The sequence below is a fragment of the Hemiscyllium ocellatum genome, chromosome 34 (genome assembly GCF_020745735.1).
Source record: "Hemiscyllium ocellatum isolate sHemOce1 chromosome 34, sHemOce1.pat.X.cur, whole genome shotgun sequence".
Classification (NCBI taxonomy): domain Eukaryota; kingdom Metazoa; phylum Chordata; class Chondrichthyes; order Orectolobiformes; family Hemiscylliidae; genus Hemiscyllium; species Hemiscyllium ocellatum.
This window is the reverse complement of record NC_083434.1, coordinates 31,213,398-32,278,183: the sequence shown is the minus strand read 5'-3', so window position 1 is coordinate 32,278,183 and position 1,064,786 is coordinate 31,213,398. Positions and strand designations below refer to the sequence as shown.

The 1,064,786-nt window shown below is 40.1% G+C and overlaps 3 protein-coding genes across 3 annotated transcripts; 2 read left to right on the top strand and 1 right to left on the bottom strand.

Annotated features, from left to right (window-relative positions):
* Window positions 1-109,078: 109,078 nt before the first annotated feature.
* Window positions 109,079-171,159, top strand: mylk4b (myosin light chain kinase family, member 4b). The gene is made up of 13 exons (XM_060850097.1): window positions 109,079-110,003; window positions 122,620-122,716; window positions 122,800-123,526; window positions 130,576-130,871; window positions 134,047-134,152; window positions 137,425-137,518; window positions 137,605-137,714; window positions 139,668-139,809; window positions 141,346-141,416; window positions 143,840-143,968; window positions 150,399-150,551; window positions 164,556-164,688; window positions 168,699-171,159. The coding sequence occupies exons 1-13, from the start codon at window positions 109,380-109,382 to the stop codon at window positions 168,774-168,776; spliced, it is 2,760 nt and encodes a 919-aa protein (XP_060706080.1). The 5' UTR covers window positions 109,079-109,379; the 3' UTR covers window positions 168,777-171,159.
* A 211,177-nt stretch (window positions 171,160-382,336) lies between these two features.
* On the top strand, window positions 382,337-1,040,967 carry gmds (GDP-mannose 4,6-dehydratase). Its single transcript, XM_060849865.1, has 11 exons — window positions 382,337-382,635; window positions 493,986-494,030; window positions 509,977-510,064; window positions 512,198-512,307; window positions 637,110-637,302; window positions 638,820-638,924; window positions 666,003-666,130; window positions 929,977-930,095; window positions 971,441-971,537; window positions 1,040,000-1,040,068; window positions 1,040,506-1,040,967. The coding sequence occupies exons 1-11, from the start codon at window positions 382,528-382,530 to the stop codon at window positions 1,040,566-1,040,568; spliced, it is 1,125 nt and encodes a 374-aa protein (XP_060705848.1). The 5' UTR covers window positions 382,337-382,527; the 3' UTR covers window positions 1,040,569-1,040,967.
* Window positions 1,040,968-1,054,581: 13,614 nt separating this feature from the next.
* On the bottom strand, window positions 1,054,582-1,056,825 carry LOC132832183 (forkhead box C1-A-like). The gene has a single exon (XM_060849941.1). The coding sequence runs from the start codon at window positions 1,056,460-1,056,462 to the stop codon at window positions 1,055,041-1,055,043; it is 1,422 nt and encodes a 473-aa protein (XP_060705924.1). The 5' UTR covers window positions 1,056,463-1,056,825; the 3' UTR covers window positions 1,054,582-1,055,040.
* Window positions 1,056,826-1,064,786: the final 7,961 nt, after the last annotated feature.

Here is a 1,064,786-nt window from a genome sequence, read left to right as displayed (position 1 = left end):
TAGAGATGAGTTGATCTGACCTCACTACATTCCACAGTTACGACCAAGACATTTGAGATGTACATCGCATTGCTTGATCACAGCCTGTTGTGGATATTTTCTAATCCACCTGTTTAGAGACGTTGTAACACAGCTATGGAAAAGGTGGGATTTTAACCCAGGTCTTCCAACTCAGTGGGAGGGACATAACTGCACGTTGTAAGAATATTCAGTGCTGGGGACGTTTGCAGACAGATTGTCAGTCAATAAGTACATGGCAAATTCTTTGATAAAACTGAGCAGTTGGAAAATCAGAAATGGACTTTGAGATTCTAATTCCATAAGAAATAGGAAAAGGAGTAAGCCATTCAGCTATTTGAGCTTGCACTGCCATTTAGTCGAATCATGGCTGATCCAGTATTCTTCTTGTCCACTTTCCTACATTTTTGCTGAAACTGTTGATTCCTGTACTGATAAGAATATAATCTACCTTGACCGTAAATATGCACAAAGACTCTAGCCTGTATGGCTATCGATGGAAAGGAGTTCCAAAGATGCTCAAGCCTCTGAGAGAAGGAATTCCTCAACTCAGTCTTAAAATTATGTCCCTTTATTCTGAGACTATGGTCTCTGATTCTAGACTCTCCTAAAAGGGGAAACATCCTCTCAGCATTTACCCTGTTGAGCCCTTAAGAATCCCATATGTTTCAATAAGATCACCTCTCATTCTTATAAACTCCATTGAGAAGAGTCTCAAATTGTTTAATCTTTGCTCAATGCTTCCATACCAGGAATTATCCTAGTGACTTATGCACTGCTCCCAATGAAACGGTATCTTTTCTTTAAATAAGGGGACCAAAACTGTTCACAGTACTCCAGACGTGGACTCACCAGCACCTTGTATATCTGCAATAAGAATTGCCTACTCTAAGGCTCCAACCCCCTTGAAATAAGGGCCAACTTTACATTAGTCTTCCTGATAATCTGCTGCATCTGTATGTTAACTTACTGTGTTTCATGCACAAGTAACCATGTCCCTTTGTGTTACAGCTTCTTGCTGTTTTTCTTCATTTGAATAATACCCTGTTCATTTGCTCTCTGTCCCAAAATGAACAACTTCTCATTTTGCTACATTATACTCCATTTGCCATCTTTTTGGCCACTTACTTAACCTCTCAATATCTGTCTGCAAACTATTCATTTTCCTCTCACAGTCTGCCTTTCCACCTATTTTTGTCTGCAAATTTGGCTATAGTGCATTCACCATGATACCATAAGATGTAGGAGCAGGGTTAGGCCATTCAGCCCATCAACTCGGCTCTGTCATTCAATCTTGGCTGATAGGTTTCTCAACCCCATTTTCCTGTCTCCTTCCTGTAATCCTTGATCCCATTACTAATCAAGAACCCATCTCTCTCAGTCTTAAATACACTCAATGACTTGGCACTCACAGCCCACTGCAACAATGAGTTCAACAGAGTTACCACCTCTGGCTGAAGAAATTCCTCCACATCTTGGTTCTAAAGAGTCATCTCTTCACTCTGAGGCTGTGTCCATGGGTCCTAGGCTCTCCTAATAGAGGAAACATCTTCTCCATACCCTTGTATCTAGGCCTCTCAATATCCTGTAATTTTCAATCAGATCACCCTCATCTTTCTAAATTCCATCAAGTACAGACCAAGATTCCTTATAACAGACCCTTCATCCCCAGGATCATTCTTGTAAACCTCTTCTGAACTTTAGAAGAATGAGGGGAAATCAAATTGAGGTATTCGTGATAATAAAATAGAAATGCAGCGGATGCTTCCTCTTGCGGGGCATTCTAGGATGAGAGGTCTTAGGGTACTGGGTAGCAAATTTAAAACAGAGTTGAGGAGAATCTACTTCCACCAAAGGGTTGCGAATCTGTAGAGTTTGCTCTCCCAAAGTGCAGTGGATGTTGGGAAAGGGAGTAAATTTAAGCAGGAGTTAGACAGATTTTTAGTTGGTAATGGGTTGAAGGGTTATGGGGAGAAGGCAGGAAAATGGGGGCGAGGAGCATATCAGTCAAGATTGAATGGTGGAGCAGACTCTATGGGATGAATGGCCTAATATCGCTCCTACATCTTATGAACTTATGACCCAAGTTTCTCACTCTTGAACTGCCTATTAAATTCTATAATATTATGATCAGGGCTTCCTAGAGGCTGTTTTACTCAGAACATTTATGAAATCTGTCTCATTACCAAATCCAAGATGGCATGCTCCCTGGCTGACTTCATGACATATTTCTCTAGGACATTATCCTTAATGTACTCTCTGAATTTGTTGTCATAGTCACCCTTTCCAATTGATTAACCCCATCAACAGGAGGATTAAAGTTATCCATAATTGTTTTTTTTTTAAAGATATTTTTATTAGAAATTTAATATTTTGACAGATTTACAAAAATAAACAGAACTTTCAAGCACAAACATTAATATAAAAATAGATCTTAAATATATAATCATCAAAATTCAAAGGAATGATACTAAAGAAGAAAGAAAAACAATGAAACTCAGTTAACTACTAATCTAATCCACAATTATCCAGAGTGTATAGTTGAGTCACTTACATCCTTCAAACAAGAGAAAATGTTCTCCAATACACTCATAACAGTATAATAAAAAGGAAACTATTTCCAAACAATAAGAACAAAAAAAAACATGTTTGAATGGAGATCCTCCCCCTTGTTCTCAGGGGGCCTTACTTCCTTTCTAAAGGTCCACCATATCCTCTCCCAAACAGTGTCCCACCCTTGACCCGGGCGCTCCTTAATAGGATTTAGATATAATACCAAGCTAGAGTTAACAGTGAGCACCCCACCCCCACCCCTCCCCACCCATACCTGAGTATATCTGATAGCATCAATGCCACGTACAAACACACATAACTATAAAATTACAACTCCAACATATTACAGTTAAGTATAATAACATAAAATAGCAAGGGAAGACAACCCTGCTCCTAGAAGCAAAAGTAAAGTAGAGTAAAGTATCCATTTCTCCCCACGGAGTGTGGAAGAGGCAAGCCAACATAAATTGTCTCTTACGATTTATTTAAACGAGTCTAAAAGTTCCTTAGCCTCTTCTGGTGATCTAAAATTATACTCGGATCCTTCGTGGTTAAAGCATAACGTCGCTGGGTAGCGTAAGGTGTATTGAATATTTAAGTTCCTTAGACATTTCTTCACCTCATCAAACGCCTTCCTCCTTCGTGCCAAAGCCGGGGAGAAGTCCTGAAATAACATAATCTTGGATCCTTCATGGATCATAGCTTTAGGATCCTTTCCAAGCTTTCTGGAGGCATCCAGGAGTATCTGCCTCTCCCTATAACTCTGCAGCCGGAACAGGACCGGGCGTGGGCGCTGGTTTGGGCCAGATCCGCGTACTGCGACCCGGTAGGCCCACTCCACCCTTACCCGGTCAGTTTCAGCCCCCAGGTTTAAAAGCTGGGGCAGCCATCGCTCCAGAAATGCTGCTAACTGTCCCTTCTCTTCTTGTTCAGGGAGGCCCAGAAGACGGATATTCTTTCTCCGATTTCTATTATCCAGGTCGTCCATGTAGATTTCAAAGGCCCGGACTCTCTGCTCCAGAGCTCGCACCTGTTCTGCAGCTGTTTGTGCTGCAGCCTCGGAGGTCGTGGCCTTTAGCTCCGCCCCCTTCACTCGGCCCTGTAATTCCTCGAGAGCCTCGCTGTGCTTTTGTAGCTTTTCTTCGAATGAGTTCCATCTCTGTCGGGATTCTGCGATGAAATTGACGAGTGTCGTTTCCAGCCTGGCAATCATCTCTTCAAGGCCTGTTTTTACATCAGCTGCAGCCGGAGGAGGAGAGGAGGGTGGGGGAGGGGTCTTTGTTTTCTGAGAGCTGCGGGATCCCTTTGGTTTACTCATTATCCACTTAATATTAAACTGCTTAAATATAATAGTAAGCAGCTAATTAAGGTTAGAAATTTTTTTTGGGTGGTTTGGTAAGTGTGGTGGGGGTGAGTAACTCACTTTACCCAGGTTTTGGGAAGAGCACTGTAAACTCAGACTTGCTGAGTCGCCGCCATCTTGGATCTCCCCATCCATAATTGTTAAGTGGAGAAATGGCAGATGGATTTTAATCTGGACAAGTGTGAGATGTTGCATTTTGGGAAGTCAAATGCACAAAAGTGTATAGTAAATGGCAGGACCCTTAGGAGCATTGATGTACAGAGGAATTTTGGGGTGCAAGTTCATAGCTCCTTGAAAGTGACAAAAGAGAACAAAGAAAATTACAGCACAGGAACAGGACATTTGGCCCTCCAAGCCTGTGCCTATCCACATCCTCTATCTAAACCTACCGCCTATTTCCTAAAGATCTGTAATCCTTTGCTCGTTGCCCATTTATGTATTTGTTTAGATACTAAATGATGCTGTCGTCCCCACCTCTACTACCTCTAATGAGTGGGGGATGGGGCTGGGGCTGGGGCTGGGGTAAGGGTAAGGTAGATTGGAATGTGATACCTATTTATCTCTCAGCGCTCTTGGACCACTCCCTCATTCCTGAAGAAGAGCTTATGCTTGAAACGTCGACTCTCCTGCTCCTCAAATGCTGCCTGACCAGCTATGCTTTTCCAGCACTACACTCTTCAAGCCTGTAGGATGAAAACTGTTTGGGTTAGCAAATCCTTTTAAGCTTGACTGTACAAATGGAGTGCATTGATAGCAAGAGGCCCTCCTGTACATCAGGGCATTTATCAAGAAGACTTTATACGACAGTGTACAGGATACCCAGGACAAATTACTATCTCTCATTGACCTGACAAAGGCAATTGGGTCTTTTGAAATGAGTAAAAACTCTGGAAATAACTAATGACCAGCTGAGTTATATTCGAGTCTGTGGGCTAGATTGACCCAAACCTGTTGGGATTGTACCAGAGTATTCTTCTGTCTAGCAGCCTGTTAGAATCCATGAGGAAATGCATCATCACAATCTGGGAAAATGTGGAGAGTTAGATCATAGTTGCGTGCTTATTTCGCTACTTAAAGTAGTGCAACAAAGTTCATCATCCATCTCAATTTGCACTGCACTGTACCTGAGAGGAAGACTGTACTATATTATTTAGGGATATGATTGCCTAGGCATGGGATAGGATACAGGGGTGGACTTCTGATCTTAGACAAGGAAGTGGCCTTTGATAGGATAATGACACCTATATTGCTCTCCAAATTGGGATTTAAGATATTTTCTAATCTACCCGGTCAGAATGTTTCTCTATTGCTCTAGAGGAGGTGGGATTTGAACCCAGGCCTCCTGGGGACATTGCCACTGTAGCACGGGGCCCCCCAAGCATGGGGTTTGAGGAGTAATTTTGCAATTGCATTGAATCAGCCATGATCGAATGGTGAAGCAGACCAAGTAGACCAAATAGTCTAATTCTGTTCCAGAGACATCAGGGGTTCCTGTGGTGTTGTGGAACTGTCCCCACCTCTGGACCAGAACTTTTGGGTTCAAGTCCCATCTACCTCAGACATGTGTCATAACATGCTTGTACAGGTTGATTTAATAAGATCTCATTCAGGTGAACCCATGCATGCATCGTAGCTGAAAGAAGCAAATATTTACAGAAACTGACCATATGGGAGCAAAACTTTCTATGGTGGGCAAAAGCTTACTCTTCAAGTGCTATTCTTGCCGTTGGCTGCATTTAGTACAGTTCTAATCCATACCTATTCAAAGGAAGTCACTATAGCTATCTTCCACTTAATCTGGTGATCAAACATGGAGCATGTAACAAGGTCAGCCAGGTGGACCTTGTAAAATATGAGTCCCCTGACTGGAGTTGTTAATCTGGTCCAATCAGGGAGTACTGGCTGGCTAAAAAAAATCAGGGATGTCATAAGCACTACCACTGTTAGGCGGCAGTGTAGGGGATACAAAAGAAAAATAAAGAAAAATAACCCAGAAATGTCAGAAAGAAAACAGCAGTGTCAGACATCCTGTTTGCTCTGAGAGAGCTAGATCAGTGTTAAAAACTCTTCACATGTAAATAAAGAGTGACTTGCTGACAGGATACCCAGCCTCTGTGGAGACATTTCAGTGGCGTCGAGAGAAAAGCATGTTCCTGAAGAAATTCGCCAGCAACAGTTGGGTTTGAGTTGGAGTAAATATTTCTGGTATCATGCAGCTATGTGGGAAGCTTGATTTATTTGATCTTGCTGTCTAAGACTGGGCCAAGTGTGTGGAAAGAATGCAGGCAAATAATATTGGCATGGATGAAAAGCAACAAATGATTCTCCTTACAGCTCGTAGACCCACAGCTTTTTTGGTAAATAGGAGCCTAACATTCCCTGAGGCACCAGATACTAAAATCTCTCAAGAGTTGATGGATTTAGTTAAGGAATATTATGACCCCAAGTCTCCTTTAATTCTGAGATGCTATCATTTTTACTTGCCAATTCGAGAACCAGGTGAATCCATATCAGGATTTTTGACTAGGTTAAAACGACTGGCAGAGATGTGTGATTTTGGTTTAACACTGAATGAGATGCTGAGGCACCATTTGGTATTTTAAACATAATGTAAAGGTGCAATGTTCCTGATGCAATTCAATCCATCAAGCTACTCAACATTAGGCAAATTTATTCATACACTATGGTTAAAATACAACAAAAGAGAGAATAAAGAAAAGAATTGGCTTAACTGTAACTCTGTTGAAACACTTAACTAAATAATAGATACTGTAACTATTGCCTATTAATTGTTCCAGTATCGCAACATCCCATAAACATTCCATTAGAAAAGGCAAATTCAGAATTTCGATTATCTCACATGCAACTCCAGCCACTCTGGAAGAAAAACATCCAGAGAAAAGTCAGAGAGAGAGTGTAGCAGCCAGCAGAGATTCACTGCCTTCCAACCCTGCTGAGACCCCAGCAACAACTGCTGAAAAAAGAAAAAAATCTGGCTCTGTGAGATCTTGACCCCACCAATTCATGCTGCTTTTATTGTTCCAACTTAAAAAAAATTGTTTATTTTCTCATAGGCTGCTCAGTACATGCCCCCCAATCTCTCTCTAAAAGAAATGAAGACAAAACACATCTCTTAAAGCCATAATACTGTCACAAAAACAAGTTTGTAAAAGCTGGAAAGATATCAGATGGAGATTCTAATGAATGATGTTACCATAAGACCATAAGACATAGGAGTGGAAGTAAGGCCATTCGGCCCATTGAGTCAACTCTGCAATTCAATCATGGCTGATGGGCATTTCAACTCCACTTACCAGCATTCTCCCCATAGCCCTTAATTCCTTGTGACATCAAGAATTTAACAATCTCTGCCTTGAAGACATTTAGCGTCCCGGCCTCCACTGCACTCTGCGGCAATGAATTCCTCTTGCCCACCACTCTCTGGCTGAAGAAATGTCTCCAGATTTCTGTTCTGAATTGACCCCCTCTAATTCTAAGGCTGTGTCCACGGGTCCTGTTCTCCTCGTCTAACGGAAACAATTTCCTAGCATCCACCCTTTCCAAGCCATGTATTATCTTGTAAGTTTCTATTAGATCTCCCCTTAATCTTCTAAACTCCAATGAATACAATCCCAGGATCCTCAGCCGTTCCTCATATGTTAGACCTACCATTCCAAGGATTATCCGTGTGAATCTCCGCTGGACACGCTCCAGTGCCAGTATGTCCTTCCTGAGGTGTGGGGACCAAAACTGGACACAGTACTCCAAATGGGGCCTAACCAGAGCTTTATAAAGTCTCAGTAGCACAATGGTGCTTTTATATTCCAACCCTCTTGAGATAAATGACAACATTGCATTCTCTTTCTTAATCACGGACTCAACCTGCATGTTTACCTTTAGAGAATCCTCGACTAGCACTTCCAGATCCCTTTGTACTTTGGCTTTACGAATTTTCTCACCGTTTAGAAAGTCGTCTATGCTTTTATTCTTTTTTCCAAAGTGCAAGACCTCGCATTTGCTCATGTTGAATTCCATCAGCCATTTCCTGGACCACTCTCCCAAACTGTCTAGATCCTTCTGCATGTAAAAAGTGAGGTCTGCAGATGCTGGAGATCAGAGCTGAAAATGTGTTGCTGGTTAAAGCACAGCAGGTCAGGCAGCATCCAAGGAACAGGAAATTCGACGTTTCGGGCCAGAGCCCTTCATCAGGAATGATGAAGGGCTCTGGCCCGAAACATCAAATTTCCTGTTCCTTGGATGCTGCCTGACCTGCTGTGCTTTAACCAGCAACACATTTTTAGATCCTTCTGCAGCCTCCCCACTTCCTCAGTACTACCTGCCTAACCACCTAACTTTGTATCATCGGCACACTTTGCTAGAATGCCCTCAGTCCCTTCATCCAGATCATTAACATATAATGTGAACAGCTGCGGCCCCAACATTGAACCCTGCGGGACACCGCTTATCACCGGCTGCCGTTCCGAAAAAGAATCTTTTATCCCAACTCTCTGCCTTCTGTCAGACAGCCAATCCTCAATCCATCACCTCAAATACCATGGGCCCTCACCTTGCTCAGCAGCCTCCCGTGTGGCACCTTATCAAAGGCCTTTTGGAAGTCTAGATAGACCACATCCATTGGGTTTCCCTGGTCTAACCTACTTGTCACCTCTTCAAAGAATTCCAACAGGTTTGTCAGACATGACCTCCCCTTACTAAATCCATGTTGACTTGTTCTAATCAGACTCTGCTCTTCCAAGAATTTAGTAACCTCTTCCTTAATGATGGATTCTAGAATTTTACCAACAACCGAGGTTAGGCTAATTGGCCTATAATTTTCTATCTTTTGTCTTGATCCTTTCTTCAACAAGGGGGTTACAACAGCGATCTTCCAATCACCCGGGACTTTCCCTGACTCCAGTGACTTTTGAAAGATCTCAACCAATGCCTCCGCTATTTCCTCAGCCACCTCTCTCAGAACTCTAGGATGCATCCCATGGGGGCCAGGAGATTTATCAATTTTAAGATCTTTTAGCTTTTCTAGCACTTTCTCTTTTGTAATGGCAACCATACTCAACTCAGCCCTGTGACTCCCTTTAATTTTTGGGATATTACTCATGTCTTCCACTGTGAAAACTGACGCAAAGTACTTGTTAAGTTCTCCTGCTATTTCCTTATCTCCCATCACTCGACTTCCAGCATCAGTTTGAAGTGGCCCAATGTCTACTTTTGCCTGTCGTTTGTTTCTTATGTATTACACCATGCAATAGGTTCATGCGTTGTCCATTTTAAAAGATGATAAATAGTTTGTGACTTTTAGAATGATGACTGCTGCAGGAGAACATCAAGTGAATGTAAAGTGTCACATAGATGCCTATGTTTAATGCAAATTGTGAGCTTTATAGACCTGTGCAAAATGGCTAAGATGATAATGCAAAAGTGAAGCCTTTGAAGGTAAAATTGAGACTGTGTAATCATGTGGTATTCATCCCAAGAGGACAAATTATGCTCAGAGTCCAATGTAATGTAAAAAATGATGATTTGGAGTTCCAAATATAAACAGTAGCAAAATCCATACATGGCTGAAGCAAATTTAAAACTTGAACTGGTAACTCAAGAGCTACAGGAGCATTGGAGCATTTCACAGGTCAATATTCTATTGATTAAAGTATGAATTCTAGAAGATTACAAAGATGTTCTTACAGGTCTTGAATGTGTTCCCAATGAATATCATCTTGAAATAGATGAGAGTATGAGACCAAGTCAGCAATTACTGAGGAGAGTTCCAACTGCCCTCTCACCCAACCTAGAAAATAAAACAGAAGAACTGGAAAAGAAGCAAAACTAATCAAGGAAGTGACAACTCTTAGAGACTGCATTAGTAACACGGTGACAGTGAAAACACCTGTAAAACTCAACATATGCATAGATCCAGTAGATCTTAATAAAGTTTTGAAGAAACCTCACAACTTCATGCCAACATTGGAAGAAATTTTGCCTTAATTTGCCAAGGTATGATGCTCTGTCTTGACATGAAGGATGGTTAGTGGCAAGCAAATATGGACAAAAACAGCAGTTTTCTGATTGCATTCTGGGTATCGTTTGGGAGATACAGATGGCTGCTTGTAGCTTTTCACATTTCCACTTGCCAGAAGAACATGGTTCAGACAGTCATAGGATCATACAACACAGGGCCTTCAGCCCAACTTATCGATGCTGACCAGGCTTCCTAAACTAAACTAATCCCATTTGCCTGAATTTGGCCCATATCCCTCTAAAATTTTCCTATCAGTGTATCTGTCCAAATGTCATTTAAACATTTTAATTGTACCTAACTCTAATTCATCTGGCAGCTTGTTCCATTTATCCAGCAAAAAAGGTTGCCCTTCAAGTCCATTTTAAATCTTTCCCCTTTCATTTTAAACTCCTGCCCTCTAGTGTTGGATTCCCCTACCCTGGGGAAAAGACCTTGGCTATTCACCTTATCCATGACCCTCATGATTTCATAAACCTCCATAAGGACATCTCCCATCCTACATGCCAGGAAAAAAAATCTTCCAGTCATGGCAACATCCCTGGAAACTTTTTCTGAACCCTTTCTAGTTTAAAAACATCCTTCCAATAGAGCAATCAGAATACTATGTCGTACTCCAAATGTGACCTTACCTATGTCTTGTACAGCTGCAACATGACATCATACTCGGTGCTCTGACCGATGAAGACAAAGATGCCAAATGCTTTCTTCACCACCCTGTCTAATAGTGATGCCACTTTCAAGGAACTACATACCTCTCAGTCTTTCTGTTCAACAACACTCTCCTAGGCCCTACCATTAATTATATAAGTCCTGCTCTGGTATGTCTTATCAAAACGCAACACCTCACATTTATCTGCATTAAACTCCATCTGCCATTCCTCAGCCCAATGGCCCAGTTGATCAGGATCCTCTTGTACTCTTAGATAACCTTCTTCACTGTCCACTATACCACCAATGTTAGTGTCATTTGCAAACTCATCAGGCCTCCTATATTCTCACCCAAATTGTTTATGTTAATGATAAACAACAGTGGATCCAGCACAGATTCTTGCAGCACACTACTGGTCACAAGCTCCAATGTGAACAACACAACATGATCTTCCTGGAGTGGAAGCTATTTGGGTGACCTGCTAGTCTTTGTATGTTAAGATATGCTGGAAGAAGCTAAGGCAGACCATGCTCACTGTCAAGTGCAACTGTTGGAGACAGATGTGTCTGAAACTGAACAAAAAAACGTACAATTGAAAAAGTCATGTACATAGGTTATATACTGATGGGAAAAAAAAGACTTTGCCTGCATCCTGATGAGATGAAACCTGAGCAGACGTGCAGCAACAAAAAAAATGCCAAAGTAGTGCACCAATTTGTTGGATCCATGACCTGGCTGGTAAAGTTCTTGCCTCATTTGTCAAAGAGCATGAACCACTATGCAAGCTCACTGCTAAGGATGTAATGGTTTTGGAGCACGGTATAAGAAGCAGTTTTCAATATAATCAAACAGTGATAAGTCCAGTGCTGAGATACTCTGATATAAATGCTGAAGTCACCTTGCAGTGTGATGGCAGTGAGACAATATGGGAGCAACCCTTAGGTAACAAGGACAACCAGTTGTATTTGCATCCACAGTGTTAACTTGAACTGAATGGTGCCATGTTCAGGCTGAGAAAGAAGGCCTAATTATTGTCTTTGCTTGTGAACAGTTTAACAAATACTGCTTGGGGAGAAACATAATTGTAGTTGAATCCAACCACAAGGTAGACAAGTAGCTTGTCTGTCTTGAATCTACAGTATTTTTTTGTCTCGAATCCAACCACAAGACATTTCAAAGCATCTTCATCGAACCATTTCTGCGTGCTTCATACTGTCATCAAAGAATGTTGCTCTGTTTATAGAAATTTCATCTGGACGTGATCTACAAGGAAAGGAAACATTGATAAAGGAAATGCAATTCAGCATTTATCAAACATTTTGTCATGCTGAAAGTTGAGGCTGCTGAGATGGAGTGTCAAATCTTCCCAATTCAATGAGAAGCAACAGCTTGGCAGGTTCTGCAAGTTATTAACTCAGCAGCCTAATTGAATCTGAAAGACAAGCACTTGCTCAAATCAAGCAAACTATGTAATAAGATGCAACTCTTCAATTGCTGCAGGAAGTGGTGATGAAAAAGGTTCTAGAAACATCAAAGACGTGTTGTTATAGAAGAGTATTGGGCATAGAGAAATGAAGTGGCAATTCAGGATAGCATTTCTTCCACAAAAGAAATTCTCATCATTAAGGAAATTAGTTAAGAAATGCTAAAGTGCATTTATGCAAACAATTAAAGAATTGAGTCTAGTCTTTGGCAGGTAAGACTAGTGTTTCACTGGCCAAATACGAACAACAAGATTAAAGGCCACATCAGCAAGTGCAGTGCTTGTAGTGATCACCAAGCCAAGAAACTAAAGGGCCATTTATAATCCGTGGCATTCCAGATAGCCATGGATGAAACTTGGAGTAGATATCTTTACTCTTGCAGGAGTTGACTACCTTGACACTGACAGCTTCATTCTGATTAACATGTGTTAGACTAGCTGCTGTCAATGACTTACCAATGAGATTGCAGAATGCCTGAAAGCACATTTCAGTCATTATGCATTCCTAACATTGTGATAAGTGGCAATGGCCCTCAATTCACAAGTGAAGAATTCTGGCACTTCATAAATGATTATCTCCATACCATTCCCAGTCAAATGGGGGAACAAAAACTGATCGGCATTGGAAATCATCAAAAGGATCCTAAAGAAATCAATCAAATCCAGCACAGACTCGAACATGGCAAAATAAAATGGACAATTACACCTACTGAAGGCATAACATGTATTCAATTACACCACAATTAAACTATACCTCCAATAGTGAAAACGGAGCAAGTGACAAAATCAAGCTAAAAGCTCAGAAAGCCAAATTTTTGTTTAATATTTCTGGCAATGACTTGGCAGTTTTGAGTTTTGCGAGCCAGTCAGAAGGAAAATGTTCAACATTCTCAATAAGAGTCAGCTCTTGTCGCTATTTAGGACATGTGAAGGGCAGTTCTCATCTTGATTATCTTTGGTGAACATAAATAGCCAGCCATGCTGCTGCATCCACAGACATATATGTACAACTAAAGACATGTTCCTTCACTGCAGACAGCTCATCAGGAAGATATGATCTCACCATTTGATACATCATGATCATCTGTCTCAGAGTTTCACTGTTGCCCAACAAGGACAATGGATCAGCACAACAGTTACCACACTGTAGGAAGTCACTTTAGGAAGAAAAAGATACCAGATGGACAGCAAATGATAACATACATGCATATCATTAGAGAACCTGCACAATTTAAAGATTATGTATGCAATGTACGTGAGAAATTGACAAAAGTAGGACTGACTAGAAATAACACTAGATTTATAACAAGTTATAGTTTTCTTTGCTGATCATGGATTTGTTGGGCAACTTGGTTAACTTGTAGCAACAAATGGTCATGCATGCACCATTTCTTAATGAAGTGGTAGAAAGTTAGAGAAATGCAATTGTGCATAGTGTATTAGCTGGCTTCCTACAGTCATCAGACCTTTATTTCTGCTATCAGTTTAGTTTTTGGTGACCATTAAACACATTATTTGAAACAACCACATGGATTCCTTGGGCTAAATAGCCTTTTTTTTAATGCTGTATATTCTATGCAATGCTATTGTCAGATTTAATCATCACAAATGCTGAATTGCATTTCCTTTATCAGTAAGCCAAAGCCTGGTACTTTCTACCAGTAGTTTTGAATTGAATTTAAAAATTAAGAATGACCAGTTTTAAACAGCCTTGATTGGTTTCAAGATGGTTATTCATTCTTGACACTTGGCAATCAGCTCAAATGCAAGCCATTGTCTATTCATTCTTAATCTCATTCCAAAATTATTAAATAATCAAGAGGCAAAAGGAAGAGAGCAAATTAAGACAACAAAATGAGAGAAAAAACCAAAGAGTAATAGGTCCCCTGCATGTGATAGGACGCATCTAGAATATTAAAAGTAGTACCTATTGAGGTAATAGATGTACTGGCAGTAATCTTCCAAGAAACCTGAGGATTGGGTAACTAGCAATATAACACCTTTACTGAGAAAGGGAAGGAGATATAGGTAACTGTATATCTTATGTCTTATTGAGAAAATGTTAGATTCTGTTAAAAAGGATGTAATGGCAGATCATGCAGATTATTAAGTAGAGTCAGCAATGAATCACAAAGGATAAATCATGCCTGACAAATTTGTGTTTTTGAACCTGTAACTTATGATGTGCCACAGGAATCAACACTGGGGTCACAATTATTTATAACATATATTAAAGACTTGGATGAGGAAAATGACTGTACTATATCCAGACTTGCAGATGACACAAAAATCGCTGGAAAGGTAAGTGATGAGGATGCCATGAAGAGTCTGCAGAAAGATACAGTCAGATTAAGCAAGGGCACAAAGATATGATATGTGGAATATAATGTGAGAAATTGTCAGGTTATGCATTTGAGCCAAAAGCATAGAGGAGCTAAGTATTATTTAAATGGAGAAAGACTGCAGAAAGCTGCAGAGCTGAGGGATTTAGAAGTCCTTGTACATAAATCACAAAGAGTATATAATAGGGAAGGCCAATTTCAAAGGGAATGGAGAATGGAATATATAAACATGAAAATCTTAACTAACTCAGCACAAGGCACTATTCAGACCACAGCTGGAATACTGTGAATGGTTCTGGTTCCCTTATCTAAACAAAGATGTACTGGCATTGAGACAATCCAGAAAAACTTCGCGAGGTTAATCCCAGGTAAGGAGGAACTGTTTTATGAGTTGAAGTTGAGGAAGTTAGAACTTTACTCATTGGAATTTAGAAGAATAAGAGGTGACCTTATTGAAACATATGAGATACTTAAACAATTTAACAGGATTGATGCGGAATGGTTACTTCCCCTTGTGGGTGAGTCCAGGATCAGACGGCATGATCTCAAAATAAGGGGTCATCCATTTAGAAAGAGAGAGTAGTGACTGTAGAATTCTTTACCATCAAGGGGCCATAGAGGTTGAGTTGTCAAATATGTTCAAGGCTGAGACAGACAGATCTTAAGCAATAAGTGAATCAATGGTCATGTAGGAAAGGCACAAGAGTGGAGTTGAAGTTTATCTGATGATTGTGATTTCATTGAATGGTAGAGCAGGTTTGATAGCCTACTTCAGCTTCTTTGTCTTATGATTTTATTTACAAGTATCAAGAGGTTTCATTTTGGACTAACATTTAATCTGTAACAGGAAGTTGTTTTGAAATGGTATATAACTGCTTAAGCTATTCAAATCTCACAGCACTTTCTGTTAATAAAATCTGATTGAAGATTTGTAGCTCGGGTATCCGTTGTTGTGGTTCTGCTCGCCGAGCTGGAAGTTTTTGCTGCAAACGTTTCGTTCCCTGGCTAGGGAACATCATCAGTGCTGTTGGAGCCTCGTGTGAAGCGCTGCTTTGATGTTTCTTCCGGTATTTATATTGGTTTGTTCTTGCCGCTTCCGGGTGTCAGTTTCAGCTGTAGTAGTTTGTATGTGGGGTCCAGGTCGATGTGTCTGTTGATGGATGTTCTTGCCGCTTCCGGGTGTCAGTTTCAGCTGTAGTGGTTTGTATATGGTGTCCAGGTCAATGTGTCTGTTGATGGAGTTTGGGGATGAATGCCATGCTTCTAGGAATTCTCTGAGAACAGCCAGAGAATTCCTAGAAGCATGGCATTCATCCCCAAACTCCATCAACAGACACATTGACCTGGACACCATATACAAACCACTACAGCTGAAACTGACACCCGGAAGCGGCAAGAACATCCATCAACAGACACATCGACCTGGACCCCACATACAAATCACTGCAGCTGAAACTGACACCCGGAAGCGGCAAGAACAAACCAATATAAATACCGGAAGAAACATCAAAGCAGCGCTTCACACGAGGCTCCAACAGCACTGATGATGTTCCCTAGCCAGGGAACGAAACGTTTGCAGCAAAAACTTCCAGCGCGGCGAGCAGAACCACAACAACTTTCTGTTAATGTTATTCTTTTCCCTTACTTTGTTGACTTGTAGCATTTAATTTCTTTTGCAAAGTTTAAATAAATGTGTAAATTCTTTATTGGACTAAATACTTTTAATATATATTATAGATTTGATTTGTCGAAGTACATTACATAGCGTTTCCGATTTAACGTTACATAAAGTACATTATTGATGAATTTAGCTCAAAACAAATGCATTGCCTCACAAACCTTCAAAAAGAAATTCAGGGGACATGGACATCACTGGCTGAACTGTCATTTATCTCTCCACCATTCAGGCACTCTGCCTGTATTCCTGATGAAGGACTTTTGCCCAAAACATCGATTTTACTGCTCCTCGGATGCTGCCTGAACTGCTGTGCTTTTCCAGCACCTCTAATCCAGAATGTCATTTATTGTGCATTGCTCATATATTTTCAATTGCCCTTGAGAAAGTGGTGATCATTTACTTTCTTGAAAAGCCGCAGGTCATTTAGTGTACATAAACCAACTGTACTGAACGGGAAGGATTCCATTATTTACACGTACATTTAAATTTCATGCCAAACATTCATAGGATATTCAGTTTTTACATAGTTTCCTGTCTCTTGATATACTTTGTGTGGCTGTACAGGGTGAGAGCTTTGACGGTGGCTTTTGCCCATTGAACCTCTGTGATACCTACAGAGCTTCAGTGCATCCATCATAGAATGTAATTCTGGACCTTGAAATGTGTCAAATGGCAACATTGGAAGATCAGCAAATTTTGACAAACTAAGCACATTGTCTCACTGAGTTAAATATCCAAGGAATGGGATGTTGAGCATTGAGTCCTCTAAATACGTTTTCAAATATCTCCCACTGTTTGTTGTATTATCCAGTGCCCAATTTATAAGGTCAGCTATTGACTGTTATTGGGGGGAACTGGAGAGGCTGGCACCGTTTTCACTGGAGTGTAGGAGATGGAGGGGTAACCTTATTGAGATTTATAAAATCGTGAGAGGTCTAGATAAGATGAAAGGGAGGTTTCTTTTCCCGAGGATTGGAGATTTCAAGGCTAGGGAGCATATTTTTAAGGTGAGAGGAGAAAGAGTTTAGAAAGGTATGAGCGGTAATTTTTTTAAACTGAGTGATTTGCGTGGGGAATGGCCTTCCAGAGGAAGTGGTGGATGCAGGTACAGTTACAACATTTAAAAGACATTTAGATAGGTACAGGAATAAGAAATTTTTGGAGTGATATGGACAAGTGCAGACAGATAGGACAAGTTTATTTTGGGATTGTGGGTCAGCATAGACTAGTTGGACCTAGTGATCTCTTTCCATACTATATGATTCCGTAACTCTATGATTCATCCCTCCAAATCAGTGTTGCCAAATTTAACACTTTGTTGGTGATTCACCCATCACTGGAACCCAATATTTAATTCTATCATCGTATGCCCATTGCTATAAAGGCTGGACATTCAAAATAGCTGGGGTGTTCCCTTACCATTATACTATTGGCTAGTTCAAACTTATTATTTGTTGCACAAGCTAAGATGTTCCCATTCTGTTTTAGTTTACAAATGTTAGGGGAATTTTAACTTCCAGATGTAGTTTATAAGGGGGAGAGTAGGATTAATGAGATAAAAGTCTGACTCCAAACCACATAATGTCGCCTCATCCAGTTTCAACACGGTGGGAAATGGTGTATGAGTAAAGGGTTAATCTCTTCCATAAGGAATCAGATCACTGTTTCAAACATTATAATAAGGTTATGTCCCTCATTTGTATTCAGGATTTGAAATATAACCTTGGCCATTGCGTTTCTTAGGAGATGCTGGAGATCAGAGTCGAAAACAACACACACATTGCAATATCAAAATTTTCTTCCGCTTCCTCTGCCTTTGAGCTTACTTCTTCATTCAGGACTCCTACCCATCCTCCAAGGACCCTTTTTCTTGCCTCCAACATACTCCATCCACTTGGACACCATATGTTGGTCTGTTACCTATCCGTGACCTCTTCATCTCCAACTGCTGCTATGAAATTGCCTGCCTCAACCTGTCCATCCCTCTCACCCACTCAGACCAAAGGGATAGCCACTGGCACCTGCATCAGCCCCAGCTATGCCTGTCTCTTCATTGGATACATGGAACAGTCCATCTTCCTTAGTTGCACTGGCACCATTCCCCACTTTTTCCTCTGCTACATTGGTGACTGTATCAGCTCCCACAGGGAAGTTAAACAGTTCATCAATTTCACAAACACCTTACACCCGATCTCAAATTCATCTTGGACTCCTCCCTCCCCTTTCCTAACCTCTCCATTTCTGGTGACTGACTCAACGCGGGTATCTACTTCAAACCCACAGACTCGGACAGCTATCTTAACTACACCTGCTCCCACCCTCCCTCCTGTAAAAATACCATCCCTTACTCCCAATTCCTCCGCCTCCGCTGTATCTGTTCACGGAAGGAGTAATTCCATTCCAGAACATCCCAGATGACCTCTTACTTCAAAGACCACAATTTTCCCTCCCATGTGATCAACAATGCCCTCCAACTCATCTCCTCTGCTTCCTGCACCTCTGCCCTTGAACTGCACCCCTCCATCAGCAAAAAGGATAAAAGCCCTCTGTCCTCATCTTCCACCCCACCAATCTCTGGATGCAGCACGTTATCTTCTGCCATTTCCACCATCTACAGTCAGACTCCACCACCAGAGATATATTTCCCTTCCCATCCCTATCAGCATTCCACAGAAACCATTCCGTCCGCAACTCCCTCGTTAGGTCAACGCCTCCCACCAACCCACCCTCCATTCCCAGCACCTTCCCTTGCTGCTGCAAGAAATGTAAAACCTGCGCTCACACCTTCCCCCCCCCCCCCCATCCAAGGCCCCAAAGGATCCTTCCATGTCTGGCAGAGATTTTCCTGCACATCCAAACACCTCATCTACAGTGTCAGTTGCTCTCGAAATGGTCTCTTTTACGGACCCCAGCACCAAGGATATATTACCCTCCCCACCCCTTTCCGCCTTCCGCAAAGACTGTTCCCTCCGTGACTACCTGGTCAGGTCCAAGCTCCCCCCCCCCACAACCCACCCTCCCATCATGGCACCTTCCCCTGCCACCGCAGGAATTGCAAAACCTGCATCCACACCTCCTCCCTCACCTCCATCCAAGGCCCTAAAGGAGCCTTCCATATCCATCAATGTTTTACCTGCACATCCACCAATATAATTTATTGTATCCATTGCTCCCGATGCAGTCTCTTCTACATTGGGGAGACTGGAAGCCTCCTAGCAGAGTGCTTTAGGGAACATCTCCGAGATACCCGCACCAATCAACCACACTGCCCTGTGGCCCAACATTTCAACTCCCACTCTGCTGAGGACATGGAGGTTCTGGGCCTCCTTCACCGCCGCTCCCTCACTACCCAATACCTGGAGGAAGATCGCCTCACCTTCCGCCTCGGAACACTTCAACCCCAGGGCATCAATGTGGACTTCAACAGTTTCCTCATTTCCCCTTCCCCCACCTCACCCCAGTTCCAGACTTCCAGCTCAGTACTGTCCCCATGACTTGTCCTACTTGCCCATTTTCTTTTCCACCTATCCACTCCACTCTCCTCCCTGACCTATCACCTTCATCCCCTCCCCAACTCACCTATTATACTCTATGCTACTTTCTCCCCACGCCCACACTCCTCTCATTGATCTCCACCCTGCCTGTATTCCTGATGAAGGGCTTTTGCCCGAAACGCCGATTTTACTGCTCCTCGGATGCTGCCTGAACTGCTGTGCAGCACCACTAATCCAGAATAACACAAATGATATCACAGTCTAAGTAAATCTTTATATCATATATTTTAATGAAATAATGCAGTAAATTTAATGCTGTAACACTAAAATCGCTGACTACAGCACTGTAGCTTTCATTAAGCTCTTCACCGGACAGCGCCTGAGCCAAATGACTACGAGATGCCGACTCGGAAGTTCAGCCATCCTCAAGAATTTCCCCGATGTGAAGTAAAGTTCCTTCTAAATGTAGACTACAATTTCAGTTTTATGCTAACTTTCAAAGTATGCAGAGTTGATTGCCTTCCTGTTTTACCTGAGTACACTGTATTTGCATTTTGCCGACAGAGGATCCGGAGACTGGGATTTGCTGTTCAGCTCATGCCGAGGATGTAATCGTCTGACTTTGCTTTGTAAAAAAAGGTCTACAAATCACATTACAACAAAAACATGTTTAATAAACACGTGTTATAGGAGAGCTGCCAGTACCTAGATTCTGATACTTAAAATGTTGTTACTAAATTGAAATAGTAAAAAAGAGATTAGCATGAGAGTTTAAAAATCCAGAATGAGAGAATAAGAAGTACCTTTGAAGTTCTCAAGTTATATACTTTTCCACTGAGTCCATGCCTGCTGGTCTTCAGAACATGAGGCATCGTTGGCCTCTGTCCCAGACTCGCCTCCAGCACCCTTGCCCCCTGCTCCTGCCCTGGGCTCTGGCTCACGACTTGGCTCCAAACACGACCCGTTCTCCGATTCACAACTCAGGTCCCAGCACAGCCCATGCTCACTCTCCTCCCGCTCCTGGTTCTAGCCCATGACTCAGTTCCCAACTCAGCCTGTGCTCACTCTGCTCCCCCGCCCAGTTCAAGCCCACGACTCATCTCCTGGCTGAGCCCATGCTCGCTCTGTTCTGGCCTGCAACTCGCTTCCAGGACTTGCCTCGTAGGTTGGTACAGGCTCCAGCCAAGACTCAATTCCCATGCCTTGGAGTTCCCTCCATCCTCCAGGTAGGGTAGTTTCAAAATTGGTGATTGGGGAAGATAAACTGCAGTGGAGGGAAAAAGAGAAAATGGAAAAGGAACTGGTGAGCAGTGGAGCTCCGTCTAGAGCACCCTACTCTGCTGCTATCTTGACAACTTGGAAAGGAGATTACCCCAACTGCATAGGCCTCCCTCCACTCTTTTGAGTATCTGATCTTGTTTCCTGGAGGTGTTTGAACACCTGCTCTGAGACCTCTAGTCACCCTTTCAAGGCCTGTAAATGTGCCTCCCAGTAAAGCTCCTCAATTTCCTCCTCAGAATTCTAATCATGCCATTCTTCATCCCCTACTTAGTTCTCTTCTGACCTCCACCACCCCATAACTCTGATGTCATCTCTTTGTCTTGTCCTCTGATCCCTTAGGTGTCTAGTGTTTTGCCCCACTGAAATTGGCCCCTCATTACTGGATGGATCTTTCTCACCCGATTTGGGGATTTAACCCCCACCCCACATTCCAAGATCTGACTTCACCTTCAGAATTTCAAACCACATCATTTCAGATTGGATTGCCAGCTAGTTGGGGCACAGATAGTTGGTCCAGCAGTCTCCTGCAGAGTGCCCTCTGCCTGATTGGAAACCAAGTCTATCAATCAAGCTGGCCTCTTTGCATCATAAATGTTGACAAGATAATCTAAACACTGTGCAATCAGCTAGTTTTTCACACTCTACTCATTTGTCCATTTTCCAAAGGGTAAATAAAGTAACATTTCTCCAATGTTGAGACTGGACTGGGTTGATGTCCAAAGAGACATGTTGTCTTTATTCATAGTCACTGAAAGCTAAATGTAGAAACAGCAAACAATTTAAAGGCAAATGATATGTTGACCTTTATTGTAAAAGGATTTAAGTGTAGGAATAAAGAAGTCAATGCAATTGGAAAGAAACTTGGTAAGATTACATCTGAAGTATTGTATATTGTTTGCTACAGATGAACTGTGATCTAATTGAAATATACAACACTTTTACAGGACTTGACAAGGTAGATGCATGAAGGACATTTACTGTAGTAGGAGCTGGAGGTCTAGAACCAGGGGACACAGCCTCAGAACAAAAGGAAGCTATTTAGGACTGCAATGAGGAGAAATCATTTTCACTTAGAATGGTGAATCTTTAGAACATTCTCTACCCAGGAGTCTACTGAGACTAAATGATTGAGTGTAATCTGAACAAAGATTGATAGATTGCTAGGTATTAAAAACATTATGTAAGATGGGAATAGAGCACAAAAGTTACGTTGGGGTGGAAGATATGCCATGGTCTCACTGAATTTCAGAGCAGGCTCAAGGAGCTGAATATCCTATTCCTACTCCTATTTCCTGCATTCCAGAAACCGTCCAGCTTATGTTTTAGAGATTTTCTCCCTATGGGACAAATGCTGTTTTGCTTCCTTCAGCTAGAATAAATCTCTCATTCAAATCATGCTGCTTTTGAAACAAGCTTCTTTGAAGTTCATGTTCATGTAGTTAAACAACCTGCTCAGATATATTATAAAACATCTCTAGACCCATTGGGACTTGATTCCAGGCCTTCTGGCCCAGAGATGGGGACATTACCACTACAACACAATCCACCTTTGTCTATCCCGCTAATTTATCCCTGCTATTTGGAGCTCTAAAAATAGCATTCAAAGTGTTGCACATTGTACTATTACACCCTTAGCACTTCATTGCCTGCGAGCCTTTATTGATAACCTCTTTTTCCATGCAAATTACCAATATTGCTGCTTTCAATTTCCTTGACCTTTCTGAAGACCTTACAGTTGAATTACATGCCCATCACACCTAGCTTGCAGCTAGATCTAAGTGACGATAGCCATGGTCACAATTTTCCCATTTTACTTTAATATGTTTTGTCAAATGAAACTCTTGGGGCTTGGTTCATCATGGCTCAGGACGGCCTTTCTCCTGTAACCATCCACCCATCATCTCATTAATTGCACAACTGGGCTTTTGGGTGCCGTTCTTTATGGAATAGCACAATCCGAGAGATGGAAGTGCTTTCCACTGCTGGGATCTTCCAACACACTGCTGGTGTCATATTTAAAATCTAACTGGACATCATCTCTGATGTTGGAAGTCAGGAAAAAACCCTTCCCTCTGTAGTCTCAACGTTCAGGACATGGTCCAGAAAAAGGAAAACTCTTTCCCCACTTTGAAGACAATGACCTGGAGGTCTGGGTGCATAGGAAGGCACTTCATTTCCCTGTGGATCACCACAGGACATCACACTACCAGATCATGCCAGCCTGTCCCAAATTACAGTCTGGGTCAGTGTTATGGCTGGATGAAACAGCATGCCGAGCAATGCAGGAAAGAAGATCAATTATCTTCTCTCTGCAAAGGTAAGGGCCACAATCTTCTCTTTGCTACTTCACGCTCACACTAACTCTGCCACTGCACATGTGTCTCACAAGGCTCATGATTTACAATTCTCACTATTGCATGCATCATGTCCACTCAATAGCTCTCATCCAACTCTTCCTCCCAGAGTACTCACTTTCCGGCCCTCTGCGCTTCCTCCTCACTCACTGGTGACACCTCATAGCAGTGTTATTGCATAGAATTGTCATTTGGGAAAGAGGCTTTATCCCACTTGTGTGCCCTGATGTTTTAAACATAGGTTTTAATTTATTACACCTCTTGAGTTGAATTGTGTGTGTCCAGGATGGTAAGTGTGGTGGGAGAGGTGATCTGCAAAGCCATGGTTCATTGATTACCTGCCCACCCGCTGTGTAATTCTCCATACTGCAAGAGAGAGGTGGTCTGCACATGGGCTAATAATGACCCCTTGAAGTGTTTCTTTCCTGGGCTGTGGGCAGTATCTCCTTTCATTTCATTGTCCAGGAGCTCTTTGACTTTCTCCCCACACGAGGGGGAAGGCTTGGCTTGAGCCAATTAACAGTGTGCTGATTTTTAAATGGTGACTGACAAGTCACTGTTTTGGGGTTGGGCTTGGCATTGACACCTCGGCCTGGGGGTTAGCAAGCCAGAGGGGAGTAGGGTTCACAGAGAAATATAAAATTCCACACCATGTTTTTGCTTTATGACTTTTAATACAGTGATCATTTATTTTGTAATTATTTTCTGTATATTTCCTGATCCTGAAGTATTCACATTGAATTTAACAATGTTGATGACCTTTGACAGTATTAATGATCACTCTTGAAACCTACCAGCTATTACTTACATTTCTGTATGAGCTCTGGTTCCTCTTTACCAAGACAAGAATAGAACACACATTGAACACTAAGAAACGAACACAAATTTTGAAGTTTCCAGAATGCATTCCTCGTGTCTTTGTACCTCAGTGCAACAATATTTAACTTGTTGTTTTAGTGCATTATGCTTGCATGAGTATGAAGTATATCAGAAACTTCTTCAATGAATGGGGACATCTAGTGGAACAATCATTGATTTTCAATTGCTTGTGTTCAACATGGTTCGTTAAATTATAACATAATACAGAATAATAACACTTATTTTACCTTCTAATATGCTTAATTGGAGTTTTGTCACGTAAAGTTTGGCAATTTTGAGGTATTAGGAATTGCAGACTCTCTGGTTCCTAAAACAACACCACCACATGGCAACCTTTAATTTTGTTTAAACAAAATTGCTATAATTGCATCAATGATTGAAACATTTATAGGTATTAGCATATGTGCACTGCATCACATGGATAATGCTATTGAAATGAATAGTGTAACTTTGAACACTAAATATATCAAATCTTTTAGTTACAAGGGGAAAGTAGACAAGTTAGAGTTTATCTCCTTAGAACAGAGAATACTGAAAGGGGATTTAGTATTAATGTTCAAAATCAGAAACTGTTGTGGAATAAATGGGAAACAACAGTTTTTAGAGGTCAAATAGTCAAGCTGAAAAGTTACAGAATTAAGATGATTGATTTAAAAACACAGATATCAGGAAAGAAGACATTACATGACAATGCTATTGACAATCTGGAATCCCGTGCCTTTTCTAAGTACCAACTTCAAATCGGGTACGTTGTTCACAATTGGTTTCAGGTAAAAAGCCTTGTATTGAATTGGAACACTGATATTTGGATACCAGCTGCTGTTATTGTGGCTTGTTGGATCACCAGCAACTGTTGTTGTTACACCCATCAGCAACACCACCACAGTAGATTCCACAAGAATTAAAATGATAATCTTTATTTTTGAATGTTATAAGTGGAAGTCAGTAAAATAGACTTGTGGTTTTGTTTTATTTTGCGTTTTCTGTGCTGATGTAAGTTTTCAAGAAAATTTTTAATTTAATAAATGTTTTTCAATAATAGAAACAACAACAGATCAAGGAACTAATGTGGGAGGTTTAATCATGAGTTTTTTTAGGTCTTGGTAAAATATGATACATGTGATGAATAATTGCCAATTGTAAGTAAAACCGGTATTAGATGGTTGCCAGATTCTTCTTCTAACACCTAATTGACAAATGACCTTTCAAATGAATACTTGAAAATCTGTTCTAAACCATCTGTAAAACATGTCTTTGGTATGCATGTCATGGTGGATGTATTTCGGAGCAACTGCTTAAAGTTTGATGATTGATTAGATGTCCAGATGGAGGCCATTAAATAGGCCTTTACTCTGTAATCATTTAATTGCACATCCAAATTTTTTAAAAAATGAGACAGAACATTTTTGGCCAACTTTGTGTCTATTTGAAATAAGGAACAAGTTAAGCCTGTGGTTATGATTCCAAAGGTTTCCATGTCTGCAAACTAGATACAAAATTGACTTTTACATTGAAACCTGCCATGAAATAATACTGAAAGCAATGGTTTTTACATAATGGTACTACTTGTGATTTCAGGAGTTTGCACTTGTTTGCAGAAATCAAACAATTTTTATTAGGAGTAATAAAACCAAAATGACCACATTTGATTCCACATGTATGTTATGCATAGTCCAAGTGAGGAATTCCAATGAACCAAATCATTTCCCATTCTCTCCTATTACACCGCAATGCTCGTCTGAGTATAACAGTTAAATGTATTATCCAGATTTAAACATGAAATGGTTTCCAATTATTGATGTTTTCATTGCTCAGCACGCAGGGCGGCATTGGTTGAGCCCATCACTCATTATTCACACAGTAACAAGTCCTTTTAATGATCACATTTTATAACAGCACACATTTTTTTCCCTATGATGATCCATGTGTGAAACAGATCCTATAAGCAACACAGATGAAGCTGAATACTCTAGACACTCAGGCTTATAACTGTTAAAGCGTATACCCAAAACTAAAGAAAAGTATTTTTATCCTCCAGGTTACTTGATTGTTGCCACTATTTATTGCCAATAACATTATGTTACTTGTTATTGACCTGGCTTTTGAACACTGTGGATTTGATAAATCTTAGTCAATGAGGGGAACACTAATATAATGGAACTATCCTTACATATTAACTTGATCATTTTATTGCACAAAAATAATATAAAAAGTGAAAAACCACTGAAAAAGTAGATTACGGTTAGGGTTAGGGTTAACATAAACTTAATTTGATTATGAGGTCCAGAGGTTAAAATTTCAGTTTTCACGAGCAGTTGCACTATTTTGACTGGTACCATCTAAACCATCACTGCATACCATTGCATGCAACCACTGACATAAAAATTTACACAAATACATTTCTTTCTCAACTTTCTTTCCTCAAAGTATTGGAACATAAAGCCCATGATTAAGTTTCTTCAATATAGGGCACCGTCTCCAACCACCAAATCACTTCATTGTTTTTGAAAATGGCAATACGTCTGTCTCAAATTTCCACGGAAAGTGGATCAGAGAGTTAGGGTTTAAAATTATTAAGTCATTCATTAACAGTTGGGCTGAATGGCCTGTTTCCATGTTGTGGGGATTCTATAAAAAGCACAGGACTGATGGCTCGACACTTCACGGCGGCACGGTGGCACAGTGGTTAGCACTGCTGCCTCACAGCGCCAGGGACCTGGGTTCAATTCCTGCCTCAGGCGACTGACTGTGTGGAGTTTGCACGTTCTCCCCGTGTCTGCGTGGGTTTCCTCCGGGTGCTCCGGTTTCCTCCCACAGTCCAAAGATGTGCGGGTCAGGTGAATTGGCCATGCTAAATTGCCCGTAGTGTTAGGTAAGGGGTATATGTAGGGGTATGGGTGGGTTGCGCTTCGGCGGGTCGGTGTGGACATGTTGGGCCGAAGGGCCTGTTTCCACACTGTAAGTAATCTAATCTAATCTAATCTAATTCATGTCTAATGCTGATAAGGTAGAGCATAGACAGTGCATGCTCCATTTGTTGATACTTGAAAATAAAATTTGGAGAACTACATGAGGGCCCTGAGTTAAATATTGACTGCATAGTGAACAGGAGATTATTTACATACTTTTTGACTGCTCGCCTCCCCCTATTTCTCAGTAAGACAGATGGTGGGCAGGTGCAAATCACAGTCTCGCCCCACAATAAATCTATATGTTCTTTGCAGAGGATGGTAACTGATCTATTAAGTCTTTTCAGAATTTGCTGCTTTTGTTTCAGATTCACTGTATCTTCTATTTCTGCTCTTTGCTTTTGGTCAAAGACCAGATGATTGCCCAACTTGGAGGGACAGTGGCTTCCGAGGAATCAGCTCAAAAAAGACAGGCTTAGTTGTTTAGGAGGTGTCAGTAGGCGAACACCAGCAGATCAAATTTGATACAGAAACAAACACTGCTGGAAATCTCAGCAAGTCTGGCAGCATCTGTGGAGAGAAAACAGGTCAACATTTCAGGTCCAGTGACCCATCATCAGAACTGATGGTAGTGAGAAAAAGGTTGTTTCTAATGTAAAAGAGAGGTTGGGGGAGGGGGTAAAGAGTAAATAATAGGTGAAGATGGAGTCCAAAGAGTGAGAACAGTTGGACAGACAAAGGAATGGATAACAGTCTACATGAGAGTGGTACTGGAAAGGCACAGCAGGTCAGGCAGCATCCAAGGAGCAGGAAAATCAACGTTTTGAGCAATGCCCGAAATGTCGATTTACCTGCTCCTCGGATATTGCCTGACCTGCTGTACTTTTCCAGCACCACTCTAATCTAGACTCTGATTTCCAGCATCTGCAGTCTTCACTTTTGCCCAAAGGAATGGATAACAGTCACCTGGAGAATGAATGGCTGCTAATGGGAGCAATTAGTGGCTAACAATGAAAGTGCGTAATAGCAGACCTTGTGATATCAAGGCCTGTTGTGTGGGGCTTGGGGTAAGTACATAGGGAAAAGTGCCTCAAACCCTAAAATTGTTGAACTCGATATTACATCCAGAAAGCTGTACAGTTCCAAGTGGAAAATGAGGTGCTGTTATTTCCACTTGCACTGAGCTGCGTTGGAATACTGCAGCAAGCATGAGACAGAGATGTTGGCCCAGGAGCAAGATAGTATGTTGAAGTGGCAGGCAACTAGCAGCTCAAGGTCTTTTTGCGGACAGAACATAAGTGTTCTGAGAAGTGTTTACCTAATCAATGCTTTGTTTCCCCATTGTAGAGGAGACTACATTGTGAGTTTGGAATACAATAGACTATATTGAGTAAAGTGCAGGTAAAGTGCTGCTTCACCTGGAAGGTATGCTTGGCCCCTTGGATGCTGAGCAGACAGGAAATAAAAGGGCAGGTGTTACACCTTCTGTGGTTGTAAGGGGAAGTGCCATTGGACTGTGGGGGGAGGGGGTTGTTTTGGGAGTTAAACCAGGGTGTTCCAAAGGGAACAGTCCTTGCAGAAGGCTGTGACAAGGGATGGGAGCAGAATGTGTCTCATAGTGGCATCCTGCTGGAGATGGCAGAAATGGTAGCTAATGATCCTCCGGATGTGGATGCTGGTGGGATGGTAGGTGAGGAAAATTGCTGTGATGGGAATGAAGAAAGTAGGTCAGGGCTGAAGTGCAGGAGAAGGGTTGGACCTGGCTGAGGGCCCTGTCAACTATAGTGCTGGGGAATCCTTGGTTGAGAAAGAAGATGCACATTTTGAAGGCCTTCTTGTCAAACCTGGAATCATCAGAACAGATGAATGGAGACAGAAACTGGGAGAATGGAATAAAATCTTTGCGGGAGTAGAGTGTGAGGATATATAGTCAAAGTAACTGTGGGAGTAGGTTGATTTGTAGCGAATATTGGTGGCTATCATGTCCCCAGAAATAGAAACAAAAATGTTGAGGAAGGGAAGGGAGGAGTTCAGAGATGGAGATGAGAGCAGGTTGGAGATTGGAAGCAAAATTGATTAACATTTCCAATTCCAGACGGGAGAGGGAAGCAGCACTGATATACCAGAGAAAGAGTTGTGGGTAGGGGCTGTAATAGGACTGAAACAAGGAATGTTCCATATACCCCACAAAGAGACAGGAATACTAGGACTCGTGTGGGTATCCGTGGCTGCCCGTTTGACCTGAAGAAAGTGAGAGGCATTAAAAGAGAAGTTGTTTAGAATGAGGATGAGCTCGGCCAGGCAGAGGAGGGCAGTGATGGATCGGGATGGTTTAGGCCTTTTTTCCAGGAATAAGCAGAGAGTCCTGAGACCATCGGGATGGGGGATGGGCATGTAAAGAGCCTGGATGTTCATGGTAAAGAGAAGGCAGCTGGGGGGGTGGGGGGAGTGTGCCTTTCTTGCAAAGGTACATATTTAATGGCTAACCATCTCTATATATTCCATTATCATTTATTATTATAAACAGCATAGAAAAAGTAAAGGTTAACTTCTGTAAATTGTGTGACTCCTGACTCAACTCATTTAAGACCAAATAGGGTAACAACATAGAACTAGGACTGATACCATAACAAACAGCCAACTGTGAGCATGGAAAGGTCATCACAGTGGCAAGGTAAATGTTCTATATTGAATATGGCAATGCAAGTGCAGGTTAATAATATTACATTTCTTTGCTAATTTTATTAAAGGTTAAAGTAAAACCAGGGGTGAGTTGAGGCCATTGATGGACAATGTTATCCAAGATACCAAATTGTAAAAGGTACTATAATGCCCCAATTTTTATGAAACATATAAAGGGGACAAAGGAATAGAGGTCTTACAACTCAATCTGCAAAAAGCCCAGGAAGGAATGGCTCACCATTGGATTGTGTGATGGAGAATGAACCTGAGCAGATACAACGAGTAAAAATAGGGGAACATTAATTTAAGATGATGATAAGAGAAGGACATAAGCATTTCAAAAATCAAGATAATAGGTTGGAAGATAACCGATTTTGAAGGGCTGAGGGAAATAAAATGGGGAACTATAGTGGAAAAAAACACTGCTGAACTAAAATGAGAATAATTTAAAACAGGGATCAACAAAGTGTGGGAAAAATCCATTCAGCTAAGATGAAAGCGTAATGTAAACATTAGTGAGTTCGAGGGATGAATAAAAGCTAAAGTGAACAATTAAGGGTTCAGAAGAAGATATACATTAAGTTCATATACAGCAAAGAAGGGAATTTTAAGAAAGAATACAAATAGATAAGAAGAAAAGTAAAAAGAGGAACACAAGAAACATAAAACAAAATTATAAGATATTTTATAGGCATATTGGATAAAGAACACTGTAATCAGAATAGGATCATTAAGGGATAGACGTGATAATAACACAAATAACAACTAAAGGTTGCCAAAAATATTAAATCATTTGCTTTATTATTCACCAAAGAGACATAAAGATAGATATGATATTGAATGCTAAGATCAGTGATGAACAAAACAAATCAAAGAAGACAAAACCCTTGGTCCAGATGAATATTGCATCAGAGTGTTTTTTTATAGAATCTATGGAAGAGATACAGAGGCATTACCACTTCTATTTGATGATTCAGTAGAAAGTGTAGTGCCAGAAGATTGATGGATAGAAAATGTATTTTTTGTTTTAAAGAAATAGTACTGAACATGTCCAATGAATTACAGACCAGTTAGCTGCACATTAGAAATAGAACAAGCAATGGAATTCTTGAAAGAGAGAATAGAAAAAAATCTAGAAATGAGAAATGTAATAAGGAGTAACCAGCATAGGTTTTAAAAGAGAAATTGTTGTTTAACCAAAAATATTATACCTTTTGATGAAGGAACAGAGAGAAAAGAAAATGGTAATGGACGAGATGTAATTTATCAGGATTTTCAAAATGCCCCTATGAGGTCCCTATAATAGACTAGTGAAAAAGGCCACAGAATGTAAAGTCACAGGACAAATGGAAGAATGGATTACTAGCTGACTTCAAGTCCGAAAGCAGAAAGTGGAAATCAACAATTGTTCTTTGAACAGATAAAAGGTGGGAAATAGTGTTCCTTATGAATCAGTTATGGGATCAATGATGTTCACAGTTTACCTTACCAATTTGAACTTAGGAATTAAAAACATCATTCCTAAATATGTTGATAACATCTGTTTTGTGCGTGTGCGTGTAGACAAAAAAAGGGGCAGTGAATAATCAGTAGTAATGCAGTAATAAAAGAACTGCAACAAATTATGTGAGGATGTTAATAAATTTACAGATTGGGCCAACAATTAGCACATGAAGTTCAAGATGAATAAATATATTATGTATTTGGTAGAAAAATAAGGAATACATTTATTACCTAGAATGTGCAAGTCCAAGTGAGGTATGGAAACAAAGGGATCTTGGGGTACCTATATTCCAATTACTAAATATTAAGACACAAGTTAGTGGAGGTATACAAAATAATCAAACTAAACACTAGGCTTTATTTCTAGTGAAAAAACGAAAAGCAGTGAAGTTATGCTAAACCTCTGTCAAAATATTGATTAGATCATTCTTTGAGTACAGCATGAAGTTCTGCTCGGCATATTGGAAAAAGGATATAGATGTCTAAAGATAATTTACAAGCACAATACCAGGAATCCATGAGTGTGCATATCAGGAAACGATTGAAGGAAGTTTGAAAGTCTCTGAAATTATAGAAGATTTTGATATAATGGTTACATAGAGATTGTGTCTTCTTGTGAGGTAAAGAACACTTGTAGGCTTGTCAATTTAAGATAATTATCAAGAAATCTATCAGGGAATTCAGAAGTAACCTCCTTACCCAAAGAATGTTAAGTATTTGGAATTTCCTGCCACAGGGATGGTTGAAGCAAAATAGCATTAATACATTTAAGGTGAGGCTGGATGACCATTTAAGAGAGAAGGAAATAGATGGTTATGATGGCAGATTTAGATGAGAAAAGATGAGAGAATGGAGCATAAACACTGATGAGGATTGATTTGGCCGAATGGCCTGCTTCTGGATCAGAAAACTATATGATCCTATGGAAATAAAAACAGAAAAATTAGTCAATAGTAAAAGTTTATGAAGGGGTGGTCTTGCCAAACTAATTTACTGCTGTTTTTGAGAGTGTGACACAGGAGCTGGTTAAAAGACATGTAGCATTCCCAATCACTTGTTGTATCTCGACACTAACCTTTTCTGATTTATGAATCAGGTCATCCAGATTCCTGTGTACCTGTGAGTTCTGCAATCACTCTCCATTTAAGGAATATGCTGTTTTTCTTTATTATTCCTGCCCAGTAGACAAGTTCACATTTTCTCACATTGTACTCCATTTGCCATTTTTTTATCCACACAGCTAACTTGGTTACATCTTCAGGCAGACTCTCTATCTCCTCTGACCATACATTCCTACTTATCTTGATGCATTCAGTAAATTTAGCAACCATGCATTCAGTCTTTTCATCCAAGTCATTGATGTAGATCGGTATAGTTTGATATAGATTGTTAGAGGTTCAATACATTCATGACATGTGCTGGAGAGTTTGGATGAGAAAAATTAAGCATGTGCTGGTTTTGATTTCCTAATTTTGTTTTTGGTTGCTCGCCTTTCATGTCTTTTGCATTGACATTCCATACTGTTTGCCAAGAAACATATTGAATATTAGAAAACAGAGCCCTTGGCTTGCTCTTTTGGAATTGCTAACGAACAGACACCGTCGTCTTGGAGGGAAAACATTCTGGATCTGATTTACTGCAGTATAAACAATATTTCTGGATTTTTGATTTCAGTAGGTTAACATGATTTTTGCATTGTTCTGATGTATTCTAAACTGGAATTATAAATTTATGGTTGGTTTGACATCTTACCGAAAAAGAAAATTAACTGTGCAAATCCAAATTCAGCTAATTTTGGAAAAACCTAAATGTAAATGCATATTGGTTTATTTACTATTCTTTAAAATAATAACAGAATGGAATTAGCATTAATTAAAAGTTCTATAAGTATGAAAGTATATCTCTGTTTGTAGATTGATTCCAGCTTTGCTAATTACACTAAATGATCACATAGTCATAGCAAATCAGTAACTCTTAAACAATGAATTTCACAATGATGCTAAGGCCACAATTTTTAAACTGTTATATTTTTCATTACTTGCCCAGGATTTCCATTTTTGCACCACTTCCCTATTTTTAAATTATTGCTTAACTTTTAATTTTAGTTTTCTATTTTGAAAATATTTATAAGCTTTTTACTATTATTTTCAAGTCATTTTTGTGTTCTGTGCTGTGATTTTTAAATGTTTAATCTGACATGCCCCAGTCCTGATTTATTCAGCTTCTCCAATCTATGGGACCAGAATCTCTATCCTTACATGGCCACACACTAAAATCACTAAACACAGGGTTTATCTGTATAGGTTCAGAGCCAGACTTGGGAAATTGGATACAAAAGCCAAATTAAAATAGCATATCAATGGAACTTGATCAAGAAGACAATAGGAGTGAAGGTCAAATGAAAAATGATCAGTTAAAAAAAAAGCACATTCATTAAGTTAGAAAGACTACAGAATAATAAAAGGTGAAGAAAGGGTATAACAGTGATACAGAGTCAAGAGTGTGGTGCCAGAAAAGCACAGCAGTTCAGGCAGCATCCGAAGAGCAGGAGAGTCGATATTTCTGGCAAAAGCCATTCGTCAGGAATCGCCTCATCTCTTTCACCTAAAACAATGATGCAGACTGTTGAGCAATAGAAATATAAAGAAAAACATGAGGAGATCCTTAAAGTGAATGACAAACTGTATGATAAATATATTTAGGTAGTGGGGATATAACATCAGGAACAGAAGACAGAGAGAAGGACACAACTACTGAGAAAGCATACAAAAAAGAACAACTTAAAAACTGAAATATTGGTGTCATTTTTATCTGTACTTCCTGGGGTCTAACTTAGCAGGGCAGATTGTGCATCCTTTGTAAAACATGTCTGACTTATATTCCATTGTTTTTCAATTAAAGAAAAAATTGGTCCACAACAGGTTCATGATCTGTTCCCTCAAAAGCAGAAAAGCTGACTATTACACCACTGTCTCAATGCATTGGGGAGAATCAGATAGAAAGGAAACAGAAAGTGCAAGTTAGAAGAGAGAAAAAGAGAGAGGGGGAAATGCAAGTCTGAATATGTGAAAAGAAAGACATAAGTGTTTTTTCCTTTTATCTAATTAATGCAATAGAAGGAAAGCATTTATTTAAAAAATAACAAGAAAACATGAAAATTACTTTTATATTTTTTCCAAAGACTGTAGAGGTAGAGTTTATGAAAGATATAAATGAACTTCTGAAGTATACAGTGATGTGGCCATGACCTCAGTGATCATGCATTAGTATTCTGCAAGGTGGTCACACTTGTACAGCTTAGAGCATGCTGCTCAGAAACCTTACCATTATGTAAAGGTTGTTACTAAACTTTATTTAAAAGTAACCCTAAAACTCTAGCTGGAGCTTGTATGAAGAACTCATATTGAACCAAAGACCTGTTCGAACTTTGACAACAATAGATTCATTTAAACTAAAATGTCCCACCAGATGAAATTTACTTCCAGACTTTTGTGTAATTTCAACAACAGCCCAAGCTATCAATCAAACAACCCTTCAGAAACTTTGGATCAATCTATTTTGTCTATGAGTACAAAAAGACAGAGAGGATTTTAATTTGAAGCTCCTGACAGAAATCTGAATGGACCTAATTGAACACTGGGTTTACACTCTGCATGATTTTACACTTTGCTAGTCAATTGAGTGCAAACTTGGGTGATGGCATTGATTCAGTTGACGTGACCTGATGAGTTTCCTTCTAATTGCATTCATAAAATTCATGTCAATATCTTTGAGACTAATGTTGGTTCACTTGTGACCAAACATTCACATGGTATGTATTTATGAAATCTTTATTCTGCATTGATTAATGCCTAATAAAAAAGGACTCAAACACAACTTTCAGATGTTCATTGGACTTTTAACGTGGACCTGAACTACTTGGGCACATGGACAAGGCTTCCTTTGATGTCTCCTCTGAAGGATGCTAACTCTGTCCGTATAGAATTTACTCAGTGTCATACAGAGGTACCAGCCTGCGTAACAAAGCCAAAGGTGTGAAAATTGAACTCAACTTTCTGATTGAGAGTGGGGATCACCAACTGAGTTCAGCTGATAAAAAAAAATACACTCCTTGCAAATTGCCAAGGCGGAGAAGATTGAAGTATCTAAGTAAGATGCTCTATGGTTCATTACTGCAGCAAGTATCGTTAGAATGGTTTGAAAGCAACTTGGGTGATGTTACTCAGGGTAAGACATTTTTAGGACAATTGGATGCCTGGGCAACAGGAGTGAACAGTTTCAGGACATAAAATTGCTTTGGATAAATAATTGGACCAGCATGCCAAACAGAATTGCCTACAGCACAGAAGCAGAAATGAACCTCAGACTGAACAGGCAGTCTGCATCTCCTAACTGCAATACAACAGACAATTACTGGGCTGAACTTTGCTGAGGCTATTATCAGTATCTAGGTACTGAAGATAGCCAAATCCTTGTGTCTATTCCCACTCCTTATATCCCATCTTCCCTTTACCTAATGTCACATCTTCCCTTTCACCTTACATTGTTGTCTGATTGACAAGCTGCAGATAGTGTAAGCATTATACCACATAGTTTCCTCACTTCTCTGCATCACAATAAAATAAAACAAAGAACCACAGATGCTGGTGTTCTGAAACAAAAAACAAAATTGCTGGAGAAATTCAACAGGTCTGGCATCTGTGGGAAGAAAGCAGAGTTAACAGTTTGAATCCATTGGCTTGTCATCAGAAACGTTAATTCTGCTTTCTTCCAACAGGCGCTACCAGACCTGCTGAGTTTCTCCAGCAATTACTGTTTTTGTCCCTGCACCACAATCCCAACCTTGTGACTCTCTCATTTTGAATACCCGGTGCATATGGCCAGGCAGCTGAGGAACAGCAACAAAACAGTGATGATGAAGATACATTGTCTGATAATTTCATACTCCCAGAGCTGACTCTGTGTGATTTTAGAGAATGGCAGAAAGTTGGAATCTGCACATGATGAGGTAAAGTGGCTGATAGCCAAGAAGAGAGGACGAGGATAATACTCATTCCTAGATAAGATCACATACCAGTAACACTAAAGGAACTCAGTCAATGATGCAGGCTGCACAAGAAGGTTCAGGATTATGCAAATTAAAATGCTGAGCATATTGGGAAGCCTTCCAGAAAACAAGTTCAATGACAAGAAGTCGAGATGAGCCCAGCGGCAATCTAACACAGGGATTTGCACAGGTTTGGAGCTCACCTTTTCAATTTGACCAGGTGAGGTGGGAGTGACACCCTTTACATCAAGGCCACATTCGACTGAGTATGGTACCAAGGAGTCCTAACAAAACTGGAATCAATAGGTATCAAGAGGCAAACTCTCACATTTGGAGTCATATCTGGCACATAACAAGATGGTTATGGTTATTAGACATCAATTATCTCAATTCCAGAACATCTCTGCAGGAGTTTTTCAGGCAAGTGTCCTAACCCCAACCATCTTCAGCTGTTTCATCAATGACCTTCCCTCCATCAAAAGGTCAGAAGTAAGGATATTCTTCTGAATGCACAATGTTCAGCACCATTCATAACTCCTCAGATACTGATGGAGTCCATGTTCAAATACAATGAGATCTGGACAACATTCAGGACTGACCTGACAAGTGGCAATTAGCATTTGCTCCAAACAAATGCCAGCCAATGACTATCTCCAATAAAAGACAATCTAACCATGACCACATGATATTCAATAGTGTTACTGTCACTGAATACCCCACTGTCACATCCAGAGGGTTACCATTGACAAGAAACCCAAAGGGAGCACATGCAGTAGCTACAAGGGCAGGTCAAAGGCTAGGAATACTGTGGTGAGTAACTTATTCCCTGGCTCCTCAAAACCTGTTCACCATCTACAAGGGCCAAGTCAGGATTGTGATGGAATACTCCCCACTTGCCTGCATGGATGCAGCTCCAACAATACTCAAAAAGTTTGACATTACAAGGGATGTTGAGGTGCCATCACAAGGGCCCCATGGAGCAAAAACATGCTGCCCTCTCTCCGAAAATAGCATTTTGTTCCCAAATCTCCCCACTGCAAAGGCACCTACAAGATAGGCACTAAAAATGCATAAGGTTGACTCTATTTGTGTGCAATATAGCATGCTTTCACTTAGAAATTCCGTTTGTTGTGATGACCTTTCATTTTGCATTTGTGGCCAAACAGACACAGCAATAGTCACTGTGTTCTTCCATTTCCCTTCCTCCTCCTCTAGTTCCTTTCTCACCAACCTTCTGCTCTACCTCCTATTCATCTTCCCCCTCTTCACCTACACAGAGTACAGCTAATGGCTAGGGTTATCTCTTCACAATGCGCAGATGACCTATAGAACTCCTGACATAGCGATTCCACAACCAACAGATCAGATCTAAGCTTTTCAGTCCTTCCACAGCCAGTTGTGAATGGTGGTGGACAATTAAACAACTCACTGGAGGCGGAGTGTCCACAAATATCCCCAGCCTCAATGATGGAGGAGCCCAGCATATCAGTGCAAAAGATAAGGCAGTGCATTCACAACAACTTCAGTCAGAAGGGGTGGCACGGTGGCAGAGTGGTTAGCACCGTTGCCTCACAGTGCCAGAGACCCAGGTTCAATTCCAGTCTCAGGCGACTGTCTGTGTGAAGTTTGCATATTCTCCCCATGTCTGCTCGGGTGCTCCGGTTTCCTCCCACAGTCCAAAGATGTGCAGGTCAGTGAATTGGCCATGCTAAATTGCCTGTAGTTTTAGGTGTAGGGGAATGGGTCTTGGTGGGTTGCTCTTTGGAGGGTCGGTATGGACTTGTTGGGCCAAAGGGCCTGTTTCCACACTGTAAGTAATCTAATCTAAAGTACCTAGTGGATGATCTGTCTTGGGCTCTTCCAGTGATCCCTACCATCACAGACACCAGTCTCCAGCCAATTCCATGTGATATCAAGAAATGGCTGGAGGCCCTGGATACTGCAAAGGCAATGGGTCCAGATAACATTTTGGCAATAGTACTGAAGATGTGTGCTCCAGAACTTGTCACACTCCTAGCCAAGCCCTTCTAGTACAGTTACAACACTGTATCACTAGTTATGACCATTGTTAACACTAACCCGAGAATGCAACTTTTAAAAAAAGGTTTTGTGATTTATACATGAAAGAAGAGAAACTATCACTGTATTCTAACAGATGAAAGGCTTAACAGACAATCAATTTTTCAATGTATAATTTCAGTTACATCACACTGCAAATTTTTGCTATAAATTCTGTGTTACAATTGAGCCCTCCACTATCACCTGATGAAGGAGCGTCGCTCTGAAAGCTAGTGTGCTTCCAATTAAACCTGTTGGACTTTAACCTGGTGTTGTGTGATTTTTAACTTTGTACACCCCAGTCCAACACCGGCATCTCCAAATCATTACAACACTGGCAATGTGGAAAATTGCCCAGGTATGTCCTGTCCCCAAAAAGCAGGACAAATCCAACCTGGCCAATTACCAAGGAGAAGTGAGGACTGCAGATGCTGCAGGTCAGAGTCGACAGTGTATTGCTGGGAAAGCACAGCAGCTCAGGCAGCATCCGAGGAGCAGGGGAATCGATGTTTCGGGCATAAACCCTTCATCAGGAATCCTTATGATAGAAACATTGATTCCCCTGCTCCTTGGATGCTGCCTGACCTGCTGTGCTTTCCCAGCACCACACTCTCGACTCTGGCCAATTACCACCCAATCAGTCTACTCTCATCATCAGTAAAGTGATGGAAGGGGTCATCAATAATACTATCAAGCAGCAACTGCTCAGCAACAAACTGCTCAGTAATGCCCAGTTTGGGTTGGCCAGGGTCACTCAGCTCCTGACTCATTACAGCCTTGGTTCAAACATGGGCAAAAGAGTTGAATTCCAGAGATGAGGTGAGATTGGCAGCCCTTGACATCAAGGAGGTCTGCAGATGCTGGAGATCAGAGCTGAAAATGTGTTGCTGGAAAAGCGCAGCAGGTCAGGCAGCATCCAAGGAGCAGGAGATTCGACGTTTCGGGCATAAGCCCTTCTTCAGCAATTTTCCTGAAGAAGGGCTTATGCCCTAAACATCGAATCTCCTGTTCCTTGGATGCTGCCTGACCTGCTGTGCTTTTCCAGCAACACATTTTCAGCCCTTGACATCAAGGCCGTATTTGACCGAGTATGGCATCAAGGTGCCCTGGCAAAATAGAATCAATGGATATCAGGGGACAAACACTCCACTGGTTAGAGTCATACCTGGCACAAAGGAAAATAGTTGTGGTTGTGGAGAGTTAGTCAGCTCAGCTCCAGGACATCTCTGCAGGAGTTCCTCAGAGTAGCGTCCTAGGCCCGTTAATTTTCATCTGTGTTATCAATGACTTTCCCTCTGCCGTAAGGTCAGGAGTGGGGATGTTCACCAATGATTGCACAGTGGGAGAAAGTGAGGACTGCAGATGCTGGAGATCAGAGCTGAAAAATGTGTTGCTGGAAAAGCGCAGCAGGTCAGGCAGCATCCAAGCAGCAGGAGAATCGCCGTTTCGGGCATAAGCCCTTCTTCAGCCATTCCTGAAGAACGGCTTATGCCCGAAACGTCGATTCTCCTGCTCCTTGGATGTTGCCTATCAATGATTGCACAGTGTTCAGCACCATTTGTGACTCCTCAGATACTGAAGCAGTCTGTGAACAGATGCAATAAGATCTGGACATTATCCAGTCTTGGGCCAACAAGTGGCAAGCAACATTTGCATCACACAAATGCCCATCACCAGTAAGAGACACTCTAATTACCATAATGACCATCACCAATAAGAGACACTCTAACTACCACCCCTCGACATTCAATGGTATTACCATCACTGAATCCCCCACTGTCAATATCCTTGGGGTTACCATTGACCAGAAACTCAACTGGATTCACCATGTAAACACAGTGGCTACAAGAGCAGGTCAGAGACTAGGGATAATGCGGCAAGTAACTCACCTCCTGACACCCCAAAGTCGATCCATCACCTAAGGCACTGGTAAGTCTACAAGGACGATGGTAACTTTATCTTTACCCATGTGCAATCTCCCATATTATCAATTTTATCCATTGATTTAATCTCCTGAGGTAAAGATCTGTAAATATCTACACATTTCCCAGAAATACCGATTACTGTATGTAGAAAATAAAGAAAATCTGATCTCCTGTCTCACATGAGGCTCATTAAAATTAGCAAATGCAAAGTCCTGAAATCATATTGAACCCAAAGTGTAGCCTTTATTTCTCTCTTCACAGATACTGCCAGACCTGGACTCGGTTTTTGTCTCCATAGATACTGCCAGACATGCTGAGTTACTCCAGCATTTTCTGGTTTCGTTTCAGTGGAGTGCCACAAGGATTGGTGACGCTCCGTCATTTATTTAAATGATTTGGATGTGAGCTTAAATGGTATGGTTAGTAAGTTTGCAGATGAAACCAAAATTGGAGGTATAGTGGACAGCGAAGGAGATTACCTCAGGTTACAACGGGATCTTGATCAGATGAGCCAATGGACTGAGAAGTGTCAGATGGAGTTTAGATAAATGCGAGGCGCTGCATTTTGGGAAAGCAAATCTTAGCAGGACCTATACACTTAATTGTAAGGTCTGAGGGAGTGTTGCTGAACAAAGAGACCTTGGAGTGCAGGTTCATAGCTCCTTGAAAGTGGAGTCGCATGTAGATAGGATAGTGAAGAAGGCGTTTGGTATGCTTTCCTTTATTGGTCAGAGTATTGAGTACAGGAGTTGAGAGGTCATGTTGTGGCTATACAGGACATTGATTAGGCCACTTTTGGAATATTCTGTGCAATTCTGGTCTCCTTCCTATCAGAAGGATGTTGTGAAAGGGTTCAGAAAAGATTTACAAGGGTGCTGCCAGGGTTGGAGGATTTCAGCTTTAGGGAGAGGTTGAATAGGCTCCGGCTATTTTCCCTGGAGTGTCGGTGACTTTACAGAGGTTCATAACATCATGAGGAGTGTAGATAAGGTAAGTAGACAAGGTGTTTTTCCCTGAGGTGGGGGAGTCCAGAAATAGAGGGCATAGGTTTAAGGTGAGAGGGGAAAGATATAAAAGAGATCTAAGGGGCAACGTTTTCAAGCAGAGGGTGGACTGGGCTGCCAGAGGAAGTGGTGGAGGCTGGTACAATTGCAACATTTAAAAGACATCTGGATGGGTATATGATTAGGAAGGGTTTGGAGGGATATGGACTACATGCTGGCTCGTGAGACTAGATTGGGTTGGGATTTCTGGTCGGCATGGGCGAATTGGACCAAAGGGTCTGTTTCCATGCTGTACATCTCTATGACTCTATTAACTTTAAATTTTGATGCTTGTTAATATTAAACACTTCTATACACAATGGATGGTAGAAGTTCAAAATTCTTTTCTGCAAATGGTAATTGATCGTACGTTAATTGTTAATTTTCAATCTGATATCCATAGTTTTTTTAACCAAAGATAGTAAGATATATGGGCAAAAAATAGATTGATTGATCTATGTTGCAAATCAATCTAATTCTTATATAATACCAGAACATGTTTGATGTGCTAAATGGTTTATTTTGTTTCCTAAAACCACCAGTGTGTATTGATAGATTAAATTAAATAACCTCACACTTCTACATCAGTTACACTTCCCAGAAGTTGAAATGCCTAAATCAATTCCTCAAAAAGAAAAAAAAGTCCTTAATCATAAAATTAGAATATTACATGCAAACAATTTAGACATTTTACAATCAGCTTTCACAATCTTACCTTCTTCATTGTGTGTTTTTCATTTTTCATTTTATTTGCGAATGGAGCATAAACAATGAGCTGAATTTTACACAGAGGCAATGGCCTCATCCACCCACAGGCAAATAAGGGCAAAACGTACCCCTAGTGGCTCATGAAGCCACAATAGAATTTTTGTGTGACTCAGTTCATTGTTTGCCTGAGGTTGTTGTTTTTGCCCTCATGTGGCTGATTATCCCACTTCCTAGTCTCTCACATAGCTGGAATTCCTGTCCCACACTACCAATAGGAACCTTGTCCACTGCGAGGACTGCAATCAGTCCCTGAACAGCAAAGTCACTAGGAGCTGTCTTCAAGTAAATGGTGTGACTTCACCTGCACTAGAGTTTAGATCAGAGTGGTGCTGGAAAAACGCAGCAGGTCAGGCAGCATCCGAGGAGCAGGAAAATCGACGTTTCAGGCAAAAGCCCTTCATCAGGAATAGAGACAGGAAGCCTCCAGGTGGAGAGATGAATGGGGGAAAGGGTGGGGCTGGGGAAAAGGTAGCAAAGAGTACAATAGGTGAATGGGGGTGGAGATGGAGGTGATAGGTCAGAGGGAGAGTGGAGCAGATAGGTGGGAAGGGAGATTGGCAGGTAGGACAGGTCTTGAGAACAATGCTGAGCTGGAAGGTTGGAACTGAGGTAAGGTGGGGGGTGGGGTTTGCAGAGGGGAGATGAGGAAACTGGTCAAGTCCACATTGATGCCCTGGGGTTCAAGTGTACCAAGGCAGAAGATGAGGCCTGAACCAATCCAGTAAGTATTGGCAAAGGGATCTAGGGTGGATTAGGGTTATTAAACCGGAAGGAACCAAGCCTCCACCAAGCTCACAGTCAAATTGTCAGGTATGCAAGAAGATACAGGAAGGATATTCCCAATGGCAGGTAGTCCAGAACCAAGGATCAAAGTCTAAAGATACAGTGTAAACCAGTTTGTCAGTGTTGAGGAAATATTTCTGGAATTTGCTACCATAGAAAAACATTGAGGCCAAAAGATTCTATGATTTCAAGGAGTTGGGTATAACAATTGCGGCTGAAGGGATGAATAGTTTTAGGGAGAAGTGGGAACAGGCCATTGAATTAGATGATCATCCATGATCATAATGAATGGTAGAGCTGACTCAAAGGGCCAAATGGCCTATTCCTGATCCTATTTTCTATGATGCTACATGATAAGCATGATTCCCTTTTTATTGTCCTCATTTTTATGCTTTCTGCCTGCCAAGTCACCCCAGGAGGACACTAAAATTCCAGAGTGTATTGTTTCATAAATGTTAATGACAAATTATTGTAGAGTGTAATGAGCTAGATCTATCAGTGCTTGGAAAACCATGTTTTCAGTGATCTGTCATAGTAGTGGTGTAGACCGCCTTAAGGAAAATTTGGCTATTGCTTTTTTTAACCAGCTAGTGATTTATCTCATTGACATCTGCACAGCAATGTTAAGACCAAATTAACTAGCTGCACTACCCGAATCCAGACTAGCAGGGATTGGGTGGTGAAATGACTAAATATTCCATTTTTTCCTCACAGATGTTTTCTAACGTAAGTTTTATGAACACAAGTTGGATGTGTACCAAGGTGTGTCTGCTAGAGAACAGGACAAAGGTAACATAATAAAAATGACTTCAATAGGAGTAATGAAGTTGTTGATTTTTTTCAGATCCTTACTTTTGAGACCTATCCTTTACATGCCTCCAAATGTGTTAAATAGCTTCAGCCAGAAACAAGGAAAAATGTTCTTTTTTCATTCACAGTGTGCAAGAGGAAACATCTGCAAGCCAGTAAAGTGAGATATTTATGGAAAAACATGAAAGGTGGTCATGAACAGGCAAGATACGAAGATATAAAGTTGATGGCGTCCAATAAATCATGGAAGGTGTCTCGGTTGAAGGAAATCAATAAGAGATCCAGCAGTAGAAGGTTGGGGAAAATGGCTTTCTTTCATTACTTGGAGAGAGTGGAAACTATGAGAAATTTCTGGGAAGAAAAAACCAGTGAGTCAGATGGTAACACTGAGGACGATGAGGTAAGATTTGTTCCTGAATATAAACCTTGACACCCCTTTGGAGATAGAATCCAAGGTAATGTAAGCTTAATTAAAGAAGCCTGTACATTTCCTCTAAGATTTAATTGCATTTAATACCAACTTGGTACAACTGTGATGTACTTTTCTAATAGGAAAGTTATTTTTAAAAATTATTTATTTTGTACGCATGTATTATTATTACTTTGTAACTTGTTAATCATCTGAATTTAGTAATACAAATTAAATGCCATGGAAAATTAATCCTCAAGGTATGGATTTGATAACCGAATGTTAAAATCCCAACAGAGTTGTGGCCAAGATCACAAGTGAGAATGCACTATAGTAACTTTTTGAGGGCTTTGTAATATACTGTACATTGTACTTTGTAACACACTGTAATTTTTATAAAGCCCCATATGTGTGTTCAGAGTATGAGATTTATTATCAATCTGCAACTCCTTCCAACATGCACCAATGACAAGTGGGAAGAGTGGTGGGCAATCCTGGTCAGCTGCTTGATGGAGATAAATTGGAGTCTTTGCCATTACAGTTCAAAGCACCAGGACTTTAATATGCATGTAGAAAAGAATGTTTTCAGAGCAATTCAGATTCTTAAGGGGTCCGGGTTGGCTCACTTGGCTGATGTGGATCAAACTGGTGCCAGCAGCACTGGGTTCGATCCTATTTGATACTAAAGACACAATAGCAGAACTGGGTCATTCAGCCCCATTCTGATTGGTGTGAATTTGGGATGTGTCTTCTTGTCTTAACTGTGATGAAGGTTGTGGAATGTGGATCAGACCTGTCTTCAGACAGAGAACTAAAAATTTATCAGGAGAAAGTGAGGTCTGCAGATGCTGGAGATCAGAGCTGAGAATGTGTTGCTGGAAAAGCGCAGCAGGTCAGACAGCATCCAAGGAATAGGAAATTCGACGTTTCGGGCATAAGCGTCCTGATGAAGGGCTTATGCCCGATACGTCGAATTTCCTATTCCTTGGATGCTGTCTGACCTGCTGCACTTTTCCAGCAACACATTCTCAGCAGTAAAAATTTATCAGTTCAAGTCCCTCAAACTGAATGAAATGCACTTATATATTGCAACTGATTCATGTTCAAGATACCCAAAACAACAGAGCAATAAATTTGATAAAATGTTTTGGTGTTGTAATTTGAGGGATAAATATTGTCTAGGAAATCATGTGAACTCATCTGACCTTCTTTAAGTAGTGTCTTTGGATCTTTTACATCCATCAAAGAGAACACATGGAGCTTTACCTTAAAGTCTGACAAACAGTGTGGGATTCCCTGAGTACCACACTGAAGAGCACCCTGGATTTTATGCTCAAGTCCTGAAGTAGAAATTGACAATGATTTAAAGGTGAGATTGCTTTTTTAAAAAAATAACTAATTGGATGGAGATTAGAGTTCTTGTCATTTTAGTGCGATTGTAGCATTCTTAAATGTGCCTGGGATATACTCATTTATCGTATGGATACTTTTCTGTTGTTTACCAGGGACCCTGAAATTCCATATTGGACAATAGTTCGACACTACGTGAACTCACTTATGCAGCTTGTTCTCTTAAAGACTTCTGATCCAGCCCATACCTTTAAAACACTATCAAGTTGTTCTAACCAAGGAAACTACTGTTTCCTGAGTATTCTTAACAGTGTTCACCATTCCAATGGGCCAGCTTATTATACTGAAATATCAGTGTAGCAAATCTCTTAGAAATAGCATTAAAGTCACTTGGAGTGATATAGGAGTTTCATGTGAAAGTTGTGTAAACTTAGATTGCACAACTCAGTGTTATCTGACCATCTGTAGGAATGGTGACTGTGTGCTTCAGATAAATGCAGTGATCAATGACCCACCAAAACCAATTTACAGAGACAGAACTGTATATTAAATTTATTATTAAATAAATGTGCAACTATTATAGTTGACAGGTTTTAATTTCTAATGGATCAAAAGTCTATTTTTGTGATTGTAGTTTGTACTCCCTCCAAGATGCATTGCAGAAATCTACTGTTTTCTTTGACAGTGCTGTAACCATCAACCATCTTCAGCTACTTCACCAATGATCTTTCCTCCATCAGAAGGGTAGGGTCAGATGTGGGGATATCCAGTGATTACTGCACAAAATTCACCAACATTTGCAACTCCTCAAATGCTGAACCCGTTCACGTCCAAATGTTGCAAGATCTAGACATTATTCAGTCTGGGCCGACAAGTGGCAATTGACATTTGCACCATACAAGTGCTAAGCAATGACTATCTCCAGCAAAAGAGAATCCAACCTTCATCCCTTGACGTTCAATGGCATTACCATCATTGATTTCTGTACTATCAATTTCCTGGGGTATGCCATTGACAAAAAACTGAACTGGACCAGTGGTGTGGCTATATGACCAGGTCAAGCTAGGAATCCTGTAATAAGTAATTCGCCTTCTGAATGACAAATCCCTTGTCCCGGACTTGATGGCAATGGAAGGGTATTGATGAGTTCGTTCAATTGTTATATTTCAGCCTGTCAGTGCTCCACACCACCCTCCAGAAGGATGAAGGTGTGTATAGATTTGTGAAAATGAATAATTCTTTTGTTTGTAATCTCAGTTACCTACTATTTACTTATCTATGTTACTTAACTCTGTGATCTGCCCGTATTGTTTGCAAGACAAAACTTTTCAGTGCCTCAGGTACACGTGACAGTAAATTCAATTCAATTCAGTTCAATTCAATTGCATTCAATTCAGTTTTCCTGGCATACACTGTTCAACAACCACTTGACTGTCCCTATGTATCTCAGCTTAAATATGCTCATGCACTCTGCTTCCATCACCTTTTTAATGAAGAGAGTTTCAAAGTCATCCAATCCTTCCGTGAGAAAATAATTCTCCTTATTTCTGTCTTAAAGGGTGACCCCTTATTTTTAAACAGTGACCCCCCCCCCCCCCCCCCAGTTCTAGATTCTCCCAGAGGAAGAAGCATCCTTTCTACATAAATGCTGCAAGATCTTATAGTTCAATCTTATTCTTAACAACTTTAGCAGATGCAAGCCTAACCCACCCAACCTTTCCTCATAAGACAACCCATCATTACCGTATTCATCTAATAGAACTTCTCTGAACTGCTTTCAATGCATTTATATCCTTCTTTAAATAAGGACATGGTGGGAGGATGCATTCCTGATGACCACCTCATTTCCCAAGCTTGGGGACCATTTAAATGTTTTGATTGGATGCCATTGGGATCTTTACCCAAAGTGAAGGACAGAGTATGTAGCTATTACAGCATATCGTAATTTGACGCTTTCGGCCTGGCTCAGCTTGTTTTATATTTATATATTTCCTTTCTTAAATTGATCAAGTTGAAAATTGCCAGTTTTCTTCAGATTCTATTTGAGAAACTAACTTTCAAATTGATATCCTCTCCCACAGAGGGTTTAACGGATTGTCAGGGATTACTCGGGGTAAAATAGATTTACACAAAATGCGCAAACCCATTTGACCCAAACAATCCAGGGTTACATTTATGCATCACTTTATCCTCTTCTCATCTTTCCTCATCTAATTTTATCTGCATAGCCTTCTTTTCACTTCTCCCTCATATACTTATCCAGTCTCCTCTTAAATGCACCCATACTATTCACTTCAACCATCTAGTGAAGTAATAATTTCCATCTTCTCGCCATTCACTGGGAAAAGAGGTTTCCTTTGACACCCAGCTTTGCTTCCTTTGTTGCTTCCTTGGTGGATCTTGTATATTAATTGTCAGATAAGTGTCCATATTGCTCAAATACTAATGATAAGGAATTTAGTGCATAACAGATCTCCCTCACACGCACTTTGTCACAAAGTGTACAACAGTGACAAGGCCAGATCATGTTCTTGCCCAACAGCTAGCCCAATTTCAGAAAGGTGTAAAGTTGGAATGAGGGGAGTAGACTTGATATATGGGTGTTGGGTGCCAGTGCAGTGTTTGAGGAAATTTTGCCAAGAGGTACAATTATCATTTTGTTCCATTTCCATAAACATTGTTTCTTTCCACAGTTATTTTGAAGAGCATAATTTATCCTCCTCTCCTGGCTAAAAAGATACCTGCGTTTACTTTTAACTACCCTTCTCCTTTTCTGGCTCCTGCTGTGGATACTGTACAACAGACCAAAATTTTACCTAAGGTCAAGACCGTTAGCAAGTCCTGTCATTGGAGAGGTGAATCCTCGAGCAGAATTGAGGGTGTGTCCATGGCTGTGGTGTAGGGGATTTCCTTCCTGTAGGTCATGGAATGACCAGAAAGGACTCCATCATAAACCTGCTGAGAGGCTGTCTCGATATACCTGGCAGCCTTCCCACACATGGCATTTGAGACATCCAAACCATCAGTAAAATAACACAGAAACATAGAAAATAGGGAGCAGGAGTAGGCTATTCATCCATTCAACCCTCCCCTGCCATTCCGTATGGTCATGGCTGATCATCCAACGCAGTATGCTGTTCCTGCTTTCTCTCCATACCCTATGATACATTTAACCCGAATAACTATATCTAACTCCTTCTTTCTGTGGCAGAGAATTCCACAGTCTCACCAATCCCTGGGTAAGGAAATTTGTCCTCATCTCAGCCCTAAATGGTCTACCAAGTATTCTTAAGCTGTGACCCCTGTTTCTGGACTCACTGGTCAACAGGAACATCCTTCCTGTGTGTATCAAGTTACTCCTGTTAGAATTTTGTAGATTTCTATGGATTCTTCTAAAATCCATTGAATATGGTCCTAACCAATCCAGTTTCTCTTTTTGTACCAGTCTGCCAACCCTGGAATAGTCTGGTAAACCATTGTTGCACTCTGTCCATAGCTTGAACCTTCCCCCTCAGAGAAGGAGACCAAAGCCACATACAAAACTTCAGGAGTGATCTCATCAAGGCCCTGCACAGTTGCAGCAAGACCTCCCAGCTCCTGTACTCAAATCTCTTTCTCTGAAGGTCAACTTGCCATTTGCCTTCTTCACCACCAGCTGCACCTGCATGCTTACTTTCAGAGACTGGTGCACAAGTCTCCAGTCTTGTGGACTTGTTTCATTGCAGGTAAAAACAAGGACTGCAGATGCTGGAAACCAGAGTCTAGATTAGAGTGGTGCTGGAAAAGCACAGCAGGTCCCCACCCCCATTCACCCATTGTACTGTTTGCTACCTTCCCCCACCCTCCTCTCTGACCTATCACCTCCATCCCCAATCCCATTCACCTATTTTACTCTATGCTACTTTCTCCCCACCCCCATCCGCCTCTCATTTATCTCTCCACTCTACAGGCACTCTGCCTCTATTCCTGGTGAAGGGCTTTTGCCCGAAATGTTGATTTTCCTGCTCCTCAGATGCTGCCTGACCTGCTTTGCTTTTCCAGGTTTCATTGCATCTCCCCCTTTCCCAATCTAGCACCATTCAGATAGCTATTTGCCTTTCTGTATTTGCTATCTGACATGTACCTACATGGTACTTTATCTGTCATGCGTTTGCCCACTCACTTAATTTATCTGAATCACACTGAAGCATCTCTACATCTTCCTTGCTGTTTGCCCTTTCACCAAACTTGAATCATCTGCAGAGTTAGAGATATTACATTTAGTCCCCTCATCTAAATCCTTAATATGTGTTGTGAATAACTGGTGTAGAGATTGAAATCATGGCCAAGTGGATCTCATTGACTATGAGATCCTTGACTGTGGTTGTTAACCCAGGTCACTCGGAGCACTGGCTGACAGATACAAACAGGAGACTCAGACATTCTTCTCAGTCTCGGGACTGTCTTTGAGCTGGCTGGTCAAAGCCCATGGACTGTACACATGTAAATAAAAGGTGACTTGGTGATGGGGTACTGCCTTCTGTGCAGTTATTTCAGCTGGGGTCCAAGTACCCCGCTAATCACTCCCTGCCACTCAAAAAAAATTTAGTTGATTCCTCTTTTGTTTCCTCTCTGTTAACCAGTTCTCTATCCATGTCAATACACTACTCCAATCCCATGTATGTTAATTTTATATGCTAATTGCTTACATGGGATCTTACTGAAAGCTAAATAAACCATATCCACTGGCTCTCTCTTATCAATTCTAATAGTTACAATTTGGAAAAATTCCAGTAAATTTATCAAGCAATCATGTCACTACTTTCCAAGTCTTCTGCCATTAATTTTTTTTCTATCTGGCTCGTTGATTGAATTGAATGACTGCCTGACTCTACTGGGTATATCCCAAGGTGCCAGGAAGATGTCAGGCTTCTGTCCTGATGCCCTCTACTATCATTTTATGAACTTTGCCACGACCCAGCCAATCTTTTAGAGGTGGCAAAATCTGGCCCTCTATGTTTCATGTCTACGCTGTTATAGTATACCCCATGCTTCGTGCTAACATGTCAACATGACACATGAAAGATTCCTGTACACATCTTCCTCAGCACCTGTTTTGGACTTGTCACACGACCAATGCATTTTTTTCCTTTTAGGTATGACTGTTGGCAACACTGCCCACATTGAGCCGTGTGGCTTCTCAGAGACACTGTGCCTTGCACATGTGCTTCATTAAAGCTACACGATTCTTTATCAGTAAGGAACAAATACAAATATTTAATAGCATATTTGTTATGAAAGTACACATGGTGAGAAGCTACTGGATTTGAGCAATGGAGTTACTTTGCAAAGTGAAATCATTCTGGATAGGAGTCAGCCTTTGCCTTTTAGGTTACTTTTGGCACAAGGTCTGGACATTGATTAGCTACAAACAACAGAGACAGAAATATTCATTCCAAGAGCTACAGGTAGTAATTGTTTTTTTTATTGCATGTTTGAAGAACTGTAGCTGTAGTTCTGTCCACAATAAGGTGTGAATGTTATAGCAATGGGCTGTTTTATGATCTAGTCTGCTGCACATGTTGAATGGAAAGCATTGTGCTAAATCTTTTAGAAACTGTCTCAAGATTTTGATTCAAATGATTCACAGCAAGAATAATTGGCGTTCAGTACTTGCTTGGTAGTGAAGCGGATGACAGATATGTCTAAATAAACTAAGTTAGCAGGCATAATGCCAAGTATTCATTGAAGATAAATTATGAAGTGAATGTACAGTAGATAGAAGTCACAGATTTACAAATGATTGCAATGGAGGCTCCAGTTTAATCACTTACATGAAATGTTATATATATTGCACATGTGTTAAAGGGATATATTTTGGCAAATAGCTTGGCAAGTAAACAGAACATGTATGTGCTATTTTGTCAGGTTTCCTCTGTAAAAAAAGGAAATCAGTGGTGCTATGTCTGTCAGCGACGTGTTCTGTTTGACAACTACAGTTGGTGCTTTGTAACAGGAAACAAAAGAAAATATCTTATTTTTGATGATGCAGTGATGAAAATTGACACTGGGTGAGGCTAAATGTGAGATGCATTTTCCTCAGTGCAAACTTACAGAAAATTGCATTTACAAAACTGAAGAGATGGTGGCGTGGTGGCTCTGTCACTTAACTAGTAATCTAGATGGTCTAGATTAATACTGTGGCAGCGTGGCTTCAAATCCCACCACAGTGGCTGTTCAATTAATATGACCTGGATTGAATCTCTCAGTACCAGTGATTATAAAATATTGATTGTTGTAAAGCCCCATATATTCCTTTAGCGAAGGACATTTACCATCTTGACCTGGTCAGGCTTTCTTTGACTCCAGACCCATCACAATGTGGTTGACTCTTAATTGTTTTCTGAAATGGCCAAGCATGCTTTTGAGTTCAAGAGCATTTAGGGTTTGGCAGCAATTGCTGACCTTGCCAGCAAAACTCACATTCCAGGAAATGAAGAATGCCATGTAGTGAATGAAAATCCATTTCGCTGTCTTGGTAAACAGGATGAAAGTGAGAATTCTAGTGGGTACTGTGAAATATTAAAATGGCCCAGATCTCCCAGTCACCAGATCATCGGAGACCTGAGGTATGATCCAAGATATTCTTGGAGACCTTGCCGAACTCTCAATGCATTTACTCTTTGCACCATGCTGGAGAGCTCGAACTTCTTGTGGTCAAATTTCTGCTTCCTGGGACCTTCCTTAAGTTGGAGTCAAAGACTTTAGGTAATTGTGATGTATCTACTTGGACAGTAACTAATGAAATGTTGACATAAAATCCCTAGACTATTTACTGTCTAATTATACAAGTGAAACCCCTGACTCTCCTTTCAATCTTCAACTTAACCCCTGACCTCCCAAGTTCAGCTCCACGACACATTTCCATGACTTGCCCCCAACAGCCAACTAATCCCCCACTCGTCATACCGGACCCCACTCTGACCATTGCCCAAAATCTGACCAACATCGAACCTAACCAGACAAGCTCGTGATTTCACAATGTGTACTGGCTACTGCCCTGATTGACTTCCTATTCACCCAGCTACCCATCTCACCACCTTGCACCTGATCATCTTACCCACTTTATACCCTACCCATCTGTCGCTTGGACACTCAATTATGAACACGCTGCAAAGCATCGTGACATTAAAATACTTACCAAAATATGGTAGCTAGTGCTGTTAGAAGGAACATGGCTTCTACAAAGATTCGCTTCACTGCTCTGTGAGGGTTCCTATTCTGAATGAGGTTGGCATGTAGGAAAGTGGAAAGTTTCTGTTTGAACAGCTTCAGGGATACTGTTCTGACCCTGATCGGAATCTTTGGAACAATGCAAATTTGTAGGATGATGAAAATACAGTTATGAGGAGAGATCAGGAAAGGGCTGAGTGGAAATCAATGGATTTTCTCATTACTTTGAATGATGAGCATTCAGCATAGAGACCAATTTTTCACCACCAAGATTGGTATCATCTCGTATGTGATGCTGGAACAAATCTTGTTTAGGAGACATAAGTGAATCTACTTTTAGAGAAGCCGATGAAAGCATTGGTTTTCATCATATGTTCATTTCTTCTGTAGGGACCTGGTTCATTCTCCTAAAATTTCAAGACTGCTCAATGACACACTTCTCCAGTGTTGTTTCTTACTTATGCAATGGGGTCTAACGTACAGGGTCAGTCATTGACTTTCAAATTGTCTCTATATCCAAGGTTGGACCAGCCTATGGTGTGGATTCCCCTGCACAGATGGCTGTAGAATGTCACCTTGCAGACATAGAAGTGCTCCATGTCTGACCCAGTGAGTCAAGAGCTGATCAGCATGTTCACAAGTACATCCTGCAAGAGCTTCAGGGATTGAGGTTTTGAAGCCTCTTGTTATTGAAAATAGATCTGAAGCACTAAAGGAGTGAGCAAATCCAGTTGTTATATGTGATGTTAGTGAGTTGACCATGTTATAGGAAAGTGCTGTGAGAACCATTGCCCCAAATGGACTCTTTTTTATTAAAGCTGCAAATGTGTTGCTGGTCAAAGCACAGCAGGTTAGGCAGCATCTCAGGAATAGAGAATTCGACGTTTCGAGCATAAGCCCTTCATCAGGAATAAGAGAGAGAGAGCCAAGCAGGCTGAGATAAAAGGTAGGGAGGAGGGACTAGGGGGAGGGGCGATGGAGGTGGGATAGGTGGAAGGAGGTCAAGGTGAGGGTGATAGGCCGGAGTGGGGTGGGGGCGGAGAGGTCAGGAAGAGGAGTGCAGGTTAGGAGGGCGGTGCTGAGTTGAGGGAACCGACTGAGACAAGGTGGGGGGAGGGGAAATGAGGAAGCTGGAGAAATCTGAATTCATACCTTGTGGTTGGAGGGTTCCCAGGCGGAAGATGAGGCGCTCCTCCTCCAGCCGTCGTGTAGTTGTGTTCTGCCGGTGGAGGAGTCCAAGGACCTGCATGTCCTCGGTGGAGTGGGAGGGGGAGTTAAAGTGTTGAGCCACGGGGTGAACAGCAGGGGTCCTTTGCAGGTCTGTGAGAGTGTTGTCCTGAGCTGCTTTGCAGGTCTGTGAGAGTGTTGTCCTGAGCTGCTTTGCAGGTCTGTGAGAGTGTTGTCCTGAGCTGCTTTGCAGGTCTGTGAGAGTGTTGTCCTGAGCTGCTTTGCAGGTCTGTGAGAGTGTTGTCCTGAGCTGCTTTGCAGGTCTGTGAGAGTGTTGTCCTGAGCTGCTTTGCAGGTCTGTGAGAGTGTTGTCCTGAGCGGCAAACTCCACACTCTGTCTAGAGCGTGTGGATGAGCAGCCTGAATGCTGAGCTTGAGTTTGCAGGGCATTGGCAGTATTTATCATTGAATGGAATATTGTTGGAGAGGATATTCCCAAGAGAGCAAGATCTTAAATGGATTGAGAGATGTTTTGCCGATTGTGACTATGATGCCTTGGAATTTGGGACTAGATTATACATGATCACAGTCTTTTTCAGAATTGCCGTAAAGCCGAGACATTCTGAAGATAGAGCAAAGCAACCAACAAGCAGCTGAATGACCTGCGTTGTATGATATGAGAGCAAAGTGACCAATGTATTCTATGAGACTAAATCTAATGATCTAATCTAGTGTTCACTCAGTAGCAACTCTGTTGAGATCTCTGTATTTCCTAAAAGAGAATGGCTAACATGATGGTAAACAGAACTGCAACCATTACCCAGCCTTGCATGGTGCCTCGGGTGACAGCAAAGGCATCTGATGAGGTACCATTTCTAATCAGACTGGTCACCATATTGTCATGGAATGAGCGGATGATCCAGATCATCTTTTTAGAGTAACCATATCAGTCCACAGGTTTTCAAGGTTTACTGGGTTGAAGGCCTTGCCGGACACATGAATAATTGAGGTGCATATACAGTTTTCAGAACTTGTCTTTAATGAACCATACTGTCCATTCCTCATCCAGCACCAAATGTGCAACAAGAGTGACAATCCTGTTGCACAAATTCTTCCAGCTGCGGGCTTAATTGAAATACCAGGATGATTCCTCAGCTGGAGCTGCTTATCTTCCATTTATATGGGTTTTGTTTGTTTTGTTTTGGAATATTGCTGTAATATTGAGTATATTTAAGGTTTGTGCAAATCTGTCACCAACTGAGGCAGCTAATGCTGAACTGAAACAACATATAATACAAGTGCAGTGGCTGAAAGGATACACGTTTTAATTTTGGAGTTGTTCTTTTCCTAGATGAACTTCTAAACCAGATCAGGAACTCACCTAGCCTTTCTACATTGCAATAGCTCCAGATTAAGCAGAAAGGGCCTTAAACATTCAAAGCTTGTGAGAAGATTTGTAGCTCGGGTGCTTGTTGTTGTGGTTCTGTTCGCCGAGCTGGAAATTTGTGTTGCAGACGTTTCGTCCCCTGTCTAGGTGACATCCTCAGTGCTTGGGAGCCTCCTGTGAAGCGCTTCTGTGACTTTTCCTCCGGCATTTGTAGTGGTTTGAATCTGTCGCTTCCGGTTGTCAGTTCCAGCTGTCCTTTGCAGTGGTCGGTATTATTAAACATTTCTAAACCCCCTTACTTGAGTTTTTCAGATGAAATGCTATTGGATCCGAGACACTTACTGACAACTATTTTCTTTACAGCCATATAATAGCAAAATACTGCACTTGCTGAAAATCTGAAATAAATGCAGAAATTACTTGAGAAACTCAGCAGGTCCATAGAGGGGGAAGCAAAGTTAATGTTTTAAGTCTGATATAACTCTCCTTCCCACTGGCGGAGAATCTTGTGCCTGTTCCAGACAAGCTGAATGCTGTCTGCTGAGAGGATTGGAGCCATACCATTGTTTTGGGACCATAGAAGGATCAGAGACCTTCTTGGAGAGTCTCCTCATTGATCATAATGACACTGAAGTTCTGCAGTGTTTTTTCACATGTCAGTTCTTTTCTCTCTTAGTTTGGCCGATTCAGATTGAATGGGAAAGTTCATACCTGAATATTGTAGCTGGTTCCTGGATTTGCCAATCCATTAGAATTAATAGTTTACACTTAGTTTCTCAATATGATATTCCTCTGTAAACATTGGTTTTACTTTAAGGGGCTACATCATTGTTGTATCTGCCCAGTGTTCTTGGTATGTGTGCTATTCTAAGTCAGTTCTTGTATAATTGTCTAGAAATGTTCTGACATTCCATTGGGTAAATGTCATCTGGTAGTCTACTTGTTCCCACTTTCACATGGCTGTTGTAGTCACAGGGCTTGTTCATCTGATTTTGGTTGATTTGAAAATACTGAACAACCTCCACAGTGAGAACACTTAAAATCTGTGTAAAACTGTCCCCATTTGAGGCAGCTAATGCCAAACTGAAATAATTGTATATCACAAGGGCTGAAAGGGTGCAGATTTTAATTGTGGACCTTTCCTTTTCCTCGGTGAACTTCTAAGCCAGGTCAGAAACCTCACCTAACCTCTCTGTATTGCCGTCCTGTCCATTTACACTATCACTGTGCTTTTGCGCTGTCAAGCAACATACAGACATATGAAGTAGATCAAAACTGGGACATCTAGCCACTTGAGCCTGCTCTGCCATTGATTAAATCATGGCAGATTTAACTGTGGCTTCAATTCTATCTTCCTGTCTTTCCGTAGCCTTTTCATCTCCTATTAATCAAGAATCTATGCCTCCAGTCTTGCTCTGGGGAACAAAATTTCATAGATTAACAACCTTCTGAGAGAAGAACGTTTCTCTACATCTCCATTTTAAATGTGCATTTAAAACTTTAAATTAGCATTTTTCAACTACAGCCCCTAGTTCCAGTCTGTCTGGCAAGGGACATACCTTTTCAGCATCTGGCCTGTTAAGTCCTCTCAGGATCTTATAATTTTAAAGAAGGCTATATTTCTTTCTTCTTGACTCCAATGGATATAGTCAGTCCAACTGTTCATCATAGAGAGCCCCTTCATCCCAGAAGTCAAATGAACCTTCTCAGCACTGCTTCTAATGTAATTATACACTTTCTTAAGTAGGGGAATCAAAACAGTACACAGTACTGTAATATAATGAAGACTTTACTTTTGGCTCATAGAAAATAACGTGAAGGAAAAAGCCAATTTTTAAAAAAATTAAAGCTAATTTAAGAAATGATGAAGAAAATAAGTCTTTGTGTGAACAGTGTTACAGATGAATGTTCACAGTGAGAGAAAAGACTTTATAAACAGTGCAGGCAACAGGAGCAAAGCCGCAAGCAAAGCACCAGCAATAGTTTGATGATAACATAAAAAGCACTAAATGGGATAAGAGGAAAACAGAAAGGTGACTAGAACTGAGGGATTAATTACTTTATTATTTACAACATGGGGAATGTTAAAAGCTAGACATCTCCTTTAAGGTTCACCAAGCAGCAATATCATGTGGCTGTCAGGAAATGACTGATGTGCCAAACGAATTCTTCACGCTGGTCTTCTTGAATGAAGACCATGGACAAATTCCAGATTACATCAGGCTGGCTCTGAAGTCTAGTGGAGAAGCCAATAATGCTTATGTTGGAATGAAAACTAAAATGGCCCCTGAATATTCAAAGAAATGAAAGAAAGCAAATACAATGATGTACATTGTTCATAAGGATGAGAGGTTATCACATTCAACAAAGACTTAAAAAGGGAGTGAGACATAAATAAGAGAGATTTAGACTAATTCGTTTAAGATCAGAATTGTTAACAGTGCCCATAGCACTTTATAAGACATTATAAATCTTTCTATAAATGACTTGTTGTTGGAGAAATTTGTCCAATATGCTAGAGATCACAAAACACAGCACAAAGTGAAATTGACAAACAGTTTATTGCAAGCAATATCGCTGGAAAAGAAATTGACTAGGCTGACACAGAACGGACAGTCTGCCCAGGTAGCTCAGATTTCTCCTCCCAGAGCTGAGGCTGAGACCAGTTTTATAGTAATGCTGCACAATGACACTGATTAAGAAATAGGAAACTACGATGTTTCTGGAAATGGAGTAACTTAGTTGCAAGGATGCTAATTAGAAAACAGTTTATCGGATGAATGTCCTGTTCCTTCACACAATGCAACATCCTGTCAGTATCATGGTTCCATTCATCTTCACAGATAGGTGTTAGTGTCTCTTCTGAAGTGGTGAGGTGCTTCCATTGTCCTGTTCCTGGAACATGTCCTTGCTGGTGCCTGTCTGTCTGACCTGCTCTTTGTGTGGCTTTGGTATTGCTGGGTTGTGAAACTGCCCTTAGGGCTTTGAGATATCTGTGGTGCTCTGTCATGTCCATGGGAGCTTAATGTGTCTGCGTGCTGTATGATTCAACTCGTGAGCTGCTCGGGAATTCTGGGCGTTCTGGTACAGTTTGGCCAATTTTGCTTTTGTGGGCCTATCGTGGATTAACAAATCTTTTCTCACACTTGTTTTTGGTCTTTTCAATCTACAGGCCTTAGCAAAGAACAGAAAGAAAGCAATTTCAACTGGCATCACTCCTTATCACATCTTAAGGGCATCCCCAAGCACATTGACTCACAACCAGTGAGTCGCTTTGAAATATAGTCTCTGCAATTATGTATAAGAACATGCTAGCCTTCACGCAGCAACATCATACAACAGTAAAATTAGTTTATAACCAAATGGATTATTTTTGTTGATGCTGATTGAAGGATATATATTGACCTTGTTACCAGGGCAACTCTGTGCATCTGTGAATTGTGTCATAGGATCTTTTATAACCACCTGTGGAAATAGCCAGGCCCTCAATTAATTCTTTCATCTGAAAGACAGCTCCTTTGCCCATATAGTCCTCCCTCAGCACTGCACTGATGTACCTACCTATGTTGCATTGTCAGAATCATCAGTGCATTCGAGATTTCAAAATTAAGAGTGCTAACAGTTGAGCAAAACTGATGTTATGCACCAGTAACTGTACACGGTCTTTTGGTCATCTCAGTTATGGAAAACCAGTAATAACCACAATCAATCCATCGTAAGAAATAGAGCATGACACCTGATGTTGGAAAGGGTGAAAAGCAGTGTAACTGGATTATAAATATTTGATAGGTTTGGTGACAGAGGAGGTCAGGATCTAATGCTTTCTTTTTGAATTTGGTGTCAATTCCTTAAAACTAGGAAGCATACATGGAAGGAAGTTGCTTGGTAGATGAACTCAAAGAACAAATATGGAATTAAGTACAAAAAAATGCTTGTGATATAAAGAACTGACATATCTGTATTTAACCATTATGTGAAAAAGAGACTTGTTAACATCTGGAGTTTTCACCATATTGCAAAGGCAAATCTTTTTCAGTAACACTTGTAGTTGTTGTGATGAGCTTGAAAAGAGACTTTTTTAAGTTAGACTAAGTTTTACTTTCATGCATACTCTCTTTGGCATTTCATATGTGATTTAGAAATACAACCATACAATTGTAATAATCTCTTCTCAACCATTTTGTTCTGTGCTGTTAAGAATCTGGTTCCATTAAATTCTTAAAGGATAACAGTTTCTCCTTACATATATTGGAAGGGTTACTTGTAAATTAAGTACAAATGTTGCACCAGATTACATGTCTGCTACCTGCACATATCACTACAAAGGGACATGGACACTTATTCTACTTCCTGACCATTCACCTAGCAGACAGATGCCACAGAATTTAGAGTGATAAAAGCCATTGACAAGGATCAGGAGGGTACAGGGGCCAACCGACACATTGTTACATCGTGTTTCTTGGAGTACCAGAGGTAGGACACATCTAAGAACAAATACTATGATATTGTGAACCTAGGTAAAAACAATGACTGCAGATGCTGGAAACCAGATTCTGGATCAGTGGTGCTGGAAGAGCACAGCAGTTCAGGCAGCATCCAAAGTGCAGCGAAATCGATGTTTCGGGCAAAAGCCCTTCATCAGGAATAAAGGCAGTGAGCCTGAAGCGTGGAGAGATAAGCTAGAGGAGGGTGGGGGTGGGGAGAAAGTAGTATAGAGTACAATGGGTGAGGGGGGGAGGGGATGAAGATGATAGGTCAGGGAGGAGAGTGTGGAGTGGATAGGGGGAAAAGGAGCTAGACAGGTAGGACAAGTCCAGACAAGTCATGGGGACAGTGCTGAGCTGGAAATTTGGAACAAGGGTGAGGTGGGGGAAGGGGAAATGAGGAAACTGTTGAAGTCCACATTGATGCCCTGGGGTTGAAGTGTTCCAAGGCGGAAGATGGGGCGACCTAGTCTAGTGCCTTACTTACTCGGAGCACAGGTTGGAAACTTCAGGTGGTTGTGTTACAACTCTATCTCCACATACTGCTATCAAAAGATGTTACACTTCATACGTACAGGCTTGTTAACTTTTCCTTGTATTACATGTAGTCAAGTTTACAATGTCACAGAATATAAATTCCATCAACTCCCTTAGATTCAATTTCTGAGATGTGATCTGTGCCAGACAACAGCAATAAGTCTGTTATACCGGGATCATGTGATCCCTCGGGCTCTTTTCCCTCTTCACTTTAATGAGCTCCTCCAATCTACAAGCATATACCCTTTCCAGATTGTGTATGGTACCCACTATGAAATCCTCACTAGCTCATTGATGACCCAGCAGCAGGGCAGTCATGGAAATTAGTCTGACTAGAACTGTAACTCAATCCTGTGGCCAAGACTTGCAGGAATTGGAAGGGGATTATCATCATCAGGAATGGAATGTTTGGCAGAGGTTAGTGATGTCATTCAATCTGGCGTCCGGCAGATCAACCTTCAGTTTATGCAGTCCTCTGTAGTGCCATTGGACAGGTCATGATAAACTATTGATTATAATAGTCACAATCCTGTATGTCTATAACACAGACCTTTAATGTCAGTACATCCTGTGCTTTTCCAAATGGTATGCACCTACTAATTTCCTTACTACAAATCATGTATCCTTGTGTTTCATTCCTGCAGTACTGATGCTGCAGTGTTAATTACTATCAAGGACACATAAGAACTCTATAAAAGGAAATTACATTGAAATAGATTGGACTGCAGCAGTTCGAGAAAGCAGCTCATCACCACTTTCTCAAGGGTGACTAGCGATGGACAATAACCTCAGACATATTTAAATAATCAAAGCTGTTGGTAATGTTCAAATCATGTACCATTTTGACATAATTCACCATTGGTACTATAGCTCATACATGTCAATTTCATTATTATTCCTACTTTAGGTTTTGGATCGCAGGCAAATCACTTTCATTACCTTCGACATTTCCAAAACTGTTGCCAAGTTGTGGACAATGAATCTTTAATCAGGTTTCTATAAGTTGGTTTCTTACAAAGCTACAATCAAAAAGAATTTCCTCTCAGTGATTCTATCAGTTATAATGACACTGTGGATTATATTTTATGAAGAACATCTTTGGTTGAGAATTTTTTTATGAAAGGAGTACATATGGGGAATTTAGGCATAAGGATACGTGTGTGAGCCACCTGTTCAGGCCTTTGATTTAACTATTGGGAAGTATTACAGATTATCCTGATCTTCATACCTGAGTTTCTTAAATGCTATTCTCTTGCATGAATCTCACTGCAGTACTATGATATAAAATTTACCTTGGATTCTTTTTCCACTAATGTGAAACTTAACTTTCCCAAGCATGTTACATTATTAAAAATCTGTCGACATAGTAGTCATTGATCTGGTTTTATAGTCACGTTTTCAGGTAGATCTTGTTAATGTAAATTCCATCAAGCATACCACGATTATTGCACCATATAATGCCAAGCATTAATTATACAACAATACCACCTCTACTTAGTAACTTCACTGTATGTGAGCTATCACTCAATTAAACTAAAACATAGAACATTACAGCACGTAACAGGCCCTTCAGCCCTTGATTTTCTACCAACCTATGGAACTAATCTGAAGCCCATCTAACCTACACTATTCCATTCTTGTCCATATGCCTATCCAATGACCATTTAAATGCCCTTAAAGTTGGCAAGTTTCCTACTGTTGCAGGCAGTGTGTTCCATGCCCCTTCTACTCTCTGAATAAAGAAACTACCTCTGACATCAGTCCTATATCTATCACTCTCAATTTAAAGCTATGTCCCTAATGCTAGCCATTGCCATCCGAGGAAAAAGGCTCTCACTGTCCAACCTATCTAACCGTCTGATTACCTAATATGTCTCAATTAGGTTGCCTCACTAACGAAAACAGCCTCAAGCCCCTCAACTATTCCTCATAAGACCTTCCCTCCATATTGGGCAACATCCTAGTAATTCTCCTCTGAACCCTTTCCAAATGCTCCAAATATGGTTGCACCAGAGTTTTGTACATCTGCAGCATGATCTCAATCCCTCTACCAATAAAAGCTGACACACCATGTGCTTCCTTAACAACCCTATCAACTGGGTGGCAACTTTCAAGGAACTATGTACCTGGACACCGAGATCTCTCTGCTCATCTACACTACCAAGAATCTTACCATTAGCCCAGTAATCTGTATTCCTGTTACTCCTTCCAAAATGAATCACCTCATACTTTTCTGCATTAAATTCCATTTGCCACCTCTCAACCCAGCTCTGTAGCTTACCTCTGTCTCTCTGTAACCTACAACATCCTTCATCACTATCCACAACCCTACCGACCTTGGTGTCATCTTCAAATTTACTAACCCATCCTTCTGTGCTCTCATCCAGGTAATTTATATAAATGACAAACAACAGTGGACCCAAAACAGATCCTTGTGGTACCCTACTAATAACTGAACTCCAGGATGAGTATTTTTTATCAACCACCTCCCTCTATCTTCTTTCAGCTAGCCAATTTCTGATCAAAACAGCTAAATCACACTCAATCCCATACCTCCGTTTTTTGTGCAATAGTCTACCATGAGGAACCTTATCAAAAGCCTTACTGAAATCCATATACACCACATCAACTGCTTTACCCTCATCCACCTTTTTGGTAACCTTCTCAAAGAACTCAATAAGGTTTGTGAGGCACGACCTACCCTTACAAAACCATGTTGACTATCTCTAATCAACTTATTCATCTCTAGATGATTATAAATCCTATCTCTTATAACCATTTCCAACACTTTATCCACAACCAAAGCAAGTCTATAGTGTCTAGGGTTGTCTCTACTCCCCTTCTTGAATGGGGGAACAACATTTGATATCCTTCAGTCTTCTGGCACTATTCCAAAGACAATGACAACATAAAATACAAAGCCAAAGGCTTAGCAATCGCTTCTCTGGTTTCCCAGCAAATCATAAGATAAATCCCATTCGGTCCAGGGGATTTATCTATTTTTACACAATCCAGAATTGCTAACATCTCCTACTTATGCACTTCAATCCCATCTAGTCTTGTAGCCTGTATCTCAGTATTCTCCTCGACCCCATTGTCTTTTTCTAGTGTGAATACTGATGAAAAGTTTTCATATCATCCTTCTCCCATCACCTCTGACTCCATGCACAACTTCCCACTACTATGCTTGATTGGTCCTAATCTTACTCTGGTCATTCTTTTATTCCTGATATAGCTATAGAAAGCCTTAGGGTTTTCCTTGATCCTATCCATCAATGACTTCTCATGTCCCCTCCTGGCTCTTCTTAGCTCTCTCTTCAGGTCTTTCTTGGCTTACTTGTAACTCTCAAGCGCTTTAACTGAGCCATCACATCTCATCCTGACATAAGCCTTCTTCTTCCTCTTGACAAAAAATTCAACTTCCTTAGCAAACCATGGCTCTTTCCATGCCTGACCGGTACATACTTATCAAGAATCCGCAGTAGCTAGTCCTTAAATAAGCTCCACATTTCTATTGTACCCATCCCCTGCATTTTCCTTCCCCATCTTATGCATCCTCAATCTTGCCTAATCGCATCATAATTGCCTTTCCCCTAGCTATAACTGTTTCCCTGTGGTATATACCTATCCCTGCCCATTGCTCCTGTAAACATAACCGAATTGTGGTCACGATCACCAAAGTGTTCACCTACGTCCAAATCTGGCCGTTTTCATTACCCAGTACCAAATATAATGTGGCCTCACCCCTTGTTGGCCTGTCTACTTATTGTATCAGGAAACCATCCTGCACACACTGGACAAAAACTGACCCATCTAAAGAACTTGAACAACGGTATTCCCATTCAATATTTCGAAAGTTAAAGAACCCATAACAACTACCCTGTTACTCTCACTCCTATCGAGGATCATTTTTGCTATCCCATCCTCTACATCTCTGGGAATATTTGGAGGCCTATAGAAAAATCCCAAAAGGGTAACCTCTCCTTTCCTTTTTCTAATCTCAGCCCAAACCTCAGTAAACGAGTCCTCAAAACTCCTCTTTGCAACCGAAATACGGTCCTTGACTAACAGTGCCACACCACCCCTTCTTTTACCATTTTCTCTGTTCTTACTGAAACATCTAAATCCCAGAAGCTGCAAAAACCATTCCTGTCCCTGCTCTATGCATGTCTCTGAAATGGCGAAAACATCGAAAGCCCAGGTATCAACCCATGCTGTGAGTTCACCCACCTTATTCCGAATGCTCCTGGTGTTGAAGTAACTACACTTCAAACCAACTTCTTGCCTGCTGGTGCCTTCTTGCGATCTTGAAATCTTAGTTCCGACTTCACTAGTTTCATCCTCCTGAATACTCGAACTTCAATTTCGGTTCCCATCCCCCCGTTGAATTAGTTTAAACACATTTGAAATTGATCAAATATGTCAACTGTTTGAATAGCCTTGTCCTTCATGTTTCTCGAAGGAATTAAATATATCAAAGAATGATACATAGGTGGAAAGATTATAGGTGGAAAATAGACTAGTAAGAAATAATCTTATCTTTTCTATTCACTCATGGGATTAGATTAGATTAGATTAGATTTACAGTGTGGAAACAGGCCCTTCGGCCCAACAAGTCCACACCGACCCGCCGAAGCGCAACCCACCCATACCCCTACATATACCCCTTACCTAACACTACGGGCAATTTAGCATGGCCAATTCACCTGACCCGCACATCTTTGGACGGTGGGAGGAAACCGGAGCACCCGGAGGAAACCCACGCAGACACGGGGAGAACGTGCAAACTCCACACAGTCAGTCGCCTGAGGCGGGAATTGAACCCAGGTCCCTGGCGCTGTGAGGCAGCAGTGCTAACCACTGTGCCACCATGCCGCCCAAATGTGGATGTTGCTAACTGACCCAGCAGTTATTATCTATCTGTAATTCTCCTTATTGTCCAGTTTGTATAAAGCACCTTTCAGCCTCTAGGGAAGTAGTTAAAGTCAAAACCATTGTCTCTGTGCCACCAGACGGCTCTGTGAAAACCTTTACGCTTCTCCAGGTAGGCAGTGAGGGACCTGACTCTGTATGGGGACAGGGCAGACACTAGCTATGCTAAGTGCTTATTTTCTGCAGGGTGGTAAACTGGAATTGGCATGTTAAAGATTAGGAGAAACAATGGTTTTTAGAAAAGTCAGGCTGGAAGGTTATTATGAAGCTGAGAAGGTTATTATGTATCTTGTATTCTTATAAATGAAATAACTTCACAGAGGCCAGTATCCCATCAAGTCACCCTTTATTTACATGTTCCTTGAGAGTAATCCAGCTCCTTCAGAGTGAACAGGATATCTGACACTCCTGTTCTTCTCTGTTCACTAGGGCTCCCCGTTTGGACTAGATTACAAGCCTCAGTCAGGGAATTCATAATCTGTGAGGTCCTTTTTGCTGACCTTGTTACAATCACTAGAATAACAATCTTTTTTAAAGAAATAAATAATTAGCCAAAATGATGTTTGTAAGACTTACTGCAGCACGGTGGCACAGTGGTTAGCACTGCTGCCTCACAGCGCCAGGGACCTGGGTTCAATTCCCGCCTCAGGCGACTGACTGTGTGGAGTTTGCACATTCTCCCCGTGTCTGCGTGGGTTTCCTCCGGGTGCTCCAGTTTCCTCCCACAGTCACAAAGATGTGCGGGTCAGGTGAATTGGCCATGCTAAAATTGCCCCTAGTGTTAGGTAAGGGGTATATGTAGGGTTATGGGTGGGTTGCGCTTCGGCGGGTCGGTGTGGACTTGTTGGGCCGAAGGGCCTGTTTCCACACTGTAAGTAATCTAATCTAATCTAATCTACCTTTAAGGAGGGCTGGTTCAACCACCTGATGTGAATTTCATGTCGACAGATTCATTGTTACATCGAAGATTGTATTTGGATTGGCAACTGGCTTCAACCCCAATTTGCACGTTAAAATGGCTTTTCACCTAGCCATCTTTTTCCACCATTTTGTGGAATGGCAGAGAGGCAATTAGTAATGTGCCAACGCAGGTCCAACGCTGTACTGTTCTTACTGGCTGAAAGCCCAAAAAACCTGAGTGATTTAACTTACCTCATGGCTCAACTTGGATGGTCAACTGAGGTCAGAAATTCTCCAAGTTTGACCTACAGGTGCAATACATTCACTGATGCATGGTGACAATACAACTATTCTCTGAGATCAGGAAAGGAAGAGAGGAGACAAATCAGTCTGTTTTTCCATTGGAAAATATTCATGTCCTGCTATCAGTTGTAATAGCTTCTCCATCATCAACTGCCTTGATTCGCATATGTATGTGTGACTATGGAGGGCAGCAAATGCCCAATTAATCATACTCTTTGAGTCAGCAATTTGAGAAGTCAGGAGAACAGGTTTGATGGGAATGTCTTTTAAAGAAAGGCCAAAGCATTAAACCAACACAAGCTGACACAAGAGACTGGCAGGATAATAAGAATCCAACATAGATACAGAGATATCCGTTCCGCAGAGGATTAAAAATACCACTGACACACTTCTTGTCTCATTGTGTCTTCCTAATAAATGTGTCTGGTCTCCAGTGAGAAACACTGTCAACAATAGAACTTCAGACGTGACAAAGCTCTACTGAAAATTTCTGAAAATGCAAATGTTCACATGAAACTGATATCAGTCAGACTATCAGGAAAGTATGGTTCAAACTCAGGCACTGGCTGAAAGTATGTCTTCAAAAGGGCAGTCATCTTGCCATGAGAATATGTCCTGGACCAAAATTGATGAACTTTGGCAAAAAGAAGTCATAAATAAAATAAAAGACTCTAGCTTACATGGTGCTCCCATGGCATTTTGGCAGAGATTCAAGAAGTGCACAGATTGCCAATAAAATTATTTTTGAAAGCTTAGAATTGCAGCTGCAGTTCCAGATTATGAACTGTGAGAGGAATATGTTTTAAGACTACAAATACAGTTATGTTTGTAATGACCACCATTGTGTCTCTGAAATAGATTTGAGTTGTGAAAAGGGGAAGCATTTGGAAGCAATGTTTGGTGTATTGACTTTTGCTTACACTGCTGTGGCTGCTTGAACTCTTGGTTCAGAACAGCTAATCTTCAATTAGAGTCAAAGGTCATATTCTAAAATGAAGCTCCATTTATAGAAAACTGTTGTTTATTTTCATTGAGTAAGGAATGCTAACTGATTACAGTGATCTGACTTGTATGTACCTTGTTGAAGTGTTAGAAACACACATTTGATTACAGGGAATGTTTCTCTGATAGATTTAACTTTAGAAATGAAAATTGAGGATTCTGTTTACTGTATTATTACTGCAGGAACTTGTGATAATACAGGCTTTTCATGTATGCAATGTCCCAAAGCACTTTGCAGAAGCACAATCAAGCAAATTATGATACCAGGTCACATAAGAAAGTAAAACAACAGATGGATAAAGGCTTGCTTGTAGAGTTAAATTTTAAGGTCTTAAAGGCTGTAAGAGAAGTTGAGAGATAGATGAGGTTTAGTGAGTGAATTCCAGAGGGGAGGGCCATGGCCACTGAAGGCTCAGCTGCTAAAAATGAAACAATTAAAATGTAGGAGGCCCGATTTAGAGTTGGGCAGATATCGTAGAGGTTTGTCAAAAGGGTTACAGAGGTAGGAAGGGACACACCTGAGAAGGGACACACCTGAGGAGGGATTTCAAGTCCAGGATGAGAATTGTAAAGTTGAGGCATTGCTTAACTGGGAACCAATACAGGTCAACAAGAAGAGTGGTGAACAAAATTTGCATGAGTTAACAGAGTTTTAGATTGCCTCAGTTTATGAAAGGCAACAATAATTCACATTTATACTGGGGAGAATTATATTTTGTGGTAAAATTATATAAAAAGAAGCCATATAATTATAATTGCATCCCTAACCTATTGTCTGACTCTATGTTTGGTTACAAGGCCTTCTGTGAAGCTTACTCAGGCAGCTGTTTTCTTTGTGATACCACACAACAAATATAGGTTGTCATAATGATACCCTCAAGAAAAGTTTCCTTTGAAATCATTTAGGTGAGCACAAATCACAGTTGCAAATTGCGAGTTTTCTCTATCTACCATTATTAGAAGAAATTCACCCATTCCTAAGTTTGATAACTGTTCAAACCAGCTAAGAATAAGATCAGATGTAGTCCTGCACAGAATTCAACACGATTCGAAACTCCTTCAAAGATAAAATAGCCCATACAAGGCTTTATATCATTAAGACTTAGACTAATCATTTTAAAAAGTGGGCATCTAAATGTCATCAACTTCTGATTTAAACAGAGATTGATTCCAGGAATGGGCAACCAAACCTTCTAATAGCTAGACTGTGACTGAAATACTTTACAGGAGGTTGTAGCCTGTCTTTACCATATTGTTTAGTCCTAATACCTTCAGGCCTTTCTTTCTGGACTTCACGGAATGCAACAGTTAAATGAAAGTAAGAAGGGCTGGATCCATCAGTGAAGTGTCTTCAAAGCACGTAATCTGGGCCAGAAGGAGCAGAAATTCAACTCCAGACTCAGCAAGATTTAGTCGTTTTAATCTCTGGCCCTCACTGTTCAACACCAAAGGTAAAAGGCCTGTAAGCCTCACATTGGTGGTAGAGAAATTATGGGAAAAGGTTCTCAGGGACAAGATCTATGTGCATTTAGAAGCAAATTGACTTACTTGTGATAGCCAGCATAGTTTTATATGGGGGAGGTCATGCTTCACTAACTTGATCAAGCTTTTTGAGGAGGTGACAAAGATGATTGATGGGGGGAACGTAGTCGATGTTGTCTATATTGACTTCAGTAAAGCCTTTGACAAGGTCCCTCCTGGCAGACTGGTGCAAAAGGTAAAGTCACATGGTATGAAGGCTGTGCTGGCAAGATGGATATAGAACTGGTTTAGTCATAGGAGACAGAGGGTAGTGGTGGAAGGATGCTTTTCAGAATGAAGGTTATGGCTAGTGGCATTCCACAGGGATCATTGCAGGGACCTTTGCTGTTTCTACGTAAATCACCTGGAGGAAAACGTGGCTGGTCTAATTAGTAAGTTTGCAGATGATACAGAGATTGGTGGAGTTGCAGACAGTGAAGAGGATTGTCAGAGGATACAGCAGATATAGATCAGTTGGAGGCATTGGCAAAAAAATGAAGTTGAAGTTTAATCCGAACAAAGGTGAGGTGATGCATTTTGGAAGGTCAAGTACAGATGGAAATTATACAGTGAATGGCAGAATTCATAGGAGTACAAATGCAGAGGGGATTGGGTGTACAGTCCACAGATCACTAAAGATGGCAGCACAGGTAGAAAAGGCCTACGGCATGCTTGCCTTCATTGGAAGGGGCATTGAGTATAAGGATAGGCAAGTTATGCTGCAGCTTTATAGAATGTTAATTAGGCCATACTTGGAACATTGCATACAATTCTGGTCACCACACTACCAGATGGAGACAGTACAGAAAAGGTCAACCGGGATGTTGCCTTGTATGAGGGATTTTAGTTATGAAGAAAGGTTGGATAGACTAGAGTTGTTTTCACTGGAATGCAAGAGGTTGAAGTGTGACCTGATAGAAGTTTGTAAGGTTGTGAATGGCATGAATAGAGTGAAAGTATGAGTCTTTTTCCCAGGGTGGAGGGGTCGATTATCACAGGGCACAGTTTCAAGGTGTGGGGTGAGGGGGAAAGTTTAAAAGAGATGTGCGAGGTAAGGTTTCCACACAAAACTTGGTGAGTGCCTGGACTGCGCTGCCAGAGAAGGTGGTGGAAGCAGACACAACAGAAACATTCAAGAAGGCCTGGATGAATCCATGACTAGGAAGTGAATAGAGGGATACAGATCCTATAACTGAAGAAGTTTTTGTGTGGAAGACCAAAATGTGTTAGCAGAGGCTTGGAGGACCAAAGAGCCTGTTCGATGCTGTATTGTTCTTTTTTATTTAAAGTTAAGTCAGATAGATTCCAAATCACAGTTTTGCTTTCCTGGTTAGGATCTTATTTCAACTTACCCATCACAAAACTCTAATACACTGATTATTTGTTCCCCACATAAACCTAGTTCTCCTCTAACTATTCCTTTATTTAACATATCATTATTACCTGTTCCTTTGTTCCATTTGCTCTCAAGCATAAATGTCACCTCTATCTCCCGGGTGAGTCTCCTATTGAAGCTGAAAATGTGTTGCTGGTTAAAACACAGCAGGTTAGGCAGCATCCAAGGAACAGGAAATTCGACGTTTCGGGCCAGCGCCCTTCATCAGGAATGAGGAGAGTGTGCCAGGCAGGCTAAGATAAAAGGTAGGGAGGAGGGACTTGGGGGAGGGGCGATGGAGATGTGATAGGTGGAAGGAGGTCAAGGTGAGGGTTTCTGATATGGCTAGGAAGAACTGTTTGTTTAGTGTATGGATTCTTCTGTAGATGAAGAACAGTAGAGGTCCTTAAGAACTGTTTGTTTAGCATATGGATTCTTCTGTAGATGAAGAACAGTAGAGATCCTTAAGAACTGTTTGTTTAGTGTATGGATTCTTCTGTAGATGAAGAACAGTAGAGGTCCTTACTGTTCTTCATCTACAGAAGAATCCATACACTAAACAAACAGTTCTTCCTAGCCATATCAGAAACCCTCACCTTGACCTCCTTCCACCTATCACATCTCCATCGCCCCTCCCCCAAGTCCCTCCTCCCTACCTTTTATCTTAGCCTGCCTGGCACACTCTCCTCATTCCTGATGAAGGGCTCTGGCCCGAAACGTCGAATTTCCTGTTCCTTGGATGCTGCCTAACCTGCTGTGCTTTAACCAGCAACACATTTTCAGCTCTGATCTCCAGCATCTGCAGACCTCACTTTTTACTCAAGTCTCCTATTGAACCCTGGTTAGAACACCTATCTGGAAAATGGACTGGAGCAGGATACTAGGTAGCATGACTGGTCCTGCACAATTAAGTGAAAACTTCAAATGTGATTCCTTTTGACGGAAATAAAAGCTCAGGACAGGGGAGGCTGAAGTTTCCTCAGAGGACTCTGTGAAGGGTCCCTAGCCATAGAGAAACCATAAAAACAAATTGTAGCAGGAATATTGTCTAACAGAGCATCTAAAATCACCTGTTATTAGTTAGGATGACCCTGCACTCTTCTTTTATCCACAAAGTTGTTGAAAATAGACACGTGCATCTCCATCAAAGATGGGCACCTGACCACCTCACTCTACCACAAACCCACGGATAACCTCTCAATGCTACACTTCTCCAGCTTCCACCTGAAACATATAAAATCAACCATCCCCTATGGACAAGCCCTACACATATACAGGGATATGTTGAGATGAGGAGGAACATGATGCGCACTTGGAAGTACTCAGGGATGCCTTCGTAAGAATGGGGTACGATGCTCAACTCATCGACTGCCAGTTCCAATGTGCCACAGCAAGGAACCGTAATGACCTCCTCTGGAGACAGACATGAGCTGCAACCGACAGGGTACCCTTTGTTGTTCAGTATTTCCCAGGAGCTGAAAACTATGCCATGTTCTTTTCAGCCTGCAACACATTATCAAGGAGGATGAGCACCTCGCCAAGACCTTCCCCACACCTCCTCTTCTTTCCGTTAAACAACCACCAAACCTCAAACAGATCATTGCTCGTAGTAAACTGCCCGGCTTTCAGGACAATACCATACAACATTGTCACAGTAGATGCAGCAAAACATGTCAGAATGTCAACACGGATACGACCATTATGCATGGGGCCACCTCCCACCATGTCCGTAGCAGGTACTCATGTGACTCAGCCAACATTATCTATCTCATACACTGCAGGCAAGGATGCCCTGAGGCACGGTACAGTGGCGAGACCAAGCAGAGACTGCAGCAACAGATAAATGGACACCTCACAACAATCAACAGACAGGAGTGTTCCCTCCTAGTCGGAGAACTCTTCAGCGATACAGAACATTCAACCTCGGACTTTTGGGTGATCGTCTTCCAAGGCAGACTTCGGGACAGGCAACAACAAAAAGTGGCTAAGCAAAGGCTGATAGCCAAATTTGGCACCCATTGGGATAGCCTCAACCGGGACCTTGTGTTCATGTCATACTACAGGTGACCCCATTGCACTGTACACACACAGACAGACAGACACAGACAGACACACACACCCACACACACACACTCCTACAGACACACACACACACCCACGCCAACCCTCTCTCATATGCTCATACATACACTCCCACACATACTCTTTCACAGACTTACATCCCTTTGCACTCACTCATACACACACATCTCTCACAGACACTTATAACACCCACCAACTCCACCAACCCACATGCACACATACACATATAGTCTGTGGGGTGAATTTGTACTTGCAGAATTACATTTTACATTGCTCAAAAACTACATGAATCCATGTAAGATTCTATAAATCCCTTTTTTAGATGAGAATCAGGCTGACCATTGTGGCACAGACAGTCTCACACAGGGCACCTCACACCTTCAATGCATTATCTGGGCCGACATGACACCAATTGTTAAAGTTCACTTGAGAATGTAACTTTTAAAAAATGTTTTGTGATTTACGTAGGAAAGAACAGGAGCTAACATGGTCATTCCAAAAGATGAGAGACTTAACAAACAATTCAGGCTCATTTCAAAATATAATTTCAGTTACATCACACTCTAAACTTTTGCTATAAATCCTGTGTCTTACAATCTTATACTCAACAACCACCTGATAAGGGGCAGCGCTCCAAAAGCTAGTGCTTCCACGTAAACCTGTTGGACTATGGCCTGGTGTTGTGTGAGTTTTAATGTTGAAAATAGAAACTGACTATGAAACTATGAGGTGAAGTAAGATATCTGGACTTAAGTGAACTGGGTAAAAAATATGTTAACTCCACAATCGATGGGAGTTAGCTAAACAGAAAAATGACTGAGAAGCAGGCTGCAAAGTCAAACCAGATACAGAGGGAAAATGAGGGAAAGAAAAATTAGATTAAGAGAGATAAAAGAGATAAAAAAGGAAAATCATTTTTTTTAAGTTGGAATTTTATATTCTGAAAATATCTAACAATGTAAAAATGCTGAAGAAATGAAACCCCACCACTGTACGAGTTAATTTTTAGTTGACAGTGTTATAGATATGAATTTTTACAAGGGAGTTATGTTTAAGTGATGAAACAGAATGTTATGATCATACTCAACCTTTGGAGACAGCCCCATGTGATCTGATTGTCATTGGAATGAAACTCAAATTGAAAATCAAGTAAACAGTTTTCACAGCTTGATACAGGAATGGGCAGCTGTGTGACATACGCAGGAAGATGTGATTGAAACAAGATGCTAGTAAGAATCCATTTTTTCAGTTTGAAGGAAGGAAAAATGATGAACAGAACTTTTGGAGACCTAGTGGCCTTGTTGGTGGCAGTCAGGTTGGGAGACCAGGGCAGGCTTCACAAAGGCGTTAGAAGTTACAGCCTGGTGTGGTGGGGAAAATTAGCTTGTTGGAAAAAAGTAAGAGTAGACTGGGACTCATTTGTGTAGTGCTATTTATCTGTTTAAAGTGTGGCATACAGCAAAATAAGTTGTAAGAGATATGTTGAATATGTTAGTTTATGTGAAAATAACTTACCTTACAGGTTGTGTATATAGTTCCTTGTTAAGTTGGGTTTGATGTATGTTAATTTTGGTTTATTTGTTAATAGCAAAGGTCTTTAAACATGAAATCTTGCCCATCAGGTTATTTCCAACTAGTTGAGTAATTCATCTCTATTTTTCACACAGTAGGTCTCTATGAGAATTGTAACAACTGACCATAACAATAGCATGAAACAAAGGATAGTTATGCTACCAATTAAAAGTCTTTGCTTTGACAAGTTTAATTTACATCTCCTACACAAATGTGGTCTGTTCTGATATAGTGCGATAGTTCTGTTCCTGTGCAATCCCACATTATTCGAAAATTGCATTCTCGCAGCACCATTTAAACCAATGAGACCAGAGTCATGTTATAGCCAAAACAGGTAAGGAAAGTTTGTGTTCTACAAATAATGGTCAAAATTCTTCAGTCCCATTATAGCCAATTTGCGTTGAAGAAACATGCGTTAGAGCAGAACTGACTATTAAATTATTTTGATTATTAAATTATTTCTACAGTTGTTTCAACTAAGTACAGTAGGTTTATGTTAACCTCAAGTCCTTTCAAGTTCCTGACTTTATAAATGGCTGACAACTTGGTTGATTTGATGGTTGCCACTTGAGAACATAACATTAAGGTTCATTTTGTTGCTAAAATGGAACCTTGGTGAATCTTCCGTTTCCCAAATCCCCTTTGCAGAGGACATTCTCAGGCATCAGGGATGCTGGTGAATGTTTTGTTTCCTGTAGAAGATCTTTAGGTTCCTTAAATCATGTCAGAGAAGATAATTGTGTTTCTGAAAGAAAGTGATCTTCTTCTTTTGATATTATAACAACGTAGACTTGTGTGTGATCATACCATTCTCACACATTTGCTTTTGGATAACACAATTATATTATCAGGATCAATCATACATAGTAAAGCTGACTGTGCTGTTTTGGTACTGCTTCTTTGAAACAGCTGAATTCACCATATCGAGGGTTTACTAATAACCCCTGGTGGTTGTGATCAAAAGGATGTCCAATGATTGATTTTAAATATTTATTTGTGGTTGGAAAGCAATTGAATAATATCTCAAAACTTGTGAAATCGGAAGTATCTTTCAGATTTCAGTTGTAAAGAATTGATAGACACCCATATAATTAATGCTGAATGATGTCTATTTTCTGTTGGGTTCAATGAACATTCTTCTAAAATATATAAGGTCTTCTGCTTATTCAGTAGAGTTACATTGTTTACTGGTAATTGACTTCTGAGTTGGTTGCTTCAAAATGGTGATTATTAATAAATTTTTCTTCTGCTTTGAATGTTTGCTCTCTAATCAATCAAATTATACTGTCAATTTAACAATTTTCTTACTGAGTGGCCTTTTTCCAAAGTTTCTTTTGTAGCTTTTATCAACAATTTTAAACAAATATAATGATGTTAGTTTACTAATGTTTAAATTCTCAATCAAGAATTTTCCTTAAATATAGAATTTTCATCCTTCCTCAAAGGTGTTTAACTTACTTTGAATGGTAAATATCTTATTGTTGTATTCTGAGTTTATAATTTCAATTTTTCCACTTGTAGCTTTGGTAACTATGGATAATCTACACAATATTCACTGCACCCAACCCTTCTTATTGGTATTAGCCTAAGTTACCAATGCCAAGTGGGGAAAGATACTCACACAAAACATTCAATAAAAGTGAGATTCATTTTTAATCAACAGAATATATTCACTGCACCGTACTTAATAGCTAGTGAGGTGACATTTGAGTTACGTGATAGTTTCTTGTGAGATGTTAGGCTGGACTTAAAAGTACATGGACTTAGCATTAGACAACTAGAGCCAAACCCTAGTTAGATTATTCCATAAAAAGTCCTTTGTATCCTGATGGGCAGAACTTATCTCATGATGTCAGTTAACCATTTAAGTTATTAACTGCGGTATTTGATAGCCAAGAGCTGTTGGCTATTCAGAGGCTGGAAGCTCTATAATTCTGCAGTGCCACATTAGAGACTATAGCTGTTGCCAGGACAGCAACCCTAATTTTCCAGAGAGAAGTATGGTTCACAGGAAAGCTAAGTGTTGTTGGGATGGTTTTGCCGGATGGGGAAACACAAAGAGGGTGGGGTAGGGGATTGGAAGCAAGGACGGGTTGCAGTTTTCAGCAGCTTCTACTCTTGCCTTTGGTTCATTCTCTCAAATGATCACCAAATTGTGCTGATCACTGGTGAATCCAGCTGGACCAACTATTTTTTTGTTTGCCTGGAGCTAACATAATTGTAGCCCAGGTGAGATGAGGAATTTAATTGGTGATTAATTAACTGTTGAAGGGCCTCAGTTGGTGGCAGAGTGGGAAAGTTAGTGGAAAAGTAGACCTTGGGCCTTCCTACCCAGAACTTACCTCATGATAGGATGGAAATATAGTGGGGTTTTGCTTAATTAAGTGCATACCCAGTCCAGGCCCAGAAGATTCCGTCCTTTATTTCAATAACAAACTCTGGCTCATTATCTTCTTGACCCTTTTGCGGGGCTCCTCTTGCTTCCTGCCAGGTTTCTCTGGACAAGATTGGTGTTAGTAATTGGTCTGGCCTCTTCACATTAAAATCATGTCAGGCAGTGTCCAGTTTGAGTTATAGAACTTCTGCCTTTTGCTGAGGCTCTTACCCAGATGGTCAGGAAAGCCTCAGACTTGGAAAAAGAGATACCTCGTAAAATGGCATGGAGAAGGGTCATATGAATAAGGTGAATACAAAATTGCCAGGTGAAGAATGTTGAAATCCTGAAGGCCATTGGCAATCAGTGATATTGTCTGCCTGAAGGCTGCTTTACTGAGACTAACTGAGAGTAAGTGAATGCAGCAAATGTTGGCATAAAACTACCATCAATTTGTACCCCAACCAGAGCTCACAGAGAATTACTGTTGCTTATGTGGGAGAACATGCAGCACATTGCATAGGATAGGTGGCACAGAAACAGGTCAATTCAGCTCAATAAGTCCATGCTGGTATTTAAGCTTCGCCCAAACCTCCTACCATCTTTCATCATCTAAATCTATTATCGTAACCATCTATTCCCTTCTCCCTCAAATGCTTCTCTAAACTTCCTGTTAACTGCATTGGTAAAAATCTAGGAATTATCTCCTAGATTTTACTTCCGAGGTGGAGGTTTGAAGGTCCCACTGGAGAGCTTCTGCTTGAAGCAAACAGCAATTTCTGGAAATGGTTTAAGACTTTACTTTAAAACAGTTGTGAATCATGACAGTGTGGAAATACGCTATTTGACCCAACAAATCCACACCGAGCCTCCGAAGAGTAACTCACCCAGATCCATTCCCCTGCCTTATTATGCTATATTTACCCCTGACTAATGCACCTAACCCTAAAATCCCTGGACATTATGGGCAATTTAGCATGGCCAATTGAATGTTTAACAAATGTTTAGTGGGCGGCACGGTGGCAGAGTGGTTAGCACTGCTGCCTCACAGCGCCTGAGGACCCGGGTTCAGTTCCCGACTCAGGCGACTGACTGTGTGGAGTTTGCACGTTCTCCCCGTATCTGCGTGGGTTTCCTCCAGGTGCTCCGGTTTCCTCCCACAGTCCAAAGATGTGCGGGTCAGGTGAATTGGCTATGCTAAATTGCCCGTAGTGTTAAGTAAGGGGTAAATGTAGGGGTATGGGTGGGTTGCACTTCGGCGGGTCGGTGTGGACTTGTTGGGCCGAAGGGCCTGTTTCCACACTGTAAGTAATCTAATCTAATCTGTAAGTAATCTTGCGGCACGGTGGCACAGTGGTTAGCACTGCTGCCTCACAGCGCCTGTAGACCCGGGTTCGATTCCCGACTCAGGCGACTGACTGTGTGGAGTTTGCACGTTCTCCCCGTGTCTGCGTGGGTTTCCTCCGGGTGCTCCGGTTTCCTCCCACAGTCACAAAGATGTGCGGGTCAGGTGAATTGGCCAAGCTAAATTGCCCATAGTGTTAGGTAAGGGGTAAATGTAGGGGTATGGGTGGGTTGCGCTTCGGCGGGTCGGTGTGGACTTGTTGGGCCGAAGGGCCTGTTTCCACACTGTAAGTCTAATCTAAATGTCTCCTTGGGACAATCGACCTACTCTTGTAATATGGAAGAAAGAGAATGACTTGCCTTTGCTAAGCTCTTTTCAGGGCCACTGGAATATGCAACCAATGCAACCACAGAATCACGGACATGTATGATGCAGAAGGAGATCATTCAGCCCGTCATGTCAGTACTAGCTCTTCTAATGAGCATCGTTACCTACCACCAATCTTTTGTGGTTTTTTTTTCCCATTACCTTGCATTTTATTTCATTTTAAGGCAGTGCACTCAATATCCCACTTTAAATGTGTGCCCTTTAGTTCTTCATTATTTTATGAGTGGAAAATCATAAGGTGTAGTCACTGTTTAAATGTGGGAAATGTTTGAAGAGGTGAAGATGGGAGGCACTAGGATAAGGCATTACAGGCGACATTTGTTTCCAACACACAGATACCAAACTCTGTAGGGTTAACTGTTGTAGTGGTTGATATTTAGATGTCTCTAGCTGTCAGTGCATGACAAGGCCATGCTTCCCCAGGAGGTTACTATCGTGTTATGCCAGCTGCTAGCTGAAGACCTGTAGTCTGCTGCTACAATAACAGCATTATTTGCAGCAGTGAAAGATTGGCAGGGATTTGGAGGGATGAGTTGATGGAGCATGCATGGCTTTATATGGCAACTGACTTGTTTTCATTAGCAGGAAAGGCTTTAGTGCAATCAACATTAAACTATCCATGACATTTTTATTGTGTGACAATCCACCATAAATGCCTCAATGATTCTGGACCATTTATCAGGATATGTTATTCCTGATCACAGATACCTACTACAGTCAGATTTTAAGATGGCATTGTGATTACCACAGGTGGGCTTCTGGTGGTCGAGGGATGTAACAGATTTAGTGACACCCTTTGGGCTATAAGAAGTTATAAGCATATTAAGTTCTGATATTAAGTTCATGGCTAACATTGGTGGAATCCTGGATTACAGTTCTGTAAAAGTCTCAAGAATGTTTATTGAATGCTGCATGTGTATTGCCAAGCCTTACTACTTTGTGAAGTCAGTTTTGTTACTTATTTGAAAACAGAATAGGATGCTGTGTGAGGCAGTGATCCTGTTCATGAAGTTGAAAGTGTTCTCATGATGCTTTGGAGTGGATTCCCCAGTTATCCCTGCCATTGGGAATACTTCCAGTTTGTAGAATGGGGTAGTTTTCTCTGAACTGTGTGAAAAGATCATTAACTAGCTACTTTGTACAGCATGACAATGCTGCCTGGAAGGATGGAGTGGCAAAGAAATTCAAAGCGGTGGTAACTTTGACTCCCAAAGACAAAACTAATGTCCATGTAGAAATAAACTACTCCAGCGAGTAACTGACAGCTATCACCAAATGGTTTCGTCTGAGGTGGTGATATAAAATAGGGCTCATGGGACTTTAGAACCAGTAGCATGGACATCTTCTTGTAGGAAAAACAATCTTATGTGATGCTTCTCTCAAAGTGCCGCTAATCTTATCTCCTTTAAAGTCTCACCCTCTTCCTTTTGAGGTGAAAGAATAGAGAGACCACCAACATGTCTCCATTCTCAATCTGTAAACGAAACTCAGTCTCTTACAGTGAAGCTGGCTAAATATGTCAGGAAAATTGTTGCCAGAATACCAAACAAATAAAAATCAACATAAATAACTAGATCAGGCAATCAAAATAACTTACTTAATTGTTACCTGCCTCGGTGATATACTTATAATATTTTACTTAGATTACTTACAGTGTGGAAGCAGGCCCTTCGGCCCAACACGTCCACACCGACCCGCCGAAGCGCAACCCACCCATACCCCTACATTTACCCCTTCACCTAACACTAGGGGTAATTTAGCACAGCCAATTCACCTGACCTGCACATCTTTGGGCTTTGGGAGAAAACCCACGCAGACACGGGGAAAATGTGCAAACTCCACACAGTCAGTCATAGGTGGATGGATTAGTAAATTTTCAGATGACACTAAAGTTGGTGGAATAGTGGACAATTTGGAAGAATGTTACAGGTTGCAGGGGAACTTGGATAAACTACAGAATTGGGCTGAGAGGTGGCAAATGGAGTTCAATGCAGATAAATGTGAGGTGATGATTTTTGGGAAGAATAACAGGAAGGCAGAGTACTGGGTCAATGGAAAGATTCTTGGTAGTGTGGATGTGCAGAGGGATCTTGGAGTCCATGTACATAGATGCCTGAAAGTTGCCACCCTGGTGGATAGTGCTGTTAAGAAGGCATACGGTGTATTAGGTTTCATTGTGTTAGAAGGATTGAGTTCCAGAACTGCAAAAGCATGCTGCAGCTATATAAAATGCTGGTGTGGTCACACTTGGAATATTGTGCACAGTTCTGGTCGCCCCATTACAAGAAGGATGTGGAAGCATTGGAAAAGGTGCAGAGGAGATTTACCAGGATGTTGCCTGGTCTGGAGGGAAGGTCTTATGAGGAAAGGCTGAGAGACTTGGGTCTGTTCTCATTGGAAAGAAGAAGGCTAACAGGGGATTTGATAGAGACATACAAGATGATCAGAGGATTAGATAGGGTAGACTGTGAAAGACTTTTTCCTAGGATGATGACGTCAGCGTATACGAGGGGGCATAACTACATATTGAGGGGTGATAGATTTAAGACAGATGTCAGAGGCTGGTTCTTTACTCAGAGTGGTAAAGGCGTGGAATCCTCTACCTGCTAATGTAGTCAACTCAGCCACATTAGGGAGATTTAAACAATCCTTAGATAAGCACATGGATGATTTTGGGATAGTGTAGGGGGACGAGCTGAGAATAGTTCACAGGTCAGTGCAACATCGAGGACCAAAGGGCCTGTTCTGTGCTGTATTTTTCTATGTTCTATGTTCTATTATCAATATTCTTTCTGTGACCAACAATTGCTGGCATGAGACTTGATGTCAGAGTCGCTGGGCCAGTGACAAGGATGTTATTATTGTATCACAAGACGTGGACCATCATTGAAGAGAATTGATGTTGTTGCGTGGAGATCCTTTCAGAGAGGATCATAGCATTTCTGCCCCTCAAACTCACCTATAAGTGGATACTAATTAGCAAGAAAATTAACTCAATATTACTAGGAATATCTTGTTAACTCTTTGAAAGAGTCTCAGAAAATTCAATCTGAATTTGGAGCATATTATACTTTACATTACTTAAATGCTCAGATTGGAATTGCATTGACTGTTGCCTTAAAAGTTTAGATTTTTTAGTAATATTGTGTTCTGGGGAATGAGACAATTTTACATTTTTTCAGACCCAGTCATATTTCCAGGTCAGATTTAACATATTCAGATGATTGGTTAAGCTCATTAGTCCAGGGTGAAATTTACATTTTTAGATTAGATTCCCTACAGTATGGAAACAGGCCCTTCGGCCCAACAAATCCACACCCAGACACATTTCTCTCTGACTAATGCACCTAACACTGTGAGCAATTTACCATGGCCAATTCACCTAACTTGGACATCTTTGGATTGTGGAAGGAAGCTGGACCACCCAGAGGAAACCCATGTAGACATGGGGAGAACGTGCAAACTCCACACAGACAGTCGCCCGAGGCAGAGATTGAACCCGGGTCCCTAGCACTGTGAGGCAGCAGTGCTAACCACTGAGCCACAGTGCTGCCCTTTATTTCTGATAATGCCTCCTCTCCCCCACTGAATTTACTATACATAATTAAAAAACTGATTTGAAGTTGTCCAAATTCAATTTATAAGAATTCTTACAGCTGAGAATGAGATGATCAACCATTGAAATCTCACAAAGTTCCTCCAACAGCACATTCCAAACCTGCAGTCTCTACCACTGAGAAAGGCAGCAGGTACATGTGAACACCACCACCACTTGCAAGTTCTTATCGAAGCCACACTTCACCCAGAACTGGAATTATACATGATTTCTGTTGAGATTTATGCCAAGCAGGTCAGTGGCACAAGACTCTGTTCTACGATCTGTTCCCAGGGACGCACACCAAGACAACTATTAGCTCAATGGAAAACATTCTTTGGTCGACCCAAAAATTGTTGGTCTTCCAGTGCGAACAGTTGACTTCAAGCAAGTGTTGCAGACTGGCACATTCCAAGGTCCAGGACTATGTGCTGAGGGACACAGGAAAGTTGGGGCAGCTGTAGCCAAGGCACAGTGGGGAAAGACCACCATCTAAGGCCTTTCAGCTGAAGTACAATGAGAGTCCGATCAGATATCCAATCCTCTCAGTGCCTCAAATGTATGTTACTATACTCTTGTATAAGTAAGAAATGCCTAAGTTTTCTTTTGCAACTGCAAGGAATTCCAAATTCTAATGTCTACAAGCTGGAGGCTGGAAGAACACAGCAAGCCAGGCAGTATCAGGAGGTGGAGAAGTCAATGCCCTGGGAGTAACCCTTCCTTGAGACTGGAGGCAGAGTGATGAGGTGGGGATAGGTGGAGACAGGTAGAGGGTACGATCTGGTTGGTCGATGGGAGGAATAAATCCAGTTGGCAGCTAGAAGGAGGTGTCGATGAGAGAAATGCAAGGGGGGAGAGGCTGGGAAGGGAGTTGGCTGATGGGAAGGGAGGTTATTTAAAATTGGAGAGCTCAATGTTGAGTCCTCCAGGCTGTAGGCTGCACAGCTGGACGATGAGGTGTTGTTCCTCCAATTTGTGGTCTGATTCATTGTGGCAATGGAAGAGGCCAAGGTTGGTCATGTTGGAAAGGGACTGGGAAGGGGAATTAAATGGGCAGTTACTGGGATGTCAGGTTGGCCCCTGTGGGCCCGGTTGCGATGCTCAGTGAAATGTTCCCTTAGTTTATGTTTGATCTCTCTGATGTAGAGAAAACCACATTGGGATCACTAGATACAGTAAACTAGATTGGAGGAGAGGCAAGTGAAGCTCTGTCTCACCTGGATGGACTAGACGGGGGTGAAGGGGGTGGTGTGCTGGCAGGTTTTGTATCTTATCTGGTTGCAGGGGAAGGTACCTGGGGTTCCATGGCTACCCCCTAGAAGAAATGGGAGGAGTTAAAGAAAAAGTTATTGTGGATGAGGACTAGTTCGACAAGGCGGAAGAGGGTAGTGGTGGAGGGGAATTTGATAGGTCCATTGGAGAGTAAGAAGCTGAGGACCCGAAGGCCACCTTTGTGTGGTATGGATGTGTATAAGGACTGCATGTCCGTAGTGAAGATAAAGTGTTGGGGGCCGGGGAACTGAAGAAGTGGAGGATGTGGTTAGTGTTGCAGGTGGGAACTGCCTGAACCAAGGGGGAAGATGATGGAGTCAAGATAGATTTGTTTATTATTCATGTGCAAAGACTAAACAGAACTGCTTCAGTAGCTGTGTATGCACATAAATTCTTTTTACAAACTAAGTATATCTTTGCAAAATAAAAATCACTCCTTCCCTGTTACTGGCCAAAATCTGCAATTATCTCTATAATGACTTTCTGGGTGGACCTATCCTTTGGGAACTGCAGTGTTTCAAGAGGCAGCTCTCTTCCATCTTCTCAAGAGACAGGCAATACACGCTGGCCTAGTTGTTGATGCCAAACCCCATGGCAGAATTTTAAAAAATACTTTGGGTGAAATTACTAGTTTAGAAGAGTAAATGGAAACACCATATATTTTAATTGGGTCAATATTTGTGCTATCATGGTAGAGAAAGGAATGCCATAAAACGGTGTGAAGTGTTTATCTCCGAATAACCATCAGTAGTCATTTTTTAGGCTGTCATGTTCTATTCCACTGGGTGGCTGAGGGTGATGTCAAGTTAATTGCTTTCACTCAAATAAAAGCAAAAACTGCAGATGCTGGAAATCTGAAAGAAAACAGAAAATGTTGGAGAAACTTAGCATGCCTGGCAGTGTCGATAGAGAGAGAAAAACAGAACTAAAGTTTTGAGTCTAATATATTTCTTCAGAACTGAAGACGTTCTTAGTTCTGAAGAAGTGTCAGACAGGACTTGAAACATTAACTCCCTTTCTCTCTCCACAGACATTGCCAAACCTGTCGCGTTTCTGCACATTTTCTGTTTTCATGACTGATTACACTCGTCTGGAAGCGGGCACAGCACATCGTCTCCAGCTGCCATTAAGTTTAGGTTAACCAGCAGCACAATGAAAATGATAACTGTGTTCCATTGGTTTGTAGATCCTAATGCCTTTAATGTGAGTGTTGGCCAATGGGTTAATAAGAAAGAAGGATGTCCATTTATACAACAAGTTTTGCAATATTAAGATGTTCCACAGTGGTTCACAACCAATTAAGTGCTTTTGAAATGTTGTAATGCAGGAAAGATCTTCATGCAATTGTCTTTCTAATCAAGTGGTTCCTCCTCATGTTCACCAGTATCATTTTTTTCCTCTAGTTTTTATTGCAAGAGTACTGTAATTTGAGCAAAATGTGCCTCTGCAAATGCTCTGTTTCTTTGAGGCTAAATTTGACTTGAACAAATTAGAATAGTATTTGAATATTTCACTGTAAATTACAATTGAATGTGTACCTCTCATTCTGCCTCTTAGTGTTCAGCATACTTGGCCTTTAATTATTCTAATGGGAAACATTGGCAATGGTCTTCAAGTAGTGCAGACCAAGGTGGGGGTGGGTTGGGGGCGGGGGGGTGGTGGTGGGTGGTGGTGGTGCGATATTTAGTTACTTTGAACATTCTTACAGTCTTACAGCTGACAAAACATATTGATGCCAGCATTAAACAATTCAAACAATGATGCTGAAAAGATTTGGAGATGCCTGATGAAGATCACCTGATGAAGGAGCATCGCTCCGAAAGCTAGTGTGCTTCTAATTAAACTTGTTGGACTATAACCTGGTGTTGAGTGATTTTTAACTATGCTGAAAAGAAAAGGTGAGCCCAGGCTGCTTCCAAATAATGACTACACGAGTGAAATATCATGATTTGGAGATGCCGGTGTTGGACTCGGGTGTACAAACCTGGTGTTGTGTGACCTGTTGGACTATAACCTGGTGTTGTGTGATTTTTAACTTAGTGAAATATCAGCCTCCTCACACTTCATGGATGAGTTTGTCTAACACCTGCTGTTTTGCCGACTACTGATGATAACGTTTGAGAGTAGGATTTCGAAACATTTTCCAATCAATCTGTTCAGAGATGTCATTACACACCTCTGGAGCAAGTGGGATTTGAACCCAGGCCTTCCCAGCTCAGAGGGAGGAACACAACCTCTGGAGCCCAGTGAATTGTATGCGTTACTGATGAACATTCTGGACCTGTATTAATGACATGACTTGAGATTGTTTTGACAACAAGAAACTGGAATAGGCTGAAATATATATAATGTTTTTCATGTTCTCACAAAGTGCTTTATCGCCAGTGAATTACTACTGAAATACAGGCAAAAGACAGGTAAAGCTTGAATCCATAACCTTTTCACTTAAGGTGAGCTAGCTGCCAGCTGGTCCAAATTTGACAAGTACCTTTGATCTTCCTGGAAGACGTATCATGAAAAATAAAAGGCAAATGATGAAATTGCTTAAAAAATAGCAATTTAAAACTACATTCATAAACAAAGACTAAAAAGCAAGAGGTGCTAGAAAGATATTGTTGAAATATTTGGCTAGTTTCTACTTTAGAATTGGATTTGAAATGACTATATCAGTTGAACAGGATTAGTATTACTGAAATAAAACTGATGCTGGCAATTGAAATTTTTAAATTTATATATCTAGCCAGTGAACGGTGAAAATTTGGAGTATTAAGCATTCAAAGGGTTCACTGCATGTCAAAGACATTTGTGTTCACCTCCAGTTATGAAAATGTTTAAAGCTCATTAGGAATTTAGAGTTTAACATGGATTATCATAACTATGTTATGACAATATATGATGCAATTTATTTCAGACACACTTCACAAGTTGACTCACTTCCCTGCAGCTCCTGCCCCTGTACATTGAATGAACTACAGCCTTCAATTGTACATCCCATTCCTTGTCTCAGCTGAATGCTGGGCATTGATACTTCTTCTGAGGTGCTCACCACAGTAACATATCCACCATTTTCACCTCTGTATTATCAATCCTCACAAAACTACTCTAAATCCCTGAACACTTGTCCCTAGTCCATCATCCCTCACACATGCCACTTCCCACCATCACCAAAATGTCAACTTCTCTCTACCATTGCCTAGCTTGCTCCCATGACTGCATATTGGGATTGCAATCCCAATCTGGCCCTTACCCCCAGCATTTCATTTCTTAATCCGTAGATCTACTATATATCTACCTCTATTGCCATTGCAATATATTCCCAATGGTGTGCAACATGAGTCAGTGCATTCCCACTTGCACACCAGCATGTCCTTCTGCCATTTAGGCATCAATATACACCCGAGACCTTCCAATATCCTCTCACAATCCCTGACTGACCAAACACATGAAGCCACCAAATCTGTGCCCCTCTGTCCTCAATGTGAGAGCTGTCTTCATGCTCTTTCCCCATGTTACACCTCAAGCCACTAGCACTGCATCAAGCTCTCCCCACTGCCTGCTATCATTATTATCCACACCCTGTTTCTTCAACACCTCATGATCATTTGTGATCCTATGAACCTCATCCCCATTGAACACCCTCTTGGTCTTTTAGCCCCACATGGATCCACTGAACTCCGTTCAAACTCAGATAAAAAATTCCTGCTCCTGCATCATAAATAGTACAAGCTCTGAACATGAACAAAAACATGAAGCTTAAGCCAATAAGTTTTACATAGGTGAATAATTACATCTATTAAAAGTATAATGCCAATGTAATGAACATAATATTTCACATGTATTATTTTTATAATTAGCCGAATAGAAATGAAATGCTTTTCTTAGGAATGTCTACAGAAGAAATTGCTAGAAAATGCAGTCTGTGCAAGAAATTTCCGATCATGGTCATAGAGTCATGGAGATGTACAGCATGGAAACAGACCCTTCAGTCCAACTCATCCACGCCAATCAGATATTCTAAACTAATCTAGTCCCATTTGCAAACACTTGGTGTAGGAGAGTTGCATTTAATTGGCATGTTACTTTTCTTAATACCAATTCAGACATTCTAAATAAAGGAAGAAAGTTACAAAAGAAAAACTGTTAAATTAGTTTTGAGTTCCATTGCAGGTGCTGTCTTGGTGCAATATATGGTTTACCTCCTGAACCAAGTTGACTCCTGTACAAATGTAATGAAACTTTCTTCTCTGATTAATCTTATCTGGACTCAGGTTGCATTTACCCTGTAACTGAAGCATCAGTATGAAGTCAATTGTTTCACACCAATGCTACTGATGGAGTGCAAATCTGCCCTAAGCTATTTGTTTAATAACACAGTGTGGTTCCAGTTACCATATTAGTCATAGCAGGGTCAACCATACAGGAACATATTTTTAATAAATATTTTAACATGTATGATGCTCAGTATAATTGCCTTGTGACTCTAGTAGCCAAATGAGCAATTTGCATCAATTTCAGGACTTTCTTGGTACAAGCTGCTTGGTTACATGTCTTATTTCTCAGACTTTACTTCAAGACTAAATTTCTTATGATAGAAAGGCATAATTCTGCAGCTGTCATGAATAGTGTGAGTGTGTACACATTAGTTGTCTTCCATGAAGAGCATTTTATTTATAGAATCCCTTTCATTAGAACATGTCAACACAATCTGTTTTTGTGCGTACATCATTTTGAGTTCTACAAAACCCCTTGTTTAAATAATGTATGCTCGATGCGTGTTGTATGGCATGCCTTGAGATCATGTAACCATTGCCGAGATAACGATAGATTACATAATGTGAAAAATGAGAGACCAGTTTTGTGCATCATGGAAATAGAGGTCTATAATTGTCATTGAATAACAGGTGCTCGGGTAAAGAGAGTGGTGAAAACTCACCAAGAGGCAGCCTTTTGATAATTTCCATTGTGATTTGCAAGTTATCAATATGTTGCATACTTACTAGTGTCACTGTCACTATCACTTTTTGCCACCTAATAATATTGTTTAGATCAAAATACAGCCAAATTCCATTACTGTATTTCCAAAATTAAGCATTGGTAATGTGTACTGCCCTCTTTGCTATTAATAGACATTCAAAGTTAGGGCAATTCAAATATCTGCACTCCAAAGCCATCAGCATTTGGAAAATATAGTTTAAAATGTTTAGCCTCTTTCACAAACCATATCCACATCCTATTTTCTCCTATCACTGCATTCCTTATACCAAATTAATTTTTGAATGTATCAAATTCAATATCAGTGCAGCTGTTGCTTGGCATTGGAATTTAGAAATATAGGACTGCTGAGCAGTAATAAACCTTTCAGCCTTTCAAGTCTTCTGCCATTCAGTAAATTCATTGCTGATCTGACTGAGGTCTCAAATCCACATTCTTATCTCTCCCATTATATTTGACTGCCTTGTTTATCAAAATTCTATGCAACTCAGTCTTAAGTAAATACAATGACCCAGCCTCCTCTATGTTCTATGGAAAAGAGTTTTTATCAAATCCCTTTAGGCTCTTAAATGATTTATTAAGATCAGCTTTCATTTTCCTAAACTCAACTGAGTACAGGCACGGCTTATTTATTTCTTATTTCCTCATGGGATAATCTATCCTATTTCCTCATACAATAATGTCCTCATCCCAGGAATGTGTGGAGTGAACCTTCTATAACTTGCCTTTAATGCAGTTATAATCTTTCTTAAATATGGAGACTAAAATTGTGCTGAGTATTCCAAATGTCATCTTACAAAAGCTGTATACAACTTTCCTGCATTTATATTCCATTCCCTTTGCGGTAAATTCCAATATTCCATTTGTTTTCCTAACAGCTTGCTGTACAATTGCACAAGAATTCTTCTCTGCCAGGATTGCAGACTTCCTCATTGTGAAAAGAGTAATTGACAGTGAACTTGACCTTACGGGGACTGCATGCTAACTCAAAGATGTGCTATACCAATAGGGACTCCACTCACACAACATCCAGCTCATGTATAACCATACCCAGCATATGAAAACATCCAAAATTGGAGTTTAGATCATTTGGCCCTTGAACATGACTGATCTGACTTTGATTTCATGTACTATCATCTCCAAATCCCTCTGCAGATCAGCGTTCTGCAATCTCTTACTATTTAAAAAGTGTCTGCATTTCTATTCTTCAAGTTGGACAGGTTTACAGAATACACTACATCTGCCAAATTTTTGCCCACTCATTCAACTGTTTAATATTGTTTTGCACATTTTCTAGCTCCTCTTGATAGCTTACTTTCTTTTCCTAGTTATCAAAGTGTCTTTGGTAAATTAAGCTACCTAGATTTTGGATAAGTAAGGGAGTATAACATGATGGCGGCGGAGGAGAAGGAGTTGTGATGGTGCAGACAGGAAAGTGGATTTGAGACCAGAATGAAATCAAGCATATCTTTTGGTCCCTACTTCTAGGTTATTGATATAGATTATAAATGGTTGAGGCCTGTACTGGGTTAGCCATTCTTTAAGGAAAAGAAAGAATGAGGCTGTAACATTTATTTCCAAAGTGCCTGATTTTTCAGCTTTGAGTGCTTAATTATGCCTTAAAAATCACATCCACAGCATATGCAAATTCTTCCAGAGCCATTTTGCTGAGATTCATTAGCATATGCACAAGGAACATTTGCAAATACAGGGACAATCTCGGTTATCCGAACATCAATTATCCAAACTTTAGATTATCCAAACAAGAACTCAAGGTCCTGTAAAAACATTACCCGAACAATCAGTTATCCAAACAAAATACTCCCTGCCCATCTCATTTGGGTAATCGAAGTTGTTCTGTAGACAGTTTGAGATGTTAATCAACACCCAATGCCAATTTGAATGTCAAGGCTGCCAATTTGAATCTCCATATTTCAGCTGAAGGCATCTTTTAAATGTAGACAGCTTTGTTCAGCTTCAGGAACATTCTCCATCAGCACTATTTAAAGGGATTGACAACCTGCATTTCTGATTACTGACTGATTGATTTCTCTTGGTTCTTGTTGTGCTTGTGGAAGTACTTGGTGGTTTCCAGAATTATCTAAAGTTGCTGAAGTATAGTTGGAGTATAAACATGTAATGTAGGACTTTGCTCCGAATCAAAGAATTCTGCACACACATTGTACTCCCAGATATGGACAGACTGGTAAGTATCCCTTTGGACTAGAGCATGAATGAGAGACTGAATGGGACAACACAGCAGTTCAAATTGCTGAAGGTGAGAGGGCAGGGTCAGTAAGGCTCTTTCTATGAATCCATGACTTTCAAGGGTCAAGTCTCCTGACTGATCCTCAGTGAGGTGCAGAGTGAGATGTTTACACTGCAGTTTGGAAATCCTCATTGAAACCTGCTATCTGCTGCTGGGAAAACTACAGCTTCAGAACAGGAAAAAGATAGCATTGATAACAACTGTGAATTTGACTGTGACTAGGAACATTTATCCAAGTAGCTCCTTCTAAGATGAAACAGTCAATATTTGCAACATCTCCATGATGGCTGTCCATTTATTTTCAGAGAGAAGTTACTATGTAGCCTTGCATGCTGTCAATATATACTTCTGGACTTAGAAGGCCCAACTGAGGACTGAAAGATTTTGGCCTGGGCTAGATAGAGAGTGTGGGGCTAGAAAAGCACAGCAGGTCAGGCAGCTGCTGAGGAGCAGGAGAATCGATGTTTCAGGCATAAGCCCTTCATCAGGAATGGCTGAAGCATTGATTCTCCTGCTCCTCAGATGCTGCCTGACCTGCTGTGCTTTTCCAGCAACACATTCTCAACTCTGATCTCTAGCATCTGCAGTCCTCACTTTCTCCATGAGCTAGGTAGCTACTGGTGAGGATTTTGACTGAATTGAAAACTGTTCAGCTTTCACTTGGAGGTGTGAAAGTTGCCATTGTCTTACAGGTTGATAGGTTACCCTCTTCGTGGGAAGAATTGACTAGTGGTGGGTTTAACTGAGAGTCATTTTGTCTCAGGTGTGGGTGAAGTTGAGAAGGCTGGATTTTCATGGCAACTCTGGTCGACACAGAAATTGAATCCGTGATATTGATGTTTCACAAACCAACAGTCCAGCCAACTGAGCTAACCAACTGTCTACTTGACATAATAAGCTGGAAGAGGATTTCCAAGATACTTAAGGAAACTTTCTGTCACAGTGGGTAAACACTTCATCAACATTCAAGCCACATTTTGGGCAAAGAATCTTAAAGGACTTCACTTGTAGAGATTAAATGGTGTGCTACCCCATCTTACTGGATACTTTGCAGAATTTACCTGGAGAAGGAGGGGTTCTTGCCAGAGGTCCAGCTTGATCTGAAAGAAGAATGGGAGGAGGAGATGAGGCCAGGCACAGCAGCACCATCTGCTGTAGGAGAGATGGACTAGAGGGAGAGGAAACCTCCTTTAGCTCTGAGGCTGTAGCTTAATGGAGGATCAGTCCTTCTGGAGGATCTCCAGTGCACTTTCAGAGAATATGTCCCTCAGTCCCTGAGCCACCTCGGGTTGTGCTGCTGTGAGGTAGTCCAACAAACGTATGCCTTCAGTGGAAGAGGATGTATGGAGCATCCATTTGCAGCTCCAAGAACAGTGCTCAAATGCTAAATTGGTAGGTTCTTCAAGCAACTTCAACTTATGGAAATCAGAAATTACAACCAAAATTTGAAACTAAAACAAGACTTTCAAACAGGCATGTTTTATTAGCACAGTATTTATTTCATTCCTTCTCTTTTTCTCTCTCTCCTCATGATAACCCTGTTCTAGTGCAAAAGTGTATGAACTTGTTTTCAGGACAGTAGAATACATCAGACTTCAAGTCTGACTGAAAAATATTTCATGACATGATCTGAAATACAATACAGTCCATGACATTCGACTGTAAATGAGCAATGAAATATTCTACAGATCATACAAACTTTGCATCTCAAGACATGTTCCAGAGATATTACCATTTCACTTCAACCACTTGCCTTTTAAACTGACCAAGCTGTGATACTTACTACTTTTTTGCTGAACCCTTGCAGTGTGAGATGACAGAGGCTTCACACGAGTCGTTCTTGGTTTGGCAAGGACGAAGTGAATTTGCTGTCACTGTCATATCAAACTTAGCGTATCATCCACAGACTCTATTCCTTCGAGTTAAACTAAATCAAAAAGGAAGAGTTACTTGTAAGCCTAATGATCCTGTAGGAGCCACTGTTTTTGGTCTCGCCAAACATAATGGCCCAGCAGTTAACGTATCTGGGTTTCACTTGAAAGCACTGTGAATCCAATCTGTATCTTTTCTTTTCGAATCACATGATTTTCCCATTGCAAATTTGTGGAAATGGTAACTGATAAGTCAGTAGGTATCTGGGATCTCCTGAATGCTGAATGGTTTATCTTCCTAATTGAGGAAATTTAAGGATAGAAAGAGAAAGTGAGGAAATGTCAGAGAAAGAACTAAAGTGAATTAGCATCAACTAAGACTCAGAAAGTGAAATAAAGTGAGGGAAAGAAAGATTGGATGCAGTGAGACAGAAAAGAGAATCAGTAAATTAATATAGATATTTAGAAAAAAACCCTAGATATAATTTATCATGCACAACTAAAGCTCTTCAATTGGATTGGACCTCTTTGGTGGCCAGAGAAATTTATTTTCATGACCAGACCATAAATCGTGGCATTAACTGGAGCCTTGCAACATCAATGAATAGCCTAAAGGTATCTTGTTTTTTTTCAACACAAATTCAGCAATATATTGAAATTAAAGGGGCGAATGATGGTGAGACCTCAGTTTTGGAAACTCAGTAGTGAAAATCTAATAGCAGCAATTCACAACTCATGATGTATTGTCCTTGACATAATGTACAGCGCCTATCTTTCTGGTGTGCTAATAAAGTTCAGGGTTGTGAATTTGCCAAATAAATTCTGGTCCTACAAAAATCTAATCACTACCTCAGCCTTTCTCTCTGGCTCTGTTAAGATCTTAACTACTCACACAACACAAACTCCATGCAGGCATGGGATTAAAATGTCACCCTGCGTGTAGATGTGCTTCAGCAAATATTACAGTACACCTCCTTAGTTGCAGAATCCTGTAGTTCTTTCAGAGGCCAAAGGCATTGGAATCTTCAGCTTGCGTTCTCATCACTTGCAGAGCTGCTGTGATTGTCAGTAACATAGGGTAACCCTAATTCTCCAGAAACCACCTGTCTCTTTCTCTCTCTCTCTCTCTCTCTTTCTCTCTGTCTCTCTCCCCTCAATAGACAAGAGATTGGAATTCCTGGACAGAAATGCATCATGGCAACTGCTTGTAAAATTTGCCATTCAAATGCAGATCCATTTAGATCAGTTCGCAAGCTATTTGGAGATGACATTCCTTTTCTGCTTAGAAACTTCAAAGGGTTAACTGTGAGAGTCGCAATGCAAGTGCCACCAGTTTCAGTCTGAACTTTGGGAGAGCCAGCAGTATGATTAAAGAGTGCGATCCTATCATGTTGCCACTTTCTGTAATCCTGAATTGGATGAATTCCCAGCTGTCCAGAAGGTGATACAAGTGACCTGACAGATGCATGTTCAGACAGCACCCTGGATTATGTTCCAGAGGACCCCTGTGTCTGTTTAACAGCCATTGGCAGGACTACTAAAGCAAGTGATCTTTGTTGCAATTTGTCTCTCACTTTTGTTTTGAGACTTACTGTTCCTTTGTTAAACTTCACATTCATCTCTTGGTAAGATTTGAGCGGATACCTAAAGGCTTTTGTTCAGTGCATGATCAGGTTTCAATTGTTTAATTTCTTGCCTGAACAATGGGGGAATCCAAACACCCTCCACCCAGCTGGAACCAGGTACAATGAGAGTTAAAATCCAAGCAGTAGGCTCAACCCCCTCCCACCCCTGAATCATTTTAACACTGCTATCTATTTAAGCATGATTTGGAGATGCCGGTGTTGGACTGGGGTGTACAAAGTTAAAAATCACACAACGCCAGGTTATAGTCCAACAGGTTTAATTGGAAGCACACTGGCATTCGGAGCGACGCTCCTTCATCAGGTGATAGTGGAGGGCTCGATCGTAACACAGAATTTATAGCAAAAATTTGCAGTGTGATGTAACTGAAGTTATACATTGAAAAATTGATTGTCTGTTAAGCCTTTCATCTGTTAGAATACAGTGATAGTTTCACTTCTTTCATGTGTAAATCACAAAACCTTTTTTTTAAAGTTGCATTCTTGGGTTAGCTGTTAACAATAGTGATAGCTAGACAATATGTTGAAGGTGTTAGCCCCCTGTGTTCTCCAAGGTGGACTTTGGGACAGGCAACAGAGGAAAGTGGCTGAGCAGAGGCTGATAGCTAAGTTCGGTACCCATAGGGAGGGCCTCAACCGGGACCTTGGGTTCATGTCACATTACAGGTGATCACCATTGCACTACACACACACACAGATATTCCTACACACACACACACACACACACACACTCTCACATACACACGAACACAGGTACACACAGATGCGCACACAGACACCCACACACACCCTTATAGACACACACACTCCCACACTCACACATGCACCCCCTCACAGACTTAAGATACTCTATACACACACACACACACTTTCTCACACTCACAACCCCCGCCCCAGACAGACACACACACAGACAGACAAAGACCCACATGCACACATATATTTTGTGGGGTGAATTTGTACTTGCAGAGTTACATTACACTTTGCTCAAGAATACATTCATGTAGAACTCTGAGCTCAAAAACTGCATGAATTTATGTAAAACTCTGTTATCTCACTTTTTAGATTAGAATCAATCTAAACATCTGGTCATAGACAGAGAACACAGGGGGCTAACACCTTCAACAGATTGTTTAGCTATCACCATTGTTAACAGCTAACCCGAGAATGCAACTTTAAAAAAAAGGCATGATTTGGAGATGCCGGTGTTTTGGGATCTTTCCTGCTTGCCTGCATTCCTGTAGAAAATTGATGTCTGTGTCGATATGTGCAATCTTCTTGGAGTTCCTCTCCACTTTAAGCCGATGGTTAGTGATATCGATAGTAGTCATGATTTGGAGATGCTGGTGAAACTATCACTGTATTCTAACAGATGAAAGGATTAACAGACAATCAATTTTTCAATGTATAATTTCAGTTACATCACACTGCAAATTTTTGCTATAAATTCTGTGTTACGATCGAACCCTCCACTATCACCTGATGAAGGAGCGTCGCTCCGAAAGCTAGTGTGCTTCCAATTAAACCTGTTGGACTATAACCTGGTGTGGTGTGATTTTTAACTTAAAAAAAAGTTTTGTGATTTATACATGAAAGAAGTGAAACTATCCACTGTATTCTAACAGATGAAAGGATTAACAGACAATCAACTTTTCAATGTATAACTTCAGTTACATCACACTGCAAATTTTTGCTATAAATTCTGTGTTACGATCGAGCCCTCCGCTATCACCTGATGAAGGAGCGACGCTCCGAAAGCTAGCGTGCTTCCAATTAAACCTGTTGGACTATAACCTGATGTTGTGTGATTTTTAACTATCTATTTAAGCAATTGAGATGGCAGCTTAACTCATGTTGGAGCCTCCAAAAATAAATGTAAATTAGGGCTCTTTGATCTCATGAACACCCCAGTGTACGCAAAGAATCTCTGGTCAACTTGCTGATTGACAACAATAACTTGCATTTATACGGAACCTTTAACCTGCTAAAGCATCCCAAGGCACTTCAGAGGAGCGTTATAAAACAAAGTATGTCACAGAACCACTCGAAATGTTAACTCAGATGATCAAAGAGGTAAGTTTTAGCATTGTTCTAACAGAGGAAGGCACAATAGCAAGACAGAGAGGTGTAGGGAGGAAATTCTGAAGGTCTTGAACAATTTAAGGCACAGTCACTAATAGGTAAAATAAATGGAAACCATTTAAAGTCAAGCATGCATAAGAGGCCAGAACTAAAGAAGAGAAATGCTTCACAAAAACATTATAACACTAAAGTTTAAACCCCAGATTATATAAGGAAGTTTAAGGAAAGATGGCCAAACTTTGGCAGAGAGGTAATTCTTAAAGTGTGTCTTAAACAAAGAGAAAGAGGTACAGTGGCAGAAAAAGTGGCTCAGGGAAGGAATTCTAAAACCTATTACCCAGTGACTTGTTACACTCAGCAAAGGTGGAATGATGAACATTTTGGATGCATGAGAGGCTAGAATTGAAACAACATAGAATTCAGGATGTACAAACATGCCTGCTAATTCATGTTTTAAAGTTCTTGCATGTTTTATTTAAGTACATGTCTGCCACAATTTATTTTGTACAGCTTACAGCCACAAAAGTGTTGAAATGCAGGCAACTGACTTATGCACAGTCATCTTAGAGACTTTCAGGTTGCTGATTGCTTGCTCAATCTTGTGCCTTAGTGGGAATATTGGGTCTTGACTGGAAGAGATTACAAAGGTGTGAAGCTGGAAGAAATTTGAACATAGAGCTGAACATTTTAAATTCAAAGCAATACTAGAATAGAAACCAGTGTACTTGAGTGAGAATAGTGCTAAAAGGTGAATGGGACACGGTGTAAGAAAGTATTGGGGCAGCAGAGTTTTCATTAAGTTGAAGTTTACAGAGAATATAAAGTGAGTGGTCAAGCAGGGCAATATCGGAACAGTTATGTGAGAAGCACAGGTATGGGTTTTTGCAGATGGTGTATAAATGGATGATTTTACAGAGTTGGAAACACATGGTTGGTCTTGTTGATGGAGACAAAAGTGTTCAGTGATATAGTTTCCAATACGTCAACACATTAAACATATACCACGCAGACTCAGGTTCATATTGACACAGATATCTGGAAGTTTATTACCATTGAATTATGTGAATTAATATATTTCAGATTTATACATATAATCCAGGCATTGTATGTACTTCTATTACGATTACCTCATACACCTAGCTGAATGGCTGACTAACTGACTAACTAACTGCTCCTGCCCCACCGAACTCATCTCTGCATACCTCGACATGATCCTGTCCCCCTTAGTCCAAGAACTCCCCACCTACGTTCGGGACACCACCCACGCCCTCCACCTCCTCCATGATTTTCGCTTTCCCAGTCCCCAACGCCTTATCTGCACCATGGACATCCAGTCCCTGTACACCTCCATCCTCCATCACGAAGGACTCAAAGCCCTCCGCTTCTTCCTTTCCTGCCGTACCAACAAGTACCCTTCCACTGACACCCTCCTTCGACTGACTGAACTAGTCCTCACTCTGAACAACTTCTCTTTCCAATCCTCCCACTTCCTCCAAACCAAAGGAGTAGCCATGGGCACCCGCATGGGCCCCAGCTATGCCTGCCTCTTCATAGGATATGTGGAACAGTCCATCTTCCGCAACTACACTGGCACCACCCCCCACCTTTTCCTCCGTTACATCGATGACTGTATCGGCGCTGCCTCATGCTCCCACGAGAAGGTTGAACAGTTCATCCACTTTACCAACACCTTCCACCCCGACCTCAAATTTACCCGGACCATCTCAGACTCCTCCCTCCCCTTCCTAGACCTCTCCATTCCTATCTCGGGCGACTGAATCAACACGGACATTTACTGTTATCCGACCGACTCCCACAGCTACCTAGACTACACCTCCTCCCACCCTGCCCCCTATAAAAACGCCATCACATCTTCCCAATTCCTTCGTCTCCACTGCATCTGCTCCCGGGAGGACCAGTTCCAATACCGAACAACCCAGATGGCCTCCTTCTTCAAAGACAGCAATTTCCCCCCAGACATGATCGACGATGCCCTCCACCGCATCTCCTCCACTTCCCGCTCCTCCGCCCTTGAGACACGCCCCTCCAATCACCACCAGGACAGTACCCCACTGGTCCTCACCAACCTCCAGATACATTGTATCATCTGTCATCATTTCCACCACCTCCAAGCGGACCCCACCACCAGGGATATCTTCCCTCCCCTATCAGCGTTCCGGAGAGACCACTCCCTCCATGACTCCCTCGTCAGGTCCAAACCCCTCACCAACCCAACCTCCACTCCTGCCACCTTCCTCTGCAACCGCAAGAAATGCAAAACTTGCACCCACACCTCCCCCCTTACTTCCCTCCAAGGCCCCAAGCGATCCTTCCATATCCGCCACAAATTCACCTGCAACTCCACACACATCATTTACTGCATCCGCTGCACCCGATGTGGCCTCCTCTATATTGGGGAGACAGGCTGCCTACTTGCTGAACGTTTCAGAGAACACTTCTGGGACACCCAGACCAACCAACCCAACCACCCCATGGCTCAACACTTCAACTCCCCCTCCCACTCCACCAAGGACATGCAGGTCCTTGGACTCCTCCATCGCCAGACCATAGCAACACGACAGCTGGAGGAAGAGCGCTTCATCTTCCGCCTAGGAACCCTCCAACCACAAGGGATGAACTCAGATTTCTCCAGTTTCCTAATTTCCCCTCCCCCCACCTTATCTCAGTCCCAACCCTCGAACTCAGCACCACCTCTTAACCTGCAATCTTCTTCCTGACCTCTCCGCCCCCCTCCCCCACTCCGACCTATCACCCCCACCTTATCACTGTCGCCTTAACCTCCTTCCACCTCTCGCATTTCCAATGCCCCTCCCCCAAGTCCCTCCTCCCTACCTTTTATCTTAGCCTGCCTGGCACACCTTCCTCATTCCTGAAGAAGGGCTCGTGCCCGAAACGTCGATTCTCCTGCTCCCTGGATGCTGCCTGACCTGCTGCGCTTTTCCAGCAACCATATTTTCAGCTCTGATCTCCAGCATCTGCAGTCCCCACTTTCTCCTGACTAACTGACTACATGGTACCTTCCAGCCAACTGAACTAACAGCCCACACTGCTGGTCATGCAACCCAGAATGGAGACTGTTTCAACACAACATTTATTTTGTTACTGCTGCAGTAGCTTAATGTGTGCTAAATGTTTTGCCTCAGTTACTTTACAACAAATCACTGACCTACAGAGTAGTTCATAGTACTTGAACTATTTTGGGATATACTTGAAAAGTGCTTTTATTCCCAGGCACTTAGTAAATTGTTATGCTTTATTAATTGTTTAACTATCATATCAAACATCTTATGGCAATAATGGCTCTGGTAGGATTATAGGTAAACAGTAACAATGTTACATGCTACCTAGAAAATAAAACGATATCTCTCATATTTTTCCATTATATTCCACTATTTTTCTGATTTACTTATGTCCAGACTATACCTGTCAGTCCATTTGGTCCTAATTATCTCCAGATAGTGTCACGGTGGTCTCTTTTCCTTTTTGGCAATCACATAATTTTCAAATGAGCTCCATGCTTGTTCAAATTGAATTAATTGACCTTTCTGCTTCAATGTTAATCTCTGTAGGTTAATGATATCCAGAACTGAATGAAGCCACTGTTCTTTGGTTTGTGAAATCCAGACAATAACTGAGAGCCTAGTGACAAAGAGTTCAGTATCCAATTGCACATTGATTTGAAACTCCAGCCAGTTTGCACACCTCAGAGTCACAAGGTAGAAGACACTTCACCACATCCAACACCTCCAGACATTAACAACGAATATTCAAGCATTCTGAAAGCAGATGGAAAAATGCAACTACTTGACCCTGCATTAAATTGTAGGGCAGAAAATCCTGAATCATTATAGAGCATGTGGGGAGACATGTGAACAAAGGCTTTTGTTGTATAAGTTTGACTTTTTTTTGGGTAGCTAACATTGTTATTAAAACAAATTGACCTTCAAATTGCATTCAGTTTCTTTGGTAATCTGCTATACCAAAGGATATTTGTAACTGATTTTTTTGAAATCATTTAAAAGCATGCATAACCAGTTGTTACCAAAGTTAGGCTTGTGTAATTTAACTTGAGCTTCAGGCTTAGTTTTGACTTTAGGTGACATTGATCCAACAGTACACCTTCAGAGTAATCTGTGAATGAAGAATTTCTTTAAGCATTATGCTTTAAGCAAGATTAAAAGATATTTTACTTCATAGCTATTGCTCAAAGTTGTGTAAGTAAAATACAGTGAGACAGTTATTAGCTGACATACAGAACTAAGTATTCAAAGCAAGTAAGAATTAAGTGGGCAGCACGGTGGCACAGTGGTTAGCACTGCTGCCTCACAGCGCCTGAGACCCGGGTTCAATTCCCGACTCAGGCGACTGACTGTGTGGAGTTTGCACGTTCTCCCTGTGTCTGCGTGGGTTTCCTCCGGGTGCTCTGGTTTCCTCCCACAGTCCAAAGATGTGTGGGTCAGGTGAATTGGCCATGCTAAATTGCCCGTAGTGTTAGGTAAGGGGTAAATGTAGGGGTATGGGTGGGTTGCGCTTCGGCGGGTCGGTGTGGACTTGTTGGGCCGAAGGGTCTGTTTCCACACTGTAAGTAATCTAATTTAAAGTTATGTGTGGAGGTGAAAGCTCGATCAGTCTCAACTATCATTACAAGGGTTATGCCCTGAGGATTCTCCATCTGAACGGTAAGATTTGAAATGTGAAGTCAGATTCAGCATATGAGATGGTTTCTGTAGTTGAATAGTTGGAGGTTGTTTCCTCAAATGCACTGAAGAAAAAACAAATCCTGGGAATGAGTGAAAGCTCCACTGTTTCACTATAATAGCACTGCAGTTTGTAGCTCTTGCTGCAGTACAGCACCTGGATACCATCCTCTGTCTCCTGGTTGAGAAATAGTGGTTAGTTTCAAGATTACTTTCTCATCATGTTCAGATGATTCTCCTCATAATGATTGTTTCCAGCCAAGTTTATCATGATCAAACAAAATGCTGCAAATGGTCATTTTGATGAATCATTGTTTTACAAAGCAAAGTCAGTTGCATTGGAATTACTTGCAATGATCCCCCATTTACTTTTGCTTTTGAATCTTCACACACATCTTGCGAGTTCAAGGGACAATTCTTGAATTATTCAATGATATTTTGTGATTGATTCTTACGATAGCAAGCCTGAATGTCTTCAATTAGTTACCATTGAATTCACAAGAGATTTCATGTGTCTTTGAGGGTTCTTTTCATAAACTCCTTGTGCCCATTTTAAAGGCATATTAGCTGTCTTTGCAACATATGTGATATTATGAATACACATCTGTGACAATCAGGTTTTCCAGAGATTATTCCTACCAAGCTGGTATGGGTCTTCCAATATGCTTGCAGCTTAGGGGAAAGTGAAAGTCCTATTATATTAGAACTACATTAGAAGTTAGCCAAAGGCCTCTTAGTGGGCCACTGGGCCTGAAAGGCTGACCCAAGATATTCAAAAAGTACCTCTACCCAGTCATGATCTTCAAGATTTAAGAAATACTGGAGAGTTGATGGAAGAAGAGGCCATTGTGAGGGGCTCTCTCTCTGTTTTGTACATTTGGGACCATCCCAGTCTTACCCCAAACCTATGGACGCAGGACATTCAGGAGTGGCAGGACCAAGAATGTAAAGTACAAAATGGGCAATGAACCCAGAGTTTGCTCACCCTGCCAGTAGAAACAGTGGCTAGCAGCATTTCCAGCAGTGACAAGAGAGGAAAATCGGGTTACAGAGAGAGGCCACACTGTTCAATATCATCTCTTTCTCTATCACTTCTAAATGGGAGTGCAGAGAAACATCTAACTGCAGATTTCACTCATTTAACAGGAAAATATAGTTTTTAGATTAGATCAGATCCACTAGATTATGGAAACAGGCCATTCGGCCCAACACATCCACACTGACCCTCCAAACAGTAACCCACCCAGACCAATGACCCCTGCCCTGCATTTACCCCTGACTAATGCACCTAACACTATGGGCAATTTAGCATGGCCAATTCACCTAAACTGCACATCTTTGGATTGTGGGAGGAAACCCATGCAGAATGTGCAAGCACGACAAAGATAGTCACCCAAGGCAGGAATCGAAGCCAGGTCCCTGGCACAGTGAGGCAACAGTGCTAACCACTGAGCCACTGTAACTAATAAATTCAGTAACACATTGCATCCTTGGTAGTTAATCTTAGGGACTGCCAACAGATCAAGAGACAATCTTAGGATTTTATCTGTGCACTCAAATCTTAAATTCTTTGTGATGGTCTACATTTTCTGCATAGGTTAAACAATATGGAACATAAAAAATCCTGTTTTTTCTACATATCATTTAGAATTGACACTACCATGAACTTTAACACATTTATTTAGTTTTCCAACTCAGAAAAATATTTCCTTGATTCATTCCCACCCTGTGTAATTGCCTCCATATGATCTGTGCAGCACCTGCCTTATTAGTAAATCTGAGTTAATGATTGTTTTTTTTAAATGCTGGGGGATCCCTTTAAATATGATCTATGAAGTAGGATTTTCTTACAGAGAAGAGATTTACTGCTGATTGACCTCTATACAAACTGGTTGCTGTGGCAACATGTACTTTAATGTGCATGTTGTAGTCAAGTTATGGATAGCAATAGTAGAGGCTCCAACCTTATTCCCATCATGTGGCCAACCAGGAATCTTTCCTAGTCTCACTGCCCTTTGTGTATTTTGGAAGGGTTTGCAGACTGATACTCAACATGTGTGGCCACATTACAAATAATCATCAAGTCCTGGGGTGGGACTTTCACCCAGAGTTTCTGGCTCCAGGACAGGGACAATACCCACATTGTGACAAGACCTCCCACTAAAAGCTCTCCAACCTCTACAGAACTAGAATACCCACATATCTAGGAGACACATATTGTGTCACCTTCACAATTGTGCATAGAGATGTCACACATACTTCAAAGGTGTTATAAGACAATGAAATCAAATATTGTAATTGGTTCAGATGACCAGTTAAAAATTGTTGACCATATATTCAATTGACTAAACATACTGAATACCACAGAACATAGAAATTAGGAAGCATTCAAATATTTCAATGTTCACCCAATATGTTGCAATTATATGGTATTCTTAATGTAGTGAGCTTGTGACTTATGAGCAGCAGAATGTATATCTGCATGCAACAATTTAGGACCCCAAAAACAATTCTAAACTTGGAGTGACTTCTGCATTCAATAGACCCCAACCTATGAAAGGGGAAATAAACTATATTCACTTAATTTGTTTTGTTCATGATGTTCTGTTGTAGAAGGCAGTTAGTACAAGATAAGTTATCTGGCATCATGAGACCAGCTCCATCCATCATGCTGTAATGGGCTGACCCTGGAAGGAGCTAATCAGTGTTTAATCAGAGTTTAACTCATTAAACACTTGTTATGCCAAGCTAGTTGTGTACCAGTAGCTAACAGTAACATGGACTTACTCTTATCTCAAACTGATGTCTCAAAAGAAAGTATCATTTTTCTCAGATGTAATGTAAGTATTAAGTACTATGTAATCTTCTTCTTTGGCAGTCTCTCAGGGTTGAGGATGACTTGTTTCCACTCCAAGGGCTGTGGGTACTATAGCTGTGGGTGAATAGACAAATTCTGGTGCTGCATACATTCTGCATAGGTGAGGGAGGTGGTGTTTGAGGAGCAGGGTGGGTAGGTGCTCTGGTTTCTGTGCATTCTTTCCACTGCTTGTTGGATGGAGCTGGTCTCATGATGCCAGATAACTTAACTCGTACTAACTGCCTTCTACAACAGAACAATATGAATTAAGTGAATATAGTTCACTTCCCCTTTCAAAGGTCGGGGTCTATTGAATGCAGAAGTCACTCCAAGTCTAGAATTGTTTTTGGCGGTCTTAAATTGTCACATGCAGATATATATTTTGCTGCTCATAAGTCACAGCTCACTACATTAATTATATCATACAATTGCAACATATTGGCCACATAATGGGAACAAGGTTGGAGCCTCAACCATTGCTATGTGCTTGGCCTCTATGTGCTCCACTTAGTAATACTCACAGCAGTTGGTGCCTTTGCGAACGCTTCTTCTCCAGTTTGCATGTTCAAGGGCAAGCAATTCTTGTGTGTGGGTGTGGATGTTACATCTGTTTAGAGAGGTTTCCAGGGTCACTTGTAGCATTTCCTCTGCCCTCCTAGTAATCACTTACCATTGAGGAGCTTGGAGTAGAGCACATGTTAGGGAGTCTTGTGTTGGGCATGCAGACATTGTAGCTGCTGAGCCCGATACTGGTGATATTTGTCTCGGAAAGTTCTCTTAGCTTGGTATGCCTATCCTGTCAGCAGATATGCAGGACTTCCTGAAAACAGGTGATAACTCTTCGGGATATGACATGTCTATTGCATTCAGGAGGGTGAGGACCATGAACTGCTGCATAAACTGTGAGCTTAGTGCAGAGTTTGGGGCCGTGGATTTTTATCACTCTGTTCCTCAGAAGTGTGATGGCCTATGTAATAAAACTTTACTATTTATCAAGTTTGAGCCCATTCACATGATGTGAGTGTCATTGATAGCATTTACTGCCCATTCTAGCTGCCGTTGAGAAGGTGGTAGTGAGGTGCCTTCTTGAACTACTACAGTCCATATACAGAGGACCCTCGAATATTCGGCATTCAATTATCCGAAGATTGGATTATCCAGCAAGATTGCAAGGTCCCGATGCTCGGCTAAACTATGTTATCCGGCTTTCGATTAACCAAACAAAATACTCCCTGCCTGTGTCCTTCGGATAATCGAGGTTCCTCTGTACATTATAGACCCATGATAACTTTCGGGAGGGAATTCCATGATTTTAACACAGAGGCGCAAAAGGAGTGACAAGATTTTTCCAAGTCACACTAAAGGATTGGGGACCTCAGGGAGGGTGCAAAACAGATTTACAGGGATGTTGCCGAGATTGGAGTGTGTTAACTATAAAGAGAGGTTGCACAAAATTGGATTGTTTTTGCTACAGCGTCGGAGGCTGAGGGGCGACCTGCCAGAAGTACAGCAACTGTTTTACGCGCTGGCATCTATGGGACTAGAAGTGTGCAAGTTGATCAAATATTCCAGATAATCAAGAGGTACACATAACTGCAGTAAACCCTGAACAAGTGAAAGTTCGAGATACCAACATCCCCCCCAAAAAAATCTATATAAAAACATCAACTTAATTCCTAAAATCAATGTAAAAACATGCAGTAAGTAATAGAAATGTAAAGCAGAGGGTATACACATCTCTGTCAGTCATACTTTAAAATTGAATATAGTTTTTGTTGGTTTGTCAACAGTCGTTGGTTGAGAAAGTGCCAGTTAAAACAAAGTTTACAATATATAAATGTTAGGCTGGGATAGGGTGGATAGTTGGAGTCTTTATTCCAGGATGGAAATGCCAAATATCAGGTGGCAAAGGTTTAAGGCGAGAGCCGCTAAAGTGAAAGGAGATATGCGAAACACTTTTACACAGAGGGTGGTAGATCTCTGAACCATGCTGCCCGGGGAAGTAATTAAAACAGATATGATAGCAAAGTTTACATGGGATTCAGACAGACACATATACAGTCAGGGGATAAAGGGATAGGAACCCCTGCAGGCAGGTGGGATTAGTTTCAAATGGCATTATTGTTGTGCAGACGTGGTGGCCCGAAGAGTCTGTTCCTGTGCTGCATTGTTCTATGTTCTATGCTCTAAATCACGATGCTGAGTAGTTTGGTGGGGAACTTGCAGGTGGTGGTCTTCCCATGTATCTAGTTGGAAGTGATTGTGGGTTTGAAAGGAGCTGTCAAAGGAATCTTGGAGAATTTCTTCAGTGCATCTTGCAGATAGTACACACTGCTGCTACTGAGCATTAGTGGTGGATAGTCTGAATGTTTGTTGGTGTTTTGTGAAAAACCTTATATGAGCATCCTTCCCCATGTGGCATCAGTAACAGATAAGTACGTCAGTAAGAATTGGTGGCAGTGAATCTATTTAAGGCATCTCAGATAGTTCTGGTGAACATGACCACAACATAAAGCATGCTCAATGCAATCGATGGGCATGAATGAAGCGTGTTCGATTATGAAAAATGTTAGTGAAAGAACTGAAAGGGACAGTTTGTTGACGTGAGTTTCAAATTATATTGGTAACAACAGAAAAATGCTTCAAAAAAAGATTTAATTACAGATATAATAGAAATTTACAGTTAAATTGAGACATACAAGGACTTGACAGGATAGATGCAGAAAGATTGCTTCCTTTATATAGAGTATAGGACAAGAGGTATTTAAGACAGAAATAAGGAGGAATTCTCTCTCTGACAGTGCCGTAAGTCTGTGGAATTCCTTACCATAGAAGGCTGTGGAGGCTGTGCCATTAAGTATATTCAAGACTGAGGTAGATAGAATTTAAGTCAGTAATGAATCAAGGGTATTGGGGGAAAGGTAGGAAAGTGAAGTTGAGGATTTTCAAGTTACTCAGGACCTCATTCAATGATGAATCAGGCTTGACGAGCTAAATGGCCAACTTCTGCTTCCACGTCTTGTGGTCTTACATACTGAAACATTATTCACCCTGTTAGACATTTCAGCTGTTTTCACAGAGTTAACATTTCAGGTCAATGCTTAGTCTTATGCAACATTGAGTTTATGTTCAGATCTAATTTCCTCTGAGTTGCAGCCTAGGATGAAATTCAAGTGTCTGTGGGTGATCTTTGAATGAGGCTTTCTGCATTGCCAAATCATAGCTGGCCAGAAAAGGATGTTTATAAGTCATGATGATACCGACCTTACAACATGCAGCCAGGGCCATGCAAAATGAACACCGTGTCCCATTCACCTTTCAGATGCCAGTCGCTGGAGCCTCAGTAAGTGGCAAAAACTTCCCTTGTGTTGCACTGACATCAACTTCAGGAAAAACTACTGAGAGAGAGTTAGGGCAAGGAAATAATTGGTTGGTTTTCTCAAATAGCATTATTTCAATGCTGGAATTAACAGTGTTGATAAAGATGTTAAAATAAAGCCAATGACATTGTTATTCATAATCATAATTAATATTTACAACAGTGTGAGAGTCACCAACTGGATAATATGGATTCATGGTCATTTAAGGTCAGAAGAACCAAATGCAACATGAGGTAATTTTATTTGATACAGTGGGTTGTTGTAAGTGAGAATGAACACTGAAAGAGCAGTAGAAACAGATTCAACAGTAACATTCAAAAACAAATCGTATAAATACTTGAAAGCAGAAAACCAAGGAAAAGTAGTAGAGGCTAACTGGATTGCTGCTTTGAACAGGCAATGCAGGCAAACCATGCTGAATAGCCATCCTCTGTGCTGCATCATTTTATGACTGAGGAAAAGCAGGAAGGCTTGAAGGAGAGGAGGAAAAAAATAAATAGACTGTTTTCCATTTAAGCAAAACTTGCAAATCCACGACGGAAGATGAACAAAAGCTGTGGTCAGATTTTATGTTGAGGTGGTGGCCCTGCCTTCCTGGCTAAAAGGTCAGGAATAAATTCCTCCTCGGCTTGATCATTAACCTACTCATTGGCTCAGGGCAAGACCTCTGTCCCAAGGGATGGCATCTCTCTAGTTCCAACAGTGCTATGTGGAATGGTTGCCACTGAAGAGGCTGATCTTTGTCAGGGTGCTGGAGGACGAGTTTGAGTAAGACAATCAGGTTGGTGAGGTGGGAGCACCCTGTGGGGGGATTATTATGTGTGAGCTTCTGTTATATGCAGCACAACCAAACAAGGGAAATCTTTCACAGTCTTCAGACAGGCTGCCAGATGAGCCCTCTTATGTGGACACTCTCCTCCACATGAAATACCAGTGGCTCTGGGAGGAGGCCCCAAAGTGGCCATTAATTGGACGCTCTGGGGCTTCAGTTGGTCCAAGGGCTGGTGGATGCCCAATGTCTTCCCTGCCTCTGAGTTAAAGCCAGCATTGCTTCCAAAGCACCCAACTTTATGTCTTCCTCCAACTTCCAGCCTGTTCTGAGGGCACAGGGAGGGGTGAAGCGACATCTTTGAAATGGGGAAGTGGACAGCAAGAAAGGGAGAAGGAATGAGGAAATTGATGGAAATAAAATGGGAGCTAAGGGAAGGAACAGAGAGAAGATTGAAATCAAGAGGAGGGAAAGAATTGGAAACTGGGAGTGGTGATTTTGAGGGAGGAGAAGAGACAGCATTTTGGAATGGAGGAGGAACAAAGTTTCCAGCATTAATTGAGGAGGAGTCTTGGCAAGACCTTCCAGAGAGGGGAGAGGCTGAAATACTAAACTCACACAGGGAAGAGTAGAAATGGAAAGTCAGCTTAATTAGATTGACAAAAGCAAAAAATCCTGCCGTGGATCCATTAGCAATCGGGGAATGCATCTCATTAGGAATTGGGAGTGTTATCCCATTATCTATGACTCTATAACACAGAATATCATTGTTGTTTGTGGGATCTTGCTATGCACCAATTAGCTCATACATTTCCCCACATCGCAACCAAGGTCACCACTTCAAACAAACCTCAGGATTGCCTGCATTATTTCAAAATCAATGACTTAGTGACATTGGCTGAAGAATAGTGCCCAGGATCTTCAGTTGAAATTTCTTGCTGTTCCATGAACAGTACCTTCGAACGGATTCTCCCCCCCCCCCCCCCCCCTCCGGAGATGGCAATCCCCACAGCAGAGCACCAGCTCAGCACCACACTGAAGACTCAGCTAAGGCAAGGTGTAAAATCCCCTAGAATTGAGGCTGGAACCTGATTTTTAAACCATTGAACAACTCTGCCTTTCGTTGCCAAGTACATGCCAAGAACTCTAACAATTGGTTTATTTCGAATTTTAAAATTGAGCACTTCTGTGTCTATGTATGCCTCGCTTTCAAAGTCATTCTAAATCCTGCCGAAATAACTCTTGTGTCTTCACCAGTCCCAAAACAATTGAATGCCCATATGGACCCACGTGAAGTCAAAATATTGCAGAGAAAACCGAACAATCTGATTTTTCAAAGGAGAATCACATTGTGCATCACTCTGCCATTGTACTGAGCAAAGGGACAGTGGAAATGGCTTTGCATTCTAAAGTATCTCAAATGTCAAGCAAGATGCGCATTGCCAAATGCCACCAAGTACCCAAATAGCCTCCTTCATTTCAGTGCTAACGTCACAGGATAAAGTGCATTTGGGGGTGGGGGGCTAATGGGAATTTCAATGTCAGTTTGCGGCTGCTAAATGCGGCCATTGTGTTGCGTCTAAAAAATACATCAAGGAACAAAGGAAGGCGAGTGAGCAGAAAGGATCGCGAGCGGTCACCCGTCAGGCTGTGGCCTCAGTTATATTTGTCTGGACGCCTGTTGGACTCATTTGCAGGCACTTGAATGCCAAAGAGTTTTGCTGTGTGGTTGGAAACATTTGCAGGCATTAAGGCACAGACAGACATTTCCAAGGCTGCACAGAAGAAACTCACAGGGAGTCTTCCAGGGGCAAAGGACTAACATAACCCTGAAGGATTTTTGTCGCTGCTGTAGGCTTGTGAAAACTGCCATCCTTTTGACCTGATTGGAAGGTGCTCTGCAAGTGAATTAGCTTCAGTTGTCACACGGGACGCGATGAACACGCCGCCGAGGAAGAACTCAAGCACCTTGGTGCACTCTTTGGCCAAAGTGTTTGACTCCAATGCCATGCAGAACCAGGGGCCCCCGGTCATCCCGGGATCCTCCACCAGGTTGTCCGAGAGCACTCGGGGTACCTCCGGGGATGCTCTCAGTCTGATGGACACGAAACTCGAGTCGTTAAGCCAAACGGTCGAGAAACTCCTCGGCTTCCAGGAGAAGGTGGTCCAGAAGTTGGACGGCATCACTCAAGACGTTGACAAAATTGGACGGAAGGTGGAAATGCTGACCGCCGGCAGAGAGGACGCAGGGCCAAGGGTCAGCGTCCCCCGTGAAGACGAGCAGAAAAGTGCAAGTGTTCCCGCCGACCTTTCTGATCTGTTGTCCAAGTTGAACCAGAGCTCCAGGGAACAGACCAAGAAGATAGACGGAATCGAGAGTGTGCTGGTCGGAGTGCAGCAAGTCATCAACTACCTCGGAGAGACCCTGAAAAATTCCAGAATCGCAGAGTTTATTCTCAAAGGCCAATTCGCATCAAGGGGGAGAGGCGGTGATCCGCAGCGAACCTTCAGAAAGGGAATCGCCTCCCAAAAGTTGGCATTAAGAAGGAAAAGAGAGAAGGTAACTTTGTACACACTTCCGGCAATATTAACCTCACCGTCCAACAACTTATCTCCAATTCTACTGTTTGCGCTCCAAAAAGCTCATACTTATTGTAAAGCAGGCCTCAATGCCTGACATGTTAGGTGCTTGGGGTTTTTTAAACATCCCTTACTGGAGGGTTAGAGGTGCTATGTCTTTAAGTGGGATTTTGGCCACAAGGTTTTGGTACAAAGTTAAAAATCACACAACAGCAGGTTAAAGTCCGACAGGTTTAATTGGAAGCACACTAGCTTTCGGAGCACTGAACCACCTGATAAAGGAGCAGCACTCCGACAGCTAGTGCTTCCAATCAAACCCGTTGGACTATAACCTGGTGTTGTGTGATTTTTAACTTTGTACACCCCAGTCCAACACCGGCGTCTCCAAATTACGATTTTAGTACTAATTGCTGGTTTCACAATTCCAACTTGTCTGAAGCGAGGCACTGAAGTAAGACAGCGACAAATTTGCTCTCAAAAGCTGATCAAAATTAATGTTTGTGGAGCAAATGGCAATGGAGTGTTTAAGGATGACACGGGGCAACGGGATACAGCCTGGCTCCTACTTCAAGAGAAAGGCCATGTGGGCTCTTCGATGTAGCCTTGGAGTTACTGATGAAGGCGGTCCAGGTTGAGGCTTTGAGGGATGCCCAGTACTGGTTTTGAGGTGAAAGAGTCCACTTCATCCTCCTAAATGCTCCCATCCCTCTCCTTGCTGCCCTGTATCTCCGTCTACGGTGAGAATCATCTATGGACTAGCTCATTGAGTACATTAAATTCAGAAGCATTAAAACATTTGCCTTTTTCAATGTGCACGATCATTATTTGATTTATGAATTTGGAGCAATGGTCCCTAAATTGGTCCCATATCAAAATCACCAAAAAAAACTGCAGATGCTGAAAACCTGAAACAAAAACAGCAATTACTGGAGAAATTCAGCAGGTCTGGCAGCATATGTGGACAGAAAGCAGAGTTAACATTTGGTCACTGGACTTGAAACCACTTGCGAAATTTCCCCAGCTGTTCTTATTCCAAAGTCACCCATGTTGCTTGTTTCCATTGCTGCCAATAGCTATAAATAGAGAGATTTAAACTTTTGAAACTTACTGCTCAAAGAAGTGTTGGGTTTGTGACTTTTATTGTGCTTTATTGGTCTGTATTTTGAATAATTTTCGACTTGTGAGTTGTTTTTAGTTGTCAGCTGCATGTTTCACTTGTAGCAAACCAAGTTGTTACCATGGGAACTCTTCCAACTATGTTTATCTTCATTTCAAAACACCAGGGGCAGAAAACACCAAGTGTGTGTGGGGACGGGAGGTATGGGAACAAAGGCCTAGGTATTTAGATCGGAGATGAAGAATGGGAAAATGTTTGGGAGGAGCTCTCTTCTGCCACTTCCAGAAGAACACGAAATCCAACTGAAGATTGTCCACCAAACATGCCACACCTCACAGACTGCACCAAATAATGATTGCTGAGATCTATAGTAATGTCACACACACACACCATGGTAGCAGGGGGTCAGCTGCTCAACCACACAGCTTCCTCTTTGTCTTTCCAGTTTGGTAACCCCACCCCATCCGCCGCCCCCCCCCCCACCGTGTGTCTCAATCCCGGCTCCATCTCGGCTGGCGGTGTCAGAAGACGAGTGAGGACCCCCATGGGAGGCCGGACCCATCAGTGGAGATGAGGGACCCGTGTAGCGTGACCGTCCCCCAGCTCGGGGCTGGCACGGGCATGGGAGCGATGCTGACCATAGCTGCAGATAAGGAGCACATCGCCAGGAGCCCGGGGGGAAGATGTCACACAGCGGCGGAGCAGGGAGGATAGAGTCTATGGAGAGGGAAAGGTGAACTTTTGAAGCTGTTTCAGTTTTCAGTAACGTCAATTCAATGTTAATTTATTCAGTATTTTACTATTTATTCTGTAGCTGAAAATGTGTTGTTGGTTAAAGCACAGCAGGTCAGGCAGCATCCAAGGAACAGGAAATTTGACGTTTCGGGCCAGAGCCCTTCATCAGAAATGAGGAGAGTGTGCCAGGCTATTCTGTAGTCCAAGATTGTGCCAGAATGTGGTTACATTATCCATTTTTCCCTGCTCCTAGGTACAGGTGACAATATATGAAATAAATAAACTCCAGACCTGTTTTGTGTCCAGCTGTCATAAGCAACAATCGACACAAGGTACAAATACCATCTTCCACATGTTTATTTTAGCTCTTAGCTCATTGACCATGGAATTCCCATCAGAGAGATTGTCAACTGAAATCAGTTAGGTCATCTGGACGGTCTTCTGAACTGATCAGACTCTTTTCAATGTGGAAACATTACCCATCGTTGCTAAATATTTTCGACATCCATCACCATTGATAACTCTGTTTTTGCCTGTCTTAAGGCCTTGGGGTAGCCCTTGAACTGTCAGCTGTTGGAGCACTTTGCTTCTGTGAATTTGCTTGACTCTTCTTAGATTCATGCTGTGAAACTCATTTTGATGATAGCAGGGTCCTTGATAACTTCTTAATCAACTGATTCCTAACGCCATCACTAAGGGTCTTTGTGCTCACTGCTGGTGAAATTTAATCTACAGCAGTGGGAGGCTGTGCCAAGTATCCAGCCTAATATGTTTCACAGGGTTTGCTGGTGTCTGATCAAAGAGTGGGGGCAGGGATGGAGAGAGGTGCGGAAGATTTGACATCTTTGCCTCCTGTGCTCTCAGAAGTTTCTCTCCTGACCAGATCATTCCATTCTTACATATGTTCTCCCTATTGTCATGTCCACTCTAGCTCCCCCAATATTCTGCCTATTCCCTGCCACCCACACACACACCCCACCCCCAATCTTATTTGGGCCTGCTTGCCTGGCTTCAGCAAGGTTCCAGACTTACCTTGAAAACTTGGAATAATGAGAGTTGATTGATTTCATTCACACATACTAAATTCTTACAGGAAACCACAGTAGAAAAGCTGTTTCCCCTGACTGGGTGGTATAGAACTAGGAAACTGAGTCTCAGAATAAGGAACAGGTCATTTAGGACTGAGATGAGGAGGCACTGAGTGGGTGGTGAATCTCTAGAATTGTCTGCCCAGAAGCTGTGGAGGCTTAGTCACTGAGTATGTCCGACACTGATATTAATAGATTTCTACATATTAAAAACATCAAAAGATAAATAGATAGTGGATGTAGGTTTGCTCCCTGAACTGGAAAGTTGGCTTTTAGACGTTTCGTCACCATACTAAGTAACATCGTCAGTGAGCCTCTGAATGAAATACTTGAGTTGGTAATGTCATTTCCTGTGGTGACACCAAGGAAACTCAAACATATAAGTAGAAAGCGGGCTACACCACCAGTGCTTTATCCAGAGGCAAACCTACATCAGCGAGCAAACCTACATCCAGAACCTCAACCTGAGCTACAAACCTTCTCATAACTCACTATAAATAGATAGTTAAAAATCACACAACACCAGGTTATAGTCCAACAGGTTTAATTGGAAGCACACTAGCTTTCGGAGCGACGCTCCTTCATCAGGTGAGGAGCGTTGCTCCGAAAGCTAGTGTGCTTCCAATTAAACCTGTTGGACTATAACCTGGTGTTGTGTGATCTTTAACTTTGTACACCCCAGTCCAACACCAGCATCTCCAAATTATAAATAGATATTACAGCTAAATGGTTTTAAAGTAGAAGAGATTGCTGAAAGGGCTGAATGGCTGACTCCTGCTCCTGCTTCTTATGTTCCTATATTTGTATATTCTCCCTAGTTTAACTTAGGGTCATTCATGGATGTATTATTTAAACTGCAGTAGCAGTTTTTGCTGTAGTATTTGTACAATGCCTATATTATAACAACAGACCAACATTATTGTCTTTTTTTAATTGATGTTACATTACAAGAACAGATCATGAAAGAGCAAGCTGCCGCTCCCTTGCCAAGTCTCCCATCTTGGGTAAGAGCCAGCTTTGGAACTTTGCACCTGTGCATCCTGATCTCTTGCATTAGTTCCCCTAAGTGTATGTGTTCATTGTCAAATGTGAGATATTGACTGTTGCATTTGACAAGAACAGAAGAGTGTGAACCCAGCCCAGCAGAACTGAATTGTGGATTTCTTGGTCTCTCTATTTTACAGCATTCTCACAAAGTGAGTCTCCTTGTTGCCATCATAGAATTCTCAATGGACATTAGAAGGAAGCCTTCTGTAGCATTCGCAGGATAAAAGCCTTTGTGAATATATCACGTGGTGGTATAAAAATAATCCACAGAATAACAAAGCAACAAACATTAACTTTGCAGCACATATTTAATTTAAAAGCATTCTACAGAAGCTCAGTAACATTTGGTTTAATCCACAGTCAACAGACCAAAAATGCTATATTAAAATTAATCTTTCCTTTTACAGGGGCACTTTGTTCCCTCTAACCATCTTTGGCCCAATTTACAGAGGCACTCTTACCCTTCCTGAATTCACAAGAACACTACTTGTCTCTCACCATCTCCCACCAACTTAACAGGAAACTACCTGTTCAACCGCTTCCTGTTGATAGTCTCTCAATCAGTCTCCTCAAAAAATGTGAGCCTTTGTGTTCTTACTACAATTCTTGCCCCTTAATTCCTGCTTTGTTCCTCATTTCAAGTTAGTTATTTTCACCTACTCCTTTTCCTCACTCATTCCTTTCCCTTTCAGCCCCCTCTTCCAGTTTCTACATGCATTGTTCACCTCTTACTCAGTTACCAATACCTACAAACAGCCTTCACCCCATTTCATCTCTTGCTCTCAGCTTATATTGGCATGTTTTATCTCTTCTGCCATTCCTTCCTTATATACTTGCAACTTTCACTCTGCCTCTTCCTCTCAAGTTTCCACTGCTGTGCTCCTTCCCTACTATTCCATGTGCTGATCCCATCACTGTTGCTCTGGAGTTGAATTGCAGATGCAGGGACGACTGCTCACAATAGTTCATGATCTGGGAAAGGAAAACAGTGTAGCCACTTCTGATTACTGCCCAGTACAGCAAGATGATTGCCAAAAAGAGTATGATCACCACTTGATCAAAGTGCTGAGATGTCAACTCTCACCTAAATGTATCCCAGTCTTGATCAATGACTGCTGAAGGACGAAAATTGCTAAGAGAGAAAATAAAAAACAAAATTTTGTTTTATTGTTTTGCAACAAATTTGCTCCAAATCTATTATTGAGGAGATTAATTCAATGGAAACTTCTGAAAACAAACTCTAGTCAAAGAGCTTTAAATATTCCATTTCTTTTACATCCGATGAAAGAAAGTGAACATTTGTTTTTAATTAAAGGAGTATTGCTTCATTAACATTAGGTGGTTAAATGAAAGAGATGGCTTTGAACCAGAAACCAACTCCAGTCTATTCCTTCTTAGTGTATTAACTAATGATTAGAGAGAATCTATGAATTGCTTAAAACTGCATCTAATGTGAAAATGACTCAAAGTTCTGCCAGAAGGTTTGAGCGTACATATTGAATTACCGATGGAGTATTGTGAACTTTATTATTTTTAGCAATGACCATCTGTTCCATTCACTACTTGTTATGTCGTTCTCTGTCAGCATTGATTGACCTTTTCCCGTTTAATGAATCATTAAAAACTGTGTTGTGGACAGACTGTGCCATGAAAGAGATGATGCTGACCTTACACTCAAAGATTGACCAATGTTGGATCCAATAACAAAATTTTCCCAGCTCCTAAATGACTTGGACTTTGGTGAGAAAGTTGGGAATATTGGATGAGATCAGCAGCAATAAGATTCAAAATCAAAAGTCCCCCTCTTCAAACGTGTTGAATAGTGAGACAAGAATTGCACTCATGAATAGCAAGAGGCTTACATGCATGCGTGCATTAACTTTAGTATCATTATCACTTAATCTGACCTCTTTGATGGGCTGTTGCCCATTCTCACACCCAATGGATAGAAATTAGATGTTGACAAGTCCCAACGTGAAAGTCAGAGCAATTATCTGGCTATTCCAGCTCGTCACTTGTTCGTGCGGCCCTACATCTTGGGGACACCTGGCAACAATTACTCCATGTGCAGTACAGATGGGTGCAGGCAGAGACAGAAGGAGTGTGAAGTAAAAAAGAGAAGATGGTGGCACTTACCCTGGAACTGTGGCAAAGGTCCTGTTGATCTTCTTTCTGCATTGCTGTGCATTCCTTTGAATCAGGTATCAACCTCGGAGCAGGCTTGTAGGATCCAATGGTGTGATCTCCTCGACCTAATTGAAGAAGACCACCTAATGGAAGATGTACCATCCCATCCACCATGACTTCCAAGAATCTGTTGGCAAAGCAGGGTGCCAATTTCTTTCTGTCTGCCATGGCTTGGGTATTTCACACAAACTGTGCAGGACAGCTTTGGACTGATTGTGCTTGACCTTATGCACAACGGCATTTTAAATGTGGCACCAGTCCTGGGATTCCCAATAAGTCCCAGCAGTGGTGGGTATTTAAAACTCTTGTGAGAGGGGAAATGAACTGAGTGGGGGCCAGAGAGGCTGGGATAGGTAACGTTTCTTGAGTTCCTGAAAAATGCATAAAATCTCGCTAAGGCTCATGAAGAGGAACCCTTCATGAAATTCACCAAAATTGTAATACAATTCAGTCCTAAATTTCAGTAAGAACTTTTAGAATGAATGTAGATGGTTAAACTGCTAAGGGATAGTTCTGACTTTGATATCATTACTTGTTAGTTAATTATAGGATGATCAATATTTTAGAGGTGCTTCCTTCTTCATCTCCAGATTGTGTCAATGAAGGGCGTAGATACCCAGATTATGACTGGCAGTTTATACTGCAGTTGGAATACTTATCCAGTGCAGCTGTAAGTGCCAACTCTATAAACCACTAAATATTGTTCGGAACCACAAGTAATTACATAACCTGGGGCAGATCCATTGTTTTCTCACTACAGTGTAATGATGTGCAGAACAAGAACAGTCTATTTAGGCAATTATAGTTTGTCCCTGTTGTATTTAAACTTACCAAACCTTAATTAATTTGATTCTATGACCATATCTGTAGCTCATTTAAACAGTTATCATCTTTTGAATAAAGATATTACCTAATATCTATTTTAGCATCCGTGGTTTTATTCTACTGAACTTATAGTTATGTAGTAGATTCATTGTATGAATACTATTTAATACATTGTATAATTTAATAGTAAGTCAGCTCATAATTTTGTTCTATCATGACTGCAGAGCTCTAATTTATCTTTTTTTTCCCTTTTATCTTGCACGTGGGTGGGGGGGGGGGGTGGAATCATTCTTGTTATAATGCTTGGAGTGATTGTAACAAGTCCAGCCAAGTGGACCTTGTAGAATATGAGTTCCCTGATTGGGGCTATTAATCTGGCAGTTACAAATAGGAGTGTGAGACAACCTGACACTCTGAGAGCTGGCTGTGAGTAAGCTGGATCAGTGTCAGGGACCTTCCATATTTAAATAAAGGGTGTGTTGGTAATGGGATACTGACCTCTGTGATGTTAATTTAGTGGTGACGCAAGTAAAGCATGCTCCTGAAGAAATTTGCTCACGTCAGTCCTCTTTGAGTTGGGTAAGCATTTCTAGCATCATGCCATTATTTGGGAAGCTTGACTCGTTTGGTCCTACCTTTGAAGACTGGACCCCACATGTAGAAAGAACGTGTTATTTTTCCAAGCAAATGACATTGGGGCAGGCGAAAAGCAATGAGTAATTCTTCTGACAGTTTGTGGACCCACAGCTTTCTCGGTTACTACGAGCCTAACTTTCCCTGAGCGCCAGATATGAAAACCTTTTAAGAGTTGACTAATTGATGAATATTATGACCCCAAGCCTCCTCTCATTCTGAGATACTATCATTTTTACTCGGCAGTTCAAGAACCAGGGGAATATGTCTCAGGATTTTTGACTAGGTTAAAGTCACTGGCTGAGGCATGTGATTTTGTTTCAACTATAAGTGAGATGCGGAGAGACCAGTTGGTATGTGGGATTAATGATGTAACCATGCACAAGCACCTAAAACCCACCTGGACTTCAAACAGGCACTACAACTAACTTTATCATTGGAAAATGTGTCAAGTGGAGCATATGAATTGCAGTGTCCGATGGAAGTGGGCACCCTCACCAGTCCGACTGATCTTCACGAACACCACCTGAGTGAAGGCAGTTGCATAACCTCGCTCAGGACATATCCTGAACAGAGAGACTCTTGTTCAGCCCATAGCAAACCCCTAAATAATGCCATGCCTTGGCCAAACAGTTAAAACTTTCTTCAGAATCCCAGGCAGGCAAGTCATTGTAGTTGCTGCTGGTATGCAGGCATGAGACAGCTAAAACGACTACTTAGATCTAAATTGAGTAAGAGAATTAATAGGTCAGTATCCAGGAAATTGCACACCCTGGAAAGCCTACCTACATTTGGGTTGGGACAGTTAAATTGCTTAGCAATATCCAAATCAGAACCAATCAAAATAAAACATCTGGTTAAATGGTCACCTGGTTCCAATGGAGGTCGATACCAGTGCAACCATTTTAGTGATCGCAGAATCAGTCCTGAACAAAATTTGCTCTGAATTCCAGTCTTTAAGTTTGCACAATATCTTGGCTAGACTGAGAACATTTACTGGGGAACAATCAGTATGACCAGTGCTACCTGTTCCATAAACTGGACTAGTTTCATGATCCCTTCACTTTCCACAGGTGGGTATATGCCTTAGAAGGGACCCCGATTGACCTATTTGTGCTACAGAGTAAGGATACAACTTTGATTCCAGTCTCTCGAGAGAAGTAGATTGATTCAAAATGTTTTGATTCCAAAATGGCTGGCTGATAATTAAATATCAATAAGTTTTTCAGGAACGTCTAGGGACTATCAAAGGAGCCAAGCCCATGTTACATGTTGACCAGAAAGTAATTCCATGATTCTGCAAGGCCCGCCCAGTGCCATTTGGCTTTCAGGCAAAAGTCGAGGCTGAAATCAGGAGACTGGAAAGCAAAAGAATTGTGAAACCAATCCCGTTTATGGAACAGGCAGCACCGGTCATACTGATTGCGAAGCCTGACTGGTCAGTTTGCCTTTGTGGATATTTTAAACAAACGGTTAACTGCTTTTCGCAGTTGGGTATATACCCAATGCCTTGAATAGAGGATTTATGTGTAAAGCTAGTTGTGGGGCTATCCTTCACGAAGCTGGACATGAGCCGTATGTACTTGTAATTGCACTTCAATGAGGATTCTCATCTGTATACTACAATTAATACTCATAAGAGTTTGCAACAATACTGCCATTTGAGTATTGTCAGCCTGTGCAATTTTTCAGCTGACGATGGAGAACGTTTTGCAAGGTCTATCCCTGGTTGCCATTTATCTAGATGATGAAATACTAACAGGGAAGACCAATAAGGCGCACTTAGAGAAATTAGTCATAGGCCTTAGACGTTTTAAACAGGTGGGCTTCCGCCTTAGAAGGGACCCCAGGTGACCTACTTGGGCTACAGAATCGACAAGACCGGGAAGATAAAGTGAGAGGTAATCAAATGTGCCCCTGTTCCCATGTCTGTACTAGAGCTTTGGTCTTGAGCTGGTGAATTATTACAGAAAGTTCAAAAGTAACCTAGCATCCATCCAGGCACTTTTGCATTGACTTCTGAAAGGAGAGTCAGCCTTGAAAATGGTCACGCAGGCAAGCCATAGTTTTTAGGGAAGTGATAAAACAGCCAACACCAAACCACCCTGGTATCCATTCGATTATAGGACCATCCCTCATGCATTTATAGGGATAGCTCCAGCAGAATTGTTGATGGAGAGAAGACTCTGCTCCAGGTTAAATCTGATCTTCCCTGTGCTGGCAGGGGGAGACGATTAAATGGCACGAGGAATGTCAGTGCAAGTCACAAGACTCTGCTAAGGGAGAGAGACCATTTACTTGAGGGGGCAAAGTTTGGTGCAGGAACCACGGAGGTGACCTTGCATGGGTTTGAAGCATTGCCAACGTGCGGTCAGGTCCAGAGACGTTTAAAGTTCGCGTAGTTGAGACAGTACTGAGCAAGCACGTGGACCATATGAAAGTGGTGAACTCACAAACCAGGCAGTTGCAAACCATGTTCGGCTCCTCAGAACAGTCGGAAAGGATGACGGAACCCGAGGGTTCTCCCTCTCCATCAAGCGCTGAGGATACCTCAGAATATGAGATGGACATGGCGGATGTCACCGCCTCAATGCCTTTGCCACTTGAAGAAGAGAATAAATTTCTTCCGAAACTCTCAGGGTACAAGAGATGAACAGATGTGTATTACGCGCCATCTGTAACAGAGGCAGAGTAGGACGAACCTGACCCGTGTTAAAAGCCTCCACGAGGGGCTATAAAAACATATGAACTGGCCTATGTCTTTGGACTCAGAGGAGAGAAATGTAATGATTGTAATGAACTAATCCAGGTTAACAGCCCCAATCACGGAGCTCTGGCTGACAGATAAAAACAGGCGGGTCAGACATCCTGTTCACTCTGAGAGCTGGCTCTGAGGGAGCTGAATCAGCATCAAGGACTTTCCACGTATAAAGAAAAGGTGACTTGGATACAGGCTACCAGCCTCTGTGGAGTTACTTCACTGCTCTGTGTATATATATTCTTGTGATCGAAGGGAGTACCCAGCTTGAATAACTTCTAGAAGCAGATGGAAAATTATGAGTGGATTTGTTTGCATGCACAATAACACTTAACTGAAGTTTCTTGGTCTTTTTTTGCTGAGCTTGGCAATTTTACTCCAGTCTAAAATCCCTGTTGTAAATGGTACTCAGTGTTAAAGCAGCAAAAATCCACCTGAATGGCACTGAGCCATATTTCCTGGCCCCCAGTGTCAGTCTGCTCCTGCAGCACCTACCCTAGTACCAAGGTGTGGTCTGTATCACAATTGACAGTTTAGCTTTGATCATCTAACTTCCATTTGCACATTCCTAGTTAATAATTGATGGTTGGAACTACCTGTAATTACAACAAAAACTTGTCTTTACCTGCCTTCAGAAACTTTTGCAATCCTGTTGTTGACCCAACTCTGAGAGTTTTTACGTCTAGCCAAATCCTTTAACCTTTAAAATCCCCCAAGATATTGTCTCTAGTGCCTTCTGTCCTCTTTTCTATTATAACAATATTTTCTCAACAATCTAAAGCCCTGCATATTAAATTCATTCCCATTTCTTGGCATAAACCTTCTTTAGTTAGTGTGAAATCAAATTTTCCTTACATAAACTTTCAATTATCCACATATTTTTCAAGCATTCTATATCTGTTGCTTCTAGCAGTCAGTGAAAAGACTTAATCCCCATCTTTAATTTAACCTTGCCTTTTTAGCCACAAGAGACACTTAGTCATTATAATTATTATATTTAATTTCTGCTATATTATGTTCCCCAGCAGTGTTCTCCAAATCCTGTTTTTCCTCTCAATTTATATAATTTAAAACATTCTGAATTCATTCCTCAGTGACGGCACCAGAAATGACTGACACTACTTTATTAGGACAAGGGCAACAGTGCCTGGGAACATATTGCAAATTCCAACTGTTTGCCTCCAGTACACACTATTATGATTTGGAATTGTATTACTGTTCCTTCATTGTCACTGGGTCAAAATCCTGGAAATCCCTAACGGTATCATGAGTCTACCTACACTTCAAGGGCTGCAGTAGTTCAGAAAGCAGCTCATGATCATCCTCTCCGGGGTAATAAGGCATGGGCAATAAATACTGGCCTAACCAGCAATGCCCATATCACATGATGAATGAAAAACAGACATTCACGCTCGGGTTGGGAAGAGAACGCAATATAAGTATGTTCACCATTACTTGTTGCTAAATACATTTTCCTACATTTAATAATTGATGTATGAAAGTGAAAAACATAGGCTGATATGTTAATAGATGCTTTGCTGTGCTTAATTTAGATGGATATTGTTAGGTAAAAGGAATTGTTACTGTCTATATAATCTGCATTGCTTTGTGCTGAATTTTATTGCCAAAAATTGGCTGCAGTGTATCGCAACACCTGTCACCTTGATGAATACAAAATTCAGGCAAAATAGCTGACTAAGAACTTTAGGAGCCTGGAGCAACCTTGTGATGATGTCATGGTGCTGCACATTACTGAGCATAAATAAGACAACATGGATGGAATTAGAATGGACCATGACACTATCCCACACAAAACTACACTGTGCTACACTAGAACTTTACAACATCTTAAGAGCACACGATCATGAACACACAAAGGAAGATCAGTCCTTACCTAGCTAATTATAAGATCAGAATGTGGCATATCTCTGATTATCATGTGTTAAGTACTTACATGTAATAAATAGTGTTACTTTGAAGCCTGATCAAAGTTCTTGACTTTACCTTCTTATTATCTAGTCAGTCTTGAACCCAAACTCAGTCGTGGCATCAAACCCCATTCTTTCTTCTGCTTCAGGTTTTAGAGATTTAACTTACTTGCCAAAGATCAAAATGGATTACCATGTGAGAAAATTTAGGAATCTTGCAATTCTAAGGTCTACTGTAAAGTGTACATGAAATTTAATTACCTCCTCCTGTTGTGCAGGTGAAAGATCAGCAGTCTGGTGATGTGAAAGGAAAGCAACATTTAAATATTGAAGAAATTAAATCCCAACAGAAGAAAAAGCCTCCAGATTCAACAGGTATGCAAAAAAAAGTCTTGTTAGTGCAGTACAGTGCACACGCAAAGAATATTCGGTTTAATTTCTCTGTCTTGTTTTCCTAGCAATATTTGATCAGGAGGATGGAGATATTTTCCGTGATCAAAAGATCGACAAGTTAAATAAAGAAAATGCGAACAACACAAGTCTCTTTGAGGATCCGAACAATATCAGAAGCCAGGCAAAACACAAAAATGTTGCAAAACTAAAAGGAAAGCCATTTGAGAAAGACATAGGTGTCTTTGAGCCTCAATCTACCAGCTCGGCAGAAGGTACCTCCTCAGTTATAGCTCCAGAGATTACTGAAGCTATTTTAGACAGTTATGGTGGTAATGAAAATAAGGAAGACACAGCAGTAAAGGAACAATGTGACATTAAGCCTTGGAAGAGTTTTAGCCGTGCAGAAACCCAAACAGGGATCAACAGACAAAATGATGAAAGGACAGAGAAGAACAATGTTATGTATGACAAAATTGTAGACAATAGGTCCCTGGAAAATGTGCGAACAAAGGAGGATAATGGAAATATTAATAAAGAATTAATGAGTGAATCAGAGTCAGAAGGAAGAAAGGAGAATGTAATAAATGAAGAAAATGAAGAAACAGAAAACGAGTGCATAAAAGATGATGGAAGCAATGAAGAGGTCAAGGGCACCAGTCTTGAAAACACAAACTCAGAGTTTACCATTGCTGAGAGATCCAAAGTGAAGGACAGAGTGTCACAGGTAGATGAACTACCTGAGGATCAGGAAATTGTTTGTCATGGCAGAAATTGCACAGTCTTGCTAAACAGGTAAGAGGCTTTCTTATATCCAGTTATCTATTAGCATGTATATTTTAAAAAATGATATTTCCAGTGAATAATTTGAAAGAATTGTAAAATCTCACAACCAGACCAATATCATTAGTGGAGCAAGATACTCTGAAAGGGACGTTTTACTTTCATGTTGAGATATTTCTCCATAAATTTTTCCTTAACTGGAAAGAAACATTCCATATTTTTAAGATGAGAAAGTAAAGACCTGGTTCCTCAAACCAGGAATAAAGCCATTTCCAAAAGGAGACCATGGTATAGAAACATAGAATATAGGAGCAGCAATAGGCCATTCGACTCCTTGAGCCTATTCTGCCCATTCAATATAATCATGGTTGATCATTAAGCTTAAAACCCTAATCCCAACTTCCCCCACTTATCCCTTGATCCTTTTCACCACAAAAGCTGTATCTATCACCTTCTTCAAAACATATAATGTTTTGGCTTCAACCAATAGTGAATTCCACAGGCTCACCACTTCCTGGGTGAAGAAATGTCTCCTTATGTCAATCTTAAAGGTTTATCCCCTATCCTTAAACTGTGATCCATGGATTCTGGTATCCGCCACCATTGGGAACATCCTTCCTACATCTAACCTGTCCTGTTAGAATTCTATAGGTTTCTATGAGATCCCCCATCATTCTTCTGAACTCCAGGTAACATAATCCGAATCAAGTCATCTCTCCTCATTTGATCTGCCATCCCAGAAATGAATTGGTAAATCCAAGCCTTCTCTGCACTCCCTATATAGCAAGATCATCCTTCCTTAGATAAGGAAACTGCACACAACATTACAGATGCGGAATCACCAATGCCCTGTATAATTGCAGTAAAACGTCTTTGTTCCTGTATTTAGATCCTCTCACTATGAGGACCAGCATGCAGTTTGCCTTCTTTGCTGCCTGCTGTACCTACATGTTTTAGAGTGACTGAAGCACAAGGACACTTAGGTCTTGTTGTACATTTTCCTCTTTCAATTTCCAGCTATTCAAATAATAATCTCTAAGTTTCAGATAGCTCTCAGACTCTTATCTAATTGGAAAGAAGTACTTCTCATATACAGAATGTTTTGCTTCATTCTGGAAACAGGTTAACAAAATCTAATTGTTTTCAACTGATGGCTCAATGAGGGTAAAATAATTAAGATAGCTGATCACCACTGATGTTATCTTCATACATTGATGATTGTTCAGATGTAACTAACACTAAGTTTTATTAAGCATAATGTATCTCTACTGAGAGAATTTGAGAACAAGTCATTGTGGGCTCTATTTAGAAGAAAGGAATTAAATGCTTTTTACTTTTTTTCTAGGAAAATAACTTTTTGACCCTCAACCAGATAGGGAAATAAATTTGTACCCTTATATATCACAGAGAGACAAGTTAATAGGTAACACTGAATATAGAGTAATTACTACATCCTCTGACTCATCTATTTAGAGAATAGGTTTAAATAGTGAGCTACAACACAATAAAAAAACTAAGAAGAAAATTCAACTAATTTGTAGTTTTCTTTTTAAAGTTTCTGTGAACAGTGTTCAATGTTGCACAAAGGCTATACTTAAATAAATGACTTTAAGTTCAGGATCATTTTTCAAAATCCCTTTACAACTTCAAGGACAAAACAGTCCTTTCAAAACTGTCTCTTGATAATAACTATTTTCTTGCTTGGAGGCAAATAGCTGAAGAAAATGCAGCCTTTCTGATAATTTGATGTACATTATAAAATGTGTCTGAAACTCAGGGCACAGATTTCCCTTTTTCAAGCTTGGGTGCAAATGTGATCAGTGGTAACTAATGCATCACCTTCTCTCCCAAGAAAACTCAAACTATTGTGCGCCATTCAGCTCATGAGAAGCTGATGGTTTTCATGGGTGTGCATCTGAGCCTTATTGAAGTGCTTGAGGAAATTCTGGGTCACAAAGGCCTCTAGTCAAGGTGCATTACACAGGGGATCTGGCAGTCAGGAGGTGAATCTTTCCTCTATCCTCAGATCACAGGATGGTTGTTACAGGGGGTGTGTTGAGGGAGTGAAGGGTTGTAAGGCTTGGATTGCCCAGAAATTGAGGCATTTGGAAGCTTTCCTGATAAGCAGGTTGGTGTGATTCCCCAGGCAGGAAGTAGTCTCACTTGTCACCCGCTTGAGTAGGTAATCAGGGAGGTGACAAGTCGAGGCCCTTAAGTGACCATTAATTGACCTCTTAGGGACCTTACTTGGTAGTGGGTTAAGATCAACTAGGCGAAAGTGAGGACTGCAGATGCTGGAGTACCAGAGTTGAAAAATGTGGTGCTGGAAAAACACAGCAGGCCAGGCAGCATCCGAGGAGCAGGAGAATTGATGTTTCAAGCATAAGCCCTTTTTCAGGAATGAGGCTGGTGTACCAAGCGGGCTGAGATAAAAGGTAGGGGGGAGGGAATTTGGGGGAGGGGTATTGGGAATATGATAAGTGGAAGGAGGGTGAGGGTGGTAGGCCAGAGAGGGGGTGGGGGCGGAGAGGTCGGGAAGAAGATTGCAGGTCAAGAGGGCGGTGCTGAATCCGAGGGTTGGGACTGAGATAAGGTTGGGGTAGGGGAAATGAGGAAGCTGGAGAAATCTATATTCAAATCTACATTGGTAGTGGGTCAAGAAGTGCGCCCCCTGATCCTTCTCTCACAGATGACTGCTAGAAGAGGGTGAGTATTTCTCTGACACACTCAATTATTTTCCCTTGTCAGGGAAAGGAAAATCACACCTAAGGTTCAGAGTTTTCAAGTGAAACATTTCATTTGCTGCCTGTTTAATATGATGTGCTAAAAGAAATCACCTCTTAGATCTTGTATATTGTATTCTTGTTTCAGTCTTGCGATCCAAGGAGAGCACAGACACATTATAATATTGTTGAAATATTTTATGCAAATCTGCTACAATACCATTTATTTTCACTGCACATCAAAATTGTTTCACTGACAGGTTTAGCCTTTGGTAATTTTCCATTCATGCACGGTTGCAGAAGAGGAAGCAGCCTTAGTAATAGCTGTTCCTGGCATGCTCCATTAATTACTAAACTGGGTATCAATCATAAATTAACTCTAGTCATTGTAGACACAGATGCATATGATTAGTTCTACACAGCTACCTCTTTAGTGAAAATGATGTATCTTGAATGCATCATGAATTCTAGCCTCAGGATTCTTTGAGGGGTACAATGCTTCCATCAGAGATTGTTATTGAGGCATTGCATATTCAAAAAATATTTCTGAAATGTCTTCTTTATTGCAAGTACTATTTTTCCTTAGGAAGATAAGAAATATATTATCTGAAATGATTTTCAAAATTATTTAGAGAAGCTTCATTAGTTTCCTATTTCATTGTGAGCTTTTGTTAGCTGCTGCTTATTGGTTGAGTGTTTTCAAATGTCCTAAACAGTAGCTTCGAGAATCATAGAATATCTATAGTGGGGAAAGAAGCCACTTGGCCCATCAAATCCACACCTACCCTCTGAAGAGCATCCCATCCAAACAACATCTCCTTATCCTATCCCCATAACCCAAGAGACACCCTGACTAACTTGCACATACCTGGACACTACAGGATAATTTAGCATGGCCAAAGCACCTGACCTGCACATCTTTGGATTTTTAAAACTTTTAAAATCTTTTTAAACTGCTTTCATTTTTTATAAAATTATGTTTTCTTGAGTGTGGTTATCACTGCAAGTCCAACATGTATTGCCCATAAATAATTGACCCTAAGACGGTGAGATAGCTTTGTTAACTGATTCAGCCCTTATAGAATGCAGTTAGGTAGGGAGTACCATGATTTTGATATCGTGATAAAGGAGGAACAGTGATACAAGTCCATGTCAGGATAATGTGCGACTTGATGATACTGTTCTTTGTTTTTCTATTTCTATTCTCCTGTTTTGTCAGCTCATAATTCCTTTCAAAATGCATCATATTACATTTCTTTATTAAGTTTCACTCTGCAGGTTTCTATTCATGTCACCAGTTTTGGCCTCCTGAGGACTGTTACTCTCTACCTCACTATCTACTGATCTTCTGTTTTGTGTAACCTCTAAGTTTTAAAATGATAGCCTATCTACCCAAGCCCGCATTATTATTATACAGGAAAAAGTCTGGTGGTTCCCACACTAGGCCTTAGCCATGTGCTGTATCTTCACAATAAGACTTCCATCATGTTCCCCAATCATATCTATCCTTTCTTTAACTATTCTTTTATTATATCTATGTTTATAAAAGACTTTAGTTTCCATTTTATGTTACTTCTCATCTACTTTCACACATGTGTGAGATTCCTTTTATTGTTTCATTTCAATCTTTGCACTTTAATTATCTAGAGAGCTCTAGTTTTGGACATTGTTGCTTTCTCCTTTGAGGGAATGTTTCCAGTCTATGCCTAAATGATCTCTCTATGATGGATTTCTATTAATCACTCCTTGTTTCCAGTGTATCTCGGCCAGATCCCTTTTCAACTCTGAAATAAACCTCTTTGCAGTTGAGTATGTTTACTTTTGATTGTTCCTTGCCCTTTTCTATTATTACTTTAAACCTAATAATATTGTGATCATTCTTTCCAAAATGTTCCTTCACTTAAGCTACTCCTGCTTGCACTACTTCATTCTCCAGGATTAATCCCACAATGCATCTGTTCCTCTTGGGTTATAAACATTGTTTAAGAAAGTTCATGTGTCTATTTCAGGAATTCTTTCTCCATATTGCCCTTTATACTGTTATTTGCTGGTCTATGTTAGAATATCTGAGTTTCCTCTTATCATGACTCTGTTGTTCTTGTATCTTGTTGAAATTCATCTGCAAAATATGCTTTATTATCTCCTTCTTACTGCAGTATTTGGTCACACGTTTCCTGAGTTCTGCTTAAATGGAGTCTGTCTCTGATTCTCAAGCACATCATGGCCTTACCTGGGCTGCAGCAATATATTTGATCAGTATTGCCATAGCCGTTCCTTATGGTTCTTCTTTGTTTCTTCTGAATACATTGCCAGAAATAGTAAATTTCCCTTTGTTTGTGCCAGATCTTTGTCATTGCCTGGGGATTGGTTAGGAGAAAGTGAGGACTGCAGATGCTGGAGACCAGAGTTGATAAGTGTGGTGCTGGAAAAGCGCAGCAGGTCAGGCAACATCCGAGGAGCAGGAGAATCGACGTTTCGGGCATAAGCCCTTCTTCAGGAATGGGGATTGGTTAGCTCAGTTGGCTGAACAGCTGGTTTGTAATGCAGTTCAATTCCTGCACCAGTTGAGTTACCATGAAGGATTCTCCTTCTCATCGTCTTACCCTCACCTGAGATGTTTGACTCTCAGGTTAAATCATCACCAGTTTCATTCGAGAGAGCTGCACTATGGTCTGGTAAGACTATGGTGACCTTAGTTTTTATATAAGGTAATAAGTCACTCCTTCATCATTTTTACTATGCTCTTACATTTGCACAATTATACTCCAAACCACATGAGTCGCCTTTCTGTTGCGTCCCTGTCTGACCCTATCTCTGAATCACTCTTTGTTATAATAGTTTGCCTCTCCCAGTAATCGCTGAAGCTTCATCCAATTTCTCTTTCCCCTGTCATTCAGATTAAACATTGATCCACAGCACAACTAGCCTCTGCACAAGGACGTTGGTCCTAGCCCCTTGGAGTGTGACCTATCCATCTGGTACAGGGTCCCTCCTGTGCCACAGGAATCTGAAGCACTCCCTCCTGCACCATTTCTTCCTTCATGAATTCACTTGTGTTACCTTACTCTGCCTAACCTCACTAGCCAGTGCCACTGGGAGTTGTGCAGTCTTCAAAAAAAGTGGTAAAAATGTTGAGCTGAAACAGCTGAAGTTCCCTCACTGGGGCCTGAAGTGGCTTACAGTAGGTAGTGCATCCCAGGAGACATATTCGCCCTTGGTGACCAATTAACTCGCCACTGACGTCACTGCAGTGACCCATTAAGATGACTGGCCACGTCAAAGACCCGCTGGCCCAAATGAAAGGATCAGTAGCTAAGCAGCCATTGTAGCACAACCACCAGTGGTGGCCAATGCTGAGGTTGCAGCTGTGAGAGAAGAATATCTCAATGGTCAAGAGGTTATCAAAGAGGGAGAAGAGATGTTCAGGTCAAACAGCTTTTGCTGGACAGTCTTCCCATATGACAGCATGCAAGCTGCTGAGTATGGGTAATAATGCCTGTGGAAGTGGGATGAGACTCCTAGCTAGACATTTAAATGGCTCAAATGGGCTCCAAGTGGACAGCTAACCTTCAACTTGCCCACAGCTGGCAGAAATGTATGGTGATGACAAAATGTGGGGGATGTCCCCTGATACCACCCCACACCATTTGTTCTGCTCTCATATCTCCCAGCATATTGCCAATGAGTAACAATATGTCCGTATATGACAGGAAAACCATTTATAAATTAATAAACACTGAATAATGGAATAATCACATGTAAATATTTCATGATTATGATTTCTTGACAAATGATTTGAATTACTTAGGTGACTTTTTGGATAGGTTTCTCATTTTAGCTCCTTGAACTTCAAAGTTTTAATGTCTTAAGTAAGGTTTTAAACAATGTTTTATTTACACATTTCACAACATCAAAAGTAAATTAATTCTTTAACCGCTCTAATTATTGATGTCTTTGAGACAAGGAGAAACTTTGGAAAGATGAGAGAGAGGAGAAAATAAGAGACAGAGACAGGGTGGTGACTGAGAGAAACAAAGAAATATTGAGAGATGAAGTGTCTTTCTTCATCTTAATGTGTGTTATTTTGAAACCATAAATGAATTGAACTTTGAAAATAAACAAAATTGCAAGTGAACACTTTGTCTTATTTAGTTAAAAAATGCAAATATTCTAACCACTAAGTATCAGCTGAGTCTCTCTTGGTAGTTCTCTTAACTTTGAAGTTATCGTCTGTGGGTTCAAGTCTCACTCTAGAATTTGAGACCAAATATTAGGATTTACATAGTGTGCCTTTGCTTTTGAAAAAAAAAACCTTTATAACTTTGTTACTTTTGAAAGATATGAAGATAGCGAAAGAGAAGCTGAAGCTTTATTAGCAGCTGCAGCAGAATCTGAGGAAGGAACATCCCAGGAGACTGAGCCACATGCAGTCAAAGATCTGAGTCCCATCAATAAAAGAAGAGGGACTGGGGAAAGTTCACTGAATGATGACAACAAGAAAAGCAGAGTGGAGGAAAAAGGCTGCAGCCAGGAAGACACAACTGAACCAGCCTCATGTCTGAGCAGTGCAACATCCACTGCTAGCCAGAAGGAAATTAACCAAGCAACCAAGGAGTGTCCACACATTGTGATTGGCAAGTAGATACCAGCTTACATCTTGTTGTTCTAAGATTTTAATAAGATCAAATATGTATCAGACCCAATGCCAAATACTGGAATGTAAATCAGTTATCAAAGCCTGACCTGACATTAAACTGATGGACAACAAGACCAGCTTCTATCAGGAGACTTTCTGCTCTTCAGTCCAAAGTCAAGTTTGGTTCTAACTCTGGTTTCAGTCTGTATTTACACTAGATTGCAGCTAAATGGATAGGCCCAATATTCCTCCCCTGCGCATATGCATTTCCCAGATTCACAGGAGAAGGAAATCAGTGCGGTTTTATGTTATGTATAAGCAGCTACTTTTCTGAGCATCTTACAGCATTCACAGAACAAGGCTAGCACTAGTGTAAAGCAGTTGCAGACTTACATTGACGCAAAACTTATGGAGTGCAAATTGAATATGAAAATCAAATTGATGCAAAGTCAAAAAAACAGCCATTACCACTTCTAGGTAGTTGCACTTTGCTCCTCACAGATGCTGATTGACTTATTTCCAGCATCTTCAGTTTTTGCTTCAGATTTTTACCTTTTGTTGTATTATCACCTTTATATTAATTAAGCTCTGAATAGTTTCTAAAATATTAAGTATTGGGTTACAAACTACTGTAAGCAAACACTTGATCTTAGGGAGCTACTTCTGGATGAGGTAGAGTGAAACAGTAAACTGTTCCTCATAAAGCTGTTGATAATTTCACTACATCTAGGACATAACACAGGTAGGAAATTTTCACATTTTTAATTCATTCACCTTCAGTTCCCTAAATATTTCTTTTGAGTTATTTAGCCATTTCATCCCTTTCTCCTGCTCACTTCAACTTAGTTGTTCTGTTAACTCTGATCTTGTTCTTCTCTTCTTACGCAGACCCCTCAGCCTGACCTTGTTGAGTTCCTCTGTCCCCAGAATCACATTTCACTTCCGTCTTCCACCATTCCTACTGTTTGTATTTAGCTGTCTTGACCAACTACTTAAAAGAAATGAATTAGAGCTATCTCAGTTCATTGCTAATTATCAAGTTGGAAATAGTCTGATCTATAATTTTCATTGGAATATTGGACAGAGTAAGGCAAAAAATGCTTGAAGTTAAAATGAGACCTTTGACTGAATCCATAAAAGAATCCAGTTATACAGCAGTGAAACAAATCAAGTTAATTGTTAGGTGTTGCGATTAAGGAATACCCTGCCATCAGTGATGATTTTAACCCCAGCTACCCAGCAGTAACCAATATTTAGGAGCATGTTTAAATTGTTCAGCACCTTATTTAATTAATTAGATCATGATTGATGTTAACTTCCAATGACTGTACCTACTTTTCATTCCTTCCCATTATGTTCTTTTACAGTAAAAATCTGCCCATCTTCATTTTGTAAAGCTCAGTTGACCATAACCTTTCTTAGAACGGTAATTCTAGATATCCACCATTAGTACAAAAATGTGCTTTTGTGTTTCTCTCCCAAACAGCTTCATTATAACTGTATGATTGTGATATCTTGTTCTTGGATGTTTGATCCAAGATAATTCTCTATTGAATCTCTTCAGTATTTTACATACATCAGTATTTTACATACATCCGTAAATTTTTTAAGCTCTGGGCAATATAAGCAGAATCTATGAAACCTGGCCTCATAACTTAGCCCTTCAAGCCTTGGTATTAATTTGGAGAATCTGTGCTATACCACCAAGATGAGTAAACCCTTCTTGACCTCCATGCCTGAAATTGAACTCAAAATCCTCGGTGGGGTCTGACCAAGGATGGCTAACACTAACTCACAAGTTCCTTCCTTTTCTATTCCATCCCATTTGAGATAAAGGCCAAAAAAACCATTAAACTATCTCATGTGCTCTTCGCACCTGCCCACTAACTTTCAGTGATTTGGTAAACTCTCAAACAATGTCCATCCTAAATCCAAACATCCCTCCAATTTTCATGCACTGTCAATTATGTTAAGAATGCCCTTTCAAGAACCTTGTCAAAGGGATCCTGGATAAACATCTCTAGTTATGCCTAAAACCTTATCAGTGACCTTCTCAAAAAAAGGAAAACAAATTAGTCGGACTGGAATTACCTTTGACAAACCCATCTTGATTTTTTCTGAATAGCTTAATTTTATTCAAATTCAGAATCATTCATTTCTTAATGATCATAACAATAATAATCATGGTATTTTATTCAAGCAACAAATTTGCAACCTAAAGACTAAATTGTGATGTGACTTGAATCAAACACTCAAATAAATTAAGCATTCAGGTTAAAAATGTGAAACCATGTAACATCACATATTCCAGTAGCTTCCCAAAAGTTGACACGAAAATGATAGACATGTAGTTTCCTGGTTTCTACCTTTCTTATTAAATAATGAAATGACATAATGAGTGGGCTCTGCTGCAATTTTAACTTGAAACCTGATTGGGAAGTTATCATGGTTTCTCAGCTAACTGAAGATATCACAAAAAGAATCCAGAGCCAGAGATGGCACCAGCAGGTAAGCTTTTTACTTTTCCATTTCCTGAGTGTGACCAGGAGGAACAGGAACACTCCTCACGGAGGACTGACCAAGAAAGTTTAGGTCTTCCATCAGCCACTGTCTCCATTTCCTTCCACAAACCCTTCAAACCCTTGCCTGAGATTTATCTCATTGAAGGTGATGATACATTTGGTGCTGATTGGAAGCCACTCGCCATTCTGAATGTCCTGGTCATCCACTTGCCAGCTGATGATTCCTAACAGAGTATTGAAGAACAAGACTCGGGTTGTTGAGGTAAAGGGTTTTGGCACACACCATGTTCTCTGTCCACTTGATCTCAAATTCTGGTTAAAATCAGGGCTGATGGTTGATGTGGAATTGATGCAGAAGCTACCATTCTTGTTCCTGTAGCATTAGCTTTACGAGGTGGTTGACTTATGGATAGTTCAGTTGTTATTTACCATGGGCACATTTTATTCAGTATGTATTATATGTTTTGACATTTTCATCCCTGTAATTCCAACTAGTCTTTGCTTTCAATCTTTGGCTGGTACTCCATTAATGAGCAGTCAATGTCAATCTTCTAGTGTCCTATGAATTTCTTTTCCTTTATACAGCTGCACAGGCCCCAACATATTTTATTGTATTTATGCTCTTATATATTTTTGTCTTTTCTGGTCTAGATGATGGCCCTGCTCCACCTGCTCCATTTGAACATCGAATTGTCTCAGCCAACATGGCCCACGTCAGCAATTACTATACAATCTACAAATCTGAAGTCCTTGGAGGGTCAGTTCTGTTTGGTGCCCTTCTGTAAATGATTCATGGTTAAAGATACACTTTAACTCACTCTTCTCCATACTGAGCAGTTCAAGGTCACAGAAATACAGGCAATTTAAAAAAAAACAACCTGTCTGCTTCTGTTTTAACCAAGGAGAGCTTCTCAAGTAACTTGCTCTGGAGGAGTGGGTCCATCACTGTGATATCTAACTGAGACTCTGCTCCTGATATTTTGGTAATCAGTTGAGCTAATTGCTGACTGGCCAGATTACCCAGGGCTCAGGAAATCTGGCAGCTGGAGAGGGCAGAGTGGATGCCTTTCCAGCACTGCTTGTGGGCCAGGAGGAGCAGAAGTGTTCACCCCCAAGCGTGCCAAAGAAACCTTCTTCTAGTTTATCCAGAACAGCCCTTCTCCAAAACAATCATTTCGACCGGTCCTTCCTTCCTCCAAATTGCTGGTCTGATTCCTCCCTGGCATCTACCAACAGTTCCCACTTGTTGGGGACTCACAACAAAGGTCAGGGTTGGAACCTTCAACCACAGGCTTTCCTGGTTAACAGCCCGTCAGCTTCCCAATCTGACCAGCTCCATGATGTACTTCATATTACATCATCTGGACAGGTTGAAAACTCTCTGAACAAAGATGCCATCCTCACAACTAAAGTGAGTTCTGTGTTGTTCTTCATTTTGGGGAGATTGCCTTTTGAATGGGTAAAATCTTTACAGTTAATGTAAGTACAGTTGGATTATAAGAATTCATGTGATCATCATGTAGATGATGAATTAATGAAATTAATTTTTAAAAAATCTGATAGGTCAACGATCAAAGTACATTGGACGGCAGGCAAATGTGCCTCCGAAATCCCCTAAATACCAGGAAAAATTGAATCATGGGCACATGTAATGGTAGAAAGGCATCCCCTTATGTGGGTAGCACACATTTTGGGAGGAAGTGTTGCTCTAATCAGTGACTGTCTCTCTCCTGCCTCTCCAATTGTGGATTCCCTCTCTCCCACCCTTACTGCTCTGCAAGAGACAGGATCTTTGTTTGGAGGGGCAGCAAGAGTAGGCGGGCAGGAATCTCTGGCTGGTCCTGAAGCATGAAGGAGACATTAACGAGTTTGAAGCCAATATCTGAAGCACTGTCATTAAACCTGCGTGAATGAGGGGAGGGGATTAGAAAGCAGTGTGATGGCTCATGTTTCTGCCAATTACAGGGAGAAGGTAGGAGAATTATGGAGTTGACGGATACACCTGTAATGCCTCCTTATTGCTCTTTTACACTCCAGTGAATGCATTATTTGGTTTGTCAACTTCTTTAATGAATAAGCGTGGGTGAGCTTGAAGATTATGCCCTGAATTTGAAGGACTTGGCTATAATCACATTACATTTACTTTCTTCATCCAAAATCGAATTTATGTCAACAACAAACCTATTTCTTAATGTGCCCTACAGTCTCAGACAAGACTGCCAAATTTATGTTACAATCTGGCTAGGGACCAGAAATCTTTTTTTAAAATCAGACATGAGATCTTACTGAGAGGATGAACAAACAAGAAATAAAATTTACAAAATAATGTAAGAATGTTAGTACAAAGTAGAATACATATGTAAATTATGTTATTAAAAAGAACAATTTTTTCAACACCCAGAATTAACTAGTAATAACTATGGACAATAGGCTTTTGATCGAACATACTGCAGTGCATATCAAATACCAAATATGATCAAGATAGATCCCACAGATTTCTCAGAGACTCCTCCCAGATGTTACTGTCATGGCATGTCATTGAATCTCATTAAAACTCACAAGGAATTACAAGTGTTCACTGTTGCTGATTTAACCTCATTATGTAAGTGACTGCTTTTTTTATTCTTTCATGGGATATGGGTACCACTGGCTTGGCTAGCATTTATTGCCCATGTCCTGGTTACACTTGAGAAGGTGGTGTTGAGCTGCCTCATTGAATTGCTGCAGTCCATTTGTTTTGTGGGTAGACTCACAATGCCATTAGGGAGGAAGTTCCAAGATGTTGATGCAGCAACAGTGAAGAAATAATGATATATTTCCAAGTCAGGATGGTCAGTGGCTTGAAGGGGAACTTATGGTGATACTCCCATCTATCTGTTTCCCATGTCCTTCTTGACAGAAGTCATTGGTTTAAGGAGCCTTGGCAAGTGTCTGTAATGTATCTTATTGATGGCACACACTACTGCTGCTGAGCATGAATGGTGGAGAGATTGAATTATTATGAATGTGGTATGAGTCAATTGGACTGCTTTGTCTTGGATGGTGTCAAGCTTTTGAGCATTGTTGGAGCTTCAGTCATCTGAGCAAATGGGGAGTATTCTATCACACTCCTGACTTGAGCCCTGTAGTTGGTGGACAGGCTTTGGGGAATCAGAAGGTTAAGCACTCACCTTCCTTTCCTGGACTCCTCTGCACAGGTGAACTGCAGCTTTTCACTGACAACCAACCTTACCAAGCTAGAACTACTCTAACATTCTAAGTTATAACCTTACTCAGTTGCATCAAGCAAATACTACCTGTGAATTCACACTGGGCCAGAGTTCTTGCAATCATATTGTTCAACTTCCTGATGGATACGTTTACATGTACTGTGATGCCAAACACTACCAGCCTGTGGTTTTGACAGTTCGCTGCTACCAACACCTTTCTTTGACTGGGTCTGAGGGAATACTTCATTTACAATGGTAGAGGAAAGCTACTAGTGAGCCTGAAAGAGAAGACACTCTTAAACAAGCTGCGATTTATTATATGAAAGCAATTAAGTACAAGTTATATTCATACATTAGACATTGTCACTAGGACTCTTGGGAAACGTGTGGATCATCATCCTACAAGATCCTAAAATGTTCGATCTTTTCTTCATCCAAGTCCATGACATCATTAGATTGGATGCAGCTTAATTTCCAACATTAACCTTTTCAGAACTATTACTTTTTCAGAAGATACTATTGTAATCAGCTCCCTTTCTCCTGCATCAAAGAATCACAGCATTGTTATAGTGTAGAAAGAGGCAATTCAGCCCATCACAACTGCAGTGGCTCCTCAAATCATATGCGATGACCTGACCATTTGAATTTTGGCATTCTTGTATTTGCCCTAATGAGCGCAGATGAAAATGTTTGGCAACAAATCTCTTTTCAGTGATATAAATGTTCCTATTGTGGAAATATTATTTTGGTAATAATGTGGCTGTTGCTTGAACTATTATTGTTTTCCAATTGTATTTCTGTCTTTGACTGTTTATTACAGAGGACGGTTTGGACAAGTGCACAAATGTGTAGAAAAGTCTACAGGTCTTACCTTAGCAGCCAAAATAATCAAAACCAGAGCAGCAAAGCATAAGGTATAGTCAGTGTGTATAATGTTAGCTATGTACCACAGAAATAATTTGACTTTTTTATCATCGTGCACATTGCTATTAATTAACAGGAGGAGGTAAGGAATGAGATCCAAGTCATGAATCAGCTGAATCACACAAACCTCATCCAGCTGTACGATGCTTTTGAGTCAAGGAATGATATCACTCTGATCATGGAATAGTGAGTACCTGCAAATTTATCTCAACAAAACATCTATTAGAATGGCAATTTGTGCAACTTTATTCACAAAAGGTATACTTAAGGATGCCCAATTACATGACCTTAACATTGACTGTGAGGGGCCTTTGTGACACAATGGTAGTGTCCCTACTTCTGTGACAGAAAATCCACTTTCAAGTTACACCTGTCCTAGAGATGTGTCATAGCACACCTGACCAGCTTGATGAAAAAATAATTTAGTGTAGACTGTATCCTCAATTTAGTGCTGTAGCCATCCAGGATTGTTTCAGATTTACTAAGAAATGAAGACTGATTTTCAGCAGGGAGCAATCAAGAGGAAGGAATTAGAGAGGGATTAAGTGGATTGTGTGCATCTATAAATTTTCTTTCATTTCATAGTTAACAAAAATTGGAGACAAGATAAATTGCAGTTTGACAAATGTTGAGAATCAAACAGCCAGATAGTGAAAAGTTTGTTGATTTCTCATTTGAGATCGGAAGATGGTTGTGCACGTTACTGGACTAGATTGGGAGACAAAAGGTCATGTATGTAATCCTCCCTGAATATGTCCAACCAGAAGTATCAACTCTGACATGACTTATTTATTCAATTTTTCATTTTTGGTATAAAATAAATTTAAAACTCAAACTATTGCAGTGGGTAATGTAACAGAGCTTCAGTCAAGAATTTAGGACAATCTAACAATTTAATCAAGCCATAAAAGCCCTCCGTTTATATATATATTCCTATATATGGAATATATAGATTGTCACTGTTTAAACTGGTCTTTCTTGGAAGAAGAGAAATGCCTGTATTATATATAAAGCTTTTCACGAACATCTCCAAATCGCAGCCAATTGATTTTTTTAAAAATGATTTTATGTGGGGGAAATCCACCAAACAATATGCATGTATTGGGTTTCCACAGATAATATTGGGCCAAGACAATCTACTTTACTGATGTTGTCTGATAGGTGACTGATCGATTGGACAAGTTCAGCAACTTTCCCTTGAGTGATATAATAGTTTTCTTTTATGCTCTTTTATTGGGAAATTTGTGTCTCAATATCATGTCTTATCCAAAAGACTGCACTTCTGGCAATGCAACACTCCTTAATCATTGGACTGAAGTGTCAATCAGTCTGGTTTTTGCATTCAAATCCTAGCTTGGGTCTTCAGCACAAGTCTACCAGACAGGAAAGCTTGTCGCCTGAAAGATATTTAATTATAAAGAAATGACAGTTGTGAATTTTAATGCTGGATTAATGCAATAATCTTTGTCTCGAATATTGTGATACAGAGGGTATTCCATTCAACAATGAGGTTATTTTCAGTGAGCAATGGCAGATGTGTTAAGTATGAAATAAGTTGTTAAGTCATTAATAATCAAGACAGTAGAAGCATTTGTCATTAGAGTTGCCAAACCTGCAGGAGAGTTCTGAAGTCTAGCGGAACCGAGTATTGATTTCTAGGATATCACTGTGAGAAGTCTGAGAAAGCAAAAAAAATTATGGCATTAAACAAGAATTGTACTGCTTTTAATTTTCTTTGAACATTTTCACTAAGTAGGTATGAAAACATTGATCAAAAGTTTCTTCACTGGAACCTTGGACTGCAAAGGGGGAGCCAGCTACTGAAAAATTATATTGGGGTTGGGTGGGACAGCAGTGAAAAGCCACCCGCAATGTGTTGCACCATAATTAATCAGTGGAACTTAGAGGGATGATGGCCAATATGATGACATTTTAATTGGACACTTTTGCAGCAATGTCTGATCCTAATCAGTGCCCAGCTGCAGTTATTTCCATTAAACCGAATGGGAATCTGAAGGCAATCTGTACGATAATTAGTCAAAGCTCAAGAGTTTGGCATTTTCTGATTCACAATTATCACAGGAAATTGCTTAACAAATTGAGAGATTAATTCTGTGATGTTTATTTCTCCCCCCATAGTATCGATGGAGGGGAGCTATTTGACAGGATTATAGACGAAAGCTACAATTTAACAGAAATGGACACAATCCTGTTTGTAAAACAGATCTGTGAAGGACTTCAATATATGCACCAGAGGTACATTCTTCATCTGGATCTAAAGGTAAACCCTGTCATAGGTTTATGGATTTCATTACATGTGAGATAAGATTATGTAATTTATCTAAAGAAAGCAAGGGTCATTTAAAGTTAAATGTAACACTTGAACTTAATGTTTCGGATAGATAAACGGTCCTCTTGCATTTATGTGCGGATCAAGACTCTAGATGCTGCTTTAAAATTACTTCATAGCATCTGGGCAAGGACAGCATTTGTTGAGCATTCCTTTTTTAGATTAGATAACTTACTTCGGCCCAACAAGTCCACACCGACCCTCTGAAAAGCAACCCACCCAAACCCATTCCCCTACATTTACCCCTCCACCTAACACTACATGCAAACTAGCGTGGCCAGTTCACCTAACCTGCACATCTTCAGACCATGGGAGGTAAAGGAGCACCCAGAGGAAGCCTACACAGACATGGGGAGAATGTGCAAACTCCACACAGACAGTTGCTCAAGGTGGGAATTGAACCAGGGTCTCTGGCGCTGTGAGGCAGCAGTGCTAACCACTGTGCCGCCCACTATTGCCCATGAATTCACTGACTTGCTCAGACCTTTCAGTGAGCGGTTAAGAGTCAACCATATTGCTGTAGGTGTCACATGTAGGTCAAACTAGGTTAAGCTGGCAGATTTCCTTCCTTGAAGAATATAATGGAACAAGATGCTTTTTTAAAACAATCAGTGATAGTTTCATGGCATCATTATTTGAGACTAACTTTTAATTCAATTTGAATTCCACCAGTTGCTCTGTTGGGATTTGAACTGAAAGGCCCCAAAACAGTTGGCTGGTTTGGAGAGGAAAAGGGATATACCCAATACTAATAAGACATGGATAATTGACATACAATTGAGGAGCACAATCAAAGAAGACCCAGTGCAAACTTGGTAGGACTTTAGTAGTCAGAGACAAAGATGTTAAAAGGATATGAAATATTAAATAATACAGTGCAATAAGGGATAAAGTGAAAATGCAAATAAATGGAGTTGAGTTACTGATCGGAAATTATCTAATTGAGTGGTAGAACAGACTGTGTGGGTTTCGTGCTCCAGTTTCCTCCCACAGTCAAAAATGTACAAGTTAGGTGAATTGGCCATGATAAATTGCCCATGGTGTCCAGGGATGTGCAGGCTAGGTGGATTAACAATGGGAAATGCAAGGTCACAGGGATAGTTTAGAGAAGGGGTGTCCGGGTGGGCTGCTCTTCGGAGAGTTGAATGGCCTGTTTCCAGACTGTAATGATTCTATGATTCAAGGGGCTTATTCTGCCGTCTAGTATATGTGGCAAGTTCCAAATCATTGCTTCCAAATACACCGACACGTAGAACCAGGTAAATTGAAACTGAATTCAGTGAAACATTTGAAACAGTTATGTCAGCAGAAGCTTCCTTTCTCAAAATGATAAATCCATCAAGGAATTGAATAGGCTTGGAAATGTTGCTTAGTTTGGAGTCCACTCAGAACATTAATGGACATGTTGATACAGTGGAGGGTACAGCTTTGGTACAACTTGATTTTTTCAATGTTTTACATTTTCAGCCTGAGAATATTTTGTGTGTCAATCGGGAAGCCAGCCAAGTAAAGATAATCGACTTTGGATTGGCCAGAAGGTAAATTATATTTATTTGTGGACAATGAAGCTCATTTATCTTTAAGACTTGTAATGCTGGAGCATGTTGCAGTGTGTCTGACAGAAATAGCAAAAAATTGGGACATAAAATGTTCTTTGAGGTGGCAACGGTATCACCCTAAAAAAGCTGTAGTCTGCTAAAAAAGCTGGTCACCCTAAAAAAGCTGTGTGATAATGTCAGCTTCTTAAATTTGATTTGTTTGCTTCAGAAGAGTTTTGTAAAGAAAACTGAGTAAGCGCATCAGTGCTTCATTTTAAAAAGTCAATTGGATCCACTGAAGAGAAATCATTTTGAGCTCTCATCATTCTTCCTTCCATTTCTCAATTCAGTAGTTTTCCCTGAAAGTAACTAATTTGTCCAAGTTCGAATCAACTACTTCCTGACTATTTTCAAGCGGAGTGTCTCAAGTTGAGGGCTGATTAGTTCAGTTGACTAGCGGGTTAGTGTGTGCTTTAGATTAGCATCAACAGTGCACATTAAATTCTTGCTCTGCCTGAGGTGGACTTGAAACCTATCCCTCAATGGGAGACAATGGTATACCAGCACTAACAACAATTAACAAGGAAACAATCCAGGTTGAAGCTTCAACAATGATCCTGTCTTCAGGCAGAGCATTGTCCTTTGTTTTTTTCACAATGATTCCCTTGGTTGGGGGGTGAGGGGGGGTTTTAAAATCAGTGGAGACAGTCACAGAATAACATATCAGCTGCTTAGAACTGAGGTGAGGAGAAATTCCTTCACTCAGGATATCTCAACATATCAAAAACATCAACAGTATTTGAAAAATGCTGGAAAATGGTCTTGAAGTAGGGGATGAGTCATGATCTCATTGAATAGCCAAGGAGGCTCGAGGGCCTGGTCGTTATGCCTCAAGATATGATCCAGTTGTCGTTTAATACAATATTGAGCTGGTTAGTGTGGTTGACTGATGAATAGTTACATTTTTCAAGATTATGTCAACTCTATATTTTTGTGAGCTATCAGCAGATAATGTGAAGCTGTTGGATCTGGGGTACACGTACACAGATTATTGAAGCTGGTGGAGCTGATTGAGAAAGAGTTAATACATTACACAGGTTGCTGGGCCTTCCAATAGAGGCAGGGGCTATGTTTTTATAGAGCTGTGGTAGGGTGAAAATGGCAGCTGGAACCCAATTCCAGATTCCTGCTTCCATTTCTGAGGTTTCTTATTTTTATCAGTGTAGAGTAAGGGCAGTGGGCTGGTTTAGGCTCATGAGCCCGGTCTCTACACTCCCAACCTAGTCATCTCCATAGTGAGAAAAGTATGTCCTAGTCCTCTGCACTTTTGTAGAGGCACTGTCAGGTTTTAAAGGACTCATTGCTCATAACACCTTTGGGGTGTTATGAATCATTGTCTGGAAGTGCGAACCTTTTCAATGATATAACCATTCCTCCCATGCCAAGTTTTGTCCCTGCACCCACCACCAAAGTCCCATATACCTTCCATGCTTGCCTATACCCTTTCATCCCACATCCAATCATTTCTTTAATGGTAACATATGACACTTTGATGCCACTTCGATCACTGATCATTCAATGTGAATTAATCCTATAGTGACAACAGGATATTGTAAAGAATTGCTTTTTAAAAAAGTTATGCATTTATGAAAGTAGCTTTCACCGTAGCATAATGAAAGTGTCAATCATCTAGACCCTTTAAAATATCAACAGTCAAAAATGCAAGCACTCAAAACACCTTCAGTTGTGTAAATAAACATTGTGAGATAATTCATTTGAGAGTCAGAGCTGTTAATCAGGTGATTTTTTCTCTGAGGTGAAGTTGATTCAAGACTCTAATGGATGTCTGAAGTCTCAAACAAGAACACAAAATTAAGGCTTATCATGAAAGCATTGTGACCTTAAGCCTGATCCAATTTAATGAATAAGTGTTACCATTGTGAATGATCAGTAGCAAGCTCCTAACAATCATAAATGGCACTTCAGGGAGAGCTTTAAAATGTTTTTTAATCATTTTCTTTGACCTCCATTAGAACATTAGCCACTTGAGAAAATAGCGTCAAAAGTGTGGTGCTGGAAAAGTGCAGCAGGTCAGGCAGCATCCGAGGAGCAAGAGAATCAAAGTTTCGGGCAGAAATCATTCATCAGGAATACTCATTCCTGAAAAAGGGCTTTTGCCCAAAAAGTTGATTTTCCTGCTTCTTGGATGCTGCCTGACCTGCTGTGCTTTCCCATCACCACACTCGCGACTGAAATCTTCAGCATCTGCAGTCCTCACTTTCGTCCACTGAGAAAATAGGACCTGGTGGGATAGGTGCTTTTGGCCACAAAGATACAATTAGCTAATACTGCTGGAATTTAGGTGTTGGTACTGTTGTGTAGCATTGCAACTTAATTTAAGATTATTTTGTTTATTCTTTTAGATATAAACCAAGAGAGAAACTAAAAATCAACTTTGGAACTCCAGAATTCCTTGCTCCTGAGGTTGTGAATTATGACTTTGTTTCATTCCCTACGGATATGTGGAGCCTTGGGGTGATTACATATATGCTGTAAGTATAAAATCAAGTATCACAAAGGATTGTTGAGAGCAAGAGGCATTAAAATGTTTATCAACAATATCTATTTCCTTAGGTTTTGTCTTCCTGAATAAACTTGATTTTTTCTGAAAATTCCCTCTTGTGACAACTTATCTCATAGGGGTTCAAATTTGTGTGTGTGTAGGGTAGGGGCAGACATTGGGTTGTGACAGTAGTGGTGGGGTGTTTAAATCACAAGTAGAAAACATTTACCTTTTGAATTCCTTTTTTTGGAGCTGGAATCAGGCCTTGGAGATTGGTCACTTAGGCTAGGCCCAGCATTAGAAAGAGAGTCTGCCAGGATTTAAAGGTTATGGTTTGGAGGTGCAGGCAGCACCTTGTAGCAGTCATTGGGAGTTCCCAGTAACCATCATAGTGTTGAAGTCTGTGGCTCCAAACCGCACCTGGGAAGCCCTGTCTTAATATCTTTGAAACTATAGAATCTGTTTTGTACCTTCAGAATGCCACCACTGTTAATTTTCATCAACAGTCCCAACCATTTTAACTCAAAAAACAGTCCACAATTATTGCCTCAGTTCTTATCTTCAGATGCTTCTCTTTGTGAGCTAGAGAGGGTCTGGTGGACTGGCCACAGCCATCATGTTATGTTTGCTTTCTAAGTTAAATAATAAGCACTGATTGACTTTCAGTGATGGTCAGATGTATTTCCACAGCTGGCATCCCACCACTTATCTGCCCATCGTCATCTCAGAGATGGTGAGGTTGGGATTTTAACAAACCTTCAAGTACTGAGTAGTGCAAAGATTTAACATCTAGCACTGGCAAGTAGCATTGCTGCCTGCTGCCATTTTGACAGCAGCAAATCATATCATCAACAAATCTTCAGATCATCAAATCATATTTTAAAAAATCATCAAATCATGTCATCAACAAATCATCAAATCATCATCAACAAATCATGAAATTATGTCATCAACAAGTCATGAAATCATATCATCAATAAATCATCAAATCATGTCATCAACAAAGCTCCCACTGACGGCTGACAGCCAGAACCTACTATGTATTTAAATATTAGATTAGCTTCAGTCAGAAGTAACCCTACTCAGTCAGCAGCAGAACCACAGCCTGTAAAAATGATCTTTTTCTCAGAATGCTTTTTGGGGGGCTGGGAAAAGCAGAAGTACTCCCAAACCCTACACCCCTCTGTCAACATGGTCCAGTCCCAGCAGAAATCTCCCAAACCCCAGCCTCCCTCTTTGACCACAATAGGATCCCATTTCCTTGTGGGCTCCTGATGCTACATTTTTCCCCCTGCACCCCCTGGTCTCCTCCTCCTATTTACTGCATCCGCTGCACCCGATGTGGCCTCCTTTGTATTGGGGAGACAGGCCGCCTACTTGTGGAACGTTTCAGAGAACACCTCTGGGACACCCGGACCAACCAACCCAACCACCCCGTGGCTCAACACTTTAACTCCCCATCCCACTCCACCAAGGACATGCAGGTCCTTGGCCTCCTCCATCGGCAGACCATAGCAACACGACGGCTGGAGGAAGTGCGCCTCATCTTCTGCCTAGGAACCCTCCAACCGCAAGGGATGAACTCAGATTTCTCTAATTTCCTCATTTCCCCTCCCCCCCACCTTGTCTCAGTCCCAACCCTCGAACTCAGCACCGCCCTCCTAACCTGCAATCTTCTTCCTGACCTCTCCGCCCCCACCCCCACTCCGGCCTATCACCCTCACCTTGACCTCCTTCCACCTATCGCATTTCCAACGCCCCTCCCCCAAGTCCCTCCTCCCTACCTTTTATCTTAGCCTGCTGGACACACTTTCCTCATTCCTGAAGAAGGGCTCATGCCCGAAAAGTCGATTCTCCTGCTCTTTGGATGCTGCCTGACCTGCTGCGCTTTTCCAGCAACACATTTTCAGCTCCTGCTACACCCGTGGGAAGATCTTCTGATTAGGACTTCGCAGACTTTCCTTAAAACGGGACTGTGGCAGTAAGATCAGCAAATTTCCCCCAAGCTCCCAGACCATATTGATGTACTGTACCTGATTTGGGGCTCACACACCTCCAAAATTCTGCCCCGACCCACCACTGCCAGTAAAACTCAAGAGCCAAGAATCAGAAAACTCTTTCAAGTGTGACCTTCACAGCCCAAACCAGTTCCCACCTCCACATGACAACCACATGAGCAGACCTGCTCATGATTTACAGAAATTTGAACCTTGAGAGGTGCCGTCCGATACTTTTGATGTGCATCAATTGCCACAAAGCTTTGCTTTCATTTGAAAATGAAAAGTTTTAGTTAGTTTGGCCAAAGCCATTTCTACTTAATTAAGTGCTCACATTCACTGTACAGTAAACCATATTTGTAACCACTGTAATATTCATCCATAGTCTGCCTGAACGTTCAGCATGCCTGGAAAAAACATGTTGAGTATAATTAGACAGAACTACTTTACATTTCAAAATGTTAGAACTTTAAAAGAAATGTGGTATACCCCAATTCCTGCGTTTGTGTGTCACGTTTGCTACTTTATGATCTCCTGCTGCTCCTGCTGTTAACTGTGTGTTGCATTCATCTGTTTTGCACCATCTTCACACATCCTCGGGAGCTCATCTGCAACCACTTTGCAACATCCATCATCCACCTAAACCAAGGGTGACCCCTCTTTTCTGCTGCCCTCCAAATTGCCCTCTTGAATAGTCTCTGCAGCTCTTCAGCTCTGATCAAATGGCTGAAATACTGACATGTTCTTTTCAGGATGTCACCTTTTTGACTTCTTTTTACTTTTGCAATTATATTATTATCATGCTTGAATTAAAATTGAATGTGCATGTGTGTCGATTCGCCCTCCCCAGAGCATCTCCTGCAGTAGGGAGCCCCAGTCACCAATATTTACAACTCCTTGGAGACCTATAATGGTAAATCCTTACCTTGCCCTTTCTCTGAGTTATTTTACCTCACTCCCTTCAGCGATACAGCTGCAGTCCAAAATAGCCCAGGTCCTTATGGCCAATACCTTCACTCTGACAAATAGTTTTGGAAATTGTTCACTTGCACATTTAGATAAGAGCACGATTGCAAAATAACTAATATTGAAGTGAGTTTGAGTTTGATTTACATATTCTGTATAGAGTTAACAAAATAATTCAGACATTGAAGAGAATGGAGATCAGGAATTAGAATGTGGACAGAGGTTCAAAGGTTATGGATAGGAAAAATCGACAAAGTATTTTCCCTGGGGTGGGGGAGACCAGAACTAGAGGGCATAGGTTTAGGGCGAGAGGGGGAAGATATTAAAGAGACCTAAGGGGCAACATTTTCATGCAGAGGGTGGTACGTATATGGAATGAGCTGCCAGAGGATGTGGTAGAGGCTGGTACAATTGCAACATTTAAGAGGCATTTAGATGAGTATATGAATAGGAAGAGTTTGGAGGGATATGGGCTGGGTGCTGGCAGGTGGGACTAGATTGGGTTGGGATATCTAGTCGGCATGGAGGAATTGGACCGAAGGGTCTGTTTCTGTACTGTACATTTCTATGACTCTATGTACTGAGATGTAGTGAAAAGTGTTGATGCAGCACAATAAAGGGCAGTCATTTTTATATTACTATTTTCTCTTTGTTTCTATGATTTATTATTGTGTGCTTCTGCTCCCTGAGTTCTTCTTGGTCTTGGGACATTCCTAAGTAAGAAGTCCTCCACCCAACAGTCACAATGTGGATTAGAGAAGCCTGTGATCATTTGGCATTGCTAAAGCTGACTTGCAATCCAATAACTTGCAGGTTTTTTCAATCAAAAGACATGTAACTGTAGTTTTCCTTCCTATTTTTGCTCAGGGAAACATTTATGATCTACATACCCCAGCAGCAGCATTGAGGAGATCTCTATTTTGTTATCCTTAATTAAAGTGGTAGCCGAAATTCATTTTTTTTAGAATTAGAATTACTACAGTGTGGAAACAGGCCCTTCGGCCCAACATGTCCACACTGACTCTCTGAAGAGTATCCCACCCAGACCCATTACCCTACATTTCTTCTGTCTAATGCACCTAACCTCCACATCCCTGGACACAATGGGCAATTTAGCTTGTCCAATTCACTAAACCTACACATCTTTAGACTGTGCGAGGAAACCCGCACAGACACAGAGCAAATGCACAAACAGTCACCCAAGGCTGGAATCGAACCCAGGTCCCTGATGCTGTGAGGCAACAGTGTTAACCCCTGAGCCACTATGTCACCTAATTTCTCACCAATAGATCTTTAAGGGAGCCACACTATCATCATGTTGGTTTGTTCAGTGTCCTTCATCACTTTGAATTGTTAACAACTTACAATGATTAAAGGCCTGGCTAGCTTCCCATAGAACTCTAGTAGAACTGCATAAATACCATGGGACTAGCACTGTGCAGTTCAATATAGTTGACAAGCATACTAACACATTTGGCTGAAATTTGTCTGGAAATAAAAGCATTGATTAATTTAAAATTTTGACTTAAACAGCGCTTCAAATGGTGAGACAGAAAAGTCTAATATAAACAAGATAATGCATAGCGTTGATCAGATTATACAGTTCAATTTGACCGAATATAGGTTGTAGGAGATTAGATTAGATTAGTTGAGATTACTTACAGTGTGGAAACAGGCCCTTCGGCCCAACAAGTCCACACCGACCCTCTGAAGAGCAACCACCCAGACCCATTCCCCTACATTTACCCCTTCACCTAACACTACGTGCAATTTAGTATGGCCAATTCACCTGGAGGAAACCCACGCAGACACGGGGAGAATATGCAAACTCTGCACAGACAGTTGCCTGAGGCAGGAATTGAACCCGGATCTCTGGCATTGTGAAGCAGCAGTGCTAAGCACTGTGATAGTGAACTAGGAGCCTCATTTGTGTTTTGGCCTTGAATTAATGAAAGCTATTCAAGAAGTGAACCCCTGCTGTGTTCACACTGAACAGCTCCTTCAGGAACATTTCCTGAACTTTATGACACTGAACCACTGAGATGAGAAGACATTTCTTCACACAGAGAGTGGGTGAGTCTGTGGAAACTTGAGTTGGAAGATCAGCCATGATCATATTGAATGATGGAGAAAGCTCAAAGGGCAGAATAACTACTCCTGCTCCCATTTCTATGTTTCTGAGTTTCTATGACAGACAGCTTCCACATTTAAGAATTCCTTAGAGAAACCTGGCCTGGGGAAAGAAGCTAGACAACTATGAACCAGAGGCATGGATTTTGCTGGAGCAACGTATCTCATTGCATGACCCTTACTTAGACTTGCCGCCTTATTTTTCAATTTGGAAATATTTGTCCTGTAAGCCGCTGGAAGTTAGAGCTGATAATGGCATGGCGAAGGCAGCAAGGCATCTGAGACCTTGACTCAATGGGCTCAACAATCTGTCTGCTAAAGCAGTGAGATATTTTAAAAAATGGGAAAAAAGGGTACATCAGAGTCAAATCAGACACAAAAGAGCAAAGAGAAAGATAAAGATAGAAGTAAATAAGAGAAAAATGAAAAGTAAGAAAAAAAACAAATTAAAAACATCTTAAATGATTTACTATCTTTGCAACAAAACTGTACAGTTCCCTTAATGAAATGGAGGGATGTGACTGCTATTCCTGCTCATTCAAAGGTAGTTACAATATTAAATACTGGCCCCGATTCTCTGGTGTGGGTTGAATGAATAATCAATACACAATCTCAGGAAATGGATGGAGAGGTTGAGGGTGAGCTATTGTTTTCTTAGGGCTTAGGGTGGAGTGCACAAATCATTCATAAACTTGTAGTGATCCACAATTGCCAGTGTGTCTCTTCATTATCACAGGCGGCTCGACAATTTATGCACTAAAAATGGTGAACATATTCAATTCACCATTATTTCAACAGCAAAGTCACAGCTATTTCCTCCTTGGCATCCACAACGTATGTATATTAAGGAATTACATTTGGTTCCACAATCATCAAGTACATGCTGATTGTCAAACTAGAACTAGAATTGACTTGGATCGATTGCATCTGGATTGATTGTTTATTAATTCATACATTTTCTAAAACTTGTTCTTCACAATGATGAGAATGCAACACCAGGAAAAAGACATCTCCTCTTTGTTATTTGAGGAGTAATTAATTCTTTGCACTTGTACTTATGGTTTTACCATTACTGGTGGGCATAATAAATCATCTCCCCATGTTTTTTCTTTACGGAAGAGCTCTTATACACTGACACAAGTGCTTGATGAGTATTAATGACTCATGACATATGGTGAATGGTCAAGAGATTACTGTTTCTCCCATCACTGCCTCTGTTACTTTTTTTCTCTTATTGCACATAATAATAGCTGTGTGATTAGCTGGAATTTACCCAATGGCTTTTGATTAATCCTTACCCTGTTTCCCTGCTTTTATGACCTAAAGGCTGAGTGGACTCTCTCCATTTCTTGGGGAAGATGACAATGAGACCCTCAATAACATTCTTGTTTGTAAATGGGACTTGGATGATGCAGAATTTGAAAATGTCTCTGAAGATGCCAAAGAATTCATATCAAAACTTCTTATCAAAGAAAAGGGGTATGTATTGCTGTCTCTACAGATAAAACCAAATAAAATGATCATATTTCACACAGCAGTTAACCACCATAGTTAAGAATTTTTGATTGCTGTGACCTTTCGAAATGATATTCTGCAATATATTTACATGTAAATTAAATGCACTAGATTACTAATTTGAATACTGAAATAATGAATAATGACAGAAGCCCTAAGAAACCTTAAGGCGAGCCTAAAATACATTTTAATATGGGGACTGAATGCAACAGGTTATCTAGAGAAATAAAATCAAAAGTCAAGAGAGGCAAGAATGGCTGGACAAATGAGAAATGCAAAAAGCAAAAGATTAAATTGAATTAAATGAAAGACAGATGCTATGGCTGAGAACTACCTGAAGCTTACAAGTTTAAAATAGCTGCAGTGAAAGATCAAAATGGTCAGATCATTGAGGACAAACATGCAACAGGCAAATGGAGAAAGGAATGTTTTTATGATCTCTACAGTTTGTAGGATGTGGTGAATGAATATGTTCTGAAGAAGCTGCCTCAGAAATGCAGGGAAATTGATGCTGCTTTTCTGGAAAGACAAAGGGAATCTTCTTTTGGTTTTTGATCCAGAACAAGGTCCCTGGTATTATCAACAAGGTCCCTGGTACTATCAACAAGGTCCCTGGTACTATCAACAAGGTCCCTCGTAACATTAACAAGGTCCCTGGTACTATCAACAAGGTCCCTGGTACTATTAACAAGGTCCCTGGTATTATCAACAAGGTCCCTGGTACTATCAACAAGGTCCCTGGTACTATCAACAAGGTCCCTGGTACTATTAACAAGGTCCCTGGTATTATCAACAAGGTCCCTGGTACTATCAACAAGGTCCCTGGTACTATTAACAAGGTCCCTGGTACTATCAACAAGGTCCCTCGTAACATTAACAAGGTCCCTGGTACTATCAACAAGGTCCCTGGTACTATTAACAAGGTCCCTGGTATTATCAACAAGGTCCCTGGTACTATTAACAAGGTCCCTGGTACTATTAACAAGGTCCCTGGTACTATCAACAAGGTCCCTCGTAACATTAACAAGGTCCCTGGTACTATCAACAAGGTCCCTGGTATTATCAACAAGGTCCCTGGTACTATCAACAAGGTCCCTCGTAACATTAACAAGGTCCCTGGTACTATCAACAAGGTCCCTGGTATTATCAACAAGGTCCCTGGTACCATCAACAAGGTCCCTGGTACTATCAACAAGGTCCCTCGTAACATTAACAAGGTCCCTGGTATTATCAACAAGGTCCCTGGTACTATTAACAAGGTCCCTGGTACTATCAACAAGGTCCCTCGTAACATTAACAAGGTCCCTGGTACTATCAACAAGGTCCCTGGTATTATTAACAAGGTCCCTGGTACTATCAACAAGGTCCCTGGTACTATCAACAAGATCCCTCGTAACATTAACAAGGTCCCTGGTATTATCAACAAGGTCCCTGGTACTATCAACAAGGTCCCTGGTATTATTAACAAGGTCCCTGGTATTATCAACAAGGTCCCTGGTATTATTAACAAGGTCCCTGGTATTATTATCCTACCTGCAGTTTTTTTTTAATTGCATACTTGACAGTAAGTTTGGGCTCAGTATTCTTCTGCCCTTCGAAGATCAAGGGTCATTAAAATTTCACTGAAATTAAAAGCAAAAGGAATCATCTTATACAGAAACAAAATACTACTGGTTTTGGAATCTGAGAATTGTCTAATGTTCTAAATAACTAAATAAAATTATATGAAGCAAATAATCCTATTGCATCTTTTAACTATTCCAGTTTCTGAGCCAGCATCTACTATACATAAACTATTGTTGTTTTATTTTTCTTTAGCTGGAGGATAAGTGCAAATGAGGCCCTTAAACATCCCTGGTTGTCAGACTGCAACCTACACTACAAGCTCAGTTCCAAGGTCCCTGTCTTGTTTGTAATGATCATAGAAAAACTGTACACCTTTTCGTTGGCTTTGTCATGCTGCCCTCACCCACATTCATTGAAGGTTGCATTGTGTACTTGATCATGAACATTTGTGCAAATACAGAAAATCTCTTATTTCTGTACCTCATGAATGTGGGCCTTGATACATAAGGAAATATGTTCAACTTTGTTTTGCTAATTAGCAAGGCCAAATTACTTTTGACACATGGGCCCTCTCTGTCTTCCATCACCTGCATGATGATCCGGCATGAGTGATGGCTGAGGATGTCGTTCATGAAGCCCATAAATAAAATAGCAAAAGAAGTCTAATATTACCGTCAAGGACCATTAGCTGCTTGATACCCGCATGCTATTCGACATGTTATAAATTGTACATTGTTGCTGCTGTTTTAATCTTTCAACAGAGCAGGTTTTACCCTGCTTCACATTACAGGTCATCCACATTGACAAAATTACAATGATCGTGGCTGACCTTTAAAAAGATTGAATACTGCATGAGACGAAATGGCAACACACCTATGTTTTCAAAAAAAAAGCTTTCATTTGAAATGCTTAACAAACGTGAAACATTTTAAACACAGGTGGTGTGTTTTCCTTCCAAATTTCTGATTTCCTTTTTAAATTCAGATTTGTAAAAAAAAAGTACATCAAAATAAAGTTCCTTTAATGTTGTCCACAAACTGAACATCCTGTAAATCACCCAGAGATATGGGGTTTCTACCAGTTGTGGACAAGACTTTAATGAGCTGAAAGAGACATAGAGGCCCATTCATATCATGGCTGGCTGCACTTTTTCCACTATTGCTGTTTGCATAACATTGAAAATTTTATGAATGGGGTACATAGTACTACTTAAGTTGCCAATTTCTCCAGCTATATTCGACAGCCACTTACAGATTATCCTATATGGTCTGCAAGTTATGTATATTGAAATCATAGTAGTCTTTATTGATTGACTACTTTTCAACTTTAGTTCCTTTCCTTGCCTGACTTGTTATGAATGTTAGCTTATGTTCGTTGCACACAACGGCATCCTGGCTTAGAACTAAAATGCATTCAGAGAAATAATAGCAGCAGTGAGTGAGATCTTAGTGCATTGCAATGTACTTTGTTAATAATCAACCAAACCACTAGGTGGAGTATCTCACCCATATCCTACAGCTAAAGAACAATCCAGTTATTTGGCTCAAACCATCTTCCCAGTGGAATCTTAGGGCATCTGCGAATTAATCAGGCATTATCGAAGGGATTAATGTTTAACCCACTCTTTTCCCAATCTTGATGTCACATCTGATCATGGGATGAGCTTACAAACTCACATTTGTTCCATCACTAAGACTGCCTACTTTAACCTTGTTTATATTGTCTGCCCCTACCCTATCTCAATCCATCTGCTATTGGATATTTTCTTTACACTTGTCTTAGCCAAATGATCGAGTGCCTTTGTTACCTGCGTTCTAACCACCATAACCCATCACCTGAAACTCTGCTGTCCATGTCTTAACTTACAGCATATCCCGTCCCTCTCTCATCCCCCTCAATGACCCACGGAGGTCCCTGTTCAAACAATGCCTTAATTTTAAAACTCTAATCCTCATTTTCAAATCCCTCAGTGAATCCAACTGTTCCTGCCTCTGGGATCCCTTCCACTCCCCCACACCTTTTGACCAAAGTGGATGAAGAAAAGTGGCCTTCTCTCACCCACCTTCCACTACCCATTGTATTAAAGCATTGGAGGCAGATTGATGCCATTACTTTGGCACTTTGTAGGGCCTCATTAGGCCTAAGGCTGGACAGACTGTTGACGCCGTACCCAGATCCATCCCCTGTATCTTTCCATTCCACTCAGAGGTGGATAGAAAAAGCACATTTTATGTCTCCTCCATCCCTGCTGGTCATGGGCTGGGTGGGAGACAGTAACATTTGAGGGACATTAACTGTGAGAATCTAGACACAGAGGCTGGATTTTCATTCTGGGGGTGGGAATCAGGACTCGGAACCATTTCCTGGTCCTGAACGGAGCAGTCTCTCTTTCACAGAGCCATCTCCTCAAATGATACAGAGGCAGGTTCTCTGTCTGACTGAGGGTGGAAGGTGGGCTCACGAGGATGGAGCACAAATCATAGGCCTTCCAGTTTGAGAGAAACAGCAAGCTGCAGTGAAATAACTGAGACAGTGCATCAGCACGGTGGCACTCTCTCGTCAAAACTTACATTAAAAAGATGGAAGACGTGAGATGGGAGGGGTGGTATAGAATCCCTTAATTGGGCTCCACCTATACCAGGCAGGCAGGGAGGGCAATAGGGCTGAGCCCTGGGCCTGCCACTGTGTACCCAATTATCCAACCCCCTGCCACATTGGGGTACTGGAGGCCAGTCAACCTGCTTTTAATCATGGCATACCAAGGCTTTAAATTAGGCTAATTGACTACCTGCTTAGTGTATGTGTGTGTATGTGTGTGTGTGTGTGTGTGCGCGCGTAATCCTGTCAGTCCTGAATTGTTCTCAGCAAAAATGGTAAACTCAATTACACACTGACCAGCAGCAGAATTTTGGAAACTCATCTGACTGCTTCTTTGATATTGGCACTGCTTGACAATTCATCTCAAAGGCTGTAACTTTCACACTTTACAGAATATTTGTTCTGTGGGTATGAATTCAATTAAAAAGTCTAGAATCACAACTCTAATGATGACCATGAAACATCATCAACTGTCAGGAAAATTCGGAAAAGAAATTGCTGGAAAAGCTCAGCAGGTGTGGAGAGAAAGCAGAGTTAATGTTTTGGGTGCAGTGACCCTTCATCAGAATGGAAAAGGAATCCAGAATGGATTCAGGAAAAGTCCTGCTGCTTCACTGATGTCCTTTAGGGAGGGAAACTGCTGTCAACTACCCAGGCTGGCCTACAAGTGACTGTAGCTCCACAGCATTGTGGTTGACTCTTAATTGTCGTCTGGGCAACAAATGCTAGTCCAGTCAGCAATGCCTTCATTCATAAATGAATTAAAGAAGGTTCTATTGAATCTGCAAGGCATCAGTATATTCTTTCCAAGTTTTGTTTTGTTCTATCATGGGATGTGGGAGCCATCCCAAACAGTGTTTGTTACCATCCCTAATTGCCCTTGTGAAGGTGTTGCTGAGCTACCACTGGTCCATCTGATGTAGATGCACCACAACACTGTTAGGAATGTGAGTTCCAAGATTTTAACTCAACAACAGTGAAGGAACTGCAATACAGTTCCAGGTCAAGATGGTGTGTGGCTTAGATGGGAACTTGCAGGTGATGATCTTCCATTGCACCTGCTGCCCTTGTCCATCCAGGTGATAGAAGTTATGGGATCCAAAGGAAATGTTAAAGGAACCTCAGTGAGTTGTTGAGCATATCCTGGACATAGTACATTGTGCACAGTGATGGAGGGAGTGAATGTTAAGAGTGGTGGGTGAGGTGTCAATCAAGCGGGCTTCTTGACTGTTGTTGGAGCTGTACTCATTCAGGAAAGTTGATGCCTGATTGTAGATAGTGGGCAGATTTTGGAGAGTCAGCAATTTAGTTGAATTTGCAGACTCTGATCCGTAATGTTTATCTCACAACTCTTACTCAATTTATTGTCAGTGGTAATGTCTATAATGTCGATAGTGAAGGATTCAGTGCTGGTAACCTTGAAAGCATATGGTTAGATTCTCTCTTATTGAGAGGATAGCAATATGAACCTAGACTGCCAAGTTTATGTTCTGATGCTGGATGAGGTTCTTAACTTCATGTTGTGATCTGGTTAAGGACCAGTAGTTTTGAAGCTGACAAAAGGTGAAATCTAAGGGACTTACTGAAAGCCACAAGATTCCAGTTTTGAACAGACAGCAAATCTACAGTACAACCTCAGAACAATACAGATACAACCTATGTTTAATACCTAGGATTAGCATGTGGTAAACATGGCTAATATACCATGACCAAGCTTCCTATAGTGCCCATTAAGTAGCAAATGTGGTCAAGACAGATTCCATTCATTTCCCAGTAACTCTCTGCAGATGTCAATGACATGATGGCTGAACCACAGATTATCATTCTTTGTGATGTTTAAATGTCTGCCAGATAGCCTTGAAACTCCATCCTATGAGCTGTTCCATCATAGACTGCCTCAACACTATTCCTGTTGTGTGTTCATACTCCCTGGATGCCTAAGTACCGCAGTGCAGTTTTTGTCATGGACAAACTCCAATTTTTTTTGCCAACAAAGCCAGATCTTTTCCTGAAAACCAAACTTGCTCAATTTCATTATGTGGACACTTCCCGGGGATTTTCATCCTCCCACTCCCAGCTGTACTGATCTAGTAGTGACATCTGGCCACAATAACTTCCTAGGATCTTTTCTTATACCCTGACTACCACACCAATGAGAATTAACTCATTGTCACCTTCACAAAGCCTATTGACTCCCTTGTTGCTTCATTATTAAAAAAATTAGCACTTCTATTCTCTGATCTCACAACTCACTGACTTTCAGTCTGTTCCAGTAATCTGTTGAATTGTTCTTCAGTAATCCTTGATCTGTCTAGACTGCCCTGTTGAACAGCTAGCTTTATTGAATAACTTGCAAGAATAACTTGCCCACCCCTATTGCTGGGCAGAACTGAATGCTGCCAACCAGCAACTTGTAGAAGTGAGCGTGCACTGAACATTCCATTTTTCCCTGGTACAATATGTAAACTGGAAATACATTTCATCACAATGGTCATTGCCAGGCACTTGTGAATATTTTTGGGACTCTATGGTTATATTTGGGGTGGCAGGGTGGCTCAGTCGTTAGCACTGCTGCCTCACAGCACCAGGGTGCCAGGTTCAATTCCAGTCTCGGACAGCTGTCTGTGTGGAGTTTGCACGTTCTCCCTGTGTTTGCGTGGGTTTCCTCCCGCAGTCCAAAGATGTGCAGGTCAGGTGAATTGGCAGTGCTAAATTGTCCAGTGTTAGGTGCATTAGTCAGAGGGAAATGGGTCTGGGTGGGTTATTGTTCAGAGGGTCAGTGTGGAGTGGTTGGGCCGAAGGGCCTGTTTCCACACTGTAGGAAATCTAAATATTATGAAGAGAGGTGATGTAAACTGGAATACGGAAGATTTAAGAGTAATTTGATGAAGGTCTTTTGAAATTTTGAGAGAATAAATAAAGTAAAATAAATTATTTTCCACCACTAGGGGATAAGTATAAGTGGACACAAACTTAAAATCAGAGCCAGGCTATTAAGGAGAGAAGTTATGAAACTTTTATTCACAAGAAAGGGTGGTAGAAGTGTGGAACTCACTCCTCTAAAAAGCAGTAAAAGTAAAGGGGGTCAGTTGACTGGGTGGCTAGTTTGCAAAGTAAAGTAACACCAACAGTATGAGTTCAATTCCCACACTAAGGAAAACTCTCTCTCTCAATCTCCCTCCTTCTGGACCAGTGGTGATCCTCAGGTTAAACCATCACTGGTTGTCTCTCTCTAATGAGAGTGTAGCAGTAGATGCACTTTTCACTCTAAGGTCAATAGATAGTCACTCGGCAAGCTGAATGTAGTTAGGAAACATACCGGACACAGTCAAGTGTGTGGTGCTGGAAAAGCACAGCAGGTCAGGCAGCATCCAAGGAGCAGGAGAATCGACATTTGAGGCAAAAGCCTTTCATCAGGAGTGAAGTGCTTATGCCTGAAACGTCGATTCTCATGCTTCTCGGATGCTGCCTGACCTGCTGTGCTTTTCCAGCACCACACTCTCGGCTCTGATCTCCAGCATCTGCAGTCCTCACTTTCTATAACATATCAGACACAATCTCATTCAACAGAAGGCTGGGCTAATGATCTCCTCCTGTTTCTGCTGAAGTTCAGATGGGTAGATTTTGGATGGAGGATAGTCCTGTCATGCATTGGATGGAATCCTAGCCCCTGAATCATAAATTCTGTGTTTCTCCTCAATGGCCAGACAACTTAATAATCAAATAAAACAAAGAATTGTGGTACTGGAAATCTGAAACATCAACTGAAATTGCTGGAGAAACTCAGCAGATCTGGCACCATCTGTGCAGAGAAAGCAGAGTTAACAATTGGAGTCCAGTGACTCATCAGAACTGATGATAGCTAGGAAAAGGTAGTATTTATGCTAAAGAGAGGGGGTAGGGAGCTGGGGAAAGGGGTGAGAGGATAGGTGGAGATGGAGCTCAAAGAGAGATAGAGTGACAGTCAGGGAGACAAAGGGCTAGATGATAATTTGCTCAGGAGAAAGGAGAGCTGATAATGGGGACTATAAGAAGTTGAAAGTGGGTTAGCTATGCTGAAAGCAGCCCATGTAGTGAGAGGGCCTGGGCTATTGGGGTGGGTAAAGGACCTGGAAGAAGGTGTTCAGGCCCAAATATTGTTGAACTCGATACTGAATCCTGAAGACTGTAGGGTCCCCAAGTGGAATATGAGATGTTGTTCTTTCAGTTTGCGCTGAGCCTCAGTGGAACTCTGCAGCAGGCCCAAGATAGAGATGTTTGCTATTGTTGTTTTGAAGTGGAAATCTGTGTCATTCTAATGGATGGAACTTAGCTATTCTACAAAGTGACCCAGTCTGCATTTTGTCTTCCTAATGTCGAGGAGACTACATTTGTGAGCAGCCACTACAGTATACTAGATTGAATGAAATGCAGGTTAATTATGAACCTTCAGATCCTCTCAAAGCGCCTAAGGTAGGCATTTAGGGTGAGAGTGTCTTCTTCAGCCAGCATTTACAAAAAGACAATAACAAGCCAGTGCAGTACTTTGTCAAGCATTATTATGTCTCAATGTGGAGGTCCATGGTTGCCAATGCCTGCATAGCGCATGGTACCTGGATAGAGAGGGGACGGTGGATGAAGAGTTGGTACAAGGGCCACTTATTGGACTCGATGTGCCATTTGTCCCCAAACCCACTGGTGGGGGAGGGTTAAATCAAGCCTGAAGCTGCTGACGACACATTTGTGAAGGTGCAATCTAGTTTGCAGAATGTGAACCTGTTGCCTTAGAGTAGATTAGTCACTGTGGAGAATTCTGAAAACAAGCCTGTTAATCCAGTCATATAAAATATTCAGTTTTGCTGACAAGGTTTAACTTAGTTTGTTTTCCTTTGCATTGACTTCTGTTGACCTCTCTCTTTTCTGTTTGTCGTTCTTGTGCTGTCATGTTTATATCTGGAATATTTTCTTTTTATTTTATATTTGTTGTTTTGGAAATAGCAAAACAAAGTACAGTATTGGCTATAGCCAACCCTTGTTAGTTGCATTGGTCAGTGGAGAACTGAGGGTTCAGTTTGCAAGAATATCACTATGAATAGTTCAGCCTTGTTCTCTAATATTCACTTGGCTTGTGTCATTGCTTTCCCTTCTGTTGCTTCTCTTGCATTCTCTCTCTCACTGTCTTATTATGGTATCTCACTGTCTCTCACTCTCTAAGTTAGACTCACGCACTCTCACTCTGTCACCTCTCTCTCTCATTCTCGCTCTCCATCATGCTCTCTCATTCTCTTATTCTCACTGTCACTGTCTGTCCTGTGTTACACTCTCACCCTCACTCTCGTCCTCTGACTTTCACTCTTTCTCTCACCCTCACACTCTCTCTGTCTGTTACATTCTCTCACCCTCTGTCCCCTCTCTCTCACGTCTATTCTATCACTCATACACTATCACACTTAGACCATAAGGTGCTGAAATTAGGCCATTCAGCCCATCCAGTCTGCTCCACCATTCAGTCAAGAGCTGGTAGAACTCAGCAAGCCAGGCAGCATCAGGAGGTGGAGAAGTCGGCGTTTCGGGTGTAACCCTTCTACAGGACTGGTGGTAGGTGTGGGGGAAGCTGCAGATAAAGGGGCTGGCGGGGGCAGGGAGGTGAAGTGGGGATGGGTGAAGACAGGCAGAGGGTATCAGCTGGTCGGTCAATGGGAGGAATGAATCTGATAGGTGGCAGGGAGCAGTAGCAGGGAGGAGGAGGGGATGGGAAGGGAGTTGGGGGAAGGGAAGGGAGGTTATTTGAAACTGGAGAACTCAGTGCAGGCTGCCGAGGTAGAAGATCAGTTGTTGGTCCTCCAACTTGCAGTTTGGTTCATTGTGGCAGTGGAGGAGGCCAAGGATGATCATGTCTGAAAGGGAGTGGGGAGGGGAATTAAAATGGATGGTGACTGGGAGGTCTGGTCGATCTCTGTAGGCCTGGCTATGATGCTCAGCGAACCGTTCCCGAAGTTTACGTTTGGTCTTCAAATGCTGAGAAGACCACATCGGAAACACCTGATGCAGTAAACCAGGTTGGAAGAGAGGCAGGTAAACCTCTGTCTCACCTCGAAGGACTGTTTGGGGCCTTGGATGGCGGTGAGGGGACTGGTGTACTGGCAGGTTTTTCATCTTTTCCGATTGCAGGGGAAGGTACCCGGGGGTTCAGAGGGGTTCGGTGGAGAGAGTGGCACAAACCAAGGACTGTCAAAGGGAATAGTCCTTTCAGAAGGCAGAGAGGGGTGGGAAAGGGAAGATGTTCTTGGTGGTGGGGTCTAGTTGGAGGTGGCAGAAGTGTTTAAGGATGATCTGTTGGATGTGGAGACTGGTGGGATGATAAGTGAGGACAAGGGGGACCCTATCTTTATTGCGTTTGAAGGGGGGGGGGTTTAGAGCAGTGGAACAGGGAATGGAGCTGGTGCAGTGGAGGGCTGTATGGATGACAGAGGGAGGAGAAGCACATTGTTTTTCTGCTCTCAACCTTGACTGCTCTAAACCCCACCCTCCCAAGCATAATAAAGACAGGGTCCTCCTTGTCCTCACCAACCACCCCAACAGTTTCCACATCCAATGCATCATCCTTAAACATTCCTGCCAACTCCAACTATACCCTACCACCAAGAACATCTTGCCCTCCCCACCCCCTCTGCCTTCTGCAAGTACTATGCCCTTTGACAGTCCTTGGACAGTCACCACCCATTTCAATTCCCCTAACCAATCCCTTTCCAATATGATCATCCTTGGCCTCCTCCATTGCTGCAACAAACCACAGTGCCCATTGGAGGGTCAACACCTCATCTTTTGCCTGGGCAGCCTAAAGTCCAGAGGAAAAAGTGAGGACTGCAGATGCTGGAGATCAGAGCTTCCTGAAGAAGGGCTTATGCCCGAAACGTCAATTCTCCTGTTCCTTTGATGCTGCCTGACCTGCTGCGCTTTTCCAGCAACACATTTTTAAGCGCTAAAGTCCAGAGGACTCAACATTGAGTTCTCCAGTTTCAAATAGTCTCCCTTTCCTTCCCCCAACTCCCTTCCCAGCCCCTCCCCCTCTCTTCCATTGTTCCCTGCCACCATCCGGATTCATTCTTCCCACCTATCCCCACCTTACCACCCTGCCCTGCTACCCCTTTATCTGCAGCTCTCCCCACATCCACCCCCAGTCCTGAAGAAGGGTTACACCCGAAATGTCGACTTAAAGTCATAGAGTCATAGAAATGTACAGCATGGAAACAGACCCTTCGGGCCAACCTGTCCACACCGACCAGATATCCCAACCCAATCTAGTCCCACCTGCCAGCACCCGGCCCATATCCGTCCAAACCCTTCCTATTCATATACCCATCCAAATGCCTCTTAAATGTTGCAATTGTACCAGCCTCCACCACATCCACTGGCAGCTCATTCCATACACGTACCACCCTCTGCGTGAAAACGTTGCCCCTTAGGTATCTTTTATACCTTTCCCCTCTCACCCCTCTTGATCTGGACTCCCCAATCCAAGGGAAAACACTTTGTCTCTTTATCCTATCCATGCCCCTCATAATTTTGTAAACCTCTATAAGGTTGCCCCTCAGTCTCTGACGCTCCAGAGAAAACAGCCCCAGCCTGTTCAGCCTCTCCATGTAGCTCAGATCCTCCAACCCTGGCAACACCGTTGTAAATCTTTTCTGAACCCTTTCAAATTTCACAACATATTTCCGCTAGGCAGGAGACCAGAATTGCACGCAATATTCTCTCCACTTCCTGATGCTGTCTGACTTGCTGAGTTCTTCCAGCCTCCTGTCTGTCTACTTTGGATTCCAGCATCTGCAGGTTTTTTGTCTCCCGCCATTCAATCGTGGCCGATAAGTTTCTCAATCCCATTCTCCCGCTTTCGCCCAATAAGACCATAAGACATAGGAGTGGAAGTAAGACCATTCGGCCCATCGAGTCCACTCCACCATTCAATCATGGCTGATGGGCATTTCAACTCCACTTACCAATGTTCTCCCCGTAGCCCTTAATTCCTCGAGACAACAAGAATCTATCAATCTCTGCCTTGAAGACATTTAGCGTCCCGGCCTCCACTGCACCTTGTGGCAATGAATTCCACAGGCCCATCACTCTGTGGCTGAAGAAATGTCTCTGCATTTCTGTTCTGAATTTAGCCCCTCTAATTCTAAGGCTGTGTCCACAGGTCCTAGTCTCCTTGTCTAATGGAAACAATTTCCTAGCGTCCACCCTTTCCAAGCCATGTATTATCTTGTATGTCTCTATTAAGTCTCCCCTTAATCTTCTAAACTCCAATGAATACAATCCCAGGATCCTCAGCCATTCCTCATTTGTTAGACCTACCAACCCTTGATCCCCTTGACAACCAAGAATCTGTCTGTCTCCATCTTAAATAAACTCAATGACCTGGCCTCTGCAGCCTTCTGTGGCAATGAATTCCAGAGATTTACCACTCTCTGGCTGAAGAAGTTCCTCCTTATCTCTGTTCTAAAAGTTTGTTCATGAACGGGAGTACTCCTGGTCAAGTCCAATCCTGTGGATGGGATCCAACCAACTGTCTGCCTCTTTGTTCTCAAATTTGCAGAGCGGTCATCAACTTCTTGTTGAAGTTCCATCAAATTCACCTTTCTGCCTGAGCACGCTCATCTCTTCCAGTGAAGCTACTAGCCATCTCACATTGTCCTCTGATTGGCACTCCCACTTCTGGAACCCATCCTCCATCATATATATTTCAGCAAACCTGAAGGCAGCCTCCCGTAACGCTCTTGTAGTGATGTGCAACAGAAGTACATCTTTTTCACTCAGCGAGTGGTTCGAGTATGGAATGCGCTACCTAAAATTTAGGCAGAGGAGATCCAATTGAGGCATTTAAGAGCACATTGGATGATAATTTGGATAGAAATTGCATGGAAATATATGTGGAAAAGGCAGGTAAGTTATACAGCTGGAGCAAGCACAATGGGCCAAATGGCCTCATTCCACACTGTAACTTTTCCATGATCCTGTAATCTTGGAGCGGGAACAAAGAGCCAAATTACCTAACCTTGCTCCTCATTTTCTTCCTGAGAAACACTCACAGTATACAAGCTCAGGGGTCTCAGATTATGATTCAACCAGTAAAATTATTGCCTAGGATTCTATCATTCTCAAAATACTCAGTAAATGGCTTCGAAAACTGATTTTTGCTGCCTAAGAAACAGTTCTAACTTTATCATCTCAATCGGATTATAGACCCATTGAGCTGGTCCTTGCCCCTCAGCTGTAATGTCACCAGCGCAACGGAAACCCAGTTTATCAACATTTACCTTCTATTGTGCTTGTGATGGCAAAGTGGGGAACACGTCAAGGATATCATAAATGCGCAAATGATGATTGTCAAGTAAAGACCCTCTAATTTATTCAGGCAACTCCCTACAATTGTGATGCTTCGTGCCATGGCATGTTCCTGGCTGTATGTAGACTTTACTGAGATTATTTTGGCTTAAAGTATGAATATTAGAAAAGTGTTTGCTTTAGCTACTGACATATGTCAGGTGCCTTCCTCTGGGCTCAGCTACAGGCACCCGCATGTACTCAATGCACGCAGTGTTCTTGTGCTTTAATTCAATCGCCTAATTAATACTCTGAACAAGCATCACTATGATCTGATGCATGAATATTTGTTCATGTGTGTGTTTGTGCATGGGTTTGTTACTTCTATTATTGTCACAAGTGAAGGCCTTTAAATGCCACAATTCTTCTGCAATTGTACCAATATTTTCTTAAAGCTGCCAATATACAGAAACATCATAACTCTTTGCCCTTCTCTTGCAGTGCAAGAATAAGTGCCACCCAGTGCCTCAAACAGCCCTGGCTAAATAACATAGCAGAGAAAGCTAAACAATGTAAGGTTCATCTCAAGTCCCAGATCCTTCTTCAGAAATACATGGTGCGACGGCTGTGGAAGGTACAACAATAGCTTACAACGGAATCTGATGAAGCATTTTCCATTTTTGTGTTTTCCTTCGTCAAACCAGAGTATGGATCTGAAGTATGGCCCATTTTTTAAAAAATGCAATGAAATTGTTGGAAGCCAAGGTTGAAACGCAATGCACAGTGTAAATATTTGGTTCAGGGGCTGCACTGTAATGTGCAGCATTTCTGGTATAGTTTTGTTCAGAAAATTTATTTGAATTCCTGAGAGGGCAAAGTACAGAAATCGTAATGAAGGATGTTTGTACTGACTATCCAATTCCCCTCCACTTGCCATAAAAATGTCCATAATATACTTCCACAGTCAGGAGTTCAGCTATTTCCTACTTCATACATGGCCTTGCAGAACCATACTGCAGGAACATACACCACCACCAAAGGCAGGAAGTGGTTCCAGCACCAGGGTAGGCTTCTGGCAAACGAAAGTCTCTAAAAGCTTAAACATTATCCCTGGGAAAGAGGAGGGTTTGAACTGAATCAAAGATGTCTGCAGTTTGCCCTTGGGACTGTCACAAGGTCCTGGCAAATAAACCAAGAATCTGCTGCAATTCCCTCTCTGATGCAATGCCAAGGAAAATTGAGACCAATATTAGAGACGTCTCACTCGTTTTCAGACATTTGTGCTTCAGAATTGAGCTTTCTGTAGGGACAAAAGTCAGAAACATTGGCATCCTTATCATTGAAATGATTACTGGACTCTTATAAATTGCTCACCTTAAAAAAGTGAATGGCAATTATGTGGGCACCTGACCCCAAGATTCACAGCTATTTTACAGTCAGTGCAGTACACTTTTAAAGTGTAGTCACTGTTATAATTAGGAAATGTGACAGCCAATTTACACATTGCAAACTCCCATAAGAGCAATGTGATAATGACCAAATAATCTGTTTTCTTTCAATATTAATTAGAAGCTAGATGTTGCTAAAAATATTAAGGATCACTCCTCTGCCTTTCCTCCAAATAGTGCTTCAGGATCTTCTATGTACATCTGACTGAACCTCAGTTTAATGTCTGCATCCAAAGGACAGTACCTCTGGCAGTGCAGCATTCTGTCAGTGCTGTTGTTTTCTGCCAATGAGATGCAGACCTGCCTAACCTGATTGACACCACATTGACATGGTCTCTTCCTGACCCTCTGTCTTGCTGCTAACCCTTCGATTCGCAGCCTGTCTCAGTCCTGCTTCTCCCACTTGCTGTGAGCGAGTGCTCTGGAGATGCATGGAGCGAGACAGGAGGAGCAGATTGTGGAAACTGCCTCTTGCTGTACAAACTCCAAAACCCTCGCGCACTGCAAAAGTTCAGGAGGGAGAAGGAGAGGCTGTGAGTCAAAGGGACAGCATCAAGGGGGTGCATTAGTAAACAAGTGAAACTGTGAACTAGAGTGTCAATGGACGGAAAAGTCCATAATGAACGTGAGGATCAGAGAGTAGAATTTGTGACAAATAGAAAGGTCAGGAAAGAGGATTGGCAAGTGGCACTTTTATATTACCAGTTTAATTTTACATTTTAAAATTTGTTTCATTTTAAAAGTTATTTCACAGGATCACAGAAGTTTTACTGGACAGAGGGAGGCCATTCAGCCCATCATGTCTGCGGCAGCTCATTGATTGAGTGTCATTACCTAGTGTCAATCTCCAATTTTTTCCCCATGCCCTTGCACGTTATTTTTATCCAATAATCATCTAATCATCAGTGACCTCCGTCCACCAGGTTTCCAGACAGTGTATTGCAGGCTCTAGTTATTAACTGAGTGAAAAAGTTTATCATCACTTCACTGGATTTGGTGCTGTAAAGTATTTCACTTTAAAGGGAATAATTCTTGCATTCATTTTCAGATGAGTGGTGTCCTATAGAACTTTACAGTTTTTACTTAGGTATTAAAGAACATGTTTGATCTGTTTAAAGTCACTTCACTTCAAGTCATGATTTTTGAGAATACAACTGCATCTTCAACCGAGAGATCACAGTCCTTTTCCAAATAAAATGGTGGAAATATTATGTTCCATTAGTTTACCTAAATAATTTCAAAACTGAAATCTGAACATGTGGGAAAAGAAGCACATGCTAACCTCAAAACCATGGGCCATACTTCAATCTGCATTACAATCTGGTTCTTGCATTCTTCATATTAATAATCTATACTTTTAACCTTCAAGCCTCGCACCAATAGTAACAGAATTGGCACATGAATGCGTAACTCTACTAGGTTTTATGTCTTCTAGGAACTTTCTTGTATTACTGCATTTGGTAAGCTTCTTCATCAATGTTGGTTGGATTTTGATACCGAGCATAAAATGTATATCTGTTGATGACATGCATTGTTGATTAACTTTTATTTCTCTGCACCCCCAACCCCACACCCCCATCATCTGCACCACCCTCCCACAAATTACTGACATTTATCCATTGTTTTTGTCATCAAATGAGGGGGGGAGAGGGCACTGGGGCTAGCTTCAATCATTTAAGCTATACTATCCAGACCTTCTCTTCACCGGCACCCTACTCCACTACCCCAGTGTCCCCTACCCCCGCCGTACAATAGCATAAATGCTGTCCTCTCCTCTCCACACTTCAGCTCTGATAAAGAGTCATCTCGACTCGAAACGTTACCTTGCTGTCTCTCCATGGATGCTGTTGACCCACTGTGATCTCCAGGATTTATTGTGTTCAGTGCAGATTCCAGCATCTGCAGTAATTTGTTTCTCCAGCTCATCAGTAGCCTTTTGGTTTGCTGTGCATGTCTCCCAAGGCCTAAAACATGGGTGACAAGATATAGCACATCACCATTACTTCCCTAAGTTTCAGGTTCAGTTTATCTTACCTTCTCATGTCTTTCATTCAATCAAAGCTGCTCTTGGATATTTCAATTCTCCTTTGGATCTCAGAATCCACTGCTTCCTATCACATTCTTTCTGTATCTAGGGGCATGATGGACATCTGAGTTATTGCATATCAATTTCCACATGCTATCTTTTGTTGGCAGGTTGATGTGTATTTCTTTTAGGTAGATCAGTATCTGCCAATCTTCAACCTGTGGAAAGCTTTATTCAGCACTTCAATGAAAGCTAAGTCTAGAACTAGCAAAAGTAAAGGCAACTAAAAACATATGGTGAAATTAGAATTCAAACTCAATTCAAACTACTTCCACCTTTATTCTACCATTCAAATCTGACAAGTCTTACAATGAATACAAGAAATTGTCAGATCACCTTAGTGGCTTGACTATAATGGAAGGCACTGAAAGGATTGCTTTCATCGTTGAACATTAATAATCAGTATTGGCATCCCAAATCTTCCCAGGTTGCTTGTAAAATATATACTTTCAAAGTTATCTTTTTAACATTCTTAGAGACTAAAATTGACTGACTTCAAAATTGGCAAATAAATGCTTAAATCATTTGAAGAAGTACCCCTGTGCATTATTTTCAAAGAAGCATGGACCCATTTGAAACGGAAGCCACAAGCTGCCATTTTGGAAGTTGAAGCAGCCAAACAAAGGCAAAGTCTATTGAAGTTGCTGATTATAACAGTTTACTTTTTAAATAAAGTTCATTTGAAAGTTTCATTAAGGAAGACCAATGCAGAAATGAATCCCACAAACAGGTTACACTGTGACTTTCTGCCCCATTAAGCAACTTACAACTCACAAGAAAAAGAAAAGAATATTTATAACCCCCCCCCACCCCCCACAAAATACATTCAATGACAAATAACAAGCATGTAGCAGGTTATAATAGAGGAAAGAAGATTGAATTGCCATTCCTTAATCTCATCCTGCAAGGTGCATTCCAGTTGAAATTAATACTTAATTGTATATTTTAATGAATTTTAATGCTTGCAAAACTATTCAAAGCAGTAATGTCATATTTTTAGTATTAATATTTGATGATGTGTTTAATTTTGCAAAAACGTTTTGCCTGTGACATTTTTGCATCAAAAATGAGACTTAGATTGAAAAAAGTAATCTCATTTTATTCTTATAGAAGAACTATTATGTAGTAACTGCTGCAAACCGATTGAAGAAACGCAGTTCTGGGACATTGGCCTCCATTGAAGTTTGAGCATCTGGTGTTTGGATCTATGACCAAGTGCACTTTTCTCTGTAGGACAGTAGCACACAGGACTTGTATCACCGTCTTGCCGAAATGCCTTTGTTTACTCTTCTACTCTAACATAATCTGGTTCAGGTTTAGGAATCTATGTTTAGGCAACAAAATCATGTGTGAGTGTCATTGGGATTTAATTATCTTTCTAAGAAGGGAGTGGCGTTTTGATGTGATTGTAGTTATCTTAATCATGTTCTTGTTATTTATATAAGTTTTATGGCCAGTGTTTTTGAAGCTAAGCTGCATTTTTATATATAAAGATTAGTTATCATCATTTTAAGGCATCAATAAATTAAGCACAAGGAATTCCTCAAATTCAAAGGATCCCTGTATTAAGGTTTCCTCTCCTTCTGGGAGCTGGTGGTACTGTCACTAGACCAACAAGCCAGAGGACATTGTTTTATATCCCGAACAGAGCAACTGGTGAAACGTGAAAAAAAAGCAGGGGCAGGTCATTCATCCCTTCAGATCTACTACACCATTCAATATGACCGTAATTGATCATCCAACTCAGTAGCTATAGAGGTTAAATTCTATGAATAAATCTGAAATATAAAGTGAGTCTAGACAATAGTGACCATTGTTGAATATAGTAAAAACTAATGACCGATAGGAGAGGAAATCCAATCTTTCTGGCTCAGCTTTCATGTGACTCCAAACTCAGAACAATATCAACCTCCCTCTGCAATGACCAAGCAAGCAACTCAGTTTCAAGGGCACATGGGATGGACAATGGCCTTGCCAGTGATGCTGTCATCCCGTGAAAGAATACAAGATAAACATCAGTCTGGAGAAGCTGTGAACTGGACGTTTCCTAAACCTTTTTTCCCCTTAATCCTCTACAGATCTGGAGAAACCTTATTGTTAGAGATACTTCTAAAAAGATGTTTTCAAAGCCCCAGTTAGTTGATGAAATGGTAATTATGCACCTTGGAATGAAGCCTCTGCCTGCAGTTGACAGCAATAGGACTGAGCCACTGCCACCCTCTTGTGGCATTTCCTAATTTATCCTTTTCTACCATTTTACTGTCTCAGTATATTAAAATTTTATGGACTCTTGGTTTCATTAGCAAGGAGTTGAATAGAATCTTTGTGAATTTTTGAAGTAAGGCTGTTTAATGTTTCAGTGTCGCTGTTTTGCCCCAGTTTTACTGAACGCTGCATGAACATAGGCACTCAATTAGTCCACGTTTTTTTCTGAGAGAAAGACCACATTAAAGAAGTTGAGCTCCCAACAGGTCCTGCCTGTCACTATTGATATTTTGAACAAAATTTCAATCAAAAAAAGACATATTAAAGACTGGCTGCCCAGCAAATGCAATTCTGGGGAAAGACTCATATCATTTTTTTATAAATCAGCCCTTGGAAGTCTCATTGGCAGTAAGAGCTGAGTCTAAATACATGGAAATCTGTTTTCCCTCCCACCCCAATGCAAACGGGCATTAACAAGAAAACTCTACTATTGAGTCCATTTACTGGATATCAGGAAGATCAAGCTGTGTACACCACACACTTTTGACCTGTCTCTCTGTCCAATTCTAATCAATGGGTGAAACATTATTTACTTTATCTCTGCAAAAACAGCAGTTGTTCAAATTATACTGTTTTCAATGATGCCTTAAAGTAATTTTGGTTTTTGTAAAAGACATAGTTGTGATACTCTGTCCTAACCTACATAACTGCAATTCCATCAAAGCTGATGTTGGATCTGATTTATTTTCATTCATCATTTAACAGTAGTTTTCTTTGTAGAGAGTAGTAATTGCTAAGATAGTAACCATGCGGTCACTCCTCTTGTGAAAATGGCAAATAGAAGCAGGGATTTCACCAATGAGAGTTATCTGAACTTAGTCAGTGAGTTTAGCTGGATCACTGAGACATTCACCTAATAGCAAGTTACAGAGCAGCATTCCACCAAAATACGTGGGGAATAGGTTATCACTGGGGAACGCTATCAAGCATAGGGGAGTCCTCAAGGAAAACTATAAGTGAATGGATGAGAAAACACAATTAATTTGAAGTACATCAAGGTAGCAAATCATTCAAAATACAAGAAAAAAAACTCATGGTGTAAAACCTTAAGTAGAAGCTTGTGACCTCTACAATTGTTCCATTTATCTGTATTCAGTGCAAGTAACTTTTGGATAACATTATTTTTAATGTCTGGCTCTTTAAATACTTCAGTTAGTTTATTTTAAGCATATCATAAATCCAACTTATGTCACTTACAGTCATCTAGAAAGTTTAAAATCCAGTCATCCTCACAATATTTTGTTCCTCTCAATTTGCAAAAGAAATTACAGTTCCTGTATCATATTTTTTTCTAATTTAAATCAAAGCAAGCAAATGCAGTTGCAACAATGTTTTCAAAGCTACTGTAACATGAAACTTTGTTTGTGAAGAGCAATTGGCTTGAAATATAATATTCTAACGTTCCATTCTAATCTCACTGTATTTTCACTGCGGATTATCTGATTATTTTGACTTTGTTAGCCCTGTTGATTATGACAGTGTTAATGGATTGGTACAAATATTATCAACTTACATTTTCCCATTTGTAATTTTTTTTGAGATACTCAAATCAATATTTAGGCCCCGAACTGCTGAATAACAGGATAATCCATGTTCATGTGATTGTTCAAAGTCGCCTGAAAATAATTATTTCGAATGTTAAGGCATGCAGTACACATTATGTAAACTAATGAAAAAATGATTGTTGTGGATTAAACCGATTTTTTGCATTGTTTAATAATACACCAGCAGAATTACACTCATTTCCCTCAAATACATAGGATCTAGAATGTTTACTAAGTTAACATTGCAGGGTGAATAACTGCATTCTATTTTGTCCATTTATGAAACAATTTGATTTGATGTGACAATATAAATACAATAGAATTGTATTAGTATGCTAACGTTGAAGAAAATCTGCTGATATGTTATTGCCATCACATGGAGACTTTTGACAGTGTTTGTATTCAATCATATTTCTAATTGAAGAAAGTAATAACAACAGAAATGATACAGACGCTTGAATCTGTGGAAGCAAATGGGTTGACTTTGCGCCTAATGAGTGAAAAAGGCTTTTTGTTAATAATGTTACTGTCATGCTTACTTTCTTCCTCGCAAACCAGTAGGAGTCTGCCAAGTTGAATTCTGATAGAATATTGCATGTTTTCCAGCCTTTTTGCTCAGAGTGCCTTCTGAATGTGAGTCACGTTGCATGCCTGAATTGAGAAACCGGAGAATGTTCTCCCCACTTGCCGTGAAGGCCAGGCTGTCAACAGATAACTGTCAAGTGTAAAATGTCACATTGCAAGTGAGCACCGGGCATACTACTTATATGTCATACTTAAAATGCTGATGGTGTTTCATAATTGGCAGCACTGACTGTGGAATCCCTGTAGGATGTACTGGTGTCTGGTTTCAAGACTTTAAATGTCACTTCAACACACTGAACCCTCATTGTAATGCGCCCTTTATGTCTTCAGCTTAATGGACTGTTTGAATGTACACCTTTCAGAGCCACATGAGGTTTTTTTTCTTGCATGAAGGAGCCAAGTTTTTACAGCAGTATGATTGTTCTAAATAAACCATCAGGGTAAAAAAGAAAATTGAAGTGTTGGTGCCCATTTATTGTGCCCTCAGACCTCCATAATGGCATCCACAGTAAAGATCTTGCAGGGCACCATGTTGGTGAGACGGAGAACTTGCACGTGACAAATAGTTGCCGGAAGTGTGCGGAGCGGACAGAAGATGGCACTAATTGGTGTGAAACAATTTGATTTGATGCCAGTGGTGCCATGTTGGAGCTCCTCACTCCAGCTTACACTTTCACTCCAGTTTATAGGCAACCTCACATTTTACAGTAGAAAGGATCCCACTTTGTTTGGTGCTCTACATGATGCAGATGTCTACAGGAAATAATGTGGCAATTGCTCAAAGGGCTTTAATTGACTTCAAGGCTCCTGCACAAACTGTTTTTAAACATAGGAACATTAGCAGTCCTTCCTGAGGGAACACGATGCCTTGGAAAATAAACAGAAGCCATGCAGAGCAGGATGAGTTGCTGAAAGAGTGAGGAAAAAGTGGGGTGAAGGTATCTAAGGAGGATATATGTTCTCAAGATAATCAGGGAACTCTTGTCCTACCTAAGCTTTAACAATAGGTAAAGCCGAGTAGTGTGAGTTAGGATGGCCTCACTGAAAACTGCCACCCACCTGAGTTCCAAGTGCAACCTCACAGCAGGACAAGGATTCATTGCCAGCAACTATGAACATGACTGTGGCCACGAACTTTCCTACTTCTGTTTTCTTCCAGAGTGGTGTTGGAGATATTTGTAACATCTGTCAATTCACTGAGACCTATCATTGAGAACAAAGTATATTTCAGTTCAAAGGGAAGCAGGTGGAGACATATTTTCTCCAGGGTGCAAGCTGCCATTGACTGCATGCGTATCCCCTTAAGCATACTGCATGGTAACTCTGTCCTACACCAGAAACAAAAAGGATTCATACCCCTGCACCTAGCTGAGGTGTGACCATTTGCAGTGAATCATGCAAGGTCAATGTCTCATATTCTGACAGTCATCACCCATATCAAAAAATCAGAATACTATTTTTGGATTCAATCATTTGACATCAAATGTCATAATGTGGAATAGATTTTCAGCAATTTGATGTCAATTCTGTCAGAAGTGGGTGGCATGGTGACTCAATGGTCAGCACTGCTGCCTCATAGTGCCAGGGACCCAGGTTTGATTCTAGCCTCAGGTGACTGTCTGTGTGGAGTTTGCACATTCTCCCTGCATCTGCATGGGTTTCCTCCAGGTGCTCCGGCTTCCTCCCATAGTCCAAGATGTGCAAGTTAGGTGAATTGGCCATTCTAAATTTGCCGTAGTGTTCAGGGATGTGTAGGTTAGATGCATTAGTCAGGGGAAATGTAGATTAAATCAGGTAGGGGAATGGGTCTGGGTGGGATACTCTCTGAAGGGTCATTGTGAACTTGTTGGGCCAAAGGGCCTATTCCCACACTGTAGGGATTCTATTAAAATAAAGTGGTAAGGACGAGGGAAATATGGGATGTAAGGAAGAAGATTAGATAAACAAAAACTGCCAACTCTGATGGTTTTCAGCCCCATCACATGTCACTGCTTCAGCATCCTGATAATGTCCAGTGCCATGTACTGCCTGGGAGTTAGAACAAGCAGTTTCACCATCCAGTAGCTCCCTTTCAGTCTAGTTATATACAACCTAGTCCTGCAAAAGAGAGAGACAGATGTATCAGTGAATAAGGTGCAATCTGTTTTGGAGATGTGGCTGTCATTCATGGTTATATAGTTGGCTTGTGTACAAGGTAATAACTTGCATCAATGTATAATATGTGAGGACATGACAGTGCACACAAATGTCAGATCTGAAACCTGATGGATGGTGGTTGTTGATAGGTAAGTGATGGGAGTATGATGAATTCAGCAGTATCTGAGGCTGGAGGTATAATATGGCATTTGGAGATATGTATTCACTGACCTTGAAGTACTGTCAGAGGTGCAGTCTTCCAGATGAGATATTAAAACTGAGGCCTTGTCTGTTTAAGCAGATTGCTATTTCAAAGAGCTGAAAATGTGTTGCTGGTTAAAGCACAGCAGGTTAGGCAGCATCCAAGGAACAGGAAATTCGACGTTTCGGGCCAGAGCACTTCATCAGGAATGAGGAGAGGGAGCCAGGCAGGCTAAGATAAAAGGTAGGGAGGAGGGACTTGGGGGAGGGGCGATGGAGATGTGATAGGTGGAAGGAGGTCAAAGTGAGGGTGATAGGCCGGAGTGGGGTGGGGGCGGAGAGGTCAGGAAGAGGATTGCAGGTTAGGAGGGCGGTGCTGAGTTCAAGGGAATCGACTGAGACAAGGTGGGGGGAGAGGAAATGAGGAAACTGGAGAAATCCGAGTTCATCCCTTGTGGCTGGAGGGTTCCCAGGCGGAAGATGAGGCGCTCTTCCTCCAACCGTCGTGTTGTTATGTTCTGGCGATGGAGGAGTCCAAGGACCTGCATGTCTTCGGTGGAGTGGGAGGGAGAGTTAAAGTGTTGAGCCACGGGGTGGTTGGGTTGGTTGGTTCGGGCATCCCAGAGATGTTCCCTGAAGCGTTGTGCAAGTAGGCGGCCTGTCTCCCCAATATAGAGGAGGCCACATCGGGTGCAGCGGATGCAATAGATGATGTGTGTGGAGGTGCAGGTGAATTTGTGGCGGATATGGAAGGATCCCTTGGGGCCTTGGAGAGAAGTAAGGGAGGAGGTGTGGGCACAAGTTTTGCATTTCCTGCGGTTGCAGGGGAAGGTGCCGGGAGTGGAGGTTGTGCTGGTGGGGGGTGTGGACCTGACGAGGGAGTCACGAAGGGAGTGGTCTTTGCGGAATGCTGATAGGGGAGGGGAGGGAAATATATCCCTGGTGGTGGGGTCCGTTTGGAGTTTGCGGAAATGACGGCGGATGATACGCTGTATATGGAGGTTGGTGGGGTGGTAGGTGAGAACCAGTGGGGTTCTGTCTTGGTGGCTGTTGGAGGGGCGGGGCTCAAGGGCAGAGGAGCGGGAAGTGGAGGAGATGCGGTGGAGGGCATTGTCGATCACGTCTGGGGGGAATCTGCGGAACTTGAAGAAGGAGGCCATCTGGGCTGTACGGTATTGGAACTGGTCCTCCTGGGAGCAGATGCGGCGGAGACGAAGGAATTGGGAATATGGGATGGAGTTTTTACAGGGGGCAGGGTGGGAGGAGGTGTAGTCCAGGTAGCTGTGGGAGTCAGTCGGTTTATAGTAGATGTCTGTGTTGAGTCAGTCGCCCGAGATAGAAATGGAAAGGTCTAGGAAGGGGAGGGAGGAGTCTGAGACAGTCGAGGTGAATTTGAGGTCGGGATGGAAGGTGTTGGTAAAGTTGAGGATATGTGGAACAGTACATCTTCCGTAACTACACTGGCACCACCCCCCACCTTTTCCTCCGCTACATCGATGACTGTATTGGCGCTGCCTCGTGCTCCCACGAGGAGGTTGAACAGTTCATCAACTTTACTAACACCTTCCATCCCGACCTGAAATTCACCTGGACTGTCTCAGACTCCTCCCTCCCCTTCCTAGACCTTTCCATTTCTATCTCGGGCGACTGACTCAACACAGACATCTACTATAAACCGACTGACTCCCACAGCTACCTGGACTACACCTCCTCCCACCCTGCCCCCTGTAAAAACTCCATCCCATATTCCCAATTCCTCGTCTCCGCCGCATCTGCTCCCAGGAGGACCAGTTCCAATACCGTACAGCCCAGATGGCCTCCTTCTTCAAGGACCGCAGATTCCCCCCAGACGTGATCGACGATGCCCTCCACCGCATCTCCTCCACTTCCCGCTCCTCCGCCCTTGAGCCCCGCCCCTCCAACCGCCACCAAGACAGAACCCCACTGGTTCTCACCTACCACCCCACCAACCTCCGTATACAGCGTATCATCCGCCGTCATTTCCGCCAACTCCAAACGGACCCCACCACCAGGGATAAATTTCCCTCCCCTCCCCTATCAGCATTCCGCAAAGACCACTCCCTTCGTGACTCCCTCGTCAGGTCCACACCCCCCACCAGCACAACCTCCACTCCCGGCACCTTCCCCTGCAACTGCAGGAAATGCAAAACTTGTGCCCACACCTCCTCCCTTACTTCTCTCCAAGGCCCCAAGGGATCCTTCCATATCCGCCACAAATTCACCTGCACCTCCACACACATCATCTATTGCATCCACTGCACCCGATGTGGCCTCCTCTATATTGGGGAGACAGGCCACCTACTTGCAGAACGCTTCAGGGAACATCTCTGGGATGCCCGAACCAACCAACCCAACCACCCCGTGGCTCAACACTTTAACTCTCCCTCCCACTCCACCGAAGACATGCAGGTCCTTGGACTCCTCCATCGCCAGAACATAACAACACGATGGTTGGAGGAAGAGCACCTCATCTTCCGCCTGGGAACCCTCCAGCCACAAGGGATGAACTCGGATTTCTCCAGTTTCCTCATTTCCCCTCCCCCCACCTGGTCTCAGTCGATTCCCTTGAACTCAGCACCGCCCTCCTAACCTGCAATCCTCTTCCTGACCTCTCCGCCCCCACCCCACTCCGGCCTATCACCCTCACCTTGACCTCCTTCCACCTATCACATCTCCATCGCCCCTCCCCCAAGTCCCTCCTCCCTACCTTTTATCTTAGCCTGCCTGGCACCCTCTCCTCATTCCTGAAGTGCTCTGGCCCGAAACGTCGAATTTCCTGTTCCTTGGATGCTGCCTAACCCGCTGTGCTTTAACCAGCAACACATTTTCAGCTCTGATCTCCAGCATCTGCAGACCTCACTTTTTACTCAGCTATTTCAAAGAACAGCAGGAGTGCTATCCCTCATGTTCTGGCATAAATTGAAGAAACAACAAATTATCTGGTCAATAACAGTCCATTGAAGAAATGTAGATGCAGTGCAGCTGGATATAGGGTTACTGAAGCCCATAGCTCCAATATGCTCCAGCACAGAATGGCCTTACCAGTAGATGTTAGCGGTGCTCACTAAATCCAGGTGATTGTCTTGTTCTTTGTGAATTATTCAGATTGTTGGTGGATTGTCAATAAACTTCACACTGCTCACCCCACCTATTAATATCGATTATCTGGCTCAGTTATAGGAATTAGCTTTGCTCCCAAACCCTGACCAGTAAAAGTGCCTGCAAGAGTTTGGTGTTCACCAGAATTTTGCAGGTGATGGAAAATAAAAAAAATGAATAAAATGCTCACCAAGACATCGAGCACATGCCCAAATTGCCTGTCCTAACCTCCTGCATACATCTGCCTGAAGGTAAGGTCAAGCTCACAAATTTCCTTCCTGCTCAACCCCACTACCTTGTGGAACAACATCATGGGAATCGGTTTACAATCATGACACAATCCTAGCCAGTGAGATATGGCTTAGCGCGAGGCAGATGATGGTCTTAACATGGAGGTGTTACTTTCAACACTGTTCTGAGTCAGTATACACAGAGCCCAACCAAAGCTGACAGCTCAATCTCTAACTTATCAGTCCTGCAGGTATGAAGCTTCAATTAAGTACCTCCTTTAAAGTCTTTAGCCAGCAGCAGCACAGACGGAAATATATACAAAAACACAAAATAAAAGCAGAAGTACAGCATTCTACTGGAGCCGCACGGTGGCTCAGTGGGTAGCACTGCTGCCTCACAGCACCAGGGACCTGGGTTTGATTCCAGTCTCGGGTGACTGTGTGGAGTTTGCATGTTCTCCCCCTGTCTGCGTGGGTTTCCTCCACATGCTGCAGTTTCCTCCCACAGTCCAAAGATGTGCAGGTTAGGTGGATTGACCATGCTAAATTGCCCGTAGTGTTAATGAATGTGTAGGTTAGGTGCATTAGTCAGGGATAAATGTAGAGTTATCGGGAAAGGGGTCTGGGAGGGTTACTCTTAAGAGGGTCGGAGTGGACTTGTTGGGCCGAATGGCCTGCTTCCACAATGTAGAGATTCTATGACTCAGCTTCGTCGAGCCTGTCCCATCATTGTGTAAGATCATGGCTGGTCTGTTTGTGTTTCAAGTTCCATATTCTCATCTATGGGAATAAGGTTTGATTCCATTGCATAACAAGAATCGATTTACCTCCACTTTAAAAATATTCAATGGCCCTGCTGCCACTGTCTGAGGGTTAGTTCATCTTTGATTCACAAAGCAGAGATACCATGCGACTGAAAGGAAAAACAATAATCCTGTAATTGATGTCGGAACATTTTTAATAGGAACAAGCTTGTAATTGTTATCACAATGTACCCATTGACAGCAATGGCAACCTAAAAGTTTTTGGTACTGTGTGGTGAGATTTCAAGTACATCTTTTCACTCCATACATTTTTAATACGAAGCGTGACAAAAGGCACATCAGAATTTGCAAAATGTATTGAATATTCCTTCACTTAGAGCCCATTCTGAAAAGGTTCACAGTAAGAATACTTCCTATTAGTCCTACCCAAGCTTGTTCAGAATTGCTATGAGTGGAGCTTGAACCCAAATCTTCTATTGTTGTGGTTCTGTTCGCCGAGCTGGAAGTTTTTGCTGCAAACGTTTCGTTCCCTGGCTAGGGAACATCATCAGTGCTATTGGAGCCTCCTGTGAAGCGCTGCTTTGATGTTTCTTCCGGTATTTATAGTGGTTTGTTCTTGCCGCTTCCGGGTGTCAGTTTCAGCTGTAGTGGTTTGTATATGGGGTCCAGGTCCATGTGTCTGTTAATGGAGTTTGTGGATGAATGCCATGCCTCTAGGAATTCCCTGGCTGTTCTCTGTCTGGCTTGTCCTATGATGGTAGTGTTTTCCCAGTCAAATTCATGTTCCTGGTTGTCTGAGTGTATGGCTACTAGGGATAGCTGGTCGTGTCGTTTTGTGGCTAGCTGATGTTCATCCACAAACTCCATTCATCCACAAACTCCATTAACAGACACATGGACCTGGACCCCATATACAAACCACTACAGCTGACACTGACACCCAGAAGCGGCAAGAACATCCATCAACAGACATGTCGACCTGGACCCCACATACAAACTACTACAGCTGAAACTGACACCCGGAAGCGGCAAGAACAAACCACTATAAATACCGAAAGAAACATCAAAGCAGCGCTTCACAGGAGGCTCCAATAGCACTAATGATGTTCCCTAGCCAGGGAACGAAACGTTTGCAGCAAAAACTTCCAGCTCGGCGAACAGAACCACAACAACGGACACCCGAGCTACAAATCTTCAACCAGACTTTAAACCAAATCTTCTAGATCAGAAGGAGGGACATTACCATTGTGCCACAAAAATCCCTAAAAAAAAAATTGGCAATTTAACAGAATAGCCAGTCAAACAAAGAATGAGAAAGAACTGTGCAGGCTGTATTGATGGTAAGGAAACGTTAGAAAAATATTTTCTGTACTTTGTCAGTAATCAATGTGGACATGGTGAAAACTGTCAAGTGACCTGGGGCTAGGGTGGTGAAGTAGGTATAGTGATCAGTGATTGTACTATGTGGCAGAGCAGGCTCAAGAGGCGATGTGGCATAGTCGTGCTCCATTTTCTTATATTCGCATATCTATTTGAAAAAGAAAGCTCCCAGTGTACCATGACTGGGGTCTGGAGCAGTGACTGTCTCACCATCTTTCCATAATGGCATAAGATGTCTGAGTTTCAATGTTTGCTTGCCATGTGCCATCTCACCAACGAAACATGCTGATTTTACTGGAAGACATCATCGCAAAGAGTGCTTCCCATTTAAAGATGCTAACTTCTTCTGAATGTAAGTTTTCGAATTTGATGTTTGAAATTTACTTTTCAGTTTTTCTTTCTTCTACACCACACTTTGCAACGCATTGACATAAAACATTGTAAGTCCTTTGTAAGAGATCTCTAAAATTATATAGTCTTCGGAGAATTCTGTGGAATTTCTTTCTTCATGTTATGTGAACCAGATTTTTGAGGCTCTGTGTTTGGATTTGCACTGCGGCTCTTATCCACCTGGCTAACTTGGCACTGGCTTGGCATATTACTTCTAAAGTCAGGCCATGATATCTGCAACTTGGAAAAATAGAAGCCTGGCTTTTGGCCATATGGACTCTGCGGAGATGCTGAGTACAGTGCACTCCTGTTAAGGGTTTGAAGTGATTTTCCATGAATTTCTTTAGTGCTTCTCTGAAGTACAGCACATACAGGAGTAGACAGGAAGCAGGTTGTGAAGCAGAAACTAATCCATTTTGTGAAAATACTGTTTTGAATCATAGAATCATACAAATGGTTAGAGCATTGAAGGAGACCATTCAGCCCATTATGTCCATGCCAGCACTCTGCAGGAGCAATTCCCTTCATGCCCTCCCTCCCTCTTTTCCGTGTACCCCTGCAAATCTTCCACTTTATAATGATGAACATCTCTTTAAAGAAGCAGAATTGTACCTGCCTCTACCTCATTCTCAGATAGAGTGAGATAAAATCTGGAGTCAACTATGTAAAAAAAGGTTTTTGTTTTAATATTTACTCATAGAATGTAGGCAATGCCAACATTTATTGCCAACCCTTAATTGATCAGGGATCAATTAAGAGTCATACACATTTCTGTGGATCTGGAGTCATACTTAGGCCAGACAAAGTTGGAGGGCAGATTTCCTCCACTGACAGACATTAGTGAAACAAGTGTTTTTTTCACAATGATCAGCAGTGGTTGCATGCATGCCATTGCACTATCTTTTAACTCCAAATTTTTATTGAAATTAAACTTTCACCACTTTTCATGGTTGAGTTTGGATCCACATCTTCACAACATTATCCTGGTGGCTGTGGACTACTAGCAGAGTACTACTATTACTATTACCAACACCCTCCCTATCGCTTTTGCTCCTTTTGCCAACCACTTTAAATTGGTGTCCTTTCTGGATCTAATTGACAACCCTTCCACAGATGGAAACAGTATCTCCCTACCCACTCTGTCCAGATATCTCACAATGGTGGAAACCCTCTCTCAAATCACCTCTCAACATTCTCCACGGGAAACAGTTCCATTTTCTCCATTCTATCATCACCTCATTGAAACGTGCAAGATTCTTAAGGAACTTGAAAAAGTAGAAATGGGAAGATTGTTTCTCCCTGTGGGAGGGTCTAGGACCAGAGGGCATAATCTCAGGATAAGGAGTCCCACATTTAAGGTAGGGATGAGAAAGAATTTCTTCTGAGATTAGTAAACCTGTGGAATCCTTTACAACAGAGGGCTGCTGAGGCTAGCTCTTTCAGTATATTCATGGATTAGATAGACAGATTTTTAATTAATAAGGGAATCAAGGGCTTTGTGGAAAAGGGAGAAAAGTGGAGGTGAGGATTATTAGATCAGCAATGATCTCAAAGGGCAGAGCAGACTCAATGGGCTGAGTTGCCTTCAAGACGTGGTGTTATGGTCTAGCCATATAACTGAAGTTGCCCATTCTTGAAACCAATCTGGTGAATCTTGCCCATGTCTTCTGTAAAGTGATTTCTAAAGTGATATGTCCAGAACCAGAATACTCTAGCTGAGGCTGAGCCAGTGTTTCACAAAGTTCATTATAACTTCCTTGCTTTTCTACTTAAGGCTCCTATTACTAAAGCCCAGGATCCTAGTTGCTATATCAAGCACTTGGTCAACCTATTCTTCTCCCTCATTGATTTGTGCATTCATTCACTCAGGTTCCTCTGCTGCTTACTCTCTTTAGAATGTTTCCCTTATTTTGTACTGCCTCTTCCTGTATCCCAAACTTTAGGTCTTTAATATACACCATATTTAAACATTACCCTGTTATGAAAAACAATTGTTCATGACTACTCTGTTTCTTGACATTCAGTCTTATACGTAACCATGTTGTTACTGTCCCTTTCATTCCACACACTAATTTTGCTCACAAATTTATAATACACCACTTTGTCAAAAACCTTTTTAGAATCTGACAACCTCCACATTAGCTGAATTACCCTCATCAACCCTCTATGTTGCCTTATCAAAAAACTTGACTAAGTTATTTGCATATGATCATCAATAAATCGATCCTGGCTTTCCTCAATTAACCTGTATTTCTCCAAGTGACTACTAATACTGCGCTGAATTAACATTTCTACAAAGCTTACTCACCACTGAGGTTAAACAGACTGGTCTGCTGTTGCTAGATTTTCCTTCCAGCTGTTTTTGAACAAGGGTATAACATTTACAATTCTCTCTGGTACCATCTTAGTATCTAAGGAAGCAATGGAAAATGATGGCCAGTACCTCTGCAATTTCCATCCTTCCCTCAGTATCCTTAGATCCATCTCATCTGGCCCTAGTAATTTATATATCTTAAGTACAGCTAACACCTTCTCCTTACCAGTTTTAAAATCCATCAAGTGTCTCAAACTATCTCCTCTTGCATTTTTTTTTCCTGTGATAAAAACTGATGTAAACTATTAATTTAATACTCAACCATGCTCCCTGTATAAATCCCCTTTTAGGTCAGGTATTAACCCCACTCCTCTTATTCCGATTTATGACCTACTGAAGACTTTTGCATTCTCTTTGATGTTGACTGTTAGTTTCTTCTCATAAACTCTCTTTGCTTTGCGATTTTTTTTTCAATTCTCAAGAGCTGAGCTCAAAGCCCTGAACTTTCCATATTGAACCACTTTCTGAATGATCTGATTTAGCTAACATCTGTCATATGCACTTATTTTTAATGTCATCTTACTTTCTATATCCTTCATCCAGAGAGCTCTAGACTTGATAATCCTACCTTTACTCCATTTGGGAATGTACTTTTACTTCACTTCCTTTGTTTCTTTAAAGGGAAGGCATTGCTCAGTTAATCCATTAACTATTCACCTGTATGAAGGCATCAAAGGGGGTTAATTATTATAATTTAAATAATTTTGAAACCAATTCCAATCTAACAAGAAAGGAAGTATTACTGGACTTGGTTCTTGAGGTGGCCTAAGTGGACCAAGTGTCATCAAGAAACTTCAGGGGACAGTGATTGCGAAATCAAGTGGTTTAGATTTCCCATAGAAAAGGTCAAGGGTCAATCCAGAGAATGAATGATTTATTGGAAGATACAAACTTCAATCAGATGAGAATGGTAATGGCTCAGAGAAATTGGAATCAATTCATGGGCACAACTCTAATTGAATAATAGGTTTCCTTTAAAGAAGAGATAATTTGAGTGCAATCAAACCACATTCCTGTCAGGTGATAAGATAGAGTAAACTTTGGATGGTACAGTGATTTGCACTGCTGCCTTACAACACCAGAGTCCCAGGTTTGATTCCAGCCTCAGACAATTGTCTGTGTGAAGTTTACACATTCTCCTTGTGTCTGTGTGGGTTTCCTCCCATAGTCCAAAGATGTGCAGGCCAGGTGAATTGGCCATGCTAAATTGTCCATAGTGTTAGGTACATTAGTCAGAAGGAGGTGGGTTGCTCTTCAGAGGGTCAGTGTGGACTGGTTGAGCCGAAGGGCCTGTTTCCACACCGTAGGGAATCTAATCCAGAGTTCCTTGATAAACAAAAGACATAGGAAGTAAGGTGAACATGATGTCATAACTTCCTTGGATTCGTGAACACAGCCCTTCACTCTACACTTACTTTACTGCAGGCTAGGATAACACATAGCTGTCTAATAGACACTAGTCTACATTGTCCTGGGCTATTGCTGAATCCCTCATTCACCATAGCTTGCCATTTTTGTTAGTGATGCCTGGGTCTGAAGATGGCTCTTGCTTTCTCAGTGAAAAGAAAGGAAAGACTGGCATTCAATACAGTTCCTTTTAGGACCTCAGGACAAATCATAGAGTCATAGATCATAGGTCATAAAGTTAAGAGAAATTACAGCAAATTGCATACAGCAAGCTCCCAGCAGCACTAATGTCAGCACATAGTGTGATTATATGCCATACTGGTTGAAGGATAAAGTCTGGACACTTGGAATAAGTTGCCTATTCTTCCTTAAAAGAGTAGTATGCAGTCCCTTTATATTTACCTGGGAGAACAGACGAGGCCTGAACATCTTAATCAAAAGACAAGTCTAGATCTTGGGGTCAATGTGGGGCTTAAACCTACAGATTCAGTCAGTAGAGTGCTAACAAGTCCATCATATTGGGGTAATCGCTGGAAAGCCATCCTAGATTTAAAACCTACCCCTCTGTATAAAAGGCATCAACTGAAAGTGTCCAAGAAGATGGATTCTGTAAACTGATCAGACTAAACCAAAACGTCATAAAGCGCCAAGGGGTGGCTGGTGGCTCAGTGGTTAGGAGTGCTGCCTCACAGTGCCATAGACCTGGGTTCAATTCCAACCTCAGGCAACTGTCTATATGGAGTTTGCACATTTTCCCCATGTGTGGATTTCTTCCAGGTGCTCCAGTTTCCTCTCACAATCCAAAGATGTGTAGATTTGGTGAATTGGCCATGCGAAATTGCCCATAGTGTGCAGGGATGTGAAGGTTAGTCAGGGATGAATGTCGAGTAATAAGGGAATGGGTCTGAGTGGAATACTCTTTGGAGGGTCAGTGTGGACTTGCTGGGCTGAAGGGTCAGTTTCCACACTGTAGGGATTCTACGAATCATTAGTGATGGTTAAATCTTCATTTAGTGAAGGTTGCAGCTTCATTGAGTGATTATTTCATCTTAATTTAGTGGATTCTGCCACCAAGAATGAAAGTAGAGCCTTCAATAGGCTCTCATCTAATCCTTGAGTAGCTCAGATTTTAATTGCTCCACCATTGTGTCTTCATCTGTCAAGGGCCTAAAGTTCCTTCCTTAAAACTTCTGCCTCTCTACCTTGCTTCTCCTTTTAAAGGCACTCTTTATAGCCCTATCTCTTGATTAAGCCTTCAGTCATGTGCCATAAGATTGCCCTAAGTGGCTTGGTGTTAAATTTTACTTCACCATGTTCCTGTGAAATATTTTGAGATAAGTTGTCATGTGAACACACCTCATTATTTCTGACATGCTCCCCACCATTGGATTAGATCATGGCTTGTGACCATATTCAGTTATCCATGAATCCCTATATACTTGCTGAGATAATTCAAAATGAAACGTGAATGAGGCAGTGCCATAACAGAAATATATTGTCAGGTGAATTTGAAGTAGTTATTTTAATGAGCACTTAATTTGAGATTACAATCTGCATTTCCTTAGGACCAAAAAAAATGAATTTGATCAATTGACTGGTAATTATACTTCAGCATGACAACTTTTTGATGTGGTCACTTTGGAACCAAATTCACAGTTTCTTATCACCAACAGAAAAATCTAAATCACAGAAATTAGACTTTTATCTTTTGTTCTGCATTCTTTCAATTAGTTGAATGTAAATGCGTTGCTTCACAACAGTAAATGGAATAAGTGGACTGACGCAGAATGGTTCAAGATGAAAGGAGGATTTCAGAAGCCTAATTAAAAGCAACTGACATACTGGTATATGATACAAAGTTTTCTCACCTGAAAAAATAAACGGAAACTGTAGCATGGGTTTAATGTAGCGATGTGGGAACTGAAAGCGAAGGGTTTTCAGGAGGTCAGAACAAGGCATAGCTATGTTGGAGTGCAAAAAACTTTCCACATCTTTGTGGCAAAAGTCAAAAGAAGGTCAGTATTGTTGAATCCTGGATTTAAAAAAAGGGGGGCTATGGGTGGGCTTGCATAGTTAACCTATGCAAAGGACACAGTGGGAAATGTTGCAGTTGAACCAGGTTCAAAAAGTGGATCATCATTCAACTTTTTATTAAACCTACCACTTTGAGGATACAGAGGAATGATTCGGCATTTTGATGTAGTATTACACTGGGACAAAAGAGAGAAGTTTAGTTTACAAGGTTAATTCATCACTCAAAAGCTGTCTTGGAAGGGGCTAACTAAGGCTGAGGGAGGAACAGAGCAGTGTCATGCTTCCAAATCTGAGAAGACTGGCGGGTGATCCAGCATATTATACAAAATGAAAAAAGAAGGGTAGACTCTTATCTTTCCTATGTCCTGTGAATTGACACACCTGCCTTGCCTAAAAAGATGGAAACTTGATAAATGATTTCTCAGATAGCCACATTGTCCTGCCCTGGATTTTCTGGAGAAGTCTGCACTCTTGCGAGTGAATGATAACAGACTTCATTGAACAAAACAATATTTAACATTTGGTAACAGAAGAGATCTCTGGCTCCACTTTTATGGGACCTGATGTTGCTGTGACATAGGTCCCTTTATGATGCTCAGGAACTACAGGTGTATTCCAAGATATCAACCCTTTACTTCCCACTGGGTACTCCCTCACTTGATGAAGTAACTTGAGAACATCCTCAATGTGGTGATCATAATGAGGGGAATGAGGATGTTCCTGATCCTGTCCCTCAGTTTTCCTCTTGTTACAATGATTGGACAGTAAAAAGTGAGGTCTGCAGATGCTGGAGATCAGAGCTGAAAATGTGTTGCTGGTTAAAGCACAGCAGGTTAGGCAGTATTCAAGGAACAGGAAATTCGACGTTTCGGGCCAGAGCCCTTCATCATTCCTGATGAAGGGCTCTGGCCCGAAACGTCGAATTTCCTGTTCCTTGGATGCTGCCTAACCTGCTGTGCTTTAACCAGCAACACATTTTCAACAATGATTGGACATCCTTGCATGAAGGGTACTTGCCTCAAAGCCCAACCTTCAAGAACCTCAAACAGTTTGGAGGTTGTGAGCTGTTCCCAGGGCCAGACTGTAGATATTACAGGCAAGTGAGAAAGGTCACAACTCTCCCAGGATTACATACTACTTTAGATGAATTTCACCAAGCACAGGCACAAATGCAGGCTTTTCATACAAAGGAAAAGGCAATAAAATGAACTTAACTGACAAACTGTTTAGTATAAACTGGTATATTAGGAAACCTGAGCTGAAAAATGTGTTGCTGGAAAAGCGTAGCAGATCAGGCAGCATCCAAGGAGCAGGAGAATTGACGTTTCGGGCATAAGCCCTTCTTCAGGAAGGAGGAAGGTGTGCCAAGCAGGCTAAGATAAAAGGTAGGGAGGAGGGACTTGGGGGACGGGCGTTGGAAATGCGATAGGTGGAAGGAGGTTAAGGTGAGGGTGATAGGCCGGAAAGGGGGTGGGGGCGGAGAGATCGGGAAGAAGATTGCAGGTCAAGAAGGCGGTGCTGAATCCGAGGGTTGGAACTGAGATAAGGTGGGGGGAGGGGAAATGAGGAAGCTGGAGAAATCTGCATTCATCCCTTATGGTTGGAGGGTTCCTAGGCAAAAGATGAGGCGCTCTTTCTCCAGGCGTCGTGTTGCCATGGTCTGGTGATGGAGGAGGCCAAGGACCTTCATGTCCTTGGCAGATGGGAGGGGGAGTTAAAATGTTCAGCCACAGGGCGGTTGAGTTGGTTGGTGCGGGTGTCCCAGAGGTGTTCTCTGAAACGTTCCGCAAGTAGGCGGCCTGTCTCCCCAATGTAGAGGAGGCCACATTGAATGCAGCGGATGCAGTAAATGATGTGTGTGGAGGTGCAGGTGAATTTGTGAAGGATATGGAAGGATCCTCCTCCATCGCCAGAGCAGGTCCTTGGCCTCCTTCATCGCCAGACCATGGTAACACGACGCCTGGAGGAAGAGTGCCTCATCTTCCACCAAGGAACCCTCCAGCCACAAGGGATAAATGCAGATTTCTCCAGCTTTCTCATTTCCCCTCCCCCCACCTTATCTCAGTCCCAACCCTTGGACTCAGCACCACCTTCTTGACCTGCAATCTTCTTCCCGACCTCTCCGCCCTCACCCCCTCTCCGGCCTATCACCCTCACCTTAACCTCCTTCCACCTATCACATTCCCAACGCCCCTCCCCAAGTCCCTCCTTCCTACCTTTTTTCTTAGCCTGCTTGGCACACCTTCCTCATTCCTGAAGAAGGGCTTATGCCCGAAACATCGATTCTCCTGTTCCTTGGATGCTGCCTGACCTGTTGCGCTTTTCCAGCAACACATTTTTCAGCTCTGATCTCCAGCATCTGCAGTCCTCACTGTCTCCATATTAGGAAACCTCTTATCATAGTGTTAGACACTGCGGGACATTGTCAGTAATCCACTGGATAATTTTCTTCCATTTTCATTGATGCCTAATTGTCACACCAGTTTAAATCAGATTGTTTTTATGGAAAATAAAACCATCATGTGACCAGTAATTAGCTATTTCTGTCCAGGAACAATTTTTTATTCAAACTTTAGGATTAATGGCAGATGTTGACCATTAAAGGGTGTGTTCATTTATATGACTCATCTACTGTTTGTTGACTGCAGAGGTGAAAAGGTTTAAAGCAAAGAACAGCTGCTTTTACTTATTGATAGTGCCTTAGATAATTAAATCAAACCTAAGTGCCTCAAATAATTAAATCTAATCCAACACATTTACCTTAATAAGCATAAACTGATGAGATCAAGGAAATTGAGTGTGAAGATAGAGTTTGGGTTGTTATTTGTATGCAGTAGTATCAGCATATGGTGCGTTACAATGAGTGTTCTGCGCTCTCCAGTGCACATTGCCAAAACCTGACTATTTCCTCTTGCTACAGGGCAAGTGAAAGCATTCTGGCTGTTCCTGTGTGTTTGCATCCTACTCCCTAGCAGCACCAGTAAAGAAGGCATTCAGCCCTTTTATCTTTGATGTTAGCTGTTGAGAAATATCAGCCTCTTCTTTCAATGATAACTCAAAGTGGTAAAACCTACTTTGCCAATGATACTTTGTGGGCGGCACGGTGGCACAGTGGCTAGCACTGCTGTCTCACAGCTCCTGAGACCCGGGTTCAATTCCTGACTCAGGCGACTGACTGTGTGGAGTTTGCACATTCTCCCCGTGTCTGCGTGGGTTTCCTCGGGTGCTCTGGTTTCCTCCCACAGTCCAAAGATGTGTGGGTCAGGTGAATTGGCCAAGCTAAATTGCCCGTAGTGTTAGGTAAGGGGTAAATGTAGGGGTATGGGTGGGTTGCGCTTTGGTGGGTCGGTGTGGACTTGTTGGGCCGAAGGGCCTGTTTCCACACTGTAAGTAATCGAATCTAATCTAATACTCTTTATTGGACCATGTGAAACTGACCAGACACACTCTGAAATGTTATGGAAATGATAAACCTGAGAAACATGTAATATCACTGTGTAATGACATTCAAGCTCCCTCAGTTGTTCAATGCACCAAACAATATTCACTTTAAGCTTTTGTTGGGTGTCTGTGTGTTACATCCTTCTTGAGGGTCCTCCAAAATATTCTAATGCTGCTGACAGCGTTCATAATGCAGCACAGCATTCATTTTTAATTGACAGCACCAGGTTATAGTCCAACAGGTTTAATTGAAGGCACTAGCTAGTGCTTCCAGTTGAACCCATTGGACTATAACCTGGTGTTGTGTGATTTTTAACTTTGTACACCCCAGTCCAACACCGGCATCTCCAAATCAAGACTTGTAATAAGCCTTTTCCTTTGTTAACAGATGATCTGCATAACGAAGAAGGGTAATATTAAGCTGGAGAAGGTTCAGAAGAGACAGGAATTTGCTGGGAGTGGAGGATTTGAGTTACAAGAATAGGCTGGATTTTTTTTACTGGAGTGTAGGAGAACCTTATAGAGGTTTATAAAATCATGGGTGGGAGGGTGGTGGTAAAAATAAGGTGAACAGCAGGGGTCTTTTCCCCAGGGTAGGGGGTTTCAAGGTGAGGGGGCATATTTTTAAGGTGAGAGGTGAAGGAATTAGAAAAGCCATGGACAGTCTTTTTACTCAGAGTGGTTCATGTGTGAAATGAACTTCCAGAGAAAATGGTGCACGCAGTTACAGCTGCAATGTTTAAAAGACATTTGAATATGTAAATGAAAGGAAATATTTGGAAGGACATGGGTCAAGTTCAGGCAGGTGGGTTTACTTTGGGATTAAGGTCAGCATGGACTGTTTGGACCGAAGGCTCTGTTTTCATGCTGCATAACTGCTGTACTACTGTATATAACTGCATCCCATTTATGTTTTTCATCATCATTTTCAAATGATTGGGATGGATAGTCAGCTGGATGTTGTAAAGTTGTTCCCTAAAGAGGCATTTGAAGTTCACTTTGGAGGTGATTGATTCTATTGGTTCTGTTACACTTGTCAAATTAATTGTTTACAAATGCAATCATTAATTACAATTCAATGCATTTATTTAAAAATCATTCATGGGATGGGTGTGTTGCTGGCTGGGCCAGCATTTACTGCCTGTCCCTAGCAGTCCTTGTGAAGGTGATGGTGAGCTGTCTTCTTGAATCACTGTAGACCGCAATGCTATTAGGGATGGAATTCCAAGATTTTGACCGAAGGAACGGGGATATAATTTCCAAGTTAAGGTGGTGAGTGGCTTGGAGGAGAATTCCACCATCTTTAATATCCTTCAGTTAAATCTCATGGTCAAAATTTTAAAATGAAATATTGAGTCCTTTTTGATATCATGGATTAGCTCACCATCTTAAGGACACTGTGATATGAAATAAGAACTCTCAGTATAATGGCTTGGATTTTGCAGGGATAATAAAGCTGAAAATCCCAATATTTGCCATCACAAAGCTTGAAAGGTCAAAATTGCCTATTCCAGCTCTTAAGTCCTATGTTCTTATTTTCAAGATTGATTTTTAGGATTTTAACTTCTCCCTTAATTCAAGTATATTATTTATTTTGTTATCTGAAAATTTAGATTAAAAATAAAAGAATTTGGTTTATACTTCTTTGCCTGTTGTTAGTGAGAATTCTTCGATGTAGTTGGCTGCACACATTGCCTGCTGACATCACAGTTGCTGGCAGCTGAAGCCCTCTTTGACTGGCCACCAGATTTAAACTGACATCTAGAAAGGGGAAATCCAAGCACAAACATTACATTAATCAATAAAACTATGTGGGCAGCTTAATTTGTGGCTTCATTGCAAATGTTAAATTTGAAATGAAGAAATTAAGGGAATGAATGAATGAAAAATCACCACTGGATTCTGTAATTCCACAAACTCTGTCGCTTTTTGTTCATGTTCTGGGAGCCTCTGCTGAAATTAATAAAGCCATATCTCACAAAATTTATTGAGTAAATTGTTGCGATATTATTTGAGGGTTTTTTTGGGGGTAAGCAGATTTTCACTACCTTATTGTTCACATTTTTTTCTTCTTCTGACATGTAAAGCTGAGCTCCTCATTGGATAGGTTTGCTCAACCACTGAAGGAAACCCTGTTCAATGTCCCATAAAACGGTAACAGTGAAACAATCAGACCAGAAGCACTCGTAGTTAGTAATCTTCCCAAAGGCTTTGAGACATTTCAAATTTACTATATTAAAAACAACGTGACAGGATCACTGGACCTGGCTGTCCAGGTTAATACATGTTTTAAATTGGTAATTTTCGCAGCAAATGACAATTAATGAGGATTTTTGTTTATCTGTCTGTAATGTTTATCCGTTTAACTAGTCTTATTTCTAACCTATCGAGGGGAACCTCGATTATTTGAACGTGATGGGCGGGTACTATTTCGTTCGGATAATCAATTATTCGGCTAATTGATTAAATGCCTTTCCTTTGGGGCTTGGAGTCTTTAAAGTCCCTGTTCAGGAGACTGCAGTAACACACAGCACGCTCAACCCCGCTCCCCAACTCCGTGCAACACCCCCCCCCCCTCCTGCCTCCAACCCCATGCAAACCACTGAGCCACCGTTGCCTTTGTGGGGGTAAGTCTCCAAATAGCACGCACACAGCCACACACACAACTTTTTACTGCAACGTTTTGACAGGTTTCACTTTTGCCCTGTACAGGATAACGTTGGAGAGATTATGTGGGGAAGGGGGGTTTAGGGTACACCCCTGTGTAGAACTCCAGGGAAAGTGTGGGGAGAGAGGGCAGTTAGTCATTTGGAGATGGTGCCTGGTAAACAAAAGATGCTTACTGTTGGAAACACATCTTTGATGTAATGTTTCCATTGAGGACCTCTAGATCTCCTTGAGATAATCCAATTTCCGGATAATTGATATTTGGATAATCGAAGTTTCTCTATACTATGAATTACGATAAGGCAATGCAATTTCTTTTCTTTTTTATTCCTCATTTTGTATCTAAAATCTGTACCAAAGTACTTTGTACTAAGATCGCGCCTTTATAAGCCACATTGTAAACTTGTCATTGTACTGCTGTATTTCTGTAATACAGGTGACAGTAAAGGATATTCTATTCTATTCTGGCTGTTTTTAATTGTACTGATCTTGATAAGTGTGATCTCTATATTGCAGAATTTACAGATTAATCCCTTGATGCAATTTCCAGTAAGAAATACAGTCGGTTTTGCTATGACACGTTGTAGAGATGTAGAGTCATAGAAATGTACAGCATGGAAACAGACCCTTCGGTCCAACTTGTTCATGCCGACCAAATATCCCAACCCAATCTAGTCCCACCTGCCAGCACCCGGCCCATATCCCTCCAAACCCTTCCTATTCATATACTCATCCAGATGCCTCTTAAATGTTGCAGTTGTACCAGCCTCCACCACATCCTCTGGCAGCTCATTCCATACACGTGCCACCCTCTGCTTGTAAAAGTTGCCCCTTAGGTCTCTTTTATATCTTTCCCCTCTCACCTTACACCTGTGCCCTCTAGTTCTGGATTCCCCTACTCCAGGGAAAACACTTTGTCTTTGTTAGTTAGTACCGATCTCATGCGACCCCACATTATAAGAAAGTCAGGTAATAGCAGCACCATTTAAAATAATGCAGCCAAATTGTATTATAACCAATATACACTTTAAAAGTTTGCACTTTAGAAACAATGTCTCTGATTCATCAATCGTGTTATAGCGAATTCACATTAACGAATTACGAGTTATAGCAGACCCGTATACAATTGTTTTGAATAGTTAAGCATTAATAGCAAAGATGCTGAATTCTGGCAAGTGTCAGCAGCCAATCAGGTTTTAATATTATTGTACATGTGAACCTGAGGCCAGTTCTTTCTGGCGCAGTCAGTTGTATTATGTTCTATTACACAATTGTTACATCACGATTCAATACCTTATTAATAATGACTGCATGTATATGGGCACTCAGAGACAGTTAACATCAAGTCCATTTTTCAAGAAACCTATGTGTCTTAGTGATTTTAACATGGGATGTCAGCTGGAGGGCGGAATTATGTTGCGAAACGGTATATTGTCACTTTCACAAAGTGACTTATTATACTTGCAGTAAGGACCAGATTGTTAGCAATGTCCAAAGGCTCCTCTCATTCAGTTAAAAGGAAGCTGAATCTGATAATACTCATGAATTGCATGCCTTAAATTAGAATTGAGTCTGGGTTTCTTTGCGGAGGCAAAAGCAACAGGCCTCAAGATTGATCGTGACGTTCCCCTGGCCTTTTTGTGTTCCCACTTTAAGAGCTGTGTGCGCTAATGAGTCAAGGTCCAGGATGACACCACATGACCAACAGCATGCTTGACGAAGGATTCGGACATTAGTTGCGCTGTAACAGCAAGTCATCAGTTTGTCTGTTAAGTAAAGCTGTCTGAGAGTAAATTGAACCTATGCTATTGTGGGAAAAAGATCTGCCACCTTGCTCACTCACAACATGGCCACATAAACAAACATAGAAGCTGGCCTGCAAAACACAGAAATCAAGCCTGGCAACACATACAGAAACTACCCAGAGTGCACCAGTCTTGGCCAAACAGGTTAACATATATAAAAAAGACATGGCCAAGCCATTCCCAGACCAGAGAACACACTTCCTAAAACAGCTTTCACAATCAGCTCCCAGCCCAGATTAGCATTGCAACACCCTCAGGGCAGGCTTCTATCCTTTTGAAACCAATACCGCATAAACAAAAGGCAGACTGAGAGATCCTGGAAGACTTCGCTCTCAGGAGGAACACAATGGACACACCTGAATGCCAGGAGATGGGACATTTACACATATTCACGCGGACGGGAAATACAGTGAAGAATCCTCTAAAAGACATTCTCACCTACTCATGGCGATGGCTGGGATCTCCTGTGCCAAGTACAAACGAAATTGTTACTGCCAGCCACTTGATTAACTTCCATTCAGTTTATTCTTGTTTTAATCTCTTTACAATTTTCACCATTGTATTGGAACTGCTTTACAATGATCACTTTTGTGTTGTAACCCTATAAACATGCCATCTGTGCAGAGAATCAGTTCTGTTACAGCCTGGTTAATTTCTCTTCTGTGATATCACTTTGTTTAATAAATCGCTTGTCAATTTCATTTGTTCCTCATTTGTGGACTCTGATCTATTGGGCTCAATTCTCTGACAGCTATTTACTAATCCAGTATGGAAATGGTAATTCTGTGTGAAAGAACACAACTCAGGAATATGTCAAAGGCAGACAGTGCTAGAGAAGCTCAACAAATCTGGCAAATGGACTGTCGTGGTTCAAGAAGGCAGCTCATCACCTTCTTCTCAGGGAAGTTAGGGTGAGGAATAACTGCTGACCTCGCCTGCGAAGGCCTTATCTCCTCAATGAAAAGGGAATGAAATGGCAATCTCAGCAGAAACATCCAGTTGGGATTTGAGGAGAAAGTGAGGTCTGCAGATGCTGGAGATCAGAGCTGAAAATGTGTTGCTGGAAAAGCGCAGCAGGTCAGGCAGCATCCAAGGAACAGGAAATTTGACGTTTCGGGCATAAGCCCTTCTTCAGGAATCTGAACCCTGATGGAAGCAACATCAGAGGAAACTTCAAAGGTGATGCTGGATTGCACCTCAGAGCAGATGCAATTCCACTAATCATCCTCCCAGAAATGATAGTGTGCACATGCAAGAGAACCTTGAGATTGACATGGACGACATGGAATATCAAGGTGTAATCCATCATGCACATCAGCACACAGACTGGTGCTGTACTTTTACCTTGATACGAATGAAAGTTGGCACAGTGAAGGTCAGCTTAGGCTCAAAGCATCTGAATCTTTCTCGAAAGAGGCACAAACCCAAAATTGCAATCTCGAAGAATTAAATCGGGTCGATTACAAAATAACAAAGGAGGTTAAGGATTATCTACTTAAAAGGTAGATCACATCTTAATGGTCACTTTGACCAGGATTGTAGTACATGCATGTTTTTATATCAACCTGCCCAGACAAATAACGTGTTATATTAAAACACACCTCTGAAAACGTTGGGAATTGAATCCAGGCATATGAGGTGGGGACATTGTCAGAGCATCACAAGTGCCCTATTATCTTTGCAAGATGCCTTTATATACCTGTAGTGATTGACAGTGCAGCTATAGGTGGTCCATTAATGCCATTATTTTAGCAACAGCTTTGGGTACAATATAATAGTATGCCAGTAATTTAGTGCAGTCCCATAACTCACAGGATTTATTCTTTTGTAAAAACAGTTTGAATTTTGGCTACTTACCTCTTTGCAAATAAAATTCCTGGGTTTAACATCTGTACTGTTTTCTGCATAAGGATGAATCAAAAAAAGTAGGTCAAAGTTTATTCCGACGAGCTTATTTGACATCTTCAATGGAAATAAGAATTAGGGGAGATGTAAATTTTACTGTTACCAATTTACACAATCATCCAAAGTCAAAATGTACTCCAAGATGTTTATTCTGATTCTTTTATTGCTTTACAAACATGTGTTTTATCTTTTGATGTAGACAGTGCAATCCTGTTTGAAGCAGTAGAGGGCAATAGCAGCGTTCCGAAAACTGGTGCTTCCAAATAAACCTGTTGGACTATAACCTGGTGTTGTGTGATTTTTAACTTTGTGCACCCCAGTCCTACACCGTTTGGTCAGGATGACAATTTTGAAAAAAAAACACATAGAGGTTTGCTCATGTATGATAAATTGAAAGCGAAATCATGGAAACTTTACATCTACTGACTCACCTTCATCAAACAGAAATGTTGCAAAACTCTATATGTAGTACTGCTTATTAGAGATAATGCCTAAAGTACACTAATTTTTAAAGATGGTTTATATCCTTTATATTAACTTTTATTTTATATAAGTGTATATTGTGGGACAGAACATTCCCAATGCCTGGACCATGTAGAGCATCACAAGAAAGTTGGGAAATTGTGTGAAATGGTCAGGGAAGAGCTTCTCCTCATCAAGATCAAAAAATCAATTTTTCCAGCCAAGTATTGAAAAGTTAAATGAGAATCCTGCCAACGAGCAGCAAGGGATCTACTTACCTGCATTAACATTCATTGTTATCTAATCTTAACTCGTTTATGTGCTGTTTCTCATTTTCCCATCCCCTGGTACAAACTAGTCAGTGACAACTGCTAACATGAAAACCAGAGTGTTACCTGGCCACTTCAGCTTATTGCTTGTTCCTTCGGGCCTCCATTCTGGAGAGCAGTCACTAACAACTCAGGGTTCACTCCATTGGCAGAGACTTTACGCCTCCCCCTGGTAATAAACATGTGCCAACCTAAGCTCGTCATCAAGGCACATCTCCAAGACACCTCCCATACAGTTCTACACTTCAATGCTGTACCTGTGGGAACAGGCACCTTTGATTGGAAAGTTATTGCCAGGGATAGGTATCCAACTCATGGACTGGACCAGGAGGTATCTCGGTCAAAACGTGTGGCACTAGAAAACTACAGCAGGTCAGGCAACATCAAGGAGCAGGAGAGTCAACATTTCAGGCATAAGCTCTTCATCAGGAATGTGTTTCAGTTCTGCACGCTCACTCTCTTAGCACCTATCGCTTTCTCCTACTTCGGCACTTCCTGCCTTGCCTTGCCTTTTGGCACTCTGCTCCCTCAGCAGCACATTGTTTCTGTCTTGCTATGTGTCTTAGTCAGGCAGCTTTTTGTGGTTGTCAACAGTCAGTAATCAAGGGAGTGGACATGATGCTGCACAGCATAGACTGAGTCTATTAGTGAATCTTCCATCAGCAACATGTGTCAGTAGCCTACACGGCAAAGATATTGCATGTGTTTCAATCGAATAACACTGTCTCAAAGTCTAAGGGCTATACTCTCTGTCAATTCAACAGGGCTGCCAACAGTAAGGGACTCCTGCACAGTAAGACAACGGCATCTCCAGAACCCAGCCCATGGCCTTGAATATGGTCAATCCACTGCTCAGTTTAGTCACAGCCAGGGGGGTCGACACCGTTACGATCCAGTCACAGTCAGTCCTGCTGGTCAGTGAATTTTGGGGTAAGAGCTGCAAATGTGTTGCTGGTCAAAGCACAGGAATAGAGAATTCGACGTTTCGAGCATAAGCCCTTCATCAGGAATGAGAGAGAGTAGCCAAGCAGGCTAAGATAAAAGGTAGGGAGGAGGGACTTGGGGGAGGGGCGATGGAGGTGGGATAGGTGAAATCAGTCAGGGACCTGCACAGAGCTCAGTCACTGACCTGGTTACTGATCAGTTGCCCATCCAACTGAATCAGAGGGGGTGGACTACAAGGAGAAAGTGAGGACTGCAGATGCTGGAGATCAGAGCTGAAAAATGTGTTGCTGGAAAAGTGCAGCAAGTCAGGCAAAATCCAAGGAGCAGGAGAATCGACGTTCCGGGCATAAGCCCTTCTTCAGGAATGAGGAAGGTGTGCCAAGCAGGCTAAGATAAAAGGTAGGGAGGAGGAACTTGGGGGAGGGGCGTTGGGAATGCGATAGGTGGAAGAGCAGGAAAGGTCCTTTGCAGGTCTGTGAGAGAGAACAGTAGAGGTCCTTTCCATCTAAGGCACTCTCCTCATTCCTGATGAAGGGCTTACGCCCGAAACGTCGATTCTCCTGCTCCTTGGATGCTGCCTGACCTGCTGCACTTTTCCAGCAATACATTTTTCAGGGGTGGACTACAGTCAGTCCTGGAGGCCATCAGAATGAAAGTCAAGAAAGTTTATTGGGGGGGAGCACCACAGTGGTGGGTGAGTCGGAAACTCAATGCTGGGGATTGGAGGCAGCAAGCTGGAATGCAGAGGGTCAAAGATGGTGAAGGGCTGGAATTCAACACAAGTAAAGAAGTGATAGTGAATGGGAGGACATGGGATACTGCAGGCAGGGGAGGACGGGGAGGGGGAATGTATCGGTGGTTACCACCACAATGTGTCTGGTCAGGGAACAATGGCATACGCTGGTGGCCAGGGCAAATCTGCAGGGACCAGGCTTGGGAGGGGTAATGAAGAGAGCTGTGGGTGTAACCCCAGATAGTGTGCCAGGATATGTGGAGAATCAGCAGTGATGGGCTGGTCTCAGAAATATCAGGAAGAAGGGCATGGAGAGGTGGGGTGGGGGTGAATATTGATCTCTTGAGTACCAGGCAGGGTAAGAAATTCACAGTGTCATCTGTGACCTGCAGTGCCCTCTGTAATATGCATGTGAAACGTGTGCAGTGTACAACAGTGTCAAGTGAAAGTACTGGGCTTCACATCACTCAGAAGCAGAGCACTGGTCACAATCAATCAGAACCATGTCAGTGGTTGTTTTCAGATTGAGGTTCTGTGAAGCAGACAGTGCTGTATGTCTCTATAATCACAGCATCTTTAAAAGTGGCATGTGTGGCACAAAGATAGTGGAAGATCTCCTGGGTTTTACAAGGACAGGGGACTGATTCTCTCTGAGGCGTAACTAAATATTCTGCAGCATGCTTTGATATGTCATTACCTTTTTCTTGAGAGATATGGAGCACAAGATCTCAGTGCTCTCACAGCACTTACAATCCCCTACTTTGTCTACAACGTGACTGGTGCTCTGTTCATCAGAAGCAGGGCTGAAAATGTGTTGCTGGAAAAGCGCAGCAGGTCAGGCAGCATCTAAGGAGCAGGAGAATCGATGTTTCGGGCATGAGCCCTTCTTCAGGAAGCAGGTCCAATGTCAAAGTTCCATGGGCCTCCATATCCCACTGTATGGAAAGTATGCTCGGCCATCATTTGTAAGTGATATGAATGCTGACTGCTCATATTACTGACAACCTGTTCTGTTTCTTATGATCCCCATGTAGGTTGATTGCAAGTGTGATTGATGGACCCAACCACAGCAGAGGTGTTAGTGTTGCTGTTGCTTAGATGCAGTGAAGGTGCAGAAATGGAGGGGGGACAGACATGCCAGTGAGACCCAGGACCATCAGCAACCTCCAGCAGAAACCAAACAGCCTCCACATGAAGAGGCCATAGCTAAAGTCCCCTTGTGATCTTCCTGCTTTCTTCAGATAGATAAAGGACCAGGAAAATGGTGGAAAAACCAGGGAAGGGTTCCCTATTTATTCAGGCAGAGAGCAGAATGCTGCCATCACAAGTTGGCAAAAGTGAGGACTGCAGATGCTGGAAACCAGAGTTTAGATCAGAGTGGAGCTGGAAAAGCACAGCAGGTCAGGCAGCATCCGAGGAGCAGTGCCATCGCAAGTCACTGAGATTAACAAACGCATTCTGCGCCAATTGGCTGTTTGACTTCCAATGTCAGTGAACCGCCCTCGATGCTCACTCGGTGTATTCTGTACAAGGGACCATATTTTAAATCAGGAGAGAGAGATTTAAAAAAGACATGAGAGGCAAATTATTTACACAGAGGGTAGTTTGTGTGTGAAATCCTGAGGAAATGGTGGATGCGGGTCCAGTTACAATGTTTAAGAGACACTTGGATAAGTACTTGATTAAGAAAGGTTTGGGGGAATATGGGTGAGGAGCAGGCAAGTGGGGCTAGTTTAGTTTGGGATTATATTCATCATGGACTGGTTGGACCAAAGGATCTGTTTTCGTGATGTATGACTGAGTCTATGAGTTGGAGACGTGCCATATCCCTTTATTCATGTCATATTTTATATATGACAATGTTATTAACCAGATTTGAAAATAAAACAGCGAATAACTTTGAGGGTATGGGCCTTTCGATTACTACTCTGTGCTGTATTGCAGAGGAGAAAACTCATCTCGTGCTGCTCCTCTCCAGCAGTTTGACTGCTAACTCCAAGGTCGTTCCAATTGAAGTTCTTGTTGGCTGAAGATGAACAAACAAGTGGCTCAATGGACCCGAAAGGAAAAAGCAGTGACTGAATTTGAGTTGAAATTCAGTGCAAACTCAAAGCTGTTCAACGGATTTGCGCGAGTTTTTCTGTAGCCTCACTGCTTTGGGTATATTTCTCTCTCTGACACCTCTCCCTTCCCATGTGAAGGAAGCCAGCAGCGAAAGGAACAATGAACCCAATTGTTCAAGTTATCAACCACACACAGAACTCAAATTCTCTGAGGTCAGCAAAAGGCAGATGTGTTAAATTAGTTTTCATAAATGACGAATGTGGACAGATTCCTGGTCCAGTTAAACCAGCTCAGAAATCTGTAGCATATGCAGAGGTCACTCATGCATGTGTTATGGGGAAAAAAAATTACAAAATAGGTAATGGATTGGCAAGTAATTCAGCAGTAGGATAGAAAGATATATGGACTATGGTAATTAATGGAATTGCACAAAACATTGCTTTAGGTCTCCAATTTTACAGCGAAATTGGTAAATATATAGCACAATTGTTGATAACTTAGTGATTACAGTTGATTATATATTGTGGAAAACATGTACTCAATGGATGGAAAGTAATTTTTATTATTTCATCAATATTTCCTCATCAATCTGCTTAGAGATGCTATTACACAGCTCTGGAAGAGTTGGGATTTGAACCTGGGCCTCCTTGTCCATGAGTTGACACACTACCACTGCATCACAAGAGGGCTCCGAATTTAGAGTAACTTTTTAAAAACATGTTTTTTAACTTATTTCCTAATGAACATATTCAGTGATGTTATTGCACACCTCTGGTGCAGGTGAGACTTGAATCCTGCCCTCCTGGTTCAGGAGTATGGGCGCTACCACTGCATCACAAGTTTGCGCTGGATGTAGAGTGATTGACAAAGATGGAAAAGAGAAAATGTTGTGAGAACTATTTATCCTCTAAGTGTGTCTAGTTCACGAGAGGCTGCTTTCCATAAAGTTACTCAAAGCCTGAAGTTACTCTCGAGATGTTTTACTTTTAGGTTAGCAAAGAAAATAGGAAGCTAACATAGATTTATGTGCACAGGCACTGAAGTTTCTCACAAAAGAAGTAAAATACTGTGGATGCTGGAGATCTGAAATAAAAACAGAAATTGTTGGAAATACTGAGCAGCTTCAGCAGAATCTGTGGCTAGAAGAACAGAGTTAACGTTTCAGGTTGATTGACTTTTTTAGATTAGATTAGATTACTTACAGTGTGGAAACAGGCCCTTCGGCCCAACAAGTCCACACCGACCCACCGAAGCGCAACCCACCCATACCCCTACATTTACCCCTTACCTAACTCTACGGGCAATTAAGCATGGCCAATTCACCTGACCCGCACATCTTTGGACTGTGGGAGGAAACCGGAGCACCCAGAGGAAACCCACGCAGACACAGGGAGAACGTGCAAACTCCACACAGTCAGTCGCCTGAGGCGGGAATTGAACCCGGGTCTCTGGCGCTGTGAGACAGCAGTGCTAACCACTGTGCCACCGTGCCACCCACAATGTAATGACTTGAAATGTAGATTTCTCTGCTCTCCCCATAGGTGCTGCCTCCTAACAAATTCCAGTTTGAGTAGTTTACGAACTTAGAGGCAAACACAGGAATGTTGTAAGTGAGGAGGATATGATCAATGATTTGGAAATTTAAGGCAATCTTGGTGATATAGGGTTTGAACAACAATTGAAGAACTTGAAGGTCACAATGAGAACACTCAGAATTGAATCAAACAACCAGAGGCAGCGATTCTGATGGACCCACCCCTCGATCCCACTTCCTGACCATTCCTGTACCCCACAGTCTCAATTCCAGCCTGGGGTGACAGTCTACATGGACTTTACATGTTCTCCCTCATCTGTGTGGGTCTCCACCGGATGCTCTGGTTTCCTCCCACAATCCAAAGGTGTGCAGGTTAGGTGGGTGGGCCAGGCTAAATTGCCTACAGTGTCCAGGGTTGTGCAGCCTGGGTGGTTTGGCCATGGTAAATGCAGAGTAATGAGGATTGCGTTTGGGGAAGGTGTTTTTGGGTGGGATGCTCTTCAGAAGGTGGGTACAGGGCTAGTGGGCTGAATGGCCTCCATCCCCAGTGTTGGGATTCTATGATTCTCTGAACCTCCCATTTCCTCATTCCACCAACATAAAAATGTTTCCTTTACAAACTCTGCCAGGCTTTTGACAGAAATTCAACATCCTTTGGTTTTGTTGATGCTTCATTGCAGGAGAATTTGGCTTCTCTACAACTTGACCTCATCCTGCAATGGCAAGCAATTCAATAATACATTGGTGGTCTGGGAGCTGAGGATGCATGGGTGTTTTTTTATTTTTGAGAAGGGAATGATGGAAGCCATCTCAAAGAGTAGGAGAATATTCCTTAGGAAAACAACGTTTTGGTGAAAGGAACAGTGCCATTCATTGTGATACTAGGCCTTTAGGCCATACATGTCAAAGACTGGCCGATCACATCAACAGCACTTCCCTCTAGCTGTTCACAACAGGCAAGGTATTAACCAGGAGAAATTGAGGACTGCAGATGCTGGAGATCAGAGCTGAAAAATGTGTTGCTGGAAAAGCACAGCAGGTTAGGCAGCATCCAAGGAACGGGAGAATCGACGTTTCGGGCATAAGCCCTTCTTCAGGAATCATTCTTGTGGATTGTCCTGCTGAGTGCAAGATAAAAATAGTTGAATTTGAACTCCACTGGCTGAATGGTGGGATTTAGGGCAGTGTTTCCTAAGGTACTAACCAGACCTAACCCGTCTCTGCTTGCAAAATGCGCAACATTGTGCTCAACATTAGATGCGTTTCTGTGATTGGACTACTTTTGCTGAATAGCTCTGGGTGTGCAAAGAAATCTGCTGACAGCCAATTTAAGATTGCAAATTGGGTTTACAGTGTGGCACTCCTGTGCATACTGGAAGCTATATGTATTAATACACGCAGACAAATAGGTGGCAGCTATTCTGTTGTTCATTTCTTGTGGCAATACCTTGATCAATAGAGTCAAACCATTTGGTTTAAAATGTAATCGTGACCGTTACCTGCTTGTTATCATCCACCTGGTACATTCCTAATAGCAATGTGTCTACCAATCAGAGTTCACTTGCCAACCAATCAGTACCCTCCTCTCATACCGTTACTTTCCGTTCACATTGGTATTTCTTGTGGATTGTCCTGGTGAGTGCAAGGTAAAAATATTTGAATTTGAACTCCACTGGCTGAATGGTGGGATTTAGGCCAGTGTTCCCAGAGCATTAACCTGGACCCCTCTGGGTTTCTCGTCCAGTGACATGAATATTATACTACTTCCCTTCTTGTTCATGTGCAGAAAGAGTGAAGAAGATGGGAACATGATATTTAGGCAAATAACATTTTGTGATGTTCATTTTTATTTTCGTATTTTCATGAGGACAATTCCTGGCCAGATCGGACATAACTTATGATAAATAGAAAATAATGGAAAGAGTCAAGAGGTCAGGCAGTACCTGTGGAGAGAGAACAGAGTTAATGTTTCAGGTCAGTGATTGTTGATCAGAACTGGATCAAGTCCTTTTTTCATAACAGAAAACTTTCAAAAGAAAAAATGTGCTGCAATGTAATGTTTGAATGTCAAACTGCTTTGAAATAAATTGATTTTAGCACCTGAAATTCCCAGTTTTCACGTTCAATATAACATGACTTGTTCAAAACAAGAACAATCTGATTAAGATCAGTAAAAAAGTTACCAATGCCAAAGTCTCTGTTTTCCATCACTTGTGACTTGTCTGTTTGCTCATGTGATGCCCTGCACTGAGATTAGCCAGAATATTTAACTTTAGCAAACTTATTGTTTTATTCATGGCAAACACCATAAAGGCAGCAGTTCCTTGGTTGATGGGAGTAGGTGGGGGAATGGAGGCAAGATGGCCTGAAATCTCACAGTGCCAATTGTTGGACTGGTTTCCCCAAATGTTAACCACCAACAACAACATACTACACCGCACCCTGGGCAGTTTGGGACAGGTGACTTAGGTCCAAGGAGATATCAACTGTCTTTTGGCAGCTAGTTAAGGTCATCAGCAGGCCAGTGAAGGTCACCTGTTTGACATTCAGGGGAGTATCAATAACAAAGAATTATTATATAGGAAAGATAGGTGAACAAAATTTGATGTGCTAATTAGATTAGGACCCAGTGGAATGGCAAAGGGATGATTAAAAGCATTGGTACTGACTGAACAATGTTGCTTGGGATGATCGTGGATAGGGTGTATTTGTGACTAATGCCGTCACTAGGTGGAGCATGGTGTGCACATGAGTAATGTTGGACTGTTTCTTTTGAACTCTGTCATTATAGGGTGTTGCCTATGTAAAAGTGAGAGGTTAATATTCAGTGATTTATCAGTATAGAGTCCATTTGTTAATGTAAAATTGATGCATTTGAAACTTTAGGTGCAAGAAGCATATAATGTTTCAGGATTAGTTAAACACAGTTTAACTTTATTATTTAACTTTGCTGGCTAGATCAGCCACTCTTTGGCTGCCTTCAGTCCAATCTCCCCGTCTTTGGTTGTTCAGAGATACAACAATTGAACACTTACTCATTTTTATAATAATGCATTTGAAAAGGTTTACTGAACCTTAATTCCCAGCTGATGAGATAACCTTGGGGACCGTACATTGATAGGCATATCTCAGTAATGGCATGATGTGATGATATGCGCAACTGCAGAAAAACGTATGGATCATAGTGGACATTTTTAATGGGATTAGATTCCCTACAGTGTAGAAGCAGACCATTTGACCCAACAAGACCACACCGACCATCCAAAGAGTAACCCATGCCAACCCATTCCCCTGCTCATGGATCTAACACTATGGGCAACTTAGCTTGGCCAATTCACCTGATCTGCACATCTTTGGACTGTGTGAGGAAACCCACACAGACACAGGGAGAATATGCAAACTCGCGCCCGAGGCTGGAATCGAACCTGGGTCCCTGGTGCTGTGAGGCAGCAGCGCTAACCACTGAGCCACTTTGCTAGGTATCTTGTTTCAAAAACACCAAGAGAACTCTCTTGGGCATAATATCATAGATAGGATTGTATAAATTACTTGTTAGACCTCAGCTGGAGTATTGTGTACAGTCCTGGATGCCTCAATTGTTGCAAAGATGTGGATGTATTGGTAAGAGTGCAAAAGCAATGGATCCAGTTATGTGGATAGATTGGAGAAGTTGGGACTGTTCCTCTTGGAGACAAGAAGTTTGAAAGGCTATTTGATCGAGGTTTTCAAAATCATGCGCGGGCTGGATCGAATAGATCTTGAGGAACTGTTTCTGCTCAAAAAAGGAGGAAGAGCAAGATGGCCTGGATTTAAAATGGTGTGCGAAAAAAGCAAGAGTGATGCGAGAAAATACTTTTTCTCTCAGTGCTGAGGTACTTTATATACTGCCTGGGAATGTGGTGGAGGCGGGTTCAACCGAGGTTTCAAGAGGGCCTTGGATGATTTAGTTTGTTAGAAGTTTTGTGCAGGGGTGTAGGGAAAAAACTGGAGATTGGCACTGGGTAATGATGCTCGTTCGAAGAGCCAGTGCAGGCATGATGGGCCTAATGGTCTCCTTCTGCACCATAATAATTCTGAGAGTCTGTAGATATATTGAGCTTGGTGGCAGAGCAGTGTACATTTACTAGGATTCTACCTGAACACTAAGGGTTAAATTATGAGAGAGTACACAAACCTGGGTTCTATTTCTTGGAGCTTAGGAGGTTAAACGAATGCTTTTGATCCACGTTTTCAAGACACCATGTGGATCAGATTGAGCACATGGAGGGAAATCATTTCTGCTGTGAGGCAAGCCCAGGACATGGAGGTGTTCTCCATCAACTAGAGCCAGACCTTTCAGGACTGAAATAAGGAAACTCTTTACCAATAACATGTAGCTGGAGTCGGCAACTCTCACAAATAATAATGGATGTTGGTGGCCAATTTAAATCTCAGATTGATTTTTTTGTCAATTTTTATTGAACTGTTCTGATGAGTGCAAGGTAAAAAGCTTTGATAATATATGTCTTTTTAAGCAACACTTAAGTCACTTGTTCTCCTCCTCAATCTTTCATGGGATCTGGACCACGGTGGCACAGTGGTTAGCACAGTTGCCTCACAGTGCCAGAGACCCGGATTCAATTCCCGCCTCAGGCAACTCTCTGTGTGGAGTTTGCACATTCTCCCCGTGTCTGCGTGGGTTTCCTTCGGGTGCTCCGGTTTCCTCCCACAGTCCAAAAATGTGCAGGTCAGGTGAATTGGCCATGCTAAATTGCCTGTATTGTTAGGTGAAGGGGTAAAGATAGGGGAATTGGTCTGGTTGGGTTGCGGGTTGGTGTGGACTCGTTGGGCCGAAGGGCCTGTTTCCACACTTTAAGTAATCTAACCCTGGCTGGGTCAGCCTCTGTTGCCCATATCCCTAATTGCTCTTAAACTAAGTGGATTGCTGAGGGCAGTTAAAAGTCAACCAAACTGCTGTGCATCTGGAGTCATATATAAGCCAGACGAGTAAGGATGGCAGATTTCCTTCCCTAAAAGGCATTAGGACATGAGAATATATCTTTGGAACAAACAACACTAGTTTCATGGTCACCATCACTGAGGCTAACTTTATCATTCAGATTTCAAGACTGAATTTAAACTATGGTGGGATTTGAACCCTTAGCTCCACAGCATTAACCTGGGCATTTGGGTTACTAGTTCAGTGACATTACCATAATATGACTGCAAAGCCCCTACATTCCTCCATTCCCATCAGCGAGTATGGAGAGAGAAATTGAGAGAGTAAAAGCAGTACTGAAGGACTGAAGACAAGCAGAGACAAAACTACAGAAATTAAAATTGTTGGAGATATATTAAAAGAGTCAGAGTCACAAGGTGTTACAGCAAAGAAAGAGAGCTTTGTTGTTATCAGACACCTACCTACTCTCATCCCATTTTCCAGCACTTTGTATGGAATGGCATTTACGATGTTCATTTGAATCCTTCTTAAAAGGGCTGAATCCATCTGCCAGTTTTACACTTTCAGAATCAACATGACTCGACAAGAGATTTGCAGGATGGAGGTGAAGGATTTAATGGAATTTCCTGGTATCAGCAGTTAAAACAGAACTCTACCCATACGTTAGCTCCTGCATTGAGGCTTTCTGCTTTCCCCATCATTCACTTCGCAATTTATTTCTGTTACCATGCAGAAAGATTACTTTGTGCTTTGAAATTGTAAACTTGTTAACAGTCTTAGTTTTGGGCAAATTTACAAACAAAACTCAGGCCACTTTTCTACAAAGGGCCTCTTTCATTTGATCTGAAAACAAGTAGTTTGGTGTAATAATATACCTTTGCACATGATATAGGGGAAAAAAAGACTTGTTGCACTGTTCAACTGATGGTGGGTAAAGTTTAAATAAATAGACTGTACAAGCAGACGATGGAGTGTGGTGTGCTGGCCAATACAGTGTCACACTGGCCTCACCATGGTCTGCCCAGGTTCAGCCTGTTACATGGCAGTGTGAGAAAATGGAACATTCTAAACCTGTATTATCTTTGGATTCTGTTCAGATGTTTTACAGCACATTGCACAGCATTAATGAAACTTGAGGTCAAACGCAGCACATAAGATTAGGCACAAAAGCTTTCTAAAATTTAAATAAAATATGACAACAGCTGGTAGGAATAAAAATTATTTGTTTATGAAACTTATTTCAGCAGAAATCTCAGTCAAGCCCCAAAGGCTTGTTTACAATAGATTCCTGCTGAACAGAAGCATACAGAAACCTTTGCAGAACAAGAAACAAAGAAGGCTGCCATAACAAAATAGCAAAGTGTACGTTGAATTGTCTGGGTGCGCATCTGTAACCAAGCAAGAATTGTGGAGCTTTATTGTTTAGAGTGTTCGCGGTGTATTACAAAACACTGCACCCTGTGCCATAAACAATCATCATCACCATCATCATCATCATCGACAGTCCTTCAGTAGAGAATCTCCTCCACTGTCAGGGTGAGTCTGTTGGTACTGTACAGACCGATACAGTTACCACAGGCTCTGTTACATTTGGGGCAGATGGTAGTCAATGGGAAGGGGTGGGGGGTGGGGGGGCGGTGGTGGGACATTGGTGTGGCAATGCGCTCCTTTCACTGTTTTTGCATTGCTTCCATTTTTTTTCCCGACAGCAATAAATGTTCACAGTGCAATCAATGCATGCAGGGTCTCTATGCTTGGATATCGGTTACCTAAGTTGCCTAAATGTTTAGAGTGTGGATTTCAGTCTCTCTGGCTTTGACAAAGTTCTAAAGGAGGAGTCCATTTAAAACCCTATTATACTGCGGTTCCCAATCCATAGAACAGCACACCCTACCCGTGTCTCAAAAATATGTAACCACAGATTTTCTAGTGGTAATGTCACAGCAAAATATCCTTTTCGTTTTTCACCAGATATCCAATTCTTAGTGGATTCTACTGAAGGTTCATCAGGAATAGGAACCCCATCCAATTTCAGTTTCCTTAACGGGATCAATTGTCACATCCTTTATTCTATAGTTGATGATCAGCTCTCATAGCATCAACTGGGTCTGCCATGGTTTATATATTAACGTTTAACACCAGACAGAGCACGTTGCAGTAGATCTCTGAATCAATTTCTGAAACAGAGTTCCAAACTTAATGCAGTCCACATAGTGTTTTGGGGAATTAATGAGGCCACTAAATGAGGATGTCACATTGCTGGAAGGTTAATAATCATTCTTAGTGGTAAAACTGTACATGATGTTCTCATAAAAATGTTGAATCTGTTCTGACTTCACCCACACAACTCAATCAGTCAACCTCTTCAAAGATGCATTCATGGTCCTATGCTATTGAGTACGATGGGGGTGGGGGTGGTAAACTAGCCAAGAAATGTATCAGTTCTTGTTCTAAACTTGGATTCCATCTCATGATCCATGGGCAAGTGTTTAATAGGAAAAGAACGTAAGTCATAGAGTCATAGTCATAGAGATGTAGGAACAGTTTTCTTACTAAAGGGTAAAGGTAGTTACACTGCTTTAAAGCTAAAACTTCCTAACCAACCATTTACCCAAACTGTAGCATAATTGAAATGTCTTAAAATAACTAGGCAATCACTAGATCATAAGTGAAGACAATAACAAAGAAATGCATGTTAAAGCAAGTTTTGGATAGAATGTCTGTAAATTAGGGTGAAAACATTGTCACTCTCATAGAATACACTCTCTATGAATGTGAGAACATAGGAAATAAGCACAGGAGTAGTCCATTCAGCCCTTTCTGCTTGTTCTGCTATTCAAGACAATCATGGTCGATTGACCTCAACACTAGTAAACTGACTAATCCATAAGAAATATTTTACATTGAACGACAATATCCTGACCATTTTCTTTTAAGACCATAAGACCATAAGAAATAGGAGTGGAAGTAAGGCCATTCGCCCCATTGAGTTCACTCCGCCATTCATTCATGGCTGATGGGCATTTCAACAGCACTTACCCACACTCTCCCCGTATCCCTTAATTCCTCACGAGATTAAGAATTTATCAATCTCTGCCTTGAAGGCATTAACGTCCCGGCCTCCACTGCGCTCCGTGGCAATGAATTCCACAGGCCTACCACACTCTGGCTGAAGAAATGTCTCCTCATTTCCATTATAAATTGACCCCCTCTAATTCTAAGGTTGTGCCCACAGGTCATAGTATCCTACCCGGCAGAAACAAATTCCCAGCATCCACACTTTCTAAGCCTTTCATTATCTTGTAAGTTTCTATTAGATCCCCCCTCAACTTTCTAAATTCTAGTGAATACAATCCCAGAATCCTCAACCATTCATGGTATGTTAGGCCTACCATTCCAGGGATTATCCGTGTGAATCTCCACTGGACACACTCCAGTGCCAGTATGTCCTCCCTGAGGTGTGGGGCACAAATTGGACACAATATTCTAAATGGGGCCTAACCAGAGCTTTTGAGGCAAAACTCAGGATTTCTAGGAATACTTGACACATGGGTGGCAGATATAGCTACAGCTCTGTAGTGTCAGCCTGTAGTTCAACCTGTAGTACTGCTGAGCACAGCATATTAGCACTGAGTGCCCACATTTGAGACATTTGCTGCAAATACAAGCCAACTTCTTGATTTGTTGTCAACTGATGTAGGTTCAGCTAAATTAAAAATCTGAAATCACCTTAACATTGCCAATTAATGAAACTCCTGTTTTGGGGGGAATTGTTCTTTTAAAGATGCATATGAACTTGCAAAGGGAGCACTTCAATTAAGAATGTAGAAAAGAATGTGGAGAGGCCATTAGGCTCATCAAGGCCATTCCATTAAGAAAAGTCTAAATGATCTTTTCTGTTAGGGATTTGGAGATCTGAGAGGACGTCGGCATTCACCGCACTTGAAAGTGTTTGTATTCCATTCAAAAGACCTATCTGTGCTGTGCAGCATTGAGCAGAAGTGTTCCACTGAGAATATTTCCTGCTCCCAATGGGTGTGATTTACAAATTATTTTTCGAAGTATGAAGACTGATATGGTAGGTGCTCCCCACTGTGGAAATAACTCGCTGTATAGCCCGCCAATCAGCTCACTAAGAGCTGAAAGCAGAGCTGAGGTGAGTTCCTCAGCCTATCACAAGCCTCAGTACTGGTATCCTTGGTTACAAAGACGTTGCTGTTAAATCAGAGCTTCTGAGTTCCTAAGAATTACTGCTCAAGGCCTACTCTTGGTGAATCATTTTTATACTCTTCTCACCAGGTTGGTGGGGAGAGGGGAGAGGCGTTTCAGGAGAGTTGGAGACAAGGAACTAGCTTTCAGAGACCATCATCTTACTCACCATTCACACCTCCAATTACCCCCAGATTGGAGGAGACCTCTTTACCCAGTTGGAAAACTTTCCTTGCCCATTGGGAAGGCAGGTATTGAAAGACGTAGTGATTTGAGGCCCTTAAGAATCCATTGATTGACCTGTTGAAGACCTCAATTGGTGACTGGTCAAGAAGGTATCCCACAGACCTTTTAACTCAGAAGTTAATTTTAAGGAGAAGAACGTATGAATCAAGCAATGGCATTTTGAAGGGGCGTAGGCACACATTTTGAAAAAAAAGTCCTTTCATAATCATTGTCCTTGACTAATAAAAAGAAACAAGTGCTGACCATTTCCACAAATCTTCCAACTCTTTTCCACCGTGCTTTTGGCAGAGGTGAAAACTTTGCTTAAGGCATGAAGTGTTTTCACCAGAATTCTGCCAAGGCTATCCTGGCGAGAAACCCAGCAGAAATTCCTGGCCTCTAATCTCAGAGACGTGAGATTTCAAAGCTGGGGCATTTATCTCTCTTTTTATGAAATGTTCTGTTTATGCATTACATTTGTTTTGAAAAATTAGTGTCATTGACGTGTGAGAAAGCAGATACAGTTTAAATGCCACTTCTCAGACATCGATTAATCATACTATTTATGTGCAAGTTGCTCGGGAATTTTAAAATCAATTAGAATGAAAGTTTCCTGAGCTTTCTGGTCATAAATCATTAAATGTAATGTCAACCATTACATTATTTGTTTGGAATAGGACTGTTGCAATATCACTTTAGATAATGTTACCTGAGGGAATTGTTACATGACAGCGAACTTCACTATGTAAACATAAAGGCATTCTTGTCTCCACTTGCTGAGCTGTTTCTATTCTTAATAGTAGACCTGAAATCCGAGGCAAGCTTAGCAAAATCTTGTGGCATTGTCAAGTCAAGTTAGGGGAAGGTGAGGGGGAGACTTTGGAACTTTAGCCTGGAACTAGTGGCGAGTCTGCAATATGTCTGCCCACAGCCACAGATGAAAACACATCCCTGCTCATTGAGGACTTTATCTGCCACGCACCTATTTCCAATGGTGAATGTTTGCTGCATTGTTCATCGATCAGTTGCACAGGTTGTTGGGGAATTATGGGGGGGAGGGGGTGATACCGAAGGGTCTCTTTAATCCCGGGGCAGGATCGAGAACTGGATGGCAGCTTGCAAGCATTTTTTAAAGTTTGGACGGGGCCCAGCAGAGAATGAACCCTCCCCCAGGCTTTAAAAAAGATTTAGAAAATAGACTTGCCTTTTTTTACTTTATCCAATCTTTTTCTCCTGCACCAAATTTGATCATTTGGAGAATATGCCATCAAACACAACTATGCAAAGGCAAGCATAAATAAAGGCAGGCATCTTTCATTGACCTGTTACCAAATTTCCTCTTCTTTTGGGTTTCGTCTGCATGTTCCGGTTTCCTCCCACAGTTCAAAGATGTTCAGGTTGTGTGGATTGGCCATGCTAGATTGCCCATAGTGTCCAGGAATTTACAGATTGAGTGCATTAAGTATGTGAAATGTGGGGTTACGGGGACAGGGTATGATACTCTGCAGAGGGGCGGTACAGACATGATGGGTCGAATGGGCTCCATCTGCGCAGTAGTGATTCTATGATTCCATGATCTTCTGTCCTGAAGGCAAGTCCAACTAGAATCGGGATCAAACCCTGGACTGTTGGCACCACCCAGTCTGATCCATGCTGGCAGTCTAGCCAAACAGCTTCCAAGGCATCTGTTGGTATGGCAACGTACACGTTTCCATGGATATTGCAACTTGGTTGCCTGTAGTTCCAATGTCTATCATATGGCTGACCAGCATTCTCCCCTCTCTTTCATCTGCTATTGCTGGATATTAGAACAATCAAATGGACTTTTCCTTTTTGTCAAAACTTTGGCTGGACTGGAACCCAGAGCATCTGGCTCAGAAGCAGGGGTGTTACCCTCTACACCACAAGACCCCACTATCACAATTTCTGGGCCAAAAGAGTACAAATCTCCATTAACTAACTCTGTTGCCATGAAAGGTTATTCGAGAGTAAAAGTCATTCTGAATCAAGAGTTCATTTACCTTTCCATGTATGAGCTGAAAATGTGTTGCTGGAAAAGCGCAGCAGGTCAGGCAGCATCCAAGGAGCAAGAGAATCGACGTTTCGGGCATGAGCCCTGAAGAAGGGCTCATGCCTGAAACGTCGATTCTCCTGCTCCTTGGATGCTGCCTGACCTGCTGCGCTTTTCCAGCAACACATTTTCAACTCTGATCTCCAGCATCTGCAATCCTCACTTTCTCCTTTCCATGTAAGAGGCAATTAAAATTTGTATATCAGCCTACATTCCTCTCACCCCACTCTCTGTACAACCATGCCCTTTTCTGGCAGAACAAGTGGTTACAAATCTTCCAGCCACCTGCCGGATAAATGATGTTCCTCTTCATGCAAATCTCTCACCAAAACTTCCAAAACAGTATCTGAAAGTTGAGGGAATTGGCTTTTTGCAGTGTTCTCCTGTGTTTGTATTTTTTATTTTTGTTGTTTCTACATGTCCAGAAGTGGTCTTATACAGAACTGAGTGGTTTGTTTTTCTCCCCATCACCAAATTACCTGAGGCTATTTTCACTTGTAAAGGAATGCTGGACAGCTTTTGGATAGGAATGACAAATCACAGATGTTACAGATCTTTGTTAATTTGGAATACATTGCTGACTGTTGCAATGACGTTGGCTGCACCTAAATCATGTCTTTGTTGTTAATACCACAATGGCTTCACACTTGAGTCCATCTTCATTTAATGCATCAATCGTAAGGCCCTTTTCCTTTTCAACACAAACCCCAAGAGTCTCGTGAGCAAATTTGTTGCAAGATGATGTCGCAAAGTGCATGAGTGTGATTTCTCTGATGAAGAGCTCGCAGGCTCATGAAATTAATAACTGCCTCTACACCAACTAAAGATTTCATGACATGTATGCTAAGTGAAGAGTGACCCATATCACATTATCACCACACTACACATGCTCAAATAGAATGACAACGCATATGTTGAGAGTGTGTTGCTGGAAAAGCACAGCAGGTCAGGCAGCATCCAAGGAGCAGGAAAATCGATGTTTTGGGCCGCAGCCCTTCACCCGGTGAGGATTTTCCTGCTCCTTGGATGCTGCCTGACCTGCTGTGCTTTTCCAGCAACACACTGTCAACTCTGATCTCCAGCATCTGCAGTTCCTCACTGTCCACTGACAAAGCATATGGTGCATACTATCAAATCAATGATCATCAAGTGTTAAACAACTGAACAAGATTATCACCTTGCATTGCTACATTTTCATGCCATATCCGTGGAGAAGAGATTACCATCCCCGGCATTACTCATGCTTGGAGAGCAAGTGTGAAAACCAGCAATCAAATGCTTAAGCATTCCAAGACACAGGACATTCCTCTTCAGAAACAGGAGAGTGAAAGAGATACATGACCAGCGAGCAGACGGATAACTATCGCACTCTGCACTGGACAGAGAGTACATGTCATAGAATCATAGAAACTGTACAGTGTGGAGGCAGGCCATTTAGCCCATCAAATCCATGTCAACCTTCCAAACAAATCCTCTTCTAGCACCACAGGTCCAGAATCTGGTTTCCAGCATCCGCAGTCATTGTTTTTACCTAGAATCCCACCCAGACCCACCCCTCAAGTCTATCCTTGTAACCTTGCATTTTTCCCCCATGGCTAATCCACATAGCCTTCACATCCCTGAACACTATGAGCAATTTAGCATGGCCAATCCACCTACCTGCACATCTTTGGACTGTGGGAGGAAACATGAGCACCCAGAGGAAACCCAAGCAGACACAGGGAGAATGTGCAAATTCCATACAGATATTCACCTGGGGTGGAATTGAACCTGTATCCTGGTGATGTGAGGCAGCAGTGCTAACTACTGAGCCATGTGCTGAGTCAGAAATGGTCAGAAAGACAAATACAAATACTTGGAAACCTGCAAAGGTTTCCAGAATTTACAACCAGCCCAAGATTGTGCAAAGTCATTGCTGATCGAAGTGCTGTGTTTTGAAGAAACAAGAGCCAGCTCAGACCAGTGCATGGCAGTCAGTGAGGAAGAAGACTGACAGGGATGATTGTCTGGTAATGGTGAGTGACAACAACCAACAACAAGACAACCGGGTTGTCAACTGAGAACAACCAAGACCAACACTTGCCTCTGCAGATGGATTTGCATTCACCAGTCTCTATTTCTTATGTTTTTAATTACTTATTTTAGCCAGTCCCTGTCAGAACCTGAAATTCTCAGTCTTTGCTCCTTTCACTTCTTTCAAACATCGATTTACCTTGCACCTGACTTCCTCAGTTTTAAAAATATAAATGCTTGCCAAAGCAAGAGGATAATCCGCCAGCTTGGCAAGGGGGGAGGGAAAAGGTGAGAAAAGGCAATTCATCAAGGGTATACAAGCTAATATCTTAACAAATGTGAGGGGTGGCACCATGTGCTTATCATTCCAACATACAAACAAGGAACAAGAGTCGGGCCATCCAAGCCTGTTCCACCATTCAATAACTGCATGGCTGATCTGATTTTAACCTCAAGTCTACATTCCAGTGTATCCTTAATAACTTTTCATCTCCTTGGTAATCAAGAATTTATCTACCCTGCCTTGAAAATATTTAAAGGTTCTGCATCCCCGGTCTTTTGAGGAAGGGAATTCCAAAGACTCACAATCCTCTGAGAGATTTCTTTCCTCTTCATCTCCATTTTAAATGGGTGATTCTTTATTTTTAGTCTATGACTTCTATGTCTAGATTCACCCACAAGAGGAAACATCCTTTCGACATTCACCCAGTCAAGTCCCCTTCTGATCTTTTGTTTCTGTTAAGTCACCTCTCATGCCTCCTCTCATGCTATTAATCTGTTAGGTCTTCCAATAGAGATAGGTTCTTCTTTCTTTTGTTGTATTCTGACTATCGTATTTGAATAAATTGTATTTTGCTTAATGTCAAGTTTTTTTGACCATCAAATTATATCTGGAACACATTTGCCTTTAAAATAAGAAAAAGTTCGGATCCAAGCTACCTTCTTAAAATATTTTGAGGTATCTGGTCTGGTCCATTACAAAAATAATGTACACAGTGATATAATGATATGGTATGAAAGAGTCAATTGATTCAAATATTAAAGTGTTTTGGAACTCCAGTATAAAGTTCCACTTAAGAGTCAGTTGGATGCTCAATTTGAATGCTTTTGGCCAAATTTGACACCACCTAGTTCGCAAATAACACGAACCAGGACTGTGATTAATATTTTAGAAACAGTGAAAGCCACACAAGGGAAGGTGGTTTATGGAGGAATGCTGAATGATTCTGTTAAATGTCTGATAATATTATCAATAAGGTTTCTGGTCTGTGGTGTCCCTCCAACATTTTCCTGAAGTTGCGCACTGGGTCAGCAAGATTTCATGGATGACAATGTAGCAACTATCTAAAGATTTTGTCTCAGTTTCAACAGATCATGCAGTGGCTCTGAAGACTCTTAAATTAGACATTCACAGAATGATGGAGCATCAGCACTTGAGGGTGATGATAAGGAGCACTGAGACATTCAGATTCCTGTCCGTAACTTGACCGTGGTATTAACCTAAGCTGGAAAGCTCATGAGAAAAGCAGCAAATGCATCAATTATTATGATCAGAGGTTAACGTTTTAATTCTATCAGTCTGTGACTCATGTCAATATTCTTCCTTTAAAGAGACATTGGTGCTACAAGAGGTAAGCCGAAAAAAATTCCCTTTGTTAAGTTAAGCCTGATCTTTTCCTCACTCAACATCCACAGAACTAATTTCTCTAAGTTACTGGATTCAGTGGTTAGCACTGCTGCCTCACAGCACCAGGGACTCGGGTTTGATTCCACACTCAGGTGACTGACTGTGTTGAGTTTGCATGTTCTCTCCTTGTCTGTGTGGGTTTCCTCCGGGTGCTCCATTTTCCTCCCACAGGCCAATGATTTGCAGGTTAGCTGGCTTGGCCATGTTAAATTGTCCACTGTGTCCAGGGACATGTAGATTAAGCGGATTATCTGTGGGCAATGTAAGGTTAGAGGGCTGGGGTAAGGGGTGGGGTCTGGTTGGCATGCTCTTCTGAGTGTCGGTGCAAACTTGATGGGCAAAATGGCCTGCTTTCGCACTGTACTAATTCTATGATTCAATGATACTAGTCAATGGAAGAATCTTGGCATTCTTAAACTGGGGGCATTGAACTCAAATCTATTGCCCAAAAAGTGGCATTATTTTGTTCACTGACCAGAACCTGGCATATGTGCCTAATACAAAGAATCTGAGAAATGAGGGGTCAGTGAAAATAAAGGAATGCTTTCCCATTTCTGGCATTGGATGTTTTCCTTTCCTTGGCTCTGTTTTTTTTTATTTTGGCTTTTGTTGTTCTTTATAAAATTCTGGGTTTGTACTTGAGATGGTGCCGGAGAGTGGCAACTTTGTACACTGTTCACTATATTCCTGTACTCCTGTATTCAGGTAGACATGATGATAAATCTACTTGTAATTAATTTTTCAATATACTGTCTGCACATCGTTATTCAAAAGCATTTAATTCAGATCAAAGAATGATTCTATTTTTGTGAATGAGATTTCTACTTTGCCATTTCATATGTATTGTTTGTTTCAAACTTACGAATAATTAATTCTTTATACAAAGTCAGTCAGGAAGGAGACTGAGATCTTACAAAAGGTCAAGGAAGTTAATTTTTATATTAATTAAGTAATCACCCAGTACTTTTGCAAATGCAGTTTCACATGTGCAAACAAAGTCATTATTACATCCAGAAGACAGCGCTGTGATTATTTATCTAGGGTCAGTGGAAGAAGACAAACACTTAACCAAAAGGAGCTTGGCTCTGATATGCATCTCTGATCATGTTTTTATTGTAATTACAGTGCTGCTGTGATCTCTACTGAAAGATCGCATAACAATAGCAATGTAATCAATGTGGAACTGTCCTGGCAATCTGATGGAGTCACTGCGGAAGGTATTAGTTCAGATCTGTCATTTCTTCAGGCAGCATCCGAGGAGCAGGAAAATCAATGTTTCGGGCAAAAGCCCTTCGACAGGAATGATTTTTGCCTGAAATGGCAATTTTCCTGCTCCTCGGATGCTGCCTGACCTGCTGTGCTTTTCCAACACCACTCTAACCTTGACTCTGATCTCCAGCATCTGCAGTCCTCACTTTCGTCTCTGTCATCTCATGTCTATCAGCTATCGAATTACACTGTTGGATGCCCAATGCTGCCAGGGAAGGTGGTCCAGCCTCATTCAAGCATTGAATGATTGCCCTGGTGCACCAAATGTGTTGGCACATTAGCTAATCCAACTGGAATAAAGCGAAGTTTGGGAGGACTGTGATTACAGGGAAGGGAGCATCCACGTGGGTGACATTGAGCCACGGTATTTTGTAAGGGCTCAGAGCTGGCCTTCTTGACCCCATAAAAATGATTTCATTACTTTCCTCAAAGCCGTCAAAACCATCAGGTTTCACGAGTAGAGCATCTAAGACAGTTCACATAACATTAATGTCTTATATATTTCATATTCTGGGCATTGTGCTTGCCCTAAGAGTTCAAGAATAGTCTCTGTGGTACATGCACTACACGTGTGGGGAGGATAGATTGCGTTGGATGTGATCCTGCACGTGTGCAGGTCAGACCAGGGATTTTACACTGGTGGTGCCATTTTGGAGATCAACACTCCAAACAATACCATTTCCTAACCTTGCAGAGCTAAACACATGTTCAGGAAGGAACTCCACACCAGCCGCACTGCTATGAAGACTCATCAATACTAATGGGATGCTGAAGGAAATTTTGCTGACTTCAAGGCTTCTGAATAAACCAGTTGCCCCCACACATGGGTGCACAGAGAAACATTTCCCATGGAACACAGCACTCACTGGACAATGAACCATGGCCATCAGACCTTCAGAAATAGGAGTAAAATTAGGTCATTTGGCCCATCAAGTCTGCTCAGCTATTCATTGAAATCTTGGTTGATCTGATAATCCTCAATTCCACTTTCCTCATAACCAATGATACCCTTACTGCTCTGTCTATATCAGCTTTGAATGTGCCTAAATGCTTCAGCAGCCCTCTATGGTAATAAATTCTACATATTCAGAGAAAAGAAATTCCTCCTCATCCCTGTCTTAAAAATATGTAATTCTGAGATGATTCTCTCTGGTCCTAGACACCTCACAATGTCTCCACATCTACCCTGTCAAGTCCAATAAGAAGCTAGCATGTTTGATAGGGATGCTTTTTGTTGTTCTAAACTCTAATAACCTACTAAATCTCTCCTAATAAGAATATTCCTCCATACCTAGGATCAATCAAGTGAAGGATATCCCTCCATACCTAGGATCAGTTGAGTGACCCTTCTCTGGACTGCGTCCAATGCAAGTACACCTTTCCTTCAACATGGACACAAAAACCATTCACTGTATTCCAGGTGTGGTCCAAGGAGTTTCTTGTATAGTTTTAACCAGACTTCCTTATTTTTATACTCCATTCCTATTGAAATAAAGGCCAACATTCCATTCCCCTTTCCTATTATCCACTGTGACAATGTAAACTTCACAGTTATAATAGCTTCCTGGATTGAAAAATCAATAAAGATTACACATGGAAAGAAGCAGCGATAACTCTGGGATAGGCCAATTCTTGAGATGAAAGGGACAATGAGAAACTGTTCTAAAGGAATTAGGAAATTAGCCATCTCTGCGAAGAAACAACATAAACAAACTGTTTCCTGGGAGTGAGGAGATAACAACGGCTTGCTAATCTGTTGCCTCGTAACAAGTGGACAATTAAAAGCTGCCTGCAGAATGAATGTTCTAAATTGAAGAGGTTAATTGCAGGATAAGACGTGTTTTAAACAGACAGCTAACTCTGAATGTAGCAAGGAACAAAGGAGCTGCTCCTAATAAGAAGGCAAGATACAGACATAAAGATCCCAGAAGTACAATCAAAAGAGAAAATGCTGGAAAATCTCAGCAAGTCTGGCAGCATCTGTAAGGAGAGAAAAAAGCTTTGACAAAGGGTCAGTTAGACTCGAAACGTCAACTCTTTTCTCTCCTTCCAGATGCTGCCAGACCTGCTGAGATATTCCAGCATTTTCTCTTTTGGTTTCAGATTCCAACATCCGCTGTAATTTGCTTTTATTTAGAAGTATAATCAGTGATGGGTATGAACAAATCTATTGAATCATCAATAATGTCACACCATAAACTTGAAAGACAGAAAATTTGTGTAAGAATCCAACACCAAAACAACCCAACAGCAGAACTTCGAAGAGCAACACTGCACAAAGATTGCACACTGTACACTTCCAGAGACAGACCACTGTTGGTTGAAATTCTGGCCAGACTTCACCATTAATTGGGTAATTGCTAAGTCAGGTTGCAAAGCTTATAGTCTCTCACTTGAGGGGCCTTATTTTGGTTGCTTCATGCAATGACATTTAAATCATTGTTTCAGTACTTGATTGCCTGTGAGATTTCTTAATATTAAAGGGAACATGGGGTGATTTACTAACAACACCACTGAATTTATATGCTAGTATTTAATGATTTATTGGACAGAACAGGACAAGCTACAAGAAACTGGAGGAGTAGGAGGAAAACAATATTCAAAGGATGCCATATCTGCTAGGGTTTTCAGGGAGCAATTTTCCTACTTGTATATCAATGGGAATCTATGTATCATATGTCACTGTTGCAGTAAGGTCATGGTGACTGAAACTACCTTAGCCACAGTTGCAACTTCAGAATAGACTACATTACCAGTGGCTGTGAAGGTGACTGTGGGGTGTGGGAAGGAAGATTAGATGCGAGAACACTGTCATCTTTGATCATGGTTAATAATCACATAACGCCAGGTATAGTCCAACGAGTTTATTTGGCAGCACTAGCTTTCAGAGTGCTGCTCCTTCATCAGGTGGCTTTGATCATCACTGTCATCAGTCCTTCTACTAGCTACGACCACAACATAACACATCACAATTGAATTTCTGAGGGCAGTGTTCTAGGCCCAACTATCTTCAGTTGCTCCAGCAATGACCTTCCTTCTATCTTAAGGTCAGTACAGTAATAGGAGTGTTAGCTGATGGTTGCACAATGCTCAGCACAGTTCATGACTCCTCAGATACTGAAGCAGTCCAAGTCCAAATGAAACAAGACCTAGACAATATCCAGGCTAAGGCTGAAAGGTAGCAAGTAACACATATCCCACGGAAGTGTTGCAGAATGACCGTCTCCAACAAGAGAGAATCTAACTATTGTCCATTGACATTCAATGGCATTAAAATCACTGAGTGCACCACTATTAACAGTGGCCAGAAACTGAACTAGACTAGCCATATAAATGCTATGGCTACAAGAGCAGGTTAGAGGCTAGGAATTCTGCAGAAAGTAACTCACCTCCTTGTTTCCCAAAGACAATCTATCACCTGTAAGGCACAAGTAAGGAGGGTGAATGGAAAACTCCCCACTTACTTGAATGAGTGTATCTCTAACAACACGCAAGAAGGTTGGCACCATCCAGGACAAAACAGACCACTTTACTGGCAATGCATCTTGCAATTTCAACATTGATTCCCTGTAATATCAACAGACAGTGGCAATAGTGTGTAACGTTAATAAGATAACTATTCGTTATGGCTCCCTGGACAGATCCTTCCAAACACAGAAGTTCTGCTACCTCATAGGATAAAAGCAGCAGATGCATGTGAACTCTACAGCTGCAATTCTCATTTCAGGCCATAAACCATCCTGACTTAGAACAATTGCACTGTTCCTTTACTGTTGCTGGGTCAAAATCCCAAAATTCCCTTTCTCACAACACTGCACACGCCTACTCCAACATAGACTGCAGTGGGACAAGGAGATGGCTCACCTCCATCTTGATGGAGTTTAGAAGGATGAGGAGGATCTTATTGAAATATACAAAATACTGAATGGCCTGGACAGAGTAGATGTTGGGAAGATGTTTCCTTTTTGTCATTTACATAAATGATTTGGATGTGAGAATAAGAGGTACAGTTAGTAAGTTTGCAGATGACACCAAAATTGGAGGTGGAGTGGACAATGAAGAGGGTTACCTCAGATTACAACAGGATCTTGATCAGGTGGGCCAATGGGCTGAGAAGTGGCAGATGGAATTTAATTCAGATAAATGCAAGTTGCTGCATTTTGGGAAAGCAAATCTTAGCAGGACTTATATACTTAATGGTAAGGTCCTAGGGAGTATTGCTGAAGAAAGAGAACTTGGAGTGCAGGTTCATAGCTCCTTGAAAATGGAGTCGCAGGTAGATAGGATAGTGAAGAAGTCATTTGGTGTGCTTTCTTTTATTGGTCGGAGTATTGAGTACAGGAATTGGGAGGTCGTGTTGCAGCTGTACAGGACATTGGTTAGGTCACTTTTAGAATATTGTGTATAATTCTGGTCTCTTTCCTATCGGAAAAATATTGTGAAACTTGAAAGGGTTCAGAAAAGTTTTACAAGGATGTTGCCAGGGTTGGAGGATTTGAGCTATGGGGAGAGGCTGTACAGGCTGGGGCTGTTTTCCCTGGAGCATCGGAGGCTGAGGGGTGACCTTATAGAGGTTTACAAAATTATGAGGGGCACGGATAAGATAAAGAGACAAAGTTTTTTTCCTGGGATGGGGGAGTCCAGAACGAGAGGGTGTAGGTTTAGGGTGAGAGAGGAAAGATATAAAAGGGACCTACACGGCAACTTTTTCACATAGAGGGTGGTATGTGTATGGAATGAGTTGTCAGAGGAAGTGATGGAGGCTGGTCCAATTGCAACATTTAAAAGGCATTTGGATGGGTATATGAATAGGAAGGGTTTGGAGGGGTATGGGCCGTTTACTGGCAGGTGGGACTAGATTGGGTTGGGATTTCTGGTTGGCATAGATGGGTTGGACTGAAGGGTCTGTTTCCATGCTGTACATCTCTATGACTCTATGACTGTATGACAGGGGAGACTTGGACCAAAGGGGATAGCCTTAGAATAAAGGGAAGAGCTTTTAGAACAGTGATAAAGAGAAACTTCTTCAGCCAGAGAGTGAATTATGGAATTCACTGCCACAGAAGGCTGTGGAGGCCAGGTCATTGAATATACGTATGACTAAGATAGATAGATTCTTGAGTATCAAGGGTTATGGGGAGAAAGTGGGAGAATGGGGATGAGAAACTCGTCAGCTATGATTGAATGGCAGAGCAGACCCGATGGGTTGAATAGCCTAATTTCTGCTCTGATGTCTTACCGTCCTATCTTGTCAAGGACAATTAGCGAAGGTCATAGATATGTGAAAACAATAATATGTCTTCCATGGAGGTGGGAGCACACAACCTGTCTGTTCCCTTCTGGTTAGATCCTCCTGCCTGAGGTTATGTCCTGAAGAATGTGTGAGGTGTGTTGGTCAATGTTGCGCAACGTTTGGTTGATGCCACTTTCATGGTTGAACAGTTGGTAGCATGTAAAAACTGTGAGTTATGGGAATGAAGTTTGAACACCACTAACTGTGGGAGGTTGATGTAAGGCTATGAATGTTCAATGTAAGCCCTAGTCAACAGACATTGTTGCTGGATGAATGGTGGGCGCATTGATTCTAGCAGTGGCTGAGACTACTGGTATAGTTGGTGGGATATGGTATCTGTGGATATATTCATGGATCTTGGAAGTGCATGTGAGATTATTGAACATCTTGTGGTACTGCACGCCAGTTCTCATGGGTTGACTCATGGAATTGATTAATACATATACTGCCACCTGCCCATTTGTCTGGTGGGTCTCTTTACCCACCACCCTGCAGATACTGGGCATCGCCTTCCTTCCCATATCCTCAGCCAAGACCTCCAGTTTGTTGTCTGAAAACATGGATAATGTTTCCTCTTGTGGGAAAGACATAGTTTTTAAGATGGAGATGTGGAAGACTTTTGCTCTCAAAGGGTCTTAACAGTGTGGAATTCTCTTCCCAGGATGATAGTGGACGCTGGGTTATTTGAGGCTGAATTAGATAGATTTTTAAGAGACAAGAGACTCAAGTATTATGGATACAGACAAGAAAGTGGAGCTGAGACCACAATCAGATAATGGTCTTACTGAATGATGGACAAGGCTTGAAGTACCAAAAAACTTTTGCCTGCTTGTAAATCTTATCTTCCCCTGGTGTTAGACTCCTCAGTCTCTCCCAGGTCAAATTCTCTTCAGCAAGGAATTCTGCTCCAGCCCCTTTAAGAGATTCAGGCTATCTTTAAACGTTACTGCTCGTCACCAATGCTGATACCAATAAAACCCCTCTATAAGCACTAGCTAGATGCAAAGGTCATAGCCGCAGGTTACTGATCCTTTGTAATCCCATGCCTTTTTTCCTGGAGCTCTCTAATTTCGCTTCTTCCCATTCTCATTTTAAGTTTGCAACAATCCCACGAGAACAATGGAGTTTGAATCTCACCCAAGCAGTCAACTAGAATCATGGCATTTTAAAATTTGCTTACTTGTGGTTCTCTAACTTGCCCCCTTCCCCAACTTTTGTCCAAAAGGGATCATTCTTGCTGCAAAATGATTCACTGTGTTAGTGACATGCTACATGGGCGGCATTGTGGCACAGTGGTTAGCACTGCTGCCTCACAGCGCCAGAGACCAGGGTTCAGTTCCCGCCTCAGGCGACTGACTGTGTGGAGTTTGCACGTTCTCCCCGTGTCTGTGTGGGTTTCCTCCGGGTGCTCCAGTTTCCTCCCACAGTCCAAAGATGTGCGGGTCAGGTGAATTGGCCATGCTAAATTGTCCGTAGTGTTAGGTAGGGGGTAAATGTAGGGGTATGGGTGGGTTACGCTTCGGCGGGTCGGTGTGGACTTGTTGGGTCGAAGGGCCTGTTTCCACACTGTAAGTAATCTAATCTACAGGAAGAATGTTATTACACTGGAGAGGGTACAAAACAGTATTTACAAGTATGTTACCGAGACTGGAGGATTTGAGCTAGACAGAGAAGCTGAATTGGTTTAGACATTTTTCCCGGGAATGTAGGAAGCTGAGGATTGACTGTAAAGAGCTTTATAAAATAATAAGGGTCCTAAATATGGGGTGGCACAGTGGGTCAGTGGTTAGCACTGCTGCCTCACAGTAACCAGGGTCCCAGGTTCGGTTCTGCCCACATAAAGGGGCGAAAAGTTGGCAGAGGAGCACCTCTTGAAAATTCACTGACAGCAGGCAATTAGATAAACATTTGAGATATTTACCCTTTGGGGATAGAAGGAGCACTATGGGCGAATGGGGAATTACTTCTTAAATTTATTTTTGCAATAACTAGCCTATAACAACAAATCATTGAATTTTTTTGTTTGATGAAAACGTGTCATTGTATCTCAATTCAATTCTCTCTATTTTCTCTGTATAAACGTGTGCCTGACAGCTGTGAAACTATTCAAAATTACTGCAAACTGGGTTATGGACATCTGAAAGAAATGGACTGTAATGTCTTTTAAATGTAATTATGTAAGACTTGGTGGGTTGTTGCAATCAGCTTACAAGGGCAATAAAATGAAACTTGGCAGCAGGGGTCAATAGGGGTTCACTTAATTTTACATCAGAAAACACGCAGGCAAAATCTGATCCTGCTAATGGATTTTTATTTCTTTTAATATGCACTGGTGCTGCCAAACAGGTGATACTGATTTATATCAAGGCTGTGAACCCAAAGGCCAGGAGTGAATGACAGTCTTGTGTGACAAGCACAAACTTCTTTTGGTTCCCATCCCTCGGTCTGAAATTCTGGGGAATTCAATTTATAAAGAATAAACCCTTTGAAACTTCAAGCTGATCCTGAAGACAAAGTATATGGGAAGAATCAAAACCAGATGTACTTCGCAGCTCTAAAGATAACAAATAGCATGTTGGTTCCTCTTGGAGGACCACCATGGAAGAGTTAGAAATTACTTTTTTTCTATGAAATTCTAGCACCAATATATGTATACATATTGGCTCTTTCCAAATTCATCATGAGATCCCCTTTTGTACAAAGTGCCTTGGTAAAGTGCATTGGTTATATGAGAAGGTTAAAGTGAAATTGGAGCCACGTTGCTGTTAAAGTGAACCCTTTACAGTGTGCCCATGGCACAGAAGGATTTGTTTTGGCAAGGAGAGCAGGTGTCTACCCTAATCCGAGAACCGGATTGTCAGGGCTGACCCTAGGACTTGGGTGGGCTACTTCACGCATTCATTTCTCCTCTCCTCTGCCCCAACCTACGTCTGCTTCCCCTTCAAGTCATCTGTACCACCCACACGCAAGGCGACCAGGGTAGGTTGAGAGGCACTCCGATGCATTAAAGTACTGAAGGTCTTTTGGACTTAAAAGCAAAAGTAAAACCAGCTTTGAAAATTTAACCAGGCAAGATCCGGTCCCTGATTGCAATTGAACAAAAATAATAAGTTGAGTTAACTTTTTAATCACAAAGCAATACAAAAAACAATTTTCCCAACACTCTTGAAACATTTTTTGAAAATTTCAATGCTTTGTAATGTGAAAAACTCATTCACCACCCCTCTTTCTAATTTGCTCAAAATTGTACCATTTAAGGTTCAGGAAACATTTTGTAGTGATAGAGAAATTCAATGGTGCATCATTCATACTTGGCTATTGACCGGATGTTCAACCCCAAACATTAATAACCTATAATAAATCATGTTGTAATCTCGACTCAATTGTCATTGATCACTCATTATTTTTTGTAAACTTCAGGAGCTCTTTGTCCCTCCTGGGAAAAGTGACTGCCGATTCTATGACTATGAATTGCAGAGTTCAGCATCATCATGATCGACATACCGTAGTGGAAAGTGTCACAAGTTGCATATAGTCTCTTTTGGTGTTGAGTACAAGGGTCCTAGTGTGGTGGTAGTGACTTAGGGATGGTGATTGGCACTCTGCCCTCAAGCCAGCAACATGGGCACTGGTGGATTTCCAGAAGGCTGGTCTGTTCCAAGCAGGGTACCACTTGTAAGGAGCAGATTGCGATAGGAACCTGATTGCAAATTCAAGGTGCAAGTGAGTGAAACATGAATGGCTTTCTACCATCGCCAAGCTTCCTTACAGCAATCAGTTTGGTACTCAGCACTCACCATTAACTTGTAAATAAGCCCTAGCTCTCAACATATCTGAGGACAAAAATATGTATTCCCTCTGCCATGCACCTGATGCATGGTTCAAGTTAAAATCAATTCAGTCAGGAAGCCAAATTTTGTGAATCTGCTAAAATGGTTTCGCTTATATCCATCCAGCTGTTGTTTGTTGTTTTCTATGTGTGTTAGCTGACTTAACATATATCGCTTATATTCAGGACATTCTTGAACCAATACCGCGAGGTTAATTTGTGAAAATAACTACTCAACAAGGTTATGATATCACATACTTCCAAACATAATCCAGGTTACTATGCAGTACACACAGACTGATGACACTGACTTCATTACACAGAGTAAGTGACTGCCAGCAATATCACAGAACACCACGTTGACGTGTTGTGTAACTGTCAGAAAGGTACTGGCCTTGTGTGGTCCGCACTCTGTGCCATTATTAATGTTTTTCCAGCAAATTTACTGCAGGGTACCAGTGGAGGTTCCATGCATGCTGCTCAGCATGCCAATGCATTGACTTCTGTGTGTGGATGTCACTGACACACATGGACCTCAGAGGCCTACACAACAGAAGAAGATGTCAGAAGAACCATTGGCTATAAACAACATACTGAGAAGTATCTGTGGACAGAGAAACAGGCTTAACATTTCAGGTGACCTTTCATCAGAGCCTTGTTTTTATTCACTCAAGTGATGTAGCTGCCACTGACAAGGCAGACATTTATTGTCCATTCCCAGTTGCCTTGACATGGCTATGGTATGCTTATGTCTTAAATACAACTGCGTGTTTTGCCAGTTCGGATCTAAGCACATTGCACATTTCGATGAGGCTAGGTTCCGAGAGCAGATTAGAGAGTGTGGTGCTGAAAAAGCAATGCAGGTCAGGCAGCATGTCATTCCTAAAGTCATTCCTGAGGAAGGGCTCTTGTCCGAAACATCGATTCTCCTGCTCCTCACATGTTGCTTGACCGGCCGTGCCTTTCCAGACCACACTCTTGACTCTGATCTCCAGCATCTGCAGTTGTCACTTTCTCCACAGAGAGCAGATTAGTGTTTTTCTGAAGAAAAGTAGTGAATTTTTTTTATTGTACAGCATGATGACTTCTCAGTTCCCAATACATTTAATTCCAGTTTTAATTAGATTAATTTGATTTTAATGATGCAACAAGATTTTGAACTCATGTTGCTAACACATCTTCATCATGCCTGGTTACTAGTTTAAGAATGTAATGAATAAGTTAATGCATTTAACTTGGCAGCTAGTGCTGCTGACTGTGTTTCTCTCTCCACAGGATCTTCCCGTCCTGCTGAATATTTCCAGCATTTCTGTTTTAATTTTCAGCTTCCCAGCATCTGCAGCATTTTGTTTTATTTTTAAAAGCTATTCACACATTACCTGCTTAGGAAATATTTAGTTACAGTGATTTCTTTAAAAATAAATTTGCTGATATTTGTTTATTGTGATCAAACCCTATTCAAAAGAAACACTGTTATGTTAGGTCCCAAGGGAAACTAGTGCTATTTTTGGACATGCAGCTTCAGCACAGTAATGGATCACACTGAAGGTAAACTTGAGCCATTTTAACAACAAAGAAAACTGATAGCACCATTTACAAAGAGCTTACATAGGCCAGATGGGCCAAATGGTCCTCTTTTGGGCTGTAAAACTCTGTGATTCAACCTGTGCCATTTAGATCACTGCAATAAAAAAAGCAGTAGTTCCTACCCAGAGGAAACTTTGAGCTTTTCAAATTCAGATGGGGGCCAACAAAGACCGTCCTTGATAGGAAAATATAAATTTGATTCAAACTGAAATGTAAGGAACAAGGAAGGGATAGAGAGGTTGAAATTTGGACTTACGTTAGGAGGACTGTCACAAAAACAGCAAATAAAATGTGGGACAGTCTTCGGAGTATTGTATTGACAACAACCTTGGAGTCATTTAAGAATTGGATAAAATGATGAAAAGAATGTGAGGATGTTTTTTATTACCATGAGCCATTTGTATTCCTCTTTCATACCTAAACACAATCTTGTGAGAAATTGGAATGGCAAAGAATACTCTCAGCTGTTTCATGTTTGGTTCTTTTAATTTCCTCCAATGAAAATTGCTATTCCAGACTTCTACCAACTAAGACCCAAGCTAACACTTACAAGAGCTGTTATATATGTTTGTAGCATTGAATGAGAGCATTCAGCGCATCAAATCTATTCGAACAGTTTACTAAAGCTAATCAAAGGCCAATCCAACTTCTTTACTCTTTCCCCATTGCTAGGTATCTTGCCCTGTTTCAAACATTTGAACATTTTTCCTTTAGTGGATACATGGTCTCTGTTTGCCTTGTAACAAACGGTTCCACTTTACTGACTACAAACATTGAAGGAAGTTACAGACTTTTGGTCCAACAGCAATGAAGAAACAGTTCTATTTCAGACTTGGGTGTGAATTGGAAGGAAAATTGCCGGTGGTAGTTTTCCCATGTGCTGCTGCTTATATCATTCCAGATAGTAGAGATCACAGGTTGTCAAAAAAACCTGGACAAGTTCAATCACTGCATTTTTGTAACTGCTTCAATTGAGAAAGGGAGATAGTTAGATTCTCTTTTGTTGGAGATCATTGCTTCTCATCTAAGTGGTTCAAATGTCACTTGCCACTTATTAGCCCATGCCTAATTGTTGTCCAGGTCATGCAACACGCAGGCACAGACTGAGGTATCTTCAGTACCTATGGTATAGAACACTTTACAATCATCAGCGAACACATCCACTTCAGACATCATTATCAGGAAAGCCAGTAATGAAGGAGCTAAAGGCAGTTGCGGCCAGGCTACTCCCTTTAGGAGTTTGTAGCACTGAGATGATAGACATCCAGTAATGGAAACCATTGTTCTTTGTGCTGAGTATGGCTCCAACCCGTGAAGAGATTTTCCCTTGATTTCCATCCACTTTAATCTGACTAGTGCTTCGCACCGGGTCAAATTCTGTCTTGATGTCAAGAGCAGTCACTCTCACCTCACTTGTCAGTCACTTGGCTCCAATCCATCTGGAGGTTTGCAGCCAAGTGACCCTGGTGGAAGCAGGGAGAGTTACAGAGCAGCAAATCAATTTGCTGTTTTCCGTGTTTTGTTATCATCGGTGGAAACTGGGTGAAAGGCCAATTCTGCCCCATCTGCTCCCGCAATAATTCTGTGATGAGCAAATAAAGCTTAAATTCTGCACTCAGTGAGGAGGAAATAGAATTGTGCCTGGGGAAATTATCACTTTCCAAATGCCTTTCAAAAGGTTCATCTGTTGGATGTAGGACAATGATAAAAGAATGCCTTGCATTTATGTAGCACCGTTCATGACTTTAGACTGACCCAAAGCACATCACAGTCAACAAAGTATTTCTGAAGTGTGGTCACCACTTTAATGCAGAAAATGCCACAGCCAACTTGTGCACAGCAAACTCCTGCTAAGCTGAATGTGGTGACGATCATATCAATGGCTTCAGTGGTGTTGATTGCAGGATAAATTCAGTTCTGAAACAAAGATTTTTTTAAAAAGTAGTATTAAAACATTTTGCTATCACTTGTCAGGATTGGGTGTGAGCTGGAGTTCTGAGGCAACTCTCCGATCGCTGAGGTTAAAGTTAATCTCTCCCTCGAGGTAGCTATGAGATCAAAGACAAGGGGGTTTGAGAAGGATTTTCCTGCAAGTTAGGCCCCAGAAAGGCCCCTAGTGCAGAACAGAGGAACCTTTCTGGGAGGTGGTCTCCTAATTGGCTGCCTTCATGCTCACTGTCTGATTAAGATCAGTAGGTCACCTGGCTCCCAATCTTCTTGGCCTAATGGCAGGACTGAAAGATGAACAGTGAGTGGTTACACCTGAAATGCTGACTTCTGCACCTCTTGATGCTGCCTGACTTGCTGTGTTCCTCCAGCCTCCTGCCTGAGTACACTGGACAGTCTGGGCAGTCTCACCAGGAGAGTGGGCGCTACTGAGCAGCTAAGGATCCTTGAAGCTATGTTGGGGATATGACATGGGGAAAGATCTGTAGAATTGAGAGGAAGTGGGGAGGAGATCTTTGAGCCATTGGGACCTACCTCTCTTTCCTATAATCCCACAGAAGGAGCATGGTGCCTTTGGGGTTTTAATGATGAATTTTGCCTACTGCATGGAATTAAGCTATTTTGAGCTACCACCATGTCTCACCAGTGGCAAGATGCCACCTAGCCTGTTTAATCGACCATTACTTTGGAAACCCCCCTCCACTTAAATTGGTTGCCCACTTCAAAGGAATAAATTGTCAGACTACATCTTCACGCACTCTGGTAGCTGAAATGCATCAAAACACCATTCTAACGTGACTCCCCATCACCACCCAACTCCCCCCACCCCCCCCAACCCCTCCAACTGCCTCTAGCCTCCAGCCTCCAACCTCATCTACATGGAGTCCAGTGAAATTCCAGCTTAGTCTTTAGCCACTGTGTTGGCAGCCATTCATGTGCTTATGCCCAATGGAAATGGGGTGATAATTCTTTTGGTGCATCAAACCAGGCCCCAGGCTAACAGGCTGTACATACAGACCGCCAAAAAAAAGTCTTCGCTATAGAAAAGCTCAAAGCCTCATCTGCTGGAAGTAAACGACTGGGGAAGGAATAGGTTGTCTCTTGGGTTATTAAGCATGAAAAAGAGGGTTGGAGATTAATACCAGTCATCTTTCTGGCACAACATGCAATACTGTTTTATAGGCCAGAGAAATATAGTTAAAGTTGCAGCAGAACTAGCCCTGTGAGAATAATTGTAATGAAAAGATCACAAAGTATGTTTCACCATTCAAGACTTCATCGAGACAGTTTTAAACTTAAAAAAATACAAATATGCAACATTTATTTAAAGACATTTATTTGGGATCTTTCACAATTTCAGACCATTGCAAAGCACATTATAGGCAAAAAGGTACATTTTTGACATCTAGTCACTGTTGTAGAAAATGCGACAATTTATCACAGTAAAACTCCACAAGCAGCAATTAGATCAATGGTCAGATAAGCTGTTTGCAGTGATGAGGGATCAATGTTTGTCTGACTCCAGGCTAATTTCACTCTCTTATTTTAAGAGTACCATGAAATCTTTTTCATTCATCTAAGAGAGTTCTTAAGCTCTAAGTTTAATATTTCATTTGAAAAGCAGCATCTCTGACAATGTAGCATTTTGTCAGTATTGCACTGAAGTGCTACCCTGGACTTTTCACAAAAATCCCTGACCTGAGATTCAAACAAACAATCTTCAGACTGAAGTTTAAACAATAGTTTCCTCACTAGCTAAGACTGACATGCTTTACCTATTGCACACTTCTGCTTCAAAGTCACAGCCACTGTTTAAAATGTTCATTCCAGAATATTTTGTACTCAGAAATTTCCTACGGTTTAATTATTTCTCAAATATCTTTTTCAGGTCTGAATATTACAGAAAACAATTTAAGATGCTTAGGAAAGTGCATTGTGAAGCTAAAGTTTTCATGTCATCGTAGGATAAAACACAACAGTTTTTATTCTTCCCACACTGTATATAGTTTTTCTAATCGTTGCATCGTCACTCTTTTGAAATGTAGATAGAAAGCAACATTTCCTTCTTAAACTCAACATCTCAAAATCACACGGCTACAATTTTCTGTATTCTTGCCGCCAATTTACAGACTGCTTAAACCCAGGTTAGCATTGTCTGGCATTGTTGATTTGTCCTTTCTTCCACCCTTTTAAACTCTGCTAATTTCCTCTATTATTGAAAGTAAAGGTAGATTAACCATAGTCCTACCACATTAAGAATGACAAATGGGACTAGATTTATTTTGGATATCTGAAAGGCAGAGACGAGTTGGACCAAAGTGCTGTATATCTCCATGACTCTATGACTATGACACCACAGGGCTGCTCCCTCATTAGACAGTAACAACCAATGGTGGTTTAACCTGATGGTTACTGCATGTTAGGTAAGGGGGGAGCTTGAGAAGGAGAGTCATTCATGGTCACCTCAGCTGGTGCTGGAATGGAACCCATTATGTTGGCACAAATATGCATTTCAAATGAGCCATCCAGCCATTCTCCCCTAGTCTGCGTGGGTGTCCGGTTTCCTCCCACAGTCCAGAGATGTGCAGGTTAGGTGAATTGGCCATGATAAATTGCCCGTAGTGTTAGGTGAAGGGGTAAATGTAGGGGAATGGGTCTGGGTGGGTTGCACTTCAGAGGGTCAGTGTGGACTAGTTGGGCCGAAAGGCCTGTTTCCACGCTGTAAGTAATCTAATGTCTCAAAAGCTGCACAGTTGCTGATAGAGATGGTGTGTACTAAACTGTTGCTTTAATTTTATTGTTAATATTACATATAACAATGATTCTTCTTTCTCCTTTCATTACATTAGTCAACTCTATCACACTAGCTCCATACAAACTAACTGGCTGTCACATGTTTCAAAGTTGTGTGTAATAGAACCAAATTAAATTTTCTCTTAATTTTGAATGGCCAAAGTAATGAAATCAAAATTGGAGGTGTGATTGGAAAGAAAGAATGTTATTTATGAGAAGCCCAATTGGGTAAAGTCCAACAGTGCCCTTATTCTGGGGGTTTAGAAAAAAGGGGAAAATTCAAAAGTTTTATATTAATAAAGAAAATTTTTCAATGAATGCTGGTGGGTTTGTGTTATTTCCAAGGTCAGACTCTTTAAGGCACGACAATTTCGTTGTCAGGCGTGACAACCGCTAATTATTCCCTGCTGCTTCATTTCAGGAACAAAGTGATTCTTGTTGAAACACAGATTTCAGGTTTTTAAAAAGAACAATTTAATCTTAAAGAACGAGAAAGAATGCACTTCATAAAGAGATAAGAGGAAAATGTGGATGCAAAACCAATGAGTGAGCCATTAGCAAGGATTGCTAAAAATTCAGACAAAAAGGAAGAACTTAAGGAGCTAAAGAACTAAAGGTGGAGAAGATAGAAGGATTTACAGAGGGAATTCTAGAGTGGGAGACCTGAATTGTTAAAAGCCATCAGCGCTGGGCAGAATAAAGTGAGCAATGCACAAGAAATTTGAATCAGAGTAACAGAAAGAGCTCAGAAAGGAACTTCAACGTTGAAAGAGATTACAGAGTTAAGGAATGCCAAGGATATGGGTGATCTAAATATAAACATGGGAATTTTGAATTTTAAGCATTAGAGGACAGGGTTCCAACTAGATCAGGAGAGGGTTGATGAATGAACTGGCTTAGCTCTGGGATATGGTATAGGAACAACATTTTGGATGAACTAAAATTCACAAAGTATACTGGGTAGCTTAGAGGAACAGAGGGTAATTATTGGGTAATTATTCACAGATCCCTGATGTCAGCAGAACAAATGAATAGGACAGTTAAGAAGGCGTATGGGACATGCAAAGCCGGAATGATATAAGAGCGTTGGTCAGCCCACAGCTGGAATACTGTGCGCAATTCTAGTCACTCACTACAAGAGGGATGTGTTAGCCTTAGAGGAAGTACAGAGGTGGTTCACCAGGATGTTGCCTGGGCTGGAGAAATTGAGCTATAAGAAGAGACAAGATAGATTTGATTGTGTTCTTTAGAGCAGCAAAGACTGAGCTCTAAATCATGGAGGTGTGATTGGAAAGAAAGAATGTTATTTATGAGAAGCACAATTGAGTAAAATCCAACAGTGCCCTTATTTTCTTTATTAATATAAAACTTTTGAATTTTCCCCTTTTTTCTAAACCCCCAGAATAAGGGCACTGTTGGACTTTACCCAATTGTGCTTCTCATAAATAACATTCTTTCTTTCCAATCACACCTCCAATTTTGATTTCATTACTTTGGCCATTCAAAATTAAGAGAAAATTTAAAGGTTTAGAAGAAAGGGGAAAATTCAAAAGTTTTATATTAATAAAGAAAAATTTTCAATGAAAGCTGGTGGTTTGTGTTATTTCCAAGGTCAGACTCTTTAAGACACGACAATTTCGTTCTCAGGCATGACAACCGCTAATTTTTGAGGTTTACGAAATTATGAGGGATATGGACTTGAGGAATACAGAGCAGCTGTTCCCCTTGGTTGAGGGGTCAATCACAAGGGGTATAGTTTTAGGGTGAGTGGCTGGACATTCAGTGGAAGAAAACGTTTTCACTCAGCAGGTAATGAGAATCTGGAATGCATCGTCTGTGAAGGTAGTGGAGTCCATAAACCTTACAACCTTTAAAAATATTGAATGAACACTTGAAATATCATAACATTCGAGGATGTGGGACAAGTGCAGGAAATTGGTACTCGTATGCCTTTAGTGGTAATTATGTCGGTGCAGGCTTGATGGGCCAAAGGGTCTTTTCTGTGCTGTATGAATCTATGAATCTAAGAAAAGGTTTGAGATTCTGACTTCTGAAGGTGACAAAGAGTTTCAGGAGTGATGTAGGAACAGTGATGGCAATAAGCAGCATTTGTGAGAGAAAGAGTTTGGTAACAAGGTCAACTCGGAGCAAAATATATAAGAGATAATCCGATTCAGTCTGAAGGAGTGTCCAAGAAGATTCAGGTTAGGGAGAAGGGATAGATTTTTGATGGACTCCTAAGATGTATGGCTTTGTTCTCTCAGAATGTTTAAGCGAAGGAAATTTGAGCTCCTTCAAGATGGGATGTTGAACAAGCAGACTATAGTATAATGCCTGTGGAAGGATTGAGAGCTGTAGTTTAAAGAAAGAATTTGTATTTATAAAGCCCATAATGTGATATAGGGATGTTCCAGGTTATTTCACAAGCAATTAATTACTTTTCAAAGTGCAGTCACTGGAGCTGTTGGAGAATGAGCACGGATGTTAATGGGTTTAAATAGCTGCAAAAAAAATAAGTAGAGCCTTAAATATCTCAAGTGACTGAGTCAGTATTATTTTCATTTCTTTTATGTTGTCTGCAAATACTGAAACAAGTTCAACAAAAATAAAATACACACACCTCACTCGTAAGTCTGTCAGACATTTTATTTGTCTTCATGATAGAAAATGTGTCAGCCATCGCTCTGTGTAGCAGTCTTACCTTTGAGTGAGAAGGTTGTAGATTCAATTCCCATTGCAGAAATCTAAGTGTAAAGGCACATAGACCTACCCTGTACTGGAGCACTGGGGGGGTGTATGGTTCTGACATTTGGATGAGATGGGACAGGATACCTTGTTAAAGAAAAACAGAGGACCTTTTCCTGGTGTCCAATATCTATTCTTCAATCAATGTAGCATCATAGAATGGCACAGTACAGAGGAAGGTAGATGAGCAGGTGGCTGGAAGAAACACAGCAAGCCAGGTGGCCTGAGTTCTGAAGAAAGTTTGCACCCAAAATGTTGACTTCTGCACCTCCTGATGCTGCCTGGCTTGCTGTGTTCTTCCAGCCTCCTGTCTGCCTACCTTGGATTCCAGCAACTGCAGTTTTTTTTGTCTCTAATCAACATAGTACAGAAGAAGGCTATTCAACCCTGTGTGTTTGTGCTGGCTGTTTGGAAGTGTTATCCAATTAGTCCTGGCTTATCTTCAACTCCTACTTTTCTCATGACTTTTCAAAGGTTCTGTCTTCAACTACATATTAAATTTATTTTAAAAGTAATTGCTGAATCTGCTTCTATCATACTTTCAAGGCAGCACATTCCACAGCACAACAACTGGGTGTCTAAACAAACTTAAGGCTGGAATAGTCCCAGATCTGACCAACATTGGCATTGGAGAGAGAGCTGGTTTGGAAGATTACTGATTCATCAGCAGAGGGAGGTGGTTACTTAAGTGGTGTCAATTATCAAGACTCTGCAAAAACATTAAATGTTCTTTTTTATTCACAAGCAATCTGGCAACTATTGGGTCAAATAAATTAAATTGATGAAAACCCAAATCTACTAAGGTTCCTCTCACAGTACAAAGATGCGCAGGTTAGGTGATGTTGGTCTTGCTAAATTGCCCATTCAGGAATGTGCAGGTTGGATGGATTAGCCATGGGAAATGCAGGGTCAGTGTAGACTTGATGGGCCGAATGGCCTGCTTTCACACTGTAGGGATTCTATGATTCTAAGTTACTCTTGCCATAATAATATCAAAAATGCCTTTTAAGAATTCTTATTGTGCTTTTCCAACAGATAGTTGGATGCAATCCCAAGCCATGATGACCCCAAAATGGTACAAGGCTTGGTCTGAATTTGTGGATTTCAATTGAATTGGAAGGATGGACAGTTTGATGGGTGGACTTCAGGGATTCCTGGCTTGAAAAGAATTGGCTCACACTCCCAGTTCTGGCTGGCTGTTGCTGCACAGACTCATGTACAGAGAACAATAATTTGGACAAGTATTATGGAAAGGTCTGTGGCATTGTATACCAGCAGGGGTCACCAATATGGGGCGGTGAAATAGGCCGGAATTAGACAAGAAATAGGCCACTGTTAGTGAATGTTGGCCACCTATCTTGAATTAAGGCTAAGCTAGAGAAAACATGTGTGTACGATCTGTTACCTCATTGCTTTTATATCCAGCCTCTCAGTAGATCAGCTTACTCATTGCTTACATGCTGCAAATACATCTTCACTGTTATATTTCTGTTAACATTGAACCTGTACTTTGGCAGGGGAGACCAGAATTGTCTGCTGTGCTGTGATGGAGAGCAGCACAGAGAAAGCTGCAGAGATCTGGCAAACCTTTTAAAGATACATTGTAGCCTGCTGACTGACTCAGATACCTGAAATGTATCTTCACAATTTGCCAGATGCCTGTGATGATTGGACCCCAGATGGACTGTCATGCCTCATTTAGACCTGGATTTAATGCTGGCGTCAGGAAATAGAAACATTCTCATCTGGGGAAAGAAATGAAAACTTCAAACACCTCACTGAAATAATCTTAAAATCTTTGCCTATTTAAACTAACCAAGAAACAAAATCTAGCTACTACACAAACAGAGAAAACTGCAGGACGAATATCTGCCATAAAACAGCGCTGATTATTTGTGTTGTCTGTGCAGACAATTTTAGTTTTAAGAACAATTCTTCCTTCATATAATCTTGAATTATGCATGAATTAATTGTGCCCAGTATTTACATGGTAGTCACATTAAGTGTGATCGAAAAGAAAGTAGATTGATTTTATTTATTATTGTCACATGTACCAATGTACAGTGATAAGTGTTGCCTTATATGCTCTATAGGTAGATCACACTACACAAGTGCATCAGAGTAACAGAACAGATGCAATGTTACAGCTGCTGAGAAGGTGCAGAGAGAGAGATCAACATTTTTATTAAAGAAGTCCATTCAAAAGCAGGGAAGAAGCTGTTCTTGAATCTGTTAGTACAAGTATATAAACTTTTATATCTTCTGCCTGATGGAAGAGGGTAGGAGAGAGTATAAGCAGGTTAGAAAGGGGTATTTGATTATGTTCGTTGCTTTCTTGAAGCAGTGGCATGAACAGATGAAGTTAATGGATGGGAAGCTAGTTTGTGAGTTGGAGTATACAGGTCAGTCATGATCATTTTCAAGGATGGAGCAGGTTGAAGGGGCTGACTATTTCTAGGCTCCTGGTCACCAGCACCCAGAGCCTCAGTAAAGCAATAAGAGCTAAAACCCAAAACCAAAAGCAGATGGAATTTTACAATGGGCTTTGAAAATGCAGATTGTGCCAATGGATTCTGATGGGCAAACTGATGTAGTCCAGTAGCCCAGCCTCCCCTTCTCCCCAAACCTATCCATTCACCATTCTCTCAGCTAGAAAAGAAGCAAGCACTCTGGTTGTCTGAATTTGGAATATATATAGTAATCCTTGCTGGAAAATGCACGTCTATCTGCATTTTTTTGTCAATGTTTACCATGGTGCTCTTGCTCTTACAACTAAAACAGTCTCAATAATTACTTATAAAAGATGGAAGGTTCCCAATGGAAGAATAGAGATTTGGGAAACAAGGATATTCATAATGTCACTGCTGAAGAGTTTAAGGTAACAAATGATAAAGTCATAATAATCAAATGTACACCAGGTTTAAATTGAGAAACATGCTTGATGCAAGTGGCACCATGATGTAAGTGATTTAATTCACATGAGAAATTTCTAACTATGAACTTCCTTCAGCAACTAGATTAAAATGATACATTATAATTTCATTAAACCTTTACACCAATCACCCCATTGTTAACTCAGAATGTTGTGATGTCTACTTAGAACATTTTGCATCATGAGAAATCAGAAACAGTGAAGTCAACAGCCATTTACAAACTTAAAAGTTGCACAGCCCTAGGTTATAGTCCAAGAGATATATCTTGAAGTTTCAGCTTTCGGAGTGCAGCTCCTTCGTCAATTTTAAATTTGCCCACCCCGGCACCTCCACATCATTTACAGACTTGGAGCTGTTTGTTATTTCCTATGTTAACCTGTCATTTTGACATAATTGATGTTAGATGCCCTCTTGACTTTCCTGCCTTGATACAGCAGTTAAAACTTTGTTTATTTCCACACATGCATTATCTTACTGAATTACCACCCTCTCCTCCTCTCTTCAAGATGAACAAGGCAAATCATTAATTTGAGCTGCTGTGGTGTTGCTAATGTCTAGATAACCAAAATCAAATATTAAGTAACAAAGATTAAATTAAATCAAGTAGGTGTTTCTTTCTTATGATAATTTAATTGTTATAAATTAACAACACACCATGTTTTGCTTAACTGTTTAGAACTACCCCTGCAGATTTTGCAGGAGAGTGGGATACAAAGGTTCAATGAAATATATTGAAAAATTTTGTTTAAACTGCAAAATTAATCATAAAAATCTGCACTTTGTTATCCAGATGATTTGTTCTGCTTTAAGATATGCAGTGTTCAGACACAGAAACAATTATCAGAAATAAGCTCTTGTTCTAGCAGTAAGCCTTTACAGGTGATTGATCTACACTTCCTTAGTCACAGAGACAATCTGATTTCTCATTCTTTATGAATTTATAAAGAATGGCAAGAAATAATCTCAGTTATTAGTCACACCTTTGCTAGGTCACTGGTACCAATATTTATCAGATTAAGTGGCAGTGACACTAAAGTCTGGCATAATCCAGGAAATTCACCACTACAATGTGTTTTAATGGTGTAGTGTGGGACCGCAATATTCTCCCCCTCTCTGCTTTAAGTGAGGCTTACAGTGGACCAGTACAAATGTAATGAAGCAGCATAAAAATTAGCAGAAGTCTCTTAGTTGACATAGCGCTTAATGGTTCAATTGTCCTGTGTTTTATTATGTGAGTCTGTCTATATCTGATGCCCACTCTACTTGATTGATTAGAATCAGAAAAACATAGAGTTGTAAAAGAACTGGAACTGAAGCGTGGAGCAGACATTTTAAAGTACTGTGGATGAAACCCGTTTCACACATAGAAATTAATATCATCTCTTCTCAGTCCAGGATATAAAATATATACAGCACTCGAAAAAATTGTTCTTTCTTTTGTGACATTCATGTGTCCCCGTATTATGTTGCTTTCATTGGCACTGGACTGCAAGAACATGTCGACCTATCTATTTTCTTGATTCCAAATTTACAGTAGATTGATAAACATGATAGAAGAAGAAACATAAACTGAATTCCATCAGAGCAATAACAAACTAGATTTCCGTCATTTATGTGCACCTATTAAGACAGTGGCTGTAGATGAGGGAAACCACACACATGAAAATTGGCATTAACTGTTACATATTAATGCACCTTAAAAATGAATCTTTAAACCATATGACAGATCTGACTTTCCAGTCTTGACGCAGCAATTGTTATACAGCAATTATGATAAAGAACACTCACTAAAACTGATCAAAGTAACTGGTTAAAGGCATAGAAGCAAAACTACCTTTGTTATAAACACAGGCATGGGAAGATCACATTTCTGATAATTTAGCTTATACTTGTAAAGTAAGATTAACCATCAAACATTATTGAGAAGCTTGGAGAGAAGCAAGTTATGGATCATTGTTCTCAAGGAGAAGAGAATTAAAAGATAAAGGCATTCCCTGCCTAAAGGCATTGTGGGTCAACCTACAGAAGGTGGACTGCAGTGGTTCAAGAAGGCAGCTCATCCCCACCTTCTCAAGGCAACTGGGCAATAAATGCTGGCCCAGCCAGTGACGTCCACATTCCACAAATGAGTTTTAAAAATGTGAAAATGTAATGAAGGCTGAGGAAGAGCAATGAGAGAAGGGCAGGAAGTGGCGCAATTTGAATAGCTAGTACAGAGAGCCAGCATGGACAAGGTGCCTTTTAGGGATAGAAAGCTGCCAGTCTCAAGGTCTGTCCGACTAGTGGCTTCAGTGCCACAGCAATGTAATGAATTCTGAAACACTCTCTGAAAATGGCCCATCAAGCCAATCAGTTCAAGGACAATTAGAGGTTACCAATAAATTCTAGTCTTGAAAGTGATGCCAGCATCTCACCTAAGAAGTAGTATAAAAATGGACTGAATGGCTTCCATCTGTGCTGTAAGCATCCTATGAGTGAGCATGTGTGATAAAAAGCTTTAACATTGTGAATGGGACCTTTCCTGACATTTGTTTTTGAGACACTTGTGTTGTCACAACTTTCCCTCTTTCTCTTCTTTAGCCTGGTGCCTGCGTGCTTCCATCACTTTTAATCCCTAGACTTTGAAGATATATTTTTGTTTCTTCTTATTTCCCATATAAAGAGTTAAGCTGATAGTCAGACCATAAATCCCTCAGAGAGAAACAGTTTTTTATGTTCACTATACAACATATTTGGGGCAAATGATTTGCTTTAGTGGCATGCAACATGTTGTGGTCCTCCTACAAGACATCTGCATTTCTAACCTTGTTTTGTAAAATTGTGCTGTGTTCTGCATTAAAAAAAATGCTCAAAGCAGCTGCAGATGGTGTTTGGTACTTTTTTTGGCAGAAAGCTGACGATATAGTATTACAGCAATATGGTAGGCCTTTGTTGCCCTGTGCTATTAGTGTGAGGTTTATAGAATATATTTGTTTTGGACGAGCTCGGGGAAATTGCCTGAGCCTTGTACCACAGCAGAAATAACTCAGTATATATTTAAAACGGCCAGCATTCTATTATATTAAACACACGGGATATAACTCATAACCTCTGAGGGCTCAAAACTATTTCGACAGCTACCTCTTGCCACATTTCTTTCCTTCAACATTCCCGAAAACAAATTTCTTCAGGCAGCTTCCTATCACTGAAGAACGAGCCATATGTCACACTCCAAAGTACCAGAGGCAAAAAAATGTAATTGAAAAATGATGCAGGGAGATGTTCTGTTACATTTCAGAGGCCAACAAAAATATTGACACAACAAAATCAATTCCATATACTCCTATCAATCCAGAGGTGTCGGGGAGGTTACGCTAATGCGATGTCTTCCTTCAGAAACTAGGAGAGGGGAATTGAACAATTGTTCAGCATGCCCTCTACATCCCATGGTGTGAAGTAACTTGCAACGTTTGTACTGGTATCACCTGTCTATGGACAAGCTGCTCACCTTCATGCCTTAATTTCCTGACAGCTATATTTAACAAACTGAACAAGTTCTAGAAGCAAAGCCTGGCTCTGGAACTAAATTGGGGACAAAACAATTAAAATGGATTCAGAAGGCACTCCTTGATTCCTTCGTCAATGATGTGAGGGGAAGAGTTGTACTGTCCATGAGAAGAAAACAGCAGTAGTTATGAAGAATAGAGCTCTCAGGAATTTTATGCAGATCTTATGCATTGAAAATATTTCAATGAAGTGACTCAGGGGGTGGGAGGAGATAGTGCTGTCAAAGGTTGGATAATCCATAGCCCAGGCTAATACTCTCGGGTTCAAATGCCACTATGGCAGTTAGTAAAATGTATATCCAAGCAATAAATTCTGGAGCTTAGCGGTGACCATAAGTCCATTGTCAATTATCAAGGTTCTTATGGTGCAGTGGTAGTGTTATCTGGAGCAGGAGGCCTAGGTTGAAATCCCACCTGCTTCCAGAGATGTGTAATAACAACCCTGAACAGGTTGATTAAAAGATCTGTCCGGATTTCATGAAGAGAAGTTAGCACGTGCCCTATTTACCCACTGTATGCCATTCATCTCTTCTCATTCCCACCTGCTCTTCCTTATCATTCACAGCACTCCTTGCTTTTGTGTCACTTTACTCAGCATCTGGAATGGGCAACAAATGATGGAATGACCAATGAGCCCCACTGTTGTGTAAGGGTTCTTTCAAACTTGAACTGGTGTGAATTAGAACAGAGACCTTTCTGGTCTAACTGTAGGGGTCTGTTTGGGAAAACAATATAAATAATTTGCATTATTGTGACTATTTTCAGATTACATGAACATAGTCGACATTACTATAGAGATCAGAGTACAGTAGCCCCAGGTCTGTCTCCTACAAGTTCCTCTTTACCCTGACCAATTCCCAGTAATATCATCACAGAAGGTGGAGCTTATTGTATTCAATCAAGTACTAACCATTTCGAACCAATGTACAACATCAAGTCCCCTTTCATTTATTTTGAATAATTATTAAATTATTATGCATTTGTTTGTATATTTACATTGACCACTAGCCCAACTCCACGAAAATCTTTGACGTTACAAATTGAGATGATCTGGAGGCTACACTATTCTCCCTAAATGTGTTCCCTTCGGATGTGGAAGATTGGCAGTTTGTTGGGTAGAGAGAAGTTGACTTGGATTGTCTTGCTGGTGATCTGAGGTCTGTTGTTCCTTATTAAACTAAAGAGGCTTGAACTACTGTATTGCTTTTCCAGAGGACTTTGTCTGTTCTCCACAGCAGTCAGTGTGGTCCCAAATATAGAATGTGTTAGTTTAACTTTGCAGAGTCAAGAACTTTGTTTGCTTCATCCTAATGGTGTCTTCCAAGGAACTCTGTGCACCACGTCTTCAATTTGTGTTTATAGAATTTATTTCTCATTCAGCTTGTAGATCTGCAACAAAATGGGTAGCCAATATTTCAATATCTTGGATATTTTGGATGCTACATTTCACTGTCAGTGATTCTATTATCAGTGAAATCACTTTGTTCACTTCCTCATATGTGTTATGTGGAGATTCATTCATGCTTGATCTCATATCTGTTGGAGATTATCCTTTGGAAGAGAGAGAGAGATCAGATATTTTGGTTGAATTTGTTTCTTATTAATCACACCTCACATCAAATATCCGACTTAAATTTATCATAATAGCTGTTCACTGTGCTGTTTGGCAATCAGACTCAATTTGGTTGCAGATGGTTCTAATGTCCCATGCGGCTTAGATTTGTTTGTACATCATTTTGAACCTCGTCGTAGCTTAGAATCTGAACTGTCTTCAGTTTTGATAGTGCTGAAGAAGATTTCAGCCATCCATTCCAGTCTCCTCTTTCCAACTCTTCAATGTTATGAAACAAACATTTCACTTCAATGTAACAAACCTCAGGAGATTCTGCTTTTTGGTTAGGATATACCATGAATTTAGGAAGCCCAGCAGCATTTTCTGTCAGCTTTTCTTTGACTTTCTATTGTTTTCCACATATTACCTTTTCCACATTTTGAGTGAGAGTCTTGTTTGTGAGATATGTATAAATTTTCTACTATTTGCTGTCCCTTTTGTTGGAGAGGGGCTTGAAGTATGCCTTTGATTTTAAGTGTGATGTCCCTGGGATTATGTAGCTGATCTTCAACTATAAATGGTGTTTACCTACTGAGTCTCTCGAAATGGTGACACTGGCTTCCATGTCTTACTTGAAACTCATAAGATGCCAATTGATATAAACATTTCCATGAAAATCCTTGATATTGGTTATTGATTTCCATCAGAAGGATTTGCATTTATCATCTAAGGGAGATTGTTCTATTTCATTTATCTCTTTGAGTGGATAGTTTTTCAGGGTTTTGCTTCCTGCAGCTGTGTCGTGCTTTGGCATATTTTCTGAAAGTCTCCTACATTCTTACAATGAAAGCATTCCATTTTGAAAGTTGTGCGAATTTTGTGGTTTTGTACCTTACAAACCGAAACGATTTGTAGATCTTCTGATTCATGTTTTATCTTCTCCTCTTAGGTTTGACCTGCTTTGCCTCTGAACCTCTGAATAATTCACCATCTAAATGGTTCATAGCTAGAAACAGGTCTTCTTTAAACTGTAATATATGTTATAAAGACAATTAAACAAGAAATTTGACAAAAGTCATCTACATAAGTCATTACCCAAACAAATTTAAACAGATGTTGGTACCAATGGCTATCTCCAATGATCCTCTATAGTCAGCAGAGATGAACATTTTACCACCTGATTTAAAGCCAGAGGTACAGTAACTACAATTAAAGGGATTTTTCATGTTATGCTAACATTCAAATATCACAAATATATGGAGAAAGAATATATTATCAGAAGCCAGCAATCTTCTTCACTGAAAAAGAAGGCAAACTTTGCCTTCAACTGAAGCAATATATCCCTTTATACCTTGGAAAATACCTCATTCACGAAGAGTCAAAGTAGAGAAACAATTGGAAGAGTGGTCAATATGGGGTGATTTCTCCAGTGACTGAACCTACAGAATTTGCTTGGGTATGCTCACAGTTCCCAAACCTATTGGCATCAGACAAATTTGCTTGGATCTCACACAGCAAAACTGAGGGGTTTTTTTAGACTAGGTTACCTACAGTGTGAAACAGGCCCTTCGGCCCAACAAGTCCACACCGACCCGCCACCCATCCAGACCCATTCCCCTACACTTACCCACTCACATAAAACTACAGGCAATTTAGCATGGCCAATTCACCTAACCTGCACATTGTTTTTTGGATTGTGGGAGGAAACTGGAGCACCCGGAGGAAACCCACGCAGACACGGGGAGAATGTGAAACTCCACACAGAGAGTCATCTGACGCATGCATTGAACCCGGGTCTCTGGTGCTGTGAGGCAGCAGTGCTAACCACTGTGCCACCATGCTGCCCGCTATTCTGGGAGAAATTCTTTTTTTTTTAGATTAGACTTACAGTGTGGAAACAGGCCCTTCGGCCCAACAAGTCCACACCGACCCGCCGAAGCGCAACCCACCCATACCCTTACATTTACCCCTTACCTAACACTACGGGCAATTTAGCTTGGCCAATTCACCTGACCCGCACATCTTTGTGACTGTGGGAGGAAACCGGAGCACCCGGAGGAAACCCACGCAGACACGGGGAGAACATGCAAACTCCACACAGTCAGTCGCCTGAGTCGGGAATTGAACCCGGGTCTACAGGCGCTGTGAGGCAGCAGTGCTAACCACTGTGCCACCGTGCCGCCCTCATTCTATGCCTGCAGCTGAATATTCTACCTTCCATGAGTTGAATATTTACAAAGCTTGATGCAAATAGTAGGTTTTGGCAGGTTCCTGTAAATGAGACATCTTAGCTCTTCACCACTCTAATTATTCATTTTAATTGATACTGTTTCAACAAAGCAACATTATTTCTATTCCTTTTGCCTCAGAGATTTCCTAATGCTATGTCTAATATTTTACTGGGATTAAATGATATTGTAGGATGTTATCCTGCTATACGCTGAAACTATGCAGATCCATAAGGGATTTCATGAAGCATTTACAAACAGCAGCCTTTGCACTGAATGACGGGAATGAATTTTGCAGGAATTCAATTAATTTCCTTGGGTATACTATCAGCAAGGGTAGGATACAAACCAATCCTCAGAAAACCAATAAGGTGAAAGATGTCCTAACTCCATTCTGGGTGAATGATCGACAATGCTTGTGGGTCTGGTGAATCAAATAATTACAGTTTTCCAACACTCACATTTGTTGTCGAACCCTTGAGAAACTGAATCATAGAATCCCTACAGTGTGGAAGCTGGCCAATGGCCCATTAAGCCCACACCAGCCCTCCAAAGAGAATTCCACTCACACCCTACATTTCCCATGGCTACTCCACCTAACCTCCAAATCCCTGGACATTATGTGGCAATTTAGCATGGCCAATCAACCTAAACTGCATGCCTTTGGGCTGTGTGAAGAAACCAAAGCACTGGGAGGAATCACGCAGACATGGGGAAGAATTTGCAAACTCCACACAGGCCATTGCCCAAGGATGGAATCGAAGCTGGGTCCCTGGCTCTGTGAGGCAGCAGTGCTAACCACTGAGCATCCTTGCTGCCCTTGTTGCTTAGAGAAGGCAAAGTTTTGATCTTGGGGTGGACAGCAACAGATGGCTTTTCAGAATGATAAAAATATGTTGATCTCCACTGATGTCCATTACAATCCAACGTAGGTCAGTGAGCTGAGGGCTGGATACGCTTGGATGCAATTTAGCATCTGGCAGCACAGCATGGGTTGAGATTAAGTTTATGGAAGATCCGACTTTGAAACTGACTATTCTGGAGAGAATTGGAATAATTGAGACTGAAGTTAACAGTGGCATGGATGAAGGTTTCTGCAATATCATGGAACTAGACAGAACTCATAATGGAGTGGTATGATGTCAGTGTTAATGCTGTTTTTGGAGATGGTCATTTCCTGATATTTGTGTGGCACACCTCCCATTTATCAACCCATACCTGGATATTGTCAAAGGAATTGCTAATGACCATTCCCATTTCTGACCTTATACATAACAATTGAAAGTAAGTTGGACCTAAGACACTGCCTGAGGAATTCTTGTTGATATCCCAAGCTACGATTGGTTTCCAAAACCCACAACATTTTCCTTTGTACTAGGTATAATCCCTGTCTCTGGAAAGATTTCTCATTGGTATCCAGTAACTTCAGGCTACATTCCTGATGAAGGGCTTATGCCCGAAATGTCGACTCTCCTGCTCCTCAGATGCTGCCTGACCTGCTGTGCTTTTCCAGTACCATACTTTTCAACTGAGACTCATAGATGCCACACTGATCAAAAAATGACCGATGTTAGTGCACCTCTGGAATTCAGCTCATTGTCAATTTTCAAAACCTACATGTTTGGAACTGCGTGGTGCTGGTACAATCCAAACTGAACGTGACAATTTGGTTTTGATAAGTCAATGCTACTTAATGTCACTATTTTCTGCAACATTGCTAATGATTGGGAGCAGGTTGACAGGTTAATAACCATGTTTTCGCTAAGCTACATGGCTGCTCCAGTGTTCTGGGCTCAGTGATTGGCATCAGCACACTCCCAGAATTCATTGCCACACACGAGTCTAGGAGGTTCATGCTGGCTAGTAGGAAAATTAGAGCCTCAGCAAGACTTCTCATCACATTATCGCAAACCCGCCTGATTAACTACCTACCCCTCCCCCTATGGCATTACTCTCATCTGTTGCCAGCACAATTCAATCATTCTTTATAGCCTGAACACTTTGTTGCCAGGGTATCCCAGAATAGACCATCAGGGTCAGAAACTAAACTCTAAGGGCAGGTCCAAAATTATAGTGATGTGTACAATTCATGTTGTCAATAAACTTTAAGACATCTGATTCTATAAGAACCCAACAATACATGATATACGTTATATGGGCGAACATAAAGAAATTCATTAAATGCCATTATGTTCTTTCTTTGGTTGGGTTCATCTGCTGTTCAGTTAAGAGATACCCTGCGATGATGGTGGAAGAGTCTGAGATGTTTTCTGGTAAGTTTTGTCAAGTGAGAATGAACTTTTCAGGTTCTTGTTTGACAGCTTTGTGTGACAGCTCTCCCAATGTAGAGGCCAGTCCCAAAATGATGCGTGGGGAGGATTTTGTTGGGTCAGTTGGGCTGGGTATGTATTAGTTTGGTACTCAAATGGCAACCGAATGATCCATTTATTTTGATGCTTTCCTTCCTTTCCAATACCTTTATACAACTGCATGACTTATTGAATGATCACAGAGCCAAATATATGTGTGGAACTGGAGTTATAAGTAGTTGGACTTGGGTAGGGGGAGGGGATTTCCATTCTGAAAGATTTGAAGATCAGTTGGGGTTTTTAACAATCTGACAGCTTATGGCCCATTTTTCCAGGTGTCTGTGTTGTGAACCCAGTAATATAACCACTTTACTAACAGAGACCATGGAAAATGATCCCTGGTTTTTTTCTCTCCAACACAAGCATTACTCAACTTCTTTTGTGTTAAAGGCAATGCTCTAATTTAGAAACCTTTATTTTTGTCATATTGCTAATAATGATCATTGAAGTATAATAGCAGATGGTAGAGAAATTAAAGGTATTCATCGCTTCTACTGTATTAGAGAAAGGGCAGGAAGCACAAGTGGAACATTTACAGCAGAATGAAGAAATGGCTTGTTTATGTGTTGTATACTCCATGTAATATTTTAAAATATGTATTTCTTGAAAAAAAAGGCACATTTTATTTCAAAAGACAGGTTCAAATCCAAGGTAAGGACATCAGCTTGACATGAGATTTGCAAAGTAAACAAAACTTTTGATCTTCCAGAAAAGAAGTAGGGAAGGCGTGAAAGCAAATAATCCTGTCCATCAGAATCCTATTTACTGAATGACCCTATACCCAGTCTATGCACCAGTCCCCTGGGATATACATTAATAGAGCTGTTAACTTTAGCTCCCCACTCCATCCTAATTGGAAACAGGACAAACTATGACCTGCTCTCAGAAACGTGTGAAATACGTATGTTACATTTTCCCATGCAGTTCAATATGAAAAGAGAGGTGCCGAACCCTTTGCATTGTGAATAATTTTTACCAAGTGTTGTGAATAACTTGTTCCATACAATGCCTTTACTTCGAATAGTTTTGAGTATGTAAGATGAGAATGTCTGAATTTTAGAATATTTTCTCTCTTTCTAAGTTTTCCTGCAGCCATATACAATTCTGTGACTAAAAGGAGCGGCTAATTGTCTGTCCTGATGCTGCGCATGTAGCTTATTGCAAGAGAAGGCTTAGTTTTCCACATTCCTCAATATTAAGAAGTCATTCATTCGATATATGCATCATTTCTTAATTCTTTTTTGGGATCTTCAATGAATTTGCTTTGGAAAACATGCTTTCCTGTAAACCTGTAAAAGTTCCTATTGAGCAGAGCTCCTATCTACCAAATGTATGAAAGGTACTTTAAGTAAGTCAGACAGGTTACATGACATTGTCTTTAAAATTGGAACTATGGAGAGGATCGCACCATACTTACCTCTATAAGAGTGACAACCGTACAAGAATTAAGAAACAAGCTGTAAGCTGCCTTTGTTTATATAATTTCCTTCTTAATGGCAGACCCATAAATAACATACACTGTCATAGATCAGACAGAGGTCATGGTTATCAGTGACTGGGTGGGTGATATTCTGCTGTGTTCCTGTTCAGTGTGATCTATGCTGAACCTTTCTCTGCTGCAGTGTGAATACTCTGTGAATGATTTTCTATTATTACATAATGTCTAGTGAAATTAAAATGGCTGGGGCTTCAGAAGATTAAACCAGCCTAACTTCTTAAATTCCCCTTTGAATTAACAAGGAAACATTCAAGGTCAAATTCTTAGCCAAAGTCTATTTTTCTTTGCAATTAACAACAGAAACGTCATGTTTCTGCGACTATTTTAGCAGTCTGTTAATGTTATAGAAAAATGGACACTCTCTGCTGTCACTGAATGAAGAATTTCTAACTTACACAAATCATCTTCTGCCACATTACAACTCATACAGAGAATAGTAGACATTTGTTTAGCTTATAAACCTTTCTCCTCACTGTCTGTATTTACTGAGTTCAACAGTCTCATAAATTACACTCCTACAGACATTGGTAGATTTTACAAACTGTACACTTGTTCAACAAGGGAAATAAAAAAACTCTGAAGGGTCAACAAGCTTGACTTCACAGTGGAGGTTTTCATGGTTTAGGGGTGGTGAGCAGAAATTGACCTCAGTTTCCAAATGAAGCTGAGGTAAGTTTCAACCAGGATCCCATTGCTGAACACAGTCCACTGACCCAATGCACAACTGTGTATATGGACATTGAGGTGAGGAATGGATAGGGGCTATTTCTGATGCATTTCTGAAGTGGAAAAGCTTGCTGACCCTGTGGTTACAAGAGACGGTTACTCTATAAGATTGCAGTTTACTGCAACTCAGTGTTTTCATGCAGGTAAGATGGTAATGTGGAGAAGAAAAGATTCACAAACACTCATCTGAACTCACTTCTGAAGAAGGATCACTGGACTCAAAATGTTAACTCTACTTGCTGTCCAAAATGCTGTCAGACTTGTTGAGTTCTCCAGCACTTACTAGTTTTAATAGAATTATAGAATCATATAATCCCTACAATGCAGATAGAGGTCATTAGGCCCATCGTTCCGCACCAACCCTCAAAAAAGCATGCCACCTAGACCCACCCCCGCCCCCCTTTCCCCATAACCCATATTAGGGTTACCAGGGTTAACGCAGCTAGCCTGCACATCCCTGAAACACTATGGGCCAATTGAGCATGGCCAATCCACCTAATCTGCAAATCATTTGTTCCAACATCTGCAGTTGTTTGTTTTATTACTCATCTAAAATTATTCAGATCAGTGAAGACTTCCATCTCTATCTTTCCCCTCATCCCATTTTTGTCAGTTCGTAGGTCTTTCGCTTCAGAAGTCTGTTATTCTCCATTCTCACATCTTTGTGCATGCAACTTCCAGAATCACTAGTCTGTCAAACTCACAAAAACATCACCCACAAAATCCTTGCTGTTTTTTGAGACAAGTTAGGTTCTGATGCACCTGCGCCCCTCTTCCATGTAGAATTAATCATTTGGTTTGCATTCTAATCTCTGCAGACATAACTGAATGTAGGAATAATATAGCGGTTTTGCTTTCTAGATGGAGTGTAATGGAAGGGAAAAAAGAAAAATATGCCGGTTGACTCTGTTAACAGTATAGTGGGACAGGGCAGTACATCAGAAAGTCTCTAGAGGTCACATCAAAAACTGACATGGGGGTAATAAAAGTCCTCAGAATTTAAGAAAAACAAATTTTGCAGAGAAGTTTGCAGTGCCTAACACTTTCCTTCAGATCCTTGGTTCTTTTTATCCTGCAGAAGTACTCAGCGCCTGTGTGGTGTAACACTTGATCTTTATTTAAAGCCCCTCACAGTTCAGAACATGCCATACTGTTTTGCACTTTGTGAAGTCTTCAGTTAAATGTTCCTGCTTTAGACGCTATGATAGATGATTTGTGTTTCTCCTATCAATGGCAATCGTGGTGGAAACCCAAACCCCTCCATCCCCCCCACCCAAAGAAAAATAGACAATGCTGCCAGGACAAATAACTGTATAACACAAAAAAAGTTAATGGCTCACAATAATTGTGGTGTTTAAACATTCCCATGAAGTCCAGACATCAGTGCTGCAGCCTGGAATATCTGAGATGTGTAGCATTCTTGTTCGTTGACACAACCCCTAGAACAACAGTGTGGGAGACAGTGGGCAACAGAGACTTGAGTTTCCAGAGAGGAAAAAAATGTTGTCATGCAGTTCAGTCCAAAGCTCTGGAATGTCAGGCTCAGACGTATTGACACAGACAACCTGGCTTTCACCTCCACTCACTCCCAAAAAGCAGCTACATAAGATAGCGAAGTCTAGATATAGTTCAGTAACTATTGTAGTGAGGCAAGTGGGGGTGCAGTGGTGGTCAGTCAATATGACCATGGAAATTCAGCGCTGATAATTTTTATACGGAATAACACATTATGTTCAAATTGTACTTTAATCATTGCCAAATGTGTTCATAAATACATTTTAAGCAACATTTTGTTTAATTCTTTCTATATAAATAGTTAACCTTCAAGTAAATATTGAGAACATATAAATCTCCAGCCTTTTCTTTTTATGATTGTGGCTTTGAAATTTCTACTTCTACGTAGATGTGAGGAGTTAACTTTCTTACCAGGTCTACTTTGCACACTTCAGGTATTAAAACTTCAGGGTTACCAAAATCAGAGGAGAATAATGGCAGTTCATGCTTTACATGGCCAGCTGCCACACATCCACGAAATGTGAAACTTGCTCTATCCCATCTTTGCAAAATGGGACATGCTGTGAAAAGACTCTCCCCTCAGATTCACTATCATCATTTTACAAATTGCACAAAGTCAAAATGGTTCCCATGTTAGAACTAAATCATTGATCTAATGCACTAAATGCATTTCTCTCTATATAAGTTGTTAAGCTGTCAAGGCATTTACATGTCTTGTCCTTTAATTCTGGAAAATTTTTTTAAAAATTGTTGCTTGTTATTTCACTCTATTTGTTGACATCAGCCTGAGAGCTTCCATGACCTGATTACAGCTGTGATTTAACAACCATTCATTATGTCAACAGGGTGCCTGCCATTTTAGTGTTTCTTTGCCTGACCTGATGAGTACAAGGCTGCTCTTGCTGTCATAACCCATTGGAATACTGAGCTTGAAATCAAGTCCCACTACTCCCAGAATTATCACAACCAAAGTTCCCAGTTTAATTGACTGATGAATCCAGATTAAAAGAGAGTGCTCACTGGGTTTCTGTACTGATCAAGTAAATAATTATATATTGTCGTTAACAAATGACAGTGTCAAAATATGAATTGCTAATTTTTAACTCTTTAACTTAGACTCTGCCCCTTCTTAAATTTCCTCCATCACATTCAGATAGGCAAAGGCATGGATAATAAGATGGGCAAACAAAACACACGCACAGCAACAGAATTGTTTGGCCCTACTACATGGTACTTGAGTTGTTTTCTTCTGCTTCCTTCCATTTCTTCAATGACCCCAGTCAAGCCATGGTCACCTGGTTAGGAGCCAATCAAAATGCTGTTGCCAAGCAATTCCCTATGAGTTTAGAACCCAGTTGCTCTGTTTTGTTGGCTTTTGCTCTCCCTGTTCCAGGGAAAATGTAAGGTTGTATAGTGAACAATGTGCTCCAGTAAACATAATTTTTTTAAAATGGCAGCAGTCACTTAGCAGTCTCTTTGTGGAAAGAATTTTCTTCCTTTTCATTAGTCTACAGTCCAAAAGCAAAGGGACTTTGCTTTATCTTTACGTTATCTTGTCAGCAGTTTATTTTGTCCACCATCCACCCCCTCAGTAATTTGGGGGTTAACTTCAAGGTAAGAGCTTGTCAATATTGAATAATGTATTTATTCCAACTCACTTGGTAATTTTTAAAGAGCATTACATTTTATTTGTCTTTTGTTTTGTATTGTGCCTTGGTGCTGTGCAGTGGTTAACAGATGTTGCTGGAATCTAAGGTCTGTTTAAGATTACTTTTTATTCAACTTTCTATGAACTGTTCCCACTCTTAGATTTAGCACAATGTCAACACAGTAGCTTCCCTTTTCAGAAATTTTGTATCATGTGATCTCCCACATCCCTCTTGCCTGAGTATACTATTTACGTCTTTGAGTATTAATCCTTCATTTGTCAATCTGGAGCTAATTTTTAGTTTAGTCTAACGTGCTGGGTGCATAATGGGAGTAATTTGGATGTGCAGTAGCTTAGAACATGCCATGGTAAATTAACCGCATAGAAATACAAACAGGAAAGGTGGAAAACGGGATGCTGATACACAACCAGCTGATGTGTTCTAGTTATCTGTTAACATCATTCCTCATTTTAAAATCAAGACACACTTTTGTAAAAGCAACAAAGGAAGAAGGGTGTAATTTTCCCCTGCCCAGAAGTGTGAGAGGGGTTGCATAAGGGGGAAATAATGGGGTGAGCTGGCCCTGGAGATTAACTTACTTGCGTCTCAGTAACTAGGTTCTGTATGAGAAGTTCCATTTGGGAGTTTCTTGACTCATTTGTAATTGAAGCCTTTTAAAGAGGTCAATTACTGACCACTGAAGGGCTTCAACTCACTACCTCCCCTGTCTCTCCAGTGGACGAGAAAGATATCTAGTTGCTAAAAAGCCAGGAGCATCTGCCTCCTGAGTGGTGGGGGTCTTCTACTTGCCTTAACCATGGGGCACTGATGGAGGGGGGGTGGCGCTGGGGGCAAGGTTACAAGAGTATGGCCTCTAAACGTCACATCCCTTGCCTTGTCGCCAACCACCATCCACCCATGACCCCATGCCCAAGACAAAAATAAGAAGTGGATCACACGAGGAGTAAGCCTTGACTGGCAGACTTTAGGATCCAGATAATACCATTCTCCGATTTCAGTGACCTGATTCACTAGTGCTGAGGCCAATGATAAGGCAAGATACTAACCAATGCTTGTTGGACAGTTCTTAATGAGCTGGATCAGTGTTTGTTTTAAATCTGAAAAGGCAAGTTTTTGTTAAATAAAGATTTTAAGAGATATGGGCCTCAGGTGGTTATGTGGAGTTAGGCCACAGATCAGCCATGATCACATTAAGTGGTGGATGCAGCTCAATGGGCTGAATGGCCTGTTGCCTTCCTACGTTCCTATGTTCTTATGTCTGGTGGTGGTGTGCATTAATCTTCACTTAACATGCTTCCACATTTGGAGAAAATATCAGAAAATGACGCCCTAAGTTTCTGTCTTATTATGACAACACATGACAATTTGCAATACTCCAACAGAGAACATGTTGTCCCTGGAACAATTTAATCCAGTAGCAGTAAGCAAACAGTTAATAACACAAAAATAGGAAGGGGAAGTGGGTGAGACATTGAGCTTTCACCTTTAGGAAGTGGTTTTAAATCCAGCCTACACTAGCCAGATGAATATCTGCTGCCTACAAGGATCCTCTGTCAAATGAGTTCTGAGTGTTCCAAAACACAGCTAAAAGCTATCTTTAGTTTGCAACTAATTAAAAGTCACTTGAAGGCTGCGTAGTGACTGCTGTGGGAAATAGAAAATAAATCACCCTATTGTAATTGGGAGTATGAGCCTGAGAATAAGACTGTTGTATTTTGTTAGGGCAGAGTAGAAGGAGCTTTACCAAGGGAAGAGTCTTATAGGGGTCTGAGCAACGTGAGCTATGTCAACATGTGTCATAGAGTTAGGTGAAAAGTACAACTTAGAACAAAATGAGGACCAAAGTGACATGGCGAGCATCTTGTTGCATCTTTTATGCCTTTGCCCAAGTAGCAAGGCAAGATTCTCGCTTGGCAGCAGTGAATTGCCAATTAAGGGGCATCATTCCTAAGTTTTCAGTCCAGCCAAGGAGGCTGTTGTCAAGTCAGGATTCTCGGTGCTGGGTGTCATAGGAAAATTCTGTGCACAGCCCAGGATAGAGTCAGGTTAGGATTCTGACAACCAGGAGATCTGTCCAATTACAGTGTGAGGAGTGAGCAAAGGTCCATTTTATCGGGCCACCAGCGACAGTAAGGAAAACCACGCCACATCAGTCAGGGACCCGCAATGGGAACAGTTGGAGGTCTGGTCAGTCATGTCTAGGGGCTGCTCCTCGAGGTTGATCAGGGGTTTGGGGTTGAGTACAGTCAACCATCGATTGTTAAGAAGGGTGCAAGGAAGGCATGTAAGGGCAAGGGGTGAGGTTTCACTGTCAAAGTGATTGAGAATCAAAAATCCCACAGGGGGATTATAGACATTACAATTAACTAAACATAAGAGACTGATTGCTATTCACCAATGACAGTGCCAAATGGCTGTGAATGTTTTTAAAGTCCTTTTCAGTTACCTAAACTCAGGTTCCTCATTATTGGTGACAAAGAAAATGCTCACATTTGTGATAAACTTTTTTAAAATCTGTACTGTATGAATAAAGCTGCACTGCACTCTATCATGTATCAAGAAAATTTTCAATTAACATTAAGGAATAAAAATGGAATATGTAAAGTTCATTATACCCATGTTTTCCAAATGAATACATACAATTTGCACAACTAAACATTCTTATAAGTTGACAATATTTATAGTAAAATTTCCATGGAATGTCATAAAGTTAGTGCTGAAACCTTGCACATGAGCAGTTGTTGTCACGCTGCAAGTAAGAGGAGCTGAGGTCCTGCCTCCCCCAGTTCTTAATCCATGGACCTGACTGACAGCAATCACAGAATGTAGTCACAATGCTTCTCAACATGGGGCTGGAAACATTTTCAGGGAGATTCATGCTTCAGTGATCTCCACTGCCTCCTACTGAATGGTTACATTGACAACATCCTGGAACCAAGCTTCAACCCCACCTTGATCCCAAGAGCTGGTTAAGGCAGATTTTTAAGACTAGGGAATGAAAAGGCAAAATAAAACTTGAAGCTTAACTGAATAACCCAAAAGTCATTTCATCCTGAACAACTAAAGTAATTAAATGTAAATTCCAGGATATCAATTTCCTAACTGCACTATTGAACCAGACCAGAATATGACAAGCGCAGCAGGTCAGGCAGCATCCAAGGAACAGGAAATTCGACGTTTCGGACATAAGCCCGAAGAAGGGCTTATGCCTGAAACGTCGAATTTCCTGTTCCTTGGATGCTGCCTGACCTGCTGCGCTTTTCCAGCAACACATTTTCAGTTCTGATCTCCAGCATCTGCAGACCTCACTTTCTCCTCCATAATATGACAATGCTTGGAGCAGGATTGACAACTTGGGGTTCCAAAGAAAGCTTTATCATCTATTCTGATCTACTTATCCACACCTTTCATATTCATCATCTTTTTTAAAACAAATTAATTGAAATTGTAAAAACTAATTTGACAGAACTACATTACATGCTCCACAAGGTGGAAGCATTGCTATCATGGCTGTCTTCTGGCACAATAGTTTGGATCCTTACCTTTCAGAAGGAAGCCTTGGGTTGAAGCCGTATGCCTGGACTTGAAGGCTAAGGGATGTGTTTGTGTGGTTAAATGGCCAAAACAATTTGATTAGCTACCTGTACCTCTGTCTAATGCACCTCTGGCAGCCAGTAAGAATGGGTGATTTTACTGGTCAGTAAGAACATGTGTGCGCAGTGAGTGCAATGCCCCACCATCACTTCTGCTCCCCCCACGCTACCACCGCCACCACCATGCACACACACACATAGACACACACACAGACACCCCCACACCACTCCCCCTCCCAGTTTAAAGCTGCTATAGGATGTTCTCCATGGCAAGCATTTTCTTCATTTTAGGGGACTACAAGCCAAATCTCTGCTATTACTTCAGGCTTGCTAATATTGTACTTATGGGTCTAGAAATTGTATTGAAACTAGCCTGGGATATGATCTTGTTGCATTGTGCCTGAATGAGCAATGAGTTCACATGTACTGCTCACCATATTGGCTTTAAAGGCATCTGTTTCATGCCTTTAGAACAAGTGTAGCATGATCCTGCTTCTAGGCCATGTTTATTAATCCTTTACCCACAGTTTCAATCAAGTATCCCACTGCTCAGTTTATCCAGGGCACTCCAGTATTTCTAGAAGCTGGATTCCAGCACCGCTGAATCCTGGAAGGAAATATCCAAGCTTTTGTGCTAACCCCTAAACCTGACTTTTTGGAATTATCCTGGATTTTCTCTGAAATCTATTTGATCTGAATGTTTTTAGAGGATACATTTTCTCAACTGCATATTATTTTGCAAGTGAGACAATTGAATTAAAAAGCGCTAAACCTAAACAGAAGTTGTACTTATATTTCAATGTGAGTAATTTATTTGGGGTAATAAATAAAACTCTACGATATGAAGTAGCTGCATAGCCCAGTTTCAAATAAAGGTTAAGTGAGATAAACATAAGAAATGTTCTGTCTGTATTTGTGGAGAACACAGACCTGGTAATGCTCTAAGTTTGAGCTTGCATCACATGGAAGAAATGGCAGGAGATCCAGAATTATAGAGTCATAGAGTCATATAGCACAGCAACAGACCGTTCGGTCCAACTCATCCATGCTGACCATAATCCCAAACTATACTAGTGCCACCTGCCTGTGTTTGGCCCATATCCCTCCAAGCATCTCCAAGCATATCATATTCATCTTCTTATCCAAAAACCTTTTAAACACTTTTATCTGTGCCCACATCTACCAGTTCGCTTTTCATTCCACACATGAACCACTGTATAAAAAAAAGTCCCTCATGTCTTTTTTAAACCTTTCTCCTCTCACCTTCAAAACATGTCCCCTGGTCTTGAAATCCCTCACCCGAGGGAAAAGACACCTGTCATTCACCTTATCAATATCCTCATATTTTAGAAACCTCTATTAGGTTACCCCTCAACCTCCTAAACTCCATGAAAGAGGTGCCAGCCTGCCCAGATTTCCCTTATAACTCAAACACACCATTTCTGGCAATATTTTGGTAAATCTCTTCAGAACCCTCTCCAGTTTAATAGTAACTTTCCTATAACAGGATGACCAGGAATGGACACAGTATTTTTAAGAGGCCTTACCAACATCCTGTACACCCTCAACATGACGTCCGAACTCCTATACTCAATGGTTTGAGCAACAAAGCCAAGCATGCTCAATGTCTTCTTAGCCATCCTGCTTATGTGACATAAACTTCAAAGAATTATGTAACTGAACCCCAATGTCTTTTTTAAAGAATTTATTCATAGGATCAGACCATTGCTGACTGGGCCAACGTTTATTACCCATCCCCAATTAAGACTAAACCACATTGCTGTGGAGGTCTGGAGTCACATGTAGACCGGGTTAGGATGGCATCTTCCTTCCTGATAGGGCATTCATAAACCATCAATCAATAATGGATTCAATGGTCATCATTAGACTTTTAATTCTAGATTTTTAAAAATTAAATTCAAATATCATCTATTGCCGTGGCAGGATTCAAACCCAAGTCCGCAGGACATTATCTGGGTTACCAGCCTAGTGATAATACCACTGAGCTATCAGCTCCCTATTTCAGGCAAACGTGAGGACTGCAGATGTTGGAGATCAGGCTCTGACCTCTCTATTTCACTCTATAATATTCCCCAAGGCCATACCTTTAATTGTCCAAGTCCTCCCCTTTCTTTATTTACCAAAATGCAATAATTATTAAGGAATGGATCAAATTTTGAAAAGGCACATCTTTGCAGGAGAACTGGGAAACAGATGTTGGTTAAGGGGCTCCATGAGACCAAAGGAGATATAGTAAGAGAAGGCAAAGATATTTACAAGATACAGGGAACAAACAAGTAGCAAAAGCAAATGAGGGAAAAGTAAATCAGGTAGGAATAGAAACATGAAATCTGTCAAAGTGAAACAGATTTCAGTGGCTTGGAGACAGGAGAAAAATAAGTCAATGGTATTCTATTGAATTGCTTCCATCACAGTTTTCGACTGGCACAGTGGAGGTGAGGGCTGAGTGAGGAAAATCATCCAGCAGGTAAACAGTATACGAATAATATTCAATGATGGGCTGGACCTGAACAGTTCCTCTAATGTTTCTTGTGAACAATCTATTCAGAGATGTTATTATACACCTTCAGGCTTAAACTCAGGCCCCTTGGCCTCTGAGTTAGGGACACTGTCAGTGCACCATGACTTCCCTCTGGTTTATGTGCAATGTTAGCCAACTTAATGCTGACCAGCCTGCTGTGTGCTTCAGATATAATAAAATTGAGATGATGCAAGTAATTTGAGATTAATTTCATTTAGTCTTTCAGATAAAATTCCCATCAATTTCTGACTGCCTGTGAGTGCCAGATTTTCAATACACTTTTATAATTCTTTTAGATTCCTTTCAAAATGAATATAGTAATACTGATGTTGAATCATTAGCATTCACCAATATCCATTTCATTGCACCTTCAACCAATTAGCTAATAAAAACCTAGAGACATGACAAAAATAGGTTAATGGTATTCTATTGAATTCTTTCCATCACAGGTTTTTTGTTGGCAAAGTGGAGGTGAGGGCTGAACCAACAGGTACTTGCCAGTGATGATCCTGTGGTATTACAGCTAGACCAGTGATCTAGAGACCCAGGTAATGTTCTCGGGAGTTGGATTTGAATCTTACCATGATAGATGGTGAAATTTGAATCCAATTTAAAAATCTCGAGTTAAAACTCTAATACGGACCATGAAACCATTGTTGATTGTCAGGGAAAAAGAAACCCATTTGGTTCATGAATGTCCTTTAGGGAAGGAAGTTGCTGTCTAACCTGGTCTGGTCTGGCCGGACTGATATGTGACAGCAATGTGGTTGATGTTTAACTACCCTCTGGGTAAGAAGTGGTGGCCTTGCCTGTGATACCCACATCCCATGAATGACTAAAGTAAAATGAAAATGTTTTGATCAAATAAATATTCAACTTAGCATTTAAATTAAATAAGTACAGTTGTGATTTTAAGGAGTTGTTTCTACGACTCACTTAAGTCCCTCTTTTGCCAGACACAAAAACTGAAAGCTATAACATTAAATCTCAGATGGTATTCATCCAGTTCCTTACAGTAAGACACCATTCAGTAGCAAGTTTAATCAAACTAGACTAATGTGTGCCTCAAGAGAAGAAATGAACCACTTGATTTTGTAGTCCATGGAAAATGAACAGTAAATGTAAGATCTCAAATTGCAGAAATCACCTCACATTTACTGGAGGAAAACCAATGTGTTTTATTAGCCATAAAACAAGGGCTTCCTTAAACAAAAGAGAATAATTTGACATAAGTAGACATTGCACCAATATTTTCAAGGCATTTCAAAAAATACCTTTCAAAGCCAGAAAACAATGCAGTAGAAAACAAATGGTGGCATAATTAAAACTATTACCACGGACGTGTAATTCAGGGGAGAAAAAGTCTGGAGTTATGCTACAACAATTCTGGAATTAAAAACCAGAAAGTGCTGGAGAAACTCAGCAGGTCTGGCAACATCTGTGGAGGTAGAGAGAAGATAATATTAACAGTCCAGTGCAACTCTTTTGTGGATCTTTTCTCAGTAGGTAGCACTCACTCCTCCCGACTCAGAAAGTTGTAGATTCAAGTTCCATTCCATAAACCTGTGAACATAATCACGGCTGCAACTTCAGTCCAGTACTGAGCCAGCACATGTTTCACTTAAGATATTAAAAAATGTACTATCCAGTCTCTCAGGTTACTACAAAATATCCCATGACACTGTTTGAAGAAGAGCAGAGGAATTCTTCTCTAAATATTACTCAACTAAATTCACTGCAACAGATAATCTGGTCATTATCACACTGTCGCACATGGGATCTTGTGGACAATTTGGCATTATATTCACTGCTGTAAATAATTTCAAAATCATTTTGTTGGCTGTTAAGTGCTTTGGCACCATTTCTATTTTAAAAAATGGTCAAGTTCTGAGCTTGTGAAAGGGCTCAACAAATAAATAAGATTAACAAAGATACATTTTTTGTCCATTGTAGTTGTTTGTGAGGTTTTCATAGAATGATAGGGATCCCTCCAATGTGGAAACAGGCCATTCAGCACAAGTCCACAATGACTCTCCAAAAAGCATCCCAGACCTACTCCTCTACTTCCCATGGCCAATTCACCTAACCAGCATTCTTTTGGTTTGTAGGAGGAAACCCATACAGACACAAGGCAAATGTGCAAACTCAACATCGTCAGCCAGCTAAGGCTGGAATTGAATCTAGGCCCCTGGTCCTGTGAGACAGCAGTGCTAACCACTGAGCCACCATTTCTCTACAACACTGCAGTTTATGTACTAATGCTGCTTGGATAATGGCAGCAAGAAAAGCATTTCAGAGTTTTAACTAAGGACCAATGGCAAAAGGTTATTTGGATCCCAATCAGGACAATATGCTGTTTGGAGGAAAATATGTAGGTCATGACATTCCCTTGATCTTGCTGCTTTTGACCTTGATAGTACAATGCATTAATATTGGAAGTGTGACAGAGAAACTGTTGAAGTAAAATGTTCTGAAATAAAAGCAAAAAAGCGCTGAGGAAACTCAGCAGATCTGGCAGCAACTGTGGAGACAGAAACTGAGTTAACATTTCAAGTCCAATATGATCATCTTTAGAACTTTCTGTCACTGCAGTTGCTGGCAGATGTGGCTCTCCAGCTGAAATTCTCTAGCACTTCAGTTTTCAGATCTCCAGCATCCACAGAACTTGTATTTTAGCTAAGTAAAATATTCTGTTCTGAATGACAATAAACCTCTTGAGTATTGTGACATTGACACCTCAACAAGCTGAATAGAAAATATAACATTAAACATCTCACTCAAGTGCTGTAGATCTTGGAGTGGGTTTCAGGGGTCCAGAGGTCAAGTTTTCCATCACAGAGATTCCAGCCGTGGCTCTTCATTTGTCATCATGTTATTTACATGGCTCTTAGCAAATACATTTTGGTCAATAGTAACTGTCAGGATAGTGATGATAAGTGATTCAGAGGCAGGCACACCGTGAGCTGAGGGAAAGGCAGTTGGAACCTTTTGTGTTCGCAATGGTCATTGTTTCATATTTGTGCGTTACTAACATTACCTGCTACTTGTCAGCCCAAGCATGAATGTTGCTCATATTCTGCACATGAGCTGTATGAGGAACAGTGAATACAACTGAACACTGCAGAAGTGTTCTGGATATTCTGGACAATATCCCGGCTTGGGCTTACAAGTGACATGTAGCATTCATGTCAAACATTGTCAGACAATGTCCCTCCAACAAGAAGAGAATCCTATCATCATCCTTTAACATTTAATGGAATTGCCATCATTTAATTCCCTACAGTCAGCCTCTGTTGGGTTATCATTGACAAGAAACTCAACTGGAAGAGGCATGTAAGCACTGCTGCTTCAACAGCAGGTAAGAGGCTAGGAATCCTGCAATGCATAACTCAACTCCTACATCTTACATATTTGTTCACCATCTACAAGGTACAAGTCAGGAGTGTGTTAGAATACTCCACACTCCTATGGATGAGTCTAACTCTAACAACACTCAAGATGCTTGACACCATCATGATTAGAGCAGCCCATTTGATTGGCATCACATTTACAAATATTCCTCCCTTCATCACCACCGTGTAGGTGTCACACAGTTCTGCTACTATAAGATACGCAGCAGAAATTCATTAAAGATCTTCAGACAGCACCTACTAAATTCATAAACAATGCTGTCTGGAAGAACAAGGGCAGCAGATACATGACTTGAAAATATATTACTGTTCCTTTTGTGTCGCTGGGTCAAATCCTGGAACTCCCAATGTAACAGTACCATGTATATACCTACACCAAATAGGCATCAGCAGTTCAAGAAGGCAGCTCACTACCACCTTCTCAAGGACATTTCGTGATGGAAAATAAATGATGGCTAAACCAGCAAAGCCCACATACCGGGAATGAATCTTTAAAAAGTCACCAGTTAACAGTTCAACTTCTGAAGGTAATCAGAATTAGAATTCAATTTGGATCCTACAGTCATGTGCACTCAAGTAGAGGAATACAAGAGCGCAGTGAAAAGTGTACGATGTCACCATTCCCAGCACCATCTTAGTTTCAAAGATACCTAGGTACAAAATCTTAGGTACAAAGTAGAGAAAAAAACAATAAAGTTAAAATTTCAACACTACAGACCTTATAAAGTAGAAAAATAAAGAATTAAAGTTACAAGTTCAACATTAAAGTCCATCTTAAGTGTTTAGCTATGCTGGCCTCACAACCACCACAAGGGTTCGATCTCTGCACTGGGCTCCATTGCAATGAGTTCACTCTCTTCACAATGACTCGATCTCCCCTGTGGTCAATGTTGGCCCAGATGCTGGGAGACCACGTGCTGCCTGCTCATGCCACCCCATCAGGCTCCCTGTTCTCACCACCACATTAGGCTTCCTACTCTTAATATCACTGCAGATGCTGGGGGAACCTCTCCCACCGCCACGCTGGCTCAATCTCCTCCACGCTGCACAAAAGTTAAGTCGATTAATGTAAGAGAAAAAGAGCAGTGAGAAAGGGAAAAAAAATAGAAACAAAGAGAGCAGATGAGCCCCAGGCTGGAGCCTGCACGCTGGAGAAAAGGAGACAACCGAAGATGGTTGCATCATGAACCCACTGCCTGAGAAATCCTGGTGCTACAATTAGCTCCTGACATACACAGCCACGTACTTGTGTGTCAGGTATGATCCAATAATTCAAGAGATTGGCTTTTCCTCAAAGTCTCTTTGATAATTGCACGGGAGCACAGTGGTTAGCACTGCTGCCTCACAGCGCCAGAGACCCAAGTTCAATTCCTGCCTTGGGCAACTGTCTGTGTGGAGTTTGCACATTCTCCCCGTGTCTGCGTGGGTGTCCTCTGGGTGCTCCAGTTTCCTCCCACATCCAAAGCCATACAGGTCAGGTGAATTGGCCAGGCTAAATTGCTTGTAGTGTTAGGTGAAGGGGTAAATGTAGGCGAATGGGTCTGGGTGGGTTGCTCTTCAGAGGGTTGGTGTGGACTTGTTGGGCCGAAGGTCCTGTTTCCACACTGTAAGTAATCTAATCTAATCGGCTAAGCTTCAAATTACTTGTACACCGAGATCAATTATACTCCCTCTTTCCCTTATGTCCATGAAACAAGGGTGTAACAATGTCTGGAACTGATAGGACCTCATGGAGTCTAAAATGAATGAGGGTGGGCAACTTAATGGTGAATGGATGTCACTTGATTACATTACTGACAAGTGCTGAGAAACTCAAAAGGTTCTGCCATTAATTATTATCATAGTGCAAATAGACAATGGAAAGTTATAATAGATTGAAAGAATACTGATATGATATACATTGGCAAAAGGTATGCAAGCAGCTTCATTTGTGATCTGATGTGTCTCCACTTTTAAGGGGTGTAACTTAAACTACTGTCAACTCAACAGAGTATGTTGAATTGGTCTATGAATTATGAAGATTTTTGATTTTTTTTAAAGTACACTGTTCATAAAATTTGTCAAAGAGGAAACATGATTTTGAGGATTTGACTGAAAAATATTCAAGCCTCAACCTCTCTTTATCCAGCTGAAGGAAAAGAAAACTGGAGTAAAACTGAAACAATAATCAAAAATCTTATCATTTTGGAAAAGATCCTGTCGTTCTGTAGCAATCCTATACACATTTTACCAAATTCAAATGCAACAAGATCTGGACAATATCCAGCTTGGGCTGACAGATGGCGAATACCATTCACATCACACAAATGCCAGGCTGTGACCATCACCAATAACAGACAATGTGCCCACATTCCCTTGACATATGGTGTTACTATCACTGAATCCCCCACTATAAATTTCCATGGGTTACCATTGACCAGAAACTCAACTGATCTTACCACATATATACATTCGCTACAATAGCAGATCAGAGGCAAGGAATACTGCAGCTAGTAACTCACCTCCTGACTCCCCAAAGCCTGTCCATCATCTACAAGGCATAAGTCAGGAGTGTGATTGAATACTCCTCATTAGCCTGGATGGATGCAGCTCCAACAACGCTCAAGAAGCATGACATCATCCAGGAGAAAGCAGCCTGCTTGATTGGCACTTCATCTACACGCATCTACTCCCTCTATGACTGATCCTCAGTAATAGCAGTGTTTACTGTCTACAAACTGCACTGCATAAATTCACCCAACATCATCAAACCAACTTTCCACACCCACAGCCACTTCAATCTAGAAGGATAAGGACAGCAGATACATGGGACCACAATCACCTTCAAGTTCCCTTCCAATCTACCCATCATCCTGACTTGGAAATGCATCGCCATTCCTTCACTGTTGCTGGGTCAAAATTCTGGAACTCCCACCCTAGTGGCTTTGTGGTCAACCCACAGCGGGTGGACTGCAGCAGTTCAAGAAGGCAGTTCACCCCCACTTTCTCAAGGACAACCGGAGACGGGCAATAACTGTTGGCCACCCCACATCCCACAGAGTGAATAGAAAGAACTTTTATCTGGGATCACACCTCTCTCCAGCCATGAGATATCATGTCTCAGTAAAACTATTGAAATTCAGGAGAGCCTAATTAGTTAAAGCCTTCATGTTTTGATATTTGTGTAGGAACAGAGCTTTAATAGCATGTTCTGGAGTGGGACTTCATTTTAAGTAAAATTGTCACAAACAGGAGAAATCATTGCTACTGCAGTTAAAAACTTCAGACTGGGCTAGGAAGAAGAATTAACAGCTACATAAAGGAGCTTAAGTAAACTAGTGAAAAATTAGAGGGTGCGTAAGACTGCACCATTGCAGTCAAACATTAGCCCAGGACCAATGAAGTCAGTGATCATTAAATCTAATGCAACTCAGAGCCAATTTAATTTGAAAAGGTCCTGGAAGAAACTCAAATTACTATAAAAAGCTGCCAAAATTCTGCAGGTTACACAACAGAATTTACAATTCTTGATTCAAAAGCATGGGTGTCCTGGCTATAATTACTTTACTCCAACAAGTTTTCAGCCATGTCTAACAGACCTCAATATTTCTGAAGCAGATATTAGTCATTAGCATTAAACTTACAACAGGCAATGAAAACCTCCATAGACTGAGGCTTATCATTTCTGTCTGGCAGCCATCTTTAAAAATCCAGATAAAATAATGGTCAACACTTGAAGATCAATCACAAATGAAGCTTCAATTTCACGACACACTATCTACAATTCATGTTTTTCAGACAATAACCAACAAAGACCATTGGCCAGAAGGTAGATGAAGAGATTAACGATGTGATTGTTACTTCATGGCAACAGGGTTAGCTGAGTAATAATTGAATTTGTGATAGGATGTATCACAATGGAAGTGTTCCAAAAATAATGTCTTGGACCAACCCATGTGGAAAGACTACAGCAAAACAAATGCAAGTACAAAACCAAAATAATGAGTAGACATAGTCTAGATTATGTATAATTTGTCCACCATTGACACAAAGCAAAACTATTAAGCAATGCGGACTTTGCAGCCTCATACACACACCATGAAAATGCCAGATCATGACATACAGCACCAGAGACACTGGAAATTCAAATAAAGAAAGCAAAGGACGAAAATGAATTCAAGATCATGGTCACAGAGGTATGGTAGTCCAAATAACAAAAATCACTTACCAAACAGTTTAAAGTAAGGATTCATAAATATCTAGTCAAGACATACAGGCAGTGATAAAAGACCAGACTATAGACACCCCAAATAAGCTGACATTAGGCAAAATGAACTTCAAAGAATGCATTGTAGAGTGACCTTTGCCACCATCCAGACTGTTTGTCCATAGACATAGGGACTGCATAACCTAAGTGCAAACCTGGATACTGCACAGATGCAAACATCCTTTCACTTAGCACACTGAATGAAGCTAGCCACAGAAATTACAAGGGATGGCTCGATCAGCCAATGCTGCACTCACCGTGTTCTGCAAATGGAAAATGGGGTGGGGAGGTTCCCAACCTTTTAGCATCCTTTACCTTGTACTTTTATATAAATGATACAAACCACAATTATGAACCAATTTCCATTCAGTATGGTTACTCTTTCTTAACAAATCAACATAATGGCAATATATATATATCCACAAACCCCAGTTTATCAGTAGATCCTATGTATAAGATTCATTATTGGGCAATCACTCACCAATGAATCCTACTGTGAGTTTTCTCATGATTGACCAGGGCACTTTTCTCGCTGCTGCCATGATGTCCTTGAAGGTTGCATTTTCTCTTTGGCTTAACTCAATGCAAATCCAATATGTAATGGATGAGATTGAATGCAGACAAACGTAAAGTATTGCATATTGGAAAGAAGGAAAAATGTGTGTCATAAAATCCCTACAGTATGGAAGCAGGCCATTCAGCCCATCAAGTCTAAACCAACCCTTTGAACAGTATCCCATCCAGACTCACTCCTTACCTTATCTCTGTAACCCTGCATTCTCCATGGCTAATTCATCAAACCTACATATTCATAGACAATATAGGAAATTAAACATCTAACCTGTACATTTTTGGACTGTGGGAGGAAACCGGAGCCCAGTGGAAACCCATGCAGACACGGGGAGAATGTGCAAACTTCACACAGGCAGTCACCTAAAGCTGGTGCTGTGAGGTTGCAGTTCTAACCACTGAGCCATCATGCCAGTATAACCCAGATCGTGGGTTATTTAATTGGTTCAACACTTAAGGTGTTGCAGCCAAACAATCCACAAAGTTAATAAAATGTTTTACCACATTGCCAAAACAATAAAGACTGGACAGAAGAAAGCTTGAACAAATGGTTCATTTGTACTGTATCTAGAATACTGCGTCTATTTAAAAGGGGCACATTTCAAAGGATAAAGGCAGTGCAAAGAATAGCTATGAAGATGATTCCTGGTGTAAAAGATTGGAGTTTTCAAGAGAGATTGAAGAAAAGTGGCTTCTTATATTGAAAAGGTAGCCTCTGAAGAGGCAACTTATGGAGATGAATCAATGGCATGGAATTGTTTAATCCAGAATACTGCTTTTTGGATTGACCTGACAAATTGTGATAATTTTAATGATGATTGTGAGCAAACGGATGTCTATAAACAGCCTGATCAGGCTGTGGGTGCCTTTGGTCAAAACTGACAAGGAGCAGGACATTGTCTCTTCAGATTCACCTGGCATCATCATTGAGGGGCTTCAATGATATCAGAGCCAAGTAGTAGTGAATAGCTCTTCTCCCCCAGTGACAAGCTTTGAGGCGCCCTGGACCCTCAAACGCACAAGGTCGATCAGAGTTCTTCAGGATGTAAAAGCCATGGCAGCTGCCAGGATTGTGGGTACATGCCTCTGAGCTCGTGGTAATGGTGATCGCAGGTCACATTGCTTTAGGTTCCATACATTAGGTTCAATATTTTGAGCTCAGTAATTCCTTTAGTGCAACATCTTTACAATCAGCTGAGCATACTAAGCATTTGATGCTCAAAACATTGTACCAAGATCCACAAGTCATTTCAGTGGCCAGCAACTCATGAGTTACCGGGTCTGCTTCGTGTACTTTACAACAATGTCACTGGAATTTAGTGACGCCCATACGGTCAATGAAAAGTGATCATGGTGTTTTGCAACAAATCAGATTTGAATGCTTCTTTCTGAGGCTTTCAATTTTATGTTGCAATTTAATCTCAAAAAAAATTGAGATTTAAAGGTTTACCATGTGGATAAATATTTAGTGTGTGTGTGTGTGTGTGTGTGCAATTGTACATGGCATATATATAATTGCAATTGTCCTCCTCTATATAGATTACAGGAAATTTGAAAGCAAATAGGGTTTGAGTATTTTTCAGTGGCCTTTAAGAACTCTTGCCATCTGGCACATTGTATACTTGAAGTGAATCAGCTAGACATATTTCATATTTTTACAAATGATTCATCTATGTCCAAACTAGCAATTGCATCATTAAAATAAAACTTGTTTGTCTTATCTGCAAAGGAGGAAACTGACTCAGATGACTTTTATGATGCTGGCAGGCTAAAATCAGCCCACACTGAAGAACCATTATTTGATTTTAAAAAAAGAGGGATTTTTCTATTGCCATTTTTCCATTATATGACAATGGGCTGCCTCACAACACATCCAAGAGCCATTCAAGATGCACAAAGGAAAATTTCGACCACAGGAGTTGGCAAACTTTTATCCAAAGTTTCCCCGTTTAGAGCTGAAGCTGCAGAAGCTGTCGCTTGAAGACTTGAGAATCTGATTTATTCACATTATTTCCACCTGCAACAGAGAAATTAGATTCTCGTGTCAAACCACATCAAGCAGCAAACTGCAGCTGTTACTCAAAGTTGCTGGGTGCACTGGCAAATATCCAGACAGTTGAACTGCAGCAGATCAAAAAGGCAGCTCACCACCACCTTCTTGAGGATAACTAGGAATGGGCAGTAAAATGCTGCCTAATTAATGATGCCCTAATCACAACAGTGAGTGAAAATAACCTCGATGTTGTTAGTCAACGACTCTGGTCTGACTAGTGAGGGCAGAACTGAACACTTCAAATGTTAATCCTGAAGTGGTTCCTAAAATAGATACTATGTACTGCAAAAAAACAACAGAAATTGCTGGAAAAACTCAGCGGGTGTGGCAGCAACCATGGCAAAAACGTAGAGTCAACATTTTGGTCCAGTGACCCTACTTCGGAAGGAAATCATAGTCCTTCTATATACTCTTGAGTCACCCAGAAGCTGTTTCTCAATTCCAGTTATTCTGTCTTCAGGAGGTGACACAGAGGCTGAGCACTTATTGGGAGTCTGATAACAGCAAGTGAATAAATGAATACATCACTTTTGCTAGATCCATGCCAATTAACAATGTGCGTACATTGCTCTTGGTTGTGTTGCCACTCTCATCCTGGCTTCCAAACAAATATACAAGTATTAGCTCACCTACCATCACACCACTTTCATGACCTTTGAGAAGATTTGAAGCTCAGGTTGATGTTCTGGATGTAGGTTTGCTCACTGAGCTGGAAGGTTTGTTTTCAAACGTTTCGTCACCATACAAGGTAACATCTTCAGTGTGCGTCCGAGTGTATTAAAAAAGAACAGGTACCCAATGAACATAGTCCACCGATTTCTGAGCAACAAACCCAAAGAAGCAGACAAAATACGCCCAGAAACCCTAGCCATTCTCCCCTACATCAAAGACATCTCAAAAATGACTGTCAGACTACTCAGACCCCTTGACATCATGGTAGTCCACAAACCCACCAACACACTAAAACAGCAACTAATGAATTGAAAGACCCTATATAGACAACAAGCAAAACTAATGCCATATATAAAATACCTTGCTAAAACTGTAACAAACACTATATTGGACAAACAGGCAGAAAACTAGCCTCGAGGATACATCAACTAGCCACAAAACGACATGACCCACTCTCACTAGTATCCTTACATACAGATAAGGAAGAACACCTTAGAGGGCGGCACGGTGGCACGAGGGCGGCACGGTGGCACAGTGGTTAGCACTGCTGCCTCACAGCGCCTGAAGACCCGGGTTCAATTCCCGACTCAGGCGACTGACTGTGTGGAGTTTGCACGTTCTCCCCGTGTCTGCGTGGGTTTCCTCCGGGTGCTCCGGTTTCCTCCCACAGTCCAAAGATGTGCGGGTCAGGTGAATTGGCCATGCTAAATTGCCCGTAGTGTTAGGTAAGGGGTAATGTAGGGGTATGGGTGGGTTTCGCTTCGGCGGGTTGGTGTGGACTTGTTGGGCCGAAGGGCCTGTTTCCACACTGTAAGTCTAATCTAAAAACCACTTCAACTGGGACAACACATTCATCCTAGGACAAGCCAAACAAAGCTGCACATGAAAATTCTGAGAAGCGTGGCATTCCAACCGGAACTCTATCAACAAACACATTGACTTGGATCCCATCTACCACCCCCTGAGAAAAATAACAGGAAATGACATCATAGGAAATGATGTCATCACAGGAATTGACATCACCAACCCAAGGAAACTCAAACATATAAATAGAAAGGGGGCTAAACCACTCGTACTTCATTCGGAGGCCCACGGAAGATGTTACCTAGTAAGGTGACGAAGCACCTGAAAACGAACCTTCCAGCTCAGCGAGCAAACCGACATCCAGACACCACTTTAATGCCACAGTATAAGTCAGCAATTTAGCTGGGATGCCCCCATCTGGGGCTGTTTTGTTTACCAGTTCTCTGTTTGATTTTACTCCATACCAGCCAGTTCTGGGCTCCTCATCAATGTATCTTCTACTATTTACTCAACTGTTATCTTTTTATCTGCTACAGTTGCAAACTACTTCTGAGCTAAATGTTCTTCATTGTAATCACTACTTCCACCTTCCAACCAGCCACCCAGCCAACTGAGCTTGACCAGTCCCAATTGATGAATTTGACTCCACTATCAGAACTGAGGTATGCGAATAAATATGTGACCCCTATTACACATTGTTTTCCTCCCCTTGTAGTTCAAGAAACAACTTGTTTCTTTCAAGATTCCACTAGTGCCCCATCTCAAAAATAAACATTCTCACAGGTATATTGATATCAATGTTCAATCTGGCACCAGTTATTGAGGTCTGGCGATCCTTCTGACTATGAGAAAGTGAGGTTAGCAGATGCTGAAGATCAGAGTTAAAAAGTGTAGATGAAGAGCTTATGCTCAAAACATCGACTCTTCTGCTCCTCGGATGCTGCCTGACTGGCAGTGGTTTTCCAGTGCGACACATTTTGACCCTTCTGACTATGTCAATTATTGTGGTGAAATAATCATTCTCAAGTCTGCAGGATTTACGAATGCAACGAGTTAATGTGAGTATATTGCAAGGGAGTAGGTCTCAGTCACCTGAAAGTCTCACTGAACTAGACAAAGTTTGCAGCACATATATATAATACTTTAGTTCCTGTTCCACATGACAATGTTTCACAATTTCATGATTCATTGATCATCCCATTTTAACATGCTGGACATTCTGTTCTGCACAAACAACAAGTAAAATCTAATGTTGTCATCCTCTATTGTTCCCCTAGAAATACTGACTAGAAATAACATTTCAGTAGACCGATTGTCACTTCAGGATGACATGTCTTAAGAATCCCTACAGTGCAGAAAGTGGCCATTTGGCCCATCATGTCTGCATCAACGCTCCAAACAGCATCTCACCCAAACCGTTCCCATAACCTACTATTACTATGACCAATCCACCTAAACTGTGCACCTTTGTGGACTGTGAGAGGAAACTGAAGCACCAAATAGAAATCCACACAGGGAGAACACGCAAACTCCACACAAGGCTAGAATTAAACATGGGTCCCTGGCACAGTGAGGCAACAGTGCTAACTAGTGTACCACCGTGCCACCCTGAATGTTAATTCATTTTGTAAAAACAGGTTTGGTTTGTCCAATGCATTTTTTGGATTTCAAAAGTGCTTTCAACAATGGATGTTATTGTGCTGCTTAGATAGCTGAGTTGTTTAATGTGTTTTAACTTGCTTCCAGTTACCATGCAGTTTGCATACTAGAATGTCCTTTTTCTTTGTCAATACCAGGGTACATTTTCTTATGGTTGAGTGTAAGCCCACATTTATCACTCACCTTTATGACCGTGTCATTACATATTTGCAAGTCTTTTTCACTTAAATGCAGGGTATTGACATTTAAATGTTAACGGCTGTCACGCCTGCTTTTAGACCATCCAGCCCTTCAGTCCTCTGAGAATACAATTACTGTAGAAGGGGATATAGTCTAGTGTCTGAGCATCTATTATGATCACTTTCCAAAACACTGAGTTGAGTCATCACTACCCAATTCCAGTAAATGTTCCTGAGGAGTTGATGATGTTATTCTGCCAATATTGAGTTTCCAACATTTTCATGTCATTGCTGCATTGGAACTTATCAATACTTTATTTTAATTATTAAAATAACGATAGAGGGCATTTTGCATTTCAATGGCTTTTCTGTCTAAGTTTTTGAAAGACAGTTTGCATTTCATGTTCCCTTTAATTTCTTCAAAGCCACACTAAGTGTCTGAATTTTCTGATGCCAAATCAAGACATTAAGTGGACAATTGATAAATGAATTAACCAACAGAGGGTAGGACAGTTGCCAAGTGGTACATTACCAATGTAGCATGCATTATTGCTACAAATCTGCTGGAAGGTGTGCACTATCCTATGGCTCCAGAATAGATCTATTTACAAATTTAGTTGATTCAATCACCAAAATGATCAATTGCTTCTTTTTAGCGCTGCTAACCAGGCTTCATTGATGAATTAAAAAATAATCAATTTATCATACAACCAATTTATTGTTAAAATATAGAAAATACTGGTCAAGATCTAAGTTTTGACCCAGAATTATAACTGTACCTCTTTAATTCCAAACACAGTTACACTTATGCAACATAAAATGACAATAGTCTCTTCTGAGGTGATATTTCAATGTTTTGCAATAAAGAACTACATCCTTGTTGGCCAAGATCTTAAAGGAAATAGTAGAATGTGATGACTTCTCACAGACTATTGGATATTCCTGTTGATGGAGTTGAATTGCTGACAGCCATAGATTGCTGGCACACATTCAGTTCAGATTAAAATCAAGATGGTTCTGAGTCTTGAAGGTGGCCACAGTTCAGCTTTTCAGAGTTTAGAAGTTATTCTGAAATGTTGGTATTTGAAAGAGTTATCAGATTCCCAGAAACCTCTAGTGGGAGATGGAGGGAGACTTGCAACTTCCTGTGAAGTTTTCTTCCTTACAGACTAACTAGGTCAGTAAACAGCCCCAGAAAGGGCTAAGATGCCACCTGGACTCTCTGCCCGCACTGCACACTGCCCTCGAAGTGGCTGTGGAAGGGACGAGACTGTCACACACCTCCTTCTGGAATGTGCCTACGCAAAGGAAGTCTGGAGAAGAATGCAGTGATGGTTGTCGAGGTTCATCCCGAGCAGCCCCGTGACGCGGGACTCCATGCTCTATGGTCTGTTCCCCAAGACGAACATCAGCTGTGTCTGGAAGATCATCAACTCGGTCAAAGACACTCTTTGGTCTGTCCAAAACCTGTTGATCTTCCAGCTGAAGGAGCTGACCTCAACTGAGTGTTGCGGACTGGCACATTCCAAGGTCCAGGACTACATGTTGAGGGACACGCTCATGCTTGGGGCAGCTGCCGCCAAGGCGTGGTGGGGAAAGACCGCCATGTAACATCTGCCTGCCAAAGAAGAACAGGGGGCCCACTCAGTAAGTGGGCTCCGCTGAAGCCTTAGCTAAATATATGGATGGTAAATGTACAGACCTGTATATACGAATGATTATTTCTGACCACTGTATGTAAAGAATTGCAAGGTGTGCCTATGAGTGGCACCACCAATTGTACAGATCATCAAAATATTTTATGAATAAAGTATATTTTTGAAATAAAAAAATTCCACTTTTAGTATAAAAACCTCATTGTCTTTTTAAAACTGTTTTTTTCGACAGTGAAGGACCTTGTATCTCCCACAGGGTTCAGTGTTGGAGCCGCAGCTGTTCACGTTATATATTAATGTTCTGGATGAAGGGACTGGGGGCATTCTAGTGAAGTTGCCGATGATACGAAGTTAGGTGGACAGACAGGTAGTACTGAGGAAGTGGGGAGGCTGCAGAAGGATCTAGACAGTTTGGGAGAGTGGTCCAGGAAATGGCTGATGAAGTTCAATGTGAGCAAATGCAAGGTCCTGCACTTTGGAAAAAAGAATAAAAGCATAGACTACTTTCTAAACGGTGAGAAAATTCATAAAGTACAAAGGGATCTAAGAGTGCTAGTCGGGGATTCTCTAAAGGTAAACATGCAGGTTGAATCAGTGATTAAGAAAGCGAATGCAATGTTATCATTTATCTCAAGAGGGTTGGAATATAAAAGCAGCGATGTGCTACTGAGACTTTATAAAGCTCTGGTTAGGCCCCATTTGCAGTACTGTGTCCAGTTTTAGGCCCCACAACTCAGGAACGACATACTGGCACTGGAGAGTGTCCAGCGGAGATTCACACGGATGATCCCTGGAATGGTAGGTCTAACATACGAGGAATGGCTGAAGATCCTGGGATTATACTCATTGGAGTTTAGAAGGTTAAGGGGAGATCTAATAGAAACTTACAAGATAATACATGGCTTGGAAAGGGGCGACGCTAAGAAATTGTTTCCGTTAGGCAAGGAGACTAGGACCTGTGGGCACAGCCTTAAAATTAGAGGGGGTCAATTCAGAACAGAAATGAGGAGACATTTTTTCAGCCAGAGAGTGGTGGGCCTGTGGAATTCATTGCCGTGGAGTGCAGTGAAGACCGGGACGCTAAATGTCTTCAAGGCAGAGATTGATAAATTCTTGATGTCACAAGGAATTAAGGGCTACGTGGAGAATGCAGGTAAGTGGAGTTGAAATGCCCATCGGCCATGATTAAATGCTGGAGTGAACTCGATGGGTCGAATGGCCTTACTTCCACTCCTATGTCTTATGGTCTTATGGTCTTCCTTTACTTTCTTAAGAGATTTGCTTGATTTTTATTCTCTAAAATCATTTGACTTTCACGAAACACCAGGTAAATTCCGGAACACATTAAACTGTTGACTTCATTTCCAAGAAATGACATCATAAATCCTTCTAAAAAAAGTCCAACCATTTCTATATTTCATTTGATTTTTAATGTAGTCTTTAAATATAAATATGAATTCCCAACAATATTGTTTCATGATCAGCTCTGAAGTTGAAAATCTCTATTCGAACATACAAGCAACCTAAAACGTTATATAAAACTTGTTTTATTTTCGGTTACATAGAATGAAATATTGCTCATTGTCATTTGCAATGACCACAGGAACAGGAGATGTCCATTTAGACTCTTGCCTGTTCTACTAGTTAATCAGGTCATAGAACATAGAAAAATACAGCACAGTACAGGCCCTTTAGATTAGATTACTTACAGTGTGGAAACAGGCCCTTCAGCCCAACAAGTTCACACCAACCCGCCGAAGCGACAACCCACCCATACTCCTATATATACCCCTTATCTAACACTACGGGAAATTTAGCATGGCCAATTCACCTGACCCGCACATCTTTGGACTGTGGGAGGAAACCGGAGCACCCGCAGAAAACCCACGCAGACACGGGGAGAACGTGCAAACTCCACACAGTCAGTCGCCTGAGGTGGGAATTGAACCCAGGTCCCTGGCGCTGTGAGGCAGCAGTGCTAACCACTGTGCCACCATGCCACCCTCGATGTTGCACCGATCCAAGCCCACCAAACCAATGAGACTGATCTGACTCCACATAGCCACCTTTGCTCCGTATCTTGTATCTTTGGCTAACAAAAATCCGTTTGTTTCAACATTAGTAATTGATTGAACACCAATTGCTATTTGGATACGTTTTCTATATTTCTGTCACAGTTTGCATGTAGAAGTGTTTCTTTCACAAGTTACAGAATTAACTGAATAAACTAATGGTTATAGCATAACAATTTAACAATGTTGCCTTGATTGTGGAATATTTTCAAATAAACTCAGTGTAAAACCTGCTGTGGATGATAGAGGCAGGCTACGGTCATTCGCTACAACATAATTTGTGATTGCCAAGCTTTGAAGGTCAGGCCGAAAGATGGCAATATGCATTTGGCTTTACACATTCACCGTCAAAACCACAATGAAAGCGAAATCCATTGGAATTGGTTAATCAAAGTAATAATATCCTTCTTCACGACATGTTAACTAGAATGGCTTAATGGACATCTGGCTAACAGATGAGAGAAGAGTTCACAGTAGAAAGAGGGATTGTAGTACAGAGGCATATATAACAGCCCATGTGTTCTACTCGAATAGAGTCCTCAGCTGTTTTCCCCTCTCCTTTTTGAAGTCGTGTTTAAGGGCTCACATGGGATTTCTGTGTATATTCATTTTAGGGCAACAGACATAGTGAGATGACATATGCAACAACTCTCATTGAGTGAACCCATTGAACAATATTGAGACTAGTGGATTTGTTTTACATATAGTCTTCCCTTTCTCTGTATTTTTCTGTCTCGGCTATATTTGCAATAAACATTAATTCGTTTTACAAATTTCTTCTTATTTTTCTTTACAGCAAAGAGGAATACAAATTTCCCTCCCCACTAAAGTCAATGGAAAGAAAAAAAAAGGAAAGGCAAGTACTTTATTCATAAGAATTTATAATTGATTCAAAATTAGTTCAAACAAAATGACTACTTTTACTCAATTGATGGAGATGGTGTGTGACATGGAGTCATGTTGCAATTCTGGAAGACACTGCAAAGAATATAAGGTCGTAGGTGTAGTGATTGGAATGATGTCAGCCAAGTGGATCTCAAAGAATATGAGCAGCCTGATTCAGGCTGTTAATCTGGTCCACCCAGGGAGTCCTGGCTGACAGATATAAACAGGAGTGCCAGGAGTTCTCCTCACTCTTGGTGCCAGCTCTGTGCTAGCTGGTTCAGTGTTATGTACTATGCAAGTGTAAATAAAGGATGACTTGGTGATGGGATACAGACCTCTGTGGAGTTATTTCAGGTGGTGATGAAAGAAAAACACACCTGAGAAATGATTCACTCATAGCAGTTGTCCTTTAGGTAAGCATTTCTGGCATCATGCCGCTATTTGGGAAGCCTTGACTTATTTGATCCTTTTGAAGATTGGACTCAGTATGTGGGAAGAATGCATTACTTTTTCTGGGCAAATGACACTGGAGCAGACACAAAGCCATTGGTAATGCTCCTGATGGTGTGTGGACCTGCAGCTTTTTCAGTTATTGGGAGCCTAACTTTCTTTGAGGCACCAGGTACTAAAATCTTTCAGGAGTTGATGGACTTAGCTAAGGAATATTATGATCCTCCTCTAATTCTGAGATGCTATCTGATTTACTCAAAAGTTTGAGAACCAGGGCAATACATATCAGGATTTTTGACAAGATTAAGACAACTGACAGAGGCATGTGATTTTGCATTAATGCTAAGTGAAATGCTGAGAGACCGTGTGGTATGTGGGATTAATGATGTAACCATGCGAAAGTGCCTATTGGCTGACATCAAACTAGACTTCAAACAGGCACTACAACTAGCTTTGTCATTGGATAATGCAGCAAGTGGGGATTATGAGTCACAGGGTTGGCTGATGGAAGTGAGCACCCACACCAGGCCGACTGAACTTGGGGAATATAGCCACACACAGAGCATGTCCTAAACAGTGGGACCCGGTCAACCTACTGCAAAACACCAAAACAAAGCCAAGCCTCGACCAGATGGTTAAAATTTTCTCCATGATCCGGGCTGGTAGCCCGTTGTAGTTGCTGCTGGTAGGCAGACTCAAGAGGGCAAAAGAGTATCACCAGGCCTGAATTAAGTAAGAGAACTCATAGGTCAGTATCCAGGAGAGTGTATACCCTGGATAGTCCAGCCGGTTTGGAAAATTGCTTAGCAACAGCCAAATTAGAACCAATCAAAATTAATGTTTGTAATCCATTCTAATGAAAGTTGGTACCAGGGCGGCGGTATTAGTGATTACAGAACCATTCTTCACCAAAATTCACTCTGGATTCCAATCCTTAAGTTTACATAAGACTTTGTAGCCAGGTGAAATTATTTGAGAAAGGTTTAACTTTATTGGCTCAAAATTTTTGATTGGAAAACAGCTGCATGAGTGATTAGATTAGATTAGATTCCCTCCAGAATGGAAACTGGCCCTTTGACCCAACACGTCCACACCAACCCTCCGAAGAACCATTCTCTTGATGACTAATGCACCTAACACTTTGGGCAATTTAGAATGGCCAATTCACCTGACCTGCACATCTTTGGACTATGGGAGGAAACCGGAGCACCCGGAGGAAACCCATGCAGACAAGGGGAGAATGTCCTAAACAAATACCCAGAAGTTTATCAAAGGGGCCAAGGCCACCTTACACATTGACTAAGAAGTAATTCCAAGATTCTGCAAGGCCTGTCCAAGTTGATTGACATTCAGCACATAAGGACAGGGAGAAAGTGAGGACTGCAGATGCTGGAGATCAGAGTCAAGAGGGTGGTGCTGGAAAAGCAGATCACGCAGCATCCGAGGAGCAGGAAAATCAACATTTCGGGCATAAGCCCTTCATGAGGACAGCTCCATATCATCCATCATCTATCATCCAATGACCTAGCAGAAAGAGCAATCCAAACTTTGAAGGCAAACTTAAAGAGACAGCCTACATGTTCATTCGATACCTAACAGTCCCACTTCCTGTTTGATTATGGGACCATCCCTCATGCAACTGCAGGGATAGCTCCAGCAAATTTGCTAATGAGGAGAAGTCCCAGGACCAGTGGGTGGCACGGTGGCACAGTGGTTAGCACTGTTGCCTCACAGTGCCTGAGACCCGGGTTCAATTCCCGACTCAGGCGACAGACTGTGTGGAGTTTGCACGTTCTCCCCGTGTCTGTGTGGGTTTCCTCCGGGTGCTCTGGTTTCCTCCCACAGTCCAAATATGTGCAGGTCAGGTGAATTGGCCATGCTAAATTTCCCGTAGTGTTAGGTAAGGGGTAAAGGTAGGGGTATGGGTGGGTTGCGCTTCGGCGAGTCAGTGTGGACTTGTTGGGCCGAAGGGCCTGTTTCCACACTGTAAGTAATTCTAATCTAATTAGACCAGGTTAAATCTGATCTTCTGGATCTGAGGATGGAAGATGAAACTGCATCAAGAGCACCCATGCCAGACACAAGACTCCCCGAAGCAAGAAAGGGAGTTTACTTTAGGAGATGAAGTTTGGTGTTGAAATCATGGAATGAACCCACATAGAGAGATGGCCGATGTGAGATCAGGTACCGTGATGTATAACGTTTGGTTAGGTTAGGTAGTCCTGAACCAGCATGTGGACCACATGAAAGCTTCAACCTCACAAATGATGCAGGAGGAAAGCACCCTGAGTCCCTCAGAGCATCCAGTAAGGCTGTTAGAACCTGTGGGTTCTCCCTCTCTGTCTAGCATTGAAGAAACCTCTTAGGACAAGACAGACACGGCAAATGGCACAACCTCAATGCTGTTACTATCCAGAGAAGAAAATAAGTTGCAGCCGAAACACACTGGGTGCAAGAGACGGGCTATGGTCCAATCCCCACTGCCAGTAACCAAGGGAGAATTGGAGGAACTGGACCTGGTACAAAAATTCCCCAGGAGAAACTACTGGAAAAAGAAGAGGCCTATATCCCAGGACTTAGAGTGGGACAGACATAGTTATTGGAACAATGTCAGCCAGGTGGTTCACATACAACACAAGTTCCCTGATTATGGCTGTTAATCTGGTCCAATCAGGGAGTCCTGGCTGACAGATACAAACAGGAGTGCCAGGGTTCTGCTCACTCAGAGCCGATTTTGTGCTAGCTGAGTCCGTGTCACGTAAGATGTAGATGTAAACAAAGAGTGACTTGGTGACAGGATACATGAGTTTGTGGAGTTATTTCAGTACAGGATTTCTACTCACTGCAGTTTTTCCCAAGAGGTATGTCAGTCCACTGTTCGTAATTTCCACAGAAGCAACAAACTGTAGATAAAATTTCTTCTACAAAGGCAATGCATATCCTCTTGAAATGTGGTTCCCATCTACTCCTTTCATGCCCGTGTATTATTTTTATGTATGTATTCATTCTCAGGATGTGAGCTTAGGTCACTAGGCCCCCATTTATTGCCCATCCCTAATTGCCCAAAGGACAGGTAAGATCAACCACATTGCTGTGAGTCTGTAAGCACATGTAGGCCAGACCAGGCCAGGCCAGGCAAAGATGGCAGTTTTTTTCCTTAAAGGAAATTAGTGAACCAGATGGGTTTTTCCAGCAATCAACAATGGTTTCATGGTCATCATTAGACCCCTAATTCTAGATTCTTTTTGAATTCAAATTCCACCATCTGCCATGGCAGGATTTGAACTCAGGTCCCCAGAACATTGGCTGAGTTTATCTGGGTCCCTCCTCTGTGCAGTTCAGTCAATGGTTTCTAACATTGCAGATCTTCTACACCCGCTGAGGAAATGGACCAACCCCAGAAAATTTGTCATTTTAGATGGGGAGAGGATTGTTGAAGCTTTATTGAATTTTAAAAATCACACAACACCAGGTTATAGTCCAACAGGCTTAATTGGAAGCACTAGCTTTTGGAGCGATGCTCCTTCATCAGGTGATTGTGGAGTATACGATCTTATACTCCACAACCACCTGATGAAGGAGCAGCACTCCGAAAGCTAGTGCCTCCAAATAAAGCTGTTGGACTATAACTTGGTGTTGTGTGATTTTTAACTTTGTACACCCCAGTCCAACTCTGGCATCTCCAAATTATGGAATTTGGCCATTTTCCCAGTTTGAATTTGTTTGACTCCCTGGAAATAAAATAATTATTTTAACTCAGTGGAAATCCAATGAAATCCCTGGTTATATTGAAGGGGTTGCTGATCTTGCAGGCAAGAGGCTACCCCTAATCGCGGAATACAGTTATTTTGGCCTTCAAATTCAAAGGGTTCAGGTTTTAGACATTCCAGATCTAAAGACAGCACTTATGAAAACATTTACCCTGGCATCTGGTATCATCATTGAAACTTGACAAAGCTACCCCTTGAGTAAAGGAACTGTTAAAAAAAAATCTACACTGGATTTGAACTGATGACCTTGTGATTAGGGGACCCATTGCTTTACTGTTACTGGATAGCATCCAAGTAAACTTTTCACAAGCAAGTTTAGAAAGATCACCAAGTGAAGTGACGCCGAGTGAGGGGTGAAGGGGTGAGTAAAACACATCTATCATTTCCATTAGCTGCTGCCAAAACTTTGCAATGTTTTCTGCCATTCTGATTTAGTCATCTATTTGTAAATGAACATTGGAACTTTCACTGATCATATCCACAATCCTCAAGTGGAACACTTGATGGACGTCATGTAACTGACTGCTTGACTTCAGCGCATAGTGTTTGCGTGGTCCTTTACCAAAATCTTAGATGCTTTTCTGTGCCTATTTGAGGGCTTGCACAGAAAAAGGTGAGTCATAGCTCTCAAACATAAATGGCACTTCAATAGGTTCCTGACCAAGTATGGGAAACCTCTGCTCAGTTTTGATTTATCACAAACATTTTCCCATATGCATGAGGAAGCAAGACCATCTCTTTAATCTACAGAGCATGCTCAGTGGCAGGATGCAGCGTGGGAATATGATTGCTTGCTTCACAGCAACAAATACTTACTTTAGGAGGATTAAATCGTGACTCTTTGAAATTTCTAGAGGGTGCACAATAAAATAGAAACAATCCGTATGAAAGACTGCAACACCAGCTTTTCCACGTTTATTGGTGGTGCCAGGTGTTAAGGGGCAAGGGAATGGGTACTGGGCAGAGACGTTATAGATTATCCACTGAAAACATGTTTAAGGTGACAATACCCTTTTTAAACAACGATAATTTTTCCTACTTTGAATTCTACATTACTTGAACATTGCTGTTTGAGTTTTACTTGCAATGTCTGTCTTTATTACTTGGCATAATATTACTGGTCTTCATTCCAAAGTAGCTCCTCTGCTTTCTTTCTGTAAATATTGGTTTGTATTATTGCAAAAATACACACTTACATTTTCTCCAAATAAAATACTATTCTTATAGTTACTTTAATCAACTTGTTCTGAAATGCTATGACATACTTTCAGGCACTTGAACGGAAAACAACTGGGCCACAGGAAGAGACACTATCACTGCACCACAAGAACCCAAATACCATTCTTACACAGTTGGAAAAATAGGTGGGAATTAATATATATTTTGGTGTATCCAAGTGCCATGTGAGATGTTTCAAATTTATGAGCAGACTTTTGCCTAAGAAGTCAATGGGTCACTGTCCTAATTTGTATCATTGCAGCACATTTCATGCTATCAACCTGGATGCACTTATTCCAGTTGACTTTAGTTATGCTCCATCAGTGCCAGGAAATGATAAGCTCCACCAAGAGGGAATCTATCATTCTATGCCTGATGTTCAATCCCGTTACCATCACTGGAAGCTTCAACATTAACATTCAAATTCAAACTACTGACTAGAAATTTAAATGAACCAGCCACACAAATACTGTGGCTGTATTGCAGTTCAGAGGCTTGGTATTCTACTGTAAGTGACTCATCCTGAGTCCCCAAAGCTAATCACCTACAAACCACAAAAAGCAGGAACCCAATGAAGTACTCTCCATTTTCCTGAATAGGTTTGGCACCATCCACGTCAAAGCAGCCCACTTGATTAGTGCCCCGTCAACTATCCTGAAATTTCGTTTACTCGCAGCCAATGCTCAGTGGCTGGATGTATTTACTAGACTCCTTCAATATCCACTTCTGAACCTGTAAGCCACCACCAGGAGGGACAAAGGCAGTAGACGCATGGGAACAACACCACTTGCAATTTCTCCTGCAGTCTACACACCATCCTGACTTAGAACTAGAGGAACCTCGATTATCCAAAGGACGCAGGCAGGGAGTATTTTGTCGGTTAATCGAAATCTGGATAACATAGTTTAGCCGAGCATCGGGGCCTAGCAATCTTGCCAAATAATCCGATATTCAGATAATCGATGCCAGATAATCAAGGGTCCACTTTAAATCAGCAATCTTTTACCGTCACTAGATTAAATTCCAGGAACTCCTTTCTATCAGGACCATGTAAACCACAGCAGATCAAGAAAGCAGCTCAACAAAGACAACAAAGGATGGGCAATAATTGTCAGCAAAACCCATATCCCATGAATCAACTTAAACATTTTAAATAGGCACCTCTGTAATTCTAGATTCCACGCTCTGAAGCACCATCTCAATGCATAAATGATAAATGGAGAGAATGAATGAATGATTTTATTGTCACACATACCTTGAAGATACAGTGAAAATTGTTTTGTCGCCAAAATCCAGCACCATTTTGAGCTACAAAAACAAGATAAAAAAATTACTTTGGGGTGGGGCACAACACATCAGTGGTGAGCACTGCTCACAGCACCAGGGACCCGGGTCCAATTCCACCCTCAGGCGACTGTCTGTGTGGACTTTGCACATTCACCTCGTGTCTCCATGGGTTTCTTCCAGGTGCTCCAGTTTTCTCTTACAGTCTAAAGATGTGTAGGTTAGGTGGATTGGCCATGCTAAATTGCCTATAGTATCCAGGAATGTGCAGGCTTGGTGGATTAGCCAATGTGGGTTACAGGAATTGGGTAGGGGGATGTGTGTGAGTAGAATGCACTTCAGAGGGTTGGTGTGGATTTGATGGACTGAATAGCCTGCCTCCATATTGTAGGGATTCTATGAAACTTAAATAAGAGTTCATCTTCTGTTCAAATTGGGTCTCAAGCACTGCTGTGGAATGTATTGCTGTCCTGAAGGAATCTCCCTCCAGCAACAGCAACAGTAGCAAACGGTTCATTTCCACTGCAAAAATATAGCTGTCACCCTCTAGAGGTGGGAAGTTTAATTCTGGACCGAGATCAAAACAGATTGTAGCCTTCTTTGAGAAACAGTTGTTTTTATTCCCGTTAAACGGATTATCTGAAAGGAATTACAATGTTAAACTGTTGACCATGATATCAAAAGAACGGAGGTTCCTGTCTGACCAAGAGTCTGCATAGCTGTACTCTTGTGTCAGAAAATTCTGGCTGCAGCCATCCACTCACAGGCGCGTCAGAGTGACAGAATTCTAGATGCCTAAAATGGTCAAATATGCTTTAGAGGAAACACGGAGACAAAAAGGTCACTACCTAATTTGTTTCCACTGAAGAAAGTTCAGGCATCCCATCCGTTGTAGCTTATGATATCAACAGAAGACCATTTGACATTACCACTGGAATGCACACAATATTACTACATTTGTTGAGAATAGCAGTATAAGTCCATATCATCATAAGGCATTGGAGCAGAAATTAGGTCATCTGGCCCATCAAATCTGCTCCACCATTCAATCATGGCCGATAGCTTTTTCAATCCCATTTTTCTGCTTCCTCCCTGTAACTGTTGATATCCTTGCCAATCAAGAACCTATCTCTCTCTGTTTTAAACATACTTAATGACCTGGCCTCCACAGCTTTCTGTGGCAATGAATTCCATAGATTCACCACTCTCTGGCTAAAGAAGTTTCCCCTTATCTCTGTTCTAAAAGATCATCCCATTAGTCTAAGGCTGTGCTCTCAGATCCTTGTCTCTTGCGCCAATGGAAACATCTTCCCAATGTCCACTCTGTCCAGGCCATTCAGTACCTAAAAGTTTCAATTAGATTCCCCGCTCATTCTTCTGAACTCCAGAGTATAGTCCCAGGATCCTCAAATGATCCTCATATATTAAGTCTTTAATTCCTGGGATCATTTTCATGAACCTCTTTTGAACATGCTCCAGGGTGCCCAAAACTGCTCTCAACCTGCAAGTTTACCTTAAGAGAAACGTGGACTCGGACTCCCAAGTCCCTTTGCACTTCCGATTTCTGAATTTTCTCCCCATTTAGAAAATAGTCTATGCCTCTATTCTTCCTACAAAGTGCAAGACTTCACACTTTCTCATGTTGTATTTCATCTGCCATTTCTTTGCCCGCTCTCCTGACCTGCCTAAATCTTGCTGCAGCCTCCCAGCCTCACTGTAAACTGGAAGAACATTTTCCACTTGGGGACCTTGCAGCCTTCAGGACTCAGTATTGAGTTTGACAATTTTAGAACATGAACATCTCTTTCCATGTCCTTGACGTGCCCCCACGTTGCAGGCCCTATCATGTGGGCAGCACGGTGGCACAGTGGTTAGCACTGCTGCCTCACAGCGTCTGAGACCCGGGTTCAATTCCCGACTTAGGCGACTGACTGTGTGGAGTTTGCATGTTCTCCCTGTGTCTGCGTGGGTTTCCTCCGGGTGCTCCGGTTTCCTCCCACAGTCCAAAGATGTGCGGGTCAGGTGAATTGGCCATGCTACTATTGCCCGTAGTGTTAGGTTAGGGGTATGGGTGGGCTGCGCTTCGGCGGGTCGGTGTGGACTTGTTGGGCCGAAGGGCCTGTTTCCACACTGTAAGTCTAGTCTAGTCTAGTCTAATCATGATGTAGGCTGCTTTCAGCACAGCCAACCCATTTGTCACCTACTTATGGTTCCCATTACCAGCTTTTCTTGTTCCCTGGTTTGTCACCGACCATCCTTTTGTGTGTCCATTTTTTTTTCTCTCCTATTTCTCAACCTGAAATGTTGACTCTGCTTTCTCTCCACTGATGATGCAAGTCCTGCTGAGTTCCTCCAGCATTTTCTGTGTTTATTAAAGTTTCACCAATTTATTGAACTTAGTTGAAGGAGTTACATGCACTCTGGTTAAGGGAAAGCTATTATGAACAGAATTTGAACTCCTGGAAGGCACGGTATCGGGTAACATACTAACATGCAAAAGCCACTCAGGATCTTACACACTTCAATCAAATCATCCCTCACTCTTCGAAACTCCTGCGGAAAAAAAGCCCGGTTTGTTTAACCTTTCCTCATAAAACGCATTCACTCCAGGTTATCAATCTAGTAAACCTCTTCTGAACTGCTTCTGATGCATTTAGAGCCATCCTTAAATAAGGACACAAAAACTACACGCAGTATTTGAAATGTGGTCTCGCAGCTCTCTATAACTGAAGGTTAGAACATTTAATTCTACTTAAACCTTTAAATACATTTAATTCCTCTCATAATAAAGGATAACACACCATTAGGCTTCTTGATTAAATTCTGTACCTGCATGCTAACTTTTCATGACTTGTGCACGAGAACATCTAAATCCCTCTGCAACTGGCAACTCCTCACTTCGGCATGATGTGGAGAAGCTGGTGTTGGACTGGGATGGACAAAGTCAGAAGTCACAAGACACCAGGTTATAGTCCACCAAGTTAATTTGAAATCACACACTTTCAGGGTGCTGCTCCTTCATCAGGAGTAGCAGCACTTAAGCACTTGTCTACTTAAGCAATACTCTGCTTTTTCATTTCCCTGTCAAAATGAACAACTTCACATCCTCTCACATTATACTTCATCTGTCAGATTTTCGCTGTCTCTTGATGTCTTCTTTGCAACATCCTTTTCTATATTTTTCTGGTGCCATCTCCAAATTTACTACACTTTCGCTGTTGTTATCTAAGTCATTAATATGAATTATAAAGAAACTTCATGCTCCTACAGGACTCCACTTGTTATTTCATATCAATCAGACCAAGACCCATTTTTGAATATTCTTTGTTTTCCGTCTATCAACAAATCCACCATCCTTGTTAGGATGTTACCCCATTACTGTGACCTTTTCAGTGCCTCCCAGAAGTCCAAATTCTGTTCATCAATGGCTCTCCCTTAACCAGAGTGCATGTAACTCCTCCAAATAACTTCAATAAATTGGTGAAACATTAACAAAAGAGAAAATGCTGGAGGAACTCAGCAGGACTGGCATTATCGGTGGAGAGAAAGCAGAGTCAACATTTCAGGTTGAGTGACCTTTCTTCAGAGCTGAGAAATAGGAGAGAAAAAAACTAGGCACTCAAAGGGATGGTCGATGACAAACCAGGGAAGAAGAAAAGCTGATAATGGGAACCGTAAGTAGGTTAAAAAATGGGTTAGCTGTGCTGAAAGCAGCCTACATCATGATAGGGCCTGTGGCGTGGGGGTGCATTAAGAACATGGAAAGGGACTTTTATGTTCTAAAACTGTTGAACTCAATATTGTATCCTGAAGGCTGCACGGTCCCCAAGTGGAAAATGAGATCCAGTTCTTCCAGTTTGCAGTGAGCCTCAGTGGAGCACTGCAGCAGGCCCGAGGCTGAAATGTTGGCATGGGAGTATAGTGGTGTGTTAAAGTGGCAGGCAACTGGAAGCTTGAGATCATTTTTACAGATAGAAGGTAGGTGCTCTGCAAAGCAGTCACTCAATCTGTGTTTCGTCTCCCCAGTGTAGAGGAGAGCACATTGTGAGCAGGGAATGCAGACGATTGAGTGAAGTGCAGATAAGTTGCTGGATGATGTGTCCAGAGCCTTATATTAGTGTGGAGGGAGAAGGTAAATGGGCAATTGTTGCACATTCTGCAATTTCATGAGAAGGTGCCATTTGGTGTAGTGAGGTTTTTGGAGTGGAGGAGGAGTGGACCAGGGTGTCCCAGAGGGAACAATCCCTGTTAAATGCTGACCAAGGAGGGGAGGGTCTGGTGGTGGGATCCCATTATGGCAGCTATGATCCTTTGGATGCAGATGCTAGTGGGTAGAAAATGAGGACTGGGGGAGACTATTGGTGTTGTGGGAGAAAAAAAGAGGTGATGGCAGAATTGTAGGAAATGGGTCAGAGATAGCTTAGGACCCTCAACTGAGGATTCCTTGCCACCAGAGTGCAACATTTTCTCATTTTTGAGCAAAGCCTAGAACTTGTACTCAAGTTAATGGAGTGTAGCTAGATTCCACAACCTGGTGATCAGGGGCAAAAGGCTATCATTGGGCCAAGGCTGACGCATGTTCAGGCAGGACCTTGAACTTGCTGTAACACGTACATTGACAGAGAAACTGAGCTGGGTTCCAAGAAAAATGCTGGGTGGGGAACAACAGTTCGTCTAGAACTGAAGCCAGCACTTACAAGGGGTGTGGAAGGTCTGCAGTCCACAACTGATGGTTTAATCTGCCTAAAATACAAAAATATATTAAGTTTTGGCACTAACAGCAAACTTGAAATGCTATCATTAAAGTGTAAAGTATGAATCCTCACAGATTGATCATATCTCATTCCTACAAGCAGACTCTGAATGAGACTGTTCCCACCCATGAGCAATGTCGCAAAGGAAATGACTGCATCGCTCTATCTTGCAATTGTGTGAGTGTGTGTGTGTGTGTGTGTACACACATTAAATTGTATTGCATATCATTTTGCATATACCTGTTTATTATTACTGAAGATTGTATAAAAATGCACAGTAATCTGTCCATTTGCCTACAATTTGGAGACAGAGGAGCAACTGTCCACCAAGGGGATTAAATCTTTGTCTTCAGCTCAAGAGCCTTGCAATCCTGATTGTAGATACCCAACATTCAGAAGGAGAATTAACTTAGGAGCCTTATGCTCAGGGGCAGCTTGTGGATACCATTTCCCACCCACAATGTGGAAGATTCCATGTCCTGTGCACAGAAGGCAGTGCAGAAAACATCTCAGGAGAAATGTCTTGAAGAAATTGACAGCTGGGGGACTGTTGCAGTGTCAAGAAGCAAGGAACATTGGTGACAGCTGGAGTGGCATCCAGCCTGAGAATAAACTTGAGAGCAGTTTCCAGGGCCTCATCATGCCCATTCAGAAAAAACCCCATAAGAACAGGAGTAAGAAGTCCAGTCCCTCAAGCCTGCTACTCCTCTGCCACTCAGCACAAACATGGCTGATAGCATCTCAGTCTCAACTCCCCTTTCCTGCCCCCCTTCCCTGTAACCTTTCAATCCGTTACTGATTAAAAATCCATCTCCGCCCTGAATTTACTTGGTGTCCTGGCATCCACCGCATACTGGGGTCATGAATTCCACAGTTTCACAACCCTTTGAAATTTCTCTTCCTCTCTTGTTTTAAATCTGCGACCTCTTATCCTAAAGCAACGTCACATTGCCTGTCGAGTAACCAGCTTTAGTTAAGCTGACGTTCCCTCCAATTTAATATTGGGAAGACTGAAACTATTGATTTCATTCCCATAGCCACCAAATTAATTTTTCTCCTCAGGAAGAGTCTGAGGCTGACTCAGGCCATTCATAAATTTGACACTAAGATGAACTTACAGAACAGTACAGCACAGTGCAGGCCTTCAGCCCTCAATGTTGTGCCGGCCTTTATCCTACTCTAAAATCAGACTAACGTACCTACCTTTCATTGTACTATCATCCATGTGCCTATCCAAGAGTCACATAAACATTCCTAATGTATCTGACTCTACGACCACTGCTGGCAGTGCATTTCATGCACACACCACTCTCTGTGTAAAGCACCTACCTCTGACATCTCCCTTAAACCTTCTTCCAAAAACCTTAAAATGATGCCTCCTTGTGATAGACATTTCTGCCCTGGGGAAAAGTCTCCAGCTATCCACTCTATCTATGCCTCTCATCATCTTGTACACCTCTATCAAGTCACCTCTCATCCTTCTTCACTCCAGTGAGTAAAACCCTAGCTCCCTCAACTTTTCTTCATATGACATGCCCTCCAGTCCAGGCAGCATTCTGTTAAATCTCCTCTGCTCCTTCTCTAAAGCTTCCACGTCTTTCCTATAATGAGGCGACCACAACTGAATGCGATATTCCAAGTATGATCTAACCAGGACTCGATAGAGCTCCAGCATAACCTTATGGCTCTTGAACTCAATCCTCTGTGAATGAAAGCCAACACATCAAACACCTTCTTATCGACCCTATCAACTTGGGTGCAACTTTGAGGGAACTCTTGACATTGACCCAAAATCCCTCTGTTCCTCCACACTGCCAAGAATCCTGCCTTTAACCCTGTATTTTGCATTAAAATTCAATATGCCAAAGGGAATGACTTCACACTTTTCCAGGTTGAACTCCATCTGCCATTTATCAGCCTTGTTCTGCATCTTGTCGATATCCTGTTGCAACCTACAACAGCCCTCCACACCATCCACCACACCATCAACCTTTGTGTCGTCAACAAACTTACTAACCCACCTTCCACTTCCTCATCAATGTCATTTATAAAAATCGCAAAGCACAGAAGTCCCAGAACCGATCCCTGTGGAATATCACTGGTCACTGAGTTTCAGGCTGAATTCTTTCCATCTACTACCACCTTCTGTCATCTATGGGCCAGCCAATTCTGTATCCAAGCAGGCAAGTTTTCTTGTATCCCATGTCTCCTTATTTTCTGAATGAGCCTACCATGGGGAACCTTATCAAACATCTTGTTAAAATCCATGTACACCACATCCACTGCTCCACCCTCATCAACATGTTTTGTCACATCCTCAAAGAATTCAATAACATTTGTGAGGCATGACCATGCTGACTATCTCTAGTCAAACTATGGTTATCCAAGTAATCATAAATCCTGTCTCTCAGAATCTTCTCCAATACTTTCCCACCGCTAACATAAGACTGATTGGTCTGTAATTCCCAGGATTATCCCTATTCCTTTTCTTGAACAAGGGAACAACATTTGCTACCCTCCAATCATCTGGCACTACTCCAGTGGATAATGAGGACGCAAGACCATTGCCAAAGGCACACCAATCTCTTCCCTTGCTTCCTGTAGTAACCTAGAATATATCCCATCTGGCCCAGGGGATTTATCTATCCTTATGTTTTTCAAAATTTTCTGCACATCCTCCTTCCTAACATCAGCCTGTTCTAACATATCAGTCTGTTCCACGCTGCACTCAGAAACATCAAGGTCCCTCTCAGTCGTGAATACTGAATCAAAGTATTTATTTAAGGACCTCCACTACTTCTCTGACTCCAGGTACAAGTTCCCTCACTTCCCTATCAACCCTACATTCATTCTGGCTATCCTCCTGTCCCTCACATAAGTGTAGAATGCCGTAGAGTTTTCTCATGCCCCCTTCTAACTCTCCGATGTCCATCCTTCAGTTCCTTCCTGGCTACCTTGTAATCCTCTGGAGCCCTGTCTGATCCCTGCCTACCCACCCTTAAGTAAGCTTCTTTCTTCCTCTTGACTAGATGTTCTACATGCCTTGTCACGCAAGGTTCCTTCAACCTACCATCCCTTCCTCGTCTCAGTGGGACAAACCAGTCCAGCACATTTCAGTAGGTGCTTCCTAAACAACCTCCACATTTCTGTTGTGCATTTCCCTGAGAACATCGATTCGCAGTTTAGGTGTCCCAGTTCCTTCCTAACAGCATTGTAATTTTCCCTCCCCCAATTAAATACCAATACCATATACTCCTCGTCCTTCTTCATGAGTGTAGAAATGGTCATAGAGTTGTGATCACTATCACCAAAATGGTCTCCCACTGAGAGATCTGACACCTGGCATGGTTTGTTGCCAAGCACCAAATACAATACAGTCTCCCCTCTAGTTGGACTATCTACATATTGAGTCAGGAACCCTTCCTGGACACCCCTGACAAAAACTACTTTCATCCAAACTATTTGAACTAAGGAGGTTCCAATCAATTAGGGCAGTTAAAGTCATTCATGACAACAACCTTGTTACTTCTGCACCTTTCCAAAATCTTCCTCCCAATCTGCTTCTCCGTATTTCTGTTGCTAGTGGGGGTCTTGTGGAAAACTCCCAATAAAGTGACTGCTCCTTTCCTGTCTCTGACTTCACCCCACACTGACTCTGTAGACAAACCCTCCTCGACGATCTCAGTTCCTGCAACTGTGATGCTATCCCTGGTTAACAATGCCACTCCTCCACCTCCTTTTCCTCCCACATTCCTTTGGAAACATCTAAATATTGGAACATCCAACAACCATTCCCATCCCTGTGATATCCAAGTCTCCGTAATGGCCACAACATCATAGCTCCAAGTACTAATCCATGCTTTGAGTTTGTCATCTTATACCTGATACTTCTTGCATTAAAATAGACACACCAACCCATCACACTGACTGCATCTTTGCCATATCAACTGCCTATCCATGCTCACAGACTCTCTGCATGCTGTAGGTGGCTGTTCATTACTTACTGCATCATCTGATCCGTAGTTTAGGTTCCCAACCATCCCATCTCCCCCACCCCCCCACCCCCCGCCAATCACATTTAAACTCTCACAAAAATATCTAGCAGATCTCACGTGCAGGTCATTGGTGCCCCTCTGGTTCAGGTGCAACCCATCTTCCTTTTACAGGTCCCACCTTCCCCAGAAGGTACCTCAATGGTCCACATATCTGAAGCCCTTTCTCCTACACCAACCCTGCAGCCAGGTGTTCTTCTGTACTTGCTCTCCATTCCTAGCCTCACTACCACGTGGCACTGACAGTAATCCTGAGATTATTACTCTGCTCGTCCTGCCTTCTAGTTTCCAACCTAACTCCCTATATTCTCTTTTAGGTCATCCTCCCTTTCCCTACCTATGTTATCGGCACCGATGTGTACCACGGCTTCTGGCTGCTCTCCCTCCCCCTTAAGAATCTTGTAGACTCAATCTGAGACATCCCTTACTCTGGCACCCGAGAGGCAGCACACCTTCTGGAATCTCACTCGTGACTGCAGAATGCCCTGTCTGTTCCTCTCACCATTGAATATCCTATCACTATCACTTTCCTATTCTTGCCACTTCCCTCCTGAGCCACAGAGCCAGGCTCAGTGCCAGAGACCTCGCCGCCATGGCTTTCCCTTGGTAGGTTGTTCCCCCCCAACAGTATCCAAAATGGTATATTTATTATTGAGGGGAACTTCTAATCATACGTTTCCTCCATCACCAAGACCATTTACTTACCCCTCTATTAACTGCTGCAGCTCACCTGAGGCTGAAAACCTCACACATGCATTTTCTTTCAGCCTTCAGACCCTACTATTCCAATCCTCTTCAGGTCAGTCTCTCACCTTGCCCAGACCCATGATCCAATGTACTCGTTCCAGTTTCCCAACTCACACCAAGTCCTAGATCTCTCATTATTTTGGCTCTTGGCTCAGCAAAGCTTTGAATTTAACATTTGCCCTTTTCTTTCCACCCCTATCTGTGGTCTTGCCCCTCTCTGTAGCTGCACGCAAAATGAATTCCTCATTATGATTTTAACCTTGGTGTAGAATAGAGCAGAAGGGTTAACTTGAGGTGGCATGGTAGCTCAGTAGTTTGCATCGCTGCCTCACAGGACCTGGGTTTGATTCCACCGTCGGATAACAGTCTGTGTGGAGTTTGCACATTCTCATTTTCCCTGTGGATTTCGTCTGGGTGCTCTAGTTTCCTCCCACAGTCCAAAGTTGTACAGATTTGGTGGGTTGGCCATACTAAATTGCCCATAGTGTCCAGGGATGTGCAGGTTAGGTGGATTAGCCATAGTAAATGTGGGGTTACAGGTATAAGATGGGGGTTGGATATGGGTGGGATGCTCTTTGGAGGGTCAGTATGGGCTGAATGGCCTGCTTCCACACTGTTGGGCTCAATGAGCATGGCTTCTGGAGAACAATATAGGCAATTTTATTTCTGGGAATAACAGTAAGGTTTGTTTCTTTTTGTGCTGGCTTTCAGCCAGTTTCCTTTAAGACACAGTTTGCTCTGTTACCGTCCCAAAACAGTCAACAATTTGGTGGGCCTGTGCACACCTTTAATTCAAGAAGTTTCCTGAATAGATTTTAGGATCTGAATTGCTTTAGACTACATTCGAAGCCATTGCAGCAGCATACATTGAACAGATTCCTCTTTTGAAACAGTGTAGTCAGGGTGACTACAGCTCCCCAGCAAAGCCTGAAATGAAGAAATGTGCCCATTAGTGTTTGTATTTATCTGCCAAATGACTATAATGGACCTAACAGGGCGATTTAGTTAAACACTGGACTTATTAGGGCATATGGTGGGCCCGTAATGAAGGACTGAAGACTCTTTTTCCCATGTGCAAGTAATGGATTTAAATGTGAGACTGTGCAACAATGGCTGAAAAGTACAATCAGATTTGCACTTGTTAAAGTTTTTCCGCAGTTGGGGATCTTCTAAATCTTATTAAGTTAAATATCTACCCTTCGCCTCCTGGCTAATAGCAACTGCAGCCACAAAGGACACATAACATTGAAATTTGCTTCTTAACTTTCTCTCCTTGTGGTGAAGTATAGGGATCACAAAACTATATTCTTGCTGCATACTAACTTCATTCCTTCTCCCAAAGTTGGCCTCTGTTTTTTATCTTTATAATCGCTACTGGCCTATTTAATTGAGATCACTGTTGCAACACAAAAGGAAAACTTACTGCCAGATGGTGTAACCCTATTCCACTTGAGAGAATTTAACAAGGCAAATGGTTTAGTTTAAATATAGTAAACATTACAGATTGACAATGCTTACAGAAGTACAGTACAGAAAATGCATACATGGTATCATTCTGCAGGCTCCTTATAACATCAGTTTCAATTTAACATTGAAAAATAAATCATAATTGGAATTGAGTGCAATATGATCTGAAAGTAATGCTTGCTGGTGATTTACTGAATCAAGTTTGTGTAGTACTGAAAGTTGACCACAAGATGTAGCTAAAATACTAATCTGAAAAGTATGACCTGGCTGAAGATGATAAGAGACATCTAGAGATACCACAAGATACTTTTAAATATCTTATATAAATAAGAGAAAGTGAAATTGGGATTCCTCACTTTAAGTGATATATGTCTGAGGGAAGGTGCAGTATGGCTGAATTGATTTATGAATTTGGTGTCAGGTTTAGCTACCCGATTTGGTTTATCTTTAATTTTTCAAGTCAATGGAATTAATCGTTGGAAATAGAAAAATACTTGCATTGATATAAAACTTTTCACAACCTTAGGAGATCTCATAGCAATTCATAGCCAATGAAGTACTTTTCAAGTGCATTTACCATTAAATACAATGGCTCAGTGGTTAGCACTGCTACCCCACACAGTGCCAGGGGCCTGGGTTTGATTCCCAGGCGACTGTCTGTGTGGAGTTTGCAAATTCTCCTCTGTGTCTGTGTGGGTTTCCTCCAGATGCTCTGGTTTCCTCTCACAGTCCAAAGATGGGCAGGTTAGGTGAATTGGCCATGCTCAATTGTCCACAGTGTTAGGTGCGTTAGTCAGAGGGTAATGGGTCTGGGTGGGTTGGTCTTCGGATAGTTGGTGTGGACTTGTTGGGCTGAAGGGCCTGTTTCCACACTGTAGGGAATCTAATCATAATTAAGGAAACATGGCAGCCAAATTGCACACTATTAGGACTGTGACAGGAAAATGTGCTGATAATCAATCTAACTACTCCATCAGGTGCACAACTATTACATTAAATGAGTCTGTGCTGATTTATCACCAAATTGGCAACTGCCTCTGTTGTATGCTACTATCCAGAATTTAATTTAATGACCTCAAAATGGTCCATTTATTATGAATGAGACTTATTCTTTAAACAAATTGAAAACACTGGTTAACTTCTTTCCTCTAACTCAGAATTAAAGCTGTATCCTTTAATCTCAAATACAAATGCACTCACACAACACAAAATGACTTTGTCTGTGCAGATACGGTACTTAAAAGGAAAGGCCAAAGGGGGAGCAAAAGGCTGTTGGCCTCTTTCAGGAAACAAAGGATGGAATGTGATGATTTCACATGGTCCACTAGGTTACCTGTTATTGAAACTAGGTTGCTGGCAGTCACAGATTGGTGGAAGTTCTTCAGTTCAGGTTGTCAACAAGATGGATCCTAGTCTTTATGAAGTGATCACAGTTCCGAGTTTCAGGGTTTATAAGATAGCCAGAAAGACTAATACTTGAAAACTTTTTCAGGTTATTAAGAATTTCTAATGAGAGAAGGAGAAAGACTTAATGCTTTTAAGGGTGTCTTCGCGACTGACCCCTTGGGTTTGAAAAACAAAAAGGTTTATCTGTGAACGCAACCATAGACATCACCATAGCCTTTTCTAAATCAGGGTTTCCTTTAATTAAAGGTCATAATCTCCATCTCTTATCTCCTTGAAAGCTTTGCTTGTCTTTTCTCCGAAGTCACTTGATCTTATGCAGGTGGCTTGCAGCCCACTTTGAACTATTGATCTCACTTCTTGATAAAACCATATGGTAAACCTTTTTCAATCTGTAAAATGTCCAAACAGTTCCCTATCTTCTAGTTGTTCAGGTGGCCCTAAAAATAAATTTAATTCCCAACAATACAGCAAGTTTCCACAAAAGGTAATGACCAGATAATCATTTTTCGATATGATGGTTGAATGAGAAATATTGGACAGAACTCCCTTACACTTGTTCAGAATATTACTGTCGAACCTTGTGCATCCCCTGACATGTGGGATCTCAGTTTTACATTTCATCTGAAAGGCGATGTGTCAGACAGGGGAGTGGTCTCTCAGACTGTCAGCACAGACTTTGTCCTCAAGTCTTTGGATCGAAGTTTAAACTCAGGACCTTCTAGTTCAGAGGCAAATGTATTACAAACGGAGATAGAGCTGAACAGTCACATAGTGGATATGGTTTTCAAATCCATGTCCCTGTTAAACGAGATTCCATGTCAGCTGCAAAGTGAGGGCTTATGGCTTTTAGCAGTAAGGAGAGGGAAGATTGCTTTCTTTCACCTCTGTGAAAAAACCTGAACCCCACTCGCCTTTGAGCCATGAGCCTGCTCTCTGACTTTTTTCTGGTTCAACAGCTGCCTGACCAGCGATGCTGAAAAGGGGAATGCTACCTGAGGGATGTTGCTGCTGTCACAATCAACTCAAACCAGTCAGCAGTAAAACCAATGTGCTGCATCAGGATTGACATCCAGATTATTCTGATTGAATCCTAATTCTGGTGAGTCTCGTAGCTGCTGCCCCGTATGCACTTTGAATATCTGGATAATTTCCACTTGCTTGAATATATTTGTCTCCTTGTGAAGATGAACGATATTCAAGGTAGAAATTAGTCATAGGTAAATATTAAGCCATTCATTTGATTCTGTTAGAGAAAGGGTTACATGTCATTAGGCCAGATAAAGCAGAATTATACAGGCTCAGCTCCAATTATCTTTGTACTTATATAAGCTTAGAGGGCTGTTCCCTAGTGCTTGCCAACTAGACCAACTTATGGCAGGAAAAAAATAATAATTGTACAGCTAGCAGTGAATGATTTGAAATAAGATATGCAATGTGAATTATAACGCTTAGCTTACGTGCCAGATATGTTAGGATATTAAGGTGATACTTATCTTGATTGCCAGACCCTCTGTCTAAGGTGCCAATTGGCTGAGACAAGAAAACCAGATATTTTGTTTTTTTGGCTTCAGTGTTGACTGCCTCTTATTTTCACTCCAACCAAAGATTTTCCCTGCAAACAAGATGACAGATTACTACCAAATAGCTGCAAGTTTTTCCTCAGTCACTGTGTGCTGCATGGTTGAGCTGCTGTTGGTCAGCAGAAGTTGGAGGAATTAGATTAGATTAGATGACTTACAGTGTGGAAACAGGCCCTTCGGCCCTACAAGTCCACACCGACCCTCCAAAGCGCAACCCACCCATACCCCTACATTTACCCCTTACCTAACACTACGGGCAATTTAGCGTGACCAATTCACCTGACCTGCACATCTTTGGACTGTGGGAGGAAACCAGAGTACCCAGAGGAAACCCACGCAGACACGGGGAGAACGTGCAAACTCCACACAGTCTGTCGCCTGAGTCGGGAATTGAACCCAGGTCTCAGGCGCTGTGAGGCAGCAGTGCTAACCACTGTGCCACCGTGCCACCCACAATTGTTGATAGGTAATAACCCATTTGTATTGAAGTTGTAGCTATATTTTATTAATCTATGTATATGTTTATATGTGTGTGTGTATATATATATATATATATATATATATATCACACAGTTCATTTGGTGGACCTTAGGTCAGGTTTCAAATTTTTCTATCTCCTTACAGTGTCTTCTTGTGAAGATGAATGATATTCAAGGTAGAAATCAGTCATAGGTGAATATTAAGCCATTCATTTGATTCTTTAGAGCAAGGGTTACATGTCATTAGGCCAGATAAAGCAGGATTTTACGGGCTCAGCTCCAATTATCTTTGTACTTATATAAGCTTAGAGGGCTATTCCTTAGTGCTTGCCAATTAGACCAACTGATGGTCCATTGAGTCCACACCAACCTCCCAAAGAGTATCCCACCAAGACTCACACACCCTATCCTAAACCTGTGACCCTGCATTTTCCATGGCTAATCCACCCAGCATGAATGTCCCTGGATGCAACAGACAATTCAGCATGGCCAATTCACCTCACCTGCACGGCTTTGGACTGTGAGAGGAAACTGGAGCACCTGGAGGAAACCCACACAGACACAACAAGGATGAGCAAACTCTGTACAGAAGATCACCTGAGGCTGGAATTGAATCCAGGTCCCCATGGAGCAGCAGTGGTAACCACTGAGCCATTGTGTATGCTCCTGCACATCACTAGGTTTGATTGGTTCTGGTTACATTGTTACAAGAGAAAATATTTTAGATACTGACACTCTGAAACAAAAACAAAAATTTCTGGAAATTTTGGCAGGTTTGGTAGCATCTACAATGAGAAAGCCAGAATTATTGTTTGGAATCTTACTTGCGGAGGGTTTGGGGGTGTTGGATTTGTTGAAGGTATTACACTTTCTAAAAGATCCCAACAACTTCCCTCACCTTCTTCTGGGTTGTATACATGAGAAGTCTATAGGCAGGGGATCAGCTCTCTTGACACGCTGGAGCTTCATTGCCATAGGACACTCAGACTGTCACTGACATCTGCAGCCTCCTGGAACAAGGCCACCTTCCCTGTGGAGCAGTGAATCCATAGAATCCCTACAGTGTGGAAACAGGCTCTTTGGCCCAACAAGTCCACATCGATCCTCTGAACAGTATCCCACTCAAAACTGTTCCACTACCCTATTATCCCTGACTAATGCACCTAATCTACACCTTCCTGTACACTACAGGCATGGCCAATTCACCTAACCTGCATGGCTTTGGATTGTGGGAGGGAACTGAATCACCTGGAGGAAACCCAAGCAGGCACAGAGAGAATGTGCAAACTCCACATAGACAGATGCCCAAGGCTAGAATTGAACCCATCTCCCTGGTGCTGTGAGCCACCATGTCACCCCAGGAGTAGGCACTGCCAGTGGCTGTCAAAGTGCAGTCACTGGATGGCTCCCTTCCCCCATCCAATACTACGCCTCAAGGTTGAGCTCTCTTTTCCTACAAGGTGAGAAATCACACAGCTATGAGTATTACAAATGGGGAAAACAAAAAATGAGGAGGTGATGACCTGATGGTATTATCACTGAACTACTAATCTTGAGACCCAGCTAAATGTTCTGGGGAACTGGATTCAAATCCCCCTATGGCAGATGGTGGAATTTAAACTCAATAAAAATTTGAAATTAAGAGTCCAATGAATCCACTGTTGATTTTTGTAATAAAAAACATCTTTACGGAGGGAAAGTGCCATCCTTACCTGGTTTGGCCTACATGTGACTCTAGACACATAGCAATGTGGTTGACTCTTAACTACCCTCAGGTCAATGAAGAATGGACAATAATTGTAGGTCCATCAGTGATACCCTCATCCAGCACAGAGAAAAGGACACCATTTGTGGTGGTAACTGTGAGGTAGGGTGTGAGAGAACAATAGGCTGACGGTGGATATGTATGTTGATTTCCCACATTGGCATGTGATATTTTGAAAGAGAGAGGAACAGATGGAGTTGCTGGGTGGTTTTACAGAAGAATGCTGGAAAAGTCAGTGTGGAGCTTGGCACCTGAAATTGTTAAGCCACTCACATGTCATGTCAACCTGAGGTGATGCTTATTCTTGCTGCACTATTCCCTGGTTGGAGAGAGCTCACTTCTGCTGCTCACCTGCCTCTTATGTGGCAAGTGCATTTGGTTATAGAAGTTGTCCTTTGCCCATCAAGTTTGGGAGGTGCCATTGTGTCACTGCCGTCTCTCAGCTGTCACAGCAGGACTTACAGGTAAGAGCGAGAGATGCAGCCCTCACAGGTCTCCTTTCCGTTCCGACGGTCACTGCAGCCTCAAAGGTTCACGTTCAGCTCAACCTTCCCAATCCATGCTGGGGCCCCTTTCAATAAGGATCCTTCCTTTGCCAGATTTGGCACATCAACCCACCTACCCTTGTGTGGATGGCAAAAGTACAGCGGTAATGCCACCAAATTAGTAATCCAAAGGCCCAAGCTGATTTTTGTGAGACATGGGTTCAAATCCACATATGAATTTAAATTTGGAACTTGGTCTCAGTAATAATGACCATGACAGCTTTCATCAATTTCTACTTGAAGAAAGGCATCACTCATGTCCTTCCTTGAAGTAAAGAAATCTGCTATCCTTCTCCACTCTGGTCATTTCCAGCTTCATGTGATGAATTCTTCTCTGATGTGGCTCAAGCAAGTCACTAAGTGCAAGGACAGGCAGGAAATGCTAACCTTGGCAGCCACACCCCATTAAAAATTCTGAAAAATACCTTTGATTGACCAGAATTGTATCTGAATTTCATATTTGATCTGATCTCACCATTTTGCCAGGAACTATCAGTTTAAAATTCTGCCTAATCAGATCAAGGACCTTTCTACTGAATTGCAAAATGTTAGAGATGTAACACATTATAATTAAGGACAGTGGCAACTGAGGGAACACGTCAAAAGGCTAGCAGGCAGGAGCGATTAAACAATAAAAGAGATAATGATGCAAGGCCAAAGGAGATGGTAATGGAACAACAGAAATGAATAAATGATGGGTCCAGAGGAGCTGTGAATAGGAACAGCAGCATCAACGGCTGCTACTGATGAGGAAAGTGGATTAATATGAAGGGGTATTATCTAAAATTTAATATATAATAGCATTGACTGGACTTAAACATGAACTTTCTGGAAAAGACATTTTACAAAGCAAATGACACTGGCAGCAGCAACATTCCAATTTCCTACCATCTATCCCAATACACAGACTTTCTTTATCATATTCACTAACAACGGAGCCAGACCACTCACCTTGGCTACCTGACCTGCATTGTTCTGAAAGGCATCGTATATTCGAGGGGGACAGGAGACCTTATGTTTGGAAAAGCGAACCAGAATAGATTGTGATTGTATGTTACTGATACATTCTTTATTAATGTACTTTGATTATGCTATATTTTAAGCCTATAAGTATTACATTTAAGAACTTTGTGAAATGTTAGTTACTTCTAATATTAATGGGTTCACAAAATAAATGTAATACTAAAATTAATTAATTTGATTATCCTGTGGAAATTTATTCTAGAGTTGGTGCTTAAACAGATGAGATGCTGTTTTTGAGCTAACGTTAAGTTTCATTAGAACAGTATAGTAGGCCAACAATTATATGACAGTGATTGCCAGACCTTGGAAAATCCAGCCCTGTATCTTCACACTGCAAGGAAAGTTGTCCTGCAAAGGGAGAGGATGACCAATTCAATTCATGTCACATTCATTTATCCTTGATGTAATGACATGTGGCTTCCACACTCACGGGGGGAAATGTGGTAATTTTTAAAGATTTTCCTGAACCCGGAACCACAAATGTCCCTTGACCCTGTTGGTGATGCTTGAACAACCAGCTGTCTGATCCTGTTCTAGGCCATAACTGAGATTGATACCAATAAAGGACAGTAACCAAGACAGGTACCCAGCTGAGCCACTGAATGAGTTGGTAGTGATGTCTTGATGGTAACCTGAACAACCCCAATCCGGTAACCTTAACTCAACCTGGGCTTGGTCTTAACCACATAGCTGAGCATCACAAAGATGAGGGGATGAGATTTTCATGTACTGTGTCACAATATGTGGCAGTAGGACAGGCTTATGTTGAATTGCAGAACAGGATGTGCCACAACCTGTGGGCATTTACACAGGTTTCTCCATTGATGCCAATAAAGAAACCACTACAGGTGGTAGGTGTCAGTGCAGTCTGCCGCCGACTTACACTGGCACCTTCCCCATTTACAAGAGTATGCGCAGGTCGTTCTGCTATAACATGCTTTTCGTTAACACAAATTCACTGAAATGCAATTGATGAATCAAGGGCACTGTTTGTAAAGCTCAAACTTTTAAAATGTGTATTGGCTGTAACGCAATTACATTACCAACACTTTGAGCGCTGTTTGTAAAGCGGAATTTTTCTATAACACGGGGTTGCACAAGAACACAACCATTGCATTAAAGAAGAATGATCTTTACTTGGGTTTGATACACAATGGTAGAATGTTAATTTAGTGCTTAATTTCTGTGCCACGTAACAGTGGCTTTTGCGTATAGGTTGCGAATTGGTTGATAGGTAGACTGCTGGGATGTAAGTAAACTCACAATGGTAAGGGAATCTAGGGTAGCAATGTGTCCTGTTGCAACACTCCCTCATCACATCCTTCTACCTCTTCCTCTTCTTTGGGATTATTTGAGGTTATATGCTGTACACACTATTCTTCCTACAGGTTCAAACCTTGCTACTGTGCTATGTTGTGCAAGATGCATCATACCACAGCTGTTCAGACACCTGGAGTGTATCTTTAGGCTTGCTCAAGGGCACACCTAGTTGTCATATGTCTTTCATTTTATTATCCAGCCTTCATTGGTTGGATTCCTCACGGCTGGATTCCCTCACGAAATTTCCTCACAAATTTTAAAGTTGTCTCTGTTGTCTCTGGGTCTGAAAGGGTTAAAGCTGAGAAGTGCCAAAAGCACGATGATGTCATATGAACTAGTGGGCAGGACAGCTTAAGATCTTGAAGGAATGAGGCTTAACAAGTAGTCCTCTTCAGAATCTCTATAACAATGCCTATCACATCAATGAATTAGATACAGCCTCTTTGGAGTTCTTGTAGTACAGTGCTAGTGCCTCTATCTCTGAGCTAGGAGACTTAAGTTCAAGTCCTTCCCATTCCAGAGGTATGTCTACACACCTCTGAACAGGTTGATGTGGAACAACATCTGCAGAGACTGTTCGAGTTGGATCAGACAGTGGTTTTCCACATGCCTTGTAATTATCTACACATGAAGAGAATGGCAACAGCAACTGTTGTCATGACAACACTTCACCCAGCACAGTGTGATGATATGCCCATCCAACATGGTAGACATTGGGGCAGATTTGATTTGGCTGCTCGTTCTACATAGTAAGTGGTGGTGAGATCTCCAGGCTCAGCTTTAAGTCGACTGCTCGTGCTCACCGTCAGTACCAGGGAACAACTGAAGACTTAAGAACCTAAAAGAAGAAATTCTCATGGCAATCCTCACCCACTCCAATAAATGATAGCATTTCAGGTCTGGTAGCAGATGTGCTGCCACAAGAGAGTTAACAACTCCCTGGAGAATTAGTAACTCCAGAGCAGGTACAGGCTAGATCAGACAATGGTGGTGTTTGTGGGTGTGGTACTGAGTTAAAATCCAACAGTTCAGACTTCAGAGGCTCTGTGAATAAAGCTTAAAATCTCTGCTAGGTCAAGGAAAACCTTAAAAACAGTGCAGTATTCCATGCTGGAAAAGCAAGGAGTTAAAAAGTTATCGATAGTTCAGATTAAGATTGCAGCCCTAGGAAACGGGTACCGTGAGTCATGGTTTAAAAAAAAATTAAAGGCCATGAAAGAAATATTAATCTAGTGTTGCAAACCCAGGGACATGGCAAAGTCAGTAATTAAAGTGATAATATTGTGCACATTAAAAATCTAAACAGATCCAGTCTGGAGAGAAAAGAAAGTTTGGGAGACTTTATTCAGACTGTGGAAAAGATGGGAGATCCTTTCTGAGGGATGCAATAAAAGCAACAGTCATTGTTTAAAGTAGAAGGTGCAGAAATCATACACTATGACAATGATTAAAGTGGGAATAATTTATAACAGCTACAAAGAGGGGTTCATATGTCTAAACAGTTCCATATTTCACTTCCTCATGATGCTTAAATATAAATATGTATTCTTAACTCCTGCCATAGCAAACAAACCTTTCGTCATCTGTTTACTGTCTTTGGGAATTAACTTTATTGTCTTATACTCGAATGAGCAGAGTGAAAAGTTAACAAATCATCACTTATGGCACCATCTTAGATACAAAGGTACCTAGGTACAGATTCTACAATATAAGTTCTTAGGGAAAATAATTAGAAAAATAAAGAAATTAAAAAGTCCAGCATTGCAGATTATAGGAATAAATTAGAAAATAGAGAAATTAAAACTTCAGAACTACAGTTCTTCCAACCCAATCCATGCTGGCACCTAGCCTCCAGTCTGTGCTGGGGCTTGACTGCAGACTGCATCGGGCTTCACCTTAAGGTTCTTGTGCAGGGAGACTGCTCTGGAATCACTACAGAGAGGCCACCACACCAGGATGAGACACCACCACACCAGGCTGACAGACCACCGCACCCGGCCGAGAGACCACCACACCCGGCCGAGAGACCACCACACCCGGCCGAGAGACCACCACATTAGACCGAGAGACCACCACACCAGGCCAAGAGACCACCACACCAGGCCGAGAGACCACCACATTAGACCGAGAGACCACCACATTAGACCGAGAGACCATCACATTAGACCGAGAGACCACCACACCAGGCCGAGAGACCACCACACCAGGCTGAGAGACCACCACATTAGACCGAGAGACCACCACACCCGGCCGAGAGACCATCACACTAGGCCAAGAGACCACCATACCCGGCTAGGAGTCCACCACACATGGCTGAGAGACCACCACACTAGGCCAAGAGGATGTCTTGCTGGGTCTGCACTGAGATAGGGAGAAGAGAAAAGAAAGAAGAAAGAAGAAACAAAAATGCAAAAGAGAAAAGCAAAGAACAAAAAGTGAATGGAGTGGACCAGCTCTGGCTGAAGCATCCTATTCCGCCACCATCTTGGAAAAGTTGTGGGCTGCTGACTGGGAAATCCTGAAAATGCCTCCTGTACAGGCATGGAAGAATCCAGAGACAAAAAAGATGCAGAGCAGTGGGCTAGTCACAAGTGTCGTGTCAAGGGTCAATGTTAAATATGTGACCAGGAGACAGTCTCCAGCATCAGTGATGTAAGATCACATGACAATGGAGACAACTGAGAGATTGTACTTTGTGAAATCTTGGGCTAAATTTTGTCCTGTAAGGAGTTGGATGATAATATTCAATAAAAGGTCAAGCTTACCAGCATGTTAGCCTCCTGCAGTCTCTATCAGTCCAAACCAAGGACATAAACCAACTAAGACTGACAACAATGATAACAGAATAGATAAAGTTTGGCATAGAAAGCAGAAAATGCTGGTAAAACCCAGCAAGTCATGCAACATCTGTGGAGAGAGAAACAGAATTAATGTTTCCAATCAAATGTGATTATTGGTATGAAAACATTAAGCATTTCAATCGCTACAGTTACTGCCAGGCCTGTTGCGTTTCTCCAGCATTCTCTATGTTTTTTTTCAGATTTCCATGCCTTTATTCCAATATGATTCCTCTTCAGTTCCAAAGCAGAGTCACATTGAACTCAAAACATTAGTTCTATGTTTCTCTCTCCTCAGATGCTACCTGATCCACTGAGTTTCTCCACAACTTTCCTGATGGTATTTCAAATCTCCAGCTTATCTAGTACTTTGTTTTTAGTTTAGGTCAAGTTTGACAGCAGGAGTTGTTACACCATCTGATCCAAGGTTCTGAGCCTCCTGGTGTTCCAACATGGTGAGAGAACTAATCCTTTGCCTGGCCGGCCGATATAATGGGATTGGTCTCCTGGGTGCTGGTCTGTTCTTCTCATCCTACACATCCAATGGAGCTGCAGGTCTGTGAGGAGTAAGCTGTTGTTGCTCCTCCACCTGTTGGTGCTGATGCAACTGTGGGTCATCTTGATCCTCATCTGCAGTGGGCACCATAGAGATCAAATGTAAAGGCTGTCAAAGTTGTTGAAGGAACCTCTCAGCATAAGTACTGTGAAATGTGGAAACTGTGTGGGGTCAGCATTTAACACACATTTCCTTGTCATGTCTCCATCCCTCTCAAAAGCTCACTATGTTCCTGCCTTATTTGAGTTGGTGAGGTCCAAGAAGCCGTGAAAATCCTCAAAGCCATAATTAAAGTGCAAACGTTGCTGCAATTAAGCCGATTGAAGTTGACAAACCACCCCTCCTGTGGAGGTTGCTCACACTAAACCTAATTCAATGGAATTAAATATAGAAGCTGGTGAATTGGAGCCAGTTTCCTGATGCGCTGTCAACTACTCTGATATTGCCAAACCCACAAGATCCTGCACTTTACAATTCAACCCACGGTGTCTGAATGCATCCTTCTCACAGTGCTCTCATAGAACAAATTATGTTGAAATGGCAAGTTTTCTGGTAAGCCATTGGGAGTTTGCAGCCATTTATATACAGTGAGGTCCCACAAGATGTATTGCAAACAAAAAGCCCAGTTAACTGGCTTATGGGAGAGGAAGATTTTGACCAGGACACGGTATGAACCTGTAGAGTTTGGTACATCACTCATCTCTAGATATTTAGGCCATTTCTCACATATTGAATGAGTGATACAAAAGCTTCAACATTCTCAGGAAAGTCATGACCCCATGAAGTTGTATTATATATTTATTGGTCACTTTCATGATTTTGAATACAGTCAAGAGAAGACCATTTGAATTTGTATTGACATTTCTGCCACAAATGCCTTAATTCACTTTTGAAATTGGCACAGTCAAAAAAGTTAAGCAACCCACAATAACTTTGAAACAACTGGGAACAGCTTGAATTTCTTTAATTGCAGTAAAGCTGTTCCTCCCTTTCATAAAAATGCTTACATGTGACTTTTACGATGTAAGGTCATTGTTTTTCAAATTGAGTTCTCACAACCTACAGTTTCCTGTTTCAAGACTATCTTTTATCATTAAACTTTACATAATTTAATTTCATTTCAAAATGATTGCATAAAGGAAACACTGACCACAAATATGACCCTGTAAAAGTAACCTTGAAACTGTGCCATCCCAGTATAACCAATGGCTAAACTGTTAGTTAGAACAAGATGACTGCAAGTATATGGTGTCTTTATTTGCAACAACAATAATTCTGAATCTAATATTTTTGGACCAAAAACAAATTTGTACAACATTTAATACTGAAAAGCTACTTGCAAGTTTTTGTATCCAAAAGGCTTGTACTGAGTACTTGTCCAAAACACTTCTAAGTGGCATATACCTAACATCATAAGTGCATGAGAAACAGGGATAGGTGGAGATCTTTCTGCCCATCAGTTCTGCTCTGCCATTCATTAAAATCATTGCTTGTCTAATTGTAGACTTAACTCCACTTTTCTGTTCGTCCCCTGTAATCTTTTATTCCTTTGACATTTGAAAATCTGTCAAACTCAACCTTGAATATATTCCAACCTCCACTACTCTCTGGGAAAGAAAATTCAAACACTAAAGAAGCTTTGATTGAATAAATTCTTTTACACCTCTGCCTTAAATGAGAGACCCATTAGTTTTAAATGCTGTCCATTAGCTCAACATGAGAGGAAATATCCTCTCACCATTTATCCTTTCAGACAGTCTCAGAACCTTATGTTTCAAAGATACAGACATATGAAATAGGAGTGAGAATAGGCTACTCAGTTCCTTGACACTTCTTTGTAAGTCAAAATCATGAGTGCTCCGATTACTTCACATTTTCACCTAACCCTAATAGCTTTTCAACTTCTTGTTGATCAAAAATCTATCTATCTACTGCCAACATTCCCAACAAACTGTGGCTTATAATCAGTAAATTTAACACTAAAGCTTTGGTCCTTTCATCAAGTCATTTATATAAATGGTAGAATGTTGAGACCCCTGTGACATACCACTTATTACATCTTACCAATCAGGAAATTACGCTTGTACGTCAAACTTTATTCATAAGACACTACTTCTTTACAGGAATCAACCTGGTGAAATTTCTCTGAACTGCTTCTGATGCATATATATATAACATTCATTAAAGAGATCCAAACTGTGCACACTATTCGTGTTGTGGCATTACCAATGCCCTGTACAATTATAGTAAGACTTCGCTACCTTTATACTCTACCCCTTTGCAATAAAGACCAACATTGCATTTGATCTTCTTGATAATGCGCTGACTTTTTGTGTTTCATATGTCAGGACAGCCACATCCTTGTGTATTGCAGCATTCTACAATTTTCTCCCCACTTAAATGATATTCTGCTTTTCTATTCTTTCTGCCAAATTAGACAGCATTGCATTTTCCCATGTTATACTCCATCTGCAAGCATTTTAGCAGTTCTCTTAATCTATTGAAACACAAAGTACTGTGGATGCTGGAGAAGAAGAGAATTTGAACTCAAAAACTCTATTTCTTTCTCTACTTTTGCTGCCAGACCTCCTGAAGTTTCAACTTCCAATGAGTAATTTTCCTTCTTCTGGAAACTTCCACAAATGTCTCTAACTCTGCAGTACAATCAGAGACTTTGGAAAATTCTGCAGTGCTTGTCCCTATAGTTACACAATAAATATTAAAACATAGCCTAACATCTGGGTAATTACAAAGCTTATCACCCCATTGACCCAGGTCTCAACTAAACCCTGGCCATCTTTCCTCACCCTCTGCATTGTCTGACTACCTTTGGAAGAGGCTTACTTTGTAAAGAGAGGAGGAGAACTTCTTCAAGATAGGCATCCTCTCGCCTCTCAACTATAAATGTATGTCCCCCAATTACAACCACTCCATCATCCAATTATCCTTGCGGCTCATCCTGATTACTTTCCTGACCTAGTGACTGACACTCCCACCATGTGACTGAGGCTATCCAGCAACCAACCACACCCTGAATCCTGAACAAACATCTGAACATGACCTAACAACCTTTGTGACCATTTGACTGTTTTCCCAATGTATTGACTATCTCATCTACTACCATCACGTCCACTTTCCACATCATCTAGGTATCTACTCACCCATAGCCATTTACTCACGATAAATTTCACCCTTATACCCACCTTACTCACCTATACCTCTCAATCACAACCACATCTACTCATCCACTTATCCACTCATTCACTGCTGCTCCCTTTGACTCATTATCTATTTTGAAGTGTTATATGTCAAAATTTCACACATCTACTTCTAACTTTAATTTATACAATGATCTAGTGGTATAATTGCTAGACTACTAATCCAGGGACCCAGGTAATGTTCTTGGGACCTGAGGTTTGAATCCCACCATCACAGACGCTGGAATTTGAGTTCAACAAAAATCTGGTTAATTAATGTCCTTTAGTGAAGGAAACTATTGCTCTGAGTGATCTGGCCTACACGTGACAACAGACCTGCAACCATATGACTGACTCATTCTTAACAATTATGGATGGGTAACAAATGCCGACCTGGCCAATGATGTCCATATCCCATGAATGAATTAAAACGAAACAGAAATTGCCAGGTGAAGAATGCTCATTGTACTGTACAATGCTTTAAGAACTAATATTTTCTATGTAACTGAGCCAGAGGGGAGTTATCCTCCTATTCAGTTTTATCTCGTATAATCTTTTTATTAGTGTAATTTAAATTAATTTTATTTATGAGTTAGAAGCATTGACTGATGGAATTGTCTTTATTAAACCTATTAATCTGCAAAGACTGCCATTCATAAAATAATTTTACAGGGAAGGGGCAATTGTAGTTCAGGTGATAGTCATGACATTTTTGCTTTGAGTAATTTCCTATCCATGTTTTCTTCTATGCTTCTTTCCCTACCCCAAGTGTGTTGACACCTTCCTGGTAAGATTTACGATGCTGTCTTCACTCAGGTACCTACCCCTGGTATTATCTTAATTACGTTTGAGTCTTGACAGTATCAGAAAACTATTCAATCACAACGTGGTTATCACAGATGACTTCCATCTTACATATGCAGGAATCGAAACTAATTTGGTCATTCTAAAAGATACAAGACTTCAGATAATTTTTTAAAATATTACATTCCATGATACTACAATGCTGCTGCTGTAAAGTCTGTGTCTTATGATTCTGTTCCACAACCAAGAAACAGCACTTGGAAAGCTAATGATTTCAAATAAATCTGTTGGACTCTCACCTGGTGTTGTGTAATTTTTTTAACTTTGTCCACCCCCATCCAACATCAGCACCTCCAAATTGAGTTCTATCCAGTTCACAACCAATGTCCACAATATATACTTGCAGCTTGGAATTCTGAGCATAAACTGGAACAGGAGCCTTAGTCTCTTTTTTATCACCATGCAAGCAATGGCAAGGTAATTCAAGGTGGAAAACTGATTAAATTGTAGACCTTTGTGGGGAATTTGCATGACTCACACATTCAATGGGTAAGAACTGATTATGTCTAAACTATCATCATAGTTGTCTTTCTATCAATGAAATTATTAGAACAGGAATAGACCATTTAACAGTTCGAGCTTGCCCACCTTCAGTGTGAGGAGAAAGTGAGGTCTGCAGATGCTGGAGATCAGAGCTGAAAATGTGTTGCTGGAAAAGCGCAGCAGGTCAGGCAGCATCCAAGGAACAGGAGATTCGACGTTTCAGGCATAAGCCCTTCTTCAGGAATCTTCCTGAAGAAGGGCTTATGCCCGAAACGTCGAATCTCCTGTTCCTTGGATGCTGCCTGACCTGCTGTGCTTTTCCAGCAACACATTTTCAGCACCTTCAGTGTGATCATGGCTCATTCATGCGACTATGTTATTCGAAAAATTGATCCTGATGCACAGTACCAACTACTTGACTTGAGAAAATATTCAGGCTGATGGTGAAAAATCTGAGTCTTGGTGTCCTTTTCTGTCACAGTGGCAAGAAGCAGGTTGCTCACCATTCCTCACAGAGACATTACATGTTAGCAAGTGGCCATTTGGTCTTTTATGATGATTATTATCTAGATGAGGAGTACCACTTGTGTAGTGATTCCATTTGCACACGCAAACCATATAGACCTTTATTCCTTAGATCTTCAAATGTCTAATTTACTTCTGAATGTTACTTCCAAAAACTTCTTTTTTAAACCTCATATTTATCTACATCAAATTCTGGTTACCAGGTTTTTTCCCAATTCGACCAACTTAACAAGTTCCCCTTGCAGCTTCCTTATCCATGCAAAATTTCATGATTGGGCTCAAGACAGTTTGGCCAAGTTCAGAACAATCTGATCCCACCTCGTTCCCTCCTTGATAAGATAAGATCTATCTTTACGTTTCCCTAATTTCTTTATACATTCTCAACCATTTTCCACTTTTTGTGCGTTTGCTTTGTCATGCTGCACTGGGGTTGGTACACTGGAAATGAAACTACACCACTCTCAGAGTTGCCATGAAGTTCAAGACTTTATCCAAGTATGCAATGTTCCCCAATTTACCTTTCTTTTAAACATAGAACAGAGAACATGGAAGACAGAACGGTACAGCACAGGGACCACCATGAGTGTATCAACCATGATGCCACTCTAAACTAATCTCACTGCCTGCACTTGTCCATATTTCTCTATTCCCAGTCTGTTCATGTGTCTGTCTAAATATCTCTTAAATTTTGCTTTTATATCTGCTTTTACCATCTCCTCTTGCAGTGTGTTCCAGGTACCTAACACTCACTGTCTAAAAAATATTGCCTCACACATCTCTTTTAAACTTTCCCCCTCTCGCTTTAAACCTATACCTCTATTATTTGACGTTTACACCCTGAGAAACATTACTCCAACTATTCAACCTATCTATGCCTTTCATAACTTTATAGACTTCTACCAGGTTGCCCCTCAGCTTCGACACTCTTGTGAAAACAATCCAATTTTGTCCAACTCTCCTTATAACCGATAAATGCATATACATGCAACATCCTAATAAAGCTCTTTTTATCCTTTCCAAAGCTTCCAAGCCCTTCCCGTGTATGGTGACCAGAACTACACCCAATATTCCATATATGGCCCAACTAAAGCTTTATACAGCTTCAATATGACTTACTAATATCTATATTCAATGTCCCAAACGATGAAGACAAGCATGCAGCATACAGCGCTCCCTGCCATCCCACCCACCGTTGTTGCCCATGTTGAAACATGAACATGCATCCCAAGATCCCTCCCAAGGGTCCTGCCATATTGCATTTGACCACCCAAAGTGCTTCACCCCACACCCAACCAGATCAAACTCTACCCATCGTTTCTCCCCCCAACTTTCTAACCGATCTACTTCTTTTTGTATCTTTTGACAACCTTCCTCACTATCCACAGTGCTCTCAATCTTTGAGTTGTCCAGAAACCCACCAGTCAGACCACACATATTTTCATTCAAGCCATCCAAATGCATCACAAAAAGAGAGGTCCTCGAACTGTTCACTACGGAACACCACTGGTCACAGATCTCCGGTCAGAAAAACATCCCTCTACAACTACCAGCTCATTGTGGATCCTATGTGCAAACCTCCTGCTACATAAACATTCACAGACACAAAGAGATTGGAAAAAAAACCTGGTGTTATGGATGGAGGGAAAAATTGAAAATAGAGTTCGATGAGTTCAGCCCACAGGGTTCATTGAGATGACCCTTTTGGTTTGTCAGGATTTGCTGCTCCTCAATCTTGCTTCTCCAGATAATTTCACTTGTTTGCAGGAGGCAAAAGTTGAATGGTTCACAATTTATAAAATCACTGACTTACTGGTTAAAAACAACCATTTACAGCAACTCATGAGGGAAGATAAACAAGTGTTCTTCAGACTTTAGGTATTTTGATTGTAGAGAAATAGACAGCCTTGCCGTTTCTGGAGGTCTGAAAGCTTCTGGATATCTTCTTTACACTCACAACCTATTCAGATACCTAGGGAGCCAATTACATAGTTGCTTGCAATCAGGAGGCCTTTTTCATCACTCCATGTGTTGCCACAGTTCGCTGTTGCCAACTGAATGACCCTTCATGCATATCCCTTGGCTCACGCTCATCTGTAATAACACTCTTCCTCCCACCCTCCAACTTTAACAGACAGCAATGTAAGCAGCACTTATAACGAGTGTCAGTAACCCTGCTTTTATAAAGTCCAGTAACCTTTACTCAATCCTTGGTTTTTAAAATAGTCCTTTCCACATTTTCAGTCCACAATCAAAAATACAGAAAAATAAAAAAAATACAGTCTTTACACTTGTAAAAACCAGTTTCTATCTTACCTGTAGGCTTTATTTGACATATGCTGCAATTGCAATTCGTTCTCTTTCTTTGACAGCAAAATTCTAAAATTTTGAAAGTTATTCTCCTCTTTTAACATATTTGTTCATCATACATATTTACTCTCTCTGTTTCAAACACTTAAATGTTCATCTAAAATTGAATAGGATACGTACATTCAGAACAATTAAACCTTAAGGAAACATCATTCATTTTTGCCAAAAGAAATGCTTAGTTTGGTTCTGCTGATCTCCCTATACTTGAAACTTTTGGCAGAACATTGCAAATACAAAGATATCTTTTCCTGAATGTCATACAACCTTCTTGGAACATTTGTTGGCACAAATTGAGCTCTTGGCTTGGCATGTCCCATCATGTTAGACCTTTGGCTCAGCTCAATCTTAAAACTGTCTGGGAGACCCTCTTTTGTTAATTCACTGAGAACCACAGAGTGAGACAATGTATTTTTTTACTCCTCTGTCAGTCAGAATGGGATTGATGTCCTTATTTGGATTCAGGATGGGTACAAAAGGTCTGGTGTATGTGTCTGCACCAATCTGATATTTCACTGTGCATACAGCACTGGGAAAAATGAGCCTCCTAATTACTGCAAAATGAGCGAGCCACCTACTAGGATTGAGTGCTGGATCATGTTCCAGACTTGAAGTCATCCAAATTCAGTCATTTCAAATCTTTGAAAGGGCTCAAATTGGCCAACTATAGTTCATTTGAGTTCAGGTGAAACAAACATGCCCAGAGGATTAAAATGTGCCTAAAAACGTGTGCAAGAATTTTGTGCATTGCACCATGGTTTCCTGTTCTTAGAGCAGATGGTGAGCTTGAGACTGCTGTTTTGTTGGAGTCCTGTGGTTTGTTTTAAATTCCTAGCACTGCAATCAACTTTCTAGCAGGTAGAACGTGTCTTAATTTTTATGGGGAAGGAAAAAGAATGGAAATCAGAATGGAATTATGCAAATTCCAAATTTGTGACCAAATTTTGTTAATATGTTAATAGCTGATAAAATTAGACAAGCTGCTGTACTCAAACTCTACCTGTTTTAATGTATTTCACATCCATTTCTAAGTTGAAAGTTAAATAATATGGAAGTTTGCATCATAAATATAAGCAGCTGCATCTCTGCAGTACTTTTCATGACCACTAGACGTATCTGACTGCTTTGCAATGTTATAATTCTGAGTTAAAAATCACACAACATCAGGTTATAGTCCAACAGGTTTAATTGGAAGCACACTAGCTTTCAGAGCGTCGCTCCTTCATCAGGTGATAGTGGAGGGCTCAATCGTTACATACAGAATTTATAGCAAAAATATACAGTGTGATATAACTGAAATAATACATTGAAAAACTGATTGTCTGTTAAGTCTTTCATCTGTTAGAATACCATCATCTATAAATTCTGTGTGATTTTTAACTTTGTACACCCCAGACCAACACCGGCATCTCCAAATTATAATTCTGAAGTGTGGTCCTTATTATTATGTAGAAAATGTGGCAATCAATTTTATTATGCAAATTCCCATGCCCAGCAACGTGACAGTAGATTATTTGTTTCATGAATTTGGTTGGGGGATAAATATTGTCAGGATGCAAAAGACAACTCCCCTGTTCTTCAAATTAAGTTCATTGCATCTTTTAGGTCCTTTTGAGAGAGCAGATGTGGTCTTTGCTTAATGTCACATTTGGAAGGTAGCGACTACAACAATGCAACACTCCTTCAGGAATGCGTCAGAATGTCAGCCTAAATTTTTATGCTCAAGTGCTCTGGTGAGACTTGAACTGGAACCCTATGGCTCAGATTATAGCACCTCCAATTTGGCACAGATGACATGATTATAGGCCATCCTACAAGGGTGCTAAGGAGTCTGAGATGGATCATGAATATTCAGTAAGGTTTATGGACATTAATGCCATTCGTAAAAATGCCAAGCAATGATAGGAAAGGTACTGCTGATACAAGCTTGTCATTTAATCTGAATGCCTGATATTAGACTGTTCGAAAAGGTGTTCTATATTAAGCAGATTCTTGATAAATGCCATTGTAGTTATTAGTTCTAATGATACAAAGACTGCCTAAAGACCAATCTAAAATTATGTAGCAACTCAACTGACATACCTGAGGGGCATGTCTGAGGGGCACCCAAAGGAAATGGAAGAAAGATCTCCCATTCCTTCACCTGACATCCAGTGTCTTGTTTCTGGGAAACAATCTTTACAGAGCTTGGATATTAGAGCTATATGAGAACCCACAACCTTATGATTTGAATGTAAACCATTGACAATGATAAACAATTCATCATCATCATCATCATCATCATTTCCAGGTCATTTTGAATAATGCTGATGCACAAGAAAAATCCAGTTCCTTTTCAAGGCCCAGTAAATGTCCATTATCTGTGTCAGTAAGTTGTTGCACATAACCCCACTCGAGTAAAAAACTCCTGCATTTACTACTTAATTTGTACTTGCTCTGCAGACAATAGAAAACTTTTCTTGGATACTACTTGCCTAAATCTTGCAAAATCACAAATAGTTCTACCATATCTCTATTAGCCTTCACTTTTCAACAGACAAAATACATGTAATACATACTTTACACAAAATACATATTTTACCAAAGTGTCATTGTCATAGCTTTTGTGAATGGCTTTGGTCTATGAGGCCAAGTGAGTTTTCTTGCAGTATTGTCCCATTAACTACCCACTACCCCTCTCATCCGATGCTAGCCCAATTCCTCGACTTGCAGTAGCTAAAACTACTCACCACAGCTGAGATATGGATGTAGGTTTGCTCGCTGAACTGGAAGGTTCATTTTCAGATGTTCCATCACGATACTAGGTAACATCATCAGTGAGTCATTAGATGAAGCACTGGTTGCATGGTCCACTTTCTATTTATGTGTTTAAGTTTCCTTGGGTTGGTGATGTCATTTCTGATGGTAATGTAATTTTTTGTTCTTTTTCTCTGGGGGTGGCAAATGGGATCCAAGTCAATGTGTTTGTTGACAGAGTTCTGGTTGAAATGCCATGCTTCTAGGAATTCTCGTGCGTGTCTCTGTTTGGCTTGACCTAGGATGGATGTGTTGTCCCAGTCAAAGAGGTGTACTTCTTTATCTGTATGTGAGGATACTAGTGAGAGGGGGTCATGTCTTTTTGTGGCTAGTTGATGTCACTATCGGTATAAACCTGTTGGACTATAACCTGGTGTTGTGTGATTTTTAATTTTGTCCACCCCAGTCCAACACCGGCTCCTCCACATCATATCAATCAGGACCAGGTTCGATACCACCCAATGTTGTTAATTCTTCCTCATTCTTCACTCAATCAAATTCTAGGATCCATTGTGTATTTTGTCTTCATTGTGCAGTCCTGTGGAAGGATAAAAATTACACATTCCTCTAGATGTAGTTACACTACAGCCAAATAAATGCTTAAGAGACCTCATCTCCTCTCTATGTGTTGTAACAATTTGCTTTCTCACAGCCTGGGAACATTGTACTGTTTGTTTTAGTGGTTTGTCCACTAAAGTTTCAAGCTATTATTCTTGTGATACCTGAAATATATTTCTATTTATCACATAATCCTAATCAACAATCTCACCATTAGGTCTTAAAATCTCATCCTTCTTTGCATTAAAATGGCACCTTTCATTTCTCTGCCCATTGATTAAACTTATCAAAATCCTTTGAATTTGTGAGACTTTATTATTGGTCATTTCTGCTAATTTGGAATTGTCTAGAAGTTGGACACTTTGAACACAATTCCGACCTCTTTCTGAACCTTGTGACACTCTGTCTTCCAAACAACTACCTATATATATTGCTGCTCTATTTATGTAAAGGCAAAGTTGCCATAATCCACTCTGAGTGAGCCTGACTGAGGGTCACCACATCTCAGGCAAGGAGTGCAGATGAGAAGGTGAGCTCTCAGACAACATGGGAATTGAACCCATTACAAAGGAACCATCCAACCAACAGAGCTAATCAGTCCTTGCCATTCTGTTTACCAACCGACCATTTTCAGTCCTTATTAACACATAAAGGGCTTATGCCCATACATCAAATCTCCTGCTCCTCGGATGCCGCTTGACCTGCTGTGCTTTTCCAGCACCACACCTATCAACTCTGGCGTTCAGCATTTGCAGTCTTCACTTTCTCCATATTAACACATGCCTATTCATGATATGTGCTTGACATACTTGTTATATTTTTTACGTGGTACAATGTGAAATGCCCCTGTGAAATCCCAATAGACAATAGCTCTTTTTCTCCCTTATCTAACCAGTCTGTCATTGCCTGAAACAAATCCAAAAGATTAGTTTAACATAACCTGCCAGTGCTAAAACTATTTCGGGTTAGCGATCATAGTATCCATATAGTGTGGAAGCAGGCCACTCAGCCCAATGAGTCCACACTGACCCTCCACAGAACTTCCTACTCAGACCAAATGTATCCCCATAACCCTAAATTTCCCATGGCTAATTCACCTAGTCTGCACAATTTACCAGAGCCAATTCACCTAACCAACACAACTTTGGACTGTGGGAGTGAAAACCACATAGACACAGGAGGCTGGAAATGAACCCAGGTCCCGTGAGGCAGCTGTACTAACTACTGAAACCACTATGTCAGTCTGATATTCTGAAGATGCTGTCTTATATTATCATTTATAACCCTGAAATACTTTCCCAACAGTTGCAGCAAGGATTACAAGTGCTATTTCATAGTTCACCCCTCACTTCTCTCTAATCCAATCTTCTAAACCTTAGCTTGATTCCAATGAACTCTGAAGAATACTTGCAGGACATTTCACAATTATTTCAGAGTATCACTGTTATGACATACAACCCACCAATCTTTTCTACAATTAATTTTATGGAATAAAAGGCAAAAGACAGCCAATTTGTTGTCTTGTTCCATTATGGGCAATTGAGGGGGAAATGATTCTTGATTTGAAAGTGAAGGGAAGAAACTAGTAGTAAGATAGATAATATTAAACCAAAATTATATCAATGATGGATTGTGTTCCTAGACTCTTACAGCAGTCACTAGGTGATGGTCATGTATTTATATATCTAAGACAACTTGGGTCACTTCCCAAGCAATGTCTAAGTTGCCCTTTTGTACATTATTGCTTTGCAAAGAAAGAATTTGACGACACTGTTGGACACACAACATTCAGCCATTATGACTCTTCAAATACACTTCACTAAGGATAAAGTGTTTTGGAACTTCATGAAGCCTTACAAGTGCTAAACAAATACAAGATATTTATTTTCCTTAACTTACTCCAAAGCTCCTGGAGCATATTTAATATCCAAAGAAGACCCTGACTAACCTCTCCAAGAAACTCTTATTGAGGCATATGCTAGATTACAACACTCCCCTGCTCCTGTTCCAATGCATGTTCTACTTCTGGTCCTATTTCTGTGACAAATTAGGAACCTTTACACACAAGCCTTTTCTGTGTAGTGTAGAATGCTTATGAAATCCTGGTACAGGTCAGAGAGCTCAAAACATGGTGTCAGAACTGGAGTTGAGATGTAGTGTTGAAAAGCTGTAAAGTTACTAAAGAGAGGCACAAAAGTGTTCAGAATTGTCAAAACTGGTACAGGCAACTGAAAGAAGCCAAAAAGAAACAAAGCAGTAGGCAGAGCAATGGGGAAAAGTTGGCATTAGATGAAGTGTTCTTTCAGAGAACCAGTGCAGACATGATGTGGCAAATGGCCTCCTCCTGTGTTGTTACTATTTTGGGGTTCCAAGATTCCAGTTATACACCAAGGTTCCACAAACAAAAACAAGATATGTGTCCATATAATTTGTTTTCAGTCATTTTTGCTTGAGGGATAAATATTGGCTAGAACACTGGGACTCCTCCACTTCCTTTGATGTATGCTATGAGAATTTTTTACACACCCATGAGAAAGCAATTAGGGCCTTGGCTTAACAACATCTGTAGTGTCAGCCAAGTGTCATATGTTTGAATGTCTGGGCTGGGGTTTGAACACCTGACCTCCTGACTCAAGAGGTGAAAGTATTGCCATTGAGCTAAGGGTGACACATGAACAGCTTTTCATGATCCCTGCATCCAGTAGAAGGATGAATACAAATGCTCCAGCTTATGTATAGCTAATATCCTCTTATTTCATATTTACCTTCAGCAAGGTTAGCTCTAAATTCTTAATGCATTTCAGGATTTCCTTTTCACCTGTTTCCACAGTCCAAAATGCCATCTTTTAGAAGAAAAAGCCAATTTTCTTCTATTGAATCACAAGAAAAACAACTGTCTCTGGGCATATAAATTACTGAGGTCCAGCCAGGGGACAAAAAGAGTTCCAATCAGTCATAAGTCAAAAATAAAATGATTTGTCTTACCTTCAACTGTTGGGCAATAGGCAGTAGCAAAGAAGCCAAAATCCATTAGTTTCAGATCAAAGAATATGTGTGCCACTCCTTGAAAGACGATTATTTGTGCCAAGTTAGAGTACAGATTTCATGGCTGCAATGATTTTCAAGCTGCCATGAACATGAAGACATTAAAATAAAATGTTATTGTGCTGTTGTGTCACTTGCTTTAGTCCCACAGATAGAGACATGATACAAGCTGTTTCCACAGAGAGGAACAAAAGGAAAAAAAATGAAATAACTTACTTTCTCACACAACCCAAACTTGACTATTGTGCCACTTGAGAATCATCTCTTTAAGCTAGAAACAAATCCAGCCTTATATGATCTGATGGAAGTCATTCTGATGTGTAACCATTAACTTACAAATACAAAAATACATAATCAGCATTAATCAACACCAAGACCATGGTTTCACCCAGAGATGCAAGAAATTTTAACACTTTATAGTTGGCCAAGTATTGTCATGAGGTTGGCAAAGTGAGGTTTGGACTCTTCCTTGTCTGTGGTAATCTGGCTTCAGAGCAATAAACACTGACCTATGCTCGAGAAAGGAGAAAAAAATCTTTTTATTTATTACTGTCATCATAGCACTAAAAGACTCTTACTCTGAGGCTTATGAGGAAAATAAAGCATTAATTCACTTCTACATACTTGGTTGAAATAATGCACACATGAGGAGCAGTATTTCTGATAAATTGCCATTAAGGAAAGGTTTGCACGTCTCCAACCTCTGTTGGTGCCTCATATAATATGAACAGCATTGAAATATAGTGGTTACTATGACTGAGGCTAAACTACACATAGATTTGGGGAAAGTTTCCATAACAAAAAGGTGGTAATACAAGCAAAATAAGCTGTGCAACATTTTACTGGATCTTCCTCTGAATTGCTTCCGCTAAGTAAGGTTCGAGGTGAGTCTAATCCCAGTGATGGATCTTCATGGATCAGCTTTTACCAAGCAATCACTTCTATTAAGAAGGAATGTCCAATCAACACTTGAAAGGTCCCTTATGTGTATGCATTGGAGGCATTCAGGAGGTCAATGTCACTCTGTGGAGCTCTGGTGGCATCAGTGCCCATTCCTTTCAGCAAGTTTGCTGTTTTTGATCAAAAGGCAGCCAGTTTGATCAAAAACCATTAATATGTTTTGATGTTCCTTGTTATTCGCCTAAAATGTCCTGCGCAATTGCTTTTGTTACTGTGATCTGCAGGGTTTTTTGTTCATTCTTTCAATGTCAATGATACTAACATGTATAAAACAGCCATACTTTGCCTTGAAAAGATGGTGATAAATTACCTATTCAAATCACTGCTGTCCACGAGTCGTAGGTGAACCAAGGTTACTGTTGTAGAAAGTAGGGGATTTCTAGGATTTTGAATCAGGTTATCAATGCGTTGTAATTTGCAGCAGATACGAGCAGTTGACTTCTCTCACTTGTCAATCACCTTAACAATATACATCAAAACCACTGTCTTCATTTGAGATTGATGTCCTGTTATATTTTTCTTTCAAGATTGAGCCCTCAAGATGTGGCTGCCTCATGCTTCTTAGCTAAGGGCAACCATCTCTTCATCCACCATGGAGGAATAGCACTCTCTCCGCCTCACATATCCATACTCACTCACACTTTACATTACATCCAGTGAAAACCCATCAACTATTTCTGAAGTGTATGTTCTCTGAAAGTTTAGGTAACCCTTTAAATGGATAAAAGCATTTGAAATGATGTAGCATTGAAGCTCCCCCCAGTTACCTATCCAACACAATCGAGACTCAACACCCATCTCAAATAGCAGTAAGCAAATAAGTGGTAGTATTACCACACCAAACTCAACCAGCATGGCAAGAGACACCTCAGAAACCTGAATCCTGGAGAAGACATTACTTGTTAATGGTGGAACCACATGAATCACCAACACTCTGCTACACAAGTAAACTGTGAAACAGAGATGTGATGTCTTGCCTAAACCACAAAGTTATGTGAAACATCATTTATTAGCCAGTGTTAAACAGTACTCCTTTCTTGCATTGGTCTTTCTCAATTATATTTCAAGTTGACCATAAATCAATGTTTCACAATATCCTTTTTCACATACATCTTATAAGCTGTTCAAAACATTCCACAGAATTCTTTCAGAGTAGTAATTACCGAGGAAACTTATGGAATAATTATTCATGGTCCCAAAGGAGGGGAGGTGCCAGCAAAGCATTTGCAGCAAATTCTTTAATGTTGTCATAATTTTTTGGAGATAAAACTTGTAGTAACGAGTGTTAAGTGAAAAGGACAGTTAAAGTTCATCAATGTTAACGCTGCTTAAATCTCAGTCAAGAGAGTTTGACATTATCATCTGAGACAGTCCTACGGGAAGATCTGGTGGTGTTGATGTTGCTATCAGAAGATAAGAAGATCCCATCACTTTAACACACAATTAAAATGTGCACTATCCAATGGACTACAGGTACAACATTAAAACTTCACAATGGGCTTTGGTCTCAACACAATTATTTAGCCGCATTCGAAGAATGTCTCAGACGTTTATTTTGTTTGAGTTACTTTCCGATCACACTGGCTCCAACTGGGGACTGAAATTTATCATTTGTTTCTAGACCTCCTTTATGAGTCTGTATCTTTGCAGGATCCAAAGGGAAGTACTTGTTATTTGCATGAATATAGAAATTGTATCACACTGCAAATTTAATCTGTAATTTAGTAACCCTTTCTAGGATAATTGTTCAGCATGTAGTTATAATAAGAAATCCAAAGTTAATATAAATCTTGATTATTCATTACTTCAGCAGAAAGATAAACAGGATATACCATTGTGCTGGACTTCTTGTCACAAGCAAATTCTGTTGAATGTCTTAATTGCCAAATCGGAATGTTGCCATTTAATGGTCTGGTTACTTTTAGAAAGATTGCCAATTTACCACTGAAACCAATTAATAAGATCATGTGATTACTAGATTAGAATCCCAGCAACATAGCCTGATTATAATTTGATTAAACATTTACTTTATGAGTTAAAAATCAAACTAATCTACTTCAATGGATTTGATATATACCTTAGTTTAACATGAAAGTGATCTGCATGTCTTCTGATGGCAAAATTGTAAATCATTCAACTGTCATTGCTTGCACAGAGTACTGTATGGTACCTGTATTATGGCAGTTACAAACTGAATTTGTCACAGAAAATCGCAGCCTGCCCTCTGCTGTTTCCTTGAAGGCATGATGTCCCATTCTGTCAGGTATGAGTTGTCGTTGGAGAAATGAAAAACCGCAAGTACATTTTCAAAACCGTCTTGTTCTTTTTCAGTCTCCAACTTAATCCAATTTTTATTTCCCTCACTTTGTTTTGCTTTCTGTGTTTGGTTTGAAAGTAATTTCACCATTCTGATTGACAGTTCCTCCTTCAGATTCTGCAATGCTTATTAACAACTTGTCAATCTGATTAGTTAAAGAGGTGCAGTATGGCTTGCTCTGTGTGCACAGACTGTAGATGGTCTCGAAATAGCACCATTATGTTTGGGTTCTAATATGGTAATAGTTCTGAAGGGGTTAACATTTGTATTACATTGGCTCCATTCTTTTGACGTCACAATCTATGGGTAATTCTGCTCTAGCTTTTGGAGGGAGCAAACGTGTCTGAACCAGCTTCAGAAGGTTTTAGTAACTATACTTGAGCAAATATATTGGTTCCGGTTGGCTAAGGTTCTAGTAATTATATCTGAGCAAATGTAGTTGTACTTAATGAAATACGTCTTCTTGTTATCTGAGAACAGTGCCTCTTCCTTAGGTATTCTACAGTGATGTATCCTCGAGTACGAATCACTATATTGGCCCAAGGTGAAGAGAAAGAAGCACTAATGGCAACAAACTACCTCAAACAACACTTTCCCAGATCCACAGTCTGGCAGGAGTAGCAAATATCACAAAGTGCCAGCAATAGTCATCTGGGAAAATGCTACATGTTTGCAGTATTGTGGACCTAACCTCCACAATAAAGAAAAAAAATCCAGAATGCCCAGAAGGAAAGAAAATGTCTCAAGCGAGTGAGTTCACCAATTTAAGGGAATTACCACTTTAAGAAGATACAGACAATTAGTCCATAGCTGAAATATAGCTAGCAACAGAAAAAAGAGATTCTGAGATACAGCAGCAGCCATGGAAATAGTTAAGAGAAGCATGTTCAGCACTTCAAAGGCTAATCCTCATTTCTGATAGAAAATGCTGAGGTAGGAGTGTGGACTAGGGAAACGGAGGTAAACCAGCCACACTTTGTACAACAAAGAGTGTACAGAAGGAGACTCAGTAAAACAAAATTGGAGGCAAAAGGAAATAAGAGAAATTCCAAAGGAAAAAGAGAGTAACTTAATGAAAAAATGGTGCAAATACAGGAAGACAACAGAGTGTAAAACAGAGTTATCATCTTTCACAATGAGTATTGCTGCTATCAATAAACTCTACAAGATGCAGTTGCAACGAACAGTGGAAGGACCCAAACAAAAATTCAGGCCAATGCTATAGAATAGAGAAGGCCTCCAAGTTTACTTAAACTGAAAATGAGTGAATTTAATGAGATCAAGTGAAAGAATCATGCAGGAGCAGGAAAATGAAGAGAAACTAAAGACTTTAGAGGATTCAGATTCGATTTTGGTGGGAAGATTTAAGAAGGATGCAGCCAGAGAACTTTATTTAAAACTTGATAGAAGAAGGCACTTAGTGTTTTAGATAATGAAAGGTGGGAGTATGTCCATTTTACAGAATAAAACAACTTCATCTTGGCTGCAGTAAATGGAAAAAACATCAAAAACGTGATATCTACTATTTGGCAAAACTGAGAAAAAGGCAGGAAAACCCAGGAAGAGGCTGGAAAATTCAGAAAGCAATACTGATATACAGCATGACAAAGAAACAGAATTAGAATGTTACAAATCAGTTATTTACTACGGAATAGACCGTAAGTAAATTTAACAAGGCAGATAACTTCAAGTGGTAGTCAAAAGAGATTTATTCGTCCATGTTTGATCTCATGCCATGAGACTTCTGGTATGAGACTCTTAGGGCAACTCCTTCCTGGGTTTTACCCTGAGCTGCCACCTTTGGGATGGTGAAGGTGGTATCTTGGACATTGTCTGTCAAGTATGCGAGCACTTGTGCCATTCTCCCAATTGTCATAAACTCCCAAAAATTCACAAGAATGACTTTGCAGGCTGGGGTCAACATTGTTATTTCCAGTGCTGATTTGTCCATCCAGGTTTCATTCCTTTTATCAAGTTTTGCAATGGTTATCCAGAAGTAACTTGCTTGCTAAACCATTGTTATGAGTCGATAAGAGTCAACCACATTGCTCTGGATCTGGATTCACATGTGGGCCAGAGAATGAGTTTGACACATTTTCCTTTCATAATGCACATTAATGAATGAGATGAGTGTTTTATGGCAAACCAAAATCATGTCATGGTCACCATTAGTCCTGCTTTAAATTCCAAGTTTCATTTGTTGAATTTAAATTTCAATATCATCTGGGATGGGTAGAGTCTGAGTCAATAGACAATAGACAATAGGTGCAGGAGTAGGCCATTCAGCCCTTCGAGCCTGCACTGCCATTCAATATGATCATGGCTGATCATTCCTAATCAGCATCCACTTCCCGCCTTATCTCCATAACCCTTGATTCCACTATCTTTGAGAGCTCTATCCAACTCTTTCTTAAATGAATCCAGAGACTGGGCCTCCACTGCCCTCTGGGGCAGAGCATTACACACAGCCACCACTCTCTGGGTGAAGAAATTTCTCCTCATCTCTGTCCTAAATGGTCTACCGTGTATTTTTAAGCTGTGTCCTCTGGTTCGGCACTCACCCATCAGTGGAAACATGTTTCCTGCTGCCAGATGTCCAGTCCTTTCATAATCTTATATGTCTCCATCAGATCCCCTCTCAGTCTTCTAAACTCAAGGGTATACAAGCCCAGTCGCTCCACTTTCAGTGTAAGGTAATCCCTCCATTCCAGGAATTGACCTCGTGAACCTACGCTGCACTCTCTCAATAACCAGAATGTCTTCCCTCAAATTTGGAGACCAGAACTGCACACAGTACTCCAGGTGTGGTCTCACCAGGGCCCTGTACAGCTGCAGAAGCGCCTCTTTGCTTCTATACTCAATCCCTCTTGTTATGAAGGCCAGCATGCTATTAGCCTTCTTCACTACCTGCTGTACCTGCATGCTTGCCTTCATTGACTGGTGTACAAGAACACCCAGATCTCTCTGTACTACCCCTTTACCTAAATTAATTCCATTGAGGTAGTAATCTGCCTTCCTGTTCTTGCCACAAAAGTGGATAACCATACATTTATCCACATTAAACTGCATCCGCCATGCATCTGTCCACTCACCTAACCTGTCCAGGTCACCCTGTAATCTCCTAACATCCTCCTCACATTTCATCCTGCCACCCAGCTTAGTATCATCAGCAAATTTGCTAATGTTATTGCTGATACCATCTTCTATATCATTAACATACATTGTAAAAAGCTGCGGTCCCAGCACGGAACCCTGCGGTACCCCACTGGTCACTGCCTGCCATTCCGAAATGGAGCCATTTATCACTACCCTTTGTTTCCTATCAGCCAACCAATTTTCAATCCAATCTAGTACTTTGCCCCCAATACCATACGCCCTAAGTTTACTCACTAACCTCCTATGAGGAACTTTATCAAAAGCCTTCCGAAAGTCCAAGTACACTACATCTACTGGATCTCCCTCATCCATCTTCAGAGTTACATCCTCAAAAAATTCAAGAAGATTAGTCAAGCATGATTTCCCCTTCATAAATCCATGCTGACTCTGTCCTATCCTGTTACTACTATCCAGATGTGCCATAATCTCATCCTTTATAATCGACTCCAGCATCTTTCCCACCACTGAGGTCAGACTAACTGGTCTATAATTTCCTGCTTTCTCTCTCCCACCTTTCTTAAAAAGTGGTATAACATTAGCCACTCTCCAATCCTCAGGAACCGATCCCGAATCTATCGATTCTGGAAACTAATCACCATGAGTCATGAAGTCATGCAGTGCAGAAACAAACCCTTTGGCCCAACTCATCCATGCTGACCAAGTTTCCCAAACTTAACTAGTCCCATTTGCCTGTATTTGGCCCATATTACTTTAAACCTTTCCTAATTAATTTCCAATCCAAATGTACTTTAAATGTTGCAACTGTATCTGCAACTACCATTTCCTCTGGCAGTTTATTCCACATATGAACCACTCTCTGTGGAAGAAGTTGCCCCTCAGGTCCCTTTTAAATCTTTCACCTCTTACCTTAAAATACACCTTCTAATTTTGAACTCCACTACCATAGGGAAAAGACCTAGCTAGGCTCCATCAGAGCTAAGAGGAGAAAAGAATTCAAAACAAAAAAATCCCAAGTGGTCAGATTTTAACATCAATCAGGGACGTCAATAAGAATCCATTTCAAGCCCATAATCGTCCTATTATTCTAGGTCTGTAAGTTATGGCCTCGTGTCAATACCAGCTCTACTACTGTCACCTTGCAATAAACCTTCTCTTTATCTAAGAACAGTGTCTCTACGGAGGCACATCCCCTGCCATTAATCAAGGGTGGGCCCAAAACAAAGCAACGTGAAAGGAAGATTGGTGGCAGCAAACTATCAAACAATCCAAATCCAACTGCATAGTCGACATGGCAAAAATCACAAGGTGCCAGCAGTTTTTATCTAGGAAAATACCACACACTTCCTAATTTGAAAGCAAATTACAATGTAAAAGATCATTGGAAAGTATATGGAGAAGATTATATCTGATGATCTGAGCAGCACCTTTCTCGTAAAATGTGAAATTTTAAGGTACAAGCAGAAAAATGAGACTTTCACAAACAGTTTTATGTTAACATCAATTTAAAGTTCTACATTGGAAGATGGTTGTGGTTATTCCAGGTCAGTCATCTAAGCTCCAGAACATCTCTGTAGAAGTTCCTCAGGGTAGTGTCATAGGTCCAAACATCTTTAGCTGCTTCATCAAGGCCAGAAGTGAGGATGTTCACTGATTATTGTACAGTGTTCGCACTCGATCATATTGAACCCCTCAGGTACTGATGCAGACCATGTGCAAATGCCATAAGATCTTGGCAATTTATACAGACTTGGGCTGAAAAGTGTGAAGTAGCATTTGCACCACACAAATGTCAGGGAATAACTAACTCCAATAAAAAGACAATCTAACTACCGGCCCTTGACAATCACTGAATTCTCCACTATCAACATCCTGGGAGTTACCATTTACCAGAAACTCAACTGGACTAGTCATATAAATGCAGTGGATAAATGCAGTGGCTACAAGAGCAGGTTAGAGGATCTGTCTACCATCCACAAGGTACAAATCAGGGGTTATGATTGAATACCCCCCAGTTGCCTGGATAGGTGCAGTTCCAATAACACTCAAGAAGCTTGACACCATCCAGAATAAAGCATCCTGATTAGTGCCTTAGATTCCCTACAGTAGGGAAGCAGGCCCTTTGGCCCAATAAGTCCATACCTACCCTCCAAAGAGCAACCCACCCAGACCCATTCTCCTAACCTACACTTACACCAGACTAATGCACCTAACACTACAGACAATTTAGCATGGCTAATTTACTTGACCTGCACATCTTTGGATTGTGGGAAGAAACTGGAGCAAACCCACGCAGATACTGGGAGAACATGCAAACTCCACACAGACAGTCGCCTGAGGTGGGAATCGAACCTGGGTCCCTGGCACTGTGAGCCACCGTGCCACCCATTTGATTGGAACCATATCAACAAATATTCTTCCATTCCACCACTGATGCTCACTAACAGTAGTGTATACAATCTATAAGATGCACTGCTGAAATTTGCCAAAGACAGCTCCTGTCAAACCCACGACCACTTCCAGCTAGAAGGGCAATGGCAGCAGATACATGGGCACATCATCATCTACAAATTCCCCTCACTCATCATCCCGATTTGGATATTTATTGCTATCCCTTCAAAATCCTGGAATTCTCTTCCACAACAGCATTGTGGGTGTATCTACAGCATATGCACTGCAGCACCACCTTCTCAAGGACAACTAGGAATGTGCAATACATGCTAGTACTGCCAATGAAGCCCATGTCCTACAGCTGAGTGAAACACATTTTGATTTCCAAAGTAGCTTTTCTCGGGTAATATTAAAAATATATAAAAATGTTAGTAGACACATATATTCTCAACCAATTATTGAGCAGGAATAAAAATTCTAAAATAATGAGAAATGTTTTTATTTCCTTCTTTGTTTCAGATTCTCTGCAATATCATTTTCATCTACTTTAATCCCAAACATACTTATAATGTTTAAATTGCGCTGACTTTAGCAATTTACTGGTTTGACTTGGTACACGTGTCACAGCCCTTTAGAAAAAATACTTGTCTTTGTCTTTTTGTCAAGAAAGGACAAGTTATGCAACATACAGCTTTAAATCTTCTGAGTAAAACCTCAGGCATTAAGTAGCAGACAGGAAAGATAAAAGGCAATTAATCTTTTATACATAATAGGTACCTTGTGACATATTTTCATTTTCTTTCCTGAAACAAGTGTCAAAACAAAAGATATGTAGTGTAGAGACTTCTGTGTTTTGTTTGTCTAGTAGCAAAAGTACAAATAACATGATTTTTAAAAATTTCTTAAATTCTGCACTGTATTCATGCTAATTTTATGATTCAACATCTGTCGTACAGATAACATCTGACGGGTTACTTGGAAGTAACTCATAACCTTCTTCATCAGGGCAGCTTCCTCTGCTGGCACTTCCTGTCCAGACTGCACTGAAAAAATTAGATTCTTACAGAAACTTGGAGTACAGTTGTAGGGGGAGAAAAAGATATATCCTTTAGTCAGTGTGTAAATACTGTAAGTTCTCTCCTACCAAGCATGGCACAATGGACTGCTAATTAGGAAACAGGACATGATCTTATCTTGCAGACCCACTGACATTTAGGTTGTGGACATTAGTGGTTTGAGTGCTTATGCAAGGAAGCTTTCCTTGTGTCTACGGTAGGAGACAAGTTACAGAATGCTCTGAATGCCATTCATGGTTAGCTGCTTGATGAATGAAGTATTGCAGGCAGAAGTTAATGATAGCTGAAGAAATCTGCCAAATAAACTAATTGTTTTAGCCATCTCATTCCGACTCATTTAGATTGTTAAGACTTTGCTGTCTGAAAAGTCACCAACACTTTGTTAAAATAATAGTGTTAAGTTAGAGACATGAAACTGTGAAACCTGAGCTGACACATGTGAACTCTAAGAAAAAGGGTGGGAATGAAAATAAGCACTTCAGTCACCATAGGCACATAGCAACTATAGTAATGATTGAAAAAGCTTTGCCTTTACCAGACCCTCTGGAGAATGCAGAGGTCCTGGACCATGTCATGAATCTGATATAATGGCATCAATATTTTAGGAGATGTTGTATCACTTCAGGCCTCGATGAAAATCCAGACAAAGACTAGCTCAGTATGTGCGCAATCAGCAATACCAACACAATTCTCACCAGACAACGCATAGCAGAAGAACCTGCATCCTGCGACAATATGGCTTCCCTCCTGACAGTTGATTGTGCACCATCTTTTCTTTTTCACTCAGCACAGCATGTGGACATCACTGACTAACCCACACTTATTGTCCTCCCTTAATGCCCAGGGGGCAGTTAAAAGTCAACCACATTGCAGTGGCTCTGGAGTCACACATAGGCCAGACCAGGTGAGAATGATAGATTTCCTTCCCTGACAATAATTTTATGATCATCGTTAGACATTTAACTCCAAATTCTTTAAAGAATTTAAACTCTAACATTATCCATGGCAGGATTTGAACCCAGGTCCCCGAAACATTAGGCAAATTTTACAATTAATTGCCTAGTGATAATATCACTATGCCATTATCTCCTCCCAGAAAGAAAGGCACATATCAGAGAGTATCATGCAGTACCTTGATTGATGTGGCTGTTATGGTTGAATGGGTGGTTATAGTACATGAAAACTGAGACATTAGTTTAGGGCAGATAGCAGTGCTAGGTATGTGTGGGTGTGGTATAAATAGGTATGAGTCCTGTTGGCAGCTAAGTGATGAGATATGGTGATGGATGCCAGTGTTGGATTGGGGTGGACAAAGTTAAAAATCAAACAATACCAGGTTATAATTCAACAGTTTTATTTGGAAGAACTAGCTTTCGGAGCGCTGTTCCTTCATCAGGTGATTGTGGAGAATAAGACCCTGATCACGGATTTTATAGCCAAAGGTGTCAGGTGTCATGGATACGTGATACATTAAACAATTTTAGATCAAATTTTTCATTTTTTAAAATGGGATTATGTTGGCTTCTGTTCTTTGATATGCAAATCCCAGAACTCTTTTAAATTACATTCTCAAGATAGCTCAGCTTTTCTAACAATCAGTGACATCTGTCTGTGTCCCAATGCTGAGTCAGACTGACAAGCCCTCTGCATGGTTTTACAGAATTTTACATGGATTCATGCAGTTTTTGAGCAAAATAAAATGTAATTATGCAAAAACAAATTCACTCCATAAACTTATATGTGCGCATGAGTAGGAGAGTCAGAGTGAGTGTGCCTGTGAGTGTATGCATGTGGGTGTGAGTGAACATGATAGAGAGTGTGTGTCCATGCGTGTGTAAGCTTGGTTAAGTGTGTGTGTGTGTGTGTGTGAGAGATGGGGTATGTGTCTGTGAGAGGGTGCATGTGCGAGTGTGAGTGGGAGGATTTATGATCTGCCTTCTCTGCATAATGTCAGCCAATGATACCAATGGCTGAGTTGACAAAATATTGAAAAAGACTTCAGCACAATGCATATGTCTTCCTTAAAATATTCCCATAGCCCCCAAAAAGACAGACCCAGCAACTTTGTGGCCGTAAATCGTTGTTTTACAAAGCTATAGCTTAGTATTTTGTTAAGATAATTTGCAATGTGTCTATCGCATTGACAATCGCAGCTAGTGTACTGTTAGTTAACATACAGTTTGAATGTTGGTGGGAGAATGTTAATCAAATTTGTCAAGAGGAACTGAGAACTTCATTTTCCTGCACAGCCATGATTTTGTTATTGGTATTGGATTTCAATTTGTTTTTACATAAATTGGTATAAATTGAAATAAATGCTGGCTTTTCTACAGAGAAAGAAAACACCTTTAAAAATAGAATTCAGTCAGATAGAAACCTGGAATAGATACAAAACACCAAGCGCTGAAACACAGCACACCCGTTTGCTTATATGTGTTTTGTAACAGTGAGAGAACATTTAAGAAGCATGTTTAGTAAGTTTGCAGATGACACCAAAATTGGTGATATAGTTGACCGAGAATAAGGTTGTCTAAGATGAAAAAGAGATCTTGACCAATGAGCCAATGGGCTGAGGAGTGCCAGATGGAGTTTAATTTGGATAAACACAAAGTGATGTATTTTGGTAAAACAAACAAGAGTAGGACTTATACAGTTAATGGTTGGGCCCTGGATAGTGTTGTCGAACAGAGGCCTAGGGGTTTAGGTACATAGTTCTTCGGAAGTTGCTTTATGGTAGACAAGGGGGTGAAGAACATAGGACTAATTCAGTTTGGGAAATTTAGTTGGCATAAACCAGTTGAATGGAAGGGTCTGTTTTCATGCTATATGACTCTATGACTCTATAAAATGGAACAAGAGGTCTTCCTGCCCCACCCATTGATAACATCAAGACTGACCGACTTCAAGCCTCAACTATTTCGTGCCAGCTCCTTACAGCCCTCAACTCCCCAATATTTCAGGAATGATCTACCTCCTCTTTAAATACTATCAGTCATTTACTGTCCACAGATCTCTGGGGTGGAGAAGCCGAGATATTCATTAACGTCTGGAAGAAGAAATTCCTTCACGTGTTTTTTTTTAAATGTCTGATCACAGTTTGAGAAGTTTTCACTAATAGAAACATCTTCTCTGCAGGTAACCTGCCAAACCCTGTCAGAATCATGTATATTTCAGTAAAATGCCTTTCATTCTTCTAAACTCTCATGAATAAATGCTTAACTAATTCGATCATTTTTGATAAGGCAACTCCTCCATCCTAGGAATCAATCTCATGAATTTCTTTTAAACATCTTCCAGTGTCTTTCTTAAATATAAGGAACCAAAATTAGACATAGTACTCCAGGTGCGGCCATAACAACACCCTGTATGTTAAAACAAGACTTCCCTATTTTAAAACCCAACCCTCCAACAAAAATGATTTAAGTCCATTTGACTTTTCAATTACTTGTTGCATCTGCATGTTAACCTTTGGTGTTTCATTCACAACAGTACTTAGATCCCTCAGCGATGTACTGTTTAGGATCTCTCTCCGTTTAAGTAATAATCTGCCTTTTGATTCTTCGTACCAAAGTGTATCGCTTCACACTTCCTCTGATAAACTCAACCTGTCAAGTTTTTGCCCACTCACTCAATCTTTCTATATCCCCTTGCAAATGCCTTATGCACTTCTTGCAACTTGCCTTTGCACCTATGTTTATACAGTCAGGAAATGTGAAAACATTACACTCTGCCACCTCTTGCAGATTATTAATGTTGATGTGATTAATCAAGATCCTCGCGGCACTCCACTGGTTATTTATTTCCAAGGTTAGGAAATCTTTTCAGTGACAATGCAGTAGAACCAGAAAAAATATTGGTGGATCATTACTCAAGAATGCTGAAGAACAATTTGGAATAATTGGCTTCTGGCAATGTGTCAGAAATAAAGGATTGTTTGAAACTCAACATGAATTTTCCACTGTTCTCTGAACAGGATTCGACCAATACAATTTTCATTATAGCAACAGAGAGGAAGATGATACTGAGCCAACCTTGGGTGTATCCTTTGATTATAGTTCAATGGCCATCCAGGGAGTCTGAATTGTGCAATGACCATTGACCATTAAAGGAAAACCACTTAGGAGATAACTCTTGAGAATTTTCAGCAGAAGACAAGGATATTACAATACAGGATAGGGTGTGTGGACACTGGCAAATGGCTGTACCTTTTGTCAATATCATTACAAGCATTGTCATGTACAATTTAAGATTATGATTGCAAAATCCAACAACTCAAATTCGCTTAATACAATACTGTTGAAATGTCATATTCAAAGAAATGGGAAGAAGGCGGAAAAAGTAGAAGAAAAAGCTCTTGCACAAGACAAGTTTTTAGTTTTAAAACAAACATCCTCTTTCTCCCTGGCTAAAGCCATACTTGGGGCAAATCCATCTGGACAGCCAACATATAGCTCGGGTATAAAGGTACTTGGGAGTGACTAAATCATTCTGAGGGCTGGGAGACTTGGCAGGGCAGTCAAGAAGTTAGAAGAGAAAGGCAAGGGTCTGTGATTGATCATTTCACTCATTGCTCCAACCTTTGTTGGTGCGTTGTCAGAAATTTAAAAATTTTTTTTATAGATGTAGACATTATAGATGCGACAGTGTGAGAGGCTGTGACCAAACTAGAAATATATGTTCCTAGACAGTGCTGAAACCAGAAAGGTGGCGAATCATGAGCAACTGGAATGTTTGTCAGCTGCTCAGTTTGCTTTCAAATTGCTTCTGAACCAGAGGTCAAGGTGCAAAAGATTAAGACCCTGTATACTGTGTCAGTTCAAAAGACTGCAAATGATTTCACAGATTATCTAGATGTAGGTCTACGTACTTGTAACTGATTTGATATATTCATCAGTGTCTCTGATCCCATTTGTTACATGATATTGACATCCTTAGCATTAGGAATTTAAAAGACTTAGGAATACAATTGCACCAAACAGTGTCTCCTGCCTGTTACACCATGCAATAAGATTCTGGCTCATCAGGTTGTGATCTCAGTCCCGTTTTCCAGGCATCCCAGCATTGCACTCCCTTGTTTATTAAAAATCTCTCTAACTCTTGATTAAATTCAAAGACACAGCCTTCATTGCTTTCTGAGATCCATAAATCAACAGTTCCACGAGAAAGAAATTCTCACCTCTATCTTAAAATGAAGACCTCATTCTTAAGTTATGACCCCTCACCCTAGCATTTTCCCAGTACCCTCTGCTAAGCTCTTACATATTATAACTTTCATTCTTCTAAACTTCAACTCAGCACCACACTCTTGAACTGAAGAAGGGCTTATACCCGAAACGTCGATTCTCCTGCTCCTCGAATGCTGCCTGACCTGCTGTCCTTTTCCAGCGCCACGCTTTTCAACTCTGATCTCCAGCCTCTACAGTCTTCACTTTCTCCCTGGCTTCAGGACATTCCAACTGCACCAGGCAATTAGTGAAGCATTTTAAGAGAGCTGTCATTTATTGTTAAATTTCTTCTTCGCCTCCCAGCTGATACCCCCTCATCACAAGGTCAACTTCAATTCAACCCAAATATCGATTTACTGCTCTATCGCCACTCTCAGGTTTATTGCTCAGCATGTGCCAATGCAGGTTTGAGAGCTAGAGGTCTGTGCATCCATTAGCAGACGAATAAGAATGAGATGTCAGAGATATGATGGCAGCAGAGCAGAGAAGGAGATTGATTTTCTTCCTAAAGTGCTGGACATTCCCCCAGACAGTTAAGATTGCACTAACATGGATGTTAATCTCAGACAGTACTGGCCTCCACCACTACTCCTAGCAGAACAGGGGGTATCTCCTCTGCACCACCTCTTCCAACATGACCTCAAAGTTCCTGCCCACAAAATGTGCTACCACTTTCTCCCTGTCTGCCATGTCCAGGACAAATGTTGCGAATCATGCATTGCTTGTCCAGGTGCACAATGGCCTTTTAACCACGGCACTGGAGCCAGGAATGTTGGTCAACTCAATGATCTCCTGTAAGCAGCGAGTTTTTCTGGGAAAGGTGTGTAATAAGATGGGAGCAAAAACTGGACATGGCACTTGTCCTAAGGGCTGAAATGCTGATGAATGCAATGGGTTTGGTAAGAGATGTTGAGAAAACCCTTCACCAAACTCATGACAACTGGCAGTTATCCAAAAAAAAGTAAGGTTCAGTCAGAGTATTGTTGTAAGCCCTGGACTCACACTCCCTTGATAACCAAAGACTCTGTTTTGATTTCTTTAAGTGTAGCAGAGAACTAAGCAACCATCTTTGCTTTATCAGGTCTTCCTCCCATTTCTGTCATGTTGATGTTTTGGTCAGAGTCAGAGAAGTCTAAAATCTGAGAACCCATTCTCAGCCACTAAATTTTAACCAGTATTGACCATCAATGAGTTTCGTGCAAAGTATAGGTGTCGATGTCAGATCCCTATGATATTAATTTAATTATTGATTGTGGTGGACTTTGAATACAAACCACCTGCCCCCTCAGATCCATCTAAGACTCCAAAGGATGTTTTCACATCGGGAAAAGATCTTCCTGCAAACCCACCCACCTCAGCCACTGTGTCCATTGCTCTCGATGTGATCTCCTCTATATCGGGAAGACAGAATGTCAACTCGCGGAGCGTTTCAGGGAACATCTCTGGGAAACATGCACAACCAACCCCACCGCCTGTGGCCTACCACTTCAACTCCCCCTCCCACTCCACCAAGGACATGCAGATCCTGGGCTTCCTCCATCACCAAATCTAAGTCTCCTGACAACTGGAAGAAGAATGCCTTATCTTCTGTCTTGGGACCCTTCAACACATGACATCAATGTGACTTCACTAGTTTCCTAATCTCCCCTCCCATCTCATCCCAGATGCAACTCTCCAACTCAGCACCGCCCTCTTGACTTGTGCTGTTCATCTTCCTTTCCACCTACCCTATTCCACCCGTTCCACTGACCTAATGTAATCACCCCTCACCTGCGTCCACCTATCGCCTTCCCAGCTACTCCCCCCCCAGTCCCACCTCCCTCTCCTATTTATCTCACAGCTACTCCCCCTCTCAACAACCCCACATACACATATTCCTGATGAAGAGCTTATGCCCAAAACGTCCACTTTCCTGCTCCTCGGATGCTTCCTGACCTGCTGTACTTTTCCAGTGCCACACTTTTCGACTCTGTTAAGTTAGCAGACCAGTGTCACAAACATTTGACTAAGTGGTGAGGCATCTTAGTGCAATTATTAGACATGGGTAAGTACAAACCAAGATGATTACACCTGCTTTGTCATTCCTACTTTTGAATGCTTAGGCTCTGCTTAGTTGGAGATGAAAAAACTACAGATGCTGGAATCCAAAATAGACAGGCAGGAGGCTGGAAGAAAACAGCAAACTAGGCAGCTTCAGGAGGTGGAGAAGTTGACGTTTTGGGACTAACCTTTCTTCAGGACTGGGGCTGGGTGTGGGGGGAGCTTTAGATAAAGGGGGATGGTGGGGGCAGGGTGGTGAAGTGGGTGTTTGATGGTTCACGTTGATGCTGCAATAGAACAGAAACCGATTGAATAAGTGAGTGCCCTAAAATCTGCTTCGAAACGCTCTTTTAATGCATAACACAACAAAGTTTTTAACATAATTTTTTAAAATTACAAAGTACATTGTATCTTATATTGAAAGTAATTCAGGATGACAGCCTGAATATAGACTTTAGTGCATGAGTAGAGGCACCCACTAACTCATGAATCCTTGGGGGCTCGTGGGTTACTGGACTTTGACAAACGTGAAATAAACTCTGCATTCCTGCTGTCGCAGTGAATTATCCTCCTTATCCTACCTTTGTTTTTTAATGTAAGCCTCAATTTTGACATGACAAATTAACTTTAAACAGGATTTGTTAAAAAAAATCCATATTTTCTTGAATAGGTTTGCTTTAAAATGAATTATTTATAGCACCATTTGCGTGTAATTGGATGAATGTGATAGTTCAACATTTCTCGAAGTGTAAATGTCAGGAAGTGTACAGATATACCTATATGCATACATGCTGTATCTTCAGACAATGTAGCATATCACAGCATTAGTCTTACATGAATGGGTTGACAGCTCTGTTAGCTCTAATTTATTACCAACAATTATAGTCACACCTAACAGACTAAACAAGGCATGGTAGTAATTCAATGTAATTAGAGCCACCTGCGAGAGAGTGGAGAAGTTGAGCCAAACCATTTCCTAATAATTGTGATGTAAAATACATTACATTTCAGTTATACATTTGAGGAATTGTATTCTTTCGTTGTATTTTCTTTTACAATTTTTATCCAAGCTCCAGAACTCATTCTTGGAAGAAAATGTAAAGATTTCTAAGCTGTCTCATATTGATATCAGATAACAAATACTAAGAATCTCCAGCCCTATAATTCCTCCGATCATGGTTGACAACTTCCTCCAGTGTGGATCCTACTTGAGGTTGTGGGGTCAACAGATGGTATCTTGGTTGCATAGGCCCAGAAGGTGCATCTCTCATGTTCACCTGCATGGGCCTGCCCAGTGACACTGCTGTCTGTGCAGTCATGGTGAGACGTTCCCCAATGTTATTGATCATTTCCCATCAGTGCTTTGGGTAAGGGCAGGAATCTGCACAAGTTTTAAAAATATATATGTTTTCTTTAACATTTCAGGCTTTTTACCTAACCTGGACTCCACTTGTACACTTGTGGAGACCAATATTCTTGACAGGTTGACAGCACTGGATGCTCAGTTATCTTGCAGAACTGTGCATACTGACTATTTTTCAGTCCCAGCACCATCACTAGAAATCACAAATGTAAGATAACTCAGGAGAAATATCTTTACTTAAAGAGTGATAAGAATATTAAACAAGTAGTAGTTGAGGCAAGTATATCTGTACACTTCATAACTTTTACACTTTGAGGAATGTTGAACTATCACATTCATCCAATTGCACACGTAACGGTGCTATAAATATTTCATTTTAAAGCAAATCTATTCAAGAAAATGTGAATTTTTTAAAAACAATTCCTGTTTAAAGTTAATTTGTCATGTCAATATTAAAAAAAAACATGAGATAGATGTTTTTAAGGAAATGATTGCTACATGAACACGCAAAGGAACAAGAATAGGCAACCTGGGCCCTAAAGCCTGTTCTACAATTCAATAAGATCATGGTTGATGCAATTATACTCATTCTCACTTACCTTGATCATCTTTCATCCCCTTGATTATCAAGAATCTATCTACCTCTGCCTTAAAAATATAGACTCTGCTTTCATCTTTGAGGAAGAGAGTTTCAAAGACCCACAATGCTTCTCTTCATCGCTGTCTAAAATAAGTGGCCTCTTATATTCAAATAGTGGAGGGATTGACTCTGAGATCCTTGATTGGGGTTGTTAAACTGGGCTAATAAGGGACCCCTGACTGACATAAATAAACAGGGGATTCTGAAGCTACTTAAGGGACTGACTCTGAGCTGGCTGGCCACAGCCAGTGTACTGTATTGGGGTGACAGGATGCCTACTTGCAGAGCGCTTCATAGAACATCTATGGGACACCCGCACCAATCAACCCCAGCGCCCCGTGGCCAAAGTCTTTAACTCCCCATCCCACTCTGTCGAAGACGTGCAGGTCCTGGGCCTCCTCCATTGCCACTCCCTTACCACCAGACACCTGCTGGAAGAACACCTCATCTTATGCTTTGGGAACCTCCAATCCCATGGCATCAATGTAGAAATCACCAGTTTCCTTATTTCCCTCCCCCCACCTTATCCCAGTTGTAATCTTCCAGTTCAGCACTGCCCTGATAACCTGTCCTACCAGTCCATCTTTCTTCCCACCTATCTGCTCCACCCTCCTCTCTGACCTATCACCATTACCCCCACCTCCATCCACCTATCACACTCTCAGCGACCTTTCCCCAGCCACATCCTCTCCCATTTATCTCTCCACTGCCAAGGTTCCCAGCCTCATTCCTGATGAAAGGCTTTTGCTCGAAACGTTGATTCTCATGCTCCTTGGATGCTGCCTAGCCTGCTGGGGTTTTCCAGCACCACACTCTTGACTCTGATCTCCAGCAACTGCAGTACTCACTTTCGCACAGCCAGTGTACTGTGAAAAAGCGAATGACGGGTGATTGCATGACAGGATACTGATGTGCAGTTATTTCAAACAGTGACCCATAGTTTTAGATTTACCCATAAGAAAGTCCTCTCTGCATCTACCCTGTCAAGACACCTTCGGATTTTACATATTTCAATCAAGTTTCTTATCCTTACTTACTCACTCTCACTCTTTTGAATTACAGTGGATTCAGCACCTAGCCTGTTTAATCTTTTTACAGAAGACAAGGGTGTAGGTTTAGGGTGAGGGGAAAGATATAAAGACCTAAGGGACAACGTTTTCACATAGAGGGTTTTACGGGTATAGAATGAGCTGCCAGAGGAAGTGGAGGAGGCTGTTACAATGGCAACATTTAAGAGGCATTTGGATGGATATATGAATAGGAAGGGTTTGGAGCGATATGGGCCGGGTGCTGGCAGGTGGGACTAGATTGGGTTGGGATATCTGGTTGGCATGGACAGATTGGACCGAAGGATCGGTTTCCATGCTGTACATCTCTATGACTATGACCCTATGACAACCTGTTCATTTTGGGTATTAACCTGGTAAACCTTCTCTGAACTGCTTTCAATACACTTACATTCTTCCTTAAATAAAGAGATCAACAGTATACACCGTAATCTAGATGTGGCCTCACTAATGCCCTGAAAAACTGCAACATTACCTTCTCCTTCTGTATTCACTTTCTCTTATAATAAATAAGAACATACTATTCACTTTTGTGATTACTTGCTGCAGCTGCATACTAGATTTTGGCAATTCATGCACTAGGACAATAGATCCTTCTGCATCACAGAGTTTGTAACCATTGAGATAACATACATTTTTTATTTTTGCTGCCAAAATTGACAATTTCACATTTTTGGACATTATACTCTATTTGCATGGTTAGTAAGTTTCTGGATGACACTAAAATTGGTGATAGAGTCAACAGTGAAAAAAGTTATCTAAGATTACAAAGGGATCTTGATCAATTGGACCAATGGACTAAATAGTGGTAGATGGAAGTTAATTTGATAAATATGAGGTATTGCATTTTGGCAACACAAACAAGGGAAGGACTTATGTAGTTCATGGTAAGGCCCTGGATAGTTGTGTTGAACAGAGAGACCCGGCGGAATCTGGTACCTGGTTCTTTGAAAGCAGGGTGGTTAACAAGGCATTTAGCATGCTTGCCTTCATTGCTCAGACCATAAAGTATAGAAGTTGGAACATTATGTTGCGGTTTACAGGTTATTGATGAGGTCACTTTTGGAGAGCAGTGTACAGTTTTGATGAAGAAGGATATTATTAATCTCAAGAGGGTCCAGAAAAGTTTCCGAGGACATCGCCAAGACTGAAGAGCTTGAGTTATAAAGAGAAGCTGGATACTCTGAGACATTTTTCACTGGAGTGTAGGAGGTTGAGGTTGACCTGATAGAAATTTATACAATCATGAGGGATTAAGATGAATGGCAAAGATCTTTTCCCTAGGGTGGGTGAGTTCAAAACTAGGGGCCATACTTTAAGGTGAGAGAAGAAAGATTTAAAACAGACTTGGATGGTAATTTCTTCCACACTGAGAGTGGTTCATATGTGGAATGAACTGCCATAGGAATTGGTAGACGCAGGTACAATTACAACATTTAAAAGACATTTGTTCAGGTTACATGAATAGGAAAAGTTTGGAGGGAAATGGGCCAAATACAGACAAGTGGGACTAGTTTAGTTTGGGAAACTTGGTCAGCATGGACAAGTTGGACTGAAGGCTCTGTTTCCACACTTTCTAACTCAATGACTCTGTGACTTAACCAATTCATATTATCTATGTATATTCTTGTGCTCACTTTTTATCTCCTGACTTTATTTACTTACTTACTATTTATCTTTGTTTCATCAACAAACTCAGCAACCATTCTTTTGCTCTTTTTGTATGAATCGTTTATTTAGATCGTAAATTATTGAGGCCCCAGTACTGATCTCTGTGACACACAACTCAGTATATTAACCTAATCAAAAAAAGTTCAATTTTTGGCTACTATCCGTTTGTTGTTAGTTAGCTAATCTTCTGACTATGCTGCTATGATTCCACTTGATGGTAAAACTGAACACATCAGATCTTGGAGTGAAACTTAACTTGATTTTTTTCCTTTTTGTTTACTGTGGAGATCAGTCATGGGACATTTTCACTGGAAGCTGCCATGTGCTTTTAGCAAAAAGAACAGAAACATTTATTTTAGAAAGTAAAAACGCATATTGTGTTACACTATACAATAACTATCGGGACAAACTCATTACAAATACCAGAAAAAAGGATTGAACCTTTTTAGCCCCAGCAATAACTTTGCAGATACTCAAATCTCGGTGAAGAGTTATCCATTATATCCACGCTGTAGCACCTTGCTCAGCTGAGACAGCTGTAATTGGTTTCCTTTTGGCACATTCACTCTATGTTTTCTTTTTGATTAAGGTATCTTGCTAAGACCCTGAAAATAAACTGTTAACTTTGCACACTATTACTAGTGAACATGGATTCCCTAAACTCGCGCCATGTAGGGTGTCTTTCTTCCTAACACCGCCACAACCTGGGCGGCACGGTGGCACAGTGGTTAGCACTGCTGTCTCACAGCGCCTGAGACCCGGGTTCAATTCCCGACTCAGGCGACTGACTGTGTGGAGTTTGCACGTTCTCCCCGTGTCTGCGTGGGTTTCCTCCGGGGGCTCCGGTTTCCTCCCACAGTCCAAAAATGTGCGGGTCAGGTGAATTGGCCATGCTAAATTGCCCGTAGTGTTAAGTAAGGGGTAAATGTAGGGGTATGGGTGGGTTGCGCTTCGGCGGGTCAGTGTGGACTTGTTGGGCCGAAGGGCCTGCTTCCACACTGTAAGTAATCTAATCTAACCTTCTGTTTCTCTTTACTAAATGCTTCTCAAGACTGCTCAGCACTGATTGCTAGGAGAGTGCTAATAACAGTGGAGTATTGTCTTCTCTCTGAATGAACCTGCTTCTGGATCTTTCTTTCTTTCTCTGCATCGTAAAACTTAAGTCATAACCCCTAGGCAACTTGTTGGTTATTTAGCTGAAATCACATGACCTATTATAACCGCTGTTTGAACTCTATGTTTGAAATGTCTTTCTGACCTTACAAAAGTCAGATTTTCACAGAACTAAAGTTCCTCCACTTTAAAGCCCAAGTTCTCAAATAACAATAATAACATTGTGAACATTTATAACAACGTCACTATGTTATCCTCTATACCATGAGCTTTTATTTTCTGGAATAACCTCTGATAGACACATGACGGACAAAAGATAATTGAAGGAAATGCTGATGGGGTTAGATGAAGAGAAGTTAGTGGAGGTTGGTATAGTACATAAACAGCAGGATAGGCTAGCAGTGCTGAATGATCTATTTCTGTGCTGCATATGCAATGTAAGAAGCGGACAACATTGGGGAAACCTGTAGGAGATCCAAGGGTTATGGGGTAGGCACAGTAAAGTGGATATGAGGAATGTCGGATCAGCCATGATCCTATTGAATGACAGAGTAGGCTCGATGGGCTGAATGACCTATTCCTGTTCCTGTTTCTTAGAATTCTATAGAAATTGGTAAATGTCAGAGACACATCATAATTAACTTGTAACTAGATCTTTGGGGGTTCTGTCAGTTTCCCCCAAGTTACTGCAGAAGAGCAGTGAAATACCATTGCAAATTTACACATCTGGTTAACCCAATCTTTAACTAGTAGCCACTGCTGAGGTGCTGAGTGCACCAGTTGTTAAATGGCCTCCTCCAGACTCATAGTGATTTGGTTGACTCTTAACTGCCCTCTCGGAAATTAGGGATGGGCCATAAATGCTGGTCTAACCAGCAACGCCATCAATCCATGAATGAATAAAAAGAAATTAAAACCTTGGTCAGGTCAGTGCACTCACATTATGATTTGCTACTCGAGATGACAACATATAATGCATTGGTAGTAACTAATAGTCGACATTTTAGAAGTTGTAGCTTTTAAAGGGCTGCTTACTGTTTTGATGCTGCTCAGAAAAGGAGTGGAGAAATTGCTAAAATAGTCCCCATGCAATGTGAACAATAATAAACACTAGAGGACATCATTTGAACAGATCAGCAACACACACTGCTATGACTCAGAAAACGTATACCATCTGATAACCTAGCATACACTGCTGGCTCTTTTGCTGTGAGGCAGAGGAGAAATGCTCAGAGAAAGTAAGGATCGGCAGGTGCTGGAGATCAGAGTCAAAGAGTGTGATGCTGGAAAAGCACAGCGGGTCAGGCAGCATCCGAAGAGCAGAAGAGTCAACTTTTTGGGCATAAGCCCTTCATCAAAAGAGAATTGCTGAAGTTTTCAGAGATCCTGAGAGTAAAAGTGATTTATTTGTATATAGACAGAAATAACTGTTTTCTTTATGGTGGATGACAGAAGACTAATAATGCGCGACAAAATCTGCCACAATGCTGATTGCTTCGCACAGGCATTGCACCAAGTTTTGAATTATCAGTTTTGACTGGGGTGAGAGCAGAAAACAGCATGTGAGCAGAAGAAAGCAGCAACTCCAGGGACCTGAGCAGTGGCAGCAACCTCAGGTCAAATTAGCAAAATGGTGGCGCTCACCTGTGTGATGACCATGGATTTAAGAAGTGTATTTTGTCTTTGTTTTTAATGAAGAAAAGTTGATACAGAGGTGATGAGCAGTCTGTTCCAAGCCTGTAAACAGTTTGTAAGGCCTATAATTCAAGGTGCTTCATTTGCAATTGAATTTTAGCAATTTCCAATAATTTTGATTGCATTCCTGGCAATTGCAAGTGCAGAGCTATAGCTGCAATTACCTCCCCTTTCTTCACAGACATAGGCAACTCCAACTTCTACTTGTTTGCCAATTCCAAAAGCTTTGCTTTGCTCACTTTCTGTAAAACACTGAGAGTGACTTCTTCCAGCCCCAGGAAACAAAGAGCCATTCTTCCACAACGCACACCCTGTTTGAGCCAACTGTCTATTACACCTGAAAATGAAATATCAACATTCACCACTCACCGTCTTTGAGTATAATAATCCGAAACCTAACCTGAAATGAGAGATTTTGATCCCCAGTTGCCCCCAATTTGTTCTAGACCAGACCAAACCTCCTGCAAGTATATCAAGGAGATAGGCTAGACCCTAACTTTTATCCTATTTAGAAACAAGTATAAGGCGCTGTGTTCCAAATGTAATTCAATTGGTCACTACTTGACTTTAAGCAAAACACACTTTATTCTTACCACCTCGTTAAAATACAAGTAAAAGAAAGAGAAATTTGCATAACTTTACCTCCAGTGGGAAACTTAATTGAATAATAGATTATTTAACTTCTAAACAGCAGCTGTTCCCGAATAGTAACATCCCATAAATGCACCCTTGGCAAAGGCAAAGTCAGTAAAACAGATAGTCTCACATCTGATTCTGGTAGCAGAAAGATAACTCAAGCTTTTAGTTGTAACAGAGAGAGAATTCTGCTAGAGAGAGAGAGAGAGAGAGAGAGAGATAGTTTCCACAGCCAACTCCTAAACACCAACAACTACTGAAAGCTAAACAAACCCTTGGGTCTGTGGGAGCCTGTGGGAACCCATTCATGCTGCTTCTATTGTTCCAACTTTTTAAAGAAAAGGTTCCAAGGTCTCATGAGTTGTTTACTTTATCTCCATCTCAGCCTTTCTTCATAAAACAACTAGAACTTGAAGTCATAGTATTGTCACACTTGCAGGGAGTGGAATACCTTGTCCAGATGCTGTTTAAATACTGCAACCAAAAGTACCCCCTGGGATAACAGCAGAGTTGGCAACTTTGCTGGAGCCCCAGACCTTGCATAGTTGATTGGCTCTCTGACATGTGATTGAGCATGGCTAACTATTCCCCTCTAAGTGGACACTCTGTCCATCTCTAGGCCCAGCATCGTCAATACAACAGCAATTCACCTGCAGAGTTAGACGACTGTGGGCAGCAGAATCAACATTTTCATAGAGTGGATTTTGAAAAGGCAACGGAGAATGTTAAAAGATGGATAAAAGTCTCAGTAAAGTTGTTAAGGCTGAAGGTGAGTAACTTTGTAGGCATCTCAGAGGCTTTTATCTGTAGACTGTATGATATTTGCTCAATTGTCGCTGAATTCATTATATGAGTGATTTAATGAAATGTAAATACCCTTCTCCCATTACAAGTCAACAAATAATTTAGAGGGATCTGTTAAAACAGCTTACAACATAGCAAGGCATTAGCTTGGCTCACCTTGCTGCCTCAGACAACTATGAGTTGAAGTCTAAAATCAAACTTTAGAGTCTAGGCTGATCTTCCTATTCAGTTGTGGCAAGGTGCCAAAAGTGCTTTTATATAGCATGCTGAAATAATGCCCTGCTGTTCTTTGATATTGTGCCATTGGACAATTTACATCCATCAAAGGAGGCAGATGGGATGTTGGTGTCATCGGAGAGATGCAAACATTGTACTGAAATAGCTTTTCTAAAGGTTTGGCTAATTCTGGCTCACAAATTCAGTGCTGTTGCAAGATGTTCTCAAAGCCTCTAGCACTTGCATTACCTGGTACCTTAGGCCATTTCTTGATTTTTTGTTATTTGTTACTTTTTATGAATATTAAATTTGAAAATTATTTTACAGAAAATATAAAATTCGACTTAATGCAAATGATTGTTTAACATAAAATGGCTTCCCCCTTACTCTTTCCCAAATTTGCTTTCTGATACAGTGGTTAATAGCCAATTCAAACAAACCCTTTATAGAGTCAGCACAGAAACAGACCCCTCGGTCCAACCAGTCCATGCCGGACATAATCCCAAACTAAACTAATATTACCCCCTTCCACTCTGAGCCCATACCCCTCCAAATCCTTCCCGTTCATCTATTTATCGAGGTGTCTTTTAAATGCTGTATCTGTGCCCACATTCATCACTTCCTCAGGAAGTTCATTCTATGCATGAAACACCTTCTGTGTAAATATTTTTCCCGTGTCTTTTTTAAGTGTTTAGACTCCCTCTCCCTACAGTGTGGAAACAGGCCCTGTGCCCAACCAGTCCACGCCGACCCTCGAAGAGTAACACACCCAGACCCATTTCCCTCTGACTAATGCACCAAACACTATAGACAATTTAGCATGGCCAATTCACCTGACCCGCACACCTTTGGACTGTGGGAGGAAACCGGAGCACCTGGAGGAAACCCATGCAGACATGGGGAGAATGTGCAAACTCCACACAGACAGTTGCCAGAAGCTGGAATCAAACCTGGTGTTGTGAGGCTGCAGTGCTAACCACTGAGCCATCTTGCCGTGCTCTCCTCTCCCCATAAAATATGCCCCAGTCTTGAAATCCCTCATCCTAGGTAAAAGAAGTTAACCCTCATGATTTTATAAATGTGTATAAGGTCACCTCTCAACCTCACTCTCCAGTGACAAAAGTTCCAGCCTATGCAGTCTTTCTCTATAATTCAAACCTTCCATTCGTGTCAATATCTTGGTGAATCTCTTCAGAACCCCCTCCCTCTTAATAATATCCTTCCTATAACTGGGCAACCAGAACTGGACACAAATTTCCAGAAGAGGCCTCACCAATGTCCTGTACAACTTCAACATGAGTTCCCAACTTCTATACTTACAGGACTGAGCAATGAAGGCAAGTGGAACGGTACTTGTCAAAGATTAATTACCTCTACCAAAACACTTTGTTCCTCACTGCAACAATAATATTAGCTCAGGCACAAAGCGGAATGACATTTAACGTTAAGTTCAGTCAATTATTAGTGCATAATCCTTGTGGATAGAAACGAATGCAGAGTTTTCTCAGAAATAAATTTAATAGCCTAGGTTAGAACTCATATTTGTAAGGGTCTTACAAATAAATCAAAAATTGAATGCTGTTCATTTTTTGTTATCTTTCAAAACACTTCTGCATCTATGAAAGAAAGTATTAGATGATGGAATTGGATTACAATTAGTAAAAAGGTTGAAGTAACTCCACAGGTGCTTGTATTCCATCACCAAGCCACTCTTTATTTACATGTGGAGAGTCCTTGACACTGACCCAGCTTCCTCAGGGCTGACTCCGAGAGTGAACAAAACCTGACACTCCTGTTTATGTCTGCCAGCCATGGCTCCCTGATCGGACCAGGTTAACAGCTCCAATCAGGGAACTCATTTTCTATAAGGCCCACCTGGCTAACCTTGTTACTATCACGACAGAAGTAACGTGGATGTACTGCTAATGAGATCCTGGACCATCCATCTACTGCCACCACTCTTGGGAAACTATAGGAGTATCCCAAGTAAGGCTCAAAATGTGCATTTGACTTGATATTTTTCTACAGCTGTGAAATCTATCCCGTAATAAAAGCATTAAGTTTTCATAGCATTGGGAGTCTTGGATACTACTTCAGATCTGAACTGGTAACGTTGGTGTATTTGAGGTGAAATGTCTGTACTCATGGCCAGAAAAGCATTCCTGTTGCTCCTGCTCTCACGAACAAGTTAAAAAAACATATTTTTTAAAGATATTATTTTGGATCTGTTATGGGCCAGATACTTGTCCCTATTATGTTTTCCTGACAGGAAAATCAATCTAACATCCTGCTAATGTTGTGAGGTAAAATTGGAATTGGTTCCCAAAATGTGTCAGGCTAGAAAATCACTTCATTGGGATCAAAGTTGTATATTTAAAAATGGCTTCTATAACCACTGAGGATAGGGGTCCTCTTTGCCCATTCAGTGTGAATTAAAAGTCAGTTCCAGGGGTTGAAGTATCCTTTACAAATTTAACCTCTCCTCCATTTGATGGATAAGTGAGCAAATCATGTCAAAAGAAATATTCCAGGCTTCCTCGACACAGGATTAATCCTGGGGGACTGAAGTATTGCAAACGTGCAAATTGTTTATGAAAGGGGCAAAAGATAACCCAGGAAATTATAGATCTATAAGCTTGAAAACAACAGTGGGAAAATTGATGGAGGCCATAATATGGGATAAGATAAATATACATGGACATACAAGTAAGATAATACTAAACAGTCAACATGGCTTTGTCAAGGATATTGATAAAGCCATGTCTGACAAATATGTGACTGACAAATTTAATTCAGTTCTTTGATAAGATAGCACAAGGAATGGATGAGGGTAAGGCTGTGGATATTGTATATTTGGGCTTTCAGAAAGCATTTCATATGGTGTCATGTGGCAGGTTGGTAAGCAAATTAGAGACGTTTGGAGTTGATGAATCCTTGACAGCATAGATTAGAAATTGGCTCAAAGATAGGAAACAGAGAATGGATATTTGTCAGGCTGAGTTGGAAGTGGAGTTCCCAGGGTTTGGTGTTGGGGCCCTTGCTTTTTCTGATTTACATAAACCATTTGAAGATGGCTGCTGAGGGCAAAATCTGTAAATTTGCACATGACTCTAAACTACAGAGAATAGTGAATTGTGAGGAGGATGCTGAGCAAATTCAGAGAGACATTGATAATATGGTCAAATGGGCAGACACCTGGCAGATGAATTTCAATGCAGAGAAAGGTGACATCCTGCATTTTGGTCAAAGAAACATGGAGAGACAACATGGAGAGGCTGAATCGGACAACTTTGAGGGGAGTGCAGGACCTCAGGGTTCAAGTGTGCAATTCTCTGAAGGTGGCCGGGCAAGTTGAAACAATTATTGAAAAAGCTCATAGGATCCTTGGGTTTATAAATAAAGACATAGAGTATAAAAGCAAGGAAGTGATGCGACACTTCTACAAATCATTGGTCAGATCACATTTAGATTATTCTGTTCAGTTTGGGACACCTTATTTAAGGAAGGATGTTAAAGTTCTAGAGAGAGTGCAAAGGAGACTTACTAGAATGATACCAGGACTGAGGGATTTTACAGACAAAGAAAGATTACAGAAATTGGAATAATTCTTCTTGAAGCAGAAAAGATTAAGCGATAACCTTTTTGAGGCATTCAAAATTATGAACTATTTTGACTGGGTAAAGAAGGATGATCTGTTTCCATTAATTGGAATGTCAGTAACTAGGGGTTACAATTTCAAGATTGTCAGCAAGAGAGCTTGGAGTGAGAGGAGGAGAAAATTCTTTCCTCAGAGAATTGCTGGAATTTTGAATGCATTATCTGAGAGAATGGTGGAGAGGGATTCCAAATGAGCTTTCAAAAGAGAGCTGGATATATTTGAAAGTGATGAATTGAGATGGCTGCAGATATAGGGCTGTAATGGGACTGGCTGGGTAGCTCTTATGCTTGTCCTGTATGACTGCAGGGAAGCTTCCTGACTGACAGGAAACCAGGCGAATGGCACCTTTAGAAAGTCCAGCAGAGGGGAGATAAAATGCTTTCCCATGTCTCAACATGATCAACTGAAGGCTGCTGAAGATCAGGTGCCACAACCCTGACCTGTATAGCAGTGTTTCCCAACATTTCCAGTGACATGACACACTTCAATGAGTGAAACAATTCCACAGCACATCCACATTTATTTGCAATTACTATGGTGATGGTCTTACTTGAGAGGTTTATAACATAGTGCCTACTATAAGCTGAAGAAGGATCAAAAGTATTCATGTCTCAAATTCACCAGAAAAAAACATTTCACCAGTGAGCAAAGACATGTTTTCAGACTTGCTCACTTCAACTATTTCTAGCCATTCACCACCCTAAATCTGATCCACCTGCTACACTTTGCTGAGGGGGCTGAATATCTCAGATGACATTTCATATTTATAAGAATATGTTTAAGAGTATAACTTTTTATTAAATAATTGAATTGATATATGATTGAAAGTCAATGGATCAGAGCAAAATGCAGAGTAGAGAACAATTGCAATTTTCCGGGTGAGTGGGAAACCTGGCCCTGCAGGTGTATGCAGAGCCTTTAAATGTGGGGAGCAACAGACGGCAGACACCATTTCTCGGTTTTCACACTCACTGTCCTACAGCCATCTGCATTTGGAATGTTCACATTTTAAGAATCAAAAGACTGATTTGATTTGATGATGAATTTCCACAAGTTTATGAGTTGTAATTTTGGTTCAATAGAATATGTTTAAGATGAAATAATATTTGTTTTACATTGATTTTCATTAGCTTTGTACAAAATTTCAGGGCACACTTGGACAGCTCATGGCAGTCCAGTGAAAGACATTGCTCTAGATTAAAGCACTGGTGCATATGCCAAAGAGCCCCATGTGTCATTGTGGTCATCTGTACTAAACATAATCTTGCATAGCAAATAGGTGAGGAATTGCCAGACAGAGGGGTAGAGAAGTTGACTCCCTCCCAGTTAAGGGTGAAGGAGCAGAAGCATTAGACCCTGGGGTGGTGCATGATCTGGCTCCATCTGTAGATGCCAGGGCAAAACAGACCAATGTTACAGACAGGTCCATTACATCTTATTGAATCCAAATTTCAGCCAAAATAAGTGGCCCCAATGTTCACCTCAAGAAATATCAACAGTAAAACTAGCACCATACACACACCATTTGTATGACCCTGCAGGCTCACAACCTGTAAACCTGGTAGAAACATAGCTACAGGCCCCGAGCATCAACACATTTATAATGTGTGACCTTGTCAAAGCCAGCTTTGAAAGGGGTTGCATGTGATTCAGTCACACATACTCTAACCGTTGCAAGGCTATTCCAATATCTGTATGCATTCATCATCAGGCTATAAACTGCCTCACCTAGAGATGGTGCTGAGATATTTCAATATTGCATTCATTATTATGTACATTTTGAGTTCCTAAATCACTAAATATATACACCATTGCTTCTGTGATGACTGTTTGTTAACCTTGCTCGTCCCACTCTTGTCTGTTTATTTACATAAATGATACGCAACGTTTCAAGTATTTGAGTCATATGATGGTACTCATACAGGCTATTGGCTTTTTTTTCCCAAATCTGCTGGTTGGAATGTTATAATCTCTAGCTCGATTTCATAATCTTCTGAGCTGGCTCTGTTAATTCACCAATTGCCTTAGTTTTCTCTTTCCTTTAATTTGCGTTAACTGTGTCTGAAAAGGCAGTCTTTTCATTTTTGTCTTAGGAAGTAGGATTCCTTAGTATTTCTGCAGTTAGACCATCTTGGGTCTTGCACTGCTTGTTTGTCTGTGAGGCAATTGATGTGCCATATGATTCACTGTAAATCTCTTCTAAGGTGTTTAGGGCTACTGGTCTGAGATTACATCTTGGTTCTGATAGATCCCACTTTAGTTTTGTATTTAATACTGGAATTCCAGATTGTGTCTTGAGATTGTATTGGACTCTTGGATTAATCACACTCACAGGGTGAGCATAATTCTGCAACAGAGCCTCAAATTTACCTTTGAAGGTTTAACTTGTGGATTGGCATGTAATGTAACTATACAGAGGTCTGCAAAGCTCATATTGCTGCCAGAAGCACCAGTGTCTATCTTGAATTTCATATTCACTTGATGCTTTTGTTCTGTTGTCATCAATGTAGTAGAGTCAAAGAGTCACAGAGATGTACAGCATGGAAACAGACACTTTGGTCCAACTCGTCCACGCTGACCAGATATCCCAGCCCAATCTAGTCCCACCTGCCAGCACCCAGCCCATATTCCTCCAAACCCTTCCTATTTATATACCCAGCCTTTTAAATGTTGCAACTGTACTAACCTCCACCACGTCCTCGGGCAGCTCATTCCATACATGTACCACCCTCTGAGTGAAAAAGTTGCCTATTAGGTCTCTGTTATATCTTTCCTCTCTCATCCTAAACCTATGCCTTCTAGTTCTGGACTCCTATCCATGCCCCTCATGATTTTATAAACCTCTATAAGGTCACCGCTCAGTCTCCAATGCTCCAGGGAAAACAGCCTCAGCCTATTCAATCTCTCCCTGTAGCTCAAACTTTCCAACCATGTTTCTCCTTTAGATTTGACATTACCAACCTGTTCTAAGGTGTCGATTGATTCATCTGAATCTACAACTGACATCTCTCTAGTTTCCACGCTTGATTTAACTGAGTTTTTGTCTGACATCGTTATAGTAATCAGCTTTATCGCTTTCATTGTCTTGTTTGTCTGCTTCCTAGTTAAACATAAGTGTGCAAAATGGTGTAGCTTCTTCCACCTAAAACACTACGTTTTCCCCACACTAGACATGCTCTCTTTTGTTTTATGCCATGAACTGTGATATATTTGAAGACTGTCATTTTATCTTGATTTTTCTCCTGGCTCTCCTGTTGATGTTTCTTTGAGTACTTTTAAAGAAAAGACTGAAACATTTCTGACTAAAAGTAGTGTGTAGGGTTGGATAAAAGATGTTGAAATGTTTTAAATCATATTGAATGGCAGGACAGGCTTGATGGGCGGCACGGTGGCACAGTGGTTAGCACTGCTGCCTCACAGTGCCAGAGACCTGGGTTCAATTCCCGACTCAGGCGACTGACTGTGGAGCTTGCACGTTCTCCCCGTGTCTGCGTGGGTTTCCTCCAGGTGCTCCGGTTTCCTCCCACAGTCCAAAGATATGCGGGTCAGGTGAATTGGCCATGCTAAATTGCCCGTAGTGTTAGGTAAGGGGTAAATGTAGGGGTATGGGAGGGTTGCGCTTCGGCGGGTCGGTGTGGACTTGTTGGGCTGAAGGGCCTGTTTCCACACCGTAAGTAATCTAATCTAATCAATCCTACATTATCCATATTGTTGCATGTGTAAAAAGTGTAGGCTGCTTTTCAATATAGTGGACAGGTCTGAGTTGATCCACAACATGTTGCACAGGTCTGGGCTGCTTTTTCATATTGTGGACAACATCGCCTGTCTCCCTTATACACACCGTAGCTTTTAAGCTCAAAGTTTCAGTATATGTGTGTAACTTCGAGAGTCAGATTCAATTCTTTTGGCAGTTGTGTTGTCATGGTAGGCTCTGTTAGGTGAAAAATAATTCTATCTTTGATTGGCTTACCTTTTAGTTGCGCAAATTCTCAGGTTTATGCAAGCTAAATTAATGACACTAAATTGGACTCCTTTTCACCTTCATCCCAAGTATTGAACATGTATCATTCATTAGTAATGTTCACTTAGAGTTCAAAACTTTTAAAGTTTCTGCCATTTTTTTCTGTTCTGCAAGAAATTCCGAGTAAAAAATACTTTGAAACAATCACTTCTCAACAATCTTAAAAAATGTTTTATAAGATGTGATTTGTTACTGTTCTGGCTTGTGCAACAAATCCATTGCTATTTCATAATTTTGCCACTGTACATGGAAAATATTCCACTTTTGTTTCAGTTGAACATGAGCTGACAGTGAAAAGGCTGCAGCCATTTTCTCTTTACCTGTGTTTTAACAGTGGCTTGCATTATTGTTCCTTATTTTATTTTAGTGGCAACTCATAGCTCTGCAGGAACTTGTGTCTCCCTATCAGTGCTTTCTTGCAATTCTGTAACACGTATCTCAGTGCCACTTTTGACACCATGATTTGAAAATAGAACACAGAAGTGTGTTCAACATGAGGTCTTTTTTGAAATGAAGTTAAGATGGCTGCCTAGAGTGATTATGCCTCATGGTAGAGATCACATGACTGCAGCAAACTAAGAAGGAGATTTGTATATATTTGCATTTCAATCTAAACAATAAGAATACATAATCTAGTCAAATGCTTGAGTTCTGTAGAGACAAAGTGCTAAAAAGAAAAAAAACTTGCATTTATATAACGAGTTTCATGACTACTGAACATCACAAAACATTTTACAGCAAAAGAAATACTTTTGAAGTGTCGTCACTTTTGTGATGTAGGAAACGTGACAGCTAATATATGCACAGCAGAGCCCCCAAACCAGCACTGTAATCATGACCAGATAATCCTTTTTTGTGATGTTAATTAAGAAATAAATAGCGATCGGCATCCCATGATAGCTTGCCTGCTCTTCTACAAAATAGCACAATTAAGCCGATGGTTTCAAGAGAAAGGTGATACTTCTGACAGTGCAGCACTATGTAAAAACTGCACTAGATTGTGAGCCTTGATTTTGATACTCAGGCCCTAGTTTGAGACTGGAACACAAAACTTTGTGCCTTCAAGAATGTGTACTACCAACCAAACCTTGACTAATATGAGTGCTGCATCATGGGAGGTTAAAACCAGGTCACGTCTTCCCTCATGGACATTAAAAGATTCAATGGCATAACTTGAAAAAAAGCAAGGAATTTTTCATGGTGTCCTGCCCAATTTTTAATTCATTAACCAACCACATTGTTACTTGTGGGACATACACTTATCTTCCAATAGTAAGTACACAGAAAAATGTATTTTCTGGTCATGAACACTATGAAAGGAGTCTTAAGTATGTTATTTTGTTTTGTAACTGTAAAACCTCACAATGTTCATGGGGAATCACCAATTAAAGTTCCTGTAAAGCTCATTGAGTTTAAGTACCCTTGGTAATAGGCAATGGCCTGTCCAGCTGTAACACTTTACCTGAGTCCTTGACACAGTGGTGCTTCTACAGCCCACTTGTGGTAGTGTTCCTGGCCCTGACCCAAGAAACCCAGCTTCATGTCCCACCTGCTCCAGAGGTGTGTAATAACATCTCTGAACAGGTTGATTAGAAAAATAGATGAAATTTGAAAACTCAGTGGTAATTAAAGAGTCCTGTTTATGGTGCAGTTATAGTTTTCCTACCCCTAAACCAGGAGGCCTCAGTTCAAATCCCATTTGCTCCAGAGATGTGTAATAACATTGCTGAACGTGTAGATTAGAAAAATATTATTTAGCAGGCCCAAGGATAGTCCCCTTCCTGGACGTCTCCAACTCCATCAATGGTGACTATCTCAACACTGACAATTTCTACAAACCCATCGACTCCCACAGCTACCTGGATTACACCTCCTCCCTCCCTGCCTCCTGCAAGAACGCCATCCTTTATTCCCAATTCCTCCACTGGATGTGCTTCCAAGAGGACCAGTTCCACCACAGAACATACCCGATGTCCTCCTGCTTTAAAGACGGCCATTTCCCCTCCCACGTGATCGAATAAGCCCTCCGACGCATCTCATCCATATGTCACACATACACCCTCGAACCCTACCCCTCTAACCGCAACAAGGGCAGAGTTCCCCGGTCCTCATCTTCCACCTCACCAACCTCTGTATACATCGAATTATCTGCCGACATTTCCACCGACAAATGGACCCCATCACTAGAGATATATTTCCCTTCCCACCCCTATCTATTTCCGTAAAGACTGCTCCCTCCACAACTACCTGGTCAGGTCCATGTCTCCTAACAACGCCCCCTCCCCTCCTGGCACTGTCTCCTGCCACCGCAGGAATTGCAAAACCTGCACCTACACCTCCTCCCTCACCTCCATCCAAGGCCCAAAGGACACTTCCACATCCATCAAAGTTTCACCTGCACTTCCACACATGTAAATTATTGTATCCGTTGCTCCCAATGCGGTCTCATTTGCATTGGGGAGAGTGAACGCCTACTCGCAGAGCGCTTCAGAGAATCTCTCCGGCACACCCACACCAATCAACCTCACCTCGCCGTGGCCGAACATTTCAACCCCCCCCTCCCCCCCCGCCACTGCTGAGGACTGCACCCAGCACCTGGAGAAAGGATAGTGGCTCTATTTTGGTGTTTTACAATAGATGATGTTTATGTCCAGTCGGGCTACCTGAGTTATATTTAACTTGGTATGTACTGGGTTTTTTTAAAGTAATGAAATAATATATTAATATGTGCTGTGTGCTTGGTGCAATAAACAGGGTCCTAAGACTGAAAGACTATGACATATGTTCTCCATTACAAATCTGCCTGGCATAAACATATATTGTACACAATGACATACATTTTGCATGATCTTTGCCTCACTGGCAAACTGATATTATTCAGCATTTCTAATTGAAAAATAAGTAATAAAGTTCTGTCTGCAGACTGTACTTTTGACTATAATACCACAAATACCAATACTGGCATCAGGACAGCAAAATCAGAAATAGATTGTGCTTATTGTTAATGATCCATTCACTGCACTGTTTTTTTTGACCTCTTTCATGGCATGCAGGTGTCACTGGCTAAAGCAACATTTATTACCCATCTCAAAATATCCTGGAAAGATTGTGATGAGCTGGATACTTGAACTTCCGCAAACCACATGCTATGGGCACACCCACAGTGCTGCCCGGAGATGAGTTCCAGGATGTTTACTCATTGTAAATGAGAAAGTGGTGATATAGTTCCAAGTGCTTACACATAATGTGAGCATAAATGGCAATTTAAGTACCTTTTTTACCTGCAATTTGTAGGGGCTAGTCATATCCTTCAATCACAGAAGTACCTTTATTACTCCAAGCATGTAGCATTAAAAGGTCATGTATTTATAAAAATTATGGGTCTATGACATTTTTTTTAAAAATGCTATCTTTTTACTAAATTAGATATAAAGTGTAATGAAATCGATTACCTTAAGCTTCACTGCCATAACATATGATAAAAAATTCATGAATTGTTTTGTCACATAACTCACACTCACTCATAACACTTTATATCTAACTTAGCAAGAAATAGAATCCTCTGTGTGCGAGCCAGTATCATCATTCTACCTGTCTCAGATGCCAGTTCTGATCTTTGATTTGCCGCCATGCCCTGTTACATTGGTAGTTGTTGTGGTCACATGCTTGCCTGTTCAGCCCAACCACTTGCTATTACCCAACTCAAAAGTTGTCCCATTCCATAGCACAGGGAACAAGAAGCCTCACAGTTTAGCAATGCCTCCCTGTAGGCTCTACTCCAGTCAGTCCAAGTATGGCATGAGGTCTCTTTCACAGCAGGTAACCCTCTCGCATGACCCAAGTGGCTTGGTTGCCGATTCCAACAAAGGTTAGCAGCCTTGTGGATCAGAAGTGTCCATTGTCACATAAGGGTCAATGATCTTCTCATAGAGTCATAGAGATGTACAGCATGGAAACAGACCCTTCGGTCCAACCCGTCCATGCCGACCAGATATCCAAACCCAATCTAGTCCCACCTGCCAACACCTGGCCCATATCCCTCCAAACTCTTCCTATTCATATACCCATCCAAATACCTCTTAAATGTTGCAATTGTACCAGCCTCCACCACTTCCTCTGGAAGCTCATTCCATACACGTACTACCCTCTGTGGGAAAAAGTTGTCCCTCAGGTCTCTTTTATATGTTTCCCCTCTCACCCTAAACCTATGCCCTCTAGTTCTGGACTCCCCGACCCCAGGGAAATTATGCCTCTCATAATTTTGTAATGCAAAGCTAAATAATGCATGTTGAGACACCAAAATGGCAGTCATGATAGTATCAAGCATTATACATTTACAAGCAAAGTGGTGTGATGGGCAGGGATTTAGGCTCTAGGCCTTAGAGCAAATGGAATGAGTGAACTGAATGTCTGGTGGCCAAATTATTGTGGGAAAGTTCTACTAGTTACAGGGAAGTGAATGCACTGCTGGGAGTGTATTATAGGTCAACTAATTGGCAGGCAAAACAAAATGCAGATATGTAGACAATTCACTGCAGTGTATCAAAATAACAATCGACATATAGAAGGTTCACGAAGGAATGGTGCGGTGCTAGACTTAATTCTGGGGAATGAAACCGGACAGATATTTGAGGTAGCAGTGTGGGAATCTTTTAGTGATAGCGACTGCAACATTGTATTTTTTATGTTTGCTATGGAAAAGCATAAAGATGGTTTGCAAAAAAAAACTGCTTTTGGATTGGGCCAAGGCAGATGTTATTATAAAAAAGGCTGGATCTGGCCAAAGAAGACCAGGAACAGCTAGGAATGGTGATTCTATAGCAGAACAGTGGGCTGTGGGGTGGCAGGATTCAAAAAACATTGGAGAGAGTACAGGACCAATATGTTCCCTTCAGGGTGAAATGTAGGAGCAACAAGCCCAGAAAGCCCAGGATGTCTAGGAACATTCAGGATTAGATAAGAAGGAAAAGGTAGAACAGGTAGAAAGGGAGCGAATAAACAAACAGAGGCTCTCGTGTGATATACAAAATATGGGGGGATCTTAAGAAAATAATTCAGACAGCAAAGAGGGAACGTGAAAACAAAACTAGTGGGTAAGATTAGGGAGAATTTCAAGATATACTTATAAAACATCAAGGATATGAGGATAACCATGGAAAGAGGATGAAGCAAGCAGTCCATGTTTGGAGCCAGATGGCATTGGTGGGTGTAAGACAAGTACTTCACAAGTGTCTTCACTCAAAAGGAGGATATAGGTGCACAGTTCAGAAAGAGGGATTATGGGGCACTTGAACAGATTGACATAGGGAGTGAGGAAGAAGTGCAGGTTTTGGTGGGCTTTCGGTTGGACAAATCCCCAAGACCTGGATGAATCCCAAGCAGATGTGGGAGGTGAAAGTGGACGTTGCAGGGACTCTGACCCAAATTTTTAATTCCTCTCTGTCTGCAGGGAGATGCCAGAGGACTGGAGGATAGTTAACATGACTTCGCTTTTCAAGAAGGGTAGTACAGATAATTAGATAGATTACTTACAGTGTGGAAACAGGCCTTTTGGTCCAACAAGTTCACACCAACCCTCCGAACAGTATCCCGCCCAGACTCATTTCCCTACACTTACCACTGACTAATGCACCTAACACTGTGGGCAATTTAGCATGGGCAATCCACCTAACTTGCAATCTCTGAATTGTGGGAGGAAACTCATGCAGACACGGGGAGAATATGCAAACTCCACACAATCAGTTGCCTGAGGCTGGAATCAAGCCCTGGTCCTTGGCACTGTGAGGCTACAGTGCTAACCATTGGACCACCGTGTCGCCCTGTTAGAACCACAGAATTACTGCCCAATGAGTCTCGCATAAATGGTAGGGAAGCTATTGCAGAAAATTCTGATGGAGACAATTAATCTCCACTTGGAAAGGCAAGGTTTGCTCAGTGTTAGTCTGCATGAGGTCATTAATGAGGTTTTACAACCCTTGGAGTGAGTATATGGGAAGATGTGGTTCAGTGCCTCAAGTAACAAAGGTGAAACAAACTGCGCTGTTACCTTGTGACAGGGTTTCATGGATACACAGAGTGATTAAAAAAACTTAGTCTGTATGTAGGTGTGCAAGAGAGTGTAAATTGGGCATTAGTGTCTCTGGTATGACATCCTGAAATGCTACTGATAATGTATTCATGTATTTCCCCTGTAGTTGACATAATAGTGAGTTAAATTTGCATTATATTTTAGGTGTCTCAAAGAGTAAGACCAGCTGAAGAAAAGCATCTAGTGAACATGTTATAACACACCTCTGTAGCTATCACATCCTGAGGTGGGACTTGATCCCAGACCTCCTGGTCCAGATATAGAGATACTACCATTTCACCAGGAGCTGCTCAGCATGAGTGAATATGCTGGGAGGAAACTTGTTGCTGTCCAAAGCACAAAGCATTAACGTGAAAATTGCAGTAAATTTTCACTGGTGTTTGGTGTTTATAAGGATAAGGTGAGGATTGAAGATATAGTATGATTTTGAATCCTTTTGCTAATGTATGTACTGAAATATACTATACTGTACTGAAAAAATAGTTCATGTGTTCCTTCATATTTAATAAATATTTTATTTGTAATAAAAATAGGCTTGCAGACTCTAGTGAATGCATTCAGTTACTGAGCTTCATAGTTTAAAACGAAAGTACAAAGCACAGGTCTTTAAGCCATGCTTCACACTGGGATCTGACTCATTTAATATTAACATCATTTGGGATCATAATACAAGCCAAAAAGGGGTTTAGACATGGTGAGGTGTAGTCGGGTGAGGTGAGTGGAGATCAGGATATGAATCTTGGATTACAGTGACCATTGGACAACAGCACACCTCAGCTCTTAAATTAATAAGGGACAATAAGAACAACAAGGGACCCAGCACTGATCCCTGTGGTACACCAATTGACACCAGCCTCCAGTCACACAAACAGCGTTCAACCACCACCCTCTGTCTCCTAATATTAAACCAATTTTGAATCTAAGTTGTCAATTGCCCTGGATCCCATGTGACCTTCTGTAGAAGTCTCCCACATGGGACCTTGTCAATGGATTTGCAGAAATCCATATAAACTACATCAACTGTACTACCCTCATCTAAAATGACCTTTTAATGCTACATGCTTGGAGTAATAAAGGTACTTCTGTGATTGAAGGATATGACAAGCCCCTACAAATTGCAGGTACAAAAGGTACTTAAATTGCCATTTATGCTCACATTATGTGTAAGCACTTGGAACTATATCACCACTTCCTCATTAACAATGAGTAAACATCCTGGAACTCATCTCCGAGCAGCACTGTGGGTGTGCCCATAGCATGCGGTTTGCAGAAGTTCAAGTAGCCAGCTCATCACAATCTTTCCAGGATATTTTGAGATGGTCTAGCCAGTGACACCTGCATGCCATGAAAGGTGTCAAAAGAAACCAGTGCAGCGAATGGATCATTAACAATAAGCACAATCTATTTCCGATTTTGCTGTCCTGATGCCAGTATTGGTATTTGTGATATTATAGTCAAAAGTACAGTCTGCAGACAAAACTTTATTACTTATCTTTCAATTAGAAATGCTAAATAATATCACTTTGCCACTGAGGCAAAGATCATGCAAAATGAATGTCATTGTGTGCAATATATGTTTACGCCGGGCAGATTTGTAAAGGATTCTGGATCAGTGGTGCTGGAAGAGCACAGCAGTTCAGGCAGCATCCAATGAGCAGCGAAATCGACGTTTCGGGCAAAAGGGCTTTTGCCCGAAACGTCGATTTCGCTGCTCGTTGGATGCTGCCTGAACTGCTGTGCTCTTCCAGCACCACTGATCCAGAATCTGGTTTCCAGCATCTGCAGTCATTGTTTTTACCACCAGATTTGTAAAGGAGAACATATGTCATAGTCTTTCAATCTTAGGACCCTGTTTATTGCACCAAGCACATAACGCATAGTAATATATTATTTCATTACTATGACATTTTTTTAAAAACGCTATCTTTTTACTAAATTAGATATAAAGTGTAATGAAATTGATTACCTTAAGCTTCACTGCCATAGCATATGATAAAAAATTCATGAATTGTTTTGTCACATAACTCACACTCACTCATAACACTTTATATCTAACTTAGCAAGAAATAGAATCCTCTGTGTGTGAGCCAGTATCATCATTCTACCTGTCTCAGATGCCCGTTCTGATCTTTGATTTGCCGTCATGCCCTGTTACATTGGAATCCTGGTAGTTGTTGTGGTCATATGCCTGCCTGTTAAGCCCAACCACTTGTTATTACCCAACTCAAAAGTTGTCACATTCCATAGCACAGGGAACAAGAAGCCTCACAGTTTAGCAATGCCTCCCTGTAGGCTCTACTCCAGTCAATCGAAGTATGGCATGAGATCTCTTTACAGCAGGTAACCCTCTCGCATGACCCAAGTGGCTTGATTGCCGATTCCAACAAAGGTTAGCAGCCTTGTGGATCCATTGTCACAAAAGGGTCAATGATCTTCTCATAGAGTCATAGAGTTATACAGCATGGAAACAGACCCTTCAGTCCAACCCGATCATGCCGACCAGATATCCCAACCCAATCTAATCCCACATGCCAACACCCGGCCCATATCCCTCCAAACTCTTCCTATTCATATACCATCCAAATACCTCTTAAATGTTGCAGTTGTAGACAATTAATCTCCACTTGGAAAGGCAAGTGTTAGTGTTAGATCAGTGTTAGTATTAGATCAGTGTTAGTCTGCATGGCATTGTCAGAGGGAGATCATGCCTTACAAATTTGACTGAATTTTTCGATGACATGATCAAATGTTTAGATGAGGGTAGTACAGTTGATGTAGTTTATATTGATTTCTGCAAATCCATTGACAAGGTCCCATGTGGGAGACTTCTACAGAAGGTCACATGGGATCCAGGGCAATTGACAACTTAGATTCAAAATTGGTTTAATATTAGGAGACAGAGGGTGGTGGTAGAATGCTGTTTGTGTGACTGGAGGCTGGTGTCAATTGGTGTACCACAGGGATCAGTGCTGGGTCCCTTGTTGTTCTTATTGTCCCTTATTAATTTAAGAGCTGAGGTGTGCTGTTGTCCAATGGTCACTGTAATCCAACATTCATACCCTGATCTCCTCTCACATCACCCTACTACACCTCACCATGTCTAAACCCGTTTTTGGCTTGTATTATGATCCCAAATTGCTCAGAAGGGAAGGGCAGAGAAAGGTAGAGCGATAGTTATTGGGGACAGATAGTGAGGGGCACAGATAGGCGGTTTTGCGGGAGCGACAGAGACTCACGATTGGTATGTTGCCTCCCAGGTGCAAGGGTACGTGATGTCTCTGATTGTGTTTTCCGGGTCCTTAAGGGAGAGGGGGAGCAGCCCCAGGTCGTGGTCCACGTTGGCACCAACGACATAGGTAGGAAGAGGGATGAGGATGTTAGGCAGGCTTTCAGGAAGCTAGGTTGGAAGCTCAGAGCTAGAACGAACAGAGTTGTTGTTTCTGGTTTGTTACCCGTGCCATGTGATAGAGAGTCGAGGAATAGGGAGAGAGAACAGTTAAATGCGTGGCTACAGGGATGGTGCAGGAGGGAGGGATTCCGGTTTCTGGATAACTGGGGTTCTTTCTGGGGAAGGTGGGACCTCTATAAACAGGATGGTCTCCACCTGAACCTGAGGGGCACCAGCATCCTTGGGGGGAGGTTTGCTAGTGCTCTTTGGGAGGGTTTAAACTAACTCTGCAGGGGCATGGGAACCTGGACTGTAGCTTTAGGGTACAGGACCTTGAGTGTAGGGAGGTTAGGAACAAGGCATCAATCTCGAAGGAGGGTGCCGGTAAACAGGAAGGTGGCTTGAAGTGTGTATACTTCAATGCCAGAAGTATAAGAATTAAGGTAGGTGAACATGCAGCGTGGGTTGGTACCTGGGACTTCGATGTTGTGGCCATTACAGAGACGTGGGTAGAACAGGGACAGGAATGGCTATTGCAGGTTCCAGGGTTTAAATGTTTTAGTAGGGTCAGAGGTGGGGGTAAAAGAGGGGGAGGTGTGGCATTGCTTATCAAGGATAGTATTACAGCGGTGGAAAGGATGAAGTAGGAAGACTTGCCATCTGAGGTAGTTTGGGCTGAGGTTAGAAATAGGAAAGGCGAGGTCACCCTGTTAGGAGTTTTCTACAGGCCTCCTAATAGTCCGAGAGACGTAGAGGAAAGTATTGCAAAGATGATTCAGGAGAAGAGTGAAAGTAGTAGGGTGGTTGTTATGGGGGACTTTAACTTCCCAGATATTGACTGGGAAAGCTATAGCTCGAGTTCGTTAGATGGGTCGGTGTTTGTCCAATGTGTGCAGGAGGGTTTCCTGACACAATATGTAGACAGGCCAACAAGACGTGAGGCCATACTGGATTTGTTTCTAGGTAATGAACCAGGCCAGGTGTTAGACTTGGAGGTAGGTGAGCACTTCGGGGACAGTGACCACAACTCGGTGACCTTTACTCTACTGATGGAGAGGGATAAGTGTGCACTGCAGGGCAGGAGTTATAGCTGGGGGCAGGGAAATTATGATGCGGTGAGGCATGACTTAGGATGTGTGGATGAGAAAAATAGGCTTCAAGGGAAGGACACAAATGATATGTGGAGCTTGTTCAAGGAGCAGCAATTGGGTGTCCTTGATAAGTACGTACCAGTCAGGCAGGGAGGAATGGGTCTTGTGAGGGAACCGTGGTTTAATAAGGAATTGGAATCCCTTGTAAAAGGAAAGAGGGCGGCCTATGTAAAGATGAGGTGTGAAGGTTCAGTTGGGGCAATTGAGAGTTATAAGGTAGCCAGGAAGGATCTAAAGAGAGAGCTAAGAGCAGCGAGAAGGGGACATGAAAAGTCCTTGGTTGGTAGGATTAGGGAAAGCCCAAAGGCTTTCTATAGGTATGTCAGGAATAAAAGGATGACTAGGGTAGCTATCGGTCCAGTCAAGGATAGTAGTGGGAAGTTGTGCGTGGAGGCGGAGGAGATTGGAGAGACACTAAATCAATACTTTTCGTCAGTATTCACTCAGGAACAGGACATTGTTGCTGATGTGAATATTGAGTCACAAGTGATTAGAATGGATGGCTTTGAGGTATGTAGGGAAGAGGTCCAGGGAATACTGGAAAGGGTGAAAATAGATAAGTCCCCTGGGCCTGATGGCATTTATCCTAGGATCCTCTGGGAAGCTAGGGAGGAGATAGATGAGCCATTGGCCTTGATTTTTATGTCGTCGTTGTCTACAGGAATAGTGCCAGAAGACTGGAGGATAGCGAATGTGGTCCCCTTGTTCAAGAAGGGGAGTAGGGACAGCCCTAGTAACTATAGGCCAGTGAGTCTCACTTCTGTTGTGGGCAAAGTCTTAGAGAGAATTGTAAGGGATAGGATTTATGAACATCTGGATAGGAATAATGTGATCAAGAATAGTCAGCATGGTTTTGTGAAGGGCAGGTCGAGCCTCACAAACCTTATTGAGTTCTTTGAGAATGTGACCAAGGAAGTGGACGAGGGTAAAGCAGTAGATGTGGTGTATGTGGATTTTAGCAAGGCGTTCCATAAGATACCCCATGGTAGGCTACTGCAAAAATTACGGAGGTATGGCATTGAGGGTGCATTAGAGGTTTGGATTAGGAATTGGCTGGCTGGAAGGAGACAGAGGGTAGTAGTTGATGGTAAAGGTTCATCTTGGAGAGCAGTTATTAGCGGTGTTCCACAAGGATCTGTTTTGGGACCATTGCTGTTTGTCATTTTTATAAATGACCTGGAGGAGGGGCTTGAAGGCTGGGTGAGCAAGTTTGCGGATGATACAAAAGTCGGTGGAGTTGTGGACAGCGAAGAAGGATGTGGCAGGTTACAGCGGGATATAGATAAGTTGCAGAGCTGGGCAGAAAGGTGGCAAATGGAGTTCAATGTAGCTAAGTGTGAAGTCATTCACTTTGGTAGGAGTAACAAGAAGATGGATTACTGGGCTAATGGTAGGCTACTTGGTAGTGTGGATGAGCAGAGGGATCTTGGTGTCCATGCACACAGATCTCTGAAAGTTGCCACCCAGGTAAATAGTGCTGTGAAGAAGGCATATGGCGTACTGGGCTTTATTGGTAAAGGAATTGAGTTCCGGAGTCCTGAGGTCATGTTGCAGTTGTATAGACTCTGGTGCGGCCTTATCTGGAGTATTGTGTGCAGTTTTGGTCGCCATACTATAGGAAGGATGTGGAGGCACTGGAACGGGTGCAGAGGAGCTTTACCAGGATGTTGCCTGGTATGATAGGAAGATCGTATGAGGAAAGGCTGAGGCACTTGGGGCTGTTCTCATTGGAGAAAAGAAGGTGTAGGGGAGATTTGATAGAGGTGTACAAGACGATTAGGGGTTTAGATAGGGTTGACAGTGAGAAACTTTTTCCGCGTATGGAGTCAGCTGTTACTAGGGGACACAGCTTTAAATTAAGGGGAGGTTGGTATAGGACAGATGTTAGGGGTAGATTCTTTACTCAGCGGGTTGAGAGTTCATGGAATGCTCTGCCAGTATCAGTGGTGGACTCTCCCTCTTTATGGTCATTCAAGCGGGCATTGGATAAGCATATGGAGGTTATTGGGCTAGTGTAGGTTAGGTAGGCTTTGGTCAGCGCAACATCGAGGGCCGAAGGGCCTGTACTGCGCTGTATTTTCTATGTTCTATGTTCAAATGATGTTAATATTAAATGAGTCAGATCCCAGTGTGAAGCATGGCTTAAAGACCTTTACTTTGTACTTTGGTTTTAAACTATGAAGCTCAGTAACTGAATGCATTCACTAGAGTCTGCAAGCCTATTTTTATTACAAATAAAATATTCATTAAACAAGAAGGAACACATGAACTATTTTTTCAGTACAGTATAGTATATTTCAGTACACACATTAGCAAAAGGATTCAAAATCATACTATACCTTCAATCCTCACCTTATCCTTATAAACACCAAACACCAGTGAAAATTTATTGCAATTTTCACATTAATGCTTTGTGCTTTGGACAGCAACAAGTTTCCTCCCAGCATATTCACTCATGCTGAGCAGCTCCTGGTGAAATGGTAGTATCTCTATATCTGGACCAGGAGGTCTGGGATCAAGTCCCACCTCAGGATGTGATAGCTACAGAGGTGTGTTATAACATATTCACTAGATGCTTTTCTTCAGCTGGTCTTACTCTTTGAGACACCTAAAATATAATGCAAATTTAACTCACTATTATGTCAACCACAGGGGAAATACATGAATACATTATCAGTAGCATTTCAGGATGTCTTACCAGAGACACTAATGCCCAATTTGCACTCTCTGGCACACCTACATACAGACTAACTTTTTTAAATCACTCTGTGTATCCATGAAACCCTGTCACAAGGTAACAGCGCAGTTTGTTTCACCTTTGTTACTTGAGGCACTGAACCACACCTTCCCATATACTCACTCTAAGGGTTGTAAAACCTCATTAAAAATGCATGTGTACAAATAAGCAGCCAGATTTCAAGGTAACAGACAAGATCTCAAAATTGTACCTAAATCCGTGTGTCCTCTCTCTCTTTTCTTAATGTAGAATATAAATTAACATCTTTCATCTATTGCAGCTGTGGCCACAGACTAACCCATTCTGACCCTGGAACAGCAAATCAACACCCTGCATCGCAGTCTGTCACTTTTAAACTACTCTCCAACACCTTGGAGCCTCCAGTTACTCTGAGCTCCCCTTTAATAAATAACTGCCTGTCAGTGTTGAGCTGCCCTGTCACCCTCAAAGTTTCCCAACGCTCTGGAAGTGCCTCCCCATTACCCTCAACCTGCCAGCCATCACCTTCAAGCATCTATCATCCTGGGCTGTCTTCACTTGTCCCAACTTCGCAGTTGACCAGTGCTCAATCAGTCTTGGTCACTCTATCGAGCTTGATGTGCCTGTGATAGAGATTGACTTTCTGCCCATCATCCAGCTTCCTCCTTCTGAAAGTAATGGGGTATCTCAGGACCTTCACACAGATGATCCCTGGAATGGTAGGTCTAACATATGAGGAACGGCTGAGGATCCTGGGATTGTATTCATTGGAGTTTAGAAGATTAAGGGGAGACTTAATAGAGACATACAAGATAATACATGGCTTGGAAAGGGTGGACGCTAGGAAATTGTTTCCATTAGGCGAGGAGACTAGGACCAGTGGACACAGCCTTAGAATTAGAGGGGGTCAATTCAGAACAGAAATGCGGAGACATTTCTTCAGCCAGAGGGTGGTGGGCCTGTGGAATTCATTGCCACAGAGTGCAGTGGAGGCCGGGACGCTAAATGTCTTCAAGGCAGAGATTGATAGATTCTTGTTGTCTCGAGGAATTAAGGGCTACGGGGAGAACGCTGGTAAGTGGAGTTGAAATGCCCATCTGCCATGATTGAATGGCGGAGTGGACTCGATGGGCCGAATGGCCTTACTTCCACTCCTATGTCTTATGGTCTTATGGACCATCACAGCTCACACTCCCACTTTTTCAAAAATGTGCCCATTCCTCCTTAGGCCTGTCATGCCCTGACCTCCCTCTGAAACCGAGTTTAAGATGAGTAGGAGGGGCAGAAATCTGTTAATTCAGTTCCAGGTCTTTGTTTCTGAATTCCTGCTTGTGTCTCTGCAATTCTAAACATTTCATAAATGTAGAATCCCAACCGTGTGGAAGCGGGCCAATCAGTCCATCAAGTCCACACCACCCCTCTGAAAAGCATCCCATCCAGACCTACCCCTTGTAACACTACATTTCCCATGGCTAATCCACCTAACCTACAAGTCTTTGGACTGTGGGAGGAAACTGAAGCAACCCAAGAAAATCCAAGCAGACATGGGGAGAATGTGCAAACTCCACACAGTCGCCGGAGGCTGGAATTGAACCTAGGTCCCAGTGCTGCAACACAGCAATGCTAACCACTGAGCCACGTCACTATGTACAAGTTCCTCATATTTCAGACAGGTGCATTCAGCCTCCCTTTACTCCAGCAAATGGCAGCAGTCTATTGTTTGGAATCCTCATAAACCTGAGCTATTTCCCCCCCTTACTTCTGAAGGAGTGCTCAAACGCCATACATACATTGTTTTCAGTCACTATTCAGTATTCCATTGATTCCTGACATCTATTCTCCTTACTGAAGAGCACTAGTACATTCTGGTATAATATGAATCCAGGTTTTGTTTCCTATCTCCATCTACTCCTGTTGTTTTGAATGGGAGACAAAAGCATACAGATGAACAGATGCCACACATTAATCCCAACAAAAATATTTCTTTTCTAAACATACTTTTCTGTTCAGAGACGTTATTACACACCTCGGGAGTAGATGGGATTTGAACCTAAGCCTCCTGGTCCAGGGCTAGGGACACGACCACTGCATTACAAGAGGGGCCCCCAAAATATTTCTGAACATTAAAATAAGAAACATCACGAAAAGGAAATCAAGTAAATGTTTTATGGAAAATTACGAAGTGTTATGCAGAAAAATTGATGTTGCATCAAAAAGTGAGCAGTTAAACCCCTGGAAATGATTGTCTGGGATTTTAACTCGCTCTCACCATGTGGTGAGGACTCCATCCCCACTAGCTACAGAATCCATTTTAAATATGTAACTCTGGTCCAAACAAGGTGATTTTCTAACCTGACATGTTTTATGAACCAACTCCAACTTTTCCTCATAGCATTAACGGGAAGCTAGATTGACTTTCCTGCCAGGAAACGATAGCAGGGAAGAGCATCTGGCCCATAAGAGGTCCAAAATAATATCTTAAAAAAAATATTTTTTTAACTTGTTTGTGAGAACAGGCCGGAACACAGATGCTTTTCTGGTCCAAGAATATCGACAGATATTTCGCCTCAAATACAGCAGTTACCGTTTCAGAACTTAACGAGCATCCAAGACTCCCAATGTTATGAAAACCTAATTGTTTTTATTTAAAGTTTTAAATTACACGTCATTCGATCTGTACCTGGCCTAACACTATTGTTGCAGAGAAGAATAATGTGTTTTGGATCAGGTGACTAATGATTAACGACCATCATTACATTTTTATGAAGTTAAAGATCTTGATGCTGTTTGAATCCCCGGTTAACCACATTATCAGAGATTAAGCCTTGGAAAGAATAAAGGGGACTATTTTATGTGAAACAATTTGGTAGAATTTTATATTCAGTAAACAAATCTTTAAATTTAAGATGCTTAAACTAATAATGAAAAATGAAAAGAAATGGCTGAAGGCACTAAATACTGTAAATGCTCCAGACACTGAGAAATTTCTGGCAAAAGTAGTGAATACTTCTGTGCCAGAGTAGCCATACCTCCAGCCTAGCTGTTCCAGTACAATGCTTCCACATACCTGACGATGTAGAAAATTACTCAGGCATATCCCTTACACAAAAATTAGAGCAAATCCAATTCTGCCTATTACTGCCTCATTAATGTAATATTGATACTTTCTTGATCGCGAGGTTAACTAATCTGTGGAACTCATTGCTGCAGTGGGTTGTGGCAGCCAAATCTTTCAGTGTATTTAAGACAGAAATAGATTGACTCTTGATTGGTAAGGGGATTGAGGGTTACGGGGATAAGGCAGGAGAATGAGGGCGATAAACATAACAATCATGATCAAATTGTGGGTGGCATGGTGGCACAGTGGTTAGCACTGCTGCCTCACAGTGCCAGAAACCCGGGTTCAATTCCCGCCTCAGGCGACTGACTGTGTGGAGTTTGCACGTTCTCCCTGTGTCTGCGTGGGTTTCCTCTGGGTGCTCCGGTTTCCTCCCACAGTCGAAAAATGTCCATGCTAAGCCTATAGGATATAGTCCATGCTAAATTGCCTGTAATGTTAGGTAAGGGGTAAATGTAGGGGTATGAGTGGGTTGCGCTTCGGTGGGTCGGTGTGGACTTGTTGGGCCGAAGGGCCTGTTTCCACATTGTAAGTAAGTAATCTAATGAGACTCGATGGGCCAAATAGCCTACTCCTATATCTTATGGGCTTATCGAGAATTAGCAAAGTGATGTTGGGGTTATCAAATAGCACTTGCAAAACCTGCTCACTGATGCTCAATTTGGGCTCCACCAGGCCCCTCAGCTCCTGGCCATCATTATGATGTCTAGAATAAAAACCAACTGTTAGTATGGAGTCATACTTAACACAAGGAAGATAGTTGTGTTTGTTGGATCATCTCAGTCCCAGGGCATCACTGCAGGAGTTCTTCAAGGTTGTGTCCGAAGCCCAATCATCTTCAGCTGCTTCATCAATGCTCTTCGCCCCATCATAAAATCAGGAATGTGGTGTTTGCTGCTGATTGGATAATGTTTAGCATCACTTGCAACTCCTCAGACACTGAAGCAGTCTGTGTCTACATACAACAAGGTCTATGCAGTATCCAAGCTTGGGCTAATATGTGGGAAGTAACATTTGCACAAGGACCAGGCAATGACTATCTCTAAAAGAGGAGAATTTAACAATCAGCCCTTGACATTCAAAGGTATTATCATTGCAGAATCCCAAAATATCAATATCCGAGGAGTTACTTTTAACCAGGAACTGAAAGGACCGACCATATAAATCCTGTAGCTACATGTGCGGGTCAGAGGCTAGGACAGAGGCAGAATTCATGACCTGACTCCCCAAAGCCTGTTCACCTACAAGTCTGAGTTAGGAATGTGAAGGTATACTTTCCACTTTCCTGAATAAGTGCAGCTCCTACAACTATTAAGAAGTTCCACAATTATCCAGGAGAGAGCATAACACTTGATTAGCACCCATTTACCACCTTAAACATTAATTGCCTCCTCTACTGATATAGGTCAGAGCATTGAGTATAGAAGTTGGGAGGTCATGTTGTGGCTGTACAGGACATTGGTTTGGCCACTTTTGGAATATTGTGTACAATTCTGGTCTCCCTCATGTCAGAAGTATATTGTGAAACTTGAAAGGTTGCAGAAAAGATTTACAAGGATGTTGCCAGGGTTGAATGATTTGAGCTTTAGGGAGAGGTTGAGTAGGCTGGGGCTGTTTTCCCTGGAGCACCGGAGGCTGAAGGATGACCTTACAGAAGTTTAAAAATCATGAGGGGCATCAGTAGGACAAATAGACAAGGTCTTTTCCCTGGGGTGGGGGAGTCCAGAACTGGAGGGCATAGGTTAGGGTGAGAGGGGAAAGATATAAAAGGGATCTAAGGGGCAACCTTTCCACACAGAGGGTGGTGCGTGTATGGAATGAGCTGCCAAAGGAAGCGGTGGAGGCTGGTTTTATTACAATATTTAAAAGGCATCTGGATGGGTACATGAATAAGGGGGGTTTGACCATTAGACCATAACAAATAGGAGTGGACGTAAGGCCATTCGGCCCATCGAGTCCACTCCACCATTCAATCATGGCTGATAGGCATTTCAAAGCTATTTATCTGGACTCTCCCCGTATCCCTTAATTCCTTGTGAAATTAAGAATTTATCAATCTCTACCTTGAAGACATTTAACATCCGTTGGAGGGATATGGGTCAGGTGCTGGCAAATGGGACTAGATTAGGTTAGGCTATCTGATCGGCATGGACAAGTTGGACCGAAGGGTCTTTTTCCTTGCTGTCCATTTCTATGACTCTATGACAATGGCAGCAGTATCTACAACCTATAAGAGACATGCCTGCAGGAATTCAGAAAATTAACAGCACTTTCTATAACACAACCACCTCCATTTAAAAGAAGGGCAGCAAATTCCTGGGAAGCCCAGCAAGTTCCCCTTCAAATCATACATCATTCTGACTTGGACCTATATCACCATTCACTATAACCCAGTGTATTGAATCAAAATCCTTGAACTCCCTCCCTACCAGCATTTGTGTATCTACCCTCCAGATACTGCAGGTGGTTCACCACCACTTTCTTAAGGGCAATTAGGGATGGGCATAAGTGCTGACCAGCATCCATGAATGAGCGTTAAAAAGGTCTGTACAGGAGGCATTGTTGAATCTAGTTGAGGACATGGAGGTCCTGGGCCTCCTTCACCGCCGCTCCCTCACCACCAGACACCTGGAGGAAGAACGCCTCATCTTCCGCCTCGGAATGCTTCAACCCCAGAGCAGCAATGTGGACGTCAACAGCTTCCTCATTTCCCCTTCCCCCACCTCATCCTAGTTTCAAACTTCCAGCTCAGCACTGTCCCCATGACTCGTCTGGATTTGTCCGACCTGCCTAGCTCCTTTTCCACCTATCCACTCCACCCTCTCCTCCCTGACCTATCACCTTCATCTCCTCCCCCACTCACCCATTGTACTCTATGCTACTCTCTCCCCACCCCCACCTTCCCCTAGCTTATCTCTCCATGCTTCCAGCTCACTGCCTTTATTCCTGATGAAGGGCTTTTGCCCGAAACGTCGATTTTGCTGCTCGTTGGATGCTGCCTGAACTGCTGTGCTCTTCCAGCACCACTGATCCAGAATTACGAATTGCCCAGTTCACTGTGACTTCCCTTACTGGTTCCATACCTAAGCATGCAGTGGCTTCTACTCCCATTTCCACACAATTAGTTTGGACCTACTTTACCTACCTCTCCTCTTTGTCTCCCCACCTCCCTACCCCCACAAAAGATCTAATCATGATCCATTTCTATTTCTCATTCATATTAGCATCAACACCAGATTTCAACGTCTCGGACGTGGGGAGGCAATGGGAGAACCTCAACTATGGTGATAAAATATAGCAAGATAGACGTCTTCCTATACCTGTTTCATTTTCCCCACTCTTTGCTTACTCTCCCATGCAATTTCTTTCTGTATTTTCTTATGTTCTATCTAGCTTGTTGAGGGGAGCCCGGAAATTTCACAGCCTTGAACAAGTTTACATTCTGGCCGTTTTCAGTGACAGAAACTAATTCCCAATGTGTTTATTACATTTCTTGCAAGTCAGGCTACCAGATTGACAAAGCTGGTCCACTATCAGACAGGAAAGCCAACAGGCCAGAACCAGTGACTGCCCTTGTTAATCAGCAACTGCCTTTGTTAATCAGAGATGATTTAGGTCTTATGAAGAGAGGTTGCAGATGTCAGAGACCTGCCAGATGAGAAGAAACAACAGAACAGAGGTTGCAGAGAGGGATTTAAAGATCATTAAGGCAAGCGGTCAAACATCTAAGCTTGAATAAAGATGTGACGATGGCTCAATTGCAGGACCATAGAGAGTTTGCAATTGGGAAGTTAGAGGGACTGAATGCTCCTGTGTTGCATTTTGCATGCCCTGCGAAATCTGACCAGCAACTTTTAAATTTAGTTTTCATATCAATTTTTAAATTTCTTTCTCTTTCAATAGCTCTGAGTCTCTATGCCTTTCTCCTCTTTAAGGAACTTCCTTAAATCCTACATCTTTGAATAAGATTTTTGTTGCGAATCTTAACACATTGAGGTCCAGTGTCAAATTTTATGTAATCACACTCCTGTGAAGTAAAGGTAAAGTCACCAGAGTCCCAGATGACAATAGCGCTGCTTTCTCATTAGACAGAACAACTAGTGGTGGCTTAAATTTAAGGTGAAGCCTGGAAGGTATAGGAGGGGATGTCAGGGCTAGATTCTTTACCCAGAGAGTGGTGGGGGCATGGAATGCGCTGCCTGTGGGAGTGGCAGAGTCAGAATCATTAGTGACCTTTAAGCGGCAATTGGATAGGTACACGGATAGGTGCTTAAGCTAGGACAAATGTTCGGCCCAACATTGTGGGCCGAAGGGCCTGTTCTGTGCTGTATTGTTCTATGTTCGAACCACGCCGCAGGTGAGGGGTGAAGTTGAGAAGGCAGTACTTTCATGGTGACCTCAGCCAGAATGAGAATTGAACCCATGCTGTTGGCATCACTCTGTGAAGTGTTTTTATTATAGTAATGCTGGCATGCAAACAAATTGTTGCTCTTGCACATTCACTTCACCAAAATCAGTTGATTCCTGAATATCATTATTTTGATGGCATGATTCCTTTTCATTCACACAGACTGTAAAACACCAATATTGTGCAGATAACCATGAGACAAATAGTATAGAATTAGAATGAGCGAAAAGTTATGGAATGTAGATGCTTGTTAGTGCAGCCTGAAGAGGTGTAAATAAAAGGAAATCATACCCATAGATGAGGCGATAAAGGATAGTTGAATTTCCCTGACTGTAACATCTTGTAGAGCAAAGCAACCTTTGTAAGCCTAGGCATTGTTTTGTATATATTCAGGTTCAATGAAGCTTTAATAAATGTGCTCGCATCTGGTAACTGTTGAACTCCTTCTTGGCAATAGACACAAGACTGCAACTTTTTATCTGCCTGCCTATGAAATGCATGGTCCTAATAATAGTGTGAAGTGGTAGCATTGTGAATATAATAATTCAAAATCTGGTGGGGTGAAAATGATAAGTATTGACAAAGTTTTGAAATGATAAAACATCAAGGTTCAAAAAGAAATTGATTGAAGTGAACCATTTGTTAGATCTTTCAATTTTTAAATGAATACATTCCTGTAGATCAGAGCCGTGCCTCGATTCAACTTAAACTACAGAGAAATGCTGACTAATGGTTTGCTGAAATATAGGAACAGACAAGCTAGATAGAACATAAGCAAACACTGAAAGAAATTGCATGGGAGAGTAAGCAAAGAATGGGGAAAATGAGACAGACACAGGGAGAGGTCTATCCTTGGTATATTTTATCACCAAAGTATTTATAAATGTCAGTCTACTCAGAAATAAACCACAGTTGCGGCAGTATTCCCAAATGGTTTCAAACATTTTCTAATATTGCACAGTTGTGAAGTATTTATTTATTTTATATTATGTATTTTATCCAGCAAATTCCCACAAGACTGGACCTCCTACAGTTTAATTTCCCCTGCTATTAAATCTATCAGTCTGTATGAGGGCAAGGTTGCCCATTAGAAGACCATCATGTTCAGTTCTCCAGTGCTATAATTCTACTTTGATGACTTGAACACTTGTGAAACGAGCGCAGAGAAAATGCATCAATGTGGAAAAACGTAATACACAGCCTCAGGGCATGCTAAAGTGAAGGTCAGGACCCCAACTGGAGTCATAGGTTGAAACGTTGGTGTCGTGAGCTCTGAGGTAGCAATGGCCACCATGGAGTTCTGAGCGATTACACAGCTGTGTTCCTGCTCTACACTTGGCACAAAATCTTCAAGAAGTCTGAGTGATGTGGACTATGGCAGGAATGTTTTCAGACTGGAGGCCTGTGACCAGTGATGTGCCAGAATGATCAGTGCTTGGTCCAATATTTTTTCCATTTGCATAAATGATTTGGATGTGAACATAGAAGGTATAGTTAGTAAGTTTGCAGATGACACCAAAATTGGAGGTGTAGTGGAGTTCGAAGAAGGTTGGTCAGAGTACAACAGAACCTTGGTCAGATGTGCCAATGGGCCAAGGAATGAAAGATGGAATTTAATTTAGATAAATGTGAGGTGAAAGGCAAATCAGGGCAGGACTTATACATTTAATAGTAAGGTCCTGGGAAGTGTTTCTGAACAAAGAGACCTTGGAGTGCAGGTTCATAGTTCCTTGAAAGTCGAGTCGCAGGTAGATAGGATAGTGAAGGAGATATTTGATATGCTTTCCTTTATTGGTCTGTGCATTAAGCACAGGAGTTGTGAGGTCATATTGTGGCTGTACAGGACATTGGTTAGGCCACTTTTGGAATACTGTGTGCAATTCTTCTCTCCCTGCTATAGGAATGATGTTATGAAACTTGAATGGGTGCAGAAAAGATTTACAAGGATGTTGCCAGGTTTGAGCTATAGGAAGAGCTGAATAGATTGTGGATACTTTCCCTGCAGCATCAGAAGCTGAGGGGTGACCTTACAGAGATTTATAAAATCATGAGGGGCATGGATAAGGTGAATAGACAAGGTTTTTCCCTGAGGTGGGGGGAGTCCAAAATTAGATGGCAGAGGTTTAAAGGTAAGAAGGAAAGATTTAAAACGAACCGGAGAGGCAATGTTTTCATGCAGAGGATGGTGTGTGTATGGAATGAGCTACCAGTAGAAGTGGTCGATGTTGGTACAGATACAACATTTAAAAGGGAGCTGGATGGGTATATGGATTGGAAGGGTTTAGAAAGATATGGGGCCAAATGATGACAAATGGGACTAGATTTACTTGAGATATCTGGTTGACATGGATGAGTTGGACTGAAGGGTCTGTTTCTGTGCTACATACCCTAATGACTCTATAACTCCGTGACCGAACCATACGGAAAGTCACTCAAGGTATATCTTAACATCAGGTGCAACCTGCTGCGTCTTTCATCCATTTGCTGAACAATAATGTTAGTTTTTCACCAGGCAGCAGCGAGTTACCAATTAAGGGAGACTATAGCTCATTAACCGCCACCTAATTATTGCCACAATTCATCTCATTAATATTCAGCGTCAAATCTTACCAAAGATGCTGAGATTTCAAGAATTCTCACCACAAAAAGCTGAGAGAGTCACTGGTGACGTCAGTTTATCATTGTGCCCTGACATTGTTTGGCACTGAGCAACATGGAGGCTGACTGTGGCCAATCCACTACGGGGAAAGTGAGAACAGCAGACGCTGGAAATCAGAGTCGAGAATGTGGTGCTGGAAAAGCACAGCAGGTCAGACAGCATCTGAGAAGCAGGAGAATCGATGTTTTGGGCATACGCCCTTCATCAGGAATGAGGCTTGTGAGCCAGAGGGTTGAGAGATAAATGGGAGGGGAGGGTGAGGGTCAGAATAAGGTATCTGAAAATGCAATAGGTAGATGAAGGTGGGAGAGAAGCTGATAGGTCAGAGAGGAAGGTGGACCGGATAGATGGGAAAAACAATGGATAGGTCAAGAGGGCAGTGCCGAATTGGACACTTGGGACTGGGCCCACCAATGTTATGCAAGTTCTGGGCCACCTCTATTGCCAAACCCTTACCACTCAACAGCTGGAGGAAGAACACTTCACCTTCTGCCTTGGGAACCTGCTACCACAAGGGATTAATGTGGATTTCACTAGTTTCCTATTTCCCCTCCCCCTCCACCTTACCCCAGTCCCAAGCCTACAACTCGGCACTGCCCTTTTGACCTGTCCATCGTCTTTCCTATCTATCCACTCCACCCACCTCTCCGAACTATCACCTTCTCCCCCACCTTCATCTACCTACTGCATTCTCAACTACCTTCACCCCAGCCTCATTTATCTCTCAGCACGCTCTGGCCCATAAGCCTCATTCCTGATGAAGGGCTTATACCTGAAATGTTGATTCTCCTGTTCCTCGGATGCTGCCTGACCTGCTGTGCTTTACCAGCACCACACTCTCGACCACAGTCCACAGCACCAACTTCATGCATTTCTCATCCACATATAGTGGCATTCTTTTGCTAACTCCTCACAAATATCAGATCACCTTTCCAATCCATTTCCAGATCTCTTGGGAAGCACAGACTTGCATTGCATGGTGCACCAGCAATTAGCTTTGTAAATGGCAAGACTACCTCACATAAATGGTCATATATCCAGCTCATGGACTGGACCAGGGCTGCATCTCAGAGATGCTCACTTGATCTCTTAGCACATGTTTATTTTTCGCCTATGCTCACACCATCCATGCCTTGCTAATTAGCACAATCGCGCAACTAGACAGCTAGCCTTGCTGGTCAGCAGTCCTCAGTCAAGGGGACGTACATCTTGTTGTACAGTTGTGTGCTCTGTCAATCTCCAAAAACAAGTCTTTCAGGCTGATTTCCTTTCTAAACAGTTGCGCTCTTAATAGGTTCAGTTTCATCAATTGAAATCTTAACAGGTAACCACAATAACTACACTTTTGAGTGTAAATCCTGGAGTGGAACTTAAATCAATAATGTTCAGGCTCGAAGATGAGAGTGCTACTAACTCAGCCAAAATAGAAATGTGTTTACTACTAATTTGAACTTTTACAGTTTATTTCTCTTTTAAAATGAGGACGTGCAAGATAAATTCGATCCTTGACTGATCATAGGTTTGTTGAAGCGCGAGGCCTTTCAGCCTACTGAATTTGTGCCGGTTTTCTGAACAACTGCACCTGGTGCTACTGCCTTGCCTCCCTCCTCACTGTAGCTCTGTACTTTCTATTCCTTTCACATAGCTGAAAATGTGTTGCTGGTCAAAGCACAGCAGGCCAGGCAGCATCTCAGGAATAAGGAATTCGACGTTTCGAGCATAAGCCCTTCATCAGGAATAGCATTCCTGATGAAGGACTTATGCTCGAAACGTCGAATTCCTTATTCCTGAGATGCTGCCTGGCCTGCTGTGCTTTGACCAGCAACACATTTTCAGCTGTGATCTCCAGCATCTGCAGACCTCATTTTTTACTCGAAGATTCCTTTCACATAGTCAATTTCCTCTTGAATGCCACAATTGAACTACCCCATTTGCAGGCAGTGCATTCCAGAAATTAACCACTCACTTTGTGAAAAATTGTCTCCTTTGTCAACTAAACGACCTTTACAGTCTCACGTGTTGGATCTTACGCCAGTGGGAGTAGTTTTTTCTAACATCTGCCCATACCGCTCATGAAGTTGAATATGTAATAAGACCATACGATTTTGTAGTAGAAGCTGGCAATTCAACCCAATGAGTCTGCACTGCCAATCAATGAGATCATTACACCAGATGTCCTGTGGATAGTCTACCCAAGGTGCTGGCAAAGACCTTTTGTGATACAGTAAGAAACTAAACAGAAATTGCTGGAGAAACTCAGCAGGTCTGGCAGCATCTGTGCAGAGAAAACAGTGTTAACATTTTGGTTCTAGTAATGTTTCTTCAGAACTCTTCTGATGCAATGGTTGTGATCCTCCATCTGGGCAAGGAGGCTTGTTTAAGTCCCATTTTGCTTCAGGAGTATATTAATAACATCTGAAAAAGGTTAACTTGGAAATTATTTTGAGGGTTCTTATGGCACATTTGTCGTATTTCAGGCCTGGGTTTCAAGTCCCACCAGCTCCAGAGTGGACATCTCTGAATAAATGGATTAGAAGGCTGAAAGAATCGATGGGCTGAAGAAGCTGGACGCTCACTGCTTTCTCTCCACAGCAGCTGCCAGATTTGCCGAGTCTCTCCAGCATCTTCTGGATTTGCTTGCAACCCCACACAGCCGCCTTGCGCTGCAATGGGTCGCATTGCTGAGAAATGAATGAATGAAAGGCGCTGGCACCCATGTGTACGTGCACCTCCAGTGCTGCTGGGGTCGCTGTACCTGGAGGAGAGCGGCCGGTCTGCAGGCGTCAGGGGGCGGCGCAGGCGCAGCTGGAGCGGGGCGGCCTGTTGCTAGGGGCGGCGCTGGCAGGTTCCAGACGGTTGCCAACCGAGCCCGAAGACGGGGTGGCTGCTTCCTTCACAACGCGGAAGTACGAGCTGCCACACACGCACACGAGAGTGAGTGAGAGAGAGAAAGAGGACGTGAGGTGAAACGAAACGTGTGACAGTCAGCAGCAAGTCCCGGGAGTTCCAAGCTAGCGGCGATGAATGAGCATCAGGCGGCGGCGGCGGGAGGTGACAGTCCGGCCCCATCAAATGGAGACGCCGACGGCAAGAGGAAAGTGGCCATCATCACCGGCATCACCGGACAGGTACTCACTCACTCACTCACATGCCTAAGTGTGTCTGCCAAATCAAAACCAAACGCTGCGGATGCTTGCGACCTGATGTAAGCAGAGAGAATGCTGGACCAGCTCAGTGGGTCTGGCAGCATCCGTGGGCAGTGAAGCAGTGAGCGTTTCGAGTCCAGTTTGACTCTTCTGCGGAACTCACTGCTCATCAGTCTCTGCTGCTCTTGCAAAGTCCATCTCGATGTCAGGTCCAACTTGCTGCATCTTTTAAGCAAGTTCCAGCAGTCGAGGTGGGATTCTCACAAGGGAATGGTGAGCTGCCTAACAAGGGATCATTGCTTGTCAATTACCTTATTAACTGCACATATCACTTTTTAAGATGCACCTTCCTACCCTACAACTTGCCACGCTCAATCTAGATGTTGAGAATTCTCAACGTGGGAATTACAGCAGGTACCTGGTGACTCCATCTCACTGATGGTTGTGAGAAATCTCCATGTTGTTTATTACACAACAACATCTCGTCATGGTAATTTGGCACCAACAGCATACACTTCTCAGCCCAGGACATTGCCATCCAATTTAGCTAATCCCTCAGGATTTTCATGACATCATCTCTGCAGGATGCTTAAGAAAACAGATCTGCATTACAGCACATACCAGCAACTAGCATTGAAAGGCTTCTGCAAAGGACAGTTTCTGCACAGGGCCACACCAAGCACATGTGCTGTTTTGTGATGTCACACAGCCAGACATCTTGCCTTGCTGTTCAGCAGTCCTCAGTCAAGGCAGTGCATGTCTTGGCAGAGTCCTCCATAGGTGTGTCACCTGCACCATTTGCCAGCACGTCATGTGGCAACTACACTGCATGTGCAGCAAGTGAGCCACCATAGTCTTAAAAGACTTGTCATTCAGTCAGTGAGAGGGTCCTGGCACAGTAAAGCAATGGCAATATCTGATACAAGTCCAGTTGATTGGCTATGGGTATCTGATTGGGGTTTAATTATATAAAAAGTCTGTGCCTTTGCAGTTTGTAAGTTCATCACTTAGTCCTGTGGCATTTTTATGACCTGTCTAGGGCCAATGCAGTTGGAGATATGTACAGTCAGGGTTCTGGGCACTTAATCAAGGTGGTGAGCCAGTCTGTCAGTTTTGTTCAGAAAGAAATATAGGGGAAAGGGGAATAGACTGACAGAGGTGTGATACCCCAGGAAGGATACTAACTAGTTGACACTCTATTCCTGGGATTAGCATGCATGGGGGCGTGGGTGGGTGGGGGTAGGTGTTGTGGAGGTGGGGATGGATAATTGTGAAGGGATGAAACTGTGTTTGTAAGAGGATTAGGGTAAAGCTCAGGTGGGAAGGATGGGGGAGTGATCAACTATAGTCAGAGCACTCTGGCTTCAAATAGGGGATAGTGTATGACCACATCTGGCATGGTCACCAGTCATGGGGTGTGAAAGGTGGGCAAGTGCAACTCCTGTTGGGTGGGGACGTGGAAAGGTGCAAATCCTATGGAGTTCATGGGAAGGCCTATCAAGGAGATGGTCGAGGTGTTTGGGGCCTTGCCAGCATGTGCAGGCATATGTTGGAAATTACCATTCAGTGTTTGCTGTTGCCTTCCATCATGCTGGAAATTATACCAATGCAGCATGCAAGAAACTGCCAGTGATCACTCTTAGAATAGTGGAGTAAGTGTCTCGAACTTGAGACTGGTTGTAAGACCAACTAATGTGAAACCCTTTACTGGGCGAGAACATTACATACAGAACCATGCACTATATTAGTGACTGCGGATCCCTAATCCCTGATGATTCTAATGGATTGACTCCTTGAGAACTGTAACCTTCCTTCCCACGTGATGCTGACACTCATTTATACTAACAGTTTTGCACACAAATCCAGAGACAAAATAGTGATATTTGACCAAGAGGGACAATGTTTTCAGCAGAACCAATTATTTTATGTAAACATTGATTGTCTTGCTTCTATATGCTTCATCAGGCTGTCTACGAAACATCAATCTATGGGCACAAAGTTTGGCATCATGCTGGCATAGTTGCATTTGGGGCTACAGAGAGACTCTATGAGAGTTCATGTGCAGTGTAATATCGCCCATGCCAGAAAAGTGCGCTCAATTGGTTTTCTCCTTTCTCTCCATTCCACTGCCTTTGAGTGTAGTGTCTGATTCTGCAGCTGGGATAAAAAGAGCCAGCTTGGCCGAGGAGCTTATTAGCTCTGGAGGTTTGGTTAGGCAATCCTATGGGTGTTCATGTCTGGCTGGCCCAGACATGCTGAGGATCTTACCAGAGGCAAGTGGACTCTTTTTGCTCATACCTTACCCATTCATCCAGAATATATACGAGCTCTTCGGCCCACCATGTCTCTGTTGACACAAAACACCAACAAACACCAAACAGTGCTAATCCCATCTACCTGCACTTGTCCATACCCATTCATACAGCATACTAACAGGCCCAATTGGCTTGAACTCCCAAAAGTATGCAGGGAGCAGGCAAAGTAGAGGTGGAATGCCTGGCTCCTCTGAAATTTCCTGAGATGATACATGGTTCCTCCTTCAGCCTCTTGGCATTGGCCTGCCTCCTTGTGAGGAAGGGGTACCTAGCACATGTGCCAAATTCCACATCCCCCTATCACAATACCTTTGGCCCTGAGAACCAATGGCTGGGGTGATGGAGTTCAGGAATGTTTGCGTCTCCAGCTGGACCTAAGACTCCATGGCACCTGCCAATCTGTCCGTGGAGGCAGCCAGATGATTGCATGCTTGAGGTAACTGAGGCACCATTGGTGTGGATGCACTCTTGCAGCCCCTGGCCTGAGTTCTGCATTCTTTCTGTTGCTTCTGTTCCTCCCAGAGTTTTCTCCTGCCTGTGGCAGAGCAGATGCCTGCTCTGCAGCTGTCCTCTGAGGGCTGATGAGCTGAGGCACTTGTTCCGCAGCCAGTTGCAGAGCTTCAGTGAGGTGCTAACCAGCCTGTGCTCCCAAACTTTCTATGGCTGACATTCCCACTGAGGTGTTGGTTTCTGAGCTGGTGGCAAGCTTCATCTGTGACATTGGAACTCTTTTCCTGAGAGGTCAAAGAGATGGCATTAAGGAGTTCTGAACTGGGATCTGCAGCAACAAAGTGAACAAGTGTTGCTGCCAATAGTTAGGCATCATGTGCAATGATTAACCCCATTGCTAGTGTCAGTGTGAGAGTTTCAGTAGGATAAATAATAGTTCTTGGTTGGCAAATATAGATGTCTTGGCATCATTGCAAGAGTATTCTCGCATTCTCCAGCAAGGGACAGATTTCCCTTGTCGTGGTGGGTGAGGAGCCTGATGTTGGGCAACCTGCCACCTATCTATGCCTTTTATCTTTTTTGTTGGCTGCCTTCTTCTGAAATGAGAGAAATGGAGGGATTGATTGAGATGAAAGTGGTTGGCACAGCCCTTAGTACTGGTGGTGGCAGTGGAAAGATGCTAAAATGTTTGCAGTGAGTGAGTAGGTAACACCGAGGCAATGCAGGACTAGCCGTCTGGGACCTTGTTCTGGGGGTGTGGAATAATATAGAGAGAGGAGTTGGGTATGGGCCTTGTTGGGAGGTGGGTGCAATCACATTTGAGGTTACAGAGAGAATAATGAAAAGCATGCCTCTCCTTTGCTTCACCTTGTTGCCCAGAGCCTCCATATCCCTGTTGGAAAATTGCTGCATTGTTTTCCTCTTCTTTGACATCTTATGTTCAGTCAGTCACTGAGCTAGTGCTTGTCCAAGTGCACAGCAGTCTTTTAAATGTGGCTGATCTTTAAAAAATATCTAGTGAGTTGAGAGTTCTTCCAGGAATGGTGAGTGATGGAGTGGGATTAGAATTGGGGGTGCGGTGTGGGGGGGGGGAATGCTGCCTGACCTGCGCTTTTCCAGCAACACATTTTCAGCTCTGATCTCCAGCATCTGCAGTCCTTACTTTCTCCTAAACAGTTATATAACAAAGCATGATCAAATAAGACATCCAAGATATTTTCTTATTAACTTGTTCAGAGAGGCAGATGGGACTCAAATCCAGGCTAACTAGATGACTTTCTCCTGACAGTTGACAAGAAGTTCACATCATTATTAGATTCCAGATTCCTTTGAAATTGGATTCAAATTCTACCATTTGCCAGAGGTGAGCTTCAAACCTAACCCCTCAGAAGACTATCTGTCTCTAGATTAATAACCTTGCTATAATGCCTTTGGGTCATTGTCTCCCCATTTTGAACCCAGACAAATACAAAAAAGATTGATTAGTGAAAGGTGGAAGTTACTACATGAGGCTGTACATGACTATAATGGAGACTTATCTTAAAGATATTAGCAATTGGATTGAAGGTCATGGGTAAAAGCATAATCTGAAGTAATAGGAAGAAAAAAAGAAAGGGAATATGGTACAATATTGACACAGGACAGAGTTCCTGTTCTACATAGAGATTGATTCAAGGACTGTAAGTATTTGGATAGAGTTACGGAAGGGCAAGGAACTATTGACAGGTGTTTGACTATTGATCCAAAAGATCAGACGGTGATACAGAAGTAAATTTGGAGGGAATGTTCAGAGAAATGTAAAACCAATTGAGCAGTAATAGTAGAGGCTTTCAATTACACTAATACGGACTGGGGAAAGAACAGATTAAGGGTAAAGAGGAGGAAGAATTGCTAAAATTTAAATGAGTGAACTTTCTTTTCCAATATGTCTCTAGTTCAACAGAAATGAGCCAGTTAAATTCAAAGTAAAGTACTGCAGGGTCTGTAGAAAAGAAATTTAAAAAAGAAAACAAGGGAACAACGTGGTACATCTGGTAGCACGTGTGGAGAAAGAAATAGAATTAGCATTTCAAGTTAAAAATGACATTTCAGAATCCAAAAAGGGTGAGGCTGCTTTGAATCTAGTTTTGGGGAATGAAATGGGAAAGTGGTGTGTCTCTCTGTGGGTGAATACCTTGGTAAGTATGATCACAAAATTAGATTTAAAGTATAGAAGGGGGTTATAGAAATTTTAAGGCAGATGATGTTACTGAGGTACTAAATGAGTAGTTTTGCATCATTTCACTGTAGAAGAAGCCATTGCAAAAATCATGATGAAAGAAGTGGTTGAGAGCTGGATTGGTTAAGAATTGATAATGAAGTATTAGAGAGCCTGGTACAGTGGGGAATATTGCTGGGCCATGAGATTACAGATTGTGATGTAATTCTTCTGCTACTGATAGCTTTGAGTGCCTCTTGATCCCTAGTTTGAGTTGCTATATCTGATTCCTCATGAAGGTCTTGAGCCTGAAACATCAACTCTGTTGCTCCTGCTGTGCTTTTCCAGTGCCACCCTTTTCAACTCTGACTCTCCAGCATGTGCAGTCTTCTTTCACCTGTTGGAAGTCTGCCCCACTCAACATGATGGAGGTTATCCTTACATGACTGAAGATGCATTTGAATTTTCATAATGACTGATTGTCATTTCTACTGACACCATTATAGATGGATATGTCAGTCATAGTTAGATTGGTGAGGGCGGGGTCAAAATGATTTTTCTCTCCTAGTTCCCACACTACCTGCGAGACAATCAGGAAACTACTAGGCATAAATTATGTATGCTCTAAGTAAAGTTGGCTGGGTTGCATATATTGTTGTAATTGAAATGATAAGAAACTGAGAAATTTCTCTGATATTATCTCCATGAAATAGGTATGTTGTAAAGATATTGCACATATTTCCTTTAAAACAAAATGAGAATAGACCCACCAATTGTGGATGTAAAAATCCAAACCAAAATATTGGCAACAGTTTTCACCCTGCTATCTCATTTTAATGTTCAATATGTATTCCAATGGCCAGCCTTTTATGCTGGCAGGCACTAGAATGGGAATATGGTTAGCATTTCCTGTATTGTCTTTACAAAGACTTCATTTCTTTGATTCTTGTCTTATGTGCATCTGTCCCTTTCTCAAAATTCAACAGTACTAATGCTGTCTTGTGTGCCTTCAGTCACTTATAGGTATGTTCTACACTGTCATTCTTAAACTTTTGTCCTTTCTTCTATTCTTTTGAGAATATCCTTAAAATCTAGCTCTTTGTTCAAGTTTTTGGCTAGCCTTCCTAATAGCTTGACGTGCATGACTTCCTTATGCTTCAGCAAATCACAAGGATGCATATTCTATGTTAAAGCATGACATCGATTAATATTCTGTTGCTTCTACAGATAGGATGCAATATCTGCTTGCAGCATGTAATGATGATTCTCAAATATTTCTGGTTAAAGGACCTTTTCTCCAATTGATTAGTGATCGGAATTTTCCCATCTAAATTATAATGCGAGTTGATAGTCAAAACACATTTTACTTACAATTTCTTTTTAAAACTGCTTTTATGGAAATGTTCTCTGTTGAATTGACTTGTGGGAAAGAGAGGAAGTTGGAAGTTAAACCTGTACATTGTCTGTAAACAGGGTCTGCAAACATTAAATATGAACAGATGAGTCAAGAGTAGGAGTAGGCCGTTTTTGCTCCACTATTTGATAAAATCACGTTTGATTGGATTGTGGTCAAAAACCCACATTTCTGGCTACCCTCTATACCATTTTATTTATAATATATTTCTATTGAATAAATAGATTTTTAAAATATTACAACAAGTACAAAACAATGTAATTCAAAACAGTACCAAAAAATCCCAAATAATAAAGAAAATCCCCGACCCACCCACGTGTACAAATGTAGAAACATATATAGAAAAATATAGAATAAAAAAAAACTGGCTAGTTAACTAAATAAATAAATAACCAACAACAAACAAATAAATATTAATAATTCAGCCCAGCCAGACAAAGCACTCATACATTCCCAGTTCCTCCTCCCTGGATATTGGACTTGTGAAATATAGTCGTTACGGCTATATAAAAGCCCTTGTTAGTGTGGCAGATAAATCTGTGTCAAGAAATTCCAAAAAGGGCTGCCGTGTCTTGTAAAAATTCTCAGTTTTGTGGTGTAGCATATTTGCGAGAAAGTCCAGGGGAATATGCTCCATAACAATCGGCGGCACAGTGGTTAGCACTGCTGCTTCACAGCGCCAGAGACCCAGGTTCAATTCCTGTCTCAGGCAACTATCTGTGTGGAGTTTGCACATTCTCTCCATGTCTGCGTGGGTTTCCTCCAGGTGCTCCAGTTTCCTCCCACAGTCCAAAAATGTGCAGGTTAAATGAATTGACCATGCTAAATTGCCCGTAGTGTTAAGTGAAGGGGTAAATGTAGGGGAATGGGTGTGAGTGGGTTTCTCTTCTGAGGGTCGGTGTGGACTTGTTGGGCCAAACGGTCCGTTTCCACACTGTAAGTCCTCTAATCTAATCTTCTGCCAACCTGACAAGCCTGGGGTTTTTTCGGATATCCAACCTAGCAAGATATTCTTTCTTGCATAGAACGTGAGAATATTGAAATGTTTTTTCTTATGCGCGTCTGCAGGAAATATAATGGGCAGGCCCAAAAGGAGAGACATAGGATCTTTCTCCACATTTATGCCCAAAATCCTCTCAATTGTGCCTGCCACAGCTCTCCAATATGTTTGAAGCCTGTCACAAGACCAAAGACAATGGGTAAGAGTGCCTGTGCAGACCTTGCACTTGGGATATGCTGAAGATACCCCTGGTTTAAATTTTGACAAACGGTCTGGAGCCAAGCGGACCCTGTGGAGAATCTTCAACTGTAAAGCATGGGTCCTATTGCAAACTGATATTGTCCTTGCATTCTCCCAAATATACTCCCATTCCTCTGAAGAAACTTCAACACCCAGCTCTCTTTCCCACATCTTGCAGAGTTGATCAGACTCACCTGAGGTAGCACCCCCCAATTGATGATATAAAGTACAGACAGAGAGTGTATTCTTTAGCCTTTAGCACCCCTCTCTCTATGTTGGATTTGTAGGGATCAGTCAAATGTGTGTTCTTTCTTTGAATAAAATCCCTAACTTGGAAAAAAAAATGAAAGCGGCCTCTATTAGATAACTCGTATTTCCATCCTAACTGATCGAAAGACATCATTATGTCTCCCTCAAATAAATCACCCGTGCAAGACCCACCCCTTCCTGCCCAACGTTTAAATCCTGAATCTATCATACCCGTTTGAAAACCCGGCATACTCACTAAAAGTGTAAACAACGAATTTTTGCCAATATTGCCTTCCCTCTGCCGAATTGCCCTCCATGCTTTAACAGTATTGATGACTATTGGGTTATGGTAATATTCCCCAATTGTCCTTATCTTGTCCAAAAACAGCAGACCTGGTTGAGGGGGCACCTTGCTGTATACCCTTCTTAACAGTGATCTATCTACCTCTGTCTTTTAAAAAAAAATCAATGATCTGCCTCCTCATTTTGAGAAAGTTCTTAAAAACTCTCAATCTTCTGAAAGAAACATTGTCTATATTTCTGTCTTAAATAGTAGACCCCTCATTTTTAAATTGTGTCCCTTAGTTCTAGTTTTTCCGACAAGTGAAAACATCCTGTGGGATTTACCTTGTCAAGTCCCCCCTCAGGATCCTGTATGTTTTAATAATATTGCCACTCATTCTTTTAAACTCCAGTGAGTACAGATCCAACCTGTCTATTCTTTTCTCTTTCGATAACTCCCTTATCCCAGTTAAACGAGGCTAGGTATGATTGCATGAATTTTGAATTAATCTTTGGGGTAATGGTAGTCTGATTAGCCTTTGAACTCTAGCTGTTGCATTTGTGTTTATTTGTTTGGGAATAAAAAATCTCAATGGGAAGTAGCGTGGATCTGTAATTTTTGATTTGTATACTCTAAACATTACATAAAATTGCATTGAGTAGTCAGCCTAAAAACAAATCATTTGAGCCAACTAGAATGTGCTGGCTTTCTTTCAATCGATCTCATAACAGCCGATCACCCATCATCTTGGTTACTGCAGCTGATACACATATGGAAATCGAAAAATTTGCCTTTTTTAAAAACCCTCCTGAAGCTACAGGTGTAGTGTGGGATCATCTCTTTGAACTCTTCCTGAAAGATTTAGCTCTTATTATGTTTTACTTTTCATATTTGCAAAGCATTTCATTATATTTCTCTTTCCAGACTTTCCTATTTCCTATTGTTTTCAATTTCCTAAGTAGAAGTGAAAGAATGTTGGCTCTTTCTTTACCTTAAGCTACAAAACTCTTGCACTAATTGGTTTCAAATGTTGTTAGGTTATAATCATCAGCTTATAATGTAGGCCATTGTTTAGTTGTTAGCTTTTGAACCTTGTCTCGAGTTTTTAAATCTGTCAGTTGGCTTTTGCTACTTTAAGGTTATCGCATATCTATGTGCCCTATGCGGCTTCGTGGTATGCACCTAACTGGCCACTAAGGTAAGGTGCTTGCATATTCTTATCTGTAAATGCTGCATTGTCGTCTCAGGATCATGGGTCCAAATTCAAATTTATTTGATTGTTTTTAATCAGAATGAGAATGTTGGTACCTGTACACTGCACTCTAACCCACGTTACCTTATCAACATTGGTTTTTAGGCAGAGAGAACGTCACAGAGACTCGCATATAAAATACTGCTTATTAATCTTTAAACGCTAGTTTTCACTGATGGCTCAACTAGTTGAGTTAGGGCAATTAAAAAGCTAGGTAGTTCCCAATTTAACTTAGAATTAGCTGACATTCACTTGTATGCAATTTAAAGGCATGTTGGTTTCTCAGGTTTGTGGGGATTGTGATACAGCCATTACGTTAAAATTAGGTAAAAACAATGACTGCAGATGCTGGAAACCAGATTCTGGATTAGTGGCGCTGGAAGAGCACAGCAGTTCAGGCATCATCCAAAGTGCAGCGAAATCGACATTTCGGGCAAAAGGGTTTTGCCCGAAACGTCGATTTCGCTGCACTTTGGATGCTGCCTGAACTGCTGTGCTCTTCCAGCACCACTAATCCAGAATTACATTAAAACTGTTAAGTAGATGTGGCGACATTTCTTCTGTGTGTTGAAGGAGGGAGCATTAAAGATTATTGAATCTTTTAACAAGAGATTGCATAAATATTTGAAGCAGGTAATACAAAGCTAATATAATAGGAGAAAGTAGAAAAGTTTGAATAGTTTTGAATTGTTGAAACAGAGCTGGCACAGAACAATGGGCGGAATTTAATATAGCATATGTGTTCACCCCTGTGTCGCTTCCGAGGAGGTGGCCTAATCGGATTTAACTGGTTGGCATTGGGCCTGTCCTGGGAGACAGGACATCCGGGACAGGGGGAAAAAAATCTCGTGCGTGAAATCTGTTCGAAGATTTTAATCTGTTAAAAATGCAAACGAACGTCTTTCAATAGCCACATCAAAGGTGGTCAGTTCTTTAATAGCCTTTTAAGTGGTCAATCCAAGTTGTACTTCATCATCCCTCGCCTTACACCTCAGGTGCTGAAATCACTGCTTTTAGAGCTTTTGAAAATCATGTAGCTTTCATGGTGAGCTCAATATTAAAATCCTTTGGGAAATGTCAAAAACGAACTTTATTAAAACTGCTGAAATAGATGGCAATTTATTTGGATCTTACAGCTGATGGTTTGTCAATTAAATCAATAAAGTGTATTTTTAAAACTCTACATCACATTTTCAGCCTATTATTTTGTATTCAAGGGACTGGGGAATTCAGTAACTTATTGCTTAAAGACCTTATCTATCTTGCAAGTGTATTTACACCTACTTTATAAATGCATGACAGAAAACAAAAAATGCTGAAAGTCACAGTGAGTCAGGCAGCATCCATGGAGAGTGAGAGCAAGCTAATGTTTCGAGTCTAGACGTCTCTTCATCAGAGCTAACGTGCCTCTTCCACGCTTCATGCCATCTCTGATGAAGAATCATTTAGACTCAACGTTAGCTTGCTCTCTCTCCATGGATGCTGCCTGACCCACTGGCCATAGTCCATCGCAATCTCTGTTGCTTCAGTCTAAGTGGGTGTCTGACACTTGAACAGGCTCCTTACTGTAGTTTGCAAGGTCTTCTTTGGCCAGTTCCCTCTTTTTTTCTAACTACCACTCTGCATGTCTGTCCTGTCTCAGTAATCTCTTTCATGATATTCTGTGGTGCCTTTGACGAGTCCTGTGCACTTCTTCATTGCTGACATGGTATCTCCAAGTGGTGCCCAGTACCTTTTGCAAACAATATTGGTAGTATACAACCAAACTATCTGACACCTTTTACAGTTAACTTCCAGGTCTTGATGACAGAATGCAGTTGGTACAACAATAGAAATAAAGAGCTCCACATTTGTGGCCGTCATAGATGGGTGATAGAGTCTAGAGTCATAGAGATGTACAGCATGGAAACAGACCCTTCGGTTCAACCTATCCACGCCAACCAAATATTTCAACCCAATCTAGTCCCACCTGCCAGCACCTGGCCCATATCCCTCCAAACCCTTCTATTCATATACCCATCCAAATGCCTCTTAAATGTTGCAGTTGTACCAGCCTCCACCACATCCTCTGGCAGCTCATTCCATACATGTACCACCCTCTGTGTGAAAACGTTGCCCCGTAGGTCTCACCCTAAACCTATGCCCTCTAGTTCTGGACTCCCCAACCCCAGGGAAAAGTCTTTGCCCATTTACCCTATCCATGCCCTTCATAATCTTGTAAACCTTTATAAGGTCACCCCTCAGTCTCCGACGCCCCAGGGAAAACAGCCCCGGCTTGTTCAGCCTCTCCCTATAGCTCAAATCCTCCAACCCTGGCAACATCCTTGTAAATCTTTTCTGAACCCTTTCAAGTTTCACAACATCTTTCCAATAGGAAGTAGACCAGAATTGTACACAATATTCCAATAGTGGCTTAAAGGAGGATATTGCCAGACCACGTAATTAGATGTATTTTAGTCAACCTGCTCAGTGATGTTATTACACACTTTGAAGATGGTGGGACTTGGACGTAGGGACATTGCCACTGTGACGTGAGCCTTTCAGACCATGTGGTTACAAATTGTGATTAATTACAATTCAGCTGCTGCTGATGGCCCACACTTGTGGATACTGAGTTTTGAGTTGTTAGATCTGTTCCTAGTATGCCCCCTTTAATATGGTGATGGTACCAGACAACATACTGGAGGTTATCTTCAACAGAATAGCTGTGTGCTTATCGCTTCAATTTATACTGTCTATAGTGATTATAATGTAGTCAGGCAGATGGGTCTCATAGAATACACGTTCCCTGATTGGGGTTGTTAATCGGAGCTAATCAAGGATAGCTATAAACAGCAGTGACCCTGCCCTCCCATCACTGTTTGATCATGCAGCTTTGCCCTTTGATGTGAAGGGCACTGCTTGATAGTGGCCACTTGGGTGTTTCCTTTCTTCCTGGTGGTGGAAATTGAATACAGATTTGTACACCTGGTGTTTTTAACTGTGTCTTGAGTCAGAGGTTTTACTCACTCTGAGAGCAGGCTGAGGGAGCTGGATCAGTGTCAAGGACTGTCTGCGTCGGGTGGTGTGGTGACAGGATACTGGACTCGGTGGAGTTGTTTCACTTCCCCCTTGTTAATACCTCAGTCAGAGTTACAGCAATGTAGTTACACTGATACATTTGACCAAATGTGGGGGGGAACTGGGGGGAACTTGGGTGTGAGGCACTAGCCAGCTCTGTCGCTGCTGTGCAGGGCGTGTGGTCTGTCTGTGATTCAAGGTGTAGAAACTGTGCTGACTCTGGCAGGGGGACGAGGGTGAAGGGCAAAAAGTGACCTGAGTGTCTCAGCTCAGTAGGTGTCACCAATTTAATAAAATCAACAATGACAGAGATTCTTTTCACTCTGAGCTGGCTCTGAGGAAGCTGGATCAGCGTCAAGGACTTTCCATGTGTAAATAAAAGGTGACCTAGTGATGGAATACTGGCCTCAGCATTGTTTCACTGTCATGGACTGAAGCATCAGGGACAGGTAGACAGGACAAGTAAGTTTCCCCTGCTTGTTGGTTCCCTTACCACGGGCACACCGCAGTCTGTTATATCCAAAAGCAACTTTTCCAGCATGGTCAGTGGTTGTGCTGCTGAGCCATTCATGTTAGTGGACATCGAAGTCCACTATTCAGAATATATTTGGTGTCTTTGTCCCTCTCATTATTTCCTTCAAGTGGTATTCTGTATGGAAAAGTACTGATTCAACTGCCTTTGGATATATCATAGCTGAGATAGTGATGTTAGTTTCTGAAACATTGTCTGTAAGGTAAGATACAATTTTGAGAGTTTGACTAGGCAAGAACTGCTGCCTGTCTTATCTGTGACACAGCTGTCCCAGTTTTGATGTAAGACTCCAGATGTTAGAAAGGAGGGCTTTGTAGGGTTGATAGGGGCTGACTTTGCAGTTGTTTATTTTTAGTGCTTAGGTTGATACTAGATCCAGTTCCATTTTCTTTTTTAAGGTTTTGTAATGGTTTCATGCAGCTGAGTGGCTTTCTAGGCCATTTCATAGGGCAGCTAAGAGTCAACCACATTGCCATGGGTATGGAGTCACGTGGAAGCCAGACCAGGTAAGTACAACAGGATATTGGTGAATTAGATTACTTTTATACATCAAGTCACCATGAATGTCATTAGGATGGCTTTTAAAGCCAGGTTTTATTAAATTCACAATTTTCCATTTGCTATGGGATTTGGACTTGCCAGAACATTAACCTGAGTTTCTGTGTTACTGTCCAGTGACATTTCCGTTGTGCCACTCCATCCCACCGCCCTTCCCCCACAAAGAGAGTGCTTTACTTTGTGCTGTTCTTTCACCCTGAGTACAACTTGAAGCCATTTTTTTTTTCAAACTGGCATTATTTTTAGTTCAGTGAAGAAGGGAGATCTATTTAGCATTTCTGGTCCTGCAATTTTAAGGCACTGGTCTAGCATCACATGTGCCATCTCAGTCTTCAGTGGCATTTGTGCAACTTGGAAAACAAGTTATTTTCCTAGCATTGGTTTACAAAATATATATTACTGCATTTACTACAGACAGTTAACTCCGGTTTCTAAACCTTATTCAGAGGTTTTCTGGATAAATACCTGAATACCATTGTTCTAGCAGACTGAAATATGTGGAGTTATTTGTTCTTGAAACTGATCTTTTTAGTTTACTGTATCTAGTTTAGTGTAACAATTTTGGTCTGATTTGAGCCTAGACCAGTTTCAAAGTTCTCCACTTCCAGCTCCTACAAATCCAAGTAGAGAGAGTACTAGGCAATATTGAAGTGCAGATAGATATGAGCGTGATAAGTGATGTGAGTAGTGAAATAATGTTTGCTGTATAAAGGCAATAATGAGTAATTAACATGAGATGATTAGAGAAATATGTAAAACTGTTCATCTGTACTCTTTGGTGATTAGCAATTTACAAATTTAGGGACATTTACATTTAATATGTAATTTGGGACAAAACCACATTTGATCAAAATTCTTATGGTGGGTATATTTCCCAAGGCACAAACTGTAATGGTTAAAGTCGACATCGTTGACAATATTTTAGGATGAATTTCAATATCTGCCACATAATCTATCATTGATAGTACTTCACTTTATAGTTTTGCATCACCACATTTATGATTCTGTTCGCCGAGCTGGGAGTTTTTGTTGCAAATGTTTCATCCCCTTTCTAGGTGATCCTCAGTGCTTGGGAGCCTCCTGTGAAGCGCTTCTGTGATGTTTCCTCCGGCATTTATAGTGGCTTGTCTCTGCCGCTTCCGGTTGTCAGTTGCTGTCCGCTGCAGTGGCCGGTATATTGGGTCCAGGTCGATGTGTTTGTTGATAGAATCAGTGGATGAGTGCCATGCCTCTAGGAATTCCCTGGCTGTTCTTTGTTTGGCTTGCCCTATAATAGTAGTGTTGTCCCAGTCGAATTCATGTTGTTTGTCATCTGTGTGTGTAGCTACTAAGGATAGCTGGTTGTGTCGTTTCGTGGCTAGTTGGTGTTCGTGGATGCGGGTTGTTAGCTGTCTTCCTGTTTGTCCTATGTAGTGTTTTGTGCAGTCCTTGCATGGGATTTTGTACACTACGTTGGTTTTGCTCATGCTGGGTATCGGGTCCTTTGTCCTGGTGAGTTGTTGCCTGAGAGTGGCTGTTGGTTTGTGTGCTATTGTGAGTCCTAATGGTTGCAGCAGTCTGGCTGTCAGTTCGGAAATGCTCCTGATGTATGGTAGTGTGGCTAGTCCTTTGGGTTGCGGCATGTCCTCGTTCCATTGTCTTTCCCTTAGGTTCAACGTCCTGTTGTCTGTTCTGTATGTCCAGAAGGTTGGATATTGTTTCTCTGGCTCGGGTTTTGTCGATAGAGGTGAACAGTGCCGTTACATCGAATGAGACCATGGTTTCTTCCTTGTCTGTGTGTATATTTCTGATGTCCAAGAATTCTTGTGTTGACTGTATAGAGTGCCTGGATCCGCTGATCAGGTGTTTCAGTTTCTGCTGTAGCTCTTTAGCCAGTTTGTGTGATGGTGTCCCTGGTAGTGATACTATGAGTCTGAGTGGGATGTCTGGTTTGTGTACTTTAGGTAGTCCATAGAATCTGGGGGTGTTGTTGCTTTCCGGTTTCATGCTTTGTCGGTCAGACCTGTTTATCTGTCCGTTTTTTTGGAGATTCCTCAGTGTGTTGTTTATCCTATTGGTGAGCTGTGGGGTGGGGTCAGACTCCCTCTTTTGGCAGGTGTTGGTATCTGCAAGTAGTTGTTGTGCCTTTTGGATGTAGTCCCAGTCAACAATCCACAAGCCAGGGACACAGCCAGACAGAACGGACTCAGGATGATCCAGGTAATGATTACAGATGCTCACAACAGACTTCACAAATACAGACAAGAAATTGTGTGCCAAAAATCGTTAATTTCATAAACCACCAATCAGGAATGGACCCGGACCATAGAACAGGCTATCACCATAGTACAGAACAGGACCACACACCGCAAAAAAATGGCACTAAAAGAAAAAATGGCCAAATTAACACACAACGAAGAGGACACCACAACACACACCTGGGTTAAAAATCTCTCTCGCAGACAGCTCACAGACACAGAAAGAACAATACTGGCCAAGGGACTCAACTACAACCACAGGGATGCCAAGACAGCAGACTTCCTAGCAGCACTAGAATGCACACTCAGGAGCAATGGATTGACAGAAGAGACACAACAAACAGTGAGACAAAGTATCGTACCTCTGATAACAAGGAAAAGACAAACACACAACCACAACACCAAGGAGAGAGAAGCACTAAAATCACTAAGAAACGATAAGAACATAATCATACTACCAGCAGACAAAGGCAGAATGACGGAGAATTCAGCACGAAGGTATACAGAAAAGCCACACACACAGACCAAGTCCTAAACTATGAAAGCAACCACCCCAACACACACAGTTGCATCAAGACACAATTCAAAAGGGCCACAACACATTGCAGTACACCAGAACTGCAAAAAGAGGAAGAAGAACACCTATACAAGGTATTCACCAAAAACAGATACCCGCGCAATTTCATCAACAGATGCCTAAGGGAAAGACAACGGAACGAGGACATGCCGTAACCCAAAGGACTAGCCACACTACCATACATCAGGAGCATTTCCGAACTGACAGCCAGACTGCTGCAACCATTAGGACTCATAACAGCACACAAACCAACAGCCACTCTCAGGCAACAACTCACCAGGACAAAGGACCTGATACCCAGCATGAGCAAAACCAACGTAGTGTACAAAATCCCATGCAAGGACTGCACAAAACACTACATAGGATAAACAGGAAGACAGCTAACAACCCGCATCCACGAACACCAACTAGCCACGAAATGACACGACCAGCTATCCTTAGTAGCTACACACACAGAAGACAAACAACATGAATTCGACTGGGACAACACTACTATTATAGGGCAAGCCAAACAAAGAACAGCCAGGGAATTCCTAGAGGCATGGCACTCATCCACTGATTCCATCAACAAACACATTGACCTGGACCCAATATACCGGTCACTGCAGCGGACAGCAACTGACAACCGGAAGCGGCAGAGACAAGCCACTATAAATGCCGGAGGAAACATCACAGAAGCGCTTCACAGGAGGCTCCCAAGCACTGAGGATGTCACCGAGAAAGGGGACGAAACGTTTGCAACAAAAACTCCCAGCTCGGCAAACAGAACCACAACAATGAGCACCCGAGCTACAAATCTTCTCCCAAACTTTGACCACATTTATGACATTAATATTAAACTATTTATTTCAGTCTCTTATTTGTACCTTTCGCAATCCTTGTCTTTCACTTTATTCCTACCTATTGTATATTTTTCTTTTCAGTCATTTTTTGCCATTTTCAACCTGTAAATATACTTTTAAACTTTATCTGTGAGGCATAAGCTATATATTTAAATTCTCATTTGGATGCATGCGTAAGTAGATAAGGCTTGGAACGGTATGGGCTAGGAGCAGGCATGTGGGACTAGTTTAGTTTGGGATTATGTTTGGCATGGACTGGATGAACCAAAGAATCTCTATCCGTGCTTTATGATTCTATGACTCTGTGATGGCTCTTGAACAAATTCATGACAATGAATGTGTCAATGAATAGTACAGCTTACAAATCAGGAACTTATTTCTAACCTGTTAGTCTGATTGTTCTACAAGCTTGTGATGAGTAAAAGCAAAATAGTTGAAACTAGATTGTAATTAATTCTTTTATAATCAATTTCATTCACCTCTCTTCAGATACTTGTATATGTTTTGCTTTGAAGATTTCACATGAAACACAATGAGTTGAAAAAGACAGGATAATGTTTGTCATTTCATGAGCAAATCTTAGCAGGACTTATACACTAATGGTAAGGTCCTAGGGAGTGTTGCTGAACAAAGAGACCTTGGAGTGCAGGTTCATAGCTCCTTGAAAGTGGAGTCGCAGATAAATAGGATAGTGAAGGTGACGTTTGGTATGCTTTCCTTTATTGGTCAGAGTATTGAGTACAGGAGTTGGGAGGTCATGTTGCGACTGTACAAGACATTCGTTAGGCCACTGTTGGAATATTGCGTGCAGTTCTGGTCTCCTTCCTTTCGGAAAGATGTTGTGAAACTTGAAAGGGTTCAGAAAAAATTTACAAGGATGTTGCCAGGGTTGGAGGATTTGAGCTAAAAGGGAGAGGCTGAACAGGCTGGAGCTGTTTTCCCTGGAGGGTCGGAGGCTGAGGGGTGACCTTATAGAGGTTAGCAAAATTATGAGAGGCATGGATAGGATAAATAGACAAAGTCTTTTCCCTGGGATCGGGAGTGTATTTGAGTTGTAATGGCTTTGCTCCTTTTTTCAAGTGAACTGCCTGGAAACCAACACAAACCTTGTTAAGATGAGAAATTATTTCTGAGATTGAAGCTGATTTTCAGCTCTAGAATTTAAACAGCCAGTATCAAGCTGAAACTTTGACAAAAATGCATCAGTCACGAAACAACTCAGTAATGAACTGGAATACAATGGCACCTTATCTATCTTGCATTGTTTTGTGTCTAATCTACAATGAAAATGCAAAGTAAATCTACAGGATTATCATTTTGCCTCTGCAATAAAGTAAATTCTGGAAAACACAAGCAGTAAATCCGGTTTATAATGTATTGTTGCAGCAAAGACTATTAGAAACTGTACAGTTAGGGTCTTTCCTTAATGTGTTGTTGTATGCATATTGGTTAACTTTTAATTTTCAGGTTGCTAGCATTGAAACAGGCTAAAGTTTGCAATTCTTAAACCTTCAGTTGATGAATATTGCTTTTGCTGTGTTGGCCACATAGTTTACCAGTTATCGAGTGTAATGTGTACCATTTAGTTAATGTTGAATTTGGAATTTAATACCATCAATATCCTGACTTGATGTCTGTATAATGCATACATAACTGTGAATTAACAGAAACCATGAACCATTGGCAGCTTTTTGGGCATTTTGAAAGGAAACGCAACTATAAATTTACAACAAATGGTTCTCGTACAGTACAATATTTTATAAAGATATCATTGCTTCAGTGCTGGTGGTTGTAGTTGTCAAACGTCAGTTTTATTCTGTATTCTCACCTTGTCAGACTGGGGCATGAAAATTGCTAACCGGAAACCAGGGCATTTATGAGGGAGTTCCTGTTATTGACTTGGACTAGATGCCAAGTCTGGTGTGGAAGTTTATTCTCAAGTGCTGTTCTGACATACTACATTCTTCAAAATTGTTTTCTTAAAGAAGTTATGTTTTAAATTAAATTGACTGTTATAATGATGTTTACGCACAAGTGTGCGACTATATATTTTCTATTATTTGGACTGTAGAAAACTTGTGAATTTTAAAGGAAATGTGCTATAAAATTAATTTTATCAGTCCTTTTAATGAATATGTATTTTAATGTACTGGCACTATTCGCGAGTGTTTTCATCAAGAAAGCAGTCGTCATTGCTGCACCACTTGTCAAGGCTAATGTAGTGGATGGACTGCTCCAGACACATTTTTTAGAAAAAAGTAAGTGCTGGAGAAACTCCGGTTTGGCAGCATCTGTGGAGAGAGAAACAGTTAATATTTTGAATACGTTATGATTCCCATTTAGAACTGAAGGGACATGGAAAATGTGTTTTTTTGCTGTCGAGAAAAAGGGGAAAGAGGAGCAAGTGAAAATCTCCACTCTCACCATTGCTGTAGGTGGCACCTTCCCACACAATCACAGAAGGTGTAAGTGTTTTGTTCAGAATATGTGCCATATATTCTAGATGAAAGCTGTACAATAGATTTTCAGGTCCCTTCACGAGGAAGGGAAAACTAGCAGTCAGGGTTCTCAATGTGATTGCTGTCTAATGTTCCAAACAAATCAGTCTCCACTATAATGCTTCTCATGATCTCACCTAGTAATACTTAGGAGTATAAGTGAAGCTGAAGAGTGGTCTGGAATTGAAATTCTGGCTATTTTTCTTCTTCTCCCTAATTTGGGAGCATAAATTAGTTTAATAGCTGTGTATATATGTTTCAGTGAATAAAAAAAACCCTGTTTTCATTTACGTCTCATTGTATCAGCCTGTCTGATAATTTTTAAAATTGTATATCACAAATACAGATTTGTATTTGAAATTTAAGTGACTTGTATTCTTGCAGTGTGCTGTTTGTCAATTTATATAATGATTAGCCTTTTCGTCTTAGCTACATATCTTTCAACATTGACCTCTAAACTTCATGTAAATTCATGTCTACATGAAAAAATATGGAGCAGCTTTGCTGAATCACTCTTAGCATGAAGCCATCGGTTGAGTGCACAGTGGGTATCTTTGCATTGTCCCCACCTAATTGTATCATTTAATTTTAATGGCACCATGAAAACAGGTGCCCAAAATTCCCTCCATTGGATAACACTAAAAAGCTGGGAGGTTAATCTTTTTAAAAAAATTAAATGATCCCATATAAATGCAAATTTTACAGCTTGGTTATTTGGCGAGAAGTCACCATAGCCAGGGCTTTCATGGAGCACATCACTAATGTTATAATATTTTTCTCACTTTTGTTTTCATTCAGAAAATATATGCTGCCAGTTCAGTCTTACTGCCATAGGGTATTTCACTCTCGACATGTTCAGTATCTGATGTGCATCAATTACATTTTACTTTTCCAAGTTGACTTAAAGATGATTGTAGATGTTTTATAATCAACCTGTTCAGAGATGAAATACTTCTGGAGCAATTAGGACTTGAACCCCAGTTTACCTGGCTCAAAGGTAAAGCCACTACCACTTTGCCACATTTATTTTTAAAAATACAGTTAAAGTTCCTTTACGTTGTACCTGTGGATTGAAATGTTCCAACTGCTCTCTACACATTTAGGATTGATAGGCAAAAAGAGCATAACAAATTAGAAATGCTTCAATGGAAAATATTTGAGAATCTTAAAAAAAAAACTGTTTGTTTGAAGGGGAAAGTTGCAAATATTAATTTCCAAGTTTCTTTCCTACTCCTGGTTGCTTAATGAGTAAGTGCACTGTATCATGTAAGTGCAGTGTATCGTGTGCTGAATCAAACAGACCTGGGAGACCACAGATTGACTCCTGCTGACTACTGAGATGGCTCATTTCAGCTGAGGTGACAATGGGGTTGCTTGATTTGGATTTAGCATCTGGGGGATAAGGTAATTTTTTTCCCCCATTACTTCCACACACACAACCCCTCCCCCCACCCCACTTTAATTTTAGAGAACTTTGCAAGGTTGTATTATACCTTGATACAATTATAGTTGCTATTACATTTGAAACACAGCACTACTTTGTTTTGTTGGAATTCATGGGTCTTGTGATTTTTTTGTTACAAATTTTGGATGGAAATAAAAGTTTATGAATTTGCTGTAACTTTAGGCCAAATGGCACTGGTCTTCCACTCACAAGGTTCTCAGTTGCTATATGATCACTTTCACGGTTCAAGTTTAATTGTGGTAAAAAGATTTTTCAGTCCTGTCCAGTCCATGTTTTAGCCTCCAGTAAACATTTGCTAACAAGCAACTGATTCTTATATACAGCCAGGGCCTTTTCTCCATACCAGTACTCAAAAGTTAAATTGGATTCATTATTGCATTTAGACTTAAAATAAGACATTCGCAAGTGAAATGCTCCTGAGATTGATTAGGTGTAAGGGATGCAAAACATGAGGGTGTACATTAACAATAAAAAGTACAACAAGCTTTTTGTTCAGTCACGGCATTGCAAAATATGTTAAAATTAAGGACAGTTTTTTGGAGAGGAAGGAGATATTGATTCAAAAGCAAGACATAACTATGTGGAGCCCCAGCATGATATGTCATAGAATTATGGACTGTAGGTCTCTGGTTCTCATTTTCCATGTACTTAGCACCGAGAATTACACTTGGAATTGTTGTGGTGAAAAACAATTGAGTCTTTGGGATTCTGGCCAGATGTAGAGCAAATAATGTAATATTACCTTCCACTATTATCCCCCTACAAAGTTCTGGGGAAAGTTTTCTATGGATACTTAGTATTTCTCAATTGGATTGGAGAATAATCACCAGAAATCACCATAATCACTGTGTTGTGCACTTAATAACGAGTTATGGACAAATAGAGGACAGACCTCTGGCTACTCCATAAAGTAGGTTGGAAAAATAAAACATTGCAATAACAAAGGCTAACAAAAATGGTTCAATATAAAAGTTTTTTTTTCAATAGTACACACAAAAAATACTTTGTTTTATCCTTGGTTTTGTGTGTGTAGGCCAGGCAGTAAATATTAGGATGTCTCTTTCTCTTACATTGATTTGATTTCAAATTTGATTTCCAATCCAAAATACCAAATTAAGTATTCCATTTCTGGATACTTTTTACCTATACTTCGGAACAGAAAAAGAAAACACCATGACAGAAGCAACATAATTCAATCAAAAGGACAATAAATGTTTTTGAGTTAAAGAAGGCTTACTTTCATAATGTTAATTTTTAATATTTACATGTAGGTATGCTTTGGTATAAGCATTCATAGTTGGTCAAAAGAAATCCTTCAAGTTATGAAATAATTAGTGAGAAAAATATGATTTTGACTAAGTGCATCATAACCGTATTTTTGCAAGTAAGAATTTTTTATTCCAAGGCGTGGAATGTTAAATTTGAGAGATGGAATGCTTCTCACATCAAGGTTAATGTCAAAAAGCCTTGAGTCAATTGCAGTGCAGGATGACTGAAAGGAGGAGTTGTCTTTTAATTTGGCTCAGCAATGTGCAACAACCTCAATCATGTAAGTACATCATTTTCTTCTTTCACATGTCATCCTTTTGTAGCCTCTGGCAGAGATTACTAGTTTAATGCTAAATGTAGAGGTTAATGCTCTGAATTGGTCTAAAGCTGCCAGGAACTGGTTTGAGGCTACCCAAACTTCTTGCAAATAAATAAGATTATACACTAACATTCTGATCTGGATTTAAACTCTGCTTGTGAATAAAAGGACTGTGTATGTTTGCGATAAAAATGTAATATTGTGCTAATGTGCCTCCTGGTCTGCCATAGTCCAGTGAGCTCTACCATGAGGCACTGACTGCAAGCTTTCATTTTACTGCCAGTTAAATAAAGACGCAGTAAAAGCAACAATGTTGTGTTAATCCCATAACATGATGTCAAAATACAGATGAGGTTATGTATGAAAGAGATGTATGAAAGCACAGCTACTGAACTAAGAATACCTGAATATTCAGAGCAGTTGGAAGCCATTGAAAAGGAACATAGAAACATGCAGTAGCTGAAAACTCTGGGTAAAACACAATAATTAAAAATCCCCCTTTCCCAGTGCTGGTTGGATGAAAGATGATCTGAAGCAGAAGTGGCAGATTTTCAACTCAGAATGGTAAAATGACAAAACTCTGACTAATTTAATGAACAAACCAGAGCATGTACAAGAAGTTGCACTTATATCATTGTTGAAGTAAAACTGTTACAAAATGTATTCCACTCTCAATTTTACTGAAGAATAAAACAAAAATGAATATCAAAAATTTGAAAACCTTAATGGTATACCTTAAATCCAAAGTGTCTATAAGTTATGAATGCTATGTGTTCAATAAAAGGCCCAAAGTGAAAAAGAGTCCATTGATCAGTATGTGTCTCATATACGCAGCTCACTGAACGTGGTGAATTTTCACAAGTTAATCTAATTAATGACAGGATTGCATTAGGCTTCAGAGCTCCCACGGTGAGAGTGCAACTGAAAGAAGATAAACTTGCTCTCAGGAAAATGGATGACATGTGCAGAAGTGCTAAGGGTTATAAGGTAGCAGCTAAATCATATTCATGACATAACAGTCTAAGCTTTTCCATTATTCTGATAAATATTCCAAATTGAAAGGGTAGAAAGATCACAGATAAAAGGGCAGGATGCAAGTACTGCAGATGATGTCACACAAAGGAAAACGACACAGTTGTATAGGTAACATCATGGCCCTTAATGACTTGTATGAAGTGGTCCAATGTGACAATCCAAAAATTAAGTGCTCAAAAGTAAGGTTGAGGTTATGTGATACCCTAATTGTGCAGAGAGGCGAAATTACACTGACAGCCCAATGGAAGAACAAGAACAAAGATCTGGACTTTAAATGATACGGTGAGAAAGAGCCACTCTTCTCAGCTGAAACAAGTTTAGAGCTAGCCCTTAGTCTGTCAAAAGCTATATGTATTGTGTCACGGTACGCTAAACTATTGGTTTCAGGCAGAAACAAGAGGAGTACATTGATATGTTGACAAGTTAAGAATGTTTTCCTGGAGAATATCATGTCAAAGTAGATGAGGATGCAACATCAATTCATTATCTGCTGAAGAAAGTTCCAGCTGCTCTCAAATCCACCCAGAAAGATCAGATGGAAGAACTGCAAAAGAAGAAAGTAAACAAAAAAGTGACAATTCTATCAGAATGGATTATCATTATAGTAGCAGTGGAGCAACTGCAAAGCTGAGTATGCATTGACCAAAAGATCAAAGTAAAGAGATTTTGTTACTATTAAAGAAATTTTGCCACCACTTGCAAAGACCAAAATCTTCACTAAATGTGAAAAATGTTGAAGCTGGATGAAAGTGGCAGTCTTCTAACCACATTCTGGATACCCCTTTGGGTGAGACAGATGGTTGCGCATGCCACTTCACATTTCCATAACTCCAGAAGAGTACCGATACAGACAGAATGAGGTAACTAGCAATCTTTCTTCAGTGGAAGCTATATAATCTGCCAGTTTAATTGCAGAAACCCAATGGTAGATCTAACATTAGCTTTGCTTGCTCTCTTTATAGGGTCTTTCATGTTCATTAGCTGCTGTTTTAGTGTGTTGGTAGGTTTGTGGGCTACCATGATGCCAAGAGGGCTCAGCAGTCTGGCACTCATTTCCAAGATGCCTTTGGTGTAGGGGAGAGTGGCTCGGTTTCTGGACACTTCTTGTCTGCTTGTTTGGGTTTGTTGCTGTGTTCATTGGGTGCCCATTCTTTTTGAATATGCTGTATAGGTGAAGACACAGTACACCCTATACAGACAACAAGCAAAACTAATGTCATTTATAAAATACCTTGCAAGAACTGTAACAAACACTACATTGGACAAACAGGCAGAAAACTAGCCACCAGGATACATGAACATCAAATAGCCAAAAAAAGACATGACTCACTCTCACTAGTATCTTTACATACAGATGAGGAAGGGCACCACTTCGACTGGGAGAACATATCCATCCTCTGACAAGCCAAACAGAGATGCACTTGAGAATTCCTAGAAGCATGGCACTCCAACCGGAACGCTATCAACAAACATATTGACTTGGATCCCGTTTATCCCTGAGAACAGGAAATGACAAGACCAACTCAAGGAAACCTAAATGCATAAATAAAAAGCAGGCCATAACACAAGTGCTCCATTGAAGGCTCACTGATGATGTTACCTAGTATGGTGATGAAACGTCTGAAAACGAACCTTACCGTTCAGCGAGCAAGCCTACATCCAGATTGTAGAATGCCTGAAAGCATACATCGTTCATTACAGTATTCCAGAGATCGGCAAGTGATAGCCCACAATTCATGAATGAAGATTTTAACTGCTTCATGAAGGATTGTGAAATTCAACACCATAAATCAATGGCAAGGCTGAAACAACAGTGACAATTACCAAAGGAATAAGGAAGTTGAAAAAACTCTCTCAAATGTTTACAGAGCAATCTTTAAGTCAAGAAATATACTTACTAAGACAAAGAAAGTAATCCAGTACAAGGACTAATGTCATGCTACACATCAGCTACTCTTTTTAATAGTGTTACGACACTGAGGTGAACCCCACTGTTAATTCAACCAACCAGTCAGAAAAGCTCACCTCGCCTCATAATCTGTTAAAATGTGATTGATGAAGAACTCCCATATTACATTATTTAAAGAAAATAACATCAACTTATTTTTTAACTCTAAAAGTGAACATTAAACAAGTATTCACAATTCTAAGCCCACCTTCTCTTAACTGCTTATTTTCTGCCTCCAACTTTATAACAATGTGCTGTTTCAATAAGATGCTTATTAAAATTACATCAACTTAATTTCAAAACCACACAGCCGCTGTCGTCTTCTATGTCTTTCTTCTTCCAGCTGAGTATCTCCTTGGATTGTCGTCTTTCCTTTTACTGTGAGTATGTTTCATATGAAAATGTACTTTTGATAGAAAACATTTCCTAATTTCTTGGAAAGCAATCTGTTAACCCCCTTCCCCCCCCCCCCCCCCATACGTTTCTGTCTCGATGGCAGTTGCTGTTTGACCAATTTTCAAAATGTCTGCAATTTATTCCCCAACATCGGATCATCTCATTGGTTGGATGTTGGCAAAGCAATAAATTCAAACTCGATTGGGTTCTGGTATCTTGGGGCATAATTGAAACTGGTTAAATTCCAATTGTTATCAAAACAACAGCCAAAACTCAGATATCCATTTCATAACACATTTTCAATTTTCCAGTACACTTTGGGACTGCCATCTAATCACATACACAGGTGCTTATAAGCTGTCAGTTTAGAACAGCATTCTCTCTCTGAAAAGTTTCATACATGCCTTCAACTTCATAACAATAGCCAAAATGCAACTAAAGCCACAAGAAGTAATAGGCATGAGTGGCAAAATTAAGGTGAAACAGTTTGAAGCCAAATTTCATTTTGATGACCGCTAAACCATTCCTAGAGTTGAGTATTGGAGAGCTGTTTAGGGTATCAAACGTCAATGCAAATGGCAATTTGAGACTTGTGTGGATGAGTTATCAACTCAATTGTGTGCATTGCAAGTAATGGACCAGATATACTGTTACAACAGAAGGCACAGGCATTCAAGTAGAGTAATTGGATACCTATAGTAAAGGAACAATCAGAAAAAGGTGAACTTGCCACCTGCATGGACTCCACATAAGCTACAGTCCCAGAAATCCACAACATTCCAGGACTAGAAAAAGAAGAACAATTTCAGCAAATACAACAGATGCCACAAAACATGACCCTGGTGAATAGCCAGTGACAACGTGCATATGTACCATTAAGATACCAGCACAATTTAAAGACTAATTGCACAAAAATGTGCAGAAAATGTGAATAAAACTGCTAATGCACGATAACAGTTGTGTGGACAGGACTGATATCAGAGGCTGCCCTTAGCTTAATGTACAAGCTTCATCAACTGAAAGCTGTCACCCATGACTGAGGACTGATGACAAATATTTGGTTCCCTGTCTGCTTTAATTGGCAATTGCATGGAAAATTAGAAAATCAAAGGCAACATAGAAGATAGGATTGCAGGTTAGTGATGGTGCTGTTCTTTTAAATCAGAAATAAGAAGAAGGGATAGAATATGTTAATGTCAAATTGCACCAAGGAACCCAAAGTTAGGGAAATTCAATAATAGAACAAATTTAAAGGCTTTGTATCTTTAAGGCACGAAGCATCCACAATAAGTTAGATAAACTGACAGTGCAAATCGCAGTAAATAACAATGACTTCAAAGCCATTGTGGAAACATGGTTACAAGAAGTCAAAACTAGGAACATAACATTCACGGATATTTGCCCTTTCTGAAATTGAGGAAGGGCAGAAAAAGTGGTGGTGTAGCATTGTTAATAAGAGATTAAATTTGGACAGTTGTGAAAGGCAAACTAAGCTTGGATGATAGAGTCTGTTTGGGTTGTGGTAAAAAGGCAGCAAGAGAAAGAAGGCATTGGTAGGAGAAGTGTACAGACACCCAAACGTTAGCCACACTACAGGAAAGACTATCAAACAATAAGTAATAGGAGTATGTTAAAACGAATAGAGCAATTATTTTGGGTGATTTTAATCTTCATGTTGATTGGATTAATCACGTTGAAAAAGGGAGCTATGACAATGTATTTATCATTGTGTACATTAGTTTCCTAGAGAATATGTCAAGGAGTCAACCAGGGAGTTGGTAATAGGTAAGAGGAAAGAAGTGAGTATACTGTAGTCACATTTGTAGATGTCACAAAAGTGAGTGGAAAGGTAGGTTGCGAGAGGTATGCAAACACTTTATCGAAAGATATTGATAAGTTCAGTAAGTGGGCCATTAATTGTCAAATGAAGTATAATGTGGCAAAATGTATAGTTGTTCATTTTGGAAGGGAGAACAAAAAACAGTATTATTTAAACTGAGGAAAGCTGCAACACAAAGGGGCTTGGGGAATACTTGTGCGAGAAATACAGAAAACTGACACACAGGTGCAATGGTTAATCAGGGAGGCTAATGGAATATTGGACCTTATTTCAAGGGGGTTGAAATATAAGAATAGGAAAGTCTTCATACAACTGTACAAGGTGCTGGTGAGACCACATTTGAAGTACTGTGACCAGATTTTAGTTCTTCTTTAAGAAAAAATATTACTTCATTGGAGGCAGTTCAAAGAAGGTTCTGTAGGTTGATCAGGGTATGGAGGAATTATCTTATGAGCAAAGGTTAACAGCTTGGGACTTACTCATTGGAGTTTAAAAGCAAGATGGGTGATCTTATTGAAACATAGGCGATTCTTAGGGGGCTTGACCGGGGTAAATGCCGAGAGGATGTTTCTCCTGTTAGTCGAGGAGCAGAGGGTATATCCTTTGAATTAAGGGAGCCAACTTAAGCCTGAGATGAGGATGAATTTCTTCTCTGAGGGTAGAGTGTCTTTGGAACTCATTGCCACAGTGAGCTTTGGGCGCCACTTCCTTGTTTATATTTAAGGCTGAGATAGATTCTTATCAGATGGGGAATCAAGGTTTAAAGGAAAAGGACAGGAAAGTGGATGTGAGGAATGTCGGATCAGCCATGATCCTATTGAATGGCAGAGTAGGCTTGAGGGGCCGAGCAGTCTACTCCTGTTCCTATTTCTTTTGGCCTTACGTATAAAAGTAATATACATTCAGTAGCTTTGACTGAGAATGAAAATGTAAAATGGCAAGGAAAGGCAGGGTTGCTTGAGTATTCCGCTAGGCTCAAAGTGAATGCACGCTTCGAGCAAGCGAACAGTCATGAGATGTAGCGAGCATGGTGTCTGTTCCTGTGTAAAAAGTGTCCTTGTAGTAGCATTTTGCTGTTAGTCCCTAGTGTGCCCTAAGTACAGCTCTTAAGTGCAGAAGTGCCGTGAGGATCCTGAGAGGCTGACAGGTATTGAATGGCAGTGTCTACGGATGTAGCATGCGTGTGTCTGGTGCCCTGAGATTTTGTTGCCGGTTGTCCAAGATGTGGCCTTTGGTGAAAGTGGACAGCTGAAATCACTAGATCCCTGCTCTGACTTTCATGGTGAGAACTGTCGACGTCTAGTTTCATTGCAGTGAGTTCTCTGCTCGGAAACTGCATGTTAATGAGGTGATAATCACAGTTAATGTGACTGACCTGTTAATAGGCATCTTGCCACTCCCTAGTGAGAATCTTGTCTCAAAACTCGGAACTCTGTTTGAAAATGCAATGAGTTACACCCAATACAAGGAAAGACCTTGCTTGACATCTTTCGTAATTCTCTGATCCCTTGCCAAAGCCCACATCATTCAAGCCCTTATAACATTCAGCCCCATGATTTTGTTGAATGGTGGAACAGACACATGGTGTTCAAAGTTTGGGAGAAGATTTGTAGCTCGGGTGCTCGTTGTTGTGGTTCTGTTTGCCAAGCTGGGAATTTGTGTTGCAGACGTTTCGTCCCCTGTCTAGGTGACATTCTCAGTGTTTGAGAGCCTCCTGTGAAGCGCTTCTGTGATCTTTCCTCCGGCATTTGTCGTGGTTTGAATCTGCCACTTCCGGTTGTCAGTTCCAGCTGTCCGCTGCAGTGGTCGGTATATTGGGTCCAGATCGATGTGCTTATTGATTGAATCTGTGGATGAGTGCCATGCCTCTAGGAATTCCCTGGCAGTTCTCTGTTTGGTTTGTCCTATAATAGTAATGTTGTCCCAGTCGAATTCATGTTGCTTGTCATCTGCGTCTGTGGCTACTAAGGATAGCTGGTCGTGTCGTTTCGTGGCTAGTTGGTGTTCATGAATGCGGATCGTTAGCTGTCTTCCTGTTTGTCCTATGTAGTGTTTTGTGCAGTCCTTGCATGGGATTTAGTGTACACAATTAAATAAATCTTCCCCTTTCTTTGCTTGTTAATATTCTACAGGAACTGTTCACTTGACAACAACCTAGTCTAGTCCTTCATTACTCCTAAAACCTTTGCACCTCGTGTCTTTCTCCACATTCTATCTCTCCCTGCTCCCCCCCAACCAAACAGAACCTGACCATGCAAATCCAACAATTAACATGAGTCAACAGTCATCACACAATACCCTTTTGTTGATGTGTCTACATTTAAATGATCCAGCTCTTGGTGTGCAGGAACAATTCCATTGATTGCAGGTAATAAAATTTGTTGGAATTCTAAACTGAGGACAACAGTTTAAAAAATTCAAAAAGGCATCAACACATTGGTGGGAGTGGGCAGGCACAGGTGGCAGAGAAAGTTCAATGTAGAGAAATGTGAGGTGATAGCACAAAGATCACAGCATATATTTTATAGGGTAATATTCTAAAAGGTGAACTGGAGCAGACAGACCTATGTTTCTACATAAGTCATCAAAAGTGGCAGAATGGGTACAATATGCAGTTCAGTAAAAATACAGTATCCTCAGTTGGAGTATTATGAACATTACACTATAGAAAAATTGTCAATGTATTAGCACGCAGAAGAGGTTTACAAGAATGATTCCAGTGGTTTTCTTTGAGAGGAGAAGGTGAAGAGGAAGTTTGTAGAAGTTTTCAAAATCATGAGGTGTCTACACAGTGGATTGAGAGAAACTATCCCCACTTGTATTCAAATTAACAATAAAAACATAGAAAATGGGAGTAGGAGTAGGCTGTTTGGCCCTTTTAAGCCTGCTCCACTATTCAATATTATGACTTATTATCCAACTCAGTATCCTGTTCCTGCTTTCTCCCCATACTTTTGATTCCTTTAGTCTCAAGAATTGTATTTAAAGCTCTTGAAAACATTCAATGTTTTGGCCTCAATTACTTTCTGTAATTATTTTCTGCAGACACAGCAGTCACTGGTTGAAGAAATTTCTCCTCTTCTCAGTCTTAAATGGCCTCCCTCATAACCTTAGACTGTAGCTTCTGGGTCTGTACTTCCTGGTTGTCAGGAAAATCTTTCATTTACTGTGTCTGTTAAAATCTTAAATTTCTGTGAGCTCATAAGAACATAAGACCCAGAGGGCACAGATTTTTGAGGAAATGAGCAAAAGCTTTTTCACCCAGTGATCGTTTGGGACAGGAATGCACTGCTTGGAAGTGTGGTGGAGGCAGGTTCTCCTGAAGTATTCAAGAGGGCATTGGACGATTATTTAAATAGAAGCAATATACTGAGTTCCAGAGGAAAAGCAGGAGATTGGTACAAGATTGAAATGTTCACAGAGCCAGTTTATCCACAGTACGCTGATGGTCTCTTTCTGCACTAACCTTTCTGTGATTATATATTGTAGGACACTGAGTGCCACGTGACTTTACTTCTAGGACATGCTGATGCTCTAAAAGAGCACTTACTTTCCCTGCTATTCATCTAAAATCCGTCAATTACCTTTACTGACCTATGCAACTACACCACTAGGGTTTCTGGAAGTCATACACAATTGGAATGTTGTACTTCAATGCTGCCAGCAAATAGTATACATTAGTTTGCTCTGGAAATTTCTGGGATAGCTTGGGTAGTTTTCCTTTTACCAATCCTTTCTAATGTTAATCAAGTAATTGATGACATTTGAGGAAGGAGAGCCACATGTGAGGCAGAAGATCAAGTTTTGGATTGATTAAACAATAAAGATTTATTACATATTGCTTACTACCTAATTACATTTCATCTAAGATACATAGTTAATACTTGTGAAAGATCAACTTAAGAGCAAACCCACATTACTACTTGCGCTACATGCTGTTAACATAAGAACATTCATTTTGGAGCTTTATGCAACTCTGAGAAGCGTTAGGACATAGCCCACAACTCTGGATAACTCTTCCCAGGAGCAATCTTTTATATCCTGATAGATGGCGCTTATCTTGTGATATCCTTTCAGGTACTGTCTTATACAAGATCCGCTTTCTACTCAGGCCATTCATCTGTTTGTGCCAAGAGCACTTTCTTATCATCCTCTTAAAAATATTAGCAGCTTACCTTTTCACTTCCTTGTGCCCAACCAAACCTATTTTGTGGTGATTAAACTTGATGTAAAGCATCATTTCCATCTTCTTTTCCTTACTGCCAGTCTCTTTCTTTTACCCATTTGTTTAGCTTCCTTTTCATAGGACCATAAGGCCTAATTAGGCCATTCAGCCCATCGAGTCTGCTCTGCCATTTAATTATGGCTGATAAGTTTTTCAATCCCATTCTCCTGCTTTCTCATCGTAACCCTTGATGCTCAAGAACCTATCTATCTCAGTCTTAAATGTACTCAATGACCTGGCCTCCACACCCTTCTGTGATAATGGATTCCATAGATTCTCCACACTATGGCTGAAGAGGTTTCTCTTTATCTCCGTTCTAAAAGGTCTTTCCTTTACTCTAAGGTATGCCCTCAGGTCCTAGTGTCTCCTATCAATGGAAACATCTCTTCAACATCCACTCTGTCCAGACCATTCAGTATTCTGTATGTATCAATTATGTTCCTCTGTATCCTTCTAAACTCCATTGAGCATAAACTCAAGAGTCCTCAAATGTTAAACTTTTCATTCCTGTGACCATTCTTATGAACCTCCTTTGGACACGCTCCAGGGCCAGTACATCCTTCCTGAGATATGGAGCCCAAGGCTGCGCTTTATACTCCAAATTTCATTTGTTTTTCTTTTGTTTTTTTTTGCATGTCTTCCACTTACTAATTTAATTCTTTTGGTGTTACTTTTTTTCCTTGTTTGTATTTCCACTTATGGCTACAGGCAAGGCAAGGCAACAGCACTCACAGGTAGATTCCTGTTGTTCCAGGTAAGAGGCCACTACATGGCACATGTAGCAGTTATATTAACACTTCAATGCTAGTATTTAAGAATATAGCACCATGACTCGTGTAGGAGGTTTACATAGTTACATTGGAACTCTAGCATATGTCTGCCATGGGGTTGATGGGGGGAAAATCAGATGTTCAGCTGGATAGGAGTTTTTGTTAATTTGATTAAGCAATGTAGGCTTCACTGACCAAGCCTTTGTTTCCCGTCCATAGTTGCTCTTAAACTGAGCCTTTCCTTTCAGAGAGCAGCTAGCAGTCATGGTCTGAAGTTATGTAAGACTATGGTCTTAGACCAAGAAATAAGAACAGGAGTTGCCCATTTAGTCCATTGAGCTTGTTTCACTAATCAGTAGGATCATAGCTGGTCTAACATTCCTCACATTTCACTTTCCTGCATTTTCTCTGTAATCTTTGATTTTCCCCCTCCTTAAATACAAGAATTCTGCCCCATTGCTCTCTGTGGCAAGGAATTTTATTAGCCTATGCTGTTTCACCCTGTTTTATTACCTTGATGCACTTTGTAAGGTATGATCTGCCTGTACTGCATGCAACACAACTTTTCACTGAACCTAGGTACATGTGACAATAATAAATCAAATCAAAGTTTAAAAGACATTCAACTCTCTGAGAGAAGAAATTTCTCCTCTTCTCATTCTTAAGTTGATTCCCTTTTATTTCTGAGACTGTCCTCTGGTCCTAGATGCTCCCTTGAAGGGAAATATCCTCTCAGCATTTGCCCTATTAAGCCCTTTAAGAATCCTATATGTTTCAATACGATCATCTCTCATTCTTCTAAACTCCAATGAGTAGAGTCCCAACCTGTTTAGCTTTTCAAGGCCAGACCATGTAAGGTCATCTTCCCTAAAGTACACTTGTGAACCAGCAGAATCTTTATGACAATCAACAGTGGTTTCCTGGTCATCATTAGACTTCTAACGGACTAGACCGTTAACTCAGATCCCCAGAAGATTACCCTGCTCTCTGTATAAATAATCTAGTGACAATACAAATACATAAATGGTTCTCTTGGCAGGTTCAGAGCCAACAGTATTATATCAGCAGGGCTGTTTGGGTTACATCATTATGATCTGGCTTACTTCCTGATAGGAACTTTACCTTTCATTCCATACCTTAGTGAAGTACAAAAATTGCTCCATTGACAAGTTGCTAATCAGGTAAGGCATGAATGAAAAATCATCAGTCAGACTGTGTTGGCAGGTTTCACCATGGGAGCCCAGTGGCCTGATGTGCATGCCCCACTCCCACTGACATTCTGCAGGTCCCCACTGAAACAATGATGAATTCCTGAGGCAGGCCTTGACTAGAGAGTGTATCAACACACCTGGGACTGGAAGTGCATGTCAATTTGCTCTGCTTCCACTAACAGGTTATCTGTTTAATAAATCTAGCTGTCCAGCTTTTAGATGTCACCACTGAATATTTTGGTCTACTTTGAAAACAATTAATGCAGTGTAGAGGTGAACTGTCTAGTCTCTTGCTTGTTCATACAATAAAATAACAAATACAGTTATGTAATATTTAATTTGCTTCTGGCAATCAATCATGGTAAATCTTTTACGAATTTGTCATGTTCTTGTCAATAAATACTTAAAAGAATTTTCTATGTAATAAACCATTGGAATGTAGCCCCTTGTTAATACTGTAATTCCATTTTGTACATTAAAAGATATTTATGAATGTAAAGATAGAATGTCCTAAATGTCCTGATTAGTGAAACAAGCTCAATGTCCTAAAATATTTGATTCAAGTGTATGCTCATTAAAATAGATGAGATTAAATGGTAGATAGAGATGGTATCAGATAGACAAAAACAAACTATTTCAGAAATTAAGGAACATGGCCAAAGATACAGCACAGGTCAATCTGCTATAACGTGCATTTTGTCAGCAATAATTGGCATAACACGACTGATGAATTGTGAACATTGTTTGGATAATGCAAACTTTCTGAATTTTTTCTATTAGCAATCTTCTACAACATGATTTTCTATAGCGGTTTTTCATGACATGATTTTCTATAGCACAAGGTTGCAGAGGAACACAAATGTCACATTATAGAAGAACAATTTTACATTTAATTTTACATTTAGATCTGAATGAGAAAACCTTTTCTACCTAGAAAGTTTTGACAATTGTTTAATTCACTTCCAGGATTAATGATTGAGACTAGATTAGACTAAATCGTCTTTTTTATTGTTCCATGTGTTGTGAGCATTGCTGGTAAGGCCATTTGTTGCCTATCCCTAATTGCCTTTAAACTGCCTTGTTAGGCCATTTCTTAGGATATTGAGAGAGAACAACATTCTTGCATGGTCTGGAGTTACATGTACAGACCAGCTAAAGGTGATAGTTTCATTGTCACCATTAATAAAACAGGCTTATAATTCTGGTTGTTTAAATTTAAATTGAATTTAAATTTCATGAGTTGCTGTGGTGGGATTTGAACTCTCTGGATTTCTTGTCCAGTAATATGACTACTATACCGCCATCCTCTGCCACTGAAAAACTGAGAAAAAAGGCTCCAGGAAACTGTGCAAATAGCCATTACTCACCAAGAAATATGCCAATATTGCAATCTGTGTTTTGTAATTGAATACCTTTTTTGTATCTTTAATTTATGTTATGAGTACATTTTTAATTCAAGTTGCAGAGGCCCATAAATATGAATATTTATTCATATTTAATACTTATCCAGTAAGCTTACTGTCAAAATAGGCTTTAAAATACTGGAAATAAAGGAATAAATAAATATTCAATATGTATTTTCTTTTAGTTTGTTATTTTGTAATAATAAACAAGCCTTTGTAGTTGTTTGTCTAGTTACTAAGTTGATCTTTTTCTCCATCAGTCTTTTGTGTTTTGGTGCTTTGTTGAAATAATTATTTCAACTTATAGACTGCAAGCTTTGATAAGACGATTGACCACCTTGGGCATAAACCTTGAAGCTACGCCCTCAGACAACTCATTCTTTTCCAGCAGGAATTGCTGCTAAGTGTTCAGGTATTGGAGCCTGGGCCAATTTTGCTCTTTCTATTATTTCTTTCTCCTTCCTAATCCATGGATTCTAAAGCCCATTGCAGCAGTAGTAGTATCATGCTATGATCCGATACCTCTGACAGTCTAGAAATTGAACCCAGAGGCTTTATTTGTTTTTGTGATTGAAATATAGAAACACAGGGCAGGGATAGTTTTTTGGACCCTTCAAGCCAGCTCTGCCAATCAGTATGATTGTGGCTGATCCTCTATTTCCATCTTAAATGCTCTACCCCATCCTGTGGTTCTAGATTCCTCAACCAGAGAAAACATCTTACCTATGTCTAGTCTGTTCAGTCCTATTAGAATTCTGTATGTTTCAGTCAGATCTCTTTCTCTTCCCACTTTATCTCTATTCACTAGAAATTCAGTTGAACTAATCTCTCCACATGGGACAATCCTGCCAACCCTGGTATCAGTCGACTGAACCTCTACTGCACTTCCTGTACGGCAAGTATATCCTTTTTTAGTAAGAGAGATCAAAACTGCATTCAATACTCCAGCTGTGGTTGTACCAAGACCCTGTATAACTGCAGTAAAACATCCTTACTTCTGAACTCAAATCCTCTTGCAAAGAACGTCAATATACCACTTGCTTTCCTAATTGCTTGCTCCACCTGCCTATTTTCATTGACTCATGTATAAGGGCACCCTTTGTACATCTAAATTTCCAAATATATCACCATTTAAACAATACTGTCTGATTTCATACCAGAGTTTTGTATCCAGTTCCATTTTATTGCATTGGATAGATGTTTGCCCACTTGGTCAACTTGTCATAAATTATCTTGAAGCCTGCATGCATTCTCCTCATCAACTTGCAATCCTGCCCAGTTTTTTTTTATCATCAACAAACTTGGAAATCTTGCATTTGGTTCCCTCATGCAGGTTATTTATATATATTGTGAATAACTTGGAGCCAGTCATTGATCCTTGCAGTAACCCATTAATCACTGACTGCAAACTTTGAAAAAGACTCATTTATTCCCACTGTTTCCTGTCTGCCAATTCTTGATCCGTGTCAGTATATTATCCACCCCCCTTGTCATTGCACATTATTATTCTTCGCTATTACACAATCTGATGTGCTTTAACTTTACCCATTTGCATTTTATGAGGGACCATATCAAAAACCTTCTGAAAATGCAAATATACCACACCAACTGGTTCTCCCTTCTCAATTCTATTAGTTACGTTATCAAAAAGCTTCAGTCGATTTGTGGAGCATGATTTGCCTTTCACAAACTCATACTGGCTTTGCCAAATCCCATTAACCCCTTTCCAAATGCACTGTTAACTCATCTTTAATAATAGATCCCAGCATTTTTTCCACTACTGATGTTAGTCTGAATGGTTCATGATTCTGTTATTTTCACACTCATCCCTTTCTAAATCATAGAGGTTACTTTGCCACTCTCCCATCTGTAGGAACTGCTCCAGAGTCTATAGAATTGTGGAAGATGACCACCAATGCAGTAAATATTTCCAGGGATACTTCCTTTACCACTCTGGGCTGTAGATTATCAGAATCTGGTTATTTGTGAGGCTTTATTCCCTTAATTTTCTAGCACCATTTTCTTAATCATACTGTTTTCCTTCAATTCTATCCTCTCACTGGACCCTTGGTTCCTGAACATTTCTGGGAAGTTATTTGTGCTGCCTTTGTGAAGACAGAACCAAAGTATGTATTCAATTCTTCTGCAATTTGTTCTCCGTTATAATTTACCCACCTTTTGACTGTAAAGTACCTATACTTATTTTTTTTCTCTTTGCATATTTGTAGAAGCTTCAATGGTGAATTTCTAAATTCTCTGCAGTTTTACTCTTGTGCTCTATTTGTTCCTTGATCAAATGTTTTGTCCATTTTCGTTGAATTCTAAAACTTTCTCAATTCTCAGGCTTCCTGTTGTTTTTTCTGGTAGTTTTATATGTCTCCTCGATTAGATTGGTGATCTAATTCTACCCCTAATCTATTTTGTGGGCCATGGTTGAAGCTCTTTTCCTCTTTTACTTTTTGTGTCAGACAGGAATGAATAATTATTGTTATTTGTGCACACGTTCTTTAAATGTGAACAATTTTCTAGCCACTGTCAAACCCTTTACTACGGTTCCCAAATTATCCTTGCCAATTCACGTCTCAGACCCTCACAGTTCCCTTTATTTAGATTCTGAATGTTAATTTTGGATTTGGCTACTGACTCTTAATGAAGAATTCTCTCATATTATGGTCGCCCTTCCCAAGAGGACCTGCACAACATGATCGTTAATTAATCCTAATGGTTGTCATTTCTGTGTGAGGTGTGATTGTAATGTTAAATCTTATAATTTCAGGAAGCATTCTGTGGAACCCATTCCTGTCAACAGGGAGTAATCCAGATTAATTTTGTGAATCAGAGGCATCAAGGTCATTTATAATCATTCTCACTGAGATTAGCAAACACCAAATGGATTATGGATTGAATCTTGAGCTACCATGTGTGAAACACTTCACAATTCAATAGATAAACTTGCAAAAACTATTTACATTTGAAAACTATTTACAGTGAATGGGCAAATGCGTTCATGTGATTTTAATTCTGACATACTCTGTGTCTGTTTTAAGTGTTTTCTCATGCAATGTGAGGCAAGATATGGTTTAGTAAACCAATTTACAAACAGTGTCCAGTTGCTCAGCATGTGGCTTGAGAATCTCTTGTACTGCGTCCAGTTCTGTGTTCGTATGTTCATGTCTTTTAAGTTTAACTGCTGCTGGATTTGTTCAATTCGTAAGAGTAGTTGGAGTTGTATGAAGCTACTGCAGATTCTTTTTGTACCATCAAGAAAGGTGTGGGTCCTGAGATATAAATATGCCAACTCAGTCAAAATCATTGAGAGACCCAATTTCTGTACAATCTCTTGAGACAGCTCTGAAATATTGATCTTTTTCAAAACAAAATTTTATGTTGTGGAAAGAATTTAGTGAACGTTATTTCTCTGCCTTCTGTTGTGTTGCAGTTCTCCAGGGAGCAGCTGCCACACCACAGTGTTGAAAGGTCTGAGGACTGCAGAAAACTGTATGTAATTAAAGCTGGAATGCTGAAAACTCTTCACCATGGTAAAAGCCTCTTGCCACATATGTAACTTGAACCTGTTAAAACAGGTTTGAAACCTGCACAGTTAATACATTACTATTCAGTCCGTAAGAGGCCCATATGGCATTTTGCAGAATTGCATGTCAGGATGTTCCCGTGTTCATTAATTGCTCTGTGCTAATTTAGTTACACTTGGGTCCTCACCAGCCTTGTGGGTTTCCCGAGCTATTGGACAGGTTTTTGTAAAAAAACCAAACAAAACAGCCAATACTGAGCCTCATTATCAGGGACATTTTCCACAGTGGTAGGTCAGTATGCAGCAAGGTAGACCAATCAAGCCTCATTACTCCTACAAGGCAGAAACAAAAGTTACATTTGGTCTACAGCATGAAACAGGACCCTCAACTCAGCTTTATCAGCATTCTCCTCCTTGCAATTCCTCCCACCTTCTGTGTTTTATCTCTATCAACATCTTGCATTTGTTCTCCCTCACGAATTATGATCATGATTTGTTAACCTCAATTGGTAGTGGTAGGTGGAACCAGAACTTAAATCAAGCAAGGGTTAGAAGGTGGTAGGGTTCTGAACCAGCTTCATCTTGCTTGATTAAGTTCACTTCAGCTATCAGACTTAGATTCCATCCACAAGGCACAATCTTCCCAATACCATTTATGACATGAGATTCATGACATCAGGTCTGCTGTGGCTTGGAGGAACCTTTTTCTCAAATTTTCTTCACTTCATAAATTATTCAACTGTCCTCTTTAGTACAAATGTCATGGAATTGTGCAGCAGAAGAGGCAGGTGAGCTTGTCATTGTCAGGATCTTCTGGTATTCACATTGCTGGTGCATATTAAAACCACTGCTGTGAGCAGCAGAGGAAAGGAAAGCTTGTTGCCTGCTTTGCAGACAAGGATCTGTTCCTGGTGGACAGTGTGGTAGAGAAAAGAATTGTCCATTTTCCATGGAATGCTATGGAAAACTATACCACCAGACCAAGCCAGTCTGAACCCAAATAACCCTTCCTGATGAAGGGCTTATGCCCGAAACGTCGATTCTCCTGCACCTTGGATGCTGCCTGACCTGCTGTGCTTTTCCAGCACCACACTCTTGACTCTGATCTCCAGTATCTGCAGTCCTCACTTCCTCCTCCTAAACTCAGATAGCAGCCCAGTTCGGAGTTGGGTCTTGAGTGGAGCAAGTCATGAAGAAGGTCTGCAATATCCTGTGCTCACAAGGGTAAGTGCCATCATCTTTTATCTGCTGCATAAGGCTACCACTTGTTCCAACTCTGCCACTGCATGTGTCTCACCAAGGTTCATGGACCCCAGCTGTCACCATCCACATGCATCTTGTTCACTCAGTTGCTCTCACCCATCTTATAACACAAAACTACTGGTTCTTCCTGCACTCTGCACTATTTATTCACTCACTGGGGACACCTCACCGCCTCTCCAACGGGTTTGTGTGTGCATTTGTGGGTAGGTGGGTAGCTACATTCTTGAATTAGCTAGTGAAGAGCAGGACAACTTATAGGACCAGGGAGATCACTGTGGACAACTAATGCAGTTTCTGTTCTTGCTGGATATAAACTGACAGAACCATGGATGCTGTAAATCAAAAACATAAACATAAATTGCTGTATAAGCTTGAGGAAGGGTCACTTGACTCGAAATGTTATCTCTGATTTCCCTCCACAGATGCTGCCATATCAGCTGAATTTTTCCAGTAATTTCTGTTTTTGTTTCTGTTCTTGTTGAGCTTGTTGGTGACATCATAATTGCTTCTCTATACTCCACTCTGATACCATGACCTACTTGTATTTCCCAAACTGGTTGCACAACCTGCTTGACTGACCATAGCCCAATGCCCAGACTGTAAAGACCTTAGGCCAGACCGAGTGCTTGACTGATTGTGGCCTATCCTCTGGACTTGAGTTGGATGAGCCACATGTCTGACTGGCAGCACCACCTGACTAACCCCTAAAGATTGCACCCCTTTACAGTTCACATGGTGATATATTTGTAACAGACAAACTAAGTTTGCCTCACATACACTGCTGCAGGTGTAATGTGAAGACTGGAGCTGTATAGTGATATATACCCCTCTGATTGTTCGGTGCTGCTCACCATGACAAGCATCCTGACTCTCTATCAGCATTATTGTACAAATGTATCTGAGCACTGAAAACCTAGAATGTTAAAAGGCAATGTGAATCACACAAAAAGTGGCAGTCTCTAAGGTAGTGCTGAAGCTAGACTGTGTGTATGGTAAAAAGTGTGACGTGTATAGAGGCCGACAGCCTCCAGGTAAGCAAAAAATGAATCTGTGCTAAGAAAGTAAGCTAAGAGCCACAAGGTCCATCCTGTGCAAATGCAGATGCATCTCTGCACAAAGTTACCTGTCAAAAGCATGCAAGTGCGAGGTTTCCCTGAGTTGCTGAGTGAAGTGTTGAAGGACTTAAGTGGTGTGTAAGTTGGTCTTATTCAACTAATCTTAGCCCTCCTTTGATTTGTAACTGTAGAATCCTCCAGACTGACTGTCATGTAGACTTCAGGACAGATAACATAATCTACATTTCTTCTAAATTTAAAGGTACAGTTTCAAAGCATTATAAACTTTTAAAACCTCATTGTAACACCTCTTCCTGTAGTGATGACTTTTCATCAACCTTCTTCAAAATACAACCACCTATAATATTGTATACATCCTGAAACAATACCTACCAATTTATTTTTCTCATTGTGACTGAATTTTGGTGCTCAAACATTGTTAAGACCCCAGACCTTTGAGAGTGGGACTGATGATTGGTCTGTGAGAGCTACTGGAGGAAAAGCCATTTAATCCACGGGGTTTTATTTAAGTAAAAGGCATTTGGTTTTCTAAGGCCAGGATTCAGAGTTAGGTCAGATCCACTTTTAAAAAAACCTGTGAGCTTTAAGGGGGTGTCTCAGTTGTTAGCATTGAGTTGGAGATCCCCAGCAGTATGTCAGAATTTTGGCTGGTGATTTTCTCAGTAGGGATCACAACCCACAGTTTGGGAAGGCCTGCCTTAACAACTAATTTTCAAGTAACTCACTATACACACACACAGTACGAGGAACATTCCCCCCCATGCTGTCTCACTGTCCATTAAACAGTCCAAGATAGCATAATGTTTAATCTGTATTGATCAAATGAGTAGCAGTTAAAATTTAATGTCCTTTTTGCTACAATTCTTAAAGACTATCCTCTCAAATGACAGAAGTAGCTGAGGCCAGTAGTTCCTTTCTCAGTACAATTAAGGTTCATTTTGTTTTCATGCCCCGGTTTAAGAGAACAAGGCAGTTGATTCAGTCTGAGATAGAAACATAGAAGCTCCTGCTCCTGTACTCGAAACCTCTCACAGCATACCATTTGTCTTCTTTACCACTTGCTGCACTTGCATTCTTATCTTCAGCAACTGGTGTTCAAGGACACCCAGGTCCTGCTGCACACTCCCCTCTCCCAATCTACAGCCATTCAGGTAGTAATCTACCTTGTTTTTGTTTCCAGGGTGAATAACTTCACATTTATCTAAATTATACTGCATCTGCCATTGATTTGCACACATACCCAACCTGTCCAGATCATGCTGGAGGATCTATGCATTCTTGTAACAGTTCACCCTCTCAATCAACCTAGTATTATGTGCAAACTTTGAGAAGTTGCATTTTGTTTCCTCATCCAAATCGTTGATATCTATTATGAATGACTGCAGTCCTAGTCCTGTGGCACCCCACTCATTACTGCCTGCCAGTTTGAAAAGAACCCATAAATTCCTATTCATTGTTTCCTCTCTGATAGCTAGTTTCCTATCCATTTCAATACACTTCCCCAAATCCTGTGTGCTTTAATCTTGCACAATAATAGGAAAGATACAGAGGCTTTGGAGAGGGTGCAAAGAAGGTTTACCAGAATGCTGCCTGGACTAGAGGGCTTGCCTTATGAAGAAAGATTGAATAAGCTTGGACTTTTCTCTCTGGAGAGAAGGAGGAAGAGAGGAGACCTGATCGAAGTATACAAGACAATGAGAGGAATAGATAGAGTCAATAGCCAGAGACTTTTCCCCAGGGCAGGATTGACTGGTACGAAAAGTCATAGTTTTAGGTTATTAGGAGAAAGGTATAGAGGAGACGTCAGAGGTGGGTTCTTTATGCAGAGTTGTGAATGCATGGAATGCATTGCCAGCGGTGTTGGTGAAGGAAGCAGAGTCACTGGGGACATTAAAGCGACTGCTGGACATACACATGGATAGCAGTGAGTTGAGGGGTGCATAGGTTGTTATCATATTTTATATTAGGCTTAAACCTTGGCACAACATCGTGGGCCTAAGGGCCTGTTCTGTGCTGTACTTTTCTATGTTCTAATGATCTATTATGCAGGACTTTATCAAATGCTTTATGAAAGTTCAAATACACCACATTGACTGGCTCCTCCCGTCACCTCTACTGGTTACATCTTCATAAATTTCCAACCAATTTGTCAAGCATGATTTCCCCTTAATAAGTACATGTTGGCTCCGTCTGACCCTGCCACTGCTTTCTAAATGGTCCTCGATAAAGTCCTTGATTGTAGATTTGCAAATTTTCCCCATTACTGGGCTGACTGGTCTATAATTCCCTGCTCTCTCTCTACCTCTGTTTTTGAATATTGGTGTGACATTAGTTACAGGGATTGTATCATAGTCTATAGAATCTTGGAAGATGACCACCAATTCATCTGCTATTTCTAGAACTCCTTCCCTAAGTAGACTCGGATGGAGATTATCAGGCCCTGGCGATTTATCCACCTTCAGACCAAAGCAATCTTGCTACTCCTGGTGGTCACTCTGGTCTTTTGAATGCCATAGGTGTAAACTGTTGAGTCAGAGGAAATTCTCTATCTAAAGACTTTTTAGCTTCTGAATTCAGTAGTTATTTTGGTTCTTTTTGAAAGTACATTTACAATTAATGAGCTATCTTGTGAAAAGTTCACATCTTTTGCTAAATTCAAACTTTGAGGTAACCTGTATTCCTAAGAATAATCTTTGTGGGTCCTTTCTCAGACAAAAATGGAGTTACTTCATCAATAAATGCAAAATGTCCATCATTTTACATGCTATGATTTACATCCATTATAAACACATTGCATGGTATTAGCTTGCAATAAGCTCCACCTACTGGTATAGAATTCTCTGGAGAATCACCAGAAGAACACTCCAAAGCTGTAGGTTTTGGTCTTAACTTCCAGCAGTTTGATTTTTACGTTTAATTGTATGGTTGTCTCTTTGAATCATACTTAGCCTGTACTGTCCCCTTCACAATGTTGAGACAAATTTGCTATTTCATTTCTGCTATTTTGGTCATTCGTATCCTGTTTATCTCTCTAGCTTACGTATGGGTTTGCAAACTAATGCATTTTGCCTCTGTCTTTGTGCTCATACATATTAGCTGGCTCCCTTATAATAGAAACTTTAGGATCTTCTGGTGTGACTTCATTTCTAAAGTATTATTTTAAATGTCTCCATTAACAAGATTTTCAAAATCCAACTCCAACTTTGATAATCTGTACCATTAATAAAAGACTTTTTTTTATCTGCTAAGTTCCACAAAGGTCTGATTGTATCTCTTCCTCAAGTTTCTAATTTTTTTGTCCATAAGGTTCCACTTGCTCATATGCACTAAGCACGGCAGTCTTAACTGTCATGATCTGCTAATTATTTATCAGCTGCAGTGTTTTTCCTACTTAGAAAAGTTTGTTATAAGATTGCCCCATTTTTGTGATCATTGTAAATTTATGGCATTTTTCTCAGAGGACAAATTACATTTCTAAATCCTTCCTCACTGAATTCAGGCTAAATCAAACCAGGTGTAAATCTGACCCATCATTGAGCCTGTGTTACTCTCTGTTAATGTAAACAAAGAATTTATTGAGTTCAAATTCCTTTGCTTCCCCCTACCTATGTAATTCAATGCTTTACCTTTCTTTTAATCTTTGAATTTTTCTATCTTTTTCTTCCTTTTCCCTTTGAATTTTGAGTTTTCTTATTTCCATTTTCTTTTTCGAGTTCAAATTGCTTTGATATTGGCTAACTCGAGCTATTTTATCTGGACTATCATTTTCTTCCTCATGGTTTAATTGTTGTGCCAACCCCAAAACTATTTCTTTTATAGCATTTATATTTCTCTGTTTCCAGCTTTTCTACCACTGCTTTTAATTTAACCTTTGTAAATTGTTGTAAGGCATTCAAAGACAAATCATTTCATTTGAAGAAATTTTCAGTAATAGACTTAGTCGTTTTTACATTTCATTGAATACAGTAAAAGATGCTGTGAAGTCATCCTACATATGTAAACTTTAGCAAGCCTCAGCATATTTGTGTCAGCCTGTGGATTCAAAATCCCACATGGACTCCTCATTTTGTTATGATCTCCATCAAGACTGATAACTTTTAAAAAGAAATTTGAACCTACAGTTCATTGCTGAAAGTATGACACACCAAGATTTCATGTTTTAAAACAACTGCTGCGATCAGTGTTGAAAAGCACTAGTGACTAAAATCTTGTCCTTTTGTAGTCAACTTATACTTTAAACTATGTAAACTAAAACTCCCGTTGTATACTAGTAACAAAACACACTCTCCACCCAATTACAATGTTTTTAGCAAACAGTCTACAGTTATCTGAATCTTCCACTGGGTTCCATATGCCCATTTAACTGAGGAGTAATTTTGAATGACTATTGCAGGCACTTTCCTCTAGGTTTTGGTGACCTTAGAGACCTGAGCGGCACAGTGGTTAGCACTGCTGCCTCACAGCGCCAGACACCTGGGTTCAATTCCCACCTCATGCAACTGTCTGTATGGAGTTTGCACATTCTCCCCGTGTCTGCGTGGGTTTCCTCTGGATGCTCCGGTTTCCTCCCACAGCCCAAAAATGTGCAGGTTAGGTGAATTGGCCATGCTAAATTGCCTGAAGTATTAGGTGAAGGGGTAAATGTAGGTATGAATTGCTCTTCGGAGGGTTGGTGTGGACTTGTTGGGACTGTTTCCATGCTGTAAGTAATCTAATCTAATCTTAAATCCACCACCAGCTGTAAAGAATGTTTTAATGATTTTTCTTCCCCCTGGCAATGCCAGAGAAATCTTCTGGAATTTGTAGAAAGCTGCAGAATGCATTCTTTTGATTAAGGACTATCTTTCTCCCAAAACTGGCTGTAGTAGTCACATGTCCATTTCTGCTGTCTGTGTTGTTTCTTTGATTTATAGGGAAATCTGTAACCTGATCTCACAAATGCTAACATGAAACATTTCAGCTTGTATCTGCATAGAAATGCTAATTAGCTCTCATTGATCTCAACTCCCTTTTATCTTAGAAGTAGATGGAGAGTTTACAGTCAACAATTTACGACTTGTTACTTTAGCACTTTTTGGGGTCTTTGGAAGTTTATTCATGACAAGCTTAGAGACAGCTGACCTTGTCTTCAGATGTAACCACCTTGCACCTTCTCATTGAAACAATCTAAACTCTCCTTTGACATCTAACGATCAAATTATCTAGACTTCCTGTCAAACAGTCTTAAGAGCAGGTCATATGCCCTCTTCATTTACCCTAAATTTAAAGGGTAAATATAGTCATCCCAAATATAATCTTTTAAACCTCAAGTGTAATACTACCAAAAATCTAATGCAGGCACGATAACGCAAATGACTTCTTTCTGTCGTCTATCAATTTATTGTTCACAGCAATAAATTATTAATGTTGCTGGACATGGAAGGTTTGAGTTAGAAAGAAGAGCTGGATAGGCTTGGACCTCTTTCACTGGAATTTAGGAGATTGACAGCCAACCTTATAGAAGTTTCTAAAATAATGAGGGATATAGATAAGGTTAATGGTAGTTGTCTTTTCCCGAGAATGGGTGGAATTTCAAGACAAGAGGGCACATTTTTAAGGTGAAAGGAGGGATATTAAAAAGACAGGAGGAAATTTCTTACACAAACGGTATTTCGCATGTGGAATAAACTTCCTGAGGAAGTGGTGGATGTGGTCACAATTACAAGTCTTTTGGATAAGTACATGAATCGAATAAGTTTGGAAGGATATGGACCATAAGGAGGCAGGTGGGACTAGTTTAGTTTGGGATTATGCTGGGCATGGATTGATTGGACCAAAGGATCTGTTTCTGTACTTATAATAAGCTTACCTATTTGTTAGAAATGATTTTCATAAAGCTGTTTTAGATACTGTAGGTTTTACTTTTAAAGAACTCTGACCTGTTAGATGTTATAATTACAAAATTTATGAATTAAAATTTCTAAATTTCAGTCTCTGGTTTACGTTTGGCAAAAAGCAACTCATTGTTTTAAAGTCAAATCTCTTGATTTACAAAATGGGCCGAGCATATCTGTCAGCTTTAAAAAACAAACACCTTTAAGCTGATTAAAATGCATCATAATTTCATTTGTATAGTGTTTTGTGATGAAATTGTCTCAAATCTTAAGAATAGTGTTTTTCTGAAACCAAGTGCCTTTACAATGATGGATGATTTCACCTGATGAAGAAGCAGTGCTTATGAAAGCTTGTGATTTCAAATAAACCTGGTGAACTGTAACCTGATGTCATGTGAATTTTGACTTTGTCCACCCCAGAACCCAGTCAGTAAAAGCAGATGACATTAATTTGTATTTGAATGAATTAAACAGTTTTTTTCAGAAAATAGCTTTGTAGGATGTAGTTGGTATATAAATAATTTGAAATATGACATTTAGTATGTATTATGTTTAAGTGGAGAAGAAGACTCTATCCACTTACCTCACTCATGCTAGCTCTTTACCTCACCCATCCTCTTCGTTTCCTGATACTGATCACCCAAATACACTTAAGTCTTCAGTGATGCACTGAAAATCTGTTCAAATGTCCCAAACCTTTTCAATGTGTTGGTGAATAAATACTCACCAGAATATGGTATCTTATGCTGTTAAAGGGGATATGGCTTTTGAACACCATCCATCTTGGTGACCTAGCATTGTGAAGAAATTCAAAAATAGAAGACTGCTCCATATTTCTGAAGAGGCTGGCATGGGAAGACCTGGTCAGAAATATGGACCACTGAAGTACCAAAAAAGTATGAACTGAACAGCACAGCAACCTGAAGGCGATAGCGGCTTCCCTTTGGGCAGACAATTTGAGTATTAAAGATGCATTGCGTTCTCTTTTTAAAAGGTTGCTTGAGCACCCCCTGCTGTAACTTGACTGACATTTATCCTGTAATTTTGGCCAAAGCTACCTGATCATTGGAATTTGCATGTCGACCCATTTGCTGTTTTCCCAGCAGCAGGTTTGAGATGAGATTGAAACCTCTATTGCCATCTACAGGTAAATCTACTTAAATAGCCAACACAGTGAAAACTGCAGCCATCTCCCAAGGACTACTGCAGGAGACACTCCATTGCATCTTGCTGTTTTCAAATCAACTGGCACAGATAATGAATAGCTACAAGCCAGTTAGCCATACTTTAATGTAGCATCATTACAATTTTATTTTGTTTCTTTTCTGTAATTTCCCCTGCTGTCCATTTTAAAATTTCTTTTCCCATTTCAGTTTTTACATGATACAGCTCAGTCCACTGACTTATTCTTTGCATTGACTATAAGCTACTTTATTGTCAGGTGCTGGGACGTGCTGTAGTTTTGCTTACCTGTCAGAACAGTTTGCAATTTACTCAATCTTCTGTGGTGAGGAATACCACTAGTCCAGGGAGGAAATGGAATAAGTGGATTGATTTTAACACATTGAATAACATTACTCAACAGACTTCACCTTCTTTATGTTTACAAGATGTGAGGTTTGCAGTTTTACCACCTGTCATGACCTATCACCATTTTAGCTCTGAGAGTTAACACTTCAAAATCCCAGTTACAGTTTGTTACACAAATAGATGTTGAAGATTTTGCAAATATTTTTAATTGTATTGATCAGTTTCCAGAAGTTCTGACATATGTTTTTCAAAGAAATCACCCTGAAGCAATAAGTCAGGAAAATAAATGATCAATTTTTGTTCTGTGTTTGGACACAAAGATTCTGCTATTGAATATTGACTAAAATAATATCAAAAGCTCCCTCTCTGTCAACTGCAGACACATCCTAATTTTTAAAACTGCCTGGAGATTAACATGTCAGTTCTAGCCATTTTTAAAAAAAATTCCAGCACCAGGTCAACAAATAATTCTTCAGTGGCATGTGACTGTCCAGCTTGGGGTATGGAAATCGCAAAACTGTCTGACAAGTGGTGGGGGTGGAGGGCTGGGGTAATGGAAAGGGGAAGTGACTCACTAATAACTTCATGCAAATGACCTTAGATTCACCCTAATTTAACTGGTTTATCCAGGTGCCTTTCTGAATTAACAGTATTTTCCTTTTGGCAAATTTGGACCAAATGATTGTTACTCGTGCTGAAATCATTCAGCTACATTAATCAAACAGCAAAAGAAGCATGAGGTATTTAATAGTTTCTGCTCGGTAGTTTGTAAAGTACTTCTGCTGTTCAATGATTGTACTGTGTTCTATGCTCAATGCTGGTGCTTCAATCCATAAATTGCTGTGGTTTTGAGTCAGCCTCTCAAAATGTGACATGACCAGTGTAGACATGTTAATTTATGCAGATAAAACAGGCTGTTACTTTGGCAACTTTATTCTTTCAATCTAAGTTGTATAATCCTATACTAAGTTCCTAGTTTGAGTTCTGTTCGATGTCCAAAGCTCAGCAATGGCCTTATTTATTTAAAAAATCTGTAATATTCACTACATTTTCAATTTAGTAACATTTTTCGAAGTATTTTACTACATCTTTTGCAAGACTAAGCAACATACAAAGCTTTACAAAATTGTCAACTCAGATGAAGGTGCCGGGTTGTTTTTTGTCCACTCAAAATAGGGTATTCTGAGTTTGTGTAAGAAATCATATTTCTTGATTGGTGCCAGAGTCCCTTTTAATATTGTGTGGTTAGATTTGCAATGATTCTCTTTCGATAACCTCATTAATTTATTTGATGTAGCTTCTCTTATTGAGAGACAGTGATCCAACCTTTCCATATAAACCTCTTTTAGTGACAGCATCATGATTTGAATGAGTGTATGGTGAAACTTTTAATTGAGAAAGGGTGAAACACAAGGAAATAGTCTAGATAGCTACTACAGTGCAGTAATATGATCTCATTAAGATCTGTTGTAGTGTTTATTGGTGCTTTTAGTAAAACTGTGGAATAAGTTACATAAATGTTCAAAAACACAGATGTCAACATTTGTAGGAAATGTTTAGATTGAAGGCTATCATTGAAATTGAGCTTAATTTTCTGCTTCATTTCAGTGACCCAAGAAAAGTCTTGAGTGATCACCCAGCTCAGTTTTAAATATCTTGAAACTATAACTATGCCAAATGTTATGTTCAGGGGAGAGAGGTAAATTGGATACTTAATATATCTTCCTTTCTGCCTGCCTACAGAGGTTATTTTTGTTCCTTTTGTTCCTCTTTAAATAGGCTGTTACATGTTTCACAAACCCTATGCTTGTGAAATTCAATTTTGAATGACACAAAACAAACTCTCTTCAAAATTTAAAATGAAAGCATAACATTTTCATGCATTTAAACCTGGGGGTTGATTGTTGCAATGCACAAACACACACACAGCCACGCACGCACACAGCATATAAGGAAGAAAGAGAAAATATTAAAAGGAGGTTGCCATTATGAATAATTGAAAAATCAATGATGTGGACATGAATTCATATAATGTTTGTCTAAGTCTGGAAAATCAATGTCCAGTGAAACTTCAGTACTGAAAATATTTTGATTCAGGTAGATGCAGATGATTGAACTTGTAGAAATATTCTGAAGTTGACAAAGATGCAGTAAAGTATGGTGATGTGTAGACTTAGTTGACTTTTCCAACAAATATAAATTTTCTTCAAGAAACTAGGTTTTGAGGAAATATTGAATTTGATTTGGGCGAAGCTGCAGACCCAGTTTTTATAGAGGGTCTTACAGGCAGACTTAAAGATAGCAGCCATGTTAATGTTTACATGATTAATGCAATGGGTTCTGGAGATTATAGTTTATTTCGTCAGTGGTTAGACAAATTTTGTTTGCGTGACAGCCCCAAGAAGGAGTCTTCAATTTAATAATTGGTTTTTATAACTTCTGGCAAGGGGTGCAGTATTCACAGGTATAGATAAAGGGGGCTGAGAACACCTTTGCAATTATAATGAAGTTAAGCACCAATGTGTCCTTCAAAATATGTTGCTCGTAGTATGAGTTAAATGGTAAACCATTAATGCCCCTTCAGGCATACTTAGTTTCAGTGGGTTCCCTTTATTCTCAGTTGCTGCTTTCAGCTATGCAGTATCTATCATTCTTCTGTATTGGTTTGACTGCAGTGTCCACATAATGGAGCTGTGTAAGATACCAGGAGGATAAAAACTTTATCCTCATCCTGGTAACTGCTGCTTGAAACTTTGCAGAAATTGTAGTTAACTTGCATCATGAGATCAGCAGTTGCTATGTTTTGTTCAACAAATCTATTTAAAAATTTAAATAAGAACACACAGCTTTTTAAAACAATTCATGGTTTTTTTGATGTCTATGAATAGAACATTCTGCTGGACATGGAATACAAACATTGCATAATATCAAATCAGAGTTAATGTAACTGGATACTGTGGATGAAGGAACTGAGGACATTGTTGGTAAGTCTGCAAATGACACAACACTCGGTGGAGGGACAAGTAATGTCGAGGAAGTGGGAGATTGCAGAAAGACTTGTAAAGGTTAGGAAAGTGGGCAAAGAAGTGGTAGATGGAACATAATGTGAGAAAATATGAGGTTATGCACTTTGATAGCAAGAGCAGAAGTATAGTCTATTTCTAAATGGGGAAAGGCTGTGGAAATCTGAAGCACAAAGGTACTTGGGAGTCTTAGTTAAGTTCAGTTGGCAAATAGGAAGGTAGCTGCAATGTTAAGATTCGTTCCAGAGGGCTAGAATATAAGAGATGTGCTGTATAAGGTTCTGAGCAGACCATGTTTGAAATATTGTGAGCAGTTTTGGGCCTTGTATCGAGGGAGGGAAGTGCTGGCCTTGGGGGTTTGGGGGCTCATATGAGGAGTGGTTGAGGACTCTGGGTCTATAGAATACCTAGTGTGGACACAGGCCCTTCGGTCTGGATGGAATTTAGAAGGTTGAGAGGGATCTGATTGAAACTTACAGAAACGTAAGAGGGGTGGATAGAGTGGACATGGAGAAGATGTTTTCACTAGAAGGAGAGACTGACCCAAGGGCACAGCCTCAGAGTGAAGAGATGACCATTTAGAACTGAGATAAGGAGGAATTTCTTCAGCCAGAGGGAGGTGAATCTGGGGAACTCATTGCTGTCAAAGACTGTGGAGGCTAAGCCATTGGATATGTTTAAGACAGAGATAAATTCTTGATTAGTGAAGGGATCAAAGGATACAAGGAGAAGATTGGAGAATGGAATAGAGAAACATTATTAGCTGTGTTCGAATGGTGGAACAGACTTAATGGACTGAATGGTCTAACTCTGCTGCTACGTCTTAAGGTCTAACTACCTACCTTAAGAGGATAACAAGTGCTTTTTAGGTTTAAAAAAAAGTGCTGTAAATCCGAGAGATTATTTTTGTTGTTTAATGGAGTGGTACTAAAATGTTATTAACCTTTCTGTGCAACTAAACAATTTAGGGCAAAAGTATTTAACAAGCTTTTTGACCCATTGTACCTCTCTTGGATAGAGACAGCTGGAACCAAACCAAGGCTTTACTTGATCTCATACCGTCATGATATTAATTTTCCTCTGAAAAGCACAATTGTTTAGAATAAAATTTCTCTTTATAGCAGGGTATTTTAGGCACCGTTTCTACATAAATAATTTTTCTGATAATTTTTCTGTCTGCAAGAAATTTCAGTTGACAATTTTTGTTACTGAAACCACAAACCAAAGGAAATAGTTTTCTCAGTTAATTCTGTCAAACCCCATTTGTAAAATTGTAAATGATTTTATTAAATCTCTTTATGACTTTCTCTGGTCTCAGTGGAAGTGGTCCTAGTTTAGATGTCATCATTGATAGATTCTAGTATTCGTATAATTTTGAATCCACACATTACATTCTCCTTGGCTTCAATAGGACACTGATATCTGCACAGAAAATGCTGTATAAATGCAAGCCTTTATATTTTAATATTTTCATAGGACTGTACTTTATGTTAACAACAAGTATGCTAACAACAAAATAAACATTAAAAATGTAATGTTTATCTCCCACACTACAGCAAAGAAAACATGTTGTGTATAGTCTTGCTTATTTTCAGTATCAGTGAAACTATTTTGTGCTTTTAACAATTTCTACACTTTAATGGAACAATGAAGATTATTGAAGTTGTACAAAATACAGCCTATTAATTTAATAGGAGCCATATCCATAGCTTAAAAACTGCAAAATGTATCCAGCATTTTCCATGGTAAATCAGGTTAGCATTTTGGCTACTTTTCAGCTATTAAGTTTATTATGTCCGACATCAAAAAATATCCTCCCATGGTTTCATTCCATTTTTGAAACAATTTGTGTTCACTTTTCTCAAGCTATTTGGGTTGCACAAAGCATGTTTTATATGTTGATGTGCAGCTGGCATCATATTTTTGGACTTAAAGAAAATGCCCGTTTGTTCTTGGCAAAATTTGTACATAATCTTTTGAAAAAAAAACAAAGTAGAAGTATATCTTAGTATTCCAAGATGTATATTGGTGGTGTAAAGGGTACAATTAAGGGTTTCCTGAGGAAATGTTACAGAAGAGACACAAAGATCTCTAGCCTGTTTAAGAAGATACGTTCCGTTATTGTTTATTTCTGTGGATTCAGTTTGCAAAAGTTTCAAAGCACTCCGAATATTTCTAAAGTGAACTTTCTGGGGGTGTTATTAAATGCAAATAACTACAGAGTCCTGTTATTTAAATTGAACGTCTAGACACTAGATATATTTTACTCTTGTTACTTAAGAAATTACTGTGACCGGCCTCTAGATTAGTGATTTCTCAGGTGGGCTGAGTGCAAATCAGTTGCAATTAAACAAGTGAAGTCATTTTCTGATGATAAATGGCTTTGCTGCTTTAATGGCCTAACTATGTCAACCTGACATTTGCTTCCTGTATTGGATTTTGCCTTGGCTGCAGGCAGAAAGTTGTGGAACATTTGAGAGATCTGAGGTGCAGCTTTAAAAAAAAATCAGTTTGTGCCCTTTTGATATGTTGGATTGACATGGAAGCCAACTGTTACACAAGAATGATTCTGGTTATCATGATTTACTGTTGCTGTCTGGCAGGCATTGAGATATGTGATTGTGAGCTAGTATTTAGAACATTGAGAGTAGGAACACTGACTGGAAAATGTAGACAAGAGAATTTGCTGAGATTTCTGGGATAATTGCTCCAGAAAATACAAGGGCCAAATGTTGAGACTGCATTCGATAGGTGAGACAGAGAGAATTTGTTTTTGATGGGTTGTAGTTACAAAAAAATTAAAATTGGAGGAAGCAAGTTATTGCATAATATAGTTATCGAATAATAGAAGTAGAAAGAGTAACTAACGAGAAAGGAGAAAAGCAGTGAAGAAGTATGTTATCATATTTAGACAGCAAAAACATTGGTGAGAGGACTTGTTTGTAAAATTGACCCTTGGGCAACATCATTATTTAAATCCCTTCAAATTGGAAAATGTTCACTAAGTGTAATTCTCTTTTCTGGCAATTATCCAACTTCTGCGTTCTCTTTAATGCTGTACACACCAAATGTTTTGACGCACAACATCAACTTTAGAACATGAAATGTACATAGTATACATGGAGCTTCTTTTATCAATACATTTTTATTTTCTCCAAACTGTTCAAAGTGATGTGCCTTTTATGAATCTTAATCAACGCATGCCATTCTAAGTGAATATCAACTTTTTTTTTGTCTCTAGCATTTTATTCACTACTATTGAAGGCAAATGATTTCGCAGTCATCAGGTTTAACCTTTTCTCTTGAGGAAAATATAGAATGTTAAAAACCCCTCAGTGCTCTGATTCAATCTTCAAATTCAAGAATGTTGGCAAAATTATGGTTGGAGTCTTTGATATATGTGTTTTGACTTTCTTCAGGATTCTAGGGTGCATGACATCAGGGTATTAAATCTTTTCTATTTTAATTCAATTTCATTATCAATTGCTGTCTTAGTTAACTGTTCCACCACTTCAGTCTGCGTGATAACAATCTCAAAATAAATCAAACTAAAGTATTTGTTAATATTTATTGTTCCATAATTTTTTATGAAGATTTGTTTCATTTCTCGATCCTTGCCTATTCTTTTTACATTGGTGTATATTGACAGAGCTTTTTCTGTTTCCCTGTTTGTTTCCTTCTAGAATTCCTTTGTCTATTTTAACTTCTAATTATCTCTGGTTTGGACATATTCAATGTTGCTCATTATTTTATTTTCCAATTTTCCTTCATTTTGGGCTGATTCTCTTTTTCAAATTGAATTCTTTTCCTTTGACTTCTGTCTCCATTGTTAATTATTTTTAGATGTGTTCATGTATGCTGTGACACACCTCCAACATAGGTGAACCCCAGTGGTAGGATTACTATCATTGTACCACAAAACTCTAAAAATATGCTGTGCTCCTAATTACTAATCCAGTGAGTTTTAGTTTATATATTTACAATCAACCTGTTCAGACATATTACAATGTAGATCTGGGGAAGGTGGAACTTGAACCTGGGCTTTCTGACCCCGAACTAGGGACACTACCATTAAGCCTCAAGAGCTCCACTTTTATTTTTGACAATGGACTTGGCCAAGCGAAAGTTGCTCTTCCCTTATCCATTGATTACTGGTTTGTGACTTAATTTACTAAAATTAAATGCAGCTCTGCATTTAATCAGTTAGGAAATATTGATCTCTGAGCTGCTTAATGCTCTGCATGTGAAACCTCTGTTAAATTATTATGCTTGTCAGATAGCCTACAGTCTTGATGCAAACTGTTTCTTTATTTCCATCAGGATCATGCAATTGTGTAATGTACAGTCACATGATTTCCTTCTGTTTCAATATTTATAGTTTCAACTTTCAACTTGTTACATATTCTTGCACGTCTCATTTCTTGAATTGACCTCATCATGCTGTCTCCTGTCTCAGGTTGCCATTCATCCATGACTTGTTTATCGTTGAAGTATTTTACAAGTCACTAGTATTCTTATCACATGGGTGTGTTTTTCTACCCCTGCCCCCCCCATAACCTCTCCTCCCCACACGCACACAAGTCCATGTCAACCCTCCGAAGAGTAACCCACCCAGACCCATTATCCTATTACTTCATTAGCAACTTTTTCATTCAGTTTGAACTCCTAATTATGGAACAAGATCCTTCAATGGCCTAATATCTTCCATTCTATAAATGGTAACAGGAGGTGCACTTGTGGGACAATGGTTGTGTCCCTACCTCTGAGTCAGGAGTATTGAATTCATGTTCCAGCTGCACTGGACATCTGTCATAACATTCAAACAAGTTGAGTTTTGTTTAAACAGCTTGTCAGAAATATTACACAACCCTTGAACTCTGGGCCTCCTCTCTCATAGATAGGGGCACTACCACTGTGCCCCAAGACCCTACTAAACAAGGTTAATGTATTTGTTAATCAACCTGTTCAGATAAGTTATGGTACACTTTTGCATCAGGTGTGAACGAACTCGAGCTTTGTAGATCAAAAATAGGGACACTACCACTGTGCCACAGGGGCACTTACCCCCCATCACTCCCACCTCCCAATTAGGCTCTGCTTGCCTCATCAAATCAATCTAAAATATCCCATGGCACTACATTGAAAAACAGGGGGGTTACTCCTGATGTCCCAAACAGTATTTCTCTTTATATCTTTATCTTATCCCTGCATCAATATCACCCCCAAAATCAAACTTTGCTGAACATCAGATTGCTGTTAGTGAAAGCTGGCTGTGCCTAAATTTGTTGGTGTATTTCTCATTGTCTGACAGAGGTTACAGTTCAGAAGTACTTCATTGACTTAAAGCAATTTGAAACAACCCAAGCTTGTGAAAAACACTAAGCAAATGCAAAGGAGGTGAAATTAAATTTTTAGAGGGATGTCAAGATTGAGCATGATCTGTTTTGGATTGATCAAGTGGGCATGGAAGGATTCAGAATCAGTGACATTTGTGGTGGTCACTGAAAATGACAACTTCTTCATCATTTGATGTTAGACAGACATGTTGACAGCTTGGAGACAGCAGAGAAATGTTGGAGAGTTAAAGCTGAGTTCTGTCAGCATCTTTCTGAAAGCGATTCCACCTGCAGATGACACCAGCAGGATTAGCAACAGCTGTGGTAAAGGACAGGACCAAAGAGATTGCTGTTAGACTCTGTGGATGATAGTGTAGGTGGGCAGAAAAGAAGCTGCTGCTGTAGATGTGCTGGCTGTGTTCACATAGGTTGGAGCAGACCAATGCCAAATGCAAATCCACCAAGCTGGATAGAGCATGAGAACAATTGGCGAAGGATGATGAGGCTCCTGTGTTAACTACTAGGATGGATGGACAAGAAAAGATAATGTATAATACACAACTAAAGATACTGTTCTCACTCAGTGAGGGAAAGTGGTTACAGGCTGTTTCAACTGAACTGTTAGTTCACTATGGGCCATCCTCCCCTATTGCAGATGAATATCTATTAGAGATTGAGATATTTTCTACAAGTTAGGCATTGCTGTTTTAAAACAGGTTGCTACTTTTGTTTGCTCAATAGATGCTGAATTATCTACTTTATTTAGATCTGTTGAATTATTGAACTCTGTAGTTTCCCAGAGGTTTTTCCCAGTGTGAGAGCATAATTTATATCTTATTTTAACATTGTGTTTAAATGTGATAAATCTGTCTTTTCCACAAATGTTTCCCATTTCAAGTATTGTAAATCAGGGCATAAAAGTCACTCTACCTTATGTATTTTTCTTGGCCCATGTATTATCTTTTTGCATATATTCGACATACAGGTCAGCTCTCATTTTCAACCATCACGGGGTATACTTGTATTAGTAGTTAACCTGAATTTTTTTGTCCCACAAAGGTATGTTCTATTTATAATTGGGCAGAAGGAACCAATTTGGTGATAGGGGCTGTGTTGAATGTTAACCATTCACACTTTCACTCTCACCAGTGGTAAATTTTATACTTAGCATATAAGTAAACCCCTGAGAAGATCTTGTAGTGCAGTGTTAGTATTCCTACCTCTGGGCCAGAATGTCTGGGTTCAAGTCCCACTTGTACCAGAGATGTGGCACAACATATACAAACAGGTTACTTAAAAATATTTTTAAATTGATCCCTATGTTTGGAGAATTTTTTCTAGGCATGAGAGGCTGACTATATGCCAATATTTTTGGTATTCTTACAATCCCCTATTGAAAGATGTGATTGAATTTGCATCCACCAGCCCTTCAGGCACTACATTCCAGATCAGGGTAATCTGCTGCATAGAAAGATTCTCCTCATCCTACCTCTGATTGTTTTTTAATTTTCGTAAATTGTCAAGCTAACAAATTATGTTCAAAATTTTTTTCTTTGCAGCTTTGGCCACTGACATTTGGATGCTATAAATGTCCCCCAGTCGATCTGTTACTATTTCGATGAACACAATAACTTGGGTAGGACTACATAGAGGATCCCAGTTTTTCATAAACATTTAAAAGAAGTCTATCGTTATTGCTAGTCTCTGCACTGGGAATGTCAAAGACATTGATTTCAGGTCTAACTGCAAACTCTGCGCCCATGAATTCCATTTAGTTTTCTGACCGTTACCTTAGGCTGAATCAGACACTTCACAATTTCATATTAGGAACAAATATGAAAACCAATGTATTCTGTAATCTGTACTGAAGCAAAAATAAGTAACAATTTTTAAAAATGACAGATTCAATAGCAGTGAAGTGGTGCATATGTTTTTTTTTTAAAAAGCCCAAGTACAACTTAGTCAGTTTTCACAATCAATGCATTTAATAAACTGTTGACAGATTATCGTTGTAAAACCAATTCCTGCATGCAATGAAATAAGTTTATATGACAGCAAATTTTAGATTAAATAATGTGTGTACAAGAATGACAAAGTGTGATTTGCTGAATCTGTTGTAATAGGAAGGGGATGTGGAACTGCTGAATAGCTGTTCTTAGATATGTGAAACATGTAATTTTTCATGAGGAAACATCCAATTAGCATTGGGTGGTGCTATGTTTTACTGCAGTTACTATTTTCTAAACAGTTGTAAATTGTTTCTTTATGCATTAAAAGTCAGACTTCTAGACCAGTTTCAAAAGTGTCCAGTTGCGAGACGGTCAGGACAATTGAAATTAAAAATCCTGATTGCTAAACTTTATCGAGGCAATAAGAATCTTTTATTTTATTGCCCCATACCAAACCATTCTTCATGCCTTCCCAGGGTCAGAAAATCCTGCCTAAGACGTACAATCTTTATTTATGGACGTGATACTTGATTTAGGCCAGTAGCAATCCACCTTGAATGGATATGAGTTAAGTATTAGACAAAGTGCTAAGAGGGAGGCTCATATGTGGCATATCGACAACATTTCGTTTTTTCCTCCTTTTGTTCTTTCTATAAATATGGAATGAAATGCACACTTGCTTTGGAGCGACTTCATTTGGAACAGCAAGTTGAATCATGAAGTTAAACTTTCTCCAACTTGGATACTGCTCGACGTAGAGAAACCGCTTCAACCGTGGACAGGTTTTAAAAGGGGATGTTTTTACAGTACTTGGCTGTAAAAATTGGGCCTGGTAGAGTTCAGTGTTTCTCTTCGATAGTTTTGAATTAGCCTGTTTTGAATTAGCCATTTCTAGAGCAAGTGGGACTTGAACTCACCCCTCATGGCTTAGAGGCAGGAACATTACCACTGTGCCAGAAGAGCCAATGAGGTGTCCTGGATAATGAGATTTTCTTGCTGTCACTTTACCAGCATACATAATACAAACAGAAGTAAACCATTTGGTACCTTGAGTTTGCCTTGGCTGATTTATTTGTATGTCTATTTCCATGTTCTCATCTACCCGCAATAACCTTTGATTCTTATTAGGCAAGGGAATCAATCTCTGCGTTCAAAAAATTTAATGACCCTGTGTCCACTGTTTTCTGAGGTGGAGAGTTCCAAAGTTACACAGTCATCTAAAAGATAAAACTTCTCCTCACTGCTGTTCTAAAAGCACAATCTTGTAATTTTAAAATAGTTCGCTATAGTTCAGGACCCACTCACATGAAGAATAATCTTTTCCGCATCCCTCTTGTCATGACCATCCAGATCATATACACTTCAATTAAGTCACAAACTGTAGTGGAATCAAGTCCAGTCTGTATAACCTAACCTCATAAGAGCCCGTTCATTCCTGGTGTCAATCTAGAAAAACTAAAATAATTTATGATATCATGGACGAGCTGGACCGAAGGGTCTGTTTCCATGCTGTTCATCCCTATGATTCTATGAACAAGTTCCAGTGTGTTGATCTTTCTTTCAATAAGGAAACCAAAACAACCCAGTGTTTGAGATGTGGTTTCACCAATACAGTGTAAGCTAAAACATCATATCCTTGCTTTTATGTTAAATATCCTTTCATAATAAAGGATAGAATCCAATTAGCCTTCTTGATTATCTGCTAAACTTGCCTACTAATTATTTTGTGACTCATGCACTAGATCACCTAGATCTCTGTGTACGAATTACGAAGTAATGATCTGTTTTTTTTATCTAAATGTCAAAATGAACAACTTCACTTCTTCCTATACTATCCTCCATCTATCAGATGTTTGTCCACTCATTAAAATTCTCTCTAGCCAACTCATATCATCTTCACAACAAATGCTGGCAGTGACACCCACATCCCAAAAGTGAATAGAAAAAACACATTTTACTGCTTGTCTTGGTCTTGTCTGTGAATTTATCAACAATGCCTTTGCTCTTCTCATCTAAGTCATTGACATCAATTGTAAAAAGCTGAGGTTCCAGCGCAGGCCCTGTGGGATTCCTCTTGTCACATCCTGCCAATTGGATAAGCTCCATTTATTTGTACTCTATTTTCTGACAGTCAGCCAATCATCTTTTCTTGTTGAATTATTATCTTTTATACAGGAGTTTTTATTTTCCACTTTATCAATCCCTTCTGTAATTCCAAGAACAGATATGTAGAGACTCACGTTTATTCATGGTTCCTTCAAAAAAACTACAGTAAGTTAATTAAACATGATTTCCCTTTAACAAAAGGTGTTGACTCTTCCCAATTACCTTTATATGTGCACAGATATAATCTCTTTAATGATTGATTCTAACATCTTCCCCCATGACAGATACCTAGCGAATCAGCTTATAATTTCCTATTTTCTGCCTTTTCCCTTGACTGGAGGGTTATATTTGATACTTTCTAGTCTGATGGAACCTTTCCTGAATCATAGAAATTTTGACATTAGCACCTCTTTTAGGACTCTGGGCTGTCATTCTCTGCCATTCTTTAGAGTTAACTTAATCAACTTGTTCAGATATGTTACAAATCATCTTTGAGGCAGGTGGGATTTGAATCCTAATCCTCTGAATGAGAGGTAAGGACACAGTGACTGCAACACACACACACTTGCCATTCTTTATATTCTTTCCAAAGATTTGATCTACCACTCACCTTTGTACAGTTATATGCTTTCTCTAACTCCTTTAGTTTACCATGGATATTTAATCCTCCCTTCAGAATTTTTCTTTATTACAGGAATATATTTATTCTGAAATATCCATTTAAATGTCTGTCACTTCTCATGTTGATCTAACCTTAGCTTAGTGTGTCAATTTGCTTTCAGTTAGCTAAGCTTCTATACCCACATAGTTGCCATATTTTGGTTTAAAATATTTGTCATAGAAGCAACTTTTCTCTTTCAAACTAGATGTAAAATTGAATCGTGTTATATTTGCTGCAACTGGGGGTTCTTTTACTCTGAGGTCTTAATTAATCTGTCACATTACACTATATCAGCTTAATATAACCTGCTGTCTGATCAGTTCCAGAATGTGCTGCTCTTGGAAACTATGAAAAAAAGCATTCTATAAACTCTTCATCTGTGCTACTCCTGATCTGATTTTTTTCACTCTACAGGTAGGTTAAAATAGCCTATGATTTTGCAAACATCTCATCACAAACATCCAATATTTCTTCTTAGATACTTCACCCCACATGATTTTTGTTAGGTGGCCGATAGACTACGCCTGGTAGTGACTGCTTTCCCCGACTGTCCCTCATCATCATCCATACTGGTTCAATAGCATGATCTTCTGAACTGAGGTGATTGCTAACTATTGTACAAATGCCATTCTTGGTTAACAGTGCTACCCCTCCACCTTTAGTTAGCTTCCAAGTCGCCTTGAATGTCAAATACCACTTAATATTCAGGATTCAATCCATGTCCTCCTGCAGCCATGTTAAGGCCATCTGATCATATTTATTTCAAAGTCCATTAATAATTTGTTTGCTTTGTTCAGAGCAGTTTTGTCTTTTTGTTATCTTTGTAATATCTAGTCTTGATTGTTGATATATTGCTATGTTTATTATCTCTGTACCTTTCTGCAATTCTCTGATTCTCATTTCCTATATTACTATTTTCTGTTCTCTCCTTACCTTTACTTTTTAATTTACCATTTCTTCCCACATTTGATCCTTTGCCCTACTGTTTAGTTTAAAACTTTTCTCCTTATCTAGTTATGCACTTTGCAAGAATACGGGATCCTGCATGGTTCAGAGGTAAACTCAGTTTTCCCCAGTCATTTCTGACTATGTTGGGGTCCTTTTCTTGCCCGTTTAACAAAGTTTACTGCCTGCCTGTTCACAGGTTTTCACCTTACCTGCTCCTCTCGTTGATGCTGACAGCCTGTCACAGAGTCTTCACTTTGTTCACTTCTTTCAGTGGTGCTGACTGCTGACTTGGTCCTCTGGGTGATGTTGACTGCCTCTCTCGGTCCTTCTTTTGCTAGTTTTTCTCTTTTAATCTGTAATATTGTCCAGCCATTTAAATGTTTTAATTGTTTTTCATACATCACAAACTTTTCATTCAGGTAAAGTTGACCAAACAGTGAAACCTTCGACTATCTACAGAATACCCGAGTTGAGGCAACTCACCTCCTTATTCTGGTTTGTTTTGAAAGTTCCATTGAAGTTTTTTATCTCTATATTCATGCCTACTGAACTGAGCATGCCTTAACTTATTTTACTTCAAGACTGCCACTGACAGAAGAGTGAAGCTCTTTTTTTTGGATTTGAATTCGTGCAGCGGAAGGTTAGGTAGTGGCATTCTAATTTTTAGATAAGGAAATAAAGTTAAGATTTATTGTTCGCTGCTGGCTTTCATTGTAAATTGGTTGGCTCATATTAAAGAACCAGAATTGTTACAACTTCGAAGGATTCCATTTGACCCATCATGTTTGCACTGATTGTGTGTAGGACCAGTTTACTTAGTGTTACTCCCACACCTTCTCCCTAAAACTCTGCAGGTTCTTCCTTTTCAGATAACAATCCAATTCCCTTTCGAATGCCTTGACTGACTCTGTCTCAGTCACCTCTCAGCCAATGCGTTCCAGATTCTAGCCACTTGCTGCATGTAAAAGATTTTCCTTATATTACCATCACTTCTTTTGCCAATTACTTTTAAGTTGGTGTTCTCTGGTTTGCAATTCTTCCTCTGAAGGAGCAGATTTTTATAATCTGCTTTGCCCACAACCCTTATGATTTTGAATATTTCTATCAAATCTCCTCTCAATCTTCTCTTCTGCAGGGAAAACAGTCCCTACTTCTCTGATTTATCTGTGAAAGTGAAGTTACTCCTCCCAGATCTTTCACATTAACCTTTTCTGTGCCATCAAATTGTTCCTAAAGTGTGGCATCCCAAGCTGTATGCAATAATTCAGTTGAAGCCAAAACAGTGTTATGTATAAGTATTATATAACTTCTTTCTATGCTCCATTTATAAAACCTAGGGCATTGTATCATTTGTACCCTTTCCCTCTAGATATCCTGCCATCTTTAATGGTTTATTAAATATGGAACTGGGTCCCTGTAATCCTCCACCCTTTGGCATTATAACCTTTATTTTGTGTTGTGTCTCTATGTTCTTCCGATCAAAATTAATCTCTTCCCACTTATGTACCCATTCTACCAACCAGTGAATGTTTTTTTGATTTTTAAAATATCCTGTTCACAGTGCACGGTGCTTCCACATTTCATGTCATCCACAAAATTTGAAAACGTGCCCTCATTAATGGGTATCACGAAATAAGGATTCCACCACACAACCCATGGAAGTCCACCACCAACTCCTTTCGGTCTGAAAAATATTCCCACACTAATACTCTTTGTTTCCTTTCACTCAGCCAATTTAGTATCCCCTAGTGGTTCAGGCAGTAATCCAAAGGCTATTGAGGTTCTTTTTAATCTGTAGCCTAACTCAAACTTCCTCAACAGAAACTTATTTCTAATTTAACATTATAATGGATTCTAAGCGGACCATAGTAACCAGATTCTTCCCCTTTTCTAAATTTTTCCTCAATTGCAATATGTCCTTAAACATGGCACTTGCAGGCAGGCAGACTTTGGCACACCACTGCTAGCTTCTGTGATTCGTGAATCCCCCCAATACACTAACCTATACCCACTGCACATTCACATTTTTGGCAGATCGAATGTAATGGAAGCAATAGTCACTTTGGCAGTTAGAATACTAAAGCAAAATACTGTTAGAAAGAATGCAGAACTGGGAGGTGCAGAGGGATCTGGATGGCCTGGTACATGAATCACAAAAAGTTAGCTTGCTGTTACAGCAGGAGGTGAGGAACGCTTGTTGAATGTTAACTTTTATGACTCAAGGAATGGAATACAAGAGTAGGGAAATTTTACTTCAGCTGCGCAGGACCTTGGTGCAACCTACATGTGCAATTTTGCTCTCCATTTTGAAAAAGCATATTGTGTTGGAAGCAGTTCCGACAATATTCACCTGACTCATTCCAAGGATAAAAGGTTAAACAGGTATTTATGCTTTGGAGTTTGGAAGAACGTGAGGGTGGCACGGTGGTTCAGTGTTTAGCACTGCTAACTCACAGCGCCAGGGATCCGGGTTTAATTCCCACCTCGGGCAACTGTCTGTGTGGAGTTTGCACATTCTCCCTATGTCTGCTTGGGTTTCCTCCGGGTGCTCAGGTTTCCTCCCACAGTCCAAAGATGTGCAGGTTAGGTGAAATGGCCGTGCTAAATTGCCCACAGTGTTAGGTGCATGAGTCAGGGGTAAATGTAGGGGAGTGTGTCTGGGTGGGTTGTTCTTCGGAGGGTCACTGTGGACTTGTTGGGCCAAAGGGCCTGTTTCCACACTGTAGGGAATCTAATCTAATCTTAAAAAAAAATCTAATCCAATTTAGTAAAACGTATTCGCTCCCAAGGGGACTTGACAGAATGGATATTGAGAGATATTTCTTCATGTGGGAAAGCTAGGGTGCTTAGTATAGGAACAAAATGTTTCACTTTTATGATGGAAATGAGGCTCTTATTTTCTCTCTAAGAGTTGTTAGTCTGTGAAATTTTCTTCTGCAGAAAATAGCAGAAGCTAGATCACTGAATCTGTTCAATGCTGGGTTAGATTTTTGGTTGACAAGGCAGTAAAGAGTTATGGGGGACAGGCACAAAAGTGGAGTTGAAACCACAATTAGATCAGTCAATATCTTTTCGAATAGCAGAGCAGGTTTGAGGGACTGAATGTTGTCTTAATCATGAGTTCTTATTCCTTTTGCTTTCCACCACTTGAATGATCTCCTGCAGCATGATGTTTTGTTCGGTTTATCCTTTCTCTCTGCATTCTTTATCTTTCACTGAGGTAGCAAATGCTTCATACCTGTCAGAAACTGACAAACTGTGAGACTTTCTTCACCAGTGCACCTGTTATCCCTTTAGTTGCCTGAGTCACAGCTACACCCCACTCTCCTTGACCATTAATCAAATTTAAACCACTATCTAACCTGAAGAATGTGACTGCTTTGTAGTTCAAATTGTTTAGGTAATTCTCCCCTTCTCTAATATCAGCACCTCAAACTCCACTTCAACAACTCTAATTAAGCTACAGCTTCTCTAGTTGTCTGCCTGCACATATTATTTCCTGGGATTATGCTGCTTTGCATAAACTTCCATAAATTGCAAATGTGGAACACTTCTACATTACATCAAATTTCCACTCTCTGCAAAATGCTATATTTTAATCTTGGCAATCTGTTTGTGATGCACTCACTTGATCTTGGACTCTATCTTAGCACGTTGCGACAGCAGAACCTGGAGAGGAATTGAGGGATTTGAGTGCTTAGGTTAACAGTCAACAAATAGCTAATGTTCAGCTGCAAAAAGAATTATCAAAAAGATGAATAAAATGTTTTCCTTTATCTCAAGAAATTTGGACACACCCCATTTGGTGTGTGATGTTCTGTTCTGAGCACCAAACTTCAGAAAGGAGTATCAAGTTCACCCATTTTGTTCCATCCACACCCCATAAACATACGATATATCTTTTCTCATGGAGAGTACTCTGGTGAGGGAGGGCTGCCAAATTGGGTGTAATACCAATTCTTGGTGCCTGCCTGCCTGTACCTGACTCCATTGTAATTTTATGTGTGGCAAAGAAGGCCACTTAATGGCTGCATTTATTCCCACAGTAGGTGAAGGAGGGAGCTATGTTTGAAGTCAGAGAGATTTTTATTCTTGGACAATTGATGAGAAAAGGGCCCATTGGAAAACGCATTCAATAACTGAACCCTCTTCCTAGGATATGACTGTTTCTCTGTTACTGAGTCAAACCTCCAAGACACCCATTGAACAACATTGTGCATTGAATAACTTCACCACACAGACTGCAGCATTTATAGAAAAAGGTTAAAATCTTCTAGGAACTTAGCATTAAAATGCTAGGTTTGTCAATAATACCCACAACCTAGAATACTTAGGTGAATATAGATGACAGTACCTTTGCTATACAGGAACTGCTTGATTGGATGAGCAGGCCAGATACGTCTTTAGCACTCAGATATTGTCAGGACCCATGTTCTTTGCTGCATTCAGTACAGTCAACGATCTCTTAATATTAAATACAGTCAACTAAATTGTAGAAATGTTGGCATCTGATACTTGTACCTATAAATAATTGAACTAAGATGACATGGTGAAGAATTCCTCCTGCTGTTTGGCTGTTTCAATTTTCTGAAATATGGCTGAGCTGCTGGACATTGTCAAAGGCTTTTATGCATTCTGCTCAGGAGAATTTGTTGATGCAGCTTTCAGTGGAATCTCATTATGATGATGCCATTGCAACAGACAAATGAATTCTGCTCACTAGGATTTGTTAGTACAACTATCCAAAGGTGTATGAGCTTGATAGACTTATGAGCTTTTCAAAGACTTCAAAATGTTATTTAAGGGCTTGTGAGTACTGTTAATAGTGAATTTTGGTATGTGGGTGGGAATGAGGAAGTAGAAATGAGGGCTAATGGAGATTCATATTCATTCCCACAAATTGCGCTGTGTCCCATTGAACGGAGATGGGCCTTTTAATATGGTCACCTTAGCATCAGCCTACCTTCACCCCTGCCTTTGAAGGCAAGCTGCCTTCAGGCCCTTCTTGCCTCCACTGAGTTAAATGGCTTTTCTTGGGCACTGTTCTGGCCTGACAGCCGATCATGATGTTAGGAAGTCTTTCACCTCAAAGACAAAAATCTAGCCCATGAAGTTCATTATTTTAAATACATCAAATTTTCTGTTCATTTTTACAAAGTTGACATTTTCATACACTCTTACAAATGTCTGTATTTGGTTATATAATTAAGACTTCTGTAAGGATCTCTGCTGCAGTCAGTTTATTCACTTTACAGTGTTTGAACATGTATTTTTCAGCGTGACTGTCCAGGTTGCAAATTTCTCTGACAGCTGCCAGTTTCACTACATGATCACTTGATTGCAGATTCATTTTGCAACAGGATCAAAACTTCCATTTCAGTTATCTTCTGTCTCCTACCAGGGGTGTGGAATGTTCAGCTTCCCTGAGGCGTTCGGTAATGTGAACCAGACAACAAAATATAAAGCTCACTACCAATGCACTAGGAGAACTGGAATTTTAAGTGACCCCACACAGTATTGAAATGCTATTTCAACTAATGCTAGTTGTTTTGTGGTTATTGGCCTGCCTGTGATTCATTTCTTTTCCAATCCATTTTCACTATTGGTGGTGATTTATTGGATATACAAACTTTCAAACTAAGGTGTAAGAAGTGCCAGAATATTTTTAAAGGATCACTGTCTTAGTTTATTTAGTATTTTAGAATATCTGAAGTGGTTGAGCTACCTAGTCCAAGTTGCATAAATATTTTAAAAGAAGGCTATATTTGTGTATTTCTATTTATTGTAAAAGATTGAAACCAATAAATGATGCTCAAGCTAAATCAAGGTTATGCTCATTCCACTGTACAAAACCAACTCAGATTGTTTTATATTTGAAATAAGAATGTTAAGTGTCAGCAAAGTTTGACACAGAGGAGTCTGGAATAGTTTTACCTTTTCTGAACAGACTTCCAGTCACAGCTGACAATATCAGACATTTGACACAGAAAAATCCAGTCCTAGCAACATTGAAACAGCTGGTGGTGATGGGGGAAACCAAAGGGGCATCACAATCAGAATTGAAAGCTTTTTGGATCCAGAGAGACCAGATCATAGTAGAAGATAGCATATTAAGGGGAGCAAAGGTTGTTGTCAGATACTGACTGAACTTCACCAGGTTTATCCAGGGGTTCCCAAAATGAAATTACAGAGGTTTATAAAATCTCTATAAATGAATAAAGACATAAATAAGGTGAATAGCATAGGCCTTTCCTTAGGATGGGAGAGTTCAAAACTCGACCATATTTTTAAGGTGAGAGGAGAAAGATTTAAAAGGGCTCCAAGGGGTAATTGTTTCACACAGATGGTGGTTCAAATGTGGAATGAACTACTGGAGGAAATGGTGGATGCAGGTACAGTTACGGCATTTAAAAGACATTTGGATAAGTACATGAATAGGAAAGATTTGGAGGAGCATGGGCCAAATGCAGGCAAGTGGGATTAGTTTTGTTTGAGCAACTTGGTTGGCATGGACGAGTTGGACCGAAGGGTCTGTATCTCTGCTGTATGACCTTTTGAGAACAATTGCAGCATTTAAATCGCACACATAGATAAAACTTTGTTCTAAGTTACTTTCTAACCATCATTACCAGAAAACCATGTTTGCAGGTGTTTTTGTGAAGGACAAGTCACATCTTTTTTGAAAGTGGAAACCACTCGTGTTTGAAAATTTTTAAAATTAAATGGAATCAATGTGAGCTTATAATTTATTCCCAATTACCACATGGTTACAGTAACTACAAAAAAAACCCCTAAAATCACCCACTGATCCTGTGGTTTTTGGCTTACAAGATTTTGTTTGATCTGTGACTGTGCTGCCTTTTCGAAATGAAATCCTCACTAGGCCACTACCTCTGTACAGAGCTTCAATTGTCTTGTTAAAATATACAAAATTGCTATGGAATTCATTATTAAGCACTTCTTCTGAATAAAGGTTTTTGAACTTATTTTAGATGCTTTTGAAGTTATTTTTCTTTTCCCTTCTCTTGAAGGGCACAAAATGTGGCAGACACAATTTCCTGTGGGTAGTCCTTTTTCCTTCTGGAGTGCCTATTCAAAACAAAGTCAACTGTTAACTATGCGTGGCAGTTTTAAAGTGTTTGCAAAATTATTTTCCCTTAAGCTGAGAAGGCTCAGAGGGCATTTTGCAGAGATTTTGAAAGTCATGAAATCATAGTAAGTAAAGAGAAGCAGTTTCTGATGATTGAAGTGTTGGCAACAACAGAGCATAGATTTGAAGTGGTTGGCAAATGAACAAGAGGTGACATGAGGAAAAGTTTTTTCTTTAATGCCACAAGTGATTAATATTTTGAATCTACTGCCTGAAATGGCAGGAGAAATATATTTTATTGTGGTTTTCAAAAGAGAGTTGGATAAATACTTGAGAAAGAAATGAAATAACACAAATATGAATAAAGCGGAAGAAAGTGGGATAAACTACATCGCTGCTTGAAATATTTGACACATTGTTAATGCATTAAATGGCTTCTTCCTGTGCTGTTCTCGTCTGTAACTCTGGTCTACTCTGGCATGAGAGATATTAAGTCACAAAAAGGATCACATCATGATTTGAAACATAGCTTTCTGAGAAGCTTAAAAATCTGCACTGAATTGCTTAAACCTATTACAGTTTCTGTATAGTATTACGTAATTATGTTTCACTGAATGTAATGTACCTATTGTTTAGCTTTGAATGGCCCATAACTGTGGTTCTGAAGTAAACTGTTATTTGTGCAAATATTTGTAATTCAATTGAGTCTGTTCGGTTGCAGTTGAGCAGGGAGCCATGCTGAATTAAATTGCCAGAATTAATCTGGATGAACCCAATGTGAAATTTGGAGTCATAGAGATGTACAGCATGGAAACAGACCCTTTGGTCCAACCTGTCCATGCCGACCAGATATCCCAACCCAATCTAGTCCCACCTGCCAGCATCCGGCCCATATCCCTCCAAACCCTTCCTATTCACATACCCATCCAGATGCCTCTTAAATGTTGCAATTGTACCAGCCTCCACCACATTCCCCTGGCAGCTCATTCCATACACGTACCACCCTCTGCATGAAAAAGTTGCCCCTTAGGTCTCTTTTATATTTTTCCCCTCTCACCCTAAACCTATGCCCTCTAGTTCTAGACTCTCCGACCCCAGGGAAAAGACTTTGTCTACTTATCCTATCCATGCCCCTCATAATTTTGTAAACCTCTATAAGGTCACCCCTCAGCCTCCAAAGCTCCAGGGAAAACAGCCCCAGCCTGTTCAGTCTCTCCTTGTAGCTCAGATCCTCCAACTCTGGCAACATCCTTGTAAATCTTTTCTGAACCCTTTCAAATTTCACAACATCTTTCCGATAGGAAGGAGACCAGAATTGCACGCAATATTCCAACAGTGGCCTAACCAATGTCCTGTACAGCTGCAACATGACCTCCCAACTCCTGTACTCAATACTCTGACCAATAAAGGAAAGCATACCAAACGCTTTCTTCACTATCCTATCTACCTGCGACTCCACTTTCAAGGAGCTATGAACCCGCACTCCAAGGTCTCTTTGTTCAGCAACACTCCCTAGGACCTTGCCATTAAGTATATAAGTCCTGCTAAGATTTGCTTTCCCAAAATGCAGCACCTCGCATTTATCTGAATTAAACTCCATCTGCCACTTCTCAGCCCATTGGCCCATCTGATCAAGATCCTGTTGTAATCTGAGGTAACCCTCTTTGCTGTCCACTACACCTCCAATTTTGGTGTCATCTGCAAACTTTCTGTACCTCATATGTTCGCATCCAAATCACTTATGTAAATGACAAAAAGTAGAGGGCCCAGCACCGATCCTTGTGGCACTCCACTGGTCACAGGCGTCCAGTCTGAAAAACAACTTTCCACCAACTCCTTCTGTCTTCTACCTTTGAGCCAGGTCTGTGTCCAAATGGCTAGTTCTCCCTGTATTCTATGAGATCTAACCTTGCTAATCAGTCTCCCATGGGGAACCTTGTCAAACGCATTACTGAAGTCCATATAGATCACATCTACTGCTCTGCCCTCATCAATCATCTTTGTTTCTTCTTCAAAAAAAAACTCAATCAAGTTTGTGAGACCCGATTTCCCACACACAAAGCCATGTTGACTATCCATAATCAGTCCTTGCCTTTCCAAATAAATGTACATCTATCTCTCAGGATTTCCTCCAACAATTTGCCCACCACCGAGGTCAGGCTCTTCTTAAACAGTGGCACCACGTTTGCCAACCTCCAGTCTTCTGGCACCTCACCTGTGACTATTGATGATCTTAATAACTCAGCAAGAGGCCCAGCAATCACTTCTCTAGCGTCCCACAGCGTTCTCGGGTACACCTGATCAGGTCCTGGGGATTTATCCACCTTTAACCGTTTCAAGACATCCAGCACTTCCTCCTCTGTAATCTGGACATTTTGCATGATGTCACCATCTATTTCCCTCCACTCTATATCTTCCACAGTAAATACTGATGCAAAATATTCATTTAGTATCTCCCCCATTTTCTGTGGCTCCACACAAAGGCCGCCTTGCTGATCTTTGAACGGCCTTATTCTCTCCCTCGTTACCCTTTTGACCTTAATATATTTGGAAAAACCCTTTGGATTCTCCTTAATTATATTTGCCAAGCTATCTCATGTCCCCGTTTTTCCCTCCTGATTTCCATCTTAAATATACTCCTACTTGCTTTATACTCTTCTAAGGATTCACTCAATTTATCCTGTCTATACCTGACATATGCTTCCTTCTTTTTCTTAACCAAACCCTCAATTTCTTTAGTCATCCAGCATTCCCTATGCCTACCAGCCTTCCCTTTCATCCTGACAGGAATATTCTTTCTCTGGATTCTTGTTATCTCATTTCTGAAGGCTTCCCGTTTTCAAGCCATCCCTTTACCTGCGAACATCTGCCTCCAATCAGCTTTCGAAAGTTCTTGCCTAATATCGTCAAAATTGGCCTGTCTCCAATTTAGAACTTCAACTTTTCGATCTGGTCTATCCTTTTCCATCACTATCTTAAAACGACTAGAATTATGGTCGCTGGCTCCAAAGTGCTCCCCCACTGACACCTCAGTCACCTGCCCTGCCTTAATTCCCAAGAGTAGGTCAAGTTTTGCCCTTCTCTAGTAGGTACATCCACATACTGAATCAGAAAATTGTCTTGTACACACTTAAGAAATCCCTCTCCATCTAAACCTTTAACACTATGGTAGTCCCAGTCGAAATTTGGAAAGTTAAAATCCCCTAACCATAACCACCCTATTATTCTTACAGATAGCTGAGATCTCTTTACAAGTTTGTTTCTCAATTTCCCTCTGACTATTGAGGGGTCTAGAATACAATCCCAATAAGGTGATGATCCCTTTCTTCTTTCTCAGTTCCACCCAAATAACTTCCCTTGATGTATTTCCGGGAATATCCTCCCTCAGCACAGCTGTAATGCAATCCTTTATCAAAAATGGTACTCCCCCTCCTCTCTTGCCTCCCTTTCTATCATTCCGGTAGCATTTGTATTCTGGAACATTGAGCTGCCAGTCCTGCCCATCCCTGAGCCTTGTTTCCGTAATTGCTCTGATATCCCAGTCCCATGTTCCTAACCATGCTCTGAGTTAATCTGCCTTCCCTGTTAGGCCCCTTGCATTGAAATAAATGCAGTTTAGTTTATTAGTCCTACCTTGTCCCTGCCTGCCCTGACTGTTTGACTCACTTCTGTTCTCAACTGTACCTGTCTCAGATTGATCTCTTTCCTCACTATCTCCCTGGGTCCCCCCCTCCCCCAACACGTTACTAGTTTAAATCCCCCCCAAGCAGTTCTAGCAAATTTCCCTGCCAGAATATTAGTCCATTTCCAATTTAGGTGCAATCCGTCCTTCTTGTACAGGTCACTTCTACCCCAAAAGAAATGATCCAAAAATGTGAATTCTTCTCCCATACACCAGCTCCTCAGCCATGCATTCATCTGCTGTATCCTCCTATTCCTGCCCTCACTATCTTGTAGCACTGGGAGTAATCCAGATATTACTACCCTTGAGGACCTCCTTTTTAAATTTCTGCCTAACTCTCTGTAATCTCCCTTCAGAGTCTCAACCTTTTCCCTTCCAATGGTTCCAATGTGGACAATGACCTCCTGCTGGCCCCTCCCCCCCGTGAGAACATTCTGTACCCTCTCTGAGACATCCTTGATCCTGGCACCAGGGAAACAACACACCATTCTGCTTTTTCTCTGTGGCCACAGAAACGTCTGTCTGTACCTCGGACTATAGAATCCCCTAACACAATTGATTTCTTGGAAGCTGACATACCCCTCGTTGCATTAGAGCCAGTCTTAATACCAGAAACTTGGCTGTTCATGCTACGTCCCCTGAGAATCCATCACCCCCTACATTTTCCAAAACAACATATCTGATTGAAATGGGTATATCCACAAAAGACTCCTGCCCAAGGTGCCGACCTCTCTCACCCTTCCTGGAATTAACCCATCTAAGTGACTGTATCTGAGACTTTCCCCTCTTCCTATAACTGCCATCCATCACATACTGTTGCTGTTGCAAATTCCTCATCGCTTCTATCTGTCTCTCCCACTGATCCACTTGATCTGATAAGATTCGCATCCAACAGCATTTATGGCAGATGTAATCCGCAGTAACCCTTAAACTCGCTTTAAACTCACATCTGACAAGAAGTACATATCACTGCAAAGGCCATTTTTGCTCCTTTACGATCTACACTGTCTTATTCCTCTACAAACACTGCCCCAGATTAAATTAATAGCTATGGCTTATATTTTAAGTTTAATCCAGAGACTTATCTCCAAAAACACATCATCAAGAAAGAATTCACTATACTCACTACTGCAGCCTTTCTCTAGGACAGACTTAAAACAACAATTCACCTATCTGATTCTGTGCTGTGAACTTCGTCCAACAGTTCCTCCAAGATTAGTTGTGAATTTCATTGTTTGTTAATTTTCCCAGATGCACTCCAATGTCCAGCGATACACGAATTCAAACAGCAAAGGCAGTAACTGTGCAGGTTCGTTCTCTCTCTCTCTCTCTCTCTCCCCCCTGCACTGTCCTCACCATGTGCTTCCTTTGTCTGCTCTTCTCCCTTTTAAAACTGCTGTTGCTTTGACTTTTTTTTTTCAAAGTTCCAAAACAATGCAACAGCATATAAAACAGTAATTGCTGCTCCTGGAATTCAAGGAAATCACCTCCAACACCTAAAATACCTCAAAAAAAGGAGCAGCTCTTACAGGAAATTTTTCCCATCCTCCATCTTGGAGTCCATCCAATCTGAAAGGACTTTTAAAAATTTTAATTATGTATGCTTTCTTGCTGTGATCATCCAGGAACCAGAATAAAATAGCACTTGATTAATAATGTGTTTTTAATAGTTCATTTATTGTGCTTGAGATGTAGCAATCCCCATAGTTTTTGTTAGTTGGAGCAGAGTTTGCAATGTTTGTTGCTTTGGTTCAGGGGCAATCCTGCTATAGGTGTCACTGCATTGCTTGCTGTGAGGATTGTTCCAGTCTCGACAGACAATTAACTTTTAAAAGAAATTCAAACTTCCTGTTGATAGCAAAAGAATGACATGACAACATTTCACTGTTAGCTATTTGTATAACATCAAGGCTGTTCTAACTTGGAAATAAATGGTCAATTTAAAATGTTATGGTTTGCAATCTGATATCCTCAACACCTTCCTAGGGCTTTGGAGTTTCAAAGTCTGTGACCTCAGATGTTGCCAATTTTGTTTTCAACTGGACAGTTTACATCTTCTTTCCAGCCAATAACACTATGGTCTCCATTTAACCTTCAGGCCTGGCCATGTGGCTGTTGTTGTCAGGCGGATGTCTGAACGGGTCATGTGATCCATTAGTTTTACCTTAACTTAAAGACGTAGGTCCAAAAAATCTCATTACTGTAACCAAATAGAGAATTGTACATGCACTAATGTATGTTAGCTAATTGAGTTTTGGTTAAGAATGAGAGGATATGGTAATTGAACAGGGAATGTAGTGTTTTCCGGTCTCTAGTTCCCTTTTATTTTGGAATAATTTTATTTCAGCAACTGTGTACACATTTTTTCAGATCTGGGTAGAATTACAATGTTGATTCTGATTTGAGATTACTTTCATTTTGGGCAGATTTCCTATTGAAAAGTTTGTTTATTTTTTTCACTAGTACTGTGTAAAAAATAAGCTCACCTCCTTTAACTGTTGTTCCATGTTCATAGAATCCCCCTTCAGTGTGAAAACAGGCGCTTCGGCCCAACAAGTCCACACCGACCCTCTGAAGAGTAACCCACCGAGAACCGTTCCCCTATCCTTATCCTATATTTACCTCTGATGAATGCACCTAACCTACACATCCCTGAACACTATTGGCAATTTAGCATGGCCAGTTCACCTAACCTGCGCATTTTTGGATTGTGGGAGGAAACCGGAGCGCTCAGAGAAAACCCACGCAGATGCGGGAAGAATGTGCAAACTCCACACACACAGTTGTCCAAGGCTAGAATCGAACCCAGTGCCCTGGAGCTGTGAGGCAACAGTGCTAACCACTGAGCTGCTGTGTCACCCTTCAGTGACAGCTGCTACATTGAATACACAATAGAGTTTACTTCTTAACTTTACGTTGCTGTGTAATATAAAATGTGGATTTGAATAATAATTGTATAAATCTCTGCAAATTTTATTCCCTGTTAGCATCGTTCATCTGTAGTAATCATAAAATCTGATTTTTAATAATTAGAATCATTCTTAGTTAGAATTGTAATGAATCAGTGTTAGCAACCATTCTCTGCAGTGACAGAAAAACGTAAGGACTAAAATTGGCACCATTTTAACCAGCAGGTGAATGAACCAAATATTTTGATCCACATATCATTTCTTTGGGGCTGTGTGCATTGTCAAATATGGTAACAGTTGAGCTAGACACAAAAATACTAACTTTATCTTTGCATTATAGAATCCCTACAGTGAAGGTAGAGGCCATTCAGACCATCGAGTCTGCACCAACCCTCCAAATAGCATCTCATCCAGACCCACCCCAATCCCATAACTCTGTACTTGCCATTGGCAATCCACATCTGGACATCCCTCGACACTATGGGGCAATTAAGCATGGCCAGTTTACCCAACCTGCGTATCTTTGGTCTCTGGAAGGAAACCAGAGCAGCTGAAGGAAACCCACAGAGACGTCGGGATAACATGTAAACTCCACATAGACAGTCACCCAAGGCTGGAATTGAACTTGTGTCCCTCGTGCTGCGAGGAAACAGGGCTAACCATTGCACCATCCTGCCAGCCAGTGTTGATATGAAACTGAGATACTTTTTCCAGTAGCACCTCTAAACATTGTGGCCAAGGTTTCCCTATTTTGAGGCCAGGTAGAGGCAGGCTTGTTTGAGGTCGACTAACTTATGTCCCAAAAGCTGAAGAAGCTCACTGTATCACATGCCGAATAGGATGTAAAGATCTGACTGGCCAGTTTTAACAAACGTCTCAGCATTTCACAGGCTTTGACAGTGTAGTCCTGGCTTGCCTCTCGATCAGCCAGAGGATAGCAACTTCTGGGTCCTCGAGAATGTGAGTCAAGGCCTCCTTTTCAGGGTTTGGGTATCCCAATGTTGCATTGGGGTGGACAAGGTCAAAAGCCATACGACACCACGTTATAGTTGAACAGGTTTATTTGAAATCATAAGCTTTCAGTACGCTACACCTTCGTCATGAAGTGACCCTGACAAGGGGGCAGCGCTACAAAAGCTTGTGATTTCAAATAAACCTGTTGGATTCCAACTTGGTGTCAAGTGACTTTTGTACTTTTCAGGGATCGAAGGTGAGAAGTTCGGGATTTTTCTTTGGCTTCTCATGTCACGGGGGATAATGGGGAGAGGGGCTTTGAGAAGGTCAAAGGCAAAGATGCCGGGTGGATTTCAGAGGCTAGGCTTTCCTGTCAGGAAACCAAGCATTTTTCTTACCAGCTGGGAAGGCAGGCAATGAGAAAGGAAGCAAGTTGAGGCTCTTCAGTAGCTAATTCTTGACCATTTAAGAGTCTTTATTGCTGTGTCAAGAATCATGTTAGGCAAGTCTCCAGTGGATCTTTTTGATCAATTAATTGTGGTTGTGAAAAGTATATGATCAAAATATTTAATTATTTCTCCTTCTCTTCACCTCCAGGGAGGAGCAAATTGTGCCTTCTCTGTTTATTCATTTTTGGGTTAGTTGTCAATCAAGATATAATAATTACTTTACAGTTTTGCTTGATCTTCAACACCCATTATAAATCTAAAATGTTTATGCTGTGGTTCATTTCAGTATTGACATAAGGGATATGGACCAGTAATTCCCTTGAAGTCTGCTACTGTAACTAGTTGGGAAGAGTAACAGAAACACTTTCTACATGTCAAGGGGATTTCCGTTATAATTCGTCAAGTTCCATTTTTAATGGTCAGGAAGTCTTTTGCAAGGTTTGTGAAGGTTTAGGGTGTAGGTTTGCTCCCTGAGCTTCACTTGGAGGTCATCACTGATGATGTTACCTAGCCAGGTAATGAAACGTCTGGATATCAAACTTACAGCTCAGGGAGCAAACCTACACCCTAAATCAGGAAGGCTGCTTCTGGTTTCATCTGCAAGGAACAGAATCATTCAGGATTCAGTTGAAGAGAGGCCCTTATGTGGTTATTGATTGACCACTTAAACTCCTTAATTGGCAGAGAGTCAAGGAGATCAACTATGAACTTGTTTGCAAAGAACTTAATTCCTGAGATGTTGGATATTTCCCTCATTCAAATCTGCTCTATTTTCAACTTTCCTGCTGCTTCTTGGGAGAGAGAGTTTTTTTTAGCAGAAAGTGAAGACTGCAGATGCTGGAGATCAGAGTCAAGAGTATGTTGCCGGGAAAGCACAGCAGGTCAGGCAGCATCCGAGGAGCAGGAGAATGGATGTTTCGGGCATAAGCCTTTCATCAAGAATGAGGCTTATGGGCCGAGGGTTAAATGGCAGGAGGATAGGGTGGGTAGCTGTGAAAGCGATAGGTGGATGAAGGTGATGTCTTAGGTCAGAGGGGGGAGTGATGGACAGGTCTGGAGGGTGGTGCTGAGTTTGAGGCTTGGTACTGGGATATTGTGGGGGGAGGGGGAATGAGGAAGCTGTTGAAATCCACTTATATCCTGTGTGGTTGCAGGGTCCCAAGTTGCAATATGAGGCATTCTTCCTCCAGGCGTCGGTTGGTAACGATTTGGTGGTCGAGGAGGCCCAGGATCTGCATGTCCTTGATGGAGTGGGGGGGGAGTTGAAGTGTTCAGCCATGGGGTGATTGGGTTGGTGAGTGCAGGTGTCCCAGAAATGTTCTCTGAAACAGTCCGCAAGAAGGCATCCTGTCTCCTCGATGTGGAGGAGACCACACTGGGTGCAAAGGATGCAGTAGATGACATTGGTAGAGGTACAAGAAAATTTCTGATGGATGTGGAAGGCTCCTTTCGGGCCTTGTATAGAGGTGAGGGGAGTGGTGTGGGCTCAGGTTTTGCACTTCCTGCAGTGGCAGGGAAAGGTGCCAGGAGTGGGGTGTGGGCTGGAGGGTGGGTGGGAGTGGACTGACAAGGGAATCACAGGGGGGAATGGTCTCTCTAGAATGCTGATGGGGTAGGGAGGGAAATATATCTTTGGTGGTGGAGTCTGTTTGGAGATAGCGGAAGTGGCAGAGGATGATACGATGTATGGAGAGGTTGGTGGGGTAGAAGGTGAGGACCAGGTGGCTTCTGGCCTTATTGCATTGGGAGGGATGGGGTTCAAGGGCTGTGGAGCATGAAGTGGAAGAGATGCACTGGAGGACGTTTCAACCACGTGGGAAGGGAAATTGTGATCACGCAAGAAGGAGGCCATCTGGAACTTTGAGGTGGAATTGGTCATTCTGGGAACAGATACGGTGGAGGCAGAGGAAGGGATGGCATTTTTACAGGAGGTAAAGGGAAAATTTCATGTAAAGCTGCTATTCCAAAGAGACTGGAGTCCCACTAAGTGGTCAGGATTGCAGATGATACCAAAGTAGAAGAGGTAGTAGAGATGGAGAAGAATCTACAACGTAATAAGTTGCCTGAAAATGTGTAAGCCAGCATAACACTGCTGAATAAAACTTAGTGCAAGACTAAAAGGCTGGAAGGAGCAACCCCACCCCCGCACCACCGCTTTTATACAGCCCCCAATCCCTGCCATGACCATGAAACGTAGCTAAAAAATAAAGCTGGAAGAGACTTTGGAAAAATATTATTTTTCATCAATCTGTTCAAACATGTTATGACATTTTTCCAGGGCAGGTGGACTTGAACCTGAGCTTCCTGGAGCAGAGTTAGGGACACTACCACTGCACCGCAAGAGACCCTGCATTTGTGTTATTTTAATATCTGGCTCTACTTTGTTCTTTTGTTGTAGATAGTTTCTAATCAGCCTTTTCAGAGATGTTATTACAAAGCTCTGGAGCAGGTGGGACTTCACAGCCGTATCTGGGTCTGCAATTTTTTTAAAAAATGGACTGTGACTGCTTTATTGTTTTAATCTATTTTCTAATAAACTTGCTCAGCGATGTCATTGCACACTTCTGGAACAGGTGGGACTTGAACCCAAACTTCCAAGCTCAAAGGTAGGGGATACGACCAGTGTCGAGAGTGGGGTGCTGGAAAAGCACAGCAGGTCAAGCAGCATCCATGGAGCAGGTAAATCGACGTTCGGGCAAGAATCCTTGGATGCTGCCTGACCTGCTGTGCTTTTCCAGCACCCCACTCTTGACTCTAGTCTGCAGTCCTCACTTTCTTCTAGTTGATACTACCAAAGTGCCAAGAGCTCCCTGGACTGGGTCAGCTTTATTTGTTTTCTACTCAGAAGTGGGCAAATTTCCCACTGCCAAAATTATCATGATTTTTTTTTTGATTTCTGTAAATTATAAACCACCACAGTAAATACCAGTTTAGCCTATTAAATGCTTGTAAGCAAAATCCATTATGGGCAATGCAAACTATCCAAAGTGAGAGGGAGGTAGGGAGACAGAGAGAGAGGGAAGGGGTCTGGATCTGTTTTTTTAAAGTTCTATTCTGCCCAGAAGTGCTATCTCTCACATCTGAACAAATTTCCCACCCCTGAAATCACTGCGGTTTTTTTTACCTACTATTCACCAGAAGTAAAAACAACAGTGTAGCCAATTCAGTACTTACATACAAAGCTCTTTATCTGCAATGCAATCTAGCAGAAAGTGAAGAAGGGAAAGGGAGAAATGGAAGGGCTTAAATCAAAATGGTGTTGGAGGGGCTGAGTCTGTTTAATAAATTATTTCAAATTTTTATTTAAAATTTTTCTATTTAACCTATATTTCTAATCAGATTGAGTTTGATTTATTGTTGTCGCGTACTCAAATACAGTGAAATGTTGTTCTGCATGCTATACAGGTGGACTGTTCATACAAAGTGCACCAGGATAGCAGAACAGAGTGCAGAATACATTGTTAATGCTGCAGAGAGGGATCAACATTAATATTTGAGGGGTCTGTTCAAAAGTTTGATAACAGTGGGTAAGATGTTCCTAGATGTTATTACACAGGAACTTGTACCTGTGCCTCTTGATCCAGGGATAGGCATTTTACCATATTAAAGAAACTTTGACTTTTGTCATCTGTTGCATGCTCACCAACTTTACCATCACAAATATTGCATGCTATCAATAAACAAATTAACTACTATGTACCACACCTCTCCTCTTGTGTGCCAGGGTCTGGGTGTGATCAGATTTCTTGACCATTGAAGAGAGATAAAATGTATAATGCTAGGGTCAGATAACACTTTTAATACTGTAATAAATACTGGTCACCAAATAAGGACAGTAATGAAGCAATGGAAGCAGTACAGATTACAGTCAAGAATGATAGCTAGATCAGGGTCTGTGTTATGAGAATGAATTGGAGAAACATTAGCCTAAAAAGAAGAAGTCTTGAAGTTGATTTTATGGAAGTAAGTAAGTAAAAGAATTGGGCATAGTAAAACCATAATGTTATTTAAAACTAAATTGTGGGAATACAACAATTGGAAAAGTACCAATCTGGCAACAATAATTTTCGTCAAAACATCAGAAAATCATCTTCTGACACAGAATGCTCATGTGAAGGCAAAAGTTTATTAATCAGTTAAGTAGCTAGTTACTACATAAAGAGAAATGTCTGCATGAATTAACATAGACTGAGTGGTTTTATTTATCGTAGTCTTGAGTTTTCCGGAAAGGAGAGAGTATACAATTCCTACTCTGCCTTTAACAGAATATTCTACAATTTAATCTGGTCACAAGATACTACCACTACACTTGGGGACATGGCAGTTCTATACTTCCATATATGACTTTCCATTAAACGTGAATCTCTTTAAAGATTGGTACCTGTTAAATTTTAGGTTTCTTTTGACTACTTTTTTTTATTTTTAATTTCCAGGTTTTTAATCATTCCCATAGGTGAGCCATAGACATTCTCTAATACTTGCTATTTATTTGTCCCCGTTTTAATTACTTCAGCTACCGATTGATTTAATTCATGCCTCCGCAAGACCTTTCATCAACAGAAGGTGGAAGATTTACGTCGCACTATCTTTTTTTTAGGTATTATTGGTAGTATTTTCCTATTTGCGGTTTGTTTTGTTGAGTGAGATATGTGGCGCTCAGTCAACCATGCCTCAGAGTGACTTTTCATGCAATTTCCACTCTTTACCTCATTAATCAGGGACCTGGATGTATTGGTGCGTGGGCTAGTGAAGAGGAGACAGTCTTTTTACAGTTGATGACTGCAAGAGGCCATGTGACCAGACACATCTAGCCTGGGTCAGTATTGTGTAGAAATAAGGTCATTGTTCTTATGTGCTCTGCACGGGTGAGTGCCACCATCTTCTCTCTGCCTCTTCACACTCTTAAGGCCAGCACTCATTTTAACTGTGCCACTGCATAAACATTTCACCAAACCTGATGGATTATAACTCTCAATATTGCAGTAATCTTATCTACTCAATGGCTCTCACTTGGCTAATCTTGCCAAACTTCAGACCCTTCCTGTCTGCTGCCCCTTCTTTCTACTCATTGTAGCCATCTGTCCTGTTCATGCACAACATTAACCGGTCTTAGAAACATAGAAACTTAGAAAATTGGTGCAGGAGTAGGCCATTTGGCTCTTCAAGCCTACACCACCATTCAGTATGGTCACGGCTGATCATGCAATTTCATTATCCCATTCCCACTTTCTCTCCGTACCCTATGATCCCTTTAGTTGCCAGGGCCGCATCCAGCTCCCTCTTGAATATATTTAACAAACTGCCTCCAACACCTTTCTGTGGTAGAGGATTCCACAGTTTCATAACTCTGAGTGAAGGAATTCTTCCTCATCTCAGTCCTGAATGGATTACCTCTCATTCTTAGACAGTGACCCCTAGTTCTGGATATACCCAACATTGGTCATATGTTTTCTATGTCCAGCCTGTCTGGTCCCAGATGTTTCTAGCAATTCTTCCCCCCCCCCATTCTTCTAAATTCCAATGAGCACAAGCCCAATTGATCAGTCTTTCTTCATATGTCAGTCCTGCCATTCCAGACGGAGTCTAGTGAACCATTGCTGGACTCCCTGAATAGTAAGAGCCTCCTTCCTCAGACAAGGAGACCAAAAGTACACAAGATGTGGCCTCACTGAGGCCCTGTGTAACTGCAGCAAGATACTCCTATTCCTGTATATTCAAATCCTGTCGCTTTTAGGGCCAGCATGCAATTAGCCTGCTGCATCTGCATGCCAACCTTCAGAAACTGCTCCACCATGACACCCAGATCTCATTGCACCTCACCTTTTCCTAAACTGCCACCATTGAAGTAACAATTTGCCTTCCTGTTTTTACGACCAAAGTGAATAACCTCACATTGATGAATATTATATTGCATTTATATCCACTCCCATCATGCTCTTCGGAGAATAAATTTAGCCTAGCCCCTGGACTGATGTATCAACCGTACCTGACTGACCTACCTATAATCAGCAGACTACTTGCACTTGATCTACAGGACTGATGGTGGACCAATCCCTTAACTGCAAGGATATGGATTTCTGAACTCTTGTAGGACAAAGTGGTTGACAGACTGTTGCCAACCAGGAATGAGGGATTTAGATACAAGGAAAGATTAAAGAAATCTGGCTTATTCTTCTTGGAGCAGATAAGATTAAGAGGTGATCTTATTGTGTGTTCAAAATTATGAAGAATTTTGACAAGGTAAAAAAAGAATGTTTTGTTTCCATGAGTGAACTAGGAGTGAGACGAGAAGGAACTTCTTTACTCCAAAAGTAGTTAGGAGTTGGAATGCTGTTCCTGGAGAGTGGTGGAGGCTGGTTCCATATGAAGGTTCAAAAAGGAGCTGGAGGTACATTTGAAAGCGATTAATTCACAGGGCTATGATAGGATTAGAGAACGGAACTAGCTGGGTGTTGATTTAGGTACAGTGTGGCTTCCTTCTTTGCTGTAAAATTCTGTGTCCTTTCTATGATTCAATACCTCTTGTTCTGCAATAGGATGACCCCCTTGACTGACTGGTGCGCCCTGACTGACTGTAGCCCCCTTCCACTCACTATGAACTGCTACCCTTTGCTTCAAGCACGCAGTCTGTTTGCTGTGTAAACTGCTGGCAGATGTTGCAGGTCTGATGTTGAGTGAGCACAGTGACATGTACACCGTCTTTCTGACTGACAGGTAAACTGTTCAACGCTCCCCACTATTACTTACCCCTCCTTTGTGCTAAAAAGCTCTGCAAACCACAAAGCTGCCAGTCTTTAATTGAGACCCAGTGTCCTGGGAAAGCAATGTGAGCCTTATAGAGGCTGGCAGACTGTAAATGAGTATGCAAATCAGTGAATGTGTACTGAGAAAGGAATATGGAGTATATCAAAGTCCAGAGGTCTTTGAGTAAGCAGTAAATTGAGTGAATGCTAAGGAAGTAAGCTAATAGCCATAAGATGCCTCTGATGAATCTGTGTGGAATGTAAAAGTGACCTGGTAGAAGCATTCAGATCATTTGTGTCCCTGAGCTCCAAATTGTTGACGGGCTGAAGTGGTGTCACAGTTGGGCTGAATGCACGCATGATGATGTGGTTAAGTTGATGGTTTATTGATGCTGACGTATGTGGATTAAGGGTCAAGGAAGATGATGAGCATGGAGCATGTAGGGACAATGAAAAAAAAATCATGTGATGGCTGGGACAAGTAGTCAGTTAGCTTCAGCTGCTATCATCCCAGTGCCAAAGAAAAATCAGGTAGTCTTAATGACTACCACCCAGTTGCTTTGACATCCATCATTATGATGTGCTTTGAGAGGTTAGTACTGGCACATAATAACTCCAGCCTCCTAGATTGCCTTCCTGGACTACGATTCACCTACTGTCTCACTGGGTCCATGACTGATGCCATCTCCCTGGCTGTATACTCATCCCTGGACCATCTGGATAACAAGGACACCTATGTCAAACTCCTATTTATTGATTTGAGTTCCACTTTCAATATCATAATTCCAATAAAACTTATCTCCAAACTCTGAGACCTAGGAGTTTGCTCCCCACTCTGCACTGGATCTTTGACCTTCAGTAAGGATAGGTGACAATCCCTCCTCCACAATAATCCTTAACACTGGTGCTCCACAAGGTTGCAAACTCAGACCCTTAGTATACTCGTTATATACTCACAACTGTGTGACCAAGTGCAGCACTAAATCCATGTATAGATTTGCTGATGACACCACCATAGTGGGTTGGATCATAAGTAATGACGAGACAGAGTATAGGGAAGAGACAGCTAGCTCAGTGGCCCATTTTAAAGACAACCATGTCTCCCTTAATATAAACAAAACAAAACTTCATGAAGCGGAGTGGAGAACGTGTCCTTGTCTGTATCAATGGTGCTGAGGTGGAGATAGTCATGAACTTCAAGTTCCTAGGAGTAAATATCGCCAACGATGTACCCTTGTCCACTCCCGTCAATGCTACAGTGAAGAAAGTATACCTCCGCCTTTACTTCCTCAGAAGGGTAAGGAAATTGCCATGTCCAAAATGACTCTTACTAATTTTTATAGATGCACCATAGAAAGCATTCTATCTGGATGCATCACAGTGTGATATGGCAGTTTCTCTACCCAAGACCATGTGAAATTACAGAGAGTGGTGAATGCAGCCTAGTTCATCATGAAAACTAGCCTTCCTGCCATTCACTCTGCCTATATTTTCCGCTAGGAGAAAGTGAGGACTGCAGATGCTGGAGATCAGAGCTGAAAAATGTGTTGCTGGAAAAGTGCAGCAGGTCAGGCAGCATTCAAGGAGCAGAGAATCGACATTTCAGGCATAAGCCCTTCTTCAGGAATGAGGAGGGTGTGCCAAGCAGGCTAAGATAAAAGGTAGGGAGGAGGGACTAGGGAGAGGGGTGTTGGGAATGCCATAGGTGGAAGGAGGTCAAGGTGAGGGTGATAGGCCGGAGAGGGGGTGGGGGCGGAGAGGTTGGGAAGAAGATTGCAGGTCAAGAAGGCGGTGCTGAGCCTGAGGGTTGGGACTGAGATAAGGTGAGGGGAGGGGAAATGAGGAAGCTGGAGAAATCTGCATTCATCCCTTGTGGTTGGAGGGTTCCTGGGCGGAAGATGAGGCATTCTTCTTCCAGGCGTCATGTTGCCATGGTCTGGCAATGGAAGAGTCCAAGGACCTGTATGTCCTTGGTGGAGTGGGAGGGGGAGTTAGTGTTCAGCCATGGGGCGGTTGGGTTGGTTGGTGCGGGTGTCCCAGAGGTGTTCTCTGAAACGTTCCCCAAGTAGGCGACCTGTCTCCCCAATGTAGAGTAGGCCATATCGGGTGCAGCGGATGTAGTAAATGATGTGTATGGAGGTGTAGGTGAATTTGTGACTGATATGGAAGGATCCCTTGGGGCCTTGGAGGGAAGTGAGGGGGGAGGTGTGGGCGCAAGTTTTGCATTTCTTGCAGTTGCAGGAGAAGGTGCCGGGAGTGGAGGTTGGATTAGTGGGGGGGGGGGGTGTGGACCTGGAGAAGGAGTAGCGGAGGGAGTGGTCTTTCCGGAACGCTGATAGGGGAAGGGAGGGAAATATATCCTTGGTGGTGGAGTCTGTTTGGAGGTGGCGGAAATGACGATGGATGATACGATGTATCTGGAGGTTGGTGGGGTGTTAGGTGAGAACCAGTAGGGTTCTGTCCTGGTGGCGATTGGAGGAGCGGGTTTCCACTGCCTTGGAAAAGCAGACCAACGTAATCAAAGACCTCTCCCTCCTGATTACACTCTCTTCCATCAGGCAGAAGATACAAACATTTGAAAATACATACCAACATATCCAAGAACAGCTTCTTCTCTGCTTTTATCAAACTTATGAAAGGATCCCTCATATATTAGAATTTATCTTTTCCCGTACCTTCTCTGTGCTGTAACACTGTGTTCTTCATTCTGTTCTATTACTCTGTTGTAATTGTGTAGGCTTTTTTTGGTCTGGTTACCATAGAAAACAATACATTTCATTGTATCTCAGTGCATGTGACAATAATAAATCAAAACAAATCAAACATACCTGCTCTGTTTTAAATGTCAGGAATTTGTGCCATTTAATGTCCTGTTGGAGGAGAGGAGAATTTGTGGTGATAGATAAATAAGATCAGTTGGGATTTTAATGAGACACATATGTGGGAAGTAGGGTAGTCATTGCTCAATGGTGAGATCCGGAATTTGCTATTTTTGATTTCAGTGGAAAATCAGGAATATTTTTCTCAATATCGAGGATACGATTTTTTTTGTCACACCAAATTTGTGCACCTTTTGTAAGAGACCACATTTTTCTTTTTTTGGGACTATAAACGATTACTGAAGATGGGCTTCTGTAATTGGAATGGAAAGAAGTTTTTTTGTAACTTGAAAATCAAGTGTCGTCTATTGTTGAGCAGTGTAATACATTACTAATTTTGGAAGCTGTAAGAGGGAGCATTTGAGACTAAACAGCAACCACAATATTTCATGTTAAGGAAATTCTACCTGACATCAGCCTAGTGGTTGAGCTGCATGTGGTAAAAAGCTGTAAGTGCCAAGAGCAGTAGAGTGTGAGAAACATCAGAGCCTGCAGATAGAAAGCATGTATCTCCCTTCTCTCTTTGTCTGTCTGTATGTCTGTGTGTGTGTCTCTCTCTCTCTCACACCTCTCTCTCTCTCTCTCTCTCTCTCTCTCTCTCTCTCTCTCTCTCTCTCTCTCTCTCTCTCTCTTTCTCTCTCTCTCTCTCTTTCTTTGACTCTCTCTGTCTCTATGTAGAGAGAAGACAGAATCAGGTTCCTTACAAGAATATTTCATACAAAATCTCATGATCAGCCATCAAATCCAAGGATGGACTAGCACTTTACAGGCAGCAATGTATCATCATTGTAAATCTGAAAAGAACGAGAGGAAAATAACTTTGTGTTTTGGAATTTTGTTCACTCTGTATATATCATTTTAACTCATGGAGCAGAGCCATGTGATGCCTACAGGTAGATAGGATAGTGAAAAAGGTGTTTGTTATGCTTTCCTGTATTGGTCAGAGCATTGAGCATAGGAGTTGGGATGTCATGTTGTAGCTGTACAGGACATTGGCTAGGCCACTTTTGGACTATTGTGTGCAATTCTTGCCTCCTTCATATAGGAAGGATGTTGTGAAACTTGAAAGGTTTCAGAAAAGGTGTACAAGGATGTTGCCAGGATTGGAGAGTTTGAACTATAGGGAGAGGCTGGGGTTGAATTCCCTGGAATAGCAGAGGCTGAGTGGCGACCTTAGAAGTTTATAAAATCGTGAGGGGCATGGATAGGGTAAATAGACAAGGTATTTTCCCTGAGGTGGGAGTGTTCAGAACGGGAGGGCATAAGTTTAGGGTGAAAGGTGAAAAGATTTAAACAGGAACTAAGGGGCAACATTTTCATGCAAAGGATGGTGCATATACAGAATGAATTGCCAGAGGAAGTGGTGGAGGCTAGTATAATTACAACATTTGAAAGGCATCTGGATGGGTATATGAATAAGAAAGGTTTAGAGGGATATGAGCCAAGTGCTGGCAAAAGGGGCTAGATTAATTTTGGATATCTGGTCAGCATGATCGAGTTGGACTGAAAGGTCTGTTTTTCTGCTTTACATCTCTATGATTCTATGTTAAACGTCTGTCTTGGTGTTTTGAAGCGATATAGTTTAACAGATATAAATTAGCAATTCATTCTTTTCACTGTTCTTGTTAAAGTTAAGTGTGTACAATATATAGTTCTTTTTCTGTTAATGAGGAAGCCTCATATGAATTGTTTATTGAGCTGAGAGCAGTCAGTCAGACAGATTGATAATTTTGGTAGTGTTGTGGGGAGTTTGTGTAGTTATACATGTTGTAGCGACTTGCCATTACTCACTTAATGCATCTGCCAAATCTATTCATTGCATAATGTAAAATATCATTTTCATGTTCATGCTTGAGCAGAGAAGATTGGTCCCCTAATGTAGAAACTATCCAACTTTCTTTTCCATTGATTTTAAATGAAAAAAAGTCCATTTTCGATTTTTGTTTTGCCCGTATTCTTAAATCAGTTTTCCAACTTCTGAATTAATTTGTCCCTCTCTGAATATGGTTCCATAGATACAGATTGATCTTTGTTAATTTATCTAATTAGAGCATTGCTAATGAGCTGACCTTGTCGATGCATGGGACTAGGCTGTGAACTTTCAGGTGTCCTCGACTAAGGTGCAACAAAGAACATTTCCAGCAAAGATTGCTAAACAACAAATTAGGCGCCTTCTGACATAACCCAGATGTCCACTATTGCTGCTTTCGTGAGACTGAGAATTGACCCTGAAATGTATGTGGTTAGTACTGCTCAGTTATTTTTACCACAATCTGCTGGATTTTCAGAGGATTTTTAAAAATTAAATTTGTTTCCAGTTGCATTATTTTATGCTAATCTTTGCTGGTTGCCACTGAATTCTCTGATGAACTGATGGTCTGTCTGAAAATGAGAATGTTGCACAGCTGAGCTATTGGACTCCAAAAAAGGGGAAGCCTTCAAGGATGCATTGCCATTTCTATTTGTACAGGTTGAACTTCTCTCAGAAAAAAATAGGAATACCGTCTTTCAGTAATCAACAGGTTTAAGGTAACTATCTGCAACTAAGCTTATCAAGAGGTAGGTTAATTACATTTTGCAGAGGCGTAATGGAGCAGAAACCATTATGAAATGTGAAGTATCATTTAACTTTCTCAGTTGTCAGGCCATAAGCTGACCTTGAGAAAATGTCTTCACTTTTCCTGGGAGCTGAGGCAAGTGACACGGGGGCCAGGATGGAGGAATCTCACATAGTAAATCAGTATCCCAAAGAGAGATTTCATTTTTATGTCAGTAATAGGAAGACCATAAATAAGAACATGTCAGTAACACATAGATAGCATGTTCATTTGAATAAATGAAGCAAATATCAAAGGTCAATTGGCTTCACTTTCTGACCAGTAATATGCCTACTTAATATTAAATTGTGCCTTTATTAATGTGATCCTGTTTTTGGCCTCTTTGTTTAAAAGACTGTTACCTAACAGATTGGATTAGGTTGACCTGACTTGGTTTGCTTTCTTTTCCTTCTCAATACCTAACAAAACCAAACTGCATTTTGTATCTCTCCAGAGGATTGGGTATGATTGGGAGCTAGTCAAATGGAAAATCATGGACATATCTTCTGGTCTCCAAATTGGGAGAGACCAGATGTACCCCCAAAGATGTACGTGGAACCCTCAGACCTTCCGATGTACAGATTATGAAGGATTTTCCCAGGATGTTACAAACTTCTGATGGGCAATTAGCCTGCATATGGAATCCTTCAAAATGGTTTTTAACCGTGACTTAAACTTGTAGACTTAGCAGAGTTCAGTCCAGGATAGTCACCGTGAGACATGATAGACAGATTTTAAAAATAGTTTTCATTCCTCAGTAACTACAACTGAATCGCCATTTGCTTTGGGTTCCCCTTGAGCAGTCTTAGGGCCTCTCAACTTCCTGATTATACCTCTAACCAGACCTGACTATCCCTTTGACTGCCAAATTATCTCACTGAGCACTTTGTTATTTCCCAAACACCTGACCCCATCCCCCAACGATCACAGTAAATCTTGCATGCCTTACCACCAGACTATCGTGCTGTCCTGAGCCAGCTAATCCAGTAAGCGTTTGACTACTCCCTTCTGATCACTGACTACGCATCAACCACAACTCCTAAAACTCTGGGACCGCTGACCCTACTGTCTGCCAGCCAGCCAAATCCAGCTCCACAACTAAAACCTCATCTCGATCCCTCCACCACTTTAGTACCCCCACTCATCAGCAGTCAATAATTCCCCATTACCTGACTGCCCCCTGACCTGACTACCATTCTGCCACTTCTACATTCTGTCCTGATGTGGAAGGGAAAATTCCAACTGAACTAGTCCGGAACATTCATACAATGAAATACAAATTACTCATGTGCTGGAGTTTACGTCCATGTTTCCTCTAAATGCTTTGTAGGTTCCAGAGAAGTTTTCAACTGTGGTTGATCATCTTGTGAGTGGATATTATTCATAACCCTTCTGCCTCCTTCTGCAAATTAGGGGCATTTGCGTTTTTGCTGGCGTTGACCTAGTAACATAGCCAGTATCACCATGTGGAATTTAGTTCCTGTGACATTGTTCTTGTAACCCCACAGGTTGGAGAACTGGTGAAAGTCCTTATACAATCTAAGTGTAATCAGGTACTAAACCGGCCAATGTGGGGCTTTTCATGTGATCAAGGCCTCAGGAGTATTCGAACAACATTCCTTTCACCACTGATGCACAATGACAGCAATGTGTATCACCTACAAGATGCACTGGAGTAACACACCAATGCTCCTTTGATAGCATCTTCCCATCATACAATCCTATTATCTAGACGGACAAGGACAGCAGATGCAAACGAACACTACCACCTTAAAGGTCCCTCCCAAGTCATGTACCATCATGACCTGGGACTATGTTGATGCTACTTCACTATTGCTCGCTGAAAATCCTGGGAACTCTATCTTCCTAACAGTACTCGAGGTCTAAATATTCCAAATGAGTTGCAGCATTTCAAGAAGGTAGCTCAGCACTCACCTTCTACAGGGCAATTAGAAATGGGCAATAAATTCTTGCCAGTTACACCATATCCCATTATCAAATATTTTAAAAATCCCACCTTAAGAGAAGCTGACAAATCAAAGGTTATCAGATCTCCATTGCTGGTAGCACCACTACAGTCATAGAGATGTACAGCATGGTCCAACTTATCCAGATATCCTAAATTAATCTAGTCACATTTACCAGCACTTGGCCCATATCCCTTTAAACCCTTCCTATTCATATACCCATCCAGATCCCTTTTAAATGTTGTGATTATACCAGCCCCACCATTCCTTTGGTAACTCATTCCATCGACGCAGCACCCTCTTTGTGAAAAAGCTGCCGCTTATGTCCCTTTTAAATCTATGCCCCTCTCATCGTAAACCTATGCTATCTAGTTTTGGACACCCCAACCCAGTGAAAAGACCGTGTCTATTTACCCTATCCATGCCCCTCATGATTTTATAAGCCTCCATAAGGTCACCATTCTGTCTCCGGCATTCCAGGGAAAACAGTCCCATCCTATTTAGCCTCAGCCTCTAACTCAAACCCTCCAACCCTGGCAACATCCTTGTAAATCTTTTCTGAACCCTTTCTAATTTCACAACATCCTTCCTATAGGAGGGAGACCAGAATTGCACACAATAGTCTAAAAGTGGCCGAACTGATGACCTGTACAGCCACAACATGACTTCCCAACTCCTATACTCAATGCTCTGACCAATAAAGGAAAGCATACTAAATGCCTTCTTCATCATCTACCTGCAACTCCACTTTCGAGGAACTGTGAATCTGAAACAGCAATGACTGCTGTCTGTACTGTGATGTGCCCTTCATCACACATCATCACTGGATCTCTAAAGAAAGCTAAGTGGTGTGGAGGGGCGTGGGTGGGATTTTGAGTAGGGAGTTACTGGCAAGTGACTTTTAATGTTCCCCCCCTTCCCAATGCAGAGTTGCTTGATGAGGTACGGTGCCGATAATGAGTGACCTCCCTTGCAAGGCAGCTGGCAGTCTTTGGGATCCATTGGAAACCTGTGCAAGTTTTACTTAAAACTCGGAGCTCCCCCCCCCACCATTAAATCCCAGCGGGCTCATGTATAGTCAACTTTAAGTCGTTCATTGATGAGCCTAGTTGGCATCCTGCTGCTAGCGAGAGGGAATTCAGTGTCAGGCCCTTCCTGCTTTCCCAGTAATTGTATATTCTTCTGTTATTCTTTCCAGCTCCTCTTGCCATCATGCTTGCTGTAGCAGGACCCGCACATTCAGCCTAGTATTTTGAAATTTCTGCACCATGTAAATTGCTGAATTTTTATTTTAAATAAATATAAACTAATACACTAATGTTCAGTTGGAATTTCTCTACTGATTGGAATAGTACTTAATGCTTATCTACAACCTGCAAGGAAGTTAAACTTTATCGCAAAATTGGACAATAAATTACTACGAAGTTCAAAACATTGTGCAGCTGATTTTAGTATTTAAAAACAACCTGGGCAATTGTGTGGTCAGTGGTGCTATGATTGAAGGTATAAGCAATGCTGAGTTTCTTAAATTGACTATTAATATCTCAAGTCTGAAGTGTCAGAAACAATGATCCTCAACTAAACATTATCAAAAAAAATTAAACAATAATAGTTTTCTAGCACACAAAGTTTGTTTTGTTGACTACTTTATTTACTTATTGGTGTGTCATAACCAAAATAAAAACATTGGGACAGACCATTTAAGCATATTTGTGTGTATAATATAAACACATATATGGACTCAAAGCTCTGAACATTAAGAAGTTTCCTTTGAAAATATCAGCACCCCACATGATAATACTTTGTGTTTAATATTTTCCATATCCAGTAAAATGAAAAAAATAAAGATTATAGGCTACTGAAGAATGAAAAAAGCTCCTGTGTTTGTGTATGCTGGTAGAAGTGGTTTTATTGGGAGAAAAATCATTTATGAGGGTTTAGTTTTACAGCTATGAATGGGGCCAGGTGGCAGGTTTGAACCTGTGGACATACGCAGTTTAAAATAATAGTTCTAAGTCATAATCAAATATATACTGTTTCAATTTTTTTCAAGTGTTGAAATGTCCTAAAAATATTAGCTGTCATATTTGTGATTTTATCTGTGTGGGTATTTATAGTGGATTAAAAAAAATCTAAGTGGTAACTTTGCAATTCAAAATTTATTGCAGGGACAAGACCTCATAATGTCTGTCTCTCAAAGCTGCAGTTAGCTTTCGGTACTGACTTGAATGGATTGAGTTGATATTTTACGTTTGTTTAGAATGAATTCTGCTTGTTGGAAATTCAGGAAATAATTTCACTTTCTAATCAGGGCAGAAAACTGTTTGTAAAACTCTATTTTAAAACTTTGACACGGCTAATTTTTATGTCAAGGCATTATATAAATGCACACTTCTTTCTATCCATCTTGTTGGGTGTCCTTTTAATTTAAACCCAGTTTATTTTTCTGTCGTATTTAGAACTTTAAATGGGGCTTTTAGTTAAACATTTTGGGCTGTTGCAGCTGCAGCTATAACCTTGCATTATGGTTGGTCATGTATGCAATGAAAATTCTAGCCCCATGACTGAATAGTAGGTTAGAAGTTTTCAGAGGTCTTCCAAATTGAATTTTTCATGCCTTAAGTAAAGCTGAAGCTTTAAATCTCCCCTGTTACAGTGCACACATTTTACTCTGAAATGCAGAACTGATCTTAAAAGAAAATGTAAATGTCTGGACCATTATCCAGTTGTGGTATGAAAATTATTATCTCCATGGCCAACTTTAAACTATGTTTAACCTCTGTTGTTGTTCACAAGATTTTAAATGTGGTGGTGCAGGAGCCTCCTGGAAAGGAAAGGAAAGGAATCATTTTAGTTATGATGGTATTTTGTGAAAGTGAAATTACATTTTCGTGTGAGGAAGTGAAGTGATAGTATGAAACTAATTGTAATCAACAAAAGGAGAAAGATAAATGCCTCAAACAGGATTTATCAGCATGACGTGATATGTTATCAAGTTATGTTAGCAAAACATCCCAGGTTGGACATCTGTTTTCTATTGAATTGGCTGATTATCAGTGGTTACTGTCCAAATTGATGACCAGTAACTACTTCAAGGAAGTGTGTGCATGGGAATTGGGCTCAGCTGTGATGTATCCAAGGTGGAAGAGCTGAACAGCACTTTCTGAACTCAAGGATAAAGAATGGTCACTTAAATGAGAAAAATATGTTCCAGTTAAAGTGAAATAGAATTTTCTGTTTATTTTAGTCCCTGCAATGTTAAGACCATGGAAGTAAAATTTAGAACCTATTTTCCATCATCTACATTTGTATTTTAGAACTAATGTTAAGCTTGTTGCAAGGTATCTCTATAAAATAAGGGCTTTCAGTTTTCTTCTGTATTTATCAAAGGTGTAGTTTCATAACTAATGCCTTGGCACTGATCAGCAAACATTCAGGAGGACAGCAAAGCATTATTGCGTATTGTAGCTCTCCATTCCTATTTAAGAATTATGTAAACTTCTGCTGCTGCAAGCACACTTTTAAGAATGCACTCACACTAAAATTAAGGTTGTTTTTCTGATTTGTTTAAATTGAATGATAAAATTTTGAACTCATGCACATTTCCATACTTGAGTAGTGACTCATTTAATATTTGTGCAGATATGAGCTTTGATACTTCACACCAAGATTTTATTATTCCAGCTCTGGATTTATATTAGGTTCCCCTTGGTGTTTCTGCTGGTGTTGGTTGCCACATTCACTATGAGAGTATTTATGGAGACTTTTGCCTCTTTCTAAGAAGGAGTTTATCATATGTAGGCAATCCAGAAAAGATGTAAAAAGATGATTTATAAAACATAAAAGGTGATTTAGTTATACTCATTAGGAAACATTCACATATCTAGCATTGGTTCTGTGCATCTTAAATAATTTGCTTTATTCTGAGAAAGAATCAACAAACTACTGACAGACTTACAGCAGGTAATGATTCATTTTTAATAACTACTTCACAAATTACATTTAAAGTTTAATATACTTTATAAATTTTTTTTATGGAAAAGAATCTCTGTTTAGCCATCAGAAAACACACAAGCATATCTGTCAAAAAAAGTCAACCTTCTACTGCTAACTGTTTCCAAATGTAAAACTTGGTCAACTGTTTCCAATTTCTACATTTCCATATAGAGGATGTGCAAAATACAGAAAAAAGCTTGTAAGGCTACAGCAAAATTCAAATAATTGTCAGAATATCTAATTCAGATATTCAAAACTCATTCAGTGTATTTGGGACTGAAGACCTAATAGCCCGTGTTTCTGACCAGTGGTTGACGACAAAGAAAGCTACCACAAAGATCAAACAATCCTTGTGGTGTAAATTCCCATTTTACTAGCATTGGTTTGAATCCAGTTGTCAGATCAAGAGAATCTTCAGGTATCCAGCAAAAGTAATGTCATCAAGCAGGGTTAGCAGAGATTAGAGTGGTGCTGGAAAAGCACAGCAGGTCAGGCAGCATCCGAGGAGCAGGAAAATTGACATTTTAGGCAAAAACCTTTCATGAGGAATGAGGCTGGGAGCCTCCGGGGTGGAAAGATAAATGGGAGGGGTGTGGGGCTGGAGGGAAGGTGGCTGAGAGTGCAATATGTGGATAGAGGTGGGAGTAAAGGTGATAGGTCAGAGAGGAGGGTGGAGTGAATAGTTGGGAAGGAAGATTGACAGGTGGGACAGGTCATGAGGACAGTGCTGAGCTGGAAGTTTAGAACTGGGGTAAGATGGGGTGGGGACAGGAAATGAAACTGGTGAAGTCAGCATTAATGCCATGGGGTTGAAGGGTCCCCAGGCGGAAGATGAGGCGTTCTTCCTCCAGGCATCGAGTGGTAAGGGAGTGGCGATGGTGGAGGCCCAGGACTTGCATGTACTCTGCACAGTGGGAGGGGAGTTGAAATGTTCAGCTACGGGGCGGTGAGGTTGATTGGTGTGGGTGTCCCGGAGATGTTCTCTGAAGCGCTCTGCGAGTAGGCATCCAGTCTCCCCAATGTAGAGGAGATGGCATCGGGAGCAACGAATACAGTAAATGACTTATGGGAGTGCAGGCGAAACTTTAGATGTGGAAGGCTCCTTTGCATCCTTGGATGGAGGTGTGGGTGCAGGTTTTGCAGTGGCAGGGAAAGGTGCCAGGAGCGCCACCACCCACACCAATGAACCCCACCGCCCTGTCGCTGAACATGTCAACTCCCTCTCCCACTGTGCTGAGTACATGCAGGTCCTGAGCCTCCTCCATTACCACTCGCTTACCACCCGATGCCTGGAGGAAGAATGCCTCATCTTCTGCCTCGGGACCCTTCAACCTCATGGCATCATTGTGGACTTCACCAGTTTCCTCATTTCACCTCCCCCATCTTATCCCAGTTCCAACCTTCCAGCTCAGCGCCGTCCTCATGATTTGTCCCACCTGTCAATCTTCCCTTCCACCTATCCTCTCCATCCTTCTCTCCGACCTATCACCTTTACCCCCACCTCCATCCACCTATTTCACTCTCAGCTACCTTTCCCCAGCCCCACCTCCCTCCCAGTTATCTGTCACTCCTGAGGCTCCCTGCCCCATTCCTGATGAAAGGCTTTTACCCGAAACATCAATTTTCCTGGTCCTAGGATGCTGCCTGACCTGCTTTGCTTTTCCAGCACCACTTTAATCTTGACTCTGATCTCCAGCATCTGCAATACTCACTTTTGCCAAGCAGGGTTAGCAGCCAGTCACATTGAGATAATCAGAAAACAAAAATGCATTGAAATGCTGACTTTTAAAATTTTTTTTTAATCTAGTTTCTTTAATCCACATATTTAAGACGAGCAATGCTTGCTTTTCATCTTGCCCATCTTGCTTCTCCTAATGGCAACAATTTATGCACCTTCCTGCTCATTTTTTTGAAAATTAAGTTTCCTGGCATTCCCGATGTATTTGAACTCCAATCTGACCAAACATCAGATGCCCCTATCTTCTGCTGTATCAAATTTCATTCATCAAAGACTTTGTCATTGAGCTGTGCTGTTCCAGTGCCTCCACGTAGTTTAATGTCATTGTATTTTTAAAACTCTCCATATCATTGTTCCAAGACACATCTGAAGCTTCCTGCAGCTATTTGAACCCTCCTTCACCAGTTAGTTCTTCAATTCGATCTTCTTTGTGTCCTTCATGTTGTATGGTGGCAGAGCATTGAGACACCTCTGCTCTGTTTCTAGGATTTTCTTCTAAACTGCTCTTCTGTTCCACCCCTTTAAAATCCAGAATCTCTTCCTAACAATATTGTGGTGCCTCGACACGTGAAGGACTACAGTGATTGAAGAAGGCAGTTCATTACCACTGTCTCCAGGGCAACTAGGGATGGACAATAAATGGGCAGCAAAGTCCATTTCCCATGAATGAATTTTTAAAAAGCCACAATTTCTTTTCATATTTTTTTCTAACTGTAAAATTTTCAGATTGTTTTGGTGTTAAAGGTGCTACATGTAATTATTCATAGAAACTTAATAGTTGAGAAGAGAAAAAAAACACCGACAACATGAGAAAGCATATTTTTATATGGCAAGTGTAAGACTCAAAAGAAGGCAAAAGCGGAGTCAATTAAATTTGATTAACACCTGAAGGGGAAAGAAGTTGCCAGACTATGGGACAGGGTGGAGATGTAAATCTAAACCACTCTTGTAGACAGCCGAGGATAAGCTGAACAGCTGCCTTTTCTGTAATAACCATTCTCAATTATATGTCAAGTCATATAAACTTACTGTTAGCCTGGTTGTAAATAGGTGGAATAATCTTTTAGTAATTGTACTAATTGTGAGAATCTCGAAACATTGCCAGTTTCGTGACAGTATTCAAACTTAATTGCAAATTATGTGTTTGCATGATGCAGATAACAGATTTATTCCTGATGACAGGGATTGAATACCATTGCAAACTTGGCATTTTCAACTCTGTTTTGAACAGAAGTGTGGCATAGTCTATCCAATTGAGACGCAGGTAGCTTAATGCAATCAAACTGCCATACACTAGGCTGAAATTGAGGAAGTAAGATGCTTCCTTTCAAATATTGTGGGAGTTGTTTAGGTGGAGTGCTGGAGAGTAAGTGGTAGACTCTGTGTCATAAGGTTTTGTAACACAGGACATCCACCCAACTTTTAATTACTCTCAAGTACAAATTGTGGAAGTTCAGTCCTTGGTTGGATTTGATCCAATTTTGGGCTTCTTTATCAGATGCCAATTTCATGGAAGGTCTGCCTAAAGTGGAGTTCCTTAGCTCCTCTAGTCCCTTCCTGTCCCTTAATGTAATCTAAGGGAAACAGAGTGGAGGTTGCAGTTCAGATTACATTAGATAAGCCACAATATCTCAGTGTAAGTTCCATTCACAGCCTACAATTTTTGACTTGGCTGCAACCTCATGTACATGATATATAGTGCTTAGAAAGAATATAGTCATGGCATCTGTTGTCAACACGTCTATGGAACTGTTAGGTTTTTTTTCCTTTGTCTTTGTACAAGGGACCTCGTATGAACTGTCCATTTTAGCCAGAACTTTGCTTCATGGAATCTGTGTTTTGTTTCTGGAACTGTGCATTATAACAGGTGAATAGCACTACAGAATCTCACATAATATATCAAGTTAACACATGCAATGCAAGTTCAGAACTAATGGTTTTCATCACACAGTAATTACTTCCCAATCCTGGGAAAGACAGTTGATGGCCAGCTTCCTGTTACTTTGCCTTTAGTAACTAATATATACTATCATCTTGAAACTAGTCAATAGAAGCCTTTTAGATTCCATCCTATGGCGTCAGTTCTAGAATTTCAGTTTTAATTTATGTTTGTGTGGAAGTCGAGCTGTTCCTCAACTTGTTTGTTTTCAAAATGCATGGAAAATGTTACTATTTAAAATGTGGTTTTCTTTCCTTCCTAATAGCAGATCAACATTTCAGTATCTGAACCAAATTTTAAAAATCCCTGGTATGATCCTCAGTTCATGGGGAATTAATAAAGCTTTGCTGGGATGCTGTCAAAGCAATGCTTCCCAAATACTTTCCCACTGTGACCCCATTTGAAGGTTTGAAAATCGTTGTAACCCTTTGGTGAGAATTGTCAAATAGAATGGGGAGGGGCAGGGTAGAGTGAGAAGATAAATTGGAGCAGGATATGGGACTGGAATGACCTACAAGAGTGGGAGAGGAGTTGGACAGAGTTCTGCATGGGCATTGCCGCATCAGAGCTCAATATCACAAAATATCAGCTCACAATCTCACTTGGGGTCTCAACTCCTTTGAGCAGTTCTCTGTGTAAGCTTGATGGTTTGGTTCGAACTGAGTTGGGCAAATAATTTCAGAGTATGGATTAGTACCCATCTGTTCCCCTGTTTGAAGTGAGCATGAGTGACTGGGTGAGGTTAGGATTGGATTTGACCCTGTTGTTCCCTATGGGTTAGCTCGTATATTAAAAAAACTTCTCGGCAAAGTTAATGCAGAAAACCATACTGGACACAGCAAGGATTGAATATTTTAAGGAATAGCAGTGAGAGGAGAAGATTGAGGAAAATAGTAGAAGGCATTCTTATATCCAAATCATGAGTAATTTCTCAGTGCTTTATGTTCTCTGTCACAAATTGTTCCAGGTCTGCTTTTATTTAAAACACCTTAGCTGTTCACTGTATCTATGCCCTTCATAATTTTATAAACCTCTGCAAGGTCACCTCTCAGCCTCCGACACTCCAGGGGAAAAAAAGCTCCCAGCCTATTCAGTCCTCCCTCATGATCAAACTCTCCAGTTCCAGCTACATCCTTATAAATCTTTTCTGCACCTTATCATGTTTAACAATGTCCCGCATATAGAAGGGTGACCAGAGTAGTACGCAGTATTCTAAAAATGGCCATATCAATGTCCTGAAAAGCCACGCATGATGTCCAAACTCTTGTACTCAATTTTCTGACCAATGAAGCCAAGCGTGCCAAATGCCACCTTCACCACCCTGTCAATCTGCGACTGTACTTTCAAGAAAGTATGTCCCTGCACCCCTAGGTCTCTTTGTTCAGCAACACTGGGTACTACCATTAATTGTATAAGTCCTACACTAGTTTGCATAATCAAAATGCAACATGTCATATTTATTTAAATCAAACTCCACCTGCCACTCTTTGGTCCATTGGCCCAGCTGATCAAGATCCCATTGTACTCTGAGATAATCTTCACTGTCCATTACACCACCAATTTTGGTTTCATTTGCAAACTTACTAACCATACCTCCCATATTCCAAACCAAATCAATGAGAAAAGCAGTGGACCCAGCAACAATCCTTATGGCACATCACTCGACACAGCACACTCTCTCTTTTGTCTTAAAGCCAATTTTGTATTCAATTGGCTACCTCTCCCTTGTATTCCATATGATTTAATCTTACTGACCAGTCTACATATCGAACCTTGTTGAATGCTTCGCTGAAGTCCATATAGATGGCATCTTCTGTTCCGCCTTCATCAATCTTCTTTGTCACCTGTTCAAGAACAACTTAATGAAGTTAGTGACATGATTTCCCATGCACAAAGCCATGTTGATTATCCCTAATCAATCCTTGCCTTTCTGAGTGCATGTAAATCCTGTCCCTCAAACAAACTATACACCACTGATTTAAGGCTCACCAGTCCGTAGTTCCCTGGCTTTTCCTTACAAGCCTGTCTTAAATTGCGGCACCACGTTAGCCAACATCCAGTTTTCTGGCACCTCACTGTGGCTGTTGATAACTCTGCTATGAGCCCAGCAATCTCTTCCCTAGCCTCCCACAAAATTCTGGCAAACACCTGATCAGATTCCAGAGTTTTATCTACCTTTATATGTTTTAAGACCTCCAACACCACCACCTTTCTAATATGAACTCTTTCCAAGACATCATTATTTGTTTTCCAAGTTCCCCCCCTTCCATGACATTCTCCACAGTAAATATTGACCCAAAATATAACATAGTATCTCATCCATCTCCTGAGGTTCTACAAATAGACAGCCATGTTGATCTTTAAGGGATCTTGTTCTCTCCCAAGTTACTCTTTTGCCCTTAATGTACTTTATAAAATCTCTTTGGATTCTCTTTAACTCTATTTGCCACGGCTAACTCATGTCCCCTTTTTGCCGTACTGATTTCCCTGTGAGATAGCATAGCTTTAAGAGGGGAAAGATTTAAAAAGGACCTAGGGGGTAACGTTTTCACGCAGTGAATTGTGTCCCGTATGGAACGAGCTGTCAAGGGAAGTGGTGGATGCAAGTACAGTTGCAACATTGAAAAGGCATCTGGATGGATGTATGCATAGGAAGTGATTAGAGGGATATGGGCCAAATGCTGGTCAGATTCGGATGTCTGATCAGCACAGATGAGATGGGCTGAATGGCATGTTTCTATGCTGTATGATGCTATATATACATACATTTATAAATTTCTTCCCTTTTTGATGTTTTAGAATGTCTCGCATTATAAGTGTAACTGATTCATCTCTGATTTATTTTTAAATTTTGTACATCTGGGTAATTTGATAGCATTTTGAAAATAATTTCTGTTGCCAAACAGTATAATGTGCAAGTCTGCTATCATCTCTGTTCATACGTTGCTGAAGATCTGTCAATAAAACAGTGTTTAAGTATAGTAGTTAGATGATAGCTGAACATTTCTTGTCCAGGCATGTGTAATTCCACAATCTAGTTCCATAATGGCTATACTGTCATTCAATTCCATGTGAAAATATTTTCATTGATTTTTTAACGTGCATTTAAGAGCTGGTTACACCCTCTAAATGCTTATAAAATGATACTTTCAAGTAATTTGCTTGTGAAATAGGAAGAAATTATACCCATTTGCTCAATGACTTGTATCTTGAATCTTTACCATCCACATTGATTGCACTTTCTTTGGATAGAGGTTGTGCTCTACATGCATAATAGGCACAAAGAATAATTGATATACTGAACTTACTGCAATAATTATTTACTCAGTTACTCCGTGCACAAAGTGATTCATGCTTTTAGCAAATTGCAATGAAGTTTATGTTAGTGGGAAATTTTCAAACAATGCCTGCTTTAAACCTGAAAGAGATCCAGCAGTTCAATTATACGGTTTGTTCTTAGGTGTTCCTGTTGTGACCTCACCTCCATAAAGCCACACCCTGAACATTCAAGTCACACGTACACATCTATCTTCTCATAACCAACCACTTGACCTTACTATCACCCAAGACGTTGCCATCTTTGAGATCTTAGTTACTGATGAGGCATTATATTCTCGTCTTCCTCAACATCATTATTCCACCTGATCAGTTCAACCCAAACATTCTTTTCTTCCAACTTCTAAAAATATACCTTACCTGATTGGTATTCTTTAACACCCAGCTACATCTCTTCAAACCTTTTGAAATATTACTACTTTTGTTGGTTTGCTAAATTGCCATCTGCATCTTTTGTTGACGTCAGACTCCTTCACTCTGCAGCTTTCCCTGGTACTTTGCGCTCATATTTGAGGCCTACATAATTAAGTGGGAGAAAGTGAAGTGTGCAGATGCTGGAGATCAGAGTAAGAGTGTGTTGCTGGAAAAGCACAGCAGGTCAGGCAGCATCCGAGGAACAGGAGAATTGACATTTTGGGCCAGACCCCTTCATCAGGATGAAGGACTCTGGCCTGAAACATTGATTCTCCTGCATATTTAAGTATAGTCAGCTGAGTCACCTCTACCAGACCTTATTTGATTACCATTTAGCATCTCCTCTTCGGTTCTTGCACTTCCTTCAAGATAATCCAGGGTACAAAGGCTGCACTGAATTAATTTCTGTTCCCAATTCAGCTGCTTGATTTTGCTTAGTCAATCTATATCCTTTTGATTTTGTTGTAAGAAATTCTTGTAGATTTTTATCTGCAAGTTCAAGACTACCTGCTTTGCTGCATCAGCTATGTCCCACTCTGTTGTCTCCTAAGCTCTGACCTCCTTCTCCCATGGTGTCATCTCTAAATTTCTTTTTGTCACTGAGATACCATAAAGGCAAAAGTAGTCCACTTGACTGGCGTCGTTCTAACAAACAAAACACCTGCCCATTGCACCAGGGGGCACTCTAGTGCATTGTGTACAACCTGTGATGCACACTGCACCAATTCACTAAAGCTCATCATTCTGACTTGAACACATGACCCCTACCACTGCACAGTCCAAAGGAAGCCCACCACTAACTCTTCAAGGTCTTGGGGACTGAATGAAAGGCTGAAAGCAACATAATCAAAGTTGTGAGTGATATTGTAAAGTTTTAAATATTTTACACATTTTAAAATATGTAACATTCAAATTTTACATTTGAAGTTGTAAAATTCATTTGGGATGTGGGGCATTGCTGGCTATGCCAGCATTTATTACCCATCCCTACCATATCGCTTTGGGTTGGGAGTCACATGCAGGCCAGACTGGATATGGACATTAGTGAACCAGATGGTTTTTTATGACAACGAGTAGATGTTACATTCAGCTAGCTTTTAATTCCAGATTTTTATTGAATTTAAATTTCACCATCTATCATCATGGGATTTGAACCCATGTCCCCAGAATATTAGCATGGACTTTTTGATTGCTGGTCCAGTAGTGTTGCCACTATGTATTTCTGTGAATTGTTCTGCCTATTTAGCTTGGAGCTTTTGTTCTCTGCTATTCCTTTGCACTATCTGCAAAACAGTACTCCTGTCGGAGAATAGGAAATAAAACAAAAAGGAAGTTGATGCCAGCACTGTGCCTCCATGTTCCAGCGTAAATGGAAACTCTGAGAAGCAGTCTGAGCAAAGGTTGTAGGAAGGAGTCTGACAAGTTTGTTTTATGATTCCTCTTACATCAGCAATATACACTGTCTTTTTCAACTTGATAAAGAATGGAGAAATCTGAATTTTTAACCATCTTAGACAAGCTCAACATCAGCACAAAACAAATCTAGTGTTAGCTAATTTAAAATGTGACAGTTTTTCCACTTGACTTCTGTCATCAGGGTTAGTTGTCATTTTGTAAACTCCTGACTTCTGCTAGCCTGGAAACTTGGCAAATTTTTATTTTTCCTTTTGCAGCATTAAGAAAAAAAAGACTATGAGCTATTACATTGGATCCTTGAGGTTTCTGAACTTCAAATTTGAGTAAACCAAACAACACAGTGCTCTACAGTCAGTGTTAATTTATATGTATTTAATCTTGTCACTTTATGACATACCCTCAGGAATGTACAAAACTTTGGTTGCATGTTTAGTTGTAATAAGTGATTGTGTAGCGAATTTTCAGGAGCTACCAAACACCAAAATCCATTGAAACTGTGTGTACATAGTTAGCATATCATTTTCATAAATGAGTGTGTAGATGCAATTGCATCAGCTAGCTTTGGATGTAAAAAATATCATTAGAGAAGGATTTAAAATGAAGGTATATAATGTTCAGTTCAATTTTGGGACCTGTTATGTAGTGAAAATTTAAGGAGCCTGTGATAGAGTCTTAAGCAGTTGAGTGTCCAACAGCTTTTTGAGTTGAATTTCCTTGCTTTAATTGAGTGACTTTTGTCTATTCTCAGCGAACTGAAGTGATTAAGGAATAATTTGGTGACTTTGGACACTGAATAAACTTTTCATCATAGGTCTTGTACAAGGTTCATTGTTTTTTCAATCAATTAATGCCTGATCATTTAATGTTTTTGCCTTTAAAACATTATATTATCTGGAAATTTGAAATAACAAATTTAAGGTGCATTTATACAACGCATTAACATAAAATACAATCCTAATGCAACTCAGAGATGTAATTTGAATAGAATGTATGCTGAGTCAAAGGAGAAGCCATGAGGATGAGTGACCAGGAAATTTAGTCTTAAAGAAATCGAGGGAATTCTGGAGTCTGAAGATTTGATTGATTGACAAATGCAATACTGCCAATGGTGGCACAATTTGGTTGGGGTGCACAAAGATAGGAGGAATAGAATGTTTGTGGCAGAAGTGGTAGAGATAAAGAATGTCATTGAGATTGGATCACCAAATATTTTATATATACTCATATAAAGTTTAGTTTCTAAGACTACATTTTTAGCCAAAGAAATGGAGTGGAATTTTACACACTTTGTAGAGTTTGAAATCAATCTTCTCCCAGCGTCTTGCTATCATAGCTGCCACACTACAGACTATTCCTGCCAACCCCACACTCCAATGTGGTGCAAACGAGTAAATAAATAATCTCATACATTAATTTCTGAAAAGCAAATTCACTAAATTAACGAAATTCATCAAAACTAAATGCCAAGGAAACAGTTTCACCAGCTTTTCTCACAGTACAGAAAAACTTCCAATATAGTAGGATGGTGCATTACATTGTATGGGTCGTCAATGTCATCTTCATCAGCATTCTTTTTGTGAGCAGTCATATTGTTCTCCAAATAATCATCATCTGTGCCATCAGATACATTGGTTATCCCACATTTCTTGAATGATTTGCTGACTATCTGTTCTGATTTTATCCCAGACCTCTGCAACCCAAACAAGATTGATAAGTTCAGAGCTTGTATGCTGCCCCCCACAATCGCTGTCTCCCTTCTTCTGATGACCCAGTTATTCCACATTTTTCTCATTCCATTTTTGAAGGGCTAGTTCTGAGAGACATCCAGTGTTTGAGCAAGGCTTGGTAGAGCACCAAGAACCATTGCAATATTGTTGTTTTATGATCTAACTTCACCAACATCATCGACAAGGTGTGATCTGAACATGTTCCAGATGAAAAGACCTCTTTGCATAATACCTTAGGCAGAGGTCCCAAACTTTCCTCAGCTACATTCCAACACCATCATCCTTCATTCTTTATTGTGAACTTGGACACTTATTCCTTTTGGGAATTGCTGTTTTGGGAGGATTTTCTCTTTAACATCACCATTGAATTAATCTTTATCCCATCAGACAATCATTGAACAGATCGACATTAGATTTGATTGCTTACATTGTGGAAACAGGCCTTTCAGGCCAACAAGTCCACACCGACCCTCCAAAGAGCAACCCACCCAGACCCATTTCCCTACACCTTAATACAGGCAATTTAGCGTGGCCAATTCACCTACCCTGCACATTTTTGGACTGTGGGATTACCCTGGAGCACCCGGAGAAAATCCACGGGGAGAAAGTGCAAACTCCACACAGACTGCTGTCTGAGGCGGGAATTGAACCCAGGTCTCTGGTGCTGTGAGGCAGCAATGCTAACCACTGTGCCACCGTGCTGCCTGGGAGTCTCTTCAATGTTCCCAATATATGACCATTTGTATTCAGTCTTTTGTTGATGTTTGATTAGAAGCTGCTGAAATGTGATAATCCTATCAGCTCTACCAGGAGACTGTGATATCTTGGTCTTTTATCACATTATAAGATTGTTTATTTTCACAAACCTGGTATTCCACCTTGGGCTGGCTTGAAATTTGCAATGTCTAATTTGTTTGCTTGCTTTAAGATGAAAGTTTGGATTATTGCTCAAGAAACTGAGAGTCCACTGTGATGTTCATTGGCATATTTTGCAACTTTATCTTCTACCTATGACCACTTGCTATTCTTCATTCTGTACTTTTATTCTTAGACCCCTGCCTAAACTCTGGAGAGAGTTTCAAATGTTTTGCTCCAATATTCAATTTCTCTAGATGTTGCAAAATTATTTGTTTGCTCTGTAGTCTCAACAACATGAACCGGGTTGTGCTACTGCCAGTCTTTGTTGATACCATGTTACCGGAATAGATGGTGGAATTGGGAGGAATGAGGCACGCAGCTGTAAGGTGGGAGCCTTAGTGTCATGTGTTTATATGACCAGGCACATAGAGTTGAACAGCTACCTACAGTGGTGTGCAATTCTGTGTCAAGTACTTTTGCACCAGAGTGAGATTGACATCTCTAAGTACAATAAGTTGGTACTTTTTGGATAAAAGCAGTATTGACCTGTACATAAAATTTATGTGAGATTGACCATTACTGAAGCATATACAGTAAGCATGAGGCAGGAATTGAGCATGAGAGTCTGCAGGAAACATGAAATGCCTGGATATTTTTTAATTAATCAGTCTTATCTACAAAAAGTTAAGTGACACAGCTACTGATGCTTTGCTCATCTGCATGATACAATCTCAGGCAAGAATTCAATTCAGCATTAAAAGCATCAGAATATCTCCTTAAGGAAGGCTGCATTCAGTCAGTGCTCAAATCTGAGTAATTGTATATCACTGGTGGAAAGTTCCTGTGTGTCTTTCCTGGTCCATTATTGAGACTGTGTTTTTTACAACTTGATATCTTCAGCCAGTTTATATGACATGCTGGAGAGTTCGGTTGTACATCTTGATAACCAAAGGGAAACAAGCCTTCAGACAGTCGTCGTGCAGATCCTCCTGCTTTTGAAGGGGGAGCTTGATAACTTGCTCTCATGTTTGTTCCACGATAAAAGACAGGCTTCTGGCTTGCATTTCAATATCCTGTACTAATGCTCCCTGTTTTGGCCACTGATAATGAGTAACTGTATAGTAAGCAGTCTCAGTCAGGAGAAGTCAAAGCTACTGCCTTGGGACTGACTACCTTCTATTCTCAAGACTGTCCTGCTTCAAGCAATTGGTTATTTAAATGATAGATGCTACATTAATATTAGTACCAAGCACAATAATTACGACTATTCTTCCCAGTTGCTTAATCTTTGGTTTACCTTGATTTGGATTTTATATTCCAGATTTGAAGGAAGAGGGGTGTGTAAAATCCAACAGGTTGTTCTGCCCTCCCCAAACCTATCTAACATTTTATCAATGACTGAGGAGGTATTAGGCAGCTCACCAGCCCTTGGGTCAATTGACGCTCATGAGTATTTTTTATTCTTCCGTGGAAAATGTGAGTTTCACTGGAAATATCAACATTTATTGTGCATCCCGAATTACCGTTGGGAAGGTGAGCCATCTTTTTGGACCACTTTGTCGTACGCAGGGACACCAACCCACACTACTGCTGGAAAGTGAGCTTCCAGACTTTGATCATACAGTGAAAGAATAGTGATATAGCTTGATGATGGGTGGTGTTTGGCTTGAAGGGAGACTGCAAGTGGGGGTGTTCCCATCCACCTTTTGCCCTCTCCTGTAGTACAGATTATGGGCTTGGAGATGCTGTCTCCAAGGAGACTTGGTGAGTTACATCTAATACACCATTCCTACTATGTTTCAGTGAATGTTTAAGTTGGTGAACACCAAATGGACTGCTTTGTTCAGGATAGTAAATAAAAACAAAATGCTGGAGAAACTCAATGGTCCGGCAGCATCAGTGGAGACTGAGAATTAATGTTTTGTGTGCAACATGACTCTTTTTATCATAACATTTTATTTGATTTATTCTGGATGATGTTGAACTTCTTGAATATGGTAGCAGCAAGCAAGTGGAGGACAGTATTTCATTCCAGTTCTGATTTATGCCTTGTAGATGGTAGACAGACTTTGAGAAATCAGGAGGTGAGTTATTCACCTCAGCATTTACAGCCTCACTCTCGTCCTTGGTAGCCAAACTGATCAATGGTAAGCCCCCTGTATGTTGATGGTGTGGGAAATCAGTGATGGCAATGCTAATGAATGTAGTTATATATTATAGTTAGATCCTCTCTTGTCAAATATGGTAATTGTTCAGCACTTGTGCTGCAAGGATGTGTCATGTGAGCCATAGTCTGAGATTTTCCTGCTATGTTTGCATATTTCCACAAATTGATTCAACAGCTGAGAAGTCACAGATGGCCCTTTTGATGGGAAAGCCTAGCAGGCCTCATGGCCTGGTATCAGGCAAAGAGTGGGAGAACATGGATCAATCATTGTTGGTCTTCTGGGCCTATTTGAATCACATCTCTCACCCCAGAGTCATTCCCCCTCTCCCTGCCTTACTCTCACAAGCCCCAGAAAGATCTCCAACTCTGGCTTTACCTGGGCTTCTTGGCCTGTCAGTATTTCCAGCACTGATGCTGCTGTGGCTACAGAGCTGTCTCGTATAGTTGGTGAGGCCATCAAACTCTTCCACCTTTAAGAACAAGTTGCCAAAAATCCCAAAATACAAATCATTGATAAGAAAAATCACAGCCTATGCAACTCTGAAAGACCACCTTTGCAATTCTGTTGACATTGTGGCACTTTATATCTGATTTGCTGTCTGGACTAAACCCAAACTCATCAGGGTTCTCAGGAAGTATTTCCAAGCTCCATGTTCCTTGTGTTTTACCAATTAAAATAACATTGGAATCCTAACTGTGCTGAAGAACCCCAGTTTACTATATCAGTATACTTCTGTCTCTTACTAGTGGGAGAGGAAGACTTTGGAGTCATGATACCATGATTAACAATGCTGGTTTGAGGATCACTGCTTCTATTTTTTCTAGTAGGTGGTTAAATTACTCTCTTTGAGTTTGCATTGGAGCCCAGTTACTCAAGGAGAAGTTAAAGTCAGCAACTGTCTTCAGGGTTAGATTTTGAAGAACACTATTTATTATGTATTAATACTAAATATGGTTAAACACACAGTTGTAAACATGCCAGATTTTGGTCTTATAGTTACATTAAAGAAGGACAAATTTATCTTCCTTATGTGTTCATGTCCTTGTGCTCTCTGTAATTCTTCCAGAAAATCTCATTCTAGTATTTTGTCCAGAGAGTTGCTTCTAGCTTTTTTAACTCCACCCACATTGTGCCACTTATGCACAATGGGATGTAGCTCTGTGACATAATTGCAAGGGTTGTTCCAGAGTCCTGAAGCCCTTACACAATGATTTTATTCCATCTTCTGGTTTTTTCCTATTTGTCAGGTATGGAATTTAAAAACAAGACCAGGAATGTATTTTGTGTGTGTGTATTGGAAAGTATATACTTTCCCCATGGGACCACAGCGCGCTCAGCTAAATGCAAAGAACTTAAGTGAATTCTGGCAATGTGGACAGAGGGGCATGTGAGTATTTCTAGATCCCACTCTAGGTCCCATAGTAAGGCAGCTTGATTGGTTGATTGTCTGTGTATTAGTACAACATAACCCCTGGGTTAATTTTACTTTTTGGATTGCTTCAACATGAAAAAAATCTTAAACTTTAATTAATCATAATTTTGAATAAAATTCCAAATTTCTTACCTTTGTTTTTTTTATTTTCTTTAGGATGGCTCCTATTTGGCAGAATTCCTTTTGCAGAAGGGTTATCAGGTGAGAGAATGAAGACTTAGCCTTCTGTTTTGACTGCTTTTATCCTGTTTCTTATATTGCTATAATATAGTAACATAGAAAATAGGAGCTCTGCCACTCAGCATGATCACAGCCTATTCTCTACCTTAATGCCATGCTTCTGCTCTCTTCCCATACGTTTTGATACCTTTAGCTTCCATTTCACAGTTACAATTACCTTTGCATTCTAGTGAAGTTGACAGTTCCAGTAAGTTTATGCACATTAATGTGCACTTGTATCTACTTTTGACAATCCCAAAGGGGACTTTAAACCTCCGAAAGGCATCTTAAGGAGTACGGTTGGTATGCATAAGACATCAGCAGAGCAAAATGAAGGCCAAGTGAGAACACAAAATTGGAAATTCATTGCAAAGTGGGTGGGAGAGATGTTTTAACAAAGGTTCACGACAGAAAAAATAAACTGTGTTGAGTAGGAGATGATAAAGGAGAGGATAACAGGATAAAAGATTGAGTAATCTACTCATAGTGAGACTGGTGGCCGAGTAACATCACAAACCATAGCATTATGTGAGTGCAAAGAAAGAAGGTGAGTAGAATTGGTAAATATTTCTGTTTCTAAAGTAAATGTAATGTTTTCAATTTGTGGTTATTTATCCAGCGTTTTCTTCTCTCTTCTTTAAAAATTAAACTCCTTTGGTATTTGATTGATACTGATAATTATTTTTGGTTTAAAACGTTAGCATTACAGTTAAGTGTCAAAGGCATGGTGGATTCTTGAGTAATAAAATTATAAATTATACCAATATATTAGTGATGGCAGCATGGGCGATGTATTGCTGTTACAACACGTGGAAGGTGCTGGATAACAATATGATCGCGAGAGAGACATCTCTAGTAAGTGTTTACACCTCGAGGAACTTTGGCTGCAAGTTGCAGACATTAGACCACATCAGGGAAAGTGAACGTTACATGGATCCTTGGCTCCAGTAAATGGTTAAAACCCTCAGACTAGGAATTCAAAGTTGGTCTGTGATCAGGGACAGGAAGGTATTACTGAGGGTGAGGTAAGTATGAGGAGAAAGTGAGGACTGCAAATGCTGGAGATTAAAGCTTAAAAATGTGTTGCTGGAAAAGTGCAGCAGGTCAGGCAGCATCAAAGGAACAGGAGAATCGACGTTTCGGGCATAAGCCCTTCTTCAGGAATGAGGAGGGTGTGCCAAGCAGGCTAATATAAAAGGTAGGGAGGAGGGACTTCGGGGAGGGGCATTGGGAATGCGATAGGTGGAAGGAGGTTAAGGTGAGGGTGATAGGCTGGAGAGGGGGTGGGGGTGGAGAGGTCGGGAAGAAGTTTGCAGGTCAAGAAGGCGGTGCTGAGTCTGAGGGTTGGGACTGAGAAAAGGTGGGGGGGGAGGGGAAATGAGAAAGCTGGAGAAATCTGCATTCATCCCTTGCGGTTGAAGGGTTCCTAGGCGGAAGATGAGGCGCTCTTCCTCCAGGCGTCGTGTTGCCATGGTCTGGCGATGGAGGAGGGCAAGGACCTGCATGTCCTTGGCGGAGTGGGGGGGGGGGGGGGGGGGAGTTAAAGTGTTCAGTCACAGGGCGGTTGAGTTGGTTGGTGCGGGTGTCCCAGAGGTGTTCTCTGAAACGTTCCTCAGGTAGGCGGCCTGTCTCCCCAATGTATAGGAGGCCACATCGGGTGCAGCGGATGCAGTAAATGATGTGTGGAGGTGTAGGTGAATTTGTGACGGATATGGAAGGATCCTTTGAGGCGTTGGAGGAATTGAGGGGGGGAGGCGTGGGTGCAAGTTTTGCATTTCTTGTGGTTGCAGGGGAAAGTGCCGGGAGTGGAGGTTGGGTTGGTGGGAGGGATCTGAAGAGGGAGTTGCAGAGGGAGTGGTCTTTCCAGAACGCTGATAGGGGTGGGGAGGGAAATATATCCTTGGTGGTGGGGTCTGTTTGGAGGTGGCGGAAATGACAAAGGATGCTGCGATGTATCTGGAGGTTGGTGGGGTGATAGGTGAGGACCAGTGGGATTCTGTCCTGGTGGCGATTGGAGGGGCGGGGTTCAAGGGCAGAGGAGCAGGAAGTGGAGAAGATGCGGTGGAGAGCATCGTCAACCACGTCTGAGGGGAAATTGCGGTCTTTGAAGAAGGAGGCCATCTGGGTTGCTCGATATAGGAAGTGGTCCTCCTGGGAGCAGATGCGGCGGAGGCGAAGGAATTGGGAATATGGGATGGCGTTTTTACAGGGGGCAGGGTAGAAGGCAGTGTAAGCTAGGTAGCTGTGGGAGTCAGTCAGTTTATAGTTAACATCCGTGTTGAGTTGGTCGTCCGAGATAGAAATGGAGAGGTCTAGGAAGGGGAGGGAGGAGTCTGAGACAGTACAGGTAAATTTGAGGTCGGGGTGGAAGGTGTTAGTCAAGTGGATGAACTGTTCAACCTCCTCGTGGGAGTGCCAATACAGTCATCTATTTAGTGGAGGAAAAGGTGGGGGGTCGTGCCAGTGTAGCTGCGGAAGATGGACTGTTCCACATATCCAACGAAGAGGCAGGCATAGCTGGGGCCCATGCGAGTGCCCATGGCTACTCCTTTGGTTTGAAGGAAATGGGAGGATTGGAAAGAGCGGTTGTTCAGAGAGTTCAGTCAGTCGAAGGAGGGTGTCAGTGGAAGGATACTGGTTGGTTTGATGGGAAAGGAAGAAGCGGAGGGCTTTGAGGCCTTTGGGATGGGGGATGGAAGATAAGAAGTCAGGGGCCGGGAAGCGAAAATCATGGAGGAGGTGGAGGGAATGGGTGGGGAGTTCTTGGACTAAGGGGGACAGGACCGTGTCAAGGTATGCAGAAATGAGTTCGGTGGGGCAGGAGCAGGCTGAGACAATGGGTCGGCCAGGGCAGTCGGTTTTGTGGATTTTGGGCAGGAGGTAGAAACGGGCGGAGCGAGGTTGTGGGACTATGAGGTTGGAGGTGGTGGATGGGAGATCCCAAGATATGAGGACCTAAGGGTTACAGATGAGGAACCTCAGCCCCTGAATCTGTTTCACCATTATTAGGTTCTTGCAACCTGTGTGGGCAACGGTGGTATCTGCAGGGACGATGAACAAACTGACCACCACAATTTAGTGTAGGGAGGCTTTCAAGTTGGGGAGGAAATAGGACGTAATAGGGGACTGTGTAAGTAGGAAATGGATGTTGTTCTCCGCAGCCATGACTGGGAGTCCAAATGCTATATTGTCTGTCTGGTGCCAGACCCCACCACTGCCACCAATACCATCACCCCCACCCCCACCCCCAAATATTGCATAAATGCTGCACCTTCCACACTTCATGTCAGCTCTGATGAAGAGTCATCTGGAGTCAACACTAGGTTGCTTTCTCTCCATGGATGCTCTCTGAACTGCGCTGATTTCCAGCATTTGTTGCTTTTAGTTAAAGATATTTCCTGTGGGCTAGAAAAGACCTAGGAGACAGAGGGGAGAAATCCAATTATTGTTGTTTTGTGTTGGTACCAATAATAATAGTAGGACTAGAAAGAAGGTTCTACTGAAACACTGTGAACTATTACGAGCTAAATTAGAAAATCAGAATAATTTCTTACTACCTGATGCACGGGGAAACTGACACAGGATAAATAAAATCAAGGAGTTACATGCTTGGCTGAAAGATTGGTGTAGGTGGAGTGGGTTTCAGTTTGTGAGGCACTGACAATACCACTGAGATAGGAATAGAAGCGATTCCACTCTCGGGTGACTGTCTGTGTAGAGTTTGCACATTCTTCCCCTGTCTGTGTGGGCTTCCTCCGGGTGCTCCGGTTTCCTCCCACAGTCCAAAAATGTGCAGGTTAATTGGATTGGCCATGCTAAATTGCCCTTAGAGTCCATGGATGTGCAGGCTAAGTGGATTAGCCATAGAAAATACACAGAACAGGGATAGGATAAGAGAGTGGGCTGATCTTCGGAGGGTTAATAAGGACTTGATGAGCCGAATGGCCTTCTTTCACACTGTAGGAATTCTATGATCCTAATAGAGCTATTCTGTGAAATGGCGTTCACTTGAACCATGCTGGGATTAGTGTCCTGGCAAATCGAATAACCACAGCTATAAAGAGAGTTTAAACTAATTAGAGAGGGGGAGGGTTTGCAAGTGGAGTCCTCACAAAGCAGGAGAATATTGCAGAATTACGAGAAGCTATTTGGATAATGTGAACCAGAGTGGGGCTGGAAGGGACAGAGTATACAAACGAAGAAAAGCTGCAGTAAATTAGTGTCAAAGGGGGAAAAGATTGATAGAAAGGTAGCATTAATGACCCTTTATTTGAATGCATGTAGTATTCAGAACAAAATAAATGAATTAATGCCACACATAGAGGATAAAGATATGTTCTTTAGAGCCACTATGGATACGTGATTATAAGGAGATCAAAGCTAGGAATTAAATTTGCAGGGGTATGTGTCTTTTTGAAAAGACAAGCTAACAGGAAGAGGTGGCATTGTTAGTATGGGATGGAATAAGTACGATAGCAAGAAATTATCTTGTAATGGAAGACATAAATGCATATGGGTGGAGGTGGAAAATAAAAAGGGGAAGAAAATACAGGTAGGAGTAATCTATAGTCTATAGAGTTTAACAGTAACCAAATAGCAGGAAACAGAATAAATCAGAAGATAATGAGCACACATAGAGTCATAGAGATGTATAGCATGGAAACAGACCCTTTGGTCCAACTTGCCCATGCTAACCAGATATCCCAATCTAGTCCCACTTGCCAGCACCCAGCCCATATCCCTCCAAACCCTTCCTATTCATATACTCGTCCAGATGCCTTTTAAATGTTGCAGTTGTACCAGCCTCCACCACTTCCTCTGACAGCTCATTCCACACACACCACTCTGTGTGAAAAAGTTGCCCCTTAGATCTCCTTTATATGCCTCCCCTCTCACCCTAAACCTATGCCCTCTAGTTCTGAACTCCCCCCACCCCAGGAAAAAGACCTTGTCTATTTACCTTATCTGTGCCCCTCATGATTTTATAAACCTCTATAAGGTCACACCCCAGCCTTCGCTCCAGGGAAAACAGCCACAGCATACTCAACCTCTCCCTTAAATTCTCCAACCTTGGCAACATCCTTGTAAATCTTTTCTGAACCCTTTCAAGTTTTACATCATAAGTCCTGCTAAGGTTTACTTTCCCATAATGCAGCATCTCACATTTATCTAAACTCCACCTGCCACTGCTCAGCACATTGGCCCATCTGATCAAAATCCCATTGTAATCTGAAGTACATTAATCATGAATGACTTTAATCTTCAGATTGACAGGGGTAGCTATGAGGAAGAATTCATAAAGTATATTTGAGACAGTTTCCGAGAAGGACAGGTTGGTTGGATCCAACCAAGGATCAGGCTATTTTAAATCTAGTGATGTATAATGAGGCAGCTTGAGTAAATAATGTCTGACTAAAAGATACCTTAGGAAACAGTGACCATAACATGGTAGAATTTAGCATTCAGTTTAAGAAGGAGGAACTTGGGTCAGAAACCAACTATGCTTAGTTTAAATAAAGACAATTCCAAAGCAATGAGGGCAGAGCTGGCTGGAGTGGACTGGGAAAAGGCTTAGCAGCAAAGACAGTTGAGGAACAGTAGCAGATGTTTAAGAATATAGTTCATGGCTCACAGCAAAGATATAGACCAGTGAGGAAGAAGGATTCTAAGAAGGGCATAAATCAACTGTGGTTAACCAGGGAAGTCAAGGATAGCATTAAGTTGAAAGAAAAAAACATACAATTTAGCAAAGAGTTGTGATAAACCAGAGGATTGGGAAAGTTTTAAAAACCAACCAAAGATGACCAAAAAATAATAAAAGGGAGAAGGTAAACTTAAAGGGTAAACCTGAAGTAATAGCAAGACAGAGGACAAGAGCTTCTTCAAATAGGTCAAAAGAAAGAGGAGCCAGAGTGAACATTGGCATCTGAGAGAATGAGGATAGAGAAATAATAAGGCAGAGGTACTAACTAAATAGTTTGCATCAATCTTCACAGTAATAGCATTCGAACAAAAATTAAATAATCAAGGGACAAAGGGAGGAGTCATACAGCATGGAAACAAACCCTTCAATCCAACTAGTCCACGGTGACCATGTTCCCAAAACAAACTAATCCCACCTTCCTGCGTTTGGCCCATATCCCTCCAAACCTTTCCTATTCATGTACTTATCCAAATGTCTTTTAAATGTTGTAACTCAACTCTATCTCAGGCATTTCATTCCACATATGAACCACTTTCTGTGTAGAAAAGTTGCCTGATATGTGCTTTTCTCCTATCATCTTAAAAATATGCCCCCTAGTTTTGAGCTCACCTGCCCTAGACAAAAGTCACTTGCTATTTACCTTATCTGCGTCTCATGATTTTGTAAGTCTCTATAAAGTCACCCCTCAATCGCCTATGCTCCAATGAAAAATGTCCCAGCCTATCCAGTCTATCTTTATAACTCAAATCTTCCATTCCCAGCAATATCTTGATAACTCTTTTCTGAATCCTCTCCAATTTAATAAATACAACAACCATCGCTAGAGAAAGGTTGCTAGGCAAACTAATGAGTCTAAGAATCAATCAGTCCTCTGTACTGATGGGATGTATGCTAGGATATTAGATGAAGTAGCTACAGAGGTAGTGGATACACTGGTACTAATATTCCTTAGCTTCTGGAAATGTCCTAGAGTATCAGAAAACTGCCAATGTAACACCTTTTATTTAAAAATGAAAGGATACAAAAGCAGATAACAATAGGCCAGTTAGTTTAACATCTGTTATTGAGAAAATGTAAAGAGTCTGTAATAGCAGAGCATTTAGAAATATGACCAAGCAACATCAGCATGCCTTCCTGAAGAGGAAATCATACCTGACTAATTTGTCAAATTCTTTGAGGAGGTAACATGCAGGACAGACAAAGAAAAGCAGTGGATGGAATCTATTTGGATTTACAGAATATGTGTAAGACAATACCACACGTTATATTACTAGTAAAATGAGACCAAATGGTATTGGAAGTAGTAGATTAGCATGAACTAGCCATTAGAAGATGGAGAGTTGGGATATGGGAACCATTTTCAGGATGGAAACATGTAAGTAGTGGTGTCACAGTAATCAATGCTGTGCCATAATTATTTAAAATATCATATAATTTAGGATGAAGAAAGTTAATGTACTTCTGCCAGATTTGTGATTTTACAAAAATGGATAGGAAAGCAAGAAATGAGAATTATACAAAGAAGGATCTCGACAGGTTAAGTAAGTGGTGAAAAACTGGCAGATAGAATGTAGTGTGGGGAAATGTGAGGTGATGCAGTTTGGCAGGAAAAGTAGAGGAGCTGAACATTATTTTAGTGGGGAAAGATTGCATAAAGCTCTGGATTATGGGGATTTAAGAGTCCTTGTCCATAAATCACAAAAGTCTAGCGTGCAGTTTCTGTGGGTAATAGGAGAGACAAATGGAATGTTAGCCTTTATTTCAAAGGAAATGGCATATGTAAGTGACAAAGTTTACTAAAACTATACAACGCATTAATCAGACCACAGCTGGAATACTGTCAACCGTTTTGGTCCCCTTATCTAAGGAACCATTCCTGATGAAGGGCTTTTGCCTGAAACGTTGATTTTCCTGCTCCTCGGATGCTGCCTGACCTACTGTGCTTTTCCAACATCACTCTAATCTTGACTCTGATCTGCATTCCTCACTTTTGCCTGGCGTTGGAGGCAGTCCAGAGAAAGTTTACTCAGTGGATACTGGGTGTGGAGTGAGTGTTTTTTGAGGAGATTTGAGTAGATTGGGCCTGTGTTTGTTGGAATATGGAAGAATGACCATATTGAAATATACAAGATTCTTAGAGGACTTGATTGGGTAGATGCATGTTTACCCATGTCGGAGAGTCTAGGAGCAGATGGCAAAATCTCAGAATAAATGGTCACGTATTTAAGACAGATGAGAAGTTTCTTCTCTCAGTGGTAGTGAATCTGTGGAATTCTTTACCTCAGATGGTATTGACGCTTGTCATAAGGTATATTTAAGGATGAGGTGAATTGATTTTTAATCAGTAAGGGAATTGGGATTATGAGGAAAAGGCAGAAAATTGGATTTGAGGATTGTCCAATCAACCACAATCTCATTGTGAATGGTGGAGCAGAATGAATGAGCTGAATGGCCCACTTGTACTCCTATGCCTTATGGTCTTGTACATTTTAGCTTAGAGTTTTCATAAAATATTGAGTTATTTTGTAATTGGTCATCATGACATGTATGTCTGATGTACAGAGTACTTAAGAAAATGTGCAGACCAAATTTGAACTTAATGCTGAATGTGGGGATAGATTTAATTTAAAAAAAAGTGCTGGAGAAACTCAGTAGTTCTGGGCAGCATCTGTGGAGAGATAAACAGAGTTCATGTTTCAAGTAGAACATAGAACATTACAACGCAGTACAAGCCCTTCGGCCCTCGATGTTGCATCAACCTGTCATACCAATCTGAAGCCCATCTAACCTGCACTATTCCATGTATGTCCATGTGCTTGTCCTTAGATGTACTTAAAGTTGGCGAATCTACTATTGTTGCAGGCAAAGCATTCCATACCCTTACTACTCTCTGAGTAAAGAAACTACATTCTGACATCTGCCCTATATCTATCACCCCTCAATTTAAAGCTATGCCCCCTCGTGTTTGCCGTCACTATACTTGGAAAAAGGCTCTCCCTGTCCACCCTTTCTAACCCTCTGATTATCTTATATGTCTCTATTAAGTCATCTCTCTAACGAAAACAGCCTCAAGTACCTCAGCCTTTCCTCGTAAGACCTTCCCTCCATACCAGGCAACATTCTAGTAAATCTCCTCTGCACCCTTACCAAAGCATCCACATTCTTCTTATAATGCGGTGACCAGAACTATACACAATACTCCAAGTGCGGCCGCACCAGAGTTTTGTACAGCTGCAGCATAACCTCATGTCCCAGAACTCGATCCCTCCATTAATAAAAGCTAAAACACTATATGCCTTCTTAACAACCCTGTCAACCTGGGTGGCAACTTTCAAGGATCTGTGTACATGGACACAGAGATCTCTCTGCTCATCTACACTACCAAGAATCTTGCCATTAGTCCAGTACTTTGCACTCCGGTTACTCCAACCAATGTGAATCACCTCACACTTGTCCACATTAAACTCCATTTTTTTCCACCTCTCAGCCCAGCTCTGCAGCTTATCTATGTCTCTCTGTAAGCTACAACATCCTTCATCACTATCCACAACTCCACCAACCTTAGTGTCGTCTGCAAATTTACTAACCTACCCTTCTACGCCCTCATCCAGGTTGTTTATAAAAATGACGAACAGCAGTGGACCCAACACCGATCCTTGCAGAACACCACTAGTAACTGGACTCCAGGATGAACATTTCCCATCAACCATCACCCTCTGTCTTCTTTCAGCAAGCTAATTACTGATCCAAATTGCTATGTTTCCCACACTCCCATTCCTCTGCATTTTGTACAATAGCCTACTGCGGGGAACCTTATCGAATGCATTGCTGAAATCCATACATACCACATCAACCAGTTTACTCTCATCTACCTGTTTGGTCACCTTTTCAAAGAACTCAATAAGGTTTGTGAGACACGACCTACCCTTCACAAAACAGTGCTGACTATCCCTAATCAAATTATTCTTTTCTAGATGATTATAAATCCTCTCTCTTATAACCTTTTCCAACACTTTACCAACAACTGAAGTAAGGCTCACTGGTCTATAATTACCAGGGTTGTCTCTACTCCCCTTCTTCAACAGGGGAACCACATTTGCTATCCTCCAGTCTTCTGGCACTAGTCCTGTAGACAATGACGATTTAAAGATCAATGCCAAAGGCTCAACAATCTCCTCCCTGGCTTCCCAAGGAATCCTAGGCTAAATCCCATCTGGCCTAACCTCAGTCACACCTAGTCTAGTAGCCTGTATCTTAGTATTCTCCTCGACAGCATTGTTGTTTTCCAGGGTGAATACTGAAAAAAAAAATTCATTTAGTGCTTCCCCTATCTCCTCTGACTCCACACACAACTTCCCACTATGATCGTTGATTGGCCCGGATCTTACGCTTGTCATTCTTTTATTCCTTAAATACCTATAGAAAGCCTTAGGGTTTACCCTGATCCTATCCGTCAACAACTTCTCATGTCTCCTCCTGGCTCTTCTGAGCTCTCTCTTCAGGTTTTTCCTGGCTACCTTGTAATCCTCATGTGTCCTAACTGAGCCTTCACATTTCATCCTAACATAAGCCTTCTTCTTCCTCTTGACCAGAGATTCCACTTCCTTCATAAACCACGGCTCCCGCGCTCTACAACTTCCTGCCTGCCTGACAGGTACATACTTATCTAGGATACATAGGAGCTTTTCCTTGAATAAGCTCCATAAGTTCTATACTCTTCTTCAGGTTTTTATTTCAGATCACCAGTAGCTGCAGTGTTTTGCTTTTATTTTAGTGTCTTTTTATGTTTGACTAACATGACTGAGTTCTTTGCTAAATACTGAAGGAAATTTATATGGATAATGCTACTAATGTGTATATGGACTTTGAACAGGCATTTGAGAAAGTAACAAATGGAAGATTTATTGGGAAACTGGCATGAAAGGGCAGCGGGTGCCATTGATATAAAATTAGCTAAGTGACAGAAAGCAGATACTAGCACCGAAAACATTTTTTACACTCAAGTAAAGTTTGCAGTGTTGTCTCTCATTATTAAGTATAGTACTCTTTTTGTTATATATTAATACGTTGATTTAGGTGTACAGGACATAATTTCTAGGTTTGCAAATGGCGTACGACTTAAAAATTAGTAAACAGTGAGGGGATCAGTAACAAACCTTTGGGGATGATATATAGATTGTTGAAATAAGCAGGTACATGGTAGGTCAAATTTAAGACCAGTCTGAAATCATACATATTGATAGATGATTGTGGAAAGAAATATGAATTAAGTGAGAATCTTAAAAGGGAATAGGAACACAGACATATGACATACTAACCTTAAAGATGGAAGGACAAGTTGATATGGTTGTCTCTTTATAAAAAGAATCTCTGGCTTAATAAAAAGAAGCATCGAGTACTAAACAAAAGTACTAGAGTACTTTTGAGTTACTTGTTAGGCCTCGGGTAATCATTGGGTACTAAACTCGAAGGAGTATATCAGTACCTTAAAGTCCGAAGGAGATTTATTTGACTGGCACAAGGAATGTAGGACTTCAGTAATGTGACAAGACTGGTGCAACAGAATGTTTTCTTGACTATTTGCAGTTCACAAAGATCTCACAATGAAAGGTAAAGTGTTTCCAATGGTAGAAGAGTTAATAGCTAAATAATTAAAATATAAGATACTTATTCAAAGAGGGACAATTCACTTTGTTTAAAATAAATGTTTGTTAACAGATTTTTATATTAACATTCAAAAGAATAAGTATCTGAAGGGAAAGTACGTACTCATTGGGCTGAATGGTCTCCATCTGTGCAGTATCATTCTATGTTTCAAGTTTGTGGAGCATCTTGAACTTATATCATGCAGCTTCGGAAAAGAACTGTAAGCTAAGAAAGTGCAGGTCTAAATTACAGGGAAGTAATGTCCTCATTGTGTTCGTTTTAGAACTAAATCATCAATCCAGAGACCCAGCTAATGCTCTGGGTTCAAATCTCGCGAAGACAAATGGTGGACTTGAATTCAATTTAAAAACTCTGGAATGAAGAGTCTAATGGTGAGCATGAAGCCATTGTTAATTGTCAGGAAAAAAACTCATCTGATTCTCTCATGTCCTTTATGACAATAAACTGCCATCCATACCTGGCCTACATGTGACTCCAGCCCCATAGCATTGTGGTTGACTTTTAACTGGGATTAGAGATGGACAATAAACACTAGCTTAGCAGGCAATACCCACATCCCTTGAATGAATAAAAAACAATGTACTAGTCATACCTAGGCCACTAAACCTATGGCATGTGCTGTCCCTTCAGTTAGTTAGAGTCATCTGCAGTTCAACTCAATCAACCTTATTTACCAGACTTTTTTCAAATTTAACCCCCAGGTCTGAAAAATAAAACCATCTGAGTCTTGCAAGTCCCATTTGTCTTAATAGTCGATGTTATCATATTATCTGTATGGACTTTCAGAAAGCTTTTGATACTATTTCACATAAGAAAATGCAAGTTCATGAAATTGGAGGAAATCTTTCTCTTAGGTAAGAAATTGGTTATGTAATAGCATACATAGTGTAGGTAAAAGGAGGTAGGGGGCTTGGGAGCGTAAAGCAGAGTGTGAGGTCAGGGCTAAAGTGCCTAATATTTAAGCACAGCAGTGGGCCTACGACTCAGGGAATTGAGGTGAGTCTTCTAACCCGCCAGCCTGTTTCTATCTCCTTCCTGCTTTGGGATGCTGTGGGCCTGAGTACATCCTGACCCTGCTTCCCTCAGATGAAAAGAGTATAGGTGCTATTGCCAGGCAGGGGACAGGAGCATGACTTACAATTTCCATCTTGTAGATGAACATCCAGTGCTAAATTAGAAGAAATAGTGAGCCATGTAGTCATATACAGAACAAATATTGGCAGCTAAAGTGATTAGACAATGATTGGACAGATGCATTTCAGCATGAGAAAGTGTGAAGACATCCACTTTGGTCCAAAGAGATTTGAGTATTTTCAACATCAACAATGAAGGAACGGTAAGATTTTATGATCCAAGTACAGAAATCACTAAAAGCCAATGGACTATGTTAAAAGGTAATTAAGAAAACTGTTCCTTTTTTTTGAAAGTTGATAATGTTTTCTTCATCGCCATTTTTTACTTTTTGCATTTCTCTCAGTTCATTGGATTGTTACTTTTTGCATTTGTGTAAGTCATTTACTTTAACTTCCCACTATATCTTATCTCATATAATTGCTTTACCCTGTGTGAAGAACATTTGCTGTGTTGAGAGGTTTTGTATTTGGCTAATATTACATTAAATATTATTTTGAATAGTTCCCACTGTTATAGTGCATCCAATAAAACCACACCTCAACCTAAGATTTTTTAACTTATTGCTTCTAGGTCAGTCTTATTTAAATTTAACTTGATTTAAATGCAATCCTCCTGTTTCTCAAACCTTATGTGAAACTGAATGATGTCTGGCCACTGTTTGAATGATCTTTCCTTACTGTTAAATGATGCTGTATTTATTTTCTCACCTTACATGTTGGTTCTACTTTGTGTAAGGCACCACTCTTTCCTAACCTAGCACTAGCACCAGAGTCTTATGAAACAGCTCCTCGTTTTTACTCCGTGTTCTTTGTCTGCTTGCTCCATGCCAGCCTAAAACTTGGCTATTGGCCTTACGATTCATGCCTGTGGATAACCACAAGGAATATGTAGAGATTGATTCAGACAATACTCATGCAAGATTGTGTTGAATTGGCCAGACTTTTTTGGGCTGAGGTATGTGGTGATACAATCTTATCAGAAATTATGCACGATCGATAATACCAACAATAATAACATCATGCGTATGGAAACCACCCATAGTGCTATATGATATCCTCGGGTTGCCATGATGTGGAGGTGCTGGTGCTGGACTGGGGTGAGCAAAGTTAAAAATCACACAACACCAGGTTAGACTCCAACAGATTTATTTGGAAGAACAAGCTTTCGGAGCACTGCTCCTTTGTCAGGTAGCGAGTGCGGCAGGATTATAGGGCACAGAATTTATAGTAAAAGATCAAAATGTGATGTATTGAACAAACCTGGACTGCTGTTAAATCTTTAATTGCTTAGAGTGCGAATTTTGAGTAATTAATATGTAAATCCCAGAACTTCTTTCAAGTCACAGTCCCGAGATAACTTAAGGTTTGAGAACAAAAAAGGTGGTATATCAGCTCAGCATTAAAGGTGTGAGGTTAGAGTCTGTCTGAATCCCAAGCTTGAGTCAGACTAGCTCTATTTCCAAAGTAGGAATTTATAAAATGTCACATGGGCTGACTGCCGACAGATATTGTGCCTTTGCAACAAAATAGAATGTGTCTGCAAAGACAAATCTGCAAATGCAAATTCATCCCTTGTGTCTGTGTGTGTCAGTGTCAGGGGATGGGGGGAGAGAGGGAGAGAGTGTATGATTGTGTATGTGTGCGTGAGTGTGACGGAGTATATGCCTGTGAAAGGGTGTGTTTCTGTGTCCATATGTGTGAGAGTGTATTGGGTAGTGGGGTCACCTGTAGTGTGACATGAACCCAAAGTCCCAGTGGAGGCCATCCTCATGGGTACCAAACTTGGCTAATAGCCTCTGCTCAGTGACTCTGCATTGTTGTGTATCCCAAAATCCACCTTGGAGGACAGTCACCCGCAGATCTGGGCATGGTACACTGGCGAGATCAAGCGGACACTATGACAATGAAAGAATGGACGCTGCGTAACAATCGCTAGATCGGGATGTTCCCTCCCAATTGGGGAACACTTCAGCAGTCAAGGACTGTTGGCCTTGGATCTTCAGGTGACTGTCTTCCAAGATAGACTTTGGGATGCATAACAATGCAGAGTTGCTGAACAAAGGCTGATAGCCCATGAAGGTGGACTCAACTGGGATCTTGGATTCAAGTCACACAAAAGGTGACCTCACCACACTATATACACACACTCACACACTCTTACACACTCACAAACTTACCCCTCTCTCAGACACGCCCTTACTCGCATTCATACGCACACTCTCAGGCATACACTCCTTCATACTCGCGCACACTATCAAGTATGTACACACAATCATACACACTCTCCATCTCTCTCCCCACATTCACATTCATACACTCTCTCTCTCACATACACACACTCTCTCTCACACTCACACACACACACACACACACACTCACACTCACACTCACACTCACACTCACACTCTCACACATGCGCCAATGGGGTGAATTTGCATTTGCACATTTGACTTTGCAGATACATTCTATTTTTGTTCAAAAAGCACACTGTAGGCAGACAGTCCATGTGACATTTTATAAATTCCTACTTTGGAAATAGAACCAGTCTGACTTAAGGTTGGGATACAGACTGTAACCTCCCATCTTTAATGCATGAGCTGAGATGTCACCTTTTTTTGTTATCAAACCTTAAGTTATCTCGGGACTGTGACTTGAAAGAAGATCTGGGAATTACATATTAATTGCTCAAAACCTGCAACCCCATTCTAAGTGATTAAAGACTTAACAATGATCTAGGTTTGTTCAGTACTTTGCATCAGTTGTATGACACTTGATCTTTTACTATCAATTCTGTCCTATGATCCTGCCCCACTAGCTACCTGGCAAAGGAGCAGTGTTCTGAAAGCTTGTACTTCCAAATAAACCTGTTGAACTATAACCTGGTGTTGTGTGATTTTTAAATTTTACAAGATTGTTATCAGCTGAATTTAATACTTGAGATAGGTAAGCAAAAACTTTGTCAAAAGGATAAATGTTAAGGAACAACTTACAGGAGAGAAATGTGCAGGCAGGGACGTTCAGGGTGAGAATGCCAGAAAAAATAACTTGTAATTTCTCAGTAGTTTGATTTGGAGACTGTTGAGCATGATTGGCATTCTGAAAGTGTCTAACACCTAACTAAGCAAATAAGTTCTATAATGATCTATATAACAACACAACACATCATGCCTGAATGCTGAAAACAGCTTTTCATGAAGATGCAAGCACTTAGTTTTGATTGCTATTATTTGCTTTTGCGAGATCAATGAGCTATTTTATGAATTGTGTTTGTTTTAACAACACTCTGGTATTTATTAGTCTAGTAGAAGTTGTTCTGTTCCTCCTGCACATTTTATCTTTTGAACTCTTAAGTTATTTTAGGTCTGTAAATTAGATTTAATAAATGAGGGCTAAACTTAATGTTTCTTTTTGTATCTTCTCTCAGGTGCATGGCATCATACGCCGATCTAGTTCTTTCAACACCGGGCGTATAGAGCACTTGTACAAGAATCCTCGCACACACTTGGAAGGAAGTAAGTTTGTCCTTGTACATTGCTTGACAATCTCCTGTTTCTATTAAACAGAATTCTGAACTTACTTTCTTTTTTGTCTTCAGCTGTCAACTTGGCTTCCCTAAAAACAAGCTTTATTTTGTCAATTATAAGCATCTAATTTGATGATGGGAAGCTTTCAAAGCCCATTTTGATTTTCTTTTTGTATTGCTATCTGTACAGTTTTGATTAGGGTTAGTATAAATCTTCACACCTTTTTAGACAGTTATAGTTATGTATAGCTACGCACAGGTGCAGATCCTAATTGGTACAGTTACCTTTCAACACTGAACAATTTTCCACTTAATTGTCAATAATTTTATGAAATATTTTATTGAGCTCTTTCATATTCTTGAAGTTCAAGACATAAAGCTTATTCAATTAATTACCCTGATGGATTCTTATTGAATGCTTTATTGGAGAAACTATTATAGGGAAAATCTTGTGTTGGGAGTCCTGCCTGTTGGCTGGAGAGACTCATGCTGCCTCTTTTGGTAGGGTCTACTGAATCACCATCAGCAGAATCAAGTTCCTGGGATGTGGAAATGCTCCTTAGAGGGGTGCTGGTCAATCTGAGCCTGGCAGCCTTTGTTCTCGGCAGTGCCATTGGCGAGGCTATGGCTGGTGCAGGAAGAATAGGTGCTGAAGTCCCAAGAGTACAGAACAGCTCCGGCCAGAGTTAAGTAATGTTGAGGGTGGGGTTTTCAGTTTGGGGTCACGGGACAGGCATGGTAGGGGAGTTGGAGGTAAGGAGCTCTCAATTGCTTCCCCCTCCCCCAATGTCCATTACCTTGATCAGACACTGTGCATTTGTTTTCGTGAACCTGTCCCCCCTCACCTCCAGCTTACCTGGGGAGTGACAAGCTGGCATGATTTCAGCTGCCACAGGCCTGTCTGCAGCAAGTGCTATGAGGTTCAGTATGGGTCACTTTATTGGCTGAGAGATGGGAAGGTTGGCCATGCGATCTCCCCCCACAATTGATGGAAGTTGGAGGGTGGGTTCAGGTACGCTGTCATCTCACTCAAATAAATGCCCCACCCAATTTCAGACTTGCTATTAGTGACAGCAGAAGATTTTGTCCTATATTAAGAATGTAGCTGAAATTTTAACGTTGCAACAAATTACGTTTTAATTTGATGATTCTTATCATCTCCAACATAGAGGCATTTGGATGGGTATATGAATAGGAAGGGTTTGGAGGTATATGGGCTGGGTGCTGGCAGGTGGGACTAGATTGGGTTGGGATATCTGGTCGGCTTGGACAGGTTGGACCGAAGCATCTGTTTCCATGCTGTACATCACTATGACTCTATATTTAAAATGGGCTGAGTGTTTTCAAATTGTGGTGACATCATGAGTTGCTATTGTACAACCACTGTGCTTGTATCATGAAATTATCCAGTTATGTCTGTGGTTCATCTTTGGGCAACAGGCAACAGTTTATGGACACTATTCAATACTTCTGTGGATGAAAGTGAAAATATGAGCCTTTAGAACAATGGAAGAGTGCAAAGAGAAAATATTGTAAATTAATAAACAGGAAGTGGAGAAATGAATCAAACTGTGAACTTGCTCTGGTCCAATGTTTTTACCCTTCGTCATTCACTGTAAGATATCCGACTACTGATTATTTACTGGTGTTAAGTTGAGACATTAAGTTGTCTATGATCTTAATTTTCCCAGTTTCTCCATAAAATTGCAAATATGTGTTAATAAATTAAACTTTTGTTATCTTTGGTTCCCATTGGTCGGTACAATATTGACTTCCAAGTTTTGAATGTCTCCCTATCAACCTTGCATTTCATTTCATGCCTTTATTAATTATTTTTTAAAAAATTATACTAACAATAAAGAGACAATGTCATTGACTTCACAACCATTAAACTGATTGGATGTTTTATGACATTTGAAATTTCTGTAGAAGATTAATGTAGTTTTGTTATTTTTTATGATTTCATTAACATGGAGTAATACAAAACCAAATTTCTTTTACACAGCCAGGCCAAATTTTAGTTTGAGTTCAATGACAATGCTTTGGAGAATGTTCATTCTCTTTTCCCAGTGATTTGATAAATTTTAACAATGCCAATACTAACTTGGGTTTCAATTTACAGATATGCGGCTGCACTATGGGGACCTCACAGATAGCACATGTCTAGTTAAGATCATTAACGAAGTGAAACCCACTGAAATCTATAACCTGGGTGCACAGAGCCATGTTAAAGTAAGTCATTTTGAGGAATATATTTTCTTCACTTTTTTTTCATATCTAGGAAGTATACATACAGGCATGCATATAAAACATTGAGCAATCTGTGGTGTTTAGATAATAAAGAAGCTCTTTGTTTGAGCTAATGCAGAAGCAAAACATTGTTGATGTTGAAAATGTGACATAAAAGTAGAAAATCCTGGAAATACTGAGAGAATCAGACAGCTTCTGTGTCAGGTCCATGATCATTTGTCAGAACTCTGAGAATTTAGTGATTTAGAAAAATTAAGACAAAATATTGTGGATGCTGGAAATCTGAAACAAACACGAAACATTGAAGAAACTCAGCAGGTTTGGAAGTATCTCTGGAGAGAAAAATAGAGTTAACATTTTGTGTCTGGTATGACTCTTCTTCAGAACCATACTTGAAATATTAACCTTATTTTTCTCTCTCACAGATGCTGCTGGACCTGCTGAATCTCTCCAGTTTTGTATGTTTGAATCTGAAAAATTAATTCTGTTTCTGTTTCCACAGATGCTGCCTGATGTATTGAGTATTTCCAGCATTTTCTATTTTTATGTCTAATTGTGTTGATGGACATAGGTAAAATTAACTGATGCAAAAAACTGCAAAATGAAGCACATTAGAACATAAATACAGATGTAGAAGGTAAACTTTTCTTTTCTAATTTTTCTCTTTTTTAAGGTGTTAAACTCTGGGTATGTTTTTGTATAACATGATGTTTTGACATGATGTTTGGCCTCAACTTTGTGGCCATTAATATCTGTTCCTCAGTGGTTATAAAGTGAGATGGGGCTGTTTGACTGAGGGTAACTTTTTGCATAACTAGAACCCACCAAACATTGACAGGTGACACCAGCACAGCAGTACACATAAGCACTATTGTCACAATGTGAAATTAGTTTTCATATATCCACCATTTAGTTAAAACAATCACTAATTGCAAAATGTTTTGTACACTGTGTAATTAAAATAATTTGTGACTGTATTGTAGCTGACGATGATCAGCAAGAGCTATATGTTCAAAAGAGAAGTGTTTAGAAAAAGAAGTTTATGATTGATGCTCTGCAAGCAGAAGGTTAATTTGCAATAAGTGTGTTTGATGTTCTTCACATCTGTACTTCAATGGCAACAGTTATATCTAATGCAAAATTCATTATCCTCCTCAGAAAGATAGGATAGTGAAGAAGGTGTTTGGTATGCTTTCCTTTATTGGTCAGAGTATTGAGAATAGGAGTTGAGAGATCATGTTGTGGATGTATAGGACAATGGTTAGGCCACTTTTGGAATATAATGCGCAATTCTGGTCTCCTTCCTATCAGAAGGATGTTGTAAAACTTGAAAGGGTTCAGAAAAGATTTACAAGGATATGATCAAGATTAGAGGATTTCAGCTATAGGGAGAAATTGAATAGGATGGGGCTGTTTTCACTGGAGTGTCAGAGGCTGGGGGTGACCTTATTAGAAGTTTATAACATTATGAAGGGCATGGATAGGGTAAACAGGTAAGGTCTTTCCCCTGGGGTGGGGGAGTCGAGAACCAGAAGGCATAGGTTTAGGGTGAAAGGAGAAAGATATAAAAGAGACCTAAGGGGCAACTTTTTCATGCAGAGGGTGGTACGTGTATGGAATGAGCTGCCAGAGGAAATGTGGTGGCTAGTACAATTGCAACATTTAAAAGGCATCTGGATGGGTATATGAAAAGGAAGCGTTTTGAGGGACTAGTTTATGGTGGAATATCTGGTTTGCAAGGACAAGTTGGACCGAAGGGTCTGTTTTCATGCTGTACATCTCTATGTTTCAATTATGTAAATTATCATTGAAGGATAATCTATATAAAATATTCCTCCTATTAAGCAAAAATCTTTGAATTGGAGTTCTGATACAAAATGACTGCTTATCTCTTAATGTTATGCTTTTGCCTCCAGTGTCATTTATATGTTTTGTGTGTGACATATGACTTCTAAGTTTGACTTCAGAGAAGATGTCTGTTTCAATCAATGGAACGTTCGTCTGCAATATTTGTACATGTATATATTTGTGTTGGCTGCTTTCTCCCAGAATCTACAATGCTCTATGAATCTCTCACTTCCAGTTAATTAAAAGTAGCCCATTCGGAAAGTAGGAAAGTAAAATAATAGGAAATTAGCCTTGTTTCCTATAGGAAACACATGAAGATAGAAGTGACTCTTGCAATGTGATTACAGTACTGTAGGAGCATAATTTTCATAGAAGTATAAACACATGTCATTGTGAAGTATAAAATTTACCTCTCAAATCTATTTCTTCAAAACCTATGACAGGAATACTCAGCATAATGTTAAGTTGAAGCTCCTTTTAATGTGTTACCATTTACTTTGTTCAACGTGCTGGGATAGAATTTATATAGTAAGCGTCTAGTTAATCAAACAATAAAAGTAAGTCCTTTTAAAGTATTGCATTCCTTCAGAGTGGAATAGTAAGACATGGTTAGAACCATTAATTGCTTAGAAGGGGAAATATCTGGCTGTGTCTATCATATCAGGAGAACAAGTGCTAGACATAAACTAAATGCTATTGCGGAAAAATAACTGGTCTGGTAAGCATGCAGTCTTTGGATGGCTGACTTTGGATTAGTCTTGTGAAAGATTTAAAGCCAGGTTCCTGCTTACGTTTGTGAAAATAGGAAGAAAGTTTTAAGTTGGGAATTGAGTAAAGAAAAGTTATTTGTTCAATGTGTATGAATAAAATACTTAGTGTTGAATATTATTAAAATGCAGGTTTAGTAATACTTAATTTATAGAATCAAGAAGGGATCCTCATAAATGTAATGCACTGAATATTTCTCTGTTCTTCCCACTCAGTGTTCCATCCAAGTAACAAATTCCAAAGCATTATGCCATTCCCAACTGTTGACTATCAGTAGTGCATGGGAGAAATTTGACCCCATTTTCTTTTTACACTGACCACCAGAATTTTATGCAGACAACACTTCAGACTCGATTGTGTGTTGTTTTGTTTGTGGACAAAAGTCAATGCCACTGTTCAATTTTCATGTGACTTCCTTCCCACAGCTGCTGCTTTAGGGAATCAAAGTTGTGCTATTTTCCGCAAGTCGGAATTTCATTTCAACAATCAAGAATTTCTGCCTCTAGAATGCAGCAGAATTTCAATGGGCTGAGAGAAAAATCCAGAGAGAAAATTAACTGTGAACTGGAGAAGATGAAGGACTGTGAGAATTAAATAAAGCCCCGTAAAAGGGAAATTGGAGCAAAGTGCTGGTATAAAATAAAGGGTAGAAGAAGAACAACAGCATAAGTTAGTAGCAGGAAGAATGTCAAGATAGTTGAAGAGTAATTAGGGGAAAGTCAATGCCTGCATGAAGCAGAGAGATTGAGGAGAAACAGAGTAACTTATGAAGCAGTGGGCAAATAATACATATACTGTCAATTAAGTAGAAAGAGAAGAGAAAAGTACTTTCATGTTCCTTAACTGTAATATTTGTGCAAACAATATAGATACTTACCCCAAGGGAAGTATAAATATGCAATTTTATTGCAAGATGTGACTGGAAACTCCTGTACACTTTTGATAAACAAATGATGGAATATTGATTGTACCTGTACTTATGTTAAGATAAACCATTGGCCTACCTTATTGTTAATGTAACTACATGTTATAGGCCTACAATCAGGGCTGTTCTTGTTTGTGAAGTCATTACTCACCTTTTTTTCATTTTTCTGTATTGGCATACATGTCCTTCATTTTTCAATTTAAGTTTGATATCTCAAATTAAAGAAAGATGTTTTAATGTTTCCATTAATACATTGCATGTACCTCCTCAATGACCAGATTTAATCTCTCTGGAACAGATTGTATGACTGTCTGGAAATTTAACTAGTTTAGAAAGGAAGCTTACACAACAGCTCCTTGCATAACCCTCTTATTAAAAAATATATAGAAGGGCTTAGTCTAACCTGCATACATTGAGTTTAATTTTTCTTAGACGTTCCAGTTTAACCCCTCTCTTTCTGTCTGTTATAATTTATATTTGTCATTTTATTTGATCACTTTCTCATTGTTGATTTATCATTGTGTTTAATCTCCAGAATGCAAATCACAGATTGGATTATAAGTAATTTGACCATATTAATTTTGCTTCCAACCTAAAATGAAAAAAAACTGCTATCTTTTTCTGAGTTATTTGCATGGGAAGCATTTCTTTCCTGCAGGTTTCCCCTGGCAGAGTCTTATATTCAATTAAATGAGTGGAAACAGGCTCTTCACCCATCCTGGCTACCAGCACAGGGCCTGCTGAGAGTCATCTTGAAAATATAGAGAGACCTAATGTTCATCAAAACCTCTGGGATGCTTCCTGAGTTGAAGACAACTAGTTATGTTTGATTTTCCATGGGAGGGGATGGGTGGGGGGTTTCAGGGCTGGGTGGGGGACTGTGAAGGAAGGTGCAGTGCTCGGAAAAATCAAAAGATGTGTGAGGCTATGACTTTGTCAGCCCTTTAACTGGCAGTTCATTTGAGATCATTTGTAAGACAAAGCTAGGGTGTGTGTTCTCTAGTTCCTTTGGAAGCTTTTACTGTTTCACTGCTACCCACTCCCAGCCCATCACTCTTAATCGCTTCTCCAAATTCTTCTTCCTCCTCCACAGTGACTGGGTAGATGAAATGGAGGTTTAGAATGGTGACTTGTGTCTTTACCATGATGTCCCATTGGAGGAATGGGTAGAGGACACCTTGATCACTGTTCTGAAGTTGTAAGAATATTCCCCTGTTCCTGGCCTGTTCCACTTCATACCAGTAACCTTTGGGCTCACTTCAAAGATGTATGATGATTGGAACAAAAAAGCAATTGTAGATATTCTTATGGTGATTAGAGAGGATATGTTTTACCAGATTCTGGAAAACCATGGAGAGACAGTGATGAAATAAAGGACACTACCCTAAAGGATGTGCACTCTGGGTGTATATCTGCATTAACTACCAGGAGTGGCAGGACATGGAGGGGAATCAGTTAATAAAGCATGACAGTATCCCAGACTTTATCAGTAGGAGCATAGAATACAGTAGCAAGAAAGATGTGCTGCACTTGTATAGGATACTAGTTATACATCAGCCAGAGTATTGAATATGGTTCTGTGTCACACTTTCAGAAGGGTGTGAATGAGTTGAAGAAACTGCAAAAGAAGTTCATGAGGATGGTTCCTGTTCCTTCTGTGCTATAACAATTCTAAGATTCTGTGTCATTACCTATCAGCGATAGCTATATGGTAACTTGCTCACCTATAATTCATTATGGGTTCAGACCTCACTTTGGGAAATATATTTCTCAATAATATTGAGAGAACAGTGCACTAGCAGAGTTCTTTCTTTCAAATGATATTTTAAATGGGGGCCCATTTGCTGTCTTGAGTGAGGTATAAGATGCCAGGGTACAATTCAAAGTTCAGCAGGAGAGTTGAAGTTTTTTTCTTTTCAGTTTCCACTCACCCATAATCACAAACATGACATTTTCCATAAGCCAGCACAGTTTGACAGTGTTTCAGAATGTAATTATTTCTTCCTTACAGCCATTCAGACATATTCCTTGATTTATTTCATAGGAGCAATCTGTTGCAGATTTATTAATAAAACAGAAAATGGCTTTATCACAAAATTACTCATTTTCAGCACAAGTAACTTAACCTGCCTATAAGTACCCACATTTTAAATCATTGAAAATGCCTTTTAAAATTATTCATGATATAGTCAGTGGTTTTGCTGAAGTTGTAAGTCAAACCTTTTTTAGTGTTATAGAAATCTTTAAACGGCACTTATTGATGCCATTGTACTTCAGAGACCCGAACGTATAATGAGTGGAAACTTATCTTAGTAATTACTTGGATCTAGGACCAAACTTGGTGTATAACCAATGTAGAAGATTGCAGCACGTGGATTTGCAGTGGTTTAGTTGATTCTGGGCAAATTGTGTTGTTAAAAAATCAGTGTAACCTAACAAAATTTATTTCATTGAGTTTAATTGACAAAGGAATTAAAAGAAAAACAATGTATCTTAGCAGAGCTATGTATGGGTAATCCTAATGGAGTCATAATTCAAGTGCTTGACTTGGTTTTATTTGCAAGCCCATATACAGTGATCTCTTTAATATAAACATATTATTTCTGCTTTTTTCAGGAAATTACATTGCATAAACACTTGATTACTGTAGAAATAACAGCATCATTTCTATTGAACACGGTTATTAATTTCCTTTCTCAATAGACAGATGGCAGCAGAGTGCCATGCATCATTAAGCTAGCTATGATGTATATACTGACTGCTGTGCAGAAACATCAAACTACGCTTTTAGTTTATCGATTCTACACTGAATTTATATTATTCCTGACATCGATTAAATCAGACAGGCTGGATTTATAATACTATTGAAGATAAGGTGGCATATAAAAAGCAGGTGGGATTCTGCAATATTATGATGTTTCTATATTTGAGATTCTGTGTTTGCTTTCTCTGCAAACCTGCTTCAGAACTGATATTGGTTTATAATTGAGCCTAACTGGAAGAAAGTCCTACTTTTAAGAGATCAAATTGGCAAGACAATATATTTATAGGAAATAGTTGTGGAACGTTCTGTTACTGAAAACATAGGGCTGCCTCAGGTTACGGTATGGTTTGGCCAGTGTGCGTAGTTTTCAGTCTAGCAAGGTTAAAAAGGAAATGTCAGCCCATGAATCAGGCATGCAAGTCTTGGGAATATTCGCTTGTCTCACACAAATCTCTGCCAGCATTTCAGAAAAGTTTTACTGCTGCCCTTTGCATTATGATGACAAAAATGGACAAAGCTCGTTTCAGGTCTCTTTGTGTCGTGCAGTTCATAAGGAATCTAATTATTCCTTGTAAAGAGACTGGCAACACGATGATGAGTTAGTAATTATGAATTATGCTCCATATATTTGTGTTTGTAGCATTAAAGCAGTAACCATGGTTTTCCACAGGTGGTTTCAGTGCACAGAGCTGTGAACATGAATTTTTGAGTTTCTGCGGCTGAGTAGTATTATAGTTTTGATTTTCTTTAATCAGAAAACATTACAATGGGATATATTGTCTAAATAGATAAAGTCTAAATTTTGATGTAAGTTGAATATTTGCAACGAGTTATTCATTGTTTGAAATGGAATGTTAAGGAGCCATCTTTATTACTAGTTAAAAGAACACGTGGAACATAGTCTGAAAACAAGAGTGAAGCAATTAGGAGTGTTTGTTTTCATTTTAATTTTATAATGAAAATTGTTTGACAATAAAGTTATTTTTATTAAAATAATCTGATGTTTCTTTCTAGAATGTTTTAAATATAAATTTGAAAATGCAGCGTTGAGATTTCAAGACAAAAGCAGAAGCATGTAAGAGTGATTGAGTTCAGTTAGTCTGTTTGGAAAACAGTTCAAGTTTCATGTAGACCTGCTCTGTGGACACTGAAATTGTAGTTAACTAGATTTTTGTTAAGCTAATGTACTGTACCTAAGGCAGAAACAAATTCTGACTTGGTACAATTTTGTATGCAAAGTACAAGTGGCAAGTAACTGGATGATATCAAGTTAATTTTTAAGAAGACAGTGTTTTAGCAGGTGTAATCCACATTTTGTATGTACTGTTCAGCAGGTTATCTTACTATACAATTTAAAATACAAAACATGTTGATTCTTTGGGGTAGAGAAAGGTTTTTATTCTTAATTTTCATGATTTTTTTTGGTTTGAGTAAAATGGGAGATTTAACTGAAGTACAGATGTTCACACACAAGTAATAATGTAATATTTTTTGAAGGGTTTGTTGATCTCTTATTGGTACTACTTACAATTTTAGTTTGTATTATTTGGTACCGTCTGAACCTTTACAGCCTTTTATGTGGAATCATTTCACTATGAACATTTTGGGACATGTATAAATCTTTGAATTTCCTTCTACTTAAACTATACTTAGTTTAAACTTTTTGATCTCTCTGTAACTCTTCATGTGATGATCTTTTTCTGGGACAGAGAATTTTTAAATATTATTAAAATTGAGCAGTATCTTAGAAGGTAGTATTAGTATAATTACTGTAATTATATTAGTAATGTTTGATTTTGTAGGTCTTTCTCTGCTGATTTTTATAATGTTTAATTATTTTTAACGTTGGTATGTTCTCAAAAGTTGGCAGCTTGACCAACTTCTTAAAAATTATTTTCAATGTAATTTTGTTAGGTTTCCAGAATTTTCGTGTTCTTTATATCGATGGGATAATGGATCTAAGTCTATTTTTAAAAATAAATATCTGTGCTATTAAAGTAAAACTTGGGATAGTTTTCTTTTGGCATTCCAGCTGTATTTATAGACAACTACCATAATGGGTAGGTAGAATGAATGAAACTCAATTCATACACTTCAGCAGTGAAAAACCTCTAACTAACCTGAACCAGCAAAAGTATCCTCCTGTAGTATATGAATATATTAAACTACACCTTGGGCTAAAAAGGATTTTATGGATTAGGTTTATATGGCCTTGAATAGAGAAGTTTAAGGGGTGATCAATTTGAGGTATTAATAGTGATTAAAGAATTTAATAGTGTAGTTTAGATAGAGAAAAACTATTTTGTCTGGAGTCCTGAACAAGGGGTCTTAGTCTTTAATTTAAAGCTAGGGAACTCAGGACTGTGATGTCAGGAAACCACTTTTTGTTCCAAAAACAGCTATTAATGCTAGGTAAGTTGAAAATTTCAAAACTGAGATTAATCAAGCAGATACATGGAGTTAGGGAAATATCAGCTATTATCTAAATACTGGAGGAACAGGCTCAGTTGCTAGTCTTGTAGCAAAGGCAAAAACCAGTAAATGGAAGTAATATGTACTGGTCATAATGCAGCTCCATTTTGAAGTCTACAAGATGAGTCAGACTCATTCGCCAGTTTTCCTGGTTTTTCCTTCTGGCAGACATGCCACGTCCCTCGATGTTCTCATCAATTTCCATCCTAAGTTTCTGTAATGCAAGGAGACAAATTACTACAGAAAATGCAAATGTGAGGATGCCAAAAATCTAAAAACAGAAAATGTTGTAAATGATCAGCAACTCAGGCAGCATTCTTGGAGAGAGAAACTGAATTAACATCTCAGCTCAATTACCTTTTCATCACCACTGCTGTCACAAAATGCATCACCATGCCCAGTAAAGCACATAATTTAATTTCTGGATTATACTGAACCTGTGGAACAAAAAATATATTTTTCACTTCTGACAAGCCTATCCTTGGCAATAAATATTTCTAAAGTTTACCTAATTCAGTAACTATCAAAAGTTTGCAGACAAAATTTAATTTAACAATCTCCTTTTTACATTTTTATAAGAATATTGAGCAAGCCTGCAAAAGGGCTTTTCAACTACACTATGATAATAACAGGCATAAGGTGAAATTATTAAGCTGATCCATTGATTATGATAAACTGATACACTGCAAATGCAAGCTCAGGTTTGATGAAGGACTCAAGCAGATTTTAACAATCCATTTTGGGCCACCTGCTATTTGAATAATGACTGATGTCATTTCATAATGAATCTAGTATACAGGTGAGCTCTTAGTGCAATGGCGATATGTTTTGAAGATATAAAATTACAACTTGATTCTGGAGAAGGCTTAAATCAAACAATGAAAACAATTGGCTTCAGAAACAAAAATAATTCTTAAGTAGTGTTATTTTACAGTTTCCATGAATAAGTGTCAAGCAGATGTATCTAAACTAAATTATAGCTTTATACCTGTACCACATAGCCATGAACTACATTTTGCTATTTTCATTTGGTGTAAGAAATACATTTCCAGAGACCAATTGGATTCTCAATTGCTTTGACAAAAGTCTGTATTTTTCACATGACAAACCAATTTTTGGCTTAATAATCTGATAATTTAGGAGAAAACCATAAATATTGAAACCCTTGAAGACTGTATCACTACAGAAATATTTTCCCAGGAAACGCTGAACTGTAAGAGTAATAAACACAGATTGAGGATCAAACCAACAGTTTATACCAGTTTGTGAACAATGTTTAAATTTCCTGTGAGTTTTAACTGCTAGTCTCTACGGTGTAAAATATTTACAAGGGTATAGTTTGTTTATATTATTAGATTGAGCTTCATTTTATTTATTCTTTAGAAAAATAATTTATATAACTTTTTGTGACTCCACAAAATTAAGAAGTGATATTTTTTTAAATCAAAACATTTTGATATTCTGAAACTGCACATAATCATTTTGTGAGAGCAAGTTTATTTGGACAAGAATATTTTACATGATTTTATATGCTTTTAATTTTTTTTATAGTTTAAAGAGATGTAATTTTACCAATGAGTTTTAAATCTTTTTTTAAACCAAGGTGATATTAGTTTCAACAAAGAATGACATTATATATTGAACTTGCTTTTGAACTACCAAAGTCTGAAAAGAATAAATCTTATAATTCAATGTTTTATGTTCCACTACAATTGTTATTTTCTTTCAATGTTGCAAATCTTGAGCACTTTGATAAATAAAAAAGTCCTTAAAATCCGAACAAAACTTCCCATTGTATTTGAAGTTTAATAGCCCAGAAATTCTGCTTCATTGCATCCATGTTAGACTGCTACATTTCAGATGTGTTATGTTAAATTTATAAATACAGACTTTGTTTTATGCATGTTGGTACATGTTACTTTGGATAAAAAAAATCTCTGAAGGATTGCATTGTAATGGTAACTTGTGTGTGTAATTGCACATAATGAGGTCTGTACATGAATGGTGTTGTTCATAGGCCTCCTTCCTTTCTTGTCTCTGCGTTTCTTTAGAGCTGTTTAACTTCTTTTTAAAAGCACAGTTTTGTAATGAATGTCATACCATGTTACAAATCTCAAAAACTGGGATTTCACCAGTTCTTTTCAAAGTTCAAACTATTAAAACTTGTGACCTTTTGTTTAGTTGGTTTTTTTTGGTCAAGATGAAGAAGAAGAAATATTTATTTTAAGTGAGCCTTGAAAGGAATGGCTGTACATGTTGGGAGCACTTTTTGTCCTACTCTCTGAAGGTTTATAATATCATTAGAAATGTTCAGAAACCTAAGGTTATTTAGCATTCTTATTTCTTTAGCTATTTCTGTAAACATGTCAACATATTATTTTAAGCAATATTTCTGATGATAAGTATTCATTATCTTTAAGAAACATCACAGATGAGAAAACAGAAATGTGAGAGGTGGCTGGAACTCAGGATGAGACCTCATTCTAAATCTTCATTTAAAGTAGGACTATTGACAAAGATATGGTCTTCTAAAAAGTCATAAAATACAGATAAATAGTAAGGTTTTCATAAATGAATTTAAAATTGCATTTTTCTCATTTTATGAATCTGCTGAAATCTTTCAGGCCAGGTGAACACGTGTTAAATAAAATTTCTAAAAATACATATTTTTAAATATTAAATGGGGTTGACATAGGGAAGCATTGTTCAGTATTTATGTTGGGTAAATAATTGGGTACAGTAGCTGCACTGTATCTCCTACTTTACATTTCATACGAATAAAAAAATGTATTCATTGCAACTGTAAATATGAAATCTTTTGGTTAGTGTAAGTTCCAGCATATGTGTAGAATCTGGTGTACTACTGTAAAGGGCCAGTTACAAATATTGGCATTCATTTACTTAAGTGGATTTTTAAATTGCTGAATAGATTTTAGTCATTTAATCATAAAATAGATTCATAGGCTTGCACAAGGCAGGTGCATTGAAGGACATTGTAAAGCCATTAATTTGCCTGAGGCACGAAACATCAGTAACTTTGTACTAACAACTATTCAGAATAAATATCTTGTTATGAAATGTGGCTCTGTTCTGATTTTACTCTGTAAAATCTGTAACTTAGTAAATTGTATGTGTTGTGCAATTTTCAAACTAGCAAACTAAGATTGTTTGCAATGTGAAAAAGGAAATGAGCATCTTATTTATCACGAGTTCAGTAGGCAGGTTTATAAAGAGAGTCACTTGTAACTTATTTATACTGGATAAGTTAGTACCTGCCATTTGAAGAAAATGATGCATCTTTTGTAGCATGCAAGGATACATTATGACACAAGTGAACTAGTGCTATTATAGAAAATTATTGTGACTGACTGACAGCTGTTCTTACAGACCTTATGTAGGTAATTAGTTAGTAATTTTGATTTGAATTTTAAGTAATCATAACTTTGAAGTAGTACTTTCTTCAGGCCTTACAATTCTTTGAATACTATTAATTTATACAATAACATGTACTGTTTCACAGTGTTGCATTATCAGTTACATTAAAGTAATTTTCTGGAGCATTTGGAGAGTAGCTTGGTGGAGTTGCTGAGCTTGATGAATTTGAACTGATAGAATTAATGCAGTTTCTATCATTCCACAGGATTGTTGTAATAATTCAACTTTTATTGCTATACATTATTCACATGTTCCATTGAACCACTTCTTTAATGGCATTGCTACTATGGGCTGACTTTTACCAAACATCAGCTCAGACTCAATTTCGTTGAAGCTTTCTCTTCATGAAGTAAGGTATCTCATGCACCTTTGCTCTGCTCACCTCATTATAAATGCATCATGCAGCGATGACACGTTGCTTGTACTATAGTACGCTCACCAATGGCAGAGGCACTTCTCATTGAAAAGACCTTCCAGGATTCCCAGCAGCAACACCATGTTTAAAGTCCATTTGAACCAGGCCAAGCGTTGCCAGCTAGGAGCTGTATTTTACAATACATATGTTGGGAATCAAAGAGGGAAACCTTCTGAAGGCATGTAGGTGGCATGGATAATAGTTCTTTGCAAATACAAGACTTATTTGGATAAATATTTGTATTTTACATCAACATCTGTGTGGAGAATATCAGGAACAGAACAGGTTTTTATTAATAAGTGAGGTCATCATTGGCATTACACACAAATGACAGTATAGCATAGTTGTCCATACAGTGGCACATGGCAGACACTGACAAGGATGGCCATAGAATGCCTCTGCATGTACCTTTGACATGGGAGGCCTTATTCCAATGTATGCTGCACATGTCATGCTATGCAAATACAGTGGGAGATATTAAGTGTGATAAGATTATTGAAACCTTTATTCCCATCTCCACCTCGACCTGCACGCAGTCCAGATTCTCGTGAAGCTTTTGAGGTGTATGATTTTCTGTGTGAATTGTGGCTCATGGGTGTCATTTTTAAGGTCAGCGATGATTGTGTTTGCTTCACAGTTATGATATGATTAAGTGACATAGTCAATATTGTTTGTGACCAGGATTTGTATCCCACACAGTTGGACATTTCACACACAAGATATCATGATTGCAGATGTCTTCAATCTGTACTATGTAATTTCCTGATTAATGTAATTGCCCTTTGAAGGACTCTATATCACTCACAAATAAAAGACTGCATGCTCAGACTGAAAAATGCCACTTACTCCACAGGCTCTAGGTGTGTTTTTTCCATTTCTATTACACATTGTGATTCTCACCCTGCTGATCAGGCAGCTCCACCAAAGTTTCATGTTCCTTCTGCAGGTTCCCACCCAATTATCTTCCAACATTACCACCTTGGCCCCAGCTCTACATGCCAGCCAATATGCTTTACTGTACTCTCATCAAAGCCAGGGTAGTTACAACTGCCAATGATTTCCTAACAACCCCTGCAATAATCCACATGCTCCAGTGCACTTTTTACTCTCGCCTTTGGAGTTACTTCAATCAACCTGTTCAGATATGCTCTGACATATCTGAAACCGGTGGCTTTGTACCCAGATTTTCTGGACCAGAGACAGGGACATTCCCACTGTGCCAAAGGACCATTCTCTCAATAGTCTATGTTGAGTTGCCCCCTTTACAATTATTGTCCCCGCTGCCTCCCATATACCACCTCTAATCCCCATAATTGTACCCCACATTCTCCAACATGGCAATGTCCCATGATACCCCACACAAGACTTTGATTGAGCAGACCGCCAGGACTAACCTTGGCCCACCGCATTAACTGATATAGATGGACAGCATGTACCGATGATTCATCCAATGTTGTGCTGTCTACTTAAGGGGGAGAGCTTGGGTTTACTGAACTTCTTCTCTATGCATTGTGAAAGACATCGACTGAGAGAGCTCTCAGCTGGGTTGGCTGAAATGTTGTTGTTAAGCGCAAAATTGTGTACAGACCCTGCCAGCCGGCATCCTGAGATGGAGACAGATTTAGGCATAACTGACACCACTGCCAGATCCCTCATTTTCCCACCTCAACTGACTATCCCTACTAAATCTCCATAGTTGCAAAGACACCAGGCCCTTCACAATTCACTCCTCTATGTCCCCCAACTCAACCTTATGTCGTCTGCTGGATCCATTTTCTAAACCTCTATATGCCTGTCCCCATTACCACTTCCTCACTCTTGCCAATTCTGAGGGTCTGTGCAAGAGTCCGTTCTCCTGCTCTCCTCTCTTGTGCCACAGAGTTAGATCCTTACACACCACTGCACGAAGCCGATAGGCCCGTACCACCTTTAAATAATTGAGTCATGTGACACAAAGTTCTAATGCAATTTTTCTTACAAGTGAAGTGTAAAGTTACCATAGGACCAGAGGGCTACTCTCTTATTAGAGAGAGATGACTGGTGATGGTTTAAAGTGAGGGCCGCCACTCCTCTGGTGAAGGGAGACGTTGAGAAGGAGACGCCTTTATGATAACCTCAGCCAGTGCGGTGAAACGTGACTTTGCTGAAAACTGTTTCATACTTCTCAGTATTCATGGCATATCAATGTGTCACAAGCACAAACCTGCCATACGCTTGTATCAACCTGTCACAGTGCTGCTGACTCTCTTGCCAGATTCTCAACCTGCCACTGTGAAATTCAAATTTTGCATCTCGCTAAATTAAGACAGTTGGCACATGTTTTCTGCCCTAGAAAACAAAAATAAAAATCCCTCTCTATGTTGAATCACCAGAAAATTTTATATAAAAATGCCAGTGACTGAGAAATTCTGGTGGAGGTTTTATAGAAACACCAAAGAAATCACCCTATCCAGATGCACACAGCTTGGTATGGACACCGTCCTGCCCAAGACCACAAGGAATTACAGAGAATTGAGAATGGCAGGTATTTAAATGCTGTGGCTACAAGAGCAAGGAACTCACCTGCTGATTTCTCAAAGCCTGCGCACTTTCCATAAGGTGCAAGTCAGGAGTGTGATGTAGTGCTATCCACTTGCCTGAATGAGTGCAATAGCAATACTCAAAAGGCCCGACATCATCTAAAACAAAATGTGCTTGATTTGCACCCCATTTATTAACATTAATATTCACTCCTCTTGCACTGTTCAGAATGGCAACAGTGCTTCCCGCCTGCAAGATGCGCTGCAAAAAGTCACTTAGACCCCTCTGACAGAGCCTTCCAAACCCGTAACCTCTACCACCTAGAAGGACAAAAACAACAAATTGCACATTCCTACCTGAATCACACATCATCCTGGCTTGCAACTATATTGAGTAAAAAGTGAGGTCTGCAGATGCTGGAGATCCCGAAACGTCGAATTTCCTGTTCCTTGGATGCTGCCTGACCTGCTGCGCTTTAACCAGCAACACATTTTCAGCTTGCCACTCTTTTGCTGACAAAGGACTCATTCTCTAACAGTATTGTGGATGTACCTACACTACATAGACTGCATGTATTCAAGGAGGTATCTCACTACCTACTGTCTTCTCCATGTCAATAAATGTTAGCTTAGCCAGCAAAATTGACAACCCACGTCCGTCCATTTAATTTGAAAGCTCAGCTTGAAGAAAATTATTTGTGACCACTATCATATGGACCCAGATATTGCAAATCTTCCAAGTCTCTGATGACCATTTAAATGTGGGCGGCACGGTGGCACATGTGGGCGGCACGGTGGCACAGTGGGCGGCACGGTGGCACAGTGGTTAGCACTGCTGCCTCACAGCGCCTGTAGACCCGGGTTCAATTCCCGACTCAGACGACTGACTGTGTGGAGTTTGCACGTTCTCCCCGTGTCTGCGTGGGTTTCCTCCGGGTGCTCCGGTTTCCTCCCACAGTCACAAAGATGTGCGGGTCAGGTGAATTGGCCAAGCTAAATTGCCCGTAGTGTTAGGTAAGGGGTAAATGTAGGGGTATGGGTGGGTTGCGCTTCGGCGGGTCGGTGTGGACTTGTTGGGCCGAAGGGCCTGTTTCCACACTGTAAGTCTAATCTAAAAAAAAACCTCTAATGATTAAAGACAGCATTTTTTGCAAAACCAAATTGTTTATATTTTGCTCCTTGGAAATCAAAGGAATAGACTGAGTAGGGGTGAACAAATGTTTGTTTGCAAATTAGTCCCCAGGAATGATTTGTACAGTTTTCTTTCACCTTGTATATTTTCTGTTCTGAAAAGTTAAAAATAATATTACCTGTGTGATTGAAGAAGTCCATACTGATTGCATACGATTTATTCTGAGCTTTATGTAGAGGCTGGGAGTTATCAGCGGCTAGAATTTAGTTTCTCTGCGTTTCAAATTTCGTATGTCCCAAGTGTTTATAACTACTGAGGTTGAAAATGCATTCAGTGTAGTCTTTTGAGGGTTTCCAGGAGCTGATGGAAGGGTGCTATACTTCAGTGATTTCTCAGTATGTGTTTATTTTATTCATTTACATTTTTTGTTGTAGCTATTTGTTTCTACTAGCCCCTTTGGGATAAGTTTGGTCAGTGATATGGGAGAAGTCTGCAGATTATGAGGTGGGAACATATGGTTCCAGTAAAATTCTTTAGACCTGTTTCAAAATATAACACTTTCAAGAGCAGTAAAGGTACGCCCCCCCCTCCCCGGTCTACCTCCCATCAAAAAGTCCAAGTTGCGAGAATGGTTGTAAAGCAAATGCTTTCTTAGATGTGTTAGCTTTTATCACCTCTTATTGCTATAGAAAAGCAATAGTTCACACTTGTATTTTGTGGACTTAATTATATCAGTGACAGCTGAAATATACTATATGGTTTTGGTGGCTTTCTGGACATTTTACTGAATTGAACGTTTTACTTGAATATTTTCATACCTTTTAACAACCACTCTGAGTGTGTAGAAATTTTCAATGCAACACTTGATTTGGGTATTGCTTCTTTGTCAAAATATTCCATTTACCGTATTAAATACTAACATTTATTTTAGATTTTTTGTTTTAGTTCCTGTTAAATTATGTCTGCTTAACTCTCTCATCGGATTTTTGATAATGGATAAATGTGCCGACTGAGTTACCTTATTGATGTTTGTTGAAGTTTTCCCGATTATTGTTTGAGTGTTATTTGATAGTGTTTCTGCAGAAATTATTTTGCTAAAAGTTTCTATCAAGTCATTATTTATGGCATCGCAATGTGCAGTGCTTGTGAGCTCTGCTTATGCCAAAGGGTGCGATCCCTCTGAAAAAGCTGAATTATATCCCTACCACAAAGTGTTCAACAAATAACGAATGACTGAAACAAAAGAGAAATCTTTTATACAAGAACTGACTTTAAAATGTAATTTTCATGCGGAATATCTGTCTTCACCCTGAAAATCAAGTTTTTGTTGAAAAGGTTGATAAGAAATTGTTGTTGAAAAATAGTGCGGTTCCACATATATTAGATTTGTTATCAAGAACTTGCTGTGCTTATGTCACCAGATGCACAAACTCTAATTAAACCATTGTTCAGTCTGTTGCATAAATAGAAATATCCTTTGGATCATGTTCTTTCCCCCATACAGAAAACTTCTGTGTTTTCATGGTGAAAACAACCTATTATAGCTGACGTTGCTTGCTGATGTATAGTAATTTGTATGTATGTTTTTAAGCTTTGCAGATGACCAAATAAAAGTCACAATTTTTAATCAATTAGTTCAATTTAGTGTTCTAAAATATGTTCCAGATGTAGCAAAACTGACAAGTCCACTATTATTGTTCAGCCTTGGTTACCCTGAGAAAATAAGTGTGGCTCTTGTTGTTGACCTGTTACATTCTCAGTGCTCTTGATGTCTCCACAATGGTCTCAGGAAATGTAATGAAGTGATCATAAAGGATACTGACATATACCCAATTAGAATGGTGAATGATTAGGAAGTAATCCTATAGGATTTGCTGTTTCCATGACTTTGGTACAAATATGATGTCATTTTCAACCCAAACCTGGATATTATCCATCTTTTGCTGTAGGCTATCATGGATTACTTCACTCAACAGAATTGGTGAATGGGGCTGAATTTTGCAGAAATAATGACATAATCCCACTAATGACCTTACGACAGGGTAGAGGATCTTCCATGAGGAACTTTATAACCAAAGTCTTGTGACAATCATTGACTTCCAAAAACTGTCATCATTTTCTTTAGTATAGAATATGATTCCAACCATTTTAGAGTTTTTACAGGACTCTCGTCCTCTTTGACTTCATTCCTCTATTGACCTCAATTTTTCTAGGGTTGATTGATGTCAAACCTAGTCAAATCTTACCTTTAATCACATTTAGTTACTGTCACCTAGCTTCTAATATTCAGATCCTGTGCCCATTGTTTCTGCTAAATTATGTAACCTGAATGGTGTTGTGCTATTCTGTACTTCCATTGAACCATGTTCCGTTTCCAAGCTTGAGGATGTTGGAAGATTGAAGGAATGTGCCAAGTCACGATTGAAACATTGAAACACATGTGGCAGATTGTTGGAAAATGTAGTTCTGCTACTGATAGACCACAGTGCTTCACAGATGGGCATTAGATTTGATGTTAATCTGTCACAATTAGTGAGCTTAAGTACCATACACTGCTTAGTTGGCTGGATGGCTAGTTTGCAATGCAGAGTAGTGTCAACACATGCATTTAATTCCTATACCAGTTAGGTTCACCATGAATGTTCCACCTTCTTGATTTTGCCACTTGCCTGAGACATGGTGAATCTCAGGTTAAGCCACCCCCTCCCTCTCCCTCTCTGGTCCTATGAGATTACGGTGACTTTTAATTTTATCAATTATTTCTGACAAAAGGACACATTTTGCCTAAGCTTTTTTGTCTCGTACTCATCAGGGTATTCATAAGAATACCAATATAAAGGCATGAGAAGAGAGTGTTGATTAGTTAGCAAGCATAATCTGGTTGGTAGAAGCATTATCATGGGGAATGTACCAGTTACATGATGACTGACAATTAACTTTGTTTACATTTTATCCTGGCAGGTTGGCTTTGCCCTGTTAAATGGACCAAAGTTTTTATGACACCTATTTTAAGTTGAAGCAGGTGCAATGTGTGTGCATGCACTTGTGCTAAGAAGAAGGTCATGTATATTCAAATATGTAGCTCCCAGTATGCAAGAGTTCACTAAACTTCAAGGGAGACTGACAGTCTTAAATTGATTGTCAACACAATTTTTAATGCAGTCAAGATTATTAAGCAAATAGAATCCAATCACTAAATAAGTCCATTGTTGGACACTGTTTTGCACTTGCAAGCACAGACAGACTGGATACTGTCAGTACCTCGCCTGTTGCAAACTGCAAAAGGAATGTGTTGTTTGACACGATCCACCAGTTTTTGAAATGTACAAGCTACATACCAAGGAATACCAGCACAGAAATTCATGAACCACATTATCCATTTGTGTGATAGAGTGCATTTTTGGTTTTTTAGCAGCATCCTGTTAGTGGCAAAAGCTACTTATATCCTTGCCTGATCAAAGGGTTACTCAGTTTTGAGATGCCTCACCCTTCCAAGGTAACCTGACGTGATTGAGCACTTTTCAGGACAAAAGGTCTTTGATAGTTTATGGGTTTGTGTGATATATAGTGAGAAATTATCACATGAGGGTAGCCGTTATCTCACAGGATGATTTTGATATGTCCTATTTCAGTGCAAATCTTGCACAATGAGTAGTTGGCTCAGGCCCTATTTCCAAGGGTGGCAATAATATAGTGTTTGTTGACACAAACAATACACCGAGAATCGCTAAACTGTGTGTGCTCACCTCCAATTTTTCTCACTGAGCTTCCACGTCCACAACAGAAAAGCCAACTTTTTCAAAGAAAAGTTAGAATTCTATTTTGCTTGACATTTTTTCAGGTTTTACGATATATTTTTTAATTCAATTCTTTTCATTTTCATATGTTTGTTCATTTTTAATCACTTTTTTTTACAGCAATGTCTTTGGTGGCAGCAAAGGCAACCTGCCAATTAGTTCAATCTTACTACCTGGAACTGAAACAACAATATGCGCATTGGTAAAGATGACTCGCGATAGACTGAAGTAGGTAGTGGCAGATTTCTCAGTTACACGCCAAGGAAAAGAAACTTGTTTAATTGCTGCATTTCAAAGGTGAATTGAATGCACGGTGGATCCATTAAGACTTCTTACATGCAACTGTAGATTCAAACAAAACAGATGTACCAACTACATGTCTGTGTTTCTGGGTATTAATATGCAGAACCCTCTTCTTTGCAAACAGAAGAAACACATGCTCTTTGTGCCTGATGCAACTTAGTGACAGCTGTTCTCAGTTTCATTCTTCAGGGCAATGCCTATACTTGGCAGTTAACTGTCAGCCATCATCTGACTGGTGCATGCTCCACAGCAATGCCTCAACCAATCACAGCTCACTTGTTAAGGATTAACACCCTTTTCATACAATGCAAATATTGCTTCCCTTTTTATTGAAATTCTTGTGAACGTCCTGATGACTGCGACGCTAAAATAATCGATGTTCATAATTTACTGTCAAACGGCTCTTTCTAAATTTCATACATCTTTAAACTGTGCTCATATTTTGTTTGGTGCAGTTAACATTTCCTGTTTTTTTAAAAAATATATAATTTATTCACTCAGTAACCAGATGCATGCTTTTAATTCTTAGTACAATGGATCAGGATTTCCCATGTCAGAGTAGGAAATGTCCCCCACTATTCTTTAGATTTCTCCTTGTCCATTTAATTTCAGTGTCATTTTCATAGCTATTTTGCTCCATTTGGCAATCAAAATAGCATGGCAGCATCTACAGAACATCAGGGGCATGTGTGGAAAGACCAGGCTACCATGCAGCTTTTTAACCAGTTAGTTTGAAAATTCCTTGATGAAAAGGGAGGGTCTTAATCATGAAGAGCAAATTGGTGAAAATCAGATCAATTACATTTAGGAGAAAAGAAAGAGAAAATGAAAAAAATGCTTGTTTCAAAACTCCAGTAATAAATACAATCTGAAAGATTGCAATTCCATGCATAAAAAACTTGGTTTTTCAGAACCAGAAGGTGAATTGGCAATAATTAACTTGACATTCTCTGACTTTCTGCAATCACTATGTGGCAGCAATGCAACAACTTCATAGTATTTAGTATGTCAGAAAGGGGAGTCAGATGGTGTAATTAAAAAGCAAAGTACTGGAAATACTGAGCAAATCTGGCTGTATGTGTTAAGATAAAATGGAATTAAACTGCCAAGCCAAATAAAACTCTTCTTCAAAACATTGTCATTTTCATTTGGCTTACATAGAATTGATACATCTCATAAGAACATGAGAATTTGGAGCAGGAGTAGGGTATTCAGCCCTTCAAACCTCCCCCACCATTCAACAAGTTCATGGGTCACGCTTCAGGCCTTAATTCTTCTTTTGTGTTAGCTCTCCAACATTTTAAAAATCTATCTTCCCGTTAAATACTTTCAGTGATCTAGCTACCGTAACTCCTTGGGTAGAAAATTTCAGACATTTGCTACCCTCTGGAAGAAGAAATTCCTTCACATCTCAGTTTTAAATGTGTGCCTTATTCTGTAAATATATTCCCTACTTCATCAGTAGAAACGTTATCTCAATAACTACCCTGTCACACCTTCTCAGAATCTTGTATGTTTCAATATGATCACCCACATTCTTCTAAGCTCTACTCAATAAAGACCTCACCTGATTAGCTGTTCTTCATAAATCAACCCTTTCATCTCAGGAATCACTCTAGTGAATCTGCTTGAATAGCCTCCAATGCCAGTGTTAACTTTGTTTAAATTAGGATTCAAAGCTGTTCACAATACTTCAGGTGAAGCCTCATCCATACCCTGTACAGTTGCAACAAGATTTCACTGTTTTTAAACTGCAAACCTCGAGCAATAAAGGACATCATGGACAATAATTTCAGGATTTTCATGTTACTGCACATCTACTATTGCCTAAAGTTGTTGAATGATTTGCACATCAATAGTGGTGTACCTCACCATTATTTTTAGGATAGAATGGCCTTCTACAGTTTACATTTTTACTTTAGTTTTCTGTGATGTATGTTTTAAATGATAGAGCTGCAACATTTTCTCATGGAGACGAATGAAAAACAGAAAAGAACTAAATCAGAAAAGGTAAGGGAGCAAAACATTAGCCTAACAATTGGTGATATTGTGACAGTTGAGTAATGAAGGCTTTTTATGAAGATAGACATGATTTTGAGTGGTGAAAATGTGTTGCTGGAAAAGCGCAGCAAGTCAGGCAGCATCCAAGGAACAGGAAATTCGACGTTTCGGGCATAAGCCATTCCTGATGAATTTCCTGTTCCTTGGATGCTGCCTGACCTGCTGGGCTTTTCCAGCAACACATTTTCAGCTCTGATCTCCAGCATCTGCAGACCTCACTTTCTCCTCAATGATTTTGAGTGGATTAGGCTAATGAGTAAAGAAGAATGTTAATATAGGAGAATTGGCTATAATAAACGTTCGGCACAGAGGAAACTTTGAAGGTCCTGACAATGTTTCAAATCGTAAATTTTGCGAAGATTTTTCTTCAGCTTCTGGATCAATTCTGAGGTAATGTCAATGTGATCATCAGTACCACAGCCACCAGAAGTTATAATTTAGAAATCCCAAGATACAAACAAGGGGAAAAAACAAGAAAGTCAAAGAGGAATGAATGAGGGTCAGGATAATAAAATCATTTGCATGCAAGTAAGGAGAACTCAAATAGGTGAAGAAAATATAGGTGCAAATAGAATTTTAACAACTGATTTGATGCATTTAATAAAGGTCTGTGGAAAATTAGATGAAGCTTAAGTCGCAGCATCTCTCTCTCGCTGATTATCGTTAATACATGTTGGACAAAAGTTCAGCATCTTATTTCCTTGTTTCTTTGTGCCAACACTACCTCCCGGTCTCAGAGTGTCCTTCCACGCAATGTGGAAACATCAGACAAGGCCAAACATATTGAATTAGAAGGCCAGTGACGGAATGATGTCGTAAAATGTGTTTCTTGTCAATTGCACTGAGCAGGGCTAGCTGCAAGAATCGCTTGCTATGAGAGTTTGGGCTCAAGTAGGGGTTGGATGTGTGGATTCCAGGCAGTTTACAACCCAATGCTTCATTTACACTGAGAAGTTAATTACAGTGAATTTGTCGAAGTGTGAATTTCAAACACCTTGAATCTTTTACTCACCAACTTACACTGTACCAAGGTCCTCCAGCAAATCACAGTCTCCCTTATACATGGCGGTGCCTGAACATCGTCATAAGTGGATTTGATACTTGTCCTCAGTATGTCAATGACCCTGAACTTGGAAAGCATAGATGAGACAGTTGTTGTATAGTGAAAGAACGTGGCTGGACTAGGTAGAGTAAGACAGTGTAGGGGAGAACACATTTATTTACAATATCTCAAAAATAATTGAACCTCTTAAAATTAGGAAACATGCACAATTTTGAAGGGTTGTTGCAGTACACTGGTAATGTCCCTGCTTCTGAACCAAAAGGTCTTCCAGTTTTAAGTCCTACCTGTACTAGAGCTATGAGGTACCATATCTAAAAAGGTTGATTAAAATAATTGCATGGGGGATCCAAGATGGCAGTGATTTAGAAAGATTGCGTTGTAGAGCTCCGCACCACATCGTAAGCGGGACAAAGTCCTAACCCACCCTACCCGGACCACCATGATATCCTGGGACTATGGAAAGGTCGTGGAGTCCAGGAAACTGTTAGAGAACAAATTACCTTGGTTTTTTACTTAACAGGGGTGCTGAAGAAGGGAGCAGATACATCCGAGGTCAGGCCCTACAGGATCCACGGACTCTATTTCCTACCAGTTCCTGTTAAAGGAGCTCGCGTAATGTTGGGGAAGCAAATGGAGGAGAAGCTCAACCTCTATCATGCTGCAGAAGCATGAACAGCAGCTGCGAGACCTCACGAAAAGGACGGATGAGGTAGAATGCAGGATCCAAGGATAGGATCCAGGCCCTGGAGATGCAGGTCCATAATTTGCTTGACTAGGTTGATGACCTTGAACAAGGCCAGGAGAAAAAAATATTTGGATTGTTAGCCTGCTGGAGGGCGAGGAAGGTGAGCAACCAGTGGAATTTATTGAGGATTGGATGCCAAAGTTCCTTAACTTAGTGGCTGGCTTGGGAAGCTTGAAGATTGAGAGGGCTCACCTGGTCACGGTGCGGAGGTCAGGTCTGGGCCAACGTCCTCATCCTATCTTGGTGCGGTTTCATCACCATAGAGATAAGGAGAGAATCGTGGAAGTTTTGGCAGGGATGTGAGTTCCCCTATTCAGCGCCATTGGCGCTTTATATGTTGGGTTTTTTTGGGTTTTTGTTGTATATAATCTTTGATAGCTTTATAGGTTTGTTAACTGTAGTGGTCTTAGTTTGTGTAGTTTTTATGTTCAATGGATCTTGCGACACTAAGGCTTGGCAATTTGTAATTTGAGTTCCTCCTGTCTGGAATCTAAATGTTACTGCACAAATGTTACTGCTACTTACTTGATTAAGTGGTCTATCTGGAGCATTAAGGGGAGTCACTCATCAATTAAGAGGAAAAAGGTACTCTTGAGTCTGAGAAAGGAAAAGGTGGGTATTGTTTTATTACAGGAGACACACTTGGATGATATTGAGCATTTGAAACTACAGCAGAATGGCTTTGATTGGGTTTACTTTTCATCCTTTAGTATCAGTAGGGGAGTGGCGATATTGGTTAGGAGGAATCTCCCATTTAAGTTACTAGAGTGTGTTAAAGACACACACTGGTGGTTTATAATTTTCAAGGCCCTGATAAACGGGGAAGGATATGGTGTTTTAAATGTTTACTGCCCTCCTGCCCATCCCTTCAAATTTCTGGCAGATGCGTTCTCTAAATTGATCACTCTTGAGTCTCGACATTTCATCATAGGGGGAGATTTTAATTGTCTCATAGATGCTACAGTAGACAGGTTGCCTAAAGCCCCCTCCCCCCCCCAAATACCCTCTGTACAAACGAAACAATTATTGGATCTGAGTGTGGAGTTAGGATTGGTGGATGTCTGGAGGCGTCTTCACCCTACAGGTAGGGATTTTACGTTTCTTTCCAATCCACACAGATGTCACATAAGGACTGATTTTCTTCTGATCCACATGGCAATCCTAGATGCCTTAGTGGGCCCGCAGCACTGGCTAATAGATCCCTTTATCCTTAAGGATAATAAGTTTGTGGAGTACTTCTCAAAGGAATCTAGGGTATTCCTAGACATTAATTCAAGCTTGGTTAGTAGGCCATACATCCTTTGGGAAACTGCCAAAGTCTATGCCAGAGGGTTACTCACTCTGCCAGTAGGAAGCAGCAGAAGGACGAGCAGCAGCCCCTCTTTGAAGCACTGTTGAAAGCACCCGAGAAGGCTTAATTTGATAGGTCCACGGTGCCAATCTACAGAGGATTATGGCGCTGTGGTCTGCATTAAATTCTGTGCTCACACAGACAGCAAAGAAGGAGCTTACTTTTGCAAAGCAAAGGTTATATGAGCATGGTGACAAGCTGGACAAGTACCTAGTGTATCTTGTTAGGAAAAGGAGCACCCCTCAAGCCATTACTTCGACTAGGGAGGGGGCTGGGGACCTAATATGTGATTCTGAAAAGATTCATTTGGCATTGCAGAGATTTTACTCTGAATTATGCCAGTCTGAGGGTTGTGAGGAGGGGCGGGCCAAGATGGAGTCCTTTTTCAAGGATCTGGGCTTCTGAGTGTGGCCTGCCGAAGAAGAGTCTTTTCTCAATGTCCCCTTATCAGAGCAAGAACTGCAGGAGGCTGTGAAGCAGCTACAGAGTGGAAAGGTGCCTGGTCCTGATGGGCTTCGCAGTGAATTTTATATGGAATTTATAATCATATTGTCAGGCCTGATGCTCAACATGTTCAATGACTCGTATAGTCATGAACATCTCCCGCCCTCTCTAAGAGAGGCCAATATTTTGCTGCTCTTAAAAAAAAAGGAAGGTCTTGGAGAACTGTGCTTCTTACAGGCTCATTTCACGCTTAAATGTTGATTTTAAAATCCTCTCTAAGACTCTTGCGTTAAGTCTGGAAACTGTGATACCTTCTATTGTTAAAGAGGACCAGATGGGTTTCATAAAGGGCCGCAGATTCTCCAATAATGTTACAAGGCTGCTTAATGTAACTCAAGCTGATCAACAACAGTCAATAGTGATTGGGAATTTCTCTAGATGCAGAGAAGGCATTTAACCGAGTTGAGTGGCCATACCTTTTGTATATTCTAGAGCGTTTTGGCTTGGGTGCAGCCTTTATAAGATGTGTAAAGGTTCTCTACAGTAACCCCCTCACTGCGGACATCTCTAATGGATATGATCAAGCAATCTTAGTATATTTGGGGGCAGCCGACAGGGCCGTTCCCTTTCGCCATTGCTTTTTGCTTTGATGATTGAACCGTTGGTGGAGGCCATTCCTAGGGATCCCAATGTATCAGCTCCAGAAGTGGTTTCAAAATTACAGCAGATTTTGTTGTACGTGGACAATGTCCTCATTTTTTTGTCAATTTCAGCAGTTTCGGTGCCCCACCTAATATAGAGAATCATCTCTTGGCACCTTTTCAGGGTACTAGATTAATTTTGCAAAATCAGAGGCTATGCCTATGGGTGGTCTTACGAAGGTGCTAGTTATGAGGGCAAATTTCGATTCCCATTTAACTGGTCACTAGGGTTTTATGTATTTGGGCATATTCATCACTCCAGTTCTTCATTGGTTGTTTAAGCTAATTTTGTTCAATTATTCAACAAAATCAAACAAGACCTTCAAAGATGGGAGCCATTACTGGTCTCATGGTTAGGTCGGATAGCTCTTTCTAAGATGAATATTATCTCTCCCGTTTGTACCCTATACGAATGCTCCCCCTGATTTTTGATAAGTAAATGTTCAGGAGACTGAATGGCTGCTTCAGCTCTTTTATTTGGCATCGTAAGCGGCCCCTTATTAAATTAGCTAAACTGAAATTCCCTCACAGACTGGGGAGAGTGGATCTCCTGGACATGAAAAACTATCAACTAAGCACGATTTTATCCTACATGAGAGATTGGGCTTGTGGGGACCCTCTTTCAAATGGTTAGATATCAAAACCTCTTAGGCAAAGTACTCTCTTAGTAGCTTGCTGTTTTTGTGCAAAATGAGGACAATTAAGGAATATTCCCATTACCCAATAGTTATCAATATTATTAAAGCATGGAGGGCAATTCGGCCGAGTGAAGCCAATATTGGCAAACATCTTTTCTTACACCTATAGTGGGTATGCCAGGTTTTCAACTGGAGATAATAGATTCAGAATTCAAACATTAGGCAGCTAGAGTCTGCCTGAGTGATTTATTTGCGGGAGACACAGTGATGTTTTTTGATCAATCAGTGCGGAAATACGAGCTATCTAGCAGGGACCTCTTTTGTTTTGTTTTCTAGTTAGGGATTTTATTCAAAAGAATACTATCCTTTTGACTGATCCCTACAAATCAACATAGAGGGGAAGGTGCTCAGTGCTAAGACTACACTTTCTGTCAGCACTTTATATCATCAAGTGGGCGGTGCCCCCTCAGATGAGTTCAATTGACTTTGTAGGGCGCGGGAGAGAGAGCTAGGCTTTGAGGTCTCCTCAGAGGCATAGGAAGATATTTGAGAAAACGCAAGATTCATATCAATTTGCAACAGGACCCATGCTTTACAGTTGAAGATTCTCCACAGGATCCACTTGGCTCCTAATCGTTTGTCAAAATTTAAACCAGGGGTATCTTCAGCATATCCCAAGTGTAAAGTTAGTTTGGGCACTCTTACCCATTGTCTCTGGTCCTGTGGCAGACTTCAAATGTACAGGAACGCTGTGGCGGGTTCAATGGAGGGGATTTTGGGTGTAAGGGTGGCGAAGGACCCGAACTCTCCTCTTCTTGGCCTGCCCAATGTATTCCCTGTAGATGCGCATAAGAAAAATCTTTTCAACATCCTCACTTTCTGCGCAAGAAAGAATATTTTGTTAGGTTGGGTGACTGAAAATCCCCTGAGCCTGTCAGGTTGATGTAAGATTGATATGGAGCATATCTTCTTGGATTTTCATATAAGTATGGTATGCCACGAAACAGAATTTCTATAAGATATGGTGGCACTTTTTGGAATACCTGGACATATGTTTGTCTGCCACACTAACAAGGGTTTTTATATAGCTGTAACGATTGTGTTTTACGAGTCCAATATCCAAAGAGGAGGAGATGTGAATGTATGAATGTGTGAAAATTAATGCACTCGATATTCAAGAGTTAATGTTTTGTTTTGCTGAGCTGTATTATTATTATTTATTAGTTTGTTAGTTATTATTTATTTAGTTAAGTAGTTAAAATATATTTTTATATATATTTATACATTTGTACGTGAGGGCAGTTTGGGTTTTAAATTTTTTTGAGTTCTTTCTTTGTACTGTTTTGAATTGCATTGTTTTATATTTGTAATTTTTTAAAAAATATCTATTTATTCAATAAATATATTTATTTTAAAACTGCATGGTTACCAAAGCACTTAACAATAATTTTTTCCCAAACCCACTTTACCTTACATTTTGTCTTAGCTATAAATGCCTCTGATTAAATATGATTTGGAGATGCCGGTATTGGACTGGGGTGTACAAAGTTAAAGATTACACAACACCAGGTTATAGTCCAACAGGTTTAATTGGAAGCACACCTGATGAAGGAGCGTCGCTCCGAAAGCTAGTGTGCTTCCAACTAAACCTGTTGGACTATAACCTGGTGTTGTGTGATTTTTAACTCTGATTAAATAATTGTACTGGTGAAAAATTAGAGGAGTAGCATTTATTTTCAGGTCTTTGTTCCAAACAGATGAAAACCAAATTACAATTGTAATTGTCCATTCTATCTGCCTATACCTGTTAAAATTCTGAAAGGGAATAAGGATACTTCACAAATACCTGGAGAAAGATCTTCAGTGTTACGCAATGTTTCTTCTCAAGGCTAAGGCAGTTATCAAGTTTGAAATGATTTTATTTGACAAAATAACTGACCAGATTAAAAAATTGGAGAACAGCCTATTGATTTTCATGGTTAGAGGTTTTATGAAATACATATGGTTACTTTAGAGTTGAATTCACATGCTGGATAAATTGTTTTGAAATAGCCAAGGATGATCCTAAAGGAGACCTAGGAGTCTGGGCAGATCGTTTGTTAAGTATACCCAACCAATACAGAGCAGCAATCAACATAGCATAGAATATAAAACAAATTAAGTAATAGTGAAACTGTTGTTTGTTTGGTCAGCACTTTGAACAATAGTTGTCGAGGAATATTCAGGTGATGGACAATGTAAGGAAGAGGTGTAAGACTAAACCTCTGCAAGGATTTGTGTTGAATGAAAAAGTTTTTAAAAAAAAGAAAGGTGTTGTAGCCTACAAGTTAGGCAAATTAGAAGTGATCTTGAAGATATATAAAATTGTGAAGGCTACAGCAAAAAGTTAGTTTACAGGGATATCTGAGGATTAGAATTTAAATGATAAGAAAAGTGATAAGATAAACAATTTTAGGAAAATATCAGGAACTTCTTTTACAGTAAATGTGATCACTATGTTGAATAAACCTTCAGACCAAGCAGTGGTGGCAAACGCTATCTTTTCTAAGAAATAAATTTATCTCAGCAATGACTTTCGTATTTTCATTTTACCATGGAATATCACTTCCTTCAAAGACATTTTATTGTTCCCACTGCAAAAATGTAAATTGAACCGAATAATGCAGCAAATTATTTACAAAGTACACGTGCAACATTGTCAATCTTTCAGGGCATGCATTGTCACTAATACACTTAAAAGGAAAGCATATCTTTTTCCCCAAACTCATTCTTTCCTCTACATTGGAACTCAGCTATACATCCCTCTGATCAAATAATCTCTCTGATTATTTAGGCTCGCACACTGTGTATTCAAGGAATACCATATTTCCCAATCTTTCAAAGTCTGGTTTCTTCCATCCTTGTGTGAGTTACCACATTAGGCAAAGGAGTCAAGAAAGCAGGAATGCTTGGGTGAATTTAGCATTTTCCCCATGAGAAATGGCAAATTAATAAATATACAATATAGAATTTCACATTAATGTTTCAAGTTTATATTTATGCACAGAAAAATATATTACGTACATTTTATATATATTACATACATTTAGTTAGAGATGTCTTATACACAAATCAGTACTTTCATTTGACATTCTAATGCACATCTTTTTATGCACATTTTAAATGATAAGTGCATACGACATGTTTAGAGCAGTTCAACTTCTACTTCTTTGGAGAGGAGTTACCTAAGAGGGATCATGTTGGTGTATACAAAAGTATAAACTTGTACAGACACAATATTATTACATCAATAAGCCTTAAGTCGAAATCATTTAGAGTAGAAAATTGAATTATTATGGTTTTAGGCAGTTTAGTGTTTGAACTGATCTATCAAGAGAGATTATCTTGGCAAAAATGTTAGGAGTAAGTGAGGGACTGCAGATGCTGGAGACCAGAGTTGAACAATGTGTGCTGGAAAAGCACAGCAGGCCAGGCAGCATCCGAGGAGCAGGAGAATCGACGTTTCGGGCATAAGCCCTTCTTCAGGAATGAGGCTGGTGTGCCAAGTGAGCTGAGATAAAGGGTAGGGGGGAGGGCGCTAGGAATATGATAGGTGGAAGGAGGTGAGGGTGATAGGCCCAAGAGGGAGTGGGGGCGGAGAGGTCGGGAAGAAGATTGCAGGTCAAGAGGGCGGTGCTGAATCCGGGGGTTGGGACTGAGATAAAGTGGGGAGGGGGGAAATGAGGAAGCTGGAGAAATCTACATTCATCCCGTGTGGTTGGAGGGTTCCTAGGTGGAAGATGAGGCGCTCTTCCTCCAGGTGTCGTGTGTCAGGGTCTGGCGATGGAGGAAGCCAAAGACCTGCATGTCCTTGGCGGAGTGGGAGGGGGAGTTAAAGTGTTCAGCCACAGGGTGGTTGGGTTGGTTGATGCGGGTGTCCCAGAGGTGTTCTCTGAAACATTCCGCAAGTAGGCAGCCTGTCTCCCCAATGTAGAGGAGACCACATCGGGTGCAACGGATACAGTAAATGATGTGCGTGGAGGTGCAGGTGAATTTGCGATGGATATGGAAGGATCCATTGGGGCCTTGGGGGAAAGTGTGAGCGCAGGTTTTGCACTTCTTGCGGTTGCAGAGGAAGGAGCCGGGAATGGAAGTTGGGTTGGTGGGGGGTGTGGACCTGATGAGGGAGTCGCGGAGAGAGTGGTCTTTCCAGAACATTGATAGGGGTGGGAAGGGAACTATATCCCTGGTGGTGGGGTCTGTTTGGAGGTGGCAGAAATGACGGAGGATAAAACGATGTATCCGGAGGTTGGTGGGGTGGAAGGTGAGGACCAGTGAGATTCTGTCCTGGTGGCGATTGGAGGGGCAGGGTTCAAGGGCAGAGTTGCGGGAAGTGGAGGAGATGCGGTGGAGAGCATTGTTGACCACGTCAGAGGGGAACTTGCAGTCTTTGAAGAAGGAGGCCATTTGGGTTGTTCGGTAATGGAATCGGTCCTCCTGGGAGCAGATGCGGTGGAGGCGAAGGGAATTGGGAATATGGGATGGCGTTTTTACAGGGAGCAGGGTGAGAAGCAGTGTAATCTAGGTAGCTGTGGGAGTCGGTCGGTTTGTAGTAAATGTCTGTGTTGAGTCAGTCGCCTGAGATAGAAATGGAGAGGTCTAGGAAGGGGAGGGAGGAGTCTGAGACGGTCCAGGTAAATTTGAGGTCAGGATGGAAGGTGTTAGTCAAGTGGATGAACTGTTCAACCTCCTCGTGGGAGCACGAGGTAGTGCCGATACAGTCATCGATGTAGCAGAGGAAAAGGTGGGGGGTGGTGCCAGTGCAGCTGCGGAAGATGGACTGTTCCACATATCCGATGAAGAGGCATGCATAGCTGGGGCCCATGCGGATGCCCATGGCTATTCCTTTGGTTTGGAGAAAGTGGGAGGATTGGAAGGAGAAGTTGTTCAGAGTGAGGACCAGTTCAGTCAGTCGAAGGAGGGTGTCAGTGGAAGGGTACTGGTTGGGTTGGCGGGAGAGGAAGAAGCTGAAGGCTTGGAGGCCTTCGTGATGGGGGATGGAAGTGTATAGGGACTGTATGTTCACCGTGAAGATAGGTTATTGGGAGCCGGAGAAGTGAAAATCATGGAGGAATGCCCAGTATATAGTCTGACATTAGTCTGGGCACATTACTGTCCGGAAGGTCTAGTTTTGACCATTTGTATCCTTATGTCTAGTTGTGTATTGAGACTTGAAGGTAAAAAGTGAGGTCTGCAGATGCTGGAGATCACAGTTGAAAATGTGTTGCTGGTTAAAGCACAGCAGGTTAGGCAGCATCCAAGGAATAGGAAATTCGACGTTTCGGGCATAAGCCCTTCATCCTGATGAAGGGCTTATGCCCAAAACGTCGAATTTCCTATTCCTTGGATGCTGCCTAACCTGCTGTGCTTTAACCAGCAACACATTTTCATCTATTGAGACTTGAAGGCAGCCTGACCTAAGGCCAACTTAGAAGAGTATGTTTTAGTGCTTCAAATCATACCTGTCAAGCATTTATGCTTATTTCCACTAAAACTCCAATTTTAATTTATTTAATTATTTGATTGGAAAAAAATCATTCATTTAGCACAAGTTTCTGCTTGTTAATTGAAAGACAATGATTGAATTTATGTACCTGACTTTTATAAAATGGAAAGGTTGGAAGGTTCATGGATTTTTTTTTCAGCAAAGGCACAAACATATTGATGGATTTATGTCTAACAACACCCAATAATATATTGTCTCCGTCTTCAAACTTGCTGAATGTGTTTTCACGGACACCTTTTAAGATCATCTCTGATAAGGTCACCTCCTGGCTCCACATATTCTGTCTAGCTGAGAGGCTAATATCTGCTTGGCAAACTATAAACCCAAGTCTATGCTATTCAGCTTGTAAATTATACAATAAATCAGTCACCGCATACTGGTATAACCATATATCTATTACTCGAGAAAAGCTATTTTGCTGAAGGGTTTTCCGGTTCATTGTACAGCACCAAGTAAAACTGTTACCTTACTCTGCCTAACCAGTAATCTGCAAATGCATTTGTCAATTAAGAAAAAATTTGTATCTGCAAGGTCTTGTTATTATTTCACCACACAATGTTAAAAGACAAAAATATTGGCTTTGGATTTGCAAAATAAGTGACACATCAGAACAAGTGGAGCAGGCATCCTTCAACCATATTTACTAGATTTGCCTGTGCATATTGAGCTTTTAAAAGATTTTGCCCATCAGGTTGTGGAATTTGCAAGCTGGTAACTGCACAACAAAGGTGACTGGAACTGTGATGAACAAAAGAGCAAATAATGCATCCTTGTAACCAATTAAATAAAGGAAATAAACAAGAAACTAGAAGAGGGTAACTTGAAGTGGTTGAATTCACTGTCACTTCATGTATAAATTATTGAGCAACTTGTTATAGGGAAGAGATTTCATGCTAATTGTTAATCTCAAATTGATGGCTGATTTGCACTTCTTGTCAATAGCTCCAGGAGAATGACATCTTGTCCCTAACCTGTGTATCATTTCATGCGTTTGCAATTTAATTGCTAATTAAACATAGCACTAGAAATTAAGACCAGTAATTCACAGGGCAAGTTCCCATTAATGATATGACAAGTGTTAATGACTACACAAGAGCATTTTTGCTCCCAAAGTAAATAATTCTAAAATGTGCAGTCTCATACTTTTGGTTTGTGCTTTGTTGATTATGATGTAAAAAATGCCAATTTCACCTTTTCTTTTTTGGTCTTTTTCTCTTCTCCCTTTTAATCCATTTCTTCGTCTCTTAATTTCTGCCTCTATTTTTGATTTGACATTGAATTCAATCATTCTAAAATACTGGTCCTTCTCAGTCCTTTCCCTGTTTCATTCTTCAATCCTTTAATTAAATTATATAAGGAGCTACACTCTTCCAATGATTTCTAATTTTCCAGATGCACTATTGTTTGCTTATCAGTTACAGTTCCAACAATCTTGTGGACAGAAAGGTTTGAAATCTATATGTGCAAAAACAAGTATATGAACCAGGGCCTCATGATCCCTCATTTCAGTATAACCTAAGCATCCATGCCATTGTTTAGCTGATTAAAAAATAGAATTAAACATCTTAATGACACTTTGCTGTTGATTATTTTGAATGCTTTGCTTTTAGTCATGTCTCAGTGATACCATTTTTCAGTTTTATATCTGTAAATTCAAGTCCTACTCCAAAGTCTTGATCACATAATCCAGACTCGCACATTGGTGCAGCACAAAGAGATGCTGCAAAATCAGAGATTATGTCTTTTGTTTGAGATATTACCCTGAGTCTGTGCATGCTCTCTAATTTTAAATACTCAATGGCTTACATATAGCAGTGTTCCATAATTATCAGTGATAGGTCCACTATTGTATGTCATTTATATGAAAGGTCTCAATGAGAAAATAGGAGGCATGGTTAGTAATTTTGTTGATGACACCAAAATTAGTAGTATAGTAGACAGTGGAGAGGATAGTCTAAGTGTAGATTGGAATTTTGATCAGATGGACCAATGGGCTGAGGAATGGCAGATGGAGTTTAATTCAGATAAATGTGAGGTGTTGCATTTTGGGAAGGCAAGCCAGGGCAGGACATACAAAGTTAATGGTAAGGCCCTGAGGAGTGTTGTCAAACAGAGACACTTAGGGGTACAGATATGTAGTTCCTTGAAAGTGACATCATATGCAGACAGGGTGATGAAGAAGGCATTTTGTGAGCTTGCTTTCATCAGTCAGAGCTCTGAGTACAGGACTTAGATCGTCATGTCACAGCTGTACAAAACCTTGGTTAGACCACATTTGGAGTACTGCATACAATTCTGTGCAGCCTGCTATAGAAAGGGTGTTAGTAAACTGGAAAGGGTGCAAAAAGAATTTACAAGGATGTTTCCAAGACTGGACAGTTTGAGTTATAAGGAGAGGCTGAATAAGCTCCACTTTTTTTCATGGAGCATACGATGCTGAGGGGTGACCTTCTAGCGGTTTATAAAATCATGAGAGGCATGCATAAGGTGAATAGCCCAGGTCCTTTCCCCAGACTAGAGGAATCCAAACCACGAGAGCATAGGTTTAAGGTGAGAGGGGAAAGATTTAAGGGATACCTGAAATGTAACTTTTCCACAAAGAAAATGATGCACATATGGAACAAACTGCCAGAAGAAGCAATAGAGGTAGGTACAATTACAATATTTAAAAGATATTTGGACAGACATTAGATTAGATTACTTACAGTGTGGAAACAGGCCCTTCAGCCCAACAAGTCCACACCGACCCACCGAAGCGCAACCCACCCATACCCCTACATTTACCCCTTACCTAACCCTACGGTCAATTTAGCTTGGCCAATTCACCTGACCCGCACATCTTTGGACTGTGGGAGAAAACCGGAGCACCCGGAGGAAACCCACGCAGACACGGGGAGAATGTGCAAACTCCACACAGTCAGTCGCCTGAGTCGGGAATTGAACCCGGGTCTCTGGCGCTGTGAGACAGCAGTGCTAACCACTGTGCCACCGTGCCGCCCATGGAACGAAAAGATTTCGAGAGAAACGGGCTAAATGCAGGCAAATGGGGCTAGTTCAGTTTAGGAGACCTAGTCGGCATTAACGAGTTGAGCTGCACGGCCATTTCCATGCTGTATGACTCTGACATTTCTAGCTCAGTTTGACTCTTCTGAAACTTACTTGTGTTCTGATGAGGCTTTTTCAAAACTCATAATAAAATTAGCAAACTAAATATGGTTCTATGAAAGGAAAATCTTTTGTGTTTGTGGGGGAATATTTCCAGCAGAGTAAATAAAGTGGAAACCACAGGACGTTGTATTTTTGGATTTTTCAAAGCTTTCAATAAGGCTAGTACACAAAACAAGGGCTAGTGAAGTTGGTGATAAAATCTTAACACGGACAAAGGACTGATCCAAGGACAGAAAACAGATTTTGAATGAAAAAGTAATTTTGAGGTTGAGAGGCTTAGGGGAGCCAATGTTTTCTCAGTAGTTTGTAGTCTATATTAATGAATTAAATGAAGGGACTGAGTGCAATTTTACCAAGTTTGCTGATGATAGAAAACAAGCTCTGAGGTAGACACAGAGGTTGAGATATTATCTCACTCAAAAGCCAGAGTTGTCCGTGGGCCCAAAGAGCCTCAAAGGCATATAGATAGGTTAGGTGGACTGCAGATGATTTTTTAAGTGAAGAACTATGAGATTCCCCACTTAGACTGGAAGAACAAAAAAGCAGATGCTTTTTAAATGGTGAGAGGCTGGAAGTATTGGTATTTAGAGGGTGTTCTTAAACACAAATCACAGAGCTTTAACATATTGGTGTAGCAAACAGTTCAGAATTATGTGTTGGCTTTTATTGAAAACAAATTGGAGTACAAGGAAAAAGAGGGTCTTACTACAGTTGTAGAAGGCTTTAGTGAAATTACATGTGCTGTACTGTACTAGAGATTTGGGCATGAATTTTCACTGCAATAGAATATGTCTCCGTTAATGCAAAATTGACTACAATGGATGAAGTCCAAAAGCTTCACTCCCAAACAAGGCCATCTTTGCTTTGGGTTGGGAGAATAGGGGTGTGTTTCAAATTGCATATCCTTGGTTTTGAGGGTTTACGACCCTTATAAACCACCAACTGTCTCCAGTCAGGTCTAATTTCCATAAACAGAGGTGGCAGAACATATGCAGGTCAGGCCTGGTAGGAGCAAGCCTAACCTTCGTGGCATCCTAAGTAGGCGTGGCCTATCCTTTGGAAAGTTAATTAACCCTTTTGTATATGGTCCTGGGAGACTTTTGGATGAATCAGGTGTTACTTGGAAAGGTCAGGTGTTCTTTTTGGTTGTTAGAAGTAAACACCAATGTGAAAAAAAGTGCATGAATTCACAGCAACTGTAAATTCATTGAAAGGAACCGCCAAAAAATCTTTTAAAGCAAGCCAATCAAATAAACTGTCAAGAGACAATGGACACATTTAAATCTCCACCTGTTTCAATATTTGAAAAAAAATGGAATATGTAAAATAATATTTGTTTGCTATTTCATACTGTCTGTTGATATATGCTTGAGGGTTTCTATAATTAGATTAAAGTTGTGAGAGTTATTTTGTAACCTTCTACATGTAGACTACAAACTACTGAGAAAACATTGGCACCCCTAAGCCTCTCAACCTAAAAATTACTTTTTTATTTGAAATCTGTTTTCTGAACTTGGATCAATCCTTTGTCCATGTTAATATTTTATCACCAACTTCACTAGCCCTTGACTTGTGTGCTAGCCTTTTTGAAAGCTTTGCAAAATACAACATCCCAAAGTTGCCACTTTATTTACCTTGCTGGTAATATTTCCCCACAAACACAAAGGTTTTCCTTTCATAGAACCAAATCTAGTCTGCTAATTTTATTATGATTTTTGAAAAGGCCTCATCAGAACTCCAGTAACTTTCAGAGTCCTATCGAGCTTGAAATATCGGAGTGGGATATCTGTTATTTTTCAGCTTTATTGACAGCTCCACATGGTTATAGACTCTTTAAGAAGGAACAATGAATTTTGGTGCTTGGTTTATCAGTGATTAAGTGCTTGGATGATATGTTTTCTTTTGTTTTCTTTTAAGCTCTTGAGTGAAATATTTACTTTTATAATGGTTAATCCTAATTGAATGAACATGGATGTTGTGGCTAGGTTTTTATGATTGAGAGATTTCTTTAAATAAGATCTTCAGATGGCACTTAAACACATTGTTATTTTATCACATAGTTCCAGAGGTTTGCCCTTGGTCGATACTGGGTGAGGTGACATGGGCAAAGTTTGGTGGGTGGGAGCATGGGTTGGCAAAATTTGGCATAATAATTTGCCGTAGATTCCATAAATCGCCGTGGAATGGGTAAAAGAGACACATTTGGCATGGAGAATATGGGAGATCATTTGCTAGATCAGTCGTTAATTTTAAATCTGATACATTTGATTCACAAAATTTTATCTATTAAGGGATATAAGGCAAAGACAGGTGGATGAAATTAGGCCACAAATCAGCTATGATCTCATTGATTGACTGAACGGCTCGAGGCTGAATGGTCTACTCCTGTTCTTATGTTTCTGAGGTGTGTAAGTTGGCTCTGAGTCATAGTCTCAGAAGAAGGGTTGACCATTTTGAACACAGATGAGGAACATAACAAACTATACCATATTTTCTATGTTTCTAAATAGAAACAAAAAGTAATGAAATATATATCAGCATTTAGAAGTAAACATCTTTTTATTTGAAAAAACACTTTCAAGCAAGTGTTGAAATGATCAGGTTTTATGTTCACATTTTGAATCATACTAAGTTGGATATACTAGTGGAAAACAATCTGATTTATGAGAGAACTACATGTGCTGATGGTAAATGTTCTGATTCATGTGAACTTGACCTTTGCTAAAGTATTTCTGATTTACAATGATCATCTTGTTCACTCTTTGTGTCCCTGTTTTTTTCAGTATGCAGAACTCACCCATTTGTTCTCCTCCCTTCTTTGTATTTCTGAAGATATGGATATTGTACACTGAAAATACAAATACAACATCATAAATATTCAATAAAAGGATATGGACAGTTTTATGTTTCATGTTTTAAGAGGACTGATCAGATTTAATTTTAAAAATTTGGAGAAAAATCTTGTGTGTGAAGATAATGAATTGTATTCCCTTTTGTGCTTTAGAAGAGTTTTCTAATTGCTATTTTTGGACTTGAGACAATTTTGGTGTTTGAAGAAATGACCCATAAAATGTTCTATCTTTAATTTACTCTATTCCTTTTTCCTTTTTTGTAATTGGAAGTTATTTTCTGCTGGATTTTTTGATATTTTAGTTTATGCAAAACAGATTTGTCACACAGACAAAGGTGATTTCTGTTTGGCTGTGGAAGTGAGCCAAGTACTTTGACATGATGATAGGTGTGATATTATTTAGAACCGGTGAAATTCAGGGCTGTATGGGTGCATTGTTTTGCCTAGGATTGTGTTTTGACTTGCATATTTTTAAATATCATTGTGGTTTTAACTGTTTTTTGAATGGCGAGCAAAGAGTTTGTCAGTAAGAGCTAAGTCAAACAGTCAATGTCATTTCTTCTTGCTTTACACCTTCCTGTTTAACTGCTTTGTGAGGTAAAGGATTTTTACATTTTTATCATTTTACCTTGCCTAAACATTGTTTTGAATTGGCTTTCAAAAGCTGGCATAGGGGACTACTAAGGTATCATGGGGATTGTTACTTGGACCCCAAGTATTCACAATATGTGTTCATGATTTAGATGAAGGTACTAAATGTAATCTGTGAAAATTTGCAGATGACACAAAGCTGAGTGGAAGGGTGAGCTGTGAGGAGGATGTAGAGATGTTACATTGTGAGTTGGACAGACTTAAGGAGTGGGTAAATGCATGACAGATGTACAATATGGATAAATACGAGATTATTCACTTTGGGAACAAAAATAGGGAGACATTATTATTTGAACTTCTGTAAATTGAGAGAGAGGAATGTTCAATGATACCTAGGTGTCCTCGTGCACCAGTCGCTGAAAGTAAGTATGCAAATGTAGCAGGCAGTAAAGAAGGCAAACTTTATGTTGGCCTTCATACCGAGGAGATTCAAGTACATAGACAAGGATGTCTTGTTGCAATTGTAAGGGTAATGATGAGGCCACATCTGGAATATTGTGTGCAGTTATGATATCTTCATCTGTGGAAGGGTGTTCTTGCTTGATAGCATGTGTAGTAAAGGTTTAGGTTCAGCAGATTGATTCCTGGGATGACAGGGATGACATATGTGGAGAGATTGAGTTGGTTAGGACTATATCCCTTGGAGTTTAGAAGAATCAGGGGATATCTCAATGAAACCTATAAAATTATAACAGGACTAAACAACTGTTAGCTCATCTGGCTGGATGGCTGGGTGTGATGCCAACAGCGTGGGTTCAATTCCCACACTGGCTGAGGTTACCATGAAGGGCTGTTCTTGCCAACCTATCCCCTTGCCTGTGGCATGATGCTACTCAAGTTAAGCCGTCATCAGTCATAGAGGTATACAGCACAGAAACCGACCCTTCAGTCCAACCTATCCATGCTGACTAGATATCCTAAATAAATCTAGTCGCATTTGCCACCATTTGGCCCCTATCCCTCTAAACCCTTCCTATTCATAGACCCATCCAAATCCCTTTTAAATGTTGTAATTGAACTCACCTCCACTACTACTTCTGGCATATCATTCCACCCTCTGCATGAAAACGTTGCCTTTTAGGTCCCTTTTAAATCTTGCCCTCTCACCCTAAACCTATGTCCTCTATTTTTGGACTCCCCCACTTTGGTGAAAACACCTTGTCTATTTACAGTATCCATGCCCTCATGATTTATAAACTTCTATGAGGTCACCTCATAGCCTCCGACACTCCAGGGAAAATAGCCCCGGTCTATTCTGCCTCTCCTAATAGCTCAATCTCTTCAAACCTGGCAACATCTCTCTAAATCTTTTCTCAACCCTTTCAAGTTTCATTAGATCCTTTCTATAGGAGGGCAACCAGAATTGCACACAATATTCCAAAAGTGACCTAAACAATGTCCTGTACAGCTGCAACATGACCTCCTAACTCATTCGTTCAATGCACTGACCAGTAAAAGCAAGCTACTTTCCTGAGAAAGTAAAGTAAACTATGGTCCGGTAAGATTATGGTGTCTTCACCTTTTACAGAATGTAAAGCTTGAACTGAAAGTAAATAAACTAACTTTGCTATATTCATAGATCATAGAAACCCTCAATGTGGAAACAGGACATTTGGCCTAACAGCTCTACAAAGAGTCACTCACCCAGACCCATTCCTCTACCCTATTACTCTACATTTACCCCTGACTACTGCACCTTACCTACACATCCCTGAACACTGTGGGCAATTTGGCATGGCCAATTCACCTAACCTGCACATCTTTGGACTGTAGGCGGAAACCAGAGCACCCAAAGGAAACCCATCAGACACTGGGAGAATGTGCAAACTCCATAGTCACCCAAAGCTGGAATCCAACCTTGTCCCTGGCACCGTGAGGTAGCAGTGCTAACCACTGAGCCACCGTGCCACCTCCACCGATTCCAGACTTGGGCGACTGTCTTTGTGGAGTTTACAGATTCTCCCCGTGTCTGCGTGGATTTCCTCCGGGGGCTCCGGTTCCCTCCCATATTCTAAAAATGTGCCCATAGTGTAGATTAGGTGCATTAGTCAGGGGAAGTGTAGAGTGATAGGGTAGGGAAATGGGTCTAGATGCGATATTCTTTGGAGGATCGGTGTAGACTTGGTAAGCCAAATGGCCTGTTTCCACACTGTAGGAATTCTATGATTCTATATTGCAGAATTTATTAGTCTTTAAGGCAATGAAATATAAAAAGTATCTACTGAAAAATTAAAAAACTATTTGAGAAAGAGTAAAACTGCATTTAATACTACAGAATTAAAATGCTTTAAAGTAAGAAGAATAAATAATCACATTAAGAATAAATAGCTGAAGTAATAATACATCTTGGAAGATTTAATGTTAGAGATTGGCAAATAAAACACAGGATTGTACATCTTGGAGAAAACAGTTTTTAACATACAGACTTGCTTCTAACCTTGGCACTAAATCCCAAGCTGAATATTACATACACTATTGGATTCAATAGTACCTATAACTGATTACTTTATAGCTTGTTAAGGCATAAAAGAAGGCACAGAAACCTTTGATGAAATTCTACCATTTCTTGACAGTTATTTTAATTGGAGAAAAAGTAAAATTCGTGAAGTCCAGATTTAAATTAAAAAGTTCAGCATCCAGAGAAATCTGCAACAAAATCTACAGTTTAGAAGGAACTATGACTAGGGAGCTCTGATATAAAAAAATTATAAGAGACAGTTGTTGTTGGAATTGCTGATGAATTTTTGTTAGATTTATCACAGTCCAAAGGAGATTTGGTTGATGAGCAAGCTATTTAGATGGATCTGAAAGCAAGAAGACTTGAGGAGAAGTCCTGATAGGAGAAGGACAATCTTAATAAAGGAGAGCAAGCAAGTCCATTCAGTTTGTCAGGTACAAAAACCCGAACATATTTGACAAACCAGTGCAAAGAGCAGGCCAGCCACAGATAGTCCATGTCAACGCTGTGGAACAAGAAATTCATATAGATCTAAGCAGTGCCCACATTTTGTTTTCAAACTATAATTATAAAATTGAAGATTTTTTTTAGTCAGCACTGAATGAACTAGCACTGTCGGTAAACCAGCAAAAATTTTGTATGTCAAATACCAGAAGCTTCTTGTATTATTGCAATCTCCACAATGTCAATTGAGGGCACAAAAATGGAAATTGCTGGAAAAGCTCAGCAGATCTGACATCATCTATGGCGAGAAATCAAAGTTAACGTTTTGGGTCCAGCGAGCCTTCCTCAGAACTTCTTCAGGAACCTTTTAAATTGGAAAAAGACTTTAATTAGTTCAAATGGACAAGTAACAGGTTTAGAGAGATGAATTTACGCTGAGCCTGTCCAAAAACACGCCAGTAAAAGAACATCTCATTTTGGAAACATCTCATTCAGGAATAAATAGTTGTTGAAAAATCATTCAAGGGGCAACCGGTCATTGGGTATTCCAGACTCCTGCTGGAGCCCAAGAATAAAGAATGTGTACATTAAGATTGGCTACGACGACATAAGAAATGTGTTTCATGAGGCTGAGAAGAGCCTCTGGCCAACCAGTAAAAATGGGCTCAAACAGATTCAGATAAAGACAACTGATAATAATATGCTTCAGTTCACCAGTACTGTGTTAAAGGATGACCAGATCTAAAATCCAGTGAGTTAGACAAGAACGCATGCTTTCAGCACTGAGAGCATTTCACAATTGTTGCTAACTTTTTTTATGACTGAAGGCTTATTAATCCAAACTCCCTTCAGGGATATGCCAGTGGAGGCTTGGAGATCACCAGGTTTACATCTGAGGCTCAATCAGTGGTATGGACAGCAAAGATCTCAAGAGTTTGAGGATCTCATAACTCACTGTGAAATCTGCAATTACACAGGGTTGTCAGGACAGAGAAACAACCCTTTCTAGTTAGAACATCACCTCTGAAGAAAATTCACAAAACAGCAAAATTTGTTAGAATGTCAGTCTACAAAAAGTGAACAAAAAAAGCAGTAGAGCCATTTTAGCTTATTGATCAATCTTTAACTGAATTAGTTCAGGCACCAACACAGCTTGATGGACATAGTACAATATCAGATTCAATTGATGAAATGGCATAGATTTAGGAGGAATATTTCAGTTCTTTATCTTCAAATCAGTACTAGTGACATAGCTAACTCTGCAGCAATTTTCAAGGAGCAAGACTGAGGATGAGAGCATTTAGGGTTCATCAGTAAGACATCACAGTGAGTAACTGAAGACATTCAACCTAATCCAAAACTGAAGTTAAGAGTTTACCTACTTCAACCATGATGTATCAACATATTGCGAATAAAAATATGCTTACACAGATTGGAGTGGGATGCATGCAACATCATGGGCGAAAGTGAGAATTGCAGATGCTGGAGATCAGAGTCAAGATTAGAATGGTGCTGGAAAAGCACAGCATGTCAGGCAACATCCAAGGAGCAGGAAAATCGACATTTTGGGCAAAAAGCCCTTCATCAGGACCACTCTAGTCTTGATCCTGACATGCAACATCATGACAACCAACACTGAAGTGGGATGATCAACATTCACAAAGTCAGAACATTGTCAAGAAACCGTAGATGATGCAAAAAGGAAATCTTTTGTTTCATTAGTCATCTGTGAAGGGAATTAATGAAATTAAAAGTCTCCCAAAGTATGTTATATGTCAACTACCTGATTCAGCAAGTAGTGTTCCCTTGTGAAACAAATTCACAAGATTAAGGATTACCCAGGTAAAGTGAAGGACTGAATGTCTAGTTTAGCATGACCGACATCCTCAGTGAAGGACATTGTGATAAAAGGTCCTGCAAAATAGAGCTGACCACACGATCAAGAGCAGAATTAAAGTCAACAGTCATCTTACCAATATCCAACTTCTCAGTCCAAAAATATTCATACTAGAATCCCTACAGTGCGAAAGAGACCATTTGGCTCATCAAGTCTACACCATCCTCCGAAGAGCATCACACCCAGACACCCATCCTATCTCTGAAACTCTACATTAACCATGGCTAATCCACCTAGCCTGCACATCCATGGACACAGTGGGGCAATTTAGCATGATCAATTCACCTAACCTGCACATCATTGGACTGTGGGACTAAACCGGAATACCCAATAGAAACCCACATAGATATGGGGAGAACATGCACACTCCACACAGACCATCACCCAAGGATGGAATTGAACCAGGGTGCTTGGTGCTATGAGGCAGCAGTGCTAATTACTGTGCCACAGTGCTGCCCCGGAAGAATTATTGTGAAACCTTAGACTGCCTGAATTTGTCATGATAGTGACTAACATGATACGGAGTAGTAATCAATGTAACTATATATGTTAATGTATTATTGCTAACTGTGGAGAAAAAAAGTTTGGGGGAAGATGTTGTAGAAGGTAATGGTTCTAAAATGATTGATTTGTGAGATTGCATTAACTTCCAACCAATCTAATAATGTCATAGGGACCTGGGTGGAGAAAAGGCAGAACATTTATCATCTTGTAGGGTCAAAATTTATACCTGCAAGTTTTCTTAGTAACAATTTCTTTCTTACTGGTGTGTTATTTTTTCATAAGCCTGTTCAGAGCTACAATTTGACACACTTCTACGGTCAGTGAGACTCGAGCCTGGACCTTTCTGCCCAGAGACAGCACATTCTCACTGTGCTACAAAAGCCTTGTATCTTATTGGTGTAACTTGCATCTGATTTGCTATCATGAAATAAGCTGTGTATTTTTTTCTTAAGAGAAGAACCACTTCACATGAAGCCTCACTAACCGTTTTCTCTAACACCATAAGTCAAGTAGGCCTTTAGACCCAATCAAGGAAAGAGGGTAGTGACAGCAAACTACCCCAACCACAAGCTGGTACTGGTTGGCTTTGCAGCATGTACGTCAAAATAGATTGCTTCTTAGACCCATTTCAATAAGTTTAAAATATGTTTTTATGAATGTGAAGTATTCTCAGATCAAACAAATGTGACCACTGCTGACCACTTGATCCTTTCTGAGTCGCACTGCTATCTTTCCCCCATATACCTCATGCTCCTTGCCTCTTTCCCCTTTGTTTACATACCTGTGGGACCGCAGTGAGGCCACTAATGGCTGAGTAAAATTATACTTCTCTGGCAAGCCGAATAACCCTTACCACTGCATGCAAATGAGTCTCTCATGTATATATCCATCTGCTCAACAAAGCACTTGAATTAGTTTTGTTTTTTTGTAATGACAGTGTTATTTGCTCAGCATAGTTAGAAGTCATAAGCTGCTACTAATTGTTGGATCAAGTCTACAGTTTGTATCATTTTACCATGATTATGTTTGACACGAGAACATAACTTCTACTAGTTTTGCTGTTGGATCTTTGATATGGTTGTCTTATGAGGAAACATCTGTGATTCTGATACAGAGAGGAGATACTTTCAGTGGTGTGGTGAGATGTGATTTCATTTATCTTTTAAAACTTCAAAAGAGTTAATGTAAATATGACTCCAGAAAAGTGATGCATTCCTAAAGTTTAATCAGCATGGTACTGACTAGCAATCTGTCAAAAGGCCACAATACGTTTTGTTTTGAGAGGCTATGTCAGGAGTGGTAATGTCCTCCTTGCAAGCTTGAGCATTGTGTACAGAGTTTTACTTAATTTTATATTGAATCAAGTAGTATTGACTTGATGACTGTATTGAAAATACTAGTAATCATTCAAAATAGTACTTTTACACGAAGTAATTCTGTTTTGTCTGATTCATCTAAGGTAAGTTCTGTTTAAAAAAAACTTGTCTCTTTCTGAATGGTTTCATTCAAAATAAAATTCATTCCTTAACCTGTTTGTTCCCATCCTTGGCTGTCTCACTGTTCTATCCGGTAATGGACAGGTAAATAACTTATTCTCAGGGCAGTGTGTCTCTACAACTGAGCATTAGGAGGCGCAGGAGATTTATTTGGCTGTTCCTGATCCTTCTATCGAGCAAGCAACAAACATCTGTGGATGCAATTGTTATTTTTCTCCCCCACATTTTTAAATCTATGGTATTATTGAAATGTAGTATGTTAACTTGTGACTACAATCATAATAGAATATGACATCGAAACACCTGCAGCAATATTGCAAGAGCTTTTAAAACAGCTGATTCCTAGAGTGGATGATTTATATGGCATTGAATTGAGAATGTCTTGAGTCAAAGCAGGTATTCTGTGGAAAGCAATTTTACTGAGCTACTGCTACGAAAGCATTCACCAAGTCTATTTGTTTTTATGTAGGCCATTCAGTCTGATGATGGCAATGGAGAAACTTTTAGAGATCATGATTGGGATTAAGATTGGCTATCATTTGTCAACCAATTAATAATAACAAATGTGATTTATTAACTGCAAATCCTGTCTGACCAACTGATTGAGCTCTGCAACCAGTTAACAAAAAGATAGTGCAGTCAGTATTATGTATGTTGACCTCAAAGAAAAATGTGCTGAGAAAGTTCAGGATGAGAAATTTCTGCTAATTAGAGCTTGAGGCATCTTCTCTCAAATCCTTACCCCAAACCCCACATACCAAGCTTTGTTATCATGTGGTCTGCTCTAAAACACCACACATCATTGACCACTTGTCATTCATTAATAGCTATTCATTCTCCCAGGCTGATCATTATCTACTCCTTTGTCTGTCCAATTGATCTTCTCTCTCTTTAGGCTCTATTTCCACCTATTGTTTATTCCTTAGCCCCTTCCCTCACTCTATTCCCAGCACAAAAAAACAACTTTTTCTTCGTTACCTTAGTTCTGAGGAAGGGTTACTGAACCCGAAATGTTAACTCTGATTTCTCTCCACAGATGCTGCCAGATCTGCAGAGCCTTTCTAGCAATTCCAGTTTTTGTTTCTGATTTTCCACAGTTCGTTCAGTTTTTATTGAAAAATACTCTGGTGTCCAAAGGTGTAACTTCTGAGCAGCCTAAATAATAGAAACAAATATTTACAGTCACCTTTTTTTTTCTACAGCTATCTATATTAATATTTAATTAAAAGCAAAGTACTGGGAATGTTGAAGATCTGAAGAATGAGTAAAAAGTGCTGCAGAAACTTAAATATCAGCACCTCTGCTGTTACCAATGGATTTTGGATACCTCAATCAGACTTCCTGCTCAGCCTACACTACTCCAATCAAAACAAACCCAAGTCTTTCCTCATAACTGAGACCTTTCATCCGAGGCAGCATCATGGTGAATCTCCTCTGCTCCCTCTCCAGTGCAATCGCATCCTTCTGATAATGCGGCAACTGGAACTGCACGCAGAATTTCATCTGTGGCCTAACTAATATTTTATAAAGTTGTGACAGAGACTTCCTTACACCTAAATTCTACATCCTGGGTAAAGAAAGCATCCATCTGCTTTCTTCACCATCCTTTTGTCAGGGATGATTTACAAGGATGTTGCCAGGGTTGGAGCTACAGGGAGAGGCTGAACAGGCTGGAGCAGTTTTCCCTGGAGCGTCGTAGGCTGAGAGGTGACCTTATAGAGGTTTACAAAATGATGAGGGGCATAGATAGGATAAATAGACAAAGTCTTTTCCCTGGGGTCGGGGAGTCCAGAACTAGACAGCATAGGTTTAGGGTGAGAGGGGAAAGATATAAAGGGGCAACATTTTCACGCAGAGGGTGGTACGTGTATGGAATGAGCTGCCAGACAAAGTGGTGGAGGCTGGTACAATTGCAACATTTAAGAGGCATTTGGGTGGGTAAATGAATAGGAAGAGTTTGGAGGAATATGGGCCAGGTGGGACTAGATTGGGTTGGGATTTCTGGTCGGCATGGACAGGTTGGACCGAAGGGTCTGTTTCCATGCTGTACGTCTCTATGACTCTATTTGCATACCAAGATCCCTTTGTTCCACACTACTCCTTAAGGACCTACAATTCATTGTGTACATCCCTTACGAGACCTCCTAAAATGCAATACCTTGCACTTATCAGAATTAAATTCCATCTGCCAATGCTCAGCTCAATTTACCAGCTAATCAATCTCAGACTGGAGACTGACACCATCCTCTTCACTATCAATGTCTACAAACTTACTAATAATACCGTCTACATTCACATTGCAGCCCAAAATGTTAACTCTGCTTTCTCACCATTGATGCTTCCAGACTTGCTGAGTTTCTCCAGCAATTTGTTTTTATTTCCAGGTGGCTTACTGGTCATTTTGCTGAAATTATATGACTGTGCACATGCTATCTGAAGTCAATGTTCAAAATGACTTCCTGACCTAAATGTCAGATTTTCATAGGATTAAGAAACTAAAATCCATTTACCCTCCACTTTATAACATAAATTTTCAAATTATATTAGTGTAGTATGAACCTTCATAAACAATATGTACTTAACTCACCAACAATAGTTCCAAATAGTCAAAGAGATGTACAGCATGGAAACAGACCATTTGGTCCAACTGGTCCATGCCCACCAGATATCCCAACCCAACCTAGTCCCACCTGCCAGCACCCGGCCCATATCCCTCCAAACTCTTCCTAGTCATATACCCATCCAGATGCCTTTTAAATGTTGCAATTGTACCAGCCTTCACCACTTCCTCTGGCAGCTTATTCCATACTCGTACCACCCTTTGCGTGAAAAAGTTGCCCCTTGGGTCTCTTTTGTATCTTTCCCCTCTCACCCTAAACATATGTCCTCTAGTTGTAGACTCCCCCACCTCAGGGAAAAGACTTTGCCTATTTATCCTATCCATGCTCCTCATGATTTTATAAACTCTATAAATGATCGCATAACCTTTGAGCAATAGCTGAGACTGTAGGTCATTTTTACCTGAAATGTGATGTGTCAGCATGAGAAGTGCAGCATTTCGAACAGGGCTTGTAACAAATATTAATGTTCTGAAAATGAGTCAAATAAGACTCAAATTATTAGCTGTTTCTGACTCAGCAGATCATCCAGCCTGCTAAGTTTCTCCAGAGGTATCCAAAATTATGATAAGCGTAAACAGAGTAGATTCTGAGAATCTCTTCCCCATAGCAGACATCTCTAAGACCAGAGGGCATAATATTAAGATGAGAAGCAAGTGTTTTAGAAGAGATCTGAGTAAAAGGAATTTTCATTCAAAGGCTGGTGCATATGTGGAACATACTGCCTGACAGGTAGTGGAAGGAAGTACTCTTGCAAAATTTAAGGAACATCTGGATGAGTACTTAAAATATCAGGGCATAGTTGGCTGTAGACCAAGCACGGGTAAATGGGATTTGTGTAGTGTAGTGTTTGTTAGTCGGCATATACATGGGCCAAAGGGCCTGTTTTTACTCTTTTAGGCAAGAAGTGAATGGAAAGTAAAATCCTCTTGGCATCACCCCGAATGAACACTTCTGGGACAAGGACAGGATCAGCATGGAGCTGAATACAGAGTAAACTCTCTCTACCCCTTGAATTAAAAGTAAACTGGAAATGAAGTCTCCTCAAATCTTTTGAACTGGATGTAAAGATGTGTCGACACCATCCCCACCAAACACTCCCAGCACACTGACAACAAGGGGTTAAAATACAGAGTAAAGGTTACTCTCCTCGTTTGAACTCAAAGTAAAAAGAAAGCAAAGATTCCCCCAACAAAATCCTGATCAAATATTCTTGGGAAAGGGACAATAAAAGGTTAAGATTCATAATAAAGCTCCCTTGATTCTTTCAGGGAGTCCAAAAGTAGTAGTAATGAAACAGCCCCTGCAGGGCCACTGTATCAAAATCAAACGCAAATGAAAATGTTGAACGGAAAGTTACAGAATTAAAGAGAAACTGTTCTGAAGAACGGTCACTGGACCCAACACATGAATTCTTGTTTCTCCTCCAGAGATGGTGCCAGACCTGAGTTTGTCCAGCAACTTCTGTTTCCATTTCCAAGTTCTAGCATCCTCGGTTCTTTCCATCGTTAAAATCAAAATGAAGTCACTTGGGACAATGCACTCCAGCGCTTGCACTGTCCAGCCAACTCGAAGGTCGGTGAGCACCATGTGCTCTGTCAATAAGGCATAACCACAAAAGACAGGCACAATGTCGGGAATGATGAGTCCTTCCATGGTCTGCTGCCTGGACTTGATGGCCACCTTGACCAGGCCCAGGAGCAGACCCACAAGGAGGCCCTTTGGTTCATCCACCCAATCCTGCACCAGGTGCATGTAGATTAGGAGTGTTGGATTGAAATTAAAGAGGGGCTGCAAACAGGAACACACAATGTACATATGAAACACTGTCTCCGCCAGGCCATAGAAACAACGTGTGGTCTGGCACTTAGTGAAAGAACCCAAAGTATTGGTTGCATGGGACTGGCGTATGCAACACTCTCCACTCCCGATTCCCAGTTCATTTTAGAGAGAAGTCATTGGTAACAGCAGATGTGCTGGTACTGAATAGTCTCTCAGCTGTAAGGATTGGGAACAAATTCTGTGTTATTAGAGTTGGGTATAAAGTTCTGGCACCAGAAGGCTGTAGAGATGTCAGAGAAGAAGACATCCTACGAGGAACTGGAACCCATGTTAAGCAGTAAGTGGATTGAGTTAGCAGTTAGTTTTAATGATCTTTAGGTGAGACATTAACTGAAAAAAATAACATTGAGTGAATGTGGAGAAATTTGCTGAGAAGGAACTGATTGCAGTTGTGCCAGTTGTCCAAGAAACTTTAGCATGAATGTCTGGATGGCCCTTCCCTGAATTTTGAGGATCTGTAAGGTTGTGGCTGATCTAACAGGGATGACTCTTCTGACATTTGTAATGAGGTTTATCTTCCAATCTTGTGTAGTATAGTATAGTTTGTGTTTTTCTTTTGTACCATGAGCTTTTTATGATCTTTTGTTAAAAGTGCATTGGCAGCCTTTTGTTTAGTGACTGGCCTCAGTGGTAATCAGAAAATTAATGCTTATCAAGCTTGGTTGAATTGGAGTCTGACTTGTCCAGTTTTAGCATCATTTGGGATCCCTAGCATAAGACTTAGGAGCTAAATTAGGCCATTCTGCTTCACCATTTGATCATGGCTGATATGTTTCTCAACTCAATGCTTCTGCCTTCTGCCCCTAACCTTGGTCTCCTTACCAATCAAGAACCTATCTCTCTCTGTCTTGAGTAGACTCAATGACTTGACTTCCACAGCCTCTGCGGCAAGGAGCACCATAGACTAACCATCCTTTGGCTGAAGAAATTCCTCCTTGTCTTAGTTCTAAGGAGTCATATCTTCACTCTGAGGCTGTGCCCGTTGTTCCTAGTCTCTCCTACAACTTGAAACATCATTTTCACATCCACTCTATCTCAGTATTCTTGAAGTTTCAATCAGATCCCCCAATCCATCTAAACTCCTTTGAGTACAGACCCCAGAATCCTCAACTGCTCCTCATATGTCAAGCCCTTCACCGCAGAATAATTCTTGTAAACCTCCTCTGGACCCCCTCCAATGCCAGCACATCTTTCGATGTAAGGCCGAAAACTGCTCATAATATTCTCTGGTCTGACCATTCTTATACAAACCTCAGCAGTACATTTCTGCTTTGTATTTTAGCCGCCTTGAAATAGATGCTAACAATGTATTTGCCTTCCTATCTGCCAAGTGAATCTCCATGTTAAGCTTAAGAGAATCCTGAACTAGGACTCCCAAGTCCCTTTGTGCTTCAGATTTCCAAAGACTTTCCCATTTAGAAAATATTCTACGCCTCTTCTTCCCGCCAAAATAGATGACCTCACACTTTCCCACATTGTATTGTAGCTGCCATTTCTTTGTCCACTCTGCTAGCCTGCCTAAGTACTTCTGCAGCTTCCCCTTTCCTCGGTACCACCTGCCCCTCTATCTATTTTTGTGTCATCTGCAAACTTCGCAACAATGCCCTCAGATCCTTTGTCCAGATCATTTATGTATAACATGAATAGTTGTAGTCCCAACATGGACCCTGCAGAACTCCACTAGTCATTGGCTACCATCCTGAAAAAGAGTTCTTTATCCCTTCTGCCAATCAGCCAATCCTCTATCTATGCCAGCACTTTGCCCCTAACACCATGGGCTCTTATCTTATTTACCAGCCTCCTCTGCAGCACCTTGTCAAAGGCCTTCTGGAAATCCAAACAGATCACATCCACTGGTTCTCCTTTGTCGAACTTCCTTATTTCCTCCACAGCGAAGTTTAACAGTTATGTCAAGACTTGACAAAGCCATGCTGACTCAGCCCTATTTTACCATGCACTTCCAAGTACTCTTTCCATGGACTCTAAATCATGACAGGATGTGTAACAATAATGATTTACTTCAGAAAGTTGTGAAATCTAAAGCAATGATTGGTAGTCTCCCAACTGAATATTTTTCTGCATGGTTGATTGATGTGTTTATTTTGTAGCACTCCATATTGTTAAATCCCTTCAAATTTCAATCCTGACATTTTAACTTGCATTTTAAAGCAACATTTTCTGTAAAGGATTGACAGTCTTATTCAAATGTAACATTGCCATGTGCACAATCCGAAGTGTTGCCTTTCTGATGGGGCAGTAATGTCCACACCTTGTCAGCCCTCAGATGGACGTAGAAATTTGCACATCACTAATCAAACAAGAACAGGCGAGTTCTGCTCGTGCCCTAACTTTACATTACAATAGTAACTGCACTTTTGAAGGACTTTATTGGATTTTCAGTGCAGAAGGGGAGCCTGACACTATGAAAAATACTATACAAATGCAGGCTTTTTTGTCAGTAATAGTTGGAAAATGAATGCCCTTTATTTACAATTTAATCATATCTGTAAAGAATTTTCTGATGCTTATTTGTGCTTATTATAATGATGTGGATTCAATTTAAGGCATCTACAAAGTAGGAAGTAAGTGTATTGCGGCATAACAATGGTAGCATTTTCGTTCACATTGTGTGAATCTAAGATCAAGACTCCCAGCAAGCTGGTAAATTATTTATCAAACATACAACCTGCATTGAGGTTTACAGTTGAGGCTGAAATTTTCTTAATGTTTACTGGCATGCATGATCATATCAGCAACACACAAATACCACAGATTCCTTTTATTATGATGAGCAAATTTATGCACAAAAATAAAATGTGTAAGGCAGTTCTCCCATGTCTAACAAGTAAAATTAGGATTGTTCTTAGACCCAAAGAAGGGTCATACAAATTAGCCAAAAAATGAAGCAGACCTGAGGATTGCGAGCATTTTAAGATTTCAGCAAAGGAAGATAAGGGGGGAAAATAATAGGGGGGAAAATAAAGTAGGAAAGTAAGCTTGTAGGGAATGCACAAACTGATTGTAAAACCTTAATTAGGTTTGTGAAAAGAAAATGATTTGTGAAGAAAAATGGAGGGCATTTACAACATTCTGTTTTCTTCAAATCCCATCTAAATCTCCTGCCTTTTGCCTTAAAATTATGCCTCTTATTATTAACCCTTCAACTAAGGGGAACAGCTGTTTCCTGTCCATTCTGTCCATGCCCCTCACAACCTTATATCCATTAATCAAGACCCTTCTTAGCCTTCTCTGCTCTAAAGAAAACAACCTAAGCTTAGCCAGCCTCTCTCCATGGCTAAACTGCTCCATCCCAGGCAACATCCTGGTGAACCTTCTCTGCACCCCCTCTACTACAATCACATCCTTCCTAACATGTGGTGACCAGAACTGCGCACACTACTTCAGCTGTGGGCCCACCAAAGTCTCTGTTCAGTTCCACTTAGCCTCCCAGCTCTTATAATCTATGCCATAACTGATAAAGGCAAGAATCCCATATGCTTTAAACCTATTCTTTTAACATGTCCTCTTGTTTCAGGGATATATGGATAAGCATCTCAAGATCTCTCTGTTCCTCTGAGCACCCTAATGTCCTGCTATTCATTTAGTATTCCCTTTACTCGTTACATTTTCCAAAGATCATCACCTCACACTTCTAAGGGTAAAATCTATCTGCCCATCTGACCAATCTATCTCTTTCCTGCTGTAACCTAAGACTTTCTTCTTCACTATCAATCACCTGGCTAATCTTCATGTCATCTGCAACATACGTATTACTCCCCATGTTCTCATCTACATTATTTATCTATATCAAAGACAATAAGGGATTCAGCATTGATCCGTGTGATATACCACTGGACACAGGTATCCAGCCACACAAACAGCTTTCAATCACCATCCACTATTTCCTACCACTATGCGAATTTTTGATTCACTTGCCAAGTTACCTTGGATCCAGTGTACCCTTACTTTCTTAATCAGTTTTCCATGTGGGACCTTGTTAAAAGCTTTGCAGAAATCCATATAAATTACATCAACTGCACTACCCTCATCCACATATCTGATAATCTCATCAAAAAATTCAATCAAATTTGTTAGGCATGACCACCTCCTGACAAAGCCGTGCTGATTATCCCTGATCAAACCTTGCCTTTCCAAGTGAAGATTAATTCTGTCCTTCAGAATTTTCTTCAATAGTTTCCCTAATGTAAGACTCACTGGTTTGGAATTTCCTGGTTTATCTCTATTACCCTTGTTGGAAAGTGGAATCACATTGGCCATCCTCCAGTCCTCTGTAATCTTTCTGTGGGCAGAGAGGAATTAAAAATTTGGGTCAGAGTCCCTGTAATTTCCGCTTTTGCCTCCTACAGCAGTTTGGGATACAATTTATCCAGACCTTGGAGATTTGACCAACTTTAAGCCCAACCTGCAATACCTCCTCACTCCCTATGTCAATCTGCTCAAAAGTCTCCCAGACCCTCTTCCTGAATTCTGCACTGACATTCTGATGTGACGTGTTCGCTTAACCTATCACTGTTCTTTGGCTCCACACACAGAGCCTGAAGAAGGGCTTATGCCCGAAACGTCAAATCTCCTGTTCCTTGGATGCTGCCTGACCTGCTGTGCTTTTCCAGCAATGCATTTTCAGCTCTGATCTCCAGCATCTGCAGACCTCACTTTCTCCTCCACATATAGATTGCCCCCTTGTTGCTAGTTATCCTCTTTGCCTTAATATACTTACAGAATATTTTGGGATTCTCCCTAATCTTACTCACCAGTGTTTTCTCTTTTTCTCCCAATTGTTTTCTTAATAATCCCCAACACGTTCTATACCTCATGAGGTCCTCCGTTTATTTGCTCTTTTAGTATCAGTTAAAATCCTCTCTTTCCCTTCTTATTCATTTCTGAATATTCTTAGACATCAGGGTTCTGTGGATTTGTTGCACCTACGTTTTGCCCTAAAACAAAGATGTTGGGCCTCTACTCTCAACAATTACATTTTGAATACCATCATCATCTCCTTTCCTTATCCCCAACACTGGTTTGCTGTAGATTTACTCACAACTAGCTCTTCTCAGCCTAATTTGGCCAGATGTTGACTTATTTTAATAAAATCTGCCTTTCCCCCAATTCTAAAATCCTTTCTCACGGGTCACCTTTTTTATTTTCCATACAAACGTAAAATGTATGTTGTTGTGGTTACTATCACTAAAGTCCTCTCCCATTGCCATAATAAACATCTGTCTGGCTTAATTTCCAAAACTTAAGTCCAGCAGTCCTCCTCATCTAACTGAACCTTCTACATATTGATATAAAATGTAGTCCCAAATACATTGCAAGAAATCTGCCCTCTCTAAATGCTTTACACTCTGTCTATCCCAATTTTGATGAAGTTGAAATCCCTATTTAGTTACTTATCTCACCTCACTGAATTGTCTACATATTTTCTATTACTTGCTGCTTGGGGTCTATAATACGCCCCTAACAATCTGACTGCTTCCTTTTTATTCCTGAGGCCTATCCACAAAACCTAATTTGAAGACCCTTCCAAGATATCGTCCCTCCATACTGCAGTAACTGACCTCTTATGTTTTAAAAATAATTGCCCCTCCACATACTGCCTGAATATACTGTATCCCAAAATGTTAATTGCCAACCCTGCCCTTCTCATAATCACTTGCCTGTGATGGCAACAATATCGCAATTTCATGTGTCAATTTATGCCCTTAACTCACCTGTCTTACCTGTAGTATTCTTAGCATTAAAGTTGAGACCATCCAGGTTCCCCTTACTCTCTTGAAACTCATCATGGCTGAAGTCTCTTTGCATTGGTTCCTGTACTAAAGTATGTTGCATCCATATTGTATGAACACTTTGTGTTTCTTCTCCACCTGCTGAGTTCCTCATAACAACATGAGCAAACTCACCTTCAAAGGTGTTGGCCACATTCAGGTTCAGGTGAAGACTGTCCCATTTGTACATGCCCCACCTTCTCCCAAAATGGTGCCAGTGATCCAAGAATCTAAAATCTTCCCTCCTGTACCAACTCTTGAACCATGTATTCACCTGCCCCATTCACCTATTTCTGTACTCAGTAACATGCGGCACTGGGAGTCATCCAGAGCTTCTAACCTTTGAGGTCCTGCTCTTTTGTCTACTGCTTAGCTCTCTAATGTCTTGATACAATACCTCATTCCTCCTTCTGCCCATGTTGTTGTTACCAGTGTGTACCTTGGCCTCTGTTTTATCACTCTTCCCGTCAGGATGTCTTGCAGCCACACTCAGTGATACCCCTGATCCTGAGGCAAGACACCATCCTAGAGTCAACTCTGCAGCCGTAGAAATGCCTGCCTGTTCCTCTAACTAATAAATTCCATGTTGCTATCAGTTCTCCTTTCTTCTTCCTTTACTCAGTCAGACTGCTTGTGAAGCCAGAAGCTTACATCTATCTGCACCCCAGCATCCTCATCAGCTTGCAAAGTGGAAAGCTGTTTTGTCAGCAGGACCCCAGGGTCTCCTGTACAAGCTGCCTGATGCTCTTTCCTTGCCTGCTGGTCACCCATACCCTCCTTTCCTCCAGCCCCTGGAGCTGCAGCATGACCACTGATCTAAATGTGTTATCCATGTAACTCTCAGTCTCACAGATGAGCCAGTGTATCCAGTCACTGCTCAAGCTCCAAAACACAGACCTCACATTTTTGTGGTTGGGAGGATTTCCTGTAAACATAGTCATCAAGGACACTGGTAGGGTTCATATCTTCCCACATATGACAACTACTGTAACTCCACTCTTTAAAAAGGGAAGTAGAGAGAAAACAGGGGATTATGGAATGGGTTAGCCTGACCTTGGTAGTAGGGAAAAAGGCTAGAGTCCATTGTAACCGATGTAATAGCAGCGCACTTGGAGAATAATGACAGGATTGGGCAGAATCAGCATGGATTTATCACGATTGACAAGTCTTGTAGAATTTTTTGAGATTGTAAATTTGCCGTTATCCATTTTGGCAGCAAAAACAGGAAGGAAGATTATTATCTGAATGGCAATGGATTGGGAAAGTGGGAAGTGCAACAAAAACTAGATGTCTTTGTGCACCGGTTGTTGAAAGTAAGCATGCAGGTGCACCATGCAGTGAAAAAAAGCAAATGGTATGTTGTCTTCACAACAAGAGGACTTGAGTACAGGAGCAGGAATGTCTTGTTGAAATTGTACAGGTCCTTGGTGAGACCACACCTAAAATATTGTGTGCAGTTTTGGTCTCCCTGTCTGAGGAAGGATGCCCTGGCTAGGGATGGAGCACAACCAAGGTCTAGAAGACTGGTTCCTGGAATGACAGCACTGCAGTATGAAGAGATGCTAGATTAGTTGTATTTGTAATCACTGCAGTTTAGCATAAATGGGCACAGGATACTGAGTGAGATGATTGGCCCATAATTATATTGATTGACGAATGGCCTACTCCTGCTCCTATTACCTATGTTTCTATGTAACTGAAGTGCTTTTTTTGCAGAACACCTGGTAATTCTTCTTTTAGATCTAAACAAATACACTATAATAAGAAATTAGTCAAAATAGTATAAGGAACTGAAGTAATTTGGAAGTGATATGAGTAAACCTTGAATTCATTTTGATGAGAAGAAAATTTAATCTGACTTCCACTAAGTTTATACTTTATGGAAAGTAAACATAAAATAAACAGTTCTGAAGACAGGCCACTGGACCTGAAGCAATAACTCTGCTTTCTGTCATAGATGCTGCCAGAGCTGCTGAGTTTCTCCAGCAATTTCTGTCTGTATGCAAGATAAACTGTGACCACATCAATCTTTAGACTTAGGGAAAGAACGATTGGCCAGATACACTGATAAATATTCATCTGAAATTAGGTTGCAACAGGCCATTAATTGGGTTAAAGATACAAGGCATCAACAGAATAGTATTGAATTATCTTCTTTTAAAAATAAAGTGCTATGATATTTATTAATAATTAATTATTGTGCTTTGAATGAGCTTTTCACATTAAACTTATGCAAAAATGTTTTTCTTTGACTTAGGTGAAGGACTTTATAAAAATTGGTTTCATACATCGTTTTGTACTTTACTGTCTACTGGAAAATTGTCTAGGAAAGTATTTCTGCAGATATTTGACAGTTGTATATGAAATTGAAAAGCTCAGTGCGACACATTTCCTTAAGGGGTTAAGATAAAAGTAGATTCTCTACTCTATTGTTGGGAGCCAGATTACTAGTAAATGACGAATTCCTTTCAATGGGAGCTCTCTTGGTACATTATTCAGAGACTTTGAGCAATATGTTGAGTCTAGTCTCATGTTTTAAAGGCACGCACTATAACACCTGTGAAGAATTAGCGATAGCTTTCAGTAACTCACACCAACACTGCGATATCGCATCACTGAGAAAGTACTTTATTTCTGATGACATGATGTCATTGCACTTGCATGAAATCGCATGGATTTAAAAAAAAACATTGCTTGGTTGAAAAACCTGTCATCCTTGAAGTAGGATTTTGAACACTGTAAATACCAGAGTCATTATGCCCAGACATGACAGCATTCTGCAGGATTCTTCAGTGAAATCAGACATACAATATAAGGGGAGCTGAAAAGACAATAACATCATTGTTACATGCATGTCGAGCCAATAAAAAATAGGCTTGACAGTTTAATACTTGAGGGGGTGGGGGAGAAATATTTCCATGTACTTGAATTTAGGAAGGTGACGAGGGATTAGATTATCTTGGAAATTATAGTTTAGTGATATTGTACTTAAGTAAATTGCTTGTATGTAAACATGTCATAACAATACATTTTGCCATGTTACTAAGTAATTGTTTTACAAAGACTGGATCCCAAATAATAACTTGGCTATGTTTTAAGTGTCAGACATTGCTGCAGTCCACCTGTTTTTTTTCAGAATTGGCTTTTACCATTTGATTTGTTTCAGAATGGCAGTGAGGGCGAGAAAAGCTAAAAGGTCTAAAAATCAATAAATCTCCTGGCCCCAATGGGCTACATCCTAGTGATCTGAGAGAGGCGGCTGAGGAAATAGCAAAGGCAGTGATGGTGATCTTTCAAAAATCACTGGAGTCAGGGAAAGTTCCCGATGATTGGAAAATCACTGTTGTAACCCCGTTGTTCAAGAAAGGATCAAGACAGAAGATGGAAAATTATAGACTGATTAGCCTACCCTTGGTTGTAGGTAAAATTCTAGAATCCGTCATTAAGGATGAAATTTCTAAATTCTTGGAAGTGCAGGGTCAGATTAGATCAAGTCAGCATGGATTTAGTAAGGGAAGGTCGTGTTTGACAAACCTGTTAGAATTCTTTGAAGATATAGCAAGTGTGTTAGACCAGGGAAACCCAGTGGATGTTATCTACCTAGATTTCCAAAAGGCCTTTGATAAGGTGCCTCACTGGAGGCTGCTGAGTAAGGTGAGGGCCCATGGTGTTTGAGGTGAGCTAATGGCATGGATTGGCGTTGGCTGTCTGACAGAAGGTCGAGAGTTGGGATAAAAGATTCTTTTTTGGAATGGCAGCCGGTGACATGTAGAGTCCTGCAGGGTTCAGTGTTGGGCCCGCAGCTGTTCACTTTATATATTAATGATCTGGATGTAGGAACTGGGGGCATTCTGGTGAAGTTCACCAATGATACAAAGTTAGGCAGACAGACAGGTAGTACTGAGGAGGTAGGGAGGCTGCAGAAAGATTTTAGACAGTTTAGGAAAGTGGTCCAAGAAATGGCTGATGAAATTTAACGTGAGCAAGTGCAAGGTCTTGCATTTTGGAAAAAAGAACACAGGCATGGACTATTTTAAATTCATAATGACCATAATAGTCCAGAATTCTCACTAAAGGTGGATTTGCAGTTTGAATCCGTGATTAAGAAAGCAAATGTAATGTTGTAATTTATCTCAAGAGGGTTGGAATATAAAAGCAGCAATGTGCTTCTGAGAGTTTATAAAGCTTTAATTAGGCTCCATTTAGAGTACTGTGTCCAATTTTGATCCCCACACCTCAGGAAGGACATCCTGGCACTGGAGCGTGTCTAGCGGAGATTCACGTGGTTGATCCCTGGAATGGTTGGCCTAACATATGATCGGTTGAGGATACTGTGATTGTATTCATTCGAGTTTAGAAGGTTGAGGGGAGATCTAATAGAAACTTACAAGATAATGCATGGCTTAGAAAGGGTGGACGCTGGTAGGCTGTTTCCGGCAGGCAGGGATACTAGGACTTGTAGGCACAGTCTTATAATTAGAAGGGGTCAATTTAGAACGGAAATGAGGAGACATTTCTTAAGCCAGAGAGTGGTGGACCTGTGGAATTCATTGCCATGGAGCGCATTGGAAGCCGGATGTTGGGTATCTTCAAGGCAGAGATTGATAAATTCTTGATCTTGCAAGGAGTTAAGGGCAACATGGAGAGTGCGGGTAAGTGGAATTGAAATGCCCATCAGCCATGATTAAATGGTGGAGTGGACTTGATGGATTGAATGGCCTTGCTTGCACTTCTATGTCTTATGGTCTTATGCTGATACAGAAAAGGAAAATATATCAAATCAGACATCAATTTGAAATATGAATTTGAAGGAATGTCCTACAGAGCTCTTATTAGCCTGCACTTAAAGATTGTCAAAAGGTGTACATATGAATGTTTGATTGCTGTATTCACATTCCTTTAATAAAAGTGCGACACAAATCATTAAAAGTAATCCCCTAATTCATAGAACATTTTTATGTTGTCTTGCTTCAACTAGAAATATTAAAACTAAAACTTGTCACAACAAAATACCACTTTTACTATAAAGTAGTCTGCAGCAATCTCTGGCACAAGGTAGCCATAAACCGGAATTAAAGTTATGCAAAGACATTTGGAAAAGATAGAAATGTACATGGGACAGACATAACAAAGCACCAAACTTTTGCACTTATCCTTGGAATTATTATTCCCCTTAAATAAAACAAATGCAAAATACTCCAATCGTGGGACATTTAGCAAAGCAATCGGTTCACATCCAAGTTCTTATTTATTGATAATAAAAGTTTTCTGCGTTTAGTATTTGAGTTAGATTTTTTTTTTGACCAGGTCACAATATAACCACCATATGGCATTGACACATAGAATGCTGGATTGAGGGGTGGGATAGAGGGCAATGTCCCTGCCTTGGAGACTCAGTTCCAATGTTACTCCAGGACTTGATCATCAGGGTATGTGAGTTCATAACTCTGCAAATCCTTCCAATATAGGCCAATGGCAGAAGGTAAGAGCAGCAAAGATTTCTTGTCGGCCAGAAAGAAATTGAATCTCTGGGCAACATCGTGCATGTAAAATTAATTGTTTCCCAAGCTCCTCTGATTTCTTGAGGTGCCAGTTGGTTCAAGGATCAGTGTGGATCTGATTAATGCCAACAGCACAGGCCTCAATCTCCATTCTGGCTTGAGTGGATTTAAGACTAGCCTCCTTGCCCTACTGGTGGTGAGGATTGTGGTGCTGTGAGTTGGGCCTGCTTTTGAAAGAGAACTGAAGAACATGATCCTGAATAGGACAATTTCTCCTATATACAAATATCTCCATCTCTGACCTAGCAGTATTCCAGCCAATTGTGAGACTATTGAGGGAGGAGAAAAGATCAAATTAAAGAAGTATTTGGCACTTTGATGAGTATGTTGGAACTTCAGTGAACTATGCCAGAGAACGATTGTGGATTCTACACAGTGTTGGTCAAGATTTCAAGCAGATTTTCTGCTCATCTTCCAAGTCCAATATGACTTTCCTTTGGAACCAAAGGGGGCTGGAAAATGATTTTTTTTATGCTGTTGAGAAAAGGGGAAGGAAAGCAAGTTCAACAGGTGGTGAGGGTTTCCAGACTAAAAAGACAAAAGGAGTCCTAGTGGTTGTATGCAACAGCCTGTTCCACTCCTCTGTTACTCTACCACCTTTACACTCCTGCATGGCACCTTCCCATGTACAGTACATGTTATCACAGAAGGTGTAAGACATGCGTTTTCTCCTTTCCCATCCTTGGTATCCAAAGTCCCAAACACAGATTCCAGCTGAAGCAGTGATTTGCTTTATTCTTTCAATCTAATTAACTATATTCACTACTCACATTGTAGTCTCCTCTACATTGGCAACACCAAATTAATCCTGGATGACTGTTTTGCAGAACAAAGTGAAGAAGGTTGTCTAAGAGTACAACGGGATCTTGATCGACTGGGCCAGTGAGCCGAAGAATGGCAGATGGGGGTTAATTTAGATAAATGTGAGATATTGCATTTGGTAAGACAAACCAGGGCAAAACCTACACAGTTCATATCAGGTTCTTGGAGAGTGTTGTCCAACAGAGAGACTTAGGGGTACAGGTACATACTTGTTTAAAAGTGGCATCACAAGTAGACTGATAATGAAGAAGTGTTTGGCTTCATTGGTCAGTGCATTGAGTACAGGAGTTGGGATGTCAAGTTCCGGCTGTACTAGACATTGTGTACAATTCTGGTCCCCCTGCTCTGGGAATAATGTTATCAAACTGGAGAGGGTGCAAAAAGGATTTGCAAGAATGTTACTGAGACCGGAAGGTTTAAGTTATGAGAAAAGGCTGGGATTCTTTTCCGTGAAGCGAAGGAGGCTGAAGGGTGACCTTATATAGGTTTATAAAATCATGAGGAGAATAGATAAGGTCTTTTCCATAAGGTGAGAGGAGTCCAAAACTAGAGAGCATAAGTTTAAGGTGAGAGGGAAAAGATTTGCAGATAGAGGGTGGCGTCTATATGAAACAAGCTGCCAGAAAAAGTGGTAGAGGTGAGTACAGTTACAACATTTAAAAGGCATTTAGACTGGTACATGGATAAACTTATGCTCTCTAGTTTTGGACTCCTCTCACCTTATGGAAAAGACCTTATCTATTCTCCTCATGATTTTATAAACCTATATAAGGTTTAGAAAGTTATGAACCAAATGCAGCAAATGGGACTAGTTCAGTTTAAGAAGCCTGGTTGGCATGAATGAGTTGAGCTGAAAGGCCTGTTTCCATGCTATACGGCCTATGACTTTATAACACTTCTGCTGTGTTCAAAACAATGACACAGACCATCCAGTCACATGCTGATAAACATTGCTTCTCCACATTGCTCTTGCACTAACCTTTCTGTTTTAAGCCTGCTGCAATGTTACAACGAAGGTCAAATCAAACTTCAGGAAAGCACCTTATGTTCCGCTTCAGCACTTTACAGTCTTCTGGACTTAACATTGAATTCAATGACTTCATATGATGAACTTTGATAATCTGACATCCAAACTCCATCAATGCATGCGCACACACCTGTATGCGCACATACACAAAATAGTGTCTTATGTGCTTAGGATTTCTTTCAGCAGAGCTGACTTATTTTCTGGTATTAACATCTACCAATGATACCTTATTCTCTACATATATTACTCTGCTATTACCATTAACATTTCATTTGACATTTACTCGATATCTGTTCCAATTGTTCCTCCCCCTTTGCCCTTGGCCTAATCAGCTTCAGCTAGTTCATCAATGACCTTTCCTCCATTGTAAGATCAGAAGTGGGGATATTCACTGCTGACTATGCAATGCTCAGCATCTTTCATTACTCCTTGGATACTGAGTCACTCCAGTCCAAATGCTGTCAGATGTGGACAGCATCTTGGTTTAGGGTGACAAACAACATTTGTGCCTCACAGGTGCCATGCAATGAACATCTCTAACAATAGAGAATTTAACTGTTACCTCTTGACTTCAAATGGTATTACCGTCACTGCGTTCCCCCCCCCAGTCAACATCATGTGGGCTACCATTGAGCAGAAACTGAGCTCAGTTTTCATATAAGTACTGTGGCTAAGAATCCTGCAGCGAATAACTCACTTCCTGACTCCCTAGTGCCTGTCTCCCAAGTCGGGAATGTGATGGAATAGTCTCCACTTGCCAGGAGGTGTGCAGCTTCAATAATACTCGAGAAACTTGACATAATCCAGGTCAAAGTTTGATTTGCACTATATCCAGAAACATCCAATACCTCCACTATTGACACTCAGTAGCAGCAGTGCATTTCATCTCTAAGGTGTGCTGCAGAAATTTATCAAGAATTCTTACACTGCAGCGCCCAAACACTACCATTCAGAAAGAGAAGAACATGGGAATGTAATCACCTGCATGTTCTATTCCAAGCTGCTCACCATCCTGACTTGGAAATATGTCACCATTTCTTCAGTATCATTGAGTCAAAAACCTGGAACTCCCTATCTAACTAAATGTGGGTCTAAATGAGCCAAGTGGACTGCAGTGGTTCAAGAAAGCAGCTCCTGACCACCATCTCAAGTGGGCCATTTGGGATGGTGAATACATGCTGGCTTAGCCAGCAACATACATATCTGGTAAATGAATAAGCAACAGCGTTAAACCTGTTACATTTCCAACCCCCTTCAGTATGAAAGATGTCATGTTGAATTCAAATGATTATTATTCTCTCTCCACAGATGCTGACAGACCTGCTGTGTTTCTTCAGCACTTTCTACTTTTTATTTCAGATCAGCTGTACTTTTTTTTTAATCTCTGCTGATCTTCTTGGCCAGGAGTAATTTATGAGGAAAGAGAAAAAAAATCAAAATATGAAAAAAGCTGGTGGCTATGATGTTTGTCACAATCATCTCTATAAACGATCTATTCATTCCTAAACAGAAATTGCCATTTGGAAGTCAGGCAACAAAGTTAAACTTGTGGGAAGGAAGTTTATTTTGAATGTGCTACTCAAGTACAAATGCAAATCAGCATTTCTGAATTGTCCAATACTTCTGCAAATGCAGCTGCTGAATAAGTTAATAACATTTGAGATTGGTTGTTTCCTATATTGAATAGTTTTGTGTAAAGATTTTCACAATCATCCTTGATTGTATATTCTTGCTGATGAAATATTTCTTCAATAATGTCAGTTCAAAGTTTGTGAGAAGATTTATAGCTCGGGTGCTCGTTGTTGTGGTTCTGTTCACCGAGCTGGGAATTTGTGTTGCAGATGTTTCGTCCCCTGTCTAGGTGACATCTCAGTTCTTGGGAGCCTCCTGTTAAGCACTTCTCTGATGTCAATTATATCTACTACTTTCAGGGTTCTAGAAATAAGCCCTCACCTATATTCTTAAGGTAATAAAGTTCAAAAATATAAAAGCAAAAGTGATGTATAATTGCTGGTAAAATTAAAGTGCTATGTAAAATCAAGTATCCTTGCTCTTGTCATTAAATAGACTGAAACAAATATTATTTTCTAACTGATTACATGTTAAGTCACCGAAGAATTGCTGACAAAAGAAACTGAACTAAACACTGTCTCTGATCATGTTGCTGTAATTTATGAACTTTCACATTCCTCCTTTCAGAATTTTGGTGCCTCTACCTGTTTTGAAAGTGGCTGCAAAAAACGAATTGCCTGTCATGTCCAGCATAGTCTACGCTTAACTGAAATATTTTCTGAGGCAGGTCTGGCTATATCCGTATTGGTTACATATAATTTACAGTGTTTTTGTCTCTTCATGGTTTATGGCCTGACACGGGGATTTTCAAGTCTGTCAGTCCACTGTGTTGGTGAAATAGTTCTGAATTTGAGTGGACCACCTACACTGTCTGTAATTCGAGTAATGATTGATTTAATGCCATCTCAAGAGCTCAGTTTTAGCAGGACAATAACTTTCAGAGAATGTTAAATTACTGCAGTTACTGTACTTCACACCAAATCCAAGAAGCCATTTCTTGCAGGTATAGTTTATCTTTTTTCAGATTTTCCATTTTCAGTTTAGTAACTGCTGGAATATAGCATGTAAGTGTATCCTTTAACAGCAGGGTTGAAATTGTTCAGACTTTGGTCACACATAACATGGTGTTTGATTTCAGTCTCTGAGCACTTCATGTAACGGTTGCCATTGCAACTATGTAAAGAAATCGAATCAAGTTTCATACTTTGTGTGAATGACATTTGTGAATACAAGAAATGGTTCAATCTCGATCATATCTCTTGAGCCAGGATCAGCCAAAAGCTATTAGCTACTTTTAAAAAGAAAATAAGTGGTGGGGTGGAGATGGGGGTGAGGTTGGGATTGTTGGTTGGCAAGGAAAGCCTGGGCTCGTCTCAAGAGAGATGCCTGTATCTCAGACTAGAAAGTGACTGTGACTGTTTAGTGCTACAACTATATTCCTTTAAAATTGTATATTGTCTCAAAACTTCCATAGATCAGCTTGTTTGCCAAAAAACCTAACATACAAAGTATTCTTTTTGTTTTGTATCTGAAAGAGGGTCGAGCATGTTGCTGGAACAGAACTGAAGATGTGTATCTACTTTTTCTTTTAAACTTAAATTATTCTCAAATGTTATACAAAATACAATGGACCTGTTGGGTTGGTTACCATGGAATAATCTAAGTGAAGTATTCTGTTGATGTTAAAATGGCCAAGAGAACTCACTTGAACCCTGAGTTTAAATTACAGCCTATTATGACATATATTACCTTTTATCAAATTTTATGTCCTGTGGTATTGTTCACATCCGAAAAGGAACAAAAATATTTCTTCAAATAATCTTCCATCTGCTTTTTCTCCCTTTCAGTCTTCTTGTTTTCTCTCCCTCTCTCGCTTTTTGTCTATCACTATGGTCTAACCGCAAATTCTGGCCTCTTGATACATGTCCATTTGCTTTTGATATTTTGGTTTCCTCCTTTAGTAATTTCGTTCTTCCACCTGTCTCCTTCAGATATCTCATTCATTGTGTATACAGCCACAAAATAACTTGCATTTATGTAGTACCGCTAATGTGGTAAAATGTCCTAAGTTGCTTCACTGTTAGAAGCGAAGATAGTCAAAGGCTTGGCCAAAAACATACACTTTCAATGAGTATCTTAAAGGAGGAACCAAAGGTGAACAGGCCTAAGGAGGGAACTATCTTCAAGTAAAAAGTGAGGTCTGCAGATGCTGGAGATCAGAGCTGAAAATGTGTTGCTGGTTAAAGCACAGCAGGTCAGGCAGCATCCAAGGAACAGGAAATTCGACGTTTCGGGCCAGAGCCCTTCATCACAGAGCCTGACCTGCTGTACTTTAACCAGCAACACATTTTCAGCTAAGGAGAGAACTCCAGAGCTGAGAGTCTTGACAGCTGAAGCTTGATTTATAGCAGTATGCATGGGTGAAATATTATTTGGATGTTGGAGTCTGAACCAAGCAAGTTTTTAATATTCATAATATGATACAATGCTTTTTTTTACAAGAAAGATCTTGCATTCATATAGTATCTTTCAGGATGTTCCAAAGCACTTTTTCCTTCAGAAATGCTTGTTGAGTAAAATGTCCTGGAAATCTTTGTTTGAAAATCAAGAAATGATTCAATAAAATTTCAGGAATTCTACAGAAATGTGCTGAGCCTGCTAACGCTGAAGCACACTGCATTCCTGTTCATCAACTTTTCTGGCCTTGGCTCTCCTGTCATTTTCGAGCTGTATGGCTTCCTTATCAAAGCACTTTATCTGAAGTGAATGGATGTGGGTTAACCACCTCACTCAATTTTACTTCCCAACAAACCATTTGTGAACATTTGTCATCAAAGTGTTGTATGCCAACTCTGTGCAGTCTTTCTGGTATTCTTCAGCCACAGTATGCACAGTCCAGGTATATAAAATCTTTCTGTACACATTTTAAGGGCAGAGAATCTTTCGCAGTTGTAATGTTTAAATTTAGCTTTTCGAAACAAACTCAGCTTGTGTGGAAATTTATTTGCACAATCATGTTGTGCATGTGTTGCATATGAAGAGTATCATCCAATACTTGTTAGTTTAGTTCAATTGATAGCTCTTTTTCCTCATAGGTCTCATGATCATGAGTTCAAACCCTATTGAAGGTCTTGAATAGACAATACTAGCTGACTTTTCCTATTCAAAAAAGAGGAGAGGAATGAACCAAGCAATCACAAGCTACTTAGCTTAACATCAGTGATGGTGAAATCTTGAGGCAATATTCTGAAACAAGATCAATTGAAACTAGGAAAAATACAAGTCAACATGACAGCCAACATGTATTATTAAAGGCCAATAGTGTTTAACTAATTTGGTAAGTCCCTTGATGAATGAAGGCAGTGCAGGTGATGTGTGTTTTTATTAAACCTATACAGACATGTTATTTCACACTGGAACCCAAGTGGACTTTGAGAATACGTTTGATAAAGTGACACATAAAAGTCATTAACAAACTTGAAACCTAAGGGTTTAAAGGTACAGTCGCCTTATGGATATGAAATTGGCTAAGAGGGAGAAATCATGAGTCGTGAACAGTTTTTGTTTCAGGTTGGACAGAAGTATGCAGTGGACCACTCATGGTTCGGATCACTGCTCTTTTTGAAATATATTAATTAGATAAGCATGGATTTAAATGGGCATAATTTTAAGAAATTTGCAGAAGAGGCTAAACTCAGAAATGTAGTAAAAAGTGAGAAAGATATTACAGATTTCATTAGGATCTAGTGAAATAGATAGTGCTTCGGAAGATGGAATTTAATGTCATGAGGGAATTTGGCAAGAAAAACATGGAGAGGCAATATAAATGAAATGATACATGAAGATCTGTGATCTCTTTTGCCAGTCTCTCAATGTTTATTTGGACATGATTAAGACAGTGCTTAATGGTTTGACTGTATGATACCTTTATAGGTTTATAGGAGCAGCAGTGTTTTTAATCATGGAGAGTCAAAGTGAGAAACACATAGCATAAAAGCTGGCCCTTTGGCCCACCATGTCTATGCCAAACACCAAATTACATTAATTCCATTCCATACATTTGGCCCAAAGCCTCGGCATTTTATGTACTCATCCAGAAGATTCTTAAATATTGTGAGAGTACTTGCCTCCACGCCCCCTCAGAGACAAAAAAAACCCTGCAGATGCTGGAATCCAAGGTAGACAAGCAGGAGGCTGGAAGAACACAGCAAGCCAGGCAGCATCAGGAGTTGGAGAAGTCAACGTTACAGGCGTAATCCTTCTTCAGGACTAAGGGAGGGTATAAGGGGAGCTGCAGATAAAGGGGGTGGCAGGGGCAGTGTGGATAGGTGAAGACGGGTAGAGGGTACAACCTGGTTGGCTTATGGGAGGATTGAATCCCGTAGGTGGCTGGGAGCAGGAGAGGCTGGGAAGGGAGTTGGGGAAAGGAAAGGAGGTTATTTGAAATTAGAGAACTCAATGTTGAGTCCTCCAGGCTCTAGGCTGCCCAGGTAGAAGATGAGGTGTTGTTGCAAGTTCCATATATCTACCATCCTCTGGGTGAAAAAATATTTGCTCAGATCCTCTCTAGACCAGTTACTCCTCACCTTAAACATGTGTCCTCTAATTTTAAACATATTTTTCTTCGAAGTTCCTCATTCACTGTTGTTCCATAAATCATTAGTTTTATACATTGTGGATAGGGAAGAATGGGCTTGGAAGGGGCATGAGTTGCCAATGAGTTATCATTGAGAGTACAAAGGGCCATGTGGCTGGAAAGTCGGGGGTTTATGTGAGTTGCCATAGACGTGGACAAGGGGATTATATAGACCAATGGGGAGTAGGTGGAGGGGCCTGAATTAGCAATGAATTGGCATGGAAAGAATGACAAGCCATGAGGAGAGACTGGGAAGTATGAGTTGGTATTGATTGTTAGGGAGAATATGAGAGACCATGAAGAGTGGTAAAAGGCATAGGTAAGACCTTTAGATCTTGCTGAACCCAAACAATGATGGACACCTCCTCTTAGGTCATGGAGAAGCTGGCTCTACATGTCAAAAATGTGAGGGGCTAGGATATCCCAAGCCCTGCGATGGAGACAGGCGGTTCTGGTGTGCAAACTCATACCCTTATCCCAGACTGGCAAGAATCTGTTGGACTAGGAATGGGGCCCAAATTACTTAAATCAGGTCCTGTCCACCATTTTTCAAAGATTTTGGGGAGGTCCTGTCTTTGCAAAAGTGTGGCCACAGATTATAAACGTTAAGGACGTTCTGCTAAACCTTTTTAAGTTTCCAGCTGGAGTATTATATACAGTTCTGGGCAAAGAAGCATGCCAACATTTAATAGAGGATGTAGAGAAAATTGATTGGGATGGTGTCAGGCATGTAGGACTTTACTTGGATGGAAAGTGTAGAAAAACTGACATTGTTCTTCTTGGGACAGTGGGGGTAAATGCAAGATGGACATTCATAATTCGTATTAGGATAGATTGAATGAGGCAAAAAGGTTGATTACTAAGACCATATGTGTGAAGACATTTTCACTGAAAATTGAGACAAAAAATGAATTTGAAAAATACCTCAATGTGACAATTTGCTGGGTTAAACGGAAACGTGAAAGAAATGGGATTAATTTGATAGCTGTTAGCAAAAGGCATCCTTTGAAGATGGTACCCCCCTCTTTCTGCTCATTTTATGGGCTTCTTAAAAATAATTAGCCTGGCAGCTTGCCCACTTCTGCTGGCTTGACTGTGCCAACCATATTTTGCTCTGGGCAGCACATTATCAGAGTCAGTGGAGCAATCAACAATCTCAGTTGGTCATACATTATTTATTTGCATAAGGGGTGGGGGAGAAGACAATATTGGGCCTTCTTTCCAATGTAGAGGATGCTAAGCAGCCGATCAGTGAAATTTAACAGCTACTGTGATGCTAGCCATTGCCCACAGATCAATTGAGGAAGATGGAGCTCCAAATCAGGCACTCGGGATGGTGAGTGTTGGGAGGTGCAGGAGTGTTGACAGTTGTTGATAGGGCCACAGAGAATGTGGAGTGACTGGAGTGATGCAATTTATTTCCTTCATTCTGTTACAACGTGACATTGATGAAACACTGAATTTCAAGAGTAGTTAAGTGACAATATTCAATTTTGCCCTGCAACAGGGGAGAGTCTTATTCCAATGCTTTTCAATAGATCCGTCAGGATAGTTCAGGGGTCATTAAAAAGCTGTCATGGATGGGCACTTTAGTTGGACAGAAACAAAAGGTTGTATGTTTGGAGAGCTGATTTTTACCTGTTTTGTGAGGAAAAGGTTGAGGCCATTTAGTTCAGAAGGGAATGCTTCACTGTTTATAAGGCTGCTTTGTGTGGTATCATTAATTTATGGGTTTGGGGGTGCTAGATAGTGGTAATTGTTCAGAGGAAAGTAAGTTTTGAAAGTAAACCTCATAGAGGTTATAGCACAGAAAAAGCCCCTTCAGCACGTTGAAACTGAACCTATCAAAAACAACCATCTATTCTAATCCCATTTTCCAGCACTTGGCCCATAGTATTATTTGCCTTGACAACACAAGTGCACATTTAAATACTTCTTAAAAGTAGTGGGCAGATGTGTGATCTGTTAGAAATTGAGTGATCCTCATAATAATGGTGCATCTCAAGTGGCAGTACAATCTGTCACTGGTGTATTGGTTCTTTGTTGTATGCCTTCTTCCTCCCACAGGTTCCAATCCTCCATTCCATGCAATGTTGTGTAAAATGCCCTGGTAAAGTGTACAAAGTTAAAAATCACACAACACCAGCTTATAGTCCAACAGGTTTAATTGGAAGCACACTAGCTTTCGGAGCGACGCTCCTTCATCAGGTGATAGTGGAGGGCTCAATTGTTACACTGAATTTATAGCAAAAATTTGCAGTATGATGTAACTGAAATTATACATTGAAAAATTGATTGTCTGTTAAGCCTTTCCTCTGTTAGAATACAGTGATAGTTTCACTTCTTTCGTGTGTAAATCACAAAACCCTTTTTTAAAAGTTGCACTCTCGGGTTAGCTGTTAACAATGGTGATAGCTAGACAATATGTTGAAGGTGTTAGCCCCCTGTGTTCTCTGTCTATGACCTGATGCTTAGATTGATTCTAATCTAAAAAGTGAGATAACAGAGTTTTACATAAATTCATGCAGTTTTTGAGCAAAGTGCAATGTAACTCTGCAAGTACAAATTCACCCCACAAAATATATGTGTGCATGTGGGTCTTTGTCTGTGTGTGTGTGTCTGTCTGTCTGGGGCGGGGGTTGTGAGTGTGAGAAAGTGTGTGTGTAGTGAGTGCAGAGTGTCTTAAGTCTGTGAGGGGGTGCATGTGGGAGTGTATGTGTGTAGGAATGTGTGTGTGTGTGTGTGTGTGTGTGTGTGTGGTACAATGGTGATCACCTGTAATGTGACATGAACCCAAGGTCCCGGTTGAGGCCCTCCCTATGGGTACCGAACTTAGCTATCAGCCTCTGCTTGGCCACTTTCCTCTGTTGCCTGTCCCGAAGTCCACTTTGGAGGATGGTCACCCGAAGGTCCGAGGCTGAATGTCCTGGACCACTGAAGTGTTCCCCAACTGGGAGGGAACCCTCCTGTCTGTTGATTGTTGTGCGGTGCCCATTCACCTGTTGTCGTAGCCTTTGCTCGGTTTCCCCAATGTACCATGCCTCCGGGCATCCTTGCCTGCAACGTATAAGATAGACACATGGCTGAGTCACATGAGCACCTGCCATGTACAAGGTGGGTGGTGTTCCCACATGTAATAGTGGTATCTATGTCCACAATCTGACACATCTTGCAGCGTCCACCGTGACAGGGTTGTATGGAGTTGTCCTGAGAGCCGGGCAGTTTGCTACGAACAATGATCTGTTTGAAGCTTGGCGGTTGTTTAAAGGCAAGTAGTGGAGGTGTGGAGAAGGTCTTGGTGAGGTGCTCATCCTCATTGATAATGTGTTGCAGGTCACAAAGAACATGGCGTAATTCTTCAGCCCCTGGGAAGTACTGAACAACGAAGGGTGCCCTGTCAGTTGCAGCACGTGTCTGTCTCCTGCGGAGGTCATTACGGTTCCTTGCTGTGGCACATCGGAACTGGCGGTCGATGAGTTGAGCATCGTACCCCGTTCTTGTGAGGGCATCCCTGAGTACTTCCAGGTGTCCCCCCATCACGTTCCTCCTCATCTGAGCAGATCCGGTGTATGCGTAGGGCTTGTCCATACGGAATGGCTGTTTTAATATGTTTTGGGTGGAAGCTGGAGAAGTGTAGCATTGTGAGGTTGTCTGTGGGTTTGCGGTAGAGTGTGGTGCTGAGGTGTCTGTCCTTGATGGAGATGCACGTGTCCAAGAATGAGACAGACGGTCGAGAGTAGTCCAAGGTGAGTTTGATGGTGGGATGAAACTTGGTGATGTCACTGTGTAGTTTTATCAGTGACTCCTCGCCACGGGTCCAGAGGAAGGAAATGTCATCAATGTACCTGGTGTACAATGTTGGTTGGAGATCCTGCATAGAGAAGAAACTTTATTCAAACCTGTGCATAAAAATGTTGGCATATTGAGGTGCAAATTTGGTCCCCATGGCTGTTCCGAGTGTCTGGATGAAGAATTGGTTGTCAAAGTGAAGACGTTATAATCGAGGATAAAGCGGATGAGCTGTAGGATGGTGTTTGGAGACTGGCAGTTGGTGTTGAGTACTGAGGCTGTTGCTGCGATGCCATCCTAGTGTGGTCACTGGGTTCACTTGCAGGACCTCTTGCATCAGCAAGCTGCAAATCTCTGCCATCGCCTGATGTCACACCTCAATCACCTTGAAACATTGATGTTTCAACAAGTCAGGGAAGCTGTTTCTGTGTACCTTTTGGCCAGTTTCCGCCTATGAACTTCACCTGATGACCCTGTCTGTCCTGAAGATTCTTGAGATGTGTAAATGTGATCAACACAATCATCACCAACAGGCAGTTGTCTGAAAAGACTGGAGCAGGAATTTTGAATTGTAATTGTGGATCCCAGTGGTGAGTGGGAAGGCTGTAAAGTTTCTAATTGAAAAGTGAAATGTTGTTCTTTAAGCTTCTGTTCAGCTTCAGTGGAATAGCTAAGGCCAGAGTGATTGTCAAGGTTTGTTTCTACATGCTGTTTGATTATTTTCCTTTTATTTTGTGGCAAAACACTGCTTCTATGCTCCCTTTAGATGCTGTCAGGGTCCTTGCTAGTGGAGCTGAATGCAGATGTGTGACTACAGGACTGAAATTGTGTAGATCCAGAGCGTTTGTTTCCTCCTTTGGAGTTTTGCTCATTTCGGAGAGAGTATTTGATTTGGAAGTGCCCGCAAATGCAGGTGCAATGTATCTATTATTTGTTAGAAGATTTCAACGTTTTTGAAAAACTGGCTTAGCTGATTGGTGCCACTTTTCTCCAAGTCTGTAGAGCTAAATCTGGGGAAGAGATCAGTGCAATCTTCTGCTTACAACTCCTTAGGTACAATTTTCTCCTCCCTGAATAGCAAGGAAGGTGACAAAAAGCATAAATAATTAGGCAGGTTGTGGGCAATAATGTCTCTAGGGCCAACTTGCCACCTCACTAATTAAGTGAAGAGTGAAAGGATCAATTGGTGTCTTTCTTGACTCACTTTCAATTCATGCCCTTATATAGTGATTTCATGGCCACAAGAGCCTCAACATGCCAGTTCTCTGGCTACCTGTCTTCCTGATGGCTGGCTTCTGAATGTGTAACCAGGGCAACCTGCTTGCTTGGTTGTGGGGTATGCCTCAATTTGCACTAACGTGGGGAAAATTGAAAGCATGCATGAAGAGCAAGGGCCACCCATGCCTGCAATTCCTCACTTTCTGGCGAACCAGGATGCTACCTCAATAAAGGCCTGGGAATCACTAAGAATCTTGACGGTCAGCTTTTAACAAGCTGATCGACACACAATCTAGTCAATACCTAACACACAGACCCCAGATTTACTCCAAAACTAGGAAAATTGCTGTCAATTTGATTGATTTTTGGGTTAATTTTCAGAGGACCGCACTGGATTTTATTTTGCTATACTGTCAAGATACAATTTGAATGAATTTTAACAAATATAGTTTTTAAAGTTTGGTTAACACAAAGCCTGGCAAAAAACATTTTATGTGTATTTCTTGGAAAACTACAAATTTACAAAGTGGTGTAGACTTCAAGTACACATAAAATATGGGTAAGGAAACACATTTGATCCATAGTCTGTGTTGATAATTTCACTAATAATATCTAATCGAATTTGTCATATCATGAGCTGGCTTTGGAAAATTATTCCTCGTCAATATCCAGTCATTCCTGTTCATATGTGTGTGTATTGATTGGTTTCAACTTGTGGAATGATACCCTGATATTAAGTAAAGATTCAATGTGCAGTTTGTCACCTGAGGAATGACTACTTGGGTGAGGTTATCCAGCATGAATCAGTGGAATAAAGGAGACACCAGATAATTAAAAGAGAAAATTGATTTTTAAAAAAAGACATTTTCATGTGTCTGTAGATTTAAACTCCGTGGAAGAATTTACAATAGCTGACATTTACATCAAGTGCTTCACAGAGATGTAAACCACTAAACAGTGTCAAGCCATCTGACCTTTAAGTTCAAAGTGCAAGTGTGTAACATAATCCAATGTAAAGAAGTCATTTCATTTCCTGTAAATCACTCATGGTTTGTTTTATTCATACCTCACTGTGTTTAGTCCAACATTTTCTATTTAAAAATACCGTATGAAGTCATTTTGATTGCTCTGGTTTGTGCAAAACGCACTTGTCCAGAGAAGGTCGATGCTCAGAATAACACAGACTTGATGTTGAGTGAAATGTGCGTACAATTTTACACTTTATATTAGTGCTTAGCAGCCGGGGAGCAAATATGCAAAATACAAATTTGGCCAGGCTGACAGCAGCAAATGGAGGAGGTCAAGTTAAGCAAGCATGATGTGGAGATGTTTTTGTGGTAATCTGAATGGTTGTGGAAGCACATACAGATAGCTTATATACTTTACAAAAATAAACTATCAGACTGTTTTTAATAGTGGGAGAAACATGGCTTTTAAATGTTGGTGTATATTCATTTTAATTGAAGGACACAACGGCATAGGAGGAATTAAACAAAAGTGGTCAAAATGTTCAGGCCAGTTGCCATTTCTACAAGTGCAGGTTTTGTGTCATACAGATGTCCTTTTCTATAAGTTTATTCAACCTTCACTAAACCCACTGCCTAAAAGGAATTCAGAACTACAGCATGAAGGATTAATGTACTTTCTCAGCCTTCATTTTTGGTCAAAAAGGGGAATACGATGGCCTAGTGTTGTTATCGCCAGACTATTAAGCCAGAGACCCACATAATGTTCTGGGGACCCTGGTTCAAATCCCACCATGGCAAATGGTGGAATTTGAAGTTTAAAAAAACATCTGGAACTAAGAATCTACTCTATGACCATAAAATTATTGTCGATTGTCAGAAAAACCCTTCTGGTTCACTAATGTCCTTCAGGGAAGGAAATCTGCCATCCTAAGCTGGTCTGGTCTACATGTGACTCCAGACCCACAGCAACATAGTTAACTCTCAATTGCCCTCTGAAAAGGCCTAACAAACCATTCAGTTGTACTAATACCTACAAAGTCTCAACGAAATGAAACCCAATGGATCACCAGGCATTGACCTAGCCACCAGAAGAGACAATGGCAGAAACAGCTCTGTCTATCCTGAAAAGTCCCCCTCACTAACATCTGGGGGCTAATGCCAAAATTGAGAGAGCTAGTCAAGCAACAGTCTGACATAGCCATACTCACGGAATCGTACCTTACAGACAATGTCGCAGACACCACCACCATCCTCTGGATATGTCCTGTCTTATCAGCAGGACAGATCCCGTAGAGGTGGGGCACAGTGGGATACAGTTGCTCTGAGATGACTCAACAATGACTCCAGACTCCATAAAATCTTGTGACTTCAGGTTAAATATGGGCAAGGAAACCTCCTGCTGATTGCCACGTACCATCCTCCCTCAGTTGATGAATCAGTACTCCTCTATGTTGAACAACACTTTGAGGAAGCACTAAGGATGGTAAGGGTAAGGGTGGGGGATATCAGGTGTTCACCACCAAGAGTGGTTTGGCAGCAGTACTACAGCTCGAGCTGGCTGGGTCCGAAATGACATGGTTGCTAGACTGGATCTGCAGCAGGCACTGAAGGGACCAGCAAGAAGGGAAACATACTTGAACTCATCTTTTCTAATCTGTCGGATGCAAATGCATTCATCCATGACAGTTTCAGTAAGAGCAATCATCACTCAGTCCTTCTGGAGATTAAGTCCCACCTTCACATTGAGCATAATCTCCATCGTGTTTTGTGGCAGTATCATGGTGCTAAATGGGACAGACTTCGCACAGATCTAGCAACTCAAGACTGGGCATCCACTTGGGCCATCAACAGCAGCACAATTGTACTCCAGCACTATCTGTTAACCTCCTGGCATGGCATATCCCCCACTCAACCATTACCATCAAGCCAGGTGATCAACCTTGGTTCAGTGAGGAGTGCAAGCGGGCATGCCAGGAGCAGCACTAGGCATACTGAAGATGAGGTGTCAACCTGGTGAAGCCACCAAACGCAACTACTTGCACACCAAACAGGATAAGCAACAAGTAATATACAGAGTTAAGTGATCCCACAACCAAAAGATTTGATCTAAATTCCCCAGTCCTACCACATCCAGTTGTGAATGGTGATGGACAATATCCCCACAAGTATCCCCATCCTCTATGATGGAAGAGCCCAGCACATCAATGCAAAAGATAAGGCTGAAGCTTTCACAGCAATCTTCAGTCAGAAGTGCCAAGTGGGTGATTCATCTTGGCTTCCTCCAGTGATCTCCAGCAATACAAATACCAATCTTCAGCCAGTTCGATTCACTCCACATGATATCAAGAACTGGTTGGAAGCACTGGATACTGCAAAGGTTATGGGATCTGACAAGATTCCTGCAATAGTACTGAAGACTTGTGCTCCAGAACCTGTTGCTCCCCTAGCCACGCTGTTCTAGCACAGGTATAATACTGGCATCTATCCAACAATGTGGAGAATTGCCCAGGTATATCCTGTACATAAAAAGCAGGACAAATCCAACCTGTCCAGTTACTTCCCCATCAGTCTATTGTTGATTATCAGTAAAATGATAGATGGTGTCATCAACAGTGCTATCTAGCAGCACCTGCTTAGCAACAAACTGCTCAAATGCCCAGTTTGGGTTCCGCCTGGGCCACTCAGCTCCTGACCTCGCTACAACCTTTGGAATCTACACTCAATGTCCTTTCTTTTTCTGTATCCAATCCTGTATAGCTCTTGAAATCCAGCATTCTCTTATTTGACTACACTTCACCTTTACAGGAACATGTTGGGCCAGCACTCTCATTGTTAGCCTTTTGAATGTCTCCCATTAACAAAGAGGTGTGTGGATGTGGAGGAGCAGAATAATGTCATGGTGTGGATTTTCCTTCAAGTATTTTCTCCCAGTCTACTTTGTTGAGATCCCATCTTATCTTATTAAAATCAGCCTTCCCCCAATTCAGAATCTTTATTTCTAGTCCATCTGTGTGCTTATCCATGATTACCTTCTTACTGAATTATGATCACTATCATCAAAATGCTCCCACACTGCCATGTCTACCATATCTGGGCTTGTTCCCTAAAATTTGGTCCGAAACCACCCTCGCTTGTAAGACCTTCTACACGCTGGCTTAAAAAGCTCTCCTGGATAGATTTTAAGAATTCCACCCCTTCACACCTTGTGGATCCCAGTTTATATTGGGGAATTTCAATCCCAAATTATTATTACCCTATTTGTTGCTACACTTCTCTGAGATTTGCCCACATACCTATCTTTCAACCCCTCCCTGATGGTTTGGAGGTCTGTAGTATACCTGCCACAAAGTGATTGTCCCCTGTGTGTTTTTAAATTTTTTAGATTAGATTAGATTACTTACAGCGTGGAAACAGGCCCTTCAGCCCAACAAGTCCACACCGACCTGCTGAAGCATAACCCACCCAGACACATTCCCCTATAGCTACCCCTGCACCTAACACTATGGGCAATTTAGCATGGGCAATTTAGCATGGCCAATTCACCTAACCTGCACATTTTTGGACTGTGGGAGAAAACCGGAGCACCCGGAGGAAACCCACGCAGACACGAGGAGAATGTGCAAACTCCTCACAGTCAGTCACCTGAGGCAGGAATTGAACCCGGATCTCTGGCTCTGCCGCTGTGAGGCAGCAGTGCTAACCACCGTGCCACCGTACTGCCCTATAGTTCTCCCTATATGCTTCATTTGAGGAGCCTTCTAATATATGATCCCTTTTTCCTTCAGTGATTCAGTCTTCGAAATATATTGTGATGCCATCTCCTCTTTTACAGTGTCAACTCACTGATCTGACCAAGCCCTCATACTTCCCTCAATCTCTCCTCTCTCTAACTAGCATGATCTCTCACTGCCTTGCTGTTTTGATGGTCTCTCTCCACACCCACTACTAAACCTCAATTTCCTGCTATCTCCCCTACCATTCTGGTGCTGGCCTAGCCACAACACCCACATCCCATGAACAAATAAAAAAAACACTCCAAGCTGACCAGCCTGCCACTTTGGCTGGCTGACAGACAGGAAACAGAAGAAAAAAAAATACAATCTTGTTCTGGCATTAAATTTGGCAGGATTTCTGTCATTAGCCTTGTTGTGTTTCCTTGCATTACTCTGCTCCCCCACACCCACCCCACCTCCTATTAATGTCAAATCCTATACTTCTTTCTCATTACATGACTGTCTCAAGAGTGATTTTTTTTTAAGGAGGTGGGGTGGGATAGAGGATATTGAAATGACTATACACCCATAATCATTAACTGTATGAGCATGCAAAGAGCTATTATTACTAAAAGGTTGCTAAGATTTTTGCTAAAAAAAAATCTGTGCACAGACTTACGCAAACAAAGGTATGTTTGAAATTGCAGGAGCAAAACGAACTCTTAAAAAGCTCATTTCTGGATGTCAAGAAAGGAAATCTCAGTATTTTAGCTATTTGATCAGATATCAAAGCAAATAAAACCTGAAAACAGATATTGAAATGGCCTCATTTGTGGTATAATAAATTGCTATAGACTATGAAATGCTGAAGTTAATGTTATAACAGAATTGTTTTCATCTCACTGTGACAGTGGTTAGCACTGCTGCCTCACAGTGGTTAGCACTGCTGCCTCATAGCACCAAGGTCCCAGCTTCAATTCCAGCCTTGGGCGGCTGTCTGTGTGGAGTTTGCACATTCTCCCCATGTCTGCGTGGGTTTCCTCTGGGTGCTCCGGTTTCCTCCCACAGTCACAAAGATGTGCAGGTTAGGTGAATTGGCCATGCTAAATTGCCCGTAGTGTTGGGTGCATTAGTCAGGGGTGAATGTGAGGGAGTGGGTCTGAGTGGGTTGCTCTTTGGAGGGTTGGTGTGGACTTGTTGGGCCGAGTGGCCTGTTTCCACACTGTAGGGAATCTAATCTCAGTTTATAATTGTTTTGAAGGATTTTTCATTGTGTAACTTTTAATTACAATGAAAATGACTAACTTTGCATATGCCTTACAATGTATGAATTTTTTTGCAGTACACCTAAGCATTCATACCTTAGAGTCCCCTATTTTCTTCCATGATTTTACGGTCCAGGTTTCTGAGGGACATGGAAGCAGAATGTAACATTTCATTAGCTTCTTTCCTTGTTACAATATTGACTTTTTTCATTGTTAATATGTCTTTCATGTTCACAAAATTGCTTCTGGCTATCTATATCCTTCTAACTTCCACACTGTAATTGGCAACTTGTGTTATAATTTGTATTAAATAGACAAACTTTGACACATGACCCAGTTTTACACTATCCATTTCAAATTTTCACATTATTTGCTTGTAACATTTTCACTTTGACTATCATCCATTACTCAGGCTCATAGTTACAGGTGACCAAAAATGTCACTTCTGTGACTCCATTATTTAAAATATATCTACCAGCAATTCAAGAAAGATATGACTTTTATACTCTTTGATAAATGTGCTCTTTCGAATTTCCATGTTATATTCCAAAGTTCTATTAGATCGACAGATGTTAGGTTACAACATTTGCTATTTATATTTGACTTTTTACCAAATTATCATGTGTATGTCATGTGTATTTATGGATCCATTTAACAGCAAGGCAATATGCTTTGTTTTTCCTGTAAATATTGCAAGAAATTGATTCAATAAAGAAACTTAATCTAGCTGTTTATTTGCTATCAACAAAATCATAAATATTTTAGGACTACGGCAAACCACTTTTGTTTCCAACTTATCACTATTTGGTTGAGAACACTAAACAAAATAATGTGTTAATTTTAGTGATGTCCTTTCATGATAATTTTGGAAAACTGAAACGTATGGGGAAGTTTGGAAGGGATATTGAAAAGGCCTCAATTTGTAATTTATCCATTTGCAAGACACTATAAGTGACTGATGTAAACTGATCTAGAAACAGTCCTCCTGTAATACAAGTGTTTTGAAGGATTTTACTTATAACTTTTACTAATTTTGTTTATATCTTATTGAAATGTGTGCAAATAAAATATATGTTAGTAATAAAATTATGCATGTCAATTATACAGTGAGTTTAGATGATAACCTGAATTATGGGATAAAATCTTATCAAACTTATTTGAGTTACAAAATTGTTAATTTGCATTAATTTATATAAACAGATGGAGCTTGTGATTTTACTGCATTATCTGCAAATACTTTAACTTTTTTCTGCAGTACAGAAGTATATGTTGTTGATTACATTATAAGGTAGCTTTCATGACCTGAACATCCTGTGATTTAAAACTAATCTCAGAATTAAGTCTCCGTCTAGAAAAAAATTTTGCAAGAATGATCACAAATTTTAAAGTACTTTTGCTTTCTTAATATTAACGATGAATATTTTTCAATTTTAAAAACAACAATGGGGCAAAACCTTATAGGGTCCAAACAATAAGGGCTATCTTGAGTAATATGTTAGAATCACACTGATGTTCATCGCAGCCTATCTTGATATCAGGAATAACTTGCTGCATCTTTTAATTATGTTTCGGTTATCAAGACAAGATTTTTGCAAGGCAGCAGTGAGTTGAAATGAATCGGGATTATTGCATGTTAAAGCCCTTAGTAACTCTGCACCTTGCCTCATTAATATGAACTTTTTATCATACTATCCACCACATGGGTACCAAGAATTCTGGACAAAGCAGGTATCTGATGACATCAATTCACACCATGCTCCAAAGGGCCTCCATGTTCAACACCAGACACAAATATCTCAGACACTCAATAGGCACCAGCCGCACACATCCCATTTCCACAGACTTTGGTATCTGACATGTACCAGCCTCTAAGAAACCTCACGGCACAACTCTGATCTATCTGTTCTTCAACGCTGTGCCGCTAGAAGCATTAGATGCTTTACACTCCAGGACCTGTGCTTAGCTCAATTTCTGGATCAGGGTCACCTTTTACCTGTTTGTTTGCTTTCTTAGTGCTCATTTACTCAACCTACCTGGATGTGAACTGCATTCCTGCTTGCTGTGCCTTGCCTTTTTGCATCTTGTCCTTCAGCGACAGATAACAGGTTCATTGTACTATTCTAATGCCGTGCCATTTAATTTCAACACCCAGCCAGGAACATGGCTAGAAATCTTCAGCCAACTCAAGAGAGATGGCCTTCAGTCAGGGTGTCCCTGTACAGCAAGTCAAAGGCAGTCTAATATCTAGACTCCAATATCAGTCTAGAGGCTTGGTCACAGCCATTCAGCAGTTCAGTACAGTGAAAGTCAGAATCCTCTCCTCAGTGAATGACACTGTCTGGATTTTAACTAGGTCTGGAATGGAAAAGCTGCTGAGGCTCTCTTGCTGGGATAAGTGAAAATAAATCAGCTGCTGCCAGGAGGGCAAAGCATCTCCCAGTCAAAATCATGCCAGGCTGAGGTGCTGAATATCAGGTAGCCCACCAGCTATCTTTACTCTTCCTGCCCTATTATGGGCTGTTTCCCTCCTGGAATATGAGAGAGAGAGAGAGAGACAGCATGAGGTATTAAGGAAGCTGAAAGAGGATGGTACTTTGGTACAGTTGTGGAGTGTGAGTGAGTTGGTGGCACAGAGGGCATGCAGGGTTCATGCTGTTTGGGAGTGGCATGGCTGACAGTGGGTGAGGGAAAATGTTGCAGGCAAAATTAAGAATCGTAGAGCATGAACCTTTGTAGGAGGTGGTTGCAATACAGAGACTGAGTGTGAGGTATCAAGGAGAAAATGGTGACACTTATGTTGGCAGAGTGGAGAAGGTCATTGACTGTCTTCATAGAATGCTGTGCAAATTCCTCGCAATGGTTGAGATTGCACTAACTTGGATGGCAGCCCTGAACCAGGTTAGCATGGTCTGTCTTGGTGGCTTCAACTGTTAGTCCTGACAGAAGACAATGTCCCAACTCTGCACCACACCAGCCATCTAGACCTCTAGATCCCTGCCTATAGAGTGGGGTGCCAATTTTCCCTTGTCTACCATATCTGAAACAAATGTCAGGAACAGCAAAGGGAAGCTCTGGACTAAGGGCTTGTCTGACTGCACAACAGACTTTAAAGATCGTGTTGGTACCAGGGACGTCACTATATTCTGGGATATTTGAGCAATAGCTTGTTACTCTGGCTATTGCAAGTGATAGAATGTGGAAGGGTCAAACATGAAGATCACAGGAGGGTGAGGTAGGTGCATTATGAGGTGTGTTTGGTAAGATAAGGTGAGATAGGATGAGTGTTCATCGAGGGTGGAAGAGATTGTAAATTCCCTTATGGGACCTGGCATGATTTTGACTGGGAGGATGCTTTGCCCTCCTGGCAGCAGCTGATTTATTTTCACTTATCACAGCAAGATAGCCGAGGCAGCTTTTCCATTCCAGCCTTAGTTAAAATCCAGTCAATGTAATTTGCTAAAGTAATGGAATCTTATTTCATACCTCTGTTGGGCACTTCGCTTTCCACTGGGTGATTACAGAGATTCTGGAAGAGGGTTTTAGGCCTGAAAACTCAATTTTAAAGACCACCAGGTCTTTAGTATTAGTATTAATTGATTAAGTAATCAATTTATTAAGTGGTTGCTCCTGAGTTTTGATATTGTCCAGGATAGACTTTGGGGGAGTCTGATGACACAAATGGAATTTGCATAATTATAATTTACATAGTTAAAATATCTGTATTCCTGAAATACCCCTAAGTTAATATTTATCCATTGATTTGTTTTTGCAGCTGACTTCACCATAAGACTGAAAAACACCTCTCACATTTAACTGATAAAACTGTCAACTCTCACTGTCCAAACAAAATAATGTATATTTTCAACTTAAAATAATAATGAAGTGTAAAATGGAGTGCTAATTGAAGCAGACCTGATAATACTTTTTCTGTTGCTGTTAAGTCATTTTAATCAGAATGAGCTGTAAATCAGACCTGCAATTTTGAGTCGGCACATTTCATACAAAGAACATGAGTTTAAACGATTAATGTATTAATTCAAAGATCACATGCCTCTGCTGGAATTAATCCAGCCATTCTTTCAAAAGAACAATTGGTTGAAGGTAAAAGATTACAAGTGCCTAAGGGAGATGGGCAGTCTTTGGAGCTGAATGCAGATACTCAGGAAAGAACATATTTCCGTTCCAGAACATTGACGAAACAAATGCTCAAAGTAATTGAATACATCAGGATTTTCACTTATTTCAACATGCTGGCATGCTGAACTCAATATGCAAAATTGTGGCAGGACATAGATTCAAGCCTATGGATCAGGCGTCTTCGTGCTACCGTATTAAGTAAGCCATTGTATGAATTAAGGACGAATCAATGGCAGGAGTGGAAAGTGAGGTTTGGGTGATTGTACTCTTCTGTATTGCTAGTGAGTTGTCATGCAACAATATTAAAAGAAACCTCGGGATAGCTCCACTGGCCAGTACTATACCCAGGGATAAAAACAAAAAGTGCTGGAGAAACTCGAGCACATCTGGCAAAATCAGTGCAGAAACAGATATAACATTTTGAGTTAAATGTGACTACTTTCTTTCAGATCTTCAGCATCTGCAGTGCTTTGCTCTTATTTTGCTATACCGAGGGATACAGGTAGTAAACCAAGTGTTGTCATTGAATTCTAAGGCTGATCGGGTACACTTTTTTCTGACCTTATATGTTATGTTATGAATTATGTGCATGTTTATTAAGGTATTCATAGAAGTCTGTACTCAGCAGCAAGATCATGCAGCAGTACTGATAACAGTGTTCATTACTGGGCCTCCCACTGTGAAGAAGTAGCACAGTCATCAGACTGTTCAAGCATTAATACATTTTCACAGACTCTCCTCCCCATTGCTTCCTTCCCAAACAGGAAACAAAATCCTGAAATTAAACAACCTGTTTAACCAAATGCTTGAATAGCGCAAATAAAAGTTTAGGGCGTGAAGGTAGAAGGTGAAATATTGTGAAAACATTCTTCAGGAAGATTTTAAAATATTTGTATGTAATCTTTCAACAACAGTTCACAACTATGTAAAGACCTTTTCACGGTCAGACCTATTGATTATTTAATGGTATCTACCAGTAAAGTAAACTAAGTTCACCATCATTGGGCTGCTCTCTCATTACAGACAGGACTGGTGGTGGTTTAACCTGAGGGTCACCACACCTCAGGCAAGGAGAGAGGTTGAGAACCAGAGTTCTCCGTGATAACCTCAGCTGGTTGGGGAATTGAACCCACACTGCATTGCAAACCAGCTGACTGAGTTAACCAACGCCTCATTATATCAATCACATCAATGTTAAAAGCCTTGCTTGAAGATGGTATGATAGGTATCCAAGGAGTATTAATTGGTTGGAGGCACGTTTTCTGCTCCCATCCTTGGGAGGATGTCTTGCCCACCATCTGACTGATAGGAGCAGAGACTTCTGGATTTTTTTTGGAAGTGGTTGCAGAGAGGGTTGTGGTTGGTTGGTTTGTTGATAGATTACAAAATCCAGGGTGGGGCACATTAGGTTGGAGGTTCTACTCAATCACAACCTCCTTAATTTCTATTCAAGAACCAAACTTTATTAAGCCTGTTCCCTACCAATCCCAGCATCCTCTTACCTGTCTAAAAGTTTCAGGTAAGGGTTGGTTTAATTAGCTTTAATTAAATTCAAATCTCCCATTTGATTAATTAAACAAAGAGATTACAATGATAACATAAAAGGAAGGGTAGGGAATAAGATCAAGAGTGTTGAAGGGGGGGAGACACTCCTTCCTCCCTCTTGGTGTTGACCTGTAAAAGCTCTACTCTTTTTTATATTGGAACCCGCTCAACTTCAGGATTTCCATGCTAACCTGCATATCGGACATTCTGATGTTGAGGTCACTTTCAGAGGGTAATAAATCTCCTCTGAAATCCAGCCTATTGTGAAGTGAGAAACTGCATGAGAATAAATGTTATCTTTTGTAGTTTAATATATTGTGTGTTCAATTTGTTTCCGTTTATAGTTGATCAAGTTAAATCACATGTTCATTCATGGTATAGTAAAGAGGCATCAGTGATATTGATTTCTGAAACTTAAGTGTCATCTGACTATCTTTAGTTTGCTCTCTTGCATGTCTTGATTAAGCTGTACAAGGTTATGACGAGCATGGATACAGTAGATGGAAAGGATACATTTCCCTTAGTATAGGGGTCAGTGATTATGGTGCACATATATTTGAAGCAAATAGTAAAACGATTTGAGGGAAGATTATTAAAATCATTTTCATCCAGATGATGGCATGTGTTTCAACTTAATTCCTGAAAGGGTGGTACAGGCAGACATCCTCAACTCAGTTAAAAGGTGGCTTGCTATGTAACTGAAGTCCCTTAACTTCCAGGGATATGACATTAGGCTGTGCTTATGCTAGGGCTAGAATGTCCTTCTCTGCTGTAATATTTTTCTATATTTTTTAAGTACTTTAAATATTTGAGATGGAAGACTGTGCAGGGATGTGGGGAAAGGTTGGGGGAATTGCAGCTCAGGAATTGTTCCAAGGGAGAGTAAGATTGTGTGCAATGGGTGGAATGTTCCCATGTCTTCAGCGACATGGGCAATGGTATGAACTGTGAAAAAATATGCAAGAATTTAAAAACCTGATTCTTGATGTAAGTCAAAGAAATCCCGTTTTTCTTATTAAGATTTCAATGGTAAGGTCAGAATCTTGTTGACAAACAGCATCTACTTTATTTTCAATTATTTGTGCTTAATTACTACCCTAACTTGCCACATTTATATGCAGCTTGGAATTCTCCCCTATCGTCCTGAGAATTTAGATATTGATGGTTCATGACTTGAAAGTCAGAGGGGTACCTGGCTGGTTTATCTTGTCACTTAATTCTCCAGGCTCCATTTTAATGTCCCATCACCAACACGATCTTGATTCTCCATGAACAGCATCCTCCCTCCATTTTCAGTCAACAAGAGTCAGCATCAGCAAACCACATGTCCCACCATTTAATTCCTGATCTTGGCTGGAAATGTGTTGCTGGAAAAGCGCAGCAGGTCAGGCAGCATCCAAGGAACAGGAAATTTGACGTTTCGGTTCCTGTTCCTTGGATGCTGCCTGACCTGCTGCGCTTTTCCAGCAACACATTTTCAGCTCTGATCTCCAGCATCTGCAGACCTCACTTTTTCCTCGAAGATTGCTGATCTTGGGCCACCTCTGATTCAGTTCAGCCATCAGGATTGTAATTTGGATTTGAAGGAGATGTCAGATTTCATGCTTCTGTGAGGTTACTTTGCACACGCAGACCCTCCGCCAACTCTACACAGGATGCATCTGACTACTCTTAGCTTCATTTCTTAAAGCTCAATCACTTAGTGCTTACTTGGAGACCACCAACCTCTGTGAATTGCAAAACTTCTCAGCCAAAGGACAAGAGTCTTTAGTAGTTGCAGAGGATAAAGTGTGTGAGAACTGTTGAGTGGAGAGGCTGCCTGCAATTGTAAAGTTCATAGTCCAGGAACAATGGTGAGGTGTATGTGCAGTGGCATGAGGTAGCAGAAAGAAAATGGTGGCACCTCCGCTTGTGGATTTCGGAAAATCACTGACCTTTATCCTGCTCAATTGTATACCTGCCTGACCCTGGAGATAGCATTGATGTTGGCTGCTCTGTTAGATTTCTTGGCCTCCGCTGATGGTCCACTGGGTAAATATTGGCCTTCCTCTCAATAACTCTGCCAACAGGGACACCAGGTCCTTACCTGGACAGCAAGGTGTCCACTTCCCTTTCTGAGCCATTTCAGTTAACGAAAAGAAAAATATGTAAAATGACACCTGGTTTGCAGGATCTGAAGTAATGTACAGCTGGGAATTACATTTACCATCAGCAATTTGTAAATCAGAAAGGTCCTGGCAGCAGTGGAAATCCTGGCTCGCCCTTTATGCAATTGCATAAGAAGGATGCCAAAGAGATCAGCTGTATAAGGAATAATGTAAGGAGCAGCAGCTAGTTTGGGAAAACCTGCTGAGATTCATGACTGGACATTCGTCATGAAACTCCCCGAAAATAGTCCAGCCTAAAAAATGTGAAAATCCAGCCCAGTGCATGAAATAGCCTCAGAGTCTTATGTCCTGTGACATATTGTTTGGTTCAAGTTTAAAATAAAATAAAAAGATGATATTCCACAAATGTAAAATCCTAAATCATGAAATATTGAACAACGTTTCTTCAATTTATTTTACATCACACTTATTAGTATATTTACTGCTGTTTTCATGTCACCAATTTCTCAGGCAATTATGTAAATATATGTCTAGGATATGCCCCATGATAAATGCAAAATTGTGAGAAGCATGACAACAGTTTCAGTTCAATTATCGTGTTAATTTTATGTTTCCTTCACTACAGATTTATAAGCCATTTTGAAATAAGCTGGAAAATGATTTACTATTAAATTAGTTATTTTAATTAATTATTTGAATTATATTTTATACAAGGATACTGACTTGGTAAAATAAGTTTTCAAAAATTGCATGTACTATTTGTAATTTCAACTAGACAGTTGCCCATGCAGAAATGCAGAGCCTTATTCTCAGTAAATTTCATTGGGAACTAGTAACTTTGGAAATGAGCTGATGATTTTGCTTATGCACTGAAAACTAAAGGTATCATGAAATATTTGTTGTTTGGTTTTTATTGTGGAAATTAGATGCCAAATCCTGACTTTTAGGAAATAATTATGGACCTGGGACTTATTCAAGATTCACCTATTATGTGACACACTGTCAAAATGTTGAGAAGAATCATTGATGAGGATTGTTTTTGTATGCCTGTAGGAGGCACAGTCCTATTTGTTGCACTGAGTCCTGCACTGCCCATTGTTCTAACTGTGCTCATCATTAATAGAAAGCACATGTACACATCCTGTAACCTTACTTCCTTATTTATTGAGAGTATCCTTCCTTTACTGAGATACATTTCCTTTGCAATAACACAGTGAAAACCCATCCTTATGTATAAATTTTATTTGAGCAGCTTCTCAATTTGGATTGTTATGTACACCTGTGATGTGCTGTACAACTTCAAACTTTTATTTTTTTTTACCTTGAATATTCATGATAAATATTGATCAGGATAAAAACTGAAAAATATGACAAAATTATTCCATTTTGTGCATAAATAGAATAATACCTGAATGTTAATGATGTTTGTTAAAAATGTATTAGAATGGATGAAATTAAACTTAATGATAACTGAGAACATTATAAGATCTGGAGACTGTATACTGCAGAACCAGTAAACAGACAAGAGAATAATATGCTTGTAACTACAGTGTTGCTGAAAGCGATGTATTTGAAAGAAATTTGGAAAAGCTCAAAGTTTGAGCATAGGGCTTAGTAAAAACAACGTGAATTGGACATTTTAAAATTTGAATTAGGTGCGTGGGGCAATGGAATGCTATCCTTGGGACAGCAGCAAATATATTAATAAATAAATGATTAATTTGATACAAAGGGTAAAATTAAAATTAGGTCTTGAATACCAGTATTAAACATAGCACAACTGTGCTTTTAAATAAAATGATGAAACAGCTGAGACCTGTTGCCTACAATTCCTGTGCCAAGTGACAACTCCAGATTGCTTCATGTGTCTTGGATAACCATGTGTGCAGGAAGTGCCTCCAGCTGATCAAACTCATTTCTGAGCCTGAGGAACAGCTGGAATCACTGCTGGGTATATGGGAGGCTGAGAATTGCCTTGATCTCATTTTTTTTTACAGCGATGAGTGTGTTTAGGAAGCCAGTAAATGAAGAGGCAAAGAGTTTTAGAATAAAGAATAAGGAAAGTGAAAAGTGCTGGGGTTGGTTGGGGGTGGGGGGAGGTGGGGAGATCATTGAGGCCGTTAGAGACCGCTGGATGTACACAGGACTGTAAAAAAAAACTTTGTGAATGAATATGTGCAAGAGAGATATCCTAAAGAAAAATGTATTTTCTATATTTTCAGGTTTAAATTCTATTTCTTTTAGAAATGGATAACCTTGCTGGACTCATAAAATGGCTGATCACATGACTGTATTTCCAGAAGTTTCTGGGCCTCTGCATTGTACAGATGGTCCATCTAAAGCTAACTAGGACTTGGAGATGAGCTGGCTCTTTCTAGTCAGTTTTGGACAAAGGAAAACATCATGATCCCTTACATTAATATGCGTGCTAAAGCTTTTATATTAACTTGTAACCTCACAATGGAAACTGTAATGGGAGAAGTAACACTGTAATGCTAGCTTAATGAGCTTCCAATTAGCCCGCTGTGGTGGGAACTGAAATGTCTATTCTTATCACATGACAAAAATCAAAACTGGTTGAATTGCTTGAATGTACAATTCTGGTATTCTAAGTCAGTTGCTCTTTAACATCTAGAGAGCAGAATTCCAGGCCTAGTTGACAGTTTATTTCAGACCCTCCATTTCTGTCTCCCAAGTTGCCAGCTGAAAAGAAGCCCACATTTTATCTGCAAGAAGGAAAACTGCTGATTGCATCTCACAGAGGACATTAATGTTATTAGACACTGTTATAACTCACAAGACCTGATTTTTGATCACTTTGTATTTGCCAAAACTTGTAATTTATGACCTATCAGCTTTCCTATCCTGCCTTGCTTAATTTTCTGAGTGCCTGTGTGTGTGGTGTAGTGAAGCAATTTCTTTACATTTTGAGCAATTTGTTAATAAAACCTATTTTTTCTTTCATCTTAAAGCATTTTGCTTTTTCAAAATTTGGAATTTGTTTTAATGTAGCAAAGAGTAAGTGAGATAATAACACTTCAGGTGGGGGAGGTGACACGTGGTAAATTAAATTTAATACAGTACGTGGAATATTCTGATTCCTTGAGTGGAATGAAAGTTGGGGAACTATGGCAAAAATATAAAAAAGAAATTCAGATTCTTAACACTGAGAAAAAAATTCCAATTTTCCCCTTAAGGTTAAACAATGAGTTCGAAACCTCGCTAGGGATGACTACTTTATGTATTGGCATTTTGTTGTTAGCCAATCACACTTCATTTCTGTGCAGCTCCCAATTCTCCGCTAGTTTCCTGCAATACTGTGCCAATTCTGAACCCAAGTCAGAGTGGTAACTGGCAGCAGCTCGCTGCTCGCTGCTTCAGGCCTTCATCCAAGTCTGTCTTTGCCACTACGTTCCTCCTTGGACATTGTCCTCTTCAACCCTTCATTCCAGAAAGTCAACAATGTCCAACCACCAGCCTTACAATAACATCATGCCTGCCTTTGGACTAATTTGCATGCCATTTCAGCCCTTCGGAATACCGTTATGGCACGCAGGGACACTTGTAAGTTAAATGCTTCTGCCAAGTCATTTTGCATGCAGGGACATACACATAAATGCACGTGCATGTGTGCACACACACATTTCATACATCTAAACAGGATACATTTTATGGGTCTTAGCTTCATTTCTTAGTGCGCATTCACTTTATGCTTCCTGGCCAGCTTGTCTGATTTTATGTTTTTTAATATCACAGAGAGAGAGGTGGCAGCTTCTCATGACTCAGAGCACTTGACAGTCAAGAGGATGGGTATATTGCTTTATGTCACTATGCTACACCAATATCACACCAACAGCATATACCAGGAGCCTAAGTAGTAAATACATGTTACTGTTTCATCCAAACGGAGATGTGTGAAAGGCAAAGAGTGATGTCAAGGGAGATGATGGCCATTTGCAATATTGTCATAATCAAGCAAGGGATTCATTGCATTCCAATTTAGCAAGGTTGGCCACAGTTGGACCTGGAGTTCAAGTGGAACCTCTCAAGTGATTACAGATTCATCAGTCGATTACAGGCTTGTCAGTGCCACGAAGACATCATCCAGGGGTGGGCCACATTTTCCTGAAATGCGACATAGAATGGGACTGCATGAGATAAAAGTGAATGGAGAGCAGTTCGTGCACGAGCAGGAGAGGTTGAGTCCCCATTGAGTAAGAAGAGTAGAGAGCAGGAGGGGTTAGTAGCTTTGGAAGATGAGGGGTTGAGAGCCCTTGAGTGACCATGGTGTGTTCAGCCATGAGAGCTGTACTCCATGACCTTGATGAGAGACATGCGTAATGGCAGAGTGTGAGTGAGTGGTGACCCTCTGGGTGTGAGACAGCAGAATGAAAATGGTGGCATTTAATTTTGCAGAATGCAGAAGAACATTCAACATTCTCCTGCACTGCTGAATGTTTCTTCCAATGTAGGACACTATACTAAACAAGGCCACCATCTCGATCCAGGTTGGCTGAGTCTGATGGCATTCTTTAGTAGTCAACAGGAAAAGAAAAATGGCCCTCTTTACACAATTCCATTCACCAGCACTTCCAGGTTATTGGTGGCAGAGTGTAGTGCCAGCTTCCCTTCCTGGGCCTTGTTCTCAGTAATAACAATGTGAAGGGCAGTTACTGCCTTCCAGGGACCAAAGTTTGTGGAGCTGGGGTTTAATATGGAACCAATGGTATGAATATTATAAAGCCTCTGCAGTGGCAAGCAGGTCCACCTCCCCTGCTGCACAGTTTCATGAAATAGGTGCCAAAGAATCCAGTTGTTCAGTGAATGAGATGGAGAGCAGAAGATTGCCTTTGAAAAGTCAACATGGCCAATGCTGCCATAAATCTCACTTAAGAAAGCACTTTGCAAAAATATTGGGAAATGCAATGTAGTGATTCAACTTGCTTAAAAAAAAATTAGAAGAAGCGATATACAATTGTAAAGGGGTGCAAGAACAAAGAAATACAGGGAGGTAGCTGCATAAATCTTGGAAGGTGGCAGGACAAGTTTAGAAATTTAAAAAATGCACACTGAACAAAAGCAAGGAAATTATACTTTTGTGTTATGTTGTCTCAACTGGAATACTGTGGAAATTTACTGAAATTGGACCCTGGGTGCTGGAGAAACTGGGGTGTTTTTTTTAGGTTCAAGTACATTGGTGGGAAATTTTATAGAGGCACTGAAGTACTTAAAGGGCTTTGACTGAGTAAATAAGTCAACATTGTTTCAGAGGCAGGACGGTGAGAGCCAGAGGATGTAGATTTAAGGCAAAGAGCTCAAGAATCAAAGGTGACACAGGAAAGCATTTTTATAAATAAGAGGAGGCTATTTGCTCCTTGGAGCCTGCTCTGCCATCCAATACCTCCTGGCTGATCATCCAACTTTTTTTCTTTCTCCCTTTACCCTTCGATCCTTTTAGCCTGAAGGATTCTAAGTTGTTATGTTCTTGAATGCAATGCCAGCCAGTGCATTGATTCCCTTTTGAAAGGGAAATGGGTAAATTCTTGAAGAGAACAAATTGAAAAATCTATGGGGAAGAATGTGTGGCTAACTAGCTAGCTTCTAAAGAATTAGCACGGATATAGTGGGCAAGAATGGTCGCTTCCATTAAGGTTTTAAGGTTCTATGATTCCATAATAATGCCAAATTTCCAGATGTTCAGGTGATAACACTCTGTGTTGCTAGTATTTATTTTAGATTGTAGGTTGATATTTAGAAACTTGAAGTAAGACAGCTCTTGCATCAAGTCAAATCTCAATGCTTATGCCCAAGATGTTCACAATTCATGAAGCTAGAATTGGGTGGCATAGTGGGTTTGAACATTGTCCTTCGATTGCTGAAATCTGTGTAGAAATTAATATCTTTTGAGAGAATGAGCATTGGCTTTTGGACAGCTGTGACATTCCTATTTGCATAAGAGCAATCTGTATCAAGTTTACTGTGCACACAATAGACAAACCTGTCTGTGATTCAACACAATTTTTTTCTTTCACTTGGAACTAAAGCTGGCATATCACTTGCCATTATCAAAAGATGGTGTGGGTAATTCCTCAGTGATTTTATAGGTGGGGCTTTTGTTTTTATTAATGGGAGGTCGTGGCTCATGAACTTGTTATTTGAAGAAATAACAAGGAGGATTGATGAGGCCAGAGTAATAGATGTGATCTCTATGGACTTCAGTAAGGCGTTCAACAAGGTTCCCCATGAGAGACTGGTCAGCAAGGTTAGATCTCATGGAATACAGGGAGAACTAGCCATTTGGATACAGAACTGGCTCGAAGGTAGAAGACAGAGGGTGGGAGTGGAGGGTTGCTTTTCAGACTGGAGGCCTGTGACCAGTGGAGTGCCATAAGGATAGTTGCTGGCATTTCATTATTCTGATCATTTCATCATTTATATACATGATTTGTGAGCACAAAAGGTATAGTTAGTAAGTTAGCAGATGACACCAAAATTGGAAGTGTAGTGGACAGTGAAGAAGGTTACCTCAGACTACAGCAGGATCTTGACCAGATGGGCCAATGGGCTGAGAAGTGCCAGATGGAGTTTAATTTAGATAAATGCGAGGTGCTGCATTTTGGGAAAGCAAATCTTAGCAGGACTTATACACTTAATAGTAAGGTCCAAGGGAGTGCTGCTGAACAAAGAGTCCTTGGAGTGCAGGTTCATAGCTCCTTGAAAGTGGAGTTGCAGGTTGATAGGATAGCGAAGAAGACATTTGGTATGCTTTCCTTTATTGGTCAGAGTATTGAGTACAGGAGTTGGGAGGTAATGTTTCGACTGTACAGGACATTGGTTTGTTGGAATATTGCGTGCAATTCTGGTCTCCTTCCTATTGGAAAGATATTGTGAAACTTGAAAGGGTTCAGAAAAGATTTACATGGATGTTGCCAGGGTTGGAGGATTTGAGCTATAGGGAGAAGTTGAATAGGCTAGGGGTTTCCCTGGAGTGTCGGAGACTGAGGAGTGATCTTTAAGAGGTTTATAAAATCATGAGGGGCATGGATAGGATAAATAGACAAAATCTTTTCCCTGGTCTGGAGGAGTCCAGAACTAGAGGGCATAGGTTTAGGGTGAGATGGGAAAGATATAAAAGAGACCTAAGGGGCAACTTTTTCACACAGAGGATGGTACGTGTATGGAATGAGCTGCCAGAGGAAGTGGTGGAGGCTAGTACAATTGCAACATTTACAATTGCACTAGGTATTTGAATAGCAAGGGTTTGGAGGGATACGGGCTGGGTGCTGGCAGGTGGGACTAGATTGGATTGGATCGAAGGGTCTGTTTCTGTGCTGTACATCTCTATGACTCTATTTGGATACAGAACTGCTTCGAAGGTAGAAGATAGAGGATGGTGGTGGAGGGCTGCTTTTCTGACTGGAGGATTGTGACCAGTGGTGTACCACAAGGATTGACGCTAGGTCCGCTGCTTTTCGTCATTTATAGAAATGATTATGATGTGAACAAAGGAGCTACAGTTAGTAAGTTTGCAGATGACACCAAAAGTGGAAGTGTAGTGGACAGTGAAGAAGGTTACTGCAGATTATAATGGGATCTTGATCAGATGGGCCAATGGCCTGAGGAGTGGCAGATGGAGTTTAATTTACATAAATGTGAGGTGTGGCATTTTGGAAAAGCAAATCAGAGCAGGGGCTATATATACACTTAATGGTAAGATCTTAGGAGTGTTGCTGAACAAAGAGACCTTGGAGTGCAGGGTCACATTTCCTTGAAAGTCGAGTCACAGGTAGATAGGAGTGAAGAAGGCATTTGACATTATTAGATTCGATTCGATTTGATTCCCTACAGTGTGGAAACAGGCCCTTTGGCCCAACAAGTCCACACCGACCCTCCAAAGAGTAACCCACCTTTATTGGTCAGAGCATTGGGTATAGGAGTTGGGATGTCATGTTGCGGCTGTAACAGGACATTGGTTAGGCTGCTTTTAGAATATTGCATGCAATTCTGGTCTCCTTCCTATCGTTGTGAAAGGATGTTGTGAAACATGAATGGGTTCAGAAACAATTCACAAGGTTGTTTCCAGGTTTGGAGGATTTGTGCTATAGGGAGAGGATGAATAGGCTGGGGCTGTTTTCCATGGAGCTTCAGAGACTGAGGAGTGACCTTATAGAAGTTTATAAAATCATGAGGGGTATGGATAGGATAAACAGACAAAGTCTTTTTCCTGGGGCAGGGGAGACCAGAACTAGAGGGCATAGGCTCAGGGTGAGGGGGGAAAGATATAAAAGAGACCTAAGGGGCAATGTTTTCACGCAGAGGGTGGTACGTGTACGGAATGAGCTGCCAGAGGAAGTGGCGGAGGCTGGTACAATTATAGCATTTAAAAGGCATCTGGATGGGTATATCAATAAGAAGGGTTGAGAGGGATATGGGCCAAGTTCTGGCAAATGGGACTAGATTAGGTTAGGATATAGATTGGCATGGATGATTTGGACCAAAGGATAAGTTTCTGTGCTGTATATCTGACTCTTCTTACTGGCACAGAACAAAGTAGAGTAACTTTACACTGAAAATAGTTCATACTTTACTTAGTCTATGAATGTTCGATGCTACCAATATGCATTATAGTCCGTGAATAAGTATTAACAAACAAAAGTAATCCAAGAAATTTTTACGTGACTCTTGTGACCTGTACAGGGCCGATAACCTCAACACATTTTACAGATCTTGTCAAGGATAAACTATCAATGTAGAATAGGCCAATGTTACAAAATGTTTGGATTGCATGGAGTCCAGGAATAAGAAATTCACTTTCTTTGCAGCTTGCCAAACATATCCAGTGAGCTACGATGTAATTTAGTGCAACAATATCTGTCATTACAACTTCTAAAGGACATTGAGTGCCTCACAGATGTGTCACAGCTTGGTCTTCTATTGAAATTATGCGACCTCATGCTAGTTTTTACCCATAAGTGTATTAACAAATGAGCGCTGCAGGTTTCTTCCAAAATGGAACTTGGTGTCTTTATAAATAAAGGGACAGATTTTGTAAAAGGGACAATAACAAGAGGCATAGATTTAAAATGGTCTGAGAAAGAAGCAAGGGTTAAGTGAGGAAAACCTTTTTCAGCCAGGTAGAATATGTAATGCACTGTCTGGAAATATGGTGAAGGCAGATTTAATTGAGGCATTCAAGATGGCATTGGATGGTTATTTGGTTAAAAATAATGTTCAAGAGTATGGGGAAATAGCAGGAGATTGGCACAAGGTAATGATGCTCACTTAATGAGCTAGTGCAAGCATAATAGGCTGAATGTCTGTCTCTGTGCTGTAACAGGCCTGTGATTCTGTGTTTTATATTGCATGTTATATACTCTTTGTACCTTCAATCATTTCAATTCTAAATGACTTACTTTTGGAAGTTGAGTCTCTGTAAAAAGACATTGATGGCCAATTTTGCATGCAACATAATTTTATAGATCAAGCTGTAAGACCAGTTAAGGCCTTAGATAAATACATAAGTAAAAAGTGTTTGGAGGGATATGGGCCAAGCGCAGGCAGGTGAGACTAGTTTAGTTTGGGAACATGGTCAGCATGGACTGGTTGGACCGAAGGGTCTGTTTTGATTCTGTATAGCTTTATGATTCTCGTTTGATTGTGTTGGCTGAGAACAGGAATTGACATGAGGTAAAGACATCTTTCTCTCGAAAGATAATTCCATCTACTCTTAATTAAGAAGTTTAATTTGAATTATTTGCTCGTTTTTCACCATTACTTTCTATCCTGGTCATCTGTTTCACTTAGCTTTATTCAAACTATTAATTATTTATTCAAGCCCAAAAATGGCTGAGTAATCAGGAATTAATTGTTCTGTTCTGTTCTGTTCTGTACAATCTGGAGAAAGTAAAGCAGTCTTAGTGGGATGCTTTAAACTATTCTTGCAAACTTAATGTTCTCATTTGCTGTCCTAACTTCTTACCTACTGTACTTTCATATGACTATACTCTGTTCAACCAAATATGGACCCAAGGATTATGATCAACTTTCAATGTGCTAATAAAGTGTTTTCATATGTTTGCACAGCAGTCTGTTGGCATTGCATCATAATGTGATTCCATATATCTTCAGCAAAAATGTTCAACTCAGCTTTATTCCTATTTCACTTGCACCCTGGTGCCTCCACCATGTGGTTATTCTTCATGTTTCTATCATATATCAACAGAATTTATTAGATAAAGTCTTTAATTCTTTAGTTGCTGTTCTCATTGGAAAATGTAGCTTTTCAGTGCCAGGTTGTAATTTAATATGCATGTCCTTTGCAGGGAATCAAGATTATATTATGTTAACAAAAGAGGGTATTTCGTTAATCATGATTGTGCTGGCTCATTGACAGAACTATTCACTTAATCCCATTTCCATGTACTTTTATATTTTTCTTTTACAAATATTTATCCATTTCCCTTCTGAAAGTTGTACAGATTCTCTTATTAACGTATAACTTGTCTTAACAGCTTGAGGAGAAAATAAACTCTTTTTGAACCTTGCATGAATCAAAGTTCCAAATTATTCATTTCTAACAAAATGGGCCACCACTGTATTTATTGCCTCCTTCATGATGACTGTCAGCAGCATCAACCTCATCTGACTTGGGATCCTCATTACACACCAACAATCTTTGGAGATTTATGAATTTTAAATCAGTTTGGACTACCTATGCCAATGATGATCAAAATCATTGGGCTCAAGTTCGTCAAAAATCATGGCAATTTCAAGGAGTTTCATCACAGTTACTTTCCATGAGCTCAGTGAGCTATCTCATGTAATTCTCCATTGTTCCTTTCATTATGCATTCACCTTGCCTCTGCGTACCACATCATAATATATCGTACTCAACAGCAGCAGAGCTTTTGCTGGGATTTCTGCCACTGGTGCTATATTAAAAGAGAAGCTGTGTACCAGGTCAAACCATCCAGGAATAGCCTTCACAGCACATGTATTAGGAATGAAACTAGCATGTAAGTGGCATGGTGACACTTCATGAGAAATAAACAATCACATTCATATGCATATTCACATTACCAACTTCTCTGATCGACTGTCATTGTAACTACAGCTACAAGGATGAAACTACAGGAGCTACCCGTCCTAGTTAGAAAGCTGTTTGCAGGATTGCTACACTTTCCATAATACCCAGCGTAGTATAACATCATCATTGTTATTGTCATTGACATTTGTTATTGTCGTTGACAAACAGGCAGAAAATTGGCCACCAGGATACAAGAACATCACTTAGCCACAAAACGACATGACACTCTTTCACAAATATCCTTACGTATAGACAAGGACACCTCTTCGACTGGGACAACAATCCATCCAGGACAAACCAAACAGACATACATGAGAATTCCTAGAAGCATGGCATTCCAATCGGAACTCTTATCGACAAACACATCAAGTTAGACCCCATCTACCACCCCCTGAGAAAAAGAGCAGGAAATGACATCACCCCAGGAAATGACATCACCAACCCAAAGAAACCCAAACATATAAGTAGAAAGCAGGAATCATCAGCAGTGCTTCTCCCAGAGGCCCACTGAAGATGTTACTTAGTGGGGTAACAAAACGTCTGGAAATGAACCTTCCAGCTCAGTGAGCAAACCTACATCCATTGTCATTGTTCCATGTGGTAGCATCCCATATTGTTAAATCTTCCATCGGTTGTGAATATTAACTTTTATTAAACAGGAAAACAAAGAAAGAACAAATAATAATGCTGCATTTGCTTCTGGGATTAAACGGGAACCAATTGCCTTTCAAGCAACATCAATATTACAGTCGATGAAGGATAAGATTCATTGGAAATGAGTATTAAGTAAGTTGTGGCTATCACGCTGTGCCCTACGCTGCACAGCTGAAGGTGTAAGAGTTTAAGACATGGCCATTTTGTTGAAACACATGCTGTAGGTTTGATAGTGATGTAGCACAGTTCCATACAGCAACGTGTCCCAGTCCTTGTCTCATCACTGCTGACAACCAGGACAGGCTGGCTGGCTCTGTGCCTGTATTACAAGGCAAGGTAAGGCAGAAGTAACGTAAACTTTCAAGTTCTGAATGAGGCACAAACATCTAAAATTCAAGGCAAGGTAATACAGAGATGCTGTGAGCATTTAGGTAATCACAAATTGAGTGACTACTGAGAAAACAAGTGAAGAGCCATGCAATGTTCCCTGATCCAAGGCATAAGATGGGTGTCTGTCCTTATGCGTGAAGTGATAGGCAGCAGCATTGCAATGTATACTGTCAGTGAGCTCCAAGTGCAGTATTAAAGCAGTGAACTGTATCAAAGGCAGGTCAGAGCTGTGCCATAGTGATGTGGTGAAATGAATTTATTGTCACTTGTACCGAGGCACAGTGAAAAGCTTTGTCTTGCAAGCAATACAGATAGATCAGATAGTTAAATAGCATAGATAAGTAAATAATAGGTAAACAGCAGCAAAAACAAAAACACAGGTACAGGCGAATGTAAGAGTTTGTGAGTCCATTCAGTATTCTAACAACAGTAGAGCAGAAACTGTTTCAAAACCGGCTGGTACGAGTATTCAGGCTTCTGTACCTTTTCCACAATTGTAGAGGTTGTAGAAAGCATTGCCAGGGTGGGATGGATCTTTGAGAATGCTGGCGGCCTTTCCTTGACAGCGGGCCTGGTAGATGGATTCTATAGGTGGGAGGTTGACCTTTGTGATTGTCCGGGCTGAGTTCACCACTCTCTGTCACCGTCTCCGATCTTGAATGGTACAGTTGCCATACCAGGTAGTGATACATCCAGATAGAATACTCTTTCTGGCGCACTCATAAAAGTTGGAAAGGGTATTCACTGTCATGCCAAATTTTCTCAGCTGCCTGAGGAGGAAGAGACATTGTTGGGCCTTTATAACCAGTGCGTCCACATGAAGAGTCCAAGAAAGCTTGTTATTGGTGAGCACTCTCAGGAGCTTGACACTCTCCACTCGTTTCACTTCTGTGCTGTTAATGTGTAGGGGGGCATGAGTAACATCCCGCCGAAAGTCAATAATGAGCTTTTTCATATTATCAACACTGAGAGCTAGTTTATTCTCAGTGCACCATTTTTCCAGATCTTCCACCTCCCGTCCGTAGTCTGTTTCATCGCCATCTGAGATTCGACCAACTATGGTGGTGGTCTCAGCAAACTTGTAAATGGCATTAGTCTGGTATTTGGCGACGCGGTCATGGATATACAGTGAGTGTAGTAGGGAGCTGAGTATGCACCCCTGGAAGGCTCCAGTGTTGAGTGTTAGTGAGGATGAAATATTGTCCCCAATCTTCACTGATTGTGGCCTCTGTGTCAGGAAACTGAGGATCCAGTTGCAGAGAGTGGGGCTTAGTCCAAGATCACTAAGTTTAGTCATCTGTCTCGAGGGGATAATAGTCTTGAAGGCTGAACTGTAGTCAAGGATTCTTACATAGCTGAGCTTGGTGTCAAGATGTTCTATGGAGGAGTGAAGGACAACTGATATGGCATCTGACATAGATCTGTTGGTTCGATAGGCAAATTGGAGTGGATCAAGATAGTGGGGTGGCTGGAGTTGATTAATGCCATGGCCAACCTTTCAAAGCACTTCATGACCATCGAGGTAAGGGCACTGGGCAGTAGTCATTGTGACCTGCTGCATGAGCCTTCTTAGGCACAGGGATGATGATGGCCCTCTTGAAACAAGCAGGGACAGTGGCCTGCTGCAGGGAGAGGTTGAAGATGTCTGAGAAGACCTCTGCCAGTTGATCTGTGCATGGTCTGAGTGCACAACCTGGTACTCCATCTGGTCCCATCACTTTCGTTGGATTCACACGAACGAACACTGATCTGACCGCTGATGCAGGAGCATGTCCTACATAAACTCCTGTGGACCGTCACTGCCCAAGGAGCATGTTGGGAAATGCTGGCCAAGGTACAGGCTGGAAGAGCAAGCAGTAGATTGGAGCCATTAGTTCTCATCCATCCTTTTATACCATGTTACCATTCATTTTTTCTATGATTGATAGGAGAATAGGAAACTGCACATAGGTGATGCAAAATTAGATAACAATGAAATGCAAATCCATTTTGAATAAGCCCCTTTCCATTAATACAGTGGGTAAAAAAATTGGACGTTTTTAATATTGAGAATCTCATTTCTGATCATTCCACATTTCCACAACTCTCTTACCATTGCTTACTCTGAGACTGGAAAGATTCCAATAAAAAGGGATATGCACCAATGTCTACACAATGTTTAGCACGATTCACAACTCCTCAGATAATGATGTAGTCCATGGCCAAATACAACAAGACTTGGACAGTATCTCGGTGTGGGTTAACAAGTGCCAGGAGACAGCCATCTCCAACAAGTGAGGATCTAACTACCACCCCTTGACATTTGATGGCATTGCTGAATCTCCGAAAATCAACATAGGGGGGTTTACCATTGATCAAAATTGAACTGGATTAGTCAAGTCAGTGAAATCATTCCTGATGAAGGGCTTTTGCCCAAAACGTCGATTTTCCAGGTCCTTGGATGCTGCCTGACCTGCTGAGATTTTCCAGCACTACTCTAATCTAGACTCTGATCTCCAGTATCTGCAGTCCTCACTTTCCGCTAATCAAATCAGTACGTTAGTGACAGAGATTATGATTCTTGCTGCAATTTACCAATTTCTTGACACCCCAAAGCCTGTCCCCCATCTATAAGGCACAAGTCAGGAATGTGATAGAATACTCCCCACTTATCTGTATGAGTATAGCTCCAACAACAGTCAAGAAGTTTGACACATCCAAATCAAAGCTGCCAGTTGATTGACACCACATCTGCAAACATTCATCTCCACCATTAAAACTGGACAGCTGCAGGACATACTATCTAGAAGATGCCCTTCAGAAATTTGCCAAGGGTTCTTCAACTGTGCTTTCCAAATACACAATCACGATCATGTGGAGGCAAGAATAAGAGATACATGGGAACACCAATTTCCCTTCCAAACCACTCTCATCCAGAATCAGAAACATGTTGCTATTCCTTCAGTATCACTTGTTCAAAATCTTGAACTTACTCCCTAACAGCATTGTGACTGGATGGGTATATGAATAGGAAGGGTTTGGAGGGATATGGGCCAGGTGCTGGCAGGTGGGACTAGATTGGGTTGGGATATCTGGTTGGCATGAACGGGTTGGACCGAAGGGTCTGTTTCCATGCTGTACAACTCTATGACTGCAGTGGTTCAAGAAGGCAGCTTACCACCACCTTCTCAAGGCAACTAGGAATGGGCAATAAATGCTGACCAGCCAGTGACACCCACATCCCATAATGAATAAAATAAATGGCTTGGTTACATAACTTCTTAAATTCTTCAATTGCAATGAGTATTTTCTCTAGTAAGTTAGAACAAGAAACTATTATTCAATGTTTTTGCTACTTTTGATTCATTCTCCATCTCAATACAGCTTGCATTTAGAACTAATCCAGTTTTCTCTGGTAATCTTGTCCCTGTTTGAATATCCACATTTTATTTTAGTGTTATATGCCAAGAGCTAGTGTCATAGAGTCATAAAGATGTACAGCACAGAAACAAACCCTTCAGTCCAACCCGTCCATGCCGACCAGATATCCCAATCCAATCTAGTCCCACCTGCCAACACCTGACCCATATTCCTCCAAACCCTTGCTATTCATATACCCATCCAGATGCCTTTTAAATATTGCAATTGTACCAGCCTCCACCACTTCCTCTGGTAGCTCATTCCGTGCATATACCACCCTCTGCGTGAAAAAGTTGCCCCTTAGGTCTCTTTTATATCTTTCCCCTCTGACCCTAAACCAATGCCCTCCACTTCTGGACTCTTTCCCCCCCCCCCCCCCCCCCCCCCCCCACCCCCCACCCCCCCAGGGAAAAGACTTTGTCTGTTTATCTATCCTATCCACACCCCTCATGATTTTGTAAACCTCTTAAAGGTCACCCCTCAGCCTCCAACGCTCCAGGGAAAACAGCCCGAGCCTATTCAATCTCTCCCTACTGCTCAAATCCTCCAACCCTGGCAACATCCTTGTAAATCTTTTCTGAACCCTTTCAAGTTTCACAACATCTTTCCGCTAGGAAGGAGACCAGAATTACTTGCAATATTCCAACAGTGGCCTAACCAATGTCCTGTACAGCCGCAACATGACCTCCCAACTCCTGTACTCAATATTCTGACCAATAAGGGAAAGCATACCAAATGCTTTCTTCACTATCCTATCTACCTGCGACTCTACTTTGAAGGAGCTATGGACCTGCACTCCAAGGTCTCTTTGTTCAGCAACACTTCCTAGGACCTTACGATTAAGTGTATAAGTTCTGCTAAGATTTGCTTTCCCAAAATGCAGCATCTCACATTTATCTAAATTAATCACCATCTGCCACTTCTCAGCCCGTTGGTCCATCTGATCAAGATCACGTTGTAATATGAGATAACCTTCTTCGCTGTCCACCACACCTCCAATTTTAGTGTCATCTGCAAACTTACTAACTATACCTCTAATGCTCACATCCAAATCATTTATATAAATGGTGAAAAGTAGTGGACCCAGCAATGATCCTTGTGGCATTCCACTGGTCACAGGTCTCCTGTATTCCATGAGATCTAACTTTGCTAACCAGTCTCCCATGGGGAATCTTGTTGAACACCTTACTGAAGTCCATACAGATCATATCTACTGTTCTGCCCTCATCAAACCTCTTTGTTACTTCTTCAAAAAACTCAATCAAGTTTGTGAGACATGATTTCTCACGCATAAAGCCATGTTGACTAACCCTAATCAGTCCTTGCTTTTCCAAATACATATACATCCTGTCCTTCAGGATTCCCTCCAACAACTTGCCCACCACCAACGTCAAGCTCACTGGTCTATAGTTCCCTGGCTTTCCTTACCACCCTTCTTAAACAGTAGCACCACATTCGCCAACCTCCAGTCTTCAGGCACCTCACCTGTGACTATCGATGATACAAATATCTCAGTAAGAGGCCCGACAATCACTTTCCTAGCTTCCCAAAACTTCTAGGGTACACCTGATCAGGTGCTGGTGATTTAAGCCTTTGAACATATCCAGCAGTTCCTCCTCTGTAATATGGTCAGTGCTTTAAAAAATTGTCAGAAAACAAAGTATCATGAATATATTACATATAAATACTTAAGATTGTCCTGATTTTGCGAGAATTCAAGAGCCAATGGGCAAATTTCTTGAAAATAAAAGTAGTATTTTTCGGTGAAGTTAAAATTGGTAAAACAAACAAAATTAAAGAGCTACTATTTACTGTTGTCAGCTATGTGTTAAAGTTGAATCAACTGTTGAATTCAATTCTGCTTAAGGGAGCATTATCTTTTGCCAGTTAATTGTATTGTAAAACTGAAATCACTTTGCATTTGAATGAACCAATGTAATCGTCATTCTCCACTTCGTTAAGTTCATAATGACCCTATAATAAATTTACCTTGTCACGTTTACCGTTCCAACAATGTTGAGGTTAAGGCTGGGAAAGTGGACACTTATTGTTGTGTGCGAGTGCAAGCTATAAAGTGTAGAATGTTTGGCTCAACTGAGTGTGAAAACAAAAGTTGACAATCCTTTGGGATTACGTCACACTTCTCCTAACCCAGCAGGGGACCCTGAAGGTGTTGGAAAGATACTCTGTAGGAATCCTTGAGAAAGACCAGGTGTTGAAGCCAAGATCTTTGTTACATCCATAGTGTTCATCTACAGTCAGTGCTATTAAAAGATGTTAATTGATTTTAGCAGTAATTAGACTTGGCACTCACTATAGTTGCATTACGAAGCATATTTTAAAAATGTTCCAGTTTAATTGGAAAAAAAATCGTATTTTAGACAAATGTAAAACAACCTAATTTAGATGATACTTGTAAAACGTGATTAAAGAGTATATAATCTAAAATTATTTTTAAACAGTTGGTAGTAAATAATTTTGCCATATATAAAACAATCTTATTCAAAGCTACCTCTTGAAAATCATTATTGTAGTTCTGAGCTGAGCCAAAGGCATAAGACCTAAAGGTGAATCTTAAGGAAGTCAACTATTTGTACTACTTAGATTGTTATGACTTGTTTACACAATACACTATTCATTTGGTATATTTTGAGATACATTTTTCATATGCCTGGGTTAGCAAAAATATATTCTTCTGAGGTTGAGTAGTCCTATGGTACTGTATTTGTACTATGTGCAGTCAGTGCTCCTAATACACTGAGCACTTGGCAAAAAGATTGTTTTCTTCCAACTTGTTTTGAACGAAATGATTCATCAAATGGTGAAGATTAAGCAGAGGAATTTGCCAATTTGTAAAATTTGACTCCTCCTAATTAAAGCAAGACAGCAGGATACAGAGTTCCTGCCCTGCACCTGATTGAAACCAAATGCACTGAGAACAGCTGGACCTGGGAGGAAGCAGTGAGCAGTACTCTGCTGGGGGTGCGAGAAGACAGGAAAATGTCTGAGAAATTTTAAGCAAGCTGCTGATTGCTGCTTTGTTGTCACCTTCTTTTGAATTTCTAGATAGCATTATAGGAATCATGCACAAGATGTAACAGAGAGGACATGCTGTTAAAGAGAGCATGAACTCTGACAAAACAATTGGTCATCATTTTATTATTTGTAATAAAATATTTAGAAGAACAAAATGTAACCTAGTGCTGATTTAATGAGATTTAAAATGTTTGTATCGTAATCTTATTTTTTTCATTTATATATAGTGTATCTTAGAAACAAGCATTTTCATGTGAATGTTTTCTTTAAAATTTGTTAATAAACAGCATGTGTGTGATAGAATTCTGCCTGTAATACTTAGGTCCAGTGACCCACACAAATATCGTTATGCAAAATAAAAGTTGCCAGGTTTCCTATTCATGATGGCCATTTTTTGTTGTTGATGTTGCTGATATTGTAACAAAGAAAATCTTAGCCACATGTCAGCTGATAATGCATTTAGGCTGGCAGATTGTAAATATTGCCAGCCCAAAGAGGTTAATATCTAAGCAATTGTGATGCTCAGTCCAATTTTTCCATCTCTGGTATTGTTAAAAAATATAACATTTATGAGATTGTTATGTTTTGGAACTGCATCTTTATTTCAGGATGAAATGAAGTGGTTCATGTAATTAGCAAATTTGCTAATGATACTAAGCTGGGTGGCAGGGTGAAATGTGAGGTTGTTAGGAGATTACAGGGTGACCTGGACAGGTTAGGTGAGTGGTCAGATGCATGGCAGATGCAGTTCAATGTGAATAAATGTGTGGTTATCCACTTTGGTGGCAAGAACAGGAAGGCAGATTACTACCTAAATGGAATCAATTTAGGTAATGGGGCAGTACAGAGAGATCTGGGTGTTCTTGTACACCAGTCAATGAAGGTAAGCATGCAGGTACAGCAGGTAGTGAAGAAGGCTAATAGCATGCTGGCCTTCATAACAAGAGGGATTAAGTATAGAAGCAAAGAGATTCTCCTGCAGCTGTACAGGGCCCTGGTGAGACCACACCTGGAGTATTGTGTGCAGTTCTGGTCTCCAAATTTGAGGAAAGACATTCTGGCTATTGAGGGAGTGCAGCGTAGGTTCACAAGGTCAATTCCTGGAATGGCGGGACTACCTTGGTGGGCGGCATGGTGGCACAGTGGTTAGCACTGCTGCCTCACAGCGCCAGAGACCCGGGTTCAATTCCTGCCTCAGGCAACTGACTGTGTGGAGTTTGCACATACTCCCCGTGCCTGCGTGGGTTTCCTCCAGGTGCTCCGGTTTCCTCCCACAGTCCAAAAATGTGCAGGCTAGGTGAATTGGCCACGCTAAATTGCCCGTAGTGTTAGGTGCAGGGATAAATGTAGGGGAATGGGTCTGGGTGGGTGCGGGTCGGTGTAGACTTGTTGGGCCGAAGGGCCTGTTTCCACACTGTAAGTAATCTAACCTAAAACTTTACGCTGAAAGACTGGAGCGACTAGGCTTGTATATCCTTGAGTTTAGAAGACTGAGAGAGGATCTGATTGAGACATATAAAATTATTAAACGACTGGGCATTCTGGAGGCAGAAAACATGTTTCTGCTGATGGGTGAGTGCCGAACCAAAGGACATAGCTTAAAAATACGGGGTAGACCATTTAGGACAGAGATGGGGGAGAAACGTCTTCACCCAGAGAGTGGTGGCTGTGTGGAATGCTCTGCCCCAGAGGGCAGTGGAGGCCCAGTCTCCGGATCCATTTAACAAAGAGTTGAATAGAGCTCTCAAGGATAGTGGAATCAAGGGTTATGGAGATAAGGCAGGAACAGGATACTGATTAAGGATGATCAGCCATGGTCATATTGAAAGGTGGTGCAGGCTCGAAGGGCAGAATGGCCTACTCCTGCACCTATTGTCTATTTGATCCAAAAATCTGTCTGACAATAGACCTGGGGGATGTGGCTGTTGATGATTACAAGGAGGCTCTGGTTGCTTTGCTAGGAAGAACAAATGAAGTGGTCACAACTAGAGACAAAATTGAGGCAGTGTCTGTTAAAGTAGTTTCACTGCTTTTCTCCAAGAACCCAGCATAGTGTTAAGATGTCAGATTCTAGAAGTTATATTATAAACTGTCCACTTATTTCCAAGATGGAAGAAAGATGGAGTTGGAAGAATGACTGATCAACATTTCTGTTTGGATACAAGGCCCATATGTTTCATGTTACCATACAGATGAGATTTGAGGAGAGAGTCTTCAAGACTCCATGGTGAGATACTTTTACAAGGCTTCCTAAAAGATATACTTGAAAATCGCAAGCAGTTTGCCAAGATATGGAAGGAAGATCAAGAGTTACTAGAAGCCAAAGTTTTTCTGGTTAACTTCACAGGAAGGCAGAGCACACTTAGCTCAAATTTGAATTGAAAAGACCAACTTTCATGAGGATTTGAAACAGATTTATTGGCCTTGCACTAGAGGGCAGTCCTTTAGGAAAATCCCTCGTGAAAGATCATTCTGGGATTAAAATTATCAGGCTGAGAAAGGAAATGAATACAAGTAAATCCTCATGAGCTAACAATCACTTTAGATTGGTGCTGGGAGAAGGGAATATCTGCTTAAGAGACAAGGTGAAACCTAATTGTGAAATTAGAGATTGTCATTCATACAAAAACTAAACTGGGAAAATTCTGTTTGGCTGTTTGCTGGTATAAGTAGTATAGATAAATATTGTTTCATTTAATATACTTATTATAGTAAAAGTCTTAAAACATGAAATCTTGTTCTGTCATCTTTGCATCTATTAACTGAAAGTTCAAGTTTCTTTTTAAAAGTTTCTGGTCCCTCTGGGAATAAACAGTACACCATGGAAAGCTGTCTGTTTAAAGTCTCCAGGTGGTGCTGTTGTTGAAGCCCTAAACCTGGACTATATACAGTATTTGACTTTATAAAATAACTGTTGAAATAACTAATTGAACTGCAGATATATTTTTTAATGTAGAATTATCAGTAAAATTAAATTCAACTACCACCTTCATTCATCGTAACCTGTTGATGTCAATTCCCTGTAAAAGTTTTGTTTTCACATATAACTGATAGAAATGTAATGCTGATTGTTTCAGCTCATATCTCCATTTTATTTATGTATTGATGCTATTTGCGTCAGTACTAGGGAAGAAACAATTATTAGTGTTAATCATCATACTGGAAGATTGAAATTGTTAGAAATGTGAATGAGTATTGTTCTGTTGAAAGTCACATTAGAACGAATCTGATTGAGAAGGTGAGGATCTGGAGAGCCAGCTGTTGAGCTGGAAAGAGACAAAACTGATTCTATTAGACAACAGTTGCTCAATCTAATGCCAATGAGACATTAATGAGGCCAACGGCAAATGTTCATGGAACATTAAGACCTGATTATGGAAAACCCATCCAATGGGTGCTGTTAATTAGTTCAATGCTGGTAGTTCTCACCTTATCTGTGTCAGGCTGTAGCTGCCTGAGTAGAAGGATACTCCAGATTTAGGTAAAAGATAACTAATATGTGTTGGTTATGCATGGTGGGAGGTGGGGGAATGAGCATTTAATGGGATTGGTGGAAGAGAGCAGTAAGGGGCTGGGAGGCAAGAGGAGGGAAGTAACTCTCAGCAGTAACCTACATCCATTCCCTCAATTAGGCACTGATTGACTTTAATGAAGGGACCACACCCACACACTGCTTCTGGCTGACAAGCTACCTCCACAGGTTTATCCATCAGGCTTACCACTTGCAGCTGGGTTAATGCCAGCTGTGTTGATCTTATTTACCCATTCAAGGGCCTCAATTGTCAGCAGGGCAGGAAGGTACACTTCCTGCTCTGAGCTTCATTCTAGTGGAGGTGAAACTGTTTCAGTTTATCATCACTCTCAAATAATCATGTGGCCTTCCTACCACCAATTTGCCATTCGAAGGTGCACAATATTTCAAGCATCCTGACCCCATACCCTCACCATTAAATAACACATTATTTAAATAGTTATTGACATAAATTATAAGTGTGTTTTGAGATATACAGTATGTATTGGAAGTTTATTCTTTTCAGCTATTCAATGTGGTTTCTGCAAAGTAAGGCACATATATCGTGTGAGAAAATTTAAAAGAAGAACTAATTTTATATTCCTTGTCATATCAAAATAGCTTTGCAGTCCTGTTTAATATTTAAACACTTAAGATTACATTTCCAAAAAAATGAATATCAAAGTGAATTATATATTGCTTTGAATTCTTGCTATCCTATTGGTATTTAATATCTATTGTCTGACCAAAGACAGTAATTTGACAAAGTGGAGGGAAGTTACTGTCTACTGTATATTAGTGAAAAATGTTATTGTGCAATATATAAAAAATCTGTTTCAATTTAAAAATGAAACTGTAAACCCAGGTGCAGGAATAAAGCCCATAGTGTGGCATGGTATGGTCACTAACTCTGAGCCTGGTGACCTGGTTTTAAATCCCACCTGCTCCAGAAGTGTGGAATATCATATCTAAACAGGTCGATTAGACAATATATTCACCAACAACCAAGACTAATTAGAAGTGGTGGTTAATTCACACCAATACATTTTATTTTGTGATGGCTATGGACAATTATTAGCAACCTTTTGCATTCATTAGAATGAAGTGCTTGGTGGAATAGTATTTTTTTGCAACTGTACACTGGGATAAAGAGAGTGAAATAGTACATGTTATTTACTTGATGACACACTGCTTACTCTTTGCTGTACTTTGCATTGGAATCTATCTTACTTCTGCTGACCACGGACAGATTACAGGCTAATTAGTTTATTCAAACAATACTTTGGGTTAAGAAACTTCAATGTTGTACAGTTGTCATGCTGCTGTTTAGTATGAACCATGCTATCAAACATTTTGGATATGTTGAACTTCTTTTCAACTAACAATAAATATCTCATTGAACAGGGTTAAACAGGGGACGTGCTTAGTTTTCTTTTAACTGTATAGCAGTTTCGGGTTGTTTCCAAAGTAAAATTTCATGTTGTAAATCAAATAAACTGAATTGGTTTAAGAGACAAAATCTGTTTCCGGAGAAAGAGTAAAGTGAGCGATGCGGTGAGAAGGTTGGGTTAAGATAAGTTAAAAAGGAATGAATTTGTTGGGTTAATCAGCCTTTTCCTGTTGTTGAGATTTCCTATGTTCCAAGTGCTGCATTTTTTGACAAGGAAATTACACTGCTTACGTGGAAACCTGTTTAGTTCAGCTTCCTTCCCAATGAAATTTCCCTGTTTGGGGTGGGGGTTGGGGTTGCAGGAGAGGACAAGAGTCACTATTTTCAAATGTATCAGCAAATTTCCCATTTAATTGATACGTTCTAAATTTTACCGATACTTAATACAATTTAGAAAATATTTTTGTGAATCAGTTTCCAAGGTCAGGTAGTATACTGTTACAATTATTGAAACTGAGAATTGAGACTGATTTTAACAGAAGAATTCAGAGCAATGTCTGAGTTGTATTAAGATTAATAATTCAATTTACTCTCTAGAGAACTGTGTATGTATTGTCTTCAGAGCATGAAATACGTAGGGAAATGTGATTAATTATTCCAAGATGCTTCTTTTTATAGAATGGAAAAAATATTTTGTTTTAAGGTAAAACCTGTTTCCTGCTCCAGAATCTCATTTTGGTAGGAATCAATTAGTTTGAATGGTGGAAAAAGCTTCAAATCCAGCAAGAAAATGAAAACGTATTCTTGTAAGTGAGTAGCTGAGGATTGTGGTGGATGCATTGCAGTTATGACAAAGTAGATTGAGGGACTTCCTTTGTAATATTTTATTGTAAAACATTTTGTATAACATAATAGTTGTAAAGAGGTTAATGTTCATATTATATTGGTTCCACCATTTTACTGATGTCACAATCAGATGAAAAGAAGGAGTTCAACTCTTTCTGTTGGATGGAGCTGTCTCTGTACCAGTTGCATAAGGTCCTGGTAATAATGTCAGACTAAGATTGTATGTATTGCTATCAGGGCCCAATCTGTCGATTCTGATTTAGTCTTCCACTAATTGTTAGATAGGTCCAAGACCAAGACAAAAGATGATGGGCGGGAGTGAACTACTTCAAACACCTCCTTACCCAGTACCACATACTGGTAGAAGTGGCAACTATCACAAAGTACTAGGCGGTCATTTGGGAAAATACCACAAAACTGTCGCAAATCAGTGGTGCACAAATTTCTTTGTTAAAAATTGGCAGCATGCTTTACTCTTGAGCTGTAGCAACACTAGAATTATGAGGAAGTTCCAGGCCAGTTTTATCCTAAGATTGACCATTTCCTGCAATTTTTAGAAAATATAATTAAAATGTCAGTCAATGTGCAGGTTAAAATTAAGCTCACAATACTTTGACCACCAGTTTTATTAGTAAGTCAGACAAGACCATTGTCCGTTATAAATTATGATTCATGTATGAGTTCTCTAAGATGACATTCACTTGCAATTATAAATGTTCTGAAAGCTGTAGCAAGCAGCAGAATAAATGAGAGAAAATTGTGATTTTGTAAAACCATTTCCAAGCGTACTTTTGGTGTAAGACTGATCATGCAATTTGCACTCTATTTTGACTTGAGAACAAGAGACGGAGGTGTAATAAGTATCAAAATTTATTGACAGCATTCTGGCAAAGATCAGGCCCATTTCATGCAGAGGAATTCCATCAAGCTAAAACTGCAAAGGAATATTGAACAGTGGATATCTTGCTAGACAGATACTCAGGCTCTTGCTGACATGGTCTGAAAAAAAAGCACTTACTACTTAATTCATCACCACTTCAGAACACTTCAGTCTCACATACTTGAAAGGTTAAAGCATTAAATAGTTTTTCAGCATTGAAGGCTGTATTACATCTATTGCGCGCTGGCTTGTCCAGTGTTGACATGCTCAGCCTTTATGATTTCAGCCTGTACAAAGCCTTAGATTTGTTGTACCATTATGATTGCTAAAATGTTTCATACCATAGTGTGCAGGTTAGTAGCCTGGTGGTAGCTACCAAGGGGTTGAGTTGTTAAATTCAGCAAGGGAAAAATTATTTTGTAACTAGATATTGGTTGGTGTAGAAAGCCTTACTCGACAAAAATGAATTTGAAATAAGTAAAAGATGATCAATATAGAATAAATGTTTAGGTGTATGCAAAAATATAGTTCTTTTCCAAGCATATGTTCACAGTGTTAAGTTTTAAATAATGGTCTAATACTTCATGGACCTAGAAATCTCAGTACAGTTTTTCACTTTAATTTTTGCAATTCAGTATGGATAGTGTAACCCTGGGGGATTTTTACAAAGATATGCACCAGCAGCAGCTGATTTTTATAAGTAGTGGAGATTTACAAAATAATTACAGATGAAGATTATATAATTGACCAAATAATTACCGAAACAAGTTGCAGAACAAGGGCATAGATTATGATCAAATTTTCCAGAGGATGGCAAAAACCAGCCAGTCTTCTCAATTCATGACTTCTTCCCTTTCCCCAACTAAGTGGTGGTGTAGAATCTGTTGTATTAAAGTGAAAATCTCTTGCTTTCTCCAGGGACACTATGTTTGAGAGAGCAATTATAAATAAACTCTGCTCATGTTTTAAACTTCACCTATGCAATCACAAACAGGGATATGACTAATATTTGTCACCACTGCAATGTTTTGTTTTATATTTAAAATAAAGTTTTTGTTTGTCTCAAATACCCTTAGTATAAAAGGTTTTGTCTCATGTTGCCAACTTTCTACCCTCCCTATACCTGTCCATCCATATAAACTCCCTTGCCTTATTAACAGCCATCTTTTGACTTCTCAATTTCCCATGACCTTTATACTCCAGTGGTGTCAATGACTGCCAAATTCATTGTTGTGGTATTGCTTTAATGTTTGTAGTGTAGTATTCTGACTGTATATGTGTAAAGACAAAATCCATCACCACTATTGAAAATGATGCATGACAACACCTAACCCAACTTATAAGATATTGTTGGTCCCCAGTAGCATGTGAGTGTAGAACTCTCTGTAACAGTACATAGTCTGTTGTTCATCAGCAAAGAATCCAAGCATTTCAATAATTAGAAATTATAAATAATAATACATTTGAAAGAAATGAATAATGATAGATGTCAATGCGTATCCTGTTGGGTCTCCGCTAACACCCACTTTCTCCAATGCTTCCAAAGCTCTGCATCTGAGTAAGCATGAATACAGCTGCCCTTCATCTTTCAGTGGACCCAGAATGATCTACCCCTGCCTTCATCATCTGCCTCTGCTGCATATACCATGATTATAACCTTGGGCTACTTGTCATAAAGTTGCCCTAGGCCCCACCAATGTATCTGAACGTTTGGAAGCTATAGCTTAGTTCTATTCCAGTAATTTTTCAAAGTACATATTGTCCAATTAGCACCCACATTCATCTGCTGTTATATCAGCCCTATGTGGGATATAAGTCACATATCAGTTATGTGACTTCCTTTGTCTCAGCAGACATCTTTCAGCACATCAAATGAAATCTATGGGAAATGACTTCACAAAACTGGATGCTTTTCTGCAGCACATCCATTGTCCCGAGCTTTCATGAGCATGGCTAGTTTCATCCGCTGAACCTCCTGAATGACTTTTCTTGCAAGCATCTTGAGCTCATTTCCTCTGTATTCAGGGGATGGAGAAGTCAAATTTCCATTTGCCTGCCATGACCCACTCTCAGAGGCGATTGTATTTTACCATCCTCCCAGGTTGACATTGCTTTTCTCCCTTCACTTAGATGGGAGTTGGTAATGGGCAACAATCTCCTCCGTGCACCTAATTATTCCCTACCTTGAAGCCCTCCTGCTCTGAGTTATTACTGTAAGATGCTAGGGCCGATTGCTTGTCTTTGCATTATGCACCCATTGCCAGAATGCAGAGGGTTTTTGAAGCATTTCCTCCACAATATCCAAGCCTTGCTAACACTATTGCAGCTCAGATCTCTCTGGTGACCTCCAGTTTTGCTTACATTGTTTGCCTTTTACCTATCTCTGTAAACAAAATATTCCTTCTGGCTTGGACCAACTCTGTCATGCCTCATGTTGGTGAACTTTGGGACTACTTTGTTACTGCTGTGAAAACCTGCTCTGTTAGGGCTGATTTTCTATGGCTACTTTCACTTTGAATCCTGATAGGGACCCACTAAATGACGCCTGCAATTCCATCTCACACCTTTATACACAGGGTTTATAAATACTGAGTAACAACAAACTGGAAGGTAGGGTTCCTTTGATGTGAATTAATTAAATTACTCAAAAATTTTGAAAGCTTATCACTATCAGATCAGTAAAATGTGCTAATGCTTATAGCACTGAACAGGCAACCAAAGGTCATGAGTTCACATCGCACTATATGAAATCATGAAATTAAATTCAGTAGAGATGGCATTTTTTTTAGGCTGGAACCACAAAGTTACACTGTAAATTTCCAGCTTGTTGGAAAAGTTCAACTGTTTTACTGATGTCCTACTATCCAAACCATTGTGGCCTACTCATAACAACTAAATATTGCCTGGCCAGAATTACTCATATCCTAAGAACAAAGAGGTTTTGAGAAGTTGGATGAAATGTGTCATGTGCTGACAGCCACGCGATGATGAAATTGTATCAATTGTTGTCAGGGTTGGAGGATTTGAGCTATAGAGTGAGGCTGAATAGCCTATGGCTGTTTTCCCTGGAGTGTCAGGGGCTGAGGGGGCACCTTATAGAGGTTTATAAAATCATGATGGGCATGGACAGGATAATTAAACAAGGTATTTTCCCTGGGATGGGGGAGTCCAGAACTAGAGGGCATAGGTTTAGGGTGAGTGGGGAAAGACATAAAAGGGACCTAAGGGGCAACATTTTCACACAGAGTGTGGTACGTGTATGGAATGAGCTGCCAAAGGAAGTGGTGGATGCTGGTACAATTAAACATTTAAGAGGCATCTGGATGGCTATATGAATAGGAAGGGTTTAGAGGGATATGGGCCAAGTGCTAGTAAATGGGACGAGATTAGGTTAGGATATTTGACCAGCCTGGATGAGTTGGACCGAACGGTCTGTTTCCATGCTGTACATCCCTATGATTCTATGAGTCTAATTGTACAAATGTAAAGTGACACCTTGAGCATTTGCTATAGTGTCTCTTACAGAGCATAAATCTTTAAACTTCAATTCTGTTGAAAGAGTTGAAGATACAGTGTGATTTATTTGCCAAGTGTGTGGACAATGACATTATAATTCAAAACAATATCCTTGACAAATTTAAATTTTTGTTGTTAATGTAGCATTCATTTCCACAGTCTATCACATGTACCTGACCTCTGCACTAGTTCTGACCACTATAATGGATCATAATTTTATTAATTAAAATGAAAGATCATTAACTCATTACAGCTGTAGTTATGTGTTTTAACCAAAGAGTTGTCAATAGTTCAAGAACATTGATCTATGAGAATTAATTTGATTGAGAAATTTTGAAAAGAGAGAATTTATAAAAGCAGACCATAAATTGTCCATTTGTGTGTTGAACAATCTCAGTTCACGCAATAAAACAATCGAGTATCGAGCTAAGAACCTTTGCAACTAACTGGATTAAAACTATTAGCACTGGCTTTGATGCTAATGCGTAATATCACATTTGACATTTGTCAGCTTCAGTGTATGTTTAGTTGGCAGACTGCTGCCACAGTTGCAATACAATTAGTATGAATGTTTGTGATGTGTAAATATAAATGTATGTTTTAATCATTTTATTTTGATTTTTGTTGGTTTACTACATTCAGTTGTTCAGAAGTTCTTTTAGAATTCCTCTATTAACAACCTGGGGGTTTAATTTCCTTCCTTAGTACGTATATTAGCATTTTTGCATAAAACTCCATTAACTTTTTTTAAAAAATTATTCAGGTATCTATTGCATTAAACGGGTTAACAAGCACATTAATATAATGAGCATTGAGATTTTACATGAACACATTGATCAGTGAACTAATGTCAAAGAGTCCCATAACAGTTAAACTACAGTAGCATAAGTTGTGTTGTTAAAAATTGCATGAAGGAAAGATGCTGAGCACCTTGAGATGGTCTTAGTTTATGTCTAGATTCCTGAAGAAGGGCTCATGCCCGAAACGTCGATGCTCCTGCTCCTTGGATGCTGCCTGACCTGCTGCGCTTTTCCAGCAACACATTTTCCGCTGTGATCTCCAGCATCTGCAGTCCTCACTTTCTCTTAGTTTATGTCTAACCTTGTGAAAGAACTTGAAGGGAAAGAAGTTATGAGGTGGTGCACATTCGAACAAGTAAAATTAAATATAATGATGGCACGCCTAACACTTTAATTTTCTTTTGTAAGTTGTTTATAAGAATTGATTTAAGATATTAATGTATATAAGTTAAGCAATCCTCTTTTCCTCTGACCCAACTAACTTCTCAGCTATGAAGATAGGTGTTTTGGCTGATGTGAAACAGATAATGATGTTCAGTGCTGTTCCTCAGATGTCGGTGAACCTGTGTACCACTGATCTGACCTTCCTGGTATCCCTTCCTTCCCTTTGCCAAGGTGGTAGAATAGTTCATCCATTGTGCTGTTAAGTAGTTATCTAGAATTTGTATGGTTGCCGCATTTGAGATTGCTACAAAAAAATTTGGAATACTTTGAACAGGGCAGTGTTCACCAAATTATTAAATATTGTCATGCAGAAAGTAGTTTGCCTTTCAAATGTTTCTAGATGAGTAGTGTAAGTGGCATGATTGGCCATTTTCACCTAAGCCACTCGCTGGGAAACTGAGGGGACTTGGTGGGCCAGCCTTTTTATACCTCACCTGACTTTACTTTGTTCAGATTCAATAGAAACAATGCAGTGCACAAGAGAGGTGACAAGTCCAACACCATTTGTTTTTCGTGGGCAAGTTCAGTAAAATACTGCATCTTAACGTGGCTCCAGGATGCCATTCTGAAGTGCTGTTTCAGTAACACTGATCTCAGCAATTGATCTCAGCAAGTAATTAGGTGGAATTCACTGGGAAGAGCTTGAATGAGCATTAGTTTGTTTGAAATAGCTAACAATATGTGGTATTGCACCAAAGATTTGCAATTTGGCACCATGTAATTTACTGCATCAGTTGTTGGTAAACACTGTGGTGTTCAACATACTGTAATTATTACTTCCCTAAAAGTCAAATAAGGTTCCTGCAATTTAGGATTAAGTAGAAATATCTGTTTTGACTTTCATGGTCAAAACAATTCAAATGTGTTGATAAAATATGTTTCTCTGTCGTGAAATGTTAAAATGGTTAAGTTAATGTGCAATTAGCTTTATATTGACATTGTGGTTCTTAGTTCCTTTTTGTCTCTATGGGAATAAGATGAAACAAATGTTAGAAAGCCAGAGTTGTTCACCTCCCACATTTTACACCGAGTCTGTAACTCCCATGTTGCATATAAAGAAACATGAATTGGATATCCATTTACATTTCTGCACTGCTGTTCTCAAGTGACTGTGCTTTTGATTTTGGTTAAAAGCTTTGGACACAGCTTGAATTTTACCTCCTAGCCAAACTTTAAAGTTAGAAGAGTGTCACTAATCATAAAAATCACAACATTTCCAACTGGAAAGTTCATTTGTCCTTTCGCAACCCATACCTTTGGTCAGTATGTATTCACGCAGCCTGTGATCTTCAGTGCAAAGCCATAAAGTCCTGACTGGTAGCTTTTGTGCCATTTCAAAACAGCAGAAACTGTGAACAGTAGATTGAAGATTGTAATGAAAGATAAACAGCTAGTCCCATAGAGCCTTGACAGCTCCCCCACTCCATCAAGTTAATAATGAATGGCTGAGAGATAAGGGAAAATGATGAGAAGGGTATACTTTTTTGACGTGGTTTTATGGACAATCTGATTCTCATGTGCACTTTTATCTCTCACAGACGTCCATTTCATTCTGTTATCTGATGATCTGTACATTCCACTAATGAAGTCTAATAAAAGTGTGGGTAGACAGAGAATAGGTGCTAACCCTAGCAAGCCATTTGCTGACTGCTGATGCCTGTTTGTGGCAGTAAACTCATTGGTGCCTTAGCCACTTCCTAAAAAAGAATTAAGATTGAAGACCCTGTTTCGAGCCAAAAAAAATTATCTAGTTTAAGGACAAATGGTTAGCCAAATAGATACTGGACTGTAAATTCTGTCTGTCATTACAGCCTTAATGGAGAACCTAGACTGTGGCAGTAACTTTAGCTCTCAAAAAAAAATGAATACTAGGGGATTAGGTTGACATATTAATGTACGTAAAATGAGAAATCCAAATTCGTAAAAGTTAAATGGATGTTAAAATAAACTAAGCCAGTCAATTGCTGTGGTTGTTAAGATAGTGAAGATGTTGGTTTAGATAGGGATGTCTTTCAGCAAAGGTAAGTACACTGTAAAAGCTACAAGATTTTGACTTCCAAACTATTTTTAATGCATTTTTACTCCTCTTTACATTCCTCCCTTGCATTATTCTGATTTGATTATTATGTGTATAGCACATGCAAAATGCTGATGTTTTATGTCCATATGAATTCAAGTAATGACGAACAGCCGTTTACTTGGACCATTGACACTGTTCCACATAATGTGTTGCTTGGTGTATCACAATATAAGGGAAGGTGATGGCCTCGTGGTATTATTGCTAGACTATGAATCCAGAGACCCAGATAATGCCCTGGGGACCTGGATTTGAATCTTGCCACAGCAAATGTGGAGCTTGAAGTCAATAAAAATCTGGAATTAAGAGTCTAATCATTGTTAATTATTGAGAATACCCATCTGATCTACTAATGGTCTTTTAGGGATGCAAACTGCTATGTTTATGTGGTCTGGCCTACATGTGACTCCAGACCCACGGCAATGTGGTTGACTCTTAAACTGCCCTCTGGGCATTTAGGGATGGACATTAGTGCTGGTCCAGCCAGTGATGCCATCATGCTATGAATGAATTAAAAACAAAATACCCTATTAACCACCCGCAAAATCCATGAGGTCTTCCCAATGAAGCAAAAATAAAAGAATGTAAACCTGGTCCAATCTTGAGAAAAAGATTTGGGGACCTGTCTGATATCCACCACCGCCCCTGTCTCCTTAAGGACTGAGAAGCATGAATGCTACCACTAACACTAAACAAACACTGATGCCTACTCTTTCCTTTCAACCTTAGAGTCATAGAGTCATACACCATGTCTATGCTGACCAACAAACACCAAACTACACTAATTCCATTTATCTGCACTTGTTCCATAACCTACTATGCTCTGGCATTTTAAGTATTTACCTAGATACTGCTAAAAGGTTGCAAGAATGCCTTCCTCTAGCACTCTCTCAGGTAACATGTTCCACCCTCTGGGTGAAAAAAAATTCTCATGTCCCCTCTAAAATACTTACTCCTCACTTTAATCATGTGGCATCTCGTCTTAGACAGATCTGCCACGGGGAAAAGATTCTCACAATCTGCCCTGTCTTTGTCTCTCATAGTTTTGTATGCCTCAATGAGATCCCCCTTCAGCTTCCTTTGTTCCAAGGAAAACAAACCCAGCCTATCCAGTCTCTCATAATCGAGACTTTTCATCCCAAGTAGCATCCTGCTGAATCTTCCCAGCACCTTCCACAGTGCAATCACACCCTTCAATAGTGTGGACACTAGAACTGCATGCAGTTTTCCAACAATGGGCTAACCAATGTTTTACAAAGTTGTAACAACATTTTCTTGCTTCTACATTCTACACCTGAGCTAATGAAGGCCAGGTATCCCATATGTCTGCTTCACAATCCTGTCTATCTGTGCGGACACTTCCAGAGATCTATAGACTTGTACACCAAGGTCCCTTTGATTTTTAGTATTACCCAAGGACCTACCATTCATTGTATAAATCCTTCTATTAATAGACCTCCCAAAATGCATCACCTCACACTTATCAGAATTAGATTCTATTTGCCATTGCTCAGCCCAATTTAGCTGATCAATATCAGACTGTAGCCTGAGACCATCCTACTCACTATCAATAACACCACCAATTTTCATGTCATCTGCAAACTTACTACCTTTTACCTTCACATTAATATACATAACAAGCAGCAAGGGTCTCAGTACTGATCTCTGTTGTACACTGCTGGTCACAGGCCTCCAATCACAAAAACAACCCTCCACCATCACCCTTTGCCTCCTATTTGTAAGCCATTTTTGGATCCAGTTTGCCAACTTGCATTGAAACCCATGGGCTCTTAGTTTTGGACTAGTCTTCCATGTGGGACCTTACTGAAGCCAAAGCCCTTACTGAAGTCCGTGTAAACCCCATCAACTGCAATACCCGTCTTCAATATATTTAGTCACCTCTTCAAAAAATGCAATTAAATTAGTCAGACAGTATCTTTGTGACAAATTCTTGCTGACTATCCCTGATTGAATCCCTGCCTTTCCAAGTGTTGATTAATCCTGTCCCTCAGAATTTTTGCCAAAAGTTTCCCATCACTTATGTCAAACTAATTAGTCTGTACTTATCTCACTTATCTCACCTATCCCTGCTGACCTTCTTGAACAAAGGAATCACATTAACTATCCTCTAGACATTTGGCACTTTACCAGTAGTCAGCGAGGTATTAAATATCTCCAGAAGGGCCCGGCGTTCTCCTCTGTCTCCTTCCATAGTCATCTGGAATCCATCTCATCAACCCTGGGGATTTATGCATCTTTATGCCTGCTAACATATCTAATGCCTCCTCCTTATTATTCTTAACATGTTTTGATTAGATTAGACTTACAGTGTGGAAACAGGCCCTTCGGCCCAACAAGTCCACACCGACCCGCCAAAGCGAAACCCACCCATACCCCTACATTACCCCTTACCTAACACTACGGGCAATTTAGCATGGCCAATTCACCTGACCCGCACATCTTTGGACTGTGGGAGGAAACCGGAGCACCCGGAGGAAACCCACGCAGACACGGGGAGAACGTGCAAACTCCACACAGTCAGTCGCCTGAGTCGGGAATTGAACCCGGGTCTTCAGGCGCTGTGAGGCAGCAGTGCTAACCACTGTGCCACCGTGCCGCCCACTACAACCTCGCTATGCCAACTGAAATTCCTAGCTATGATGTCTTTCTCCTCTATGAGATCAGAAATGTTCACCTACATCCACTGGCTCCATGCCTTTTTTTGGTCTCTAAAAGACCCCATGTTTTCCCTCTTACTCATAATATGTGTAAAATGCCTTGGGGTTTCCTTAATCCTATCTGCCAAAGATATTTTGTGGCCCGGCTTTGCCCTCCTAATTTTCTTTAAGAAATCCACTACACTCTCTACACGTTTGAAGGGCTTCCCCTGTTTTAGTATGCTATCAGTGATTTGTGCTTTTTTCTTTTTCTTAATCAAACTCTCAATATCCCTTGACATCGAGGCTGCCTTGTTGCCCTTGTCCTTCACACTAAGAGGAACACACTGGTCCTGAACACACTCTCTTCTACTTTTAAAAGACGTCCCCTTTCCAAATGTAGACAAACCTTCAAGCTGCTCCTGGTCTATGTTTGCCTGATCCTCTCTAATGACATTGAAATTGACCTTCCCCCAATTTAGACACTTAATTTCTGCATAATGATGTTAAAATTTGCAGAGTTATGGTCACTATTCCCAAAATACTTGCCTACAGAAACTTCAACCACTTGACTGGTTTCATTCCCTAGAATTAGTTCTAGTACTGCCCCATCTCTAGTAGGACATATATGTACTGGCTGAAGGGTCTGTTTCCAAGCTGTACATCTCTATGACTATGACTCTAAGTGGTCTTCCTCTCTGAACTACTAGCTAACTCTCTAAACTCCTATTGCAGGGCCTCATTTCTTTGTTACCCATTTTCTTGGTGCTGACATGAATCATGACTGGTGACTGTTCACCCTTCCCTTCAGAATACCCTGCACTTACTCTGAGGCATCATTGACTGAGGCACCAGGAAGGCAATATACTATTCAAGAGGCTTGTTTGCTGCCACAGAATCGCCTGCCAGTTCCATTATTGATGCACATTTGCTTTTCATACTGCTTCAACTGAACAGTAGATTTTGGTTAATGCAAATAGTGTTGGACTTATTAGACTGATCTTGTTTTTTAAAAAAAAGCCTATATCTCTTGTACTGCACAAGTGCAACATCTCTAGTCAGTGAGTAACCCTTTAATTTGAATTTTTCTTAGATCTCTTTTGACCTAGCAGAGTATACGGCAGATGTTGATGGTGTTGGGACACTTAGACTTCTGGATGCCATTAAAACCTGTGGCCTTATAAATGCAGTGAAGTTCTATCAAGCCTCCACCAGTGAACTGTTTGGCAAAGTACAGGAAATTCCACAAAAGGAGACTACCCCTTTCTACCCTCGGTCACCATATGGCAAGTACTATAATGTTTTCATGTGCATTGAATTCATACCTTTCAGCTGAAGTTAACTTGGACGGAAAATAAAATCGGAATGAAATGTCTGGACCAATTGTGAGATATACCTTATAACTTGCCAAACACAACTGATTTTCTGGTATAATTTAATGTTATGACTGAGTTTGAAGAGATGAACTTGTTTCTTTCTTCATCTCACTCCTCGACTGGTTGTTACAAAGTTTTAATTTAAAAAGGACAGTGATATTGCCAATTATGTAGTTATGAGGCTGTAGTTCAGAAGCAGAAACAAGTCAGTGAGGTGTCTTTAGTTAGCATTTAATAACTAGTTTATGATAAAGAAAATTTATGCAGACTATTAATAGAAAGGTTTAGATTGTGCAAGTATACATATAACAACCCTTTTTGAAAACACACCCACCCAAGTGTAAGCAAAAATATGAAACTCTGCAGAGTTTCCTGTGGCTCAGTGACAATTAAACTGAGGAGATTGTTCACTGGTCGCTGCTAATGTTGATCTACAGCTGAAACTACTTTGTACACACAAGCTATTGTTACTGTGATTTTCCTGGATCAGTTGTAGACAGAGAGCAAAGTGCTGTTGCACTTCAAGCAAATTATGTTAGAGTCTCTAGCTGTCGAGGTTCAAAATTTAGTAGCTGTTTTACACCCACAAACTGGGTTATGTGACCATTCTCTGAAGGATGCAAACTGTTTCTATTCTACCTGGATTATGTATTCCTTCAATAGACTGAGTATATGGGTATTCTTCCAATTGTAGTTGCTTAAGTCAGTTATTGCAAGATAAACTAGAGTAGAAATGTAGTTAAAATGCAATACATAATAGCAGACAGAAAATTTCCAGTGACACGCGAGCTTGAGACCCTTCAATCGTCATCATTATGAATATGAATTGAGTCTGGCATCAAACTTCTGGATTTTAAAAGCCAAAGCAAACTTGTACAATGAGTTTATCTAGTCACTGGATTGCTTATAGAGAAGATGAAGATTTTGGACACATTTTGTGGTTGATTCCAAGTTAACTGATCTCAGCTGATTAACTTCAGAAATACAACAGTTGGCTTTAGGGTCCCTGGTTTAACAACAGAAAGAGGTGAGCAAGGGATCCCACTAATGATTGATAACTCATGTTGAAAGTGGCAGTGTGTGGATATTGAACAGCAATACATTCAGGTTCAGCTGTGATGTCTCCTGCAGTTAGGTAATCTGGCATTTGCCATGAAGGCCGACATGTGAATATTGTCAGTTGTGCAAATGAATGTCTGGTTCCCTTGGATCTGTACTCCAGCAAAGGTAATAAGAAATTAATGCGGTGAAAACGACTTCTTTTAATTATGAAGCCTGCTATTATATGCTCTTCCCATTTGTATTTAAATCATGTGATCTGTTATTAGCAGTGGATCTGTTGACAGTGAATTATCAGACTTCAACTCATTTACCATCTATTTTAGAAATGAACATTGCTGACTTGCAAGCTATTGTTTGTTTTACAGGAGCAGCCAAGCTTTACGCCTACTGGATTGTGGTGAACTTCAGGGAGGCTTACAACCTTTTTGCTGTCAATGGCATTCTTTTCAACCATGAAAGTCCAAGAAGAGGTTAGAAAACTCATGCATTTAATATATTTGAATATATTACTAATTTTAGTGCCTTTGAAATATTGTTTCACATATGTTATGAATTGAACTTTTTTCCGTGTGGCTGTGAAAGTATGTAAAGTAAATATAGTTTCGAGTTGGAATCTTTGCAGGGAATTTTAACCCCAAAAAGCAGGTGGATTTGGAAAGGGATATGAAGAGCTTGAGGGGAAAATATGAAATTCTGAAAAATCTGAACCACAAGCTCTTACTCCCCCACTTCCAGTTGAAACAGAGGTGAGCAGGGAGGGTTTGGAATTGCAGATAATTACTGTTCCAAGGAAGTGAGTGGCAATTTAATTATTATAATGAGGTTGTAGGTCACATATTTAACCAACCAAGATTTTGGGGCCCTAGGGAACCTGATAGCTAAAAGGATTTGGGGATAAGTACTTTTCCACTTACCTCCAAATTATCAGCTGCAAGTGAACATCCCAGAGGCTTCTAATTCCCTGACCCTCCTTGCCCACCTCTGCCCCACAACCCTACATTCCTCTGCACTCAACCTCTCAACTTTCTACAGGTGCTCCTGCTCTCCTCCATGAAGCTGCCAGTCGACAGTTAGTCTCCCCCTGCTCTTACTTTTGACATCAGACTTATTACCTTTCTAATTTCTAATCTTGCTCCTGGCTTTCCAGCCCCTTACACTAAGCCTTTAATCTTGCCTCCGATCTATCCCTTACCTTCCCTGTCACAATCCTTTCAATAATTCTCTCCTTTCTCTCTGCTCTCCCCTAGCTGCTCCATTGCCAGCCAAATCGCCTTTCAATCTGGTTAGCTACAGCTGATAAAGGGAGATGCAAGTCATGAAATACAGAAAATACATGTTCATCTGTTTTACCCAACCACAAAGTAGCACCTCCCTCAACCCCCTCACTGCCTTTAACTTAATATTCCACAATCAAACATCTGAGAAGCTTAGATTCTCTATTAAATTATGTTTTCACACTTCAGTGACTAAGATGTAAAATGAATTAATTTTAAGTTTGACTTGCGTTCATTCACCTAAGTACATTTCAATTGATTAAAAATGCAATTTCTTTCCCAATGACATAGACTGTAACTCCCCCTCCAGTAAACTTTGCTAGCACCCTTAGTTGAGACCCACATTGTTATCGCCATGCTTCCTACTTCAATTTTGCGGATTTTCTTGAAGCTTTTTTGCACAAACACAGAATAGAACAAATGTGCAGGAATGTGCCATTTAGATTCTTGAGCCTATTCCTCTTTCAGTTTGGACAAGGTTATTCTGTACATCAACTCCGATCAAGCATTGTTACTCTACATCTTTTAGTTATCTTCGACTAACAAAATGTACCTGAATCTTTGATTGAACTAACTCCACCAGCTTTTTATGCAAGAGTTTTCCAGATTTCCACAACACATTGTATGAAGACGTGTTTTCTCACTTCAACCCTCAAAGGCCTAGGTCCAATTTTAAGGTTTTGTCCCTTTGTTCTCCACTTCCTCACCAGAGGAAATCGTTTCTCTACTCTCTCAAATCATTTCATTGTCTTAAATACTTCAAATAAGTCACCCCTTCATCTTCTGTACTCAAGGGAATCCAAGCCTAATCTATGCAGCCTGCTTCATTAATTAACTCTTTTAGTCCATTATTCTGGTGGACCTGCGCTGCAACTCATTCAAGACCAGTACATCTTTACAGAGCTTTCCAAATGTGAATCCAGTACTCCAGAGTTTTGCTTAACGGTTATGATAACTTTCACCTCTTGACATTTTAGCACCACTTGAGGTAACAAATAACATTTCATTTTTACCTTTTATTTGTGCCAATTCACTTGTTTTCCTTGGGACCCTAAATATCTTTATACCACAGCCTGTAACTTCTTACTATTTAGGAAATGTTCTGATTTATCTTTCGTAAGTCCAAAATTGATGACCTCTCACTTTTAAACATTGAACTCCCTCCACTATAGTTTTGATCATTGATTTAATTGCTTAAACATTCTTTTGCAATTTCCTGCTCCAGTCTACCTAAGTTTGCTGTCCCTGGAAAACTTAAATTACATGATTTTATTCCTCCAATGTCTTTGATACATACAACGAGAACTGAGGCCCCAGTACTTTGTGACTTTTTTTATGTTTGCGAAATAGCATATATACTTATTGTCCCTAATTCTCTGACCCTGAATGCCGAACCATTTCATTGCCTCGGCCAACAATTCAGCTTGAATTCCATGCACTTAATTTTGTTAACAGTGACTTTGATGAAAACGTATCAAATTAATAGAATAAAGGAGAATCCAAAGGGATTTTACAAATATATTAAGGACAAAAGAGTAACTAGGGAGAGAATAGAGCCCCCAAGATCAGCAAGGCGGCCTTTGTGTGGAGCCGCTGAAAATGGGAGAGATGCTAAATGAATATTTTGCATCAGTATTTACTGTGGAAAAGGATATGGAAGATATAGATTGTAGGGAAATAGATGGTGACATCTTGAAAAATGTCCAGATTACAGAGGAGGAAGTGCTAGATGTCTTGAAACGGGTAAAGGTGGCTAAATCCTCAGGACCTGATCAGGTGTCTCCAAGAACTATGTGGGAAGCTAGAGAAGTGATTGCTGGTGCTCTTGCTGAGATATTTGTATCATTGATAGTCACAGGTGAGGTGCTGGAAGGCTGGAGGTTGGCAAACGTGGTGCCATTGTTTAAGAAGGGTGGTAAGGACAAACCACCGGTGAGCCTGACCTCGGTGGTGGGCAAGTTGTTGGAGGGAATCCTGAGGGTCAGGATGTACATGTATTTGGAAAGTCAAGGACTGATTAGGGATAGTCAACATTGCTTTGTGCATGGGAAATCATGTCTCACAAACTTGATTGAGTTTTTTGAAGTAACAAAGAGGATTGATGAGGGCAGAGCGGTAGATGTGATCTATATGGACTTCAGTAAGGCGTTCAACAAGGTTCTCCATGGGAGACTGATTAGCAAGGTTAGATCTCATGGAATATAGGGAGAACGAGCCATTTGGATACAGAACTGGCTCAAAGGTAAGAAGACAGAGGGTGTGGTGGAGGGTTGTTTTTCAGACTGGAGGCCTATGACCAGTGGAGTGCCACAAGGATCAGTGCTGGGTCCTCGACTTTTTGTTATTTACATAAATGATTAGGATGCTAGCATAAGAGGTACAGTTAGTAAGTTTGCAGATGACACCAAAATTGGAGGCGTAGTGGACAGCGAAGAGGGTTACCTCAGATTACAACAGGATCTGGACCAGATGGGCCAATGGGCTGAGAAGTGGCAGATGGAGTTTAATTCAGATAAATGCAAGGTGCTGCATTTTGGGAAAGCAAATCTTAGCAGGACTTGTACACTTAATAGTAAGGTCCTAAGGAGTGTTGCTAAACAAAGAGACCTTGGAGTGCAGGTTCATAGCTCCTTAAAATCGGAGTCACAGGTAGATAGGATAGTGAAGAAGGTGTTTGTATGCTTTCCTTTATTGGTCAGAGTATTGAGTACAGGAGTTGGGAGGATTTGAACTATAGGGAGAGGCTGAACAGGCTGTAGCTGTTTTTCCCTGGAGCTTCGGGGGCTGAGGGGTGACCTTATTGAGGTTTACAAAATTATGAGGGGCATGGATAGGATAAATAGACAAAGTCTTTTCCATGGGGTCAGGGAGTCCAGAACTAGAGGGCATAGGTTTAGGGTGAGAGGGGAAAGATATAAAAGAGACCCAAGGGGCAACTTTTTCACGCAGAGAGTGGTACATGTTTGGAATGAGCTGCCAGAGGATGTGGTGGAGGCTGGTACAATTGCAACATTTAAGAGGCATTTGGATGGATATATGAATAGGAAAAGTTTGGAGGGATATGGGCTGGGTGCTGCAGGTGAGACTAGATTGGGTTGGGATATCTGGTCGGCATGGACAGGTTGGACCGGAGAGTCTATTTCCATGCTGTACATCTCTATGACTCTAAATGCATTCTTGTGATCTCAATGGTATTCCAGCTGAGTTCTTCAAAGCTGGTGGGCTTTGGCTTACATCAAGCCTCCGTGAATTTACCTTTTGGATTCAAATGGAAAAAAATGCAGCTTCTTCACTGTTGCTGAGTCAGAATCCTGCAACTCGCTTTCTAATTCATTATGGGTGTGCAGTGGGTCAAGAAAGCATCTTACGACCATCTTCTCAAGGACAACTTGGGATAGCAATGCCTCCATGACACTCTTTGGAAGTACCATCAAATACACACTCAATTCCTTCATTAAGCCAGCTCCATAAGCATTCAAGGAAAAACTCTGGGAAGTCCTCTTTTATTCGCTGGAAACCATCTTCAACTTGTCCAAAAATTTCTCCTCGCCTGATCCAATTCTCCCTATTCTCAAATAACCTGTATTCCATGGGAAAACATAGCAAATTCTTTAAAGATGCATTAAAGCTTTCTTTGAAGCACAGCGGCATTAACACCAATGGCTAGAAGGAACCTGACACCTATCATTTAAAATGGAAATATTATGTCCACCAAGCTGCATCACACATTGAGTTGCAATGTCTTAACGATGGGACAGAGCAACAGCAGAAAGGGAAAGGGGAAAAACAGCAAATCTCCACTCTAAGTCACAACAGTTTATGGGACATACGATCCCATGTAGTAAAAAAATTTGTGGATTGAAAATCAGCCAGTTCAGTTACATAAAAACCCAGGATAGAAAATCCTCATTAGATGTCATAATCGAGGGGCAGACAACACTAAATTGGATTGGAGAACAGACTTCAGAGCCAAAACATCCACTCCTTTTAATATTTCTCTCATTTTTCTTAGATCAAGTGGACATTTTCTAATAAATCTGGCCAATGCGGATGGTAAAAAAAAATCTTTATTGAGATAATCAAACTAAACACCCATTAAATCAGTTGACCAAAGCAAGGCTATCAAAGGCCATGCTCAATTTTACTGTCCAGATTACTATAAAATCTTGTTTTAATCTTGCCATTAAATCTTTGATGATACCAATCTTCAGACTGATACTTTCTTTATAAATCTGAAAGAGGATAATTTAATGAATGTACAAATATGATTGATTTATTTATGAATGTTGTATGTGGCTATATCACTCTTTGGACATTTCATTCTTCACTACTTGAAATTAAGCATGTAAGTTTGCTGCGTGAGAATGATAAATTAGATAAAGCACGAATGGTGACTGAAATATTAAGCATAGCAATATACAATGGAATTGTTTGATCTATTTGAATTAACTTAAGCTTACTGTTCTTACCATTTTACTTATGCAGAGGAAGTAATTCACATTATGTTACATTTTGTTAGGTGTCTGATAAATGCTCAAAAAGGTGTGGCTCAGAGAGACCATCTGTGGATTGAGATTGAATAAGAATAGGACTGTGGATTTGGGGGTAATGGTTAGGGGAATTTGGGTGGTAAGGATGTCATTTTGCTAAAAGTACGGATGGAATGCAGCATGACTGTGTAAAGTACCTTAAATTCTCACTCACTGTAATTGACATCATGCATATTTGACACTGGTATTCAGAAAAGCTCAGAGTTCTCATTGTTTAGACTTTAAAGATATGGCAGGAGACACTTTTCAGCAGCAAGTTCTAGTCTTAGAGCTGAACTCCTAGCAAGACTATTCATTATGTGAAGCAGATGGGAGAAGTGTAATGATTGGTTTCAAGGCAACACTTCAGAACAAGGCTGACAAAGGTTTTGTTACATTCATTAGTGTGTAAGAATTTCATGTGGAAGAAAGTTTATTTATGCTTCCTCCAATTCTTTTGATATTCATGAGTATCCATTAACTAAAGCAGAAGAAACCGTAATTACTTTCCTCCCTGCTGAGGAAAACAAGTTATTTTGGATCTTCTTAATGTTAACATTGTGGACTCCTGCCAAATTTTATTTGCATAAATGATGGATTTGTGACACGTTCCCTTCAGTATCCTGCCACTAGAGAATTCCACCTTATGCCAAAAGAAACCCATGTTCTTGACGAGAATGGGCTTTCTGTCATCCCACATGGGTTGCATCGTAATAATAATCTCGAATGCAAAATGGAAAGATTGATCCATTGGTACCAGAAACTCAGTTATTTGCAAATCAATCCTTTCCTGTCCATGAGAAAAGCAGTTTGGGTTCATTCTAGTGTTGCTTGTACCTCCAGGCTGTAGGTGGTTCCAAAATGAAATTTGCTCCACATGAAAGTATTTTTTCTCAATGTTTACAATTGGGTGTGACATGGCAGCTGCCTTGTGCTATTTAAAGTTCTTATTAAAACAGGTTACTAAGAGTTCATGTTGTCATCACACTTGATCACCTGACTTTAATATAAGGTTTAATTGCTGAATAGAGTCATAGAGGTCTACAGCATAGAATAAGGCCCTTTGGCCCATCGAGTCTGCACTGTTCAAAGACAATTATCAATGTGCTGGTACAGAATTTCATGGTTTGAACTTTCTACCACCTCAACATTGTCACCTGACACTAAGTAGTTGAACAAAACAAAGAAGAATATCTCAGGTTTAAGTTTGAATCTGTGTTTAAGTTAGCAGATCTCAGACAGATAAATAATAGGGGTTGAGTTCTTCTGATTCCATTGCTGATTTGGGATGAAGCTTCCACCTAAAATCCTATAATGTCCTGGTAGAGTTTATTCCTTGGGTTGCAATAAAAATGCAGGGTAGGCACTTAAATATATCAAAGATATCAGTGCTACCTAGGCCAGAAGATGCAGCAACAATGCTGCAATCTTATATCTATGATTAATCAAATATTGATGAAATCTTCAAATCATTAAACCACTCCTGTTGAGAAGAAATGTTACTTCTGGATCACAGAGCTATAATAGCGCACATGACTAACGTTAAAAGGCATTCTGAAATTAAGGCCAATTTAAATTCTAAAAGAAGACATCTTGCTCCACTGAATCCCCTTACAATGGCACTGTGGTTAATGTAAGTACCATAATAGGTAGCTACTGCGACTGCCAAAATGACCAAGGAATTTGTGTAGTGCCTTTGATGCAGGAAATGGTCACATTATTCTTCACAAAGGCAAAACGAGAAAACTGAATGCTGAACTAAAGATGAAACTATTTGGAGAGATGACTAAAAACTTGGTCAAACTGTGGTTTTTCCAAGAATGGGTGTCAAACAGCAGTCTGACAGCACTAATATTGAAAGAGTTGAAACAGGAGATGGAGAAATGGATTTCATTGTCATCAGCAAGTGTGTGGAACCTGACCCTAGATCTGACATTGCTTCATAAAGATGCAGCTTTTTGTATGTGAAGGGAAATGTGGTGCCAGTGACAGATCCTTACATTAGTCCTAAGGCAAGGTCAGAAAGAGAATCCATTGCTGGAGATGCCTTTGACTGGATATATGGGAGTGGAACCAGGCAAGGCAGTCTCATTGATGAGGAAAAATGAAGAAGTGATGTTAGAGGAGAAGGGTGTGATTTACCATGTAGCTCTGCCTCCTGACACCCCTGAAATGTTCACATGGTGCATGCAGAGAGTTCTATGCTTGCACACTTTGTGTGAAACGCTTAACTGATAAAAGAAAACATTGCAGCACCCACACATGAACACACTAAACTTGGGGGAATTTGATGGAAGTGTGTCAGTGGCAGTATTTGTCAGGGGTACCTCATGCCTGTTTTGCACATGCATACTGAGAGAGCTTTAGCGTGTTGGCAGACATTGTCTTGCAGTATCTGAGGTTGGGGAACCTTTTACAATGTTAGTTACCATAATGACATAGGACAGTGTTTGATAGGCAGCAAGTTAGTTGAATTAGTTTGACCAAGGGAGCAAAGAGGTGGATCTCATGGTCAAGGTACATTTGGGTAGGTGAAGGGGGAAACTAGAGAAAGACTTGGATGCAGGCACAGCTGGTGAGGGTGACCTGCAGGGAGAATTGGCTTGACCAAGGTAAAAAAAACCAAAGGCAGCAATACATATCAATTTTAGTGATACCAAAGCCTATGAGCAGTTTGCAGTTATAGGGTCATGGAGTTAGACAACATGGAAATAAGACCCTTTCATCCAACTACTCCATACCGACCATATTCCTAAACTGAACTAGTCCAACTTGCCTGAGTTTGGCCCATATCTATCCAAGCTGAAAATGTGTTGCTGGAAAAGCGTAGCAGGTCAGGCAGCATCCAAGGAACAGGAGAATCGACGTTTCGGGCATGAGCCCTTCTTCAGGGCTTATGCCCGAAACGTCGATTCTCCTGTTCCTTGGATGCTGCCTGACCTGCTGCGCTTTTCCAGCAACACATTTTCAGCTCTGATCTCCAGCAGCTGCAGACCTCACTTTCTCCCCACATCTATCCAAACCTTTCATATTAATGTACTTATCCAAATATCTTTTAAATATTGCAACTGTACCTGCATTCCTTTAGCAGTTTGTTCCACACACTCACCATCTGTGTGAAAAAGTTACCACTCATGTCCTTTTTAAAACTTTCTCCCCTCACTTTGAAAATGAGCCCCCTAGTTTTGAGCTTCTCCACCCTCAGGAAAAAACCCTTGCCATTCACCTTCTCTATGCCCCTCATGATTTTATAAACCTCTAAAAAGGTCACTCCTCAACCTCCTTTGCTTCAGTGGAAAACCTCTAGCCTTTCCAGCCTATTTTTACAACCAAACTCTCCATTTCATATAGTAGGGCAACCAGGACTGCACAGAAGAGGCCTCACCAACATCCTGTGTAACCTCAACATCATGTTCCAATTCCAGTACTCAAAGATCTGAGCTATGAAGGCAAGGGCGCTAAACACCTTCTTAACCACCTCCCCCCCCCGTCTACCCATGACACTAATTTCAGAGAATTATGTACCTGAACCATTAGGCCTCTCTGTTCTACAACACTACCCAGGGCCCTACATTAATTGTTTAAGTTCTGCTCTTGTTTGTTTTACCACAATGCAATACCTTGCATTTATCCAGTGCATGGGCGACACGGTGGCTCAATCATTATCACCATTGCCTCACAGTGCCAGGGACCTGGGTTTGATTCCCACCTCAGGTGACTGTGCGAAGTTTGCACATTCTCCCCGTGTCTGTGTGGATTTCCTCCAGGCACTCCATTTTCCCCCCACAATCCAAAAGATGTGCAGGTCAGGTGATTGGCCACACTAATTTGCCCATAGTGTTAGGTGCACTGGTCAGGGGTAAATATAGGGTAGGGGAATGGATCTGGGTGGGTCACTGTTTGGAAGGTCGGTGTGGACTTGTTGGACCAAAGGGCCTGTTTCTGTACTGTAGGGAATCTAATCTAAAATCCAACTGCCCCTCCTCAGCCCATTGACCCAATTTTCGTGATGTCAGATAATCTTCCTCACTGTCCACTTAACCACCAATTTGGTGTCATCTGCAAGCTTACTCATCGTATCTCCTATATTCTCATCCAAATCGTTTATATAAATGATCACAAAAGTGGAGCCTGTGGAACACTGCTGGTAACAGGCCTCCAGTTTGAAAAACAATCCTCCACTACCACCCTCCGTCTCCAACCTAAAGCCAATTTAGTATCCAGTTGGCAAACTCAACCTGAATCCCAAGTGATCTAAACTTATTTAATTAGTCTACCAGGCGCAACCTTGTCAAAGGCTTTACTAAAGTCCATGTAAACAAGGTGCAGAGCTCCCTCCTCATCAATCTACTTGGTTACTTCCTCAAAGAAACTCATTCAAGTTCATGAGACACAACTTTCCTCACACAAAATCATGCTGATTAACCCTAATCAGTCCTTGCCTTTCCAAATGCATGTAAATCTTTATCTTTCAGAACTACTTCTAATAACATATCCACCACTGAAGTCAGACACAGGTCTATATTTCCGAGGCTTCTCCTTACAACCTTTCTTAAACAAACGTTAGCTACCCTCCAGTCCTCTGGACTTCACTCATGGTTATAGTTGATACAAGTATTAAGAGATTATGGAAGGGAAAATGTGAGGTCTGCAGATGCTGGAGATCAGAGCTGAAAATGTGTTGCTGGAAAAGCACACCAAATTGGATGCTGCCTGACCTGCTGCACTTTTCCAGCAACAAATTTTCAGCTCTGATTATGGAAGGGGTAGAGGGAGTGGAGTCCTGGGGTACACATTCACTAATCTTCAAAGAAAGAAAGACACTTTGGTAAAGTATATGAGACTTGCACTTTATGGACAGAAGCACAAAATACAAAAGTAAGACTGTTTTGCTAACCACTTCATGAACAGTTGGTTAGACTTGAGCTGAAACATTGCATCCAGTTCTGAGCATCACTTTAGGAAGGATATCAAGCTCTTGGACTGGTCAGAAATGAGTTTTACTCATTGAATGAGAATTGTATGAGAGATGAGGGACTTCAGTTGTGCACTGAGACATGTTAAACCCACATTAAGCATAAACATTAAGGGAAATTTAATAGTGGTGTTCAAAATTTTTAAAATGCTGTGCGAGAGTAGATAAGGCAAAATCTGTTTGTACTTGGAAGGATGTTATTAACTGCATGACATAGATTTGGGAAAATTAACAATTTATTCTCCTTTTTTTAATTATCTGAAATGTACTACCTGAAAATCTTATGTCTGTAGATTGAGTAGTAATTTGCATAAGGTAATTGGATAAATGCCTGAAGGGAGTTGTTGCCTGGGCATGGCAAAAGAGTAGGAGAGTAGATCTAATTGAATTTCTTTTGAAGAGCAGCATACATTTGGATGTTGAATGGCAAGCTTCTGTACAATAAGATTCTACCAGTCTGAGAAATCAGTGGCAGAATGGTGCACTGAGAGGGGTGGGTAAGTCAGTTAGCCACTGCAGGTTCCGGAGGAAGAGATCACTAAAGCAGGTAAGACTAGCAGGGTAAATTTGAAAACAAAAACAGTAATATGAAAACCTCTGCTTTTCAGAAAAATATTGAGTTTTATTTCTGTAGACAACTAAAAGATTTGTAGCCAGGTTTTCATTTTCTTTACAGAATCAGACATTTCTAATTAATTCTGCCACATCCTTCAGAGAAACAGTCTACATTTTTTTTCCTTGGAATTGTTTCTAGATGTTGTACTACAATGATTTAGTGATGAAACTAACTGAATCCCCTAACTACCATCTAATTTCTTTATTCAGGGTTCAGCAATTGTATATGCACTGATATCTAAAAAAGGTGACTTCTGATTCCTGTTTTTTTTAGTTCCCATGGGGGTAATGAGCACAGTACACAAAACTTCAAGACTGCTGAATTCAGTATGTGTAAAATCTGGTGGCTGAGATTAATTCACTTTTTTAAAAAAAAATGAAATTAGGTTCTTTGGAATCACCCAGTTGAACGAACCCCTGATATTTTAGTTTACAGTTCGTCGCCCAAACCTTTTCATGAAACTTTGGAAAGCCAATGTAGACGGGGAGTAAGTTCATAATCCACTACTTTGTAGGTAGGATTTGTAACTCATAGGTGGGTTTTTAATGGTTCCCTGCCTTGCAATCCAAGTAGCACCTACTATTGAAGTCTGGCCCTGCTGAAACTGCTCAAGCTGCTCATCAGTCACACTCGCGCGCGCGCGCACACACACACTCATTCACTCACTCTCATGCATGTACACACACATAGAAGTCTATAGGTGAATTTGTATTTGCAGAATTATGTTTGCGAATATATTTTATTTTGCTCAAAAATTGCAGGCAGTCAATACATGTAATATTTTGTAAATTCCACTTTGGAAATAGAACCAGTCTGACTCAAGGTTGAGATACAGATAGACTCTAACCTCAACCTCTAATGCATTGTCAGAGCTGAGATGTCACCTTTTGTTGTAAAACCCAATCCTGAGAAGGTGATATGGGATTTACATATTAATGAACTGAAACCTGCAACCCATTCTAAAAGATGAAACATTTAACAACACTCCAGATTTGTTCAATATACCATTTCAATTGCATGACACTAATCTTTTGCTATAAATTCTGTGTCTTATGCTGTACATCTACCTTGAGGAGCAGCGCTCTGAAAACTATTGCTTCCGAATAATTCTGTTGGACTATAACATGGTGTTGTGTGATTTTTAACCAGTCAGGTTGTCATCTTGAGGATGGGACTTGTTTCCATTGAGGTATAGTCTGGCCCTGCTGAAACTGCTCAAGTTGCTCACCAGTCAAGTTGGCATCTTGAGGATGGGACTTGCTCCTATTGAGGTGTAGACAACTGTCCCTCACTTCTCTACGGCTGCCTGGAAAATTTTATTATTTTGGGGTTTTGCTTTATTTAATATTGGTTTATGAGGAACCAACTTTTATTTTGGAGGATGTAAAACCCAGCCCCATGATTTTGAGTACAACTGTGCATATGATTTGGGCTTAGTTTGCAGAGAAGTCTGCAGTGGTTAAAAGTATCTCATTTTTATTCCAGACACTTATAGCCTGCATGTAGTAGAAATAACAACATTAATCAGAATTATTTTGAGCATGGATGAAAGGCTGTCTATTAGATACCTTCATATGGTTTTGAGGTAAACAACCACACCTGTATCATAAATTAAGTGTTCATTTATTGGAAACCATACTTAGGCACCATCAAGTATTGCCATCTGTATTTGAGTTACTTGATTGTCACAACAAACAGAAGTACAATAAATAAAATGTAATTGAAGTGAAAAGGCCTGTGATTTTCAAGGTAACAGATTTCATAGGATCAATTTTACTACAAGTCTTTTTGTTGTACTCTAACTTCAGGTTTGATAACAGAATCCAAAAATAAATTGATAAGCTAGTCTGAAGCTTTCTGAAGAAGATAAACAAATAATATAAGCGGTGATGTGCTGAGATCAAAACATCGCAAAATTCAAAGTGAATTAACCCATAATAAATAGAGTGCAGATTTCTATGTCTGTTTATTTACTTAGTGTTCAGCCACTCAGCATATAATTTCAGTCATCTTCTGGTATTGTAATTGCCAGCAATAGAGACTTCAGTTATTGGCATGTTTCAGTGACATAGTTAGATGGGGCATGGCTTATATTTGTCCTTAAGGGCATTTGCTACCATCAGAAGTACCTCAGAGGTTAAGATTTGAGACACATTGTTCCTGTCCAAAGGTTAATATGCACCCGAATACATAATGGTCTCTTTAATCCTCGCCAATGATATGGTGATTCACAGAAACATCTGCTGTGCACTTTTTTTTGTGTAAACCAGGAAGAGGCAATGTATTTACCATAGCTTGGCTTTTTAAAAAAAATAATATATTTTTATTAAGAAAACATAGATTTTTAAATATTACAACAAATACAAAACAATGCAATTCAAAACAGTACAAAAATAGTACAAAACTAAACCCAACTAATAAAAAGATTCCCCAACCCACCCTCCTATACGTATGTATAAACATATATAGAGAAGTATAAAATTAAAAAAAAACTAAACTAGCTATTTAACTAACTAAATAAATACCTAACAACAAACAAATAAATAGTAATAACTCAGCCCAGCCAAACAAAACCCTCATCCATTCACAGTTCCTCCTCCCTGGATATTGGACTCATGAAACACAATCGTTACGGCTATATAAAAGCCCTTGTTAGTGTGGCAGATAAATCTGTGTCCAGGTATTTCAAAAAGGGTTACCATGTCTTGTAAAAATTCTCAGTTTTGTGGTGTACCACATTTGTGAGAAAATCCAGGGGAATATGCTCCATAACAATCTTCCGCCAACCTGACAGGCCTGGGGGTTTTTTCTGATATCCAACCTAGCAAGATATTCTTCCTGCACAGAATGTAAGAATATTGAACAGTTTTTCCTTATGCGAGTCTGCAGGAAATGCAATGGGTAGGCCCAAAAGGAGCGAAATAGGGTCCTTCTCCACCCCTACACCTAAAATCCTCTCCATTGCACCTACCTCAGCACTTCAATATGTTTGAAGCCTGTCACAAGACCAAAGACAATGGGTAAGAGTACCCATACAGACCTTGCACTTGGGACATGCTGAAGATACCCCTGTGGAGAATCTTCAACTGGAAAGCATGGGTCCTATTGCAAATTGATATCTTCTTTGCATTCTCCCAAATATCCTCCCATGCCTCTGAAGAAACTTCAACAACCAGCTCTCTTTCCCACATCTTGCAGAATCGATCAGACTCATCTGAAGTGGCACCCTCCCAATTGGTGATATAGAGTACTGACAGAGAGTGTACTCTTAGCCCTTAGTACCCCTCTTTCTGTGTCAGATTTGTAGGGATCAGTCAAACATGTGGGGTTTTTTTTGAAAAAATCCCTAACTTGAAAAAAATGAAAGAGGTCTCTATTAGGTTTCTCGTACTTCCATACTAACTGGTCGAAGAACATCATTACATCTCCCTCAATTAAATCACCCATGCAAGATATACCCCTAGCTGCCCAATGTTTAAATCCTGAATCTATCATACCTAGTTGAAAACTCAGCATATCCACTAAAGGTGTAAACAAAGATGTTTTGCCAATATTAAGCTTGGCTATTTTGAATGTCTCAAGCAAAACTATGCTTTTGCTGGATCAAGTAAATATAAGTGAATGACCAATATGAGTTTTTTCAGTAATCATCAGTTTCTAAATTGCATGTGAGTTGGCATGTTTAGTGATAAAGGCTTAATCAGGCTTTGACTTGTTGAGTAGTTTTCATAGATTTATTTGGTAGGTTAATGAGTGGTTGAATGTAACACCCAAGTACACTCAAACAGGTTGAACATAATTTTGAAGAAATTCATTGACTATTTAAGGTATCAGTAAGGTACTAACCTTGCCAGCCATTGAGATAGTTGATTGAATGATATTCTAACATAAGCTTCATGTGGTTAGCGCAGGTGATTTCTCGGTTCTAAAAATTATTAACTTGTAACAAAGTATGGTCAAATGATCACAGGCCCATTATTGGACATTCTAGATTGACCCACAGTCGCAGAGATTCAGCCTGTCTGAAAATTAGCCAAGCTAAATTGAACTGCAGCTGTCAGCTATCGCTACAAAGAAGAGAGGAAGATCAAACAGTTATAGAGTTTCCAGTTACAACCAGCCCAAAGGTTTTGTATTGGAGAAATGTCGATCAGACATTTTGGCATCTTGACTGCCTCAGTACACCTCCCCACATGGCAACAGCGAGGAAAGTTGGCATGATCCCATTGGATAATTTTAACCCAGCTCATGATCCCATTGGCTAAAGGCCACAGAATGTTCTGGAAGGTCAGGAGCAAGGAGAGGTTAAGAACACCTACCTGAATGCCATCCCTTATTGAAGGCTTGATCTGGCCCAACAGTGGAGTTTCATCCATCTGGGGGGGGGAGAGAGACACAGAGAGAGAGAGAGAGAGAGAGAGAGAGAAGATCCACTCTGACCCCTGCAAGATCAGCCTTCATGGAAGAGAGCCAGATCTACATTGGAGTGGAAGGAGATTCTATTGGCAGAGCTCAAACACATGAATCGTTGCAGCTTATAATCTTCCTCAGCTAGATAGAGAATAAATATTGTGGGAAGTTAGGAAATGCTTGTGTCGTGTTTTTAGTAAGAAATATTTTGTTCATAAAATCAAGTTAAGCTGTAAATCAAATTCTGTGACCGTTTGCCTGGCTCACTGGCAAGGGCACTTTGGATAAAGTGTTTTTAATATATAACCACATCGAAGTATCCAAAGCATGCACACCAAAAGGCATTGTCTGCAGTTTGGATCATTTGCCATGTTTATGGATAGTTTTAAAAAAGTAAAGGAGGCCATGGATTCGGTGTCACTATGAGCTATTACATTCATATATATTCTGAAAGGTCAGTTCCATTGCAGTAAGAAGCGGCTGACCCAAATGTGACAGTGCTCTCAGTATTTTTACTGGAAGACCAGTATGCTAATGCCATACACTGCCGATATCAGTTTTGAGTTACTTATGTAAAGGTTCCATGTTGAAATTGGTGATCTGGACCAGATATGTGGCAATGTAATCATACATTGATTGTTGTCCTTTGTTAGATTGCAAAAAGGTAACAAATATTTGAGCATTTTGTCTTGCATGTAACGGAACTAGAATTGAAGAAAAACATTTGAACAAAGGGACATCAAGTCATTTTCCTGTCTCCTAGTTCTAATGAGTGCAAGATGAAAAGCTTAAAATTCTTGTCTCCTTTTAGGAGTGTTTGTTCCACATAACATTATTGAAAATACAAGAATGCATATCTGAGCACATTTTATAATTTTTTAATGCTTTTAAAATAGTATTTAAATTCTGATTGATGCCATTTTAGAATTTTAAAGAACAATTTTCTTGGTCAATGTTTTTTTTCTCTCTCTGTAAGTGGGCCTAGATCTCTACGCTGCAAATGCTGTACCTTTTCATTAATCTTCCTTTATCTGTAATGTGTACCCCAAAGATTAACAAGGTTAAATGTAATTTAGGCTATGATGCAAATACAGCTTGGATTGGTGGATATTAAATACAGCCCAACATTCCAATGAGGTTAAACAATGTACATGTTTGCCAAATATAAAATTATAGTAGGAATGAAATTCTGAAAATACAACTGATTTGAAGAGACAGAAAATGAGAAAGGTACCTTGTACATAATTCAAAAAGATATAATGGGCCTAATGCCTTTCCTAACAATGATGTAAGAAATAAACGGATTTGTAAATTACAATACACAATCTGGCAAGGTTAACTTTGTCATTTTGTCCTATTATCTTCCTTGCAGTGTTCAGACATGATAGTGCACTGTGGCATGTTGACAGAAACAAGAGTATTTTGGTTGTTATAACAGAATTCTTAAAGAACTATTTTGTTTTAATTCCTAGAATCATATAGTCTGGGAGACCATTCAAACTGTAATGCCTGTGCCAGCTCTGAGAAAGAATTTTCCAAATTTCTGGACAAAATTAAAGATATTATATTCAATTGTACCATACACATGTAGGGTGTCAAAGTTTACAGATGACACTAAAATTAGTGGTAGAGCAAAGTGTGCAGAGGACTGTGAAGCATTGCAGAGGAACATAGATACATTGAGTGAGTGGGCAAAGGTCTGGCAGATGGAATGCAATGTAAGTAAATGTGAAGTCGTCCATTTTGGCAGGAGTAACAGTAAAAAGGATTATTACTTGAATGGTTAAAACGTTGCAGCATGCTCCTATGCAGAAGTTCCTGGGTGTCCTTGTGCATGAATCACAGAGGGTTGGCCTGCAGGTACAACAAGAAATTAGGAAGGCAATTTGAATTTTGTCCTTCATTGCGAAAGGGATTGAGTTTAAAAGCAGGGAGATTATGATGCAGCAGTACAAAGTGCTGGTGAGGCCTTACCTGGAGTACTGTGTGCAGTTTTGTCTCCTTGCTTGAGAAAGGATGTACTAACACCAGAGGAGGTTCACTGGGTAGATTCTGGAGCTGAGGGGATTGGTTTATGAGGACAGACGGAGTAAAATGGGATTATATTATTGGAATTCAGAGGATTGAGGGAGGATCTTATAGAAAAATAAAAAGTATGAAGGGAATAAATAAAATAGAAGTAGAAAGGATGTTTCCACTGGAGGATGAAGCTAGGACAAGAGGGTATAGCCTCAAGATTAGAGGGAGCAGAGTTAGGACTGAATTGAAAAGGAACTTATTCATCCAGAGGGTTGTTAATCTATAGAATTCCCTGCCCCGTGAAGTAGTTGACGCACTTCAGTAAACATTTTTAAAACAAAGGTAGTTTTGTTTTTGAACAATGAAGGGATATGGTCAGATCAAGGGTAAGTGGATCTGAGACCACAAAAAGATCAGCGATGATCTTATTGAATGGCTGAGCAGGCTCAAAGGGCCAGACAATCTATTCTTACATACTGTAAAAAGGACATTCACAATGCTACAGCCAAATTGAATTTAGATAATATACAGAAACAAATACGTTTGAAGGACATTGGTGGTTTAAGCATGTCAACTAACAATGAAACTTAATCTTTTTAATCTTTGGGTCAAAAAATTGTTTCAGAATTATGAATGTACCAAATAGCAATGCACAGCTTTGACACTTGTGCATAATTATGTCATACTTCTGGCTAATTTACATGTACACACAGTTCATTTGTTGAAAGAAAACCAAACAGCTTATTGATATTGTTTGAACTTGTTCAATGTTAATGAGATTTAATCAGTTCCACAACTACTGACGCTTTTGGATATACTTAGAAAGAAAAATCATTTACCCATATTCATTTTATTTTCCTTTTGGAGTGACACTCTCACTTATCAAGGACAAGGATGTCAACAATTAGAAATGTACCTCTTGGTCCACTGGTAACAACAAGCATTCTCACCTGTGCAGCCATTCACAGTACAAGATCTGTCCTTAGCTCAAACTACATCACCTTTATCCAGATCCCAAACCTCCTTTATCTGAGTAAATTCCCAATTAGTGGCATACTAGAGATATTTTTAACCTGTGGATTTAAAACTCCTGGAAACGTTTTCCTCCTTTGTCAATGGGCTGCTTTTGTTTTCCTCTTTTATTGAATTAAAAGGCTCCAAACTATAGTTTCATAGACGGTAGTCATCCCCCAGTACATCAAATTGACTGAAGACTGACATTCTGAAGAAGGGTGACTAGACCCGAAAAGTTAACTCTTCGTTCTGTCCATAGATGCGGCCATTCCTGCTGAGTTTCTCTGGCAATTTCCGTTTTTGGACCAAGTCGGCAATTATTTGATTGTAAATCAGGATATTTTATTAAACTGCAAGGAGGTAATAGCTAGGTGTTGGAAATCAAGGTAAATGCAGGCAAGAAGGATGGCATCATCTTTGGAAACTGGGCCAATCCTTTCAGCCTTTCAGTTTCACAGCAGATTACCTGAAGTTGTTGGGAATATGATTCAGAGGGTCAGGGCATCCACTAAAAAGCTAAGAGGAATGCATCATCAAGGTGAGGCTGAAACTGGGTACCCTATCTCCATTGCATCTAAAAGATTGGCTGCCAAGTGGAGGTATTCGCAAGTTACTCTATGTGGCACAGATCTGACCTTTTAACGGAGCCTGTGCAGCAGCAGTCATATTCTGCTTTATGTTGAGGTTGGAGGTGGATTGTGTCTGCAGGGATTCCATGTACAAAACCCTAGATAGAGGAAGAAGAATGTATTCAATGTTACCCTCATGCTGATGGTCACCTTTGCAGGTGGCTGCTTTAAGCTGATTGTGGACCCTTGGTAGAGAAACAGAAGTGTCATTACCTGCTGAGTTTATCCCTGTCTCTGGTGTTGCAAAGGATGTGTCTGGCCACATTGCTGCAAAACACTTCAAATAGTTGGGCCAAGCCATATTGCCTGTCCCTCATGGAAAACTTTGGAAGGAAAAGCACCCAATCTATGGGCACTGGTCAGTATGTACTGTCCGAGAGGCCCATCAGCGATAGGAGATAGTGGTTTTGTTTGATGCAGTCTATGTCATTTGCCTTATAATTGAGTAAACACCAAGGTGTAGCTCAGCTAATAGTGAAAAGGGCACTTTCAGTCAAATATTTTCCTGAACTCTTTGCACTACTGCATGCTGCCTTCATAACAACTGCTGTGGTAAAGAGACAATCACAATCTCTTTCTGGAATGTACCTTTGCACAAGAGATCTAGAGAGAAGGTGCAGTTGTTTTTGATGAGATTCATCCCAAACAGCTCCATGATATAGGACTCTGTACTCCCCGAACTGTTTCATGGATGTACACACTAGGACCTACATCAACTGCACCTAGAGGGCGATCAACTTTGTGAAAGACGCTCTTTGGTCTGATCAAACATGCTGGTCTTCCAGTGTGAAGAGTTGTTCTTGCCCGTGCAATATGGTCTGGCATTTTCAAATGTCCAGGACTGGGTTATAAGGGACATGCTAATGCCTGGTACAGGCATCGTAAAGGACAGTGGAGAAAGGCCACTGACTCAAGCTTTCACCCCATTATACTTCAATTTATAGAAGCTGCTAACTCAGAACCTTTCCCATTGTATGCTTGTCATTTGGCATGAGGCCTTCAGATCAGGAGACCCACTCAACTATAAGGAATCCAAGTATAACCTTCGCAGAGCCGTTAAGACAGTCAAGGACCAATACCGATCCAAACTAGTGACCCAGACAGAGATCCGGCGACTATGGCAAAGACTGAATGACATCACAAGTTCTAAAAAGAGACATGTAAGATAGTAGACGATGATACATCCCTCCCAGATCATCTCAACTCCTTCTATGCTCGCTTTGAGCAGAGTTTCTGTGGAGAGGTAACATCTAACCCTACAAGTCCTTATGAACCCATCCCAACATTCACTGCATCAGAGGCCAGATCAGTTTTCCTTCGTGTGAATCCAAGGAAAGTGATGGGACCAGATGGAGTACCAGGTTGTGCACTCGGAGCATGCACAGATCAATTGGTAGAGGTTTTCTCGGACATCTGCAGGAGGCCACTGTCCCTGCCTGTTTCAAGAGGACCAACATTATCCCTGTGCCTAAGAAGGCTCATACAGCATGTCTCAATGACTACCGTCCAGTGGCCCTAACCTCAGTGGTCATGAAGTGCTTTGAAAGGCTGGCCATGGCATTAATCAACTCCAGCCTCCCCACTACTCTTGACCCACTCCAATTTGCCTACCAGACAACAGATCTATGTCAGGTGCCATATCATTTGCCATTCACTCCTCCCTAGAACATCTTGACACCAAGAACAGCGACGTAAGCATCCTACTCATCGACTATAGTTCAGCCTTCAACACTATTATCCCCTCGAGACTGATTACTAAACTTAGTGAATTTGGACTAAGCCCCATTCTCTGCAACTGGATCCTCAGTTTCCTGTCCCATAGGCCACAATCAGTGAAGATTGGGGACAATATTTCTTCCTCACTAACACTCAACACTGGAGCCCCCCCCAGGGGTCCAAACTCAGCCCCCTATTGTACTCACTGTATACCCATGACTGCTTCGCTAAATACCAGACTAATGTTATTTACAAGTTCGCTGATGACACCACCATAGTCGGTCGAATCTCAGATGACAATGAAACAGACTACACATGGGAGGTGGAAGACCTGGAAAAATGGTGCACTGAGAACAATGTAGCTCTCAATGCTGGCAAAACCAAGGAACTCATTATTGACTTTCAGCAGGATGTTTCCCATGCCCCCCTACACATTAACAGCACAGAGGTGGTCAAGCCCCTGGGAGTGGTCATCCACAACAAGCTTTCATGCACTTGTTACAAAGGCCCAACAACATTTCTTCCTTAGGCAGCTGAGGAAATTTGGCATGACGATGAATACCCTTGCCATCTTTTATAGGTATGCCATCGGGAGCATTCTGTCTGGATGTATCACTACCTGGTTTGGCAACTGTAACATTCAAGATCAGAGACGGTTACAAACAGTGATGAACTTGGCCCAGACAATCACAAAGGCCAACCTCCCACCTATAGAATCCATCTACCAGGCCTGCTGTCAAGGAAAGGCCGCCAGCATTCTCAAAGGTCCATCCCACCCTGGCAATGTTTTTCTATCATTGGGGAGAAGGTACAGAAGCCTAAACACATGCACCAGCTGGTTTCATGACAGTTTCTACCCTACTGTTGTTTGAATACCAAATGGACTCAGGAATCTTAACATTCATCTGTACCTGTGTTTTTGTTTTTGCCACTGTTTACCTATTATTTACTTATCTATGTTACTTAATTCTGATCTGTCTGTATTGGTCACAAGACAAAGCTTTTCGCTGTGCCTTGGTACATGTGACAATAAATTCAATTGAATTCAATTCAATTCAATTCATTTCATGCATATGACAAATGACACATACATTGTAATTGGATTGAGGATCCTGAAAGTAAACATGCTTAGTTGAGAAAAGTTTATTTATTAATTTCCCATAATGTCCAAGTTCAAACGTTTCAGAATGCGCTTTTATTTTATGAATAAAGTAACAAGTAAATCTGATCTTCTGCTCTTTGTGCTTCTAACTTCATATAAAGCCCTTTCAGGCAGGCTTGTTCGGTAGGAAGCAGGAATCCTGGCCATGCTTATCCCCACTATGTCCATATTCTGTCACATTGAAGCCAATTGTTGTGCTGCTACTGTTGCATTTGCTGAGATTAACTAACTCAGCACACACTAAGGATTAAGCAAAAGGCCAGCATTGATACTTTGGAGGGTTGTTGGGCTGGATGAGATTACTGAAATGAGGAAGGGGCAGGACCATTAAGGATTTAAAAACAAGGATGCAAGTTTTAAAATGGTGTATTGCTCAATGTGAAGCCTTGTTAGTGTCCATAGGTGATGAATGAATGGAACTTGGTGCAATTTAGGACAGAGCCAGTAATATTTTATAAGATGTAAGGTTATGGATGGTGCATGATGGAAGGCTGGCCAGGAGTGCATTGTAATGGCTGAGTGCAGAGGGGTGGATTTGGGAAGTATTATAGAATTGGAAATAAGTGGCCTTATAACATAGATAACTAGATATCTGACAAATTGCTCAAGTTGAACAGCTTGGTTCAGCTTCTGAGTTCTCAAGGAAAGGGTTGGAATCAGTGGTTAGAGAACAGATTTTGTGGTTGGGAAGCCAAGGGAAGCACACTTCATAAGATCATAAGCAATCGAGAAAGAGTTACGTTATTTTAGTCTGTTGAGCCTGCTCTGCCATTCAGTAAGACTGTCAATGATTACGGCCTTAACATCACTTTTTTGCCACTTTCTATAACCCTTAATTTCCTGTTAATCAAAATTCTGTCTCACTCTCCACTGAAAATATTCAACAGCTCACTCTTCATTGCTGTTGTTACAAGATCATTTCAAAGAAATATTTCATGGTTAGATTAAATATTACTATTATATTGTTAACAGATTAAGTTAAAACATGAATGAAATATAGAAATAGGGGTATTTTACTACAGTTGCACAAGACTACATCTAGAGTGCCTGTGTACATTTTTGTTTAGACTTAATTAAGAAACAACATTATGGGCCTGCAATTTAGAAGAATGAAAGGTGATCTTATAGAGTCGTAGAGTCATACAGCATGGAAACAGAACCTTCAGTTCTACCAGTCCATACCGAACATAATCCCAAACTGAACTAGACCACCTGCCTGCTCCTGGCCCATATTCCTCCAAATGTTTCCTATCAATGGACTTGTCTAAGTGTCTTGTAAACATTGTAACTGTGCCTATATCCACCACTTCCTCAGAAAGTTCATTTCACATGCGAATCACCTTCTGTTTAAATTATTTGCCCCTTGTGTCTTTTTAAAATCTGTCTCCTCTCACTTTAAAAATATGCCCCCTAGTCTTGAAATCCCCCATTCAAGAGAAAAGATTCCTGCCATTAACCCTCGCTATACACCGCATGATTTTATAAACTTCCACAAGGTCACTTCTCAACCTCCTATGCTCAGCCTGTCTTTATAACTCAAACTTTCCATACCTGGCAACATACTGGTAAATCTCTTCTGAACCCTCTTTAGCTTAATAATATCCTTCCTATTACAGGGCAACCAGAACTGAACACAGTACTCGATTTAAAACATATAAGGTTCTGAGTTAGCTTGACAGGGTACATGGTAAAAGAATGTTTCCCCTGTGACTTTCTAGGACTAATGGACACAGTTAAAACATCAAGGGCTCTCCCATTTAAGGTGGCAATGATGAGAAATACTTTCTTTCAGAAGGCCATAGTCCATTGAATTTTCTTTCCCAGAGAGTGGTGGAGACAGAGACTTTTAATATTTTTCAAGCATACATTTTTGACTAACTAGGGAGCCACAAGATATTAAGGATACACAGGAGTGTGGAGTTGAAGCAACAATCAAATCAGCTATGAGCTTATTGAATGGTAAACCTGATGGACCAAATGGCTACTTCTCTCCCAGTTAGTATATAAAATGAAATGCAATCTGCATTCAGTCCAAACGTGGAGGAAATTGGAGTTGAACTAAATCATAACAGAGGACATTCCAAGAATTCCAATTGACCTTGCTGATGTGCATTGTTGATCACCTCAGTTGGAGTTGGAGTGGCAACACGGTCTCATTTGAAGTTAGAAAATCTTCCAAATCATTTCTAATTTAATTTGATTCACTATGGTTCTTTGTCTACGATGATTTCTTGTTAAGTAAACTTCTTCACCATTTCAACTAATCATCTATTGCTTTCTCTGATGCAATTCCACAATAATTCAATGCTAAGTCTAAGTCTTCTGTTGTACTTGCATTTCCACTCATAATGGAAATCTGTGCTAAACTTGATTGACAAACAGTTTTAATTATGAGTGAATTATGAAGGCTTTCCTCAGACATGCATTTCTGGTGAAAATGAAAATCACTAACCTTGCATGTACAATGAAAAGGGACTGTTCATTTTTAAATGAAACACTGATTTACAATGAGTGAGTCAATCAGATTGTTTTGTTACATGAAATTACTGGAATATTAACCAGTGTTTTGGGAATTGCTCATCTGATTATCCAAGTAATAAATATGCAAGTTTAATGTGAATTTGAATTATTAAGCAACTTTTAAAAAAATAAACTCCATTGCCTAGTCATGAGGCTAGAAGGACATAACTGTTAATGACATTTTGAGGTGGATTGCAAAAAACTGCTGTTTTCTCCCTCTCTGTGGAGAAATGTGTTCAGTTTCAAAATCATGACAACAGAATTCAGATAAAGAGTACACCATGTGAGCATTAAAAACTTGTGTTCTACCCTTGAATTCAATGCCAGAATATTGTAGGAGCAAGATAGTATGCCAGTAGGTTTTCAGTTGAGACTCCAGTTCTATAAGTGAAGCTGGGGGTAGGAAAAGGGGACTGAATTTGTCTTTTTGCTTGCAAAACCTTCATCGTTCATGCAGTTTTCTCTATGGTCTGAAATGAGTAAGTGAAACAACAGCAAAATTGTGTCATCAAGACAAAATAAGATATTTAAGCAGTAGGAAACCCACTTGGCTTACTTTGGTATCATCTGTCTTGCATACATTAGCTGTCAGCTAGGGCTCAGATCAAAAGCCTTTGGAAAGTTTCTCAAGTTTGTAATAAAATTGCACAAAGGATACATTTATGTTGTAAGATGCCTGCCTGCCAGTATTTTTCCAAACACAATTATAGTGTGGCTAATTGCCAGAAATTTTATTTTTCAAAAAAAAACAAACATGGGTAGCAATATATAAAAAATACTTATTTGTATAATTATTACAAATTTAAATTGGTAAAAAAGAAACATTCACAAAATGTACAGTACAAAGTAAGTCTTTAAATGAAAAATGAATACTTTTATGAAAATATACCCATACGTATTTGAGTACCTGCTGTTACATAATGTTGATTTTGGCAGTCCTCAGCCAGCAAATTAGGTGTAATCTCTCTGATCTCAGTAGTCTGTTCAGTCAGCCATGGCATTCTCAGTGTCTGTCCATTTAGCTTTCCAGCTGTGCAAGGCCGTGGCTAAGGCAATTCTGTGCCGGAGTGTTGAAGATCACCCAGTTTAACAGCAGATGGCGGCTAGTGAAAAATGCAGCCACCAAGCTAGAGTTCAAATTGGGTTCAGGAACAAAGTTAACTTGCCTTATGTTGATGAATCTATTTTGTTTTCATTTATTCTAATGTGATTTTCAGTTAAATCTGAAATCCCAAGGATTACTTTCATCAATTCATTTTTTTTTACTTCAAAGCAAGTTTAAAAGCTATTTTCATGTGTATATAGTTCAAGAATTTAAACCTCTGTTAATAAATTTATCATGTGATTTGGTGTCTGATTGGAATAGCTTTAACCAAGTTTGTTGGTGGAAAATAATTTATACTTACTCTATAATAGACAAGAAACATTTTTATCTTTCTTTGCTTCTGTGCAGTTCAAACACTTGACTAAATTAAAAATGAAAACTTTACAGCAATTTGAATATGTCTTGTTCAGTCCTCACAAGTTACATTGCCTGTGATTATTGTAGCCAGCTGTTTATCCCAGGTTACTAATATTCGTTGTTTTCCTTGGATGTTACTGACAAACATTCCTAAAATTGTATTAAACTAATTTGGATAACTTCAGTGGATTCAGCTGTTCAATCAGCTGTTCACACCTAGTTAAGGTACAATTACCTTGGCATCTTAATCCCATGTTTTTACTATCGGGTTACAGTTTGCACAGACTACAGGAGCAAACCTAGTGAGAAAGAGAAAAGCAGTGGGCTCCAGCATAAAAATTATCTAAGGATGTGGTAGCACCTGGGTCCAACTGAATCTGTTGTTGAATTAGAAGAATCATAAATAATTGATTACAAAATGGCACTTATTTTTTACTGTTCACCTCATATAACTGGAAAATCTGCTAACAGAACACGCATATGTAAAAGCAACATGGGATCTGCATATAATTGTCTTAGCCCCTCTGCAGGATTAGTAATGTTATTTAATATATTCTTAAATTTGACTAAGAGATTTACTGCAGCTTGTGGAAATGAACATTGTCATTTGTGCTAAAAGCTTCCTATTGTTGCATTAGATTTTTCTAATGAGAATGTTTCAATCTTTAGTTTTTGACAATACAGTGAATCATCAGATCCATTCTATTTAGTGTCTTTAATTTTTTGTTTTGATAATTGCTGCTGTATGTACTAGGAAAGTACATACTTATGCAGTTTTAAAATTGATATTATCTGCAAAGGCAGTTTATAAAGAAAGTTTTAAAACCCATGGCTTTCCACTTTATATCCATGAACTTTCTTCAGTTTGAAACTTTAAACATTTCTCGGGATTCTGCACTTGGTATTTATAGGATTATTCTGCACTTAATATTTATAGGATTACAGCTGCATCCATTATTATAAGTTTTGCTCCTGAATTGTAGATATAAATAGTAAATTAAAAATTATTAAGTAGTTTGTTAAGAGGCTTTAGAAAGTTTTTTTTCCCCAGTATAAATGGAGTTCTTGGTTTGCAGCTTCTGGGTTTACTCAACTAACAAATGATACAATAATATGAAAAAATCTAGTAACTCTTCAAATGTTAAATTAATTTTGTTTCTCTTTTGATACAATTAAACAATTAGAATAACTATACTGATGTTATCTGTTATCTTTGTTTCAGGGTCTAATTTTGTAACTCGGAAAATTAGTCGGTCAGTGGCTAAGATTCACCTCAGACAGCTGGATTGTTTTAGCTTGGGCAATCTGGATGCCAAGAGAGATTGGGGTCATGCCAAGGACTACATTGAGGTAGGCCATTGGCCAGAGGCTGTTCAGAAATAGTTCTCTGCCTGGATGATACGTTTCATGCATCATCTCAAAAAATTGCTTGATCTGTATGGTGTATCTTGTGAACTTGTGCCAGAAGAGAGTTGCTATCACAGTGTACAGTCAATTACAGCCAGGGGAATTCAGTTCCATGGTGGGCTACCCCAGTCCTGACCTGACTAAAAAACAATCTTTCACTTCATTCAGATCAGTTATAAGTTTACGTTTCACTGGTAACTTACTGCCAGAGGGTCTTTCTGAATCTTTTCCAGCAAATTCAGTTTTTATCCCTTCCTGAACATTTTTCCCCCTTCTCTCCTTAGTTTGATGCAGAAATGTAAGAGCATGTTTGAATTTTACAATATATTTAATTTCATTTTCCATTCTATAGTTTGGAACAACTGTGGAGACTATTTAACTCTACTAGACAGCAGCAAAAATAGTGTCTGGACTGGCTAGCTTGTTTCCCTCAGTTGGGTCCTGACAGGTTTCCTGTGCTTACAATGCTATTTCTGTCTTTTTGAATCATACATCCCTGGGACACAGACACTGGTTTTCCAGAACTATTTACGTAATTTAAACAGAAGCTAGAAACCTACAAAGCAAAAAAAGCTGACAGTTTAATAAGGGTGCGGCAACAAGTTTATGGTAAATGCCTCTGTGTGGGTTTACTTTCTATGTGAAAGAAAGCAGCAAATCCAGATGTCTGCTACTGGAAGTGCAAACACCACAGAACTTTATACTGATGATATATTTGGTTCCTACTTAAATTCCAATGATAGACTTAAACTAAGCTTTTTGCAAATGGTATATAGTTAAACTAAATTTTTATCCTATTAGAAAGGTCAGTCTGCAATTACAGATAGAGGGAGAAAATTACGGTTTTCTTATTTCATGCTTCCTCATCACAATTTTCCTGTGTTAAACCTTTCCTAGTACATGTATTCTTTGGCATAAATGTGCTTCTATGGAATTTTGTCCAATCTGCATCCACCTCACAAGTTGTGGAAGCTTAAGAACTGAACTGTGCAAATGTCTGATTCATTAGTTTGTACTAAACTCACCAAAGATCTAATTCATTAGATTTTATTGAATTCAGGTTTTTTTTTGTTTTTTGCTGCTGTTTCATAATCCAAATGAAAATCTAGCACTCGTAAAGATTGAATGAGTCTGGTTTAAGATAAATGCTGTGGTTGCTAACAAATGGCAGTACAAGAAGCCAAAAAAAATAGAAGACCAACTCTTTTTTATTAAATTTGGCTAAAGGTCTAGGCTATTAAAAAAAAAGCTCAACATTGCTCTGATCTTATCTGTAGTTTTTGCAGAATTTAAAGCTGCCAGTGTCAGGCACATTTTACTACAGGGTGTCTAATAGTTCTTAGTTTACATATTTTTGAAGTCCAATGCAACGGTAAGTGAATAAGTAGCAAAATATTTCTGCTATATTATTTCAACTGATAGGAGGATGCATTAAATATATTGTGTCCATTACTACTGCCTTAGTGTGCAGTCCTTTCATGTGAGATGATATATCTGGTTATAATAATCATTCACTGATACTCAGTAATTATTTAAAATACAGTGGATAGTCCATGTCTTTATATCTTCTGGGGGATATTTTGCGTTTTTCAAAATTCCAGATTATGAACTGTAAATAAATGCATTAAGAGGATAAATGCAGGGCTATGGGGAATGGGCAGGAAATGGGATCTTTCAAAGGACCAGCATAGACATGGTGAGCTGAATGGCCTCTTTATCATTTCATGATTGCGTACAAAAACATTCTGTTTGTGGCTGTTTTACTGTGTATACGTTGCCTGCAAATGACATTTGAATTACATCACGCTTAAGTACTGCTACCAACCATCATTCTCTCACTTGAGAAAGAATGGCCTGATTCTCTGGACCATTCATCAATTGGAATCAACATTGACTGGTTTCTGCATGGAGTAAACTGGCACTGTCTGTACCTTCTCCTTAGCTTTGCTCTCCTTAGCACACACCTGTCACCCATAGTCCCATTGGAAGTCCAGTAAAAGAATAGACTATGATTCATGATGTGACTAATATAAATGCTCAATTTCAAAGGATTTTAAGAATATGCAATTTAACTCTACAGCTTTTAGATGTAGATATGACTACTGCTGAACTAGTCTGACAATGTTCAATTTTTCTTTTTAAAAAAAACAATGCTTTTCTCTCCATTTTTCTGTTCTGAAAATTGTGATTTCTTCCAGGGAAATATTTCCATGAGTTTGCTTTGCATCTTCCCAATAGCCATTCTCAATGTTTGGGCTAAAGAAAGGAAGACATGCACTTATGTAGCATTGTGTGCAGCCTCAGAATATTCCAAAGTGCTTTCCAAACAATTAAATACTTGTACGTATAGTGTCTGAAGTAATTGAAGAGCACAACAGTCAATTTTGAAATTGTTCCACTAATAACAGTGAGATAATGGTCCGGTGTTCTTTTTGTTTGGCAATGTCAGTTGACAGATCAGTATTAGTGAGAAGACTAGGGAGAGCTTTTGTGCTTTTTTTTAAATAATGCCCTAGGATCTTTTACAACCAATTAAGAGGATGAGTGGAGCACCAGAGTTATGTCTCATTTGTAGATGCCTCTTCGACAGTGAAGAACTTCTGCAGTACTATTAGCTAGCATAGAGGCGGTGGCTCAAATTAAGATTTTACAACATACAGCATTTCCAGAAACATCACTGGTTAGTTTTCAGGAACAGGAACTCCAGCCAATTTTGCTTTTTTAACTCTGATGTTGAGGACAACATCCTTAAGACCCAGATATGAGCATCCAATTCAACACAGATTGAACCTAACCAATCAATGTGTTTCTGCTACTCGTTGCTTACATCAGTTAAGCTAAAAGGGTGTTTCTGGATTCATTGTTGAACCCTCACGATTCAATTAAGATAATTTTGCACATGTAGCTGATGACTTCTATTACTCTGGTAATTCCTACATCAGTACTCTTTCAAGAGCTCCCCATGAATTATGTTTATTTACTTTGTTCTGCCAAATGCATTCATAAAGAACCTAATTTAAACTTAAAATGCCATTCACTTTTAGGTTTTATATACTCTAGCTTCTTACTATATTTCAAAATTAATGGTAGTCATTTATTTAAAATGCTAATGCTAGGTTTCTAATAATGCTGGAAAGATGCATTTCATATTTTTTAATTATGTCGAAGATATTTATGGATGATTATAGAATAATTCATTGAACTTCTGTTATCTGAACTATTTTCACACTTCGATGGAAATAATGTTCTAGTTATACATGAAGTCAATGAAGAGTCAAGTGAGGATATACATTTAATTGATGCTCGATTAATAATGGACCATTATAATACTGTTAGAAAAATGAACAGTTCTTAGTTAGGTCTGTAAGTCATTCAATATGCTTTGCCAGTTCCTCTCTATTAAATATGATAATGGCATATAAGTACTTATATAATCATTTACATTGGAATTCTACAATAATAGTCTAATCCTGTTTTCATCAATGATCTGTGATCGGTGTGACTAGCAAACTGCCTACCAAAAGATTTAAAACATATATTGTCTTATTAGCTGTACATCATGTAAAGAAACATTTTTATATGTTCAAATGTGAATTTAGCATGCAACTTAAATTTGCCACTGGGATTGTAAAATGAGATTAGCTTTTTTTGCTATGACATATCCTCTTGTTTTGCATAATTACTTAAATTACACACCAGGTTTCCATCTTTGAATCCACATTTTGCTCATTTACATAGTGCCTCTGAGGTGTTGCTCTTTCACTTTAAATGCCATAAATAAGTGGCTGTGGTGGAGATGCGTGTGTTTGAAATGACACAGAAACATGGAAATGCAGCTAAAATGAAGGTCCTGCTAAATTGCATAATTTGAATTTTTTTTCCTCCATTTTCCTACCAGCATTCAACCAGATAAATAGGCTAGAAGCACTCCTCTAATTCTGGCCTCTAGTACATTTCCACTTTTAACTTCTCAATCATTGGTAGTCATGCTTTCAGTTGCCCAAGCAATATGCTCTGGAATTCCTCGCTGCCTCTCCACCTCTCTTTCATCCTTTGAAATGCTACTAAAAACCTTCCTCTTTGAACAAACATTTGGTTATCTGACCTAATATTTCCTTACGTGGCTTGGTGTTCTGTGAAGCACCTTAGGAGGTTTTATTATGCTAAAGGCATAACGTTATTTTATCTAATGGTTATTGTTGTTACTATCTGGGTGTTGGACAGGAAGGGCTGTGCCAGAAAGCAGTAATCGAGAAATAGAGTAGAGACGTCACAAGTTTGCAGAGTGTGAGAGGGTGTGGAGAGATGAGGAAATCACAGGTGGCTGGAGATAGGTTTGATGAAGGGTTGATAGGCCAAGAAGGTGATCACAAGAAGCTGGTTGGATTTGGGAAGTAAGAGAAAGGCAAGAGTGGACATTGAACCATTTGAAAATGAGACTGGAGAAGCAGTATTGGGAACAAAGAAATGGCAGAAAAGCTGAATAGATAGTTTGTATCCGTTTTTACAGTAGAAAACAGCAGCAAACCAGAACTTCAAGGGTGGAGAGAGGAGTGTAGTGGCCATCACTCAGGAGAAGATGCTGGGGAAGCTGAAAGATCTGAAGGTAGATAAATCACCCAAACCAGATTGACAACATGCCAGAGTTCTAAATGAGAAAGCAAGGAGACTCCAGGAATCACTGAAGTCAGGGAAGGTTCCTGAGACCTGGAAAATGGCTAATGTAATAATCGAGTTTAAGTAAGGGAGGGAGACAGAATACAGAAAACAAAGGCCTGTTAGCCTGAGCTTAGTCATTGGTAAAACTTTAGAGACCATTATTAAGGATAAGATTGCGGAGTACTTGGAAATGCACGATAAATTGGGGCAGAGTCCGCATGGCTTCATCAAGGGGAGGTCATGTCAATAAATCCAATAGGAAGTAATGAGCAAGTTAGACAAGGGAGAGCCAAGTGGGGGTTAGCTATTTCAATTTCCGAAAGGCCTTTGACAAGGTGCCGCACAGTAGACTAAATAAGTAAAAGGCAATGTTGTTAGGAGCAAAGTACTGACATGGACAGAGGATTGGCTGATTTGCTAAAAGGAGAGAGTATGGATAAAGGTGTCGTTTTCAGGATGGAAGCTGATGACTATTGGAGTTCTGCAGGGGTCATGTTGGGATCATGATTATTTACATCATCCGTTAGCAATCTGGATGAAGGAACTGAGGGTATTGTTGCTATTTTTGCAGGTGACACAAAGATGGGTGGAGTGCCATGTCGTGTTAAGTAAGTGGGGAGGCTGCAGAAGGACTTGGTCTGGCAAAAGGAGAGAAGGCAGAGAAGTCGTAAATAAAATACAATGTGGAAAAGTTGAGGTTATGCACTTTGTTGGAAGAATAGAGGTGTGGACTATTTTCTAAATAGGAAAAGCTTCGGAAATCTGAAACACAAAGGGAGATGGGAGTCCTAATTCAGAGCTTTCTTAAAGTTAACATGAAGGTTCACTTGACAGTTAGGAAGGCTAACGCAATGTTAGTATTCATTTCAAGAGGGTGAGAATACTAGATACACCATTGAGGCTATCTAAAACTGTGGTCAGACTACATTTGGAATATTATGAGCGGTTTTGGTCTCTGTATGTAAAGAAGGATGTGCTCATGTTGGAGGGGGCCAGAGGAAGTTTACAAGAATGATCCCAGGACGAGGGGCATGTCATATCAGGAGTGGTTGAGGACTCTGAGTCCTTATTTTAAAAGAAGGGTGGGAAGGAATCTGATAAAAACTTTTTCTGCTCCTGTATATTATGGTCCTATAGTCTTATGGTTTAAGCACTCTGCTGTTCTTGGCAGTGGTGAATCTAGCAGCTCCAGCTCTTTTTAGCTGCAGGATTACCCAGTCATTGGGTAGTTATTTATTTCCATCCTGGATTAATCATGTCACTACAACACCGGTGTAATATCATTGAAAATTGCTGTTAATGCTGGTGAACTGCTGTTGCTTGCAAATATTTGGGACAGAATTTTATTTCAGTTGATCCACAGGCAGCAGGAAGGCTTGTAGAACATCCAGAATCTGTCTACCAAATAAGTTAGTTTTGCTATGGTTGTTTAACTGAACCAAGGCAATAGATCCCAGTGATCAAATCAGCTGGGGAGAATGACTCATCAAATCTGTCAAAGGAAGTATTTCTAATTAAAGAGATCCCAGCATGGATTAGAAAGGATGAACTACAAACTGGGAATACTGAAGTTGCAACAACCAGAGGAATAGAAAAAAAAATCCAGGAAGTTCCCCAGGACTCTACCCTTCAGTGGCAGTTTTGCCACAAGATATCAGAATGCCTGCAAAAAGATGATTTTGTTCATGAAAAGGAGGAAATGAACAATCCCTCTTTCCAAACAGGCATGCATGGAAAATGCCAAGGAAGTGAACAACAGGAGGTGTAATGACAATGAATAGTGGATACAGAATGTTGTGGCGGGAAGGGGGAGGGGGTGCTTGAGAAAATTAATGACATTGCAACTTCAGCTAGCAAGCCCCATGCTCTGAGTTGCCCAGCATTTTTATGCGCAGCCCTCTTCAGACTAATGTACCTTTCAGCTCCAGTCATTCCTCTCCCTGCAGGCAACTCACCACCACTATCCACTGTCCACACTCATATCTCAGCTTATTGCTCTCTCGTTCTCATATCTCACAGATCCTGCTCTGCAAATATTACCCTTCCCTCCTTTCCACTTAAGTTATTTCTAATATTAGTAGTTCCCTGTTTTCTTTGCATGCTAGAGGAAAGAGGAAATAGGGATGGGACTGAGGATATATGAATGTGCCCCTCCCTATGCTAGACCTCTTGATGGTTTTGGGGGTAATAACTGTGCTTCTCTGCTCCCATCAAGTGCATGCCCAGAGTCCCCATTTAAATCTAAGAGCATGAGGTGGCGCCAATACAGTCATCGATGTAGCGAAGGAAAAGGTGGGGAATGGTTTTGGTGTTGCTGCCTTCTACCCCGACCTCAGGTTCACCTGGATCATCTCGGGCACCTCCCGCCCCTTCCTGAACCTCTCCATCTCCATTTCAGGTGATTGACTCAACACACTCACCTATGACAAACCCAGCTACGTGGACTACACCTCCTCCCACCCTGCCTTGTGTAAAACACTACTCCTTATTCCTAATTCTTCCGCCTCCACTGCATCTGCTCCCAGGAGGACCACTTCCACCATAGAACATCCCAGATGGTCTCCTTCTTCAAAGACCGCAATTTCTCCTCCCACGTGATCGACGATTCCGTCCAGTATATTTCATCCACTTCCCACACCTCCGTCCTTGAACCCCACCCCACCAATTGCAACAAAGACTGAACTCCCCGGTCCTCATCTTCCACCCCATCAGTCTCTGGATACATTGCATCATCCTTTGCCATTTCTGCCACCCACAAACAGACCCCACCACCAGGGGACATGTTTCCCTCCCCACCCCTATTTGCATCTGGAGAGACCATTCCCTCTACAACTCCCTTGTTGGGTCCCCCACGTCACCACCACCACACCTTCCATTCCCAGCACTTCCCCCAACCACTGTAATAAATGCAAAACCTGCACCCACACCTCCCCCCCCTTTACTCCATCCAAGGTCCCAAAGGATCTGACAGATTTACCTGCACTTTCACACATGTCATCTACTGTGTCCATTGCTCTTGATGTGGTCTCCACTACATTGAGGAGGCAGGACACCAACTTGCAGAATGTTTCAAAGAACATCTCTGGGGGACATGCACTAAACAACCCCACTACTCTGTGGCTGAACAATTTAACTCCCCCTCCCACTCTGCCAAGGAAGTGCAAGTCCTGGGCTTCCTCCATCGCCAACCTGAGGAAGAACACCTCATCCTTGTGCCTTGGGACCCTCCAACCACACGGGACAATGTGGATTTCACTAGTTTCCTAATTTCCCCTCCCCCCATCTTCTTCCAGATTCAACCTTCCAACTTGGCAGTGCCCTCTTTAACTGTCCTACCTGTCCATCTTCTTTCCCATCTATCCGTTCCACCCTCCTCTCCAACCTATCACCTATCCCAGGTTGACAGGGTTGTTAAGTAGGCATATAGTGTTTTAGCTTTTATTAATAGAGGGATCGAGTTCTGGAACCATGAGGTTATGCTACAGCTGTACAAAACTCTAGTGTGTACAGTTCTGGTCACCGCATTATAAGAAGGATGTGGAAGCTTTGGAAAGGATGCAGAGGTGATTTACGAGGATGTTGCCTGATATGGAGGGAAGGTTTAGATAAGATTAGATTAGGTTACTTACAGTGTGGAAACAGGCCCTTCGGCCCAACAAGTCCACACCGACCCGCCGAAGCACAACCCATCCATACCCCAACATTTACCCCTTATCTAACACTATGGGCAATTTAGCATGGCCAATTCACCTAACCTGCACATCTTTGGACTGTGGGAGGAAACCGGAGTACCCGGAGGAAACTCATGCAGACACGGGGAGAATGTGCAAACTCCACACAGTCAGTTGCCTGAGTCGGGAAATGAACCCGGGTCTCTGACGCTGTGAGGCAGCAGTGCTAACCATTGTGCCACCGTGCCGCCCCCAAAGGTCTTACGAGGAAAGGCTGAGGGACTTAAGGCTGTTTCCGTTAGAGAGAAGAAGGTTGAGAGGTGACTTAATAGAGACATATAAGATAATCAGAGGGTTAGATAGGATGGACAAGAGAGCCTTTTTCCAAGTATGGAGACGGCGAGCACGAGGAGGCATAGCTTTAAATTGAAGGGTGATAGATATAGGACAGATATCAGAATGTAGTTTCTTTACTCAGAGAGTCGTAAGGGTATGGAATGCTTTGCCTGCAATGGTAGTAGATTTACCAACTTTATGTACATTTAAGTCGTCATTGGACAAGCATATGGACGTACATGGAATAGTGTAGGTTAGATGGACTTCAGATTGGTATGACAGGTCGGCGCAACATTAAGGGCTGAAGGGCCTGTACTGCGCTGTAATGTTCTATGTTCTATGTTCACCCTCACCTTCATCTACCTATTGACTTCCCAGATACCTTCCCCAGTCCAACCCCTTCCCATTTATCTTGCAGCCCCCTTGGGCCACCCCCTTATTCCTGATGAAGAGCTTGTGCTTGAACCATCAACTCTCCTGCTCCTCATCTGCTGCCTGACCTGCTGTACTTTTCCAGCACCTCACTCTTCGACTCTAATCTCCAGCGTTTGCGGTCGTCATTTTCTCCTCATAATTATTTTCCCCAATTTGGATAAGCAAAATTAATTCATGAAGGGACAGTAAAGCCAGATGGAGTCATATTTGTAACATTATGATGGCTGTTGTACCAGGAACTACATTTCGAGATCTACACAAGCCCAGGTGTCGAACAATTCTAAGGAGACTTGCCTCTCTACCTCTTCTTTCAAAGGACCAGAGAAAGGTGGCTTAGAATCAAATCTGACATGGGGAAAGACTTAATTAAGACAAAAATAAATCAAAGTGAAAATGTACTTTAAAATTTGACCTTTTCTAAAATCTCTACAAAACAATTGACTACATAAATTTGAAATGATTCCCTCTGGGCTGAAGAAATTGATTGGCATTGTATTAAGAACTGTCATGCCAAAAGGTACTTATGCCAGTAGTTATGAGCCTTAATTTTCTACAAAGAGTTTAATGGGCATTTAACACAATAAAATGCTCTCAAAAATGACATGGAGACTGAGGCTACTTGTGCAAAGTAACTCACAGCATTTTGAACTTTTTCTTAATCTTGCTGGCCGTATGTGGATGAGGAATGATGCATGCTATTAAAACACAATTATTTTTCCAGGGAGAATTGGGCCCAACTCTCTAGTTATTTCTGCTATTTCCCCTTCTTGTCCCGGACTATCAAGCCTGTTTTGTCTCTGAACTATGTTGCTCTCCAATTTCCCAATATGCCCTCTTAGAGTTTGTCTTGCAAATAAAACTCACCGACTGTTCCCACCAAGCCTTTGGCCTTTCAACTTATCTTCCTGTCTCCAATAATATCTGGCATTGAAGTTGCTTTCATTTCCTAAAGTGTTGTCCCTTTTTTTTAAAAAAACTATACATAATCACCCACTTTCTCAAAATCCACGTACCACACAATAGTTTTCTTGCAAACTGCCACATAACCACCAGTAAAGCTTTTCCTCTCCAAAGTGGTAAACATATTGCTACCTGTCCAGCAATGATTTTGATTAAATTGCAAATGTATCTGAATACGATGTTTTAGTTTTGTCTTCCAAAAAATGATACAAAGTTTGTTAAATCTGGTATTCCGTGGCCTGCTTCACAAATAAGTGTACATTTCTCAAACAAATCATTTTATTCCATTGCTGTTGTGGCTATTTCTAGGCTACTGTCTTCAAAGGCCAATGAACTTGTTACAATTATAAGGTGTACAGAATTTCTTCTGTTTTGTCAACCTGCTGTGGTTGTAACACATTGCTAAACATAACATTTTAATTCAACTTCAGTATTTTTATTTATCATTTTAATTACTTGTTCATATTATTACAAGATGAGCTTTTGATATTTTCACAAACCATCATTTATTTAAGAAAACAAGCTTCTGCTTAGACACTCTTAATTATCATGAAACCCTTAGTAATTATATAACATCAAAAGAGAAAAATTGTTTGTCTGAATCTTTTGTTTTCAGAAAAAAAAGATTGAAGTATGAATGAGTTGATATGAAATTCTACTACATTTTATTTGAGCAATGAGCTAATATTTCCAGGTGTCAGGTTTTTCTTTTCTTTGATTAATTTGTAAAACAGGAATACTTGTTTTAAGTGGTAATAAGTTTCTCGAATCAAGATTCTAAGGGGTATACCCAAACATTCAATACTGTTTGAGAGACAAAGAAGGCTCGTGCTTTTAGAACAAAGGAGACCATTATTTTAATAAGCTTACCTAGAAGTGGACAGATCTATTATTTTGAAATAAGATAAAAATTAACATAAATATGTTGAGACAATGGGAGGCCATTACATATTACAAGATTTCCTCATGATCGTTTGACATTTAGGCCTGGATTGTCCTTGCTGAAGCTAACTTTCTTTAGGGAATATCAACGAGCTTCACAATGTAAACTTGTGTAGAGACAGTTTCCAATGAAAGCTCACCCCCACAAAGTAACAATGATACTACTATCACTTTGAGCCACTTGTCCTGGTGCATGAAGGTGATAGGAGTCTGGCTTAATCCCCTTTTTCATTCATTGACCACTCTTACATATCAATGACATTATAAATTTCATAATATTTGGAATGAATGGTTTCGTAAAAGTGGTGAATGGGAAGGAAATTTGAATGCTCTTGGTCAGGCAGAGCAGAAATCTTGCAGCAGCGAATTGGTCGGATGTGATTTGTAAAGTTTAAAAATGGCAAAAACTTAAATGTGGTCAGAATGGCTTTGTTAGCAGCATCCATGAAGGGGCAGAGAGTGCCGGGTTAAGATGCAGATCATTGGCATTCTTTACAATATTTCTGTCTGAGAACCTGAAAAGGGAGACTGCTGGGCACTAGAGGACACTAAGAGGATGGTGCAAACTCCATGAAAGGAGAGGGGGGAGTACAGACAGTCTGCAGCCTGCAACAAGTGATAGACCCCCCATATTTTACACAAAGAGGTTTAATTGCCTCAGTGGCCATGGTAAGAAAGACACTGCTGCCAATATGCATTCATTGCTATCCACAGACTTTATTCTGCTCCTTTTCCTTTGTTTTTCCCATGTGTACAGGTCAGGGAAGCTATTCTGCAAAGGGCATCCTCTGTAAATACTAAAGTGGTTTCTTCATTCTAACTGCTCACTCTCGCAATACTCATTGTTTGGCAGTAGGTATATTACTGGTTGTCAGTGAAAATTTGATCCTTGGGTCTACACACTCATGCAGGGAGAACACCCCATATCTCTCTTAACTGACTTTCACATTGACTCTTCCCACTCCAAATGAAAAAGTGGCTTCCAATCAATGACACAAAACTACAAACAAAGAAGAAACAGTAGTCCAAAAATCTCTGAACCCAGGTGAAAAAGAATTGCTAACATTTTGAGCAGGTCGAAAGGCAACAGTGGGGAATGTGCACAAGCAGTAATGATGACACCCACTTAGCCAGAAGTAGTTAGTGAGCCAAAGGGCTGTGACCAAGTGAAACACTATACATATGTGTGAACTTGAAAATGAAAAGAGTGGAGAGTACCATCCTCCTTGATATTCTCATAGCTCGTGTCTTTTTTAAAGCACAAGAACAATTAATCTTATAATGAAAATCTATTTCTCTGTCAAAGAACTTGCTAGGAATTGCAAGCAGTATTAAATAGAAAACACCCCTATAAACAAGCTTGAACTCAGCACTTAAAACTCAAAGCAAGACGGTAGACTCTGGTCAAGGCATCCTCCATGAGAGTGCAAAAGGGATTTCGGCAGTGCCCTTAACGCTTCCTCAATGAAAAATCCCATATGAACAATGGGATAGGATTAATAAAAAAAGTCTCATAGACAAAGGATATATATATATATATATAGTAAGAAATTGCCCCAAATATACCTTAGCCAGTTTGACTTGCCTAATCTCCAGGACAGCCACTATCAGGGGATCTATAAACAATTCCCACCATAGCTTCTTCCCTTTAGTATTTCTTTAGTTCACCAATACCTGTTTGCTCTATAATTTGCTTTTTGAACTAAGATTATTTCTGATTATTGTGCTGATTTTGTTGTTTATTAAGGGAGCTACACCATCTACTTTTGCTTCTTTACTATCAATCAGAAATGTTAAATGCCCTTAAACGTTCTGGTCCAACTGTGATCACTTTACAATCAAATCTCTGTAATAGCTTTCATATCAGACTCACTTATTTTTATTTGTACTATCAATTCATCCATCTTGTTACAAATAATGTCTGCATTCAGATAAAGATCCATTATGTCTGTCCTTTATCATTTTTGCTCAATTTGACTTTACTTGCTGATACATTCTATGTTTATAAGTTCTGTCTGGATGTATCACTACCTGGTATGACAACTATACCATTCAAGATCAGAGATGGTGACAGAGAGTGGTGAACTCTGCCCGGACAAACACAAAGGCCAACCTCCCATCCACAGAATCCATCTACCAGGCCAGTCTCAAGGAAATTCCACCAGCATTCTCAAAGATCCATCCCACCTTGGCAATGTTTTTTCCTGAACCTCTCCCAATGGGGAGAAGGTACAGAAGCCTGAACACATGCACCAGCTGGTTTCATAATAGTTTCTACCCTACTGTTGTTAAAGTACTGAATGGACTCTAAAACTCTTAACATTCGCCTGTACCTGTGTTATTGTTTTTGCTGCTGTTTATCTGTTATTTACTTATCTATGCGACTTATCTCCGTGATCTGTCTGTATTGTTCGCAAGACAAAGCTTTTATTGTGCCTCAGTACGTGTGACAATGAATTCAGTTCACTTCAATTCAGTTCTGTCCTTCCAATCACACTTTGGTTATCATTACCGACATTACCACTGGATTAATGCCTTACCTATCCAAACCTCCCCTCATAAACTCTCCCTTCCCTCTATTGGGCTTAAATCCCTCTCTACAACCCTAGTTACATGATTTACAATGCATTGGTCCCAACGTTTCATCAATGTTCTATAAATCAAACCCCATTTTTTCCACAACAATCTTTGAGCAATTCATTCAGCCCTCTGATTTTGTTTACCCTCTGCCAATTTCTTTATGGCTCATACAGTTGTTCAGAGATAATGAACTTTGTAGTTTTTCATTTAATTTAGCTGCTCATACTCCATCAGCAGAAACTCTTTTTGGTCCTGCTTATATTATATGACCAGTTTAGCTCAGTTGGCTAGATTGTCGGTTTACACAGCAATGTAATATCAACAGCGTGGGTTCAATTCCCATCACCAATTTGGGGTTACCATGAAGGACTCTCATTCTCAACCTCTCCCCTGTTTGGTGGCCCTCAGGTTAAATCACCAACAATCGCTTCTCTCTCTAATGAGAGAGCAGTCCCAATGGTCTGGTATGACTGTGGCAACACAACAACAACGTTATGACCCATGTGCACCATGGCAACTAGATTCTTTTCCTCCCCATTCCTGAACAGATGTCCCTAACCCAGGCATAGGGATTGGAACAAGGATTGGCAATCTCCAAAACCCTTCCACAATTAAAAACAGAGGTGCAATGATTTAGGATTAATGAAACAGCCCATAAATAAAGTACGTATATCTTGAATGAAATTGTAAATACAGCATACCTTTGCCAATTTGATTTGTCTAATCTGCAGGCAGGTTTTAGCAGGGAACCTTTAAACAATTCCCACCACAACTTCTTTTCTTTGCTATTTCTTCAGTCCACCCAAACAGGATACTACAATTTGCAATGCAGCTTTTGGTACTCGTGCTCTCAGCTGCAGGAAGCAGTGTCTGTCTGTCTGAGTACACCCCCTAACATGAATTGAATGGCCCTACTAGCGCAGTGTCAAGGTCAGATTGCTCATCCTCCCTGCAGTTCCTGTTCTCATCCATCCAAGCTGCAATAACCCCAAACCTGCTGAAGAATTGCAAGAGCTGAAATTAGTGCATTCTTTTGGATCCCCCATACTTGTTTTCCTTTCAGTCACACGCTCCTGTACCTAACCATAAATCAAATTTGTAGTAATTAGCTGAAGGGTTATGACTCCCTTGTGGAGCAATGTGTCCAGATAACTTTCTCTTTCCCTGATGTATCTCACTGTCTCCAACTTATTGTGAATATGGATCAGAGGGGTATCCACTATCTTCTCCATTTTACAGCTCCAACGCATCACTTGCTTTGCCATCGTGATTTTGTTTGGACAAAATTGCATTTCAAGATCAGAATATCACTCAAAAATTATCAATAATTATATTATGGAATTTAGCTAGTTACACAATAAATACAATATAATTCTTACACTTTACCTCCACCGTTTTAAAATACTGTCCTGTTAAAGGGGAAAAAAGACTTGCAACTCAGCAATAACAGGAATCTACCACTGTTGGCTAGGGAATCACTTCTAACTTAAATTAACTCTCCTGCAGGTGCCTGTGGGCCAAGGCACCTTGTTTATCACCAGTGAAGCCAAAAAAAACCTATAATTTGCTGTTACAATTAAGGGAAGTGCATACTGAAAACTTGACAATATTTTGGAAAAAAATCAGCTCTCAAAGCACTCACATTTACCAAGTTCTCAGATTTAAGCACTTGGTCTCTCTGCACCTTCTTGCTCTGTGTTCTGCCAGATTTTTGCCACAATTTCACAAGTCTTAGAACTTTGTTCATTGTAGGCCTGTTCACTTCCTGCCACTGGAATTGTAATTTCAGCTTCAGCCTTGTATTTTCCTCTCCTTCTCCCACTGCCTCTCTGTCTATCCAATTACCTCTATCTACCCCCTCCCCCCAACAACAACAATCCATACATCTGGCCCTTTAAATTGCAGTTAAATCCTTCCTCTCAGCAGCAAAAATCCAGCCTCCCCTGTGATTCCAATTCTAAACTTGGCTTGCATATTACATTAATCCCACCAAAAACAAATCAGTCATAAGTTAGCAGAGTCACAAGGATGAACAGAAAGCCAGTTCCACCATTTTGCCTATAGACCCAAGAAAATCCAGGCTGCATTGCTAGAATGGTTCCTTCTCCTTCAGCACAAGAGGGCTGGTTTGTGGGTGGTGGAGGTTTTTGATTCAAGGTGGTTGGCTGCTTTGCAGCTCAATTCCCTAATTCCCAGACATGGGAAGCTGGACAAGTGCCAGAGGTCAAACTTTCGGTTTCCTGTACAACTAAGTCAGGACACACAGGGAGACTTTGCTAAGATCTGGGAAGAGAGTTAGCCACAGGACAGTGAGGTGTTCCTAAGTATGATCAATAGGAACTGTTTAGATAAATCGTTGTGGATAAAAGAATATTGAAATGATTTAATAGATTTTCTTTTGCTGTTTCTGTATCACTGGAAGTATTATGAATTAGGTTAAAGTTTATGAAAATGTTACTGTGCTCATGTTTCATAGAAAAAGTAAGTTAACTTGCTGGTTTATAATTGGGTTGTTCTATTTACTTGTCTATCAATTCACAATTTGGAAGTTGGCAGAAATGCACAAGACATTACAGTGTTCAGTTTATATAACAAGGAATTTTGTTTTAACAAATCCAGATTAAGGTAGAGAAAAGCACTAAATTTAAATTCTGAAGGGATATTTTAAACAATTTTCAATTGTTCCTTCGGTTGCTAAAGATCTGGGAACTTGAGCTGGTTTAGCACAAGATACCATATGAATTTTAAAAAAAGTTGAAATACATGCTATGATTGTTAAGAGGCTGATTACTACATAATTAATTTGTCCCTACTTGCATTTATCAAAATAGCTGGATACCTCTGGGACAGAAGTTCCAGGGTCAGGTCCCACCTGCTCTGGCTTAAATGCCTTTTATTGTTCACTCACTGCTAGAAGATTGAAGAGGATCTTTGAGACATGTCAAGAGATTTCTTGGAACACTGACTTATATCAACATTTATTCTGGAAATCTTTAGAGGACTTCACCCAAAAAGTGAGCTCTGTGCTATTCAACTTGACTGGACATCTCATTGGAGTTACCAAGAGAAAGTCAGCAATTAGTCATATACATCTTGCTAGAGGTCGCTGTTAGTCTACAGGAAGAGTAGGGGGAAAATGTGATGTCAAATGAGCAAGATGAGCTTCTGTCCTACAGGTACAGATATCCAAGTAATTGTGCTACCTCTCACTCAATCCCTCAGCTATCCTGAAATGTACCACTGTACTAGCCAGCACACTCCACATCTTCAATGGAACTGGGTGTATGGAACCCACATGTGCTGCTATGGAAAAGTGCAAAATCTCAGGTTTGTATTTTAGCACATCAGGCAAGCCCAGGGCAATTAGGACTCAAATTCCATGTTAGACTTTCAAACAGATATTTTAGCACAGTGCACATCTTAGCACCTGTTCTTTTTCCTTCTACCCAAGTAACTGCCATTGAGCTGAGGGTTTGTAATTTAGAGATTTGTAATCTACTTAAATACCAGAACTATTACCTTGGTGACAATCACTTCAGATGTATCTTCATTATGTAAATAACATTCTGTGAAAATCTTTCATAGTGCTGTGTGTTAGCCACTGCTGTGAAATATCCTGATACATCCCAATATAAGAATTTTTATGTTCAAATAATGATTAGTAACAACACTTTTGGAATATATTACAACTTCCTGTTCATCTGATCATTCCCATTTTTGCATCCCATACTATCCTTCCTGTCTCAGTAACTTTGACTCCCACTTCACATTTGCAAATAGTAAGTCTTGACCCAAGTTCCAACTGCATAAACTCTCCAACTTTATTTGGCATCCATAACTGACCTTATTGCCCACAGCTAAAGAGGCATTCCGTTTCTTTTTGCCATTCAGCTCCAACCTTCTGTTCACTAACCAAATCTAGTTGAATTACTAATATGAATGGCAGAGCAAAATGTGCAGAGGACTGTGTAACTTTGCAGAGGAACACAGATACTTTAAGTGAGTGGGCAATGGTCTGGCAGATGGAATACAATGTTAATAAATGTGAAGTCATCCATTTTGGTTGGAGTAACAGTAAAAAGGGCTATTATTTGAATGATAAAGTTGCAGCATGCTGCTATGCAGAGAGACTTGGTCCTTGTGCATGAATCACAGAAGGTTGATCTGCAGATACAACAGGTAATTAGGAAGGCAAATGGAATTTTGTCCTTCATTACTCAAGGGATTGAGTTTAAAAGCAGGGAGGTTATGTTGCAGCCTTATAAGGTGCTGGTGATGCCAAGCTGGAGTACTACATGCAGTTTTGGTCTCCTTACTTGAGAAAGAATGTACTGGCTCTGGAGGGAGTGCAGAGGAGGTTCACTGGGTTGATTCGGAGTTGAGGGGATTGGCTTTTGAGGAGAGACTGAGTAGATTGGGATTATATTCTTGGGAATTTAGAAGAGTGAGGGAGGAATCTTATAGAAACATGTAAAAGTATGAAGGGAATAGATAAGATAGCCGTAGAGAGGATATTTCCACTGGCAGGTAAAACTAGGAGAAGAGGGCATAGCCTCAAAATTAGGGGGAGCAGATTTAGTACTGAATTGAAAAGGAACTTCTTCACCCAGAGGGTTGTTAAACTATAGAATTCCCTGCCCAGTGAAGTAGTTGATGCTACTTCAGTAAATATTTTGAAAGCTAAGATAGATTTTTTTTAACAGTAAAGGAATTAAGGATTACAGTGAGAGAATGGGTAAGTGGAGCTGAAGCCACAAAAAGACTAGGCATGATCTTATTGGATGATGGAACAGTCCTGAAGGGCCACATGGCCTACTCCTGCTCCTAGTTCTTGTGTCCTTAATTTCATTCTTCTACAGGTTTTGTTCTGTTACTGATTTACTGTGTATTTCTCATCATGAACTGTAACAAATCTGGCCAGTAAAGTTTTTTACATCTTACTCTGCATAACAAACTAATGGCTCGGCCAATAAAAACTTAACTTTCTGGAGAAACACAGCAGGTGTGGCTACATCTGTGAAGTTAAAGCAAAGTCAACGTTTTAGGTTCATTGACCCTTCTTCACTGGACCAAAAACGTTGACTCTGCTTTCTCTCCACAGATGCTGCCGGACCTGCTGAGTTTTTCCAACAGTTTCTGTTCCTGTTTCAGATTCCCAGCATCCACTGGCTCAGCCAATCTCTTTTAAAACTGGCAATCGTATCTTTCATAGTACAACACGATTCATGTTACTAATTAGTGTTGCAATGACTATGGTCACAGGTAAGAGAAAACGCGTCACTCAATAAACAGTGGTTAAGAATGCAATTATTAAATTTGATAAAGCATTCTCCCATGATTGGCAAATACTCATGTGAATTACATCCTGCACATTTCATATTATTTAGTAGATTTTTTTCACATGTGTTTTGCACGATTAGTGCACCATTCTGAAAGGCCCTTGTCTCAGTGCCTTTGCTGCAGGAAATAATTTGCTTTCAGTCAAACATTTTGGCCTGCCAAATTGTTGGCCCTAAATACTTCTGGTTCCGCATCATAGCTTTCTCAGAATTTTTTAATGCGTGGTGCTGTCTTCTAAGCTGCTGTGCTTTGTGTCTTGGTATGTTTCAACCACATCCTTTTATGGGTGAAAAGGAAAATAATACCAGTAAGCTACTTTTTCTCAACAAACAATAAAAGGACAACACAAAATGTGTTTTTCCTGTAAAGAAAATGTGTTCCAAGTGCTATCATCTATTTGATACTTGATAGTGCGTCAGGCATTTCATTAACCACGAAGCCAAGAATAACTTTATCACATCAAATGTGATTTTAGCACGATTATTATTTTAGGATTGAAAATTGCTCATGTTAAAATTATAAGTCTGAGGAGATCCCAGGGAGACTTGAGGAAGCAATATTAAGTATCTGGCCCACCTCAAGAGGGTAATGTTTTTCTGAAGTTAAGTTGAAAATGCATTGAAGTTGACTTTCTTGCGTAAAATATTGTGAAGATGCAGGTGGTAAAAATTTACTGTCCCATTGGGTAGGTAATGGGGCCCATATTTGGTTTTAAATTAATCCCTGCAATGTGTAGAATGCCATTATAGTATGTTTAGATTGCTATAAGCTTCTGGAAACTTGAGGTTTAATTTAGGTTTGTAACTGCTTCCATTCACAATGAACCTTAGTCAATTCTTATAATTGTAGTAATCTCGGGTATATAGACCCCACATCTAAAATGGCCTTGCACATAGAAGGTCTTGGTTGGTTGATTTCATATTTAAGAAATTGATTTGAAACTGACAGGTAGATTATTGAAAAAGGGAGTGTAGTTACTTTAAATACCATTGATGTAAAATTTCCAAGAGAATTAATTTCATTCATCAAGTTACATAAATTTACAAAGCACTAATTGCAGAGTGGAATCTGAGGCTGCAGACTTTTGGTACTGATATCATTTAAACTCTGGTTTGAGACCACTACCTATTTTAGGGCAATGTGAGCAGGCAACGCTAAACTACTGTTCCAAGAGCTCTGATGAGGTGTAGCTCAATGTAACTTTGAAGGGATAATAAAAATAGGCTAAGGTAAAGAGCAGGAGAATGGGACCAAGTTGCCAATTAGACAATTTTGCCAGAGGAGCAAAGGTAAGTTGGACTGGGTAGCGGATCTGTAATAAACCAAACTACGATATGTCAAACTCTGCTCTCAGTGTTGAAATAAGAGTGAGGATAGTGAAGAATGTTTCAGCTACTTTACTAAAAATTCAAAGATCAATCCAGCAAACATGTACTTTAAGATTTTTTTTTTAAAAATGGTTTTATGTTAGCCGCTATCATATTGCAATGGAATATGTAGCTCAAGTAAGGAGAGACTTGGCCTTGCTATGCTGGCCTTGTTTATCAGTTGACCAAGTTTACCATAGTTGCACAACAGATTTTGCATTGATATAGTTAAAATTGATTTTTCAAATTATAATATTGCTGGCCCTTGGACATTTACTCAAAAAAACACTTTACAGAGCTAAGGAATGACCCGAGGTTTTCCCAGTCAATATGAAGGTAGTTCACGGGTGAAATTTTCCCCTCCCTACAGCAACCTTGGCAATAATGAGAAAATTTTAAAAATACAGCAATAATGAAAGAAATCAGAATCCTGACGTAAAGAAAAAAAATCTTTATTTGCCACTTCAGCTGTAAACATTGGCTTCAGAATCTTGCTATTGTGGCCACTATCTTATTGGCATACATTTGTATATTATTAGCTCCACCCACTACATTTCAATGCCATTTCCAATTTTCCCATCCTTCCCTGAGAAGCTGTAAGATACAAATTCCTAACAAAATCAGCATAAGTGCCGGGTGATTGAAGCCCACCAATTATTTGGCCCGGACTTTGATGAACTTGTCTTCATTGCAATGGCCCTGTACGCTCCATGAATACCATCCTCCTTGACCTTTCATCCATGCAAGTCGCCATTGGTAAATCATCAGCTTCACTACATCATCATTCCTGTTCTCAGTCCTACCCTCATGCCATATTAGCCCTTCAGGATCTCTTGGAGCTCAAGGAAACCTATAACTTGCCCTTCATGAAATCGTGAAGCATGTGAGTTGTGCTTGACAAACTTGCTGGAGTTCTTTGAGGATGTAAACAGCAAGGTAGGTAATGGGGATCTGGTGGATGTGGTTTATCTAGACTTCCAGAATGCATTTGGTGAGGTGTTGCATAAAAGACTGTTCCAGAAGGGGATTCAGGATAGAGTAATGGCTTTGATGGAGGATTAGCTGACATAGAAAGCAGAGGATCAGCATAAATGGGTCCTTCTACGGATGGCAAACTGTATCTAATGGAGTGCTGCTGGGTTCAGTTCTCAGACATCAACTGTTTACAATCTATATAGATGATGAGCAAGCAAGGACTAGGGACACAGCAAAGTTCGTGGATGATAATAAATTAGATGGGAAAGCAGGCAGTGATGACGAGATAAAGTTTTTACAGATGGATATTGAAAGGCTCAGAGAATGAGCCAGAATCTGGCAGATGGAGTTCAATATAGTTAAATGGGAGGTTGTCGATTTTGACCAGAAAAACAAAAAGGCAAATTATTATTTAAATGAGAAGCAGTTTCAAAGTGCATCAGATTTTTATGCATGAATTACAGAAAGTGGGTATGCAGGTGCAGCATATGATAAGAAGGACAAATGGAATCCTGGCATTTATTGTAAAAGGACTGCATTATAAAAGTACAGAAGTGTTGTTACAATTATATCAGGTGTTACACCATCTGGAATATTGTGCCTGGTTCTTGTCTCCTTATTTGAGGAAGGATGTGGTGGCACTGGAGGCAGTTCAGAGGAGGTTCACAGGATTGATTCTAGGGATGTGAAAAGGCTTTTGTACGAGGAGCAGTTGAATAGCTTGGGCTTGTACCCGCTGGAGTTCAGAAGAGTGAGAGGGGGATCGGATTGAGGTATATTAAATGCTAAAGAGGACTGATAAGGTTGATGTGGAACAGATGTTCAGCCTTGTGAACGGTCTCGAACAAGCGGGCATAGTTATAGGGTGAGAGGAAGTAGGTTCAAAATTGAGATGAGGAAAAACTACTTCTCTCAGAATTCTGCCACAGAGTGTAATGGAGGCAGAATCGATCAACAGATTCTGGCTATTGAGGGAGTGCAGCGTAGGTTCACAAAGTCAATTCCTGGAATGGCAGGGCTATCTTACACTGAAAGACTGGAGCGACTGGGTTTGTATAAGCCCTTGAGTTTAGAAGACTGAGAGGGGATCTGATTGAGACATATAAGATTATTAAAGGATTGGACACTCTGAAGGCAGGAAACATGTTTCCACTGATGGATGAGTGCCGAACCAGAGGACACAGCTTAAAAATACGGGGTAGACCATTGAGGACAGAGATGAGGAGAAACTTCTTCACCCAGAAAGTGGTGGCTGTGTGGAATGCTCTGCCCCAGAGGGCAGTGGAGGCCCAGTCTCTGGATTCACTTAAGAAAGAGTTGGATAGAGCTCTCAAGGATAGTGAAATCAAAGGTTATGGAGATAAGGCAGGAACAGGATACTGATTGAGGATGATCAGCCATGTTCATATTGAATGGTAGTGCAGGCTTGAAGGACAGAATGGCCTACTCCTGCACCTATTGTCTGTTGTTTATTCAGGTGAGAAATAGATATGTTAATGATGAAAAGTGGAATAAAGGGCCATGGGGAGCAGAGGAAAGTGTCCTTGAGACCAGGAGAAGGTCAGCCATGGTCATGCTAAGTGGCAGAATGGGCTCGAAGGGCTGAATTGCTGACTCCCACTCCTAATTCCTATGTTCTGAAGTAACCTGCTGAATGTATAATCTTTGTTCAATGTTGTTTTAAAATATAAATCCCCCAGATATGGTTGTGTATCCAACTGCGAGAGAATTTGATTACAGAACTTAAAGCTATCTGTTTGTGGATCTTTTTTTGTCAGTAATGCACATGGCAGTGCAATTTTAACATTGAATGCCGTTTCTCATTAGTCCTCAATTCCTTGATGCTTAGACCATACCTGAAAATACTTGGATGAAAAAAACTTGTTGGGAACATCATCTGTCAGGAGAGTAAAGGTCTCAAGATAGCTGCTTAGGCACTTTGGAGGACATCCAGAGGAGAGGATGATTCTCCATCATATGTTACTGTTTGCCTTCTGTTGGTTCTGAATGAAGTTGCGCTCTCAGCAGTTTTAAAGTTTGAAATTAAAAACTGGCCGCAACTGATGGACCCACAACAAACTGTAGTCACAGTTATGGCCATCTTTTGAGACCAGAACTGTGGGGTGACCGGAAAGTTTAGCCGGTGCAGGAAAGTGATCTTAACAGTCCACTTAATTGTCGTTATTGGCTGCTTGATGTAAGTAGTTAGTTTGCATGCAACCCAGCCTGTTTGGGAATAGCCCAGATACAGAAAGATCCTGCTGCTTTCCCGTTGAGTTTTCTCAAATCCTGCCTTCGCTATCTCTGAAAAATCCAACCCTTCAGTTTTGTTCATTGTAACTGTACAGATTTTAGAGTGATTTAGAAAAGTTGAAGAATTATATTCAAAAGAATGGGACAGGGTCATTGTAAGTGGATCATTTCCAGTACTTGAGGGACTAGAGTAAGAGTCTGTTGATCACATGTAATGAGAAGAGATTTAAACTAGAAACTAGAAGACAATGCTTGACACGTAGTTGTGCTTCTCTGGAATTCTTTTCCAGGAAGCAAAACCATTCTGAATATTCAAGATTCGATTGGTAAGTGGTTGAAGGAAGGTGAGATGAAGCATTATTGGAAAGAGTATTTGGAAAAGGTAAACATTCCTGATTAAAGAAAGTGTTGAAAGTAGTTTACTCCCTTGCGACCAAGGAGAGGTGCAAGTTGTTAGATTTTAGATAATGGTAATTAATCTTTGAATTGTGATAAATTTTGTAACATAGCATACATTTACCATATATTATATTACGAAACCCATTAGTTTATAATGATCACTGATGAACAGTTGTGCCTTATCATCCAATTATGCAATCATTAATCCATGTTAAGACGGCTGGCTAGTTGGGACTATAATTTCAGCTCATGTTAGTACTGATGCAGTTAGATCTTAGAGTAAATGTTGGCTTGATAAACTCTAAAATTTTTTTCAGACTATGAGGATCAGTTAATGAATACATTGGCAAGGATCTCCCATTGATTGTATTTTGAGCACAAAGAATAAATAATTAGATAAGAAGATAACATAAACTATATTACACTAAATAACGAGGTTGGGAAGAATACAATTTAACATGAGAAAAGGATTCAAAATTACACTATTTCTTTTAGCCTTGCAAGCACCAAATCCCTAGTGACCATTCACCACCATTTTCACACCATGGCTTGTTCCTCAGGTTGGCACAGTTTTGAGTGGCTTCCTTCTAACAAATTTCTCCCCATTCACTTGGTGCCTTTTCTTCTGCTTTTATCTTTCCCGGAGTTATGTAAAACAAACTGTGAAGTAAACTCATTTATACTTGAATTTCCGAACATGGATTCCCTAACCCCAGTATCCAATAGTCTTGATAAGTTTCTTATTAGAGATTTTAGCACATCTGTCTCCTTTCTGCACACTCTATCTCTCAAACATCCAAGCACAAACACACACCTCCCTCTGTCTATTTCTGGCCCTGAACCCTAGTTTCTAGGCAACAACCATCCAGACTTGTCAGCATTACGCTCACAAGAACAAATTAAATAGTGAAATTAAAACTATGCCTTCCCCTTCCTAATGCACAGAATGCAAAAAATATAAAGTAATTTAGTTATTAGGATCGAAAATTAACATTAACATGTTGCATGACAAGGCAGGTGTAAATAAAATGTAAGCCCTTGCATTAATTTGAATTGATTTATACTTAGAAGTGCACATAAATGCTGGATAGAAAGCTGTTCACCAGTCCATTTAGTCTGTCACATGTAATTGAAAACACAATGGATATGTTTAATATTAAGTAAGTAACAGCTCATCTATGATCAACTTCAATCTGTTGTCTGTGCAGATTTGAAAATGCAAAATGGTTTTCAAAAATCCAATGAAGGATGGAATCAGGAACAGGTACTTCCAGCCATAGGCATTTCCCAATATCTGGTGAAAGATCTTTACATATCATTAGATCAGAAGCAGTATAAGAACAGTTGTCCATTTATTCTCACAGACTGTTCTGACATTCTGTGAATTCACAGCAAATCTGAAACCTAAATCCATTTTTACCACGTATCCCTTAACTTCCTTGGATAGCAAAAATCTATTAATCTCAGATTTATTATTTGAATTTGTATCAATTGCCACCAGCTGAAGAGAGGTCCAAAATTCTGTCGCTCTCTAGGTGGAATTTAATGGCCATGGCAGTGGCAACCCCCAAGTGGCTTTTTCCAGGAGGCCCACAAGAGTTTAATCATTATCAAGCACTTAATCCCATGCCATTGAGTTTCCTGAGGCATTCAGATAAAAGATCCCAGCTCCAGTCAATCAGAGAAAGGAATTTTGGCTTTTGCTAGTAATATGGGGGGACAAGACAAAGAACAGTCATAGAGGGCACCAATGAAAAGGTAAGTAAGGCTGTCAGTCGGGCAGGCCTCAGCAAGGGAAAAGTGAGTGTTGGTTGTCCAATTCTCTTGCCTCACAGGACTATACTTACCTCTACCTTAAAAATATTTAATGAGCCCACCTCTGTGGCAGAATATTCCAAAGTCGTATAGCTATCAGAGAGAAAAAAATTCTCCCCATCAGAAAGCTGCAGTACAGAGTGATTTGGAAAATCTTGTGCATTAATCACAAAATTGTGCAAGGGACTAATTCAAACACCCTTCAATATTGTGAACATTTTTTGGTCCCCTCATGTAAGGAAAGATACAGTTGAGACAAGGTTCACTAGATTTTGTTATGAAGAGAGTTGAGGTATGATAAGCCTGTACTCAATGAGGGTTTGAGAAAAAGGAACAACCTTAATGAAACATACAAGAATCTTAGGAGGCTTGACAGGGTAGATGTGGAGAGGTGAGAGAGTGCAGAACCAGAGGGCATAATCTCAAAGTGAAGAGTCACCCACTTAAGTCAGACGTGGGGAAAAATTTCTTCTCTCAGCTAGTATTGGATCTGTCGAATTCTACACTGCAGAGGGGTGTAGAGGCTGGGTCATTAAGTCTATTCAAAGCTGATCTTGACAGATTTTTAATCATACAGGGAATAGAGGTTTATGGGGAAAATGCAGGAAAGTACATTGAGTGTAATTATCAGATCAGCCACAATCTCAATGAATGGCAGAGCAGACTCAATGGGCCAAATGGCTTACTTCTGATCCTACATCTAATGATCTAAAAGAGCAATCCCTAATTTTAAAACAGCGCACCTTAACTCTGGATTAACACCAAGAGAAAAGACCTTTCCCGATCCTGCCTTTTAAAACAATTCAGGATTTTATATACTTTAATCAAGTCACACTTGCACTTCTAATTTTCAGTAGCAAAAAACCCAACTTGTTCAACCTATCCTCCCATATCAACCTACTCATTCCAGGTGTCAGTCTGGCAAACCTCCTCTGTACCATGTGCAATGCATTTATACCCAAATGTTTACAAAGTATACAAGACAAGGTCTTGCCAATACCCTGTATAACTAAAGTATAATAACTTTGTTCCTATTTAACTATGTTACACATACAACCCATTATAAGCATGCTTCTCTATTCTTCCCTCGTTCTTCTTTATTTCTGCCCATATCTCTTCTGTATCTTTCTTTCCTGACTCTCCATATTCCTTCAAGCTGAAGAATCGCCAGATCCCGTGGATGAGTATTTCTTATTATTCATGAACATTATAATTGTTCCTTTATGTTTGATGCAATCATAAAAATAATTATAGTTATAATTTTTAAATTAATTTGTCTTACAATACTATTTCTGGCTCAAAGGTCATCACCAAGATCAATTATTCACAGGGATTACCATTTTGTTAAATAAAACAATGATAGTTCCAATTCTATAACTTGTAAGACCGATAGAAATCAGACTCAATGTTTGAGTTGGCAAACTTTATTGTAGTAAATCATGGGAATGGGTGTCAGTGGCTGCACCAACATTTATTGCCCTTTCCCTGGTTACCCTTGAGGAGGTGGTGGCGAGCTTCCTTTTTGACCACTTCAGTCTATAGGTAGACCCATAATTCTGTTAGTCAGCAAATTCCACAATATTGACCCACTACACATAGCTAGTTAATTGGAGTCGAACACAAGTTTCATGATTCAAAAGTTGTGGTGGGGAAAATATTGGAAATGAATTTCAGCAGTGTTGAGGAACCACAGCAGCCCTTTCAATGCTGAAGACCTACCAAACACACCTTCTGGATATAAATGAGAGTGCAACGTGGCCAACATAAACCAAAGAACTGTGAATACTGAAGATCTGAAACATAAACAGAAATTGCTGGAGAAACTCAGCAGGTCTGGCAGCACCTAAGAGTTCTGAAGAAAGGTCCTTGAATTCAAAATGTTCACTCCGCTTTCTCTCCACAAATGCTGCTTGACATGCTGAGTTTCTCTAGCAATTTCTGTTTCAGGTACGTGCCTGTTTAAATTTGCAAGTAAAGGTGCTAATACAGCCTTAAGGCCTGACTGGCTAAACATCTTCACTTGGAAACTATCCAGTTTTCTGTCACTTGACTTGGGTCAGAAGCAGCAATGTGTTTGTTTGGCATCCCCACATTTCTGACTGCATTCATACCTCAGTAACATTTGGGCTTTACAATAATGGCTTAGACCTGGCATCATTGCTGTTTTATCGTCAAGCCCACCTGATAAATGTTTAAACTTAGCCTCATATATAATTAGTCAAAATTAGAAATCATTTTTCTGTTGTTGAACAGCATAATAATCATACCCGTTGATTATGGAATTTGCAGTCCTCTGCCTGTTAAACGTGTGAAACTGAAAGTCAGGCAATCAGAATGCACCTTGGGAGCAGCTCCTCTGGGATACTCCATCATTTAGATTTGGCTTTATAGCATTTTTCACATCTTGAGAATGATGTCTTTTCATGCCATCTTTGAAGTCAGTAAATAAACAGTTAGCAGCTGTGAGGCCAAAACCTATTTCTCCCCCATGTCACAGACAGTAATGGTTTAGCAATTAATTGCAAGTGAAACCTTAGATCTGAATGCATAGCAGAAGTGTAATAAAGTTAGAGGTTAAATAGTCCCAATGTACTGTCTTGTCATTAAAAGTTGTTTAAGCCTTAGCTCCAGACTCAGTGTGGTCCCCATCTCAGTGGCTTACAAGTCACCCCTGTTGTTTTCCTGAAACAAATATTGTGATTATTTGAACAGATTCATGGTGAGCTGTTGAAAGAAACCAAAATAATTGCCACCAAACACCGTGTGTAACATTGAAAGCTAATAAATCATGGAGTTTTTTTCTTGCTCCAAACTCATTCGGCTTGAATCACTGTATTAGGAATATTTTGTAGAAAATTTTTTCTTACTTTTTAATCAAAGATCATTTCTTAAATGCTGCAAATGAAATGAACATTCCTTAATACAGTTTCTTTATGATTGATATATAGAACTGCAACTTAGCAAAGACATTTTCTCTCCTCTGGTGCAAGTTACATTGGCTTGGCTGTTGTGATCCAAGAAACAATCTCATTAAAGAATTCTCACAGTCAATTGGGAAATGAAATGAATTAATAATCAAATCACTTGTTAAAGATTTTGCAAGGGGGATTAACGATTGGAACATCCACTTGGGATAAAAGTTAGAAACTGAAATATCACCAACAAATGTTTTAAAAATTAAAGATCTCATTTTAAAATGTACTAGTTAATTATTGTGGGAACACTTAACAATATTCCAACAATGCTTCATTTACTCAGTCAAAATTATTACTCAGATCACAATTCAAATGGTAGTTACACCTCATTTTAAATTCCTTCACCGGATGCAGGCATTACTGGCAAGGCCAGTGTTTGCTGTCCATCCTGAACTACCCTTGAAGTGTTGGTGGCGAGCCACCTTCTTGAATTGCAGTAGTCCGTGTGTGGTATGTATGCTCACAGTGCTGTTGGGGAAGGAGTTCCAGAATTTTGTGTTTGACTAGTCTGTGGGACAGATCATAAGGCCCACGAGCAAAAGTAGGCCATCCAGCCCTTTAGGTCAACTTTAACATTCAATTAGACCCTGGCTAGACTGATAGTCCTTAATTCCACTTTTCTAGTTTTCCTGATAACTTCTGATTGCCTTCATGATTAAAAATCTGTCCATCTCAGGACTTGATGTGGAAGAGCCGGTGTTGGACTGGGGTGGACAAAGTTAAAAATCACTCAATACCAAGTTATAGTCCAATAGGTTTATGTGAAAGCACTAGCTTTCGGACGCTGCTCCTTCATCAGGTGGTTGTGGATTTCAAAAGCTAGTTTGACACAATTGAATGACTTTCTAGGCCATTTTAGAGTCAGCCACATTGTTGTGGGCCTGGTATCACATGAAGGCCAAATCAGACAAGGACAGTAAATTTTCTATCTAAAACGGACATCAGTGAACCAAATGGTTTTATATGGCAATTAAAAATGGTTTTCTGGTCACCTTTACTGAGATTCACTTTTAATTCCAGATTTACTCATTTAAGTTTTACTGGCTGCTTTGTTGGTGTTTGAAATAGTGTCCTCTGGCCTAGTAGTCTAATAACATTACAACTTCACCACTGTATCCCCCATAACTGGGAAGAACTCTCCTGCTCTTCTTTGCAATAATGCCAGGCAGTCTTTAATGTCCACTTGGGAGAGTAATGACGATGAATGTTATTGTTTGCAATCAACAACCACCACAATTCCGGGCTAGTGTTTTACCTATGTATCTTTCTTTGTTTGTCTAGGGATTATTTTCAGAATTTTTTTTCCTGAGACTTGGACACTACTAAATCTTTTTAACCATGCTTACAGAATGAGCATGCAATAATCCATATGTTGCAAGTACTTCATTGTGTAGTGCACCCAGAGATATATTAAAGTGATGAGGACCTTTTATAAATGCAAATGTTTGTACTAGTAGGAAATAAGTGTCAGTTAAAATATCAATTATAAAAAAAAGATGATGGCCTTAAAAACTGGTATGAATGCCACTTGCAAATCCTGAATTGCTGCCATCCAGTAAGCAGTTGCTAAGGTGTTGAAGTCTAGAAAATTCTTAACATGTTATTTGTTTCAGATTTTGGTCATGCCGAAATATTGGACCTGTGTGGCAGTCCTCTTTTATTTGAAAAGAGCATTCAGCTCCTCCCTAACATTTTATTCTTAAATATGGGGCTTGCTTAAAGACAGCCTCAAGTGACTTCCTGTCTTTCAATATATGCATGGTATTATTCAGACCACCCTTGGTGCAGCTGGAGTGTCACAGGTGGCCCTTAAAATCAGACTAAGAAAAACAGAGTTGACAGGGGTGGGAGGTGGTCAGGTTGGGAAGCTGTACATGATGTTGTGTGGTGGTGGTCTTAGAATTCAAGTGGTCTGACAATACGGTTCTCTGTGGTTTAGCACATCTGTATCAATGGAAATCTGCAATTCATTGAATGTATTGTCAGTTACTCACCTGCTTGAGTCAGCAAGTCCTAGATGTTAGGCGGCAGAACTGCAGTAATTTTACAAATTATGAATCATATAGAACAATAAAGAACATTGTACTAGACTAGTTTGCTGATGTGGTATATTTTTATATGGAGAGACTATTTATAACCTGCATATTATTCTAGATAACAGCAATTACTGGTCATACACAAATTCCAAGCTATTTACATAGGAAGTCAGCTATATTTTTCAATTGGGAAAATTTCCCAAACCCACAGGGTGTACTTAAAGTGACACTTCTGCTCCTAGATTGAATACTTGATTTTCAGATGTAGGTGATTTGGGATCTAGATTGATTTAACAACCAACAATTAGTAGTCCAAAGTGAGACCTACTGAAGATTTAAGTCCGTTTTGTTTGGCAACTATTAAACAAAGTCTCAGAAGACGATTTGAGATTAACTACCAAACTGAATTTATTGAACAGGCATCTATTCTGTTGGCAGGAGTTTTCTGATCCTCCTTGTGTGCGATTCTGAATATTCATAGCGAAATCTATATTTAGGTGTGAATCAAATTGTGCCTGAATTGCACTAGACTGTTCTGGTTGAGAAGTCAAGCTTAATTTGACCTCAGCTGGAATAGTTGTAAGGGCAGTCTGCTGAAATTCTGTTTCCTGAGGTCAAAGTTAATGCAAAGGAGAGAAAACCCCATATCCAGGGTCAATCTGTGTTAATAATGGCTGCAAGAAGTCAAGTCTTGACCTGAACCAGGAATTAAGTACGTTTTCCCAGCCAGAAGCTAACCTGAAAGCAAATAAGGCACAAGTGAATGTTTTGTTCTCTATTAAAAATGTTTTTGTTGTGTTATGTTACACGGGCATTTAAACAAAAATAGAATTAGTACTTCTGTAAAATGAACCAGTTTCTTGGTTTGTCACTGACCTCATCTGACCAGAGGGTTCATCAATTCCTCCTATCAAAAGACTGGAGAAGTGCAACTAATGCACGTGACAAAGGCAAGACATCTGGTTCATATTGTAAGATCCCCTAGGTTGTGCTATTGCTTAGTAGATATTAGGCAGAAAGAGTTAACTCAAGAATGTAAAAGCGATATGTCCTCTGAGTAAAGAAAATCTCCTTGTGTTGGACCTAAGGAGCATCCCACTTGTTGTTAATTTGTGTGCTATGATTATAGACTGTGCATCCAGGGAAAGCAGCTTACCTAGATTTGAGGCAAAAATAGAAATTGCTGGAAAAACTCAGCAGATCTGGCAGTATCAGTGGAGAGAAATCAGAGTTGACATTTCGAGTTGAGTGACCCTTCCTCAGAACCTGCATCTACCCTGTCCATCCCTGTCAGTGTTTTTTAAGTTTCAATGAGAGCACCTCTCATTCTTCAAAGTTCTAGAGAATACAAACCCATTGTGCCTAATCTGTCATCAAAGGACATTCCCATCATCTGGAAACATGTCTTGTGAACCTCTGCTGCACTCCCTCTTTGGTAATAATAACTTTGATGAGATGCGGAGACCAAAATTATACACACTACTCCATGTACAGTCTAACCCATGCTATGCAACTGAATAAGACCTCACTATTACTGTACTCGACCTTTCTTGCTATAAAGGCTAACATTCCATTAGCCTTCCTAATAACTTGCTGCACCTCCATGTTAGCCTTCAGTGACTTATCAATAAGGACAGTTAGGTTCCTCTGTACACTTTCTAACCTCATACCAGTTCAAAAATACCACGTCGATCAGTTTCTCCTAAAGTTGTTAACCTAACATTTTTCCACATTATATTACTATTGCCATGGTCTTGCCTATTCACTAAGCCTGTCCAAATTCTCTGGAAGCCACTTTACATCTTCTTCACAATGCATATTTCCACTTAGCTTTCTATCATCAGCAAATTTAGAAATATTACATTTGATCCTCACCACCAAATATTTCTTACATAGGTGTACAGCTGTGATCTAAAGTACTGCTTCTTGTGATACCTCGCCAGTCACAGGCAGCCAAACTCAAGAATAACCCATTTATTCCTATTCTCTGTTCTTTGCTCACCAATCGTTAATAGATTCTAACATTTTTCCTAATACTGATGGAGACTAACAGGTCTGTGGTTCCCTGATTCCTGTCTTGCCCTTTTCCTAAATAGTGAGTGACACTTGCAACCCTCCAACCTACAAGGTTCAATTGAGAATCTATAGATGTTTAGAAGACAATCACCAATGCATTGGGGATTGCCATTCTCCAGTAGAACTTTCTTACTAATGCTAACATTCTTCAACTTCTGATCCCATCAAGCCACTTGGATCGCTAGTTCTGGGAGATCTTGCATCTTCAGTAAAAACAGACACAAAATAATAATTTTGCTCCTTTGCTATTTCTCTTTTCCATGTTGTAAATTCTCCTGATTCTGCCTGTAATAGACCAATGGTTTAGCCAAAAATGTTTTCTTACATACCTATAGAAGCCTTTATAGTTATTATATCTTTTGCTAGATTTCATTTATATTCTATTCACACTTCCATTATCAATTTCTTGGTTCTCTCTTAGCTGTATTCCAAACTTTATAGGCCTTTTCTTTTATACATATGAAATCCTGAACTTTCTTTGTTTGCCATGGTTGACTGACCATTTTTGAATTTTTGCAAATGAAGGAATGTACTGTGGCTGTTAAGTCACAAAATAATTCTTTAAAAAATATCCATTGCCTATGTATGATCATGTCTTTTTAACATATTTTACCAATCCACCTCAGCTGCTTTGTGTCTCATACCTTCATAATTTCCCTTCTTCAAATTTAGCATCCTTGCTTCAAAATGAACTACCTCACCTTCAAACATGTAAAATTCTATCATATGCTTATTCATCCCTAAAGGTGCTCTAACAACATAATTGTTCCATAGCCCTATTTTGCTACATTTTACTGTATCTAAAATTGCATGTCCTCTGGTTGGTTTCTCACCATACTACTCTAGAGTATCATCCCTAACACACTCCAGCTCCTAATCCTCCACAGTTTGAATGCTCAGTTGGTTTACCCAGTCTATGTAGATTGAAGTCACCCATGATAATTATAACTGTTGCCAGAAAACTCTTCAATTCTGACATTCAACTTGCACACAAGTGAACATTGTTTGTGTTGCTCTCTTATAACATGCCTCATGTGAAACTAATGCAACAAAATACTTTTTAATACATTTATTAAAGCAAATCTGTAAAAACAGAAGCATAAAAGAACCTAAAAAAAAAATCACGCTTCAAATTGCCTTGTTGACCTCTTTGCAGACTCTAATCTAATTATTCAATTCTGATAGTAAAGACAAGCCACTGTTTGAAGTGTGCAACATTTCCAAATGTATTTGGAAAAATAAAGCTAAAACACATATTGTCACCAGGGTGGTTTAAAAACTTGTCTCAACCCTGTTTTTGGAGGAATTGTTTGCTGCTTCAAAGATTCACCTATGTGTCAACAACTTACAGTAAATTGGAATAAAGCAAAGTTGCATGAAAATTGAATCAAGACAGCACAAAAACAGATCCAGGCCCTTATAACCTGGTGAAAATATTTCTGATCAATGACATTTTGCAATTAATTTTAATGATTATTTTAAATGAATTGAACATGCCCTTTGTATCCTATCCCACAGAAGGCAATTGATTTCTGTTGGAATAAACCTACAGCATGTTGAATACTTGGTTTACTGGAAAGTCGTTATCATTTATATTTGATGTGATTAATTACAGATAATCTCAGCAGGATTATTTGATATTTGAATACGTGTTTATCTGGTAATATTTCTGTCATAGCAACTGATAGGAACATAGGATTTAGGAACAAATGTAGGCCATTAGACCACGTGAGCTTGCTTCACCTTCGAATTACTGAAAATGTGTTGCTGGAAAAGTGCAGCAGGTCAGGCAGCATCCAAGGAGCAGGAGAATCGATGTTTCAAGGGCTCATGCCCGAAACGTCGATTCTCCTGCTCCTTGGATGCTGCCTGACCTGCTGCGCTTTACCAGCAACACATTTTTAGCTCTGATCTCCAGCATCTGCAGTCTTCACTTTCTCCCTACCTTTCAATTAGGTCATAAGTCATTTGGTTGCTGTCTCAGTCCCACTTTCCTGTCTGCACCCCATAACTTTTGCCTCTCCTCTATCAAAAATCTATTTAACTCAGACTTGACTAACTTTAAAGACATAACATCTAGTACCTTCTGTAAAAGAAAATTGCATACTCTGACGATACTCTGAGAGAAAAGATTTCTCCTCATCTCTGTCTTAAAGCCCAATTCTTAACAATCATGTATTTTTAGAAATCTGTAGAGAATTGAATATCAACATGAACCACAGCGGAGCTGATCTACTTGAACACATCAGCTATGTTCCACATTACTAACTTTAAGAAGACAGCAAATAAAGGAGATAAATATTCCCCATTGTGAGTATGCAACTATGGAGAAACAAACCTGTTCTTTAATAAAACAACAGAGTGATGACTTGTTGAACAAGGTGAGGAGATATCAAGTTTTTCCAAGTAAAGAAATTTGACTAAAGATTTAGATATAGTGATCCTGAATGTTAATTTGGCTGTTACTCTAGTAGGCAAATTGGCAGCATTATCACAATGTCACTGTATTCCTGCTCCTCCCAGTCCCCAATCAAGGAAACAATGAGAGATGATATTATGTGATGTGAGAGGAATACAGTCAGTATTTTATATTGCACTTATTCTCAATAATCATACTTTCACACTTTCTTCAAAAGGTGAAACAGATTATCAGTTTTATGTAATCTGACCTACATTTGACTGATTTCATAAAATACCATTCATTTGATGACGTGCAGCTTGCCCAGTTGATGGGTGGTGGGTTCCAATAGACTTGAAAGTTTCAACTTCAAACATTCCTATCATCAAGATTGAATGTTGGAACACAGCGGCAGAATGTGAACAGTTCAGACTATAATATGATTTATGGGTTTTTTAATTGAGAGATTTCAAAATGTAAATGTGTACCTAAAGTAGCAGTATCATTTTACAAGATGGAAATTCTGGAAGGCCAAATGAAGGGTATTCATTGTGACAATGCTCATAGAGTTTAACACAGGCTTGCTAGTCTTTTGGAAAGTGAATATCAATTTGCAGACTTTTGCAAAATGAAGTTCTCTGGGAAAACTATTTTTAATCATATTATTGAAATGCACAGAATAATTTCTATTGTAACGACATGACAGAGCAGTAATAAGATCCTCTGAATCAGCAAATAGGTCTTGAGGTAATATTGAGAAAGATCTGCTTAATCTGTCCAGAAGTCTAACTTCCTCTGTCCCAGACAGTGCCTTATGTGCTTCGTGAATTTCTTACAGCTTTTATCTGAAGGAGACTGATAAGCATTTTCTCTCTCTCTTTGTGATTCTGTCTGCTCTATGTCAGGACTGGCTTTTACAAACTTTCTGAGAGTTTTTGTGAAAATCATTACCTCTCTTACTGTAAAGTGTGTTTGGATTTACTCTGGATTTATGAATCAGTTGATCTGACATTTAAAGATCAGCACAGAGTGTTCTGGGCATTCTAAAGTGGTTAAGTGTTTAAACTTCTAACAAGTAATTGCTTTATTACTTTGTTTGAAATACATACCAGTATCACATCAGCAAGAGAGCATTTACTGTGTCTTGTCCTCATGGACAAGGTCATTCATTATCACATGCTTTGATTTATGTGACATAATGATATATCATCTATAGCCTGAAATATCTTGATAACAATCAAAATCCTATACACACCTTAGGCCAGAGTGGCAATGCAATTACTTTGCATAGCTCTTTACACATTAGTTCCTGTGTGTTGTTGGTAAGAATAAATAGCATATTTAGCCACATAGTCAACAACCATGTTGTGGTTTCTCAGTTTACAAAACTGTGTAAAGATTCAGTTTTGTATATAATAGTAGACAGCATTGGCAAATATTCTCAAGTGTCTTTTTATAAAATGAATAAACATAACATTTTTAGTAGGTTTGTTGTATCTCCCAAGTTAATCTCTCAAAGAAATTTAAAGAGCAAAGCCTTATTAATGGTGATCCACCCTTGATGGAATGGAAGATAATGAGGAACATCCTTTTCAAATACAGTGGTTTAGCTGAAAACCTCAGTCTGCTTTCCTGTGGCTAACATGGTGCAGATGAGTGTCATGATTAGTCTTAATGAGTGTCCAGGGATTTACTGTTTTGCAGGAGATAAGCCATGATGAGCTTCCTTGAATGACATTTAGGGATAAAATCTGAAATCGTTTCAACCATTCTGTGTAACTTGCATTTATCCATTAGCATTTTTCAGTCCTTGGGCATGAAAACCTGTTTAAAACCAGCAATCTGAATTGTTTATTATTTGGTCATTTATTTGAGCCGTGGAATCTGGAGGTGCTTCCTATGCTGACGTCCACAGCCTCCTGTGGTGCCTTTCTGTTTACTGCTAAAGCTCCCTCCCCAAAGCTGAAATAAATCAAAGTTAGTTGAAACTCAGCCGCAATAAATCAAGACCTGTCCGAAATTGGAGCCTACCCAGTCAAACTGTCACAGCTTGGCTTTCACTGAGGATTAATTAAAGGACTGATATAAAGCCCAGATGTGCCTAGGCAGAATAGCAAACTGCCTGGTAGTGGCTGGGCTGGAAGCTAGTCTCCTTGCTAATCTGCCCACCCAAGGAGGAGGATAAGAGGACCAAGTCAAACAAGTTCTTACTGATTTTATAGAATTTGACTTCAAATGAGGAAAAAAAAAGCAACCCGGTAATAATTTTGCAATAACAATAAATTCAATGAGCTGGTCCTAGAAAATTGTCTAATTCCTCTTAAATCGCTTGAGTCTATGGGACCATCTATCTTTGAGCCAGAAATACTGAGAAGATCGGTCTTTTAATTCGGTATCAACTTAATGAATGCAAGATTTTGAAGCTTCATCGCAGTTAAATCCACATAGATATTTGCGCAGAATCCATTTTGTTTGTGACAATTTGTAGTAACACCTATTGTGGAGAAAGAGGTGAAAGAAAATATCAAAGAAATAAAACTGAAGGAAAAATGTTGTTTTAAGTTGGTTAGTAAAATTTCTATTCTACTACGAAAAGTAGCCCAAGCGCACCAGCATTTCTGTTGATGGTCGCAATTGCTCAAGGCAAGAGATTTTTTGAATAGGCCTTTGTGGAACATTCTCCACTTCTTTCTTCTTCCCTTCCTCACCAGCATATGCCTCAAATAATTATATTTTGTTGCACTTTATTTAGTAGTTTTCCAGTGTTTCTGATTGAAAAGGAATTTCTTCTTAGCCATTTTGATGCCTTATTTTGCAACAAAAACTACCATATTTTCTTGTGATAGAATTTTTAAATGATTTTTATATTTTACAGAAAGTAGTATGGTTTTGTTTCTCTTACTTTTGGGCAATTGCCATTTTCCTTTCTGCCTGATTAAAATGTGACAAACTATATATTATTGAGTCATGTATTGTTTATACAGTTTAGTATGTACGTTGACTCATTTACTTGATTTTTTAGGCCCTGTTCTTATTGTTCACTGGTCCTGCTGCTCTATGTGTTACATTAGGCATGTGAACAGGCAGGAAATAGAGGGATACGGACTATATGTTAGCAGATGGGATTAGTTTAGAGTAGCATATTGGTCAGCCTAGACACAGTGGTTTGAAGGATCTGTTTCTGTGCTGTACTGTTTTATGTAATATGTTCTTCATTCTGAATGTAAAGGAATGCCGTTGCTAGTAGCATGAATAGAGGAAACCAAGCAGTCCCATTTAGGGGAGCATTCGGCGATAGACTGGGTAGTTTCATATCCTGGTGAAGAGCATTGCCCGAAATGTCAATTCTCCTACTCTTCGGATGCTGTGTGACCTGCTTTTCCAGCACCACACTCTCGACTCTAATCTCCAGCATCTGCAGTCCTCACTTTCACCTTGGTACTTTATAGACATTGTAGAAGTCCCCACCTCTGTCAAAGGTGACCAGCTTAATTCAGTCAGCCTGGCAGAACTGATGTCAGAGTGCAGCGATTGGTCCGCCGAAATGAAAAGCTTTTCGTCACTACTGCAAAGTGGATACCCCCTCCACCCCAATGTTTGCTCTGTTTTTGTATCACTTTTTATTTCATGAATTGTATGCAGACAACTGAGGCCACTGAAATAACCCTACAAAGGCCGATGTCCCATCACCAAGTCACCCTTTATTTACACATTGATCCTCAGAGCCTGCTCTCAGAATGAACAGAACTTCTGACTCTCCTCTTTGTATCTGTCCGCCAAGCCTCTCTGATTGGACCAGATTAACAACCTCAATCAGGGAACCCATATTCCTCCATGTCCACCTGGCTGACCTCATCACAATAACTACAGCCTCCTTGTGTTAAGGCACCCTTCCCTTTGCCTGCCTATTTAGCAAAGTCCATCTCTCATGGTAGACTGCCAGTTTGACATTGCTGTAGGTTCTCTGATTGGCCTACACTATGAGGACAGTGCTAATGGTGCTCATGTATTAGGCTACCTCCTCGAAGGTTGTGTCGGCATGCTGTCTAACAACGATGGGTGGTCTCATTTGGATATGATACCAGGGATTTGTTGCCTGCTGGAAAGTTCAGGCCATACAAACTGTTAAGGGAGAAAAAGGTAGGATTTTGACTAATTTGCAATGCCAGAACAGATCAAATTTGTTAAAGAATCATACCTAATTATCATATATTCCTTGATATTGCCATGATTATAGCACAAGATAATGATGTCTTCACTTTTTGGGATCAACTAGTATCTTTTGCACACACAGTTTCTCATTACAAGTAATATTCCAATAAAGTGACTCTTCAACAAGAAGTACTAAAGATTATTATTGCAGGTTGATTCGGATTTAATTATATTTTTCATGACTATGAATGGAATTGGATTAATGAAAATTGCTAGCTTAAATTCAATGTTTTCCTTTGATTTCACTCAATTATCCTTGTTGAGAAAGTAATATTTTCCACTCCCAGTGTCTACATATTTGCATTTTAAGCATTGTCTACTGGACATAGGTAAAAACCAGGAATCTTGCTTTTTCATTTTATGCCTTTCTAACTGAGCAGTGCTGAGAGCACTTTTAATACCCAGCTGCTATTCTGATTGAGATCATAGAATTCAACTCAGATCATGAAATGAAGGCTTTGAACTTTCTGACCTGCTTAACGCACTGAGGCATAAATATGGAATTTGAAAGATGTTGAAATTGCTAAAAGCATCATCAGATAATTGGAGTCTGAAAGTCGTTCCATTTATGATGTTGTTCCTTTGAGGTTTCGTTGGGAAGTTCTATGTCCACCTTAATTGACAAAAACAATATGTTTGTGTGTGTTAAGTTTTTGTGCTAATTGAACTAGATTCAGAACAGACCTAGCAGCTCTAAACCAGATTCTATGAAGTACTGTGGGCCAACGACAGGAGCAAAATTGCACTCAACCACAATCTGCAAGTCTTGGCATGGCATATTCCTCATTTTACTATTACCATCAAGCCAGGGGACCAAGATTGGTATATCAAGGAGTGGGAGAGCTTGCATCGAGCATGCTTAAAGATGCTGATCTTGTGAAGCTGTAACACTGGACCATGAACCTATTGAACAGCTAAAGCAATGTATGGAAGACAGGAAAAGCAATTCCTCAACCAACGTGATAGTCCTGCCAGGTCTAGTTGTGATTTGTGATGGAGAAATTAAGTCACAAGTTGGAGGAGGAAGTAACGTAAGTGTTGTTTGTTTAACAATAGAACAGCCCATCACCTCAATTCAAAAGATAAGGCTGAAGCATTTTGCAACCATCTTCAGCTGTAATTGCTGAATTGGTGATCTAACTCAGCCTCCTGCTGAGGTCCCCAGCATCATAAATGGTAGTCTTGAGTCAGTTCAGTTCAGTTCAGTTTGCACCATGTCATATCAAGTGTTTGCTGAAAGTGCTGGAAACAGCAAAGGCTACACTCCATCTGTAGAACTTATGCTTAAAAACCATCTGTGTCCCTGACTTAGCTGTGCCAGTATCGCTACAACACTGATATCTGTCAGACTGTAAAGAAAATTGCATAGGAATGTCTTCATATAATTATTGCAAATAAGTGAACAAAGAATAGAAGGAGATCATTCAGATCCTTGAACCATTCAATAAGATCAAGGCTAAACACCAAAATACAGGTGGTGTTTTGAAACTACCCATGATAATCCTTCATTCTCCTGCCTAACAAGAATATATTCATCTCTGTCTTAAAAACATGCATTTACACTACCTTCACCATCTTGTAGGGCAGAGAGTTCCAAAATTGCACGAACCCCTAAGAGGAAAAAAAATCTCTCTGTCTTGAAAGGATAACCCTTAACTTTAAACGGTGTCCCCTAGTTCTGGACTGATTCACAACAGCAAATCCATCTGTTTTGTGAAGACTATTGAGGAACATTGATGAGCAAATTAGATGAAGACCCAATTATACATGCTCTCTGTTACCTGCCAGCCAGCCAATCTTTTATCCATACTATTCTGGTACTCCTACACTATGAGCTTTTATTTTCCACAATAACCTTTCACCTGACCAATTACTGCTCCATTAGTTTACTGTGGATCAACAGCAAAGTGAGGGAAAGTGTCTTTGACAGTGATATCAAGTGCTACTTAGCAACAAACTGATGGTCAGTTTGAGTTCCACCAGAGCCAATCAGCTCCAGACTTCATTAAAGCCTTAGTCCAAATGTGGACAAAAGAGTTGAAGTTCACAGGGATGAGGGAAATTGTCCCTGACATCAAAACACCATTAATGGTATAAAGGAGACCTGGCAAAAGTTAAGTTAATTGGAATAAGGGGTAAATTCTCCACTGGCTGGAATTGTACCTACACAAAGGAATATCACTGTTGTTGTTGGTGACCAATCATCACCCCATTTGTTCATCAGTTTAGATACTTTCTAATCAACATGTTCAGAGATGGTACTACATATCTCTCAAGCAATTAGGACTTGAACCCATGTCTCCGGGCTCAGAGGTAGAGTCATTACCTTTGCACCACAAGTTCCTCTGTTTTCTGATCAACTTGTTCAGGGATGTTATGAACCAATGGGACTTGAACCCAGGACTCCTAGCTCAGAGGTAGGTGGTTTGCACTGCATTATAAATTCCTCAGGCTAGTGTTCTAGGTCCAATTATCTTCAGCTGCTTCATCAATGGTTTTCTGTACATAATAAGGTAAAAGGACAGAAGGTGAGATCAGAGGGATGGATGTTAACTAATGATTGCATGATACTCAGACCCATAGTGTGCTTGACTGATAGATACTGAAGCAGCAAGGCCTGGACAGCATTAAGGCTTAGACTGATAAATGGCAAATAACACTTGTACCACACAAACGCCAGAGAATTTTCAGCTCCTAAAGACCCATAGGAGTTAGGGCAATTTGGCAAATTGGTCAAAAATTGGCTTAGTGGCAGAGAGCAAAGGGTGATGGTTGAAGAGTGTTTTTGTGACTGAAAGCCTGTGTTCAGTAGGAAGGCAGCTTGTTTGTTTTGCGCAAGAATGAACTTGACTTGAATGCGGAGCCATGATCAATAAATTTGCAGATGACATGAAAATTGGTGGTGTGGTAAACAGCAAGGAGAAAAGCCTTAGACCACAGGACAAATGGCTGAGCAGTGGTAAATGGAATTTAATTCTGAAAATGTAAGGTGTAGCATTTTAGGAAGAATAACAGGGAAGGAAGTACACATGGAATGGTAGGACCTAAGAAGCACAGAGGATAAGTGGAATTTTGGTATGCATGTCTATAGATCCTTGAAGGCGGCAGGTCAGATACCAGGCAGATAGTTAAGGTGGTTAAGAAAGCATCCGGGATACTTGCCTTTGTTAGTCAAAGCGTCAAATGCAAGAGGGTTAAGATAGAGCAGTAGCGAATGTTAGTTAAGCCACAGCTGGAATAGTGTGCAGTTCTGGCAGACCACATGATGAGAAGATGTGTGATTGTGCTCAAAACAGTGCAGAAGAGATTCATCAGGATGTTGTCTGGTCTAGAGTGATTCAGCTGGGAAGAGAGACTAGACAGATTGGAGTTGTTTTTATTAGAGCAGGCAAGGCTGAGGGAGGATGTGATTGAGGTGTACAAAGTTCTGAGGAGCACAGACAAGGTAGGTAGGGAGAAATGTTTCCTCTTAGTAGAGGGGTCACTAACCAGCGGGCACAGTTTTCAGGTAGAGGGAACTTGAGTAAAATGTTTCACGCAGAGAATGCTAGGTATCTGGAACTCACTACCTAAAAGGGTGGTCGAGTCAGGAGCCCTTGAGACAGGTAAGAACTATTTGGATGAACAGTTGAAAAGTCATACATACAGGAATATGGACCAAATGCTGGAAAATGGGATTAGAATAAATGATGTTGATTGACACAGAAACAAAGGGTGAAAGGACCTCTTTCAGTGGTGTAAAAACTCAGCTTCAACGATCCAAGTCAGGATTATGATGAGTGTGAATCCAATAATGCTCAAGAAGCTGAAAGCCATCCAGTACAAAGCAGTCCATCTGAGTGGCACCCCAGCTATCACCTTAAAATTTCATTTCCTCCTTCACTTGGGCAGGAGGTCAACAGTGTGTATTACGTACAAATGCAGTACAACTGCATGCCAGGTCTCCTTCAACAGCATTTGCCACTCCTGTGACCTCTACTAGTTGGTAGGACAAGGGAAGGAGATGCATGGGAACACCCTCACCTTCATGTTCCCCCCCAGTCATGCAGCAAGGATTGGAACTGTAGTGTAATTCTTTCAAAGTTACAGACTTTAAAACCTGGTACTCCCTCCTAACACCACTGTGGATGAATCTACACTCTAAGAACTGCAGTACTTTAAACAGGCAGCCCACAGTCACTTTCTTGAGAACAATTAAGTGTCCATAACAAAAACTGGCCTTGCTCACATCCCACAAAAGAATATTTTAGAAAAAAGTCAGCACACTGAAATGTTCTGACAAAACAATTAAAGAAAATTTCTTTCAATTTGCAAGTTGTCTAATGTACATTCTTTTCTTAAAAGAAAGCTCTGTGGCAGAAATGTACTATGATAGCAGATTAGAAATCAGATCCATTTTATGCATACATGTTGTACCCAGTTTGAAATTAAAATATTCTGGATAATAATCATTCAGTGCAACAGGTATCCCTCAGCTGAAACCTGAAACATAAACTTATGACTAACTACCTTAACAGGAGCATTCAGTTTGCAAAGTGCTTGTCCTTAATATTTCTGGTGTAACAGCAGCAGAACTGGAATATAAAGGTGGCATTCATGTTCAGACTGGATCCTGGACTATGTTTAAACATCACTTGAAGAATGTGCTTTATTTCTGTCAATGGACTTTACCGTAATTAGGTATACTTTTGAGAGCCAACAATTATGCAAAGAAACCACTACTACTAAGGGGAATAGCAATGTTTAATTTTCAAAGCTTTTGCTTAACATAATTGAGTGTACTATATGGGACTGAAAGTACATTTGGAAAGCATTTTGGAAAGTTAATGTTCGGCAGATTTTAAATAAATCCATCCTTTGCCATATGCCTCACACTTCATCATACTATATTAATGAATATGGCCAGTATGTGCTCCTAAAATATCTTGCAAGTTTAATAATGATATAGAAATGTTTCGATTAAATGTTTAAGCTCTTCAAATGCCTGTTTGACATACCCAATACTACAATTGCCTTCTATAGTTTATAGATAAGTGCATTTGTATTTCCAAAAGATCAATGGGCCCTGCATAATGAAAAAAAATTACATTGGATATAAAGTGCCCTAGGAAGAAATCCTTGACATGTGCTATTAATATTTTTAATACTTGTTGATTCTACGGTGTGATCATCAGCATGTTTATCTATCTTCTTGGAATCAACAGACCTGTAAAAGACTCTTCTATTTAGGATGTGGACAACATTTTCTGCATAGAAATGTAATGAGTAGTCTTAACATACAGTCATAGTCATAGAGTCATACAGCAAGGAAACAGACCCTATGGTCTAATCCGTTGATAGTGAACATAATTCCAAGCCTTCCTTCTCCTAGCCCACGTCCTGTCAAACCTTTTCTACTCATGTACTTATCGAAGTGTTTTTTAAACATTGTAACCTGTGCCCGCATCCACCATTTTCTCAGGAAGTTCATTTCACACATGAACCGTCCTCTGGGTAAAAAATTTTCCCCTCATTTCTTTTTTAGATCTCTCTCCTCTCTCCTTAAAAATATGCCCCCTAGTCTTTAAATCTCCCAACCTAGGGAAAAGACACCAACTATTAACAATATCTATACCCCTCATGACTTTATAAACTTCTTTAAGGTCATATCTCAATCTCCCACGCTGCAATGAGAAAAGTCCCAACTTTCCAGTCTTTCTTTATAAACCTCCCACACCAAGCAACATCCTGGTAAATGTTATCGGAACCCTCTCTAGCTTAATAATATTCTACCTATAACAGGGCAATCAAAACTGGACATAATACTTTTGCAATTTACTCTCGGTAAAAAGACGTCCGTGACAGAGTGTACAATTGTGAATGGATGTCCTTACTTAATGACTTCTTTTGCCATTCTACTGGCTCGTTCACAGAAGCCAAATTGTAATTTGAACCATTAGTGAAAGAAATATTTTAAAACTTAGTTGACCAAAACACATTCTTTACCAATAATTTGTGTGATCCTGTGCTTTGGCATAATGTAAACATTTGAGTGCGAAACGTGATATGCAGGAATAACTAAAGTTATGCTAAAGTAGTGTTTCAGCCATTCAGATGATTTTCAATGTGAAGCAGGTAAGTTCTGTCAGAGCATTGTGACAGTTTATATTTTCCATTCAGCAGAAACAAGTGATCATTAATGAAAGCTGACAATGTTACAGCAAGGAAAATTGGGCACCTCGAATCTAAGTGAACAAGGCAAGTAACATATTAGCCAATGGACTGAAGGATTGTGAAATTAACAGCAGAAGGACTGATAAGAAACTCAGAGTGGGTAATTTCAAATTAGAATCAGGCACATAAAGAGAAGGGAGACAAAAAGAGACAGAAAGGCAAAGTACATTTTTGAAAAGGTTATACATATTTTATTTTAAATTTCCAAAACAGTAATTAAAATATGAAGGAATTAGACTCCAGCTGCTTCCCACTGTTACTCCTGCTAGGAATCATGTCATGTCATGCTCATCTGTCTTGCACCATTTTCACACATGCTGTAGCTTATTTGCAAACACTTTATGACATCCATCATGTAACTATGGGTAGGTCAACTCCTTTTTCTGCTGCCCTCCATTTTGCCATGGAAAGGAGATCTCCAGCTTTTCTGCTGTGATCAAATTTGCAAAATACTGGATGTGACTTTTAAGAGCGTTTTTCCCCTTGTAATTTCAGGTGTATTTTCATTTGTTTATGGTCGCGATATGGAATTTTGACCAAACTTCTTCGCATCCACTTTTAAAAGGTCACTATTTTCATTCACATTTTTTAGTTATTGTCAACATTTCTAAGACATCCAAGGAAATTAATAGAATGTAGCATGTTCTGAGTGTTTTTTTGTTAGAAGCTTCAGTTCTCTTGTCAATAAAATGTCATTCATCTTCTCAAAATTACTTCCTGCTATCTCAATTCTTCTTCTAACTTTTGCATTTGCCATCTTATTATCATTTCTCCTAAATCCTCAAACTTCCGAATGGTTTCCAGTGTATCTTCATGCACTTCCCTCTTCACTCAGGTTTCTTTTAATGTATTCCTCCTAATTGCATTGTTATTTTGTTTTTAGTGTTTAGATTCAATCGATATTCTAAACTTTGAGATTTGTTAAATTACCTAGGATGCATGAAGCAAGAAGGAAATCATTTAAAACTATGTACGTCATGAGTCATTTCATTAAACTGATCTTAAAATCACAATAGAAAGAAATGATAACCGATTCAAAGCAGAGATTGATGACATTATCTGGATTTCGATCCAGAATAAGAGTAACAGAGGAAGTATTTAACATTAAAAATTTTTTTGATAAAATCCAGTAGTAAACGGGAACATTTATACATGCATCATGGACTATAAGAATGCATTTGGTAATATTTATCACAAAAAGTTAATCCACATGTTGCTAGCATTTGACATTAACAGCAAAGATGTGAGATTTATCTAGAGCCTATATTGGGACCAAGTAACAAACATTAGATGGAAGAGGAACTGCTGGTCCTGTTTCAAATGAATAGAGAAGTATGACAAGGCTGAATACTGTAGCCAGAATTATTTAATCTGTTTAAATATTCAGAGAATTAGATGTACTTCCATGAGTAACAGTTAGAGGCAAGAACATAACAAGCTTGTGGTACACTGGCAACACAGTACAAAATCAGACAAGGCCCTGTAAAATAACATAGATCAATTAAAATCTAGGCGCTTAGAATATGGATTGAATATGCGCTCTTAAAAGCTTCATTGATGATATTACGTCATGGGGTAAACCCTCCTGCTTAATTTAAACCAGCAACACAGGAAAGATTTATCCCATGCAGTAATCTGTGAAAATTTGAGAGGCCAAGAATTATTTAAAGTAAAAATTGACTTAGCTAATTATTCTCTATTATACTTTTTAACAACTATTTACAACTCTGTCCTCTAACCTATCTTTTACTTTCTGTTCTATAATACTAGTCCAATAATATCCCCGATTAAGATTTACTGAAAAAGCCAGCTGTCCATAACACCATAACACATAGCAGTGGAAGTAAGGCCATTCAGCCCATCGAGTCCACTCCGCCATTCAATCATGGCTGATGGGCATTTCAACGCTACTTACCCACAATTTCCCCATATCCCTTAATTCCCTGCAAGATAAACAATTTATCAATCTCTGCCTTGAAGACATTTAACATCCTGGTCTCCACTGTGCTCCCTGGCAATGAATTCCACAGGTCCACCACTCTCTGGCTGAAGAAATATCTCCTCATTTCCGTTTTAAATTGACACTCTCTAATTCTAAGGCTGTGTCCAAGGGTCCTAGTATCCCTGCCTGACGGAAACAAATTCCCAGCGTCCACCCTTTCTAAGCCATACATTATCTTGTAAGTTCCTATTAGATCTCCCCTTAACCTTCTAAACTGTAATGAGTACAATCCCAGGATCCTCAGCCGTTCATCGTATGTTAGGCCTACCATTCCAGGGATCATCCGTGTGAATCTCGGCTGGACACGCCCCAGTGCCAGTATGTCCTTTCTGAGGTGTGGGGCCTAAAACATGGCATAGTATTATAAATGGGGCCTGACTAGAGCTTTATAAAGTATCAGTAGCACATCACTGCTTTTACATTCCAACCCTCTTGAGATAAATGACAACATTACATTTGCTTTCTTAATCACTGACTCAACCTGCAAGTCAACCTTCGGAGAATACTGTACTAGCATTCCCAGACCCTTTGTACTTTGGTTTTAGGAATTTTCTCACCGTTTAGAAAATAGGCAGCCCCTACATTTTTTCCGAAATGCAAGACTTCGCATTTGCTCACATTGAATTTCATCAGTCATTTCTTGGACCATTCTCCTAAACTGTCTAACTCTTTCTGCAGCCTCCCCATCTCCTCAGAACTACCTGCCTAACATCGTATCATCGGTGAACTTCACCAGAATGCCCCAGTCCCTTCATCCGTATCACTAATTTAGAAAGTGAATAGCTGAGGCCCCAACACTGAGCCCTGCGGGACACCACTTGTCACCAGCTGCCATTCCGTAAAAGAACCTTTTATCCAACGTTCTGCCTTCTGTCAGGCAGCCAGTCCTCAAATGAATCTTCTTTTTATATCTTCCTCTGTAGATTTGCTCTTCAGGTCAGTGTTGATGTCTTTCTCTGTGCAAACTGTTGCTCTAGCAGGTACCTCTCAGAGAGTTCTTACATGCAGCCTACATGTGTTGGTCTTTTGGTAGTTCTGTCTCAAGTGTTCAATTTTTCCTGGTCTTATACCACCAAAACATCGGATTGTGTCATTGGCTTTTAATATTGTCAGTATACTAAATTGAATTTGATTGGAGTTTGATTGGCCTAATTCAAACTTGCTTTTGTCTCGAGGCAACCAGCTACATGAGCTGCTGGACTAAAAATTACATTATATCTAGTTCAGAACACTTGGTGCTGTCAGATAGTTCTGCTAGCTTTTGACTTTAGTAAAAGTACAGTACACCCACATCTTCAACTGATTTTCGATGTTAGAAAAGCTGTTTTGCAGTAATTACCACTTATGACATAACTAAGAAGGTACTTAAACTAAAATGGACAAGACAACTTTCTGTGGTGAGTTTTCCAAGAACCAATTCACATCCTTCAATGCAATTCCATGGTGAGCAGACAGGAAGATGTAGTTTTTGCAATATACAGACCCAACCATTTGGATGGCAAGTTTTAGATTCCTGTATTTAATCACCTTCATCTGACACTGGTATAATGTCTGCATGTGAGTAACTATGACTGCATTAGCCTCACCATTACTTTGACAGAAAATTATAACCAATTCAGTTCTTCCAAAGCCCGAGCTCTTCTGATTTGCTCTTCTGAATGAATATAATTCATTTTCAATTTAAATTCCTCAAGAAATAGAGCTATATATTTTCCTAGTCATAACTCATGATGCAATAACACCTTGTTTAAATAGATGATCCAAAAACAAAATGAAAAGTGCAGATGAAACAGTGGATTGAACTCTCCCCAAAATCAGCCAGCTGTTAATTCCATGGAATTTCATGGAGAATTTTCCTTGGTGCACCTTAACATGTTTTCTCATGCAATTTTATATTGCTCACCTTATTAAACATGCACCGCACCTCCCTGGTGCCACACTCATGCTGTCTTGTGCTCAGCAGTGGCAAAATGCTTGCCAGGATTTGACAGCGTGCACCTGCGAGCGCCATCATTAAGTCCAAGTTGCACACCACTTCAGATGCTTCCTGTCTGATCTGAAGTAGCCACTTTGGTCAGTGCGCTGTCCATGATTTAGGAATTTGTGCAGCAATGCTACAAAAGAGTTAATAACATTAAGTGCTACCATTCTAAGTGCCACTGCCTACTCTTCCACTCACTTTCTCTGCTATTGCACCCAGCTCCCATCAAGCCTCGTGGTCTATTACTTTCAATATTGCATGCAGCAACTTGCCTTAATGACTCTCACATATTTCATCCCTCAAAATAACTAATTCTTCCTGCTTTCTGTGCTTCCTACTGATTCACTCACGGCACCTCACCAACTATCCTGTCTGGCAATGGACTAACATTTAGATCAGAGTGGTGCTGGAAAAGCACAGCAGGTCAGGCAGCATCCGATGAGCAGGAAAATCGACATTTCAGGCAAAAGCCCTTTTTGCCCAAAATGTCAATTTTCTTGCTCCTCGGATGCTGCCTGGCCTGCTGTGCTTTTCCAGCACCACTCTGATTTAAACTCTGGTTTCCGGCATCTGCAGTCCTCACTTTTGCCTAGCAATGGACTAACCCCCAACTGACAATATCCTCTTGTTCAGTCATTGCAACCAAACACTATGAGTTGCCTGGCAATCTATCTGCACTAAAAGGCAAAGCAAGGCAGAGATGCTGTGAGCACTCAAATGCAAAGTGAGTGCAATCTTGGAGCCTTGAGATGCACCCTATGCTAATGCTGTATTGAAAGTGGCCTGGCTGCAGCATTGCAATGAAATATCTCTATGAGCTCCGAGGTACTGCATTGAAGTGCTGAACTGGATCATAGGAGAGTCCCATGTCTATCATGATGATGAGTTGAAACTGATGATTTTCTGGTGTCAACCTACGTGGACAAAGGGCGGGTGGTCACTCCCATAGGGTGTGCCTTGAGATGCTGGCTAATGTTAGTCATGATAGAAATCCAGAGAAGAGGCGCAGCTGTCAAGTACTTGCTCAGACTTGCTTTTCAGGAGTTGTCACCTTCTCGTTTCTCTTCACTGTCTGGACAAATAGCAAAATGCATACAAATTAAGTGATGCAAATGCAGGCAAATTGGCTCTTCACCACTCCCATTGTGATTCTAATCTAGCCTTTAAATCTTTTGATGGAATGTTAGACGTTTCTTTCTGAATATCAGTATTTTACCATTCTCACCACATTTTCTCAACTGTGGTTGCCATCACCGATATAGTTCAGGGTCTGGGGAAAATTCTGTCCAATGGCTTCTAGTTGAACAATATTTAATTTTTAGATTTCTCATTTTGGTTTTCGAATCTCTTGTTGACTTTATGCATCCCAAAAACTTGGGATATTTTTTCACTCATTTAATTCTCAAATATCTCCAATTTTAATTGTGCCATGACTGATCAGTTGTTTGAATACCAATTTCTAGATATCTCTCTCAATCCTACTCCATTTCTTGACCTCTCTTTCCTTCTTTAGAAGTGTTCCTTAAAACCTAACTCTTTGACCAAGCTTTTGACTTAATATTGCCTGATGAGGTTTTGCTTCAGAATGATCTAGTGAATTAGCTTTTGGATTTTGTGAATGTTATAGGCAGTAAGAAACACAATATTTTTTTGGAATTGTTTGATTTTTAGAATAGGAAGAACATTGTGCTTAAAAAAAATTACTCTATAAGTAAACTTTTATTTTTTTCTAATAACCTTCATCATCTTGAATTGCATTTGTGCATTTTAATGAGCACATTACAACTTGTATTTCTCATTAACTTTTTCTTAAAATTCCATTTTATTACTATTTTCACTTTTCTTGCTGTTGACACTGAGAAACTAGAAGCTGACCCAACATGTTATCTCATTGAAGTTTTGGAAAATTTGTTTGAGGTACACAACCATGTGCAACTTTTCTAAGAAACAAAGTTGACACCAGTTATTTTAATATGCACGCAAGTGTGACAACTTGTCAATCCAAGTCACCTTCCCTAGTGTGTATTTCCCATTGTAAGGTGAATTACAATACGCTAATGCATAGACCTAAGATATGAAACATGGTAAAATAATGTTTTTTTTATAAATATATTTATTATCAATTATTTTAAACATTACAAACATATAAAATTATTGAAAAAATAATTAATCACAAATATCAGTATAATAAAAAGAAAAAGCCCCACAAATTACAATACAACTACTATCTTCTAATTATTAACCTACTCTGTAATACAAAGCAAACCCTAACACTTGCAAAGCAACACCAAAAAAGAAAGAAAAGCAATAAAAAAAACAAAAAAAAAGAGAACAGCTATGCTCGGCGCAAGGCTCCCAAACAAAGGAACGGGAGCATTGTATACATAACCGTATTAACTCGGGAGACCCCTCCAGGGCCCAGGGCTTAACAAATCAAATCATCCTGTTTAAACAAACACCCTATTTAAGATAACTGATAAATCTTTATCCAATCAACTCAAATAGGGCTGCCATGCCTTATAAAAATTGTCTGTTGTGTGGTGCACCATGTTTGTGAAAAAGTCCAAGGGAAGTCCAATATTCTTCCGTGCACAGTGTGCAAGAATATTAAATAACTTCTTCCCATATCCATCTAAAGATGGTAAATTCGGTAAGAGATATCGGCTCTACTTTGACTTCAGTCTTCAATACCCTCCCTATCTCTCCTACCACAGTACTCCAATAAACACGGGGCCTGTGGCATGTCCAGAAGCGATGGGTAAGAGTACCTACACTTATTTTAGATTTGGGACACACTGAAGATGAAAATAATATTTTTAACAATAATGTCCTGATGAAGGATCTCGGCCCAAAACGTTGACTTTCTTGCTCCTCCAATGCTAACTGATCTGCTGTGCTTCTCCAGCTCCATGTCTGTTGACTCTGGCTTCCAGCATCTGCAGTTCTTAGTGTCTCCATGTTTTTGAACTTACTTATTTTCATGCAACCCCACCTCTTCTAAGTTACCTAAGGAAGGGAAAGACTGATAAGCAGAGCTTCCTGCTTGATACAGCACTACATAAAATTATCAATCCTTCCTTTCTGTTTCTTTTGTGGAGATTGATTAATTTTAATCTATGTCTGCTAATTCTATTACATTCCAAGTTAAGGTTTAGTACATCTAACATTGTCAATGCTAAAATCTTAAATTTGGGTGCCTTTCCTTTAAAATATATAAAAAAGAAACAATGTTAGAGCGATGCTGGAAAAGCACAGCAGGTCAGGCAGCATCCGAGGAGTAGGAAAATCAATGTTTCGGACAAAAGCCCTTCATCAGGAATGAGGCAGGGAGTCTCCGGAGTGGAGATAAATGGGAGGAGGGTGAGGCTGGGGAGAGGGTAGATCTCTGGGGTATTCGCACCAATCAACCACACCGCCCCGTGGCCCAACATTTCAACTCCCCCTCCCACTCTGCTGAGGACGTTGCAGGTCCTAGGCCTCCTCCACTGCCACTCCTTCACCATCCGACGCCTGGAGAAAGAACGCTTCACCTTCCACCTCGGGCGTCAATGTGGACTTCACCAGTTTCCTCATTTCCCCTCCCCCTACTTTACTTTACCCCAATTCCAACCTTCCAGCTCAGCACCATCCTCATGACCTGTCCTACCTGCCAATCTTCCTTCTCACCTATCCACTCCACCCTCCTCTCTGATCTATCACCTTCATCCATACTTTCATCCACCCAACTGTACTCTTTGCTACCTTCTCTCCAGCCCCATCCCCCTCCCATTTAATCTCTCCACCCCAGACGCTCCCTTCCTTCATTCCTGATGAAGGGCTTTTGCCTGAAATATCCATTTTCTTGCTCCTCGGATGCTGCCTGACCTGTGCTTTATAAGCACAACTCTAATCTAGACTCTGATTTCCAGCATCTGCAGTCCTCACTTTTGCCTGAGGAGAAGGTAGCTAAGAGTGTATAAAAGAAACAAATCAATATCTGTCATGTTTGTTCAGTTCAAAATCAAGGTCTTGGAATCAATCTTGTCATTGTTTTCTGGGCCCTCTCTAATACATCAATAAATGCCTGTTGAACAGACTGAGACAGGGCTAAATCAGCTGGAAAGCATGATAAGTTTGCATCATTGATTCAGTAACATTATAGGCTCCCCTGTGCCACATTCAGTTTAGTATTAGATAACCTGTTGGTCATATTGAAGCAAACTGGGATGAAAATTATGAAAATAAATTTACAAATCATTCTGAATCATTTTTATTTGGCTTTCAGTCTGAGGTAGAAAAGCAAGAATAATGTGGAGTTTTGCTCTCCTTCTAGCTTTCAAAAGACAACAAGATGGACTCAGATTTACATAGGTCTTGGAAATGTAAAAATTTAAAGCCAGGGGAACTGCTTTTATACGTATTTCTCAGACACGCTTTCAATAAGTATCTGGAGACAGCAATAACATAAACTAGGAATTCTTACTGTTTGCAATTTTTTAACTCTACAACAATAAATCTGTTAGCTTTGATTTACCACCTTCAGGGATCTGGTTGGAAACTGCTGTCAGTCACTTTCAGATAATACTCTCATTGTCAGTCCCAGCTGTAGCAAATGCATGATATCTGATTTGTTACAAGAACAGGAATTCCTGCCTGAAGCACTGAGTCCCCCCTTACATCTGAGACTGGCAATCATATCATTGGCTGCCTTCTCAAGTAGTTTGAGGGTGATGGGGAGGCAGATGATTTACTGGGGTAAGGTATTTCCCTGAAGAGGTATACAGCCAATTAATTCGCTTTTGGTTAGCTTATTGAATATGTATAAATGGAAGTGCAACCTTTCATTACTAAACAGAAAATGTTATCAATTGCACATCTTTTCAGTGAAACTGTTTAAAATAAGCCAAGATGCATCTCATTACACAAAAGAATCAACATTTTCATTAGGAGCATGATCTGAAACCTTCCCTGGAAAGGTATTGATATAGGAGAGAAGCAGGATTTGGAAAGAATATACACAACTCTATATTTGCTCCACAGCCCTAAATCCTTCAACTCTGATCCATGATTAATTCAATCATCATGTCTGTAATGAGATTAGGGTTACTATAAGCTTAACCTCAGTGATGATATTTTGTATTAATCAACTACTATTTTAGTTTCAATTATGTGTCTTAATCCCAACCTTGGGGGAAATTGTTCCTCCCTGCATCAGCTATCCTCAACTGGGCTTATGATTACATTTTGCACCAGACTATGAGGAATTAAAAATGTGGTTGTATTTCAACTTAAAAGTTCATGATTTGCCAGTAATGAAGATATTGGGATGATGGAAATTAATCTTATTAAAACTTTAAACTTATTAAAGTTCATGTTGTGGTATCATTGAATAATTATAGACATTAACAGAAGCTTCATATTTTTAAATCTTAAGCATTTACTAATATCTGAAGGGAATTTTCATATCAGTTATAAGTTTTATAGGAGAGAGTAAGATATATATTATAATAATGTGGTTGCAACTTTATGAATCAAATTCCATTTTGGCAGAATGTGGGAGAATGCGTTGTATAGAGAGGAGCCAGCTGTGATTGAATTAGTCAAGATTCTATGAATTAGTCTGTTTGACCTCCGTGACCAATTTTTTCAGTTCGCCCGTGCACTAAAATCAGATTTGTGAACATTACAATACATCCAGTTATCGCTTAATATGTAGGTGTACAACTGTGAATATTTAAAATATACTGAAGACACCAATGTTTTGATATGTTAGTACCATACTAACTTACCCAAATTTAATTATGTTATTATTGGATTAAAGTATTGAACACTGAGAAGCACTTGTTACTGTAATTTTGTGTACTGGATAGCTAAAGTGTCTTTTTAAGAACATTATCAAAATGAGCATCAGCTCTTGACTTTTCTAAGACATGAAAAAAATACTCAATGCAATTTGTTTGTGTATGTGTAGGTGGAATATTTCTAATAAAAGCTTGATCTGATTTCTGACAAATTTACTACCTTTTATCGGTTTACTTTTTATGGGGCGGCACAGTGGCTCAGTGGTTAGCACCGCTGCCTCACAGCGCCCTGGACCCAGGTTCGATTCAGGCCTTGGGTGACTATGTGGAGTTTGCACATTCTTTCCTTGTCTGCGTGGGTTTCCTCTGGGTGCTCCGGTTTCCTCCCATATTCCAAACGTTGTGCAGGTCAGGTGAATTTGCCATGCTAAATTGCCCACAGGGTCAGGTGCATTAGTCAGGGGTAAATGTAGTGTAATGAGTCTGGGTGGATTTCTCTTCGGAGGGTCAATGTGGACTAGTTGGGCCAAAGGGCCTGTTTCCACACTGTAGGGATACTTATCTAATCTAATCTAAATGTACCACCTCACCAATTTAGATTAACTTTACTAATCCTACATTTCATTGTGAAAGCTCAAAGAGGATGTGTGCAAGCCTCTAACAGTGGGAATAACCGCAGGTGAGTTAGAGTTTGTGGTAAATTTGTAAAGTAACTCAACTTTCTGGGATGTCCCGAAGTGATCACTGAAAGAAGGGTCTGAAATTCAATTCACAGCCATGCACTTTTGCCACCCTCTTTGGGATTTCCCTCTTTGGCCTGGGCTTAATTACAGCACTGATATAAACAAGGGGCTTAGTGTGAAGCAGCTGGAGGTGAACTGGGAGTACAGACAGGGATTGGGTTTAGGACTGAAGTGAAACAGTGTGGTTTTATCTTGGAACAGCACTTCCAAGTCCTGCAGCTGTGTAATGAGAATGCATATCTAATCACAGCATTCAGAGGAATCAATCTTTACATTAACACTTACAAAGGGAGAAAGACAGCCACTTTGTCCTTCAAATTAATTTGTATATGCCTCTTGAATTTGCCTCTTGATTGAGTTTTCCAGTGGTAATTTGCATATTTCTATAAAAAGCTGTTTGAAGACGCTACTGTTTCTGCATTTACAATGTATATGTGTCCTGAGGTTCATAAAATAACTTACTCAAATTTAATTCTGCATCTGAGTGTTGAGAAAGTACCTGAACTCGGAAAACTGACCCCAACCCACTAATTGTTACCATATCACACCATGGAACATTTTAAGAAAACGTATCATGTTTCTTGATCCAAGTAGACTGGACATTTAAAGAACATTGCTGTAATTTTCTCCCCCAGTGATACTGCATTGTTTAAGGGAGAAAGAAAGTGTTTTCAGTTATATGTCAGTTTAAAATATTTTCCGACTGCGTAGCTTTACAAAACTTCGTATCATTTTTCATATAATTTTAATCAAGTAACTGCAGCAATTTTAAAAATGCCGCAGTGTTTCAAAAGCCACTGTTATTTAGCGTGGCATGTCAACTGTTTTCTTTTAAAATATACAGTAGTTATTTCTTATTTTAGAGTCTGTAGTTACCTGCATCTAATAGCTATAAAATGATATTGTGTTTCCAGACTGAAGGTCTCTGTAGAACCCTATTGCAACTATTATTTCACTAATAGGACATAATTCAACTGCAGTTTAATTATAGCTTATAGCTGTCATCACATAGTAACCCAAGAAATCCAACTGCTATGCTTTGTTGAGGTACAATTGTGCAACATAAAATTTAATTGTACATAATACAACACTGGTTGCTGGATAAAGTCTGTGCTTCTGGAGGAAGTACTGTACACAGAATTCTGAGCATTTTAGGCCTCATGTAGACACCCTTAAAACCATCACTCCTAAAGAGCTACAATGGCAAGAAATTAATACTTCTCACTGTACCTCCATTATGTAATTCTTCGTTGAATTGATTTTATACATAAGTAATTATCATAAATCCTTCTCACAGTAACTGCAACATTGCTCCTGGTATTTATATAGTAGTATGGTCCCAACCAAGGTCAAAACTAAAATTGGCCTCAGTCCCCTGCGTTCGATGTGGGTGAAAGAATTCAGGGTTTTCTTTCCCTTGTAAGTATTTGGTGATCCCTGTGAGAGAAAAAAATGAAGATGTGAACATCAAGCTCAATTTCAGGAATGATTGTCCTACATCCTCATCAGTTCCACACTGCCACAAACCCCTGCCCCCCCATTATCAAGAAGCTTACTCATGCTGGTTTTTGTAGCTCTTCTGTGAAGAATAACCAATTGGCCAAAGTACCGGAGGGCAGCTGGAACTCATGGAAAGGTATGCAGTATTTTTAGGTTTCTACAGGCTGTACTGTAGGAGCAATTGCGCAGTTTCAGAATTCCCTTCTCTCTGTCACATTTGAGCTGGTTACTCGGAATTTGATGGCTGTCCCAAAGAACATTACGTTAGTCTATTACATTATTACTCCACTCTTTTTTCTGGGACTGATGCTGTTAACTATTTTAAACATCATCTCTGTCAGAGAGATCATTTTACTTCCATTTTATATGACAGGCAGTGTCTCTGGGTTATCAGCTGCTATCCCTCAAATATTGCTCATAATGAGAGCATTGGTTTGATCTTACTCCTCATTGTGTGTGATCTTAACAAAATTGCCCTGTCACATGTTTTAAATTCCATTAAAATCTTGCCCAGACGGGAGAGCTTTGCCCCTTTAATTGACACTGACAAGCATACAGTTTCTTGTTTAATGGAATTATGAATGTTTGTATCCTTCAATGACTGTGCAAACATATAATTCGTTTGAATCTGTGGCTTCCTGAAGCAACTTTGACCAAAACAAATTAGCATGAATGTATTTTTAATATAAACAGTGGAAAGATTGTTTTCTTGAAAAATAACCTGAGATTAATATAATTGTTCATTGAGTAGAGGTACTGAGTAAGTCAGATTGTTGCTACATTTCTGTTTTTTCTGAAAAGAATTGCTGTATTGAATATTCAAGCATCTGTTAAGTTAACTGCAAAAACATGACACTTTCTTTCAATAGATACATGTACAAATCATTCTATATGTGGGTGGCATGGTGGCACAGTGGCTAGAACTGTTGCCTCACAACGCCAGAGACCCGGGTTCAACGGAGAGACTGTGGACACATTCTCTCCGTGTCTGCATGGGTTTCCTCCGGGTGCTCTGGTTTCCTCCCACAGTTCAAAAATGTGTGGGTTAGGTGAGTTGGCTATGCTAAATTGCCCCTAGTGTTAGGTGAAGGGGTCTGGGTGGGTTGCTCTTTGACGGGTCAGTGTGGACTTGTTGGGCCAAAGGGCCTGTAATTAATCTAATCTAAAAAAAAGGTAAAAGTTTTCCTTCTACAACTGAGATTCATAATCAGATGGACTGAAGTCAAAACTGTAATGGAATCCCTGAGCTTACTGATATTAGTAACAATATCAGAGTGACAACTAGCTTTTATACCCTGAGACTAGGGAGGCAGAAAAAACAGCCAGGGTTTCCACTACCAAGAGCCTCCCAGTACCTTCAACTGGAAAGTGCATGTATTTGGACATCTTGTGCAATCACAAACCATGTTTCAACTGGAATTCTGCCCATCAAATTTCTTGCTGGCACTTAGGCCTGGATTTTCACCACAATAGACAGTCTCTTATATTTTGGGGGTTTGTGATCATAGTTACCTCATATAGACAATCAACCATTTATAAGAAATTTTCAGACAGTTTATTGAGTTTGTTAAAGAACAGCAGCTTAGGTATGATATATTAACTAATTAGACAAAGAAAATATATGACCCATGATAGATGAGAATGTTTTCCCAATTCTGAAACCATTTAGTACAATGATAAGCCTTTGTTCTTCTCTTGAACCTTTGGCCTTCTCCCAAAAGCGTGGTGGCTCATTCCCTTGCAGCCCCTGTCTCTCTAACTTACTTCCTATCTTCCCATGTTTTGGAGGCTGGCAATCTATGCTATGTCCATCACCTGAATGAACAATGGTCCAATGAATACAGGCAGCCAGTCATGACGCCAGAATGACCATTACCACCCTTGTCTAGTTCTTCTGAGGGTGAGTTTACCATTCTTTCTAAGAACAAAGATTTGTTATTTTTCCTGTCAATACCTTGACTTAGGGTACATGTGGTACCAGATAAATCATAGACATAAAGTGAATAGAACATCACAACCCTGGTGATTCTTGTGACCTTTCCTTTTGTTTTCAAATGTTAGAAATTTGCAAGCAATTAAATGCTACACCATTAATACTAGGAAAATTCAGTTTTGAGGGATCCAAATTTCCAACATTAATGTGGCAAAAATAGTCCCACCGTCTACCACAAAAAGTACCATTTTGTTTGGGCCAGGGATGAGGACAGGCCACATTTCTGGAATGTCTGTTTCATGGAACCAGCTGCACATCCATCTATGACCAATTTTGGTGACCTAGCTGTTTGAAACATAAGGTGCACAGACTAGACCTGACAGGAGCATGCCTGAACTTTGTGCATTTGTTTGGATGTCATTTGAAGAGATAAGATACTATACCCCTTTGAATATGGACCTGGGACATCTTTGAGGGAGGAGAAAGTGAGGACTGCAGATGCTGGAGATCAGAGCTGAAAATGTGTTGCTGGAAAAGCGCAGCAGGTCAGGCAGCATCCAAGGAACAGGAAATTTGACGTTTTGGGCATAAGCCGATGTTCCTGATGAAGGGCTCATGCCCGAAACGTCGAATTTCCTGTTCCTTGGATGCTGCCTGACCTGCTACATCTTTGAGGGAGGCCAGATGCCCGTTAGATTGTTAAAACTAGACATGATTGTGCAAACATATGCATAAAGTGATTGAAGATATGAAATTCATGAGAACTATAAAAACTCATGCCAAAAGTGTAAAGAGGAATGTCAAAAGCACCTATTAAAGGGAGCTGTCAAGCAGGCAAGGCTTTTAAAAGTCCTGCCCCTTAAATCTTTGAAAAATAATATCTGGACTTCTTGTTTTTGTTAAAATTGCTTGCTATTTCAGGGTGTGAGACTAACCTGATGGCAACAATTACCGTTTTAGTGGTGCGCAACCATCCATTATAATAGCATAGGGAGCCTGCTATTTCACAGGTTCCACATCTACAAATGGTTATAATCTTTTTGAAATGAGGCTATGAATTCCATGCTTGTTTTTAAAATATACTGTGTATTTTGCTGAAATGTTTGTTGTAAATCATTATGTAATTGAAGAAATGTAAATGTGGTAAGTGCATTTTTATGAAACAGAGTATTTTCTATTATAACAAAGTTTGAAATGTACACTCTGAGATATATTTTATTCAATCATTGCATGGGCCCAGAGATCAATCCATGGGCATGTTAGGGAAGTGTTTATGTGGCATGGGGTGGCATAAATTTGACAGAGGTACTTTAATGGGGCATGGGATTAGGAACAGAGGCATAGGTTGCTATGGAGGGCCTAAAGAGCCTTGGAAGTGGTTTTGCGGCATAATGTTTCATACATATATTCATGCATGTGATGTCACTGTCTAGATCAACATTCCTTGTTCATCTCTAATTACCCTTGAGAAGTGATAATGAGTTGACTTCTTGAACAGCTTCGATCCTGGTGATATCAGTACATTCACAGAATTGGAGTGGGTACATATAGCTGGGTCGAGGTGAAGTGGTGTGAGGGGGTACAGGTTGTTCAATGTTTTACTTTGAAGCTTTAGTAGTATGTTACTGTATGCGAAAGGTCTGTCCAGCCTGCTTCTGCAACCGTCATCCTCCATTCATGGTTTGGAGTCACCCAGCCTGACTCCCAGTGATCCTGTCATCCTGGAACAAAAATCCCTACTTCTGGGAGGTTTTTTCCCATGTCAGACTTGTGGAACCTTGAAATGTTCTGACTGTCTGTGGAAATTCAGGCCTTGCTATTTAGACCTTTTTTGGGAGTTGGCAATTAATGAGCAGTTAAGAAGATGGCCCATGACACTGGAGCCATACTCCAGCATTAGTTGTTGGTTTCAAAGGGAGAAAGGAATTTGAGTCTATCTTCAGTGGGAACAGTTTCCTTTATTTATCATCAGTACAATTTAAATCTGTGCATGACACAGTCTATCTCCAGTATTAGTATTTCAAAATTATTTACATCAACGCAGCAGGCCATTCGGCCTAACAGTTGGTGTTCATGTTCCACACAAGCCTCTTTATACTTCTTTTCATCTAACCCTGTTTTCATATCCTTCTATTCTTTTCACCTTCATGTGCTTATACATTTGTTTATTTTTCACAACTATTCCCCAAGGTAGTGAGTTCCACCTTCTAAGCTCTCTTTAGGCGATTTGGAGATGCCAGTGTTGGACTGGGGTGTACCATGTTAAAAATCACGCAACACTAGGTTATAGTCCAACAGGTTTAATTGAAAGCACTAGCTTTCAGAGCACTGCTCCTTCGTCAGGAGCCATAACCACCTGATGAAGGAGCAGCGCTCCGAAAGCTAGTGCTTCCAACTAAACCTGTTGGACTATAACCTGGTGTTGTGTAATTTTTAACTCTCTACACGAAGCATTTTATCCAGAATCCTCTATTGGATTAATCAGCAACTATCTTTTAATTTATGCCTTCATTCTAGTCTCATCATAAGTGAAGAAATGATTTCTGTGTCTACATTATCAAACCCTTTTGTAACTTTCAGTAGCTCTGTTAGGTCACACTTCAGTCTTTTTTTCTAAGAGACCAACCTTTTCAGATTTTGCTGATTGGTATCATCTCTCACTGCTGGTACCAGTGCCTCTAACCATTTTTAGGAGATCAGAACTGTTCATAGTAGCCAAAGTGCAGTCCAAATCCGTAGTTGAATCTTCTGTTTTTATTCATATTGGGTTCAGTAGTCAAGTTTAATCTCTCTTTTGCTGGACAAGAATTGCAAATACCACACAAGAGGAGTGCAACAGCTCAATTTGTGGAGAAGCAGGTTACCTTTGATGACTGAAACATTCACGTTTCCACTTCCAGCTCAGGAGGTGTGGACATAAGCAATTATCGGTTTTGTCAATGACATTCTTGTTATGGCTACTACCATATTATGGTCCACGAACCTGCATTTACATTGCATCTTTAAGAAAACATCAACACACTTAACAGGAGCTCATCAAATGAAATTTGACACCAGGTCACAGGACATGAGGCAGGCTTTAAAGAACAGTCAAGTGATAGGAGATACCTACAGAGATGGGGAGGTTCAGGAACAGAGTTCCTCAGCTTGGAGCCTATGCATCTGGAGGCATAGCTGCCAGTGGTAGAGGGATTAACATTGGCAATGTGGAACAGGCTGGAGTTGGAGGAGCTTATACTGTCATAAGGCTTGAGGAAGTTTACTGAGATAGGGAGGCACATGAACATGGAGGGATAATATTAGTGATGAAAAGGTCACAGGATTTTTCCTCTTGAAAGTTTATTTGAATTTGGGTACCACAGTATCATAAATCCAAAGGAGATCACCTATTTATGTATTTATATAATCGGTAACTAAACGTTAGTATTATGTGTGGAAATAAGGTCAGTACTGAAAGAGCACTTCTTTAAAAATAATCTCTTGTGCCAACGAAGGTGGTATGACTGCCAAGTTTCCTAACATCATGTAGCTGGACAAGGCAAGGGAAGGAAGAGATAAGTATTACACTGAAAATTGAGACAGCTAATGAAATGAACAGCGTCTGCATATTTTTGGAAATTTGATCATTTAACTTTTTTGTGAAATATTAATTGTGTCTGTGCAATTCAACATAATATTGTCCCATTAATTATTTATTAAAGCCAACCAAAATTTTATATACTGGTTAGCGAGATCGGGCTTTATTTACACAAAAGCAAAGTATTGAAGATGCTGGAAGTCTGAAATATAAACAGAAATACTCATCAGGTCAGCCACCATCTGTGGAGAGACCCGCAGTCATTGTTTTGGGTCTGTGACCCTTTATCAAAATGTACAGATTCTGTCTAACCTGTTGTGTAGTTTAATAATTTGCTGTTTTCATTTCATAATTTCCTCATGTCTTGGTTGACAACTCTATGTTCCACATTCCTTTTTTGTTGCCCCTTGGTCAATTTCACGTTAATCCAAAGTGAGACATGTTAGTTATGGGAAATTAACCACCTTTAGCATTTTGAGCATGAAACATTCTTGTGGTCAGGTGAGATTAGGTGCTGAGTAAGCTCCTATCACATTGTTGCTGACATCAATACCAGAACGACATCCTATTCTGTACGATATAATTTTGCATTTCATGGTCTGTTTGTATCAGATTGCCAGTTGATTTTGATTTTTGTTTTTATTCATTCCTGGGACATGGCCATTGTATGCTTGCCCACATTTATTACCCATCCTTGGTTGTCCTTGAGAAATTGGTGGTGAGCTGCCTTCTTGAATAACTGTATTCAATTGTTGACCCACAACACCATTAGGGAAGGAATTCCAGGATTTTGACCCAGCAACAGAGAAGGGACAGCGATTATATTTCAAAGTTTGGATGGTGAGTGGCTTGAAGTGGAACCTTCCGGTGGTGGTGTTCCCATGTATCTGCTGTCCTTATCCTTCTAGATGGAAGGTGGTGTCTAAGGATCTTTGGTAAATTTCTGCAATATAGCTTATAGATAGTACATATTGCTGCTACTGCCATCAATGGTGGAGGGAGTGAATGCTTGTGGATGTGGTGCCAATCAATTGGGCTGCTTTGACCTGGATGGTGTCAAGCTTTTTGAGTGTTGTTTGAGCTCCACCCAATCAGGGAAGTAGGGAGTATTCCATAACACTCCTGACTTAGAGTCACAGAGATATACAGCACAGAAACGACCCTTCGGTCCATTTCATCCATGCTGACCAGATATCCTAACCTAATCTAGTCCCATTTGCCAGCTTTTGGCCCATATCCCTCTAAACCCTTCCTATTCATATACCTATTCAGATGCCTTTTAAATGTTGTAATTGGACCAGCCTCCACCACTTCCTTTGGCAGCTCATTCCATACACACACCACACTCTGCGTGAAACCTTTGCCCCTTAGGTCCCTTTTAAGTCTTTCCCCTCTCATCCTAAACCTATCCCTTCTAGTTCTGAACACCCCCATTCCAGGGAAAAGATCTTGTCTATTTACCCTATCCACGCCCCTCATGATTTTACCCTGTAGACAATGGACAGGCTTTGGGAAGTCAGGAGGTGAGTTTCTTGCCACAGTATTCCTGGCCTCTGATCTTTTCTTGTAGCCACTGTATTTATGTAGCAAGTACAGTTGAGTTTCTGGTCAATAGTAACCTCCAAGGATATTGATAATGGGGATTCAATGATGGCAATGTCATTGACTGTCAAGGGATAGTGGTTATATTATCTGTTATTGGAGATGGTCATTGCTTAGAATTTGTGTGGTGCGAATGTTAGCAGCCACTTGTTAGCCCAAGTCTGGATATTGCCCAGATCTTGCAGCAGTTGAACATTTACTGTTTCAGTTTTTGACGATTTGTGAATGATGCTGAATTTGTGCAATCATTGGCAAACATTCCCATTCTGACTTTGTGATGGAGAGAAGGTCATTGATGAAGCAGCTGAAGATGGTTGTGCCTAGGACACTAGGACCTGAGGAGCTCCTGCAGAGATGCCCTGAAGCTGAGATGACTGACCTCTAACAACCACAATCATCTTCATGTGTGCCAGGTCACACTCCAACCAGCAGTGAGTTTGCCCCTTGATACCCATAGATTCTGGTTTTGCTGGGCTCTGTAATGCCCTGTGTGTAAAATAGTTGCCCCTCATGAGTTTTTAAAAATCTTTTACCTCTCAATTTAAAAAAATACCCCACCCCCCGCCGCTGAGTTTTGATCTCCCCCAGTGTACGGAAAAAAACCCTTCTCTTTCATAGAACATAGAAAAATACAGCGCAGTACAGGCCCTTCGGTCCTCGATGTTGTGCCGACCGAAGCCTACCTAACCTACACTAGCCCAATAACCTCCATATGCTTATCCAATGCCCGCTTGAATGACCATAAAGAGGGAGAGACCACCACTGATACTGGCAGGGCATTCCATGAACTCTCAACCCGCTGAGTAAAGAATCTACCCCTAACATCTGTCCTATAACAATCCCCCTTAATTTAAAGCTGTGTCCCCTAGTAACAGCTGTCTAGTGTCACCTTATATATGCCTCTCATGATTTTATAAACCTCTATAAGGTCACCCCTCAACTTCCTACACTCTTATCTCAAGCCCTCCACTGCCAGCAACACCATGGCAAAACTTTACCGAACTCCCTCCTGTTTAATAATATCCTTCCTCTAACAAGGCACTCAGAAGAGGCCTCACCAACATCCTGTACAACCTCAACATGGCATCCTAACTCCTATACTCAAAGGTCTGAGCAATGAAGGCAAGCACGTGAAATGCCATCTTAACCACCCTATCTACCTGTGATGCAAATTTCACAGAACTATGTAGCTGAACCCCCTAGGTATCTCTGTTCTACCCCAATACTCAGGGTCCTACCATTTATTGTATAAATCCTATCCTTGTTTGTATTACCAAAACGCAATGCTTCACATTTATCTGAATTAAATGCCATCTGCCACTTCTCAGCTCACTTACCCACTGATCAAGATCTCGTTGTAATTTTAGATAACCTTCTTCACTCCACCATGCCACCAATTTTGGGGTCATCTGCAAGCTTATTAACAATGCCTCCGATACTCACATCCAAATCATTTATATAAATGACAAACAGTAGTGGACCCAGTACCGATCCAAGTGGAGCACCGCTGGTCACAGGCCTCCAGTCCAGAAAACAACCCTCCACCACCGCTCTGTCTCCTACCATCAAGCCAATGTTGTATTCAATTGGCAAGTTCACCCTGAATCCCAAGTGATCTAATTTTACTAATTAGTATACCATGCAGAAACTTGTCAAAGGCTTTACTGGAGTCTAAGTAAACAACATCTACTGCTCTGTCTTCATCAATCTTTGAGTTATTTTTAATGAAGTAACCAATCAGGTTTGTGCGTTTCCTCACACAAAACCATGTTGATGATCCCTAATCAATCCTTGCCTGTCCAAATACATAAAATCCTCTCTTTCAGAATCACCTCCAACAACCTGCCAGGATTGGGGCTAGAGGGAGTGGTTTAGAAGCCTTTTGCTGTTCTCCCTGGAGCATCAGAGGCTGAAGGGTGACCTTATGGAAGTTTATTAAATCATGGCGGGCATACGTAGGGTGAATAGCCAAGGTCTTTTCCCCAGGATAGCGGAGTCGAAAACTAGAGGGCAGAGGTTTAAGGTGAGCATGGAGAGATTTAAAAGGGACCTAAGAGGCAACTTTTTGATGCAGAGGGTGGTGCATGTATGGAACGAGCTGCCAGAAGAAGTGGTGGAGGCTGGTACAATTACAGCATTTTAAAGTTATCTGGATGGGTATATGAATAGGAAGAATTTAGAAGGATATGAGCCAAGAGCTGGCAAATGGGACGAGATTAATTTAGGATATCTGGTCAGCATGGATGAGTTGGACTGAAGGGTGTGATTCTATGCTATACAGCTCTATGACTCTATAACTTACCCACCACTGATGTCAGATTTTCAGGCCTAAAATTTCTAGGCTTCTCTTTATAGCTTTTCTTAAACAGTAACACAACTTCGGCCACACTTATGTCCTCTAGCGCTTCACCGGCATTTTTAGATACAAATATTTCTGATGCAAAATCCACTCAGCACTTCTGGCTAAAGATCGCTGCAAATTCTTCAGCCTTATCATTTGCACTGATAAGTTGGCCTTTCTGTCCTTGAGGATGGGGTTATTTTTGCAGCCTCCTTTTCCATTGGGTTAATGGGCTGCCACCATTCATGACTGGATATGGAAGGACTGCAGAGTTTAGCTCTGATCCTTTGGTAATGGGATTGCTTAGCTCTGTCTTTCATTTGCTGTTTTTGCTGTTTGGCATGTAAATAGTCTTGTTTGGTAGCTTCACCACGTTAACATCTCATTTTTAGGTATACCTGGTGCTGCTCCTGACATGCCCTCCTGAACACTCAATTGAATCAGGGTTGATCCCCTGGCTTAATGGGAATGGTTGAGTGGGGGAAATGCTAGGCCATGAGGTTGCAGGTTGTGCTGGAATACAATTCTTCTGCTGTTGATTTCCTCCTGGATGCCCAGTCATGAGTTGCTAGGTCTGTTAGAAGTGTGTTCCATTTAGCACAGTGATAGTGCCATGCAACATGATAAAGGTTATTCTCGGTGTGAAGTTGGGATTTGGTGTCCATAAGGACTATGCAGTGGTCACTCTTACCAATGCTGCCATGGACAGATTGCCTGCTGCAGATCCAGCCTAGCGGCTATGTCCTTTAGAAACTGACCAGCTCAACCAGTACAGCTGCTGCCAAGCCACTTTTGGTGGTGAATATTGAAATCTCCTCCCAGAGTACATTTTGCACCCTTACACCCTCAGTGCTTCCTCCAAGTGTTGTTCAACATGGAGGAGTACTGATTCATCAGACGAGGGCGGATGGTACATGGTAACCAGCAGGGGATTGCCTTGCCCATGTTTAACCTGCAGCCATGAGAATTCATTGGGTCTGGAGTCAATGTTGAGCACTCTTTCCTGACTGTATACCACTGTACCACCACCTGTTCTGGGTCTGCCCTGCCAATGGGCCAGGACATATCCAGGAACAGTGATAGTAGTGTCTGGGACATGATCTGTAAATATGATTCCATGAACATGATTAAGTCAGGCTGTGGCTCAATTTTTGAGACATCTCTCCCAATTTTGACAGTAGCCTCCAGATATTAGTAAGGAAGACTTTGCAGGGTCGCAGGACTGTTTTTGTTGTTTCCAGTGTCGAGGTTGATGCCATGTGTCCGTCCAGTTTAATTTCTTCATTGAGATTTTGAAGCAATTGATACAACTGAGTAGCTTACAAGGCAAATTCAGAGGACAGTTGAGAGTCAACCTCACTGCTGTGCCTCTGGATTCACATGTAGACCAGACCTTGTGAGGATGGCTGATTTCCTTCCCTGAACCTGAAAGACATTAGTGAGCCAGGTAGGTTTTACTGGCAATCAGTACATTGATTTTAAAAAATTTGGAATTAACAATCTAGCATCGATGCATCATTAGCTGAGTTTCCAGATTAATTGTCTGGTCATAATTCCACTAGGCTCTCACCTCCCCATTTCTGATGTACAGAGGAACCTCGATTCTCCACATGGGGAATATTTTGTTCGGTTAATCAAATGCTAGATAATCGATGCTGGATAACATAGTTAGCCAAGCATTGAGACCTTGCAATCTTGTTCAATTAATCCAAAATTCCATTAATCGAATGTCGAATAATTGAGGTTCTTCAATATAATAAACATGGTTTCAGTGGCATTATAAACCTGTGCTCATCAATAACTGGATTGAGAACTACTTACCTTTGTTCCATGTAAGACTCTGATAGATAGCAGAAGGAAGGTCTTCTAAACATTTTAATCCAAATCCGATTGAAATCAGTAATGAAAGTCCTAAATTTAACTCACTGTACCCCATTCAACACCCCCACCCATTTTCATATTCTGACTGAGTTAGTTACAATCCAGAACACCCACATTCACAACTTCAATTTCATATCTATTTCTGATCTTCATTTCCAACTATTATTTCGCTGCATACCAAGTGGAGCACCTAAACAACGAAACTTTATCATATAACAAAGTCAGTTCTGCATATCAGATAAATAAGTGATGGGAAAAGAAGTAGTGCATTGTGAGAAGATCTAATTGAAGTCATTAAAAGACAAATTGTGGAAAAAAAGAAATTTAATCCGTGATTATAAATAAATATTGTATTACGTTCTTGTTTTAACCACTTTCAACTTAAGGTGTAAAATTTGCTGCATTAAATTGATGCAGTATTGACCAATTAAAAATCAAGAACAGCCCTGAAACAAAATCTTTATACAACTTCATGGAAAAACTAAATGCATTTCCAAAATGTCAACTTTATAAGTAATTTTATTGAAAGTGATTTCATTTCCTTTCAGTTTTAATGAGCTACTATTCATTTCCATGCATGTTCATAGAGGAACCCAAGCTGTAATATGCTTTCTTGAGGGACCATATTAATTTTCAAACAGTGTATTTAATATCATGCACAATATGCCTTGAAAGTTGCTCTTCAGTCTTCTCTTAATTTCCAGCTACTGCCAGTTCTATATTGCAAACTATACTGTAAAGGTTAATATTTTTGTGGAAGTGTTAATCCTTTTTACACTTTCAGTCGGGCCTTATCATTCTATCAGATGAATGGCACTTAGTAACTAGTAACTTAAACAGATATTGTTGGACAGCTGCCAGCCACCAAGTAAATGGCTAACTTCAATTTACACATTTAGCAGTAATCAGCCTCCCAGTCAGACTATCCCCAGGCAGTCTTGTTTTAGTGTCATTATTGAACAAGTAAATCACTACTGACTGGAGTTCTCATAATTTAACTTATTTGGATATATTTGTCATAGACTGTGCGTCACAGTAGATGAATAAACCACTTCAAGCCATAGGAACTTGGGAACGTTAACAGATGGGCATGACACAAAATGTTGAACTTGTTCAGATTATTTGCATTCTTTTCCTCAAGTTATCACTTAATAGTTGTACAACTGTGATGGCAAGACTTGGCACTATGTTGCATTCGGCACAGAATTGAATGTTAATATCTTGTATGTTTTTAAATTCCCAACCTTATTTGGCCTCTTCAGTTACTTGCAGTCTCGTATAGCTTGCCAAGAATCTCACTGGGTAAAATGCCACTTTCCTAAAGATATGAGTGGATTAACTTCTGGGAAAAAAAAACTTCCAGCTATTTCTGTTGAAGTTGCCATCATTCCTTGAATCATTTTGGGTGGAGATAGGAGGTAAACATCTAACATTAGAAAAGTTCCTTCCTGAAAATTTGCAGTTTGAATAACGGCTAATGTCCTGTTGCCAAGTTGGTTTGCTGAGCTGATATCCTGCCTCCTCACTATTCATATTCATCGGGAACAGTGCAGAGTAACAGTAGTGGGTGGAATTGGCCCACCCAGAACTTTTAGGAAGCAGGTTAGGAACAGGAGTTAGACCATTTGATCTCAACAATCACAGAATTATTACTGTGCAGAAGATAGCCATTCGGCCCCTTGTGTCTGCACTAGTTCTTCAAATGGGCCTCATTACCTAGTGCCAATCTACTGCTTTATTTAGCATTTCTATCTAAACAGTCATCAATGCCCTCTTGAATGCCTCATTTGAACCTGCCCCCACCACATTTCCAGGCAATGCATTCCATATCCTAACTCCTTTCTGGGTGAAAGAGTATTCTCTTATCTCACTGTTGCTTCTTTTGCACAGCTCTATATCCATGCTCGCTTGTTCTTATTCCTTAATGAATGGGAACAGTTTGTCCCTGTCTATTCTACCAACATGCTCTATCAAATCTCCTTTAAGCCGCCTTCTCTCCAGTGAAAAGACTTTCAACTTCTTCAGTCTATCCTCAGAAGGGACGTTTTTCACTCTTGGAATCACTTCTGCACTCTCCAATGCGTTCACATCTTTTCTATAGCTATCTACACAGTGTGTAGCTAAAGCCCAGAAAGTGTCTTGTGATAGTTCAGCATCACTTCCTTAATCTTGTAGTGTCTGCCCCTGTTAATAAAGCCGAAAACATTGCATACTTTGTTCACTCTTTCCACTTGTCCAACCACCTTCAATGATTTATGCACATATACATCTAGGTCTCTCTGCTTCTGTACACTATTTAGAATTGTATCCCATATTTTATGTTGTCTTTCAATGTCATTCCAACCAAAGTCTATCAGTTGAGGCTGCTCCAACATTGAATATGATCATGCCTGATTTGTTTGTGTTTTAAATTCCACATATCCATTACCTGCAATAGCTTTTGATTCTCTTATCGAACAAGAATGTATTGACCTTAATTTTAAAAATGTTAAATTACTCCAAATCCACTTCTTCTGAGTTCCTGTCGAGAGGAAATAAATTCTCCTCATCTCTGTCTAAAATGGATAACCCATAATTTTTAAATGGTGTGCCCAAGTTCTGGACTCATCCATAAGATGAATCACTCTTTCCATTTCCACTCTGTCAAGATGTTCAGGATTTTATATATCTCAATGCAAGTCATCCTCTTACTCTCCCAAGTTCCAGTGGAAACAAGCCCCATCTGCATTACCTTTCCTCATAAAACAAACTGTTCTTTCCAGGTGTAAATCTACTAAACTTCCTCTGAATATTCTTCAGTGCATGTACATTCTCCTTTAGATAAGGAGAACAAGACTGCATACAGTATTTAAGATATGGTTTCACCCATATTCTGTGTAACTTCAGGATAACAATGTAATTTAACATTCAGTTCCACTCAAAATGAAGAGTAGTGTTCCCATTAGTTTTCTGAATGACTTGTATCTGCATGCTAATACTTCGTGATTCATACACCCAAATACCTGGATCCCTCTACATCTCAGAATTTTGTAGTCATTCTCTGTTTAAGTGGTACATTTTTATTCATCCTGTTAAAGTGAATGACTTTACATTTTCCCAAATTATACTCTTGCAGCTATTGGCTCACTCAACCTATCTATGTGTATTTGCAATTGCCTTATGTTTTCTTCACAACATACTTGCCTATCTCTCTTTATATTATCAGCAAATTTAGCTACCATGCCTTCACTCCCATCATCTAAGTCATTGATACAAATTGTAAAAAGCTGAGATGCCTGCAAGAAATCACTAATTGCATCTGACTAATCAGAAAAATACCTATTTATGCATTCTCTCAGATCAGCTAGCTGACAGAAAATTTCTGTCCAAGAAACTCTCATACCTCACTAACCGTTCATATGGTACCTTGTTAAACACCTCTTAGAAATCCATGTACAATACGTTTACAGACTCCCTTTTGCCTGCAATGTATGTCACTTCTTAAAATTATTCTAAAAAATTGGTTAATCATGATTTCACAATATCATGCTGACTTCTTCCCATTTCTTTGTTTTTCTAAGTGTCATCCATAACCTCCTTAATTATCAATTTTAACGCCTTCTCCATAATAGATATCAATCAAACCAACTGGCTTATGGTTCCCTGTTTTCTACCTCACTTCTTTCTTGAATATACAAGAGTTATATTTGCTGCTGTTCAGTCTATTGGAATCTTTCCATAATTGGGCAAATTTTACAATATTGGCAGCAATGAATATTCTACGCCATTAACCATCTTTTTTTAAGAACCTGAGATGTAGTCCATCAAGACCCAAGGACTTGTCAGGCCACAGCTCCATCAGTTTGCTCAGTACTGTTTCCCTACTGTTTGTAATTTCTCTATCTTTCTCTTCCACCTCATGATTTACAGATATTACTCATGTGTTTTTGTGTCATCTATAGTGAAGACAGAAGCACCATATTTCTTCGTGGCAACCTCCATTTTCCTATTTTCTGTTATTAAGTACCTTCACTATCTGAGGAACAATATTCAGTTTGATTACTTTTTTAAAAAGTTGCTATAAAATCTGTTGCTGTCAATTTTTTTTTAGATTAGATTAGACTTACAGTGTAGAAACAGGCCCTTCGGCCCAACAAGTCCACACCGACCCGCCGAAGCGCACCCATACCCCTACATTTACCCATTACCTAACACTACGGGCAATTTTAGCATGGCCAATTCACCTGAACCGCACATCTTTGGACTGTGGGAGGAAACCGGAGCACCCGGAGGAAACCCACACAGACACGGGGAGAACATGCAAACTCCACACAGTCAGTCGCCTGAGTCGAGAATTGAACCCGGGTCTCAGGCGCTGTGAGACAGCAGTGCTAACCACTAGCTAGCTTTCTCTCATATTCTAATTTCTTTCTCCTGATTAATCTATTGGTTATTCTTTGCCATTCTTTATGTTCTCCATCCAAACTTCTGAACTGCTAATCATCTTTGCGCAATGTAGTTATATTTTTCATTAAGTTTAATGGTTTCCCTGTGGTTATTTAACCACACGTATTGGAACTTCCCCTTAGAATTTTTCTATCTAGGAAGAATATACTTCTTCTGAGTAATATGAAATATCCCCGAAATGTCTGCCAATGCTTCTGAATTGAGCAAGAAGCAACATTTCTGTTCCCTAACTTCAGTTTCAAGTTTTGCAGCTAAAATCCGAGAATGTTTCAAGTTTGTTCATTTTCTTGATCCTGGTTGGCGGGAGCCTCTTTTGCATTCATTAGCGTGTCACAAATTCTTTTTTACACCCTGCCCTTTGCAATTCCCTTCACAGTGCAATGTGGTTAACCAAAATTGGAAACATGTCTGTTTGCAGACCCTGATACATATGTAGGGCATGAACTTGATGGAGTCGACTCCTTCCTTTAGCACTAGTGAGTACATTGAGATCTTCACTGATTTGCTCAGAAAACGAAGCCTTTTCTTTGTGCCAATGCTTAATGTTGGGGCTGAAGCCTCTTCGTGTTGATCATGTTGAGTCTCATTTATGTGCAGTTTTCCATTTGTCCATTCTCTCTGAAGGTGCTGACTGTTGCTGATGTTTGACAGCACTTACTCTAACTTTCGTCTTGTATCAACACAGTAGTTATTCAATGAAATTGGCAGGTTGTTTGGTAGTAGGAAACAAGCCGGTTCTTGTTTTTAGCTGAAAATGTGTTGCTGGTTAAAGCACAGCAGGTCAGGCAGCATCCAAGGAACAGGAAATTCGACGTTTCGGGCCAGAGCCCTTCATCAGGAATGAGGAGAGGGTGCCAGGCAGGCTAAGATAAAAGGTAGGGAGGAGGGACTTGGGGGAGGGGCGATGGAGATGTGATAGGTGGAAGGAGGTCAAGGTGAGGGTGATAGGCCAGAGTGGGGTGGGGGCGGAGAGGTCAGGAAGAGGATTGCAGGTTAGGAGGACGGTGCTGAGTTCAAGGGAATCGACTGAGACAAGGTAGGGGGAGGGGAAATGAGGAAACTGGAGAAATCTGAGTTCATCTCTTGTGGTTGGAGGGTTCCCGGGCGGAAGATGAGGCGCTCCTCCTCCAGCCGTGGTGTTGTTATGTTCTGGCGATGGAGGAGTCCAAGGACCTGCATGTCTTCGGTGGAGTGGGAGGGAGAGTTAAAGTGTTGAGCCACGGGGTGGTTGGGTTGGTTGGTCCGGGCGTCCCAGAGGTGTTCCCTGAAGCGTTCTGCAAGTAGGTGGCCTGTCTCCCCAATATAGAGGAGGCCACATCGGGTGCAGCGGATGCAATAGATGATGTGTGTGGAGGTGCAGGTGAATTTGTGGCGGATATGGAAGGATCCCTTGGGGCCTTGGAGAGAAGTAAGGGAGGAGGTGTGGGCACCAAGGCCCCAACACAACTCTATATGGCAGTTGATTCTGCTCTTGAACCAAAATTTAAATTAATTGTTTCTCTCCTGGTTACCCTCTCCTTGCACCAGTCCTCCCCAACAGCAAACTCTTTCCACCATTTCTGCCCTTATCTCAGCTTACCTGCAAGTAAGGCCCTCATTTATGTAAGTGCTACCAGTTGAATATTCCAACCCACTCCTGGATGACCTACCTAGTTTTATCCTCCACAAACATGAATTCATTAAAAACCCTGCTGTCTGTGGCCTACTTTATGCCAGTACTATTTATTCACCTCCTCAATGCCAATGCTTCAATTTTAAAATGTTCACACATTTTTAAATCCCTCCAGACTCTGCCCATCACTGAGATCTCCTCCAGTCTTAGAAACCTCTAACATCCCTGTACCTATCTAATTCTGGGCTCTTAAACAACTCCAATTTTAATCAATCCTTCATTGGAAGCCATACTTTCAGCTATCAACTTATCAGCTACCCTAAGCTCATGAATTTCCACCCTGAATTTCTGTCTCTCTAACTCCCTCCCCCATGAAAGATTCTCCCAAAAAATTGTTTCCTTAATTAGGCCTTTATTCATCTGGCCTAATATCTCTTTATTTGGTTTAGAGCCAAATTTTGCTTGGAAATGTTTGTGAAGCACCATTAGACACTTTATTATATTAAAGGTACTATATAAATACAAGTTGTTGTCCTTCTGTCTTGCTGTTTCACCTACCAAGATAATGAACTTCCATTTGGGCAAAGATCGATCTATCATACAAAAATCTGAACAATTTCATGAGTGAGGCTGAATTGGGGATAATTAAGGTGTGGTGTTAAATGACCAAGGTATAAAATGTCAAGCAACCAACAATAAATGTCCATACTCTTCAAACGTTTGAAGCTTTATTTTTGTAACACTCCACAAGATGTCATTACAAACTGATCACAACATAAAGAAAGACGACTCGACCAATGAAAATGTTTGGTATTTGCTGGTGATTTCACTTTATGAGACATAAGTAGAGTCATAGAGTCCTACAGCATAGAAACCGACCCTTCAGTCCACTTGTCTGCGCTGACCGCACATCCCATTCTGACCTCGTCCCATCTGTCAGCATTTGGCCCACGTCCCTCGAAACGCATCCAGATGCTTTTTAAATATTGTAATTGAACCGTCCTTCACCACTTCCTCTGGCAGCTCATTCCATGCACGCACTACCCTCTGCATGAAATATTTCAATTAATTTTTAATCTATGGATGAAAATTAGTCATTCATGTATGTGCAAAAGGCTTCTTGATTAAAAGAAAGTTTGTGTATTTTTTTTAATATAGTGTCTAATCCACTTTGCTACTTTATTTTGCCAAAAATGCTCTTTAGTTAAGGGCAGGCCAATTAGAAAAGTATCTGTTTTTGTAGATTGATGTTATACAATATTTCCACAAAACACTATTTTTTAAAGGAAGAAATGCTGCTTATTTGTCTGTGCTGTGTATTTGTTTTATGTTGAATTCTAAAATAATCGCCACTTCACCTTAATAGGCCTTTATTTAAGGTTATTCAGCATCAGTTGGGCGCCTGTCACTTTCTGGTGGCCAAGTTTACCTCATTCAAAGTGGCTCTGAATTGAGATTGCAGTGGGAACTGGCACTCAGGCCAATTAGCACCAACTTGCATATCCACCTCAGGTCCAGCACCTGACCTTTTTATAAAAAGTTGCAGTCCACAACAGAGCAACAGCACTTCAAAAGTTCTTTATTTAGCTGTAAATTGTTTTAGGGTGTGTAAAACTGTGTTTAATCTGAGATGTTCTATATAGCTAAGTTTATTTCTGTCCTTCACAAAACAGAAACCAATGCAAAATTCTGACTATTCCTGCCATTTATGAGTTTAGAATGTTCTGAAAATTAGCTTTATATTGCACAATGAACCAACAGAAAGTTAGTTTAGTGCTTCAAAAATAATGAAGTACTATTTCTACATGTTCTGTCAATCAATTTGTTGTGCATAAGACATTTATCATCTTCACAAAGAGGCAATGTGGAAAATAAGCTGATGAGTTGCAAAAGTACGCAAGTTATTAATAGACAATTCAAGTGGGGCCGACGTTTGTTTTCTTAAGAATAATTTGAACTCAATGTTTGCCAAATTTCAATGTTCAAAAGTTAAAAGTAGGTGCGCTTTAAACAGAGTTGAAAGGAAATTAAATCTTTGGCACAAAGAATAAGCCAGGATTCTTGACGTAAGCTTTCACAGTCGAACAGATCGTAGAGACAATGGGCATCAATTTCTGGGAGGATGGGTTCCAGTTGTCCACTGTACTTTGGTGGAAGAAATACTAAAGTCCTTGAAAGAAGGCATAAGGTTGTCTTTTGGAATTTCTGCAGTCATCCTGTCAAAATTACGAGATAATCAGATCCCTGTGATAGTTAAGTGCAAACGTGATTAAACATTTTAACAATAGGCAAGCCACAGTGAAACCAGAAACCTGTGTATCTTGGAGTGTAAAAGAGTTACAGGTATGCTAATAAGTACCCTAACATGTTGCAAAATCTTTGGTTTAAACTATTTAAACATTGAACATATCAAGTCTGTACATTCACTTTAATTACTAAATTAAAATAACGTAAAGTGTGTCATAATGATGTGTTGTGCATCATGTAGTCAAAATGCGATTAATGTTTAATTTATAGTGATTTCTTTCTATTGTGTTGTCATTAACACCTATCATAGAGAAAACCTCACCTCACCTCACAATGCTGAATGAGATAGCTTTTTCAACAGTGTGAAAGCCGTATTGTAACTAGAATGTGGTTCAGCGGCTCAGTGGTTAGCACTGCGTGGGTTTCCTCTGGGTGCTCTGGTTTCCTCCCACAATCCAAAGATGTGCAGGTTAGGTAAATTGGCTGTGCTAAATTACCCATAGTGTTCAGGGATGTGTAGGTTAGATGCATTAGTCGGGGTACATGTAGGGTAGAGGTCTGATCTGGGTGATTTACTCTTCGGAGCATCGGTGTGGACTTGTTGGGCCGATGGGCCTGTTTCCACACTATTGAGATTCTTCTAAAAGAATTAGTAGAAAGCAGTGGTGAATAGTGGAAAGATTTTTAAAATCAAATTTGTGAAAATGTTTGCAGAATCAACCATCTATTCTGCTCACACTGCAAGAGAGCTCCTAGTTACCTCATAAACAAAGGGTCAATTTTGCTTGCATTGTAGAAAATAAACAAATCAATATGAATGTCATAAATTATTTTTTTTCCAAAGTTTCCACTCAATCTAACCTTTTAGTGTTAATTTAAGGGAACAGTCTAATAATGATATGTGCAGCCACCAAAACTAGTACATGACTGGCCTGATGGCAAAGTAAAATAGAGTTTGTGAATAACATGCTGTGCAACTCCAACTCTATAATTGTAAATTCCTGTCCCCGAGCAGAATATGGAGATCCTGTTGGTGACAATATACATGCTAAATTGTTATGGATAGCCTGCAAGTGTATATAATGCAGGACAAAACTGTCAGAATTAAAAGTGTCAAGACCACTTCTCTTTTATCAACCTGAACCTCTCCGGTACTCTAACCGAATGAAATTATGGGTTCATTTTGAGCTTTTAATTCATCCAGTTATACTAATTGCCAGCAGAAGTCTGATTATGTCAGGGTTGCCAGAAAGAGACAAATGCAATTGGGACCAGTAGTGGGAGTTGAGTTAGATCAGAACTTGTGTGTACCAGCTGGAATTGAGTAGAAACTGGCAGCTAAACTCCGTCTAATTAACAGGATGTGGTCCCATCTCTAAATCTGTAACAGTTTCTGTCAGTGTGCTTAAATTTTGGCAATTTATATTTCATTTATTAAACTAACTCTCAGCTTTGACACTTGAGAAGGGATCAATTCATACCCCGAGACTGTAGGAGTTTTCTTCATTGCCCTTGGCTGAGAATGAAAGCAAGAATCTGCAAGTTCCTGCATTGCTTGTGCATATCATGAAGTACTGTTCGCCATAAGCTAAGTATGAAATCATGTTCCAGTGAACCTACACATACCTTAAGTTGCTTTTTAGTTAATAAATTGTCTTGATATTCTTTTTATTGTATACTATACTCTTATAGTATCTCCCAACAGCATAACAATACAGAAGCAGTCCTTGAATGAAAACAGAAAGAACCAGTGAATGAGAAAACTAGCTGCAATTGGAGTAGAATTCCCTGCCTTGCAGGCAATGTAGCTCATTGGCATGATCAGGACACCCCGGACTAAGAAAACATTATTGAGTCTTTTTTATTCCCTGTGAACTACATTTCAAAAACACGTGCAACACAAGAGTCACATGCAAACTTGTCTATGTTTGATGTTGGTAGCTGCTATTTTAGGATGTCAATGCATGCTTCCATGGTAGTCGTGAATGAAAATCAGGCATATTGTCTCCCTCTTGCTCCTTAACCAGGAAACTTCCAACCATAGTCCTACTGCTGCTTCAAACTGAATTAGTTAGCTGAGGCTAGGTAGTGTGGGCAAAACCTTTTACTTTCGCATTACAGCTGGTTGTAGTCACTTGAGCTTTTACAGTAGCTTCAGTATCAGAACACCCAGAGGAGAATACGAGTGATGGCCTTGAATGAAGACAGTGACAAATGAATTTAGAGGGGCGTAATAATAAGCAAACATAAGTGCAAGCATGGGATATTTGATAAAGAAAGAAAGCATAATTATGATGCGGAAAGAACAAACTATCAGGTAAATTGAGAGGAGAAGAAAGAATTTTAACCTGAACTGGGAAGGTTGAAGGTGAATGGTGGGAGTGCAGATACTTTGAATACCTGATTATGATAATAGATTGAAAGGAGAGTGTTTTGAGATAGAGTTTAAGGAAATAATAGCTTGTTCATCTTTTGAAAATGCAGTATTTTGGACATTGCCAGTAATTATTACCCATTTCTGTTTGCCCTTGAGGTGATGGTGAGCTGCCTTTTTGAGCCATAGAGATCCATGTCATGCAGGTACACCCACAGTGCTGTGGGGATATGGAGTTCCAGGATTTTGACCCCAATTACAATATAAGAATAGTGCAGTAGTCCCAAGTCAAGATGTTGTGTGATTTGGAGAGAATTTTTGTAAGTGCTATTTCCATGCATCATCTGCTCTTGACCTGCTAAGTTGTGGAAATCGTGGGTTTAGAAGATTCTATCAAAGGAGCCTGTTGAGTCTCAGTGAAACTTAGGGTAGACAGTACACACTGCTGTCACTGTGTGTCAGTGGTGGGGGGAGTGAGTGCTTAAGGTGGTGCATGGGATGCCAGTCAAGTGGGCTGTATTTGTAAAGTTCCTTGGCATTTACTAGAACTGTGCTTATCAGTTAAATGGAGAGTGTTCCATCACATTCCTAACTTGTGCATAATGCATAGTGGACAGGCTTTGAGGAGTCAGGAGGTGAGTTACTCACTGCAGAACTCCGAGCTTCTGACCTGTTTTTGTAGCTACAACATTTATATGGCTGATCCAGTTCAGTTCCTGGTCAATTGTAACTCTTGGATTGTTGATTATGGGAGATGCAGCAGTGGTAATGCCATTTAATGTCAAGAGCAAATGTATAGATGCTCTTTTAATGGTCATTGCCTGGAATTTGTGTGGGGCAAATCCTACTGGCCACTTATCAGTGTAAGCCTGAATTTTGTCCAGGAATATGGACACAAATGGCTTCAATATCTGAGAAGTCATGAATGATGCTGAACGTTGTTCTCACTTCTGACCTTGTGATAGAGGGAAGGATACTGACAAAGCAACTGAACATAATTGGTCCAAAGATACTGTTCTGAAAAATTTGTTTAGTGAGGTCGTGAGACTCAAAGAGCTACATTTGCTGTTGCTGTTTTCACTGCCAAGGTCAATGGCTGGTGGTCACCAGTTTCATTCCTTATTGACTTTTCTTGAGCAAATAAATGGCTTGTTAGGCCATTACAGGGCATTTAAGAACTAACCACATTGCTGTAGGTTTGGAGTCACATATTGGTCAGACCAAATAAAGACTGCAGAATTCCCTCACTAAAGGCCATGAGTGAACCAAGCGGGTTTTTCCAAATATTAACAATGGCTTATGGTCGCCATTATTGAGATTAGATTTTAATTCCAGATTTAATGGGCGAATTAAAATTCCACCAGCTGTGATAATGGGATCTGTACCCATGTCCCCAGAGAATTGGCCTGACCTTCTGTATTAGTCAAGAAGCATTGGAAATTCTATCAGCTTAAGTTAGACATCTGTCTTCCTGTACAGCTTCAATTTCTGATTTATTTGTGATGCCTGCTTTCTCAGTGGAAGATGTCAACTTTTATTGGCTCTATAGGTTGGCATTAGAACTCTAAAGGAAAACAGTCTAATTGGAAAACTCAAATATCATTTATTTTATTCACTTGTGGGATGGCGGGCATCACTGGCTAGGCCAGCAGTTGTTGCCTGTCAATAGTTCCCTTGAGAAGTTGGTAGTGAGATAGTGAGAGATTCAATGACTACAACACGATTGAATGACATTGAATTTTATTGCTTAGTTTTTTGTTAAACTTCAACATGAAAAGTAAGGGAGCCAAAGGAAGTTCTGTGATCACTCTGTGATGTTATTATATCAATGAGAATGCATTTAATATCCAATCCTCTGTTCTTTCTAGAGTATTGACAATTCCTGGTGCCTTATTAAAATTTCAGTAATAATGCTTCTTACACAGATGTTTCTTTATTCAAAGCCTTTATTTCCCATTTGTATGTTGTGAGAATTCCAAGTCGATTGATTGCGTCTGTCATGTAACCACTCAATTGGTGGAACAATCTTTGCCCAACTTTCTGTAGAAGATTTCAGTTGTCCACTGTTAATTGGACAGTTGTGTCAAAATGAAGTATTCCTTGATGATTCAGTTAGTTAATTCAGTTCATAACTGAGTAAAAAAAAACTCAGAAGGTCAATATTCTTGTTTCTGTTAAATTAGCTTTTCTCATCCAGGGTGACAGAAAAAAGATTTAGGATTAGCCTCAATATCATTGGAACATTGTAAGGAAAAAATGCATTCATAATTCTTGCTTCTGATTGCTCTCCAGAATTACACATAATTGGATAAGGGGGAGAGGTTGGGCCTGCATATATGTTCATTCTTTATCAGATAGACTTTCTACACATATTGGGGTCACAGATAAATTGAAAACCTCGAGCCCACAGAATTAGCATTTGTTGATTAGTACCTCAAAAAGCCATTAGCACTTTCCGGAGGAGAGGGAAGGAAATAGAAAACAAAAGTTAAGAATAGAATTGAATTGAATTTATTGTCACGTGTACCGAGGCACAGTGAAAAGCTTTGTCTCGTGAGCAATACAGGCAGATCACATAGTTAAGTTAAGTAGCATAGATAGTAAATAATAAATAAACAGCAGCAAAAACAAAAACACAGGTACAGGCGAATGTCAAGAGTTTGTGAGTCCATTCAGTATTCTAACAACAGTAGGGTAGAAATTGTTACAAAACCAGCTGGTGCATGTGTTCAGGCTTCTGTACCTTCTCCCCAATGGTCGAGGTTGAAGAAAAGTATTGCCAGGGTGGGATGGACCTTTGTGAATGCTGGCGGCCTTTCCTTGACAGCGGACCTGGTAGATTGATTCTGTAGATAGGAGGTTGGCCTTTGTGATTGAAATAAAGAAAGCTTATGACTGTTGTGTAAAAGTTATATTTTTAAAAAGTAAAGCTAACCAATAAGTTTGAACTTTTAATATAGCTTCATATTAACAACTGATTTCAATCTAGCTATTTTGTTGGAGGAATATTTGTTGTTGCATCTGTTTGTTGAATTTATTTGGCGGGGGAACAGTATAGAAGGTTATTCATTTTAAAATTTCACCTGCCATTTGAGAGGGTTTTCAGGATCTATAACACATGTTGGGGTGGTGTGTTTCCTTGCTGTCACCAGCTCATTACTTTTGATTAATCTTGTCTTTCAGCAGGTCAAGCTTAAGTATCTCCCCACAGTTTAGCTCCTAGTGCTAAACACTTAATACAGCTTTCTATTGTTTTATTTTTGTTGCTTCAACAGCACCCCCACCCCGCCCCCACAACCTGTCTCTCTCTGTCTCTCAATCTCACACACATATTTATTCTCTTTTCTCTCTCCCTTTCTATTTTTGCATTTCCTCTCTTTACCTCTTTTCATCCAATTCTTATACAAGTACTTATCCTTTCACTCATTGCGTGCAGGAGCAGAACAGCATCTGTTTAATATCATTGTTTAACGCTGCTTGTCACCACATTTCCATTAATTTCTACATGCTCTGCTATCCACCCATCCAGTAAACAGTTTTTCATGAAAATATACACTTTTTTTAAATGGAACTGTGCGTATGTCAACTCAGATGGTAAATTCATAGTTACTGCTAGTACTCCACATTACTAGGTCAAGTTAAATGAGTCATTGTACAGTTTCCAACTGATGCTTTGAAGTCAGATGACAGTTTAAGAGCATCAATAAATTCCAGCATAAAACTTTACATTGCCCTCATACTGTGCAAGCTAATTGCCTGATCTTTGACTTAATAGGAGTCACTAGGCTAAATAATTTGTCAAATTTGTGGCCACAATAAATATTCTACTGCCACAATAAATATTCTGACTGCACAGTTTATGAGTTATTTTATTGTGAAACTGTATTGGTCCCATTTGGATGCTGTCATTTGCAGTTAACAGGAAATTTGTCAAGTGATGGCATTATTCTCCAGGATAAGTTTATGTATATGGAGAGGTTTTTAATGTGCACGGTTTTAAGTACCATGCGCTTTTGCATGTTTGTTAATACTACCAGAAGAAAACAAAGCAAGTCTTTTATTTACAATAAGCATTTTGAAATACAAGAGCAATTGAAAGCACATGTTTAAATTTGTAAGGTAATGGGTTAACTCGGGCTATTAGAATATGTTCCTCAAAGTTTAATCCTTCAGAATTTCCAATTTCCTTTGTGAGTTTATTGTGACAATGAATGTATTGTCAACACACATTTACAGCAGATCTTTCTGGATTACTTGTAAAAGTTCTGTTTCTAATAAGATCGTTCGAAAAACTTTGACTTTTTTGTGATTGTTCAAAAAAATCATTATACAATCCGCAATACTTCAAAGTACCCTGAGACTTGACAGAGATGTGTGAAGCTGAAAACTGGTAATACTCCTTAATGTCTGGGTGGAACCACTAGACCTGTGACCATTACATTAGTTGATGTACACTTTTCCAAGAGTCTTATATGTAGAAATTCTATTTGAGGTTATCTTTTTCTTTATATAAATATATGTAATTTTTTTGGCTGTAATTGTGATCGTACGTTTTGCATCATCTTTGCAGACAGTTGTCACCAGTTTGATAAAACTCTTCAATGTAATCATTATTTAGCTGGTTTGGAGGAGAATCCAATCTCTGTTCCTTTTTTCAGTTTAATTTGTATTTAGTTCTGGTAATGTTATGTAAGAAAATATGCCTTGGCTTTTCCTTTCTGAGACTTTAGTCTTCACATCTTCCCTTTGAGACGTTACATATTAGCTTTTGAGAGCTATCTTTTCTTAATGCTTCTGAGATAATATATTGATTTAGCTTTTTCACAAATTGTCTGCTGAAATATCAGTAATAATGAAGACAGCTTTCTCTTCTTGTTTTCATTTTCCAGTTGTTGTGACATCATATATAATCACATGTAGGTGCACTGAAACATGTTAAATTAAGACATTTATAGTTGGCACAACCCAAAATACTCAACCAGATTGTGTCCTTGTGCCCAGTGCAAAAGGCAGTGTGATCAACATAATATTTCACAAAGTTTAAGTAAATGATAGTTTCAGAAAAATTTCTGAACAAAAATAAGTCCCATTTTAATAAATATTAAATTCAAAAATACACAATAAATGAACATCAGAGTGTGTCCAGGAAATTCACAACTCATCTTGGAGGAACCTGGTTTGAGAGGGGTCACAGCACAGAAACAGACTAGTAAATCACTTTAAGTATAGCCTTGCTGTAAATCTACAATACTGAGTAGAGTGGGTCCTTTCTTGATTATATGTTTTTATTGGGATCTGTCTCTTGATTAAATTTCAAAAATATAAGCCACAATAAATATATTGTGGAGCAGTGTTTTGTAGAGCAATAAGACGGTGCTATTTTCTGGGCCTGTAGATTGGAAGGAGCAAAATGACCTTTAGTAGCGTGATGTGCTCTTCTTGTTGCATGTGGGAGTTTCGCGAGAGTTTAAGAGTACTGAGGATTATATCTGCAATAAATGTTGTTGGTTGTGAATCTTGTCAGATCAAATGGATTGGTTGGAGCAACAGTTAGAGGCAATTAGGAATTTACAAGAGTTAGGGGGTGTGATAGATGGCAGTTGTAGAAAGGAAGAAAAGCCACAGACACAATCATGTAGATGGTTTAACTCCAAGAAAGGTAGGAGAGTAGGTGGGTAGCACAGGAGTTTTCTGTGGCTATACCTATTTCAAAGGATTATGCTGTTTTGGAAAATGTAGGGGGTGATGGACTTTCAGGGGAATGTAGCACGAACAGCCAAGTTTCTGGTATCAAGACTGGCTCTGATGTAATGAGTGGTACATCAGGTTCCAAGTGATTGATTGTGTTAGGGGACTCTCCAGTCAGGGACACAGATGAAGCTTCTGCAGTCAACAGCTAAAAATCAGAATGGTGTGCTACCTCCCTAGTGCCAGAATCAAGGATGTCTCAGAGAGGGTGCAAAGGGGAGAGTGACCAGCAGGAGGTCATTGTACACATTGGTACCAATGACATAGGAAGAAAAAAGGATGAGATTCTGAAGGGAGAATATAGAATGTTAGGCAGAAATTTAAAATGGAGGTCCTCGAGGGAAGTAATATCTGGATTACTCACTGTGCTACGAGCTAGTGAGGGTAGGAACAGAAGAATAGAGCAGATGAATGCATGGCAGAAGAGCTGGTGTATGGGAGAAGGCTTCACATTTTTGGATCACTTCTGGGATAGAAGTGACCTGTACAAGAAGGATAAATTGCACCAGAATTGGAAGGGGACTAATTTACTGGCAGGGAGATTTGCTAGAGCTGCTCAGGAGGATTTAAACTAGTAAGGAGAAGTGGGACCCAAGGAGATAGTGAGGTAAGAGATCAATCTGGGACTGGTACAGTTGAGAAAAGAAGTGAGTCAAACAGTCAGGGCTGGCATGAACAAAGCAGAGAACAAGATAGGACTGATAAATTAAACTGCATTTATTTCAATGCAAGAGGCCTAACAGGGAAGGCAGATGAATTCAGGGCATGATTAGGAACATGGGACTGGGATGTCATAGCAATTACAGAAATGTAGCTCAGGGATGGACAGGACTGGCAGCTTAATGTTCCAGGATATAAATGCTATAGGAAGGATAGAAAGGGAGGCAAGAGAGGGGGGGGGGGGGGGTGGCATTTTTGATAAGGGATAACATTATAGCTATACTTTGGGAGGATATTCCCAGAAATACATCCAGGCCAGTTATTTGGGTGGAACTGAGAAATAAGGAAGGGATGACCACCTTACTTTAAACCCCCTAATAGTCAAAGGGAAATTCAGAAACAAATTTATAAGGAGATCTCAGTTATCTTGAAGAATAATGGGATGGTTATGGTAGGGGATTTTAACTTTCCAAACTGCCATAGTGTTAAGGGTTTAGATGGAAAGGAATTCGTCAAGAGTGTACAAGAAAATTCTCTGATTCAGTATGTGGATGTACCTACTAGAGAAGGTGCAAAACTTAACTTATTCTTGGGAAATAAGGCAGGGCAGGTGACTGAGGTGTCAGTGGGGGAGCACTTTGGGGCCAGCAACCATAATTCTATTAATTTTAAAATAGTGATGGAAAAGGATAGATCAGATCTAACAATTGAAGTTCTAAATTGGAGGAGGCTAATTTTTACGGTATTAGGCAACAAATTTCAAAATCTGAATGGGTGCAGATGTTCGCAGGTAAAGGGACGTCTGGAAAATGGGAAGCCTTCAGAAATGAGATAACGACAGTCCAGAGACAGTATATTCCTGTTAGGGTGAAAGGAAAAGCTGGTAGGTGTAGGGAATGCTGGATGACTAGAGAAATTGAGGGTTCGGTTAAGAAAAAGAAGGAAGCATATATCGGGTATAGACAGGATAGATCAAATGAATCCTTAGAAGAGTATAGAAGCAGTAGGAGTATACTTAAGAGGGAAATCAGGAGGGCAAAAAGGGGACATGAGATAGCGTTGGCAAATAGGGTTCAGGAGAATTCAAAGTGTTTTTACAAATACATTAAGGACAAAATGTAAATAGGAACCGAATTGGGCACCTCAAAGATCAGCAAGGCGGCCTTTGTGTGGAGCCGCAGGAAATGGGGGACATACAAAATGAGTATTTTGCATCAGTATTTACTGTGGAGAAGGACATGGAAGTTATAAAATGTGGGGAAATAGATGGTGACATCTTGAAAAAATATCCATATTACAGAGGAGGAAGTGCTGGATGTCTTGAAATGCATAAAGCTGGATAAATCCCCAGGACTTGATCAGGTGTACCCTAGAACTCTGTGGGAAGCTAGAAAAGTGATTGCTGGGCCTCTTGCTGAGATATTTGTATCTTCAATAGCCACAGGTGAGGTGCCAGAAGACTGGAGGTTGGCTAACGTGGTGCTATTATTTAAGAAAGGTGGTAAGGACAAGCCAGGGAACTATAGAACGGTGAGCCTGACGTCAAGTTGTTGAAGGGAATCCTGAGGGACAGGATTTACACGTGTTTAGAAAGGCAGGGATTGATTAGGTACAGTCAACATGACTTTGTGCATGGGAAATCATGTCTCACAAACTTGATTGAGTTTTTTAAAGAGTAACGAAGAGGATTGATGAGGGCAAACCGATGGACGTGATCTATAGGGACTTCAGTAAGGAATTTGTCAAGGTTCCTCATGGGAGACTGATTAGCAAGGTTAGATCTCATGGAATACAAGGGTGGTAGTGGAGGGTTGTTTTTCAGACTGGAGGCCTGTGACCAGTGGAGTGCCACAAAGATCGGTGCTGGGTCCACTACTTTTTGTCATTTATATAAATGATTTGGCTATGAACATAGGAGGTATAGTTAGTCAGTTTGCAGATGACACTAAAATTGCAGGTGTAGTGGACAGCGAAGAAGGTTACCTCAGATTACAACAGGATCTTGATCAGATGGGCCAATGTGCTGAGAAGTGGCAGATGTTGGACGCTAGGAAATTGTTTCTGTTAGGCGAGGAAACTAGGACCCGTGGACACAGCTTTAGAATTAGAGGGGGTAAGTTCAGAACAGAAATGTGGAAACATTTCTTCAGCCGGAGAGTGGTGGGCCTGTGGAATTCATTGCCGCGAGTGCAGTGGAGGCCGGGACGCTAAATGTCTTCAGGGCAGAGATTGATAAATTCTTGATGTCCCAAGGAATTAAGGGCTACGGGGAGAATGCGGGTAAGTGGGGTTGAACTGCCCATCAGCCATGGGCCGAATGGCCTTACTTCCACTCCTATGTCTTATGGTCGTTTAATTTAGATGAATGCAGAGTAATGCATTTTGGGAAAGCAAATCTTAGGAGGACTTATACACTTAATGGTAAGGTCCGAAGGAGTGTTGCTGAACAAAGAGACCTTGGAGTGCAGGTTCATAGCTCCTTGAAAGTAGAGTCGCAGGTAGAAAGGATAGTGAAAAAGGCGTTTGGTATGCTTTCCTTTACTGGTTAGAGCATTGAGTACAGGAGTTGCGAGGTCATGTTGGGGTTGTACAGGATGTTGGTTCGGCCACTTTTGGAATATTGCGTGCAGTTCTTGTCTCCTTCCTATCGGAAAGATGTTGTGAAACTTGAAAGGGTTCAGAAAAGATTTACAAGGATGTTGCCAGGGTTGGAGGATTTGAGCTATAGGAAGAGGCTGAATAGGCTGGGGCTGTTTTCCCTGGAGCATCAAAAGCTGAGGGGCGACCTTATAGAGGCTTATAAAATCATGAGGTGCATGGATAGGATAAATAGACAAGGTCTTTTCCCTGAGGTGGGAAAGTTCAGATCTAGAGGGCATAGGTTTAGGGTGAGAGGGGAAAGATATCAAAGGGACCTGAGTGGCAACTTTTTCATGGAGAGGGTGGTGCATATGGAATGAGCTTCCAGAGGAAATGGTGGAGGCGACATTTAAAAGGCATGTGGATGGATATATGAATAGGAAGGGTTGAGAGGGATATGGGCCAAATGCTGGCAAATAGGATTAGATGAGGTTGGGATATCTAGGATATCTGGCCAGCATGGACAAGTTGGACTGAAGGGTCTGTTTCTGTGCTGTACATCTCTATGACTCTAAATATTAACTCTGCTAAATCATCCATCCCATAAAATCCAGTTATCAATGGTAACCACCTGGAGGCCAACTTACAGATTTTCACAGCTTCCAGAGTCTGTATTACTTGAAACATTTCAACCTTACAGAGTGGAGACACAGTGATCTTATATACGTATAAATCCAGCCAACAAGTTTAAAGATTAAACATGAGACTACAGGAAGCGAGAATTAAAAGTAGATTTTTTTGTTCCACCACAATATTTTATATTACCAGTTAAAGTTGTTTCATTGCTGCTGTGTAGTTCTCCAAACTTATCACTTTATATCAATGTAAATCTATACATTTTCTGTCTTAAAAGTGTTCAATATGAATGTCAGGAGTGATTGTTAGCTGTTCTGTAGTGATCCATGTATGTACCTTCCAGGATTTATAAATCCCTGCATCTTCTGTACAATTTTCACAGGAAAGAAAATTGCATTATTAACTTGCTTTAAATTGTACAGGAAATTATGTAAAATGTATTGGTTTTTATACGTGGCATATATAAGTTACCATTGACTCTTCCCAAATTAACGTGAACTTTACATTTCCAACCTTTGAATTTTACTCGGCTTTCAAGTGAATGTAGTTCTTCTTTAACCAATAGGTAGATGGAAAGCCTACCGTCCTGTTGCTATCATTATCTTGCAAGTGAAGTCTTGTTTTTACATTTGCAGAGTATTTATTTCACATGTTATATACCAGCTATGAAATCTTTTCCAAATGCCTTTGTGGTTCCTTCCATATTTCTATGCCCAAGAGTTTTCTGCCTCGGTTCGATGTGATGTAAGGACATAAGAATTGGGAGTAGGAGTAAGCATTTCAACCCATTGAGCCTACTCCACCATTCGACAAAACTATGGCTGATCTCATCATGACCTCAACTCCAGTTTCCTGTCTGGTCCCCATAACCCTTCAACCTGTTACAGTACTCAATGCAAAATCTTCAGCTGAAGTATCTCCTTCTGTATATCTAATATATTTGTACTGGTTGATGGGAACTAAAATGACCCCAAAATGGGTCATTTATTTTCTTACACCATGTACAGTATCTTAGTGATACTGTACAGCTTAAAAATCTATTGTTCCATCCTACCCATTATATTGTACTGCACTAGATTTTGTTTGGATATATAGCATAATCAGTGGTCTAAATTTGACTTTAAGGTTTTATTATTCTCTGCACATTTATAACAGAATCTTATTCATTACTTCAGTTTCTGCTGTTGTTCCAGCTTTATATAGCAAATGAATAGTGAGGTATTTATAAGAAACTATTCTATCTTATTTATTTCCTTTTTGTTGACACAAATTTTAAAACGTCAAGTCACATAGAAAAGTCTTGCCAATGTTGGAAATCTTAAGCATCAAAACTGAAAATGCTGGAAGTACTTAGCCAATCAGGTAGAATCTGTGGAATGAACAATCGAGTTAACATTTCAGGTCAAATGAAATGTCCATTTGCTCATTCTCTCTGTAAGTGCAGGATGATCTGAAATGTCTCCAGCATTCTCCGTCGGAGTTGTCACCAGTGTAATTTCTGACAAGCTCAATGCGTACATGAATGATCTCTTGGTTAAGATAGGGCAAGCAACTAATTTGGTGCAGGGTTGGATATTCCATCCGCCTTGCTACAATACTGTTCTGACAGGTGATTTGCACTATTGGTATTGACCATTCTATTCTACCACCAGACTGCTGGAGTCTGATCTTCTTTCCCAGAATGTTTTTTGTTCCTTGTTCATTTAACAATCCACCATGAGGTTTCTCATATTCAAAGTCTTGATATGTCTTTTACATCTTTGATTCCTCTCATTTGTCACTTTTTGTTCCTGCACTTATCACTTTCGTTCTTTACATGTGTCCTCGTCCTTACTATACTATAGCCTTTTACACATCATTCTTGACTTGCAGCTGTGTATGCTTTCTCCAACTTGGTATTTTCTTTCCTTCGTGAATGCTTCCCATCTGCAATACCTTTCAGCTCTGAAAAAGGGTTTAGATTTGAATTGAGAGATATGCATTCCCTTGACTGATGCTGGTTGACCTGCTGAATGTTTTTTGATGCTTACTGTTTCTATTTCAGTTTTTCATTATCTGCATCTTTTTTACTTTTGTTCTACATGTGTGTCTTTGGAACTAGACTTGATGCAATCTTTAGATTGACTGGTAACCTTTGGAGGATGAGACATTTTGCCTCTCTGTGCCAAGGTGAACGAAGGAGATGGTGATAGTAAGGGAGTGAGGGATCAGTAATCATAATTTAATATTGTAAAATCTAGTTGACCAGGGTAGGAGAATCAGCCTCACCTCCAACTTTCCAACTAATAGCAAGAGCCCACCAGCTTCACATTGAATCCTTCCCAATTTTCTGATTCATTTGCCAATTACTTAAAATTTGCATATTCTGGTCAATGACACATCTGTTACAAGAAAAAGATTCTCTTTATTTAGTTGATTAATTCCCTCCATGATTTTTGATCAAGACTAGTAAAACTACATTTAATCTTAGAAATGAAATGCAGTAGATGCTGGGATTTGAAAATAAAGATGGAGAATTCTGAAAATGCCCAGTGATCCTGGCAGTGTCCAGGAAGAGAGAAACCGAGGTAACGTTTCAGTTTGATGATTTTTCATCAGAACTTAGGTTTTTCTGAATATTGTAGTATATCATTCAAGATCTGCATCCCTGATTTGAGCAAATCTCATCTGCACCCTTGTCTTGACATCCTTCTTAAAGTATGGTGTCCAGAATTTGACATTTTCTGCAGCTCAGGCAGAGCGGTGATGTATAAAGGCTCAGGATATCTCCTTTGCTTTTATACACTATGATGCTGTTTGAAGCCAAGGACCCATATGCACTTAAAGCATGCGGCTCAAATTATCATTTTGCGAATGTTAGACTCTTTGATGACATGAAGAGAAACTATGTTCAAGCGAAGTCTTGTGAAAAATGTTTTCAAATGGTGGTAAAGTAAGAATCTACATTTATGTTGCTGTCTTTATCTTGTTTTCCTTCCTTTAGCTGGTGAAGTGGTTTAGCAGTGGGTATGAAATTAATAGTTATACAATTTCACTTGCTCCAAGATGTCTCCCAACTTTCTTTGAAAATATTTCTTTTCCCAAATATTGATGCTAGCTGCATAATTTGTTTATTTCCAATAACCTGAATGCATTTAGATGACTGCATTCATGAAAAAAGAAAATCACATGAACATGCATCATTTTAATCATCGTGAGCATTTAGAACAGTTTCTCATTTCTTTCTTTGATTTCTGCAGGATTTATTGTATTTACTGGAAATTTTCCAACAGAGGAATGCTGAGCAATGGTAGCATAGTATCCTGTTGCTTTGTTCCCATTTTGTTTTTACTTTCAGAATTGCAGAAAATATTGTCTCATCTGGTAACGACTCTACGTCTAGTCTTAGACAACGATAAAAATCATTAGGTCCATTCAGAATTACATAATTATGATAAGAGTGACCAACAAGTTTGAACTGAACTGCAAACTAATGTCGAAGCAAAGAAATAAAAAAATTGGGTATCAGAGTCCATGAGTCTTATTACAGGGTCTTTTATCAGTGTCTCATGAGGTAAATTAACAATATTGTGTTGACTTTGAAAAATACTGTGGGTCGACAGACTACTGTTTTTGGAAACAGCACCTCAGAGGTTAATAAAATGTGACTTGTTGCAGCTCCAGTGTGACTTGCCTGTACTTGAAAACAGCAATGTGTGAATGTAGGACAGCTTTATTTCAACACTAAACTATTTGAACAGTAACTAATCCCTGAAAACTTTCTTGCATTTACAATGCACGCAAATAAAAATACGCTCCTATTTCATTCTTTGAAAGACATGAATTTGTAAACTGTTTAAGTCAATATGAGAAGCATAAATAGAATTGGATAGTCCTAGTCTTTTTTCACAGGGTAGAAATGTCAGTTACTACAGGGGAACATAGCTTTAAGGTAAATGGGGGAAAATTGCAAGGAGATGTAAGAAAAATGACAAAGCAAATTGAATGTAAATAAATGTGATGTGGCATATTTTAGCAAAGCAGGTTTTCAGGGAAAAGCTGCATGACATGAAAGAGGAAAGGGATTTGGATCTCCAGATTCTTAAACCAGGCTACAATATCAAATTGTTAGGGGAAATTGCTCCCTCTACTCAGTCAGGTCTATGTGTGACTCCAGTCAGTATGATTGACAATTAACTGCCCTCTAATGGGGCCAGGCAATGTACTGAATTATGGAAGGACAAATAGAGATGGACAATAAATGTAAGACTTTCTAGGAGCATCCACATCCTGGGAATGACTTACAAGTAGTTTATGGCAAGATATGTGTTTTATTAGGTATTCAATTACAAAGGGTTATTTAGGGCTGAAATAACTCCATTGAGGTTGGTATCCCATCACCAAGTAACTCTTTATTTACAGATGAACAGTCCCTCAGTACAGTACTGTCACATACAGACTCAGGCACCAGAGTGTCCATATCTCTGATATTCACCCTATTTATATGTCAGCCAGAGGCCCCTGATTGGAATCCCAGATTCCCTAATCAGGGAACTCATATTCCTGTGACCTAATTATGATCACTACAAGGGCCATCTTGTCTCCCAAAAATATGCAGCTATAATCCATAGTCTTTTATGCAAATAGCTCTCTATTTACTGCTCAAACTATACATACGTTAGAGCTTATGCCTGCTTCCAACTCTATAATCATCTGACTTTGACATACAGGTACATCGTTCTCATTTTTGCTTCTGTTGTTAACCCCATTACTTATGGGGAGGTGATGACCAAGTGGTATTATTGCTGGACTATTACTCCAGAGACCCAGGTAATGTTCTGGGAAAGTGGAATAAAGATGTCATGTAAAAGACTGACACTAGTATTGACCAGATTGGCTAAAGGATCACTTTCAATGCCATAATTCTATGCAACTGGTAAGTTATATAATTGTTCTTTATTGGAGCTTCCTGTGCACAAAGCTGTCACAGTTGCTTTTACAAAATTAATGACTGTTTTTATAAAAACAAAGTAATTAACAGGATAAGAAATGCTTTGGGAGTTTCTGAGAGACATGATTAATCACTGCACAAATACAAGTCATCTGTGTAAAAGGGAATAGATGATTTCCACTGTTTATTTGTAGCAAAGTCATAAATATATTCCCAAATCCATTTTATATATATATTATAAACAGGGGAAATCTGCATCAGGAATGAATAACGAGAATATTAAATAATTTGGTCAGATCTGGAATTCTTTTGGTAAGTGGTGTGGTTTTATTTGTTGAGGTCAGTATTATGTCGTGTGCAGGGCTGCTATGTTAACTTAATAATGTAACATTTTGGAAGAGCATGTCACAAAGGACAATGGTTTCTCCTTGCATTTGTATTAATATGACATTTTTAGATTTCAGAAGTTGTGGTGGGATGCCACATAAATATTTGGGGAAATTATTTGGTGAGCAACATAATTGTGTTATGGGTGGGGTGAGGTGAAACACATGTTCCACCAACGTCATCTAAAAATGCTTGAAAGAGGGCCTAGTCATACTTTACTCCACCTATCTGCTCCATGAAAAAATTGAACACCGTGTTATAGAGAGATGACTGTAACTTCGATTATTTACTTAGTGAGTAGTTTATTAGTTGTTTATTGAAACTAAAAGTTTCCACTTAGATGGAGCTAAGTGCTTAACCCAACTGTGCAATCACTTCTTGCTTCTCATCATGATTGGTCAAGAGTATAACCAATGCGTGGATGGGACTGGTCCCATGATGCCCCCACTGACAGTGAAATGAAGCTGGTATTCATCAGATACCTGGGTCTGTTCTACTTCGAAACTACTTCATTTCAACTGTTACTTTTTTATTAATTAGGGGGGTTTTGGACTTGGCTGGCTGGGCTAGCATTTATTTTATCTTTAAATGGCCTGGAGAAGGTGGTGGTGAGCAGCCTTCTTGAATTGTTGCAGTCCATTTGATATAGGTAGATTCACAGTGCTGTTTGGGAGGGCGTTCCTGGATTTTGACTCAGCAACATTAAAGAAGTGGCAATATATTTCCAAGTCTAGATGATGGATGGTTTGGAGAAAAACTTGCAGGTGGTTGTGGTGTTCCTGTGTATCTGTCACCCATGTCCTTTTAGATGGTGGTGGTTACATGTTTTACAGGTGCTGTCTAAAGAGCCTTGTTGTATCTTCTTCTTCTGATGAATATAGGCAGAGTAGTTGAAGATCGGCTAACAGCAATTGCCAGATAGCAGATTCCAGTCATTGTCCCTGTGTTCAGTACAGAAGTGGGTGGATGCAAAAATTATTCCCAGTTAGTATAGTAGATAATCAGAAAGCATGTTGCTAAGGACCCCTCCCCATACTTCCCTCCCTTTCCCTGCCTCAGGCAAGATAATAGTTGGTAAAAGTTGAGAAGTATCAGTAAATCACCTGTTTACTAACTTGGCTAGTGTGAGGTACTGGTAGCTGAAGAAATTTTGACAAAATTTATAAAATGGAAGTGATTTTTAAAAAACATCTAATCTAATTATGTCAGATAATGTGTTCATTTATGTATTTTATAACCTTACTTATATAGTGCCTTTCATGACCTCAGGATGTCTCACAAAAGAATTCTTGAAGTATAGTCACTGGTAATATAGGAAACAGAGCATGACAAACAGTATTTAGGCAATCATAGAATAATGTGTTGATTGAGTGATAGATATTGGTCAAGGTAGCAGGGACAACTCCCCTCTCTTCACTATGGTGTCATGTAGTCTTTAACATCCATCCAAGTGGATAGAAGTATTAACATCTCATTTGGAAATACAAATCTGACAGTACAGCAATCCACTGGAGAATCAGTTTAGTTTTTCAGTTCAGATCTCTGGAATGAGATTTATGTTCACAATTTCCTAATTTCAATCTGAGAATGCTGGCGCTGAGCCATATTTGACATTTTTAACTGTCTGCTTGGTTGTGCTGCCCATTATTGTCCTTTGGCATTTTTACATTCCAATGTTGAAAAATTCCAAAATTGTCATATTTATCTCAAATGTCTCCATGGCTTGACCCTCCCTGTAGTCCCATCTAGCCCCGTAAATCTTCAACATATCTCTGCTCTAATTCTGATCTCTTGAGAATCTCTAATTTTCATCCCTGCAATATTGGTGGTCATGTTTTCAGAACTAAAGCCTTAAACTGTAGAATAAAGCTTAAACTATAGCTCTCTAAACTCTTTGTCTCTTTAACTCTCTTTGTTCTCCAGAGTATTAGATGAAGGGGCCCTGAAAATATTGGATACATGAGTGGTCTTTTCTGAGGATGTAACCAACAGAATAGTTAGGGAGAACCAATGGGCACGGTATATGTGGACTTCCAGAAGGCTTTTGATAAGATCCCACATCAGAGATTAGTGGGCAAAATTAGAGCGCATGGATTGAGAATTGGTTGGCAGACAGGAAACAGAGTGGGAATAAATGGTTCCTTTTCCAGAAGGCAGGCAGTGACTAGTTGGGTACCACAAGATTCAGTGTTTGGGCTCCAACTATTCATGATTTATATACCTGAATGAGGAAACCAGATGCAACATTCCCAAGTTTGCTGATGACACAAAACTGGGCAGAGTTGTGAGGATAATTTGCATCCATGCTTTCCAACCTATTATCATTGACATCATACACTGCACGGAGAAAGTGAGGACTGCAGATGCTGGAGATCAGAGCTGAAAATATGTTGCTGGAAAAGCGCAGCAGGTCAGGCAGCATCCAAGGAGCAGGAGAATTGACGTTTCTGGCATGAGCCCTTCTTCAGGAAACTCTTCCTGAAGAAGGCCTCATGCCCGAAATGTCGACTCTCCTGCTCTTTGGATGCTGCCTGATTTGCTGCGCTTTTCCAGCAACACATTTACAGCTCATCATACACTGCACTTCTATTTATCTGAAATGCAAAAATTCATATTTAGCTGCGTTATACTGCATCTGCCATGTGTTTGCACACTGACTTTAAATCACCTTGAAACATCCTTACATTATCGTCACTAATGTTGGATACATAAATGGTCATTTTTGAGGATGTAACCAACAGAATAGTTAGGGCGAACCAATAGATATTGTGTATTTGGACTTTCAGAAGGCTTTTGATAAGAACCCACTTAAGAGATTAGTGGGCAAATTAGACCACATGAAATAGAGATTAACATAATTGTATGTAGGGATGGCTTACTGCAGTTATACAGGATCTTGGTGAGATTATATTTGGAGGATTGCATACGGTTTTGGCCTTCCTACTTAAGAAGAGATATACTTGCCATAGCAGGAGCGCAGTGCAGATTTATCATGCTGATAGTGAGGATGGTAGAACTGTCCTATGAGAAGAGATTAGTTCAACAGAGCCTGTATTCACTAAAACTTGGAAGAATGAGAGCATATCTGATTGAAATGTATACACTTCCAACAGGGCTGAACCGACTAGATGCAGCGAGGTTGTTTTCCCTTGTGGGGGATTGTAGAAACAGGGTCAGAGACTTTGAATATGGGGTAGAGCATTTCGGACTGAGGTGAGGAAAATTATTCTTCATTCTTCACCACAGAAAACTGGGGATGCCGAGTCATCACTCTTTGGCCACGTTTTTGTTCATCTGCCCTTATTCCTCTTTATGGGGTTTAGTGTCAAATTTCATTTTATGAAAATCTTCGGAATCATCTTAGAATATTATATACATATATATATATTTTATAAGCTTTGTATAAATATAAATTGCTGTTGTCTTATGTTTTTGGAGATTTGGAGTGGCAAGTTTACTTCTTATAAAAGAAGCATGCTTCAATGACATTTGTGATTAAAACTTACAAACAGGAGGGAGCATTGATAGAGGAAAATTGTCATTGTGTGAAAATGAAGAATGAGCTGCTCCATATAAAATGCATGTTGGTACTGTGCTTAAAGAAAGTGTTGCAGCAAAAAGCACAGATTAATTTGGAAGAAATCAAAGTTATTTATAAATTATGTGCTAACACAGCAGCCCTTATTAATCCCAAGTTTGTGTGCATAAGGTGTGGTAGTGTCTGATTTATTGCAACAAAGGAGGTTTTGAGCAGATTATGCTCCTTCGACCCACTTCTAGTAACTCTCTGTGCCGAGTTTGTGGTGTGAGGAGATATGAAACAGCATGTTCTGACTTCCATAGCAAACAATAGTGCCTCTGTTGCCTAGACCTCTAGTTCCTGTCTTATTGGGTTGGAATGGTTTAGTGAAGCCTAGGTTCAAAGCTCTTGGCGTCTGCATATATCAGTTGAAATTTCATGTATTTTGCTTTCTTAAACATCTGCTTTTCTAATTTTACCTTCTGAGCTCCCATTGTTGTTCCAGCTGATCAAATGTGTAATTTGATAACTAAGTTTTAGTTAATCAAACATGTAGTTGAGTATTTTGAAATTTAAATTGAAAACTTCGTTTAGCCACTGTTGTCAAACATGAGGTATTTTTATATCGAAAAGATGGTGGTCTCATTGTGTGCTAAAAGTTTTTTAGCCTTTTCAATGAAAACTCTTATCCATTTCAAGTATGTCCTTAAACTATTCCTGACCTTCTGGGTTTATTTAAAAATTCTTTTGCTGACATAAGAGTTGAATTTTCATAGCGTGACAGAGATGGGTGGACTCGGAAAGTCACGTCTGCAAGCGGTTTGGCGGTTTCCCCACTTGGTTCTGATGCTGTATGATTTTTGAAAAGGGGTCGGAAAACCAGAAGCAGCTAGCTTCCTGAAAGTGGCATGTAATGAAGCTAATTGTCAGTAAGTTGAAGGGGAGTTTGCAGATGTTCTTTGGAAACAGGCAACCATCAGGGTTACAAGCTGGTCCATGAAGGTGAGGCAACATTGAAGCAGGGAGCCCGATACGAATGTGCTACTTGGAACACTACATCAGGAAGGTCTCAGCAATCACCCTATGCAGTGTTAGTGAGTGACCATCACGTAATCTCTGCATCCTGAGTTTGATCAAAGAATGCTGGGACAACTGGAAAGTGGGTGTCCTATATAGATCACAGGGAGCATCCTGGCATATCCAGGAGCCATGATAATGTAAACAAGGCCTTACCCTGAAATAGGTTCGTCATTCCAGTGTTGAGTAGCAGCTTCAACAGCAGCTTCAGCAGACAATTAGCCATGATAGACACAGAGGTAAGAAATGAGGGGCTGGAATATCGCCACTTTGGTGTCATCTTAGGTACTCAGTGCCAGTGAAAGTTGAGCCTCTTCAGGCATTTGGCTTATGACATGTGTGCATTTGTTGAAGCCTAAATGATCTTGTTGGCACGCCCTTCTAGTCAGCATGAAAGTCACAATGGTCCACTATTACCTAAAGTGATTCATTGATGTACTGCTCAGGAGTATTACATCAAGGTCCAAATAGATAGGGCAACATAGGTACAATGAGATTTTCTGTCTTCATTAGAGTACCTTAGATGTAGGATGTCACCAATCAGATCCATGTAGCTATCAATGCACCAAATGAGCACATAGGTAAATTTAATAGATTGGGATTGTATTTGCTAAATGGTTAGTTTGCCAGCTGAGGAGTTTTGTGTAAGCGTGTGCATGGTATCCTGCCAACTGCTATTACTGGTATTGTGAGTCAGAGAGTCATAGATCTATATATCACGGAAACAGACCCTTTGGTCCAACTCATCCATGCTAACTGGATATCCTAAATTAATCTAGTCCATTTTGCCAGCATTTGGTTCATATCCCTCTAAATCTTTCCTATTCATATACCCAGCCAGATGACTTTAAAATGTTGTAATTCTACCAGCCTCACCACTTCTTCTGGCAGCTCGTTCCATAAACGCACCACTGTCTGCGTGAAAAAGTTGCCCTTTGGTCTATCATAAATCTTTCCCCTCTCACCTTAAACCTATGCCCTCTGTCTTTTGACAACTCCACCCTCGGGAAAAGACCTTGACTATTCACCCAATTCATGCCCCACATGATTTTATAAACCTCTATAAGGTCACCCCTCAGCCTTCGACATTCCAGAGTAAGTAGCCCAACCTATTCAGCCTCTCCCTATTACTCAAACCTTCCAACCCTGGCAACATCCTCATAAATCTTTCTGAACCCTTTCAAGTATCTCAACATCCTTCCGATATCAGGGAGAATAGAATTATCACTGTATCCCAAAAATAGCCTAACCAATGTTGTGTACAGCCACAACATGACCTCCCAACTCCTATACTCAATGCACTGACCAATAAAGGCATGCAAACCAAACACCTTCTTCACTATCCTGTCTGCCAGGGATTCCACTTTCAAGGAACTAAGAACCTGCACTCCAATGTCACTTTGTTCAGCCACATTGCCCAAGATCTTCCCATAAAATGTATAAATCCTGCCCTGATTTGCCTTTCCAAAATGCAGCACCTCATATTTATCTAAATTAAACTCCATCAGCCATTCCTCATCCCATGGACCCATCTGATCAAGGTCTGATGTAACCATCTTCACTGTCCACTACAACTCCAATTTTGGTGTCATCTGCAAACTTACTAACCATACCTCTTATGCTCACATCCAACTCATTTATATAAATGACAAAAAGGAGTGCACCCAGCAGTGATACTTGCAGAACACAACTGGTCACAGGCCTCCAGTCTGAAAAGTAACCTTCTATCACCGCCCTCTGTCTTCTATCTGGGAGCCAGTTTTGGATACAAATGGCTAGTTCTCCCTGCATTCCATGAGATCTAACCTTGCTAACCAGTCTACCATCAGGAAGCTTGTCAAATGACTCACTAAAGTCCATGTAGATTTCATCCTCACATCCTCATTAGGTAAACACAAGTGCTTCATGGCACCCAAGAGATTCCATATATGGCTATTAGTTGCATAGAGGTGTAACAACCAATTTCTACTCATCACAAGGACCGCCACTGAGTGGGTTATTAGACTTCTGATGATGCAATACTGGTACCTTGAACTGGCAATCTAATATCCTTCCTGTACTGTGGTTGACTACTTAACTCTCCATAACATGACCCACTGGAGGAATATTGATATTGAAGCAGACAAAGCTGAGGAACAGTACATTCTCTTGGAAGAAGATATATCAATGGAGGATGATGCTGACAAATTGTAAAAAGTACCAAGAATACAGGCATGGACCAGGATAGCAGGGAAAACCATGCGATTCTAATTTATACTTCTTTCTCCTGAGGATGCTTCATCATAGAAGGAATTTAACTTTGATATTCACCTTCATTGAAATGAGAAAACATAGCCATCATGCATGTAATGTAAAGTATTTTACTTGTTTCTCACATTGAATTAAGGATGCACAAGTGCTTCTCCATTTATTCACTCTTTTGCCTTGAGGTCATCAAAGACTGATAGTATACAGGTCTGGGTTCAAACAACCATATTTCCAGTGTACTGGACCCTTATTACTAAAGACAAACATTATACACACCACCCATGTGAACTACAAAGTGAAATAACAGATGCCCAACTAATAGCTTTTTGTATGCAATGCTCGCCAGTGGCCTGGGGTGAGATGGAAGTACCTTGTTTACCTGTGCCTGCATGCAACTGACCTTCCATTGGCAGCTGTCCTTGTCACAAGGGCTATTCTGCTGGCTTAAGTGCAGGGATAAACTCTGTTACACAGGGCTGTGCTACAATGATGGTTCTTCAGTCAGCAAGACCAATGTGACAAGTATAGCGATGATGGTGCCCTTTGAGGGATGGTGCTCTTGCTGTGTTTCATTCAGCCCTTCAGTGAAGCACTTGATCATCATAGGGAGCTATTTGGTGGGGAGCAGCCTATATCAAAGCAGATAACTTTTCACCATTAGCACTGCCAAGCAATGCTACAGAATGCGTCATACATTTTCTGAATGTCACTGTGTTCCTGCACTCTCAGTGATCTCAGAGTTTCAGAGATAAGACTCTCCTTGTGGTTAGCTAATGCACTCAAAATCTTGAAACATGGTATGCACGTCATTAATGATTTCTTCATTCTCTGGCCATGACTGTGTACTACCTCAGTGGGCTCTGTCATGCAGGCACATATCTCATGCTGTTGGTCAAAAATATCCTGTAGTGTGTGTAATACGAAGGCTGGGGATCTCTGCTCCATTGAGCGGGTTGTGTTTGTTCTCCATTCTTCAAAGTGAGCTGCCTCTGCCTACCTCACCACCTCCTGCTTGTGTGAGAGTTATGGTCATCCTGTACAACCCATTCTAAGATCTTATAAAACTGTAAGGTGTAGAAGCAGAAGTAGATCATTCATAGATCATTCAGCACCTCAATAGGAGAATGGGTAACCTGATGGTCCTCAACTCCACTTTTCTGCCTTTTCTGAGAACACTTTATTTATATATTGATTAAAAATCTGCTGATCTTAGCCTTGAATACACGTAATGACCCAGTCTGTGCAGTCCTCAGTGGGAAAGTCTACCTTCTGAGGTAAGAAATTCCTTCTCAACTCTATCGTAAATGGGCAACCCCTTACACTGAGATTATGGCTTCTGTGCCTCCAGTGAGGTGAATGTGGCTGCACTGGGGGAAAGTTTGCTTGACTGATCTGAGTGATGGAGGCTCTTTCACTCTGACTTCCTCTGAAGAAACAGTGTCACTGGCTTGCATTGGTTCCTTTAAGTAAAAAATGAGGTCTGCAGATGCTGGGGATCACAGCTGAAAATGTGTTGCTGGTTAAAGCACAGCAGGTTACGCAGCATCCAAGGAACAGGAAATGCGACGTTTCGGGCATAAGCCCTTCATCAGGAAATTTCCTGATGAAGGGCTTATGCCCGAAACGTCGAATTTCCTGTTCCTTGGATGCTGCCTAACCTGCTGTGCTTTAACCAGCAACACATTTTCAGTTGCATTGGTTCCTTCCTCACAATTGGCAGTGGAAAACATAAGAGACTAGTCCTTTTCAATCTGTCAGCAGCTGCTTATGTAGAGTTGGAAAAAATCATTAGCGCTTATGTTTGGCAGAGATGAAAGCAAGCAGGAGGGAACTCCATCCGTATCCCCTAGAAATGTTAAGATCATGTAAACCTATTTTGTTTTGGTGGTCTCCCATCTTGCCATGACCCTCTCCCTGATTAGCTTCCATCTTGGGTCTTTCAGGAATCACTTTCTCCATGGACATCAGAATCTAACACTGAATAAGCCCTTTCTCTGATTTATTTTTTTTCTGGGGGGGGCATGGGCATTGCTGGCTTGCCAGCTTTTATTTCAGTCTCTAGTTGCCCTTGAGAAGGTGGTGGGAAGCTCTCTTCTTGAACTGCTGCAATCCATGTGCTGTAGGTAGCCTTACAGTGGCCTTAGGGAGGCATTCCAGAGTTTTGACCCAACTGTTTATTTCCTGCAAAATAAAGAGCATGAAGTTTGGGATCAGGGTTTCCTCCTTCATGAGTTTCAGCAATACTAATATGTGAATTTAATTCCTACATTGTCACCTCGTGCATTATTGCTAATATTGTGAGCTTCTCGCACTGCTCCAAAATGCTCCTGTTGTGGTAGTGTTGACATTTAAACCATTGTGAATCATTATAGGAGCATCACGCTCTTGCTACATGTTGAGCAGGCAAAAGGATTACAATAGCCTAATCATGAGACATTGTCCTGTTCTTCACCATCTTCAACAACCTGGGGAGGAACAAATGTCTGACAGACACGTGCAGAGGGAGCAAATATAATTCAAGGTGCTGTCGGAGAAAGTTTATTTTCACTGATTTCACTGCACCAAGTAACTACTTGGCCACTTTTCCAAAATGCTGCAGGAAGATCTAAAGCCAGGGACTACATTCCACTAGGCCTTGGTGATCAGAATGGCTATAATAACTGCTCTGAATCTCCTTACATTGAATGTAATTAATTTGACTAACTTTGGGACATCCTGAGGCTGTGAAAACTTCTATATGAATGCAGGTTCTTTTTTTAAAGGCCTATTTTACATAATTATATGTAAATTTAAAATAGTCATACCAATTCTGTAACTCGGTCATTTATGAACATGCTTGGAGATGTCAAGACAAGAAGAAACTGCACTGATTTGTAAGCTTCAGAGTAGCTTTGGAGTTTAAACATGGTTAGTACACAAATAAACTTGTCTGTGGTGCTGAAAAGGTTAATGCTAGAAAGTTCATTTGTGTTATTAATGCCACATGTTGTAGTTGTTGTACTTTTCAACTATACTCGTGCTATTTCAGCATCAAGTTTCCGAGGGAGACAAGCTGATTGAATTTTATTTGTTGTCACTCCGTCATTGTCAGAAAGGCCAACCACATAATTTATCACTGAAGGATACAGAATTGCTAATTAGTATCCCATATCAATTTGCTTGGTGTGATGCTGAACCTGCAGGGTAGAAAGGTCAACTTTCAGATAAGAAGCATCTCCTTCGTTATTGCCTGAGGTCTGTTTTTCAAGTCTTTCCAAGTTAGTTGTTGTTACTAAGTTATTTCAGCCCTGGCAGAGGACATTCACTATTTCTCTCTATGCAAATGCTTATTTTTGAACCTGTGCTACAAAAGAACAAATAATATTCGATGCCAGTCCCTCCATCTGCAGTGTCAAAAGACCAAATTCTTGGATGATGTATTTTCTTTAAATAATAAGAAACTGGCATTAGAATCAGTTAAATTTGAAAATAGGTTGTTGCTCATTTTCCTTCTACACGCCTGGCAAATGCAGTCGAGTGTGATTGCCTTCAATGTAAGTAACTGTTTGTTGGCAGTAATTTGAGAGGAGGGGTGCAGAGAGAGGGAGAATGTTTCTGATTCCTATGTCATTGTCACACGATGTGCCACTTAAAGTAGACTTGCATCTCTGCTTCACACACACTAATCAAATTTTCAGAGCATTAAAACTGGTCACTGTGGGCACTAATCCAGTTAAGTTAACCACTGCAGGGATTTTCCACTGCTGTTCTAAGTCCCTTTTTCATGTCTCATATATTCCATTTAAATTATTCTGATGTTTCAACACAGGAATGTGGGAATATTGCTGGTTGGAAATGCAGGAGAAGTATGTCTGATCCAACCAGTCAAGTGGACCAGATGAGAAAACTGAAAATATTCTTTTACTCTCTGTATTCTTACTGTCAATGAAAGAGAACGAAGGTCCCAACTATGTTGAGAGCATAATTCTTAGCTGTGTATAGCATTAAAGGGATAATGTTTTGTAAAGCTTAAGTGAAAATAATATAAAAACAGACAGTATGAGCGACTTTAAACATATAAAAAGGAACAGGGAGGCCAAAGCGAATATATATCGTTTAGAGAACGAGGCTGAGAAAATAATAATGGGAAACCAGGAAATAGCAGAGAAGTTGAATCAATACTTTGAATCTAAAACCGTGGTAGTTCCAAAAGTGCTAAAGTCAAGGGACTAAAGGAGGAAGGAAACAAACACAAACTCTCACTATAGAAAAAGTATTAGAAAAACTAATAGGGCTAATATCCAGTAAGTACCCTGCACCTGATGAACTGTATCCTAGGATTTTGAATGAAGTTACTACAGAGTTGGTAGCTATACTGGTATTAAATTTCTAAAACTCCTTACATTTTGGAAAAATACCAAAGGATAGGAACAAAACCAGAAGTTGCTGGAAAAGCTCAGCGGGTCTAGCAGCATCTGTGAAGAGACATCAGAGTTAACTTTTCGGGTCCAGTGACCCTTCCTCAGAGGATAGGAAAACTACTAATGTAACGCCATTATTCGAAAAGGGAGGCAGGCAAAATCAAGTAACTACAGTCCAGTTTGCTTAACATGTGAGAGACTGTTACAAAGGATGTAGGAGTAGACCAGTTAGAAATGCATAATATCAGCAAGTAGAGCCAGCCTGCCTCCATGAAGAGGAAATCATGCCTGATTACAGTTCTTTGAGGAGAAAACAAGCAGGATAGTTAAAGAAGAACTAGTAGATGTATATTTGAATTCCCAAAGGCATTTGACAAGGTACAGCACATAAGACTATTTAATAAGACAAGAACTCATGATTTTGGGATTAGTATATTAGAAAGGATAAAGAATTAGCTAAATAATAAAAGCGGCAAATTCATGGTGACACATGATCAGATGTGTGCTGGGATTTTGGTTATTTACAATATACTTTAATGCTGAAAATATGTTGCTGGTTAAAGCGCAGCAGGTCAGGCAGCATCCAAGGAACAGGAAATTCGACGTTTCGGGCAAAAGCCCTTCATCCTGATGAAAGGCTTTTGCCCGAAACGTCGAATTTCCTGTTCCTTGGATGCTGCCTGACCTGCTGCGCTTTAACCAGCAACACATTTTCAGCTCTGATCTCCACCTCACTTTTTACTCGAATATACATTAATGACTTGGATGTGGAAAGTGAATGTACTATAGCCAAGTTGGGAAGGCAAGTAGTGAGGATGACACAAAGTCTATAGAGAGAGGGCTCTTGCCCAAAACGTCAATTCTCCTGCGCCTCGGATGCTGCCTGATCTGTGTTTTTCCAGCACCCCACTCTCGACTACAGAGAGATATAGACAGGTTAAGTGAGTGAACAAAAGTGTGGCAGATGGGAATACAGTGTGGAAAAATGCACTTTAGCAGGAATAATTCAAGAGCTGAATATTATTTCAGTGGGAAGAGACTGCAGAAACTTGCAGCACAGAAGGGTTTCAGGCTCCTTGTGTTTGAATCACAAAATCCAGCATCCAAGATCCACAGGTCTAGGGAGGGTAAATGGGGTGTTGGCCTTTTTTTCAAAGAAAATGGAGTATAAAAATAGGGAAACTTTCCTAAGTTTATACAAGGCAGTAGTCAGACCACAGCTGGAAAGATCCTATACTTTAACCACACCATTTAAAAGATCAAAACATTCAATCCATTTGCTATCTTTATGTTCCCCATACAATTGAGAAAAATATGGACACAACTATTTGATCGTAGTGAATTGGATAACCATATAAGTAATTCTGTTTTGTAGTATACAAAACAGTGGCGGCACGGTGGCACAGTGGTTAGCACTGCTGCCTCACAGCGCCTGTAGACCCGGGTTCAATTCCCGACTCAGGCGACTGACTGTGTGGAGTTTGCACGTTCTCCCCGTGTCTGCGTGGGTTTCCTCCGGGTCCTCCGATTTCCTCCCACAGTCACAAAGATGTGCGGGTCAGGTGAATTGGCCAAGCTAAAATTGCCCGTAGTGTTAGGTAAGGGGTAAATGTAGGGGTATGGGTGGGTTGCGCTTCGGCGGGTCGGTGTGGACTTGTTGGGCCGAAGGGCCTGTTTCCACACTGTAAATCTAATCTAATCTAATCTAATCTATACACACAATGGTGAAAGTTGAAAGTCACCCATCTCAGTTCCAGGATATCTCTGCAAGATTTCCTCAGAGTACTTGCCCTCGGCCCAATCATCTTTAGCTGCTTCATCCATGACCTCCACTCGATCATAAGGTCAGGAATGAGGATGCTTGCCAGTGATCGCACAATGTTCACCATTCCTGACTCCTCAAATAGTGAAGTAGTCCATGTTCAAATGCAGAGGATCTGGACAGTATCGAGGCCTGGGCTGACAAGTGACAAGTAACATTCACATCACACAAATGCCAGGATTGCCAATGAGTCAATCTAACCACTGCCCCTTGACATTCAGTGGTGTTACCATCACTGAATCCCCTACAATCAATATCCTGGAAGTTACTATTGACCAGAAACTCAACTAGATTCACTACATAAACACAGTGGCTATAAGAGCAGGTCTGAAGCTAGGAATACAGCAGTGAGGTAATCACTTCCTGATTCCCCAAAGCATGTCCATCATCTACAAGTCAGGAATGTGATGAAATACCACCCCTCCCATGCCTGGATGGGCACAGCTCCAACAACACTCAAGAAGCTTGACATTGTCCATGACCAAACAGCCCACTTGATTGGCACTACGTTGCAGAAACATCCACTCCCTCCACAGTTGAAGCTCAGTAGCAGCAGTGTGTACTATCTACAAGATGCACTGCAGAAATTCACCAAAGATTCTCAGCCAGCGCCATCCAAACCCACAACCACTTCAATCTAGATGGAACAAAGGCACAGATACATGGGGAACTTGAAGTTCTCCTCCAAGCCACTCACCTTCCTGACTTGGAACTATATCATCGTTGTTTCACTGTCACTGGGTCAATTTCTTGGAATTCATCCCAATGGTATTGTGGGTCAACTCACAGCAGGTGGACTGCAGAGGTTCAAGAAGGCAGCTCACTACCACCTTCACGAACAAAACATTGGCTCAGTGGTTAATACTGCTGCCTCAAAGTGTCACGAATGCAGGTTCGATCCTACCCAGGGGTGACTGTCTGTGTGGATTTTGCACATTCTCCCTATGTTGTAAACTTTTGTGCTGGAAAAACACAGCAGGCCAGGCAACATCCGATGAGCAGGAGAATCGATTCTCCTGCTCCTCGGATGCTGCCTGGCCTGCTGTGTTTTTCCAGCAACACATTTTTCAACGCAGTCCTCCCTTTCTCCTAGTACATTCTCCCTATGTATAAGTTTCCTCCAGGTGCTCTGGTTTCCTCCCACAGTCCAAAGATGTGCAGGTTAAATGGGTTGGCCACAGTCCAAAGATGTACAGGTTAGATGGGTTGGCCAAGCTAAATTGCCCATGGTGTCCAGAGATATGCTGGCAAAGTGGATTAGCCCTGGGAAATGTAGGGTTGGAGGGTCAGTGCAGACTCGATGGGCTGGATGGCCTGCTTCCACACTGTGGAGATTCTATAATTCTCAAGGGCAACTGGAGACGGGGAATAAATGCTGGCCAGCCAGCATTGACTACATCCCACAAAAGTGATTTTTTTAAGAAGTTAAAACTCGAACAACAGTGCAGAGCTCTCCATTTATTCGAGCACACTGAATATTCTAGTGGATGTAAGTGGTTGACACCTCTCCGTATGGATTTTCTTATGTTGATGTGTTCAAATTGTACTTGGCTGTCATTTAAGTTTGACATATTATATTCATCCAGCAAGAATACATCTTTGTGGAACATCTCCTGCAGTTTATCCCTTTTCAAATTGTCTTCACACTGGTTGGTTTTCTGATCCTACCTCACATACCAGTCCTAAATCAGCTAGGAGTAAATGCATAACCTTGTACAGGAAAACTTGATCTTCATTCTGCATTTCTGACAATAATGTGGAAAAATTCACAAACTGCTTTGTGGGAATTTAAAAACGTATAAATGTTTAAAAGGAGCAGGCAAGCCATTTTTCAGCAGGATCTTTGGCATAATAAACTTACTTGATCGAAAGACTTTTCTTGTTTCATACTTCTTCAAATTCTGGTCATAGTGTTCTGTCATAATCAGGAAATTGCTGTGATTGTCTTGTATATGCAATGGAGCTTCAGTTGTTGCACTTTTGTCATTTCCACCACTGCAATATTGCTTCTGATTGTTGTAGATTTATATGATAAAATATTTGCTGAGTCATTGCATTTTCAATCATTTCCATTTATTGGACCAGCTGCATTTTCATGGGAAAAGAAAAATAACATAGAATCCCTATATCCGGACACAGGGCATTTGGCCCACTGAGTGTGCACTGACCCTTTGAAGAACATCCTGTCCAGACCCAGCCCAATACCCTGTCCCCAGAACCCTGTATTTACCACAGCTAATCCACCAAGCCTACATATCTCAGGACATTATGGTATGATTTAGCATGGACAAACCACCTAACCTGCACACCTTTTTCCTCTTCCCGCAAGTTATTCCTATCAATACCTCCTATATTATCAGAGAAAGGTTCAAAATGGGTCTTTGCAAGAAATTTACAGCAATCATTCCCTAATTTATTGTTACCACTTTAGAACAATTGAAGTTAAAATATAGATAAAGGTCATTCAGTCTGTTATATGTTTTTGCCTCCTTCTTAGAGCAATTGAAAAAAAAATCACTACCCAGTCATTTCCCTATAACCCCGAAACTTACTTAGCTTCAACTATTTAATCTACTTTCTATTAAAATGTATTAGTAGTCCAAGCCTCAACATCCCATGTGGCAAAGCTTTTCATCCTTCAACAACGAATAAAGAATTTTCTCCTACCATCTTTTATTCTTTATTTCAGTTTCAAGTTTATTCTTAACAAAACTCTTTATCATTTATAAAGAAATCCCTCAAGCTTGATCTGAAACCTCGTTTTACATTCCGCAGTGGCAGAAAACTTGTAAAAACCAGTTAACAAAATTTCCTTGCTACCATCTATCCACTTGCTCCCAATTTGACTGAAATTATAGGGGGAGGGGATTTGGGGTCCTGCCTCATTTGGGCCTTTTGCTACCTTTAAGTGATCAATTAGAAGCCATTTAAGGGACTCATTTCATCCACGTGACCAGGGTTGGGAGCAGGTGAGTCGAGTTGAGTTAGGGGTGCTCAATATATTCTCGCCTTGACAATTTAATAAAAAGGGTGTCTTTGAACAGGGAAACAGAACTAAGTTCCAAGTTGATAAACTTTAATCAGATACTGAGCTGCTGCATTTTTGTAGCATTTTCTGTTTTTATTTCAGACATCCTGCAACCACAAACCTTTGCTCCTCTTAGTTTTCACTGAAATAGTTTGAATATACTCAGCATTTCAAATCCCTTCCCATAACTACAATTTCCCATGCCTGATGTCATTCTTATTAACAATGATATTTTTCTCTCTTCTGATTTCAATTTCCTTTCTCTGATGGAATGTCCAAAGCTGCACAAAATACTCTTTCTTTGGGTCAATTTCAGCTTACCTCTTTACTCTTGCTGTGTGATGAAAATATATGTTTGGGTTTGGATTTCAAAATAGAGGCAGATGAATGTAGGTCAGTCCTGTGAAAGCATTATTTTTAAGAAGTACAGAAATTCATTTTGTACAGTGGCCTAAATACATCAGCTCCAAGCTGTAATGTGACTGCAGTAGAGTTCATGGGAGAACCCAGAGTGTTAATGGATAAAATGTTCATACTATTGCACTCATGACAGACAGATTAAATATATTGAGGCAGTTACTTCTTCAGAAGAGAAGGTTCAATATTTTAGTTGAGGAGAACCAGGAGCTCAGTTTTTCCTATCAGGAGAATTAAGTCCGCTCAGGGAACCAATCATTCTAACTGTGTTTTTTGAGTGGATCTTCCAAGCCAGGAGTGTTTATACAGAAATCTTCAAATTGTTGGAACTGAAAATGTTTAGACCTTCAGAATTGTAAAATGTTCATGCCAGAAAGGAATGATAAAATTGTTTCTGCAAAAGACAAGAAAGTCCAAGAGAAAGAAAGTCAGATAAGATTATTTTTAAATGCTGACATAACAGCAATAGTTCTCTTCGACTTGAGACTCAGCTATGGCTGGTGTCGGGAAACAGGTTGAAACTTTGTTTTGATATTTGTGTTAAAACCTTTCTAAATGTCTTCTATACATACAGTTTTGTTTGTTTCTTTGTTTTGTATTTTAACTTTATGATTTCTTGTTGCCCTTATCTGAAAATATTTCAGTGATTAAGCACCATATTAATCAACTGCAAAAATTAAACAAATAATCTACCAAGGAGGAGAAAGTGAGGTCTGCAGATGCTGGAGATCAGAGCTGAAAATGTGTTGCTGGAAAAGCGCAGCAGGTCAGGCAGCATCCAAGGAGCAGGAGATTTGACGTTTCGGGCATAAGCCCTTCTTCAGGAATCATTCCTGAAGAAGGGCTTATGCCCGAAACGTCAAATCTCCTGCTCCTTGGATGCTGCCTGACCTGCTGCGCTTTTCCAGCAACACATTTTCAGCAAATAACCTACTAAGCCAGGTTTCAGTCTGGGATCTGTCATTTCGTAATACAATCAGCTGGTGTTGTAAAATGTGTTTCATGTACTGTTTGTGAAGCATAATATACTGTCTGCTTTCTGTTCAAATTTGCTGTTAAGAAAGTTAGTCCAACAGCAGCATCCTCTCCCAAAACAATTTGTGCAGCATTAAGACACTATTTGAGGCAATAATCACTATTTGCCAGACAAAAGATGTCATTTATATGTCTGGATGCAACCTCCCAGATATTCTACCCTGAACTTGTCAAGATAGTGGGCTCCCAGGAGCACACTGCAAATGGTTTGGTGATGTCCTCAGGGTATCCTTGAAGAGATAATGGCAGACCCTGACTTGTGACCAACCAAAATAGAGAATGTTCATTCAGAAAGGCTTTGAATGTATCAAGACTCTTTGTTGGAAATATGCAGAGATAAAGTCGAGGAGTCAAAGGGAGAACTCAAACCTCAAAACAACTCACCCTACCCAACATTTCAAGCACCACTCTCCAAACACGTGACAAAGCCTACAGATTGTACATTGGGCTTATCACTACTTCAGACTCATTGAACCAGAGTGGAAGCAAGTCATCCTCGATCTTGCTGCCTGCTGGATGAGCTGCCAGAGGAGGTGGTGGAGGGAGGTACAATTACAACATTTAAAAGGCATCCGAATGAGTACATGAGTAGGAAGGGTTTAGAAGGATATGGGCTAAATACTGGCAAATGGGACTAGGTCAGTTAGGATGTCTGGTCTGCACAGACAAGTTGGACCAAATGGGCTGTTTGTGTGCTGTTAATTAATATGAGTCTATGACTATGACTACTTTAAGAGTGCACAGGAAGTTATGCATTTAATCTTTGTAATCTCTTTCTCATTCCAGACACTTCAACGATTTCCCAGTAACTGCTTATTTTCTCCCAAAATACAATACGTACATCTCCATATAAATTTTAATTTGCTGTCATTCAGGCCATTCTACTAATCTCTCTCATTTCCTAAAGACTTTTGTGGTAATTATTGTTTTCTAATCCTGTTATTTTTGTACTATCAATAGAAAACTTATATCCAGGTCTGAATAATCTGTGAATATTGGAAAAGTATATCCGTACTGGGGTACACTTTTCTAATCCAAAATTATTTACATGTGCAATTCAGTATCTCAGATAACTTTATTTCTTCCTTCACCTGTATTGCTGTTTTTTTTCTAATGAGTCTCTACGTGATGGCTTATTGGTTGCTTTCAGAAAGTCATTGTACAACATCTAATGTATTCCTTTATCCAGTCAGGCACTTTTTCAAAAACCTCAAATAAATTGGTTAAGTTTGCCTTGCCTTTAACAAATCCATGCTGACTAACCATAATTAACTATGCACTTTAAAATACTCACTAAGTTTACCCACTTTCCTTAAGCATCTTGTCTATACACAGTGACACACTCAAGTACTGGTGCAACCTGATACCAATTCACACATGCAGCAGATTGTTTGGCATACATCAGAATTATTAGTTGCTGTAAATGTTAGCTTTGTATAACGTCACTGAAACTTTCCTGTGTTATAAACTTGACACATAAGAATGTACTCTAACTGGAGTGAAATTTTCACAGATGTTTTCAATAAAGTATCTGTAGTCCAATTTAAGTTCGAACATATTGATGCTGGAAACACTGTTGCCTTTTTCCATCTAAATAGTGCAGCTTAACAGACTTGGGATTTAGGGGCTCTCTTTGTGGTTTTGTGGGTGTTCCTGTCAAAACTTCCCAGTTTTAAAAAAAATTCAGTCGTCTTGTCTGTATGCAGTATATTCATGAACATCTATATTCAGATGTTTTACTATACTGCTTTATTGTTGTGATTTATATTTGAGTATCAAAGGGTTAATTTTCTTTGAAGATGACTAACTGGAGTTGTCATTAGGAAATCCTGGACAACAGATCGTCAGTGATTATATATTCATTGATTGGGGTTAGGCAAACATGGAGGCATTCTTATAATTACTCTGTATATGAATGGAATTAGAGTTACAGTTGCATAATTGAATAAATTACTGTAGATTACATAGCTATTGCGTTTTTCTTCACCTGAAAGGCAGGGCCTTACATCAGTTGGATTTTACACTGGCTGCACTATGCGAAATTTTAGTTTTAATGTTTTGAAAATTCTGACAGACTGTTTTGTTTCTTAATGTTAGGATGGAATTATATTATAGATGGGCAAATAACCACATAGATTTGACATGTGAAAATTTAAGAATTTTAAAGACCTTTACCGATGACCATAGCGGATAATATATTTAAGAATAAATTTCGGATATTTAATTTTAGGAATTCGGCATTCCTGATGAGAGTTTGAAATTATTTGTCTCAGCAATGCGTTGCTTTAGTTGCAAAATGGAAACGAATGTTTTGGAGGCTTGGATGAGCTATGAGATTCATGGATTTTTCTCTTGAACATAATTTGCTATTGGTATTAGAAACAGAGCTTAAAGGTTTTTCCAATTCAAAGTTTCCAGAGAAATTTATTCTGGCATATTTATTTATAATTATGGAAAGAGGAATTTCTTTTATGTAAGGCATAGTTTTGCAAATTAAATTTATGAACAAATAATTCTTAATAAAAGCAAACAACTATTTGACAGTTCACACATTTAGTGTGGTAAGCAATGGTCAGAAACTTTTGTCTCTTGCAGCAGTAGGCAATGACGACAAAGGTTGGGAAAGTATGACAAGAACTAAACATTGGAATGGGAACACCAAGAAGGCGTACCCCAATTTTCTTTTTTTTGGAGCCCAGCAAGACCCACAACTTACATGTTTCTGCCAGGTTGCTTAGCACACAGGAGCAAACGAACATCTCATGCAGTTGCATAGGATGCATCTTTTGTCCTTTAACTTCACTTTTAGTTTTCACTCACATTGCACTTACTTGGAGGCTGTCACTCTCTGAGGTTTGCATTGATTTTCAGCTCACGCAGGGAAAGGCATGCAACTTACATCAATGTCACACCACTAGCACGTGCCAGGAACTGACATGGCAAAATATTGCATGTGTTTCACCTAAATGGCTATGTCTGAATGTCAAAGGTGAACAATTCTTAGTGGGGTTAAGAGAAAGTACAGTTAGTCAAGAAGTAGCACTATAATGAGTCAGGGGGCTCACCTTATTCCATCCAAGGGATCAGACCTGAGTATTACTCCCATAACCTGCTGTGGAAACACATAAATGATGCGCTCATCAGATTATACTCCCAAGTCTACTCTCGATACAGAACCCACCAAGGTGACAATCTCTGAGCCAGTGGAGGTCTTGCCAGTTGTCTTCTGAGCACTGAATGGCATCCTCAGTTTTAGAGGTAGAGCTGAGGGTCTCCAGTGTTGGCCTCTTAGATGCAGACATTTGCTAGGGTGCCGCTAGTTACAGCATAAGAGAGGAAAGGAAAGTATTTGTGTATGAGGGTTAAAAGGCAGATTAAGAATGAATTAATTTTGGTATGGGAGAATAGTGCAATACAGCACAATGGGGTTTACTGAGTTGATTGCCTGTGGAAGTCTCCATGACCCCACACGTGGTCAATTTCAATGAGGTGAGTTGAGAGCCATTGAATGGACAATCAACAGTGAGTGTAATGTGTGAGTTAGCAGAGAGAAGATGGTGATACTTACTCTTGCAAAGCACAGAAGATGTTTCAAACCAACAAACTAACTTTCTAGGTCATTTAGATACTTGAGCACCACACAGTGGAAGGCTATTTCTGCCTTGCAGCATCTGAACTTGTGTGTAGCTTCACTTTGAATATGGCACCAGCAGTGTGAACTCTGGAAGATCCAAACAGCAACGAGTACTTAAATCTTGTCCTGCCATGTAATTCTGAGTCAGGTGCTAGAGAACCTGGTGTATAATTAATGATATGAAGAGCAGAAAACTGCACGAGAAAGGTCACTCCGAGCCTCGACAGACTAGGCACTATGCATCTCACTTAAAAAAGCATTTTATTTGAAAACGGAAAAATTCAGTCCAATGTTTCTGATCTTAAAATGGATTCCGGAGGAGGACCGAAACGAACTGCTTTAGAATTTTCTTATTCTAAATGCTGTTGCTGGATGACTTGTCTGATCATGCAGGAGCAAAAGAATCAATTGTGTGGATCAAACTTTTTTAGTGTGCCACTTAATAAAGGTGCATCTGCAGTTCTTTACCTCCTAGTTGGTCATGATGAGGTTCAACAGTGGATTACTGCAGTGAAACCTGAAACAAAAAATGAAATGGAATAACTTGAAACCTGGACCCAGGATTTAATGGAATTGCATAATTTTGTTGATTTTAATGTAAACACACAGAGTCCCAGAATAAAAAGAGACCCTACAATTTAATTTCTTCCAGTCTGTCAAATTATTTTATGAAAAACAAATACTGTAGCAGTTATTCAGCTTGTATATTTGAAGAGTCAGATGAGAGGTCATATGATGCATTGAGGTATATAATGAAAATTTAATTCAAGTACTTTCGTTTGAAAAACAAAAACTAGATTTTTTTTGAAAGGATATTTTTGGCCCTCATTATGTAATTATTGGTAGCTGGTCCTTGGCTGCGCAGCTGTGTATAATCTCTTAGTTCAAACCATACTGGATAGGTTTCAAACATCCCTCAGGGCAATTGAACATGCAGCAAAATGTTTGCTAACCTGGTCATGTGAATTTTAATTCTGCTATTGACTAGCGAGTGAAGTTGTTTGCTAATTTTCAAATTGGATTTGGCCAGGTTTACAGCACTATTGCTCTTATTTGACGATTTGACTAACAGGAATTATTTTTTTCAGAATCAGTGACTTGCCACCAGGCCTCATAATCCTATTCCATGATATACTTTGAATATTGCTTCCTTTTTCACAAAATGATTTCTAAGTATACTGTGTTACATCTGTGAAATGTATATAGTTGATGAAGATTACAAGATTATATATCAGAATTTGCTGAAATAGGTCATCTCAAGCAAGTACCATAAGTTGGACATTTCTTTTTTGATGCAAATCATTCAATAATTGATATGATTCACAATTCATGCTGCAGTCCTTCCTGGCAGAGTTGAATGTGTTTTCTTCAGTAATAGTATCAGCGTGACTACTTCATGTGCCATATTCTTCCATCAAATTGTGGGTAATTGTTTCACCATGAGGGCAACTTATGCGGGAAAAAAGGAACATCAGAACAGGAGTGGGTCGTTTACCTTTCAAGCTTGTTCCACCGTTCAGTGAGATCATGCCTAATCTGTGACCTGACTCTATAGAGCACAAATACTTTTTCCCTATCAAATTAGGCTTTAACTTTCCAATTTCCAGGAAATACAATCTTTTGGAAATAAAATGCTGATGGAGGATTACTGTTCCAGTGCAAAACAATCTGATTGTTGATGTATTGGAATTACTGAGCTTTACAGTGTAAACGAGCCAGATTAGCGTACATAGCTGATGGACATTTTAATTGAAAGATACTGGGTAAATGTAGCCAACTGAAATTAGTTTTGCTTCCTCACAGCAGGGGCTCCAAACCTCCATCAGGCCATATCCCCCAGTGATGGACTTAAAATTTCATATTTAAACAATATTCCTCCTTTCAACAAAATCTTAATGGAAAGAAAACATTAAGATTAATCTTAATTATTCATAACAGATATTTTAAAAGAAGCAATTAGAGTTAGGTTTCCTCTTTAAAGGGGATATATCCATATAGTTAGGACAAAACTAAGAAAATAATTTTATAGTTATTCTTCTCTCAAGTTTCCTCCTCTCTCTCCAAAAGCATTGATTCATGCTGGCCATATATGTCCAGAGACTTCAGCAGCTCCCCGGCTCCCCATTTTAAGTCACACTATTCAATTATGAGCTTGTACACTGAATGACAATCAGCATTTCTGGATGTTGAGGATGCTGAGATCAGCAATCTTAATACAATACCAGGAACTTTCTGATCTATGCACTTAATACAATGAAAATATTATAAACTTAACTAAGAGCTAAATCACATTCTTAGTCATTTTTCATGACACACAAACATCACTGGCAATGCCAGCATTTGTTGCTTCTCTCTTATTGTGATAGTGAGCTGCATTTTTGAACTATTACAGATTATTTGCTTCTAAAGTCATTATTATTGTTTCTCCCATACACTGCCTCAGCCCTCCCAACCCCCCATTGTAAGAAAATAATTCAGTGTTCCTGTTATAGTCACTGGTTCACTTTAATAGCATAGAAATTAATATAATTTTCATTGACTATAAACTGGGATATCTTTGAAGACACAAGGATAATTTTAATCCCCAAACAAAAAAGAACTGGGCTGTGTGAGAAGTTGAAATTTTCAAATTTCAAACCAGAACACCTCCAGTTCTAACAGATTTGGAGCAAGCAACCAATCTGCTCTTGAAGGGGGGAGGTGGGGTCAGTCAGTGGAAGCTTTTAAAGAGGCTGCATGCCTCAATCATTTTTATCCATCTTCAGCTATGTGCCCTGACCTCAGACAAACCTGGCAATATAAGGAGGTGGGAACTGTTGAATCCATAAAGTAAGATGCATTGCTGTAGATTTATTTAAACCTTCACCACAACCCCAATCCAACAAACTTACCTGCTCCACTCCCACGATTTGAAACTCTCCCTACATGCCAGCCCACAAACTCCACTTGACTAATACTTCTGCATATCCAAAAGCCATTTTGGATACCGATCACCATAAGCACATTGCCAACTTCCACCTCACTGTCCCCAACTTGTATCTCACTGCACTATTTCCTCCACATCCCAAGTCCCTGATTCATGTTATTTCCTGGGACCATGTTTTATCCCAGAATAGAACCTCCATTCAAGAAACCTATCCTTCCTGATTTTGTACTCATAACACCTGCATCCCATTGCCCCACCCAATTCTATGCTCCAAACATGCACATGTCCCTCCAGCCCACAGGAGGGACCTAAATTAGAAACAGGGAAAGGATGAAGCATAAAGATTACTAATCAGGGCTGAGTCTCAAAACCCTGATGACATAAATCTGCCCTATAGCTGTGTTTTTTGGCATCATTGCATTCCCCTTTCCTCAACAATTAAATACGTAGGAGATTGAGTTGAAATTGTACAGAAAACAATGAAATTTGGTGACCAAATAGCTTTTTGATAGATTGAGACTTAGCAATGATTGCAACATGTTTGACTTCCTCCACATTCTCTTGAATATAATCAGAAAGCAACAAATTTATCTGCTTCTGATCTGTCAACTCAAAGGTCCTTAATATTAAAAAATTTTAATTTGTGTTGATGTAATTTCCTTGTTTACATTGGCCTGGTTCACCTTCTACTGGTGAGTGGTGTAAATGGCTGCAGCAGTTCTTCATTCTGCCTATTTGCATTTTATTCACCAAACCCTGGCCACAATCAATTCTCATCACCGAAGAGACACGATGGGACTGATTACTCCTTTTAATTAAAGTTTTAACACAAGCCAGTTTGAAGAGTTATAGAATCGTAGCGATGTACAGCACAGGAACAGATCCTACAGTCTAACCCATCCATGCTGACCAGATATTTGAAACCAATCTAGTCCCATTTGCCACCATTTGGCCCATATCCCTCTAACTTATTCATATTCATATTCCCTTCCTATTTATATCCCCATCCAGACACCTTTTAAACATTGTAATTGTAACATTCACCACTTCCTCTGGTAGCTCATTCCATACATGCACCACCCTCTGTGTGAAAACGTTGCCCCTTAAACCTTTTAAATCTTTCACCTCTCACCTTAAACCTGATGTCCTCTAGTTCTGGACTTCCCCAACTTGTGGCAGGTTTATTTTTAAAGGGGGGTTTGCAACAATGGCCATTTTACTGCTGATGGTAAAAAGTGAAACTGTGGTTAACATATTTCAATAGACGTCTCAATCAATGACTGGGAGGTGGGGGAGTCAGACTTAACATCAAACATCGGAATTTTCTGTGAACAATGAAGCAAACAATCTCTATTGAGAGTTTTTTTTAAATGTCTCTACAAACTGCAATTAACAAAATTTATGTGTAAAATCAATCCCAGCCATTTACAGCAGTGTGGTCTCCAGAAGTGATTGATTGAAGAATTATCTAATTAGCTCCATTCTAACCAGGACTAGTGGTGTCAGTGTATGTGGCCAACAGTGAGGCTGCGTTGAGAAGATGTTCCTATTTGCCTGTCTTTTACACTGTCCCAACCTTGTCTTGTTTGGCAAAAGATCACAAAATCCTTGCACCCTTGGAATTGCCACCATAGACGCATTATAAGGGGAAGCATATAGTTGCAAATGAATACTATTTCAGTGAATTGTGTGTGATGTGAGAGAACAAAATAATTTCATCGTGCTTTGTCAGCATATTTTCCTCCAAATTTAAGTTGTGGTTAAGATAATTATCAAGGTAACAAGACAATGAAAATATATATGGGTATAAGTCAAATACTAAGAAAAAAGATTGAAAATTAAATAATAAATATCTAATTAGCCACAATAAAAATTAATGTGTGAATTTTATCTCAAGACCAACAACTTTAGTTAGTAGCCCCAGGAAAGTTATTTCTAATCTGTGCACTTTTGCTCATTGTCTTTTTTCAATATTTCTCCATAAGCAGTCTCTTGGGAATTCAATCAATCCTTAGCCAATCTGTGAATACAGTAGCTGCTGTCAATTGGGAAAGCTGCATTGTTTTTATTGAAGCATTCTTTATCTGTTATCTGCAAAGGCTTCCTTTTATCTGTAAAAGCTTCCTCTTTCTCAGATAGAAACTTTGATTAATGAGGAGCTAATAACACTTCTTAACATTTGGCACTCTTATCTACTTACAGTATGTTTAGCCCAGTGTTTACCACAGTTTACACTGATATATTCTGTGGGATTGTACTATGCACAGTCATTACTAAAATTCCATTGAGCACAATCAACCTGGGTGTTCCACTATTGGTGGTTATGCTTTATAATTTTGTGGTTGAGCAAGTATTTGGAATGGAAGAGAAAGATTGAGAAACAAAATGCATTGCCAGCTCAGTTAAAGCACACTCAGCAAACAGGTTTGAGCAATAACAGTGTTTCTGAGGGGAGGCTAATGATACTTAAGTGGGGTTGGTCCCAGTAATGTAATATATACAAAGCAGTTGCAGATCTGGATCCAATAATGTATCATTTACCACGTCTGGAATAGATTGTCTGGGTGAATTAACTGAACTCTTGCCCTGCTGGGTGCTTTAGCTCCCTGCTCATTTGTTTGTTAGCCTTCTACCCAGTAACTTGACCTTTTTCCCCTGTTTCACGAATGCATGTCGACCTCAGAGCCTTGAGATTCTGCTATCTCACATGTTTCTTCGTTTCATATGATGGGGTTAGGAAATAGCTTGAAATTTTTAAATGTTTGCCTCAGGCAGTATTGACAGGTGCATCGCGGAGTTAAGGGAAAAAGTTCACTGGTTGTGAAGTACAGGCCCAGCCAGGTAAGTGTAGGGTGACCTGAATGAAACTAAAAAGGATAATCAAATACATGCTCATGGAAGGAACTGGGCTGACAGGTCAGTATTGTTTGCAAAAAGGTCATGAGATCCTGTCTTCACCTTGAATCTTCTCTTTCCACATCATTCAAGAAGAATAGTGAAGCACAAATGCTGGAAACATGCAATAAATCAAAATGCAGCTTAAGGGCCAATTGACTGCTGCAGACACTATGAATAAATTGTGTCAAAAAGTTACTGGTTGTACTACTCAGGGCTATGCTAGTTGCACATTTAATATATCTAAGTCAGTGCATTCTTCCTAATTAATGGGAAATTTGCTTCCAAAAAGTTGTGTGTCAGCCTGTTGTGTTTAACTCTTTTCCATTGAATAATTACCGCCACCTTTAACTAAGAAATCATTCCGGCAGTAAATTTTAAATTACAACCAACTAGCCTTAGATATGGAGAAGGGCTACCTACGTTCGGATTCCTTTGCATGTACAAATTTAAGGCAGATCTTTCGCAACTTGATATAGAAAGAAAGATTTTGTTGTAGTCTGAAATGTGCTGTCCAATTATTTTCAATAGCAAGGCTAATTACTTAATAAAATGAAGGCACATCATTAGATTGGGTGGAGCTTAATGGAGTTTTCAGCATGAAGTATTACAGAACTTTTGTCTTATAGAATATTGCTTATCTCTGTTTAAGCAATGAAATGGTTTAATAACTGTCTGTGCAAATCTCTCCCAGTTATTAGGAAAGATGCATTAATAGCATCCTTTCATTTGTGTAAAGTGAAGTACATACAGCAAATTCATTGAGGATGAGATAAAATTATATCACGCACTTTTGTTAATAGCTGAAGAGACCATTCCATAAGAGAGAGATTCTGACACGTGCTGTATATTGGGGAATTATAAAGTGACATTGCAGGTTGTTGTTTTTAGTGTTGATATCTGCTTTCCAGCTACTGATCTCAATGAAAATGAATTTAAGCCCACAGGTAATATTGCCTTTTCCCTCTCTAATGTGCAATTATCTCCCAAGGATAAAAATTGATGTATGGTTTTTCAAGTCATACTTGCAAGCATGCTTGAAGCAGAGCTTTGGGTGTTCTATCCATCTTCTGCACCAGCTTTCTTGCCATATAGGAAGTTCTGAGGGACACGTCATCCTTTCATCCTGTGAATGTGTGCATGCCAGAAAATACCTTGTGAAGGCAACATAAGATTGTTGCAGACAAATATGGATTGTTTGAGTAATTGGACAGATGTCTGGGATGGAATAAATGTTGGATAACTATGAAGTTGTTCACTTTGAGGAGGTGAAATGAAGGGTGGCTGCAGAATTCCAAGGTGAATAGGGATCTAAATGTTCTCCAGAAGTCATAAAATGTTAGTGTGCAGGTACAGTGAATAATTACGAAAGCAAATAGAATGCTAAGCTTTATTATGAGAGGAATTGAGCAGAACTGAAGCATAGCATCCTTATATTTATAAAGGGAAATGATGAGATCACATCTTGAATCCTGTGTAGCTTTGGTTTCCTTATTTAACAAAGGATTCAAGAATATAAACACTGGCTCAGAAGTTAGCACTACTGCCTCACCGTGCCAGGAACCCGGGTTCGATTCCACCCTCAGTGACTGTCTGTGTGGAGTCTGCACATTCTCCCCATGTCCGTGCGGGTTTCCTTCGGGTGGTCCGTTTCCTCTCTCAATCCAAAAATGTCCAGGTTAGTTGGATTGGCCAAGCTAAATTGCCCTGTCATGTCCAGGAATGTGCAGCCTAGGTCGATTAGCCATGGGAATGCAAGGCTACAGGGGTAGGGCAGGGGGTGGGTCTGGGTGGGACGCTATTTGGAGGGTCATTGTGGCCTCAATGGGCTGAATGGCCTGCTCCCACACTGGACGCATTCTATAATGCTAGTTGGAGGCAGTTTGGAGGAGGTTTGCTAGATTAAAACTTAGAATTTAAATTGTGTATGAAGAAAGCTGGTCTTATAACATCTGGCTGTTTTACCATGAGGTTTTCACAGGCAGACTGAGATGTAGACATTCTGAATCGGTGCCTACACCAACTTGTTGAGTGCAACATAGCAGCAGTGATTTACTCAAGACTTTTTGGACTTGGGGTATAACGTATGTCTAACAATGTGAATGACAGACCATATGTTAGTCGCTAGGTTTTAAGAACTGCCTATCTGTGATGAAGGTCAACCTTAAGAAGCTATATAAAGCATTAAAATAACAAAGCCAATATAATACATTATAGCTTTCATAAGTTGTTATCTGTATTTTTAATCAGGAATGACTCCCAGCCTGAGAGGAAGAAAGATAAGCTCAGTTAAGGTGAAGAGTTTGATGAGGAAAGAACTAAGAGTGACAGGGACAAAAATAGAAAGACTGGGGAAACTTGGCAGTCTGACAGCATTTGTGGAGAGAAAGCAGAGCTAACGTTTTGAGTCCGATTGTAAGAGTTCTGGAGTTCTGATTCTGTGGATCTAACATCACATCTAGGCCAGACCAGGTAAGAATGATAGATTTCCTTCCTGAAAGGACATTAGAACACCAGATTTTAAAAAAAAATAACAATTGATAATGGTATTGTAATCACCATTACTGAGATTTTCTTTATTTTCCAGATTTATTAGCTGAATACTAATTACACACATTTGAACCCATGCCTAAATAGCATTAGCCTGGGCCTCTGGATAGCTAGATTAGTGACATTACCACTAGAATATCATCTCCTGTTCTCCTCATCTCCCTGTTTGTCTTAACCTTCAAATAATTGATGTGTCCCTTTACATTGAAAGACTGTTTTTAAAAGGAAGTGTACTGTTGCACACAATCATTACTAATCTCTAATGTAAAATAGAGGATTTATACAGTCTCAACAAGTTTGGGTACACACCGTCCCATGGGTCTCGAGCTATTGTTCAGCAAGGGCTCAAATGTAAATAAACCAAGCTTGGTTAGATATTTGAAAGAGATCTGATTTTTGATACTTTTTAAAAATTATATATTTGAAATTAAAACTGTCACAATAGGAAGGTACAATTTACTTAATAATTGAAAGCAATTTAGGAACATCTAAATCTACAGTGGTATTACCTTTAAAAAGTTGTACTTTTCAAATCTGTATCCTTAATTGGTTGCAGTGCATACCAACTTTGGAATAAATCTTGTTCCAGTTGTAAGCATTTGCAGCATTGCCTGTAAGTTTGACTTTTTCCTACACCCTTCAGCTCTAATATAATTTGCCCTTTAACTTTTAGAAATGCATGCTGCTAACTCAAGTGTGAGGGAAACAGGCATCTGGCACCTTAGTGAACAATGGGAGCAGTAGTTTATTTCCCCAACAAAGGAAATTTAAGGACAGAGTAAGAATTTGGAATGACAGAGATGGTAGATCTATTGTACCAAATCAGGTATGAAGAAAGGGAATTAAAGAGATAGTAAATAGGATTGGATTGAGAGAGAGAGAGACAAAGGAAAATTTTAAAAATGTAATATTTAGAACTCAGGATATCGAAGGACATTTTTGGCTGGAAACACCATTAGCACACAATTTGTGCCCAAAATATTTGTCCCTTTTTAGGAGTGTATTTCTTTCAAATCTATTTGCATAATTGCAAACACGATGTTCCTTTAAATTTGAGTAATCATGCAGGATTAGAGAACATAATTTTGAAAAATTATATATATGGGTGGTAATGTTTGACTAACACAACTGAAAATACATTTATCACAAAAGAGTGCTTTTTAAGTCAACAACCTGAGAGTAACCTTACCATAAATGCTTACAAAGGACCCCTAAAGTAATACAGAATTATTTTCTAATAATTTTGCAGTCTAGTAATGAGTTTTTAGTGGATATTTTTTTAAAAGTTCAAAATGTACCTATTTTTAATCTTGCACCGAAAATTTCAGCTTAATTTTTGGAGCTGCCTTGAAGATCCACTCAAACCCAAAAAGTGGAAACTGACAAAGGTAAATTTGATTTGCAGATGTAGCCAATTATGCACAGGCCCTGCTTCTCGTGTGGTGTTTGTACAATTGGTGAAATAAACTCCAGAAACTCAAGTAGTGCTGATTACAACTTATGATCAAAATTCCACAACTTTTTGTGTTGTTTACAGCAATTTCAGTTATTTTACCCAAAATGTTTCAAATCTCTGAACAGATCACTGCACACTGCAAGGTGTGAGATTCAGACGAATTCTCTGCCATTTAGAGTCAGAGAGATTGGCATTACATTCAAAGCTAAACCATTGCTAATGGGATTCTTATTAATTATAAGCCCAAACATCTTGGCGACTTTAGTGCACAGTTAAATGCTGTGTGTTCTTATAAGTGACAAGGAAACCAAATTTTAGATGGTATTTGGGCAATACAAATTGTGGAGTGATGTAAATTGACCAGTGAGGTCTTATCATTTGCAGATCCATTGGATCCTTTCTATTCTGAATTTGTTGGTTGATTTTTGACGAGTTATGAACACTGCATTATTTTTTTCATGACCATTCAATCCACCTCATTTTGAATAACATGGCAATATCTCAGCTTTCTTAATCATGCAGCTGAGAATCTTTAATTGAAACATACTTTGATTAACAGTTTAACTGCACATCAATTTCTAGGATCTGACTGACCAAATATATTCCTTGAAACAAAAATGATTTGCACAGACAAATTGAAATTCAAAGGAATAGAAAATAAATATGGGAAAAATAAATTATTTTTTTCCCTCAAATGGAAGTCTTGATCTTTGCATGAAAGCACACTAAGTGGGTGCCAGGCAGTTCCTAACAATGTGTAATTCTGACAAAGGAAAGGTATTTTGTAGAGCTTCTAATGCCCATCTACAATACGGCATTGATGGAATCTTAGGACCAGACCAAGACAGCATGAGAGGAAGGGAACATATTACTATTTTAAATGTAAATAGATGGCACTATTAATTGGGAAATTAGTGGCTGATGGAATGCTGTATGTCAGAACAGAGAAGTAAAATAACAGCAAAAGGCAGAGTCTGCATTGTTATCTGGAGTAGGGTTTTATGACCTGACAGGTAATAAAAACAAGCGTGCAAGCCTTGAGTGTATTTAGCAGGTCATATACAACTCTGACCATGGTAATACTCAGCATTTAGAACAATAAGTGTTGTGACACTTAGTGTCAGCCTTGTGTTAGCTTTGAATTTATGATGTTGAGGTGATACTGCTTGAATGCTGTTGCTGAAGTAACCTAATCTGTCTCTTATGATCCAGGCATTCTAAATAGCTGGTGACAGAAATAATATCAAATAATCTAACTGCTAATTGTAATATTTTCTTATAGCAAAGTTTTTCTCTGTTTCACTGGAGCTAATGTTCCTTAATCAATATATAATAATGCTTCTCTAACTCCGTCATTAGGTTTCATAATTGCAGTAATGGTATAGTCCATCACGTTTATTTGGAAGTACTAGCTTTTGGAGCTCTGCTCCTTCATCATGTGGTTGTGGAGTATAAGATCATAAGATACAGAATTTATAGCAAAAGGTTACAGTGTCACACAGCGATCTATTGAACAAACTTGGATTGTTAAGTCTTTCATCTTTTTGAATGCAGGTTTCGGTTCATTAATATATAAATCCCAGAACTTCTTTTATATAGATATTTTTATTGGGAATTTAACATTTTGACAAATTTACAAAAATAAGCAGAATTTTCAAGCACAAACATTAATATAAAAATAGATCTTAAATATATAATCATCAAAATTCAACTAATCCACAATCACCAAGAGTGTATAGTTGAGTCGCTAACATCCTTCAAATAAGCCAGAACTTCTTTTAAGTCACACTCTTGAGATAAGTTCAGGTTTTATAACAAAAGGTGGCATCTCAGCTCAGACAATGCATTAAAGATGTAAGATCAGAGTCCGTCTGTATCCCAAATCTTGAGTCAGACTGGTCCTATTTCCAAAGTGGAATTTACAAAATATTACATGTATTGATTGCCTGCAGATTGTGCATTTTTGAGCAAAATAGAATGTATCTACAAATGTAATTTTGCAAATACAGATTCACCCCATAGACTTGTATGTATATGTGCATGCATGAGAGAAAGAGAGAGAGACAGAGTGAGTGAGTGACTGTGTGCATGAAAGTATAAGTGAGTGAGTATGAGTGCATGTGAAACTGTGTGTGTTGGCGTACATGCATGCTTGGTAAAGTGTGTGTATGGGTGTGATGGCGTATAGGCTTGTGGGAGGGTGTGCGTGTGGGTGAGAGGGTGGAGGTTTTATATGTGTGTGTGTGTGTATGAGAGAGAGCGCGTGTGTATGAGAGAGGGTCTGCGTGAGAATGTGTGTGTGTGTGTATATAGTGTGGTGGAGTCACCTGTAGTGCGACATGAACCCAAAACCTTGGTTGAAGCCATCCTCATGGGTGGCAAACTTGGCTGATAGCCTTTGCTCGGCCTCTTTGCGTTGTTTCCTATCCTGAAGTCTGCGTGGTGTTGTAGGACTTTTATCTGGGTAACTTCATATGTTCTCTACATCATTGTTTAACATGATTCTTTCTCCCCATTCTACCTATCTCTTCAATTCCTTTTTGGCTATAGTTCTATTGGTAGGTACAGCCTCAAGTTCCAAGCGCCAAATAAAATGTAATGATTTGCATTAAATTAAACAATGCTTATTAAAAATAATTTTATTTTCTGTATCCTTAGTGGTTATGATCTTGAAAATAACACCAACTGGAACAGTTTCTCACTGAAATCTTGACGCAGTACTATTTATTGCTGATGCTGTTAGTAAGTCAGCCAGAGTACACATACCCTACTGGATGGTTTCTTCTGAATCAGAGGTGCTGTTCTGAAATTTGCCAACCAACCGGATACAGCAGCTTAGCTGATGTTGGGGTGGGGAGAGGGAAGAGTTTAATTCCCAATGATACAGCAATAGTCCAGAAAACAGTTTATGAATGGAATGGATTTGAGTTATACTCTGTGGACATAACCCAAATTCCAAGCTGGCAAGCTTCATGGAGACACGGGTCAAAAGATCAAATTTATACCGGGGTATACATGAAGAACAATGTTCAGAATTGAACCAAATATGTTTTTCCAGTTGAAGTAAGTTGGCAGCTGAAAGGCAGATTTAGAGGTGAAGAGAGCATGTTGATGATTGCTGAAGGTGTGCAGTTATTAGCATAACTAGAAAATAATAAATTATTTTTCGTCAGTTTGATTGAGGTTGTAATGTATGATGACAAATTGAGCAGATAAAACTTGCAATGATTCTAGAGCAAAGGTTTTATTCAGTATGTTATCTATAACTCCCTACTTGTAAGTCTGGATTTGTTATTTGCTTCTGTGTGTAGTGGTAGAAAAAAACATTTTTGATTATATATGAGTTTATGTCACTCGAAGTTAGTAATGAACATTAAAATGGTTTGTGCTTCAAAAAAAATTAAAAATATTCAACTGAAAAGTCAATAAATAGAAGAAAAATAATCCAGTGCCTTTGTAATTGTAGGTCATCATAAAAATGTGAATGATTTACTTGTAGAACAATCTCTAAAGTGGTCCTTTAGGATCTGGCACGTCTTGTATTTTTATAAAGCAATATAAATTCCTGTGTCATAAAACTCTGAGAAGCAAATACAAAGGGTAGATTAAGCTTCAGTATCGAATTCTGTTTTCGCAACTTGTCATTTGAAAACCTATATTTTTCCTGGACACTGTGTGGTGTAGCTGGCAGATACACCACACAGTTTATGCAATAATCCGGGAATTAACTTGCAACATTACATTCCCTGTACAGCCAGTCCATGGGTTTGGAGCTATCTCATTCGCTATTTGTTCTGATTTAGAAGACACTGTTAAGTGTGTATGCCCACCCACAATCATCAAATTGACATGTATTTACTTCTTGCATACTACTTTAGTACTTTGCAAACTATTCTCAAAGGTGAACCTGGATGTCAGCATAAACAAAAGAGCAATAAAGCAGCGTAGTAACATTCAGTACGTAACAATTAAAATTCACATTATTATGGATCAACTCTAATAAACATTACAACATACAAGTAGGAAAGTTTGAGGTTTAAAGTCCTTTGTAAAACTATTATTATTTTATATTAGCACATCGTAATTTCACCTAAGCTCTCCACATTCCCTGGTCACAGAAGATGCCTTTACTGGTCCCCTGGACCAATCAGAGGCACCCCTCACAAAGTCATCTACCACTTTAATCTTCCCCTCCCCATCATCTTGAATCTAACCCTCCACTCTTACCTCTCACTGAAACCTCTGACTGTGGCCTTTCCTGGACCCCTGACATGGTGGACTCCCTGTACTCCCAACAGTGACCACTGCTCTTGGCTGATGCAACTGGAACAACCGAGCTGCTCGCCATTCAATTGGCCAACAGCACTCTTAAGATGGAATTCTTCTTGCCTTAAAGCAATTAATGCTGCTTCCAGTACTCCTACAGGACAGCCAGCTCAATATTGGGCCAGCTTCCTTCCTTCTGACATTTTGGTTGGTGGGAGGAAGTACGTGAGGACCACAGTACCCTGTAAAACCTAGTTCTTTGGGACCAGAGCTGTACTGCCAGAGCCTTCAACCTCCCCTCCAGGTCTCCCTTGCTGCTTTCGAACAGGAGCTGCACATGATGTCAGTGTGATCTGTGCAGCCACTGGGGACCAGAGTCTGCAAGTTGGAATAACAGAGTGCACTGCAGAGTATTCCAAATGAGTCTTTGAGATAGTATGCTGAATACCTGTTTAAGTAAGATAAGTGTAACACTCTGTCACATTGTTGTAATGCTTGCCAAAGGAAAGTAGCTTTTATTTAATTTTGCTGTGTTGTTTTGTGACAACACTCTGGCTTTAAGTGGTGTATTTTGTCCTGGATTTTTTAATGATAAAATGTTGAGTTAGAGGTGTCAAACGGATCGCTCAAACCTAATAACAGCTTGTGAGGCCTTGGTTTTTTTTTAATTTGTTAGAACAATAGAAACAACCTGAATGGGTGGGGTCAAGCTCCCACAGAAACAAGATTTTTAGTTTTAGCTTTCCGCATGGAGTCTTAAAGCTGAGTGTAGAATCTCGTATTCTTCTCTCTGTTACAGCTAAAAGCCAGAGTTCTCTTCCTGCTGCTGGAATTGTATGTGAAGCCATCTATTTTACTGAATTTACTATTTTAAGTGAAATAGTATGGCGGCATAAAAGATTTGGGTGTGCCATAGGGACCTGTGCTGGAACAGCAATTGTTTATAATATGTAAATGACTTGGATGAAGAAAGTGAATGTATTACAGCCAAGTTTGCGAATGACACAAAAGTAGGTGGAAGGTAAGTGGTGAGGATGGCACTGTTTACTGGGAAGATGAAGAAATGGACAGAATAGACAAATGGACAAAAACACGATTCAAGGCTGAGATACACAGATTTTTAGTCACTAAGGGAATCGTGGGGTATAACAAAAAAGCAAGAAAGCAGAGTTGAGGATTATCAGATTTTGTTGATTGTTGGAGCAGACTCGAAAGGCTGAATGGCCTACATCATCATCTTTATCTTATGGGCTAATTTGTCCAGTTTCCCATAGATTTAGCTGAATGGAAGGGTAGGGAAATCAGAGAGAGACAGAGATAAAAAGAATGGGATTGTTCTCTGTACCTTCAGTTTGCTTGATGGAGAACATTGTTTGGCAGAGGCCTAACATCAAGTTGTTTCTTTCCTCCCTCATCTGAGGCATTGTGTGTGATATTGAGAGAAATCCAAAAGAAGGCATTAGTCTGGTTAAAAAAGGATTAAAATGACTTATCAGATTTCAAAATCAGTTTACAATAGAATCTCCACCTCTGAACACACATCATACTTGTAGGGCAGATATTTCCCAGCCGAGAGGAGATGGGATTCAAAACTTGCATGAAATAGGATCCCAATCTCCTCAAACTGCTTTATTAAGTGTTCCAAGTCCAGTGATGAATCCAATTAATTTCACCAGAAAGCAATTGAACCAATACTGTGGCTACAAGAGCAGGTCAGAAGCTGGGAATTTAGCAGTGAGAACTCTCATCCTTACTCCACTTTCTTTGAATGCAACTCCAGTAATGTTCAAGAAGCTCAACACAATCTAGCACAGTGCAGTCTGCTTGTTCAGCACTCCATCCACATTAAACATTCATTACACTCCAACACCAGTGCACATTGGCACTAATATGTACCATAAGCAAGGTACACCACAGCTAATAACTATTGCTTCCCTTTGACTTTCCGACACAACCGTTTGATTGAAGCATGTCCATTATGTTTGCCATGTAAGTTGCAGGTACATTGTACAGCACTGTGATACATCATCATGTCCTACTCCTTGATTGCTCAAGCTCCTGCATTTGCCTGTCCACTATAAAGCGAGCCACAGAGTCTGGCAGTCTCTATGTAGTTGCAAAGTGAATGAACTCAAAGACAGTCAACTAACAACCATTAGATGTGTCCTGTGTAGATGCATGAGATGCAGATGTGTACCTGTGCAAAATCATGCAAATCATATGTGTCCCTGAACTCAAATGCTAAAGTGATCTGTGAGTTGATCTAAAAATGGTCGTGGTATTGTGCCAAGATTTGCAGTTTGATGATGCTCACTTGCATCGATGAAGGGTAGAAGAGGTCGATGGAGCATAGAGAGATGTTTTGGTGAGGACAGACTTGTCTGGTGGCCCAGGGAAGCATGGCAATGAGTGCTGTTGCTCTGATTTTCATAATGGGAATTAGCTCATAATAGGGAATTCGGGAAATAAGTGGGATATTGGGTGCCATGTACAAATGAGTTGAGTTGAGGTAATAATGACATGCTAATGCATAGAGAAAAGATAGTTATCTGCATTAATGAGTTTTGAAACTTGCTGTTTAAACCTTTAGGGTAAAATTGGAATTTTTTTTATCCACAGAGAACCTGATTTTTCCATTTTTGCTTTATTTTCCCAATGTTTTTATCATTGTCCAGGCCACTCAAAGTCATAAAAAAATTCCACCCAATGCCTTTGCTGGGTGAAAGCCTTCCAGAGATTGTTAAATTGTTATTGTTTGTTATTTTAATTCAAGAAGAAATCTGCTTCATGTTTTGTGCTCCAATACCCTGCACATCCTTAACAATGAACTCACATAAAGGTTCACACTCTGATGACAACTTAGGAAAGAACCGTGCAAGGTGGTTCATGAATCCCTTTGATTGCATTGCATTTACAAGTAGATGCCCCTTTGCTGTAGATCTCTCCTTGTTGTGATTTGGGTAAAATGCTTCCATTCTCAATATGGCTGATGCCCTTGAGGTCAAACACATTCAATTGCATCTTTTTCTCTTTTTCCTCTTTCTTGTCGTGCTTTATCTTCTGCTGTTCTATGCTGGTTGCTTCTTTTGCTTTAATTAAGTTATAAGCTGTTAATTCCTCAGTATTATTTCTTTGCTCTTTTATCTTTCTTTCCATTTTTCAGACCTCAGGTTTGAGGAGCCATCAGTTTCTCCATCTTGTTTTTCAGTCTGGACTTGAGGGCAGCTAGAAATCTCTTCAGCAGATACTGACTTGGTATCACACTCTCATGCACTTTACGATAATATTCATTAAGACATGTTAAAACAGCTCTGTAATTTTCTAAGATTTGTTCAGCAGTCAATAGCATAATGGCCTGTGAAACATCAAATGTATGTTTGCCAGTTCAAGGTTTGGACTCATTTCAGCTGAGATTAGTTGACTTCACTTAAAGTCTGCTATCTGGAACTGCAGATCTTCGTTCTTCTTGCTGTACTCTATTTGCAACTTCATTTGTCCTCTTGGGATTGACATCATCCCATCATAATGGTTCAACTTTACTGTTGAGGACTTAATTTTCTGGTCACCATCTAGATACATTTCCCACAGGTCTGCAAAGCGGAAGATTGCATGTAGCACTGGGGTCTATTTGATATATCTAATTCATTTTATCCCTCTTTCTGCAGTCATCATTACAACAATCACAATTTGTTACCTTTAGATCTGACAATGCCAACCTACTGTACAATGTAGAATCTTTGCTTTGACATCTGTCCAGCAGTCGTCTTTATAGGTTTAGCAGCATCCATAGAGAGGGAAATAGAGTTAATGCTTCGAATGTGGTATGACTCTTCTTACAGAGTTGTCCTATAGCCCAGAGAAGCAAGCAGCAAACTACTGCCACTGATACTAAACTTGAAATGATTTCTTTCCATAATGTTCCATAATAATGACCAGTGTTTCAGTAATGCAAATCTATTCTACTATTAATACTGATTAATTCACTCATTAGGTTGGCTGATAATTGATAATCTCTGTGGTTCTGATACAACTTCTAAAGTGAAAACAAGTTCTAGCTGAGGCCACTTGACTATAGCAAGCCATAAATGCATGATGTACAAATGCATCTCTCTAAACATACATTGTTGCAGTGCTTCCAATTTGTATATTTTAAAATTTTATCTATACAATTTTATTTCCCTCTAAGTAATAATCCCTTTTATGATTTTTTTCTTGCCACCATGTCAGCCACTTTACATTCACATGCATTGAAATTTATCTGCCATCTGTCTTCTGAATATCCAAATGTATTTAAATCCACCGACAACTTACACTGTCCAGATTTGCATTATACTGTTATTCTTGGCTTGTATCTGCAAGGGTAACCATTGACCTTATGATTTTTGCTCCATATTATTTATAAAGATACTAAAAGAAGATTCTAAAACAGGCTCTTGTAGAATCCAAGTAGTACCATGCTCCCAGACTGATGCAATCCCTGTAGCACCATGCTCTGGATTTATTCACTTATCCAATATAAAATATTTTCACCGATTTTAAAACTCTCCTGTTTCCTACTACCACCCTTTCCACAGGAACTATATCAAAGATCCTACAAAAATCAAAGTAAATCTCATTTACTCTCTAACACTTATTACATACTTTGGTTATAAGCTTTTTATAAGAAACCCAGTAAATTAGACTGGTAAAACCTCCATTTCATGAACCTCAATTTTCTATAGTTTTGGTCTTGTTTAGATGCTGATGATGCATGGTTGCCTCTTCAATCAGGATCTTCATAACTTTACCCACACCAATTGGCAAGCTCACTGGTTTAGAAGCACAGGAAATAGAAACAGGAGTACACTGTTCAACTTACGAGCCTGCTTTGCCATCAGTATGATCATTCTGATCAGTACCTATTCCCACTTTTGTCCTGTATCCTTTGATTCCTTTAACCCAAAGAATTATACCTCCTTCTTAAAAACATCCAATATTTTGGCCTCAACCATGTCCTGTGGCAGAGAATTCACAGGTTCACCATTCTCTATGTTTGTAGTTTCCTGAGTCTCTTTCACTATCTTTTTAAAAACAGGAACAACATCTGCCTTTTTCCAATCCCCAGGCACCTCTCCTATATTTAATGATTTCTGGAAAATTTGTGCCAGAGTTCCTGCGATTTCCTCCCAGAGTTCCTTAAGGATCATCAGATGCATCTTATCTAGCCCCTGAGACTTATTTACCTTACTCTAGAACAGCTGTTTTGAAACCATTACTGTTGGGACTACTGTCACAACTTACTACGGGATACTATTTTGTTCTCTTTCATGTTAAGCATGCTGCCAGTTTCCTCCTTGATTAAAAAGCAAAGCAACAAACTTTCTTAATACATTTGCAGCTTGTCACACACTCAGCCAATTCATCTTCAGTGGCTGCACTTGACAGCTCATTACTCTTTTGTTCTTAAGTGAACTCTTATTTTTAATATTCTCACTCACTTCTCTAAGCCATGTTCAATACAGTTTTTTTTCTTTGCCATTCTGATGCCTTTTCCCAGACCTGAGATTCCTTTGGCTCTGAAATCTGTATTGTTTCCTTCATGGGTTTTCTGGGGTGAGTGGCATTTTGTTGTTCTTCATGTGCTACGAGGTAGTTCAACAGGCAGAAGTATATTTAGGGCTGGTAGCTTTGTACTTGGTGAATCATATGCTTTCAGAAGTCTGGTTATTGTATTTTTCAGAGAAAATATATGAGAAATTAGATAACAGTAATATGGTGCTCTTCATGGGGGGAGACGATGGCCTAGTGGTATCATTGTTCAACTATTAATCCAGAGACCCAGGTAATGTTCTAGGAACCTGGGTTTGAATCCCACCACAGTAGATGGCGGCATTTGAATTCAATTTTTAAAAAATCTGGAATTGAGAGTCTAATGATGACCATGAATTGCTAGGAAAAACCCTCATGGTTCACTAATGTCCTTTAGGGAAGGGAACGGCCTTCCTTACCTGGTCTAGCCTACATGTGCCTCCAGAACCACAGCAAAGTGGTTGATTCTTAACTCCTGTCTGGGCAATTAGGGATGGGCAATAAATGCTGGCCTAGCCAGTGATGTCCTCATCCTGTGAATGAAGTTTTAAAAAACATATAATCACAAAATATGGGCAAAGTGCTAACAAATGGGACTAGATTAGGTTAGGATACCTGGTCGGCATGGATGAGTTGGACCGAAGGTTCTGTTTCCGTGCTGTACATCTCTATGACTCCATGACTCCAGATGCCCAGTATAGCCTGAAAATTGAGACGACCACATGAAGAGAGTTGTGGTGCTGTTGTGCAACAAACTTCAGCATTACAATGGCCACTGCAGGAGCTGTCTACTTAGCTTCATATTCATGTGAGGAGTTTTTAAAGTCATCATTTTGGTGGTGGTCTCTGGCAGTCACTTTAAAGAACAGCTGTTAGACTGCATAAAGAACATGCTTTAATGATCATACTGCTTTCAGGGTAGCCCAGTTTTGGAAAGTGGACCTCAAAAAAAATGTTAAGTACTTAATAAACTAAAACCCGAAACGTCGATTCTCCTGTTCCTTGGATGCTGCCTGACCTGCTGCGCTTTTCCAGCAACACATTTTCAGCTAAAATCCAAACATGCCTATTTCAGTTTATTTTTCTGACTTTATCAATATGATTGGCTTCCAATGCTTAATAATCAGATGCTTTGTTGCACTGATATTTGTTGCATCATTGGACTTGGAAAATGGGCAAGAAACTATCAAATTTCTACAGCTGTATTTTTCTCTCAAACTCTGAGTCACCATCAACAGGGTGTGAAGAAGTTTACATCGAACGATTTCTGTGTCACTATTACCTTACTTTTGGGTGTGTCCTTCTATCTTGATGTATACTTGGTTTCTGTGTGTACCTACAAAATTGAGTTCTATATGTGGTCCACCAAGACATTACCACAACATGAAATGGCTTCTTGAAACTGAATGAAGCATTTTTTTTTGAAAAGGTGGAGTTTTGCAATAAGGTATGTTGAAAGGATTTGATGTCTGACTGTTTTGAACAAACGCCTAGGTCGTTTAAAAAGGTTACTGTCTTTCATACAGTAGTTCACTATTGAAATGAATGAGTCACCATCCTATGCTTGTCTGACTTTACCCAAGCAGCACATATTTAAAAGTGGCTTGAAAAGGTCCACCCAAATATGAAACTTGCACACATAACAGATGCACTGTTAAGAGCTTTGATACTTTCGTATGAATAGATTTCCTTCTCCATTACTACTGTAATATAGTACTCAAGGTGAAATGAAGACACAATCTGATGTGGATGCTTTTTGTGCCTCAGTCTAGAAATTCCTGTAAGGAAACTGTCATTTTCGAGTTTTCTTTGAACTTCATCTAGGGAAGATTGTTGCAGTCCTCATAGGATGATTGAATTAATATATTTTCTGAAATATGTGTACAGTTGCACTTCTGAAAGTCTATGATGAAGTAATTAGCAGGGTTTAGCTTACACTGCAAACAATGGTCTCTTAGAGAGACCACTTCCCAACCTCGTATCCGTCATGGCTCAGATGACAGCATTTTCTAATTGGAAGCTGTGGGTTCCAGTTCTGCTCCAGACACTTGAGCATAAAATTAAAGCTGATATTTTTGATCGCTGCCAGAGGTGCTGTCTTTTAGATGAGACATTAAATTTAGGCCCATCCCTAGTTCACTTGTGGATGTAAGATGTGTTGGCACTATCTGAAGAATGGCAGGAGTGCTTTCCCTTGTGTCTTTGCCAGTATTTATGCTGCAGCCAAAACCGAAAAACAGATTTTCTTGTCATTGTCATATTATTATTTATGGAAGCCTCCTGTGCACAAACTGGCAGCAGCATTTCCTCTATGACATCAGTGGCAGAACTTCAAAAATACTTCATTGCTTGTAACCTGTTTTAGGGACTTCATGGTGTCATGATGAAAGGTACATAAATGCTTTATTTCTGGATTTAAAACCATTAAAAGCATTATAGCAAATGTGCAAGGTCCCTCAATTATGTAGACAAGTTCTTTATACCAAATAAATTCTCAGGAACTAGCATCAAATTACCTCAGTTGCTTAATAGTGATTATTTAAAAATTCTGTTTGGTTTCCTGTGTGTGGTACATCATGTGACAATGAAGAGGGCTGGCAGGTCATCTACTTCCTTACTTTACCTACATTATGGAAAGTGGCCTGGTTATGATATGACCATGAGGCAATAATCTGTATATCTAAATTTTCCACCTCCACTGTGAGGGATCTGTTTTTCTTCAACTTGGCACATCCCTGCTGTGGAAGATCTATGTGGGAAATGTGATCACAACTTCATGTCATAGCATTACTTCATGCAGCATTTTGGTGCTCAGCTTAAATGTTATTTTTCTACTTAAGCATGTATTGTCACTTTATAATTATGAAGGGAATGCTACTGCGAAGAAATACAGCTTCTAACAAGTCATGCCCACCTTGATTCCCTCAAAATAATACCAAAACTATTCAGATGTAGATTGATATGCAAGTTTAAAATATTTTACCTTTATCCTGATTTTCTGTCCTTAAGAATCATTTGTCAACAGTTCCCTCCAACTAAATGTTATTCCTCTGCTTTATCTGCTGTTTATTTGGTGGTGATGGAGAGCAAAAACAGCAACTTGCACTTGTAAACCAAGTTTAACACTGTAATTTAAGCATTTCAAACAAAATCTGACACCAAGCCACAGAAAGAGCTATTAGGAACAACAAGAATTATTTTAGAATGCTATCTAAAAGAAAAAAAGACATGGATTTAGGGAGGAAATCCCATCGATTAAGTCCAGATAAGCTGAAGGCACAATCAACAGTGATTTGATTTTGATTTGATTTAATTTAATTTATTATTATTGCATGTACTGAGATACAGTGAAAAGTATTGTTTTGTGTGCTATCCAGGCAAATCATACCCTATGTAAATATGTTAGGGTAATAGAACAGAATGCAGAATTAAGTGTTTCAGCTACAGGGAAGATGCAGAGAGAAAGATCAACTTTATTATTATGAGACATCCGTTCGGAAGTCTGATAACAGCAGGGAAGAAGCTGTCCTTGAATCTGTTGGTATGTATTTTCAACCTTTATATCTCTGCATGATGGAAGAGTGTGGAAGAGAATAAAACAGAGATGGGAGGGGTCTTTGATTATATTGGCTGCTATTCCGACGCAGCAGGAAGTAAAGTCAGAGTCAATGAATGGAAGACTGGTTTGTGTGATGAACTGGGTTGCATTCACAACTCTGTCATTTCTTTCTTCCTCAGACTTCTTTTGGGAAGAGCAGTTGCCATATCAAGCTGAGATGCATCTGGATAGGGTGTTTTCTATGGTGCAACTATAACAATTGGTATGAGTCATTGTGGACATGCTGAATTTTCTTAGACTCCTGAGGAAGTAGTTGTATCCGTATGCTTTCTTGACTGTAATGTTGATGTAAATGGACCAGGGCAGATTGTTGGTGTTGTTTACTCCTAGGAATATGAAGCTCTCCACCATCTCCACCTCAACACCATTGATACAGACAGGGCATGTCCTCCACTCCGCTTGATGACCAGCTCCTTCATTTTGCTGACAATGAGGAGAGATCGTTGTCTTTACATCGTGCCACCAAGCTGTCAATATTATTGGAGCCATTAAATGTGTAGCTGTACAAGGATCACAGATGTTTCAGTGGAGTGTAGGGTTACAGAATATTACAGAAGTAGGGTAAGACCACAAAATGATTTTAAAATAAGGATGACAATTTTAAATCAAAGATATTGCCAGTCTGTGACACAGTGTAGTGCAACGAGCACAGAATGATGAATGAGCTAAAATTGGGATGATTAGAATACAAATAGCAAATTTTTTGCATGAGCTCAAGTTTTCAGAGCGTAAAGAGTGGGAATAAGTGAGAGAGCATTTGAGTACTCAAGTCAAGAAGTAGTAGAATGATTGCTGAGGTTTTCATCGGTAGATGAGCTAAATTACAGAGAAGAGAGGAGCAAACCTTAATGTAGTTTTAGATTCTGTTTAAACTGAGGATATGGAGATAAGAATGAATGTTAAAAAATTCATGTGTGGTGCCAAATTTATGTATTTATGATAAGTTGTACGCAAAGCATACTCTTCATTTTTAGATTTCCTCCCTTTCTCTTCAGTAGATAGAGAATCATGCTACAGTATAATTTCTTGGACAGTGACAACCATCAGATAACACCCTTAAATAGCTTAAAATGTCTCTCAGTCATATGACCCAAAAGATAATTAATTTGCAGGACAACTAAGCAACAGGTGCATTTTTTTCACGGGATAGTGGACATAAGCAGCAACCCTGGCCAATTCTTCCTTCCCTAGCCTGGGGATACTGAGGTCAATTGTAGTACCATATACTGTGTTATCCCAGCTGAGATCAGTTAATTCAATACAGATTGAAACTCAAAAGCTGGGACTTTCCTGGCTTGTATGGCTCCATAGCACATTAGATGTCACATTTATATTTTTTCGAATGTGGTACTTGGAATGAAGATGAGGTGTAATGGAAATCAGTGATGAATTGAAAAATAAGTCACTGATGTTATCTGCCACTCTGTGGCTTATTTAATAAGCAATTTCTATCACTTTTCCTTTCTAGGTCACACCTGCATTTATCAGCTTCTTGCAATGACACTTCAGGGCATTGCTGCTTTATAGACAGGACAAACATAAAATGGCTGATGAGTTCTTCCTTTGCTTACTGTTACTTAGTTCAGCCTTGTTCAGGAGAGAACATCTTCCTGTTTCACAAGGGATCAGAACACATTTAAAATCGATTTGACCTTTGATCTTCCAACATACCCTTCCAAATCTGTCTCTGTCATATTTCAGCCCATCCCATTCATTACACAGAGAAAGGGAAATGCGTTCACTTGTGTCATTTCATATATATTCTTTAATTCTTTAACTTGATTGGTTTTCTTATTGGCTAATTTACTTACATTTCCAACATATTGTATTTGACTCTTCAATGACCAATCCAGTCTGCTAAATGGAAATTCAATCTTATTTAAACATTGTACAATTCAATCGTTTACTCACAAACAATATCCTCAGTGCACTGTTCTAAACTGCGTGCAGCTGTGTGAGATGAAGTACTGTTGCAATCAAGTACTTCAAAAAATGTGACCCACCTGGGACCATTTTTTACTGGGAAGCCTGTCCACAATTAAGTCAGTGAGCGAGCAGACAGAAGGCAAAAAGTCACCACCCATGTGGTGATAAAAATGCACTGTTAGTAACTGGACTGCTCCACAGCACAGCTGTGCAGAGCACAACAGCAGGCAAAGGAGCTTCACAGAGAACAAATGGCTGAAACGTAAATGTAGATCTAGTCCAATTTATACCATATGTAGATTTATACCATGTTTTGCATGCCACTAAAAATATTTTTAAATGCTAAAGCACATGTCTGACAATGGGCTCACAATATGGCATACTTGTGTGAACTGGAAACTACGCACATTAATACATGGATCCTGATCTTTGTACTTAGAAAGAACATGTAAGCAGAGTCGATGGACTGAGTGGCCTACTTCTGCTAAAGCATTGGAGACTGAGGGGTGACCTTATGGAGGTTTATAAAATCATGAGAGGCATGGATAGGGTAAATAGACAAGGTTTTTTTTCCCCAGGGTGGGGGATTCCAAAACTAGAGGGCATAGGTTTAAGGTGAGAGGGTAAGATTTAAAAGGGACAGAAGGAACAACTTTTTCACACACAGGGTGGTGCGTGTATGGAATGAGCTGCAAGGGGAAGTGGTGGAGGCTAGTGCAATTACAACATTTAAAAGGCATCTGGATTGGTAGATGAATAGAAAGGGTTTAGAGGGATATGAGCACAGTGACTCAGTGGTTAACATTGCTGCCTCTCAGCACTAGGGACCGGGGTTCGATTCCCACCTCAGGCCACTGCTCTGGAGTTTGCACGTTCTCCCCGTGTCTGCATGGATTTCCTCCGGGTGCTCCTGTTTCCTCACACAATCTAAAGATGTACAGATCACGTGAATTGGCCATGCTAAATTCCCCATAGTGTTAGGTGCATTAGTCAGAGGGAAATGTAGGGTAATGGGTCTGGGTAGGTTACTCTTCGGTGTGGACTTGTTGGGCCAAATGGCCTGTTTCCACACTGTAGGGTACCTAATCTAATGAAATATAATTATTTGGGATATTTGGTTGGCATGGATGATTTGGACCGAAAAGTCTGTTTCGGTGCTGTATATCTCTATGCGTAAGTCTTATATACAGACATTTTCCTTTTTCTAACATAATAAAATATGTATATGCCATTTTCTGGGCAACTTCTCATTTCTCAGGGGAATGGCTCAACTAATCTGAATCAACCTGCCTTGTTTAAAATATAAACAAAGCTTGAAGGTTAACTTCCATTCATCATTAACTGTTAGATTTTCCAAGGCAAGCCCATTAAGAGTCAGTGGGCAACTCTGTGGCACAGTGATTAGCATGGCTGCCTCACAGCGCTTGGAACCCAGGTTCGATTCCAGCCTTGGGCAAATGATTGTATGGAGTTGCACGTTCTCTTCATGTTTGTATGGATTTCCTCCAGATGCTCCAGTTTCCTCCCACACTCCAAAAATGTGTAGATTAGGTAGACTGGCCATTACTCCAACATTTCTTGGATGTACAGATTAGGTGGATTCACCATGTTAAATGCGCAGTTAGGGGGATGGGTTGAGGTGAAAGTCTGTTTGATGGGTCAGTGCAGACTCGTTGGTCTGAATGGCCTCTTTCTACACTGCATGCCTTCTATGAGAGTCCACTTGACAACCAAAAACACTCACCACTCATATTATATAAATTTTGTTTTCCATTTACTTTAATATTTCTTCCAAATTATCCAATGACAGTCAGATGGGAAACTCTGACAAAATTTATCTTCTCCAGTGCTCAAGTTCTGTACTACTAAATGACATTACTCTGAATTGATATTTAGAAAGTAATGTTCTGAACATACTACCAGTGGAGACAATATAATTATCTTCATGATCTTTTGCCTAGAAGGCAATAAGTCAGTCAGAGTTGTCATTCCTATTTGTTTTCGGATAATCTATGCTAGAAGAGTGCACAGTTGTTGACAGTTAATAAGATCAGCTCTGGGCTATGTTCTGATGCACCTTAATTTAAAATGGTGTGCCAACACTTTATTGTTGAAGCTCATAAGTTAAAACCAGTGATTTTAGTGAGGGATAGATGTAAGAATTTTGTGTACCAATAGAACTATTACATCTAAAGTCAAAACTGTGATGGAAATGAGTGCAGACGAAAATAGAGGGCAAAGTAAAAGAAAAGGCCCACATCATAATATATAAGAGCAATATTTCAATTTACAGTTTCCTTTTCCCCTAAACTCCTGTTATGACCATAAGAAATAACAACAGGAGTAGGCTGTTTGGCCCCTTGAGCCTGCTCCACCAGTCAATAGGATCATGGCTGATCCAACATTCCTTCCGTCCATTTTCTTGTGATTACCCCATCATCTTTTATTCCCCTACTGATTAAGAATCTATCTATGACTCCTTCGGCAGCATTGGTGTCCAAAAGGCAGAGGAATCAGCATAAATAACCATGTTTAGCAATCGCCATTTCTCCTAGGATTCCACAGACCAATTGAAGTCATAGCAGGAGATCAAGACAACTGCATTCCTAGCTCCCCAATCCACCCATGGAATTTCAGGAAGTTAGTATCAGTCTAAAACAAACTTTGCATTGGCACCATGTTTGTACAGTAAAATCCAGCCTCACTCTACGGAAAAGTGCAGAAAGACTTGGTTTGCCAGAAAGGCTCATTCCATGTTTGGCCTATGTTAGGTCAGGTGCCAGCTCCAAGTTCAGTTTGCAGCAAAAGCCTGTTGGCATAGCATTTCCACTTCAGGAGCAAATGAGATTTTGGCAAAAAGTGCATCAGCCTTGAAAAGTGGTTCTATTCCCCAAATGTCCACGCATGAAAGTAAAATCCGCAATGAATCAGACCAATTTTTGAAAACAAACTTTTTCATGTTGCTTTAAAATGTGTTTTTTTTCCACATATTTGGGAATAGTAATTAGATGAAGTTTAATAATGCAACTAAAAATGGGTTTAGCACAAAAAATACAGTTTAAACCAAAGTGACAACCCACCATTTGGGAATAATCCAATTTGAAGTTGCTGAAACCAACCTCTTGAAAAAGTAAGCAAAACAATTTCTGAGTTACATTTTGATATACAGTGGGTTTGTTCATGAACAAATGAACGGAAAATCAAAATTTCTATAAAATAAACAGGGCTTGTGGTGCCTCTGTACCAAATGTTCTAGCTTAATTTTTGGAGCTTCCTCAAAGGCCAGCGCATAAATAATAGAAACTGCCAATAGGGAACCCACCCTGGTTGAGTGGCCAGTTATATGGGCAGGACTTGTCTCTGGCATAATGTTTCTTAAACTGGTGCAAAGAATGCAAAAAATTGTTGCACTGAACACAATTTTCACTTAAAATTCTGTGGTGTTTTGCAACAATTACCTTGTTACTGAGGAAATTGTGCTGAGAAAAACAGCATAATCACATGGAAGCTTTCGGTCACTCATTGAAAAATTGATTAATGAGGCAACAGGCTTTTCCATATAAACTGAATATTTGGAGAGAGCTAGTGTCCTCTCACAGAAAACCACTGTGCGAGTTTATCCTTGCAAATATTTTATTCAAAATACATTTCCTGTCCACTATAAACCCAACCTTAAGTTAAAATTTGCACATATATATTGTTGGATTTCAATCTACTATTCAGAAAGAAATTGCTCCAGTGAAGTGTGGGCTGTGATCTTATATTGATCATGTTACCCTTGTAAATAACTCTCTCAAAAAATTAATTGACTTTTAATTATATCTCAGTGTTTTGGTTTTCCTAGAAGTGACTACGTTAATTTAGTAGTTAGGCTGTTGTTTTGTCCTGCGATAGACATTGCATGACAGGAATAAAACGGTTTGTTTTTGTATTTCATTTAAATTGTTTCAGATGGGCAAATGCATTCAGGTATCCAGAAATACTAAAGGGAGTTCCCATGTAATTTGTGACACACTCTGTGCTAAACTAATACAGTGTACTTATCAATGTGAATCTTGCAGGAGGACAAATCAGTTCATAAAAGGCCATCAATGCTTCAAACCACTTACTTAGCAACTGAATGGAGTTAGACTTCTGTTGCAGTGAAATTACAACCCTCTTATAGTAAAAAGCTGAGTATTAACCTTCCATTGCTTAGACCATAAGCAGTAGCGGAATGCATCTCACGGATCAACGAAAACCATTGGCTCCAGTCTGTGCACTGACTAAATCTTTTAATTACACTTTTTGTAAGAGGTCATTTTAGTTCAACCCTACAAAGCAGTCGACCTCAGCATCATGTCCTCATTCAGCAAGCAGTGTCTGTCTCAAGTCAAACTTGCAACCTGATGAAATGAGGAATGCTACATTCTTTAATTTTACACTTGTTAAGTCATTCTTTCAGTAAATTCCTAGAGTTTAATTCTACAGCTTGAACTGTTTACTGTGTCAAAGTTGAAATTTTTTTTTTTGCATTTTGTGAACATTTCAATCAGAAATCCTCAACAGGTTAACTTCTAATAAAGCTAATAAACCTGATGTAGTGTAAAAAAAAGCTTTTCTCCAGTAGGATTTTAGTTGGACACTAGTTGCAGGATACAAAAATAGTGGGAACAGTAAATTTCTTCCCTTTGAATATTTTTGTGTCATTTAGGTCAAGTAATCAGGGTCACTTACAAAGTTATTTTAAATCAGCATGAAAATGAAAAGTTTTTGCAGCAAAAGTCTCATAAAGTAATTCACTAGACGTAAATATTTAGTAGACTATGTAAGGAAGCTGCAGATCAGAGCCAGTCTGCACCTAACTGGACCTTTTTCTGAGAACATTGTGCTTCCTCTGCATGAGGCCCTGCATTATTTCCACTGTGCTTTTAGGTTCGGGTCGCCTTTTCATAATGCAGAGCTGATCTGAAGATCCTGTCCAGGCCTGTGGGAAAATGCAGCAAGGCAGCAGCTATTAATACTGTTCCTTTTCCACTCTTTCTCAAAGGAACTCCCAACAGGAAGATTTCAACACAATCTACTAATAATGGCCTCTTGGTTTTAACCCCTTAGTTGCTCAGTCTTGTTGGTTGTGGCCTCTTTTGGATTAGAGTGCCCAAAGTATGCTAAACATGTTTATTCAGTTCTCCCAGTACCATATTTGCTTTGTTCTGATGTGATATGCTTCATAAAATGTAGACTCAGTCCAACTGTTTGAACTAAATGGTTATGATTCAGTGTCATGAAAAATAAATTAATGTGTAATTTAATAGGAATATTTTGAGGTTGAAAAATCACTGGCGTATTTCTGTGAAGCATATTATAGAGAACTTGTGTTTATTTTCAACAAGTTACAACTAAGATCAAGTGAAGTGAAGAGCAGGTGGGATTGACTAATTCATCATTGAAGATCACACTCAGGACTACCCTTATCTATTTGGTTTAATTTCATAATGGTCAAAAAATTTACCAACTCAATTCATAAATGTGCATTATTTATATATATATAAATTATGTTTAATTCAGTTGTGCATTAAGTCAACTTTTTCATGTGTCTAATGAACTGAATAACTTTGCATTAATCATTGCCCTCCTAACAAATATGCTAAAAACAATTATGTCATTAAATACAAAGTTAAAATTCTGGCTGTTGTTGTTTGGGATATCTGAACTTTGTAGTTAACATCCTGAAAAAAAGGATTAATGATTCTATTGGGTCACCTTTGGCATTGCTCATGCATAATCTGGAACTGTGAGGGTGTGTGGCCACATAAAAAAAATAAAGGAGCTGTGACCTGGGAAGAGCTGGCTGCCCAGAACGACTACATTTTAAAGGGATATTGGTCTGTACACTGTAATGTTTGTGCCCTAACTCTGTCTCCTTAGGAATACTGCTCGAGTGTTCCCAGTGGGAATGTGAATAATTTTAAATTTGTGAAGTCATAAGTCAGTAATGTTTCTTGCAAATGTAAGGCTCCAGGATGACATCCCAACATTAGATTTTTCTTGGATGATTTTGGATCTAAGACAGCATGTAATATTTATGGTATGACAGCAATAAAATCTGTTGAGAAGTTCTGCATCTCATCTCAGATTCATTTCACTGGAACATGATGGATGTTTCCATGTCCTTATTATATGCTAATTTAAATGAATGAGAAAACCCAGGGTACACACCTCAAGCCCAAACTCTTTATGTACACCCAGGGCACATGCTCCCCATTGGGAGGGAGCATTCATAATTTCTGTGCTTTCTTTTAAAGCTTTCTTTATATTTGTTTATGAGATGTAAGCATTGCCATCAATCAAGCAGTTATTGCCCATCCATAATTACCCTTGAAAAGGATATGTTTACCCATCTTCTTAAATAGCTACAGCCTGTGTGGGAAAGTTCCCTGACACAAGTGTTAGGTCAGGAGGTTCAAGATTTTGACCCAACTTAAAGGAAAAGTATAAATTATTCACACAGCTGAGATATTTATTCCTAAACTGCAATAATTTTAAAATTATCATGTTAAAAATCAGTATTCCAGGTACATAAAATAGGAGTTAGCTGCCTCCAGTGAGAATTCATTCGTGTTTATTCCGCATCTATGTTTTTCCATTTTGGAACTATAGCTGTTAACAGTGGCATCAACTAGGAACCTGACCAGTCAATGTGAAGTCAAGGTTGATTATACCAATGGTTTCAGAGTCCATATTAGCAGTTATAGAATTACTGTGAATTACGAAGAGGTACTATTTACATAGACTTCTTAATAGATTACCGTATTCCATTGGCTACGAGAGAAGGAGGATTACTAGTATAGGTATTGATCCAGTTTCAAGAAGTCACTTTTGAGTTACTGACAGAATTAAAGGTCCTCCCACCTCTGCTTTACCCTCTGTGAGTTGCTCCCTCAACTTTGGGTTCCTCAGTTCCTCTTTTCCTGCACACAGATGGCTTCCTGGTTCTCAAAGCTTCTGTCACAACGGCAGATCAGTGAAACTATGCTAAAGAAACTTAACTAGGATGATACCCTCAAAATGATAAAGATGTCACATGGTCAAATGTGACCTGATCAAACCACTAAGAATTCTTCTGTTCAGTGTCGAGAATCCTTCTGTATCAGCAAATTATAAAATGCCAAGTAATTTTTCCATAGTATTATTTTCTATGCATTTAAAAAGAAAAGAACCCATTAGTCCTCCATGAACTGATTAAAAGTTTAACAACAATAAATAACATAATGTAACATCAAAGAATTTGTTGAAGTTGCAATGGCTGCTGCCAAAATGCTGCATTGGGTCAATGTTTCGCTCGACAGAATTCAGGTCCAGTTGTGACTTTCAAATGGAATTGATTATGTTGTTGCATAAAAAGATATTTTCTTCCCGAGAGAGTAGTGGAGACTGGGACATTGAATACGTTCAAGTCTAAGTGAGATGGGGGAGTGGAATTTTCCCTCCTTGTGTGGTCTGGGCTATGGCAAGAAACTTAGGAAAATGCATTGAGAACGAAACAACCAGAATCTTATTTTGAGAAAAATGCTCCTGATTTCCCCTTAAGCTTTAAACAGCGACTTCAGAATCTTGCTTTGAGTGGCAATTAATTTATAGAATCGGAGAAGTGTATAGTACAGAAGGAGACCATTCAGCCCAATGTATCCATACCTGCTCCCGAAAGAGCTATCCAGCTAGCCCCATTCTCCAGCTCTATCAATTCAACACTTCCAAATATGTGTTTAGCTCTATTTTGAAACCTTGTAAGGAATCTGCCCACACCACTCTTCCAGGCAGAGCATTCCAAATCCTAATGACTCTGAGTCAAGATGTTTCTCCTCCATCCCACTCCTAACTCTCTTGCTGGCAGTCTTGAATTTGTGACCCTGAGTGGCTGACATACCAGATAATCTTTCTTTACTTTGTCAAAATTGTTCAGAATTTTGAACATCCCAATAATATCACCTCTTAATCTTCTCTATTCCAAGGAAAATTCTACAAATTTCCATCTCATCAAATCCACAACTCCTAGGCCATTTCCAATTCTCCTTTCCTTTTTTGAAAAAAATAGATGGCAGAAATTCCACCTTGTAAATCAGTGCCAGTGCGTGAAGGCTGCAGCTCACTGAATGTTCATATTGGCCTGCATCCAACTGTGTCACCATAATATAGAATCGTTGAATATAATCATGGAAGCCCATCGAGTCCACACTGACTCTCCGAAGAACATCCCACCCAGACCCATCCCCCTATGAACCCAACTTTCCCATGGCTAATCCATCTAGCCTCCACATCCCTGGACACTATGGGCAATTTAGCTTGGCCAATCAACCTAACCTGCGCACCTTTGGACCTGCCTGTTCCATGGACGCCCCCAATCTTTACCCACACAAGTTAGCATCGGCAAGCCGCCAGCCTCACCACATCATCATGTCTGCTGTTGGACCAACTTTTGCACCAATTCAGCTCTTCACTTTACTTTGGAGCTTAGGGCTATCTCGAACCTGCATGCCTTTGCAAGGTCACTTTGTGTGCAGAGACAAAAATACATTTCATACATCTAAACAGGATGCATTATATGGCTTTTCACATTATTTCTTAGCTATAGCTCACATTGTGCTTTTTGGAAGAGACAGGCAGCTTAGGGAGCATTGAACAATCAAGGGCATAGATGTGGCATTCAGTGGTATCATAAAATGTCAATATCACACCTGCAGCATGTAACATTCATATACATGGCAATTGAATGAAATGTGCTTCAACTGTGTGCAAGAAATAAAGGGAGACAGTTGTTAGTGGCTTAAAGGGGCTACAGTCAGTCAGGGGATGTCACCATAATCTGCCAAGGGCCTTGTCTGATTCCAATCCAGAGGGTTGGCCACGCTCCTACCAGAGTCTGAGAAACTGTGTCCTTGCTGGTGAGTTCTGTGGGCTATGCAAGCAGTGTGAAGATTACAGGTATTTCTGGTGGGAGCCGTGAAGGCATCAGTGGTGGCCAGTAGTGAGTGGGTATTTTTTCTTTTAACGAGGCAAAAGAAAGAATTGAGAATGATGGAAATAGTTTGTAGAGCTGTTAGTGGTGAAGCAGAAGCAATAGAGGTAGTGAGGTGTCCCCAGACAGTGAGTGGGAAGCACAGAGAGCAGGTTGCATTGGTAGAATGAGTTGGGCAAGAGCCATTGAGTAGCCTCAATGCATGCAATAGTGAGTTATAGTTTGGTGAGAGGTATATGCAGTGGCAGCATTAGAGTGAGTGGAAGCCTGTGAGACTGAGATTGCAGAAAGAAGATGATAGCATTTAAAAGTAAGAGAAAACCCAGAGGGTTTTTTTAGCACTTCCTTTTGTGGAGCACAGCAAAACATTTATCTGTTGTTGTGGTGCTAAACCATTCCTTTTTACCCACGACGGCGCACTCATTCAGGCTGCTGTCTCAGTCCAGTTTGGCGGTACCTAGTGGTGTGGTCTCCTGCAGCAGAGAGCAGAATAAAACATTACCGTCCTCTTCATTACACAGAAAATCCAGGCCTGTGTTGGTGAAATTGCTTTCCTTCGTGGGACATGTCCTTGGTGATAAAGTTTGAGCAGTAAAGTGTAAGGACCTGTTTCTGTCCTCCAGGGTTTGAAGTATCGGTGAACTGAGCTTTAAAGTAACACCAGTGGTGTGAAAGCCAGAAGGTCCTGACATTGTAGAGCAGGCCTGCCTTTCCTGTTGCATGATTACCAGAGATGGACAATGTAGAGCCCAGATACATTGTTAATGAGATAAGGTGGAAAAGATTATGTGAGGAAAGTCACTCTGAGCCATGTTGGATCAGACACCACGAATCTTGCTTGGCAAAACACTTAACTAAAAATAGGAAAGTTCAGAGCAAGATTTTTGATTTACAAAGGAGTTAAGAGGCTGGAGTCCACAATCAGATCAGCCATGGTCTTTTTGAATGGCTGAACTGGTTTGAAGAGCCAAAAGGCCTACACCTGTGCCTTTTCGCTATGTTCTAATGTTTTGGCTAAAAATCTAAGTCTTCTGAAAAGTAACCAAGTTTACTACCAAACAATATAAGAGAGCTAATGAAACAACATCAAAACCTGCAATAGAAACTCAGCAGGTCTGGCAGCATCTGGAGAAAGAAAAACACAGTTAATGTTTCAAGTCCAGTGACCCTCTGTCAGGACTGACAAACACCCAGTTTTGATGAAGGATCACTGGACTCGAAAAGTTAACTTTGTATTTCTCTTTACGCATGCTGAGCTTCTTCAACATTTCATTTTTGTTTCAAATCTCTAACATTTGCAGTGTTTTTTTATAGTTTAAGGGCTAGTGTAACATTGTTTTCTCCTTTTTTAACCTCTTCCCAATCACATGAATCCTCCTCAGTTCCTATGAATACCATCGATTCAAAAAGTGTCACTCAATCGATGCATTTTACACAGACCTTTTAATGATCACCAGACAAAAAACATGCAAAGTAGTTTGAAAGCCAACAAACAGGCATGTGATGCAGAGCCCTTGAAGTGAAGCAGATCTCAAAGTTTAGCTGCTTTCTGTCCCCAGACAGACAAGCTGTCCTGGTTTGCTCAAGAAGATTGTCATAAGGACTAATCAGCAGAGAGGTTACAGGAAAAGATTGAAAACTATACTGTTCAGGTTATTTTTTCTTCATATCTGTATTTTGAACACTATTTTCTCCTACCATTTTAATTGCTAATAAAATAAGTTGTCCTCATGATGTTTAGATGTTCTGTAACATTGAGATGTGAAATTAATGATGATGTTCATACTCTTTATAAAATGTTGATATTGTTTGTTGTATGGGCAATGGTTTGTCCATCAGTTTTATAATTTTAAAAAGAGGCTTGCATTAGTTATCTCTAGCTATCTATTTTTTAAGGACATTCCGAACCACAAACTATTCAGAACTTGAGGCAATTTATTAAAACAAGCGCACAAGAAATTCGTTCGAAAAGTAGATTTCTATGGGAAGCTTTGAAGAAAGAAAAGGCTTTGTCTGCTGAAGAACCTTAAATTTTATGGTTAAAATGACTTTCAAAGTATGTTTCAATTTTTAGATTTAACTCTGGTCTTTCAAAACAGAAATATCCTTACACTTCCTGCACATGTGCATTCCTTTGTGCCTTTTTCGGAATAGCCAGCATGAGATTACCACATGCTAAGGTTTCATTATAGGCTTGGGAAAAGCAAGTTTTGCCACCCACAATTTTCACTGTTGCTCTTTTTGTGTGAACATGACATGACAACAGCTATAGCATTTGCCAATTTTAAAAAGATTTGATCTGCTTTTTTAAAAAAATAGATTTTGGCTTTTCATGTTTCTAGAAATTACACTAAAAGAAAATAGATTATGACTTCATGAAGTTCTTCCATTCAAAGACGAATGCAAACTTTCGTTCTGCCTCCCCTCCTTCAAATTTGCTTTTGCTGTTTGAAGGTTGCTACTTCTGCTGCAATTATGATGCCACAAATTTAAGACAGTTGAGTGCCAGGAGACTATTTGACTATGGGCGGGTGAAATCCTGGCTGATTATTTTCTTCCCTATTCTCTTCTTTGTGTAATGCATTTATCACTTGAAGCAATCCATTAATTTAAAAATAATACTTTAATTTATATCGCACTTTATCACCTTTTCTAAAAGATCCCAAAACTCTTTTAAAAGCATTTGATTATCCTGATTTTTGTTCTGGAGAGGAGTCCAAGACTGAGAGACTTTAAAAAAGGGCTTGTTTGTTTTCTTACCATATATTATAGTGAAAGATTTTCATCAAGTCTATGCAAAATCTGCTCAAAATTAGTGATCTTTTCTGTCTTTTCTGAGTATTGCTAATTACATCGGAGCCTAGGAAGCTGTTCTACTGACTGGGGCCTTTGGGGAGTCTGGGCTGGGATATTACCATCCAGTGGCTTCCTCACACTTAGCACAGTTTGTTCACAAACAAGCACACAGTGGGTGCTCAACATATGGTCTTATGCTCCACTCAAGCTCACACCTCCAATGTTTGAGTTCATGTTGTCTTGAAGTCAGGGCCTGAGTTTGTAGCATCATTTGTTTTGCTGGCCAGAGTGAATTCTGGATGTAGTCCACATCCACATTAGGCCATGCTTCAAATGTGACATGCAGGCACAGACCCACTATTGTCACAGCATGTTCTCACCCAAGGGCAATTGAAATGTTTGGTAGAGTGATGATGAGGTCTGTCTTGAGTTTTTAAGTTGCTTATTTTGCTCCAATAGAATTATCTCTGAATTATTAAGATGGTTTTAACATTGTTTCTAGTATTATTTGTTCATTTCCAGTTAGATGTAACTAATGAACTGATTTTGTTGGGACTCGGTGGCTCAGTGGTAAGCACTGTTGTCTCAGCACCAGGGATCCGAGTTCGATACCAACCTCGGGCGACTGTCTGTGTGGAGTTTGCACATTCTCCCCTTGTCTGTGTGGGTTTCCTCTGGGTGCTCCGGTTTCCTCCCACAATCCAAAGATGTGCAGGTCAGGTGAATTGGTCAAGCTAAATTGCCCATAGAGTTAGGTGCATTAGTCAGAAAATATAAGTTATAGGAATGGGTCTGGTTGGGTTACTCTTCGGAGGGTCGGTGTGGACTTGTTGGGCGGAAGGGCCTGTTTCCATACTGTAAGGAATCTAATCTAATATTACAGTTTGGTTTCACTCCTGCTGTCACTTTATTATTTCTCTATATTGACTATAAAAGTTAAATCCCAGTGCCATATAACCTGTATTTTAGAAGGAATGGTCTAGTATTTCCAAATCATTTATGTAACTCATTTCATTTTTTTTTAACTGTCCATATGCACACAGTAACAAAAGAAATCAAAATTAAAAATAAATTTCTGCCCAATGGTAAGTGAGTTCCAGGAGTAGGATGGAAAGGGAAGCAGGGAGCATCCAGATCTGATCTCCAGCTGGTTGGTATGTTGTGAGAATAACTGAATGTCGTGAGAGAGAGGGTGAATATGTGCGAGAGTGAGGGTAAATGTGTGTGAGAGTTGACCGTGTCCACAAGAGTGAACGAGTATGTGGGAAAGTGAGTGAATAAGAGTGAGAAATTGAGAGTTGCTGTCCATGAATCTTGGTGAATTGTGTGTGCATTGCCAGAGTTAGAGTGAGTGGTGGTCCTGAGAGTGTTGGGTAGCAGAGAGAAGATGGTATTTACCCATTCACAGAGCAGAAGATCATTTGACAACCTGTTTGCTGTCCTGGGCATCTCACTTCATTTTGGACAATCGTTAAGCTGCATTGCAATTAATGTTCAGGCTGTCTTGGTCTGGTGACATGGCCTCCTGTGACAGTCAGATGGAAGAGGAACTGGCCTACTCTTCACCGCATCATTCACCAATGCCTCCAGATCACTGTCTGTGAAATGGGAGTGTGTGTGTGTGTGTGTGTGTGTGAATGAGTGTGTAAGTGAAAGCATGACGGTTTGTGAGACAGAGTGAGTGTGTACTATCGACCTTTTTATAATTTTCCTCTATTTTTGATTTTGGACCAAAATTGGAAAAGGGTTCTTTCAAAAACAATGGATGGTGAAAGGGATTGCTGAATTTGTTAAATGCACCTTAATTAATTGCTTTGTTAAGCAGTGGGGAAGGCTGTTTGTAGACTGGCCTTCACCAGAGTATGTGTGCAAAGTGAGATTTGGCCTGTGACAGATTGCTGTCTGGTTGTGGAGAACCTGGGGAAGAGAAACTGAAGAACTGAAAATCCTGAAACAAAAGGATCTACTCAGCAAACCCTGTGGCCTGGTGCTATAGAACTGCTTCCCCAGTTTTTTAAATTCCCTCCAGAATATACAGTAACACATGGGAAGAGCATGTGAGACAATTGACAGCTCTGTTTAAGCAGTTACAGTGGTTGTCTTACTAATAAGTTTAGCCAAAAGCACATTGGTGAAAGCAAGATTATCTTACCCAGGATGTGTTGTAGGGCAGGGTCAAGGACAGCAAAAGTGAAGGCCATCTTGTCTTTCTCCGTGTGCTTCTTACATGAAAAGGCAAGTTAAAAATTAGGTGCTGCTCGGCACTTTTTAACTTTTTTTGTATTAATTACCCATTCTTAAAAATTATCAACATATTTCATAATTGATTTTTCTGCTCAGCAAGTAATTTTTGTTGTTTTCACACCTTAACCTTTTTTTTTTGAAGTTTGCATTTAGTGATGGGCCAAACTAGACATCAGGCACCTGCTGCTGGAATTCTTACTGAAGAGGAGTAAGAAACACACAAGAAGTCTAGTTGCTTTTTAAGAGGTTCACAAGGGAAGTTATATTTGCATCAATAGAAACCAGAAATGTTGGAAATGTTCAACATGTCTGGAAGCATCTGCGCAGAAAGAAACAGGTCGGTGATCCTTTGTCAAGAATTTGTACTGAAAATCTGACTCTATTTTCCCTCCTCAGATGCTTTATGGCCTACTAAGTATTTTCAGTTCATATTTCCAATTTCTAGCATCTGCTGAACTTTGTTGTCCTAAAGTGTCCTTCATGTTGGACATTTTAAGTATGATCAGTTTAAATTTAAAATAAGAATATATTTGTCAGTCAATGCAGGTTGTAGCTTTTTCATTAATAAAACTCAAATCTTTTGGGTGTTTCTGTTTAGGTCTTGCATTGGGCCACATTGAATGAGGTAGAGCTAGTCTAATCTGCATGGCTAAGTTGCTTGTAATTATCTTATAAAGCTGTAGTTATAAAAGTGTATCAGAGTGAGACCTGAGCTTTTAATGGGTTAATAAGAATAAAGAAGCTTTGCTAAACCTGTATAAAACAGTTCAATCCTTTGGTGATAGTAGTTCCAAAACTGAGCACTTGAAGGATGAGGGAGGGTGGGATGGTGAGATATAAGAGATCCAGAAACATGAGGAGCACCAGGGTCCACAATTTCTCTCCTTGGCCCTAATTGTCATGCGCTAAATGCATCAAGAATACATTTCTGCTTGATTCACTTGCCATGACAACAGAATTGGTCAAATCAGCATGAAAACATATGAAACTTTAAACTGAATTGTTTGAAATCTGCCTCTTTAAGCAAGCTTCAGTGTTGTCTTCGAAATATTAGACTGGTTCAGGATACAGTACGTCTGGATCAAGGTGCACTTACCAAATTGGCTACAACCCCTATTAATGCTGTGAGATTCGGTAGTGTTCTGGTTCAGGAAAGCTTTTCAAATTGCACTCTTTTACTTGGCACACAGGCACTGTTTTGGTTCATTTTAAAAGTTTCTAGGTAACATTTTTAATCTGCTCACAAACCAACTAGTGTGCCCTCAAAAAAATCACTGTTCCATGCTTCAGTATTTTTAAGTCATTTTGGGAATTTTAAATCCCATTAGTTTTGGGGGATTAATCCATTTTCAGTTTTGTTAATAAAATTGCACTAGGTGACTATGCTTAAATACACCGAGATATTTTATAATGAAGGGGAGAAAAGAAACAGTTACATACTACTACACATCCTGATCAAGCTGGATTATGAAATATTTTACTTCTGTGATTATGCAAATGATTTTTAGTGGAACCAAGAAGCCTAACATAACCAGCGAAATTTCAAGTGTATTTGGGGCACAATCAGGGAATTGCACCAAAGCGGAAACTCTACCCTCATGACCTTTTATAGTTTTTTCTCTCTCGGGTTACCCTGCACGATGCATGATCCCTAGCCAAGAATGAGGACAAATCTTCCGAAAGGCTAGTTCATGCAAAACACACTGAAGCCACACAGAAGTGTTATTAACTGAGAATGGTGTACTGCCCTGAATCTGGTGTTTTAGAGTTCTGTCTCTTCAAAAGATAGTTACTGCTCCGTTGTAAATGACTGAGACAAATAACAGTAAACTTATTCCTCCTCCAAAATGAACATCAAGGCTAATTAAAGCTCTTGAAATCGACCAATTGTTTAAAAGAAGCAGATTTCAAATGTTCATAAAAGCTAAAAAACTTTTTTCAAAACATCTTGACCACCCTTTTGATAAATAATTTTAATTTTAAACTTCGAAGCTACTTTCCAGAGTCTGTTCTCACTGCTTTCTCCCAAAAGATTGTGTGCAGGCTAAGCTCAGGGCTCCACATGATCCCCAGTGAAGTGAGTGATATTCTCACAAGCTCTGACCCTCGTGGGTTACGGAAGATCAACACTTGGAGAGGCGTTACTGCCTCATTGCACATTCTTGCATTGAGTCTGTTCCAGGAACTGCCTGACCTGGAAAAATCTGTTGCTGTGCCACCATTTTGGCCTCTGGGGAAAAGTTGTGCTGCAGCAGATACTGAATCTACTGCTGTATGTAACTTCACAACTCAGCTTTGTGATTCCTTTTTATTGTTAACATTTTGAAGTGGAAGAGATGAATAATGAAATGATGCTTTGTGTAACTTGTCAAATCTTCATGCTCTTCTCTATTTACCTGTGTTTATAGCAGATGGCAACATGTAACTTCCTTCTTCTTATACTTGTCATGATTTGTGGAATAATTATACATTTCAATTGAATATTTGTTACTTTGTCCAATGATGTAGGAGAGGGATTAACCAAATAATTTGCAATTGCACAGCATTTTGAACACAATAAAATAATCCAAGATGTTTTACAGGAGCGTAATCAAGCAAAATTTGACAATGAACTGCATAAGGAAATTTTTGGATTAATGATACAAAACCTAGTTAAAGAAGTAGGTTTTAAGGAACTTCTTAAAGAAAGGGAGAGACTTAGAGAGGCTGGAAGGCTTGTGGAGGGGAATTCCAGAACTTGAGATCTAGGCAGCTGGATGCCAGTTATGGAGCGATTAAATTGGAGGGATGCAAGAGAAGAAAATTCGATGAGTGTAGAGATCTTTGACAGTTGTAGGGCTGGGAGAGATTATGGAAATAACTAGTGGGTGTGGTGGATCTGAAAATGACGGTAAGAATTTTAAGGTTGAGGAGCTGCTTAGTAGAGATATAGTATAAGTCAGTGAGCTCAAGTGATAGCTGAATGGAGCCTGTCCATCAATATAAAGCATAGAACTGCTGATAAAGGAGTTCCTTAAGTTAGTACTATTTTCACACTAAACATCTTGAATTTGTATAGCACCTTCACAATATGAAAATGTACCAACTTTGCAGTTTATTGGAGACCAATTGCCTGCAATACCATGGAATACTGAAGTGTTTGCAACATTAGAACAGAATACATGATTGTAATCTTTTTCAGTGACGATGTCATATGTTGATAGGTACTCTTCACTTCTAGGTGACAGAGTAATCCTTCTGAGAGACACTTGTTTGTTGTTTGTGAGTTCCAAATTATTAAGAAACATACACCAACAAAAAAATGCTCAGACTAAATATACATGATGTACAGAAATGATGAATAAAAATAAGTGTACTAAACAATCAGTTTTCTGGAGTGTGCTGACTTTCATTTGTATGGGAGATGTATATGACAGTAATACAATAGATCTTTGGTAAAATAAAGTGTTAAAATACTAGAAGATTAATTTCTTGCCTCTGCTAAAACATTGAGTAGAAATATATTAAAGTTAATTATCTCAAATCAGTGAATTGAAAACTCCCTGAAGGCTTCACTGGTAAGTGAGTTTGGTTTGGGGTCAGCAGTCTCCTAGGGGCTGACTACTATTTTCACTCAAGTCTGCCTTTTTTTCTGAAGTTAGTGATGGGAAGAATTTTGGCCCTTTTGTGTTTGTGCAATAAGAAACTATAATTTGTAGTCTGAAGGACCTACCCCCACTAGCAAGCTGTTGTCAGCCTCCACAAACGATGGATCCCAACTGGAACAGGCTGACAGACTTACATGGAAGTCATAACCTGCTGCCTCTGACATTAGGTTAACCCCTCCATCCCGAGGGAGTTGGCAGTTAAATTACCAAGAGTTACAGAAATGCAACACTGTGGGTCTGTGGATGTGCTGGGGCTAGCTTTGAGGAGGTGGAGGAAGGTGGGAGGAGGAACAAAAATAAATCATGGACTGGAACGCTGTCTTACTGCCTGCACTGTCATTAATCTAAATGGCTGTGAACTAGATAGATTAAGAATCTGATGCTCAAGACAAAATAAATGTTCATAAAATGAAATGTTCAAAGCAACAAAATTCAGGAGTAGCCCAGTTCTCACAATACCTTAAACCGTCAAAACAGAGATGCATTTTTATTGAAGAATAGGGTTCATGAAGTGTAAAGGCAGTTATGTATAGTAACTAAAATGCATGAACCTTATACTGAAACCAAGCATTTAAATACTTTTGAGTGAACTCTGCTCACATTTCAGGTCTAAGAAACTGTGCTTGTAAATGAAAAAAAGTCACAAAATACATTCCAGGTATGTAAGTAATATTACTTTTATAAGACCGAAAGAACTGCAGATGCTATAAATCAGAAATGAAAACACAAGTTGCTGGAAAAGCTCAACATGCAGAAATCAAAGTTAACATTTCAGGCCAACTTACTCTTTCTCAGAACTCGGCCCGAAATGTTAACTCTGCTTTCTCTCCACTGATGCTGCCAGGTGTGCTGGGTTTTGCCAGCAATTTCTGTTTTTGTTACTTTTATAAGGAATCTGCAAGGTTTATACTCATAGTTGTGGAGTCTTTTCCAAAAAAAATTGTAGGAAATATTACAGAGATAGATCTTTGCCCCAGAATTGGGCCTCATGATGTGGATAAAAATAGGAATTAAAATTGGTCACGTTCCTTCATCATTTAATAAGTAGCTTTTTGTTATAGTCATGCTGTTCTATTCGCAGATTCCTTAATTGGTCCTTGGTTATCAGGCATTCCTAATGCAATAAAAAGGCAGATAGCACCTCTCAAAGAAGGTGTGGGGATGTTGGTGACAGGCAGCTGACAGACACCTTTACATGTCAGGTAAAGGAGCAGCTTATAGCATTATCTGCTTCTTCGTTATGTAACAAGAACACTGATTAGTTAGTAATGCCAGAGGGTCTTCTGAGGATAAGTGGCAGGAGTAGATCAGGTATACGCTATTGTTGATTTGCTGGAGTGAGAGTTGGCTTATGGGAAACTTTCCACAATTTGTTGCCTTATAGTAGTGGCAGCTGGCAGGATTTCTCAAACTCGTCCTTCACCAGTCATCCTCTTGCCCTTATTTCCTTTCTTTCTTTTCCTCCTTTATTTCTTTTTCCTATGGTAGGTACAGAACTTAGTCCTTCTGAATTGCATAAATATACAGCATGCAGAAAAAAGGAGACTCACTCAGGGCTATACTGCAGGGCTCTGTCAAACTAGTCCAACTACCTGAAATCTTGCATCTGTACTTCACTTACACTGTTCCTGTGTGGCTCTGATGTATGTTCACATATTCCTGACAGGAGCTATGGGTTTGGTGGAAAAGAGATGCTTCTGTCTCCAAAATCAATTTACCAGTCACTGATCTGGTTGGAAGGTAGAGTGTTGAGGACTGGCATGAATTGAAGACATTATAATAACTGCCAAGAAGTCGTGCCTGTGTGTCACAAACCAGTTGACATTCAGTTGACTTCCTTCTTGATAGGGACAACATAAAAGTAATTAGCATGTGCTTCCTGTTTACAGATGACATTTGAAGATGATACCATGCCATCGTTTTACAAAAAGGTATACAGTGTCAGATTGAGGCACGTTCAATAGTAACCTAACTGATGTTGCTCATGTCATCCATTCCAACCTAGAATTAACCTGTAGCATACAAGTTGAGTGCCATCATAACTTTGACAGCCACATGTAGAGCTGTGCCATTCACATTTGGCTCTAATAGTTGCAGGAAAAAGTGACATGGATCAGTAAATCCCTACCTGCCTGGAGAAGCTCACTCTCCTTACACACTGCTGCTCTATCACATTGAGGTATAACATCCTGTTGTGAAGCAAACGAAGTTTGCTCGATCCTGTGAGTCTCTGCAAGTTTGTGCTGCTCTGTTTGCTACTGCTGCTATTCTCCCTAGTGAGGCAGCCTCAGTAGCAATCCCAACAACATGTCCAGCTTTCCCAGTACTGTAGCCAGTGAAGTGACAAAGTACAGCTGCAGCCAAACATCAGCTTTCCAACAATTTCAGATGAAAAATCTCCCCAGACCGCACCAACAGATGTCTCCAAAAATCTCCAGCAGCCAAAGATGACTATCCAGAGACTTACCTTTAATGTAAGTAGGAAACCTGTTACATTAACTGCTTAACCTGCTTCCTGAATGTTCGTGTCATATTTTTCTGGGCAGGTTTAAGAACAATCAAATCAAATGCTTCCAGGCATCATTTTTCTAAAAGGGTCGTAAAGCAAGTACAAATCTATTTACATATTTCAATGAGCCCAACATTCATGTTCAGGCAGTTGCCATGAATTCCTAAGAAGCATATTAACCGATAAGCTAGTCAGCATGACTTTGGTACAGAACATGGCACTAAGTGCAATGTAAACAACATGCTACTCCTTTTCTTTAATAGTGAGTCTTGTGGAAACAAAGGGTTAACGGAGTTTTGGGATACTTCAGTAAAAATATTATTTTTGTCACTCTTCAAAATCTTTCCAATATTATTCAATTGTCATTGCCTCTCTACCTTTCTTGGGTCATTCAATTGTGAATGGCTATTCCATGTCTTTAAGTGCTTCTGCAGGTTTCATATTTCATCCTGTCACCTTCCAGATGAGTTTTCCATCCTCTCTTAGGGAGGATATTTGATGCCTTCAATGTTATTCTAGTGCCTCCCCTTGACAAAGAAGACAATCTTTCCAGTCACTTGTACTGTGAAACCAGAGTTGTCAGCATAAGCCTGCCAATAGCCTTTTAGCTCTGGGTGATTAATACACGTAGGGACTTATACCATCCCTCACCTCCCTCCACTGCACTCGTTATCATGGCATTGCATTTCGTATTTTCAGCTACATGATGACCCGGACTGAGGCCCAGTGGCGCCAGCAATTTTCCGTCCTTTGTGCAAGTATCCAGAGATTGGTGCAGAGTAGCTGCCAATGATTTTACTCAGTACTGTTATGTCATCTTCACTCGTTAAAGACTTCCTTCCTTCAGTGAGCTTTACACTGACTATCAGTGCAATTTGGTTGATAGCAGTAGAGCAAGTCAGAGAGCGATTTCCCTGAATGTGCCTAATTCTCACTGTAACTATTTCCTTTGTAACCCATCTGATGCACATCAAATATCATGTCTAAACAGAAATTCAGTTAATAATATGTTTTTCAATCTACTTTGACCTTTTAGCTACAGAGGTAAAATTAAGATTTATTTCTATTGTTTTTTAATTTAAAATGACACAATATAATCATACTTCTGTTAGTCTGATAACAAATGAAAAATAATACATGTCCAAATTAAACAGAAGTTTTAATGTCATCAACTTCCTTCTGCTAGTGATACGGGCCTGGATTTTCACTGATTCCGAATGTTTTGGGAACCTTTTAAAAATGGTGATGGATCCCAATTCCAGGTCCAATCCTGAGATTTCTGACTTTCTTTAGGGTTTTTTTTAATGATCCGGATTGCTGTGGATCATGAAACCTGGCACTCCTGGCCTGGCCAGCACCATTGTGGAGATAGGCATGGCCTACTTCTTACAGTTTCTGATGAAGTCAGGCCACCTTTTGAAATAGTCATCATTCACAATATCTGATGTGTAATGAACCATAGTCTGAATGAGGGAGCTTTTGAAATGTAGGTTCAAAAGGTCTTCGTTATTTCCCTCTTCCCCCATGCCAAGCTATGCCAAGGTCCCCCAGTGGAACCCATGCTCGACTGTGCTTCTTCTGTGGCCATTTGCCCATTATAAACTGTATGCAGTCAAAAAAAAATTAATGACAATGGTATGTATGAAATAAAGGTTTTTAAAACACTAATTCATTCATTATTTCTGATGTGTTAAAATAAACACTATTTTCTATTATAAGCAGTGAAACTATCATGCATCTAGAACATGTGTGATTAGTAGTAACTGCAAGTGTTTGAAGCCTCTTAACCTGGTGTAAATTGACACTATGAATATTACAACACAAGTCAGCGAAGCTGTCAGTCAAGAAAGACCTCAGAAGGCTTAACAGCATCATAGATGTCTGGTCTCTCAGCCATGCCGCAGATATGGGAGTTTGAGGGGCTTTTGGGATGGCTGAGGACAGAATAACTTGGCATGAAGGACCAAAGGGGGTTAGGTAGGAGGCATGAGGAAGGGATGGGTCATGGGGATTCTGTGAGAGTGAGGAGTGATGTCTTATTGAATACATTTATAACTGGATGAAGTGACAGAGTGTTGTGATATGCCTTTTAAAGAGCTTGCCATGCTAAATGGCAACTTCTGTGCCTGCCTCTGACCTCATCTCCGAGTTAGTTGGCTCAACTGCAGTCCACACCTCCGTCCCTTTTTCCATCTTAAGCAACTCTTACTTCCCACCTCAAGTGTGAAAATCCAGACCTTAGTGTCAAAATAGATAAAAATACACCTGATATTTTTCACTAGTATAAAAGCCTCTCTACAGGATGTTGTATGAATTTAATGTGTTAAAGTGTTGTGCTTTTGCTTTAAAAAGAACAATATTTCTCATGTTTTATAGCAAACCTTTTCAAATCAGTATCAGGGTGGAAATAAGTAATTGTTTTTAAGGTAGTGCAACTTTAATTCAGTTACCCCTATGCTTCCCTGAGAAAATCTTAGATCTGTCCTTTGAGGAGCAAATCATGAACCCATTAGATTTGTTGTGGTCAGTTACCATTTTTAGCAAGGTTTGAGACAAGGAGAAAGCAATAAGGCAATGAACAGCCTTAATTAGCAATATATTTCCAAGTCAGGATGGTGAGTAGCTTGGAGGGAGACTTGCAGGTGGTAGTGGGTTTCCAAGAACCTGCTGCCTTTTTCTTTCTGGATTAAATTGGTTGTGGGTTTGGAAGATGCTCCCTAAGGATCTTTGGTGAATTTCTGCAGTGCATCTTGTAAATAGTACACACTGCTGCCACTGAGAGTGGCACAGTGACTGAATGCTTATGGATATGGTGCCAATCAAGCAAGCTGCTTTGTCCTGAATGGTGTCAAGCTGCTTAAGTGTTGTTGCAGCTGCACTCATCCAGGCAAGTGAGGAGTATTGCGTCACTTGTGTCCTATCGATAGTTGCCAGGCTGTGGGGAGTCAGTAAGTGAGTGAGTTGCTCACTGCAATGTTTCTAGCCTGTGATGATCTCTTGTTGCCACTGCATTTATGTGGTGAGTCCAGTTTGGTTTCTGGTCAATGGGAACCCTCTGGATGTTGATAGTGGGGGATTCAGTGATGGTAACAGCATTGAATTTCAAGGAGTGGAAGTTAGTTTGTCTTTTATTGGAGATGTTTATTGCCTGGCATTTGTTTAGTGCACATGTTACATGCCACTTATTAGCCCAGAGCTGGATATTGTCCAGATCTTGCTGCTTTTGGATATAGACTGCACCAGTATCTGAGCAGTTGTAAATAGTGCTGAACATTGCATAGTCATCAGTAAACATCTTTACATTTGACTTTATGATGGAGAAAAGGTCATTGATGAAGCAGCTGAAGATGGTTGGGCCTAGGACTCTACCCTGAGAAACTTGCAGAGATGTCTTTGAACTGAGATGCTTTCCTATGTGCCAGATGTTCCACTAGCAGAGAATTTCCCCGATTGCCATTATTTCTAGTTTTGCTAGAGTTTCTTGATGCCACACTTAATCAAATATAGCCTTGATATCAAGGACTGTCACTCTCGTTTCAGCTCTGGGATTCAACTCTTTTATCCATGTTTGAAACAAACCTGTAATAAGGTCTGAAGATGAGTGTCCTGGCGGAATCCAGACTAGACATCAGTGAACGGGAAATTATTGAGAAGTGCTACTTGACAGCACTGTTGATGGCATTTTCCATCACTTTACTGATGATTGAGAAGGAGGTGAAAGGCCTCAGGTGTTTCCACTGTGGTAAAGTGGAACATGTAAAGACATAGTGCTGGTCGTTAAAGAAAGGTGCTGTGGAAAAAGATGTCATAAAAGGAGCTAAGCCAGTGGCATTAGTGAAGGTAGTAAAAGATCCCAAGAAGAGCCGAGGAGCTGCAGGAGAGTGCACAGCCTAGGTAGAAGCTAGGTATGGAGTTAGTACCTGATCTCTACAAAGAATTTACCTCTGTGGGTAAAGCTTACTCAGAAAGAACAGTGGGAGAAGGACAAGAACTTAGCATGTTGAGAGATGCAGGATCTAACCAGTCACTGATAGTAAGGGATGAGCAAATATGCACCCTTTCTGCTCTGATACCCGAGAGTGTGGTAATTTGTGGGATGATGGACAGAAATTCAGCGCTCCCCCATGTAAGATCAGGTTGGAGTGCCAACTTAAGACTGGTGAAGTTACAGTGGGAGTGATTGACAGAGTGTCAGTTCCATGAATTCAGTTTGTTCTTGGGAATGGTTTGGTAGGACCCAAGGTGAGAGTGACACCCTTTGTTGTGGAGAAGCCCAAGGAAGACCAAGAAACTGAGGAGTTAAAACAGAAATATCCTGGTATTTTCCCAGACTGTGTGGTAGCCAGATCCCACTATCATAAGTCACAGCACAAAATGAAAAGTAAAGAGAAAGATGAAAGAGTTGAGGTTCAGTTAGCAGATACTCTGTTTGATGTAATGGTGCAGAAAAAACCTGATCAGGCAGAGGGTCAGACAGAAGTATTTAATCCTAAAAGGCTAAGAGACTTGCAACAGAAAGACAATACGATAAAAGATTTATATGGATGTATACTCCAAAAAGGAGGCAGAGAGTATTCTGGAGGGTTATTATCTGAAAAATAGAGTCCTATGACAGAAATGGAGACCACGGCAGGTTCGTACAGAGGAGAAATGTGCCGAAGTGCACTAGATTGTGTTGCCGGTAGCATACAGACAGGAATTGTTGCAGGTAGCATATGAACTACCTGTAGGAGATCACCTAGGGTTACGAAAGACTCAGGCTAAGGTACAAACACATTTTTATTGGCCTAGAATGCACAAGGATGTGGTTAACTTTTGCTGTACTTGTCATATATGCCAAATGGTAGGTAATCTGCAAGCGGTGATAAAACCAGCACCTTTGTTGCCAATTCCTGCATTTGAAGAACCCTTCACATGGGTTATAATTGATTATGTAGGTCCCCTCCCAAGAACCAGTACTTTTTAATTATAATGGATGTGTCTACCATATTTCCGGAGGCAATTCTATTATGGAGTATCAAGGCAAAAAGGGTAGTAGAGGAGTTAGTAGCTATCTTCACATAGTATGGGCTACCCAGAGAGATTCAGTCAGTCCAAGGATCAAATTTTACTCTTAGGCTGTTTAAGGAGATTATGGATAGCTTAGGTACAGCACTTTAAACCCAGTACGTATCATCCTGAATCTCTGGGAGCTTTATAAAGGTGGCATCAGACCTTGAAGACCATATTGAGAGCATAGTGTCAGGATCACCCGAAAGATTGGGATAAAGATATCCCATTCGTATTGTTGCCATTAGAGATGCCCCAAATTAATCCACTCAGTTTACTCTCTTTGAGTTAATACTCGGTCATGAAGTGAGAGGCCCTTTGAAATTAATTGAAGGAAAATTGACAGGACTCAAAGTTGGAGATCTCACACTTAGATTATGTATCAGAGGTGAGGGAGAGACAAAATTGAGTAGGTGAATTAGCTAAACAGCACCTAAAGAGGGCACAGTGTAGAATGATGTTTTCCCTAGAGGATGATGTTTTAGTGCTGTTACCAGTGATAGGAGATGCCAGGCTTAGTGGTCCCTATCAAATTGAGTCAGGTGAACTGTTTAGTAAAGATGCCAGATAGAAAAAGAAGTATCGAGTATGTCATGTGAACATGTTGAAACTGTATTACACTAGAGAGAAAGAACTAGAGAAACGGTGTTAGTTACTGCCCCGCAGAGAGAATAATCAAATCTAGATGATATGGATTTTGAGGTGCCTCAAAATAGATTAAAAAGCGAAGATTGTCCTTGAGGAGTGGGATAGAACAGTAAGCTATCTGTCTCAGAAGCATAGAGTGGAGTTGAAAGATTTGTTACTGCAGTATAAGGATATATTGAAGAATCAGATGGGGAGGACTAATGCTATTGTATATGAAGTAGATGTAGAGAATACTGCTCTGATAAAACAACACCCCTATTGGCTTAATTCTCTCAAAGCCAGATAGGTCGAGATGGAGGTGGAGGCCATGCTCAATGAGGACATCATTGAACCAAGCCAGAACGAATGGAGTTTGCCAATCGTCTTAGTTCCCAAACCGGATGGGACTCAGTGATTCTGCATGGATTATTGGAAGGTCAACGCCATTACAAAATCGGACTCCTGTCCAATTCCTAGATCGTGAAAGTTGGACAAGCTAGTTACATCACCAAGTTGGACTTGATGCGTGGTTACTGGCAGGTACCTTTATCAGAGAAGGTGAAAGGAATTTCTGCATTTGTAACCCCAAATGGGCTATATTAGTTTAAAGTGGTGCCCTTTGGAATGAAGAACGTGCCCTCCACATTCCAAAGATACATGAACAGAGTTGTGACTGAGTTAACAAACTATGCAGTATATTTGGATGATGTAGTGATCTTTAGTAAGTCCTAGAAAGATCACATGGTACTGTTAGTAGAGCTCTTTGACGACTATGAGGAGCAAAACTGGTGATAAACTTAAATAAAATGCGACTCGCGAAAGCAGAGGTAATGTTCTTGGGACATAACATCAGTCATGGAAGGTTGACCCCACAGAACAAAGACGAAGGCCATTGAGGAATTTCCATGACCAACTTAGAAGAAAGAGGTGCTTCGATTCCTAGGACTCAGCGGATTCTATCGGAAGTTTATTCCAAACTTCAGCAGTGTAGTGGCACCGCTGAAGAAGAACACAAAGTTTTGGTGGACAGAACCATGCCAGGAGGCAGTTGACCGTTTGGAATTGATATTAATTAATAAACCAGTTTTAGCTACATCAAACGTTTCGAAACCTTTTAAAGTCGCCATTGATACTAGCGATATAGGAGTTGGAGCTGGACTCCTACAGGAAGATGAGGATGGGATTGAACTGCCAGTTGGTTACTTTTCGAAGAAGATAAACATCTACTAGAGGAAATACTCCACAATCGAGAAGAAACGATTGAGTTTGTTACTGGCCTTACAGCATTTTAATGTGTATGTCACAAACAATGTGCCGGAGACAATTGTGTTCATATATCACAATCTGCTTACATTCTTAGAACATTTTAAAGATAAGAATATGAGACTATTTCATTGGTGTCTTATGTCACAGACTTTTCATTTAAAAATCATATATGTTGCAGGTCAGAAAAAATTAATTACAGACGCGTTATCGCGGATTTAACTGATAAAGTTTGGATGAGAGTTGTCTTTATTTAATGTTTTATGCATATATATGACATATATAGGTATATGGGAAGAAGTTAAGGTGAACTTATATGAAAGTTATCGGTATGTCAGGGTAATGTGTTTTAAAGGTAAAAAAGAAAATGAAGCCATCATTTCATTATGATGGTTCATATTTTTCTTAAGCGGGGAGGTTTTATGAAGATGTGGGTGTACCTTTAAGAGAGTTAAAAACAGCAGAACTAATGGACACAGCACCAACGCTGGGTTGAGAAACTCGAGTAGTTTGTTGCCTGGAGACAAAAACAAATTCAAATTCAGCCAATCAGTTTAAATTATAACCCGATAAAAATACTTATTTCCAATCAAGTTTGAATTGGGTATATTGACTATCATAAAAGCCAATGACAATCCGATGCTTTGTGGTTATAAGTCCGAGGAAAATTGAACAGTTGAGAGGAGAACTGACAAGCCCAGCATGTAAATAGACTGCCTGAAAAAATAGCTGTCTTAAAAAGGAACCTTTTCTATCAGGTAACCTGTGACACAGAAATTCCTAACAAGGAGAAAAGAAGACACAGGAAGATCTGAAGACAATAACCTACTGCTGCCTTGTTTTGAGATACTAAGTGTTGTTTTGTAAATCTTGGGAGTTTTATTGGACTAGTATTATAGAAGGGAAGGTAAAAGATAGAGAAAGAAATTGTAAATAGTGATTAGTTAATAGTGATTATTCTCTGTTATACTTTAAGAAATAAAGTTGTTAATTTTTACTTTACATATTTCTCGGCCACTTGAAGTTTTACACATTACTGCACGGGATAAATCTTTTCTGTGTTGCTGGTTTTAAAGTGAGCAGGAGAGTCGTAACAAGATGGATGGTGTGGTAATTGCCTGGGTTGGATTTGACCTGCTTTCTGTGTTTAGAAAATACCTGGGCAATTTTCCACATTGTTGGACAGATGCCAGTATTGTAACTGTACTGGCTGCTTATTCTGTTCGGTATACAAGTAGCTCTGTTTTGTCGCTTCCCTAAGTTGACACTTCATTTCTGGTATGCCTGGTGTTGCTCTCAGCATGCTGTACTGCACTCTTCATTGGACCTGAGTTGATCTCCTGAACTTAATGGGAATGGTAGGTTGGGGAAAAGGCCCTGAGCTTTCACATTGTGTTGCAGTATGATTCTGCTGCTGCTGATGGCCCACTGTGTCTCAAGGATGCCCAGGCTTGAGTGTCTAGATCTGTTTGAAGTCTGTTCAGTTAATCACACAAAATGATCTAAGATCTTATCAATGCAAAGGCAGGACTTGGTCTCCACAAAGACTGTGCAATGGTCACGCTTGCCAATACTGTCATGGACATATCCATCTGCCACTGGCAAATTGATGAGATTGAGGTCAAATCTCCTTCTTACTTGTTCCATCCCAATCTGCCGCTGACCCAGTCTGACAGCTATGTCCTTTAGGACCCAACCAGCTTGATCAGTAGTATTGCGGCCAAGCTACTTATGGTGGTGGACATTGAAACCCCCCACCCAGTGTACATTTTGCAATCTGGTCACCCTCAGCACACCCCAAGTGTTGTTCAACATGGAGGACAATTGATTCCTCAGCTGAGGGAGAATGGTATGTGATAATCAGCAAGTGGCTTCCCTGTCCATGAGACTTAATGGGTCTGGAGTCAATGTTGAGGACTCCCTAGACAACTCCATCCCAACAGTATACCACTGTGCCGCCACCTCTGTTGTGTCTGTCCCGCCAGCAGGCCAGGACATATCCAGGATTTGAGATGGTGGTGTCAGGAACTTGGCTGTAAGTTATGATTCAGTGAGTGTGACAGTGTCAGACTGTTGCTTGGCTAATCTGTGAGACAGCTGTTTCAAATTTGGCAGCACATTGCAGGGTCAATTGGGCTGTTTTTGCCATTGTCGTTTTCAGTGCCTTGGTTGATTCCAGGTGGTCTGTCCAACTTTTTTTGAGACTTCATGATGATTGTCACAACTGAGTGGCTTGCTTGGCCATCAGAGGGTAGTTGAGAGTCACCACACTGCAGTCACATATAGGCCGGACCAGGTAAGGATAGCAGATTTCCTTCCCTAAAGGACATAATTGAATGAGATGGGTTTTGTTCACAATTGACAATGGATTCATGATAATCATTCAACTCTCAATTCCAGGTATTTATTGAATTCAAATTCTACCATCTGCCTTTTAACTTCAATGGTGGGCAAACATTTTGAAACAATTATTCAGCAAATAAAAAAACAGAGTCTAGAAAGGCTGACAACTAACATAAAAGTGAATCCTAACGTTTCTGTTGGCATATAAACTGTAAAAGGATGGTAAAAGGAGGAGTTGGTGAATAGGGACCAAAAAGAAGATTTGCTCATTAACCTATCAGATACAGCTGAGGGATGAAACTAATACTTTGGATTTGTCTTTCCCAAGAACAGGATGTTCAGGTCATAGCAAAAGAAAGGCTGAAGGCTGATAAGGATAAGGTATTTATGAACTGTGCTGAAAGTTGGTAAGACACCAAGTTACTGGTCATAATTATCCAAAGTTCTGTGCATTTGAGCTAGTGGCCAATGGTCTGCCAAATTGCAAATAATACGTTACTTTTGAATAAAGAATACGTACAAAGAAAATTACAGCACAAGAACAGGCCCTTTGGCCCTCCAACCCTGCACAATCCAGATCCTCTATCTAAATCTGTCACCTATTTTCTGTATCCCTCTGCTCCCTGCCCATTCATGTATCTGACTAGATACATCTTAAATAATGCTATCGTGCCCACCTCCACTGGCAAAGCGTTCAAGCACACACCACCCTTTGTGTAAAGAACTTTCCACGCATATGTCCCCTAAACCTTTCCCTTCTCACTTTGAACTTGTGACCTCTAGGAATTGAGTCCCTCACTCTGGGGAAAAGCTTTTTGCTATCCACCCTGTCTATACCTTTCTTGATTTTGTAGACCTCAATCAGGTCCTCCCTCAACCTCCATCTTTCTAATGAAAATAATCTTGATCTACTCAACCTCCCTCCAGACCCATCAACATCCTGGTTAACCTCCTCTGCACCCTCTAAAGCATCCACACCCTTTTGGTAATGTGGCAACAGAACTGTATACAGTATTCCAAATGTGGCCAAACCAAAATCTTATACAACTGTAACATGACCTGCCAACCCTTGTGCTTAATATCCCATCCAATGAAGGAAAGCATGCCATATGCCTTCTTGACCAGTCAATTGACCTGTGTTGCCACCTTCAGGGAACAATGGACCTGAACACCCAGATCCCTCTGTACATCAATTTCCCCAGGACTTTTCCATTTACTGTATGGTTTGCTCTGGAGTTGGATCTTCCAAAATACATTGCCTCGCATTTGCCAGATTGAACTCCAACTATCATTTCTATGCTCAACTTTCCAATCTATCTCTATTCTGCTGTATTCTTTGACCGTCCCCTTCACTATCTGCAACTCCACCAATCTTAGTGTCATCTGCAAATTTGCTAGTCTGACCTATACCTTCCTCCAAATTGTTTATGTGTAACACAAAGAGTTGTCCCAGCAGGGATCCCTGTGGAGCACCACTGGTCACAGGTCTCCATTTTGAGAAACTCCCTTCCACTACTACTCTCCGTCTCCTGTTGCCCAGCCAGTTCTTTATCCATCTAGCCCGTACACCCTGGACCAATGAGACTTCACCTTCTCCAGCCTATGAAATAATGTGTAAAGATAGGCTCAGACAGCTGCAGGCCAGTCAGTTTAGTTTAGTGGTAGGGAAGCTTTTAGAAATATTAATTTGGACAAAGTTAATTGTTACTTAGGTAAATGCAGGTTAATTAGAGAAAATCTACATCATTCTATTACAAGGAAATCATGTTTAAAGAACGTGTGAGCTTTTTGGTTAGGTAACAGAGAGGATTGCTGACGTTAATGCTGTTAAGGTCGAGTACATGGACTTTCAAAAGGCAATTGATAAGGTGCTGCACATTAGACATGCAAAGAAAGTTAGAGCTCATGGCAAAAGAAAGATAGTAGTAACAATGATGCCAAATTAGCTGGATCATTGCAAATAAAAAGTTGTTGTAGACTGTTGTTTTTCAGACTGAGGGAAGGTTTATAATGGAGTTGCTCTTTCCAATAAATGTTAATGATTTAGACAGAGGTGTCCAAGGCACAGTTTCAAAATGTGCCAATGATTTGGAACTTAAGAAGAAATTGGTGTGAGTCCTAAAATGGACATAGTTTGAAATGGATAATGAGTGGCAGATGGCACTGACAGAAATGTGTAATGATTCACTTTAGTAGGAAGAACACATGTGTTTATGTATAAATAATTGAAGCTGGCAAGACATATTAGGAGATAATTCAATAAAGTACATGGCAAGTACTTCCTGGGATTAATCTGCTTAAGTGGTAGCACTCTACAAGCAACCACTCTCTCACCACTGATGCTCAGTAGCAACAGTGTGTACGATCTACAAGGTGCACTGCAGAAATTCACCAAAGGTCCTTAGACAGCACCTTCTAACCCTAGTCTATTACCATTTAGGACGAGGGCAGTAGATATATGGAAACACCACCACCTCCAAGTTCCCCTCCTCACCACTCACCATCCTGACTTGGAAATATATTGTCATTTCTTCACTGTCACTGGTTAAGTCCCTAGAATTGCCTCCCTAATGACATTTCGGGTCTACCTAAAATGCATAGATTGCAATGATTCAAGAAGGCAGCTCACCACCACCTCTCAAGAGCAACTAGGCATGGGCAGTAAATGCTAGCCAGCCAGCAGTGCCAATGTCCCACAAGTGAATAATAAAAAAATAATAGGGGGTTAAAGTACAAAATCAAGAAAGTTATATTAAACTTGTACAAAACTCAGACTCAACTTCAGCTCAAATATTGCATCTAGCTCTGGGCATGTCATGTTTGGAAGGATGCGAAGGTTTAAGAGAAGGTAGAGGAAGAATTTGCAAGAGTAGGTGCAGGAATGAGAACCCTCAGTTGTGCGGAAGAGTTGGGAAAGTTCGTTGAGTTTTATTTGAGACGATGTTAATGAGCTTCCTCTTGGATCACTGCAATCTGTTTTTTTTTCCCTTGGAAAAGAGAAAGTAGAAAGGAGATTTGATCGAGATACTCAAAATCATGAGCAGTCTAAAATTGGGAGAGAGAGAGTGAGAGAAACAGTTATAAGATCAAGAACCAAGAAAATACATGGGAGCGATACTGGGTGAATTGTCCCATCAGAGAGCCAGCAGAAAGGCAATGGTCTGAATGTGACCTCCTTTGCTGTAACTATTCCAGTATTCTGTGATTGCATAAGCAAAGATTGTATTTCCTCAACTGCAAAATGTTAATGGGTGCTTTAATGGCAATTTTATGGGTTATTAAACAGCTTGATAGGTTAAACCTTTCCCATCAGTGAATGAATTTAGTACGAGGGGGCCTAACCTTAAAATAAGAGGAAGACCATTCAGGAAAGATGCAAGGAAGCACTTTGTCACACCAGTAATCCAGCGGAATCCATCCATTTTTCACCAACCCCGGATCACCTTCCCTGCCCGATGCACACCCACCCAAAGAGTAGAAAATACTCGTCCAAGTAACTTTTATAAATTTGAAGTCAATAGCTTTTGTTAGACGAGAGCTTTAAGGGATGTAGTGGTCAGGTGGAGAAAGAAGGGACACAGATAATCTCAAAGATTAGCATGAGAGGCTAATGAGACTAAAATGATATGCTCATATTCTCACAATCCTAACGTTTAGCACATTGCCATGAAGAAATGGAGAATAAAGTTGAGGCACTTCACCAAGCCAAAATGTAATTGTTCTGGACAATTCTTGAAGTCCTTCTAGCAAGCAGTCAAAGAAGAATATTGATACAAGATTGAAAGTGTCGAGTTAGTGTCGAGAGTCATCACTGTTTTAGTTTAGAGGATGTAAATTCCGCGCCCCCTCCCCCTCCAAACGATGTATAAATTCAAATACAAGCAGAGTATTCCCAAGATTAGTGAAATATTACTCTTGCACAAGATTAAACTACAAATAAATGAGATGCCTAATTTATGACAGACTGTCAGTAATCAAACTTCTTTCTGTGGAACATAGGTACAGAGCAGTTGGAAAGAAGTTCTGTCAGTTCTCAGTAGGTGGATAGATTTTGATGACAATATTGCAAAGCTGCCAAGTTGCAATTGCTGCGAGATTGTGTAACTTCAGCCTCCTCATTATCCCCACAGTGTTGCGCTGTTGGTGGTGTTGGCTACCGCTGTTGTTGTGCAAATGCTTTGGCAAAACTTTCTAAGCAGTGAAGTGGCTGAATTTCATGTTACTTAAAAAATAAACAGAAAGCATCAAGTTGTAAATTCTGCCCTATTCACGGCTATGAAGAAGAAAAACTCTGGAATCAGATGGAACTCCGAATGTTGCTCAGAGAGAAAGTTCAATTACAACGTGGCCATTTTTTTTTCTGGAGCAAGTTGCATTGCTGCACCACCTATTGGCAGCCCTACCTCAATCATCAAAGCAAATGAGCTCCAAGTGCAAAATAGTGTACTTACCGACAGAAGAATAAAGAAATGCAACAGAAGGAGCCTGTCTTTGAAATGTTTCCAGGTTTGGATTGCCTTTCATATAAGGGGTGTTCTGCACAAGCTGTGCTAATAGAGGTTTCTTTTTTTAAGAAGTATTTGTAGCATGCTGTCTGCTAACTCATGTGTTCTCAATGTATTTTTTTGAATACACGGGAGAATAAAATGGCATCAATACTTAGAAAGTTTCTACACAAACCCAGAAAAGTTACAGCATTAAATCGTTTAAAGTTAAAAAAGATCCAATCTATTTTGTTAAATCCTGCAGGAAGAGATGTAAAGACAGTTTCAAATGTTTAAAAATGTTTTGAGGTATTGAAAGATGTGATCTGCACACACCCAAAAAAATTGCTCTTGGAAGTCACATACACAATGAGTCTTAGATCAGTATTCGTATTGCCTTTATCTCATCACCGTAAGTGAGAGAACAAGATATAGCTGGAGGCAATTGGAATGTTGTAACATGGACCGATGGCTTGGGTTTAGTGCTGGAAGTTGTTGGGAGCAGTCATTTTGGTACATTGATAGACAAGTCCAAGTCTCCCATAGTCTAACATCTATTCCAGGAAACCTCTTTTGACAACTGAGAGTTAACTCAAAGCAATCTAATTGATATGAACAGGCAAGAAATAAGAACTATCCTTTTACCAAAATGTCCGTTACTCCAGCAACAACTTGTAATCTGTCAAAATTAAATTATGCAATTTTCTGTTTACACCTTAAATCAAAGTACTAGACAGTTTTTCACTCCAATTTTTTAAAAGTGTCTGCAATTTAGTTTTTTTTTAAATTCACTTTTAACCACATAATGCAACATTATGCCTGAAACAATAAAAAAAGTGGCATTTCCGATTTCGAGATTGAACTGTATTTATCAGGCTAGCCTGCAAAGGATGTTGAGGCAATCCAGTTGCCTCATTCCTAGGAAGGGAAGAGAAAGAGCATCCATTCTATCAAGATGGATATGTACATCAAGTGAAGATTTGATTGTCTGTATTATACTTGGACCTGCAGATGTACAGCTCAAAGTTCAGGTTCAATCATATCAAATGGTGGCTGGGCGCGTAGTCACAAGAGTAGCATCAGGAAAAGACAAGTAAAAGGCATGAGGTGTTGAGGATTGAAAACCAATGTTAATTTTCCAGTGCATTTGCAAGTTGTGCAAAAAAATCCTTGTGAATTGGAGACCTTAATTTTAACAGTAATGTAACAAGGGTCGAGCGCAAAATGAAGGGGCGACAGTTTTAGTCTTCATCTTTATGTAAGTTAATAGTTGTGTGGTACCATTTAAGCACAATAGCAATGCAACCACATCCAAACTTAACTGATTTGTCTTTTATCTTGCTCTAGGAACTAAGTTACTGTAGTTTAACTAAGTTAAAAACTGCAGAGGGAGAAATTATTTCTTTGCACAGTGTTAAGTCTGGGTGGATCAGTCAGAGGAGAGAGTGCACAAAACTATCTCCAAACACAAATAAAAACCAAAAGTGCTGGAGACACTCAATAGGTCTGGCAGCATCGTTGGACAAAGGAATAGAGCTAACATTTTGAGTCAGATATAACTGTTCAGAATCAAAGGTGACTCACATCAACTTTGAAAAGTTAACTCCATTTCTATCTCAGATCCTGCCAGACCTGCTGTGTTTCACCAGCACTTCATTTTTATTTCAGATTTCCAGCATCCACAGTATTTTATGCGGCAAAGCACATCCTGATTCAGCCCTTACAAGATACTGCCAACTTGGAAATGTGGAAGTAAAAGGGAAAATAAATGATATGGTTTCTAAAATTTTAGCTATTTGCACTTCCTATCCATGAAAATAAATATGAGTTAATGATTGAAATGTCCAACATTTTTCTCTGTCATCATCTTTGATTTGATCTTTAATAGTTTCACTGGGCAAGAAATCTAAAATACATTTAATTTGATATTTTTTTTCTTTTGAGAATCATGTACAAAATTAAGAATAATTCTGTTATTCAACAGAAGTGGAAGTGCTCATGACTGCCAAAGGAGTTTAAACTTAAATGCAAATGATAAAAGATGCAAAATGGGAATGAAGTATTTATTTCTGCTGTAATCCCTATTGTGCCTTTAAGTCAGTTTCAAGGAACTTGATAACATCTACTCAGCCCTCCTGCAACAAACCTCGAAGGTGCTATTAAGGCTCTCAGATGTTTGTTGTTTTGTACTGAAAACTCTGTAATATATCGATTGTTTAGGCTTGGATAATTAGAATTACAACTCATTCTGATGTATACAGGCTGCAGTTTCATGTCCTTCTTACTTTAGGCTCGGCCTTCAGGCTTCTTGTGTCTGCATATCTTTCAGTTTTGGTGCCTTAATTAAAGTGATCAGTAATGAATGAGGAGGACTGTAGCAGCAGTTTATTTACACTTTGGACATACACGATGTACGACACCAGCAGTTCTTGAGTAATTAAACAATGCGCACTTGCAAAACAAATATTTTTCAAACTTATTTCTGCACACACAGGCAGAATTTGAAGCCTCGTCCATGTGCTTGGAGCTTGGGGGTCAATTAATCAGCTAGAAAATGGGACTCAACCACCTTCCCCAAGAAAGGGAAGATTTAAAAGGGACCTAAAGGGTACCTTTTCCATGCAGAGGGTGGTGCATGTATGAAATGAGCTGCCTGGGGAAGTGGTGGAGTTGGTATAATCACTACATTTAAAAGGCATCTGCGTGAGTATATAAACAGGAAGAGTGTAATAGGATATGAACCAAGTGCTAGCAAATGGGACTAGATTTATTTAGGATACCTGGTCAGCATGGACAAGTTGGACCAATGTATCTGTTTCCGTGCTGTATATCTCTATGACTCTAAGTCTGGGTGGGAAATCTCATGTATGGTTTTTCTACACAAGTGCTAATTGAGACCCTCATGTGGGCAGTATCACAGATTTTGAGAAGTGTAATAAGGTAGAACAGGACAACAATTAACTAAGCCCTGGGAGAGACTTTTGTGCACCAAAACTGTTAAACCAATGGTGTCAGTAAATCCTTAATATTTTGTTGCATGGTTACAACTGGTCAAAATATTGTATTCAACTGAACCCTGGGGAGATTGACCACTGATCATGTGTTTACCGCATGGCCTCCACCTGAACAATGCATGCAGGGTCTCAACTGGATGGGTGCCAAACTGGTCTGATTGATGATTGAGAGTCTATGATCAATTTTATCTGTTATGATAAGATGGAGTATAAAGCCTTTCTTTGTAATCAAATCAGGGAAATCCAAACAGGGAACTGAAAGGAAAATCTAGTCATAGATCAGATGGGCCAATGGGCTGAGGAGTGGCAGTTGGAGTTTACTTTAGATAAATATGAGGTGCCACATTTTAGAAAGGCAAATCAGGGCAGGGCTTACACACTTCATGGTAAGATCCTAGGGAGTGTTGCTAAACAAAGAGACCTTGGAGTGCAGGTTCAAAGTTCCATGAAAGTAGAGTCACAGGTAAATAGGATAGTGAAGGAGTTGTTTGGTATATTTTCATTCATTGGTCAGTGCAAGTATAGGAGTTGGGAGGTCATGTTGTGGTTTTACAAGACATTGGTTAGGCCACTTCTGGAATATTGTATGCAATTCTGGTTTCCCTCCTATAGGATGGAGGTTGTGAAAGATTTCAGAAAAGATTTACAATGATGTTGCCAGGATTGGAGGATTTGAACTATAGGGAGAAGCTGAGTAGGCTGGGCTGTTTTTCCCTAGAGTGTCCGAGGCAGAAGCGGGATCTTACAGAGGTTTATAAAATTCTGAGGGGCATGGATTGGATAGATAGACAAGGTCTTTTCCTTGGTGTGGGGGAGTTCAGAACTAGAGGGCATAGATTTAGGATGAGCGGGGAAAGATTTAAAAGGGACTTAAGGGAAACTTTTTCACACAGTGGGTGGTACGTGTATGGAATGTGCTGCCAGAGGAAGTGGTGGAGGCTGAACAATTGCAACATTAAAGAGGCATTTGGATGGGTATATGAATTGAAGGGATTTGGGGGGATATGGGCCGGGTGCTGGCAGGTGGGACTAGATTGGATTGGGATATCTGGTCGGCATGGAAAGAGTGGTGGGTGTATGGAATGAGTTGCCAGAGGAAGTGGTGGAGACTGGTACAATTACAATGTTTAAAAGGCATCTAGATGGGTATACGAATTGGAAGGGTTTTGAGAGATATGGGCCAAGTTCTGGCAAATGGGACTAGATTAATTTAGGATATCTGGTCGGCATGGATGAGTTGGACCGAAGGGCCTGTTTCTGTGTCATGCATCTCAATCACTATGACTCTAAGATACAATTGTAGCATTTAAAAGGTATCAGCCTCCACCACTTCCTGTGGCAGCTCATTCCATACCCGCATCACCCTCTGTGTGAAAAAGTAGCCCCTTTGGTCCCTTTTAAATCTGTCCCCTCTCACCCTAAACCTATGCCCTCTAGTTTTACCCAGGGAAAAGACCTTGTCTATTTACCCTCTCCATACCTCTTTATAAACTTCTATAAGGTCACCCCTCAGCCTCCAACACTCCAGGGAAAATAACCCCATCCTATTCAGCCTCTCCCTATCACTCAAAGCCTCCAACCTTTTAATTATGACATTCCAAATTTTGAATAAAGATGTTTTGCATTGTGCCATCCACCTGATGGAGACCTGATTAAAGGTAATCCCTAATGTCTGTGAAGAGGCCTGTTCAGCATGACTGAATTCCACCAATTGCTGTGACAGTTTTGGCAGTTTTTAAGGTAGGTCCAGTCTGACATATAACATTCATGTCATAAGACTTTCCAAAGACTGGAATGTGAATGTTGTGCTTAACTTTCTTTGAATGATCCTGTATGATTGTGAATAATTTTGAGTTCACTGTCAGTGTATATTTGCCACTGCAAAGGATTCATAGTAGAATCTAATGAATGAATTAATACCTAGATTACAATTTTCCAGCTGCTGTTAATTGGATACTAATGTAATCTTCCCTCCCTGTTTGAATGTCTGGCCTTATTTAATCACAACTAAATCTTTGCCAAGTCTTTAAATGACTACAAAAAGTCCCTCAAGTAATGGAGTATTTATTAAGCTTTAGTTTTATTACTTATTATTCAAGTAAGTTGTTTTAATGGATCGACACACCAGTTTAACCATGATAATGCTATACTTTAACCAGAACAAATTGCATTTACAATAATGACCACGCTTAACTATTAAAATAAGGTCAATCCACAATGAGGAAGATTTATTGAGCTGTTATGGATATATCTGCCATTAATCTTGATAAATTAGTTGCTTTATTGGGACTCATCTATCACTGTATGACTCCTACAAACATCATAGAAAGACAATCACTAAACATGGATTAGGGAAAGACAGAGGGATCTGGGTGTCTCATGCATGGAAGCTCGTATGCAGGCATAGCAGATAATAAGGAAAACAAACAGAATTTTGGCATTTTTATGAAACGAATTGAGTATAAAAGTAGGGAAGATTAGTTGTAGTTGTACAAGACATTGGTGAGATTGCATCTGGAGTAATGTGCACAGTTTTAGTTCCCTTACTTGAAGAAGAATGTAATTAATTGGAGACAGTTCAGAGAAGGTTCTCTAGATTAATAACAGAAATGAAAGACTTCATTTACGAGGAGAGATTGAGCAGCTTGAGCCATTTTGCACTTGGTTGTAGAAGGATGAGAGGAAATCTAATTGAAGTATATAAGATGCCAAAGGAGATTGATAAAGCAGACATAGAGCAGATGTTCCCATTGAGAGACAATCTGGAGCGAGAGGTCATAGAGAGGCTATGGGGTGGTAGATATAAAACTGAGATGAGGAGGAATTGCATCTCAAAGAGTTTTCAATCTGTGGAATTCACTATTCCAGAGTGTGGTGGATGTTGAGACACTGAATATGTTTGAGGAGAAGGTAGACAGACTTTTAATTAGCAATGAGTTAAAGATTATGGGAATCGAGTAGGAAAGTGGATTCATCGAGATGAGATCAGCCATGATTGTAGTCGAGAGTGTCGTGGCGGAAAAGCACAGCAGGTCAGGCAGCATCCTAGCAGCAGGAGAATCAACATTTCGGGCATAAACCCTGCATCAGAAATGAGCCATTCCTGATGAAGGGCTTATGCCTGAAACGTCAATACTTCTGCTCCTCAGATGCTGTCTGACCTGCTGTGCTTTTCCAGCACCACACTCTCAACTGCATCTGCAGTCCTCACTTTCTCCCAGCCATGATTGTACGATATAGTAGAACATGTCCGAGGGGCTAAATTGCCTAGTCTTGCTTTTAGTTCTTATGTTCTTATAATGTTGCAGGCTTAGCTATACGAATAGCCAGCAGTTTTTTCGCAAATCAAGGCCTGATCTACTACAATATGTTTGTGTTGTTTGATAAGCTGCCATATACTAAACAAAAAGCAAAACTGTAGTGATTTTTTTAATGGAATCACTACAGTATGGAAGCGGGTCCTTCGGCAAAGCAAGTCCACGCCAACCTTCCAAAGAGTATCCAACCCAGACCCATTCCCCTATGACTCTACATTTCCCCTGACTATTGCACATAACCTACACATCCCCACATGGGCAATTTAGCATGGCCAGTTCACCTAATGTGCACATCTTTGGACTGTGGGAGGAAACCCACGCAGACACTGGGAGAATGTGCAACTCCACACAGACAATCGTCCAATGCTGGAATCAAGCTCGGGTCCCTGGTCCTGTGAGGCAGCAGTGCTAACCATTGAGCCACTGTGTTTAAAGAGGCAATGACAGAATGCACATGAAATTGGCTCAGAGACAGAGTGCAGAATGTTATGGTGAACGGTTGCATTTTTGTCTAGAAGGTAGCACACAGTCATGTCTCCTAAGTTTGCTGTTAGGACCACTCTGTGTGCTAACTGGAGATTTTTCACTCCCCAATCCTTTATTGTTAATTTTAACTCCTGAAGATCAAGATAAATGTCAATGTAAGTACAAGTTTGATTAAATTCCCTTTTTTTGTGTGTTCAATTTGTATTTCAATACCACTTGTAATATTTTCAAATACTTGTAATTTAATGCGGGAGTGCAGAACTACATTTTCAAGAGCAACACAGAAAAATCTGTTTAATTGAAATAAGGATTTAAGTTTTCTTAAATGGAGTCAATAATGGGGTTTTATTTATGCAATGAATGTCACTAATGAAGGCAGCATTTATTGGCACCTTTAGTTGTCCTTCAGAAGGTGGTGGTGAGTAGACTTCTTAAACCATCAGGTGTCTATGTAATGAATGCACTTCTGCAGTGTGATTTCATTATTGTTCCAGCATTTTAAACCAGAGATGAAGGTCATGTCCAGAATAGTGGATGAGGTAGTGGAGAACCTGGACGTGGTGAAGCGGCTCTCCACCTGCTGCCTTATCCCCTGAGTGTACATGGGTTGAGGAGAAACTTTGAAAGAAGAAGCCTTGGCAAAATTGTTGTAGATTATTTGGCAGATGGCACACTTCAGCCATAGGGCACCAGTGGTGAAAGGAGTGATTGTTTGAGATATTGGGGAGGATGCCAATCAAGCCAACTGCGTTGCTCCTGGGTGGTGGGGTTTCTTAACTGCAGAGCTCTACTGGGACCATGCATTATACTAAAAGTTTTATATATGTATGCATTGTATGCTATTTCACCATTGTTTCTAGCCTTCACTTATGTGTATGTTGTTGGAATATCATTTTTCAACATATGACATGAATGTCTTTTCCTGCTAGCATATTGCTAAATGGCAGGAAAGTCTAATGAAAACTGGGTCAATCTCAGGAAATTCTAAGTTTCTCCTTACCATTTTTGGAGCATTTAAATCAGCACTATACTTTGGGCACAATCTTGATGACTGCAATTACACACATTGCTAATATTTAGCTAGAGAGTTCCTAGCCATCTGGTTTCATTGAATTCAAATTTTTCAGAGGAGATTCGGAGGAAGTAATAAAATGTTACCTTCACTTGGAATTTTATTATTCATTTGAAGCTATTCCCCCTTTATCTAGCCCCCACATTATCCCACTATTAAACTGCATCCGTCACTTACCACAGGCTTTTCTTGCTAGGACTATAATATATACTTTATCTTAATGTGAACCCAGCCTCATCAGTTTTTACGCATCATTTAGCTATTGCCTGTGAAGGATAAATTGTTTAGGTTTCTGTGAAATTTGCTTAACTCTCAGTGTGATAATCTCTCATTAAATTTACGTATATGATATGAGTTGGAAAATTTTGTTGCACATAATAGTTAATTCTAAGAGGTTTCCATAACCATTAAAGCCTATCAAAGACGATATGCCATTGAATTGCCTGCTTTCGGTTCCACTGAGGAAGCTGTAGCTGAGATTGAGAAAATTGCAATCTGAGCCTTTCAAGTGTAGTGTCCCAATATTTCAAGTTGTGATAAGTTAGGATAATGTATCTCTGTGTTTCATTCTTCATGTGAACTGATTCCCTTCCTTCAATTAATTAAAAGCAACAAATATAAAAATCTATCTTCAGTCTGTGAATGTGAAAAAGTGTTTAGACTGTGCTATGTGGTCCGTGAATTACACTGATCTGCTGGGTGTCATGTATGGTCCAGTGGTAAAAGCAAACCTACAGGATTCTGCAGAGAACTGTAACCCTGCAAATTCCATAGAGTGGTTGAAAATTAGTGTTGTCATTGAAAGATCTCATTGATCATTTACAAATGGTATATTGTATTGTGTGATATACTATTTGGGCACTCCTAATGGTTATTTTGTCTCAAACAAGGTTGTATAAAATGACTGTTCTGGATAAGAATCACATGGTGAAAAATACCTCATTGTTCTTTCCTTCTATAAATCCAATTTGTAAGATGCCAAAACTTCATGAAAATACAAAATATTTCCTGTATTCTTGGACTCTTTCATTTTGCCAACTTTAATTTATACCTTTCTTCTCTTAAGTTTTGCCCAATTGTGGATTTTACCTCAGGCTACTACATGTGAGAACTTTGAGATCACACTCATGTGTTTCTGCTCAGCTTTTCTCATATTAAAGTGATTTCTTCACCTCAGTTCCTAGGTTTGGAATTGCACCATGTTTTTGAGTCTGGCGACCTGTGTATTGCCCATAGTACAGAATGTGACAGTGCAGCATTGTGGTCCTCTGTTTGTAATTTTAGAGAATAAGTGACTACGTTCAAAATAAAATTATTTGTTAATTAAGTTTTTTATAGATGAGGCCTATGTACAGACATATTTGTAGTACAGTTAGACTTTTGTTAATGTAAAATGTAACCTGTTAATCTCATTAGATGTGGTGGTCTGTATTTAAATTGAGTATTTTTTGGTCCATGAACTGTAAAATAAATATTCCTGATATCTACGGATAGGTAGAGAGGTTGAGGCTAAACCTAGCAAATTCAAAGATACAGATTATTTTGACATCAATTGAGGGACCTCAGTTACAACTCCACTTCCCAGTCAGCAGCTGACCGCATGTTGGGAGGAAGAGAACAGAATGGCGTAAGGTCACTGAGACAATCCCCATCAATCAGGTTGGGGGAGGAAAATTGACAATCAAGGAATGAGGAATCTCCAGTTGACAATCAGGTGGTGGGCTGGGAGGGACTGTCAGCTGGATAGCTGGGTGGAGAGAAAGCTGAAGAGAGAGGGTTGGGGAGGCAGAAAACTTCCCTGAGGGCCTCAGGTAGCGCAGCTAGTTTTCGGGGGACCCACAATGAGTATGGAGAGTGCCACTTCCTTTGGAGAATAGATAGGCCCTCATGGTAATTACACACATGGTAATTTCAAATCAGGCTCTGATATTGATTGAAATATATTTACAAGTGTCTCATCACCATGGTGGGACACATGGATATCCTGGGACAGTGCATGTTTGCACAATATGTTGGTGTTGAGCACTGTAGAATTCACTTTTTAACCACCATCACCAGCTTTCTTCCCTCGCCAGTCTATCATGCAAGTGATAATACCCAGGCCATGAAATTAGACTTCTATTCTGTTCGCATCATAACAATTCTACAGTTTTGAAAATGTACATAGCTTTTAGTTCATTTACACTCAGCAGTTACTGTTGTATAATAATGACTACAACGGTAAACTATTTAGGAGATGAGAAGGAGCCTTATCAATCAGGAGTTGGTGAATCTTTGGAATTATATATCCAAGAAAGCTGTGGAAGTTTAGTCATTAAACAAGTTCAAGACATAAATTGATAAATGACATGAAGGGATAGCACAGGAATATGGCATTGAGGTAGATGATCAGCTCTGATCTAGAATGGTGCAGCAGGCTCGAGGATTTGAATGGCTTATTCCATCTCCTATGTTCCTACACAAATTAGTGCTGGAAATAAGTACAGAATGTTTAGAACACTGAAGAATCCTGGCCATTGATTCTGAGCTAGGTGGCTAAGTGGAAGAATTCATACTGGCAGAGTATATATCTTAAAGAGATGAGATTATCAAGAGGGCCACTGCTGCAGTGCAAAGTATCCATTCTTGTTGGTTAATATGGAGTGAATGTTGAGCATGGAATCTGGGTAATCCAAGATGGAGGATGGGAAAACGTTGTGACTGTAAGAGCTGCTCCTTTCTTGAGGTATTTTAGGCATTGGAGGTGATTTCCTCAAGTTTCAGGAGCACCAATTGCTGGTTAATGTGCTGTTGTATTGTTTTGGAATTGTGGAAAAATAAGATCAAAACAACAGCACTTTAAAAAGGAGGAAGATCACATGGTCAGAGAAAGAAACCTGTACTACTGTCTGACACAGCAGTGAATCTGCACAGTTACTGCCTTTGCTGTTTGAGTTCAAATATCTCTGGACATCGGAGTGCATCTAGGAAATGTTAACAACAACAAAATTCACAGCTGACTTTTGAATGAACCTGTGTGGGAGAGCTCCAGCACAGGATCAGTTAAGTGCAGAATTTTTGAGTGTAACCTTGCTGTAAATCTACAATAGTGAGTAGAAATGGTTCTTTCTTGATGAGATCTGTTGATTAAACATTAAAAATATAAACCTAATTTAGCCTGGAGTAGTTTATTTTGGAGCAATAAGATGGTGCTATTTTCTGGGTCTGTAGATTTGTGAAGGAGCAAAGATGGCCTTTAGTTGAGTGATGTGCTCTTTCTTATGGAGCTTTGATGTGCCTCTTCCTGTCAGATGTGGGAGTTTAAGAAAAGTTTCCATGTTACTGATGATTATGTGTGCAGGAAGTGTCTTTGGTTGAGAATCCTATCATTTTGCATGGATTGGTTGGAACAGCAGTTAAAGTCAATAAGAAATTTGTAGGAGCTAGGAGAAATGATGGATGTCAGTTATAGGAAAGGAGAAAAGTGACAGATACAGTCAGGTAGATGTATTAACTCCAGAAAAGTTAGAGGGAGGCAGATAGTGCAGGAGTCTCCTGTGGCAATCCCCATCTCAAACAAGTACGCTGTTTGGGAAAATGTGGAGGTGATGAATTCTCAGGGGAATGTAGCACAAACAGCCAAGTTTCTGGTATCAAGACAGGCGCTAATGTAATGAGGGGTATGATGGTTTTCAAGTGATCAGTTGTGATAGGGGAATTTATAGTCAGAGCAAGAGACAGGCGTTTCTGCAGTCACAACGTTTTCCCATCCTCCATCTTCGATTACCCAGAATCCATGGTGCCAGGATCAAGGATGTCTTGGACAGAGTGCAGAGGGGAAAAGGACCAGCATGAGGTCATTATACACATTGGAACTAACAACATAGGAAGGGAAAAGAATGAGACTCTGAAGGGAGAATATAGAAAGTTAGGCAGGAATTTAAAAAGGAGGTCATTGAGGGTAGTAATATCTGGATTACTCCTGGTACATCCAGGGAGGTTATTTGGGTGGAACTGAGAAATAAGAAAGGGATGATCACCTTATAGGAGTTGTATTATAGACCCCCTGATAGTCAACAGGAAACCGAGAAACAAATTTGTAAGGAGATCTCAGTTATCTGTAAGAATAATAGAATGGTTATGGTAGGGGATTTTAGCTTTCCAACAATGACTGGGACTGCCATAGTGTTAAGGGTTTAGATGGAGAGGGATTTGTTTAAGTGTGTACAAGAAAATTTTCTGAATCAGTGTGTGGATGTACCCACCAGAGAAGCTGCAAAACTTGACCTACTCTTGGGAGATAAGGCAGAGCAAGTGACTGAGGTGTCAGTGGGGGAGCACTTTGGGGCCAGTGACCATAATTGTATTAGTTTTAAAATAGTGAGGAAAAGGATAGACCTGACCTAAAAGTTGAAGTTCTAAATTGGAGGAAGGTCAATTTTGGTGGTTTTAGGCAATCATTTTCAGAAATTGATTGGAGGCAGATGTTCGCAGGTAAAGGGACAGCCAGAAAATGGGAAGCCTTCAAAAATGAGACAATGAGAGTCCAGAGACAATATATTCCTGTTAGGGTGAAAGGAAAGGTTGGTAGGTGTAGGGAATATTGGATGACTAGAGAAATTGAGGTTTTGGTTAAGAAAGAGAAGAAATCATCTGTCAGGTATAGACAGCAGAAATTGAGTATATCCTTAGAAGAGTATAAAGGCAGCAGGAGTATACAAGAGGGAAATCAGGAGGGCAAAAAGGGGACGTGAGATAGTTTTGACAAATGGGGTTGAGGAGAATCCGAAGGGATTTTATAAATATATTAAGAACAAAAGGGTAACTAGGGAGAGGATAGGGCCCCTCAAAGATCAGCAAGGCAGCCTATGTGTGGAAACACAGGAGATGGAGGAGATACTAAACAAGTATTTTGCATCAGTGTTTACTGAGGAGAAGGACATGAAGATATAGGATGTGAGGAACTATATTGTGATGTCTTGAAAAGTGTCCATATTACAGAGGAGGAGGAGGTGCTGGATGTCTTAAAATGCATAAACATGGATAAATCCCCAGGATCTGTTCAGGTGTATCCTAGAACTCTGTGGGAATCTAGGGAAGTGATTGCTGGGCCCCTTGCTGAGATATTTTTATCATCGATAGTTACAGGTGAAATGCCGGAAGACCGGAAGTTGGCTAACACAGTGCCACTGTTTAGGAAAGGTGGTAATGAAAAGCCAGGGAACTAATAGGCCAGTGAGCCAGACATCAGTGGTGGGCAAGTTGTTGAAGAGCATCCTGAGGGACAAGACTTACATGAATTTGGAAAGGGAAGGTCTGATTAAGAAAGACAACAAAGAAAATTTACAGCCCAAGAATAGGCCCATCGGCCCTCCAAGCCTGAGCCAATCCGAATCCACTGTCACCCAATTCCTAAGCATCTGCATCCCTCTGCTCCCCACCTACTCATGCATCTGTCCACATGCATCTTAAATGAATCTACGTGCCTGCCTCTACCACCTCTGCTGGCAATGTGTTCCAGGGACAGTCAATATGACTTTGGACATGAGAAATCATGTCTCACAAACTTGACTGAGTTTTTTGAAGAAGTAACAAAGAGAATTGATGAGGGCAGAGTGGTGGACATGATCTATATGGACTTTCATAAGGCTTTCGACAAGGTTCCTCATTGTAACCTGTTTAGCAATGTTAGATCTCATGGAACTAGCCATTTGGATACAGAACTGGCTTGAAGGTAGAAAACAGAGGGTAATAGTGGAGCGTTGCTTTTCTTTCTGGAGGCGCAGGTCAATAGGATAGTGAAGAAGGCATTTAGTATGCTTTTCTTTTTTGGCCAGAGCATTGAGTATAGGAGTTAGAAGGTCATGTTGCGGCTGTGCAGGAAGTTGGTTAGGAAGTAGGCCACTTTTGGAATATTGCGTGCAATGCTAGTCTCCCTCCTATTGGAAGGATGTTGTGAAACTTGAAAGGGTTCATAAACGATTTACAAGGATGTTGCCAGGATTGGAGGATTTGAGCTACAGGGAGAGGCTGAATAGGCTGGGACTGTTTTCAAGGCAAAAGTGAGGACTGCAGATGCTGGAGATTAGAGTTAAGGTTAGAATGGTGCTGGAAAAGCACGGCAGGTCAGGCAGCATCCGAGGAGCAGGAAAATTGACGTTTCGAGCAGGAGCCCTTCATCTTGAAATTCTTCATCATTCCTGATGAAGGACTCCTGCCTGAAACATTGTTTTTCCTGCTCCTCGGATACTGCCTGACCTGCTGTGTTTTTCCAGCACCACTGTAATTTTGAGGCTGTTTTCCCTGGAGCGTCGGAGACTGAGGCGTGACCTTATAGAGGTTTATAAAATCATGAGGAGCAACCATTGGGTAAATAGCCAAGGTCTTTTCCTGGGGGTGGGGGGAGGCCAGAACTAGAGGGCATAGGTTTAGGGTGAGAGGAGAAAAATTTAAAAGGGACTTAAGGGGCAAAGTTTTCACGCAGAAGGTGGTGGATGTATGGAATGAGCTGCCAGAGAAAGTGGTAGAGGCTGGTATAATTACAACATTTAAAAAGCAACTGGATGGGTATATGAATAAAAAGGTTTTAGAGCGATATGGGCCAAGCGCTAGCAAATGGCACTAAATTAGGTTAGGATATCTGGTCGACATGGATAAGTTGGACCGAAGGGTCTGTTTCCATGCAGTATACCTCTATGACTCTGTGTTATTCAGACCCATCCTAGTGAGGGAGAAAAGGAGTGGGAGTTAATGTTTCCTGGTGTTTGTAGCATTTTGTTTTAAATTGGCTTTCATCCTCTTCCCGAAGCAATTGAATGGCAATTCTCCGTCTTCTGGAAAGTAATTTGCCAAAAAGTGGAACACCAAGAGGAAGATACTTAAAATAATGATCAAGTGAGTTCAAGCAGTTCAAGAAGATTTAATAGAACAACATGGTTTAGAACTTCCAGTTCCCTCGAACATGAGGCGTGAAAACCTCATATGGTAAGGCAAATTCAGTGATCGCAAATTGACAGCTTATATTACTCCTGCCAAATATTGATTTCTATTTATTCATCTCTTCTCTTAGCATTCTAAACCAATTTTAGCCTTGAGGTTTTATATTCCACACAAATTTGTTGGTTGCAAATCTCTGTTCTCAATCATTTATTGGTAAAAGGCAGGTACTGAGGAATTTCAAATCTGTATAAAATATTTATTTGTTAAACTGTTTCTCTTTCAATGGAAACTTTGGTTATGATTTTTGCACACATTTGAACTATCAAGGCTCATCTGTTTTGGACCAGTAAGAGATGAGACAGAGATGAAAATGCTCATGTAGCTCAACTTCCATTATCCTTTTCATGAGCTTTCCTTCTCCGTTTACATTGAAAGAGTTTAACTCTTTTTCCGCTGTTTCTTTACATAAAATTGACCTAATCATCTTAAATGTGTGGAATGATTCAGTTTTCTCAACGTGCTACATTTTTGCATTGTGTTTTCAGTTTCTCTACCCACCCGTCTCTCTATAGTGCTCCCCTCTCAAATCTCTCACTTCCAATCATTGTAGTTTTCAAGTGAGTAACTGAACCTTATCAAATCCTTTATTGAAACCAATATCTGGAATTATTTGTCCAGATTTGCATCTTGTTATAGTCATCTCTGAGCATAGTTTCAGGCGCCTGTTTCAATCGATTGCAACATTTTCAATATTACTAAGAAACTAAGTTGGTTCTTTGTTAACATGAAAGTTGATGCTGTTAACAACAGCAACAAGGCTAATATGATTAAATTTTTTGCAGTTTTGCTCAACAGCACCTCCGGTGATACTTGTTATTAAGAGTAAAGAATTAGAGACAGACTTGGGTCAACAGTCTAACTTCAAAGGAAATCACAACAGCTGGATGTGGAAGGAGGGCTTGAATTTAATTTTGAAATCTGGTAGCACATATAATTATTTGATGGAATATGTGATACTTTAAATAAAGTTCAGGCCAAAGATCTGGATTGTTGCTACTGCAAAATACAGTCGAAGTCTATTATGAAGAATTAAGTTATCAAAATGATATTTCTTTATGAACAATTTTCCTGTAAAACATCACACAGTAAACTAGAGTAAATTCATTCAACAACTCACCATGATCACTTAGAAATAAATCGTCAAATGTAAGATTTGTTTATGTTAATTTGTTGGCAACTTATCAGAAATTCAAAAAAACAGAAGTGTCCGTAGCCTGTGAGTGTAGATTTGGGATAGGAATGAGAGTGTGTCACCCCCATCTAATGGATGATACACATCAAAAGTCCTGATGAATCTTGCTGATACAAGCTCTTGTGTGGTAAGCATCATAAATCGCTTTTAGTTATGTACTATTTCAAGCAGCAGATTTCATACACTAGATATATTACTTTATATATCCAGTATGTTGTCATGTTTAACTGCATGAGTGAATTGCTGTTTTGAGCTGAGATTCTGCTATCACTTCAAAGTTATAACTTTATGAAATAATTCCAAATGTTAAAAAAAATTAACATTTGTTTTCTGTTAATACAAAATGTTGCTTTTAAAAACTTATAGTGATTGTTTCTTATGGTTGCCCACAGTCTTAAGAAATTATCTGGCAATGGCAAGAGGGGAGGATTTGGATTAGCAGCAGAAAACAGGGATTTGGGATAATACTGAGTGACGCATTGAGGTTAGAGGCACCTGTGTAATAGAATTGAGTGTTGACATGTGACTGGGCAACTAATGGAAACTGTAGATCACGGAATGTTGTGCACTGACTCTTAAACGTAAGTCTGAGAATTGTGGTGGTCCAAACGTGTACAATATATGTAGTAAAACAAATGCATGATTGTGAGGTATTCAGTCTGTCGTTTGATCCTTAGGTGCTCATAGTGGTCCACTTGACTCAAAATTATCAACATTTAAAGCAACACTATTTTCAAATGCTTTTCACACAATCCATGTGTAGGTTGGAGTGTCTTGGTCAAGAGGTTGTGTACAATGTTTAGGTTGGGACACAATTGAAATTAGCAAGAAATATTTTGTAGGATATGATGAATTATTTTATTCATTCATGGGATGTGGGTGTCACTGGCTAGACCATTTACATTTCATTCCTAATTGCCTGGAGAGCAGTTAAGAGTTGACCACATGGCTGTGAGTATGGAGTCACATAGTGGCCAGACCAGGTGAGGATGGCAATTACCATTCCCAAAAAGCAGTAGTGAACCGGGGGTATGTTTTCCAACAACAAAGGTTTCATGGTCATCATTAGATTGTTAATTCTAGTTTTTTATTGAATTCAAATAATAAAGTGTGGTAACACAGTGTACGAACAAATGACTGCAGAAGCTGGAATCTGAACTGAAAACAAAAAATGCTGGAGATCACAGCCGGTCAGGCAGCATCCATGTGGAGAAAGCAAGCTAACGTTTCAAGTCTAGATGACTCTTCAGATCTAAAGTGAAGCATGAAGGGGACAGCATTCATGCAACGGTTGGAGTGCTGGGTGAGAAAGGATGTTGAGAGTACAGATTAAGTGATCAGAATGGGCAGCCTCATAGATATCACGTGCCTCTTACTCAGAGGGTTTTGCATTCAAGTCTCAAACCAGACTCCCTCAATATAGTACATGCAATACTGCAAAAGTGCTTCACTGTTAAATGTGATGCATGTTCTGATGGTTCAGTTCTCGAGAAAGATCACATTCATAGAGGAGCAGATAGTCCTGGTATCTTAATGAACATTTCTTTCTCAGCACATTAATTATTTGTTATTGTGGGAATCTTGTACAGAAAATGGATATCAAAATTGCTTGCATTGCTACTGCTTTCATTGTTCACGTAGCACTTCATATAAGAAGTACACATTGATTACATAAATATTGCTTAAAAAAAGGAATTATGATTCTGACTGTTAGTCATTTTTCATTACTTGAGCAACAACATGGTGTACGTAACATTGATGGTATAAATATCTGAAGTTCCATTTTACATATTACAGTGTGATAGTGAGAGAGCTTGGTCTTATATGTTTGGCTGCAACTAGCTCAGAAGATGACTCATTTGGGGAATGACAGGAATTTTAGGATGCAATCTTACTCTCTCTCACTTGCCATAGTGGTCTGATATTTCCTGGTCTGATGGATGAAGATTTGTTGGTGGGACTAGAAGAAAAATTAAGAAGAGTCATTGAGTCAGCTACCTTTCACACTTTATACCTCTGTACAAGCTTGCTATGGGTGAGGTTAACACAGCAGACGCTATCCACCCAGCAACAGTTGATAGTGAATCAGGGTCACTTTCTGGCTGACTTCGGGAGAAATGCAGTAACTGTAGCTCGCTACCCCGTTGAGACTAGAACCCACCATTCCGCTGAAAGTGATCTCCTGACAGCAAGTGGGGGGAGTCATCAACATTTCAGCTCTGTCTCCCCAGTGTGGATCTGTTGAGGAGCTACGCTGCAGACATCCTTCACTTTGACTGGGCCTTTCACAGTCTCCTGCCTGTTTTGCTAATGCTACCCTCTTTTAGTGATGCTGACTAACTGGAGATGACTTCTTAATTGGCTTACTTGATCAAAATCCATCACGAACACTTCCAGGTTTCCAACATGGGACTGAAGCTGATAGCTGGAGCTAGACCTGAATGGGAAAGTCCAGCTCGCTGTCTTCTGCTTTGTGATCCTGTGACAGCTTTGTTTCAATTATTTTCCCCATAGTGGGCAAAGAAACAGTAAGCACAAACAGAAAATACTGGAATAGCTCAGCAGGGCAAAGAGCATTTATGTGGTGAGACACATGGGATTAATATGGTCAGTTAATAACCTTTTGTCATGACTAATGAGAGCTGAGTTGATTTCTAAGAAAGTGAATGTGGTAATGACTATGAATTTTAGAAAATGCATGATCAAACATAAAATACCAAAATCAACAAATGTGAACAGTGGGAAAGAGACATATTAATCTCAAGAGAAAAGCAGAACTTCTACAGATTACCTTACTTGGAAGAGAAAAGGCAGTGGGATAAACTGTAGAACGAAATAAAACTGCAGATGCTGGAAATCGGAAATAAAAATGGAATTTAAAAAGTAAGCATAGGACTATGGCATGTAAACTGAAATGATGGTGATATGTCTTTAAAAAAAGAGAAGCAATCCATAGTTAACAAATCTAGAGATGTTCTAGCAGATATGTGCCATGAATTTTGCACATAGTCTTAGTCCTATATTCAGCAGTGGCTGAGCAGAATGGGAGCTATGGCACCATGGGTTGTGAATTAAGAACACTGGAGCTTCCGTGCACTGGCTCACAGTCAAAAACTAACATAGCTCCCTGGGGCTCAACTGGGAATCCAAGTCAGGGCACAGGAAAAGGACTCAAACTTTTATTTTACTTGAAAGCCTAAGGGCCAACCATCCACCGCTGTGCAGCCTCTCCTGTGCCCGGATGCTTTCCAGTCATCAGAACTTTCTCTTGGCCCCAGTTTGTGTCCCAATCCCGCACCTGGAGAATCGTGATGGGATGACTGACAGATGCAGAAGACAGACTCATCCCTGTATGAGGCTGGGAAGCTCCACGTCCCTACACCCACAGAAACTCTTCAAAGGCTCTTCTGTGATCATCAGTTGTCCCGTTTATCTATGAAATTAATCTCTTCACTTTTAATTGTGTCCCAGGAAAATATTGCTTACAGGCTTTAATTATCATTCAATAATACAGGGAAGGTTTCATCCCCTGCATACACTGCTGTTTCCCTGCATTCTGTAGCTTGTTTTTTTTTGATGAGACATCTTTTATTAATAGCAAAGGTCACATATTTCCAGGGTAAAAAGTGCAAGGAATTACAGAATAGGACCAAGTAGGTCAAGGAAGACATATTTTGTTGGAGACAACATACTCCTCCACACCCTGGTGAACATTGTATTTTAGGATCACTTCTAAAACAAAGTAGTCCACACTCCTCTGTTTAAAATATATATATATTTTGCAACAATTATTATGTATGACAGATCTGATAGCATCAGAAAATTAGAACAGTATGTGGGATCGAACTGCCTTTTGAAACTTGCAGAAAGCACGTTTGCCCCAGAAAATGTTTCGTCCATGCTGAACACATTACAATAAACATCCTGCAAATCTAGAATGGATTTAATGAAATTTTGTGGTTCAAAGTTGGTCACAGCAATGGAATTTTCATGCCAGGATTAGCATGAGCAGGAAGTAAAGTGGATTCTAGTGAAATGCTCTACACTTGCTTAATAAAGAGGTTGTTCTTTTCCAGAATTTAGTAAGAGATGGATTTTACAAGTTATATAGGGTATAGCATTCAAGTCCATTCTAATGACAGTAATAAATAACATTTGACAAAAGTAAGATGCATTTCATGCACGCAAATAATATTTATTTTCAATCTCCCATTTTTATGTAAACCAAGTGATTTCTGTAGGGATCCTCAGATTGACTTTATTTTTGCCCCATTCTTAGTCACTCATGCTATGATTACTTTAGACACTTCTTTTTTGAAAGGAATGAATTTCCCAAACAACTAATGGAAATAAATGGGTGGACACCAATTTCTCATTTTACAACTTCTACTGTAACAAGCAAACAAAAATCATAGATTATAAACATAGATGAAACATTAATTAATAGGAAACTAATATGTCAAACTGAACAAGAAGGAAATCTCCCTCTCACTAACTAGAACATCCAAAATACATCTTTCAAAACATTTTAACCTAACGTTATACTTTTGATAAATATATATTTTACAGAAATATCCCCTGTTTGAGATTTGTGAATCTGATTATCTCAACAAGGCTGACTTCAGTGACTCCCCATTCTTAAATCTACAAGAGCGCAACTTGTTCTATCCTGTTTTTGTACTGAAATCTCACAAGCAATCTCCTTCATTGTTAATGCAAAAATATTTCCTACCCTGCTTTTCATTCAGTAGTAACTTTTTGTTTCCTGGATTCAAAACCAGCCTTTTTATTTCTCTGTGAGATAAAGTGAAAAGATATTAATTATCACCCCACCTCAATGGATTTGAGTTCCTGTCCTCGTGGCAACTAGATCACATCAGTGTGCCTCCCAGTTTAATCTCAATTTTCTGTTTTACTTCTAATCAAGGTTACGTTTTGAAACAATCGTCTCATAACATTTCTATGTTCATGAAAATGTACGGGAAATCTAGCACAACAATGTAGAATCTCCATGCAATGGTCACTTATCACAAATTCTTACATTTTCTGCATTGCTTATTGTTTTTATTCCAATATAGAAATCATATAAAACATTAAGTGTAGAAGAAAGGGCTTGCATTTATTTAGAACCTTGTACACCCTTGACTGTAAAAGTCACTTGTAATGTAAGGAAGCGCAGCAATTTATGCATAACAAGGTTCCACATGCAGCAGTGCGATAAAGATGAGTTAATGGTGTTAATGTTATGGTGTTGATTGAAGCAAAACATTGCCTCGGGCACTACGAGAGTTCCTTGCTCCTTTTTAAATAGCCATGGGTTATTTTATGCTTATCTGAACAGTAAGAAGGAGGTTAACTCTCACCTAAACAGTCCATGCTAAGGTTATAGTTCTTCCTGTCATCACGCTATAGCTATTTAATTAGGAAGCTCAGGCTTTTCTACAGATCTTGCAAACTATGCTTGAACACAAACTTCAAAATTACAAGCATTTTATGAAAATGAAAAGAGAGACATTCGCTCAGAATTTCATGACTTCACTTGTGCCTTAGGCGGAGGAATGATCCCTATGCCCATTCCTCTTGCCCGGGATTTGTTTGGCCCCAAGATGAGCCTGCACTTCACAAACCTTCCTTTGCCTACTCCATCACAGAGGTGGGCATTTCAAATGCCTCACTGTTTTCATGGAGGCAGGCTCATTTTGGCAGGAGATATGGTTTGAGACACCTCCAGTTTTAAGTGGAGAATTAGAGAGATCATCTGCTGTAGGAATTCTTTAGTTTTCAAACATCAAAAGTCAAAACTATAATTAATTCAGTTTCAATAGTTATATGTTATTTTGCAAATTAGGCATGTTTTTACTGCCATGATTGATTATGGGCTCCATCCTGCAAAGGTAAATTAACTGGTATATTGACTACTACTACGTACTGTAAATGTTGATATACGTTACAGTAGTCGAGAGTGTAGTGCTGGAAAAGCACAGCAGGTCAGGCAGCATCCGAGGAGCAGGAGAATCGAAGTTTCAGGCATAAGCTCTTCAGGAATGAAAATGGATAGAGAGACATTCGCTCAGAATTTCATGCCTTCACTTGTGTCTTGGGCAGAGGAATGATCCCTATCCCCATTCCTCTTGCCTGGAATTTGTTTCACCCCCAGGCATAAGCCCTTCAACAGTAGCTTACTCAACAATAGAATTGTTATAATGCATTCAAAGCTGATAAAAACAAAGAACTGAGAAACTCTCCTGACATGTTTTGGACTGAGATTTCAATACTTAGTGGTTTTTAGCTTTGAAAAGAATGGCCCGTCTGTGGAATAATAAAAACTAACTGATCTATTACACTTCATTGATTGATAAATCTACTTTAAGATGGAAATGTGACAGCAACTACACTTTTAAAATGGAGGCTGCCTGGTGTTCCAGTTTCACTTGATTCCATACTTGGTATCCTCCAAGATTTGTTTTGATCGCCAGGGCTGTTGTGAATGCTTGTCTGTGTCTCAAAAGGTCTGTAATCACTTATCCCATTAAGCAGGCTGTGTTTACATTTTGATAACAGTTTAATGGGTTATTAAAGGACTGTCTGACATTGATGTTGTCCGTGAACGCCTTCTGTAGTAGCATAAAAACTTATGCAGTATGTGAGATCACCCCACTTTTTTATTGGCACCAGAAGTCATGCTTTTGAAATTACTTGACATATATGCTGACCCCTTTTTCAGCTATAAAATGCTATATTCACATCAGTAACCAATCTCAGTGTTTGTCCCCGAACTGCATAAGTTATACTAGGAGAAAGTGCTGGAGATCAGAGCCAAAAAGTGTGGCATTGGAAAAGCGCAGCCGGTCAGGCAGTATCTGAGGAGCAGGAGAGTCGCCGTTTCGAGCATCGTGTCCTGATGACAAGCTTATGCTCCAAATGGCAACTCCTCTGCTCCTCAGATGCTGCCTGACTGGCTGTGCTTTTCTAGTGCCACAATTTTTGACTGCACTGGTTATACTGTCAATCAGTGCTTCAGATCAAGTAGGTGATATGGGGCTGTGAAAAGGATTTTAAGACACTCACACAAAACACATCACAGAAGGAATAGTGAGTGAGTTACAGAAATTGTTTCTTCAGCAAAATGAATGAAGTATGAAGCTGCTTTCATGTTAAAATTGTAACATTTACTAACTCATCAAATAACTGCTGCAATGAAGAAGTTTAGTGTTAATAAAAAACATGCAAGAGTTGAAGAAGGAGGAATCTGCCTTGAAGGAGCTGGATAAAATGAAATGTGCCATCATAACAGGCATAGCCACTGGGCTTGAGAAGCATGGATCAGAATGGGTTCTTGAAAATTATCAATGTTATATCATCAACAGAAAAAGTGCATGATCGTACACTGAATTGGAACTAATCAAATCTAGAGCACAGAAAAGAATGTGATCTTTCATAGATAGAAAATCAAGATCACTTAGAAAGAACCAAAAGACCCTGTAACCAAAATTACTAATTTCCAACAATGCAACACAAGTGCCCATGAAGTCTCATTGACAACATGGATGAAATACCCAGGCAGTTTGATATACCCACCAGTCAAATCATGGAATGAAAAGGTTTTAAACAATTATAGTGAAAACAACAGGACAGGAGAAGACATGATGACCATGTCTTCAAGGCGACCATTGAAACAAATTTAAAGGCTATGGTTATTTTCACACGAAAAGCTATGTTGAAAGTTATGTTGCAATGGTTGGCTCACAAGTAAAAATCCAGACGGAGCAGATGCCTTCATCCTTTCATACTAAAACTGTCTTCACTTTCAGGATTCTATTGGCTCTATTCCCTTCCCGTTTGTATAGTCCATAAAGTTCAATGGTGTCATTGCTTTTGAGAACAATTGCTTAAACCAGGTTCTGAGTCAGTTTTTAAGTACTTGCTTTATACATTCAGTTACTTGAAACATGAATTTTAGTCCAGAGTCATACTGCCACCTCATATCGTTTCTATCAAGGAAAAGTTCTGCATATGTTTGCTTGCAGTTGTTTAACTTTGCTCACTAGCAATATAATGCTGATGAAATTATTCATTGTTAATTTTAAAAAACATTGTTGTGCTAATCCAGCCATTTGTCTGGGAGATACTTAAACTTAACTGTTCCCCCCAGAGTTGTAACATCAAAACAGCTCATCATTTCTTGATGCCATTTAATCTGTCAATGTCAACCCCAAGTTGTGCTGATACAAATAAGGACAGAAAGTCCCGGAGATGTTCAACATGTCTGGCAGCATCTGTTGAATGAGAAAGAGTCAACATTTCAATTTCAATATTGCACTTCCTTGGTTCCAAAAAAGTCATATTGGTTTCAAAATATTAACTCTGTTTCTCTATCTACACATGCTGCCAGATCACCTGAATTTTTCCCGCACCTTCAGTATTTATTTCAAATTTCCAACACTATACTTTGTTTTTATATGCAAATTAACAAAAATTCTGTAGTATAACTGACACATAAATCTCATTGTTCCATCTGTCCTGCTTTGTCTACATTGGATCATATCGAAATGACAATGATTGCAGTAATATCATAGAGATAAATGTTTGTTTTTTGTTTTATGAAAAAAATGGGTAAAGTATGTTCTTTGCATTGAGTCATAAGCTTTTGCTCTTGAAATTATTGCACAGCACATTGGTGCTATATTGAAAGTAAGAAATGCTTACATTTCTTACAGCTGTTTGGAGTTGTTTGTGTCAGCAATGTTTTAAAGCAGAAAAAAATGATCTAGTATTTTAACTCAACATTATTTTAAGCCTTTTACTTTTCAAAACCCTCTATTCATTTAGGCTTTGGAAGTAGTAATATGCAGAGCAGAATTGATCCTAGGATTTATTTCATAGCTTTATGTTGCATGGTAATTGACTAAGCAGCAAAGAAATTGGAGGCCAAAGTTCAAGCAAAAACAAAGGGGTTTACGGTAGTCTTAGGAAAACATACAGGAGCTAATTTTAGCTTTTCAATCAAATTGACCCAGTCTTTAACCCTGGCAAACATAACTGCAACATACATCCAATAGACAATAGTTTGCATACCAGCAGTACACTGGAAACAGATGTCAAAGCAGAGTTTATGACTATCAGAATTCCAGCAGAGTTTGGCTGTGCTTGATCTTTTTTTTATATCTTGAGCTTTTGGCATGTGTGCAATACTTGTTCTTGGAAATGACCACTTTTTTTTATCAATATAATGCACATTATAGACGTGGGAAGGAGTGAGAAAATAATGAGCTGATTGACAAGTATCTGCAGTGAGAACTATTTCTTAAGATGGCTGTGTGCGCCTTTGAAAACAAAAACACATGTTAATGAATCCGCTGATTTAGTTACATTTATTGTCCAGGTACAAATATCTCTCTTCCCAGAGATATGTTTCTGAGGTGATGTTAATTCCACGTGCATACAAATGTTCCAAATAATCGATGCAAGATAAAAAAAAACAGATATATTGAGTCTGAGAAATGTGCTGACTCACATGGAGCCAAAACACCAATACAGGATGAACAATGTAGAATCCCTGACATTTTGTGCTATTTCTACTTATGGCTTTGAGCAAAGCAGACCTATTTTATGATGAGAACCATTTCCTCATATGTGTGGTTGTAACTTCATATAACACAAATTTAAAGGCTGGCAGTACACCATGAAGTCAAACAGAAATTTTGAACCGGATGTTTGAGCATGTGGAAACAAATATCTAGGTGGATGAAGTAACTTCCCACAGACCAAGGGAGACAGAAAATAGTGTGACCCTGTAGGTGCCAGACAGACAGTGGAATACTGAATTAATAAATCTAATAACATTTGACACCCAATGTTGTCAGAAAACCGATGAAGTTGTTGGTTCGTCTGGTGAGGTCGCTGGATGTATATGTGGTGGATTTAAGATGGTGCATTGATTTAAACTTGGTGTTTCATGACTGTGTTCGGAATAATAGAACTAGGTGACACAGCTACCACTGGAAGAGGAATGAATTCAGTACCAATTGGCAGAAATGGTAAGTGGGTTTTGGTACCAATGTGGAGGCAGGCACAAAATTTCCCAGTGCTCATCAGTATTTCCAAACCCAACCATGATCCTGGCTCCTGACCATTTTTCCAGAGGTTGGATCTGGTAATGAACAGTTTTCTGCTCAGAAGTGATCCAAAGGCCAATTAAGGCTAATGATCAGAGGCTGACTAGAATTTTCCAGTCAATTTGTTAACTCCCTACATCATCAGGAACGTAACGGGTGCTGGAGGCTGCAGATCAAGACTTTGTGCTCACTTTGAAGCGCACCCATTGGCTGCCATCCCTATCTTTTCACTGCAGGGGCTTTCCCTTCGAAATGGCGGTCCAAGAGTTGTGGCCATTTTTGTTTTGAAACATTTTATTAGAGTTCAGTGAGCATCTCAAGGTGGAAAAGCTCTTTATGTCCATTAGCACTGTTTGCAGACTGCAGCTTCTTCAGTGCTGGAAGTTCTTCTATTGGTCCTCTAGCTTCAAAAGACTGGCCACCATCTTTAATTGGATGACTAGTGCACTTTCTGGCCAATTATTGGCTAATCCATCAAAAATTAATTTGGAAGAACTGCCCCTAAGACCATGTCGGAACTAGACCGACATATGAAACCAACTGAAATCTCAAAATCCTGCCCCATATCTTGCTGAGCAAGTGGTCAGTCTGAAGAATTGGCTTCCTCAGGAGATGTTGGAGTAGCTAATATTGATACATTCAAATGCAAATTGAAATATTTCTGTTACTACTTTCAGCAAGTAACATTTTTGGAATACAGTACACAAGCAATTTGAGACATATGTGGTCGCATGCTCAGAGGAGCAACTGATCTTGGATCTATGGTTCTCAAAACTGTCCAACACCAGGCTTTTTCTCACGTCATGTCTGGGTTTGCAGTAGACTAACTAATTGTGATTGATTGCTGTGATGTAGTCAACAACTACATTATCATTGTATCATGTGACGACCAAGATGATAGACCATGAAATAGATGAGCCTTTGTCTATTTTTTTTGTCTAGTAGTTCATATGTTCTTTGGATATTGTCCAATGTTTCCACTTCCTGAAATAAGTAATGTCTACTTGAGTCAGTAAAGTTGTAATTATAAAAAAAATACATTTTAATCTCTGTTTCACATCGATGTTCGCTGGGGCATTGAGTACCACACTTACATTCCTGTACTGCAACTTTCCAAACAAGCACTGACTAGTGGGATCAAAGTCTCCTCTCTCATGGCTGTATGGAACATACATATAATGAAGTCAGGCAGTTTCTGGCTGGTGTTACTACTAATTTGACACTAACCGAATGGAATTGGAGATATCAAAGTGCTGCTGGGTGGCTGATATAGGAAATGTACAAAGATCACAGTCATTTTGTAGGAGATTATCTCTTGAAGTTTGACAGCAAAAGTACTTTTTGTCACAACAGAAGGTATTTTGTTAAGCATTACCTAAATGTAGACATTTAATACTGATTTGTGATGCCAAAAATGGAAGCATGTTGCATTTCCAAACCTGACCTCCCATTTCTTAATGCCCACACTTTATTTTGTGTTTGTATTCTGTTCAGTTATTCTGAGGATTTTGGTTCTCTCTAAGGAGGAGTTACATGTGTGCTAGTCAGTAGGTGACTAACCACCTACTGGTTAGCCAGTTGCTAACTACACCTCACGTTTTCATGTTTGCCAATTTATCAGCAGGAGTCACTCTGTGGTGGTCAGGAGTGAGGGACCTAGGTGACTTTTTTTCCCTATCTTTCTACCTCAGCAATGTGAGACCTTTGAAGTATTCATAATACAAAAAAAAATTCCACACCTGCTGGAAATCTGGCAATAAATGAAAGTGCTTTAAATACTTAGCTGGTCAAGCAACAATACATACAAAAAGAGTTAGCATTCAACTACAGGTCATCAACCTGAAATGCTAACCATGAGCCTCCTCTGAAAGGCAGTTGACAAACACCTGGCTTATTGAGCATGAGCTTCTTTGCTACGACATGAGTAGATTAGAAAATCATTTAGTGTTAGACACTGGAGCCCTGCAAAGTCAATGTTTTAGACTTCTCCGCATCATAATGTTTAAATATTCAGCAGACTAAGCAGGTTGCAGTGAAAGCTGAGATCTCATTTTGATGACACAACCTGATCTTTCCTCTGTGACATGAGTAAAAGTTGGATGTTTATGGCAAACCTGGAATTAATATCAGCAGATTTACAAACCTTCACATTTTTCCTTGTGCTTCAACTCTGGTGACATCACCTGATAATTGCACACACTGGCTCAAACCACCAGCGTTCATTCACATCAGGCGTCATGTCTGCTGCAAATTTTCCTCTTACCTTCTGTCCAACTATAAGCAGCTTTTGCTAGATGTATTTGCTGGCCCCATGTGTGACCTTTCACCTTCTTTTGCTCTACTCCAGCTGTGATCTTGCCCATTCATTTGACCTTATTCAAGCCTCAACCTTTCCCCATTCATTCAACACATTTTACTTGTGATCTCTTTGTACAGACCTACATTTCTCTCAGTTAATTGGTGTTGCTTATGCGGCAGTTCCTTCAGGATTTTTAGGCTTGCTATTATCTGAAATTGCACTTGCTCATTGCATGTATGCTTCCTAATCATAACACTGTACTGAGTTCAAAATTAAGCTCACTATACAGACACAGTCAATAGAAATATATGCATTTTATCTGAAGGTTAAATAGTTGTGCACTGTGGCAGGCCTGTCAAATCTACAGTACAGTTGTAGTGCCTCCTCCTTTAAATATGACAATGCAGTCTTGCGTGGGGATTTCCTATTTTGACCTCTCGGTGTGAGTAATAATTTCCTACCACAGGCACATCGACTGTCCCCAGTAAAGAGCATAATTGCAACAGGAAGCTTCTACCTAAAGCAAACCTTTGTAACAGGAAGCTCATCCTCATGTTGCCATGCAGAAATAAGCTACCATGATTCTTTTTATCTTGTAAAATATGTATAAATATCCATCATACTTGTTATGGATCTACAGCCTATCCAGTGCCAGCCTTGATATACTGAATACCTATATTGTGCAATTTCTGATGATGATTGTATACTTGTGCCTTGATATAATATTTATATAATATGCTGGATATTGATCATACATTCTGTTAAGAAAAATGACTTTTTTTGATTCACTTGTGGGACATGTGCATCGTTGGCTGGTCAGCATTTATTGTCTGACCCGAGTAGTTCTAGGGAAGACAGTGCTAAGCTGCCTTCTTAAACCAGCTAGTCCATGTGTATTTGCATTAATTGATGTTGCTAACACTTTGTAAGCGGCCTTCTCAAGGTGATCACCATTGGATTTTGCACTTGTGCAACCCCTAACCCATACAAAATATAAAATATTGTATTCTGTGTACTCATACCAAGGTTCACATCCCCATCAACATTCAACAGCTTCCTGTGTTTCAGAATCTTTCTTCTTGACTTTCAAATCCCTTCAAGATTTAGGCCCCACCTATTTCTGGTGTCTCCTCTAGCACTATATAATGTTATAATCACGTATATGGCACGTGACAAACTTATCCTGTCACATTCCTTTCACCTCATCAACAGAGTTACATCTTTAGACCTTCTCATTGATTTCAAAAGTGCATAATCCTTTTTTTAGCTACTTTAAATTAAATTTCTTTCTCATACAATTTTGTTTGTATGCTCAAGGCTCAGTAAAGTGGCATCTCTACATGGGCCCATCCTAATCCATGGTCATAGCTACATTTTAGCAATGTCAGTATTGACAATTATCACTATTGTGGACAATGTAAAATATTAATAATGTTAGATATTATATATTTAAACATACATTTGGGAAAACTTAATCTCATCCAAAATGATGTCTGTATCCTGACTCATACCAAGTGCTCTTCACTATCACCCCTTTCCAGCAGTGTGTCAATTTTGAAATGTTTGCTCTTAAATTGAAATTCGTCCTTGGTCTCTATGCTATCTATGAATTCTGCATTCCTGATTTTAATATTTTCAAAGTAGCTTGCTGTCAAGCATGTAAATATTGGCTATTTCTCCTTATATCTTTGCTGCTCTAGTCTTTCATCTTCTTCAAGGTGCTGCCAAAAACCAACCTCTTTTACTTATCTATCTTGTGTGCCTCAGTGAATGATTTTGTTTAATAACATTCCTGTGAAGCATCTTGAGACATTTTACATTGTTAAATATGCTATCTAAGCACAGTCACGTTTGCTGTTGACATGTGGTACAACTCCACACCCAGAACATAAGTCCCCACATGAAAACAAAAAACAGAGGTGTTTCAGGCACAGTGGGTGGGTGGGAGGGGGGTAGTTTTAGAACAGTCAGTGTATCATTCTGTATAATATGTACAGAGTTAATTGTATTCATTCCAAATTCTTACAAATAGTTTGTTTCTTTACCTGCTGTAGTTAGTTCAGAAATAATTCAAAGGTGCACATCTTACTCTGCAGATAGTTCTTCAATTTTGTTGTGGATGACCATTCCAAATAAGAAGTTAGTTCTCACAAAGTACAGATTGTTTTCCACCCCTGGAAGAGAAGCAAGGGCGAACAACCTACCTTCATTAACTTCAACCTGTCCAGAATCCTGTTGTCTGCATTCTGACCTGCAGAAGATCCCAATTCTCTGTCACTGTGCATATGTCATATGTGAAATCTTGGACATCATACGAGGCCATCTATATCTTCAGTCTGCCCTAATTCTGTAACTTCCCCTCCACTCTATAATTGCCTCAGCCCCCGTGTTAATTTCTTGCATCTTATTTATTTGACTAAGCTTTGATGCAGCCACAGACATTCCTCACAAAACTTTATCCTTCTTCTCTCCTCTTTCAATAAGTCCTGCGACACTTTTCTACCATATAGGACCTCTGCAAATACAAACGTTTGGCCTTGGGACACTTCCACTATCAAGAACAAAGGATATGTATCCTTTCCCCACTCCATATTCTAAATATTTTGTTGGATACAGAAGGCTGTTGTGGGCCACAGTGCTTACATAGGGTTACATTGGTGCAGTTTGAGAGGAATTCTTGTATCTCATTGAACTTCTTGGGCAGACTATTATTCTTCCTTGTATGGTGTAAACAATAATGAAAGGTGTGAAGGTATATGGCAAAAGTGAAAAGTTCAGAAACCGGACATCAAGAAACAAATTCTGACTTTCCCCTTAAGGTTTAAATATTTAGTTCAGAATCTCGTTGATGAGTATTAGCCCAGCTCGCCTCATTTCTAAACACCTTAAATTTTCCCTTGTGTTCCCGAGAAACCAGATGACTGCTTTTTCCCAACATAAAAGTCAGAGTAGTTACCAGGTATCAGCAGCTTGCCACTTATTTCTCCAGGCCTTCATCCAACTCTGCCTTCCCCACAATGTCCCAGAATTTTCTATGGACACCGCTTTCCGCCAGTCTTCGTCCAAGCAAGTCGGTAATGACACACTACTAGCCTCACCACATCATCATGGCTGATCTCAGACCAACTCTCACACTGCCAGCCCATCCAAACTTCACTTAGTGCTCAAAGACACTTTGGACTTTCATGTTTTTGTCAGGTCACACTGCACTGGGCTTTACAGGTATCTCGTGCATTTTACTTATGGCTTATGGCTCTTAGCTTCATTCCTTAGCACTCACTCAATTTGTGCTTACTTGGAAGCTTCCAGCTTCTGTGATCTGCATCATTTTTATTGCATTGGGTGTGTCAGATGGTTAGTCTTGGAGCACTGAATGAGCAAAGGGATGGACATGTTGCTGTACTATGTTGCGTCAGTGTCACACTTATGTTTCAATCAAATGGCATGTCTGAATGTCAAAGGGAAGCAGTACTTTATAAAGTCAAGGGGGAGGGGTTAGGGAAGCTGGCTATGATCAGTTAGGGGTACCTTTACTCAATCAAGGGCTTTAGATTGACCATAGTGAGTCCTGAAGTCACGTGCAGCTAGTCTGGAGACTACACATACATCAGATGAGATGCTGTGGAGACATCAGTCTGGAGGATGAGTCAATATTCCCTGCAATGAAATAAAAGTATGATAATTATGATAAAGGAAAGAACCAAACATGATAATAGTAGATGGAAGAACAGGTGGTGTTGATGCAGGAGTAGCAGAGGTGGTGAGCTGCCTGCGGAGGGTGAGTGGGAAGCAGATGGATTAAAGTTAGTAATTTGGAAGAGTGAGGTGATTGAAAGTCATTGAGTGGTCATGATGCATTCAACAATAACCTATGAGCCTTGGTGGGGTGAGAGTGAAGACTAAACTGTGAGTGTAAGGTAGTTGAAAAACTATGTTAACATTTACTCTCTCAGAGCACTGGAGATCATTAACCTTCTCCCTTGCCTTTCATCAGGAGCACTGCACTGATACAGACCATTATCTCAATCCAGCCTGGCTGAGATTGCTGGCGTGGCTTATTTTATCATCAGGAGGAAGAGTGTTGCCCTCCTTTACAAGGTCCACCAACTCCTCCAGGCCTCTGCCAGCAAATTGAAGAGCTAACATATCTTTCTAGGCCATTTCCTTTGCGATAACAGTGTAGTGCTGTAGTGTGAAGTCCCTGGCTTGCAGTGCCTAAGATACACAGCTTGTTATGGCATCAACAGGGTAAATGCTGCAAATTCCCAGCAGCATTGAGCATGTCCACCTGTCCTGTCATGATTTTATGAAACGGCTACCGAAGAGGCCGCATGCAGTAGATCTGAAAGGTCTAAGTCCTAATTTGCTTGAAATTGGGCAGGTTTCTAGACTGCAATGTTGTTGGAGAGATTTTAAGCATATGAGAGGCAACTGCATAGGTAAGTCATAATGATTTTATTGTACATTATGTATTTCTAATTGTTTATTATGAAAGAAACTAGAGCCCTAAGTTGCGCTTCAGCATATTAATGACTGAACATTTGTCATTTTCATCTGAAATGAATTTGTCCATTATTTTAGCAAAGGCTTTATCCTGTTTATTTTAAATGGATTAACGCTTCTGTTAACATAGCAGAGAGAAATTAACATCTGAACATTGACACTGAAAAATGAGGGCTCTTGGTTTAGTTGTTTCGGAGGGTAACTGACAAAATGGAATCTCGAATGTTTGTAAAAACATAGTGTGAGTGATTTTATTGGTTGCCATTTTTCTCCTGAAGATCCTGATTTGGAATTGGTGGTACCTATTGATTGTCTTTATTCCTGTTTTCTAATTATTTGTTCAATTCACTATTTACCCAGATGCTATTTTTGGCTTGAAAGTTTGAGCCTTCTGTACACTGCATGTATGGCACTTTCAAATGTGACACAATGAAGTGAGATAAACTGAGATAAAGTGAACACAATACTTTATGGGTGGATAGGTTTACTGTACAAATAACATTGGGAACTAGAGGGTAAAATAGCCTGAAATTAAATTATTATAAATTTTGCAGGTAGATTGTTGGTCTGCCATGAGGATATGAAGTTCTTTTTCAAATTTGTACTTATTTGCAGCTACGTATTATTTTAAAATAAAATGGGCACGTGCAACCCTGCTGTACCAATGAAAATCAGGGTGATGGATAGCTAAAATCACCAGTAGGGTTTGTTCACTGTGGACACACACTGCCAGCTGGCTTAGGTTTTAAGCCTTTAAGCAGGCAGGAAGCAAACTTGCCAGAAATTTGAGGGTTTCTTTATTGCTATTGTACAAGTCTCAGGCTTGTAATATGGTCAGGACGCAACTACCATTGTGGTTTCTCAAAGATCATTTTAGAGAGAAGAAGAGTTACACCAGAAGAGGCCATAAGAGATAAGTTGATTTGCTTTCTTGTTTTTCCTTGTGGAGCCTTTTGTCTCCTGCACCTTTACCCTCAACCCCATGGAAGTATAGATCGCTCCTGACCTGGGCTATGTCCTCTCTTTTTCCCCCTCCTCAACTTATTTCCCATAACTTAGTTCTGTGTTAATTCTTTCAGGATCCAATAGTGGCTCTCAGCCAGACAACATTGCCAGCCCACCAGCCGGCAACTGTTTTGTTTTTTTTTGTTGAAGGTTAACTAAAGCTGTATAGTTGACAGTTGGACTTCATACTGCCAAGATTGTGATAGTTTGTCACTGACATTGGTGCATGCCCATCCAACTCTCACTCTGACATAACTTCAGGCCTAAAGTGGCCTCATGATGCTTCCGTGAACAAATTCAAACTGTTTAGGTTATTTGATAGAATTAAACTTTTCTCAGTTTGTCAGTGGAGAATCTGATGAAGGGGAAACGCTTCAAAAGCTTGTGATTTCAAATAAATCTGTTGGACTATAACTTGGTGTCATCAGACTTCTGACCTTGTCCACCCCAGTCAACACTGGCATCTCCAAATCATGGCACAATTTTAAGTCACTAAACTAACCTTTTTAAACACATTTACAGACATTCACACATCAATGGAATTGTATTGGTGTGTCTTGGGGGGGGAAAGACTTTCAGGGTAATTTACCAACCCTTCCATTTGGGATTGAGAGAGGAGGAAAATTTTGATGACATTAATAGGTTCAATGAACCATTGCATTTTTGAAAGAAAATACATTTTTCAATATTTCTGTACTGTAAATGGCATATAAAATGTCACCAGACTGAATGGAGTATTCCAAACTACATGAATTGCTCAACAGTATACATGAGCTGTGATGAAAAATCATCTAGACTCAAAACATTAGCTTGTTCTCTCTCCATGGATGCTGTCTGGCCTGCTGTGATGTCCAGATTTGTTGTTTTCAGTACAGATTATAGCATCTGCAGTAACTTGTTCTGACATAACCATTCTCGTATCTGTCTCAATAAACAAAATGAAGGTTAAATTGGACTTGGCAATGCCTGATTTAAATTACATGGATTGTTTTATCAATGTGCTTCCAACGAGGGTTGTGCTTGACACCGTGTTTGTGATTGGTTTGCAAGTACACCCCTAATGATTATGGGCAGCCTGCAGCTTATGATATTTGTCAGCAAGTGAAACTGTTTTGATGCCAGTGCTGCCATTCTCCAGCCTGCCCCAGTCGTCCCTTTACCTCTGGCCATCTGATTACAGCATTAAACATCGAGCAGTTCACCCACCAACACAATTTAAACTAATTTTCGAAGTAGTTGCTGGATTATTTCTCCTGGCTGTTGCTGCAATTTTGTGCACCTTGGGTGCTTTTCCTAACTTGCTGAGAGTTTCAATAACTTAAGGTAGTGGTCTGGCTGATGCTCAAGTACTTCCTTTGTTGACTTAAGCTTGTGCGCAAGATGATTGTTCCGAGACTTGGCTACAGCTGAGTCGGGTTTCTTTTTGGCATTAAGCACGGCTGGGAAAATGAGCAAATCTAACTGTTAGATAGAGGTGAAGATACTTCTGTGCTTTCTCTATAAACCTGACACCTATGCTTTCCCTTCCCCCTCTCCTGTCTCCAACACAGTTGTGTTTGGTGTCTCGGTAAAATTAGATACCAACTCTATTTTATGCTCATAAGTTACACATATTGTCAGTATCCAAACTTGTGGCCATGACTCTGAAATTGGATTACATTTTTGTATTGCTTTTTCTCTCCCGCTATTGCCTGGACAGTTCCAAATCTTGAGTATCTGAAATGAAAAAGAGACAAGTGTAGGGTTGCGTTGAAGGGAGAGGAGAAAATAAAAATTACATAAGAAGGAGAATTGCAGATGCTGGAAATCAGAAATGCCGAGAAAGCTGAGCAGCTTGGGCAGTGTCTGCGGAGAGAAAACAGAGTTAACATTTTGGATCCAGTGATCCTTCTTCAGAACTGATTGTAGCTGGGAAAAGGTTGGAAGTTATGCTGGAGAACAGATAGGGGGGGTGAAGGAGTAAGTGATAGGTGGAGCCCAGCGAGAGAGAGACAAAAACAGTTGGGCAGACAAAGAAATAGATAAAGGTCAGCCGGGAGAATGGATAGCTGCTACAGGCCTATTAGTTAGAGCCAAAAAAAATCTGCAGATGCTGGAATCCAAAGTAGACAAGCAGGAGGCTGGAAGAACACAGCAAACCCTGAATAAGAGTCGACTTCTGCATCTACTGATGCTGCCTGGCTTGCTGTGTGCTTGCAGCCTCCTGCTTGTCTACACGTGGCGACTGTTCGTAGCTGACAATACGTGATTGGTGATAGCAGCCCTTGTGATGCCAAAGTCTGGTGTATGGGGATTGGGGTAAGGTCATGGGAGAAAGTGCTCAGGCCCTAACATTACTGGACTCAATATCGAGTCCAGAAGGTTGCAGAGTTCTCAAGCGGAAAATAAAGTGCTGGTCTTCGAGCCTTTGCTGGAGCATTGCAACAAACCTGATACAGAGATGTTGGCCAGGAAACATTGGTGGCGGGTTGAAATGGCAGGTAACCGGAAGCTCAGGGTCATTTTTGTGTTCAGAATGTAGGTGAATGAGGAAGTGATATTCTGATAACCACTTCTTCATTTGCTCCAGCTGCTTCAGCTCCACCTGTGACCGGGGCCTTTACCATAATGATCAAAATCATCTCTGACACAGGCACATGTCTTCTCCTGATGTGCACGTTACCTTCTGCAAGAAAGAGAGAAGTGGATGATCTGGCTGCTATGATTGAAAAGCTGCTGGTGTTTGCAGGCTGTGAAATGTTGACGTTAGACGTGTGACCATGCCGAGTGTGTGAGCATGAAGTAGGCTCCTTACCTACCAGGTACATTTGCGGATTGAGGTTGTTGGTTGGAGTGTGATGTGAATTGAGCACAGGATTGATAGTGACCATTGGTAGGACTTAGCATTTGGAAATATACTTACGAACATTGACAACTCATCTAACTTCTTGTGGCCTGCAACTAGGACTTTGAGGCTACTCTCTTGGCATTCACTTTCACTGCTTACTCATGCTTCTGCCTTCTGATTTTGATTTTGATTCACCTTTGGCTCTCTACAGAGTGTAAAAAAACTCTCCTCCTTCCTACCTCCTGTACCAAGGCCTACAGGGCAGTTTCTAAAAGCCTTAGTGCAGTCAGCTTTTGTTAATTCTTCAACTGCACAAAACTGTACTTTGAATGCTCTTAGCACCAACAGCAGACACAATGTACCTCCCTTTTAAGAAATGGCTTGTAGGCTTGAGTATTGCAAGTGTGATATTGGCCCTACTGATAATGGATGCAGCCCACACATAGTGTCTGCACACAAAAATCATGGAAATGAGGGAGGTTATCTACCAGCTTTGTAAACAATGGGTATGATTAACATATTGTGATATCTATGTCTGTTTTGGTGACTGGAGGTTGAAAGCAAGTTTACAATTAATCAGTTTAACCCGCAAATGCTTGTGTAAATCAATTCTGTTACAATGGTTACTGTATAAATGTTGTTGATATGAAACTGTTAATTTTGATGTGGATGTTCAGTATTGTGAGATGGATCAACTGCATTTATTTGCATCATGACAGCACTTTTCTGAAAACTACATAGAAATGCAGTTATCATCAGCAGTGTATGAAGGCCCTTTAATATCCAAGAGGACAATATGAGATAGCCGACTTTCCACAGGAATTCTTTTCCTATGTAAATGCTCTGGATTCAATGTATTCTTTTAAGCACCAATGGGAATGAGATTCTTGTGCAAAATAATTCCACTAAGTATTGCTTTCAACTTTATGCTGGCAGCTTTTTGTATTTTGTTGGGTTAGCTTAGATCTAATGTACAAGTAGTGCATACAAGTAGTTACATGAGTGCTTTGTACAACTTGGCTGTAAAAACTGGCAAAATATATAGTCCCTCTAAAGTAATCTGTGGAGAGGCAAGACATTTTATTTAGAGATAGGTCCTTGGGTGGGGACTGGTAAGCACTGGCCAATACGCCTGTGCTCATTCCTAACATGTGAGTAGATCCCAGGGCTGGAAAGCCAACTGGAACTCTCCAGCACTTCTGAATTTGCAGCCACACCATCAGAGATAGGAGCTGCCAGTGTAAGTAACTGGTGATCAAAATCACCGTTCCTCTGAAAAATAGTTAGATTCATACTGATCACAGGTAGCAGGTCTCTAATTCTGGCCGGGGAGCCCTCCACAAGGTGGTATGTAATCATCTAACAGACATTGCAAAGGGGAATATGGGGTAGAGGAATAGGTGTTTCAACAATTATTTTGAGTGCTGGACCCCTGGTCTGTAGCCCTATCTCCATACGTTGGTCAGGATTCAAGTCAGCACCATTTCAGTGCCCTTAATAGGACTGTTAAGAACATTAATTGGCTATCAGCCACAATGACCTGTCAAAACTCAAAACACCAGAGCAGTGGATGCAGTTGTAGCGACCTCCTTGTGGGGCAGTTGTATTGACCTCTGGGCCAGAAGGTCCAGTTTCATCCCACCTGTCACTGCTATGACAGGTCTGAGGAAGTTACTTTGATAGAATGGTCTAATGATTCACTTTTGAAATGGCTTGTAGGTGTAGGGACATGCAGCCAAACTGGCTCACTGCTCTCCAAGGCCAGTTTTCTAGCCATTCTGCCTCTGGTCCTGCCCAGTGAGTTCATGGATGTAGATGTAAACTAGTTTTTGTATTTCTAACTTTTCAACTCTAACCATTTATTCTCTTGACAAATAGACAGTAGGAAAAAAATTGAGAAGAGTCATTGTCTATTCTCACACTCCTCCCCGCCCTCATTCTACTCCCCCCCCACCGTCCAGCTAAAATGTTGGTGTATGCCAACTTGTGGGAGAAACATCTGCCTGCAGCAATTTAACAGTCAGTTAGGCATTAATAGTCTGGAGATAGGATTTCCATCCCTCAGGGACAAGAAACCTGGCTTTACAGAGCCATTTGCCAATCAGTGATCTGCAACCTTCAAGGTATGGGTAATGTCATTAGGAGTGTTGTCCACTGCAGATACTGCACTAGGTCAAAAAGGTGGTGAGCTGTGATGGTTCAGAACTTTGTAAGTGTTTGGCATTTGACAAGATAAATTGGTAAGGGTTGTGGCACCAGGGATTGAGGGGGTTATGGGGATTTACAGATTGGGATCTTTGATACATCCAGGGGAACAGATAAGGATTGACAATCTCCTGACCATCAGCTTACACAAGAAAACCAGTTCAAAGCTGGCAGCAGTGATGTGGCCTTTTTCTAGTCATTAATTACCTACTTAAGGGCATCATGTCAGTCACTGCAACAATACAACCTCTACCACTTATATAATTACAATGGGAGCAGATGCAGGTGGTTTGATAGTGGACAGATTACCTGTTGGACTTAATGTTACCCCTGCCTTCAATCCCATTGATGACGAGATTGTTAAAGTCAGCTCACTTTTATAAAATCTAGTGCATCGGGACAGCAATGTATTAGGCACACCCATGAACTTTACATTGGAAAAAATCATGGAGCACCACTTCCACCAAGTTTTTCTGTTGTCATGGTGCGAATGACAGTTTGAAGAAAATTTGAGTGCACAATCTACCCCAGCAACCTGTGTAAAACTAAATAAGAATCATGTGTAACTTATTCTTTTTTTAGCTTCTGCTGAATCTGCCAAGTCTGAATCCACTCGGGAAGCATGTCTAGCTGCCTAATGTTGTACTCTTAATCGAAAAATTATACAATGATATGGTACCTTCCACATTATCACAGAAATCAAATTTTGTTTTGTTCTTCCTCACTTTCAAGTTTTGTTTAGGAAAGCAAACTTCTTTTTAAGTGCCAATTTTTTCCCTTCGCCTCACCCCCACCTTAAAGCCAGTGATTCCTTCAATGCATACTTTTTCCAAGTTCCCCTCAGCAGTAATGGGAAGATCCATTGGCGCATTGCTACCCAGGAAACTAGCAAAGGCTATAACACTCTCTTAAAATCTCACAATCAAAAACCATCCTCAACATAGTCTGATGAAATACTACGACATAATGACTTCTTGTGTCTTGTCAGACATCAAGCAATCAAAATTGGGTTGGAGATTGCACAAATACTTGTGGAAAGACTGAGGGTTGTTGCTGAAATGCCATGGTATTTTCTTGTTAATGTGTTTAAAAGTTGTGTACTCTATTGTAACACTGAAGCATTTTCTCACGCTTCGTGGAGTGGCAAGATATGAATTTTCATCTGTGATTTCTCACACTGTTACCAGTTCAGTGAAGGCCAGACTCCCAGTGGGAGGAAGGAAAAAATCAGTTACTCTGTGGCATTCTCGCATGTCCCTGGTGGCTGGCTGTAGAGAATCATTGATTGAGGCATGGGAACTGGTCTCAAGCCCATTCTTTTTGGCTGGGAAGGTGCTGGATGTTGGAGGGTAACAGAGCTGCAAACAAAATGTGGTTCTGAAGGAACGCTAATCACTAGCTTAAAAGGTAATGTAATTTTGCTGCACATTGTGGTGCTTAAAGGGCCCACTATACCTTGAAACTGAATATTTAATACTGAAGGTTTAACTGTAGTTTGCATCCTGGCTCTCCAGGACACGAGGCTTCGTTGTCAGACACAATGAGTATTGTATAGTAGCTGAGCTGAGCTGAGCATTTTTTTCAGTGCAAGCAGGAAGTAACGAAGGGAAATCGAAGCCAATCATCAGACCAACTCCACCTTTGTAGAAAGGCATTTTTGATTAACTAGTTGTGCAAAATTATCAAATCTCATGATTACATATGAATGTATATAGAAATAAAACTTTGGAATATGCAAGTTCTTTGCTTATAATGCTTGATTTGTTTCGTGCCCTGAAGTGCTGGGACTATATTTTGGTGACATAATTCACTTGGTGTGGGAATTGTTTCACATATTAGTTTGCATTTCTGGTGATAAGTGACTTGTCAGCAACTATTGTTACCAATATCAGAAAGCTTGAAATGTTTAAGTTCAGCCAACAGGAAGTTTGAAAACACTTTAAACATTTGTGATTATCAACGCAACATTGTGCTGCTTGCTTCCCACCGCCTCCACGCCTATAAACACACCGCCCAAAACAAGAAATGCCATTGGAAAAAAATCTGCAATTTGATTTGACCCAGAATAACTTATAATCAAGAGAAACTATTCAGTATAAAGAGAATTTTGTCCCCTGAGCATTTTCGTCATTTGCGTTGATTAATATGTAGATCATGCAGACTGTACTTACATTCCACATGAGAAACATAGGTGTTACTTTGCATGCTGCAGTCTTGCAGTATATATTACAGCAAATGGTAATTGGTATTAATATTTCATTAAAAGTGAATGGCTATAAATCTTCCCAATTGGGAAAAATGTAGCTCTCCCTATTTTTTTCTTATCAGTTTAGCTAAGCCATTAATTGTTGCAGCTTTCCAGGGTTCTATCAGTCTCTGATCAGAACAGTTGGTGCATTTTACCTTCCAAGACAGTGTACACTGAGCCAGATGGAGCAGCAAAAATGTAGGAGCTGGCGAAACTCATAATTGAAACAGGCGACTGCTGCACTACAGACAGGAAATAAAAGGAAGACTGGCTCTTCTATGGATTAATTTAGATGTTTCAGATTCAGACAGTATCAGGAAAAGAAGACTTATGTTATAAAAGGTAACAGTAAGTTCATTCCATTGAACCCCCACTGACATATGTTCAGTTGAACTCTCACCGTAATGTATTGGCCTGCTTAAAAATGACTCCCGGAATCTGCCTTACAGACAAACAAACTAGTACAGTTGTTTTTCTGTTTTTGGGACTTGAAGTTACATGAGTGACCCATGAGTATGTTAATCTGGCACCAGGCATTCTAAAGGACAAGCTTGGCCTTTCCCAGCCTCGAAACGTAAAGCTGTTGCAAATGTTTTTTGCTCCATGTTCAGTAGACATGTTTTTGTCGTTTAAAAAATGCTCAGTTGCATCTGTGGTGATATCCTCTCTCACTCTTTTCCCCACAGTCCCTCCCCCCCCCCCAGCCTATTCACTTTCACATTAAGATACTTAAATTTGGAAAAGCTGAACACCATAAGGAGAGGTGAATCAGAGCCAAATCTTTGTGATAAATACTAATAAAACTCTTCTGGTTTCAGTCATTCCAATTCCATACTTTGGAATTTTTAAGCATTTCTTTTCTCCAAACCCAAATTTATCAAGACTGTAAGTTGATCATTTGATTTTGTTTTGTAGATTGCTCCCATTCAGCTATGTCTAGTGCTCATACTTAGAAATGTGGAATGAGCAGTTTTGCAGATGTTATGGGAGAATAGAGTTGTTTTTTTGTGACACTTAGAGAAAATGCTTTGGAATATTTAGTTTGAAAAATGAAACCAATGAAATCTTGTGTGTATTTGACAAACCACAAATGCCAGTAGCAAAGCTGAGACAAAGACCATTCTGGTTTTGTGGTATTATAGTGTTGCACACATTTTCTGTACCGATTTGTAAAAAAGTTACAGGCATAGTTTGTTTTTACCAAAAGTTACTAACCACAATTATTTCCTCATTTCTGAAGTATATGTATATTGTAAGTGTATATTTTTGTAGATGTCATGCAGATCTGTGCATATTTTTGAGTGTAATTTGAACTGGGACTAATTATACTTACACACACACACACACACAACTAAAAATCTGATGAATCACAATCTTTGAAAATCTTTATTTTGGCATCCAAATTAAAGAGGAATATATGGTGATCAATCAAACAATTGATCTTCCATTATTATCAATTGAAAAACCATGAATGCTGAAAGTTTGAGGTCAGGCCATTGTGAAAAATTTCTTGTATTGGAAGTATTATACAATACAAAGCACACAAAATAAAGCAGGTTGTATGACTAGCCCATGTTAGGAGGAGCAAATACATTATGCTGTGATATTGGTCACGGCCATTGCTTTCATACTCTAAGTAAGGCATGCAGCACAACCACTTTCTCTGAACATAATACCCTTGTACTTGCGTAGCACCTTTCACGTAATCTAGGAACACAAGGAATGCAAAAGTAAATGAAGTAGTTTGAACTGTAGCCTGGAAGTTCCCAGGATCTTTGGGGAAACATAGGAAGCCTGACAAAATGGCCTGGGAGAGCATGAAGAGGGTATTCCTGACATCTTCACATCGACATGTAGTTTTATCCTGTCAAGGAATCATCACTGTCCATTGTAGGCCAATTAAGCCACTTAAGTGGCCTAATCAAGTGGCCAATTAAAGACCACTTTCCACTTCCAGAGGCATTTTGCCTTAGCTGGGAAGACCAGATGCTGCATGGTGGTCTTCCCAATGAGTTGCAGAGGGATCCTCCTTTATGGGAATTCCATTGACAACAAGGGGTCATTGCCAGTGATAGTTCCTTCTAGGCCACAAACCTGGCCCAACGGACATGTATTGTGTAGTATCCATAAGTGTACTGGCAGTAACCAGGAAGTGGGTTACCCAAAGAACTTCATGATCCGTGAACAGCCTATGTTCAGGGAAATTGAAGGAACAATTAGACTTAACTTTAAAAATAGATGCAAATGAAACTTCTAGTTTTATTCTGCCTATAATTGAAATTAAATATTCAATGAGACATATACTACAGGTAATTAGTCAGCTACAGGCATTTGTGAACTGATACTACTTTAAATTAAGTGTATATTGATTGATGTTAGCATGTTTTGAGAAGATTTGTAGTTCAGGTTGAGGTTCTTGATGTGGGTTTGCTCGCTGAGCTGGAAGGTTCATTTTCAGCTTCAGGTTCGAAAATTGATCCATTGATTGATGTCTTGTATATTTTGTTCAAATTTGTATTTGTTTTTTAGTTTTGCTTTTTTTAAAAAATGTTTTGCATTGTTCAAGAAGAGAGTTGAAGAACTAGTTCGTGAGCTGCCCCCTTCACCACTCTAAAACTATCATTATGACCATGTGTTCTTAGGATGTTTTTCCTGGCAGTTATCCCCTAAGTAATCTTCGAGAAGTATGAATGCAATTTTAGTTTAAAAATGTAATTGATGTTATCTACCAAATGTACCTTGCAGCTCTTCTCTCCATCATTTATCAACTACTCTTCAGTGTTTCCACCATATATGCACGACGTAATAAAATTAGCGAGGTAAAGGTAAAGTCCCACAGTTCTACTAGACCATAGAGTTGTTTTCTCATTAGAGAGAAACAACTGATGGTGGTTAACTGAGGGTGACTACGTCTCAGGCAAGAGGTGAGGTTGAGAAGGAGGGTCCTTTGGGATAACCTCAGTCAGTGCAGGAATTGAACTCAGGTATCAACTATGAGTAGGAATGAAAAAACAATAGTGCTTTATTGTATCTTCAGGTTGTCTGAAAGTACTTTACAAATAATTAGTTAATTTTGAAGTGCAAACAGTGAAAATCAATTGGTAAAAATGGCAGTCAGTCCATTTTTATCGTGGGAATGTCTAAGTGCATTGGTCCATTTGATGGTCCTCTTTCCCTCTTAATCAAAATTTCATCTAATAGATGGTTCCTTTCTACTCCTTCATAAAGTACAGAAGTGTTGACACTGATTATATGCCCAAATTCAAAGAGTAGCTTGAACCTTGTAACATTAGTAAACGATGATTTTTGTCCAAATGTGTGCAATTGAACTTTCCTTTTGTTTTGGGTCTTTATCTAGTCATGGTATCATAATCAGACATCAAAATTGTGATTGTAAATCTGCCATGAAAAGGAAATCATCTAGAACATATTCCATGGTACGTGTCAAACAAGACTATCAAGTGATTTTCACTCCTAACCCTCCATCCCATCTCTATCCTGCTTAGCACTTACAGTTAGTAAAAAGTGAAGTCTGCAGATGCTGGAGATCAGAGCTGAAAATGTGTTGCTGGTTAAAGCACAGCAGGTTAGGCAGCATCCAAGGAACAGGAAATTCGACATTTCGGGCCAGAGCCCTTCATCAGGAATTTGAAGGGCTCTGGCCCGAAACGTCGAATTTCCTGTTCCTTGGATGCTGCCTAACCTGCTGTGCTTTAACCAGCAACACATTTTTAGCACTTACAGTTTAAAGGAATGGTTAGCTTGTGTTGGTCCATCATCTGACAGTAAATGCAAGTACAGGAGCTTACATTACAAATAACTTTAGACCCAAGCTTTAATCTTTGTGGTTGAAGCATGTTTTTGTTTTACACTCTTCCTATCATGTGAGTGTCTAAGTGCATTTGTCCATTTGATGGTCCTTTTTCCCTCCCTTGCTTTGGTGAAAATCTGAGCACTGTAACATATGCTGTTTGTTTCTTTTATGTGACTTCAACAAGAATATGTACAGATGATATGAATGGTGTATATTTTGGTGGTAATAAATGAACATAGATAAAATACTCAAAAGTGCCTTTCAGCAAAAGCCATAGATTTTCTGCATGAGAGGCCACTTCTGTTGAGGTTATGCATGATTGAAGTAGTTTATGAGATACTCCTGGTTCAAGGAGGTATTTTAATGGCTTACATACTGTATGCCAGATCTTTTGTAGTGCTTTTTAAATATATGTTTAAATATGTACTTCTAATAAACTGACAGATTTCTTATCTCAACTACTATCATCTAAACCAGGTGGTATGATCAAATTTAAATGTGATTTGGGTGAAGGAACTAGGGAACTTGAAAAATAAGAGTCCAAATGGTGGTTGATACATGGAAAGATTGAAGAAGTACGGAATCACTTTGTTAAATGTAGCAATACAGATTAGCAAAGCCGTAAAACTGTAAACAAAACACTGGTGCACATCACTAAACGAACAGAATTTAAAGTGGGGAGATTATATTAAATTTATATAAAAGCTTAATGAGATAACGTTGAGAGTACTGAACACATTTCTGGTCTCCATTAAAAAGATTATTGAAACATTGGAGAAGGTGGAAAAAGGATTTACAAGGATGTTATTAGAGCTGAAAGAGTACAAGTACCAAGAAAGATTGAACGTAATTGGAGCTATTTTCTTCTATGAGAAAAGACTAAAAGATAGCAGAAAATGAAGACTGCAGATGTTGGAGATTAGAGTTGACAAGTGTGGTGCTTGACAAGCACAGCCAGTCAGGCAGCATCCAAGGAGCAGGAGAGTCGACATTTCAGGAATAAGCCCTTCATTAGGACTGTATACTTATGTTCCTTGATGTCTGATAAGCTAGAGAAAAAGCATTTGCTGAGTGTGTGAATCCTTCTCAAGATGAAGAATAGCAGAGGTCTTTTGCAGGTCTGGGAGAGTGTGACCCTGAGCTGGGGCAGGGCTGACTGCAGGTAGTGTAGGTGGCGGTGCATTGCTGTGAGCATGGAGCAGAGGATCTGGAAGGAGAACCGTTTCTGGAGACTTTGCATTCAATGTAGGTACTGGTTTTCCTAGTCAGGTCCAAATTGTGATCATCTGAATGTAGTCTTGAGTCCATGCGCGATAAGTCAGTTGTGTAGGCAGGTACTGAGGAAGGAGATGTGGCTGTAGTAGCAGGTCTGCTTCAAGATGTGGCTGAAGAGCTTCTGGGCAGAGGAGACGACCTGGGGGTTGGAGTGAGAGAGAGAGAGACTCACTGAGATCCTTGTGGATGAGGGAGGAGAGCTTCTTCAAAGTGGGCATCATTGGAAGAGGCTTCGCAGTAAGATTACAATGACTAGTAGGAAGTGAGGACTGCAGATGCTGGAGATCAGAGTTGAAAAGTGTGGCACTGGGAAGCATAGCAGGTCAGGCAGCATCCGAGGAGCAGAAGATTCGATGTTTTGGGCATGAGCCCTTCATTCCTGATGATGGGCTTATGCCTGAAATGTCAATTCCCCTGCTTCTTGGATGCTGCCTGACCTGCTGTATTTTTCCAGTGCCACACTTTTCGACTCAAGACTAAAAGATAACCTAATGAAATTATTTTCTAAATGAGGAAAGGCTTTAGAACTGGTTCAATTGCCTAATTCTGGTCCTATATCTCATGGTTTATGGTCTACGGTCTTTAAAATTATGATTGAATTTGATAGAATTGCTTTTTTGAATCTATCCTATGTGTAGAATCTAAAAATAGAAATTATAAATATAAGATAATCATTAATAAATCCAATAGGGAATTCAGGAGGAATGGTAGGATGGGGAATTCACTTGTGCATGTCATAATTAAGGTGGAAACAGAGAAACATTTAAGGGTAAGCTGAATAAGCATATGACGGAGAAAGAATAGAAGGAATCCATAATGGGTTGAGATATAAGTTCAAGAGACTGATATGTAGCTTAAATACTGGCATAAACAATATGGTAAAGACTGAGAATTCCTCAGCAAGTAACTGGCCTGACTTCCCAAAGACCTATTTATCATCTCAAAGGCTCAATTTAGGACTGCCCTTGTTTGCTGGGATGAATAGAATTCCAGTAATAGAACTTTAAAACCATGCAGCTCACTTGATTGGCACCTTATCCACTCTCTTAACATTCACTCCCTCCACCATGAAATTCATTAGCAGCAGTATGTACTACCTATAATATGTACTGCAACAACTCACCAAGACTCCTCCAGCAGTAACTTCCATACTAAGGATCCTACCACCAGAATAAGAGTAGCAGGTGGATGGGAACACCACTTTCTTCAAGTTTCCATTCAAGTCTCACACCGTCCTATCTTGGAAATAAATCACTGTCAGTAGATCAAAATCCTGGAACTCTTCCAAATTGTATTCTTAGTGCACTTATACCATGATGACTGCATCACTTCAAGAAGATTGCTCACCACTGCTTCTTCCTAACAGCATCCTTTGGTACCTCTGCCAAACATTTTTAGAAGTGCTATTATACTTCAGCCACCCTTTACTACAGCTATCAGTCATATCACTATAGCATTTATAGTTATCAGCGAACAGCCATCTCATTTGTTTAATGCTTTCTTAGCCATTAGCTTTCTTAATTTGCTGCTGCAAATCTTGAGCCTAATTTGTCTTTCTAAAGACTTCACTACTAAGTTTCACATGCAAACCTTTCCTCTACTTCCATTCATGCCCTAGTTCTCAAAATCTGGCAGGGGTCATTGCTGCAGAGGAGCGACCAGTGCAATTTCTGTCTTAGCAGACATGATTGGTACTGTGGAATTTCAGGGCCCATTTCTTCCCATTAAACAACACCAAATGTTCTCTCTTTGAATAAACTGCCGTCAAATAACAGACTCTGCCTAAGTGAATAACTCCCGCCAAGCTACAGTTATCTTGCAACTTAGACAGATTGCTTTGAGCTCAAACAGTTAACTAACTTGTTTGAAATTGAGTTTCTGCAGTCTGCTACTTGAATTTTATGTCTCTCTCCTTCATGGTTTGCAATAAGATCATCCATTTAGGCAGTAATTAAATTTTAATTCCAAGTAGTTCAATATGGATGGGCTCCAAAATCTTATTGATTATTCCAAAGGCTCTAGATTTATTTTACTTCTGTTCTCAAACTTGGTTTTAGGAAGTATAACATCTGTAAAATTCCACTTACTCTGGTTCAAATCTAGTGCCCCATTTTTCGGACAAGGTGATGAATAGTTATCAAAGGAAAGCAAAGTGGTTTGCTGAACAAGAGCAGAAGTTAACTGAATTGTTTCTGCTCACTTTTGAAATAATAGTGAATTACACATATTTCCATACTCATGGCTGTCTGTTCTTTTCTCCAGTCCCTCATTTCTGTAGGTTGACCCATGGACGTCTGTTGGGTTAGCCCATGCTTGTGGGCAAAGTACTGCAGTGCTATTTACCACTGTCTTTGTAGGGGACCTGACTCTGGAACCCAGCATAGCTCAGTTTGGATACATTCTCACTGATACGAATAACTGTGGTCATTGGATATTCAATAGCAGCAGAAACTACTTTGTTCTTTTGAACTTTTGAGTTCTCATCCTTCGGAGACTGAGAAAATCTGTAGCATTTTCCCAGTATCCTTGGTCCTCCCAAAATAAATACTAGCTAACGCTAATTGAGATGTATTGCTCAAAGCAACACAATAGGCTTATTCACCTCAGATATATTCTGATGCGTGGTTACCTGTGTAATAAGCTGTAGCCTGTCTTTATAGAGTGGTGATTGGTATGCTTTGTGTTTCCAACCATAGTTTTGTTTCAGATTTATAGTATTTTATTCCCTTTGTTCCTGAGGAAATGAATGTGTCCATGTCTATATAACAGTTAGTTATTGATATAGATGTTGCCCAATTAATCACAACTTACAATTTGATTTTATGAAGTATGTCATGGCAGCTGGACCCCTTAATTGTGGGAGAGACCATGTGTGAGTCATTCATTAGTGGGAATACTTCTCCCTATTAAGTCAGACAGCAGAAGGGACTGATGGGAAATTTCCAGCTGTTTGGCTTTGGATTTCATTTAGGTTCTTAATGAGCCAATTGGTGCCCATTATCCCTGAGACCCCTGCAAAGTATTGGTGGGTCAGGGATTAAATGGAGACCATACAGGTTTCCTGCACTCTCAAAAGGTGGCATAGCAAAACTAGTTGGGTTTGGCAGCATTGTCCCAGAGACAGCCCCCTGATATCAGACACTTTGTCCAGTTGAGGACCCTGGCAACAGGCTTGTGGTGGTGGTGGTGGTGGTGGTGGTGTGGTGGAGTGGAATCAGGGGTGTGGTGGTGAGAGCTAGATGCCACGCTCTGCCACTGGTCTCCCCATTCCTTACTGTTGTGACCCGATTCCCAAGTCGCCATTGCACCATCACTCATCCATGGCCTAGGTTCCTCTGCAGTCCTGGACCTTGGTAGGTGCTATGCTGCCACTGATGCCATTAGCATGAGTTTCCAGTCTTTGATTGGTCACCACCTCTCAGCAAACAGGACTTCAGCTACTAGGGGACCTGACTCATTGGGAAGACCCAACAGTGTCCATTTATTTCATGCCTCTGGACCTCCCCACAATCCTGATGGGGACTCCCCTCAAGTTTTCTAACCTGTGGGTGAGATCACCTTCAGCCCACTAAAATTCCAGCAGCTACTCTCAGCGGGTTCCATTGAAAACCAAACATGTTTTGCTGTAATTTCTTTTCTCTTTCAGGACCAAGTTAATTTTGCAATTTAAACAAAAACAAGAAATGAAATAAAGTTCATTTAGAGTAAGATATATTTTTAGATGGAGTGTATGGATTATGGCCATCAACTTCATCAAATAATTAATGCTCAATGACTATTTCTCACAGGTCAAATTTAATGTCTTTATAAAATTAAATAGCAAGATTTCAGGGTTTTCTTTTAATAACTGGAGGCACTACTTTCCACTAAAACTATGCAATGTGTTGATTTTCAAGGGTTAAACACTGGAAGTTTATTGTTCAGATTTTAATTATTCACAAGTAGTTCCTCACTTACTGGAGAAATGCTGTTCTCTCCAGTTATATACTAAGTTCCCTATACAGAGGTTTTTCTTGATTTCTCAAGACAAGTTGTAAGCTTGTTCCAGTGTATTATTTCTCACTTGAAGAACTGATTCATCTTTTCCCTTTCTGCATTTGTTTGAGAGCATCTAAAAGTTTCTGCTAAATAGTTTAAATTCACATCTAAGTATTTATGTCCAGATTCCAACAGAGAATTAATCTGTTGCACTCCAGGCCCTCCATTGTAACATTCTAAATCACTCCTTGCCAGAAGAGAAACCTGAATATGTTGAACACTAAGAAAATGCATCCACTTTGGGGTGTAGAAATGGCAGAATCTATAATTAGTAAATATAATGTCCTCACTCTTTCCTCAATGTAACATCTCTCAGAAGTTATTCAAGTTTGACTCAACTTCAAAATTAAATTAAATGCAGAACCATAGCCCGTCAACTTCTTTTCATTTGCTCCAAATCTCCCTAATTATGTGAAAAAACATGCATTCCAGCAAAACAAATGAAACCCTACTCTCTCACAGCAAATTTTAATGCCAGCAGTGGCTCTGCTGTAGTGAAGTACCTACTTCACACCACATGAAAGTGCTCTCCACAATACTCAACACATTTTAAGCCAATTAAACGCAGCTAATGATCATCAACGATAGAGTACACCACACCACTCTAACAGTTGGGAACATGTATGAGTGAACTTTGAAAACCATGGAAAGATTACTGCTAGTTAAAGACCTACAAATGATTTTAGGAATACAAAGGACCAGATGTCCATATGAAATGTATAGTCCATCCCTAAAGTGGTTAGTGGATGAGGTAAGAGTATGTTCTTTTTACTTTGTACTTTTGTGCAAAAGTTCTTTTTAGATCAATGAAGGGAATAGTGATAATCCTCTGGCATCCACTAGCTACTTTCTTGGACTTACTATGTAAAAGTCTTCTCAAGAACTCTGACTGTGTAAGCTTGTTATTTATTGGCTAGCAATGGTGTTGCAACGTTTTATTTTGTGTGGAATAGGAGATAACATTTTAGTTTTTCACCCAGTGTAACAATTTAATTGCATTTGAAATTTATCAGAATCACAGATTGGATTGGAGATATATATCAACTAACAGGTTAAACTTTTACAGGCATTGTGGGAATTGAATGTCCTCACAAGCTAAACCACACAGATAGTTGCTGAGATTAAATGCAATTCCCTGTGAGAATTCTGTAGATATTCAAAGCAAAACATCATGAAAACTCATATGGTGCAGTTTTGTGAGTTCACATATGCTGAATAGTTGATTCCTGTGAAGAAGTAGTTCCATTAGTCAGGGAAAAAAAACATTTTTCAGGAATACTTTTTTATCGGGTTCACTTTTATACTCTTACCGAGTAAACACAGAATGGACGTTACGGGTTTGCCTCTGAATTGTTTTCTTTCACTTTGGAAACATAAATATAGTACAGAACTTCCTTAATTTCCCACAATGTGTTCTACTAATCACCTCTTTCGAAAACAGTGATTTACTGTAATGCTGAAACATGGGTACTGGCAGTCCTGTGGTACATCATCCAATTGGCCATTAATTCTTAGTATATGAAGCTAGACAGGAGTGACTTAGGGTTGTTCAGCTTTGGGAAACTTAACAACCAAATTTTTTAATTATTCCATTTGTACAAATATATATATACAGATACACTGTTAATAGTGTACATGCTGGTATCCATTGTGAACAGAGCTGACAAGACTTATACACTGTAATTGTAGGAAGGATGTTATTAAGCTGGCGGGGTTGCAGAAGAGATTTATCAGGATGTTGCCTGGAATGGAAAGGTTGAGGTATAAAGAAAGACTAGATAGGCAGGGATGATTTTCACTGGAGCGTAGGATGTTGAGAGGCATTAGAAGGTTATAGAAGGTTATAAAATAATGAGGGGTATAGATAGAGTTAATGGTAGTTGTCTTTTCTCAAAGATGGAGAAAGTGAGGACTGCAGATGCTGGAGATCAGAGCTGAAAATGTGTTGCTGGTTAAAGCACAGCAGGTCAGGCAGCATCCAAGGAGCAGGAGAATCGACATTTCGGGCATGAGCCTGAAGAAACACTCATGCCCGAAACGTCAATTCTCCTGCTCCTTGGATGCTGCCTGACCTGCTGCGCTTTTTCAGCAACACATTTTTTCTCAAAGATGGAGGACTTCAAGACAAGGGGGCATATTTATAAGGTGAGAGGAGAGAGATTTAAAAAAGAAATGAGGGACAATTTTTTATGTAGAGTGTGGAATGAACTTCCTGAGAAAGTGATAGATGTGAATACAGTTACAACGTTTCAAAGACATTTGGATAAGTACATGAATTGGAAAGATTTGGAGGATTGTGGGCTAGGAGCAGACACACGGGACTAGTTTAGTTTGGGACTATGTTCGGCATGAACTGGTTGGACCAAAAGGTCTGTTTCTGTGCTGTGTGACTCTATGACTCCATAATTGAGAATTCCAGTTGACTTTAGCTTAAATAAACCTTTTTAGCATACAGGATGTGATCAAACCTAGCACCTTCCTGATCTGTATACCATACTTGGGTGTTTTTGTAACTCTGAGTCACTGGAGTCCTCAAGGCAAGGTAGCAACAATAGGAATTGGTCACTGTTTATCAAGAATTAAATATCTGTTAGAATCATTGTGATAGATTTACTTGATTACACTGTATTTTCAAACCACTAGATTTTTGTAATTTAAGTTGAGACTTGGATATCTAATTCAACATATGGCAAGCTCTCTGTTCTCCATTGAATAGTTCCAACACAATCTTTTGTCTTCTTTTGGACAAGTATGTAGAAACGCAGTAGTCCTTTGCATAAGAATGTCAGGCTAAATTGAGTGCTTGGTAAGGTGGAGCCCAAACCTGTGACTTTCTGATGTAGAGCTTAAAAATGTGTTGCTGGAAAAGCGCAGCAGGTCAGGCAGCATCTGCAGTCCTCACTTTCTCCTACTTTCTGACGTAGTGCAACCTCTGGTCTAGGTTGGCACTTGAATAGTTATGATTTGCAAAAAAATGGGGCATCAGAGGTGAAACTCACTCATACCAGACATTTAGAGCGAAAGATTGTTGAGTTGGTAGGGATCTCACATGCCAGCTGAACAGCCAGCGAGCATTCAGAACCACACTTCAATCAAGCATTTTAGCCTGTAGTTAAGACGTGGGGCAAACTTAGAGGCCAGTTGCTATCCTCAGTAGTACCACAGAGTGTATGAATGCTGTAGGAAACACATACACCCCACCATCCCCGGGGTTCCAGGATCAAAAAAGACCCTGGACAAAGGTAAGAGTTAGGACTGGGGATTACAGGGAGAGGTGGGTGGGAAGGTCAGAAACAAAGGCAAAAGAATGGCTCCACTCTATGATGCAATACTTACAAGAAAGTTTTGAAATTGATTAAAAATGTAAGTGTAAAATCTAGTGAAGAATTGGAAAACTAAATCATATTTGATGAGATTCACTGTATAGATACACAGTATTCATACACAGTTGTACAAAAGTTGATTAACCGAACAATGTGGCTTGTTTATTTTTTAATGTAATTTTATTTCCATTTATTTATGAGATTTTGTTTTAAATTCTTTATAGTAAAAAAGAGTCAAAGGCATCATCCAATACTTTATGAACTTTTTTTTGTCTGAGTGACTTCTAAAAATATTGACATAGTCATGAAGGACTCTCCGTCCTAAAGTCCACAAGATGTTTCAACCACCCAAAGGAAAACAGTGCTATTATTAAAGAGAAACCTGTCATTAGTATGCAGCCTTAGAAATAATTTATTAATAAAACAAAACCTATAAATACAAAATCTTGAGTCATTGTACTTTTTATACAGTACTGTGGAATATACCTTGTCCAAAATAGGAATCTAATGACCTTACAACCCCTTGGGATCTTCTTGTACATAAGGGTTTTAAAAGCTTGCCTTATTCCAGCCAATACTGCCTATATGAATCCATCTTGCCTCCAGGTCAACTATGATGATAGATAAACTGTATGACGCAGTCACAGTTTCTCAAGCCCACCCACATTGAATTAAGTGACCTTGACTGGGTAGCCGAATTACTATTCTGCTCAAAATTTTAAAAAGCACATTTTTCTAATAAGTGCAATCATATTGTAAATTATTTGTTTAATTTCACTTTCAGCAATTCACCTGCCAAACAAAGAAATATGATTCTTTTAATTTCCTGTGCAGATTTGTTACTGGATGACATTTCATGTCGGTCACTTAAAAACAAATTAACACAGCAGTGCCGCAGATACGTTGAACTTTGGAGATTGGGCTTCAACATGAACTGCAGCATGACCTCTGCTGTGCAGTATGGCCTACCATTCAGTTGAATTTGCTCCTTTTCCATTTATCATCCTTCCACATTACTCACCTACCTAAACACTGTCAACGGTTCTGTTCGAAATCTATGACCTTTTTTCTCTTTTCTCTCCAATCTGTATCATACACACCCCGCCCATGTTTATCCTGTGCATGAGACCCCCCAGCTGTTCCCTTGATTCCATTCTCATTAAATAGTTTGATCACCTAATATCTCTTCTTGGCGCTCATATTAGCTAACACTGTAATTAGTTCACTCTGCTCAAACAGTGATTTAGAAGCTGCTGTCAACCTAACCTTTCTCAAAGATTCTTTCAAATCTCAACCATATCACAAATCTTCCTTAATAAAGCCTTGAACTCTTTGTTTTCTCCAAAATCCATCCGCGTCTTCAGCTCCACGCTTCGATTTCTGCAATCAGATTTCATGAAATAACAGAATCCCTACAATACTGAAGGAGGTCATTTGGCTCATTGAATCCATACCGACCCTCCAAAGAGCACCACACCCTACCCAGCCCACCACCTTATCCCTGTATTCATCATATCTAATCTACCTAACATGCACATCTCTGGACACTATGGACAATGTTAGCGTGGCCAATCCACCTTTGCACTTCTTTGGAGCACTTGGGGAAACCCGTGAAGATACAGGGAGAAAATGCAAAATCCACACAGACTGGTTACCCAAGCTGGAATTAAATCTGCGTCCCTGGTGCTGTGAGACAACAGTGCTAATTACTGAGCCATCATTTCTGTTCCTGGCTGTCACTCATTACTTCCTCTGTAACTGTAACTGTGATTTATTTACCATCCTCAGAGTTGGCCAGGCCATCATTCTCCAGTGTCTACCGTATGGTGTACAACTCAAAGACACTGCACTTGCTTGAATCTGCACTTGGCTATTTATTCGTGGCTTTAGCATCTACAAAATTGCTTTTCTTCTTCCACAGAACCATTACCTCCAGAGTCTCCTAAGGATCTTTCCTTGTCGCTCTTCCATCTTTAGCCACATGCAGTTGTGTAATATGACCTTCTACCCATTGCTTGCACTATCAGTAGCTGAAACCCTCATCTGTACCGATTAGATTAGATTCCCTACAGTATGGAAAAAGTTCCTTTGGTCCAATAAATCCACACCAACCCTCCAAAGAATAACCCACCCAGACTCATTCCCCTAATCTATATTTACCCCTGACTCATGCACCTAACACGATGGGCAATTTAGCATGACCAATTCACTTAACGTGCACACCTTTGGATTGTGGGAGGAAACTCATGCACAAATGGGGAGAATGTGCAAATTCCACACAGATAGTCACCCAAGGTCGGAATCGAACCTGGATCCCTGGCGCTGTGAGATAGCAGTGCTAGCCACCGTGCCACCCAAAAAGTCCACACTGACCCTCCGAAGAGCAACCCACCCAGACCCATGCGTGCTCCTTGTTCAAGTAGACAAACGTTTCTGGCCAGACCGTCAACATCCATCTCTCAAACATTTCTGGTTTCTAAAAGCAACTGCTGACCCATTCTGTCCTATTCTCCAATCACCCTACCTTTCTCACTGACCTACCTTGATTTTAAGTGTTACAATGCCCAGATTTGAAATTTCACATCCCAGCATTTAAATCCTCCTGACTTCATCTGCCTGTAATTTTGTAATGACCATTATTCCCAAACGATCCTCTACCCAAATTTGACTTTGCATGCAACTGTCTCCCAAGACCCCACCACAGATGGCTGTGCCCTCAATTATTTGGTCCCCACGCTCAGAAACTCCTTCTCTAAATCCCACTGTTTCACTTATTTCCTATTCTGCAGGACTTTCCTGAAAACATGTCACTTTAAGTTTTTATTCACCTTCTCCAATGTCTGTTTTAGTTTGATTCCCACTTTGTTTTTGATTACACCTCAATGAAATACCTTTGAATTACCATCCCTTTTTCTATATTAAGTTTAAGACCATAAGACATAGGAGTGGAAGTAAGGCCTTTCGGCCCATCGAGTCCACTCCGCCATTCAATCATGGCTGATGGGCATTTCAACTCCACTTACCAGCGTTCTCCCCGTAGCCCTTAATTCCTCGAGACAACAAGAATCTATCAATCTCGGCCTTGAAGACATTTCGAGTCCCGGCCTCCACTGCACTCTGTGGCAATGAATTCCACAGGCCCACCACTCTCTGGCTGAAGAAATGTCTCCGCATTTCTGTTCTGAATTGACCCCCTCTAATTCTAAGGCTGTGTCCACGGGTCCTAGTCTCCTTGCCTAACGGAAACAATTTCCTAGCGTCCACCCTTTCCAAGCCATGTATTATCTTATACGTCTCTATTAAGTCTCCCCTCAATCTTCTAAACTCCAACGAATACAATCCCAGGATCCTCAGCCGTTCCTCATATGTTAGACCTGCCATTCCAGGGATCATCCGTGTGAAAATATAATTTAATATACAAATAGAATTTGTTCTTGTTTACTTAAAAAATACATGGTACCAAAATTTTGCCACCTGTTTATTTTAATTGGGTGACTTAACACCAAAACAATTTGAGTTGATTGTGAACATAAGAAATTTTCACAATTTTTCAGAGAAGTTGTTAAAAATATGGAGGAAGCGAGTTACAGTTCCAGTGGGGAAATTCCATTATAACACTGGCTTTTAGTATAAGTTAGGCTACAGATCAATGAAGAAACACTGACAGTATGAATATGCTGGAGTGCATTTTTCCCTATCTGTGCTAAGAATCCAGTTTGGCTTCTTCCTCTCTTTCTTATCAGCAGGAATACTAAACATAGTATTGCACGTTCTTCAGAATCCACCTCCACAGGGCAGGCCTTCAGTTGTTTGTTTTGTGTTGGATCTTTTAACACTACCAGTAGAAACGGGCAGATAATGGAGTGATTAACCTCAATAAGTAGTTAATTATATGAAACAGTCAGTTAACCGTATTGTCACTTTTTCAGTTGATCTTTTGACCTCCAGGTTACTCAGGTCTAGAATAAGCATATCCCATGACACTATCCCTTACCTGTCATATAAATAACTGCCCCACCACAACAAGACCCATGGGGGCAGTTGATGTGGTGTTGAGAAGTACAGTACAGGCTGCTGGAGATACCCAGCGTTTGACCCTAGCTGTTCTTCATTACTTATACAACTTTTCACTCAGCACTCTCAATATTGTACAGTCGATGCACAATCATTAAAGCTGGAGTTCAAATTCCTACATTATCGCTTCCAAAACATGATAGACTTTTACTAATTCACAGTGCAAAACTTTTATTACAAGGACTGTATGTAAAATGTAAATGAAATTAACAGAAAATGCCATGGGGACATAACAAACAAAGGCAGTGACTTTTCTCATTAGATGCAATTAACCATTTGGTAGGCATAAATTAAATAAATAAACTGTGTACAGTTCTGCTTGCCACATGACAGGAAACGTGCTTATATTGCAGAGGGTGCAGAAGGGATTTATGATGATGTTGCTGGAAAATTTTATCTGGAGGAAAGGCTGGAATTGCTGGGATTGTTTTCCTGACAAAAAGGGGAGGTTGAGAGTCTGCCAGGGCAGATGTATGATGATTTAATTGAGGGGTATAAAATTATGAGAGACCTAAATAAATATGAATAAATATTTACGTTCAAAGAGGAGTCATGATGACATGTCACACATTTAATGTAATTGATAGAAGGATTTTTTTTAACCTGAAAATGGTACAGATCCAGAAATCCGTAACTGGAAGGTTAGTAGAGGCAGAAGTTCTCACCATATTTATAAATAAAACTTCAACGTCTACTCAAAGAGCCATGACCTGAGGACTATAGACTTCATGCAGGATGATGGGATAGGCTTTTTGTCAATCAGCTCAGACATGATGGGCCATAGCACCTTTTGTGTCATAACTTTTCAATGAAATTAGATCCTAATGTTAAGCCTTTCCTATGCATAATCCATTGTATAACATTGGCTGTAGAGTACGATTCGAGATTGTCTCAATGACTGCAGATTGAACTTATTTTTAGTCTTTATGAAATTTCTTCATGCAAGAGATGAACTCTTGTGGTCACATTCCAGATATGAGTCAAAACTGAATAATATTGATAATCTCGACAGATGCTGAATCTAAATATTTTTTATTCCATTTTCTGTTTGCCTTCTCTCTCTCCCCACTATCACTACTGAAGATGTTCATATTTGCTTCAATACGATTCCAAATACAATGTCTGTCTTGCCTCAGGTCATGGTTAAGTTTAGATGGTGAATATCAATATGCCTATCAAATACAAAAAAAAACTGCAACTGAGCCTGATCTTTCCAACATCCAACTTTCACATATTTCCTGGCCCAGGTCAACTAAAATCAGGTTTTGTATCTATATCACCACTCTGTTTTCAATCAATTAACAGAACAGGGTAGAATCTTAGATCATGTGTGTCAGCTGCATTTGCATCACCGTGTAGTATAACAAATTTTTAAAGTCCATTTTATTCTGTTCAAATTTTAGAACATAGGACATTACAGCGCAGTACAGGCCTTTCAGTCTCGATGCTGCGCTGACCTGTGGAACAAATCTGAAGTCTGTATATCCTACACTGTTCCATTTTCATCCATATGTTTATCCAAAGACCATTAAAATGCCCTTAAAGAATCTACTACAGTTGCAGGCAGGACATTCCATGCCCGTACTCTCTGACTAAAGAAACTATCTCTGACGTCTGTCTTATATCTATCACCCCTCAATTTAAAGTTACGTCCCCTCGTGCTAGCCATCACCATCCGAGGAAAAAGGCTTTCACTGTCCACTCTATCTAACCCTCTGATTATCTAATATGTCTCAATTAAGTCACCTCTCAACCTTCTTCTCTCTAATGAAAACAGCCTTAAGTCCCTCAGCCTTTGCTCATGAGACCTTCCCACTGCAGCAGACAACACCCTAATAAATCGCCTCTGCACCATTTCCAAAACTGATAAGATTCAAATTTTTTTTCATGTACTGTCCGTATGTTACACTGACTGAACTTGCATAGACTTGAATACCCAGATGTAATTATAGACATATTTTTGCATTTTTATTGTCATTTTGATGTAAATAGAGGTTAATAAAGATGCTTTCTGACTTTTTCTCATATGTTTATATTGCATACACAGTGCATACAAGTAACTTGGAAATTAATATTATTATGAAAAAGAAATAACTTTATGAAATATATTAAGCACATAAAATGCAAATTCAATGATTCCTGCAAGTTCTGAATGTAAACTGACGATGCAGCCCAAAGAGGCATCCTGGGATAATAAGTAACTCTGCTGTTCAGGTCCATTGAACCTCCCCTGAAACATTAGAAGAGGCCTGCTGATCAGAGGGGTTTGTTTATAATCTTTTAGATAATACTTCTAATGGATATGACATAAGGTTGCAGTTCACCATCCAATAGACTTAAAATGAACATTGTAATTACATTCAGAAGGATAGTTGACCAGAACGTCCAAGATTTTGTTTGTACCATTATCTACAAATAAAATGCAGTTTTCAGACACGTGAATTATTTGTCCTGTTTGTATCCATTTATAAACTGTTAACAATATTCAGTACATACCAGTTCAGCAATGTAATGGATCAGTTTGAGCTCTCAAAAGGTTGCATTTCAGTCATTTTCATTTCGCTTGGTTACGCGCTTTTAATTTTTTTTTGGAGTAAATTAATTTGTTTTGGTTAGCCAATGCTTTTCCTTTTAATTCAGTCATTTATTTGCAATAATTCCTAATATTTCTTCGTAGCTTTCGGGTTCTTTGAAGTGAACCAATGTAAAAGACATTCAAATGGATCCAGTATAGTGCTGAGGGGGGAACTGTAGTCAGAATTTGACTTTTAGACAAAGCGCTGCATTAATGTTATCCATTCTGTTTGCTGGATCAGATGGACATTAAAGACTTGGCATGACTTGAAAAAGACAATGAATGTTTAGTATCCTGCAGCAACATATTGTTCCCTCGTTTAAATGGATAAACTCCCAATTACAGGGATCTAAAAGGCAAATTATGCTGGGTCCAGAAATTAAAGAGTTGCCACTTTGGATATCAGGCAGGTAGAACTCCCATTTTCCTCCTTGCCAAGAGGAACGCATCTATATTTTCAAGATGAAAAGTGGCACGGTGGCTCAGTGGTTAGCACTGCTTCCTCATTTTGCCAGGGACCTGAATTTGATTTCGCCCTCAGGTAATTGTGTGTTTTAAGTTTGCACTTTCTCCCCACCTCTGCATGGGTTTCATCGGGGTGCTCTAGTTTCCTCCCACAGTCCATAGATGTGCAAGTTAGGTGGATTGGCCATGCTAAATTGCCCCATAGTGTCCAGGGTTGTGTAGGCTAGATGGATTAGGGTTACAAGGATAGGATAGGGTAGAGGGTGGGACTGGGTAGGATGCGTTCAGAGGGTCATTGTGGACTCGATGAGCTGAATGGCCTGCTTCCACACTGTAATGATTCTATAATTCTATGATTTTAAAATTAGAATCAGTTACGTGTCTACCAGCAACTCACTTTGCAAGAATAATTAAATTTAGGCTTCCTGTCTCACTGGTGTGCATAGAGACTTTTCTTAAGAGAAAGTGAATATGAAGATAAACCTTGCTTTTATGTGATGTTTGCAGGCGCTATGAAGAATCCAACACAGGGAAAGCCCAATTCCTGCCTCATTCATTCGTAACTAATTTTACACAGGTCTCCTTCATTGGACTTGGATTGCTAATTAACATTTTCAAGACCAAATGTTTTGGTGATTGCCAGGAGACTGAAGAAATGGGCCCCAGAAATGTAGCAGTGGGATCCATGCTGGTGTGTATTTACAACCCATAAGTTGATGCTTTCGATGTCTGTTTTGCATACAAAAACCAGGCATGAAGCACAAGTCACATTCAACTTGGAACATTAACTCTGTTTCTCTGTCCGTGGATGTTACCAGATTTGCTCAAACTTTCCATCAATTTTTCTTTGTATTTCAAATACCTGGTATGCCCAGTATTTTGCTTTTGTTATAAGTCATACCATTATTTACCTGGTGTATCAGGGATATGTAACTAAACTGATAAATCTAAACCTTTCCACAAAATTTCCACAAATTGCTCCCTCTTTCTACATTCATCTGCAAACTTAAGAAACTTGCTGTGGGCCTTGACATCCACATATTTAGAGAAGAATAAAAGCATGAAGTAGACCCCTGTGGTCCTCCCTTAAACTTCCCTGCAGCTCAACACAACGTTTCTCATGAATGCTGTTTCTTATTCTTATTGAAAATTTTATTCGGTTCCATGTTCTCTTCTGGATTTTCAGAATTTTTAGTCTCTTTGAAAGTTTTTCATCTGGGGCCTTGACAAAGGCTTTATGAAGATCTGAATAAACAACGTTATTCAATGCCAAGTGCAGCCACAACAGGTCTCTTTCTGTGTCAAAACAATTCTGTGAATTGAGTTCTACTTTACTGATAATAGCTTCAAATAAATCAGGGAAGTTTATGAGCCTCCTTCTTCTAAATGTATTCTGGCTGTTTCTTGTCAAGTTACTGCAATATTGTTCCTCCAGTTTATCCCTGAGAAAACTTCTTTACTTGCTGTTCTTAGTCTACTAACACTGCAAGAATAGATTTTCCTCTCAATTTAAAACTGTATTTGCTTGAGATTTAATCTTATGAAATCTCTCCCTTAGTTGACAATTTTTGAATGTTGCAGGATGTTCACAATATCACAGTAATGGGATGGTGAATCAATATTGTTTTCTTTATATTGTCTATATTTAGGAGATAGCTGTTAAACAATTCTACAATTTTTCTTACTCTTCATGTTACTTCAGTCCGTCTGTTTCCATGCTGTACATCTCTATGACTCTATATATAAGGTGTGCTTTTTCAATATTGCACTGAATTGACTTCGTGAATAATGTGCTCAAGTTTGTACTTCGGTGTATATCCACAAATTGACAGTTGTAATTCCCCTTACTATCCCCCCATTTAGTACTTTGTCATGATATTGTTTAATATAACAAAAGAAACACTTTGTTGCAATATAATCAAAAAACAGACATCTAAAAAAATTCTCCATTTGTCAGGGTTTTACATTTGTAACTGGCAAAGGGTCTGAAGAAGGGTCACTGGACCTGAAACATTAACTCTGATTTCTCTCTGCTGCCAGACTTGCTGAGCTTTTCCAGTAATTTCTGTTTTTGTGTCTGATTTCCAGCATCTGCAGTTCTTTCAGTTTTGTTTTACCATTTGTTGTTTTATTTATTGTTTTTATCAAGGGAGAGGACTGGATTTTGTTCATCTAAGTTTCCAATATGCTGTAAAGCTTTCCCTCTGGGACCAAGGATTTGTGGAATTCTTTAGCGCAGAGGATGGTCGAAGTGCATTCAAGGCTGAGATAATGAGATTTTTAATCAGTTCAGAGTCAAGGGTTATGGGGAAAAGACAGGAAAGTGGAGTTGAGGATTATCGGATCAACCATGATGTCATTGAATGGCAGAGTAGACTCAATGGACCAAATTCTGGATCAGTGGTGCTGGAAGAGCACAGCAGTTCAGGCAGCATCCAACGAGCAGCGAAATCGACGTTTCGGGCAAAAGCCCTTCATCAGGAATAAAGGCAGTGAGCTGGAAGCATGCTCGTTGGATGCTGCCTGAACTGCTGTGCTCTTCCAGCACCACTGATCCAGAATCTGGTTTCCAGCATCTGCAGTCATTGTTTTTACCTCGATGGACCAAATTGTCTGCTTCTGCTCTTACATCTTATGGTCTTAACATGGACTAAATAACAGCATAGAAAATGTGTTCCTTAAGAGATTCTTTAATTAGATCACGAGTAATCAGTTAATAAATGCAGAGGAGGACAGTTTTTGTTTGCAATGCAGCAGCAATAATGATAAGCATTGATTGCCCTTTTGTAAATTTCTGCATTGGTATAATAAAACTCATCTAAAGATTTTATTCAAATATGCTTCACCATGAATTTGAGCTATACACTTATGATCTCTCAAAATATTGATGATACCACCTCCATAATGACTGATAACTTTTACTAAGAAATGCAAACGTCTAATCATTAGCAGAAAGAATGAAACGTCAATATTTTACATTTTTTCAAAACTTTCATTGTATGTAAATGAGTATGAGAGTAAATACATGAGAGATTGTGAGGAAATGAGTATTTTACTAGAGAGGAGTGAGAGAAAATAATTGAGTCCATGTGTAAAACTGAGTAAGAGTGTGACTAAGTGAGTATGTCTGACAAGAGTGTAAGCGATTTGAGTGAGTGGAAGTGAGTATGTGTGACAGAAATAGTAAGAATGGTTGTGAGGAGAAGACAGAGTGTGAGCAAGTAAGCATATGTGACAGAGTTAAAGCCAACATTCACTATCCATCCCTAGTTGCCCTTGAGAAAGTGGTGGTTCACTGCCTCCTTGAATCACTGCAGTCGATTTTGTGTAGATTCACTCACAAGCGGACCCTAGACATGAGGTTTTTTATTTGCCCTAAATTTAAAGATGCATTTAAATCAAAACCATAACACAGTTACAACAAAAGACATAGTCCTAAAATGAAATAGTTATCTCACCCTGACAATTATAACATTTGAGATATAATTATTTATCTAATCAGAATTGAACTGAAGGCGTGAATTGCAGATTGCTGTGGGACTGATCATGTTTAGTTGTGTTTATTTAAAATGTTTTAGTGACACAAGCTTCATGAATAACATAAGAGATGTTGTAGAGATGAAAGCAATGGTAACTACTGTTTCTGGTAAGTTACTGCAAGTGTTTCTTTCTTAGGAAACAAATTCCAAGGAAAACAGCCAATATTAAAGTGCAAAATGTTATATCAATTCTGTAGAGGTATGCGAACAAACAATTTCATTTCTTTAATAAAGTTCAGACTGCTGTCTGCATTTATGGAAGGGAGCAAAAGAAAATTTTTGTGTTTTTTACAGCTCTTCCATTGCTGTCAGCAACTGCCATTGGATTCGTTAGCCTCCAAATTATGAATGCATCTGTATATATTAAACATATGTATTAGAACCTCAATACTCCTTTATGAAATTTATCACTCTGATGTATTTTGATGAAACACTTAAGCATTTGGCCCATCGGTCCAATGTAAAAATTAAAGTTGGCTCGAGTGACTTGTGCTCACTACTCCCCAAGACAGTAATAGAAGTGATAGTTCCTGTGGAAGTGCACTGTGTGTTATTAAGGAAATGGCCTCTTTTTCACAAGTCAAGGATGCAATTGACTTTCTAAAACTCTTAAAACCATTCACTCCATGATGATCTTTGAGTTGCAGCCAGTTTTATGTTATAACTTCAGATGTTAGAAAAGTTTTAAAGAAGAAGTCAGAGCAGTCTTTTTATTCAGATTTGGCTTATATTCATTAAAAATTGTGAAAATGATATTTTTAAATAACTGAGTACAGTACACTCAAAGTTTGCTGGCAAAGAAAAATATGGAATAAATCATATTTTCTATAGTGGATTTGAGCATTTAAATATAAGTGGGAGCAGAAGTGATCAATAAGTTGGAGATCTACAAAGATTTTTAAAGGCTATTTGACTTGAAGGAATAAAAGCTGTTTCCTGGAAAACTTGACAAAATGACAAATTATAATGAAAGTACTACAGGATATCAGGATGCGATATAAATGCAAATATTTGTTTCCTTTATAAAACTACAATCAGAATTAATCTAGCTGTGCAAAAGATAGTAACGGTTACAAGAGGCTATGTAGATAAGCTGGACTGTAAAGAGTAACATTAGTCATAAATTGAAGAACTTCAAATTTTCAGGTACATTGATAGAAGAATTTGATAGGTGAGACTCCAAAAGAGGGCAACAGCAGAAGGCATGCTGCCAACAACAATCCCAGAGCACTTAGAGCAACAGCAATGCCAACCTCAGCCACGTGGCCCTCCATTGCTCAGATGAAAATTTCACCAAATTTCAGGTGGAAGGAGATGATAACCCTGGACACAGCATCTACAGGCAAGGGATCAACTCTGTAAATCTATCTGAACATCAGTCAGGTCATTAACATATGGATGAAGACCTCTTTCCCGGTGGAGTAAATGACATTGTGTTGACTTGTCAAGGTGTGGCAACAACCACTTACTTTTCAATAAGTTCTGATCTCAGGTTTCTTTCCCATGCATGATAACCAAATTAGATAAGCTTGCTTCTTGACAGTAATTTATTCTGATCTCTCTATTCCCCAATTCCAAATCATTGCAGTTCATGTTGATTTATAGGCACTATTTAAAAGCATTACTGTAATTTAAACTCCAACATTCGTAAAACTCACAAGCTTGGGAGAGCCCACCCTCCTGGTGCCCCTCAGATCAAGCATAAAACTGCCAGGTAACAGTGAGAGATTCAGACATGGGAGTGGTCAAGGTAATAGAGATCTTCCCAAGTCCCCCTTCCATTTCTTTGAATGCCTCAAATCTGAGAAATGATTGAAGTATTGCACTGACAAGGAAATGTGAATTTAAACAGGGTATTTTTAAATTAAGACCTCACAAGGTTGATGTTGGGATTCTTGCTATTTTTAATATATTCTAGTTGATTCCGAAAGGGAAAACTCTTGGGCAGGATTTCCAATTTCAGTCAGGGTCAAATACAGGACTCCAGCATAAAATTTGTCTAAATTGACCAGAGGATGTACTTGACATCCCTTTAAGGTCAAAAATGGGTCTCAAAGCTGGATGGCAAATAGCAGAGAGCAAGCTATGGCCTGGTGCTACAAGTTTAGAAGAGAAAAGTTGCCTTCGTTTTGAGGAGTCCTCTCAGCACTTTAAAATCTTTTAAGGTAAAAAAAAACGTGTGATTATGACCAGGGTGAAAGGCCTCAAAAGTATCCTGGGGCTGACTCTGCTGTGCTGTTGATGTTATGGGAGGCCTGTAGGCGTGCTGGATAATTGGACCTAATTGACCTTTAATTTACTTCAGTTGGTTACCCACCTCTTTTGAATAAGTTGCTTTTCAGCCCTGATCTAGTCTTCAGGAGAATGGCCAGGGTGGGATAGTGCTGGCTAATCACCCGAGGACAATGGCTGGAAATTTCCTTCCCAGCCCCATTGCTCTCTTACCTTATCCTTAATTGTTCTAGGGTAGCCATTTATGTAAGGTGCTGCATTTACAAAGTAAAGGATAACCTAGAAATAGCCTGTTCTATTGCTCAATTTACCTGCCCATACCTGTCAATCTCAATCTTTTAAAATTTCATTAAATTGGCATCCACAGTCTTTTGGGAGGGAGATTTCACTCTCAAATGGCCTAGGTCTAATTTCTAAGCTGAATTCCTTGTCTGGGAAGTTTACCAGAGGACGTAGGTTCTCTATAATTACTCTGTCATGTGAATGAGATTACTCCTCAACATTGCAAACTCAAGGGAACAAAATCCATGTTTATGCAGTCGTTCCTCAGAATTTAACCCTTTAATCCTGATATCAGTCTGGTGAATCTGCGCTGTGTCCTATCCTAGACCAATATATCTTTCCTGAGGTGCTTGCCAAAACTGAATGCAGGACTCCAGATGGGGTCTGATTAAGGCTTGATACAAGTGAAACATAACTTCCTCCCCTTTGTATTCTATCACCCTTGAGATAAAGGCCGGCATTCCATTAGCTGTTTTAATTACATTTTGTAGCAACACATGTAATAATGCCTTCAGAACCCACAGTGTAATGTCATTATTGGCACAAAGATAAAGATACAGTTCCACCCATTGGCTCAGTTGCTTCTTTTTAATATCCAGCGCACCTGAGTTGAGTGCAGATTTCTAAAAGGCACAGTGTGTGTCAGTGGATGATTTCTGTATAAAGTCAAATAAGTATTGTACCTTTGTATTTGTGTCACTTATAATCACATGGGGGTATCAGGACAATTTATCCAATAGAATGATCTTGAGATATTGCCAGTTGACCCAACAATCTCAGATGTGACCTTCAAACCTGTGTGATCATTAAACCGGATTTTAATTGAACGATCATTGGAGGTCTACAGCATATTATTTGTTTGAGGTTAGTACAAACGAAGCATTGTTTTGGAGAAGTGGTACAAAGAACTGACTGTAGCATGATTTGAAAAGTAAATTCACTTTCTGGAAGTAACACCATCTTATACAATGATCAGTATGAACACAATATCATGCAACGTTTGCTTATTCAAGTTAAACCTTTGTTGCTCCTACTTTGCATCAAAAGGCTGTGATGTGGAGGTGTTGGTGTTGGTGTTGGTGTTGGACTGTGTGGACAAGATCAGAAGTCACACTGACTTCACCAACAAAGGAGCAGTGCTCTGAAAGCTTGTGATTTCAAATAAACCTGTTAGACTGTAACCTGGTGTCATGCAGTTTCTGACCTTTTACATCATAAGGAGCAGAACATAACTTGGCCTAATTCTATTGATAAACACAAGCACATACCAAGGATTAATAATGTGTGGAATCTTGTGCTGTTGTTGGGCTTTTTGGGCACTGACTGGAGAGCAATTGATTGAAACTCCACCTCCCATTGCCTCTTTCTAGGAAGACCTGCTTCACACCAGTCAAGCAGTTCAAAGGCCATTGGTGAGACTTAACCAAAGATCCTGGTGGCCGAAGTCTCACCTGCCAAAAGTTGCAAGCGAATCCGAGGCCAAGCTCTTCTGAATGGAGTTGTGGGGCAATGGCTCCTGCCGGAATGACACAAACCCATGAGCCAAGAGCCAAGTCTTGGCTGAGTGACAGTGCACAGACGTTTATGGGGGAGGGAAGTCAGCAGCAAAAACAGGTTTTGGCCCTCAATGCCTCCCAGTGGCAGATCTTTCAAGGAGGACCCCCTCCCTTGGAGCTGGAAAGCAAACACGATTATCTTTGGTGTGTTTTGTGACATGGAAACCCATCCACCAATGAGTTTGGTATTAGCAGCTTTGAGGTGAGGCACTCAATTGAGCATTAGTCGCCCAGTTAATGGTCTCAGTTGACAGTAGTTTGGGAAGGCTGTCTGCTGGATGGATATGGATAGATGGATGGGTCACCTCTCCACCATCCTGCCTTAATAAAGGACTCAGCTTTGACAAAGGGTCAGTTGGACTCAAAACGTCAGCTCTTTTCTCTCCTTACAGATGCTGCCAGACCTGCTGAGATTTTCCAGCATTTTCTCTTTCGGGTTAATAAAGGACTCCACGACCACACAGCTGGCACACAATTTCTCTTTTGGCTTTCTAAAGTCCCCATTATTATGAGCTTCTCACTGCACAGGATGCCACCACACTGTGACACAGAGTTGAACTAATGATAGGTCACTGGTCTAAAAACCTGTTTGTGTGGCATAAATTCCTTTGTCTGCTGAGTGACCTACTATGTCACTAATATATCAGGCATGAAGTGCATACATACACCTCTGTCATATTGAAAAAGGAAATTGCAATGCCTGTTAGTAGCATTTTACGTAAAGAACAATATAAATTACGGACCTTTGCATTTTGGAGGGCTTGCTTTCCATTTTCAACTGGCTCAGCGTTTCTCTCATTGAGGTCAGTACATCAGACACAATCTGACAGGAAGGCCCTTTCACAAATGCTATTTAAAGACAACATGCAGCAATTAACAGACTGGTTTTTGAATTGGTAATACTGATCGCTGATTTGAGGGCTAAGACAACTTAGCTGATGTGTTCTTGTTCCTTGTATCACAAATGCTTGTCAAACACGGCTGGTGTCATAGGGCAAGAAAGACATTGCAGAGAAGGAGAAGCTGCCATAGTGTAAATGCTGTGAAGTAGAGGAGGAGGATACTGCAGAAGAGATCAAATCCACAAAGTTTCTTTGGGAAGTATGACTTTTATATCACGTTTACTGTGCAAAAGTAGATGAGATGCTATTATTTTATCCAACACACAGAGACATAGATAGCAGCGTCTGTGGTTGTAGAAGTCACCATCGCCCTCTACCTTTGAGCCGTGTGCTCTTTCAGGCTGCTTATGCATCACCTTTCTTGCTCTGTCATCTGCATAATATTTTTGTTAATTGAAAGAGTTTATTCCCTGTACCTACAGCTAGTTTGCTATCTCAGGCAGTGTCTTATGCTGTTCCACAGCAATCAAAAATATGAGAACATTCTTAAAAACTCTTGTCAAAGTATTGAGTTATATCCTGTAATGCAGCCATTTTCTAGATGCAGTGCTCCAAGTATTGATTTAATCATGTACTTTCTGATTAAATACATGGAAGGCTTCCAATTTCCATCAGGAAAGAAGGACTTCCTTCCTCTTCACTGTCTCTCTGACGCCTCCAATGCAGCATCAGAGTGCTTTACTACCCATTCTTCCTTCTTTAGCCATTCCTTAATAACACACTGTCTGCAGCTAGAATTGCCAGCTTTAAAGGGTAGAAGTTCCAATCTCTATACATGTAAAATTAAGAAGGCTTTCATGAAAAGTCTTCCCTTAAAATTACTGAAAAATTAGATCACCTCCTAGTCAACATCCTATAGGGAGCAATATTTCTCTGACTTTGCATCTCTTATTAATGTGTGTCTTACCTATAATGTATTATTTATTTTTACAATGCCTTACTTTTAATATGTGCTGCAGACCTTTATGTAGTATTCTGGCTTGACTCTCTCTGATGTTTATCTGAATGATTGTATCAATGTTAGCTCCCTGTGTTAACTGGGGTGGATAATCTATGCACTGTCCTCTCCGTACCTACCTGCGACATTTTTTGTAGACCAGAATGTGCGATATTCCTATGCCTTAAAATGGCTGAATGGGGGAAAAAAACAGCATTAGGAGAGGCCAGAGAAAGTTTTGGCTTCACCCAGTACCAGCATGACAAAGACTACACCCATCCCTTCCCCAGCCCCCCATGTATGTGAAATGGAAAGAAACATGATAACGTTAACACTAACAAAAAACAGAAGGGACAGAAACAAAAAAAACTAGCAGTCTTCAATTGTTCCTGTCAGTTACTAATATGTTCAAGGAACTGTTTTGTTGAGTCAAAAGTTGTTATCTGCAGTTGACTCAGGCCAAGTTATACATTTTTACATATTTTATATTTATTGAGCTCGGCAACATTGCTTGGAGGATTTTCACACAAAAACAAACTCTCTACCGCAGTTTACTGATGGGATTAACTGGGATCACCCACTTCTCCAACTTTAATGAAATTCTGTCCTATATTTTCATGTTTGGATGAGAATCTAAACTTATCTCATGCTAATTTCGTTATACAGTGCCCTCTAGGGAGGTTAGATAGGCCCAAGTCCTCCTTGAGGGAAACATACAGGGATGCAGTGAATTAAACATTCCTGAGAAATTACAAAGCCACAGCCCCCAGAGAATTTAGACATAAACTGGCTCCAGACTAGCTGCCTGAGACCTTAGTCACCTTTTCATCACTTCTCTGACATAGTCACCAATCAAAGCTGGGTCTCATTGGTCAATGGGGAAGGTAGCAATGGGGGAGGGGGGAATGGGGTGGAATTCTGGGAGGTCTGCAGGTTTTCCAATAATTCAGCCAAGTTTATATGTTGTAAAGGCCAAGCCCTTGTCAAGAGTTATGGGGCATGGGAGACATTTCTGTCACAAATTATGGCAAGACGTAATAAATTAATGTGATCATGATAATTATGGTAGTGAGAGATCAAAGTTCTGAAAGTAGCACAAAATTGTGCAAAATAATAATGAGTAAAGAGTAAAAGATACAATTCATATAACCCTAAAAAAGTTTCTTGAAGGTCTTCTTGGTTTTAATGGCGTTCTTTAAAAAGAAAGATAAAAGGATCACCTCCCAGTCAGAATCCAAAAAGGAACATTACTTCTGAAACATAACTATGGATTCGTGCACTTATATGTTTCATTTAGGTGGAGAGAAATATGAAGTGACACATTTTTGTCAGAAGAAATAAGGAGAAGCAACATAAACTAAAGGGACATTTTAAAAAATAATTTTAGTAATAATTTTTTTCTTTACAGAATTATAAAATTACAAAAATATAACCATTTAAAATTATACCAACCATTACAATAAACTAACCATTACCCTACTCTCCAAAACAAATCAAAACTACACTCACTACAAAACTATAAATAGGTAGGTAAATAAATAATGCCACTCAGCGCAACCACACCGAGGCTCCCACCTTTGGGAGCATTAATTATTACACCCATATTTATTTGGGATTCTTCCTCCCAGGGCACAAGGCTCACTAAACCTAATCACACCATGGCTAAACAAATGCCCTAATTAAAATGGCAGAGAAGTCTGCTTCCAGGTAATTCAAAAAGGGCTGCCATGTCTTAAAAAAAGGTTCCATTTAATGGTGCACTATGTTTGTGAGGAAATCCAAAGGGATGTGTTCCTTAATTAACTTGCACCACCCCAACGGGCCCGGAGAGTCCTCTGACACCCAACTCATCAAAATATTCTTCCTCACACAATAAGTGAGAATGTTAAATAGCTTTGTCCCATGCGTATCTAAGGAAGATAAATTTGGCAGGCCCAAGAGAAGAGAGACCGGGTCTACCTTAACTTTGGTCTCCAGGTATGAAACACTCTCCTGCCTGTGTTAGATCTATAGGGGTTGGTTAAAAGTGTAGGCTTTTTTTGAGTGAAGTCACTAACCCGAAAGTAACGATAAAGATTCCTGCTGGGCAGTCCATACTGGCAGCTCATTTCGTCGAAGGACATCATGACCTCCCCCTCAAACAGGTCTCCCAAACAGGACACTCCCCTAGTTGCCCACAGTTTGAATCCAGGGTCCAACATCCTTGGCCGGAATCCCGGCATGCCAACTATAGGGGTGAGAAAAGAGGTTTTTCATAAACTGCCTACCCTCTGTCACGTTGCACTCCATGCTTTGATCGTATTAATAGCTGTCCTCATCAACAGAGGGCATTTTGCCTGCGAATCCTCAATATCCAACCATATTGATCTCAGGTTCTCACAAGCCCAGTTGCTCACAATGGGCAGAGGGGAGCTTACTTGGTATCTCTTAATATCCAGAAAGTCGACACTCCCCAACTCTTGGAGTAACTGCAATTTGGCAAGCTTAATGAGATGCCAAATAAAAGAACTAAACCAAGCAGTGAAGTCTACACAACCTTTGCCTGGGAAACATCAGAGGGAGCTTTCGCATGGGATTTAACAGATGAAGAAGGACATTCATTTTGATAAGGGCTACGCAACCTAACTAGGAAATTGGAAGGTTCTCTCATCTTTGAAGGTCTTGTCTAATCTTGTCAAGCAAATGATTAAAAACCTTAAACAAATGATCAAAGGAGGGAGTAACAAAAACGTCAATGTAAAGAAAACCCCTCTGCGACCATTTAAAGGGGAATCATAGTTCACCTTCAATATCAGGTATTCCCTTAACAGCCCCAGTGGGCATAGTCTCCAATTTTGCAAAATCGATTTTATATCCCAAAAAAAACCAAGTAAATTAATATATTATATTAAGTGGGGTACAGAACCTGCCAGGTTTGATAAGAAGAGGAGAACATCATCTGCATTTAATGTAGTCTTATGTGCCCTTGATCCCACTTCTGGGGCAGCTATGTTAGGGTCCTTACATATCGCCTCTGCCAGCTCCTCAATCACCAATGTAAACAGTAGCGGTGAGAAGGGATAACCTTGCTGACTGCCCCTACCAATACGGAAATTACTGGATCTTACACCATTGGTGAGAACTGCAGACAGAGGGTCCCTATACAGGACCTCCACCCATCTGACAAAGACGTCACCTAGACCAAACCATTCCAGAGTATAAAAAAGGACATGGCCACTCCACCTGATGGAATGCCTTCTCTGCATCTAAATAGATCCCTGAACTGATCATTGCTGACACACTTGGACCATATTCAGTAATCTTCTAATATTATTGGAGGACCTACGGCCCTTTAAACCCATCTGGTCCTTTTTAAAAGTATAGGGCAACCCCTTCTTCAATCTCAACATAAGTGTCTTGGATAAAATTTTGAAGTCTGAATTTAACAGCAAAATGGGCTTATATGAAGCACTGTCCTCCAGTGTTTTCCCTTTTTTGAGAATGAGAGAGGTGATAGCCTCTCTCAGGGATGGCAGGAGGCAGTCATGACTGTATGAATAGCTGTACGTGTCCAGCATCAACCCTGACAGTATATTTATAAACTCTTTGTAGAATTCACCCAGGAGACCATCAGGGCCAGGCGCCTTTCCACTTCAGAGCTGTCTTACTGCCTCCTGTATCTCTTGCACTGTCAAGGGGGCATTAAGAAGAGATGCCTATTCCGAGGTCAAACCTGAAAGGTCCAAGTTCTTAAAAAAAAAGACTCCATCTTAGCTGATCCTTGCAGCATTCTGACTGATATAGCTCTGAGTAAAACCTCCGAAATGCTGCTTTGATCATTTTCAAGTTCCATGTAAGAATCCCACTGCCTTCTCTAATTGATGTAATGGATTGGAGGGCGCACTTTTTCCTGGCCAGATAGGCCAGAGCCTGGCCTATTGCCATGCTGAAACAGCCTTTGTTTCATGAAAGAGGGTTCTGTCTTCACTGTATGAGTGAGCATGAAGTTCAAAGCAACCTGGAGGGCTGTGGCTCACTGCAACTTGGCCATTGATGACCTATCAAATTATGCTGCCTCGGCTGCCTTCAACCATGCGTTGAGCAGACATTGCTGCTCTCCCTTCCGTCTCTTGCAGCTAGCTGAGTAAGAGATAACTATCCTCATAGCATAGGCCTTAGCAGTCTCCCAGAGTACAGACGTGTTACTAGCCGGATCCAAGTTGATAGCAAAGAATGCTTTGAACTCATTCGAGAAGTACCCGACAAATGTACTGTGGATGTACGTTTGCTTGCTGAGCTGGAAGGTTCATTTTCAGACATTTCATCACCATAGTAGGTAACATCTTCAGTGAGCCTCCGGACGAAGGTTTCGTCTGAAAACGTCTGAAAATGAACCTTCCAGCTCATCGAGCAAACCTACATCCAGAACTTCAAACTGAGCTACCAACCTTCTCAACACTCGCTAAACGTATTGTCCTTGAGAATAAAAGGATCCATTCGCCAATGCCAGGAACCTGTTCTGTTGCCCTTAATCTCAACCTCCAAATATACTACTGCATGTTCGGAAATGGCTATGTTTCCAATTTTACAGGACAGCACTGAATCCAGAAAAAATGAAGGTGCTAAAAAATGGTTAATCCTGATATGAACTTGTGTGGATTAGCGAAAAAGGTGAAGTCCCTACCTGTAGGGTGGGGACATCTCCAAATGTCCACCAACCTCAGTTCCAAACATAAATCAACCAATTGTTTGGATTGCAGAGAGCCATTTGGTGGACCTTTGGGCATTCTATCACTGTGGAGGTCCATGAGGTGATTAAAATCTCCCCCTATTGATAGTGTGTCATGTTCCAAGGACAATCAACTTAAAAAGTGCATCGGTTGGAAATTTGAGAGGAGGGGGGTGCTGGGGGACAATAAACATTTTAGAATGTCATACTCTTCACCATGTGTTAAAGCTTAAAAAATTACAAACCGCCCATAGTCATCTTTAACTTGAAATACTAACTTAAATACTAACTCTTCTGGACAAGTATGGCCACTCCCCTGCTCTTCGTATTAAAGGATGAAAAAACTACCCGATCAAACTCATCCAGCTGTAACTTTAGGTGCTACTTATCATTAAAATGGGTTCCGTGCAACAGAGTTTAGATCAAAGTGGTGCTGGAAAAGTACAGCAGCTCAGGCAACATCCAAGGAACAGGAAAATTGGCGTTTCGGGCAAAAGCCCTTTATCAATGAAAAGTACTTCTCTGAGTAATATAACCAAAAACTGACCTTGTGAGGGATCCCAGAGTATTAATTTGGTAGCAGTTTGCTTTTTGATATTTTGTTGAATTTTAGTCTGACAGTATTTACTACTGCCTATCTAAGGTAGGGTTATTTGTTGACTTCTGGTCCAAGATCACAATTTCAAGAACAGATCTGTTTGTGGATTGATGGTGACAGTACTAAGTGGGGACTAAGTATGCTTTTATTAATGCTGAAACCCTGTAATAATACAGACACTGGCTAAACTCAGTTTTATAATTAACAGCATGAAGTCTACACTCATCTCATTGTTTTAATTACAGAACCCTCTAGCAGTACGACTTCAATCTCCATAAAATAAGCAGTTAACTACATAAGGAAAGTTTACTCTGCAGTTCCACATTAGCCTCCAGCTACCAATTCTGCAAACTGACTTGAACACTTTTCACACTACAGTTTTAAAATAGACTGATTAATACTAATTAGTTAAAAACCAGTTGTCACTCAATTCAGAGCACAGTGTGAGAAACTGTAGCAGAAGATGCTTTTCAATGGAACCGAATTAGATCTGAAGGACCACGGCAAATGACTTACAAAGACCACAGTGAACTCACGGGATACATGAAGAGCATCATAGCCTAATAATCAAGTGTGGGTGTCTACTTTTTATTGGTTTATTTTTTATTCTAGCGGAATGTGTTTTGGAAAAGGATCAATTCAAGTTGTTGGATTTTTAAGTTCACGGTGACTGCTATCAAAAAACTTTTCACAGCATTCTTTTGTTAAAGATTATTTTCTGAAATCTATCATTATGTTAAGAAAATAGTTGAGACATTTTTTAAAATGTCTCACGTCTCAGCTTTTCTTTAGATACCTGCCAGGTTTTGTGATTCCATCAAAAAGAGAGATTGTATTGGCTCTGTTTTGAATTTGTCACTGTAAAGTGAAACTTTTCCATTATAAATTGAACAGATTTACTGTGATACATGCAACACCTCTATTTAGATGGTGTCTTTGTTTTGACTTGTGGAAATTCTTCCTAAGGTCTCCATGGATCATTGTATGGCCTCATGTTATACTTACATTTCATGTAGAGGGTGGTAACAGGCATTATTTCTGGCTGTGTGTTGCTTGACATCTCAATGCAATCAAATTATTTGAACAAGTTGACTCGTCGCTTTTACTGCTCAAGTAGGGAGAGAAACAATACTGTTATTTCATTGTTATTAGTATAATTTAGGGAAACTTTCCAGTATGTAAAATAAAGTTGTAGCAAGGGTAAATCTGTTTAGAAATAATTTAAAATCTGATCTATACAGTCACAGAAAAATACAACCTAAGTTTAAGTTCCAAAAAGCAAGGACTGATTGACAGACTGCATAGGACGATTGATATTTATCCCTCAAACTACCTAGCTGACAAAAATATAATTAATTTAGTGACAGAAATACATTAAATAGGATAACCAGAAGAAAGTTTATACTCCCCAGCTTTATGTAAAGGGAACTAAATCTAAAAAATAAAGTTATTTTTTTCATCTGTCAAAGTAAGTTATTCTGAATGTTTATCAGTAAGTTATGCTAGGTTCTTACAAAGGCCTTGGAGATGCAAGGCACTTTTTTTTTGCATCAGTGATATAATGGTGTTCTGGATTCAGTTCTTGTGTAAAACCTTCTTTCATCACATTTGTAATTTAAGCTATGAAATGTGCATTTTATTGTTCCTGAATATGAATTCACAATTATACAGTTACCCAAGATTATCAGCAATTATATGGATGCTGGCACAGTGGGGCTTAGATAAGAGAGTACCAAGTACTTGGATCAAAGGAGTGGTAAATATTTGAAAAAAAAACAATCTTTTCACAACCTTTTAATAATAATGATACTTGTGAACATTTCTGTAAATTAGAACTTCAAAGTGTTTCTGGACAATGTGAGAAACACCAGTATACTTTAGGACAAACCACATTTATTAAAAACATTGACTCAGTATGGAGCACATGGATACCCTTTTCAAAGATCTATAGCAGACTGAAGAGCCTCCATCTGCACTGTATGATTTTCATTATTATGAGCTGAACTTTGCAAAAATGAGTGGTGTAATTTTAATTATCCAGTCAACTAGAAGGTGCAATTTTAGAGGGAATGTTTAAAGGGAGTTTTACAGGAACAGAGAGATTTGGGAATGTGTGTATACAGTCATCGAAGGTGACAGGACAATTTCAGGAAGCTGTTAAAAAGACTTGGGATCTTTGCCTTGCAGATGATTTGCAAGTTTTTTTTGATAAAGTGAAAAATGTGCTAGGTGGGTGATCTGCTAGTAAGATATGCCTATTTGAAAGCTTTACTTTACCATTTAATGATTAAATCATAAAAATGTAAGAGCAGAAGTAGGCCATTCAGTCCATTGAGTCTCGTATCATATCAGGATTATCAGATCAGGTCTGATCTCATAATACTCCACTTTTCCACACAACTCTTGATTCCTTTACTGATCACAAAAAAATGACTATCTCAGCTATTAATATACTCAATGACTGAGTACAGAGTTCCACAGATTCCAGATCTCAAAGAAGAAATTCCTCTGTATCTCTGTCCTATGTGGGCAACCCATTCTAGTGACCAATTGGGAAATCCTTCTACAGCTACCCTGTCAAGGTCGAAATGTCTCAAAAAGGTGATCTCTTATTCTTTTACACTCCACTGAGCCCTCATAACTCTCCCTTCCCAGGTTCAGCCCAGTGAATATTTTCTGGATTACATCCAATGACTGAATATCTTTACATTGAATAGGGACACCAAAATTGTGCGCAGTATTCTAGATATAGTCTAGTTAGTGCCTTGTATAGTTTTAACAAGACTTGCAAATTTTTACAACGTCACTCTCTTTGAAATGAAGACTGACATTCCATTTGCCTTCTGCATCAGACACTGAACTTATTTGCTCTCTTTTTGATTTATGCACAAAAATTCTATTTATTCTATAGTTTTCTGCAAAACTTTCTCCAACAAAATAATATTCAGTGCCTCTCATCTTCCTAAGTACAGAAACTCACATTTTACCACACTATATTTCATCCACTAAAATTTTACCCACTCAAATATCCTGACTGTATCCACTGTAGACTCTTCATGTTATCCTTACTACTTGCCTTCCCAACTGTTTTAGTATCATCCACAAAATTAATGATAGTACATTCACTTCCTTCATCCAGGTCATTAACATTCTTTTGTAAATAATTGAAGCCCCAGCACCGATTCCTATAGCACTCCGTGGGTACCCCTCCCTTATACAAACATTTGTTTTCAATTATTTAGCCTAGCCTCTATCCATGCTAATATACTGCCCTCAACATCATGGACTGTTACCTTATACTATAGTTTAACATGCTGTACCTTATCAAACGCCTTTTGGAACTGCAAATATATTACATCTGTTGGTTATCCTTTGTCTATCCTACTTATTATCTCTTAGAAAGAGTTCTAATAAATTTGTCAGGCATGAGTTCCTCTTCATGAAGCCATACTGATTCTGACTATGTTATGTATTCCTAAGTGCTTTGTTAATCCATCCTTTATAATAGACTGTAACATTTTACCGATAACAGATGTTAAGCTATAACTGGCCTATGATGAGCAAGTTTTGAGAAGATTTGTTGCTCAGGTTGAGGTTCTAGATGAAGGTTTGCTCGTGAGCTGGAAGGTTCATTTCCAGATGTTTCATCACCCTACCAGGTAACATCTTCAGTGGGCCTCTGGGCAAAACACTAAATGACATTAGTTTTGCTTGTTGTCCGTAGAGGGTCATTCAAGTTCATTAGCTGCTATTTTAGTAGCACTAGCAAAATTAATGTCATTTATAAAATACCGTGCAAGAATTGTAACAAATACTACATTGGACAAACAGGCAGAAAACTAGCCGCCAGGATACATGAACATCAACTAGCCACAAAACAACATGACTCTCTGTCACTAGTATTCTTGCATAAGATAAGGAAGGACACCACTTCGACTGGGACAACATATCCATCCTACGATAAGCCAAACAGAGACATGCACGAGAATTCCTGGAAGCGTAGCATTCCAACCAAAACTCTATCAACAAACATGTCGAGTTAGACCCATCTACCACCAGGACAGGAAATGACATCACCACAAGAAATTACATCACCAACCCAAAGAAACCCAAACATACATCCATGGCCTATGATTATCTGTTTTTGTTTCCTTCCCTTTTTGAATGAGAATGTTACTGTGGCAGATTTTTAAGCCTCTGGGACTTTTCAGAATCTAAGGATTCTTGAAAGATAACTGCCAGTGCTCACATCAACTCTGCAGCTGCTTCCTTTAATAACCTAGAATGCAACTTATCACATGCAGGAAACCTACTGGCCCTTAGCCAAATTAGTTTCCATAGTGAATTTTGTGTACTGATAGTTATTGTATTTATTCACCACTGCAATCGCCCCACCCATCAGCCCTTCTAGGATTGCAATTAGTGTGTTCCGCCATGAAGACTGATTCAAAATATATATTCAATTCCTCTTGCATTTCCTGGTTTTCCATTAATTTTCCCTCATTTTCTAAGGGCCCATGTTCACTTTGGTTTCTTTCTTCCTTTTTATTCATTTGAAGAAGCTCTTCTGGTCCACTTTGATATTACTGCATAGTTTATATTTAAAGTTTATTTTCTCCATTTTTTAACATCTTTTGTTGGTTTTTAAAATGTTCCCAATCTTCTGGCTGACCACTAATCTTTGCCACACTGCATGTTTTTCTCTTTCAATTTGATTGTATCCTCAGCATCCTGGGTTAACCATGGCTAGCTTATTCCCTTCCTAATATCCTCCTTCCTCACTGGAGTATATCTGTTATAAGCCATTAATTATTTTCTTAAATGTCAGTCATTGTTCCTCAACTGCCACTTCTACTAAACTCTTTACCAATCCTCTCCAGGCAATTCTGCCCCATACCTTTCTAATTACCCTTAAATTAAACTTAGTGCTGTTGTTTCCAACCCAAGTTCTTCCCTCTCAGTCTGAATGCTAAACTCTCCCATGTTGTGTTCATTGTTTTCTTGGGTAACTTTTACTCTGAGATCATTTATTAAACCTGCCGCATTACACATTACCTGTTGAAAAATAGCCTGATACATAGTTAGGTCCATATTATTCTATCAATCTCTCTCAAGTATACTGTGTGAATTCTTCCTCATCGCTACCTGTACACACAAAGGTTAAAGTTACACATGATTACTGTAATCTCTTTTATTTGCATGCCTCATTATCTCCTGATTTATTTTCTGTCCTACATTCTAAGTACTGTTTGGAGGTCTATTCACTACTCCACTCAGTGCCTTCTTCCTCTTGTTATTTCTTACCACCACCGATGTGATTTCTACATCTTCCAAACTATGATCATTCCTTTCTATCATATTTACTCCATCTTGTACTAACAAAGTTTCCTCACCACTCTTTCCTTTCTGTTTATCGTTTTGAAAAATCATATACCCTGAGCATTAACCTCCCAGCTTTGATCTCCTTTTAACCATGTCTCTGCAATGGCTATCAGATCATACCCATTAACCTCTATTTGTGCTGTTAATTCATTTATTTGCTTTTTTACTATTTTCTCCATCTTTGATTCTACTTGTTGCTATTTTTCCATGCTAATTCTCTTTGTTCCTTCCTGTCCCACACTGGTTATCCAATTAAGCATATGTAATTTAACAGTGAAATGTGCTAACTCTTTCAGCTGCCATCAAGATTGTCAGCTGTTATTTTGTTCCCATGTGGCATTCCTGTTAATAGAAATTGTGGTCCTAATTCCTGATTCCCATCATTTGAACTTGCCTGCAGGTGCCAAAAGACTCACCTGCAGGTTAGCACTTGTATGCAGATTAGAAGCAATTTGCATCGAGCAGTGCTCCAAGAACTCACTTCCAGTAAAAGTACGAAGTAAGCTGGCAAACATAATGTGGTAGGTTTCCATATGGCTCAAAAGCCAAGGGTAAGGGAACATGTGTTCTGCAACACAGCACTGGAGATTCTGGAGGAAATCTGGAGGAAGAGAGATGTCCCATACTCACAAAGAGGCTAGAACCATGTCACCTCTTCTTCCCCCCTTTCCTGCAGCTTTATGTCCTATTCACATTCCTCTTACAAACCAAAAGAGACCTCTGCAAAGATATTGGTAATCAAGCACTCCATTTCATCTGGTGACTCCAATAAAGTAGTGTACCTCAGCACTTAGCTTTTTAGATGATATCCTCAGAAATTTTCTCAGATAAATGCTGATAGATATTGACAGTTATTAACATTGTTCCATAAAAACATCCCTGTAAGAGTAGATCACCAAAATCTCTGCAGCTTTTTCAATGATCTCCAGTAGGCAATTTAAACAGCAATCATCCTCTTGAGAGTCCATCAGGTAGCCATTCCCTAGAAGTGTTTCACATCTTTTGCCAAGATGGTGTCTTGTCCAAAATGTTAGTGGAACCAAAATTGTACCTCAAATTCACATGCAACTTAGAGGTGTTTAAAAATTGCTCCCATGGAGTACACAAACAAGGAAATTGCTGTGAATTCTTTATAATGGTTGACTCTAGCTGTATTATTGAATCAAATTCAGACCACTGCACTTTAATGGGGTCTTAGATCGAGCGCAGAGGTCATTTCCTAAAATGGTACCAGAGATGAAAGACTGCAATTACATGAAAGAGACTGAGAAAACTGGAGCAGAAAGGATTAAGTTGAGATTTGATAAGAGATGTTCACACCCATGAACTGATTTGATCAAATAAATAAGGAGAAATTGTTACCAGTGGCAGAAAGATCAGTAACCAGAATACACAGACATAAGATAATTAGGTAAGGAACCAGAGGTAAACTAAGGGGGGATCAAGTTATGCAGTGAGTTGGTATGGTATTGAATGCAATGACTAGAAGGGTTGTGCAAGCACATTCCATTCTAACTCTTAGAAGGGAAGTGGATAAATGCTAGAAATGGAATTAAAAATTGCAGAGCAGTGGAGAAAGAACTGGAGAACAGGATTAATTGGATGGTTCTTTAAAACAACTAGCAGAGGCACAGTGACTGAATATCAACCTTTTGCAATGAGAGATTCTATAAAATGCCTTTTGTGGCTGGTAATTGATTTGGAGCTGCCTCTGTTTCATCACCACAATTGCAGGAGCAGTTTGGAAGAATTTTTCTTTCCACCATCCATGTCTCACAATATTCACATTTAATAATTAATAATTTGTGGAGAAATAAAAGGCAAGGGTGGATGGCTGATTATGCAAAGATACAATTAAAAAACAGTAGAATCTCTACTGCAAGGTACTTGCATCTGGCCATCTCTGTTGCACTGAGAATGATGCTTTTCTACTAAAAGTTACAACATTAATATTTGAATATAAGAACTTAAAACTGACCAACAAGCCAAGCTCTGGAATAATGACACAATTTATCACTGATACAAGTGCACACTTTGTGAAAAGACAAAGGTGCACTTGAAGTCGCAGTGTCGAATGTCATGTGACAGAGTGTGAGCAGGAAGGTGGGAATAAGTGAACTTTTGCCTCCGTTATGCAGCCCATCAGAGAATAAATGGACCAAATCAACTGAGCAGATGTGTAAGGATGTGGAAGGTTGAATACCTTTCACACAGAGGCCTTTGTGTTCTGGGCATGATCTGGCATTATGATGGGATGCAATAAGCCTCAGCTTTGCAGCAATTACTAAGCCATTATCACGCTACAACACAAGATCGTTTTTCTTCTGATTTGGCCTGTCACCTGTTCTTCATTTACCAGTCAATAACCATTAATTATCCTCTGTAGAAGTTTAAACAAAGCGTCTCTCCTGTTAAAACCAGTAAACCATTCAGTAATGATAAATAAACTGAAAACTGTGGGAGCACCCCCCCACCCCACCCCCTCCAACAGCACAGTTTAATGCCTGAAGTCCTGGATGATGGGAACTACTAAAGGAAATACCTAGAACTTGGAAGGTCAAGGGCCTGATGAGGTCAAATTCTAGCCTGCAGAAGTAGAAAAATCAGAATTCTTATTGCAGCTATTAAGTAGCTTGTAGATTTGTCATCTGCAGGCAGAATGCACCCATGATAATTGTACAGACCTGAAAAACTGAACAAAGGCTTTTTAAGTACTGACATTAATTAAAAATATTTGTCACATTTTCTAAAAGAATATATTTATTTCAAAAACAAGATGATTGCCAGCATAAAATTTAACAATCTTTCTCATCATATTGCTACTATTTGTTTTTAGAGATCATTTTTGACCAGTACCTCACCTACATGAGCATTCTTAATGTGAGCGTTAAAAGTAACTATTGGCACGTAACTTGGTAACGCAGGACATCACAACCAAGTATAATTCGACCACATTGTAATGTTAGATGTATCTCAATAGTAGTGCTGTCTCTGAGTCAGAAGGTTGTGGATTGAATTCCCATGCCAGATAACTTCAGCACAAAGTTCAGGCTGTCACTGCTCGATGAGTGATTGAAGTATTTGTATTGATATTTCTATCCATTGTAATTTACTGTAATTCATTTCATATTTCAAGTACTTCTGTTGATGTGTGAAAAAACCAGAACTTCTGCATATGACGCACTCATAAAGTAAAGGAATTTTATGTATGATTATATTTTTAGGTATATTAAATGGCTATTGTAAACAAATATTACATTTATATTTTGATTATTGAAATGGTACTGCATGTTGATAACGCATGAGAATATCCAAACAATAAGATGGTCTGTTTGTGGATGATACAAAATTTGGGAGTGTTGTGAGGAGAATAGTGTAGACCTTTAGAAGGACATTGACAAATTGGTGAAGTGCGCACATAGGTGATAGATGATGTTCAATGCAGAGAAGTGTGTGGTGATGTATTTCAGTGCAAAAAGTATAGAGAGACAGTATAGTATAATGGATGCTATTCTAACTGGTGTGCAAGAGCGGCAAGGCATTGAAAGTGGCAGAACAAATATAGATACCATTTAATAAAGTATACAGTATTCTAGCTTCATTAATAGGGGCATAATAAAAGAGGAGGGTGGTTATACCGAACTTAGAAAGGACAATGTCTAGACCTCAGCTAGAGTGTTGTGTACAGTTCTGGGGGGTGTCACTTTAGGAAGCATGTGAATGCTTTGGAGGGAATGCAGAAGAGATTCATAAGAAGGATTCCAGGGCTGATAAACTTCAATTATGAGAATAGATTAAAGGATTTGGGACTGTTTTCCTTGGAAAGAAGAGGAGATTTCACAGAAGTTTCCAAAGTCATGGACAGAGTGGATAGGGAAAAACAGTTCTCACTTAGAATGGGATCAAGAATCAATAGACACAATTTTAAAACGTTTTGCAAAAGAACATATGTGAGATGAGAGAAACTTTATTACACATCAAGTAGTTAGGGAATGCACTGTCTGGAAATGTGGTGATGGCAGGTGAAACAATGTGTAGTGTTACATGGAAAAAGCATAAGTTTGACACTATACCAAAATGCTTAGAGAGCTGCTACAGACACGCTGGGCTGAATGGCCTCCTTCTTGCAGCAGCTGTTATAACTGTCAGGCTTCATTCTCAAGTTGTCCTGTACCAGGACCATGTATGATTTGTGATGCAGATGAGAGGTGGGAATGATTGCAAACATATGAAATACAATTTGAACTTCTATGGTTATCAAAAAGCATTGATGGAACATCTTCAACTGGAATAACAAGTAGCTTGGTTTGTTTGGAGAAATCATAAAGCAACAAAGGATTTTGTGATTCTTCTTTCCTGGATCATGAAGCAAAGAAAAATGCCTGAAGGATTTTTTGATTTTTTTTGTAAATCTTGCTTGCTTGTAGGTGTCTTGCACAAGAATATGGGGACCTATGAAAGACATTTGTTTCAAAATGAGTTAGATACAAAAATTTAGATTTTAAAGTTTCACACACATTGAAAAACAATTCCTCATATTTAAAAGTATAGTTACCTTTTTTAATGGTTTTTCATTTCAGACATTTCTGTGTACTGCAACAGAAATACTTGAAATAATTGTTGCAACAGAAGTGTAGAAATATGGATAAAATTGTATGTGACAAATAGAAGATTAATTGCAATGAACAGTAAGCTTATATCCCATAAGTGAATTGGGATAATTCACAACTCACAGAGTCATAGATTAGTTACGTTTTCCAATGAAGATTTGTGGTGTTGTGTTGTGTGTTATCTATGACTCTGACTGAGACTGCCTAAATAATTCACTGGGAAATAGGAGATGAACCAATGGCTTTAGAGTAGTTCTTGCCTAATCCAATATTATTTGTGGATTTCTGAATCTTATAAAATCTCTAAGTCATTCTTTGGAACTCATCTGTAAAGATCAAAAAAGTTTCAAAAGCAAGAGTTGCATATGATTCCATGGCTAGGTTTCTGTCAGTCCAATTAGACCCAGGTTCGTCGTCAGATCTCAGACCAAAGGTGGGATGGAGGTTGTGAGAGAGAGGGGCATTTGACTTGGAGAGAAGGGCAGTGGGTGGCTTTTAATGGGCAGCCCCCACTGCTCAGCCCCTTGATTGGGCGCAGATGGTCTGATAATGAGGGATTTCCCCAGGAAGTGCACTGGCTAAGGCAACAGTTCACTGAGCAGCCTTCTGAGGATACAGGAATGCAATGCAGCCTCCATTAAATCCCTGATCTTACCAATGAATTGCAGTGAGCTCAGCAATAGTGGTCTCACTTGCTTCGTTCGTGGACCTAATTAATATCTTCAGCAACAGCTAAGAATCTCATATCAGAGCTTTTTGCCCCTGACTTCAGTGAGTTGGAGGGGAGCGGGAATGGTTTGTTTGCTCCAATTGTGCTGAGCAGTGTTCTAGATCATGCAGGAGCAACACCCTCCACCCCCCATCCCCCAAGCCCAGACTATTCCAAACTGCGGAACCTAACCTTGAGCAGCCCTATCCTCTGCTCCACCATGGCCCTGTATGTACTGTTCTATGTTTCATTCCCCAGAAGTTAGCACCACCTCCTAAATGCAGATCAAGGACCCGGTTCTTTCGTAAATAATTGCAGGGATTATGTCTCCAGTGCCCACTCTAGAAATTAATTTATTAATCATCCTTTGCATGAAAAGTAACTTCCAAGCATTAGTCTTAAATTTGTCTTTTAACTCAATATGGAAAAAATACATGCACTTTCTAGCAGATTTCATGTTCTCATAACATCCTAAAGCATTTGACTATCGAATACAATCTGTATAATTCTTTAAATTTGCTCCTTAGCTATTTAAAACCCAGTCGTAGAATACATGTGTTAATAAGTGTACTCTTATCCAATTTATTGCCTGTGCTTTATTTCTGTAATAGATTTATTTTACAGATTTTCAACATTTTTAACAATTGAACGCTGGAGACCTTTGAATAACTTGTGCTCCTGGAAGGTTTAGGATTTCTCGTGTGACCCAAACATTTACATTTTATATTAAGGTGTAACTCTGTAAAATACTTATGTTTTATTTCTTGGCGGATGTACAGGTCAGGATAACCTAGCTGTAGAGTGATAATAGAAATCACGATAATCTTTGATTCTGAGTTCCAGTTGGCAGTAATTGATAATATGTCAACTTTCATGTTTCATCATGGCAAATCTGAAATTTTATTTGAGTTATTGCATTTTTTTGCTTGCAATTATTTACCCCAAATTACCTACTCAGGAAATGAAAAGAAGGCAGAAAGAATTTTTATGAAAAAGCAGAAGTAGTTTTGGGCACTGAATGTTAGAAAACTGAATGGTACCTTTTATACAGAAATAAACAAAAAAATACAGCATATACAAAGCAGTATTTTGTTGCATATTTGGCACAAGAACATCAGTTACTCAGTTCATTTTTGGGGTTTGGGGTAAGGCCCATATGTGAAGTATTAAAAAATATAGCTATACCTTAGACATATTCTAGCAAGTCTGCTTTTCCAGTGGTGAAGAATGCTAGCAGGAAGCCCCTATAGTCTGCTTTATATGAAACGTAGTACAAAGCTAGCTGCAATATTGAACAATGCAGGGCTTGAGGGCTATTGCAGAGTTCTCGGATCTGAGTTTGTATCAGCTAAGATGAATTTCCTCATTATCTCTTTTTCTTTCCTTCAGAATATGCCTACAATTAGTCAAAGTAAAATGAAATATATGATTTGATTTATTATTGCCACATGTACCAAGGTACAGTGAAAAGTATTGTATTACATGTTAACCAGACAAATCATGCCTCCCGTAAGTACATCAGAGTAATAGAACAGAATACAGAATATAGTGTTACAGCTACAGAGAAAGTGCAGTGAAAGATGAGTTCTAATGTATGAGAGGTCCGTTCATAAGTCTGACAACAGTGGGGAAGAAGCTGTTCTTGAATTGTTTGGTATATGTTTTCAAGCTTTTGTATCTTCGCCAATGGAAGAGAGTATAACTGGGAGGGGAGGGGGTCTCTGAATTATGTTGGTTGCTTTCCCGAGGCAGCGGTAAGTGTAGATGGAATCAATGGAAAGAAGGCTGGTTTTCGGGCTGCATTCACAACTCTAATTTCTTATGGTCCTGGTTAGAGCGGTTGCCATACCAAGCAGTGATGCATCTGGATAGGATGGTGCATCAATAAAAATTGGTAAGAATCATTGTGGACATGCAGAATTGTTTAGCCTTCTGAGGAAGTAGAGACATTGTTGTGCTTTCTTGACTGTAATGTCGACGTGGATGGACCAGTATAGATCATTATTGATACTTAGTCCTAGGAACTGGAAACTCTTGACCACCTCCACCTCAACACCATTGATACAGATGGGCATGTTCTGCACTTCCCTTTCTGGTGTCAATGACTAGCTCCTTTGTTTTGCTGACATTGAGGGAGATTTTGTTGTCTTTACACCATGCCATGAAGCTAACTTGTTCCTGTATTCTGTCTCAGTGTTCTTTGAGATTCAACCCACTATGGTAGTGTAATCAGCAAATTTTTAAATGAAGTTAGAGCTGAATTGGGCAAACAGTTGTGAGTGTGATTGAGATTAGTATCAATCTTTCAGTGTTGGCAACTCAAATGCAATGCATATGCCAGTAGCCAAGAATCAATCATAGTGTGGTGATGTCTATCAGATTTGGCATTTCTGTATGTGTCTATCTCTAATACTTTAAACGGAGTCCAATTTTTGGTAACTGTAATTTATATCTCTACTGCCTGTTCATGCGAAGTATTGTGACCTTAATCTGAGAACGTGAATTAAGACTCTGCTCAGGCCATTATAGATGATTCACTTCTATCTTTTCTCTCCTATTACCAGGCAATGTGGTTAATGGTGCAACAGGATGAACCAGAGGATTTTATCATAGCCACAGGAGAAGTGCACAGTGTTCGAGAATTTGTTGAAAAAGCCTTCAAACACATTGAGAAAACCATTGTGTGAGTATGAAAATGTGCTACAAACTGTTTGAGTCATAGATACAGGTTTACAAGTGAATAGTTCATAATTTATTGTGAGTTGCCAAATAACTCTAAAATTGCTTGAAAAGCTTGGTGAAAATCTACGTAGAAGTGGAATGAATGAAAATTTTAAGCATTTAGCATGATTAAGTGGAGTCTACAAAATATTCTTTCCATCGCCTAACAGGAGAAGGCAGTGACAGTTCTTTAAATAATTGTTTGGATTATAATTCAATGTTAGATGCATTTACAGAGAGACCTCGATTACCGGGTATTCAATTATCCAAATATCGATTATCCAGCAAGATTGCAATGTCCCTATGCTCGGCTAAACCATGTTATCTGGCATCCAATTATCCAGAATCCAGTTAACCAAACGAAATACCCCTTGCCCATGTCTTTTGGATAATCAAGGTTCATCTGTAATCTGTGTTAATGGGGGAAGAACAACTTCTAATTTTAGTAAACTTCATGTAATACAGTTACTAGCCCTTTATGTTGGCACAGAAATCTTAATATAACATAATGGTCCTTAAAATACGTTTTTTCCTTGGATTTGGTATCTGTTTGCTTGGTATTAGTGTTTGTTTCTGATTTTTTGTATGCAGCTCACATGAAGAAAATCATTGTGATGGCATACAAATCATGAATAGATTACTCAGAAGTAAAAGCAAAAACATTCCACACATGCTTCCTCTGATTAATTCTTTTTAGAGAACTGTATTCAAAATTGACTAATAGTTATTTTGTCGTTCCTATGCAGTCACATTTTTAAGTGCAAGGCAGCCATATATTTAAGCTATTACAAATGCTACCATGTGCTGTATTAGGCAATTGAATACAGTTATTCAGATTGAAAGATGACCATTAGGTCGAGTCCTTCAGTTGAACTCCCAGCATTTAATTTCCCAGTAGTGCACAGTGAGGCTCTTTATTGTTTTTCATTCATCGGTTCTTAACAAAAAAAGTTAAATTTCAAGTTTGGTTTTACTTTGAAGAAAATACTTTGAGTCTAAGAGCAGCAGCAGATTTATTTGCATTTGTTTCATCAGTACTGGTTAAAATGTTTTGTTGTCACTGTTCAGACATGGAGACCATAGAGGAATAAAATGTTAGTTTCCCATTGTACATAATAAAGTGCAGTGAATCTATATTTCAACCATAATTTTAGACGCAGGGACGTAGCTTACTTTCAAATCATTCTGTCTGTATATTGTAACTCATTCATCAACACCGGTGTTCCCTGGGCTACTCTGCTTGTAAAAGGAGAAAAAAAAATGACCTGGGTAAACCTCCAAAAGTACACTGCAAATATTTTGATTATTTTTAAATATGGGTGGATCGTATATGTGGGCATGACTGTTTCGCAGTTATTTGATTATTACCACTTGTATCTGACAATACAGCAATTGTGCAATTTCACTTAAATTTATGTTGATGACTAACAAAAGAAAACAGTGCATCATTAATACCAACGTTGAAAGTTTAGTGTGTGGACTCGTAAATCCTTGCTTGATCAGTAGAAAATCAGTTACCTATCATTTATCTCCATCCGCATTGAAATTTGTTTAGCTTCAGTTATGGTTGAGTTATTCACATGAGTTTGCAATGCAGCAATTGGTTTCATTATTTTCATGACGAAATTGTTACTCTACATGTTTCCAGATCGACAACTTCTGTCACTGCAACAATAAAGCTATTTTAGCAACGTAATCAGTGGGAGTTAATGCATGGGCAGGCTCCTTTGGTGACAGAACTAAACTAATACAAATACAAAATGGATGAGTTGGAATTTAATTAGCTTATGTAAAAATTTTTATATAAAGTCATAATAATTACGCATGCCTCATGATTAAAATACATGCCATATGGACTCCCAATTCTCAGAAAGGGTGTGTGTGAGGACAGCTAAGCTACTCTTGCCCAAAGTAAAAAGACTTGCATGTACACTCACACAGTTTTTATTTTCACTAGAACAGTAAGTACTTTCTGCCATCGCTTTGATTAATGGCCAGGATTGTTCTATTTACTTTGTGCATGAAATACATTGACTATGCGCATAAAAGCAATTTGATAAAAAGATGGCTACATTTATATTTATATTTAACATTTATACGTTAAGAATGTCACTGAATAGATATAATCATTTTATTTTAGTTACTTTCACCACAATAAGCCATCGATACTCCTCAAATGCTGAACATTCTTTCGTGCACAGAGTATTTGCTATTATTTCGATCAAACTGTGTGGTTTAATCCCACCTTCAACAGGGGCCGACAGGTCTGCACAACATGCTTCTTTGATGTGCTCATCGTACATGTAAGCACACAGTTGAACTCCTAATGGCCCCAAATCACTGTTGATGTTAAATTTAGTAGATTAGCCTAAGGACAGAATAGTATTGTTTCTACTCGTTTCATATTTGCTCTTCTCTTAACCTGAGACCCTTTGTGGTTCATGACAGCAGCCAGTTATGTTTTACCGGCAATAATGAATGATACACTGTGGTGCTTTATCTAAAGCTTCTTAACATTTTGTTTTTTTTAAATCATGTTTTTCAGCTGGCACTGTGCCATAGAATGGTAGTGGATGAGTTCACACCTGTATTTCCCAACGTGGTGACTCTCTTTGCGCTGTATTTGGGGAAGAGGAATTGCCTGATGAAGGATGAGTTTTTTTTAACTCAGGTCAAGTGTGGCAGAATGGGACCTTGAAAGGCAAATTGCCTCATATTGCCATTTTCCATCTCTCAGCAGCAACTTCAAAATCAGTCATTGCAAAGGCCTCTGAATAAAACAGAAGCAAAATTTGATAGCCCCTGAAAAAAATAGTGGAGGTTGTAATGCAACAGCAGAAAAACATTGTATACCCTGCTAATTTAAATGATTGTAGCATTCAGTTCAAGGTTGAAACTGCTGTTGAGTGACTCCATGCAGTTGAGGTTTCAGCACACTTGTGCACACAGTTAAAATGGAAGTGTGTTCTGGGAGAAGTTTCTAGAAGTGGTTGGGGAAGAGCCTCTAACCTGCAGGAGGAGTGATTAATGGAGCAATAGGGAAGAAGGATAGATGCTGCACTGGAAACTTTGGTGCAAGTGGGAGAAAAGGAGAGATATCTTGTTTTCTCAGCAGGCTATGAGATTGTCTAAATAGACAGTGCAAAGACCTGAGCCAACAGTTTATACAAGAGTCCAGTGCTAAGACCCTGGATGTCTTGAGAAAGTTCAATGACTTATGACCACTTTCATGAATTCAATGGATGCACCTTCAAATGTCTAATTCTATTAGGTGAACCACTAGACCCTAATACCACTAATTTCATCACACAGCACACTCAGCTAATAACGATCTCTAGCAGTCATGACTCCTACCTGAAGAAGAAGAAATACCATAATTCTCTGTTGATGGAAGTTAATTGGGAGGAGTCCACCGATACTCACACCCCACTGTGCCAGAAGCCATCCCAGTATGTATAAAATCCCAAGTAGACCATCAAAATGCCCAGTTTGCTGGATGGAATGAGCTGCTAGAGGATGTGGCGGAGGCTGGTACAATTGCAACATTTAAGAGGCATTTGGATGGGTATATGAATAGGAAGGGTTTGGAGGGACATGGACCGGGTGGGACTAGATTGGGTTGGGATATCTGGTCGGCATGGACAGGTTGGACTGAAGGGTCTGTTTCCATGCCTGTGCATCTCTATGACTGCAATTCAGGACAAAAACAATTCACCACCAGGTTTCATCATTTGGCCTATTGTAACAGAAAACAGAAAGGATTTCTAATTGACAACAATGTAACTTAAACTATTCCCCTTCAAAGGGGAATAAGACAAGTAAAAGACAGAGTTTCACACTGATATTTTGGTTAGAAAAATATAGACCAGATAAACAATGTCCTTTAGTTTAAATGTCCTAACCACAAGGCAGGAGGCTATTCCTAAGAATCCTCCTGAGTTTAGCAATGACAACACGGGTTGTTATATATGTAGCCTGATGGTCATTCTTAAATTCAATAGCTGTTTGCATGGACCTAGTCTTTTTTTGTATTAGAATGATTTCTTTTAAGTTTCCTGGGTTTTTGTTTTTTTTCACTCACATGAGGAAAAAAGGAAGAGAGATATCTTCCATTTGATGACTTTGGTTGTTTCTACTCCTCTTGGTTTCTCTCTTTCTGTCTTTTGCCTGTTTTCTTCTTCACTCCCTCTCTATCTGTTTTCACTTGAAATACGAGGCAAATACTAGCAACACAAATTGGAGAAAATTTAAACAGTGACAACTCAACAATATCCGTAATATTCACAGTTGCAGTTGGTCTGGAAAGTCACTAAATAACCATAGATTCAGATTCGCATCTTACGCTGTCAGCACATCCTCAAGACCTAAAACTTCACATTCTTTTATTTTTTTTGTATTGGACACTTTTTAACTCTTTTTTTTAACTTGGTGTGTATGTTTGATATTGTGTCATGATTATTTTTCTTAGAGTTAGTCATAGAATTTCTCTTACTTTCACGTTAGAAAGCCGATGTAATCGGCTCCTTGATGATTTTGGTGAATAATTGCGTGTTAACTTCAATTAACCAAAGCGTCTTGCTAAAAGTATTAAATTTTTTTTGCAGCCATATTGGTCATGACAGTACAGGTGAAAACTGATAGATATGTAAACTGCATTGCTTTATGGACTGGTAATCTACCACTAAATCTACAGTCAATGTCAAGGAAGGAGGAGGCGCCTGGTTTCAATTTAGAACAGGGCTTTGCACAGAGCTTGGAACCCATCCTTTTCAGCTATAATTGATGGTGACCTCTGTTAGAATACTTGTGTACCTAACTATCATGCAGTAGCTTCTGGCTGATTTCTCAGCTTCCACTCAGCAGAGACCACCCTGCACCTGCCTTGAACAGAAATCTTAGAATGAAGTCATTCAGAGATGGCTTGTGGGCATAAGCAGCACATGTCCTCTCTCGGGATGACAGCATACTTATTTCCACTGCTCAAGCAGTGCTCTTGTAGTTGTCGATCACTGGCTTAGACCAAACTGGCAAGATCAGTACAGTATGAATCCAGGCATTCATACGCTGTATGAATGCAGCGTAGGTTCACAAGGTCAATTCCTGGAATGGAGGGATTACCTTACACTGAAAGACCGAAGCGACTGGGCTTGTATACCCTTGAGTTTAGAAGACTGAGACGGGATTATGATTGAGACGTACAAGATTATGAAAGGATTGGACACTCTGGAAGCAGGAAACATGTTTCCGCTGATGGGTGAGTGCTGAACCAGAGGACACAGCTTAAAATTACGGGGTAGACCATTTAGGACAGAGATGAGGAGAAACTTCTTCACCCAGAGAGTGGTGGCTGTGTGGCATGCTCTGCCCCAGACAGCAGTGGAGGCCTAGTCTCTGGATTCATTTAAGAAAGAGTTAGATAGAGCTCTCAAGGATAGTGGAATCAAGGGTTATGGAGATAAGGCAGGAAGCAGATACTGATTAGGAATGATCAGCCATGATCATATTGAATGACGGTGCAGGCTCGAAGGGCTGAATGGCCTACTCCTGCACCTATTGTCTATTGTCTATTGCATTCTTGCCAAAGAAATGCTGAATGTTGTCCTTTGAGACGATCTGCAACATTCCCCACTAAGAATCTGTAGCCTTCCACCAATCATTTGCACTGCATAACAGCATTAGAATAATAAGCCCAGATACAAAGGGCATGCACAAGGCTGATTCATTGACAGTTGCAAATAATTTTGGTATTTGATTGATAATTTTGGTTTGCAATATTTGTTTTGTGAAGCTTTTCACCTGTGTTGTGACCACAAGGACATTATGATTATTGGCAATGGAAGATAAAGTAATAGCACTGTTGATGAATAATAAATGAAATTTATGTTCGCTAGTATTACAGCCAGATAACCACATAGAGTCACACAGCATGGAAACAGTCCCTTCGGTCCAACCAGTCCATGCCGAACATAATCCCAAACTAAACTAGTCCCACCTGCCTGCTCCTGGCCTATATCCCTCCAAACCTTTCCTATTCATGCATCCATCCAAATGTTTTTTAAACATTGTAACTGTTCTCGCATCCAGTACTTCCTCAGAAAATTCATTCCACATGTGACTCACCCTCTGTGCAAAACATTTGCTTCTTTTTTTTAAAATTTTTCTCCTCTCACCTTGAAAATGTGCCCCCTAGACTTGAAATCCACTAGGGAAAAAACAAGTACCATTAACTCTATCTGTACCTCTCATTATTTTATACCCTTCCATCAGTTCGCCCCTCAACCTCCTTCGCTCCAGTAAAAAGAAAGTCCCTATGAATCTATCCAGCCTTTCTTTATAATTCAAACCTTCCATATCCGGCAACATCCTGGTAAATCTTTTTGGAACCCTCTTCCACTTAATAATATCCTTCCTATAACTGTCTCAGACTACCTGACCAGGAAGAAACAGTATTGGTTGCCTATTCCCTCCTTCTATTCCTCTTTGTCTTCATCGCCATCTTCCTGAGTTGGTCACCTTGTAGTTGATGGCAACATTGGTGATGGTTTCTTGATATCGATGTTGTATAGCATGCAGCAGACGACAGCAAATCTTGCCATATGCGCACATGCTCTGGCAAGTACTGCAATAGCATTGCTCAAGAGCGTCAGTGGTCTTCTCAATGACATTGCACATAGCAACATGGCCTTCATTACATTCATGCTTGTGTGGGTTGTACACTGGATTCAAGCACCATCTTAACAGAAGGAAAGCCTTACTGCTAAGTGGCCTCCCTTTGGTTTAACATGGTGGCTCACATGTAACTGGCTCAATCACCGCTTGCAGAATCAAAGAGTGGAATCTCTTTAGGTGTGGTATATCTCAGTATAGGGCTTATAATTTTATATGTGCTGTCAATGTTGGAAAATGGCCATGCTTGCAATTCTCAGAAATTGAGTGTTTGCTCTGGCTGCTTATTTCTGTTAAGAGGAAATAAATTGCTTTCAGCTCGCATTGCTCAATGACCTCCCTTGTGAGACATTAAACCAAGAGCCTGCAAGAAGCCAGATGGATCAATGTTCATGACACAGTCACCTTTGTTGTGTGCATGAGATTCGTCAAGCCCGCAATGGTATAGCAAGGATCAAGAAAGCCACCTTTCTGGTTTAACTAGAAAATGTTTATTGCATTACTGCAACTATTTCCAGATGACATGAATATGACTCACATACTACAGAGACCATTAAGAATACACTAACTCAAATTTGTCACTTCTGTCCTCCCTCTTTAATCCCTGACCAATTGCGCATAGCATCATCACAATCACATTTTAGCACTTCCATACTCTTACACAACATCTTCCTCCATGTCTTCTTTTTCCTGACATTATACGTTTTAAAATACATTTACATGTACTGCTACCCCATTTGCCCCCAGCCTGGAGGTTTCAGCATTCTTCCCAAATGTGGTTCTCTTTGGACTTGGAAAATAATATTTTGTTGAGTAGAAAATAGTTAACTTTGAATGTGCTGATGGTCTGAGATCTGTAGTTCTTCCTCAAACTGGAGAATCTTTAATCTCTGGTATTCCCTTTGCAGAGGACTTGAGTAGTGTACTGTATATCTGTTCATTATAACTGTCAGTGATTTACTGAAGACGGCTTTATTTATTTGCAGTAAGTTGGATCTCTGCATGCCATTTGCCTCTTCTTAGTGGTATCAATTGTTGTGTTGTATTCACCACATCTTCAATTTGTTTGAATGGAATTTGCTTCCTATTTGGCTTGTAGATTTGCACTGAAGTGAGTCGACTTATTACTTCAAGTGCTTGAACATTTTATTCTTTCCCTCTCAGCAAATGAATGATGAAAACCAGCTTATTTACTTTCTTAATAATTATCTGGAGATTCATTCTTTATGATACTCTTTATTCTTGGGGATTCTGCGTTGGAAGATGGGATATTTTGCTTAACTTTATCTGTTCCTGAACACCTGGACCCGGTAGAAGACTTGAATTTGGAGTACATCGTTGTCCACTGCGCTGAGGCAATTTGACTCAATTTAGTTGCAGCTGTTTTTGATGTCTCTATGACAATCAATGATAGTTTGTCACCATTAATAGTTTTTCCTAGGTCAGTGTCGTTACTAAGCTGCCACTATCTTGTGGAGAGATAGTGTTACTGTGGTGAGTCACTGATATCATAATCTAAAATCTGAGGTTAAAAATCTAGAAACATGGGTTCAAATTCAATATGAATTCAATAATAAAGAAAAATTCGAGTTAAAAGTTAGTCTAATCGTAACAACAATTGTTCATTATGGTAAAAACCCATCTGGTTCACTAATGTTCTTTAGGGAAGGAAATCTGCCATCCTTATGTGGTCTAGATGGCATGTGACTCCAGACCCACAGTTCAGTTTGCAAAGCAGTTCACTCTTAACTGTCCTCTGAAATGGTCTTGACAGCCAGCGAATTCAAGACAAACTAGCAATGGTCAAAAATGCTAACTTTGCCAGTGATATTCATATCCCATACAAGAAAAAAGAAAATGAAATGCCAACACCTTCCAATTCTTGCCAGGAAGCTTTGTCTGCTCCTCGCCCGCAAAGGTTTTTGTCTTGGTTGTTTTATCACTTACATGATGGTGTCATCTTTTGATTCAGATGTATACAGTTTGTTGTCCTATAATACCGTAGTTGTGTTCCAGCGAAACCTCATTTAATCGAAATAATGGAGGTTATGGGAAAAGTGGAGTTGAGGCAGACCAACAAAAAATGTCACTCACAATCGCAAAAAAAAACCAAAAGTGTTACACAAAGTATGCCACTGCCTGAATGAAGGTTGAAATGATATTTATTAAAGAAGCTAAAGTAAATTTAACACAGTACATTTAAAAAACATAAGAAAGCTGCTCTCTGTACAGTATCTCTCACAGAAAGCTGCTCTGTCAGCAGCTGGCATCATGCATTCGCAGAATGGCGTGGATATCGGCGCATGCGCACAACGAAGCACGCGAACCGATCCCCATTGCCAATGGAGGTAAGCGATCTCGAAAATACCATTCCCTCATTCTTCAGTGAAATTATAACTAAATTGCACTGCGAAGACACTCTTTATCCCAGAGCTACCTGTATGCATAATGTGTGGAATTAACTTGAACATACTTTTACATTTAGGTTGTGAGTAAAGGGAGAGCAAATGTCTTTTGGGTTGTACAATATACATATCGCAACTAATATACACTTGGCAAATAATACTATTTTTATACTTGTATCAGCCTTTGTAGTTTCTAACTGAATTGTTCATATTCATTAAGTGGCTGGAAGGCATTTCTGGAATTGAGATCATTAGATCTTGGAATCAAGCTGTGACTGTTTTAAATTTACTTACAAAAATATAAAAATGATCGGGAGTGTAATTTGCTTGTCTGAAATATTATGATGATAAAAATTGAACATATATTATGGTATTAGTGTTAGAATCTCTTAGGATCATAAAATTGCAAGTATTTTCTTTTAGAACAGTCTTACAATGACTATGGAAATACTGAATGCATGAAATCCTCACAACTATGTTTACAATATTGTACACAAAATGACCAAAGGAGTTCTCAATATTTTTGTGTAATTTTTCTAAATATTCTTTCCTGGGCGTGTCACAGGCTAAGCCAACATTAATGAAAATAAAATGGCAACTATTTACATCTTTAAGAAATGTTGTCATCTAGGTGCCAAAGCTATTTATTTCCATTTTCGATATATACCTCACGACATTTAGTGATGAAATCTTTATCATTTTTTAAATTTCTAATCAATTTTGCCAATGCACCTCTTGTTAATCTTCCCAGATCCAGAGTACAGAAAATCCACCTCATTCAGAACTCCACAACATATATCCTGTCGGTTTCATAAGCCTTAACTTCCGCTGTCCCCAGTACACTGATGCGGGAATCTTCATCCTCCTCTTTAAATCCGTCTTTAGCCTTTGTCTACCTTACCATTACATTCCTCTTTACGTTTTCCACCCAACATGTATTCTTTGTACTTCTAATTGTGGCCTACTGTGTAGTTTACCTATTTTCCCATTAACATCAGTGGGAGAGCTTTCAGAGATTATGCCAGTTCTCTGAAACCCTTTCTCTGAGTCTCCTTGGTTCTCTTCCTCTGTCACCAGTCCAAAGGTATCTTCAATTCTACAGATTGGAAGGTCTTGTTAAATAAAGATTAGCATGTAAGTTTCCATAGTATTTTTTTTACTACAACAATATATTACAAAATCCATGACAACTGGAGTACTGCCTAAATGGGAACTGCTTCTGTAAGGTTGTTTTGTAAGACTTGCTTTGTTGTGTGTATCCACTTTATTGATATTTACTGCCCCTAGTTCAGCAAGGTCTGCCTGCATTCTAAATTCTGATGCAATAAATCACATAGTCTTTATATTAGGGGGAAGATGAGGTTGATTAAGTCAGAGATAATAGCATCTAACAGCATTCTTAAGTTTTATTTTACACATTTGTTCTTTGAATGGAGAAAGTGCATTGTGTTTTTCAATTTAACTAGTTGAATGTAAATGTTTCACTTTTACAATGTAACAGTTCACAGATTATAGCACAGAATAAATGCACGATGATATGTGCACATGTGCAAACATATCCTTTTATACATAAAATTTAAAAATCTTTACATGAAAAATCATTAATAATGTGCATCTATGCCTATTAACACTCTTGACATTATACATTTAATGGCTCTACCTTATCATACTTTCATAAAATTTCTGAAACATTCATATCCACAATATGGTGATAGATCTAGCTGGAAGTGTAGGAAGCAGAATAATCAACTTCCAATTGAAAACTACTAAAATGTCTGAAAGTCGCTAATCAAGAATAAACAGCAAAATATTAGCAATTAAATAGTCGAAACAATAAAATCACTCAACTTCCATCCAAAATTCAATCTTTCTCCATAAAATTGTGGATTTATTACTGAGGTTTGTAGCACCTTAAGAACAACATTTAAAAGAATGTGGTTAGGTTTATGATTAGACTATACAACTGAGCACTATTGGGGAGGGATCTGCTAACGATGAAATGATGCAAATAAACTTCATTTTGATTTTTAGATGAGTATTCCTTATGACTTTGTGGATCATATCTAAAGATATGCCAGAATTCCCCATTGGATAAAGTAGACATGAACGATGCATAAAATGTTTCATTATGTAACAGTGGTATCTAAGATTAAAAAATGTTTTAATTTGTTTACCTGTGAAAGCAAGACTTTCATTTATACAGTGCTTTATATGATCTCCAGACTCTCAAAGCCCTTTACAGTCAATGAAGTACTTTCTGAAGTGTGGTCAATGTTGGAATGTAGGAAACGCGGCAGCTAATTTGTGCTCAGCAAACTCCCACCACGGCAGTTTGATAATGGCCAGATAGTCCAGTTTTTCTGATGTTGTTTTAGGAATAAATATTGGTCAGGATTCCAGGAATACCTCACCTCCTCTTCTTTGAAATAGTGCCATGGGATCTTTTACATCCACGTGAGTAAGGATATGGGAATTTAGTTTAACATCTCATCTGAAAAACAGCATCACTGATCATGCAGCGTTCCCTGCAATTGCACTTGAATATCAATGCGATTTTTGTGCTCAAGCCCTACATTGGGACGTGAACTCACAAGCTTGTGATTGGCACTGCTTTCATGCAGCTATGCCATTGGAGGTATAGTGGACAGCGAAGAAGGTTACCTCAGATGACAACAGGATCTTGATCAAACGGGCCAATGGGCTGAGAAGTGGCAGATGGAGTTTAATTCAGATAAATGCAAGGTGCTGCATTTTGGGAAAGCAAATCTTAGCAGGACTTATACACTTAATACTAAGGTCCTAGGGAGTGTTGCTGAACAAAGAGACCTTGGAGTGCAGGTTCATAGCTCCTTGAAAGTGGAGTCACAGGTAGATAGGTTAATGAATAAGGTGTTTGGTGTGCATTCCTTTATTGGTCAGAGTACTGAGTGCAGGAGTTGGGAGGTCCTGTTGCAGCTGTACAGGGCATTGGTTAGGCCACTGTTAGAATATTGCATGCAATTCTGGTCTTCCTATCGGAAAGATATTGTGAAACTTGAATGGGTTCAGAAAAGATCTACAAGGATGTTGCCAGGGTTGGAGGATTTGAGCTATAGGGAGAGGCTGAACTGGCTGGGGCTGTTTTCCCTGGAGAGTTGGAGGCTGAGGGGTGACCTTATAGAGGTTTAAAAAATTATGGATAGGATAAATAGATAAAGTCTTTTCCCTGGGGTTGGGGAGTCCAGAACTAGAGGGCATAGGTTTAGGGTGAGAGGGGAAAGATATAAAAGAGACCAACGGGGCAAGTTTTTCACACAGAGGGTGGTACATGTATGGAATGAGCTACCAGAGAATGTGGTGGAGGCTGGTTCCACTGCAACATCTAAGCGGCAATTGGATGGGTATATGAGTAGGAAGGGTTTGGAGGGATATGGGCCGCGTGCTGCCAGGTGGGACTAGATTGGTTTGGGATTTCTGGTCGGCATGGACGTGTTGGACCGAAGGGTCTGTTTCCATGCTGTACATCCCTATGATTTCATGACTATATTTGATTAAACTTGATTTTTGGAAAGTTATCAGAAAAGCATTAATGTTGTTGTCCCTAAGCACAATTTGCATGGTAGCTTAAGAATAGTTGCACTGGACTTGTGGATGATCCATGAGCCCAACATCCACACCGTTGCGCAATAGAGTAACTTTGGACTCTCAACAACTGAGATCAAATTAAGATCGTGGTTGAAACTAATGTAACCAAATGGCTTAATAATTGGTGGTGTAATTGAAACCAGAGGAGAGACCATTCATTGTATTAGTTTCCAACTTCCAAGTCATTCACAATGTTGCACTTGGAAGAATAAAAGTTAACAAAACAAAAGCATCAAGGTATCACTAGAATACCTGTCAGGATAACATTTTGGATGTTTCAATTCATTTGGGTGGGGATCACAAATATTTCTTCCAATCACTTCTGGAAGGTACACACAAAAATGTTTGAAAGCTATCAAAGACAGAAGGTCAATGTGTGGCTACATTAGATTACCTGGGCTCAGTGCATACACGAAATTCAGGTGAGCAGGGATATGTATTTGAGAAATAACTCACTTAATTTTTTTTGCTAGAATAATCACACTTGTCCATTACCTCACATAATTCTCCTCAGCATGCTGAGCCCAGTTGATCAAACATGCTCAGATGCATAAAGTCTAGTGCATATATTGCATACATTACAGAACCAAAAGCAAATTTACTTCCAATCACACAATCTAATTTTAAAACGTTATGATATGGAGGCGCCGTGTTGGACTGGGGTGGACAAAATTAAAAATTTCACAACACCAGGTTATAGTCCAGCTGGTTTGTTTGGAAGCATTAGCTTTCAGAGCACTGCTCCTTCATTACATAGCTGTGAAGCAGGATCATAAGACACAGAATTCTTAGCAAAATATTGAAATGATATATTGAACAAACCTAGATTATGTCAAGTCTTTCATCTTTTAGAATGGGTTGCAGGTTTCAGTTCATTAATGTATAAACCCCAAAATTTCTTTTAAGTCACATTCTCAAGATAAGTTAAGGTTTTACATTAAAAAAGGTGACATTTCAGCTCAGACAATGTATTAAAGGTGTGAGGTTAGAGTCCGTCTGTATCCCAATCTTGAGTCAGACCGGTTCTATTTTCAAAGTCGGAATTTATCAGCTGTTACATGCAAAGAACAAAGAAAATTTACAGCCCAGGAACAGGCCCGTCGGCCCTCCAAGCCTGAGCCAATCCAAATCCACCATCTAACCCTGTCGCCCAATTCCTAAACATGTGTATCCTTCTGCTCCCACCTACTCATGCATCTGTCCAGACGGATCTTAACTGAATCTACCGTGCCTGCCTCTACTACCTCTGCTGGCAACACATTCCAGGTACCTACCACCCTCTGTGTAAAGTACTTGCCATGTGTATCCCCCTTAAACTTTTCACCTTTCACCTTGAAAGCATGACTTCTCATTATTAAATCCTTCACCCTGGGAAAAAGCTTATCTCTATCTACCCTGTCTATACCCTTCATGATTTTATAGACCTCAATCAGGTCACCCCTCAATCTCTTTTTCTCTAATGAAAACACTCCTAGCCTACTCAGCCTCTCTTGATAGCTAGCACCTTCCATACCAGGCAATATCCTCGTAAACCTTCTCTGCACCCTCTCCAAAGTGTCCACATCCTTTTGGTAATGTGGCAACCAGAACTGTGCACAGTATGCTAAATACGGCGGAAATTATGTCTTGTACAATCTTAACCTGCCAGCTCTTATACTCAGTACCCCATCTGATGAAGGCAAGCATACCATATGCCTTCTTGACCACTCTATCCACCTGTGCAGCAACCTTCAGGGTACAGTGGATGTGAACTCCCAGATCTCACTGCTCATCAACTTTTCACAAGGCTCTTCCGTTTAATGTATAATTAGCTCTAGAATTAGACTTCCCAAAATGCATCACCTTACACTTGCCTGGATTGAACTCCACCTGCCACTTTTCCGCCCAACTCTCCAGTCTATCTATATTCTCCTGTATTCTTTGAAAATCCCCTATGCTTTCTGCTACTCCACCAATCTTTGTGTCATCTGCAAACCTGCTGATCAGACCAACAGTGTCTTCTTCCAGATCATTTATGTATATTACAAACACAGTGGCCCCAGCACTGATCCCAGTGGAACACCACTGGTTACCTTTCTCCATTTCGAGAAACTCCCTTCAACTTCTACTCTCTGTCTCCTGTTGCTCAACCCGTTCTTTATCCACCTAGGTATAAAACCCTACCCACCACGTGACTTCACTTTCTCCATTAGTTTAAACATGGGGAAACTTATCAAATGCCTTACTGAAGTCCATGTATATGACATCTACAGCCCTTCCTTCATCTATCAACTTGGTCACTTCCTCAAAGAACTCTATTAAGTTGGTAAGGCACGATCTCCCCCGCACAAAACCATGTTGCCTATCACAGAGACGCCCATTCTTTTCCAAATATAAATAGATTTTATCCCTCAGTACCTTCTCCGGCAACTTTCTCACCACTGATGTCAGGGTCAGTGGAATGTAGTTACCCCAGAATATCCCTACTACCCTTGTACAGGGGAACAACATGAGTAACCGTCCAGTCCTCCGGCACCTCATCTGTGTTTAAGGATGCTACAAAGATATCTGTCAGGGCCCCAGCTATTTCCTCTCTTGCCTCCCTCAGCAACCTGGGATAGATCCCATCTGGTCCTGGGGATTTGTCCACCTTAATAACCTGTAGTCTACCCAACACATCTTCCCTACTTATGTCAGCGTGATCCAGACTAATCAAACTTCTATCTCTAATCTTAACATTCATCATGTCCCTCTCCTCAGTGAACACTGTCACAATACAATCATTCAGAATCTCACCCATTCTCTCAGGCCTTCCTTCCTTATCCTTTAGTGGACCAATCTTTTCTCTAGTTACCTGCTTGCTTCTTATATAAGAATAAAAGGCTTTGGGATTTTCCTTAAATCTGCTTGCTAAAGCTATTTCATGACCTCTTTTAGCCCACTTGATTCCTCATTTAAGACTGATCCTACTCTCCCGATATTCCTCCAGGGCCCGTTCTGTCCTTAGCTGCCTGGACCTTATGTGTGCTTCCCTTTTCCTCTTAACTAGTTGTGCGATTTCTCCTGTCATCCACAGTTCATGAATCTTGCCTTTCCTATTTGCTTTCAATGGGACATGCCTATCCTGCACTATCTTTAATCTATTTTTGAAAGCCTCCCACATCTGAAATGTGGACCTCCCTTCAAATAACTGTCCAATCCACATTTACCAGCTCCTGTCTAATTTTGACCACCCCCCCACCCCAGCTCCCTTTTACTTCTCTCCCTGTCCTGTCTGAAACGTCTATATCCTGGAACATTTAGTTGCCAATCATGCCCTTCGTTCAACCAAGTTTCTGTGATTGCAATAACATCATACTCCCAGGCACCAATCAAAGTCCTAAGTTCATCTGCCTTACCCACTATACTCCTTGCATTAAAATATATGTACTTCAGGCCACCAGTTCATTTGCTCTCTGCCTACTCTTTTCCCTTATTAATGCTAACTTCATGATTCTTACAGTCTCCAGTTTCCACCTCATTGTCTACTTGTCTTCTCTCCTTGCTCCTAGACCCCTGCCACATTAGCTTAAAACCTCCCCAACAGCAGTAGCAAAACCTCCCCCAAGTTCCAGACTGGTTCAGGTGTAGACCATCCAATTTGTAATAGTCCCACTTTTCCCAGAACCGATCCCAATGTGCAAATATCTGAACCCCTCCCTCCTACATCACCCCTCAAGCCACGCGTTCAGCCTGCCTATTCTTTCATTTCTATGCTGGCTAGCATGTGGCACTGGTAATAATCCCAAGATCACTACCTTTGAGGTCCTTCATTTTAACTTCTTTCCTCGCTTCCTGAATTCTGCTTTCAGAACCTCACCTCGTTTTTTTACTGATATTGTTGGTGCCTATATGCAACAAGACAACTGTCTGTTCACCCTCCCCTTTTAGAATGCTCTGCAGCCAATCGGTGACATCCCTGACCCAAGCACCTGGGAGGCAACATACCATCCGGGAGTCCCATGTTCACCCACAGAACTGCCTATCTACTCCCCTTACAATACAATCCCCTATGACTGTGGTGCTATGAGTCTTTTTCCCGCCCTTCTGAACAGCAGTGCCCACCACGGTGCCATGATCTTGGCAACTGCTGCCCTCCCCTGGTGAGCCATCTCCTCCAACAGTATCCAAAACAGTATACCTGAATTGGAGTGAGATGACCGCAGGGGCACCTGCACTGCCTTCCTACTCTTTTTCTGCCTTTTGGTCATCCATTCACTGTCTCCCTCAGCAATTCTAACCTGCGGTGTGACCAGTTCACTAAACATGCTATTCATGACCTCCTTCATATTGTGGATGCCCTATCCACAGCTCCAGAGTTATCATGCGGTTAAACGAGAGCTGCAGCTGGACACATGTCTTGCAAGTGTAGGAGTCAGGAATGTCAGCCATGTCCCTGAGTGCAAGAGGCACATGCCACGGATCTGAAGTCCCCTGTCATTGTAAGCCTTAGCTTTATATCAACTAACTAAAACCAAATAAATATATGAAAGAAATGAAAGAGAAAAAATTACAAATCTTACCCTACAGAGTCTTCTTCTGGTTGATGGGGGGGTCACGCAGGAGGGAGATACTATACGTGTACTATCTCTAGTTTAGCTTCCCGGCACCCTCCTTGTCTCCACGTCACCTCCCCTCTATCTCCTGCTGCTCCCAGACAGGAAATAAAAAATATGGATTGACTGCTTGCATTGATTGTCTGCAGGTTGTGTACTTTTTGAGTAAAATGTATCTGCAAATACAATTCTGCAAATGTAAACTCACCCCATAGACTTATATGTGTGCGTGTGTGCATGTGAGGGAGAGGCAGAGAGAGACAGCGCGAGTGTGCATGAGAGAGAGTGTGTTTATGTGAGTGTGTATGTGTGAGTGTGACAGAATATAAGCCTGTGAGAGGGTGTGTGGGGACTGTATATGTGTGTGTGTGTCTGAGAAAGAGAGTGTGTATGAGAGAGGGTCTGTGTGAGTGTGAGAGTGTGTACAATGTAGTTCGTTGGGGACCCATGGCAAGGAGTCACTGAAACAACTGCACAGTGATATCAGCAAGTTCCACCCCACATCAGACTTATCATGGACTCCTCTTTAGTATGTCTTATTCTTGGACACATGCATCTCCATCAAGGACGGAGTACCTCACTCAGTACCTCACTCTTCCCCAAACCCAAGGATAACGTCATGATGCTGCACTTCTCTAGCTTCCACCCTAAACATATTAAAACAGCCATCCCCTATGGGCAAGCCCTGCAGAAACACAGAATCTGTTCAGATGAGATGGAAAGGAACAAAATCTAAAGATGCTGATGGACGCCCTCATAAGAATAGTGTGCGATGCTCAACTCATTGATCACCAGTTCCACTGCACTACAGCGAGAAATCATAATGACCTCCAGGAGATAGACACGAGCTGCAACCGATAGGGTAACCTTCATTGTCCAGTACTTCCCGGGAGTGGAGAAACTATGCCATGTTCTTTGCAGCCTGCAACACATTATCGATGAAAATGGGCACCTCACCAAGACCTTTGCTACGCCTCCACCTCTCACCTTTAAACAAGCACCAAACCTTTGTTTGCAGCAAATTGCCCAGCCTTCAGGACAACATTGACCGCAACACTGTAAAACCCTGTCATGGCAAGAAGTGTCAGAGTGTCAACATGGATACTACCATTACACATGGGGACCACACCCACCATGTACACGGCAGGTACACATTGACTCTATCTCGTATGTTGCAGGCAAGGATGCCGTGAGGCATGGTACATTGGCTAGACCAAGCAGACGCTATGACAACGGATGAATGGACTCCGCACAACAATCACCAGACAGAGATGTTCCCTCCTGGTCAAGGAACACTTCTGTGGTCAGGGACATTCAGCGATTTTTTGGTGACCATTCTCCAAGGCATATGCAACAACGCAGAGTTTCCGAGCAGAAGCTGATAGCCAAGTTCAGTACCCATGAGGGTGGCCTCAACCAGGACCTTGGGTTCATGTCACACTACAGGTGACCCCACTACATTGTTCGTTTTCTCTCTCTCTCTCTCTTTCTCTTTCTCTCCCTCTCTCTCTCTCTCTCTCTCTCACACACACACACACACACACACACACACACACACACACACACACACACACACACACACTCTCACAGGCTTATACTCCGACAAACTCATGCACACATTCACACTCTGTCTCTCTCTCTCTCTCACACACGCATATAAGTTTGTGGGGTGAATTTGCATATGCAGATACATTCTATTTTTGCTCAAAAAGCACACAACCTGCAGGCAGTTAATCTATATAACATTTTATAAATTGCTACTTTGGATATAGATCCAGTCTGACTCAAGATACAGACAGACTCTAACCTCACACCTTTAATAGATTGTCTGAGCTGAGATGTCACCTTTTTTTTGTAAAACCTTAAGTTATCTTGAGAATGTGACGTAAAAGAAGTTCTGGGATTTCCATATTAATAAACTGAAACCTGCAACCCATTCTAAAAGATGAAAGACTAAACAGCAATCTAGTTTTGTTCAATATATCATTTCAATTGCATGACACTGTGATCTTTTGCTATAAATTCTGTGTTTTATGATCCTGCTGCACAGCTACCTGATAAAGGAGAGTGCTCTGAAAGCTAGTACTTCCAAATAAACCTATTGGACTAAACCTGTTGTGTGATTTTCAACTTTAAAAAAGTTAGATTAACCTCAGAACAAGCAGAATCATGGTGCTTGGAGGTTGAGTTAATTAAGGTATTTGAAAGGTGGAGATTATCTGAAAAATTACCTCTGGCAGTGCTCTTGCTCAAAAACTATAATCTCCTAATTGTCCAATTTGATTATTTGTACTGATGCTCCTTTGTTAGCCTGTCATTATGCATATTAAAAATATGTAAAACCATTCCCAACTGTTACTGACATATCCACATACGTAATAGCAAACTACATCTGTAAGGGTAAAACTGCAAAACATTTATGTGGATCACAGATAGTATCATAAGATGGAATCATGGATTCCAGATCATCTTTCTCTGTACTCTTGACAAATTGTAAACTGTAATGTGAGTGACGTGGATTGCCAAATATCTCCTCAAGATGTATTTCTTTTACTTAAAAAAAATTACACATTTCGAAGGCACTGCCCTACAGCTCCGAGTGAGGCTCCTTATTTACATTGCTTAAAATAACTGCAATGTATCTGCTGTTCAGTGAACAAAGTATTTAGGCCCAATTGAATGCAGTTTTATAAAATATTTTCCTCCAAATTATTGTATTGATTATACCAATATTGTGTTACTGCTATTTTTCTATGTTGAAATTTTTTGTATATAAATGATTTAACAGGAACTAATGACAACAAAAATGCTGATTCATATCAAACCAAACTGCAGAATTGGTCTCTTCCAACCTAGCATAACTCAGTCCTACTCAACACTTTTTTAACTCCTTTTAACCCAAGCAAGGAAGAAACATTACTTTTTTTTAAATCTAAGCAGTTGGTAGTGCTCTGAGAGGGAAACAGTAGAGTATGGCAGAGTTACTGGAATTGCCCTGATTGGTGAGATCATGGCATATCTAATTCCATCCAACCACAATTGGCTCGATATTCCATAACATCCTAAGTGAGCAAAAATTTAGTAATCTCAGATTTCAAATTATTAAAATGAATGTCCTCTTGCAAATTGTGTTTTCATAATTTTCAATGCACAATTTTGGGAATTATGCCCTTCCAGTTAGAACTAGGGTATTTATAGTGAAATCAGGAAGCAGTTTTGAAATGGGTTTGTATGATATTATACCCAATGAGATAGGATTAATCAATAATCTGAGTGAATGTGCCCCTAGATTGCAGTGATCATAGCATGATTGAATTTTGCATCTAGTTTGAGGGAAAGATGGGAGAGTCCTTAACTAGCATTTTAAACATAGATAATGGCAAGAGCTAAACAAGTGAAAGATAATATCAAATTTAAAAATAAAGCATATCATTGTGCAAAGATGGGTGGCAGATCAGAAGTATGTAGAACAGTACAGCACAGGAACAGTACCTTCGGCCCATCATGTTTGTGCCAACCATAATGCCGGTCTACAATCATCCCATTTGCCTGCACATGGTTCGTATCCCTCTATTCTCTGCCTGTTCATGTGTCTGTGTCAATGTCTCCTAAACATTGCTATCATATCTGTTTCTACCACCTCCAGGCACCTACACCCTCTGTGTAAAAAAACTTGCCTTGCACATCTCCTATAAACTCCCCTCTCACCTGAAAACTATGCCCCCCTAGTATTTGATGTTTGACCTGGGATAAAAACTGACTATCCACTCTATCCGTGCCCCTCATAATTTTATAGACCTCTATCAGGTCGTCCCTCAACATCTGATGTTCTAGCAAAAGCAATCCAAGTTTGTCCAAACTCTCCTTATAGCTAATATGCTCCGATCCAGGCATCATCCTTGTAAGCCTAAATTGAACCCTCTCCAAGGCTGCCCCAACCTTCATATAGAGTAGTGATCAGATCTACACACAATACTTCCAATGTGGTCTAAATAAAGTTTTGTACAGTATGGACAGAATATTAAAAAAGAATAACTAAAAAATTATATGGAGGAAGAATGAGTACAAGAGAATGCTAAATAGAAACATAAAAACATTTAGTTAGAACTTCTTTATTTAAAAATGAGAAGAGTTAACAAAGTGAATGTTGGTCCTCCCCAGTGAATCTTGGGAATTAATAAAGGAAAATAAAGTGATGGTGAATGATGTGAACAGGTAGTTTGCATCAGACTTCACTTTAGCGAATACACGTAAAGTTTCAGAAGTAGATATAAATCAGGAAATCAAAAGGTGGTGGAGCTCAGGAAAATTACAATTATCAGGGAGACAATTAAGCAAATTGTTGGAGCTGAGGGCTGACAAATCGTCAGCTTTTCCTGGACTTCATCCTTGGATCTTAAGAGAAGTGCCCACTGTTACACTTGATAATTCAAGCTCTGCCATTCCTGACACAAAAGTTAAGCATTTTTTCCAAGTACATAGAGTTCCCATTTTACCTGTCTAAGGTTAACAAAAAACCTGGACCAGGTTTCTGAATTTAACAAAGAACTACTATTTATTACGAACAGATTCGAACCACAGATCAGCAATTATGAACAGTCAACATTTAACTCTTTGAGTTAAAATTCAAAATCCCCTTCTTATGTAAACGTACAAATATGGGCAGACAAAAATAAAGTTTGTGTCATGGATAGAGAAGAAAGTCATACTGGGGAAACAGTTCAATCAACCCAGATCTCAGGATTCAGTGGAGGGGTTCCTTTTGTTTTCTAAATCCTTTAGTTCTCCAAGCTTTCCCTTGTGTCTTTTCACTTCCTCACAACAGACACAGAGTGACTGGTCCACAAACTGTAAGGAGAGGCAGACAGAATGCAGGAAAGTACAGGTCATTTAGTTTCATATCTGTCATAAGAAAGGTGTTGGAAGCTATTACTACAGAATTTACAGCCAAACACGTACGTTAGGTCAAGGTAATTTTGCAGTATCAATAGGATTTAGTGAGAGGAAAATCATGTTTAACCAAAGATGTGTTCTTTGAAGACATCATCTGTGCTGTGGATTTAGGGGAATGTATTGTATATAGATTTACGGAAGTATTTAATATGATGCTACATCAAGTGTTATTGAAAGAAATAAAATTCATAGTGTAAAGGGTAACACTCACAAGGATAGAAGAATCGCTATCGGAAAACGGAGAATAGCATAAATGGGTAATTTTCTAGTTGGCGAGATGTAACATGTGGTGTGCCACAGGTGTCAGTGCTGGGGCTTAACCTTTTGCAATTTATATAAATGGCTTGAATGATGGGACTGAAGTTAGGATTTCTGAATTAGTTGATGATACAAATAAGTAGAAACGTGAGTTGTGAAGAAGACATAACAAGGCTACAAGAGGTTAATTGAGTGGCCAAAGAGTTGGGAAGTGGAGTGTAATATAGGAAAATGTGAAATTGTCCATTTTAACAGAATAGAAAAGAAGCATATTATTTAAATAATGAGAGATTGCAGAGCTCTGAGATGCAGAGATTTCCTAATGCATGAACTGTAAAAATTTAGTATGCGGCTACAGCAAGTAATTAACAAAACTAACAGAAATTTATTGTTCATTGCACAGGGATTTGACTGCAAAAGTGGGGCATCTATTCTTCAGTTATATGGTACATTGCTGAGATCACATCTGGAATGCGGTGTGTAATACTGGTCTCTTTATTTAAGTATGTACATTCATTGAAAGCTGTTAAGAGAAGGTTTACTACACTAATGCCTGGAATGGATGGGTTGTGTTGTGAGGAAATACTGGATAGCCTTGGCTTGCATTTACTGGAGTTTAGAAGAGGGAGAGGTAACTGGATTGAAATATTTAAAATTCTGAGGGATTTTGACAGGATGAATAGGGAAAGAATGTGGACGTATCTGGAACTAGGGCAGGTGGTGTGTAAAACTAGAGGGTCATCCATTTAAAACAGGTAAGAATTTATTTTGTCACAGAGTCATGAGCTCTTGGAACTCTTTTTCTTAAAAAGTGGCAAAAGCAGTCTTTGAATATTTTTAATGCCTAGACGGTTACATTCTTGAGAAGGAAGAGTATTAAAGGTTGGCCAGAGAAGGCAGGATTGTGGTGCAATCCCTTCCAAATATGGAAGGATTAATTGGCTCTCCTCTTGATCCATCAACAACCTCTTTGGTTTTTGTAAAAGGATTCCTTCCCTTGAGGATACCTTTCTCTCACACTCAATTTAAATTGTGTTTAAAAGGGGTCATTTTAACAAGGTTTTCTTGAATTACCAAAAAGAGAGTTTTAATCACTATTCAAGAGAAGAAGTACGAACACAATACACATAGTTACTGATGAGCCCAAAAAGATAAAAGTAAAATAAAAACAGATGTAAGGATCAGTCTCTGAATTGTTCACAAAGAGCAGAAAGTTGGACGTTTTGGCTGCTTCAGTGGAGTTTACCAATCGTGTTGACATTGGTGGTTGAGTATTGGCTTCATAATCCTTAGATTTCCAGACTTGTTGAGAATTTGTATTTCAGATTTATTTTGAATGTGATTGAATTCCAGCAGTCAGTGAAAGAAACTTTTTTTGTTGTCCTGTTTCCCTTTTATCGGGTGCTTAGTAGCTCACTTCTCACATTCAAAGAAAGAGGTAGTCTTCACCAGCAGCACAGGGATGACGAGGGCAAAGTTATTTAACTGTGACCTTCATAGAACTCTAATATTTAAAACCAGTCTGCTATACACAAGAATGTTCAGTTTCAATAGCACACCACCAGTGGAGCTGAAACTGTCTTTTCCACCCTTTCCTCACGATTTTTTCAAAGGAAAACAGAAAATGTGTTTGCAGTTTAGGACATTATGTGCAAGCAATGGATTGTTGTGGAGGTAGTCATCAGTCCTTCATTATCTTTGTAGTCACAAGAGATCATAGTCTAGCCTGTTTGAAGATGTTGGTGAGCCTTCTACATGAACCACTATAGTCCATTGGTGAAAGTGCTCCCACAATCACATTGGGAATGAAATTGCAGGATATTAGCGTAGAGACAATGGAGAAATGGCAGCAGATTTCAAATCAACATGGTGAGCCATTGTGAAGGTTACAAGGAGGTGATGGTGGTTCTGTGCCTCTTCTGAGCCTGGATAGTGTGATTATGAATTTGGAAGGTGAGCCAAGAAACCTTAGCAAGTTTCTATAGTATGGTGGACGTTGCCATTGGTGTATTGTAGCTGCAATGTGTAGAGAAAATGAATGCTTACTTCAATACTTGGGATGCTAATACAAGCATCTTACTTTTGTTACAACTGAATCCTTTTAGGCAAGCAGAGAGTATTTCATTGCAGCACTGACTTGTGCTTTGTAGGTAGATGGAAGAGATCTTCAGGAAAATCCAGGTATAATTCACAAGCCACAGAATACTCAGTGTCTTGTATTACTTTAATCAGCAAATTTAGCCATGATCATTAATTTTATTATTCACTTCTTTGATGTCAGTAGACACTGTAGTTTACAATTATGAACTTTGTTGAAGCTGGACTGAAATTTTGTATTTTAACAATCGCTTGGAGATCCCTTCATTAAGGATCTTCCTAGTTCTCAAATACTTCCTTCGTGGGCAAATTCTGTTGATGTCTAGACAATATTGATTCAGCTGATTTTCTATCAATATAGATATTTTATGCATATTCTGATCTGAACAGAAAAATAAATGATATAAAGTCAAAGAAACAACAAACAAAAAATGTGTCACATTTAAGAGCTCCCTTTCACACATACCTTGCTCTTACTGCCCAGATTAAAAGTATAAATTAACACCAGGTAAGATTCTGCCCAAAGGTCAGTAAGTTCAGGGAATCAACTGTTAACTCCTTCACTTATATGTGGGGCCTTAACTAAATGAAGCTCTTATATTCTGCTTTAGGTTTTATTTACTAACCAGCCCACAGAGCTAAAAGCTGCCCTTGTTAAATCACTGGGCCCACAAAATTTAAAGGGGAAAGTGATAAAAATCTTCAAGTACAATTAGAATGGAGTTGACAGGATTTCTGCTTATTCAGACATTCTTGCTCTGTACTTTCCTCCCAAAACATGACTCTATTTAAAACTGAAGAGTTTATGCTTCGCTAGACACTCCTCGTATCCGACCTATTCAGCACCAGAAAACTGTCTTGTTTTTCGCTGCGTTAACTCTGGGAGATGCAAGTCATTACTCATTGCAGCAACCCAGGCTATATTCAGTACAGGTACAGTCTAAGAGACGAAGCATAACTCTGAGATCTGAGCTCAACTCATTTGTCAACCTATTTCCCTGTTAGCTTTGTTCATTGCTGACTCACGCAATATGATTCTTGTAATTGATAAGTTAATAATGGTGTGCATTCAAGATGGGCATCAGATAGAGTGTATAGGAGAGAGTGAGAGCTCATGTTAAATCTTACCCATTTAGTCCCCAATGAAATGGTAGGACTATTTTTTGGTTTGGATGAGGTTCTGATAGATTGGTTTTGCTGAGACTATTTCCCAGAGCATCCTGCCTCCAAGAATTGTTACCAAATTAGGGAGAGAAGTCAAGATGATTGTCCATTCAATCAAGTTACAGATTTCTAATTAAAAGGGACCATAGATCTATCATTATTGCTTTCATTCAGACATGATCTACTCTTCATGAATCCATATTTCTTTTTATCAGCACCACATATGTGATGCTAAACTGTTGGGTCTATATGTAGCAAGCCTCTCTCCTTTCCTTTTTAACTAACTGAATTTCATTTACAATTTGTCAACCCATAGGTACAGTTCATTAACCTATAGTATGTTGGAAAATTATGACGAATGTAATTTCTTCAACTATTTACATCAGTAATTAGGAATCCTGCTCGTCAAAATTTATTGAGTTGAAGTCCCATTACTCTCGCCATGATCATTTATGTAAATTGTATTAAGTCGACCAAATTCTTTCTCTTAACGTTTTGTGTCCTTGCAATGATGGTATTTGTGCTCTTCTTCCACTGTGGTGTGGACATGAAGTGCTAAGATAATAAGCCTCACCTGCAACTACCTTTAAATGATCTTGTGTGTCCTTTTGCTACATTTTATCTTAATATATTTATAAATGCATGCTTACTTCGGCATCTTTTCCAAGATGTTTTCCTATTGCTTTTTGAAGATCTTATTACTCCTTCTGTGTGGTTTTGTTATTTTTTTCCAGATGTTCCAATCTGCTTAACTTGTACTTTTTTTTTAGCATTTATATAAGCCTTTTCTTTGAGCTTGATAACCTTATCTCATTTGTTGACCATGGTTACTGCATTACACAACTGACGCTTTAGGATTTAAATGTTTTGTACTTAGTGTATCAGTCCTTATTTGAATACTCATTTCTGTTTGTAGGATTTCTATTAGCAGCTCAGTTCGGTTTACTTGAGCCAACTAATTTCTTAAATGTTTGAAATTTGCCTTCCTTAATTTTTACATCTTTGTTTATGACATTCCTTTATGACTGAATTTCAAGTTCGGTAATATTGTGGTCACTATTTGCAAGGCATTCTCTTCATATCAGATTTTGTATGGCTAATTTAGTATTAGACATTGTTAATAATAAACTAGAGTTTGAAGCTTTTCACCTTGTACTCATCAGAATCAGGACACAAGGAGAATTAAGAAAAGAAACACCTTTAAATACAGAATGGGAAAAGGGCCTTTTTTTTTTACCGTTATTGGCACAGAAATGCAGCAAGAAATTAATTAGAATCTTAATTCCCAAACCAGGCAGGTAGACTGGTCTAGGTGTTGCTAAGGGCTGCAACAAAGTTCAGCTGCCTTCATGATACTTTTGTTCAGAAAGATGCAATGTATGTAAAATTGCTTTTGTCTCAATACACCAGGTCCTGAGTATTTATGTATGTAGCTTCAAATGCATCACCCTGCAGGTCTGGCTGATGGTATTAAATTGGTTGTGACATAACTCATAGTGCAGTACAGAACATTTCATAAGTGATTTACAAAGTAGAATTTCATTTAATGTTGGATTGTGTTTTCAAAAGCTGGCAAACACAGACTGGTTAAGTATAAGCATCATGCTACCAGCTGCTAATAATCAATTGGATATGTTCTTTTTTTCAGCACACCAAATGGGCTGAAAAAACTTACATACCTGGCATTGTGTGGGCACTGAAACTTTTGTACCACATTACTCATTTGTGTGGTCGGCAAAATGGCTTTTTGGTTTGATAACAGTATCCTGCTAGTGAAAAACAAATACTTATGGATTTACTGCATGGCAGCAGTGTAAGACAGCTAGTTTTATCTGTTGTTCCAATTTTTGAGTCACCTTCCCCTTCCAAGGTAATCTCAAATAGACTTGGCACCACTCAGAGACAAGAGTGCTGGGTGCAAGCCCTTTTGTGAGTTTCATGACATACAACATAAGTGTCATGATTTGACCAAGGCATCCATTATCACACAGGATAGTTTTGATCTGCTTACATAGTGAGCAAATGACCAGGGTCCTATTCACTAGATTGTCAGTAATCTTGTATTGCATGAGATGTAGGAATCCCATGATGTATATTGACGAGTGAATGTAGGCTCTTGATATATAGTGGTTAATGACTGATTTGCCAACTTCTCAACTAAAACATTGAGGAAGAGAATCTCATTTGATTGCAGGATGGAGTTTCTGAAGCTGCGTAAAGAAATTCTTTGATGCAGCTATGAATTTAAATATTGCAAACACATCATCTCCATATGAGAAGAATGGAAGGGGAAGGATGTTTGCTGGCTTTCCGTGAGAGTTTCGCTTTTCGTCACCAATATGTTAGCGAGAATGGACCTGAAGCGGATCCCATGGCAATGCCTTCTGTTTAGATGTACACAGCGTCATTGAAACAGAACTCAACCATACAAGTTGCTAAGTTTATAAGTTTGATAAACACAAATTTAGACAGAGGTGGTACATCTAGATTTGCCATCATATAGTGACACAGTACAGTATCAGTGGCTTCTTTGAGTACTATGCTGGTAAATAAACAGGCAATGTCAAAAAGCTACATGGACATTTCTAAATATGTAATTCTTGTGTGATCCTCAAGTGTGAAGGAATCCTTCACTGCGTATGTGAAAACCTATTTAGAACTACTTGCAACAGCTCACATAGCAATCTAATTCATATTGTGCAGTGTCAATCACAGATGTAGGATATAAGGTGGCATTAGTTTTGTGTGTCTTATTGGTTTAGTATTCAGTACCAAATCTTATATGGCCTGATCTCTTCTCCATTATAAAGCTAGAATACTAGCCTGAATGCATTCTCAAAATTTTTAGCCTTCACTACTTCAACTGTTCTGCTTCTCCCAGTCTATGTGAAACTCAAATACAAACAAGTGACACTTTTATTAATCATTTAAGCTAGACTGTAACTTCATTATTGTGTAACTGTTTATTGCTTTTACTTTGTTACTAACATATGGTAAACCCTTTTTCATGTTGTGGTGTCTAAAAAGTGCAGTATTGTCCTTCTGTTGTACTGAGCAACTGAATGGCAGGGCTTCACAGTTTTTCTCCATGTGTGGCATACACTTAAAAAGTTTGAGAACCATTGGTTCAATCTCGTGTAACTAAATCATGCTCAGTTGTAATACTTTTATTAATTGAAATTGGTAAATGGCAGTTCATGCATAAATAACAGACTCAATGAGGTGTAACATGCTCTATTTAATCTCTGTAACCACTCAGCTGTGAAAAATAAAGTTTTTGCTTACCATTTTGAAGCTGAAGAGCAGTGGAAAATACATTGTAAATCTTGGAGCCAAGTAAAGTGTGTATTCCATCCAAAATAGCACTGTAAAATATTGTGAGATGATAATGTACCTTATTTGCTACTTATACTTTTAACCTGGCTTTAACAATGCTGAAAATTGCACAGATTGAAGCTCAATGGCTGTACATTTCTCAAGTGCAAAATAGATGCAGATGATAAATGCTACATGAAAAGAATCTTTGTAATGGTAACAACCCAAAACATGATCATCTGGGTATAGAGCAGTGGAAGAAATGGGTTTGTCACGTATATTAGGTATGGAAGAGAAAAAGGCCAAGAGACCATACTAGCCATGGTAGGGCAAATGTGAGGAGCCAGCCTGGGAACTACAAAATGTGTTAGTCAAAATATTAAAACTGGCTGATCAACAGCAGATGAAATTTAATATGGCCAAGTGCAAGATTGTGTACAAAGGAAAAAAAAGGGTGAACCCTGTAAATGGTGTTAAAATAACTAAAGATGAAGTTGAAAGGAAAAAGTGAGTTTACAGTAGACTCAGCAACAACATGAATTTATATGTGCATTTAATATAGAAAAGTGAGATGGGGGAAATTCTAGAGTTGAGGTGGGAGTGACTGCCCGTGACATCAAGACATCATTTGACCCATGAATAGCATCAAAGAATCTTGGTTAAATTGATGTCACCGAGAATTAGGGCGAAACTTTCCACTGTCTGGAATCATTTAAATCACGAAGGAAGACTATTGTAGTTGTTGGAAGTCATAGAAACATTGGAAATCGAAGCAGGGGTAGGCCATTTGGCCATTCGAGCCTGTTCTGCCATTCATTATGATCATGGTTAATCATTCGAGTCAGTGGCTTATTCCTCCTGCTTTTTCCTCATATCCTTTGATCCTTTTAGTCCCAATTACTGTGGGACTTGCTATTTCTGTAGTAGCAAATTCCACAGACTCACCACTCTCTGGTTAAAGAAGTTTCTTCTCATCTTAGTCCAAAATGATTTACCCCGTATCCTTAGACTGTGACCCCTTGCTGTGCAGTCAACTGACTTTGGGAATATTCTTCCTGCATCTACCCTGTGTAAACCTGTTAGAATTTTATTGTTTTCTATGAGATCCCCCCTCAATCTTCTGAACACCAGTGAATATAACTCTAACTGATTCAACCTCTCCTTACACGTAAGTCCTGTCATTCCAAGACTCAGTCTGGTAAAAGTTTTCTGCATTCCTTCTATTGAAGAAATCTTCATCAGTTAAGGAGACCAAACCTACAACAATATTCTAGTTGTGGCCTCACTAATACCATGTATAATTGCAGCAAGACATCCTTGTTGCTGTCATCAGATCCTCTCCCTATGAAGGCCAACATACCATTTGCCGTCTTGACCACCTACTGCATCTGCATGTTTATCTTTTAGTAGCAAGGCTACCCAGGTCTCATTACACAATCCTCTCTCAGTTCTGATAATAATCTGGCTTCCTGTTTTTGGTCACAAAGTGAATAACCTCATATTTATTCAAACTGTACTGTATCTGCCATGCATTTGCCCACCCACTCAGCTTGTCTAAATCATATTTAAGGATCTCTGCATCTTCCTCACAGTTCACTCTTCCACCCAACCTTTTCTCATCTACAAATTTGGAGCTATTAATTGGGGTCCTAGTGCTGATTCCTGCAATATCCATGATTCACTGGCTACCATTCCAGAAAATGCCCACTTATTCCAACTTTTTGTTCCCTGTCCACCAACTAGTTTTCTGATTATTTGAGTACAGTAGCCCCCAATCTCATGTGTTTTAATTTTACACAGTAATCTATTATGTGGGATTTTGAAAAAACTTCTGAAAGTTCAAATAAACCGCATCCATTAGATCCCCCTCAACAATTCTACAAGTTACAACCTCAAAGAATCCCAGGAGGTTTTGACTAACATGAATACCCTTTCATATTGACTCTGTCCAATCCCACAATTTATTTTTAAGTGTTCAGCTGTTAAATCTTTTGTAATGAACTGCAGCAATTTCCCGACTGCTGTAGTTAGGCTGACTGATCTATCATCCTGATTTTCCCTCTGTCTCCCTTTTTAATCAGAGGGGTTATGTTAGCTATCCTCCTATCTGTAGGAGCTGTTCCAGAGAACATGGAATCTTAAAAGATGACCAACTATGCATCCCCTACTTCTAGGACCACTTTCTTAGGTACTCTGGCATGTATATCATCAGGCCCAATTTATTTGTTTTCAAACACATTCATTTCCAAAACACTATTTCCCTACCCATTCTGATTTCCTTTCGTTCTTCCCTCCTACTAAACCTTGTTTCCCCAACATTTGACACTTTATTTGTGTTCTCCTTAATGAACACAGAACCAAAATATGTATTTAGTGAGTCAGCCATTTCTTTGTTCCCAAAATTCCTCTCCTTCTGACTGCAAGGGGGACTTTAATCTTTTTCTCTTCCCATCCTTGTAAAGCCTTTAATAATCACTCTTGATGTTTCCCACAAGGTTAGTCTCATCTATATTTTTCCTTTCTTAATCAGTCCCTTTGTGTTCCTTTCGAGAATTTTGAAATGCTCCCACTTCTCAGGTCTTTTGTTTCTTTCTGAACAATTTATGGGCTTTGGATCTAATTCCATCTGTAACTTTCCTTTGTAAACCATGGTTTGGCCACCTTTTCCATGTTACCTTTGCACCAGACAGGAATGAACAATTTTTGAAGTTTACCCATGTGTTGTTTATGGTTGCGATTGCCACCATCATCCCTTGAAATAATGTCCCCCCAATCTATCATAGTCAACTCACACTTCACACCTCATACCAACATAATTTCTTCTATTTAGAGTCAGAATTTTAGTCTCAGAATAAACTGCATCATTCTCCATCTTAATGAGGACTCTGATTACATTATGGTCAGTCATCTCCCAATGGCCTAGCACAACGAGGTTGCCAATATTCCTTTCTCATTACACAATACCCAGTCTAAGATACCCTGTTCTCTAGTTAGTTCCTCAATGTATTGGCCCAGAAAATCATCCCTTTTACACTCCAGGAACTCCTCCTCTATGGGAATGTGACAAACTTAATTTGTCCAATTCATATGTAAGTTAAAGTCACCCATTATTAGAGATCTTCCATCATTGCATGGGTCTCTAACTTCCTGTTTAGTGCCATTCCCAACATTACTCCTACAGGTCTATGTACAAACTTATCGAATTTTTTTTACCCCTTGGTGTGTCTCAGCTCTTCCCGTCCAAGTCAGTCACCTCAGTCCCAGAATATTGCTGAAGTTCCTCAGGCCAAATCATTCGAGCTGATCCTTCAATCATCTTCCCTCTGTCATAAGGTCAGAAGTTGCAATATTTGCTGATGTTCGCACAGTGTTTTGTTCCATTCATAACTCCTCAGACAGTAAAGCAGTTTGTATCCACCTGCAACAAGACTCGCAAAATACTCAGGTTTGTTCTAAATAGGAATTAACATTTGCACCTTACAAGTACCTGGCTGCTAATAACCATCGCCAATAAAAGACAGTTCAATCACCTTTTCTTGACATTCAATATCATTACCATCACTGAATCTCCCATTGTTAGCATCCAGAAGGTTGCCATTGACCAGAAATTTAATTGGCCAAGCCGTAAATACTGTGACTACAAGACCAGGTTTCACACAGTGTATTTTACTATAAATAATTCACCTCCTGACTCCCCAAAATATTTCCACCACCTGCAAGACACAAGCCGGGAGAATGATGCAATAGTCCTTGCTTACCTGAGTGAGGACAACTTCAACAATGCTCAGGAAACTTAACACTAACTGAGACAAAGCATCCCATTTGTTTGGCACTACATCCATCACCTTAAACCTTTACTTCCTCCACCACCAATGCATAGTAACAGAGCATGCACCATCTCCAAGATGTACAGCTGCTTGTGGAAGACTTTTAAATAATAATAAGGTTGAATGTAAAGAATACATATAGCAGAGTTTTACATAGCTTCAGATTTATGCATGTTAGACTTTACGCAGTTGAAAGAGTGAGGGGGACAATTTTACTTTAACTGAGAGCATGTAGGATCAGAAATTCAATAAAACACTGAACAGGACACCAAGGACATGAACACTCTGATTCAGTGTACACTAGTTAAGAGGGAATGAGGTCAATGGCAGAAGCCAAAGGAAATGGGCACAGTGTTCTCTGTGTTTAGCTTTATTAAATGTATTGAATGTTCATTCAAACTTGAATGTAGTTTTAACAAGCAGTCTGATTGTAGAAGAGCGCTGGAGAGGTTAAGAGAAGAAGTTGGATCAGTACAACCAGCTGTCATATGTGTATGTGCCAAAGTAGTCACTCAGATGCAGATAAAATCATTTAAAAAAAATGTGAGATGCGACAGAAGAGAACAACTCTGGTGGTGCCTCTCCACTGCTGTGAAACATGACCTACTCACTGGATATCAATCCAATATTCAGGGACAAAGGGCTGAATTTGAGTTCTGGGAGAGCTGAGCATTGTTGCAGTAGCTAGAGGGTTGGGTGGTGCCTCATGAGAGAGGCATTTTCTGAAGAATTTTTAATGTTTAAAAATAAAATGTGGCCACAGCTGCATCTAGCCAGCTTATGGAAGGGTCCCACTTCACAGGATGGCCTGCAGCTACAACCATGACTTTCCAACAATCAGAGATAATGTGGGCTGAAAACTATCAGAGGTCCCACTGGTCATTCCCCTCCATCCATGTGACAACTGTCAACCAGAGACAGCACATACTTTTTGAAAATTCTCAGAAGATTTCGCATGAATAATATGTCCTCATTGGTTACCCACTGCTAGTGGCCCCACCTCGAAACTGCACCCTTCAAAATGGACTGGAAATAGGAGAATACTGGCAGACTCAGCAATAGAAACTATGACTGTCGGAATGTAAAAACTGGAAAAATCGAATGGGCAAAAATATTCCAGATGAGTTCATAGAATGTTTTCGGGATAGTTTCTCAAAACAGCACATTCCAGAGCCAACCAAAGAGCAGACTATACTAGTCCTGGTGTTGCTCAACAGGATATGATTAATTAATAGCCTCATACTGAAGGTACCCCTAGATGATAGCAATGCATTCACTTTGAGAGAAAAGAAGTGAGGGTCCAAGATTAGCATCTTAAGGCAATTCTAAAGGGATGAAAGCAGAGTTAGCTAAGAGTAACTGGCAAATTAGGTTCATGATAGAGCAATAGAGACAAGAATTTAAAGAGATATTTTGGAAGACACAGAATATGTACATTCCAAAGAAAAAGAAAAATTCCATCTTTGGTCAGCTAAACAAGTTAATGGTGTCAGATTTAAAGACCAACAAGTAATTATGCTAAGGTGTGTGGCAGATCAGAAGAACTGACAAAAATATGTTTTAAAAAATCAAAGAATCACTCTAAGCTTAATGAGGGAAAATAAGTACAAAAGATAGTTAGCTAGAAATATAAAATCAGATAATAAGAATATATATATAGCTATTTAAAAAAGAAAAAAAAAAGTTAACAATATGGAGGCTAGTACAATTGCAACATTAAAAGGCATCTAGATAGGTATATGAATAGGAAGGGTTTGGAGGGATATGGGCCAGGTACTGACAGATGGGACTAGATTGGGTTGGGATAGCTGGTTGGCATGGACGAATTGAAACGAAGGGTCTGTTTCCATGCTGTACATCTCTACGACTCCACGACTCTATGAATGTTGATCTGTGGGAAGTGGGTCCAGGGAATTAATAATGGTAAATGAAATAATGAGATGGCAAATTAATTGAACCAATATTTTACATTGGTCTTTAATTTCGAGGATACAAGTAACATCTCAGAAATAGCTATAAACCAAGCAATAGAAGGGAGAGAGGAACTCAAGGAAATTACAATCATGAGTAATGATTTGGAGTTGCTGGTTTTGGACTGGGATGGATATGGTTGAAAATCATACACCACCAGGTTATAGTCCAACAGGTTTATTTGAAAATACAAGCTTTTGGAGCACTACTCCTTTGTCAGGTAAAGTGAAGTGGAGCTCTGGGATGACAAGCTGTTGGGTCCTGATGGACTTCATCCTAGGATCTTCAAAGTGGCTCAGGAGATAGGTGATGTATTCACTCTAATTTTCTAAAACACCCTAGTTTTGGGGAAGTTCCATTAGGTTGGAAAAATTTTGGTTGGCAAGATGAAAAAAATAGTATGCCACAGGAATCCGTGTCATGACATCAACTTTTTACAATTTACATAAATGGCTAGGATAAAGGGACTGAAGGCAGGATTGCAAATTTGCTGATGGCACAAAGGTAAGTTAGAAAGTAAATCATGAAGAGGACATAAGGGAGGTGCAAAGGAAACTAGATAGGTTAAGTGGTGAGCAAAGAGCTAGCAAATGGAGAACAATATGGGAAAATTGAAATTGTCCACATTGGGTGTACAGAATGAATAGAGACCATATTATCTGAATGGTGAGAGATTGCACAGTTTTGAATTTCCTAAGGCATGAATTACAAAACATCAGAATCTAGGTATAACAAATAATTAAGAAAACTGATAGAATGTTAGTGCTTATTACAAAGGGAACTGAATACAAACTGTATAGTATAGTTCAAGTATAGTTCAACCGTACAGGACATTAGTGAGATCACACCTGAACTGTGAGCAGTGTTATTCTTATTTAAAGAAGGATGTAAATGTATTGGGAGCAATTAAGCAGAGAAGGCTTCCTAGACTCGTCCCTGGAATGGAAGGTTTGTCTAATGTGAGAATGTTGAACAGGCTAGGTTAGAGTTTAGAGCTGAAAATGTGTTGCTGGAAAGGTGCAACAGGTCAGGCAGCATCCAAGGAGTAGGAGAGTCGATGTTTCGGGCATGAGCCCTTCTTCAGGAAGGGCTCAGGCCCGAAACGTCAACTCTCCTGCTCCTTGGATGCTGCCTGACCTGCTGCACTTTTCCAGCAACACATTTTCAGCTCTGATCTCCAGCATCTGCAGTCCTCACTTTTTCCTAGGTTAGAGTTTAGAAGAGTAAGAGTGACATAACTGAAATATGTAAGATCCTGAGAGCCTTGATATGGTGGATGTGAAGAGGATGTTTACTCTTCTGAAACAATGTGGAACAGCTTTAAACACTGTTTAAAATAAGGGATCATCCATTTTTTGATAGATATGAGAGACATTTTCTTCTGGGAGAGGATCTGGGAGAGGAACTCTTTTCAAAAGATGGTGGAGGCAGTGCCTTTGAAACGTTTTAATTGGGAGATAGATAAATTCTTGATAATCAAGGGGCTGAAATATTATTGGAGTAGTTGGAAATAAAATCAGGCATGATCTTATTAAATGATGAACAGGCTTGAAGAGCTGAGTGGCCTTGTCCTGTTTCCCATTCATTTGTTCAGGAGTTTAATGTCCAGCTCCAGTGGCTTGTCCTGTTAACATTTAACATTTCAAGGAGCATTAATTACTTCAAGTTGAGTCTATCTTCTTGAACTAAGTAAGTTCAAGTGGGTTGAAGGGCCTGCTTCTGCTCCTACTTGGTATATTTGTATCTTTGCACGTATGTTCGTTTGGTCCCAATTTCAATTTTGATTTGTTATTCAAGGATAGTTGTTTTCACAAGTTCTTTGATGTAACAGTGATGGTTTCCTAACTGCATTCCTTGCTTTTGATTCATGTAAAGGTACTTGAATAAAAATAATAAAGCAAGATGCTTCAGGGAAAGACTTGGCTAGTGTACTCTAGATGCAAATCTCATAAAAGGTCTTTTCTGAACTTTTATGCTTCTCTCTGGAGCACAATTTTCTGAGCTCTTTTGTTTATACTTGCTTCTTGTCAATTTTGGCTGTAAGTCTACTTCTTTTCTCTTCTCCTCAATAGCTGTCTCAATGTTCCTTTAGAATCTTGTTGGTCCAAATATTGCATGTCATGGTATGTTTCTTGAGTGCTCAGTTCCAATCATTTTTCAGCCACAAATTGGTATCAGTGGGAATTGGTAATGGCATGGTCATCTGAAATTTCAGACCAACAGGAACCAATACTGACTTAGCTAGTGAAACCTAAGATCAGAGAAAGAAACAAAGCTTGAGAAAGAATTAGGTTGAAGCAGAGTTAAGATGGTATTAATTTCTCTTTCAGTTTCTAATTTAAGAGGGAGAGAAAGGTAGTATTTACAAAACTAAGACAGAAAGAGAAGTAAGAAGAATGTTTCAAAACTCTCTCAACAATTTGCTACCAATGGCAGTGAGACTCCTTAATTTCAACAACATGAACACATAACACTTTGGAGCAAGACTAGGCCATATGATACTTTGAACCTGCTCTATCAGTTAATAAAATCATGACTCATCTGGTTGTAGTCTCAACTCCACCTGACTGTCTGCATCCATTAGCCCTTGACTTCCTTGTTCATCCAAAAACTATCCAATGCAGACTTGAATAAATTTAAAGACCCAGCCTCCACTAACTTCTGAGGAAGAGACTTCTGGAATGAACCACTAAAAGGAAAATGTTACCCTTAGCTCTGCCTTAAAAAGAAGACCTCTTAATCATCGCCCATGTCCCCTAATTGTATCCTTTCTAGGAGAAACATCCTCCTGGTGTTCACCCCAATCAGTCTTCTGAAGATCTGACATGCTTCAGTAAGATCTCCAGTCATTCTTCTAAACTGCAGGAGTATCGGCCCAACCTGTTCAAAGTAAGGTGAGCCCTTCAGCCCAAGAATGAGTCAAGTGAATCTTCTCTGCACTGCTTCTAGAGCAATTGTATATCTTCTTATTCAAATAAGGAGATCAGGACTGTACACAACAACCCAGCTGATCCCTCAAGGCCATGAACACCTGCGGTAAAAATTCCCTATTCTTACTTTATAATCCTCTTGTGATAAACAACAGAATTTGATTTGTTTTCCTAATCACTTGCTGCATCAACATTCTAACTTCATAATTTGTGGACCAGGGCACTCAGATCCTCTATACCACCAAGATCTGCAATCTCTCTCAATTTAAATTTTTATTCTTTCTGCCAAAATGGACAAGTTCCCATTACCCAAGCTATCTGCCCATCTGCCAAATGTTTGCCCACTCACTCAGTGCATCCGTAGCTCTTTGCCTCTTCGTCGAGAGTGCGGTGCTTGGAAAGCACAGCAGATCAGGCAGCATCCGAGGAGCAAGTGAATCAATGTTTTGGGCATAAGCCTTTCATCAGGAATGAGTTTCTCCTGTACCTCTTCAAGACAATTTACTTTCCTAAATTAGTATCATTAGCAAATTTAGCTACCCTACTCTTGGTCCCCTCATCTAAATCATTGATATAGATTGGAAATAGTTGAGGAGCCAACAGTGATCTCTGTGGCACTTTGATTACAGCTTGCCAATCCAAAAAGACCCAATCATCTCTGCTTTCTGCTTCCTGTTGGCTAATCAATCCCATATCCAGCAAATAGAATGGATGAGCAAACACACTCGTCTCTTCGCTGAGATTTATCAAATATTTCTGTCAACTTCTGCCACTGCAACTCTGCTTGTCCTTAGTTTTTCCATGCTCACCTTAGCCATATCTCCCTTACTATCCTCCTAATTACCTTCATTTAAGTTTAAAACCTCATTTCTCCCTTTCTATTCTGACTGTTTCCTTCTTGTGCTTCAGTGTTGAGTTTCATGATAGGGCCAGAAATTGCATTATTAACAAAATCTTTAGAACATGAAATATTGGCTTTAAATAACTCAAGTGAGGTTCATTCTTACTTGCACCCCAATTTTTTTTAAGCATTAAAACATTAAAACGTGTGTCCTGAATTTAACCCACATTATTGGTCCAGCAATTTCGAACTATTGTTCCTATTTTTACCATGTAACCAGTCCTGTGCCTGACTCTTTTGTTCCAAAAAGATTCCATTCTTTATGAAAATGACAGTTGTTTTCACACTGATTTGCTCACGACTTAATTGCACTCTGAAATTTTTGGAGGTGCAGCTCAAGTTTCTTCATGTGTCATTTACTCTTCCACACACCTCCACTATTTACCCTTTTCCTCCCTCCTCCTCCAATCTTTTTTCAACATGATCTGTTCCAGTATTTTTTAAAATGTCACCATCCCATTGTTCGTGTACTTAGAACACATCTTGTTATCTGTCAAACAGTAAAGTTGTTTTAAAAAAAAATTTCCGAGATGGCTTGAAAAATTTACTGATGTACAATTTCTTATTTGTCTTGAAAACAAAGGAGCTATGTTAGCAATTTTAGGAACCTTTTCTGTTGTAACCAAACTAATAAAATTAGCAATTAAAGCTTAATCTAAGTTTAAGCTTCTTTATCCTTTGATTCAGGAATATAAGTTGTCAGGACCCAGGAATTTGTTAAAGAAACATTGAAACTTCTTACAACCATTTAAACCCTTTATTATTTCATAATGCATAACTCCTCCTCTAATGACAAAATGCTTTCAGACTTGGGTTTATTTCCCTCCTTTTCTTGGATAAAAAATCAGTGGTAAAAATAAAATTTCCTAAGAACTATTCAGCATTCAAGCCATTGTAATCTTAGAAGTTCTAAGTCTCTCAACTGTGAGGCTGTTCTGTTTACATTATGGAGTAGTTTCTACAGCAGCTGGAACAACAATAAAAACTGCACATGCAGAACAATTTAATTCTGACCACTGCAATTTTCACCATGGCCAAGAAAGATACCTACAAAATAGTAAACGCAAGGCCTATTTAGTTAACAGGGACGATACCACGATATCACTGCTTCCACTAGATTGAAGATTATTCTTTTGGGCACTGCATTGAGCAACTCAGGAGAATCTTCATAAGATAATTGATGTAATTATAGGGTGTTTTCAAGCCCTGTGCGCACTTTTGTTTTATAGGGCAGGTCATTACACTGGTCTGCCAGTGGACTTGCGGGCAGGGAGGACTCATATAATTCAGCACAAGGTCTACTATCTGCTCTTGCCATCTGATATTTTATAGTAATAATGCTACTTTCTGCAGAAGGGCCTTTGTCCTCACTGAGGATTCCCACTAGCGTGCCTGACCCATTCCTGCACTTCTGCCCTCACCCCTTCCCTTCAGCAACAACAATAGAGTCCCCTTTGTCCTGATTTTTGACCCCACCAGCCTCTGCATCCTAAGTAGCATAAACCAGCATTTCCAACATCACCAGACTTGTATTCTCCCTCCTCCCTTGTCAGCATTTCACAGGGTTTGTTCCTTCTGGGACACCCTGAACCAATCATCTTCCACTCCCAATACCACCCCACAACCCCGCAGCACTTTCTCACACAATTGCAGAAGATACAACACCTGTCTGTTTATGTCCCCTTCTCACTTTCCATTGGATTACCATAGCAGGCCAAGGCACAAATATTAGCATGGAAGCAAGATGGTTTATTGAAATGGCAAGCAAATAGAAGGTCTGGGTCATTCCTATGGACAGAATGGAGATGTTCTGCAAAGTGATTTGGTCTCACCCTTCTCATCTGTCAACATCCTAAATGGCTGCATTTTCTAGCCCCGTTCAATTCTGAGTGATATCAGACTATGAAACATGAAATGTGTTTTGCTGTCCACAGATGCTGTCGGACCTGCTGAGTTTTGTCTGATTTTTCTATTTATACAAGAATACGGGAGGCTTGCTAGAACCGTACAAGCACACCTAGAGTACTATGTATAATTTTGATCACCATATTCCAGGAGGGACCAACATGCATTATAAAAAGTTAAGAGAAAGTTTACCAGTTTGATTGATCGAAATAGGAAATACTGAGCAGGTTGGAATTTAGAAGATGTGGTCTTATTAAAACATAAAAGATTCTGAGGGCACTTGATAGGATAGACACTAAGAGGATGGTACCTGTCATGGGGAAATCTATTAACTAGGGGACAGTTTCCAAATAAGGAGTCTTCTGTTTAAGACATACTTACGGAGGAATTTCATCTTTAGTGGTCACGAGTGTTTGTAATTCCTTTCCTAATAAGCAATGTATTAGCTGAATATCTTCAAGGTTGAGCTGGACAAAGTTTTGATCGATAAGTGAGTTCAAGAATTAATGGAGGCAAGCAGGAAAATCGAGCTACAGCCACAATCAGATCTGCCATGATTTCTGAATAGTAGAACAGGCCCAAAGCCTACTCCCCTTCCTGTTTTTTTATGTTCTTATAACACAAATGCATAAATGTAATAAAAATGGAAAAAATGTCAACCCTTAATATGGATTGTTTTGACAAAATAATCAAAACAATGTTGTTATCTTTTTCTAGATGGGAAGGTGAGGGTGAAAATGAAGTGGGAAGGTGCAAGGAAACAGGCCAAATCCATGTGAGGGTCGATCCCAAGTACTACAGGCCTACTGAAGTGGTAAGAACATTTAAAAATTAATTATAAAGTAGTCCAGTTCTGTTCATGTAAAATGCTTCATTTGACTATTTGTTTGTAACATTCCTTATTATAAAATCCAAAATTATAATTGTATTCCAGAAATGCTATAGCTCAGAAGCATCTCTAGCAGTTTTACACCTTCACTATTATCCCATTGTTAAAACATATTACTGTGTTTGGTGATTTGGTCTTGTTTCTAATTATTAAACTAGTTGTATCCTACTTGCTGTGACTCTTTGGGTACCTATTCAAATTGGTTATACAATTATCCTTTGTTTAAAATTCTGCTATTCCTTTGAGATAATATCTTCAAACATTTGCATTTTTTATTTGATATTGCATAGAGAATGTATTTTTCCAAATTGAATAATATATGAGATTGCTCATTGGAAATTTAAGTCACATTGTTAGTATTTTTGTGTCAAAAAGGCACAAAAAACAGGATAAATCCAATCTTCTCAATTACTACCAGCAGAGAATGGGAAATTATCAGTACCAACAAGTGGCATGTTCACATCAATAACTTGCTCACCAGTGAGTTTAGCCTGTATCGCTTGGTTCCAGGCTATTTTTACAGTCATGGTCCGAGAATAGACAATGAGCTAAGTTCAGAGCTGCAATGAGACTGGCTGCGCTTGTCAGCAAGTTAGCTTTTGACCTAGTGTAATACCAAAGAGCATTTGTAAAACAGTAGTTGATAAGGTTCAGAAGAAAACTGTCAGGTGGCAATAATGCTACCTAGTGCAAAGAAAGATGGCTGTGGTATCTGGACCCAACCATCTCAGCCCAAAGAAATTACTGCATCATGTCTTCGAGGCATTATGTTACATTATGTATTTCTCTCCTTCCATCAGAAGGTTGAAAATTGACTTTTTATTGATGATATTACAGTAATTTCCTTTGCAATTGCACTGATAACAAAGCAATCCATGCAAGCTTGCAGCAAAAACTAGACAATAATTGGACTAATAACTGATAAGTAACATTTATAGAATCCCTACAGTGCGGAAGTGGGCAATTCGGCCAATCGAGTCCACACTAACCCTCCAAAGAGCATCTAGATTGGCTCAAAATGTTTTGATTAGAAATTGGCTGCCTGAGTAAAGTCCTAACTAAATACCTGGGAATTTTTCAGGAAGGTCTAGATACTATCAAAGGAGCCAAGGCCAACTCGCATGTTGACTGGGAAACAATTCCATGATTAGGCTAGGTCTGCCTAATGCCATTTACCTTACAGGCAAAAATAGAGGCTGATATCAGAAGGCTGGAAAGTGAAGGAACCATTGAACCAATCTAATTTGCGGAATGGGCAGCACCGGCCGTGAAGCCCAATGGATCACTTCGCCTTTGTGGGGATTTTAATCAAAGGCAAACAAAGACAGGACCCCTGCCTGGATGTTCACAGCATCCCTGACTTGAATTGTTTGTCTTTTTTTTTAATGATTCAACCCCTCAGCCAAAGATATCTCTTCACTCTTGCTTTGCCATTTGGCACAGATACAAAGGAAGGAGGTTGATTGTCAGCAGGGCTCAGTCAAGTCAATTGGAATAACCTTCATTCAGCAGAGTAATCCTCTGCTAGCGGTCCAGGGGCCTGGAAATGGTCCATTAGCAACTTGGGATAGTGAGACTCAGCATGGTATCTACACAATGGTTGAGAAGCACAATATTGGGCATTCCACCAACCACCTTGAATCTTTCTTTCTGATAGTGTGCTGCCTTCTTTCTGGAATGAGAGAAGTGCAGATAACAAGATGAAAGTGGGTGGCAAAGTAGTTACTTTAGATGCGGTTGGAGAGGTGTCCTGAGCTAGTAAGTAGGCAGAGTAGAGAGAAGTGCGTGAGAGAAGATGTTGCAGGCATTAATGAGAGTTGTAGAGCATACGTCTTATTGAGAGATAGGTACAGTAGCAGAGATAATGTGAGATGTTGAAAACATGATGATGGCACTTACAATGGCGAGATGGAAAAAAGTTCATTAGCCTTCTTCCTACAGCACTGGCCTTTTCTCCAGATGACTGAGACTGCACTGACCCAGATGGAAACCTCAGACCAGGCCGAAACATTTTGCTGATGTGACTTTCGTTCCTAGGCTAGGGGGATGAGAGTGTTCCTTCCTCCACTCCACCCCATCCACAACAACCTCCAAGTCCTGATCTGCAAAGCGGGACGCCAATTTTCCTTTCTCTGCTAAGTCTGAAGTAAATGACAGGGCAGCTCTGGACAAACAGTGCTTAGCTTGATGCTCAACATCCTTTTAAATGTGACACTAGTTGACAAGCCACTCCAGATACCCTGGCTGTGGCACATTGTTCTGGGTACAGTAGAACTGGACTAGAATCAGACAAGGTGGTGTGGCAATAGTGGTTAGGTAGATAGTTAATAAGGCAACTTTGCAAAGACACGGCAAGCAAACTCATTCAAAGTTCAACAGAATTGACACTTAGCCAAAAAAACATAAGATTTAGCCCATGTTATATTTTCATTCACTATCTAGAAGTCCAGTAAGTGACCTTTACCCCCGTTTCTCCAGTTGGTTGTTTAAATATGTTTTACCCTGATTCGTGTACTGTACAGATTTTTCAACAAGATGGTTTTGGTCCCTTTGGCAGAAACTAAAGTTGCATTGCTTATTACAAGTACAGCAATGCCTCAGTTAAATTTCACACACTTTAAAAATGATCCAGTTTGTACAGCCATATTTGTGGTTAGACAGCAATGTTATCGTTTTTGTTTTCAAGCATATAAGCTGTTTAAAAAAAGATTGAACTTCTCAATCCTGAGCCTTCGGTTACTATTTATATCCTAATGGTACTGATTTAAGCAGTGCAATTGGTTTAAGGCTTTCTTTTTGGAAAAGTAATAATGCTACTTTACAGGCACAAATGTGTCTGGTTTATGTTACATTTCCAGAATGCCATGTGTAATTACGACAATAAATCTGACACATATGGCACGAGTTTGATGACTTCATTGGCAAACAGTGCAGCTACTGTTTAAGAAGAGGCTCCTTGAACAATATTAAAGACAATTCTTAATTGATTATTTTTATAAAATTGTGCTTATAACTTATCCTTCTATTTGGCCATATAGATTTTTTTATTCAACCTGTTCCTATGTGTTCTGGTGGGGACATCACAAGAGCCCTTAAGTGTATGTCTATAAATAAAGATATAGGTTATCTGGTGAATCACTGGTGTGTCTGCTAGGGCCATTTTGCTGTAACAATCAGAATATGAGACTTTATAACTGTTATCTGTCAGTATGGGCATTGTGATAATAAATGCTGACTTTGTAATGGTGCTCTGTCATATTGTGGACAACTCACATTTCACTAGGTGAAACACTCCTATAGCATAAGAAAATGTTATAATGGATGACCAAAATCTTGGTTATTAGGATAGGATTTAGGGAACGTCATAAAGGAGGAAAGGATCCAGTCGATGAAACCAATCAATTAAAGTATTTAGTAAAGTGGGGCAAACAATTGGGAAGAACAACTGCTTTGTTGGCCTTCCTTGCAAGAGATTTTGAGTTCAGAAGTAAAATGTCTTACTGCAATTACACCTGACCTTGGTGAGAACATGTCTGTGCGTCGCATCCAGTTTTAATCTCCCTACCTAAGAAAGGATATCCTTGCTACAGGGGGAGGTTCATTAGGCTGATTCCATGGGTGACCGGACTGTCCTATAAGGAGAGATTGACTTGACTGGGCCTGTACTTACTAGAGTTTAGAAAGATGAGAGGGTATCTGAATGAAATTTATAAAATTCTAACAAGACTGGAGTAGATGTACTGAGGTCTCAGGATATGGAGTTGAACACTTAGGACTAAGATGGGGAAAGGGATCAATTTTTTTAAATTTTGAAGGCATCAAGAAGTATGGGGAGAAAGTCAATCAGCCACGGTCATATTGGAAAGCAGAGCAAGCTCTCAGAGCTGATGGCCTACTCCTAGATTTGAAGTTTCTGTGGGAGAGGCAAGGCTCTTGACAACAGTATCCAAAGCTATTGGCTGAGATTAGTGCTATCCAACCTTTTCACATAGGTGAGGGTGCTGATTTTGCAGGAGAGTGGGTTGCACATTTCAATTTTTCTATCATTTGGAAAGTCTGTGAGCAAATTTCAGAAAGATAAGGTTTTGCACAACAGTAAGCATGAATTTCAGAGAAAATAGAATTATAAACCACTAAATCGATAATTTTGTAAGTAATTCATGAAAATGATCACTGAAATATGCCAAGCAGTGAACCTATTCTTGACTGCCTTCTCAGGGTGCCTGTGTGGAAGGAGAGAGCTTTGTCTTATCCCCTGACTTGAAGCCTCATTCCACCCAAGAACCCAGGTCTCTTTAATCATACTATGAACTTGGATTCATGACAGACTGGTCGAGAAGTCAAAGTCAAGTATAGTCTTCAGATTTAAGCTTTGTAGTAACCCTATTTATTATACATTCATATCAAAACTGCTTTAGATGGCAATCATTAGATATACCTGGTAAGATACAAACTGTGATATACACACATATGCATGTGTACGTAATTTTGAAATCAGTAATTAAGTTTGGATTGTGAATTCTTGGTGAATAATGTAGGATTTCTATGTGTCTGCAGTTAATAATTAACTTAGTTTTCTGTAGCCACGGTGACTTTTTAAAAGAAGTCCGTGAGCACTGTTTTGGCAGCCGAAAGGGTTTTTGGCTACCTTTAGGATTTTACGAGCTAGCAAGACAGACAATTTGCCTTATAGTTTGTGTTGGAAACTGCTAGTCTGGGATTTTCTTTAAAGCTCGAGGGAAACAAACACAATCGAAAGAGAGAATCTTTTCATTCAGTTTTTACTTTGAGTTAGTCAGCTCTATGAGGTCCTTGCATAGATATCCAAGTATACAGCAGTGCTCCTGAGGAGGGGAGAATATAGTAAGACTAGATTAACTTCGAATAAAGAGTTGATGATAGCCCTCCACACAGGAAGTGTCAGGATGAAACCCTGAAGAGGGCTTGAAGCTGAGTTCACATAAATGCATGTGTATGATAGCTCCACAAATAAGCTATCAGAGATTTTCAGTTCAAGAGGTAAAATCAAAATTATTTAAGTGTGGTTTTAGGGAAGTGATTCTGGGGTAAATATTGTACAAGGGTTGCTATTGGGTATTGTATAAGGGATATTTTTAAACTTGTATGGGGTGTTTGGGATTAATCTGTTACTGTGTGTTTAAAACTCTGATTTTAGGTTTTAAATGAATAGATTAGTTTATTCTAGTTTATCTTCATTTCTTTTGTTTCATTAACTTCTGTTTTATTGTTAAAATATATCTGTGTCAATGAAAGATAATTTTGTTAAAACATAAATGAAATAAAATAAGATCTATCAAGGCAGATTTCAGTCTGAGATCTGACTTGCCCAGCAATAATATTGGCTGGGATCATAACACAGGCTCTAATTTTATTGTTAAATTATTTAAGAACTAATCTGTCTTCTTTTAGTGTTCATATCCAAACGCTTTTGAGACTCTCCCCAAGTTTGCGAGTTTACAAGAGTCAGGAAGACATAGCTATACAGCATGGAAACAGACCCTTCAGCCCAACGCGTCTGCACCGAACAGATATCCTGAACTGATCTAGTCTTATTTGCCAGCATCTGGCTGAAATCCCTCTAAACCTTCATTGTTCATATATCCATCCAGATGCCTTTTAAATTTTTTACCAGCCTTCACCACCTTCTCTGGCAGCTTATTCCATACATGCACTACTTCTGCATGAAAAGGTGCCACTCAGGTCCTTTTTATATCTTTCCCCTCTCACCTAAAACCTATGCCTTCTAGTTTTGAACTCCCCACACTGGGAAAAAGACCTTATCTATTTACTCTATCCATGCCCCTCATGATTTTATAAACCTCTACAAAGTCACCCCTGAGCCTCTGACGCACCAGGGCAAAAAGTCTATCCAGCCTCTCCCTATAGCTCAAACCCTCCAATTCTGGCAACATTCTTGTAAATCTTTTCTGAACCTTTTCAAGCTTAGCAACATCTTTCCTTTGGCAAGGAGACCAGAATTGAATGCAGTATTCTAAAAGTAGCCTCACCAATGTCCTATACAACCTCAACATGACTTCCCAACTCCTTTACTCAATGTTCTGACCAATAAAGACAAGCTTGCCACCTGCAACTCCACTTTCAAGAAACTATGCACCTGCACCCTTAGGTCTCTTTCTTCAGCAGCACTCCTCAAGGCCCTACCATTAACTGTATAAATCCTGCCCTGATTTGCCTTACCAAAATGAAACACCTGAAATAAACCAAAATAAACTCCACCTACCACTCCTCAAGAGCTCTAGTTCAAGTGTTATAACTCCAAATACATTGTGATATTTATGTTGAGTGAGGTGCAGCTGTGCCATTGTTGCAAGGTTGCTCCAGGATCCTGAAACCCCTAAACAACAGGAGCCTAGTCTTTTGCATTGAACCCACAGGCATGCTGTCATTTGCAGTATTGTGCTCTTGTCACACTCACTACAGTTGTTACTCCTGCTGTGCAGGACTCAGGCTTCATGAATCTAGTCACTTGCTCAGCTCACTGCTCCTCCAATCAGAGGTTGTTTACCTCCCAATTAGAAGTTGCTGCTGATCTTCTCACTACTAAGAAGCAGATTCTGATTGGAGGAGCGTCTCTTTGCATAATCCTCCCCTCGTACTTCTTGTATTTAGAAACCTAGTTGCAGGCCACACATGAGGCCTTGGTGAACCATATTGTCACCCCTCAGCCAACTTTTGGAAATGTCGGCATGACAACTGAAAGCATAGGCGTCAATGGTGGATAAAAGAGGTCTCACAGATAAATGTATTAGTTTATGGCAATCACTTTCTATTTGATGTATAAAAACTTGAATCACTTCTTCGAGTCATTTATCAATGCTCCAGTTTTTGATGTTCTTGTATTAGATTTTGGAACTTTTTTTTATCAAGTAGAGTTTATGTATTTTTTTAAAATTTGTCTCTCATTAAAAAATGAAAACAAGGTTATGATTGTGACAAAACTTTGAAATGGCATTTGAAGAGAGAAAAGCTGGAATAGTGATGAGAAAGATAAAGTTTAGAAAGTCGCATGTAAAGGAAAAATGGCAAAGAACAACTTGCTAAATGTAAAAAAAATTTTGATTAAAATTATTTTGTTCATTTAAATAAATAATTAGAGATAAGCAATTCCTGATATTTGAGAAGTTTTATTACTATAGTATTAGTGTTATTTCAATACCTATTGTAAACTGGAGTAGAGTTTTTAAGAAGACAGTCTTTTCTGTTAAGTTTCCAAAAGTCTTTCAAAGTAATGCTGTCTACTAGAGGAGAAGGAATTGGTGTATGGGGCTTCAGAAAATAAAAATCTGCTTCATGAGAAATTATCATCTGTTATTTAATTATGTTTAAAACATAAATGAACATAATTATGACCAAGTTTTTAATTAGTGAATTGGAAATAAAGCAGAATCTTTTGATAAAGAATAGATTAAAAGCCAAGAACGTAACATATATTTAGCTTTGGAGAATGCCACTCAGTATCATCATTTTTTAGCGTGCCAGAGACAAGACAATTATTCCTTTTATACACTCCCTCTGCTACCAGGAAAATAAATGTAAAATTTATGAGGAAAGAGTCTGCTCGCCATGCAAATATTCGCTTTCAAGAAATCAGTGGATGTGCCTACACTAAGGAAGTAGGCAACAAATTGAGACTTTGGAATTCTTTTACCGATAGGAAACAAATGATATAATAGTATTGTGTTAGGTTCTTGTGCCAATAACTCTCCTTCCTGCAGAAAACAAGAATAATGAAAGTACCAATAGGAGTATAATTTGGCACAATTAGAAAGGATAAAAATACAATTCAGAATGCTGCCTGAACCTGTTTGGCTTAATGATAACCGCTCACTGACTATAAAAAGCTTTGCAGTTTGACTTTTCCTAATAAGCTTTGCAGCAGAACAAAAGATGTACAGTAATCTCACTTGGGGTTATCCTTATCCTGTGTTCAATTTTGCTTTGTTCAGGGATTAAACAGTATTAAAGTGTTTTTTGAGTAAACAGTGGGAATGTGCTAAGTGATACCAGAAGCTCAGGTGAGTGATTACAAAATTCAGACTGTGGACTGCAGCACCTTTGATCGTGCAGTAATCCCACAATACTACACTGATGTGTCAGCCTGGATTATGTAATCACCTAGCACTCCTACGCAGTGTCTCTTCATAAGATTTTCTGTCCACTGTGTGTAATGTAATCTTAAATGTTCAATATACTTACTTTTAAGATTTCATTACAAATCTTCAATGCAACTATAAAGACCATTTTGGCAAGATTTTTATTTTACATATCCACAACTAACCCAACATACTTAACTTCCCAAAAATATTTTTTCCTTGGTTCCATGGAAACTCATCCAGAGCAAATTCAGATTTATCCTGGGGCACGAGTAAAATTTATCCTGAGCAAATACCACAAAAATAGATTATGGAACCTTGCTGTGCACACATTAGATACCACATTTCCCATGCTGCAATTGTGATTATGCATCTAAACTATTTAGTTTGCCATGAAGGGGCGACTGGAAGTCATGAAAAGCAGTCTGTATATTAAGATTCTTGATTTATTAAGCTAAGTACATGAAACATGTAAGTTGAATCACTAATCTTAAGAAAATAAAGAGAAGAATGAATGCCATCATCAGGATCAATTCCTTTATTTTGCCTTTTGAAAAGTGATGACTTTTATTTAGTTAGCAAATCCATTTGGATTTTTACTCTTTTCATCCTGACTCATTTCCAAAACAGATACCTTTGACATCCAAGGCCTAGATACTTGAGAGGCCTTCAAACTAGTAGCAGCGCTCATTAAGTCATGGAGCAATGTAGCACTGGAAGAGCTTTTGGTTCATCGTGTCATTCAAGTTTTTAACTAGTTTTATTTGAAGGCTTTTTTTGAATTTACTTCCGCCACCCTTTCAAGCAGCATATTTCAGATTATTGAGTTTTTTTAAAAATCCCTCGCGTTGCCTCTCATTCTATTGCCAATAATATCAAATCAGTATTGTCTAATTATTGACCCTTTTGACATTTGAAGAAGTTAGTCATATTTACTCTATTAAAATCCATCATGATTTTCAAAGTCTCCCCTCACGTTGCCCATTAACCTTCTCATTTCAGGAAAACAACTCCAGTTTCTCTAGTTGTCCACGCAAATGAATTTTTTCAGCTTTGGGCTATTCTTCTAAATCTCCTCTGCTCCCTTTGTCAGGCCTTGAAATTTTCCTAAAGGGTTCTTCACGGGATTGGCCAAAATACTGTATCTGGAGCTAAACCAATTTTCAATAAAGGTCTAGCCCTGCTTCCTTACTTTTGTGCACTGTTTTAATTTATAAAGCTAAGGATATCATATGTCTTCTCATCTTACTCAAAGCAGACAGGAAGTTGTTTCTATATGCAAACTAGGTTTTGTACAAGTTGTAGAATCGTGATTGTGATCTTAATTTACAAGTGAGCAGCGCGTGAGCTTTGCACACTTGGCCACATGTTCCAGATATCAAATAGACTTGGATTTAGCTATTTAAAGGCTTAAGAATAATTCCAATGACTTCTAACACCAGCCTTAGGAAATTCTGTGGGAGGGGGATAATCTTTGTGGGGACCACAGAAGTATAGTACATTTTTATTCGATCATGAGACATAGGTGCCCTGGAGAAAGTGAATTTCCGCAATGCCTCTTGTAGATGGAGCGCACTGCTACATCCATCGTGGAGGTGGAGTGAATGTTTGTGGATGTGGTGCTAATCATGGCTGCTTAGTCCTGGATGGTGGCAAGCTTTTTGAGTATTGTTGGAGCAATATCCATCCAGGCAAGTATGGAGTGTTCCATCATATTCCTGAATTGTTCCTTGTAGACTGTAAACAGGGAAGTCAAGTGGTGGGTTACAGTCTGCTTATCACTGATCTGCTGTTGTTGTCACAATATTTATATGGCAAGTCCAGTTCAGTTTCTTATCCATGGTAATGGATGCTAACTGTGTAGAATTCAATGATGGTATTGCCATTGAATTAAAAGAGCAATGGTTAGATTCTCTCTTATTGGAAATGGTTATTGCCTGCTGTTTGTGTTACTCACTACTTGACAGCCCAAATCTGGATATTGTACAGATTTTGTGGAATTTGGATAAGGCCTTCTTCAGTGTCTGAGAAATCTTGAACACTGCTGAACATTGTTCGATCAGCGAACATCTCTGTTTCCAACCTTGTGATGGAGGAAGGTCATTGATGAAGATGGTTGGACCTGAGGAACTGCTGCAATGATGTCCTGCAACTGAGATGCCTGACCTCCATCAACTGCAACCAAGGTCCTTTATTTTACATTTGACTCCATCCAGGGGAGAGATTTCCCCTTGATTCCCATGAACTCTGGTTTTACTAGGGCCCCTTCTTGCCACACATTCTCTGATGTAGCCTTGATGCCAACGGCAGTCACTGTCACCTCAATTCTGGAATTCAGCTCTTTTTTTCCATGTTTGAACCAAGGATGTAATTTGATTTGCAGCAAAATGAGTCTGGTGGAACCCAAACTGACCAACAGCAAGCAGGTTATTACTAAACAAGTGCTGCTTGATAGCACTGTTGCTGACATCTACCATCATTTTACTGATGATTAAGACTAGACTGATGGGGTGACAATTAGCTGGGTTGGATTTGTCCTGCTTTGTGTACAGGATATACCTGGGCAATTTTCCACGTTTTCTGGAACAGCTTGGCTGTGGTTCAGTGTTTTGGAGTGCACGTCTTCAGTACTGTTGCCTGAATATTGTCATGGCCTACAGCCTTTGCAGTATCCAATACCTCCAGCTGTTTCTTGATCTCATGCGGAATGAATCAAATTGGCTGAAAGCTGGCATCTCTGCACCAGGCCTATTAATTACAAAATGTCATTCGCTTAAATGCAATTCTGCATCCTGATGGACAACTGTTGTATGCACAATTCTCCAAATCTCCTTAAGAGTTGTGGAAGCAAGCTAACAACTTTCAATGAAGATCTTAGTTGTTTAATTCAGCTGAACTTCAAGGACTATTCACTCCTTTTTATAGCTCTCAACCTATTGGTGAGGTTTAATATAAATGGATAAGACCCAATACCAGGCAAAACATATCATCTCATCTTCATAGCTAAAACTGTCATGTAATAATTATATGTGAGAAAGTGGTGTTTTCAACAGGAGAAAAATGTGAGATAGAGACTGTCATGTGTTTGAGGCACTCTTTAGGTCTATTTTTGCAAAGCTGACTGTAGCAATTAAGTTTGCAACTTATGTAATGAAATTAGTTTAAGGCTGCGGATTATGTTTTAATACTTCAGGCAACAGCTGTCATACCAGCACAAAGTAGAATTGATTCTTACTTGTCATATACCCCCTAAGAGAATGGAGTTTAACAAATGCTGGAATTATTGTCATGAAACTGAAAAATGCAAGGTACTCAGCAGTAAATAATAGAAAAGATAGATTGAACTTCTGTACTTCAAAATGTTTGTATCGAAAAAAATAACCTTTTTTCTCCCCAGTATTGATTGCTGTTCTGGTATCTCCAGTACTTTATTTTGACTTAATTCAAATAACTGAACCTTATCAAGTATTCATGATTGAACCCATGTTTCCATTATTATCTTATCACATGGTTCCTGCCCTTTCTCATCATTTTTATATCATTCATATGTTTGTATCCTGAAACAATACCCCCAACAGTGTTTCAAGCTGTTTTTAAATTGCTGCCTTAATAAACTATCTTTATTATTCATTTCAATTTGGTTGTGCTGGATAGGAGACTATCGCAGCTAACTAAAATTGAAAAGGTTGGCAAGATATCTGAATACAAAAAATAAAAGCTATGGTAGATCAGAGAACACATTGGGCCTACTCCCTCAAACACCAGCTGGTCATGTATTCTCTGTATCTGTTGATTTTCTGAGGGATGAAAAATCTGTCTATCCCAGCCTTAAATAATTCCCGACTCAAGCGACAGACTGTGTGGAGTTTGCACGTTCTCCCCGTGTCTGTGTGGGTTTCCTTCGGGTGCTCCGGTTTCCTCCCACAGTCCAAAGATGTGCGGGTCAGGTGAATTGGCCATGCTAAATTGCCCATAGTGTTAGGTAAGGGGTAAATGGAGGGGTATGGGTGGGTTGCGCTTCGGTGGGTCGGTGTGGACTTGTTGGGCCGAAGGGCCTGTTTCCACACTGTAAGTAATCTAATCTAATAATTTGGGCACTATTGCATGTGATGTAGACACTAATATCTCTATATGTACTGCATTAATGATACTCTACATATTCCTCATGTTTGCAAAATCTGTAAGACTTCATGATGGCTTATTTGTAGAATCCCATCATCACATAACTTATTGAAAAATGTTGACTGCTTCGTGACAATGAGCTTATTTTCAGTGATCGATTGTAACATGTGTGGTTAAACAGGTTAATGTAAGATACATATCTTTAATTTAATCAACTGGTTTTGAAGAAAAGCTAAACTACAACTGAATAGCCCAAGCATTTTTATACAAGAAAAATCCTAAACTTCAGTTGGGTTTGACGTCTTAGAAACTGGGCAATGAATTCCGATATCATGAGGGGCATAGATAGGATAAATAGACAAGGTCTTTTCACTGGGTTGCGGGAGTCCAGAACTGGAGGGCACAGGTTTAGGGTGAAAGGGGAAAGATTTAAAAAAGGACCTAAGAGACAACATTGTCACGCAGAAGCAGGTACGTGTATGGAATAAGCTGCCAGAGGAAGTGGTGGAGGTTGGTACAATTATAACATTTAAAAGGCATCTGGATGGTTATAGGGTTTGGAGGGATCTGGGCCAAGTACTAGCAGATGGGACTAAATTAGGTTAGAGTATTTGCTCGGCATGGACAAGTTAGACTGCAGGGTCCGTTTCCGTGTTGTACATCTCTATGATTCTATTTAAATCCATGTAAGTGCAAACTGCTGACTCAACTAATATGAGAGGCAACTCCAGAAGAGATGTATCAAATGATTGTGGTGAATATTTGGCTGCATTCCAAAACTCAATAGAATTCTCCATTTCTTCTTAGTACGCATCTTGGTGGTTCATCCAACTTGAGATTTTTCATGAGGGAGATGAGGGATATTAGAATAATTCAGAGGATGACTGATTATATTGTGCAATTAATAGTGGCTTTTGAGCTATGTTATTTGGTCTTTTACAAGCCACAAATATATATGCGTCCAAAAAGACAATATTTGACCAAAAAATATTATTGGAACAATTATCGAAATAAACATGCAGTTAAATTTTATGCAGTTTTTGACACGGAGTTCTTTTGGATTATGATTGAAAGGCAATAATGTGACCAGAATGTAAATACTCCAAAGAAAATCCATTCAGACAGTACAAGTACTGATAATACCTTGAGATGAATTATTATCAAGATGGACTGCATTTATTCTGAAGCATCACTCTGTTCAAATGCCAAATCATTGTTTTTCATTGTTGGCATTATAACAATACATGTGCTATAATGGAGGGTTTAAACTAGATTGGCAGAGAGCTGGGATCCTCAACAGCAGGGAGGCAAGTGGAGTCTGGAATCAGAAATAGCAAATTGAAGAGGCAAGGAGTGAGGAATGCCTGTTGGATTAAGTGGCATCTATTTCAATGCAAGAGGGCTGACAGGTAAGGCTGATGAATGCAGGGCATGGATAGATATGTGGGGCTGGATATTATAACCATTGCAGAAACATAGCTCAGGGAGGAACAGAACTGACAACTTAATGTGGCAGGGTACAGGTGCTTTAGGTGGGACAGGCTAGAGGAAAGAGGGGAAGTGGAATTGCATTTTTGATTAACAGGATTATCACAGCAGTAGGCAGAGATGAAATAACTGAGGGAGCATCAGTGAGTCTTTATGGTTGGTGCTAAGAAGAGGATGGTGACATTATTGGAGTTATACTGTAGTCGACAGAAATTAGAGGAACAAATATGCTGGGAGATTGGGGAGACTTGCAGGAGCAATAGGGTAGTTGTAGTAAAGGATTTTAAAGGGCCGGATGGTAGAGGTAGTCTATATGGATTATGACTGCCATAGTGTTAAGGGCTTAGATGGGTTGGAATTTGTTAACTGTGTTCAGGAATGTTTCCTCAAGCAGTACATAGAGGGTACTACTCGGGATGGGGCAAAACTCAATCCACTCTTGGGAAATAGGGCAGGATAGGTGACTGAGGTGATAATGGGGGAGCACTTTGTGACCAGTGACCTTAGTTCTACTAATTTTAAAATAGTTATGAAGTGGGATAAAACTGGTCCACAGGTTCAAGTTCTACATTGGGGCAAGGCAAATTTTGATGCAATTAGACAGGAGCTTACATGGTTTGGTTGGAGTGGTTTGTTTTCAGGCAAAGGGACCTCCAGCAATTGGGATGCCTTTAAAAGTGAGATAGCTAGAGTTCAAGGTCCAAATGTTCCTGTGAAGGTGAAAGGCAAGGTTGGCAGTGTAGGGAACCCTGGATGACAAGAAATATTGAGGCTTTAACCAGAAAAAGAAGGAGGCATGGCTCAGGTACAGGCAGCTGAGATCAAGGGAATCCCTATATAGGGAATACAGGAGTTTACTGAAGAAGGAAATCAGGAGGGCGAAAAGAGGGCACAAAATAGCTTTGGCTGAGAAGATTAGGGTGAATCCAAAGCGATTCTTTAAGTACATAAAAGGAAAAAGAATAACTAGAGAGAGAATAGGACCCTCAAGAACCAAAGTGGGCATGTATGTGTGGAACTGCAGGAGATGGGCAAGGCTCTCAATTAATATTTCTCTGTATTTACCGTGGAGAAATACATGAAGACTTGGGAACATGGGGAAGGTAGTGATGATATCTTGGGGACAGGTCATGTCACAGTAGAGGAGGTGTTATATGTATTAGAATGTACGAAAGTGGAGAACTCTCCGGGTCGTGACCAGATATATCCAAAAACCTGCAAGAGGCTAGAGAAGAAATTGTGGATATATATGCCACAAGTGAGGTCAGAAAGACTGGGGGATAACGAATGTTGAAGCCTTGTTCAACAAGGGCTGCAAAGAAAAACCTGGGAGCTATAAACCAGTGAGCCTAACATCTGTCATAGGTAAGTTATTTGAGAAGATTCTGAGGGATAAGTAATGCATGCCTTTGGCAAAACAGGGTTTTACTAAAAGAGTCAGGATGGCTTTGTGTGTGGGAAATCATGCCTCGCAAATTTGTTAGAGTTCTTTGATGAAGTGACCAGGAAGACTGATAAGGGCCGGATGGTAGATGTAGTCTATATGGATTTCAGTAAGGCCTTTGATAAAGTTCTACATGGTAGACTGCTCTGAAAAGTTAGATCGCATGAAATCCAGGGAGAGCTGGTAAATTGGATACAAAATTGGCTTGATGGTAGGAAGCAGAGGAAGGATAATAGTGGAAGGATGCTCTTCGGAGCGGAGGCCTGTTACTAGTGATGTGCCTTGGGTTGGTGCTGGGCTCATTGCTATTTGTTATCGAAGTCAATGATTTGGATGAGAATGTTCAAGGCATGGTTAGTCAGTTTGCAGATTACACTAAAATATGCGATACCATGGACAGTGAGGAAGGTTATCAGAAATTGATCAGCTGGGGAAGTGTGCTGAGAAATAGAGAATGGAGTTTAATATGGATAAATGTGAGATTTTGCATTTTGGAAGGTCAAAACAAGGTAGGAGTTTCATGGTGAATGGTGTAGAGCCTTAAGGAGTGTAGTGGAACAGAGAGACCTTGGAGCTCAGGTGCATAGTCTCTGAAAGTGGAGTCATAGGTAGACAGGCCATTGAAGAAGGCTTTTGGTACACTGGCCTTCATTAGTCAGGGCATTGAGTATAGAAGTTGGGAAGTTATGTTGCAATTGCACAGGATGTTGGCGAGGCTGCACTTGGAGATTGTGTTCAGTTTTGGTCACCTTGCTTTAGGAATGATATTATTAAACTGGAAAGAGTTCAGAAGAAATTTACAAGGATGATGCTAGGATTTAAGGAACTGAGTTACAGGGAGATGTTGGAAAAATAGGACTTTAATCTTTCGGGAGTAAGACAGTGAGGGGGGAATCTTATAGAAGTGTATTAGGTCATGAGAAGCATGGATGGGGGAATGCACTCAGTCTTTTTCACAGGGTTGATGAATCTAGGACAAGAGGGCATCAGTTTAAGGTAAGAGGGGGCAAGAATAAATGGGAGCCTGAAGGGCAACATCTTTACACAGAGGCTGGTACGCATATGGAATGAACTGTCAGGGAAGTGGTTGAGGTGGGTACATTAACAACATTTAAAAGGCATTTGGGCAAATACATGCTTAGGAAAGGTTTAGAAGGACATGGGTCAAGTGCAGAGAAATGGGGTTAGCGTGGATGTACATTTTGGTCGGTATTGACCAATTTGGGCTAAAGAGCCTGCTCCGTGCTGTAAGAGAATCAATGATTCTATGACATATACTTTGTACCATTGCATTGCTTTAGCAAATACATAGCATTCTGGTGGAACTGTTAAAATCATTTTATTTAATGTATCAATGAAATACACCATTTAGTGTATTGTTGGGACTAAACATAGCATTATTTTTAAAAGCAGATATTGATTAGGGCTGCAAGAACCTTTTACATTCCGGACAAACCAACTCTAGATGTTCTTGGGCAAAGTGTAAAATTTGGCGTTGTGCTGATGAATTGGTTCATTACCTTTATTAATCTGAAAAATCTTTATGAAAAGAGCAGACCAGCCAATAATAGTTTGAAATTATCCCAAATTCCATCTTTAGTGCTTCAGTCAGCATAAGGAGACAATGACTGGAGATGTGACACACATGAATGAATCTTATGCGTTTCCTCTGTCTCAAATATCCTGAGAACTATCTCTGGCATGAAGTAATGTTTCAGTTTAAGTATGTATTTTATCCTGTTGATGAAATGAACTGGCAAATTGGAGTTTGGGAGCAGTCAGTGAACCTACATAGCTGTTTGCATGTAAAAAAAAGTCAGTAAAATTGTTGAAGCATACTAAAACAGATTAACGTGTGAGAAGTCATTCTTATCTTAATCTTATAATTGCAATGTAATTCTTTATTAGCAATGTGCAACATACCTTCACCTTCTTTAACCCTTCAGCTCCTTATTGCACATGGATGATGTACGTAAATAGTCATTATACAATTGTCTAGATGCATACATTATATGCCAATTAAGTTGCCAACAATAAGAGATTTTGGCAAACATTTCATCGTAGATTCAAGTTACTGTCAATGACCTGAGTGTGTCTGGACTTGAGGTTTCTACCTCAGTCATGTTACTGTGTGTCAAATTTCACAGATTGTGGGCTATTCTATCATATAAATAGAAATAAAAACGATACATAGAATAGAATGGCTTTTGATTAGATCCTCTACATGATTGCCTTTGTTAACCACAGGTAATCTCATCAGGTTCTTCTTTTTGACTAGAACTGTTTTTTGCTTAGCATTATGAAATATTTACTGAAATGTCTGTCACTGTTCATCCATTCCCTACATACTATTTTCCAGCCTGCTTTACACAATTTTCTTTCATGCATCTGTAATTTCCCTTGTTGATGTTGAGGACACTGGTTTGAGACCCGAGTTGCCCTTCCTCAAACTGAATTTGAAATTCGGCTATGTTGTGATTGATACCTGTGGAGGTTACAAACTAAGCTATCTCTATTGTTCCTACCTCCTTATACATTAGTTGATGTAAAATAGCCTATTCCAGGATAGGTTCTGCAATGATCTGCTCTAAGAAACAATCTCTGATGCACTTTACCAATTCATCTTCCATATTACCCTTACATATCTGATTTCTTGGTTCAATATGCAGATTAAAATCACTCATTACAATTGTAGTGCCATTTTTACGTGCCTCCATTATTTCCCTTCTGTGAGGCAGCTCGTCAGGCACCTATAGATGACACTCTCAAGTGAGCTAATTTCTTTGTTATTCCATATTTCCACACATACGGATACCATGTCACAATCTATTACACCTGTATCGCAACTCACCACCGCACAGATACCTACCTTGATTAACAAAGTTATCCCAACTTCTTTTCCTTTTTACCATTCGGTACCCTTGAGTATTGAGCTCCCAGTCTTGGCCACCCTGCAAACATGTCTCCATAATGGATATCAAACCATATTTAATTATTTCTATTTATGCCACCAACTCATCCATCTTGTGCTGCATGTATTCAGACAAAAAAAAACCTTAAGCTTTAACCTTTTACCATTATTATTATTCTGGTTCTATTCCTACAAAACTGAATTCTGGATCCCCAAAGCTGCCTCACTTGCAGTCACACCAATCTGTCCCTGTTAATGAACCAAATTTGATGTAATTGATCTAAAAGGTGTAATTGTTTCTTGAAACATGGTGTCCAGGTATCTCTGTCCTTCCCTAATGCGTCACAGTGAACAGAGCTTAGCTTCCACCTCATCTACTCTGAGTTGAAGTTCCTTTGCTACAGATGTGATCATCATTTTTATCAAAAATCGTCTCCTGCAAGGAGACAGCTCACCACCATCACCTCAAGGGTAATTATGGATATACATTGAATCCTAGCCTTGCCATTGAGACTGACATTCTGTTAACAATAAACTTATTCATATATTTTAACCAAAATATTATATTTGACCTTCAAAAGAAAGTTGAAGATGCCCCTGAAGCACATGCATATCTATTGCACTTCAACTTGCACACCATAAAAGCACTTATCTCCTTTTGTCTTAAAGGCTTTTGGTGGACTTAACATCACCAGATGTACTGTTCCAGCCCTTCACTGGATATCTCCCAACATAGCTAGTCCCAATCCTTTAAAGAGTGCAGTGTCTGTCTCAAATAAGGTGCAAGTAGAAATTTGCATACAAAGCTGGGACTCACTGTATCCTGATAGGTACCCTTCTGATGCACTGTTTTGTAAGTTGTAATGTAAGTGTAACAGAAAGATCATGGATTTTCTGCACCATAAAACTTAAATCAATGCCAAGTCATTCAAAAGAATGCAGAAAAGATTGATGAGAATTGTTCCAGAGATGAAGGATTTCATTTACCTGGCTCAATTAGAGAAGTTGAGAATGTTAGCAAGAGAAGGTGGCTGAGAAATTTGATCCAAGTGTTCAAAATCATGAAAGGACTTGACAGAAAAGAAAGGGGAACCAAAAGCAACATGAGAAATAAACCTTTTAATACAGCATGTCGCTAGGATCTACAATGCCTTGTCTGAAAGTGTGAGACTGTGAAAGTGTGGCTTTCATCGGGACATTGAAAAATTATCTGAAGAGAAAACATTTTCCTGGCTATGGGAAAAAAGGTGGGTGAGTGGGACCAGCTTAGTTCTTGCTGAGAGATCGTATGGACATAGCAGGCAAAATTGCCTCACTCTGTGCTATAGCCATTCTCAACTCTACAAATCCTAATAATGCACACAAATGCCAGTAGCTCCTGAAAGTAACCCTTGATGTCCTGCTTTAGGGTTTTAATAACCAATGAGACAATGGTGCGAAGGCTGGATCTTCTAAACTTTCAGGCTCACAAGTTCAATCAAGATAAAACTGCAAAGGTGAAACAAATACGAATAGGTCTGAGGTTCTTTGGATGAGACAAGTGGACTGATTGTATGAGGTGTTCTTCAGAATGAGGCAAATATTGGGGCAGAACAGAAAGAGTTCTATGTATTCAGCAATGTTTGATGCCTGATGAACCTTTTCAAGATAAAATCAAATAAAAGGCATTTATTTCTTCAATCCTCAAAACCTCAATATAATTAATAACATGTTCATGTAGTATAAATTATAATACAACATATATTTTAAGTGTCTTCAGGCAATATATTAAAAATAACATAATATTGTGACTTAAAAGCCCAACATCCTGAGAAACGTTGAGCAGTTTCGATCAGATATGTTCCATATCAATCAGTTAATTAAGAAGAGGTTTCTGGCATAAGTCTCTTCACAGGAAGGGAAATGAGGGGAGCTTGTTACCTTGGACTCCTTATATAGATGTTTTGTTTTAGTAGTGGATGCTTTGAAACAGTTTGCAATCATCACATCTCTAAAGAAGCAGCATGTGGAAAATTTGTTTGGAAGGTTGGAAAATGCTAACAAAAAATACAATGGAATTGTTCCAGTAATCTTAGCATGTGAGCATTAAACATGTATAACCAGTAAGCATTGCGTAGTTCAACCAGACGAACCCCTGAGCTTTTGGAAGTAATACACAGTTCTAAAGAAAGTGGTTGAACATTGTTTTTACAGTAAAAGTGACAATAAGTGTTATTCTCTATTCATTCATGGAATGTGGATATCGCTACGTAAGCCAGCATTTATTACCCATTCCTAGTTGCCCAGAGGGAATCAATCCATCTTATACTGCTGTAACCTAAGGTCTCCTTCCTTACTGTCAACCATCTAGCCAATCTTTATGTCGTCTGCAAACTTATTATCTTCTCTCTCCTCCCAGCACCCCCACATTCTTTTCTAGGGCAACAGCAGGAGGGTGTTGAGTGGGAACACCATCATTTTCCTACCTCCGTTCCTTCAGCGATCTTCCTTTTCTGCTATGAATTGCCACCCTTAAATGAGTGAGTAATGCCCACTTAAAGACTTCATACCTTTCACCAGCTATGGACTTACCACAAAGGGAGTATAATAAGCAAATCTGTGCAGGATAGTCTGTGGGTTCCCAAGTGAAAGCTTATCACTAAATAGCATACAGTGCCTGACTGGAGGGACTTCCACACAGTTCATTGATCCTGGGGAAGGCCTGCAGATAGTCAGGTGCCTGAGTTGGAACAAGATGTTGTGGCCTTTCTGAAAAGGAGGCAACATAAGGATCTCACCAGCTTTCCATCCAGTGGCCAATTTACTGCATTCCAACCCTAATAGCACCACAAAATCTTGCATATCAAAATGTTTTCCATGTGGAAAGGAACAAGCTCACTGGCCTGTGCTGTAATTTGCTCAGTGTGTTAATCTGCAATTCAGTTTTATTCATATTTTTTTAATGTGGCTGATAAATAGCCTTGCCTCTTCAATACTCTAGTAGAATCTAACAGTGGAAGAGTTAACACAAATGGATTTAAGTTTTTCATAAATACTTTTCACAATATTTTCATAAAATTGTTAATGATGAGGCAAGTATTATATATGAAGAGAGATCCTTCAAAAATATCAGATGAATAAAGTAGCTCCATATGGCAGGCAAAATTAACTCACCAACTGAATTACTAATGGACCTTTCTGTTTTTAATAGCTTTGTCACTTAATATTATATTTAATATTCTGCATGCAGTATATAAAAGACCACCTGGATTTTTTTTGCAGATTAAGGGGTCAAAAATGGAAAGCTGTTCAAAGAAACGTCTTCTGCATCTGAGCTCATACACAGAGTCTTCCATTATGGTTCAGCTGACGGGTTAACTGAAATTAATTAAAACCAGCCTTTGGAGTTAAAACAATTTTGAAACTGTCACCTCAATGTAAGAAGTGCCATATAAACATTTACAAGTTACCCTGATAAGAATCAGTGGCTTAATTGACCCAGGTTTGCCCGATATTTAGTTGTATTAATTTGCTTTAGATCATAATTTTAAAAGGCACTTGAAACACTGCACTTGGCTAATTCAGTTAAGTGTATTAAATTTGAACTTTTGCTCTCGTGAACTTTGTGCTTTAGACTGTTGCTACTTAACAGGACAGTTTTTTAATAAATAATTGAAATATGATAAAGCTGTCAACAAATAAATGAAGGTTGACATATTTGCCAGGTTACCTTTAGCCTCAGGGATTGTTAAGCAGCCTAATTGACACAATAGTGGTCTTGCTGAACCTTTCGGCCCTTGGCAGTTGGCTGTATATTACAGGGAAGTGTCATCAATATGCAAAATGATGGAGTGAAGGGAAGAAGCTAAAAGCCACAGTGTTTGTTGTGAGGAGCGTTATATGGAAACAGCATTTCTAGTGTACAATTTCCATAAGCCCTGCAGCTGTGCTCTGACTGTCAACCTCCACACATACTCTTCCCCACCTCCACCCCCACCCATCACTAAAGGCTGTTGGGAGTTCATGTCTGTGGAAACCCAGCCTCACAGCAAGATGTTTTTCAAGTAGACGCTGTGGAGACGGAAGAGAAAGAAATATGTTACCTTTTGAGAGAGGGTAGGAGTCCATTTGTTCCCATAAACAACATGAGTGACGTTTTCATAAATCTTCTGCTGTGAAGAACTAACATAAAGCATAACTGGTAATTTATGAAATGAAACACTTCTTATTCTGTCTTTAAATCGTACATTGTGTAATTTTACATCCATGGTGTAGTACTTTTTCTTTTTCTGTCCTGATCAAATGGTTATTTACATATTAAAAAGTTGTTTGTGGATTTATTTTATGAAATAACTTGAAGTGCCTGTTTCAAAAAGTGTTTTTAAAAGTCACTTTTGAAAGCGAAGGGTTTGAGGCAGTGTAGTTTATTTTCAGTAGAGGGAGTTGGGACAGTATACCAGGTAATGCTGAATATTTTCACTAATACACTGTACAAAGAGTGCATTCATTGGTGCTGCCCTTTGGAGAAGCTGCCTCCTTAGCTGCGGTTTGTAATAAAATGCTTTCCTGGCTGCCAAGCTAGTCTGCCTCAGTGTACAAACCAGCAGTCTTCCTATTAACTGCTAAAAAAAATTGTTCCATTTCATTTGAAAGTATAATAATACGCATATGTTAAATGTGACATAGAATTTGCCTGGTGTATTTTTGACAAGCCCGAATACTGTACTAGTTTTGTTGGCCTCTTTCTGTTGGTAATTATGAAATATTTCAGATTGTTATGGGGTGCAATATTTTTTTTTTGAAAAACCCAAGCATTTCTGCAAATGCAACAGAAACTACTTCTGTATCGTTGTAATCTGAAAGATTTATGCCATTTAATTTGTGTTAATCAACTTTTCTTTAACAACAGATAAATCCTTTTTGCACTTAATGTGTATAAATGGACACTAAACCAAATAACAGATATGACTGCTCTTTACCTATTTATAAAACTTTTTTTATTTCTTGTTGATGTATTACTGACTGATCGTTGTCTGCAGTGTAGAAGAATGATGAAGGAAGTGAATGTAGTTTGAGCTGTATGCTTTCCCAGGTTCTTGAGCTTTGAAACAATGAGTCCCTTCCTACCTGTACTTCTGACTGTTGAATTGATTTTTTTCCCTATTTCCATTGGTTTTTGGTATCACCAATACAGCAAAGTCTTTATTTTGAATTTACTTGATGAATATAAACAATGAAATATCTTCTGAAAATTTTGTATTAGAAAAGTGAAAGTGAAAGTCTTTACAAATAGAAAGGACTACATAATAGCTGATGCTCTGATTATTTTAAGAAACAAGCATTTAGCTTAATTGTATTTTATTGGCATGAAAATATCTCTAATTATTGTGAAGGCCTCAATGCTACTTATAAGTACTTGGGATTAAGGCCTCAGTTTGTCCCTTTTCACTCTTGGCCTAGAGGGACCCTGAGAAATGATGTTTATATAGAACTTAAATTGATTGGGAAAGTTTAATGTAATCAGGTCAAAGGTAAAACTGCTTAGCTAAACCCATCAGCAACTCAGATTACACCAGCAATGTATTAAAAAGCAGAAAGAAATGTAAAAAGCCCATGATGATAACATCTGGCTGTGAGCACATGAACTTTTTGTGCTATGATTGAATGGAAGTTAATGGTGGGGAGGGGCAACCTAGAGCAGTTTCATTTCAGAATTATGATTTAGTACTGATAAGCTGGAATGCCAGACTTTGATCAATTGCAGCCCCATTGTCAGGCTATCCATAAGGTAGTAGGTAGCTTTTCGACCTGACAGAGTGTTTCCTGTGCTGGCCTGAGGTCTTGCATGCATGAGGCTCTTCCTGGGTGTTAAGCAGCAGTCAGCCAGCCAATGCTTTGTGTGTGGGCAACACCGTGAACAAGCCAAACAGGGAGCCAAGATCAGACACATTACATTTTACAATGCTGTAAAATGTACACAATCTGAACATTGCATATTTGAGGCTGCAAGACTTCTGGTGATGCACTCAACATACAGATGACCACCACAGATCTCAACATCAATAAAGATGGTTGGCAGAGTAGAAAGAATTATAGAGTCATACAGCATGGAAATAGACCCTTCGGTCCATGTCATACATGCTGACCAAGTTTCCCAATTAAACTAGTCCCATTTGCCTGCTTTTGGCCCATATCCCTCTAAACACTTCCTGTTTATGCACCTATATGAATGTCTTTTAAATGTCGTAACTGTACCTGCATGTACCACTTCCTCTAACAGTTTATTCTATATATGAACCATCCTCTGTGTGAAAAAAGTTGCCCCTCAGGTTCCTTTTAAATCCCTCTCCTCTCACCTTAAAAATATACCCCCTAGTTTTGAACTCTCCCACCCTAAGGAAAAGACCTTTGCTATTCACCTTATCCATGCCCCTCATGATTTTATAAACCTGTATAAGGTCATCCCTTAACCTCCTATGCTGCTATGCAAAAACATATTCCAGTCTATCCTTATAACACAAACCCTCCAGTCCCAGCAACATCTTTGCAAATCTTTTCTGAACCATCTCCAATTTAATAATATCCTTCCTACAGCAGGGTGACCAGAACTGTACTTCCTGATGAAGGGCTTATGCTCGAAACGTTGAATTCTCTATTCCTGAGATGCTGCCTAACCTGCTGTGCTTTGACCAGCAACACATTTGCAGCTGTACACAATACTCCAAAAGTGGCCTCACCAACATCCTATACAATCTCGACATGACATCCCAGCTCCTATACTCAAAGGTGTGAGCAATGAAGGGAAGCATGCTAAACGCCTTCTTAACCCCCCTGTCTATCTGTGATGCAATTTTCAAAGAACTGTGTACCAGAACTCCTAGGTTTCTCCATTTGACAACAGTACCCAGGACCCTACCATTAACTGTATATATCCCGTTCTTGTTTGTTTTATGAAAATGCAATACTTCGCATTTACCCAAATTAAACTCAATCTGCCACTCCTCAGCCCAATTGATCAAGATCCCTTTGTAATCTTAGGTAACCTTCTTCACTGTCAACAGTACCATCAATTTTGGTGTCATCATGCCTCCTAAATTCGCATTCAAATTGTTAATATCAGTAATAAACAAAAAAAATTAATTCCATCTGCAAGTGATTAGTGAACCTACTTTAATTCATTTTTTGTTTTAATTGTAGGCTGTAAGAAAATTGTCAATGGCAGGAGCAAATTGATTCTGTAGGGAAATCTTGCTGAGACATTAGGGATCTCATCCAGCAGCTGAGAGAACCACATGCCAATCATGCAGTGGTACACCCACCAGTCAGTTTTCCACTGGATGTCTAATCCAGCGAGATCTGCTAACCAGTCAGAGGCCAGCAACTCTTGCATTTAGCAATGCCCATGTTAGCTGGCTGTGGTTGCTGGCAGGAGATCACCCCCTGAATCCCAGGATTGCAGAAGACCCATGTCAGAGATAATGCATGGAATGGGTTTTTGATTTGAGTGTCTTGGTGAGAAGGGGCTGAACGTTGGTGAAGGTAGAAAATGGTGCTGGAAGCAAAGTCAAGAGAGCTGCTCCCAGTGGGCAATCTCCAGCTCAATATTCAGTGCCTCAATCCTTCTATCTTGCACAGATTGCCATTGCCCAAAGGAGCACTCACCTTCTGCAAGTTATCCATAAGGTAGCAGCTACAGGAATTGCAGCATGGTGACAAGCCTGCCTTCTGGATTAATCTTTAATTGGCCACTTTAGGGCCCCAGTTGGCTGCCTGTGGAAAGATTGACCGTGGTCCTGCCTGTGCAAAACCTAATTCTGGTGGAGATGGGAAATGACACAGTTTGGGTACACCTTGCCTCCAGCTAATTAAGTGCCCTTGCCTTCTTCAAGCTTGCTGCCTCCAGGAACAAAAGGTACCCTGCTTCTTAGTATTGCAGCATTAAGAGATCTGTAACAACTTTTTCAAATGATTAATCTGGTAAATATGCTACCTATAGTGCTAATAAGACGTGAGTGGGATAGTTGGTAGCTGTGACTGTGCTTGCAGGAGACCTTGGTATATTTCAAGAGTTTGGCCTGGTCCCCACTCTATTGGTGAATTTTGTGCTGAATGCATTTCCTGATGCAGCACACACACTCCAGGTTAGTGCTTTGTCTAGTTAATGGAGATTGACCCACAGACAAGAACGTAGATTGGCTGGAGAAGGGAGTGAGTTCTCACCGTGAAGCAGAATGCCATGGACAATAGTGGATAGCAGTATTCTGCAGGCTCCAAATAAAAATAATTTTCACTTATCTTTTTAAGAGCCATTCCTCTTTGCCTTTTGGTGATAAAGTTTGTGGACTGGAAAGTACTTGGTGCTTGTTCTTCCAGTTTGCCCTTAAAATTGCATTTGGGTCTTAACAATATCATAAGATCTCAATCTACCGACAATAATAAGATTCCTGCCTCATTCAGACAGGTGTCTAGGTTACCTAGTACAAACCCATAGACTGATGCATCAGAGTAGAAAGTCAGTCAGCCCAACATCTCTGTGAAACTTGGTGCATAGTATATTGGCACTCTTCCAGAGTGATGATCAAATGCATCATGATTATCAACTCTGTGCCATGTCATCTGCCACAGATCAGGGGCCTCATTATGGCATGGCAGTCTCTGTCCCATTTTCTGCAGAGAAAGACAGGGAAAGTGCAGTATTATCTGGTCTCTGTTTTCTGGGCCTACTTCTCCTCCAGAGGAGCTGCCTGTATCTGCTCAGCTTTTCCAATGTGTCTTCAAATGGCTGGTGATTATCGCCCACTTGACTTTTTCAATTTCTACCATCTTCATACTTGAGTTGTAGATTTCCTTTTCCTGGAGGTATGGGCACTCAGAAAATGGTGACACAGTGGCATTCACCATGCAGAAGGTCTTTGGTTTACAGTTCTCATCTATCCGATGAACATGTCCAAGCCACACCAATGTCAGTGGCTCAGCACAAAATGTATTCTGGTAAAATTACCACACCCCAGTATGCCTCAAGATTATGCTTTGCTCTTGTTATGAATGGCTCAGGCATTTGTTGGTAAAGTTATCCAATTAATGCCTATCTTTTCCCTACAAGTATTGATCCAATTCTCCATAAATGTTATTACTTACTCTCCTTCCGCCACCCTTTAAAGCAGTAGATTCCATACAATAGCAACCTGTTTGTAGGAAAGAAGGAAGGTTTCCTCATGTCATCTTTGGTACTTCTGTGTCTACATCCAATGGGCAACTACCATTCCTGCCTACTGCAAATAACTAATTATTTTATCAAAACCATTCATGGTTTTGAAGACTTCTGTTACATTTCCTCCAAATTCAGATACCAATAAAAAAGGTATTAATGCAGGAATATGACTGTACATTTACCACAACTATTTTAACTTGAACATTGACCTGTGGCAAAGTTGCTGGTGGCAAAGTTAACATTATTTCCATTGAAATTAGCAATATCCCTGGAATGTACAGAGCTAGTTGATCTCCGCTGGAGAGAGAATACGAGCACTGAAATCAGCTTGGCATTCCAAGAGTAGCAGGAAACAATCAACTATTATTTGAACTGATTGCTCTCTCCACTAAACCATGATGAAAAGTCCACGTGTGGATAAGGCTCAGCTGTGATGTGATGCCAGATACCTGAAACTCATTGTCAAGTCTCACCCATTTGTCTAGTACACAAGACCTACAATCGGAGCCAGAACCCAACTTAATGCAATGCCTTTAGGAGAGAACAGGGGACGGACTTTTGTTTTGTTCGTGTATAGGCATCACTTTGCAGTGATATGTACTTCTTGTCAGATGTTGGAGTTTGAAGAGAGTTTAAGGGTTACTGCGGATTATATTTGCCATAAATGCTGTTGGATGCGAATCTTATCAGATTGAGTGGATCGATTGGAGAGACAGATAGAAGCGATGAGGAATTTGCAGCAACAGTATGTGATGGATGGCAGTTATAGGAAGGGGGGAATGTCTCAGATACACTCTCATAGATGGATTAACTCCAGGAAGGGTGAGATAGGTCGGCACCTCGGGCAGGAGTCTTTTGTGGATATACCCATTTCAAACAGGTATGCTATTTTGGAAAATGTAGGGGCTGATATACTCTCAAGGGAACATAGCACAAACAGCCAAGTTTCCCGTATTGAGACTGGCCCTAATGCAAAAAGGGGTACATCAGCATCCAAGAGATCAATTGTGTTAGGGGATTCTGTAGTCAGAGGTACAGACAGACATTTCTGTGCCCAGCAGAGAAAAAACAGAATGGTTTGTTGTTTCCCTGATGTCAGGATCAAGGATGTTTCAGAGAGGATACAGAATGTTCTCACGGGGGAGAGGGGCCAGCAGGAGGTCATTGTCCTCATTGGAACCAACGACATTGGAAGGGAAAAGGTTGAGACTCTGAAGGGAGATTACAGAGAGTTAGGCAGAAATTTAAAAAGGAGGTCCTCAAGGGTAGTAATATCTGGATTACTCCCAGTGCTACAAGATAGTGAGGGCATGAGTAGGAAGATAGAGCAGATGAATGGATGGCTGAGGAGCTGGTGTATGGGAGAAGGATTCACATTTTTGGATCATTGCAATCTCCTTTGGGGTAGAAGTGACCTGTACAAGAAGGACGGATTGCACTTAAATTGGAAGGGGACTAATAGACTGGCAGGGAAATTTGCTCGAACTGTTGGATGGATTTAAACTAGTAATGTGGGGGGTGTGGGGGGTTGGGGGGGTGGGACCCAGGGAGATAGTGAGGAAAGAGATTGATCTGAGACGGGTACAGCTGAGAACAGAAGTGAGTCAAACAGTCAGGGCAGGCAGGGACAAGGTAGGACTAATAAATTAAACTGCATTTATTTCAATGGAAGGGGCCTAACAGGGAAGGCAGATGAACTCAGGGCATGGTTAGGAACATGGCACTGGGATATCTTAGCAATTACTGAAACATGGCTCAGGGATGGACAGGATTGGCAGCTTAATGTTCCAGGATACAAATACTACAGGAAGGATAGAAAGGGAGGCAAGAGAGGAGCGGGAGTAGCATTTTTGATAAGGGATAGCATTACAGCTGTGCTGAGGGAGGATATTCCCGGAAATATATCCAGGGAAGTTATTTGGGTGGAACTGAGAAATAAGAAAGGGATGATCACCTTAATGGGATGGGATTGTATTATAGACCTACCCCCCCCCCCCCCAAATAGTCAGAGGGAAATTGAGAAACAAACTTATAAGGAGATCTCAGCTATCTGTAAGAATGATAGAGTAGTTATGGTAGGGAATTTTAACTTTCCAGACATCGACTGGGACTGCCATAGTGTTAAAGGTTTAGATGGAGAGGAATTTCTTAACTGTGTACAGGTCAATTTTCTGATTCAGTATGTGGATGTAACAACTAGAGAAGGTGCAAAACTTGACCTACTCTTGGGAAATAAGGCAGGGCAGGTGACTGAGGTGTCAGTGGGGGAGCACTTTGGGGCCAGTGAGCATAATTCTATTAGTTTTAAAATAGTGATGGAAAAACATAGACCAGACTTAAAAGTTGAAGTTCTAAATTGGAGAAAGGCCAATTTTGACGGTAATAGACAAGAACATTCGAAAGCTGATTGGAGGCAGATGTTCGCAGGTAAAGGGATGGCTGGAAAATGGGAAACCTTCAGAAATGAGATAACAAGAATCCAGAGAAAGTATACTCCTGTCAGGATGAAAGGGAAGGCTGGTAGGTATAGAGAATGCTGGATGACTAAAGAAATTGAGGGCTTGGTTAAGAAAAAGGCAGCATATGTCAGGTATAGACAGGATAGATCGAGTGAATCCTTAGAAGAGTATAAAGAAAGTAAGAGTATACTTAAGAGGCAAATCAGGAAGGCAAAACAGGGACATGAGATAGCTTTGGCAAATAGAAATAAGGAGAATCCAAAAGGTTTTTACAAATATATTAAGGACAAAAGGGTAACTAGGGAGAGAATAGGGCCCCTCAAGGATCAGCAAGGTGGCCTTTGTGTGGAGCCACAGAGAATGGGGAAGATACTAAATGAATATTTTGCATCAGTATTTACTGTGGAAAAGGATATGGAAGATATAGGCTGCAAAATGTCCAGATTACAGAGAAGGAAGTGCTGGATGTCTTGAAATGGTTAAAGGTGGATAAATCCCCAGGACCTGATCAGGTGTACCCGAGAACGCTGTGGGACGCTAGAGAAGTGATTGCTGGGCCTCTTGCTGAGTTATTAATATCATCGATAGTCACAGGTGAGGTGCCAGAAGACTGGAGGTTGGCAAACATGATGCCACTATTTAAGAAGGGCGGTAAAGACAAGCCAGGGAACTATAGACCGGTGAGCCTGACCTCGGTGGTGGGCATGTTGTTGGAGGGAATCCTGAGGAACAGGATGTACATGTATTTGGAAAGGCAAGGACTAATTCGAGATAGTCAGCATGGCTTTGTGCGTGGGATATCATGTCTCACAAATTTGATTGAGTTTTTTGAAGAAGTGACAAAGAAGATTGATGAGGGCAGAGCAGTAGATGTGATCTATATGGACTCTAGTAAGGCGTTCGACAAGGTTCCCCATGGGAGACTGATTAGCAAGGTTAGATCTCATGGAATATAGGGAGAACTAGCCATTTGGATACAGTCCTGGCTCAATGGTGGAAGACAGAGGGAGTTGGTGGTGGGTTGTTTTTCAGACTGGAGGCCTGTGACCAGTGGAGTGCCACAAGGATTGGTGCTGGGCCCTCTACTTTTTGTCATTTACATAAATGATTTGGATGCGAGCATAAGAGGTACAGTTAGTAAGTTTGCAGATGACATCAAAATTGGAGGTGTAGTGGACAGCAAAGAGGATTACCTCAGATTACAACAGGATCTTGACCAGATGGGCCAATGGGCTGAGAAGTGGCAGATGGAGTTTAATTCACATAAATGTGAGGTGCTGCATTTTGGGAAAGCAAATCTTAGCGGGGCTTGTACACTTAATGGTAAGGTCCTAGAGAGTGTTGCTGATCAAAGAGACCTTGGAGTGCAGGTTCATAGCTCCTTGAAAGTGGAGTCGCAGGTAGATAGGATAGTGAAGGCGGCGTTTGGTATGCTTTTCTTTATTGGTCAGAGTATTGAGTACAGGAGTTGGGAGGTCATGTTGCGGCTGTACGGGACATTGGTTAGGCTACTATTGGAATACTGCATGCAATTCTGGTCACCTTCCTATCGGAAAGATGTTGTGAAACTTGAAAGGGTTCAGAAAAGATTTAGAAGGATGTTGTCAGGGTTGGAGGATCTGAGCTACAGGGAAAGGCTGAACAGGCTGGGGCTGTTTTCCCTGGAGCGTTGGAGGCTGAGGGGTGACCTCATAGAGGTTTACAAAATTATGAGGGGCATGGATAGAATAAATAGACAAAGTTACTTCCCTGGGGTCGGGTAGTCCAAAACTAAAGGGCATAGGTTTAGGGTGAGAGGGGAAAGATATAAAAGAGACCTAAGGAGCAACTTTTTCACTCAGAGGGTGGTACGTGTATGGAATGAGCTGCCAGAGGATGTGATGGAGGCTGGTACAATTGCAACATTTAAGAGGCATTTGGATGGGTGTATGAATAGGAAGGGTTTGGAGGGATATGGGCCGGGTGCTGGCAGGTGGGACTAGATTGGGTTGGGATATCTGGTCGGCATGGACGTGTTGGACCGAAGGGTCTGTTTCCGTGCTGTACATCTCTATGACTTACAAGGCCAACATTTGTTGCCTGTCCTTAGTTGCCCTAGAACTGAATGGCTTGTTTCAGAGGGCAGTTAAGAGTCAACCACATTGCTATGGGTCTGAAGTCAGATAGGCCAGACCAGGTAATGATGGAAAATGTCCTTCTCTAAAGGGTATTAGTGAACCAGATGGGTGTTTACAATAATCAACATTAGGCAAACACCAGATTTCTCTAACTGAATTCAAATTTCACCACTTACTACAATGGAATTTGAGCCCCTGTCTGCAAGGCGTTAGTCTGGGTTCTGGATTATTTTTCCAATGACATTACTACTGTGCAACCACCTCCCCTACCTGGAGAAACACTATACAGTTAAAAAAATTGTGTATTCTGAAAGGTTTTTCCAAAGGGTAGTTAGGCACAAGGCGCAATAATTGAAATGGACATCTTTAAAATGCAGGTTTGACAGTGAATGCAAAAACAGAAGCAGATGGAATGTTTTCATCTCTTAAATCACATTTATGTAAAGGACTGGAGGGAACATTTTTGTAAATTAGAATTTGCTTCAGAGACAAAAGATTGTTTACCACAACTCACTTTGAAAACTGATATTTTATCAGCCATTATTCACAGAAGGATTAATATCAGTACCAGAAAAATCTATCACTACTTCCCAAGTGATCTAAAAATCACATGAAGAATTTGTGGGTGAAATTCCAGTTGAGTTATTCTGCCAGCACTTGAGTGATGGTGGAATCCAAGTCCACTCTAAATAACAGGGTTGTTCCCATGGTTGGAACAGGCAAAAATGTTTCCGCAACAGTCCACTCCATCTGTGACCTAAAATATCAGGATAACTTCTTACCATGTTAACACAGCATAGGTGGGGCTCGGGGAGATTGACTTGCAGCTCAGAAAGTAACCACCGTCTGGGAGGACAGTCAATGCCCTCTCAATTGTTTCTGGCATTCTGGAGCTTTTGCTACCAGTGCCCTGTGGAACTCAAGCCAAATGTCAGCCAGAAAAGGTTCAACTGAATTTATCATGTGCATGTACTTGGTAAAATTTTACAAGATAGCTTAAGAACCCCACTAGTAATATATCTAATCATGGTTCTAATACCTTGGCATTTTTGCCATGGAGCAGAATTTGAAAAATTAGGAGATTGAACATATTTGTAGAATGGTAATAAGAAATGAGGAATTTCAGTTACGTGGAGGGACGAGGAAATCTGAGATTGTTCTCCTCAGAGCAGAGATAGAGGTGTCAAAGGGGCAATTTATTAAGGGTGTTCAAAATCATATGAAGTTTAAAGATGTTATTACACTTCTGTTAGGCAACTGGGACTTAAAACCAGACTTCCTACCTTAGAGATAAAGACACTACCAATGCACCACAAGAGCCCTTGCAAGTAAACTGCACTTATACTTATTCCTCTGTCTGCTAATTTAGTTAGTTCCTCAAAAATCTTAATTAAATTTGTTAGATTTGACTTAACTTGTACAATTCTGTTTTGCAATCACTCTTCAGCTCAAATACCACCAAGTATTCAGTCACTTTGTCCTTAATTATAGGTTTCAATCAGTTCCCACATCAATTGATCTAAGTTTTTTGATTTTTTTCTCCTGCCTCTCTCATGTTTAAAATAATGGAATTACATTTAAAATCGTCCAATCTGAAGTCCTGAATCAAGAGAGATTTAGTTGATTGTGACTGAAGTGCATATAAACTCATTGTCTACTTCCCTTAAAAACTGGAGTGCGAGGGAGGGTTTGGAATCTCCCACTCCAGGGGTCGGGGGTTGTTAGTAGAGAGAGCTGTCATGACCTGGGAGAATCCTGGGTAATAGTAAATCCTGACATTAGACCTCCTCAGGTTTAGTAGCCCTGAGTGGGTACTTTAGGTCAAGAAACATGATGGGGATGTGCCAAAGTCTGGAAGCAATTAGAATGTTTACAAGAGTAGGAGGCATGGAGACAGTTATGGGCTCTGAAGCACTGCCGTGTCTTAGGATGTGTCACAACTAGAGTGAGGTTTCCATGGTTTGTAATCATGTGGTAATACTGGAAAGGGTTTTCCTAACTTCTGACAGAATTAGACTACTGTACTAAGCAATTCTTTTTAAAACAGAAAATGCTGGAAATGCTCAGCCAGTCAGGCAGAATCAGCAGAGAGAGAAACAAAATAACTACCTTTCACCTGAACTGCAAAATATATACATAGGTTTTAATTAAGTACAGAATCATTGGATTGTATTGAGTTGGGGCTCTGAGCTTGGAGACTGTGAAAGATCTCAACAGACAAATGAGTGAAAAGTGATGGCTTGATGTTCAGTTGTGTGCTTATGTTACATTTATTTATTTCATTGTTTAATCAAAGGATACGGGCATTGTTGTTCAGGCCAGTACTTGTTTTCCATTCCCAATTGCTCTTGAACTGAACAGCTTTTAAGGTCATTTCAGAGACAGATAAGAGTCAGTTTGTCAGATGAATGCCAGACCGGGTAAGGGTGGTAGATTAATCCCCTTAAAGGGCATTAGTAAACCAGATGAGTTTGTACAACAATCAAATTACTGAGACTACTTTTATGTTCCAAATTTTATGAATTGAATTTAAATTTAATTAGCTGCTATGGTAGGAATGTAACCTTTGTCCCCAGAGCATCAACATGGGCCTCTGGATTGCTAGTCCTTTGTTATAACCAGGATGCGACTGTGTCTCTGTGAGTTTGAAGAAAGTGTCAGCATTAGCATTCAGCACTGTCTCAGGGAAGAGACATAACAAACAAATACTTAAAGAAATATTTTGAGCAATGTCATCAATTCACTATCTTATTTTTGATGAATGTACGTTTTGACAGATTTTAAACTTGTGAATTCTGTGTCATTTTACTGACATTGCATAAATGAATTTTGCACATGAAGTACAATAGTGAGGATTTACAGGGAAGTGTGATGTTAGTGGACTTTTTTTTAGATAAAGCTAAATTTTCCATAGTCTTGTAGAGTTATTCTGTCATTAGAGAGAGAGAGAGAGAGAGGAGAGAGAGAGAGAGCCAGTGGTTTAACCTAAGGGTCACTATGCCTCAGGCGAGGGGTGAGTTTGAGCGGTCCTACATGGTAACCTCAGCTGGTACGGAAGTTGAACCCACACTATTGGTGTCACTCTGCATTACAAACCAGCTGTTCAGCCAACCTAGCTAACCACTTCAATAGCATTGTTTACAAGAAGTTAGATGATGTATGCTGTGAGGAGGACTGTGTACAAACTATGAAAATAGGCAGAGTGAGTAGACATGTGGCAGATGAAGTTCAATGCAGAGAAGTGTGAGGTGATACATTTTGTTAGAAAGAATGTGAAAATACAATTTAAAATAAAGGGTGGTACCCTAAAAGAATGCACAATCAGAGACACCTGGGAAAAATGTGTGCATATGGCATTAAAGGTGAAAGGATAGGAAGAGAGCGGTCAATAAAGAATACAGGATCATAGATTTTATTAGTAGGTGCATAAGAGTACAAGAGCAAGGAGGTTATGCTGAACTATACACGACATATGTTAGACCTCCGCTGGTGCATTGTCTCCAATCCTGGGCAGTACACTTTAGGAAGGATGAATGCCTGGAGAGAGTGCTAAAGGGAATTGCAAGAATGGTTTGAAGAATGAGAAACTTGAATCAAGAAGATAGATTGGAGAAGTTCCTTAGAAAGGAAAAGGCTGAGGAGTTGAAGTTTTCAAAATAATAAGGGGTTTGGACAGAAGAGATGGGGGAGAAACTGTTTCCACTCATAAAAGGATTGAGAATGAAATTGCACAGGTATAAGGTAATTTTTGGAAGAAGTGAAAATGATGTGGCAAAAACTTGTTCACACGGTGAGTGGTTCAAGTTTGGAGTGCACTGCCTGAAAGTGTGGTGAAGCAAATTTTAATCAGCACAATGATACTTCTACTTTAGATTCCCTACAGTGTGGAAACAGGCCCGTCGGCCCAACTAGTCCACACCGACCCTCCAAAGAGTAACCCACCCAGACCCATTTTCCCACTGACTAATGCACCTAACACTATGGGCAATTTGGCATGGCCAATTCACTTGACTTGCACATCTTTGGATTGTAGGAGGAAACCAGAACACCCAGAGGAAACCCACGCAGACAGGGGAAGAATGGGCAAACTCACACAGACAGTCATTCAAGGCTGGAATCGAACCTGGGTCCCTGGTGCTGTGAGGCAGCAGTGCTAACCACTGAGCCATGCGAAGAGAGAATTAGATGACAATTTAAACAGCAACAGTATTCAGTGTTTTATATATAGCAGGAGGATGGTACTAAGTCACAACATGCATTAAAAAAGATGGTGCAGGCATAATGGGCCAAGCAGCCTCTTGTATTACAACAATACTGTGATTTGGTGGTATGGCGTTTTGCCAAAACCAGAGCTGTAGAAAATCCAAAGCCATTCAGTGAAGGGCTTAAAATTCACCTGGAGACATAGATAAACTTCCTAGCTTTGTTCTGAAATTTCTATTTTCCCAAATTGGAGTCGAACCTTTCTCAATAAGAACTTCATTAATTTGTCTCAGGTACTTATAAACATCCTCCATTCCTTTTCCTGCTGCTAAAGCATAGATGTATGTTTCTTTAAACTGACAAAGCCTATTTAATGTTGATTAAACAATTGATGAATTCATAACATAGCATATAAAAAGTCATGAATAGAGTATTTCTGATATTTTCTATTACTGAGATGTTCATTTGTGCATGCATGAGATCTCATGAATCAATTCTCATGCACTTTCAAGAGAAGCTGAACAGCTCAATTGACTAAATCATTTTCAGATAGGTTAAACCTAAAACACCTGCAAATGACCCTTCTGTCATTTCTTGTCACAGTACAAATGCACAAGCCAGTTATAAATAAAAAAAATTACAGAAATTTTAATTCAAAAGCACAATTTGGCAGATGCTGGAAACTTAAAGCAAGAACAAAAGTTGGCTGCAAATGTCCAGCAGATCAGGCAGCAGCCATGGAAAGAAACATTTCAGACAGATGACCTTTCATCATGACTCAGAGAAACACAAAAAATAGAAGATCAAACCAAATCTCGATACTATAAAAATGTCATAGAAGCACAAGAGTAAGTGCATAAAATATTCACAAGGGTGGTTCAAGAACTGTAGGGATTACAGCCATTAGGAAAGGTTGAATAGTTTAGGTCTTCCCTTTCATCACATCTATTGTTTGACATTTTTATCTTTTACTGTGTCCTATGATCCTGCCCCACTAGCTACCGGATGAAGGAGCAGCACTCCGAAAGTTTGTACTTCCAATGAAATCTGTTGGACTATAATCTGCTATTGTATGGTTTTTGACTTTAGGAAAGGAAAGACCTGAAGGAAATCTGATAATATTCTTAAGACAGATATGCTATTTTCTTTGAATAAACTTAAGAATATTGTCAGGACTTAAAACTTTATAGTGAATGAATAACTGAAATGATGCATCTTATGTTGCCCTCCTGAACGGGTTCTGCCATTTTTCAGGGTCAGACAAACACAAACAACACTTTGGTTGCGATTTATGTCATAAACTCCAGTGCCTGTCATCCATGGAGAACATAAATTAGTTAAGAGCAGTTACATTTGATAAATTTAGTCAACTGTTTTGAAGAGGTTAGCAGGAATATTTCTGAGAATAATGCATTTGAAGTGATTGACACTGACTTGAGCAAAGATTTTGATGAATTTCCTCTTGGCAGCCTGGTGAAGAAAGTAAGAAGCAGGAAGCAGAGGATAATGGTAGAAGGATGTTTCTGTGACTGGAATCCTTTTCAGTCTGCAAGGCTCAGGGCTGGGGCCATTTGTTTTTGTGGTGTATAGTAATGATTTGGACTTAAATGTAGGGGGTATAATCAAGAAGTTCCTGGATGACACAGAAATTGGTTCAGGCGGTAAATTGTGCGGAAAATAATTGTAAACTGCAGGAGGCAATCAAATGAATGCTCAGGGGAACAAAATTGCAAATGGAATTCAACCTGGAAAAGTGTGAGGTAATTACTTGGAGAGGACTAACAAGGTAAGAGTTTCCAATATCAATTATATGACCCTGGAAAGTACTGAAGAGCAGGAGGACCTATGTGTGCATATCATCAGATGCCTGAAGGTACCAAGCAGATCAATAACATGGCTAAGAAGAAATATGAAATACTTGCATTTATTTGCTGAGTCACAGAATGTAGGAGCAAGGATACTATGTTTGAATTTTATAAAATGCTAGTGAGATTACAAGTGGAGTACTGTGTTCAGTTCTGGTCACCACATTTGTGACAATACAATGGCTTTAAGAGGTGTACTTTGTCCTTTTGTTGTGAAGAAAGGTTGAGGCGGAGGTGTAGAGCAGTCTGCTCAAAGCCAGTGGAGTAAACAGTTTGTGACACTTTGGCTTTTGTTTTTAAAGTTGGAACAACAGAGGCAGCCTGAATGGATGGGGTCAAGCTCCCAGTGAAACAGGATTTTTAATCTTAGCCTTCTGCAGTTGCCTGGAGTCATGAAACTGGATGTGGAAGTTCTTTTTCCTGTTTCTGTTACAGCTAAAAACTGGGGTTTAGTTCCTGCTGCTAAAATTACATGTGAGACAAATCTACTTTACTGAATTTGTCTTTGCCAGGGGTTTGCTTATGGATGTTACTATATTGGAACAGTTGATTAGTAGTAGTTAATATATATTTTTAGCATGCAAAGTTTGTGAGAAGATTTGTAGCTCGGGTGCTCGTTGTTGTGGTTCTGTTCGCCGAGCTGGGAATTTGTGTTGCAGACGTTTCGTCCCCTATCTAGGTGACATCCTCAGTGCTTGGGAGCCTCCTGTGAATCACTTCTGTGTTGTTTCCTCCGGCATTTATAGTGGTTTGTCTCTGCCGCTTCCGTTTGTCTGTTCCAGCTGTCCGCTGCAGTGGCCGGTATATTGGGTCCAGGTCGATGTGTTTGTTGATAGAATCTGTGGATGAGTGCCAGGCTTCTAGGAATTCCCTGGCTGTTCTCTTTATGGCTTGTCCTATAATAGTAGTGTTGTCCCAGTCAAACTCATGTTGCTTATCATCTGTGTGTTTGGCTATTAAGGATAGCTGGTCGTGTCGTTTCGTGGCTAGTTGGTGTTCATGGATACGGATCGTTAGCTGTCTTCCTGTTTGTCCTATGTAGTGTTTTGTGCAGTCCTTGCATGGGATTTTGTACACTACGTTGGTTTTGCTCATGATGGGTATCGGGTCCTTTGTACTGGTGAGTTGATGTCTGAGAGTGGCTGTTGGTTTGTGTGCTGTTATGAGTCCTAGTGGTCGTGGTAGTCTGGCTGTCAGTTCAGAAATGTTCTTGATGTATGGTAACGTGGCTAGTCCTTTGGGTTGTGGCATGTCCTCATTCCGTTGTCTTTCCCTTAGGCATCTGTTGATGAAATTGCAGGGGTATCTGTTTTTGGCGAATACATTGTAGAGGTGTTCTTCTTCCTCTTTTTGCAGTTCAGGTGTGCTACAGTGTGTTGTGGCCCTTTTGAACAGTGTCTTGATGCAACTTCTTTTGTGTGTGTTGGGGTGGTTGCTTTCGTAGTTCAGGACTTGGTCTGTGTGTGTGGCTTTCCTGTATACCTTTGTGGTGAATTCTCTATTCGGTGTTCTCTGTACCATCACGTCTAGGAATGGGAGTTGGTTGTCCTTTTCTTCCTCTCTAGTGCACAAAATACTACATAGGACAAACAGGAAGACAGCTAATGATCCGTATCCATGAACACCAACTAGCCACAAAACAACACGACCAGCTATCCTTAGTAGCCACACACACAGATGACAAGCAACATGAGTTCGACTGGGACAACACGACTATTATAGGACAAGCCAAACAGAGAACAGCCAGGGAATTCCTAGAGGCCTGGCACTCATCCACAGATTCTATCAATAAACACATCGATCTGGACTCAGTATACCGGCTACTGCAGCGGACAGCTGGAAGCAGCAGAGACAAACCACTATAAATGCTGGAGGAAACAACACTGAAGCGCTTCACAGGAGGCTCCCAAGCACTGAAGATGTCACCTAGACAGGGTACAGAATGTCTGCAACACAAATTCCCAGCTCAGCGAACAGAACCATAACATATTTTAGCATTTCAATAGAGTTACAGTTAAGCCTATTCTTTTCTTTTTTCTGTATTTTAGCTGTAGCGTAAAAATGAAGTCTGTTTTGCTTAACATCGAATAGTTTGACCAATCGAATTGCATCTGGAACACAATGTCTTAGCTTTAAAATAAGAAAAAGTAGACTGTCTTCTTAATATATTTTGAGGGGTTTTGGTCTGGTCGATAGCACATTACAGGAGGAATATGATCACGTTGGAGAAGATCCAGAGCCATTTTACCATGACGCTGCCTGGGCTGGAAGGTCTGAGCAATAAGGATTGGATAGACTGGATTATTTTCCTTACGGAAACAAAGGTTGAGAAAGGGACCTGATTGACGATCATCATGAGGGACATAGAGGCATCAATGTCCAGAGAGCATAGGTTTAAAGTAAGAGGTGGAACGCAAAGATGAGTTTTGAAAAGAATAATTTTCACTCTGAGAGTGTGGTGAGAATCTGGAACTCTCTACCTGAAAGAGTGGTTGAGTCACAAACTCCTGTAACAGTTAGGTAGCGCTCAGATGCTCATTTGTGCTGCCACAGCCTCCATGGCTGTGTGACCAAAAGCAATAATATGGGATATTTGATGATCAGCACAGACATTTTGGGCTGAATGGCTTCATTCTGTTCTATTAATGTCTGTGGGAGACCCCTAGTTCCTGACCCTGGCTGTAGCATCCTCTTTTGTGAAAAGTTTGTATTGTGTATTTTTCTTTCCAATTTTGCCTGATTGAGGAACGAGGCAACCTGCCTGGCCTGGAGCCTTTTGGTGGGGTCCACATTGACCCTGGTACAAGCTGGTGTACGTTCAACCATATATGCTGACTGTCACTGCTCTGGATCCAGAGTGAACCTCAAGAATGGGAATTCCTGATCCAGCCACCGCTTCAATGAAAAAAGTAGAGATTGAAATTTTATGGATTAAAAAAGCAACTGAGTCTCTTGTTTATCTTTGAAGGACTGAAAGTAACTCTAGGATTCAGTTTTAGCACATTTAAAACATATGTAGAGCTTTATTTTACCGTATTCTGAATTGATATTCGTTCTAGAAATGGGAAATTGAACAATTTTCCAACTTCAGTTTTTGAGTACAATCATCAAGCAGTACACGAGCTAAATATCTACCTGACCTCAGTCATAAGTTCCTTTCTCTGTTATATCATAGCATCACAATATTCTGAAAAGTTGCTTTTGTGACATGCTGTAGATCATATAAATCTCCCCCTTGTTTTATATTAGATTAGATTCCCAACAGTGTGGAAACAGGCCCTTCGGCCCGACTAGTCCACACCGACCCTCCAAAGAGTAACCCACCCAGACCCATTCCCCCTAACTAATGCACCTTACACTACGGGCAATTTAGCATGACCAATTCACCTGACCTGTGGGAGGAAACCGGAGCATGTTTGGTAATGATTTGGGAAAATTTGCTGCATTTTAATGTGAGAATAAAGTATATTTCTATTGAACTGGAGTCCTATCATATGAATGCACTCAAATTAATAATTGAAGTTATTCACCTTCCTCTAACATGTAAAGACGAAACAATGAGAATGGTTATGGCCTATTGTTGCAGTATTGAACATTCTAAGGGCAATTTCTAAGATTATTTTAACATCACCTTGGATTGCAATTGCTTCTTTTATCCATTCTTTAGTGAAAATAACAAACCATAAAACTGAATTTCAGTTCACTGTTTTCTTGATAAATGCTGGCATGTATGTAAAATGAAAGCCACATGGTTAGAGAAATCTATTGTGGTACACGAAACACTGAGACTTAATTATACTCAGGACTAATATTCCTGAACTTGTCCACAGTGTTTTGTGTCAGACCTTCCCACGGCATTGTAAACAGTTCTGCACTTGTAAAAGCTGGCCTCAAATTCTGAAATCATATTTCTCTAAAACAACAATAAGGTCATGCCACTTTTTAATTGGTGCTGTGGAAAATCAAAGGTTGATGGAAGGTTAAACATTTGTCTTGGCCTCCCAGAAGCTGGTTGCAGTCGGCGAACTCTGTAGTTGTGAAATGCTGTTGATGCAAGTTTTTGAAGAAGCTCAGAAGTTTTGCTTGCAGTATAAAGAGACTACTTTAGTGATCATGATGATCATGATACCATTTTAGCCACATTTCCTGTAATCCTTAGGTTTCAGAGGCTGTGTTCAATAGTTTTGGTTGTATGCCGATAATTTAAACTCCATGCTGCACTCCCCCTCATCCACGCATGTAGTCCAATGAGGAAAGTCATGCAGTTGTACCTTATATTGAACTACTGGAATTTTTAACTGAGTTCTAGTCTTCTGCTTTGACTACCGTTATTCAAATTGTATTACTAGGAGAACTGGGCTCAGTTGTTGTCTGTCAGAAGTAGACCCAATCGTACTTAATATCCTTTTGGAGGGCTTGTTAATGTTTCTCTCAGGATTAGTGTTACATAGAGTCCTAGAGGCCAGTGGAGGCCAAGAGAAACGTTTAACCTTCCATCAACCTTTGATTTTCCACAGCACCAAATTAAAAAGCGTTACAACTTCATTGTTGTTTTAGACAAATATGATTTCGGAACTTTGAGGCCAACTTTTACAAGTGCAAAACTGTTTACAATGCTCTGGGAATATTTGCCCGAACTTGGTTGTGCCAGCTCTTCAAAAAGCTATTCAGTGAGCCCCATTTTACTGCAACTAAACTTTCCCTTTCTGGTATTTATCCAATTCCCTTTTGAAAGTTGCGACTGAATCTGTTTCCACAAGTCTTTCAGGCAGAGTATTCCAGATCCCAGCATTTCTTTGCAATTTTGTTCCACTTATCTCTTTTAGTTTGCCAGTTACCTTAAATCAGTGTACTCCAGTCACTGCCTGATCCCACTGTGGTCTCTAGCATTTGTTGTTTACAGCACAGTTTCTCTATTTACTCTGTCATGATTTTGAACATCACTGTAAAATATCCCTTGATATTCAAGAACTGTTCTGATGAAAGTTTGTCATACATGAATTGTTAACTTTATATCTCTCTCCACTTACACGATTTCCAGCATTTTCTGTTTTACACCCTTCATGCTTAATCTCTTAATCTCTTCACATTCTAAATGAAAAGAAGTTAACACCTTAACTCCTTGAGTCTGTTCCCCTAGTCAATGACACTATGGTTGGGCTATGACTGAACTGCTTAGCTGCTTGAGTCCCACATATCTTAGTGCCTTTGCTTAATTAAAAAATCTATCAATCACGGATTGAAAGTGTATGATCGATACTAAAATCAACTACTATTTGCAAAAGGATGCTGTTAACATTTTCGCCATTTTTATGTGGAGGCAATTCCTAACTACATTTCTTAAAGACCTAGCCTTAACTTTTCAGCCAGTCCCTGAGTCATACACTCCCATGCCAAAGAAAATAGTTTCTATCTACACTATCAATTTTTCCTAATATCTTGAAAACTTTATTCAAATCACGTCCTGCTCTTCTAAATTCAGGGGAATATGACCTTGCAATTTATAATTTAGTCGTTCGGTTCATGTACTGTTCTAATGAGTCTACCGCACTGACCAACGAATCTTTCTTCAGGTGTACTGCCTAGAATTGAACATAGTACCACAGCCTTGTGTAGCACCAGTAGGACTTTCTAGTCTCTCACATTCAAGCCCTAGGGATATAAAGGCCAGCACTGCTTTACCTTTTTTGGTTTATTTTTGTACCTATGCATGATATTTGAATCACCTGTTCACATGGAAATCTAAGTTTCTTTTGACTTCTGTTTCTAGCTTTTCACCATTTAGAAAGCATCCTGATCAATCCTGTTTAGGTAAGATGACCTCCCATTTAGATCATAAGACGTAGGAGTGGCAGTAAGGCATTTTGGCCCATCAAGTCCACTCCATTTGCCTATATTCCACATTCATTTGCCAGTTTTTCCACATTAGCTCAATCTATTACGACAACAACTTGTAATTATATTATGTCTTTGACATCGTGAAGCGTTCCAAGGTCCTTTAAACCTAGAAGGACAGAGTAGCAGATATATCGAAGCACCGCATCTGAAGGTTCTCCTGCAAGCCACACGTCATCCTGATTCATCTTAAATTTGTTTATGGAATGCAGATATCACAGCCCAGGGCAACAATTATTGCCCATTTCTAATTGCCTAGAGGGCATTTAAGACTCAAGCACATTGCTTTCACTCAGAAAGTAACACTTTGACCAGATCAGGTAAGGATAGAAGATTAGTGAACCAGATAGCTTTTTACAACAATGGAATAATCAACAAACATGATTACCATTATTCCAGATAGTAACTGATTTTCACCATCTACCTTAGTGGAATTTGAACTCAAGCTCCAGTATATTAGCCTGAGTTTCTGGGTTAGTAGTTCAGTGACATTATGCCACCATCTCTCCTTGGGAACACTATTGCTGCTTGTTCATTGACATTGTGTCAAAATCCTGGAACTCCCTCCCTAACAACACTGTTTATGTATGCACACCACGTGTACTGCAGCGGTTGAACAAATCAGCTCATCATCTCTTTCTTTGTAGCCATTAGATATGAGCAATAAACTCTGACTTCACCAGCGACTCAGATCTTCTGTGAATACATTTAAAAATCAGTACATTATCAAGGAAAGTGTGACACCAAGCAACATGAGGAAATATTAGATCAGATGACCAAAAGCATGTCCAAAGAGCAATATTTTAAGGAGTGTCTTAAAATAAGAAAATGAGAGAGAGCTGAAGGAAGGGAATTCCAGAGTTTTGGGCTTAAGCAACTGAAGGTATGGTCTTAGATATTTGCCACTATCTCTGTAATTTTATGCTTCAGTCTATGTTACTGTGGGGTCTTGTGATGCAGTGACTAAGGTCCATGCCTCTTAGTCACTTGCTTTTGAGTCTCACCAGTGACTTGATAACCAAGGAAGGTACGTAAATGTCATGTGCCAAACAGGCTGATTATCAAACTTCCAACACACTCCATTGGCAAGCAGTGTATCTCTTCTGCCAAGAAAGAGCATCCTGGTCAGCCATGTGATGAAAAGAAAGTTGGAGGTCTACCAACACTGACCATAGCTCCAGACTACAACATACATGTTGCCATAGTAACTTGGACTCCCTCGAGTTATCTGTAACACACCAACAACACCAACTATACTGTTTATGCTGCTGTCTATCATTGAAACAGGAGACAGGTGGGTATGGTGGGAGATAAATGATGGGTGAGGTGGGGATGTATCCTGAGTGACTGAGTAGACTACTCATGTCAGGGTTTGGGGTAAGTGAGAGCAAGTGGAGAGGAAAGACCATAAGATGAAGCAATTGAAGTGGGCCATTAGCTCATTGAATCCACTCTGGTGTTCACTAAGATCATGGACAATCTGATAATCCATAATTCCACTTTTTTGCCATCCACATAACCCTTGATTCATCTGCTGATTAAAAATCTGCCTATCTCAACCTTGAATACACTTATCACCACACTCTGAGAAAATTCCTCCTAATCTCTGCATTAAATGAGTCAACCTTCACTCATTTCCTATGGCCCCAGACTGTCCCATAACAGGAAACAACCTTTCCACATTAATCCAGTCAAAATCCCTGTGAATTTTAAATGTACAAATAAAGTCGCCTCTCATTCTTTTAACCTCCAATGGATACAAGCTCAACCTCTCCTCATAAGAAAATTCATCCATACTCAGGATCAACCTTTGTCTAAACTACCTCCAATGCCTATATACTTTTTCTTAGATAAGGAGACCAAAACTATTCACAGTATTCTAGCTGTGGTCTGACTGGTGCCAGTGTTAGCAAGACCTCCCTATTTTTATGTTGATGTAGAAATGTTATAAATTTCTGCCCATATTAAATAGCTTAACATGAGCTTGCTCTGTTGGGACCTCATTGAAGAATACTGCACCTATTCACAAGAGCTATTATGCACTTGGTAAGATCAACAGCATGATTTCTAACATTATTATTGGTTTATAAAATCATTTAATTCAAAAGTTATTTTGCAAGTCAACAGAACAAATTATATCATTTTGATTGGGGCTAACCTCAATTCTTTCACCTCTGTGACTTTCATTTAAATTCAGTTCATGCTGAAATGGGATGAAAGTTTCTTTCCTTCGCTGATTGTAAGGGCTGTATGGGAAGTGAATCATTATTTGTCACAAACCACAGCATAAAAATACCCTTAGTTTGACAATTAATGGGAAATGGAAAATTCACACCACTGCGATAGTGGTTGATTCCCCAGTTTGAAATGAAAGCACATTGTTCAGATAAAAGCAAATTACTGCAGATGCTGAAAATCTGAAATTAAAACATGACCTGCTAGTAAAACTCAGCAGGTCTGGCTGCATCTGTGGAGAGAAGATGAGGACTTGAACTGTTTACTCTGAGTACAAGTCTGTAGGGCTTGGTGGAGGAAGGAAATTTGGTGGCCAGTCTCCAGATTCTGAACCAGGCTGTGGGTTTCTAAATTAGTGCATATTTTGGGAGTTCCACTTCAGTGGGTGGACATCAATTGGAGCTATCATCCAATTTTCCAGCACTTCAACTAGATCCACAATGAAGATCCAGTGGAATCCTGGACCCAGGTTAATACGTGCATTGGGATGGGAGGGTTTGATGAATTTCAGTGTCTCTAAATGGCTAATGAGTGAGGAAAGAAGGATGTACTTTCTTCTGAGGGGGATTGGGGTTTAATGCTGATGCATAAATGAATCCCCCTTCCTTCCTGCACTTTTGAAAAAAACAACCAAGGCCATTGTTTGCACATGCCAACCATTTCATGACGTGAACAGGATAATATTGTGGGTCAGAGTTAAGAGTCTGGTGCTGGAAAAGAATAGCAAGTCAGGCAACATCTGAGGAGGAAGCAAAAGCCCTTCGTCAGGAATATTGAGGTCAGTTTACCTTTAACATGCTCATGTGACCCTTAATTATTTATGTACACCTGGCTGGCAATTTCAGCACCATCTATAATGTAGATGAGCTGAAGGGTGGGATACAAGGTGATCCGCTGGCACCTGTCCTATTTATGTAATGCCCACCGAATGTGCAGTTACTGTTTTCACAGTGCATTTTTAGAACAGAGTAGACTGAGCTTTTCTTTTCTTCTGTAGATAACTATTGGTATATATTTCTTAACAATTAGTTGGTTAAACTCTAAGTGGAAGAAGAACTGCATCCTAACCATATTCTGAAGATGATCTGGATGCAAACAGTGTAGCTTTCTGACATCTTTCAAGCAAACTGATATTGCATTGGGGAACTGAAAGATTACTACTGCAAGTTATCTGTTCTCGCCATAAAAAAAAGAGATAACTTGGTTAATTGGTGTTGAGTAAACTTCTAGAAGCCATATTTTTCAAAAATCGTGCTTGGGATGTTAGCATCAATGGTGAAGCTGGCTTAAACTGTGCATCTCTCGTTGCTCTTGAGAAGATAATGATGAGCTGCTACCATCCATTTGGTGTGGGCACATCCACAGCATTATTTGGAAGGGAGCTTCATAATTTTGACCCAGTGACACTGAAGGAATTGTGATGATATTTTGAACTTAGAATGGTGTGTGAATTGGAAAAGGTCTTGCAGTGGTTGTGTTTCCCTGCACGTGCTACTCTTGTCTTCTTGAGTACCAGTATCAAAAAGTGATAGTAAAGGAGCCTGGTGCACAGTATAACAGAAATAGTGGGCGGCACAGTGGTTAGCACTGCTGCCTCACAGCGCCAGAGACCAGGGTTCAATTCCTGACTCAGGCAACTGATTGTGTGGAGCTTGCACATTCTCCCCGTGTCTGCGTGGGTTTCTTCCGGGTGCTTCGGTTTCCTCCCACAGTCCAAAGATGTGCAGGTCAGGTGAATTGGCCAAGCTAAATTGCCCGTAGTGTTAGGTAAAGGGATAAATGTAGGGGAATGGGTGGGTTGCGCTTCGGCGGGTCGAAGGGCCTGTTTCCACACTGTAAGTAATCTAATCTAAAAAAATTATATTTCACCCATTTTAGGACTTCAAGTACACTTTTAAAGTCAGTAGAACAAAAGATACTCTTGAAAGTTCAGATGTACAAATCTTGAACAGAGAGAGGGCAGTTTGATAATGCTAAAGAAATTGAAAATGGAATCGAATGATTTGTAAATAAGGGCATATAGTACAAAAGTAAAAGGCTTCATGCTAAACATACCATTAGTTAATTCACAGTTAATGTAAGATTTGGCCAGTTTTGAGCACTCTTGAAAGGATGCCAGAATTAGACAGAGGAATCAGAATCAATTTGTTCGGATAAAGTTTGGCATTATGAAATTAAATTAAGTATTTTGCAACACAAGAGCAGATACATGTAAAATGTTGCAGAAATGCTTAAAATATTGAAGAATAGATAGGTTAAAAACTACTTCCACAGGCCAATGGGTTCGCAGCTCGAAAGAATAAACTTAAGACTGCCATCAAAAGAATGAGGAGGTTAGAAGATTTTCTTTAACAGAAATATGATAAGGCATACCGTAAACAGTGGTGGAAGCAACAATGACCCATAGTTTTGAAGCACTTTTAACATAGACCAAAATCCCAAAGCATTTCATAGAGGCATAATGAGACAGAAATGGATGCTGAGATGAAAAAGGATATATTAAGAAGTATGATAGAAGTTGGTGGATTTAAAGGAGAATTGATAATAAGCTTCAAAGGTAGAGTGGTTAAATACATTTTAAAAATTAAAAATGTAAAAATTATATGCTTAAATGTCAGAAAAATTGAAGCTACTGTATAAAACTTTCAGTGTAAATGATCTGCTTCTGTTGTAGTTTCAAAATTTTAAGTCTGCTACATCTGACCTGAGGGTGCTAGTTTCTGATCCTGGATCCAATGATATCACTAACACCTTGATGGAGAGGGCAAATTGACAAAAATATTTTTTAACCTTCTTCATTGAAAGCTTAAGTAGATTGCATTGAATAACCGGTGTTCATTTTCATGTCACCCCTTTAATAGTGCCTATTAGTACTGCTTGTGAAAAGCGATTGATAACCTTTTAGGTTTCAATAGACTGCATTATTACTTTCAAGTAAAGCTGAAGGAATGAAGTGTCTAAATATTAAGGAATAAGATATCATGCAAATCAACATGATAACATGATAGGATTGCAGCCTTGGACAGCAGACTGCCTCAGTGTGCCAAAAGTGTACACCAAAAACAATAGCACAAAATTCTTGAGGCAAAAGTTTGAATAACATTTATAATCTAACAGATTTTTTTCAGACTTGGGCAATTAGTTTGATGGATGTATATTTCTGTTCGCATATCTGTTTCAACTTAGTCTGAATGTTGCAATATTTGTGGCGTTAATGCATAATGGCAACAGATATAGTTGATGGCATAATGCCAACAGATATACGTAAACCTCAGTTTTCTAAATGTTTTTGCAATACTGTCCATATGTGTACATTTTTCCTCTTCTACATTTCTTCCCTCCTCTCCTGAAGGCACTGATTCTTGCTGGTGTATGGCTCCATAGACATCCGTTGCCCTCCAGTACCTTAGCCAAGTATGTACGAGTCTAGACATTGAGTGCCGGCAGGCTATTTAACTCCAGAACATCACAGTTGAGATCGCTTCTATTCTCACCCGAAGTCTCTGCAGCATGATGCAATGTTCTAACAGCTCCAAAACACTGCACCTCAGAGTGGCAAGTTAGAATTCCAAACCCACAATTTCCCACAGTGAAATCCTCCTCTTGACTGTGAAAGCCAGCAGAGGTCATGAGAGTTGATCGCCCTGGGATGCTTTTCTGCACCAAGGTATTAACTAAAAGTAACGTTTAACTAATCTCATGCTTGGTAGGGCAATGATAAATTTTAAAAAGAGCCAAACTATGGCTGACAAAGAAACGTAGGATTATTAAAAAGGCAGGTTTAAAGCATAACCAAAAGAGAAAATGCTGGAAAATCTCAGCAGGTCTGGCAGCATCTGTAAAGAGAGAAAAGAGCTGATGTTTTGAGTCTAACTGACCCTTTGTCAAAGGTTTAATGCATACATCAGGACTATCTATCTCACTGGCACTGTGAGGCAGCAGTGCTAACCACTGAGCCACCACGCCGCCCCAAGTATTGCTGCATATTGATTTTACACTGTGTCATCACATTGTGAAACTAATGATTACCACAATCCCAATGTTAAATCATCAGAATCACTAAGGCTAACATCTAGTAAAATGCCATCGACTTCAGTTCATAAGTCATAGAAAGGAGAAACCAGTGGCACTAGAAAAACACTTAGGACTTTCGTATGTAAATGCTCCATTGCACATTATACAAATTAAATGAGCACAATCATCAGGAGTTCTTTACACAAGTCTTACAGATTCTATTATTCTACCATTAACTTGATTAACATGACAAGTTGGGGAGCAGCAGAAGTATTGTATCAGGTTCAGTGTCTTCTTTTAATTAAATACTGTCCTTACCTTCATCGTGAAGCATAGTTGGATTTTTCACATTGAGCTTTTGGTTTTGAACATTTTGGATTGTTTCTTTATGCTTTGAAACTTTTATTTAGTGCCATACCTTTTCTCTAATTACTCAGTCTACATTAGTAGATGCTCACCTCGTACCTATGCAATTTGCTTTTCTTAAGTTATTAAAATTCTTGTTTGTATTTGGAATTCATCCCTTCCAAAATTAGGAATTCAACTGAATCATGATCACTATTTCCCAATAGATCTTTTACTGTCATGTACTACTTTTATTAATTAGATTAGATTAGATTCCCTACAGTGTGGAAACAGGCCCTTCGGCCCAACAAGTTCACACCAACCCTCCGAAGAATTAACCCTGCTCATCACACAATATTAAATTTAATATCATTTTGTCCCTAGTTAATTTCACACATACTGCTCCAGGAGGTTGTTACACAACCATTCTGTGAACTCATCTTCTCGACCGTGTTTGCCAATTTGATTCTTCCAATTAAATTAAAGGCCTCCACAACATTTTCTTTCTACTTGTTATGGTATGTGGGCTTCACCAGCCAACATAGCATTTGCTTGCCATTCCTAATTGCCTGGAGAGTGTGTTGATGAGCTGCCTTCCTGATTCACATGGTCCTTGAGGTGTAGGGACACCTACAATGATGTTAGGAAATGAATTTCAGGATTTGACTTTGTGATAGTGAAGGAATGATGTTATAGTTCCAAGGCACAGGTTTGGAAAGCACTGTCAAAAGAAGCTTGGTGAGTTAGTGGTGTCAATGTGGTACACACTATTGCTACTGTTTAGAGGTGGTAAAGGAACTGAATGGTAAAACTGGTGGATGAGCCAGTCAAATAGGTAGCTTTGTCTTGGATGGTGTGAAGCCTCTTTAGTGTTGTTGGCATTCATTCATCCTGGCAACTACAAAGTGTTCATTCAGACACTTGACTTGTGCCTTAAAAATAGTAGGCAGACATTGGAAATACAAGAATTGAGGTAAGTGATGGTAATGTCATTGAATAACAAATGGCAATGGTTAGATTCTCTCTCGTTAGAAATGGTCATTGCCTGGAACTTGTGTGAAGCAAATGTTACCTGCTGCTTATTACGTTGCTTTGTTATGACCTCCAATAATTCCTTGTTTCATGGTTTGTCCAATAGCTAACAGCCATCAGGGGATTTATAAACTTCTCCCATCAGTGTTTTATGATCCTTTCCATTACTAATCTTCATCAATACTGATTCTACTTCCTTACTTTCTGAGCCAAGATCCTGCACCTCTCATAACTTTGGACAGCCTTTATCATCAGAGCTACCATTCCACCTTTTGACATTCTGCTTATCCTTCCAAAATGCTAAAATCCTTGGAAATTTATTTTCCAACCTTTTTCATCTTGTAAACATAGAGCTGTATATTTAAAGGTGAGGCAAAGTCGGCATAATTGTAGGGCTGCCCTCCCATTAGAGACAAATAACTGAGGGTCACCACATATCAATGAGGGGAGTGGCTGAAGAGGAGAATCCTTCATGCTAACTGTAGCCAGTATGGAGTTGAACCAACACTGTTGGGGTCACTCTGAATTTCAGAGCAGCTGTCCAACCAACTGAGTTGTTGCGTATTATGTGCCTGCATTCGGAGTGTTTCTGAAGCTGTCATATGTAATAGGCCAGATGTCCAGCTCACCATCTTGCCGTCCACCCATGAGTTCCCACTGCAACCCACACCCACAACATGGAGGGTAGGCAGTCACTGAAATCAACACCTCACCCATCACGTGTAAGTAAATAATTGAAGGTTAAGTGAATTTGTTAAAAGCTATATTAAAAGAAAGTGAGGACTGCAGATGCTGGAGAGTCAGAGTCAAAAAGTTTGGCGCTGGAAAAACACAGCAGGTCAGGCTGCATCCGAGGAGCACGAGCATCGACATTTTGGGCAAAAGCCCTTAATCAGGAATGTGGGGTTAAGGGGACTGCGAGATAAATAGGAGGGTGGAGATGGAGGGAGGATAGCTGGGAAGATGATAGGTGGATGCAGGTGGGGGATGTTTGTGATAGGTTGGTGGGGAGGGTAGAGCAGATAGGTTAGAAGGAAGTTGGACAGATGGGACAGGTCAAGAAGGCGGTGCTGAGCTGGAGGTTGGATCTGGGGTGAGGTGGGAGGGGAGGGGAAATTTGGAAACTAGTGAAGTTGAAATTGATGCAGTGTGGTTGAAGCAAAAGTGAGCATGCCATTTTTTGAATGATTTTTTGAATGGCCAGCAGGATTGGGGTAAGATCTTTAGATGATTTCCTTTGCTCTTCCTATTTGACAGTACATCAACCCCAACTTCCCCAAGTTGGGCAAACCCTCCCCAACCTCCTGACTTGCCTCAGCCGATTGGCTCTTCTTGTGTGGGTCTGCCAGCAGTCCCAACAATGCCCTAATACTGGGGTGTACTGCTTGTAGGACTGATTGACCAGCCGCTTTAAAGGTGAGGCACCTCCTCCAAACTATTTGCAATCTGTTAATGACACTTGTAGTGCATTATTCCTATGGGGTAGGCTTTTTCTTTGCTGGTTAGCCTCTGACTTTTTACATTGGGAGGTCTGGTGCAGGGGTATGTAACAGGTGCGTAAGAAGTCCAGAACCCCACTGCAATTTTCAGGTGAATTAATTATTTAGTTATGAGTTAGTTATCAATAACATAATAAGATAGTTATTGCAAAGTGGCTTCAACTTTATTTTTATACTGCTATTTCATGCATGGACTTTATTTCTTGTTTAATGATAATTTTCTGATAATTTCTATGAACGTTAAATTATGTGTACACACTCTTCCTATCACATTCTGCTTATCGTTATCTGTATCATAGGGCCATGGAACATAGAACTTAGGCCAGACCACCCTAAAAGCATGTTTCAGCATTCAATGAACTCATTGGCCGATCTGGTTGTGGTCTGAACTCTGCTTTACTGTTTCTGCTAAGCTAAGCTTTTTAACTAGCTTGCAATTCTAAAGTTTAAGTTAGAGTCTGATTGTTAATCTAAATTAAAGCTTTAGAATAACCTGAACCAAATAGTCCACCAGAGCCAAATCACCAAGTTAACATATGCTCCTCATTGCATTCAGTCTTTATCTCAATGTGTGCTTCCAGTCTAAGTAGGGAAAGGGCAGAGTAATATGAGACAAATTGGATAGATCTTTCAAAGAGCTGAAACAAGTACACTGGGAAGAGTGATCCCCTCTATGCTGTATAGATCTATGAATCTTTAATAACCTGAGCAATCAGACTTCACCTTACTCCTTCAGTCAACATCCTATCACTGTTGTGCCTCCTAACAACCTTGTCACTGCTGTGCCTCCTAATTGAGGTTTACAAAATCATGAAGAGTATAGACAGTGTGGATCGAGATAAGCTTTTTCCCAGGGCGAAGGATTCAATAACGAGAGGTCACACTTTCAAGGTGACAGGTGAAAAGGGGGATACACGCGGCAAGTACTTCACACAGAGGGTGGTGGGTGTCTGGAACGTGTTGCCAGCAGGGGTGGTAGAGGCAGGCTTGGTAGATTAATTTAAGATGCGTCTGGACAGATGCATGAGTAGATGGGGAGCAGATGGATACAGATGCTTTGGAATTGTGAGACAGGTTTAGACAGTAGATTTGGATCGGCTCAGGCTTGGAGGGCCGAAGGGCCTGTTCCTGGGCTGTAAATTTTCTTTGTTCTTTGTAATAATCTTCAAGCCCTTTGCTGTCCCTACTTGAGCAGCACTGTTTGTTTTTCTTTGGTCCCTATTCTAATCACATTCACTCCCTTCTGTACCTTGTACTTTCTAAGCACAGTTGACATATTAATTGATTTAGCAAAGAATTTAATCATAGTTGATGCTTTTAAGCTATTACATAATTTAAAAGAAAACATATGAAGAATATTAAATATAACTTTGCACAAGTAACCATATTTTAAGTAAAAGAAGGAATCAGAAAAAAATGATAATTGAGTATAAAGTAAAATGAAGATTTCAAGTCAAACATAAGAGGAGAAGAAAGGAATTTACAAAATATAAATTGGCACCAGGAATGTACAAAGTACAAATAATGATGGAATAACATTATAGATTAAATCTAATAGTCTGTCTGATGTTTTTGCCCAGGATCAACATCATAGATGATCAACTAACTTTGTTTAACTCCCTTGGCAGTCTTTGCGACTTTAATAGATTTCAGAATCTTCCGGAAAGAATGTCTTGCCCGTAGCATATTTATAAATCAGGTTTCAAGGAATTATCTTTAATATCCTTGAATTTTACACTAGCAGTTTCTTTCAATTGAAGTAAAAGGATTTCACGGGAGAGTTAGCTCGGAAAAGTTAGTGAACTCGTAATGCCATGAAATTAAAGTAATGTATATTTGTTTATTCCAGAGTCAATTAATCTACCTCTAACACTAGTATCAAAGCACATTATCACATAAGAAATCAGGAACATGGGTAGGCCATTTGGACCCACCAGCCTGTTCTGATATTAAATTTAGAGATAACTGTGAAACACCACTTTCCTATCAATCAGAGAACATACCCTCTAACCCTGTTCTCTCCATTCTACCATCCAAACAATTTACCAACTTATGTCACATGGTGACCTCCAATTCTATATCCTTTCATTCTAAGTAAAAATATATCTTGTGTGAATCCTTATTGAAATAATCCACTGAGGCTAGTGTACTGTCACCAAGTCACTCTTTGCTTAGACATACATAGTCACTGGTCCAATTTCATCAGAGCCAGCTCTGAGTGAGCAGAACCTCTGATGCTTCAGTTTCAGTCTGTCAGCCTGGACTCCCTGATTGGACCAGGATAACAGCCCCAATCAAGGAATGCATATTTTATGAGATCCACTGACCTCGTTACAATCACTACACTTATCAAATCTGTTTTAGAGGCAATTGCCTTGTATTACTCCATTCACCATGCTGGAGACCGCCTTTTAGAAATTTAGCTACAGTCAGATTTATTATTTACAGATTTGGGCTTGATTGGTTGGTACTTGTCCAATTGCTCAACTCAGTTTCTGATGAATAATTCCAATAATTCATCTTCAATTGATGCCAAACTGACAGGTCAGCAGCTGTCTTATCTCACCCTCCTTCTCTTCATAAATAATGAATAAAATTTGCAATATTCAATACAAAAGCACAATTCCCAAATTCAGAGCTTTGAAAAATTATAATTAATGTTTCTGCAATTTCCTCATTTATTTATTGTCAATAGCATGCAAGTAGTTTCAAAGTGGTAACATGTTTGTTACAAATATTGCTTAGAATAACTTCCCTCTTGTTCAGCATAGTGATTTTTCCAAATCATTACACTGCATGGTTTTGGTATGCTCTTTAAGCGTTCTATTTCAAAATCAGCAGAGAAAGTGATTTTAAAAACAAAAAGAAATGAATCCTGATCATTTTAATGATTTGATCTTTTCTTTTAAAAGAAGGTTTCATGATATTTGAGAATTATGTGTTTTGCTAGATATCTCAACTATTCAATCAGACCAATTTCCTACTATAAAATGCTGAACTAAACCAATCCATTCCCAGAGTGAGAGAACATGCCCAGAGGGCACAAAGTAGTCATCAAATATGTGGGTGGCCCAGCAAACAAACTTGGTGGGAGTTGTGCTGTTTCTGTTGTTCTCCACGCTCTGAGTCCAGGGACAAGCACTGTCCGGAGGTAACTTGCTTCCCACAGGTGAGGAAATGGGTGGTGGCTAAGTTAATCCTACAGGTTGTGTTAAACAACTTTACCAGCCAACTTATGGAGCAAAAGATTTGATTGCATTTGATCTTCTGTCTGACTTTTTTATCCTAAGTGGAAAGCTGTACAGGGGAAAGGGAGAAAAGAAGAAATTTTGTGTTTGTTTAAGGATCATGTATAGATGAGCGGAAACTCAGTTAATACAGTTTTCTGTGTTGTTTCAAGCTTCTTAATTTCTAGTTTGTAATAAAGCAGTGTTGAAAACCAGAATGAGGCAGAGACTCAAATTATCATTGTCTATATAAGAAAAGGCTGTACAATCTTGTTTCCAGGTAGTTTAATAGGTAATAAAATTAGAGGAAGTCCCATAACAGCATGAAATGTATTTAAAATAGTGTATTTCTTTGGTGATTTGCATCATTAACAAATCTGAATTTTATTAAGTATCTGCTACAAAACAATTCCTTCTTTGGGTTTCTGATTACATTTTTATGTATTTTTTAATTGAGTAGTTTATAATACTCATTAATGAGAAGATTTTTTTTCCCATTGCAGTAATTCCACTTTTAATATTACCAGTCTTGAAGGAAAGAATACTGAGTGTTTTGTGGAGCATGTTTTGCCGCAATCTCTTGTTTTATTGTTTGAGAGGAGAGGGAATCCACAGGTGGAAATGATTTGTGGCTCTGGCACTTGAACTGTCAAAACCTGACCCCTGACCTGTATCATGTACCTGTATTAGTGCAGGCCTGTTAATACTTGTATCTTGTTCAACACCAGCATCTGCTTTCCTTTGTAATGTACAAAACAATGTAACTTCAACTATTACACTGTGAGTGAGACAGGAAGTTTTTATTTGTATTCACAGCACTTGCAGGCAAATGTCATAAAATCTGATTAATTTTATTATCTGTATGTATTGAAGATGGATTTTTGAAAGGCATTCTCATTTCAAGTGCAGTAGTTAAGGCCAACACTTGCATTCTGATATCTCACTCAAGTTGGTCTTGGCACAGTTGCTAGGCTAATAATTTACAGAGGACATCACAAGTAAGCTCTTCCACGAGTATATGGTGTTCACAAATATGCACTTCCATTCAAATTTACTCTGTATCAATCAGGCACAAGATCTCTAATGTCCTTAAATTGGCCTCAGTTGTGATCAGTCAACTCAATACGGAACTTTGATAAACTTGGAAACATTTTGTTCTGTGAGGCTGAAAACTAATGAGATCTTCAAGCAGAGTAATCCTGAGTGAACATACATCACAGACAGGTGATGTTTTATTCTTGTCTGACTTCTTCGAGAGTTAAGATTGCCTTCTGGCTGTCTGATGAAATGGTTGACTTCAGTATTGAGTCTTTTCCCAGTGATAGAGTTTAATAGTACACCATGAGGGACTTTTTCCATTTCTCTTGAATAGTTGTTGAAATACACTTGCACAAATTTACAGTAACAGTGTCAAAAGCTGGACCTTGATACGGAAAGCTTTCGCTGAAGTAAATCTGATTATTTTCCACATGATTTTCCTGAAAGGATGTTATGATTTTCTAGATGTATGTTGGCTGGTGATAAATGAGGCTTTTATATGATGTAATGTGAAAGGTTGGTGCCTTGACTTCCTCCTTTGTGGAGCTTGGTGAAGAGAGCACTCTGAGCAGGGCGAGCAGACTCCAAAGTTTTACTTTTACCCAATACCTACCCACTGTGTGTCTGCTGACTATCTGCTGCCAAGTTAAGATATACAGTCGTGGGATAGGATTCCTCCAGCTACTGAAAATGATGAAGCAAAGGCAGTATTGTCTGGCACATGAGGCTCCTGTGTAATTGGCATTCTTTCGAAGTCCATATCCCAGTATCCCTTGTTTTGTCCTGTTTGTGGTTTATCTCCTTTGTCAGTGCGCTTGTCAAAGCCGGTGCTGACTGACTTCATTTCCCCAAAGTGGAGCTCAAGCATTGTTTGGGCACTGGCGGCATTCTGTCAGCCCCCCTGATGGACAATACCACTGATTTGCAACTTCCTGAGCAGACCAGACAGTTAGCTGTGTATTTCCACACACGCCACCACCACCACCACCCCACCCCACCCCCCATCCCGCTCCAATCTCTTATCACCCTTGGTCATTAAACAGACTCTGTTTTCTAGGTCAGTTTGTGCTTATATAAAATCATAGAGTGAAATGAGGTTTTTTTTAATGAGGTGGGATCCTTGTTTAGACTTGATGAAATGTGAGATTATGATACTGATAAGATAAGAATGCTGAAGTAAACTTAACTATGAAACTAGAGGGAAGGAAATTACTCCTTGCTCTGAAATGAGTCACACTGATTTGTGACTGGATTGTAAAAACTGCAGAGCTTTATTTTGTTCAGGGCTATTTATCGCTCAATATTATAAAAACCCTCAATATTCAAAAGCGAAATTTAAGCACTGGCCCCACATCGTGAGCGTGCCCACTCATGCCATGCTGATATAGGCTTTGCTCACTATCCAGAAAAAAACATACATACCAGCATTCCTTCATTCCCTCGGTGCCTGGTTTATTCCATTATTCGGCCCCCATATGAAAGGAAGAAATTCAAACACAAATGCCACTTGTGACTCTTATCACAGAATTCCTGAACCACTACGAGTGAGATACACTCTTTTTTATAGCAATTTGCAACTTGGTTATGCTGCTTTGGCAAATACCTATTAATGGCATGCCTGTGTTTGTAAATTTTGACTCACACCCAGATTATGAGCCTTCTGGCTATTGATTTCTTGTCATTAGTCACAAAAATAAACTATGCAGTTCGTATTGATTTGTTGCAGTACTTTTCAAGTTATTTCACCCACACATACGTTTTGGTTTGCTATTGCTAATGAATTATTTTGATGCTGATTTTGATTTTTCTGATGTGAAGAAACCATTGCATAAAATGCAATCAAAGACGTGGTGTATTATTACAAAGTTAGATGTAAAAGTTTAGGATGACTTCATCAAAATCTTGAAATTCATGAACAACTGTTATGATGTAAATACATGACCAAATGACAGATGACTGGAATCTACATAAAGTTGGGAAGGATAGTTTAAAAAGTCATTTGGTATGCTTGCCTTTATTGGTCAGTGCATTGAGCATAGGAGTTGGCATGCCATGTTGCATCTACTTTTGAAACACTATTCAGTTTTGGTCTCCCGGCTTTGGGAAAAATGTTGTTAAACATGGAGGTGTTCAGAAAAGATGTACAAGGATATTGCTGGATTGGTGGGTTTGAAATATAGGGAGAGGCTGAATAGGTTGGGCTATCTTGCCTGGAGCGTTGGAGGTTGAGGGATGACCTTATATCGACTTATAAAATCTTGAGAGGCATGGATAAGCAAGGTCTTTTTTCCAGGGTCGAGTACTCCAAAACTAGGTTTAAGGTAAGAGGGAAAAAATTTAAAAGGACCTAAGGGGCAACATTTTCATGCAGAGGGTGGTGCATATTATGAATGAGCCACCATAGGGAGTGGTACAGACTGGTACAGTTACAACATTTAAAAGGTATCAAGATGGGTACAGGAATAGGAAGGATTTAGAGAGATGAGGGCATCTCTGGCAAGGCCAGCATTTATTGTCCATCGCAGAGGTTGTTGAGAGTCAACCACATTGCTATGGGTCTAGGGTCACATGTAGGCCAGACAGTTTCCTTCCCCAAAGGACATAAGTGAACCAGATGGGTTTTTCCAACAATCAACAATAGATTTATGGCTGTCATTAGACTCTTTAATTCCAGATTTCTATTGCATTCAAATTCCACCATCTGCCATGGCAGCATTCGAACCCAGGACCCCAGAACACTACCTGGGTCTCTGGATTAACAGTCCAATGATAATACTACTAGGCCATCACCTGCCCACTTAAGCTGGCAAATGTGACTAGATTAATTTAGGATGTTTGATTGACATGGATAATTTGGATTGAAGGGTCTGTTTCTGTGCTGTACAATTCTATGACTCTCTGAGTCAGTGACAAGTATCTGCGGCATTTTACTATTTTTAAATTTAGAAGTTGACGCAAACATTCCTGAGAATTTAAATCGTTTTAAAAGTCTAGAATCTACATCAAAAAAGACCAAAACTCTTTTGCATACAGCTGCTCTTTTAATATTGAAATCACTGCCACAGGCTGTAACTGGTGAGAAAACAGATCCGAACAAATGTCATCATATATTCCATATGCACTTTTGATGAGTTTAATCTAGGTATTGAACTATAGTGTCCACAGAATCTTTCAGCTTTTCAATAATTTTATCAAAATATATATACTGTCTCAATACAGTTTTTTGAAATTGCTACTTTGATGTAGAATACAATTTGTGAACAGTTCTTTGTAGTGTTAACTGAATAAACATTCTTTAAAACCCTCCATGTCTTTGTTATTCTTACCCTGTTGGGTTCCTTGCCTACACTGCACCCACATCTCTGATCTGCAATGGTCCAGGCTGAGGGATAGGCAGAGAAACCTTTGCAAGATGATTACCCAGTAATTTTTGAACCAGCTGCAAGAGGTTGACTTTTCCTTATGGGGAGAGGTTGTCCCATTCTGATACATCATTGTGACAGTGTGGCTTTGTGGTTGTAAAGTTGTGGTATGTCAATCACCATGTCATCTTAAATGTTTACAGGTTTTATGCAGAAATGTTACTGATGTCTTTATATGTTTCAGAGAATGCCCATCATTTCAGCTATTTCACTGGATATCTGCATTGCATTTTGTGTACTATTTGCATAGTTACTTTCTCTTGTGATGTATAATGGTTCCTAATATATAAAAAATATATAATTAATAATATCAACAAATAGCTATGGTACAGGTACTTTTCAAAAGTCTTTGAGATTTGTGATGCATATTATTCATTGTTGCACACTTTTATCAATTAAATGGGATTTCTTAGTACATATCAATGCATTACATGTCTGGGCTATTCAAGCAAATGCAAAGAACAAAACTGTCTTTAGAGTTTTTATGCTGAATTGATAGCACTCGGCAAAGTTGTCATTGATTAATTGTGGTTTATTAAATGGTGAATCTCTGTATGCTCTGAAGTTGTGGCCAATTAAACTATTGTGACTTCAGGAATAGTAGGTAGAATATGCCTTAGAGCCAATCAAATATTGAGACACATATGAAAAATGGCCCTGATCTTACAATTGGAAGCTAGTCATTAAAGCAGCATACTCAGAAAGATATGTTACAGGGAGTATTAAAGCATGATATTGCAAAAATCGTCCTGGATGTTTAAAAGTCCAATGGTATTTACCCTGCACCTGGATCCCTGTTTAAAAAAATGTAAAAGCTCAATTAAAGTGGCAAACTTTGGAGCATGTATAAGTTAATCTTGGGCAGTCTTGTAAAACTGTGATTGCAAATTGATAACCCATTTTGCACTTGTGCCAAAGGAAAAGAAAATTGAGCTGAGTATAAAACCATTTTTTGATCACCCATTTTGTGCTGATGTTCAAGCCAAATATATAGCTTATGGTTTGCCATTTTTGTATCACACATCATTTGTAGCATAACGCATCCAACAAAATGCAATTTAACATTAAAAGCTACTTAACCATTTTTCATTTTGTTCATGGTCACAGATAGTTTTCTATCTCTCCACTTAAGGTATTTACTCCATAATAGGGTTATAGTTCCACAGGCATTCATCACCTTCTTGCACAATTTCCAAGTGACCTTAATGCATGTGTGAATGTGAGGTAGCTATTTGACCACACAGAGCATTGCAACGGATGCAATTGTTTGCTGTACTCACATGGTCACTGTCTGTAAGTTCAATAACTGACAATCAGAAGCAGGAATTTTAGTTTATCATTAGTTAAAATGGGAGCACTGAATTTAGTTAAAAGCATTCTTACCATGAATCAACATAGCAAGAGGAGTAAATCTGGGATACCTGCATTCAACATGGCTCCTGCTCTACGCAAATCTACTGAGTCAATACAAGGAATACAGTTTAGTTTTGAATTTATACTCCATCTATTTTTATATAAATTCGCATAGTAGTAATATTATCTGAAGTAAAAACTACTTGTATGCATTTAAGTATATGTGTAATTATGTCTCCAATTAGAGTGCAACAAATATAATTTTGAATACGTCATAAATGGTACTGGTACTGAATCAGTATTGAACCAGTATATTCAGAACAAGTTTGGCCTTAATTAAAATTTGTCTAAATCCAAAAGTAATATGTGGATTTCCAGAAGTGAATTGTACCAATTCACCAATGCTTAGGCAGTATTCTCACTCATTCACCATTATGAGCTGCATGTAATACACTTACTTCTTTGACATGTACCACAGAAAAAAATTACTTTAAATATACAAAAGGTTTATCCTTATCTGACCTGGAATAATTATTATGCTTGTGTTATGAGGTGGCTGAAATAAAAATCTAGTGCATTCTTGACAATCTTTTGGGATGAATTTTTCCATTGAGTAGTTTAGTGCTGCCCATTTTTCCAATATGCGTTCTTGACTTTCACGCTGTAAACTTAGTTTTCACTCATTTCGAAGTCAGGAATCCTGGCTAGAAATAGCAAACCATTGTTGCTATGGGGCAGGGCCCTTAAGTTCACCCATTCCCAATACTTTGCTATTCAAAATAAGCACAATAAATATGGCCAAACCTTTCAATAAGGTAACACTTAGACAATAGACAATAGGTGCAGGAATAGGCCATTCTCCCCTTCGAACCAGCACCACCTTTTCAGTCAGCTGAAAGTAAAACCTTGGAACAATTTTTCCCAGAGCATATAAAAGCAAAGTACCGCAAATGTTAGAAATCTGAAATAAAAATAGAAAATGATGGGGAGACTCGGCATGTCTGGCAGCATTTGTGGAGAGAGAAACAGAATTAAAATTGCAAGTCCAGAATGATTTTTCTTTGGAACTCAGAACTCCAGAATTTCTTCAATTTTGATGAGGAGACATATTGGATTCAAAATGGTAAAACTGTTTTTCTCTTAATAGATATTGCCAGGTCTGCTGATGTTCTCCAGCACTTTGTGTTTATGCCAGAGCTCGTGGCTGCTTTTCTGCCAGTTCCAACAGTTGAAGTAACAGTAGTCATGACAGCAACAGGTGCATTGAAGTTTGGCAACTCTGGCTGCACCAACATTTGCATTTACATAGCTTTTTTCACAATTTCAAGGCCTCACAGAGCCCTTTATAACCGGTGAAGGTTTTTTTGCAATCGTAGGCACTGTTATAGTGTAATTCTACCAGTAGAGGACAATAGTGATACTGCTGATAAGCCCCACTGTCTTCCTATAATGCAATCAAATCCTTCATCTCTTTTTGTGTTAATTTTGCAGTCTTAGACTATCAAGATCAATGACTTCTTTCTGCTGGCTTCCCTAATTATGCCAACAAGTACTGCTTAAATAAAAGGAAACAGTTCACCTTTCAATATAAGTATTTGCTAATTTAATATTAGCTCAGTTCTACTTTGTTATGTTAGCTGCATTGCTAAATTTGAATTAATGGAAAATTCAAAACAAAATACATGTAAATATGATTCAGTTGTCATTAAACTTGTGGGATCTAGTACATGAACAAAAATTAAAGAAAAATTTGTGGAATGGTATTTTTGGCAGTTCTATTTTTAAGGAATTAATGAAAAGATGAGCTTGTTTTCATAGCTTCATAATTACAAAATCTAATTTTTCAAAGTGATGCTTATAAACTTTGGATCTTTCGCCAAGTCTACAGAAACCATTCAGATGGCAGGCAGCTGCAGTGGTTCTACCGAAATACCACTGACCAGAGGAATCCACAAGTTATTCTGTCACACTATAGGATGTAGATTGTATATAGTGAAGGGAATGTATGACAACAGTCTGTTAATAAATTGGAAAAGGGCAGCACGGTGTCTCAGTGGTTAGCACTGCTGCCTCACAGGGCCAGGGTCCCGGGTTTGATTCCAGCCTTGGATGACTGTCTGTGTGGAGTTTCCTCCCACATTCCAAAGATGTGCAGGTTAGGGTAATTGGCCAAGCTAAATTGCCCATAATGTTCAGGAATGTGTGGATGGTGTACATTAGTCAGGGGTAAATGTAGAGAAATAGGGTAGGTGAATGGGTCTGGGTGTGTTACCCTTCGGAGTGTCGGTGTAGACTTGTTGTTTCCACACTGGAGGGATTCTATGAACGCTGAAACAAAGGCGTGAGTTGGGGTTAGGGTAGTAGAATGATTTATGGTGGAAGTGAGGTTTGTACACTGTTTCATGTCTTTAAGTTAAAAAAAACTTAAATAAGCATTTATATTTAGATAATGAGTTATTGTGCAAAGTCTCCAACAAAATGCTTCCTCGTCAAACAGTCCTATATTGCGAAAAGGCAGCCAATCTGTGTATGGAGCTACCAAATGCACTGTGAAGCAGTCGTACTCAGCCAAATATAAAATCACAGTCCAAAGAACTTGGAGATATTTGTCGGATAATCACGTTTGCACACTGAGTGATTTTGTTTGGTGCTTTGACAAGATCTTGAGCAAGAAAATATTATTTTCACCTCACTGCCTTTACTGGTTCTGTGCTGTATTCTCCAACTTTTAAGTGGTTGGATTAAATGCATTTCCCAGCATTGCCTGATTCTGACAGTAAGTAATCCCAAGCGCATGGCAACAGTGGAGGGACCTTAAAGCAAATTTCTGCTTCTTTGCAATTCATGCAGAACTGCCTTTATGGCAATACTTCACAAATATTAACAAACCAGTTCAGAATCAATCATTAAAATACATCATCAGAAGTTACTTTGTCAACTCCCTGCTTTTGTTGAAATTGTTGTGAAATTTAAAATTGAAATTAAGATTTTTATCTGTCATTAGAAAATGCATATATATATTTCCTACATATGATGTGTGATGCATGTAGATTTAACTAGAAAAATTGACATTGCATCAGAATGGAATGTGTTCTTGTAATTGTACTATGAAAATCACAATCCCATTTCTTCTGAGCTGTGCAGCTGTTTTTGGCAAAATTGATGCATTTTGCGAACTTTTTCACACTCCACAAATGTGACACATTATACTAGAAAAGGTAGAAAATGTTATTACTTTGCTGTCTGGAGCTAAACTGATTTCTTGAAAATGATCAACTGAAAAGGATTATCACTTCCACACTGGAGGGAATCTAATCTAATCTAATCACTTTGATGACTGTGCTGTCACACCTTTGATTTTCATTCAAGAGAATTAAAGTAACATGTTATTTGACAAGTACACATTTTAAAGAAGCACGGGAATGGATTCCAAATAAGTTAATTTGTACAGTGAAGAAAGTCAATCAACTTTTATGGCAATAGTAGAACAACATAATATATTTCAGTTGCCAATTATTTTAACATTGTAGAGTAATACTTTGACTGTAAATGTATTCTAATATATGTTGCATCAGCCTGCATTAAACAATTCCCACAGCTGGAAACACCACAAGACTTGCACAACTTTCTTGACAGGCGAATTAGTTAACAGGCATCTGAACTGTTACAGGACTATTGTCTTTTAAAGTGTAATTTTAACAATGCTTTGAAGTATTCATTGTTCCTTTGTCATAGTTACTAACATGATGTTTAATGTGAAAGAGGTTGTGATGAAGAAGATAGGTTCAGATGCCAGTACCTTAAATGTGTTACAATATATGTAATGGCTAATCTGTGCCTGAGCAATTACCCATTTTTTACTGCTGTTCATTAACATCCTTCCTTAACAAAAATTTGTTGGTTTCCAAATTTAAAAATTTCAATTATCTTAATGTACACTGTCCTTTGAGGGATTGAGTTCCAGATATCCACCACTCTTTGTATGAAGATTGTAACTTTTGATTTCGCTGTAATATGACGCAGCTCTAATTTTAAGATTATGCTCCCTTGTTCTTACATTGCTCCAATAAAGAGTCTCTGTACCTGTATGTCCTAAAACAGATTTGCATTAATATTGCACCTTTCATAACCTCAAGATGTCCAGAGCACAGCTAATGTTGTGCAGTCACTGGTATACTGTAGTCTAGAAAATGCAACAGCTGGTCTATGCACAGATAGGCCATACAAATAGCAGTGAGATAATAGCCAGATAACCTATCTTCATGACTGAGGGATAATTATTACTCAGGACAGAAGGGATTAATCCCCTGGTCTTTTTCAAAATGGTGCCACCAGAACTTGCATCCACCTGTGAGGGCAAATGGTTCTGAAACGAACGTCAAGCACTCCCTCAGTAATGTATTAAAGTGTTAGCTCAAATCTGAGTGGGACTTGAACTCTCAGCTTTGTGACTCAAGTGCAAGAAAGCTCTTCGCTGAGCCACAGCTGACCCCTTGATAATTTTTAAAACTCATTCGATCAACAGCTTCTCCAATGTTCTAACTAAAGGCAACAAACCCAGATTTATACAATTGCAAGCAATGTAGTGTTTGGGTATCTGAAATATAATCAGAAAGTGCTGGAGAAACTCAGCTGGTTTGGAGCATCAGTGGAGAGAGAAACAGTTAACATTTCAATGCATAGCTAAGCTTCTTTAGAACTAATTTTTGCAACCTGCCCTCATAATTGTTAATTATCTAGTTGTTCAGTGTTCTGTTGATTCCAAGGATAATACATCTATCCTGAACTCCAGAAGACATAGGAGCAGAAGTGGGCTGTTTAGATCATTGAATCCACTCGCCCTTCAGTGAGGTCACAGCCAGCTTCATAATCTTCAACTCCACTTTCCTGTCTATGCCCTTTGATTCCCTTACTAATTAAAACAAAAAAGACTCGGACTCTTTTTCAATCAGAATTGAACCAGCAACCTAAGGTCCAATCAAGACTGAAACATCACTTCTGCCTCTTTGTATTCTAGCCTCTGAGGTCAGGTTCAATATACCGTCATCTTTTTGTATCTGTGAACTAGCTGTAATTTATTGATACCCTAAAGTAAACCTTTCATAAACTGGTGACTGAAGACAGGACAACCTGTCAGGAACATGCCAAAGCAATGCTATGTTTTACACTTGAGTAACAGATGAGCTAAGGCTTAGCGTGGATCTGCCCAGTTATTGGTTGTTGTGCTGTTTCGAATCGGTTGTCCGAATAAACGATGTTCCATTGGACTCCCCTGTCGCCACCCACCAGTTAAGCTGCTAACGCTGAGTCTGATGGGAGACGGCCTAGGGGAAATGTTGTGAAGGAATTTGGTGCAGAAGTGAATCGATACTGAATGAAAAAGAAGCAATGAAAGTGTTAAGAATTCAGATCAGGAGTTGAGAAATTCGCCGTATTTGATTTGATCGTCCTTCGATTTTTTTTTGTCTCTGAACACCTTTGTTCAAAAGGTTTTGTAGATATTGGCGCCTTTGGCACACACAGGACGAGGAACTGAGTTGTGAAAATCAGTTGACATTTTTAATTAGCCCTTTTAACCTCCAATATCGTTGTGGCCCGAATTAAGAGTGTATTATTTAGTTAAAACATCCAATACAACCAGAAAGGAAAAGAAGGCCGTAATTTTAATTAAATGCTCCCACTATTCTGTAACCACCTTGTATATTGGTATAAATACAACACAATCCCTTGGGGATTTTTTTCGGGCAGGTTTAAGTTTAGCGCTGACTGAAAAGCAGTAAATGTGAAGTTTTAAGAAGTGTGGGGATAAGTCGGTTGGAAACTTTTAGTTGTGTGGTTCAGTTGTTTGGAGGGGTGGTGTTAAAATAATTACAGATGATGTACAATTTTGTTTTTTTCTTTTTTTAAAAAAAAGTGGCACATAGCACTTTCTTGCAAGCCTGAAGTGTCAAGCAGTTTTTATTCAATCTCAAATATTTGAGAGCAAGTAACTGAGACGGCCTCTGAAAAAGTGAACACCAATGAAATACCGAAGCGGTGTTAAAGGCAGCAGTAATTCCATTCAGCCTCGGAGAGAGATGATCTAGCTTAATAAACAGTCCTTCGTGCGCCTTAACCTCTTCGGCCAAAATAAAGGCGACAAATTCGACCGTCTCCGTCAGTCTGAACGCCAGCGGGAACTCAGTCAGGGTGGTACCTGTCAGCAACTCGACCCTAACCTTACCCCTGACCTTAAACCTGCCACATCCCAGAGAGACTGTCCGCTGCCGCGGGGCTCGATTACCCCAGCGCTTTGCGGAGGCTTTAACCAGAAGAGCGGTAATAATCTATAAAAATGCAAACACAGTAGTGTAGTGTCGTTTGACGTTGACCCTGTGATTCATCTTTCTTCAGGATTTTCTGCAAGGAGACAGCACCAAAGCGCTGCAGAAACTAGGATGGAAGCCAAGAGTTGCATTTGACGTAAGTGGCTTTTATTTTGGCGGGGGTCAAATATGAAAGAAATGAATTTGAAAGTTCTCCATTTTCCTGCTCCCGAACAACTGCGTTGTATTTTTCTGTGAATCTATTTGTGTGGTGTCTGAGTACCTCACTGAGGCCCCGTACCTCGCTAGTCCACCCTGTGTTGCAATAACTTAATAACTGATTTAATTGAAACCCTCTCTCCTAAAATCCGTGGCAGAAACACATAACCGCTGTGGATCTATATTTTGGGGTTAGAATTGTAGATTCTGAGTTTTGTTTTCTGTCACTTTCTTTCGCCAGTGTTAATTTTTTTTAACACCTTTTTCATACTGTTTGGGTGCCTGGACTTCACGCGCTTTCCAACTGTGTCTTTCTAACGCGGACTCTGTGAAATACTCGGTGAGCTGAGCTGATGTTGCTGTGCTTGTGTGCAGGAACTGGTCAGGGAGATGGTAGCGGCTGATATTGAGCTGATGAAGACTAATCCAAACGCCTGAGGCCGGATACCATTCCACACATAAGCCAGGGCCGCAAGACTTCTTCATGAACACTGGGTGCAATGCAATAATGAGAAAGGAGCAATCCACAAGGGAACGAGGGAACATGATTCACATATTTTTTTTAAAAAGGGTGCTAAGTGATGTGCTCTTACAACACCACTCAAACGACATAAATGATTGGTTATATGGGACTGATTGATGGAAACAATGTTTAATGATGGAAATGATTTTTTTTTGTTTTAAACTGCCATTAATGTTGGAAAGACCACCTCATAGACGGGAGAGGGGCGACGCTTTTATACTTTTCCGCCTTGAACAAGGTTCTGTCTTAAACCTGGCGTGTTACTGAAAATAATTCTGTCGATTAAAACACGTAGGTGCAGGGTTTCAACCGTTCATGGCTTCTGTTTTTTTTTGTGTGAGTTGTGTTTGTCTGTGTCTCATTAATTAATCATCCGTTTATCTGCGGTAGGTATCGTGACTTATCTTACACACAAAGTAGGGTTGGGTTTGTGTCTCTCTCTTTCTCGTAATTTCAAACAGCAGCACTTGCCTGACTTTAAAGAGAAACTCTCATACATAATGTAGAATGCGGAACCTCCACTTCCAATCAACACAGGGCTTAGTTTTCTCTGAGAGAGAGAAAATATTTGGAAACTCTGACGAAAGCATTTGAACGTAAGTGGGACCAGTTTCAGGTTTAGGGGTTGCAGTCTCGTTATGAAGGATCCCTCTGTATTTCAGACCATTTTACCTGAAGATCGGGGCCGTTGTCATTCCGCTCCCTCTTCTATAATTAGACATCAGCCAGACTTGGAGAGAATGCTGGAGCCTTTTTTCTCTAAAATATACAGTACACATAGACCGCCTTCTAGTACACATTTAAACATTTTAAGATCATTTGTAAGTGTTTGCTTTTAAAAGTTCATGTTTCTGGAAAAACTACAGAACGTGGTTCCGTTGCATTTCAATGACTCTCCCTTCTGAGTTTGTAAAGTTGTATGTTATCCATTGAATCTTGGAGTTTATCCTGGGTCCGGAAATCCACCCCCCACCCCCCGCAAAACACACGCACAAAAAGCACTCTTTCCTTCCACAGAAACCACCGCAAGTACAGTTTCCCAGCTCACACTCTGTCAGTCGCACTACAAGGTATCTTAATATTAACTGATAGTTCAGTTGAACTTTTAAAATCATTGTTTGGGTATAGTTTGTTTCTCAGGTCAATCACAGTGAATGGAGTCAGTGCGGTTTCACGAACAAAGATGGGCAATGATGTAAAGCGTGTGTGGATACAGGATTTGGGCACTGGTTATGGGACGTATTTTAGTCTAACTCCTGCATAAAGAAAGGCTTTCCTTATTTCGTTTGCTGATTGCACGGGCAATGGTTACAAATCCACTTTAGCCATTGGGCAGTGGAAGAATTCCAAGGGCAAGTGTTGCAATGATTTAAATGTAAGAAACCACCCAGGCGAGTTCCGGCTGGTGCAGTGAGAACATGGTGTGCTCGCCCGTTATTTTAAGAAGAATGTCATTTAGTGCAATTTGATTATAATGAAGCAGAGGGTGGCTCTACAATAAAAAGCGCAGACATATTCCCATTAACGTTACCCCATCTTAAACACCAGCCCCGTTTGAAGTTTGCGGAAACAAATGACCGGTCCATTTTCCTGGCGTTCAACCGCCCGGTGGACGGTAAAAAATTATAATTATTGGCGGCGACTGGAGCACTGTGTTTGATGTATCGAAAATACACCGCGCGTTTTCTTCTTCTTGGAGTTTCGGTTGATTTGGTGCATTAACAGAACACCTTATAACACGCCACAGTTCCCAGCAGTCAGACAGTGGGCCTTATTGAGTTTAATTGAGAACATATGTGAGTAGGCATCGCCAAAGTCTGGGAAAGGAAAAAGATACCCGCTTACAGCAGGATTGATACAGGTGCAGGCAACGCTCCCCTCCCCAACCCCCCACCGCCCCAGAACTTAAAAAACACAAAAGTTCTCAAACCTTTGTAGCTTAAAATGTAGAAAATCCAGATTGTTTCATAAATGAATGCATCTAATTATGGGTTTGACTGTCAAATCAAAAACCATTGAGTGCAGGCATACAGTTTATAAAAGAAAACTTATATGGTTGTTCGATTTGTGCACTATACTGCCTGGGAAACAGATCCAGCCTCAAATCCTGACTGACCACAGTTGCCCTCAGCTGGTGAAAGGAAGCCTTGTCCGCAGAGAACACGTATATTATTCTTTTTTTTAAAGTGGGTATTACTGTAGATTTTATTTCAATGGTGCACATTACACTCTTGCAATTCTTTGAACGCTACTTACTTTTTTTCCCCTAGTTGTTTCTTGTTCCAACGGTTTGCCAAAAGCTTTGAAGAACAGGCAGATAAATGGTCATTGAATTCCTGACAGCGAGCATTCATTGCTGGGTTTTTTTTTCAGGGGAATCTCCATCATTTTTCCACGTCCGATTCCCAAACTCTGGGCTTCTTTGAAGAAAAACACAGCGCGGAAAGGGCGCAAACTTGTCATCGGCTGGATGATATTTCGTTCTGTGCAAAATTGCTCCCAACTCAATTCACACCAAGCATTTTCTTAGTGAACATTCCAACCTTTCGCGCGCGCACACACACGGTGAAAACTTTGCTTTAGGATTGGAAAGTTTGTTAACGGTAATAAAGTGAGAACACCCCACTCCTAGCCTTGTAACGCGGAAATTCGTTCAGATACTTGGCAATAATAAAAAGCTACGGTGAATTAGGCGAATTAACTTCATGAAAAACCAATGGTTTGGAAATTGCGAGTCATATTCCCCATCAAACTGGTGGATTTTATTGGAATGTTTCTTGCAACAGTGCAGTAAGAACCTCGCAACACTGCTTGCATAATGCTGTAGTTTCACTCTCTTCGCTATTAGCTCACTTTATAATCGGGACTTGCGAAAAATTCCAGATTTGCGGATAAACACCATATTTCCGATTACGAATTGATTTGCCACAGCGGCAGGGGGAAACGGCTGTGCATTATAAAATTAGCCGTGCCATGGCTGTTTTGTTTCCTAAAATACCATCCTTCAAGGGAGAAAGGCGAGTGAAATACAGACACTTCGCCTTTGAGCGATATATACAATCAATGGAAGTTCGTGTATATTTGGTATTGGGTGTTAATTTCCTGTCAATTGCTGCATCGTCGAATGCAGTTCAAGTAGAAGTTCATGGGAACCAGTGAACTGTCACATTATGTAAAAACTCTGGCTGGTGCGAGTTTGTGTTTTAAACTGGGTGCTAACTTTTAAAGTGTTGAGTGCACTGGCAGATGAGTGACCTTATTATGACATACACATAGATATGGCTAAGTGTGTGTCACACGTTGAATAATGGAAACGAATACTGTGTGCGTACCTGTGAAGAGAAAGGCAGATGACCAAAAAGGGTCTATCCTGACCAAATGTCACGAGTTGAACTCTACAATGGTGCAGTCGCATCAACTGGTCAGTATCGGGTGAACTTCCCGGCGACGGTCGCACGCTGCTACTATTATCTCTCTCCATTTAGACTTTTATGACCAAATCCATTATCGTAAACAGTTGGCATTGCACATTACTTGACGGACTGTTTTCACATAAGTACTTTTTTCAATTAGCTCTGCTTTGTTTCGCATGATACAGTTCATTTCAGCGCATGGGCTTTCATAATTAAAACAGCACTCGTGTGCAAAGTATAGATCACAATTGTGCGTGTCCCAAACCAGTTTACATTGATGTCTGCGCTTTGCTGGAGTTTTTATTTTAATTGGTTAAATTGTGATCAAAATTAACATGCCCAGAATCTTCGTAAATGAAAAAAAAACTACCTTGTGTGTTTTTTCCCTGAAAGTTCCACGCATTAGCACCGCATTAAAATTAAAATTAGTTTACCTTGCGGAACTGTGAAAAATCGCGTACAGATTACATTTTGGTATCGGGATGTGAGGCTGCAGGGTGCACGCGAAAAGCACTGAACTAGGCATCCCGTGGTAACGGACTTGTATATCATGTGAATATTACCCCTAGAAAACTGGGACTAATAATTTCTTAAACTAAGCAATCGGGTCTTAATGGTAACTCTTTCTGCGTGCTTATTACAAATAATCATATTTGTACAGACCGGCTGCCACTTCACCCAATTGAAAAGCTGAACTCGCCTCTATATAAATCTGTTGCAATTCTCAACACATATACAATAATATTGTAGTTTCGGATTAAGCCCGTAATTTGGTTACCACTTTAAGACTCTTATGATTTTATTCTAGGTGCTATAATGCTTGAGTAATCATTTAGCTCATTAAATGCTCTGCAATTACTTTTGAAGCTTAACACAGACAACTGTCCTGTAAGGGTTTGTAATAAAGGTCTTAAAGTCTGGACACTGCACACAGAGCCTTCAGTTCATCCATGAACATTGAACAGTTGCATTTTTTTCAAAAAAAGTCCCATTGCTGTCTTTTGAAGAAACGTTACTGTAAATACAACAAATATTTCTGAGGTTGAGACAATGATACTGTCTAGTTATTGAGCACAGGTGGACTGCAATTTCAAAAGATCCAGCGCCGCTTTAATGTGTTCAATCTGCCCAGGTGCTGCACCCTCCAATTCCTCATTGTAGTTATCCTGTCTGTGGCATGCGCTTGCCCTTGTAGAATGGCTCGTGGCATTGGCAGGTCTTTGCAGACCCAACCTCGAAGCTTTGAAAGAAGTCAGTGGGAAAGTTGCATCTGGACGGCCTCGCGATTTCTCATTTGCCCAGCCAACATATTGATCATTGACCGTGGCCAACAATACCAGGACATCTCAACTCTGGTTATGCCCTTTCATTGGCGATAACTAACATTGGGCCTAAACAACACTTATTTTTTACTGAAAAAAAGTCACATTCAAGAATAAATACATTTCCGATGCAAACTATCAAGATATTTCATAATACTTTGGACCGAAGGGTCTGTTTCCATGCTGTACATTTCTATGACTTTATGACTCTATAAGGGTTGCTGGACCCGAAACGTTAACTCTGCTTTATCTCCATAAATGCTGAGTTTTTCCACAATTTCTGATTTTGTTTCAACATTTTTTTTGATGGGGATGGGATGGGACATAACCGGAAGCTCTGAGATCTTGTGGTTCCGTTCGGCTGATGCATCTTTGCTGAAACTGGCCGATTCCTCCAGTTTTCAGCAAACCTTTTTTTTAAACTAACGTGATAGCCTTTGGGTATAGACGGGAAGGTGGTATTTAGACCACAATCCGATCCGCCACGAATTTATTGAATGGAGGAACAAGCTTGAGGGGCCGAAAGGCCTACCTACGCTCTCAATTAGCGTGTTCGCTTTAAAAAACGAGATTTCGAGCTCATTTTAAAGTTTGATATTGAGGAGTTCCGGACATTTTGTGTCCCGACTCGCTTTATGTTGCCCGGGAAAGGGAAACGTTCAACGATTGCATTTGTTGATACAGACCAGGGCTGCTACTGCAGTTCTCACGGGGTTAAACAGACAGTATCCAGTAGTGACTGCAATTTTTCAAACTCAATAGACAATAGACAATAAGTGCACGAGTAGGCCATTCTGCCCTTCGAGCCTGCACCACCATTCAATATGACCATGGCTGATCATCCTCAATCAGTATCCTGTTCCTGCCTTATCTCCATAACCCTTGATTCCACTATCCTTGAGAGCTCTATCCAACTCTTTCTTAAATGAATCTAGAGACTGGGCCTCCACTGCCCTCTGGGGCAGAGCATTCCACACAGCCACCACTCTCTGGGTGAAGAAGTTTCTCCTCATCTCTGTCCTAAATGGCCTACCCCTTATTTTTAAGCTGTGTCCTTTGGTTCGGCACTCATCCATCAGCGGAAACATATTTCCTGCCTCCAAGAGTGTCCATTCCTTATATGTCTCCATCAGATCCCCTCTATGTCTTCTAAACCCAAGGGTATACAAGCCCAGTCGCTCCAGTCTTTCAGCGTAAGATAGTCCCGCCATCCCAGGAATTGACCTCGTGAACCTACGCTGCACTCCCTCAATAGCCAGAATGTCTTTCCTCAAATTTGGAGACCAGAACTGCACGCAGTACTCCAGGTGTGGTCTCACCAGGGCCCTGTACAGCTGCAGAAGTTTTCTTTCTCCCACTGATTCTACACTGATTATTCTGTGGATTTGTACAATTGGTACCAGTGAGCTTCTTAGGTCTGCCTTCACATTGAGCTTCATGTCATCAAGTGCCACCATTGTCAGTAACAAAAGGCCTAATCACTACGTTTTGGCCTTGTGTGTTTTTTTCTCTGTAAAGATCCATCATCACTGTTCTAAGCTCATTTCCACTGCAAGTGTTCGCATTCGGTACAATATATGACTAAGTTAAGAAACGTGCCTAAAACTGTCGGCAATCTTTTAACATTGTCCTGGCAGGTCAACGTGTGTTTTTTTTAATTCAATTTTCCCCCCCCACGGAATGAGGCAAATCCATGGTTTCACTTGTGCTCCCGATTTGATGGGAACGTGAGGAAAGCCTGAGAGAATTTCCTACAAGATTCAAAGTTGCTAACTGGTCTGGAGGCCAGTTCTCCTGTCCCAAGCGAGCAGCCTTGAAGGAACCGCTGCACGGGACACAGTGATTACAACTTGTTAGATTCCAAAACAGAAAACCCATCAAAATCTTCAAGACAATTGTTTCGAAGTTTTCGGGATCCTGTTTTGGCGTCGCTTTGGTAGTGCTCAGGAAAGGTAGCGAGTGAGAGAGCGGGCCGCCAACACCTTTGTGATTCTTATCTCGACTGAACTGTGAATTCGTGCAGTTTTTAGTTTTCAAGTATTTCCCCACCCTTCTCACAGAACAATGGGAAAAAAAAAGTACCTCCATGCGGAATATTGCGCCCAGACTCCGGAATGAGCTATTACTGCATCTGTGCAAACACTTCGCTATACTGTCCCCACCACCCTTATATTGTGAAGGAACTGGAAGATAAAATGAGGTTTAATAAAATGTCAACTTCCCTATGCCCCTAAATCAAAATGTTATATTTCAGTAATTATAAAGTAAGGGGTGTGTGGGGAGAGATGGCCTAGTCGACTGTCCCCGGAAAATACTGATAGAGAAATTTTCCCGGGGTGCTATAATTTATTTGAAAAGAAAAACACCACAATCTGCCTGTCATCCCTTATTCTCGATGGTGTGGGGACAATCTGAAAATGATACCCTTGAGCATTTTAAATTAATTAAAAGAAAAGAGGGCAGTTTTTTTTTAAAGCAAATGAAAGATAAAGAAAAGCTTTTGAGCCAAGGCTTGAAATACAATCTGAGCTCAGACAAGTGGAGGCCAAGGCAAGGGGAAAATGTGTATCTTTATCATTTGTACTTTTCATCTCGGCCCACATTAAACGGACGCAGGTAGCCTACAAACTGGACAACCTATTTTACCTTCGAGACCTGCATCTCAGCCTCACATTGCCGCCACGAATTGACATTTACAAATGATCTTGAGACTATTTCACACGTTATTGAACCCCTCTCCCCCCCACCCTCCCAAATCCACCTCACACTCGGGGAAAAGCGAGTTGCTGGTAATAATGGGTAATTTTGGCCTGATTGGGTCCGGATGATAGATGTGGGTCGCTTTACAAACTTGCCAGCGTATTCAGCTCGCTGCTGAACTCGTTGTGTTGGTCTGTTCGCTGGCGCTCCCTGTTATCTTCGTTCGGAGTGTGGAAGGCTGCAGATCTGTTTTAGGATCACAGAATACCCAGGCAGTACCGTCTTGCTTTGTTTTCCCGCTCTGAACAACCCCCTCCCACTACCCACCCCCCGCCCCGCTTCTCCGAAAGCGTTTGTAAAAATTGGTCCATTTTTGCCACCCAGGTTGAATCAAGCTGTGTTTATTTAGGGAAAAAAAATTGTCGGCCACCCAACCCTATAATCAGCTCTGACCTGAAGTTTTTCAGCGTGAGTTTACTCTGACGCTTGGCTTAGAAAGGGAGCGAAAGTTAGTGCGGCGGCAGCCAACTGAATCCGCTTAAAATCGAAAGTAAAGACTTGACCCCTTCACCCAAAATAGTCTGAAATCAGACGCATGCAAACGGAGTTCAGTTCCGCACAATATGGAACACATCACCGAGTATACAGCAACAACAAAAAAAATGCACGGGACAGTCTATTCTGACCTAGCACCGCAAACTACCTAAAAAGACATTCAAACACGAGGTGCTGAGCTCTGATCACTGATCACTGCCATTCCCGTCATTTTATATCCAAACATCCAAGCACAGACGCCTGGAAATTTGAATCTCTGTATAGCTGTTTCGTTTTGTTCAAAATCAATTCCTTCACAAGGTATGGGACTCATTGGCAAACGGCTGTGGGATTGTTCGAGACCCATAATATTCCAAACAGTTCTGTGCGTAGCAAAATAATCACCATTGAGCTTTCTAATTTCGGCCAGTACCACATTTGAATTATCCCGCCAGTTCAAAGGACTGCACGCAACTTGATAACAGTTCGGAACTTTGAAACCAAAGAGACAGCGAATATTCACGGCACAATATTCACAGATTGAAAGTCCCTCGCCAAAGTCTAATGTTTGGGATTACTACACTGACATCCCCGAGCACTGGCCTCTGGCTACGTTTCGCTCTGTACTTTCTCCGTCTCATGAAAAATGATTCGGCACACTGATTGAATTTTATTTCTTCCTGGACTGGTCAGATTTAGTTGCATGAAAACGATCAATCTTCTTGCTAACGCGACGTTTGTTTATTGGGCCAGGGAAGAATTAATGGTTTTATAATTAAAGTTGGAAACTGAAAATCTAAGCGTGAACACACAAGTATGCATCCATATGTTTATACAAGTTGGGGTGCATGAAGATATCCCTTTAATTAACTTTAAAATGAAATAAACAGAATCATTCCGTGCAATAATGTATAGAATGAATCGAAACGAATGTTTTAAAACCATATTAAAACCTACATTAATCAGGAATGTTTCTTTCTATCTTTAGGTGAAGATTTTAATTTAACGTGTTAACAAAAGCTATTCGAACTTATATGCTGTATAATAAAGACATTTTAAAATATTCGGCGTGATAAAATCTAAATATATACATTATATATCTTAACGTTTGTACAGGCCCTGGCTGCTTTATTATGCATCATTTATTTACATTTTCCTCATTTTTTTCATATTTGATGTTACACCATATAGTGCGATCAAATTCTGTTAGGTGAGAGTGAACATGTATTGATTAAATTAGACGTCTGGACTAAGCACCCAACAATGTACAGGAAGTGTGCAAATAGAAGGAAGAATTAAATGTCACTCAGGCAATTGTGGTCCTAGATTATTTTTTTTAAAAATCCTACTGCCTTCGCTTTAACGAATATATTCCTGAAGTTTTTTTTCTTTGTTGAGGCCAGAATCCATAAGGTGTGACTTTTATATTTAAAAATCCCCCGTGTATCGAAAAATTAGGAATTCGGTTAACTCGATAGAGAACGATTTCTCATGCCGAGTTTGAAGATGAAAGAAGATGATGTAGCCAAAACCAAACCGGATTCTACAATGTCTTTTGACGGTGATATTTCCCCATAATTAATCCATTCGTTTAGTATTTGAGAGGTTGTTCAGTCAAATCTATTCAGACAAGACCAATCACAATCATAAAAAATAACGATGCGAGGTGTTACACGTAAAGTATTATAAAATCCGTGTAACCTATGGTGAGTTTTGTCTATATCCATATTTATATCATTAAAACCACAAATGACTAAGTAGTTCCATATTTACACCCGATACCTATATACAGTCATCTACGAGGTAGGGTGGTACAGAGTACTTCCCACTCCTGAAGTCTCTACCCAACTCTTTGCTACGTTATCTTGTCAGTTTTACTTTGCGAAGTATTTATCAAGTATCCCAGCTGATATTGACGTTCACGGTTTAACTACCGGGGTGGTTATCTACAAACCTCCATAATATTGTTAAATATCTGATAAATGGACACGTAGACATACATTTTCACAAATGCCTGTTCACGAACCATAGACAAGCACATATTATGTGAGCTTGTGATTTGAAACGACTTGGATATTATTATATGCAGACTGAATTAGAATCGGAGTGAATATAAAATATCTTAGAATGAAAAGAGCAACATGATTTTTAGCAGCAATTTGCGAATATCCAGAAATAGAACTCTTCTCATCTTGTATTGAATTTCCACAGTATCTATTATTGTTCCACAGTATCTATTATTGTGTCGATATTGTAAATTATTATATTCTATTGTACTTCTGCCAATATATATGTGCTTAGGTCCAATTTCTCAAAACTAGTCTTAATCCTACATCAATTGTCATACAATTTGGACGAATCGTTATCATTGTTATACAAGTAGCTACATCTTTGAAACTCAGATCAGACATCAGACATAAACAGCACCTGGTCAGTATAACCCCACCGTTTTAGGAAAGCAGGATTAGAATTACGTTTTGTATCGCCATAATTCTGTTAAATTTACAACAGCGTCCTCACTTCACATTTCTCCTAGTGTCCAATGTTCTCAGTTCCTCCCAAATTATCCTCAGAGATGTCCAGGATACTATTCCAGTGACCACGCGTTTGAATTTTACATCTTCCTAACCAATCACCGGTTCACCTGTTATGAGTAGTTATATTAACTTGTTATCATTACTGAGACCGAAATCAAGAAACTCATGAATGTATCACTTCTAGAGAAAAAGAAAACAATTCGACCAAGGCACTGATTAGATATTTGCTTGCAGAACTCCTGCTTTTCCATAACCCGCTAATACAATAGGTCACATGTTCATTACAATAGGTTACATGTTCATTGACGTACTGGAAATTTCTAGTATACAAATTCAGTTGACATATTCCATAAATTAGTCATCCCAATATCAGGACTTAGCTTCTGATTAAAAGTTGGTGAACCATGTTCTCCATTATCTTATACATGTGCAAACATGCCAATAAAGATAAAGAGCAGGAGTAGGCCATTCGGGCCCTCGGGTCTAGTCGGCCATTCAGTAAGATCATGGCTGACCTGATCTTGGCCTAAACTCCACTTTCCTGTTTGCTTCATAGTCGTACCTACACCCATCTGCACAGCCTTAAAAGTATTCAACTGTCCTTGTGAAAGAGAATTCCAGACTCAGGATCCTCTGAGGAAAGATATTCCCCTCATATTCTTCTTGAATGGGATACCTTCTTATTTTTCACCCGTGTCCCCTAAAACACTCTTTCAGCATTCACCTTCGTCAAGTTCCCTCAGGATCTTATATGTTCAATGAGATCATCTCAATAAAATGAACAAAACTGGTTTAGAGATCCCTTGCGGTTTTATTCTGATTTGTTATCTCCCATTCTTTGCCAGGCATACGTTTTGAAAAACATTTGTAAATTAAATATTCGAAATGGCGTACCTTAGGTGAGTCTCTTTTAAAAAAAACTAGAAGCCTACCCGTTATACTTTAATCTTCTCAAATATTGTTGCAATAAACTGAACTACATTTACAGCGGAAACCTTATCTCGGGCAGATGGCAAATTGGAAAAGCGTGGATTAAATTTTGAGGCTTTTAAAAACTAAATAAGTTTGCTTTGCTTATAAACACAGTCAGCATTGGGTTCCTGTGTAGCGACCAATGCAATCAGTTTCGACCGTCCCGAGGGATTCTCTATTGTGAGCGGGAAGTGCCCCTCTATATCCCTGCATACCCAAATCAAGCACCCCTCTGCTCACGTCAGTTACTTTGTGGCTCGGGTAGACAACTTTTAAAAATATGAACGAACGAAATCATGATTGAATTCAAAGTGGGGTGCGGGTGCCTCTCCGTTAACAGTTTCAGAATGGAGTCGATCCTGGCCCCTTCAAAATGTCAGGAATGAAACCTATTCGAACTCTACACCTAACCCCCAGCTCTTAAACACACGTGTGTGTTCAAAACAAACTATAGGAATGGTGTGTAAACAGTTAATCACAGAAGGCCCCTTGTCTAATATAACTCGATTAGCCCAAAGTGAGCACATTACACAGCCCTCTCCCACTGACCTCAATCACGTTAGTTCAAGCAAATTAATTGCCATGTTAAAAAGGCGGCCATTTTTTTTGTTGACCCATTCAGATGTTTTTTAACAAAAAGCTAAACGTGGCTCACGCTTTCATGTGTTTTTTTACACAATGTTGCCTGGTGGTCTTTAATAAGTGAAGATCATATCATACACTTGTTTAATAGCGTAGGTTTCCCGGGACGATGAAATTGTCTCCCAGGATTTCTCCTTTAAATGTCTAGTCAACACTCAACCAGCCCTAATAAGGTATAATATGCGCTCTATAAATCTTACCGCTGCCAATGCTCTTGTGTATTGTATGGGAGGCCTGTTGGTTAATGTAATGGTCTCCTCTTGTTTGCAGCGAGGAGTTAAGCAAATATTCCCAAATATAATTTAAAGCTAAGACATTAATGTGATAAGTACTTCCAACTTAACATGATAGTTATTTTAATGCCAAACGGCAGTGTCTCCCTCTGTTTAATAGCTGACCTTATCTTTATTTTTTTAAACTGCAGTTTGTGCTCCTGCTTCGAAATTCTAGGCAGTATCTTTTTGCAGGCCAGGAGCAGATCTTCATCAGTTTCAAAACGCTTTCAGCTTAATCTTAATTAGAGTGGCCTTTCCCAGGGATTCTTTCTAAGGCCCTACGTGATTGCACTTCAAGTTTTTTTTAAAAAAAAGACCAAAAAAAACCCAAATCTTAAGATATTATCAATAATTTCAAAGGGGACAAAATGTAAAGGAAGAAACCTTAATCTTTAAAAAGTTGTGTTAAAACGGTTTTGAGTGTCATTTAACTTCTCCTGATTCCATCTGAATGTAATTTTACTTTTTTATCAAGGCAGCAGCCACCGTGAACAAAGCGGAGGAGACAGTTACATTCATTTGAATCCAACCGGCCTAGGCCGGCAACAAAGCTGCCTCCGTTTGTTTCCCGAGTTTGTTTGTTGGAAAAACAGTGTGACTTAAACAGCTACCGATAAGCAAGACCCTTCAACGCGAAGAGACACCTCGTACACAGCCCATAAACCTTCCTGAAGCCAGAGTTACACCTCAACCGGGCCAGCTGTTAAACAGTGAACTCCTTATAGCAGCAGGCAAGTTCTCAAAAGCTGCTGTCACAATAATCGGCGGTACCTCTTATTTTAGAAACAAAAATGCAGCAAGCAGATTGACAAACACGAGAGAGAAATAATGTCAGAATTGGTGCTTCTCCGGAGCATTTGCAACACAATCAACAAACATGCCGCATTACTCCGCAGGATAAAATATGAAGAAATGCCATCTTCACCAGAGAGTGGGGAAGGAGTCAGTTTTGACCGTCACTTCACACAAAACAAATGGCAGGATTTATTGAGATATGATGGTCTGAGTTTGATGGTGTTAGTTCTTTTTATAAAAGGAAAGTGGCCGCTGTGTTCTTAAATCAATGCCTGATTGCTACCAAATTACTGCAATCGAGTAAAAGAGCAATTGCAATTAGAGGCTAATTGTTGTCTTTAGATAAACCAAGTCGATAAGGACTGGTTTTTATCCGAAATGACAAACGTTTGTTCGGACTGGGCAGACGCGGCGCTCCCTTTGACGTGTGGACCAGATAACAATGGGGGGAGGAAGAGGGTGGGGGCAAAGATAAGAGTTTTTGAGATTCGAGATGACACACTAATTCAATCCCATTCGTTCGGCTGGTGAGTTAGTTTGTGCCTGCCAGCAATTTTTTTTCCCCCTCAGACGTACCACTCTCTTGTGTCTCTGAATAAGCACCGAATTTTACAGAGAGGCCTCCCAGGCACACGGAAGACCCCTTTGAGTTTCCAACAGACGGAGCGAATTGTCATTTATGAAGAAACAAACAATGCAATGCCTTCGGAACATTTTCAATAAAAGGAGGACATCAAATCGCGTTATACAGTCAACCTTTATACTGGAGGGTAACAATAACAACAAAACATTAACGTTAAAGATTCGGGATGGGGGTCGGGAGAAGGGGGAGAGTCAGCACCAGAACACTTTCGGGGAGTTTGGTCCATATTTAAAAATAATATTCTACTACACTGAAAATAAATTACTATCCGACAGCTTATAACAAATCCGAGTTAGCTCGCCGTGAACTCTAGTAGATTTGACACACAAACTTTTTTTCATTTTTTTAAACACTTTTTTGCAAAATAAAAGCAACTTACGTTTCTTTTGGAGTAACACTGTTCTGTTAACCAAATTTCAAATTGGTTTTGTGGGTTTTTTTTTATCTACACAAATGAGACAGATATATAAACACGGGCTGTTGTTGCTTGTATTCTAAAAGATAAAAATTACAGTGTGTAAACGCTCTCTCTCGTGTGTTTGTTTTTTTTGGTGTCAGTACTTGCTGCAGTCATACACAAACGAACCTGAGGTGCGGTAAAGTGTCTGGGCTGGGGGGAACGACATCTGACAACTGCTATTCCCACTGGCGTGCGCCGAACTGACGGCGGAGTTGCTGAGGCCGATCCGCTGAGCTTCGAACATTTCCCGCACCGTGTGGATGTTCTGCTGCTGCCCGGAGTAAGCGCTGCAAGTCAGGTGGCTCAGGTCACCGGCCTGGTTGAGGTACCAGGAGGCGAGGCGACCCGGCCCGCTCCCGGCCACCTCCTGGCCGTTGCTGAGACCGTGGCTCAGGGAAGGGGCGGCGGTGCTGCTGCTGCTGCTGCTCGGGGGGATTGAGTACTCGGGCAACGCCTCGTCCACGCCGCTGGCCCCTATGTGAGCGGCCCTCTCCCCGGAGTACAGGTTCATGTTGCAGTGGTAGGTGCCTGCACCGGCCGAGCTGAGGCTGTGGCTGCAGGAGGAGCTGTACACGGACGACTGGCTGGACGCGTAGCTGAGGGACAGCGAGGGGCTGATCCCCGTCCGGGAAGCCGCGCTGAGTTCGCCAGCGGCGTGCGGGGACCCTCTGAGGGAGGGCACCATGTTCTCCACCGTGAAGGGCTGGTGCTCATGACTATCCAGGCTGAGGGAGCGGCTGGACGGGCTGCTGCTGCTGCTGCCGCCGCTGCTGTGACTCTGCCCGCTGCTGGGCTCCGGGCTCTCAATCTTGGGCACCATGCTCAGGGCAGGGGGAGCGGCCAGGGGCGGCGGGGGCGGGGACGGGGCCCCGTTCTCGGTCTTGATCTCCGGGATCCTCACCGCGTGTTTGTCGGCGTCTGCAGCGGCCGCCGGCTGCTGCTGCTGCTGCCGTCCCGCGGTGTCCTTGCCCTGCCGTTCCTTCTCCTCCTTCTCCCGCACCGCGTCTTTCTTCTTGAAGCGCCTCCGTCTCCTGAGGAAGCTGCCGTTCTCGAACATGTTGTAAGAGTCCGGGTCCAGGGTCCAGTAGCTGCCCTTGCCCGGCTTCTTGTCATCCCGGGGCACCTTCACGAAGCACTCATTAAGGGACAAGTTGTGGCGGATGCTGTTCTGCCAGCCCTGCTTGTTCTCCCTGTAGAAGGGGAAGCGCTCCATAATAAACTGGTAGATCCCGTTCAGGGTGATCTTCTTGTCGGGTGCGTTCTGAATGGCCATGGTAATGAGGGCGATGTAGCTGTAAGGAGGCTTCACCATATCCTTGGGTTGAGGAGGAGGGGTGTAGTGTCCGTAGGATCGAGCCATCCCCGCCGCGTACTGTTCGTGAGCAGTGTGCGGGTACATTCCCATCGGTGCCGGCATCCCGGTGTATCCCGGGCCGGGCCGGTAGTAATTCTGCTCGCTGAGGTAGGGCACCACTCCGAGAGAGTTCGGACTCGACACCGGGTAGCGAGCTTGCATCGCTGCCTTCCCACAGAGCCACCAAATAATAATAAAAAAACAAAAAAAAACACACCCAAACTGCACACAATCACTTTCAGAAGAAATGTTAGAAGTCTCCCGGCTTCGTGGTGTTGCACTCCAGCTCCTCACCACCGCAACAACCAACCCCCCCTTAAAAAAAAACTTCACGCCGAAATACCGACACAGGAAAAAAGGCCAGCGAGAGAGAGAGAGAGCAATCCACGCTTATTCTCCCAACCCCGTTTTCACATCTGCCCCCAAAACGTCCTTTCTGCAGGGTGGCAGACTGAATTGGGTAAGTAAAAAAAACTTCTGAACTTTTTGGACATTCGTCACTTGACAAGAGTTTTACGCAGCGTTTTTCTCCCACCTCCACCACCCCCCCCCCCTCCCGATTCTCTCTCTCTCTCTCTCTCTCCCACCTCCCACCCCCCTGCTCTCAGCCCCTCCCTCCGAGGCGACAATATCCAATTGAAGTCTCGGCGTCTCTCGGTGAAACACCAGTTGCCGCTGTGTTCTGGCCCACCCACGTACAGTTTGTAGAAGTGAGGTGACGTACAAATCTTCCAGCCCACTTCTCACACCAACTCTCCTCCCTCCCCCATTCCAATCCCCAAAGAAAGCCCCTTAAATAGGCAATGCCCCCCATCCCAAACCCACCGCCCACCCCACTTCTGTCATGTTCAAACCCCGCCTTGCCTCCCTCACTTTATTATTTTGATTTAAGTCTTCATGTTTTGATCGACATCTCTACTGAAATTGCACTCTTACGATGAGCCAGTGAGTGTTCCTCATCGTTGGATGGTTAAATAAATGCGAAATACCTACGGAATAAGTGTCCAGAGTTCTGGCAATATTACAAATGCAAGGCACGGGGAAATTTCATTTTTAAAAAGCCAATATTAATAATATATTGTCATTTTTAACAAAGTAATGTCAACTGAATAATTCAAAGCCATTTAAAGAGCTTATGACTTTTTTTAAAAAAATGTTGTTTTGGGGTGGGAATGGGCAAGCAGGTAAAGACTCCTCTGTTACAGATTAATTCTACACTGGCTTGTGTATCTCATAATACGGGAGATTTGAGTTGAAAGTGTGGTTGCTGTTCCTACCCTATTGTGATGTCTGTCTGTATTCGCCACTCTTCACACTCTATTAGCCGCCAGTGAGAATATAGAATTGGAGATGAATCACCGTCAAAAGTAGTGCGAGATCAGCCCCCTTTTCACATGCTGAACGGGAGTAATTTAGGCCGTAACATTTTATTCAACTAAAACACACACGAATTGTTGGGATCCTATTCAAACAGCTGGATAGTGCTTTAAATGGGTTTGGTGGCTTCCCCCTCCTGAGCTCAATGCCTTTCCTAACTCCCTCTGAGGTGTCAGTCCATTTGCAGATGGGTGAAGGCAATTTGTTCGTCCCGTTTTTTGGGGCTGCAGGATTGCGACAAAAGGCATTGAACGGCAAGTGTGACTCCCAGAATCTCTGATGCTCGACTCGGAACCTGCAATGTGTGCATTAGCGAGCCATCAACTAATCTCAGATGGTGTTTTATTTAACCTTTGAATTAATTCAGATTTTAATTTTAGACCATATCGGCATTATAAAGCCGAGTTCTTTTCCATGTTCCCCAGCTGCCGGACGTTGACTTCTTTACGAGATTGGTACGTGTAAATAGATCAATGTGGAAATTAGTCTTTTGTCTTTCAAACATAATTCTAATAATGAGGGCTGCACTTCATCAAACAGCCCTGTATTATTTATAAAACCAATAAAACTGCTACTTGCTGAATCATTCAAAATCCAAGGCAGGGGTGGCTTTTAAGATATTCCTTATGAGATATCTATTTAAGGATGCAATTTTAATAATCATACAGGCCAATTGTATTCATAGTTTATAACTGGTATCTGTTATTGAGTCCTGAGATATCCCCACACGTATAGTCGATTAGGTAGATGTTGAAATACTTGTAATCGATTAATTACTGGTAGCTGAGACACCCCACACTTATAATCGATTAATTAGAGTGTTGACATGTCCCCAGATGTATAATCGATTAGTACCTGGAAACTTAGATGCCCCCACATACAGTCGATTAATAACTGGGCACTGAGGCACCTCCACATTTTTAATCGATTAATTGCTGCTTGTTGAGATATCCCACGCTTGCAATCGATTAATATTTGGGTACTGACTCAACTCCGCAGTTATAATCGATTAATAACTGGGTGCTGAGGTATCCTCGCACTTGTAACCGATTAGTATCGTTCCTGAGATGCAACCATACTTGCAATCGATTAATATCTGTTCCTGAGATACGCACACACTTGCAATCGATTAGTATTTGCTCCTGAGATAGACCCACATTTGCAATCGATTCGTTATCAATAGGAATGGTGTGTATGAGTTTGTAATCAATCCATTGCCAACCTTAGCTCATCGGCTGAAAATATTGGCAAATCATCGGATCAGCGTCTGCAATTTCCTTGTCGGAACAATATTGGGAAAATGACTGTATGAAAGTAACGAATCATTTCTAACTTTAAGCACACACGCGTGCACGCACAAACACAGAAACACAATGCAATCCCATTAGCAATTGTCAACCTGGCGAATTAAAATAAAGTAGACCGTGAAACAAATTTAGTGACATCACTGGTCTAGTGAGCGTTCTGATGGGTGAACATGGATGTAGTCTGTAATCGTTTTGCCTGGAAATGGTTTTAATTTCTGGCTTGAGTGTGGTTTTTGCTTTGGAAGTGAATCTGCTGCGTGGGTACAATACGATTCATTGTATGTCTTCCGGGACACTGCAGGTGGACCTGACATATTTCTCGGGTCATTCTCCTCCACACAGAAAGACCCTCACATGAACTTTATTCCACCTCAGGCCGTTTGTACAGTGACAGATTTGCTTCACAATTCTGTCTCTCCCTGAAAACAAAGAGAAAAAAAAAGACAGTTTGGACGGACCGCCATCACCTCCCCGTGATTTTTTAAAAACAAATATATTAATTGGCTGATTTGATATTTATATCTCTCATGTCAAATAAAGTATGTTTAAAATAATTGAATGTTTAAAAATAACCCATTTTAACTTTTGAATTACTTCAGATTTTATCCAACTGCATCCTCGAATGATGTTGAAAATAATATACAGGTTTTAGATCATTCTGACGAACTTATAACACTTTATTATCATTGACAAATGTTGCTCAGGATTATAGCATTATAAAACCGGCAACATTTATTCGCCAGTATGAAGGGTTGTTGTGATACAACAAGGGCCAGTTGCATTAAAATGAATGTGCTGCATATTGCGACTGTGGTCAAGCGACATCAGGTATTCATTTGGTGGCAAAATCGCAAGTGAAAGTAAGGATTTCAAATTCTTGCTCTGTTTTGTTACTTTATTTGTATTTCTACCGGGAACGTCTAAACATCACATGAGCTCGACACTTAGTGACAATTCAAGTTTAATGCGGCACATAGTTTAATCTCATTTATTTAACCGATACAGAAATTAAACAGAGCGAGGAATCTTTTGCAAATATGACTTAAATATCCTTCGAACCCTTGAGTTCTTTTACAAAGCATAAAACATGAAGTTTCTTCCTGAAGATTAAACGTGGAAGGTTCGAACGATAATCTGGGGTCGGTCAATGTTAATGGAAAATGATGGTAACGGAAACCACCAAAGGTGCTCCCATTCTCCCTGTATCTCCGCCGAATTCTTCACAATGTCACATGCAATTCTCGCTCAGAACATTTGCTGTAAAGTTTCTGTAAAAATACACAGAAAAATATTGAAACTCTCCTACTGTTTGACTGAGGGCAGCTGGCAGTGATTTGTTGCTGCTTTCAGCAACAGCCGCTGGATGGGAAAATTCCACATTCTTTATATTTTTAATGATTGTTTATTCGGAGGGTCACAGACCGGGGACTGGCTGTACAGACCACCCCCTCTATATATTAGTCATCATTAAAGACTATAGCAATGAGATATGGAGCACGTTATTTAATTTATGTAGTCAAAGGTCTTTCGTCGGTATATGCAACTATCTGGACAGTAATATACGACCTGCGTTTATTAAATTAAAGCTGCGCTTTCATTTATGTGCATTTGTACAATTTAGACTCGTTTTGATTTGCATCACTTAACACGTCTGTCAAATAATAAAAGAAAGTCAAATTCGCCAATATTTTAGAAAACATGAGCGCACACAAACTCAAATATAATGATACTTCAGGACACTTTACACCTCTATAATTGCATGCATTTATGTAGAATGTTCGCTGTGTGAATTATAGGCTTGTGGATCGTCCGGTTTATTTACTCAGGCTAAGTTAAGTCCCTTTGTTCCCACAGCTCAGAACCTGATAACATCTCAGCCTGCCCTCTTTGGTTGTGTGAACTACATTTCGATGTGCGTTAGGCATGCAAATTAGAGTTGATCCAATACTGTAAAAATAAACCTCAGTCTAAACTCCAGGAAAGAAAAAGTTGACCTGTAAAAGATCACGTTAATTAGAAGTGCACTGGGCACACAGATACAGTATTTCAATGTAATGTATATGAGCAGTACTTACGCAAGTCATTTTGGAAGCATAAATAGAAGGAACAAAGAAAGTCTTAAACTGCAACTAAAAAAATCTGCTTTCTGTGAGGTGATTCAAATATAAGCAGCCCTGTAAGATGCCAACGATAGTTTAATTGCAACTGAGAAATATAAAGTAACACTTAATGATCTTTTCTATCTGGGGCTCATTAGAAACGCCTGCAGGTTTCTCCCTTTTACTCGCCCAGTCGTCGTTTGAAAAGTATTACTTGATATATGAAAAATGAATGCCCTTTATGGGGATTCACAGAAGCGGAACCATTCACAGTATTGTACTGGAGCAGCATTCGGAAGGCATCACCTTTCAAGAAGAGTAAGGGCGCTCTGTCTGTGAAGACACGGAGGACACCTGGATGTGAGGAAGGGAGACTAGGCAGAATGAACTGCAGCGTGTACCCCAGGCGCCCCCTGCAGGACTCGGCCGCCTCAGTGCCGGGTGAACACCTTTCCAATCCGGCAGTTCAGCACCACGACGCGTTCAGCAGCCCAAACTCACACAGACATTTCGGGGGGGAGGGGGAGTGTTAATTATCCTAAATCACGACCATGTTGAGATTGAAATGTTATTATATTGTTGCATGCAAAATATGAAGTACTGCTTATCCGATTTAATGCAAAATGCAAATATCATTCGTCAAAATGATAAACAGTAAATCCTGAACGCAACAGGAGCTGAATATTTTGTAAAATAATGATGTACTCACTGATATGTTTCTATAAAGATCCTACTCAAACTCACAAGTCAACTTTGTTTAATTGCATTTCAGCTTAATTTGTAATGCCGTTTTATCTAATATTATCTGTCAATATCATTGAGATTAACAGCCAACAGATTTATTTACATTCATCAAGTTCCATTCTGTTTGCAACAGACATCGGACCGATGACACCGTCTATGGGATCGGACAGATTATACCATCTCTATGGGATCTGGAGTCAGTCAACACCGCCGACGATGACATTACAATTGCATTATACCTCTAGCTTAGGATAGTGCTTCTTGTCGCGAAAAAAAACCTGTTGAAAGCGCTTTGCACAAAGAATCAAAATAAATGTTAATTATATGAAGTTTAACTCGAATATTAAAGTCAATATCAAACGGCATTAATGTTCACAAAAGCGATCAAAGGGGGAATCGCAATAATTTTTAAGGTGTTATTTTCATCTATGGAAGGATCCCTGTTGCATGGCCCGGGTAACAAGTAAGGTCTAAAAAAGAGCCCCTTCGTATAGGAACCGCACTGGGGACTAATTACACTCAGTACCACAAACAGGTTCCATTACCCTCATGTTAATGTTACGCCGTCCCAGAAAATGCTTTTCAGCGCATTTTCCCGCAGCCTTAAAGGTGAACTATATTCAAAATGATCACAAACGAATCGATAATAAACACAAAGATGTGCTCTTTGCTCTGTAGGATTTAAATACTATTTTTGGTAGCAACAGGGACATAACTGAGCTATTGGCGGAGCACGCGAATGGACTCAAAGTTTTGGCGTTTGGCGGAAATCCCCGCGTTTCTCCTGGTCGGGGAGACAATGTCAGGCTTGTTTAAGACGGAGCTTTACAAATTGACATTTCAGCCATCTGAGAGAAATCTGGAAGTGGCGAGAAGACCCGACAGATCTCAGTGCAGCAAAAGCGAGATGAATGTCTTTGAGAATTTTCTCGCAAGACAAACATAAATATAAAAAAAATCTTGAGCATATAAAGATATAGAAAGTAAAAGAACACAGTATCACACACTGAACCCATGTCTTTAAAATTCTGTCCAAGCAAACTAAGCACAAATACGTTTTAAACATTGTAACAATTATTACATGCACCACTATAATTGTAACCAACCAGTTTTAAGACATATCAATATTTATTCTCCGAATATCTGTATATATTACATTCATAGACTGGTATATTTTAAATATCTAAGTGTTTGCAGTCCTAAATGAAAATAATTTGTTTTATAAAGAAGTCAAGGTGTTGGTGGCTGCAGCTTACATTGCGGGAAACCCAACGAAATAAACGTGTTTTTTGGGAGTCAGACAATTTTCTTTTTATGTGTGAGATGTATTTCCAAGTACTTCCCCGGTATCAGTGATCAAAGGCGTTGGTGCGCAGCAAAATACCAACGGCCAGTTTGATCAACAAACCGAGCTGTTTCACCAACTGCTGAATGTGCCACGAAAGTTGAATGTGCGGTTTGAATCAAAGGTCTTGCCCACGGCTCCACTTTACACATGAAAATATCTGCTGCATTACAAAATGGAAACAGTTATGCCAAAAAAGTAAACCCCTATCTGCCAACCGCTGCTTTCTACCTGATCACCTGGAGGAGAAAAGAGGCTCTATCTCGGGAACTTTCCCAAAATAATATCGCTCGCCAAACAAATGCAATATACTGTCAAATACAAGGTGTAATATATTTCACTCGTGTCTTTATCATAATTATTTTTCCCTATCCCTGGGTTCAAAGGTTCGGGACCTTCAGAAAATATCTCCTTTCATTGGAGCCCTTGTGTTTCGTTACCTGACTTTAAAATAAATTATATTGTGCCAGGTGTCTTTCTAAAATTCGCATATAGTCTTAAATACTTAAAAGAGTAATCATCGGTTTAATAAACTCATCGTTTGCTTTTATTAGAGTGACGGCCTTTGATAATTCGGGAAGGCCGGTGGAGTGGGGGTGCAATGCGTGCCCACATAACCAGTGCCGATCTAACATATTTGGAAGAGGAAGCAGTCAGCACAAATTCACCCGCAAACAGCACAAATCCAGTCATGAGTTCTTAACACGAATAAAAGATGCCTTTTGTCCTGACTGTTCCTTTAGGGCCATGGACTGCTAAATAGCACCATCTAGTGGAAATCAAGGGTATGGTCAGGCTGGGAACGCAGGAGCTGAACCGGTTACCTCTCCAGCTGGCGTAATACTTGGATGGAAATAACCACAGTCGTTCAAACTACTTTATGATTATGGAACTCACCGTCAATGCCTCTATTTTGTTCAACAGTCCCTCTTTCAAGAGCAAGTTCAAGTCCACCCATTTTCAGATACTTAGTGATCAAATGCAGCTAAATTTGCTTTTTTAACGCAAAAATAAACGAAAGCTTCTTTACTTTTTTATAATCTCGAGGCTGTGCATGACCTGAATGAGACCACAGGTCGCAAAATAAGTGTCAATTCTGGGGAAATTTGGGAGAGGAAATGACTGGGGCTGTGGGGCCCCGCAGACCCTTATTAGAAATGGCAATATTTTCTGGACATGATTTGAAGAATGGTGAGGTGGAATTACGGTCTGAGGACCGAGATGGAATCTGTTTCCTCGGTGTGCAAAAAATTCTCTGAACCCGGAACAGCCCTTGTTATAAAGCAGTATATCTTAGAGGTTGAGACGTGTTATTCCTGCATCGCAATTATACTGAGATCAAGGTTTATTATGGGACCAAACCGAATTGGAACGGTGGCTTTCATTTGATTTACATTCTGAATCCAACATGCTTTGAACGAGACTAGACAGTGCCACATAATAAGCGAGAGAGAGAAAAAATATCGTTGTACAACATTGGTATGTAATTAGAGATTGCACCCCTCTCGGATGTTGGTGGATCTGACAGAACACAAGATTGTGTATTTTGGTTGCTTTCCCTTGACAGTTTGGGTGCTCCATCACTCGCTACTGCAAGTTGTACCAAAGAAAGAA

What these genes read in the sequence shown, in the direction of transcription:
- gmds (XM_060849865.1), top strand. Translation starts at nt 382,528, where the DNA reads ATGAATGAGCATCAGGCGGCGGCGGCGGGAGGTGACAGTCCGGCCCCA. An exon ending in ATGCCAAGGACTACATTGAG is followed by an intron (nt 666,131 to 929,976) that starts GTAGGCCATTGG and finishes TCCTATTACCAG; the next exon opens with GCAATGTGGTTAATGGTGCA. An exon ending in CACATTGAGAAAACCATTGT is followed by an intron (nt 930,096 to 971,440) that starts GTGAGTATGAAA and finishes ATCTTTTTCTAG; the next exon opens with ATGGGAAGGTGAGGGTGAAA.
- LOC132832183 (XM_060849941.1), bottom strand. Translation starts at nt 1,056,462, where the DNA reads ATGCAAGCTCGCTACCCGGTGTCGAGTCCGAACTCTCTCGGAGTGGTG.
- mylk4b (XM_060850097.1), top strand. Translation starts at nt 109,380, where the DNA reads ATGAACACGCCGCCGAGGAAGAACTCAAGCACCTTGGTGCACTCTTTG. An exon ending in GTGTCCACACATTGTGATTG is followed by an intron (nt 130,872 to 134,046) that starts GCAAGTAGATAC and finishes TTTCTGGTCTAG; the next exon opens with ATGATGGCCCTGCTCCACCT. An exon ending in GACTTTGGATTGGCCAGAAG is followed by an intron (nt 141,417 to 143,839) that starts GTAAATTATATT and finishes TTATTCTTTTAG; the next exon opens with ATATAAACCAAGAGAGAAAC.